Source organism: Myotis nattereri (genome assembly GCF_964212035.1).
Source record: "Myotis nattereri genome assembly, chromosome: 7".
Lineage (NCBI taxonomy): Eukaryota > Metazoa > Chordata > Mammalia > Chiroptera > Vespertilionidae > Myotis > Myotis nattereri.
This window is the reverse complement of record NC_138082.1, coordinates 76988850-78142282: the sequence shown is the minus strand read 5'-3', so window position 1 is coordinate 78142282 and position 1153433 is coordinate 76988850. Positions and strand designations below refer to the sequence as shown.

General features: G+C 44.3%; 6 protein-coding genes, 1 long non-coding RNA gene and 3 pseudogenes across 14 annotated transcripts; 7 read left to right on the top strand and 3 right to left on the bottom strand.

Moving 5' to 3' along the window:
• The first annotated feature begins 199643 nt into the window (after nucleotides 1–199643).
• LOC308522041 (mitochondrial fission regulator 2-like) lies at nucleotides 199644–203517 on the top strand (annotated as a pseudogene). Its single transcript has 2 exons — nucleotides 199644–199706; nucleotides 202679–203517. The product of its transcript is annotated as a mitochondrial fission regulator 2-like (transcript).
• A 2712-nt stretch (nucleotides 203518–206229) lies between these two features.
• Nucleotides 206230–562325, top strand: MGAT5 (alpha-1,6-mannosylglycoprotein 6-beta-N-acetylglucosaminyltransferase; the record flags this gene model as incomplete). The annotated part of the gene is made up of 17 exons (XM_081095204.1): nucleotides 206230–206588; nucleotides 347890–348257; nucleotides 371730–371894; nucleotides 422767–422843; nucleotides 423738–423827; nucleotides 442587–442658; nucleotides 444553–444714; nucleotides 449213–449382; nucleotides 452387–452521; nucleotides 460959–461092; nucleotides 476286–476419; nucleotides 521834–521983; nucleotides 531649–531795; nucleotides 540744–540860; nucleotides 546246–546320; nucleotides 556444–556601; nucleotides 562127–562325. Exons 2-17 carry the CDS (start codon nucleotides 348017–348019, stop codon nucleotides 562323–562325), a joined length of 2226 nt encoding a protein of 741 aa, XP_080951330.1. The 5' UTR covers nucleotides 206230–206588; nucleotides 347890–348016.
• Nucleotides 215324–215760, bottom strand: LOC308522040 (large ribosomal subunit protein uL23-like; annotated as a pseudogene). Its single transcript has one exon. The product of its transcript is annotated as a large ribosomal subunit protein uL23-like (transcript).
• Nucleotides 562326–569054: 6729 nt separating the features above from the next.
• On the bottom strand, nucleotides 569055–796449 carry TMEM163 (transmembrane protein 163). The gene is made up of 8 exons (XM_081095201.1): nucleotides 796176–796449; nucleotides 790502–790621; nucleotides 643366–643409; nucleotides 641822–641913; nucleotides 610845–610941; nucleotides 579218–579329; nucleotides 572774–572915; nucleotides 569055–569826 (listed from the first exon to the last, which is right to left on the bottom strand). Exons 1-8 carry the CDS (start codon nucleotides 796369–796371, stop codon nucleotides 569766–569768), a joined length of 864 nt encoding a protein of 287 aa, XP_080951327.1. The 5' UTR covers nucleotides 796372–796449; the 3' UTR covers nucleotides 569055–569765.
• Nucleotides 796450–819561: 23112 nt separating this feature from the next.
• On the top strand, nucleotides 819562–824187 carry LOC308522461. Its single transcript, XR_013996246.1, has 4 exons — nucleotides 819562–820004; nucleotides 821735–821876; nucleotides 823266–823335; nucleotides 823709–824187. It is a non-coding gene; the product is annotated as an uncharacterized lncRNA (long non-coding RNA).
• A 5460-nt stretch (nucleotides 824188–829647) lies between these two features.
• LOC308522039 (heat shock protein HSP 90-alpha-like) lies at nucleotides 829648–833369 on the top strand (annotated as a pseudogene). The gene is made up of 2 exons: nucleotides 829648–829662; nucleotides 831203–833369. The product of its transcript is annotated as a heat shock protein HSP 90-alpha-like (transcript).
• A 21692-nt stretch (nucleotides 833370–855061) lies between these two features.
• ACMSD (aminocarboxymuconate semialdehyde decarboxylase) lies at nucleotides 855062–902663 on the top strand (the record flags this gene model as incomplete). The annotated part of the gene is made up of 10 exons (XM_081096351.1): nucleotides 855062–855118; nucleotides 861982–862026; nucleotides 866937–867033; nucleotides 871113–871162; nucleotides 872791–873027; nucleotides 877335–877428; nucleotides 880127–880222; nucleotides 881609–881781; nucleotides 898684–898782; nucleotides 901765–902663. 10 exons carry the CDS (start codon nucleotides 855062–855064, stop codon nucleotides 901825–901827), a joined length of 1011 nt encoding a protein of 336 aa, XP_080952477.1. The 3' UTR covers nucleotides 901828–902663.
• A 13477-nt stretch (nucleotides 902664–916140) lies between these two features.
• CCNT2 (cyclin T2) lies at nucleotides 916141–960473 on the top strand. 5 transcript variants are annotated; one of them, XM_081095383.1, is made up of 10 exons: nucleotides 916141–916335; nucleotides 916971–917052; nucleotides 941487–941615; nucleotides 943641–943701; nucleotides 946305–946367; nucleotides 949463–949508; nucleotides 951134–951297; nucleotides 956179–956249; nucleotides 956684–957839; nucleotides 957941–960473. In XM_081095383.1, the coding sequence occupies exons 1-10, from the start codon at nucleotides 916178–916180 to the stop codon at nucleotides 958006–958008; spliced, it is 1998 nt and encodes a 665-aa protein (XP_080951509.1). In that variant the 5' UTR covers nucleotides 916141–916177; the 3' UTR covers nucleotides 958009–960473. The 5 variants fall into 5 exon arrangements, 4 of the variants coding, with proteins under 4 accessions (XP_080951509.1, XP_080951508.1, XP_080951511.1 ...); XR_013996217.1 differs by lacking the exon at nucleotides 957941–960473 and having other exon boundaries at nucleotides 949463–949827; nucleotides 956684–957392; XM_081095382.1 differs by having other exon boundaries at nucleotides 956684–960473.
• A 2744-nt stretch (nucleotides 960474–963217) lies between these two features.
• Nucleotides 963218–1020350, bottom strand: MAP3K19 (mitogen-activated protein kinase kinase kinase 19; the record flags this gene model as incomplete). The annotated part of the gene is made up of 13 exons (XM_081095381.1): nucleotides 963218–966859; nucleotides 967858–968555; nucleotides 969934–970074; nucleotides 972113–974551; nucleotides 976086–976129; nucleotides 981936–982189; nucleotides 983318–983396; nucleotides 989134–989230; nucleotides 997555–997667; nucleotides 999749–999864; nucleotides 1009200–1009354; nucleotides 1012831–1013019; nucleotides 1020177–1020350. The coding sequence occupies 13 exons, from the start codon at nucleotides 1020348–1020350 to the stop codon at nucleotides 966793–966795; spliced, it is 4566 nt and encodes a 1521-aa protein (XP_080951507.1). The 3' UTR covers nucleotides 963218–966792.
• Nucleotides 1020351–1050839: 30489 nt separating this feature from the next.
• Nucleotides 1050840–1145976, top strand: RAB3GAP1 (RAB3 GTPase activating protein catalytic subunit 1). The gene is made up of 25 exons (XM_081095380.1): nucleotides 1050840–1050876; nucleotides 1050977–1051032; nucleotides 1057220–1057295; nucleotides 1067085–1067217; nucleotides 1068294–1068372; nucleotides 1081779–1081898; nucleotides 1083682–1083847; nucleotides 1088951–1089050; nucleotides 1091641–1091722; nucleotides 1097152–1097220; nucleotides 1098312–1098385; nucleotides 1100708–1100800; nucleotides 1101259–1101428; nucleotides 1103270–1103356; nucleotides 1104365–1104537; nucleotides 1106350–1106404; nucleotides 1106649–1107020; nucleotides 1128720–1128857; nucleotides 1132633–1132860; nucleotides 1136316–1136412; nucleotides 1136507–1136610; nucleotides 1136750–1136865; nucleotides 1139750–1139852; nucleotides 1143411–1143431; nucleotides 1144271–1145976. The coding sequence occupies exons 1-25, from the start codon at nucleotides 1050859–1050861 to the stop codon at nucleotides 1144505–1144507; spliced, it is 2967 nt and encodes a 988-aa protein (XP_080951506.1). The 5' UTR covers nucleotides 1050840–1050858; the 3' UTR covers nucleotides 1144508–1145976.
• The last annotated feature ends 7457 nt before the right edge of the window (nucleotides 1145977–1153433 follow it).

Sequence of the window (1153433 nt, the reverse complement as noted above, 5' to 3'; positions counted from 1 at the left end):
TGGCTAGAGGGGGCCTAAAGGCAATAGGTGGCACAGGTTTTGCATGCCCACATGAGATGCTTTCAGCTAGAGAGGGTTAAATGAGGAAATAGCTTGTGCAAGCTAGTTGCCTCTATCTATGAATTGTTTTTCCTTTTGTCTTCATGGCTGGAGCATTTTTGATAACTTCTCTCTGTTGCATGAATCCACATGGTCTTGGAGTTGTTTTCTGAAAATATACAACAGTATTCTCGACCAAAGGTTAATAAAGGAAACTTTACTTGGAGTTCTATTTATTTTTGCTTAAATGAATTTCCTTTGGCTTATTTTGACACCACATAGGTTTTTCATGGGTGTTTTGCTGTTAGCATTACAAATGAAAAATTTTTCTAGATGTAAATTAGTTACAGGATATCTTTCCTTACATGGTATTTTTCCACTATCCTCTCTTTTTTATTTTTTAATATTAGGAGGTTTTTGGAAAATTTATAATGCAGTCTAGATAACTTTAAATTTTAATTTTTTGTATAAAAATGTGACTGCTTTAGGTTTATAGTATGTTAAGCAATTTTTTATGAAATGAAAATTTTGGTTAATATTTCTTGAGCCATTTTTAATTAATCTGAAAACTTGACTACTATTTTACTGTCAAATTTAATATTCTAACAACAATTTTAGTTTACACTGTTAATATTAATGGAAAGGATTATTTTGCATCCTTTGAGAAGTCTGAGCATTCCTGGTGTTAGGCTGGATTTAGATATAGGGAAGCTGCTGTTAGCCAAGTCTCTGTTATCTGGGAGATTTATGGTACTAGCCACTATGAGGCTTCAACCTCAGCATGAACAGAGAGCTTTTGTTGTTTTAAATTATATCTTAAAATTCTACTGCTGTATTTTAAGAAATATTATATAAAATAACTTGTTTTGCCCATTCTTGGAGGCAAAAACTTAAGATATGCATTTATTAATTTTTATTTGATGAAGCTTTCCATGTGATTTCAAGCACATTAAATTGGCTTTATTAAAAAATCCTTTAAGAAGAGAGAATAAACTTTTGAAAACATTTCAGGGCCTATGAAATGTCCCAAAGTCATTCCTTGGTTATAGTACTTTTTATAATTATTAAGAGATATCAATTAAATTAAAACTGACAAGATTTTCTTTTTATACTTTAGGCATTTAGTTACCACAATTATAATTTTTCCTAATTCAATTCAACCAGAACTTTAAACTTTTAGCTGGCAAGTTAAACATTTAGCATTTCTTTAGATTAATAAGAGTAGGTACTTTCTTTCTTGTGTAATCTTAAGTATATTGTATTAGTCTAATTTAGTATTGGAAGGGTTAAAGAGAAGAAAACTGGAGAGAGATAAGTTTGCCTGCTAGCTGCTAGGGTCTTCGCATACCTTAGATAAGCAAAATCAACAAAGAACTCTCTCTCCATGGCAACGCCCTCCCCTTTTTTTTTTCTCTGCTGTAGCTGTGGGGTTAACATTCACAGGAAAGAGTCCAGGGGTCTCTAGCCCTAAGGACTTTTTTGTTCTATTTCTCTGGCTACACAAGGATTGATATATCCCCGTCCATGGATTATCATCCATGTCTCCTACGAAAGGATTACTTGGGGGCTGATGGGCAGTTAAACTTTTTGTTCGCTCTGCAAGGGGAGCGAGGGAGTGACTCCGGCAGAAAGCCTCCTGGTGACATTTCCCTGCTTTCACCTCGCTTGAGGTTTTTTCTGTCTCAGTTTCAGCCTTCCTTGAGCTTTGAGAAAATACTTTTGGCTTGTTGAAAACAGCCCAGGAATCTGCGGGGGCAGGGGGCTCTGGAGGGGAATAGGGAGGTAAAGGGTCTTCTGTTCCCCCATCCGCACCTCTGGTGGCGGAGAGCCAGGGGTTAAATGCTACTAGTATAGCCCAGAGCTTTTGAAGCTCTCTTTCCATTGCCTTTACTCGCCTGCTCTGTAACAGCTCGTGGAGTGCCCGAGCCTGAGGGGCTCGGGCTGAGGGGGGAAGGTTTTCCATTCTTACAGAGGGACACTCACCTGACCCAACCCTTGCTTTCTTTCTTTCTTTCTTGCCGGGATCCCTGTTCGGGCGCCAGAATGAGGCAGGGGTCCCGCGGGGGTGAGGCCGACGGAGTCCTAACGAAGCATGCCCAACTCCGGAGACAGGTTCAAGACACAGTCTGATTTTATTGTTTAAGTGCAGCAACATATATAACTTTCTGGACCAATCAGAAGTTTACACCATCCTTAGGGCAACCAATGGTAGGAAAGATAGGGTACTATGTAGGGGCTCTAGGGGGCTTACTCAGGTGGGCGCTGCCACTTCCCGGTGTGCCAAGGAAGCTTGTATAGGCCGGAGTGTGCTCACGCCATTGCATCTGCCACTGCACTGAGATAAATCTCCTGAGCTCTTCCCACACATATACACATGATCTTTCTGACTGCAGACCCCAAGTTCTTAGCCCTTCAGGGGAGACAGTGAGGTGGTGAAGGATAGAGGTTCATTGGAAGTGAGAATGGGGTATATTGCCCTTATTGGTAAGTATATTAAATGCACTTATCAAATTGTCCAAGATAAAAAATAATAAGAATTTTTAACTGTTGGGGAGTTTGAGGAAATAGTTACTCAAACACCTATTGGAAGAGAGTAAGTTGTTGCACATTTTCTGGAGTGCAATTCAACACAAAAGCCTTAAAATTGTGACGATGCTTTCATTCTGTAATCTCACTCTAGGCATTTTGCCTAAGAATTTAATTGGATAATTATACAGACATATGTGCAAAGCTGTTTATTATAGAAGTTATTACAATAGCAAAAAGTTAGGGAAAGTCAACCAACAATAGGCAGTTAAACAATGTGAGGTATGACAAAAATACTTAGGCATCCATAGAAAGTGCTGCTGTGAGTCAATATTCTGACAAGGAATAACACACATGACTTTGTTCAGGTTGAAATATGCAGGTTACAGACCAAAAATAATTTTTTTCATAAAAAAGTCTGGAAAACAACCCAGCCAAAATTGCTAGTAATTGCTATTTCTAATTAGTGAGATCTTAAGTAATTTTTCCTCTTGATTAACTGTGCTTTTCCCTATAAAATAATAATGGTGCAATAGTCTAAAAAAAACTTTAAAGGGAAGCCCCGCACAACAGCGGAAGTCACTGGCAGGGTCTTGAGGAGTAAGCAGCAAGGCCTTGGGTCCTGAGTGTCACCAGGAAATCCCACGCCTACAGAGCTGCCTGCCACCAAGACTGGTCTTAACTTGGCATTAACGTAGATGAGAAAGTCAGAAAACAGACCAGTCAACACAGTAACCACAATATTCTTGGCATCCAACTATTCATGAAAACAAATGTAGCAGAAGCCATTTGAGAGGGACTTCTCTCCTCCTGCCCTGTAGATTCATTCTAGCACAGTAACTGCCCCTCGGGCAGCATGGCCAGATCAACCTCACTACATGACCTCAAGTTTAAGAACCAACACCACCTGTGGGAGGACCCTGCCTTCACCAGTCAGTCTGCGTTCTTGGGTGACTTCAACACCTGCGAGCATCCAGCAGCCCCAGCCCAGCCGCATGGTTGCCCCATGCTCCTGGCAGAGAGGATGCACTCCTGGGCCGCTGCAGGGTTGGACTCCAAGAATGCCAGGATCCCCAGGGGTGGCAGGGAAAGGTCACTTCACGACCTGCTGGTGGAAATGTGAATGTGACAGGCTCTTCGGAAAGCTGTCTGCAATCATCTACCAAAATGAACTGCATAGGCATCCCCCAGCCCAGCGGTTTCACTCCTGGAACCCACCCACCAGAAGTAAGAGCCCTAGTTCAGGAAATGCATCTCAGAGGCTCAGGTGCAGTGTTTGACATGTACACCAGAGCCTGTTCCTCATTTCCAAATGCCGCTGGTCCTGGAATAGCTAATCAGATAAAAATATCTGATTTTTATCACAAGGTAGGGGTGGGTTCCAAATTGGAATTCAGGAAGGACAGGAAGTGTACCCAGAGGGGACATGAACTGTGGGTTCAAGGAACTGGATCCAATCTCAATCTAGGGGTAGGATGGCTCATGTTTTAAAACGTATCCCAGATTTCAATGGAAAGACACACAGACATTTATTTCCAAATAACTGTCACACAAAAAGATGGTTTTAAAAAAAATAATTTTTGTTGATTTCAGAGAGGAAGGGAGAGGGAGGGAGAGATAGAAACATCATTGATGAGAGAGAATCATTGATTGGCTGCCTCCTGCACACCCCCCACTGGGGAATCAAGCCCGCAGGCAGGGCATGTGCCCCTGAGCAGAATCAAACCTGGACCCTTCAGTCCTCAAGCCAATGCTCTATCCACCAAGCCAAATCAGCTAGAGCAGAAAAGGAGTGTTTATACTCACAGTTCCTAGAGCAGGAGCCACAGCACGCCACACAGTTCCAGGTAGGGGAGCACCGGGGCAGCCAGGAGACACTGGGGGTGAGGAGGAAACGTGGGCACCACCCTCCTCCTGGTTCCCTGGGAAGGAATGGAGGAGCAGCCTGGCGTGGCAGGATCCGGGCATCGAGGCTGCCCCTAGTTGTCCAGCAGCTGGCCCTGCTGTGTTACAGGAGGAGAGAGTGCCCACGGGTGAGAGCCTGGTAGGGGAGGTGGTGGGTATGCGCCCTGGATTGGTTAGTTTGCATCTGAAGGGTCTCTCCTAGGTGGGATCTTCACTGTGCCAACGAATTGGTGACCCTGGGGAGCGGTCTCTCCAGGGTCATCCAGTGCCCAGATGTCAAAACATCAGAATAAAACCACCTGCTTAATTACAGCTGGCGGGGCCCAGCATCCAGTGGCTCTGATTCCCCCATCAGGGTCCAGAGGAGGGCGAGCCCACAGACACAGCAGCAGAAGAGGACATGGCAGGACCCCGTCCTGCAGGCAGACACTGAAGGGGCGGAGACCAGAGCAGTGGCTGGCTGGCTGCTGAGGAATCACAGGGGCACACAGCCTGACTGCAGGGGACTCAGCTTCCGGATTGAGATTCTGACCTAATTTCAAGGCCCACCTGCACGGCAGAGGCCAGCACCACTTCCCCTCAGCATCCTATTTCTCCCTGGTTGTATCCTGCAGATGGGAACTAGAGCCTGCCCAGGAGCTGAGGCCCCGGGAATAGAGGAGCCAGGGCGGGAGAGGGGTGCTCTTTCCTCTCCTTGTGCCAAGACTAAATTCCAAAGATCGGCTGGCCTTGGAGCTCAGGGGTAACGGAGGACACTAAGCATCTGAATGGGCCGCCTGGTGTCTAATGATGAGAAAGGAGCAGTTGTTGCTTCCACCCAAACACCGCCACCTGCGCTCTCCCCACCCAAGCTGGGGCCGTGCCTCTCTGCAGGGCAGCACCACCTCCCTCACTCCATCTCCTTCCTGAACGGTAGAAATGGACATTGCTCTTATTTAAAAGTGAGAGAATCCAGATCCGAGATGATATCCATTGCACTAGTCTGTGAATTTAATAGGGAGGAGTTTGTCTTCACCTCAGACAAAAGCTGGATCCAGCTTCAAAGCACGTGTGGCCCTTGCACAGAGGCAGACATGACTGGCATTTGCGATGGTCAGGGAAAGCACAGGGATGGCCTCCTTAGGCCAGTGATATCCTCTTTAATGGGCACGAAAATCTCTTCACCCTGAGTGCTGTCACCTGCAGGCTGCTGCCTGCATGTCGTCTCCATTTGCCACCCAACGCAGCAACCAAATTGTCTCACTAAGCACAGAGCACCCCTGGGGACAGCCCTGGGCAGTCTGAGGCTGTGCCTGGAGCCCTTGGCCCGAGGAAATCCCATGGCAACCATGGTTTTCCCTGCAAAGGCTGGGTATTCTCAGCTCCAGCTGCTCACCCCACTCTCATGGGAGGAACTGCCACACGCTTCCAGGTCTCTGGCTGCTGAACTAATGTGTCTGTGCTGACACCCACTCCTTCCCTGCCCTTTCCCGCCTCCTCTCCCTCCAGGACACTCTGTGCTCATTACTTGCTCATCAGAAGAGCTATCTTTGTCTGTATGTCACTAATCCACACCTTTTGCTCTAAAATGGCCCAGAGATGTAGCCCCAGACTATTATCTAAGGAAATGTGCTGATACACACCTCCAGCCCTAGTCTCTCCTCAGATTGGATGATGGGACAGAAAACAGTTCCAGGTGATTGATAATAACCTGCCCACCGAGAGGCAGGGCCCAGGTCTCTGGTCCCCCCCATCTTAGATTACTAGCTATCAGAACTAGCTTTCCCTACCCAAGATGCACTTGTGGCCCTTGCACAGAGGCAGATTTGTAATGTGAAATTGAACCTGAAAGGGCTCCTGAAAAAGGGTCTCATGGGCTGCGTTTCTCAGACTCTAAAGAGCACACCAATCCCCTGGGGATCTTGTTAACATACAGACTCTGACCCAGTAGCTCTGGGTTGAGCTTCAAAATAGTGCACATCTAACGAGCTCCCTGGTGGCGTTGCTGCTGCCGGTCCATGGACCACACTTTGGGTAGCAAGGGCACAGGGAACATTGCGCTCTGAGCTTCAGATGCATGTACCCACAGGCTTGCTGTGGCAGACAGCGGGAGCTTAAAGGCACACTGTAGCATGGTCCATTTATCTGTTTCTGAATCAGACGGCTTCAAAGATCTCTAAGTTCTCCACAAGGCTTCAGTTGCTATCATTTTGCTAACATTTATAAATGCATCTATAAAACTCTTGCACCCTGCCAAACGAAAACGGACCCAACAGGGAGAAGTAGAAACACCTGAGGGGTTGGGGAGGGAGACAGCTTTGGGCCACTGGGTAAAGCCCTAGTGACTAAGGCACAGGTGAAAGCACTGATTTGTAATGTGAAATTGAACCTGAAAGGGCTCCCAAAATAAGGACAGGCAGCTGACATCACCGGACAGCTGGACCAAGCCCAGAGCCCGGCGGACAGGGGCCTGCCTCGCGCTGTGTGGGCTGGCTGCTCAGTGTGAGGGCAGGGAGGGCAGATGGGGAGGCGCCTGTACTTTTGCTGGTAGCAGCTTTAGAGGACAAGCCTCAGTGACATTTGACACACAGAAAAGGACTCTTTTGGAGTTGGGTGCTGTTTGTTTTGGTTTCCTTTTTCCTTCAGTTTTGCCTCAAAAAGAGACAAGCACCACTGAGAGGAGATACTTGTTCCCTGTCCTGTGGCTTTAGCAGCCCTGCACTTCCTACTCCTCTGTGTAGACCAAATATTTAGATAATAACATGATGAGATCACTGGGAAGATTTCCCGGGGCCTAGGGAGGGTCCACGTCCTCACAGAATGAAGCTGGTTGTTTTGTTTCTTTCTAAGGACTCCACAGCCAGCCTCACCTTTTCTGAAACCAGCCTCACCTGGTAAGGCTGTCGCCTTGCCAACCCCTCATCATGAGCATCTTTTGTTTTTAGTTACACTTTACATTCAATAACAATCTGCATTCGTTTCAGGAGTACAGCATAGTGGTTACAAAATGATGTACTTTACAGGGTGGTCCCCTGATTATAGCAGGACCCACCTGGCCCTGGCATAGTTATCAGGATACTGTGGACTCTGTTCCCTCTGCCCTCATTTACGTCTCTGTGACCATCCTGTCACCTGGACTCCCAGAGGCTGCGATCTCGGCCACCCCACAGCCGCCCAGAGGGCCCTGGAGCCATGGAGAGTGCTTACATGCCTCTGTGCTGGGTCTGACTGAGATTCTTTCCCTGGAGGGGCACTGGAGCCTTTGCTGGGTCCCTCTCCAGTGAGCTGTCTCTGGAACAGATTTGAAGCTGTCTGCTGCCATCTCCTGGACAAGCGCAAACATGGCCAACAGGGGATTTCCCATGCACTTCCCACTCAAGAGAGAGTATTTCACCAGACCTTTTGAACTCGCCCCACCCCAGGCTGTTCCTACTTGCACTGACGAGGTTCAAGTCTGTTATGAGGTTTGTGTAGTGTGTGGGAAGACACAGGATTGGAAACTAACACAAACTCCCTTCCTGTATGTCCTAGAGCAAGTCACTCACCCGTTAAACCTTAGTCATATAGCCACTACCACACGACTTGGCCTCTCACCCTTCTGCGCTCCTTGATCCCCACCGTATAGGCAGCTGTGAGTCTTCCTAAACCTAGAGCCCCACTCCAAGCGTTACCAGAGTGACTGTATAAGCAAGAGACAGTCTACCAACGCTCAAAGGTATATGGCAGGCCTAGGATAGTAAACATCCCTCTCCCCAGTTTCTCAGCCACCTTTCCATTTAGGGGTGAATAGGTAACAAAACTCGGCCAATGAGAAGCAAGAGGAAGCTACTAGGTGAGGATGCTGGGAAACCTCCGTTTTAGGGGAGCTGACTCAGTGGGCATGTTTTGTTTACTCCTTGCCCATCCAACTTCCTGCCAGAAAGGCAACAGGGATGGCTGGATGATGGCAACCATGTTGTGCCATGAGGCAAGCAGGCACTCAGGTGATGGAGCAGAAAGAGGGAAGCCTGGGCTCTGATGACATTACAGAGCTGCCCTTCTGCTCTGCACTGACTACTGCACATTGTGTGAGAAAAACCCTTCATTGGAATGAGCCACTATCTATTTTATTTTATTTTATTTTATTTTATTTTATTTTATTTTATTTTATTTTATTTTATTTTATTTTATTTATCCCATCACCATTTATCCCCTCTATGCCCTCTTTCACCTCCAACCCCCTGCCTCTGCAATCATCACACTATTGTCCATGCTGAGTATCTGATATTTGTAGATGAATATAAGTCCTAAGTGATTAAGGAAAATTATTACTGAACTAGAGGCCTGGTGTACGAAGTTGTGCATGGGTGGGGTCCCTCAGGGTGGCCTGGTGGATCAGGCAGAAACCAGCAGTACAAAGCCACCTGCCTCTCCTGCCTGCTGCTCCTGCTCATCCTGGCCCTGCTGTACCTGCCGCAGGCTCATGCCCTGTCAGTTCCAATTGAGAAAGGCTCACACCACCACAGCGGTGCTCACCAGCCATGAGCCCTGCGTCTGGCTCCCATCCCAAGGGGGGTAGGGGTGCCGGACCACAATCGCCCCTCTGGGCAGGCAGTGGGATGCCCTATTGGCCTGGGATTTGGTTCCATCCCGCTGACATTCCAGCCAGTTGTCGGGAGCCACCTGGCAGCCACTTTTATATTTTTTCTTTCTTGCTGAGCATCTAGGGAGGGGAAGCAGCTGCAGTGCCCGAGGCCGACTTCCAGGAGGCCAGTGGCACTGTCAGGATCATGCTGGTGGTGCCTGTCTGTCAGTGCCTGGCCCATTCTCCAGAGACTGGACCTACAGGACTACTGAGGGAGTGAGTGGCTGCCACAGGGCTGGCGGGCTGCTGGGATGGGTGGTCAGCTGAGCAGTGCTCCCACTGTGGGAGTGCACTGACCATCAGGAGGCCGGTCCTGCATTGAGCATCTGCCCCCTGGTGGTCAGTGCACACCATAATGACCTGTCGAACGGTCAATGGGTTGTTCGGACATTCAGTCGTTTGGTTGGTCAGTTGGTCACTTAGGCTCTTATTTATATAGATGACCAATTGCCAGGTCAGTCATGGAGGAAGAAATGACTCATTCTCGTTTTCTTAATATGATTGCAGGTGCTCAGTAAGAGTATTTGGCACTAAGTAGGCACTCAGTTTTTGCCCATCAATTCTAAACCCTCACAGAGTTCATGAGTTGTTTGGCTAACACCTAAATTTTATTTCCTTGCAGTTCCCAAGTTTGAATCTTGACAATTGAGATAAAATTTGTAAAAAGCTTAGCACATAGCATTTAATATCATGACTGCTTTCAAACATCTGGAGGTCTAAATCTGCACAGTTATGGGTCATTATATGATGGTCTTAGTAAAGGTGTGCTCCTGAATTCCTAGCTTATTACAGCAACCCTTGAACAACTGGCTGTGAACTGCAAGGTTCCTCTTATATGTGAATTTTTTCTATAAATACGTGAATTGTTTCCAGTCTGTGGTTGGGAATCCATGATGCAGAGTGCCAACTGTATACATTAATCTATGCCATTTTATATAAGGGACTTGAGCATCCTTGGACTTTACTATCCAGATGGGGCCCTGAAATCAAATTTTTGGTGAACCCAAAGTTTTACACGAACTTGCAACTGCATGAGGATCAATGCCCCTATCCTCCATGTTGTTCAAGGGTCTACTATATAAGAGTTATGGGTTTACATGATTATTTAAACTATAATACAATTAATAGACAGACTATAAAATGTTATTCTATCTAATAAAGAGGTAATGTGCAAATTGACCATCACTCTAACACACAAGATGGCCGCCCCCATGTGGACACAAGATGGCTGCCAGGGGAGGGCAGTTGTGGGCAATCAGGCCTGAAAGGGAGGGCAGTTGGGGGCGACCAGGCCTGCAGGGGAGGGCAGTTAGGGGCAATTGGGCCAGCAGAGGAGCAGTTAGGCATCAATCAGGCTGGCAGGGGAGTGATTAGGGGGTGATGAGGCTGGCAGGCAGAAGCATTTAGGGGCAATCAGGGAGGCAGGCGAGTTTGGGAGCCAGCAGTCCTGGATTGTGAGAGGGATCCCAGATTGGAGAGGGTGTAGGCTGGGCTGAGGGACAACACCCCCCCCTCCACGAATTTTGTGCACTGGGCCTCTAGTATAATATAAAATGAATGCTGATAAAATAAAATGAAATTCAGAACGTTATATGTTTATCTAGTAACTTTAAAACCAAATGTGGCAAATGCGGCTGCACAGGAAGAGAATGTTGGCTGTCACGTAGTGACAGGTAATTATGGCTCAGCTTAGATTCTGCCAAAGCATGGCCCCAGCAAGAGTAGAACTGTGACTTACACCGTAACACGGGGTTCTCTTGGCAGTTAAAGGGTTCAGCGGCACATACTTCCCATAAAGGCCAGGTTTATCTACAGTGAAGACAAGGGAAGCTATTAACACCCACCGGGCTTGGCAGAATACAATCTTAAAAATTACCCCTCAAGAGGAAACAAGGAGTGTAGAGTAGGTGTATCCAAGGGAAGCTTCAGAATATTGTAACAGCTGAAGGAAGGTGTTTCTCTCCTAAAGCCAGTCATTACAGACTGGAAGAAGAGACTACTTCAAATGCAGAGAGAGTAATGCAAAACTTCAAGAAACAGGAAAAAATGGCACCACCAAAAAACACAATTTTCTAGTGCTGATCCCAAAGAAATGGAGATCTGTAATTTGCCTGATAAAGAAATCAAAATCATTGTTTGAGGAAAACTAAATGAGCTAAAAAATATAAATACCAATTTGTAGAAAGACAATTTTTTAAACATCAGAAAAACCATACATAAACAAAATGAGAAGTTTAACAAAGATATAGACATCATAAAAATGAGTAGAACAAATTTTAGAGCTGATAAATGCAGTGAATTACATTTTAACATAATAAAATCCACATATGACAAGCCCACAGTTAACATTATACTCAATAGTCAAAAGCTGAAAGCTTTTTTACTAAGATCAGGAGCAAGACAAGGATTACCACTTTCACCACTTTTATTCAACACTGGAGGCCCAGTGCACAAAATTCATGCACAGGGGAGAGGGGGTCCCTCAGCTCAGCCTGCACCCTCTCCAATCTGGGACCCCTCAGAGGATGTCCAACTGCCTCTCACAATCCGGGACCACTGGCTCCTAACCGCTTGCCTGCCTGCCTGATTGCCCCTAACCACCTCTGCCTGCCTGCCTGATTGTCCCTAACTGCTCCCCTGCTGGCCTGATCATCCCTAACTGCCTTTGCCTCGCCCTGGACCTGGGACCTGGACTCCCCTCCCTCTGGCCATCCACAGGCACCCAGGACCCAGGCCAGCTTCGCCCAGGCCAGCTGCAGCTACAGTGGACCATGGGGCGGGCGGCTTGTCCCTCTCCCGGGCTGCAGCCTGGCTGGTCACCATTCCTCTCTCGCAAGTTCATTTGTGCCTGGCTGGTCCCATTCCTCTCTCACAAGCTCATTTGTGCCTGGCTGGTCCCCATTCCTTTCTCCCCAGTGTTAAGTGTCTGAGCCATCAAGGCATGATGACATATGGGTGTGACGACCATTTGCATATTAGCTCTTTATATATAGGATAACATTGGAAGTCCTAGCCAGAGCAGTTAGGCAAGAAAAAGAAATAAAAGGCATCCAAATCAGAAAGGAAGAAGTGAAACAGTCACTATTTGTGGATAATATGATATTATATATAGAAAATCCTAGAATCCACCAAAAAACTATTATCAAAGTTTCAGGATACAAAATCAATATTTAAAAATCAGTTGTCTTTCTATACCCTAACACAGTGGTCGGCAAACTGTGACTCGGCAAACCGCGGCTTGTGAGCCACATGCAGCTTTTTGGCCCCTTGAGTGTGACTCTTCCACAAAATACTGGCTCTTCCACAAAATACTGACTTCTGCACATGGGCTACGAAGTTTAAATTGCACTGTACGTGCATGCCCACACGTGGTATTTTGTGGAAGAGCCACACTCCAGGGGCCAAAGAGCCACATGTGGCTTGTGAGCTGCGGTTTGCTGACCATGGCCCTAACATCACACAATCAGAAAGAGAAATTAAGGTGTGGAGGGAACCCCAATTACAACTGCATCAAAAAGAAAAAAATACCTAGGAACAAATTTAACTGTGGAGGTGAAAGACCTGTACACTGAAAACTATAAGACACTGATGAAAGAAATTTAAGAAGATACAAATAAGTGAAAAGGTATTTCATGCTCATGAATTAAAAGAATTAATATTGTTAAGTATCCATACTACCCAAAGCAATCTACAAATTCAGTACAATCCCTATCAAAATCCCAACAGTACTTTTCATAGAAATAGAACAAATAATTCTAAAATTTGTATGGAACCACAAAAGACCCCAACATCCAAAGCAATCTTGAGAAAAAAGAACAACATTGGAGGCATCACACTACTTGACTTCAAACTATATTATAAAACCATAGTAATCAAAACAGTTCCTCAAAAAACTTAAAAATAGAAGAACCATATGATTCAGCAATTCTACTTCGGTTTATATATTTGAAGGAATTAAAATCACTGTTTCAAAGAGATTTCTACACCCCATATTCACTGCAGCATTATTCACAGTAGCAAAGACATGGAAACAACCTAAGAGTCTGACTATGGGTGAATGGATAAGGAAGCTGTCATGTGGTGTGTGTATACACACACACACACACACACACACACACAACACACATACACACTCACACAATGGAATACTGAACAAGAAGAAAACCTATTTTTGCAACATGTTTGTAGCTTGAGGGCAATATGCTAAGTGCAATAAGTCAGGCAGAGAAAAATTCTGAATGATCTCATTTACGTGGACTCTAAGAAAGCTGAACTCATACAAGTAGAGAGTAGAATGCTGGTTGACAAGGGCTGGAGGCTGGGGGAATGGGCAGATGTTGGTCAAAGGGTACAAATTTTCTGTAGCAGATGAGTAAGTTCTGAGGATCGTGTACAGTATGGTGACTGCAGTTAGCAACACTGTATTATATACATGTATGTTGCTAAGAAAACAAATTTTAAATGTTCTCAGCACAAAGAAAATGTAATTATGTGTGGTGATGGAGGTGTTAACTAACCTTATTGTGGTAATTATTTTGCAATAGAGCAAATCTTCATGTTGTATACCTTTAACTTACAGAATGTTATATGTTAATTATAACTCAATAAAGCTGGGGACGAGCAATACAAAGAAACAAAGATAAAAAGAGATAGTATTTGTTAACCACTCAAAAGAGTTAAGACGTATTAAGTGTTTTTAATAAGTAAAATAAAGGGGCATACGATTCACAGACAAAAATAGATTTGTAACTAGATAATGTGAGCAATGTGCACAGAGCTGTGTTGATATTTGTTCTGGAAGCCTAGAAAGGGAGGAGGCCAGCCCTGGTGGTGAGGCCAGAAACCTTCTCAGAGAAGACAGGGAAGACGGTCATAAAACTGAGTCCACAGCATATGGGGTCCTCCAGGCAGATAGGGCAGACCAGAGGCCCTGCAATGCACAGGCACCCAAGTTGCCCTTCCTGAGCTGTCCATCATCTCCCCTTCCAGATCCTTCCAGGCCACAAGGAAGAGACAACCTCATGGAGAGGACACGCTTAGGAGCTGTGCCCCCAAACCTCACTCCAGATCATCAGGCCGTGGACAGCCAGCCTTTTACCTGCCACCACGCTTCACATGTGAGCAACCTAATAGGGTGGATGTTGGTCAGGACTGTGCTTCCCCGTGGGGGCATTGGACAGCAGTGTTTTCTCTGTCCGAGGGCCTGCAGTGAGGAGAAGAGGAGGAGGCAGCGGTTGGAGCCCTGGAGGAAAGGTGGATCTTGGGGGGTCCCAGCCTTCCTCCTGTCTCTGAGGAGCTCTCTAACCAGAATCCAAGTCCAGCCTGAGAGAAAACTCCAAAATGTGTGGGACAGTGGGGACCAGAAACTTCCCCTCACTTAATCCTCCAGGCTGTGTGACTGTGTGTGCCCTCCTGGCTATGTGTGCCCTCCTGGCTGTGTGACTGCCCTCCTGGCTGTGTGGCTGTGTCCTCCTGGCTGTGTGACTGTGCCCTCTTGGCTGTGTGGCTGTGTCCTCTTGGCTGTGTGGCTGTGTGTGCCCTCCTGGCTGTGTGGTTGTGCCCTCCTGACTGTGTGACTATGTGAAGGGGATTTTCAGGAACAAGCAATGAAAGTAGCAGCTCACTTACAAGATATACTCTGGAGGCCTCACAGGTGAGAGGACTGCAGCCTTCCCCATGGCGGCTGAATCTTCAAACAAGAACTCTTGTGGGCAACCTCTATTCACCCCTACTCCAAGTCTGATTCTCCCACCTACCACCTTTCTTCGCTGTATGCCAAGCACTTCTCCTGTATCCCTATACCAATTAACTGATGTCACACAGAAAATGAGGGGCCAAGGAGGGGTCCGTGACGAAAAAAGGCCTATCATCCTGCCTGGCTTCACCTCTGTAAGTCTAGTTTGCAGAGCTCGGCAGTTGACACCCACGGGAAAGAAGTAATGCCGGGTGAATTGTGGCGTGTTCACGGGAATGCAGGTGATCTGACTACAAGCCGGCACCTGCTGCTGTGCGTCAGGAGCATGTCACCTCGGGCGCTGCAGGTGGTAGGATTCTCACACTCCCACAAGCAGGGGGCTTGTTCATAACCTTGTTCACAGAGTTCCCCAAATATGTGTACAGTGTGGACTCCATCCCTACAGCACTAACATCTCTGTGTGGTCCTGGGATGTCCACATCTGTTGTCGTCTGATGGAGCCGAAGGGGCAAGGAAAAGCAGGCACAGTGCTCCTTCCCCTCTGCCCTGTTCTGGAAGCTGGAGAACAGCCCAAGCACCGTGGGTGCCCATCCTGCCGCGGGAATGCCTCTCATCCGCACGTCTTGCCAACTAGAATTCCGAGTCCTGCGATTCTCAGAGCGTGGTCCCCAGGCCAGCAGCATTAGCATCACCTGCTGGGACGTGACAGAAAACAGGCTCGTGGGCCCCAGCTGAGACCTAGTGAATTAGGAACGCTGAGGACGGGCCCCGGGTGGTTCTAAGATGCCTCTGTTCCTATCACTGCTACTCAACACTGCCCTTGTCCTTTAAAAGCAGCCGTGAGCATTATGTAAGATGAGTAAGTTCGACTGTGTTCTAATGAAACCTTACAAAAATAAGCAGGAGTCCCGCTGTGGTCGCAGAGAGTCCATTTGTCAACGTCTGGGAGCCTTATATGGCGTTTCATCTGTCGTGATTTTTATTTCAGCCGTGTTTCTGACCCTGGCTTCTTTAGAAGTCTTCATTTTTTGTGGGTTTTTAAATAAATTATATTTACCCACAATAAAAAAAAGGGGTAAAGCTATACAGAAAAGTACCACGCATCATCGGATCTTTTCCAAAGGCCTGGGAAGTGTGCAACAGCCCCATTGCACAACGCGGAAACTCCGATACAGACAGGACACGGTCAGCGCCTGACATGCTGTACAGTCAATGTTGTGTCCCTCAAGCACAGCCGATCCCGAGCCCATAATAGGACAGGAGCCGTGTCTGCTGCACAGCAGCGGCCCAGGCCACGGTTACATTCAACCAGCTGCCCATCCAATGGGGCTTCCCCTAGTGCCCATTTTCACTTCCCTGATGTAAATATTTACTCCATGCCCCCTCTCCTATTGGAGACCACAAACAAGAAACAGTAAAAATCAGCAGTAATATATTTTCAAAGTATTTAATATTGGCCCATGTATTTCTCTACACTTGTCAGAAGGGATCCTTCCCAGAATCCTGCTCTGTTTCAGAGCATTTGGTCCTCTTGTCTCACCCCCAGTAAAGTGTGAACACTTTTCTACAGGGTGGGGAGGCTTGGTCTGACTGGGGAGGTATCTAGACCTCATTTTGAAGAGTTTTGGCAATGCGATTCCTCCAAAATGGGGTTGGGGCAGGAAGAGTGAGGCTCCAGGTCAGAAACATAATTATCAAGAAAATAAACTGAGGTATATGTATAGTAACGGTGCAGGAGGAGTGCCAAGAATAAGCTAATGATGAAAAGTGTGAATAGACTCATAGTATTTTCTCTCTGATATTTATATTTAGATGAGCAAGGTTATCTTATGATAACACACTGCTCCCAAACTTCAGTGGCTTAATGTAAGGATTAGGGTACTGCAGGTTCCGCTTTAAGGCAGCTTTCCTCACGCCGTGGCCCAGGGTCCAGGTCGCTTTAATCCTGTGATTCTGCTCCTAAAACAAAGCCTCCTGCCAAACCACAGGAGAGACAGCGAGAGGTGCATGATCTCTCCAGCGTCTCTGAGGGGCAGCATTGCCGCACGCCTGGAGGGGAGGGGAGCTGGGTATGATGCTGAATGTACTGGGACTCAGAGTGTCCACTGCTTTATGGGAGGTAGCCTTCCACAGCACCAGCAGAGGGAGTTAGCTCATCCAAAAGCCTACCACAGTTTACAGGAGTGAGCAAGGAGGGTTTTCATATTGTGGGAATAGAATAAACAATGTTATCCCCAACATCTATTAAACACAGGTCCCTGACTCCCAGCACAGGCCTGCTCAGGCTTTACTGTCATTACCTCCACACTTTGCTGGACTCAGATCTGCTGATGGACACAAACAGAAAGACTGTCTGTGAAGGAGGACAGGCAGGGAATTAACACCTTTAAAAACAAATGCAGAGATGGAAACAAGGACAGCAGAGAAGGGCCTGCTGTGTCTGTCTCCTTCTCTCTCTCCGCTCTCCTTGTCTCTGTCCCTTGGTTCAGGCACACCTACCTCTAGAGTCTCTTGCTTCATCCACTTCCATTTTTCAAGTTGGAAGATGATATTGGATAAAACCTTGAAAGATAAGGGCTCCAAGACTCTTCTCACTATGCTTATCCTCTCTCCACTGGCGCCTCACCTGTCCAGCTCATCGTCCTACCACTAATAAATATGGTTACCTGAGTAACTGTTGTGTGCCACATGCAGGTTTAAGAGCTTTATATTTGTTCACCTAATACCACAACAGCCCTGCGAGGAAAATATCATTGTACCCACTTTGCAGATTAGAAAACTAAGAATGAACTAAGTTGTGTGATTTCTATACAAGGTTGCATAATTAACAAATAGCAAAACTGGAACCTCAATTCAGGTCTGATGACTCCAAAGCCACTCTGTTATCTCTGTTGTCTTCCAAATCACTGCTTTTGTTTTCATTTATCAAACATTCAGAGAGTGCAGATAGCGCATCCTGCACTTTTACAGGGGTCAACAATGCAGAGACATATGCCCGTGAATGCCTCACAGTCTAAATCAATGCCACAAATGTCGTGGCAAAGACGTGCACATGGTGTTTGGGCATCGCTGCCATCTACCTGGAGAGGATGGAGAAGGCTTCAGCAAGGACGGAACATGCACTGACTGAGAAGGCAGGTTTAGTGGCTCTGGGTGGGGTAACGAGGTGCCCTTTTGTGCCAATGAGACAACGGCAGGCCTGTGACGTTGGTGGTTCACAGGTCCCTAGTGGGAGGACATAGATCACAGGTAGTCCTGGCTGCCCATGGCCACCACCACGCCACACAACACCACCCCCCATCCCACTTCTAGCTTCCCTTTGTTTCAGGCAGCAAATCGGGGTGTTGGGACTTTGGTCAAGATGAACTCTTCACACAGGTGCCCAGAATGCAGATGTGGCCAAAGCTGCTGAGAAAGGACTGCCGCAGCCCTGGGCCTGGGCCTTCCAACCTCCCAAGTGAAATTCACCCAAGAGTTTCCCCTCAAGCAGACAGAGGAACAGTGTAGTGCAGTCGCAGGGTACAGTGCCCAGGCCAGCAGCAGCACCTAGAAATATGATAAAAATGCAAATTCTCAGGCTCCATCTCAGACCTGCTGAGTCAGACACTCTGTGTCAGTTTTTAATCTGTGGGGAAATCCCTCTATTCTATTTCTTTCCCCAAAAAATGGTTGAGAACTTGAAGGGCCTATTAGGGTAGGTCATTTAATCCTTGCCTGGGCCTGAACACCCACCTCCCTTCCCTAGGACCAGCCCAGGCCACCTCTCGAGACCACAGAGTCTCAGGGCGTTCAGGGAGGCCATGACATTGTACAGAACAAAAACTTGTTGGATGTATTGACAAATGGAGTAATGGTTTCTTGCTTTTTGAGGGGAGTATGGAAGTAGATGAGTGAACACTGTCTTGACAGGAGAGGGAGACAGAAGGGGTGTCCTGGAGCAGAGACTAGAGGGCCCCTTGTGAACAGTGCCACAGAAGCACAACCATGATCTGGGCATTGTCCTAGGAGCCAAGAGAAGGAGCAAGAGACAGAAAACACAGGAACCCACACCCTCACACGGGAGCAGTTAGACAACAGAGCACTTCAGCTTAGCACAGTGTTTACTGAGCAATCTGCTCTGTGCCAGGCACTGTGAAGCAAAGAGAATACAGAGGAGGGGTGAGCATGTGGGCCCTGCACCAGCGTCTGGGTTTTAATCCGCACCTGGTATGATGCCCAGTCAGTGGTACCTGTATAGTCAGGCCAGCGTTGTGTGTGGGTAGCATCTGTTAGAGTGACCACAGACTTGCCTTTGATTGGCCAGTGCCTGGATCATCCGAAATGCTTTGATTATCACCCATGTTGTCACGTAAGCCTCTCCACACCACCATTTCCCTATCTCTGAAATAGGAACAGTGCCCACCTTATAAGGATCAATGAGTTAACATAAGAACTATGCACAGAATGGTGCCTGGCACATACGTTCTCAATAAATATTGCCTATGATAATTCTTTCCTAAAGCCTGAACAGAGCCTGAGCAAAGGCCAGCATCCCAGAGTTAAGATCTCCAGAGTGGCCTGAGCTGCTGAAAGCAGAAGCTTGCTTCCCATGATGACTTAATTCCAGGGCGAGGCATTCACCCTCAGCTTGGGGCAGTGGGACACAGCTGAGGGAATGGCTATGGGGGTAGGACGACACTATTGTCTGTCTCTGACCCAAACGGAGCCTTTGCATGTGCGCGCATGCGCACACACACACACACAGACTTCTCTCTCCAGAACATGCAGATGTCCTGGCCCATGTGCTGGACAGGCCCCTGGAGCCCACCCAGATGCAGAGAAATATGTAGATCCAATCAAAGCCACTCCAGCCTGTTGGCGATTATTTTAGATACACAGGATAAGCAGACTTGGCCTAAAAGGGAACTGGTAATAAATACTCCCTTTTTGTCTTTCCAGTTCTTCAGAGTCAAATGCTCCAAGTCTCAATGCCTCGTGGGGAATGTCTGAAGGATTTATGAAGTGTTTGTTTATTTATAGGGCAGGTGGCCTTAGCCTCATGCTACACAGCTGGAAACTGAGGACCAGTGAGCGTAGGTGGTCTGTCATGAGGCTCATGAACATTTCTGGTGGGAAAATAGCACAAAATCATCACTCTAGAAGTGTACCACCCTTCCATTCACTGCCCAGGGGGAGCCTCCATCAGCACTCTTCTCCCCCAAACACTCACCCGCCACAGCTTTTCTTGGAAATGCCTCATGTGCACAGACACCCACACACATCGACAACAGTTATTTTTGGCTTCAGGCAAAGAGCAAAGTGGCTCATCTCAGCAAAGATGGCAGACCCCTGGTCATTCAACTCTCACCATCACCCCCTTCAGCATGAACCAGTGAAAGTTGGTTCTATACATGTTCTCATACATTCTGGACACAAAAGAGAGAGTTGGGTGCATATCTTTTGCATCCTACAATAGGCATGTGGCAATGGAGCAGAATTTAAAATAACTACATAGATCTCAGTAGAGAGACAGGATAATATGCAAGTATTAACATGAGAAAAGAAAAACTTGATATGTTTCTTTGCAACTTTTAAAGTAGACCCAGGCAGCAGACCTCACTTGCAACCATGGAGAAAAGGAGCAATACAAAATAGTATATAACATGCCATAGGTGCAAACCTATACATGTATTCCATTTCTTTTGAGACTCCAAACCACCAAAATAAGCTCCATCTCTCTCTCTCTCTCTCTCTCTCTCTCTCTCTCTCTATATATATATATATATATATATATATATATATATATATATATATAGATAGATAGATAGATATAGATGATATATAGATATAGATATAGATATAGATATAGATATAGATAGATAGATAGATAGATAGATAGATAGATAGATAAAAGCCTAAGCATTCGACTGTTTGATCGGTAGCTATGACACACACTGGAAACATGGAACAGACTGATGAATCTCAGAGGGAAAGGGGGAGGGTGACCTGTGGGGATCAGGCTGAAACTGGTTCTCTGACATCCCCCAAGAGGATGCATGCCAGGCCAACGGACCCCACTGGTGCACTAATCCATGCACTGGGCCTCTAGTTCTATATAATAAAAGGGTAATATGCAAATTGACCCTAACAGAAGAACGACTGGGAATCACTGGTCACTATGACACATACTGACCACCAAGGAGCAGACACTCAATGCAGGAGCTTCCCCCTGGTGGTCAGTGCACTCTCACAGGAGGAGCTCTGCTCAGTCACAAGCCAGGCTGATAGCTGCCAGCACAGCAGTGGTGGCAGGAGCCTCTCCCACCTCCTCAGCAGCACTAAGGATGTCCCACTGCAGCTTAGGCCTGCTCCCTGCTGGCATGTGGACATCCCCTGAGGGCTCCTGGGCTGCCAGAGTGATGTCTGACTGCCAGTTTAGGCCCAATCCCCCGGGGAGCAGGCCTAAGCCAGCAGGTGGACATCCCCCAAGGGGTCCCAGACTGCGAGAGGGCACAGGCCAGGCTGAGGGACACCCCCCCCCCCCCGGGTGCACAAATTTTTGTGGACCAGGCCTCTAGTATCTTTAATAAAATTAATACATAATTAAAAGAAACCTTTCTTCCCATCATGAGAAATCATGAAATCAGCTGAAAGACATCAAAATACTTTTATCCTGTAACACTCTTACATATTTAGGCTCAATAGGCACTACCATCATTTTTAGTTAGACAGCAATTTCATGAGAGGTGCCTAATGTGCATACCTTTAAATTGATGCTCATTCACTAGAGGCAAGGAGGGAAGGACCCAACAGTGAGAGGGCACACTCCTCTCCATGAGAGGTCTAATCAGCACCCCAACCACAGCACGTGGCAATGACAGGAGAGCAGGGTGGCCAAGGACCATCAATCCTTCCTGCCACATGTCTAACTCCTTTTTGGTCTTCTGAATCTGCCCAGAACCCAAATCTAACCCTCCATTATTCTTTTCTTCTGTCCTAACCAGTCTCCAGCCTTTCCCCTTTGGTTACCTGAAAGGATCTTGGCCAGATGAATTTTCCTGAACCAGACATGAGCAAACCAGTGGTGACCACCCAGCTTCTCAGCCACAGGGAGCCATCTGCACACTAGTCCTGCTGCCCCTGGGCCACCCCAGTCCTCACACCCTCAGCTTCTCTGCCACTGTGGCCGGACAGCTTTGACATGACCCCGCTGGTGACCATACACCAGCTGAGACTTTTCACCCCTCTCTATCACCTTTTGCAAGTTCTTCAGCTCTAACTCAAATTCTACCACTTCCAGTCGTCCTTGACTTCTCTAAAGAGTTCTCTTGCCCAAGGATTCTCATTAGTTCCTGAATGAGTCTGGAAACCCTGATAACTAGAGTGTTTCCCACTCAGCTGGTTACCACGTGCTTGTCTCAGCTCCCCCTTCTCTCGTCTAGGCCACGAGCCTCCCTTGGGGAGCAGGTGGTGACTGGGCTCCTCCAGAGGAGGGTCTTTCCAGCATTTGGGTGTGGAGGAGGGATGAATGCGCCCATCTGAGGGACACTACCAGATCTACAGCCATGTCCTCCATCCTGTCTTCTACTGGTTATACCGGTGACAACTGCCTTCAACCTGCCTCTCTCCCTTGTCTTGGTTCTCAAATTATTTAGAGCCTGAGTGGGAAAAGGGGTGCTGATCAAGTGTGTGACCATCTAGAAAATTGCCGTGCTTTACTTTCTCTTTAAGAATGGCAGCAGAACTCTTGTGCAAGAGCTGCCTGCCAAGTGTTCCATGACTACCTCCCCAAGGCGAACACCAGCCTCCAAGCTGGCCTCTGTGTGTGTGCTCAGCTTCCAGGCAGGGAGCCCTGCATCGCAGCTAAAACAACCTGTCTTCCCTCAAACACTAATGAGCATGTTTCTTCTCCCCTCTCCTCCTTCCCCCTCTGGGTGCCTTCGGAGACAGGAGCCCAGCCTGTGGTCTCTGGGCAACCCGGCCACCGAGGTTATGGACTCCTGGAAGTCAACTAGGTGGCTTCTCACCCTGAAAATCATTTTTCTGCTGAATTACATCCAATTCCACACCCTGGGTTGAACAGTTGAACAGGTGACAACACAGCCTTGACCATTGTCTTGGTTTTCTGCCTGAATTTTACTCACAGTTAATCTGCTAAAGGCTCAGGAGAGGTTCTGGAGTTATTTCACCTGAAAACAATAGTGCTCTGATTTTCAACTGAGAAAAGATAAAATTCCCAGTCAAACAGCCGCTCCTGCTGAGTCCAGGAAACTAGGCTGGTGGCTGCACTAAATTTCAATTAGCCCCAAGGAAACCTTTTCTTCTTATGTGACAGTAGGAATAATGTTTGTTTCTTTACCTGCTATCAGCCTACTGAGTTCCAAATATTAGCCAGACAGTTTTGTGACATGCTCACCTGTGGGAACCTGTGCCTCAGTGACTCACTCTGTCCATGGGGTCTTTTATCTGAACAATTTCACATCACCTTCCAATCATTCCCTCATTCATTCATTTATTAGGTGCTTATTCATTCAGCATCATACCACTGAGTGGATATTCATTCCCCTACTCTACAATGCCTCCATAGAACTTTCTTTATCTTCTTTAATGCTTGGTTCATAGAACCTCTCCAGCAAAGTCTTCCTTGATTAAATCCTCCCTATTCTGATCAAAGTCTTCTGATCTGACCGATTTCTTCTATGTCCAATCAGTGTCAACTGCTTAGTCTGCTTAGCACTGAATTCCCAGCACTAACCCCTGTGGCTCCCCACACACAAATCTTAAGCTCCGGCCCAGTCCAATAATGTTCAGATGAAGAAGAGGATTGGCAGTGAACCAGAGTCTAAAGGAGGGTCCTTACCATTCCTTTATAATTTATAAAAAGCATATCCAATATTATGCTGTATTTGAAACTATGAATATTTCTACTGATATTTGCAGTACAGGCTGATAAAATACCCCTGATCTGAGCGAATACAAAGAAAATATATTGATTCTCAATGGGACTTGTCCATGAAGTGAGTGCTCAGACCCTGAGCGGAGGGAAGGGAAGGTTTTGCTGTCAGTCTGCCCTGGCTAAATCTCTGCCTCCAGAACAAGACCAAGGTTTCATAAGTCTTTGTCCAAACTCTTCTACATAGGATGCCCTTCCCTCTCTTCTATAAAATCCCACCTGTTCTCAATTCCAAATATTACTGTATACTTTAAGATTTTGTTGGTTCTACCGAACTTAAGTGGCCTTTCTTCTTCTAAACACCCTAGAACAGCGGTCGCCAACCAGTGGTCCGGACCACTGGTGGTCTGTGAGGTCCAAAAGATTGGCGACGGCTGCCCTAGAAGATGCCTCATCTACGACACTAATTGCACTGTGGTAAATATTAACACACTTTTATTCACCCACCCTCCTGGCGGTCAGCTCCCTGAGGATAGGAACCATGCACAACAATTATGTCTTTTACTCCAGAACTCTAAGATGTAACAAAGATCACTTCATTCTTTCTCTCACCCAATTTAAATTGGCACTAAGCCCTACCAGCTGGCTGGAGAAACATTAAATGTCAGCCATTGCTGGGCTCCCTCCTCATAGCTTCCCTCCCACTATCACCATGAGACTATACAATATAGTTTACAAGGCACCAGGTAACATGGCCAGGAATCTCCTCCTTTCAGTTGGGTGATATTAGTTTTGGGGCTGACTGTGCAAGTACACCTGGTCAAGCTGAAGCAGGTGGCTCTACCAACTCATGCCCATCTCCAGAGTCCAATCTAAGCCTGTTCTCAGTGGGGCCTTCCCAGACTTTCCACTGGACACATCTTTATTTCTTTTGAGTTCCATCTCCTTACTCCCATTTGATGTTGACTGCATTCTAGCAGCTGCCCTGGCATCTATTTTGTATCCACTTACCCCCTTCAGTAGCCCCATCCCCAATCTTCAAAGGAAAAAATTATCTTAGTCACATTTGCTTCTCCTTCCAGTAGCTAAAGTAGTGCCTTTGTATTAAATGAAGGTATTTAAGGGATACTTAATAATCTTCTGTCCTTTCCTCTTAATTCCAAGAGACACTTTCTGGGACATAGGACTAATCCTGTAGCGCTCAGCCCAAATATCTCTTCACCAGGGAAGCTATCACCTGTCATCATAGCTATTTGTGTCATCATGTAATCACGTTTGTCTGGACCACTAGACTACAAGCTCCATGAGGGCAAGAGTGGCATCTATTTTTACTCACTCTCTATACTCCCTGCCCTGAGGCCTGGTACCCCGTATCCAGTCAAATAAGAATTGACTTCAGGCCCCAGCTGGTTTGGCTCAATGGATAGAGTGTCAGCCTGAGGACTGAAGGGTCCTGGGTTCGATTTCAGTCCAGAGCACATGCCTGGGTTGCAGGCTCAATCCCCAGCGGTGAGCATGTAGGAGGCAACCAATCAATGATTCTCTCTCATCATTGATGTTTACATCTCTCCCTCTCCCTCTCCCTTCCTCTCTAAAATCAATAAAAATATTTTTTTAAAAGAATTAACTTCAGTAATAAAGACTTCCTCTTCAACCCTCAAGCTATTTATCTTCCAGCTGTGCTTGTGTTGTCTGAAGTGGTAAGATATGTTGAAAGAATAGTTCTCTCCTAAAGTAAAAACAGAAGCACCTCCCCACAGGATCTCCTTTGGGAAGCAGTGAGAATCAAGATCCTTGTCACCTCTCAGCCTCTTTCCACCACCTCTACTTCACTCTCACACCTCTGCTTTTGTTAGGAAAAACCCTTACCCCTTTCAACTTCTTCACAAGAGAGATCCATGCAGACTTGAGCAGAAATTTAAATTCCCTCAAGTATCCAATAAAAGCCCTTTATGGGCCACTCAGGCCATTCCATAAACACTATTTTCTGCCTCTAGTATGTGCAGCAATAGGGATTTTAACAGGCTTGGCTGAAAGTAGCAAAGAATTTAATTAACTAAATTAATTAATGTGCTGGACACCCAAGGGCTACAGTGCTAAGTGAGAATGACATGATGACATTGTAGACTAGCCTAGGGAGGAGACTGGCTCCCACTATTGATGGAAGAGATCATATTTAGCTGTCTAAAGTTTACATTGGCCTAGATCTGTACTTTCCCATGCAAGTAGCTGCTAGCCACCTGTGGCTATTAAATTTAAGGTCAATGAACAATTAAGTTTCTCAGTCTTACTGGTAACATGTCAAATGCTCAGTAGCCACATGTGCCTAGTGACACCACATTGAACAGTGAGTGCTACATCACACTCCTACCAATCCAGCAAGTTCTCTGCAACAACACTGCTCTAGGTGCCCAGAACACACACCACGTTGAAAAATCCTCTCAGTAAGAGACCTGCACTTAAGTGGGGAATGCTTAATAAACATCCACTCTTTTTCACTACATGCCAGATTCTATTGTATCTGCTGTACTCACAGAATATCATTAAATCTGCACAACTTGGGATATATGGGGTATAATATTAACCCCCACACTCATTTGCTAGTACTGCCATTGCAAAATATCACTGACTGGGTGGCCACATTTGACAGAAAATCAAGTGAGACGGATGAATAACTCTCCTTTCCCACTTCCTTTTTGTTTCTCTTTGCCTTTCTATTTGGGCATAAATATCTCAAGTTGACAAATAGTCCTCCCTATTCATAGCTCCAAGCACAGAACCATACCTGCGAGGGCAGCCTCCCTGGCTGAGAATGAGCAGCCATGCCTCTCACTGGGCAGGCTCAGTGCACTGCAGCATGGAGCTCAGACTGAAAGAATTCAGGAATGCCATCATCACCCAGGGGGAGTTTTGTTTTGAAATATGCTAATTACCAAACCAGTATGATGGGCCAGGAGTAAAAAGCAACAATTCTCCTCCAAAAAAAGTAAAAACATTCAGCCTGCTCTCTTTCAATCATACAATGAGAGCATAGGCAATTGGAATTCACAGATAATTCCAAAGATTTTATCTGGCAAGTGACAGCAAGTAAGCTCATCTTCAGCGGCTTCAAGGCCAATTCTAATGTAATAAACAGAGATAGAAGTTGTGTGACTGCAACACACACACACACACACACACACACACACACACACGGAGCTTGACTTCGGAGGAAGAAATGGGAACCAGCCCAGATACCCGTTCAGGCTTGACATGCTCCTGCCCAGCCCTTTCACTGCCTGTTCATAAACTCATTCAGGACCTTTGTGCTTAATGCAATTAATTAAACTGCCATGCAACTCATTTGGCCATTAATGAGGTTTTAAAATAATTAAGAGTGAAGGCAACTCATTTAAGCCTTTCCAGGCTGCTGTAGCAGTTTGTGAATTATATAAGTTCCATGTTAATGTGATTCCTCTGTGACTGCAGATTAGCTGGGGGAATATCCATTCAGTTGGAATAAAAAGACAACAGTAGCTGTGACATCCTTTTGTTTCATATTCCCTGACAGCTTTCCAGGGAACTTAGTGTGAAGGTACAAAAATAGTATGCTATATTTCTATAGCATTTTACAAATAGGATAACATTGTTTATTCCATTTGATCTTCCCACTAATCCTATGAGTTTGGTAAGGCTCTTATTATTCTCTTTGTTTTATGCAAAAAAAACCAAAAACAACAACAATACACTAAAGCTCAAAAAGCTTAAATACCTTAAGGAAGGGAACATAGTCAAATACCCAAGTCTGCTAACTCCCCATCCAGACGCCATAGGGCCCCTCTCTCTAAAGAACTGAGCTTCTCCAAAAAGAGCTCCATTCTCCCGCTTTAACTGTCTGAAATTTCCAATGGGAAAGATTCATTACGTTGGCTTCAAACAAGGATTCCCATGTGAATACAGAGGAGGAGTTTCCCGGACAGATGGAGGAATGGAAATATTTCTGTTGCACTCTCCCTTCACACCGCCATTAAAACTACAAAAAGAAACAAAAGATTCACTTCTGTGGTTTCTTCTAAGCAGATTATAGCTTTAGCTCTGACATTTGGTCTGTGATCTGTTTTGAGTTAATTCTTGTAGATAGTATGAGATAGGGGTCCAAACTCATTCTTTGGCATGGATGTCCAGCTCTCCCAGCATCATTTGCTGAAAAGTTTGTTTTGTTCCTTATTAAATTGTCTTGGCTCCCTTATAAAAATTCAACTGATCATAAATGTAAGGTTTTACTTTTGGATTCCCAATTATATTACTGAACCTAATGTTTACCTTAAGCCAAGACTTCACAGTCTTAATTATTGTTGCTTTGTACCAAGTTTTAAAATTGGGAGATGTGAATCTTCCAACATCTTTCTTCTCTAAATTATTTTGTCTATTCTGAGTCCCCATTCTATATGAATTTTAGGATCATCTTGTCTATTTCTGGAAAAATCAGTTGGAATCTTGATAGGGATTGCACTAACTCTGTAGGTCAGTGTGGGAGTATAGTCATCTTAACAATATGAAGTCTTCAAATCCATGCGCATAAGAAGTCTTTCCATTTACTTAAATTTTCTTTAATTTATTTCAATGAAGTTTTATAGTTTTGGGTATATAATTTTTACATGTTTTCTGTTAAATTTATTTCTCAGTATTTTATTCTTCTTGATGTTATAGAAATGAAATTGTTTTCTTACTTTCATTTTGGGATTGTGCATTGCCATTGAATAGAATTACAATTATTTTTAAATATTGATCACATATACTGCAATCTTGCTGAACTTGTTTATTAGCTCTAATAATGTCTTGGTATGAATTCCTTAAGATTTCTTATATAAAAATCATGTCATCTGCAAAAGAGATTTTTTTTTTATTTTCTCATCTGGATTCCTTGTGTTTCTTTTTCTTGCCTAATGTCTCTGGTTAGAACCTCTAGCATAATGTTGAATAAAAGTGATGAGAGTAGACATCCTTGTCTTGCTCTTTATCTTGGTGGAATTATCTCAGTTTTTAATCATTGAGTATGATATAGGCTGTAGGTTCTTCATAGGTGCTCTCTTCAGATTGAGAAAGTATCCTCTATTCCTAGTTTGTTGAGTGTTTTTAACATAAAGAAGTGTTGAATTTTGTCAAATTCAAATAAATGCATTTTTTGCATCTACGAGATGATCAAATAGTTTTTGTCCTTTATTCTATTAATATTGTATTATATTGATTAACTTTTGTACCTTGCACAAATCTTGCATTCCTGGGAAAAGATCCCACTTGGTCATGGTATATAATATTTTGATATTGCTGGATTGGTTTGCCAGCACTTTATAGAAGGTTTTTTTAGTCTATAGTCATAAGGGATATTAGTCTATAATTTTCTTATGTTGTCTTTGTCTTGTTTTAGGATGAGTTGACAAATAGTCCTCCCTATTCTATTTTTGTAAAGACTTTGTGAACAATTGGCCTCAGTTCTCATTTAAACATCTGGCAGAATTCATCAGTAAAGCTATCTGTCCTGGAGAAGTTTTTAAATATTTTAGAGGAAGGAAGATGAGAGAGAGAGAGAGAGAGAGAGAGAGAGAGAGAGAGAGAGAGAGAGAGAAACATGGATGAGAGAATCATTTATCAGCTGCCACCTGTAGGCCCCCTACTGGTGATCAAGCCTGCAACCCAGACATGTGCCCTGACCAGGAAATGAACTGGTGGCCTTTTGGTGCATGGGACGACATTCAACTAACAGAGCTACACCAGCCAGGGCAGGAATTTTTTATTACTAATTCAATATCATTATTTGTTATATATCGATTCAAATGTTCTATTTCTTCTTGAGTTAGTTTGAGTAATTTCTTCTAGGAATTTGTCCATCTCATCATAATTTTCTAATTCGTTGGCATGTAATTATTCATGGCTTTATAATCTATCTTCGTTTCTGTAAGGTCAGTTGTAAGGTCCCCTCTTTCATTCCTCATTTTATTGAGTTTCCTCTCTTTTATTTTCTTTGTCTAGTTAAAGATTTCTAAATTCTGTTTATCTTCTCAAAGACCACTGGGATAAACAAGATGGAAGATTTACTTACTCACATTGTAATAACTCCCAATGAAGAGAGGTCCTGGCTCGGTTAACGCAGCAGCTGCAATGTAACAGAGGATCCAGGTCACTTTCTTGTGTCTGCTATGTAATTCTCATGTTGGCTTGGCTCTTGCCTGCCTCTCTGCATGGCTGCCACATCTGTAGGTATTCATGCAGATGTCATCGTGTCCAATAGAAGAAGATGAAAAGAGCAAAACAAAACATTTTTAAAGACTCTCCTGCAAACCCTCCCTCACAGTCCATTGCCAGAAACGGAGTCCCATGCCCTCTCTTTATCCAGTCTCTAGCAAGGTGACTGGAACTCTTGTGATGGGCATAACTACAGCTGATCTTTGGACAACATGGGCTTGAACTGTGCAGGTCTACTTATAGGCAGATATTTATCAACTGACTTGCACAGTTCAATTGACTGGCAGAGTTCAAATCTGCATGCGTGTTTTTCAAGGGCCAACTATGTTTTCCATCCGGTTGAGAATCCATGGATGTAGAAGGCCATCTCAATCCTGCATTGTAAGCGGACACACAGGAAAGGGTGAGACCCACACAAAATTATAACAAGAAACAAGGGACTCCGCAGATACTGCCTGGAGTCGAAACAGGTATTTAAACAAATGTTCTGATTCTAATTCCTGAAAATTTTTTATAATTTAGTTTATGAACTTCAGGGTTTTTTTAAATAAAGAAACAGATATATTTTATGCTAGAAGAAACATCAAGTAAAAGTTCAGCAATTATTTGATAATCCTTTTCTTTATTCTTATCAATAAATAACTTTTTATTTGAGTAATATACATAGTATAATTCAAGTTTCTATAATAATAAAACCAACTTATTAAGTGGTAGCTATTTTAACTAAAATACAAATATCCTAAAGAGCAGTCATATTACAATGTAAACTGTCTATAGTTATTAATGTGATTATCAGCCATCGATACCTTTGTCAAAATTAGCCCATATTAGTTTATCTATCAGACTGAAAGGAGAGCTGAGCACAGTTTGGGAAGAAAGAAGAGTTCAGAAAGTTGATAGAACTGAAAGGATGTGTGGGTACGGGGGAGACGTGGGGGACTCTGTCATACAGCAAGGCGACCCTCTGAGCCATGGGCGAGGGACATGTGAGGCCTGGACAAGTGAGCTTTCTGTATCTCTCCCTACTAAATGCACAGAACATCTCCTGCAAAACACTTAAGGTCTGAGCCAGTGTCTATTTAATATTGATGATATGGCCTTGGGCCAGAAGTTGGTGATACACAGATAAATAGGACTCGATTCCTGCCCTCAAGCACTCACAGTCTAAGGGGAAAGATGAACTCACAAAACATAATTTCAAGTGCAGCAATGAAGGTGCAATGGCATGAGCTACGGCAATTGCCTGAGTGATTAATTCATTTTGGAAAGGCAGAGACAACTCTATAGAGAAAAAATAAAAACCAACGGATGTATTTGAGTTCACTGAGTAAACAGCAGAAGAAAAAACTTTTTCTGAAATTGAGAACAGAGGTTTGAAGCAGCATGGGCTGCTCGGAGAACCACGAGACAGCAGATACTGATGCAGTGTGGCAGCAGCAGGAAATTAAGCCAGAGGGGAGACAGGCACTGAGCCACAGTGTCTTCCTTGCCTTACATGGGAGATTGAAGCTCATCCTGTGGATCATGGGAGACATGAAAGTTTTTAATTACAGAAATATCCCCGTTTGCAGTTTTTACAAAGAGATCTTGGTGGTTCCATGGAAAACATATTGGGGCCGTCAAGATGGCAGGTGAAAGACCCGTTAGGAGGCTGATGCAGGTAACAGATGTTGAATCCTGACCCAGAGAAGAGACAGTAAGAAGAGTCAGAAGAAAACAGCCACGGACTGTTGGAGGGTTAAGGAAGAGGAAGCAGTAGAACATGGCATGCAGGTCTAGCATGAGAAACAGGCCAGGTGCTTGCAGAAAGTAAGTTCAGTTCAAGGCACCTTGAACTTGAGGTGTCAGTGGGACAACCCAGTGATGATGTACGTTTGGCAGCTGGACATGGGTCTCACTCAGAAACATGGATTTCGGAGGACTGAGGTGGCATCTCCTGAAGCTATAGGGGAGAGAAGAGAAGTGAAGGGAAAATAGAGGGGCTTCCACAATTCAGGAACGAGTGGGTCAGACCCCAAAGGAGACCGAGCAGGGACAATCAGAAAAGCAGGAAGCACAAAAGAAAATTCAGAGCATCCAAATAAAAAAAATTAGAAGCGAATATTGATTTCTGTAAAAACTAAATTAAAGAAGAGGACTAAGAAGAAAGTGAGGAAGAAGGAAGTAGAGAGAGGAGAGGGAGGAGAAACAGGAGAAGGAGGAAGAGGAAGAGGAGGAAAAGAAAACACTTTGATGTATCAGTGGCCGATAATGACCTCCAAGTTTCCCAGAACTGCTGCTGGGTCCCCTGTCTTTGTTCTGGGGAAGCACAGGCGGGCGAGGTCAGCTGAGGTCCCTGCATCCAGGGTCCTGGAGGAGGGAGCAGCAGAAGCTTATGCTACTTCTCGTGGCCCCGCCCACCTGGCTAGAACAGGGGAGCTTTCTTGGTCAGTTTTGTGGAAAAAGTGCAATTTCAAGTAGAAGTTTCCGGCAAGTAAATATTAGGGACTTTTCCACCTACTAATGTTTCTGACTCAGGAACAGTCCTTTTCCTATCTGACTTCCCGAGAGGGAAAACCTGAGACCTCCTAGGGCAGTGATGGCAACCTATGACACGTGTGTCAGAGGTGACACACGAACTCATTTTTTTGGTTGATTTTTCTTTGTTAAATGGCATTTCAATATATAAAATAAATATCAAAAATATAAGTCTTTGTTTTACTATGGTTTCAAATATCAAAAAATTTCTATATGTGACACAGCACCAGAGTTAAGTTAGGGTTTTTCAAAATGCTGACACCCCAAGCTCAAAGGGTTCGCCATCGCTGTCCTAGAGGCAGCCTGAAGAGGAGCCCCGGTAGTTTCATTCTCTTTGATGTCACTCAGCCTGGGCCTTGAGCTGAAGATGGAAGATCCCTGCAGCCCAGCCTCTGGCGCTGCTCCCTCTGAGGTGGGACAAGTGTTTAGAGAGACACACACACCTCCTATAAACACAATGAGGATACCGGCATCAGTTCCTTGGGGAACAGGAAAACCTGTACCTGGAGCCAGCTCCATGCCAGGTGCCGGTGAGAGCTGCAGCTTGTGAACTATTTGGGGAGCCCCTGAGGACAAGGGTTCATGTCCACGGAAGAAGCACAGCTGTGCATCCTCCCTGAGATCGCGTCACTCTTAGTAAGTGGCCGAGACAGGGTTCGCTACTGTCTGCATGATCCAAACTCCAGGACTTAAATTTTTATTTTAATGGCGCCTTATTCTTTATATCACAATATGCAGATGAGCTTTAGAGAAGAAAAACATGTGTGCTTGGAATGTGGTACACAAACTGAGATTTTGTAGCTCAGATCATATTTCAAGTATCTTAAATTTCATGGCAAATCCTTTTTAGTACATCAAAGAGCCCTTTCCTGGAGCAAAGAGCCTTCCGCTAATGTATCTCCAGTTTCGTGTGCATCGAGTTTCCTTGTGGTGGAGCTCACTTCCTCCACTCAAGAAATCATACATGAGAAAACAAACAATAAAATAAAGAAACGTACACCCCGAAAGGCACCAAATCCCAAGTCGTGCTTTGTTTTCAGTGAGAACGAAGAGGCAGAGCAGGGAGCCCATGGCAGCCCTGGAGGGGACCCCAGTGCTCCCCTCTGGTACCTTCTCCTGACTGAGAAGTGGCGGGACCCAGGCCTCCTGAGCCCACTGTCGGGTGGTGCAGACTTTTCTTCCTACAACTTCCAGGGTAGGCGTGCAGAGCCTGGTCATCACAGACCTGTCCCTCCTGGTCCCGTGAGTCTCTCAGACAGAGAGAGGCTCAGGGGAAACTCCAGCTCCTCTGGGTATGCTTCACTTCTGAAGTCCGTAAGCAGGTGTCTCCTTCTCTTACCCGCAACACTGTCCAGGAATTGAGTAGGTGGATTCGAGGGCAATAGACAGCTGTTTCCATGCCTTCCCTCTTTCTGCATTTGTCCTGAATTTACGTAGTGTGTGTAAATCTCTGTACCTGAGTAGGCTGAGCCCGGGGTTACCTGGACAGAGATGCTGTCCTCTTACTTGGACCTAAATTTGACAGCAGGCTCATCTTTGTGCTGGTCATGTGTGTCATCTGCCAGAGGTGCCAGGGCTTCCCCTGGACACAGGTGTGATTGCACCTCCCCTGCCCCTGTAGAGGTAGACATGGCCATGGCTCGATTTGATCAATGAAATGTGAGCAGGAGGGATGTGAGTCATTTCTAGTGGAAGCCTTAGCAACCAGTGGGAGGGTGAAAGCAAGAGTTGGCATGACCTTCTTCTCAGCCTAGGTCCCTAAGAAATGGTATTGAACAGAGCCAACTGCCAAACCCCAGTGGACCCAAAGCAAAAAAAATCCCAGGATATCATGGGAATCCTTAAGAAAACTCCTCCTGGAAGATGAGTTGGTGAGGGAACACTGCCCAGAGGAGGCTGTGCTCTCCTGGGCAGAAATGGAGGATGAGGCTTGTGGTTGGAGTGGGGAAGGAGGCAGGGCAGGTAGAGGAAGCAAAAGGCCCAGGGGAGCAACAGCCAGAGAGTGAGACAGGAAGCAAGGAGGGAGGAGGCACGGAGGGAGGAAGGGAAGGGAAAGGAAGGGAGTAGGCAGGGGTGGGCAAACTTTTTGACTCGAGGGCCACAATGGGTTCTTAAACTGGACCGGAGGGCCGGAACAAAAGCATGGATGGAGTGTTTGTGTGAACTAATATAAATTCAAAGTAAACATCATTACATAAAAGGGTACGGTCTTTTTTTTCAATAGTTTTATTCATTTCAAACGGGCCGTAGTTTGCCCACGGCTGGACTAGAGTCATAGTCCATCGTCAAAGGCCTAAGAACTCCTTTCTTGGTAAACTTTGGAGAAAGAGGCGGGGAAAGGATAGTAAGGAGAATAAGAAAAACGGAAAAGGGGATTTAAGAAAAAGAGGACTAGAAAAGAACAAGAAGCTCAGAAAATTCAGACTAGAGGCAAAAATAAGAAACAGGATGCAGTGGGTAGAATAAGATGCCAAGCCCTTATCCCTGGAACTCGTAAATAGGGCCTTATTTGGAAAAAGGCTTCAGAGATGCTTGGCGTAAGGACGTGAGATGAGGAGACTGTCCATCACAAGTGTCCTTATAAAAAGACAAGAAGAAACCCTCAATGAGAAGAAAGCCATGGGACCACGGAGGCAGAAGTTAGAATAACGTGCCCCAAGCCAAGGAGCACTGGCTGCCCCCAGAAGCTGGAAGAGACGAGGCACGGTTCTCCCCTGGAGACTCTGGAAGGACACGGCCTGCAAATCCATGATTTCAGACTCCCGGCAACAGAACTGCGAGAACACGCTTCTGTCCTAAGCCCCCCAGGCTCCTTGTCGCAGCAGCCACCGGAAGCTAATGCAGAAGGTGGCAAAGATGATGCCCCACTTCCCATACACAAGCTCCTGCCTTAATCTCCAGCCTCCTGTGTAGCCAACCAAGTGCTTCTTGCACTTTCCTGCCTCAGTATTTGCTCACAACAGTCACTCATTTCCTTTTCTTCCATGTTCAGGCCTCATTTCAGGGCTCTCTCTCCCTTTCCCCTCCCCCTCCACCCCAGCCTCTGTGCCAGAGGGAGCTACCATGCCATTGGCTTTGTGTCTCCACTCAGATGGATTCTAAGCTCTTAAGAGGCAAAGAACCTACAACCATCCCCAAGTATTTTGTTCAGTTCCAGACTCAACATCCAGATTTGAACCCATAAATGGCTAATTGATATTCTAATTGACTTATCATTTGGACTTGGTTAGTTTTACTATAACAACCACTTATGAAGTTCCAGGCACTAAGAATAATAGTAAGAATGGCCATTTTAACTAATGAGCTGTTATCATGTGCCAGCTCCTGGAATACACACTAGAAATAGGTTGTTTTATTTCATTCTCACCACCATATTATTATCTCCTTTTCATAGATGAGTAATCCAGGCCAAGAGGGGTTAAGTAATTTGCTCAGTGTCACCCAGCTTGCAAGCCTTTAGAGCCAGAGTTCAAATTCAAGTCTGACGGGTTCGCAAAACTATGCTCTAAGTACAGTATTATGAAGAAGAAGAAAAAAAGAAAAACACAATCCTATTATTCTACATGGCCATGTCCTGTCTTAAAGTGCCTCTGTTTCTCAAACATCAGGGTGTTCCTTAAACAATGAGAGCCCAGGTTTACCAGCAAGACATCTGTGTCTCAATTCCAGGACCTGAAATCAACCTATTTGGCCACTAGGTGGCATCAAAAAGGTGTGTCTGAGACTAAAAGCCAGCTAGCCAGGGCAGTTTTCAGTTTGGAGGTGTTGTTACGGGTGAGCTGGGCAAACAGGGAGGCAAAGCCACCCAAAAGAAAGTAGGCCAAGGGTCAAAGAAACGAATTGGAAAACACATTCCCTCAGGTATGGAATGCTGATAGGAAGAGATAGCAGCAAATCCACACGCTTGTATTTCAGTGAAAAATCAATCCTGAGACAACCAGACTATTTAAATACATCTGTTTACCACAAAAAAATACATGTTTTTACAACACACACAAAAAACCCTTGGGTGCTCCAAGAAAAGAAAAATCACAGGCACAATCACCAACAGCAAGGATGTCTAAACACCTCAACAGGTCCTTGTTGAAATGGCAGCTCTTGAATGATTCAACTGCCTCTTACCCAAATAGTAACAGCCATAAATATGCTGTAATTAACATCACACACAACGCAAAGCAAACTTTGAAAAGATTCCATTTAGCGTCTCAAAGGAGTCATAGATATTCTTCCCCGTGAATGAAGACATTGTCAAATTGTTTATCTAGGGCCAGCTGAGCAGCCTCTGAGTTGTAAAATACCTAGAGATTGCTCTGTGTTCCCTGGAGGAAGGGTGGCTTCTTGGGCAGAGCCACATCCCTCACCAGAAGTCTTGGTGACAGTGTAAGTGCCCGTCCTGCACCCCTGCGACTCTGGATGTGGTCCACAGACCACCGCCTATCTGTGAGCTGTTTGCTGCCAGCCCACCAGGAGATAAGTACAGAAAGTGAGCATGAGCATGAGCATTAGAAATTTGTAGAGCAATTTGACCTTCCAGGACATCTGAGGCAGTGGTCAGTTCCACACAGCTGGGCCAATAGGGATGTTGCAAGCTTGACTGTTTGTGGCAAGAGATGTGAATGGTCCTGCATAGTAAACCCACTTACGGATCTGAAACAGTGGACATGACCTGGCCCCGCACCACAGGGAGTTTGAGAACCATGCTCCCGAGGCAGAGTTCTCCAACCGGGTCACCCAGGGCCCCAACCTTGAGAGGCAGGGAGCCTGGGGACTGGAGGTCTGGGCTCTGGAGTCAGGGAGAAGGAGACCCAGGGTCCTCGCTTATCAGCCATGTGCCACTGATCACCTTACCTTTTGTGTTGTTAGTTTCCTTAGTTCTGAAATGGGGCCAATAATATATACTTTACAGAGTATTTCTGAGAATGATATAAAACAAGACACATGAGGTGAGACTGTGAACAGTCAGATGGTTTTCAAACCTCTTTCGCAATCTCAGACTCTCCTCTCTTCCCCTCCCCTCTTTCCTCCTTCTCTTCTCCTCCTCCCTCCCCTCTCCACTGAGGAACATTATCTGCAAACATTACTCTAGGAAGGGAAGTGAGGGAACATTACTAGCCCACAAGGTGCAGAAGGTACAAGGTACAGAAAAGATTAAGAGCTGTGTTCCTTACCATCTGATGGGCCTCATCAGGAATCCACCCTCCAGGGACTTAGGGGTAGGCCCCCATGAGGCATGTGCACCCCGGAGCTCTGTGGCAGCTCTTCCAATCTGGCTATTTTGATAGGTGCTAGAGGGCTTATAAATTAGCATCAGGGATATTAGAAGCAATTTTTCATTGGTGAAGTAAGTGGTGTTCAATAACTGCAGAAAGGATATAAATATTGCACAAGCATGCCTGCCTTGCATGAACAAGAATTCAAGAATTTAGTGAGCCCAGCTGCCTAAACCCCCCTGAACGTCTGCAAGGCCCAAGACTCCTGTTTGTGTTCAGATACTCAGAGGGGTTTCCAGGAGTCCAGTTAAGCTACTTTGCCTCTCTCGTCTACAATAGTATCTCATCTATCACTAGTTGAAGCTTAGTGCAAGGTAATGTGGAAATGCCTGGGAAACTGCTGCCTGGGCTTCCACAGCCTGCAGAACTCGTGCACGACTGCTTGTGTGCTTGCTTGCTTCTCGGTATTTGTCCTTGCGACAGAATTCCTCCGCGACCTGCCTGCTTCCATGTAGCATACTACCTGGCAGCAAGGTGGTGGGAAGGAGACTCAGGAAAGAAATGGAGACCACCCCAATGAGAACACACAGAAGCTACTTACTCAGAAGAGTTTGCTCTTCAAGGGAATCAACCACCAGCACCGTGCTAGGCAGAGTCCACAGGCAGGCAGAGGAGTGGGAAGGCTGAGTAGTGGGGAAAAGGGAAGGCTTCAGATGGGCCCCGGTTTCAGTTATCAGCACAAGGAAACTGTAGGTGGGCTGACGAAGCTGGGAATCTTCCGTGATTAGTTTGAGGATCATATTGGACTTTATTTGGTTGGTCCAGAGTTAGTGCAAAAGCGGGGTAGGGGTGGGGTTGAGGGAGTTGGCAGTCATCGACCAAGTCCTGAGCATTCTGGACTGTTGTGCAGAGGTCGTGGGCCACGTGGCTTGACTTTGTGTGTTGTAGAGTCTGTCCGTCAGGGCCTGTAGAGCTCAGCTACCTCTGCACTAAGATGTTAGGGGTGTCTGCCAAACACAACCTCACAACTGGGAAAAGCCCGATTGGTGCAGGTTTGTTCGCCCAGGCAGGCATGCACTGGGTATCTCCAGCCCTGGAAAGGTCTTGGATACCTTGTGGGGGGATGTTGAGCCAATTCCTCATAAGTTTGCCTAAAGAGCTGTGCAAACACATCTTATTCCCCTGAGGGGACGGGTGGTTACTGACACCCCACCCATAGCTGGAGCTTTGGACACAGTGCCTGACTCACAGTGAGTGCTCAGGAAACAGGTTCTGCTTAAGAGGCCGCATTTGCCAAGGAGGTAGGATCTAGGCCAGGAGCAACCTTGCTCTCCAGGGAATATAGTGGGGCCTTGACTTACGAGCTAATTCGTTAAGGAGCTCGTTAACTCAAATTACTCTATCCACTCAATGCAAAAAATCCGCTGAGAGACAGCTGGTATCTCAAAAAACTCGTTAGTTGGGACACTGGTAAGTCAAGGCCCCACTGTACTTGACGATGACTGCAAATGTTTCTGATCGCCACGCCACGAGTGAGGATGCAGCATGTACATAGTCAGGAGGAAGTGGCAGAATCAGGGCCCGCTGGGCTCCGGGTGCACCGCTCTCTTCATCCCGCTGCTGTGCTGCCACCAGAACACTCCTGTGTGTTCACGTAGCTTGGACCCTTTCTGCCACTTTCTCGTGACTGCGGAAACGTGGATTGACTTCTCTAACCGTGGATACCTCAGAAGATTCATTGGATTCATTGTGAATGGACCAAGGCCAATGTTGTCTCACACATTTCCTAGGTTCCAATGAGGAAAGTCAGGTGAACTAAGAAAGCTGAGGTGAGGAGGGTTGGCCTGCTCTTAGCTAGCTGCCAGGTTAAAAAAGAAGGAAATGTCAACATTCTGTCACAAACACAGATATTTATTAGCAAGCAAATCTGGAAGTGTTCATAGTGCCTGTCTGCAGGAACACACTGTTCCAGTTCTCAGTCCTTTAACACTCCAACCTCCGGTTGACCTGAAGGCAAATACATGGTGACAGCTGGGGCCAGATCCAGCTCAAGCAGGCAGGCACCAGACTCTTGTTCATGACTGGACACCAGGCAAAATCAGGGATTTAGTCGTCCTGAGTTATTTCGAAGGATTCCGGTCTCTCTGCATCTTTACACCCAACTCATACAAAGGCAGAGAGCATTTCTAAAATACTTTGATATGTTTTTTATTAATATTTTTTAGAGAGAGAGAGCAAGTGAGAGGGAGAGAGAGAAACATTGATGAGAGGTAACCATCGATCGGCTGCCTCCTGCACGTCCCCTACTGGGGATCAAGCCTGCCACCTGGGCATGTGCCCTGGCCCATGTGGCTCAGTTGGTTGAGCCTTGTCTCATGCACCTGAGTGATTGTTTAACCAGTAAATAAATAATACTTCTGAAACTCCCACTAACTCATGTATTTTATCCAGCCCCAATACTTTGAAGATCTTTATTTCCCCATTGAAACCCATTTCTAACAGTTACCATGCTCCTTAGAAAGCCACCAATTTAGCCAATAAAAAAACATTTCTGACATTCTCTAAGCCAGTGGTTCTCAAACTTCCTAATGCCACGACCCTTTAATACAGTTCCTCATGTTGTGGTGACCCCCAATTTCATTGTTCCAAATTGAACATAATTAAAGCATAGTGATTAATCACAAAAACAATATGTAATTATATATGTGTTTTCCGGTAGTCTTAGGCGACCCCTGTCTAAGGGTCGTTCGACCCCCAAAGGGGTCGCAACCCACAGGTTGAGAACTGCTGCTAAGCTAATGAGCAAAGCATCTGATCTGGATGGAGATGCATATAGCACAGTGGTTCTCAACCTTGGCTGCACATTAGAATCTCCTGGGAATCTTATTAAAATCCTGATTTCTGGGCCCCATCCTCCGGAAATTCTGTTTCTTTGTTTCTAATGTTGTGGCCCCACCCCATAACAAAGAAACAGAATTTCCGGAGGATGAGGCCCAGAAATCAGGATTTTAAAAAGATTCCCAGGTGATTCTAATATGCAGCCAAGGTTGAGAACCACTGATATAGCAGAAGCCCGTGTTAGAGCTCTGGGGCGGCTTCCTGATTAGGGTGCTAGGTGGCCAGTCCTGTGTGCTCAGCCCGCATTAGCATGCCAGCTGCACCTGAGTGACTGCTTAATCTCGAGCGTGAGCTCGTGTGCGCGCACGCGCGCGCACACACACACGCACACAGGAATGCATTCTCAGGTTCAAAGGTCTAAAGTAAATGACAGACAACATGAGAGAGCTCAGAGAGCTCGCATGTACAAAGCACTTAGCACTCTTCCTGGAATATTATAAATAGGCAATACATGTTAGCTAATCATTTTTAAAAGCCTCCTCCAGGGCCTTGAAGAAAGGGAGGCATGTTAATATGTAAGGGTAGCACAGGAAAGGGAGGCTATGGCATTTGTTGAGTAACCACTGGGTGTCAGGCACTTCCTGAGCTTTGTGGCATTTAACTGGCACAACCACCTGGGCAGGTGGCTTGATTATCACTGATCCCCATATAAGGAAGCGGAGCTCACAGGCCCCAGGCTGGCCCAAGGCCACACAGCTGGTAGGACTTAGGGCCAAGACCAAAGCTCTCGTGGATGGGAGAGCCTGATCCAGCCCTGGCTTCTCCCAGGCTTGTCCTGTGCATTCCCCGGCCCTGCCCCCCACCAATGACAGAGAGATAGTCAGGCTCAGGAGGTCAGAAGATAAAGCCGAAGGAGTAGGAGGCAGGTGGGGCTTAACTTCCATCTCTTCAGAGAGAACTGCCCAGGACACCATATCAAATATTGCTCCCTCTACTGTCAACCGTAGGCATTTTCCCTTAAATCCTCCTCCTTTATCTTTGTCTTAGAATTTGTCACTCTCTAAATCAGTAGTCCTCAACCTTGGCTGCACATTAGAATCACCTGGGAATCTTTAAAATCCTGATTTCTGGGCCCCATCCTCCGGAAATTCTGTTTCTTTGTTATGGGGTGGGGCCACAACATTAGTAACAAAGAAACAGAATTTCTGGAGGATGGGGCCCAGAAATGGGATTTTAAAGATTCCCAGGTGATTCTAATGTGCAGCCAAGGTTGAGAACCACTGCTCTAAATCATCTTATTTGTCCATATGTTCACTAGTCCATTGTCCAAGTCTTCACTGTCATGGGAATTCCCTGAGGGCAGGAGCCTTCTTTTCACATGAGCACAGTCCCTGAAATGCATATATTACATGCCCATAAATAGCCACAGAATGAATGAATTTACTTGTCCCTCTCTTGTTGCCTCTCAGTCTACTTCCTCTCTCAGTTCTCCCTTTTGTCTCCTTTGGTCTATTTATTTCCACTCTTCCTCCAGCCCCACCTCTCCCAGAGGTTCTCAACCTTCTGGCCCTTTAAATACAGTTCCTCATGTTGTGAGCCAACCATAAAATTATTTTCGTTGCTACTTCATAACTGTAATGTTGTTACTGTTATGAACCGTAATGTAAATATCTGATATGCAGGATGGTCTTAGGCGACCCCTGTGAAAGGGTCGTTCGACCACCAAAGGGGTCGCGGCCCACAGGTTGAGAACCGCTGCTCTAGGCCCCTGCCTTGGTCTGTCACAGTTTCCCCTAGATGGCGCTGGAGAAGAAGGGTTAGCCTTTCCATTCCTTTTGGAGGGTTTTGGGCTGAAATAATCCAGCCTCAGTGGGAATCATTAAAGCCAATCAACCTTCCTCTTACCTGATGCTGCTAAATATGTAGCTCTCATGCATTGTTATGTTTTCCAATTAAAGTTTACAGTCAATATTATGTTGCATTACTTCAGGGGTAAGCTCTGATGCATTATTATGCCCACATTTTCTCTTTCTCATCAAAGATAGTCTGCTGGCCACTCACTCCACTCAGGAAGGAGTGAATGGGGGAAGGGGAGAAAATGCCACCTTATCTGACAGGCATTGGTGCTGACATGTGGGAGCCCAAGTGAGAAAACCTCCAAGGGATGAAAAGAAGAGAAAAATAAGATCGCCTCAGACAGGCAAGCAGGTAAGCAACTAACCTTGAACTAGGACTGCAAGGCTTGCTGGGGCAAACCGCAGGTGGGGCGCTACCATATCTCAGGAAGAGCTCTCTCTCTCTTGACATGGGACAACCTGGAATTAGAGTAAATGTTTATTTAGCCTCAATACTTGCCAAACACTTTGCGGAGAGATTTCCTTGCATTATCTCCTGTAATCCTCCCAACGGCCCTTTCCTTTGCTACCATTGGTCTTATCAAAAGTAGATTATAGAGACCCGTGGGAACTGGAACCATGTCTTTTGTTTCTCATAATTCTTGAGCTTCATATTTTGTCCACGAATCACAGTACAGAACTAAGTACTGGGAGAAACAACCGACACTGATTCCTGCCTCTAGGCAGGGCTTTCCCCTCCTGGAAATTCTCCTCCCTTAGCTTCTAACCTACAATAGCTACTACATCACGTGTTCCTTGCCCTGAATCTCAGATTCTTCGGTTCCCTCTGTGAGGAGTGCCTCTTTCATCTTTCTGTGACAGACACCACTTACTTTAAAGCAATATTGCTTAGTGGCTGGGCAAAAGGACTTTCAAAAATAAGAAACTCACATCTGAATTCAGGTGCTGCCACAAAATAGCCACTTGGCACTGGGCAAGTTAATGTTTTGTGTCTGTTTCTCTTTAGTGACACAGGTCTAAGAATAGCTATCTTAGAATCATTGTAAGAGTTATTGTAAAGAGGTGAAGCGTAATTAAAGACAAAGTACAGAACCTGGGAGGGTAAGTCAGGCTACAGAGACTCTTTGGGGAAGAAGATAGTAATTGCTGACCAGGTGAGCACTGGTAGGGTTTTTGGGGGGGTTTTTTTGTTGTTGTTGCAAGCAAAAGAAATTGCATTTGGCTAGCTTATGAAAAGGAAAGGAAAGGAAAGGAAAGGAAAGGAAAGGAAAGGAAAGGAAAGGAAAGGAAAGGAAAGGAAAGGAAAGAAGGAAAGGAAAGGAAAGGAAAGGAAAGGAAAGGAAAGGAAAGGAAAGGAAAGGAAAGGAAAGGAAAGGAAAGGAAAGGGAAGGAAAGGAAAGAAGGAAAGGAAAGGAAAGGAAAGGAAAGGAAAGGAAAGGAAAGGAAAGGAAAGGAAAGGAAAGGAACTTATGAAGATACTGGGGTGCTAAGCTGGTAAAAGAGTAATCAAAACACTCGGCCTGGGGAAGGATGGGCCTGTAGGCATCTCAACTGTTGAAATTCATTTAAGAGCCTTATTCTGGGTGTTGCACTAGGATATTTAGCTCCAATGCTTTCCATCTGATCCAAGTCTCATTTCACTTAAAATTCAAGTTCCAGGATAGGAAATGTGGGTCATATCTTCTCTTTGGGGAGGAAGTGGGGAAGCACAGTGATTGATAGCCACCAAGAGCCTATAGAATGGGACAGAGGTGAAATCTGAATTAGTTTCTATTGCTGCTGTAACACATTGATACATACTCTTAGTGGCTCAGTATAACACCTCTTTATTGTTTTACAGTTCTGGAGGTCAGAGGTCCCAAATCCATCTCAGTGGTTAAAATCAAGGCGTCAGCAGAGCTGGGTCCCTGCCCTCTGTGGTGACAGTCTTACACAAGGTAATCAGAGACACTGTCCCATCACCTTTGCCATATAAAGCAACCTAATGAGTGGAGTGATGTCCCATCATAGATCCAGGTCTCAGGGGAAAAGATTAAGTGTTTTAATCTAGACCACAGCTGAATTCCAAAGATGCCAGAAATTAAATGCAGGCTGAATTAATCACTTAATCAGCCAGGCAGGCCATGTTGACTTGCTTTGCAGATTTAAGGGGCTTAGACGATGCATCTGGATCCCATTTCTAATGCTTGCTGCATTTAGAAATTCTTCTTATCTTAGGATTACTAGCAAATTTACAGAATCTTTTTGCTAAAAAATACCACAAAGGAGTGGGCATATGTGGAGTTGCTGGGAAGGAAACAAGTCATAATATCGTCTAGATAGGACAGTAGTAGAATTCCCCAATCAGCCAGTTGCCCTGGCTTATTTGTTTGTTTTTAATCTTCCACTGCAGTATAGATCTGCAGGACAGCGTGAAATGTGAAAAAGGAAAGAAGGGAGGTTGGAGGGAAGAATCCTAAAGCAAGCACAACATGGAAAGGGATCAGGTAGAAAGCAGTGTATGAAGTTCCAGCTGGCTAGCACTGATGGATCACAGCTCCATTTGCGGCTAGAGTTGTGGAGGGGTGTGTGTGTGTGTGTGTGTGTGTGTGTGTGTGTGTGTGTGTTGGGGGGTGGGCAGGGTGCATATTCCCCAGAGGTTTATTTTCTCATCAGTTTTAGGGTTGGGCAACCTAGAGTTAACCAAGCCTGAACATGTAGATAATTCAACATTTTTTCTTATTTGTAAATTTTGACTCAAGTAATACATGTACACATTTTTTTTAAAAAGATCAGGTTTTGCAGAGGAATTTGGAATGAAAGGCAGCATCTCTGGCCTAGGCTTCCCCTCCTCTGTTTGCAGTTGTTTGGGTAGTTTCTGCCCTCCTTACACACAGTGTGCTTATGTCACTATTGCTTTGTGTCCTAATTTGAGAGATCTCTTGACAGCAGTGGATGAAGACTCAGCTCACCTATACAATCAGACCAAACCCTTACTTCCATTAAGTTTTACCACTGTTCCTACTTCCTCTACTGACTATTTTTTTTATCACTTTCAGTGACATTCCATGCCTTTACTTCTTGCTCCATGCCTGTAAACAACAGCACCTCTTGACTTTCTCCCTTGCATTGAAAGGATTGAACAGAAATGTTGGCTGGTGAAAATAGTTACACAGGATGGTAATAGATGGGCCACAAAAAAGGTGTTTCCTGTGTAAATAAGTTGAAGAAATCCTGGGTAACTAAGTAGAACCATTTTCTCCAGAATGGGTCATCTCAGAAGATTTGATGTGCAAACGTGTGCTGTGCTGCTTCAAAAGGGCATGCAGCGTGTCACATTTCAAACACATTTGATCATCGTGATTTTTCCTAGTTTCCACAAGGATTGTTCCTAGTTTCTCAGGATGCTAAGAAACTAGGAAAAATCCTGGGCAAGTAGAATGGGGAAACCGAGACAGAGAGCTGAACAAACTGGCCGGCAATTTACAGCCAGATTCAGCAGGCCACCTCCCTACAGATAAACATCCAGGCCTCAGTTGTATTTCAGCTCCAGGCCCAGAGAGCAGCAAAACCAGGTGGGTGACGCCAGGACCCGCTGCAATGACTAAGGACCCCCTACGCTGACACTGACCAATCAGTAGAGACCACAACCCTAAAGGGTGCACCTGGGAAATTGATGAATATTCTGCTGAAACCCTCCCCTGAGGCCTCCCTAAGATTCCCACCTGTAAGAGAGAGATAAAGCCCTCACGACAAAGGACCCAGCAAGCTCTCCCTCCTAGGAGCACATCTGAGCCATTCCCTTCTCCCTATTCTTCCCCCACAGGCTTACATCTCCTAAACTCTAAGGGTCCACACAAGACCTGCAACCAGGGGAGCAATGGGCAGTGGCAGCTCATCCCAGGCTAACCCCTGAACCTGTCTCCAAGGCCTCTTTTTCTCTAAGCCCCCAGAGAGCCAAAGCAGCCCCCAGCTGCAATAAACGTACCCTCACCATCATCTGCTCTCCTGTTGTGAAATCTTTCCTGCATGAAGTCAAGAAGCCATACACTGCAGGCTGGCCCAAGGCTGACCCACTCGGGACCAGGTCCCCCTTCCTGTAACAATAGCAACCCCCCCCCCCCCTACACACACACAGGACATCTACTAATTTGTTAGGGAAATGCTTGTAAAAAGGCAGAAGAGGTAATCTCCTGTTCGATGTGGAAGAAGGAGCACCAAAGTCTCCTTTTAGCAAAATAGCACTGATGAGCCCGCACACTTGCTGCACTCAGTGCCGGCACAGAGCACCCCATGAGCTCGGTGACAATAGTATCTCCCTTTTAGCAACATCATCCCATCTCCCCCCTGGACTGCCACCCTGCCGGAAGTGAGAGCAGTGCAAAAGGACTTTTCAAAGAGCTTGGGCATTTGAACTCGATTCAGACCTTTCTTCAATCATTATGCTCTCTTACCTCTGCAGAGGAGTTTACAATACACCAACAGCATTTATCTTCATTATCTTGTTTGAGTCTCACCCAACCCTGACAGATATATATAAGTTGAGTGTGCTGGTCAACTTACCATAGCTAATTGAGGACTAAAATAATCAGGAGTTTGCCTTATTACTGGCTATATCTAAGTGACCAGGGTTTCCAGATTTAGCAAATAAAAGCATGGGACTCCCAGTGACATTAGAATCTTATGTAAAGAATGGCAAATTCTTATAGTATAAGTATATCCCAAGCAATACTTGAGACAAACTTATACTAAAACATTATTCATTGTTTATCTGTAATTTTTATCTGCATATTATCTAGCAATCTTGCAAGTGAAAACAGAACTTGTAATGCAGGATTAAGTGAGAGAAGAGGGGGGGGGGGGCTGGGGGACCAGGCATTGTGAGAGTGCACACTGTCTCTGAGCTTCCCGACTGGTGTGTGCAGTGGTTTAAGGTGGACTACAAGATACTGATTTCTCAGCCCTCTGCACAGCAAGCTGGGGATGGCAGGAAGACAAGGTCAGGCATAGCAGTCTCTTCCAGCACTCCTGGAATGGTGGCTCGGGGGAGTCGTGGCTTTCTCAGGTGGCATCCAGAATGGTTCCATCTGGACCTCCCCATTGATAGCCAGCTATAAAGCACTCAGCTTCCTGCCATGAACAAGGAACCCATGGTCCCACTAGAGTTCATGCTCCAAATGGCCACATAGCAGGGCTCACAGCTCAGGTGTGATTTGTTGAGGTGATATTGGTTATAGGCCCCTGGCAGGAACAGCCCCAGGCATTGTAGCCCCAACTCTCTATTTCACATATAGCAGATAGGCCTTGCTTTCTGGCTGATGGGCTCTTACTACCAGCCCAGCTAGCGTTCCATTACTGCTTTGCCATGCATGTTCTGTAAATTGGAGCTCCACTGTTATTTTCAAATGCTTGCCATGCAAAAGAGAGCTTGCATTTGAACTCTGCATTGTTACAAAATAAAATTTAACATACCATCTATCTCTATATATAAAAAGCTAATATCAAAGTGTCCCCTCGGGAGTTTGACCAGGAGACCAGGCGTTCGACCACTCACTACGATGTGTGCTGATGTGTGGGGGATGGCGTGGAGTGAAGGAAGGCCCCGGCCAGCAGCCGGCAGCCTGGGAAGGAAGAGTCCGGCTGGCAGCCAGAAGTAAGGCCCCAGCCAGCAGCCAAAAGGCCCTGATTGGCCCTGATTGCTGGCCAGGCCTACAGACCCTACCCATGCATGAATTTTGTTCACTGGGCCTCTAGTTTGTCAATAAAAGAAAAGGAAGCCTATTAAAGTCTTTAAATAAACTTTAATTCTTGCAAATGTTAAATGGTAATTAAAAAAAAAAAAAGGTTTAAAATGTTTATCACCTCTGCATGAAACTCCGTTTTCAATGGTGATGATGAGAACCTGAACAGAGCACATTAAAAAGTCAATTAGGATTTACTTATAACCATTTCAACATAAAACATGTAAAAAAAGCTGTGCTGACTTCCACTCTACCTGGGACAAAGTCCCTAGGGAACCTTTGCGCCCACCTTAACAACAAGAACAAGCCAGATAATCTACAAAGTCATAATTTTTAAAGCCTGTAGGAGCATTCAGGTTATAAAGAAACCTAATAAACCAAAGTCCAAAAAGTGTCAATGACCTGTTAGGAGAGCCACTTTCACCCTCAGCAGCACAATGAATGGAAGAGGAAACTGATTAAAATAAACAGCTGAAGCTTTGGTGCAATTTCAAGGGATTTAGAATCCTGAGGAGTTCAGATACAAGTGCAATCTGCACCTGCCCACTGGCTTCCTGGGCCTTCACTGAGCGCTCACAGGTCAGCCTGGGGGCAGGGTAAAGAAGCTGAAGGCCAAGGCACAGAAGTCTGACCAGGAGGACTGAGGGGATTCCCTTGCACTCAGTTCTGAGTACTGATTATGAGGCAGTAAATGACTACCCCTGAGGCAGGAAAACATATTTTTCCCAAGACACAGGTGGGCAGAGCCTGTTGGAGTCTTAAGAATAACTGAGAAATATTCCACAGACACTATGGGCCTTACCTTACTAGGTTAGGTCTTTCTCTGACTGGGGAAAGGGTTGGAGAGCTAAGGAAGACACGCCACCTCAGACAGTTCCTGGGCCCACTGAATTCCACAGGCAGAGCTGGGATGCTGAGAGAAACCCTCAGGGCGGGCTCTGAGTACAGGCAGGGGCCATGGCCATTTGGGAGAGAGCAGGAGAGTGGAGGCAAGCACGAGACAAAGGCAAACAGGGCCTGCTGAAGTGGAGGGTGGGACAACAGAACTGATAAAATGCCCTCTGGTGCTTACATCTCAAGTACTGCTAAAGAGAAGCTTCTGATTCCTCCATCCAATAATGTGAAGCCCACAATGAACTGAGGCTAACTAAAGGAACAGACCTCCTCGATATAGGTCAGCTACGGACTAGAGCATATCAAACCTTCCCATTAACGGCCTGCCAGACAAAAGTGGTCTACCCTTTCCTAGGTATGATTATTAATTTCTTCAGACCCTACTATCCTGTATAATAAAAAGCTAATATGCAAATTGTCCCCTCAACTGGAAGTTCGATCAGGAGTTTGACCAGGGGGCGGAGCCAGCTGGCCAACCACCCACTGCCACTCCCCCCGGCCAGCCCCTGCCCCTGATCACCCCTCCCAACCCCTATGGGGATGGGCTGGTTGGACCCCACCAATGCATGAATTCATGCACTGGACCTCTAGTTTATTGATAATTCATGATGCCTGAATTCAATCAAAATCAGATTATAGAATGCATGAAAAAATTGACTCCTTTGTTAAGAGAAAACAGTAAATAGAATCAGACCTATTATATAGAATTGTTGAAATGATCCCTACTATATAAGGAATTTCTACTATAAGAAATACTAAAATAAATTGTTTAGGCCAAAATGGCACAATACCAGATAGATACCTAGTTCTTCAGAAAAGAATGAAGGACATCAGAAAGAGAAAACATGTCAGTAAATATAAAGAACATTACACTCACACACATACACATTCCTGAGCACGCACACATGAACAGCGCATACAGACATATACATTTTCTTTTCTTTTTTTTAAATTAAATCTTTATTGTTCAGATTATTACATTTGTTCCTCTTTTTTCCCCCCATAACTCCCCTCCTCCCAGTTCCCACCCCACTCTCCGCCCTCACTCCCCACCCCCTGTCCTCATCCATAGGTGCACGATTTTTGTCCAGTCTCTTCCCGCATCTCCCACACCCCTTTCCCCCCCCAAGAATAGTCAGTCCATTCCCTTTCTATGTCCCTGATTCTATTATGATCACCAGATTACTTATTCACTTGATTCTTAGATTCACTTGTTGATAGATGCATATTTGTTGTTCATAATTTGTATCTTTACCTTTTTCTTCTTCTTCCTCTTCTTAAAGGATACCTTTCAGCATTTCATATAATACTGGTTTGGTGGTGATGAACTCCTTTAGCTTTTCCTTATCTGTGAAGCTCTTTATCTGACCTTCAATTCTGAATGATAGCTTTGCTGGATAAAGTAGTCTTGGTTGTAGGTTCTTGGTATTCATCACTTTGAATATTTCTTGCCACTCCCTCCTGGCCTGCAAAGTTTCTGTTGAGAAATCAGCTGACAGTCGTATGGGTATTCCCTTGTAGGTAACTGGGTTTCTTTCTCTTGCTGCTTTTAGGATTCTCTCTTTGTCTTTTGCTCTTGGCATTTTAATTATAATGTGTCTTGGTGTGATCCTCTTTGGATTCCTTTTGTTTGGGGTTCTCTGCGCTTCCTGGACTTGTAAGTCTATTTCTTTCACCAGGTGGGGGAAGTTTTCTGGCATTATTTCTTCAAATAGGTTTTTAATATCTTGCTCTCTCTAATCTTCTGGCACTCCTATAATTCTGATGTTGGTACGTTTGAAGCTGTCCCAGAGGCTCCTTACACTATCTTCGTATTTTCGGATTCTTTTTTCATTTTGCTTTTCCAGTTGGGTGTTTTTTGCTTCTTCACGTTTCGAATCTTTGACTGGATTCTTGTGCTCCTCTGGTCTGCTGTTGGGTGTCTGTATAATATTCTTTATTTCAGTCAGTGTATGCTTAATTTCTAGTTGGTTCTTTATCACAACATCAAGGGTCTCATTAGATTTCTTGAGGATCTCACTACATTTATCAGCGGTCTCACCAGACTTTTCGAGGGCCTTACTAAGTTTATCGGCAGCTTCTAGACAGTTCTTGAGAGACCTTAAAAGTGTGGTTTTGAGCTCTATATCTTCCATTTCTGACATTTGCGTCCTGTTTCTTCGTCTCCGCATTTTTGTATCTTTTCTTGGTGCACCCCCTAGTGGTCTTTGTGCGCAGTCTTGTTGTAGTTAAGCCTTGATTGTTGGCAATACCAGGGGTGATTTGACCTCCAGGCTAACTGGCTATGAGAGTCAGCTGTGTCTGCAGTGGGAGAGCTTCTGTCTACATATACATTTTAATGAAAACACAAGTCCCAGGCTGGAAGAAAATATTGATAAAATAAATATTTTATTGATATTTTAAAAACAATTGACCTTTTAAACTAAAAATAATAATAATGCAATATTTAGAAGTAAAATATATGACAAGAGCACAAAGGGTGAGAAAGTAATAATTAAAATATATTATTTTAAGAGTCTTACATTGTAATAGAATATCTTTTTATTATAGACTAGAAGCCCGTTGCAGGAGGATTCCTGCAAGAATAGGGCTTCCTCAGGCTGACCACGTCTCCAAGCCCTACTGCCCAGGGCTGCACACAGGGGTCCCGGCTGGGCACAGGGCTTAGGCGGCACATGAGGGCCCAGATGGCGGCTCACACTGGCCCACTCTGCCTGCAGTATGCAAATTAGCCGCCATCTTTGTTGTTGGCAGTTAATTTGTATATCACCCTGATTAGCCAATGGGAGGCATAGCAAAGGTACGGTCAATTACCATGTTTGTCTATTATTAGATAGAATGTCACAACTTAGAGATGCATATTAAAATCTCTAGGTCAAGAACTAAAAAATAATGTAAAGAGACACTACTAAAGATTATAATTAACACAAAAAATAAAAATAAATACCTAAAAATACTTAATTCACACACAAAAAAAGAGGCATAAAAGGAAAAACAGAAAACCAAAGGGCAGATGGAACAATATAAATCAAATATCACTACAGTAGATGAAAAGCCACATATATCAATGATTGCATATGAACAGAAGAGACAAAGATTGCCAGACTGACCAAAACAAGATCAAAGTATATGTTGTTAAAAAGGAACACACTTTAACACAAAGACAGAAAAGTTGAAAATAAAAGAATGAAAAATGGAAAAAGATATAACGTACAAATTCTAATAATTAAAAACCTATCGTTACTAAATTTATAACAAAGGACTTGAGCACTGCCAATGCAGAGAGACATTTCATAATGATAAAAGTGTAATCAAGGAAATATAACAATTTTAAATGTGACAGAAAAGCATAGATAGATCCACAATTGTTTTTGAATTTAACACCCATTTCTCAGCAGTTGATAGGGCAAGTAGATTAAAAAACCAGCAAAGACTCAGAAGATACAGCCTAACTTAACTGACAGTTATAGAACACTATACCCAGCAACAGAAAAGGATTGTGTACTCTTCTCAAGTAATCATGAAAAATTCATCAACAGAGACTATTTTCTGTGCCATAAAACACGTCTAAATAAATTTCAAAAGTCAAAATCATGCAGAGTATATTCTCTGGTTACAATTGTTTTATTTTATTTTTCCAGGTTCCTTTTATTTTTAAAAAAATATTTTATTTTATTGAATTAGAGAGAGAGGGGAAGGAAGAAGGTTAGAGAGATAGAACATAAATGATGAGAGAGAATCATTGATCAGCTGCCTCCAGCACACCCCTACTGGGGATCAAGCCCGCAACCCAGGCATGTGACTTGACCAGGAACCAAACAGGTGACCTCCTGGTTCATGGGTTGATGCTCAACCTCTGAGCCACACCAGCCTGGCATAGTTACAATAGTTATAAATTAGAAATCAATAACAAAATATTCCAATAGAATTTTCTGCAATGATGAAATGTTCTGTATCTGTACTGCCCAATGACAGTCATTATCCAAGTGTAAGTATTGAGCACTTGAACTTATGGCTAAAGTGACTTAACAGATGAATATTTATTTTAATTAATTTAAATTTAAATGTCAGCCTCTACTGTATTGGGTACTACAAATCTAGAAAATCTTCAAATATACATCACACACAAAATTATTTCAGGTGGGTCATCCAAACTGAAAAGCTGAAACTATAAAGCTTCTAGGATAAAGCATAAGAGAATATTTTCATGGCGTTGGTATGAGTAAAAGCTTCATAAAAAGAATAGAGAAAGCAGTAACCATAAAATATTGATAAATTGGACTTCATTAAAATGAAAAATATCTGCATGCAAAAAAATACCATTAAGAAAATGAAAATATAAGTCCCATACTGGGAGAAAACATTTGTAAAATAAAATCTGGCAAAGGAGTTGTATCCAGAATATATGAAGAACTCTTACAACTCAAAATAAAAAGACAAATGACCCAAATAAAAACTGGGTGAAGGCTTGAACAAACACTTCACAAACAAGGTTTATAAATGCCCAGTAAGCACAAGAAAAAAAGTGTTCAACATTAATATGTATCAAGGAAATGCAAATTTAAACAGCAAGTAGGTATCCACTACAAACCAGCCAGAGTCAGAGGGGAGGGGTTTGCAGGGCTGGGTGAAAAGGGGGAAGGGATTAAGTAAAAACAAAAAATTCATAGACACAGACAATAATACGGTGATTACCATAGGAAAAGGGGATTGTGGGGTAGAATAGGGTGAAGAAGGATGAATGGTGATGGACTGAGATTTGAATTGTGGTGGTGAATATATGATGTATTATACAATTGTACATCTAAAACCTATATAATTTTATTAACCAATGTCCCCCCAATAAATTCAATAAAAAGGGAAAAATTAACACCAGTAAACATTGGCATTGATGTATAAGCAACAGGAAGTTTCCTACATTGGTAGTAGGGGTGTAAAATGGTACAATTAGTTGAGAAAACTGGGAGACTTGTAAAATGCTAAACACACATCTACATATCACCCAGCCAGTTCACTCTAGGTATTGATCCCTGGAGAATGGAAACGTGTGCCTGCAAAAAGCCTTGTGTAAGGATCTTCATAGCTTTATTCATAGTAGCCCCAATCTGGAAACAACCCAGCTATCCATCAGCAGGGACTGGACAAGCAAGCTGTGGTATGTTCATGCAATGGCTATCACTCAGCAATTAAACGTAACAAACTATTGAGGTATACAACAAGCTGAATGAACCTAAAAAACGTTACATTTAATAAAAGGAGCCAGACACAAAAACAGCATATACTGTATTATTCCATTTATACGAGTGTCTAAAATGGGCAAAACTTTCTATAGAAATACATAGCAGATGAAGTGGCTGTTGTGGTGTCCAGGCATTGACTGAGGGCAGGCACAAAGGAACTTTGCAGGGTGATAAACATGTTCTATGTTTTGATGGTGAGGCAGGGCAATAGGTTCATGTGTCAGAAATGATCAAAAGAGTACACTTACAATCTGTGTGTTTTGCTGGATGCAAATTAACCCTCCATAAACATCTCCAATAAATAATCAAGCTATGTTCAGAAAAGCAGGCTTATGTTTCTCATTTAAAAATTAAAATGCTTCAACATTTATAGCTTCTATGATATATGCATTTTCTGTTTCTTGCAATATTTTATAGATACGAATTTTTTCACCAAGCCTTATCTAAATGCTCCAAAATAACCTGCTGTTTGTTTCAGTGTACCATGCCGCTGTTCCCCTTGTCCACGTGTGCCACGTATGAAGTGCTGGGAAGTGCTGCTTTGCCTGGAATTGAGGCAGGGAGTGGGCTGGGGAGAGAGGCATGTTTGGGAAGCAGGATGCACAGAAATGTGGCCAGCTGTCTATGTCACAGGGTTGCTGTGGGGATGAAAATGAAACAGAGTCTGTGAAAGTCAAATATTTATTGTTCCTGTTCTTGGAACAATAAATATTATTTCTTCTCGCCTCTTGGGCCCTATCATTTTGGGGAGGCGTGGATCTTGTCTCTCTATATGAAGACCCACAGGTGACACTGGGAAAATGCTTTTTTCCATGCCTCTATTTTCTACAAAGAAGGTTGGAATAGTCAAAGGATCCAGTTTAGGCTGCTCTTCAGCAATGAGCTCATTTATAAGAAAGAATATTCTGAGTGTTCGTAGGTATGGCTTTAAAGTCTATGCAGATAAGGAATTCAGAATTCATTAATTGATCTTTGCATGATCTTGTGAGTGTGAAAAGGACAGTGTTTGTAGAAAACTAAATATTTTTTCATAATTAAGATGAGAGTAGAGGGCTTTTCAGAAATAGAAAAAAGACTTTTTTTCTGGCCACCACCACCTGGCCAAGCAGGCACCAGCTTCAGAAAACCATGTGTTTGTCTGCCTGCCCAGGAGCGTGAGGAGGCGATTGGCCACTTGGGCACAAGCGTAGCAGTGCCTATCCACCCTGGTGTGACTCAAGCAGCACAAAAGGCACACTTGAAAGAAAATATCACACTTCACAGTCTGCTGCAAAACCCATGGAACGCCCACCACTGTATCCCCACTCGAAGGCCTTCTGGAACCATCTCTATTTTAACTAGATTAAGTCATTTTTCTTCGCAAAGTCTAATGTCTCAGCCAGCTCAGGATTTGGTCAACCTGGTTACCATGACTCCCAAGGAAGGCAAGAGACCAACAGATTTTGCTTTTTTACTTTGAGGTTGACATTTCAGCTATCTATCCATGGTCCCAGGCAAAGCTCACATCTTTCCCAACGGTAGCTTTCCTTTGCCCAATAGTGGTTTTACAAAATGGAAAAACGGGGATTTGGAAGCAATTTCCACATAGAACATTGTTGTTGACATTAAGACTACTTATCTATACTTCCCCAACATGTTGATATTTATCTGCAGTTATTCAAGACTTAGTTACAGAAGTGTCCAGGACACACTTGACGTTGGAGTGACCATTTATCGAGTGCCAGGAACTGCATTTACATACATTTCTCTAATGATTACATGTAATGTAGATATCACTTCCCCATCTTACCAATAATGAAACCAAGACTCAGAGAGGTTAAATAATAACGAAAACAACAATAAAGGAAGCATTAACATTCTATAAGCGCCTTACAAATACTGTGCAGAGTACTGTGTATATACTTATAAGCAGCATCCTTCTCATTTCCTCCTCTCAACAACCCAATTAGGTAGATATTATTAATATCCCTATTTCATGGATGGGAAAGAGAGGTTAGAGAGCATAAGTAACTTGCCCAAAATCACATTATTGGTGATTGGCAAAGCTCAGACTCAAACACAGGTCAGCTTGACACCAAAGCCCACACTCAACTACTCCATTTAAAAAGGCTGCCTTCTCTAAAGTTTGGATTCCAGCCCAAATCTGTCTAACTTCCAAAACAGACACCCTTTCTACTGCCATACGTCATAACTAGAAATACTAGTCACAGGGAATCACTCACACAGATGGTTTGAACCACTCAACTAATCCCGATCTGGCCCGTCCTAGCTGTACAACACCCTTTGGTGTTGGGAGCACAGACTTAGAATTTACGGACTCATGCCTACACTACCTCTAATTAGCTGAGTGACCTTGTAGGTGTTACTTAATGCCCCTGTGCTTCCATTCTTCATTCCTAAACTGGGAAAATAATCGTATACCCCTTGGAAGATTGTTGTAGGAATTAGATGAGAAAATGTTGGGGAAATCTTGGTATTTGGTAAATGATTATAACCAATAGCTATTATTGTAAAACATTGCTCTACATACCCAATAGAGACAAGATATAACAAAAGTCACATTTAGGAGCAAAATATTACTTGTGTTTTCCAGCATAACTTTGTCATTGCCTTGCCAGACGACCTTGGGTACATTACCTAAGGCCTCTAGATCTTGGTGCATTCATGGACAAGGTGAACAGAGGGCGAGGTGACTTTTAAGTTACCTTCCAACACTAACCTTTGATAATTCTATGAATGTCTGTGAATTGCTTTAGACTTTATAAAATACTATAAATGTACTGTATTATTATCACCATGATCACCTTCTTTATCATGGAGTTGGGAAAGAGAAGGTTGGAACTGATGCCTATTGCCAAGCACTGACTATGTCTGTATATGTATTATTTGATTTCTTCCTCACATTCCTCCTAAGGGACTTGCATTTTAAAACAAATATTACTGAGGAATCCAAACTTTAGAGAGAGTAAGTGACTCACCAAAGTTTGGACAGTTAGACAAGAAGAGGTAGTTTTCAAATTCACATCTGTTGTTTAAAACCCATATTAGCTTTGGAAGTGGCCTCTGAAGATGAACCCTTCTCACCAGGGACGTTGGGAGACAGGGGAAGTATATGTCTGTGACCCAAACAGGTACCTCACCTTGGATAGTGTTTGCCAGAGTCTGCATTTTTCCATGTAACTCAGTCATGGGGACCAAGGGAACCACTGGGGAAAGGAAAAGATATTAGAACTACAGGGCACCTCCACCTACTTCTGGGTAACCCAAATGCAGACCCCCAAGCTCTAGCAAGCAGGAGCACCCACACAAAAATAAGAGTAAACATATTTTTGGAAATAATTTTCTATTCCCCCCCCTCCCCAAAATGGATAGTGCCACTTAAGAAAAATATTTTAGAATTTAATTTACAATTTATACTGTTTCAATTTTGAATTTTATATGGGAGATACCATAATTTTTAAATATATAATTTAAAGAACATATGGAGGTTAACTTATATAAACTTTTTAAAAATAGATTTTTTTTTAAATCAGTTTCGGGCCCACAGCAAAACTGAGTGGAAGGTACAGAGAGTTCCCATGTGCCCTTTGGCCCCGACACATGCACAGACTTGCCATTATCAGCATTTGCTACAATAGCTTAACCTACACTAACACATCCTTATCAACCAAAGTCTATAGTTTACATTAGGGTTCACACTGGTGTTGTACATTCTATGGGTTTAAACAAATGTAGAATAGCATGTATTCATCATTATAGTATCACACAGAATAATTTCACTTCCCTAAAAATCCTCCAAGATCTGTCTATTCATCCCTCCCTCCACCCCTCCAACCTCTGGCAACCACTGATATTTTTGCTGTCTCCATCGTTTTTCTTTTCCAGAGTGTCATATAATGGTGTGGTAGGAAGTCAGATAGGCATGAGCAGAGCAGGGCAATAGGCCAGGATGGAATGCCAGCAGGGCCAAAAGGCCTGCATACCTAGCGACAGATGCCTATCAACAGGCAGAACTGGGAGAGCAAGCACTGGAAATAAGTACTGTTAGTGAGGACCTCACTCCTGAGGCACCTGTTCCTCCCCTGGATCATTCCTGGTCATACGAGTCAGACCCCCCTTGAGCTTTCCTCCCCTGGCATGTAGATAGTCATAGGGCAGATGACCCCACACACACCTTAGAGAAGAACAAGGGGGCTGGAGACATCCCATCTGACTTCCATTCATGGACAGGAGACGACAGGAAAGGCCCCAATAGGTCAGCTCCAAGAAGAAAACAAACAGTTACTCCCCCCCCCCCCCGAGGTTGAAAGGAGCCCCAGCCCACACCCCAGAGAGCTGCCCCTTGAAACTTTCTTTTGAGTGTAGCTTTGCTTTCTCTTGCAGGTTTGAGTCTTGGCTCTGAATTCTCTCTTAGCCAGAACTCAAGTTCTGAGGTTCACTTCGCCATTTATAGTATGTAGCCTTTAAAATCGGTTTCCCTTACTTAGTAATATACATTTAAGGCTCCACTATATCTTCTTGGGGTTTGATTGCTCACTTCTTTTTAGCACTGAATAGTATTCTATTATCTGGAATACATTCCAGACAATACATTCACCTACTAAAGAACATCTAGGTTCCTTTCAAGTTTTAAATTGTGAATAGTTGCTATTAACATCTGTGTGCAGGTTTTGGCATGAACACAAGTTTTCAGCTCCTTTGGGTAAACACCAAGGGGCATGATTGCTGGATCCCATGGTAACAGTATGCTAAATTTTGTAAGAAACTGCCAAACTGTCTTTCAAGGTGGCTATACCATTTGTGTATTCCCACCAGTAATAAACGAGAGTTCCTGTTGCTCCACATCCTCATCAACATTCGGTGTGTCAGTGTTCTGGATTTCCACTATTCTAATAGGCGTGGAGTGGTATCATGTTGTTGTTCTAATTGGCATTTTCCTAATGACATGTGATGTGGGGCATCTTTTCATGTGCTTATTTGCCATCTGTATATCTTCTGTGGTGAAGTGACCATTTGGGTCTTTTACTCACATTTTAATTGAATTGCTCTTTTCTTATGGTTGGTTTTGGAGATGACTTTGCATATTTTGTATAAAGTCCTTTATCAAATGTGGTTTTAGCAAATATTTTCTCCTCTCTGGTGGCTTATCTTCTCATTCTCTGACACTATAAACATTTCAATTCTTAAAACCTTTTAAGAATTGGCTTAACATCCCAGGCTTAACATCATCATCAACCTGTCTTAGGCTAGGAAACTGCAGGGATTACATTGTTAACACTAATGCCTCTAGCCCCAAATACAAAAAGTGTTAGCAAACAAACAAATAAACAAAAACACCTGAGCTATAGATCCTATGCCAATATCTACCAAGAGGTAACAATCTACACAGATGACCACAGTCACCTTATCGCAAATGTCTTAGGAAAGAGCCCTGGCAACACTGCATGAGCAGCTGCTGTCTCACAAAGTGCAGAATGCTGCTATAGAATTCCAGTACATTATATCGGGGCTTCATCTGAGCCCTAGCTCTGACAGGGCTATTCCTAGAATTACAGGTTAGGAGACCCTGAAGATCAAGTCTGCTTGGGAAATAAGTCTTCATTATTCTGTTATTCTGACATTTATAGGTGACCATGTGTTTATGGCACAAATGAGTTATAAGGCATATAAATTTCTCAAGCTATTTATAATTTTATAGGCACTATATGACACGTCTGTAAATACGAATAGCCTTTCAGGTGAGAGAGGCAATAAATCTTAAGAAACACTGTCATTTATTGTATCCATAAAATCTTAGATTAGAGAGAGAACTTAAAGTTCATCTCATATAATCTTTTTCTCAATATAAGATTCAGAAAAGTACAAATAGTTCCAAATTAACTGGCTTCATGATCATGGGTAAGTTAGTTATTTGGTATCATTAGGACTTCCCCTTTTATTATATTAGTTTCAGGTTTACAACCGAATGATTAGACATTCATATAACTTATGAAGTGATCACTCTGATCTGACAGCGTACATAAATAATTATTACAATATTATTGACTATATTCCCTATGTTGTACTCCACATAACTATTCTGTAATTATCAATTTATACTTTTTTAAAATATATTTTTATTGATTTCAGAGAGGAAGAGAAAGAGAGAGAGAAACATCAATGATGAGAGAGAATCATTGATCAGCTGCTTCCTGCACGCCCCCTACTGGGGATCAAGCTCTCAACCTGGGCCAGTCCACAGGCCAATGCTCTGTCCACTGAGCCAAACCAGCTAGGGCTCAATTTGTACTTCTTAATCCTTTTAATTTTTTCATCCATCCTCCAATTCAGCCTCGCATCTGGTGACTGGCAAATGTTCTCAGTATCTCTGAATCTGTTTCTGTTCTGCTTGTTCGTTTATTTTGTTTTTTAGATTCCACATATAAGTGAAATCATCTGTCATTTGTCTTCCTCTATCTGATTTATTTCACTCAGCACAATATCTTCTACGTGCATCCATGTTGTTGCAGATGGCAAGATTTCATTCTCTTTTATGGCTGAGTCGTATTCCATTGTACATATGCACTAGTTCTTCTTTATTCATTCACCTATTGATGGGCACTCGGGTTGCTTTGGTGCAATCTGAAGCTGTCTACCAGGTGTACTAGCTCAGTGGCCTCCCAGGAGGAGCAGGCCAAGATAAGCTGCCACCTGTGCCCTGCCCACAGCTACAGGGCATGAGCTACAAAGGGACCTGCTGATGGCTCCTACTTGTGCTGGGCTGAGAGGTGCCTGTGAGACGCCAAGCTGCAAAGCAAGGCTGACTGCCACTAGTGCTGGGCCTGGGGCCACTTAACAAGAGACACCCTGAGTACAGATGCTGTTTGTTTGGTGTTGTGGGGCTTTGAAAGGTTTTAGAAAAGTTGGCAGCATGAGCCGAGACAGGTCATTTATATGGAAAAGCCACTGGATAGGACTTGGGTGGACCAGCAAGTTGGGTGGGGAAAGATTTCAGGAAATCACCAGGGCTGGTGAACAGTGTTAGCCAAGTTGATGGCGACTCTGATATGGTGCCTGTTTTATCGGCTTTATGGCTGTGAGGGCCGGGGGAGCATCAAAGGAACGATGGTCTCTGCCAACACTTCTGTCTGGGAGAAAGCTGCCTCTCCAGACCTCACTCTGAAACCAGACAATTCAGTTCCTCCCTTTATGTCCCTGGTGCCTTTCCAAGCAGCTGCCCCGTGCTGGAACTCAGAGGAAGTGGTGCCAGTAAGTCCCTGTTCTTAAAAGGAACACCTGGGGCTCCACCAGCCCGCCGTCTCACTTGGCACAATCCCCGCTGACTTTCACAGCCAGAAGTTATGAAGACTTCTCATCTTGGAACCCTGGGCCTAGCGTGAGTGGAGGGATGAGGGGAGAGGAAGGGGGCAGGGAGCAAGGGTCAGGGGGGAAGGGGCTAGTGTGGGTTTGGGATGCCTCGCTCTCAGGGGAGACCTTCACAGCCAAGATATCCCTCTCAATTCATAACCACCACACATGGGTGTTGGATGAGCCCTTTCCATGTCTCCCTCTGCCCGTCCTGCCAGTCTGCATGTGGCTTTTCCTTTATACCCTTAGTTGTAGGACTTCTTGTTCAACTAGATTCCAGGTTGTTCTAAATGACAGTTGTTCTGTAGTTTAGTTGTAATTTTGATGTGGTTCTGGGAGGATTTGAGGGCCACATTTACCTTGCTGGCATCTTGACCAGAGCCAAGACAATATCTTAAAATGCTCTTGACCTCAGTAGTTTCTGCATAAAGCCATACTACATGGTCACTTCATTTACTGCAGCCAGTTGTAAAGCAGCCACCTGAATTTCAACTGTGAAATCTTTCAGTACACAAAATACAATATATTTTACAAAAAATTATATTTCTATTTTGACCCATAGGAAGAAAAGTTGATTATTTTCATTATTACCAGTCTGTAGCGAGTTGCAAGCAGACTTAATGTAATGCTGTCACTAAGGCATAATTAAAGGATTTTTCCTTTAGCTGATGTTATAAATATTAGCATTTGTTCTAAGTGTTAATTTTGAACGGAAATTTTACATATTGTAATAACATTTCCCTTTGGTATAGATATGAATGAATAATTTAACTTAATTTCATTTTTTTAAAATATATTTTATTGACTTTTTACAGAGAGGAAGGGAGAAGGATAGAGAGTTAGAAACATCAATGAGAAAGAAACATCGATCAGCTGCCTCCTGCACACCCCCTACCAAGGTACATGCCCTTGACCGGAATCGAACCCGGGACCCTTCAGTCCACAGGCTGACGCTCTATCCACTGAGCCAAACCGGTTAGGGCTTAATTTCATTTTTATTTCAAATCCTTTTTACATACTTTCATTACATAACAGTTTTATCCGAATGAGAGCTAGTCCCTCTGTCTCTGTATCCCTCATAAGCACGTGTTCATTGTTAAGCCAACTCACACCTGGTGCTGAGTATTTGAAGAGAATCTCCAGCATCGGGCATTATCTGCCAGTCTCTCTAATCTGGGTTAGCTGTGATCTTTGTACATTTATGCTTAGTCTTTTCACTGACACTTTATAAAGACAAAGAACGAGATACATTAGAAAAAGAGAATGGATAAAAGTAAAGCAACAATGATATGATATAGCAGAATTTTTTTAGTACCTGGTAAAAAATAAATGCAAACTTTTAGGAAGTATTTTAAAGTTCAAAAATGTATGTTAGAAATTAGTGTGATTACTAAGGCTTTCTTATTTTATAAAATGTGTGGTTAGTGGGGCTAGTTATCAAATTTGGGTGATCTTCCAAAAGAAATGATCCATTCAGTCTGATGTCAAACAGACCCTTATCTGGTGGATTTTGGAATCTGTATGGAGCAGAGAATAACAGGACAGATTTGGGGATGAAGACTAACAGTAAAATAGAAAGTGTACCTGCTTGTCTTACCCACCTATGAAAGATAAAGTAGTTGAGCTTCAGAGCTAAGGAACATCGAAATAACACAAGTCAGCTCTCCTGCTATGTAACAAATGAAGGACACTGTGTCCTGATAACACTTCTATAGGAAGCTTATTGGGCAACTATTGCTGAATTAATCACATAGAAATGAAAATGCTATAGCTTGCACTTATTTGAAAATCTGATAGGTTCACCATTTGCTGTATAATTGACTCAAAATTAGAACTATTTATTAATTTGAAATATGCCATGAAATGGTAAAATTACAAAAACTTATGACAAAAATTAATACTAACTATAGTGTAATTCTATAGATTATCTTTTGCATTTCAAAATCAACAAAATATTGTCCATATGCACAATATTGGGTAAATGTTTAAATGGATATAAAATACCTATTCTGTATGATTGTTATGAAGATTTAATCTGAGTAAGTTTATATAAAGCATATGTCAAGCATAGCATTTCACACATAGAAAGCCTTCAATAAATTATAGCTATTAGTTGCTACCTATTTGTCAAATTACCAAATAAGTGAATATCCAAGTTCTGATCTAACTTTCCCATTGCTGGAGGCCTTGATTCTTCATGAGGTTATCTATTCCATTGTTGGATCACTCTAACACTTACAAAGGCAATTTTATATTGAGTTGAAATCTTTATTCCAACTTTCGATTATTGGTTTTGGTTTTGTTCATAGCAGCGACATAGAACATCTACTCTGTCTTCCACTTGCCAACCATTTAAACATCTCTCCACAGCTAAAGCCTCCTCCTCTACGGTCATCTTAGAAAGCTGAATCTGGAATTGACCATAACAGTCCACACTAGTATAGCCAAAGAAGAACTTAGATTAGGGGCTAGCAAGAGAGTTCGTATTTTATGATTACCTCACCCTTATTCTAGACATTATAGTTGGAGCTTAAGTTTGTGTATTATTACTTAGGACATTTTGTGTTTGCAAATGACAGAAACTTAACTAGCTTGAGTTAAAAGGGAATTCATGAAGCTCTAGTAGGTTATTAGAATAAAATGAGCCACAGGAATACCTGACAAAGGACGTGGTGAGGACGTGGCTGCCTACAATGCCAAAGCTTTCCAACTTAGAACCCAGGGTTCCCAAGAGAGATTGGCATATGATTCTCTACCTTTAAAATAATCAAATTTTTAAATTAATAGTAACTCATTAATTATTAAATCAGAACTTTAAAAATTTCTAACTTTAAATCCTCAGAGATGGATTCTCATTCTTATGTCAAATGTCCACTCCTGGTCCCTATGTTTGTGACCCAAGGACCAAGTCATGTTGTGAGTTAAGTGCTGATCTTGCAACCTCTCGGGTCAGGTGAAGAGAAAATTTTAGGAAATATGTGCTGGATAGATAGGCCAGAAAGGGGTCACTAGAAAAAAAAATTGTTTTAGTTTTCATTTTTTTGACCAGCAGTTAGTTAAAGCTCTTAGACCACTTACATTTAAATTACAGTGTAGTCTCACGTATCCCACTCTCTAGTGGCGATATTGGCTTCCTGAACCTATGACATGATTTACTTACTGAATTTCAGCACAATTTTGAAGCCTCTTGAAATTTGGTATCATAACTTCTCGTCCAACTTATATTACCAATGTGTTCCAATCGTCTGTCTGAAATCCGGCTTCAACACTTTCATGGGTATATAATAAAGTGGACAGTCACAGACAGAACCTGTTGCAGGCCATTAAAAACTTCTTTAGGGGTTGACACGGATCCATTAATCAATATTTTTCTGGTACAATCATTCAACCAACCGTGATGGCTCAGAAATGAGTCTTTCCAGAAGCACATGGACCTAAACATGAGAGATGCTGTGGTTAGAAGATTTATCATCTCATCCCATGGGAGGAACGACTTGAGGACCAGCACTCCTGTAACACCAAGAAAGAACTTCTTAAACAGTGACCTGAAAAGCCAATTGTCCCCCTCCAATAAGAGATGCTGCCTGAAATACCCTCAATAAATCACTTCTCTCGTGAAAAAAGAGCTCAAAAATAAGTTTTCAAGAAACGCCAGCCCTGAAAGGAAGGGCAAAGGCTGTAAAGCCCAGAAGGAAGGAGGTGGGGCAGGTACCTCAGTATCCTGTCCGATGCTGGCCCCGGTCAGATACTGACCTACGCTGTCACCCCTGCTGCTCTGAGATACAATCAGCACTCAACAGCAGTCATGCTTGGGAAGCTCTGATTTACCTGAGTATGTTCTCGACAGACTTGGATGATAGCATCTTATTTTCTAGGTACCTCAGTTTTTAACTAGAGTGTCACATTGTGTTATCAGTGGAGTGAATGAACTATCCACAATCCATAAACGGTTGCCTTCAACTCAATGTTGATGCTAAACAATTCATTCATTTGTCATTATATTTATTTAATGGGTATCAATCAAGCATTTAAAATGTGTCCAGCTCTGGGAATACCGTGGTTCAAAAAACACAGTCCCTGACTTCATGGAACTTAAAAACCCTCTCATGCACCATACAAGTCTGCTCACTGACTGCAGAAACTCCCAACACTTTCCTGACCCAGCCCCTGACCCAGAATTCACCTCACTCCGTGGTCTCCTGCTTAAATCCATCTCAAAGGCACCTCCTCCTCCACTCAGGCTCCCAAATCAACCGCGCAGTGATCTTTCTGCTGTCTCAGTTCTTGTACCTGCTCCTGGGCGGCTCCATTTGCTGGAAAGAAATGAACTTTACAATGGGAAAGATCCATTTTTAGATCCTGCCTCAGTGACTTACTACTTTTTGTAATTGTAGATTATTTAATATTTTTGAGCCACATCTGTAAAGTGAGGAAAATGCCAACTTCATAGAGAAGTTGTGAGGAATAATTTATTCCAGAGGACCTTTTATTTATTTACCCAAGCACCCAGTTCTCTAACTGTGGTGTAGAGAAAGAGAATAAGACTTAGAGCTGGACCGTGAGTGGCTCTACACTTCCTGGCTGTGTTCCCTTGGAAATATCAGCCAGTTTCCTGAGAGGCAAAATAGCAAGATCATTCTTACTTCGAAGGTTGTTATGAAAAGAAATCAAGTGACTGTATAGAGAAGTCCTTTATAAGCTAGAAAGCACAGCTCCCATGGCAGACTCTGTCTTGGTGACTACTATGTAGGTTTCCTAACTGTAGCTAGATTGTGAACCCAATTTGATCAGTAAACCTATGTCCTATTTCTCTCCTGCACCTCTGCTTTTCCTACAGCGCACAGGGGCAGTCAGCAGTCCTGACTGTCTCTCACTCGCGCGCGCTCGCACACACACACACACAACTGTCCATAGTCTGTTTTAGAAACTTTTTAAATAAAATATAATATACATGCAAAAAGTGTACAAATCTAAATATAGTGTGAATTTTTATAAAGTTTACTAGTGGCCCAGTGCATGAAATTCATGCACATTAAAAGGGAATTAATTAGAAGAAATATTTTAATATTGCTATTTGCCCTTTCTCTATAATAGAAGTGTCAGAGATGAAAGAAACTTAGTGAAATGTATATGAAAATCTCCTTCCTGTCAGAGTCTGGGGTGCACCGCGGATCCCAGAGTCAAATCCCCACCCACCTGCATGCTCCTTGAAATCACATGAGACCCAGCCCCAGCAAGCCCAACCCCCATCAAGACCTGCAGGGCAGGGGGCACAGCCTCAGAGCCCTCGTCATGCCCTGCCAAATGGGGGGGGGCGCAGTCTCAGGTCCCCTGGCCCTGGCATGAGCGCGCAAGGGCACAAGGCATGACAACCATTTGCATATTAGCTCTTTATTATATAGGACTAGGGGCCTGGTGCACAAAGATTCGTGCACAGGGGTGGGGGGCACCCCTCAGCCCGACCTGCACCCTCTCCAATCTGGGAACCCTCAGGGGAGCCCTCTCCAATACAGATAGACAGGGGAGTTTCTATCTGTCTTTGCAATCATATGAGCAAATTGTCTGAGACCCCCAACCCAGTTTGATTTGTTGCTCACAGAATAATAGAGGCATTTTTTTTCTTTGCTTCATTGGTGGAGACTTTCTGGAAGTTTTAGGATATCGTCCCTTTAATTTTTCCTAGACACTCTGATTTTACTTATGACTCTCTCCTTTGCTGTCCCTCCATCCCCCACTGCAACAGTAACTTGCTCCAGGCTCACTTCGCTCTAGTGTCTAGGAGATCCGTCTGCCACCAGAACTATGATTCCCTGCATTCCTGGTGTTCTCCATGCTCTGGGCTTCCGCTTCCGGTCCTGGGGCTGCCATCAGAACTACTATTCCCAGAATTCCTGGTGCTCCCCGCACTGGGAGTGACCAAGGGAACCAGGGCCCCCCAAGCCTCCAGCTCTCCTGCTCTGCTCTCCACCCGGCAACCAAGGGAGCCACGTCCCCCCAAGCTGCCAGCTCTCCTAGTGCCTGTGTATGCAAATTAACCCACCATCTTTGTCAGATAATTTGCATATTCACTCCTGATTGGCTGGTGAGCATAGTGAAGGGATGGTCAATTTACATGCTTCTCTTTTATTATGTAGGATAAACAGCCACCCAGCTCAAAAGCCTAGATCTCAATACCCCACCCACCCAAAGCTAACTACCATTCTGATTTCCACAACCAAATATTTTGTTTTGCTTTTTTTCTGTGCTTAATGTAAATGGAATCAGACAATATGAACTCCCATGTGAGGTCAGGCTTATTTCACTAAACATTAAGTGTGGAAATTTACTCTTTGATACATGTAGCAGTGGGTCATTATTTTCATTGTTTTGTAGTATTTATTGTATGAATATACCAAATATTACTTATCCATTGTACTGTTGATGAACATATATTGTTCTGTTTTGGAGCTATTTCAAATTGTACAGTGAATGTTCTTGTACATGTATGGGTACACTATGTATTCCTATTGTCTGAATACCTAAAAATTACTGTCTCATAGGATATGCATATTATGTTCAGCATTAGTAGAGACCACCAAACATTTTTTCAGAGTAGATGTACTGATTTCATTCAATATGTCAGCAATGAGTGAGGGTTCAGTTGCTCAAACACTGGTCAAGATTTAATATCATCTGCCTTAGTTTGGTTATTCTAGTGAATATGTGGTGGTATCTCATTGTGATTTTAATTTGTTTTCCCTGATAATTGAAGATGCTATGCATATCTTCCTGTTTAATGGCCATTTGGATAAATTCTGATGAAATGGCTATTTAAAAGTTATTTGTCTGTATTCATATTCGGTTGACTGTTTCTTAATAATTTATAATTCTTTATGAAATATGGGTATGTCTTTTTATTTGTATTACCAATATATCCAATATTGTGTGGCTTGTGTTTTCATTCCCTTGATGGTGTCTTTTGATGATAGGAACTTCCAATTTTAATGTAGTCAAAGCTAACATTTTATGATCAGTACATTTTGCATGCTATTTGAGAAAAGTTTGTCTACCTGAGGTAATAAACATATCCTCTGATATTTTTTTTTTCTAAAAGATTTTTGCCCTAGCCCCATGGTCAGCAAACTGCAGCTCACGAGCCACATGTGGCTCTTTGGCCCCTTGAGTGTGGCTCTTCCACAAAATACCATGTGCGGGCGTGCATACAGTGCTACTGAAACTTCGTGGCCCATGTGCAGAAGTTGGTTTTCGGCCTGGGCGAGTCTATTTTGAAGAAGTACTGTTGATATTTGGCTCTGTTGACTAATGAGTTTGCCAACCACTGCCCTAGCCAGTTTGGCTTAGTGGATAGAATGTCGGCCTGCAGACTAAAGGGTTCCGAGTTCCATTCCAGTCAAAGACACATGCCCGTGTTGTGGGGTCAATCCCCAGTCGGGGGCGTGCAGGAAGCAGCCAATCAATGATTCTCTCTCATCATTGATGTTTCTACCTCTCTCTCCCTCTCCTTCCTCCCTGAAATCAATAAAAATATATTTTAAAAATTAAAATATAAATTTTTTTCCTTTGCATTTATAAATATATAATCCGCCTGCAACTGATTTTTTGTAAGGTGGGGATAAAGATTATTTTTCCCATTTGAATATCCAAATAACCCAGCCCAGCCCCATTTATTAAAGAGAGCATTATACACTATACAACAGGATCTCCTTTGTCAAACACCAGGTAATTATGCAGATGTGAGGCTCGCTCCATTGGTTCTTATGAACAGGCAAACTTCATTCTGTTGTTTTGTTGTTTTTTTTTAAATTACAGTTTACATTCAATATTATTTTGTATTAGTTTTAGGTGTACTACAGCTGTCATCATTTTAATAGCTTTATAATTGTCTTGACATCTGATAATAAGTCTCCAGCTTCTCTCTTTCTATTAATGATCTCCTTGACTATTTTTGACCTCATATTCTTATATGAATTTTAGAATCAGTTGGTCAATTTCTACATAAAATCTGCTGAGATCATAGTTAGGACTTTTAGTCTAAAGATTAATTTGGGGAGAATTTACATCCTAACAGTTTTAATTCTTCCAACCCATGAAAATGGGAGTGGGGGAAGAGCTATTTAAGTTTTTAATATTTCTCTTGGTAAAGTTTTATAATTTTCAGTACAGAGCTCTTACTCATATATCACTAAATAAATTCTAAATTTTAAGGGTTTATGGTAATATAAATTATATTTTTCCTTTATTTGTAATTTTTTAATTGCTGATACATAAAAATAAATTGATTTCATGTTTTGACCTTGGATCTAACACCTGGGTAACTCACTTGTTAGTTCTGGTCATTTGTCTCTAAACTTTTTTAAAAGATTTTTCTAAGTACACATTCATGTTTCCTGTGAGTAATGACAGTTTTGTTTTTTCTAAAACTATGACTTTCCTTTCTGGTTATTTTCTAACTAGAGGCCCTCTCATAATCTGGGACCCCTTGAGGGATGTCTGACTGCCGGTTTCGGCCCGATCCCCACAGGCCAGGCTGAGAGACCCCACCAGTGCATGAATCCATGCACTGGGCCTCTAGTATGCATATAAGATCTTTGGTTAATCTCTTACCACCCTCTCCCCTCCCTCCTTCCCTCTGAGATTCATCAGTCTGTTCCATGTTTCCATGCCTGTGCATTGAGCATCTGCCCCCTGGTGGTCAGTGTATTTCAGAGCTACCGGTTGAATGGCTGAATGGTCAGATGGTCACGTAGGCTTTTGTATATATAGATTGAATTGATTAAGATTTCTATTTTTATTTAGTAGAAATAGTAGTAACAGATATCCATATCATGCTACTAATCTCAGGAAGATAGTTTTAAATAATTCACCATTGCATTGTCTTCTCTTCAATGTTGCTAAGAGTTTTTAGCATACATCAATACTGTCTTTTACCGAAAGTTATTTCTGTAATTATTGTAAGATAATCATTTTTTTCTTTTTTTATTGCTTAAAATATTACAAAGAGTAGTACATTTGTCTCCTCCCCCTCCCTTGACCTCCCCCCAGCCTCCCCTACCCCCCAGTGTCTTGTGTCCATTGGTTATGCTTATATGCCTGTATACAAGTCCTTTGGATAATCATTTTTTTTATCTCCACTTTTCTGTGAATGTAGTGAATGACATTGATTATTTAATGGTAAATATTAATTGTATTCCTGGAGTAAACTTTATTTGATTAGATGCATTTCTATTTTATGTACCACTTAATTATATTGCTAATATATTATTTAGAATTTTCACATTATTTAGAAAGACTGTGAAAAGTACCTTCTCTTTTTCTATTTTCTGGAAGAGTGTATATGAAATTGGAGTTATTACTTCCTTTAATGTTTTCTAAGATTCACCAAAGAAGCCATTTTGGCCAGGAATTCTATACATCATGGAAACATTAAAAACAAAACATTTCATTTCTTTAGTAGGTATATGGCATCCTGCTTATTCTCTCTTACTGTGTCAGTTTTGGTCTCACTTTTTCCCATCAGTCTTGCCAGCATTTTATCAAAATGATTCATCTTTTTTGAGAAGCAAACTTTTGATTTTATTTTCTTTATTGCATTTTATTTTGTATGTATTTTATTTTTATGTTTATAAATATAATTTTAATGTGATTTTATTTTGTTATTTCCTTTTTTCTTTGGATTACTTTGTTGTGTGCAGTATTTTGTTTCAGTTTGTTTTAAGATGGAACCTTGAATCATCAATATATAGCATTCTATTTCCTAATATGTACAAGTAAGAATGGAAGTGAATTCTCTCAGGTTTTGTAAATCTAAAGATATGTTTATCTCATCTTTTATATTTGAAGAATGCTTTTCATTAGAATTATATAATAATTATATAATTATATAATTCTAGGAAGTTACTTTTTTGAAAACCATTTAGCTATGTATATATGACATATCTTCAATATCATCTATTCCAAATATTTTTGAATTTCCATTGTGCTTCCTTGCTTCCTTTTTTGATTCGTGAGTTGTTTAGAATTTTATGTCTAAATTTTATAGTAATTGGTGCTTTTCTATTTAGCTTTTGTTATGGGTTTTAAGAGTAATTCAACTCTACTCACAGAGCATATTTTGAATAATTTTAATCTTTTAAAATATACTGGAAGCCCAGTGCATGAAATTCATGCATGGCGGGGGGCGGGGGGGGGGGGGGAGGCCTCAGCCTGACCTGCACCCTCTACAATCTGGGAGCCCTCAGGGGTTCCCTCTCCAATCTGGGAGACCTGACAGCTTAGGCCCACTCCCCATGATTCTCTGCTCTCTGCAGGGCCTGGCCACTCCACATCCATGGCCCAGAGGCTCTCTGCGGCCCAGAGGCCCTCAGCAGCTGCTCCCCCCCCCCCCCCACCCCGCCAGGACTGGGCGACTCCAGCAGGGCTGAAGGGACTGGGTGCCACCATCTTGCGGCTATGGGCACTGCAATTTTTGTAATGGAGTGATGGTTAATTTGCATATTATCTTTTTATTAGATAGAATTGCACATTTTTTATGACAGCATATGGAAAATCTAGTACACGTTCCATGTGCATTTGAAAACCACTGTGTGTTCATTCTGCCATTGTTGGATGCAGTGATCTATATTAAATACTTAGGAAAGCTCGGTTTTTTGCTATGGCAAGTCATGATACAATAGACATCTTACTGCATATGGAACTTTTTGTTCATATTGAATTATTTCCTTGGAGTAAATTCTCAAGAGTGCCATTACTGGGTCAAAGGGTTAAGGATATCTATATGGCTCTTTCTTCTTACATGATATTGCTTTCTAAAAGCATTGTATCTAATTATAGTGTCATTTATGATGCATGAAATTACCAAATTCCCCACAGTGTTGGGTGTTGTAATTGTTTTGTTAATAAAGTGAAGACTAAATTGTAACTCAAAGTTGACAATAATTTTCATGTCTGGTAACTAGACAAGATGAATGCTTTTCTAAGTGTTCATTTACTATTTCAATTTCCTCTTGTAGAAATTTCTAGTCACCTGTTTTATAATCTACTGGGATCTTGATACATTTAGAATAAATTTGAATGAGTAATTTTATAATATTGGCAGTTCGCCCTTGACTTACATATTTGGTGCAAATGTTTTCCCAATCTATTATCTCTATAATTTTAGCTTTACTGTTTTTTTTCATTCTACTATCATGATTGATTTGTGTAGATTTGAATCTACTTCTTTGTTTGTGACTAGTCCTTTCACTTCAAAACTAGGACAATATTTTGTTCTTTTCCAATTCCATTTTTTCTTTTCTTTTTTTTCCCCTCCTAATGTTTTTATTCATGTATGGTACTGAACAGCACTGTCCAATAGGAATTTAATGGTAGGTACATATGTGATTTATAATTTTCTATTAGCCACATTCAGAAAGTAAAAATAAATAAGTGTAATTAATTTTAACCATACATTTTATTTAACCTAGTACCCAAAATATGGGCAATTTTGCTGGGCATGGTGCCAATGTACAGGAAGTTCAGTCACCACTGCTGAGTTACACAATAATATATTCAATATGCCATTCAGTATTCAATCACATGGCTCAAATTTAAATCACTATGGTACAATAGCTGTGAGTGGTTGCATGAAGTACAAATTTCGCTGCTAGAGTTTCAGTCCACAAATGACACAAAAACAAATGAGGCGCAGCAGCACCAGTGACCAGACAGATCATTTCTTTCAAAGTCTGTTGGAGACTGGTCACTGCACCTGTTACTCAGTTCATACAGGGACAGCACAGTGTGCAGTTGTGTTGCCTGCTTGTCTCTCAGTGGTAAACCCATGTGACATTTTACAAAAATGGATAATCGGAAGAGGGAACTCGCCGACAAAGGTGAGAGAGCAGCAAAGAAACAAAGATGATATTGTTGGCAGTGAAATTTGGTGGATGAGAAGAAAGATGACTGGGAAGTTGGCACTTCCACTGTCCTGGAGACCAGATGTGCAGCCAGAGGACCTTGGTAAAGGCAAAGGTGACATAAATGAGGAACGAGTTGTGACAAAAAGGATGCAGATGTCGCAGAGGAAGTGACACCAGCTAATGTTTGGTGACTTTGGGAGAGCCAGGGATCACATGCTGGGAGCTGACCTCAGACAGGAGGCTGACAGTTCACCTAGGCTTGGGAAACATGCTCCCTCCATATATAAGTTACACAAGAAACTGGCAAGAACTGGCCAAATCACTCTCGATCAGTTTATTGCAATGAGAAAAACTCTTCAATTCTCAGTTTTTCTAATATTATCACTGTGTGCCAAATAAATTAATTTTACTACTTTTTTCATTTCTTCATACATCTGCATCTGACAGTGAGAATTTTAATATTTTGACAAAAAAATCTAAAGGTCACATAACAGTCATCATTTCCCCTACTGATTCTTATTAAAATCATTTCTATGGTGTTAGGTTGCAAAGTCACTGTCGTGGTTCCGCACCACCATGCAAAGCAAGGATTGCCTATGATAGTATTTCAACATATCGTCAACATAAAGTTTTGAGATGTACCACTTTTTTCATGTTAAGTCTTTATAATACCATGTGCAAAAAAGTATATAAATAAATAAAATAAAATAAAATACCATGTGCATTTAACATGTACAGAACCACTTGCTTCAGACAAGATACATTTCAAGGATACAGTAGCCACACCGGGTAGTGGCTGCAGTATTGACAGCACAAGTCCATAGCCTCCTTTCTTTTTAAGCCAGAGTTGCAAGGAGTTGGTGGGAATACAAGTAACTGAGTAGAAACATACTGTCCAACAAATCACAGTTTAATGTGGAGAAGATGCAGGGAGACACGTTCTGCCTCAGTGGTAATGAAGGTACTGACATGACTTCAGCTCCCTCTGGAATGCAGGCTGAGAAAACCAGCCTGGAATAGTTCTCATCACCTCGTTGGAGTCAGCCTCAATGGAGCAATGAGGGAAACGAAGAAAGAAAAAAGAAGAAATAGTCTTCCAGGGAAAATACTGGCTCCTTCGTCCCCATGGGAGCTGAAGCAGCCTGGCTAAGCATAGCAGTGGGGTGATTTAGAAGAGCTTTTGGGTTAACACATTTTCTCTGAAATTTCACACAGAGTCTGGGGGCCTCTGAAGAGTGAGTAATCTACATGGAGTTTTGGAAATACTTTTGCAAGCTTGTGGAGTCAGCAGACTATTTGTTTGATTTCCTCCTCAGTCTCACTTTCTGGCAAGTCCCAGCAGCCTAATAGGAATGGTAACGGCACCTGTGTGGCTGTTGGTCTGCGGGCCAACATTTCCTCCTAATATTCCCCAAATGGTTACACTGCCTGCTGTCCTACAATCTCTATATTTTTCTCGGGTGAACAAGGTTATTACACCTATTCCCTTTCTAATCCCTGCTCCACCTGATAATTGGCCCACAAATACTTGTACACCATTCACATCTGAAGTTAGATGCCATATGGGTGTGCGTGTGTGTATGTGTGTGTGTGTATGCACTTGCACTGCCATGCTTCCTAACAAATTCCTCATTCATTAGAAAAGAATATAGTAAAGTGGTTAAAAATATAATCTTTGAAGGCAAACAAATCTGAATTCAAGTTTCAATGTGATCACTTACTAGCTATATACTCTTGAACATGTTACTTAATTTTATGTGCCTCAGTTTCCTCATCTATACCAAAATGGCAATACTACCAACTTCATAGAGTTGAGATTATGCATGTAGAGTGTTTAGTCAATGTATGTCACATTGTAAATGACACAATAATGGCCATACTTCATTACTGGTGTTATTATCTTCATCTATTATTGTTCCTGTTAGAACTTTTGCTTGAAAAGAGTAAAGCAAACCAAAAACACATAACAGAAGAAAAAGAATCCAGTTTCAAAACTGGCATTAAATAGTCAAGATTTCCTTGGGCAAAGGGTATCGTGGCAAAAGACCATATATCCCCTGACAGTCTGCAAGACTTCTCAAAGACCCTCTTCACCAGTGTATATTCCAGGAGTCACCTTCAGGACAAACCTCTCTGCTTCTCCTCAGAGCTGCAGCTATGCCTGCGCCTTCTCCACTTTCCCTACTTTCTTCTCTCCCACTCCTGTGTCCCATCTCATTTTATTTTCATTTCACTTTCTCTTTGGCTCACTGACACCTTCATATGGTACAAAATTTTAAAGACACAAAAAGATAACTGTAATATCTTTCTCTTACTATCCAGATTCTAGAAGCAACCACCAACACCAGGGATGTTCTAGGCATAGACAGCAAACATGTGTGCGCATGCACTTGCACGTGCGCACACACACACACTCACACACACACACAACACACACACTTTCTGTTTTAAGCCAATGCACTTTGCTTCTTCATTTCATAAAACTTGGAGATTGTACTGTACATGGACCTAAAATTTGCTTCATTTTCTCTAACAGCTGCATCACTTTCCATTGGATACATCATCCATAATCTATTTATCTAATCTCCTGTAGAGATTTACTAGTATATTGTTTGAATATTTTATTATAAATAATGCTGCAATAAGTATGTACATATATAATCTTTTATATCTGTTAAGATAAACGCCTAGAAATTTCATTATTGGATCAAGGGTAGGTGCATTTAAAATTTTTGTATATGTGGCCAATTATTCTTCATGTAGGCATTGCTAATTTATATTCCCACTAATAATGGAAAGGAGTGTCAGTTTTCCCACACATTCAGCCCACATAGGTTATTTTAAATTGTATGACTTTTTCTTAGCTACATAATAATCTCAGCTTATTCAATACTCCATCTCTAGCCATATGTCCTCATGAAAAAATGTTTTGTCTCTTCTACTTTCTCCCCGGGGAATCTTTGCAACCCACCTGTGGCATCCAGGCTGACTACTATTCAGAGCCCCAGAGCTGCAAGCTTCTCTCTCTCTGTGCTTATGAGGGTCTCCTCCACAATGCACCAGGGCCTGCATTGTCTGGGTTAGACTGCAAAGGGTGGAGAACCTCTAATTGACCTGGGAGCAAGTGGCTTGGGTCAAGGCGGGACTCTCATCCCCACCCAGAGTCTGAAGCACCTGCCAACGGAGATAGTCAATGTCCTTCCCCAAGTCTATTTTCCTGATGAGTTAGCCAGATGTCACTGACTAAGTCAGAGCATGTTTATCCATGGGAATACCAAACCCCTGAAATATAAATGACCCACTGCATGTATCAACACGAATAGATCTATTAGAGATATATGCCAGGCATAAAAGCAAGTCACAGAAAATACATGCAGCATAATACCGTGTCTATTTAGTACCAAGTGATGTAGTATTGGTTAATACACACATGCATGGTAAAACTATTCACCTTGTAAGACAATGATAAATACAAAATTCCAAATCATGGCCTCTTGGTGCTAAGGGAGGAGGCAGAGCAATCTGGTCAGGGAGGGGCACACAGGAGCTTCCACGCCCTGTGCGATGTTCTGTTGCTTATGCTGCGTGGTGGGTTCCTGGGTGTTTATATTATTCCTCTCCTTAGTAAATTCTACACGACTCATCTTCTTTTGTTTAAGTAACTATCCCATCACAATTTTAACGGGAAGCTACAGAAGTATGAACTAGAAAGATGGTCATGATAAATAAGATGGTCACATTCAGTAAGGAAAACAGGTGACAAAACAGTGCGTACATTATGATCCTTCCTTAATCAGAACACATACACACATACACACAATACTAAAATTCTAGATAGACATTGATCAAAATGATAATAATGGGTGTCTGGGTTGTGAGATTACAATCTTTTAAACTTTTCTTTTCTGATATATGTTTCACTTTTTGAACAATAGACTTTTTTTCTTTTGTAATAATATATTTTGAAATATTTATAATTTAATAGAATGTACTAAGTGCCCCTACCAAGTAGTTAATAGTAGCCAGCACTACTGAGCTACTCTAGGCCAGGTTCTGTGTCAAGGGCGCTACCAGCATCTTCTTATTCGATCCTCATGGAAAGCCTGTGTAATTGGCAGTATTATCTCCATTCCACAGAGGAGAAACCAGAAGGCCTGAAAGGTTAAGTAACTCACTCATAGTCACATGGATAGTCAGTGGCAGAGCTAGAACTCAACTCAGCTATCTTCCAGTCAAGCACATGCCCCTAGCCAAGCTGTCCAGCTACACTCACTGGCCTAGGGAAGCCCAAAGGAGCTGTACAGTGTAAGCTAATGTTAGGGACCTGGGATTTCGCCTTGCTTATCAAGCTAATAAGCTAGCCTGTTGAATTTTCATGGATGTTGGCAGAAGACACAGATTCTTGGGTTAAAGACAAAGGTCTTTCTTTAGTAGTTGCAGACAGTAAACCATGAGAATTCCGTTGGTTTGTGTCTGTTCCTCATGTTCCCCAAGTCCCAGTGGGCAGCACAGGTGGGCCTAGATCAGCGGTTCTAGACCTGTGGGTCATGACCCCTTTGGGGATCGAATGACCTTTTCACAGGGGTCGCCTAAGACCATCGGAAAACACATATATAATTACATATTGTTTTTGTGATTAATCACTATGCTTTAATTATGTTCAATTTGTAACAATGAAAATACATCCTGCATATCAGATACTTACATTACGATTCATAACAGTAGCAAAATTACAGTTATGAAGTAGCAATGAAAATAATGTTATAGTTGGGGGTCACCACAACATGAGGAACTGTATTAAAGGGTCACGGCATTAGGAAGGTTGAGAACCACTGGCCTAGATGAATGTCTGCACACACAGTGGGTGGTGCAAGAAAGGAACTGAAATTGGGTGACTCACTACCTTTACAGCAAGCAGAAGCCAGCCTGCTCTTTGTCTGTGAGGAAGGTTAACCTCATCCCTCAATATGCTCAGTGCAAACACCGTTCTGAGAAATGTCTCAAGCAGAGATCAGTCAGGGCCTTGAATTCTTGACACATCCAACAAGAATGTGCATGGCACATGAAAGATCGCTCCCCAACATATAGTCAAGATTCTTCACGCTGCAAGTTACAGAGACCCAGCTTAAACTTATTTAAACAAACCAAAACAAGGGAGGGTGAAGAAAAATGTATCGGCTCACAAAACGCTCTCTCTTTCTCTCTCCCTATCCCCATTTCCTCTATGTTGTCTCCACCCACTGACGAGCACTCACCTGTGATCCTAAGAGGGCTGGCTACCTGCAGCACCAACCCCCAAACAGGGCAGCCTTTTTACAACCGTCCTAACAGAAGTCCTGAAATCAAATCTCAGTGGCTATGTTTGGCCTAGATTGGGTCTTATGTCCATCCTAAACCAATCACTGGCACCAGGTGATACAGTGCTCTGATTGTCCATATCTGGGTCTCATGCCCCCTGCCCGAGTCAGGGGTGAGATCAGTCTCACCCCAATCATGTGGACCAAGAATTGGATTTTCCCGCTCAAAAACCAGAGTGTCCTTAGCAGAAGACAATGGAGTGAATACTCAGCAGCCAAAATATACATTGTGCCCAGGACCGGATGATCTCTCCAACATCACATACAGCAAGCAGTAAGCTAGCTGGGCTGATGAGATGGAATGTAAGGTATTCAGGATGATCGAATAGTTCCACAGATCTCAGTGGTACTTCTGCAGAAATGGAGCCCCACTGCTGGGTCTCCCTGTGGCTCCTGACATCTGAGGCAGTAGCAGCTGTAGCAGCTGGACTGCACCGAATGCAGTGCACACGGGGACTTGCCAATACAGAAAGGGGGAGAAAAGAAAAAGAATGAGGAAACCATTCTAAGATAATCGGTTTGTAATTGATTTCACGGCCCTCCTCCAGGCTGAAGCATCTTTTCTTCTGAGCTCTCCTGAAGTTAAGAACCAGGAATAATGTTCCAATATGACGCTACCCAAGGGAAAAATCAATCTGCAGGGAAATTACCTAAGCTCCCAGGTTGCTTTTGTTAGAACACAATATGTTGCATGAGAAGGGAAAATACTTTTACAGTGGCTTAGGGATTCCTAGCTAAAGGTAGCAGAATATAAAAGATAGCCTCACTCCCAACATTTGGGCTGAGTCAAAGCTTTCCGGGAGAAGTGACAGTTGTCCCATTTCTCCTTCATAACCATTTCTGCCACCATCATCACCTCTTTTCACTTTCAATAAAATTGTTGCAACTGTAATAATGGCAGATGAGAGTCACTGACTCAGAGCTCCCCACCTCACAGAAGGAATGAGATCACTCACAGGCACAACCCCTCCCAACAAAGATGTCATCAATAAAGGTCTATCCAGTAGAGGCTGGGCAGAGCATGTATGAGTATGTGAAACACAAGTGAGTACAGAGGGAGTACCCCCAAATAGTTGTTGATTTGAGCTAAATTCAATAACAGAATAGCCCTGTGCTTACATATCTGCCATGTGATGCTATTTCTCTAATTTTTGCCAACGCACTAAGTGAAAATGCAAATATTGTCATTTCAAGAAAATGAACTTTTGTAACCAAAGAGAATGCTGGCTGGAGGAAACCCATCACAGTCCTCAAAAGCCATTATTGCCTATTCAACATTCGCTCTCCCTTTTTCCCATCTCACCACCTGAAACCTAATCACAGCATCCATGCCTCTATTCCCAGACCACCAACCTTTATGATCATGGATGCCCTTTCCAAGCTGCAAGCTTCTTTGGAAAGTGGCCCTTTCCAAAGAAATGGTCATCCTAGGGCTCGGGAGGGCATATCCTACTTATCTAATGCTGTGTAACTAATAAGCCCCTAACTTAGCAGTTTAAAATAGAATTATCTCAAAATTTCTGAGGTTCAGGAATCTAGGTAGATTAGCTGGGTGTCTCTGAGGACCCCTCCTAAAGATACAAACAAGATGTCAACCAGGGCTCAGTCATCTAAAAGTCCAAGAGTGGGAGAAGCCAAGCTCCCCTCGACAGCTGTTGGCAGGACATAGGTGCTCACTGGCTGTTGGCCAAAGATATCAGTTCCTTTTTACATGGACCTGTTCATGGAGCAACTTACCACATGGCAGCTGACTTCCCTGAGAACGAGACAGAGGCAAGATGAAGTCACAATCTTATTGTAACCTAATGTTGGAAATGGCATTCCATCACTTTTGCCACACTCCATATGCTAAAGTGAGTCACGGGGTCTAGCTCATACCCTAAGGGAGAAGGTCCTCAAGGTGATGAGTACCAGGAGGTGGGGCCTTCTTAAAGGCTTTCTACCACCAACCACATCTTAGTCCATGAGCATTCCTCACACCTAAAAGAAAGCCAGGCAAATGGTAGGTTCAGTAATACTTGTGGCACCATAATTAATCCAGACCCAAGGACTCACACCAAGTAGGGAAGGATATATACAAGGAATAAATGAACAGTGGTGTGGTGGCTATGAATTTTGTTCCACCAATTCAAGCATAACAGAATTGTGAGTGCCTCTGAGGGAAAATGCCCAAGGTCAACAGAGAAGAGGTTTTCCTCCTACTTTCCTACCCCCAAACCAGAAAATGGTCTGAGGGTTGGGTTCCAAGGGAAGAGGAGAGAGTTGGAGAGGTGACAATGAGCAGAAAAGTCAACAGGTTTGAGAGGGCTGTTCTGCACCCAGCTTCAAAGGCAGGGTCTGGGAGCCCATGGGCTGCGGAGAACTTGGAGCAAGCATGTCAAACTCAAAGGCTAACACAGGCCAAATAAATGAGACATGGGGTCTGGCGGGCTGCAAGTCTGACATGCTTGACTTAGAGTAGCTGAAGAGCACCGTGGTTCTGCAACTCTCCTCCCCAGCCTTAGCTTTGGGAGGCTGCAAGAGCCTAGGTGGGTTATGTCTGAGCAGGATACCTCACAAGATGGGCCACAGAGAGCCTGGCTGAAAATCTTGTGTTCCATTCTGGCTCAGAAACTTTACAATGTGTCATAATTAAACAGAAAAGTGCATCCCCCAAAGGGCCACATGAACAGGAATCTCAGGAAGTAGGCAGATGACTGAGGAGCAGATGGGGTGAGATCCATTTCATCCAACACCTGTGACTCAAAGACCAGGAGATTCCCTCCTCTCTCCCCTGACCCCCATGGCCTTGGCACTAAGTAATCTCTCCTGAATTGAAAAACTACCCCGGACAAAGGGAAGGTAGATTCCCATGGTCTGAGATTACAATTTTGCCATCATGGCAGAATGAGGGCTCAAATAAAAATTGAGTTACAGAAAATATTATAATTATTAAAAGTGTCCTTGAGTGAGGATTTAAAAAATATATGGCAAAAATGATCTTTCCAAGTAAAGGAGAATAAAAAGCTGAACAATTCTCTGGAATATGTAAGCAATCAATGTACTTTATTCTTTTCGTCGATGAATCTTTTTGACTGAAAAAAATAACAATTTTTCATTTCTTTCCTTTGTTCCAAATGTACTGAAAGGTGGTCATAGCAAGAAAGTTTAGAATGTTCTCATGAGATTTCTGTTTGCTTGTTTTCTATTTTTATAAAGACTGATAATTGGAGGTGTCAAAGAAAAGATGTAGGTATTTTTTGTGGCTGATTTGTTCATGTGAGCAATTAGCTCAATTGTTAGAACACACTGGGAGCAAGTACTCCAAAGCCAGGTGAGACATTGAGCATGACCAGCTGAGACAGCAGGGGCAGCAGCTCAGTGTGGGACTTCCTTCCCCCACAGGAAAATCAACTCCTTGAAAGCACTGGGTCTACTGTGGGCTAATGGCATTGTTATTTAGTCTCAGTTGCCACTCATGGCAAAGTTTCCTCCTGTGGCTGAGGCATTCTGCATAGAAAGATGGATCTGCTGTATAAGAGGGACTTTTAGGCTAATCAGAGGTTCTCAAGGTGGCAGCCAACAACGCTTTTTTGCAACGGGCACAACAGCCCTATAAATACACCATTCGTTGACTAGGGACAGAGTATTTAACATTTCTTCACATTATGCTTTATGGTATCTCAAGTCTATAGAGATGTGGTTATGAATTGATAAAATAAAAATGTATGTAAAAGCATTTTTGAATTCATAATGGTTTTTGTCCTTTTGTAATTAGGCAATAAAGGGTTACTATTAATAGAAAAACACAATTTTTATCTTTTGAGGAATCAACAATGTTTTTCATTACAAAGGTATCTTGATCCTCAAAACTGATGTGAGTAACCAGATGACCCATGCTCACAACATTTGGAGGCAAAGGATTGAAACTGATCCTGGAATACTCCTCAAGCTGATCTATAGATTAATGCAATCCCTATAAAAATCCCAGCTGGTCTTTTACACAGAAAGTAGAAGGCTGTCCTAAAATTCATATGGAAATGCAAGGAATCCAAAATAGCCAACACAATCTTGAAAAGGAAGGACAAAGTTAGAGGACTCACACTTCTTAAGTACAAAATCTACTACAAAACTTCAGTAAACAAGTACTGGCATAAGGATAGGCATATAATAGATCAATGGAATAGAACTGAGAATCAAGAAATAAACCCTCATATTTACAGTTGATTGATTTTCAGCAAGTTATAAAGACAAGTCATTGGGGGAAAAGTCTTTTCAACAAATGGTATCATAAGTAAAAGAATGAAGTTGAACCCAACCAACACTATATACAAAAATAAACTCAAAATGGGGAACCACCTGAAACCTAGCTGAATGAAAATCCTACAACTAAGGATATAAAGAAACCACATCAAGACAGATAGGAGCAGGTGGAGATGCTGAACAAGCTTGCCCCACATCCAAGTGTGGCAGATAAAAAATCAGGAGGGATATTTTGACTGCAGGAGGTCCCCCTCTGAGGAGTGAGTGCTCCCAGACCCACAACAGGCCTTTCAGCCTAGGGTTTCAGTGCCAGGAAGAGAAGTCCCCACAACTTCTGGCTGTGAAAACCAGTAGGGATTATATACCTGAATCTAATATAATATTGTATGTCAACTGTAACTGAAAAATAAAAAATTATTTAAAAAATAAACTCAAAATGGATAATATATCTAAATGTAAAAGTTAAAACTATAACACTCTTGAAAAAAATGTGGGAGTAAGTCTTTGTGACATTGGACTAGGCAATAATTTCTTAGATATGGCACCAAAAGCACAGGTGAAAAAATAAAATATAGATAAATAGAATATCATCAAAATTAAAAACTTTTACTTTCAAGTATAATATCAAGAAAATGAAAAGACAACCCACAGAATGGGAGAATATTTTTGTAAATCATATCTGTATATATAAAAAGCCAGTGACCAGAACACTGTAACGACTGGAATGATTGGTCACTATGATGCCAACGGTGGCCAGCAAACCGGCCTGATTGTGGGTGGGACCGGCAGTCAACCTCCTGCAGCCCCTCCATCTGCCCTGCCCCACCCAAGATCGGCACCCCCATCCTGGTTAGGGGCAGGGCCAGCTGGCCAACTGCTTGTGGCCCCCACTCCCTGGCCGGCCCCACTCCTGATTGGGCCCTGATTGGGGCTGGGCTTGCCAGACCCCATCCATGCATGAATTCGTGCACTGGGCCTCTAGTATCTGATAAGGGACTAGAATCCAGGATATATAAATAACTCACAATTTAACAATAACTCAATAAAAATGGGTAAAGTATTTGATAAACATTTTTCCAAAGAAAGTGTACAAATTGCCAATAAGCACATGAAAGACAGTCATCGGGTACATGAAAATCAAAGACAGTCATCAGGTACATGAAAATCAAAATGATGAGGTACCACTTCACACCCACTCAGATGGCCAGACAATAACAAGAATACAAAGAAACTGAAATCTTCATACATTGCAGCTGGAATAGTAAAACAGTTGCTTTGTGAAATATCTGTCAGTTCCTCAGAGCGTTAAACTTATAGTTATGTTTTAACATTATATAGATGTTAAACGTATAGTTACTGTATGACCCAGCAATTCCACACCTAAGTATATATATCCAAGACGATTGAAAACTTATGTCCACACAGAACTATACACAATGTTCATAGCAGCATTACCCATAATAGCCCAAATGTGAAAAAAAAAAAAAGTTCATCAACTGATGAATAAACAAAAACGTGGTATATTCACACAATGAAAACATTATTTGGCAATAAAAGGAAATGAAGTACTGATACATGCTACAACATGGATAAACTTAGTGAAAGAAGCCAGTGTAAAGGCTACATATTGCATTATTCTATTTATAGGAAACTAGGGGCCCGGTGCACGAAATTCGTGCACTGGGTGTGTGTGTGGGGGGGGGGAGTGTCCCTCAGCCCAGCCTGCCCCCTCTCACATACTGGGAGCCCTCAGGCGTTGACCCCCATCACCCTCCAATCACAGGATCGGCCCCTTGCCCAGGCCTGATGCCTCTGGCCTAGGCGTCCGGCCCGGGCAGCGGGGACCTGCAGTAGCAGCGGGGGTGGGGTGGGGGGCAGGGGCTGTGCTTTATTTATCTCTATGTCTCCTGAAGGCCTGGCTAGTAGTGGGGTACTCAATATATACTTACTCAAACAGAAATGCTTTTGTACCATCTTCTTTTCATGGACAGAGGAAATTGCTTCCATTTCCCATCCCTCTTGGTCTCTGGTAACATCAGGGATATAGTGACCGGTTGGTCATGGGATGTCGTCCTACAACCAGCAGACAGTTGGGCCTGAGATTGCAAAGAAAGGGGTGGAAATAGGATAAGAGTAAGTGCCAACTAAGTGATGAAGATTAAAACATGGAACCCATTGAACACTTGAGTTGCCTCACCTGAACATTCCTGGAACAGCAGCGTGGCTCAGAGGAAAGAGTTCTGGCTTAGGTGTCCCAAGAACTACCTCCCTAGAATTGCAACCTTTGTGCAGACCCACACATCTCTACCACATCTATCACACCACCTGGAAATAAGTCTGTGGTTTTTTTCTGAGAAAGGACCTCTGCCTACTGTTCTAAACCTAGTTAAGGCTCTGCTACAGTCTTTACCTAGGAAGCCCAATTGCAATATTTATCTAACTTCTCCAAGGAGGAAGTTCTCCAAGATGCATTACAGCACTTGCCATCCTGACTTAATGGGGCTGCTTCAGATTGTGTGTGTCCCAAAACAATTTGCTCCAGCACAGGCTAAGAAGAGGGATGGAGCAATGAGACTGTGTACCAATAACAGCATGAGAAAAAACAGGCACATTTTCTCTTGCTGGGTTTTCCCAGTAATGAATGGTGGGATACTCCATGGATCACTTCTGCTCACAGGTCTCAGCTCTCTCCAAATAACACAGCCTTGCGGTAAGGACACAGCAGCACGAGCAGTAAGGATGAGCTGTGAGCTATCTCTCAGTGGGGGGCACAGATATAAACCAGCCCCACCCTCTGGCCTATATAGAGCTGAGTGACCGCAGTAACAGTGGTTTGTTATAGATACAGTCAAAGATGAAGACAATTACGGATAAATTACTAATTTCTGTAGCACCATCTTACAGTTGTTTGATACCCAAGTTGAGAATGTGTTGGGGAAACATTTGGGAATGCATTAAGAAGTCTTCTATGTAGCAGAACATGTCAGATACAAAAGGTGTTATAAGCTATGCCCCTATTTTGAAACAAGGTTAATTTACATGTTTCTTACATGTAGAAAAATATATAATACTTGAAAGATTCAGTTATTCAACATATGAGTATGTGTCTCTTATTGTTTCAGGTACCCAAGTGAGTTGGTCTGTTAGGCATTGAACTAAAGGGACAAGAGCAATATCCCAGTATTCTCCTCAAAGCATCTTGGGAGCAAGGATAAATGGGTATTGCCCCCTTGGGTCACAAGCTAAAAATTGGAACCAAAAGATCTGTCGTAGTTCAGGATGAGCACACATAACCCATAATAATTCTACATGGCTGTAATAATCTAAAATTGCCAGCCTAACTCCTTGCTACATCCCCTCGGCAGGCATTTCAGAAATTAGTACTAAGCGGATCAGGTAGGGAGAAGGTATGGACACAAAGATAGAGTCTCCCATTGAAGATGTGAAGTAGTTTGCAAGCATTTTTACTTACAGAATTTCCATCTATATTAATAAAGGGTAATATGCTAATTAGATCTGTTCGACTGGACATCTTCCAGTCTTCTGGTCCTCCTTCTGGACAAAGCCATGGTGGTGGGGGCCGAGGCAGAGGCAGCTAGGGGCAATCAGGCCAGCAGGGGAGGGCAGTTAGGGGCGATCAGGCAGGCAGGCAGGCAGGTGAGCAGTTAGGAGCCAGCAGTCCCGAATTGTGAAAGGGATGTCCGACTGCTGGTTGTCGGACATCCCCTGAGGGGTCCCGGATTGAAGAGAGTGCAGGCCAGGCTGAGGGACCCCTCCTCCCCACCCGTGCATGAATTTCTTATACTGGGCCTCTAGTCTTGTAATGAAAACCCATGCCATTATCTGAATTTTACCTCCATAAATTAAAAACAAAACATAAGCCTGTGTCATTAAGATATTTGCCAATGTAACTAAACTTACTGAGAAGCAAAAATAGCAAGTTAGGTTATTAGATCACATAACAAGAAGGCAAGAAGTAAGGAGGGGACAAGACATATAGCATTAGAATTCAACCGATGTCACTGCAACTGTCTTCTTTACCTTCACTCTCTAAAGACCGTTTTCTCTAATGGCAGGAACCATGGTCAGCAGCAGCCCTGGAATCTCCAGTGGGTATGAATCTCAACAACTGAATTAAAATTCTTTAACTTTCTCCCAGAGCAGATGATTTTATGTCAAAGATACTTAGCAATAAACAGAGAAGAAACACACAGGGGTATAGCTTCTCTTAAAGCATTTATTTTTGCTTTTCTTCCCACTCTGTTTTGATCCATAGAAGAACTGGAAACTAAAAGCGAGAAGATGGAGACGGAGCAGGTCAGGCCCATGGAAACCCCGGTCCTGGGAGAGCCCACAGTGCTCTTCACAGTGTGTCGTGGTGGGGTCAAAGCCCATGAAGCTGCCATGCCTAGGTTGGCTTCAGAAGGACTTTTATATAGTTGGCTGGGTCTATAAATCCAAAAGCCTTACTTTTGGAATCAGATGAGTTTTCGAACTTTTGCAATTTTATAAGCATAATACAAAGTGTATACTGTGGACTCTGTATCACCCCCTGTAGGGTGTGAAGCTGCACCCCATAATCAAACCCATTAACAGTTTTATGGTAAAATACATGAATATTCACAATTTTAGGATTAAGGAAGTTTAATGTAAAGCCTTTGGGTTTTCAGTTTGGGGATTTCAGAATAAAGGATAATGGACTGTGGATCTATAGCAGGGATGTGTACAGTGATCACTAAAACCTGGATTATTGATTCCCAGTATTAGAGACCATCTCTGATGGGACCAAGGTCTGCGTTTGGTTGAGCTTGTGTCATATGCCCACTGCTATGTCCCATGCCTACCCAGCCATGCCTCCACCATCAGGAATACCACAAAGCACCCCTTCTCCGATATTTCCTGCTCACTGCTACCATCTGCCTAAGAATCTACTTTCAAGAAGAAGGCTACTACACTTACAATGGGTTGTTCACCTCCCAGTAGGAGACCCTCAGTGCCACTCCCATCTGGCCCGACATTCCTCTTTCCCTAGGCCACCACAAGATGTCCCCAATCCCAGGTCTTTCTTCTCCACCTGCCTCTCACCCCCATAAAACTTAAATCCCCTAATCAAACCCATATTGCTTTGAACTCTCCCACTGTGCCCTCTGCAACTCATGAACCATCAGCAGCAGTATCCGCTCTGTCCTCAATAGCTGAACGTCTTCATCTCCTAGCTCTGCTGAAGCCAGGCTCTTCCCTGAGTCACTTTCCCCACCCTCATGGCCCACTCAAGCCCATTTATCTCACACCACTGGACTGTGAGTGGGGAAGGGGTCTTCCTTCCTCTTCAGGGCCACATTTAGACCTTCATTCCTCCCCTATAAACACACACACATGCACACACACATGCACACACACATGCACACACACAGGTTCTTTTTACACATGCACCATAGAGTACAATCTGTTGTTCCTCCTTATTGAAGCTGTTTAAAGGTTTTGGGTCCCTCCTTCTCGTTTCCTACTCTCTCCCTCTAACCCTACTTGTACAACACTTGATGGTCTCAGTATCCACATAGATGATACCTCCAGGACCTTTACCTCTCAGGCTCCCGATCTTCTCCTCTCCCCTTGTTTTAACCACCCACCTCTGCTCGCGCTCACCTTACTCTTTGTCATTATCATTTACCACACACACCCATAATCCGTGTTTTGAATATCCCATTCTCCAAACGCAGGCTTTTCTCTCTGGAGCTTGCTCCCTTATACCCCAATACCACTGATTCTTAGACCACATGGGTTCTTTAACCCTGCCATCATTTCATGGTCCACTTGTCACCACACACCCTCACCAGATTCCATGTTTCATTATTATAATCATTCCTTCACAGATATAATAAGTTCTTTGCTCCTCTCTTCCTCTGTCATACTATACTGGAGGAAAACCCAGTGCTGATTAAAGGCAACTTTCTTCCTGCTCATTCCCACACCGGGGAGAGTGGTCAGAGGAAAAGCACACAACTAGATGACTTATCTTAGTTTAGTCACTTCAATGAGCCCAGTGCTGTTTGTCACTCCTACCACATTCCCCTAGCCAACTCACTCCCCCACTCAGAGATGAGTAATTCACACCTTCCTCTTTCTCCTCCAGTTGCCCACCCCCTCCCCATTCCTACTGTCAGCTGACACCTTGCCTTTTATTTCACTGAGAAACCTGAAATAATCAAAAGAGAACTTTCATATGGCCCATGTGCTTTTCTCACTTCCTCATGCTCAGACTCATTTTTCCTTCACTTTAGGTGGCCTTTCATTCCCGCTTCTCTCTGGGCCTTGAGTGCAGACCCCCCCTTCTGCAGGCCACCCTCCCCATTTCACATGTTCACTGCCCTGAGTTCCACACAGTCACCCAGAATGGCCACCTCAGCCCCAAGACCACCTGGCTTGTTTCTCAGAGTTTCAGCTCCGAATTCCCAGCCTGAAAAACCCATCTGGCCCAGCTTGGGTTGAATGTTCACCTCCAGTCCTGTGAGCTGTGGCCATGGGAGAGGCGCTGCATTGCTCATGAGAGAGACTCATAACGGGACCGTGTTCTGACAAGGGGGAGATAGGGCAGCAGAAAATATAGGGCAGCAAACAGCCCAAGCCAAACAAACAAAACAGAAAACCCCTCCAAAGCCTGTCTTCCACTGAAATTAAAAAACAAACAAAAACCATATGATTGGAGCATTTAAACATTCAGAGAACAAAGTTATCCAGAAACTACTGAGAAAAAGGACGATGTCATTATAAGGGAAACCCGAGGAAAGCACCGCTCCAATGGGACGTGTGTTTCGCTCTGCACCCTGCAGACTGTTAGTGTCCAGAGCCCAGGACCAGCCCTGCTGATCTCTATGACCCCATATGCAACATGGAATCTTTACGACCCGTATGTACCTGGAATTCGATATGTGCTGGATCGAATAGAATCCCCTAGAACAGTGGTTCTCAACCTGTGGGTTGCGACCCCTTTGGCGGTCGAACGACCCTTTCACAGGGGTCGCCTAAGAAGACCATCCTGCATATCAGATATTTACATTACGATTCAGAACAGTAGCAACATTACAGTTATGAAGTAGCAACGAAATAATGTTATGGTTGAGTCACAACATGAGGAACTGTATTTAAAGGGCCAGAAGGTTGAGAACCACTGCCCTAGAAGATAGTGGGGGAGAAAATGACAGCGTGATGGGCACTGCGACTCTCCTCATGTACGGACAGGCAGAATTCAGCTTCCCTGGAGAGTCCGTTTTCTCTAGCGCTGAATACCATAAGTGATTATGAAGAGGAATCTTTATTTGGGTGACATGTGGTCCCATAGCAGACAATGGCCTCATCGAAGGCTTCCCAAAGATTCAGAAATGCCTTCAACTGACTGTTTCTTACTCTATCCCTCTCTAAGCCACGGGCATAGCACTACATCGTGACTCCTGGGTGCATTTCCATACAGAGATGAGCTCCTCTGCAGAGTGAGGTGCTTTCTGGCCAAACATAGAAGCAGAGCTGAGAAACCTGGGGATGTGGCTCTCAGCCATGGCTGGAGAGCTGGGCAACACGCATTTTGAAATCACCTGGGAGAATTTTTCAAAATATAAACCCATCTCCACCATGATGCTAATACTACCTGGGTCCCTGAGAGTGGGGGTTGGGATAAGTCAGAAAGAATACTGGAATGTATATTTTGAAAAACATAGCTCCCTTTCCTTCCTCTCCCCCTCACTCTTTTAAATACCAGTGACCTGGAGGATGCATTTTGTATTTGATGTCCTTCTCAAATAGCAGTAGACATGCTATGTATGCCTGTATGTATGCACTTATATGCCATCTCATTCCAGAAGGGATGGCATGTGCCTTACAAAGATACATTAAACACCAAAAAAGGAGCATAAAAAATAGAAACAAAATGCCAAAGAGAAAAAAGAGTTGGAAATGTAAATGCAAGTAGCCCTCAGTGCACTTTTGCAAAGTTCAGCTGCTCCAGAAGAGGCTGAGCTCTCGGAGAGGAGATGTGAGGAGGGAACGTGAGCTGGGAGTCAGGGCGCACGGGAGCTTCAGGCACTGGACCATCTGTGACCAAGCTGGAGCCTCCAACTCCCAAGTTCCCACAAAATGGAAGCAATCCCACCTGGGGAGGAGGAAGCAAGGGTCCCACTTTATAACACTGGGGGTGTTTCAGGGTCCGCATGACAAAGGTTGGGCAGGAGAGCACTTGGAATTTTAAGAAATCAGCAGGCAAGGTGGAGGATTGTTATTAGGTCTTATTATTGCCTCTCTTACCCAGAGAGATGCCCGAGGTTGAGGCACCTGTAATTTAGCCTTTTATACTCAGATTCCACCTTGACCAGTGGCTGAATTACAGATGAGATGTCTAGGTCTCCTGACCCTGATTCTCTTTGATTAACTCTGTCTCCCTACACATACACTGCATTTATTCTTGAAACATGCCCAGGCATTTATATAAGATTCCACTGAAAACATTAACATGCATGTGAATGGGAGGGGCACACTTAGGTGAAGGAGGACAGAAGATCAATTAATTACACCCCTGAATAATAATAATGACAGCTAATATTATTGAGGACTTCTTAAAAATATTTTTTTAATTGATTTCAGAGAGGAAGGGAGAGGGAGAGAGAGATAGAAACTTCAATGATGAGAGAGAATCATTGATCAGCTGCCTCCTGCACACCCCCTACTAGGGATCAAGTCCGCAACCCAGGCACGTGCCCTGGACTGGAATCAAGCCTGGGACTCTTCAGTCCACAGGCTGACGTTCTATCCAGTGCCTTTATATGGGTGACATTTGGTGGCAAATGTCATCAAATGATAATGACAAATACTGTCATTATCCATGACAGAAAGGCTGGATGTTTTAAATGCATCATCTCATTTAAGCATTTCAATGACCACCATACTAGTACTCCTATTATCATTCTCTCTTTATAAATAAAGAAATGGAGACTCAGAGAGATTAAATGTCTCACTCAGGACGGTTCAACTCTTAAGTTGCTGAAACAGGATTCAAATCCAGCACTCAGGCTGGTCAATTAGACCACAAAGGAAAAGTAGGAGCTGATGTGCAATCTATAGTTCATGGAACCCTGGCTGAAAAAAACTGGCCTTGAGCTATTCTGTGAAGCTCAGTGGATTTAGCTTTTTTGAGCCAGTGAAAGAGCAGACATCCTTGAATAAATGTTTCTCCAATTCCCCTTCCAAATACTGAGTCCTCAGACATGCAAAGAAAATGTCCGTAATACTTTAGAGCCATATGCTTTGTCTTGACCAGTGGTGGAGGGTCGGGAGGGGAGGAAAAGGCAAATAAGATGGCATGCTTAAGATCAGGAGTCATACCATCCACCAGAACTTTAGGATAGCTTTTCTTTAACCCACACCACCTTTTGATGACAAAGTTCATCATCACCCTAAGAATTATTGCTGTGTTTCCTTTGACATATCCCTCCCAGCCAAAAAGATTTTAGTCAGTTTTACTTTTTCTAGATAAAATGACCAAAAAATATTTAAAATTTATTTTCCAAATATAAATGTTGTTACAATTGAAATATGAATTTCAAACCACCCATTCAAGCCCTCTGAGAGACTCCATCTTGTTACCTACCGCCTTTGAAGAACCCGGGGGGAGACCTCACTGCTGGAACTTTTGTCTGAACATGTTTTCTCTGAAATACTTCCCGGAGTTCAAGAACCTCTGAAGCATGAAAAAGACTGCAGTGTGGAGGAGTCAGAAAATCCCTTGTTTCTTCCCCATCCCTGCCTCAAAGATCCTCACGTGCCTGACTGATATAGTAAAATAACCTGATCGGACGGGCCTGATGCATTGTTCCTGCTAATGCAAAAATTGTATTTCCAGACATTCCTCCAGTGTGTTTTTAACTACGTGATGCACAAGATTATAACGTATGTTCCATGTCCTTACATAGGGATTTATCTAACATTTGGGCCCCACACTTTGACAAATAGCTAATCTTGGAGGCTTCCAAGGCAGGTGTGTGACACGTGTGTGCAAACATACCCTGAATTCAGACCACTGAGGACTTTCAGCCAAGGTCTGGCATTCATAATTAAACTGGGCAGAATGGTGTTTCTCTCAAAGCTGTCAACTTTTGAGCAAGTCTTTGAAATGGGTTGAATTTTATAAGGTAACGATGTAAATGATTCATTTGACTTTTTAAAATGACATACTTACCAGTTGATTTCTCATGCTGTAAGTTGGATGATACTGTGATTCTAATAAGATTCACTGTTGACATAGTACAAGTTATATAGTTTAAACTACAAGTTCCTTGCAGATTTAATTAGTCAATTCCTAAGTAGCTAAAGCTTTTCTCTAAATGTACAGTTGGATCAAGCAAGAACTCTCTCTTGGATTAACCTTGCAGCCCTTAGGCCAGAGCAGCTCCTGCAGAGTAACTTTTAAGAAATGCCTTTTCTTGTCCAGCTGGTGGTTCAGTTCTCAGTTGTTTGGAGCACTGTCCTGTACACCAAAAAGGCTTCAGATTTGATTCCTAGCTGGGGCGCGTACAGGAGACAACTGATCAATATATTGATGTTTCTCTTCACACAACAATGGTTCTCTCTCTTTCTCTCTCTCACCCTCTCTTTCTCAAATCAATAAAAAAAATTCTTGGGTGAGGATTACAAAAAAAGCCTTTTCCTAATGATGGAGAAAAAGCTACCTAAGGATGGGTACAGACTTTGGAGCCTGGAGATTTGCTTTTGTTTTACATAACATTTTATTTTGAAGGAGTTTAAGACAAAGCAAGTGGGGAAACCCGTTCAGATGGTTCCTGTGGACCCTTCCCCCAGCTTCCCCCACTGATAAACCACGTTCACTGAGGAGACCTGTGCTCAATAGCAAATACTCACTGAGCTCGCCCACAATGTGCCAGAAACTGTTTTTAAAGTATTAACTCCTGCCGAAACCGGCTTGGCTCAGTGGATAGAGCGTCGGCCTGCGAAATGAAGGGTCCCGGGTTCGATTCCGGTCAGGGGCATGTACCTGGGTTGCGGGCACATCCCCAGTGGGAGATGTGCAGGAGGCAGCTGATTGATGTTTCCCTCTCATCGATGTTTCTGACTCTCTATCTCTCTCCCTTCCTCTCTGTAAAAAATCAATAAAATATATTTTAAAAAAATAAAAAAATAAAGTATTAACTCCTGAAATCCTCATGTCAAACCTTCGGGATAGGCATAGCAGCCCCAATTTTACAGTCGAAGAAGCAAAGTTGACCGCTGAGGCACAAAGATTCAACAGATGATCCTTAGCCAGGATTCAAACTCCAACCGTCTGATTCTAGAACACATGCTTTGAAGCACTCCACTAGCCTGGATTTTTTCTGAGTGACCTTATCCAAGTTACTTGTACTACTTCCTGTTGATAGAAAATCAGTCATTTTGAAGATTTTTTAAAATTAGGCGAGATAGTGCCCTGTACAGGGTCCAGCACGGGGTGGACTGCAGTTCCCTTCCCCCACACCTACGCCCCATGTCCATTCAATGCCGACTGAAGTCTGGTCTTCCAAGCACTAGAAAACACATGATAAAAATCAACAGAAAGTCTGTGAATGGTGCAAACCACTCACTGGTCAAGCAGCATTTGCACGGAGGTTTGCACAAAATAAACCAGTCATGGCCATATTTAACATTCCAGGGACAGCCTGCTGGGTCTCTCTGTGATTGCAGAGCCTTCAGATACCTTCTTAAGGAACAGCATATGGGCATGAAAGGTATATCTTGCTGATTATACAAAATTCGGGGTAAGTAGGAAAAAAATAAACTGCAAACAAAAAAAGAACCTCTTGCCCCGGGCGATGTGGCTCAGTTGGTTGAGCATCATCCAGTGCACCAGGAGATTGCCAGTTTGATTCCCAGTCAGGGCACCTGCCCAAATTGTGGGCTCAATCCCCAGTGTGTGTGTGGGGGGGGGGGAGGTGCTGGAGGCAGCCTATGGATGTTCCTCTCTCCTCTCACTTCCTCTCTCTCTCTCTCTAAAATCAATAAAAACATTTTTTAAAGCAAAGAAACTCTCGAATTATTCAAGCAAAAAAATGATAATGGGATTTTCACTTACGGTTAGGTCTAAGGAGAATAGGTACCAACTATTTATTATATAGCAACTATGTGCCAAGATCTTTACAGCCTCTAATCCCCACAACTTCCATGAAGCAGTAGCCCATTTATTTTTTGTTTTGTTTTTTTATCCTCAACTGAGGATATGTTTATTGATTTCAGAGAGAGAGAGAGACAGACAGAGAAAGAGAGAGAGAGAGAGACATTGATTTGTTGCCTCCCATATTTGTCCCAACTAGGGATTGAACCGCAGCCTAGGTATGTGCCCTGACTGGGAATTGAACCCCTAGCCTTTTGGTGTCTGGGATGACATTCCAACCAACTGAGCCATCTGGCCAGGGTGAAGCAGTGGCTCATTTAAAGAGATAGAAACTGGAGATTGAGCTACTATTCCTACCAAAAGGAAGAGACAGGTGACAATAGCATCCTTTCCCAATTCTGTTCCCTACTCACTTCAATACTAAAAACCAAGAATAAGCTGACAATGCAAAGATGAGCTAATTAAGGGGAAAGTTAACTGCCTTACTAGTTAATAGGCGTGCCTTACCAATCTCTTGGGGACCTTATAGAATGTATGCCATGATATAAATGGTGACCAATACAGAAATTAAATCTTGTTGATTCTATATCCTAGCTTCCTCCTCCGCTCCCTTTTAGTTCAGGGTGGTGAAGGGGGAGATAAATAAAAACTTCAGCCAGGAAAAATTGATTGATAAGGGCTTTATGATGATTAATTTTATGTGTCAATTTAACTTGGCCATGAGGTTCCCAGATATTTGCTCAAACATTATTCTGGGAGTTTCTGTGAGAATGTTTTTGGATGGGATTAACATTTAAGTCAGTAGATTAAGTGAAGCAGATTGCCTTTCACAATGTGAGTTGGTCACCTCTAATCATTTGAAAGCCTGAATACAATTTTTTTTTAAAAGCTGGCCTTTCCCCAAGTCTTAGAGAATTCTACTGACTAAGGCCTTTGAACCAGGACAGTGACTTTTTCCTGCCTTTGGACTTGAAATGAACATCAGCTCTTCCTGGGTATCAAGCTTGCCCACCTTCAGATTAGAACAAAAGCATCAGCTCTCCTGGTCAGAATGAGCTTGCTGACTCATTCTGTAGATTCTGAGACTCGCTAGCCTCAATTGTGTGAACCAATTCCTATAATCTCTCTCTCTCTCACACACACACACTCTCTCCTCTCTCTCTCTCTCTCTCTCTCTCTCTCTCTCTCTCTCTCTCTCCCTCTCTCTCTCGTCTTTCTGACTAATACAGGCTCACTGAGGAGAATATACATTTTGATGATTTAGCTCAAGGAGATGGAATAGCTCTAACATTTTTCTTAGATGCTGACTGGTTGCCTAAATGAAGCATGTATACAAAGGTGTTCAACAGTAAATGAAGATGAATTGCCTTAACTTCCTTGATGTACTATATATATAAAAAAAGATATTCAAAGGAAACTGGAATGCTAGAATGGATTGGTCGCATAGGCCTGGTAATCCTTCTGGAAGGGTCCAGAGGACACACCCTTCACTAAGACTGTGATAAATTCATGAGGGGGCCTCCTCCCACAGCATCCTTGAAGAGTTTTATAAATGATATAATGGTGACCAATAAGCCTTCACTGTTCTACTTGGTTGCTCTTCTCTGTTGGTCAGATATTACAACTTAAACTGTCATCACATTGTGATTTCTGAATACAATGGGGATGATGGGTTCTGGTGCTGCAGGGGTCATATGACAGGAGAGCCAACAGTTATCAAAAACAGTCTGACCACAGAGATCTTTGGCATTAGCTAGTTGGTCATGCTGTCCCCAAGACCAAGATATGTAGGCAGTATATTACAGTCTTATTTTATCCGAATAAGCAGAAAAGCTCTAAGTCAGGTCAACAGAATTTGGTTTAAGTAACCAAACTAGAAAATCCCTGCCTCTCAGTTAATTCCCAGACTTGAGCCAGGTCACCAACCCAGAGCCAGTGGGTCTTTAAGGAAGAATATTGCTACACTGTAAAAAAATTATACTGTTTATCTTCGTCCCTGCTTCTCCAAAAGGGCATGTGACAATTTACCATGGTGACTGTGCATTGGGGAAGAAGAAACAATGAGACTCTTTGGGGATTATGGGACACTGAGTCTGAATTGGCACTCATTCCTAAAAACCTAAATTGTCACTGTGGTCCACCAGTCAGAGTAGGAGAATATGAAGATCAAATGATGGAGTTCAGTTCCCTCCCAGAAGGGCTCTGTGGACCCCGAGACCAGCCTGTGGTCCTTTCCCCAGTTCTGGAGTGGCATCCTTGGAATAGACATACTCAGCAGGATCCCTAATCTGCAGAGTGAGGGCTGTTATAGTAGGAAAGGCCAAGGGAAGCCACTAATACTCTCTATCCCTAGGATACCAGTAAACCACAGGCCATACCACATTTCTGGAGAGAATGCAGAGATTAGTGTCACTATCAAGGACTTGAAAGATTCGGGGATGGTGATTACTACCCCATCCCCCATTCAACTAGCCGATAACAGTTTGCCTGTATAGAAAACAGAGGGAGCTTTGATCATCTTAATCAGGTGGTGACCTGAGAGTTGCAGCTGCTCTTCCAAATGTGATTTTGTTATTAGAGCAAATCAACACATCCCCTGACACCTGGTATGCAGGTATTGGTCTGTCAAATGCCCTTTTTCACTATACCTATTAAGAAGGCCATCAGAAGTGGCTTTCTTTCAGCTTGCAAGGCCAACAATATGCCTTCACTGCTCTACTTCAGGGCTATAGAAACTCTCCAGTTCTATGCGTGATCTAGTTTATAGGAACATGACCACCTTTCCATCCCATAGGATACTGTGCTCATCCATTGCATTTATGATATTATGCTAATTAGACTTGGTGTTCAACTACTTTAGGCACCTTGAGCTAATGTTTGTGTAAGGTAAAGAGAAATAAATCCCACAAAAACTTTAATGAATTTTTTTTTTGTCTGAGGTATGTTGAGATTACTCTTCCAACATGAAGGACAAGATGCTACATCTGGCCCATCTTACATGCTGCGTCTCTGGATGTTTTTAGAGGCAACATATACTCATTTACCAAGTGAATAAAAAGACTGCCAGTTTTGAGTGGGTCCCAGAATGAAAGAAGGCTATAGGCTTCCTTGTGAGCCTCTTTGCGACTTGGACCATGTAACCCCCACATCTAATTATGTTTGAAGTGTCAGTGGCTCGCAGGAATGATGCATGGAAACTTCGGTAATGGTTCACAGATGGTTCTTCATCTGAAAGCAGGTGGCTGCGGCGCTACATCCCCATACCAGGATGGGCCAGAAGGACAGTGACAAATGAAAATATTTGGAGCAAGGCATCCATTCATTTTGCCTGGAAGTAGAGATGGCAAGAAGTATGGCTCTACACTGCTTTATGGGCTGTAGCTAATGTTTGGGCTGGATGGTCAGGGACTTAGAAAGAACAAGACTGGAAAATTAATGATAAGGGGGGTGGGGAAGGGTATATGAAGAGGCCTTTCCAAATAAGAATGGGTTGTGAAGATATCAGTGCTTTGTGCATCAATGCTCACGAAAGGGCGAATTCATTTGAGGAGAAATTTAATAATCAAGTGAGTAGGATGACCCATTCTGTGGATAGCAGCTGGCCTCTTTCCCCAGCCACTCTTGTCACTGGCTAATGCATTCATGAACATCATGGTCCTGTGCTCAGGACCATGAACTTCTCTTCACCAGGGCTGATGTGGTTGCAGCTACTGCTGAGTCCTCAGTCTGCCAACAACAAAGGCCAACACTGAGCCACTGATATGGCACCGTTTCCCAGGAGGGTGGTGTGGCAGGTCAATTACCTTGGACGGTTTCCATTTGGGAAGGGAAAGTATTTTGTTTTTAGCCACTTACTTGATATGGATTTGCCTTCCCTGCCTACATTATTCTATCAAAACTACCATCTATTGGCTTACAGAATGCCTTATCCACCTTCATGGTGTTCCAAACAGCCTCACTTCCAACCAATAAACTAACTTCTTAGAAAATGAAGTGCAGAAATGGAACCATGTTCATCGAATTCATGGCATTCACTGGTACTATGAGGTCCCCCAACATCCTGAAGCAGCCAGTTTGGCAGGCTGATGGAATGGCCTTTTGAAGACTCGGTTATAGCACTAGGTGCGTGGCAAAATATTGAAGGGTGGGGCAATCTCCTCCTGGATACAGTGTATGCTCTAAATCAGCATACGGTGCTATTTCTCCCATAGCCGGGATTCACAGGTTTGCGAATCAAGGCTTGGAAATGGGCGTGGAACCACTCACTATGATCCCTCGCAATCCACTAGTAAAATTTTGCTTTCTGTCCCCTCAACTTTAGATTCCACTGGGCCAGAGGTCTTAGTGGCAAAGGAGAAATGCTTTCCCTAGCAGCATAGCAATGATTCCATTAAACAGGAGATTGACACTGCCATCTGACCATTTGGGATCCTTGTGCCAGTCAGTCAACAGCCAGAAAGGGATAAGTGATCCTGCCTATCAAGGGGGCATTGAGTTGCTACTATACAAGAAGGGTAAGAAGCAGCATGAATGGATGTGGAAGATTTCCACGCTCTGAGATTAAATTTAACGACCCAATTCAGGCAGGATTGCTAATGGCCCAGGCCAGTGGTCGGCAAACTGTGGCTCGCGAGCCACATGCGGCTCTTTGGCCCCTTGAGTGTGGCTCTTCCACAAAATACCACGTGCGGGCGCGCACATACAGTGCGATTGAAACTTCATGGCCCATGCGCAGAAGTCGGTATTTTGTGGAAGAGCCACACTCAAGGGGCCAAAGAGCCACATGTGGCTCGCGAGCAGCAGTTTGCCGACCTCTGGCCCAGACCCTTCAGCAATAAAGGTTTGGGTAACTCACTAGGCAAGGAACCATGACAAGCTGAGGTGCTTATTGAAGGCAAAGAGAATACAAAATGGGTGGTGAAGAAAGTAGTTATAAATACCAGCTACAACTCTGTAATCAGTTGCATAGAGGACTATAGTAGTTGTAAATATTTATTTTGATATGAGTGTTCATATGCATATTACTGAATATTTTTCTTTCTCTCTCTCTGCCCCTTATTATCCTACTTTAGATATTTTAATAGATATTCCCTTTGTATTTCAGTATTTAAGGTAGAGGATAAAAGGCAGTACAAATCTCCCAGGGTAAGAAAGAACATTAGACAAAGACCAAAAAAAAAAATTTATATCCTCTTTCAGAAAAAGGGTTAGAGTGTTTCACTGCATGTTGTACTATGTTAGGTAGGAACATGACTGTGTTACTGTCTTTATTTGGAGATTAAGTGTGGTTTAAGCAATGTGTATGAGTGGCAAATGCTCAGAGAGAGGACAATGGTGACCTTGTGATGGATCGGATTCATTAGGCTGGACTATGCTTGCTTACATTCCCTTTCCTGTGTGCGTCTAATTAGAGTGGGCCACATGAGATATTCTTATGGGAGTTTTTTGGGGTCAAGGGGTATGGAAGAAAAGCAGCAGATGCTTTGTAGCTCACACATGTTCTCACTTATCTGCTGGCTCATCTCATTGGTGTGAGGGAGTGGCCATGCCTGCAACAGCTCTACCTGCCCCTAAATCAGTGGTTCTCAACCTTGGCTGCACATTAGAATCACCTGGGAATCTTTTTAAAATCCTGATTTCTGGGCACCACTGCCCTAAATCCTTCTTCAACCAATGCAACGCCTAGGCCAGGTGTTTGTTTTACTCCTTGATGAAAAGCTTCAGCTTCTGCAGGATGTTTACACCACCAAGGCCAGAGGCAATGAGAGCTGACATGAGCTTCAATTCATCCTCATGGTTCCCACTGTGTTGTGGATTCCAGCTTGTCCTTGCTCTCTTCTAGTCTACAGTCACATAAATCCATATCTAGTGTTACAGGTATTTGACCTTACCAATGAATAGTGGGTACCGTCTCTCTATATAAATATGTAACATGATATAATATAATGTAATATAATATAATGTAATATAATAAGTGTAATATTATTAACCAAATATATAATTTGTTGCAAAGATTTGACCTTGATCAAGATATGCTTGAGGAAATGAGAAATGGCTGCTGAGACCCATGAACTGTGTCCCAGTCCCAGGCCTGGAATAATTCCACATAAACTGTGCTCTTCAAGGACCTTATCCCTGTGCATCTTGAAAGGACGTGATTTCCTGCTCATTGCTAGTGAACTTTGAACCTCAGCCAACCTTTCACCAAGAAACACGTATTCCTATCGTGTGAAATCGAATGTATTCCTGCTCTCTTCCCAAAAAATGTCCGCGAGCTCCCATCCTAAAGCCTTCAGCCCAGCCATCCATTGTCTGTAGATCCCTTGCCAAACAATAGCAGTTGGCCTGACCTTTCCAGGATGACCGATAACATTGTCCTCCACCTTTAATCTCCCTGATAACCTCAGATATCTCCTTCCCAGAGACTTCTGTTCTAGTATAGCTCAGGATCAGAGATGAAAATGGAAGACGTCCACTTCAGGGGTGAAAGGAGGAAGCAGGGCCAGTCCCCCTCACCCCCTCTCCGTGGGTGTTCACAGACATGAGTGAGAGGAAGCCCCTCTCATCTGGGACAATTCTGTTCCTCTGACTGCCTCAAAACTTCTCCCACATCTGGAAAAATGCCACCCTGGGTCATGACCTGGGGTACCTGGGTCTCAGTGATCCACACACCACGCTGTAGACTTACTAAACCCCAAAGGGACTTGAGAAACTGGTGGAAGTGAGGGGTGAAGTCAGGAGTCAAGGTGAGACTGGAGTCAAGAGCCCTGTTTGGAGGCTGAATCCTTGTTACTGACTTGCTTAACAAACAAGAGCCATTAGAAGTGACCTTTTTTACTATTGACAAAGAAGTATATATTCAGGTGTTCATCTCAGCATTCTTGAAAATACTAAAAATGTCAAACAGTATAATCAAGCATGTCTAACTCAAAGGCTAACACGAGCCAAATAAACAAGGTTTAAGTTTATGTGGGCTGCAAAAAAACAAAAGCTTCAATTTTCATAGAAACATAGGTTTATTTCAATAGAGACATGCTGAATACAAAGGTCTGAAACAAATGAGTAATGTTAACATAAAATAATAGAACATTTTAATAAAAATTAATATTTTTCCTTGAACATCAACTTATCAGAAACTGAATAACTGCACAAATTAAAAAGCATAACGCAAATAAACCTATTTTTCTTGTTCTCCGAAAAGTGAAATATTTCCTGTTGCGCACACCAAATAGGTCAGTCCAAGACTAATGGCGTGGCTGCTAACATATTCGCTGCTAGTATTAGTGGAGAGAAACGGTTTGCTTATGCATAAGGTGCTTAAGGGAAATGAATGCAACATGATTATAATAATCAGTCATTAGCAAACATTGTAGTTTGTTATTAATAACTAGAGGCCCGATGCATGAAATTCATGCAAGAGTAGGCCTTCCTTCCCCCATCTCCTGGCACCTGCTTCCTTCTGGCACCCGGGATCCAGGCTTCCCTCGAAGCCTGGGCTTCGTTGGGAAGATCATCCAGTCTAATTAGCATATTACACTTTTATTATTATAGATTATATATAACAGGATATTGTAAAAATTAAGTTACAAAATTTTTATTAAAACATTTCTTACATACCGTTATATTGGCTGGGCTGTTTATTTGTTGTGGTCCACATGCGGGCCAGCGGGATGCAAATTTGACATTGCTTGGTCTAACTGTTCAATAATATTGAGTAGGTATGAAAAATCATGTTTTCACTATGCTTAGTAAAGAAGTGACCACAAAATGCTAAATCTTTTTTATCATTTTTTATTTTTAATTACAGTTGACATACATTATTATATTAGTTTCAGGTGTACACCCCAATGATTAGACATTACATAACTTAATAAGTGATGATCCCTATAAATCTTATACCCATCTGACCTCATACATAGTTATTAGACTATTATTGACTGTATTCCCTATACTGTACTTAACATGACATCTCCATGACTATTCTGTAACACGACAACCAAATTATGCTTTTTAATCCCTTCACCTTTTTCATTCATGCCTCTAATACATGTCTATGATTGTGTTTCTGTTCTGCTTGTGAGTTCATTTTGTTTTTTAGATTTATTTATTGACAGGTATGTATGTATTTCCATTTTATTGTTCATATTTTTTATCTTCCTATTTATTCTTAAAGAAGATCCTTTAACTTTTCATTTAATACTGGTTTGGTGGTGATGAACTCCTTTAGCTTTTTTTTTTTTTTTTTTTTTTTGTCTGAGAAGTTTTTTATCTGTCCTTCAATTCTAAATGATAGCTTTGGTGGGTGGAGTAATTTTGGTTATAGGTCCTTGCTTTTCATCACTTTGAATATTTCTTGCCAATCTCTTCCAGACGGCAAAGTTTCTGTTGAGCAATAAGCTGACAGTCTTATGGGAGTTCCCTTGTAGGTAACTAACTGTCTGCTTTTTCGGTCTGCTTTTGAGATTCTCTCTTTGCCTTTAACCTTTTGCATTTTAATTATGATGTGCCTAGATGTGGGCCTCTTTGGGTTCGACTTGTTTGGGACTCTGTGCTTCCTGAACTTGTATATCTATTTCCTTCACCAAGTTGGGGAAGTTTTCTGTTATTATTTTTTCAAGTATGTGTTCAATTTCTTGCTCTCTATCTTCTCTAACCAGCACCCCCATGATGCAAATGTTGATATGTGTGTATTGTCCCAAAGCCTCCTTACACTATCCTCATTTTTTAAAATTCTTTCTTCTTTTTGCTATTCTGATTGGATGTTTATTGCCTCCTTATATTCTGAATTGCTGATTTGATTCTCAGCTTCATCTACTCTAAAGTTGATTCCCTATTATATTCTTCATTTCAGTTCATGTATTTTTCATTTCTGACTGGATCTTTTGTATGCTATTGAGGTTCTCACTAAGTTCATTGAACATCCTTATAACCAGTGTTTTGAACTCGGTATCTAGTAGATTGCTTGTCTTCATTTTGTTTAGTTCTTTTTATCGAGTTTTGTTCTGTTCTTTCAATTAGAATATGTTTCTTTGTCTCCTCATTTTGGCACTCCCCTGTGTTTGTTTCTGTGTATTAGGTAGAGCTGCCACATCTCCCAGGCTTGGTAGAGTGGTCTAATGTAGTAGGTGTCCTATAGGGTCTAATGGTACAGCCTTCCATATCACCCAAGCTTGGTATTCAAGATGTGTGCCCCATGTGGTCTGTACACCCTCCTCTTGTAGTTGAGCCTCGATTGCTATTGGCATATCAATGGGAGGGATTGACCCAGGCCAATCAGCTACAAGGAGTGGCTATGACCACTGATAACTGACCTGTGACCACTGTGGAGGATGAGTTATGCAGGGGCCCACTCCGCAGAGAAGGAATTACTTCAGTGAGCTCCAGTACTCACTGAGTCCACCCCTTCAGTGTGTCACTTGTGCAGGTGGTTGGGTGGTGGTGCTTTGATGTGGTCTGAATCTGTTCACTGGGTGCGCTGGCTCTGGGAACTCCTGGGAGATGCAGGCAGGTTATCTGCCACCTGTGGTCTGCTTGGGGCCACCCAGCATGAGCTACAAAATGATATGCAGATGATTGCTACTTGCACTGGGCTTGGAGGTTCTCAGGTGAGGCCAAGCTATGAACCAAGGCCAGCTGCTGCTAATGCCAGAGCTGAGGACAGATGCTGCTTGTTTGAGAGAATTTAGGAAGATCTGAAACATGAGCCAAAACAGGCCATTTGTATAGAAAAAATTCCAAATCTTTTTTAAGAGCAAGTGGCAGAATGATATAAGCCCTTTTGTTTATTTTCTTAAACTTTAAATTGCTGACTATGCCCAGAAAAAAAAAAGTGTCAAGCTGTTAGCAATGATTTATTCTTGGGAGTGGATTTGGAGAGGAGAAAAATTCTCTTCCCTACTATATATAATTCTGAATCCTTAGTTTTACTTATAATAGTATCTTTGTAATTTAAAAAATAAAGATTAAAAAATATGTTTTTGAAGACTGATAACTGGCAGAAAAGCATTTATAATTTGAGGTTAATTTTTACAAATAGGATACAGAATATATAAAGGTTTCAACTCCATAAAGTTTCATGCAAAAAGAGAGAGAGAGAGAGAGAGAGAGAGAGAGAGAGAGAGAGACAAAGACTCTGAAAGGAAAAAAATAATTCAACATGCAAATGCAGGTAATTTCTGAATACTAAGATTATAGGTAACATCGATCAGCTGCCTCCTGCACACCTCCTACTGGGGATGTGCCCAAAACCAAGATACATGTCCTTGACTGGAATCAGACCTGGGACCTTTCAGTCCATAGGTTGATGCTTTATCCACTGAGCCAAACCGGTTAGGGCACTTTTTGTATTCTTGAAGCTTCTAACGTGTGAATTAATTTTTTAATCAGAAAAAATAGACATTATTCTTTTCTTATAGTCAGCCTCTCTGTTAATATCCTGTGAGTTGTGTAGGACTCACATTTCCTTATTCTTTTCCTCAAATCAAAATTCTTTGGGGAGAATTTTTCTCATGGGTGCTGTGGTAGCTGTGTTCCTGTGGAGAAACTTACAATAATCCTGCCCATGAAATAGCTATGTAGGCCACCTGGGCACTTGGCGGTCACACAACAACTCTGTTGTCATCAGCAGCCTGTCTCCACCTTATTGATTAACTGGTTATTAATTAACCTTCCTCCTAGGCAGACATTTTTGCACCCAGTTCTCTAGTTCATATCTGCTGTCAAGCACCATTCCCTTCATTTCACCTACAATAAGAATTGAATGGAGAGGATTTAACTTCCTGCCAAAGAGACCAATTCAAAAGCAGGGCCAACACCAGACACCTAATTCAATTATTCTTACATTTATTTAAGCTCCTGATGTGTACCAGTCATTGTTGACACTAAAGATATAGAAACCACACTGGCATAACCCTTGCCCTTTGGGTGCTAATAATAGACTGGTTGGAGAAGGGGATGGGGCCAGGGAAGAGAAGAGCAAAAAGCAGGTTTAAAACAAATGGGACTCACCAGTAGTGATGCTAATGAGCAAAGGAAAACCGTGGCCATCGCCATAGAGAGAGGAAGAAGGTGCAGGATAGCAGCAGTGGAGGAGGGCAAAGCCTAAGCTTGTGAATTTCCCAAGAGCAGTGGTTTGGTCCCCAGAACAGCAGCACCAGCGCCTCCTGGGTCTTATGAGACATTCACATTCTTGGGCCCCACTCCAGACTTCCCAAGAATCAGAGACTCTGGAGGCGAAGCCCAGCCATCTGCATTTTAGTCTATCCTCCCCTTTTCACTCCCTTCAGCCCACCCCCCACCTCTACCACCTGGGATTCTGACAGCCCCTGAAGCTTGAGGACCCATGATATAACGTTCAGTGATTGGCAGATTCTAAACAACTCGGAAAGGCAAACACAGCAGAAAACCTGGCATGGATGAATCACCTGTGCCTCCTGAAAAAAACAGAAAAGGTGCCCCTGGACAGATGCCCAAGATAAGCTAACAAAAAGCCCTGTTGCTGCGGCAAATTGAAATCTGGGCGTATTTATGATATGCTAGCTCAACAGTAAGTTAAATGCCTATTTGAACAATTCAGAAATGACACTCTTGCCATTGCCTATTTCAACCATTCCCAGGAGTGCTGAGCGAGAGGAAATCACCCAGCAACAGCCGAATTCCATGAATCAAGAGAATCATGTACATTTGAACCTGCACAGGTGGTAGGGTGTGATAAGTGCTTTATTAGAAATTTGAACACAATGCAACAGAGAGCACTGGAAGTAATCACTGCTGCCTGTAGGTAGTTAAAAGAAGGCTTTACTGAACAGACATGTAATGTGGAGCTCAAATGGCTAGAATTTGACGAGGTAGAGAAAAGAGCAGGAACAATAGTTGGGGTGGGGGGCGGTCACAAAGGCCTCCTGGAGTCAGAGAAGGATGGGAAGGTGGGTTACAAAGAGGCTCAGTGCCAGGCTGAGGAAGATAAACATTTTCTGTAGAAAGTGAGGACCATTGGAAGGTTGCAGAGTAATGGTGTGATGAACTAGACACGTAGAAAGACCATTCAGTATGAGCAGAGAGAATGGATTGGAGTGAGGCCAGTCAATTGAGATTATGGGTGATTTGTGTTTGTATGTTTTCTACTCTGAATGTATTTCGCTCACCACTTGCACTGGAATTAAGGCGTGTGGACCCGAAGAGCAGGTGCACCTCAGCACATGGGCAGCTGGAGACGAGACTGAGGAGGCGAGAGAGCAGGGAGCAGGGCCACAGGCAGAAGCATCAGCCCCAGAATGAGGAGAGGCCTCTGACTTCTGAGGTCAGAAAGAAGCGGCTGCAAATGCATAAGATGCAAAAGGTTTTAAGTGGAATCAAGTTGAGATCCTGTGTACAGAGGCCTCTACATTGCACTAATGAAGACAGCACATTGTTGCCTGAGAATGCGGATGGGGCCTTGTGGGAGCTTGAGGAGCAAAGGATGGAATAAATGACAGCCCATGCCCTAGAGGTCGTGTTATGTGCCAGGCACTGTCCTAAGTGTTTCATTTGATTCTCGCAACAATACTATTAATATCAGACACTATTAATATCACAACATTTCACAGAAGAGAAAATTAAAGCATAACAAGGCTACAGTCCCACAGGTGGTAAGTGGTGAAGCTAGAATTTGAACCCAGGCAGTCACCAAGCAATGCCAGGATTTAGAGAAGGAATACCTTAGGTATGATTCAAAGAGCAAGAAGTAGTATGGAGAGCTCAGCTGAGTTAAAAACCATGTAATCGTCAGGAGTCGGTCTGAAGGCCCGCGCTTGCTCACTTCTACAGAGAGAACCGTAGGACTATACTATGTTCTCTGGACTCTGGAGGAGAGACGTCAGGGCCACCCTTAAAATGTTGCCATGAGTTGCACTCACAGAAGGTGCTGTGAGCTCCCACATCACGTGAGAAAGCCTCGGTTGGAGCGGTTGGAGCGTTCCGTGGAGAACACCAACTGGGACAAGCAGCCGCCTGCTGGGCCAGAGCCATCCTGTCCCAGAAACCCCGGGAACTACAGCGGGAAGAGGGCTGCTTTCCAGCGCCGTCTTTGCCTCATCCACTGTGGAACTGGAAGTTCTTCAAGTATTTGGGGAACAGCAGCTGCCAACTAAGCTGAATCAAAGGATCTAAAAATAGCTAAAGAAAACACAAAGAATGTGAAAATCAGGTTATTTGGGAAGCCAAACCAAACTTAGAAAGACTACAAGATGGGTGGGGAGCAAGAAAACAGAACCACAGCCTCAAACCCCCCACCCCCGGGAACTAATTACATCCCTGATGGTTGTCCCTTTGCTGCATAGGGCTCCTAGGGCTCGCTCTCTCTGCTGCTCCTTCTGGTGAAAAATGCTCTCAGGCCACCTTCACTGAACATCAAAGCCTTCTGATCAGATCAGTAAACTGCCTTGTCTGGTACTGTACTCACATCAAACAGAATCCCAGGGCAGCAAAAGGGGCCCACGCTATTCCCTGTCGTCAGTGGGGGGGGCCTGCCTTATGTGCACCGGGAATAACTTGCAAAACCTTAAGTGTCGGCAAAAAATACTCAGCCCCCGGGTCCTTACATGTGAGATTTTGAGGTGCCCAGAGGAGATCCAGCATAGATTTGGGTAGTGAGAATGACTGTCACACCAGAAAACCCTCCTAACAGTAACTTCACTCATAAGGGCATATTACACACACACACACACACACACACACACACACACACACACACTAAGTGTAACAAGACAATTGGAACAGTCCCAGAGTCAGTGCAGCAGTTCCATATTGTCAGTGCAATTGGGGGCCATCCTCATGCACACCTACCACGCAAGTTATAGAAAGAGACTCCCCGCTCTGCTCAGGTTGATGCCTTCTTGTCCTGCCCTTCCAAAGTGATGGGTATGTGTTCCCAGCTAGGCCCTATATTAGTCTCTCCTGCCTTTTCTGTCTTCTGGAGGCCACCAGATTCCTTGGCTCATGGTCCCTTTGTCCATCTGCAAAGCACATCACCACCACATCTGCTTTCATCCTCACATCTCCTGCCCTCTTCCCAGACCCTCTTGCCTACCTCTTTCTAAGGACCCTTGTGGAGCCACTGAGCCCACCTGGACCATCCAGGTCACTCTCTCTATGTCAAGATCCTTAACCTAATCACACCCACAAAGTGCCTTTTGCCATGTAAGGAAACACATGAACAGGGTCCAAGGGCTAGGACGTGAACATCTTCAGGGACCATCACTCAGCCTAGCATAGGGCCTCAGAGACGTGTCTCTGGCTGTGTCCTCCACTCACTCTAAGGGAACAAGCCACTCTTCCTAAACATTTATGTCTGGTAATTCTGGAAATTTCCACATGTGTTCCTCAGACAGCCCTTTTGGGTACCCCATGGCATGACCCTTTATTTTAGTTCACTATGGTAATGCTTCTTGATAGTGTGTGTTAGAGGCTTTCCAGAAAAACAGAACAAAACAAATAGGATATATATATATATATATATATATATATATATATATATATATATATTATAAAAATGGTTCACACAATTATGGAGGCTAACAAGTCAAAGATCTGCAGAGCCCATGTCACAGTTTGAGCCCAAAGGTCAGAATCTGCTGTAGAACCAGGAAGAGCCGATGCCCCAGATCAAAGGGCTGCAGGAAGCATAATCCTCTCTTACTAGAGGGGAGTGAGCCTTTTTGTTCCTTTCAGACCTTCAACACCTTGGAAAAGGCCTACCCATGTCAGGGAGGGCAATGGGCTTCACTCAGTCTGCCCATTTACATCTCATCCAAACACCTTCAGACACTTAGAATGTCTAACCAGACATCTGGGCATCCACGGCTGGGGTAAGTTGGCAGCAGTGGCAGCGCACTGCTCATGCCCAGCTGATCCCTGCTGGGAGAGTGTCACCAAGCACCGACCAAGTCACCCTTGCCCTCTACAGTCTGCACCGTGGGTGCCCAGAGGCCACTAGTACCTTCGCCCATCACTGCAGAGTCAGCACCCCCACCTGGATCCAGCAGGGGAGATGCAGGGCCACCTGAGGGCTCCTCGAAGGAGGCAGGAATGAAACATGTTCCATTTGCACCACACCCTTGATTGCAGCTGCCTCCTCCTGCAGAGGCATGCAACACGCCCGCCTTGCCTGCAGCCCTCCCTGCACTGCGAGACAACCTTATGCACTTTAACTTTCCGTTCCTTCCCTTGAGCTCTTTTCCTGCAAAATCCTTCATGTTTTCATGTAAGTAGACCCCCCACGTAGATCTCTGATGCCTCCTCCCTCCAGTCAGCTCTCCACAGGATCAGGCAAGCCCAACTCTAAGATACATGATTCAAAATGTAAACCCAGGCTGAGAAACCTGCTGAAGATGGCCCAGTCTTCAAGAAGAAAGGGATGTCAGCAGTGTCCTGAGTACCCGGGAGCAGAGAAGAAGTGGGAAGTTTAGGGGTAGTGGGATATGGGGGTGAGGGATTAAGTTATGCCAATTAGGCCCAGCCCTGTCTGTTGGCTGCATGGTTTTCCTGAGAGCAATGAGGTTTACCCACTGTCACCTGCAGACCTGTCACTGGGCAGCCTTTCTGATCCTGAACTCCCCTTGACACATGAAGATGCTCTAGCCAGAGTCCTCTCCCTTCCCCCTCAGCCTGCACTGTCAATCAGCCCCACTGATCTGGGCAGACCCGCATTTCCAAGGCTGCTGGAAAAAGCATTCATATTTCATGAAAACCTAATCTGGCTGAGTGTGTGGAGGTTGGGAGAAAGGCCCTGGTGCTGTGCTGGAAACAGAGCTCGGAGGCCCCAGGAGGGAGGCTGACTTCGTAGGTGGGGCCTGCAGAGTCAGGGGCTGCAGAGCCACCGACAGGCTTCAGGTTGGGTTTAGGGAGCACAGGATGCTTAGGGGGTCTCGTCAGAAACCTGTCAGCCAGGTCAGGGAAGGGACTGACTTTCAGCTCAACTCCAAAGGCACCAAAGGTTGGCCATCGGTACCCTTGCCTCACAGCAACCCAGGGGAGCAGCTAAGAACACAGGTTTGCAATCCAATAGTCCTGGGTTTCAGTTCATGCTCAGCCCTTCTTTGGATAAAAACTTTATCTCTTTACTTTACTTTATCTCTCAGCGTTAAGGATGCTTTGTCTCATATGAAATTGAACAACAGCATCATTAAGAGCTCCACAGTTTCATTAGGGATCCAGATTGGTCCGCTATTCTGTCTCCCTAGTGCGTGGCTTCCATTCTCAACATCACCTAATGGTCTGAGATGCTCATGGAGCTTCCAAATTGCAGGCTGCACGGAGGGGAAAAGTTAAAATGGGGCGGGGGGGGAAGGTCTCTTCCTCTCCTCTGGGTAGTCAGGTCCTTTTAGCAGCTGCCCTGCCCACACAACATACACTTATGCTTCCCTTTCAAGGAAGAGAGCTTGGTCTCAAAACCAAGCTACAAAATGTAAGGGCACCTGAGAAATATTACTTCTGTGCTTTTATTAAACGAGGTTCACTGCTCATCACCCCAAATAAAATTGGGCTCCTGTCACTAAGGAGGAAGGAGAATTGAATGCGGGGGAGGCAACAAGCACTTGCCACCAAGCCTCCTCTAGGTTCCTTTCTACTTAGTTCTGTTGCCAGCATCCTGCTCACTGTCTCCTCTCAGTAAAGACCACAGTCGGGCACCAAGAGAGCAGGACCGAGGAGAGGGCGCAACATCTAAGGAGGCCCTGACTCTCAGACTCATGCAAGTGCGGATGCTGCCCCTGCATGAACCTTGGAAGGGGAGCCTCCTTAACTTTGCATCCTAAGCATCTTGCTGGCCTCGTCCTAGTCCAGCTCTGCCTCCTGTTGCCAGGTGGAAAGGCCCGCCCCTTTGTCCCCTCACCACATTGTGCAGGGTAATTTCCTTTCATTATTTGTTGTTTTCCAAGTGGGCAAAACTTCTATGTGAGCCTCAGCATTTAGGTCAGGTTAGGGTTCTTGAAGACCTCAGACCCCTTCAGACCCTCAAACACACAGATCACCCACAACCAGTACCCATGCCCCCAGAGAGCAGGCAAACGTGTCTGGGCGGGGAGGGTGCGCGACACTTTACCAGGAAGGGCAAGCCTGCCTTCCCCACAACACCGCTTCTCATTGCTCTGAATTTCACCACTGCTGCAGCCGGCCTGGCACCTCCCACCCCCACCTCGGCTCTGACTGCTTCCAGGAACACACCAACCGCACCACGCTAACGCTAGCCTCTCGCAGACCAGCTGGCCTGAAACAATGTGGATACGTCGTGGGCGCCATACACAATAGGTTAATTTCCAGTCCAATTATAATAATGGCAATAATTGGCCACACTCAGGGAGCTGGCAATTTCCACTATTTTTAACCTGCATCACTCAGGCTCCTGGCTATGTGCACAGCTGGTTCCAAGAGAGCTGAGTTTTCTCCAGCTGGGAGCCTGGTGCACCGGAGTCTCCGCCCGCCCCTCTCTCTCAGGTGGTGTTCCTACAGGGGGGCATCACCTGCAAGTCCAGGCTCAGGGGACTGTCACCCTGCTTCTTCCCTCTTGCCCTTCCTTCCCAGCTGGCTCTCCAAACCAGCAGAAATCCGATTTATCCTGTTACCACCGGTGGATACCCCGTGGGTCTTGAACTCAGAGCCCCACTCAGGGCCCCTTTCCTCACCCCGCCATCCCCAAAGAACTTGAGTATTCCTAGTTTTATTTTGACAATGCACTTTCTGAACCCTAATGTGGGCCTCCTGGCTCTGGGTGTTCCTCTGACATCACCATGGGCCTGACCTCCTGCCTCACAACATCTGCCAAGAGAGAGGAGGTGTTGGCAGGACACTGGGGGGACCACCCATACTGGGAAGCAGGAGGGAGGGGAGAGGGCATAGGAAATACTCCACAGCTTTCATCTTTTGCCCCATGGGTAGAAGGAAGTTTGGAGTACTCCTTGCAAACATCCTGGAAGGATTCTAGGGCAGGCAAAACCCTCGGGGGAGGATGGCCCCTGCTTTGCGCTTTCTGTGGTGCTTGTGTCTCTCTTATCTCCTTCCATCAGTGAACCCCTTAAAGGCAGCCATTGTGCATTTTTCTTTGGTCACTCAGCACAACTCTGACTGTGTCAATGCCCAGTGTTTGTTAAACAAATAGCACTGGGCACGTCTATGGCCTGGGTATGTTCAGACCTCACCAACCGGGCATTCAAATAAAGTCATATTATATCAGCCATATATTGTATATGTCATTTCAAAAGGTGCCTATGGGCGATCTTCCTCTGTGTGCTCCTCACTGACCTGTTACAAATGGCTAAGTGAGAGGACAGAGCCAGCAGCAGAGTGAGGAGAGGACGGCACTCAACTCGGATACAAAATGTCAGGAGCCACAGGAAATTCAGGAATGGGATGGACAACATTGTCATGCGCTTGTGTTCGTTTCCCAGGGCTGCCGTCCTAAGCACCACAAACTGGGTACCACAGACACCAGACAGTACCAGCTGCTAGAAGTCAGCAACCGAGGGGGTCCGCAAGGCCATGCCCCTCCCTGGCTCCAGGGACGAACCGCCTTTGCCTGGCCCAGCTCCAGGGGATGCGGCACAGCCCATCCGCGGAGTCTGGCTCCACACAGGTGGCTCCCTTTGTGTCTCTGTGCTCACAGGCCTTCTTCTCAGGACACCAGTCACTGGACTCAGAGTCCCCCCTAAACCAGTCTGACCTTATCTTAACCAGTCACAGCTGCAAAGACTCCAGTTCCAAATAAGGTCACATCCTGAGGCTCTGAATTGGAGGGGGACACCATTCAATCAATGCACAGTATTTCTTACGAGTAAAATCAAAATGAATGCAAAAAAATCATGAAGAATAAAATTTTTAAATTCTAAGTAAAGGGAGAATCCGTGCCTGCACTAGCTGCCGCTCCTCCTCCCCCTCCCCCTCCCCTGCCCTGCCCTGGGGAGATGACCTCTGAGCAAAGCCCCCAGAACAGTGTCAGGGCGCTGGGAAGACACTGACCCTTGGCCTGTGCATGTTGTCTCATGCAGAGACAAGAATTGCTTCCTGGGACGTGACTCCCAGGCGCTGCTGAAACACTTATTTTCCCTCTTGCATAGCTGTGTGTGCGGACGTGACTCCATTCCTAAAGAAAGAGGCATGAGGGAGAGGCCGTGCCCTGTGGCTGAGCTCTCCTTATGGCGGTGAGCGTCTGAGGGAGGAAGAGCACTGCAGACAAGAACCTTCCCCAAGGCTCCAGCCCCGCCAGGCATGGGGGGGAGGAGGAGAGAGGGCCGCACCTAAGTTTGCATGCAGCCCTTCCCATCATTCCGGCAGCTCGCGCCATATACTCCGAAAGGTTTCCAGAATTTCCAGAGGAGCCTCCCCACCCCTTCACAGAAAAGCGCAGCCTCTGCTTGTCTGCCGGTTACCTAGCAAGGGAACAAGAAACAGCCCAGCCAAGGCCGCATGATTCAAAAAGTAGGTCATCAATGCCCGTGAATCAAATTACTGGGGCTAAGGGACACCTATCGAGCAGGTTCTACGGGCCTATTTGTCTTTCCTTTCTGGAATCACAAAGACGAAAGCACTGAAATCTGCAAGTTTCTCTCACTCCGAAAAAACAAACGGCAGAGAAGTCAGTATTGTTAATATCTACAGGGTTTTTTTAGTATATACAAAATCCTATGCAGTTTCCATGTGTCATCTCCATGAAATCAAACTGATGAGGTTGATACCGAATCATCCTTGCTTTTGAACTGAGGACAGTCTCAGAGACATGGCTGACTTACCCACTGTTACCCAGAGGGAGTGTGGTGCCAGGATTTGAACCCAGGACATGGGATCCCTCCAAACACTGGGATGCTCTGTCTGGCTCACAGATTACATGCCAAGTATCAATTCTGATCAATTCATGACCCTCTGACAATTGGTTTTCCAGGGAGCTCAAAGACTGAAAACAAAATTGCACCATATCACAAGCCTTTGAAACAGGTGTGCCATTGCCCAAGCAATTCCACTTCCAGGAATTTGTACAAAGGGCACAATCAATTATATGCCCCAAACTGTATCTCTAAGGCTGCTTATAGCAGTGTTAGGAATGATGGGGGGTGGGGTGGGGGGGGGGGAGAATAGAGGATGGATAATAAATTATGATACACTAAGGTTAGAGTATCCCATGCTTCCCAACCCTGTAGTTACCTGCTATTTAATACTCAAATAAAATAGCTGGACTTCCCATGCTTTTATGCCTCAGGGATTCCTGAATGTTCCCAACAGTTCACGGGAGTAGCCATAGAGGCTGGGTGTAGCTGCAATGGCTGGTTGTAGCCATTGGCTCTTGGTTCGTGTTGCAGTTGACTCCTAACATCCTTTGGCCATATTGTTACCCTTTCTCCACTTTTCTGCATGAAACAATCCCCTTCCTTCATTTCTCAAGGCATCGCTTGGGCATATAACTGTGTACAATAGTCTTTACTGAAAAGATCATAAAGTGAACACATGACAGAAAATTACACCTCAGTCTCAAAGTCAGACATCTTTATATGTAAATCCATCATTTGTGATTCAATGCAAGGAGCTCCTTGCTGAGCAATTCACCTCTTTGTCCCGGCCCACCTGCTCCTCTAGCGGCCTCTCTTACTTTACCCACTTCCTTGTCCTTTCCTGGGTCCCAGACTTGCAACTCCCAAAGGAAACCAGCAATCTGCAGCCATCTGAACAGCTCAAGAAGACGGCTTGTTCTCTGCCGTTTATCTCCTTCATGTCTCAAACGTGGCTCCAATGAAGTCATTAGTTATTGCCTTTGCATCAGCAAAAGGCCCATCTAAGTGTTCTTTTATCCCAATGGGGAAAAAGAAAACAATTTTTCCCTTGAATGAATCTTGCCACCATCCCCTAAAGAAACCCAGACAAACTGCCAATAGCTTTTAAAATAGCCATTTATTTTTCTTCTCACCACACATTTAATTGAATTCCTCAGGGCCATTAAAAGTCATGTTGTAGAAAAGTATTTAATGACATGCAAACAGTGTTTCTGGCATATGGATAAATGACCAAAAAAAAGACCCATCAAAAAGTACGTGCAATAGAAACCAAATTATATGAAAGTTGTGTGTATATTTGATTATGAAAAGAGGGTAGGATTTGGAAACATAATTATTGTGTTTTTCTATTTTGCCTTCCTACATCCATCTGCCTCGGGGTGATGCATTATTAGAGATGCCAAGAGAAGGAATTACTGTTTAGCTTTTGCCATTTTAAATAGAATTTTACACCTGAGATGGGCTGGAAAGCTGGGAACTGGTAAAAGAGGGCCATTCAACATAGCGGCTTTGCATAAAAGACTGGAAGGAAGAGAAATGGAGACAGAATAAGGGAGATAGTCAGAGAGAAAAAGCTATTTCCTGTGAGCTCAAGTGACCAAGGGCAAATAGGACCTCACTCTAGTCTCCTCTTGGCACTCAGGGCAGAGACCATTGTGCCAGGCCAATTCATGGGACATGACTGATAAGGCAGAGAGAGTGAGCATACCCCTAGGCAATGGACTCCAAGTGAAGACAGGGACCAGTGAAAGCATGCGTGGACCAACCCAGTCAAGGGTATATAGAAGATGTGGCAGAAACTCAGGGACCTACAGGGGCCATGGAAAGATCTAGATAACAGAAGAAGGCCCCTGGGCCCTTAATAAGCTGAGAACGCATGGGACGCATGTCAGCGTCACAGATGTCAGGGGTAAATGCCAGCAGAATGTCCAAAGATGAGACCAGGCCAGGTATGTCTCAGCACATGGGGGCATCCGCACAGCCTGGCATCCCTCTGGCCATGGAGACATGGAAGCTAGAGCTCTGTGTTGCCCAGTGGCATTTGGAGAGGAGTTGAGTGAGGCCGGCAGGGAAAGACTCTGAAAGACTGAGCAGCTGTCTCAAGAAGACGAAGTTAAACCTATAAAGTACTGACTTAGACTAAGGTTAACCTCCAGTGAGCTGGCCTGAGAATCTAACAATCCCATGTAGCAGGTGAGCCAGGGTTCAGAATGGACAGTGGACCATGGAGTCAGATCAGTTACAGAGGAGTTCTCAGACTAATGTACATTAGGTTCACCTAGAGGACTGGTTAAATCACCCTCAGGGTTACTGATTTCCAGCAGGTCTAAGGTGGGACCTGAGAATTTGCATTGCTAAAAAGTTCTCAAATGTTGCATAAGCGCCTGGTCCAGAGATGACACCTTGAGAACTAGTCCTCTAGAGAGTTAAGGAATTCCATTGTCTTGACACAGCTAAATGAAGTGATGTGGAGGCTTCTCCATCCATCTGCCTATCCATTCATCCATCATTGCTCTATATGTTCATCTACCTACCTACAACCTTTCCATCTATCTAACTACCAACCTTCCTATCTACCTACCTAGCAACCTTTCTATCTCTCTATCATCTACCTACCTACCTACCTTCCTACCTACCTTTGTATTTATTTATCTATCTATGACTAAAAATGTATATACCAAATGGCAGCTGTGTTATTAACTAGGTTATAAGAATATGCGTGATTTGTATTTTTTACTTTGTGCATTCTGAACTTTCTAATTACCTAAAATGAGCATGTATTACTTTTGAAATCTGAAAAAAAAAAATTGAAATGTTATTCAAGAGACTTGCTGGTTGGGATTTGCCTAACACAGTGATGGCGAACCTATGACACGCGTGTCAGAGGTGACACGTGAACTCATTTTTTTTGTTGATTTTTCTTTGTTAAATGGCATTTAAATATATAAAATAAATATCAAAAATATAAGTCTTTGCTTTACTATGGTTGCAAAGATCAAAAAATTTCTATATGTGACACGGCACCAGAGTTAAGTTAGGGTTTTTCAAAATGCTGACACGCCGAGCTCAAAAGGTTCGCCATCACTGGTCTAACACAACCCAAAAAAATCCAGACCAAAGGGTCAGGCTCTTGCACTTCCTCTGGGCCTGGCTTGCCCTTTCCTTCCCTGAACCTCGTGCTGCAGATACTTTACAGCAAAAGGTGGACTAATCCTAAAAAACTTGTGAAGATCTGCATTGCCACTGACTCAGCCTCTATGTCAACTGGGGATCATTGTTTACTTTCCAACCAGGAAAGCTACAATACAGTATGACACCTAGGTTGACCTCAGGTCACTAGGAGATGGCGGAAGTCTAAGGGACTGGGATAGGTGACAGATCAGTTTTACTGGTAGTTTTAGTACCGAAAGTTACAGGACACAGGACCCGGCCTGAAAGAAACGGTGGGCAGCTGTTCACATCCATAGGGCAGATAGAGAGCTAAGGCCGACTTGGGAGCTAAGAAATAGTAAGACTAAGAAGTTCCTGGCTCCAGCCTGGTAAGAGGGCTGCCCGGGATGCACTGCCATTCCCAGCTGGACCCAAGCTGCCTCAGGACCGCTAACAGCCTGGGGGCTGGCTAGGGGGCCTGCTGCAGAGGCCAAATGGCCAACAAGGTGGAAACAGTACATTTCACACACGATTAAGTTTTAAAAGCAGTTAAACTGCTTGTGGAAAAGTGTGCTTTGAATGTCTGGGTACATCTTATTTTCCATAGGCAAAATCGCCTGGACAGGAGATGATGCTGGAGGCTCAAATCTGGCCGTGAAGAAAACCGCAGAATGCACTGTGCTTCTTTTTTAAAGAAATCTCAAGTCTCACAGAGACCCAGCTGGCCTCCTGCAAGCACCAGTGCCCCCACCCTATTTCTTATCTATTGCTTTGTTTCTAGAAATGGCTCAAATATCGATTTCTTAAACTCTGCTTCAGGGGTGACCCAGGTTTAGGAGCTGAGCGGGCTGACAGTTCTGAGCAAAACAAAAGGATCCATTTATTTGAGGAATTAGAATCCATCTTCTTTGATTGTAACAGTCTGTTGATATTATTCCTTTCCCAGCTCAGGGAACATTAATAAGCAGTTGGGTGGACTCATTCTATAGGATTTCACCACAGGCTTCACAATCCATAACATGTGTACACAAGGTGACACATACATTGTACACGGGGCACAGATGGCCATCTAACTGCACAACATTTGTCCATTCCCTTGTTATTCTCAATACTTGGCTGTGAGTTCCTTGAGGGCAGAAATCCTGTCTGCATCCTCACTGTAACCGGGAATGCCTAGCACTGTGTCTGATGCATAACAGGTTCACTAAAGTTTGTTGAATTAATGAATGAATAATACAATAAATACATAATAATTGTAATGACTCCCATAGAGAGATCATTAGCTATGTATCCGAAAGTATGTTAAACAACTCACATTTTATAGTTGCATTTAACCGTAAAACTGATCATTTTACAGTTAAGAAATGAGAGGAGGGAAAGAGAATAAATAGGGAAAGAAAAAGAAAAGCGGGTAGGAGAATGAAGAGAGGGATGGGGAAGGCAGCTGAGGGGAGAGTGGATGGAAGAAGAGGGGAAAGTGAGGGCAAAGTAGAATTGAGAAGGGAAGAATGAGATGAGGAGGGGAGTGGTGAGAAGAGGTAAACTGGGGAAAAGGAGAGAGAGAGAGAGGGAGGGAGGGAGGGAGGGAGGGAGGGAGGGAGGGAGGGAGGGGTTTAGAGAGACCAGCTGGCACCTGCAAGTAGCTTTGCCCAATGGGAAGTCCTGTCCAGGGGAAGTTACTGGCAGAATTTCAGTTGGGTCTGCAGAGTGGGGATCTAGAGGGATGGATCAGAGAAGCCTGGCACAGTGCCAAGACAATGGTCAGCACCAAGAATATGACAAGGGCATTTGTCCATTCCCTTGTTATTCTCACTACTCAGCTGTGAGCTCCCTGAGGAGACTCTACCCGCAGGCCAGGTTTGAAAACCAAGAAGGCAGGCTTGGTGAACGTCTGTCAGCAGGTAGTGAAGCTGGAGATGCTGGATTAGAAACCAGAGACTGGACTCTAATCCAAGGTAACAGACAGAGATAGGCCTAGAGCACACTCAGGAATCCAGTTACAGAGCAGAAGCACGGAGGAGACCAGGCAAGATACCTCTGGTCAGACTGAGGAATGACATGTGATTATTATAACAAAGTGTTTGTCTATTTGTCTGTTTTTAAATTAAGGACTTAGTTGTTTGGCAAAAACATGTGATCATTATAAACTAAAATTAAGCAATGCAAAATAGAACAAAGGTCAAAGAATAGAACTCATTAATCTATATTACCTAGGAATAAACTTTGTTATAATTAGATTTTACTTCAGATAGCCCTCTAAGCACATATACACAGAGAAACATAGTTAAAGAGGTGGATGGGCATAGAGACAGATACTTGAACATACATTAGGTATTTTTAAAGTATTGAAGTTTGTTTTACTTAAATTGGCAGCCCAAATTTATACTTCCTCATGACTTGAAAAACATTAAACCAAAAATATAATTTTTAATTATCCTTGACAGTAATAGTGCCTTAAGGCACAAAGCAGAAGCAAATGTATCTTCATCCCAGGAGAATTTCTATGGATCAAGTTCCAAGAAAAATGAGAAGCCTAGAATTTAATGGAAGAAAAACAACAGCAACAACAACAACCACAAGAAAACAAGGTGCCCATTTTGAGAATAAGCCAAAGCAAGAGAAGGCTGAAACAACAAGAAATAGTTCAGATATTAGAATTACTGGACATAATTTAAAAGTATGTTCAACATGCTGAAAGAAATAGAAGGGACACTTGAAAATGAACAAGGAACTATAAATAGAAAGTGTGCCCAAACAGATTTCAAGAAGAATCAAACAAAACTCCTAGGGGAAAATTTTTAATAATTGAAATGAAAACTTCAATGACTGGCTACCAAGCAGATTAGTCACAGCTAAAGAGAGCCATAGTGAACTGGAAGTGAAAACTGAAAGGATTAGCCATAAGTACAAAAATATGGAAAATTACCACACTCTCAAAAAAAGTTAAAAAGCATGAAGGATGGTGTAGGAAGGTACAACATATGTATATGTAGTTAGAATTCCAGGAAGAGAAAGGAGAATGAGGCAGAAGCATCTTTGAAGAAATAAGAGCTAAAAATTTTTAACAGTGATAAATTATTCTTATCCACAGATTTAAAAAGAAGAATGAGGATATTTAAAAATACAACCTTGCGGGCACATCCCCAGTGGGGGATTGCAGGAGGCGGCTGATCGATGTTTCTCTCTCATCGATGTTTCTGACTCTCTATCTCTCTCCCTTCTTCTCTGTAAAAAATCAATAAAATATATAAAAAAAAAATTAAAAAAAAATACAACCTGAGATACACCATAGTCAAACTGGAAAATACCCCTAAATCAAAAGCAGATCATAAAAGTAGCCAGAAAGAAAAAACAAATTAATTTCAAAGGAGACTCTTTAAAGTACAAGTCTCTTCTCAACATAAACCAGTATATACTGGAATGATGTCTTCAATAATAGAAATTAGAACTTATATGGCATCTATAATGTATCTAGAAATGTTCTAAGTGCTTGCATCAATCTACTCAACCTTCAAAATCACAATAAGGCAGATATGACTATTATCCTTATTTTACATACAAGGAGCTTCAAGAGAAAACTTAAATAATTTCCCCACATTCACACAGTGTGAATTTAAATCAAATTAGCCTTGTTCAGAGACTATGCTCTTGACCACTACATTTAATAATTTTCTGTGCTGAGAGAAATAACCATTAGCCTGAATTTTTTACATGTGAAAGTATCTGTACTAATAATAGAGGAATATGCAAATTGTCTGGGACACCGTCACAGTAACAGTAATAACCAAACAGCAGGCTGCGTGGAGGGACAAGGCTATCAGAGGGGTTAGTGAGGAACAACCAAACTACTGAACAGCAGGCTGCGTGGGGTGACCAGGCTGGCAGGGGAGGCTGTTGGGGGTGACCAGGCCGGCAGGGGTGGGCAGTTGTGGGCAACCAGGCCGGTGGCGGGGGGAGGGGGGTGCATTTAGGGGCAATCAGACAGGCAGAGGCAGTTAGGGGCAATCAGGTCAGCAAGGGAGAGCAGTTAGGTGTGAGATCCAGCCTGCAGGGGAGGGCAGTTAGTGGCGATCAGGCAGGCAGAGGCAGTTAGTGTCGATTGGGCAGGCAGGCAGAGGGGTTAGGGGCGATCCGTCTGGCAGGCAGATGAGCTGTTAGGCACCAGGAATTCCAGATTGGAGAGGGTGCAGGCTGGGCTGATGGAACCTTCCCCCCCTCCCCCCACCCCCCTGCACGAATTTTGTGCACTGGGCCCCTAGGTCTTTCTATAATGAGGCCACAGGTAGTTTTATCTTCTGGTAATGGCAAACTACATAATTCAATTAAAGCTTTGGATCTGTAATGAAAAACCTTCCCACAAGGAAAACTCCAGGCCCAGATGGCCTCCCTAACAAATTCTATCAAATATTTAATACAAAAAATAAAACAAATCTTACACAAACTCCACCAAAGTTAACAAGGAACCATCCCAAATTCATCTTTTAATTTTTTTATTGTTGACATTGTTATAGATGAAACTCTACCAAAGTAAATAAGGAAACATCCAAATTTATTTTTTGAGGCAAATATCATCCTGACACCCAAACCTGGCAAGAGCATGACAAAAAAAGGAAAATTATAAGTCAAACTCACACTTGAACATAGATATAAAAATTTTAACCAAAATATTAGCCAACCAAATCCAGGGCAATTTGGAACAATCTGTTCAATGAAAAATGCATTTATCCTGCGACCTGGCAATCACAATTCTGAGAATTTGTTCTACACATTTAACTGCTCTGATATAAAATGACATTGTTCACTACAACATAGAGTATTCATTGCATCATTGTTTGTATTAGGAAAGGATTGGAGACAACCCAACTTTCCAACAATAAAAGCCTCAGTAAATAAATTATTGTACATCCATACAGTGGAATATTGTGTAGCTATATAAAAATGAATAATGAAAATCTCTATGAACTGATATAAAAGATTTCTAAGAAACATTGTTAAATTAAAAAATCAAAGTAAAGTACAGAAACAGTGTTTACAGTATGCTGGCTGCTGTATAAGAATGCAAAAAAATCGAAAAATTCTATTCATAGCTCTTTTTATAAATACTGAGAAACATCAGAAATTACAAAATTCTTCTGTGTGGGGAAGCATGTGAAGAGGTGGGTTATCATCACATATAGAAGAAAATTTTTTTTATTGAACTTCCCTTTTATATTGTGTTTTAATTTTTTGAACCATGGAACTTTTGTATATTCTAAAAGCTAAATAAATTAATATCAGACAATAATAATGTCTTATAGGGAGAAAGCAAGACAAGATTAGAATGAAAATATACTTTTAAAAACAACATATGAGGGAAGATAGGCAGTATCTGAAGTGTTGAGCAAATATATTGGTTAACTTTAAAGTGTAATCAGTTAAGCATTAATGATACAACTTCTAGGCTAATTACTAAAAAAAAGTAGAAATAATAGTGTATAAGTTTTGAATCCACAGAAGATAAATTGGAATAAGAAATTCAGTCTCTTCAGCAGAGCTGCCTCAAACAGATTGTCAAACTGCAGCGGGAAGGCCTGGGAGGGTTGGGGGACAGGAGGTAGGGGGGTAAGAGATCAACCAAAGGACTTGTATGCATGCATATAAGCATAACCAATGGACATAAGACACTGGGGGATAGGGGAGGCTAGGGGACTGTCTAGGGCGGGGGGGAAAAAATGGACACATATGTAATACCCTTTGTATTACTTTAAGCAATAAAAAATCAATAAATTAATTAAAAAAAAGAAATTCAGTCTCTTCAAAAGAAGAGAAAACCCACAATAGAAAAGGCACAACAAAGAGAACACATACCACAATAAATAAATCTAAATACACAAGCAATAACTATATATATATATATATATATATATATATATATATATATAGTGATTGCTTATTAATACATTGTGTTCTTGCATGTATTGTCCCAGTAATGCCCCCCACAGAAGTCTCAATTAATCTCTTGGTTGACTGGATATTATCCCAAAATAGTTGGTTTATTTGGTCCCAGTGTGGCTCATATATACATATTCCCTGATCCTTTCATGTTTGATAATTGCTGATAGGTATTTTTTAAATTTTATTTTTCAATTACAATTTACATTCAATATAGCTTTGTGTTAGTTTCAGGTGTACAGAATTGTGTTTAGACAACCATATACTTTACAAAGTGTTCCTCCTGAATATTCAAGCACCTACCTGGTACTGTGCACAGTTATTACAATGTTACCGTCTACATTCCCTCTGCTGTACTTTACATCTCCGGGGCTATTCTGCGACTACCAATTTGTAGTCCTTAATCCCTTCACCTTTTTTACCCTGCCCCTCAAACCATCCTCCCCTTTGGCAACCATCAGTCAGTCTGTTCTCTGTATCTATAAGGCTGTTTCTATTTTGTTTGTTTATTTATTTTGCTCTTTAGCTTCCACATATAAGTGAGATCAAATGCTATTTGTCTTTCTCTGTCTGACTTTACTTAGCATAATACCCTCTAGGTCCCTCATGCTGTTGCAAATTGTAAGGTTTCTATTACAGTTGTTAAAAGTATCTCTAGTTTTTCCTGGATTTCAATGATCCTATTTCTAGCCAAGATTATTCCATTCCTTCCTGTTTCTAATTTTCTCTGGTATCATTGATTTATTCTTCATTTTCATTCCTTAGCTTTGCAAACTCCATCTCCATCGCATTCAGATGTTTTATCATCTAATTTCTGAGCTCTTCAAAAATTTGAATTCAAATTCTTGTTAGATTATTGTATAGAATGAAATATTTGGACAGAATTTTCTTTTTTGTTGGGTTATTTCCCCCCCAGAATGGATTATTCAGCTGCCAACTACATTCTATGTTCATTGAACTGGCTTTTATTTTTCTGTTCTTACTATTATTTTTGGTTGCTATAGTACATTGACCTAAGCCCCACACAGTTTCTTTTGATCTTGCTTATGCTTAACAGGATAGCTCTGTCCTCTGATGGAAGGTGTATGAATTCTCATGGACTCCCTTCCCACCTGAAATCTGTTTCCCATTGCTCCAAACTTCAACAGAAGAGTTGAGCATGAAATTTGACCCACTTGGAGCCAGAGGAAAAGATCAGCTTGGGCTGTGTGCAATCTTGGTTGGAAAAGCTGGCCTGACCTCTTTCATTTGAGATTCAGGTAAGGGTCCTATAAATAAGGTTCATTCCACTTAATAAAGTGGGTAATATTAGTCCTGCACTTCAGCTTAGAATTATACTCTGAATTCAATGTGATTCCCTGAAGACTATATGTCATACGAGACTATCAGTTCTGGTTGTTTGCTTCTTGTTTTCATCCATCTCTTCCCAGTAGCTGTTTTACTTGGCCAGATAGAAAAGATCCTGAGATTTTGTTCAACTCTTACTGTGTGTTTTGTTGTGTTGTTGTTGTTGTTTTTACCAGTTAGAGGACGTTTGCAAAATTTCTCAGGACTTTGCTGACTAACCTTCTTTCTTAATACCATACTTCTAGGAATTGGGAACGCTGTGATGGGGTTGCATTTTAATTTGGTTGCTGTTGGATTTTGTTTTATTTTGTTTTGCTGCTTTCATTTTTTTAGATATGGAGGGAAATAAACTTTGTGCTCCAACTTCATCCCACTGCATTAATCTGGAAACTAGATGAATACATACTGACATGGAGAGATAAATTGTTGAATAAAAAGCAGGTTGTAAAACAGTATTTACAATTGTTTCAGTGTCATTAAAATACGAATTTTATCAATTTGTGTGTGTATATAGCTATATCAATGACTATACAGACATATATATATATACATAGATACAGATAGATAGATAATAGATAGATAGATAGATAGATAGATAGATAGATAGATAGATATAGATACAGCTATAACCACAATATATAAATGTATTATATACATTTTGTATAAAAATATGTTAAGGGTATGGACCAAAAAGTTATTACTGGTATTCTCTAAATGAATAGTTTTAAGTTTCTTCATTGTAACTGTCTATATTTCATAAAGTTCTATAATACATATGTGGATTGCTTTTTTTAAAAAGCATGCTACTATTTCTTTTTTGTTTGTTTGTTTTATTCATAGCCTGACTTTTCCAAAATGAATCTGACATGGTTTTCAGCAGAAAAAATATACAATGAGGTTAATGAAATAGAAAATCAAGACCCAGGAGAAACAAAGAGAGCAAATAAAGAAAGGGGAGAGAAGCAAAGGGGCGTCAAGGATGACCTGATTCTGTCATGAAATAAGTTCCCGCCATGTGCAGCCTGGAGGGTGCCTGGGTGCTGTCAGGAGAGTCAGTGGGATCCAGTTAAGAAAATGGGAGTCATTCCAGGGAGTGAAACAGACTGGACCTACGCTTGCCCTTGAGTTGAGAGGTGATTTTCCCACACATCCCAGCAGGAAGTAAAATGTGCAGCCATTCATAAATAAAGCCTGCACCTAAGGCCAGCCCAGCCAGCACCATTAAGAGACATGTGTGAATACAAGGTGATTTAAACAAATTGGCATTTGGAACATACAATGAGATATTAAGATTGAAAGCTAACATGAGAACAATTCAGAAATTGGTCAATCACTTTGTAATGTCTAAGGTAGATTATTACCTGGGCATGTGGGTTGGGTGGGCAACCCAGCTGCCCTTCCCACCTGCACACATCTCCAGACTGTTGTTTGATGCTGCCTCATTTTTCTTAAACATGGAAGAGTCCATTTTATCACTACCACCCACCCAGCCCCAATCCTAACGCCTCCACATTGTCGACAAAATAAAACCTGTATTATTTTATTAACCAATACCACTTCAATAAATTTAATTTAAAAATAAATAAATGTACCACTTCCATACTGTAATATTCATTAAGCTCTCAACAATGTCACACCCCAATCCACCTAAACTATTTCCAACACAAATTAGCAAAGACTTACTCAACCTAGTAGATGGGGTATATCCCTAAAATCTGACTGCCTAACAGGAGAGATGATATATAAACAAGTACCAATAATCAAATGTAATGATGGAATAATGTATTCCCTTCTGTAGGGTGAAGGGGCTGTTATAAACGCCTAAGATGGCTAGGTGTCATCCCAGTTGAGTTTTGGAGTAGAAGGGGAATTTTTGCCAGTGGTACAGCTAAGGAAGGGAATTCTAGGTAGAGTGAGAAAAGACTACAAATGTATGAATACACTTTTTTTTTTTTAAGGAAACAGAGCAATCCAGAGATGCTGAAAAATAACCAGGCTATTTCACTGCAAAACTCCAGTGACATTGCATTTCCCCGGATGCCATTTATGTAAAACTAACATGTGAATGGTGTTCTGTGAAGCTGTACTACATCGATGGCCTTCAAACCTCTAAGTGGGAGTGCTGCACATGCGACTAGAAAGAAAGGTTCAGGTTAGGTTCGGAGGGATTCTGAATTATAAATAAGTTCTACTTTGTTCTGTGGAAATCAGAGCTATCAGGAGTTTGTAAGTCTTGGAGTGACTCAATCATGTTTGATTATTCAAAAAAAAATTTATTTTACAAGAACTATCTTAAGTAGTTAGGAAAATAGTGGTTAGAGGGAGAGGAAGAGAGAGAGAGAGAGAGAGAGAGAGAGAGAGAGAGAGAGAGAGAGAGAGAGAGACTAGAGTCAGTTAGGAGGCAATTATAGTGACTTTGAACCAGTGATTACTATGGCCTTGAGTAGAGAAGTGGCAGGGGAGTTAAGGGAATAGGATATTTGAGAATTTTAGAGATAAACTCCAATGAAATTGGTAACCCATTGATGTGGTGGTGAGAGAGAAGGAGGGGTCACCAAGTCCGGGTGACTGTGTGAGTGGGAATATTCTCCAAGACAAGAACTTCCAGGTAGGAGCTGTTTTATGGAGAAAGATGTTGAGTGCCAGATAAGATGTACATTTAAGAGGTTTAGGATTACCAGAATATAATTCCTAGATATCAAAGTCTAGAGGTAAAAGTCTGGGATTCATTAGCAAAGCTCTGGTTCAAAATAAAAAATTGAGAATTATCAATATGTTGATAGTAGTTGAAAGTTAAGGAACTAGATTTCTACATTTAGTTTTGGGTTCTGATGTAGACAATTGCAATGAATCATCACACTCACTGTAACAACTAGAAAAAAGTGGATAAGGTTTAGAAATGTATATTTTCTTTTGTTTGTTTGTTTTTGAGCTTACAAATATGTTTTTATTTTACAAATAGAGTCATATTCTGATGAAAAATCCAAGAGGCATTTTTCCAAGATACAAACAAAAGGAAGTAAAGAGACAAAATGCAGGAAGACCACCAGGAGGCTTAGAGATAACTTACAATTTCTTCTTAAAGCCTATTAAAAAATGTTGGGCAATGTACATGTACATACATACAAACATGCTAGAGTAATGTAAGTAGTAAAATTCAAACAATATAAAAAAGTACATTGTTAAATAACATCAGAGAGTGGTGAGAGCAGAGTCTAGAGGAACCAAGTGCCAGCAGAGGACAGGCCTCCAAGATGAGAAGGGGCCAGGGACTGCTCTCCTCCCTGCAGGTGTCTGCTGAGTCCTGACACAGGTCAGTTCGTGGAGAATCCAGCCCATTGTAGGCAGAGGGACTTTACGCTGATAAGGAGAGAACAGTGGAGCTTAGAGCGACCTTGTGGCTGGCAAGCAAGATTGGAATCTGTAAGAGATTCAGATGAACTCTTTGTCCACCAATTACCCCCTTCAGCATTTGCTGAGTGAGTAGGGAAGCTGGAGCTGGGCGGGAGACCAGAGATGGCCACCGGCGTGCAGTGCTTGGAATCCAGAGTCTGCTAGAGGCAAGAGCGTGCATATACCAGGCAGCACCTTGACCCTGTTTCTCAATGTATGCAAAAATTAATTTGAGATGGATGTATCAAATGTTAAACCTGAAATTATAGAACAACATAAACTGATGAACAAAAATAGAACCAGAGACATAGAAGCCTCAAACAGACTGTCCAACCTATGAGGGAAGGCGAGGAGAGGGGGAGGAGGGTGGCAAGAGGGTAAGAAATCAACCAAAGGACTTATATGCATGCATATGAGCATAACCAATGGACACAGACACTGGGGGGTGGGGGGTGAGGATATGTGCTGGGGGGTGGAAGTGGCCAGGAAGAAGTCAATGGGGGGAAAAGGAGACTCATGTAGTACTTTAAACAATAAAGAATTTAAATCTTAAAAACCTGAAATTATATTTTTAGTTGATAAACTGGACTTACTCAAAATGAAAAACTTTTGCTCGTGTCAAGACATCAATAATGATGTGGGAAGCAATAGAATATTGGGCACCAGATAACTGTAAGAAATATTAATCATGTTCCATTTAAACAAGACACATTCTGACCTGGCTGGCAATTGCACCCACTACCTGGGACCTCACCTGGAAATGCAGGGAGCTGCCTATTATCATGGAAAGATTAACAACCTTGTCACAGAAACCAGAGCAGACTTTTGTGGATGAGCTGCTGCTCTCCCATACTGCCAGCAGTATTGGAATAAATGCTCATAATGATTCAACCCTGTCTCTGCTTAATTGGTTCAAGTAGTGACAGGCAGCATGGGCCCATTGATTATCGGGTTACAATAAGAGAGTTAAAATGCAAGCCACAGTCTGGGAGAAAATATTCACTGACATAGCTTGTATCCAGAATATATAAATAACTCCTGGAAATCACTAAAATTTAAAAAGCCAAACTAGCTAATGAAAAAAAAATAAGCAAAAAGCTTAAGAAGTGTTTTCACAAATGAAAGTATCCAAATGACCAAAAGGCATTACAATGATTAGTCATCAGGGAAATGCAAATGAAAACTAGAACGAGATTCTACTATACAACCACCAGAATGAGCTAAAATGAAAGACTGGCAACTGCAAGCATTGGGGAGAATGTGGAGCAATTGGAATTTTCATAAATAGCTGGTATAAATTAAAAATGGTAGAACCATTTCAGAAAACTATTTAGCACTTTCCAAAGAATGTAAGCATGAGCTTTCTCTATAGCCTAGCAATTCTACTCCAGGTTACTAACCCAAGAAAAACTATATACCCACCAGAGGTTTGTAAAAGGTTCTTCTTAACCATTTTCTTCCTAAGAGCCCAAAACTGAAAGCATTCCCCATCAACAGGAAAATGGACTAACAAATGGCAGTTAATCCATTGCAATAGCAAACAACAATGAAAAAAAAGAGTGAACTACTACTACACACAACATGAAAGAATCTCAAAAAATATGTTAAATGGAGGTAAGACATAAAGAGTTCCAACAGCATGACTCCATTTATATGCAATCCAAGAGCATGAAAAACGGGAGACAGAAGAAAGAACAATTGTTTCCTAGGGGTGGGGGTGGGGGTGGGGGTGGGGGTGGGCATTGACTGGGAAGAGGCACAAGGTAATTTATTAAGTGGATGCAAGTGTTCTCCATGTTTACCATGTTGGTTATATGGGTATATGAATACACACAAAAAGCCATAAAGCTATACACTTAATGATTCCTGCTTTTTTTTTTTTTTTTTTTTTGCATGTAGATTATACCTCTAGCTATAATACTCTATAAGACCATAAGCAGTATCTGGCAGAGAATGCATAACCACAATCTACTCACAAGGAAACAGCAAATAAACAAAAATGAGGAACTTTCTATCTTTTAAAAGCAAATGTTAATGCATAAAACACAAAATAGAAGTCTGTGAAAATGTTCCAGGTTAAAGAAAGCTCTGGAGACATGACAGTGAAACACAATTAGCTGACCCTGGATTGACTCCTGTACTGGAAGGGAAGAGCTCTATGAAGGACTCTACTGGGACAACTGACCAAACTAAACTGTAGCCAGCAGGCTAGACAAGTGTCGTATCAGCATAAGCTTCTGGCTGTGATAACTATACTGTGGTGATGTAAGAAAATATCTCAATACTTAGAGAATTTAAAGCAAGCATGTCAAACTCGCAGCCCGCATGCCTTGTTTATTTGGCCTATGTTAGCCTTTGAGTTTGACATGCTTGATTTAAAGGTAAAAAGCCATGATATATATAATTTACTTTTAAAAGAGTGAGAGCAAATGATAAAACAAATGGGATATGAAGAATCTATGTGGTTTTCTTTTCATGACACTGTTTTAATTTTTCAAATATTTGTAAATTTGAAATTAGTTTCAAATAAAGTTTTTAAAACTAAAAACATTTTTTAAAATGCCCACAATGAGAAAATAGCAGATTATTGAATACTATATGCTAGATGATCATCCCAAATTGTTAACAACAATTATTTGGGGGGAGGGGGGTTGTGATTATGTGGAGATAGGAAATAAACATTAACTTTTTCTGTATTATTTGAAAATTTCATACTGTCATTATTATCAGGGGAAAGGTTATTTTAATTTTTAAAAGTACAAAATGACCATTGAAATGTGATTTGACTCATTTTTTTTTTTTTTTTTGGTAGCTCAGGCTTAGAGCAAAAGCCCAAAGTTAGAACACCTAAATCCTATTCATCCTTTAAGACTCAGCTCAAATTTCACCTCCCCTGGAAAGTCTTCAGTTTTAGAAAGGATTAGTTGCAAGTGACACAAACCCAACTCTCACTAATAAATACCAGTGGTGAATATGTCGGCTGCTGAAATACAAGGAAGGCTTGAACAAACAATACAAGAAAAGGGAGAAATTATAGCTGGGCTACAGGTACAACTGGAAACATGGAATGAAAGACCGCCAGACTCTCCATCTCCTGAATCTCTCTTCATTTAGACTCCATTGTCTCCCACTACAGCTGGTTTTCACCACATGGCAGAAATATTCTGCCTCCAGTTCCTTGGAACTTTCCTCTTAAAATCTGTGCTCTTAGGAAACACACACACACAACAAAAACACAGCAACAACAACAAAAAAAAAAACACAGGAGCTCTCCATTCTAGTTTGAAATATTCCAGAGAAGGAAGCAAATTGGCCAAGCTTGAACAGACTCCTCCTTACACCAATCAACTACGACCAGGGTTATGACAAAGAGCTGAAATCATATTTGCATGTGGAAACTCCATCAGGAAGAAGGGCATGTTGTACTCTTAGTTGCTAGCTCTTGTATCATCTTTTATTAGTGTTATGGCTATTTATGTGCTTGCAATAACTCATCAGTGGACTGTAAGTTCCTCAGGGAAAAAGAACCACAGGGAAATTTCTCCATAGACATTCTATAACTTGATGGCACTTAAAGCATCGAAATAACTTATGCTCTCTCTCTCTCTCTCTCTCTCTCTCTCTCTCTCTTTCTCTCTCTCTCTCTCTCTCTCTCTCTCTCTCTCTCTCTCTCTATATATATATATATATATATATATATATATATATATATATACATAATAGATGGGTGGACTGACAGATAGGTGAATGAACAGACTGATATGTAGGTTTTCCTCTAGTAAAGATAAATTTGTCCTTGGGGGAGTGCAAGGTATTTTCCATATACTAGATGAAGTATAAACTCCATGAGGAAAGAGATGTTATCCACTATTTTCACTGAAACTTGAACCATACCTGGCACATAATAGACACTCAAAATAAATATTTTTAAAGCATCGAAATAACTTATGATATATATATATATTAGATGGATGGATGGATGGACTGACAGATAGGTGAATGAACAGACTGATATGTAGGTTTTCCTCTAGTAAAGATAAATTTGTCCTTGGGGGAGTGCAAGGTATGCTTTCTGAGCCTGGATTGGTGGAGCTGACTGGCAATCAGGCAAGCACAGTCATTAAGACTTGGGATGATCACGCTCTGGTGTTGACCTCATTACCTGTACATCACTGCTATGGTGGGTGAGCTGAGGCTAAATGGGTCTTCTAAATCTTTCTCTCTCTGAAAGTTGAAAAAGATATCTGAAAGCCCAGCTTAGAAGCACTGATGTACATATGAATTCAATTAGCAAATGCTTGGATACCTACTGTGGACAGACACTATTCAAAGTCTGGGGGCTTAATGGAGAACAACACAGAATGCCATAGTGCTGTCAAAGAAAGTACGAATTGCTTCTGAGGTACATAACAGCCTTAGGGCCAGGAAGGCTCCCTGGAGGAATTGATATTTTAAGGTCAGACTTGAAGGAATTAGTAGAAGTTAACTAAGAACCTGGAGAGAGGGGAAATGTTCTAGATACAGAGTATAAAAGCCCACAGCTTGGAACTTAAGAGGAACTGAAAAATAATCAAGCATATGGGTCAAGTCTTACCTATAAGGATGATCATTATAATATTATTTGGGGGAATGAAAAATAAAATCAACTCAAATGTCCAACAAAAGGGGAATGATTAAATAGTCTATGCTAAACTCTCTATATATTATAAAGTTAGATACATGTCAATATACATTTGTCTAAATACATAGAAAGTACAACACTAGAGTCGATCCTAATGTAAACTATGGACTTTGAGGGAGGCTGTGCATATGTGGGGGGAGGGGTGTATGGTATATCTCTGTATATTCCCCTCAATTTTGCTGTGAACCTAAAATTGCTCTTAAAAATGTCTGAAATAAATTACCTATGCTATCCATGCAATAGAATCCAACAAACCATAAAAATCACTACAGATGACATTGCTCAAGATTTATTATTTAAGTTTTTTAAAAAGACAAAGGTATACTATCAATATGATCCAAATTGTGCTCTATGTGTATCTTATTGTATATATTCATTTCAAGTCCACATTCCACCTGTAGCCATAACTGGGTAGTGAAATAGAGGTGATAATTATCTACTTTGTGCTTTTCACTATTTTTCAAAAACTTTTCCTAAATGAAGGTGCACTCGTTTTGTTGTGGAAATTTTTTAAGGAAGAATCAGGCTTGCTTTCATAGTCCTTCTTGTATCGGTGAGACTGACCAGGGCCCAGCTAGCAGCTCCACCCAGCAGGCCCAGGATGTGCTGCTCCGGGAACCCAGCTCCCTTGGGTCCATCCGATGCCACATTCCACAGGAGGCCCCATGTCCCAGCTCCCTGGGGTTGTGATCTTCCTGCCCCAGCCTCTTGTGTGAGGTCTTTTTCTCCCTCAAGAGGGTTTGTTTTACCGTCATTCCACAAGTACTGCTGCTCTGAAAGTGACCTCACTGTCCATTAAGGAGCTTTATTAAGTGCCCCGACTGCACAAGGACACAGCGGGTGGAACCAAGCTGCTCTTATTGAGCAGTGTGGGAACATGTGCTCCCCTGTGACCACAGCACCGGGAATGACGTGCTAGACTCTCTGTTTGCTGAGGGATACGGGGCTGCTGCTTTTCCGCCACCTCCCCACTCACATAGAAGTGGCCCCATCACCCCATATGCTGGGCTCCTTCCAAAGTGGGAGGATTCCAGAGTGGAACAGGGAGGAAGGGGGCGGGGCTGCATGTGAGTGCATGCACATCTCAGGCTCAAGCACTTGATCTCAGCTTTGGCCCCAGTTTGGAATCACTTGGAGAGGTTTCAAAAATACTGATACCTAAGGCACTACAGGTCCTCATTTAATCTGTTTGAGGTGTGACCTGGGCATGGGGGTCTGGTGCTCTTTTTTGCATCCTCTCGTCTAAAACTTCATTCCTGAGCTGCATTTTCACCCTCTAGCTGTTACCTAAGTGAGGACCCCTTCCCACACCACCAGCCAACTGGCCAATTCTAAAATCCCATTTCCTGGAGGAAACTCCAGTTCTGCTACTAAGGCTGTGCAGTTTCAAAGCATTTCTTGGCCCCTGTGAGCCTCATTTCTTCACTCCATGGACCTGGCTTTCAGTTCTTGCAGCATTTGGTAGAACCAGCCTTATGGGCCATGACATGCCAACAGCAGCCAGACTGCAACCCCCTGCTCAGAGGGCTGAGTGTTGGCTCCTTCAAGCTTCCAGTGTTAATAATTACAACTCCTTTCCTTTGTTCTCCCAGTTCTTGAGGTAGAAGCCACTTCCTAGAATTGCTGCTTCTTGACACCTTGATGCTGAGCAGACAGAGGTCGGCACATTTTGGGGGCAAAAGGCCCATGGTAATTATTTTAGGCTTTGCGTGGTATTATGATCTCTGTTAAGACTATGTAACTGTCATTATAGAACAAAGCAGACATAAACAAAATGTCAATAATTGAGCATGACTGTGCTCCAATAAAACTTTATTCACAAAAACAGGCAGCAAGCCAGATTTGTTTCACAGGTCATGGTTTTCGACCCAAGCTAACAACTTTATACCTAGTTAATTATTTCTGTTAACTTGTCTCTGTTCAAATAATTGTGGTCATTACTGTCTTTGGACTCAGCCTGATACAACTTCTATGATTTTTTTAAATATATTTTTGTTGATTTCAGAGAGGAAAGGAGAGGGATAGAGAGAGAAAAACATCAATGATGAGAGAGAATCATTGACTGGCTGCCTCCTGCATGCCCCCCACTGGGAGGGATCAAACCCGCAACCCTGGCATGTGCCCTTGGCCGGAATCGAACCGGGGACCCTTCAGTCTGTAGACTGATGCTCTATCCACTGAGCCAAACCAGCTAGGGCACTTCTATGATATTTTTATTAGGTGAGTTAAATAATTTAAAGTATTCTCTTCAAGACTACTGTGTTGTTTGAACATTTTATAGGCATATTCTTTTTTGGAAAAATTTGAACTAAGAATTAGTTCTTTAATAAGCACTTAGTACTGCCTTTCCTGGGCTTTAGCAGAAAAGGGAGATTATATATATGTTAAATATTTCATTTCATTTAAATTTTCCCTCTGAGAATGGAATCATTGCATTCTTCTCAGAGATATCACTGTGATTTCATGTTGAACTTTTGCTGTGATTCTGGCAAATTTATTTTTTAAATGTATATATGAGGCCTGGTGCACGAATTTGTGCACCAGTGGGGTCCCTCGGCCTGGCCTGCAGGATCAGGCTGAAACTGACACTCTGACATTCCCTGAGGGGTCCTGGATTGCAAGAGGTCACAGGTCATGCCGAGGACCCCACTGGTGTACGATCAGGGCCAGGGAAGGATGTGGGAGGTTGGCCAGCCGGGGATGGACTGCGGGAGGGCTCCAGGGCATGGCCAGCCTGTCTCAGTCCCAATCAGCCAGACTCCAACAGCAAGCTAACCTACCATTTGGAGCATCTGCCCCCTGGTGGTCAATGCACATCATAGTGACTGGTTGACCGGTTGACTGTCTGCTCCCTGGTGGTCAGTGCACGTCATAGCAAGCGGCCTAGTGTCCTTACCATATCATTAGCATATACACTTTGATTGGTTGAATGGATGACCGGATGACCAGACACTTAGCATATTAGGCTTTAATTATATAGGATGAAGAAGCAAAAGACTAATAGCTGCACTGCTCACCCCAGGGTGATTGTGAAAAAACAAATTAGATAATGGATGGAAAAAATGCTTTGAGAAGTTCAAAGTGCTGTGAAAGGCTCTTCATGAAACTTAGGGAAATATTTAATCTACTCACTTCCTGGTTTTTAAGTGCATTTCTCTTATAAGAGAATATTCATTATGTGTTCTGGCTAGTCACCTGCACTGTGTGTGCAAAATGGCAGGCAGAGGCCATGTCCCCACCCGCAACAGGGCAGAGCCAAGGGTCCCTGAGTTGGCTGGGGACCCAGCCCCCATCCTGCTTGTCCACTCACACAGAAATGTGGCATTCCAAGGCAACCTTTACCAGATATCTGGGGTAGGAGATGTACATAACACCCTAGAGCAGAGTTCTTCATCTAGGGTCTATGAACTTGATTAGACAAAAGTACTAGTTAAGCATTTCCATTATGAATATAGTCAACTGTGTTAGCAGTACATGTGACCTTCTCACTAACAAAAATCACAGGCATTTTCATATCATGGTATAGTTGTTGTATCTGAAAATATATCTTCCATGCTCACCACTACTTCAAAATTGATGGCGGTTATTAGATCTTTTTATGTAAAGTATTAATAACAACGAACATATTTTACTATAGCTCAAACCTGTTTTTTATATTTTGTTAATTATATTTCAATATAATTGGCTTCCTTTATAAATGTATATACTGTATTTCTTGTATTTAAACAGACCCTTAGGATTCACTAGACTGCCAAGGGTTAGATGGCACATAGACAGTTAATAACTCTTTCCCTAAGATAATAAATATATTCTCCCGAGATGTTTTGTCCTATTTTTGTTTCTTAGTTTATATCATAATTCTCACTGCTTCTTCTCTCATCATTCACAGATTCTTATACACACCCCAATTTCAAATTCTTCACCCCACTCGACTACACAGAGCCATTCATCTCAGCAACCTTGTCAGGATGCTCATAATAATGAGGGTTTCTCCACTACAAAGCTCATCTTCCTTTGAAGGCAGTTTACAGGTTGTTTTCTCCCCTTGAAGAAGACCTTGGAGGTTTGGCCACTACATCATAGCCTTATTAAACTGCTCTGCTTCAGAGTAATTTTGATGAATTATTGTAGAAAATAAAACCTCAGACCCCAGGCTTTGAGGAAAACATTATTTACCAAAATCCTCATAGAGGAAGAAGTGAGGCAAACACACACAACACAAAGTTTCTAGGACACTCGGCCCAGTTCCTTGATTGACCTTTCTAGGTGTACAATTCAAATCTACAAAGGAAACAGGGAATTCTTTTAAGTACATCAATTAAATTAAGAAACAAGATCATAGCAAAATATCCCAACATGGGAAATTCTCTTAAAATAGAACAGTTCTCTTAAAATAGAGCCTGAGCCCTGTAAGTGTGATTCAGTGGTTGAGCGTTGACCTATGAACCAGAAGGTCATGGTTCGATTCCCCGTCATGGCACATGCCAGGGTTGAGGGCTCTCTCTCTCTCTCTCTCTCTCTCTCCCCCCCTCTCATTTCCTCTCTGAAATAAAATATGTATATTTTTAGGGAGTGGGAGAAATGGGTGAAGGATCAAAAGGTTAAATAAATACATATTTATTTATTTATTTATTTATTTATTTAAATAGAGCCTGGGTTAGCAGTTTCTAAAATGCCATCATTGTTAGTGGGAATGTAAATTGGTGCAGCCACTATGGAAAACAGTATGAAGGCTCCTCAAGAGATTATAGAGCTATGAAGTATCATATGATCCAGCAATTGCACTTCTAGGCATTTACCTGAAAGAAATGAAAACACTAACCTGAAAAGTTATATGCACCCCTATGTTCATTGCAGCATTATTTACAATAGATGTGCTATGAAAGCAACCTACGTGTCCATCAATGGAGGAATGGATAACAAAAATATGAGAGATATATAAATATCATGTTTATATACACACAATGGAATATTATTTAGCCATAAAAAGAAAAAATCTTCGCATTTGCATTAACGTGGATGGACCTTGAGGGCATTATGCTAAGTAAAATAAGACAGAGAAAGACAAATATCATATGAGCTCACTTCTATGTGGAATCTAAACAAAACTGAGCTCATAAATACAGAGAATATAGACTGGTGTTTTCCAGAGGCAGGTGGTGGGGAGTGGGAGAAATGTGTGATAGATCAAAAGGTAAAAACTTTCAGTTATGAAACAAATGTCATGGGGATGAATGTACAGCGTGGTGACTATATTGATAATACTGTCTTGCATATTTGAAAATTACTAATAGAGTAGCTCTTAAAAGTTCTCATCACAAGAAAACATTTTGTTACTGTTATGACAAATGCCAACTAGACTTATCATGGTTATCATTCTGCTATATATGCAAATATTAAGTCATTATATAGTACACCTTAAACTAACATAATGGTATTTGTCAATTATATCTCAATTTTTAAAAAAAGAATATTAGAAAACACAATAGGTTGAACCAGATAAAATACATTGTGTAATAAACAAATACTAGAAAAATGTGATAGATATTACACTCAAAATTTTACTCAGAAAAACAAATATTTTTTTACTCAGAACAAGAGAAAGAAGAAAATATAAGCAAAGCCTGGTTGCTTAACAGAAAATGTGTAAAACTTATAGAGGAAAGCTTAGAAACATTCCTGAAGGGAACAACAGCAAAATACTGAAAACAAGCAGAGTCCAGCATTAAGAGATCAATTGAGGAGGCAACACAACCGAGTACTCAACAGCTAAAAGGAAACGAAAAAAGAATGCAGAGGCTCCGTGTACAACAAAGAAAGACCTACTAGTACATAGGAAGTGGAGAAAGCAAAGTGCCTAACAGTGTCTTTACTATGCTATTTTAAAAAAAATATATTTTATTGATTTTTTACAGAGAGGAATGGAGAGGGACATAGAGTTAGAAACATCAATGAGAGAGAAACATCGATCAGCTGCCTCCTGCACACTCCCCACTGGGTATGTGCCCGCAACCAAGGTACATGCCCTTGACTGGAATCGAACCTGGGACCCTTCAGTCCGCAGGCCGAAGCTCTATCCACTGAGCCAAATCGGTCAGGGCAACTATGCTATTTTTTATATGAGAAAAAGCAGGGAAATAAGAATAAAATATTAATACTTGCTTTTGAAAAAAAAATACTAGGATGATAAACAGGAAATTAATATAAATGGTTTCCTATGGGGAATAGGATGAATGGAGTGAGTGGAAAAAAGAGTAAGTAAATGTTTTAGTGCATACCTTTTGGATTGTTGTTATTTTATTGAGCCATGAAACTGTATTACCTATTTAAATAAAATAATATTTATCCAAAATGTTCAAGTGAAAGCATTTCTCTAAATGAATATATTTTTTAGATTCTAGTAAAGGTTTTACCAGCACCAATTCACAAAAGATGCTTTTTTTTACAATTGTAACTAGCATAATACAGTTATAATACATTTCAATTGAAATCCCATAATCCATTACATTTGCATAATGCAATTGCTCTTTTCTCTATGAAGAAAAACAACAAATCACATTCTTAATATTAAAGCAAAATGTTAAAATTTCCATTTTCATTATATAAATGTTTTTCAACCGCCTTTGGAAGTTTAAAGGGATAGTATACAAAGGCATCTTTATTTGAAAAATACATTTTAGAAAAATAAGATCCACAAAAGACTTTTAAAACCAAAACAATCCCTACATATATGCTCTTTGTAGAACCAGGACTTTTTATTCCTTGGCTTTAGTTTATTTATTATTAGATCAAAAGTTTTTGAGTTTAAAATATAGTAAAAAATAGAATTCTTGTTTTTAATTCATAATTTTTTAGTATACAAATAAATACACACGTTTTTCCTATAAAAGTACACAGAACTTAACAAAATGTTCAAGAAGAAGTTCTTTTATCTTTATCAATGGAAGCTTCACATTTTCAATCGAACATTTTATAATTGTTTGCTTGGAGTGTTCTAAATTGTCAGTCATTCTTGACAGCGCAATCACAAAACATCACTTTTATTCAGTACTCAGTAATATCGGTGTTGATTTTGCGGAATGCCTGTGTCCTTGGGGAATTTTCTCTGATGCAATATGTCCCATTTGTAGAAAGTCATAGGAGACTGTGAGGCTGCGCTGCTGCCCTGACCTAACGGTTGACTATGTGTCACTCTTGTGAAGCTTGTGGGACCTGTTTGTGACCACACTGAGCAGTATGGTCCCTCTCATCTGGTATTGTTCCAACTCTACTTTTCTTTGGGGCCTCACACAACGCACGGAATTGTACCAAAATGAAATATTTATAGTCAGACCATGAAAAGAAGACTCCCCATCATCAAAGAGGCCATACACACAAGCCCCGCACTGACTCATTTTCCCAGGGCAGCTGCTGGGTTAAGAAACCGGTTACTACACCTCTTGCTGGGGTGCTGGGAATGGAGGATGCAGGTGAGTAAGAGAGCAGGGACACTGAGAGCTGCACATGGCAAGCGGGCAGAAGGAACGGTCCTGCTAGGACACACAGCCAACTGCAGTGGTGAGCGAAGTAAAAATGGTTAATATGCTGTGGGAATGCGGAAACAGCACTTTCTGCTCAATGTCTCAAGTCCTGAGGTCGTAAACCCACATCTCCAACGAGTTCTTTGCTACTTCCCTGCAGGCTTCACACAATCTTCTACCCTTTCCTTCTCGAGTGGGGGGTCAGCAAATGCTTTGTGTAAAGAACCACACAGTAGCCATAGCCGGCTTGGCTCAGTGGATAGGGCGTCAGCCTACAACTGAAGGGTCCCAAGTTTGATTCCGGCCAAGGGCACATGCCTGGGTTGCGGGCTTGATCCCCAGTAGGGGGCGTGCAAGAGGCAGCCGATCAATTATTCTCTCTCATTGATGTTTCTATCTCTCTCTCCTTCTCCCTTCCTCTCTGAAATCAATAAAGAAATATATTTAAAAAAAAAAAAAAAAAGAACCACACAGTAAACACTTAAGGCTTGATGGGTCATGCTGTGGCTGTTGCACCTTCTCAACGCTGCCACAGAGCACACAAGAACAATGGCCTCAGCTGTATTCCAGTGACACTTTATGGACAGTGAAATGTGGACTGCCTATAATTTTCGCATTTAATGAAATGGTTTTTTTCTTTCAACCATTTAAAAATGTAAACCTAATCCTTAGCTTGCAGGCCATACAAAAACCGGTGGCAGACCAGATGTGGCCTGTGGGCCATGGTTTTCCAGCTGCAGTTCTAGGTGTTAGAGGAAAACAGCTGGAATGTGAGTTAGAACCACCCTGCACTGCCTCCTCACAGTTTCACATGGGCTGGGCTCTGGCTGTAGAATGACATGTTCATTATTATGACTGGGAAGGCCTCGGGCCAGTTAAGGTCTCCATTGAAATGTCTCCTTAATTCTTGCTTAACGTATAATTTTTGTTCTCTATCCTGTCAAAGCTTTTCAAGCTTACGGGCTCTATGGTTAGAATTTAATGTTTAGGGCTTTACATAAAAATTGGAAAACTTATCCCATAAAATTGGAAATTTAATCTGACTCTATGTTGAGGAATGTATTTTTGGAGCAATATTTTGGCAAAGTAATAATGCCTGCTTTCCTCTGGGGCAACAGTTCTCAATGTAGTCACCGGATGTAGTCACAGCATCAGCATCCCCTGGGAACTTGTTAAAATGCAGATTCTTAGGCCCCGCTACAGATCTACTGAGTAAGAAACTGAAGGTTTGGCCCAGAATCTTCATTATAACAAGTCCTCAGGTGGTCCTCTTGCGTACTAAAGTTTGGAAATCACTCTTGTAGGGAAAATCATGGATCCTCCCAAAAGTAAGTGTGTTATAACCAGGACTTGGGGTTTCCACTTGATAGGAAAAGGCTGACACATTTAATTTGCTAGTTGGTGAAAGGCATCCAATTCCTGTTAAGTCCTGGCTGGGTCTTGGACTAGCTTCCGGGCACTGCAAGCAGAGGGCACATGCAATGACAAGCTGTGGTGCTGGGTGAACCAGGCACACAGGGCAGTTCCGATCTGTTCTGTTGCCTCTAGTTTCCCAGGTGTCCCCTCCAGCTGATATATGAACTGAAAGGAGGGATTAGAGTTCTGGGATGACTGTATGAAAGTCAACAGTTTGTAAACAGGATAAAGGAGGCAAAATGCTATTTTCCTGATGGCCTTTTTCTAATCGACGGCCTCGTTCTTTAGGTCATATAGTTGTTTTATGGCTGGCAGGTGGCAAGAGGAAATAAATGGTCCTTGAGAGAAGCAGCCTTAGTGGCTGCAATAGCACAAGCAATTCCCTGACAAACCCTATCTATGCAACTGATGAGGGCTATTGTTCATGGAAGCAAGACAAGAAGTATTGGGATCGGGAATACACTGGAGAGGAAAATAATGTGTTGGCCAGGTAAAACAGCAGAGACCTGGGATCTTGGAGAGCATGGCATTAGAATAGCAACTATGGGATAAACAGGGCTGACAAATGCATTAAGGCGGCATAAATGCTCAATGAAGCATTATGCCTATCTGCCTTAGAGTTAAATTCCCTGGCATCTTCACTAGGTGTCTAGAGGTATGTGGACTTTGGGTGAGACCTAAGACACCTGTTTAAAGAAGTTATTCATGAAGAGCTCTAAATCTCTTTTGCTTATTTTGAACACAGGTGTTAGGGCATCAAAGTGGCCACACAGGCAACTTAACTTTGGTTTTAGCAGCAGGTGGCTTAAGCTGATTCCCCACCTCATTTAGGGTAGCTGCCCACAGACAGGTTGGACTCCTGCAAGGGTCAAATCCACACTGGACAGTGCTTGTAGCTTAGCCATTGTTACTTTTTCACTCACGTTTGTCCAGATACAAAGACTGGCTCCATATATGTATACCATGTCCTACAGTACATCGCTATATTTAATTTACAAAGTCAATCTCAGTTCAATACACATACAGGCCAAGGAGGAAGGAAAGTATGTTCCTTTATGAAGGATTCAGGGAGTCACTTAGTAAGATGATGGCTAATAATTGCTTTCCTCCAGTTCATATAGCAACAATCATCCAACCAGATAGTGGACAGAATAAATGACAACACTGACTAAATAGCTGAGGGGATGTAGGATTGGTAGGTGAAAGGGGGAAAGTGTGTCTAGGAGTGGCTGAGGCAGGTTGGCAGGACATCCTAAGTCCTGGTTAAATATTGGGGCAACCTGTGAAAGTTTGAAAGGTTTCCTGGGATGTTGGCTTTTCCAATATCCTGGGTTTTAAAACAGTAGCATTTATTGGATGACGTTTAGGGAAGAGTTATCTTTAAGATGTGAGGTTATGAGCCATTGCTCTTGTGGACTTTCTCCCTTTCTTTGGGTAGTAGAGTTAGGTGGTGTGGGTTCTTGGAAGAAAATGAGGGTGACCAAACTAGTTTGCTAGGTCTGTCTCTCTTTTACCACTGAGAGTCCTGTGTCCTGGGAAACCCTCAGGGGGAGGCTAGAAGTCCCACTTTTCAATCTTGTATCAAAAGATTAAAAGTATAAAATCTATATGACAACCCCCAAAACAGGAGCTAAAAGTAACAGTTCTTACTGTCAAATGGATATGGTATAGCTTATCCGTCTTCCACAGTCATTGTCACTCTTTTGTTCCCCAGGTTGGAGGTGTGGGGAGGAGACAGGGACTTTCCTTAAGTGATTATGAAGAGTCTTGAGGACATTTGTCTGATCTGTTTGCACTCCACTGACTTTTGGATAATTACCTTTAATATAAAACTAATGGGTATATTTTCCTTATGTCATGCATTAATTCTTTTCTATTTGAAGCCAGCCTATCACAACTGAACACTTACCAGCTATGTTCAGGGTCTTCCCCAGGGCACCTGCCACATAGCCATCTGCAGCCAGAATGGTTATTGACAGACAGAACGGTTATTGTTGGCATTCTGTGCCTCAGAGGGTGCAAGAGGACAATGCCTCCATTCAGCCCATCTCTGCATTGCTGCAGTGCCCCATGTCCGGTCATTCCATGGACCCAGTCCATGTCCACTTCATGTGTGTACATGGGGCTATCTGCTGTTGATTCCAACCACCTCCCAAACCAGGAAGGGCATTCTTCTGATGGGCATTGACATGTCCTAGTTTAACGCCTCTCAGATTTCCCTAGGGTCATAGCCCATATGGGCACACCTATAATAGGCCAGGTTTCCATAGCCCTCCAGCTTGAGCATGTTTCCAGGCGACTGGCTACTCCCCAGGAGTCAGTAAAAACCCAAATGTAGGGGCTTTTACCACTGCTCAATTCTTCCATCACAACTAGGAAAACAGCATGCAGTTCAGCACTCTGAGCTAATTTATTCTTACCCTCCTTAATCAGAGTCATACCATCCATTGGTCTTAATGCAACTTTCCCACGGGGTACTGTCCATTCATCTTGGAACTGCCAGCCATAAACCAAGCAGTTTTTTGTTGTTCAGTCAAGAGCCATTCACAGGTGGCAATCGGTTCTGGCAGCTCTTTGGGTGGCTCCAAACTCAGTCCTGGGGGAAACAGGAGGCCTGCCAGTGGACACAGTGGGTGTCTCCTTGCATTCACCTGACAGCGTGCTCCTGTATAAACCATCTCCATTTTAATATGGAACTCTTTCAGTAGAGTGTTTCTCCAACATCACCCAGGACATTATGAGTACCTCAGATTCCATATAATTTAATGTCCTTCAGTCACTGAAGCAGTCTTAATTAATGCTCAATAGCAGGCTAGTAATTGTTTCTCAAATGGTGTGTACCGGGTGGCAGCATGTGGGGATGTTCTGGTCCAAAATCCCAATGGTCGCTGCTGGGAGGTGCTCATGGGCTTTTGCCATAAACTCGAGTCTGCATGGGTTCTGGCGGCAGACCCTTCCAAATTCATATCTGAGTGGGGGTTGTAAGGGCCCAAAGGTGAGTGAGCAGCCTTTTTGTAATCTAGACATGGCCTGCTTTATAGTGTTCCTTTGTGTAGTATTATAGTATTCTCTATATGAAATATGCAGTCTCCAAAATCCAAATAAATCAACCAAACACAGGGCTTCTAGTTTGGTCCTAGGGATGGGTAGTGACAGCAGTTTCTTTTTAGCCTTTGGAATATCCTGGGTAACTGCTGCCCAGGTTATTCCTCAGAATTTTACTGTTTGGGCAGGCCTTTGAATATTTGCTGGGTTGTTGTTGTCTTTTTTTTAAATTTTTTTATTGATTTCAGAGAGGAAGGGAGAGGGAGAGAGAGATAGAAACATCAACGATGAGAGAGAATCATTGATCAGCTGCCTTCTGCAGGCCCCAACTGGGGATCAAGCCCACAACCCAGGCATGTACCCTTGACCGGAATCGAACCTGGGACCTTTCAGTCCACAGACCGACATTCTATCCATTGAGCCAAACCAGCTAGGGTCATTTGCTGGGTTTTTAACCAACCCAGTTGGTCACGTTCATCACCATTGCATTGAAATCAGTCTTTGGTTTCTGATATTATCATAACATCATCAATATAGTGCACATCAAGTCCACATCCCTTTTGACCAAATTTTGACAACAAGCCAGTGAGTGCAGAGAACCCCGTGGCAGCACAGTAAAGTAAATAGGGGTCCTCTCCACATGACGGCAGACTGCAGTTAGCTCTTTTTCCAGATCAAAATAGAGAAGGAGCCTTTGCAAGGTCAGTGGTTGAGCAGCAGCCTCCTTCAGCCTGCTGCACTGTCTGTATGGTTGAGACCATGTCTAGAACTGCTGAGGCGATGGGTGGTACAGCTTTATTAAAACTCAATCGCCTACGGTTAGTCTCCGTGAATCATCCATCTTTCTTACAGGCCACACTAGGCTATTGTTCAGCGAATTTGTTGGTTCCAGCACTCCAGCTTCTAGTATGTCATTAATTAAACTAGTTATCTCTTTTCATCCACCAGGTAATTCTGCTTTAAGTTCACCAACTGTGTGGGTTTGGGCAGTCGAACTGGTTCCCACTTATGATCTCCAATTAAAACTGATTTGCCCTAACCGGTTTGGCTCAGAGCATCGGCCTGTGGACTCAAGGATACCAGGTTCGATTCCAGTCAAGGGCATGTACCTTGGTTGCGGGCACATCCCCAGTGGAGAGTGTGCAGGAGGCAGCTGATCGATGTTTCTCTCTCATTGATGTTTCTAACTCTCTATCCCTCTCCCTTCCTCTCTGTAAAAAAATCAATAAAATATATTTAATAAAAAAAAAAACCTGACCTGAGGGTGGACTTACCTGCCTCCTGTATTATAAGATTAGGTAGGAGAAGCTTCCCAATTAAACAAAATCTAAGTAAAGGGATGCCACCACCTCACAAATTCTATTAAAAAACAAACAAACAATTTTTTTTAAAACTTTCACCTTAATCCCATCAACTGTTGCATTTCCATTTTCTCCCGTTTAACCTTGGCCCCGTTAAGACTTGACCAATAGGTTTTTCAATCAAATGCAATGGGATTCTATATCAAGGATTCCCAGGAAAGTTTCTTCTCCTCCCCTTGGCCATGTTAATCACATGTGTGTATGGCCTTGGGTTCCACACTTGGGGTGCTGCCTAAAGACCCTGGACTCTAGGACAATCTTTACTTTGATTAACCTGCCTAGCCATCACCCCAGGGGATTTCTGGTCAGAGTCTGATCATAATCTTTGTCTTCCAGCTTTTTAAATTCCTTCAAACTGAGGTAAACAGAGTAGACTAGTTTGGAGCCCTTTAACGTTGGAGGACAACCAGAGGTTCCATTGACCCACCCAATCTCTGGTAGTGTTGTATCAACACCTTTGTTTCAACTCCATCAACGTCTGCTTTATTCATCCCAATCTTCAGTAACTATCTGAAGACTTCCACTCTGCTGAGTGCAATCCCTTGACTCTCCCTATGTCTCTCCTCATTTTCTAATTACTTTAATAGTCTTGGTATCACTAAGACCCATATGGGGAAGCTGAGAGCAAATCTGATAAGGCTTATCAAACTACTGTTCAAGTCAATAGCAATAAAGTTACACAAGGTGTCCCTGCAACAGGGGCCCCCTTAGTCACAGCATTTACCATGACCTGGGTAAAGGGCATAGGCAGTGGGTGAATATCCATCCCAGTCATCATAAAGCCAGTCTCATTGGCCTACTTACAAAGCATATCAACTGCTTCATCAGGCGTGTTCCACTTGGCATTCACTGGGGGACAGTTCCCCTTCTCAGGGTAAACAAACAACACAGTGGCTTATCTCCAGTCCAACAGGCTGACTGTTCCCTCGGGAGTAACCTTCTGTGTGCCTGGATCACATGCAACCATCTGTGATTGTTCAGTAGTGACCTGTGGGTCCTGCACCAACCCAAATGTGCTCTTCATTCTGCAGCATTCAAAACCAAAGACACAGCTCTCAAATGGTTACCCTCACCATCCATTTTAATAAAGATTCTTCGGCCCTGACTGGTTTGGCTAAGTGGATAGAGCGTCAGCCTGCAGACTGAAGAGTCCCGGGTTCAATTCCAGTCAAGGGCATGTACCTTGGTTCTGGGCACATCCCCAGTAGGGGGTGTGCAGGAGGCAGCTGATCGATGTTTCTCTCTCATCGATGTTTCTAACTCTCTATCCCTCTCCCTTCCTCTCTGTAAAAAATCAATAAAATATATTTTTTTTGAAAAAGATTCTTCAGGAAGCTGGTGATACTGATCCACATAATGAGCCAGTTCCTTCATACTGTATCCCCTGATTTCAGTTGTTTCTTGATTTTGCCCTCCCCCTACATTAAATACCTTCTTGGTGACCAAAGGTATTACCGGTACTTTCTGTTGCTTTGAGGCTAATGTTGCTTTAGGAAGCTCAGATCAACCCAAATCTAAGTGTGGTTCAGCATCAAAGCCCAACCCAGCACTTTACTTTCATTTTAGCTGTTACAGATAAGTAAACAGAATCATATATTTTAGCATGCTTCTTATTTTTCATTTCTTTACATAGCCCTTGAGCCAAATTCTTGAAAGCTGGGTCTACTACCACTTGTAAGTTCTGTTGGTAAGTTTTACCTGTAGTAACTAATTACAGCACAGCTGCAGTTTCATACTGTGGGTGACTAGGTGGCCACCAGGGTTTAAAGGCTCCTTCACCTCCACCTGAGATAGGGGATGTGGCCAAACAGCTGCAATCAATAAAAGCTAGAGGAACTGTTTAGAAGAAAAAAAATCACCAACCCCCCCCCCCCTCCCCCAACCCCTCGGATTTATGGCTTTAAAAGTGGCAGAGCCCTCTCTGGTTTGGCTCAGTGGATGGAGTGTCGGCCTGTGGATCGAAGGGTCCCAGGTTCGATTCTGGTCGGGGACACATGCCTGGGTTTCGGGCCCAGTCCAACGTGCAGAAGGTGGCCGATCAATGATTGCCTCTGTCCTTGATGTTTCTGTATCTCCCTCTCTGAAATCAATAAAAATATTTTTTTTAAAAAAGTAGCAGAAACCAGCTGAATCCAACATGGCAACTAAATACACCTAACAGTAAGGCTCATTGTAATGCATCAGCATGCTAAACAAAACACCCTGCACCACCAACTGGAAATGGAAAGCCTAGATAAGGACACAAAATGGCAAGCAGAGCTTCTCTAGGAAGTCTCCACCCCTTTCCTGGGAAGATCCTGATTATTTCTTCCTCTCACTGAATACCATACGTCCTGATAAAATGAACCTCAACAATGGAAGCAAATTTTGCTACAGGGTAGGAGGATGCTCTGTCTGTGGAGTAGCCCATTCTCTGTCTCACTGCTTCACTAAGAAACTCACACTTTAAACTCTATGCTGGCTCGTTTTTGAATTCTTTCCTGTGTGAAACCAAGAACCTACAGTGGGTCATGGACCTTTGGGTTCCCAGACCCCCTTGGTGTGCCTTTATCCTTTCTCTTAAAAAACCACACGTTTCTGTGAGCCAGGGCTTTCAAGCAAATCCCACTTCACTGACACCCACTGAATTGATGTTCTGAGACCCAAATCCCAGTGGGAATCTTCCCACACCAACAAACTATTCTGGAACACCAGCAGGGCATCCAAGAATTCAACTCACTTTTGATACTAGTGACCCAGAGATAGCATCAGATTCCAGGGGAAACTACCACTAACCCTCCAATCTCCACCCTACCTTACTCCACCCTACACACACACACACACACACAAACACACACTTTAGATGGTAACTGCAAGCGCAGATTTTCATCTGTGCTTCTAAGCAACTGGCTATAAATTAGAGGTTCCCACAACCCCCTCCTTGGGTTCTATTAATTAGCTAGAGTGGCTCACAGAACTGAGAGAAACATATTACTTATTGTAAAAGAATAACTCATGAATAGTCAGGTGGAAGAGATGTGTAGGGCAAGGTATGGGGAAAGGGTACAGAGCTTCCAGGCACACTATTGTGCATCTCCACACATTCTCCAACCTGGAAGCTCACCAAACCTCATCCTCTTGGGTTTCTATAGAGGCTTTATTCCATAGTCATGAATGACTAAGCCATTGATCATTGGCAATTGATTTAACCTCTGTCCCCCCTTTCTTCCCCACCCCACTCCCACCTGGGGGAAGGGACTAAAAGTTCCAACCCTCTAATCAAGTGATTGGTTCTTCTGACAACCAGCACCCACCCTTGGGTAGGACCCCAAAGTCACCTCATTAGCATAACAAAAGGCACCTTTACCATTCTCAAATTCTCAACACTTAGGAAATTCCAAGGGTTTGGAGAGCAATGAGCCAGGAACTTTGAATGAATGAATGAATGAATGAATACACTTATGTGGCTGTCCATTATTAAAATATCTTATAGAAAAGATATTAAGGGTAGAAACATGTGACACCAAGAATAGAAAGATAATGGCAGCCTCAGTCTATGGTCTGAAATTGAAACTGACAAGGTCTTCCAAACTGAAACTTTCTGAGACAGCTCACACAGCTGTGTTGATCCCAGACAGCAAAGGGAACTCATGAGCAAGAACTCTGAGTGAGACGTGGAGGCCTTGCTGCCTGCCCTGGGCCCTCCTGGTGCCATCCTCTTCAGTGGCCTCCAGGCCCACGAGGCAACAGAGCCTACCAACTACATGCCAAATTGATAAGGAAAACACCAGTGCCTCAAATGTTTGAGTAAACTCTGTAATTTAGTAAAATTAGCAAGCAGGACAAAAGAGGAGGAAGCACACATTTCCCAAAAACAAGTGCTTCAATTTCCCCTTCTTATTAATATCTATTGACAAAACCTATAGAAAATGTTATGAGTTTATTTCAGCTAAATTTTTCAGAACATGACCAGAAGCAAGAACTCAATGGTCTGAGGAAATGCTCCGGAGAATGACAGTTTTGTCGTTCCTTTTGTGTTTCGAATCAAAGGAGAAAATGTAAGGAAGGTCCATGAAACCCACTGATGACAGATAAAGAAGGTAGGAGAAAGCAAAGCAGGGAAATCTTTAGGATTGTATGAGAAGCAAAAAGTAGAAACACACACTTGTTTTACATGGGTGGGTACAGAATAATTAATAATTGACATTTACAACACCTAGCAATGGTCTGCCGGGAACAAGATAGTAACGAGGTGTTCTGTGGTCTTGTGCTCTGCTGCCTGTGCTTGTGCCTTTGAGGGTCTAGAAGAGAAACTACCCTGACATTTCAAAGGTATGTTATCCTAGATGCATAAGAACAGCGGATAGGGCTCACTTAAGGGGAAGGCTAACCTTTGCTAAGGAAGCTGTAGGCCTGGGACATGACTACCTGGTGTGACCTGCCCAATTAGGAAGTTATGATCAGACCAACCTGTGTGGTTACTTACAATCACTGAGCTTGTCAGCCCTGCCATGTGTCCTCCCCCGAGCTTGTCCGTTTTATTTCATAGCCCCCTTTTCCTATAAAAGGCCAGATAGTAAATGTTAGGCTTTCCAGCTGGCAGCTTCCACCCCAACTACTTATCTCTGCTGCTGTAGTGAGAGAGGAGCCATGGAACGAGGGGGCTGTGTTCCAACAAGACTATTTTTGGATACTAAAATTTGAATTTCGTATAATTTTTTTCATGTCAGAAAATACTGTTCTTCTTTTGATTTTTTTTCTACTATTAAAACATGTCAAAGTCATTGTCATTGGACGTACACTTTTAAATGGTTAATGGTTCATTTTATGTTATGTGAATTTCAACTCAATGAAAACAATCTTGTTAAGCCAATGGGCTTGTGTGCTATACAAAACCAAGCCAGGCCAGATCTGGCCCACAGGCTGGTGCTTGTCAACCCCTCCCTTAAAGATACAAGCATTATCATAAATACACTTATGTGGATGACCATTATTAAAATAAAATGTATTATTTTATTGAGGATCCTCTAAACCAGCTATGTGAAATAACATTTCTTTAGAGATGAAGAAACCCAGGTACACATACATTCATTAATCTTCCCAAGATTAGCTGCAACAGCCATGACAACAGCAGGATTTGAATCCTAGGTCTTTCTAGGTACTTTTCCGATAGTAAAATCATAAAAGCTAACATAGGCTGAGCATTCAACATGTGCCAGATGCTGTGCTAAGACTGCTGGACCAGTGCTTCTCAATCAGAGGCCCTTCAGCCCCCACCAGACACTTGGCAATGTCTTGGAGACACTGTGGGCCAGGAATGCAAACATGAATGAATGAATAAGTGAGTGAATAAATGAATGTACGAACACATCCAGCAAGGTAGAGGGCAGCCCCCCATGGAATTACCCAGGCTAAAATGTCAGCTGTACCGAGGATAGAAACCCAATTCTAGTTGGGTCATCTCATTTGATATTCATGATTAAGAGGTAAGCATCACCATTATTTCCCATTAACAGACAGGGGAAACCAACACTTGAAGTTGAATAACATACCCAATGTCACCAGAAAACTGGATTCAAACCCAGCTCAGGGCCTGCTCAGTGGTAGATACTCAGTAAATGAATGAATGAATGAATAAGTGAGTGAATAAATGAATGTACGAACACATACGCAGGTGATGCCAGAACTTCTGCCTTTATTATCACTGGAACTTTTCAGTTCTCTCTCTCTCTCTCTCTCTCTCTAGATATATATATGTCCATACATATCATATGTATACATACATACTAGTATAGAGATCAAATATACAGCTATAATATATATGTGTATATATATACATGTGTATATATATATATATCGAGAGAGAGAGAGAGAGAGAGAGAGAGAGAGAGAGAGAGATCAAACTTCACATAATATTGGAGAGAACTGTTTTTAAATGTTATTGCAGACATTTCTGCTCCTTATCATTGAGCTGAATAATTAAACTCAAACATTTATTTAGTGCTTTCTAACTCACAGAGGGCTTTCTGAAGTGTCTCCACAGGAGCTCTGTAGCAGGCACTCTACTATCACCATCCACCTTGCCCCCACTTGGGGCTCTGAGAGGGAAGGTGACTTGCTAAAGGTCACAGGGCCAGGAAGTGGGGGGATAGGAGCTGGCTCACAGGCCTTCCGAGTTATTCTCCCTCTTCCCATTCAGCCTGCTGCTGCCTCCCATTAGTGAGCCTCCCCTGAGGGTCCAGGGTCCTCTTCTGCCTGGGGCTACTGGTCATTCACTGTATGCAGAATCCAGTGTGGTCCCCGCTCGCCTCCAGGTACTGAAGGAGCCCAAAACCAATCCTTGGGAGGAAGTGACATTTTGGGTGTGTTAAAGGAGAAGTACTTTCTGGTAGAGAAAGCAAAGGAGGAGGGTTCAGGCAAAGAGACCAGCATATAGAGAGGAACAGAGACTTGGAAAAGTGTGAGCATTTAGGAAACTTCTCAAGATCCATTCTATTGGAGGACATCCAGGTGGGACACAAGTAGGAGTGATGGGGAAGGAGACTGAGCAGGGAGGGCCAGGTTGGATACAGGCTTGAGAAGCTAAGGAATCCCTGCTCTAAAGTAGTCCCTATGTATTTTCAGTTAATTTTCCCCTATTTGGATAATATTAAGTATTCAGCTGCAAGAAAGGGGGATCTTTCAACAGGCTAAAAGAAACCCACACCTTGACAATTCACTCCGCTATCTGATCTAAGTACTAAATTAATTTCTACATTAACGCATTAAGTAGAGATAAGACACAGAAACACGAATTATAAAAGACACGTTGGGCTCTTATTAAATTTCCAAAGAATACAGTGCGTGCGTTAGTCTGAAGCCCAGAAACCTAATGCCAGAGAGATTTGCAGGGAGCAGCTGAACAGAGATGGATTACCCAGAGAAATAGATTTGGCTCCGGAGCTGATGTTTTCTTTTCCACTGTGAATGGAACAAGATAAGACACATTTCTTACAAACTGGAACCATTTCTGGCTCGCTTTCCCCCTGGTTCCCAGCTCCCACCCCAAGTATTGCCAGGTACAGAAGGTGGCTCTCAGCACAAACCTTGTGGGCCTCTCAGATGGACTGAGCAATGCTAGCAGATGAATTGTGCAAATCCAGGAGAAAATGCCAGTCCCCAACGCTCCCAGGCTCGGCTCCACGCTCTGTCAGTCCAGCCTTGGATGATGAATTTCCCATGTGGAAGGCACCCAGGCACCATCGCCACCGGGCCTAATCCTAATGCATTTTTAACCTTCCCCCTTTTAGCCAGCCGCCAAGGAGAAAAGATCTACTTGAAAAAAATTCCCTGGGCAGGCTCACAGAAAGCCAGAAGGATATGCGCCAGTTCTTTGAAAGGCTCCAGGACTGGGAGCAGAGTTGTTAGAAGTACCCACGTGATTCAGGCCCCCTTGGCTGTGGCTGATGCCAGCTGTGGCACCCTCGGGACAACATGTGGACTTCCTGGTCCTCTCTATGCTTCTGGAGAGCCCAAGGCACATAGCACATAAGCTGTTCTGTTTTGGAAAGAACAAAAGCAAGACAAGGATTTGGTCTGCTATGACCTTGCTGTGTGACCTTGAGCACGTCATTAAACCCTTCATTTTCCTCCCAGGTTCAATGAAGAGGCTGAGCTGCCTGATCTCTAATGTCCCTGTGAATGGTAATATCCTATTATTCCTAGCACTAGAGGCCCGGTGCACAAAAATTTGTGCACTCGGAGGGGTCCTTCAGCCCAGCCTGTGCCCTCTCGCAGTCTGGGACCCCTTAGGGGATGACCACCTGCTGGCTTAGGCCTGCTCCCTGGGGGATCAGGCCTGAGCTGGCAGTCAGACATCCCTCTGGCAGCCCGGGAGCCCTGGGGGATGTCCACTTGCCAGCAGGGAGCAAGCCTAAGCTGCAGTCGGACATCCTTAGCACTGCTGAGGAGGCAGGAGAGGCTCCCGCCACCACCTCTGTGCTGGCAGCAGTCAGCCTGGCTTGTGGCTGAGCAGAGCTCCCCCTGTGGGAGTGCACTGACCACCAGGGGGTAGCTCCTGCACTAAGTGTCTGCTCCCTGGTGGTCAGTGTGTGTCATAGTGACCAGTCATTTCCAGTCATTCTGCTGTTAGGGTCAGTTTGCATATTACCCTTTTATTACCCTTTTATATAGGATTCTGTTAATTAACAGAACCTTATGCTTTCAAATTATGGTGGACATGGATGAGCCTCTCAGATGACTCTTCAGTGAAGACTCAGCTGTTGGGAGTGTCAGTAGGAAGAACTGCCTCAGGCTGCAGGAAGCTGCCTTGACAGAGTCCCAGCCAATCCTGGGGCAGCGTGCACTAGTAGATGTGAGTAAAAGGCCTGGCTCTCTCACCCTTGCTGACACTAGGCCCAAGGACGTTCTAGCTCCAGAGCTGTTCATGTGGTTGGTCAAGGCTTTCATTGGACCTCAGTTTCTCTCTCTGCCCAATTGTACTTTCCTTCCAAGATATTGTTCCCAGAGCTCTTCCTTAGCAAGCAGCCTGCATGCTAACCCCCTTCTCAGAGTCAGCTCCCTAGGGACCCCACCAGCTATGCCCATTTCCATAGACTCATACGAGTCAAACCTCTGACTACACCCCTATCCACCACTCCTCGCTCATTTTTCTTTATTCTTCTTAAAAAATATTTTTTTGGTTTTAGAGAAGAAGGGAGAGGGAGAGATAGAAACATCAATGATGAGAGAGAATCATTGATCAGCTGCTTCCTGCATGCCCGAACACTCAGGACCAGCCCGAAAGCCAGCCATATGCCCTGACTGGGATTGAACTGTGACTTCCTGGTTAATAGGTTGATGCTCAACCACTGAGCCACAATGGCTGGGACTCCCTCATTTTTCAAATGAGAAAATAAAGGCTTAGGGAAAGACTTACCAAGCTCACTCTGTCGGCAGAACTAGGGCTAAACCTTTAGTTTCCCAACCTCGGCCACATCCTCTTTCCACCACACCTCAGTGCCTTCCCTAACTTTTCTCATTTTCCCTGCCTGGAGGAGAGACATACAGGCAGAGAGATAAATTGATTCATCCATCCATCTCCACTGCGAGGGAGAATAATAAGCAAATGCATGAATTCATGAGTTATTCACTGCCTCCACCTTCAATAAATAAACCATGGGTTTTCGTTCGGGGAGTTTTTAACCTCCTTGTGAAGCCGGATCACACAAAAAACTCTGGATTAGGAACCAGAAAATGAGTTTTAGTCTAAGCTCCTTAGTTTTGCATTTCAAATATGCTGCCTTTGATATTAGGCCCTTTCAGATTCCAAGACTGATCACTGATGTGGAGGTGGAGGGTTAAGGGGTGGGGAGGAGGTTTAGCTTGTGAAATTATGGCCAGTGATGAGGGTTACATAAAGTATCATTATGGGGGTGGGGGGTGGGAGGAGGCTGCTGTGAAGAGTACACCGAAACTTTCTGTATTATTTTTGCAATTTCTTGTAGTTAAAATTATTTTAAAAGAAAAAGTTTAAAAATACTAATAACCAGAAGATGGTTTCATTTATTATAACAGGAACAGATGGCTTGAGGTGGGTGGAGGGGAAGGAATGGCAGGCTACAGAACATGCTAGAATACTGAAGAGAAGACTAGTGTATTCTAGATGCCACTCAGGGAGGTGGAGGCTGAAGTAGACTGCTGCACCAGGCGTGTATTTTTAAAGCATGTCCTTCATGACTGAAACGCCCAGGCTCTGGCAATCTCTAAGCCAAAGCCTTGAAGAGCACCCACTCCCCTGTTCGGGCTACACCTCCCCAGTGAGGCTCACCTGTCTCCAAATCTCTCATCTCTGGTCTGACCCCCTCCCTCACTTTACAGATGAAGAAGTGGAGGCCCTGAGAGGTAAACAGCTTGTGCAGGTCGCCCAAAGAGGGGCTGGTTTAATATCATGAAAGCAGACAATTTCAAGAGATAAACAGACACCTGGCCCGTGGTCTGTAGAGAGTCCTGTCCTGTTGCAGGAGCCCAGAGTCAGGGAGCAGAAGCCGCATGCAGGCAGGACCCCTGCCCCATGGAACGATGCCTGCAAACTCCCACCAGGAGCCCAGACAAGCACTGGTGCCAGGCAGCTGTCGGGTGGTCTCCTGGGAGAGGATGCTGACAGGAGGAGCTGTCCACAAACCTCTCAACAATTGAGCATTTTCAATTTTGAAACTAAAACTGCATCCCAGGGCACCGCCAGCTATAAATGAAATGTCACTGAGAGAAAAGAGCCGTTCAACTGGATGGAGCCGCGGCCTCCTATCACAGCGGCCTGCGGTGAAAGGCTCACTTCTCCATGTTCTAATTTTCTTCCAAGAAAAGTGAAGGTTTTTGGAGTTACAAGATGCAAATACTAATGCTGTTGATTTGAAATGTATGTTTTAGTGGTGTTCAATGTCCAGAAAAATCACGATGACCTCTAGCTCATGTCTCCAAGTCCAAAGTCACAAGGAGGACTTCTGAGGTTTTATTCGCTCATATTTTGAAGGCATATAGATTTTTATCTACTTTTTTGATGTTGTTAATCCTCACCAAGGCTATTTCTTTTCCGTGGATTTTAAGAGAGGGAGAGAGAGAGAGCTGGGGAGAGAGAGAGGGAGATGGAACAGTTACCTCCTGCATGTACACAGACCGGGGTGGCCAGGGCATATTTGTAATTACTCTTTATTGAAGTGCACAATCAAATATATGAAACTAATTAATTTTATATATTATATACCTAGTAACCACCACTCTGACCAAGACAGAGAACATTTTAAGTGCCCCAGAAGATTTCTAGAGCGCACAAATATTTAAACAGCACTTAAATATTATTCAGATTGAGGGCTCCACTTCCCCTGCCTGGTGGCCAGCTGCTCCCAGGCCTGGGAGAGACGCTGAGATAGCTAAGAGAGATGGGAGGGAAGATTTACCCTAAAGGCAGCCGTGAGACATCCAGGCACACTATTCCAGAGCCTTCCACCAACTGCCTTCTCAAAGCAGGCCCATGCCCTTGAAAACATTTTCTTGGCAAAGCAAAGAAGCTTTAAGGCAAGGGAAAGGGAATGAGAGCTGGATGAGATACCAATGAACGGGAGGTTTAAGGAAAACCCAGACTTGGGGAATGGAGAAAGGCAACAATGGAATCTGAGAGGTGTGACTTGTAAATTATGGTTTTCAATAAAGAATAATAATGCATAGCCCAGCCAGTGTTGCTCAGTGGTTGAATATTGACCTATGAACCAGAAGGTCAAGGTTCAATTCCCAGTCAGGGCACATGCCCAGGTTGTGGGTTTGATCCCCATGGAGGGCTTTCAGGAGGCAGCCAACCAATCAATAATTCTTTCTCACCATTGATGTTTCTATCTCTCTCCCTCTCCCTTCCTCCCTGAAATGGATAAAAAATATTTTAAAAAGAATAATAATACTTATAACATTGTTTAATAGCACTGAGTGGTAAACCATTGGTCTTAGGCTAAAAAATAGATGCTCCTGGTACTTTTAAATGGATGATGTTTGCAGAGAGCTGCCAAGTATCAGCTTTCATCCCGTTTTCCCAATGGGACATTCCTTCTACTCTAAAATCAGGATTTCATAATACAGGAACAGGCTGGCAACCCGGGATTTCAGATTTGACTTCACCAACCTTCTTCATTCCAGACACATTTAAAAACCCTTCCTACGTAAGTCTTTTGCCCAGGTTTCCTCTCTGAGGGGCATGACTGCCTTCTCTTCAAATTAGAAACTGTATCTTCTAAGATTCAATTTCAAGTTTGGGTTTTCCTTAAACCTCCCGTTCATTGGTATCTCATCCAGCTCTCATTCCCTTTCCCTTGCCTTAAAGCTTCTTTGCTTTGCCAAGAAAATGTTTTCAAGGGCATGGGCCTGCTTTGAGAAGGCAGTTGGTGGAAGGCTCTGGAATAGTGTGCCTGGATGTCTCACGGCTGCCTTTAGGGTAAATCTTCCCTCCCATCTCTCTTAGCTATCTCAGCGTCTCTCCCAGGCCTGGGAGCAGCTGGCCACCAGGCAGGGGAAGTGGAGCCCTCAATCTGAATAATATTTAAGTGCTGTTTAAATATTTGTGCGCTCTAGAAATCTTCTGGGGCACTTAAAATGTTCTCTGTCTTGGTCAGAGTGGTGGTTACTAGGTATATAATATATAAAATTAATTAGTTTCATATATTTGATTGTGCACTTCAATAAAGAGTAATTACAAATATGCCCTGGCCACCCCGGTCTGTGTACATGCAGGAGGTAACTGTTCCATCTCCCTCTCTCTCTCCCCAGCTCTCTCTCTCTCCCTCTCTTAAAATCCACGGAAAAGAAATAGCCTTGGTGAGGATTAACAACATCAAAAAAGTAGATAAAAATCTATATGCCTTCAAAATATGAGCGAATAAAACCTCAGAAGTCCTCCTTGTGACTTTGGACTTGGAGACATGAGCTAGAGGTCATCGTGATTTTTCTGGACATTGAACACCACTAAAACATACATTTCAAATCAACAGCATTAGTATTTGCATCTTGTAACTCCAAAAACCTTCACTTTTCTTGGAAGAAAATTAGAACATGGAGAAGTGAGCCTTTCACCGCAGGCCGCTGTGATAGGAGGCCGCGGCTCCATCCAGTTGAACGGCTCTTTTCTCTCAGTGACATTTCATTTATAGCTGGCGGTGCCCTGGGATGCAGTTTTAGTTTCAAAATTGAAAATGCTCAATTGTTGAGAGGTTTGTGGACAGCTCCTCCTGTCAGCATCCTCTCCCAGGAGACCACCCGACAGCTGCCTGGCACCAGTGCTTGTCTGGGCTCCTGGTGGGAGTTTGCAGGCATCGTTCCATGGGGCAGGGGTCCTGCCTGCATGCGGCTTCTGCTCCCTGACTCTGGGCTCCTGCAACAGGACAGGACTCTCTACAGACCACGGGCCAGGTGTCTGTTTATCTCTTGAAATTGTCTGCTTTCATGATATTAAACCAGCCCCTCTTTGGGCGACCTGCACAAGCTGTTTACCTCTCATGGCCTCCACTTCTTCATCTGTAAAGTGAGGGAGGGGGTCAGACCAGAGATGAGAGATTTGGAGACAGGTGAGCCTCACTGGGGAGGTGTAGCCCGAACAGGGGAGTGGGCCTGTGCATCCCAGAAGCCCAGCCTCTGTTCCGTCCCAGTCTCGTCCAGGGCCTGCTCAGCTGATAAACTGAACAGAGCAATGTTGAGGACAATCTAATCTAATAATAGACAAACATGGTAATTGACTGTACGTTTGCTACGCTTCCCATTGGCTAATCAGTGCGATATGCAAATTAACCGCCAACAAAGATGGCGGCTAATTTGCATATGTAGGCTCCAAGCGATGAAGCGAAGCCCCATGGTCCCAGGCAGGAGCAGCGAGCAAAGGCCGGTGTGGCGAGCGAAGCCGTGCTGGCCCCGCCCCCAGGGCCCAAGCAGCTAGAAAAGAGCTAAGCACTAAGCCCACCGTGCCGGCTCCGCCTCCAGGGCCCGAGCACTGAGCAAAGAGCGAAGCCCGCCAAGACAGCCCCTCCTGGCGAAGAGTGAAGGCCTAGGTTCCAGGCGCCGGAGGATAACTGGTGCCAGCAGCCAGGGGAAGGGGCCCCCAAGGGGCCCCAGACTGCAAGAGGGCACAGTCCGGGCTGAGGGACCCACCCGAGCGCACACATTTTTGTGCACCAGGCCTCTAGTTTTAAATAAGACACTTGAGACTGTGGCCTGGATCGAGGCCTTTAGAATCAGATGGGGTTAGGGCCCCATGTACTGACCTCTAGCCAATGGAGGAGAACGATAATGAATAGAAGGCATCATTTCTCAGAGGGTCCCACTCGACCTTTGTAAGCTATGAGCCTGTGCAGCTCTCCTTGCCCTCTAGCATCAGTGGGAATTTCAAGACAAGACCAAATCCTTGTGAACTCAGAACTCTCTATTTCTTTCCCTACAGTTGGGGTTTGATTCATCTGCGTTCATCCAAGTTGGCAAACAGTGTGTAAGAACCCAAAAAGCCAGGTGAGTTCAAACTGAAGTCCAGCCCCTGCTGTGGAACTGGTGGGCTCTGGTGATGCTTGGAATATCTAGCTACAGTGAGCTGGTATGTAGAGAGGAATCTGGTTTTTTGCTTCAGGAAGGAGGATTGTTTCGTGAGCAGATGTCTGGGGAGAGAAATCCCACCTCAGTCTGAAGGTTTACTTTTTTTCTCCACCTTTTATAATCCCCTCCTTACAGTGTTTTCTGATTATAATATGTAAATATCACAAATTCTTTGTAAATACAGTGGAACCTCGTTCCTCGAACTTAATTCATTCCAGAAGGCTGTTCGAAAACCAAATTGTTTTTTCCCATTAGAAATAATATAAATTGAATTAATCTGTTCCAGACCCCCAGATGTTCCCTGTTTTAACTTTTCCTATATACAGTGCATGTCTATTGTACTGTTTAATCAATAAATAAACACTTTAAAAACAAAAAGGACATGAAATGTAAATAAATATCTAACAAAAAGGAAAGGAAATGTACAGTAAAAAAATGAAAATTTAACAATACTTATAATTATTCACAGCACAATATCCTGAGATTTTAACAGTGTTGAATTGACTCATATTTGCGCATTCTCTCTTTTGTCACCTGAGAGATGTGTGACTGACTAATCATACAGATGTCAGCATGGAAGGCCAAGTGGGATCCAGCAGGCATTCCACACAGGGGCCAGAAATGCTAAGTGAGACTAAGTGGTGGAACTGAGGGGAGAGGCTGTCAGGTTACACTCAAATGAAGCTTGTAGCTGCAGCAAAGTTTGGCAAAGAGAGTGGACTGCAGCACAGGCAACAAAAGAAAAACAAACAATGCAGAGTACATCAAAATTTAAAACTTTCATGCATCAAAAGACACAATCAGCAGACTGAAATGGGAGAAAATATTTACAAACCATATATCTGATAAGGGGTTAATACCCAGAATGTATATAGAACTGCAACCCAACAACAAAGAAACAAACAACTGGATGTAATAATGGACAAAGGACTAGAATAGACATTTCCCAAGAAGATACACAAATAGCCAATAAGCCCATGAAAAGATGCTCAACATCAGGAATTATTATGGAAATGCAAATCAAACTCACAATTAGATACCATCTCAAACCCATTACAATGGCTACAGTAAAAAAAAAAAAAAAAAGAAAGAAAGAAAAGAAAACAACTCCAGAAAATCACATGTGTTGGCAAGGTTGTGGAGAAATGGAAACACGTGTGCAGTGTGAATGGGAACATAAAATAGTGTGGTCCCTGTGGAGAACAGGTTCCTGGAAAAATTAAAAAGAGAATTACCATGTGACACCAGGTCTGTGTTATTGAAAGCAGGGTCTCAAAGAGTATTTGTACACCATGTTCACAGCAGCATTGTTCTCTATCGCAAAAAGGTGGTAGCAGCCCCAGTGTTCATCAGTGGATGAGCAGAGACAAAATACGGTATACACACACTGTGGAATAGTATTCACCTTTAAACTGAAACACATTCTGTCACATGCTACCCTATGGATGAGATGTTATACTAAGTGAAATAGCCAGTCACAAAGGCCAAATACTGTACAATTCTATTTCTGTGATGGACCTAGAGTAGTCAAATTTATAGACAGACAGTGAAATGGTGGTTGCCAGGCACTGGGGGCCGAGGGATGTGGAGTGATTGTTGACAGGTATGGAGTTTCAGTTGTGAAGATGAAAAGCGTTCTAGAGATGAATGGTGTTGATGGTTTCACAGAAGATGCATATATTAATGCCACTAACTGTACTCACAAATGGGTAGGATGTTAAATTTTATGTTACCTATATTTAACCACAATTTAAAATGTTTAAATAACTTTTTAAAGATGGACTGAAAAGGTGTGAGGTGGGCCACAGTGGAGTCTGATATCTTTATAATAAGTAACTTAAGTATGTCCTGCCATTTGATGTCTTAACACTGACAGAATCCTGTAAAGACCATATTACACAAGCCCTTTATAGGTACACATATGCCAACACCTACAGGAGCTTATATTGTTGTGCAAAAGTAGAGTCAAATTTCATATACCTTTCTACCTCTTTTATTTGCAGCCCAAATTCCTCCAAACTATCTGCAACAGTCCTAATTCATTCTTTCCAGTATCATTTCACAGTATGGCTACATCGCAATTTTTCAGCCAATTTCTTCTTTTGATGGGAAGTCCATTTATTTCCAGTTGCCCAATACTGACACACATCGGAAACACACATTCTTATGCATAATTTTGATGGCCTTGTGTTGAGCTCTTGTGGAGAAGGGGATTCAGCTGAAAATCCCAGGACTTTGTGAGACTAGATACAGGCAGTGAGGCCTCAGGGCTTTGATGATATGAAGCTGGAGTCACCATAGACCACCCTGCAGCCTTGTCACCGAAGACACAGCAGCCCCCGAGTCCAAGGAATGCTGTGCCAAGCAGAACAGGTTCTCATAGAGAGCTCATTCACACCAGCATGGAGGCAGGGAGGGCATGAGCCGACAGGTTCCTGAGGTGCACCCGGAGCTCCCAGAAATCTCTGGGGGAGACTGTGCCCCAGCTTTGAGTTTCCACAGTCGCCCCATGATCCTTTGTACCATCAGGTGATTGCAGCTTGGGGTCATCTAATTGGACAGGGAAGGCTCCCACATTCTTTTTCAAGGTAACCATAGTGCACATTTTTGCTCTGAAAAATTCAAGGGATTTTGGACTCTTGAAATCAACACAGGGTATCTGCATTTTGTGGAGAAAGCTAGAGAATTGCTTAAGCAGCTTTATTTTTCTTCAACAGTGTGAGCAAAATAAATCTGGAAGGAGAGGGCGCAGGGGATATAAATGGCAAGTGTCAGAATGATAAAAGATTCCAGAGAGCGTGTGGTATGAAGAGAGAGAAATGTGGAGACGTTCTCCATCTTCCCTCCCTCTCACTGACTCTTCACTCTCCGCTTTATTGCCATCCATTAAAATTAAATTCTCCATGAGGGACTTCCAATGGAGGAGCTGTGTCCAGGTGACCCTGACCAGGGACCCAGTCCAAGCACATTGACCGCTTGGACTTACTCTTAAGCTCACAATATACTGAAGTAGCCAGTAGAAGAATGGTTAAGTGCTCGCTCTGGGAACCCTCTCTGGTTCCTGCTAAGTCATTTATATAAAAATTTCCATGGGATGGCGTGCCATTTCCACCTACTGCTACTCTTCTTATGCATTCAGACATAACCACAACATTTTAGATATCTTTAAAACTCAGAGGATGGAGAAAAAGACAAGGCAGAGCAAGAGAGAGAAAAAGAATTAATTTCTGAAAGGCCACAGATTTCCAGACCCACCTTCTGCTCTGCTATCTTTGTGGCCTCCTCCTTCAGCGTGAAGCTTGCCCGGGATCCCCTGGGCCTGTGATATGTACAGGACAAAGGTCAGTCTCTCCTGCCAGGGTTGCAGGCCCAGCCCCACACTCACCCTCCAATTTTTGTTTATATTTTATTGATTTTTTACAGAGAGGAAGGGAGAGGGATAGAGAGTGAGAAACATCGATAAGAGAAAAGCATAGATCAGCTGCCTCCTGCACACCCGCTACTGGGGATGTGCCCACAACCAAGGTACATGCCCTTGACTGGAATCGAACCTGAGACCCTTCAGTCCGCAGGCCAACACTCTATCCACTGAGCCAAACCAGTTAGGGCTCACCCTCCAATTTGATTTCCTGCCAATCCCACCCCCAAATACAAACTCGCCTTGGCCACTCCCCAAGCCTCCTCTCCCTACTTCCCACCATGAGCATTTCCTGTGTCTGGGTGGCCCACTTGCTGCTCCCCTTGTGATGTCTTCTCTGTGCCAATCAAGTCTCCCCTTTTAGGATCCAACTCGAGTCCCACCTCCTCCAAAAATGCTTCCAAGAATATAAGCTCCCGCTGGAGAGAAACTTTTTTGTGGATGTTATTCAATCACATATCCCCATGTATCTGACGTAGAAGCTGCTAAATAAATATTTGCTAAATGAGTGAAAAGCTAAGTCTATCTTACCACCTGCCAAGTGTGAGGACATCTGTCACTCATACTCCCTGCACCTACATCCTTTTTTGAACATCACGTATTGTAGACAGAAGGATTGTGGAGGGCAAGGCTCTCATCCAACTCACCTTTCCTGAGAGCATACACGTCGTTCAGTTACGCTGTTGGCCGTGTACTGTACTTGTAAGTTATGCAGCATCAACATTGTAATAAATATATGTCAATTTTCATCTTCTACTGCCCTTGGGGCAGGGTTAGTTAGTTTGAAATCTCTAATCAAGCATCCACGCACCATAAGCCTTCAATCACCGTTACATTCCATCAACACCGGAGGGTTTCCCAAGAGCTTAGGGGATGAAAAAGTGTTTTCATCACTGAAATGTAGCGTGTTCAGCTGTGCATTGCCTGCAGATGTTGTTCAGGCACTGCCAGTGTCGGAACGGAGCACCAGCATCTCTCTTGGAGGTACAGCAGCTTCCTACTCTGTTCCCTGAAGCCCCGCTCATGTGCAGTTTTCAAGGAGACTGCCCGCTCCACCCAGTGTTCACGCCTAATGGCATTTCTCAAGCAGGCAGCTGGCTGTGGTCCCCTCACTCTCCCAAACCTCAGTGGGGCTCTGCGCAGCGCACAGCAGTGAGGAGTTTCAGGGCCACTGTGGACCCATCCCCACTCACCTCCCCAGCCTCATCTTCAGCATCCACCCCACCACACGCATGTGCACAAAGCCGTTTCATCCCACACACTTAGCACACACTGTCGGTGAACCAAGTTTGGGGACCCAGACAAATGCCATTTCCCATTTTACCTGCTGACTATGAAATGGTGATTCATGAAGGACCCTCTGCAAGGCACTTACTTCATCCACGAAGCAGAAGTAATTCTCTCACTGCTAGTTCCTCCCTGCAGTGAACCCATTGAGGATTCTATCATTTTTATTGCTTAGAGTCGGAATATAAGGTGACTAGAAGAAGAGAACCACTAAGTCAAGGGAAATGGCTAAGGACTAGCTCTGTGTAGCTTTGCTTCGGTGGACATCCTTTTCAGTCATGGGACACAGACTGAAATGCCTGTCAGGAGACAAGCTCCCAAGCGATGTTGTTTGAAGTCAAAATCCAACTTCAGCACACAATTCCTGTGAGACCTTGAGCAAGTGGTTTAATCATTTGGTGCCTCAATTCTGAATCCGTTGAGTGACAGCAATAACAGCATTTACTTCTCTGGATTTTTGTGATAATGAAATATATTCATACCTGTAGCCCTGGCTTGTGTGACTCAGTGGATAGAGCTTCGGCCTGCGCACAGAAAGGGTCTCAGGTTTGATTCCTGGCCAAGGGCACATACCGAGGTTGCAGGTTTTTTTCTCTGGCCCTAGTCGGAGCATGTGCGGGAGGCAAACAATCAACGTGTCTCTCTCACATCAATGTTTCTCTCTCTCTGTCTCTCTCCCTCCCTCCCTTCCACCCTCTCTAAAAAATCTATGTAAAAAATATCCTCGGATGAGGATTAACAAAAAAAATTGATATCTATAAAGTTCTCAGCATAATGCCTGGCACAGAGTGAGGACTCAATAAAGCATTGATTATTACAGTCACCCAATTCATAAACCAAATATCACGATACTGTCACCTTGCTGGCACTCCTGTTGCAGAGAGAGTTGGAGTGTGGTAATGAGGAGGAAACTGGTCTTGCAAGGTGTGTCAGGCCATAAAAACTGTGAACAATGCACTGCCCTTGGGGAAGGGAGGAAGGGCGTTATCGCTGGCCCCAGGAGAGATCATCAGATATGGCCTGGGGGCCCCCTACACCTGGGGGATTTCCTGTAAGCCCACGAAAGGGGGCAGAACCATATCTGCAAGACAAAGACCCCAGAAGGTTATAAAAAGTGAAGCCCTCTGCGTGTTACCTCACTCTGATTTGGAAATTATTCCGGAGTCCACTAGTGTTAATATACTGGGTCCCTCCCTTTCCCCAGGAAGCATGCTTGGTATTTCTTGGTCTTCTGCAACAGTTGAAGAGCTCTGTCTGAGAGACCCAGCTTCCAGTCTCAGCTCTGCCACTTACTGACAGCGTGACATTTGCTAAGCCTCTTCCTAACTCTGCTACTTGATTTTCTCAATGAGAGAAAATTCCATTCACACTTTAGCAGTGGGACCCTCTTTCTAATGATACCTTTTATGAAACTGCCAACATAGCAGACAGGTAACTGTGATGCTACTTCTCCCTGACTATCCCTGCCCAAGTCCTCCAAGTTACCCTGGGCCACCCAAATGCTCACGGGATCATAGGACCTCTGTGAGTCTTTAATTTATGAATGACTTTCCCTTTCAAAATAGAATTCAAAAGTTCTGGCCACATAGTAAATCTGCAATAAGTACTATTATTATTGTAGTTGGTGGTGGTGATGATGAGAGCACTGGTGGGTTTGACGCCCTGTGGAGGCCCTGACCAGGGTATGCCGGAGGTAAAGGCCCACTCACCATAGGCATGCATAAAGGCAATGACACAGCAGTATTACTGTGTTAAAGGCCCACTTCCCATATGCATGCGTGAGGGCAATGACTCAGCAGTAGCACTATAGGTACTGTGCAGGCCCACCCTTATATAACCTCCTTATGTTAATATAGCACAGATGTCACTAATTGGCATGAGGCTTCTTTTGTTTGAGTGGGTATATAAAGTGCCACCGACCAGCAGGTGTTGGCTGCTTTGTTTGCAATAAAGCATGACCCACCTACCTATGACCACTCTTGTCCTTTTCCAATTTCCGGTATGCTCAAGTCCCTGGCAACCAATGGGTCCGGGCTGCCTGTCACTACTTGAGCCAATTCAGCAGAGACAGGGTTGAATCATATATACACGTTTATTCCAATACTGCCGGCAGTATGGGAGAGCAGCAGCTCATCCACAAAAGTCTTACCTGCAGCCCCCCATAAGTCAGCTGCTTATATAGGGTAGGACACAGATTACATGAGGAAGCAGGGATTACAGAAATCCCTTAGGTCATCATGGTATTTGCCATTAGTAGGGAGAGCTCTCTGGAGAGAAGGATAAATCTGTGGGTCCTATTTCCATCCCTGCACACTTGGAGTTTCTCCCTTCACTTCCAACCTATAGGACTGGATAAGGGTTTATTAAGAAGCCGGCGGGGTTTCCTTACAGATGCTCCCCTTCACCAGATGTCACCCTCTGTGCTCCCCACAAGGGCTGTGTACTCTCCACCTGTGTCTATATCTGTCTGTGCCCTTTCTGCCATTGTCCTTCAAAAAACTGGTTCAAGCAGAAGCAGGAAAGTCAAGGGCATCGGCAGGCTGACCCCACAGAGGAAAGGCAGGTTAGGCTCCCTCTGAAGGTCACTTGTAGGACATTGCTAAATTCATATTTTCATACTGCCTGAATTCAGATGTTGAAACTCCTGCCCTATCCCCAACGCCCCCCCTTCGCCTGCTGCAATGTGACTGCATTTGGAAATAGGGCCTTTAGGGGCTAATTAATGTTAGATTAGGTCATAAGGGTGGAGCTCTGATCTAATAGGATTAGTGCCCTTAGAAGAAAAGACACCAAAAAGCTTGCTGTCTTGCTCCCTCCACATCCATTTGGAGGAAAGGCCATCTGAGCACACAGCAAGAAAGCCACAGTCGAAACCAAAGCCTGCTGGTATCTTGATCTTGGACTTTCCAGCCTCCACAGCTGTGAGACGATAAATGTTAAGTCTCACAGGTCCTGGTGTTTTGTTATGGCAGCCTCGGCAAAGACAGAGATGTTTGTGTGGTTTAAGGGGATGTCTCATGTGAGGCTTTGGGCTGCTACGTTGGCTGAGGAACTATATTGGGGCATTTTATTATCCCCTAGACAGAGACTTTATGCTGGCAATCAGAACCAACTCCATTCCACTCTTTATAACTCTCTGGAAGCATTCGAATGTTCTCTGGCAATGCATTTGTCCCTTTGCAATATGGCGAATGGAGCTTTGAAAGGCTCTGAGAGACCAGGCTTTTGAAAACCTGGCTTAGTGTATAAATGCCTCTCAGGGAGGTTTGCACTTTGCCCCTGCTAACTAACTCAGGCAGCCCAGGCTCCACGCTGCTGGGCTCAGAGCCCGAGGGTGGTGGCAGAAACACAGCTCCCTGTTCAACACAAACCGCATTTTAAATGATAGCAATGCACACACATACATAATCTGGTTATAATAGTAATACATGCTTATTTAGAAAAATTGAAAATTTATTTAGGCATATAGAAGAAATGTTAAATTACCCGTAATTCTACCACCTACATGCATTTCCTTCCAGTCTTGTGTGTGTGTGTGTGTGTGTGTGTGTGTGTGTGTGATTTTTTAACAGAATTGAGATCATACCATATATAGTTATATATTCTCCTTCATCATCTAATGTTATGTGTCATGGATGTTTCATCAAATCATAAAGTTTTCTCCAAAACAGAAAATATTATTTTAGTGACCTTTGTAATGTAATTTTTACCAAAAATATTTATTACTATCAAAAGACGAAGGGGTGAAAGGAAAGATGATTGCAGCTTCATTGTCTCGTGTTCGGCGCCCCTCTTGGTGGTGATTGCCCAATAATCAGGTGGGCTCCCAAGAGAAACTAGAATCTCTTCCCTAAGAACCTGAGAACAGAAGTCCCATCCAGCTGCAGCGGCTTCCCCAGCGCCTGAAGGAGCAGGTCGGGCAATGTTAACATCAGGCAGCCAGTTTGGGGTCACACTTAGTCACTTCAGTGTCCACTCTCTTCCTCACCCTGGGGGACAAGCTCAGACAGAGCCTCAGAAGCAGACAGATGCTGGGCTCTTTCCTGCCAGCGGTGCCTCACGTCCTAGAGCAGTGGTTCTCAACCTTGGCTGCCCATTAGAATCACCTGGGAATCTTTTTAAAATCCTGATTTCTGTGCCTCATCCGCCGGAAATTCTGTTTCTTTGTTATGGGGTGGGGCCACAACATTAGTAACAAAGAAACAGAATTTCCGGAGGATGAGGCCCAGAAATCAGGATTTTAAAAAGTTTCCCAGGTGATTCTAATGTGCAGCCAAGGTTGAGAACCACTGTCCTAGAGTGTTGGATCCAAGTCTTCCCATCTCCGGGTTAGGAGACTAAGGCTTAGACAGCCGAGGGTGAGAGAGCGGTGAGAGGCAGTGCTGGGAACTGGGCCTGGTCCTGTGCTGGCTCTTCCTCTCCGCCCATTCTGGCTGGTATAACAGTGGTTCTCAACCTTCAGAGAGTGGTGAGAGCAGTCTAGAACAGTGGTTCTCAACCTTCCTGATGCCGCAACCCTTCAATACAGTTCCTCATGTTGTGGTGACCTTCAATTTCATTGTTACAAATTGAACATAATTAAAGCATAGTGATTAATCACAAAAACAATATGTAATTATATATGTGTGTTTCCAATGGTCTTAGGCGACCCCTGTGAAAGGGTCGTTCGACCCCCAAAGAGGTCTCAACCCCCAGGTTGAGAACCGCTGTGCTATAACAAATGCCATAGGGTGAGAGCCTTATAAACAACAGGCATTGACTTCTCCCAGTTCTGGAGGCTGGAAGTCCAAGCCCCAGGCACCAGCAGATGCGACGTCTGGGAGGGCCTGCTTCCTTGCTCACGGACACTGTGGTCTCGCTGTGTCCTCACCTGCAAGGGCCCAGCCAGCAGCTGGGAGCCTTTCACAAGGTCACTAATCCCATTCAGGAGGGCTCTGCATGTTTGAAACTTTATATTTGCTGTCATATTTTGGGACACTTCAGCAATTTTCTTTCATTCAACATTTAAAAAAATCTACTCATGTCTTAACATCTGTAGTAGTCTATAATATTTAATAATAATTCCTAACACATTTAATAATAATAATTCCTAACACATTTAACTATTCTCAGGTTTCTGGACATTTGGGACATGTTCACCTTGACAGTGGCCCTGTAATGAATGTTCTTGCACAGGACTAATCCTTCCAGGGCTTTGCTCACTAAGTTAAATGGCCGATAACAGCAGCTACTCCCATATACCTGTAGAGTCTAGTTACATTCTAGTTACTTTTGTTGAGGGCAGCAGGAAAGGCACCAGGAGTTAGTCCTGACCAGGTTCAGCAACCGTGGTACTTGAGTTCTGGCTAGGAAAGAATTCAGAGCCAAGACTCAAACTATAAGAGAACATTTAGAAAATCATCAAGGTAAAAGAAGTAATTTCTAGAAGAACTGGGCTTAGGAGGCAAGTTCTTGGAGCTTAGAAGTGAGGAAGATAAAGGTATGATATGCCTGGGAGGAGAGGCTTGGGTGTGCGCCCAGGAGGGAGAGCACACCTCTTCCTAAGGGTTTCAAGGGTGAAGATTTTAGGGGAGATAACGAGGGAAAGGTCTCAATAGAATACTCAGCAGCCTTCTAGGTGTGTCCGTTCAGGGGAGGGTGGACGGGAGGCGCAGAGGGCTCCACTGATGCATTGGTCAGGGCCAGGGCAGGGGATCATTATTTAATGCAGCTGGACCTGAGGTCAGCCTTGGAGTTGCTTGTCTGGTTTTGTTGCTTTCCTGGGCCTGGAGCTGAAATACAACTGAGGCCTAGATATTATCTGTAGGGAGGAAAGGTCACCCTGGGGATGGGGTCCCATCCTACATTGTCCTTTGTTAGGCTCCTGGGGCTTTCCACCCTGGTGAGTTTCTGTTCCTGGCCCATCCTCCATGCTCTGCTCATGTCTGTCTGCCTTCCACACTTCTGTTGTAACTACACGGGTATCGTGCCATCCTGGGGAGGGTAGAAAGGAAAGAGAGCAAGGGTTGGAGCCAGAACAACTTGGCAGGTGGAAATACCTGTAAGAAAACCTTGATAAAGTGGAACAGGGAAAAGAAACTGCAGAGAAACCTGCCCCCAATGCCACCCTATGACCAGTTCCCAGGCTCGCCCGGAGGAGCGCTCAGGCCTCCAGGTCAGTGTTCAGGTCTTTACTGATTGAAAAGGGGTTGAGTCTCTTTCTTTGTCTTTCCCTTTTTTTATCATTAAATTTAAAGTGTCATGAATGTTCAAGTTCTTCTAAAATATTTGACTAATTGCCTAGATCTGGAATATTTTCTTTGCTGCCTTGGCCTCTGAATGTTTTTTGTTATGTTTTTTGAACATGGCTATATTTTAAGAGAATGCTCTAGAAGACTTCAAGCACCAATGTCAACTAATATTTATTTATTTGAAGTCCTAGCCTCTCTTTCTAGTTTTTTTGTCTGTTTGTTAATCCTCACTGGAGGACATGCTTAGAGAGAGGAAGAGAAGCATCGATGTGAGAGAGAAACATCCATCAGTTGCTTTCTGTACGTGCCCCATGTTTCTGTATGTGTTCCAACCAGGAATCGAACCAGCAACCCTTCTGTGCACAGGATGACTCTCAACCTATTGAGCCATTCTGGCTGGGTCTCTCTTTCTGTTTTTAAGGCACTCAGAAAAAGTTAAACATTTATCCTCCCAATTTGGTCTGCTTTCGCAAGTGCTAAGATTTTTGGTCTGAGCTTTGAGATTTTAATGAATTGGAATTCATTTTTAAAACTGCGGTCTTGACCCAACTACAAAGGCTGTTGTTTATGCAATGGCCTTTACCAACATGAGAATCAAGCTTATTCTTTAACTACACTCTGCAGAAAATTAAATTATCTAAATCTCAGTGAAACAATGTTTGTCTTTGGCTCATCTTAACTAAAAGAGTGAAGGATTTAGACACAAAGAAAAGAGATTGTTGAAATCTGGGCTGCTTTCCTCCCTAGGACGTGTTTGCTCCAAAGTAGGTCAGACTGTGCTGCTATAAATCTTAACAATTCTCTTTAATTCTTACATTGGCTGTACTTGGGGACTTGGAGGAAGGGAACTCATTCAATTAATAAAAAGAAAAATTGCAGTAGAAAGAGAAAGACTCTGAAGTGCTGAAGATCCCCATCTCTACCCTTGGTGAGTTCATCAACATGAAATGATTGTCAAAAAATTACTGGTGGTGAGGCAATTATTATACAATGGATGCTTCAGTAGCGACTGTGTGTGACCACAAGCATTCAGTCTCTCTCCTGGTGTCTGAGGAGGCTGACACAGCTCCAGCGAGAGGCCAAGACTGAGCTCCAGGAAGGGGAACTGAAATAAATCTCACCACTCCCAGCTCACCATGCCCGCCCTGCAAGACCAGAGAAGGGCTTTCACACAGAGGAGTCAGCAGACACTTGCTAGAAGGGGTAGAATTCAGTGGAGGGATGGGTGAGTGGTGGGAAGATACTGAAAGCTTTCATAATCTCTGTATGCATATATTTTCCTGAATGTAAAGCCTTTCTTTTCTTTGGCCTCTTAACTTATACTGCTACCTTAACATGGAGTGGTACAGTTATCCCCAAGAGCAACCTGGCCAGGAAATAAATAGTCCAATTTTGCCACGTAATCAAAATGTTGCTAGTTAACTTGTTTTTAACGATGCCTTTGTGACTTCAAAAACTATTAAAATACTTTTCTCACAGGCCAGCAAAATCTGCAGGGTTTTAAGGGATTTTAAAACAACTTCTAGCTTATTCTTTTCCCACATCTGCGTCTACAAGAAATTATTCTAGAAAAAATGACTCTTCATTAAGCTATCCTAGCAAAAAAAATTTTCCAGTGTTCTCCAATTAAGCAGTCTAGGGCAACACAGCCATCATCAACAAAGTCTTTCTCTTCTCTATCTAAAAAATAGAGGCCCTGTTTTAGTCTTCACTGGGAGGGGATAATGTTCTTACATTATTACATTTTATGTCTCTGAAGTTAATTTTTAACTGTATTCATCAGCTATTGCCAAAAATATGCTGCCTAAAAATACCAGTCGCAAACAACTCCAAAACTCAGGGGTATAAAAGTATTTATTTCCTGCTCAGGCATTTTCGGATTGTTAGAGATTTGACTAATCTAGGTTGACCTCACCTAGATTGACATCAAGCCCTGGGTAGGGACTAGGGCTACTCCATCTGACTCTCCTCCTTGGATCAGCAGTTTCCTGCACATGGAATTCCCATGGGAAAATTCAGCAGAAAGAACAAGCCCAACCCCACTGATGAGGTTGCACACTTTCCATCCACTAACATTCCTTTGGCCGAAGCTAATCACAGGGCCAAACCCAACATCAGTGGAGCCAAAAAGGACACTCCACCTCATATGGTAGGAACTGCAAACTCACATGACAAAGGGTGTGGATTGGAGGACAAGTGGGAAAAACATGGCCTATCACCCTAAACTTTTCTACTTTAAGCTATATCGGTAGCCATAACCAATTTTATTTTTTTTTTTTTTTTTTAACAGGTAGTCAACATTTGTTCATTTATTCTCTTTTTTTTTTTTTTTTCCTTTTTTTTTTTTATTATTAGTTAAGGAATTACAAATGTGTCCTCATCCCCCCCTTTAACCCCCAACCTCCCCCCCACACACAAACTCGTGCTCCCATCCCCCCGTTGTCCATGTCCATTGGTTTGGCTTATATACATGTATACAAGTCCTTCTGTTGATCTCTTCCCCTTACCCCCACCCTCCCCTACTTTCCTTCTAGGGATTGATAGCCTGATCGCTGTTTCTCAGTCTTTGGGTCTGTCCTTCTTCATCAATCTATGTTGTTCTCTATAATCCACAAATGAGTGAGATCATGTGGTATTTATCTTTCTCTGACTGGCTTATTTCACTTAGCATAATGCTCTCCAGTTCCATCCATGCTGTTGCAAAAGGCAAGAGTTCCTTTTTTTTTACCGCAGCATAGTATTCCATTGTGTATATGTACCACAGTTTTCTAATCCACTCATCTGCTGATGGGCACTTAGGCTGTTTCCAAATCTTAGCTATGGTGAATTGTGCTGCTATGAACATAGGGGTGCATATATCCTTTCTAATTGGCGTTTCTGGTTTCTTGGGATATATTCCTAGTAGTGGGATCACTGGGTCAAATGGGAGTTCCATTTTTAGTCTTCTGAGGTAGCTCCATACTGTTCTCCACAGTGGCTGCACCAGTCTGCATTCCCACCAGCAGTGCAGAAGGGTTCCTTTTTCTCCACATCCTCTCCAACACTTGTTGTTTGTTGATTTGTTGATGATAGCCATTCTGACAGGTGTGAGATGATAACGCATTGTCGTTTTGATTTGCATCTCTCGTATAATTAGTGACTTTGAGCAGGTTTTCATATGTCTTTCTGCCTTCTGTATGTCCTCTTTCGAAAAGTGTCTATCTAGGTCCGTTGCCCATTTTTTTATTGGATTAACCATAACCAATTTTAAAAGCCACCCAGAGAATCTGATAAACCTTCTGGGTTTGAATGTTGGCTTTTCCACTGACTGGCTGGGTAAACTTAAGGAGAGTATTCAACTGCTCCAGACCCAGTTCCTGAATCTGTAAACTGTAAGCTTTCATGGCATCTTCCTTTCAGCTCATTCCAGGCATCCTGCTTGGCCTTGCCCTTGAGGTCCAACATCTCAGTTTGTCTGAATTTATGTCACCCACAGTCACTTGTCTGTAGCATCTGTAAATGAACAGCATCTCATTATCCACTCCCTTGGTCTCCAGGTGCCTAACATCCTCAGCAGCTTTGTCAGACTCAGCCTGAGACATGCTGGTGGGGTTGCAAGGGTCCAGGAGCCCGTGGAGTCAGTGAGGGGCAGGAAGCAGGATAAAGTTTAGCATCATGCGATGCCCATAGTAAAATGTGCTCAATAAATAGTAGCTGTTCACATTCGGTCATTCATTCAGTAGGTGTTTATTGAGGATTTACTACACAGGCCATGGTGATACAAAGATAAATGGCACAGTCCCTGGATAAGATGAGTATTAACTATGCTTGAAACAAGTAATAGCCACTAAAGGTGTATGGGAAGGGACACCTCACCCAGCCTGAGCATCAAGAAAAGCCTTATGGTAAAGATGATACATAAACAGAGTCTTAGAACATAAATGGGGATTTGCCAGATAGGTGAGGAAGTAAGTACAGGGAAGGGGGGCATTCCAGACAGAGGAATAGCCTGAAAGAATCTGAAGTGCCCTAGCCGGCTTGGCTCAGTGGATAGAGCATCAGCCTGCGGACTGAAGGGTCCCAGATTCGATTCCGGCCAAGGGCACATGCTTGGGTTGTGGGCTTGATCCCCAGTAGAGGGTGTACAGGAGGCAGCCGATCAATGATTCTTTCTCATCATTGATATTTCTATCTCTCTCTCCCTCTCCCTTCCTCTCTGAAATCAATAAAGAAATATATTTAAAAAATAATAATAAAAAAATAAAAAATAAAAAAAGAATCTGAAGTGCTCAGAGGACTGTTAGTGGATATGCAGGGAAGAGGGAGGAAAACTGGAGAAGTGTGGTTGGGACAGGGGACAAGTGCGGTTGCCATAAGTTTGCCTAACTGAGAAGTTAGATTATATCCCAATGTCCTTTAGCCATCCAGTAGTGCATGTTCAGATTGACAGCCTTCATTTAATGATACCTTTTCAAATTTGCATTAATGCCACGTGGTCTCATCTAAACTCCTGTGACTTGGTACAGAGAGAGGTCTGGAATTAGCTGGGAGAGATCTTCAGTCACAGTTGCTGGCAGGGAGAGAGGACCTTGGCTGCACCTTCGGCCCCATGCCATGCAACAAAGGTTTCTCAGGATGCCCTTCCCTGCCCAGAGCTTTACTTGGCACTTGAGACACCAAGTTGGGTTGGAGTGAGAAGTGTGAACAGACAGGAGCTCTGCTTCTAGAGGTTCCAGACCTCGAGTGGCTGTGAATGTCACATGTGCCTGTTCCCTCATCCCCCAGCCTGTTCCATCTGAGGCCACACCCATTAGGGGTCATGCTTCCTGGATCTGTAAGCAGAGATCGCCTCCACTGAGCGAATGGGCAAGAAGTGCTTTCTGGTTTCCTCAGATGCCTGTCCTCTCCTCGCTGCTCACTGTTTTCCTGGGGAAAGAAGATGGAATCAGCTGGGGAGGGTTGAGAAATAAAGGAAGCTGGGATTCATTTTATACTGCCTTTCCTTTGGGGAAGAGAAAATAAGCAACTTATGAAGCCCAATTCTGTACTTCATGAGCATTAAAGATAGGGATTTTTAAAAGCTGATTCTAGGCATGAATTAGTAATGAGTTTCTGCTGAATTTTTAAAAGCTGTACTTGTCACACCATTCAGTGGTCATTGCGCCTTTCTGATGAATCCAAAGGTTTAGTTTTGTAATGTGTTAGAGATTCAGAGTTCCAGGAGCTATTTTGTATTGTGTGCTGGTGAATCCCTCAGGCCTATACAAGCTCTGGGAACCCCTCATGCTGCAGCATCGTCCCCCCGGACACAACCTCTCCACCTCCTCCCAACCTTCAAGCCAAAGCCCACTCTGCTTCTGCCACCTGGGATCATGCAGTTCTTTCTTCCCAGGACTGACTGCAACCCTTGATGCCTGGGCCACTCAGCAAATGCTCCTGTTATCCCCTCTGAGGACTATTGGGCACCAGTTTATTTCTTCTCTCCCAAGCCATTGGGAGCCAAAGTTTCAGAGATGCCTTGTCAGACATCTCTGCTGCCCCAGACCAGGGCCAGGGGGTGGGATTCACCCTCTTGTGTGGATAATGATGGAGTTGACCCCTCCAGGAAGGCTTTGGAGGGGGGCTCTGTCTTGATCCTGGTCAAGCAGGATCTGATTTTCAAATTCTATTCATTTCCTGTTGCCACTAGAACAACTTACCACAAAATTGGTGGTTGAAAACAACCCAAGTGGATTATTTTACAGTTCTAGGGAGATGGCTTAAGTCTGTGGTCATCAAACTGTGGCTCGCGAGCCACATGCGGCTCTTTGGCCCCTTGAGTGTGTCTCTTCCACAAAATACCGACTTCTGCGCATGGGCCATGAAGCTTCGATCACACTGTACATGGGCGCCCGCACGTGGTATTTTGTGGAAGAGCCACACTCAAGGGGCCAAAGAGCTGCATGTGGCTCACGAGCCACAGTTTGCCGACCACTGGTTAAATGGATCTCACTTGGCTAATGGCAAGATGTCAGCAGGGCTGCATTCTTTGCTGGAGACTCGAGGGGAGAATCCTTCTCCTTGCCTTTTCCAGCTCCTAGAGGCTGCCTGCAGTCCTTGGCTGGTGGCCCCTTCCTCCGTCTTTAAAGCTAGGGGTGGCTGGTTGAGTCTTTTCACTCTGCATCAACCTGACCCTGTTCTGCCTTCCGCTTCCATATTTAAGAACCCTGTGGTTTCACTGGGCTGCCTGGATAACCCAGGACTATATCGCCTTTTCTTCATATTAACTGATTCCCAACCTTCATTCCATCTGCTCCCCTAATTCCTCCTTGCCAGGTAACATGCCATAGTCACAGGTTCCTGGGACTAGAATAGGGATATGTTTGAGGGACCATGATTCTTCGAACCACACCAATCAACATGAAGATGTGCAAGATAAACGTTCCCAAGCTTGTTCAGTGGGACACACACAGCCGGAGGCTGCCACTGGGTAGAATGCATCCAAGTAGAAAGGGCAGAGGAAAGAGCAAAAAGCAGCATTTCACGTCCTCCACGCAACTTCTTTTATCTTCTGTGTTTGAAGTTGCCAAAGAGTGGGGGCCTTTCCCTTTGTTTATGGCTCTTGCTCTGACACGCTAATGACAGAGAACTTCCCTGGCCTTGAAAGAGTGGGGAGGACAGATGAGAGGGAAGATAAGCCTGCCTTTCTTCCAGCTGTCACCGCCTGTCAGAGCTGTCATTTAACCTTAGTCTTCAGAGGTTTGCCTCCTGTATTCTAGGACAACAAGGCCATCTACTTCCCTGTCTGTAATTACTTGCGCACTTGCGCTTCTGCTGCCATTGCACTGTTATTATGTTTGGATTTTTAAAGGATGAGGTGTGCCTTCGTGTTTGAATCAGGACTTTCTCAGACAATGGCACATGTTTTCCATTTGATTTTTACTCCCCCTGCCCTACCAGTGCCTGAGGGAGGGCACTGCATTCGTGGCCACTGAAGTGGATATGGGGTTGACTGGTTAAGGAATCTCTGGGAATGTGTGGAGCCCTTGAGTGGCCGTGAGGCCGCTAACATGCACTTACCTCCTGGGAAGAAGGAGTTGCAGTAAATGGGGCATCAATTCTCAAAGTCTTGCACAAGCCACTTGGCTCTATAATCCAGGACAAGGTGGGAAGTCTGGTCTTCTTGCTAGTCTTCTAGAGCAGGAGAGAGACTAGAAGAGGGAAAGGGAATCTTAGTTGGGTGTTGGTAATCCTCACCATGCTGTCCTCAAAGAGAAAAATGCTGGTGGTGGGAGCCAAGCAGAGGAATGGGAGCATTCTAACCTTAGGGGCAGGCCCAAGGAACGCACTGTGGACACCACAGATGTGCACTTGGTCAGAGTTGAAGGGAGAGTAAAGAGGTGAAAAAAAGCAGCAACTCCTTTTACCAACTTTGTCTGATATCACATGCTCTTGGTAAGATTTTTTGCATCATAGTACTAACAACTAGCATATTGACAAATCACCTGGTGGAAAAAATGTTGAAAGAGCTTTTCTTTCAATTAATTGACTCATGATGATTATTCAAAGTTTATATTAGGGTTCACTCTCAGTATTGTACACTCTATGCATCTTGATGAATGTATAATAGCATTTATCCATTTTTATAGTCTCATACAGAGTAGTTTCAAGGCCCTAAAGATCCTCTGGGATCCCCCTACTTATCACTCCCTTCCTACTGACCCCCTGGCAACCACTGATCTTTTCACTGCCTCCACAATTTTGCCTTTTCCACAATGTATGATCCCCAAGTCATACAGCATGTGACCTTTCACAATGGCTTCTTTCACCTTGTAATATGCATTTAATTTTCCTCCATGTCTTCTCAATAGCTCTTTTGTTTCTACTGCTGAATAATATTCCATCGTCTTGATGGACCACAGTTTCTTTACCAATTCACCTACTGAAGGACACCTTGGTTGCTTCTAAGTTCTGGCAATTGTGAATAAAGCTGCAGTAAACATTCATGTGCCTTGTTCCGCTTATTTGAATAAATACCAAGGAGCATCATTGCTGGATTGAATGGTCCCCCGCCCTTTTTACCCAAACAGTAGCATTCCATATACAACGTTCTGCATCTTGCTTTTTTCATTTGTATTTTGGAGATCACCCCATGTCAGTTCCAATGAATTCTAATGGCAGTTTTAAAAAATGCCAGGAGAGGATCATGCATCTAAAGCCTTCTTATGAGACCTCATTATGGAAGATGAAAATTCCTGTTGAAGAAAAAAAAACAAAACATGGTGTAAGTAGATCCTCAGCCTTCCACAGTTGAGGGGTTACTTTCTGGAGGCAGGGACACCATTCTGGGCACACAGGGTGTCACAGGATTTGGTAGAAAGAACGCAGGATCTGGAGTCGGAAGCTGGTTCAGACCCTGGTTCCCTCTCTCTGTAGGCTGCTGCCTTAGACACGTCATCCATGGCTCAGGACCCTCAGTGTCCTCATCCATAAAATAAAGCCAAGAGAAGTGGCTCTCTCACAGGTTTGGGGGATAAAGTGAAATAACACGTGAGAGGGGCTTTGGGAGCTCAGTGCTGGTGGCTCGGTGTGCTCTCAGCAGCATTGCCAGGTGCCCTCTGCGCACCGCCCGGAGCTCCAGGAACTGGGACACTGGGCGGAGGAAGACAGACTCCCTCACACCCTGGACCTTACGTCCCCATGGTCTGTGGAGAATGAGCACAAAGGTTTGTGCTGCAGCGCTGCAATGGAAGTAAAACATGGCGACAGGATAGTGGGTGGCTGGCTGGGTGCCTAAGTGACACGGAGGTCAGAAAAGTGGCCTGCTAAGGGCTCCCCACAGCTGGACCCCACATGTGAGGAAGGAAGGGGGTTGAAGCTGTGTGCAATTTTTCCATGCCCACCGAGTGCCAGGGAACGCTGGCCAGAGACAGGTTGTGTTCTCTTTTTTCAAACCGAAGGCCCCCTCCTTGGTGCGCTCTCTGCCATGAGCATGTCTGCACTGATGGCGCCGAGCAAGGCCGAGGCTGTGGCGCCTGTAACACTGCTCTCATCATGCGCAGATCTGGAGCCGGAGGCCACGGGGATGGCCTGGCCAGCCGTGAGCTCTCCCTCTGCGTCGCCTCTGCAGCTGGCCAAGCTGCTTGCTTGTTTGTTTGTGCGGGTCAAAGATTTTTTTCTGCTAACACTGCAAAGCATTTGAGTATATGTGTGTTTGTGAGATGGTGTGCATTTAAAACGGGAAAAAAAACAAAACTTTTATATAATGTATAGATGTATGGAGTAGTATTTCTAAGCTCTGACTGTACTTCTAAGTGCAGTGAGAGCAAAACGGTTTCTCAGATTCACCCTCCATTCAAACACAAGACTGGGTCAGCCCTGGGAGAGGCAAGCGAGGGCCTGTTGTGTCCTAAGCCACAGAGCTACTTCAAAGGCAAATCCCCTGGGTCCTATCCCAAGATGCCCCAGAAGTCACTAAGAGGGGCTCCCAGCCTAAATCTAAGTTATTTCCAGGCAACCTTGTGAATAATAGCAATAATTAGCATCCTCTATTGAAGACATACCATACACAAAGTACCTAGGCTAAGTACAGTCCATATATCTCTTATTCTTACAGCAAACTGCAAGGTGGGTGCTTCTGGGGTGGGTCCAGGGACTGCTCGGCAGGGAGAAATCAAAGGAGGATCTGCACCATTCTCTGAGGAAGGCCTCCTTTAAATAAACCATGTGACTTGACTAAAGACACCAGTTAGTCTGTGGCAGAGCGGGACCAGCACAGGTGTGCCTCATCCTGGGCTCAGCAGAGCTCCCCAGCAGCACTCCCTCCAGGCCATTTCCCCGACAAGGCATCAGACTCCTCTGATTGCCGGGCTGCTGCTCAGGGACCCACTGCAGACCCCCGGCAGGCGCAGGTTCCTGAGCAGTGTCTGCGTCCGGCTGCTGATGGAGTAGGTTCTGAGTAGCTCTGCTGCTGCTTTACGAGGGAGGCCTGGCGTTATCTCCATGACCATCACATTTGGATTCCTGCCTCTGTCCTCACTCCACTGACCAGCCTCGGCAACATGGACATCCAGGATAGAAGATGTCTTCCTCACTAACCACCTATCAGAACTTACCTGCCCCGAAAAAAGGTTAGTGGTTGCCCAGGGCTGGGCCAGTGAGAGGAATGGGAGTGACCACTATGGGTACAAGTATTTTTTTGAGGCGATGAACATGTTCTGAAGTTAGAGAGTGGTGATGGCTGCAACAAAAACTGCTGAATTGTACACTTCATGTTAGTGAGTTGTATGATATGTCAAATATACCGCAATAACACTATTAAGAAGAAAAATTCTTATCTGTCTCATTCACCATCTCTTTATGGCTAATTGGGTGATTATCTGTGCGGAGTTTTAGCTATGTCTACAAGTAATTGATACCCTTTCATTCAAGAGATGGAGCGTAATCACCCTCCCCTTGAGTAGGGGCTGGACTTAGTGACTTAGGGAATGGAACCTGCCAGAGTAAGCAAGTGTAACTTCGGAGACTAGATCATAAAAGTCAGCTGCCCTTGGAGGAAGCCAGCAGCCTTGTTGTGAGGATACGCGGGCAGCCCATGGAGGGGCCCAGGTATAAGGAGTGGGGGCCTCCTGCCAGAGCAGGTGAGTGAGCCCTCTTGGAAGCATTCAAGCTTTCAGATGATTGCAGCCCAGCCAACGCCTTAACCACATTCTCATGAGAGACCCTGAGTTAGAACCCCAGGCAAGCTGCTCCCCAACTCTTGACCACAGAAACTGTAAAGGAATACATTTGACTGTCTTAAGTCACTAAGTATTGAGATAATCTGTTATACCAGAAGAGATAACATAAGATACAGTAGAAAACACTAGATAATTCGCTAGATTATATTGGTTAAAATGAGCCAGTCTGAGCTAAAAATGTGGACAAACTCTGGTGGGTTAATGATTCATCCTTCCAAAATAACACCTTTCTTATTTAACAGAGGAACCCTGGAGACGCAGTGCCCCAATTCAAAAGCACGGTGACAGTGGCGAGCATTCCAGTCTAGGTGGCAGGCCCGTAGGGAGGTTATTTTTGGTCCAGGGCTGGGGAGTTTATGTGACTTTCTAACCGTGCCATGCAGCCAGCTGCTTTCCTCCTGGGGGGTCCCTGCCCCTTCCGCAGGCAGCCCAGAGACAGTTCCCATCAGAGGCAACGTGGGCAGGGCTCAATACCACCACTGCCCGAGTGACAGGAGGGCTCCTCTCTCCCCGGGGCTCCCTCCCTCCCCACACACACACCTTTCTTTCACGGCATCAGCTCCCTTTAGGATACCTCCCTTGAATAAAGGTCAGTCATTGTCTCCTTTATCTCCTTCACCCCAGGCAAGTCATGGCTTTGCTGCCTGCTGGCTTTTTCTCTCTTTTTTTCCATTTCTTCTTTCTCCTTTGACATTTATCGCTGCTACAGTCCTTTGGAAATCCTGAAATTCCACTGACAGTTTACCCAAAGCTGGGGATTGGAGGGTAAGAAGCCTAGAGTCCAGAGCAATTATTTCAGAATGTTTTTATGCTTCACACACACACACACACACACACACACACACACACACACACACAGCACATCACCACCAACACAGCCAACAGCTGGTGTAATGGCTCACCGGGGTCCGCCTCACCGCGATAGGCCTGCACGGAGGATGGCCGATTTGACTCTCCATCCTGCCTCCTCCCAGCCAGGCTGAGGATTATCACCAGGTAACAAAACCCAAAACCATTCGGAAAGGATTAATATTAATCTCTCAAGCACACACAGTCTCCTTTGCTTCACCTTCCAGTGTTTCGTTCTCCATCTGTTTTGCATATGTTCAAGAATTTTCCCTCTTTCATGTAGACTAGAGTGTAGACTGGATTAACACCTCAGTTACTAACTCCAAGTTTTGAGTTTTGTGGTTTCATTGCTGTGCCTGGTTTTGAAACCACCCTATTGGGTTCTGGGATCCTCAGAGCACCATAGGGAACTCTCATGGGAACCGGGATATTTTGTGGTTTTTTTGAGGGAAATGCAGCAATAGGTGACATTGAGGGATGCTAGCTCGAGAGAGTTCACAGTTCAGCAGTAGGGCCAACTATATTCTTTTTGTTGTCGTTGCTAATCCTCACCTGAGGATATTTTTCCATTGATTTTTAGAGAGAGTGGAAGGGGGGGGGGGAGAGAGAGAGAGAGAGAGAGAGAGAGAGAGAGAGAGAGAGATGGATTTGTTGCCTGCCTTCCTCACACACCCTGACTGGGGCCTTGGATCAAACCTGCAGCCCAGGTATGTGCCTTTGACCAGGAATCAAACCTGCAACCCTTTGGTGCATGGGCTGACGCTCTAACCGCTGAGCAACTATATTCATTTTATTATAAAATTGTGTCTTTGCAAAGGTGGGTGTTTGGTGGTCATGATGATAAAAAAAAATATTCAGTGTACAGCAGAAAATGCAATGGCAGTGCCCAATATGAGTCCAAGGTTAGAGATATGTGCAGTATACATATATCCTATTCATAAACTGTGACCTTTTAATAATGAAATGATAATGGCTTTTCTTTCAATTTATGTGTATGTTTTCAAATGTCAGTAATTATTAAGACATAAATACCTATTAAGCTGTTTGGATACAACTACTTAATATAGAGAGCTATTGGGTATTTCTTCTGGCCTCAGGTCACCATGAAAAAATAACTGACATGCTCAGAGAACAGCTGAGAAAACGAGAAAGCTTGGAATCTCTGTGTGGCCTGTGGTGACCTCACCCCACCTCATCCACCTCTAACATTCCCCTGTGCCTTCATCCTAGGCCTTTTCATAGTGCCCTGGGCACTGCTCCCCAAACTTGCCATGCTTCTGGCTTCTAGGACCTCACACATGCTCTTCTCTGTAGGAAATGGCCCTTTCATCTCTTCTCTTTGAATGTGCCCTCAGATCACCTGTATTGCCATTATAACAGCACCCATCACATCGTATTGCATTTACTTGCTTGTACATTTGTTCCCCACTAGACAGTGAGCTTCTTGAGAGCAAGATCAAATCTTGCTCACCTTGGTATACCCAGCATTGGGTGATTGAAAGAAAAGGGTTAAGTACGTTCCTAGAGGCTTTGTTAAGAATTCTGCTGGGTAGACGCTGCCTTTTACCCTCTCCTCCACTGACAGTCATATTATCCCTAACCTCAGCTGCATCCTCTGTCCTGCAAGAACGAAGCCCAACCACGGGCCAACTAGCCCTTCTTCCCTGGAGAAATGTTCCTGTGATAGAAGGTTATTGATGGACTGGGACGTGGAGATTTTGCTTGCCATACTCTGGTCTCCCTTTAGGAAGTGTGTGTGCTGGGGCTGCCCTAAGGATGCAGTTCTAGAGTGGAGTACCAGGCCAGACACATCTGCTTGCAAGCAACACAGAGTCCTGCTTCCTAAAGGAAGGGTTTTTTCACTTGGTTTGGTTTGGTTTCTTGTTTGGAATCATAGCCTTATGCTTGTTCATATCTTAGGCCAGTGATGGTGAACCTATGACACGCGTGTCACCTCTGAACTCATTTTTTTGGTTGATTTTTCTTTGTTAAATGGCATTTAAATATATAAAATAAATATCAAAAATATCAAAAATATAAGTGTTTTACTATGGTTGCAAATATCAAAACATTTCCATATGTGACACGGCACCAGAGTTAAGTTAGGGATTTTCAAAATGCTGAAACGCTGAGCTCAAAAGGTTCGCCATCACTGTCCTAGGCCGAGAACTGCAGCAGCTCCAGGATCCGGGGTAACTGGGCTTCCCAGTCAGGAGCTCAGGCCTTGATCTGAATCCAAAGCAACAGCAGTGATGAACCTCACCCAGGATGACAAGGTTTCTTCCTCACCACTCCAAGCTCCTCTCTTCTGTGCTCACATTACCAACTAACCACCTTTCTGGGTTTTTTTTGCGGCAATTTAACGTCCAAAGGGAGGGAATCTGATTGGTCCAGCTGACAAGAGAAGTCTGTTTGAACAGAGATTTGCAGAACCTATAGCCTGGCTGTGCTTGGGTCAAATGTCTACCTCTTGTTCAGTCTGCTGAGGTAGAAGAGGCTCAGCAGCACCAGCATGATGATTCAACTGGGAGGAAGTGGATTCAATGGAATGGGAGCTGTGAGTAGAGCAAATGCCTGAGAATTTGCTTCGTGGTCCATGTGGTCTTACCAGTTGGGTAACACTCACTAGCAGTTTTCTCCACAACATTGCTTGTTTTCTTTCAGGATTCCTATTCTGAAATTGTCAGTTATGGTTTGTGCTCTGATAATGCTCAGACATCAAGCCATGGAGCCATTGGCATCAAGCACATCATTTAACATTTAACATACTAACAAGGGACATTCTGTTTCCTTGTGCAAAGTCTCTTCTCTCCTGGGTGCTCAGTTGTATTACCTGTGAAGGTGAGAATAAACATGCCTTTCCTACCCAAAGGGAGGGCAGAGTCCAGTTCACTAAGGTACTCTCTCACACCAAGAATAAAGGGTTCTACAGTGATCTATGAACTTAGAGTCTCCAGGCCACTGAAGCGGCATCTATGTGCAGGATAAATGGATTAACGAGGTGGAAAAAGAACTTCTTAATTTGAACTATGAAACTCATTAAATAAATAAACCCTTTTAATTGGTATGTCGAAATAATTGAGGACTCTGTTCTTTCTCTTTGGCCTAAATCGGTAGGTATTTTGCATGGGTGTAGGCCAAGCCTGAATCTTCAATGAGGCCCTCCTGGGATTCAGGCACATCCCCAAGGCTGACTTCAAACCTGAATACTGAACTTTTCCCTACCTCTCCCATGAGATTGTGGTCTAAACCACACCTGGTCTCTGCCACTTCATTCTTTGATGTTTTAGATTGTTTACTCACAAATTTCACTTTCTTCTGAACTTCTGTCTCCTACACCTTCAACTTCTTTCCTTTGCAGCTCTTAAGCCCTATCCCAAATAGTTCTTTGGCCTAAACAAGCTTAAGCTTTGTCCAAAACCTAAATCACCTTCCTTTGTCCCTGCGTAACCCTCTAGTTCTCTTTCCATCCCTTATACCCAAGCTACAGGAAAGAATGGTCTGCATTCAGAGTCTCCATTTACCTAACATCCCATATGCTACCTATGACAGGATGGCTTCTGCTCTCAACGCACCCCTGACCTCGCTACAACCAGGGTTACAAGGAATCTCCTGACCTCCATCTAGAATACACCCTCTTGAGGTCTGACGTGCCTGACCCTGTCCATAGCCACTGACCTCAACCTCATCTTCCTCCCTCCTCTCTGGTATCAGTGGTTCTCAAACCTACAGGGAAGGGCTTATTTGAAGATTATTGGGCTCCACTTCAGAGTTTTTGACTCAGTACATCTGGGTTGGGGCTCTAGAACATGCTTTTTGAACAATTTTTATGCCAAAGTTGCTGGTCTTTGGGCCACACATGGAAAAACATTACTAGGGATGATTTCACTTCCCCCAGCCTCACCTGCATTGGAACATTTGGCAGTGTCTTGAAACATTTTTGTTGTTACCATTTGGGAGGTGGGGAGTTGTGTTCCTGAAACCCAGTGGGTAAAGAACTGGGACCATACTGAGTATCCTAAAATGTATGGGACAGCCACACCTCACCCCCCAAAAAGAATCATCTGGCCAAAAATATCAGTGGTGCCAGGCAACCCTTGGGAAGTCCTGCTCTGCCAACTCTCTCTGTCTAGCTGGCCTCTAGTCACTGTCTCTCTATCTGGTCGCTCCCAGCAGCCCTATGGTTTCACCTCCTACATATGTCTTAGCTGCCTTTACCTCTTTCTTTCCACTGTCCCTCCTTATTTCAGACTTCATCACCTCCTACGTGAATTGCTTACTGCAGTGGCTTCTTAAGCAGACTTTTTGATAACATGGTCATCCCTCCCAAATCGACTTGACTCCAGGAGCATAAGGCTGCCCCAGTTAAAGTCATCAGTGCTTCCCCTCCCCACACAGTGCCTCTGTGAGAAGACCTCAGACCCCTGTAACACAAGAGGCCTCCTAGGACTGCCTGCTGCCAATCTCACCAGTCGCATCTGCCCTACTGCTTCCTCCCTGCACCACAGGCTTCTGCCCTGCAAAGCTAAATACAATCGCCCAAAGGGGCCACCAGCTGTCTCATCTCCAGGCACATACTCTGTTTCCTCTATCTACAAGTCACTTTCTCTATCTCTGCTTGGCTAATTCTTTTCCAACCTTTAAGACTCAGCCACCTCCTCCAAAGAGCCTTCTCTGACCCTCTTCACCTGCTGAGTTAGGTGTTATACCTGTACCCATCTATTCTAATATTTATCCCACAAAAGGAGCAGAATAGCATAGGACTAAACACGATGACTCTGAGCTGAAAGTCCAGGATTTGAATCCCAGTTCTGATGTTTCCTAGCTGTGACTTTGAATAATCTATTTGACTATCTTTGTCCCAGTTTCCTTATCTGTAAAAAGGGGCTAATACGGTAGCTACCTCATTAGGTTGTTGAGGAACAGATGAGTTACTGTACACGTAAAGCACTCAGAACAGGGCTTAGCAACTAGTGAAATATTGCATAGTGCTGGCCATTGTTATTGGTGTCCACTTGTCTATTTACCGCACTGGCCTGTAAACTTGGTGAGGACAGCACTATGTGTTTGGTTTGAGGCTTTGTACCTCAGGCAAGGATAATGGTGTCTGTTATTCTTCTCTGTCACTTCATAATGTAAAGCTATACTGAAATAATGAATTTATGGAAAGTATAGAGTCATCGTCTATATATATGTAAACATTTAAGTGACTGAATGACCAAATGACCAAACGACAAAATGATCAACCGACCGGTCACTGTGATGCACACTGACACCAGGGAGCAGACGCTCAATGCAGGAGCTGCCACCTGATGGTCAGTGCACTCCCACAGCAGGAGCACCACTCAGCTGACTGACAGGTGCCAGATGCTGGGCTCATGGATGGTGAGTGCAGCTGCAGCAGCACAAGCCTCTCCTGCCTCCACAGCAGCGCTACCAAGAGGCGGCAGCAGGCGCAGCGGGGCTGGGATGAGGGGAAGTGGGCTCCTCCCTGGTCACCTGCTGCTTCCTGCACTACTACATCCCTCAGGGGATGTCCAACATCCCCCAAGAGGTCCCGGATTGCAAGAGGACACAGGCCAGGCTGAGGGACCCCACTGGTGCATGAATCTATGCACAGGGCCTCTAGTCAAATATAAAATATTTATTTTCTAACTCACTTTTGTTGTTGTTGTTGTTTTCAATGAGCCTGAAACAAGGGGAATTAGTCTGACCTATAATTATTTGCATACTGCTCTTCAGAGAAGAATTGGAGATAATGTTTAGAGAGAAATAAATTTGCTGGGGCTGTGAGGAGCTAGAAAGCTAAAGGGAAATCATCTTACAGAGTCATGCTGGTTAATAATCAGTGTTTTCCAAGGAGTGTTCCGAATAATAATTGTTCCAGGAGGCAATGGTTTGGGGGCATCGGGGAGAGGAGTGAGACTATAGTCAAATACATTTGGAAAATACTGGATTAAGCACATCTAGACAAGTTTCTTTGTGGTCCGACTTTTCAGTCTTTAATAAGCTAATGACCACCATGAATCTCTAAGAGGGGATCTCAGATGCATCTAGGGGACAGAATTTCCCAAAGTTATTTGACTTTAGAACCCTTTTCCATTGAGTGTCTTGGAAAACAACGATTTCATGATCCACACGTTAGAAACACAGCGTGGGAAACACTGGTGCGGTCCATCTTTTTTATTTGCAGACATTGAAGGTAAGGTACAGAGAAATTAAATAACTTGCCCAAAATCACTCAGTAAATTGAAAGTTAGCAGTATTTCAAAGAACAGGGAAAATTGAATGAATAAAGCACTAGATTGGAATCCTAAACCAATTTTGTCCCTGCTCTCTGACCTTGAGCAAGTTGAATCACAACTCTGAGTTTAGCTTTTTCATCTGTAAAATAAGAGACTGGAGGATATAACTGCTAAAGTCCCTTCTTACTCAAAGATTCTAATGTTCCATGGTGGGGAAGGAAGCATTACCCCAAGAATTACTCTCTTTTTCTCTATAAAAGAGATCTTGTTGACAAAGGCCTGCCATTCCTGGCAGAATTATCCGTTTAATACTAACTGGGTTTTTTTTGTTTGTTTTTGTTTTTTCCCTAAGTAAATAGAGAAACCACAGAGGAAAGAACAGTGCAGAGAGAAAGGATCCAGAAATAGCTTTTTCCAAGCCGGAGTCAAGCAGGAGCCTCAACCTGGCTGGAGATGTCCACTTTGCTTTTGGGAGATGCCAAAGTTGTCTCCTGAATCAAAGAGGATTTTAAGAGGATCACAAAAATTATTTAATGTCCTCTGAGCTGCTCTCTGGCCCGGGCCCCGGAAACATTGTTATTGTAACTGAGAAGTCGGGGCATTTGGCAGTCTTATGTTCTTGTTTGGCCTGGTACATCTCTTTATTTATTAAAGCCTCTAGGCTCTCAGGCCATGGTTCAGTGTATTAATTTATGTTTGTCTCCCTAGATAAAAGACGAATTTGAATACCTCCAGCTTCAGTATAACTCAGTTTGCCACCGAGATATTAACTCTGAAGATTTTTCTTTCCTCTTCTTTCTTATTAAGTCTGTAAAAGGTATTTAGGGCTCATGATAGGCAGAATGTCAAAGTCCCACACCTTCCCTTTCAAATGCCACTCCCTTCACTATGAAGAATAGGATTCTCAGTTGTTGTTTTTTTGTGTGTGTGATTTTTAAATCCTTATCCAAGGACATGATTTTTTATTGATTTTTAAAGACAAGAAAAGAGAAAGAGAGAGAAAAACATCAATGTCAGAGAGAAACATCGATCAGCTACTTCTGACATGCACCCTGCTCAAGATCAGACCCACAACCTAGATATGTGCCCTGACCAGGAACTGAACCGGCAACCCTTCAGTGACAGGACATCGCTCCAACCGAGCCATACCAGCCAGGGCTGACTCTCAGTTTAATTCAGCCAGTTGTAAGTTAATTCAACAAACCAAATATTATTTGCATTCTAATTAAATGCAAGCCACTTGCTAGTGTGAATTAAATAAGACCCAGTTTCTGACTTCAAGAAGACAGGAATACACCGGGGAGACAGACATGGACACAAACCTCTGCAGAGGAGTGTGGCAGGTGCAGAGCTAGGGGTAAGTACCTAGAAGGATGTGGAGGAGGGAGTGGCATCCCTGCCTGAGAGGCACAGGGTGAGGGGAAATTTCTGGAGAAGGGTGCTTGACTTGAGTCCTGAAAGATGGACACGAGTTTGCCAAATGTAGATAAGTGTGTGTCCTAGCCTGGGTTGAGGCATGATGAAGTAAAATAACATTCCTTGCTTAGGGAACCTCAAATAATTTCAGTTGGCTTAAACATGGGATGAGTGAGAAGAGGTGTGGACGTGAGAAAGGGCTTAGGTCATGGTGAGGTCTGATGTGCCTGACCCTGTCCATAGCCGCAAATTATTTAAAAATAATTTGCAAAACACCAGGAACTCTATAAGCCAGGTATAAAGACAAATTTTCCAAGAGGATTTTGCAATAATTGGCTCTATAAAGTCAATCTTTGTTTCTTAAAAATGTTTGGTCATATCTGATTTAATGAGCATCATTCTCAAATATGACAGTCCAGGTAAAACCATGGTTGTATAACTAATATTTGCAATTATGTCCTGCTAATAAGAAAGACTGATCATATTTTAACCTTTTCATATCCTCATATTGCCAATAAAAGAGAATACTTAATAATTCTTGAATTCTAGAGTGGAGAAAAAAATAAAATGTGTCATTTATGCTTGTAAAAGCAAAATTTATTAAATTGTTATGAGTTTAGAAAGCTTAAACAAAAGACACGTTAAAGGTTTCCTTATGTCCAGAAAATACCAACAATATTCTTAACACAATCATTCTTTTTTTAAAATTTAAATTCTTTATTATTTAAAGTATTACATATGCTTCCCCCGCCCCCCCATTGACCTCTCCCCGGCCACTCCCACCCCCCCACCCCCAGCCAGCACATGCCCTCACCCCCTATACTGCCTGTGTCCATTGGTTATGCTTATATACATGCATACTAGTCCTTTGATTGATCTCTTACCCCCCACTCCAAACCTCCGTTGCCTTCTCTCTGAGATTTCGCGGTCTGTTCAATGCTTCTATGTCTCTGGAACACACAATCATTCTTTATCATCCAGTCCTTGTAATTAATTCCTGTTCTGCTCCATCTTGGATCAACAATCTCTTGAACTTATCTGTTGTTGTTGTTGTTTTTAATATATTTTTATCAATTTCAGAGAGGAAGGGAGAGAGAGAGAAACATCAATGATGAGAGAGAATCATTGATTAGCTATCTCCTACATGCCCCACACTGGGGATCAAACCATGACCTCTTGGTTCATAGGTCAACACTCAACCACTGAGCCACTGCAGCAGGGCCTGTCTGTTGTTTACTATTGTCTTGGAGATCCTGACTCAGTCCACTTGGCTCTAAGTTGTTGAAGTGAGGCCTTCAGAAGCCTGTGCCCAAAAGTACCTACAAAGTCCCTTTCCATGGGGCCCTGAGACAGTCCTTCATTGAAGAATGAACAGGCAAGACTTCTCAGAGAAGCATCAGAGTAAAATAAAACTTACCTGGAGATGACAAAAGACTCAACATGGTTGTGGTTATTTTTTTACTACTGACCATTCTCAAATGTGAAAGATCTGATGAAAGTTTATTACAAGAATAATGCATCTGACAGCAAATTTGGATGTTTCTTTGGTGTGTAAAACAAAATAAAGACAATCCAGAGCAAGTTTTATAGTATCTATAAACATAATGACTAATCCTATTTTTCAAGAAGAGTGGATAGTGCATCTAATTTTTAAAAATAGATGAATATAATCTTTACAGAGAAAAATCTTCAGGTATAAAGCATATAATAATCCTGAAACATAATATACCATTAACATTAAGTACATAGAATGAACCAAGGGTATCTTGAGAACATTGAGTCAAGAGATTCAGAGTGTCTGGAGTAGGTTCTAAACTCCTGAATATTAATAAAACTCCAGAGCTAAGGCAGGTGAATCCTCACTTGAAAATCACTGGCCTGGATGCTACATTCACATTAAAGAAGTAAAGTGTGATCAAGTTAACATTTAAAAAATGAGTGAAATTATGACTGATAGCACTATACTGTTGTTATCTGATATCAGACAAAGCAGCACCAGGAGCCTGATAAGTGAAAATACGTCATGGACAGTGAGGGCACTGACAGTTCTCTAGGAACTTCCCATATAGCACATCATTTCGAAATACTTACATTAGTAGCATTTTCCCCATACAGATTTAACCTGAGGAAGTAAGCATTTTTCTGATTTGACAATTTTTTTCATGCAACTCATCAACAGTAACATATCAAGCCCTAATTATTTCTAGCACTTCTCTTTTTACAAGGTGAAAGAATAAATCGTTTGTAATTTTCTGGGGACCCTCTGGGAAATTTAAAAGATATTATTTAGAGTTCAATTTAGAATGACAAAATATGGAAAGTTGTCAGGAGGTCTGAAGATAGGATCATGAGTTACAGAGAATAGTACTTGGTGATCAATTTAATTAAAGTGACAATAACATTTTAAAAATAAATATAGACGGTAGCATGATGGTAAAGAACCTTTTTTAATTTCAAAGCGAAAAGACTTTGTTCTCTTAAATAATCAAGGTCATGCCAAAGTCAACATAAAACAGGGCATGATTCTTATAATACACAGAAACTTTGTTTCTGGGCAGATTGCACACAAGGTAAGAGTCACCTCTATAACCTCTTATCCAGAGCAGACCCATAACCTCAGAATTTTTGTCATTTTAATTGAGAGAAAGCCGAATTCCAGTTTTGCATCAGTTAAGTACAACAATTGACACCCTTTGGTGTTTTGAAATTTTATGAAGATATCATAAACCTTAGCCAGCTTCGACTATGGCAAGTAAAATTCCCTTTCTGCAAACTTTCTACAACTTTTTATACCTTTGTATTCATTTTTTTCATAAACTCTATTTTAGGACAAAACCACTCTTTTTTTAAAACAAAAACAAAAACACATTCTCCTTAGTATAATTTCTCAAAGTGGCAAAAAATGAACAAAGTTATTCAGACACAAAGATGTAATCAAACAGGAACTTTGGAAATATTCTGTTTAGGTAAGTGCTTATGTATCTCTAAACCAATGAGCATAGAACTCTTTTAAGAGATTTTGCCATCTATTTTGATAATACCATCTACATATAGGAATATATTTTTAACTAACAGACAAATAAACATGCAGATATAGGTAGAGAGCTTATAGCTTCAATTTTGAAATTGCGACCATGGGTCAAGGATAAACCCAGAAATATCAAACTCACTGGTTCACATCAAAGAGCTGTTCTCTTCTCATTGTACACTAACTCTTAATTGATTGGAGCTCAAAATAGACAAATTGACAAACAAACAGGAAAGAGTAACAAGCCAAATTATTGACCATCTCTTGCCCAGCAGAGACAACGCTTTATGAACCACACATCCATTTACAGAGATCACTAATGGCCAGACCAAAAGCTCACCCTAGAATCCAAGCAAGTACTCAAAATCATTTTCTTACCGTACTACTAATGGAAAAGAGTCTGGAACATAGGACAAGTCAGACTCACTTTTGGGTCCCCAGGTCGCCAGTCAAGAAGGGAACACGGAAGTCTAAGTACTGGCTAAATGGGTGGAGTAAATGATGACCAGAAGCAGAGGCCCAAAGCCAACCAAGTGATGACACCAAACTGTCAAAGACAAATGTGCTGGACCGTTAAGGAGATGAGTTTATTTGCACAATTGCAGTAAGGAGAACATCCATTAATGAGGAATCACAAGGAAAAGGAAGGTTATCTAGGGTTTCATAGAGTCACATGACAGAATAAGTCGTATGGGGAGGGGACGGTTCTTTGCCTTTAGCTGTTTTCTGGAACACAAAAGGGTGGGGATTTCACAAAATTAAAGAGTAGAAGAATTTCAGAAAACAGAAAGATAAGAGGACCAGGGAAAAGTGAGGCTGGAGAGGTGGCCAAGGGCAGGTGTGGAGGGCCCTTGAGGCTTCTCTCACAGTTAGTACACAGTCTAGAGGGATGAGTGAAGGGTTTGGAATCAGGGGTGTGATGCCACCTTGCTAAGAGCCTGATCCTTGTGGTCAAACTCTCTGGCTTTGGATCCAGATGTTGCCACCCGCTGGTTCTATGGTTTTGCACTTCAGTTGTAAAATGATGTGAAGAGCATCTGTTTTGGGATTTTGTAATATAATACCAGTACTCGGATTTATTTCTGGCATGTAGAATTAGCTATCATGACTACCAGGACCTCAATCATTGCTACTTTTTGATGTTCTTTTGGGCTAAGTGTTACTCTCTGAGAACACTGACAAGAAGACCTCCAATATTCCCCTGTAGGAGTGGCTCAGGGGCCCCAGTCTGGCTGGATGTTGTGAGATGGGTAAGGTCTTGACTTAATATAACTATGCAACTGCATAGCTATATAGGCAAGAGTGACGAAAGTCAATTGATCAAATTAAATAATGGATTTTTGAAGGTTGGGATGGAGTAAAGTCTGGCCAGTGCCGCCCTTATTGTGTGGGGTGGGCAAGAAATAAGCCTGGCTAAGGGCTATTGCAAGGGCTGGCACTGTATAGCTCCAGGAAGCTTCTTTTTACATTAGTATCTTCCCAGTGGCCCTGCAGTGAACGCAGGGGACGAAGGTCAAATGAGCAGGCAGAGGACTGAGGGCCTAAATACTGTATGCCTGAGGCTTGGAGTGCACAGAAAGTCACAAAGCAAAAGCAAAGCTTTGAGTGTGTTTGTCAAAGTGTGTCATCAAAATATGGGAAATTCAAAGAAGAGCAACAACTCCGCTTCCTCATAAGAACAGACACACAAAAGTAGATTTTAAGATTCTTTTTTTGTTTGTGTTTAAATAGTTCAACATATTTTAAAAGCAAACTTACAGGAACAGCACAGAAGACAGGCAGCATTGAACACTTGAACTTGCAGCCCAGGGTGGTGTGGTAGCTCAGCTGGTTGGGCATCATCCTGTGCTCTCAAAGGTTGCTGGTTCAATTCCCAGTCAGGGCACATGCCCGGGTTGCCCATGGTCGAGCCAAATGCTGGCATTGTCTAGAAAAATTTAGCAGGTTTATTTACATTGTTATACAGTTGAACTGCTGAAAGTTGCTCAGTGAAACATTTTGACTTACACGAATGCTTTACGTCCCCGCATTTATATTTAAAAATTCACACACAAATGAAAATGGAAAACCTGCCTATACCTGATTTCTGTCCCCTATTTCCCACTTGCAATCACATACTTAGGTACCTTTGACCCCGTGGAATAAAAGTATCTGATGTTCAGAACTACCTATAACAGGAAGAAGAGAATGTTTTTTAAAGAATGTTTCCCATCACAGTGGATTCCTAGGCACATGCTCCATCTCGCGGCATACTGGCTGGATGTCTGTGGCATAGTCCTTACACGTTTGGCTTGGGCAGCACACAGGTTGGTCTTCAAAAAGGTCAACCAGACAGGCCTCACTTGCCCCTGTAGAGTCCAAATAGCTGCACTCTGGGGGGCAGATCTGTTTTAAGTCCTGAGCCATTTCTCACACCAGATGCTGGAAGGGAAGTTTGCTAAAGTACCATGGTACCATGCCTGTAACGATGTGTTTTCTTTCCTCCTCCAGTAGAGGGCACACTTTTACCAAAGAGGGCAGTGGTAATCAGTTGCTTTCTTGGTGCTTTACCACTGGTAGATTTGGGGGCAGTCTACTTTATATGAGCCATGGTATAGGGACTTCGTTACTTAACCCCCTTCTCCTTGGGCTGGAGTTCGGCGAGCTAGAGGCAGCACTGGGGTTAGAGGGTGATGGTAGCGGCCAATTTTAAGATTCTCATTTGACAGAGATTGTTCCAAAACTTTCATTAGCAATGCCAACTTGATTTGCTTCTAATTATAAACCCAGGTGAGCTGGTGAATTATTATAGAGCACAAGGTCTCTCAAATTACTGTTCAAGCGCCTGCTGGCTCCAGACAAGGGCCACCAGCATGCTCAAAGCCCATTCTGCCCCCCACCCCACTCAAGAATGGGACTCCTGGGGCCTAGGACACATCTGAGAGAAAGGAGGCAGGGACCACCATCTCCTGAAGTCATACCAGCAAAATACCCATTCTTTTCATAATTGTCATGGATGCAATTCATAGACTGAAACGTTAGGATGAAATGTCACCCACAACTCACCCCTCAGCTCCTGCCGCTGAAGAGAGGACAAAGGAAAACACAGAGCCCCGAACAATTATGGCAGAAACATCCATATGAAATTGCCTCTTTCCAGGTTCATTTGGGTAGTGTCACAGTTTGCTTTGCAGCAGGGTCGAGCCTTGCTTCCAGGGGCAGAAATGTTTTGCACAAATGGATTGTTCGTCCTGCAGGCAGTTGAAGTTCACTCCATCACTGTGAGAGCCATGGCTTTCAGAGTTTTTGACCGTGACCCAGGGTAAGAAATGCACTTTATATTATGACCCAGTGCACACATCTATAACGGGAGCAAGGTTTCTGCCGCGTAAACACTCCCAGCATGGCTCATTACCAGCTATCAGCCTGGTGCCCCTGAACCTCTGAATATGGACTTGAGAAGAGGCGCACACAATTGGCTGTCAGCACACAGCTGTCACACACACACAACAGCAACAACAACGACAGCAATTATTCAGACTGCTGAGCTGGGAAACCCTCTCTAATCTGTAAATTTGTAAAAGACCACCACCCAACATCAGTCAATGTGCAATGCCTGAAGGTGTTCTTTACAGAATGCCCAGGTCTTCCGCGGGCCTCTCTCAGTAGACACGCCCTTTTATAATTTAGTTTTCTGTGGGGGATTTTCCAGGACAGGTGGGCCCTCTACCTTGTCAACACCTTCTCTGGTTTTACTCTAATCCCTCTTTGCTTCAGCCCAGATGATATTTTTCTTGGAAGCAATTTTTACAAAGCACAGGAAAAGAAAGAAAGAAAGAAAGAAAGAAAGAAAGAAAGAAAGAAAGAAAGAAAGAAAGAAAGAAAGAAAGAAAGAAAGATTAAGTTTGCTACCTATAGAGTGAAGGGTGTATGTGTGTTAAAATTTACATGACTCTAGATATCCAAAACAAGTGGAATGGACAATGGTAGTTTTCCCGTAGGCCTTAAGTTATTGTGCAATGGAAGAACTGACTTGCTGAATAAGAAACCACCCTACAAGTCAGTGGCATTCAACAATGAGCATTTATTTATGACCTCTGAGCGTAAGCCCATTAGATTCTGCTCTTGCTTAACTGGGCTTAATTTGCTGTTTGTGGAGCTGCTGGAGGCTGCACTCTGAACTGGGTGTGGGTGGGGCAGCTTTCTCCACACAGCCCTGGCCATCTCCTGGGCCATGGGCCAGCAAGATAGGAGCGCTCCTTCTCCTGCCAATGGCAATAGTTCACAACCCAGGAGGAAGTCTGATGTGGGCTGGATGTGAAACTTCAGGGCCAGAGGCAGACAGTGGTAAACTGAATGAGGATCCTCCCAAATATTGCCCATCTAATCCCTGGAACCTGTGAATGTCACCTAATATGCAGAAGGGCCTTTGCACCTATGGTTGTTAATGTTTCTTAGATGGGCGGTTACCCTGGATTGTCTAGGTGGGCCTAAATATAATCGCAAGGATCCTTATAAGACAGAGGAAAGAAGGTCAGAGCAGGAGAAGATGATGTGACAGAAGCAAAGGCTGGAGTGATGAGACAGGCAAGGGGTGCGCAGCCTCCACAAGCCGGAAGAGGCCAGGAACAGATTCTCCCCAGGCCCTCCCAAAGGACCAGCTCTGCTGATACCTTGATTTTAGCCCCTTAAGATTCCCTTTGGACTGCTGACCTCTGGAGCTGTAAGATAATAAGTTCGCAGTTATTTGTTCCAGCAGCAATTGGAGACTAATGTCAGGCTAGTAATACAATCTTATGTGGGAAGAAAGATAGCTTCCATTTTTTTTTTATTTTGCTTATAATGTCGCTTAAGAATTGTAATTGTTTTTAAAAGTATGTTTGTTATTTTTTAGGTATGTCCTGAGTGAACATTTGGCGTTCTCAAATGTGATTTGACCCCATATTGTGACCAACTTGTCTTTCAAAAGAAGGTGTCTTTGCTTTAAAGATGAAAAGTCAGTGAGTGATATGTTCTGAAATACCAAAATGTTCTTATAAGCAACTTCTAACAGTTTTAAAAATTATACATGATGGAGCAACCATTTTTACTGGAGGAGAGTTGGGGGTCTCCATAGTTACATGTGCCCCTCCTCCCTCCTCAGTTTTGCTGGTGAGAAGCCAGGAAGTCTTCATTATAAACATAGAAAAGATGGGGACAGAGAAGGAGGAAAGAAAGGGAGCTGGAGATCTCGGAGCAAGACGCTCTGGAGCAGCAGTGTGGTGTGATCAGGTAGGTAGAGGGAGAAAGGGGAGTTTTTTTTATATATATTGCTGTAAATTGTACAAATGTATTTGGATCCTCTTTAAAGTTTTTAAGAACTGCAGAGTAAGGATATAACCGACTTGGGGATTTCTTCTGGTTGTTGGAAGATACACAGCACATATCTAGGATGTTATTTGAATCCTTCCTCAAGGGTTACTTTATCATTTAGGAATGCTTTAGTCTGCAGGTGTTAGAATAGTGGACCAATAATACCTTAACAAGGAGGGATTTGTCTTCCTCATATAACAAGGAGCCTGGAGGTACATAGTGTGGGAATAGTTCCTCAGGGATCCAGGTTCTTTTCATCTCGTACTGAATCCGAGTGGCTCTTAAGCTTAGGCTTATGTCTTCTTGAATGATGGCTGCTGCTGTTCCAGGCATCATGACCCCATTCAAAGTCAGGAAGGACGGGGTGGCCAAGGTGAGGACCTATCTTCGCCCACCTTTCTATTAAAAGGGAACAAGTGATCTTTCCCAGAATCCCTCAGCAGACTCTCCCTTAGATGTCATTGACCAAGACTAGGTTATATGTCCCATCTACTTGTAGAGTTGAGGTGGAAAAAGCAAGAAACTGGCTTCCCATACTCTGTAGTCGAATGTAGACAGAGAATGAGACAGGGAATGGCTTTGAATGGCCATCCAACGGTGTCTGCTGTAAATACCCAGTCTCTTTTGTATTCAAGGGCTCCAGGCTGGTGCGCAGCAGCTTCTGGAACTCAGCAAGGGCCACAACTCTTTGTCCCGAGGTCAACTCTCCAGAGAAAAGCCAAACTGCCAGCATTCCTCTCACAGTGGACTTCTTAGTGCTGAGGCAAATACGCATCTCCTGGGCCGCCTTGCAGAATTTGCTGTAGGAATGGATAAGTAGTCACACTGGATAAGTCTATTGGATCATTTTCCTAAGTTCTTGGATTCCTTCCTCTCAGAAAAGGTATTTCTGTCATCTTCCCTTATAAGAACTTCATTACAGGCTTTCAAGGCCAACTCTAGATCCAGGCTATCTGATTTGAATCTCAACTTTACCACTTACAAGCTGCATGTGGGAAGTTGTTGAACGAAGTTCCTCAGCTTCCTCTTTTATAAGTAAGGTGATAATACGTACCTCAAAGCATATTCTTAGGATTAAATACCTTATACTATAAAAGCATGGTAAACAGTGCTTGGCACCTAGGAAGGGCTCTGTTGGTGCCAACTAGCATTGTTATTTACGTACACTGGCCCCCGTGAGTCTAGGTTACAATAGCCAACTGAGCAGTGGTGCTCCCATTGGGCAAATGAGCCTGGCATTTTGGTAACTGCCTCCATACCAATAGAGTCAGCCTGATCGAAAGCATGTTTTTCCTTCTCTGGTCTAGAATTCTCAGAATCCCTCACCACATGTATTCCCCAGATTTTTGCTTTTATAAATGAGCAGAAACTCACAATTCCTGTGATGGGTAAGTCTCCTTCAGGGTTTGTCTTTTCAACTGGTCTCCTGAGGTGTGTTAGGAACCTCGTCACTGCCTTCCTTTGGCAGGGAGGCCAACGCCGGGCTCCAGGGGTGTGGAGTACATTAAGTCAGCTGATTGCTCATCTCTCCATTCAAGTCCTCAGGGTCCTATTCTGGTCTAGTCAGTGCCTTCGGTTTCAAATAAGAGAATGTTTAAGCTGTGAATTTAAGTGACTTTGTAATTCAGCAACCCACAAGGTCAAACTTCATTTTTAGTTTTTACCTATTTTAGTCCCCAGCTGCTAGGGGAAACAAATGTGTTGTCATTGTTGTTGTTTGTCTGTTTTAGAACTCATAGAAAATCCCTGCAATGCACGTGCTTTGAGCTGAGGACTTGGGAATTTGAGCTAAGATATAAGGAGTTAGAGCTCATTATTCTCTTTTTTTAAGCTGTCCAATTCCATAAAACAAAACAGTCTCACTCCTATAGTCCTCAGCTGCTACTTGGTCTCTCCAAAGCTTAATTTCAACGGTTACTTCATTTTAGGTGATAATTTAATGTTTTGCTACTGTATGCCACTGGCTGCCTGCACCAAAACTCTTTAAACCAGTTGGATTTTCAATCAGACTAGATAACCCATCCCTGATTTCTTCTGTTTCCCTGCGGGCCTGTGCCTCTCGATTCTAATGTATCCAACAGGCAACTGAACTACAAGCAACAAAAACTTACTCTGACTGATTTGAGGAGAAAAGGCAAGGTGGAGTCAGGCTCAGAGGCACATGCATTTGGAAACAACTTCTAAAATCATGTCATAGCACTGGGAACGTGAAGACACGCTGCCCCTGCCACCATAAAGTAGACACCTCAGCTTACATTATCAACACCATGCATCAGTCCCTGGGTACCACACTAGCAACGCTGCCCTAAAAACTCCATCACCCACCTGCACCATCAGAGGCTTTACCTTCCATCAGGATTACATAGTAAATAATTCCCAAGCCAGAAGAGACTTCCGGTCCTGGGCAGGAAAAATACAATTCACTTGTTTATTTCACAGAAACCTGCTCTAAGACAGAATCCCCTGGGGCCCAGCTTTATTAGGTTTACACACACAATTGTTATTTTGTGGCTTGCTTATAATTATCCTACAATTTGAATAGGTCCAAAAATGTGGTTTGTGTATAGTACGTTAAGTATCCTCCTCAGTTCCTAGTGTACTCCTTCGGCGTGGTTTCTGTCCTGATGTTCATCTCTTCCTGGTCTCCGTGGTGGGAAGCATAGGAGAGTGGGAAGATTTTAGGCTCTGGAGTCAGGAAATCTTTGGAGTCAATCCTGACTCTGGCCCTAAATAACGGTGCTTATCAGCGGACATATTGCCCAGCTTTTAAAAGTCTTGGTTTATTATTTAAAAATGGGTATAGTAAAATCTGCTCCATGAGTTGTTATGAGAAGAATATAATTCACATGGAACTTAGTAAGAGATGCTGAGAAACAGTGGACTTGATTACTATAAATTAAAATCTTAACTCTGGAGCAGAGGTTGGGTGGGACACGCTAGGACGCAGTGGCACCTCTGCTGGAGTTATCCAGGCTGAGCCTTGGGGTGTCTTTATAGCCTGTGGCCTGCAAGCCCAGGTGCGCAGGTATCCTTTAAAGCAGTGGTTCTCAACCTTCCTAATACCGCGACCCTTTAACATACAGTTCCTCATGTTGTGGTGACCCCCAATTTCATTGTTACAAATTGAACATAATTAAAGCATAGTGACTAATCACAAAAACAATATGTAATTATATATGTGTTTTTCCGATGGTCTTAGGCGACCCCTGCGAAAGGGTCGTTCGACCCCCAAAGGGGTCGCGACACACAGGTTGAGAACTGCTGCTTTGAAGCCTTGTCCCAGGCCTGATGTTGAGTTGATCCTGCCCTTGAACTCTGTAGACTAAGGTGACTATGGATTTGTAGTTTCCTCTTTTGTGTGTGGCAAATGATGAAGCCAGCGATCTCAGATTTTGAAATGGTTTTGAAAAAAATGAGGAAGATGAGAAAAGTGAATTTTTCCATCCATTGCAATTAGTTTGGGATCCACTGTCACTTGCTCTCTGAAGCATAACTCACCAGTGAAAAATGCTCAGCCTGTAAATGAAGCTGCAATTTAAAAAAATAGCTGCCCTTGAAGATGAGTGAACTTTTCTAGGCTCTCATGCTGTTGCAATTGTGGAAATGCAGGAACTGAAAAACAGTACAAATTCAGCTCCTTTGGAATGACGGGCCTGGTGGTTTGGGACAGAGCCATCATCAGGGACTGCTCAACTGAGTGTCAAGCCAGATCCATTTTCAAATTCAGCACTTCCCTCTCCTTCCCCTGTGCCCCCTCAGTTTTTTCCTCTGCAGCCTCCATGCTCTCCTCTTGAAAAGCCAGGATTTAGTAATATTTGTGACTCAGATAATTCAGCAACCGAAATGAAAAAAGATCACCAGGTGCTAGTACGACCAATTATAAGTCATCATTCAAAAAATCATAAAAACAAAGATGTTCCAAACATATTGGATATTTTAAAGGCTATGAATGAGATTAAACTTCAAATTATTGAATGGTCAGCTGGAGCAGACCCATTCACAAGAGGAAAAGGCATAGTTCACATTGAGATACAATGTCTGTAATATCCCAGGCACTTCAACAGGAATTTGCATTCCAAGAAGACAGTTCCTTTGAGAAAGAAAATAGGTCTTGGGAGTCTTCTCCATTTTCTGGTCCAGACACTTCAAGATTTGGACATCACATTTCACAGTCAGAAGAATAGGGAACTAAAAGAAGACTGACAAACACAAGAGGTGTTGTGCCCAAGGTGTGAACAATGCAAGCGGTACTTACACTTACAGAAATATGCTGCGTGACTTCCACTACATGTTAATCTTCTGTTAATGAAATTGAATGAAGTCCGTACACCAGGATGTATTAGTGCAGAGGTCTAAAAGGCTTGACTCTTAAGAATACTTGTCTCTGGTTTTGGAAGATCCACTAATTAACTGGTTACTGATGATAATTATGTATATTGATTTTTTTTTCATGTATGGTAATGTTACTGAAAGCTGAATAAACACATGGAATGATTTTCCTAAGAGTGAAATAGTAAATGACTTAATGTTTCTCATAAGAAAACAGTAGTATCTTACTGTAAGGTAACAGGAACCATTTTAATGGATTAAGAAATTAAGTAAGCTAAGTCTGTATTGTATCAATCAGCAAATGATAGTGTGTTTGAGTTTCTTTAAAAACAAGTTAATAAAGGAGTTATGATGTCCTAGTTTAAGGGCCTTTGAATCTTTTTAAATTTGGTAGTGATCTGGTTAACTGGCCTCCAGGACCTCTGAGATTTTCAAGGAATATATTTTTTCATTAAGATAGCCAAAGTTTGAATCACGTAGGTTCATCCTCCTAAAAATTCTTCCTGGAAGTGGTAAAGAATTATTCTTAGAAACTGATTTGATAAATGCTAGTATTTAAAGAATCTTCTTCATAAGTTTTGCCTGTGCTTGCTATATAAATATCTATGCCTGATTTTATTACTTTTGTTCCTTATTACATTTTTACTGTTCCTTCATAAATAGAATGTAAAATAAATCTGCCTTGTAACTTGAAAACAAATAAAATCTTGATTCTGTAAGAAAAACAATTGAGATAGTATTAATTTTCCTCAAAGACATTGCAAGTATATTACTTATACAAATAAATGGTATATATAATACAAACATATTTTTATTATATGAAATATGTAAAATGTATGTACATATGAATATCATATTTTTACACTTTCTCTAAATACACATACATATTCATAAAAGTCCTGAAATAATAATCATCTGTAATGTCTTCTATAGCAGTGGGTCTGCAAAGTATAAATGATTGACATCTTTCAGAAATCTGTAGGCAACCAGGTGGTACAAGTATTAACCATCCGTGGGACTTGGCTTCAAAGCAAATCAATTAGGATCAGAATCTGTACCTTCCTTATCCAAAGCACAGAAAGTCCTGACCACCAGATGTCACCATTCTTCTATTTCCCTCCCAATGCCAGAAGCCTTAGAGACAGTATTTTCTTCCAAGGGACCGAGGGAAATACGTGCCTCCCAATATTCCGGGATTTCACCAAAAGGTCTTCTTAAGAGGAATCCTTCTGCCCATGCAGATTTCCTGTGGTTCTTGGGCATCACCTGGACAGTTTCTGGCAGCTGAGGATCCAAGTGGCTGATAATTTGAGGCCCATTTGATCAGAAAATGTTAAAGCCATTTCCTCCAGTTTGAAGTTACGGGTAGACTGACTTACTGTGCCTGGAGCTAGCTCAACAGAAGAGAGGCCACAGGGTGTTTCCTACTAAGATCCTGGAGTCAGGAGACTTCCCTAATTAGCTAGGTGGCTTGAGAGCTCACTTACAAAATGAGGGAGTTGGACTAAGTCATTTCTAGGGTCCCAAAATTCCATGATTCTTTGTTTTTAAATCCTCTGCTGGGGCGTGGGGAGGGTGCGAGGGAGGTCAGCAGGGTCGGGTGACCTAAGTTCAAGAAAGATGACCCCAGGGAGGACAGTGACATGGGGATGGAAAAATCCTGCAGGGAACGAAAGGGAAAGTTGCACATAAACTCTCATACAGTAACCTGACATAGTGACTGGAACATGGCCTGCAACTTGCTGGGGTTAGAAACCTTGTCATGTTCACCCCTAAGTTACCCGCCAGGCCACTCTCCTTGTATTCTAATACCCTTAACAATGATCTATAACCCTTAGTGATGTAAATGTACACATTCTCTCTCCTGGGCTTGGCTGGATGTAATGTCATGTCAATGTTCTTTGTGGTGCTTTCAGGACATGGGGTGTGTTTTATTTATTTTTTGAATTTACTACACTACAACGTTTACCTAGCTTATCTACAGTATTCATAAAATATAGGGGTGGGAGGGGGGAAGAGAAAGAGAAATGGAATTCATTTATTGAGCATCTACTATGTGCTAGGTGTTGCTAAGTACTTTACATTTATTTTATTTCTTCTTCAAAATAACCTCATGAAAAAAAAAAAAACCCTACGAAGATAAATTCATATGGTTAAGTGCTTGCCCAAGGTCACCAAAACCAAGTGTCAGAAACTCAGGCTGCTTCATTCTGCCAGGGTGGAAAGGCTCAGGGCATGTCTGAGATGACTGAGCTCACAGTCTCCCCTCACAGGGCTTCACTGCTTAGAGGCCTGGACTGCACCACTCTGGGGGGTGCAGTGCCTATTAGCATTTGCACACTGCCCGTAACCTTGCTAGAATATTATTTATGGCCAGGATCATACTGTCTCTCCCATTTCTCCCTCCCTCCGGGCTGCGGAATAGTAAGGTTGGTAGAAGTCCCCTCCGACAGGGTTGGTAGTTTGTAGACGGCCCCTGAGAGGCTAGGGCGTTTCGAATTGGCTGAGCGCTCCGCCGGGGAGGGCGGGAGTTTGCCGAGCGTCCCTGGCCGGGATCCCTGCCTTCCAGAGCCGGGAGCCCAGAAGCGGGGAGAAGTTGGAGAGGTCGGGAAAGGGAGGGTCGGGAGAAATTGCGGACCGACCTCAGCCCTGGTCGGCCGAGCTCCGGAGGAGTGTCTGCCGCGTCCGGGCCGAGTGTGGCCGCGCCGCGCGCAGCCCCGCCAGGGCTGGGAGTTTGCAGACCATCCCTGCCGCCACCAGCTCGGCGGCGGCCCTGCGGCTCCGGAGGCGGCCGCGGTGGCCCCAGGCGCGAGCCAGCCCTGGTAGCCGCACCGCGGACTCCGGGCGCCGCAACTCCGTGCCCCCCGCCTAGGGCCCCGCGGGGACGGCGAGTGGTGGGTGCTTCCGGCTGCTGCCCGACAAGGAGGTGAGAACCACTGGGTCGGGGCGATCGCGTGGAAACTCGCCATCCCCGCGGGAAGATGCACGCAGAGCGGAGCGCGGAGGGCACGGGGAGCTGGGCGCGGGCGGGGAGAGCCGTGCCGAGGGTGGCGCAGCCCGGGGCTTTGCGCGCCGCCCCGCTGCCGCCTGCGTGGGTGCCGGGGCCACGGCCGCTCTGCGGGACCGGGAGCGAAGCCGGGGACGCGCCTCGAGGCGCCCACCTGTCCGTGGCAACCCGTTTCCAGGGGAGGCTGCAGGCCCCCGGGACCCGTGGGGAAGCGGCTTGTGGGCTTTTCAAGGGACTGCCCAGAGGAGGCTTCGGTTGTGCGGGCCGGAGGCGAGCTGCTGGGGCTGGCAGATGGGCGTCGGACCGCAGAGGAGCTTTGGTGGGGTCATGCTGGGGGTGTGGGCCGGGCTGGGGTCCCCGGGTCCTGGGCGCTCCGGGCGGGCTCACCCACGGGCCAGCGAGGGGGAAGAAGGGAGGCTGGCCCCGGGACCCAGGGGAAGCGGGATGCGGCGGGGGGCGCTCTGGGCCGGGTGCGCAGGGTCCAATGGTGCCCCCAGCCGTGGGGGACGGCCGGCGGCCCGCGTTCCCGCCCGCGCTCAGGGCCAGCCTGCCTGGCCGGAGAGGCGAGGGGCAGCGCGGAGTCCACACCCGCGCACACACTCCCGAGAGCATGCTCAGTGCGGGCCTGGGAACTTCCTGCCGAGTCTCCAGCGGCCCTGGCCCCCTCCCCGCCCGCAGCTCGCAAAGTTGGAGGCGGTGGGTGCTGGAGTCGGGGGCGCGGCCCCCGCCTGTCGCCCTCTGGCGTCCCGGTTCCGGGCATCGCCTTTGCCCGGCCCGCGGCGCTTCTCTCTTCCGCCGCCCCCGCGGCTGGGAACCGAGGCGCGGATGTCATCCCCGCTCCCCGAGGCCAGGTCGCAGGCCGGGTGGCCAGAGGCCTGGTGGCGCGGCCGCCTGCCAGGTGGACCCGCTCGCGGTGCGCTCTCCACGCGCACGGACCGGTGCAGTGAGCAGGGTGGGTGGAAGGGGGTGTGTGAGCGCGGGGCCCTTGGCGCACTACTCGCTGTCACGTCACACACAAAGCCTTGGTTTCATAGCTGCCGCGCTGTAGAGGGAAGAGGTGCCTTTCGCATTGTCCAGCCGCTTTTGGAGAGCCACCAGGGTGCGAGGTGCCTGGGGGATGCAGGAACAAGGCGTCGCATATGGTTTGCAGAGATGCCAGAGGCCAAGTCTAGGGCTCGGTACTCCTGGCACTTACTGCGAGCCCTGGTCCTGGGCAGACGCCGGTGTCTGCACAGGGCTCTGGTAGACCAGTTAGGACGCTTAGGAAGCTGTGGAGTTGGGGAGGAAAAAGCTGAGGTTTGGGTGGGATGGCAACACTGCACTTGGAAACACTTGAAGCCAAATGTTAGAGGCAGGAAATCATTCTAAAGTGGCAAGAGGGAAGCTGGCGTCCTACATTTTTTGGCTGCTAGGATGAGAGCAAAGATCCCCTGTCTAGAGCAAAGATCCCCTGTCTAGAGGTCTTTGAACTTTTCTCTAGTTACCAAGTTGAAGTCCATGTAGTCCCCCTGAAGCATAGAGGCCTGAGAAATGAGCTGATGCAGGACAGGGGAGAGGGTGACCTTTGCCCCTCTGAGTGACTGGCCAAAGAGGAAAAGGAAGCTGCTTTGCTCCTTTGTTCCAGCCTGCCTTCCCGGATCTAGGCGACCTGCGACTGGAGTCATTAGGAGAAAGGAGTCCACCGTCCGGGGTTGGGGCTTTACCAGGTGGCGCTGGCTGGTTTTAAGGCAGGCTGCAATGGCAGCGGGGCTGAGGGGCTCGCCCAGATTTGCCAATGGCATCTGCGTTTCAGCCAGTGCTGCATAGCAGCTCATGGCAGTGCGCATTTCAAGTGCCGTGTGTGTGGAAGTGTGAATACGGTACTCATGTACACATAGGCACACATCCATATAGCTTTTCATAAAGAAGCATGGGCCTGTGCGTGCACATATGCAGTTGTTCTTTGGTAGCATCTGGGAGCTGGAAGGGACCTCAGGAGACCGTAGGAATTCAAATTTTCTCCTTTCCCATTCAGTTTTCTCCGTTTAAAAATAACCAACCAGACTTCTCTGCCCAGCTGGCTTCCCAAAGCATTTGATGCCAGAGTCCGCCTGTGGTCCCAGCCCAGGGGGAGGCCTTTGGCTTCTCCCCTGAGAAGGGGCTCCTCAGGATCTGATCTGGATGCACGCTGACAGTTGACATGACTTTTCCTACTGCTCCACATGGCTTGGCATTTAAGTCATGGCAGAGTCACGCTCAGACTGATTTTAGCAGGGGACAGGCAGCGATGTCAAGAAAATTGCAAAGAGCAGTCCTCGGTAAGACTTGGGTTGGAAAGTCCGTGTCCGTTCGTACTCTGTGGTCATCCCTGCAGGGAGCTGCCCTGCTCCTTCCCAAGAGCAGAGGGGACTCATTTTTACCCCCTTCTCCTCTGTGTCTTGTCCTTCTGGCTCTAGGAAGGGGGAGGGGGAGTGGTTGGGGATGGTATTCTGTGTTGGTGTGATTATAGTAGGTCTCAGGAAAGCATGTGCTAGCAGGAGTGTTGTCTCTGGGGGGTTGTCATGGTGGATGCCAAAGTTTGGGGAAGGATCCTGGTGTCAGGCGAACAATTAACGGATAGTCTTGACTGGAGGAAGGTGTATGTGATCCAGAATTCAGGTACTTAAAAAAGAGAGATCATTTTCCAGTTGGGGGAGAGTGCCATGTGGGTGACGGTTGAGCGGTTTGGGTCAGAAATGAATTTGGTACTTGTCAGTGCAAGTTTTACTAGGTTGCCTTTAAAGTTCAGACTTGCTTTGAAGTATAAAGTCCCTCTTTAACAGTCAGAATACGAGTAAAGATCTCCCCATCTTCTTAGAGTTCCTAACCTAAGCCTTGTCCCCATGCTCTCCTGCAGCCTGCGTCAACATCAGAAATCCAGGCACAGATGTGGTGACCTCTGTGCCAGCTGCAGGTGTCCTCACTGAGTGTGTATTGGGCAGCCACCGTGCTGGCGCTGGGTATAAAGATGTCCTTTTTCAAAATTACCTCCTCACTTTTAATTTACCTGACCTCCTCTTCAGTGTGTTAACGCAAACTAATAGCTCTTGGAAAGCCGCCAAGGTGGGTCCCCGGAGCCTCGGTACTGTAACCGTGTTTTCAGCTGGAAGAGTTGGGACTTGAGCTGTGTTTGCCCACTTGTGCAGTTTTATTTATTTACTTGTTTTGTTTTCATTGCCACAATTAAGTGTATCCTTCCCCGACTTCCTCACACTTGGAAGGCTGTATGTGTGCAGGAGAGGGGTTGCTGTTTCTTTAGAATCCTCCAGCTCGCTTGCATGAACACATAACCCTCTGGGAAGAAAACAGGCCTTTCTGCTGGGCCTTCCGGCCTCAAAAGTCAGGAGGGGCAAGGAGGATAAACTCGGTGGCTGGATTTGGTGGGAGCAGTTCTCCCTGTAAACTGGCAGCCCCGTTGCCATATCTGCGTGTGTGCTTCAGGACCTTGACCCCAGCTGGGGCGGGTACCTAGGTTTTTTCCCATCCTGTTGCCCATGAACTCAGCAGTGGCGTTATCCCAGTACCTAGTTACTTGTCACAGTGAAGTACTGGTGTTTGCAACTGAGTTACTTACAAAAACGTCAAGGTTATCCCTAGAATAATAACAGCCTCACTTATTTGCATCCCTGTGAGGTTTTTGTGGCTGGCCCTTGAGGGAATGTGTGCCGCCCACCCACTTCTGTCTGAGCGCCTCTTCTTAGTGTTGTAGTTCTGAGCACAGGTGGCTCGTAAGCGCTGTCATGCTGGTCAGATGCTTTTTATAAGCATCCTACACAGCGCAGTCTTCCACGCTAACAGTTTGGATCTTTCATGGCTCAGTCTCCCCTTGGGAGTGTGTTGTGTTGGTGATCAGTGTAGAGATTATGTGTCTTGGAGAAATTTTAAGAACAGGTGGGCAAGAAATAGATGATGATGAAAAAATATATCTTCTATATGTGACATGATTGCAAATGCTTCTTTTGTATTTCATTTACTCCTCACTGCAACTCTGAGGTAGATGCTGATGTCATTTCCAGTTTATACTTAGAGAGATTGAGACATTAGGAGTTTATGAAGCCTGGTCAGGATCACACACAGCTCACAGGTGGCAGGGAGAGGATTCGAGCCCCGCTGGTGTAGGGTCAGGGCCCATGATAGCTGGACTGTGCATAGTTGTTAAAGCTAGGAACCTCGCCCTGCACTAGCCAGCGCCCTTTTCCAGTTAAAGCCACGAGAAGCCTTAGACAGGCAGGGGCTGGAAGGGACTTGAGGAATATCCCTCCGGGTCCTTGCTCTTTGTAGCCGAGCTCATGGAGGTGCAGGGAGGTAGAAGGACTTGCTCCCTGTCTCACCAGCAGGAAGCAGTGGGAGTGCTGCGCCTCAATTCTGACCCTTGGTCCCACGGGAACAAGCGATAGCAGCTGGTAACAGCTATGTGCCTGCTTTGTTTGTAGAGTTGAGCCAGGGAGAGAATGTGATGGCCTTTGGCATCTGTCCCTCCCACTCCTAGAACCCTTGGAATCTGGTGGGGAGAGAGGGGTGTGTCCAAGTTCCCTCACTATCCCCAGATGGAAGAGTCTTTTGTGCCTTTGAGTGAGGTGTTCCCTTTTTTATGCCATCTTATAAGTTTGACATCTTAAGAATGAGCCCTGGCTGGGTAGCTCAGTTGGTTACAGCATCATCCTGATACACCAAGGTTGCAGGTTCAATCTCCGGTCAGGACACATACAAGAAGCAACAGATACATGCATAAATAAGTGGAACAATAAATCAATGTTTCTCTTTCTCTTTCTCAAAAAAATCAATAAACAAAAAGACTGTAGTCTGGGATGGACTTTACGTTTCACTCTGAAATTCTTATTTTCTCTCACTCTGTCTCTCTCAGTCTTAGGGCCCGTAGTCCCTCTCAGCATTGATTTTCACTCTTTAGGAGCATGGGTTGGGCAAGACGTGCTCTTTCTTAACCGTTCCAAAAGAGGGCTGGTGAGGACATTCCCGCAGTGTATGTGGAATCCTGGAAAGATTGCTGAGGCTCTGTAAAATGTCTCTCTGACCACCGGCATCTTCTTGCTTCGTGGAATTTTCCTGTTAGGCATATGGCACGCACTGTTTCCTTCCACTTTATTCCTTTCCTGTGACCAGATTGCGTCAGGCCCATCAGTGCTCACCTGTCCCTGATTCGAAAGTTTCTGGTTAAGAGCCCTTAGCTGCTCAAGGAGGTTAAGCTCTAAGGCCTGTTCACACCCACACAGAAGAGTCAGTTGTTATGAAACAGTATGCAAATGAAGAACACTCATTCAACTAAGACTTTCATTGTAAGACTTCTCCTGGTTTTAATTGGAAAAAGGCACTGGCTAGTACAGGGTGAGGTTCCTAGCGTTAACAACTACGGATAGTCCAGCTAACATGGGCCCTGAACCTACACCAGCGGGGCTCGAACCCTCTCTCTGCCACTTGTGAGCTGGGTGTGACCAGGTTTCATGACCACTTTGGGCATCAGTTCTGATGTTGTCAAGTACAGGGATTGAATCAGAGCTCTCCCAAGTTCTGTTCAGTCCCCCTGCTGTATCCCCCTGTCTATACAAGCGGCAGAAGAAGGATTGAATACAGAAATAAAGTTCCCTCATGCAAAAAAGAAAAACTGTTCAGGAAGAACTCAAGTTGTTTTTGCTTTTGCTGGCAGACTAGTAGATAGTTCAAATGCTCACCTAAGAAGAACTAGCCCTCTATTACCACTACCTCTGGGATGTTTATTTTGAATGCCGAGAAATAGAAAGCCTGGCTCCTTACTTCTCAGCTCAGAGCTGTCCCCCCCAGTGAAGCTATTTTTTTTCCCTTGGGAAACTGAGATTCAAAGAGCAGAAGATGACCAGGCCACGGAGTGCTGTGGTTCCATGGCACAGTGCCTGGGGAAAGTAGCTAAGGATTTACACTGCCATAGGCCGCGCCGATTCTGTTTACATACCTGCATCGCTGCTTCGCTATGAAACTACTTTGAAAGAACAGGGAGTTTGATATCAATCTCCTTGCAGCTGCGTGTTTTTTTTTTTAACCATCTGTTATTTTCAGTGCCAACTTTTTATTTACTAGTGTTCATGCTAATGAGTTTTCTAAATGACCAATTCTTTCTCTTTTATAGCTTGTTTAGAAAAGCAGTCTCTTTGCCTCACGCGAAGTCTGAGCTCTCTGCTTTCTTGATATTTCAGTGTGGTGGATATCCCTCACCCTCTCTCCTGTGATTTTTCAGAGCCACCAGGGCTGGAGGCAGCACCGTGGGGATTTGGAGAGGAAGGGGCACTTTCCTCTCCCGCCTCCTCAATAATCATGCTCATCCTAGGAGGCATCCCCAGTCTTCTGCGAGACCTTCGCCAACACAGCTTCAAGGCCCTCTGCCCATGGGAATGGCTTTCCCTCTTTTACAAAGTTCTCCGCTCCAGTGACTAAGGATGGTGCATTTCCCCCTCCTCCCTTCATGTGATTTCTAACGCCTGTGCTTGCTAGATTTAAAGGTGACACTGTTCTGTGGACAGCCCTTCACTCTACATTATTCAGTATGCACACATGCAGTTCTCTTGGGTAAATGTTATCAACTTTCGTCTATAGGTTCACCATTCCTTTTTTGCTATCCTGATGTCCAGGGAGCTCCAGAGAGAGAAAGTCTTTGCTCAGGTCGCTTAAAAAAACACATCTGGCCCCAAGGGCTTCTCAGAAAGGAGTGGAGAGCCTTAGTAGGCATGACTGGAAGCTCCACTGCCTTATGTGGGGCCTGACATGGTGTCACAGGATCAGCTGGGCAGCGAGGCACTTACTGAAGGTAAACTTCCTCTGGCTGGTGAGGCCTCTGCAGTGGGCTGGCTGGCTGCATGTCGGTCAGTTCAGCGCTCTGTGGTTCCGGTTTCTCTTCTGTCAAATGAGGCATCTCAGCTTCTCCCCATCTGTGGGGTCCCACCAGGGTGTCTTGGCTGAGCTCAGCACACTCGTCTGCTCTAGTTTCTCTTATCTGTCCTTCAGAGTATTCTTAGGTGTGTTCCCATTCTTGTGGGCCTGTTGGGTTGTGTCTATTTTCAGAGTTCTGTTTTTTTAAATCCGTGGATTTTTGATAGGCATTGTCTTTTCTCCCTCTCCTTGAGCATAATCCATGGGCTCCTGAAGCCCAACCATTGGGACTTTGTGTGTGAGTGCGTCTGTGTTTGTGCGTGTGTCCATTTTCACAGAGCGTTAGTGCTGTTACCTTACTGTGGTGTTACCTGCAAAGAAGTGGCCGTGAGCGGAGTTGCAGCTGAAGGTCGGGAGTAGTCATAGCTGAATGAATTCTAGGGAGTTTCTGTGGAAGGATTTTGTTCATATGGCTTTCCCCTCATACATGCTTGGAGAGTGTATGGATAATGATTGTATTGTACTTTCCTATAGACTGCAATAAAGGTTTCCCATGAAAATGAGTTGCTTATCCTATCATGATGCCTTTACTAGTAGTCTGACTGCCACCATATCCAGAATCAGATACAGCTCCCATTTTTCTTGCCATGCCTGACACGTGTTTCCAAGTTCCAGACTCCCCCGCGCCCCCCCCCCCGCCCCCATCTAGTGGCTTCAAGAGAGACTTTTCTATTTCCTCATTTAGTATAAAGACTACAAAATTACGTAGCTCTTCTGTTATTGCTGTAACAAATAACCACAGACTTCGTGGCTTAAAGCAACATGAATTTATTGTTCTATAATTTGGTAGGTCGGAGGTCCAACATGGATCTCACTGACTAAGATCATGGTATCCATTCCTTTTGAGACTCCAGGGGAGAATGCATGTCCTGCCCTTTCCGGCTGATATTCATAGGCTCCTGCCCCTCCTCCAGCGCCCAAACCAGCAGCGTTGAGCTGGGTCCTTGTCCCTCTGCCATCAGGTTGGCGCTCTGACCACAGCTGGAAAAGGTTCTCTGTCCTCCTCCCCCCTTTCTTCTGTTACCATTTATTATTAAAAATTAAACAATGAGCCCGAACCTCAGTTTGGTTCAGTGGATAGAGCGTCGGCCTGCGGACTGAAGGGTCCCTGGTTCAATTCAGGTCAAGGGCATGTACCTTGGTTGCAGGCACATCCCCAGTGGGGGGTGTGCAGGAGGCAGCTGATCGATGTTTCTCTCTCATCGATGTTTCTGACTCTCTATCCCTCTCCCTTCCTCTCTGTAAAAAATCAATAAAATATATTTAAAAAAAATTAAACAATGATAATTACAATAAATGCAGAGTTTGCAAAAGTCCTATATTTGTTCATAGGATTTATACATACAGGCATTATAGCACATTCACCTGGAAGACTAAAATTAGATATAAGAATATGAATTGATGTCTGGATGTATATGAAAAGTGTATAAATGTAGGTGTAAGTTTCCATAAATATAAGAAACATTAAAATCTAAAAAGGTTCCCTGATTTTAAGACTCTTGTGATTAGATTGGACTCCCACAGACAATCCAGGATAATCTCATCTTGAGGTCTTTAACTTAATCGCGTCTGTCCTGTAAGCTGACATCTCCACAGGTCCCGGGGCTTAGGAACTGAACATCTTGGGGTTCACTTATCTGTCTATGACAGTCCTCAAGACTTTTATTTTTTTTTTTCTCAGTGTAAAATTTTTTATTTGGAATTAAGCAGCTGGACTCAGGTTAGATGATCCCAATTTTGTTGGCAACGTCCAAAGCATCATAGTCAGGAGCCCGTCGAACATATGCCTTCTTCTCGCCATCAGGCCTGACCAGGGTGTTGACCTTGGGCACATCAGTGTCATAGAGCTTCTTCACAGCCTCTTTGACCTGGTGCTTGTTGGCCTTGACATGAACACCTGTGTTGTCTTCTGACTTCTTCATGGCTGACTCGGTCGTCAGGGGGAATTTGATGATGGCATAGCGGGCAAGCTTGTGTCTCCGGGGTGCGCTCTGCCGGGGCTATGTAGGCTGCCCTGGCAGCCCTAGTGTCTTTGGCCGTCGGAAGGTGGGTGACACGTGGATCTTCTTTTTTTGTGGCTGTGGACGCCTTTCAGCACTGCTCTCTCTGCCTTTAAAGCTTTTGCTTTGGCTTCGGCTTTGGGAGGGGCAGGTGTCATCGTCATAAAAAGGTCCTCAAGACTTTTTGTAAAGAAATGGTTTTCTACTTTTGTTTAAAGGAACTGCTCCTTCCCATTGAAGAACTTTACTGTCACAGGAAATGTGCCTATTTCCTTGTTCATATTTTTGAATTCAGTTGTCCCTTAGTGTCTGCTGGGGATTGGTTCCAGGATCCCCCTCAGATACTAAAATTCTTTGGAGCTCACATCCCTTATATAAAATGGGGAATATTTGCATATAACCTATATTTGCATGTGGGCTACAGCTGGGTGTGCCTACACCTCACTTCATTTGCATGGATTCAGTAGTGCTAGGCATGTGGCAAGTTTACAGATGTTTTCTTTTTGAACTTTCGGGATTAAAAAAAAATTTTTCTGTCTGCAGTTGGTAGAATCCATAGATTTTAAATCAGTGGCTATGGAGGGCTGACTGCATGTTCAAACAAATCATTTGTAAAACACAGTATCTAAGGTTCGAGTTCAGCTGTGGCTAGACCAAGCTACGCATGTGTATGTGTTCCAGTTGAGAAAATTGTCAGCAGTCCTGCGATTGCAGTGAGGAAACTGAGGTGCAAAGGAAACTTGCACAGGGTCTTGTAGCCAGAAGTAGTGGAGTCAGGGTTTAAATGTGGATCTCATTGATTCAAAGCCTGGTTCTTTTCACTCTGCCTTCCTGCCTCAGAAGTGATAATGGCAAAACAAAATGAGAAATGGTAATGGGAAAACTTAAACTAATGTAAAATCTCTCTGCTTCTGCCAAGGGGATGGCAAACGAAACATTGCCTGTGGAGAATGATTGCATTAATGGCCCTGATGAATGGCCTCCCTGGGTCCACACTCTTTACCTTGTAACTGTGTAGTCCCCTCCGCTCCTCTCCCGAGACACTGGGATTGGCCACGTGGCCCGCTTTGGCCAGTGGGACATTAACAGATGCCCAGTAAACAGTTCAGAAGAGTGTAGGTGTTTCTAATAGTCTCTTATACAGCTGGGTGAGCCCTCTGAGATCCCTGCCGTGAGAACAGGCCCAGACTGGCCTCATGGGGAGATCTGAGAAACACTTGGGGATGAGCCAGGTTGCCTCAGCCGAGGCCAGACTTCCAATGAATTGTCGGCTGCTCCAAGTCTCCTGAACTTGTCTTGCCCAGGCCAGTGAAGCCAGATCAGCAGAACCACTCAGCTGACCTGTAGAGTTATGGCAGTAATCAGTGATTGTTGTTTAAAGCCACTGAGTGCTGGGGAAGTTTGTTATACAGCAGTTGCTAACTGATACACAGCTCTTGTCAGATATTTCAATAGCATAAGAAATATTGTAGTGTCCCTTTGAAGATCATTTTGGACTACTTGTAACTAAATATTCTTATTAAATATGTAATTTAAAAAATATTCTCTTAAGATTATACTGTAGGCTCAAGAGCGTGCCCAATATATCTAACCCCCCTTTTTTTCTTAGCATGAAAAACCTTTAAATTCTTTCCAGTTTCAGTCCAAGGCAGACTTGTTTTCCCTTCTCAAACTGTTAGAAATAAGGCAAGCCCCCAAATTGAGGGGTCCTGGTAGAACACAGAGCATACTCGGGAGCCAGGCAGCAAGGCATAAGGGTATGGGCACACTGAGCAGGCGGTGCGCTTGGCTTTTTAATCCTGACACGCGTGACCTGTCCCTTACTCTTGATTGGAGCTTAGGCTCACAGTCTTTCTCGATTGGCTGATTTAAAGGAAGGGGTTGACCTTTGCCGTTTCAAGACTGCCGCTCCCAGGGAGCTGCAAGTCATGTGGCCCCAAATGGTGGCTGCCTAAACTGTTCTTTGACAGAAAAGATGACTTGTTTATTCTCACAAAACTATTTATTATTTCTAATGTAGTGACTTTTGACCCCCAACCTGCAGTAGGACATTGACTCAGAACTCCCATACATACATGTATATAACAGCAAGAAAAGTTCATGAAACAGTTCCTACCCTTATATCTCTGATGTTTTCTCTTCGGTTTCCTTTATGTCAGAAATGCTGGTCAGGAGTCGCCACTGTGGCCTGTTACCCGTTTTGTAAATGAGGTTTTGCCAGAACACAGACACTTGTTCCCCTTGGTGCAGGCAGAGCTAAGCAGCCCTGGCAGCTTATGGCCCACAGAGCCCGATGCTCATCTCGGGCTCGGAGAGCACCTCTGACCCTCGAGCTTAACTGGGCCATGACCCTGTGCATGGCGACCCTCTGCTTAGAAGACTGTTAATTCTCTTGATGTTCCTGTGGAAATTGCGTAAATCTGGCAGCTGTGAAACTAACCCACTCCCTGTGTCATCCTCAAACTTTCTTTTCTATTTACTTCGACCCAACAGTGAAGTGTTTGCTATTAACATTGTACCTGATGGCTTACATAGGAAACTGTTCAAGCCATTCTAAAATGTCCCATTCTAAGTAGTGTTACCTCCCCCTCCCCCATTTTTCTAATTTAATTGAGCTCTCTTGTGGAAACCAGCTGGAATTAACAGGGACACACATTCTATTCAAGTGCTAATTATTTATTCATTAGGTTCCAGCCCTGCCTTTTTTTGTGACCTAATGGGAGTCCATTGCTGGAAGAGGGAGGGAGGGTGTTCCTGGCTGCTTTTAGAGCACCTTCTGGCAACTGGTCCTTACTGTCACATTTCTGAATCCCGGTGGTATTCTTTCTGAGTATAAGGTTTAGAGACATGGACTTTTAGGGTTGGAAAGATGGGGGAAATTTTCTTTTTTCCCCATCCAGGCCTAATTGGGCCCTTCGAGGCCAAATTTCTCTAGTACCTTAAATTCCCAGACCTGTCAGGAAAGGACAGCAATATTATTTATGTGTTGTGTCTAATGAGATTGGTGAAAAGAGCCGAGGCGGCAAAGGCTTCAGGATGATCTGGAAATATCTTTCTAGAATCTGAAATGCCAGGTGAGGAATGGTCACTGGCCCGTTTATTTATTGGCAGCGAGAACGGAATGAAAATACATGGGCCTCAGGAACAGCAGGAGGAGCTTAGGTGCAGTCTGATTAAGGGAGGCTCCTTGACATCCAAACAGGTTCTCCTGGGCCTTTCCTGGGCCCACTGCCCGCCTAGGTTGGGTGGGTGGCCCTCCCTGCAGGTGGGCTGGCCCCTGTAATTAATAAGGCCCCCCCCAACCCCCCCCCCCCCCCCCCGGGCGCTGGCAGAGAAACCTGCCAGAGCTTGCTTCACACAAAAGTGGAGAATTCACATTCGGGCTCTGGGAGAGGAGCCAGGAGCTGCCTGCAGCCTGCAGGCTGGCCTGGAGTCTCTGGGAACCCCAGGAACCCCCTTGGCTTCCTCTCCACCTCCCTCTCTCTGGCTGCTTTATTCTCCCTGCCTCCTCCTGCTTTTCTTGTCCCAAGGGCTGGACTCCTGGAAGGTCCCTTGTTCCTGGGGAAGCCACCAGGAGCTCTGGTCTTGCTCTTGTAACGCCACTTGCATTTCCTGGGGAGTGTCTCCTCAGTGGCTCAGCTGGATAACACCCAGAGCGGGCAGAATGTGGGAGCTGCACCATGAATTTGGCTGGTTCTGGGAGTCTTAGGGGAGCATTTTAGAAATTTGTGAAGCCATTTGGTTGGCAGTGTTTGAGCGGCACTACTCGCATCTATTGGGTGGAGACCAGGGATGCTAACCATCTGTGATGGCTACAGCGGTCTTATACCCCGGAGTGTTCCACTGTTGCAGGAGGAATTAAAGGGCCAGATTTCCCAGACACAAGTGGGAGTGAGGTCCCTAGAGTACCACTGAAACAAGCGTTCTCCGAAGCCCCGTGGGAGGATGGGGTGTGGGAGAAAGCTTTATTTGGGTGAGGTTACATTTCTTGGGTTGCAATGGCCCATTCCCCCAAGCCAGCTCCGAAAGGGGCAGCTGCGAGTTCAGCAGAGCCAGAAGCAGGGCCAGTGTCCAGAGCTTCCGTTCCATGTTGCAGCCGGGTGTGGTTCAGCATCCAAGCTAATTACAGTCCATTAGTCTATTGTGTGGAGTCCAACATGGCCGTGTGCCACTTGGGCGCAGGGAGGCACATCCCTGCCACAGGAGAGCAGGCACCCAGCATGCCAGGGGGAGAAGGCGAGAGGGAACTTGCTTTAATTGAAAGTTTAAATACTCAGGTTCCCGCACTTGCAGTGACCACGCCTATTCAGGCCACTTGATTCGCTTCCAGGTGTGACTGATGGGCAGCTAGGTAGGCACCTTCCCAGGTCCCTCAGAACTTACTGGGCACGTGTCAGGCTGCCTTGTCCAGTCCCTTTCCCCATCTATCAGCGGGAAACACACTTGGAAAGTGTTAAATGCAACTTTTGGCAAAGCGGCATAAATGGCATGCCTGTATCTAGTCTTCTCTTTCCTCCTTTCCTGTTAAATAATGATCAGGTTAGTACAAGGACATTACCACTGTGAGATAGATGGTCATGGATGAAAAGCAAAACCAGTTTACTACCTGCACCTGCAGACCTCACTCACCATTAACAAAGACCACCGGTGCCATCACCACCTCACCTGTGTCAGTCCACACTTACACGATTTTACATTTCAAGTACAAGCACCTAAGTGACCCCATCAGACCTTCTACATTAGTCTTGCCCAACGAATTGCAACTTGAAATGTGTGTTAGGTTTGTTATAAATTATTTTCCTTTTATTCTCATGTATGTTACTCTTAGGGCAACAAATTTATATGTTTGAAAGTGCGGTTAGGAAGTTTTTCTAAGAGTTTGATTTCCGATAGTAAAAGAGCGCTAGAAGTTTGCCATGAGCCTGGGGCTTTGTCCTGATACGGTTTAAAACACAGAGCTCAGGCGAAGTGACTTGGAAGTTCCCCTTGGCTCGATGATTCAGCCGATTTAAACACTCAACACTAACAATTTAAAAAATAAAAAAACTGTGGCTCATGCATGTGTGCAACTGACAGAAAGCAGAACAGAGGTGTTGGCCCCATACTGCAGACCTTCTCCCCTCCCAGCCTGGGCTGTGGCTCCTGCTGGGCCAGGGTCCTGGGTGTAGGGCTCTTCATCATTTGGAAGAATCGTAGGAGTAGGGGAGAAAACCAGATTATCACATGTGTTTCATAGGCACCACTTCGTAGGTTTTCAAGAGGATCTGTAGGCTTATATGGGAAAACATTACACCTTGATTTTCACTCACCTCTAACAAAAATCGAGCAATTCCTTAACTTTTGAATGTTGACCACACATCACAGTAATGTTAGTGTTGTCTGTGACTCTGTCACCAATAGGAATTTGACATTTTATGTCACATCATAGGTGGCTAACAGATACCTTGAAATATTATGACTTTGAAATTATGGTAGTTATTATACCTATTACTAGATAGTGTTATTTAATGCATTGACAAGTAAGCATATGTGTTACTATATCACAATTAAAAAATATTTTGATCACCACATCTATATATATAAAAGCCAAGCGACCGAATAGCAGAACAACCAGAATGACCAGAACAACCGGTGGCTCTGACGCACACTGTGGTGGCCAACTGGCCCGATAGGGGGCAGGGCTGGCCATCCAACCGCCTGCGGTCCCTCCCCCCTGCCTGCCCTGCCTCGATTGGTCCTCCCACCCGATTACTGAAGTGTGACCTTCAGTGATCCTAAGTAAGTAAACACTCTCCAGCCTTCATAGACCAGGAACCTGAATTACAAGTGATCAGGAGGAAAACTGCTCACGGTCTGGACCATCAGTCAGGTGTCCAGGAGGGGTGCCCAGCACAACCACCATCTTCCTGCGTTCTCTCTCCATTGCTTACTACCAAAGAGGGCAGCACATCACACTATGGCTTCTCTTTAGAGAGTTTGTCAGCAGGGAACTAAAACGAATTACCTATCTAGGGAGAGGCTTAGAAATGGAAGCTGTAAGTGTCCCTGACACTAAAGTGCCTTTGAAGCTTTAACTCATCCAAAAGCCAGCAGCAAATGTGTATACACTCTGCAAAGAGCTTTGACACTAATAACTCCCCCGGCCAGCCCCGCCCCTGATTGCCCCCCCCACCCCAATTTGGTGTGGGTGGCCGGACCCCACCTGTGCACAAATTTGTGCACTGGGCCTCTAGTTTAAATATAATTGACTTCTTCTGTATTCCTATGTATTTCATTTTATAAATTAAAAATCCTGAGAGGGGCCTGGCCAGTGTGCTCAGTGGTTGGGCATCAACCTATGAATCAGAAGGTCACAGTTTGATTCCTGGTCAGGGCACATGCCCAGGTTGCAGGCTTGATCTTCAGGGAGGGGCATGCAGGAGGCAGCCAATTGATGTTTCTCTCTCTCTCTCTCTCCCTCTACTTTCCTCTCTCTCTAAAATCAATAAAAGCATATTTTTAAAAAGTCCCGAGAATGGTCCATAGGTCTCACCAGTCTGCCGAGGGGTCTGTGACTCAACAGTCCTAGAGCAGGATTTCGGAGGGCTCTGGTCTGGACAGTATGCCCTCCACCGCTGCCCTATCACTTCTGTTTATTGGGGGCTGACTTCCATCTGACTTGGCCTTTCCCCAATACTTCCGGATAATAGTGGAGGGGGTATGAGCTTATCTCCAATTGTTTTATTTCCTTCTTGGACCTGGTATAAGCATTGAGCTTGATTAATCCTTGGTTCATTCTCTTACGCACGAGGAGCTAACCTCAGAACATTCCTCCTGGAAGGCTGTGTTGATCAGCACAAGGTACATGATGTGTTTAAAGCAGCCGTGGGCAAACTACAGCCCGCGGGCCGGATCGTTCGAAATGAATAAAACTAAAAAAAAAAAAGACCGTACCCTTTTATGTAATGATGTTTACTTTGAATTGATATTAGTTCACACAAACACTCCATCCATGCTTTTGTTCCAGCCCTCAGGTCCAGTTTAAGAACCCATTGTGGCCCTCGAGTCAAAAAGTTTGCCCACCCCTGGTTTAAAGCCAAAACGTACTGATTATCCGAATCCTAGACAGAAGTGTGATTTCTGGTTCAGTTTTTCAAGCGGAGAAAAACCACAGACATTCTTTAGGAAAATGAACAATATACAGACCAACTTCTCTTTTCCTCTTCTATGTTTCCGAGTTACACAATCACAAGAACTCTGGGAAGTACCGCATTGCCCAAGAAATACGTTGCACACAGCTGCTGGGGTGTTTTCCGTGTTACCATGGGTGTGAGGTAGAGGTAGACAGCTCCGTAGGTATGTATTTCATCCTGGTGGTGACCTTGCCCAGTGAGTCCCGCTGGAGGGTGCTGCGCTGTATCTGCAGTCGGGTTTCTGGGATCAGCATTAGCCTTTTTTCTCTGTCTAGAAACTTCTGTTGATGGGAAGTGAGTTTGCCACAGAACAGCCCCCTCTGCACTGCTCCTTGCTGTCCTCCCGGCGCGGAGTCATGGCTGGGCGGCCATGTGTATCGCCTTCCTCTCTCAGCGGCTAAGTCTATATTTAGAGCATGGACGTGCTGACCATTTCCTTCCCGCTTCTTTAGCAGTTGAGCATGGAGAGGGATCTTCATGCATTCAACCCCTATTAAATTATAATAGGAACAATATATATTTTTTTTCATTCTTTGTTTCAAAAGATGTACTCAAGATTGGAATGGAACAGTTTGAAATTTTTAACCTCCATTTTTCTATGGGCTTATCGATTGTCTTTCTTAACGAGTCAAAGCCATTCTCTTAAAGTTGCAGGAGCAGCCCCATTATATTGTTACTGCTCATGTCAGACTAAAGGGAACATACATGTGTTTAGCAAGCTTATCGATGAAGGACAGCGTCTCTCTTTTTCTGTTGCTTCCTGAGCTGCTGATTGCTTTACATACAGTTTCATGTGCAAGACTGTAGGTACTATTGGGCCTAATTTTTTAAAAAATATATATTTTTATTGATTTCAGAGTGGGATGGGGAGAGAGAAACATCAGTGATGAGAGAGTATCACTGATTGGCTGTCTCCTGCAGCCCCCTTCTGGGGATGGGAGCCCACAGCCTGGGCATGTGCCCGAACCCGGAATGGAACCATGACCTCCTGGTTCATAGGCCGATGCTCAACCACTGAGCTATGCTTTGTGGTCAGGCTTTTTGGCCTAATTTTTTAAGTGAGATACCTCAGTCCTTTTATGGAGAAACTGTCCTATCATGAGATTGGTAAGGGCAATTTTTTTTTGGTTTGGGAAAGTAAGAAATTTACAAATTCATTGGCTGAGGGGTGATTATTTCACTCAGTTTGAAGGCCCTCTCACCACTCCCCCTATTCTGAGCCACAGTCCCTTGATCTACTTTTCATGGAGGTTTGTTTGGTGTGAATTTTAATCTTAATCCTACCTTTGTGGAGAGAGTATAGGTGCTTACATATCCCTGCACAGAATTAACTGTGCAGCTGCTGGACACAGTAGATCCCATTACAATTGTATAGACCATCTCACAGTGAAAGTGGATACTGGTCCTGTCTTCAAACTGACAGTCAGCGGTGAGGGCCTCACATGCAGAGGAACGCTTTTCCCGCAAATGGATCTCTGGAGCACAAAGCTCAGTTCCGGGGAGGACTGGGCACTCCGGGGAGCCATGCCTTGAGTGCACTGGTTCCATGCTAATGACGGCGCTGTCAATTAGGTTTTCATTGAACAAATATGAAACTGAGTTATGGAAAAGTGTCTTGTCTGCAGTGACTCATGTAATTTTAAGGTGACCACAAAATTTATCATACAAACCTCAACACTTTTGAGAGTGAAAGGGGGTAGTAATGATTATGCTGGGAGAACAAGCATAAATGGGGATATATGGGCCCTTGCCAGGTAGGTCAGTTGGTTAGAGCATCAACCTGATACACCAAGGTTGTGTGTTCAATCCCGGGTCAGGGCACATTCAAGAAACAACCAATGAATGCATAAGTAAGTGGAACAACAAATCAGTACTTCTCTCTCTCTCTCTCTCTCTCTCTCGCTCTCGCTCTCGCTCTCCCTCCCTCCCTCCCTCCCTTCCTCTATTTCTAAAAATCAATCAATAATTTTTTTTTTTACATGGGGCTATATAGCCCCTGTACTGATAAGGCGCAGATTGGGGGCTTCACTCAGGTCTCTGATTCCGAAGCCTGCCTGTTTTCCATGAGATGCACTAGATCGGGCTGCCTCATCGCAGATAAATTGGGAAGACAGATATTAAATATTGAATAATCTTCTGAAGATGAGTTCTGCACTAGGTATAGAGACAAAGAGAAATTCCTCTCAGGCTAAAGAAAAGTTGCCTTTGGCAAGAGAAACTTCTATAAGAAAGATCTTTCATATAAAATATGGAAGGGTTTGTTTTTGTTTTTTTTTTGGTGGTGGTGGTGGTGGGGGAGGGGGGAAGTAGATGTTTTTTCTTGTCCTAAAAAACAGTTTCCATTTTTCTTTAAAAGAATGAGTTTGCATTTACAAGGTGAGACTCATAAAGTCTCATATCCAGGGAGGCCAAACATGTTCACAGCCCGTGGCTGTTACGATGTAAAGTGGTAAAATGAATTCTTCAGTAGCAAAGGGTGTAGGTTAACTCATGGCGCCTGTTCTGAGCACTCTGCCCATGGCCATGACTGTCCTACCAAGGCTGACTGTGTGGGGTAATCCCTGCTGTGAGCGGTTAAAGTGAGGGCCCTGGAACATGTCGCATTCCCGTCATGGACAGTCTGGCTTGTGATCAGCCTCTGAGCTTCTGTGAGCCTCAGACACACACCTGAGCACACACGCAGCAGAGGTGCAGGCAGACGATAGGTGAAGCCCAGCCACGGACAGTAATGGACATCACACGGCATCCATGCCGGGGTCCACCTGTTCACTGCGGCATGTTCTCTTGCTGCCTTTGAGGCCAGTTAAGGTGCGAAAGCAAAGGTTTCCTAACAGTGTTTTCTGTAAATACCACGCCTCTAAAATCATCCTGCTGGGTTGCCGGTCATCATCAAGTCAGTGGTGACAAAGAATGACATGCTGTACCGTTCATTCAGTGGCCACTGTTCGTTCAATGGCCAGGGTTGGAAACCTGCAGCAAGCAGGCGACGGTGGGAGTTATGTGTTTCTTGGAAATTTGGGATTTGGCTTTTTATTGTGAGCTGTTACTTGGCCTTCCAAGTTCTCTGGGACTCTGCCTTCTGCACCCTGGAGCACCCAAAAGACCGAATCCCAGAGCAGGCCAATGAAACTTTCTGGGAGATGAGGAGCTTCCCCCACCAGGGGGCCCAGCAGGGCCCGGAGAGGGACGCCCTGTAATTTGTTTGAACTGCGCCCTGAAGAAGACAACACATTCTTGTTGCCTTTTTGAAGGATGAGATTTTCGTAGGAAATAAGAGAACCATAGGCCGTGAGATAGAGAAAAAACAACCACAAAACAATAACAAAGCAGGGTTGGAGGAGAGGCATGAGGAAAGGCAAGGGCCTGAGCGAGGTGGCTGGCTGTCAAGCAGCAGCGTTTTTGCTGTGGAGAATGAGGGACCGTGGAAGACGCAGAGGAGCGGTGCTGCCTTGGGTAACAAGCGCCTTCTTGGAATAGGGCAGGACACAGCTGGGAAGTCAGGAGATCTCGGAGCTGACGCATGCCCTGCCATGAACTGCTTTGTGAGCCTCCATGTTCTGCAGAAGTGGGCGAGTTGGTCAGATGGCGTCTAACATGACATGCAGCTCTAAAAGGCTTAGATGCTGAGCCTCTAATCCAGGGGTCCTCAAACTATGGCCTGCGGGCCACATGCAAATACAAATATTGTATTTGTTCCCATTTTGTTTTTTTACTTCAAAATAAGATACGTGCAGTGTGCATAGGAATTTGTTCATAGTTTTTTTTTAAACTATAGTCCGGCCCTCCAACGGTCTGAGGGACAGTGAACTGGCCCCCTGTTTAAAAAGTTTGAGGACCCCTGCGTCTAATCCTTTGTAGAGCTCATCCCTGTGGCCCCCAAAACATTTGCTGAGTACTTACATGCCAGGGTAGGGGCACAAATGTGACCCGACCCCCTAGGGTACGGCCCTGTTGTAAATGTTCCCATTGTTGTCTGCATTGGAGGGGGTTGTGTGATTCCATTGATAGGAAATTCCCAGAATAGGTAAATCCAGAGGCATAAAGCAGGTCAGTGGTTGTCAGGGGCTGGGGAAGGAGGGTGGGTGGGAAGGTTCTGCTTTTTTTTGGCAGGGAGGGGGCGGTGGTAAGAATGTTTTGGAACTCTACAGAGGTAATGGTTGCACAATATTGTGAATGTACTAAATGCCACTTTATAGTACACTTTTAAAGGTTAATTTAGTGTAATGTAAATTTTACCTCAATTAAAAACATTGGAAGGGGGAGAAGTGGGCAGGAAGTGACGTGGGTCACATCCGATGACCAGGACTTTCTGCTTATTCTTTATTTCCTTTATTTTCATCATCTCCCAACACCTGACTGTTTTACTAGAATGTACGCACTGTGAGATTCAGTTCTGTCTGCCGGCATGACACCTGGCACATAGTGGGTGCTCAGTACATGTTGGAACGAATGGAAGAATGGTTGAGTGGATATATGAGGTAGACGGCCAGGCAGGCTCCTGGAAATAGAGGGGGAAGGGTGCGGATTTGGAATCATTGCCTGAGGAGAAAGGGAAATGGAGCTGATTGAGAAGAATACTAGTAAGCCTGAGTTCCTGATGTTGAAAGACCTTCAGTGATGTCACCTGGCAGCAATGTTCACGCGGTCACTGTGTTCCCAGGTCCTGCTGAGCTGCCTGAGTGCAGAGGAGAAGGTAGACTGAGGCTAAGTTTGTTGTGAAAGTTGGGGGTTTTGCTGGGTGATCATGATGAAAACAGGAATTAGGGGGAAAGAGGGCATTGATAATTATTGATTTGGGGAAGTAAAGGAATCTGGGAGGCATAGGCTGTGGACCCCAAGAAAATGGATAGAAAGGATGATAGGATTCTTAGGGATGAACAGGCCATCAGTGCTGGGTATGGAGACCCGGACCGCTGATCTGGAGAAGATGTCAGGGATGTGGCTCAGGTGAAGGTGAGGTCATTGGGCTCCAAGTGGTCACTGGGATGCAAGCCCAGATCAGTATGGGAAGAAAATATGAAAACATTGACTTATGTTTATTTTATTTCCCATGAAAATTAAGGACTTAGGTTTTAGTAACATTTACATGTTTATAATTTTAAAATAAGTTGACATATGTTAAAGGTGCACACTCACTAATGAGATGTGTGACCACAGCAGTTTGTGAAGGCGCCTGGTCTGGGAGACTGGACCGGTCCTTGAGGACGTCTTGGAGAGTGATGTCACCTGGGAGAGCAGGTCACATGGCTTTCTGAAACAGAAGCCCTGTGTCTCCTAGGTCTCGGTCACTATCTCTTGGTTGACCAGCTAAGAGTACCTTCCAGAAGGGGCTTAAGTCTGGCTCATTGTACTCTGAAGATCACCTGTAGACAGCCATCACAAACTGCCTGCTGAATATTCCTTGTAGGACTAGAATACTCACCAGTGTCAATATTTTTTAGAATCTATCCCCACACCCACACCATTCCTGTTTTTCTGTTGTTGTTTGCTTTTAAAATTGGTCCTTTATTTTTCTTTTGACTTCCTGGGTCTTCATTGATGTCCTCCCTCTCCACCTTCCCTCCCCTTGCCTCCAAGAGATTATCTAATGGGGCAATCACATGAAAATTGTTACCTCGGAAAGGTTATTTTATTTATTTATTTAGGAACTTGGGATACCATTTTCCTGAACCTTTAAATTGGAGCTAAAAGTAGCTCACCAGATCTGAGGCCTGAGAGGCAGCAGAAAGCCTGGTCCTTAGCCAAGACCACCTGGCTTTCAGTTCTGACTCTGTTGCCATCTGTGTGCTTCTGGACAAGTTGCTTAACTCTCTGACACTGGTTTCATTTTAAAATTGGGGAGGTGAGTCCTGGCCAGTGTGGCTCAGTCGGTTGGGTGTTACCCTGTGCACTGAGAGTTTGCTTGTTTGATTCCTGGTAGGGGGCGTGCAAGACAGCAGCTGAGGGATGCCTGGATTTTGCATTGATATTTCTCTCTCTCTTTCTCAAATGAAATTTAAAGTCTTTAATAAAATAAATAAAATAAAATTGGGAGGTGATTGATAAGATGATGGGGAAAATTGAAGGAGTTAATGATGCATGTGAAAGTCCCTTAAATTTGCTAGGACTCAATAAATGATTTCTTTCTCCTTCTTGACACACGCCCCCATCTTCACCTCCTAGCCCCAATTTCCTCTTACATTTACCTCTTGTACATTTCTACCTGGTGAAGAGACAGATGAGAACAAAGGGTGAATTGCTGAGACTTCCTGTTGGGCTGGTTTAAAGATGTCCATAATGTTGGTTAGCCTGCTTTTTTGCTCTTTTCCTAGTGAGGTCTCTTTTGTGGGTTCCTTTCCCAAGCTTTCTCTCTGTTTTAAGAAGAGTTGGGGCATTCTAAGTGTTGTTATAGTGTTTGGTTCACGTTGAAACAACTCCTTCACTCTGAGCCTCCCCACCCCATTAAATGCCTTCATGAAGAAATGACTTCTTAGGGATCAGAAAACAAAATAATGCCACCCCCTGCCTCCTACGCCATTTCAGATACTAAGTAAAGGAAATGCGTTCTGAGAACATTTTGAATCAGAGTGTTTGAATAGGGTCATTTCAAAAGCCCTTTTGTGATTAGGAATGGGAACCTTCGCATTTGAAGGTGATGATGATGTTAGGGCTCCTCCCCAACCTGATTTCGACTTCACATAGTCCAGGTTCCCCGGATTGCTGGACGCCTGTCTCCACAGTGGGGGTTTCTCTCCTCTTGGGACTGGCCACTGCTTCTTCCCAGCCATATGCCCGCAGGCTGGGCTGACCCTGCCTTTCTCTGGCATTCCATGAATGGGGAAGAGTGGATAAAGTTTAAAAAGTCATTCTGGGATCTTTAGAAAAGTGTGGCTATGAATAAAAACAGGCCTTTGAGTTAGTTAGCTCTGTTGCTAGGATAAGTGGGTGTGGTCCTTCCCCACCCCAGGAGAAAATGTTATTGTTTAAAAATAACTACAGACATGCCACAGATATATTTCAGGTTAGGTGTCAGGCCACAGTAATAGAGTGAGTACAGGCACACCGCACAGATATTGTGGGTTTGGTTTCAGACACTGTAATAAAGCAAGTATCGTAGTAAAGGGAGTCCTACTCTTGTTGTTGGGAGAGCGGGTCTTTAGCTTGTATAAAAAGGAAGATCTGTGGCGCGCAATAAAGCGAGGAGCAATAAAATGAGGTATGTCGCTCCCCCCGCCCCCCCCTCCCCCCCCGTGATTCTACAATATCAAACTCTGTTTTGAAGTTCCGAGTCATTTTATTTTTGCATTAGTAAGCTGGGATGCTAGTACAGCATGGATATGAGCATTAGAATTAGTCCAGGAAAAGAGCCTAGCACTGTACCTGAAGTATAATAGCTACTCAGTACATAGTAAACACTATTTTAAATTCAGGTTCTATGCAGGCAGCGTAGCACTGTATGAAAAGGAACCTATTGATTAAGCAGTTAGAAAGTTTCCAAAATCCTCCTTTTAAATCCCGAGATATTGGCACTGATGTGATAGATGTCTTGAGGCAGATAAAACAGCTGAGTCTTTTTAGTGGAAGGAACAGGGATCTTTTCACACAAAGTGGCACTTGAAAAATATTGCTGTAATTAAGATATACAGTGTAGTTAGTTTTCAGGAAATGCAAATGTTTCATGTCTTGAAGGAGCCTTACAGAGTTACTTTACAAAAACAAACAAGAACCAGCCTCTACTGGAAATTAGCATGCGATAGGTTGCCATCCTTTTCCTTCCCTCTGCTGGAGGTCTTTTACCTGGTGGTGGGCAGACCAAGTCCTGGAACTTGGCCCTGACACACCCTCTCCTCCTCCCTCTACACCTGGGAATCTGTCAGGCTGAATGGGAAAAAAATTCTGTCTTTTATGTCCAATGAATTCTAACTGGAATTTGGCATTTTCTTTAGTTATGAATGTAGGTAACAAAGCACATTAATGCTAGAAGTATCTTGACTTTGTCACCAATAAGTCCATATCACATTAAAGTTTCCACAGATGTTTTCAAATATTATTTACATTCATTATGACTTCAGGACGATGGTATTTAACAGAACTACTTTTAGATCTTGTCACTTGGTGTATTAATAAAGAAGCAGTTACATTACCATACTACAATAACAATATTGTGATAGCTACGGCTAAGTATAATTTGTTTGCTTTAAAATGATTTGTTTTACTTTGCACATTTGAAAACAGTATTTGGAGGAGGCGTCTAGGGGCTTCACCTGGTTGCCAGTGGGGTCTTTGGCATACAAAGAGTTAAAACCTTTCACCCTTTTTAGATTTTATCCTAATGGACTAGGACTCACCCAGTGGCTCTCACCTCTGGCTGCCTACTAGAATCACCTGGGGAAGTATAAAGACTCCCACTGCCCGGGTGATACCCCAGACCATGTAAAGCCAAATTTCTAGGGGTGGGACCTGGGTGATTCCAGGTGAGTCCATTATGCAGCTGAGGTTGAGAACCATTGGTCTATATGTTTAGAAAAACCAGCCTACTTCTCTCTTCCCCTCCTTCCTGATTTCTTAAGTAAGAAATTAAGTTTCATGCTCATGGTAGAAAATTCTGTTCAGAAGGGCACAGACCTCTCACCGCTCTAAAGATAAGTATTCGATGGTACGTACCATTGCATAATATAGTGATAAACAGTCATTGTAGACACACATATCCACACATATATCCACAGTGGGATTCTACTGTATGCTTTATACCATACAGACATACTATATATGTTCTTTCAATTGTATCACAGAGAACTTTCTTAACCAATTTATGAACTAGGTTGGTCCTTGCGATCAAAATTCTCTTTCTTTGGTGTTTTTGATTTGCTTAAAACTAGAGAGCCTGGTCTCCCTAGGCCCAGTTCAGAAATGATTTGGAGACCATGAGTCCTTATTTCCCTCCTTTACGAACTAGTACAGTGGAGAGGAAAGAATAGCATTGGGAGCAGTCCCATCTGGAGTGTGGGGCTCAGGCAAGTTGCTTACCCATGTAAACTTCTTTGAATCTTTGTGCCTATTTGTCAGATGGAGACAGAATGCTTCCTCACAGGGCTGTTGTGAAATGTGTGCAGGTCGGTGACAGGTAGCTATCATTGTCCTTCTTTCGGGTTGTATTCCCCCCAAAGGAGCTTGGAATGTTGCTTGGGCCCTGAGTTTTGTTTGTTTTTTTGTTTGTTTTTCCCTATTTCGTATGCAGGTAGCCAAAAGCACAGAATAAGTTTTTAACAACCTGACTGTGCACTTACTATGGACAGAGTCTAGACCCCATGCCTCAGGATTGCTATCTTTTGGCGGGATTAGGAGTTGGATTCAAGGCCTCACCGTTGATGCATCAGCCTTATTAGTTCGCTCAGCCTAGTACTTATAACAAACTCTTAGAAATGCTCCCATGTGCTTATTAACTCACATCTTTGCATTTCATCTTACTTGCAAAAGCCATTATGTTCAGAGTGAGAGCCAGTGTGAGAGCGCCTGGCAGGAAACAGAATTCACCCTAGATGGTTGGGATGAAGACTAATGGAAGGAACAGTTATAGAGGTGCTGGCCAGGCACCAAGGGGCTCCCAGGGACTAACAACAATGGGAAATCAGTGCATCCTTAGGGTTGAGGGGCAAAGGGAGGAAGTAGAGTTACCGGAGCCCAATGAGATCTAGAACTGGAAAGGGGCTGTCCAGCAGGAACTATAGTCAAGAAGAATGGTGCCCAAAGACATGGCATCCAAGGAGAGAGGGAGCTGGTGAGAAATACCCTGACCTTCCTCCTTTCTCCTGTCCCCTACTGGGCCTCTTGGCTGAACCAATGGGAATCTAGAAGGCAGTGGAGCCCAGGCAGTGGAGCCCAGGTGAGTGGTCCACAGGTGTCAGCTGGTCAGGGCACAGAATAGGACTGTGCATCGTGGGGGTGGGGCAGACAATGGCCAGGCAACCCCAGCAGAGAGGCTGTTGGATGTCAGAATTGTGTGAAGGGCTGGCAAGTGCTGAGCACAGTAATCATGGTTTCCTTCCCTCACCTCCTAGGGCTTGAATCGCAGCTTATTTACCGCTGTTTCAAAGAAGCAATAGTGAGGCCACTGAGGCAGAGAGAGAAGTAGAAAGAGCTTCATCTACTATAATACAAACCCTGAATCACGTTCCGCCATGGTTTTCTGAGCCCTGGCCCTCTCCGTGTCTGTGCAGAGCAGCTCTCTGTAAAATGTCCTCTAGTTTGTGGCTGCCACTGGGCGCCAGTACACCGAAGACATGGAGATCCAGTTCAGGAGGCATTAATTTGGAAGCTCCCCTCCTTTCTCCTGCCACCTGGGCCTGGAGGTTGCCAGTAGTCACCTCTGGCAGCTGGGAGACCACACGTGCTGGAGTCGCTCACAAGCTTCTCTACATCGGCCTTGGCCTCTCAGGCTGCTTCCTTAATCTGAGACTTTCAGTATATTTAAAAAGTAAGAAGATGTATGCAGTATTAGGTTTAGAAACACCGTAGGTAATTATAAATGATTACATGTGAGAACTGAACGTTTTTGAGCACAAAGAAACATAGAGCACTCATGCTTTTCAGAAGGTAATTACAGGAGGTACGAAAGTGTGGAGACAATACACAGTATAGGTGGTGTGGTCTGGCACTGGCACGTCAGTTCAAAGCTATATGACGCTGTCTCCTGTTTCGACCCCATTGTTGTATCTCTGAGGCTCTGTGACTTCATGGGGAGAAAGTATCAGAAGTCCGGACCTGAGGGCTCTTGCCAAATGTACACCCAACTCCTCCATGTTCTGTAGACTTGGATTCTCGGCGCCTCTGTGCTTTTTCAGACCCAGCTTTGGAAAGATTCAAGGTTGGAGTATGTCTTCATTTTGCACAGGTGTTAGACTGATCGGGCGAGTGAATAAGTCTTGCTGGAGCATCTTGTGAGCAGAGTGGGTCCAGCTCACCACCGTGGTGACAGCTTTTCTGTCTGTCTCCAGATGTTGACATTTTAGACCAGCGGTTTTCACCCAGTGTGCCGCAAGCATTTTTAAAACATGCCATGCACTGACCTCTTTTCCCTTAGATTGTCAAATAAAAAACTGACAGTAGCCAACAATAGCCGTCCGGTGAGAAAGAATCAAAATTATACCTATTTTTTGTCAGGTTGGCAAAAAATACATTTTTTGGTGTGCTGCAGAATTTTAGGAATTAGTCTGTGTGTGCCATGAGATGAAAAAGGTTGCAAATTGCTGTGTTAGATCACTGCAAGTTCATAGACTTCGGGGAAGAAGTAAATGTAAAATCAGCATCTTTGTTTTGTTTTTTTTAAATAATGAACTGTCTGTTGAGAGATTTGGGAGCCAGAGACTTGGCTGCTGAACATGGTGAAATACGTTTTATCTCCACGTTACATGCAGATCTGATTGAGACTATCTTAGCTGCACTAAAAGAGTATGATTTTTTATGTGGCTTCAGGTGTGTATCAGCTGTGCATTAGTAAAACAGGACAGTGGCTTGTTTTTGTTTGTTTTTTTGGCTTTTAAAGTAACATTTTTTAAAAGTTGACATGCATATATAGGAAATTGAAAAACACAAGTAAAGAACAAAGCCATCCATAATCACAAGCAGTTTACAGTCTGACATGTCCTTCTAAGTCCTGTGTGTCTACACAACTAAGCTTCCATTTTTATGTAATTAAGATGGTACAGTTATGTATCATGCTTATCTCACACATCATGAAGATCTACCATTTCAAAGTCCCAAAGCTATGAATATTTTGATAACCAAGAATACCCTACACCAACTCAATCTGGAAGAAAGTGTAATCCTGCCTTACTTAGTAACAAAAATTTCATAAAGGGCAAAAATAGCAACAGACCTCTAGATAAAACATATTCACAAAGTCACAATGAAAACATTGCGTTCCCTTAATGTTCCATTAAAAATGAGACCCAAAGCAAGCGTACACAAAGTATGATGCTTCTAAAATATTAGCAAGGAGGCAAGTTTTGACTGCAGTACTTCACAACATATAGCACAGCCTAAAGAGATGCACGCACATCAGTGGTTATCACCACAATGGGAATAGGAACACATCCACACACACCCCTCGCATGAACAAGTCCCGATGTCCATTTATGAGATGGTTCAAGAACTCTATGTCCAAGATGCCTCTTTTCTAACAATTATAACAAAAAGATATTTAAAAATTGGTTAATTCACTAGTTCTACTTTTTATCAGACATTGTCACTTGAGGATATCTAAAAAGCTGCAATGTTGCAAAATAAAGAAAGAACCATGTCCACAATAAACACAGGAACTTTACAAAAATTCATATAGACCTATAATTATAACCTAAAACTTTCTTCTAGGTTGGAGATACTAGCAAAGAACCCTTCCCTTCACCCTTCCTCTTCTCCCTCCTCCACCACTTCAGTGACTAAATACAGGACCTCCTGGCTCCAAGGGGTGGATTAACAAAGACACTCCCAGAACACAGTCCTTCCTAAAAAGGAGCAAGAGGGCTTTTGTAAAGGGATTATTTTACTACCTCTACTTTTAATATACTTCAGGCATTAAGACTTGTTTATCCTTGCATACACAGCAATATTAATTAATATGCACATATGTAACAACTAGAAGCCCAGTGCACGAAATTCATTCAAGAGTAGGCCTTCTTTCCCCGGCTGCTGGCACCAGCTTCCCGCTGGCACCTGGGACCAGGCTTCTCCAGCCGCCAGCAGGCACGCGGGACTGGGGCTTCCCTCGAAGCCCTGGCTTCGTCCGGAAGGATGTCCGATCTAATTAGTATATTATGCTTTTATTATTATAGATGGTTAGGTAATTTTAAAGACTCATGGGACAGAACCCTTTTTCTGTACTTCCTTCCCTTGTGAACAGTCAGCATACTCTCCAAGACATCAAATTTAACAACTCCATTCCTCAAATACCACCATTCCTATGAATTATCACAAAAAAATGCTTAAAGGGAGTCACTTTAACTCTTTAAATATGTTGTCCACTTTCAAACATCTAGAAAGACTAGCCATCTCAAATAAGGATTTAAGTTTGATTAAACTGCATACAGAGGCTATAATCTGAGAGTGTCTTCTGAATAGGAAGGAACTTTCTGGCCTAGAACCCTTCCCTTCTCATCTCTACCAACAGAGTGGACAGTACAGTAAGCATTTGTAATGCTTAGAGGGGATTTTAACAATTTCACTTCTCATGTTTTCAGAACAGCCCTTCTTAGGAATTTAACACAAATGTACAGGTAAATAAAAAAATGTATTTGTTTACTACTTCTGTCATTCACTGGCAACCTCTGTAACATCTAGAAAGACTAGACGTTGTAAATTAAAACAGTTTTTGCTTCACATACAGTATATACACAGCTAAGTAAAGCACAAGGCACACACAGGCAGCCGGGAAGATGGTTATTCCTGTCTAGCTATAAACATAGTGGTATAAAGCCTTTTGCACTTTCTTCTTCCTCTCTGAACCAGTACAAATATAATAAAGTGTACTGCTCAGAGAGGTGGTTTGACCATCCCATTTCCAAAACATAGTATTTGAAATATGTTTTAACAAAATGATATCTACAAACGTGTTATTTTACTCCCTCTACTTTTAACATACTTTGTGCACTTCTAAACATCTAGAAAGACTAGCTGTTTCAAATAAGGACGTAAGTTTGTCTACTATATACACAGTAGTGTTGAATACACTACACACATGTAACAGTGGTTATGTCTGAAAGTGTCTTCCATATAGGAACAGTCTATTCTGGAACCCTTCATTTCTCCCAATTCCTCCTGCCACCATCAACTTATATGACATTTCATATAAGAACTTACTTGCCCACTATGTGCACAGCACTGTTAAAATTGCACATACTAACAATGGTTATATTCTAAGGTATCTTCTAAATACAACCATGTTGGCCTGAATCATTCCCTTTCACTCCCTTCTCTTCACCACCAATCCAGTGGACAAGTACAGCTATGTGTAATATTTAGAGGTGGTTGAACAAATTCATATCCAAGTCATTTACACAACACAAGCTTTCCTATGAATTTCAACACAAAGTGTATAAAACATGATAATTTTGCTAACTACTTTGTCATAGGCTGGCAACCTCTTTAACATCTAAGGACTAGATATTGCAATTTTAGGACTTATTTGTCCATTATATACACAGCAAAACAAAATGCACATGACATATAAAAATGGTTTTATCTGAAAATGTCCAAATATGCATACACTAACATATTACCTTTTGCAATTCTTTCCCTCCTACCTCCTCCAACCTACTGAACAAATATAGAGTATGGTATATTACTCACAGAGGTGGTTTAACAATTCCATTCCCACAAGATAGTATTTCCTATGAGTTTAAATCTTACTAATAAAAGCCTAGGTTATCCTCATGCCGTCACACTGTGATGCTCTCATGCCTTCACAAGATGGCTGTGCGCACAGCGGAGGCGGGGTTCCTGCGGCCCTGTGTGCATGCCGCAGGGGCGGGGCCCCAGTGGCTGCTCCTACCTCTTTGAGGCAATCCATTAAGGAACCCCTGATGGGTGGGCGGGGCCTACCTCTTTAGGGCCATCGATCACAGGGCTCCCGCACTGTGAGAGGGCACAGGCCAGGCTTGGGGACATCCGCCAAGTGCACGAATTTCGTGCACCGGGCCTCTAGTAAAAATATATTTACAAAAGAGATATTTTGCTACCTCTACATTTAACATATGTTGAGCACTTCTAAACATCTAGATGGACTAGATGTTTCAAATAAAGGACTTAATTTGTCCACTGTATACACAGCAGCTTTGAATAAACTGCACAAATTTAACAGTTATAATCTGAAAGTGTCTTCAAAATATGAACATTTTATTTTAGCCTAAGGCCATCCTTCCCGTCTTCCCCTCCTCCACCAACCATGTAGGCTATAACGCTCACATATTCAGAAGACAATCTTTCCTAGAAATTTTAGCACAAATGTACAAAACGCATTAGTTTACTAACTCTATTTTTGTCATACACTGGCAACCTCTTTAACATCTCGAAAGGCTAGATGATGTAAATTAGGACTCATTTGTCCAGTATATATACACTGTGACACAGCTAAGTAAAACAAAATGATGAACATAAGGGACAATGGGTAATCAGCCTCATTTTGAAACACACTGGCATCCAGCTCTTTGCCCTTCCTTCTCCCTCGAACCAGTGCACAAATGTGTACTGTCAAAGAGGTGGTTTGGCCATTCCCAAAATAACACTATTTGATCTGAATTTTAACAAGATATTGACTGAAATGTCTTTTTTTTTTTTTTTTTTTTTTTTACTACCTCTACTTTTATCAGGCACTTCAGAACATAGAGAAAGATATTTTAAAAAAAGTACTTGGCATTTTAAACTACTGTACAATATGAGGAATAAAATGCACACATAAAACAATGGTTATCCTATGAAAATGTCTTCTAACTATGACAGCCTGGCATCGAACCTTCTCCCCCTCAAGGTCTTCTCCACGACCTCTAACCCCCGGGGCAAACGTCACGGTGTGCTGCTGCTCCTAGAGGTAATCTGACAATCCCATCTCAAAGTCATTTCCAGAAGACATTTCTTTTGATTTTTTACAATGGGCGTTTGCAAGACGTGTGGTTTTCTAACCCTGCTGTGTCACACGTAGGCCACCTGCTACCAGAAGGCCTGGATGCAGCGAAGTTCCTCGGGAGGTCAGGGGGCGTGGAGAGCAGCTTTCTCGTAATGTATACACAGCGGCCTCTAAAGGGCCAGTAAATCTTCGCACAGGGTGGTGGGCCCTTCCTACTGGCCAGATGCGGCAGGTGCTTTTGCTATTTTTCTTCCGAAACCAAGGTTTACGGTAGAAGGAAGACCACCGCCGAGGGCTCGCTCAGGCCTTTGTCCGTAGTGGTCAGAACAGGTGAGGTCTCCTCCATCCCGAGGGAGGAGTCACCCAGGCGCCCATCCCCGCGGCTCCAGGCCCTGTCGGTGGGAGCTGTGTCCACTGTGTCCACGCAGACCCAGACCCGCCTCTGGGCCCCGAGGCCCTCATGGCCGCTCTGCTAGTCCCGGCGGCCCCATCTTCTCCCCCGCCTCGCCCTTTGCTCAGGGCAGTTGGGCTTCGAGGGCTGGTCTCGGGTGGGGAGAGAGGTTCCCTGCTACTTGGGAGCCTGGGCCTGGCCCGTGGGCACCCGCAGGGAGGGCTCTGGGTCTGCAGGAGGAGCCCGCTGCCCGCCCGCGCCCCCAGTTCACCCGGAGGGGAGGGGCGGGGCGGGCGGGGGAGAAGGCCGCTCCGCTTCTCAGGGTGCTCTCCCGGAGCTCCGCAGTGGCCCGTGGATTCCGGTCGCTGGGGAGCGAAGGAGCTTGCTGAAAAGGCAGATCGCGGGCTCCCCTGTTCCAGACCTTGGAGACCCCGTTTTTAGCCGACACCGCAGTTGGTTTCAGAAACCGTTGGAAACGCTGCAATACCTGGGATGTTGACCGCTTCAGCCAGGGGTGCGGCTGTGTGAGGCCCGTGGAAGCCTCTGGCCTGGCCCTGCCAAGGCACCAGGGGTGAGTGAATGAACCGTTTGACCAAATACAGCAGGCTAGTGTTTAAGGTGATAATTTTGTCTGGCCTTCGAATCATGTTATAAATAGTAAAATGGCCCTTGGCAGAGAAACGGTTCCCACCCCTAAGCTTTTTAAGGTGTTGACTTTGGTCTCTCTTTTTTAAAAAAATCAGAATTGTATAATTCCTCCGGACCTTCTTCTTCTAGACTGATCTTTTGTGTTTTGTGTTGACTTCGGTCTTCAGGCAGCCTGTCATTGGTAGGACAGATGCTGGAGAAATAATTTCCCCGGAGAGGAAGCCCGCTGGTCACATGGTAGAAGATGCTGTCTCGTTTTAAAACAAAGAAATAAAACCCTCCATCAGACTCAGGGGTCTCCCTGCAGAGGTTGGAAAAGTCACCCAGTGGTGTGTGTGTTTCAAGCCGGTGGTGTTATTAACCCTGTTACAAATGATAATGCCTTCCGTTTACAGGCTCCCTGTCTGGGAGGAGTTTTATATAGGGTGTCCCAAAATTCACGCAAGAAGTAATTTGGTAGAAAACACAGGTTTATAATTAAAAATTGTAAATTTTTTATTGATTCATAAAGTATAGTATAGGGTTATATATGGAATAGCACATCGGGTAAATGGCCTCCACGGCTTTGCTGGCACATACACAAAGCCGTGGTCTTCCTTGGTCTTCATTGTCCCTGCTCCTGGGCCATAATTGATACTTGGTAATGCTTATCAAATTTAAGGGATTGAAATCAAAGGGCAACAGATATTAGAATCTGATTCAATAAACCAAGTAAGATTAGGCTTTTATTTTTTTTGTTGTTGTTGTTGTTAATGCTCACGCAAAATTCAAATCTTGCGTGCATTTTGGGACACTCTATATATCCCCTGCTAGACCCTGCTGGGTGATTAATTCACTCAGTGGGCATCTTGCAGGCCCTGGAGGACTGTGCTTGTGCCTGGCTACTGCAATTCTCGGGGAGCTCCCTGTGAGGCGCAGTAGCTGTGCTCTGGCTCCTTGGAAAGGTGGAGTTGCTCGGGGCCTAATCCTACTGGTTGAGGCCCAGAGAGGTGGACTTCTCCTTACAGTCCTATCTCTTTATCTTTCCTATCTTATTAGAAGCTTCTGGCAACTTTGAGGGAGGCAAGGGTAGGGCTGTAGCTTTTACTTTTTAAGGTTCATTATCCTCTAAGGAGGCAAAAATACAAGACAGGAGGTAGTTAATAATTTCATACTTTGGCAAGTAAGAGAAAGACAGGTTTTCACTCAGCAGGTTTTAAAGTTTCAATTTAGAATCCAGACACCGTGTGGCTAATTAAGGCAGTGAGTGTCAGGAAGGAGAATATGGGCTAATGACTGGTGGGGGACGGACAGTCACTCAAGAGAGAGTTTCAGGGGGCAGGTCACATGCTTCTGTAGCCTCTTAAGGCAAAGTCATTCACACCTCAGACCTATATGGCCTTTCATGACTGTCCTAAGTGTGGCTGTGGCTGATTTACATAAGGAACTGGTGCTTTCACTGCCTGCCCCTCCTCCCCCCATCCTCTCCTTTAGAGGCCGCTGGACTCCACACCAGGCCTGTCGTGCTGTGTCCAGACCTGCAGGATGGGGCAGCAGCAAGGTTCCTGTGGGGAGTGGAAGCCTGGCTGGCGGTGCTCTGACACCTGTCAGGGGAGACAGAGAGCCCAGCAGCTCCCCTGGCTGGTTGGGCTGTCCCACTGCCAACAGAGATCTGTCCCCAGCTTTGATGCTCAGGCTGCAGGATGTTTGGGCGAAGCCTCCATTCTCTCCCCCCACCCCCACCATTTTAATTTAAAGTAACACTGACCACACCCTCAGACTCAAAGTCTAACCCAAGGAAGTGGCTGAGCATCAGGCTTCTCCAATACCTACACCATATTTTACCAAGTCATAGGCGGACTTTTCGGGAAAAGTCTGCCACCCCAATGAACGTGCTGCCATTCTCCCCCTAATGAAGGGGAAGCAGTCAAGGTCCCTGAAGGAGAGACTCTGCTTATTCAGGTGTGAGCTGGAAGCCTCTGTGCCTCTCCCTCTGCATCTGGCAGGGTTTCTGAGAGCGCTGAGGCTTCATGGCCATTTGTGGCCCTTCCTGCTGCCTAATGACGTCTGTTCTAAACAGGGAAGCGGACTTGTCGCTCAGAATGTAGTTGCAGAATAGCAGGCTCTGACTGAAGAGGCGAGTGCCGGCATTTCTGTCACCACGAGAGCCCATGTTTGGGTTAGTCCCCCAGGGCAGGAGGCCCTCTGTTCAGGCCTCACTCTGATGCTCTGATGGGAGAGGCAGGAGTGGGTTAGGACGCACCACTTGGTCAGGAGTCTTAGAGCTTGTTGGGCTGCCCCTGGGAGAGTAGTTTCTTTTTTTTTCCCTGGGTGGGGTGGGGGGGTGGGGTGGGTGGAGTGCTTTCTCTGCTATCTGGACAGTTCTCTCGCTTGGACACCTCTGCTGCCACCACCCTGGCCCGGCCCTGCTACTGTTGTCTGCCTGGAGGAGGCACTGGCTCTGCATCCATTCCCCTCTCCCTGTACAGGGCATCCACAGCGAGCTTTGGAAAATGCAAGCCAGGCCATGGACTACTGCCATTGGTCTACGACTTCTGTTCTCTCCTGCGAGAGGCATTGTCACCATGGTTGAGAGCAGGGTTTGGAAGTTGGTCGGGCTGGTTCATTCCTTTATTATCTGGGTGACTTGGACAACTTAAGTTCAGCCCTCATCTTGTAAAATGGAGATGATGAAGATAATAGAACCTACTTACAGTAAGGACTACTTGTTACTGCGTGGAGCACTTAAGTAAATGTTAGTCATTATGTTTATTGTCAGTGCTCTGCCTAAAATTCAGGGCCATCTTTGTTAGCTTAGATTCCAACAGGTTCATCACCACGCCTGTGCGGGGTAGCATGATCCAAGGCTGGGCAATTTCTTCTCCAGAATTGTCTCCCACTTCTGCCTCCTTGTCTGTTTTTCACCCACACTGGCTTTGTTCAGCATCTCCAAAGCACCAAGCTCTCTTCTGCTCCAGGGCCTTTGTACAAGCTTTCCCTCCACTGAGAATGAGTCTGTCCTTCCCTCTGCCTGGCCAACTCCTGCTTCTCCTTCTCATCTCTGCCTAACTGTCCTGTCCTCAGGAGCCCTCCCGGGACCCTGCGGTGAAAGGCAGAGCCCTGGTGTGCCCCCCCCCCCCATTCTTTTCTTTCACAGTGTTTGCCACAGTTTGTCATTTATACTTTATTTGTTGGTTTTCTGGGTTGGTATTTTCAAGTGCTCCTGTGCTTTAAGCTCCACGGAGCCAAGGATGGGTGTGGAGCATGTGGCACAGGCCTGGCCTCAGCTGGCCTGCACCTTCCCTAACTATGTGGTAAATGAACGTGCCGCCCCCACCAGGCTCACAAGCAGCTTCCCTAGGCCCACAGTCGATTTATGACACAGTGTTTATTTGCAGACGAGACCTTTCGGGACACATGTCCAGAGCACAGGTCAGCATGGAGGGGGAAATGCATAGCTGAGTGGTTCCTCAAACTGTAGCATGCATCAGAAACCCCGAGAAGGTTTGTTAAAACTCAGATTCCTGGACCCACCCCCAGAGTTCCTGGCTCTGTAGGCCTGGGATGGGGCCCAAGGATTTGCATCTCTAAGTTCCCAGGTGAAGCTGATGCTGGTTTGGGGGCCATACTGGGAGAACCACTGATAGCGATGCAGGTATTCCTTGTTTTGTTGCTCTTTGCTTTATTACATTTCACACATGTTGTGGTTTTTACAAATGGAAGGCAAGACCTCCACCAACATAAAGGTTACGACTCGCTTTATTGCGGTGTTCTGGAACTGAACTCACTCCGAGGTGTGCCTGTACACAGATAATAAAACAGGTACTGTACCAGTGCCCAGAGGCCTGCTGTGCCATGGATGCCCAAGGGAATAAAGGCTGGGAGAGAGGCGAGCCAGGTGGCTGGTTCTGGGCCATCAGGTGAGCTTGTCTACTTCCTGTCCCATTTGCCATGTGTAGCTGTATGTGAAGTGGGTGTGGACCTCACGGTGGGAACCGCTCTTCTCCCCACTGTTGTTGTTCAGGTGGTAAAATCTAGGGGTGGAAAGGATTGAGATGCAGGATACCTGAGGAGCAGACTGTTTTATAGCAGCTTAGTTTAATCATGTTGTAAAAGCCGCAGCACACGGATCCCAGAGGTTTAATTGACGTTAGGTTGAGGATCAGTATTGATGGCGACTCCTTCTGCGGCAGATTGCTCTAGAAATGCTCCTCGAGAAGGACTCTCGAGTTTCTCCTTGCTCGCTGAGAGTCACGAGAAAGCTCTCCGTTGTACTAGTGGGCCCACAACAAGTTAGGTGACTTCCAGAGGCAGGATCCCTCCTTTCCCATCACAGCTCCCACAATATTCTCATGCGTTTCAGGAGCTTTTCATGAACCTGAGTGGCCCCTACCCTTCTGTGTCAGGGAGGGGAGATGATGTCGCCAGCGAGGCCTTGGGAGTCCGATGCCTCCAGGTTTGACCTGCTCCTGGTGGCGTGCCTTCAGGTAACTAGCTTCTTGAGGGGTTTCCGACCTGTAAGGTGAGGGTGGTGATATCTAGGGAAGCCTACAGTGTGGGAGTCAAGCAGAGGAAACTAGTTGCAAAGCCTCGCCAGTCTTCACTGTCGTGACCACGAGTAGGTGCTTGCGTGTTACTAAGTCCCACATCCTCCTCCATTGCACAGTGACTCTGCACTCTCTCTGTAAGTTTTCAGTCAATATGAAGTTATTCCAAACTGAAAATAATATTTTAAAAGTTTGTGAAGTATTTATAGCAGGATGCTTGAGGTTGCATGAGTAAGCCCCCCGTAAATGGTGGCCATTACCATTGCTAATACTATCAGTACAGTTACTACTGTTCTTGGAGAGGCATTCTAGCAGATGTGTGTGTCTAACTGACCACTCTACACATTGTACATTAGTGTCCTATTGCTGCTGTAACAAAATGCTATAAACTTGGTGCTTTAATGTAAGCTTGTTATCTTACAGTTCTGGAGGTCAGAAGGCCAATGTAGTCAGTCACTGGGCTAAAGTCAAAGTGTTATCAGGACTGCTTTCTTTCTGGAGGCTCTGGAAGACTCTCTTCCCTTGCCGTTTCCAGCCTCTAAAGCTGGCCATGTATGTGTTCGTTGGCCCCTGGTCCCCCTTCATCTTCAAAGCAAATGACCAAATCTCTCTGACTTCTCCATGACGTGTTTGCTTTTGTGTGATGCTCCTGCCTCTCTCTCTAAGGACCCTTATGATTATACTAGAGGCCCGGTCCATGAATTCGTGCACGAATGGGGTACTGAGGGGGCGGGGCGGGGGGCAGGATGCGATCAGCCCTCCGGACGGGCAGTGGAACACTCTTGCCAGCCCAGGATCTAGATCCATCCCACTGACATTTGCGCTGGTTGTCGGGAGCTGGCAGCTGCTTTTATATTGTTTCTTCCTTGGGGAGCATCTAGGGAGGGGAAGTGGCTGCAGTGCCAGAGACTGACTTCCAGGAGGCTGGTGACACTGTCAGGATTGTGCTGGCAGCACTGGTCCATTGGTGCCTAGCTCGTTCTTCGGAGATTGGACCTGCAGGACTACTGAGGTAGTGAGTGGCTGTGCCAGGCTGGTGGGCCACAGGGACCCATCAGTCAGCTGAGCGGTGCTCCTGCTGTGAGAGCACACTGCCCACCAGGGGGCAGCTCCTGCATTGAGCGTCTGCCCCCTGGTGGTCAGTGTGTGTCATAGCAACCGATTATTTAGGTCCTTTGGTAGTTTGGTCGCTTAGGCTTTTATATGTATAGCTTGGACCCCTAATCCACGATCATCTCTCCATCTCAAGATCCTTAACATAATCACATCAGCAAAGTCCCTTTTGCCATGTAAGGTAACACAGATTCTGGGAGTTGCGACAAGGACATATTTGGGTGAGGGGGTTGTTCTGCCCACCACAAGTGGTAAGCTGTCTTCCTTCTCCTTTTGTCATCTGCCCTCTATAGCCCCTCAGTGGATGGGAACAATTGTTTTATTTCCTTGAGTGGAGCTTCGTTCTCCAGCTCTTTTCCCCATTGTGGACGCCGAGGGTGCAGACTGTCACTTGGTGTCTAGTAGGCGTGTGTGATGTACCACTAACTGGGCACCATGTTACCGAGTGTCCATTTGCAATGGACTCTCATTCTTCAGCTGTGAGCCTGGTACTTTGGGGCACAAAAATGGTGACACCTGCTATCTCTTAGTTAACAAATGGTGCCAGCAGACTCACTATTGAGTGTGAAGGCTGGTTGTACCTGTCCCCTAATGAACACAGATTGTGGAGCGTGAATGGTCCTGGATATCATACTCCCTTAGTTCTTTGTCCAAGACCTTATATCTACCTCTTCTCTTGCTCTTTCCTTACCATCTCTGTCTAAATCTGGATTGTTTAGCATGGTATCCACTAGCCACATGTGGCTGTGAACAATTTAAAATTGAGATATTCTGTAAATGTAAAATACACACTGAAATTTGGAGACTTAGTGTGAAGAAAAGAATAAAAGATTTCATGACTTTGAATGCCGATTGCAGATTAATATTTTGGATATATTGAGTTAAACAAGCTACATTATTAAAATTAATTTCACTTGTTTCTTTTTACCTTTTTAATGTGACTTCTAGAACATTTTAATTATTTATGTGGCTTGCATTGTTTTTCCTTTTGAAGAGTGCTGGTCAAAGTTCTACTCATATTCTGTGTGTGAGAGAGAAAGAGAGAGGAGAGAGGATATGTATGTATGTGAAAGGTCCCATTATTCCTGTCACAGTGTCATGTAAAAGGATCCCCAGGGCTTCTCTCTTTCTTTACCTCCCCCCATTCTGTGTGTCTGTCTTTTCTATTTTGTTCCCTTTCTCTCTCTCCCTCCCTCCCTCCCTCTTCCCCTCCCCCCTCCCTCCCTCATTTTTTGTTCACTTGCAAAGAACCCACTAAATGAATCTCTGGAGGTGGAATGGTAAATCATTTGAAGTATGACAAGGTTGCTCAGGAAAAAAAGGTGGCTGGGGCTTGGTACTGGCCCACAGAGTTTGGAAGTTAACCAGACTTCCAGCTCCTCTCCTTACTGTTTATGCCCTAGAACCGTGGTCGGCAAACTGCGGCTCTCGAGCCACATGTGGCTGTTTGGCCCCTTGAGTGTGGCTCTTCCTAAGCCTCAGGAGTACCCTAATTAAGTTAATAACAATGTACCTACTTATATAGTTTAAGTTTAAAAAATTTGGCTCTCAAAAGAAATTTCAATCGTTGTACTGTTGATATTTGGCTCTGTTGACTAATGAGTTTGCCGACCACTGCCCTAGAAGATTTTGGGGTTTTGGTTGTTTATTTGTTTGCATTTCTTGATGGTGGTGGCGTAGCTTTTCAAAAGCTCCTAGGGTGGATTCTGACATCCCTCTCCCTCTCCCAAGTCTTCCTTGAGAATTGCTGCTCTGAGTGTGGCTCATTTGGCTGGGCATCATCCCAGGCACCATCCCGTGCACTGAAAGGTTGCTGGTTGATTCCTGGTCAGGGCACATGCCGGGTTGCTGGCTTGATCCCCTGTAGGGAGTGGCTCATTTGACTGGGCGTCATTCCATGCACCATTCTGTGCACTGAAAGGTTGCTGGTTGATTCCTGGTCAGGGCACATGCCTGGGTTGCTGGCTTGATCCCCTGTAGGGAGTGTGATCCCCAGTAGGAGGCAGTTGATTGATGTTTCGCTTTCACAATTGGTATTTCTCATACTTTTTATCTCCCTTCCTCTCTCTCTTAAAAAAAAATCAAGAATTATTTTTAAAAAAATTACTGCTCTGGGGAAAGATGGGCAGGGGATAGTGGTTCCTAAATGGCATCAGAGAAAGTGCAGATTCGCGCTGTGCTGCTGGGTTTGGCCAGGAATGAGGATGGGTTACACCGAGCAGATCAAACACATTGGCCTGCCGAGTGCAGCCTGACCTGTGTGGGAAGTTTCAGTTTCCATTTCTGCACCTTGGAGGGATGCTGATGAGGGTGGGCACAGCTGTCGGTGTAGGTGGGAGGGCATGGCTGCTGGTCCTCCCTGCCCTCCCCAGCACCCAGCAGCTGAGGATGATTTGTTGGGTCTAAGAGGTCATTCTCTCCTCCAGTATTCTAGTGAAAGGACAGGTGGTCCACGTTGGCTGAAAGGAGCACGGCCAGTACAAAGGTTACAGGTGAGGCTAGAGACTGTCGGGGTTCACAGCCTGGCTTTGCCACCTGTCAGCTCTGTGACTTGATGCGTGTTCGTTCCTTTAATTCTGCATCTCCATTCCTTCATCCGTTCCTTTTCAGCTCCAAAAAAGGATTGCTGTAACAGGTATGGTATTGGAGCCTAGGGCTTGTCAGTGAGCATCAGGGCTGCCAGCTGGGGCTCTGGTCTGATCAGGAGTGTGATCTGAAACTGCTGGTGAACTGCGAGCTCTCGTCAGCCAGGAGCGTGCTGTGGACTTCAGAGTTTTAGCAGGAGCACCTTGGAGCGGAGGCCGGGGCGACCAAGAAGGTGTAGCCGGAGGTGGCGGTGTGAGGAGTGAGGAAGCTTGGATGCAGAGAGCTGCCTGGAGTATTGGGGATGGTCAGTGAGTTTGCAGCTCTTTCAAGCAATTTATGCTCCTGTGAAGTACAACTCACTCCCCCTGGATTCAGATGGGCCTTCACTGGCCTGCATCAGGAAGAGCGACTGTCCTCCATCAGCTGGCTGAGCAGGACTAGGTCAGAGCTTGCGTGCCTGGGACTGCTGCGCCCTGCCTTGGGCTTTGGGTCTACCTGGCAGAGTGGAAGGAAGTGCGGTCATTTTTCAGCCCTGTGGAGTAAGATCTTCTCCAGGGAGACACATGTTTCTGGTGGGAACCTGGTTACGTGGTATCTCATATAACTGAGGCTGGCTTCCTGCCCATCCTCTCCCCTCCAGCAGCTGAGGGAGCTGAGCCAAGGATTTGCCCCTCGGGCCTCCTGGGCCCCTGGTCCGGAGCTCAGAGGAGGCAGATGCCAGGAACCACAGGGCCTGGGAAGGGGAGAGTGCAGGCCAGGCCTCTCACCTGGGGACTTCTCCCCTTGCTCTGACTTCCCCTCTGAGTTTTCAAAAACTTGTAAATTGATCTGAAAGAGTAGAGTTTATTTTTCTCCCCAGTAAGGGTGTGGCCCTGGTGGGGGTCTGCATGTCCTAGGGTTTTATCCACTTGTTTGAATATTTGCTTCAAATCTGGTCTTTTCCCTCAGTATTTGGGCCTTTTTTTTTTTTTTTTTTTTTTAAGGATGGTTTCAACCTTAGACTTGTTTAAAAAAGGTAATCACCAGTACCAGTGTATTTTTCTTTCAGGAATGGCCTCCCTGGAGTTATGTGGAAGTGTGAATAGATAGGAATATTTGGAGACTGGCAAAGCGATGAAAATGAGGATGTACACACGGTCTCCTCGCAGCTTTCTGTGTACTCCCCTTGCACTGGCTGTGCTTTGGGAGGCCTCGCTGAAGCCTCTGGGAGGTGGTGGGCCTGCTCTGTGGACTAAAGACAGACCGGAGGGAGATGATGGACGGGAGTGAGGAGGACACAGGTGTCATTTCCTTTCTTTCCACTTGTGTTTTGACTGAATTACAGTCATATTTAGTAAACGCCACTAACCGAGTTGCTAACTGTGTACTGGGAACTTTAGGTATAGTCCTTCATTTAATTCTTAGACTTCCTTAGACTAACCCTTTGAGGTTGACTATTATCCCGTTTTACAGATAAAAATACTGAAGCCGAGTGGTTGAGGAATTTCCCCAAGGTCCCACAGCTAGGATCTGAACAGTTGGGATTTGAACACAGGTCGGTGTAATTCCCATAACCGTGTTCTTTCCATTATGCTCCATGTGCCCTTAAGGAGACTTACTGATAATAATGGTAAAAGGGGCAGAGGTAACATTTGAATGCCCACTGTGTGCCAGGCACTGTGCCGAGTGCTTTCTGATTATCTCTTATGTGCAGAGAACCTGGGCAGCAGTGGCACTGTTATGACCCTGGTTTCACAAAAGATGAAGCGGAGGCTTAGAGGTCACCGGCCTCGCCTGACCAATGATCGGTGGAGCTGGAAGTCCCTGGCAGCCTGAGTCCAGAGCCTGGGCGCCCTGCCTCAGCATAGCGCCTCCGTGGGCTCACGGAGTGCGAGCAGCTAACAGGACTTTGAAGGGGTCTTATAGTCTGGGAATCCACTGTTGGAATAATGAATTTGCAAGCGTGGATAGAAACTATTTTCAGTGGGATATCAAGTACTTGCGAGTGTTGATTTTGTGTAAGACTCTGTGTCTAAAATGCTGTTTAGAGATACCAAGGAGTGTAAGATGTGCTCTGCTCTTGAGGAGTTGACAGTCAGGTTATGGGCGTCACCACGCAGGAGACAGCGGTCACGTCAGTCCTGGGAAAGTTTCCAGAGTAGATGTTGTTTGTTGGGGAAGGTACGTTGCATGTGCACACACACCTCGGAAATACTGTGGGCATAGTTCCAGACCACCGTAGTACAGTGAGTATCACAGTAAAGTGAGTCGTAAACTTTTTGCTGGTGGAGAGTCTTGCCTTCAAGTCTTTTATTTTTAAATAAAATAGTGAGTTTATTTATTTTACAATGTTTATTTTTACTGTTGACTGTATTAATGCAATACCTGTAAAGCAAAACAAGGAGGTATGCCTGCATTAGGCGCAGGTACAATCTGAAGACACAGGAGAAGACGTAGACTAGTTGGGTTGCTATTGCTATTGCTTGAGCAAAGCAGTCCTTCCTAATTCTGGAGGGCTGCACAGGCCAGGGTTTGATCTTAGAGGTGGTTCCTAAGCCACCTTTTTGAAGCAGAAAGGCCTGGCCTGGGGGGTTCATATGGTAGGTGATGAGGAGTGGGTTGGGAAGGAGGGGGGGGTGAGGCTGGGGGAAGGTCCCCAGGTTACAAAGCTGTTATGAGCTATTGGTCAGGAAGTGGTTAATGCTGGAACTCTCATTACGGTTGGTTAGTAATTCAGTTGGTCCTTAAGCCAAGGTGAGTAATGCTGGGAAGAGGCAGGCTTTTACTGATGTGACTGAGGTGGGAGCTCAGAGACGGCAGCGAGGACCAAACGGATCAGATGGCGTTCATAGGCTCTAAGGAGGAACAAGTTAGTTTCTCATCACCTCACCCCCACAAGGATGAATTGATTGGCATATTTATTAGAAAACTCTCCACCTTGATTTCTTGTCCTAGCTTTACAAAATTCCTGCTTGTTGCTTTATCATTGTGGTCTGAGAGGCCTACGTCTGAGCCGTATACCAGTTTGAGTCGGGAACCATCAAGGCTAAAATTGCCTAAAGCTGTGGTCGGCAAACTGCAGCTTTCGAGCCACATGCGGCTCTTTGGCCCCTTGAGTGTGGCTCTTCCACAAAATACCGACTTCTGTGCATGGGCCACGAAGTTTCAATCGCACTGTACGTGTGCGCCCGCATGTGGTATTTTGTGGAAGATCCACACTCAAGGGGCCAAAGAGCCGCACGTGGCTCGCGAGCTGCAGTTTGCCGACCACTGGCCCGGCAGTGAAAGTGGCCTTCAGACTTCAGTCGACACTTAATAGACCAGGGTGGGCAGCATGAGGGCTGGCTTGTCTTGGGCACAGAGTTCAATCCCTGGTGCACAAGCAGCAGAGAGGGAGGAAGGGGAAAGCCATGGAGAGCTGAGGGGAGAAGCAGTGCAGGTGCAGGGCACTTGCAGGTTGTAACAGTTGAATATCATATCAGTGACCCTGCCTGTTCATCATGGCCCCACCTGGGGCTGTTCTGATCCGGTAGTAACCACCTGTTGGGGTAGGATCTTCTCCCAAAGAGGAGCTTCACTCCGCTTCTCACGTTTTTAATTCCTGGAAATCTTTTAAGTAACTCCTTCCAGGTCAGGTGTCAGCGAGGGGACCAAGCAGACGGAGGTTCTCTTTTCTAACCTGTTGTCAGACTGTCATTGTCACCAAGAACTTATCTCATTGTTGTCAATCCAACTTTCAGTGAAGCAGTTAAGTGGAACTGATTGGTAGGAAATAAATTATTTGAAAGGTGGTTTCTTTGCATTAACTTCTTTAATAATTAGAAATAAGAGACCAACTTTGGGGATTTTGTCTTTCCAAGGAGCTATAGCAAAGATTAATTCCTCACTCTGAGAGAGCTTTGGTGAGGTCCTGTGTGGGTGGCTGTGCATGTGGGGTAGCTCCTGGTGATTCCTGACCTACAGTTGCAGAGGGTGGTTACTCCTGAATGGAAGGTCTTAGGATGATTTTTTCCTATTGCCCCTCATTTCCAGTGCTTTCTGTTCTATGCTGTTGGTCTGCTCGCTTTGTTTCTAAGTTTACCAAGTGACTTAACGTTTCAAGGAATGTTACTCCTTAGAACAGTGGTTCTCAACCTGTGGATCGCGGCCCCTTTGGCGGTCAAACGACCCTTTCACAAGGGTTGCCTAAGACCATCCTGCATATCAGATATTTACATTACGATTCATAACAGTAGCAACATTACAGTTATGAAGTAGCAAAGAAAATAATTTTATAGTTGGGTCACAACATGAGGAACTGTATTTAAAGGGCCAGAAGGTTGAGAACCACTGCCTTAGAAGGTGGTATGTGAAGACACACAGGTATGGCCCCAGTTAACCTGATGAAGCCTTTAATTAGCTCCGAGGTAGGAAGCTTTGTCCTGCACAGCTGTTGGTGGGTATTAGGTGGAAAGATGCTGTCTTGAGGTAGCTGGACACCAGTGCTGTCCAGTAGAACTTCCTGCCACGACGAGATAGCCTCTATTCGCTGCACTGTCTGCCCAACAGGAGAGCCCTAGCCACGTGTAGCTACTGAGCACTTGAAATGTGGCTAGTGTGTCTGAGAACTGAATTTATTTTATTTTAATTAATTTAAATTAAATAACCGCATGTAGGAGGGGCTATCATTGGAGAGCACTGCCCTAGACAATGGCCAGAGATGACCGAGGCTGTACTTAGGAGGTGGGTATCAGTCTTAGTTGTCCTAAGACTGTGAAGGGAGATTTAAGGCACAGGGTACTCTAGTGAACAGGAGAAAATCCAATAGCATAGAATTGTGACATTGTATAAAAATGTTGGCATTCAGAAAAGACTTGGGTCAGTTGGAGCTGGATTAGCGGGGGAGTTTCTTAGAGGAAAACATCATGCCCGAGCGTTCAGCTCTTCTGGAATAATGTCCAGGCAGCCGAAATGGTCCATTTAATCAGGCTCTTAGGGAGGCAGTGTGGCCTGGGAGCCCTGCGGATCTGGGTGAAGATGCAAGGTGTTTAGCTTTCTGAATCTCAGTTTCTCTATCTGCAAAATGTGTATAATAACTCTACCTCAAGGATAAGTTAGATAACTTATGCAGAACTCTTAGTGTCCTGGCACATAGCAGTTTCTCAATTAATGGAGGCATTATCAGGATAGGATTAGCATATGCACACGAAGGTTTCTGACTGTTCATACTCATTTTCTTATACCCTCTGACCTCTTTCTTCACACATCTAGAGCTAGAAGTCCTGCGATTGTTGCAGAGAGAGTCAAGAGAAGACAAGGGTGTGAAGAGACTAAGGAAAACACAGATACCCTTGGAAAATTGAGAATTGTAGTGGAAAATAAATTAACTCCCAGTTAATTTAGGGGCGGTAGTTTATCTGTGCATATTGCAGCCTCCAGAATTCTAGCTTTCATTCTCCTTCTGTCCCAGAAGAGTCTGAACTGGAATTTACAGCTTAAACACTGTCTGGGTTTCAGGGCATTTATTTGCATGGCAACTTGGACACCTCCTAGAGATGATTCTATTATTATTTCCTTATCTGGGCTCTTTTTACTTGAACACTTGAGGTTGATTTAGTATCTTACAAGAATTGAACATTGTATTCCAGACATCATTAATATCGCCTTTCTCACCCAGCGTAAGTATGAAATTAATCAAAAAGCAAAGGGAAATTAATAATATTTGGTATTCACAGTTCATCAGGAGACTTCACAGCAGGTATGAAATTAACTCCTCTGAATTAATACATACTTCAATTAATGGTATAGAAACGGTTATTTATCATTTAGGAAATGCACCTTAACGCTTCCTGCTTTGATAATTAGTTGGATGATGGGTGGTGTCTCATGATAAACCATTGAGTATTGGGAGGTCACATTAGGATGCGTAGTAAACATTAAATCAGTTTTCCCATATTTCACTGAGATAAATGAGCCAAATGGTTAATGCATACTTGTTTCCTGTCTGTTGAAAAAGGTTTGCCCAAACACTTACAGTGTTGATCTCTGTTTACAATAAACTGAGTTTGATCCCGGGTTCCGTGTTTCCTTGTTATGACATGTGATATGACCACTTTCAAAGGATAGTGAACAAATTATGGGAAAGAATGGAGCATTATAATTACAGTCATAATTATAATTATTATTGTTTGCTGAGGTTGATAAAGGACAAACTTTTGTTACTGGATCATTCCTGTAATTACATCAGAAATAACAGGCAGCAGTCACCTTCCATCAGGGGCAGGAGAGAAGGAGCTTATTCTTTAAGTGATCACATAAGGCGCTAAATGAATCACCCTCAGCCTCATCATGAGGATTTAAAAATAGAAAGGAACAGTTGACATCATCCTATAGCAGGTTTTTAAGGAACAAAAAAGTGCCAGGTAATATTTTAAGGAAAAGAGCTGTCTTATGCCCAGCCCACATGTTAGTAGCCTATTGGCAGTGGTTTTTACATTTGAGCGCACCTCCTAGAGTCCCAGTGATGGCGAACCTATGACATGCGTGTCAGAGGTGACATGCGAACTCATTTCTTTGACTGATTTTTCTTTGTTAAATGGCATTTAAATATATAAAATAAATATAAAAATATAAGTCTTTGTTTTACTATGGTTGCAAATATCAAAAAATTTTTATATGTGACACGGCACCAGAGTTAAGTTAGGGTTTTTCAAAATGCTGACACGCCGAGCTCAAAAGGTTCACCATCACTGTCCTAGACTCCTAGAGGGCATGTTCAGGTTGCAACTGACTCAGAGTTCCTGATTCAATAGGTGTGTGTGGGGTCTAAGATTCTGTATCACAGATTCCCAGGTGATGTTCATGTTGCTGGTCGAGGGACTACATGACGGGAACCTTTAGGCTAAGGGACAGACCAAGTGTAACTTGGGGATGGTTCCAGAAACAGAATTTTAGGACCAATTCCCTAGTGCAGTGGTTCTCAACCTTCTGGCCCTTTAAATATAGTTCCTCATGTTGTGACCCAACCATAAAATTATTTTCGTTGCTACTTCATAACTGTAATGTTGCTACTGTTATGAATCATAATGTAAATATCTGACATGCAGGATGGTCTTAGGCAACCCCTGTGAAAGGGTCGTTTGACCGCCAAAGGTGTCGCGACCCACAGGTTGAGAACTGCTGCCCTAGTGCCTGTTAGAATAATTTTGATGTAAATACCAAATGCTGTTTGGGATGGTGTGCAAGTTTTGTAGCAGGGATTTTCTCTTTGTGACATTGTGAGTGAACATTAAAAGCAGCTGCAGACCTGGTGTCCCACACTCTTGGCCTTCGGCCATCTTGGTAGAATCTTGGGTAAACTTTGTTGGCTACAAGTGTTATCTCTATAATCCAAGCTCTTGAGGAATTTGAAAGTCACAGGTTTGAATACTTTTTTTCTCATTTGTGAATCAAACACACTTTACCTGAGGACCATCATTTTAGCTAAGGGTACACACTAAATCGTTGTCATTGTCACACCCGCCTGACAAAACTGCTGTCGGCAAAATGAAAGCATAGCACATTGGACACCCACAGAGGCTGTGGTGCCAGGCTGCTGACTGGTTCTGGAACTGCTCTTTTATTATCCTGTTAATTAATTATCCTTGTATAGCAATAGCAACCCAAATAACAATTGTTAATGTTTGTGGAGGGCTCCCTGCCCCTCTGATGTGGCGGCTGTACTCTTTGGTTCTGTTGTGTTTGTTCATAAATCCGCCATCATTTCTGGCTGAGGTACTGTGATTACCTCTGATTCAGACAAAAAAAGACAAAGGCTTGGAACTTCACTTTGTTGCCCTCGTGGCTGGTGAGGGTGGACCCCTGTGTTTGAGTCCAGGCATTGTGAGTGATATGGGACAGATTTGGATTGGGTGATATATTTTGAGAAGCTCTCAGTGGAGTCAGGATGACAGGCCTCACTGAGATGAAAATATGCTAGAAAGTTCAAAGTGTGATAAAACCAAACATACTTAAGGTTAAGATTGTGTGTAAGTTGTGATGTGAAGGGTCATTCTAGAATTTCACTGCTTGGTAAATGAGGCTGCTCTGCCCAACATCAGATGCAAATGGAATGAAGCCAGTTGTAATGATGGGGTCTTTTCCTGTGTGAGCATCTGATGTTCCATAAGGAAGATTGAATGACTTAAAGCTTATAAACATGGCCATTTTTAGTGTATACCACTGGATGATCTTATCATTAGAAATCTTTTCTCTAGACATATTTTAGGTAGAACCATAGACTCCCTTCAACTACTTTCTCACGTGAATAAAAATGGGACAGCTTTCATGTTCTCAATGAGCTACCTTTGCTCATTAGGCGGTGGAAAAGAAGGAGCGAGGGAAAGCCTGCTTTGAGTCATGTCCATGGTTGTCTTTGCATCAAGATTCTGAGATCCTCTATTTGGAGCGACATTGTCCATAAGGAAAAAGAGGATGAAAGCTTGAGTTTAAATGAAGAGGGATCAACCCAACAGATTTCAGTGCTGAAGGGTATGAGGGATGGGGAGGTGTAGAATTGGCTGCCATTGTGTCTTCAGATCCAGAGGAGACACTGCAGGGTGGTCCTTGAACATGTTTGCTTTTTCATCATCCACTTAGAAGTGCTTTGAAGAGGGATAGGGATAGAGGCAAGAAACAGAATGCAGACTTTTTAATAGAGCACCACCCTAGAGTATAGCGCTGATCATTAGGGTATTTTATGGGCTATTTGTAATATCTTTTATCCAGAATATAAAATGAAAGAGGCAAATGTTGATTAAGAATGGGATTCCAATTTTTTTCTAGCTCCTCTTTCACTGTTTGTCCCCTGTGATTGCTGCCTATTCTTTTTTCTAGTTTGAATTGCATTCCCCTGATCTCTATTTGCAAATGCTTTCACAGTTTTGCTATAATTAAGAAAGGGAAGAAAATCAAAACATAAGCCCAAGAAGAGGTTGAGGGAGTGTGTCAATCCCCAAGCAAGGTACTTTTGGGTGAAATCTTGATGAAAGTGGCAGAGTGATGCTGTTTTGAAAATTAGGAAGGAGAAAGGACTTCCTTCAACATTTCCTTTACAGACACAGCTAGAAATGCCTATAAATTTCCATTAATGTTATACCCTTGGCTCCACAGGAAATTATATTTAAGATTAGTTGGACATTAAAGCTTTGCTGAGGATAGAAGTGAATGGCCTTTTGGTTTCTTGGTGACCATGAATTTTGCTAATATATACAGCCAAGAGTAATACAGTAGTTTTCGTATGACTCTGGGAGTAGCTTGTCTGATTCTTAAGGTAAAATCAAGATTGACTTCTTAATTAGTGTGTTATTAAAGAAAAACAAATCCAAATCTGAAAGCATTGGGGAGGTAAAGGGTAATGAATTTTCTTTTTTGGCACATCATGAACATTTTTTTTTAAAAATATATTTTATTGATTTTTCACAGAGCGGAAGGGAGAGAGATAGAGAGAGTTAGAAACATCAATGAGAGAGAAACATCGATCAGCTGCCTCTTGCACATCCTGTGCCCGCAACCCAGGTACATGCCCTTGACCGGAATCGAACCCGGGACCTCTCAGTCCGCAGGCTGACGCTCTATCCACTGAGCCAAACCGGTTTCGGCTTGAACATTTTTTTTTAAATTTTTACATTGTTTCTCCTGGTATGATTCATGTCACTCACTGCCCTTGCACTTGAACCCAGTACTCATTAGGAAAATTACCATGTAAAGTACCAAGTGAGATGTTTATGAAAACATACAGAAAGGAGTAAAAGCACTGAAAGTAAATTGATATTACTTAGGTCTGAGGCACGTGGCTATTCATTTTATTAGCCCTATCATGTCACATGAATGAGGTGGGTTTTTTTTTTGTTTGTTTTTAAAATATTTTTTATTGATTAAGTTATTACATATGTGTCCTTATCCCCACATTACCTCCCATCTCCCCCCCCCCCCATGCCCTCACCCCCCTGTTGTCTGTTTCCTTTGGTTAGGCCTATATGCTTGCATATATAAGTCCTTTGGTCGATCTCTCCCCCTTACCCCCACCCTCCCCTACCTTCCCTCTGAGGTTTGACAGTCTGATTGATGCTTCTCTGTCTCTGGATCTGTTTTTGTTCACCAGTTTATGTTGTTCATTATATTTCACAAATGAGTGCGATCATATGATATTTATCTTTCTCTGACTGGCTTATTTCACTTAGCACAATGCTCTCCAGTTCCATCCAAGCTGTTGCAGATGGTAAGAACTTCTTTTTTACTGCAGCGTAGTATTCCACAGTATTCCATACTGTGTAGATGTACCGTATTTTTTAATCCACTCATCTATTGATGGGCACTTAGGCTGTTTCAAAAACTTAGCTATGGTGAATTGTGCTGCTATGAACATAGGGGTGCATATATCCTTTCTAATTGGTGTTTCTAGTTTCTTGGGATATATTCCTAGAAGTGGGATCACTGGGTCAAATGGGAGTTCCAATTTTAGTTTTTTGAGGAAACTCCATACTGTTCTCCACAGTGGCTGCACCAGTCTGCATTCCCACCAGCAGTGCAAGAGGGTTCCTTTTTCTCCATATCCTCTCCAGCACTTGTCGTTTGTTGATTTGTTGATGATAGCCATTCTGACAGGTGTGAGATATTACTGCATTGTTGTTTTGATTTGCAGCTCTCGGATGATTAGTGACTTTGAACATATTTTCATATGTCTTTTGGCCTTTCTTCTGTCTTCTTTCGAAAAGTATCTATTTAGGACCATTGCCCATTTTTTTCATTGGGTTGTTTATCTTCCTTTTGTTAAGTTGTATGAGTTTCCTGTAAATGTTGGAGATTAAACCCTTATCGGTGATAATATTTGCAAATATGTCCTCCCATGCAGTGGGCTTTCTTGTTTTGTTGATGGTTTTCTTTGCTGTGGAATGAGGTGTTTTTGATATTGACTAAGGTGCTTAGGATTGTTTCTCCCAAATGCATACAGTATTATTTTGAATTAGTTTCAGTTGTACAGTATAGTGGTTAGCCAGTCATATACTTTATAAAGTGTTCTTCTCTGACATTTCCAGTACCCAATGGGCACCATACATAGTTCTCACAATATTACTGACTATATTTCTATGCTTTACGTTACATCCATGTGACTAGTCTGTAACTACCAACCTGCACTTCTCAATCCCTTCACCTTTTTCACTCAGTCCCCTAACCCCCACCGTTCTGACAACCATCAGTCTGTTCTCTGTGTCTATGAGTCTGTTTCTGTTTTCTCAAAATATATCTTGATGATTGGACTTATTGGAGTTAACAGCTTTTTCTGTATCATGATAATATATTTTCAAAAATCAGTCCTAACCTCAAAGCTATCTCAAATAAAAGCTGCTAAAAAAAGGCAGCCACAAGGTCACTGGCACTGCCTCAATTCCTTCCAGCCTTCCATCCCTCTTTAGTAAGCATTTAGTGAGGCCAGACTCTTTTTGTGGAGATGGCGAGTTTGGGATGACTGAGGGTTGAGCTTGCTCTCCCAAATTGCCCAGTTTACCACCCTCTGGTATTGCTCAGAGATTGGCACAGACAAAAATGTTAATGCTGTGAAGGGTAGTTATATGCTACAGACCATATAAAGAGAGAATTGGCTTGACTGGATTAAAAATAACAAAACTTGTTCAGACATTTTTTCCAGCAGAAAATGGTACATGTTCTTATATGAGGTTCGTAAGTAGAAGGTAGACCAGTTGGTTAGTCTTAGAAGACCTGTGGGCAGTCAACTTGCAGGTGGGTCTATGTAGTTTGGTTTTTATTTTTTTCCTCTCTCCTTGCCTCCCTCCCAGTTGAGCTCTTTCAGTTTTAGAATTCTCTGCTGATAGATTTCACAAGTAGCAGAAACACACTGCATGTATCTGTTAAAGGACATGTCGTTCCCCCCACCCCCCTTTTATTCTTTAAGAAAGGTGTTTTATAGAGGGAAGTATTACCTGGATAGAAGCACATAGTGGATATATTTGTAGAATGGCTTTTCATTGCTTTTTTGGGTTTTATTCAAGGTGAAGTGGCTGTAAATAATCTGTTATATTTGAATGAACAGGTGTGTAATTCAGTGGGCTTTATCTCATGGCAAACTCCTTTGTTTTTTTGTAATAGAGCTGTTTGTTGCTAAAATTGTGTGTATACATATGGTATACTTGGGACTGTGTGTATATTGATGTAGTTGAGTCTGGAAAGCTTTCAGATTGGTAAAAGCTTTGGTTAATGCCTCCTGAGACTTAGAACAAAGAGCAGTTCTGTGCAGAGGCCCTGTCTGTGCCTTACTCCTACTGATCTAATAATGGATGGATTTGGATCCTAGCAAGTGAGATAATACAATTTATTAGATAAATGCCTCTAGAGTTGAAGTGATAAGCCTCTCACCTAGATATTTTTAGGTATCCTTTTTTTTGGGGAGACTATCTTAAAAAGCACTTGGGTTCCAAAATGGAAGGAGCAAAGTTCATAGAAGCTCTTTGTCAACCCGTCTGTTTTCAGTGAATCAAGGTCTTAAAGGGGAGAAACTTCAAAATGTCTTTGTCCTTGTGATTTCAGGAGTGATCACTGTTCTAAGTGGACATTGGTGGGGACCCATTAGGCCATGTAAGTACTGTAGTAAGCAGATATTTACCTGGCGAAGCACAGATCCAGGATATTTGACCTGGGGAGGGAGAGGACCAAGTAGTTGAGTGAGATGGTAGCAACTGGAACCATCAAAATACAGATCCTGTAGGCTACCAGAGCAGCCCAATCCTGAGGGGATATCGCTGGCTATCTGGTTAAAGCCTAGTGGACTTGATCGGTGGGATAATTAGGCAAGACTATTTCATCTGTCTAGAATTAGTAAAGTGATGGGAGCAGTAGGCCATTTATTACTTTATTTAATCATTTAGTCACTCTTGCATGGAAGGGCTGCCCCTTTTAGAGCAGCCCAACCAAGACCTGACATGGAGGATCATGATGTGAACAGAAGAAACAGCAGTGAACTGGAGTGTGACTCAACAAGATTGCACACTTTCCGAGCTGTGTCTACATCAAGAAACCATTGCTCAAAGACTAACTTTTCTTAAAGTCCCCAATTACAAGCATATTTTGTGGAGGAAGCTGTTTGCTAAATACGTCCTTGTTTACCGACTGAATTCAGTAGAGCTTGAAACCACTGTTCGGGCTACCCTTGAGAGTTATCTTGGTAAATCAGGCATTCAGCTTGGGAGCAGAATATTTGGATTTCACAGGTTGATAGGATTTGGGTGTCAAGGTTATGGGGCCAACAGAATGAAACATTAAACATTACTAATTCGTTTCTTATGTATGTGGGTTTTCGAACAAACTTTGTCTCGAACAACATCACAGAATTAAAAACTCACAAGCAGACGAATGTCTGATGTGAATAAAGGCCTTAATGTTAGGAAAATCCTGTGACTACGTGAGTTTTATCAGAGACTTCTCTCTAGCTGTCACCTTTAGAGTTTGTCCTGCTGGGAGAAACCAGAGAAACAGGAAGTGTCTTCTTCAGAACCTCAAAGGGATTTCAAATCTCTAAAGACATGGGGATTTTGTCTGAGATGCAACAAGCAACACCCTCCCCCCGCTGCTTCCCCACATCATACACCACGCACATCACTTAATGGAAATGGGGCTTCATTTCAGAGACTGGTCAGCCAAACAATCTGTCTTCACTGTTCTCAGATTAGTTTAGTGGTGGCAGATAGGGGTGTTTGCTCACTACTCTCCAAGATTGTCAGGCAAGGCAGCTGGAGGTCCTGGGCTGGCATCCTGGAGCTCGGAGCTGGGTCTCAGATCCCTGATACCTAGTTGCTGTGGCTTATGCTAGGGGAGGGATGAGCATCTTCTTGCCTTTTCTGTGCTGTGGTGGTGTTTTGGTTGTTTGTTTCTTATGGCAGTGTCTGCACCTCCCACCTGTGCCACTCTGCACTGTGTGTGGTTGACAGCCTTCACGGAGCAGGCAGACGTGTTGGTATCATGTGGCGCTCCAGGGCTCTGTCTCTCCACCACCAAAGCTGTTGTCCCCCCCCTCCCCGTACACCATACCTAGCTGCCTTGGAGAGGCCTCTTGGCTCGTGTAGGAATAACTACTGAAAGAGCAGCTGCCTGTCTGCCTCCCAGACTGATCGAATTGGGTTGTTGTCAACCTGCTGTTGGAAGAGTTCCCAACGCAGCAGACTTGGCTGTCATTGACATTTATAACTTGAAAGCCATATCACAGATGACTTGGCGTTTCTCTAATCCCTTAAATAGCCTTCAGAATATAAAGCACATGGCCTCTGTACACGCTGGTGACTCCTAGGAGATTGGAAATAGCTGGGCCTTCCAGAAGGAAGAGAAGCAGCTCTCTGTTCTCCCGTGTTGCATATCCCCTCTCCTGATACAGGCAGGATGAAGTTGTCCTGGCTGTGTGCTCAGGTGTGGATGGAACCATATGAGTCCATTTAGATCGGGAAGCCTATTGGCTTCTCAAAACAACTGACTCTTTGATTACTGTAGAGCCTTTGGGGAGAGAGGATATTATTGGGAAGCTGATGTCAGAAACTGTTTCTCAAATGGGTTGGTAGATCCTGTACCTGGTCTTTTATGCCTTAATTTCTGAAAGAACCAGTTTCTAAGCTTCACTTCTTGACACGTGACAGGAAGAGAAAGATGCAGTGTTCATGGTAAAAATAAAATTAAAACCAAAGCCACCCAAATAAATGATGTGAACATACGCTGCCAAAGGAAGTGGAGGAAGGGAAGAATGAAATTGAAATACATTTTACTTGCCCTAGGTGGTTTGGCTCAGTGGATAGAGCATTGGCCTGTGGACTGAAGGGTCCTAGGTTCGATTCTGATCAAGGGCACATGCCCGGGTTGTGGGCTCCATCCCCAGTTGGGGGCATACAGGAGGCAGCTGGTCAATGATTCTCTCTCATCATTGATGTTTCTATCTCTCCCTCTCCCTTCCTCTCTGAAGTCAATAAAGATATATTTTAAAAGAAAAAATACATTTTACTTGCTGAGGTTCTATCTGGACTGTAAATTTCCTGAGGGCTAGCACTGGCCTATTGCTCTTCCTACCACCAGTGGCCAGCACAGAACCTGGTACGCAGCATTATGATGAGCTAAACAAATGAATATAAAGAAAAAAAAGGTGTAGGTAGAAAAAGTTTGTTTCATTTTACAGTCCTATGTCACTTAACACAGGGATACATTCTGAGAAATGCATTGTTAGGCGATTTTATTGTTGTTATGTGCGAACATCACAGAGTGTATTATACACACCTGGGTGGACTGGCCTACGTGGTATAGCCTGTTGCTTCTAGGCTACAAGCTGGTACTGCACGTTACGTCAAGAGACTAAATTGAGCACAAGGGAAAATGATGCAGCCGAGAGATGTGATAAACATGGCATACTGTTCGCATAACGTGGCATGCTCTTGTATAAGTAGAAAGAGTCCACTCTAATAACAACACAAAGTACAGTAAATACATAAACTGGTCCTTTATCCTCATTGAGTGCCATGTGCTGTACATAGTTGTGCACTGTACTTTATGCACTGGCAGTGCAGCAGGTGTGTTAACATTGGCTTCGCCACAAACATGAGAGCAGAATACATTGCACTTTGATGTTTGACTGCTATGACGTCGCCAGGTAATAGGAAATTTCAGCTCTGTTATAATCTTACTAGAGGCCCAGTGCACAAAATTCATGCACTCAGGGTGGGTGTCCCTCAGCCCGGCCTACGCCGTCTCACAGTCAGGAGCCCTCGGGGGATGTCCGACTGCCAGCTTAGGGGGAGTGGGCCTAAGCCATCAGTCGGACATCCTTAGTGTTGCTGCAGAGGCGGCCACTGCTGCTGTGCTCATCAGCCGTGAGCCCAGCTCAGGGCTTCTGGCTTAGCAGCGCTCCCTTTGTGGGAGTGCACTGACCACCATGGGGCAGCTCCTGTGTTTAGCGTCTGCCCCCTCATGGTCAGTGCGCATCATAGTGGCCAGTCATTCTGCCGTTCAGTCTATTTGCATATTAGCCTTTTCTTATATAGGATGGGACCACTCTAGATGCACTCTGCTATTGCCTGAAATGCTGTTATGTGGTGTGTGACTGTGTTTGCCCTGGTAGGGCTGACATTGAAATCATTAATCAACAAACTCCGATTATGGGATTTAAAGTTAATGACGCTTCCCTGTTGGCATAAAGATGAATAATTTTAGAAGAGGCCTAACAGACGGGGGACTTGGACAGCAGGCCTTAGGGTGATTAAAATGAGACACCACTGCTGAGCTGGCTTCTCTCTGCGGCTCCAGGACCGTGGTCATGTTTGGCAGTGTGAGTGTCTGGCCTCATCTGTGAGCTGTGCCGGCAGGAGGGGACAGGAGCAGGCTCCAGAGCCAGCTTGATGGAGGCCATTGGCTTCGGGAGATGATCAGCTGAGGAATGCCTGTCACCGTCCTGGCCCTTTGCTGTGATGTATGTTGGTACTTCATCTAAGTCCTCTTCCTCAGAGTCCAAGCAGTGCCTTGGAGTCCATAAGACTGCACTCTGGTAGCCACTGCCCATATTCATAGAGGAGTATGGGGTAACCCCACTTTCCCTGGCCAAGGGAAGGGTGAAAGGTGGGGCCGCAGGGCAGAGGTCAGGGCTCTGGACACCCACTTGTCCCAAGCCAGACGAGGAGCGCAGAGCAGCTGTCTTCACAGGCATGCCCAGTGTGGACTCGATCTAACCAGAATTCCCATTCTGTGGCGGGAGGTTTCAAAACAGCATCTTGCATCTGTTGTCTGGCTTTACTTGAACACCGTATTTAAACATTTTACATATTTCAAGTATCCAGATAGGTGATACCCAGACGAACGTGGAACTTGCTAGAACACTCACGCATGTCCTTCCCCCTGGATTCACTGCCTTTCTGATCTCACCAGCGACACATGTCTTATTGATTATGAAAGATGTTGATGTGGGCTTCTGATAAAGTCACGGTCCATTCATCCCTGGAAATTCTACAAAATGAGGTCTGCGGGAACCCAGACCTACAGCAGCCCCAGCACACCCACGCTGAGGAGGTTGGTGCTGCCTGGTCTGCCCCAGTTTCCTTTGCTTATTCTGTTACCTTTGCTTATTCTGTTACGCTCGTTGCCGCCTGTTTTTCTCCTCTTCACTTTCAAGGAGGTGTGTTTCAGCCTTTTCTCTGCCTGGGTCAGGACACCCTTGTGATGGGCAGTTTATCAGTCCGGCTCTGCATCCCGTTCCCTTCCCGTATACTCCAGCATACTGATGCCACACACCGGCGACTCGCTTTCTAAAGAACCTCTCCTTTCTCCGAGGCCAGTGTGGGATTTCTCCCCGTATGTCCTCTCCCCGGAGGAGGGGGGCAGGGGCATTTCACTTTGCTTTCCAGGTTGACAATGATGGATGGACAGCTTCTGTCGGGCAGGCCGAGGCTCTCCCTAAGGTGAATTAACGGAGGTAAGGCCATGGACGGGTTTCTAGTCAGTTCTTTCACTATGGCCATGTTCTGGGACCAGAGCCCATGTTATTTTAGCCCTGTTGATGGATGGCTGAAGCATCACTTAATTCTTTGTTTTGGTCTGAACCTCAAGATGGCTTATAAGAACCAGTGTCCGCAGCTCACCATCCAGGGAACCTGCAGGAACCAGTGCCCCCAGCTCACCATCCAGGGAACCTACAAGAACCAGTGCCCCCAGCTCACCTCACAGGGGCCTGCAGAGAGTTTTATCACCACCCATTTAATGAGAGATGCCACCTTGAAAGGAAGGTAGAGTGAGTTGCTGAGCCTGAAGGAGGGAGGAGAGCTAGGTGAGGGTGAGGGTGAGGGTGAGGGTGAGGCAGGAAAGATGGGGTAAGGGGGTACAGTAGTCTTGGGAATTTGGCAGAAGAGTTTGGGTACTTGGGGTGCCTGGAGAAAGAGAACAGTTGTTAAAAATTATAAGCCCTCATGGTCTGGTACAATAAAAAGCAGTTACTAGAAAAGTGAAATAAAAGAATAAGACAGTTCAAAATAACAAGCCCTTAATTTTATTAGTAGATTCAAAAACATAAAATTACCCTATCAACTTGTTATAAAATATTCCAGAATACTTATCCTCTATTTTGGTACTCGTCTCTTCACAGTCCAGGAATGCCTCGTGGACTGGCCCTACGCTGCAGCGTCCCTGCCCCCCTTGAAAAGCACTGGCCTGGAGGTGTCATCTCAGCTTCGTGTCTGCCCTGGCTGCTGGGAGGCCCACCTGGCCTTTCTGAACCTGGGTGGTTATACTACAAAGTGCTGGCTGGTCAGCACTGAACTGCTCTCTCTGACAAGAAATGGGGGACCAGGAACAACAGGGGTTCGTTCCTGAGCCCCTGACCCAGCGGGTCTCCTAGAGAGATCCTTCTGGAAGGAGCATCCTCGGGTTATTTTATATACCCCATGGCCACTTCGATCAGATGTCTGACCAGCTCATTGGAAAGGTGTATGTCCTACATTACTGACCTATCATAAACGGACCTGTGTGTGTGTGTGTGTGTGTGTGTGTGTGTGTAGTTATTTTTCTTGTCCATAGTTTTGGGCTGCTGCTGCTGCTGGTGGGGGGAGTGGCCCCTTTTAAGAAATCAAGACTAAATAGGCCCTGATTTTGAACATGGGCCCTCCAGGACCACCCTGCAGTAATGCCCATCCCAGTCCGTCGGAAGTGGGGAATGGGTGGAGGAGCCAGCGTGGAAAGACTTTGGCAGGGCCACTAGTAGTGTCACTTTCCATTCATATTCTATCGCCTAGACCTCAGTCTGTGGGTGTCGGGGAGAGAATGGGGTTCAGTGAGCAGTGAGCATTCCCCACAGCCCCCCTTCTCCTGCTTCTCTGACCCACTTATCAGAATCGTGTTCACTGTTGGATTCTTTTATCCAAGTGAACTTGTTTATTCCTCTTCTCTGCCTGCCCTGATTGCAGTCTGGCAATCCATTTTTATGCACTAGGCTGAGAAACAATGGAAACACAAGACAAGAGCATGGAAGTTGCCTCAGAATTAATGGGTAATGGTGACGCGGGCTGCTGTCAGCAGCCAGGAGTGGCCAGTGCTGACGATGAGAGTGAATTGGATATGTGCCATAGGCTGCATTTGGATTGTTGTGTTTTTTTTTGGTTTGTTTTTTAATCATGGTATTTATGAGTTGAGAGTAATGCTTAGTCCTCAAAAATTACACTTAAGCGGAGGGAACCGTGGTTCAGGGGCAGCCAGTAGCCCATATTGAAAGGTGGCAGAGGTAATGTAACTTGGCAAAAAGCTGAAGTAGCTCTAATATCTTTATAAGTATACTTTTCTTTTTCCTGCAGCAGTGAGTTAAAAAAAGGCAAACACACCTTCACTGGCTCTCAATTCAGAGAAGCCAGAGACTCAGAAAATGACAGGTGAGATTTGTGGGGTCGTGTGTGTGTGTGTGTGTGTGTGTGTGTGTGTGTGTCTGTTTTGGGGGTGGGTTCTTGGCAAAATTGCAGGTGTGGCACCCTTCTGGAGCTAGTGTTTTAGTAGGATGTGAGTCAGAAGAACTGGAGTAGGCATTTTGGACAGAGAACCTATTACTAAAAATTACGTAGGGTACTTAGGTCATAGAAGAGGCGAGACACCCAAAAGTATGTGGTGACCCAGATATTTGCAGCCACAGGAAGATGTCCCACCCCTAGCGCTGCAGGAGGATGGGAGTTAGGGGTATCATCAGAAATGGGAAGGGCTGTCCCCTGGAAAGAGCTGCATCCATGGAGGAGATGGCCCTGGGCTGACGGAAGGAGGGGAGAGACCCTGGCTGCTCCGTGTGCCTGCCCTCCCAGCTTCTGCTGGTGCCTCCCACAGCCACCTCTATGGAAACCAGTTGGCAAGGGTGTTTGGCAAATGTCCTTTCCTTTGATATCTTAACAGAAAGGACAAGGTGTGCAGAGAATGGACTTGAGAGCAAAAAGGTAGATAGATGACTGGCACGGGGAGTGTGACCTTTTGGTGAGAGATTGCTTTAGGAAGAAATTCTGAGTTTTTACTTTCTTCCAAGTCATATTCATGTGTCTGTCATTCTCTGTCTCCTTTGCTCTTTTTTCCTTAAATTTGTTACGCTTTTTACATCATGTGCTTTTTTCTTTAATTGACGCACAGTATTTGACTCTCCAGCAATAACTAATATTTGCAGAGAGTTCACACGATGCTAGGAAGCAGTGCTTTCTCTGTGCAGGCACAACTTGCATTAGTGCCCCTTGCTGTAGTGCACCTCATTTCAGTGCACCTCACTGTAGTGGCCCTCACTGTAGTGCACCTCGCTGTAGTGCACCTCGCTGTAGTGCACCTCACTGTAGTGCCCCTCACTGTAGTGCACCTCGCTGTAGTGCACCTCGCTGTAGTGCACCTCGCTGTAGTGCACCTCACTGTAGTGCTCCTCACTGTAGTGCACCTCACTGTAGTGCACCTCGCTGTAGTGCGCCTCGCTGTAGTGCGCCTCGCTGTAGTGCGCCTCGCTGTAGTGCGCCTCACTGTAGTGCGCCTCACTGTAGTGCGCCTCACTGTAGTGCGCCTCACTGTAGTGCGCCTCACTGTAGTGCACCTCACTGTAGTGCACCTCACTGTAGTGCTCCTCACTGTAGTGCACCTCACTGTAGTGCACCTCGCTGTAGTGCACCTCGCTCGCTGTAGTGCACCTCACTGTAGTGCACCTCACTGTAGTGCGCCTCACTGTAGTGCACCTCACTGTAGTGCACCTTGTTTCTGTGCACCTCACTGTAGTGCACCTCGCTGTAGTGCACCTCACTGTAGTGCACCTCGCTGTAGTGCACCTTGTTTCTGCGTGCCTCACTGTAATGCACTTCGCTGTAGTGCTCTTCACAGATACTGTTTTCATCAATATCAAAGCAAGAGCCTCCACCAGCAAAAAGATTGCAACTCACTGAAGGTTCAGAGGATAGTTAGCATGCTTTTGGCGATAAAGTATTTTTAAATTAAGTTATGTACATTGTTTTCTAGGCATAATGCTATTGCACACATTAATAGAATACAGTATAATGTAAACATAACTGTTATATGCCCTGGGAAACCAGGAAGTTCCTGTGATGCACTTTGTTTTGATTCTTGCTCTATCGTGGTGTCCTGAAAGAATCTGCAATGCCTTAAATCATTACAGCTACTCAGTGAGACAGGTATAGTCAGTTCTCATTATTTGTGGACTCTGTTTGCAAATTTGTGTTCTTGTTATAATTTATTTGTAATGCTAAAATCAGTAATCACTGCCATTTTGTGACTATTCACCAAGTAGAGGAGAATCTGAGTCCCCAGCTGAGGTAGAACAAGGCTATGCTGTGCCTTCTTGTTTCAGGTCTCATACTGTAAATAGGTGTCCTCTTTGTGATCTAATTAGTGCCAATTTTGAGGCATTTTTGATTTTTTAAAAATGTTTAAAATGCCCCCAAGCGTAGTGCTGTCTAGTGTTCCCGAGTTCAAGAAGGCTGAGATGTGCCTTAGTGTAAAATACAGGTTAGATAACTTCTTCAGGCATGAGTTAAGTTTTGTGCCTGTGAGTTCAATGTTAATGAAGCAGCAATATATATTAAATAAGGTGTTGCCCTGGCTGGTGTGGCTCAGTTGGTTGGGTGTTCTCCCCTGTACCCAGAGGCCGTGGTTCAGTTCACTGTCAGGGCACATACCTTGGTTGCACTTGTAGGCTCGATACCTGGTAGGGGTTGTGCAGGAGGATATTTCTCATATTGATGTTTCTCGCTCTCCCTCTCCCTTTCTCTCTCTCTAAAATAAATAAAAATATATTAAGTAAGGTGTTAGTATAGAAACATACTAGTAAACTGTGCTTTTATAGGTATATTGATCAGTTGACGACAATTTTGAGACCAGAGCCTCGCAGGAACCTAACCCTATATTTCTCTGGTTCAGTATTCACTAATTTAGTGTTGGTGGTGACTTTATGGACTATAACTACTATGAATAAAAACATTGATGCACTACTGTTATTCTGGTTTATAGAGACTGAGGCATGTGGAGTTAAAGTTGCCGACATCACCAGTGTGATCAGACCTGGGCAGTGTAGCTCCCTTTGCTCTTCACTTTATACTCTCCTGCCTTTCATATCTGTTTCATACTCTGTTACACCTTCTGAATCTGCTGCTGATGCTGCTGGAACCAACCTGAGGGCTATTTTCAATGATAAAACGCCTGATGGTAAAGCCAACAATCTCTCTGGTTGAGAATTGGGACATGCATAAACCTGCAAGAAGGATAACAATATTTGACGTTTGTATAGAAATTTCTGTGTTTTGAGTGAGTTCTCACAACAGCAGCATTGACCTGCATTTCATGAATAAAAACTGGCATCTTGGGAGGTTGGGATTGGTCAGGGTCCCAGGATGAGAAAGTGGTAGAACAGAGACTCTAGTCAGGTTTCCTGGCTTTGAATTTTTGGCTCTCCCCTAGGTGGGGCTGGAGAGAATGTGTGCCCTGCTGCTGCTGCTTCCGGTCTGCCTTGACCTGGAGGCACCACAGAGACTGAGAATTGTGTGAAGAATAAGTGATTCTAAGAAAGGGACCAGAAAAATATTTTTTAAATAGACCATTCATTTTCATGTTCATAGAAAATCTTTCATGGGCTTGAATGACGTTTTAGGAAAGATGTTCATTTTTGTTCCCCTGTTCATCAGGGAAATATTTGAAAGTAAATAAGAAAAGAAAGGAAAAATAACTTGAGACTGCTGGCACTTTGTTGTCGGTATACTTTCTAACAAATGTTCCTGCCCTCGCTTTAGTTTACTTTTGTATTAAAATTTGTGTGTTTGGATAGGAAATAGATGTACATGTTAAGAATTACAAAGACATTATAAAGAACAATGACATCTTCGCCAGGCAATCACTACACCTGATTTCTTGTGTACAGCAGGTCGTTGAAAATTCTGGAATAACACCCTCTCCTTCAATGTTGTTTTGTTACAACATTGATGAGATGCTGTAAGAAGCCTAACTCTCATTTTTATCAATTAGCCTGTGCTAAAATTGTTATTTTTTTAAGAATGTATTTTTATTGATTTTAGAGAGGTAGAAAGGGAGGAGGAGAGAGAGAATCAATGAGAGAGAAACATTGATTGGCTATCTCCTTCTGGGGATAGATCCCTCAACAGGGGCATATGCCCTTGACCAGAAATTGAACCTGTGACCTCTTGTATGGGACGATGCTCAACCAACTGAGCCACACTGGGAGAACTAAAATTGGTTTTGTTATATGTCATTTTCCTTAGATTCACAATGTTAAGTGAGGACTTAACAGTCCTCTTCCAAAGGCGTTCTAACCTCTACCCCTGTGATTTGCAACTGCTGTTGACTTTGCCTCCCAGGGCCATTTGTCACCTCTAGGGCGGAGGGTCAGGCAGAGCAGGTAGTGGGTAGAGCCCAGGAATGCTGCTAAACACCCTACAATGCACAATACAACCCACAACAAGGATTATTCGGCCCAAATAGGCAGCAGTGCTGAGGTTGAAAAGCCTGCTTTCCCCTCAGTAAGGGCTGTCTTAATGTATGAAACAACAGCTTTGTCTGAACTTTGACATTGATTTTGTGTCTTTGGAAGGTGTTTCTTCTCCTGGTTCCTTTGCTTCTGGTTGGGCTGTAGTTGCTCCATGGGTGGCGAGGGGAACGCCCTCTCCGGGTACCAATACTAGGTGGTACATGTCTATAGAGACTAAAAACAATAAACCGACTTCAGCAGGTGTGTTTCTATAGAGACTAAAAACAATTAACTGACTTCTGCAGGTCAGCTTCTGTGTTATCACACTATGTGGGCAATTCTAAACAAAGCCAGTTGTAAAATATTTCCTGGAAAAGCTCTCTTGTTTGTCTTAAGTTCTAAATAGCTGCTAGTAATGATTTTATTTAAATATAGGTAACTATATATACACATTTAGGTTAGCACACTGTTTAAACTAGCCCTTTAATAACCATTGTATTCTGCATGGAAATTAATTTTGAGAACTCCCTGTCGTACAGTTGGCCCTGGCATATGTGTACTGAGCTGTACACATCTTACGTTCCTAACAGTTCAGAATTGGAGCTTGCGTAGGCACAGTTCATGCCTCTAACCCTTGGTACATGGTACAAGGAATATAGTACAACATATTCCTGTGTTTAAATAGAGCCTTTCAATAAACAGCGATAGTGCAGTTTAAGGCGAAGAAATAGAACTTGGAGTCTCTTAAATTCTGTTATGCTGTGTGACCAGTTGGAGTTTTTAAGTGATTAAAATTTTTAAAAATGCAGGATTGGAACTTTTATGTGTAATGTTGTTTGATAAGTTCATATTTTGTTCATAGAAGAAGTAATTTATTGAATTTTAGAAGTAACTTTAAATTTGACATTCTTTTTAAATGGCTGCTTTAAAACTGAAGAATGATTCAAGAATAATGATAGATTATTGCGTGATTGTGGCTGGAAATAGTTTTGTCCTATGGGGGAAGGAATGTAAAATAGTGATCTTCCCTGGGTGTCTGCCATGCTAGGTATGTCACTGTTAGGACACTTGAAATCTTTTAAGAAAAATGGATGGAAGAGAAGGAAAACGGGCCTAGTAAAAGCAATTCGTTATTTTAGTTGATGTGATATCTGTCCCAGGTGAAACCTGGGCTCTTTCAAATGCTACATAGGATTGAAGTTCTGACCTATTAATGTCTTGGTCAGAGTAGCCAAGTTTTGCCCTTCACCCTAAAACATTTTTGTTGAGTTATATATAAAGAACAGTGTCTGCATTGTTAGAATATAGCATGGTGAATTGTCACAGGCAAACACACCTGTGCAGATGTACCTGGATCAAGGAGCTGAACTGCGCAGTCCCCAGAAGCTCCTCTGAAGATCCCCATTCACCCCGCTCCCAACAACCACTGACCTGACCTCCAGCAGCACAGGTCAGTTTTGCCTGGTTTTGGCTGTTACATAAATGGAATTAATTATACAGCACATGAAGAGAAGACTAATTTCTAACCCATCTCTGGGCTTTGATTCTGACTGGAGATATATGAAATATTCCAAACTGTGGCAGTTAAATCTCTTGAGATTGTAGGGGTAGACAAACAAAAACTCCCGGTCTATTTCATGTGCAGCTGTGCTAATGGAAGCGCCTAGGCCTTCAAGTAGTAACATTTTAAATGTGTGCTTCTGAAATGAAGACCACACCAACCTAATTAGGACATTACTTGTTGGGCTTTAGAATTTTATTTGGAAGGCAGATAATTGTACAGAAATTAAATTGGAGTTTGTGTATGTATTGAAGCACTCAAGTTCATTTGCAGCTAGAGTAGCTTATAGGCTCAAAGTGTGGTCAATGAGCTGAATACACCATATAGGAGCTTATAATTGGATTTGGGTTGGAAGCCATCATGATGCAGTGCACTCTTATTGCATCGCGCATTATAGTCAGAATACCATTTTCTGAGTAGTCAGAGTGTCGTGTCTATAAGGACGGAACGGATGGGAGGTTTCCTAGTTGAAGTTTGGGCCACGGGGATCTGAAATTGCCCTTCACAATATGGGGGAAATTCAGTACTCAGTTCGAAGACCTTTGGGAATGTTGAACTATTAAATCACTGTAAAACCATTACTTAGAAAAAATAGCCTTCTCTGCAGCCATCATCTGTGGCGAGAATATGTGCTCTCACTCCTTCCTGCATCTGTCCTAGGCTGGCTCACTCATGGGGAGCTGCAGCCAGGGTAGAAGGTTGGTGTGGCTCCTATGAGGTGTTATGTGCCAGCAGGACACCTGGGAAGTGAAAAGCATTTGCCACTCAACTTCTGTGGTTTCCCTCAGAGATGAAAGGGAGAGTTCTAGCAGAATTGTAAATCAGGGATGTTGTCTCTGGGAAGCTGGTCTTTGCTCATTTAATATTTTTGTTGTGGAAAGCATTCTCTTCTTTTTTCCACCTTAGTGGTTCCTAGCTATCTTCTCAAATAAGGAAGCATCATATATGCTTTATTCTTTGAAACTTATTTGTGTCCAGTTGCTAAATCTGCCTTTTTCATGTTTGTTTGTTTTGGCATTTTCAAACCTTGTGCAGGAGAGGAGCCATTTAGGAAATTATATCTGGGATGGGAAGTGGACCATGTCACTCCTGGGTTTCAGGCTCTTGAGAGTCACTGTTCAGCTACAGGGGAGCCCTAAGTCCTGCTGTAGCATTAAAGAGCCCTGGTCACCTTGTCTTGCCATCCAAGACTCCCCTTGGCACCTCCTGCCTCCCTGTATGTTCCAGGCGAGCAGGGTACTGTGCCCTTGAGTGGGACTGTTCGCTGGTGCTTCTGCTCTGTGCACAGGCTCCTTCCCTGCTGGGGAGCCGCCCTCCACCATCCTCCACCATCCTCTCCTTATCCTTATGACTCCTCCCACGGTTTTCTTCCTGATTCTCCCGGGTAGGATGAGAGCGTTTTTTCTGTGTTCCTGTGATACCTGTGTCTGTCATGTACTCTTGCATTTGCCCACTGGTATGTGCCCAGCATCCAGAGTAGTGCTCAACAAATACCTATGGAAACTGTGGGTGGATTTCATTTTTATATTATACTAGAGGCCCGGTGCACAAAAATTTGTGCACTGGGGTGGGAGGGGGGGTCCCTCAGCCTGGCCTGTGCCCTCTCGCAGTCTGGGACGCCTCGGGAGATAATGCCCTGCTGGCTTAGGCCTGCTTCTGGGTGGCAGAGGGCAGGCCCAATCCCTAGGTGCAGCCCCTGGTCTGGCTCAGAGCAGGGCCAATTGGGGAGTTGGGGCGCCACTCCCTGTCATGCTCAGAGCAGGGCGGATCAGGAGGTTGCGATGCCACCCTCAGTCATGCTCAGGGTAGGGCCAATTGGGGGGTTGGGGCACTGCCCCCTGTCACACTCAAGGCAGGGTCGATGGGGAGGTTGCGGCGCCACCCCCTGTCATGCACAGAGCAGGGCTGATCAGGGGGGTTGGGGCTCCGTACCCTGTCATGCACAGAGCAGGGCCCATCAGGGGGGTTGGGGCTCCGTACCCTGTCACGCACAGAGCAGGGCCTATCAAGGGGTTGAGGAGCTCCCCCCTGTCACTCACAGAGTAGGGCTGATAGGGGAGTTGGGGCACCGCCCCCTGTCACACTCAAGGCAGGGTCGATGGGGAGGTTGCGGTGCTACCCCCTGTCACGCACAGAGCAGGGCCAATCAGGAGGTTGGGAGCTCCCCCCTGTCATGCACAGAGCAGGGCCGATCAGGGGGTTGAGGAGCTCCCCCCATCACTCACAGAGTAGGGCCGATAGGGAACTTGGGGTACCACCCCCTGTCACACTCAGGGCAGGGCGGATCAAGGGGTTGGGGCGCCGCCCTCTATCACCCACAGAGCAGGGCTGATCAGGGGGTTGGAGTGCCGCCACTGTCACACTCAGGGCAGGGCCGATGTGGAGGTTATGGCTCTACCCCATCACACACAGAGCAGGGTCCGTCGGGGATGGGGGGAGGGTTGGGGCGCCACCCTCTATCACCCACAGAGCAGGGCCGATCAGGTGGTTGGGGCGCTGCCACTCTCACACTCAGGGCAGGGCAGGGCCGATGGGGAGGTTATGGCTCTACCCGGTCACACACAGAGCAGGGCCCGTTGGGGGGGGGGGCGTGGGGGTTGGGACACCACACCCTGTCACACACAGAGCCGCAGGGCGATCAGGGAGTCGGGGAGCTCCCCCCTATCAGGCACAGAGCAGGGCTGATTAGGGGGTTGGGGCGCCTTCCCCTGTCACGAACAGAGCAGGGCGGATAGGGAGGTTGTGACCCCACACCCTGTCACACACAGAGCTGCAGGGCGATCAGGGGGTTTGGGCGCTGCCCCCTGTCATGCTGATCCCGGTGCCGGGAGGCCTCTCATCTCTGCTGATCCCAGTGCTGGGAGGTCTCGCGGCTCTGCTGATCCCGGTGCTGGGAGGCATATTACCCTTTTACTATATAGGCTAGAGGCCTGGTGCATGGGTGGGGCTGGCTGGTTTGCCCTGAAGGGTTTCCTGGATCAGGGTGGGGGTTCCCACTGGGGTGCCTGGCCAGCCTGGGTGAGGGGATGATGGCTGTTTGCAGCTGGTCACACACCCTTCAGGGTGGGGGTCCCCAGTGGGGTGCCTGGCCAGTCTGGGTGAGGGCCTGAGGGCTGTTTTCAGGCTGGTGGGTGACTGAAGCTTCCAACTGCTCCTTTTTTTCTTTTTTTTCTTTTTTTTTTTATTCTGGGCCAGCTTTAGCTCTGAGGCTCCAGCTCTTAGGCCTCTGCTCCTGAAAGCAGGTATCTGGTTTGTTTCGGTTCTATAATCGAAACTCTGTATCAACTCCAGCTCTAAGATCCTAGGCTCGCTGAAAGCAGGTTTCTGGGGTTTTGTTTAGCTTCTATATTTGTTACTATGTTTCTTAAACTGCAGGCTCAGAGGTAGGCAAGGCAGGCGGGGAACGTTGGAGTCCTCCGTCACTGAAGCAAGCAAGCCTCATGTTAGTTTCAAGCTGCCTGGCTGCCAGCTGCCATCTTGGCTGGCAGTTAATTTGCATATCTCGCTGATTAGCCAATGGGAAGGGTAGCGGTTGTACGCCAATTACCATGTTTCTCTTTTATTAGATAGGATAGGATTCTAATCAATGGATGGTCTGTCTCCTGACTACAGTTTGAGGGCAGGGATCATGCCCAGTCATCATCACATGCTTAGTGCCTGACAAAGGTTCCCAGAACCATTTGAATGGAAGGCCGGCAAGGCTGGCCTGTAGGGCTAGCATTTTAGCAGCAAGGAGAGTTTTCCTTGCACTGCAATCATTTGTATTAAGTCTTGCATGTACAGGCAGAACCTCATTCTGTGGCTTTGTGACAGGTGCAAGGGAATCCCAGAATGCTGTGGGGCAAGAATCATGCCCTGTTACTCCCCCATCGCCACCCCCTTGTTTTTTAAATAGAAATGCCTCTTGTTTGGGCAAGTGTTGGTGAAAGCACTCATCTCTCAGAGAAAATGCCTGTCAGTGATGTTGATTGCCCTGTTGATTGCTGATGCAGGAAGACATCAGTTTAAAAAAGTGGGTTCTGTAAAGGCAACATTAATTATCATCCTTTAAGGGAAATAACTGTCATTTTCACATGATTACTGTACAGCCCAGTACAGGCTGTGTGTATTGTATGTCTTACTTCATTTCTGCAGTGATTTTGGTATGAGTGCTGGCTGGATTTAGGTACACAGCTCCTAGGACCAGATCATAAGCGGCATTTTTTTCAGTTCCCAGAAAAAGAAATTAGATGATGGTATAGAGATTTATAAAATTTGAGTCTTTCTTTCCTTAACCTGCTTAGATCATTGGCAATTGCTTATTTGCCAGTGAGTGCCCAGCGGGTGGTGAGATGAATAACAAAGGAAAAGCCACCTTTGGTAGGAGAGCAGAGAGATGTGAATTTTCAATATTTTCTACATTTTCTGTGGTGCTGAGGGTTCTGCCTAAAGCACATGCCCTGTCCTTGCAGTTGGATCATTCCTGGGCCAGAAGAAGGGGTTCCACGTTGCACAATGCCCTGATGTCTGGGGAGTCCAGGATGTTAGGAACTCCGTTGCCCTCACAAGCTTGAGGACCCCTGGATTACAAACAGAGGAACTTTGTCTGAGGCCTGTGGCTCACAGGGCATGGCTCCTTGCTCCTAACCTGAGGGAAAGAAAATGAGAGAGAAGGCTGGTCTCAAAATACATTCTTTCCCCCTACTCCTCTCTAAATGCGAGCACTGAGCAGGTAGCAGGGCTGGTACAGGTACTGCCACCTCTGGAATGCGTTGGCCTTCTGCGAGTGGTTGTTCCTCTGCATGGAACACTGGCCCGGGAACCAGGGAGAGTCACTCAGTCTTAGGGCAGAAAGGTGACAGTGAATCGGGGCAGCCATAGGACAGTGATGCCCATCACGAAGGTCTCACTGCCTAGGGAACGCTTTTCTGTCTCGAGCCAGCTCCTCTCTGCTGTGGTGTGACAATGCCACCTCAGAAGGACATTCACTTTCCCAGGCCTGTGGTTACTGGGTTCTTTGGTCACCATGAGCCTGCCCTCAGGGCCACCACCCTTCCCCAGAGAAAAGGAGAAAAGTTGGCTGTGACCACTGTGAGCATTGAAGTGCCATGCTGGGCACGGGCCAGGCTTTCCTCGCCCTCTGTCCTCATCAGTGATGAGACCCCCTGCTTCCTTTCAGACCTGAATCCCACTAAGGGGGCTGCTGACCTTTCAGTTCCTGATTCTTCACCCTAGAGCAGTGGTCGGCAAACCGTGGCTCGCGAGCCACATGTGGCTCTTTGGCCCTTTGAGTGTGGCTCTTCCACAAAATACCATGTGCAGGCACACACGTACAGTGCGATTGAAACTTCGTGGCCCACGCGCAGAAGTTGGTTTTCGGCCTGGGCGAGTCTATTTTGAAGAAGTGGTGTTAGAAGAAGTGGGGGTACGTTTGCTGAGGTCGTCCCCTCAGATTGAAAACGTTGTTAGCAAAGGCCAGCTTAGGAGTACCTAATTAAGTTAATAACAATGTACCTACCTATATAGTTTAAGTTTAAAAAATTTGGCTCTCAAAAGAAATGTCAATCATTGTACTGTTGATATTTGGCTCTGTTGACTAATGAGTTTGCCAACCACTGCCCTAGAGCATGGGGACTGATGACATATCCTCCTGGTGGGCCGAAGGACGGCCAGTCTTGTCTGTCTTCCCCGCAGGAAGCGCCCAGGTTCTGCCTGTTGGGGTCATTGTGTTCCCAGGGAGCAGCTCAGTGAGCAGCCGACTGGGTCTTTGCAAGAAAGGGGGGCACTTGGAAATTCTCTCTCCCCATTTACTAGTGGAAAGAATTAAACTGGCAACTGTACGTACTTCACAATTTGGGTAAATTTACGAACCAAGAAGCGCTTGGGACTTTTTTGTGTAAATGTTGGATTGTCAGGTGATTTGGTAGGGAGTCTTGTCATCTTAGGATCAGAAGGATCAGTATCACAGGGTTAGTGGGAGCATTGGCTCCGTGGGATGGGAGATGTGGCCTTCTGAGCTTGCAAACAGCAGGAACTGGACCGAGAGTGGGTTGCCCCTGGACAGGTGCTGTGGGAGCTGGGATGCACAGGATCGTGGATTGGGAGTTTGATGACATCATCAAAGCCATTCCTTCACTTCACATGTAGCTGTTGAGTCCCTGTTCTGTGTCCAGGACCATCCTCTGTAAAGACAGAGGAAGTGGGGAAATAGGTAAACCGTATGTCAGGTGGAGATGAGGCTGAAAAAGAGTCAAGTAGGGCATGAAACAGCATGCTGGGTCCTGTGTTCGATGTTGTGGCCAGGACACTGCTCTTTGTGGAGACCTGAATGAGGGCATAGTCAGGGCAGTTTCCAGGGTGAAAAGAGTTCTAAGAGGAGGAAACAGCACATACAGTTGACTGCGGCAGGAACATTCGTGACCTTGCGTGAGAGCCGTGTGGGTAGTGTGAAGGACAAGGACCTGAGTTAGGAGGGCGAGTTGCTGGAACTCCTGGTGCTGGGCAGGTGGCAGGGTTTGGGTTTTACTCTGATTGTGATGGATGTGTGTGGAGTTTTAAAGAAGGGCAGGTGGAGGGGGCCCTGATCAGATTTATATTTTATAAAGATTTATATTTTATTTAGCTGCTGTGGAGAACTGGCTGTAAGAGGCAAGGGTAGAAGCTTAGATATCTAGTAGAACGTCGGGTAGGAATGCCTGTTTTCCTGTGTAAGGCGATGGTGGTGTAGGCTCAGGTGAGGGGAGGGAGAAGGTGAAGAGGGCTGGCTACCTCATTTCCCAGCAATCAGCCCCTCTGTCTTGTCTCCTGCTACCTCTCCTATGGGTGATTTCACTCCTACCGCACACTCGTCTTGTACTTCCCCTAGATCTACACTCACTTTATTTCTTTAAACATCACTTATTTCCTGAAATAATACACATGTGTTGTAAACATACACATTTGCTTGCCACTTCTTTGACTTTCTCTCCTGTTGGCATACGAGTGCCACAATGGCAGGCAGACTCTCATTTACTGCTGAGTCCCAAGTGCCTATAGCAAGCATGTCAAATCTGTCAAATCAAAGGCTAACACAGGCCAAATAAACAAGGTTTAAGTTTATGTGGGCCACAAAAAAACAAAAGCTTCAATTTTCATAGAAACGTAGGTTTATTTCAATAGAGACACGTTGAATACAAAGGGCTGAAATAAATGAGTCATTGTTAACAAAATAATAGAACATTTTCATAAAAATATTTTTTCTTGAACATTAACTTACCAGACACCGAATAACTGCACAAATTAATAAGTGTAATGCAAATCAGCCTATTTTTCTTGTTTTCCAAAAGTGAAGTATTTCCTGTTGCGCACTCAAACAAGTCAGTCCAAGACTAATGACATGGCAACTGGTTGCTAAAATATTCACTGCTAGTATTAGTGGAGAGAAATGGTGCACCTGTGGGTAAGGTGCGTAAGGGAAATGAATGCAACACGATTATAGTAGTCAGTCATTAGCGAACATTGTAGTTTGTTATTAATAATTATGTATAACAGGATATTGTAAATTAAGTTACGAATTTTTATTAAAATGTTTCTTACATACCATTATATAGGCTGGGTTGCAAAAATATTCGTTGTGGGTTGCATGCAGGCCACGAGTTTGACATGCTTGGCCTAGAAGCTCAAAATATTTATGAAGAGCGCGTGAAACGGAAGGACAACCAGCTGATGCCCTGATTACATCATTTCTATTTGAAAAATTGCCACAACTGCCTGAGGTTTAAATGCAGTGCTACACTCTGAAAACATCACACTGTAATGCCAATTTCATAAAAGTGAAGAAGTTTTTAACACGTTAGAGTTTAAATAATATGAGGAGGATATTTGTGTCAGTCATGGAGAGGTTTTGCTTGTGGTGAAGGAGATGATAAGGAAAAGGAACAATTTTGAATCTATTGATTTGTTGCAGTGAAAGTCGTCACTTTCATTTACATCTAGTGCCATCCTACTGTTAATTTGTGTTTTTGTTGGAAAAAACTTTCAGGGACGTAGTTAATCTCCCCAGTACTATCTGTGTTCTCAAAGTTAGTTTTCCCAAGTTACAAAGTTGTGGGCTGCTATCATCATCGGAAAGCTCGTTCCCCAAGGAAATGAGCATGTGACCACTCCAAGAGTGGAGAGTGAGAGCAAGTGGGGATGGAGAAGAGCAGTGACCGGGGTCCCTCGGAGGTGTGGGCAGCCAGCAGTCACCACTTTTCCTCTAGCTTCATGCCTAAGAGAGCCTCTGCTATGTGGCCTTGGACAAATTCCTTACCCTCACTGTGCCTCGGTGCTCTCATGTATAAAATGGGGATAATAACAGTATCTACCCATAAGTTGCTTTAAGGATTAAGTGAGTTAATACATTTAGAAGGTCTTAGAACAATGTCTGGGATAGCAATTACTCAAAACATTTCCGCTGTTATTATTGAACTAGAGGCCCGGTGCACAAAAATTTGTGCACTCGGGGGGGGGGGGGAGGGGTCTTTCAGCCCGCCCTGTGCCCTCTCGCAGTCTGGGACCCCTCGGGAGATAATGACCTGCTGGCTTAGGCCTGCTCCCGGATGGCAGAGGGCAGGCCCATTCCCTAGGTGCAATGCCTGGTCGGGCTCAGAGCAGGGCTGATTGGGGAGTTGGGGCGCTGCCCCCTGTCATGCACAGAGCAGGGTGGATCAGGAGGTTGCGATGCCACCCTCAGTCACACCCAGGGTAGGGCCGATTGGGGGGTTGGGGCACCGCCCCCTGTCACACTCAAGGCAGGGTCGATGGGGAGGTTGCGGCGCCACCCCCTGTCACGCACAGAGCAGGGCCAATCGGGGTTGGGACGCTGCCCCCTGTCACGCACAGAGCAGGGCCGATCAGGGGGTTGAGGAGCTCCCCCCTGTCACTCACAAAGTAGGGCTGATAGGGGAGTTGGGGCACCGCCTATTGTCACACACAGAGCAGGGCGGATCAGGGGGTTGGGGCGCCACATCCTGTCACACTCAGGGCAGGGCCAATGGGGAGGTTATGGCTCTACCCCGTCACACACAGAGCATGGCCTGTGGGAGGCGGTTGGGGCACCACACTCTATCACCCACAGAGCAGGGCCGATCAGGGGGTTGGGGCGCCGCCACTGTCACACTCAGGGCAGGGCCGATGGGGAGGTTATGGCTCTACCCCGTCACAGAGCAGGGCCCGTGGGGTGGGGGGGTTTGGGCGCCGCACCCTGTCATACACAGAGCCTCAGGGAAATCAGGGGGTTGGGGTGCTCCCCCCTATCAGGCACAGAGCAGGGCTGATCAGGGTGTTGGGGTGCCTTCCCCTGTCACGAACAGAGCAGGGCGGATAGGGAGGTTGTGACCCCACACCCTGTCACACACAGAGCTGCAGGGCGATCAGGGGGTTTGGGCGCTGCCCCCGTCACGCTGATCCCGGTGCCGGGAGGCCTCGTGGCTCCGCTGATCCCGGTGCTGGGAGGCATATTACCTTTTTACTATATAGGATAGAGGCCTGGTGCACGGGTGGGGGCCGGCTGGTTTGCCCTGAAGGGTGTCCTGGATCAGGGTGGGGGTCCCGCTTGGGTGCCTGGCCAGCCTGGATGAGGGGATGATGGCTGTTTGCAGCTGGTCACACACCCTTCAGGGTGGGGGTCCCCAGTGGGGTGCCTGGCCAGTCTGGGTGAGGGGCTGAGGGCTGTTTTCAGGCTGACTGAAGCTTCCAACTGCTCCTTTTTTTCTTTTCTTTTTATTCTGGGCCAGCTTTAGCTCTGAGGCTTGGCTCCAGCTCTTAGGACTCAGCTGCTGAAAGCAGGTATCTGGTTTGTTTGGGTTCTATAATCGAAACACTGTTTCAACTCCAGCTCTGAGATCCTGGCTGGCTGAAAACAGGTTTCTGGGGTTTTGTTTAGCTTCTATATTTGTAACAATGTTTCAAACTGCAAGCTCAGAGTCCGGCAGCAGCAGGCGGGGAATGTTACTGAGGCAAGCAAGCCTCATGTTCGCTTCAAGCTGCCTGGCTCCCGGCCGCCATCTTGGCTGGCAGTTAATTTGCATATCGCCCCGATTAGCCAATGGGAAGGGTAGCGGAGGTACGGCTAATTACCATGTTTCTCTTTTATTAGATAGGATGGGGAAAATTTTGTAGTCATTAGCAGTTGGTGTAAATTTAGGCAGATAAAAGTTACGTTATTTGGACCTGGGTATTGAGCCAGTGGGTATTGAGTCAATTTGAAATGTATGTGTGGGGGTGTATTCTGACACCAGGTGGTGTACTGCAATCTGATTCTAATGCTTACCACCTGGAGTTGTGTGGAACCCGTAAGTTAAAGGGTGCAGTCCTCAACAAGACTGCAAGTGGGGTTCTCAGGCCTCTGTCACTTCTGACTGACAGACTACAAATCCAGGGGTTCCCATGACTGTCTCAGGTCCGATAACTCACTAAAATGACTCACAGGACTCAGAAAAGTGCTACACTTATGGTTACAGTTTTATTTTAAAGAATATAAATCAGAACCATTTAAATGAAGAGACACTGAGGGTGAAGTCTGAGAAGGCTCTCAGTGCTGGGCTTCCACGCCCTCTCCCTGTGGGATTTAGGGTGTGTCACCTTCCTAAGACATTGTATTCACCAATTACGAAGCTCCATTAAGCTCATTGTCCAGAGTTTTCACTGGGTTTTTATTACGTGGGTGTGATTGATTGAGTCATTGGCCATGTGGTTGAACTCAATTTCCAGCCCTCTCCTCTCTCCAAGACTGGGCTAGCTCCAAGCCTCAACCCTCTGATCAATGTTTGGTCTTTCTGGTGATCAGCCCCCAATCTGAGTCTTCTTATCTCTTAGCATAAACTCAGGTGTCACTCAGGGGCTCATGAATAACAATGGCATTTCTTTTACATGGAAATTTCCAGGGTTTTAGTCTCCCTTTTAGGAACTAAGGACAAGCACCAGTCAAAATTTTTTGTCATACAATATTCCAGACAGCAAGGTACAAGATGGTGGCCTGGGAGGCAGCCCAGCTCTTGTCTTGGTGTCCTCGCTCTCGTCTAGTGTCAGGTCGGAGTTACAATGAGGCAGTAACATGTAATTAGTCTTGATAGCTCCGGCTTCTCTTTCTTTAGAACAGCTTTATATAGTCTCCTAGTGATTAAGCTGTCTTTTGGGATTTTATAGTGACCTTTTATTAAATAAGTCACAAAGTCAGCATTTTTAAATTTGAGTCTTTCAAAAATATGTCTTTTAATTCGTCCTGTGATGCTGTGTGAATGCAGTGAATTACCGACTGGTCATACCTGTCTTTCTGGCTCCCAGAGGTATCCTTCACAAGTGCATCCCAGCTGTGGGTGGACATGGGGCGCTGGCTTGTGGATGGGCAGTCAGTCTTTTTGCATCCTGTGTTCTTGACCACTGAATGCTTGTGGTCTGGTGATCTGCAGGCTTGTGGTAAGACTTTTCCTGTGGCTGTCTTTGCTGTTCTCAGTGGTCATTAGTGAATGCCCACTGGATTTCACCATTTGTTCTTTGATTTCTGCAGTAGTGTGGTCTTTATAGTCTATCTCTTTGATTCTCTGTATCCCAGGCTCCTCACTAATGTGAACATGACAGTATAAGTTGGTCCTTGCAATTAAAGATTGAGTATTTCCAGAGGCTTTTTCATCTTTTCTTAAGCATTTGTATCCTGCCCCCCAACCTCTGTTCCATAGCATTAACCAGAAGGGCTTATCTGATTAGGGCTTAAGTGGCTGAAGCACATTAACTAGATACAAAGCTCAAAATTGGCCCTTTGCTTCCAAATCACTCTTTTCCTTGTAAAATAGATATAACATAAAATTTATCATTTTTAACCATTTTAAGTGTACAGTTCAGTGGCATTAAGTATATTCACATTGCTGTGCCGCCATCACCACTGTCCAGCTCCAGAACCTGTTCATTTTCCCACCCGGCCCCTTTGAACAACGGCTCCCATTCACCTCAGCCCCTGGCAACCACCACTTTTCCTTGCTTCTTCCGGTACCACACATACATAAAGTCGTACAATATTTGTCCTTTTGTCTCTGGCATAATATCTTCGAGGTACCTCCATGTTGTAGCATGTGACAGAATTCTCTTTCTTTTGAAGGCTGAGTAATATTCCATTGTATGTGAACACCACATATTGTTTGTCTATTTATCCATTGATGGACATTTGGGTTGCTTTCACCTTTGGTTATTATCCTATATAATAAAAGCCTAATATGCAAATTGTCCCTTTGACCGGGAGTTCGATCACTTGCTATGACATGCGCTGACCACCAGGGGGCAGCGTGGAACATGGTAGGTGTTGGCAATGCAGCCCTGGCAGCGGGCGGCAATGGAGGTACTGCCCATCCTGATGGGTCTTGATGAGAGCCGGACAGTGGCAGGATGGTAGAGCAGGTGAGTGGACAGTGCCAGGCCAAGGTGGTTGTGAGTGGGGCCTGATCGCCCCAAGACGGCGACCAGCTGAGGGAGCCAGGCGAGGGCCCAATTGCTCCGCCGATCGTCCTGCAGATGGCGAGGGAGCTGGGTAGGGGCTTGATGACTCAGGCGGAGGGGCGCAGCCTAGGGGCCCAGGTGCTTCCCAGGGTCCAGTGGTCAGCTGGGATCTGCCCTTCCATGCCAGACGCACACACTTCGATCACCAGCCAGGCCTAGGGACTGCACCCATGCACGAATTTTGTGCACCAGGCCACTAGTTGCAAATAATGCTTCTGTGAACTTGGTGTGCAGTTACATTTCAGTGTTACTTTCAGTTCTTTGGGGTACCTACCCAGAAGTGGAATTGCTGGATCCCAAATCCTTTTTTACACCAGAAAACAAATATGCCCTTTTATGTGATCAGCGTGACCAGGCAAATAGTTACATGCCAAAGTAATAAACCCAGGTCACTTTTTGATGAGTGTGCCAATGGGAAGTTAGTCTACTTTCCGATTTGGTGTGCTAGTACAGAGTGTGTTTTCATCACTGATGGGACTACCCCACAAATGGTGATGCTGAACATGTGAATAAAGGTGGGTGTGATTGATAGCCTATAGTCCCCAGATGTTAATCTTCTTCCTTCCTCTCATTCTTCCAGGTAGTTCCCATGTGGTTGCATCATCTAGGGGTTAAAAGCCTAGACTCTGAAACCAGATTACCTGGGTTCACACTCCAGCTCCTCCAGTGACCAGGTGGACAGATTACCTCACCTTCCTTTGCCTTATCATCCCCATCATACAATGGGGTTATCAATACAGCACTGCTTCAGATTTGTGAATCACTTATAACAGTGCCTAGCGTATAGTAAATGCCTGCTAAATGTTGTGGTTGTGATTTCTATTAGCAGTAGCCATTTGCACCTATCTGATTGGCAAATAATTTTTTAAAGGGACAATAATATGTAGATAATAGAAACTTCGGTGAGAGCGTAGGGTATATGGGCATTCATCCCTTGCTGGTGGGGAGTACAAATTGGTATACGCTTTCTGAAAGAAAATGTGGGATTATTATGTCAAAAGCCTAAAAATCCTCTTATGTGATCTGGTACTTCCTTCATTCTAAGGAAATATCTGAAATTGCAAAGGTAGGAGTGAAAGACAGTTTATTGTTATGTTGTTTTTTAATGTAGAAAAATTGAGAGAAAAGTATACATGCCTAATACTATGGGATTATGTAAGTAAGATATGATATGTATGGGCAATGGAGTACTGTTTAACTTTTACATTGTGATAAAAATATTCTCATGGAAAAGTGCTTAAAATGTGTTAAGATATGAAAACAGGCATAAGAAAGCAATATAATATTTTATATATATATATATATACACACACACACATATATATATGTATGTGTATATATATATATATATATATATATATATATATACATACACACACATACATATACACACTGAGTTGCCAGATTATTATGACCGCCCCATCAGTACTTCATTGGGCCACCTTTTGCCTTCAATACTGTGGCCATTCTTCTTGGCATTGACTCCACGAGATGTTGAAAGGTGATGCGAGGAATCTAACACCATGCCTGATGAATAGCACTGTCCAGTTCTGTGAGATTTGATGGTTGTGGAACTAGCTGCCTGATGGCTTTTTTAACTTCGTCCCACAAATGCTCAATTGGATTGAGATCTGGTGATTGTGGAGGCCACCTAAGCAAGGCAAAGTCTCCCTCATGTTCTTGAAACCACTCCTGCACAATGCGCCGTGGTATGGCGCATTGTCTTGTTGGAAGAAGCCATCTCCACTGGGATACGCCATCAACATGATAGGATGTACCTGATCAGCAACGATACTTAGGTATGTTGTGCTATTCAGACGTTTATAATGGTCTGGCCCTCTAGTAACTTCAGTGCGAAATTATAGCTAATTTGCCTACAAACGTCAAGTGGTCATAATAATCTGGCCACTCAGTGTATATATACTATACATGTTTTATATGTGTGTGTGTGTGTGTGTGTGTATATCTTCAAAATCATCTTACCAGTAAATATGTACAGATGGTGGAATGATAAATGATTTTTTAAAATTCTTTGTGGTTTTCTGGTTATTTGGCCCTGAGTAAATTTTGGCATCCAGCAAATACTATGTTTCTATTAGAGAAAAAGGCAGTAACTTCACTTGGAAAAAGAAGATTCTGGTTGGTTATGTGAAATTTTAAGAATGAAGGCCACAGAGGAAGAATCCTGCGCAGTGGGTTCCCGGGACCCACTGATCCGCTGACCTTGTGCCCAGGCTGTGGTGCACTGGAGTCCTCTGCCCAGCCAGACTCCAGGGCCTGAACTTGAATGTGAGCCCTGCCCTCCATTCCCCAAGTCAGTTGGCATCAGTGGATGCAGGGCAGTCTCCGCTCCCTTACATCAGAGTGTAGTGGTTTCTTAAAGATTTTCTAGCTGAGACATTGGGAGGGTTTACTGGGGTTCCTGAAAATTGGAAGGGCATTGTTTAATGGAGTGTGATGAAAGCTGACTTCAGCTGGATCCCATTTTTGAGTGTTGTTAAGTCTCCCTGGCATGCCTCATGCAGACATTTATGTCCTTGTAGTTTTGTGCATAAAATGTGAAATGGGTAAAAATAAACTTGCTTGCTGTTCAGAATTGATCCTAAGCAATACATCTTCCACTGGACGTGGGTGCCAGATGGCCTCACACCTCCTACTGGGTTAATGAATAGGCATTGGCTGCAAACCTTGAGTTGCTCTTGAATCCTTCAGTTCACCTCAAACATGAAACTCTGCCAGTGGCAATTTGCATTTGTTCCTTTTTTCTCCCCCCCGCCCCCCACCTTTGGATTTTAGGAAGGAGAAAGAGGTGACACTGTCTTTTCCAATGGGTTGGATTAGTTTTATTGCTAGTGTTGTTTAGCTATGTCTCTCTAAGTAAACATATATTGTGCCAACTTCTGGGCAAAGTAAATTTCATCTCAGAGCTGTCTCTAATGGTAGCTTTAAAATAAAGTTCTACTTCTGCCTGAGGTGGAGCAGGATGTATGCAGGTATTCGTGTGAATGAGGCCAGAAAAAATGGGGCTCGTGACTGAAATACCAATTCTGACATGATGTCCCCTGGATTCTGGGCCGCTCGTTATTGCTACAACCTTGAGCAGCAACAAGCAGGCAGATAGTAGAATATTAATGCCATCTGCTCAGCAGTCGCTCAAATCTTGAAGGTAAGATGTCTGGGTGCTGTGCCGTAATAATAAATATTTGAATCAATTTAATCAATTCATTTCACAGGTTGTGTTGGTCCTGCCATCATAAATTCTTACTCTTTCCCTGGAGATGCAGATCCCCTTGGGCTACATATGGGGAATATGTTGTGCTGTAATTATTTAAGCGGGTTCTGATATACTGCCTCCTTTCAGGCCTTTGTAGAGATAGGAGCGTTCCCTAATCTGCCCTCACTTTGTGTTCTGGTTAAGACCTTGGTGGACTGTGTTCTGTGAGCATTGATGCCTCTCCTTGATACTGGTATTGTGGTTCAGATGGTCCCTGCTACCATAAGAACCTCACCTCAGGAAGCCAATAAAGAGTTGAAGTTGGGAGCTGTTTTACCAAAATCCAGGAGTCTTTTCTCCATGACCTGAAAGGTTGCTCAGGCCCTTAAGGTCCAGCAGTATTTTATTAGTGGCTGTGAAGGTCACATATCTATTTTATATTCATTGTTTCTGATCTCAACTGTCCCCAGAGCACAGTGGCATTGGTGTTACACATAATGGAGGTTGTCAACCTCTAGGACTGAACACCCTTTGGGGTGTTCCTGTCAACAATTGGGATTCCTTCAGATCCCCAAACCAATGTGGTTCCATTTCCCACCCACCCAAAAGGGCGATGTGAATTTGAATGAGCAGGTACTATACTAGAATTGAGTCCTTTTTAATTTCAATAAATATAACACCCTCGGCCGAAACCAGTTTGGCTCAGTGGCTAGAGCGTCAGCCTGCGGACTGAGAGGTCCCAGGTTCGATTCCGGTCAAGGGCATGTACCTGGGTTGCGGGCACATCCCCGATGGGGGATGTGCAGGAGGCAGCTGATCGATGTTTCTCTCTCATCGATGTTTCTAACTCTCTCTATCTCTCTCCCTTCCTCTCTGTGAAAAATCAATAAAATATATTTAAAAAAAAAAATAACACCCTCGATGGTTTTAAACTTGACTTAGAAAAGATTTTTAAGTATGAATTTCCTGTTTTGGAGAAAGATTTCTCTTTTTAGAGGTTCTAAAATAGTATTTTTATTGTAGTCTGGGCATTGTGTGTAACATTTCTTACTTTATTATCCACTTAATGTTAGATTATAATTTTCTAGAAGTTATCCTAGAAATTAGAGGGAAGAAAGATCCAAACATTTTAATCATGGAGTTGGAAATGTCCCATAATACCCTGTTCTTATCTCCAGTATAGGTTGTAGCACATTGTTTTATAATTAAGTAGAGGCCTCGATGCACGAAATTCGTGAACTGGTTGGGGGAGGGTCTCTCAGCCCAGCCTGTGCCCTCTCGAAGTCTGGGACCCCTCACTCCTTACCGCCTGCCTGCAGCGGAGTCAGGAGAGGCTCCCGCCACCACTGCTGCACTCACCAGCTATGAGCCCGGCTTCTGGCTGAGCTGCACTCCCCCTGTGGGAGCGCACTGACCACCAGGGGGCAGCTCCTGCATTGACTGTCTGCCCCTGGTGGTCAGTGTGAATCATAGCAACCAATCCTTCCACTGTTCAGTTGATTTGCTTATTAGGGTTTTATTATTTAGTACTAGAGACCTGGTGCACAAAAATTTGTGCACTCGGGGGGGAGAGGGGGTCCCTCAGCCAGGCCTGTGCCCTCTCACAGTCTGGGACCCCTCAGGGGATGACCACCTGCTGGCTTAGGCCTGGCAGCCCTCAGGGGATGTCCTCTTGCCAGCGGGGAGCAGGCCTAAACTGCAGTTGGACATCCTTAGCACTGCTAAGGAGGCAGGAGAGGCTCCCACCACCACCGCTGTACTGGCAGCCATCAGCCTGGCTTGTGGCTGAGCAGAGCTCCTCCCATGTGAGAGCGCCCTGACCACCAGAGGGCAGCTCCTGCATTGAGCGTCTGCCCCCTGGTGGTCAGTATGTGTCATAGTGACCAGTCATTCCTAGTCCTTCTGCTGTTAGGGTCAGTTTGCATATTACCCTTTTACTACATAGGATATAGGCCTGGTGCATGGGTGGGGCCTGGTTTTCCCTGAAGGGTGTCCTGGATCAGGGTGGGGGTCCCGCTTGGGTGCCTGGCCAGCCTGGATGAGGGGATGATGGCTGTTTGCAGCTGGTCACACCCCCTTCAGGGTGGGGTTCCCCAGTGGGGTGCCTGGCCAGTCTGGGTGAGGGGCTGAGGGCCGTTTTCAGGCTGGTGGGCAACTGAAGTTCCCAACCTCTCCTTTTTTCCTTTTTTTTTTTTTTATTCTGGGATTTATTTACCTTCTGTAGCTGTCACTGGAACTGAGAGCTGGCTTTAGCTCTGAGACCTCAGCTGCTGAAAGCAGGTATCTGGGTTTGTTTGGCTTCTATAATTGAAACACTGTTGCAGCTCCGGCTGGCTGAAAGCAGGTTTCTGGGTTTGTTTAGCTTCTATAATTGCAACATTGTTTCTTAGAGTGCAGCTCAGAGCTGGGCGGCGGCAGGCGGGGAACCTTGGCTTCCTCCATCACTGGAGCAAGCAAGCCTCCTGTTCACTTCAACTGCCTGGCTGCCGGCCGCCATCTTGGTTGGCAGTTAATTTGCATATCGCCCTGATTAGCCAATGGGAAGTGTGTCGGAGGTACAGTTAATTACCATGTTTGCCTATTATTAGATAGGATTTCTGTAGTCTCTGTTCCCGTCACTCACAATGAGCTCCTTGTGGAATGGGTTTCCTTTAGCCTCATTCATTTTTTAATTCCTTGTGCCTGCTGCCTTAAGTGAATCCCATTGAAAAGTTTGTCTAGAGCCCTTTAATGTCTATAATCTTTGTTGTATTTGAGAACTGGGGTGTCAGGGTTGGTGGGGAGAGAACTGGGCTGATGGATCTCCGTCCCAGGCTGTTTTTATTTGTATAGCTGGTGTTACGGAGCAGCCTTTATTCTCTATTCCCAGCTGGCAAGGACCCTGGGTTAGTTCTTGGAGGACTGGGGAGTCTAGGCTTTGCTGTACCTGTCACTGACTTGAGCTTCTCCAGCAAGTCAGTCACTATATCTGGGCATCCAGAATAAATGCTCTTGAAGGCCCCTCGACTTTTAAAATGCTGTGATTTTAAGAATAAGAATGGCTTGCTTGATTTTGGTAGAATTCCAGGGTAAAGAGTTACAGTGATTCTCGTGGAATTAAAAATAACTTTTTCTTAGTTTATCATTCAAGGCAGCTCCCCTTAGGCTCCTGTTTAGTACTCTGGACATGGTCTCCTTTGATAGTCGAATTTTCTCATTGCTCTACATTGTTCTTTAACTTTTTGTTAGACATTTGTTCAGTCCCTGTGCCAAGCTCTATGCAATTAGCAGAAGTGGAAATTTTCTCTGAGCACAGACTTTGTCTAGATTGGCTTTATGCATGGGAATTATGACCCATGACCTAGCTTTGGTAGTTGAAAGATGTTTTCCCTTATCTCTGTAAAGAGAAGATTTTAGGCTGTTGCTTCTGGTGTGTAGGTAGCATGAGGTATGTGTGTATAATTTTATTTTCGTCTTTAGCTATTGAGGTTAAAAACATCTGCATGGTATCTAAGGGACCTTCTTAAAACATTGTTTAATGTATATGTGCTTTCTTTTTGATTCAATGTAGGATATGTTTTCAAAGCAAAAGGATCATTTCGAAAACATGACAGCTCAGATTTCATAGTGCCCTAGTTAATCGATTTTCTATTGGGTGCAAAATTGTTTTTCTATTAAATGCAACTCCTAATAAATGGTGGTTGATGCTTGTAAGCATCAAATTTCTTTAGCTCCTTTAAAAAGGGGTGTCTCCTATCTTAACAGACTAAGTAAGGCAAAATAGTTTAAGGAGAATATTTGTGTTTATTGGATTTACAAGGAGATTACCTTAAGTCATGGACTATGCCTTTGAACTTTAAACCATTTACTCACAAGATAGCACAGTTAATTCAATGATTTCATTCATTAGCTCACCACAGGTCTGCTGCTTTTTTGCTGTGCCAGATCCTGAGATGCATGCAGTGGAGGGCAGTAGGGGTGAGGGGTCAGGATGGGAAGAAGAACAAGCAGTTCTTGCCAACAAGAACCGAGCAGACTCGAGGGTAGCAGGCATATATATCCCAGTATACTTCAAACTATTTTTAAAAAGTCCTCCAAACCCTTGGGAGTTGGAGCATTTTGACATTTGAACTTGGCTATGATGAGGAATTTTTCAGGTCAGGCAGAGGGAAAAGTAATAGCATTGGGGAAGTAATGCTAGACTTGCTCCAGAAGTGTGACTAATTTCCATGGTGATTATTGGTAGAAAATTCCCTTCAAAAGGTAGATTGGGACATTGATGGCTGAAAGAGGAAAGCCTGTGTTTTCAGGTGGTCTAGCTCCTAAAACCTGAGGCTTGGGATTAAAGGGAGGTCGTTGTGCCTCCTGACACAACTCATTGACCTTTGGCGTTGAAGATGATGGTGTCTACCGTATTGTTGGGCAGAGGAGAAAAAGGGAAGTACGAAGGGATAGCTTTCTGATTAATAGTTCTTACCTTATTCCATGTAGGAAAGAAATTCCTGGTATTAGGCTGCGTATGCAGCTGCTCTAACAGAAACCCAAAACAATAGTGAGTTAAAGGAGACACGGTTATTTTCTGTTATGTTAAAATCTGCTAGAATGGCACTTTGTTCACTCTGCCTTCTGCAGTGTTGGTCTCTGCTGTATGGCCCAGGATAAAGGAGGGAGAGGATGGGAGGCAGGCATGGGAGATGATGACCGGAAGCTGGGCATGGGCAGGGTTTGATGCATTGCCCCGGGCTGCAGGGGATGCTGGTGTTGGGCTCCCCTTCTGATTGTGGGAGAAGGGGAAGGGCTTGGGGAGCACTAGCCTGACACAGCCTCATCTGGACCTTGTCATCCATAGCTGAAGCCTTGGTAACTGGAAATGAAAGGTTCTTCAAACCCTGACCAGCCAAGAAGGGTGGCCACAGCCCACTCTCTCCAAGTTCTTTTCGCTGAAGAATAAAACATGTTATTATCTCTGTCTGCCTCTCCAGGTTCTCTGAGCCTGTCAGCCACTTCAGGCTCCCTCCTGGAGCCTCCCCAGCGTGGTCAGTACAGATGCACTGCTGGGCACACACGCTTCTTGCTCTCGTGTCCGCCCAGCTCTAGGCATTTCTCACATTCTGACCTGGCAGTCTTAGTCCTGCCAGGCAAGTGGCAGGAGTGCCCAGAGTTGTGCTGGAGCCTAGCGGGTGTGAGGTTTGGAATCTTGGGCCATCTGGGCTCCCTCCAGGGAGGTGAGTTAATAAGACCTCTGGGGCATTTCAGTACAAAGAAGCTTGTGCACCTGCTGTTCTGTTGGTGTGGGTGAGCATAGTCCACCTGCCTTTGCTGTGCTGCTTGTAGCAGCTGCTCCCAAACCTGCCTCTTGATCCATATCACCTGGAGGAGGGCTAGGTGAGATGTGTGTGTTCCTGCAGGCAGACCAGCAAAGCCGATTCTCAGGGGGGTGCCCAGGAATGGGAGTTTGTGGAACACCTCCTCCACGTGGGCTTGATAGGGGGCCAGGTTTGGGAACCGCCACGTTGTAACCATTCTCTTACTAAAAACTCACTCTGGGTGACTGTACCACATTTCCTTCCATTGAGGGATTTATGTTACAGCTTTGCTTGTGAATGCTAGGCGCTGGGCTGTTTCTGCCACTCAGTATGTATGAAAGAGACAAAAGTTTATTTTCAGATGAATGGTATTTGCACGAAGCTCCCCAACTCCCTTAAAATGTATCCTCGTGGCATATTAAGTTGTCTTAAAACATTTTGGTTAACAGAAGGTAAAAATTAGCGCGCCAGAAAATCTTGTGTGTGTGTGTCGTTTCAGAGAAATTAAATTCTTTCATATCTTCCAAAATTGGTGATAGATTTTCAAGTAAACATTAAACTCCATCCTGGAGTCTTTATGCTGAGCCAGTGCTTCTCAGGGAAATCTTTTGCACATAATTTGATTACATTCTAAGACAGTGGTTCTCAACCTTCTGGCCCTTTAAATACAGTTCCTCATGTTGTGACCCAACCATAAAATTATTTTCGTTGCTACTTCATAACTGTAATGTTGCTACTGTTATGAATCGTAATGTAAATATCTGATATGCAGGATGGTCTTAGGCGACCCCTGTGAAAGGGTCCTTCGACCGCCAAAGGGGTTGCGACCCACAGGTTGAAAACCGCTGTTCTAAGAGGACTGAGTTCCGGTTCCTGATTGCATGCCCTGCCCCCATCCTTCTGCTCCTGGAGGAGGGCAGGGTGCTTTCCGATAGGACGCAGGGCTCTTGGATCCCATGATACACAATCCTGCAGAAAGGGGCTGGAACTTGGAGGAAGTCAGGGCAAAGTGGGAAAAGCTGTGGGACCAGCTGTTGACTGAAAGCCACTTCTTCCTTCGTGCCACCTATGGCCTGTCAGGCTAGGGCTGGCTGCTGGCTGCAGCTGTATTTTGTTTGCTTGCTCTGTTTTATTTTCCTAAAAACAGTAGCCTGTACTTCGTTCTTCCATTCACAGTGTGGGATGGAGCATTAAATTTCAGTTTGGAAAAACATAATGCATTTTTACCCTGTTCTGCATGCTGTTCCAACAACTCTTTGTTGTCATTGTTCTGTAATTTTCCCCACCTTGTTGATCTCTCAAATATTCCTTCCATGGTTTTGTCCTGTAGTCACCGGGGATTTTTTTTTCTCAGGGCTGACCTGGAATCCTTTTCTTTTTCTTCTCTTCCCTTATTATTTGGACCTTCAACTTTGGGGAAGATGCCCAGAAATCCTTTGCTTGGGAAATGCCTCTGCATAGGGCTTGTCTCCATTGTACTCATCAGTACTGCTGGTGTTTGAGGGAAGAGTATCGCTTGGGTCCTGACTGGGTGCTCTATGCGGAGGTGGAGCAGCTGGCAGGATTGACCAGGTCCTTGCCCGCAAGGAGCTTGAGTCTTCAGTGGTCTGGCAGAAATAACACTGCATGCACAGCTAGACTCTTGCAGCCATTGACGGAAGTATGTTTCCAGAACACCTAAGGACTTGTTTGCCTTCTGTCTCTTCTTTGAAATGAAGGTCATCTTCTTTGAACTGAAGAATCGATTACGTAGCCCTTTGCAGATAGCAATGTCTTCTGTTTGGATGACGAGAACTATTTTAGCTGACTCTCCCATTCCCCAGTCAAGGTTGAGAAGTCCTAACTGTGAGGAATTCTTCCAGAAATAAGTAGATGGCTGACCTTGGTCAGGACACTGCTGACAGTCGTGCTTGAAGGGTTTCAGCAGATTTTCTGTCCAGGGAACATGGCCTTCAACCCAAATGCTTCAGACCGGGCTGTGTGGCGGTCCCGGGCATTGCTCTCTGGAAATATCCCTGGTCCCTGCAGTGATGCTGGCCTTGCGGGGACACAGGTCTTCATGGACCATGGCGGTCATTGCCAGTTGGTGGTGCTGCTGGTCACTTTTTCCTCTTTTCTCTGTTTAGCTACTCTTTGTCCTTCACCCCCTAAATGTAATCAGGTATTCCCAAGTTGGTATAGGTCAAGTGCCTCTGTGTCACCTCTTAGCCGTTAGCTTTTCTCCACTTCTTCACTCATTCAAGGACCATCCGAGCATGTGCCATGTACTAGGTGCTGTTTTCATCTCCAAGGATGCAGTGGTGAGCAGAACAGGTGCATCCTCTGCTCTCATGGGGCTTATGCTGTCTCTATATATAAAAGCCTAGGCAACCGGTCGACCCTTTGACTGCTTGTCTGGTTGACTGGTAGCAACTGGTCAACTGGTAGCTATGATGCACACTGACCACCAGGGGGCAGACACTCAATGCAGGAGCTGCCCCCTGGTGGTCAGTGCGCTCCCACAGCGGGAGTGCTGCTCAGCTGAACAAAGGGCTCCAGACACTGGGCTCATGGCTGGTGAGTGCCGCTGTGGCGGCGTGAGCCTCTCCCCTGGACACTCCCCCTGCGTGTCCCTCCCCATCCGGACTGGGACCGGGACCTGGACTGGCATCTGGACTGACAGGGCATGAGCCCACAGCTGCTTCTCGGTCATGGGTTTGCTGGTATCACCCTAAGATGGGCACGGAGACCGCAGTGGAGTGGCAGCCAGCCTACCAAGCAGTGGCGGAGGCAGGTGCAGTGGGGCTGGGATGAGTGGGTGGGCCGCCTGCCACTGTGAGCACTACTATATCCCTTGGGGGGATGTAGGATTGCCAGTTTCGGCCGATCCCTGCAGGACAGGCCGAGGGACCCTACTGGTGTTTGAATCTGTGCACCAGGCCTCTAGTGGTAAATAAATGAATATGATAATTTCAGATAGTTACGTGTCTACGAAGGAAAGGGAAAGTTAAAGGGGAGCATGTGTTTCCTAAAATAATTGGGACAAACTGAATCAGCCAAGGATGAATTTCCCAGGCAGGGGAGCGAGAACACACAAAGATTCTCAAAGACCTTGTGCCACAGGTGAGGGTGAGACTGGCATCTTTGTGGGTGGGGAAGTGTGGGATGCAGTGAGGCTGGTGAGGTAGCAGAAGGCCAGATCATGATAGTCTGCATGTAACCAGAGTAAGGCGTTTCGAGTTTCCCTTTATTGTAATGGGAAGTCATTGGCATAAAGAGGACAGCCCCAGAAAGGCTGTGTCAGTGGCCTCAATGTGGAAATTCTGGGTTACCTACTCGAATGTGGACACTAGAGATCCAAGGGCCAGGTTATAAATTACATTTCTTTCCTAGAAATGACCCGCCGTGCCGCCCTCCCAGCCTTAATGGATTCATCCCCCACAGTCTAGGTCCCGATCTGCGGCAACAGAAGCTGTGGTCTGTGGTGGTCTTACCCTGGGAGGTGTTGTGGAAGGAAAGTTTCGGCCCCTCTGCCTTCCTGTCCGTCTTGTCCTGTGTTGCCATGAACCAATGCCCCTTCTTGACTCTTGCTAGTGAGGTGAGGGAAAGGGAAATCGAAGGAAGGATGCCTAGAGTGAGTCATTGTTGCCCTCTTTCCGTGCCGCGGCTCTCTTTCTGTCCCTCCCTGTCCCTGCCCCTTTACCTTTAAGGGCTGTGCCTCGAGTTTTCTATCTCCTTTACTGTCCCTGTCTGTAAGTTATTCCCAGGGCTCGTAGACTTAAAGGCCATAGGTTGTGCAGCATAATAAAATGCACACCCATGGTCTTGGAACTACGATGGTGCCTGGACTTCCTATAAGCTACTTTGGATTTCAAGCACAAATGAAAAAAAGTGAATTTACACTTCAGGTTTTAGGAGCTTCTCTGTTGTGTTTATTTGTTCAACCGCCTTCATGATAGACCTGCTCACTCCTGGTGCCTTTTTTTGAAGGGGCGACATCTCGGCCCGTCATGGCCTGTTTCATGTGGTTGAGGCAGGTGGGCCTGTGGGCCAGTAGGTGCAGCAGCATGTTAGGTAATCATGTAAAGGGAAGTCCAGGGGCCAGTGGAGCGCAAAAGAAGCGATGTCTTCTCTCTGAGCTGGTGGAGTGGGAGTGGGATATGTCGTCCTCTCTATGCTTTGGCCATAAGAAGAAGATTATTTTTCTCTGGCTCCTCTATTTGAAAAGCCTCCTCCATTTCATATTCTCTTATATTAGGGAACCAGAAAATATGAGAAAAGATGGGATGATGGGGAGGGAGGGGGAAGAGTAGACAGTCGCATGCCACTTGAGGCCTCGGGAGGCCCCTGGGGGAAGAAGTCACCATCTTCTGCCTTGGCTCTGGACCTGGGACAACTCCGTCAGGGTGAAATAGTCCTTATGATTTGACTTTGGATCTTTTTTTCCTTCCACCTTCAGGGTGACCTGTGCTTGTCATACCCCCCATGGGGGGTGTTGTTGTGAGTGAAGTAACAGCTGCACATGCTAATGAGAAAACGGAATGGTTTTCTGAGATGGCCTCGGTGGCTGCCAGGCGTTAGCGGCTTTATCTGCCTGACACACGGCTCAGGAGGCCATGCTCCCCATACCAAGTGCCTGCTTCGTCTTTCTTCATTAATATGAGAACAGTGATTGTCTGTCCTTCCAGGGCAGCTAATTACCACTCAAGCTTAAAGTGCTCCATGCACGCCCTAACCGGTTTGGCTCAGTGGATGGAGCATCGGCCTGCGGACTGAAGGGTCCCAGGTTCGGTTCCGGTCAAGGACATGTACCTTGGTTGCAGGCACATCCCCAGTGGGAAGTGTGCAGGAGGCAGCTGTTCGATGTTCCTCTCATCAATGTTTCAAACTTTCTATCCCTCTCCCTTTCCCTTCCTCTCTATAAAAATAAATAAATAAATAAATAAATAAATAAATAAATAAATAAAGTGCTCCATGCTCATATAGCTGCCTAGGTTTGCTGTGGTTGCTAAGTTAATTATTTGCCTTCTATGATTATTAATACAATAATTGATTGGTCCTAATGAATACATGCAACTGGTTTCATAACATTCTCCTCCCCCGCCCCCCTCTTCCTCCTCCTCCTCCTCTTCTTCCTCCTCTTCCCCTCCTTCCTCCTCCTCCTCCTCCTCTTCCTCCTCCTTAAGTACCTTTGAAACTAACCTGAGCTTGGACTTGCTAGTAACTCCCCTCTATGTTCCTTTTCTCTGCCACCCCCTGCTTCCTGCCCCAGTAACCACTAGCCAGCCTTTTAGGTTTATGGTTCTCTTGTTCTGCCTCTGCCTTATAGCTGGCCCAGGACTCAGCACCCACCTGGATGTGCCTCTGGTTGCCAGCCTCTAGAGCCCAGCTCACTTTTATTTCCCCTTCTTCTGTTTTGTATGTGGGTGAGTGGATAGGTGGGAAACCATGGGGTGTTAGGGACTTCCCAATACTTGTAAGATTAGCAAAATTTCAGAGTTTTTCTTACTAGGGATCTTTTGTACTCAAATTTAATCCTGTAAGGCCCACTGCCTTCTTTTATAGCAATCCTATATAATAAAGAGGTAATATGCAAATTGACTGCCATGCCCTTGCACACGATGGCCGCCAATGGCCACCCCCATGTCATCACAAGATGGCCACCACAAGATGCAGGGGAGGGCAGTTGGGGGTGAACAGGCCTGCAGGGAAGGTCACTTGGGGGCAATCGGGCCCACAGGGGAGCAGTTAGGCATCAATCAGGCCAGCAGGGGAGTGTTTAGGGGGTGATCAGGCTGGCAGGCAGGCAGGCAGGCAGGTTGGGAGCCAGCAATCCCAGATTGTGAGAGGGATGTCCGACTTCTGGTTTATGATAAACTGGCACCTCTAGTTATTTTATAATGTTCTCTGCATCCTGAATGCAAGTTGTAGATAACATAACTGCCAGCATATACAGTTTCAAAAACCAGAACAAAAATAATTCAGTTTCCTAATTAATGTAAAGAGAAATGAAAAGAATGCATGATCAGACAGATATTTCAATGCTTGCTTGGGCCCTGCCGTACTGAGAGGACAAAATGAAGTAGTCACCTAGATCCCTGTGTCTGTTGGTAAAATGACCTACACATGCCACAACTCTAAACACAAAGTTGATTGGTGACTCATCATCCAGAAGTGACTTTGTCATCAGTGATACAGTTTTAAAAAAAAATAATTCCTTGGGGTAAAAGTTCAGAACAAAACAAAGTATTTTCTTGGCTTGTTGTATATGATAGGTACATTCTGGGAAGATTCATAATATTTTAAAACTATTTGAAAAGCAGTTTGCCCTCTCCTGTGGTCCTGACTAGTGGGTCCTAATCACATTGCAGGTAAGACTCCCTGGGTGTGCTTAGAAGGCAGATTCTGGCCTCCAACACTGCGGCTAGGAGGCATTCCTGGGTTCTGGAATTTGTATTAAATATATATATATATATATATATATATATATATATATATATATATATATATATACACACACATACTAGAGACCTGGAGCACGGATTTGTGCACCAGTGGGTTCCCTCAGCCTGGCCTGCAGAATCGGGCTGAAACCAGCTCTCCGACATCCCCCGAGGGGTCCCGGATTGAGAGAGGGTGCAGGCCAGGCCGAGGGACCCCACCGATGCACGATCAGGGCCCAGGAGGGATGCGGGAGGTTGGCCAGCCAGAGAGGGACTGTGGGAGGGCTCCAGGGCATGTCTGGCCATCTCACTCAGTCCTGATTGGCTGGACTCCAGCAGAAAGCTAACCTACCAGTCAGAGCATCTGACCCTGATGGTCAATGCACGTCATAGCAAGCGGTTGAGTGACCTTAGCATATCATTAGCATATTACGCTTTGATTGGTTGAACGGCTGACTGGATGAACAGACGCAGCATATTAGGCTTTTATTATATAGGATTTTTACTGATTTCAGAGAGGTTGAGAGATGGGGAGAAAGATAGAAATCATTGATCAGCTGCCTCCTGCATGCCCCACACTGGGGATCGAGCCTGCAACCCAACTGTGGCATGTGACTGGGAAGCAAACGGTATCAATTATCTCCTGGTTCATAGGTTAACCATTGAGTCACACTGGCTGGGCTGGAATTTGCATTTTTAATGAGCATTCCAGGTCCTTTCAATGCAGTTAGTGGGTCCAGAGGCCACCATTGAGATACGCTACTTGAAACTCAGTCTTTATTCACTTTGAGCGCTCTCCATCTCTCCATGGGGTGTTCTGGAAATAGGGAGCACCCAGAGCCTCTTAAGTTAACATTTGCTCAGAACAGTTGGTCTAACAAGTGAGCTAAGGATCATGCTCGGGAGCAGTGATCAGATTTTGGGTCTTCTTAGAGACACTTCTGGCTTCATGATTCTAGCATTTTAAAAACATGCGTTTCCAAAAATGTCCAGTGCTGGAGGCATTCCAAAACTCTAGAGACACCAGGGTGTCATGAGGGGTGAACTCATGAGAGGCTGGTGGTGCTCTGGAGAAGGGCAGGGGCTGACCTGGACTCTATTTGTCTGCTCTTCGCTGCTTGTGTCCATGGGCCCCAGGCACTTGGGGTTAGTAGACCACTTCCTCTATAGAAAATAATGAAAATTATATTTTCTGACTGCGTCTGGGGTGGGTCATATTCCTTTTTTCCTTCTGATTTTAAAAGAATGAAAGCATTTTCATGGCCCCTAAAGGGTTCCTGGGCCCTCGGCTCTCCCTCTGTGTGCCATGCTTCATGGATCAGTCGGCCTGCACCTTTCTGAGCATAACATTATTTTTCACCTGAATAGGTTGTGGGCACTAGTTCTAGTATGAGTAACGCCCTCTAGCACATTCACCACCTGGCACACAATGGGCTGTATGCGGGCCAAGAGGAAGCATTCTGTCTAAGAGCCAGCCCTGGTACAGGCAGTTAAAGGATCAACATGTCCTGTCACCACTTAATTTCTCGTAATCAATCATGTAATCATGTTGTTGACATGAGATTCTCTTCCCTCCTAAGCTCCATTTTCATTCATGCCAGCACTCATTTCACGTGTCCTTGAGATTTCCTCCATCTGTTGTGCTTGACATCCTCCCACCCTTTGAGAGGGTCTTGGGTCAGTACTCATCTTTTAAAGGGGAATGAGTGGAGATGCACTTGGTCTTCCTGTTGTTGGAAGGATTTCTTCATCTCCACACTAGAAAGCCTAATTTCTGCCTGAGTGCCCTTGTTTTTACTGTGCTGTCTTCTTTCCAGGCCAATGAGACACTTAAAAGAAAATGTGGTCATTAGCAAGTGGTGTGATGCCCCGGGGTTAAGCCAGAGCCTTGGGCAGCCCGAGCTCTGTGAAGGAGCAGAAGCGGTACAGATGGAGATTAGGGAGCCAGCTGGTTGGTAGAGAATGGTGGGGCAGAGGGCTTGAGCGCGAAGCATAGGACCCCCAGAATGGAGATCTTGATGTCTTTTCTTTTTGTCATTGAGAATACCCAGGCTGTAGAAAGGTTTTATAAGAGCTTATTTGAGCCAAAATTTTGAGGATGTGCTTGGAAGCAAAATCTCAGTGGATTGAGAAAATGCTCCAGAGAATGGCAGTTTTGCAGCTTATTTTACGCGTTACAATCAGATGTAAGGAGGCTTGTACGAAATCCATTGGTGGTAGATAAAGGAGGAGGGATAAAGCAAAGCTGGGACAGCTCTAGGATTGGATAAAAAGCAAAATGGAGAAACACATACTTATTTTACGTTGGTGGGTGTTGGATAGTACACAGTGATAGTATGTGGGCAACAAGATAATAATGAGGGGTTCTTTGGCCCTAGTGTCCAGGTGCTATCCCAGATGGTTGGAAATAGGATTCCAGGAACTCCTCTATAAGGTCCACTCAGATGGCTGGAAGGCCGTGCAGGAGGCAGCCCAGTCTCTGGCTTTTCCCTGAACTGTAGTGGACAGTATGCCTGAGAGGCCTCTTCCACCCGTGGTGGTAGACGCTCGTTATGAATTTGAGGCCAGTTAACCACAAGGGGCTCCTAACACTGGGTATGTTCCTTCTCAGGTTCACACTAATAAGAAAGAGAAAGGATGAAAGTTTGAGGGGCAAGTGGCAGTTAAGTAGCTCATGGTCAAGTATGGAGTTTGTGGAGGCCCCTGGGAGAGACATCTGATTTTGCTTTAAAAAGGCAACCAGCTGCCCTGTGGAGGGTGAAGGCTGGCTGAAGGTGAAGGTGAGCAGGAGCTGGGAACTGATTGGCAGCATCTGAGGGGACATTGGAATGGGACAGAGAGGGGATGCTGACATATAATCATATTTGGGGTAGATATTGGAGGCAGAGCTTATAGGCTTATTGATGGTTTAAATATGAAAGATGGGAGGGCATGAAGAGAATGTGCACGTGAGGGCTGGGGGTTTTGTGTGAGCCCTGGCTGGGTGGCAGTGCTGGTCACCGAGCCCATGCATGCTCTGCTTTGGCTGCTAATTTGGGGACACTTCCTAAACATCCCAGTGGGTGACTGAGTCAGCACTGTGGTATTTGCTCAGGTGAGGGTTCAAGGCTGGATGTACGATTTTGAGATCATGGGCCAGGGTGCACTCACTAAGAAAGAGAATACAGAGAGAACAGGGCCAAGGGCAGAGTCTAGGGGTGTCCCAACCTGGGGAGTCCAGTAGAGCAGTGTCCTGAAGGCAGGCCAGTGAAAAGGAGCAGTTCTATAAATAGAAATCCCTCCAGACAGGACAGAAAACCAGCTTCATGGCCTCCCTGAGAAAGAACCAGTGACTAGAGCTGCTTAAAAGTGTGCTGTTTTGCCCGGCTGGCATGGCTCAGTGGTTGAGCATCGACCTATGACCCAGGAGGTCACGGTTTGATTCCCAGTCAGGGCACATGCCTGGGTTGCGGGCTCGATCCCCCAGTGTGTGGCATGCAGGAGGCAGCCAACCAATAATTCTTTCTCATCATTGAGGTTTCTATCTCTCCTCCCTTCCTCTCTGAAATCAATAAAAATATTAAAAAATAAATAAAAGTGTGATGTTCTGCCCCTTGAATTCTAGGAAGGCTGTTCCTATTTGAGCAATAAGGCCCTTTAGAATATTACATTGTCTTATGTTTGCGTTAGGGATTACTGGCTTTGTGAGCAAAGCCCTTTGACATTTGTGGATGGAGTGTACTCATTATTAAGTGGAATTGTCTGAAATGAATGTCAGTTCTTTCTCCCCCCTAAGTTTTGCATCACGAATGGCCATAAAGTTTATTTTAGAAGCTTGTGATAGGTGAGAGGAAAGAGAGAAGGGTTATTTCTGAAACTTCTACTGGCCACTTACTGCTGAATCTTGGCATCTTTCACATCTCCTGGGGGAAGAGAGGTATCATTTTTAGATACAGAGGATCCTGTGGGTGTTGATGTGAATAGACAGGATGGGCCAGCTCCTCCCTCTGACCCAGGCTTTCTGATCTGCAGCACACATTGGGAGATCGGGGCTGTATTAGTTTCCTATTGGCGGTGTAACAAATTACTGTAATGGTGTCTTAAAACAAGACAGATTTATCATCTCCAGTTCTGGAGGTCAGAGCCTGAAGGGAGTCTATAATAGGCTGAATAATGCCCTTCTAAACCCTGTAACTATGACCTCACATGGCAATATTTGGCAGCTGTGAGTAAATGAAGCATTTTGAGGTGGGAGACTATCCTGGGTTATCAAGATGGACCCTAAAGGCCATCACAAGTGTCCTTATAACAGGGAGGCCGTGGACGACGACATAGAGACAGAGAGGAGCAGACAGTGTGACCACCAAGGCTGAGATGGGCGTGATGGAGCCACCAGCCAAGCAGGGGTTGCAGCCACCAGAAGCTGGAAGAGCCAGGAAGGGATGGTCCCCTAGGTCCGCTAGTGGCAGCACAGCCCTGAGGAACGATAGAACTGTGAAAGAGTAAATTTCTGTTGTTTTCACCCACTGAGTTTGTGGTCATTTGTCACAGCAGCAAGGAGGAGCTAAGACAGATGATCCCTGGGCTCTGTTTTCTATTTGTTTTTTCCCCCTGGATGTTCTAAGGGAGAAGGTCAGTTTGCCTCTTCCAGCTTCTAGGAGCTACCGCATTCCTTACTTCATGCCCCTTTTACCTTCAAAGCCAGTCTTTCTTGACACTTTTTTAGACATTGATTCTTGGGCCTCCATCGTACACATGTAAGGACCCTTGTAATTGCATTGGACCCATCTGGATAATCTGGTGGAATCTAATCGTGAAATCATCTGATTAGTCACTTAATTCCATGGGCAACTTTAATTCCCTTTTGCTATGTAAGACAACATATCACAGGTTCTGGGGAGTTGGACCAGGGACATTTTTGGAGGTCTACCACAGGGGGTAGTTTTTAAAGAATAGTGTATAAGGTGAAGAAATAGGTCTTGCTGGGAAGCTGAACTTGCCATGGCTACCCTCTTCCCACAACATGAGCCAGCACTTTCCTGTTTCAGCCTCCAGGGCAAGCTCTTTTTTGCAGGGCACACAGCAAACCCTGTGATGACACTAACGGGTTAAAAAAAGACAGTTGCTTACCAGGGATACTGAGCATTTGCATCTGCTGGCCCAGGTGCGATTTTAAGAGCCTAGCGGTGAATCGTGACCTTGGAAAGCCCTGCCTTCTTGGGAATCTTGTGCACAGTTGTCATTGAGATTGGCACTGGCTGCATGACATATATTGTCTGTACTCTATCATCTGCTGTCTTCTGCCTACTCCCAAGAACACCTCAGGCGGGCCGTGCCTGCAGGCTTAGAAAATGACTTTCCACAGATTGTGGGAGGGGTTCGGGGGGAGTGTCAAGGAGAGGGATTTGCTTTTGCTCTGTTGCCTTACTGGTTTGTGTGTCAAAACTTAATAAAGGCTCACTAGTCTCAGCTGCACAGTGGCCACACCTTATCTGAAGGTGGAAAGACCTTGTATTCTATTTCCAAAAGATCACATTTGCCACACCGTTCTAACCCTGTCAGCTTTGTGACCTTCATTCCAGGGCGGCCTGCCAGGGGAAGATGGGTGAAGGAAGTCAGCCTTTAGAGCCAGAGCTTTCTGAATTTTGGCTGAACTTTTTCTTTTCTTTAAGTGGACCAGTGTTTTTGAAACTTCAGGCATAGTTTTTACCATATCATGTTACCACCTGTACTAGCTATGAAACATACTTGTCCCCTAATTTATTCTAAGTCAACTCATTTATTTTAATTTGATCTTAAACTACTTAACAACATATTCAGACTTAGGGATTTGGTGTGCTTATGCATGTTAAGATAAACTTAACTGTTAGAATAAAATGAGTGTGTCTGAACATTGTGTCCCACAGTGCCAGCGCACCACACTCAGAAAAAATTATATGAGATCATGCCGACCTCCCCAGAGGCTCTGTGCCAAGGGCGATAGTCTTTGGTGATCAAGTCCTTATCAGCCAGACTTCTGTTAGCTAAGAGGGAATTGGTTAGCTATTTAGGAACATTTCATGTAGAACACCTGTCAACCAGGGAGTGGACATGCCTTTATTCCTAGCAAGCAAAAGGATGTCTTTACTTACACTAGTATTTGCAATATAAATAACATAGGTATGTATATACACCAAAAGCCTTCATCTGTATCCCATCTGTGGATAAAAGCCAACGAAGAATTTACATTACTTTTACATGAAATGTCTAAGGAGACAGAGCCTTCACCAGAGCCACGAAATTCAATATCCAAGGGAAGTACAAATTTAATAAACATAATTCTATCTATTTACCTTTCTTGGCTGGGCTTTTTAAAAAAATTATTTTTATACCATATTATTTGTTTTAAAAAAACCCAGCTTGCTCTCAGGTTCTGGGGAAAATAAAAATAATTAAATAACAAAGAGACTCAATAGGGAAGACCCTCTTGTGTGCAGTGTCAGCTCTTCATCCTGTCCTGAGAGCAGGGTTGGCTGGTCTGGGTGCCACCAGCATGAAGGAGACCCTGTGCAGGGAGAGACCAAGACCTGTCCTGCTCCCCCGGGCTGCCTTTAGTCACTTGTCTTCCTCTTTCTCTCACTTCCTTGTTGGGGTCAGAGGAGTTGTGTATGGGATTGGCTTCTTTTTACACATACAAACAGCTTAAAGTGATTGACTGGAGTCCTGGGCCTCTTCTTGCCCAGCTTTGGTAGAATGTAAAATCAGAGTTCTCTGGAAATTTGGAGCCTCTTCAACCTCCTCAAAAATCAGGGATCTCGCCCTAACCGGTTTGGCTCAGTGGATAGAGCGTCGGCCTGTGGACTGAAGGGTCCCAGGTTCGATCCGGCCAAGGGCATGTACCTGGGTTGTGGGCTTATCCTCAGTGGTAGGTGTGCAGGAGGTAACTGATTGATGTTTCTCATTGATGTTTCTAACTCTCTATCCCTCTCCCTTCCTCTCTGTAAAAAATCAATAAAATATATTTTAAAAAATCAGAGATCTAGTTTTACACGGAAAATTGCGAGAAGACTTGGTCCCGGTTGCTCAAGGGCTGTTCCCCTCTGTTCCACTATCTTCTCCGGAAGTGCTCCTTTTGTTAGTCAGTTGTATCAAGCTTTTGTTTCCCAGGGAGCTGGGAGATGTCAGTGAGACCTTGAGACTTGCAGGCTCTTGAGTGATGGTGGTGAAGGAGCCAGCCCGAACACTGAGCTCCCTGGACGTAGAATGCTGACTTGCTGAAGTTGATGCATGAGCACTGCACAACGTTTGACTCGTCTACTCCTTGACATTGAGATACTGGGTTGCTCTTTGGAAGAGCCCTGTCTGGACAGGTCTTTCAAATATTTGCCTTTTATTTCTAGACTCTGCTGCTGCTGACCTGGGTAAATGTATCACTTTGCATACCCCTTACCTCATTTTCCTAGAGGAAAGAAAGGCAGCCAAGTGACGGGCTGACAGCAAATTGGACTGTTGGGCTGACATTACATGTGAGTCAATAGGTGGCCCAGGTTGGAGGTGCTGTTTTGTCTCATCAGCCAGTGGGCTGGCTTTGGAAATGTTACCCACATCCAGTTAGTGATACTGGGTGTATCTCCTTTTACATCCTGCAGCGAAAGATGAAGAGGTCAAGGTCAGGTGCCCTCTCAGGGCCCAGCTGGGCCTTACACCCAATCCTGGACAACTTCCTTCTATGATTCTGACCCACTTATGAAGGCCAAGAATGGGGGAAGGAATGAGACGGAGGATCTTAGTATCTTCAAGATTAGAGTTGAGGAAGCCTGAGGCAACATTACATCCAGTCTTTTTAGTGAGGTAAGTTAGGCACACGGGTGAAAGAATGTGCCCCAGGCATCCAACAAGCTAGTGCCTAAGAGTAGGCATCATCAAGAACCTATCACTCTTCCAGCCAACCAGCATTTTTATAAGATAGTTACTGAGGCAAGTAGTGACTTAACAAGGAAATCTGTACCCTTGATTTTAACCTTTTAGTTATCTATAATGTACTTATCAAAGTGCGCACACTCACCTGCTCCCCCCTTCTCCTCCCCGCCCTCCTCCACTCCCCCACCGAGAGCAGGCAGAATGCTACCAGCCCTCAGGAGCCCCTCGTGCTCCCTTCTGCTCGCTGCCCATCCCAACCATCACTGGTCCTAACCTGCAACAGCACAGAGCACTTGGCCTGCTTCTGTGTATTCCATGCGCATGAATTTACGCAGTGTGTACTATTTTGTGTTTTGCTTCTTTGGACCAGTATTACGCTTGTGAAATTCATCCGTGTTGTGTGTATAGTTGTAGACCAGCGATTTCAACCTTTTTCGACTCATAAACTACTAAAATTCTGTGGCACATCAAAAATGTATTTTCTGCCCTAACCTGTTTGGCTCAGTGGATAGAGCATCAGCATGCGGACTCAAGGGTCCCAGGTTCGATTCCGGTCAAGGGCATGTACCTTGGTTGCAGGCACATCCCCAATAGGGGGTGTGCAGGAGGCAACTGATCGATGTTTCTCTCTCATCGATGTTTCTAACTCTCTATCCCTCTCCCTTCCTCTCTGTAAAAAAATAAATAAATATATTTATAATATATATATATATATATTTATAATATATATATATATATATTTTTTTTTTTTCTGTTGACCTGACCAAAAAATAGGTATAATTTTGATTCATTCATACCAGATAGCTGTGGTTCTGTTGGCTGTTGTAATTTTTTAAATTTAAACATCTAAGGGAAAAGAGGTCAGTGCCCCTGACTGAATAATCAGGTAGGTATTGCATGTTTTAAGAATTCTTCGGCACACCGGTTGAAAATCACTGCTCTAGACCATTCATTCTCATTGCTGTATAGTATTCCAGTGTGTGAAATGCCACAACCTTTTGATCCATTCTACCATAGATGGATGTTTGGGTTTTTAGTTTCGGGTTATTATGAATAGTGCTTCTGAAAGCATTCTAGTATGTGGCTCTTGGTTAACACGGGTCCACATTACAGTTGTGTCTATTTAGGAGTGGAATTTCTGAGTTATAGTGTCACCAGAAAGGGGACCTGGCCCTGAGTGTGGGTCTGCCTTGGGCCGGCCTGAAGTGTATGGGTTCTTGACTTCATGCGGGAAAGATTTCATAACACAAGTCCACATGATTTTGAGGGTATGTTTATTAAAGCTGGGAACTGTGACACAAGGAAGGGCTTAGGATAGAAGAAGCAACAAGGAGAGCTTAGGCAGGGCTGCTTTGGCTGTTTAGAAATGTTACAGGAAAGCAATGACCTAAAGCAGGGCTGCTCTTAGCTCACTGAAAAGTCAGAGAAAAGGGGCATGGAGAAGGGAAGGACATGGGCGTGCTCCTAGCAGGGAGAGCACATGCCCTGGGATCTGCAAGCTGGGACCTTCGTTTTGAGGATTTTAAGGGTTGGGAGTTTAGTGGAGGTCTTGGGAGGATCTCAATAGAATATTCATCAGTTTTATGCTGATGAGCCAAAATGAGAGTTATTTCCTTAACTTCATAGGTTCTTGGGTGTGGTTAGCAAATGGCACTAATTGGATTTCTGCTGTCTCCCTGAGTAGGATGATTTAAGCTATTTACTCTCTGGTTGGGGAGAAGTGCAAACCATTTACTTTCAAGTGTTCTTGGTTTAGGGAAGATAGGATTTTACTATTTACTAAATGGCTGTAAACTGCTTGGCCTTTAACTGTCTGTCTCAGATTCCCTCTTTAGCTTGTCCTTGCTTACTAGGTTGTCTCAGTAGGGCCTGGGTGTGTTCAGCTTTATGAGATAACTGCCCATTTTCCTGGGTGGTCATACTTTTACCAGCAGTGTATGAGGCCTCCCACCCTCCATCCTCAGTACACCTAGTTTTCCTGTCTTTTTCACTGTGGTGCTTTGGGTGGGTGTGTAATGGTATTATGGTGAAGTTTTAATCTCACCCTGTGTGATTCTGAAGGCCTGGGTTGTGTGTTTTTGCTGTGCTTATCATGGACTTTGCAAGAGTCACTGCTTTTAGACGGTGACCTTAGAAAGGCATTATTCAAGTTTTCAAAGAGGCTGATGCGTTTGAACAGACGCCCTCATAGTTCAGCTGTTCTCCAAGAGAGAAGCGTGTGGAGTTGGTGTCTTACACTAAATAGCATTCTGCTCTCACCATATGTTTGGTTTGTTGCAGGGAGATCAGCAGGAAAAAAAAGGAACAAGGTCCAATAAAGCCCGCTTAATTTGGTCTGGCTGAGTTTATTAGCAGCAAACCTGGACATTTATAGTTCTGTGTGGGGGAGTTGACAGGTGAAAGATGGGTAAGTCAGAAGCTTGTTCACATCGAGGTTCTGTGAGCCAAACTGGATGTTTAAGTTTGAGTAGGATGTCTCCCTTTGGCAGTCCATTATGTCATCAGGATAGAGAGATTGCAAAGAAAAAGGAAGAAGTAGCTCAGAACCACTTTCAAGCCAAAGTTGAAACTGTAGTGTTACTTTTTAGCATGGAGTCCATTCAGGTTTTTCTCTCATTCGAGGCAATTTTATGACCTAAAGAATTTACCCTGAAGATGTGGAAGGAAAATTAAAGCTTGACTAGGAAATGGGGCTGGTGGGCGAAGTGTGCTGGAGAGACCCAGTTCTTATGTAAGTGGACATGATCCATTCCTCAGCTATTTTCCTGAGAGTTCACACCCAGCATAGGAAGGTAATTAATGAAGACAGATTTGATGTTATTATTTATGCTGTTACTTTTGCCATTTCTTGTCTTTTATTTTTCTCTACACCTTAGGTATATAGTTTAATTGCAATCTTTCCACATTAGACATGTCAAAACATTGAGCTGTACACATTAAATATATGCAATTTTAAAAAAATTAAATGTATTCGGGTGATATTGGTTAATAAAATTATATAGGTTTCAAGCACACTTCTATGATACATCTGTATATAGCACCGTGTGCCCACCACCCAAAGCCTCTACACTTTTCTTGCTACCCTTTGCCCAACATGAAGTATAGTGCCTGGCTAGCGGTGCTGGGTAAATATCTTTTGCCAAACAGACAAATCAACTTAAATATTTACTCAATGCCAACTATGTAGTAATGTGAAATTGTAATTAAGAAAAGAGTTGAAGTCTTTTTTAAAAACGTTTTTTTTTTAATTTATTACTTACTCATTTTTACTTAAAAATTTTATTTTAAATTCTTTATTGTTTAAAGTATTGCATATGTTTCCTTTTTTCCCCATTGACCTCTCCCTGGCCGCTCCCACCCCCCAGCACATTTCTGTGCTTCATCTGGTTGAGGGGGTGTGAGGGCCCTGGAGCTGGAGCTGGAGTCCTGTGATCAGATCCCTGTGTTTCAGGTGCGGCCCCAGAATAGATTGGAGCCCTCGTCTGCGCATGGCAGGAGCCTTGCTTGGCATAGGGATGCTTTGCTGGAAAAAGAAGTCTCTAAGGGCTTGGCAAAGGACTGACTTCAGTAGGATGTTGGGATGCTGTTTCCCAGGGCTCAGATGGCTTGTTTTCTCATTAGTTACCCTGTGGATTGTGTAAAGAGGTTGGAGGAGAAAGTCCCCCCAGGTTGGCCACCTTTGTGAAATGGTGGGTGGAAGTTAAACACACATCTGTTTGGGGAAAGGACTATCAGGACTTGATGCTCTTAGTGTTATTACAAATATGACATTATATTGGGCAGGAGGGGATGAGGGTGGCCTGAAGGAGTGTGTGTGTGTGTGTGTGTGTGTGTGTGTGTGTACGTTGTGTGGTGAAGTAAGTATGTTTTTTTGTCACTGAAAGGAAGGAAATAAGTCTTTTTTGAGCACAGACACGTGCCTGGGTCTGTGCTTAGCCTTCAGACTTCCATGTCGTATTGTCTCATTCAGTCTCATTGGATTCTGCATTTTGAATATGTGAAGCCATGGCTTACAGGGATTGATAATTTGCTGGACTAGTTACCTGGGAGATTGTAGGGGAAAGTAGGTGGGCAGCTGAAGACATCAAGGAACACACTGCATTGGCCACCAGGGCAGCAGTTATCCTCGGCAAGGATATTCCTGAAAGTTCTCTGCTGAAGAAATAGTGTTGTGATTAGGGTTTTCCCACAATACCACTGCCACAGACAAGCAAAGCAGGTTTGGTTACTAGGACTTTCTCCTTTTAGAAGCAAGCCTGGGGCTCACCACCTGCTCTGGGCTTCTGACTGTTACAGTAAAAGAATAAGATAGATAAGGCTGGCTCTTATCTAGCTTCTTGCTGAGAAGAGGGCCCTTTAGCTCCACCAGACTGAGTTCCCTAAGGCACAAGCCGTGTCTTTGTATCTTCAGTGCTGAACACAAAACTAGGTTTTTGTTGACTGAAGCAGAAAAACATGAAGCGTCAAAGGGGAAAAATACGAATTAAAACTTTGCAAAGTGCCTTGCCCTTTTCCAGAAGGATTTGACGTCATCACCAGAAATTGCCCTTTAGATTCATTGAGAGCTAGTTCACAAGCAGGTGATGGGCAAAGAGGGTGGAGAAGATAGGCATCAATAAATACCTTCATTACTATTACTATTGGCTACCTTGGGAATATAGTAGGAAGTAGGTTCCTGGCCCTACTCTTACACTTTCTTTCCTCCTCCAGAAGTTTATGAAAAAGCACAGCAGTGGTGTTAGAGATGAGGGTAAATCCACACTAACTGCAAGTAAGTCCCTTGTAAAATTCAAAACTATTCTGTTCAAATCCCTCTTCACAGATCACCATATACCTCCTAGCAGGTGGGCACAGTATGCTGAAGATCTGTGGTTCTCAATATGGTGCAGGTCAAATCCCACAGCCCCTGACTTCCAGGGACTTCACCTCCATAAATTCTTTCACCATCAGCTAATGCCACATGACAAGCTACTTCAGTACTTAGTGGCATGACGCAGCAAGTTTTTATTGGTGTTCATGGCTCTGCAGGTCAGTTGGGTGGTTCTTTGGATCTCAAATGGGTTCACTTATGTGACCTGGGTTTAGTCTGCTGGTCTTAGTGAGCCTTCTCACGTGTTTGGTGTGTTGGCTGGCTGAGCTTGGTCTTAGACGGTGATAGCTGGGCTTCCTTCTGCAGGGTCTGCCCTCATGCAGCAGGCTACTCCAGGTTATTCATGTGGCTCTCAGAGGGTAAGCAGAAGCAGGCAGTGAATGCCTTTTGAGGCCTGGGTTCAGAACTGACATTTTATCAGACAAAGCAAGGTGTGCGACCAAGCTGGATTCAAGGGTAAAGAGAGTGGTTCTTGATGGGAGTTGCTACAGTCTCATTGCAAGGGCTGTGAACACAGGGAGACCATTAATTGGGGCCATTAATGTAGTCAGTGTACCACATCCATTATTTTGCTCAACTGATAATCTTCCTTGTGACCCCTTAAGCCGTCTTTTATCCTCTTGTTCCATTCTTTATTAATTAGAACTTAGGAAAGACTATACTGTTTACCATGCATAGTCTGAGGAAGCCACCGAGATAAGACTTGCCTTGCATAAGTTCATAACCCCAGCGGTGGGGAGATGGACACAAAGGTGGCCAAGAATGAGAGAACTGGAGTAAGGCCAGAGAAGTGTGTGTGCAGAGTGGGCTGTGAACCCAGAGGAAGGAGTGAACCAAGTCTGTGGGTTGGATCGGAACTGAAGGCAGAACTAAGTCACCCAGGATCTGGAGCAGGAAATGGATGAAGAACAGGGAGAGAAGTGTGTACAGAAGGTGAAGTGTGAGGAGCCAAAGGACCAGGTATTTGCTCTGCAATGCTTGGTTAATGCGGGTGGGATGGCAGGTGACAGGGCGGAGAAGCCTGCAGTGCGGGTTCCAGGGCTAAGACTTCGCTAATGGCCAAAGGCAGTTGTGAGCAGATTTTTGTCCTTTCCAGCCCAGGGACTCAAACACTTGAAGGTCAGACAGTGTGATTACTGCACCCAGATGCCTTTTCCTCAGCAAAAGCAGGAAGACAGGGAAGTGTTGTTCTGTGGATTCCAAACTGTGTGTTGAGGTGCCCCGGGGTGCCACAGAAAGTCACGAGGGTGCCATGGGATGTAACATTTTGAAAAAACCCAGCTCAATCTGTCAGACACCACTTACCTACTACTGTTAAGTTGTTGGGACCTAATTATAGTTGACCCTTGAACAACACAGGGCTTAGGAAGGCATCGATCTTCTTACACAGTCAAAAATTTGTATATAACTTTTTACTCCCCCAAAACTTAATTACTAATAGCTGCTATTGACTGGATGTCTTACTGATAACATAAACAGTCAATTAACACATATCTTGCATATTATATATTATATTTTTACAATAAAGTCAGCTAAAGAAAAGAAACCATTATTAAGATCATAAATAAGAGAAAATGCATTTATAACGTTTATTGAAAACATTTTCGTATAAGTGGAACCACACAGTTCAAACCCATGTTGTTCAAAGGTCCATTGTCCTTAGGTAACTGGAGGTTGTGCTAGCTATTTCTTTTGGGCTGCAGGTACCATGAAAAACTACTGAATCACTAACAGTGCAGTAAAGTGAGGAAGTTTGAGTTTGGGAACCTGTGGTCAAGCTGTTGACAGTACTGGCTTTGAATTCTGCCCCTGCCTGTTATTAGAGGCGACTTTGGGCAAGTGAGTTATTGTCTCCGACCTCATCTATAAAGTGGAGGTGTACCTCCCTCCCTAGGGGTACCGAGAGGAATAAGTGAGTTTGTTAAAGGAAAGGGCTTTAAATGAGCCTGGCATGGCGTAAGCACTAATATTGGAAGCTCTTTCTAACCATTGTTAATTTAGCGATGCCACCATCACTGGCTGTTGCTAGGTCAGTTCTCTTTCTGTAATGGCAGCAAAAGCCCAGCGCAGGTACCCCTGTTGGGAAAGTTCAGGAGCCTTTGAGTGGCAAATAGGAAGGACCTCATATTCTGTGTGAAATTGCAGGCAGAAATGGATAACACTGTACATCTTTATGCTTATCCATAAAATTCTGGTTTTCTACCAGCCTCTCATTTCAGAAACACAGCTCTGGTTTCAAAGTGATGTGTTCAGGCTCATTCATTCATATTCTGTCTCTTTCCTGTGTATCATTACTCCCCCCACCCAAGTGAAATAACCTGTCTCTACAACAAATGGCCCAGATAAAAGGAACATAAGTCAGTGTGTTTGCCTTGTCGTTTCTGGCATTAATGGAATGGAATGGAACAGCCCAATAATGTGCGCGCGCGCGCGCGCGCGCGTGTGCGTGTGTGTGTGTGTGTGTGTGTGTGTGTGTGGTTGTGTGTGTGATGCGTGATGCTCTCCTTTAGTCCAGTCTGATTGCTCCCCTTTGTCCAGGGAACTTTTTGTCTCCATCTCCAGAAACATCACTATGCCTGCTTCTTTCTCTTTCTCTGACTTATAACTGGGTTCTGGCTGTGTTCTCATTTCCCATTCTGATCATGTTCTTTTCAGATTCTGCCAAATCTCTCTTGCATTTGTTTTTCACCTCAGCACTCTATTCTGTCAGCAGTTCAGGGAGCCCTTTCCAAGCTAATTTTTCTCCATTTGCTTTTTAATTAGTTTTCCCCTCCTGCTTCTTGCCTCCACCCCTTCGTCCTCCTAACCTTCTGTGGGTACCTTGTACAGGTCCTACGATTTCTTGCGTGCTTTTAAGAGAATATGGGCTGGAGCAACGCCAATCACATTGTTTCCAGGGTTGTGAGTTTGAAATGTTCCAACTTATTCGTTTGTGGTCTTGCTCTATAATGTGAGCTGTGGTAAGTTTCCAGAGGCAGGGACTAAGCATCTTGTATAAAATATTTGTTGGAAATGATTCATTTTTTAATAATAAAGTGCTCTGAGTGTTAACCTGTGTCTTTAAAGTAAATCTTCTAAAAGACAGGGAGCAAGCTTCCTTTCATAGATTCAGACTCAGTCTATGAAAACTCTGAAATGTTAAAGAAACCTTTGATGTCTGTGTTTTGGGGGTAAGAGTGTTCATAGCTGTGATCATATTCCTATAGGAGTGTATGGCCCTGTGTATTAGAACCCCCTGCCTGGCTTATTTAGAAGCCTAAAGAGATTTGAAGTGACAGTGTGTGATCTGGAAGGAGAGGACAGAGACTGAGGAGCACACAGAACCCTGTTTCAAGTGAGGATAGACCCTTACTAGGTACCTGGAGGCACAGAAGGCCAGGTATCCATTACTATGACATCTAAGCAGCGGTGCTAATAACGGAGCCTGAGATTTGTTTTGAGAGTTCTCCCCTGTACTAATTCTTACCTCTTAGAGATCTGATGGAATAAAAGGAAAAGGTGGTTGACAGGAATTCTGGTCTCAAGTACACCACATTAAGTTCTGCCCTCTGGCAGGTTAGCTCAGCGCCTGAGAGCATGCTGTAGGCTGCAGAGGACAAAAGGCATTATGGGTCCCCTCTGGAGCACCTAGATCCTTGCTCCTCAAAGTGGGGTCCCCAAACTGGCAGCATCAGGCACACTTTGGAGCTAGTTAGAGATGCAGACCCTCCAGGCCCACTGACTGAGAAGCCACCACAGAACCAGGCTCCCAGGTGACACTCAGACTGAGGAAATGCTCAAGGAGCCAGTTCTAGGTGCTGCCTGTTTCATGGGCAGCAGCCCAATCTCTCACAGGCGCTGTGTCGTGGGCATGGCTCCAGGGTCTTAGATGAGTTCTGATTGTTTATTATTTTTATGATAAATTCTAACACCAAGTGACTTAGATGTAGGTCTGTATGCCTGTATGTGATTTGGTCTAGTACAGCGGTTCTCAACCTGTGGGTTGCGACCCCTTTGGGGGTCGGACGACCCTTTCACAGGGGTCGCCTAAGACCATCCTGCATATCAGATATTTACATTACAATTCATAACAGTAGCAACATTACAGTTATGAAGTAGCAACGAAAATAATTTTATGGTTGGGTCACAACATGAGGAACTGTATTTAAAGGGCCAGAAGGTTGAGAACCACTGGTCTAATACCTTTCTGTGGGTCTTCACAGGCAGATGTATAGATCAGAAAATAATCCTTGACTGTCTGCTTACGGCCTGGGGATGGCAAGATATTATTGTGCCTACTCTGTGCAATCACCATAGAAAGCATTAGGGTGGGACTCAAACAGTAAGACACTGTTTTTTTTGAGAAGTCTGGTCTGGAGAGATGAACATATAAAAGGGTAATTCATCTCATACCATGTCTTGTGATAGCTTAAGGGACCAGAGGAAAGAGTGGGCAGTCTTTACCCTACTGCTGGGGTATCACTGACTATATATATTGATAGGTGGACAGCCCAATACGATGAAGACAGTTTCAGAGCTTTACCAGGCTTCTGCTGTCCTCGGGGAGAGCCCCAGATTCCTCTTCAGAGTGTGAATGGAGAGCACCTTCCGTGTTTTCAAGTGAGTAGCTTCCACAGTGATCTATTAGTTCCCTGTCTGCTAGTGTGTAGCCAGGAGAGAATGTGTGCTGTGGGGCCGTGTTCTGCTGCTCTGCCCTGTGGCTGAGAACCCCTGCTTCCCTTTAAGTGGAATGACTTCCTACTACGACTTTCTGTTTTTGTGATCTCAGATTGAAGGCAGGTGATGTTTAAAGTTATTTCTTTTCCTTCAGAATTGCCTCACTGAAGCATGGTCTCTGATCCCTGTAGCAGAATTAACCCCATCTGAAGATTTAGAAGGTGGATTTTGGCTCTCTTGATGAAAGAGAGGTTTGCAGAAGAAGGAAGCAATGACCTTGGAATATTTGTACTTTTTAATGGTGTGAAACAGAATCTGTCTGGGAAACCAAAGAATGTTTGCAATTAGCCTGTTGCCTTTTTTAATTTTTTAACTAGAGGCCCGGTGCACGAATTCGTGCACCTTGAAAGGAACTGTGGGCCAAGAGGCTGCGGTAGGCACAGGGGCGGGTCTTGGCCCATCCTCCGCGCCCCCGCCCAGTCCCTCCCACCGTGGCCCCCGGTTCCCTGTCTGCCAGCAGCCCCACTCCCGCCAACACCGCTCCCATGTGCTGACAGCACCGGCCATGCTCGCACCCGCTGATGGCATGGAGTGATTGGGGCCGGTGTCAGCAGTGGGTGTGAGCGGGTGCGAGTGGGCCTGGCGCCGTCAGTGGGTGTGAGCTGCAGCTGCTGCCCCAATTGCCCCTCAGGAGCAGGGGGAGGTGGAGAAGCCCTCAGTGGCCATCAGGGCTGGCAGCCACCGCTTGCATCTGCTGGTGGTGCCAAGCGATTGGAACCAGCACTGGGTGCCGGCAGCAGTGGGTGTGAGTGGCAGCTCTGGCGCTGGCAGTGGGTGCAAGTGGGACCAGCACTGGCAGCAGGTGCAAGCACCGGGCGGGACCACAGCGCACAGGAGCAACGAATTTTCAGTAACCACCAGAGGCTCGATGACAGTGACTAGCACCTCGCCTTGGTCTGGCGCCCCTGCTCACCTGCTCCACCATCCCACTGCGGCCAACACCCACCATGTTTCACACATGCCCCCTGGTGGTCAGTGCACATCATGGTGACCGGTTGTTCCGCCCGTTCGGTCTATTTGCATATTAGCCTTTTATTATATAGGACTAGAAGCTCTTTTTCTATCCTCTGACTTGTGTTTCCACACTCTTTGCTTAAAAGTCAAACTTGGAATTGAATTCTCTACTCACATACTAGCTGGGTAAGTTTTACAAGTGCAGTTAGCTAATTCTCTGAATCTCATGTGTGAAGTGGGGAGAAAATATTTCAGAACGAAATGAGATGTGGTACACAGAGGGTCTAGTAGAGTTCATGCCATCAACTTTTTGATATTGAACACCTGTACCTATCAGGCACAGTTGCTGGGAACTCTGTACTAGGTACATGTTGAAATACGCTATGAATAAAAACATCAGACAAGACCTGTCCTCATTAGAGCATATAGTCCTTTGATATTTGACTGGATTAAAATGCTAGGCAGGTAACCCAGATACATAAAGCAGCCTGCATGGATTCCCTGCAGAATTGGAGAGCCATGCCCGATACTCCATTCCTGCCAAGGTCCCCTCACAGGAAAGGGTGCAATGTTCCCAGATAGTCCCATTTTTTCAGAAGGTACTAGAAACTCAGATTTTTATGTGAAATCTCCCTGTTTTTCAAATGTTGGTAACCAATTCAAAAACAAACAATCTTCCTAGTATGGCTTCAAATAATAATAAGAGTATGTCCTTATCAACAGATCTAATTTGATGTTCTACCCTCTCTGGCCCATTCCTTCACCACAATGCAGGGCCCCGATTAGGCATCTATTTTCTCTCCACCCACAGGACACATCTCTGGGGTCTACATCCCAGGCCTTGCCGACTCTCCTCCTTGAGAAGTGTGGGCCACAACAGTGAGAAACTTGACTGTGGAATGGCCACTTATCTCTGAAATAAAACAGTTTCAAAGGAACATACTGCATTGAGCTCTGGGTTTAGACTTTTTATAGCCCTGGGTTTATACTTTTTATTACCCTGTTTTAATTGCTGCTTCCCCTTGAACCTAAAAATGAAGATCTGAAGTAGTGTGTTTTGGAGCCTAGCTATTCTTGGCAGCGCCTGCATTTATATCCATCCTATACAGGGTTCTGTATTTATGAGCACTCAAGTTCTGAGCTACAAATTTTGACTAAAATAAACAAACAAAAAGTTAATACCTCTCAAAGGCTATTGGTGCCAACCTCTTTGTTAGCATTCTTTTTTTAGCTGACCTCTAACATACCTGCTTACCACTGAATTGCACTGTCTGGTTACTGGGGTGAACTTGGTAGGGAAGGCTTCCTTATGGAGAAAAGGTCCTTGGTTTCCTCTAGCGTTGGTTGCCAACCTTTCAGACCTCACAGACCACCAGTCCTCATCTGCGGACCACCGGTTGGCGACCGCTGCTCCAAAGGTTTCCTTAAACCAGTGGTCGCCAACCTTTCAGACCGGTTGGCAACCTCTGTCCTCTAGGATCTCATTAACTGTCACTTTCTTCAGACTTTCCTGTGGCCTCAGACTGTTGTGGTTCATGATGGGTGGGAGCTGTTATCTTCAGCCACTTCCATGTGCTTTGTAGTGGCAGTGGCTGGTGCTAATGGCTTGTCTTGTCGATGGCTGTGGAACATGACAGGTGGGAATGAACCACGTTTCTTTTAACTAGACTACGGCCAAGGTACACAGCTTTTCACTCACCTGACAGCCATTACAGAAGCAAAACACAGTCTGGTTTAAAGGCTCAAGGCAGGGAAGAATTGATCCAGAAAATACCAGGCTCATGGTAGTGATTTCCAAGTGAGACTATTAGCATAAAATTGGAAGGACATATACAGAAGGAGTAAGCAGAATGACACAGAATTCATGTGGGGTTCATCAGAGCAGTTGTCACAACTGTTGTCACAACATAAGGTTGTTTGTGATGGGAGTGTGTGTGTGTGTGTGTGTGTGTGTGTGTGCATGCATGTTAGGAGGTCAGGGAAAGAACCAGGAGTAAAGTGGAAGGTAAGAAGGGTGTTCCTTTGAAGGGAAAGGTGAGAAATGACAGGAAAGTTGAGGAGAATTTTTCACATTATACTTGTATAAATACCCAGGATCAGCCTCTGGCAAATTACAGAGTAAGAAAAGCCCCAATTAGAATCCTTGTTTTCACTTTTTTTAAAAAAATATAATTTTTTATTTTTCAGTTGCAGTTGATATATAATATTATGTTAGTTTCAGTGTACGATCCAGTGATTAGACATTATATAACTTACTAAGTTATCACCCTGATAAACCTCATATCAATCTGACACCATACATAGTTACTACAATATTATTGATTATATTCCCTATGCTGTACTTAACATACTCGTGACTGTTCTGTAACTACCAATTTGTACTTCTTAACCCCTTCACCTTTTTCACTCAGCCCTCCAACCCCCCTCCCATCTTAAAGAAGACTCTTTAACATTTCTTCTAATAGTGGCTTGGTGCTATGATCTCCTTTAGCTTTTTCTTGTCTGGGAAGCTCTTTATCTGTCCTTTGATTCTAAATGCTAACTTTGCTGGGTAGAGTAACCTTGGTTGTAGGTTCTTTCTTTTTCATCATTTTGAATATTTCTTGCCAATCCCTTCTGGCCTACAAAGTTTCTGTTGAGAGATCAGTTGACAGTTTTATGGGAGCTTTCTTGTAGACAACTAAATGCTTTTCTCTCTCTGATCTTAAGGTTCTCTCTTTGTCCTTAATCTTTGGCATTTTAAGTATGTGTCTTGATATGGGCCTCTTTGGCTTCATCTTTTTGGGAACTCTCTATGCTTCCTGGGTTTGTATGTCTATTTCCTTTACCAGGTTAGGGAAGTTTTTTATCACTATTTTTTCACATAGGTTTTTAATTCCTTGCTCTCTCTTCCTATTGACAATCCCATGATGCAAATGTTGGTACGCTTGACGTTGTCCCAGAGGCTCCTTATACAGTCCTCATTTTTAAATTCTTTTTTCTGTTCTGATTAGGTATTTTCTGCTTCCTTTCTTTGAAATCTCTGATTCAATCCTCTGCTTCATCTACTCCATTGTTGATTCTCATGTAATGTATTCATTTCTGACTGGTTCTTTTTATGTTTCCTTTATCTCTCTGTTGAAGCTCTCACTAAGTTCATCGAGCATCCTTATAACCATTGTTTTGGACTCTGCATGTAGTAGATGCTTATGTCCATTTTCTTTAGTTCTTTCTGTTGAGTTTGTTCTGTACTTTCTTTTAGGACACGTTTCTTTGTCTCCTCATTTTGGCAGCCTTCATGTGTTTGTTTCTATGAACTAGGTAGAGCTGCTACATCTCCCAGGCTTGGTACAGTGGCCTTATATAGTATGTGTCCTGCAGAGTCCAGTGGCACAGCCTCCCCGGTCACCCCAGCTGGGCACTCGAGGTGTGCCTCCTGTGTGGGCTGTGTATATCTTCCTGTTGTAGTTGATCCTTGATTTCTGTTGGTACCTCAATGGGAGGGATTTATCCCCAGGTCAATTGGCTACAAGGACTGACTGTGACCACTGTGGAGGATCAGCTAGGCTACAAGGACTGGCTGTGATCACTGTGGAGGATCACCCAATGGAGCAGGACTTGCGTCAACAGGACTCTGGTGTTGGCTGAGTCTTTCTCTTCAGTGTGTTCCTTGTGGAAGAGGTTGGGTAGTGGTGGTTCAACATGGTCTGAAGCCGTCCACTGGGTGTGCTGGCTTTGGGGCTTTCTAGGAGGTGCAGGCCAAGTTCAGTGGCCACCTATGCCCTTCCCAGGGCCACCCCAGTAAGAGCTGCAAAGTGATCTGCGGATGTCTGCTACTTGTATTGGGCTTGGAGGTGCCTAAGAGAGGCCAAGCTGTGAATCAAGGCTAGCTGCTGGTAGTGCCAGGCCCGGGGCCACTTAGTGAGAGTTACTGAGCATGCTGAGACCAGATGTTGCTCATTTGAGGGATCTTGCAAGTCTGAATCATGAGCCAAGACAGGCCATTTGTATAGAAAAGCCACTGGAAACAGCTTGGGTGGGCCCACATGTTGCGTTGGGCCTTGTTTCAGGGAATCACCAGGGCAGGGCGAACAGTGTGAACAGGGTGATAGAGACTCAGATATGGTGCCTTGCCTGCTGGCTCTGTGTGGGACAAAGAAATGGAACAAGGATCTCTGCTAGCACTTTTGTCTGGCAGATAGCTGCCCCTCCAGCCCTCGCCCTGAAGGCAGACAATTCAACTCCTCCTTGTATGTCCCTGTTGCCTTTCTAAGTGTTGCCCCAGAGCTGGCACTCAGAGCAAGTGAGTTCAAGTAATTCGGTGCATGGGCCCTTTAAGAGGAATGTCTCCAGCAGCCATTCTTCTCAGCCACAATCCCTTTTGGATTTTGCAGCCAGAAGTTACTGGGACTTCTCTTCCTGGCTCTAGGGGCCTGGAGTGGTGCTGGAATCCCTCACTTTTCAGGGGGAACCTATGCAGCCAGGATATCCACTGGATTATTTTCATCCAATGCGGGTGTGTGACCAGCTGGATCCACCTCTTCGCCTCTCCTTCCAGTCTTGGTGTGGCTTCTTCTTTATATCCGTAGTTGTAGAGCTTGTGTCCAGCTAGATTTCCTGTGGTTCTGAATGATGGCTGTCCCGTTGTTTAGTTGTAATTTTTATGTAGTTGTGGGAGGATTCGAGTACCACGTTGACCTACACCTTCATCTTGACCAGAACCCGTTGTTTTCACTTTGGGTAACAGTTGCTTAAAGCCCTCCAGCCAGGGGTACACGGTGTCTTTCCCCAGATGCATATCCGGAACTTCCCAGATGTATCTGGCCATATCACTTGTGCCATTATTCATGTGCGGCCTCTCAATTCCAGTGTGTCCCTTTTGCCTGCTCTGTGAAACTGGATCTGGGCCCCTTTTCATGTGCAATTGGCATAATGTTAACTGTTAGTAGGGAGCTTTAGAGAGATATTGCAGGGGGAAAGGGTTTTACCTCCTGCTTCAGTGCGTTCTCTGGGAGGGCTCTTCCCAGAGCATGTCTTCTCCTGTATCCTGCTCCTGTGGGGTGTGGCAGTCAAGCGCACCCCTTCCCGCAGCTTCCCTGGCACCCTTGGGTGATTCTGTAGTAGAGTGCCTCCTATGAGGTACCTCCCTGTGAATGGCTTTCCCTGACATCCTACTGGACACATTTCCAGCAAATTTGGCCAACTGGCACCATACAGTAGCTTCAGTGCCATCTAGTGAGTTATAGCTGTGCCCCTTCCAAGTCAGTCAGGGTCTCCATCCTGAGGTGGGTACTTCTTCTTGGACTATCTCTTTCTATCCCAGGGGTAGTGGCTCCTCCTTAGAGCTGGTCTTCCTGTGTTTTAGAGTTCCTAATATTACTTCTTCCTAGTTAATCTCTTGTTATGCCAACCCAATGGTTGTAGTTAATAAGTCAGCTTTTTTTTGTGCAAATTACTATGTGATTTTCATTTCCTGATTGACTTTAAAGTATTGTCAAGAAAAATTGTGGAAGACTCTGAAATAGGTAAAAAAAAGATTACTTAGTATGTAGTGCATCCTTCTGGGTTATCTGTGCCTTTCATTTTCCTTGAAACTATGGTTTGGCAAATGATAGAAAAATGACAGTGGTGGAAATGAATCTTGTTCAAAGAAATGCAAATTAATTTTGTCCATTGGCGGCACTATTGATTTCTCTCAAGAAAACAATTTTCTATTACATTTATTTCAGCATTCCTGATTGCCTCCGTGTGTGTATTCTTTTTAATTTGCAATAGCCTTTTGGTTCTCTTTTTAATTAATGAGCTAAATATCTGTTCATTTTAAATTTGTAAGAATCATGGTTTTATCTTTAAACAATTGTAAAGATATGATGCATGAAAGAGCTCATGAGATATGCCCACTTAGATAAAAAATATGACAGAAAATGGTGATAAGGATTGCTAGAAAAGTGATTTAAATGCATTTTAATACTTTATAACTAGACAGAAAAAGAGAAGTAAAATTATTTTATTTATAAAGAACAAATTATTGCATTTATGTTTTGAAAATGAAAGATTCATAACATACCCACAGAATGGGAGAAAATATTTGTAAATCATGTACCGATAAGAGACTTATATTTAGAATATATTAAAACCTCTTATGACTTAGTACTAAAATGATAAATAACCCAGTTTTAAAAAAGACAAAGAACCTGAATAGATAATTTCCTTTAAAGAAACACAGATAGCCAATAAGGACATGAAAAGATTCTCACTGTCATTCCTCATCAGGGAAATGCAAATCAAAACCACAGAGAGATACCACTTTATAGCTACTAGAATGACTATAATAATAAAAAAAAAGACAGTTAATAAATAGTGTAGGTGAAGATGTGGAGAAATTAGAATCTCTGTACACTGCTGGTGGGAATGGAAAACATTTTAACAGTTTTTCGAAATGTTAAACAAAATATCATTGTGACCTAGCAATTCCATGTCTAGGTTTAGACCTAAGAGAAATGAAGACACATCCACACAAAAAGTTAGATGTGAATGTTCATACCTACACTAATAAAAGAGAAACATGCAAATTGGTTTCACTCCGCTACATCCACCAGCCAATCAGAGCGAGTATGCAAATTAACCCAACAAATATGGCGGTTAATTTGCATACACAGGCACAGAGCAAAGACTGAAGACAGCCAAAGCACTGCAGAAGGGAGTGAAGTGGCAGAGAAGGGAGGGAGCCAAGGCAGCGGAGAAGGGAGCGAAGCCCGCCTCCCTTCTCTGTTTCGCTCCAGCCACAGGAATCTTCCTGCAACAGGCCTCTAGTAGCAATTATAATCATAGTAGCCATTAAGTGATGAATAGATAAAATTTGATCTATCTGTACAGTGGACTATTACTCAGCCATAAACAACAGGTTAAAGGATGGATTTATGCTACAACAAGGACTAACGTTGAACGCATTGTGCTAAGTGAAAGAAGCTAGTCACAAAAGACCACATATTACACGATTCTATTTGTAGGGAACATCCAAAGTAGGCACATCTACAGAGACAGAAAGTACATTGGTGATTGTCTAGGGCTAAAGGTGAGGATAGAGGATTAACGAGGTTTCTTTTGGCGATGATGAAAATATTCTAAGATTGATAGTTATGATAGTTGTGCACCTCTGAATATAGTAAAAAACTTTGAATTGTATACTTTAAATGAGCAAGTTATATTGTACCATATGTGAATTATATCTCAATAAATCCATTACCAGAAACCTCATCTAGACAAGTAATCATCAAATACAGCACATTCCTCTGTGGCAGGTGGTAGATGCTGCTTGTGTGTGAATGTGCAGATCCATTGTCCACGTGTTGGAAGATCTTCATAAGCTTTCTTTTTTAATGAGCTCTCATACAGAACTTTTAAATTGGGAATGCCATTTCTTCAAGGGAGATTCCTGCAAAGTGAAATGAACATCCGCATCATTTCTTATGAGTCACCCCCCCCACCCCCCTGCCCCCAGTCCACCATGGGAAGCAATTTGAAGAACTACTTTATCTGAACCTTTATTTCTCCTGTTTTTCTATCACTACTTAAGTGCGTAAGATCTTAATTTATATCTTCCTCTCTCAGGATCTTGTGGTAGTGGTTGCGGAAGGAATCTGTGAATTTGTAAATTAACTAAGTTACAAATAATACAGAGCCAAAATAATATCTGTAGTTATGATTGACAGAAACAGTTCAAAGAAAAACCAATGGGATTGAACAATGGACCCAAAGTTATTATGTAAAATGTATTGGGAATAAGTAGGAAGTCTTGCACATAGGTTCCAAACATCGATTATACCAACCCCAAATGGGGAACCTGGCCTAACAGCAGTTCCAATGGTAAAGTTGTGGTGATTTTAATTGGAGATCCATGAGGAAAAAGGCCAAAGAGCCAAAGATTGCTCTGGCTTCCAGAAAACTCAGTATTGTTCATACCCCAGGTCAACCACTTACTAATTGAATAGCCAGGGCAAGTTACTTACTAGTAAACTCGCTGCGTCTCAGTTTCCTCCTGTGCAAAATGGGGATAAAAGTCTCTACCTTGTAAATTGTGCAGATAAGCCATGTTAATATTTGTGAAGTCTTAAAGCTGCACTTGGCACACAATAGGCACTATATGATAATAATGCAGATGACAGAAAGTAGTTGTAGAAATAGGGAAGCCCGGATTAAGGATAACAACAGTTCCAGTATTTGGCAAGAACCAGATCTTGTTGGGAGCACTGGGATCTGGTTAATAGAATCATCGACTTGAGGGGCCTGCAGGTAGAGGGTGGCTCTGATGGGGGAGGGGCTGGGAGATGTGAATGCAGTTCCAGCTAATAATTATTGAGTATCTTTTGTGAGACAACTTCTGTGTTATTTGTGATGGGGAGAAAATCCTCAAATCACATGTGTGATATGGAATAAACTAGGGCTCATCTGAAGGGAGTTAGTGTAGAGTAGTAGGAAGGGCTCTGCTTTACTGGTTCCTCTCAATGTCAGCTCCTCATCTGTTACGTGGATATTATATTGGCTGTGAGGATTCATTAAGATTTACATAAAACACCTAGCTGGTGCTTAGCTAGCACCCAAGAAATCACACTTACTATATAACATAACAATGTCAGTGTATTAAGACAAATACAAAAATCACTATGGTGCAGACATTTCATAAAAGTCATAAAAGAGATGTAGAGTATCTGGGATTTGGAGAAGGGGGATTTTATGTATTAGCAGTGATGGCGAACCTATGACACGCGTGTCAGAGGTGACACACGAACTCATTTTTTTTTGGTTGATTTTTCTTTGTTAAATGGCATTTAAATATATAAAATAAATATCAAAAATATAAATCTTTGTTTTACTATGGTTGCAAATATCAAAAAATTTCTATATGTGACACGGCACCAGAGTTAAGTTAGGGTTTTTCAAAATGTTAACAGGCTGAGCTCGAAAGGTTCTCCATTACTGTATTAGGGCCTGACAGGGCAATATTTCATTTGAAAATGGCCTTGCAGAAGATGAGGGTCTGGGTGGAGGTTGGAGGTCATGGTGGGGTGGCTAATTTCTTAGAGTTAGTGCTCTGCAGAAGGGGTTCCTTGGGTAAAAAGAAGGGCAGAGGAGGCAAATATTTTTAGGTGCCTTCTACCTTTCATGGTTCTTGGTAGTTTATTCTAGGAATGCTTCTTTGGCTTAAGGGTTTTCTGGAATTCTAATTCTCTACCTCAAAGAAATGCATTTCTCAGTGATACTGGAGACACTGTGGCCATCTACTGAGGAGATGTTTGAACAGAGTCCGCTTCCTATTCCCCAATAACCTGTACTCCTACAAAGTAAGAAAATTGTGAGAACATTTGTCTTAGGATGTTCAATTCTGAAAAATAATTTTAAGTCAGATTTCCTGTGGCATTTAGTTCTTTTTATAAGAATGCTGTAATCCAAGAACCCTGTGGGGGACATCTCAGTTGGGTAGACCTTTCCTAAGTGGCAGTATATTGGGTCACATGACTAGGTGTGTGGCTGATGTGCCAATGATCTCATCCTGGGGGAAAGTTGTCCGTCTTCCACTACTTCACGCCTGGTTCTGACGTGGAAGAGGATATTTCCCCAACAGAGGAGGAAGACTGTTTTGTCAGCAGTTTTTGTCCTGTGTAACCTTTAGGCAGCCTTCTCCATCCTCCCTCATAGACCAGCTCCTGCATTTCCTTGTCTTGGTAAAGGACACAGTGTTTCCTCAGCTTTGGTCATGAGGGACTCCTCTCTGATTCCCTCCAGTTAGTCATTGTTCATTGTCAGCTGATTTTATCTTTTAAATGTTGCTGGCTCAGGTCTCTTCCCACCATGACTGCTTCTACCCTGCTGAGCTCTTGATCTGACTCACTGCTCACCCAGCATTGAGTGAACCTCTTACTGGCCTCCTAGTCCCAGCCAGGTCCTCTTCAAATCCTCTGCAGGGCAGCCAGGATCGAATACCGCAGTCTCTCCTCTCCCAAAGGTCTCCCTGATTTACATTGTTTGGGGTCGTGGTTCTCACTGAACACGGAAGGTTTTCCACAATCTGTGGACCCTTCTCAAAGCATTTATGTTGGTCCCATTCTAGACGAATCAGTAGAATGGACACTGGGGAAGGGGTTTGGGCTTCTGAATCATACAAAACATGCCCAAACAGAAAGATATCCATCTAGTTAGTAATGCTTTAAAAATAGCTTTTTACTTTGAAGTAATTATTTCACAGGATGTTGCAGAAGACAGGCTGAGGACCCAGCTTCTCCAAGTGGGGTCATCTTACACACTCTAGTACAGCGGTTCTCAACCTGTGGGTCGCGACCCCTTTGGGGGTCGAACTACCCTTTCACTGGGGTCGCCTAAGACCATCCTGCATATCAGATATTTACATTATGATTCATAACAGTAGCAAAATTACAGTTATGAAGTAGCAACGAAAATAATTTTATGGTTGGGGGTCACAACATGAGGAACTGTATTTAAAGGGCCAGAAGGTTGAGAATCACTGCTCTAGTACACTATGGAAACCAGGAAATTGACAAGGATACATTACTACATGCTTAAGTAATGCTTTTTAACACCCATTCTCTTGCCAGGTTAGAGTGTAGCATTTCCTGTTACACAGACATTTGGGTTGTTGACTTCATGGGGGCACATTTTAATTTGGGAATGGGATGGGCATTCTTGATTCTGGGAGTGGTGGTGGTTGTATGTGAGGGTGTGTAAGATTTTGATAGCTACCACTTGTTTATTCTTGTAAAGTGGATTGTACCCCAAAGAGCTTGCCAAGAATAGATTTGATCAATGTAATTCTATCTAGTGACCTAAGGCCATAACTTTCTTACATAAAAAGTCGGAACTGCCATAACAGGTTTTATGCTAGAAGAACAGTACAGACATTTATTCTTCTTGAATCTAAGATAGAGTTAATTCAAAATTATGTCAGTGTGAATTGTTTCCCAGGCATGTGTAAGTCTTGCTTTGTTTAGGTCATAAAACATCAGGGCACAGGGCTTGTTCTGTTGTTGCATTTCGGTCATAATTCTAAAATATAGCATCTACTAGGGAATGGCTCCATGCAGTGATCACAAAGTGTAGTTCGGCTTTGAGAGATGGAATATTGTGCTGGCTTATAATGAATTCAGTGGAATGGATTTCAGACTTTAAGGCACTAACCTAGGACATTCTTTTAAGTAGCATCTTTACCAGTCCTGGGACTCGGGCTTCGTGACTGCACTCTGCTTGGCTTCCTCATCAAAACAGATGGACAAGATGGGAAAATGCTTTGCACTTATCAGTTGCAGTGACATTTTGCTGACACGCGCCTGGGTTTCCTGAGTTTCTGACAGATTTGCTTACATTTCTTGATAAAGACACGAAGAGCAGGAAGGAAACCACTCTGCTTTGGAGCAAAGCTGGGGTAGAGAGGGCCTCTTACCTTACATTCACGCAGAAGGGTGAGTTCACTCCACTGACACACAGAGGCCTTAGAGCAGCAGTTCTCAACCTGTGGGTCGCGACCCCTTTGGGGGTCGAACGACCCTTTCACAGGGATCGCCTAAGACCATCGGAAAACACATATATAATTACATATTGTTTTGTGATTAATCACTATGCTTTAATTTGTAACAATGAAATTGGTGGTCACCACAACATGAGGAACTGTATTAAAGGGTTGCGGCATTAGGAAGGTTGAGAACCACTGCCTTAGAGGACTTCACTGTCCTCAAGGGTCAGGCACTGGGCTAGGCGCTTTGTAAAGGTAGAGAGGTTTTACAGATGAGAAACCTGTACCTCCGTTTCTGGAACTTCCCAAAAGGGGGTATAGGGTCTGTTGATGTCAGTGCTGGGATTTGAATCTGGATCTCATTTCCAAGCCTTTCTTCCATGCCAGGCTGCCTCTTCCATCGTGCCTGGCTCTCGGGTTCAGCTCAGACGCTCCTGACTAGTTCCAAAGCTCCTGAGAGGACTGTGAAGGCTGGCTTTTTCACAGCCGAGAAGCTGCCTTCTGAGGTGTATCCCCGAGTGGAGAATCCGCAGCACATGGATGCCTTGTCCCTTGATGATAGGTACTGACCTCGTTAGAGTAGGAAGGAGACTTGTGGCCCCAGGAGAGAAGCAAGCAGCCAGCCGAAAGTTCCTCGCCTGATTCAGTTCCTTGTGTTCCTCATGCTTCGTTAGCAGAGCAGTGAAGTGGTTACTGGGGGCTGAGAAGGCAGGTCAGGTGAGCGGTTGAGACAGAGCAAGGACACCTGCATTTCCCAAGGACAGCACCAGCAGGCATCTATCTTGATCAAGAGGCTGTAAGGACTTTCCCCAGCAAATATTAAGTACTCAATTTGCAGATATACTTGAATCTTTTCTTTCAAGACGTTGGAATTTTAACAGGGAGCAAACTGTGAAGCTAAAATGTGTGTAGTAGGGATCAAGAATTAGCAGATGATGGGGTTCACCTATGAAGGACAGCAGTGTAGCTCTGTCCTTCATCACGGGCAACCACCCATTCTGCTTTGCCTGGGCTGGGAGGGTTTCCCAAGATGGGGTCTTGCAGTGCTAATGCCGGGAGAAGGTTGGCCACCCTGCCTTCAACAGCCTTTGTGGCCCTGGCAGGTCACTCAGACTTCCTGGATGCTGGGGTCTGTCTCTCTCTCTCTCTCTCTGACTTTTAAATTCCCTTCCAGTTTCTTAGCATTGGCAATTAGGTGTGGTTAATTCACAAGTTTTTATTGGATACCACATGGGGTGGATGCTACTGCTCAGACACATTTGGTAACGATGATCAGACATTGGTATCTGATTGAGAACAAAGCAGACTACTGAGGAAGTTAAGAATAGTTGGGCAGACAGGATAAAGCAACAGATAACCTATAATAAAGTGGACTGAGCAGGTGAGCTTTGGCCCACCTAGAATGTGTATTTTTCAATCTAAGTGAGTGTGAATGTTTACAGAAATTTGATCCAAAACTTGGGGTTGCTGGCTTCCCTGAATGTTAGGAAGATGTGGCCACCCCAGGCTGTCTTCCCTCAAACCCTCGGGTGGTGGGGCAGTGAAGTGGCTGCCCTTTCTAGATGGGCTGCGTGGTCCCTGTTCCATCATAGGCCCCGCCCCCTTCCCCTCAGACTTCTTGCACCTTTCATCCTAGGTTCCTTTTGTCATCAGCCTGGGAATGTTGACACTTCAACAGTTCTCAATGCTGACTGCACATGAGAATATTTGAGTGTTTAAATTATTTTGGTTTCTTGGCTCTGCCCAGACCAATTGAATCATAATCTTGGGGAGGGTGTTGGGCTGACATTTGCATCTAAAACTCCCCCCAAGTGATTTTGATGTACAGTGAGGATTGAGAACCAGTGCTTTAGCCTGATCCCGGGTGGGTTTTGATGGAGAGAACCACCGTGGAGCCAAGGAAACAAGGAAACTGTTTACCTGATGCCCCACGGCCCCCTGCCCCCCATGGGGGCAGTCACAGTGTGAGTTAAATGTTAACTGAACTCACTGGGAAGATCAGGGGACTATTAAAAAGCAAATATCTCAATGGCATATTCATGGCACGTTCTGCAAAGGTATTAATAAACTCCCCTCAGGTCCTGCTATACTGCCGTTGGCATTTAAATCATTATAATAATGTCCGTAGTTTTTTGCATGGGGTGATTATAAAAGTATTTTTAATGGGCTTATAAATCTAGTGGTCATGAGAGGCAAGTAACATGAATTTAGTGTATTCAAGTCAAGGGATAAAATGGAGGATCACAGTTTTACATAATGGCTTTCTGCATCTATAATTCTCTCACTGTAAATCAATTTCTATCATCCTTTGCCCACTCCCCCTCTCCCTCCTGCCAGGATCCCATTCTAGGCTATGAGTGTGGTCATCCTGAATTATTAAAATCTCAAGTAGCTGGTTAATAAAAGCCTTCTTCTCATTTGAAACTGAAAATGCAAGGGGCTTAGGCACCACCGATTTCTGCTGCTTCATTTTAAAGGCAGACAACACGAAGGTTTGAGATGGTAAGTGAGTAGCTCAAGGCTTGGCACCTACTCCTGGAAAGCTGTGTCCTGGCTCCCTCCCTCCAGTTTAGAGCTGTAGGGACTGACTGGGTGTGTCTGATGGCTGTGTGCATTGCTTTAAGATTGCAGCCTGCCCTGCCGTTGGTCACTCTAGGAATTTTGTTCTATTCACCTTTTATCCCCCAGTGTCTGGCCTGGGACCTGGCATTAATTGCAGCTCAGACAGTGAGGAATGATGAAGGAAAAATGATGGTTTCAGGCCACAGGGTCTCTATGAAACCTCCTGGGCTTCTTCCCAGCCCCTGGGTCTTTGGGACCGCTGTGATCTACCCCCAGTGGCTCCTGAGTTAGCAGGGTTCTCCACTGCTCTGTGTGAGTGTCGGGGAGGTGGGGTCTGTCTCTAAGGGCAGGGGCATCACTGGAACCTCCGCTGTTTTTCCCATAGCGTGTGGGACCATGGAGAGCACACAGTGAGCCCCTTCCCTGAAGGTGTGTCTGATGGGGCCTCAGCTCTCAGGCCGGCCTCTCACCGACCTTGCACCTCATGTTTGTCCTATGGAAAACACTCTAAAGTGGCATTCTGATGTCCCTTTGATAGACCTGCAAGAGAAAAAATACTAACATGATATCTCCTTCTGAACTGGACATGTGCTAGTAACCTCTAATCTGCTCAAGATAAGCTCCGTAGTTTAAGGTGTGTGTGTTTCACCCTCTTGCTGTGTCCCTGGCTGCTTACCTCTAACAGCACAGTTATTCTGCTCACTGCTTATACTTTACTGGTGCCTCCTCTTGGCTTTGAAATCAAGCCCCCACCTGAGGCTCCACGCTCAGTCCATTCTGGGTTGTACTCTGTGCCGTGGGAGCCAGGACGCTGCCCAGCACGGATGCTGTGCTGGCCACGCTGGGGGAGGATATGAGCAGGTGTGTGCAGGATCACTGGGAAGCTGTTTTCTTCTAAAAACTCCAGATAGAAGCCCAGCCAAGAATGACAAAGGCAGAATTTGGGGAACTGGATGAGGACGGTCTTGCTTAGGGCGGTAGTTTTTGAAAAATTTCCAGGTGGTTATTATATAACTCCGTGGTATCTCATTGGGAAATAACTGGCTTACAGGGTTTCCTTAATGAACACGGAGAAAGCCCAACATTCAGTAGAAAGCAACTCATAGTTATTGAGTGCCTGATTGACTGATGTAATCCTCTTTCTGCTTTTGTTCAAACTTGTTCCATTTATTGTTTCCCTGAGTTTGGAGACCTTCCAGGTGTCAGGCTCCCCAGTAGGAGCTGAGGCCCCTGAGAGCAGTGATTGAGAAGCTAGATGGCCAGAGTCCACCTGTCCTACCACTGGTTGCTGTGGGACCTTAAACAGATTGCTCAGTAGTTTATGCCTCCGTTTCCTCCACTCCAAATGGGCATAGTGATATCACCTACCTCCTAGGCTGAGAGGGTGTGTTGAGGTGACAGCTGTCAGTTCTTACTGCAATGATTACAGGACAGTCCTCCTGCCTTCAGAGGGCAGAGTTGGGTGGTATCCGGGGCCAGAGGCAAAGCACCGTGGTCAGTACATGTGACATTTGTCCCTGTCTGTGCGTTTGATATCTCACCATATAATCCTCCCTCCCTCTGCACACTGCCCCCCATTAGTGCCTCATTTGTCTGTCATTGCCACTTAGGAGCTCAGCTATATGAACTTTTCTAGAAATATCTCAGAAGTCTGTATTGCATCCTGTTGACGAATGATGCCGTGTTAGCATGGGTCGGAACTGTAAAGAGATGCTCTCAGGCACTTCTGAGATACCGGAAGCTGCTTTCCCTTAAGCTGAATGGCTTAAAACAATTGTCCTTTTATGCAGTTATTTGTGTTTGTGCTATCAGTTTTATTAGGGAGCCACCGTACTTCTAAAATTCCTAATTTGTTACTGTTAGAGTAGAAACGAAGATTATCAGGAGAATCCAAATAACATGACTTGTTAATTCAGTGACCTTAGTTTTATGCAGAAGACATAGTAAATAGTCTGAGATTTCTTCGAACTTGGAGGTATTACGCTACCTGATGCCAAACTATACTGCAAGGCTATTGTAATAAAAACAGCATGGTACTAGCATAAAAACAGCCACATAGATCAATGGAATAAAATAGAGAGCCCAGAAATACACTTACGTCTATATATGGTCAGTTAATACATGACAAAGGAGGCAAGACTATACAGTGGGGTAAAGACAGTCTATTCGTTAAATGGTGTTGAGATAATTGAACAGGTACATGCAAAAAGAGAAAAAGAAGAAGAACTAGACCACTATTTTACACTATACACAAGAATAAATTCAAAATTATGAAAGATTTAAATGTAAGACTCGAAACAGTTGAATTCTTAGAAGAAAACATAGGTAACAAAATCTCAGATATTTCTCTTAGCAACAGTTTTTTTTTCTGATCTATCTTCTTGGGCAAGGGAAACAAGAAAAAATAAATGGGACTATGTTAAATTAAAAAGTTTTTGCAGGGCAAAGGAAATCAATAAAATGAAACGACAACCTACTGTATGGAAGAAAAAATTCGCCAAAGATATATTGATAAGGGGTTGCTATCCAAAATTTATAAAGAACTCAGATAACTCAACACCAAAAAGATAATTTATATATATATATATATATATATATATATATATATATATATATATATCAAACCCTAAGGCAGTGGTTCTCAACCTTCTGGCCCTTTAAATACAGTCCCTCATGTTGTGACCCAACCATAAAATTATTTTCGTTGCTACTTCATAACTAATGTTGCTACTGTTATGAATCGTAACGTAAATATCTGATATGCAGGATGGTCTTAGGCGACCCTTGTGAAAAGGGATGAATATTCTTGATGGCTATGGTGAAAGAAAAGCAAGATTTGTCTCTAGGTCCTCTTGGATACATGAAGTCTAATGAGCAAAACCTTTGCCAGGTTTATGGTAAACCCAGCGACATGGTTCACCTAGCCCCTTCCTTCCTTCCTTCCTTCCTTCCTTCCTTCCTTCCTTCCTTCCTTCCTTCCTTCCTCCCTCCCTCCCTCCCTCCCTCCCTTCCTTCCTTCCTTCCTTCCTTCTTCACTGCTTTCTCTTTTAGGTTAAAAATGCATTGCTTTGAAGATTTCTTTTAAGACATGAGGTTCAGGGCCAGGCCAGATCCAGGGATTAGAAATATCTAGTGTGGAGGTTCCCACCTGGCGGTCCCAGTGAGTAAAGCTTGAGGGTGTCCTGAGCTTTTATTATGAATGACAGTAATGTCTGTTTTCCAATTTCTAGTTTTGAGGGTCATTAAATACAATATGCATTGACATAAATGATCTCAATCTCTGATCCCCCTTCAAGGCAGAAGAGCGTGAAAGCCTGCCAGCATCCGTCAACCTTAGATTGTGGTTAGTGACATTCTGAAGAGTGCTCTGCATAGCAGCCCATGAAGATGGCATGTTATAATGAAAATATTTATTTATATCTCTAATGGACTGTTGGTTAAAGACAGGATGCATTAGGAACATCCAGGTCAAAATAGAATTATTGAGCATTATGCTGATAGTTCCGTCATTTTCCAGATTATTTTCCCTCTAGCCATAGTGCATTTATCTGATCAGAATTCTTTTGGCATGTCTTACAGTATTTTTTTTAATTAGTATTTAGAAAGAGAAAATATTATGACTGGTATACTAATGTTTCTCTTTAATCTATTAGGATTAAAGATTCAGACACCTGCAATGTGTTATTTGTGGAGAAAGGCTTTCAAAATCGCTCCCGCAAACCACCTGTTTTTTCCTGAGAGTATTTAGAAACAAAACAGAAAAAATATAAAAATAAACTTATGGGGTTTGGAGATGCCAGTTAATCACCCCCTTCCTGCCTTCTGGCCTCTGCACTAGAGGAAACAGAGGAAGGCAGATGGAGATTGAAGCACATTGGCAGCTTTATTAGAGTAAGACTGAGTGGGAAGATGTGTCTTGGGTGCAAGACTTCCTGACCCGCCCCAGATGGAATCCACACATCTGCCCAGATGGGGGCCAGGCCGTGTGGGTGCCCCCGTAGGGTAGGGAAGCTCTGTCCCCTTAACATGGGGGGGGCAGGAAACCCAGCAGCCCCCCCTCGCCAGCTTAGATGCTGTCACTCTTCGCCCACATGGCCCATGAGCGCTCTGATGCAGGAGCAGGAACAGTCGCTCTGGGGTTTCTTCCTGCGAATGGAGCACACATTCTGCATGAGAGCATGTCCAGGTAATAAGGAAGGAGTCCTCTCTTATAAACCATTGGTTTCTTTTTAAATTCAGATGCAAGAAATCCAAATGTTGGGCAGTGTCTTGTCTAGTTTTGATGCCAGGGCTGGGAATCAGATTACTGTCTGGTTTTGAATATACATTTGGTCTCCACACCAGTTGTATACTATGAAGATGTAATTTTGGAATTGATTTTGTTGACCAATCATCCTTTTCCCCACAGAATTAAATTCTGTATGTCACAGGATAAATGGACAAAAAGTATTTTTTCATTGATCATTTTGAACATTGTCAAAGTGAATGAACTTCATAAACTTTAATATCTTGTTTTAAAAATGAAATATAATTTTACTTTAATCTATCATATATAAACATTAAGAAATCATTTAAAAGTTTCTAATGGGTGTGTGTGTGTGTGTGAGAGAGAGAGAGAGAGAGAGAGAGAGAGAGAGGGAGAGAGAGAGAGAGAGATTGATAAATGAGCTCATTTGTCACAAAAGGTTTGGCCAAAGTCAACCTAGAACAATGGATGGATTTTGGATTTTGTATCCCTTACCTATTCTCCAAATATAGTTTATTGCAGCAAAGCTTTGAAAACTCTCAATGGCCATAAAGTTTTGATGTGCCTGGGAAGATAACAGAATTAGAGGCATGTCCAGAAATTTTATTGGTTGACATCATCTTATACAAAATTAAGACACCTAATGCTGATTGATGCTTACTCAGTTGAAGGCTGTCCCACTTTGAAGTCAACTGGGAAAGTGGTAGTGATTGTTAATTAGGTGATACCACAACTAAGTTCTGTTCTTTAGAGCACTTCAGCAATTATAAAACGACAAAAACTCAGTAAAACCCTGATAACATCTAACTGAGCAGTGTAGAGTGTACGGTGGGCAGCTGCATGGAGTAATTTGCTTAGCAGAGTTAAAAGTTGTGTATCCAAATCGTGTCTTTGATTTTAGCATATAGGATTAAAACCTTTAACCTAGAAAGCACAGCCAGGTTTCTTAGACGCAGTCCTAGTTGACAATGATAAAACCATGCTGTCTGCATGCATAATTCATATCTCAGCTGGATGCATTTTACAGTAATTAGGATTGTCCGTAAGACAACTGGTTCTACTGCCCTGCATCCATCTCATTCAAAAGTGCTACCACAACTAAGTTCTGTGCACATTGCAAAAAGGAGGGAGCTACGCCATATTCTCCATCATCCCCCACTGGAAATTACCATCTGACTTGCCCTTATTCTTACTAACCTGGATAAAAAGATAAAAAGCAGTAGAGTTTTAATGTGCAAACAAATACCTGGGGATCTTGTTATAAACACCAGTTCTGATTCATTCAGTCTGGAGTTGGGTCTGAGATTTGCATTTCTAACAGTCTACCCGGTCATCTCAATGCTATCGGTTCACAGACCAGATTTTGTGTAGCAATGCTAAAGAGGTGCAGGGTGCTAGAAGTGTTGGTAGACATTGAGGCCAAACAGTTGCTCATTTTTGGAGTCAGTACCCAGAAGAGGTTGCTAAAAGCACTTACAAGTCCCGTGTGATCCTCCACAAGTCTTCCTGGGCAGGGTGGTGATCTCACAGGACTTCGAGGTGGATGAGCTCTTCCTGAAAAGCTGCCTCCTTGGGCAGGACCCCTTGGGCACTAGCCTGGGAAGACCAGCTCGCGATTCTCTAAGGAGAACTCCATTGTACCTTTGCCGATGGCTTGTCTTGTAAGCCAGTGGATCTACATTGTGAAGAGCAGAAAGTTTAAGTGAAATATTGGAATTGATCCCATTTTGGGTCCCACTAGATAGGACCTATAGAGTTGGTACAAGGAACATTAGTTCTTGGATGTATTAGTTCTCATCTCTAGCTGTGCATTAAAATCACCTAGGCAGCTTATAAATAAGAATACCCTTGCTTGGGCCACACTTCAAATGAAGGGAATCGGAATCTTCCGGCATGAGACCTGGGCATTTATATTTTTTAAAAAGGAGCCCAGGTGATTCTGAAGTGCATCAGGTGGAAAGGCCCTGGTTTAGGCACTCCTTAACTCAGAGGGCAGAAAACTCTTCTGAGATGCTCCGTGGTCATTTGACTTAATTCAACATTTTTGTAATCCAAGGGCTTGTGACCAGATCCCAGTCAGGCTGACCCAAGATATTTGCAATATTTATGAGAGTTGACCTGGGTTTATAAATTGGTAGGCAAGTGAGTTTATCCACCTGCATTCAATAGTTGAGTCCTTCCCTAAGAAAATTTAGAGCTGGGGCATTACGACCCAGGATCTGCCAAAGCTTGGGGCCTTGAGCTCCATGTGCAATTACTGTCACCGTTTTAGAAGAGATGGAAATTCATTACAAGGTTTAGATGTGATCAGCCTTTGAGTAGTCACTTCAGATTGTGTGTGTATGTACATGCATATGTTCGCCCCTTGTCACATCAGCTAATTAAAAAAAAGATTTGAACCTGGTGGTGTATGAAATCAGGTGCCTGGAGGGCTGTCCCATTTCTGCCAACAGTGCAGCAGGAACCCTCATGGGGGAGGCCAGCACCCAGCCTGTCCCTCTGCAGGTGGAGGAGAGGGGTCCAGGGCTGGGGTGACTGGCTTGTGAGGTCTGGGAGCACTTGTTGAATAATGAGCTTTATCTTGAGGGCATTGCCCCACTTTTAAAGATAATTTTGATAGTTTTTGTGACGGTGGTTTTTTCTATTGCTGGGGTCATTTTGAGCCGGTTATCACGCGTGGGTATTTTCTAGATGAGTTGCCAGAAATCGTCCGAGAAAAAAGTGCATTTTGTACATACCATGAAATTTCTTTGTGGCTTTACTGTCCTTTGGCTCTGAATGAAAGCAAATCTTTTGGGTATTTTCTTCATTCAGCACTGCCGAGCTCCACCTGGCAAATTTACACACTCTGTGAGCTTTCACAGGCTACTCCTTTCTTCCTCCGAGTCATTATCGACCTGTCATGATGCATGTCCATGGTTTCCTGGGCTGGGAGCCAGGTGACAGCCCTTTCCCTGTTCAGACTGCTTGATGTAGCATCATCCAGGTTTGGTCTACCCAAAGCCTTCTCTGTGCCTGTCGATTTTATGGACGAGGATCTTGGTGGAACAAAGCCCCGATGTTCCATACTCATTAGTAAATGGGCACAGCCAGCCTGGGAATGAGCTCCTCAGCTGGTGCCAAGGTAGTGCTGTCACTGAAGGATGTGGGAGAAAGTAAGACTCATCTGTCAGTCATCTTGAGAGCACCAGGAATGGGCCCCTCTCATCTCTCTGTGGCCCCTGGTTATAGCACAGGGCTCAGTGCCCACATGTCTTCAGGCCTTTGGTTGACTCCTGAGTTCTCCTTCGTGCTCTGCAGGCTAGTCCCAAGGGCTGGCCTTCTCTGAACCCCTTCCTGTGGGGTAGGTTCTACCAATTGGTAAAGACAGTGGTTCTCATGCATGGACATTTGGCCATGTCTGGAGACAGTTTTGATTGTCAGGGTTGGGAGTGGAAGGTTCTCATGGCATCTAGTGGCTAGAGGACAGATGCTGCTTACTGTCCCACAGTGCAGAGGCCAGCGCAACTACTAGTAAGAATTATCTGGCTTCAGAGGGCAGTTGTGTCAAGGATTGAGAAACCCTGGGTTAAATGGGTTTATTTCATTTTTTAGGGACCTATGCTTTTTGTTTTTGTTTAGTGTTTTCAGAATTCTTGGAGTTGCTGCGGTTTCATTTTTTGTTGATGGGAAATTCTGTCAACTGTGAAGAATCTGTGGGCTTGGCGAATGAAACTGACAGGGCATGTGAAGCCCGGATCTGATCCAGCAGCACAGCTTCCTTCTCCTTTGTTCCCTCTCCCTTGTCCACCTGCCAGTAATGTGCACGCCCAGGAGGCCAAGTCAGAATGAAAGCACAAAACCTTCCTTTCTGTTTTCCCTCCCCCTTGTGCCCTCTAGTGGAGATGGCCATACATGAAGTTGCCAGAGGTTGGCTGGGAAGGGGCAGAGAGCAGGAAGGAGGGCCTGTTCTGGAAAAGGAGTCATTAGCCCGAATACAGTATTTGAACATTTGTTTTGCTCTTGACACCAGATGTGAAGCCCTGAACCACACGCAGTGGACTTGTACATGTGAGGAAATACCCACTCCAGGGGGCGGGTTCCTTTCCTGCCCACACTAGGAATGCAAGTGTAGCCCAATGAATGAGATCTCTGGGCACAAGCCTGCTGGGGTTTGATCACTTCACATGTAAAAGAGACTGGGCCATTCAAAAACCCATTAAGCCCAGTGGTTAGAGACTCAGCCTGCGCACCAAAGGGTCTTGGTTTCAGTCCCCCATCAAGGGCACCTACCTGGGTTGTAGGTCGATCCTCAGCTCCAGCTGGGGCTCATGGGGGAGGCAACCCATCGATGTGTCTCTCACATCAATGTTTCTCTCTCTCTTTTTCCCCCCTTCCACTCTCTGTAAAAAGCAATGGAAAAAATATCCTTGGGTGAGGATTAAAATAAATAAATATATGTAAATATATTTATATTTATATTTATATTCATATTTATATTTATATTTATACTTATATATATATATAAATGCGGACATTAAAGTCCTCTCAACACAGGCCATTGCTCCTATATAAGACCAGGTCTTCCAGCAGTTTATAGGGCTTATAATAAAACCAGAATAAAAACTGATTTTTTTAAAAAAAAAGCCTTCCTAAGAATACCAAAGGTGTGTTGTTTTAGTGAGTGTCTTTCAGCTAGTGACTCAAAATAAGACTCGTTCTGCAAGTTCTAAAGAGAATAGGCTGCTCTCACCTAGAATATGCTATTCCTGTTTATAGAGAAAAGCTGTAGAGTTTGTCAGAGGACGAAGCATTGACGTGGGGTGGAATAAGCTGTAGAGGTCTCCAGGTCTTGGGTGCAGGGATTCTTTCAGCTTCTTCTTACCTCCCTTTAGTCTTCCTCTGATTATCTTGGGTGACCAAGGATGAAAGGAGCAGCCTCCATGAAGATCTCCCCACTGGTTTCTCCTCCCATTCTCCGTCTTGGACATTTTTGTTCCCTCAATCACTGCCTCTGCTAGAATTTTTTTCTGGAGATTTTCCCTTCTCCTTTTTTTCTTTTAATACCTGTCCTACCACCATAACCACTTTAGTTAAGCCCATCTGTTTAAGGGCACAGTGATTTTTCACTGCTGTGTGGTGAGATCTTAGGGTTGGGGCTTGCAGCGGGTAAGGTGCAGATAGTCCCAGAGAGCCAGGTTCTTTGTGGCTCACACCAGAATGAGGCCTTGGAGGTCATCGCTTATTTGTATGCATCTCATTTCCACCATCGGGTCTTTTCCTCTGGCAAACACTTAAATACATCCACTGTGTGCAAGGTGTGGCCGCTCCTGGCAGTGCCTGTCTTTGGGGTGTTTACAGCCCACACAGAAGAGATTAAGGTAAGAAAGAAGCTCCCCAGAGCAGCCTGCAGTGAGGGCACCAGGAGAACAGGCTCTCCCCTGTCTGGGATGCTCCATGCGGAAGGCGGAGTCCAGCTGTGAGAGGGTGGGGTTCCCACCATAGCAGGATGAGCAGAGCAGACTTGGGATGAGGAGAAGACAGGTGTGAGGTAGTTCGAGTGGTGCGTGGTCAGGACAGAAGAGGTGTGCTAAGGTGGAGCAGTACTGTCCCATGTGAACGTTGGATCAGCAGCGGTGACGGGTCTGCCCTGTGAGGCTGTTGGAAAAGGTCAAATCTGTGTGGTTGGGGTTAGCATTGCTCCTAAAGCAGCGGTCTCAACCTGTGGGTCTTGACCCCTTTGGCGGTCGAACGACCCTTCCACAGGGGTCGCCTAAGACCATCCTGCATATCAGATATTTACATTACGATTCATAACAGTGGCAACATTACAGTTGTGAAGTAGCAACGAAAATAATTTTATGGTTGGGTCACAACATGAGGAACTGTATTTAAAGGGCCAGAAGGTTGAGAACCACTGTGACCTAAAGGAACAGGCATTTCCCACCACATGCATTCCCTGAAGACACAGGTTCTGATATAAAAACTGGGCCTTGGATGGGCACCTGAAGGAACTGCGTCATCAGTCTGGTTTTCACTCCCTTGGAACTGGGCTATTTTGAGGGTGTTCTTAGGTGGTTTGAGAAATTGGCATAAGGCAGGCAGGAGCCGTCTGATGGCGGCCTCTGAGGTTGTTCCAGAGCTTGTAGGAGCAGCTATGTCTGTTGAGCTGGTGGCAAATTCTCTATGTCAGTTCCTTCTGTTGCAAGGCCTGTGGTCTACCCTTAGTAATGGCACAGCCAGGCTGTGGCTATGCTGTGGGGAATGGGGGGTAGGGTCCTTGTTGGGCCCAGGAGGCTTCTCTGCCACCTCCAAGTACAGCTCCTCCTCCACCCCCAACTTCGAGGTGGGCTCTCTCTTTCGCTCTCACTCTCATTCTCGCTCTCACTTTCTCATAACAGCTTTATTGAGATTTGATTCATGTAGAGTTCTCTCACTTAAAGTGTGTAATTCAATGATTTTTAATATATTCACAGAATTATGCATCCATCACCACACATTTCAGACCATTTTCTTTATCCCCAAAATAAACCCCACATGCCTTAACTGTCACCTCCCAGTACCCAACCCCCGAGTTCTAAACTACTGCTATTGTACTTGCTGTCTCTGTGGGTTTGCCTGTTCTTGACATCCTATATAATAAAAGCCTAATATGCAAATCGTTTGACCAGGAGTTCGACCACTGGCTATGATGTGTGCTGACCACCAGGGGGCGGCATGGAACATGGTGGGTGTTGGCAATATGGAGCTGGCAGTGGAGGCGCTGCTGGCCCCTATGGGCCCCAATGAGAGTGAGACCATGGCAGGATGGTAGAGCACGTGAGCAGGTGGTGCCAGGCCAAGGCAGGTGCGAGCAGGGGCCCGATGGCCCCACAGACAGTGACCAGCGGCGGCGGTGGGGGGTAGAGACCCCGCCCAGCTTCTAGGCGCTGAGGGAGCCAGGGGTGGAGGGGGCCTGGCCCCAACCGATTGCCCTGCAGATGATGACCAGTGGCCGGCAGGCCCTGATTGCCTCATCGGGGCTGGGCCCTGGGCTGGGACGGGGAACTGGGGGTGGGTGGTGATGACCAGCCTCCCGTGGCGCCTAGGCGGGGGGCTGCGATCTCTCACCAGCTACCTGGGGGCGGGTTATGGAGGTGCGGTGAGAATGTGGGGTGTCTACCGAGCTTCCTTTCACGCCCTCTGCTACTCTCCCCCGGGACACCAGGGCTCATGCACCGGGGAAGCCCCCACACTCAGCTGCCGGGTACCCATGAGGAGCCCGCCCCACACCCAAGCAGCGTTTTTCGGGTGAGCTGGGCTGGAGCCACTGGGACTGCAGGGGCCGGTCGGGCTCTCTGTGGGTTCACGCAGGAGCCGGTCTGCAAGGCTGGCCAGGAGAGAGCTGGTGCCTGTCCAGCTTCTGCGCAGTGCTGCTGGGCCGCCCAGAAGCCCACGCTGTACCTGGCCGCACTCACCGCATCTCCATGTGGGGACTCGGGCGCCATGACTCAGGGGAATGGGGGCCTGGAGGCCCAGGTGTTGCCCAGGGCCCAGAGGTCAGCTGGGACCTGCCCTTCCACGCCAGATGCTCACACTTTGATCCCCTGCCAGGCCTAGGGACCGCACCTGTGCACAAATTTCATGCACCGGGCCTCTAGTTTCATATAAATGGAGTCAAGCGTGCTCTTTTGTGACTGCCTTTTTTCACTTCCCATAATGTTTTCAGGGATCGTCCGTGTTGTAGCATGGTATCAGTACTTCATTCCTTTTTATTGACAATATTCCATTGTATGACTACCACATTTTGCTTATCCATTTGCCAGTTGATGGACATTTGGGTTTTTCATTTTTTTTTTTAAATCTATTATGAATAGTGCCCCCATGAACGTTAGTGCACAGATTTTACTGTGGACATATGTCTTCATTTTTCATGGGAGAATTCCTAGGAGCAAAGTTGTCTGGGCAACATGGGAACTGTGGGCTTAGCCATTTGAGCAACTGCCAAACTACTTTGCACACCAGCTGTACCCTGTCCATCCCCACCAACATCCTCAACACTTGTTCTTATGTCTTTTTGAATGATAGCCATGATGCTAATGAGTGTGAACTGGCATATCGTTGTGGTTTTGTTTGCATTTCTCTAATGGCTATTGATGTTGAGCAGCTTTACATGTGCCTTTATTTTTTGAATGAAGAGAACTGACACATTTCCTTGCCAAAGATCTTTGACCATGTTTGGGAAGGTGGAGCCAGATGTTGTGCTGAGGAGTCAATGGGGAAAGGAAGTGAACGTTGCTCTTTCAGGAAGCATAGGAATAGAGGAAATGTGTGAGTGTGGCTAGTGGCAGCAACTGATCTGGCAGCTTGACTTGCTGCAAACAGACTCGCTGTAAAATTCTTTCTGGAGGAGAATGGACAAAGTCCTGGCCCTGGGTTGTCATCGCTCCTGTTGGCAACAAGGCTTCAGAGATACACGTCTTGTCCTCTCTGTGCCTGTCAGATCCACTTGGCTAGAGGCTCCAGCTGTTGGAAGGCCCAGAGCAGGCAGATTCTTGGCCCGATAGACCACTTTTTAATCACTGTTGTTCTGTGGCCTCTTGATTAATTGTGGGGTCATTACTGATGATCATTAGGTCTTTCCATGACATCACGACCCTCCAGTGAGGGCTAAGGCCTCCTATTACTATAGATGATAGGGGTGCCTCTCAAATAATAGTTTTGCAAAGTCTTTTAAAAATTCAGTCTTTCAAAAGGAATTGTGTAGATGAATTCTAATTCTCTGTGTGTGCTGACAAAGTTGCAGTTATTTCAAGCTATAGATGCCACTGGAGAAAAGAATATTTCTGGTCTTTCTATAGTCACTTAGAATCTAGGCCTACAATATCCAGAACTGCATTCTAAACTCAGAGATAGGGATTTTCACTTCAAATTTGTATGACTGAGCTGGAATTATTTGACCTGGGCTGGGTTTCTGGACCACCTATTTGCCCCCTGAATGCACCCCTGGGTGATTCCGACTCGCCCCGAGGCCACGGCAGAGAAGTGCCTCCTTCTATCGATGCCTTTGGCCCTTGGCCTTTTCTTTGCTTGCTGCAACTTTGAGCAGTGCCCTCAGGAGATTAATCGAGGAAGCAGAGTGACTTCCTGTCTGAATGGGGACAGGTAATTCCTGTCAGCATCTGGGTTTCTTGGTAGGGCCCCCAGACTGTCTTTCTTGGTAGAGCACCTCCTGCACTCTCTGGGGAAAATCCCTGCAGCCCTGATGTGAAATCCACTCACTGGCCTGGGTTATCACGAAGGAAGTGTGGCCACTTCCAGAGGACCTGGGGCAGCACCCAGTCAGCTGATTGACTTCTAGACATCAGCCCCTCGAAGGCGGGAACCCTGTCCCATTCATTGCTCGGTCCCCAGGGCCGGTGGGTGGCTGGAGTGCTCAGCATCTGCTTGTGGAACTGATGTAGGAAGCAGCCATGGCAGGTGCTGTCCAGCTGGTCTGCACTTAGAGGGGCAAAATCAAGGGCATGGTGCCCAGATGACTCTTCACTTAGTCACCAGCTATTTTCTTGTGCCCCTGAGAAAATATGCAGGGGAGTCCCTTAGAGGGTCCCCTGGGGTCGCACACAGGAACAGCCAAGGCCAGCAGACAGTGTCCTAAACCTGCAGTCCAGGAGGGAGCCCCCTAGGCTGGCACAGTGGGAAAGGTGGTCTGATGCTGGTGGGGCTGCAGGAATGGGGAAGTCTGGATTGTCAGTGTGACCGGGCAAGGCCAGCAGGTGGGGGAGCAGGTCAGTGAAGACAGGAGCCTGCGACCATCTGTAGGGCTGTGGTGATGGCAGACCAGCAGTGCCTAGGGCGCGATGGCATGGAGGAACTGACAGCAATGATCCAGTAGTGCCAGTGGAATTCAGGCCACCTGGTGTTGGCAGTGTGGCGGTGTGGCATGATGAGGGCAGCTCTCTGCCTGCATCAGGGGCTCTTGAATTCGAGCAGCAGCAGAACCACCCTGAGGACTTGTTGAAGCACAGGCTGCTGTCTCCCTCCGCCTGCCCTCAGCGTTGCTGACTCAGCAGGCCTGCAGTGGGCCCGAGATTTGCATTTCTCACTGTTGTTGCTGCATTAGAGACCCCACTTTGAAAACCACTGGCCTAGAATTTTCTGTTAAGTGCCAATAGTAAATGTTTTAGGCCTTTGAGCTACATAGGATTTCTCTCACATCTTCTTAGTCGCTTTTCGCAACCCTTTTAGCATGTATGAGCCATCCTGGGCTGTGGATGAACGGGCTGGGCTGGTGGGAGTCGGGGCACAGGGAGGCAGGGTCTGGTTTACTGCCCCTGCAGCGCCCTGTATTCCTCACTATGTGATAAGCAAAGGAAACTATGCCCTTTAACCTCATTTTGCCAGATATGAATGGAACAGCCACAGGAAAGCAGGCTGTCGCGTGCCCCACGCTTCCTGTGCTGAAGCGTGGGAGTGAAAAGTGCGAGCAGCTTTCACTCACGGTAGCTAGAACGGAAAGACTGCTGGGCATCGCCCCTGGCATAGCCTGTGTGCTGGTGCCTGGGAGAGGCCACCGGGTGGCCCTGAGAGAGAAAGCTCATCTCTGGACGTTGCTAATGAAAGCTGGCCATGCCTAAGTAATGCGGGGGCTCCTCCCCTCCCTGTCCCATTCCCCCTGAGGGGCATCCACTTTCTTGCTCACCTCTCCAGCTGCATGCTCTGATCCTCTCCAGAGCTTAGAACAATGACTTTGTAAGCTCACCTTACATATGCACAAAAGTGCCGGGCGGTGATAGGACTCCACCCTCCACTTGGGTTTCTGCTGACATTCAGTCAAATATCCTTCCATCTCCTCCCCACCTTGCACAACAGACTTCCTGTTTTGAACTTGATCCAGGCTGGAACAGCCCTGCTACACCTGTTAACACACTCAGACGCCCGTTTCCTCCTCTGTATTTGTACAGCTTTTTGTCGCCTTGCCAGATTTCCCCTCTTAGCTTGCAGATCAAGAACCATAAGATACCATACCGAACCGGCAAACTAAGAAAAAGGAAGTTCGCATTTTAGAGCTAATTTGAGTGAAAACAGGGCTCTGGTTTGTTTTACCGTGTTTTGGCATGACGGCTGAGCTAACTTTTCGCCTCCTCCACAGCAGGATGGAAGAGAGGAGAGGAAATCGGCAGACGCAGGAGCCGGAGTGAGACGGCCGAGCCCACCATGAGCCCGGGCCTCCCTTCTGCGCTTTAAGAGCCAGCGGCAGGTGAAGTCGCCAGAGAGCAATGGCTCTCTTCACTCCATGGAAGTTGTCCTCGCAGAAGCTGGGCTTTTTCCTCGTGACTTTTGGTTTTATTTGGGGTATGATGCTCCTGCATTTTACCATCCAGCAGCGGACTCAGCCCGAGAGCAGCTCCATGCTGCGTGAGCAGATCCTGGACCTCAGCAAGAGGTACATCAAGGCGCTGGCGGAGGAAAACAAGAACGTGGTGGACGGGCCGTATGCCGGGGTCATGACCGCTTACGGTAAGCGCTGCGCCTGGGCGGCTTCGTGACCCAGAAGCCCAGTGATTTTGCTTCCAAAGGACCCCAGGGGCTCTCAGACTTGGTCTTGTTGTGGAGTGAGTGTGTTCCTTGCCATTGCCTTAGTGGCAGTGAATTGCTCACAGAGGGACACTTTTAGAAAGTTTAAGCAGTGTCCCTTGGGAATGTCTCAGCTCTGGTACACACTCACACTCAGCCCTGGGAGCAATGGGGTAGGCAGTTCCATTCTCCTGCTTGTGTTTGCAGCCAGCGCCTCCTCCCTCCACACATTTCTGGATTGCATGATCTCATCTGGGAGTATGATCAGGAAATATAGAAAAGTATTCTCATTATCTTTCCCTAAACAAAACTTAATTAGAACTGGTGGATTGAGGTAAGGAGGCTGGGGAGGAGTGGTCCATGGACGCCAAGAAACACAGAGCCCTGTGTGCCTCCCCTTGGCCAGCATGCAAGACATTAGGGCTGCCTGCGGCTAATAGCTTTAACCTTTGGCTTCTTCAGAGATTATTGCTCTTGTTTCTTGCCCTTGTCACTAAGTGCCCAGCTTGAAAAGAAGTCTTTTTGTACTTGTTGCTCTTTTTTGTGGCAGGTACTGTAAATCCTTTTTGAAATGAGGTTGAGTAAAAACAAAAAAAAACACACGTATAGAATTTTACTTATTTTTCTTTGGCCAAAGGTTACACTTAATATAGAAAAAGAAAAAGTTGAAAGCCGAGATCAGCAAAAATATAGTAAGAAAAAAATTAAATCACCTAAATCTATGCTAGGAAATAAGCACAATTAACATTTCAGTGCAGATCTTTCTGATACCTTGTATATGCAAATAAATATATATACACACAGATATATAGAGATGCAAAGTACTTACAAAAGCATGAGTATAAAGCAAAAATTGCAAGTAAAATTTGGATCATTGTGTTCTAGAGAAGCCACTTGCCTTGAGGTGACCCATTGTTCAGTGACAAGTCTAGTCATTGGATGGAGACTTCGGTGGCCTCAGGGTTTGAGACCCTGAGATATAATGTAAATGAGATATGAGATGGGATTGGGTGAGGGGAAAGGTTGGTATTCCATCTTGGGACCCAATCATGTGATTCCTGGAAATGTATAGCAACAGGTGGAAGCTGGGTTCAGACACAGGAAATCATGTTCAGCTTTACATATAGATATGTGTGTGTGTATGTATATATATATATATATATATATATACACACATATATATATATATATATATATGTATATATCCTATCTAATAAAAGAGAAACATGGTAATTAGTAATTAGCGTACGACCGCTACCCTTCCCATTGGCTAATCAGGGCAATATGCAAATTAACTGCCAGCCAAGATGGTGGCCGGCAGCCAGGCAACTTAAAGCGAACATGAGGCTTGCTTGCTTCAGTGACTGAGGACTCCAACGTTCCCCACTTGCCGCTGCCGGCCTCTGAGCTGCAAATCCAAGCAACTATGTTACAAATATAGAAGCTAAACAAAACCCCAGAAACCTGCTTTAGTCCGCCGGGCTTCAGCCAGCAGGATCGCAACATTGTTTCAAATACAGAAGGTAAACAAAGGCCAGAAACCTGCTTTCAGCAGCGGAGGCCTAAGAGCTGGAGCCAAGCCTCAGAGCTAAAGCTGGCCCAGAATAAAAAAAAAAGAAAAAAGGAGCGGTTGGGAGCTTCAGTCACCCGCCAGCCTGAAAACAGCCCTCAGCCCCTCACCCAGACTGGCCAGGCACCCCAGTGGGGACCCCCACCCTGAAGGGTGTGTGACCAGCTGCAAACAGCCATCATCCCCTCACCCAGGCTGGCCAGGCACCCCAGTGGGGACAGCCACCCTGATCCAGGACACCCTTCAGGGCAAACCAGCCGGCACCCACCCGTGCACCAGGCCTCTATCCTATATAGTAAAAGGGTAATATGCCTCCCAGCACCGGGATCAGCGGAGCCGAGAGGCCAACCGGCACCGGGATCAGTGTGACAGGGGGCAGCGCCCAAACCACCTGATCGCCCTGCGGCTCTGTGTGTGACGGGGGCGGGGCCACAACCTCCCTATCAGCCCTGCTCTGCTCATGACAGGGGAAGGTGCCCCAACCCCCTGATCAGCCCTGCTCTGTGCCTGATAGGGGGAGCTCCCCAACCCCCTGATCGCCCTGCGGCTCTGTGTGTGACAGGGTGTGGCGCCCCAACCCCCTAATTGGCCCTGCTCTGTGTGTGATGGGGTAGAGCCATAATAACCTCCCCATCGGCCCTGCCCTGAGTGTGAGAGTGGCGGCACCCCAACCCCCTGATCGGCCCTGTTCTGTGGGTGATAGAGGGCGGTGCCCCAACCCCCACCCCATGGGCCCTGCTCTGTGTGTGATGGGGTAGAGCCATAACCTCCCCATAGGCCCTGCCCTGAGTGTGACAGTGGCGGCGCCCAACCCCCTGATCCGTCCTGCTCTGTGTGTGACAGGGGGCGGTGCCCCAATTCCCCTATTGGCCCTACTCTGTGAGTGACATGGGGGAGCTCCTCAACCACCTGATCGGCCCTGCTCTGTGCGTGACAGGGGGGAGCTCCCCAATCCCCTTATTGGCCCTGCTCTGTGCGTGACAGGGGGTGGCGCCGCAACCTCCCCTCGACCCTGCCTTGAGTGTGACAGGGGGCGGTGCCCCAACCCCCCAATCGGCCCTACCCTGAGCGTGACTGAGGGTGGCATCGCAACCTCCCAATCCGCCCTGCTCTGTGCATGACAAGGAGCGGCGCCCCAACTCCCCAATCGGCCCTGCTCTGAGCCCGCCCGGGGCTGCACCTAAAGATTGGGCCTGCCCTCTGCCACCCGGGAGCAGGCCTAAGCCAGCAGGTCGTTATCTCCCGAGGGGTCCCAGACTGCGAGAGGGCACAGGCCGGGCTGAGGGACCCCCCTCCTCCCCGAGTGCACAAATTTTTGTGCACCGGGCCTCTAGTGTGTGTGTGTGTGTGTGTGTGTGTGTATATATGTATATATATGTGTGTGTGTGTGTGTATGTGTATATATATATATATATATATATATATATATATATATATAATTTCTTTTTGAAAGGATCCAGCAAATTTGGTTAGCTTTTAATATTGCATATGTATTTTTTTGGTAAGGAGAAAATGGTTGCTTTTAACATACAATGTGGAAATTCTTTTTCAGTGCCTACTATTTGATAGCACTGTCTGCTTTAAGATTTGGCAGTGTCTGTAGGCATTGGCTCTTAATATGTCTACATAAAATACCACTTTTTCTGATCTGATGGATTAATAAAAGATTCTATTTTGAAAGTCTATGTTGAAAAACAACTAGGTTGTTTTCAGAGGGCACATTTTTAAATTACTCATTGACTTTGATCTTCTGTGATACACGGTGAGGCAAAGGTAGGTTTACAGTTCTTCATATGGAAAACAATACAATCTATACTAATAACAGAGGGATATGCAAATTGGCTGGGATGCCGTCACAAAGGGCACGGAGAGGAAAGGAGAGCAGATAGGCAGTTAGTGCAATCAGGCCAGGACGGGAGAGCAGATAGGCAGTTAGGGGGATCAGGCTAGGAGGGGAGAGCAGATAGGCAGTTAGGGGGAATCAGGCTGGCAGGGGAGAGCAATTAGGGCCATCAGGCCGGCAGGGGAGCAGTTAGGGGCATCAGGCAGGCAGGCAGGTGAGTGGTTAGGAGCCAGTGGTTCCGGATGATGAGAGGGAATCCTGGATTGGAGAGGGTACGGGCCGGGCTGAGGAACTGAGGAACCCTCTCTCCCGTGCATGAATTTTGTGCACCGGGCCTCTAGTAATCTATAATAATCTATAATAATAAAAGCATAATATGCAAATTGACCGACTCTCTGAACAGAAGAACAACCATCCGGATGACCATGCTGTGACACGCACTGGCGCCAGGCCAGCCAAGGCAGGTGCAGTGTGATTGGTCAGGGGGCTTCACCATCGCCCACCATCGCCCTGCAGAGGGAGGCCCAAGCCAACCAAGCAATCACACCCCACCCAGGTCACCCGCAGAGGGAGGCGATTGGTGCCTGGGGAGGGGGGACAACAGTGCACCAATGGTGAGCAGTGGTAGTGGTGGGGGCAGGGCCAGGGTCAGCTGCCGGCAGCTGGGGGAAGGAAAGCCCTGATAGGCCCTGATCACTGGCCAGGCCTAGGACACTACCCAAGGGGTCCTGGATTATGAGAGGGCACAGGCCAGGCTGAGGGACACCCCACCCATGCACAAATTTCCTGCACCGGGCTTCTAGTTAATAAATAATAATACAAATATAAACTCTAGTTTTCTCATACTCACAACTATAAACCTACTTTGCCCCATCCTATATTTCCTATGTATATTAAGCAAACCACCAGAAGAAATAAATAAAGCAGATTGTCACCATTGGTACTGCCAGTATGTAATCAGTGTATAACAAGTAAAACACATGCTGTTTTCAGGTTTCTGGTTCAGTGTATTTCATGTTGGGAGAAAAGGCGAGTAGTCAGTAGTAATTTCCTCCTTCTGTTTATCTCAGTCTATCAAATGTTTTCCATGGGAAGGAGGAAGCACATAAATGGTAAATATAGACTTTCAGTTTCTCCAGTTTTGACTGTTTTTGGTTCTTGTGTACTGCTAAATATTTCACAAAGTAGGCCTTTGCTATACTCTAACGCAGCGGTTGCCAATTGGTGGCCTGCGGACCCCTGGTGGTCCGTGAGGTCCAAAAGGTTGGCAACCACTGGTCTAAAGGACAGTGATCTGGTCTCAGATTTTCAGCCTCCCAGAGATGTTATGTTTTTGTTTTTGTTTGTTTGTTTTAAAGAAAGTTACCAACCCCCCCGAGTAGTCTGTTAGAATTTCAACCACCTTTTAATCATAGGACTTTGGAGCTCAAAGAAATTTCAGAAATTTTTGTCTTTTTCTTCCCTTTACAGATGACCCTTAGCAAAGTAATTCTTTTTTCTTCCACAAAACCCACGAAGAAACAACCACACAGGTGCCATCAGCAAGTCTTAACTCACACTACTCTTTTCTGTCATCTAATCAGCTTGACATGTCAATCAAAATGGTCTTTGGAGCTGAGTTTCTGGAATTTAATTGGACTGTGCTTGTGTTGCTTGAAGAATTGGGATCATTACATGGTGGGATCCTAAGTCAAGGTTTCTTCCCTCGGCATCAGTGACATTTGGGCTGTATAATTCTTTGTTGTGACGGGCTGTTTGTGCATTATGGGATGTTCAGCAGCATCCCTGGTGTCTCTACCCACTGGACACTAGTAGCACCTCCCCAGCTGTGACAGTAAGAAAAGGTCTCCAGATATTATAGGGGCTCAAAGTCCCCCTACCCACCTTGGAGAACCGCTGCACTTAGGGTGGGAATAGCAAGCACTGTCTGCCAGCATCTTTTCTGGGAGTTCTCGAGTGAATAACTGGTTCTTGTTCTTTAAAACCTGCCAGCCTAGCCTTCTTCCTGGGTTCCAGTTCTGGGCACCCGGAGCTGGATTGAACAAGGTGGTATATTGCACCTCAAGTGCTGGGAAACTGGAGAGCCATCCTGGTGATGGCGCTTCCTCTGCAGTTTGTCAGCACCAGTCATGGTCATGTCAGCGGTTGATTGATGTCACATGTCACATGGAGATGCAGAGACTAGAAGATGGTCCCGTGGTTTAGCTGGTGGAGTGGGGAAGAGGAGGTGTGAGTCATTGGTTTGCAGTCTCTTTTTCTCCCACAAATGCAGTCCAGGCACAGAGCACTGCCTCACTGTCTGCTCTGGAGGAGTGAAGAGCTGATGCCATGGCTGGGATCTGTCTCAGGTTTGAATGAATCCCCTTAATAGAAAAAGAAAAATACCCTTCCTTTTCCTATTCCCACATTGGTATAATCAGAGACTCTTAGTATGCTATAAGGGAGTTTTTACTCTGGGGCAGATGTTTGAAAAACAGTAGTAGCTAATACCAGATTATTATTGATTTATTAGAATCCCTGACTTGAGATCCCAGAGCAGCAGAGTTTGGGTCAAATTCAGACCTCTGCCTGTTGTGCAATTAAGATTTTATAGAAACACAACCTCTCCCATTTGTTTGTAATAACTGTAATAAGTGAGAACCATGATAAAACCAGTTTTTATTTCACAGAGCAGGTAAAACATGCTGACTCCATCCTTCAGTAGTGACCATAGTTCATTCTAAAACACTCATCTGATTTGGTTTGTCCTTGACTAAATAATTCCTCAGGACTCCCATGGTCTAAGGCAGCATTTTCAACCTTTTTCATCTCATGGCACACATAAACTAACTACTAAAATTCTGTGGCACACTAAAAAATATATTTTTGCCCATCTGACAGAAAAAAAAAAAAGGTATAATGTTGATTCATTCATACCGAGTGGTTATTGTGTTGGCTGGTGTCATTTTCTTATTTGACAATCTAAGGGGGAAGAGGTCAGTATCCCAACCAAGTAGTCGGGGACTGCATGTTTTAAGAATTCTTGCGGCACACGGGTTGAGAATCTCTGGTCTAAGGCGTGGGAAGCGTCTTGGAACGCAGCGTGCCCCTTTTTGATGTGCTGTCTGAATCTGCTTTTGAGCTACAGTGTCAGGGCTGAATAGCTGCCACTGAGATGACACAGCCTAACATGTTTCCTGTCTGCTCCTTGGGCAAAAATCTCAGCCCCTGCTCTGGACAGTCCCGGGGTCAGTCTTTCTGCCTACAGGATATTTTTGGTGTCCTCCAGACTCCTCATTTTTGTGATTGAGTTCATTAAGACATCTTCACGAGGCACCAGTGCTGTGCTTTTCGGTCCCCTGGAAGTGCCTCTGAGCAGCACGTCCAGAGCTGAGTGGTTGGGGGGATGGGCTTTGGAGCCAGCCAGTTGGCTTTGCCAAATAGCAGCTGTTGGCTGGGGCCCTGGTGGCAGGAACCACTGTGGAGTGGGATGTGGCTCCCTGTCTGCCAGGTCAGTGTGAGGCCTGAAGGAGGTGCTGTGTGCTTGCTTCCTGTCAAGTTTGGGCCTCAATCCACAGAACTTTCAAATAGCACCTCCCTGTCCCCATCCTTTTTTGGTGATTGGAAAAGAGACTTTCGAACTTTTGGGATTTAGTGATTCAAAAATGGTGACTGGAAGATGTCCCAGCAGCCTGTGGAATAGTGGGAGCATTCATTCTCGGGGTGTGGCTGGCATTTCCGGGGGCGGCTCTGTCACTCCTGAGAGGAGCTGGAGCCAGAGCCCTCTGCAGGCCAGCCTCACAGCGCCTGTCCCCGAGGCCAGCCGGCAGGGCCATGCCTGTCCGTGACTTTGGTGGATCTGCGTCATGAGTGGTGTCACTCACCCTAGTCAATGCCGTTCTTGTTTCTGAGGTGAACTGATCTCTTTCTCCGATGGCCTGACCCACATTCTGATCCCCAGTGGTCACCTCTTATCTAACAGGACAGGACTGGTCCACTTGTGTCTCTCAGTAACCGGAATGGAAACCTGGGGTGATCCATCCACTTATTAACCTTGCTCTTTCTCATCTGTTTGCCTCGCTGTGCTCTGGACTTGTCACCAGCTCAGGCTGAGGTGGATGTGCCTCCCACCCCCAATATCCCATTTTCCTGCTCCCCTTAACCTCCAGGCCTACACACCTGCGCTTCCTGGCCTGCCTGCTCCGCCTTACCTCCTGTTTCCTGTTCCCTGCATTTCTTGGGCCTAGACTGCCCCCTTGATTGGCTCTTATCCATCAGGCCTGGCACTTTGGGGGATGTCCGTGCCATTGGCTGGTACGTGCTAGTGCCCTCAGAGTTTTGTTGCTACAGCTGGAAAGAGCTGGGCAGGTCCCTGTTCTTGTGGAGGCTGCATTCATATTGGAGGCAGAAATAATAAACAAGACCATGTCAGATAATCAGAAATCCCAAGAAGAAAAATGACCCAGGAGATGTGCCTTTTTTTTTTCTTTCTTCTTCTTTTTTTTTTTTTAGTTTAAAGTGAAAAGTGAGTTTATTAGTGGAGCTGTGAGAATGGAGGCTACTCCACAGCAGCCCAGATGTGATTTTGTTTTAAGAGCTACTTTGGATGAGAAGGTCAAAGAAAATCTCTCCCAGGAGGTGACACCAAGGAGCTGCTGGGCAGGATGGGAAGAGGGAGGTTGAGACAGAGCGGCCAGCAGAAGGCAGCGTGTGGGCCTGGTAGAGGCCTGCGTGCGCACTCCAGGCAGAACAGGGGCTGCTGCAGCTGGAGCAAGTGAGCAGGAGCCTGTGGAAGCTGCTGTTGGTGGGGGCAGCAAGCAGGGGGCCACGTGGGCTGTGGATCTCAGTCCGATGGGAAGGGAGGGAGGTGAGGGGTGGGAGTTCTTGTGGCGGAGCTTGGACTTTTTTTCTACTGTTACCGCCAGGGAGGTGCAGGGGTTATAAGGAGGAAGGAAGTTCTGTTTCCTTGAGGTGGCATGAGGAACAGGGTAGGGCTTAGGTTGCAGGTCAGGAGCATGGTGCAATAGCTGCCTCAGGTGGCCTTGGTTGGCCTGGAGGTGCCCATTTTCAAGACATTAGCATCTTATTCAGTTGGTTCTGCTCAAAAGCCAAAGGGAAGCTCCCCCTACCACACCACACCCCTGCCCGGGGAATGTGGGCATGGCTGCCTGAGGTTCCTCCGAAAAGGTAGCCCCTCCCCTGAGGTGAAGACCTAGGCCACCTTGTGAGAGTCAGACCAGCACTTCTACATGCTCCATTCCACATCTACCAGAAAGAAGAAAAACTTCAGTTGCAGTTCATCAGATAGAGAAGCCTCTGCAGGGTTTTCACTGTTTTCCTTTTGCCTCTTCTGCAAGGCTGGTGCAGGGCTGTTTTTGGAGGGCTGGCTCATGTGGAAACAGCATCACCAAGGCAGAGCCTGTGCCCGAGGGCAATGCCGCTCTGGCCTGGAGCTGCAGGAAAACGCCAGCCGCCCTGTGTGTCTGTGCGGGCCGAGGTTGCTCCGTGGTGACATGGCTGGTGCAGTTACAGGAAGGGCTTTGTGCTTTAAGAAGCTTAGAACCCAAAAAAAGAGCCTCTCTGAGGCTTGGGGCTTTTCCAGCAATGCTGCTGTGGTAGAGATCAGTCAGCCCAGCATCCGCCCCTGCAGTCCCCTGAGCAACCCTCCCCCAGCACCCCCTGCCTAGTATCCTCACCCAGCCCAGCATCCCCCCTCAACACCCCCAACCCAGCAACCCCTTGCCCAGCATCCCCAGCCAGCATCTCCGCCCAGCCCAGCATCCCCCCTCAACACCCCCAGCCCAGCAACCCCTTGCCCAGCATCCCCAGCCACATCCTCCCCCCCCCCCCCGCCTCCCTGAGCATCCCTCCCCCAGCACCCCCTGCCTAGTATCCTCACCCACCTAAGCATCTTCGCCCAGCCCAGCATCCCCCCTCAACATCCCCCAGCCTAGCAACCCCCTGTCTAGCATCCCCGCCCTGGGCCAGGATGAGGTCACAGACACACCAGCCAGTCCCAGAGTGGAGGAGGACCTGGGAGTGTCTGACAGGAGTGCAGTCTCCGGGAATGTGGGTCTCTGGGAGGAGCTAGATTAGTGGTTCTCAACCTTCCTAATGCCGCGACCCTTTAATACAGTTCCTCATGTTGTGGTGACCCCCAACCATAAAATTATTTTCGTTGCTACTTCATAATTGTAATTTTGCTACTGTTATGAATTGTAATGTAAATACCTGATATTCAGGATGTATTTAGACGACCCCTGTGAAAGGGTCATTCGACCCCCAAAGGGTTCGTGACCCACAGGTTGAGAACCGCTGCGCTAGAGTCTCTTTGCCACCGAGGCTCCTTCCTCCATGCCACTTCAGGTCACGCCCTGACTTCAGAGGGAACGCGTGTGTGAGGCCCCAAAGCCCGTCTCCTCACTGGCCGGTGGCCCAGCTCCTCCTGCCTTGCTCTGTTTTGGTGGGCTTTTTCCGTCAGGACTGTGCCACCTAACGAGCTGGCCCCCCTTCTCATGTCTGCCTGGGCAGCGCAGCTGTCTTCCAAGCCCGGCTGTGGGCCTGGCTCAGCATTTTCCTGTTCGAGTCTCTGCGCTGCTCCTCCTCCCCCAACAAGCCTCTCTCCAGAAGGCCTGCCCCTGCTCTCCTGTTCTCGCTCAGAAGTGGGGCCCAGTCCAGTGCCATCCCTTCACTGAAGCAGGTCCCCCCTGCTCCATCCTCACTCCTCTCATCACTTAACTACCTAGCATCCCATGTGTTGCATTTTGTCATCTCTCTCCCTCGCTTAGAATGTGAGCCCACAAACACAGGGATTCTGTCTTATGTTGTTCCCCAGAGCTGAGCAAGTGCTTGGTGCACAGTAGGAGCCAGGAGTGAATAGCCTCACCCACCCCCACCCAGGACTCCGTGTACCACACTGTTACAGCTGGGGCTGCTTTGAAAGTCAGAGCAATGTTTTCAGTGAGACAGGAAACGAGAAAAGATTCCCTGTGGATTCCATGCCCGGGAGGCTCCAAGTGGCTATTTTGCAGGATCCTGTCATGGGAACCATTGTTTATGCTGGAAAGCAGTTAGAGAGTGATTATTTATATTTATTTATTTATTTTAAATATTTTATTGATTTTAGAGAGAGGAAGAGGTAGAGAGAGAGAAACATTGATGTGAGAGAGAAACATCGATTGGCTTTCTCCTGTACATGCGCCCCCCCCCCCCATCTCCCTTCCCCCCGACCAGTGATCAAACCAAAACTCCGGTATGTGCCCCAACCAGGAACCAAACCCACCATCCTTCAGTGCACAGTGCACAGGGTGACACTCCAGCCCACTGAACCACACCAGCCAGGCAGCCAGGGCTAGAGAGTGTGTATACGTGGCTCGTGCAAGGACTCCTTACTAGGTGGGTGACCTCGGGCAAGGCGTTGATGTTTTGAGAGCTTGCTTCCTCTTTAGTAAAACAGAGGATATAATACCTACCTCATAGGGTTGCTATAAGGATTGCATGTGACCAAGCTAATTAGAGCGCTTCGATTGGCAGAGAGTGTTTGTTACTGTGAGTTATCGCCAACCCCAGCCTGCACGCACCTGCGTCTGTTACTGGCCACACAGAACTGCCGGGTGACCTGACATTGTTGCTTCACTTGTCCCTGGGCTTCGGGAGCCTCCGTCTGTGGCTGCCCTGAGTCGGTGAGGCCCAGCCAGCCGTGGGAGGAACACTCGGCCCACAGTAAGGCAGGCCTGCCACCCCCTCCGACCCAACAGCAGGCTTACCCACCAGAAACTCCAGCGGCTGTGAGAACTGCTTCTCCGGGTTGAGAACTGCTCCTCTGGCCTCCAGAGAGAGGCTGTTGGGCTCCTCACTGGGCCCCTTTCTAAAGGTGTGTTAGCTCCACAGAGTGACTGGCATTTTAGAAACAGGAGATGTGATGGTTATTGCCTTGTTCAAAAGAGACGGTTTCCTCTGTGGGCCGTGAGATAAGCCGGGTGAGGGGCGTGTGAGGGGGCAGTTTCTGGTGTGGGTGGCGAGCTAGGAGTAGGCTGTGCTAAGGCTGCCCTTTGCTTCCAGGGAAGATGCCCTGGAGTCGGGAGGGGACTTGGGCAGCGGGGGCTTGAGCTCCTAGAGCCCCAGTCCTTTCCTCCTCCGTAGAGGGCTAAAGGGCTGGTCCCCCTCGGCAGCTGGCTAGCTAGGAAAACTGGGAGAACGGCCAAGAACTCCATTCTGGATATTTATAGATTCCATAAAGCACTCGATATCATAAAAAATAAAAAATAAAGTACTCTATACCCCCAAACCCAGAAAAAGAGCATCTATACAATAAAGAGCCAGGGTCGTAACGTCCACAACGACCGAAGGCTTGACCACGCCAGGCTAGGGAGCTGAGGGAGTGGGAACCGGTCCATCAGCGGCAGCGGTGACTTGGCAGCGGCTGAAAGGCTGACCTCTTGGCCCTCCTCCTGGCCCTCAGACGCCAGTCAGTCGGTGGCGGAGGCGGGGCAGAACTGGGAACTGGCTTCCTTAGTAGTTCTCTAGGTTCAATCTCAAGAGGACAGGCCAGGCACCACGGGGCCAGCGCTGCCTGCCTGCTGGAACGTGGCCTCGGGCACTGCGGCTGCTTCCCCTCCCTAGACGCTCCACAAGGTCACTTGAGCCCGCCCTGCTCCAGATGAAGTGTGATCACTGCACACGGAATAAATGTAGTAAAAAAATAAAAACCAATGGCCAAGGGCCCACCTCCATGAGCTCATGGGAGCCTCTGAGCCCTGGGCACCCCGACTATTTTAGGAGCTTCAGGTGAGCGGGGATGCAGAGGGGTCAGGAAACCTCCCTGGAGGTCGGGCGGTAGGTCTGATTGCGAATCCATCTGTCCTGCTGTCTGCCAACAGCCGCCTCAGCGGAGAATGGGAGAACAAAGGGAGGGGGTGGTTCTGCAAACCCCAGAGGGAATCCAGGGTCCCAGGTACTCTGCCCCACCCGCTGACACTGCGGCTATGAGGGCACTGCGGCAGCCAACCAGCCTGATCCGCACTCCCCCTCCCTGCCACTTGCTGGTCGCAGACAAAGGGAGCACCCCTTCTGAGGGGAGAAGCTCACCAGGTATACAGAAGGCGCTCAGCGAGCAGTCCCCACAGGTTGTGTTTGCACCTTCATGCTGTCTCCCCCCGACACCCCGCCGCAATGCCGAAGGAAACCTGATTCAAGAACACCCCCATGCTGACCACCCACACGGAAAGCAGCGTGTGATAAACATCATGTCCCCTAGACGCCTGAATCCACCTCAAAAGGAAGACGCTACAGACCCTGAGCCAGAAGATGGGACTGAGACAGAAGGTCTGGGAAAAGCAGGGCTGCCCCACCTGCTCCCTGTCCCCCTCCCTGTGTGAAGCGCCTGCACCGCCGCCCTTGGACAGAGGCCTGCGAAGGAGTGAAGAACTGTGGCTGTGCTGTGGCTGCGCTCGGCCTCCCGCCCTCGTGGATAAGCAGGAAACATATTTACGTGCCAGAATCTAAAACCCTCTTTATCGGCAATAGCGCAAATAATGCAAGACCCACACGTGTTTCTAAACAGCACTCTGGCTGGCTGCGTGTGAACCCAGATCGAAGGCTTGCTCGCTGCCAAGGAGGCTGCAAAGGCTGCTCTCTCGAACGCACCCAACCTGGAGAGGTTTAAAGGGAAAAGGAGATAAAAATAAAACAACATAGCAGCAAGCTCTGAAGCCACTGCCGCTGCTGTCAAATCCTCCGCACGATGGTGACGTCAGAACCTGTCTCCCCGCGCTTGGGGCTCAGACAGCTGAGCCGCTGACACCTGCCAAGTCGCCTGGCACCGGCCTCATCTACCCACGGCCACTTTCAACCTCCCGCCTGCTCCTGGAGCCGGTGGGCTTGTGGATGGAGGCTTCTGTGTTAAAGCAACCCTGTTGGTGCAGCACAGACACGTGAGCTTTTTAAAAGATGAGAACTCCTAACTGTTTTTAACTGTTCTGAGATCACGCTCCCAGCCTTGGCGACTCTCAAATAGGCCTCAGCGATTCCACTTGCCCGATGCAACGACTGACCCGGGTTTCACAGAGACCGAACCCTAAGCCTGGAGCAGACCAGGAGAAAAAAGCAGGGTCTGATCGCAGACCCCATGGCAGTCAGTGCTGGGTCTGTGTGGCAGAAGTCAGTCCTGCAGTCATTGAACATAGGGTCAATTAATATTAAGTGACATAGGGTCAATTAATATCTCTTTGAGAGGAGTTGAGAATATAAAGTACAGTGTAGGGCAAATACTTATATTATTTCACATAAAACTCTTTTCAATTAAGATATTTTTCTTTATTTAAAATGTATCTTTATTGTTGAAAGTATTACAGATGTCCCTTTGTTTTAGGTTTTTTTGTGTTTTTTTTTTCCCCATTGAGCTCCTCCACCCTGCACCTGCCCCTTCTAGGCCTTCGCCAGACTATTGTCTGTGTCCAAGGGCTAGTCCTACTAATACATAAAAATCTAGAAAGATTTAGAGAAAATAAAATAAAAGATATGCCAGAAGAGCTGAAGTTGCTGCATGAATACTGGATACAGGCTTGAAGCCAAAACACAACTCATGAGATAAAGTTAGTCATTGTAACATAACAAAAGGTTCCTTTCACTAAAGAGATAAGATGCTTCCCAATACTTATACACATAATAGAACAGTGTGGGGGTTCAGAATGAGCCTCACCAAGATGTGTCTCAGTGGTATGCAGCTTTTTGAGCTAAGGGCAATTTTAGCTTCAGGCTCAAGGGAAAATTCTGCCCCTCCCTTTAACTACCTAAAAAAAAAATTGAATTAGAGGACTTGCCCATAATAAGACATTATCCTATATAATAAAAGGCTAATATGCACATCGACTGAACAGCAGAACGACCGGTCGCTGTGACATGCACTGACCACCAGGGGGCAGATACTCGATGCAGGAGCTGTCCCCTGGTGGTCAGTGTGCTCCCACAGGGGGAGCGCCGCTTAGCCAGAAGCCAGGCTAATGGCTGGCTAGTGCAGCAGCGGTGATGAGAGCCTCTCCCCCTCCGTGACAGGGCTAAGGATGTCCGACTGATGGCTTAGGCGCGGAGCAGAGCGGGCCTAAGCCATCAGTCGGACATCCCCTGAGGGCTCCTGGACTGCGAGAAGGTGCAGTCTGGGCTGAGGGATCCCCCCTCCCCATCCAAGTGCACAAATTTCGTTTACCAGGCCTCTAGTAAAAGAATAAAAAAAATACTCCTTACCTCCAAACCCAGATAAATTTTGATTTCCTTCCAGTCCCTTTTTTAAAATGCAGAGATATGCACATATGTGTGCATGTTTTTTAAAAAAATATATTTAAAAAATGTTTAAATTCATGTTTTTTGTATTTCTTCATGCCGTTAGGTATTTTTAATGGCCATACACTTTTCCTTTCTCATCCATCCATTCCATAAATAGGTATTGAGCTTCTGATATTAATAACTAGTAGTGGCCCTAACTGGTTTGGCTCAGGGGATAGAGCGTCGGCCTGCGGACTGAAGGGTCCTGGGTTCAATTCTGGTCAAGGGAATGTACCTTGGTTGCAGGCACATCCCCAGTGGGGAGTGTGCAGGAGGCAGCTGATCAATGTTTCTCTCTCATCGATGTTTCTAACTCTCTATCCCTCTCCATTCCTCTCTGTAAAAAAATCAATAAAATATATTAAAAAATAACAAACAAGCTAGTGATGACAATCAGGTGACAATACAGATTGCTCTCTGCCTTCCTGGAGTTTCCAATCTCGCAATGTATTCCATCATCTGAAGAAAGGGACATCATGTAATTTAATCTTTTGGAAGTTTCCAGCCCTTATCTATAATAAATGACACTGTTCTCTTTTAGAAATAACTCTGCTTTGAATGTCCTTGTACATAATGAATGGAGTGTATTTTGGTCATTACTACAACTGCATTCTCTTTCTCAGGAAAGGTCACTTTAAAACTAATTTAAAAATACATAACTGATGAAACCTGATGTGCCTGGCAGTGGAAGGGAATGAGAGGTTGGGGTTAATTCTTTCATCACTAGCACCTTCCTTTCTCATTAACGCCCTGTGTTTGCTGGGTCCTCTGGAGCCCACAGTGAAGCAGCTCTGTTGTTCACACTGCCTCTCTGGGGCGCCCGGGTTGCAGAGGGATTTTCACTGGGAGCAAGCACTGATGCAAATGATTTTTGGCCATTTAGGCAAGAGTCGTTGCTCATTATGCAGTGGGTTCTGTGCCAGGGAATCATGGCAGCCACACCTGGATTCTCAACCTAGGCTGTGCCAGGACCCTGGACATGTGGGTTCTGCAGATTCTCTCCGAATGCCCTAGGCATGGGGCTTGGCTCCACAGGTGAGCCTGAGGGCCAGCAGGCTGGAGGACCACTGCCTTAGAAACATGCTCCAGGGTGTAGGGTGGGACAGCATGGAGGCCGCAAGCACAGGCTTTCTTGATCATCCCTCAAATATTGATTGACTTAATGATCTTGGAAGTCAGGGCCCACCACCCATTTTCACAGCTTCAGCTAATAGACCTATAAACCTTTTCCATTTGCAAGGCCCCTCTTTCCACTGAGGTCCTGTCTCCTTGGGCTCCGGCTGTGGAGCAGAGTGTAGCTGGCAGTGGTATCCGCTTGGCTGAGCTGCTCAAGGATGTGGCAGCATCTTCCAGCCCTTCTGGCCCCCACCCCCGTCCCGCCCAATGTCTTGGCTTCTTGGAAGGGAAGAAGCCACCAGAGCACCTGTTCTGAGGTAGTGTACATCCCACCCTTTGGAGCAGGATAGAAAACAAAGCTCACTTTACCGAGGGGGGCATTTTCAATGTTTTCAACTACTTTGATCTCATCTTTGTCATGTACAGTAATTTTTAGAAAGACAGTATTTTGTTAGTAATGTTGGGATTAAATTTTTTGCTAAGGCTTTGAAACACAAACAAAATTTTAAAAGCTTGTCAGCAATTGAAAATTGTAATCCTGCTGAAAATTGTAATCCTAAAATGTGTTACTATAACACATTTTACTGTTATAGTAACCATAAAACATGATGATAAATATAAAAAGTACCATACAGGAATTAGGAGGAATATTTTCATTCTCATGTCTTTATTAAACTCTATAGAAATTATTCTTGGGTGTATAGTCTTATTGGATAAGTGGGTTATCATGAAGACTAAAATGCAAACAAAAACTCCTCTGGCATCAGTTTAAAATTGCAATAAAACTCAACAGTTTTTGTAGGTTTAGCTGTAAAATACAAAGGTGAGAAATCATTTCACCACCTAGAAAGGTATAATTTGTGTAGCTTCATTTCTGGGAAAACTGTTGTTTGTTTACTTGTTGGTTCATTCATTCATGCACACACTTACTGAGCACTGTAATGCACCAGGCTGGGTGCCAGTTGGTGAGGATGCAGAGATGGGGTTGGCATTGCTTGGCCCTGGTATATTCTATTGGCAGTGTCTTTTGTCTCACGTTGGACTGCCTTGAAATAGTGACTCGAATAGCTGCTTGAAAGGAAAGTGAAGTTTTTTTCCTTTCATATTGAGAGAGAAAAAAATGCCTACCCAGGTGACATGTCTAGAGTCCAAAGTTCTTGATAGTGTTATATTTCATTTTAAGGCATAAGGTATGGAAAGGCAGATTTTAAATTATGTTTAATGTTGGATTTGCTTAAAAAACAGTGGCATCGGCAATTGTTGAGGGCAGTTGGGATGTGATCTATCGTGGCTGAAGCCCAGAGGTTACTCCCTGGCGAGTGTGTTCTGGAGCAGCAGGTCAGAGATGCTTCCGGCCGACAGGTGCTTTTTAGAGGTGATGTCACATGGTAGTTAGGAGCCTGGACCTGGATCCATGCTGTGGGTATGAGCCTTGGGTCTGCAGTCACCTGGAGCAAATTACTTATCCTCCCCGAGTTGTGGTTTATTCGTATATAAAACGGGAGTGGGAACCACAGTACATTCACCGTACTGTCCGGGCAGGATCAAGAGTTAGCTCCTGAGGGGAGCAGCTGACAGAGGAGCTCGTTACGTGGTGGTGGTGGCAGAGGGGTTCCAGTGGTCAGTAGTATTGGGTTACATTTCTTATCATCACAAATTCCCTCACATATACCATGTCAGAGCCCATGGCTGCCAGGGGAGGTCAATACGAAATAGGTTGCACTTGTTGGTGGACTGACTGTATTTTAAGAATTGAGGAAGAAAATCTTCTTAGTGCTCAAGTGACAACTTCGTATCCTACCTCAGGTGTTCTCCACCGATAACTGTGGGTTAGGGATTCTGTCTGTAGTACTGTTGCCTTTTGACGATATAAAAGGTTACCAGCCCTTGAGTCATAGGCTCCTATAGGAGGAGGGACGGCCTCCCTCCTGGCACTTCCCGTGGTATCTGCAGTGATGTCTCTGGTGCCCACTGAACAGCAATCAGCAGGATGTAGGTTCCGTGGGTGGCTTCTCCCATTTCCATTCACGATCCCATACACCTCTGTCAGACTTCTCTCTTGGTATCTCCACAGAAGGAGGGGCAGTGGTGAAAAAAGGGTGGAGAGGAGTTGCCTAATTCAGTGGTTCTCAAATGAGGGAAATGTTATCTCCCCCCCCCCCCCCAAGGGACTTGGGCAATGTCTGGAGACATTTTTGGTTGTCATAGTGGAGGTATTGTTACCATCATTTAATGACTGCTAGAGCCTAGGGATGCCGCCAAACACCCCACAAATCATAGGATAGCCCCACACAACAAAGAATGATCTGGCCCAAAGTGTCAGTAAAGCTGAAGCTAAGAAACCCTGAGTTACCCCAAACGAACTAGCAGGTAATAGTTAAATGCCATTTTACACAGGGACTCCCTTGCTGGCAGGACAGGTAAAGAGGCTGGAGATGGGGGAGCTTGATGTCTTTTGTCTGAGGAGCGGTCTCTTTGTACCGGGCTCAGCCATCTCTTCGTGGCACAACAGCCCTCATCTATGTGGCTGGTCTCTGGCAGTCCTCAGAACCTTAGAGAATCCGTGCCTGCCTCAGGTCAGCGTAAGAGCAGAGCTGATGGCTGACTGCCACTGGCCGTGCCAGCTCATGACGTGCCTGGGACAGACTGAGTCATGCGGACTGGGACTGCAGCCCCGGAGGAGAGCCATCTGAGACTCTGGATAATGGTAAAACTTCACATCACCCACGGGAAGGTTTCTTCAGGAAGCATATTCCAGAGGAGGGTTTTATTTTTTATTTGCATATTTAGCAGGCACTTATGTAGTGCCTGTTATGTGCCAGGAAGTTTTAAAATAGTTTATAAATGTTGAACTCTTTAGACTTCATAACTACTTTAAGAGGCAGGGTTATTATTATCATTCTGTTACAGGTAAGGAAACAGGAGTGGAGAGCGAGGACTCAAACCTAGGAACTTTGACTCCAAAGTGTGGGCCCTTAACCACACTGCCAGGGGTGGGGAACTTTCTTCCTGCCCAGGGCCATTTGGGTATTTATAACATCATCCGTGGGCCATATACAATTATCAGTTTAAAAATTAGCCTGCTGTATTTGGTCAAAAATTTGCTTAACTCACCTCTAATGCTTGGCATGGCCAGACCAAATGATTTTGTGGGCCTCATACGGTCTGTGGGCCAGACGTTCCCCACCCCTGCCTATGCTAAAGATGAAAGACACTGAATTTCGCACTTGGTTGTTGTTGTTGTTTTCACCTTGGCTCTTGACTCGCAACTGGTCCCATTGAGGCATCGGGGAATTAGGCAGATCTGAGTTATGTCTGTAACCATGAACACATTACTTCATATCTGTGACCCTCAGTTTTCCCATCTGTAAAATGAAGTCATACCTATCGCATGGAGAATATGGATATATCATGGGATTTCATATCCTATCTAATAAAAGAGAAACATGGTAATTGGAGTATGACCGCTACCCTTCCCATTGGCTAATCAGGGCGATATGCAAATTAACTGCCAGCCAAGATGGCGGCTGGCAGCCAGGCAGCTTGAAACAAACATGAGGCTTGCTTGCTTCAGTGACGGAGGACTCCAACGTTCCCCACCTGCCGCTGCTGCCCTCTGAGCCTGCAGTTTAAGAAACATTGTAACAAATATAGAAGCTAAACAAAACCCCAGAAACCTGCTTTCAGCGAGCCCGGGATCTCAGAGCTGGAGTTGATAGAGAGTTTCGATTATAAAACCGAAACAAACCAGATACCTGCTTTCAGGAGCAGAGGCCTAAGAGCTGGAGCCTCGGAGCCTAAAGCTGGCCCAGAATAAAAAAAAAAAAAAAAAAAAGGAGCGGTTGAGAGCTTCCATCACCCGCCAGCCTGAAAACAGCCCACAGCCCCTCACCCAGACTGGCCAGGCACCCCAGTGGGGACCCCCACCCTGAAGGGTGTGTGACCAGCTGCAAACAGCCATCATCCCCTCACCCAGGCTGGCCAGGCATCCCAGTGGGGACCCCCACCCTGATCCAGGACACACTTCAGGGCAAACCAGCCAGCCCCACCCATGCACCAGGCCTCTATCCTATATAGTAAAAGTGTAACATGCCTCCCAGCACCGGGATCAGCGGAGCCGCGAGGCCTCCCAGCACTGGGATCAGCAGAGCTGAGAGGCCTCCCGGCACCGGGATCAGCATGACAGGGGGCAGCGCCCAAACCCCCTGATCGCCCTGCGGCTCTGTGTGTGACAGGGGGTGGGGCCACAACCTCCCTATCGGCCCTGCTCTGTTCGTGATGGGGGAAGGTGCCCCAACCTCCTGATCAGCCCTGCTCTGTGCCTGATAGGGGGGAGCTCCCCAACCCCCTGATGGCCCTGCGGCTCTGTGTGTGACAGGGTGCGGTGCCCCAACACCCTCCTCCCCCCCACGGGCCCTGTTCTGTGTGTGATGGGGTAGAGCCATAACCTCCCCATAGGCCCTGCCCTGAGTGTGACAGTGGCGGCGCCCAACCCCCTGATCCGCCCTGCTCAGTGTGTGACAGGGGGCGGTGCCTCAACTCCCCTATCGCCCCTACTCTGTGAGTGACAGGAGGGAGCTCCTCAACCCCCTGATGGGCCCTGCTCTGTGCGTGACAGGGTACGGAGCCCCAACCCCCCTGATGGGCCCTGCTCTGTGCGTGACAAGGGGTGGCGCTACAACCTTCCTATCGACCCTGCCTTGAGTGTGACAGGGGGCGGTGCCCCAACCCCCCAATCGGCCCTACCCTTAGCATGACTGAGGGTGGCATCGCCACCTCCCGATCCGCCCTCCTCTGTGCATGTCAGGGGGTGGCGCCCCAACTCCCCAATCGGCCCTGCTCTGAGCCCGCCAGGGGCTGCACCTAGGGATTGGGCCTTCCCTCTGCCACCCAGGAGCAGGCCTAAGCCAGCAGGTTGTTATCTCCCGAGGGGTCCCAGACTGCGAGAGGGCACAGGCCGGGCTGAGGAACCCCCGTTTCCCCCCTGAGTGCACAAATTTTTGTGCACCAGGCCTCTAGTATACACACACACACACACACACACACTCACACTCACACTCACACTCACACTCACACTCACACTAGAAGCCCGGTGCACGAAATTCGCGCGTGGGTGGGGGGTCCCCTCAGCCCAGCCTACATCCTCTCCAATCCGGGACCCCTTGGGGATGTCCAACTGCCGGTTTAGGGATCGGGCCTAAACCGGCAGTCGGACATCCCTCTCACAATCCTGGGCTGCTGGCTCCTAAACGCTCACCTGCCTGCCTGCCTGGTTGCCCCTAACTGCCCCCACCCCCCACCCCCTGTTCGCCCCTCACTGTCTCTGTGTGCTGGCCTGATCGCCCCTAACTGCCCCTCCTACTGGCCAGGTCACCTCCAACTGTCCCCTCCCTGCTGGCCTGGTTGCCCCCAACTGCCCCCTTCTTCCAGCCTGGTCACCCCTAACTGCCCGTCCAGCTGGCCTGGTTGCCCTCAACTGCCCCCCCTTGACCACCGTCCTAGTTGCCCCTCATTGCCCCCCCCTGCCAGCCTAATCACCCCCAACTGCCCCCCTTGCCTGCCTGGTCACCCCCAACTGCACCCCCTTGCTGGCCTGGTCGCTCCCAACTACACCCCCTCCCCCATGCCAGCCTGGTCACCCCACACAGCCTGCTTGTTCAGTCATTTGGTCGTCCCTCACTAACCTCCCTGCCGGCCCGGTCGTAGGCAGCCATCTTGTGAGGGTGTGAGGGTTAATTTGCATATTACCTTTTTATTATATAGGATTTATTATATAGGATATATATATATATATATATATATATATATATATATATATATATATATATATATATGGCACATGGTAGGCCTTCAGAAAACGTTAGTTCTCTTCTGCCCTTCTTTGTTATAATCAGATCTTTGGCCCTATTGCTCTAAAGCCATGGACAGCTTATTGCCTTCAGGTAATATACATACTGAAGAGCAAAAATTAAGCCTGGTCAGATATTTGTTAGAATTAATGAACAGACTGCTACGATCTTACCATTGTGAAGAAGTGTGATGTTCAGGTGGGGAGGGTGAGATCGTCCCAAGCACATCAGTCAGACTTACTGAATCAAGATGGGGGCTCTGTTTCTGTTTGTAGTTTTTTGTCAGCTCCAGTGATGTCATATGTGAACCACTGAGCACACAGACTTCCATACTAATTGCATATCTGTGCCTCTGTTTTGATGAGTTTCTCTCCTGGCCTGGCAGAAGGGGGCCACCTGAGTGCTTCTGGGCCAATGCTGGTAGGCTCTACTTGGGGTTGGTGAGTTAACCAGGTGTGTGTTTCTTCCCTGGCCAGATCAGAGCACCTGCTCAGAGTGAGTTTGCTCTGTTCCCAGCATAGAGGCAGGTAGCAGCTTCCCATTTGTCTGCATTCAGGACTTCACCACATCTGCACCCACACTGTTCCTGTTCCACTGGCCCACTCCCAGTTCATAAATGAGTCTGGATTCCGTCCACATGGATGGGCATCCTGTTGTCCTTCTGCCTTTTCCACATGTAAAAGTCAGCATATCTTTCTTTGATTATGAGTTTCCAGAGGAGAAGGGCTAAATTCATCTCTGTGTATGTGGAAAACCTCATATACCAGCTCATCGAATGTTGACGTATGCGAGAATGACATGTCTGGAGGGAAGAGTATCACTCCTACCCACAGTCAGATATGTAAGAAAGGGCGTCAGCACTTGCATGGAAGTGCCATGAGGGAATATCCCTAACATCTAAGGCAGTGCCTGGCACCCAGGAGTTGTGTGATAGGTCTTGAAAGAGTGAATGCCTTTGGTCTTGAAGTATTTTTCTAAATCTGCACGCCTAGAAATCTGGGAACTGTGGCTTTTATTGTTATCATATGTAACCAACCGAAATAGAGACTGCAAAAAACTTGGGACATACTGCAGTATAGGACACTGAAATAATACCAAACTTGATCCAGAAACTACTTCAGGACCTGGCCACCCTTGGGGATTGTCATTCTGTGCTCCGGTGAATCGTGCTATAAGGAGGAGGAATTTCACAGAGTGCTTTGGTAGGATGCTAACAGGAGTTTTCTCCATCAGCCCAGTGGCTAGAAATAATTTATGTCATTTATTGCCCAACTTGGGTCCCAGAACAGACCACGTTGTTTTGTGCTTTCTGGACACTTGAAGATGGCCCTGTCATCTTTAAGATACGGTTTGTTGGGACAGGACTTGGGCAGTATTGACTCTGCTACTTCTTTTCTTTTTCTTTTTTTGTTAATCCTCACTTGAGGATATTTTCCCATTGATTTTTAGAGAGGGAGAGAGACACACACACATACATAGAGATGAGAGAGATACGTCAATTGGTTGCCTTTCTCACGTGCCCTGACCAGGCCCAGGGATCGAGCCTCAACCTAGGTGCATGCCCTTGACCACAATTGAACCCCGGGACCCTTCATTCCAAGGGCCGACACTCTATCCACTGAGCAACACTTACCAGGCCACTTTTCCTTCTTAATGTCAGAGAGAGGAAGAGAGAGCATGTGCATTGAATACCTATTCAGTGACCAAAGAATTTTTAAACTGTGCATTTTATTTTACAGATCTGAAGAAAACTCTCGCCGTGTTGTTGGATAATATTTTGCAGCGCATTGGCAAGTTAGAGTCGAAGGTGGACACCCTTGTCATCAATGGCACAGGAACAAATTCAACCAACTCCACCACAGCTGTTCCCAGCTTGGTAGCACTTGAGAAAATTAATGTGGCAGGTAAGGAGGGCGATTCTATAGCCCGGCGTGGGTCAGATCTTGATTTGAACTGGGAAAAGAATAAAGAAGCACAGTGGTTCTTTTCCATATAAGATAAATCCCATAAACTTGGTATGGCCCCTGTGAAGCTGAGTTTAAATTTATTTTTGAATAACAGATGTTAAAATGCTTTTATAGTCTCATCATGATGTGTGATGTCTGGTGGTTCCTATGATATATTTCACATAATGAGCTCCTAGAATTCACTTTTAATGAGAAGATTCATAGCATGGATAAATGAAATGTAGAGGTTATCTGGGAAGCGTGTGCTAGTTAGAGGGCCTTCCTCCTCCCCATTTTCATCAGACAATTTCAAAAGTCTATTACATATGATAGAGTCCCTCCCCCCTGTTGTTAAAGAAGAACCACCGTTGCAGAAAATACCTCTGTGTGCATATGGAGAAATAAATTCTGGAAATGGATGTAGGAAATAATGGTGCCTACCTGATCTTGGGCTGATTCTGTAGCCACTCATGGATGCCACCATGCGGTTCCCACTGGGGTTCATTGTGTCTGGCCCCTTCTTGAAACTGGAATCTTGCATGAGAGAAGAGAAGTGGGTTAACCACAAAACCCAAATCAAACCCAGCATGTATTGTCCATAGCTCGTGTTGGACCCCTATCGCTGCCCTGGAGTTGGCCTCTGGGGCTCTGTGGTTGAGCCAGGACTTGCTCTTGTTAGAGTGACACCGTCCTTTCCTAGGGACTAGGGATGAAGAAAGGTGCTGAAAGGTTAACATCAAGTGCTTTGAGTGAATGGTATGATTACCCATTCACTACTCCTGATGGGTGGTATCCAAACCCTAGTTAGTGGACAAAATAAGTAGCTGGGCAACTTTTGAAAATCAGTTTAGCATACTCGTTGGCTTGTTTCTCACTTCCCCTTTCTTATAGAAATTCCCAGAATTAATTGGGAGAGATTCCTTTTCTTTCCCACCTCCAGTGTCAAAACATTTAATCGTTTCACATTGTGCAAGCTTATTGTATTACCTGTTTGTTATATTCTTTGCCCTTTCACGGGTTTTAAATTGCAGACTATATTTCTAATAATCCAAAGTATCCAACCAAACAGAGGTATTAAAAATAACTTTTAATTACAACACAGAGGCAGTGTCATCTAGGCCATAAATCCTATCTTCCCTGCAGTTTCCAACAGCTTCTGTAATTAGACAAGGAAACCTCCCACTGTGTTGAGCTGCTTATTAATAAACAGCACCCATGCCTCTCCAGGCTGCACTCCTCCATCCCCTCCCCAGTAGGAAAGGCTATAGGAAAGCTCCCATCTGATTGCTCTACCTTCCCACAGTCCTGGAGCTGGGCAGGGTGGGGCGCGCTGCCACTGACTGCTGCCTCCCACTGCCTCTGTCCTGCAGGAACCCTGTATACATGTCTGCTGTCATTCTCTCCCCTGATCAGGGATCTTACTGCCTCTGGCTGTTTTGTTTGTGAGCCAGGCTCTCGGAGAGACTTCTCCTTCTGGGCCCCAGCCCCAGAGTAGAGAATGGTGGGTAGACCTCCAGCAGTGACATAGGAGGGAGTTGGTGGCTACTTCTTCCCTGCCCTGAGTATTGAGCTAGTTTACTCAGTTATCAGATATCTCTTGAGCATAGTCCCTAAGCCACTGGCTCTGAGGGGGGCTCCTTTAGCAATACCATCAGTCCCCTGTTTTCACTAACATTTAAAGAACCAAAGAGTTTTTTTTCCTTTGGGGAAAATGGGAGACAAGTTATGCCTTCAGTAATTAACCTCATTCTAGCTCCTTTGTACGTGTGTGTGTGTGTGTGTGTGTGTGTGTGTGTGTGAGAGAGAGAGAGAGAGAGAGAGAGGGAGAGAGGAGAGAGAGAGAGAGAGAGAGAGAGAGAGAGAGAGAGAGAGAGAGAGATTTTTACTGGGCAATTAGGAAAATAATACATAGGCATAAAATAACACAAACTGTGGTCACTGTAAATGGGGGTCAGTGTAGAAGGCTTCTCACAGGAAGGTAAGCTTTGCAGGCAGGTAAAACTGAGGTGTTAGGGTCTCATGGAGGAGAAACAGACTAGAAATGGGCTGTGACTCAGAAGAAACTTGGAAGGAAGGAGAGGAAACTAACATGGAGCAACCACCCATTAATACCAGTTATTGTTCCTGACTCTTGGAGCCACAATCTATATAATAAAAGCCTAAGCGACCATTATGGAGAACGACCTGAACGACTGGTTGCTATGATACACACTGACCACCAGGGGCAGACCTCGATGAATGCAGGAGCTGCCCCCTGGTGGTCAGTGCACTCCCACAGGGGGAGCAGCCACTCAGCCTAATGCTGGGCTCACAGTTGGCAAACACAGCAGCGGTGGTGGGAGCCTTTCCCACCTCCGCAGCAGCACCAAGGAGCAGCGAGCCAAGCGGTAAGGAGCGAGCAGGCGGGCAGGAAGGAGCGAGGGATCCCAGATTGTGAGAGGGATGTCCGACTTCCGACTTAGGCCCTATCCCCCTAGTCCAGCAGTCGGATATACCCCAAGGGGTTCTGGACTGCTAGAGGGTGCAGGCTGGGCTGAGGGACCCCCCCCCCACCCGAGTGCATGAATTTCATGCACCAGGCCTCTGCTATTAAGTATAATCTTTTCAGCATCTCTGAGAAGTAAGTAGTTTCACGGGCTTCAGTGAGTTAAATATTTGGGAGAGGGGACCTTTGGTACTGGAATCCTCTGAGCTCAGCATAAGGCCGCCTAGCACCACAGAGAGAAGACAGAGTCTGTGCTGTATCTCTTGCTTCTCTTTGTAAATCATTGCGAATGATGAGTCTGGGGAAGTGTGCTATCTTTTTTGTTGAGGTTCCTGAAGAGCTGACAGTATAGCCTGTTTAACAAGGAAAATTTTTTTTTTTTTGGTCTGGGTGTCTATTCCTTGATTGACCTATGTATTATTTTTAAAAAGAAGAAGCTCGCCCCTCTGCATGTGTGTGTGCATATACATCCCTTTCCTAGGCTTTGCATTGGCCCCAGTGGACATAGATGTGAAGTAAAGATTAAAGGAACTCTTCTTTATTTCCTTCAGAAATAAATATTTTTTTCAAATAATCAGCATTTGTTTATTTGTCATGGCTATAGATTAGGGTGTGAAAAAGAAGAACAAGAACTTAAGTTCGTAGTCCTAGTTCATTATCAATCCCCCATGGCTTGTGTGCCTTCTGTCTGGGCCCCGGTCACACAGGTGGTCCTCATACCCCTCTTGTCATAGCAGGGATAATAGCTCTTGAGCTGTGAGAGTTCATCTTTATAGGGTTCCAGTCCTAGGGTGTGAAGTTATTCGTTCTCCCTTTCTGCATTAAGACATGTGGTAATTGCTCAGAAGCGCTCTCTCTGGTGTGCCTTTACTGCTTACTCCGCTGTCGCGCTGCTCATGATGGTTCTGATTGCTTACTGTTGTGTCTGATTGCTTGCTGATATAGCTTCTGGTTGGCTATAAACTGCCTCTAAATTGGGTACCATAGCAATTGAAGAAAGGCTTTTTACATTTATTTTCTTTGTAGGGGACATTAGTGTGTATGTGCATGTGTCCCCTTTCCTTTTTCTGTTTAGTTGTGTTCCATGTGGCTTTTATCCAAAATGGCTTTTCTTTCCAAATTTATCACTCTTGGGCTATTTTATTATGTGAAAGTGAATCATTCCCTTTAGAGAAATTAGGTTGAAGTGGACTTTATTAAAATCAAGAATCATATTGAACTGCATTTTGAACTCTGTTTATCTTATTGAAGAGGAAGGTGGATCAAAGAAATGAAAAAACAGATTTTTAAAAATCTCCACCCTTCAACTAATCACCATTTCTCCAGGTTTTCTCCGTGAAAGGACTTGCTTGTGCCTTTGTCAAAATTATCTGCTTTCAGAGTAACACCTTGGTTTTCCGGAAAGTCTAATTCTGCTTTTCTCCAGAATGGTGATCTTAGGTTATGAAGTAGAGCGGACAGGATTGGGTCTGAGGTCCTTTGCCACATTCTAACATGGGGGAGGTAAGAAGTACGGATGTGTGATAATGAGATTGCCTGCTAAGGACTGACAGCGCCCATGTTTATCCTTGTTTTACCCATAGTGTCTTGTCCGAAGCTGTCCTATTGAAGGTGTTCAGTAAATCCTGCCCATATGGTTTGGCTTATGCTGTAGGGGGCAAGCATTTGGTTTCACTGCTGCAAGAGGCTTTTTACTTTTATTTTTTTATAGTTTCTCTTCTCCATTTATACTCAAGGGGATTTGCTTGGAAGTGGGACTTGGTATCTCATTTCCCTTTCTCAGACCTCAGCCGACACCACCTAACAGCAGGACTCTGGTTTTGTCCGGCATGACTTAGCTTCCTTCCCAAAGGTGATTCTGCATGGTGGACCTTCAGAGGACTTGATAGTTGCAATCTAGACTGGAATGGTTTGGGGGATGGGCACACATTGCAGAGCTCTGTACTGTGTGGGGCAGGGGGCGGGGAGCATGGGTGTGTGGTGTGTGCATGGGTGCATTTATTTACTCTCAAAACCCAGTTGTCGTCCTTCAACATCAGCTGAATTACAGGCCAGCGTTGAAGGTTCTCTAAAAGGCCAACATAATGCTAGCTCCCCTTTTGTTATGACTGCTTACAAGTGCATGGTCAGTTGAGAAACACAATCACAAAATCGAAGGTGCAGGCACAATTCAGATGGCCATTTTCTGAGACTTAGTCCAAATTGAATGTCTGCATTTCTCAAACATCAGTTGCAACATATAATATATTGTAGTGCTTGAGTTTGAAGTGCAGTGTATTTGAACTTGAATGCTCTTCTCAATAAAAAGAACCATAATTATTATTCTTACCATGTGGAGATTGAAAATGAAAACGTCCCCGCTGCTTTCCAGGGCTTGCATTTGAAAGTACCTCCCTCCCTTTGTGCTGCTAATGGGCCTTGAAATGAAGTTGCACCTGTGTGACTTCCTTGTTTGTGTACCCACATTTCCAGTTGTGTTGAAGTGGCACCTGCAGTGTCCAGCCCCCCTCCCCCACCACCACCACCACCCAGTGGCTCAGCAGGTGGCTTGCCCAGGATCAGGTATTGGCCAGCCAATGGCACCCCAGATGCTGGTGAGAGACAGAAGAGAGGCAAGATTTCAGGGTGCTTTCTTATTGATTGCACCAAGAAACAAATGTCTTCTTCCTATCTACCTGTCACTTTCTGTTTCATTCTTTACAAGGGCAGCAATAAATACCTGGCTACTTGTCAGAAACAATTCTTTTGCTACCTTCACCAAAAAATGTATGTCCTTGTTGGTATGGTTTTCACCTCGGGTGGTCAAGGGCATTTTGGTTTTTATGAAGAAGGAGGAGAAGGGCAGGAGGAGGAAGAAGGGGGATGTGCAGTTCAGGAGAAGTGATGCTGCCCTTTGAGCCCGTGTACTTACTGCACTGAAAGATGACTTTGCCCCTCAGGCAACACTTGGCAATGACTGGAGATATTTTTGGTTGCCACAACTGAGGAGATACTATTGACATCTGGTAAACAGAGGCCAGAGATGCTGCTAAACATCCTACGTGCAGTGCACAGGCCAGCCAGCTCCACAAAGAATTATCTAGCCCCAGCGTCAGTTGTGCTGCAGCTGAGAAACCCTGATCTATAAAGTATTGTTGGAATCTGGGATTACCACTTAAGATCAGTGCAGAAAGAGGCCTGAGACTTTGAGGTTTCCCAATAGGCCTGCTGAGACCTAAGGTCTCCTCCCCTCTTCCTTTGCAAGGCTGTTTGCAAGTCCCCAGCGCCTTCCACTTTTAGCTCTGCAACTGATCTTCCAGACCCCTAAGTGAGAGATTTTATAAACTCCCAGACTATTTTGGGATCCTGACCTTAAGAAACTCTTTTCCTAGACCCAAATTAGTAAATGTTGGCAATCTGTATTTTATGCCTGCTTATATAGAAGGTAATTATTTTTAAGTAAGAGCCACTAATTCAGAATAATGATGGTAAAGTAGTCTGAGAGAGTGGATTTAAATTATACGACGGTTATAGAAGAAATTACATTGTTATTTTAAGCAAATTGTAGAATTATCCAGATATGAGAAAGTAAATTAAGTAAGTTAAGGAAAATAAGGCAGATTCCCAGAGGTCTGTGTGACTGCATGGTTTGCCCTGCGCAGCATATCAGGAGCAGTGCCAAAGGAGGTGAGACTGGAAAGACAGGTTGGGGGTTTGTGAGGAGTTTCATGTGAAACTACTGAGGAGTTTCTATTTTGTTCTATAGGCAGTGACAGCTGATAAGGGTTTAAAGCAGGAACTTAGTTGATAAGATCTGTATTTTCAGAGAAAACTCAATGGCCTTGTGGAAGTGGAATGCCTTTGAGGGGGGTCATGCTGGAAGCCAGATGAGAGAAGGTTTAGTTGGCTCAGGTAGGAGAAAGCCTGAAATTGGATGGGAGGCCAAGGGAAGAGGGGTGGGTTCAGGACCATGTCAGGGTGGAGCTGACATGACGGGGACACTGGTGGACACTGGTAGGCCATGGAAAAAGGCAAGGGAGGAGGTGTCCTAAGGATTCCCAAGGACACTGTTTCAAGGATGACTGTATGGAGGGAACAAGCCAGCAAAGAGGACTGTGTGAAGACAGCAACCATGTGTTAATGTGGATTTAGGGAGTATAAATGCTTTGCTGTAAGCCCTGTGGTTAGGAGTAACAGTTTAAAGGCAAATGGAACCATTGGCTCCCAGTGCTCAGGACATGAGGGTCAAGGAAAGGCTGTATTTGTGTAGCCAGGCTGCCCTAGTTCAAATCTCGGCTCCACCACTTCCTGCCTGTATCACCTTGGGCATGCTTTTGAACCTTTCTAAGGCTATTTCCTCATCTGTAAAATTGGGGAGATAATAATATTTCCCATTTTATGGGGTTGTTTTTTTAAAAAATATTTTATTGATTTTTTACAGAGAAGAAGGGAGAGGGATAGAGAGCCAGAAACATTGATGAGAGAGATCCATCAGCTGCCTCTTGCACGCCCCCTACTGGGGATGTGCCTGCAACCAAGGTACATGCCCTTGACGGGAATCGAACCTGGGACCCTTCAGTCCACAGGCCGCCGCTCTATCCACTGAGCCAAACGGGATCGGCGGGTTGTTGTTATAAGGATTAATGAGACACATGAATAATTGAGAAAGGAGCCTGGGACAGAGTTAGTAGTACATGAGCATTTGTTAATTACAGTTTAAAAGCTACACATTTGAAATACTGGTCTAAAAATAAAAATTGTCTTCTCTAGTTATTACAATATTATCACTAATTATGAAAAAATTAACTAGTATTTGTGCTTCATAAATTAAAAAGTATTTCTATATAATTTTATTTGAGCGCTTTAAACTTGAAGAAATTCCCAAATTGACCCTTTCTGTCAATATTCAGAGACCTTTATCATCAATAGTAAAGGCATAGCAAGGAATCCATGCATTTGTCAGTACTCTTGGTTGCAAGAGGTAAAAAACCTAGCTCATACTGGCTTCAACAGAAAGAGAATTTGGGGCTCATGTCATTGGAAGGCTCAGAAAAGGATTCTGAGTGCAGCACCGCTGCATCCAAACGAGGACACTGTCCTGCCCTCTCTGTGGGCTTCATTGTAGGCCATCTCACGGTGGCGGTGGGAATGGCCCAGGAGGCCATAGGTTTCTGGCAGCGTTCTTGGGGCAGGTTCTGATTGGGTTGGCTGAGGATATATGCCTATCCGTGATCCAGTCACTGTGCCAGTGACCTGAGTATGGTTCATATAGGTTATCCCAGAGCCTAGGAGAGTCCCTAAAGAGATTCCAGGCCGGCAGATGAAATAGTTATGACCATGAGAGACCCTTGTCATGGTTTGGATTTCCAGCATCTCCAGCCTGACTCTACCTTTTCTTTCTTTGAGGGTGCAGAGGGCAGAGCTTCTGGAATGCTAACCTTTCTGTCCCCTTCCCTCCCCTCCTCCCCCCCTCACCCCATTAAATGCTGCTGGGAGCTAGCTGAGCCCACAGCAGGCTGTTTATTTACGCCCTTATACATTTATGTGGTTTTGTGCACAGCCTGGAAAAGCCCTTCCAATTTTATGGCTAATGCTTACCATCCTTGTCAAGACTCATCTGCAGCACCGTTTCCGCTTAAGAAGCCTTCCTGACCCCCCTCCCACCCCAGAGGTTTCTGATGGCCTTGCGTTGTGTTCCCACAACTGCTATGCACATTTTTGGAATTTGCCTGTCTCCATAGCCAAGCTGTAAGCTACACAAAGGCTTGGGTCAGATATGCTACATTTTCCTTTTAAACCCAACACCCAGCTGGGAGCCTGGTAAGCTGGTTCTCAGTACGTGATTGTGGGTGGTGTGCACTGCTCCTTCTGCCCACAGGCCAGGCCAGCCTCTCTCCTGGAACTCTCACCTCCACAGTGAGGGCCACACACACAGCTCTCGATTGGCAGGTCTGCCCGTGGTCTGCTGTGGCTGCTGACTGCTCTATTGTTCACAAAGAGAATGCTTTTGCTTTACCATGCTTTCTAAAAACTGATATTCCACAGTAAGATAATTTCTTCTGCAACTTCTTAGTAGCTAATTATAAAAATGTAAGTAAGATTTTAAAACATTTTAATCAGCTACACTACACCAGAGGTTGCTCTGAATGAATAGTTCTTGCAGAAAAGAGGCCGGGACTCACCATTCTTAGTGCCTTTGGACTAATTTACTGACCCTTCAAGGAGCGCATGCCTTTCTTCATTTCCCTGTGGGGATTGCTCCTCCTCCTCAGTAGTTTGAAGGGAAGCAGCGGAAAGAACGGAGTCCTTTGGGAGCTGGCCGGGGAACTTGGGAAGAATCTGCTGTCATTTATGAAAATGCCTCTACACAGGTTGTTCTGTGGATCGGGAGATAGGGACACACTGAAGTTAGACTTGTTTGTTGTCATCAGAAGGCGACAGATTCCACTTGCTCTAATTTGGCTTAATGAGGCAGCATATACAGTTGTGTTATCAGCTTGCATATGGTATTGATTCAATAGACGCTCCATAGCGACAGTGGAGCATATGTTTCCCACAGACAGCCCTGTCTTTCCGTGTCCTCCTTTACCTGGTTCCATTGACACCTATTTCAATAGGCTCATTCTAGAGCCTGTGAGTTAAAACTTCAGGTCAGCCTAATAATTAAAGCTGCTTGGCTGGGAGCCAGGGAATTGTCTGTCTCTGTGTTGTAGAAACGGCTTTTAGGTGCATGGGCTTTCGAGGGATTTTATTTTAAGCTCCGCTTTTGACTTTGCATAGCCACAGCCTCTAAAATTAGGTGACCTACATGAAAATCAGGTGCTAGTTTTTGTTGTTTTCCCCTTTTCATTATACAGTGGGCCTTGACTTAGGAGTTTAATTCGTTCTGAGACCGAGCTCGTTAAGGAGCTCGTTAACTCAAATTACTCTGTCAACTCAATGCAAAAAATCCGCCAAGAGATAGCTGGTATCTCAAAAAACTAGTTAGTCGGGACACTCGTAAGTCAAGGCCCCACTGTATCTCAGAAAAAGAAGAGATAAAGTGTATGTGGCGAAGGTGGGTTTAAACATGAAGAGAACAGGAATCCCATTGGACATGTGATAGAAAGGGGCCCACCACCCCTCCGTTGGGGCAGCAGCCCTGACCCTCATTGCAGCCTCCTTCCTCTTGGCCGGCGGACCTCAGCAAGTCTCTGTGCGTGATCGCAGCCTCAAGTCCATGGATAACAAGCCGAGGGCCCGATGCGGTGACAGAGCCGGCAGAGGGACTGTGTCCGGGTGGACAGAGGTTATAAACTGCATTTTGATTTGTTTGTCAGAGTTGGCCAGCTACACTATTAGCTGGTTTTAAATCTGCCTTATTGTTTTCTGCTGGTGAGCTTTTCAAGTCAACATATACAGTGGGACTTTTTACGCTGTCTTCCTGGAACTGGGCTCTTGAAACAGTTATAGTGGAAGAGCCACCATAGAATACCCATGGTGGGGCTTATGCTAATGTTTCCCCTGTCAACCAGCAGCCATAGGATTGTGGTTTGTTCAGACACAGACTCTGGATCCTGTCCGCCGGGGTCTAGATCCCAGCTCTGCCACCTCATAGCCATGTGTCCCGAGATAAACCCAGTGTCCTCTTCTACCAATGGGAACAAGCTACCGTGCTGTGGTATTGTTGCGAGGACTATGAGTTAATACGTGGAAACCACTCAAGACCAGGCACAAAACAAGAGCTCAGTATATTTGGGCCCTTGGACATGCACGTCCTGAGGACCCAGCTCTGGGTCTGACCTGTGGGCTCAGCCTGTCACGGATGACCAGTGCTTGATGTGTGTGTATACTACCCAGTCCCAGTGCTATAGAGAAAACTGCCTGAGAAGAGGGGATTTCTGGAAGCCACCTGACACTCACAGGCTGGACCTGGCCTTGGGCATCAGACCATTTTGAGCAGAACTCCTGGTGCCCTGATTTGCCCACTGTTGGTATTTTACTTGCCATCACAGGCCTTGGCTCCATTCTCTGTACAAGGAAGATAGTGATGCCAACAATTTCTTCTTGTGCCAGTGAGGATGCCATGTGATAATGTGATAATGAGTGCCTAGCAGGCCTCTTCTACACACTGACCTATAGATCCTTCCCTCTAGTTAATCCCTTGTTAGAAATATACTAGTAACATGGCAAACACTATAACCAGCACTGTCTGGGGTGTGCCAGGCCTCTGCCAAGCAGTGGAGGTGCAGGCAGGTAAGAAGCTGGGCTCCTGCTGTGAACAGGGCTCACCTTGCAGGGGAGGAGAAGGGAGAGAGTAATGGCAGTGCTCACCACGCCTTCCTGACCACCTAGAGCTCCTTTATCCTTGCCCAAAAGGACCTGTTGTTTTTGCTGACCTTTTGACCTTGGGACTGACCTTTAAACTCTGCAGCCCTCTGGGAATGGGGATAGGAATGACGGATAGGAGTTGGTGAGAAGGAATTTCACTGTCACACAGTGGAAGTGTACGCCTTGTCACAGCCCGCTGCAGCAATCTGGGAACCGTGCCTGACCCCTCACCCTACCTTCTTACTCCTAGTGGGAGGGGAAGTCCTGTGGGTGGAGTGTAGCTCTCAAGGGAAGGCAGTCATTAACCTGTCTAAACTTTATGCTAATAGAACTTTCTCAATAATTGCTTTCATTAAGTATGGTTAATATGAGAAGTTCAAGCTATTGGAAGATTAGCAGAAGAACAAAGTAAATATTGAAGAATTTATTTCAGGGTGCATTGGAGTGGGGCAAAGAGAAGATTAGTAAAAGCTGAATCTGATGGTATCTGACACCTGCAATGCAGTGGAGCACTTGGCTGGAGTTCCAGTGGTTTCAGGGGAGGCGGGTGGGTGTCCTTCGGGGGACCGTGATGAGCTCTGTTCTTTCCTTACAAAGTAACATGCTAACGAGGAGAATCTGCCTTCCCTGTACTAGCAGGAGTGCTCAGAGGATTGAGAAGGTGGCTGCTGGCCTGTGGCTGGGCCATGTTGGAGGACTGTGGCTCCCCGAGGACAGAGGGCCATCAGTGGCAGCTGAGTTGGCCGGAAGAGCCTGTGATGAGTGTGTGTCTGTGGCCTGAGCATGCTAATCTGTCATCCAAGGGTGCCATGGATTAATTCAGCCATGGTTTTCAAGTCTTCAGGCCGTCAGTGACCAAAAGGGGCCATAACGCTGCCTTTGAATTTATGTAGTAGTAGGGTAGAATTTTCAAAAGGAAAGACTTTATAAACCGAACTTTTCTATATTATAGAAAAGATAAAATTTTACTGCTTAGAAATTTAGAAATTACAGCTAAGCAAAAAGATGAAAATACAAAGCAGGTGTTAATTGTCACCCAGAGACTGATTGATTTGATTCACTCCTACCAGATACTGCTTTATGCCAGGCACTTTTTAGGCACTGCAGGTAGAGGGAGGAGCAGAACCAAGTCTCTTCTCTCTAGCAGTGAAGGCCGATAATCAGCAGACACACAGACATATTTGCCCGGTGGTGACAAATGCTGTGGAGGACAGTGAAGCAGCGTGAGGAGAGGCAGGGAAGGGGACAGTATTTCAGGATGGGCCAGCTGTCAGGGAAAACCTCTCTGAAGAAGTGACACGGGAGACCCAAGCGAGTGAACGAGGAGCCCTGAGCCTACCTGGGGCAGGCTCCGTGCAGAGGAGTCATGGCACAGTCTTCCTGGGTATATTCACGTTTTTGTTCCCCTTTGATCTTACTGCAGAGGGTGGCTTATTAAAGTTCCCCAAGAGACCGTTTACTATGGTCTTTACTTCTGCTATACTCATACTGGGTGTTTGAGAGAGCAGCATTAAAACCATAGTCAGCTGTGGATGTGTACAGTAGCCAAGAGTACAGACTCCATGCTCAGGCTGCTGGGTTGGAATCTGAGTTCCACCAGCGGGGTGACTTTGGCCACGTCATTTAGAGAGTTCAGGTCTCAGTCCCCACATCTGTACTATAGAAACTAGCTCACAGGGACATGGGGAGGGTTGTAGGAGACAGTGCATATGAAAGCCTGGACCACAGTAAGTGCTGGGAAATGTTGGTCATTACTGTAATGAGCAAAATGAGGTTTTAGCAGATGGTTTTAAAAGCCTCTGTGCATGATATTGTCCCACAAACCTTTTAACCAAAAACCAACAAGCTTCAAAAATTGTATTAGAGGCACAAACGTGGGAGCAAGTTCAGTTGCCAAAAAATCGACTAAATACAATCAAGGCTTTTACGGAAGGATCACACATTTGGAGTAGAGTTTGGGCATATGGTCATGAAGTGGGTGCAGAGCTAATGGAGATCAACTTCTAGTCTGTATTTGCCCGTCTCTCTTCAGATTTAAAACCATTTCAGAGGAATGTAGATTGTTTTTACAGAAACCATTCTCAGGTTTGGGGATGTTGGTGTGAGGCCTTGAGTTTTCAGAAACCCACAGTGAAACTGTCATAGGTCTTGTGTGGTGTTTGTGAGGTTTGACCTAAATTGGGCTCTGCTTTTAGCTTAATGCTTCCTGAAAGATGGTGGGTGGATAAGGAAACCATCATGGTAGATCTGGGTCCAAGATCCAGATTTTACCACTGTTTCAGCACCCCTTTCAAAAGGGAGAGGCAGGGAGTTGTGAATAATGTTGGTTTCGTTAGTGTTCTATGTACTCGTAAGACATCTGTTTAATAATCTCAAAATAATCATTTTGGCACAAATGAACAGGAAGCTTATTCTTACTTTTCAAAATCTTATCTCCCCTGCCGCATTTAAGCATGAAGGAAACATTTGTCCCTTAATAATAGTGACAAGCTTCCTTATCCTGCAAATCTGCATCAAACTTATACCTTGCCATCCTACAGGTTTTGGTAGTAGAAACAGGAAGCAGGGTTACTGAAAGCACTATTAAAAGTACTTAAAGCTCTGCCAGAAATGGTGATGAGAATAATCACCTAGGTGGGCTTTGTGTGGCTGTAACACCCTGACCATCTAACAGATAACTCTCTGATTCCTTTACTTTCCAGCATGATAGCTCTGTTATTTCACTGCTGCACAGCTCTTATGTCTCTTGAACCTTCATTTGTTATTTGTAAAAAAGAGCTCAAATCCTTTGCAAGTTTGATCAAATTCCCTTTGAAATGGCGCTTTCTGCATAAAGGATGAAGTCATGAAAATCTGACATGGTAATCTAGTCACCACTGTGTAGCTTTGAAGTCAGCGCCTCCTTTCAGCTGTTCTCCAACCCAGCACAGCACGTGTGGCAGGACCTGGAGTCTGAAAGAGTGAGTCACTGAAGGATGAGCACTCAGCTCCTATTGGTGAATATATGGCTAAGCAGATTAGAATTGTGGGATGTTTATAAAATAGAACTAGAAAATAGCCACTATTTTTTTATGGAGTCCTGTGTGTCCAAGGCAGTAATTAATCATTGTAAAGTCCTTTACCAATTCTTTCCTCAGAGTAAACCTGTAAAATAATTATTCCAATTAATAGACAAGGAGTGTCTGGTAGAAAGTACTGTATAATCTGTTCAAGTTGGTGAAAGCCTAGGATTCAGATTTGGCTCAAATCTAAAGGCTGCATTCACAGAAGCTGCCTGCAGCTGCAACAATAGAATTTCATTGAACATCACACCAAAGGGTCGCACATGGGGTGTTTTTAAAGATGAAACTAGTTTAAGACTCAAAAATGGGAAGATAGTCTAAGAGACAGTTTGGTAATTCATATGTGATTGTAAATGTTTCAGGTGCCAAGCATACTGTATTCTGTGAATTTTTTATTTTTTTGGTCTTTTTGCCAATGTGCATTGACTTCCCTTTGATTTTCTTCTTAACTGTTAAATATTTCAAATGAGGTGGTTTTCTCTGGAGAAATACCAAGAATTGTTTTCCAATTTTCTTTTCTTTTTCTGCTTTAAAAGTTAAAAACACTGTAAAATTTCTTAACAATGGGATGCAAATTCATTGTAGGAAATTTGGAAAATGCAGAAAAGAATAAATAAGGAATGAAAAATGACCTGTAATCCTATTATCTAGAATACATGACTGTTAGCATAGGATTATATTTTCTATGCTTGCTGTGCATAGAAATTACAGTTGTCCTCTATATAGTTTTTAAACCCTGAATTGTAAGGGAACATTCTCTCATGTCCTTATTATTGTTCAAAAGCTTTATTTTTAAAATAACTACATGATATTCCTCTTGTTTCATTAACTAGATCCCTATTTTCAATATTTTTCTCTCTTTTTTCTATTATATAGGTCATTGCAGTGAACTTAAATCTTTGCATCTCTGATTATTCTTTTGGGAGAGTTTCTTAGCTATAAAATGACGAGGCCTAAAGTATAAGCATTTCTTAGGTTTTATTTTTTATCAAATTAGGACAGGCTTATTAAAAAATCAGTCCACTTGCCCTAACTGGTTTGGCTCAGTGGATAGAGCATCGGCCTTCGGACTCAAGGGTCCCAGGTTCGATTCCGGTCAAGGGCATGTACCTTGGTTGCGGGCACATCCCCAGTAAGGAGTGTGCAGGAGGCAGCTGATCGATGTTTCTCTCTCATCGATGTTTCTAACTCTCTGTCCCTCTCCCTTCCTCTCTGTAAAAAAATCAATAATATATATATTTTTTAAAATCAGTCCCCTGCCCTGTGCTTCTCTATTTCTCCTTCCCCCTGACTTATGTGCCTCAAATGCAAATATTTTTAACTCTTTTTAGTTGTTTCTTCCAATATATATCTTCATGATTCTCATTAATATTTTATGCTTCTTTTCCTTATTTTGCAATTTTCAGTATTATCTCCTGATTTTCTGTTAGTTTTCTGGCACTCCATACCTCCATTACCAGGAGTCCCTCCCACATACACTTCCTCTCCCAGCCCCTAGAATTCTAACATCCTGATGTTTTTTAAGTTAAATCAGTGGTCAGCGCTTACTCTGTGAAGACACTGCTGAGCCATCTAGTAAGATGGTATGAAACTGCCTTCAGACACATCTTTTTGTTTTGTGTTTTTCTAGGGTGAATTGTTTACTATTTCTATTTGCCTCGCCTTAATTAGTACAATAAATATTTACTGATTACTTGCAGGGTTCTAGGAACACATCAGTGAACAAAACACAAAAATCCTTGCTCTCACTAAAACTGAGCTGTAACCTTTCCATCAGGATCCCTCCTAACATGGCCAGCAGATCAGATGGGATCAGATGGTCTACCTGTACCTTTCCATGGAGCAGCATGCTTCCCAGAGCCTCTGGCTGCAACTGCCCAGGTTGCTCTCTGAGCCTGCTGGTCAGTTTTCCTGAGCGGCCTGTTTCCAGCAACCTGGGAAGAGCCTTCCCTCTCTCCCTGGCTGGGACTGCTATTTCCTGGAGTCACCACCTTCCTTCCTCTGTGTTGGTCCATTACGTCATCCAAGGAGAGCTTATGTTCTATACTTTCCTGAGAGAGAAGGCACCCGGGGAGAAAATTTTTGCAGCTTCTCACCTGTGGGAAAGTATCTTTCTCCTACCTTCACACTTGAAGGATAAATTAGCTGGATGTAAAATTCTAGATTTGACCTTATTGGGTGGTTTTTGTTGGGTGGTTTTCAGTGTTATTTTTGAGGGGGCCAGTGGTATCTCACACCCAGATGCCACCTGTGGACCCTCTGGAAGCCGGTGGGGTTTGTTTTCTGTGTTTTGATATTTCTCATGCCTGGTGCACACCATATTTCATTCTGATTCTGACCCTTCTTTCCAACCCATATGCTACACCTTGACCTAACATCTTTTTGTTCTATACTTGTGTTCACTATAATTCCTTTTTAGGGTTTGCTGAAGGTGGTGGTATACAGGCAGAATTGGCAGGTGTTGATGAGGTTTATTGGGGATATTTATGTCTTGTCTGGGAAGTTTTTCTGAACTTTTTCTTTGAAAGTCCCTCTTCCCCCAGAGCTCTCAACTCTACCCTACTTTTTCTTCTAGAACATTATTTGGGATTTCTACTTAAGTGATTGATTTTCCCTCTTTACACACCTAACTTTTCTTTCCTATTATCTTCCTGTTTGTCTTTGTGTTCTATTTTCTGGAAGATTTCCACCACTTTTTATCTAACTTTTCTACCGAATGAATTAATTCTTCTATTTTAGCCTTCATTTCCAAGACTTCTTGTTCTCTTGAGGTTCCCTTTTTAAACACACACACACACACACACACACACACACACACACACACACACAACATCCTGTTCTTGTTCTGGTTTTATGGGTTAATATATTTCTTTGCTTATCTGGTAGATATATATTAAATTTTTAAGAAATTATTAATCACGTTCTGTTTTCTGCATTGTCTCTATTTCCTGTGAGTTTTGTTCTTTTTCTTTCCCCTTCTGTTTATGAGTTCATTTTGATTTCTTTTATGTTAGAGTGTTTTCTCAAATGTCTTATAACCTTAGGTGTTTAAGGGTAAGCTGTCTGGAACACTGTGGTGGCCATGGGTGGCCGAGCCACCTAACAGGGAACCAGAGTTGACGTTAGAGGACCCTAAGATATCTGTATCGGTCATTTCTTTAACTGGATAGTTTCTTTAGAGATGAACCTTTCAGTGCCCTGCTCAGAGGACCAAAAGTGTCACTGCTCAAATTCTGCTGTAAAACTGGTGATTTGGGACCTTTTACAATTTGGGGTATGCACCTCATTTCCACTTCTCTACCTTCTCCCCTGTTCTAGGAGCTGAACATTTTTGGTTCAGTTTCTCCAGAGAGTAACCCATTGCTGTTTATGTAGTGGTCTCTAGAATAACTATCTAATAGGCATTACGAGTTATATTCTCATGAATAATGTATGAGTTTTCCTATTTTACATTCTGTTTTTCTTTAAAAAATACTTTACCAGTATAATAAATAGAAAATTATACTTTACATGTGTTTCTTTCATTACTAGAGAGATTGGATATTTTCCATGTGTTTCATGGACTTATCCTGTCTAATAAAGAGGGAATATGCTAATTGACTCTCACGCCATTGCAAAGATGGCAGCGCCCACAGCCAACAAGAAGGGAATATGCTAATTGACTGCCTCGCCATCAAAGATGGCGGCGCCCACAGCCAATAAGGAGAGAATGTGCTAATTGAATGCCACGCCCTCAAAGATGGCAGCACCCACAGCCACAAGATGGCGGTGCCCAGTCCCCTCAGCCCCCCAGCCGCCCAGGGCCGTCTGAGGCTCAGGTAACCAGGGCCGGCCGAGGCTTGCGCTGCCAGCAGAGGCAGCAGCCGAGGTGTGATGGGCGTCGCCTTCCCCTGATCGCCGGGTCGCCTCCTGCCCCTGAGGGCTCCTGGACTCTGAGGGGGGCAGGCTGGGCTGACAGACCTCCCTCCAGTGCATGAATATTCATGCACTGGGCCTCTAGTATATTATATGGAATACCGGAGGCCCGGTGCATAACATTCGTGCACTGCGGGAGGATCCCTCAGCCCGGCCTGCACCCTCTCACAGTCCAGGACCCCTTGGGGGATATCCGCCTGCCAGCTTAGGCCTGCACCCCATGGAGGATTATTCACCAACCAGTTTAGTCCTTAGTGCTGCCGCTGAGGTGGGAGAGGTTCCCACCACCATCACTGTGCTCACTAGCTGTGAGCCCGGCTTCTGGCTGAGCAGCACTCCCCCTGTGGGGGCACATTGACCACCAGAGGGCAGCTCCTGCATTGAATGTCTGCCCCCTGGTGGTCAGTGCACGTCATAGCGACCAGTCATTCTGCCATTCGGTCATTTTGCATATTAGCCTTTTGTTATATAGGATCCTGTTTATGTCTTCTTTGTTTTTCTTCTTTTGGTTACTCACTGAAGTTTGACTCCTATTGCTGGTGTTGGGAAATTAAGGCCTTCATTATAATTACTGGTTTTGTGTGATTCTCTGTCCCTGACACAGCACCTGTAGCCTCCTGTGAGCCAGAGGCACCTGGCATGGGTTATCTGGCACATGATATGCATTTCCTATCAGGTGGGCCAACAGCAGTTCAGCTAAACACCTAAGTAGCCATCCAAGACTTTTTTCTGCCTCTTACAAGTTCTGTATATGAATCAGACCAGTGGTCTGCAAATGATGGCCCCTGGGCCAACATCTAGCCCACAGCTGGGGTAAATAGAGCCTTACTGGAGCACAGCCACACTTATTCCTTTCCATATCACCTATGGCTGCTTTCATGTCGCAATGGCAGAGTTGTGTAGTTGTGACAGAGATCACTGAAATCTAGAATATCTATGATCTGGACATTTATAAAAATTTACCATGCCCTGGACTAGGTGTTTGTTGGTTTCTTGATACCATCATGTAATTACTATTTTCAGAGTCTCGTGAAATTTGATGGTTCCTTGTTCTTATGAGTAAAAAGTAATAAGTGTGATTGTCATTCTTTCTGCAAAAACCAATAAATACTAGTAAGATGACAGTGGCAGTGATCTTTCTTCAGATGATGTATGTGACTGTAATGCCTGCATCAGCCTACCCTTCAGTGAATTCCCCCAGATAATTGGTTCCAGGAGTATTGCTTTTGTAGCCACAGTCTGCGCTGAAAGTCACTCCACCTCCCTTTCCATGCCTCCCCTACTTCCTACTCCTGGATGTGCAAAATGGGGTTACCCTGTTCAGGCCTCTCTGTCACTATTTTCCCAGCAGTGCAAAACAAATTTATGTCTAAAAAATAACAACCATTACATGGATGCCAGTGGTCAGCACGTGGAAGCTGAAAGAATGTATGTCTGTTGAAACCACCCATCTTTTGTGGATGTTCTCATATCGTATGTGTGTAGGGCCCTGGTTTTCCTCCTGTTGGCTTCTCCATGTCCACCTTGTGGCTGTCACCTCCATCTCCTTTCAGGATCCACATTGCATATCTCAAGGGCCGAGTACCTGGCGTGGCTGTCCCCCTGCACTCCTTTGCTCGGTGGGGCCACTCCCTTGTGGACCTGCCTCACCCTCTCTGACGTTGGAAGGGGAACCTCTGTCTAGCTCTGTGCTCTCGGAGACCATTCTCTCTTTCTCTGTGTCAGTATCCTGGGATTCTTCCTGAGTCCCTGCCAATAACATGTCCCTTGGTAGTGGCCTGGACACAAAGATGCCAGCTGCTGATTCCTGCCCCCTCCCATGCATTCCCCATGAAACAGGGCATCCGGGCAGTAGCACCCTGTGTTATGTGTATAGAGATGTGACAGTGGGTGCGGTGGAAGACTGTGCAGCAAGGGTTAGCATAGCAGGCCCAAGACTGCTATCTCAGAAAGGCTGCTTGCAAGGTTGCCTCATGGATGGCATCTGGGAACTTGACTATTGGGAGGGTTCTGACCATTCCCTGGTAGGAGTGGCTCACTCTGCCTAAACTGTGCAAATGATACAGTTTATGTTGCACATCTGTGTTCCTTCTGGAATCCTGGAATCTGAGTCCATGGCAGGCAGAGGTACGTATGTAACCAGCCTCCAATATGAACCCTGGACATTGAGTCTCTAAAGAGGTTCCCTGATAGACAGTGTTTCACACATGTTGTCATAAGTCATTGCTGGAGAAATTGAGCGCATCCTGTGTGGCTCCACTGGGAGAGCTAAGTCAGTTAAGTTGAGCTTGACCTAGTCTCCTCTGGACTCTGCCCCTTGAACCTGTCCCTTTGCTCACTTTGCTTTATGTCCCTGTACTATAGTAAATCTTAGCTAGGGGACCTCCTAGTGAATCACCGAACTTGGGACTGGTCTTGGGTGCCCTCCCCGGACACAGGGCTGCTCCTAGGGGTGTCCAAAGCTCTCCAGGCTGTGCAGGGCCAAGCAGATGCTTGCATCTGATAGTTCTCCACACGTGTTCTGTGGTCATCGTCTCTTTCACAAAAGCACCACTTGCAAAGGTGAAGTGATACCGAGGAGAGCCGCTCCCACCAGCATTGTCTCAGCCAGGTGACAGTGGAGTGTGTTCTTAGCTGTTCCCCTTTCTCCATTTCTGGGTGGAGCTCCTTTTTATCTCTCTGATCGTGTTGCCTAGTAAGAGGCCCTCGGCAATCTCTGGAGGCGATATTAAAGCAGGTGACAGAGACCAGTTCCTTACAGTGCAACAAATTGGGGAATGGTGGTTGTCATCCTTTCTTCATTGCGCTCTTCCTGCCTGTGTTCTTCCCACGAGCAAATGAGGCATTTCTTATCTCTGGTCACATCACACAGTCGGCTTGTGCTGATGTTTGGCTAATAAGTTGTTTTGGAAAAGCTCTTGTGATCATCCTGTTGGACATGCGGCCTCTGTGGCTGGGTCTGTGTTAAGGGGGTGGCCCCTGAAAATGGGCACCCGCAGTCTGCTCAGGCATGATTGATCACTGTGACAGAGGAACATGCTGATACTGTGGCTTTTCTCTATGCGGGGTCTCCTGTCAGCAAGGAAAACATGGAAGGACTGAACTGCAAAGCAAAACCAATGTCTTCAACACTTGACAGTGGTGGTAAAAAGGCACAGAGCGGAAGAGATCATGTCCCACAGTGGAGCCAAGTGGGTACATGGAGCCGAAAATTAATTACGTAGCCAGTAAGTGTTCACTGAGCCTCTTCTAGGTGCGGGGGATGTAATGCAAAATGAAATGGACAAGGACCTCACCACAGGGCGCGTAGGTTCTAGTTACGGAGACAGGCAGTAGACAGGTTTCTGATAATAATATCAAGTGGAGATAAGTGCGCTACAAAAACACAAAGCAGGATTAAGAGAACAATATCCAAAGGACTTGTATGCATGCATATAAGCCTAACCAATGGACACAGACACCAGGGGGGGAAGGCATGAGTGGGGGATGGGGGGGCAATGGAGGGATAAGGACACATATGTAATGCCTTAATCAATAAAGAGAGAGAGGGGAAAAAAAGAGAGAACATTACCTGGGATGGGTTGAGGATGCGTTTAGGCTGGCTGGGGAAGGCCTCTGAGGGGTTGCTGTTTGAGTCAGAACTGAAGACAGAAGGTACAGCGGGAGAGAGTCTGGGAAGCAGGACATTTCCTAGCATGTCTGCAGGTCAGAGCGAGGCCAGTTTGGCCGGAGTGTGTTGAACAGGGGTATGAGGGTGAGAACTCTATAGGCCAAGCTAGGGTCGTGTGCTGGGTGCCCTGAGAACATATTCTAGCTAATTGTGATAGCAGCTGCTGTGATTACTTGTTTGGTCAATTTTATTTTTTACTTTTTAAAAATTAAATTTATTGGGGTGATATTGGTTAATGAGATTATGTAGGTTTCAAGTGTAGTTTTCTACAATACATGATCTGTATATTGCATGACCACCACCCTAAGTCAAATCATCTTCTGTCTCCACATATTAGGCCCATGTTACCCTTCACTACCCTCCACCCCCTTCCTCTGGTAACCACCATACTGCTGTCTGTGTCAATGAGTTTCAGTTTTATATCCCACATATGAGTGAAATGATATGGTTCTTAGCTTTTTCTGAATGACTTATTTTGCTTAGCATGATATTCTCAAGATCCATTCATGTTGTCAACAAAGGGCAGTATTTCATCTTTCCTTAGGGCTGAGTAGTATTCCATTGTGTATATGTACCACATCTTCTTTATTCAATCCTGTATGGAAGGATGCTTGGGCTGTTTCCATGTCTTGGCCATGGTGAATAATGTTGCATTGAACTTAAAGGTACATATATCTTTGAGAATAAATATTTTCAAATTTTTCAGGTAGATACTTAGAAGAGGGATTGCTGAGTCATGGGAGGAACCTCCATACTGTTTCCCATAGTGGCCGTACCAGTTACATTGCCTCCAGCAGTGAATGAGGGATCCTTTTTCTCCACAACCTCTCCAGCACTTGTTATTACTTAACTTGTTGATAATAGCCATTCTAACAGGTGTGAGGTGATATCTCATTTCCTTAATAGCTAGTGAAGTTGAGCATCTTCTCATATATCTGTTGGCTACTTGTATATCTTCTTGGGAGAAGTGTTTATTCAAGTCTTCTGCCCAGTTTTTGATTGGATTATTTGTTTGGTGTTGAGTTGCGTGAGTTCTTTATATATTTTGGATATTAATCTCTGCCAGCACTGTTGTTTGCAAATATCTTTTCCCTTTCAGTGCCGATTTTCTCTAAAAGTGTATAAAACTTAGGCCCTGCTTGAGGCTCCGTATTTGGTGATTGCATGAAGCGTGGTGCTGCGTCTCTCCTTTCATCATCAGTTACAGAGTTTGGCCCATTCTGAAAACTCCCATGACTGTTTATCTAGAAGATTGCCATCTCAAGTTGGTTCACCTGGGAGGCTGTGTCAGGTGGAGTGGTTGGCATAGATCAGTGGTCGGCAAACTGCGTGCGGGCGCACACGTACAGTGCGATTGAAACTTCGTGGCCCGTGTGCAGAAGTCGGTATTTTGTGGAAGAGCCACACTCAAGGGGCCAAAGAGCCGCAGTTTGCCGACCACTGGCATAGATGGTCATACCATTTTTTAATTTTGTTTGGAGTTTGATGTGTTTAATTTGTGAAAAGGTTGGGCACACTCAGAATGAAGGAGTAAAATGGAGACGTTCCTTTACCGTGGAAGGTAAACATTGCCTCATGTAGTGAAGTGATTTCAGGTTGGGTCTGTGTCTTCGGAATGGGGTGTGCCTCAGGAAAGATAGAACAGAAAGCAGTAGCAGAATAGCCCTCCTAGTTCTCTTTCGCAGGAGACCTTGAGGAGTGTTCCCTCCAGATTCCCTGCCCTAAGTAGGCCGCCTACTCTTCCCAGTCCATACTCTTCGCAGTCCATACTGTTGCTTCGGGGAACAGGAGGGCTTGCTTTTGTTGCCAGCTCTGCTAATGATTCGTAGTTTTTACGTGGGGATAAAGCCATGTTCTGGTTTTTTATTTTTGAAATGAGAGCATTTGGGTTTTCTCTAAGGTCTTCCAACTCCAAACTTCTATGATTCTAATGGAATTTTTATTTATTCCTTCCCAGCACCTCCACCCCACCCCAGCCAAGTCCGTGGTCCCAGACATCATTGAGTTGCGCCCCCCCCCACCCCCGCCGCCGCCACCCTCCCACACGCACACCCAATTAGGATCTATCTTTCTATTTGTTTTTGCCTTGGGCCACAGCTGGGACTGAATTTCCATTTGAACGTTTCTGTTTCATAGGCAACTTTTATACCCATCAGTTGTGTTGTGTCTCTTCAGGACACATGGGAGGTGTGTGTGGGGGGGGGGGGGCGGGGGGGGCAGCAAGGGGGAAAGGACACATTATATGACTTTCTACTCTGACAGCTCTTTGAAAAGCCACTGCAGTTGAGGCAGATACCAAAGTTGATAAGAACAGGTAGGTACTGGGAAGGTCCTGTTTCAAGGTGGGATCTCCAAATACCTTTTAGATGGAGGAGGTCATGACCCCCACTTATTCATCCCCATATATACACCTGGCTTAGGGCAAACTCATTGCTGTGACTGGCAAAAATAGCGAGCAAGCATGCCTCCAGGGGAGCATGGGTCCTTAATAGACCTTCACACATGAGAGGTACCCTGTTCTCATTTAATTATAATTCATTTTGGAGCCCACTGTGCACCCTGGCCCCTCCTGTATGTTTTTATGACATGCATTTGTAAGTGTACTAGTCATTGAGTGGAAAATATGAAAATTGAAAATGGATGACTGATTCATTAAATTGCAAAGGAATCCATTATCAGTGGTCACTTGGTTCCAAGCATTGGGCTGGCTACTCGTGCTGTGATTTTAGTGTAAGTGTGGTGGGGGGCGGGGGAGGGGGAGTGGGGGTGGGAGGAGAAGAAGATAAGCCTGCAGGTGTCAATATGAGTAGGTGCTTTTCTCCCTTCTTTTTCTTTCCCTTGCTCCATATATCTACCCTTCTCTTCCTCTTTCCTGTCCTCTTTCTATTCCTCCTTCTCTTTAAATTGAAGAAAAGCAAGCTGGAAAGCTGCCTTTTGGGGTAGTGGCCGAGCCCCTGGGAGCTGCAGTTAGCTGACAGGGGCTGTGCAGTGGCTCCCAGGGCTGTGACTGAGGCTTTGCTGGAAGGAGGTGGGACCCGCTTTGGCCTCACTACCTCATGCTTTAAGCACAGCCCCAGACCACCCTGTGGAGGAGAGACACAGTGGGGAGGGGGAAGGGCTCCCCTCCCAGGTGCCTGCCTGCCTGCTCTTTTTCTGTGTTTTCAGTGTCCAAATGGAGGGATGGCAGATCTGCAGAGACTAGTACTCGGGCTGCTTCACACAGCCTTTCCCATTCACTGAAGAGATCCTGTCCTCTTTCCTGGTGGCCTGTGAGTGAGGGGCAAATAGAGGAGAGAGATGAAATTGAGTTCTGCCTTCATTCATGGTGGCTGGTCTACACGGTTTCAGGCACTTCTAAGGGCAGCCGCTATTGTCTGGCTCCATGGACCCTCGAAGTGGTAGGAGATCTCCATGCTGGCAGGAGAGCCACTGCCTTCATTTTAATGTTTTTGTTTTTATTTTCATCTGTTTCCAATTGATAAGATAGGCTCTCACCGTGGGATTTTATTGGGATGCCAGGTGTTGCTTTTTCCCCTCAGAAACCACTAGGATTAAGCACTAGGGTACGATATTCATATTTCCGAGAAAAGCTTAGAAATATATAGTGCAACAAAGGCTTTTTATTCCAGGTACATTCTATTGCAGTCACGTTCTGCGTAAGGGGGTTGTAGTGCTGCATGCTGAGGGTTTTAGAAAAGGTCCAGACATGTAAGTTTGGGTGTCCCATGCATTTATTGACATTTGGGATTTAAAAATGCCAGAAAAGGGCAATTGGAGACTTGGAGTGGCCAGAAAATTCTAGAAGTTATGGTGACGCTACTTATAAGTCTAAGATAGTAGAGCTGGGTTGTGCGAGGTATCTGCTGAGGCTGCTGGGAATTGGCAGGTCAGTGGGCTTTTGTCAGGCAGCATGATCATCTTGGGGTCCTCTTTCAGTAATTCATTCCCAAATATTAGAGTTTTGAAAGAGGATATAATGGGAAATAAATCTTCATGGTGTTGAAAATATTTTTACCCCGATTGACCTCCTCTTTTATTCTCACTCTTTCTTCTCTGTCTTAATTTTAATAGGTAATTTCATTATCACGTAATAAGAATATTTATTCCATTTTGACACGCCATACAGATTCTCTCTAAAGATTGCCAGAGCAACACAACAGCAGTGGCCTGATAGTGGCTTGTCGGTAATGTCACTGGCTTCCAGCAAACAGGAAAGGGTTGTTTGGAGTTTCTCCTGGGCAGCTCTGAAACCTGGCAGTGGTTTCGAGAAGCTTGAGTTACACCACATTGCAGTTTGTATTTCAGTAGCTCTCTTTACTTTATACAACAAGTGCTCCCCTCTCTTCATCTGAGCTCTGCTTCAGGATCTGGAGACAGGTTGGATGGTTTCACAACATTCCTTCCAAATCATAAGAAGTTATGGGCTTCGTATTTGAAGTGGGACCCAAAAATGACTTCAGCTTTATTTGGGAGTTAGAAAGTGAGGTGAAATCATTTAGAAACAAGGAGCGGTTCATCTAGTAATATTTGGCAGCCTTAAGCACACGTTTGTTCTTATTTGAATATTGACTCTGGAAAAAGAAATACCATGATCTTGGCCATTTAGGCAAAGAGGTGGGACGAAGGGAGAAGAGAGTGGGAACAGACTGAATTCTTTAAATTTTGTGCAGCAGGATAGGCAGAACCAACTGTATTTGAGTCATGTTTTCTATAGGGCTATGTTTTAGGGAAATGGGGATGGATACCAGGTACTTAAAAAAGAATATACAACTTAAGTATTCACTATGATCATATATAACTATCTGTACCTGGAAGTCAACGTCAAGAATTTGTGGGCACTAATAAACACCAAATATTACATTACTTGGCTTGGTATTGAGGGAGTTGCTGGCTCATTCTCCATTCCGCCCCTGAATTTCTGAATTTCCTGTTCTTAATATTCTTGGCTTCAAGTTTTTATTGATGGAAGGTTAAATATTTGCCCCCACCCTACCCCCCCCCCCCCCCCGCTTCTAGCATATCACTAGAACTTAAGGTTATTTTCCTTCCTCTTTCTACCACTCTCTTTTTCCCCCCCATTTAATCCCCATGGAATTAAGTTTAATACTTGAAAGAAAAACCACTTTCCTTATTCCTTATAGAGTATATGAGAGACAGTAAAAAAGGGAGAATCATTTTATACAACTGACCTTATTCTGCAGACGTTTTAATCCAACTATGTCATGTAACCTCTCATTCGCCTGTTATTTATTTTACTTTCCTAAAATAAACTTGCTATTTGATTAGGAAAAGAAAACAATTTTTTTTCCAAATGGTAAAAGCTCTAGAATCCAGAAAAGGGAAGATAGATGAAAACTGTGATTTCCCAAACTAGTGATTATGACTAACTTATTTGTAGTATTTTTGTAAACACAGTTTATGTTGGAGGCAGGACTTTCAGTATGGCAGAGCGAGTAGCTTGGCAGATCCTCTACCAAAAAAGGCAATGACAAAACTGGATAAACTTGAGTATAAACATTTCAGGGCTTTGGGAATTAATGAAAGGCATATATCAAGTTGAGAAGTGGTTACTCATGAAAAACTCTGAAACTATTAAAAACAGTGGTATTGATCACTCTTCTGCCTGGAGCCGCTACTATTCTCTACCCCAGCCCTGTCAGTGGAGGACTTCTCACAGGGCAGGGCAAGCTGATAAAGCCAGCAGCTTCCCTTGATAGAGAGCAGCAATTGTTTTGGAGGGGAGCACAGAAAATCCCCATGTCCAGTCAGTAACAGTAGTGATCTTGGCAAATGAATGTGAATACCACTGGCTCATCTAGACTGAAGTTGCCTTCTGTTTTTGGGGCAAGCAATGAAACAAAAGATTAGCCAGATAATAGTATGGAGATCCGGAAAGTGAAAGCCACAAGGAGCTTTGATAAGCTCTCCAGGACTCTGCTTAGGAGATTCTACAGTGTCCACTCATCCTTATCTGACCATGAACCTATATGAGTGCACAAGAAGGTATGGCGGAAAATAAAGGCTAGTTTTAAATACTTCTGAATATTGAATGTTCTACCAACAGATACACAGATCCATTGCTAGAGGGTGGAAAACTTGCTGACTTGAGGTGTTTATACACAACTTGCAACCAATTATTGGCTGATTACTGAGCTGTGAAGACCCAGGAGTGATCCTTAGGACTCTAGGCTTAAAATAATAATAATAATTAAAAAACAAATGCAATAAAAAACAACCATGAGCAGATTCAGCAGCCAAACATTATGGTGATTATGGAGGAAACAGATTCCATGGATTCAGTCTAAGCAATTTACTAAACAAACAAAATAATACCAACAACAACTCTCAGGGGTAAAGTCAGAACCCAGAGCTGCTACAATATATATCTAAAATGCCTAGTTTCAGCAAAAAAATTTCCGAGACATGCAAATAAACAAAATAATCATAATGAGAGGAGAAAAACAGTTAACAAAAACTAACTTTGAGTAGTTTCATATCTTGACCTTAGCAGATAGAACCTTCAAAGCAGTTACTATAAGAACTAATGGACACCATGTTTAAAAATTGATGGAAAGTATGACAACAATGACTCTATAATTACAAAATCACAATAAAGAGGGAAAGTATATAAAATAACCCAGTGGAAATTCTCAAGTTCAAAAGTAAAATAGCTGAAATGAAAAATTCATATAAGAGGCTAATGCAATATTTGAGATGTTGAAAGAAATAATTAGTGGACTTGAAAGTGGATAAATGGAAATTGTCCAAACTGAAGAACAGACTATAAAAGGAAAGATGAGAAACCTGTATGAATTCAAGCATCTATCCTATCTAATAATAGACAAAGATGCAAATTGACCATACTTTTGCCACACCCACCATTGGCTAATCAGAGTGATATGCAAATTAACCGCCAACAAAGATGGCAGCTAATTTGCATATACCAGCTGGGAGCGAAGACTGAAAACACCGTAGAAGGAAGCCAAGCAATGGAGCCGAGGTAGTGGAGACGGGCAGGAGAGAAGTGGCAGAGATGGGCAGGAGAGAAGTGGCAGAGAAGGGTGGGGTAGGAGCGGCAGAGATGGGTGGGGTAGGAGCTGCAAAGAAGGGCGGGGTAGGAACAGCAGAGATGGGAGCGAAGCCCTATTCTTGCAGGAATCTTCCTGCAACGGGCCTCTAGTATATATATAAAAGCCTAAGCAACCATCACAACCGAATGGACGACTGAGCAGGCTGTGTGGGGTGACCAGGTCAGCAGGGGGGGTCAGTGAGGGGTGACCAAACGACCGAGCAGCAGGCTGCTTGGGGCGACAAGGCCCACAGGGGGGTCAGTGAGGGGCGACCAAATGACTGAGCATCAGACTGTGTGGGGCGACCAGGCCAGCAGGGGGGTTAGTGAGGGACGACCAAACAACTGAGCAGCAGGCTGCATGGTGTGGCCAGGCCGGCAGGGGGGTTAGTGAGAGGTGACCAGACGACCGAACAGCAGGCTTTATGAGGTGACCAGGCCCACAGTGGGGTAGTTGGGGGTGACCAGGCCGGCAGGGGGGGCAGTAAGGGGTGACCAGACCAACAGGAGGGCAGTTAGGGGCAACCAGGCCGGCAAGGGGTAGTTGGGGGTGACCAGTCTGGCAGAGGGGGCAGTAAGGGGTGACCAGTCTGACAGGGGGGCAGTTAGGGGTGATCAGGCTGGTGGGGGGGGGGCAGTTGGGGGTGATCAGGCCAGCAGGTGGGGCAGTTAGGGGCAATCAGGCAGGCAGGCAGGTGAGCAGTTAGGAGCCAGTGGTCTGGGATTGTGAGAGGAATGTCCGACTGCCAGTTTAGGCCCAATCCCCTGGGGGATCGGCAGTCGAACATCCGGCAGTGGAACATCGCCCGAGGGGTCCCGGATTTGAGAGGGTGAAGGCTGGGCTGAGGGGACCCCCCCTCCTGTGCACGAATTTCGTGTACCAGGCCTCTAATCATTTATAATAAAAGCCTAATATACAAATTGATCGAACAGCAGAACCACTGGTGGAACAACCAGTTGCTATGCTCACACTGACCACCAGGGGGCAGATGCTCAAAACAGGAGCTTCCCCCAGACCGAAGGCTCCAGGCCAGCCAAGGTGAGTGCCAGTGGGGTCCCCCTCCACCCATCGCCCTGCTGGTCACCCCACAGATCGGCTCTGATCTCTGGCCAGGCCTAGGGACCCTACACTGTGCACAAATTTCATGCACCGGCCTCTAGTACTGATATATGTGTAATAGGAGCTCTAAAAGAATAGAGAAAGGGGCAGAAAAAAAACATTTGAAGTTATAATAGCTGAAAATTTATAAGTAACATTAATCTGATCAAGATGCTCAAATGAACTCCAATTAGTATAAACACAGATTCACATGTAGACACATCATAGTCAAGTTGTTGAAAGACAAAGAGAAAATCTTGAAAGCAACAAGAGAAAAACAACTCATCACTTCAGAAACAATGAAGACTATAAGACAATGTTATACAAAGTGCTAGTTAAAAACAAACTAGCACTTAATTCTTTTTCCAGCAAAACTATTGTTCAGTAGTGAAGGCAAAATGAAGACATTCCCAGTCAAATGAAAAACTCAGAGAATTTTTTGCTAAGCACATCTACTCTATACCATATCTACTCTATATGAAAATTAAAGGATGTCCTTGGGCTAAGAGGAAATGATACTAGGTGGTAACTTGAATTTACACAAAGAAACAAACACCAGAGAAGGTAAATGGGTAAATGTAAAAGGGTGTAACTAGATAGAAATACGTTTTTCTTTGCTTAACTTCTTCAAAATTCTGTAAATATAATATTGTTGGTTTTATAATATATTAATGATTGACAAGTTTAAGAACTTATATTTAAAAAGATGAAAGGTTCCAATAACTAAAGCTTATACACTAAGAAACTAGAAAAAGAAGAGCAGATAAACCCAAAGCAAGCAGAAGTAATGGAAAAAATAAAGATGACAGTGAAAATTGCCCAGCTGGCATGGCTCAGTGGTTGAGCATCAACCTATGAACTAGGAGGTCACGGTTCGATTCTGGGTCAGGGCACAAGGCCAGATTGTGGACTTGATCAATGATTCTTTCTCATCATTGATGTTTCTATCTCTCTGCCTTTCTGAAATCAATAAAAATATTTTCTTAAAAAAGATAAGAGTGAAAATCAATGAAATAGAATTCAAAACAATAGAGAAAATCAATGAAACCAAAAGTTAGTTCTTGAGAGTGATATCAACATCATGGCAGAGTGGGAAGGCTCCATTGTTTCTCTCTTAAATTTACAAAAGTTGGACAACTATGACTCAACAAAGGATCCCCTGCTTAACATACACAGTCTGATAGATCCATGCATTGGGGCATATGAAGGTGTGTGTATTAGAATGAGTAGAGGAGGTGGTGGGAATGAGGGACACGGACAGTGGTGGCTGCAGATTTAGTTTATTGCCCACCATGGCTCTATGGAACATGGAAGCCTGGAAGAAGTTAGGCTACAGCCCTCACACTACAGCCTGGAGCATAAGATGGGCAGAAGCAATTTCTCTCCTAGAATAGGCATCTCTTTGCCCCGCCCCATTGCAGCAGAATGAGGTAGAGGTGTCTGGGAAACTTTAAACAGAACAGAGTCCACAGCCATTACTGGCAGGGGAGCAACGGATCCACAGGATGGCAAACCTGCCTTCTCTCCCCCACGCACCCAGGAAGAGCCAAATTCACTGTGGAAAAGGAGATAGCTCTGGGAATTCTTACAACCAGCCCTCTACCCCCACCACATCCTCCTACCACGGGAGTGGTGCATCATTACCAAGGAGAGCTGGTCACAGAAAGGCCACCTACCAGCAACCTTGCCTTAGTTAGTCAAAGTGATTCAACTCCACAGTAATCCCAGAGGTACAGATAGTGCAGATAAGAGGAAACAAATACTTATGCTATGGTACCATCTACTGGAAAAACAAAAGTACCCTACCTATCAATCTTCTGAATTGTCAGGAGCAAACCAGTATCTACACATGAAAAAAGATCACTATCTCAAATGCCCAGACAGAGAAACAATCCATCAACTACCTAAGACAACTTGGGAGTCCAGAAAGGAAATACAAAGTCTCCAGAAACCAAACTCAAAGCCTTGGAAGAGTATGACTTAAATGACAGAATTCAAGATTGCAGTTATCAAGAAACTCAATTATATACAAGAAAACTCAGCAGGGTGTCTGAGACTGCAGCTCAGTCTGACACAGCTACCCAGGGATAGCATCACATTTCACAGGTTAAGGATTTAGTCCTCTAAAACTGCCCACCCCCCACCACACACACACCTCAGACACCAGTTGCAAGCCCACACAGTTACCTGTGATTCTGGCTACAAATTGGAGGTTCTAACAACCCTTTCTTTGGGTTGATTACTTGTCTAGTATGGCTCACAGAACTCAGGAAATCCTGTTTACTCACTAGATTACTAATTTATTACAAAGCATATTAAAGGTTACAAATCAAGAGCCAGATGAAGAGATGCATAGGGTGAGGTCCCAACAAAGGAGCTCCTGCCCTCCAGGAACTTGGAGCCCAGCAAGGAAGGTGACGCATGGAAGCTTTCTGGTTCCCCAAAGTGGAGGGTCTCTGAAAAAGAGGACCAATGAGCTGTCTCCTGGGTTTTTATGGAAGTTTCATTTCATAGTCATGATTGACCAAGTCACTGGCAGTTGAACTCAAACTTTAACCCCTTCCCTCACCAGAGGTGGGAGTGGGGGGAGCTGGGACTGAAAGTTCCAACCATTTAATCTCATGACTGATTCTCCTGGCAACCAGCCCCTACCCTTGGATGGGGCCAAAAAGCCACCTCATTAACATAACAAAAGAAACCTTTTATCACTCTCAACATTTGGGAAATTCCAATGGTTTTGGGAGCTGTCAGCCAGGAAACATGGATAAAGACCAAATATCTTATAAATCAAAATGTTACATCTATAGTGACTTAAAAGCTTTTGAATGAGCTCAGTAACAAGAATTTGAATTACTAATTAGGATTCTTCCTAAAGAGAAAAGGCTGGGCTCACATGGCTTCATTACTGCATTCTATCCTATATTTAAAGAGGAAATAATACCAATCCTTCACAGACTTTTCATAAAATATTGGAGGAAGGAATACTTCCCAGCCTATTCTGTGAACCCAGTGTTACCTGTACACCAAAGCTAGACAAAGACATCACTGATCAATCAAACTACAGACTATGGGCTTCTATGAACACAGACATAAAAAATTCTAAGACATTTGGAACCTGAATCCATGAACATATGTAAAAAGAATTATATGTCACGAATAATTGAAATTATCCTAGGTATGCAGGGTTGGTTCAACATTTAGAAATTATTAATATAATCCTATATAATACAAGCCTAATATGCTAAGTGTCCAGTCATCCAGTTGGCCGTTTAACCAATCAAAGCGTAATATGCTAATGACCCATATGGCTGCTACTTAATGTGCAAGGAGAACAGGTAAGAGAGAGAGAAAGAAAGGCAGAGAGAGAGAGAGAGAGAGAGAGAGAAAGAAAGAGAGAGAGAGAGGCAGGCATACTCTTTGTTAAGCTGGGATTATATTATCTCAGATTTGGGAAGGACCAAGTGGTGTTTTTTTTTTTTTTTTTCAAACTAACCAATCACTTTACCAATCTTTTGTGGGCGGGGGCTGCATTCCCCCCCTCCCCAAATAACAAAACAAACAAACAAACAAAAAATCCATTTCCTAGATCTTCAGCGTTCTTTCCCCCTTATCGAATTCTATCCTTTCCCAGGCTAGACTGGCAGGTCTCTATGGTTGCCAGCTTGGTTCCTACATGCCTCATATTGGAAGCATCTCACTCTGGGCAATCTTGTCAGTGTCCTATTCAACTCCCCAGTTATTTTTGGCTTTTTAATGTCTGAGTCCCTTTATTTTTCTGCTTTATTAATATCTAACTACATTGCCGAAACCGGTTTGGCTCAGTGGATAGAGCGTCGGCTTGCGGACTGAAAGGTCCCAGGTTCGATTCCGGTCAAGGGCATGTACCTGGGTTGCGGGCACATCCCCCAGTGGGAGATGTGCAGGAGGCAGCTGATCGATGTTCCTCTCTCATCAATGTTTCTAACTCTCTATCTCTCTCCCTTCCTCTCTGTGAAAAATCAATAAAATATATAAAAAAAAAAAAAAAAATCTAACTACACTAACATTACTAGAACAGAAGTAAGAAATTACATACTATTTTAAATAGAGAAAATCATTTGAGAGAATTCAATATTGACTCATGAAAAATGCCTCAACAAATTAGGACAAATCTAGAGGTAAATAAAAGTATGAATGTTTTCCCCTTAAGAAAAAGAAAAAGGCCAATCTTTGTCCATTGTTGCCACTTATATTTAACAGTGTCTATTAACTGTTGAAACTGAGTGATGGGCAGTAGGGATTTGTTATGTCATTCTTCATACCATTGTGTATGTTTCAAATTGTTTCTAATAAAATTTAGAGAGCCCTAGCAAATTTTTCTCAGTTGTTAGAGTGTCAGCCCTCAGACTGAAGGACTGCAGGTTCGATTCTGGTTAAGGGCACATACCATGGTTGCAGGCTTGATCCTGGCCTTTTCAGAGCATGTGTGGAAGGCAACCAGTTGATGTGTCTCTTGAGCATCGATGTTTATCTCACTGTCTCTCTCCCTCCCTTCCATTCTCTCCTAAAAAGATCAATGGAAAAAGTATCCTTGGGTGAGGATTAACAACAACAAATTTTAGAGAAAATAGCATAAGTTATTAACAGAAAAACTACTAACTCTTTAAGTCTTGTTTTGTTTTCTGTTTAGCCTTATTATGTAAGATCATGTTAGCAATTCTCTTAGAGTATGAATGAATATATCTTTATATGTTAATGTTGAATTCTTTGTATAAACAATATAGTTGAGAACCTAGGAGTTAGAATATTATTTCTATTTGTAGAAAGTCATTTTTTTTCAACCCTCAAAGTGATCAGATAATTGAAGGAGCTATTTATAAGGAGAATTGGACTTCATTAAAATAAAATTGTTGCAAATCCTTGTTTATCAAAATTTAATGTCCAGATATAGATCTGAGTTTCTAGGTGTTAGAAGCTATTTTCAATATGACATAAATTCAGGACCACAGATAAGTATGGTTGAGCCCTTGGAGTCTGTTTTGATTAGATGTGATCAGAAGTTTACCAAAGAACTGAGTCTAGGCTGGGAATCAGGAAAGGGGTTGTTTGTGCGGTTGGCAGTAGGTGGTGGGTTGTGGTCCTGTGTGGGGAGGGTTGGTTACGGTAGGGGTGGAGGTGGAGGGATGGTGATAGTGGTGGGGGCTATTGTGTTTGGTGGACGGGAGTCACAGTTTGGAATTGAGGTTGGTTGCATGTAATATGCAAAAGCCAAGATCATTTCAAAGCAAAAAAAAAGCATGAAAATATTTTGACTCTACTTTCCCTTTGAATGAGGAAGGCAAAAGAAGAATAGAAGAAGAGAGTGACATTTAAAAAATAATTCTTCCCCTTTCCTCTGACAGAGAGATGCCCTCATTAGAGAATAATATACTTACCTTGGTCTTTCTAACAGCATTTTTCTACCTTTCCCAGAAACATATGTGGTTGTCATTTGTTTTTCTCCCCTGGGGTTCATATCTGACCTTTCTAAGTTCCAGCACCATTATCACCATCTTTATTTTTATTTTTTTTATTTTGTTTTATTGCTTAAAGTATTACAAAGAGTAGTGCATATTATCACCACCTTTAATTCACAAAATCTGTGTCAATTTCTGGGAGCCTTTGTTTGCTTTTGTTCTGGGGGAATACAAAAGAAGGCTGATCTATGGTCACTGACTTTAGTCTTATTGATTTTGCAATATTTTTTTGTTATGCTCAGGTTTGCTCACACAGACACGCCCCAATTAGTGAACCAAGTGAACACAAGACAGTTGCAGAAGCTCACAGGCAGCCTGAAGGTGCCTATTTGAGCTGAATACTCTTGCAAAGTTTCACAAGTAAGGGAGAGTGTGAGCTGGACCTGAAGGCTGGGTACGACGTTGAAAGCTATTTACATGACCTTCATTAAGTTGATAAGTGAAAAGAAGATTTATATTTAAGGTTTTGGAGCTCTTTGATCTTGTTCTTTTAAAAGGAGTGTGTCTGCATGAGGACCTTCTACATTTCAAGCCTTCCCCACAAGCTCCTGCCTGGTCTTCCCTTTGCCTGGTGCTGAACTTATAGGGAACTCTTACTCCAAGCTCATATCCTGCAGTTTTGTCCTGTCATTATGGAAATCATGAGTCATTACTCTTTGTTCTGCAGTGCTGTGGCAGAGGGTACTATTAGATTAGTTTCTGTGTTCTAGTAAACAGAATGGAAGTAAAGTGAGATTAATTCCTTACAGTGATGGTTGTTCACTGTAACTTGCACAAGAAGCAGCCATTCTCTGACCAAAGCTCTGGTTTATGACTCTGCGTGATGCTGAGAAATGAAATATTTCTAATAGTCCTCCTGTTTCCCTCGCTTAGACCATTTTCTCCTTTCAGTACTGATTTCGTAGCTTAGTATGAGAGGCAGAAAGCCACATCCTACCAGTAGGCTGAGAAGCAGGGTTGCATATTGTTAATTGAAGTTAAGTGATTTCCTTCAAAGCCCACAGACTGGGAGGAGTGGATCGCAGCCTCTCCTGTGTTGAGTGTGTGCAGGTGAATTATGTCCTGGGACTGCCCACTCTTTCTGCCCACGTGCAGTTACATTTTAGAGCGCAGGCTGTCACTTATGCCCCTCTTCAGCTTTCAGCGGAGCACTGTAAAAACACAGTGAATTAATCTACTCCAAATAAAGGATGCCTAGATAGAGTCAGCGACCAAGAAAAACACGTAACCAGCAAATTGTACTTGACTTCGAGATTTGTAATTTCAGGAATAAAGATTAAACATCCATTCTTGCTGTGCTTTTGTAGCCAGTCTAAACTGAGAGAGCCCTTTGCGGGGTCAGCCCACAGTGAAACGTGTGACACTGGAGCCATAGAAGGGACTATTATTAGAGATGCATTAAGATGTCTAGGAGCTTATTGAAGAATATGTATTTCCATCAAGGTGGTTGGAAAAGGAATAATAAATGGAGATTAGCAAGGGAAATAATGTTCCCTCATCTGTATTCCTAAAGCATAGAGAAAGCATTTTTAAAGCAACTTAGCTTAATTTTTATGTAAGAGTGAAATTACATATAATGCAAGGCACAGATTTGAAGTGTAGCGTTTGATGAGTTTTGATAAATGTGTATATCCATAAAAGCCGTACCGCAGGCAAGGTACAGAGCATATCTATCACCCCAGACTGTTCCCTCGTGCCTCCTTACAGAGCCTCCATCCCCCATGGGCAATCATTGTTCTGATTTCTATCACCATAGATTAATTTTGCCTGTTCTTAAGTTTCATAAAAATGAAATCATACAGGATAAACATTTTTGTGTGTCTGGCTTCTTTTTCTCAGCATAACATTTTTGAGCTTCATCCATGGTGTTACACATATCATTTTTGTTTTGTTTTATTTTTTAATCACAGAATAGTATTCTGTTTTATGAAATTAGCATAATAGATTTATTTCTCTTTCTGATAATGGACATATGAGTCATTTCCAGTTTGGGACTGTTATGAATAATGCTGCCAGAAATACATCAGCCAATCATTTCTTCTAAATTATGGACCATGTTGCCATAAATTGTTCATAATCTTCTGTTATTCTTTCAGCATCTATAGGATTTTTAGTGACATCCTATATCAGTTCCTAATATTGCTCATTTATATTTTCTTTTCCTTGATCACTCTTGCTAGGGGGGATTATAATTGTATTCATCTTTTCAAACAACCAATTTTGGCTTTAATTTGTCTCTGTCAGTATTCAGTCAGAGAAGTAGAACCACTAGGAAGGGATTTGTGTGTGTGTTTGCACAATGTGTGTGTGTGTGTTTGCACGTGAGTGCACATGCACACATGCACTTGTGTGTATTAAAGGATTTGTTATAGGGTTTTAACCTTGCACAGTTGTGGGAGCTAGTTTAATCTATACTAATAAAAGGGTAATATGCTAATTAGACCAAGTCAACCGGCTATCTTCCAGATGTCCGACTTCCCTCCGGACGAAGCCATGGTGGTGGGGGCTGAGGCAGTGGCAGTTAGGGATGGTCAGGCCAGCAGGGGAGGGTGGTTGGGAGCGAGATCAGGCCAGCAGGGGAGGGCAGTTGGGAGCAATCAGGGTGGCAGGGGAGGGCAGTTGGGGGCAAGATCAGGCCGGCAGGGGAGGTCACTTGGGGGCGAGATCAGGCTGGCAGGGAAGGTCAGTTAGGGGTGAGATCAGGCTGGCAGAGGAGAGCAGTTGGGGTGAGATCAGGCTGGCAGGGGAGAGCAGTTGGGGTGAGATCAGGCTGGCAGGGGAGAGCAGTTAGGGGCAATCAGGCAGGCAGGCGGAGGCAGCTAGGGGCGATTAAGCAGGCAGGCAGAGGCACTTAGGGGTGATCAGGCAGGCAGGCAGGTGAGCAATTAGGAGCCAGTGGTCCCAGATTGCGAGGGGGATGTCCGACCGCCTGTTTAAACCAGTGATTGGACATTCTCCAAGGGGGTGTCCCCAATTTGAGAGGGTGCAGGCTGGGCTGAGGGACCCCCCCCCCCCCGCACGAATTTCATGCACTGGGCCACTAGTACTTTCTATAAAGCTGTTATTATTGTGTCTGATGCAGCCAAGAAGGGAAAATCACAGTTAAGAGTTATTACTAGAGATAATATTATAAACTCCATGTTTAATTTCATTAAGCCCTCATCCTTTGTACTATTGTTATTAAATATCTTGCATCTACAAATATTTTAAACCTCACTATAACTTACTATGGTTTTTGCATTAGACAGTCAATTGATAAAGAAATTAAAGGAAGGAAAAACAATAGTCTTTTATATTTACCTGTATATTAATATTTCTGATGCTTTTCATTCTTTTCTATAGTTCCAAGTTTTCATCTGATGTCATTTTTCTTTCATTGCAGTGAACTTTCTTTATTTTTTTCTTGCCATGTAAGTCTGATGGTAGCGAATTCTCTCTTCATTCCTTATCTGAAAATGGCTTTTGGGGGCAGAAATTATTTAAGGTACAGAATCTGGTAGAGAATTCTGGGTTGACCACAGTTTTCCTTTAACACTTAAAAGAGACTTTTTGTTTGTTTGTTTGTTTTCTAGCTTTCATCTTTTTCTGATGAGAAATTCGGTGGTACTTCTATTTTTGTACCCTCTTAAGGGATGTATCTGATGTTCCTCTGGCTGCTTTCAACATTAGCTCTTTATCTTTGGCTTTTAGCAGTTAGACTATGATAAATGTAATTGTCTTTGTATTTATCTGGCTTCTGGTTCACTGAGATACCGGATCTGAAGTTAATGATCTTCAAATTTGGAAAGTTTTGGCTATTATTTCAAGTACTTTTCTTCTCCATGTTCTTTTCTTTTTTTTCTTTTTCTTTTTTTTATCTCTGGGGACCACTTCATCTACAGTTCACCTGATGTTGTCCCACAGGTCACTGAGGCTCTGCTCATTTTTCCTCCCCAATATTTATTTTTATTGTCTCTGTTTTGCAGATTCAATAATTTTCATTTTTTCAGGTTCTCTGATTCTTTCTTTTGCCATCTCCAAACTGTTGTCAACTCTATTCTGTGGATTTTTCATTTTAGATGATAAACTTTTAGTTATGGAATTTTTTTTGTTTGGTTAAATTGTCCTTTCCTTTTCTTTAATCATATTTATAATAACTCTTTAAAATATTCATCAATTTCAACATTTACATCATTTTGGGATGTGTTTGTGTTTATTCATTTTCTTGATTTTTTCTGTTTTTCCGCATGTCTAGTAATTCTTTATTTTATATTGGAAATTTTAATACTATATTTGTAGAATGTATGTATTCTGTTATCTTCCTCTGAAGAGTGTTGATTTTTGTTCTAGTAGACAGTTAAATTACTGGCTTAAACACCTTCAACTTACGAAGACGTGATTTTATCGTTTGTTGGATGTGATTGTTTAAGTTTCCACCCTAGTCTTAGGAAATCTTAAGTCCTGGGGACTGATGCAAGGCCTTTCTGGGATTTTAGGGGAAACTTGAAATGTTAACCAAACCCCTTTGACTTGTCAGGATGCAAACTCTAACTCCCCCACCGTGAACAATAGCTGAATCTCTGAACACCTTTAGAGGTTTCCTTGGAGTCTCCCCTAAAAATGCTTAGTTATGGGGTCATTCAAGGATTTTAAGGCAGCTTATATGCAGATTTGGGGGTTTCCCTTCTCTGGCTCCCACTTTCTGGAGCTGTCCTTCTTCCATTTCCAGCCATCCTAATTGCCCAAACTTAATTCTAAGTTTGCAGCATTTTGCTTACCTTCTACTTAAACCTCCCTCCACCCAGAAGCCAGATCCCCCTTAAAGGCCAAGCTATGAAATGAGGATCTTACCCAGTGCCGTTTCCTCTTTCGGGGGGATCATTGTCTTATTGTCAGTATTATCTGTGGGAAGACCATTCCAGTATGAGCTTCTCCGCCATTGCCAGTGTATAATTTCTCAGCTTTGATTGATAAAGATTCCCGTGTTAAATTAATCACATAGGTCTCACACAAGTAGTGCACTTTAGCAGTCTGCCCTGGTCAACAATCTGGGTTATTTCTTACCACAGCTTCGACTTTCTCCTGCCTTTTGGTATGTATACCGGCTCTTCCTTGCTTTTGACACAATAACCATTTCTTGGTTGACAAGGAGAGTGAGTTTTTAGCGACAGTTCTCCCTCTGCCCTGGACCGCGCGGCTGGAGAGGAGTGAGAGGCTGTGTGTTCTGGATGCTAACATGGTGGAACGGTATCTGGTGAAGGCCTTCAGGTAGTAACTCCACCCCCATGGTCAGAGCCCTCAGGGTCTGACTCTAAAACCAAAGCCTGGTCTAGGAACAGGCCCCTTCCATAAACAAATGTCCAGGCGTTTGAAAACTGTTGTGTTTCATACTATCAGGAACTTGCATTCATACATTTGCTAGCCTTTTCTGTTGAGTAGGTGAGTAGCATCCCAGGGTAAACTTATCATTTAGGAATATGCACATTACTCACTCAACCTCACAAGCTGATACCAGGGTCCAAATGTCTTAATACCAGGCATGTTTTCTTTTCACAGGAAGGGCTAGGAGAGATAAAAGGAGTTAAGTTACAAGGCAACCTGGGTTTTGAGAGACATTCCTAGCCAAGGATATACCTAGCAGGCATAGCATGTATGTTTTATGCCAGTGAGCTTGCAGATTTGATGCAACTCTGGGTAAATCAAATGAGACCCAAAAACTACGTAGCTCTCAGCCTTTCTTCAAACGTATGCTTGGTGTACTTGGGCTTGGTGTACTTTTCGGTGTTCTTTATATTCTATGCCACCAGCTTCATTTTTTGTTCTCACTCTACTTCTTTTTCTAGTACCCAAAACGTATTATCAGGGTGTCATCTTAATTATAAATTAACTTACAATTTATTTTTCCATGCTAGAAAAGGGAGGGGGGAGGCTGTAAGCAAGCAAATACAACAAAATGAAAAACACAGTTCATATTAGAGTGAAAACAAACATTTATCTTGATCGCTATTAAGAGAATGATCAGAGCACTTGCTCACTGCCTAGAGGTGTCTGGGTGGCCTGTTAGAATCCCTGTCCTTTACCTGCAGCTGCATAAAGGCTTGTGACAGGTGATTCAAAACAGCATTGTGTGATAACAGCTATTCTTGGCAGTTTGCACAATGAAAATAGCTTGGGGATACAGGCTGCCTTGTACAGTTATTGATTCCATATTTCTTTCTTTTCTTCTTCTGTTTCAAGAAGGGAACACACACACACACACACACACACACACACACACACACACACTCACACACACACACTCACTCTGTATATATTTCTCTAATTTCCTTAACAAGATTCAACCACAGCACAAGCACCTCTGACAGTTTGATAAGAATGGACAGAAATATGTGAGCTGTGCTTAACTCAACTGAGTTTTAGAAGAAAAATTGAACCCCTTGTTGTTTGAGGGGTGAAGAAAGATGTGTGTGCTCCAGGTTCCAGGACTCCTCATTGTTATAGTAAGACAGCTACACAGTGCTTCTGTCCCCTTCCCAGGAACCTGCATGGAAGAGAGGGGAGTTGGGAAAGACTGTGCCCTACCTTGCTTATGGAGAGGAGAACAGGTGTAAAAATTGCCTCAGGCTCCTAACTTGAGAATATGATATAGTTTTGCAGGTATAATCATGAATTTTTAATGTCTGCCACCTACTTCTCAGAATATTTTCTTAAATCTAAATTGACCACCGAGGATACGTCAGAATGTGTCAGTACTGTATATTATTTTTAAAAACATTATATACATCCCTGGTAGGTGTGGCATAGTTGGTTGAATGTCATCCCATGTACCAAGAAGACTTGGGTTCGATTCCCTGTCAGTGCACATGCCCAGGTTGTGGGCTCGATCCCCAGTAGGGGGCATGCAGAAGGCAGCCATTGGATATTTCTCTCTCATCAGTGTTTCTCTCTCTTTCTCTCTCCCTTCCACTCTCTCTAAAGTCAGTAAAAACATATTTTACAAAATATTATGTACAGAAATATATATGTGTATATATATTTTCTGGAAATATGGCAATGGTGAACTTTTTCTCTTGTTGATGTATAAAATTAGCATTCTTCCTGCTTAATGACTGGTATGTCTATTTATCATAACTGGAGACCATATTAGTTTTAGGTGTACATCATAATGATGATGTACATCATGAAATGTTCCCCATGATAAGTCTAGTTACTATCTGTCACCACAAAAGTTAATATAATACTAGAGGCCTGGTGCACAGGGGTGGGGATGGGGGGGAGGGTGTCCCTCAGCCCAGCCTGCACCCTCTTCAGTCTGGGACCCCTTGGGGAATGTCCCACAGGGATCGGGCCTAAACTGGCAGTCGGGCATCCCTCTCACAATCCAGGACTGCTGGCTCCTAATCACTCGCCTGCCTGATTGCCCCTAACCACTTCTGCCTGCCAGCCTGATCGTCCCCAACTGTCTTCCCCTGCTGGCCTGATTGATGCCTACTTGCTCCCCTGCTGACCTGAGTGCCTCCAACTGCCCTCCCTGCCAGTCTGGTTGCCCCTAACTGCCCTCCCCTGCAGTCCTGGTCGCACCTAACTGCCCTCCCCTGCAGTCCTGGTCGCACCTAACTGCCCTCCCCTGCAGTCCTGGTCACCCCTAACTGCCCTCCCCTGCAGTCCTGGTCGCACCTAACTGCCCTCCCCTGCAGTCCTGGTCACCCCTAACTGCCCTCCCCTTCAGGCCTGGTCGCCTCCAGCTGCCCTCCCCTGCTGGCCTGTTCGCCTCCAACTGCCCTCCCCTGCCGGCCTGTTCGCCCCCAATTGCCCTCCTTTTCTGGTCTGATCACCCACAACTGCCCTCCCCTGGCGGCCATCTTGTGATGGCTATCTTGTGGCAGTGTGAGGGTGGCCATCGTGTGGCGATGTCGCACATGATACCACCTAGGCTGTTACTATATAAGATTATTGACTATATTCCCTATGCTCTATATTACATCCCATGACTTATTTATTTTAAAACTAGTAGTTTATACCTCTTAATCCCTTCACCTGTTTTATCTACACACTGTTTGCAGATGCTCATTTAGGTGCAGTATTTGTTGAATGAACCAGTGACAAGGTTTTTTGTGGGGGTTTTTATTTTTTTGGTTATGGCTTTATTGAGATATATAATTTGCATACCATACAATTTATTTATCCAAAGTAGCTTTATGTATATTCAGTAGCTTTATGTATATTCACACAGTTGTGCAACCATTACCACAATCGATTTTAGGACATTTTTATCTCCTCAAAAAGAAGTTCCATACCTATTAACTATCATTACCTTCCTTCCAACCTCCCTTTTCCCTAGTCCTAAACAACCACTAATCTACTTCTGTCTTTATAGATTTGCCTATTCTGGACATTTCATGTAATATGTGGTCTTTTGTTACTGCCTTTTCCACTTAAGTTAATTTCTTAATGGTTCATCCATGTTGTAGCATGAATCAGTACTTCATTCCCTTTTATGGCTGAATAATATTTCATTGTGCGGATAGACCACATTTTGTCTATTTATTCATCAGTGATGAAATTTTGGATTGTTTCCATTGTTCAACTTTTGGCCCTTAGGAATAATGCTACTATGAACTTTTGTGCTGACATAATTTTGCATTTTCTTGAGTGTATACCTAGGATTGGAATTGCTGGTTCAGATAGTAATTGTTTAACTTTTTAGGGAAGTGCTAAACTGTTTTCCAAAATAGCTGCACCATTTTATATTCCTACCAACAGTATTTAAGGGTTCTGATTTCTTCACATCATTGCCAGTGCTTGTTAGTACCTGAATTTTTATCATAACCCTTTCACTAGGTGAAGTTGTATCTCATTATCATCTTGATTTGCGTTTCCCTGATGACTAATGATGGTAAGGTTTTCTTGTGTGTGTTTTTTATGTCTGCAGCAGGTATTTAACCCCACTCATTTTCTACCTGCTACACATGTGTGTGCCTAGTTGTGAGATGACCAACCTTCCTGCTTGAACATTCCTGGAACTCTTACATGCTTTTATTAATAGCAGCGCCTGGGGGTTTATCAGAATGGAGAGGTGTCTGTGTGTATAAAACATTCTATGGACCCTGCCCTTCTACTGAGAATCTTAATCATAGGTCCTCTTTTTAATTCTAGTCTACTGACAAAAGAAAAATCTTACTAATGCTGGCTTATTAATATTAGATTATGTATGCTTTCCTTTGTCATACCCTCTGCAAAAAAAATAAAAATAAGTAAATGACAGAGGGTAAGGAAAGCATAAATAATCTAAGGTTATTTGACTATCACTGTGATTTGAAATTTTATGACATTGATTATCCTAGGCAGTGTGTTTGTGGCAATCCTTACAACTTCATTCTTTTTATACATCAGTTTATTCTTGAAAAGTTGTGCATAATTGTGAAACCACATATACTGACTGTGCCTTTCTTGCTGACTTCCTTTATGGCTGTATTTGTCCGTGGGCAGTACTGCAGCTCCAAGTTTATAACAAGCTCAGAAGCCTTTGGGGGTGCTTGTTTAGTGAGGAGTGAGAATTTGTCATTTCATTCTTCACTGTTGATAAGTCAGACCTCCAGTGCAGTACATGGCGGTGGTGATGGTAGTGATGTGCCTTTTCATACCTAGAAACCGTGTAATGGAAATAATCTTGACTCAGAAGACAGGCCTAGTGTTAACGTGTAGAATGCTTTGTACACGGAAGGCGCTTTAGGAATTTTGCCTGATCAGTGAGTGAGCGAGGCACTTCATGTCTCTAAGCCTTGATTTTATGAATCAGGAAAAATGAATGGTTTACTAATATGGCTTCCAAGTCCCTGGCAGCTCTAAACAATTTTGGTACAACGATTGCATCTCCAGCTTCTTAGGTTAAAACAAAACAAAAACTATGAAATACAAACAACTCTTTCCAAGGTGCTCAGTATGCATCCCTGGGTCTGTGAGTGGGTCTCACCCACTGCCGGACCAAGGTGGCTCCCTAGCTCCATAGGTGGGCCCTGACACTGGGACATGTGTGCTTGACTCAGTTATAGAAATTAAATCATCTTTTTCATAGCGCCAATTTAAAGTGGCCCTAAGTGAGTAGCGGCCAAGCTGAGGATGGCTGGTAAGGTCATTTTTAACTGGAGCTTATATTTCACCAGGGCTGATTTCTGTCCGATTTATTGTGATTAACTCCTGACACCAGGCCAGCTGATGCAGGTGCTAGGGGAGCTCAGGGTCCAGGCCGAGTGCAGAGACTGAGTCAGTTCCCAGCTGGTGTGGGAGCCTGGGACTGGGGTGGGCTCCCGTGGACGCTCCCAGGGGCCATCTGATAACCGGGCCTGCATGTACCTTTCAGGTGTTCCAAGGGAAACGCCACCTGTCCTACACACAAAACAGAATTGCCGGACCCCTTTATCTTCTGAGAGGAAATATGTGGGGTACCTTTGGGTTTAATTGAACCCTCATTCAGAAAGATGGTTATCTTCACTGTTGGCAAAGGAGTTGGGTGAGGAGACTGAACTCAGTCTCCTAAAACTTACTGGAGTAGACAGACGGCCCTGTTTTTTGAGATTTCTGAGATTTTTTAACTACTTCGCTCCCACCACCTCCTTAAAATAGTGGTGATGAGGGAATCAGACACCCTTAACCTATCAGATGCCTATTCAGTTCTAAATGAAAAGTCATTGGTACAATGTTCTACAAGTCTTATAAAGAAGTGCCATTTCATACACTTGTTACCTTTGCTGTAATTAATGTACAGAAAGGTGAGCCTTGGCAAGGGAGGCTGTCTTGGCAGGGTCCACTTTCACGCTGAAATAGCTGTCTTCTGTGTGGGGCTCGCTTACAAGCACTGCTTCCTCTCCCTCTTTGTAGGATAGGGATTGCAGGGGACACCTGACTGCCAGCCACGTTTTGTTGGAGTCTCTTTTTATAAACATACCAGAGGCCCGGTGCACGAAATTTGTGCAATGGGGGGGAGGGGCATCCTCTCAGTCCAGCCTGCACCCTCTCCAATCCAGGACCCCTTTAGGCCTCAGGATTGGGCCTAAACCAGCAGTCGGACATACCACTCACAATCCGGGACCGCTGGCTCCTAATTGCTCACCTGCCTGCCTGCCTGAGCACCCCTACTGGCCCCCCTGCCAGTCTGATCACCCCTAACTACCTCTGCCTGCTGGCCTGGTCACCCCCAACTGCCCCCAACTGCCTATCTGGTGCCCCCAACTGCCTGCCCTTACCAGCCTGGTCGCCCCTAACTGCACCCCTCTGCCAGCCTGGTCACCCCTCACTACCCCCCCTTGCCGGCCTGGTCGCCCCGCACAGCCTGCTGTTCAGTCATTTGGTCATCCCTCACTAACCCCCCTGCCGGCCTGGTCGCCCCGCACAGCCTGCTGTTCAGTCATTTGGTCATCCCTCACTAACCCCCCTGCCGGCCTGGTCGCCCCGCACAGCCTGCTGCTCAGTCGTTTGGTTGTCCCTCACCCCCCTGATGGCCTGATCACCCCACGCAGCCTGCTGCTCAGTCGTCCTGTCATCCCTCATTGCCCCCCCTGCTGGCCTTATCGCCCCGCACAGCCTGCTGTTCAGTCATTTGGTCATCCCTCACTAACCCCCCTGCCGGCCTGGTCGCCCCGCACAGCCTGCTGCTCAGTCGTTTGGTTGTCCCTCACCCCCCTGATGGCCTGGTCGCCCCGCACAGCCTGCTGCTCAGTCGTTTTGTCGTCCCTCATTCCCGCCCCTGCTGGCCTTATCGCCCCACACAGCCTGTTTGGTCGTCCATTCGGTCATCTGTTCAGTTGCAATGGCCCCTGGCTCTTTATATATATAGATGAAGTCCCCAGTGTGCCAGGTGCTGTTTTGGGTACTGGGCCATTGCACTGAGGATGGCTGTCCTGCCATCCCGAATGCCATGCATGGGGAGGGGTCTGCTGACGTGGGCCTCACTCTGTTGTATGTGTTCTCACCTCCAGCACCGTGTGGTGAGCACTTCGTGGGTACAGACCTTGTCTTTCAAGGGTACAGCGCTGACATTTCAGCACATGGCAAGCAGCGGGCTTTGGAGGGATGTTCCCAGTGACTGCAGGCTGAGTTTGAAAGTAAATGCTGATGATTTTAAAGTTTCTCTTTTCCAACTATAAGATAGTTAACTATCTTCTTTTTTCAGGAGGATGTGGTTAGTGTACAGTGTGACAGTGTATATGACAGCACTTCAGAAAGGCAGGTGATTTATTGAGGGAGGTTTTCATAGTTCACCTTCCTTGCTGTTTTTGTTGTTGTTTATTGATTTCAGAGAGGAAGGAGAGGGAGAGAGAGACAGAAGCATCAATGATGATAGAGGATCATTGATTGGCTGCCTCCTGCACACCTCCCACTGGGGATGGAGCCTGCAACCCAAGATGTGCCCTGACCAGGAATCGAACTGTGACCTCCTGGTTCATAGGTTGATGCTCAACTACTGAGCCAGATGGGCCGGGCCACTTCCTTTCCTGTATCACCCTTTCTGTTCTCACTGCCCCTCCGAGACCCCATCACCTCTGCCCTTCCTGCCCTCCTCTGTCCCCACTTTCCTTCCTTCCTCGGAGGCAGAGAAAAGCACAAGAAAACTGTGTGTCTGATTCCATCTCTCTTTGTCTCCGTGGCTTCCTGGTATGTGTTTGCCATGCTGTTGTCTCTCTGTATGTGTCTCAGTGTATGTGCAGACCTTAGGGCTGTTGGAGAGTCTGGCTCCACGCTGGACAGGAGCCCTGCTGTGGATTTGTTGCACACACAACTGCTATGCCTGCTCCTGCCATGCACGTGTCCTTCCAGAAACAGGCATTGTGGGGAACAGGAAATGTGACCTCTTGGATTAAACCCAGGGTTTGTGCCCTCCTACAGTGTGTGGCATTGGTGATAGATTAAACAACAGGATTTTCATATCTAGGTCATCTGTCGTTCAGGTAATGCCTGGTTGGCATCACCGTAGAATCAGTACCCAAGTGAAGTTCTTGGTGCAAGTTGCCATTGTGGATGAGTGAGGGGTGAAACTGAACCCAGACAGTAGTCAGAGCTGAGCCTCATGATTTACCCCCTCCCTGTGCTGCCCCCCGCCCCATGCCCTTTCACTGTTACAGCCAGGGGAGATGTTAGGAGGGCAGCACCAATCCCTGACTGGGCATGTGAAGGAGGGTAGGACTGCTTCTTCCCAGGTGTGTGGAGCAAGGCTTACAGAAGGAAGGCTCTGGCTGGGTGCAGCAGGGTGGAGGGCACACGGCGTGAGAGGAAGGGCATTCCTGGCAGAGGATGCCAACAGGTGTCCTAGAAAAGGCCCTTTCAACAGGACTTAGCAGAAATTAGGCTCCTCATTGTGGAACTCTCGGCAGAGCAGACATGGGGGTCTGTGCCTGCTTTTGTAAGTTCACAGCCAGGCTAGTTCTTTCCCATCATCTGTGGCTGCATTCCTGGTACAAGCCAGAGTGGGTGGCTGTGACAGAGACTGTAGCCTACAGAGCCTCATACACTTACCATCTGGTCCTTCACGGGCAATGTTCGCCTACCCTTGACATAACTCCTGATGAGGAGAGCACACACTGTCGGCAGTTATGCTTTGCTTGCTTACCTTCATGGACCTGTTCGTCCCTTCTACGCCCCGGTAATTTCTCTTCACCCCACACATCACACCTCCAACTCAGCAGCTTCTAGTTTTGTGGTCTTCTGGCTCTGAACATCGGAACTGGGAGAGCATGTAATAAAGGGGGCATTTTACCTAAGTGTCTCCCTAAATGTCCGATTGCTCGCTCCCAGCTGTTCTAGACCGGGCTTCATTCCTTGGGACCTCTGCTGCTGCTTTGCTTCTTAAATGTGTCACAGAAAAATCGAATTAAAGCTAGTGATAGGTGCGGTAGGTATGGAGAAGCATCCTATTCTTTGGTGAGACCAGCTATTCAATAAATGGATTGTGAAGCCAGGGTTCCTTTATGTGTAAGTGAGAGAGAGAGTGCTTCCAGAGTGACTGTGCACTCAAAATACGTTTTCCTGCATGTGGTGAGTGAAAGTTGTGTCCGATTGCATAGCAAATGCCAGCTTCTAAGTGTGGGTTCTGGTCTGTGTACCAGTTGTTAGCAGTGCCGGACTTTTTCAGTGTTAACTTAGTAAATGGGAGCTGGGTGAAGCAGAGTATGGTTATTCCGATTTTATAGACAGTGACTTCGACAAGCTAAGTACCTTCCATATTGACTGTTAAATGGCAGTGCCTCCAATCTATGAAAATATATTGGTGTTATGTTCTAGTTATCCTTCTTAGCAAGTGGAATGCTTATTGAAAACACTGAATCAAGAGCTAAAAAAATGTCTCTGCTTCAGACTCTCAAAAGAACTGGTTTTCAAGGGAGAGATACCACCCAAACCCCCCTTTCCGCCCCAGCAGCCACCAGCGCCACTTGTGTGCCACTGTCGAATGGTACTGTGGCTTGGGATCTAATTTATCATTAGTACTTTGTGTAGATGGAAAACTATCAGCATAAGGAATGGTGACATTTTCCCCGCAGTTCTGGTAAATATAGTAGGCCCAAAAAGAGAAGCGTGTAGGTTTAGGGCTGTCCTGCTAAAGTGGTCATTCCTACACAAAAGTCTGACCCAACCATTCCCTCCTCAAAGCTGTCACACCCTTGGCACAGGGACCAGGGTCCCGATCTTGGTGCTAAGGCCTTCCGATGTGGGCCCTGCCTGCTTGTCCTGTCTGACCTCCCCGCACCTCACACTGTCATTCCAGCAGGGTGGCCCCTGCGTTTGGAACCACCTCGGTGCCTGATCACCATCTCTCCCTTGTCCCTACCCGACTTGCTCCTACTTCATCTTCACACCTCAGCCAAGCTGTGCTGGACCCAGGAAGCCTTCTTTGACCCTTAGAGGGTGGGGTGGGCGTCCTGCCCTTGCCCTACCTGAGCATGGTGTCTGTCATGCCGCTCAGCTGTTTAATTATTCATCTGTTGTTCACCACTAAACGGAAAGCTTCTTAAAGGCATTCTTTTTATTCTTACTCGGTAGTTACAAGGAATAGGAATGCACTTGGGCTAGCTAGTAGAAAGGGAGCTTGTGGTGAGGAGATATTTGAAGCAGTAGGAGATCCTAGAGGCAATTTAAGAACTGGGTCCATAAGAGGCTCTACATCACAGACGTATCTCAGGGCTCTCTGCTCCCCCCACATGGGTTCTGCTCACCTCTCCCCTGCTGGCTGCCTCTGCTTGAGCATGCATTTTCATGAAGCTGCTCGTTACCTCAGTTTGTCTGCATCACCTGGTGGGGCCCATGGCTTTGTTTCCCGCTCCCTATTTCTTTGGTTGCTCAGTTTCCCACTTGCAGATTTCCAAGCAGCCCCTCTGGTTGGTGTAGCTCCGTGGTCGGCAAACTGCGGCTCGCGAGTCACATGCGGCCCTTTGGCCCCTTGAGTGTGGCTCTTCCACAAAATACCACATGCGGGCGCACGTACAGTGCGATTGAAACTTCCTGGCCCATGCGCAGAAGTCGGTATTTTGTGGAACAGCCACACTCAAGGGGCCAAAGAGCCGCATGTGGCTCTCGAGCCGCAGTTTGCCGGCCACTGGTGTAGCTCACCCTTCCAAGCTGGGCCACACACATCATGGGTTTCTGGTCAGCCGTAGGTTGGCCTCCTCAGGTCAGGTCAGACCTGTTGCCAACTGGAGGTTACATGGGTCACAGCATGGATGTTAGGCTTGTTTTTCATAAACTTCATGGTATCCTTTGTCCTTTTTCATCCTTTACAGATATCATTAATGGAGCTCAAGAAAAATGTGTATTGCCTCCTATGGATGGCTACCCCCACTGTGAGGGGAAAATCAAGGTAAGGTCAAGTGATGTGTATGTATTTCCATCATCCTCATTCTGCATGCCCTTCCTTAAAGGGAGAGCAAGCCCTTTAAGGGAGTCATGCAAGGGCTGCTGCAGTCCTGCTTGTTTGTGGCTGTGGCCATGGCAACTCCTCCCTGCTGTGCCAACTCCATGGGAGTAGTCAACAGTGGCTCTAACTGGTCAGACTGAAAGAGCCTGGACCAGCTTGGTCCCCTTCTGTGTCTTTGAAGCAGCCTTTCCTCATGTCCCCAGGTTCCAGCAGGTGATCTCTCTCCCATCCCTGGGGCCCCATTTCTGAGGTCTCCAGGTTGTCATTTAAACGTCATATTTGCATTTGCAATTGAATACCCAGAGACACTTGACCATGATCTTAACATTTTTAAAACCTTATTTATATGGCCTGTCCTTGGGGAGACCCTACTCCCCTGCTCAGTGGTTCCCAGAGAAAAGTTTCGGTTCCGGAGTACAGTTAGGAGGGGGAGACCAAACCCCAGAAATGTTCACATGGTCTCCTTTTGGGACTCCCGCATTCATTCATGTCCTCTTCCCGAAAGAAACTGCTATGCTGGTGACACCAGCTTTCTGCACAGAGGGGATTGGGGTGCAGGGTCCCATTAGGCACCTTCTCTTGATAAAACTCTCCTAGCCATTGCCTCTCCTGGGCTTCGCTGCCTGGCGTGTCCCCGGCCTCTCTCCACTCTAACTAAGCACGTCTGCCAAGGCCCAGCTCAGGTCAGTGCATCTGTGGATCATGCAGGGGCTCAGCGTCTGTCATCCTGACCTCAGCTAAGCGACTGAGCTTAGGCCCTCTCCTCTATCAGCAGGTGGGCGGGTCACCAGGAACAGGCCATTCAGAGGTGTTCTTACCTGGCTCTTGTTGTTTCAGTGGATGAAAGATATGTGGCGCTCGGATCCCTGCTACGCAGACTACGGAGTGGATGGGTCCACCTGCTCCTTTTTTATTTACCTCAGTGAGGTGAGTGGCTTAGGAGGGGTGGATGGATGTGGTTAACAGATTGTGCAGCCACGCCCAGTATTCGAAGAGCTTGAAAACAGCTAATGTTTTTACATGATAGACCTGTGATTTCTTTCTTCATTACTTTCCTCTGCCCCCTAGGACAGTGGTCGGCAAACTCGTTAGTCAACAGAGCCAAATATCAACAGTACAACGATTGAAATTTGAGAGCCAAATTTTTTAAACTTAAACTATATAGGTGTTGGGGTCCAACCCCAGCAGGTCCAGGAGTTCCCCAAAGGTGTGGACGGAGTCGGCGAAGAAGGAATGACACAGAGGCAGTGTTCAGTTGATCAGCATAGGGAGGTTCTCCCTTTATTGTCCTGTTACATCTGTATTTATACCATTTGATTTTAATCCTATCCATTCTATTCCAAAGGTTAGGGCATTTGTTATCTCCATTCCAAGGTTGTTCATAGTTAAAGTGATTAACTACCCACCTGGCACTTAGTTAAGGGGTTTTACTGATTCCCTTCCTTAGTCCTGTTAATCCCTAATTCCAGGGAAAAATCCCCACCTGGGGAAACAACCTTTCCCAGAGAGGTGACCATGGTTAAAACACATATCGCTAAGTAGGGGAGCAAACATATTAAGAACAGTATGCCATATACGCCAGGCCCCTTGAAACATATGCTGTGCAGATGTTTCTTCCCTGCAGCGACTGTGTCAAGCAGCAAGGATGGACTGGCTTCCAGCAAATTCCCTTTTTTATTTTTTAAATGATAGCACGTGTAAATCAGCGGCCACCTCTCGGACTGGGTTGTTTAAGACTCGGAAGACCTGTTTGTGACTTTGCCAACAGGTCAGTCCGAGGCTTAACCCTATATCGGCTCCCCACATATAGGTAGGTACATTGTTATTAACTTAATTAGGGTACTCCTAAGGCTTAGGAAGAGCCACACTCAAGGGGCCAAAGAGCCCCATGTGGCTAGCAAGCCGCAGTTTGCCGACCACGGCCCTAGGAGGATTACTTTTTTTTCTTTGAGGGAAAAGCAGGTTTAGCTAACTAATTTTTTTCCTCATTAAAAGAAATGCAGTAAAATGCATGTAATATCCTAAACCATTAAGTGTACATTGAATACATTCATATTGCCCAGCAGCCATCACCACCATCCGTCTACCTCCAGAACCCTCCATCTTGCAAACATGAAACTGTGCCCATTAAGCAGTAGTTTTCTATTCCTTTCCAGCCCCATCATTTGCTATGGTTTTGACTACTCCAAGTACTCGTATAAGTGAAATTATACACTATTTGTCTTTTGATGATCAGCTTATTTCACTTAGCATAATGTTCTCAGGGTTTTTCTATGTTGTAGCCATGTCAGAATTCCCTTCCTTTTTAAGGCTGACCAATATTTTGTTGTATTATATACCACATATTGCTTATCCACTGATTGGTTGATGGACACTGGGTTGCTTCCACGTTTTAGCTATCGTGAATAATGCTGCTGTGAACATAGGTGTGCACATAACTGTGAGACCCTGCTTTCAGTTCTTCTGAGTATATATCTAGAAGTGGAATGACTGGCTCATAGGGTGAATCTCCTTACTGTTTTTTGAGGAACCTCCAAACTTTTCCGAAGTGGTTGCACCATTTTATATTTTCACCAACAGTGCACGAGATTTCCGGTTTCTTCACATCCTCACCAACACTTGTTATTTTATGAGTTATGGGTGGGGGGTTGTTTATTTTTTATAGTAACCATCCTAATGAGGGTGCGGTGGTATCATTGTGGTTTGGTTTGCATTTCCTTAATAATTAGTGATGCTGAGCATCTTTTCCTGTGCTTGTTGGCAAAATTAGCTATTTACTTACAGAATGAGTTAATTTTCTCCTTCTTATCTGAATTTCATTTTTACTTGTACTGTTCAATTTGAATAGCAGTTTTTTAAAGAGTTGCAGATCATTTTATAGACCACATATTTTAATGATCTTATGTCATCTTTAGGAAAATCAAGTAGCGGAATAGAGTTAAGACTTTATCCCAGGCAAGGTACATGTAAGAACTGAGTAGGAAATTAAAACTCGCTGGCTTCGCCTCCACCTTTATGGAAATGGTGCTGGCTCATTTCAGAGGATGTGCACTTGGCAGGCTCTTGGCTGCCATTTCGTTTTCATTCTCTCCCCCAGTTTTGTATGTAGTTGCCCTTTGACCACTAGTGAATAACTGCTCCCTGGAGCTGCCATACAAGGAGGAGAATGCCTCTATTATGAGGCCAAATGAAATGCTTTCCCATAGTTTTTCTTGTGGGACTCAGGTGCCTCTTTTCTGTGTCATGAAGTGACAGGGACAGCTTTGGGGGATGGGGGCCAAACAATAGGGCTTCAGGGCATATGGCCCTGGCTTCTGTGGGTTTGTCCCTTTCCTACACCTTCACTTCTCTTGCCTCTGTAAGATCCAGGCAGACTTTGTTTTTTGACAGGTTGCCGCATGGCCACCCTACAGGGATCCTGGGGATCCTCAGCTCAAATGACAGTTAAAATACCTTTTGGAAATTAAAAGCACGGGGAATTGGGTGTGTGATGCTCCTCATTAGCGGGCTGCTGGAAAATTGATTCTGTAGCTCTTGTTGGAATGTTTCTAGCTTAGGTGGCCTGAGGCCCATCTTCTACTGAGGAGGAAGGCCAGGGTCCCTGGTGAACTTCCCTCCAGTGAGAAGTCATTAGAAGCGCCTTGCCTGCCCTGAGAAAAAGGTTCCTTGTTCAGTTTAATTTTCCAAAGTTTTCTTCCCCTTCCATTTGATAGAATTTAGCTGGAGTCCAACTGTGCTCCCTGATTGACAAGCTGAGCTAATTTCATGCTTTCTTGAGAGTTTGGAATGCTGGGGTGGGTTGTTGAGGTAAAGGTAGAGGATTTTACATTCCCACTCCAGCCTTTTGCCTTCTCGGATGGTGTGAGAGAATGGCCCAGATGGAAAAGGACTGTGATTATTTGTGACCTTGTTCCCTTCCTTTGAAACGGCCACCCTATTCTCATTCACCTAAAGGGAAGATGTAGCTAAGAGGAGAGAATAGTGAGATTCCAGGGAAGGTAAATTGCGAGGATGTGGAGCAGACAGAGCTGTAGAGAGACCTAATAGATCATATATACTTAATAGTGGAGCCTGGGTGTTTCCTTTCAGAAATGTGAAATGGTTCTATCCCAATCTCTTCTTATGCAGATGATTTAATTTTTCTTTTTGTTCAGTTGAATTCAGTTCAGTGAGCACTTATTGAACAACTATGATATTCATTGATTGTCAACAATTACTGAGAACTCATTTTCTTGGCACATTGTTATGCATTCATAATCTTAAGAGAATAATGGAAGAGGAAGAGTGGGTGCAGGTAATTTAACCAGGAGGGTGGAAATAATTCTTCTGGGAAGACAACTTAGGGGCTTCTTTTTCAGTGTTTTAACCTGAAAATAACTTTGAAACTATTCTTTTAAAACTTTTTCATTTTATCATAGCATCTCAGTAGGTTACCCTATAAGAGTTAAGAGGAGAATTTCACCAATATGGCTACTCCCGTAGGAAGTACTGACTTACAGAGCACCTCATACCTGACTTCAACTTGTGTTTCTGATTCTTTCTCAACTCTATGCTTTTGAAAAAGTTACCCTCTTTGTTTCTTAGCTTCTTCCTTTGTAAAATAATAGTTTTTATTTTGTTTGTTTATTTTGAAAGGATCCTACCTTGAGGATTCCTGAGTGTATATGGGCCTAGCAGATAGATGACAATAAACCTAACTGGTACTATAACCAAACCCAGGTTTGGTTGCCTGTTTCAACAAAAACCAAACTCATGAGACAGGTGCTGGTGAGAAGGAAAGAGGTTTATTCAAGTGCTGGCAACCTGAGAAGATGAGGGACCCTCATCCCCAAACTCATCTTAACATCTCAGTGCAAGCTAGGGTTTTACCAGGTTGGAGAGGGAAAGCAGAACAAAGAAATTAGTGGGAGGGGCTTTGGACATGCAGGATGTATAGACTGTGCAGGACATTTTCCCCTAGGCCTTAATATGGATGTTTATAGTCAGCATTCTTGAGTTGGCCATCTGGGCTTTTTTGGAAATGGAATTCCTGTTCACTGAGTGGTTGGTGTCAACTGGGCCTTGAGGCTAGGCTGCTTCCTAGGTTCAAATAGGAACAGAAAATCCAGAATTGTAAAGTATGCTAAAAATACTTGATTCAAGCTCTAGCTTTGAGAGAAAAATCAGAGTAACAAGCTGGGTTTAACATTTGTTCAGATTAACATAGATAGCTTTATGTAAATATTTTTATAATCTTACTTGATTAGTACATTCTCATTTTAGTTCTATTCTATGGCTTGTCAGACAAATATAAGTAGTATATCGCATTCATTCCCCATCATAATATTTCTATGGTTTTTAATGTTGTTATTTTTTTTAGGACAATTGTGGGGCATCACATGCTTGTGACATTTTATGTGGGACCTTAAGTTCGTTTCTGAATTAGAATCACTTTCTGGTTCTCACTCACCAGGATCTAATTTAATTTTAGATTCCTTGACTTCTGGTAATGTAGAAATTTAGCTGTTCCCACGGGCTTCTTTTTTCTGGATAGGACACTTCTGTTTGATTCAGGTTGTGAGCTGTATGAAGGGAATAGGTATGCACCCCTACCTTTGTTAATATGAAATTATTAGAGATGTTTTCTGAAGCCAATTAATTTCATTCTAGTATTTTTAAAATTCTGGACAACATCTAAGGATTTGTGGTGCTGTTTTTGTCATTTTTTTCCCTCTTGATTTCTTGAAAACTTTCCTTCTTCATTTAACCTGTATCATATGCCAAGTTTCTCTTGTATTTGGAAAAAATGATTAAGAGAGACACCTTCATTTGATGTGTACTTGATCAACAGGTGTACCAGTGACTTTTATTCTTTCCTCAATACTTATTGAAAAGCCAGTTCTTGTTTCCTTCTATGTTTAACTTCAGAACTTTGACAGATAAAAAAGGACATGAAATAAAATGCCTCCTATATAGTCAGTCACCAGTTGAATTGAAGCATTTGGATTCAGACCAGTCTTAGGAGATGACACTGTTCCTTCGTTTGTCTTTCCCTTGGGTGTCTCAGTGTGCCAACTTTCACTGAATTATGGGATTATAAACTACCTTTGCCCTCGCCAATTTGTAGTCTACAAATCATTTCTGGTAAATTCCAGGAAGTAAAGCCATTTCCCCTTACAAAACCCCCACAGATGCTTGCTATGTAATACTTTATTAGGGACTGGATGTGGTAATAAAAGTTTAGTCCTTACCCTTGTTGGGTTGCAGAAGAATAAAACATTATTCAGCCCCACTATACACCAGACACCTCAAATACACAATGTCATTTAAACCTCTCCCCGGTTCTGAGTAATAGAAAGACAGTCGCAGAGGCTCTGGGAGGATATGTTGCCCAGTACTTCTGCACTTTCATTACTGTTGCCCCTTCATGTCAGAGTAAAACTGAACTCAGCTAGGTGACTTGCTGCCATTGGCTTTGCACTCAGTTCTATGCTCAAATGCATCTGTGTTTGAACTATAGCTCTCATTTACCTAGTTCCCATGAATCAGTCTTCATTGCTAATTTTCAAATACTCACAATATTGATACCCTACCCACCATGAAAGAAACGGCACCGATTCTCCTGAGGATAACTCATGAAAACCATGTGCTCAGTCATTCCAGGTGGTGGGAGTGAATGAATTAGGCCACCTTGCATTTCCAGATCATCGGGCAGTTCATTTTCTGTATCTTTTTTTTGTGAACCATGTAACAACTTCCATTATAGAGACAAGGCCCTATAAAGTAATTACTCTGTCATTGTTTCAAGTATATTAACTTAGCCCTACGCCAAGCCTTTTACTGCTTTCAGCTTTTATGAAATTTAGAATGAATGTCTTTCCCCCTGTTGATATTATATTGATAGGTGATTCTGATATATTAGACACACAGATATTTTTTTTTCTATTTATACAATTATTCTAGCAACTAGCAATCATCATACCTTTCCAGACTTCTTAATTTGTTGTGCTGGGTTTTTGGGTTTTTTGGGTGTTTTTTTTAAGCATTTCTGTTGCCATTGCAATTACAGATGCTCTGAAATAATCAAATTGCCCAATGATTGATTGCTGGGTCTTAGGATGTGTACAGGCTGTTGCTTCAAATGCCAATTTGGACTGAATGAGTGAGTATGCATGCATGTGTGTGTGACTCCCTCATAAAGAAACAAAGAAGCAATTTCATGCTTTACTCATCAGTCTATTTCTTCTACGGCATGGACAACAGGCATAAAGGTCTTTGCCTCTTTCTGTTCTCCCTTGGCAATATGTAAAACTAATATTGGCTGAGCATGCTATTAACCTTGAGTTTAAATTCAGCATACTTAATCTCTTGATTAATGCCAAGATTAATGCCCAACAGCAAAGGTTGAAAGCTTAAATGTTTGTGAATGCGAGCATGAAATGAAATCCTAATAACTAGCACAATGATTTGGATTTATGGGCTGTGTTGGCTGCTAAAGATAACTTGGAAATGGTGTTGCACAGACTAATTTGTCAAAGTGAGCAGCAACAAAGAACTGACTATTTAGGTTGCTGGGGAAAACTTGAATGAAAAAACACATACCTGACATTTTGGGACAAGTCAGGAGTACTTGAAAATATCACTAGACTGTTGTCTGAGGACACCAACACACACCTTTTAAATGTTTAGCATTTGCAATAGGAAATTCCCTTTCTGTGAGATAATATTTCTTGACAGTAAAGGAGGGGGTGGGGGGAGATTTATGATCTTTCCCTTTTTTAGTTCATCCTTTATTTGTATCTTTTTCATCTCTGTGTTTTTGTTGTTCTTATTACCTGAATTCTAAGACATCCTTAGAAAAAGGTTTTTTTTGTGTGTTTTTTTTAAATAGCTCTGTGTTTATAGACCAGTAAGCCTAACTGATCTCTCAATTCTCTCCCTGCAACCTTTCTCCTCTCCTAAGTTTATCTTTTTAGTGACACCCCTGATGGTAAGTTTCAGGTACTGCAACATTTGTATTTGCCACTCCTTGCTCTGGCCTCCACCATATAAAAATTAGAAATGACAGGACTTGCCAAAGCCCAAACCATCATCTCTGCTCCTTGGAATACATGTGGCAGAGAGAGGCTTCAGTGCTTTCATCGCCAATTTGCTTTTATTTAACAAACTTTTAAATATTGTCTCTTGTCATTTCTTTTGTATGCCAATAAAATAATTGTAAAATTTTTATGTTTTAAACCTAATATGGTAACTTTAATATGGAAAATTACAAGTAGATATGAAAGAGAAGGGTGTAACGAACCCCCTTGTGCCCATGACTCAGATTCAGTAATTGTTGTTTCATGGCCAATCGCATTTCATTAATAATCTCCACCCTCCATTATGTTGAAGCAAATTCCAAATGTCATCTCATGTGTGAATGTTTCAATAAGTAACTTTAAAATAGACTCTTTTAAAATATATAACTATTCCCATTATGACTGCCAATACCATTTCATATAAAAAAATAACATAATGCCTTAATTTCATAAAATATCAGGTTAGTATTCACATTTTCTAGGCTATCTTGTAAATTAAAGTTTATTTATTTATACTGACTTTCAAGTAAGAACCATATATTACAATAGTTGGTATCTCTAAAGTCTCTCTTTAATTTTAGGTTCCCCTCATCTCTTTACTTCCCTCCTGGTGACTTTTGTTGAAGGAACTTCTTTGTGTGCCTTAGAGAATTTGTTATCATCTGCATTTTATTCCATCCCCATGTTGTTGGATAGCCTGGTTCCCAGCCTTTTGTATTTCCTGTAAATTGATGGTTAGATCTGAGGCTTGATCTGAGTCAGGCTAAATATTTTTTTGTAAGAGTGCTTCACTCCCTGGATGATATTCTGTCAGGAGGCACATTGATGCCTGGTTATCTCTCTTTTTGTGATGTTATCTGTCCTTGATGATCAGTGCCTGGGTTCCTTCTTAATCTTTCAGGAATACCTCTGTGAAGAGAAATTACTCCTCATCCGGTATTTGGTTACTCTGAGGGATAGTTCGTGTAGAAAATCGTTTTTCTATCTCTCTTGTTTTCCTAGCATCTTCACTATGAACTATAATTTGTTCATTCACTTGTACACTTTATCATCATTATGAAGTCATTGATTGAAACATTTGATATGTTCAATATATTTCAGTTATTTTCTTACTGGTTCTCAAATTGCCCCTTCCTTAGCCAGAGGGAGCTGCTTTGTATTGTCTTCTGAGTCCTCTTGCCATGACTCTCGTAGTTTGTAATAGTTTTTTGTTTGTTTGTTTTTTGCTACCTGGTATCATAAGCTTTTCCAGGTTCATCTTACACAATTTATGCCCTAGATCTGGAATCCACCAATTCTCGAAGAACCTCGCTTCCTCTTAGGGCAGTGGTTCTCAACCTTCTGGCCCTTTAAATACAGTTCCTCATGTTGTGACCCAACCATGAAATTATTTTTGTTGCTACTTCATCACTGTAATGTTGCTACTGCTATGAATCGTCATGTAAACATCTGATATGCAGGATGGTCTGAGGCGACCCCTGTGAAAGGGTCGTTCGACCGCCAAAGGGGTCGCGACCCACAGGTTGAGAACCGCTGTCTTAGTGGGAAGCAACACTGAGCCACTGTCTGCGTGCCAAGGGCCTTCAGAGCTCTTGGGTTTTCTGGGTACAGGGGCTGTAACAACCAACAGAAAGGTAAACATTCCTCATTAAGGGTATGTTTTGTAGGAAGAGCCAGACAAATTAAAAAGTAAACTATATATCTTTTATATTCTAGTTAAGTGCCATGGAGAAATATACAGCAGGAGAGGGAGGGAAGAAATGCTCACGCTAGTGATGGTGTCTGTTTTAGATGGAGGGGTCAGGAAATGCTCCACTGAGAAGAGGAGAGGATGTTGTATGAACACCAGGAGGTGAGAGAGGAAGAGGTGCAGATGTCGGCCAGGGTTGTTCATTCAGCAGACAGTGGTAACAGTAAATGCAAAGGTCCTGGGGTGACCATCAATATTCAACATCAAGAACAAGTGCTTGGAAAGTAATCTCCAGAGAGATTTGTCTGTTTGTTCACAGGTATAATGGTGCCTGGCAAATAGGTTTATTGAATGAATGATTCTTTTTAAAACAATTTATAAATAGATGATAGCTTTTTGTTTGCATGATCTGAGTAGTAATATCTCCCAGTTGTCAACTTTCTAATTTTGGAAAAACATATTGTAAAATTTATTACATTAAAATCTACTAAAACATTCATTTTGAGATATTAAGCAGGGGCATTTTGAGCACTTACGAACAATTTTAATATAATGTTCTTTAATATATTTATAAGGGAGTACAAGAGATCACATAAGGCTATTAGAATAGAATGAACCAATTATATTAGGAGGCACAGCTTTCTTGCCCATCTTTTATTCCCATTGTCACTCAGAATTATTTGCCTGGATCTATGATTTAGGCAAAATTGCACATCAACACAAAAGAGGAACTATATCCCTGGTTTCTACAATGTAACTACTTCTATAAATTGGGTGATTTTGGCTGTTGAAGTGTCCTCGGTTTGGACAGGTCCTGGGGGCCCGTTTGCCCCTACGCAGTGCACAGCAGGACGTCTGCCTTGGGGGGGGCGGGGGCGGTACAAGCAGCATTTCTATGCATTGTCTGTGTGGTTGACTCCAGAGGAATTCATTCGCTGCCTCTCCTGTGTAAAGGAAATTGACAGCTCTCCTATAGTGGGTTGGGATGAATTTTTACAACTGACATGCTCTCATTAGAGCCCTGCTGGTGTTATGGCAGGTTGAAAACATACTGCAGCTTCTGTTTACGTCCTGCCCCTTCCCTGACAACCTGAGCAGAACTTGCATGGATCTCTCCAGCCCTTGGTTCTCTTTTGCACATGGTAGGGTCCATACTTTCTGTTCGCATTATTCCTGCCTGCCGTGGTCAGGGCAGCAGGACAGTGTTATAGAAGACAGGTGACCTGATTGCCATCTGATCCACCTCCTGCCTCTGTGGTCCAGAGCGTCCCTTCAGTTTTCCGTTGGTTTCTCCTCACTGAGGTCAAGGTCAGGCCTGCCTTGCCTGCCTCTGTATGGTTGAAAGGTTCTAACAAAGTGATGAAATGGATAGGTGCTACATAAACAGAAAAGGGAATCATCACCATGAGTATCTTTAGTGCTGAAGTCATGTTTTGATTTATTCATTCAGTACTCAGCACATCATGGCTGAGTACCTCCATGCCCCAGCCCTGTTCTCAGGGCTGAGGATGAGCAGTGCACAGGCTGTGGAAAGCTCCTGTCCTCAGGGAGCTTGCATACGGACGGGGCAGCAAACTCTGGTAAATCAGTGCATGAAGTGATTTCCACGGGGCAGTGCACCCTGGAAAAGGAAAGTGCGGATGTAGCATAACCAGGTAGGTAGGTCAGGGAGGGCTTCCTGAGGAAGAGTTGGAGCATAGTGTGGAAATCAAGGAGTGATGCATAGAACTCTCTGGAAGGAATAGAAAATGCAGACGCCTGAGGTATAGGTTACTAGGTGATATAGAGGATACTTCACTTTCAGGTAAACACTGTTTTTTCTAAACAATAAGTGTGTGACATAAACTAAAAAAGACATTGTTTACTTTCACTGGATGTGCTTTTCACACATACATGCCCACCCCAATCTGGCAACCCTTCAAGGGAGAAACATTCTGACGTGCAGGGAGGGTTTGTGTGGAGGGCAGGTTGAGCGAGACAGGCAGTGTGAGGGTGGAGGTCAGATTCCCTAGGATCTCAGTATAAATTTTAGGTGCCAGGAGAACCGCTGAGGGTTTGAGTTAGTGTAGGATGTGATCCAGTTCAGGCTGTAACAGCCACTTGCTGCACAGACAAGCAAGTTTCATAGCAGGGAGCTATATTGCAGCTTACAGCCCTGCCGTGCAGCAGGAGCACAGAAAACCCGCTTTGAAGGACTTTATGTAGAAAGTTTAGGCAGTGACACTCTAATAGTGAAGACTGGACTGTGCTTATGGGATTAGAGGAACCAAATGTCTGATTTCTATGGGTTTTGTGTGGGGATGGAGCGCATGGGCTCTGGGGTGGCAGATGGCTTCCGGCTCAGCCGTGGGTCCTCCGGTGACAGTGGCTTCATTGGGCATAATTAGTGGCCTTTCCTAGAGGATTAATGACAGACCAAATGAAATAATATGTGTACAGTGCTTAGCCTAGTGCTTGAATTCATATAGTGTGTCTTCATTCTTATCTTTGTCTCCCTACTTGGCCCCATACACATCCATTTCTAACAAGCAGTTTGGCCAAAAATATTAATGAGCTTAGTTGTCTGGTGCATAGGACCGGCCTAGGGAGCTGGACCATTTACATGTCTAGTTACCTTGTACCATTTGTGTTGCTTTTTAAACTTTAGAAAGGGAGGTGAGCCAGGGCTGGAGTGGGATAGAGAAGTCTCTCTCTCTTTTTTTTTTTAAGCATACACCTTAATGAGCAACTTCATTTGATATGTTATCAGTGTGTGTATATGCATATCCTATCTAATAAAAGAGAAACATGGTAATTGGCGTACGACCGCTACCCTTCCCATTGGCTAATCAGCGAGATATGCAAATTAACTGCCAGGCAAGATGGCGGCCAGCAGCCAGGCAGCTTGAAACTAACATGAGGCTTGCTTGCTTCAGTGACGGAGGACTCCAGCGTTCCCCCTGCCACTGCAGGCCTCTGACCTGCAAGTCTAAGCAACTATGTTAACAAATATAGAAGCTAAACCAAACCCCAGAAACCGGCTTTAGTCCCGGGCTTCAGCCAGCAGGATCACAACATTGTAAACAAAGGCCAGAAACCTGCTTTCAGCAGCGGAGGCCTAAGAGCTGGAGCCAAGCCTCAAAGCTAAAGCTGGCCCAGAATAAAAAAGAAAAAAGAAAAAAAGGAGCGGTTGGGAGCTTCAGTCACCCCCAGCCTGAAAACAGCCCTCAGCCCCTCACCCAGACTGGCCAGGCACCCCAGGTGGGGACCCCCACCCTGAAGGATGTGTGACCGGCTGCAAACAGCAATCATGCCCTCACCCAGGCTGGCCAGGCACCCCAGTGGGGACCCCCACCCTGATCCAGGACACCCTTCAGGGCAAACCAGCCGGCACCCACCCATGTACCAGGCCTCTACCCTATATAGTAAAAGGGTAATATGCCTCCCAGCACCGGGATCAGTGGAGCCGCGAGGCCTCCCGGCACCGGGATCAGCGTGACAGGGGGCAACGCCCAAACCCACCGATCGCCCTGCGGCTCTGTGTGTGACAGGGTGCAGTGCCCCAACCCCCCCCCCCCACCTCCCAACGGGCCCTGCTCTGTGTGTGATGGGGTAGAGCCATAACCTCCCCATCGGCCCTGCCCTGAGTGTGAGAGTGGCGGTGCCCCAACCCCCTGATTGGCCCTGCTCTGTGGGTGATAGAGGGCGGCGCCCCAACCCCCTGATTGGCCCTGCTCTGTGCGTGACAGGGTACAGAGCCCCAACCCCCCTGATGGGCCCTGCTCTGTGAGTGACAGGGGGCAGTGCCCCAAACCCCTGATTGGCCCTGCTCTGTGCATGACAGGGGGTGGCACCGCAACCTCCCCATCGACCCTGCCTTGAGTGTGACAGGGGACGGTGCCCCAACCCCCCAATCGGCCCTACCCTGAGCGTGACTGAGGGTGGCATCACAAACTCCCGATCGCCCTGCTCTGTGCATGACAGGGGGTGGTGCCCCAACTCCCCAATCAGCCCTGCTCTGAGCCCGACCAGGGGCTGCACCTAGGGATTGGGCCTGTCCTCTGCCACCCGGGAGCGGGCCTAAGCCAGCAGGTCGTTATCTCCCGAGGGGTCCCAGACTGTGAGAGGGCACAGGCCGGGCTGAGGGACCCCCGTCCCCCCCGAGTGCACAAATTTTTGTGCACCGGGCCTCTAATAGATGTATAATAGTTGTATCAGCTTCATAGTCAGATGTACTTTTGATATATAACCAACTGGCATGACAGGATGATGTAAAATTACCTTTTTCAGATCTTGTTGCATATTAGAATTATTAAGAGGACACCTCAGACAATTTCTTCATTTTGTAGATGAGAAGACTTGAAAGCCAGATGGCTGAAGGTTGTATTCTTAATTGTTTGTAAAGTTGGGCATATAATCCATTTGGCTGATTCCATTTTCAGTCCTGTTTCCTACTCTGTTCTTCTTTGCCAAGTGAGGCCTTTAAAGTGGTTCTAACCTGTGCTGGACACCTCAGGGATTGAACAATGGAATGGATGCAAAGTTATTTGTTTACTAGAGGCCCAGTGCATGAAATTCGTGCACTTGGCGGAGGGGAGAGGGGGGGTCCCTCAGCCCAGCCTGTGCCCTCTCGCAGTGTGGGACCCTTCGGGGGATGACCACCTGCTGACTTAGGCCCGCTCCCTGGGGGGATTGGGCCTAAGCTGGCAGTCAGACATCCCTCTGGCAGCCTGGGAGCCCTTGGGGGATGTCCACTTGCCAGCGGGGAGCAGTCCTAAGCTGCAGTCGGACATCCTTAGCGCTGCTGAGGAGGCGGAAGAGGCTCCCACCACCACCTCTGTACTGGCAGCCATCAGCCTGGCTTGTGGCTGAGCAGAGCTCCCCCTGTGGGAGCGCACTGACCACCAGGGGGCAGCTCCTGCATTGAGCATCTGCCCCCTGGTGGTCAGTGTGTGTCATAGTGACTAGTCATTCCCAGTTGTTCTGCTTTTAGGGTCAATTTGCATATTACCCTTTTATTACATAGGAGTGCCTGGCCAGTCTGGGTGAGGGGCTGATAGCTGTTTGCAGGCTGGCCACAGCCCCTTCCAGGTGGGGGGCCCCCTGGGGTGCCTGGCCAGCCTGGGTGAGGGACTGAGGGCCATTTTCAGGCTGGCCACACACCCTTCTGGGTAGGGGGGTCCTGCTGGGGTGCCTGGCCAGTCTGGGTGAGTGGCTGATGGCAGTTTGCAGGCTGGCCAAGGCCCCCAGCGGGACCCTCACCCCATGAGGATGTGTCCAGCCTGGGTGAGTGGCTGATGGCTGTTTGCAGGCTGGCCACAGCTCCTTCAGGGTGGGGGTCCCTGCTGGGGTGCCTGGCCAGCCTGGGTGAGGGGCTGATGGCTGTTTGCAGGCTGGCCACAGCACCTTCAGGATGGGGGTCTCCAATGGGGTGCCTGGCCATCCTGGGTGAGGGGCTGAGGGCCATTTGCAGTCTGGCCAAAGCCCCTTCAGGGTAGGGGGTCCTGCTGGGGTGCCTGGCCATTCTTTGTGAGGGGCTGTTTTCAGGCTGGCTAAGCCCCGAGCGGGGACCCTCATCCCATGAGGGTGTGGCCATCCTGGGTGAGGGGCTGATGGCTGTTTGCAGGCTGGCCACGGCCCCCAGCCACCCAAGCTCCCAGTGGAGGCTGGCTGGAAGCAGGTATCTGGGATTTATTTATCTTCTATAATTGAAACTTTGTTGCCATGAGCGGAGGCCACAGCCTGGTCAGGGCAGGCGGGAAGCTTGGCTTCCTCCATCTCCCGGGCAACCAAGCCTCCTGCTTGCTCCAGCTCTGTGGCTGCTGGCCACCATCTTGGTTGGGTTAATTTGCATATAGTCGCTCTGATTGGCTGGTGGGAGTGGCTTGGGCATAGTGAAGGTACGGTCAATTGGCATCTTTGTCTTGTATTAGTGTAGATAGGATTCCAGAGACCCTGACATACTGTGAACCTCAGTATGATTGGATCCTTATAAAATAGAACTCCTTTAGAAATTATTCTGTTAATAAATCCTTATTGTAAAAATCATAATATGCAGATTAGCCCAAAGAAGGAAATGAAAAGCACCCTTAACATCATCATCCAGAGATAATCTCAGACTTCTTCTCATGCATTTTTCTCATTTAGTTTTGATTGCATTTGACTCTGAAAAATACAGCATGAAACTATGTCACTGATCCATTAAAGCAAAAACACTTAACATTAATCACGAGACAAGTAGCCATAATAGAGCCTGATCATTATTCTTTCAGAAGAATTGAATTTTACTATAAAGAGTTATGCCAGTTACCTAAGTACTTGCATATATGTCAAATCTCCTCAACTTCTTGCTGTCATTTCACTGCATCTTTCCACCTTTAAATTCCAATTTGAGCTGTGTGCAGATCTACCAGCCTTTTTTTCCCTGTAGTGTAATGAATTGTCCATCATACAGACCTTGACCGTGTGACCTACCTGAGCTCTGTTGAGGGATTTCGGTTCACATTGCTGATGATTAAGCTGCAAAACCTTCTCAGATCAAAGAAGTTTAAATCATTGGGAGGAGGGGTGTCAAAATCAAATTGGTTAAATTTTTTACCTCCTCTCTCGAGAAAGCAATTTACGGGGCCCTCTTCCTGTTCTTAAGGTCTAGCCTGGCTGGTCTTTTTCTGTTTCTGCTGCCTCTTCATTTTGTTGCCTGAGGCCAGTGCACTAAAAAGGTCAGTTTCCATGGAAGGAGCTTTGTCTTCAAATCCAAGGTTATTAGAGTGTTGCTCCTCTCAATTGATTCTTGTGTGTGTTGCCAACTCGGATGGTTTTCAAGTCTTGGACTTACTGTGGTGATGTGTGGACTATTTTAAGGATATACAGTCCTGACCCTGGCAGAGGGGGCAAGACTGCCAGGCCCAGGAGTCAGGCAGGGGTGGGATGGCCAGTGGTAGGGTCCAGCACCACAGCCCTGTGTGCCTGCACCGAGGGCAAATACACAATCCTGTCCCCGGGGGGGCACCGGGAGTCACAGTGGGGACAGTGTGGCCAAAGCAGCGGTGGAAGGAGGCAGGCCACAGGCTGACCTAGGACAGTAGTGGGGTTCTGAGACACAGGAGGAGAGGAGAGGATAAGCGTGATTTGAAGTAGAAGAGCGTCCAGATCAGGAAGGCAGTGAGCTCATTCTGGGGTCCAGCTTTCCTGGTAGGACGCTATGCTGGGAGTAACACGTGTGAAAGCTGTCCAGGTACATCAGACAGGAGCCAGGGATTGGGAGGCTGAGTTATTAGCCGTGAGCCAGACATGCCCCGAGTGTTATGAGTGACTCTTATTTAGGAGGGAGTTGCTCATGGGAGGGCTGGTTCACGAGTGGAGTTAATGCCAATGCTGGCTTCCTCCCAGTCCTCGCCATCCTCTGAGGTTTCAGAAATAAATGCCCCCCACCCCCACCCCATGGAGACATTGGTTAATGTTTGATTTAATTATCTTCTCAACCAGTTATCCTATCACTGTGCTAAAACAACCACCTCAAAACTCACCTTCCTCATTCTGGGTCAAGGTGTTCATATCGGGCTTTTCTCCAGGACCATGAACATGTGACAGTGAGATTTCTTGCTAAAAGCTGAAATAGCCTGACTCCGCCTCCCATGCTTCCAGGCTGTCCTTGAAGCGGTTCAGAGCTTTATCCAGTCATTTAGAGCGACAAGAACTGAGATAAATGACCAGCTTCAAAGAGGAATTAGAGCCTCAAGTATTCGGTAGGGAAGTCATATTTTAGAAGATCACCTTGGACTGTATTTTCATCAGAGCAAGTTTTGGAAGCTCCTTCTTAGGGCGGAAGAGTGAGGAGGGAATGTACTTCCCCTTACCCGGTGTCTGATCTCACGAATGTCTCTCCTTGTGGTTGGTATTGTTTATTCACAGTTGTGTTTCATCTTTTTATACCGACGTGTTGCTGTGTACATTAGTCACTCGGGGTGAGGTTGGCTGTGTGCCCTTGCCTGCGCATCCTCGTCCTTCAGTGTGGGGTTGAAGGGTTGCTCTGCAATCCATTCGACACCTTCATGTTATAAACATGCTTTATAGCAATGTTTCTTTGAATCCATTTACAAAAATTTAACTTGAACTAAGTAATCTTGTCTAGCCTAGCAATGCAAGGTCAGAGGTGTGCGCTGCTACCGGACTAACGGGCTTCATCCTCTTGCTCGCTTCTTTGCTGCTGGTTTTACCTCATTTTTCTCATTTGTGGAGCTCCTGATATTGCTGTTCATGGTGATGTCGCTGTAAGGGCTCAGTAATTAGACATGGGCATCCAAAGCAAGTTAGTGTTTTCCTTTTTTATGAGAAAAACCATTTTAGCTTTCCTCCTGGGGAGTCCTTCGGAGCCTCTGGAGTCATTCATAAATGCAGTAAAGTTTAATTTTACTCTGCAAGAAGAAAAAGAGAATATTGCACTTTCCCTATCCAAGGATTCCACCCTCCCCCAAGCTTCGCTGCCTTCTGCTTATCGCTTGCAGATCATTTGCAGGCAGCCGGTTGCCTGCAAACTACCCAGTTATTTTGGTCTTAGTACAGCTGCCTTGCGTTAAGCACAGTTTCTAGGTCAGTGAAACTACTGTTTCCTGGAGAATCACCCACAGCTGGAGGACACCGTCTCGTTTGACGCTGCATTACTGGTGCCAGGAGGCTGTGGCCTCACACTCGCTCCTGCTTTTTCAGTGACCTTCCCAGGACATCCCGCCCTCCTGCTTTCGCTTTGTTTCTGTAGGTCCTCCCGGCCAGAGAAAAAAGTTATTTTCAATGGGCGCTTATTATTTATCTTTAATAATCTCATTATGTATTAGTATATGGGTGATATGCTATCTTAGAATTGTATGGCCAGGCTTGTTGTTGTTGTTGTTGTTGTTGTTAATCCTCATCTTGAGGATATTTTTCCATTGCTTTTTTAGATGGAATGAAAAAGAAGGAGGGATGTGGGGAGGAGAGAGAGAGAGGAGAAAGTCACATCGATTGATTGTCTCCTGTACCCGACAAGGGCCAGGGATGTGCCCTTGACCAGGAATTGAACCTGAGACCCTTCAGTGCTTGGGCAGGTGTGCTAACCATTGAGAAGCTCGCCAGGGCAGTATGGTCAGTTTTGACACAAGGTCAGACATCAATATTACCCAGTGCATTTTTTCTTTTTTCTTTACTAGAAATTGTGAATTCACCCAATATTCTTTGGTAACCTCTGTTGAAGTGATTCCTATAAAACCTGGCGCTCTTCCTTTCTCTTTCTTCCTCCCCGCAACTCTCTGAACTCTTGTGCATTGACAGAACAATCCATCTTCCAGAATGGCTCTCACAGAATCGTTGAGGGTTCTTTTTTCTTTTTCCTTTCATCTCTTTCTCCAATAGTTTTTACCATCTTATTCCTTATGATGGTCCGAAGTGAACAGCCAGAAAATGAGGGAAAGCCACGATCAATTAGCCTTAAACCATCAGCTGCATTCCTAATTCTGAGATAAATGACTGAGTCCTGTGGCTCAAATGTCAAGCGATTTCCCTTCCAGACATGCCGCAGCAGATAACAAACCATTCCTGTCCTTCTGCTAAATTGTCAGAGAGGCACCTCTCATTCTCATTCCCCGGAGGGAATGTTCAAGTCTTTTAACTTTCTGCCGTGAGCCCCGCCTCTCCTGGTGTAGAAATGGGGGATTAAATGATTAAGGAATCAGTCCCTGTAAAGTACTGTGAAGGACAGATGTAACGTGTAATCATATACTCCTTGGGGCCTTTGCTGATTAGGGTTTCGTCTGAGAGGGCACCTGTCTCTGGATTGCTGGCTAAAAGCATGGACTCTGACTAATAATAATAACCTGCTTAAAGACAGTACTCATGGTGTGTCAGGAACTGTGCTCAGTGTGTTTTATATAGATTAATTCATGTCCAGATGAGCCAGCGTCCTTAGTGTCTCTGATTTATATTTTTCAGGTTGAAAATTGGTGTCCTCATTTACCTTGGAGAGCAAAGAATCCCTACGAGGAAGCTGATCATAATTCATTAGTAAGTGGTTTTGGAAACCTTTTACTGGGCTTGCGATTTGTGTCTAATGCCAGTTGATAAATGTGGCGTCTTCTAGAAATTCCAGCTGTGATCTGAAATAGCAATAAACTGAAGAACCTCTACACCAGCAGTTCTCAACCTGTGGGTCGCGACCCCTTTGGGGATCGAACGACCCTTTCACAGGGGTCGCCTAAGACCGTCGGAAAACACATATATAATTACATATTGTTTTTGTGATTAATCAGTATGCTTTAATTATGTTCAATTTGTAACAATGAAATTGGGGGTCACCACAACATGAGGAACTGTATTAAAGGGTCGCAGCATTAGGAAGGTTGAGAACCACTGCTCTACACCCATCAGTCAACTGTTCGCATCTATTTCTTGAGCAATTCTGCTAGGGTTCCTAAGTGACAGGCTAGTGCTGTGAATAACACCTTGTGGAGGCACCCTGTGACATATGAGGGTGATGGTTGTAAAAGTGACCACACTTGTGTAAATGCTAGAACACAGACCCGTGAAATTAATGAGAAAGTTGTGGTCTCAGCCTGCAGCCATGAGATACTGCAGAGATGACACTGGAGCTGAATGGGTCAATGGGAGATAAAAGACATATGTAATACTTTCAATAATAAAGATTTAAAGAAAAAAATAAATAAAAATGAAATGATGAATGAGTTTATACTGGGTCAAGGAGATAAAGGTGTCTAATGTGAAAGGAGAAGGGCATGTATAAGAGTTCAGCATTTTTAGGGAGTAGAACATGCATGGTTCAGTGGAACAAGGCTTGGATATTTGAAGGTGAGATTGGAGAGGTAGCTCAGGGAACTGTGAAAGGTTTTATATGCCACATCACAAGCTTAAGTCTTCAGTGTTCAGATAGGGATCTGCAAGCTTTTTCTGTAAAAGGCCAGATGTTAATCTTCTCATCTTTGTAGGCCCTGAGGTCTCTGTCACAACTACTCAGTTCTGACTTTGTAGCTCAGAGAGCAGCCATAGACAAGATGTCAACGAAAGGGTGTGGCTGCGTTCCAGTAGAAGTTCATGTACAAACCCAGGCAGCGAGGGGGATTTGGCCCAAGGCCCATCGTTTAATCACCGGAATCAGGGGAAATTGTTGAGTCAGGGAGGGCCATGATCCGATAGATGAGTGTTTAAAATGAACTACAGTGACTGCTAAAAGTTGGATTCAGCATGTTTTAGATGTTACATGAAACCAATACTAGTGTTCTTATTTTTTCTGTTATTTTAATCACTGGTTCTATGCAGCTGTGTGACAAATATGTTCTTCCTGGCTTTTACATGACTCTGGCCTGAATTTTAAATTTTATTCAGTTGTGATCGGAAAATGTTCTTCCTGGCTCTTAAATTCTTTAGAAAGTAATGGACTTTTGTTTGTTTGGTCTGGGAAAAAACTGGAAAAGGCACATGTGCTCCCTTCCCTTCTTCACTGTGTGGACAGAGGAGGTCTCTGGCAGCCTTCACAACACCAGGTAGCCTGCTAAAAACTGACTTCCATTTTCCCAGGACCCTGCTGCCTGCAGTAGATTGAAATGGCCAATAAATTCAGGTGCAAAGAATTTCAAGGTACATCAAACATACTCATTATAAAAAAAAAATGCATTTTAACATAGCTCAGGGCTTTGCAGTGACTGTGCTTTCTTTCCCAGTTACCCATTTTTAAAATGATGTCCCTTGTGGCAGCTGAGCAGTCGGAGGCCTTTGCTTTGGTTTGCAGTCCCGGGACCTTAAGGAAAAGCTGCGCTGCCAAGACCCCCTTTGAGCCCTGTATTTAATTGAGTACCTCTTTCAAGTTTTCAGATGTCACCTCATGCAAACCGTTATGTGTTCTGACTTCATTTTCTACTCCTTTCTATTAAATTTCTGTTTCTAGGCGGAAATTCGTACGGATTTTAATATTCTCTACAGCATGATGAAGAAGCATGAAGAGTTCCGGTGGATGAGGCTGCGCATCCGGCGTATGGCTGATGCGTGGATCCAAGCGATCAAGTCCCTAGCAGAAAAGCAGAATCTTGAAAAGAGAAAGAGGAAGAAAGTGAGTTTGTAATTAATTCCATTCATTAGATGCCTGTTTTCTTTTAAAATTTGATTTGCTTGGAACCAAGACTAAGAAATGCCAGGCCTTCCTGCTCTTCCCTCCGGGTGAATCTGCTCAGTCGCTCGTACAACCATTTCTGGGTTTCCCTTTCCCCAGTCACATCGCCCCACTTAGCAGGGACCAGCACACATTTCTTGGGTGAATCCAAGCAGAATATCTGCCTGAAGGACTTTCATTTGAACAATCTGACTGTCTCTCTCAGTGGTGTCAGGAAACTTAACCCTATTTTCTTTACTGAACACAAACAACCTTTTAGAACTTCCTATTACATCATTATGACAATTTCATACTTTTGGAGTTTGTTGGTTCTGGGGTTTGGGCAATGGTGAGTTCCATTGGTATTCTGTTTGGTGCTTCTGCTTACAGGCTTGAAAGAGAGAGAAAATAAATTAAACTTGAGCCACTTTGTCCAAGTTTATGAGGAGATGCTTGGAAAACATCTAGAATACTCCTGAGTGTGGGAAATCCTATACCCTGTTGGAGACTAAGCAGCAGTGGCTTTAAGTGAACTGTTCTGATGATGAAAAACTGAGCAAACTTCTTATATCTAAAAGTAAATTCAAACGAGCTTGGTATTATTCCTAATTTGACTCATTTGATATCCTCGAAAAGAAATACAGATAATGCCTCCAGATCCCAAGTTGCACTTTGATGGGTCAGTTCTGCTTGGGGCCTTGAGTTCATGAGACATGGAGGAGCATGTGGTCAGAGGTCCAGGTGGGCTGTAAAAGGAAGTAAAGTGTAATTTTATTTAATCCTATACAGTAACCTCCAGGATGTATTGTTAGGTGAAGAAATGTTAGGTGGAGAATAGTAAACATTATTTTAAAAGGGAAGAGAGAGTTTATCTATATATGTACATCTATCCTCCATGTGTACATATAGATACATTCATATATACACACATATATAACACTTATGTAATATACATACACACTTCTTGCTCATATTTTTTAAATGGTTAAAATGGTATATTTTATGTTATATGTAATTTACCACAATAAAAAAATAATGTCAAATAAGGGGAGGGAAAGAATAACATAGAGACAACAGGTGTAGAAACCAGACTTCTCTGGATGTATCTCACTTTATAGATTTTATACAGGAATCATCTATACTAACAAAAGAGTAATATGCTAATTAGACTGGGAGACCTTACGGAGACCTTCCAGACATCCTTCCGGACAAAGCCGGGGGCTTGGATGCCTGCAAACTGCCCTCAACTGGCCTTCAGCTCTTCACCCAGACTGGCCACGCCCCCCAGCAGGGATCCCCACCTGATGGGGCATGGCAGGCCTGCAAACCACCCCAGGCCCCTCGCCCAGGCCAGCCCCGCCTCCCAAGGGGACCCCCACCCTGATCCAGGACCCTCTTCAGGGCAGACAAGCTGGCCCCACCCGTGCACCAGGTCTCTATGTATACGAATAAACGGGTAATATACTAATTAGACCAGGAGACCTTCCAGACAAAGCTATGGTGGCGGGGCCAAGGCAGAGGTGGTTAGGGCCATCAGGCTAGGAGGGGAGGGCAGTTGGATGTGATCATGCTGGTGGGAGTGGCAGTTGGGGGTGAGCAGGCTGGCAGAGTAGGCAGTTGGGGGGTGAGCAGGTCAGCAGGGGGGCAGTTGGGGGCTATCAGGCTGGCAGGGGGGCAGTTGGGGCAAGCAGGCGGGCGGGAGGGTCAGTTGGGGGCAAGCAGGCTGGCAGAGGGGCAGTTGGGGGCAAGCAGGCCGGCAGGCAGAGTGGTTAGGGATGATCAAGCAGGCAGGCAGGTGAGCGGTTAGGAGCCAGCGGTCCCAGATTGTGAGAGGGATGTCCGACTGCCGGTTTAGGCCCTATCCCATCCCCCGAGGGGTCCCAGATTGGAGAGGGTGCAGGCCAGACTGAGTGACACATCCCCCCATGCACGAATTTTGTGCACTGGGCCACTAGTCCTATATAATAAAAGCCTAATACGCAAATCGACAGGTTCGCGGGAGCAGGCAGGGACAGCGAGGGGGCGTCACCAGGTGCCAATGGGCAGAGAGAGGGACAGCAATCAGGGGGCAGCGGCAACCAGTGGTGGCAGAGGGGTGATCGGGGGAGGGGCACACGAGGCTGGCTGGTGCCATCCCTCCATCAGCCCACTAGTCGCCTCCTGCAGAGGGAGGCCAGAATGCGACTCGGGTAGCGGGCCTAAGCCATCAGTCAGACATACCCTGAGGGCTCCCAGGCTGCGAGAGGGCGCAGGCTGGGCTGAGGAGACCTCCCCCCCCCCCCACCCCCCGAGTGCATGAATTTTCGTGCACTGGGCCTCTAGTTTTACATAAGTGTAAAAATTTAATTAGCAATAAATAGCAGTACTTGAATGAATATAAAACAAATGAACTCATTGCTTGTCCAGTTTTACTACAAATGTATAGAGATGGACTATTCTTGTTGACTTGAACACGGTAAGTTGAACGCTTCTCATGGGATATCACAAAGGACAAAAAAAATATTGCAAAAATGTCTTTCCACAATTTTTTTAATCATGTAGGAAGTGGTTGTGTTGATATTCTCACTCTGAATCAATTGTGTGTATTGGAATAAGGCAAGTAATTATGTGAGTGTCCTTGAGAAGTGGGGTTTGCAGTGTAGGGGAGAGGAAATAACAGATGTCAGATGGATAATCTTATGTAAAGATACTGTAATCCTGAGTTTGAATTGGAAAAACCAGTATGAACTCATGATTAGTTTTATCCTCAAGAAAAAGTAAATTTTCTAGCTGTGCCCACTGAAAGGCCTACGGGAAGTGACGATTGAGAGTGTGCTTACCGCTGGCCTTTGATCTTTAAATACCATTCCCACTGAATGGTGTCAGAGCTTCTTAGAAAACTGGCTGATTAAGGTCTGCAGCAGGAGTTGCACATGATAAGGTTGAAACACCCTGTCTTATCAGAAAGTAAACTGTCAAAGACCAGGACTGTGTAAAAGAACTTAGAAGCCAACTGAATAGCTTCCTGTTGGCCAAGATGAGACAATGTGATAATCAGTTAGAATAACAACTACAATTATTAAAACACAGCAAATAAACTTATAGCCATACTTTTACAATGATGCGTGCCTCTCTGTGTGTGTGTAAGTCCTCTTTGGTCATTGTTAGAGAACACTAAAGAGCAATTTTTTTAAAACTGCTAAATAAAGGGAAAGACTGAAGTATTTACCAGGAATTTTTTTTTTTTTTTATGTAAGCTGTATTTTAGGGCACCCAAGTAGTTGGTTGATATGAGATAGTTTCTCTTACAGAAGCATTCCCACTAATAAGTGCAGAAGGAATGAGCCAGTATCACCATTCTGCCACCCCTCATGGATGAATGATCATCAGTAGCTGCTAACATCACAAAACAGACGTTCCCACCCCTGAAAGGAAGTAGACGCACCACCTATGAAGTAGTGTTGCTAGAAAAACTAAATATGGATTTAATCCTGTCTGTCGATCTAGTTACTAATTTTCCACGAATACAGTCAGCAAAACCCAGAGTGTGAGAGAGACTACTGGAAATACAATCCAGTCTTTCTGACAAATAAATGACAAGCCCCTCAAACCCCCCTCTTTCCCCAAAGGCTGATGGGGACTACTTCAGGCTAACACGCTAAGCGCACAGTCAGTCACCGGTGACAAACTCTATACTTTCTGTCTGGAAGCCAAAACAGGTTGGGTGCTTAACCTGTTAAAGACGGCTAAGAAATACATGAGGCAATCACCGTTTATTTGACTTCTGACTAGAACAGCTACACTTGAAAACATGAGGGACACTGAGGAGGTCTAAGAACCGACTGGGAACTGGATAACATTAAAGAATTCATAGCTGTCTGGGGTGTTAGTGATGTTACGCTTTTTAAGTGAAGGTTTGGTGTTTTTATAGATGAAAACATTTATAGAGGAAAAAATGAGGTCTGGACTTTGCTTCAAGATAAGCTAGAGGGTTTGGGAGAAAATTAGGCTATACATTAAATAAGGTTTATCATGAGTTAATGATGATTGGAGTTACATGATGAGCACATGGGAATTAACTTTATTGTCAGGGCTGCCTTCATATGTATTTGGCATTTTCCATGTTAAAAGCATAACATATTCTCGCTGTGAGGAAAAGCCCCATACTGTTGAAAGACATCGTATTGTCCTTACCCTCCTTTACTTTTGACTTTTCAAATACATCCTTCTTTTTAAAAGAAGGATTACCGGTCTGTACCTCATTCTCATAGTTGTGCCAAGGATCGTTGTTTCTCTAAAACAACAATGAAAAATCATTTTCCTCCTTTCTTTTTACTTTTTTGAAAAACTGCTTACCCCACGTTGAGATTTCATTGAACATAACATGGTGTTAACATTGGTTGCTCGCTTTTTCGTGTGTTACTGTGGAGTTGTGCTTGGTTTGGTGGAATCAGCGTTTGCCTCTTGTTTGTTTTCCCAGGTCCTGGTCCACCTGGGCCTCCTGACGAAGGAGTCTGGGTTCAAGATTGCGGAGACAGCGTTCAGCGGCGGCCCGCTTGGTGAATTAGTGCAGTGGAGTGATTTAATTACATCGCTGTACTTACTGGGCCATGACATTAGGATTTCAGCTTCGCTGGCTGAGCTCAAGGAGTAAGGAGATTACTTTTCAATTTTAAAGTCAGAATACAAAAAAAGAAATTGTAAACTCTTAAAGCCCTCTATTACTGTGTAATTTCTTGTGGAGGAAAATGAAAGTGATAATTCACTAAGCAGGAGATAAGAAGATTATTTTCAGGAGCTAAATACATACACTGTGAAAGGATAATATGTTTTCATTGTAGCTGCAGGCTCCAGAGGCTTCACAAATGAATGCCGGAAAATTCAAACCCAGGGCTTATTCGTTGCTATTGCAGGTGCTTCCAACATCTGCAGCACAAGACATTATTGGCCTACCTAACTCCCTGTCTCTTGCTGAAATTTATACCATTCCCTGCTCAACATCAAGCTTTCAAAATCTTGAAACAGGGCAGGTTCCTGTTTATAATTTAATTTGGAGAGAATGAGTTTCCTGAAAGCCCTGATCCAATCCTTTTTCAATTAGCCAACGTTCAGCTCTTAGTCTGTTAACTCTACCTGGGTTTTCCAGTTCAGTGAAACTTGCTTGCAGTGCTGGCCCGCTCTTAATCTCCTTTAGACGGACACAGCTGGCGAAGCAGGAACGCTTAGAGCCCCTTCAGTCCTTTCAGATAACTGCCCGCTGAGGTTTTCCCACCCGGCAGCCAAGTCATCATGATGCGATATGTCAAATGTTAGCAGAGGAAACGCGTTGGATGAACATCTATGTTCAGTGAATGTATCTCACCTGGCTCCTACTTTACTGTTTGCTGTTAGGTCCAAGGCCCACACCTGACCAGTGCCAGTGTTGAGATGGAAGCAGTGTCAGTAAGATAATATCATTGTCATTTGTTAAATGACTTCCATTTTCTGAAACTGTGGGTAAGGGCTTCAATTACAATGGTTTCAACAGTTATGACAACCATGATGACTATTAACAGCATCAGGTGCTAAGCATTTTATATGTTTTCATCTTATTTAGTCCTTAGCACAAACCTGGAAGTAGGTGCTATTGCTTTATGCATTTGAAAGGTGAGGACACTGCGATTCCAACTACAGATGGGTTGTTTGGGGTCCCATGGAGAATGTGTGGGAGAGCCAGGACTGGAGCTCTGTGTCTGGCCTCGGAGCCTATGCTTTCTGCGGCTGTACTGCCTTGCAGATAAACCCAAAGTCTTCTGAACCCTTAATCACCTTCTGCCCCTTCCGCACGCTGCCTTCTGGTGCCTCCCTCCTGCTTACGGTAGAGCGCACTGGGCACCAACCTGCGAGGTGGATGCCTTCATGCAGTTAGCACTCGTTCCTCTAGTGCATTCTGTGGACTGGATCTTGGTAAGGGGTCGGCAGAGATGGCCAGCATGTGTTCATGGAGATGCCAGTCATTTGCTAATTATAATTAATGCATTACATAATAATTACACTAATTACAATGTGATTAGTTCTAATTGAGGTGCGGATGCTAGAATGTAAGCACGGGAAGTGAAGAAACTATGAATATTGTTCTTCACTGTTATTTAGCACATAGAAAAGTGCCTACCACATAGTGGGCACTCCTATTTACTGAGCAGATGAGTGAAAGGATGAGGAAGCTGATGAGTAAGTGGGTGGGTGGGTAAACAAATGGAACACTGTTGGAGCCCCAGGGATGGTGCTTTCGAGGGAAGTCAGGGAAGGCATATTGGGGGTCTGTCAGGCAAAGGCCTTGTTTCGTGGTCAAGAGGAACGAAGATCTTTAAGCACTGGTGACAGGGACAGATGTATTTTATTTAAGAAGGTAATTGTGGAAATAACATAGAGCAGTGGTTCCCAAACATTCCTGGACATTGGAACCTCCTGAGGACCTTTTTAGACTCCCAAGGCCCCGAGCATATTTCAGATTAATTAAGTCCCAACCTTTGGGGATAGGATGCAGGCATAAGTGTCTCTTGACGCCTTCAGGTTATTCCAATGTGCAGACAAGTTTGGGAACCACTGAATACAGGTGGATCAGGTGTCAGAAGCAGCAGCTCAGCAGGCCAAGCCTAGTCCTGCCTGCTCTGGGTGAAGTTTCACGGGAGCTACACCTACTGTTTCTGTAGGGTCCGATCGCTTCCGTCCTACAGTGGCAGAGTGGAGTGGTTGCCATGGAGAAAATGTGGCCTTCAAGGATGAAAGTATTTACTAGCTGGCCCTTCACAAAAGAAATACTTGAATTCTTGGGAAGAAATTGTGTTTCAGGCACCGAGCTGGGGAACAGGGTGCTGGAGGCAGTGGCAGTTTGGAGCTAGAGGGCAGAGTCCTGTTTAGGCTTCCGTCCTTGGAAGTAGGATGTCCAGCCATAATTTGGTGAAGGATCTTTGTGGGGTGTAGCAGGGATCAAAGGTTTCAGTGATGACCCATTTCTAAGTGAGAGGTGACAAGCACATTGGCTCGCCAAGTACAAGTGTGGGTTTGTATGGATGGGTGGGTGGGCAAAGGGTAATGCAGAATTGCAAACCGTAGTGCCAGTCTAGTCAGGAGGAACATTTTCACATAAGAGAAAAAATTTGGAAGCAGTACAAGACAGTATAGAAAGACGTTATTCTCAGAAATAGATCAGTAAGCGTTGGAATATTAAGAAACGAACAGTCACTGAGTATGTAGCGTACATTGGGCACTTTCCGTTCAGTACCTCGTTTAACCACAAAAGAACCCTGAGAGGTCCCTGTACAATCTGGTTTCGTGGTGGTTCTGTTTGCTTGTTTGAGAATAAGGAAAGATTCTGAGGTTAAGTAACTGGTCTAAGGTCTCTCAGCTGCTGGATGGGGGAGACACACTCCGACCTGTATCTTCCTGGGCTTCGAAGGTTGTGTCTGTGCACCATTTGCTTTTGCAAGAGTCCAGGTCGGGGCTCTGGATGGGCCCTGGGGGGTGGGCAGAATTCAGATGAGCAGTGGATGGGGATGAGCCATGCCATTCTCCTGGTAAGGATTGTTGGATGTTCATTTGCCTATTAAAGTTAAGTATCATACCTTGAAGTAAATTGTTTTGTTTTTTTTTCTCTCTTCTGCCCTTTCTCTAGAATAATGAAGAAGGTTGTAGGAAACCGATCTGGCTGCCCCACCGTAGGAGACAGAATCGTTGAGCTCATTTATATTGATATTGTGGGACTCGCTCAATTCAAGAAAACTCTCGGACCATCCTGGGTTCATTACCAGTAAGTGCCGCATGCTGTTCTTAGGTTTGCAGAGCTTTTTATTTATTTTTAAACAAGGGTTGAATGGTTGTAAGTAGAAAGAAGCGCATCAAATATCTTTTGAACCGTGTGGAGAATGTTTCCCTTTCCTAATTGAAATTCAGATTCTCCACAGTGACTTCTTACTTTCAAGGGCTATTCATTATTTTCATTGATTTATGTTAAGAATAGAAAACAAGTATCCAACCTCCTTTTTACCATCCCTAATACTTAGCATTCCTCTCTCAGTATGCCCACAACAATCTCATCTGTTTAATCACATAGCAATTTCGATAAAATTAGGACAGAGTCATTACTTGTGTTTCTTAGGTTTGAGATAATGACTCATTCTCTCTGCTTTTCCCCCATCAGTATTCTTGTCATTCTTGGAAGAGAAAGCCTGGGAATACCTGAATGCCAGGGTCTTGCACTTTTTAAGATCTGCCTCGTGCTTGGGATGCCCCACGTGTGTGTGCTGCCCTGTGGCAGTCTTTATCATTTAGTGCAGCAGTTGCCAACCTTCCGGACCTCACGGACCACCAGTGATCCACGGACCACCGGTTGGCGACCGCTGCTCCAAAGGTTTAATTAAACCAGCAGTCGCCAACCTTTCGGACCTCACGGACCACCAGTGGTCCACGGACCACCAGTTGGCGACCGCTGGTTTAGTGGATGAGCTCAGGGTTCCCTGGTGTGGGGCTGGAGCACGAGTTAGTATTTGAAATGCTTTTACATGATACACAGCATAACACTAGATGACATTGAATTAGATAATGAAGTTTATTAATTTTTCAGTTTTCTTTCAATCTCTCTGAAAAAAGGCTTAGTTTGGTGCTACTATTTCTCCAACACTACTTTTTTTTTAAAAAAATATGTTTTTATTGATTGTTAGTGAGGAAGGGAGAGTTGGAGGGAGAAAGAGATAGAAACATCAGTGAGAGAGAAACATCCATTGCCTGCCTCCTGCATGCCCCCTACTGGTTGCATGCCTGCAACCTTGGCATGTGCCCTGACCAGGAATTGAACTGGTGACCTTTTGGTGCATGGTGACTACATTCAACCACTGAGCCACACCGGCAGGGCTCCAACACTACTCTTAACACTTGCATGCATTTTTAACAAAGTGTGAGAACCTGTGCCCTTGCCAGTGTGACTCAGTTGGTTGGAGCATTGTCCTGTACACCGAAAGGTTGCGGGTTCGATTCCCGGTCAGGGCACATCCCCAGGTTGTGTGTTTGATCTCTGGTTGGGGTGCCTGCATGAGGCCACTGATCGATGTTTCTTTCTTGCACCAGTGTTTCTCTCTTTCACTTTGAGTTTAATACTTATTAAAGAACAATAACATGCTTTTTTGTTGTCTTCCATTTATTGCAGTTGATACTGGCTTTTACTTAAGGTCTCTAAAAGTTTCCAATAAATTTTAAAAGGTGAATACATTTAAGTAAGCATTATATCCATTCTCTAATGTCAGTGTTGCGTCAATTTGGGTAAAAATCATGAGGTTAGCACAAACTTTGTGAGTGATAGTAAGTGCTGACTTGTTTAAACCAGCTTCCTAAGAGAGCACTCCGAGAGCCTTTCAGTTAGAACGACTTGGAGCCGCTGCCCCCCCCCCCATGTGTTCCTTTCCTGTTGATACTCGGTAAAGAGATGTTTTCATGTGTCCTTTTAACGTAACCAGTACATCAATCGCTTCTTTAATTCCGGTTAGTTTATAGTTTAATATCATTAGCTTTCATCTCCAAGGTCATGTCAGACTGGAAGTCCTGTAGAATTGAAAGAAATGAAAATTTAAAATACTAAGCTTCTTCTCAGGAACACAGATCGGAAGAAGGCACTGTTGCCGTGGAATTTCCTCGTGGTGGCAGTGATTTTCTCACTGGGCAGAGGCATGCTCATGGCAGAGGAGAGGGACTGGTTGAGAGAGACCCTGTGCTCTCATTGGCTTTGAATGTAGGCTCATAAAATAGCAAAATAAAAATCTGGTTTGGGCCTGGGTCGCTCTCTACCTTTGTATCAGGTTTTTCCTGGTTTGGGGTTTGCGTTTTCTTGAAATCTTCATGAATCCCAGGCCATCACATTTGTTCTCTGTTACATGGAAATAACCATCTCTTTTCTTGGTTAATGAGCCATGTAAGTAAACACACTTTTTTTTTTTCTTTTTAGTTACCACATTAAAAATAAAAGAAAGAAGGCAGTGCTGTTGTGCCCTGGCATTTTGCAAATGACAGGCACCTGATAAATGTGCAACTGGAGTGGGCATCACGGGGATCCCTGGCCTCACATATCCTCACCATTAAGGAGGGCTGTTTGGATGGGAATAATACCATTCTCAGTGGTAGTATTCAGTTCAATTAAAAAGGATGATTCCATTATTAAAAAGGCCACCGCTGATTGGTATTTGGTTCTTGTTGGATGACAGGGCGCATGGCAGGGGGTTTATGGCAGAGGGTAATGTCTGTCCATCCTTTAGTAAATCACATGTTAGTGCTGTTGGCAGGATGTCACTTAGTCACCAGCCCTGCTGTCTGTGGTGTGATGGCGCTCAGGTTTCACCAGAAGGCTGAGCAGGTCCTCTAAAGAGTTTCCCGCCCATTCCTTCCCCTTTTGAAGATCAAACTTGTCAGAGCCATCTGTATTCATCTTGGTCAATGGCAGATGATATGACTTCTATTCAGTGTACAGTTATCTTCTGATTTGTCATTTAGGGGCAAACCCTTGATTTGTATTGATCTTGGGAAATACTGATCTTTGAAAATTCTGTCAAATTTATGTAAGGACCCAGGAAACTCAGTTAAATATTTCCTATATGCAACTCGTACACTGCTGGGTACCGCAAAACTCATGCAAATCAAATCTAAAACCAGAACAGTCTTCCTTCACAGCCCTGAGAACACACCCGACAGCGAGATGCACATAGTCTAATTTATAGCATGTTTTGCATCAAGCTCCACATTAGAAAGTAGGTCCCTGCATGAAGGTTATGAGCATCCATCCCATAATAGCGTGGCTTAGAGCAGAGAGAGTATCCAGGAGCATTTGGCATGGCTGCAGGGAACCCTGCTCGAGGAGGCCAGCTGCTCGGCAGCGAGGCTAATATCTTTTGAAGCCATTAGTCTGTTTCTGGTGCTACATACACACAAAAGGCATTAGAGGAAGGGTGTCAATATTAACTGACACAATTCCAACACAGATGCAGAACGTGATTGACAAGGAAAGCTATAATGTTAGCCTCCTTGGTCACAGACAGAGATCAGTCTCTGGCCTCTGGTTATAAAACAAACCCAGATAAGCTAAAAACAATAGGCATTTCGTAAATCAAAGCTTCAAGTATGAGGATGTAGAATCACAAGTACCCGTGACACAGGATCATCCATCCTATAGCCTTCCATGGGGAAGAAGCCCAGTATCAGAAGCGAACATCTAGGCACTTCTTTTTTTTTTTTTTTTTAATATGGAATGCCTCATGAATTTGCGTGTTGTCCTTGTGCAGGGGCTATGCTAATCTTCTCTGTATTGCTCCAATTTCAGGATATGTGCTGCTGAAGTAAGCACTAGGCACTTTCTGACCTCCAGGCTTCCAGGAATCAGGCGACTGCCAGGCATCTCTACTCATTAGAGTTTATTTTAATTATCCAAATGAAAATAACACCAGTAAAACTCCAAGTTAAAAATAGAATGACAAGCCAGAGCCAGAGAGGAATGTAGACCATTTGAGTCAATTGCAAATAAGCGGAAGCAGCCAAAGCTTCAAGGCAAAGGACCCTTCGGACAGAGTGCCTGTTTGTCCCGGGGTCAGGCACAGAGCACTGTGGTCCCTGCATCCCAGCTCTGTGCCTGGGCAGCCAACCTTCCAGCGCCCGCCCAGTGGTGTGTGTCCCTCCCTCTCTCGCAGCGACCTCCCCAGAGCTGCCACATCATCCCTCTGTCCCAGCACTGCCCTCTTCCTCAGAAGAAAACATACTAGCTCCAATAAGTGCCTTTTGCATCTTTATTTTAAAAGGAAGAGTGTAAGTTAAGACTTGGGAATGTTTTATAAATAAAGAGAGCTGCTCAAAGAGCAGGAAAAACAGGCATGGATCAGTTCCTTGCATCCCTACCTTTTTCCTGGAGTGTGGACATCCATTTCTGTCTGCCTCTTGTCTGCCAGGCTGGTAACACGTTCTTGTGCCTGCTGTGGCAGTGGTCACTGTGATGATGGCCTGTTCCTTGAGTCACACAGGAATCCAGGCAAGGAGGTGCTTTCTGTGGTCAGCTTGTATTTCCCGCCCTCTTCTACCTGCCTTTTCTTTTCCTTCTCTTTTCTTCCTTGTCTAGACTGGTGATGCTGATCTCTGATGAGAACATCATCTCACCAAAATGGCAATTTACTGTTGCTCTTCCTGGAACAACCAATCTGATAGTGGTACTTTTTTTCCTGAATCATACATTGATGTAAAAATGAAAAGTTAGGCTTTGGTTGGGTGGCTGTTTGTTGAAGTGTCACCAAAAGGTCACAGGTTCAATTCCCCGTCAGGGTACATACCTAGGGTGTGGGATGAATCCTTGGTCGGGGCACATACAGGAGGCAACCAATCGATACTTCTCTCACACATGGATGTTTCTCTCTCTCCCTCTCCCTCTCCCTCGCCCTCTTCCTCCCTTCCTCTCTCTAAAATCAATAAACATATCCTCAGGTGAGGATTTTTTTTTTAAAACTTGGAAGAATGAACTTCTTGAAAATGGAAAAGAGAAGAAAGAAACTGAATCAAATACTTAAAAATCATTGCCATCCTCTGATTCTAAAATATGGGCTTTAATCTTTATTTACTTTCACGCTTGTTGGTCCAGTAAGAGCTATTCAGAAGCAGTATCCTATACTAATAAAAGAGAAAAATGGTAATTGGCGTACGAACGATACCTTTTTCATTGGCTAATCAGTGAGATATGCAAATTAACTGCCAACTAAGATTGGCAGTTAACTGCCAAAAAAGATGGCGGCTAATTTGCATATTGCAGGCAGGATGGTACAGCGCCATCAGAGAGCGGGTAGGGGGCGTGAGTGCCAGCGGTTGCCCGGACCCGATCCGGGCCGGCGGGGCGGCTGTGGCATCCGCCCGCACTCACGCTGGCAACCCGCATTTGGAGCGTGAGTGCTGGCGGTCCCCGGGGACCAGATCCCGCTGGCTGACCAGGACACAGGCCGGCGGGGCGGCTGCGGTGTCCACCCCACTCACGCCGCCAACCCGCGAGAGCTGGTTGGGGGCATGAGTGCCAGCGGTTGCCCAGACCCGATCCGGCCAGCAGACCCGGACGCGAGCCGGCGGGGCGGCTGCGGCGTCCGCCCGCACTCACGCTGCCAACCCGCGTTTGGGGCGTGAGTGCTGGTGGTCCCCGGGGACCAGATCCCGCTGGCTGACCAGGACACAGGCCGGCGGGGCGGCTGCGGTGTCCACCCCACTCACGCCGCCAACCCGCGAGAGCTGGTTGGGGGCATGAGTGCCAGCGGTTGCCCAGACCCGATCCGGCCAGCAGACCCGGACGCGAGCCGGCGGGGCGGCTGCGGCGTCCGCCCGCACTCACGCTGCCAACCCGCGTTTGGGGCGTGAGTGCTGGTGGTCCCCGGGGACCAGATCCCGCTGGCTGACCAGGACACAGGCCGGCGGGGCGGCTGCGGTGTCCGCCCTACTCACGCCCCCAACCAGAGCGGGTTGGGGGCGTGAGTGCCAGCGGTTGCCCGGACCCGATCTGGCCGGCAGACCTGGACGCGAGCCGGCGGGGCGCCTGCGGTGTCTGCTCGCACTCACGCCCGGAACCCGATCCAGCTGGCAGACCCGGACGCGGGGCGGCTGCGGTGTCCGCCCCACTCACGCCGCCAACCCGCAAGAGCGGGTTGGGGGCGTGAGTGCCAGCGGTTGCCCGGACCCGATCTGGCCGGCAGACCCAGACGCGAGCCGGCGGGGCGCCTGCGGTGTCTGCTCGCACTCACGCCCGGAACCCGATCCAGCTGGCAGACCCGGACGCGGGGCGGCTGCGGTGTCCGCCCCACTCACGCTGCCAACCCGCAAGAGCGGGTTGGGGGCGCGAGTGCCAGCGGTTGCCCGGACCCGATCTGGCCGGCAGACCTGGACGCGAGCCGGCGGGGCGGCTGCGGTGTCCGCCCCACTCACGCCGCCAACCCTGGGCAAGCGGCTGATCAGGCGATCGGAGGGTGATGGGGGTCTATGCCTCTGGCCAAGGCATCAGGCCTGGGAAAGGGGCAGAGCCAGCAATCAGAGGGGTTTGGGGGTCCCCTGCCCAGGCCTGACGCCTGGGCCAGAGGCATCAGGCCTGGGCTGGGGGCAGAACCAGTGATGGGGGGAAATGAGGGTCCCCTGCCCGGGCCTGACGCCTCTGTCAGAGGCATCAGGCCTGGGCAAGGGGCCGATCCTGCGATTGGAGGGTGAGGGGGTCAACGCCTGAGGGCTCCCAGTATGTGAGAGGGGGCAGGCTGGGCTGAGGGACACTCCCCCCCCCCCCACACACACACACCCAGTGCACGAATTTCGTGCACCGGGCCCCTAGTTGATACATAACAACAGAAAATACTGCTATTTTTATAGGTCATTTATGAGCTAAATTTACATCTATGTTTTAAGAATTAGTAATGAAATAAATGTAACCAAAATCAATACATTCTGTTTCAGTATTGATTCTTTTCTTCTGATTGGTCATTCCATGTGCACCCTAAAGCAGAGGTCAGCAGGCTTTTCTTGTAAGGGGCCAGATAGTAAATATTTTAGGCTTTTCTGGACGGATGGTCTCTATCTCTCCTCACTCCACTATTATTGTGTGAAAGCAGCCACAAATAATGTACAAACAACTGGGTGTAGCTATATTAAAATGAAACTTTATTTTTGAATGCTAAAAATGGAATTTTATAAAATTTTCACATGTCACAAACTATTCTGTTTATTGTTCAACTAAAGATGTAAAGATCATTCATAGCTTGAAGGCTATGCTGAAATAGGCTGTAGATGGGATTCGGCCAGCCCTGTTGGAAGGCTTTGGTGGAACAGCCAAATGAAACATCTTCAGTTTCACTTCAGGCTCTGGGAGGAAGCAGTCGTATTCTCTTACTATCAGACACATGAAAATCACCATTGCCTTTTGAGCAAGATTCTAAGCTTTACCTAAAATCACATACTCTAATTAATTGGTGAAAATGTTGAAAAAGATAAGGCATGCCATGTGTTTTGAGCAGAATAAGACCTCCATCTTCATCTGTTGCAGCTGCTGTAAGATAATAGCACAAGCTGGGGGCTTGTGCACAGCAAGCATTCTTCACTGCTCACATTCGGGAAACTGGGAGCCCAAGACAGGGTGCGAGCATGGCCAAATGAGGGCTGTCTTCCAGGTCTCAGACTTCTTGAATTCTCACAGGATGGAAGGGGCTAGGGAGCAATGCAGAGTTTCCTTTATAAGGCCACTAATCCTATTCACGAGGGCTCTACCCTCATGACCTAACCATCTCCCAACAGCCCCATCTGCTAATACCATCACCTTTGCGGGTTAGGATTTCAACACATAAATTTTGGGGGACACAAAGTATACATAGTGGCCTCTAAAAATGGCAGTTCTTTATTTCTTCAACAAGTGTCCTTAGGCACCACTGGCTGCTCAGCCTGCTGGGACACAGCAGTGAGCATGCACTCTGCAGTTCAGCTTTGGGGAACATTTACTCATCTCTCTCTTTTTTTTTTTATCCTCACCTGAGGAGGATATGTGTATTGATTTGAGAGACAGAGAGAGGAAAAAAAACCAAAACATCAATGTGAGAGAGAAACATGAATCAGTTGCCTCCTGTATGCACCCCGACCAGGGATGGAACCCACACTGTTTTGGTCTATGGGATGATGCTCCCACCAACTGAGCGACCAGCCAGGGTGCGTTGGAGAACTTTATTTCATGGGTGTTTGAGTCATTCTCTGAAGTACATTGTGTCTGCTGTGTGATGGTCCAAGTCACATATGGAGATGCTTGGTTACACGGCTATTCTAAAACCTCTCAATGCCTGTCCAGTGGCATTTCCCGTTTAAAGTATCTACCCTGGCTGATTTGTCTCAGTGGATAGAGCGTCGGCCTGTGGACTGAAGGGTCCCGGGTTTGATTCCGGTCAAGGGCACATACCCAGGTTGTGGGCTCGATCCCCAATGGGGGTATGTAGGAGGCAGCCGATCAATGATTCTCTCTCATCATTGATGTTTTTATCTCTCTCTCTCCCTCTCCCTTCCTCTCTGAAACCAATATATATATATATATATATATATATATATATATTTTTTTTTTTTTTTAAAGTATCTGTCCCTTTCTGGCAGTGCCTGAAAGGAGGGGTTGGAGCTTTTACTTCCGGAACTTTGGGTCAAGGTTGCAGTTTTACCCACAGCGCTTTTTCTTGCAGGTGCATGCTGCGCGTCCTGGACTCTTTCGGCACCGAGCCGGAGTTTAACCATGCCAGCTACGCCCAGTCCAAAGGCCACAAGACCCCCTGGGGAAAGTGGAATCTGAACCCGCAGCAGTTTTACACCATGTTCCGTGAGTATTCCTGTCTCGCACCTGCCTTTTAGAATGCTGCCACAGACAAATGGGGAAAGAGAGTAGATGGCATGTATTTGAGCTTATGATCCCCAGGGCCCTGAGTTGTAGAAATATGTGCCTTGGGAATAATGGAATTTTTTCTTAATTATTATCAAAGGCCAGGTGAGCACTTAGAAGTGTTCTGGAGAAAAATGTTTCCACAGGACGTATCATGAGAAACCATAGGGAAAGGGCTTTGGGTCCACTTTGGGTTGGCAGACACTATACCTGTTCCCTGCCCCACTGGTGCTGTGTAGGGTCCACTTGATTAGAGACAAGGAATGGGGTCTTCTGTGGCCACACATTTTCCAAATAAGCAAACCTTAATTACTTACGCATCAAATTTTGCAAAGAAAACTGTTAGCCTTTTTAAAGTGGAACTGTTATTTTATTTTTGACTGTTGAGTGACAGACAGAGGAAGGGAGAGAGAGAAACATTGGTTGTTGTTATTACTGATGCATTCAGTGGTTGATTCTTGTATGTGCTCCTACCAGGGATCATACTTGAAGCCTTGGTATATTTGGATCACCCTCTAACCAACTAAGCCACCCGGTCAGGACCTAAATGGAACTTTTTAAAACTGTTTCATACTTTACCAACTTCTTAAACACGGACTCAAAAGGAAATCTCACTTCTTTTGTTCACGTGGTGTTATTGTCGCCAAGAGCAGTGGTTATTTTAGGAGAAGATGTACTGGACACACTGAGAGATGATGCACTAACTGGCCCTTGCTGTGGGTCAGGTTTTTCTCCCACTTCCTTACTACTATCAGTTTATCTCATTTCATTTAAAATTAGCAGAATATTGTGAAGCCAGATTTGATAGTGTTCATGCAAAGAGCAGGTTTGTTGTCTGAGTCAGTAGATCCCGGTGATGACATTCAGGTGATGACATTCAGTTCCGTAAACAAAAGGTCACCTGAGTAAGATAGTTCATTTGCACACTCAGAGTGGAGAATTCCCATTTTCCAATACGATCAGAACATTTTAATCCAGAGGTTTCCACCTAGAATGCGTATCTGAGATGTGAATCTGTTGCCCCTGCCCTGCCTCTTCCTGCATGGTTGCCTCACCCCCTCTTCTGCAGCCAGCTGAAGATGACTCTTTTCTCAGGTCATCTAAATGTAGCAGCAGACACATGGGACTAATCCCTGGGTATAAGGTATGAGAAGAGAGAATTGAGAAGAGTTCCTTTTAAAATCAGCTCAGAGAGATCTGTGAGAGCGTGTTCTGTGCATGGTAAACGTGACTGTTCCTGGAGCACAGTTTAGGGGACAAAAAAATATAGGGCTTGTTGGGTGACAGATGGTTGGTCAGCATGGTATAAAGCATGTGTAACTTTGAGGGGCTGGGATGAGGTCATACAAAATAACCTAAGAAGTAACCTGTGTTAATGCCAAATGGAAAAATGTTACCGATGTCTAAAGTGGCCGGAATTGATGTCTTTGCCCTCCACCGGATGGAGTTTTTCTGATCCCAGGGGATGGGAATAAGCTTTTTCAGAAAGTATTATAAAGTTCTCTTTTAGAATGTTGGAATTCAGAGTCCTGAAAAACACATTTTGTTGTACATAAATGGAGGATTTCCACAAGTGTGGGTTGAAATGAAAGAAATTCACTGCTTACAGTGTAACTAGAGATGAAGACAGATTAATTCCTGTTCCCTGGGAAGTATGTGTGTCCTAATTGACTCTCATTCAGCAGGAATCAAGGGGAAAACTGGTACATTAGACAGCCCTTTAAAAAATAAAAAAGAATGTGTATGTCAAAAACAATAACGCCATAAGCCAGCGGTTCTCAACCTGTGGGTCGCGACCCCTTTGGCGGTCGAACGACCTTTTCACAGGAGTCGCCTAAGACCATCCTGCATATCAGATATTTACATTACGATTCACAACAGTAGCAACATTACAGTTATGAAGTAGCAACGAAAATAATTTTATGGTTGGGCCACATCATGAGGAACTGTATTTAAAGGGCCAGAAGGTTGAGAACCACTGCCATAAGCAAATTATTTAGCAGAGGGCTAGTATCCCTAATATATAAAGAACTTCTAAAAATAATGAGTAAAAAAATTCTACAATCCAGTATGAAAATGGGCAAAAGCTATTACCATTTCAGAGGAAAATGAAATGTATTACCTCAAATATATGAAAATATGTTAACTTCACTCACAATAGAGAAATGTGTTTTCAAACCGCACCAAGATACCACGTCCCACATATCAGATTGGCCAACGTTCAAAGGTTTGCTAGCCCAGCCATTCCAGTGGCGAAGCCCAGGGACAGCAGCCTGCTCTCACCCTCATGCTGGGGGGGTAGGTGTCACCACCTCGCAGAACTGCCAGTGCATCTTTCCTTGCACTGAAGAGATCCCATCTAGGAACCTGTTCCAAAGGTAGGTAAGGGAAATAGAAAGAGGCCTGTGCAAAGGCTGTTTATTGGGGCACTATTTGCAGTACAGACTAGAAATAGCCTGAATGCTCCCATAGGGGACTGAGTGAATAACAGGGTCTGTGGACAGAGTCTAGGCTCTATGTATAATAATCTATAATAATAAAAGCATAATATGCTAATTAGACCAGACATCCTTCCGGATGTCCTTCCTTCTGGACAAAGCCGTGGTGGGCAGGGCTGTGGCAGTGGTGGTAGAGGCCCCCAGCCGTGGTGGCAGCAGTGGCAGGCGGGGGCTGCAGCAGAGGTCCTCGCCGCAGCCAAGGCCCTTACACGAATTCCGTGCATCGGGCCTCTAGTTAAGTGATAAAAACCCAAGTGCAGGGCTGTGTGCAGAGCTCTCCCTTGTATATCAGAAGGGTGTGGAGGGAAATGTGTGAGTACAGTAGTGTATATAAATTTGCTTGTATTTTCAAAAGAAATAAAGGAGTAATAAATAAGCTAATACAAATGACTATCACTGGAGGGGGGTGTATAAGGTCAGTGGTGGAAAGTAGATGTCTCTTAATGTACCTTATTTCCACTTTAGAACCATTACTGTTTCTATATAACCTAAAAAGAAAAATCAAAGAGGGAAGTATTCACTAATAACTGAAACAAAACAAACCTAGTGATATATCAGGTGCTGTCAATCTCTCATGCAGAGAAAATACTCATTTCAAGTGACTTCAAAACAGTCTTTGGACTGTACATTTATAGTGGGAAACATTTATATTGTTATTTGAAAATATTCTGGGTATACTGTAGGAGCCAAAATTTTCAGAATATAAGAAAGGGGAAGTATTTAAAGAATTTAAGTAAAGAGTGTATAATATGTAACTTGAATAAGAAATATCAATAGTAGTATGAAATTTTTCTCTTTAAAAAGACCATGTTTCCCAGCTCTGTACTTTGAAAGGATCAAAAGTAAGGATGACTCACTAGCACTCAGACTAGTATTCCCTAAACACTTTCCCACTAAAAGGAACCCCTGCTTAGATACGTAGTTGGTTCCCCGACTAGGGCAGGATAAGTGCAAGAGGGGACATCCTGGGAGCTGAGGCCAACCGGGGGTGGGTCAGAGGACACAGGAGCCGGAGATAGGGTAGTCAGAATATCAAAATGAATAATCACTGCAGTGGATTGAAATCAGACCAATGACAAATGATCCAGGAGTCCATGATACTTCAAATGAGAAAAACCCACAAAATCAATCGGTCACCTTTGCAAGTTGCTAGGATACATCTTCATTACCCTGAACAATACGGGAAAAGAATTCCACTTTGATCCTGATTTTCTAAGACAAATTGTATTTGAAGACAGTCAGATAGTTGATGAGAGAAAGTTGTTAATCATGGAGAAATCACAGCTAATAAATGCAAAAGGACCCAGGAATTAGAAACTCAGCATTGTGTAGCAGCTAATGAGATAATGGAGCGAGGCAAGATCCTCACTGGCTGCTAAATCCATCAAGTAACAATTGGTGGGAAAATTCCCCATGGATGAAGCTATCTTCAATGGAGGAGAGAGGGCAGTGAAGCAGCTTGAGATGTTTTATCATGTTGCAATGTGTTGAAGAATTTGCAGCAGCAAACAGCAAGCCTGCACCCTGCTTCCCAAAACTGCCCTCGGAGAACTTGGGTGCATCTTTGGGAGAGGGGCTCTTCCCTCCCCCATGACAAAGGGGTGGGGTCCAGTCCAGTCCAGCCCTGTCTTTCCCACAAAATCTTTGATTACCTCGCCCTTTGGAGAAAATGTGGCTGTGCTAGTGGTCTGAAGTGCAGCTTTCCTGGTGCTTAGCTTATGGGCTGATAGTAATCATTACATAATTGATGTACAAATATGCTCATGTATTGCCCGTGTGTGCCGGGTCCCTGCCCCTGTTTCCCTCAAGTACCCGCCTCCCCAGGTCCTGGCTGAGCCTCCCAGAGGCCTGCTGGTCTGGAAGGTGCCGCCCAGATTCCTCACCACTCCTGCCTCCTTCAAATCACCCTGAGAGCAGAATTTTTTTAAGGGTCTATTTAAATGTCTTTCTCCATCTTCCAATGAAATTTAAAAAGACACATAACTCTATTACAGAAACAGAGAAAGCCCCTCCCCACCAAAAATGTGTCCCGTATACCAGTGCAAGCATTACCTTTTACGTTGGTTTAACACACACACACACACACACACACACACTAAAATTTTGCGTCTCCTTGTCTTCCACTTATATAATTTTTTAAAACCATCATTTCTAGGTCTGTTTTATAGTTCAAGTCGCTAGCTCCTAATCTGTATTTATTTGGAGATGCTTTTGAGAATTAATTGTTGCTTTTTCTGAGTTTTCCAGGGACTTGTCTTGACCAAACATGTAGGCATCACTTTAGCCGGTGGCCTTTAGTCTGCTGTGTGTGCTGCTTTCTCTTAACTCCCAAAGACAATCTCTTTTATGATTTCTCAGTCCCAAGCAAGATATGTTATACTTCAGAAAGAAAGCAATCTGCCCATGGAGAAGGCATTTGTCTATACAGTTTAGAGGAGAGAAATAAAACCCCACAGTGATGACTTTTAGCTTGAGTTGTCCGCTATTCAGGTAGTTCTAATGATCTACCTGCAGACACCCTCTCTCACAGCCACATCTGGCTTGCGTAAAGCATCATCAGTGGTGAAACAGTCACCTAATGAAGTTATTCCTTCTTCCTCTGGAGACTGGCTGGAAGTAGCAATAGCAGAGATGATTAAACTCCTTATTCCTAGTTTCAGGCAAATTTCATTTCAGGCCTATATTTACATCCTACAGTGGAAAACTTTGAATAATGTTTAGTAGTCTGTCTTCTTAACAGCCTCACTATTCATATCACTATCACAGAACATTTTCTTATTTCTAGTAGTGTCTGCCTCTGTAGGTTTCTGTTTATTTAGTAGACTAATTTTTTGAGTACCTGCAACATTTCAGCTGCCACTCACAATATGAAGACTCTAAAGAATTTGCCTTTTGGGTGCTCGCAATCTGTAGTTACAGTCGAGGCTGGGGACTATTCAGCTTTTTTCGGTTTGTGAGGTAATTTGAAGCAGGAAAGTCAGAGATGTAATGAAGTTGAGTGAAGAGATTGGAGACCTGGGAGGTGTTAATTTAGTCTTTCCACTTCATCTCCAGTCCATCTTTTTTTAACATCCTTCTTTCCCTATCTCCCCAAGGTTGTTCCTTAACAAGGGCTTAAGAAGTGACCAAGCCTAATTCATTTGCTGTTCATTGTGGGAGTGAGTTGAAGACTTGGACTGGAATATTTTGGGGTTGTTGCCTTTACCACTTGTTCAGTGTATGTACTGACCATGCACGGTGTGCTGGGCTATGCGGGATGCTGAGGTGTCTGCTCTCCAGGTTTCTTCCTTATGGGGCAGGAGGCATATGATCAAAATTAAGGCTTTATCATACCTCCACTTTAGACATCACAGCTTTGTTGAATGGGGCAGAGCGGACCTCAACATCGAGGCAAAGCACATCCTGTTTGTTCTGTCACACTTCTGGGAGGGGGAGGGTGTGAAAGTGTTGGTTCGCAGTAAGGATGACCAACTCATCCCAGTTTTCAAGGCGAATGGCTGCATCATGGGAACATCCTCTGTCCCACGCAAACCAGATGGTTGGTCATCCCATTTCATGGTAAGGGAGATGTGTAGGGTAGAGCAGAAGGTTATGCAGAGGAGGAGGGAAGAAATTAAGACAGCTGACAAAAACCCATTCTCTGGGCAAAATTCTTGGAAAGGAAAGCAGTGCAGGGGAGCGAATGCCTCACTCTTGACCTTCATGGTGACTGCAAAATAAAGCCTTCCAGTTCTCCAACTTATGCCCCTTTAGCACTCCCGGTGCTCTCTCACCTTTGAGATTCTAGGTGAAGTGTTGGGAAAGGGTGCATGGCCTTTTTGTTAAAAGGCTGCAGATGAAGAACTAATTGTGCCAGTTCATCAAATTGGGATTAGGATTTGGTGAGAGAGAGGGGCCAAGTCATTCATTACTGGCCACCAGCTTTGTGCCTATACTTGACATACATAATCTCATTTAGTCCCTGTTATTCAAGTTAAGCCCCAGAAGTTTAAAGTAATCTGCCCAGAACTGTAAGTGCAGAGCTGGATTTGAACACAGCACTTCCCAGCCCAGGTCATTCTTCCCCGATGCTCATGGTAGAAAGATTGACATACTTGTCTGGCCTCATCTTCTCTTTGTTCCAGTGAACACACCACGGAGGCTTTAAAGAGGACACCAGGTCCTAGATCCGAACCTCCTTGTCAGGATTCCGGCACCATCCAGCTCCTGCCCACCTCAGGTGTTGTCTTGCCTCCTCTTGGCTCTTAGGTGCCAAGTTCTCTCTGCCAGCCAGACTGTTTGATAGGCTGCTCCCTTGTCTGGAAGCCTCTCTCCTTCACTCCCCTTCGCCTGCTCATCCTTCGGGAGGCACACGTCCCAGGAAAGATTTCCCTCGTAAGCCGGCTGTCCTCTCTGAGGCTCTCATAGCACCTGTGTTCCAGCCCAGGGCCCACTCTGTGAGCCTTTGAGCATGATTCAGTGCCTGAAGTGGAAACCTCATTGGTGATAAATATCTGTTGAATTAATGAGTAAAGAACAATTACACCCAACTACAAAATGAAGTGAATTAAAATTTAAGTCAGATCATGACACCCCTGTGCTCACAGTGCCACGGGATCTGCCATAGGGAAAGACAAGTCGTGCCAGTGGCCTCAAGGCCTGGTGTGGTCTAGCCCACGACCTGCCTGGCCTCATCTCTCACTGTGTGTCGTTTTGCTCACTGCTTTCTAGCCTCCTTGCTGTTTCTTGGATGGCCCGGGCACACTCCTACTCTAGGACCTTTGCATTGATTGTTCTGTCTTCCAGAACATTCTTAGTTGTTCCTTAGACTTCCCTATCTCCTTCTACAGGTCTTTAATTCAAATGACACTTCAGTGAGATTAACTCTGACTCACTCCCCCATTGTAAATGCTTTATTTTCCTCCATAATTATATCACCAGCCAGCATTTATGTCGCGCTTACTTTTGTTTATTATTTTCCCCTATAATCTGAGGCATGTGTTAGTAAGGGTTTTGTCTGTTTTTTTCATTCTAAAATTCCAACATGCTGAAGAATGCCTGGCACATGGCAGGCATTCAGAAAATATTTATTGATTGAATTAAATTAAATTAAATTGAATGCTAAGGCCTATTCTGTTTTTAGTCCATGCAAGAAGATAGGGAAGGGTAAGAAGTGTTGCACAGATTTCATATTCCAGAACCTTCCTGAGGCACCTAGGTTCATGTTGCTCTCTCTGTCTCCCCACAAACTCATGCACGTGGTTAGGTTTAAAGAGTTGTTCAGATCATATTGATTGTCATTGACATTCTAACTCTTAGTTCTCCGAGGACTTGAACTTCCAGCCACGTGTATATGCAGGATCAGATCGAAGTAGTGGCTTGTTGACAAAGAGTTTTATTTATTTTTTGCCTGATAAAGCAAGAGTTTTATTTATTTTTTAAATATAGTTTATTGATTGCAGAGAGGAAGAGGGAGGGAGAGAGAGAGAGAAAGAAACATCAAGGATGAGAGAGAATTATTGATCGACTGTCTCCTGCACGCCCCACATCAGGGATCGAGCCCGCAACCCAGGTTTGTGCCCTGACCAGGAATTGAATCTCCACCTCATGGTTCATAGGTCAGTGCTCAACCACTGAGCCATGCTGGCTGGGCAAAAAGCAAGTGTTTTAGAAACGAGCCTTCCCTTTCACGGCAGGGGCAGATCTGTTAGCTTCAGCTAAGGGTCAGTTGCTTCCATGTACGGTTTTCTTTTTAGGCCGTGACAAGCAAAGGGCTGTTTGTGATTTAAACTGCCCTTTTGGCCTTTAATTTGGGCCGGGAGGGCTCCCACTGCTGTGCAGACCAGTGAATAAGAGGATCAGCTTGCAGTTTCTTCTACAGCCAAAGTCTCTTCACGTGCGATGTTCTCTCAGGAGTCCGTTGCTCATAAATTGTTTTTTGACACTTGAAAATTTTACTCTAGTGTGCTTCTGCCAACGGTTCAGGCACTTGTCTTTTTAACTCAGCTATTTATAATAGTTTCCCCAGCCCATGCCCCAGCCTTCTGTCACTCAAAGAGCCTGGTACCACTACCATTTCAAAAAAGTTAGTTTTGGTAAAATTCAAAGCAAACATCACTCACTGTCTGTATACAGTTTTAAAGACCAGATTACTTCTTGTGTGATGTATCTTTATTTTTCAATAAAGTTTTTTATATCATGCCAGTTTCATTATCATAGAAATTAGAATCAACAATGTGAATATGATGGCAGACAATAGTCTTCCTTTGTTTTAACAACATTTTTCAAATATATGAAAAAGGTGAGAGAAATGTACAGTAGAAACCCACCATCTAGACTCTACAATTAACAGTTTGCTTTATTCTATGACATATCAATCCATGAATATCCATCAGTTCTCTTCATCCATCAGTTCACCTTTATTATGCATAAAAGAACACTTAATCCTTAGATGTTTTAGCATGATACCATTAGCTAGAGTTCAGTATTGATCACCAAACCAATTGTGTTTATTTCTTTTTTTTATCTATAACATTATTTATTACTACCTGTCTCCCCACCTGAATATAAGCTCAATGAAGGGAGCTTCATGTATGCTTGTCAGTTCACTGCTATGTCATCAGCTTCGAAGTTGTTGCCTGGTTCATAGTACGTGCTCAATAAATGTTCTGATGTTAAATGAGTGAAGATATTTAAAAACCTGTGATGTGCCTAGCCTGTGTTGTTCAGTGGTTAAGCATCGACCTATGAACCAGGAGGTCATGGTTCTATTCCAGTCAGGGCACATGCCCAGGTTGCAGGCTCCATCCCCAGTAGGGGGGGAGGGGGCATGGCAGAGGCTGCCAATCAGTGATTCTCTCTCATCATTGATGTTTCTATCTCTCTCTCCCTCTCCCTTCCTCTCTGAAATCAATAAAAATGTATTTAAAAAAAAAACTGTGATGTTAGGATTTTAAAAGTTTATATTACTGATTTGTTTCCCTTCTTCCCAACATCAACTTTTTGTTGATTTATCAGTTCAATAAATATTTATTGATCACGTATACCAGACCTGAGCTAGGTTCTGGGATAGAGTGATGAGCTGTCTTGAAAAACAGGCTTTGGTTTTGGGGCTTTTGTGTAAAGGGCATGATGGTAGAAGTAGTTTAGGCATAGCCACTGCTGCCTTGTAATATAGATCTACCTACAAATCAATCTCATCAGCTAATTAAGCATTCCCCATTGACTTAATCATGCATTCAAAACATATTTGCTGTATTTCTACTGGACTCTGGGAATTCACAGACACTTAAACATGGCTCAGTCCTCACAGAGCCTGCAGTCTGTCAGGGCAGATGGTGGTGTGTGGTGGGGCTCTAACTCTTCATGATCTGAGAGGAAGGGGGAATCCCTCAACTGGAAGGTGATGGGTGCCGGGACTTAAAAGGAGGAGGAAGTGATAGATGTGCCAGACAGATGTCAGCATAAGGTAAGACGGGAAAGCATGGCTTTGGGAACCCCCAGAAGGTCTTGTGGAAGAGCAGTGTTGGTGGAAGGGTGTCCTGCAATGAAGCTGAATGATAGGTGTGCCCCCTGCTTCATCCTGAAGAGGGTGGCGTCTTTCAGCAGGAACCTGCTATCTTCACGTGTTCCTTTCAAAGACCACCTGGTCAGGCACCACAGAGGATGGATTAGAGTGAGGGAGCAGAGGGAAAGGGTCAAGACTGGAGATTCGGAGACTACTTATACATTCACGACAGAGTTTACAGGGGTTCAGTGATCTGTGTGATGTACGTTGTCTATACCAGTGAGCTGAAAGGCATGAATGAAGCTCCCTTCATTGAGCTTATATTCAGGTGGGGAGACATGTAGATCGTCAAGAATTGGAATCATCTTAAACGTCTGTGGTAGGGTGTATGTCATCTAGACTTGATCACAAGGATTTGTTGGCTCTTCCCACTGGGAATTGTCGAAAGTGGCTTTAGACAGCTTAATTTGGGGCTTGGAAGATGTCTTTATTCTCTCCATCTCTTGGCTCCATTTCTCTGGATTGGCATTATTCTCAGGCAGCTGTCCTCACATAGGCACACAGATGGCATCTATAGCTCTTGACTTCCAGCCTGCCATCTCTATGAATGGAGCAGGAGGACAGTGACTGGTCCTAGAGCAACTATGACTGGTGGGACTTGGATCATAAACCCATCTTTCAACTAAGCTCAGGTCAGGTGGAGCCCTCTGGATTATGTGCCCTATTCTCTGAGGCGGGGAGAGTGGGGACAGCCGAGGGGTCAGGATTCTGTCTGAATGAAAAAGATTCGAATGGCCTGGGGGGAAGGCTGGTTAGTTCTACAGAGTAATGCTGGCAGCCCAACATGTGGCATCGTGGCTGATGAGATAAGTCACCCACTGAAGTACTGCTTTAGCAAGCAGCGACGAGCTGTGGTTATTAACCCTGAAAGGCACCTGTGGCACATTGTGTAAGTGAAGAAAGTTCCCAAAAGAGTAGGTATAATAGGATCCAATTTTGATTTGAGGACAAAAAAAGATCCCTTAGTCTAGGGGGAAAAGCCCATTAACAGTGGTTATCTCTAGGTGGTAAGATGATGGATGACATCTTTATTTTCCTTATTATCTTTCTCTGTTCTCTGAAAAAAAGTTTTACACTGAGGGTATATTTCTATTATAATCAAGAAAAAAACACCTTTCTATTTCGGGAAAAAGAAAACGTATCTATTGCAAAAACCTTAGTAAGAATTGATGAGGCCAGAGCTAAGAATGGTGGAGAGAGGAGGGGAGGAGTTGAGAGAGTTCTGAGAAGCTAATCCTCAGGACTTGCTGATTGGCTGAGGGAGGGGCCCAGGCTGACTCTGGGGTCTCTGCTCTTGGTGACCTGGAGGCAGCGGGTTCCAACACTGTGGGGCCAGCTGTAAGCAAAGACCAGCTGACACCTGTTAAAGCGAGTATTTACACTTCTTAGAGATTTGGAGGTCTTGGTGGAAAAACAGACCTTGGAGATTTATGCCACTGAAAGAAAGATCCATTTGACTTAATAAAATTTTTGAATTACGTTTGAAGAAGAGGACATTGTTACTGCATGGTGTACATACAGTGTACACCTCACTTATTCAGTAGTAGTAAGTTCTGTGAGGGCAGAAAATCATCTTTTGGTTGGAATCCATCAATACCTAGCATATAACCTGGTTGTAGAAATAGTGCTTTAAAATGTTTGCCACTGAATGAATTATTGAAGCTAAACTAACAGTTTTTAAGAGAAGTCATCACCATAATTTGCTCAGGAAACTCATCAAACTGGTTTATAATCGTTTGTAAATAGGCATTCCCAAAGTGCTTAAAATAATGCTTTTCTTAATAAAAAAAAAAAAGTCCTAAATTATTTTAAGACCGTTGTTAATGTTTAGCAAGTCCCTCTAATTTATAGGTGTAAAAAACCCAGCGGGGTCCTACCTACAGATGGCATAAATTGCTGAGGAAGCTGATACATCTTTGATATATTTTTCCCTGAGTCTTTCGTGTGTCTTTCCGCCTACCTTTTAATATTATTTTCCTCCATAGCATGTTTACTACTATAATTCACAGAGCCCAGAAAATACATTATTTAGACTACGAGGCTATATATTAGAAGTGCTTTATGGAGCTTGGGCTCTGGAACCAGCTGGTCTGGCTCTGAATCCCACATTGTGGTGTGTAGACATGGGTAGTTTAAGTAATTCTCTCTGTCCTCCCATCTGTACAAACATGTTATCAGGTTTTCATGAACTCAGCACGTAGTCAGAACTCCAATATCAGCCTTCTTTTAAAAACCATTTGTTACCCAGCCAGTGTAGCTCAGTACTTGAATATGGACCCATAACCAAGAGGTCACTGGTTCGATTCCTGGTCAGGGCACATGCCCGGGTTACAGTTTTGATCCCCAGGAGGGGGTGTTCAGGAGGCAGCCAATCAATGATTCTCTCTCGTCATTCATGTTTCTTTCTATATATCCCTTCCCTTTCCTCTTTAAAATTAATAAAAACACATATTTTTAAAAAGCACATTTGTTTATCTCCTGGGACAGAGTGATTTCCTGTGTCCCATTTGTGATGGGATTTCTTTGATTTCCCTTGAAATATCTAAATACCTTCTCTTAGAAACTCGCCCAACACAGCTAAAGTCTGTGTTCCCATCTTAGGGCAGAGCAAAAAGGCAAAGCGCGGATCTCCACAAAAAGGTCATTTCAGGTAGCATCAGCCTGTACTTGGGCTTTTGATTCATCACCATGCAGTACCCAGCTGCCGGCAAGCTCCTTGGAAGTAACCTAGGCCTGCCCTGCTGTTATTTCCAAATCGCCTGTTGGGCGGGTGCAGCCCTGTTGCAGACTCCCAGGGTCCTGTGGCAGGGTCCATGGTGCCTGGGAAGAAACACGGAGGGTCGGACCATTCTCATCACGTGGTGGTGCACTTGCTGGTGGTTGATCCTCAAGTTCACATCTCCAGACAAGAGAAAGGAGGTGAAATAAAGTGTTGGGATGAAAACTTAAAGGAGAAGTAGTCTTTGTAATTCATTCTTTATACAGTGTCAGAGTTGATGTAGCACCAAATTATGGTCACAGTGCAACAAAGGCCTGCCGTCCCTCTCACTGTTCAGACTGTGCCCTAGGGCAGCGGTTGCAGCTGGTGGTCTGCGGACCACTGGTGGTCTCTGAGGTCCAAAAGGTTGGCAACTGCTGCCCTAGAGTGGTCTTTGACACAAAAATATAAAAACGTATGAGTTGTTTTTTTTCTTTTTTGGGTTTGATGATCATTTTATTTTTGACTACACCTGAGTGTATTTTAACATGAAATAAAACCTATTGTTTTCAATGCTAGATTGTTTCATTTTTTTCAGAAAGTGCCCACACAGGGACTAGATCACTGAACTACAGAGACAGATTTCAAAGGATGAAACTTTGGTCACCACATAAATTTCCTGAAGATAAAAATCACAACCTCAAAGGTGTCAAGATCCTATTTCAGATTTTTTACAATTAACCAAAGGGTTACAGAGAAATACTTGAAGCTGCCTTCTGAGTGCAGTGGGCTCGCTTCCTCCCCTGGGTGCCTTCAGTCCCCTCCCCTCCAGCTCCTCAAAAAAGACACCAGCAATGATGGCCTCTTGTTGGCAGTAGAATTTATTCAGTGATTTACTTTCCAGCCAACTGCAGCCAATGCCATGGCCTCTGGGCACTTGTTCAAAAACACAGAAATGAAATAACAGATTGGCAAGACCACCGCAACTCCCCAGTCACAACCCCATTATCTCCTCGTTCTGTCACCCCCATTAGGCAAAAGCCTGGGAGACTGGATGGTGATAACGCAGTACGTGTGCAGCCCCTTCATCCCCACAGTTCAGGCTTCCCGCCAGGGCGCCTTCCTTCATCTTCACTCTGAGTGTTCGAGAGAGGGCCCAAGCTCCCTCCCTCCTTCATCTTCACTCCAGGCTTTGGAGAGAGGGCCCTAAGCCTCAGATCCCCAGGCCTTCCCTGTGCCCACCCTGCCCCCCTCAGGGCTGCCGAGCTGGCTCCCTGCCTGGAAGAGAGCTCCTGAGTCCTGAGAAAACGAGCCAGACAAAGGAACCCACTTCCTCCGTTTGTCGACCGCCCACCAGTGAAAGAGGTCGTGTTGAATATGTGCTGGGTGGATTTTACTGAATGCCGAGGATCGATCCGCTTAAGTTACTTATCGCTGCTCTGTGCAAGTCAGCGTGGGACGGAGCGGTGGCTTCATTCAACAGCCTGGGGCCAATGTTCCTCTGGACAGAATGGATGTCCAGGAGAGGAGGGTCTTTTTATCCAGAGAGAATTGTTTTCTGATTGTTGTCTTCTGGGGAAATTCTTTTAAAATTGTAGGCATAAGAGACAAATGTCTGACAAGGGGTAAGGGCTGCATTTCTCCTTGTCAGGTGTTAAAACTGGTGAAGTTTTAGAGCTCGAATTATGATAGATGCAGAGGAAAACGCCTCTTCTCTTCCGTAGTCTGTCCTTTTGTAGACTAGACACTGTCTTTGGGTGGTTGGCTGTTCAGGGTGGTTCACATCCCTGTAGGCTCCACCTTCTATTCTTTCTTCATTCCGTTCATCAGTTCTTACAGCCCCTTAATGACGCCTTTCACTAGTAATTCTTAGAGGGTTGGGATGATGGTGTTTGGTTTTGTCCCAAACCTCCTCTTAGCCACCTGGACGCTGACCACAGCTGGAGTCTGGATAGGGTGTGTAGGGCTCCCCGAAAGCACCCCCAACCCTACTGAGAACTACTGATTCAGCCCTGTTCCCTACAGAGTTCTGGTTACTAGTGGCAAAGCCCAGAGGAGGGCATTTCTGTCAGGAGTAAAGTAGCCTTGTTCTGAGGAAACAGGAAAGAGGAGAGCACACAGCTGAATGCTTTTTAGACAAGTGCATTTTCCACTAAAAAAAAAAAAAAAGCAGGCTTTGGCTCAGGTTAACCCATCTTGAAGAGAATTCCTCTCGGTGAATGTTCTGCTGGGGATGTGTGGGGGCAGCAGCCCCTCGCCCCTCCCCGGGAAGAAAGAGCCGGGTACGAGGAACACATTCAGTTGTTGCGAGACGGCCTGTGTTAAATTTTAACGGTCGTTGCTCCTTGCTGATTGAATCCTAACCGCCCTGCTCCTTCCTTTCCACATCAGCTCACACCCCAGACAATAGCTTCCTGGGCTTTGTGGTGGAGCAGCACCTGAACTCCAGCGACGTCCACCACATCAACGAGATCAAGAGGCAGAACCAGTCCCTCGTGTACGGCAAAGTGGACAACTTCTGGAAGGTGAGTCAGTCGGTGTCCGCCTCTCTCTCTCACTCCTTGAAAAGACTTGTTGGTTAATTTCACTTCACTTTGATCCAGGGAGTAATCAAGCCCAGTGCCCAGTGCTTCTAATCTGCTTAGAAGTAAACAAGATGTGCAGGGATTTGGTTGCTCTGAGTTTGAGTGTCTGGTAAAGGCTGTCCCAGCTCCTCCACTCCGTCTGCCCAGCACAGCCCTTCACTCCCTGCGTGTTGGAGTGACACATTACAGCCTCTTTCACATCCTGTACTTGCTTCCGAAAGCCAGTTCCCACAGAAGCTGGGTTTCTTTCCGGAGCAAAGCATTGCACAGAGACCTTTGCCAAGTCTTCGCCTCTGCCTTTTGTGAGATGATATGGAAAGACAGACGCTCCCTTTGCCTGGGGAGTGCGGCCTTCGCATCCATTTGGCTGTAGTCAGTACACACATTGGTCAGCTTTCCGTTAACCGGGAAAGGAAAATGCCTTCCAGGACTGACTGCGGGCCGTTTGCTCAGGGAGATCTTGAACAAAACAACATTCTCTTGGCCACAGATTGAACCAGGTTTTCCAAAAGCGCTGGGCTGTTGGGCCCCAGAGGGTGCTTGGTGCTCCTGGATGGTTTCCAGAGCACATCTGGGGAAGGTAAGACAGGAAAGGAACCGAATGCAGTGTGACCTATCGACATGAGGTGCAGATCTTTTCTATGGGCGTTATGCGAATATCATAATTACCTTTGAGGATGTGTTTGTGTAGGAGGGAACAGACTCCCAAGAGTTCAAAACCTGCCTCTTTCTAAACATAAAAAGTAATTGCTTTCTGAATAGTCAGGAACTTTGGCCTCATATTTTCATGTCTTGCTCATTGAGGAAGTTAGAAGTCAGCCCACTGAAGGCAGCACATGTGATGGACAGGGTCTGGACTCCCTGCTGTGGGTTTTCTGGCCCGTGTTCAGAAAAAGTAAAGCACTGTGACCCGCCTTCAGTTCTAAAATGCTAACTGTGCAGAAGAGACGATGAAATCGGCCCTTTTCCATGGAAGCAGATTTAATTCCAGATAGTAACTCTCTTTGCTATAATGGCTAGAATTCTGTCTTCCTGGAGTACTGAGGTTCTCCACTAGGGGCAGTTTCACCCCAAGGGACATGTGGCAGGTCTGACTGTTGGGGCAGGTACTACTGGCATCTAGTGGGCTAAGGCCTGGGATGCTGCTAAACATCTAACAGGCCACAGGACTGCCCACAACAGGGAATATGTGGCACAAAATATCAGTGGTGCTGAGATGCTGAAACGCGGGCTGGTAAATAAGATTTTCTTCCTACGTATGTTATTCCACATTTAATCCTCTCAAGTAAAATAAAATCAGGCTAGACTATAAATGGTTATTGATAGTCTCTCTGCAGGTTATCTGTAGTCTTCCCATGAATTTGTACATCTTTGTATCAAAATTTGCCATGTTAATAGAGCATCACTCAACTGACATTCAGCCCAACTTGTGTTAAAAAGTACATGTTGGGCCCTGCCTGGTGTGCTCAGTGGCTAGAGTTTGTCCCGTATACCTCAGGGTCATGGGTTTGATTCCCAGTCAAGGGCACATACCTGGGTTGCAGGTTCATCCCTGCCCCTGGTTGGGGGGGCATGTGGGAGGCAACCAATCGATGTGTCCCTCTCACATCGATGTTTCTCTCTCCCCTCTGTCTCTCTTCCCCTTCCACTCTCTCGGAAAAAATATCCTCGGGTGAGAATTAACAACAACAAAAACAAGGACACATTGAGTGTTCCCATTTCTCAGCTCGATTTTGAAATGAATGGATTGTGGTACTGGTTTTGGGAGATGTGGGCTCTTAAAAAAGTGCAAGTGGCTTCTCCCCTCTGCACCTGTTCAAAGAAAATAGTTTCCAGGCCTCTGTGGGCTTGGCCTTCACATTGTATCATTTCCATTTTGAAACCAAGTGCAGCTTCCTCCTGGGTGCTTCTGGCAATTTTTTGGATTTTCCTAGAAAACGGAAACAATAAATCAGTTATGCATGCTTTGGGGTCACCTTTTCTTGGATAAATTAAGGATGCCCTTCTCTACCCCAGCCCTTGTTTCCTAGGGCCACCCTGTTTCACACACATGCCCTCAACCAATTACCACCCCTCCTCATCCCTATCACAGCATCCTCTTCCTTTCATGTAATTTTAATCCTTTTGTGATCCCATATTTACCTTTTTCTGTCGGTCTCTGCTTACTTGCTAGACTGTAAGCTCTTTGAGGGAAGAAATCACTGATTTTGCTTTACCCAACATAATAGGTGCTAGTGTCCTTTTGATTTCATTAAACGCGATTTACCTGGCGTTCCTGGGTCATGACTTGGAATGTGTTTTGCCTTGGGCATTGCCCTGTCCTCGCTGGTCCCTGGAACAAGGAAGAGAGGGTTTGAAGGAAAAGGATTGGAGCCATTCCTGTGCAGAGTGGTTCTCAACCTTCCTAATGCCACGACCCTTTAATACAGTTCCTCATGTTGAGGTGACCCCCAACCATAAAATTATTTTCGTTGCTACTTCATAACTGTAATTTTGCTACTGGTATGAATCGTAATGTAAATATCTGATATGCTATATGTGTTTTTCGATGGTTGCGACCCACAGGTTGAGAACCGCTGCTAGAGGTTTTCAGAGCCCGTGGCGACATTAGCAGCGAGAAAACCCTGCGCAGGAGGCAGCCGGGCGCTGGGCCAGCTCTGCTGCCCGCTGCGTGATTTCTGGGCGGGCACCTCTGGGGTCTGTGTCCTCACTTGTATGCATGAACGATTGGTAAAAAGGAATGAATTATTGCACAATAACACAGCAGATCTCAAAATAATTATGCTGAGTGTAAGAGCAGAGCATAAAAAAAGAGTATGATTCTGGGTATGTAAAACTCTAGAAAATTCACACCAATGCAGAATGACAGAAAGCAGGCGGTGGTTGCCTGGGGCGGGTGAGAGCGAGGTGGGTGTGTCCACTGTCTGATTGTGGTGATGGCTTTAGGCATGTCCATGTATGCACACTTACAGAATTGTCAGTTTTAAATATGGGCAGTTTATTATGTGCCAGTTAAACCTCAACAGTGCTGTGAACATACATTAAAGTTGGCAAGACAGGATTTTAGGGGCCAAATTTGGCCTGAGGCCTACATGCTAAAAATGGCTTTCCCATTTTGAAAGTCATAGAAAACAACCACCAGAATCTAAAACAAGAGTGTGTGGCAGACCTCATGTGTTCCCACAAAATCTAAAATATTTGACATCGATCCCTTTACAGAAAGTTTGCTAGCCCCTGCCTGAGATCATTATTTACCCATGTTCCCTGGAGTCCTGGCCAGGGCCCAGCTGCTGTGGGAAGTCAGGGGGGGCCACCCAGTATGGGTCCCACCAGCCACAGTAGCTCTGAGTTATCTCTGGTATAGATTCGGATGTCTAGTCTGAGTTCACTAGAAAAAGAGTTCAAGTGCTTTAAACAACCAAAAGTAAATCTTGAAAGTCTCCAGACTAGGTAACCTCTGAGTATGAAAAAGAATTCCATTCTAAAAACTATGTAATTATCTCACTAATTTGGTCAACTTGGGCTTAGTTTAAATTAATGCAAAATTAAGAAGGGGAGTAGTTTGGAGAAGTGCCATTTTATTTCCTCATAGGAATTAACTGATCTTAGTTTTATATTGTTTTAATAACCCCCCAAACACCTTTGTAATTAAAGAATGTACCGGAATCCTTGAAAAGAACCTAGTTGTCGTGCTTATTCTTTAATCTGCTTGGCCAGACTTTTCTTCCCAGATAATGGAGAGATCAACCAGATAAATTTAAACCCGCCATAAGTGAAGTTGGCATACATTCTGAAAAAATGAAATTGGAGTCCGTTTTGTTGAATTTGCTGGGAAAGCTAATGTGATTACAGCTGATGGCTCTGGTTCCAACCAGAGGAGCATTCAGAAGCTCATCTGATCCCTGTATCTCCCCCAGTTTATTCCCCTTGGAGGAAAAGCCAATCAGAAAAGACCTTGTCGTGCCAACCTGTTTGGCTCAGTGGATAGAGTGTCAGCCCTCGGACTGAAGGGCCCTGAGTTCCATTCCAGTCAAGGGCACATACTTCAGTTGCAGGCTCAATCCCTGGCCCTGGTCGGGGCACGTGTGGGAGGCGACCAATCAATGTGTCTCTCTCACATTGGTGTTTCTCTCTGACTCTCCCTCTCCCTTCCACTCTCTCTAAAACAGCAATGGAAAAGTATCTTTGGGTGAGGATTAACAGAAACTAAAAGAAAGAAAAGACCTTGTCATGATCCTGAGATCATGCTTGCCAGCGGCAGAAGCACATTGCTTTTGCCCGGGGAGGAGTCAGAGGTGCCTGTGGAGAGGTAACCCCTCAGGGCAGCCACACCAGCCCTGGCACCTGTGCATGGCTTTCGTCTGGCTCAGTTCCTGGCACATGCTCAAGGGCAGTCACATGGCAGAGCTTTTCCCCAGATCCAAGGGTAAAATTTTTGGGTGGGGAGACAGAGAAGAGAAACCAAATGCAAAGAGAAACATCAGAAATGAATCATGGGCTTTGAAGATTCCAAGGGCTACAGTCCAGAGGACTTAAGGATTTTCCAAAAATAGTGTTGGTTGCATGCTGACCAGGATCTAACCTTGCGTGGCGGCGGCACAAGTCAGTGTTTGATGAGCAAATATGTACAGGAATGAACAGTGAGCTTAAGAGAACCTTGGGGCAGCCTTTTTTCTGTCTCGTCAGCCTAGTGGACTGTTCACTGTCTCAGCAAGTTTGCTTCAGTCATCTTAAACCGATTGATGTTTGCTTGTCCATAGAAGAAAGAACACGTTCTCCTGTCGTACGGCAGGTCTTTGAATAACGCTGTTGCATTCAACATCCTTTCGCCATGATCTTGATAAAAGAAAAATAATCCTCAGAGCCACTATCTGTGTGGGGTTTGAGTGCTCTCCCATGGGTTCTTCCGTTGCCTCCCACACCCCAAAGATGTGCACTGCATGTCAGGTGAACTGGCGTGTCCATGTCGTCCCACCGGAATGAGTGTGAGAGTGTGAGTGTGTGAGTGCCCTGTGATGGAAGGGTGTCCTGTCGGGGAGCGGGGGAGGTAGGAGAGGGGTTTCCACCTTACGCCTTGAGCTGCCCAGAGAGGCTCTGGCCACCCATGACCCTGAACTGTGGATTAGAAAAGAATGATCTTGTTTTATTTATCCTTCTTAAATGTATGTTTAACTCACATTCATTTCATTCTTTAACTAGAGGCCCAGTGCACGAATTCATGCACGGGTGGGGTCCAGCCGGCCCAGCCCCAATCAGGGCAGGTTGGGGCTAGGCCTGTCAGGAGGAGGAGATGGTGGGAGGTTGGCTGGCTGGCCTGCCCTGATCGGGCGATCAGGGCTGTGCCAGCTGGGCAGAGGAGCTGCTGGTGGGCCCCGCCCCTCATTGGGGTTGGGGGGCCGACTGGGGGCGTGGTCAGTCATGGGGAGGGGCTGTGTGCAGTGTGCTGGCCAGCCCCACCCCCAAATGGGGTGGGGGGTGCTGATAGGGGGCCAGTGGCCTGGGGGTCGGGGCCATGAGTGGTTGGCCGGCTGACCCTGCCCCTGATCGGGGTGGGGGGGCTGATCTGGGGTGGGACCAGGTGGGGGGAGGGGCTGCAGGAGGTTGGCATGCTGGCCCCACCCCCTTTTGAGGAGGTGGGGAAATCAGGGCCAGGACTGGCCAGGGGGAGGGGCTGCGGGCTAATCAGGGTGGTGGGAGCCCATTGGGGGTGGGGCTGGCTGTGGGAAGGGGCTGAAGGCCTATCAGGGTGCTGGGGGCCCATAGGGGGCAGGGTCTGCTGGGGGGAGGGGCTGCAGGAGTTTGGGCGGCCAGCCCACCCCCTATTGGGGTGTGGGGGCGATCAGGGGCGGGGGCAGCTGGGGGCAGGGGCTGTGGGCCTATCCTGGTGGGGCGGAGGGGTTAAGGGGGGCATTTGTCTGGCTGGCCCTGGCCTTGATTGGGGTGGGAGAGCCCAGTAGTGGGCAGTACTTATTAAAGGATACTTTTGAGAACAGTAACTGGAGAGAATGGGAAAAGAGCAGGTTTGGGCAGAGGAATAAGTAAAGCTGCAATGCTGGCCAGGGATCAGCCTCAGCGAACCACAGAGAGAGCTCTTGGGTCAATGGGGACAAAAGGAGACTTATGTACCTTATTGGGCCAGTTTGCTGGCCACAGTGGGCGTCATAGCGACTAGTTGTTATGGCGTTATGGTCGCTGGCTTTTTATATGTACAGATATTAGAAGTGGTTTGAGTATTCATTCAGAAGTTTGGTGATTTTTTGTGACCAGAAATATGCCATAGAAACTTAACTCTTATTTATATAATTAGCCTATGGTAAAGTTGGTTTTGCTATATATTATTTTCCTTAGAGTCCCACTTTCCAAGAACCGATGTGGACATTAAGGGAGGACTTGCTGTGCCTCCGTTTCAGTTGGAAACACTGATCGAGATGGTCTGGTGCAGTTGGCGGAGCTGTGGGTGGGAGACTGTCACCCAGATTCTAATTCCAGCCACACCCTCCCTGGTAGCTTATCTTTGGAATTGATTTGGCCTTGGTCTCGCTTTCCTCATCTGTCAAACAAGGCAGAGGACTGGATGTTCTTTTGTTTCACTCTCCAGGGTTCCGTGATTTTATAATCTAAACGCCTTCTTGGCCTTCTCTGATTCTTTCAAGAGCAAGGGCACAGAGAAGACAGCCTGTAGGACAGCTTTATGGGCCATCGGAAATAGGACAGAGGGATGGTAACCAGACCGGGCCAGGCAGAGTCCATAAAACCAGCTGCTCGAGGAGAGGAGAGGAGAGGGTTGCTGTGGCTTAGCATCCATGTGTGTAAGAGAGATTTAAGGGGTTTGTTCACAGTAAGCTCATGTGAGTCAACAGTTTGGGGAACTGCCAAAAATTGATAATAGACTTTCAGTTGAGGCATAACATGGAGAATGAGGGCTGGTAGTTCCCATCCATCTGAGAGCACCTACCCGGCATGCTCATTTCCTGGTGCTCTGAGCTTATGGGAGCCCTTCCTTTCTCTGCACTGTGGGAGACTGTGGAGTCAGACTGGCCGGGTCCATCCTGGCTCTACCATGACTAGCTGTGTGATTGATCACAGGCAAATACCTTGGGTTCCCTGTGCCTCTGTCCTCTCATCTGTAAAATGGGTGGTAATAAAGAAAACCTACTTTTAAGGTTTTTTTGGAGATCACGTGAGTTAATAAATATAAAGCTATTAGAACATTGCCTGGTATTCGTTGATGGCTATGTTAGTTTGTTGTTATTTACATTATCCAGGCAAATTAGAAGTAGAATGTGGGGTAACTCAGAGCCATGCTTTATGGAGCCTGATTGCAGAAGCTGGCATATCTGGCCAGGGAAGAAAAGCTTTTCTGAGGCTACAGGTGAGTGGATGAGGTTTCCGAAGGGGTGGTAAACAAAAAAGGAATCCGATTTGTCCTGGGTGACCCTCAAAATGACAGAAAATAGGCTGCTAGGGAACTCGTTGAGCTTTCAAGGGATAGCAGGAAACCTAACTCAACCATCCAAAGATCAGGTGAGCCGCCTGGGAAGCCATTAACCTCCCATTGCTGTTGGCTGAAGGGACATTGGCAGGGCTTTGGGAGAGGAGTCGCTGGTGCCAGGGGGACATTGGACTGCCTGAACTGTCCTGGCAGCCCAGAGAGTCTGCACTTGCGGAATGCGATGGAAAGAGCCAGGAGGGAGAGGGGCAGGAGGAACACTCCAAAGGAAAAGCTTATCCATGGGCCGGTGGTAGCAAGCAAACATGTTGACTGTTCTGTCACAGGGCCTGGCCTTATGCCTAAAGCAGCAGATACAGCCTCGGGCCCCACAGACCAAATCTAACTCACAAACATTTTGATGAGGTGGCACAGTATTTGTTAAATTGGAAAATGTGCCGTTTGGGAAGGTTCGTTGGGAAAGCTGGAATTCCTGGCTGCTCTTGATAATGTAGATGGCGTGGCAAAGGGAACTCACATGCCAAAGACTGGCTGTCGGAGCCGCGGCTGCCCCACAGTGGGGTTAGGGTCCCAAAGATGGCAGTCCTTTGGGGGCCTTCTCTAACCCTCTCCAGGACCCATCTGCGCCCCCGCCCCCCGCCCCCCCCCCGGAGGTATCTGAGTTTGCGACCTTGCACTTGGGAGCCCAGGAAAAAGCTGCCATTTTTGTCTAATCTTCTCATGAATTCCATGTTTCATCTGGGCCAAACCATCCTTTGCATGACCTGTTTGGAAACCTGTCAGGTTCTGGGGCATCAGGGTGCTCAGAAAGGAAGACCAAGCCCCCCTTTTCAGCCTGCAGTCCAGCAGGAGCCCCAGCGCTTGCAGCCTGACTGTGAGACTCGGAGTGTTCTCTTTGGTCAGCACCTCTCCCAGGAGCACTTTCCGATGACAGCCCAGCCCTGATTCGGGCTGCCAGGGCTTCTGCCAAGTTTGCTTGTGGTTGGAACTAGGTTTTCTTCTTTGGCTTGGCAGTTAGGGTGGATGGGAAGAATGTGTGGCAGTTGACTGTCTGGGACTGTGGGCCTGTTGGCTTATTGCTGTTGTTTAATGAATAAAGTCTTCAGCCTTCCTCCCACCTGGGAGCAGGACCTCTCCTTACACACACTGTTATGGGTCCGAGCAGGAACCTGGCCCGGCCCTTGGAGCAGCACTAATTTATGGGGTGTTTTGCTGCAATGATTTCCAGCCCATGTTCCAGGGGAAGGCGGGAAAGCTTACGTTGGTTCTTAGAATATAGGTCAGTGGTAAACAAATGTGCCCGATCATAATTCCAACCGGGAGCTTGTTAAACTTGCAGCTGCCAGGGAGCCTCCTCAACCTCATGAAACAGCCTCTCCAGGGAAGGGTCTGGGAGTTGTATGTTAAAAAAATCACAGGCTTCAGGTGATTCTTTTAAGCAGGAAGTTTGGGAAACATTGTACTAGGGAGTCACCAATTTTCCTAGATTAGAAAAACGTTAACCGGCTCCTTTCCACGTGCACCTTTCCAGCCATAGTGCATGGCTTCCGTGTAGCCAGCAACTGCCCATGCAGTCGTAGACATGGATGCCCTTAGCTGTCCCTGTGCCCCAGGCCTTTGCTTCCCAGTGCAACTCACCGGCTCCATGGCCACCCCCCAAGGACCCGCCCTCTTATTTCCATGGAAAATACCAAGTCGCCTATATTAATGCCTGGGAGGGTGCAATCAGCTGATAGAGGTTCCAGTGAAGTCTCTCAGGAATGCTTACCTTTTAATCCAACATTTAAATAAGAATGTGTAGGAATTTGAGAGGTTACAAAGCCCTTCCACCTAGGGAAAAAATTGATCCACCCTAAGGTAGGGATGAGCGGTAGACTTATTTTCATTTTATTTCACTTTATTGGTGTGTTTTGTTTTTTTTCTTTTTTAGAGAGGAAGGGAGAGAGAGGAAAGAGAGAGAAACATTGATGTCAGAGAGAAACATCCATTAGTTGCCTCCTATACGCTCCCTGACCAGGCAACCTTTTAGTGTTCAGCCTATGCTCCAACCAACTGAGCCCACTGCTGGGCTGAGCCATCGCCTTCTTGATGTCATGCAGTCAGCTGGGACGTTGACACTTTAGAGAGGTCACTAATGGTCTCAAGGTTTGACTGATGAGTGGTGGAATTGCAGATCTTTTCGCTGGTGGTTGCAGAGGCCTTGAGGAGCTTGAGGTTGGAGAGTCTCTCCTTTTCCGGGTGCCTCTCAGGAGAACTAGCAGGGGTTGTCTGCTCTGGGTTGTCTACTCCGTAGTGACTGGCAGTCCTCCCAGAGGCATAAACAGCTGAGTGCAAATTACTGCAGCTGCGAGAAGAAAACATGTTAAAGTATTGTGCCTGAAAAGAGATCCCTTGTGCTCTGCTGGGGGTCTCCTCCAAAAGCCAGGGCTGGCCCGGAGAGCCCAAGGCTGAGGCAGCCTGAGAACATCCTGAGGGCGGGGTACTTCCAGAAGGTTCTGAGTCACTGCCTGCCACTCCAATTGCCTGGGATGAGTTCATTTGTGGCTCTTAGTAAACACAGCTGTTGTGGTTGTAATTTGCCTTAAGGCTTTTTACTATTACTCCAACTCTAACAGTTTGGCAATGGAGAGGGGAACAATGGTGTTTGGGGATGGGAAAAGGGAGTCTGGAGCAGAACAGAACGAGGGCTGCCTGTAGACAAAAGCCACTGAGCAAGCCCAGGCATGGGAAAGCCTGTTCTATAGAGAAGGAGGCAGCCGCCCAGGGAGTGAGTGACCTAAGGGTCTGGGGTCCCCAGAGGGTGAACAGCTTGGGGAGGAGCCCAATGAAAGGAGGTATAAAAGCCTGGAAAGACTGTTTCCATCAAGTGAAGAAGAAAACGTTCATTCTTGAAGAGAGGGAGACTTACAGCCCCGAAATTTGTAATGGTCTGAAAGGCATGGCTTTCTGACTGTGACTAGGCACAGATGTATAAGAACAAGTGAGATACTGTATTGATTGACACTCTTCTCCCCAATAGAACATAGTTAAAGCATAGCTTATAGGGAAGCTGTTCTGGATGGAGATTCTAGGCGTAGTTCACGTTGTTCCAAAAGCACACTCACAAGCTGAAGGGGCCTATCAGTCATGCCCGGCAGCGGTGGTGGGGCTGGGAGGGCACCCAGCACTGCTCAGGCTGGGTACTGAGGACTGCAGGGAACCCTGGCACACACCGCCCAGGGCATCTCCGCCCAGCCCAAGCTGTGCAGTCCCAGGAGGCTCAGAGGCCATATTGCCGAGGGTAGAGGAAGGCTTGTTGGGGGAAGGGCCGTTTGGACGTCTCTTTGGTTCAGGATTGCTGATCCCTGAGGCTGTGGCAGCTCCCTGCTGGAAGGAGGTCTGTTCCCCATTAGTGCAGCAGGAGAGATTCAGACCCTAAAAGGGTGACTTTAAATGAGTTCCTCTGGTTCTTACATCAACTCTTATTTAGAAACCCAACAAAGAAAGCCAAATCACGCAGTAGGAGGAAATAGAAGTGGGGCTTTCTGGCTATTTCTTTGAGAGAAAAGCAAAATAGAAGTATTGTTTTACAGTAAAGGTGGAGGAGCAATGCATAAACCTGGGAATAGCCTTCAGATAAGTCAACTGAGCGTGTTGGGAGGGTTGAAGGAATTCTGACCGTTTTCTGGTGCTATCTACACTACCATGGAGAGCAGGTACCTGAGGTGGGAGTGGAGTTGGCGCCAGGTGGCTTCCCATGCCAGCTGGAATCCTTGAGGTGTAATTTTTGGTAGAAACTGAAACGATGGGATTTACCCTGTGGAACCTTCCTCCTCAGTGCAGAGCCATGTCACTGCGACCTTGAACCAGGCCCTGCAAGGGCACAGCTTGCTGATGGAGTTTTATATCAAAGATACAGACTAGGAGTGTATTTTACAATGTAGAGTATTTGTGGGAAGCAGAACCCCTCGTTTTATTATAAGAACAGGTTTTATGATATTGAGAAACACTGATAAACCAATTTAGAAAGTATGTTAAAAATGTTATAATCTGTACTTCTAAAATCGTATTTTAACAACTATATATAAATTCATTCCTAAGTAAAAACCATGTAAGCCGCGTATGCTCATGTGATCTGGCTGTGCAGCCCTAAGTACTGAGTCCATCTGTATTCAGAATACCTCGGGCCACCACCCCCACCCCACCCCCAGCCCCAAGAATGTTGGTCCCAGCCCCAGGGACAGCAGAGCTCCAGGGAGTGCTGGCTCATCCCTGCTTCCTTACTCAGTTGGGATGTTGGCAGCTGGCTTCCCTGTACTTTTCCCTTCCATGATTCTATTTTTGATTAGATTGAGGTCCTTGGGGAGGTGGTGATGATAATGAGTACTAATATTTGATTACTTCCTACGTGCCAGGCCTAGTCCTTAAAACGCTACTGAGTCAATACTGTTAACTCCATTGTCAAGTGATGTGACTGAGGCAAAGGGTAAGATCCCTCAGCTGATGGCTGAGTCAGGACTTGAACTGAAAGCATATACCGTGGAGGGTGGTGGTTGGGGGGCGGGGGGGGACATACACTGTGGCCACTACACTGGACTGCCTCCCCGGGAATGACTCTCTGTGACAGCGCCTTCCTCTGTCTTCTTTCCATCCCCTCGAATCCCAAGAGGCCGGCTCTACCCATGATGTAGGGTTCTGCGTGGAGACGCACAGTCTCCTGTGAAGAACTAGTGAAACTGCATGGGGGAAACTAGACCTTCCTTTCCCCCCTCCCTTCCTTCCCTTTCTGTTTTTCCTTCTTTGTGTCCCTCTCTGCTCTCCTGTTCTCTTCTCTCCCTCTCTTCTCCTTCCTCCTCTCCCCTCCCTTCCCTCTTTCCATTAGAAAAAAAAAAATGAATCTTTGCTACAGTTGGTGTAGAGAATTTTTTCTAAATCAGACAGTGTCTTTTTATATTTATTAAATCAGCGATGGTTTGCGTGGAATGAATGGGCATTTGGACAGTTTTAAGCCAGTGGTCGTGTGAGTAACAACTCAACAGAGAAGCAGAGGTGTAGCTGCTCTCAAGGACAAACCCCCCACCTTTTGCACCAGATAGTCCCTCCTTCTCAGTGACCCCAAAGCACAGCCCAGCACGGTCAGGAGGGGCTTGTGGTTGAGCGTAGGGACCAAAAGAAACTGTCCCTCATCCTCATCCAGGGACAGTGTGCTTGGCTTATCAGTCAGGATGCCCTGTGTCCCGGAGAACAGTGGGATTCGTGCAGTGAGGTGGAAGGGAAAGGATGTGGGCAGCACCTGGATGGTAGAGTACGGCATAGTTGCTATTGTAGACACCAAGTAAAAAGCCTTGTCCCAGGGCCCTGCCTTCCCAGCGGATGTGACTGGTCATTTAGAAGGCTCCCACCATCCAGACTGGTAACATTTTTCACGATTTGGTCCTCCTGGCCCCACCTGTTTCCCCAGTCCTGTTTTCTGGAGCAGAACTGCTAACTTCTCTTTTACAGAGAACTGGCCACTGCTTGTACTGGCCTGGCTACCAGATATGTCCAAGCAGGTACCACGAGGTTAACTCTAACACAGTCCCCAACACAGTTCATGTGGCATCTACGACACCCAGCGCAAACCACGGCCTTCTTCCAGCTCTCCACTCCCACCCCACAAGAAGCCTCCAGACACATGGGCTCCCTGGCCTTGGCCTGAAACTGAGCCAGCATGCCCATACGGTCTCACTGCTGCTCCACTCCAGATGCACCCTTTCCAAAATATTTGTTCTTTGCAGCTGGCACTAGAGCATTGTCAGTGGGCGTGACAGAGGGCATCACAGGGGAAGGACTTCCTGTCCTGCTCTAGTGGCCCGTGTAGCACCAGGTCCTGCAGCTGGAGAAGGAAAGGGGGACCCTGTGGCTGAGGGGGAGCCTGTGACTGAGGCTGGCTTGTGAGCTCAGGGCCTGGTGTCTGGGAAGCAGAACTTGTTATCATCTATCTATAATAATAAAATAATAATAATATGATAATTAGACCGGACAGCCGAACGACCTTTCGGACGTCCTTCTGGATGAAGCTGCTGCGGCGGGGGCCAAGGCAGAGGCAGTTAAAGGCAATCAGGCAGGCAGGCAAGCGGTTAGGAGCTGGCGGTCCTGGATTGCGAGAGGGGTGTCCAACTGCTGGTTTCGGCCCGATCCCACAGCGGTATTGAGTCGAAACCGGCAGTCGGACATCTCCCAAGGGGTCCTGGATTGCGAGAGGGTGCAGGCCAGGCTGAGGGACCCCCGCCCTGCCCCCATGCATGAATTTTGTGCACTGGGCCTCTAGTATCCTCTATAATAAAAGGCTAATATGCAAATCAACTGAACGGCAGAACAACCTGTCACCATGACATGCACTGACCACCAGGGGGCAGATGCTCAGTGCAGGAGCTGTCCCTGGTGGTCAGTGTGCTCCCATAGGGGGAGCGCCACTCAGCCAGAGCCAGGCTCACAGCAGCACTGAGGACCCCTCAAGAGGGCACAGGCCAGCTGAGGGAGCCCTCTTCCTCAGTGCATGAATGTCATGCACCACGCCTCTAGTCCTATCAAATAATAGACAAACATGGTAATTGACCGTACCTTCGCTATGCTTCCCATTGGCTAATCAGCGAGATATGCAAATTAACTGCCAACACAGATGGCGGTTAATTTGCATACATAGGTGCGAAGCAGCGGGAGTGAAGGCTTGAAGGTGACTCCGGCTGGAGCAGTGAAGACTGAAGGTGGCTCTGGCCGGAGCGAAGGCCTGGGTCCCAGGTGCCAGAGGAAAACCAGTGCCAGCAGCCAGGGGAAGGGAAGGCCTATTGCACGAATCTTTTCATGCAACAGGCCTCTAGTGCATATATAAAAGGCTAAGCAACTGTCCGACTGGTAGCTATGATGAGCACTGACTCCCAGGGGCAGATGCTCAGCACAAGCTGCCGAGCTGCGGTGACTTGGCAGTGGCGGTTCTCAGGTGACGCACCCCAGAACCAGAGAGGAGGGAGCCCTGTTCCTCATGGGGCCACATGATTGCACCAGGCCGCAGGACCCCACCTGCCAGAGGGGCCCCACTCACTCCACAGACGCCCTTCGAGCCATGGTGCCGCCCCAGGTGCAGCTGGCTGGGAGGGACTGTGGGAGGTTGACTCCAGGGCATGTCTGGCCCGTCTCGCCCAGTCCCACCCCGCCAGCCACCTTCCAATTAATTTCCTTTCTGTGTGCACGCATCGTGCACTGGGTCGCTAGTATTTCACAACTAGTCTCTGCTCTGTCTCGCTCTTATTTACCTTCACTACAGTCAGATTGAATAGGACACTCTGCCGTAGAGGTGTCTGTGGGGCTCTCAAGGCAGGAACAGCCGTCAGAGCGTGGGCTGTAGAGACAGACCAGGATCCATTTCCAGGGTCTGCCACTTGCTCACTGGGTGCTCTTTTACCTGACACTTAACTGATGTGAGCTTCAGTGTTCCCTACTGCAAAATGGGGAGAGTAACAGTACACACGTCCCAGGGTTATCTGGATTCCCTGAGATAATTATCTCTATATATAAAAGCTTAAGCAACCATTCGACCGCTCGACTGGTAGCTATGATGTGCACTGACCACCAGGGAGCAGATGCTCAGTGCACAGGCATGGAAACATGGAGCAGACTGATGAATTTCAGAAGGAAGGGGGTTAGGGGGAGGGCGGGAAGAGAGTAACCAAAGATCTTATATGCATACTAGAGGCTCTGTGCATGGATTTGTGCACCCATTGGGTCCCTCGGCCTGGCCTGCCGGAATCGGGGCTGAAACCAGCAGTCCTACATCCCCCAAGGGGTTCTGGATTGCGAGAGGGCACAGGCCAGGCCAAGGGACCCCACCGGTGCAAGAATTTGTGCACTGGGCTTCTAGTTATAAATGACAACACTTGGTACAGAGCCTGGCATGTAGGAACCTCTCCGTAAACAGGAGCAGGGTTATGCTGTGGCTGCTGTGAGGCACTCGCTCTCTGGGGTGACCACACTGGATAATTTTGAGTCCTCCCCCCTCCAGGTCCTCACTGTAGCTTGTGTCCACCTGACTGTGAGCCTCCTGCCTCGCTTCCTCCTCACTTCTGGCCTTCCCTCCTCTTCTCCCTTCTGTCCTTTGCTCTGCTTCTCACCCTGCTCTTCTTGGTCCTGTTCTCCTCACACTTCTCTCAATGTCTTCCCCTTGTTTTCAGGCTTTTGCTGTGTTGTGTTAACAATGGTCTGATGATCCAGTTCAGAAACTGCTGGGTTTTTTCCCTGTTTGTTTGTTTTTTGTGTTTTTTTTGCTTAGGGCCTTACAGAAATGCATGCATGTCTTCTGGATACTGTATCTTCTTGTGATGACTGGCTAGTGTTACTCGTCTCCAGGGTCAAGTGTTTCCTTCCAGGTTTGTTTTTTTAGGAATAAAATCAGAAGGAAGCATTGTTTGGCAGCGACCCAAAAGCCAATAAGTCACGACTCCGAACAGGAACAAAAGTCTCAGTGTAAGTGGATTCTTGTCCCTCCGAGGAAACATCTGTAACTTTTGAGGGCTCCCCTTTGCCAGCTGGATATGCAGTTCCCATAATTACATCTCATGCAGAGAAACAGCAGGACACCCAGAGAAAGTGGTGGGTGGACCTGCCTCTGCCAGGGCTGGGACTCTTACCAGCAGGTGCTGCATGTGGCACTAGGGGCTCCCTGAGGGCGGCACCCAGCCAGCCTGGCCACAGGAGGGGCAAGCAATATGTTAGAGAATGAAATGTGTACAGTAGGTGAGGGGGCAGAGGAACATGCTCCTAATTCCGTGCCCTCTAAAAGAACTCCACGTCGTCCAGTGAAAGAGAAAGCGGAGTGCTTGGCAGCTTGGAGATACGTTCCTGGGTGAAGGGATTAGGCCATGGGCTCAGGACTTAGTCTCAACTCCATACTCGCCCTGTGGGCCTGGGCACATGTTAACCACCCTAAACCCAGCTTTCTCTTCTGTAAAAGAAGAGTGACTAACAGTGCTTAGGCCACAGGGTATAGAGATGAGAAAGTGAAGGTCAAAAAGTTCTTACCCCAACTGGCATGGCTCAGTGGTTGGGCATCTACCTATGAACCAGGAGGTCACGGTTCGATTCCCGGTCTGGGCACATGCCCGGGTTGCAGGCTCAATCCCCAGTGTAGGTCATGCAGGAGGCAGCCAATCAATGATTCTCTCTATCGTTGTTTCTATCTCTCTCTCCCTCTCCCTTCCTCTCTTTAAAAAAAAAAAATGCTTAATTCAGAGCCTGGCATATACCGAGTTCTCAGGAAGGGTTAGCTGGCAGGTCCTGTGCTAAGTCCAGCAGGCTGCCATTCAGATATAGACATTTTTAGACTAAGAAAGGGATCGAGGGATCATTTTTGATTTGGGTTCTCGCATTCCTGCCCTTAACTCACCAACTTTTTCAGACTTCATCTGTTAGACAAGGATAATAATATTCACTTTACAGGATTGTGGAGAGGAGTAAACTAGGAATACGCATGCAGTGCAGTTCTGGCACATCGTAGCTGCTCAATAAAATGTAGTTGTTGTTATTATTATTATTATTATTATTATTACTATTATCTTATGTCATCTCTATCAGCTATATGCCATTAAACTGCAGGCGCACCTCACCTCCTGCCTTGCTGGGCTTCAGGTGGTGTGGTTAAGAAAGGGGAGAGCATAGGTTAGAAGCAGACCCTCTCCACCCCCCTTCCACCTAGCACTGTGGCTTTGAACTACCCTGCTGTCTCCTCTGAGCTTCAGTTGCTCGCCCGCTCTGACAGGTGTGCTGAGAGGCCTCAGGAGAGACATGTAGGTGTGCTGTCATGCCGAATGGAAGCCATTGTCTTCATGATTATGTTTCCATTCAGTATTGCTTTCACGGCCATCCATGTGGTTAGATGTTCTCATAGTTAGCTGTTTTGTTTTGCTCCACCCCAGCCAAATGGCTTATATTCAATTTCTAACTTTCCAGTGGGCAAGAACCTTGTTTTATGGATTCAAAAATATGTGTGTACTGTATACCATGCACTGTTCCAAGGCCTGGTACTGCAAGAGTTAAAAGGTTGTAAGCTTGCCTTTATGGAGCTCATATTCTATTCAGGAAAAATAAGGCAATAAGCCACTAAATAAATATATAGTATAGTGATATGTTCTCTGAGCAATAATGAAACAAGGTAAGAACCTGGCTGGTGTGGCTCAATGGTTGAGCATCAGCCCATGAACGAAGAGGTCACTGGTTTGATCCCCAGTCAGGGCACATGCTGGGGTTGCAGGCTTGATACCCAGCAGGGGGAGTGCAGGAGTCAGCCAATTGATGATGTTTCTCTCTCATCCACATTTTTACCTCTCTATTCCTCCCCCTTCCTCTCTCTCTAAAAATCAAGAAAAATATATTTAAAAAATAAAAAATGAAGCAAGGTAAGAAAACTGAAAATGATGAAAGTTGCTTCCCCTTTTTGGGACAGGTGCTTTAAAAAAAAAAAAATACATATATGCCTGTCCCCTCCCCAAATTCCATTTAAGTCCTTAGGGTTTCGTTGTATTTAAGTAAAGGGAAGGCCAAATATTGTGGGCATGCTCAGTAAAGTCTGGGTGATGCAGGGAGGATGCCTGCTTGCCAGTCACACCTGGGAGCAGGTCATTGGCCAGGATGGATGTGTCCACTGCAAGGGCGTGGAATCTGATATACAAGAGGCTCCTGAACAAAGGAGTTCCTCTCTTGCTTTCGTGCTGCTCCCGCCTGGTGTCTGGCTCCTGGAATTGCGGGCTCTCACGCTGTGCACTTGTCCATGTGGACCCCACACACAGTGGGCTGATGGACTGGCACTAGTCTGATGCTGTGCCAGAGTCGGCTCCACCAGGGAACGGAAACTCTGGACACCGGCTTTGTGGTTATCTCTGCTGCATCCTCAACTGAGCTTCTTCCCGGACTGGTTTAAGGGAAGCAGGACTTAACCTGAGGGATGTAATTCCACGCAAATAAAGCTTTCTACCCCATCTCCGCCTCCCGTGGGGGCCTCCGGAAAGTCTTATTCCAGTGGCACCCCAAGAACCCCACTCCCACTAGCAACAGAGAAACTCCACCCACCCGAGCAATTCGATAACACAAATAGAAAAGTCTGTGTCATTTTTCTGTGGAAATGAGACCTGGATTCTTCTTGAATCATGGAAGGTTAAGTTCATGTCCTTGGCCTGATTATGATGACTTGTGGTTCCAGGTACCCACAGATACGCCTGGAAAGAATGGTTGTTTCCTACTTTCTATATAAATGCATTTTCCAGAAACCTGCCGGGCTCCCAAATGCACATCTTAGTCCTTGCTGCTTCAAACCTCGAAGTCAGCTCTTGTCAGCTTGAACTTTGTTCTCGCAGTCATTTCAATTTGCAGTTTTTTAGAAGTTGATTTTTAGCTGCCTGCATTCCCTGGGCCCTGCTTCATTATGAAGGTAGGTCTTTCATGGTAAAAGCACATTAGAAATGTATTTTTTATTGAATTTATTGGGTGACATTGGTTAATAAAAGTATATAGATTTCAGGTGTACAATTCTATAATACATCATCTATATATTGTATTTTGTGTTCACCACCGCAAGTCAAGTCTCCTTCGATTACCATTTATCCCCCCTATAACCTCTTCTAACTTCCCCACCCCCAAAATGCATATTTTCTAATGCAGACCACTATTTGCATATTAAGCCGAGTTATGTGTGTTTTGGGGAATTTAGGAGAGGCTTTATGAGCTGGCCCATCTGTACTGTTAGCCCTTAGTGCTGCTGCTCTTTGGAATCACCTGGCGTGTTGTTAGAAATCCCAGTGCCCAGACCTCCCCCCAGACCAGTGAGATCAGTGCCTCCTCAGCCTGATGACAGCGCCCAGATTGTCACCATGCGCTGCCAGGGTTGGCCACCACTGTTCCTGATGGGAAGGTTGCGGCTCTGATTAGCTTCCTTAAAGGGTGGGTTTCAAAGGCAGTGTGCATGGGATCACCCTGGAACTTGATAAAAGCAGGTACCACATAGCCCCAGAGGTCGGGATGCACTAAGATTTGGATGCACCTGCAGGTCACAGGTGTTCCGATGGTGGAGAACCAAACTTAGATAGAGCCTTCCGACCTCTGTCGCCCCAGGTGACTCTAAGGTAGTCAAGGATTGAGAACCACTGCACTGGAGAGCTGAGAGTGACCGAAAGATCTCCTGACCGACCTCCACTTCTCAGAGGTCGGGTTAACCTACAGCTGCCATTTTCTTTGCCGAGGCCAACAGCCTGCCAAGCGGTGGGGCTGCCAGTCTGCCCCCGTAGTGGCCATGCTCGATGGCACCACAGTGTGAGCTGTGTGCACATCGAGTGTCAGGCGTGTCTGCTACCAAACCTGTTGATGCCACCTACCTGCTTTGTAATTACATCGTTTCATTAACTATTACATAAACTGATTAACTATAAATATCAAAATTAAGAGCAGCCATTTCTGTACAAACTTAGATAATAACTTTGGAAGGATTTGATCAAGGTAAGAACTCTAAAAAAATTGCTATTAAAGTCTATACAGATGGTTGAGCAACAAACAGTAAAATGATGGTGAAATTCACAAAAACACTGAGGCAGCATTTACATTGCTCTGCAGGTATTTTTCACTTTGCACGACACTTTAAAGAAATGTTAGCGATTACCTTACAGTTTAGGCGAGAATTGCTGGTCTGTATTTTTGTCTGCTTTTAAGGATTCTGTTAGGTGATCAACTTCTTCTTCTTCTTGTGTTGAATAAGAATCAGTGAGCAATGATGACTGCTATAGGTGAGAGTATCTGTGATAATCCATTGATATTAATACAGCATCAATTTTCTACTTGTTTATTTAGATTTTATTTAGATAATAGTACATAATTTAGCGAACTTTCTGTTTTTCTTATAAAATGAAGTGCCTCAATTTAAATCACTCACCAAGAGGGAGCGTTAGTCAAGGACCTTGTTACTCACCTAGCTACCGAGCTGTACTTCATGAAGAGATTTGCTTTTGAAAGGGTCTTGCTCCTGCTGGCTGTTCTCCGAATTGCTGCTGTCCACTTTGGCCCGTTGGTATGTAATTGTTACCTGTAATATAGGGATTAATCAAATCCTTAACACGTCTCAAAGCTCTAAGTGAGGGGTCAGCAAACTCCAGCCTACAGGCTCACCACCTGTTATCCTGTGACCCCTGAACTAAGCATGGTTTTTGTGTTTTTAAATGGTGAGGACACATCAAAAGAAGGAAGAATTTGTGACATGTGAAATTACATGAAATTCACATCCAGTGCCTCCTAAAGCTTTATTGGAAGCCCATTTGTTTGCTACTAACACGGCTGCTTTCCCATAATGGCAAGTCCAGTAGCCGGAACCAAGACTTCATGATTCACAAAGCTTAAAATATTTATCTGGCCCTTTAAGAAAAAAAATTGTGGCCGAAACCGGTTTGGCTCAGTGGATAGAGCGTCGGCCTGTGGACTGAAAGGTCCCAGGTTCGATTCCGGTCAAGGGCATGTACCTGGGTTGCGGGCACATCCCCAGTAGGAGATGTGCAGGAGGCGGCTGATCAATGTTTCTCTTCCATCGATGTTTCTAACTCTCTATCTCTCTCCCTTCCTCTCTGTAAAAAATCAATAAAATATATTTAAAAAAAAAAAAAGAAAAGAAAAAAAATTGTGAACCCCTGACCCAGATGTCAGTTCTCCTGAGTTTCCTGCCTTTGTAGCTGTCCCTTTGGCAGCCACTGCTTCTGGCCCCTCTGTCCCTGTGAGCGTGTGTGGCCTGCCTGTACAGTGAGTGTGTCGAATGTAACTGGGTCAGTGTTCCAGGGGTTCTCTCTTCACCTACTTAACCCTGGCCAGTCCTCTGGTGTGTAAGAACCAAGCTCCTAGTTCTTCCAAACCATAAAACATTTGTAAAATCAATTCTCACCTTTTAAAAATGCAGATGGGCCCCAGCTGGTTTGGCTCTGCAGATAGAGCGTTGGCCTGCAGACTGAAGGGTCCCAGGTTCAATTCCGGCCAAGGGCACATGCCTGGGTTGCAGGCTCGATCTGCAGCTGATCAGTGATTCTCTGTCATCATTGATGTTTCAATCTCTCTCTTCCTCTCCCTTCTCTCTGAGATAAAAAATAGATATATATTAAAAAAAAGAAAAATGCAGGTGGTTCATAACTATTTTGTTGTTGTTGTTAATCCTCACCTGAGGATATTTTTTCCATTGCTTTTTCAGAGAGATTGGAAGAGAGAGAGGGAGGGGGAAAGAGAGAAACATCTATGTGAGAGAGACACATCGACTGGTCGCCTCCAGCACATGCCCTGATGGAGGGTGGGGATCAAACCCACAACCCAGGCACATGCCCTTGACCAGGAATCGAACCTAGGACCGTTGGGTCCATGGGCTGACACTCTAACCACAGAACAATACTGGCCAGGGCGGTTCATAACTATTTGATTTTTATAAGTACTCATTTATTTTAAATGCCTCAAATTTATTTAGGTGCCCCCATTACCTTTTTGAAGTTCAATGTACAAGTACTTCCGCTATATCATGGTAACCTATGGTCCTGAGAAATAAACTGCAAAATAAACTACAAAATTGCAGACTAAAAATGGCAGGACTTAGGAGAACAGTAGGATTGGGCCAGACCCCTGCGAATCTGAAAAATTTTGATCCTGTCATAAAAAAAAAATAACTATCTTAATAAAAATGGTAGCAGAGTTTAAAAAGACACATTTAAAGCCTAAAAAGTAAATACTAAAGTAAATTTACAACTTTACCTTTTAAAAAATCAAATTAGCATAATTGGGAGGTGATAGGATTGAGGATGAATTGAGGCTACTTTTGCTTGGAGGACACAGGGTCAGGGATGGAAGCAGATGCAGGAGCCCTTCCCAGGAGCCACGGCCACAGGAGCCGCTAGTGAGCAGCATGATGAGCAGCACGGCCCTCTGTGGCTTATGACACGCAGCTGAGTGTGTTGTATTAAGCTGCTGTTAATGATTCTACAGAATATGAACGTGCTGGGAGAAAATAGCATGTGTGCCAAGGTGCCTTACATGCTCTGTTGACATCAGTCCCTACTTACCCTGCCTGTGTGAGCTTATTGGCGCTGGGGAAGCAGGCATTTTAGCAGACCTGGCTGTACTTCCCCCTAGTCTCTCTCTTTGCTCACCTTTCTCCAATCATGTCAGGCATTACACAGCAGTGTGGGCTGGAGAAGCTGAATCCCAGAAACTGGCCAGAAAAAAAACCAAGCAGATACCAAATAAACTTTAAAGATTTCAGGTCAGCATTTTTGTCAAGAGAGCATGTATATACCGTAATATATTTTAAATTCAAAGAGAATGAAGAATACCAGGTGTACCGGTTAATAATGGCGGATTTTGTAATCAAACAAAACACGATAATTTCAAGAAGGACATCAAAAGTGCTTTATTCAAAGTAATGTCCATTGCTAGATACACGTTTCCCCCATCTTTCAGGTAATTTGTGGATACCATCCAAATAGAACTTTTCTTGTATAGAGGCAAACCATTCAGAGACCCAATTGTCCACTTCTTTGTATGTTTTGAAGTGCTGCTCAAAAAGTGCATGTGCCTAGATCGGAACAATTGATAATCTGAAGGAGCAAGGTCTGGTGAATACAGCAGGTGGGTTAATACTTCCCAGGCACGATCTTTTAACTGGTTTTAAAGTGTGTGATGATGCGTTATCATGAAGCAAAATTACTTTGCCATGTCTGCTGGTCCATTCTGGTCGTTTTACAATCAAAGCGTGGTTCCATTGGTTATTTGTTGTCGGTAGCGATCAGTATTAATGGTTTCACCTCGTGTTAGAAGCTCATAATACACCCCACCTTCCTGATCCCACCAAACGCAGAGCATTGTTTTCTTTCCGAAGTGATTTGGCCTTGCAGTCGATGTTGATGGTTGATCTGGATCAACCCATGATTTTGTGCATTTGGGATTCTCAAAATAAATCCACTTTTCATTGCCAGTCATAATTCGATGCAAAAAAGACTTTTTTTTTGTGCTGTTGAAACAACATTTTACTGATGACTTTTCGGTTTTCCATTTGTCTGTCATTTAGTTGATGTGGCACCCATTTTCCTTCCTTTAAAATCTTTCCCATTGCTTGTAAATGATTGGAAATTGTTTGCGGAGCAATGTTTTAATCTTTCTGCAAGTTGTTTTTGAGTTTGACACGCATCTTCATCCAATAATGCTTGTAATTGTTGGTCTTCAAGCTTTTTCAGTTGACCTGGATATTCTTTGTCTTTCACATCAAAATTATCACTTTTAAAGTGTTCAAACCAGCGTTCACAGTATCTTGAGATGGAACATGTTCACCATAAGCTTCCCAAAGTATAATTTTCAGCAGCACTTTTCTTCAAAATAAAGTAATGAATTAAAACTTCCTGCAAATGCTTTTTTTTTTTGGCATGAAATATGACATTGTTAAGCATAAAAATATCTATGATGTTCACACCTTCAGCAAATTTGACATATGAAGTTTTGAAGCTTGCTGTCAATACAAGAAAATAGTACATCTATCAAATCGCATATATATCAACCTATGTGTAACTCCATCTATTGAAAAAAAAAACCCCTGTATTATTAACCAGTAAGCTTAATGAAAGGGGGACTGGGATGTCATTAATCACTTAATCCTTCTAATGACATTGAAAGCCTGTCACTCCAGCTTCTAGTTTGGGAGGTGCCAAGCTGCTGGGGGAGGGCTGTGTTTCATTACATGTAGGTGCACGTCTCACAAATGGTGGAGAGCAGCGTTATTTCTAATGTCACAGAGTCTGAGGTAGCAAGGGAAGCCAAAGATCAGGTTCCAGACATACACGTCTCATTTTTGTAAAAGACACATTTAATGTTGGGTGTTTATAAATACATTCAACACATGTAGGGCATGACAACATGAAAATGAAAAGTCAGTGACAGTATGACACTGTAGAAAGGTAATAAACCCACTGAAGGAGAAAGAATATCTAGCATTTGCAGGAGGAGGAAGAAATACAGAAAGTTTGACTTTGCTAAATGCCTGTTAAAAGGAAGATAAATCTAGCATTTTTTACTCAGGGCATGGAAAATGAGGTCACATTGGTCCTAATAGAGAAAATAAGGAAGAGCTAAGCAGAAGCTATGCTAAGCAGCACAAAATCTCATGGAAGGTAAGAGGAGGTGTAAATAGCACCTTGTTATCACCAGAATCATCTCACTGTAAGCACTGGGCAAATTTTGGTATGTTGGCAGAAATCCTCAAAAGGGTGTCAGAGCAAAAATTGGATGGAAAATAAAAGAGCTGTGGCTGGACTACAGAAACTCAGGTCAGTGTCAGGTCTGAGCAGCTGCCAGAGGCAAAGTCTGAGGTGTTTGAAGTGATGGGACATGCAGACGAGGGGGATGACGTGAGAGGTGTTAGGAGAAATGCCATTCAGATGAGTGCCTTTATAGATAAAATGCTGGCGTTAAAGTTCCCCAAGTCAGAGTGTTGCAGTGGGTGGGTGTATTAATTCAGAAATTGCACTCAAATGTGAATATTTGATTACACACATACATTCTGAAAAATGAGTTTCTCAATAAGTTAAGAGTTCTCTCTCACTCAAGAAAGGCAGACAATTCACGGCTGCTTATCATCTGGAACCCCGGCTGTTTCTGTCTTTCTACTCAGTTACCTTAGTAATGGTGCCCATCCTCAAAGTCACCTCTTGATCCAGGATGGCTGCTGGAGCTCCTGCCATTAGGCCCTCAATCCATGGAGGATGGAAGAGGAAGAAGGGAAGGATAGAAAGGGTGTGCTCCTCTGCTGAGGCAGCTGTCTTTAAAGGACTCTCTTGTAATTTGTACTCACCTACCGCAGTTACCAAGGAGACTAGGAGGTGTGATCTGGGACTATTTCTGCCCCAAATAAAAGTGAGGTTCTGTTCATAAGCAAGAAGAGGGGGTAGCCACCAGCTATCCCCACCACAGAGGGGATATGTACTAAGATAATCTTTGTATTACATGAAAGGGTAGGGAGGATAGTGTTATATACCCAGGAATAAGCTTGTGTGGGACATCTCAGAATAAGCAAAAATTGGGGTGAAGATAAAAATAAAGAGCAACAAAAAAATGTTATCACTGTAAGAATATGGCAGTTAGATAAATATATACAGGGTGTCACTCCAAAATGTATATACACTTAACAGCTGATAGCTCAATTGATGTTTCTTTCTTTTCTGATTCAACCCATTGGAATGAATAATTATCCAAAGTGTGTATACGTTTCTGGGACACCGTGTGTGTGCGTGTGTGTGTTGTGTGTGTGTGTGTGTGTGTGTTGCATTCTCTTTACGAAGCTGGCACACAAACTAGCTGTCATGGGGCAGTGCTGAAGAGCTGTGTTCCGACTCTGATTCTGCCATGCAGCTCATCAGGTGAGCTTAGGCAAGTTTCTCGATCTCTTGAGCCTCCGTTTGTCCGTCCCTGTGTGAGATGGAAATGGCAGCCCTTCCTCTAAGGCGGTAGTTGAGAATTGACTGGAATGCTGCATAGAGTCATTGTGTCGAGCTGAGAGCTGGGCACACAGGAGCACTGCACCCACTGACGTGGCTGTGCCATCTCTGCTCAACGTTCAGCCGAGAGCAAAGCGCCAGCGAGCTCTGGCCTCATGCCCCCTCGTGCTGGAGGGAGAGGGAGGAGGTCACTCATTCCCGTGGCCCGGGCCGGAGGAACACAGGGTTGTTCGGTGAAGGGGAACAAGAAGGGGCAGGAATATGGGGAGAAAACAGCCCTCTTTAACCACAGAGGGCTGAGTATTCAAACGTGTATCCAAGAGCTCCAAAGCCAGAGGAAAACTATGCCTATGAGTGGAAGACTGAATGGAAATACGCAAGGGAAGATGACTGGTTCGGTGATGGTGGAGTAATCAGGACACTTGGCAGCATTACACTGTGGTCACAGCAATCCTAGTGATGAGGAATTAGGAGACACTTGGAAAAATCAACTTGACTTCATGGGGACCACAGCCTTGGATTTTAGAAGGATGCGCAAAAGTGAAGCAGAGACAAAAATGAGAGCTGTCTAAAGCTCAGACTTGGCACTTCTTCCCCAAAAAGTCAGGACAACAAATGAGTGCTTCTTCCCACTTCTGAGCATTAAAAAGCTTTTCTGAGAATAAACAATAGTGACATTTTTTCCCTTAAATTTTATCATGAAAAATTTCTAATGAAAGAACAGTATAATGAGCCCTCATATACCTACCCATCACCCAGCTTCACCAATTATCAACTCAGGGCCAGTCATGGTTCATCTTATCCAGCCCCCCCCCCCCCAGGTTATTTTAGAGCAAACCCAAGACGTCATATGATTTCACCCCTAAATATTTCAGTGGGTGCTTCTAAAATATAAAAACTCAAAGAATGTAACCACAGTACATTATCATCTAATAATAACTTACTAAATGAATACAGTCATTGTTCAGATTTCTTAGATTATTTCTTTTTTTTCTTCATTTTAATCCATCAGGATGCAAATAAAATCCACACATTGTGATCATGTATGTTCCTTAAGTCTCTCTTAATGGAAGTTTATTTTTGAAGAAAGCCAGTTATAATCCCATAGACTGACTCTGACTAATCACACCCCGTGGTGTGGCTTACCGTCGTTCTCTCCCCGCTCTGTTTCCTGAAATTGGTAGATACAACATTACAGCCTCATCAAACTCACGTTTGGTTTTTTGCAAGGCTACTTCATAGGTGTGGCTGGCTATTAACATCCGGAGGCACAGAAGTGTGGTTATCTCACTTTCCTTGATGTTCTCAGCCCTTAGGAATCATCGCCTCGATCCATGAGTTCGTTAGTGCTTGCAAATGGTGATATTCTAATTAAATGTCTTTATGAAGTCACTTAATTTAAATGTATTTGATGTTTTTCAGTCCATTGCAGTTATTTTCATTGGACTTAAAAATGTAGCCGATTTAAGTTTCAGAAATGCTAGGTTTAGGAGGAACATGTGAAAAGCCATCTAAGGAAAATGGACCTGGATCACATCTGCACTGAGCTACTACCCTCTGCCTCTTCCAGACTTGCTCCTTTTTAAAAGGAAAGCTTTCTCACTTAAAAAAATTTTTTTTCTCAGATAGAGTTAAGCCTCAGCCTCTGCTCTACCTCCATCTGCTTTACCACCTGAGCTGTGAGACCCACCGGCTAGATGGGTTTCCCGGTGATTAGGTTTTTCTTGGAGACCCGGCGGCCCGCAGTCATGCACATATGGTCTCTAACGGCTTGGTGGAGAGCTGAGATAATGGTGTGTGAAGGTGACCTGAATGGATGTGAAGTCAGAACTGATGTGGAATATGGCAAGCCGCTCCTGCAATGCATTTGGAATACTTGTGTTTTTGTCCAAGAGGGCATTTGTCGGGTGACTGACGCTCTTGAAGAGGAGCTATGCCCCAAGCTCAGAAATCCTGTCAAGGACGCAGAAGACCACATGCCTCCTCTTTGGAACCTTTTTAATGAGGAGGCTCATTCTCCCTTTTCTATGCTGCTGGAGTTGACAGGGTACTGTCATTCTCCTACTGCAATGTCTCTTTCCCCAGCCCTTCTAGGACACAGAGGCCAGCAGAGTGTGACGCGCAGACTTCATTTCGCTGTGGAAAGGTGGTTGTCTGCAACTTCTTTATATATATATGTATTTGATTTTTTACAGAGAGGATGGGAGAGGGATAGTTAGAATCATCGATGAGAAAGAAACATCCATCAGCTGCCTCCTGCCCACCCCCTGCTGGGGATGTGCCCACAACCAAGGTACATGCCCTTGACCAGAATCGAACCTGGGACCCTTCAGTCTGCAGGCCAATCCTCTATCCACTGAGCCAGACCGATTAGGGCTGTCTGCAACTTCTTCTGTTCAGGGATGGAATGCCACTTGGTCTTCAGTTTGTGGTTGATCGTTGCAACCATGTTAGTGAAAAAATGTTGAGCTTGCCCTGCCAATCTGTGGATATTAATTTATCGATAAAATGTACAGTAACATCAGAATGTTATGTACACTATGAAAACATTGAAAATGTTTTATAAGCACACATTTCCATTTTTTTCCTTATACCCCAGGGGACCTTTCTGTGTACCCCCTTTGCGGCCCACTTCAATAGTTGCAGTATGTGAGGATCCGGCAAAACCATGGTGCTCTCCAACAAACCAAACACCAGAAACAAAAGATATATTTCAGCTACTTTTCAAAATCAGAAAGTACAGAAAGAAATTATTTTCATTATTTCAACATGTATGTTTCTCTTGCTTTCAGAAATGAGATTTTATTTTGAATTACATGACAGGGCACTGTAACCATCTCAGATACGGGCTTCTTGAGTGGCTTTAATCTGCCTCTTTCCATGAGTATCTCTGCAAGGAGTCCTCTGCCTGCCACTCAGGACAAATTTAAGTCACATGATGTATATTCTCAGTCCCCCTTCAGAAAAAGCTGAGTGAGATCATGGTCACTGATTTTTGCTAATGTAGGCAGAGTTCATAGTTTAAAACATTAAACGATTTGGCCCAGGTCCCCGGTGATGTGGGCCTCTTCCCACCCCTCCACACGGTTTCTTTTCCTGGAGAAAAATCCCTTCTTCAGTATCAGTTACACCAACTCTCATATCTTTGCTGCTCTTTCTCTTTATTTCAGAGCCCAGAGACCTTTCCTCTAGGATACCTGTTTCATTTAGCAGGTGTTTGTTTATGGAGCATCTCTTGATGGCGTGGACTCATGATGGGAATTATATGTGACTAGGTCCTTGCCCCCATACCAAAGCTTGGCATCAAGGAGGGGAAGGACATACAGCACACCTTCAGGCAAGGTTTAGCCCCTAGAGTGCCGGGGAGCATGATTGCGCTCCTCCTGTCTTTCGCCAAAAGTGCCAGGAGCGCTATCAAAGCTTCGAAATGGCGTCCAGTTCTAAGTCTGCTTTTATTAGAGATGATGATATTGCTAAATATGTCAGTGTAGTAAAGGTTTCCTTAAGTGTTTGAATATGTAACTTCATTTACTTGGGATTCATAATTTTTTCCCTAAAAGGCTGTAAAATCAGCAAAAATGCCTTGGCAATGTTAGCATAGTTCCTAGAATATTGGTTGGCACTCAAAGGGTTAAGAAGGTGGAGCCAGTACAGAGGAGGGGATTAGGGTCCATTGGCTGGGGGGGGGGGGAGGGGAGTAAGCTATCAGTGGTCTACCTGAGGAAAGTGAAGAGAAAGGTGCAGAGTGCTTCAGAGGGGCCTGCCTGCGGTGGTACAGGGCAGGCAGCATTCGTTAGCAGGAGAGTCACAAAAATGGAGACCACAGTTAGCTGACGGGGCATGGGATAGAGAAGAAAGGCTTGACTCGTCCAGAGCACAAGAAGTCCCGAGCAGACTCGTAAGTGTGCACAGCTCTCTAGTTAAGTCACTTACCCGCATCCTCTCAGGGGTCTTTTGGGCCTCTCTGGAAGAGGAGGTGGTTATTACCTAAGGGATCCAGATGCAGTGGGTGAACCACTTGCCCAAGGACACACAGCCAGCAAGTGGCAGAGCCCAGCCCAAACCCAAATGACCTGACCCCAGGTCCTTCACCCTTTCCCGGGACCTCCCTGGGGAGGGTATAATGAGCGTTGGTTTGGGGCAGAGCATCAGAACTTGCACAGCGCCCGAGAAATGGGCAGGGTGCTGGAGAGAGGTGTTGATTGAGTGGGAGATAGGAGGATAGCGGTTCTCAACCTGCGGGTTGCGAACAATGGAAATACATCCTGCATATCAGATATTTACATTACGATTCACAGCAGTAGCAAAATTACAGTTAGGAAGTAGCAACGAAAATAATTTTATGGTTGGGTCACAACATGAAAAATTATGTTAAAGGGTCGTGGCATTAGGAAGGTTGAGAACCACTGAAAGTGTGACAGATTATTTTCCAAAATAATGGACACGTGTGCGACCTCAGTTTCACTCTCCCAGTGTATTTTCACGGTTTCCAAACTCCTGCTTCTAAATTAGACACTCTAGCTGCTTCCCCTTTCCAAATATACTCATTTGCAGCATTTCAGATTCAAATGTGTGCTAATTAGGCTGATCACTTTTATTTTGCTATCTTGATGTTTTCAAAAAGTCAGGAACGAAGTGAAGAAATTTCCAGAGGCTTATGATTTATTTCAAGGAGAGGGGAAGGGTATTTTTAGCTTCCGTCCTAAAATCAATCCTTCACTTAAAACCAGCAGTTAGAGTCCTCTGAAGAGAGCTTGCACTGCGGTGCAGGAGTCAGGCTCAGCCTGTGCGCTGTGGCTTCCTCAGACAGCGCAGGGAGATGACGCCTGGAATTTCCAAGGTTGTTCTTAGTTTGATTGGAACAGGGAAGAAAGGAGCCTGAGAGAGAGCCTTACGTTTTGAATGGCCTGGTTTATCACGTTGGGGCCCAGCCTCTCCCACAAAGATGTGTCGATACTTGCTATTCTTAGGGGAGAGATTATGCACATTATGACAAACTGACACATCCGTCATCATGAAGTTGTGGGTATTAATGCATACGGCACTAGGCTGGCTGCCTTGGAGAGGAAGTTTAACAAGTGCAGCCCTTATGCTCTAGGGCTGAAAACTAGAAATGCGAAGCAGCCATGTGGAAGTTGGAGGCAACCAGGGCCAGGCCCTCCCACCCCGACCCCGCCCCGGGGTGGGATCCTCTCGTCACAGGCCCAGTGTTGAGGACAGAGGCCCCTTGGTGAGTGAGGGGTCCACTACGTGAGACACTGCGCCCCAGGTCCGTGGGATACCCTGCTTCTGCCACAACCACATTCCGAGTGGCACCCGGAGGTACAGCGGAGGTACAGGGTGTACATCTGTGTGTCAGACAGTGTGGGAATAGCACCCCTTCCCTTCACTTACAGAGTCCCATTGTTTCTGTGGTCATGCCTGTGATAATAGGACAGGTTTAATAGTCCCTTATTTTACAGGTAAGAACACAGGAGCTTGGGAACTGCCTGAGGTCCCCGCAGTTAGTTTCAGATAAAATAAAAACCCAGATTGCCTCATTCTTCACCCCGAACTGTACATACATGTGGACGGGTCCCCAGAAAAGGCCTTGTGACTTCAGATGGGCATGGGGCTGGCCTGCCCGCGGAAATGCTTTCACAGGCTGAGACCAGCCCTCCCCTCTTTTACTGTGATTGAAGAAGCAGGCTGGTGACAGGTGACCACCTCTGCCGTCCATTCCGGGAGACGGTGTTTGCGCTGAATGCCACCTGCTGGTTGGAGCCACCAAGCACAAGGGCCATCTTTCTGAGGCAGTGCTGTTAACCCTGCACATGCGCTTCCAACATCAAGAGCTCCAGCACAAAGTGACATCTTACTTGGGTTCTGTCATCTTCCTGTGAGGACCCTGCCATCAGGACTTGGGATGCCACCGGGGGCACAGTTGTGGCCTACCTGAATCTCTGTGGCTGCCCTGGTGTCCCCAAAGTGATGCTTTTTATTATTAATTAGGGTTCTAAAGAGAAGAACACCTTCAAATGCTATGGTAGGTTTATTCCATTAATTCTCTGGTAGGAAGTGAGGCACTAAATGAAACTGTTTTCAGTCCCAGACTGCTTGTTGGCGTGTTTCTCCACAGCACAGTTTGACCTGGTCTTGTGTTTTGTATAATTCAGAATCAAAGTAATGGAACCAGTCGCACCTTCTCTCCCCCCACTCCCCTACTTGTACAGGGTTCAGGAAGAAGCACTTGCCTGTTCAGTGCCCTGTTGACTATACTGTGCTGGTGTGGGTTCCTGGAACTCAGGCTTCCCTTCCTATTCCAGCAGGAGGGAGGGGCCAGCAGGGGGAGGGGCCAGCAGGAAGGTTGGGCCCCTGGCCGCCTCTCTGGAATGAAGGGAGCAGACTAGCACCTGCCTGTAAATGTGAGCTTTGGCTCCTGTTCAGTTTTCCCTGCCTGTTTCCCAGCAAAATCGGGCTTTCTCCTTTACCCCACCTCCCAGATTTTCACATAGTCGCATGTCAGATATGCCCTTCAGGGCTGCCAGGTGTGATTTTAGAGACAGGTACTATCTTCCCCTCCCCCCTCCCCCTCGCTGCAAGGTAATTACATGTGGAAGAGTTAGAAGTGGCAGGAAAGCAATTACTTTTCATCCTGGCATGCGGTGATAACTCAGTAGGATGTGCAGTCTGCAGGTCACTTTGTGTCTTCTTGTATATCTTGTTTCATATGAAAGAAACTTCTGGAAATTAGTAAAAAGTCTTCCTCTGTAAGTGATGATAAAGATAAATGGACACTGTTAACATGAATACATGAAGTGCATTGCTCCTGATAAGAGTCAATGGCAGATGTAGAGAAGTTATCAAAATCAGACAATGTGATGTTATTTATTACTGAGAGAGACCAGCATAGATTTTCTTTATAGAAAAATACATTAAAGTCATTAAAAGGTGTTAATCTATTTTTTGTTTTCACACGATAATTTTTTTGTTATTGTCATGATAAATGCAAAGTTCAGAAAACTCTGCATTTCTTTTCTGACCATTATTATTCATTTCATTTTATGGTTATTACTGAAAGTCACCTTTGACCTAAAGGAGGGGGTGTTAACAATCCCATTTGGGGGTCAAATGCTCCAGGTACTCTGCTTTTGGTGGGAGACCGGCCTCAGCTCGCCTCCTTGGGGAACTGAAGGGTGCATAGTTCCAGAGTTGGCCCCATCTGGAGACCAGGGTCTTCTGGTTCTAAACCCTAATAGTCAGTCATTGCCCTCATGGAGGCAGCTCACTGAAGAGGGGGCAGCTTGAAGTTACCAACCAGGGACGGGTGAGCTGGTGGGAAAGGGGCCGGAGTAGTCAGCAGCAGCCTGTGCCTGCTTTCCTTTGTAGACTAATTTGTCTCCCGCTTGGGAAAGCAGAGAGAAAGCTGCATTGAGTCATACATAAAAATCATGGACTTGGGGGCTCAAGGACCTTCAAACCAACAAGCCCCTCATTTTACAGCTGAGGAACCTGACATTGCAAAAGATGAAGTAGGTTGCCCAGCCTTATCTAGGCAGTTCCGAGAGGGCTAAGGCTTGTACCCAAGCCTTCTGCCTCCCAAACGCTTCTCTCTGAATATCCTTGCTCTGCCTCACCTAAGGAAGAAAAAGACTTCTTCAGACAACCTGAGAAATTCACAGGGGAGAGGAGCTTCCTGCATCGTGTCCGCCCAGGAGTTTGCAGGTGACAGCTGCTGCCGGGTGAAGGCCTGGTGTGAGAGGACGAGGAGTTTGCAGGTGACAGCTGCTGCCAGGTGAAGGCCTGGTGTGAGAGGACGAGGAGTTTGCTTGCAGGTGACAGCTGCAGGGTGAAGGCCTGGTGTGAGAGGACGAGGAGTTTGCAGGTGACAGCTGCAGGGTGAAGGCCTGGTGTGAGAGGACAAGGAGTTCGCAGGTGACAGCTGCAGGGTGAAGGCCTTGTACATGAGGTTGCTTTCCATCCCTGAGCTTTTGCAAAGTGAGACAACATTGAAGTGGAAATGTTTACTACCTTCTTTTCTTTGGCTTGGACCACGCTCTCCCCTCCAGCTATCTGCATTTTTGCTGCTCAGAAGCGTGTGCTTGTGCTGCTTGCCTTTCTGTTTCCTGCTGAATGGTAAAAGGAGTGACTTCGAGTCCCCTGGCCATGGTCTTGCCCCCAGTGTGCTCGGTGGAACGGCAAAGGCGGCCCTTCCTCGCCTGTAGAACGAGGCTGTCCTCTCCTGCTCTTAGGAAGCAGTTTCCAAAGGAAAGTCAGGGCGTTTGGTTAGTATCCCACCTGGACTATTAATGTCTTAATAATTTTAATGGACTTGTCTTTAACATAATTACTTTAGCTATGCACATGGATGTGTTTTTCTACACCACAATAAGTAGATTTATAGCTATTAAATTTTAAAAAATTTATCCATGTTCCACCTAAAGTCACCTTGTATATGTAACCATGAAATTGAAAGAGTGAGACTCCATTGAAATCAAGCAAGAAACAACTTTTTCTTCCTTGAACCGTAGTTATTCTTTCCTGCCACTTGATACAAGTTCGGGCAGGTCCTGTAACTCACAAATAATGGAAAACCCTTCTGTGACTTTTTGTTCCAAGAGCAATCCAACTGCAATAGTTAAAGTGTCCACTCCAGTTTCATGGAACTACAATTCTGTTTAATAGTGGAAACAACATAATTTCAAGGTCAGCTCCCCCATCCACTTCTAAGTGCTGCTTGCCTGCAGAGCCTGGAGTGGAGGTGGGCCCCCAGCCTGCAGATCGTCATCTCCCCCTCGCTGATGTCTTCCCATCCCTCAGACCAGCTGTTTATAGTCCTTCCACAGACACAGGGAAAAGGGTGGGCCAGGAGGTGGGAAGGCTCTTGTAGGAACAGAATTGGCATCATCTAGGATTAGTGCTTCCCGGGTGGGTGGCCGACACCGAGCCTGTCCTCTGGCGGGACTGCTATGGGTCTTAGGTCCCCCTCCTCCATGGACCACTCACCTACAGTGGTTTGTTCCCTTATCACAGGCAGTGCCACCTCAGGCAGGCGGCCTGGCTCCCTCTGCAGGCTGGTCTCCTCAGCCACACTCTGGTGGTCCTCCCAGCAGGACCCAGTTGGGCCTTGTGCAGCCCACACCTGCACCAAGGAAACAAGCACCCATTCCTTTGAGGGTCTCTGGGAGCTCTGCCTACTTGGGAACAGGCCCTGCTTCCGGCTCCTTCCACAGGGCATTTTCCCACCCCAGTCTCCAGCCATAGGTATTTCAAGTCTTGAGGCTGGAGCCAATCCGCATGCCCCAGCAATTAGCAGGGAGGCAGGTAAAGCTCCCCAAGTGATCCTGGAGGCCCTTCTTACTGGTTAGGTGGATAAGAGAAGCCAGCCAGCAGCACCCCGAGGATGGCCTTCCTCCTCCCTTCTGGAGGGGTGGGAGGGGCTGGCTGCTCACTTTGGAGGGTACTGGGTACCGCTTGTTTGCTTGCTTCCTCTGGTGCCTCACGTTAATTGGTGGGAGATGCCCATGTTCATGCCCATTCTGACCTCCACCGTATGACCATGATGCTCTGCTCAGGCGGGCCCAGCCTCAGCACTCCCAGTCCTCCCCTGAAGACCCACAGGATGGCCCTGAGGAGTGACCTTTGCCTTTAGATGGCATCTGATTGGCAGGCACTGGCCAAAGCCCATCGGGATATCACCTCCACTTTTTCAGGTATGGATGAGACAGACTCACAGGTCACGTCCATTCAATCCACAATTCACTGACCCCAGGGACGGTATAAAAAAGCAACTTCAGTTTTGCCAAGGCAGCTTGTAGGTTCTCTAACCTTCCATTGTGACACCTTTCTGTTTGTCACTGAATAGTCTGTTTTCTGTGATTACTACCCAGATGGGCCTGGTATCAAAGCCCCTGAAGGGGCTGTTGGCACATTTGGGCTGCAGTGGCCTCTTGTCAGTCCTCAGTCTGTCTGCATTTGCATTGGGGGTGGGCAGGGTGGGGCAGAGAAGCCAGCTTTACAAGTTGAAGACCTGTTCTTCTCAAAGCAGAAAAGAGGTCATGTCAAATGGCATCTTGTCTTCACAGACTGGCTGATGGGTCCCCAGGGTCCTTTCAGAGGCATTCGTTAAATAGCAGAAAGCTCTGCTGCCAAGGCAGAGAAAAGCAGAACCTGGGAGTGCTGGGGAGACGGAGATGCACTCACTCACCAGCCCGTTCACAGGGGAGATCTGGAGGGAGCGTGGGCACTTGTGTAAGTTGGTCGGGGACTCATTTCTAACTTGTCCCATTTTATGGTTTGGGGACAACGTTGCCACCGTATATTTTGAAGGAAGTATATAGGAAAGCATCTTTTACATATATTTTTTCCAATTCTAGCCCAGCATGTATAAAAGGTGTCTAATATAACTAAGAAATTATATTATTCCTGATTTATAAATCCATCAAGTTACAAAATAGTGCTGATTGTCTTTCTGCATTACCCACTTAGTCTCAGAAGTCTCCCAGTTTCCTTCTTTAGGCCAGAGGCCATGATTCTCACCTAACCAGATAATAAAGAATAATAAGCAACATGCTTGTGCATATTATTCCCTTTCACTTACTTCCCATCCATTTTTTGTTCTCCTCAAGCTCAAAGGTGGGTAGGTTCTAGAACCACTCATTCCTACCACACTTACGCAGCCTGTCCACCCACTGCCACAGACGAGTTGTCATTATTAAGTGTGGAGCTCAGTCCAGCAAAAGGAAGCAGATTCCCTTATTTTTATTGCCCGTGGACCCATAGGAGACAAAAAAGTGAGGTTCTCATATTGTTCCCACTGCAGTTATTGAGCCCTGGAGAGAGAAGGGTTTGGGGAGGAGGGGTTAGAAGTGGACAGGTTTCGAGGATGTTAGCTTCTTGGAGTCTTCTAAATCCCTAGGAGCCTCAATGGGACACAACAAAGACCCTCCCCCCCCACACACACACACCTTTACCTTGGGAGGTTGCTTGGAAATAAAAGAGCCAAGGACTGCAAAGACTTGAAATTATTCCATAATGTAAATGGTTCCTGCGTCACTGCTGAAGTTCACAGATTTGCATTTAGAACTGTATTTCTCATCTCGGAATAGAAGACTGTCCCATCCTTTCTCAAGTGTATGCAGCCTCCAGGAGCAGACAGATGAGGATGGTTCCCTTTTTACTCCCTTTTCCCCTCCCCCCTTCCTGAAACCTCTCCACTCCTAAGAGAGAACCTTTGACTTAGTGACGATGTTAAAAGGAAGTTGAATCGACGAATATAATATAATATTATAATATTAATTAGGAGTTTACTTGAGCAAATATCAATTCCGGTCAGTTGGCACCAAACTGGAAATGGTTAGGAACCAGGAACAGACTTATAGAAAAGTGCAGAAGCAAAGAAAGTATTACCAGCATTGAGGTTCTTGGGTTTCCCAAGATAGAAGTCAAGAGGAAACCAGAGAAATATCCAGACAGATTTTATTAAGCTTGTGTTCGAGTACAAGGGAGGCAGCACCGAGGAAAAGAAGGGCTTCTGAACTGGCTCCAGGGCCTACTTTGCTTGGCTGTTTTACAAGCTGGGGACAAAGTGGGCTTGCGTCTAAAGGCAGGCTGTTTTTAAAAGGCGGGCTTGCAGAATTTTCCATTTCAGAGTCAGGTGACTTCCTTATCCAGCTGTGTTGCCTAGTAACTACTACTCACCTCTGTGTGGGCAAGATGGCGGTGTGCTCACTGCCACCAGCTCAGGAGGGTCCGATAGCCATCAAACCTTGATAACTACGTGTGGGGGTTAGTAGTTTTCAACATCTGCAAGGAAGCAGGCAGTTAGCAGGGAGATAAAATCAGCCACCTCAGTGTTTTGAGTAGGGAGTGGAAGGGTGGTGACTTCTTGCAGCCAGCTTATCTGGCTTTCTTTCTGGCCACCTGGTCTTCACTGGTTTCCTGGCCACTTGGAGTTTTTCCATTCCCAGGCCCAGGTCCCGCTGCTGTCTCATAAGGAGATTATTTGACTGACTATAGCTTAAAGACTAGTTGGCTCTTTTGATTTTGTAGCTTGAGGCATGCACACAGCTGCTGGGGGCCAGCCCCAGCGGGTCCAGGGGTTCCCAAAGGTGTGGACGGAGTCGGCGAAGAATGTTTTACACGGAGACAGCGTTCAGAGCTCTCTAGCTTTCCTTAGTCTCCATGGATCTTCCCTGTGCCTGGCTGAGGCCACAGAGAGAGATCCCAAGGCAACCTGAGCCTTTATTTTATAGTGAGAGGTAAACAAGGTAGTGGTTTCCAAAGTTACACTGTTCTTGTGAGTTTCACTTGTTTTTGTTCTTGTGAGTTTCACTTGTTTACACCATGATTATACTTCCGGCACTTCCTCAGCCCATTAGCTTCCCAGATAAGATCTAGGGAGCCTCATAAGGTCAAGCCTAATTATGCTAAGAGGACTGTGCCCTCTAAGCTGGGAATTGTTTGTGACTTTGCCCACAGGTCAGTCTGAGGCTTAACCCTATATCAGCTCCCTACACACAGCAGAGGACATTAGCAGCTAACTTCACCTGGCCAAGCCGGGGAATGCCAACTTATAAAAGAAGGAAGAAAGAAGGGCATACATGGCGGAGACAGTGGCTGGATAGCGCAGGAGAGGTTTGGGAGTGGGGAGTAAGTGGAGGTAGAGGAGAAGAGGGAATAGAGTTGACCCTTGAACAACACAGGTTTGAACTGTGGGTGTCCACTTACACGTGAACTTTATTCAATAGATACCTGTAATTTTTTTTTTAATCCTCACCCAAGGATGTATTTTACTGATTTTAGAAAGAGGAGGAGAAAGAGAGAAAGAGAAACATCAGTGTGTGGAGAAACATCAATCCATTGCTTCCCGTACACACCCCCACGCAGGATCAAGCCCGCAACCTAGGCCTGTGCCCTGACCGGGAATCAAACCGGCAGCCTTTCGGTGCATGGGACAACTCTCCAACCAACTGAGCCACACTAGCCAGGGCACCTGTACTATTTTTGATCCATAGTTGGGAGTCATGGTGCAGAGGGCTGACTGTGCATTGTCCCGCACCCTTTTATAGGGAACTTGCGCAACCTTGGGTTTTGGTGTCTGCGTGGGTCTTGGAACCAGTCCCCCACAGATACCTAGGGGCAGCTAAGCTTCTGGGGAGTCAAAAGTGATATGCAGATTTTTCCTGCGCAGGGGTGGGCCCCCCTAACCTCTGCATTGTTCAGGGGTCACCTGTCGTAGGAAGTAAAGCTGGAGAAGCCTGGGTCATGCAGGATGTGCACAGCTGCGTCCATGGTCTTTCAGTGCCATGAGGAGCCTTTGAAAACTTCCTAGGGGGGACCTGAATCTTCAGTTTGGGGAACTAGTGGCACTGAGGAGGGTGGGGTGAAGGGGTGAGAACCCAGAATCAGTGTCTGAGCCCAGGGCCTTTAGGAAGCAGGCCCCGAGGCAGAGAGTCAAACATGACTAGTGATTAGGGCAGGAGGTGCGAGGCCAGGCAGTAAGGCTGAAGGAAAAGGGAAGGGACCAGGAGAAGTGCAAGATAATGTGGAAGAGCGTGTGACCATGCTGGGCCTGCTCTCAGGAGCCCCACGGACACAGCGTGGGCACTGGGCCCTCTGGACCCCCTGGCAGGTTGCGAGAGGACCCTCCCTTAGCACACCTAGGCTGTAGCAGAGAGAAAAGAGGGCACTCTTATTCCCTGCTCCTTTCTGTTTCTTGCTTCTCATTGGCACTGGTTCACCTCAGAAAGATCTAGAGCCCCTGTACTTCTGGGGGGCTCTTTAGGAATGGGGACCCCATTTCCCCATCCCATGGAGTAGCTTCTTCCCAGCCTGCAATGGAGGGCAGCCCGGCTTGTGTGACACCATGTGAGAAGGAGAACGAAGAGCAGGCAGTCGGGGAATGAGACGGTTCAGACATTGTGCTACCATTCAGACAAGGAGCTCTGCTCAGAGATATGACAGCTGTTCAAGCAGAACAGGCCAGGACAGACGCCCAGAGTGAATGAAGGAGGCTGGTTGTAGAGAAAGATTTACAAGATCTTCACTCACTGGAGTGGACAGGCCAAACCCCGTCTTTCAGATAGTTACTAGTACATCACAGCAGAAGATCGTAAAGAGCTTCCGTGGCTAGGTTGGGGCAAAGCATACTCGATGGCCTTGTGTTTCTTCAAACATGATTCATCCTCATATGTTTGTAAAACCAGGGGTAGCCAGCTTCTGTGTGTGTGGGGGGGGGGGTGGGGGGGGATGTGGAAGCTACTACTTTAAAAATGATTTAAAGTTTACGATGGTCAGAATAAAGGATTAGACTAAAGAATTCGATCACAAGTGTCAGGACTCTCCTGCCAAAATGACAAAATCCAGTTTTACTAGCAGGGGCCTGAGTTGGGTGAGCGGCCTCTGAGGGGAGAGCAGGAGCGCAGCGGGATTGAGGAGTAACTGGAACTGTGGAGCAAGGCCTGCCAGGACGCGAGCTCCCTCACCTTTGGCCTTGTCTGTGTAAGGCAGTGGTTCTCAACCTGCTGGCCCTTTAAATACAGTTCCTCATGTTGTGACCCAACCATAAAATTATTTTCGTTGCTACTTCATAACTGTAATGTTGCTTCTGTTGTGAATCGTAATGTAAATATCTGACATGCAGGATGGTCTTAGGCGACCCCTGTGAAAGGATCGTTCAACAGCCAAAGGGGTCGCGACCCACAGGTTGAGAACCGCTGGTGTAAGGACGTTCGTTTTCTTTGACTGTAGCCTGCCCCAAGCAGCAGGACCCAGCGGGTTCATTCAGCAGCCGGGTTTGGAGCTCACTGCTTTGTCCCTGCGGAAGGATTGCTCTTCCACACCCGTCCAGCTCTTCCTGGAGAGGCTGCCCACCGGCTTAGCACGCACCAGGTGCTCCTCATGGACCAGCCAACTCTGGGCAGGGCTGCAGACTTGGTAGCGTTTTTAAATGACAGGTCACAAGGTGCCATGTGGGGGAGGGGGAATGTGGGTCCAGGATGTGTGTCTGCAGTGGGGAGCAGGGTGGTTGCTGGGGAGAAAACTGCGTAGTATCCACTGCAACCAAAAGCTCAGAATACTGCCATGTGCCAAAAATCATTCCCACACCCCTCACTCCCCAGCAAGAGCGAAGGGCTCCCGGTCCTCCGGTTCTGCCCTTTCCCTTCCCGCTGCTGCAGAATCGCATGCTTGTTGTGTTGGATGGAATCGTTTTTCCAGAAGCTCTCTGTTCAGGCTCTGAAAAATCTCACTACCAGCTCCGCAGACGGCCCTGCCTGCAGCTGTATCCCAGCAGCTGAGATTCCCTGCAAACCCTGCTCTCTTTCCCTCGCAGCTAGGTGGACTCAAATTTTAATCTGTTCGGTCGGTTGTTTTTGATGGGAATTTAAATTGAACCGGAGACTGAGAGCATGATGGGGCTGCTAGCTGCTGAGCTGGGACCTTCTGGAGCCATTTCTCACGGCCCGAGACGGGGGTGGCGTGCTGAGCTGTCATACGCAGCGCCAAGCCCCCGTGTCTCAGCAAATTTGTAGGTAATCTTCCTTGACCTTGGTCTTTTACGTCAGGGCGGGAAGGCTTTCTAGTCTTAGATCAACAGGACACCTCCTTCCATAAGGGAGGGGAGGGGTGTGCTGCCCTCCCCCTGGACCCGCACCTTCCACTTTTGGCCTTCCCATGGGAAGGGCAGGCAGGGCCATCCTTAATAAGAAACCTGAGCACCCATTTCTTAAACACAAAAGATAGCAGTATCCCTTAAAGAGAGACGCGAGGGGACCCTCGAACGTCTCCGTGGCAGGAGCTGAGCCTGCCATGTGGTGGCAAAGGTGCAGGCTTTGACGTGATACATATTACTTTCTGTTCTTGATTGCATATATTTTTTATTGTTCTCTCTTATTGTGAAATGTATTAACTATAGCAAAAATACCCACCACCCAGATTTGCAGATGTTCATATTTTTGTAGTATTTTTCTTTAACAGAGGAGTGTGACGTATTACAAATACCATTAAAGCTCCGTCTACCTCCCCAAACTCTCCCTCCCTCCCTCCTCAGTAATTACTATCCAATGTTGGGATCTGTCATCCCCATGCCTGGTTTTGTAATGCCTATATGTAAAAATATTGTTCGTATACACTACATTGAATAGAATTGCTTGGCATTTAGCCATACAAATACTTTTGCAGTCAGTCCCAATGCTGTTGCTTACTTGTAGGAACCATGGACGAGTTGTGCCACCTTGAGCCCTGAGATGTGTTAAGATGCTGGTTGTATAAATCTTGACACAGTCCAGGTGAGCGAGGATCAAGAACTAAAGAGAAGGAGACAACCTTGACATTATGGCGGCAGCATCAGCAGTGCTTGGTGGCTGATTTGATGTGTGGAATGACAAGTGATGCTCGTGCCGTGCGGGTAGCTGCCTGGGAGAGTAATGTCCGTCTGAGACCGGGAGCGTGGTGGGGCAGTGATGCCGCCCTGGGATAGTGGCTGTGATAGAGTCCCTTTCCCACCTGTGGGGTTGGAAGTGTCTGCAGCTCACTCCGGTTCCGGAGGCAGCTGGGTTTGGGGACCTGAAGTTCAGGCAGCCATTCTGAGCTGGAGGTTCCTTTATAGGTTTCTTTAGCCTCCAGTGAACATGAACATTGCGGGGGGGTGGGGGGGGGGGACGCATGGAGGGGATTGCTCAGTGTGGATGGCTCCCACATCACCTTTACCTGGAATCCATAACATGGTTCACACTTGCCAGTTTCTACAGAACTCTGACAGGTGGCAACAGGAGATCTGGTGGGATCACCCAGTGGCCAATCAATATCAAAGATTAGAGTTATGTTTGAAACATCTTTTACATTCTGATAACCTATGTGACTTCCTTGATCATGAAATTGCATGCCTTAGTGTTAATAAGCTTGTAAACTTTATTAGCTCCTGCATTGCTTCTTGTATTTGCCTGAACTTGTCCCCTTGTTGCACTTCAAGGAGCCCTGGGGTTGCTGGCATACCTGGTGTCCTAGCATTCCCTTCCCTCCCTTCCCAGGTGTGTTTTATTGTTCTCTCTTATCTTAGAATCCTAGTCTTCAGTCTGTCTGCAGCGAGTGTTTCTCGAACCCAGGACAGGAGCTGGGGGAGCACTCATGTGCTCCTTGTCACTCACTGCCGACCTGGTTCAGGGCCTTTGCTTCACCTTCACTAGTTAGCAGGTGGTTTTCATGTGGAAACGTCTCCTTTTGCTTGAAGGAAAGATGCCTTCCCCCCGCCCCTCCCCCTCCCCCGATCCCTCTCAGTAAAATGGCCTGGCAGGCCTCCTTCTGGATGATAGGAATCGACCCAGTAGTGTGAGGTGGGGAGGTTTGGGCAGCTGCTGTCACTGTAAAGGTCCAGAAAGACCTGGGACATTGAGGGCAGGGAGCCACTGTGGATGGGACGGGACCCAGGAGCAGCTCTGCGCCCTGGTTTTCTCTCTCCTGTCTCTACTTTCTTTCCTCTCTCCTCTCTCTCTTCATCGCCCATCTTCCTCCTTTCTGTTTTCCTCTTCCTCTTCTTCCTCCTCCTTCCCCCTCCTCCTCTGCCCAGCCCTCCCCTGCCTCTCTTTATCACTGTTGCTGGGTGATATCTAAGTCTCAGTCACTCTCTTTCTCTCTCTTTCCTCTGTTCTCTCAGCTCTTCCCCCCAAAACTGGCAGCTGGCCTATAACTGAATCTGAACTTAACCTCTGGTCTGTAGTTGCCCCGACTCCAACACTAAATGACCTTCTTGCTCGAAAGCCCAGGGCCATCTGGCGGTAATCTCTCTGTGAACGGGATTCAGCTCCCAAGAGAGGGCCGTTGGCTCAGCTCCTCTTCCTGAGCTGGACACACTGTCCCGGCTGCTGGCCAGCGAGGAATGCCCCCCCCCCCAGGCCAGCTGCAGCCTGGGCCAGTCAGCAGTGGCAGGGGTGAGGGTGGAGATGGAGTCCCTGAGAAGGGGTTTGTGAGGGTACAACTAGCCCAAGAACTGTCAGAGGACCCCTCAAATGAACTTACATTACACCAGAGTGGTGACCCTAAATTTGGCTCAAGCTCTGGATGGGAAGTCACTATTTATAAACTGTTTGCCGTCACTTCTGCACTAATTCAAGGGCATACATCTCTGAAGTAATGGATTTACCATCTCCCGGCCACACCAAACGCACAGGAAATTAAGCTTTCAGCAAAGCGTTCGTTGTGTTCACACGTTAGGGTGCAGAGATGGGCTTGGCTGACTCCGAACAGTCCGCCTGGAGAACATGACCTGTGCTTTTCGGTCATGAAGACTTTAATAGTGATTTGAAACATGTACCCCCAAAGTTGAGAGTCCTTTTTAATAATTGTCACCAGGACAGTGAATGGCAGAGGGCAGACCCTGCACCCCACTCCTGAGGCGCTCCCCATGTCCTTGGAATGAGGACCCAACCTCCGGGGCCGGCAGAGAAGTGTTCGCCCGTCCTCTGCGCTCTGCGTGCTGCGCTCCGATTCCCACACCTATGTTCCCCGCCATCCTAAGTCACAAAACTGGCAATGACTGCATTTTCCTGGAGTGTCTGAGGACAGGCTCAGACACGGAAACCGTGTCCCACTCTCATACAACTGGAAAGCATTACAGAGCCGAATCTTTCAAATTACAAAAAAAAAAAAGAAAAGCAGCCCACAACCCCAGCGTATGCAACTTAGTCCCACAGAAACGTGCGGAGGAGGGAAGTGTGCTTGCTTCTGCTTTGCAGGTGGTTTTGATTCTGACAATGGGCCTCAAAATTCAGTCCAGGAAAGAGGTTTTGTTTTGCTGCTAATAAAAGTAAAACTACTCTCAGATGTTTAGGGCTCATCGGGGTTTACATTTAGTCTGTTTTTCACTTTTGCCTACCTGGATAGTCTTCTCTCTCCAGCTGCCAAGTCAATCACCATGGATTCTGGGAAACTCTCTCCTCATGATGCAAATTAGGTGGGATCCTGTTCCGACAAGATGAGTTAATCATCACTAGAAATATTGGCAGGAGCTGGGGATTGTTTGTGCTCCTCGGGGACAGCTTAGTGTCTCCGGATAAATAAATATTCAAGTCCAACCTTGCCTTCCCCAATCTCCTCGCCATAGGCAGACCAGCCAGAAGCAAAGTGTTGGGTCTCTTGGTAATTTACCAAGCAAGGATGATACCCCCAAACATTTGGCCTTGAGCTAGCATTGGTATTCAATAATAGGTCGCTGTATAATACTTGCTTCTTGCAAAATTGTACAGTTTGTCATATGACCATTTTTACCCTCAAAATCCAGTCAGATTACTTTTGAAAGAAATTTTAGGAGTTGGACTGCAATGTTTCTGCAGCGTTTGTGTTAGGAACTCCCATGCCTGTGGCCCCAGCTTTGAGACAGGTGCTATAAGGATGGAAAGAGATGAGGAACGCCTTTCTCTTGTGTCCCCTCTACAGAATAAGAAGATCTACCTGGACATTATTCACACATACATGGAAGTGCATGCTACCGTTTATGGCTCCAGCACGAAGAATATTCCCAGTTATGTGAAAAACCACGGTATCCTCAGTGGGCGGGACCTGCAGTTTCTTCTCCGAGAAACCAAGGTGAGTTTTTGGTGGTTTGGTAAAAATACATCAGCGATGTTTTCAGGTTTGTTTCTGCTGGCGTTGAAAATGGGATCGGAATCTCTCTCATGCTTTCTTTTCAAAGCTGCAGTAGTTCTTTAGGTTATTTCTGAGCAGTGAAAAGTCAGTGAATTGTGGAAGGAGGTTGCCACAGTGTAAAACTTGCTCACTGAGGACCTGCTCTGGACCAGGTATCCCATGAGGGGCCAGGGTCGGGGGCCAGACTTTCAGATGGGGCAGTGGCTTTCACAACAAGCCTGGCTGCTTCACTGCCCCACCTCCCCATCACCACTGTTCACGGAATTGGTCCCCCAGCCAGCTTTTGCTCTCATGTCCTCACTTGGGCTGCACACTGAAGGAGTTCAGACAAGGGAAATACCCCTTCAGGCTCAAGGAGTGGGGAAGGCGTCCTGAGAGATGTAAGAGATGAGAAATGGAGGGGTGTGGGTGCTCCTGGCCTGGGAACAGACAGCAGTGATAGCCAGGTGCTGGAGTGGACATAACACATTCAGGTGAGAGTGGAATCCAACCCGGCTAGTCTAACTAGTGTTGGGAAGTAGTAGAAGATGAACTCTGATAAGGGGCAAAGGGGCTGGCTGGTTGTCAGGGACAGAGACAGGGTTCAGACCACATGGTGCAGGGAGCCTGGAGCCCTGGAAGGATGATGAATATGTTGTTTTAACAATGTGGGAGGTCTCGCCCAGTGTCTGTAACTCTGCCATGTGGTACCAAATGAAATCAAGGGACTTACGAATAGACCAGAGTTTGGTTAGTGTATTAGGTAAGCTCTCATGTTTATTGTTAAGCTTTTTTGTGTGAATATTACCGATACTGACTGAGCAGTTCTGTGGGCCAGGCACTGTGCAAGGGGTGCAGGGTGAGGGAAACAAGCAGACCCTTGCTCAGTGTTTCCTAAAGGATGAGCAGCTCATTCTCATAGTGAATTTTTTGGCTCTGTCCCTGACGGAATGTATTTTCATCCTCAAGGTAGGGGAGGGAGGCTGAGCGGATGAACCTCTGTGGCCTAATAATAGCTTTTTATACTCACTGTGGGATACTTTGATTTTGGAAAGTATTTTCACATGTGCTGTCCTGTGTAATCCTCACAGCTGCCCCCAGAGGTAGGCAGGGCAGGTACTATTGTTAACTTTATTCTCAACAGGAGGAAGCAGACCAGAGAGCTGGGCTTGCCCACAGTCCCTGAGGTCTCTGGAAGGTGGCTGTAAAGGGTGACTTTTTTATTGTAAATTAAAGCTCCGCTGGCCTTTGACACACCATCCTCAGGAATAAGCACTCCGACATTTAATGGACGCTCTCCAGACAAAGAGCTGCCTGTTTCTGCATATGTAAATGCGTCTGACCATCTCTCCCTCCGAGCCATTGTGCAATGCCGTGCATGACTAAACTAGCTTGATAAGTCATGTATGTCCTTGGCTGAAGGTGTGGTTGTCTTAATGGGGACTTTCTTTCCTTATAAGGTCACCTTAGTCCGAAGCCTGGCAGCCGGGAAGGCACTGTGTCCCCAGCTCGCACTGTGTGCTTCCCATTCACCTTCTGTCCCAGGCGGTGTCTTAGAATCATTAGAATATGTGGGTCCTTTGCTGGCAATGCTGTTTTGCCATTTGCCTCATTTTACTTTTCCCCACGTAGATCGTGGGAAAAGCTCAGGCTCCTTTCAAATGACCTTTGGCAGCACTGGTTTTCAGCAGTGTGGCGTTGCCGTCTCATACACGTCCCTTAGCCCAGCCTCCCTCGTGAATGTCTTACTCTGCCCTGCAAATTTCAAAGGAGCTCTTATTACCTACCCTCCATTTACCTGTTCGGAAATGAGAAACAGGCTGGGGCGGAGGCCCCCTCTATGCAGGGAAGGGAAGGGCTGAGGCCTGGAAGTCCCGGGCCACCAGCGATTGCCTGCCAACAAAGGGTTGCGGCTTCAATGTTGAGTGCGAGGGTGTATATTTATCCTTGAAAAATTGTTTCTTCAGAGGATGTCACTGGTCCCATTTTGTACTGCCTGTTCAGCTATCTAGAACATACTAAAGTATTTCGAGTAGAATTATGGCTAAAACAGTGGGAAAATATGATGGAAATGAGGCAGTGTACTCCCAAGACCCCCCTCCCCAACCCCTTATTCCAGAACACAGCAGCAGGCACTGAAATGAATGAACCTTGAGCTCTGAAATAATGACACTGAAGATCAGTCAGGCTTTGCATATATAACTATCTCTGCCTCGTACTCCTTTCTGTGTGTCTCTGAGCAATTTAAAGGCAATTTATTAAAACCCGCATGGAAGCGAGACTGGAGATGCAGAGGAGCAAATGCATGCGGGATGAGTGGCATTTAGGCTCCTTTGCAGGAGAGAGGAGCGAGCCTGGCGCTCCTCGAGGTTTAGAGACAGACCGAAATGATTGATGCTTAACCAGCTTCTGACTCATTCTTTTTCTTTATGAGCCATCTTCGAATCTGCACCAAGCTCAGGAAACTGTCTGCTCAGCGGAATTTGGTCCTGGCCTGCCATTAGGGCCAGGTGTCATTAGCAGGCGCCAGCTGCAGGGCGCCCGCAAAGACGGGAGGAATTCAGTGGCACCGACATCAGGCTGAGAGAGCTGGGAAGTCCTGGACTTCTAATAGGCATATACATTTGGAGGGAGTCATTGTTTATCAGAGGAGCAGACAAGTCATACATCCTGCGGACTCCAGGAGTGCAGGTTAAGCCAGAAAATCCACACATTTTCACTTTGGTTTAAGTCCCCATCTCTTTTCATGTGATTTCTTCCTTTCCTTCCTAATTTTAACCTCTTCGTGCCCACTCCCCCTGGTCTCCCCATGGAAGCTCCTTGCAGAATAGGTGTTTCTCATCCTACACTGGATGGAGGAGCATTTAGAGGGAGCCAGAACACGTATCTCCCTTTCTTTTCTTTTTTCTTTTTTTAAAATTATATTTTATTTTTATTGACATTATTATAGATGTCTCCCCCCCCCCTTTGCCCACCTCCACCCAAAACTCACCCTTCCCTCCCTCTGACCCTAACCACACGATTGTCTGTGTCTGTGGGTTATGCTTATATGTTCTTTGGCTAATCCCTTCGCCTCCTTTCATTCTATCCACCCCACCTTCTCCCCTCTGACTTCTGTCAGTTTGTTCCATCTGTACGTTCCTCTGTTTTTATTTTGTTTGTCAGTTTATTTTGTTCATTAGATTCCACATGTAAGTGAGATCATATGGTATCTATTATTCTCTGCCTGGCTTATTTCACTTATCATAATATTCTCCATGTCCATCCAAGCTCAAGTACCTCTCTTTCTACAGCAAAAATTTGAGAGCAAATTCTGGCTATGGGAAACCAGGCAGAAGCCGCTGCTACTCATGCTGTTGCTGCACCTCCTCTCCCTCCAAATCTCTGCGCATTCCCCTCTAACCCCGGTGGGTCACAGTTTCTGTGTCCTCACCATGTCATCTGACAGCTTACCTGCAGGGCTCACCTAGAAGCTTGGGCAGGGTTGGAAGATGCTGTCCCTCTCCCATCCCATCCTCCTGTCTGACACTCCCCCTGGCCACCAATCAACCATGGCTCTTTCCTCGAGCTTGGAGTCCTCTGAGCTGGTACCATTGGAACGCATCTTCATATGCCTTTCTCAGAAACCCAGGGCTGAGACTGCCACCGCTGAGGAACCCAACCCCTGTGGCTCATGTGGCAGAGGGCTTTGCTTGTTCTGTTTGCAGGTAGTTCTCATGCCGAGAATAGTGCCTGGCTTGTAGAGGGCCTTCAGATCATTAAGAATGAAGAAGTCAACATGAAATCTGTTTGCCATCTGGGATCTTGTGGTTATGCCCTCTAGGAGTGACTTCTTGCTTTTCTCATGAATCACTCACCTGGGTCTCCAGGATCTCCCCAGCAGGGGCACTTTCCTTCTGATGCCCTGACCTGCCCCTCGTGGCCCTGGGAGAGTGCCCATGAGCTTACTTACTAATGGAGCCGTCCGCCTTCCAGTTCTATTTCAGATGCGGACACACTCGCCCTCAAGCAAGCAGTTTTCATCCTAGTGACCAGCACCTAAGTTATTCTTGTTCCAACTCAATGGAAAAAAGTTGCACACATATATTCCTCTCTCTCTCCCCTCCCACATATGTGCGTAGAATGAAGAGTGTGTAGAGATATGATTCAGTGACCTCTCTGACTTCCAGAACAAAAGCATATCCCCACATCCAAATACACATGAGACATCCAGCATCTCCTCGCAGACACACTTGATTGCTGGAAAAAGCTAACCTGTTGGTATGTATTCCTTTGCTCATTTCTCTGCCAAATGAATACTAAGAACTGGATATGTTCCAGGAATTACTTTAGGCACTTTTGATACAGAGGTGACTAAGGCTGTTTTGCCCACAACAAATATACAGGTGTTGGGGAGGAGACCCACAGGGAACTATAAAAGGTGAAAAAGTACACAGGTAGGAGTAGAAATAATATAAAATAGTGATACCACAATAAGCCTTCCTGTGGCGCTGTGAGCAGGGTCAGCCGGTCAGTTGTGTGAAGTGTTGCCCTGCGACTGGTGAAGCCGACGAAACACGGGGTGAGGCTGCTGTGGAGGACAGAGTCCATCTCAGTCACTTTCCACGCACTTAGCATATTCATTCCATCACGGTGCCCACGACGGCAGGGTTTTACTACAATAACAGCCCTTTTCTCTAACCCTTACCTGTGCTAAGCTGTTCCGGGAGGCATCTCTTTGTCTCAAGAGCCCTGTGATCTGGGTACCACTGGATCCCATCCTCATGTGCTGGCGACACGGCTGTTGGGCGCCTCGCTGTGGGGAGCTGAGGGGTCTGTCTGGTGTGGGATTCGGGTGAGGCGGGCTGGTCAGAGGCTGTTCCTCTGAGGAGTGATACCTGAGCTGCCTTTTGAGGGGAAACCTGTCATGTTGGCAAGGTGGAGATGGTCAGCCTCTCAGTTTTAAATTAATCCAGATAGCCTCTTACCCCATCATCTCTATCTACGATGCAAACCGATTCCATGTGATTCTGTATTGGACCTTCCAGATGCCTGGAGCGCAGGGAGTTTGAGTTCTGATGCTTGTGTTTCGCTTTGTTTCTGAAAGGCCAGTTAGGTAACTCGGCAGACGTTGGGAGTTGACTCAGTAAGCTGGTCTCCAGGAAATAATCTTGGGTTTAGCAGCATCTTTGGGCCCTAAAATACGCTTGTCTTTGTCTCCTGGCCCCTCCAGCTCTTTGCAAGAGAATTTTCCGGTAGTGTCGGTCAGGGGCTTGGAGTAGCCATGAGAGGGTGTAGCCAAACCCATATGGGTGAGAATTTGGCTGCTATTGTCTCTCCTCAGCATTGGGTGCCAAAGGGAAGACACATGGCCAGAGAAGGGACCCCCACAGGCTACTTGAAATTGTCTCGATACCTAGCCATTGTATGAATTCGTTTTAAAGGTATAAAAGGGATACCAAAAATATCTTGATTCCTCATCATTATATGAAGAATACACAAGGCTTAGCGATAGCATGTGACTCATGGGACTGGCCTTTCCATGGAGCAGTCACTGTAAACCATGTCCTCTCTCTTCATATGGATGTCCCTCCCCTTTTTTTAGCCCAGGTGCTTTATAAAACAGTGAAAACTCATTAATACACATGCAGGTGCTGAATATTTTATAAAAGCCCACAACCAAAACTCCTACACACCTTAACTCCAGCTAAGCAGTAAAAGGTCATGGATCTGCCGCTGCATGAAGTTGAACCTGGATTTGAACTTGGACTACTGTTTAGTAAGCACTTACTAAGTGCCAGGCTTTAGAATATATCCTTCCCTTGAAATATCTCATTTAATCCTCACAGAAGCCCCATGAAATATAGTACTATTTTCCCCGCTTAACACATGCAAAGACAGGTTTAGAGAGCTGGTGTTACCTTGACCAACGACCCCTAGCTAGAGAGAATAGATGATAAAAATGGGCCTTTAGAATCCATGGGAAGAGGCATGTAACCATTTCCCACAGTTAAAGAACCTGGGATATGATGGAGTTAAGACGTGAACCCTGGTCTCCCGGGTCCCAGAGCCTGTGCTGCTAACCACCGCGTTGTCCTGATCACTTTGTGCCAGTAATTAATTTAATGGATAAGCTGAGGATCATTCACTGCTCAGACCAACCAATCTGAACCCATTAATTCACCCTGTACACATTCCTCCTGAGCCACCTACCAACTTGCCTAATTAAAACTAATCTGAAAAGTGTATGTTGATTGTATGTTTCTTATTTTGTATTACCTTGGATATTCCTTGTCAAAAGTGACTGGAAGCTGACCAAGCCCATGGGGTCTTTCTGGAAAACGACCGTGGTCCAGGATGGAGGGATTCTTTGTGGAGGACTCCCCTGAGGAGGTGGAAACAGTTCCGTGTCTCCTTTCACACAGAGCGAGCATCTGAGTGGCTTCCCTGAAACTCTGTGGATGCACAGGAGTGCCCTAGTCTTGTGCCATGAATAAGACATATGGCGCATCATCTGTTCCCTCTTGCTTAATATTAGTTGGGAAGTTTAACTTTAGAGCATGTAATCCCTCTGTTTGGAAATGCTCACTGATGGAGCCAGAGTTGCAGCCCTGGAGCTGTTCTGTCATCTGGAATATCCTCGTTAGATTCCGGGCTTCTGTCGGCCAGATGAAGGGCACATAAAATACCCAGTTTCCTCCTGAACCGTGAAGCCTCTGCACTTGAGTGCATTCTTGTAGTGTGTCTCTTGCCCCCGTGCTGAGGAAATCTGAAAGAGGGAAGAATGCCAGGGAAAGAGGGGGTCCAGGTGAAGGTAATTCAGCGTGGTTAGGGTACCAGTGTATGTGTGACAAAGCCATACACCAGCGGTTCTCAACCTGTGGGTCGAGACCCCTTTGGCGGTCAAACAACCCTTTCACAGGGGTCGCCTAAGACCATCCTGCATATCAGATATTTGCATTATGATTCATAACAGTAGCAACATTACAGTTACGAAGTAGCAACAAAAATAATTTTATGGTTGGGTGACAACTTGAGGAACTGTATTTAAAGGGCCAGAAGGTTGGGAACCACTGCCGTACACCCTCAGGAGTTTACCCTCGTGATGATGAACTCCCTGCCCTACCCTGTCGTCATTCAGACCTGAAGTATGCTGTTTGACCTTAATACGTCTGTCACAGGAAATGAGTGCACAGGAAGCAAGGAAAATGTTGCTTATTGACAGAACAAAAACTTGTTTTGCATTTCCAAATAATGCGTTTCCTGCATTTCTAACTAGTGCCATGAGAAAACATGGCCAAGAAACTGTGTGGTATTTGCTTAAGCTTCATCCTAAAATGGTGCGGCTTTGGAGAGTTAGCCCAGAGTGTTTGTTTCGTGTGCACTGTGGTATTCCAGTGCCAGCAGGGCGGAAGGGATGGTGCAAATTGTCATTCACATATAATTAAACCTGGGTCACACTCAAGCCCATTAAGCAAGAGCCTCAAATCCTTTTAATTAATGGGTTCAGATTGGTTGGTCTGAAGGAGCTATTGAATTTTTCCAGGATTTTCTACTTAAATAGACAAGTATTATGCTTCCCACATTTCCTCCTAAGTTGTTTGCAGTTTGGAGTTGATGAAGGTGTCGGCCCTCTGTGGCAGGACTGAGTCTCAGGGTCAGGAAACGCCGAGTTCCAGGGCTCAGAGTAAACCCACCTGCATGGAAACTTCATCTTCCAGCACCTTTCTTCTCCATGGCCTCTGGAGCTCTCTGCCGGGTAGAGGTCGTCTTCCCCCTGGACAACTGGTCCCTCCTCCCCCAAATCAGACGGGGAGGGCAGGCCACAGAAACCAAAGCCTCAAGGATGGTAACCCTGGGTTCGTCATATTTAACGGAGTTGAGGTGTCTTAGCCCTACAGTACAACTTGCCCATTTTCTTCCATTTCTCCTGCTGCTATTAGGCATGCCTCTTTCCGAGGCACATGCTCCGGCCACACCCTATACACAGAAATCCTCTCCGATAAATCTCACTCCCGCTAGTGACAGAATAAGAATAAGATCCAGAAAAGGGGCCTCTAGTGGCATGGAGGTGCACCTGATATCCTGCAGCTCGCAGGCTCCTGCGTCCATGTTCCCTCCCCACCCAGGTCTCCAGTGGTTCTGCCTGAGAGCTATGACCCAGCCAGCAGGGGAGCTCTGCTGGCTTCTCAAAACCTCCTTTCTCTTTAACAACCCCCAGCCCCATGGATGTTTCTGACAGTGTAGCCAGTCCTCTCAAGGTTTGCAGGAAATGAGAGGTTATTCCTCCAAACAGCGAGACGGTTAAGTGTGCACTGTTTGGTGCAAAAGAACATAATAATTATAGGATGGGGATCTTTCCTGAGAAGCGGAGATTTTAGTTTCTAGCCACGGAAAAATCCCTGTGGGGCCGCATGACTCTCCATGTGGGGAGTGTGGGCCATGCTCAGTGCTCCGCCCTGGAGTCGCGTGCCCACCACGTACACCCTGTGGCTCCCAGGGAGCCCGGCAGCCTGAGCTCAGGGCTCTCTAGGCAGAACCGTTCTAAATAACCGTTCAGCTAAAGCACTGCCAGGGAAGGATGGCTGGGAAAGGAGAAGCCAGCCTCCTGCCCTGTCGGCTCTGCAGCATCCCCCCTTCCCTCTCCGTCCTGGCAGCAGAGGTGTCCTCAGTGATGGCAGAAGGAGACGATGCCCTGGGGCCCATTGTCCTTTGTCCCTTGCTGTGCCTCTGGAGACAGTGACTACAGACCTGGCTCCTGATGTGGGCAGGGAGAGCACACAGGTCGCCAGGCCCAGACGTGGACCCGCCGGGCAGTCACTGCTGCTCTGCGGCCCTGGGACATAGCCCATGGCAATGAAGTGCAGGAGGCGTTTCTGTGCGATGTTCCATTTCTGCACCTGGTAGTCAGTGCCCCAGACCTGCAGGTCCCCTTTGTCACCCTGCTCTCAGCTGAGGGTGCTGGGTGGACCCAGAAGGTGTGTTTCTGCTGCCATCTATGGTCTGCTGCGGGGAAGCACGCAGTGTGCTTGCTGGCTATGGAAGCAGCCTTGCCCAGTTCGCAGCTTGGCACCCTCTCCACATGAGAAAATAAAAACCAAGATGTTGGTGTCCCGACGTGAAAACCCCATTATGAAAACCTGTGTTTACTGACTTGCCATCATTTTAAAGCAGCTCCATTTGAACTGTAATCAAACTACCAAGTGACCTTGCTGTCCCCCTGCCCAGCGGCCCTGAAAGGACCCGTTGTTCCTTCAGCTCAGTGAAGAAACCTTCTGTTTAGTCAGCAAGTGTTTTTCCAATCATGCCTCCTGGTGAGTTACAGAACGATGATTGTTGGGTCTTGTTTTTGTTTGTTTGTTTTTATTCTTTTAATGCCTCCTCTTTCCTATCCCCTCTACTGCCTGTCCCAACGCTTCCTTACTTTTTTAGCAAAGGAAAATATGAGGACCCACACAGCTCAGGAGCCCAGAAGGTGCCTGTTACTGCTGTCAGCTGACCTCCCTTCGCCCCGTCTCCCAAGGCCTAGGAGTCTTCCAGGCTTTCTGGGCCTCCCACACAGGACCGGAGCCCAGAATCACCCCGTGGGGCAGGGACGCCAGTTCTGATTGCTGTGTTTACGTGCAGTGTGCTTTTCTGTCTTACAGTTGTTTGTGGGCCTCGGGTTCCCCTATGAGGGCCCAGCTCCCCTGGAGGCCATCGCAAATGGATGTGCTTTTCTGAATCCCAAGTTCAACCCACCCAAAAGCAGCAAAAACACAGACTTTTTCATTGGCAAGCCAACTTTGAGAGAGGTAAGCATCTCTTAAAATCCTTCTACTGTCAATAACGTGATAATAGCTATGTGTTCAGTACTAAGAGCCCATGTAAGCTCACAGCCTTGGATGGTAGGTGCTACCAACTTCATTGAACATAGTTGGGTGGAAGGACGGAGTGAGGGGCTCAGATGAAGCACATGATGGCATCCCATAGCTAGGTGGTGGTACAGCCAGGATTTGAATCCATTTCTGCCCCTCCACAAAGTGGGATTTTTTTCATTCCGCCCCAGCTCTATCTTAATTCAGACATCTCCAGCTGAATGAGCTGAACTCTGATTTTCTGAATGGTTTGTTATGAAATAAGGAAGTCGGCTGGTTAACAGGTATTTTGACAGACCTACTGTCCATGGTGAGCTGTGAGGACTAAAAAGTGGGCTGCAGGTCCTTGAAAAACCATCAACCTTGAGAAACAGGATGCATCTGGGTAACCAAAGTGATGTATCTGGTGTGTTAGCCCACCGTCAGCAGGCGCCACCCTGAGAAGCAGTCCTGCCATTGCCCCAGCTGTTGGAAGAAGCTTTATTCACAGGGGTGGGGAACGACTGATCTGCGGGCCAGACAAGGACTGCAAAATCATTTGGTCTGGCCCTGCCAAGGCATCAGGGGTGAGTTAATTAAATGTTTGACCAAATATAGCAGGCTAATTTTTAAGTCGATAATTTTGTATGGCCTGAGAATGATGTTATAGAAATCCAAATGGCCCTTGGCTGAGAAAAGGTTCCCCACCCTTGCTTTATTGGAAGTACCTTCAGAGATCCTCCTGAAAATCCACAGTGGGTGATGAATCACCATTGGAGGCAGTCAGAGTTTATTTGGGGCAATAAACAGAAGTCTTGTGGAGTATGTGAGTGACTAAGCTGGGTGTTTATGCAACTGGTTCTAAACAGGTGCATGCAAGAAACCATGGGATTGATTTTCTGTTATTCTGATGTAGTTCGTAAGCAGCCATGTGGGCTGCTGGCGAGGAGGAAGCCTGAGTATTGGCATCACTGCTGTGCCCTTGTCCTTTAGGGCCTTCTCCTAGACCTAGGATAACCTGCTGGGCAGCGCTCCCCTGACATAGCAGCATATCACAGCACTGCTAAAGCATTCAGTGTGCAATGCTGCCACTTCTGCTGAACATTTCTGGGTTGATTCTCCCAACCCCCAATACCACTTAAATGCATTTTCCATGGTTATTCTTTACTGATCAGCAATCTTACCAATTCACAGAGTTGATTATTTTGAGAATTCTTTCCTCTGACCCTCGATATCATTGCTGAAATGGCCAAAGGAGATGGAGGAAGAGCAACAAGATCTGTAGATTATCCTCAAAAAGATGAACCTGTGGCCCGGATAACCTGGGGCAAGGCCTCCCTGTGTGTGTGTGTGTGTGTGTGTGTGTGCGCGCGCGCGCGCACGCTTTTTCCTTCTGCTAGTATAATACGTTTGAGTTCTTCGTTCTGGGGAGTGGTTTCTTTTTGGGAGGTCATTCCTCAGCAACACTCACGCACACCTGTGTGCCAGGTGCTGTGGGAACGCACAGTCTTTGGAAAGGGTTGAAAAGATGCTCCCAGCAGTGAGAACATCTGGATTTAGGAGCCTCTGCTTTGGCATGTGACTGACTTCTTTAAACCTTTGGCATTTGGGGTAGAAAACAAGAGCTAAAAAATGATCCCTGTGTTTTAATTTAGATGAAGGAAATCTCAGAAGTTCTATTTCTGCCCAGGTGTATAATTATTTGTAAGTTTTAAAAACATTTTTGTGATAGAATATTCATAATGTAAAACTGACCATTTTAAGATTTTTAAGTGTACAGTTCCCTGGCATTCAGTACATGCACGGTGTTGTCCAACTATCGCCAGTCATTGCTTCCAGAACTTACCGTCCCGAGCAGAACCTCTGTGCCAGTTAAGCAGTAGCTTCCTACTCTCCCCTCTGCACAGCCTCCGGTAAACTCTGTTCCCTCTGCCTCTATAAACTTACATATTCTAGATACCGAATGTGAGTAGAATTGTACAGTATTTGTCCTTTTGTGACTGGTACATGTCACTTAGCATGTTTTCCAGGTTTATTCATGTTGAAGCATGTATCCGAACCACTTTTTTTTTGTTGTTGTTGTTGTTGTTAATCCTCACCCAAGGATATTTTTTCCATTGATTTTTAGAGAGTGGAAAGGAGGGGGAGAGAAACATTGATTGGTTGCCACCTGCACTCGCTCTGATTGGGGCCGGGGTTCAAGCCTACAACCGAGGTACTTGCCCTTGACCAGAATTGAACCCACAGCCTTTCAGTTCATGGGCCAACATTTTGACCACTGAGCCAAACCGGCTAGGATGGAATCATTTCCTTTTAAGACTGAATAATGTTCCATTGTATGGATATACCACACTTTATTTTCCCATTCTTCGGTTTTTTACTTTTTGTTTGTTGTGAACAACACTGCTCTGAATACTGGCATACAAGTATTTGCTGGAGTCCTTGCTTGTACTTCTTTTGGGTGTAGACCTACAAGTGGAATTGTTGGAATTTACTTTTTTCTTATTTTGAAATAATTTTAGTTTTAATGAAAAGTTACAAAAATTGCAGAGTTTGGGTTATATCCTCATTCAGTTTCCTCTAATGGTAACACATTACAAAACCATTGTACAATGATCAAAACTAAGAAATTAACCTTGGGACCATAGTATTATCTAAACCACAAACTTTTATATGGACTTCACCAGATTTTCCAGTAATATCCTTCCTATGTTCCAGGATCCAGTCCAGGACCTCACATTGCATTTTAACTGTCTTTTCTCCTTAGCTCCTCCAATCTGTGACAGTGCTTCAGTCTTTCTTTGCCATCCATGACCTTGTCATTTTGGAGGAGTGCGAGTCAGGTTTTTGTACACTGTCCCTCAATTTGGATTTGGCTGATGTATTCTCATGATTAGTGTGAGGGTTACACATATTTGCAGTAATACCACAGAAGTGATTGTGTCCTTTCCAATGTATCACATAAGGGGTGCATCTTATCCCAAGTGATGTTAACCTTGATCACTTGGTTAAGGGAGTAACTATATAAAGTAGTAGTAACTATAAAGTTGCTGTTTGTCTTTAAATTGGGGAAATACTCTGAAACTGCACAAATATCCTGGTTCTCCTATTTATTTAAATTTATCTAAATTTTTTATGATCCTCACCTGAGGATATGTTTTTTTATTGATTTTAGAGGAAGGAAGGGAGAGAGAGAGAAACATTGATGTGAGAAACATTGAGAGGCTGCTTCCCATATGTACCCTGACCAGGGATTGACCCCAGTATGTACTCTGACCGTGAACCAAACCCCAACCTTTTGGTGTACTGGACGATGCTCCAACCAACTGAGCCACCCAGCCAGGGCTTGCCCATGTATTTTTACCGTGTACCAGTGGGTCTTGCCTGTAGCAACTATTACTGTGGTGCTCTAATGGTGATTTTCTTTTCCCTCATGATGATTTCTTTTTAATGCATCAAAAGCAAGGAAACCCATCTCTTTCCTTGCTGCAGTTTTTATAGACAAGCCTTTGAGAAATGATTCATCTTAGACTGTGTTGACAACTGGCACCTTTTCATTAGTGATAATTCTAAAGATTTTGATGCCACTTTGTTACAAGTGAGTACATTTTCCTGAAAAACAAACAAAAACAAATGTAGGACAATTAAATACAGTCTAACTATTTCCCAGTGAATTATGTAATACTAGAGGCCCAGTGCACAAAATTCATGGGGGGGTGGGTGGTTCCTCAGCCCAGTCTGCACCCTCTTGCAGTCCAGGAGCCCTTGGGGGATGTCCAACTGACGGCTTAGGCCCGCCCCCCCCCCCCCCCCAGACATCCTTAGAGCTGCTGTGGAGGTGGGAGAGGCTCCCGCCACTGCTGCTGTGCTTGCCAGCTGTGAGCCTGGCTTCTGGCTGAGCAGTGCTCCCCCTGTGGGATCGAGCTGAAACTGGCTCTCCAACATCCCCCGAGATGCCCCGGATTTCAAGAGGGCTCAGTCCAGGCCGAGGGACCCCACCGGTGCACGATCGGGGCTGGGGAGAGACACGGGAGGTTGGCTAGCTGGGGAGGGACTGTGGGAGGACTCCAAGGCATGTCCAGCCCATCTTGCTCAGTCCCGATCGATTGGCTGGACCCCAGCAGCAAGCTAACCTACTGGTTGGAGCATCTGCCCCCTGGTGGTCCGTGCATGTCATAGCGAGTGATTGAGCAGCCTTAGCATACTATTAGCATATTATGCTTTGATTGGTTGAATGGCTGACCGGTCGACCAGACACTTAGCATATTAGGCTTTTAATACATAGGATTCCAGAGACCAGATTAGCAGTATGAAGTTATTGAGAAAAGTATGTTCATTATTTTCTATCAGGTGTCACCATTTAGTAATTTGCTTTTTGTTGAGATCATGGAGGGTTTCATTCTTTATTACTTAAAAGGAAACAGGCCTTGGAGCTGCCCCCAGTCATTTAGTTCCTCCTGGCCCTTCAGAGATGAGACTGGCTACAGTGGCTCTGTGGGATCTTTCAGCGGTCGCTTAGCAGGTGACCTCACACCAGTGACTCCATTGGTCCTGGCTCTCAGGTGACCTCACACAGCTGACTCCATTGGTCCTGGCTCTCAGGTGACCTCACACAGGTGACTCCATTGGTCCTGGCTCTCAGGTGACCTCACACAGGTGACTCCATTGGTCCTGGCGCTCAGGTGACCTCACACCAGTGACTCCATTGGTCCTGGCTCTCAGGTGACCTCACACCAGTGACTCCATTGGTCCTGGCTCTCAGGTGACCTCACACCAGTGACTCCATTGGTCCTGGCTCTCAGGTGACCTCACACCAGTGACTCCATTGGTCCTGGCTCTCAGGTGACCTTACACCAGTGACTCCATTGTCCTGGCTCTCAGGTGACCTCACACCAGTGACTCCATTGGTCCTGGCTCTCAGGTGACCTCACACAGGTGACTCCATTGGTCCTGGCTCTCAGGGAGGCCCGGGATGCAGAAGGTCAGTTGGCAGGTGTGCATGGTGCCCTACAGGGTCCATGGTACCAGTCGCTGCATAATCAATGGAAATGTATAAAAATACTAGTATAGTTAAGTCAGTGAAGGCAGGAAGCTGCCTTGGATCTGTGCCAAGGTGGAGGGTATGCTGGGTTAACTGAGGAGGGTGGGGAGGAGCTGTGCTTTAAAGGGGAAGAAGAAGAGTGGGGTTCAAGCCTCAGGGACATGAATGCTAACACGTTGGAAGGAAACCCAAGGCCACTTTACGTTATGCAGAAGGGCAGTTTCCATATTCTGTCCAGCTCCTCCTCTGCTGGAGACTCTCAGCCCAGGGAGCAGACTGGAGCCAGCACTATCACACAGTCTTGAGAGGAGCCAGTGAACTTGACCTCATGGCCTGGCGGGCCACCCCACTCTGTCCCTTTAGCTCACAAAACCACAGAATTTCCCTAAGCAAAGACGCTTTTAATTGGGAAACAGGTATCAATAATTCTACAGATTTCTAAGGAGCAAAAATCCCTAGAAATTACCTCCCCCTCCCCCTTGTAGAAAATTTTTAACCGAAGTGTGTATAATTACATAGCTATCTTTTGTGCCAATGCTAATTTCAAGTTAAGCAACAATTGATTCACATAAATTGCATGTCTCTTCTTTGCCTTCATTCGAAGAAAATGTCTAGATTCTTCTGTTTTTAGAGAACAAGAAAACTGTCTTTATTTTTTGCATTGGACCAATTTTTAAAACCACATGTGCGCTGAGGAGAAAAAGTTCCATAATGCCGGAAATAATGTGGTCGGTTCTCAGTATACTTTAAATGTAGTATAAATTGGATTTTTATCTTTATATTAGGAAACATATTAGTAGATTCTCGATCATTTTTATGACATTTTGTAAACCATTAGAAATTCTCTAGCTTCGGGGGGAGGGGTCTTTATTTTTTGTGGGTTTTTTGGTGTGTGTTTTTTCCCCCATAAAGGGAACTTATGTCCTCCTTGGAAATTTAATAGCCGCTCTGAAGTAATGTCTCACATTTAATAACATTTTCATTACTTTTACAAACTGTACTCCAGTAAATTTACTGATTGATATACAAGGAAGTAACTCAGATCAGACGGTTCTCAATAAATTAACAAGAAGGAACATAACATTCAGAGGGGGAATAATGAATCACAAAATGCCTTACTCCTAAAATTAAGTAACCCTAGATAAACGTAAATGCATAAGGTTATAATGGCTCTGCATTTTGTATTTTCCAAGTACTTAGAACAGCCTTGTAAATAAGCAGGGGCCTGCAAAGGGCAGGGAGAGACTGCTGATGTGAGTGGCTAACTGGTGGCACACGTGGCAGCCTGACCTCACCCTGCTTCCAGTGTAAGGATCAGCTATGTAGCTCGTTCTGGGCCACAAAATGAATATGCTGTGACATTTTGCTCGTTGTCAGAAAAGGTCTAATACAGATAAAAGCTCAGTCAGAAATTTTTTTTTAGGTTGGCAAGTTTTAAGAGAGCGATGGAAAGACTGGTGTTTACGTTGGGTTTTGTTTGGTCTTTTAATATATCATCTTTTAATATCATCACTTTCCTTTCGGTGTAAAGCCAATAAGTTGTTGAAGGGTCTAGATTTGAATTTGCTCAGCCATGTTGTAGCTGCAGTTGTAACCACCTTTAGGCCTCACAATCCTCCTGGATACACGGGAAACCTGAGAACTGATGCATGTCAAGCGATGAGCACGGTGCCTGGCTTCATCCACATGTACTAAACCTACAGTATGTGCTGAGGGAAGCAAATGCTATTTCCGTAGCTCCCAGCCTGTGGCATTCTGTGGGCTCTATTCCTCACCAGGAGTCTGAGCAGAAGAAGAGTGCCGGTGTTGCGGGGAGGAGAACTGAGCAAGCTAGCGAGGGGCGCGACTCCGCAGAGGAGGCGAGTGAAGTCTGGTGTACCTGCACCTCAGGCACCAGGGAGGGCCTGGGGCTGAGACTCTCACTTGGCCACCTGGCTAGTTCACGCACACCATCTGTGTGGTAGGATATAAAGAACGGTGACACAAGCCATGAGAGGCACCGGTTCAATCCCATCCTCTGAGCATATGGGGGTCAGAACCAGAGAGCCAGCGTGGCCTCCACGCAAGGGGCCTTGCCCCCAACAGGCCCAGTGCCTCCTTTTATTACACAATGAATAGAACGTTCACTTTTCTCCTCCTGAAGTGAAATATGTAAATAATATGCCTGCCTGCGTATACAATTTCTAAAAAGGATTCTCTAACTCTAATATAAGAAAGAAATGAAAGCAAAATAATTTACAAGAAGGTAATATGTATCTCAGTGTGCATGTAGTCAAGAAATACTAATGTGTGCCCAAGAACTACACAGAAGACACGTGACATTCACTCCTCTCTCCGGGAATAAGTTTGTATTTAAGAGAAATAAAACATGCAGCCAAATCTCATCAGCTCTTTGCTTATAACTGACGTGAAAGAGGAGCTAAATAAAAAGTTCCTATATATATAGCCACATCCATACACAGTTGACATTAATGGGGTGGCTGCAAATGCAGACTGATTTGGGAATGGCATACTGGAGGTTCAGATCCTCTGAGTGAAGTTGACTTTGTGCTGCCGTTTTTTTCTGAAACAGTACGGCTTATTGGTGGCGTTCCAAATAAAACAGTGTACAAGCATCCCTGATTTACATGGCGGTTGTGTGCCAAGCAAATTCGGTGTATATTACAGCTGTGCCAAAGAGTCAGGGCTGTGAACCCACAGGAGAGCCCACCAGGCAGGTGAGAGCCGTGCAGGGAGTGGACGCTCTGCCCTGCGCACAGCTGTCATGCACATCACCAGGTGCCTGGCATCCTGGTCTCACCCACCCATTACAGATGGCACCCCCAGGCTTCGTGAGAACTGAAAATGCTCCCACAAATGCCAAGAATGCCCCCTTCACACCATAACCTTAAAGGGAAACAAGAATAAAGCTGAAAACTCATTAGAGGGGTGAGTTTAGCTGTCTCGAAGAATGGGCTCTTTAAGATCTGAGAATCACCAGCGTTCATACTGGGTTTCTCTGGACACCCTTTCTTGTCAAAACAAAGCCCTCTTTGGAGCAAACCTTACCTTGCTTTTCTGAGTCCATATTGTCTTCATAAAAATAGAGTCTTCATTGTGCTAATGATTACTCCTGAAACCATCCCAAATCCCCTGATTTTCTGGCAGCATTAGTTCTGTCTGTCACCATCACTCATCTCCTGTGACTTTAAGGCCTTGTTGTAATTTTCCTGTGCTTGTCTGTCTATCCTAACCAGTGTCTTTTAACTCAGACAGGATTGATCTGGCTGATTTCAGGGCTGTGATATGATGGAAGGTAGTAAACCTTCATTATTTCTTGGTGCGATATTGGGGGGTTGAAGTCACTGTGACATCCTCCATGCCTCCTGGTTATGACATGCCAGCTCTTCTTTCCGAGTGGGATTCGAGATGCGGAGCCATTGACGGGTCTGCCTCCCAGACCTCACCGCCTCTGGCAAGGCCATGGCCAACATGCCACCCATCCCAGGGCCTCCAGGAGCCCTTCCAAAGTCCTGGGTCCCATCTCAAAGGGTCCAGGACATCCCTGGACATCTGTCTTTTAAAACATCCCACATGAACCTGTTAGGATGACGCTGACTCAGTTTCCTTATCTGTACCTGTTAATGCCTTGCCTACGCATCCAGATGTTTTGGGTGGGCCCAAGAAATATCCCACTAGCTCAATGGTTTATTGTTACCTACTAATAGTTTACTTAGGAGGTTCTGATGGCCAAGGAAGGGCAGAACAAGTATCTTGTTACTTGTGCAAGTGCAATTTGGCACCATAAAAAGCCTAACACCTCATCTAGCACAGAAGGTTTTTTTTTAAAGTGTGTGAGACTGAGGTTTTGTCTTTTCTTTTTTAGCTGACATCTCAGCATCCATATGCTGAAGTTTTCATCGGCCGGCCCCACGTCTGGACTGTTGACCTTGACAATCAGAAGGAAGTGGAGGACGCAGTGAAAGCAATTCTAAGTCAGAAGGTTGTTTCTTTTATTTCATTCCCCGCCCCCACCCCTCATCCCCCACATTTGTAATGTGAACTGAAAAGTGTGGGAAGTATCACAAGCCCTTTGACCAATGAGAACATTTCCGTGTCAGCTTAACTCTGGAATCAGAAAATAGCCAAGCCGTAGGACGTGGCCTGGGGACCTCATGGGTTTCTGTGAAGTGGAAACAGAGCTGGTGTCCACATGTGTGTGGTTCTACAAACCCTGTGACAGGACTCCTGGATCCCAGACACAGAAATAGGAGCTCGAATTATAGGACTTGCTTAGTGACCTAATTATGTAGCTCTCACAAAGACCCGAAAAGATAGCCTTGCTCTTCTACAAAAACAGTGAGGATAAGGAATATTTAAGGAAATACTGGGACATGTTTTGATATACCATCTATTTATTTGGCTTTTCTACCTAAACATTTTCTAGAATTTCGTATAAGTAACTAACACCTCTGGACTCTCTTGATCAATTCAGCAGACATTTATTAAGTCCCTGCTGCACACTCAGCACCCTCTGAGCCACTCTAGGGGATGCCCACTTCCATGAACATGGTTGAGGCTGGCTGCCTGCCTGTAGGAAGCTTCCACCATGTAGGAAAGGGTTAAGTTACTCTCTCTCCCACCCCCAGGAATGTTGTGGACTCTGTTGGGTGTACCCTTCCCCTGCACTCATCCTTTCAGAGCACTTTTTCCTATTGTAGTTTTTTAAGAGAAGCTATGGGCGTGGCTGAGAAAGACTGTAATCAGACAGCTGGGGTGCAGGTTCCAGCTCTACCACGTACAGCATCACCCCCTCGAGTCTCAGTTTCCTCTCTTTGTTGTAGGCTAATATTATGTACTTTAGAGAACAGTTGTGAAGATTTAGTGAGTATAAAGAGCTTAAGTGCAGAGTCTACCACCTGGTATGCGGTTAGTTAGTATTATTAAGTCAATATTAGTATTACATATATAATAATATAGTCCTTATCTTTGTCATTGATAGTCTGGATTTCCACTAGACTCTAAGAAACATGAAAGCAGTGACTATATCTGTCTCACTTTTATATTCTCAAAACCCAGCACACCTGATGGATGGAGAGAGGGAGGAATAGATGTTTGCAGATTATGTTCAGTGCCCATAACAGCATGCAAACAATTGAGGAGTGCAAGTGGAGAGAGATTTCTGGAAAGTTCAGCACATCAAAAGCCTCAGCAGAAAGGCATGCCCATGGGGATGGAAGGGCTTCCTTCTTTCTTGAGCCTCCCGATAACTTAGTAAATTCACTTCCTGGGACTGCCATACAAAGAACCACAAACTCAGTGGCTTAAACCACAGAAATGGTTTCCTTACGATTTTAGAGGCTAGATGTTGGCATGTCCATGGTCCCTTCAGAGCCCCTAGTAGAGGACCCTTCCTTGTGTCTTCCACCTTCTGGTAGCTCAGGTGTTCCTTGACTTCACTGCTGCACTTGAACCTCTATCTTAGTCATCACATGGCAGTCTGTGTGTGTGTGTGTGTGTCTTCTCTACTTCTTAAAAGGACATCAGTCATACGGATTAAGGCCCATCAAATCCAGGATGACATCATCTTAACTCAATTACATCTACAAATATCCTGTTTACAAAAAAAGATCACATTCACAGGTACTGGGATGTAGGACTTCATCATATATTTTCGGGGACTTCATACAACCCACATACTTAGTTAAGTGCCCATCTCCTTTCAGAGGAGTAATTTAAAAGCTAATATAGAGGCAGAAAATCATGGATCATGGAGTCCTCCTTTTGTCAAACAAAAGTCTAAGGGGAATGAATGTCTGCTACATAAGGTACTAGGTGTGGGCACCGAATTCCATCTGCTCACTCCTACGTGATGCTGGCCCTGTTCACTCCATGAAACTTCAGTGCTCCACATTGTAGAACCCTGATCAGCCTTTTTCATCTTACTCCAACCTATGTAGGCCACTTAATGGAAAACAAGTAAGTATAATAGTAGCTGATACAGAGAGAACCTCTTTTTACACATGTAGAGTCTTTCTGTATACCTTTATGAGCTTCATCCCATTCAATCCTTCTTCATTTGAGAAGATTAAGATTTAAGGAAATTAAGTAATTTACTCAAGATCACACAATTAGTAAGTAGTAAAACCTGGATTGAACCCTAGGTTTTTTAAACTAGTTTGTCAAGATTTAAAACAAAAATCATTTAATGAAGTACAATAAAGGGAAAGATAAGGTAGGAAAGAGAGATGAAGTAAGGAATGAGATTAATACCAAAACTATTATCTTTGAAACCCTTCCACTTGTTAGAAATGGATCAGAAATCTGGTGCCAAGCCTTCTCATCTATAACTACAAGATTTAAAATTACACAACAGCCGAAACCGGTTTAGCTCAGTGGATAGAGCGTTGGCCTGCGGACTGAAAGGTCCCAGGTTCGATTCCGGTCAAGGGCATGTACCTTGGTTGCGGGCACATCCCCAGTGGGGAGTGTGCAGGAGGCAGCTGGTCGATGTTTCTCTCTCATCAATGTTTCTAACTATCTCTCTCCTTTCCTCTCTCTAAAAACTCAATAAAATATATATATAAAAAAAATAAAATAAAATTACACAACAATAAAAAAAAAGCAAGAAAGCATGACCCATCATTAAGAGAGGAAACATGAATAAAATCAGACCTAGAGATAGCCCAGGAGTTGGAATTATCATATAGCCCCTTTAAAATGCTAAGATCAGTACATTAAAAGACTTGGTAAAAAAGGTGGACAGCATAAGTGAAGAGAGGGGGAATTTCAGGAGAGAGCTGGAAACTTTTTAAAAGCCAAATGAGAAAATGCTGGTACTGAAAACACAGGTTCAGAACTCTTTCAGTGGGCTTATCATTGGACAGTACACAGCACAGGAAAATATCATTGAACTTGAAGACTTCTTAATAGAAATTATCCAGGTTGAAACCCAGAGAGAAAATGGAGGAGAAGGAGGGGAGATAATGGGAAGTTCCCAAAGCCGGCAGGAACCATACAGTGTGGCCAGCAGGCACCCTTCCTGTGGCCATATGAGTAACAGCCCTATTTCCACCAAACAGGATGACCAAGACCTTCTCCCGCTTCTCCACGATGGCCCTGCTTGGGTTTGTCCATGACTGGATGTGAAACCAGCATTCCCTTTCATTCCACTCCTCAAAGAGGCCTTGACTTGTGTTCCAAAGGACTGTCGTGCAGAAAACACTCTCTCTCTCCCTCTCTCTCTCTCTCTCTCTCTCTCTCTCTCTCTCTCTCTCTCTCTCTCACACACACACACACACACACACACACATACACACACACACACACACACACACACACACTCCAACCTGCCTAGCAGCTTCTACGTGGGCGGCTTGCTAGTGTTTTTCAGCCCCGAAATCAGGTTTCTGGAGAGCTTCCCATGCAGAAGCCCTGCTCCCGTCCACAGCAGGGTGGCCAGTGCAACTCAGGGTGGCAGAGATGGCTTACAGATACCATTTTTTTTTTGCTTTTCCTTTATAGTAAAATTATTTGGCTATGAATTTTTTAAAACAGTGAATTGGACCACAAAGCAATGAATGAGTCAGCCTCCCTTTGGTTATCTGAGTTTGGTTGCTAGGAGGACACAGGAAGAGCCATTTTTCTGTATTGCATTGAGCCCTTTGAATTAATTAACTTCCATTTACAGAATGTTTCTGGAATCATCCATTGGTTGAGTAAATAAGAAAAGAAAGGTTTACATTTGGTATGAAGGGCTACGTACATCTGGGTTTGAAAGGACACAGCAAGCGCAAAAGCTTGAGATGAGAAGACACAAGGGAAGTCAGTTTTTCAAAGTGTTTTGAACTCTTTGGAAATGCATTATCTTGGCACAGAATGACGTCTGTTCTTGTAGAATAATCATGCCCTGATGTTATAATACTTACGCTGAGCGTCTTTCAGTTCTGTCTGGATGGATGTGGGCAGGGATGGTGAGATACAACTTGTCTTGTGTGACACACCATCTAGTTGTGAGTTTGACGATATGTCATGAAATTAACAATCATGGTTGAAGATTTCAAAAGTAGTGTGTAAATCAGCACACACACAAAAGGAAGAAGATGCCTTGAGACCAACTGCTTGTATGCTCACAGAAGGCTGTCTTCTTGGTCAGTTGTCCCATTTTCAACTGGCCTCAACTCGTAGATGTTTTGTCCAATTCCTCTACCCAGTAGACTCAAGATAGGCAAGTATAGACTTAGACTTAAGAAGGCAATGGTGAAGGTGCCTTCTATTCCATTGTTGACAGTGCTGTGGGGCTCTCTGAAGCTGTCACACACTGAATTGCTGATGGTTTTCTGCCAAGTGGAATTTCCTTTTCGGTTGCTGATCCTAGCTGGCTGCCCCCGAAGCCCAGGCTGCACAATGTTGGCACAGGCACTGTGCAGCAGAGACCAAACTCATTTTGTCCCTTCCCACAGGTGTCACATGATTGATCAGACTGCCTCCCCCACCCCCAAAGCCCCTCTGTGTCTCTGGCTACCCTCACAGCCTGGCTCCTTAGCCTAGAGATCACAAGGCTTTCGTGGAAATCCAGTGAACCTCTTCCCAGCCTTGTCTCCAGACTCCATGATTCTGAGCTCTACCTGCCTGCTGTGTAGATCTACCCATCTTCAGTGTCTAATCTCACATCACTCGCTATGCTGAGGATATCTTCCACACCTTGGCCTGCTGGAATCTTAGCTGACCTTAAAAGCCCAGCCTGAGTATAAGTCGGCTTCGGCCTTCCAGCCTCCCAGGACCCTCTACATGAACTCTTTGTGGCACTATGTACACTCTGGTTTTTCACCACATGTCAGTCTCACCTACAAAAGTAGAACAATGCTTTTGTCACTGTGGTGGGGCCTTAAACCACTGATCGCAGGCCTTTCTCAGAGCAGTGGGCATGCATTCATTCAGCAGATGTTTGAGTGCATGTTGAATCCACACAGGTGCCACACTGCTTGGCACTGAGAGCAGCCATGATGCTGCCCCAGGGGCTTACCTTCTAGAAGGGAATATCCCCACCATTTGCTGAATGCCTACTCAGTGCTGGGCACTGAACTAATGCTTACTCTCCTCTCCCCCTAAATAATCTTCACCACAGCTTCGAAGAGATAGGTTTTTCTCATCACTGTTTCACACATGAAACCCTGAGGCTCAGAGATGTAAGGTAAGTGGCTCAGAGTCCCACAGTTAGTAAGGAGCAGTGAGTGTGTGAACCCAGGACTCTTGACTTCCAAGTTCATAGCCGTAGCCCCTCACAAGGCTGACACAGACATCGGCACTGAGTGTGAGTCCGAGGTGGACTGGGTGTTGCCTGTTCCTGTGTCTCCCTCTTTTGTGATACCATGTTCTGTGTCCACAGATCGAGCCGTACATGCCGTATGAGTTCACGTGTGAGGGGGTGCTGCAGAGAATCAACGCCTTCATTGAGAAGCAGGTGAGGCTCTCCGGAAGTCCCTATGTCTCCGTGTCCTGCTTCCTGTTACCCAGGAGGCCTCTCACGAACGGTTAAGGGTGCACCATGTTTCTGGGGTCCTTTTCCTGATTTGAAAGACTTTAGAGGCTGGATAATGGTTTTTTGGAATTCTGAAGCAGGCCCTGTCATGATCACCCGGGGAGTCAGTCTGTCATTGGGGGAAGAATGTTCTTTATGACAGTGGAGGCCAAATGAGAACTGAGGGAAGAAACTGGATGGTCAAGATGAAAACCTGCTTGACCATCAGACCTGCACCTGCCCACACTCTGAGAGGCGTCACAAAGACCTGGTGGGGAGGGGACATAGAGACAGCTCCCTGGTCTTGCCTGTGGTCATTCCTCACCCTAAGTGAGGTCAGGATGGGAGCCTGTGGTTTCTAAGCATTCCTTGAATAAATGTCCTGTCATTCCAAATACGTTAGGACTTCTCAAACATCAAGATGGTTTTCAAACATGTTTTAAAACAGGACCCCTTTTCAAGTGAAACTTGAAATGAAACCTAAGTTATATAAAGCAGATAAAAGCAGAACTTTATTTGCACACCAGGGGGTGGGGTGGGGGAGGGTTCGTAAGTCCCATGACCCCATCAGAGTGTGGAAGCTGTGGCCCGTGCTCATGGAAGTAAAGGCCAAGCTTGTCACTGCTATCATTTGTAACATTTTAATTCCTTAGGCTTCAAAAGCAACACCGAGCTAGAAATAGACAGACCGAGAGCCCCTGTGGGTAGCGGAGTATGAACTGCTTGACCAGAGTCCAGAAATAGGGGCTCCTCTTCAAGGGCAAAGCAGAGGCCTTGGGGTGATCAAGAAGCCTTTATACAATAGGGGGTGAGGATTGTGCAGCCTCAAATGGAAACGGTACATTGAAAATGTAAGAGGCAAAGATCACGGGCCCAATGTAAGCTTCAGAGGAATGATTTGGGTTGACGGAGTGGTGAGCTGTGGACAGGCCTGTGCTGCTGCCGGACAGGCAGAGCTGGGGGCGGAGGCTGCAGGGCGGCAGTCTGGGCTTCTGATTTTTGGGGGGACCCACGGGATGGTACACTCTGCAGCCAGCCACCTGGGCCCCAATCCCAGCACCACCACTTTCTGGTCCTATGACTCAGGTGTGTTACTCAGCTTCTGCCTTGGTTTCCTCCCCTTTGAAATAAGAATAGTAATAGAATGGCTAGGGCTGATGTGGGCATTAAATGTGAGCTAGTACATGGGAAGTGCTTAGACCAGGGCTGGCACAGTGCTCAATAAATGCAAACTAATATGCTGATTGCTTATACATTATAGCATGTGTAATACTGTATTCTTACATAAGTGTTTTATTATTATAATACGTTACACAGTATTACCCATCAGACTTCACCACGAGACCTAAGCATTTGAATTATTATCCTTCAGTTTTTGTATGACACCTAAATTAAGAATGACAGTATAATCATCCTAACCCTCACAGCCATTTGCCTACAGACTCTCTGCCGTGTATGCCACGGTCACCATCTCATTTAATTCTCACGTAATCCTGGGAGGTGGCAGGAGTAGCCCCATCCTCTGGACACGCACATTCACAGGCTCACAACCCTGGACTCAAGGCGGATGCTGGGCCGGTGGGAGCTCAGGCTGCACCCATGGCATTGCGGGGCCCGGCCACAGCAGGTGGCCCAGAGCTGCGCTGCCCATGTTCTCAACTCAGGGAGCTCGGGTCCTTCCTGACGTGGGGCGGGGCTCTGTGACCTCCCCGGGCAGTGAGTTTTAAGACGGCTCTTACCAACGGCAGGGGAGGCTTCCTGAGGGTCTACCAGGATTCCCGCTCCTGAACCCCACCTCCTCCTCTCCTCTCTCCACTTCCTCTCAGGGAAAAGGGCTACTCACCACCACAAGCGAAAACACTCTTTATCAAGTTTATTCGAAGGCTTTTATTTCTTTCTTTCCTAAGACTCTTGAATCCCAGCTAGTCCTTAAAAGTCCTTATGTGGCCTGTTCTCTGTAAATCTATTCCTCGGCTTCCTTTCGGACACAAAGGCCACACTCCCCAAACCTTGCTGAATGCTGCCTGATGCAGGGGCCATGCGGCTTGCTCACCTCTCAATGCCACGTGCCTGGGCCTCTGCCTGGCACACAGTAGGTGCACTATAACTCCCCATTGAAGGAATGAATGAGTGAGAGGCTGAGTTTGTTTTGTTTTGTTTTTCATGTGTACCAGGAAGCACCTGTGATTGGAAAACAGGTCACTTAGACATGCTGGTGAAACTGCCCTTTCACTCCACCTCCTGGGTGGGACTTCTCTGCAGAGTCTGTGACTCACAGACACCCAGAGTTCTTTCTTGCCTGCTGCTGTTCATTCATCCGCTCTGCAAAGATGTCAGCTGTGTGCTGTGAACCCCCAGCCCTGTGCTGTGGACTCCCGGCCATGTGCTGGGAGTTGGGGAAGAAAAGATGTCCAAGAACTAGCCCCTGTCCTCGGGTAGCTTCAGTTGTCATAGAGAAGCCAGTCAGAGCCACAGGAAACACCTCTGGTGTAGGTTACGCCCTGTGATAGTGATGTGACCAGGATGTTTTGCGGTGCTTGGCTCAGAGATTCTCTCCCAAGGCATTTGCAAAAGATGAGTCCTGGAGGCAGACTGGGGCTATGGGGAGGATGGAGGAAAAAAACGAAGAGAAATGGAGGTGAATTATTGGAAGTTTAGTTGTGGCTGAAGGGAGAGACGGTATGAAGGATGAGGCTGGAGGAGGAGGCAGATCATACAACAACGGTGAGGCTCAGCGGGAGATTTCAGATTTGATCTTGGGACAACAGGAAGTAAAGGCTTTACGGCCAGGTGAGGGCCGTGATGCTGTCAGATGGGGTTTGGGAAAATCACTCTAAGCATCTTCCAGGTGTTTCTTATTAAGCATCTCCCGGTGCGGCACAAAGCAGTAAAGGGGCTGTTCTGAGTTTACCCTGGGCCTCTGAGGGTTTCATTGATTCCGTAAGTTCCCAGCTCCGCGGGGAAGGTGAAGCCAGAGCCCCACTGGCTGGCGGATGGGTCCTCTGCCTGGAAGGACCGCCTCTGGCCCCAGCCGGAGCTTTGGGGTTCCTTGTCTTTGCAGCTAGAGGGCCATATTCAAAGAGCAGTGGGACTCAGAGCGGTGTGTCTGGTTTGAACAAGAAACCTCAAGCTCTGAAGAGGTGGTAGCCCCTCATGCTTCCCCAGGGGCCACAGCTCTAATTAGGCTGATCTCTGCCTGCAAGTCCTCCTGTGATCTGCGGGGAACAAGGAAGCTTTCATCCCAGAGCCCTTTCAAAGTGCCCATCAGATCCCCGACAGCGGGAGCAGAGGGAGCCGATTGGCAGCAATTGCGAGAGCCCGGGCTGCAGCGTGTGGTGGAGCTGCTGGCAGCAGGAACCTGCCTCCACGCCCGCCAAGCCCGCAGGAGCCCCCAACGGAAAGAATCCTGGCTCCGGGGAAACCGCCTGCTTTCCCCTTCAACGTCCTTGCCTCCCCTGCGCTGTACTAAAAATGCCGATTTGGATTGCAAGCTCTTTTAAATCGTCTCTCTAACTGAGGTCCTGTCTCCAGCAGCAGGGGTTGGTGGACAGGCCACAATCCCTGGTGATCTGAGACCAAGAGCACTGTCTTCCCTCGCCTGAGGCTCTCAGTGTGCATTTCCTGGGAGAGACTTAGGTATCTGCCTCGGGCCAGAGAGTTAGCGGGTTCTTGTAAAGGAATGTTCAGATTGGTTTCTGAAAACCATACCTATGCTCTTCGACACTATCTCCTACTTGCGGGATAGACCCTGTAAATATGGAGGGTGATTGTGCTCATGTTATTTTGCAAAGCGCTGTGTAATTCACGTGAAAAGCATTTTGGAGATAGGGAAGAAAAAACGAGTTAACTCCAGGAGCCACTGTGGAATCAGCTTTAGTTCCGGGAAATGGGCTCATTGGAGCCCATCTTGAACCCCTGGGGAGTAAGGGCACAGCTGGTGGTGAATCTGGATAGTGGCGGGAACGTGGAGGTGACAGGCTGCAGGGCAAGAAGAAAAGGAATTGAAAAGCGAAGAGGTTATCACTAGTGTGGGGAATGTTTGCTGTTTGCCCAGCCATTGCTGATCCCAAAGCAGGTAATGATTAAGCAGGGAAGTTTCCTAACCTCACTGCTGTTTCTCTTCGGTGCAGTGGGGGTAATACTCCCTACCCCTTAGGGCTGGTGGAGGAATCAATAGATTAATAAATACATGTTTAGGACTAAGACAGTGCCTGAATAAATCCTCTGAAGGCCTTAGCTACTCACCACTAAAGGAGCCCAGAAACTAACCAAGGTGTGTTTTTCAAACAGCTTCATTGAGGTATAGTTGTCAAACCTTAAAATTCACTCCTGGTAAGGATACAATTCAGTGTTGTTGTTGTCTTTTTTAATAAATTGATAGTTGTGCCATTACCTTGACAGTCTAGTCTGATAGCTTCATCACCCCGAAAAGCTCATTTGGGCCTATTTGCAGTCGGTCCTTGCTCCCTGACCCAAGCCCCAGGAAGTGCTGATCTGTTCTGTCTCTGTAGACGTGCCTTTGCTGGAGACTTCTGGCTTCTTTTCCTCAGCATAATGTTAGGTTCATGCACGTTAGCATGGATCCGTGCCTCATTCCTTCTTCATTGCAGACTAGTATTCCATTGTATGGATGTACCGCAATTTGTTTATTCACCAGTTGGTGGACGTTTGGGCTGTCCCCACCATCTAGCTGCTGTGAACATTCACGTGCATGTGGACGTACATTTTCCTTTCTCCTGGGCCGACTCCTAGCAGTCGAAGGAGATGGAATGTGAGAGGTGTGAATCTGACTCTTTCCAGAGAGAGCGTGTTGGCACTGATATACACGTGTGAAGATCATTCTTGGAGATCAGTCACCACAGCTTAGTCCCCCGCCACCTTCTCTGTTGCCCAGGAGGGGAACACACTCTCCCATCACTGAGAATCAGCCCCAGGGCACCCGTGGACGGACTTCACTCCTTTTGAGGACAGCACAAGCTGAGAATGGTGGGTGCCAACAGGCAACCGAGATATGTTAAATCTGGTCAGTCAGTCAGTATTTATTGAGCACGTCTTCTGTTCCTGGATTTCCAGCTGTGACATAAATAGTAAATGTGTCCCTTACCCTTCAAATAACTGGCCGAACTTGGCCTGAACCCCAATTTCATGACCTAGAACTTGTCCCCACACCCCCCCCCTTTTTTTTTTCACAAATTCCTGATCTTACTCTTAATCCTGCTTCCAGATCTATATCTGAACCTATCTTTTTGGTTCCAGACAATCCGTTTGCACCTGACATGTCATGGATGTAGTAACCCTGTTAAGGGTTTGGTTGGACTGGGTAGCTTGTGGAAAGGATCCCATCCTCTACACCCAAGGGAGGGACTGCCCCTCCACCGAGGGCTTCTCTCTGGGGAGGAGCCCACCCCCTCTTCTCTAGCTCTCTTGGTATTTTTTTGAATAACGTTGTCACCATTGCTGTCACTTAGCCTTTGTTACAAAAGCAGCAGCACCCTTAACTTTTTTGTAATAAGTTGTGTTCATTTGTTCAGAACATTGCTTTTTCTATAAATTTGTGTTAATAAACCCTTCTCATTACAATTACTGCAGGAAATTTCCAGAATAGTCAAGCAAATTTAGGGAAATTTGGTGACTGGTTGAAATAATTGTTCTGTGTTCTGAGTGGGCTCATTAACCAGATTGGAAATTACTATTTATGTTTCATTCTGTGTGTATAAAGCCTCTCTTGGTTACAATATTGTTCTACTTCTGTCGAAGCTCCAAGAGGCCAAACCATTAAATTCAGTTCAACAGCCCTTTAATGAGCACCAGTTATCCGCAAAGCACCCTGTTAGTGATAAGCCACTAACTCCTATTCAGCCTACAAAACCCATCTAAAATCCCCTATTTTCTGGAAGCCTTCTCTGATAGCTACCACCATCACCCTTCCTCTCCCCCCAGAGTTCATTCTTTTTCTCCTCTGAGTGACTGGTGCATTCCTGTTTGGACGTCTGTTTTGTACTGTTCTTTAATTTTGTTCATGTTGGCCTCTCTTACTGTGCACGGAGCCTTTGAGCCAGAGCCTGTGCTTCATTCATGTTCCTATTTCTTGCACCTAGGGAAGATTTGAACAGTCATTTGTAAAGTTTTGAGTGGATGATGAGAAAGCCTTCAAAGCCAGCATGTGAGGCATGAGTGATGGAGGTTTGCCGAACAGAGAAGCCAGTTTGGTCTGAAGCCATGGTCTCCCTGCTGCACAGTCCCATAGCCCCACAGCTGCTTGCCTCTGCCTTTGCTGTGCTCCTGCTCTCTGATCTCAGCACAGCAGATCCTGCCACTCTGCTGTCATGCGGGGGGCGGGGGGTGGGGGGCAGTTGGAGGGAATCTGAAATGGGACCCCTAAGGACTCCACCACCTGTAGGTTCTTGATTTCCCGGGAGAGAATCCAAGAGCCAGTCCGAGTGAGGAGGAAAGCAGGTTTTCTTTAGGTTGAGAGAAAGAGGCCAGAGCAGGGTCCCTGGAGACAGGAGAGGGTGAGCCCAGAGGTGACTGCACCCACTGCTCCCCTGGTTGTGCATCTGGGACGGAAGGCACCTGCTAAAGAAGCGCAAGTGCACATCCCAGTGGCCACGGCGGACTCGAGAGTGGGTTGCTCCGGGGTAGTCAGTGCTTGGGATGTATTTATGTGTCTCCAAGGCTGGGTTGTTTCTGAACTTGGTGCCAGATTCTGCCTCCGCCTCTGGTTGGGGCAGGGGGACCTTGTTCCTACTCAAATATGGTCCTTTCTGAAGTGTCCTGGCCTTTTCATTATAATGAGCTTTGGGGTCGGTCTCTGATCAATTTTTCCTCCATCTTAGATTGACCTGGTTTTCGCCAGTCCTTGCTGTGTTGACTTCTGCGACTGCCCACCCCCGCCACAAACTGTTTCCTTTGATAGTTTACCTGCCTATGATGTGATGTGGGCTCCCACTTCCTCACTCCCCCGTGAGAGTTTTCCCCAGCTTCTTTCTGTCCTGCCCACTCCCCTCCCAGAACTCCACAGTGGCTCCATCTCACTCAGGATGAGACAAAGCTTTACGTGGACCCCAAAGCTCTGTGTGTGCTGATCCCTGGAACCCCCTCCCCCCAGACCCTGTCTCCTACTTCTGACCCCCAACACACACTCTGTTCAACCCTACGGAATTCTCTGCTCCTTTTGGAACCTGCTTGGCACTCCATCATCAGAGCCTCTGGTCTTGATTTCCGTCTGTCCGGAATGTTTTTCACAGATACTTGTGTGGCTCCCTCTTTTACTTCCTCCTGTCTTTTCTTAAATGTCACCTTCTTGGCCCTGGCTGGGTAGCTCAACTGGTTTGAGTGTGGTCCTGATACACCAAGGTTGTAGGTTTGGTCTCCCTTCAGAGCTCATGCAAGAATCAACCAGTGAATGCATCAATATGTGGAACAACAAATCTCTGTCTCTCCCTCTACCTCTCCCTCCCTCCCACTCCTCCTTCCTCTAAATTAATTAATTAATTAATTAAAATGTCACCTTCTCCATAATGCCTTATCTGGACTCTCTCATCCCCCACATCTCCATCCCTTTTCCTCACTTCATTCTTTTGAGAGCACTTATTATCTTTTAACATATTATTTATAATTCATTTCTCTGTTTTTCTGTCTCCCTCATTGACGATAAGCTATATGAAGGTAGGGGTTTGGGTTCCTTTTTAGTTTTCCACTGAGTCACCCCCAAGGGCCTAGGAGAGTGCCTTGCACATAGTGACAGTAGAGCCAACTGCAGATGGTGCTGTTTATCTCAGGTACCTTTCTGAGCACTTTACGCATTGTAATTAATGTAATCCCCTCTACAGCTCTAGAAAATTGGTGTTTTCTTCATTTTACAGCAAAAACTGAGACAAGATTATGTAACTAGCCAAGATCATTCTGCTAGTAAGTGGAGGAGCTAGATTCAAGCCCAGGCAGTTTGAGTTCTGAACCCTTATGCTTTCCTGCTTCCTAGCCAGTATTTTGTTGAATGAATGAGTGAATGAATGAGTGAATGAATGCGTGAGTGAATGAATGAATGAATGAATGAATGCATGAGTGAGTGGACGAGTGCTTATGGAGAAGACACCGGTTGGCATTGCCATGGTAGCCTAGGCTGAGGTTGGTTGACTGAAACAAGACCTCCAGCCTCCCATGAGCACCTGGGGCCTTGATCCAGGGGTGAGAAGAAGCTTGTGAAGGGGTCCTGGGCAAAGGGATGGCTCTTGTGGAGAAATTGTCATACATACTCCAGGCAACTTGACCTCTTACCTCTGGACTGTGGCAGCAAGTAATGGTCGACCTTAGAATATTACCCTTAACATTTCTAGGTGCCTCTTAAAGCCGCCTCACTGTAGCTCACAGGAATTACATAAGGACTGAAGGACAGTGGTATTCTCCATTTTAGATGTGATAGCAGGCAGAGAGCTCAAGGGATGTCAGTGAAGTCCCCCAGCTGGGACTGTAACTGCAGCCCAGATCCCCACACTCCTTCTGCCTTACCTGGTCCCGTGCTTACTGGGAACACCTTCCTCGCTTCAGTTTTAAGGCTTAAGAAGTTTCTGCTGCTATTTTTACTATTGTCTCCCAAAACAGACTTCTGAGAGGATGCCAGGCCAGCCCCAGGGAGCCCTGAGTAAGCATGCCGGGGGCCCGTGCGCATGTGTACTTGCGCTGAGCTCTCCACTGAAGGGGCGTGGAGGCGGTCGGCTGCAGTGGTCTACTGAGAAGTGAGCAGAAGGGACAGAGCCACCCTGCAGCGGAGCTTTGAGGGCACTTGCTTTGTGCAGACTTCATGGTGCCATGTAGCCCCCGCTTCTCAGATGCACAGGCATCCCCTCTACGGGGGACAGGAAGAGGAGTGAGCACTTGTGGCCCACCTGCTGTTTGCCAGCCTTCCGCTCAGCTCCATCGCTAAGTCAGCATCACTTTCCACAGATGAGTGATGGAGCCCAGACCAGACTGGGTAGCGTGCCCAGAGCACCCCAGGGACAGCGTCGGATCCAGCCTCCTAACTTGAAGTGCCTTCCTTGGCCACATCACCTCCTAATCTAACACGGCAGAGTCTTTCTCCTCATTTATTTTACTCCTGGGACTGCTTCCCATACCACAAGAGGCTAAAAATGAATAAGAAGCAAAGTTTCTAACTGCCTGTGGGTGTCATATAAGGAAAGACATTCTGTGGGGGTTTTTTGTTGTTTTTTGTTTTTTTTTTTTTAAGAAAAGCTCTATGCCTGGCCAGCATGGCTCAGTGGTTGAGCATCGACCAGGAGGTCACAGTTTGATTCTCAGTCAGGGCACATGCCCGGGTTGCAGGCTTGATCCCCAGCAGGGGGTGTGCAGCAGGCAGCTGATCCATGATTCTCATCATGGATGTTTCTCTCCCTCTCCCTTCCTTGCTGAAATTAATAAAAACATTAAAAAAAAAGCTCTAAAGCCAGTATTGGAGCCTCCAGCCTTGGAGGACTTGCAGTTCCCCAGCCTAATCCAGGGTTGAGCTGCCCTGAATCCAGAAGGCAGAGAAATTCTCACGGGGCTTCTAGGGATGTAGACGGCTGGTCTGACCCAGGTTTCTCTGGTTGTTTGCCTATCCCGTGCACTCACACAGTAGGCTTTGGTGTACGTTGGATTTAAAATCTACTTATCTTAATACTTAAAGGCTGTCAAAGTTATCAGATGTCTCCTGAAGGTATATAAGCAAAGTAGTTTGCATTAGCCCAGCCCACCCGAGACTTCCCTAGACCTGCTGGTTTCCTCCACTCCCTCTAGATCCCGGAAACGACAGGCCCTGCCCCATTCTGAGCTCCCACACCTGTGCCAGGGTGCCTCCCTGATGGGCTGCAGGTTACCCCACGTCCTCTCACACGTCCTCAGACAGTTTTTCTAGCTGTTGAATCAGGACGGCATTGTAACTGTTTTCAGCCAACAAGCCCTGAGCCCAACCAAGGCTCCCCTTCCCTGTGCCCTGGCAGCAGCTGCCTCCCCTGTGGGCTGCCTGGCAGGCTGGGGATTGCAAGTGGCAGCTCTGATCCCTTGGCTGATGGCTTTGTTGTCATTCCAGGACTTCTGCCACGGGCAGGTGATGTGGCCGCCCCTCAGTGCCCTGCAGGTGAAGCTGGCTGAGCCCGGGCAGTCCTGCAAGCAGGTGTGCCAGGAGAACCAGCTCATCTGTGAGCCATCTTTCTTCCAGCACCTGAACAAGGACAAGGACCTGCTGAAGTGAGTGCTGGGGCGGGGCGGGGCGGGGCGGGGCGGGGCGGCCCAGAGCAGGATGAGGTTCCGTTTCCAGGCTCGTGGGCTGTGGGGAAAGATGTGGGGCGGTGAGCAGGTTGCAGCGCGATCCCCCCAGAGAAAGTTAGCGGCATTTTTATTGTTAGGTGGATGAGGTCACCTGGCATGCTGATATATTTAGAATTCGAATGAGGGCATTTTATTTGCATAAGTAATGTCATGGCTGGGCTTGAAGATTGTGGGAGGTGTTCACTTTGCTACCGTCATACCCCAGAACCATAGGAGTGGAGGTGGGCACAGAACCACGGCAGTCGGAGACATGCAGGTGGCGGGTGAGCTTGTGCCCTAGAGTGAGGAAGGAAGGAGAGACATGGGCAAGGAGCTGGCAAGAACTGCCTACAGCAAAGTCCACGCCACCTTCCCCTCTTGCAGCCCGTCCCTGTTTGCATGTTTGTCCAGCTCCTCTGGTATGAGCAGGCCTGACCCTTCCAGGTCCCTCGGCAGGAGGTGGGTGTGGTGGGCACCGGGAACCTGGGCCAGCCTGCGCCCAGGAGGGGCCGTCTGGATTGCATGAGCTTTTGCCCTCGTGCTTGCATTGTTTTTACTGACGCCCCTCACTTCCCTCTGCGTTGGCATTTTGAGTTTGGCAGTTGCAGTTCCCAAATTTCCATGTGCGGTTTCTTTGACCTCTGACTCAGGGCCCCCTCCGTAGAGCAGTGCTCTGTCCCTGTCTCAAAGGGTGTTTAAGGAACACAATGTCCTCTGGAGAGAGGCGTGCCTGGCCCCGCTCTGGCTTCGTGCCTGTCGGAGAACGAGGTCGGCCCCATGGTCACCCGTGCACAGTTGTCTGAGCCGGCCTGGTCGTTATTCCCAAGTATAAACCCATTTCAGAAGAGCACGTGGCTCTGGCGTCTCAGCCGCAGGGGAGCCCTGCTGAGGAGGGACGTGGGAGACGCCCTCTTCCCGCCGAGACCAGGTTCTGAGGCTGCCCTGGCTCCCCATCAACCTAAAGGCTAGGCAAGCCAGTCAGTGCAGTGCTGCTGTGGTGAAATCTGCTCTGGGATTTATGGAAAGCCTGCAGTGGTCCTAGGAGCTTCCATTTCCACGCACACATCCCGGATTCTGGGGTCCAGCAGGGGCTTCCCCCCGGCTTGTCTTAGGAACAGCTCTGGCAGCAAAGTGGCTTTCTGAGAACCCCCAGTGTCTATGCATCAGAGTCTGGACTTGCTGGGGGCAGACTAGGGACTGTCCACCCAGAATTGTCTCAACGCCCCCAACCTGTCCCCACAAAACAGGGATGCTGCTGCCCGGGTCCCGTGATCGAGGCCCCACATAGCATGCCTTTCCCCCAGGCACAGGCCTAGGTCCAGTGAGGAGACAGGAAGGGGAGCCAATGGACTAGTCTCCTCTGTCTCCTCGATTTTCTCATCTGTAAAATGGGGACATCCTGGGTGATGGTGAGATGATGTGCAGCCAGAGCTCTGGGTGGGGAGAGCAGGCCCCAGGTCACCAGGAGGAGCCAAGAGAGCCAGGCCCCATGCCATGGAGTGCCTAACAACTCCCATTGTAGCCACGTGGGTTTCTTCTTGGGAGCCTGCAGGGAATGCTAACATTGCAATAAAGCTGCCTGCAGTTAATTCTCTGAATGTAAGGGCCCTACTGAATGCGTTGTGCCTGCTTTGTAAATGCTGACCGTGTTGTAAAACCCCAGCTGTCTGCCAGCTGTTAGTGCCTCCTCAGCACGAGGCGCCCCGGCCCACCCATGTCCATGGCCAGTTAGCAGTGAGGGGCTCCGCACGCCAGCACTGCCTTTCCTGCTCCCCCTTGCGGGCCTGGATTGTGACATGAATTGAGCCCTTTGGAGCGTCCCGTGCTGTCACCTTGAGTCGGGAATCGGCAGCTGGTCTTGAGCTCCGGTGCAGGCAGGGCACGGCGTGTGTGCTGCAGGGGCAACGACAGCTCCTGTGCACAGAGCGTGCGCAGTTCTGACCACAGTGGGTGGACACCTGGGACGAACCAAGTCCAGGCCGGGGGGGGGGGGGGGGGCCTGTGGGGAGGGCCTCGCTCCATAAGTAGGAACGTGCGGTCCCATGAGACCTTGTTTGTGATTTGGCTGCCTTTTCAAGTTGTATCTCATAAAATATTATTGAGTTTGGGAGGGTTTTAACTGAGCTCTGGTTCCTGAGAAGAGGGAGTGGCCCTGACTCAGAATGGTCGAGGGGAGCTTGGGGCACGTGGAAGTAGCGGGGGGGGGGGGGGGGGGGGGGGGGGGACTCCAGGACAGGGACGATGGGAGGGCTAGGCCAGCTCCGGCCCCTCACCCTGTGTGTCAGGGGGATGAGCAGCTCTGTCCTCTCAGGAAGTCGGGGGCCCCTGAGGAGGCGGGCCTTTGCCCTCTGATTCTTCCAGAGCCATAAAATGTAAACCGAGGCATTGGGCCTCAGGAGCCCTAACTCTGCCCTGTAAGAGACGCTGGAGAGGCGGCGCCCTGCAGAAGGGAGACTAGACCACACCAGGGTCCCCGCGCAGGTGTGAGGGTGTGAGCAGGAGTGGGTGTGAATGGGTGTGTGTCCGGTGACAGACATCACAGGAATACGGAGGCTGGAACAGTGGCGTGCATGCCCTGCAAAGGAAGGGCCCCCAGTGGAGAGGGGTTTGCGGGCCGTGGAGGCCATCTGGGCTCTGGGTACACTCCAAGGATTAGGAAAGTCACCTCACCTCTCTGGTGAATTCGCTCACCAGTTAAGCAGGAATGATGGCATGGCCTTCCTGTGCGGCCAGGGTTGTGGGGCAGGGCCCTGCCGCTGGAGGAGGGAGCGCTCCCTGGGGCCAGCAGGTGGGTGGCATCCAGAGGTGGCCAGAGCTGTGCCACACCCTGGACCGTGGGAAGGCTGTGGTCTCCGACACCATCCCTGGGCAGGCAGGCTGCTCCCACGACCACCCCGGTGAGATGCGCTCACTCACACCAGGAGGCTGAGCCTGGGGTCTGAGTCCAGGTGACCAGGCAGGAGCTGGAGGGTTCTTTGTGGCCACTGACAGTGACAGCCCCTGCCATGGGGTCTGAGGTGAGTTGCAGACATTTCCATGCTCCTGCTTAGCAGGGTACCAGGCATATGACTCAAGATACAGCAGGTGCTATCATCCTCCTAAACAAAGAGCTGGAGCGTACTGTTTCCCAGGCCGCGTTCCATATGGAAACTTGGGTGCACATGTGAGCTCGGAGACCCCCCGCGGTGGGTTGGCCAGCTGGGATAGCCTGCGTAGGCTTGGAAACCCTGAATCTCTTTTCCTTTAGGAAAGCCATAAAGCCCTACTTCCTGCCTTCGCCTTCCTGCTCCACAACCTTAACCCTCTGCACGCCTCCACCTCCTGGCTGGTGTGCCAAGACCAGAGGTGATGGGGCATTTAGGGAAGTCGCAGAGCCCACTGGTGACTGCAGGGGCGAGATATGAGGGAGCGCTGCCCTCCCCAGCACTGAGCGCCAGGCTGGCAGCCCCAAGAGCCACCAGCATCCCCCAGATGCCCTGGAAATCGCCTGATTGGTGTTGGCAAGGGTGGGGCCAAGGAGGGTGCTAGTTGGCTGGAGGAAGACAGGAGGGGGCTGGAGGAATGGGGCCTGGGGCAGGGGGACCTGGAAGCTTTGCAGGGACAGCAGGAAACCTCGGGGTCCCCAGCTGGACCCTCCCCTGTCCGCAGGACTCGAGACTTCTGTGAATGTCGGAAAACTGAGACAGTTGTCCTGTGTCTGTTCACACTGTGGCAGGGAGGCCGGCAGCCTAGCCCACCCAGTGTCTGCCAGGCAGAGGACCAGGATGGCGATGATGTTTGTGACAGCAGCTCCCACTTCCTGAGACCTCCCCCAGCGCTAGCCATTGCCCAGTGCTCTGGGGTGCTGCTGTCATTCCCGCACCTCCCGTGGTTAAGAATCATCTACCCCAGTTCACAGAGGCTCAGTCATGGCTCCAGGGCACAGGTCTGCCTGGCCGCCTGGACCTTCTTCTCTGAACTGTCCCCACGGGGTAGGCAGGCACCAGGCTGGACACCTGGTGCCCAAGGAGCAGGAGGAGAAGGCACGGCCCCTCTCTGGGACAGAGGCCGGCAGTGTTGGGCCCAGGCAGTGTCCCAGCTGGAGAGTCAGAGTCACTGGGTCTGCAGCCCACAGACAAGCCAGCTGTAGGAGATGGCAGAGGAGCAGGAGCACAGGCTGGGGTCAGGATTTAGACTCCTCCCTGCAGTCCTGAGGCCTAGCACTTACCTGGGGGGAGGGGGGGGGCACTGCTGTTGCCATGGCTGCAGAGGTCCAGTGAGCCACGCCCCAGAGCAGCACCTCCCTCTGATGAGCAGGGCACCAGGGAGATGATTCCTGCTGCAGAGGCCAAGGCCATGCAGCTGGAATCTTTGTGAGCCGTCAATAAAAACATTCAACATAGCTGTAAAAATTGGGGTGTCCAAAAAGGTACACACACTTTGAATAATTATAAAGGTAGTGTTTATTAAAATCATTTCATTTTCAAAAGAGTTATCAGCTCTTAAAATGTACATGCAGTTTTTTGGGACACCCTGTATTTAAATTTTACACGACTTTGCCCCAGCCTTACTCCTTAGAAGTAACCATTGTTACGGTTTTAATGTATAGCCTTCTCGGCTTTTAGACACACACACAGTCTCACATATACACATTACACACACTCACATTCTCTTACACACACACATGCACCACACACGTACCTTATACACACTCATACTCTCACCCACTCGCACATGCACACCACACACACGTTCTCACCCATGCTCTCAGCCACTCACATGCACACACCACACACACTCACAGTTCTTCCACACTTATACTCCCACCCACTACAGGCGCACACACATATACCACACACGTTCTTACACACTCATGCTCTCAACCACTCACATGCACATACACATACATCACACACACACTCACACACGTTCTTACACACCCATACCCTCACCCACTCACATGCGCGCACGCGCACACACACACAGGTGGAGCTGGGTCACGCCGTGCCTCCCGCTCTGCGACCTGCCTCCTGCAGGACAGCTCTGCACCGCCACTTGCATTTGTACCTCATCCTGTTTCGGGGGCTGCCTGGAACTCCCAAAGCACATGCGCCAAGTTGACTTCCCCATTCCCCACGTGGTGTTTGGGTTATTTACTTTCACGCTTACATACAGTCTTCACAAGCAGCCTTGAATGCGTGTCCCCACACACATCCAGGCACACGCCTCTCTCTAGCCCCATGCCTGGAGTGGAGTCTTGCTGGGTCAGAGGGTGGGGACTTGCTGGGTCAGAGGGTGGGGACTTGCTGGGTCAGAGGGTGGGGACTTGCTGGGTCAGAGGGTGGAGACTTGCTGGGTCAGAGGGTACTGGTCGCTGTCTATTTAAAGCAGGAGAAGCAACCATGCTCCCCACTTCAGGAGGTGGGCGGAGGAGCCAGTGACGAGGACAGTCCATGCACCTCCAACCTTGTGCTTTTCCTCTCCAGGTACGAGGTGATCTGCCAAAGCTCAGAGCTGGCCAAGGACATCCTGGTGCCCTCCTTTGACCCCAAGAGCAAGCACTGTGTGTTTCAAGGTGACCTCCTGCTGTTCAGCTGTGCAGGCGCCCACCCCAGGCACCGGAGGATCTGCCCCTGCCGGGACTTCATCAAGGGCCAGGTGGCTCTCTGCAAAGACTGTCTCTAGGGGCCACCAGCTGGCCCTGCACACACTGTGCTGGGAAGACAGCGGCTCCAGCCCTCTCCTGGCAGAGCCAGGGGGGCAGGTGTCATTCAGGGACTCTCGCCAGAGCCTGAACTTTTTGGTGGAAGGTTTCGATGTGGTATCACTCCTGCTGTGGTCAGCGCCTCACAGCGGCATTTTCACCAAAACCAAAGGCGGGCAGGCGTCAGGCCGGGAGCCTGGCTGCTCTTCCCCGCACAACTTTATTTTTTGAGGAGCAACTGCAGGGAGAATCCCTCAGTGCACTTGCTCCAGGGCAGAGCGTGAATCTCAAGATTCATTTAAAACAAAACAAAACCAGGGGGTAACTGAGCTGGTTGGCAAGAACTTTTGGGAACATTCCTAAATCCATTAACTTATTTATTTGGGAGGGGGAGGGTGCCAGGGGAGGGCAGAGAGGAACTGATCACAGGTCTTGTTTTTTTGATTTCCCACTGTTTACCATCACCTTCACTGTAATAGTGTTCTGTCTCCTTCAGGTGGGTGCAGGAGGGAGAGGCGGGGTGCCCTGTGGGGACCTAGCTCCTCAAAGCAGGTGGTGGCAGAAAAGAAGATCTTGTGTGTGTGCTTGGTGGCAGCTACAGAACAGGCACCCCCAGATGTGGGGGGACAACCCAGCCAGGGAACGAAGTACATGATTGGGAAATAGACATCTGGTGGTTGGTGGTAAATCCCGAAAGGCAGGACCGGGACGGAAAGAGCTACTACCCTTGGACTTAGTCATGATGTTTACCCCTTACAAGCGTTGTCTTTGAGCTGGGAGTGGACAAGTGAACTGGCCCCTGTGGCCTGGTGTCACCACTGGAGCTGGGATCCAAACCTTGGGCTTGCATTACATTCCTTTGAATGCCTGGAACCTCCGTAGCCCAGGGAATGGGGCTCTGGGCGAACTTGATGTTGACCGGGGGAGCAGGGGCAGGGCAGTGTGAAAATGAGTCGCTGTCCTGGCCGATCACCTGTGGGGGTGGGGGTGGGGGTGGGGTGGCTCTCAGCCCAGGCACCAGTATTCTGAGGGATGAGCCCGTTGGTAGCTTGGCCTGGTCAGACTCACTGGAACCCCCCCTTCCAGGCCCTGCGCTCTGCTTTGCTGGGTTCCCCGCCCCCACCAGGCAGTTCCAGTGCTTTGGGTGTACGTTTCCTAGGAAGCCCTGGCATCCCCACGGGGTAAGCGTGAGCCCTCTCCTCCCTCTTAGAGTCTCCCTGTTATGAGTAGTTGGAGTCCACCCAGCCTTGGTGGTGGCCCTGGCCTCCCAGCACCCTGCATGTCCTCGGGCAGCCGCCCCACCTCGGCTGGCAAAGAGCTGGCAAGATGAATGGCCGGCGGGCCTTTGAGAAGTGAGACTAAAGGAAGGACTGTTTCAGGGGGACAGAGGAGTGCGGCACCTTTAGGTGTGGGGAGTTAGATTCTGCCTGCTTCTCAGCTCTTCCCTCGGCATAAATAGCACCAAATGCTCAGCTGGCCTTTTTCACTTCGACTCTCAGTGTGTCTGAATCCCAGCTCCAATCCTAGAGAACGGAGGGGGTAGGAGGGCAGCCAGGGCCTCCCCCCCCCCACCCCCTTCAGGTGACCCCTGAACGCATGTGCAAGGGAGAGTGCTGATGGGGAGGCCAGGGCCCAGCAGCAAGGACACAAGAAAGGAAACCTTGTAATAGGATGTGAGTGAGTGTGGGTGTGTGTTCTTTTAAGCTTTGCAAGGGCAGTTACCTGCGCTAGGAGGGGCAACAACTGCCTTCCTTGCTGTTAGGAATTGCTTTTCTCTGTGAAAGATCCTCTTGGCCGCACCCTAAATTGTGGGAATTGGATTGAGCGCCCAGGCCTACAATTCCTGAGCCCGTGCTGCCCTCTCCTGGGCCCTCTGGGCGCTCCCAATGGTGAGGCTGTCAGTGCAGGCATCCGGCCAGCAGGGGGCGCCTGCGGGCCGAGACCTGTTTGCCAAGCTCAGCAACCCATTTTGCGGATAGCTGTTTATTAAACCAGCACAGGGACTCAGAGAGTGTGGAAACTAGGAAGCTACATTCTGTGGAAAGATTCGGTGCCTGCCTTGTGTTCCAGAAGCTTCTAGGAATGAATGCTTGTTGGCTGCCCAAGCTCGGGGACTCCCCACCTTCCCACTCCTGTGTCGGGAGCCTCAGCTCAGGTGCCCAGCAGGGCACCTTCCCCATTAGGTGCCTCAGCTTCTGCCAGCCCAGTGTTGGCCGAGGCGAGGCAGTTCCACGGGGAGAGGGGTCTGCTGCTCCTGGGGCACAGTGACTTACACCCCAGTTGTTGAAGGCTGTATCAATAGAGGCAGTGACGCTGGACAGGTACTGGCCGCCATCCCTCACCCCCCTAACTTGGCCCAAGTCAGGTCAGCAGTGGTCCACACCCAGTAGGGACTTGATTCTTGCCTGCCTTGGGTGGAGGGCACCCAGAGTGTGGGCGATTTTTCCTAATAGAGCCCTAAGCCAACCTGTGGCTGGAGACACTTCCACACGGGGGCCTACGCCCGGACCCGTCTCCCTGGCTATGAGCACACCTTACCTGGCCTGTACGTTTTTGTACATTTCTTCCTAAGTGAAATCTGGCGTTTTCCCCCCACTGTGATCTTAAATTCCTAAAAAAATAAACTTGAGGGGAAACATTTACCTAATTTATTAAAAGAGAGAAAGCCTTCCTTTGACATGTAAAGACTTTCAGGAGTAGAAGCTCCTAAGAGGAAGCACTGCTTTTAATGTCAGTGGACACCTCATTTACTCCGCGTATGTAATTGGACTTGCACTTGAACAAAGGGAGAGGTTTTTTGCGTCTTTGCTTACGCTGGGTTTTTGTCACTGTGTATAGTTTGCCTTTTTGTGTTTGCTGTATGTTTGGGAATGTTGCAAATCTGTTTGATATTTATTGTTTCTCTGAGGTGCCTTTTCACTTTTCTTTGGGGGAGGGGGGGGTTGGAATCTGGTGCAGACTTCTCCAGCTTGGAGATAGGACCTGTCCTTGTGTCACTGTGGATGCTCAGCTGGGCACCGGAAACGCCCTTCCAGTACCCTAGGCCAGCACGTATATGCACATTCACCCCCTGAAGCAGTGAGAACCCCGAGAAGTGCTGGCTCCCTCCAGACGAGCCCACACCGTCCCAGGACACTTGGTCACGTCTGGGCCAGGGACTGCTGCCTGCCCCTAGGCCTGGGCTCCCCGCCACCAGGCATGTGGTGAGGTGTGGCAGGGCAGGTGCCAGCCCTGGCTGAGGGGTTGCACTGCAAAGAAGCAGGGCCCGCTGAGCTCCTGAGTAGCACTGGCCCCCAGACACTTGATCTGCTGGACATCACGAAGGGGGAAGAATATGCACACCCTTTTGTTTCCTTAGTGAGCACGGGGTTTCGTCTGGGAGGAGGGCCCCTGCATCGCCGGTAGCGCACGGGTGAATGTGAAAGGTCGGCTGAAACTGTGCTGTTCACAGGCGGGTGGTGTTTGTGGACCAGACCAAGGCAGGCCACCCACTCTCCATGGTGGCTTACCTGGATTGTGTGTGTCATCAGGGCATGACCACCCCCTCCCCTGCCCCCAAACTCCTTGGTTGTTTAAAAGTCTATTTTGCTAACGACAGGCTCTGTTATACATGTTGCTATCCGAAGCCTGGACTGTTTTATTTATTTAAAAACACTTTAGTTTCCACATTGATTCATTCCTCTTCCACCCATCCCCATGGGCCCACAGGCGCTTCCGTGTGAAGAGCTGAAGGGCACAGTGACTCGGCTTCCTGAGGAAGGAAGATGGGATGTCCTAAAGCGGAGGGCCAGTCCCTCTCATCCCTGTTGGCTTCAACCAGAAGTGGAAAGCCAAGTTTTTATAGCAAACGGCCAAACTAGCTGTAGTCTCAGATGCGGGAGAAAAAATTACGTAGCTCTCTTAGCACTTAGGGGTTTTGTGAGGATTCAGTGTTTAGCAGTGTCTGGCACATAGTAGGCCCTAGTAAGTGTTAAATGTTATTAGCATTTTACAAAATTTGAGAAGTAAAGAGCTGCACTCACCCCTTATCAGTTGGTTCAAAAGTCGTACCTACAGGACTTTTGTGGGATTTATGGGTGAGCGCGTCCAAGTCCTGCGCCCACCCTGTGGCTGGAACGTTGCTGGATCCCTGAATGCACTGACTGACTGACTGGAAAACTTGCCTGGCTTCAGCCCCAGATGAAACGAGGCTGCGGAATTTGCACACGGGAGGTGGCAAGGGTGACCTTTGGCTCCATGCTGGGCCTCACCCCAGTGGTGTCTCCTGGACCGTTCCAGAGTTTTTCCTTGGGGAGCTTTTTGAGCTAGAAATTAAGGTGAATTCTCCCATTGACTTTACCCCTTAAAGTTAACTGTTCCTCTGAAACGCAGAAAGAGAGGCTTTCTGTTTTCAAGGGGAAAGGAGTGACCGATTGACCCTGCTATCCCCTGCCGGCCAGGGCGGCTCCTCCACAGTCCAGTCCACAGGGGCCAGACTCCTGGGCGGGTTCGCTGTCAGGTGTTTGCACTGGCCCCGGGGCCACCGGCTAGCCCGGGGGACCCCAAGACTATACCACCATCCCGGTGGAGCCAGGGGTGGGGCGGGGAGAGTATCTTCAGAACCACTCCCAGAGCTGCTGGTGGTTCACTGATTTTTTTTCCCGTCACCTAAATATCAGTTCACTTTTTTATTGGGGTTCTAGCCTCTTGCTCCCCAATTGGAGCTGCGTCTCCTCGCCTGTCTTGGTCCTCCTCTGGACAGATGCACTGTGGAGTGTGGAGGAGTTTGCTGGAGCCCTGTGTCCGAGTTCCTGTTTTCTCTTCACCTGAATCGGCAGCCCTAGACTTCTGCGGGTGTAAGACTGGGATTCACCTTCTCCCAAGCATCATTCCTCTATCCCTGATTTGTGGAGCCTTGAGATGAACTCCCCCAGTCGCCTGCAGCTGGTGAGGCCTGGCAGAGGGACCACGGCCAGCGAGTGCTCATAGGACGTCAGGTGTGTCTGGGGGCTTGGGGCACGCAGAGAACGTCAGCCAGGCTGGAGGCCTGAATGCCTGGCTGGGACAGCGGCATGGGAACCTGGGTAGTCTGCCGCTTCTGCCCAAGGGGAGACGGAGCAAAGTCGGGAAGCATTTTGCTCACTGTCCTGCCCAGGTGTTAATAGGATAACAGTGGAACAGTTGATGCCAAAGGAGATGGTGATGTCCCTTCTACTGTAGTTGCTGTCACAACTTGATGTCTCTAAGCTAATGACCGTTCACATCTGTGTCTTCAAACAGCGCCTGGTTCACTCTGGGGTTTAGTGCAGGGTTCTGCCAACGAGGTGTCGCGTCCACACGTCCCAACGTACTGTACCTGCATAGAGCACTGCTTTGTTTTCCACGGTTGTAGACAAAACTAGGGAGAACTTTATTTTTCAATAAACTTTTCTTGTGTGACAGGTAGGAGTGATCTTTGGGGGGCTGGGTGGGTGCAGGGTCCCCTGCAGGACGCCAGCTGCACCCCAGCGCTGGCGTCCACTGCCCGCGTCTCACCGTTTGCAGACAGCCCCGGAAGGGCTGAGAGGCCGTGACGGCTAAGGAGTGGAGGACGGTTTCACTGCGGTGTGTTCTTTCCCGCCTCACATCCACCCGTACTCATCTCCGAGCACTGCCTAGACGGGGCCTTTTTTTGAGGTAACTGTACTACATCAGATGCTTGAACGTCATTCAGGATGTGCTAGTGAAATAGTCCTAAAAAGGTGAGGGCCTGTTAGACCTGATGCATTTCCCTCATGAGCACTGGGTTAGGCACCTGCTCTGGAAACAAGATCAAGTGTGTGGGCACACCAGGGGCTGCTGCAGGTGGTGCTGGGGGAAGGCATGGCCCAGCCTCAGCACAGCCTCTCCCGCTCTGCCCAGGGCAGGGACAGCACACAGCTCCTGGATACGGAGTTGCAGGTACGGCATGATTCCTGTACACCAGTCCCAGCAAGGTCCGAGAAGAAGGTGAGCATGCACGTTTGGGGGGGCTACATCCTGCTTCCCTCGGAGCTTCCATGCTGTATTAAATACACAGGAAACCTCAGGAAAGACACCACTGAACCTCCCATCCCCCGACCTGCTTGAGCAGGCGGCCCTTTACCAGGTCCGTGTTCGTGTCCTGCAGAGCCCTCTGCCACGCGCTGTGGAGGAAGCTGGCCGACAGCGCCAGGCTGCACCAAGGTCAGGGGCCCCCAGACCAAACCACCTCCCCTTCATTAGCCTGGAGCAGAGCAGTGGGAGTGGGGCGTGGGAGGGGGAGTTGGGGTCTGGTACAGCCATCCCTCAGTCCCAGGCAAGGTCAGCTCCAAGGCCTGGGGCACCACCACATCAGTGTGTGGCCATTCCTCCCCAGAGTGATGGGTGGCCTCCCCACAGATGCAACCCACAATCCTCAGGGCCTCCACTCACACTCCACCCGGAACAAGCGGCCCTTCCATGTCGTCCTTCAGCCTCACAGCAAGCCTGCCTGTGACAGGGACACTCTCAAAGGTCACCTCCCAGCCACACAAAACAGGGCGCGGTCTCTGTTGGCCGGACAGTCGCCTGGGCAAACAGCAAGTGCTGCAGTACGGATGGGTGTGGGGACCATTCTCCCAGAACTGATACCTAACGTTACCCAAACTGCAGACAGCTCGTCCTGACAGCCGCCTCTCACAGGCCAGAGTACCACAGCCACCTGACACAACACAGATGCCTGCACATGTGGGTAGATTGTGTAATTATTTATTACAAATAAACGGTGGTTTCACATCTGTCAAAAACGGGTCCTGTTTTTACATGTGTGTGCAGGTTCTGATGTACAAGAAAGGGTCATGTGCTTAGTTTGTCCATGCAAAGCTCACACGTACATCACTAAATACTTTAAAAATAGAACGATCTCCTTTTGAACCAATCTGTTTAGATTCAGGATTAGTAAAACAGTATGGAACTAATGAAATACAGGGATAGGAATTAGGAAGTGCGACACTGATGGTTCTGGGCATGTGAAGGGTGAGGGACAGAAGGGTACACATGGTCTTCCCTTCAGTTCTGCCAGAGAGATGAGCTCCGAGGGCCCGAGCTGCTCCATGCCCAGAGGAGGCGGGTGTGGTCAGTGGCTCTGTTTCAGAACTTCCTGCCAAGCAGAGACCTTACCCGACCCACAGGAATCTTTTTACTCCAGAAAACAGAAACAGCCAGTTCCCAATGGGCATGGGAAAACCAGTGTCCCCTCCTGTGCACGGCGTCCTGATGGGGTGACGGGGGAGGTGGGCGAGGGGAGCAGTGCAGACCAACCTGCTGGGCACGCCTGTTCCCGTGAACACAAACTCTCCAAATAAGGAAGTGGATGTTCAGCTAAATACTGGCACCGTCCGCCGTGTGGGACCCTCTCGTCGTCCTGATGTCTTCATGCAGATGCAGACTGGCGCTCGGGCCCTTCACTCAAACATCTCGTAGTGGCGCGTCTGCCTCACCCTGGGCACCATGTCGATGAGGAGTCTGCAGAGGACACACACAGGTCACCCAGCACACTCCCATAGCCTGGGGTTTGAGCGCTTGGTTAAGCAGATGGGAGAGGCAATTAAAAAGAAAACTAACTCACATACCATAAAATTCAGCTTTTGAAAGTATATGACTTGGTGGTGTTTGGTATTTGCTTACATTGTCCAATCATCACCACCACCTAATTCTAGAACATTTTCCTCACCCCAAAAAGAAACCTACCAGCGTTATTCCCTTTTCCCTCCCCAACTACCCTCAACCACTAATAGATTTTCCCTAATTAAGAAAATATTTAATTTATAAAAGTAGACATGTACACTATTATTTTATAATTTACCTGATTGTTTAAAGTGTAAAGTTGAAAGTTTGTTTTGTTTTTTCCTATATTTTGTTTTTAGATTCCAAATATAAGTGAACTCATATGGTATTTGTCTTTGTCTGACTTATCCCACTTAGCATAATGCTCTCTAGGTTCATCCATGTTGTGGCAAACAGCAAGATTTCATTCTTTTTATGGAGAAGTAATATTCCTTTGTATATATGTACCACACCTTCTTTATCCACTCATCTATCCATGGGCACCTAGGTTGCTTCAGTATCTTGGCTACTGTAAATAATGCTGCATATGTCTTTTGTCTTTTCTAATTAATGTTCCCAATTTCTTTGGATGAATACCCAGAAGTGGGATTTATGGGTCACATGGTAGTTCTATTTTTAATTTTTTGAGGAACCTCCATACTATTATCCACAGTAGCTGTACCAATTTATAATCCCACCAACAGTGCACAAGGCTTCTCTTTGTCTTTACATCCTTGCTAACACTTGTTTGATTACTGACGATAGCCATTCTGTCCCTTTAACATCTCTTATAACACTGTTTAGTGGTGATGAACTCCTTTAGCTTTTTCTTGTCTGCTTTGATTATAATGATATAGAGTAACCTTTGTGGTCAGTCCTTGCTTTTCATGACTTTTAATATTTTGTGCCAAGTTTCTGTTGAGAAATCAGCTGACAGTCTTATGGGAGCTCCCTTAAAGGTAATGGAATGATTTTCTCTTGCTGTTTTTAAGATTCTTTCTTTGCCTTTAACCTTAGGCATTTTAATTATGATATGTCTTGGTGAGGGCCTCTTTGGGTTCGTCTTGTTTGGGACTCTCTGTGCTTCCTGGACTTGTCTATTTCCTTTGCCAGATTAGGAAGTTTTCAGTCATTATTTCTTTCAAGTACGTTTTTAATCCCTTGTTCTCCCTCTTCTCCTGCTGGTACCACCGTGATACAAATGTTGTTATTCTTTATATTATCCTTTAAACTATCCTCATTTTAAATATTCTTTCTTATTGCAGTTCCAATCGGGTGTTTCCCATTACCTTGTCTTCCAGATCAATAATTCAGTCCTGTGTTTTAAACTCTGCATCTAGAGTTTCCATTTTGTTTAGTTCTTTTTCTAGAGTTTCCTCCTGTTCTTTTATTTGGGGTGTGTTTCTTTGTCTCCTCATTTTGGTTGCCTGTGTTTGCTTCTATGTGTTAAGTAGATCTGCTATCTCCCGGTCTTGGTAGAATGGCCTTATATAGTGTCTTGTGGGGTCCAGTGGCACAGTCTCCCTGATCACCTGAGCCAGGTGCTACAGGAGTGTCCCTTCTGTGGGTTGTGTATGCCCTCCATGTAGTTGAGCCCTGTTGGCACATCAGGTGGGTGGGACTGACCTTCAGGCTACATGACTAAAGCAGACAAGCTAGTGTGTGGAGGCTAATCACATAGTGGGAGTCTTTTTAGTGGGGCTTTGTTGCCAGCTGCTTCCACCCTGCAGATGAGTCATTTGTGGAGCTAGTTGGTGGTGCCCTGATAGAGTCTAAAGCTGGCCCCAGGTGTGTTGGTTCTGGAGCTTATTAGGAGGGGCTCCAGTGCATGCTTGAGGCCACCTGGTCAGAGCTACAAAGTCTTTGTGGTTTGTTGCCACTTGGGCTGGGCTTGGAGGCACTTGGAAGAGGCTGTGCTGTGAATCAAGGCTGGTTGCCACTAGCTTCAGTCTTGGGACCCTTTGGTGGCACCACAATGTGTGCTGACACAGGCACCACGTGTGCTGGGCTCATGGCCATTTAGTTGAAGTTTGTTCCAAGTCAACACTGGCCAGTTTTGTCAGGCTTGGGGCCCCCTGATGGGAATTACAGTGCAAGTTAAGATATATCCCCTCTTGTGCCAGGCATGCCAAGGCTAGCTGCTGCTTGTTTGGGGTTTGTGGAACTTTGAGGGATTTTAAGTAAGTCCATAGTGTGAGCCACAGCAGGCCACTTGTGTGGAAGATCCATTGGAAGCCCTCGGAAATTCGAGTTGAGTGGGGTGGGGTCTCAGAGAAATACCAGGGTGCGGCAAATGGTGTTAGCCAAGGTGATGGAGAGCTGGGATTTGACACCCAACTGTGACTGATGGCTGAGTGCAGTAGGGCTCAGCAAAGCAATCTTGTCTGCCTGCACTTCCATCCCTGGAGAGAACTGCCCTGACCCCTTTCCCTCCAGCCCTTACCCTGGAGCTAGGCTGTTCAGATTTTCCCTGGATGTCCCTGGCACTTTTCAAGCGGCTGACCTTGCACTAAAGCCCAGAGAAATGAGTCCGTGAGTAAGTCCATGTACAGGCCCCTCAAGATGACCGCTTGAGACTCCAGTAGCCCCATCTCACCCAGGTGCCTACTGGTTTTCACAGCGAGGTCATGAGGAGTCCTCAGCCCAGCGCTGGTGCCCGTTTGTGACTTAAAGCCTATACCTCTTGTCAAAGTCCTTGCCCCACTTCAGTGCCAGCCACAAGACTCTCTGATTCCGATGTGAGCTTTTCCAGTCACCTGACCCCACGTAGGCTCAGGGGGGTCTCAGGTACAAGGTATGACCATCAGGGGTGGAAAACGGAACACTCTTGGATGCCAGGAAAGCAAATTGGAAAACAGGCACTTACTTGACCCCGTAGGCAAATATGATAAGGCCGATGAGCACACCTGTGCTGCCATCCAGGTACCAGACCGCTGAGTTATGCTTGAATACCTCCGCGCTCAGAAGGATAGAGAAGCCCATCACGCCTCCCACAAGGGAGTTAAACCCTGGGAAAGAAGCAGAGCGAGGCTGAGGGTACTGCCAAGCAAACTTCCTTAGCCACCAAGAAACTCCCCAAACACCAGCCAGCTCCACACCCAAGCCGGCGCTGCAGGGAATGTTGCCCAGAAGCACTCTCGCAGGTGACAGCTGCCAGCTGAGACCCCTGGGTGGCCTGTTGAGTCTGTTCAAATGTCACCAGAGACCTTGCTAGACAGAGCCATCACCCCCCACTGTCAGTTTCCATCCCTGCCAGGCACTCATGCCCAGAGCCTGGATGTGGTTACTGTCAGTCTGCCTTCCATACATGAGAATATCCAGACCCCATGAGGTCAGTGCAGTGCCTGGCACACAGGAGACATTCAAGTATTTGGTGACTCAAATCTGTTGAATGTGAATGTCTACTGGGCCCAGTACCCAGTGGGGATCTTTTTTAATTTTTATTGATTAAGGTATTACAAATGTGTCTTTATTCCCCCCCACCCCCTTCCGATGGGGATCTTATCAGTCTGATGGTTATCCTACTTTACTGATGAGTGAACTAAAGTTAAGCAGAGTGAGGTTAAATAAATTGACCGAGGTAATACAGATTGAGAGGAGCAGGGCTAGCCCACGCCCTTTCCTTCCAGAGTCTAAGTCACCTGAGGATTTTCACTCTCTGGGAAGAAAAATGCAAAGTCAATAATTAGGTGCATGGTTGCAGAAACGGCAATCCAAACAGAACTGGAGCTGACAGATGTTGATCATCTCCTTTCACATATATCACACCTCAGTGGGTCCCCACAACTTAGGTATCACACTTCCATGTTACCTGTGAGTTTCAAAGGCCCCATGGGAAGGGAATTGCTTAGAGGGGCTCCTGAGGTCGTACTGTGTTGTGAGCACAGTCTACCTCAGTGTAATGGCCTGGAGGAGCTCTGGGTCCATGCTGCCTGGTGAGCCCCTGGCAGCTGGTCTGTGCAGGCTCAGCAACCTCTCCAACTACAGGCCCTGTCTCATTCCTGGGGCAACTCCACCTGTGTTGCTTTTGCCGACTCAAAATTGTTAACTCAGGTCGCACTCACTGGGGGGTGTACAGCTGGGGGAGAGGCTAAATGAAGAGCAAGGGGAGAGGAAGATGTGGGCGTAGAGAAGCCTTGAGCAAAGCCTGGGTAAGACGCCTTCTCAGGTCCAAGGTGGAGACTTCGACAACGGTAACAAGATGAACGTGGCTGGGCCCTGCAATGACATCTCATTGGCCATTGCAACCCTCTTCTCTTCCCTCAAATCTGTCATCCTCTCACTTCAATGCTCAGCTGGTGACTCGGCCCTGCACTTCTTAGAGCACAAATGTCCGGACAACAATACCTCATCTTCCCAACACCAAGTCACACCCACCAGGACAGCTGCCCCACATCCAGTTACATGCTCACCAAGGGACTTTGTTCTTGAAATTCTTCTCCTTCCTCTGAAACATTCCTACTGGGATAAATCTTAGCTTCCCATCACCCACCTCAAACTCCTCCCTGAGCCCACGCCACCTGCACCACAAGCCCCTTTACAAAACTTGCAGAGTTGTCTGCCCAATGGCACCTCCTATTCTCTCTTCATCCCCTGCCCCTCAGATGCTCTCCTCCCTGACGCCCTCCCTGAGCTCAGTGACAACTGAGCTGCCTTGTGCGTGGTGAACTGGTTGGCCTCATCCTCCGGAACACTTTCCTCCAGCCCCCATGACTCTGCTGGCTTTCCTCTTTCCCCTCCAGCGCTTCCTTCTGAGTCTCCTTCGCCAGGCTCTTCCCGTCTGAGCACCCTGCCACTGCCTGGGGCTCCTCTGCCTACATTTCCCCCGAGGCTGTCACGTCCATGTCTCCCAACTTCTCTCTTTGGCCTGACCCGTCCCCTCAGCTGCAGACTCATATAAGCATTTCAAACTGAACATGTTCAAAGCAAAAACCTCAATTTCCGCTCAAAACACCTCATCTTCCCTGTATATGATGCCATCGTTCACCTAGCTGCCAAGACCAAACATCTAGGAGCCCACCTTTTGACTTCTGTCACTCCCCAAATCTAATCACCCCCCAAATCTAATCCCTCAAGTAATCCTTGCCAACTGTTACCCCTAAACTCATTCTCCATCTCTCTACCTCTCTGCAGCCCCACCGCCCAAACCTTGCCCAAGCCCCCCTCGGCCCTCGCCGGCACCCCTGCCTCCTCACCACCTTCCCTGCTTCCCCTCCTGCCCACATCTCCCTTAACCCACAATCCATTCCCCTCACAGCAGCCAGAGTGACCACAGAAAGTGGACAGCCTCTGGGTGTCCTTTGAATCATCCTGTTCTTTAAAAAATAGAAAAAGTCTCTGTGGCCCATATCTTCTCTCCACAGGCCACCAGAGGCATCAACAGAGCCCGTGCTCTGTCACAGGTGACCTGGGCTGCAGCTGACCTCTGCAGAGGGGAGTGGAGGTTTTGCTTTGGGTTGGCTAGAGAGAAGGGAGGCAAGGAGGAGATGGCCGCTGCCTGGAACCTTCAGCCCCTCTCCATCTATGGGCCATGGGCACAGGTTGGCCTGTGGCGTCCTCGGAGAAGCCCAGTGGAGCTCAGAAAGCAGAAAGAGCGTGAGGTTCCCCCAGACGGCCACTAGATGTCCACTCAGCTCCACCAAGGCACGGCTCTGCCAGCCAAGCACAGCCCAGACCCCTGTTTCTGACACAGGGCCCCACCCCATTCGTGCTCCCACCCCCGGGTGCTGCCCACAGTTCACAGCTGATGGATTCACTGTTCACCTGGCTCACCGCCACCTTCCAGGAGGAGCCCTGCCTCCTCAGCTCTGCTCACCTGGGCTATGACAGTCTGGCTCAGTTCAACCTCACCTCACACAGGGCTGCAGGGCACGCTGGGGTGGGCACAGGGGACTGGGAGGGTCCCGTGTCTGCCTGCAGCAGCCTCAGGAGCTCCAGCTGCAGTCACTCCACACAAGGACCCTGAGCTCGCAGCCCCACCCCCAAACCGCCCACCTTCCCACAGCTGGTCTCTCTCTCTGGGCACTGTCCCCGCCCACCAGGCCCATCGCTTTTCTGCTCCCTCAGTTAGAACCCGGGCTGTTGTCAAGAATAAAGGCTGCTCTCCCTTTAAGAAGCTGAGTAGGGGCTCCACCAGCCCTGTCCATTTGACATGCATTGTCAACACTTCCTCAAACCCCCTACATCCTCAGCCCCCTGCCCTCACTGCTGCCCAAGACCCCAGGCCACCACCCTCAGCTCCCCAGACCTCCCCTGCTTGGCACTCACTGCCCCACTCTGTTCCCCATCTGACAGCCAGAGGACTGTTTAGAAAACAATAAGCATGTTTCCTCATCCGTTTAAATATTGAGCAAAACACACAGGATCCTACACTTGACCTACAGTCCGGCAGGACCTGCCCTTCACCACTGTCCCAGCCCTCACCCTGTGCCCCTCCTCACGCAGCCCCCCAGGTGTCCCAGGCCCCGCTCCCATGCCCTCTGCCTGGGCAGCGTTCTTCCCTGCCTTCCAGTTTAGGGAACAACTTTCACTTAAACATCTACTTTGTAATGACACTCTCTGTTCAAGAATATGATGGAAATACTGCTTATGTCTGAAAATTCTGGTCAGAAGTTATTTCGTTAGAAAAATCATACTTGTCATTGGGGTCTTCTCTGTGCGCCCTATGAAATGTGATGAGTTCAAAGGGGAGTGAAGCCTAAACAGACACTGTCTGGGATTATTGTCACACGTGATGCAGAGCACCCGTCCAAGACGGTCAAGCCCACGGTCATGGGTGGGAGGGTCTGACGTCGGGTCCACCCTCAGGCTCCTGGAGAGCACTTGTGTGTCTGGACAGAGAAGATGCTGAGACCCTGCAAGCCACAGGGGCTTCGTGATCTTAGGGCCCAAGGCGGCTGGGAGAGGAGCTATTTCTTAGTGCTCACCGCTGGCCTGCCCTCCCCATCCCGGCACCCACGTTCCAGGCAAAGACACATGAGAAGGAGGCATACAACACACGCTGGAGAAACCAAGGTGCAGCCAGGCCTCTACTCTAAAGGGCCCGGATGCAGTGTCCCCCGCAGCAACGGGAAGGAACCTTGAAGGTGGCCGGACCCCACACAGAACACCCATTCACAGCACGCAGCCCTGAGCTCTCAGCCCAAGCCCCCTGCGCCGTCAGCCCCGGGGAGAGGAGGACTCCATGGCCAACAGAGGCATGTTCCTGCCCCGATTCTGAAACTCCAGACCACACAATCACAGGGATGAGCACTTCTCCCCCAAGCTGGGCCACCTGGAGGGGAACGAGCACCTTTCCTAGGGCCAGCCGGATGCAAGCTGCCCACAGGCCCGGCTGTGGGGTGGGCGGCAGAGACCTCTGCAGAGGTCTTCTCAGGAGGCTGCACGCTTCTCAGGGACTGCGCCGCAGCTCTGCACACCAGAGGGGCTTGATTTAACTAAGTGCAGCCCCGCTTTGGGGACCAGGCGGGACTCTTCCTAGCAACAGGACAGACCCCGAGAGAGGAAACTCTGGTTCTGCATCAGGAGCAGCTTCCCAGCTAACGTGGCACCAGCACAGCACCAGGCTCAAAAGAACTCTGCAGAGCCCGCCGGTCGGTGCCCCTGAGGTATCAGCTCTAACAGCACAAACCCAGGACCTGCTGCCAGCTGGGCCCTGGCTTCCCTGGGCCTGCCCTTCGGGGGGCACCCTCGGGGCCCATGGGGAGCTCCAGGAGCCGGGCTGGCCGCCTGGCCCACACAGAGGGGCCTGCACGCTGCCTGAGAGCAGAGCAGGGACGCAGAGGCCTCGCTCCCCGGCGCCGGTCATTTCACTATTTTAAACAGCTCTTACTACTGAAAAAGTTTGGGTTTGCTATGGGCATGTGGCCTCCGTAGCACAGGAAGGAAGGTGGCATCTTGCAAGGGCAGATGCAGACAGCAGGCCCTGCTGGTCAAAATGGCAGGGGGGACCCTGCCAGGTCCACCTTCCCTGGTGTGGAGTGTGTCCTGGTCCCCAGGCTGGTGTGAAGGCAGCACAAACCTGTGCTCATCACATGGACAGGACCCACCTCAGGCCCGGGAATGTGCATCTAAGCAACACCATAGGCAATTCTGATGCTGCCAGTGGCTGTGGTCACCTGACTGGCATCCAGGGTCCCCTGGTCTTGCAGTCAGCACATTGGATCATGTAAGCCCCAATTTCCTTGGGTCTGTTCGAAGGAACCACACACACACACACACACACACACACACACACACACACACAGAGATGCTCCCAGGGCAGCTGTCATTGCAAAGCTGGAAATACCACTTTGACTTCCTACCCACCAGCCCTACTGTGCAAAGGCCCACCTCCATACACAGTAGGGCATCAGCACGGGACAAGGAGTCGAAGTCCACACAGTGTCCCAGGCTTTGTCATTTGGGGGAGAAGGGCCCTCTGCACTGCCATTCACCCCCTGCACAGCACCAACAGCCACCCACGCACACCCACCTGCTCTGTATTCCACAGAGGAGAGCATCTCGGAGTTGGGGTAGGTGTGTGTGAGTGGTTCTTTTCTTAAAGAAAGAAATTCAGTGATTTCTTCTCCATTTTGTGCACACACACCAACCTCACAAGCTTTTACCCTTTGACCTCTCACCTCAGGGTACAGAGGCTTCTGTATTCATGACCTTCTGGCAACTACACATGCTCAAGAATGGAGAAAAAGAACATGGCCAGGTGGTTAGTTTGTAAAGTTTCTTGTTTATACACCAGCACTAGTTCACAAACTGAAATGCATTTACCTGGTTTCACACACCCTTCTCTGTCATCCCAAAGGCCATGCAGGAAGTGCCCCCTGGCCCCTAGGGGCACAGGGACCCTCCACCTGGTCTGGGTTCTCAGTGGATCACTTCCCCAGCAAAGCCCTGGTTCCTGCACCTTGAACTCCCAGCTAGGTGAGCGTCTCACGGCTGGAGGGGGAATGAGCATGAGAATCCACAAAGAAAACCTGTCTAGATTGCAGAAGAGACCTTCACGTCTAGTTTGGAGAAATGCACATAAAGCCCGAGACTCTGGGAAGCCCTTTGTGCTTCGTGATAAGACGCTAGGGAGCCCCCATCCACCCTGTTGGGAGGGTCAGGGCGGAGGTGATCCCTGAAGAATTTATTACAGTCCCAGGGCACAGCCATCTGCCCCAATAAGGAGCCCTGAGAATCATTAAACCGCCTGAGGAGATGAGGCTAGTGAGACCTGATTCCCAACTGGTGACCTTTTCTGCAAGACAAGCAACTAAAGGCGACCCGCCCTGCGCGCCGGCCTGGGAGGTCAGCCGCTGGCCCCACTCACCGTCGGTTATGAGCGCTCTGCTGGTCAGCACCTTCCCCAGCATGAACTTCAGCACGGCCAGCGTGCTGCAGAGGATCCCACTCAAAATGGAGACGCTGAACAGGAAGTCATCCTAGAAGAGAAAGGTCCAGATTTCAGCAGTTCACCCGCTAGAGCAAACCATCTGCAAACCACTTGCCTTAGCAGCGGCTCTCAAGCTTCTGGCCCGTTAAACACCGTTCCTCATGTTGTGACCCAACCATAACATTATTTTCGTTGCTACTTCATAACTGTAATGTTGCTACTGATATGAATCGTAATGTAAATATCTGATATGCAGGATGGTCTTAGGCAAACCCTGTGAAAGGGTCGTTCGGCCACCAAAGGGGTCGCGACCCACAGGTTGAGAACCACAGGGATCAGCTTGGTTCCCAGGACAAACAGTCAGTTGTGTGTGCTGCCACCAGGAGGCGGCCACGTTGCTTGTTTTCATACCTTCGTTACCTGTGTCCCTGGGAGCTGGAAAGGTGATTAAAACCAGATGCCCCGGACTTATATTTCCTTAGAACCATCAGGTGCTTCTTTTCCTATAGGAGATTCCCCTTTGCACTATTCTGCCGAAATGAGTGGCAATCATTGATTAGTAACAGAGCTGGTTAGAATATTAAAAACTGCCTTCTGTGTAGAGTTTTTGATAGAGAATTTAAAAAGCAGTGGTTAAGAATTTTGGAGCATGAAAGTACACGAGTGGCCTAAGAACACTTCAGCACAGAACCAATGAAATTAGCCACAGGGCCAAGTATCAGTGCAGCAACTTATAACCATATTCCTCCCTTAAATTCACAGGAGATGATTAGAAGTTCAACTACAGCCTTCAAGGTGTGAAAAAGGGGCATCTAAAAATACAGTCTGCTACTGACGCAATCTTAGCACTTCCTATAAGCTGTTACCTTACCTTCGCAAGCAAACGAGTGAGTCACATGCAAAAGAAAGCACCCCGTCTCATGACCTCAGGCCTGAGGCTCTGGCTTCAGGCTCTGTGCTCCCTCCCAGGAGACACAGCCTCCAGATTCTCCGATATTAAAATGCAACTGCCAGCAGAAATCTAATAGAGCATCACATATATGCAAGGAAATTGGATTTCTTAAGCATTTTATTATTCAAATTCACTAACCTGGTGACAGAAAGTTGGGAAGAGGGATGACAGCCTGCTTCCCTGAGTTCAAAACTGAACAAAGTCATTGGAAAAAAATCACCTCACTGGAAACAGCATATCCGCATGGTGCCAAAGCATCCCCCAATCCTGGTCAATGGTGGTTGGTGGGTTTTTTAAAAATATGTTTTTATTGATGAAGGGGGGGGGGGAGGGAGAGAGAGAAATGAGAGAGAAATATGGATCGGCTGCCTCTTTCACACATCCCGACAGGGGATCAAGCCCAAAACCTGGGTATGTGCCCCAACTGGAAATCAAACCAGCAACCCTTCGGTGCACAGGACAACGTTCAACTAAGTGAGCCACACTGGCCAGGGCAGGGGTGGTTGGCTTTAACATACGTCCACAGTCGTTTGCAACTCCTTCCTCTGGGAGGCACAAGTTAACTTCCCCCTCCCCTGAGTGTGGGCTGGACTCGTGAATGGTATCTAACCAATAGGGCATGGAAAGGGAAAGACAGCAACTTTACAGTGGAGAGCCCAGCAAGTGATCAAAAGTAAAATGACCATTCATAAATTAGGCTGACACCACGTGCCTTCTGATATGATGTGGAGAGAACATCTCTTTGTGTTCTACCTAAAAAGTCCAGAACCTCAGCTTAATTGTGAAAAAACATTAAACAAACCCATGTCCAGGGACAGCCTACAAAATATCTGAGTACAGTACTACTTCTGACGTGTCCAGGACATGAAAGACAGGAAGCACCGAGCAACTGTCACAGATTGGAGGCCAAGGTGACATGAGGACCAAGGCCACCTGGTGTCCTGGGCTGGATCCTGGGAAGGAAAAGCTCATTAAGTGGAAAAGCAGGGGCACCAGACAGTCCGGGGTCTTGTTCACAGTGTGGCAGTCTCCTGGTTGGGTAAAGGTACCCTGGCTGGCTATGTGAGAGGTTAACCCTTAGGGGAGGCTGGATGGAGGGTGTACGGGAACTCTGCAATGTCTAGTAACTTCTATGAATCTAAAATTATTTCAAATTGTAAAGTTTTTTAAATAGTCTCCTTTCTGAAGTTGCGCCTCCTCAAATGATCAGTAAGGACTGTGCTAAGCCTGGCCTCCTGGCTGGTCCCACGTCCCTGCTGTGCACGAGGTGACAGAGCGGGGCCATGCGGGAGGAACCCAAATCAAACTCCCTTTGTGCAGGCACTGAGCAGACTCGGGGAGACCACGGCGCAGCCACAGGAAGCAGTGTGGGCATTGTGAGGGAGTCTCAAATCCACAGGCCCAGGTGGCCATGTGCTTCAGGAAGCGTAAGTTAGGAGACCGAGGCATTCAACTAAGCACTCTGAGGCCCAAATTCGCAGGCTGAGTCCTGACTCTGCTCACCATTCACTCTCAGTTTGCAAAGCCCTCATCCCTCAATGTCCAGAAGTGGGTACAGTCTATGTTCACCCCATCTGGACCCAGGGCACTGGGTTGATCCCCGCCCCGAAGCAGCTCAGAGAGGCCCCGTGGCCCCGGCCGTCCTCTCCTGGGTCTGCTAACGCAGGAAGCTGTGCTGTCTGCGGGGCGGTGACCACAGGCAGTGGTGAGCCAGCGGGCCCCTGTTCAAGTCTACAACCCACCACTCGCTACGGAAACAAACCCAAGCTCTCAAGTCCCAATTCTCTTTCCCGTAAATGGCAGTGTGATACCCACAGCCCTGGCAAGAGCTGATGTGCAACAGGTAGCAACTGTCATCGACGGCCCAACACATGAGCCAGGCACTAACTTCTTCCACCAAACAGCCACTAGGTGCTGACGTCAGCCCCGGACTAAGTAGGTGACATTCCTACAGGAGGAACACAGGGGACTCACGAGGGAGGACAAAGCAGGCCCGGGGAACGTACAGAAAGGGCAGAGGCTGCGGCTGGGACCGGAGTGGCTGATCAAGAAAGAAGGCGTGTAGGACCCATCCTTCCCCAGAAGCTTCATCTTCAAGAAGCTCTCATGGCCCAGGGCTCTGAGGTGGGTTCCTGGAGGAACAGGGGGCGGGTTACTGGCATCACAGAGCAGAAGCACTGGGCGCAGCTAAAGGCACTGGAGCCCGAGCCCCCTGAACATCTGTGTGACTGGGCACACCCTGAGCCTCCCCTCTCCCCTCCACTATCAGATGGAGCAAAGAGCAGACCTCCCACCCCTGGTGGCTGTGCACTGTGTCCCCAGCCATCAGCAGGAACTACGTTTCCCAGAATTCCCATCCTCTGTGGCTCTGAGTCCCACTTGGCCCCAGAGACATTTGTGTGGAAGGCAGAAGTGAAGTGTGGGCCCCTAGTCCCTGGGGGCAGGTGCAGGGCGCCAGGTGCTGCTACAGCCACGCATGTGCTGCTGACCCACTGGCTTGGCTTAGACTCGAGGGAGGGTGGCGGCCAGCCCAGCACGCCCTGCCCCTGCTGGGCCCCTCCAGCGTCTCTGTGGCCTGAGCCACCCATGGCGTCAAAGTGGAGACCATGAGGTCAGATGGGGCTCTAGTCCACCTTCAGGGAACCAGGTTGCCATTGCTCTGCTCCCCTCATTCCCACGTTTCCTTGCTTCCAGGCAGCCCTGCCGCCTTCAGGCCCAGATTCCGGGGCGGCAGCCAGCAGGGGCCCTTCTTCAGCCCCTCAACCCCCGTAAGGTCCCACCCCTGCAGCCACATCCAGTGTGGTTCCCCTGAGAGGTGCCTCTTCTCTGCCTGAAAGCCTGACACACCACTGCATAAGGATGTTGCAAAGTGCTAAGCAGGGCCTAATGCGAAGGAAATGCTGTGTATAAGCCAACATGCGAACCCAGGGGTGCCCCGTCTGTGGATTATTTTTGTTACCCACACTCTGTGCCCAGGGTCACCTTCCCGAAGTCTGAGAGAACAGGCTGTGCCATTTCATGGCCCCACCCAGGCTTGTTGGCTCACTATTGCCGCCCTGATCTGCCTCTGAAACACATGAGCCCGGAGGGACCCCAGAGGACCTGGGCTGGCCCAGAGCTGCCGAAGTCCTCCCTCAGAACCAGCGTTCAAGTCCTCAAGTCCTCTGAGCCCGCCCCACCGGAGCCCACCTGGCTCTCCTCTCTTCACATCGCCACCCATCGACTGTCAGCACGAGCAGAGTGTCACAGAGATGCAGGCATCAGCCTGCTCAAGACAGCTGCCATGGACTGTAGTGTCCCCCAAAATGCCGATGCTGAGGCTCTAGCCCCCCAATGAGATGAAGCCTTTGGGAGGTATCAGGGTTAGATGGAGGCATGAGGGTGAGGCCCGCGTGATGGGATTAGCGGCCTCCTGAGAAGAGGAAGTGACCTCTCTCCCAGCCACTCCCACTCCCATTGAGGAAAGTCCAGGCAAGGCCACAGTGAGAGGTGGCCATCTCACTGAGACGTGAGAAACACATTCCTGTTGTTTAAGCCACCCAGCCTCTGGCATTTGGTGTGGCAGCTCAAGCTGACAAGAGTCCCTGAATATGATAAAGGGGATCCTCTCTGAGAGTCAGGGAACCAGAGCACACGTGGCTAAGGATGAGAAACTGCAACCCGAGGGTGGGGAGCCACCATTGGCCTCTTTTAGGTGTGGCCACACCTGCTTCACTTCCTCTCACAGCCCCGTTAAGCCAGCCTTGGACGGTAGAAACGCAGGTGCCCCGGGTCACTCAGTTGGTGTCAGGCCCTGGATGTGTGCCCAGCTGTAAACCTACCAGGACACCTCATCCGTGGCCTTGTAAACATCTCTCATGACACACGGACTCTGAAAACAGAGAGACAGCCACTGCCTTGTTAGGTTTCCTTTCCACTGTTACCAGCACTGGCCCTGTGATTGCTCAGATTTGAATCTTTACTGAATGGATAGAAGATCAGGGCAAAATGGTGCAAGGAAACGGGCCAGGGACTCCAAAGCTAAGGGTAAATGTGCATTGAAGGTAAATGCTCCGTAGATGGTGTTTATGCCGAGCTTCTCCATGACCTTACGGAAGTGAAGGCCTTTTGTAACCATCTCAAAGCCATCTCGTGATATATTTGAGACGAAAAATGAAACGTATTCAGGAGACAGGTTACATACAATCCAAATAGAAAAATATTATCACCAAGGGTTAATCTCCCTAATTGCTAAAGAGCTCCTAGAAATCTGTAGGAAAAAGACCAAAAAAAAGAGACCAAAAATAGACAATGGGCAAAGGACAATCAGAAAATAAAAATGAGTTTTAAATCTATCAAAGATGTTGAAACTTCTAAATAAAAGAAACAAAGACCAAAACTATACCAAGATGTCATTTTTCACCTACCCAACCACGAGTATTATTAAAAAGGCTTGCTCTTGAGGCCTGAGTGGGTAGCTCAGTTGGTTAGAGCATCATCCCAACATGCCAAGGTTGTGGGTTTGATTCACAGTCAGGGCACATGTAAGAATTAAACAATGAATGCATCAATAAGTGGAATAATAAGTCGCTGTTTCTCTCTCTCTCAAATCAATAAAAAAAAAGAAATAAAAATGCTTAATCTTTTAAAAAAGCCCTGGCTGGTGTGGCTCAGGTGATTGGGTGTCATCCCATGCACAGAAGGTTGCTGGTTCAGTTCCCAGTAGGGGCATGTGCCCAGGTTGTGGGCTCAGTCCCTGGTGGGGAGGTGCACAGGAGGCAGCTGATCGATGTTTCACTCTCACTTGGATGTTTTTCTCTCTATATATCCCACTCACTTCCTCTTTTTCTAAAAATCAATACAAATATTGAAGAAAAGAAACAAAAACCTTTTCTCCTGGAAAGATACTATTAAGAAAATAAAGGGCAACCACAGACTGGGAAAAAACATTTGCAAACACATTTGTTAAAAGTCTTATACCCAGCCCTGGCTGGTTTTGCTCAGTGGATAGAGCATTGGCCTACAGACTGAAGGGTCCCAGGTTCAATTCCAGTCAAGGGCACATGCCAGGGTTTTCAGGCTAGATTCCCAGTAGGGGGCATGCAGGAGGCAGCCAATCAATGATTCTCTGTTTCTATCTCTCTCTCTCCCTCTCCCTTCCTCTTTGAAATCAATAAAAATATACATATTTTTAAAAGTCTTATACCCAGATGATATTAAGAATTTCTGTAACTCAATAAGCAAACAAACAAATGACTCAATTTTTTGTTGTTGTTGTTAGTTTTGTTAATCTTCACCCGAGGATGTTTTTTCCATTGATTTTTTAGAGAAATCAGTGGAAGGAAGAGAGAAAGAGAGAGATAGAAATATCAACATGGATTGGTTGCCTCCCTCATGCATCCTGACAGCACTGGGGATCAAATGTGTGACCCAGGTAGGTGCCCTTAACCAGAATCGAACCTGAGACCCCTCGCTCCACAGGCCGACACTCCAACCACTGAGCCACAAAAGATTTGAACAAATAATTTACCAAAAAAGATACATGGTTAACAAATAAGCACATGAAAAGATAGCCAACATCCTTTGCCATTAGAAAAATGTAAATCAAAACCACCATGAGATACTACTACATACCAATTAGAATCAGTAAAATTAAAAAGAAATAATAGCAATCATAGTGAGGATGTGAGCAACGGGAACTCTCATGTACTGCTGGTAGGAATGTAAAATGGAACAGCCACTTTGTAAAACTGACTGGCCATTCCTTGTCAAGTTAAATATTAACTTACCATAGGACCCAGCTACTCACCTCACTGATATTTACCCAAAATAAAAAAAAAGCCTATGTCCACACAAAAAACCTGCACATCAATGTTCTTAACCGTGGTTTTCATGGTGTCAGAAAACTGGAAACGACCTAATAGTTTATCCATTTACAACTGGTAAATGGATATACGAACTATAGGATATAGCCATACAATGGAATACTACTTGGCAATGAAAAAGAATGAACTACTAATGCATTCAGCAAAACTATGGCTGTACTTCAAGAGCATTATGCTAAGTAAAAGAAAGCATGCACAAGAGACTAAATACGTTATGATTTCATTTATATCAGAGTCCAGAAAAGGAAAACCATGCCGACAGGAAGCAGAGCAGTGGCTGGGAGGGGAGGTAACTGAGGACTGCAGAAGTGCAGGATGAAGCCTTTTGGAGGGACTGAAATAGTCTATATCATCATTGTGGTAGCAGTTCTGTGACTATACACATCTATCAAACCCATCAAATTATATGGGGCATTTTACTGTATGTACATTATTACATCTCAATAAAACTAATTTTTTACCCTCACCCTAAAGACATGTTTTTATTGATCTCAGAAAAAGGGAATGGAGGGAGGGAGTTGTGGGGAGAGAAGGGGAAGGAGTTGAGAAAGAGGCAAGAAGAAGGAGAAAGGGAGGAAAAGAGAGAGAGAGGTAGAGAAGGAGGGAAGGAGAGAGAGAAAGATGAGAGAGAAACATTGATAGGTTGCCTCCTGTATGCACCCTGACTGAGAATCGAACCTGCAACCTTTTGGTGTGTGGGATGATGTGCCAACAGACTGAGTCCCAGTCCCTACCAATGTAGTAGGGACTCAATAAAACTAATTTTTTAAAAGCAATTTATCTCAGGGACTCCATAGATGGCCATTACAGACATTTACACAGTTCAGCTTATGCACATTATAATTCTACATATAATGTCCATTATCATGATACGAGGCAAAGAACAGATGAAAGAGCAATCATTATAAAGATAAAACCGGAGGCTGAGAGTGGTCAGTGGTGGAACTTAGGCACTGCTGGGCTGACTTCAAGTCACATACATTTTCTGCTGATTTATTTCCACTGGGTAAACACTCCTTTTTATAGACTTATCTCAAGTGTTTCCTCCTCTGCTGAGCATTTCCTGACAGCTCACGCCCTAAGACCTGACAGACGCACACCCGCCTCTGCTGGCCGTGTCCTCCCGGGCCCGTGACGCGTCCTTGCACCTGCTTCCTTCCTGCCCGCTCCGGTGGCACAGCAACAGAGACCCTCTCACCCCTCAGTGTCTCCCACGGCAATAGGAATGTCCGTGACAGGCACTGCCACCTGCAGAGGGATGGCAATCGCAACCACCAGACTTTCACAAGCAGCTTTACGGAAGATACAGAAATGTTTGTCCATTCGTCATCTGACCCACAGTGAACGTCAGTGGCCTAAGGTTACAACCAAGAGGAGAGGATGACAGGATGGGTTTCTAATGATCAAACGGGGTGCGGGAATGTTCCTCGGATGGGGAGAAACCCCACCGAGAGGGTGCTCTGGAGCACCAGGTGCCCCTGGCACTTTGGAGGAAGTAGGACATTGGTGAGGGCAAGGCTGCAATTCTGCAAAAGCCAGAGGGTCCCAGGTTGACAGACCTCCCAGCCACAGTCACGCTCCAAGATACCTGACAGAGGTGGGTCTGAGCATCTCCCTTGGATCCCACCGGCCAGGCTGTAGGACGTGAAGGCCTCCCCATGCCCGTCCTCCTGCCCATGGCCCCCAACCCACACTTCAGGACATCTTAGGAGAAGCCACCTCAGCCTGGCCTCACCTTCCAGACCATCCAGTACGTGTCTTTTCTAAGACCTAGTAATGCCTTAATCTGCACTTTCCCAACTTCATTTGTCCCAAAACATGAAAAGCAGCGCCTTAACCCAATGGAACAAGGAATTCCTTACACAGGAATTCCAAGAGCCTGACAGACCCCTGCGCTACAAACAGCTTTCCACCCTAAACTCTTTGCTCTGTGCCAAGGCTAATCCCGCCTTACCAGGAGATCCACACATCCCCACCCTCGCCCAGGCTCGCCGGCACCACCACCAGCCCCACACCTGGCCCGTGACCAGGCAAGGGAGAGCACACCTGTTGTAGAAACATGAGGTGGTCTTAAAAGTACAGCATGTTATAATTGGAGCAATGCTTACAGACGATCTAATCGATGATGCCAGTGGGGAAACTGAGGGAAGGTGGCTCCCCCAGAGGCAGCAGAGCTCAGGGCTCCCAGCCATCACTCGCCTCCACCTTGGCAGCCTGACACTCAACTCCTCTAACTCTCTAGGCTGGAGCGTGGTGAATGCCACACGGCTCATTCTAGGGTCCAAAGGCAATGAGGGGAGAGTTATAAAGCCTAACTGGGGAAGCGTCCGTGAGCTGACAGGTGGTCATTGTCCTCCGGCTCAGGAGACCTCGGCCCACCAGAGCTGGGCCTCGGTCAGCTTTTCTGCAGGAGGAGGCAGCCTACGCTGCCCCCCACAAAGACTGGAGACCTGGCGGACGCGCTGCTATGGCCTGACCTACACCGATAAGTGATGATCTTTGCCAGCTCCTCTCAGCAACCACCCAACTGGACGAAGCTGACCCCCCTGCCTCACCTTTACCATCCCCCCCTTCTCTCCAGCCACTGGGCTTCCCCTGTTCCTCAACGTGATGGGCACACTCCTACTCAGGGCCTCTGCTCATGCTGTCCCCTCCCACCTCCTCACCCCTGTCATATCCCTGCCAAGTTTCACCTCAGTGACGTGGTCCCTGACTGCAATCCTTCCCAATCCCTGATCTTTACTTTTTCTTAAAAGATAGCACTTTTCACATTCAAACACATGTATGGCTCTTTAAATGTAAAATTAATAGCATTGAAAACTCGGTTCCTGATTTGACTGGCCACATTTCAAGTGTTCAATAGCCAGATATCGCTAACAGATGTCTTACTGGGGAGTACAGACTTAGAATATTCCCATCTTCACAGAAAGGCTTATTGGACAGAGCTGAGCTAGAAACAAGTTACTCCCTCTGAACTAGGATAAAGCATTAAGTGGCCAGAAAGTGTTGTAGACAATGCAGGCCAGGAGCAGATGGAGATTATAATCTGACAAATGGTTAAAAAGAAAACAGTAGTTAAACACAGACATGGGACCTGGAATTCAGCAATCACAGGGCTGAATCCATCATGATGGACTAACACTAGCGACCAAAAGGAACCTAGGGATTAGGATGATTTTTTAAAATCATTGCATGCTTTTTAATGGAGGTATAATTAACATACAATAAAATGTACAGGTTTTTTTAGACATTCGATTAGATGAATTCTGTCAATGGTAACACCCATTTAACCACTCCTAAAACAAAAGGGAGAGCATTTCCGTTACCATAGAACAATGGTTCTCCACCTTGTGGCCCTTTAAATACAGTTCCTCATGTTGTGACCCAATCATAAAATTATTTTTGTTGCTACTTCATAACTCTAGTGTTGCTACTGTTATGAATCGTAATGTAAATATCTGATATGCAGGATGGTCTTAGGCGACCCCTGTGAAAGGGTCGTTCGACCGCCAAAGGGGTTGCGACCCACAGGTTGAGAACCGCTGCCATAGAAAGTTCCTTCATGTCCCTTTTCCACCCCCTGCAACCACTTTCTGACTTCAATTAAGGGGATTAATTTAGTCTTTTCTCAAATTTTATGTCAATGGATTCATACAGTTCCAGACAGCTTTGCCTGGTTGTCTTTTATCAACATAACGCTTTTGAGACGCACCTGTGTTGCTGCTGGTCTCAGTAGGGTGCTCTGCACTGTCCTTGAGTCTCAGTGCTCAGTGCCGCAGCCTCTCTGTGAGAGGATTTCTCTAATCAGTGCCTCCTGGACACCAGGCTTTTTTATTTAGGTTCTCAGGGGAGATGCAAAAAACATGAAGGAAGCTGGAGGGGCCTAATCATCTCCCCTCATAGAAGACCATCTGCTATCATGAGAGCTGCACCTTCAGGTCAAAATATCAGGGTGAAATGACCTCAGGCAGAGAAGCTGCTACAACAACCTCTCCCATCAGCATCTACCAGCAGCCTCTAAAACATTCAGTCCAATCACTGATCAAAACCTTGGCTGTCAGGATATCCCAATGCAACTTTCCCACCCTGTCAACTTGCTGGCTAAAACCAAACTCCACCACTCCCCGTGCTATGGACTGCATGCTTGTGGGCCCCCACAATCATATGCTGAAGCTCCAATCCCCAGTGTGATGACATTTAGAAATGGGGATCTTTAGGGGTGATTAAGTCATGATGATGGGGCCCTTATGAATAGGATTAGTGCCCTGACAAGAACAGACACAAGAGAGAGGATCTCTCTGGGCATTGTGAGGTACAGCAAGAAGGTCGTCAACCACAAGCCAGGAAGAGGGCTCTCCCCCGACACCAAACCCACTAGCACCTCGGCCTCAGAATTCTCAGCCTCCAGAACTATGAAAAATAAATGTTTTAATCCTGATCAAGACACAGAGTAGGTAACCACTGTGCTCGCCTCCTCCATGACCACATAAAAATTACAACTGAATTATAGAATAATCAATGTGGAGAACCATCTGAAGACTGGCTGAACAGAAGTCCTATAACTGAGGATATAAAGAAGCCACATGGAGACTGGTTGGAGAGGCAGAAACAAGAAGTGAGCTGACCACACACCCACGTGTTGTGGTTGAGAATCAGGAGGGATATCTCAGCTACAGAGAGAGCCATCCCAGTCCCACACCTGGCTCCCCAGCCCAGAGCACCAGGGCTGGGAAGAGGAACCCCCATAACATCTGGCTGTGAAATCAGCAGGGATTCATCCATCCAGGTGAGACAGAAGGCTGCTGGAAACTCAGGTGTCCTCTTAAAGGGCCCGCACACAGACTCACTTGCTCATAGGCACCCATGCTGGGCTTCAGCAAAGGGCTGGGGGGTGGGGGTGGGGGGTGTGAATACCAGAGACATACAGGGAGAAACTGAATTATGTGGCTTCAGGGCAAGGGCTGGAGGGACAGCCACATTGCCCCATATTGAACCCTCCCCACACACAGTCAATTGGAATCTATATTAACCTGGTGAACATGGGGTGACTACCTGAGACCCAGCCCCTCCCAACTCACACTCCTCCCAGGCTCTTTCAGCAGCAGACAGTTGACCTTAAAAACTCTCCAAGGTCCGCAGGCCCCAAGCTGGCCTCAAGGTGCCTGTACCTTTTGCTGGGTGGCCCAGGCTCAGCACTGGTACCAAATTTTTGAATCTGCCCTAACCCGGTGAGCACTATTCACCCCACCCTGGGGACTCCCTGAGACCCCACTTCACATATTGCCCCTGGGCAGGCGGCAGGTGCAGCAGGCCTCAGGGTGCCCCATGCCTCCTGCCGAGCAGCCCCCAGGCCCAGCACAGGCAGCTACCAGCCACTGATTGCTTTGTAGCTCCTACCAGGCAGCCCCAGGCAGCAGCTGGCCTTGGCCTGCACAGGAACCCTTCCCAAGAGGCCCCCGAACCAACACAATAGGGCACCACCCAATCAGCACACCCGGGGCACACCCCAAAGGGGGTCTCGGCAGGCACCGAACCCTGCTGGGGTGAATCCGATGCTGGGGGGCCAGCCAATCCTCACAGCCAGTCAGTCTGAGGGTCAGCTCCACCCACTGATGTGCCAACAGCAATCAAGGCTCAACTACAACCCACACAAGGGACACCGCTGACACTCTCCACAGGTGACCAGGGAGGCTGTGCCACTGGGCCCCACAGGTCACCTATGACACAGGCCACCCTGCCAAGACCGAAAGATGTAGCAGCTCTACCTCATACAGAAACAAACAAGGAATCAGCCAAAATGAGGAAATAAACATGTCCCAAATGGAAGAACAGGAGAACGCTCTAGAAAAAGAACCCAACAAAATGGAGGCAAACTAATAGATAACAGAGCTCACAACCTTGGTTATAAGGATGCTCAGTGACCTCAGTGGGACACCCGATTATGTTTATGCGTTGTTTCTTATTATATCCTAATGCTGCCATCATACTTACTATGGAGATATACAGACCTGAACAGCTTTTATAACCCACAAAGAGAGAGCAAGGAGAAATAAATAAATGTCTGTTGGCTAAGCCCCCCAATCTATAATATTTTGTCATAGCAGCCAGACAGACTTATACATCCACCATCACTCCTGCCGGTAGATAACTCGTTCGCCAGAAGAGCGGTGGGGGTGCGGGTTAACAGCTGTAAATCAAATTCACCTTCTGAGTGATTCACATCGTCACATAAGCAGAGCAGCCAGCCGCAGTTTCTAACACTGACAGAGCTCTCCACCCTGTCTGCGACACCCCCTCCCATGGTTCCAACAGCCCCCCCATCATACCATAAAGCCCTCCCATTGTCCCATACAGCCCCCATTGTTCCATACAGCTCCCCATCATTCCATATAGCCCCTGTTGCTCCATACAGCCCCCATCATTCCATATAGCCCCCTTGTTCCATACAGCCCCCCATCGTTCCATACAGCCCCCCATCATTCCATACAGCCCCCCATTGTTCCATACAGCTCCCCCCTTGTTCCATACACCCCCCATTGTTCCATACAGCCCCCCTTGTTCCATACAGCCCCCATCATTCCATACAGCCCCCCATTGTTCCATACAGCTCCCCCCTTGTTCCATACAGCCCCCCTTGTTCCATACAGCCCCCATTGTTCCATACAGCTCCCCCATCATTCCATACAGCCCCCATCATTCCATACAGCCCCCCATCATTACATAGAGCCCCCATCATTCCATACAGCTCCCCTTGTTCCAGACAGCCCCCCATCATTCCATACAGCACCTCCATCGTTCCATACAGCCCCCCATCGTTCCATACAGCCCCCATCACTCCATACAGCCCCCATTGTTCCATACAGCCCCCCATTGTTCCATATAGCTCCCCCCTCATTCCATACAGGCCCCCATCGTTCCATACAGCACCCCCATCGTTCCATACAGCCCCCCATTGTTCCATACAGCCCTCCCATTGTTCCATACAGCTCCCCCATCATTCCATACAGCCCCCTATCATTCCATACAGCCCCCATTGTTCCATACAGCCCCCCATTGTTCCATATAGCTCCCCCCTCATTCCATACAGCCCCCCATTGTTCCATATAGCCCCCCATCGTTCCATACAGCACCCCCATCATTCCATACAACCCCCCCATTGTTCCATATAGCCCCCCATCGTTCCATACAGCCCCCCATTGTTCCATATAGCCCTCCCATTGTTCCATACAGCTCCCCCTCGTTCCATACAGCCCCCCATCGTTGCATACAGCCCCACCTCAAAGGCTTTTATTCATGGAGCTGCTCACAGGAACACCTTTCATAGGGATGAATTATTTTTGCACCACTTGTCACGTTCCACTTTATCCGTTATCATAGTGACACCAGGAGATGCAATTCCACGTCACACTGAGCTGTGGTCACCACACCAGACACAGGCCCTGTGTGAAAATCCAACTACCCCAGTCCCTCAAAGACCAACGCGTCCCCTTTCACCAGCTGTGTGACTGTACGTGGGGGGTGGGGACGCGCACTTGCTTACGCCTGCAAAAAAGGCGTCCTAATGAGGACAAATTTCAAACCATCTGACACGGCCCTGCTATAGAATTACCCAGGGAAACGCTGGTGCTGGCTGAATACTCAATGCCTATCGATTTATGGCCCCAGGTGAAATGAAAAGTCACTCTAATCCTCAGATCTTTTTTTCCCCCAGCCCCACGCCCCAGGCAGATGAGAAAAACTGGCAGTTGTCGAGAAAATTACGCCAAGCACAAGCTCTCAATTTCCCCTGGTTATTAAATTATATTGACAAATTGCCATGGATGCACATTAAATGACTTCACAATTTTAAAATTAACATATCAAAGCATTCTGATATGGGGAGGGTCAAGAGCTAAGGGTTTGCAGCTGTGGCATCGGGTCACTGGTGTGGCCTACAGACCGAGGGCCCTGGGCCCCTGGTAATTTCTGGCTGGACTGGCCCACCTGCAAAGGGCGCAGATGCCCAGCTCCATGGATACTGTGAAGCTGAGGTTGGCAGAACCACGGGGTGCCACAGGCAAGGAGAGGGCAGTGTCGGTGGAGGCACTCTGCCTGCCCGGGGAAAGGGAGGGCATGTGACGGGCTTGGCTCCGGCTCTAAGATGCAGCTTCGTTTCTGTTAACCAAGGCATCAGCCGATTGCCCTTTGCTAATGCAGTTCAGGAAAGCAGGGCCCGCTGGGGGACAAGCACTCTGATGCCTGGACACTGCCAGGGATCGGAGCTGAGCCATTGTGGCCGGCCTCGCACACCTTCCTCCCCGGTGGGCATTTACAGGCAGTGACACCTCAGGGTCCCGCAAACCAGGACCAAGCATAGCAAGCCCTCAGTCACACCCTCAGGACAAAAGGCATTGGCCCCAAACAGTTAGCAAAGTAACCTCTAGGATCAGGTCCCACCGCTCGTGGTGTAGAAGGTACTGAAGCTCCCATCTGTCAGGCCTATGATCTACTGCCCTTCACACAGAAAAAATGCAGGACAGTCTCCCTCCATGCTGCCTGATGGTTCTGAATTTCAATTTTGGCGAAATAAAAAGAGCAATTCACAATGCAAGACATTGCTTCCTCTATTAGAAAATGCCTTAAAGATCAGAAGGAATTGCGATGGAAGAGCATGGGGTGAACACACATAGTCAGCCTAGTGAGGCCACTAATGGCAGCACAGGAGTTTTTATAAAGGCACGAACCCACAAGGACAAAGAAAACAGGAGAAGGACAACCGCCCCGGATTTGTGTGAGCTGGAAAAGCAGACAGAGGTGTGGTAGCTCCTTAAAGGGTCAGGGGGCATCCTAGGGCAAAGGGGGGGATGAGAGCAAGATGCCCAAACCCCAAGGGCTCAGGATCCATTCCACTCAGCACCCTGGAACGGGGGGAGGGGGGGGGAGGGGGGGCAGGGGGGCAGAGGTGAGACTAACAGCAGGAGGGTCCACTGACAATGTCCTCAGGAGCCCAGGTCCCTCCTCCACTGGGCGGTGTGATGGCCTATTCCCTGCAGGCAGGGAAGCGCTCACTGCAGAGAGCAAAACACAGGGTCTCCCCAGGCTGAGCTGAAGCAGGGTGACTGCCTGGAAAGGGGGGGTGGGTTAAGGGAGTTTGCCTTCTACCCTCAAAAGTGACTAGCCCAGGGGAACAGAGAACATGATTTAATTGCATAAAGTAAAATGTACAGACGTATAAAGAAAACCAATTATACTTGCATTCATTTAATAAGTCAGATAAACTGCTTTAGTCACAGAAGTGCTTCTAAGTTAATGTATTAAATAACAAAATCCATGGCAGATCTAATAAGTACAGTAGTTTTAAGCTGTGATAAGCACAAAAGATATGTTGAGATATCTGCCAAATCAACCTTAAATAAAAAAAAAAAATACCTGATTTGTATTTTGTTGGTGAAAAAGTCACAGGCACTCTAATATTACAACTGTGACTGATTGCCTAATCTTAGAATGGAAGAAAATGTTAACAGTCAGATTGAGGTGAAACAAAAATAAAGACAATTTCTTTCCAATTAAAGTTTCCCTAAATTCCATGCCTGAACCCAAACACCAACTTAAAAAAGTCCCTGCCCTAGAATTAAGATCACAATTGAAAAGTCTCGCCCACACACAGTCATAAATATATTCTTAAATATACGCAGGCAGCCAATGACCACCAGACTTGAAAGCCATCTAATATGAAAGACAGACCTAAACAGGTAGGAAATGCCACTTGCCAACAATAGTAGGCAGAGAGATGAAAACTTTTAAAAACGATCATTGACATCATTAGAAATAGGAGATGCTATACTGTCATATGAGAAAAGGATGCTATAAAAAGAACGTAGCAAGAAAAATAGTTCTTAGAATTTAAAAACATACTGACAGAAGTTAACAACTTTAAAAGCATCAGAAGATAAGGTTGAGGGAATCTCTCAGATGAACAAAAATTAAAATATAGGCGCTCTGGCCAGTATGACTCAGCTGGTTGGGCATCATTCTGGGCACCGAGGGGTTACTGGTTTGATTCCCAGTCAGGACACATTGGCATGATTTCTTGGTGAGGGACGTGCAGAAAGCAGTCAGTCCGTGTATCATTCTCACATTAATATTTCTCTCTCTCTTTCTCTCGCGCTCTCTCCCTCTTTCTTTCTCTAACAATCAATAAAAAAATCATAAAATTTTAAAAAATTTAAAAAATATCTCTATTTAGTAATTGTTGAAAAATTAAAAACAAAATATAGGAGAAATAAATTAGAAGACTAGTGCAACATTTAATAATATAAAGCCTAAAAATATAATAACAGAAAAAACAATAGCAAAACAAATAATAAAATAACTTAAGAAAATCTTCTAGGATTAAAGGACATGAATACCATTAAAGTTCTCAAAAGCAATATTAGAAATTAGAAGACAGTGAATTAATGCCTTCAAAACTCTGAGAGTAAACTCATTTCCACCCAGGCAAGTTACCAAGTAAAGTCTGAAGATAGAAAAACAACATTTCCAGGCATTCAAAGTCTCAAAATGTTTGTCTTCCCTGTATCTGTTCTGAGGAAGCTACTGGAGGATTGAGTAGCCCAGGAAAGGCACCAACATGGGGTCCAATGAGGTGCAACCTAAGAGAAAGGGAACTGAATCCCCAGGATTACAAGGCCTGGGATCCTAAAATGACAGCTGTACAGCGGACCCGGAGTGTGCACATGTGTGTGTGTGTGTGTGTGTGTGTGTGTGTAATTTATATTATATATTCCTTTATTAGCATGAGAAAATACACAATGTAATGCAAGAAAGGAAAAAATAAAGCAAACAAGACTCCTGGGCTCAGCTATGAATAACATTTACAATCTTAATAATAACAATGTTGAATACTGATCTAATCAAAATAACAATGTAAATGTATTGGGAGGTAATTAGGCAAGGAAATGATTAAAGGGCTAAACAGAATAGGAAGTCAAGACATCATGCCAATAACCGAGAAAGCAAGAAGTAACAACACATGCATGTTACTTAGAGATGGAAGCTGGAAGGAGCTATAAACAGTTGCCCCTGGAGAGGGGGTTATTTTTTTATAATGAGTCTTGCAGAGTAATTGGCTGCTTGAATTATATGCAGGTACAACTTGGGTAAAAACAAACTCAAGGTAAAGAAAATGTTTCAGGGCAGTGATTGCTGAGTGTATTAGTCAGAAAGCGAACCAGCAGGAGAGGAGTGTCAGACATGTAGGCAAGGAACTGGCTATGTGACTGTGGGGCTGGCTCAGCAGTCAGAGACCCAGGGGAGTCAACCAAAAAAATGAGTTCGAGTGTCACCTCTGACACGCGTGTCATAGGTTCGCCATCACTGCCCTAGGAGCACTCACTGGTGGTTCGGTCGCTAAGGGACCTTTCTCACACTTATAAACAACTGGGCTCCATCAGAGGTCCCTACCTGGCCAAGGGTAGGTTAGTCCAGAACCTGAAAGCCACCTCACACCTCGAAGGTACAATGTGGAACATCGCCACGCAGAACACTTCTGTGCAGACTAACTTGGCCAACTTCTTACATACGTGACCATTTTGTCTCTCATAGGAAACAAAACAAAACAGGGAAAAAAAAGAAAGACCAACAGCAAAAAACAAAAAGGAAAAGTAAGCAAACATAAACTCACTTACCCACCCAAAAAACTGCATGTGAACAAAATGAAGGCGCCACTAAAGGTGAGAACTTACTAAACCAGAAAGTAGAGCTCGCTTTGCAGCACATATACTAAAATCGGAAGGATACAGAGGAGATTAGCATGGCCCCGCGCACGGATGACCCGAAAAAACACACCAAAAAAACAGAAAGCAAATCGACAGACTTGATCTGCAAAGTAAAATGCAGGTTTTAAAAAAAGAAATGCAAGAAACTTCCTGCAACCTAGCTTAAGATACACAAAGCAAGGCCACAGATGGGCATGGGCAACACCACAGAGCCCATAGGACAGGTGGATTAGAGATGATAAAAAGTCATGTCAAACTATCAGGAGCAACTTTGTTGCAACAGACTTAAAAGCCCAGATCCGTGTTCGGCAAACCGCGGCTCGCGAGCCACATGCTGCTCTTTGTCCCCTTCAGTGTGGCTCTTCCACAAAATACCACGTGCGGTCACGCACGTACAGTGCAATTGAAACTTCGTGGCCCATGCTCAGAAGTCGGTATTTTGTGGAAAAGCTGGTATTTTGTGGAAGAGCCACACTGAAGGGGCCAAAGAGCCGCATGTGGCTCGCGAGCCGCAGTTTGCCGACCACTGGCCTAGATCAAATAAGCAATTTCCTAGAAAAACAAAGTTTGAAAATTGTTCTAAAAACATAAACTATAACAATATTTAAGGTGGCAGGGGGAAAAACTCAACAATAATACCAACAATAATAGAAGCAACAAACACCTAGTGTAGCACCAAGGGCTGGGCACCTTTTAAATGCTTGTTCCATGCACTGACTGAGCGGACCCTTACAACTCCATGACACAGGCACTAATGTTAACTTTACAGATGAGAAAACTGTAGCCAAAGAAGTGCAGTAACTTGTCCACGTCTCACAGCTGATTTACCCAGGAAGTCTTGGCGGCAGAGTTCACTGGCTCAATTTCGCAGGTAAGTTCTACTAAGACCTAAAGGGGCAAATAATTCCTGCATTATAACCAGAGCACAGAAAGAGAAAAAAGAAAGCTACATCACAGATGAGTCAGATCATGCATATTCCAAATGAGAAAATGGAGACTTTTATGTTATATGCATTTTACCCCAGTCAAGAAATATACGTCTTGCATAAGAAGAAAAAGAGTTCTGGCCAGTGTGGCTCAGCTGCTTGGGCACCATCCCGTGCACCAAAGGGTTACTGACATGATTCCTGGTTGGGGCACGTGCCCAGACTGCGGGGTCAGTCCCTGGTGGGGAGTGAGCGAGAGGCAGCTGGTCGATGTTTTGTTCTCACATCAGTGTTTCTCTGTTTCCCTCTTCTTTCCTCTCTCTCTAAAAAATAAATTTTTAAAACACTTTTTAAAAAAGCCACATAACTCATACAGGGTGGAGCAAAAGTAGGTTTACAGTTATTCATATGAAAAATAATTAAAAAATAATAATATAAGAATAAACTCTCTTTTTTGTACTCACAACTGTAAACCTACTTTTGCCCCACCCTGCATGTGGTACACAAGGACGGGGCTTCAGACCAATGTCACTCACGAGCACAGATGCAAAAACCCTAAATCAGCGGTCACCAACCTTTCGGACCTCATGGGCCAACAGTGGTCTGCAGACCACCGGTTGGCGACCACTGCCCTAAATGAAATTGTAAGTGGAAACATACAATGGATAAAAAAAACAGTACTTTCTGGACAAATAAGGTTTATCCCAAGAATGTAAGGATGCCTCAATATTAGCATACTGACTCAAAACATGAACATCTTAAAGAAAAAGAAACATCTCAGTATAAACAGAAAAAATACTCAAGATTCAACAGCTATTTGTGATTTTTTTAAAAAAAAATTCTAAGTAAAAAAGAAATCAAATAGTCATTTCTTGACTCCAAAATCAGCACCAAACTATTAAATATTGTATTAAAGATCTTGGATAATAAGTAAGACAAGGAAAAAAGAAATATGAGAATTGTAAGAAGAGCCAAACCATCATTATATAATATATCCAACACAATCTGATAACCAAAAATAATTTTAGAAAAATCATTAAGGTTACAGGTTAGCAAAACCAAAAGTATTCAAATACCATTAGATTTTTTATGCAATAAATATTTAGAAAATGAAACAAACATTAACCCTTAAAATAGCAACAAGCTGCACAAACTATAAGGGAATAACCCTAATAAAAACGTGTAAGATCCTTACAAAGAAGATTACAAAATTTCACTACAGGACATAAAAGAAAACATGAATGGAGAGAGATGAAATGGAAGGGAGGATTCAATAGCTAAAAGGAGCCAATTTACTCAAAATTAATACATTTAATGCAACCTCACTCAATACTACAACAGAATGTTTCATTAAATTTGCAAACTAAGCTGGAAATTCATATTGCGTACTACAAATGTAACATTAGTCAAAACCATTTTGAAGATCCCAGAAAGAGGGACCAAGCATTAAGACTTACTGCAATTATAGAAATGTTAAAGTATAACACTGGAAGAGAACCCACAGGCCCACAGCATGGAACATGACTGGCTCAGGTCCAGAGATGGCCACGCACCCATGGGGATTTGGCATCTGATGGAGGTCGTTTTTGACATGGAGTCAGGAAAGTCCTATGTTCATATAAGAAAAATAATCAACAAAACTGGATCCCTACCTCATACCATACACACATAAAAATTCTAGACAAATTAAAGATCCAATTTTAAAGTCTATTTTTATATGTATTTAAAAAATAAGAAGATATTGGCATAGATCTTTATCGCATCCTGAACCCCCAACTTCTCCAATAAAACAAAACCACCACAAACCCATAAAAGAAGGGATTGATAAATTTGGTTACAGAAAAATGAAAGATGGAGGTGGGGGTGAGGGGTGCCTAAAACAAAAAATACGCAATATTAAAAAGAAAAACAAGGCCCTAACCCAGCCGTGGGCAAACTATGGCCCGCGGGCCGGATCTGGTCCGTTTGAAATGAATAAAACTAAAAAAAAAAAAGACCGTACCCTTTTATGTAATGATGTTTACTTTGAATTTATATTAGTTCACACAAACACTCCATCCATGCTTTTGTTCCGGCCCTCCGGTCCAGTTTAAGAACCCATTGTGGCCCTCGAGTCAAAAAGTTTGCCCACCCCTGCCCTAACCGGTTTGGCTCAGTGGATAGAGAGTCGGCCTGTGGACTGAAAGGTCCCAAGTTCGATTCCGGCCAAGGGCATGTACCTTGGTTGCGGGCACATCCCCAGTAGGGGGTGTGCAGTAGGCAGCTGATCAACGTTTCACTCTCATCAATGTTCCTAACTCTCTGTCCCTCTCCCTTCCTCTCTGTGAAAAATCAATAAAATATATTTTTTAAAGAAAAACAAGCTATCAAGAGAAATGATTTGCAACTTGTATACAACAAGACTGGTGCTCAGAATCTATAAATAACTCCTAAAAACCAGTAAGAAGACAACAGAAAAATGGGTGAAGAATGTATAAACAAGCAGTTTGTAAAAAACACACAGACAATAAACATAAAGAAGTATAATCAACTTCACCAATAATCAAGGGGAAAAAAAACTAACAATAAGTATCATTTTTCAGCCAAGAGACTGGAAAACTATAATAAACTAGAGGCTCAGTGCACAGATTCGAGACGGAGGCAGGCCAGGCCAAGGGACCCCACAGGTGCACGATCAGGCCTGGGAAGGGATCAAGGGAGGGCTCCAGGGCATGTCTGGCCCATCTTGCCCAGTTCCAATGGACCAGACCCCAGCAGCAAGCTAACCTACCAGTTGGAGCGTCTGCCCCCTGGTGGTCAGTGCACATCATAGCAACAGGTCAAACAGTCGAACACTCAGCATATTAGGCTTTTATTATACAGGAAAAGATCTGAAGACATCATGAAGCATGGTGACATTCTGAGAACGTAAATTGGCACAGCCACACTAAAGGGCAATTTGGCAGGATCTACTATCCCAAAATTCCTCTCCTACATGTTTACCCAGAGAAACCCCATCTGCACACACTACACATTACCATGATAGTACAACTATGTTCATTCCAACATCTGTAATAATCAACAACTAGAAACTACTCAAATGTCCCACAGGGGAGTGGCTACAATACCTGAATGTATATGATAGGTGTTAACACCATACATATTCTAGATCTTAAAAACATGTTGTGCCCTATCCAATTTGGCTCAGTGGGTAGAGCGTTGACCTACAGACTGAAAGGTCCTGGGTTCGATTCTGGTCAGGGCATATGCCTGGACTGGAGGCTTGATCCTCAGTGGGGGGTATGCAGGAGGCAGTCAATCAATGATTCTCTCTCCTCATTGATGTTTCTATCTCTCTCTCTCTCCCTCTCCCTTTCTCTCTGAAATCAATAAAAACATTTTAAAAAAACATGTTGAGTTAAAAAGTTGTGGTGTGATATGTACAATACCCATTCATGTAAGAACACACATCATTATATTTTTTATGGATACAAATAGGTCTCATACAAAAACCAGGGGTGATGGTCAAGCTGCCTCACCTGGATATCACCTGCTCCATGCATCACTAGCACTGCGCTCAGAACAGAACGCAAGGCTATGACTGCGGGGAGTGCTCTCGGATGGGCCTCTCCCACAGCCTCTCTGCTAGCTTGATTCTCCCACAGGGGTCTGAAAGTGTCCACAGCACAGACTGCTTAAGGTTCCTTGAAAAATAAGCTCCTCTTGGTTTTAGCCCCTTTCTAAGTAGGATTCTGGCCGGCTGCCTGGGATAGCCAAGGGCCTCATGCATACATGAATTGATTCATTCAATATACATTTACCAACATACATGTATTAAGTCCCTACTACATGCCAGGTTCTATTTAGGGCTGGAAGGACAGTGAATCTTAGTCCTTAGAGAGTTTAGTCTATTCAGGGAGACAAGTAGGAAGAAAATGACACTGTATTGTGGTTAGAGCGCGGGGTGTCTCGGGAGCATGGAGGACAGGACGGGCACCTATATCGGGGCTGCGTGATGCCTGGGGAACTCCAGATGGAGTGGTGCGGGGTCAGGTAAAACAGGACCGCAGCAGAACCCGAGGGCAGCACTAACTTTCCCCACGCTGCTCTCACCAGTCTGCGGGTGGCGGGGAGCGTAGAAGACCACCGCCCGCACAGTGGGAGCTTCTACTCAGCGGCTCCTCTGACAGCTGCCTCTCATGCTCCCTCTCGTTGCAACAGCCCCCCCCGCCCCCTCCGCCCAAGCATGAAGAGGAAGGCCCAGGGTCCCTCCCAAAGGGCTGCCTTCGCAGGTGCCGGCAGCCTGGTTTTCAGTTCTGCCTCTTCACTGAGTCCATGCGGCTGGGTGACCAGAGAGCCCACTGTACCAGGATTATTCAAGGACCAAGAATTCTTACCCAGTGCCCCAAAACTACTTCCCCAAAAAGTTCCAAATTTCCCCTAACAATTCAGTAACACGTGTGGCTTTGTCACCAAATACTCATATCCTGACTGTTCCATAGCGACAGCTCGCTGCTGGGGCGGCAGGCGGAGTGTAGGTGAGGCAGAGAGGAGCCGTCACTGGGGGAACAGAATCCCCAAGGCTTCCTGCGGGAAGGGGCTGTGAGCACCATACACACAGGGGCGCCTTAGTCCAAGCCCGGGAAATAAAAGGCATTCAGTGCCATTCCCTTCATGAGCTGAACAATGAACAGAAAAACAGGGAAATGCTATGCGGACTGCATTGTCCATATTGCACTTAGGGAAGTGAGTGAAAAAAGATTTACTTTCAAATGTTCAACACCTTCCAAAGCTAGGACAGTGCTCTTAAAGCCTCAGAGAAAGACAGATACCAAATTAGAAGTGCGGAATTCTCACATTCCAAATGGAAAGACAAGTGCCAAGAGATTAAATACATTTCCCAAGGTCAAGCACAGAAGCATCTGAATAGCAAAGTGCGCAATCTTGCCTTAGCAACACGCATCTTTAATAAACACCGGTGTCCTTAAATACACAGATGCCCCTCGATTAGGCTGGGGATGAAGAGGAGGGGGCCCCTTTCTCTCCCTCCTTCCCTCCCTCCCTCTCCTCCTTTCTCTTCTCCGTTTTTGTTGCCATAACCCAGCAGCCTCCTAAGGGGGTTTTCATAGTATTTGTCATGTGGGAGTCTTCAAGGCCACTGGGAAAATGGATGGGGGGGGGGGGGGTCACTCCCATTCAGTAGTTGGAAAATCCTAGACTTGAAGTTTATTCAGAATCTTCTGTTAGATTGAGAGTCTCGGCCATATTTCCTCAATCAGGAAACTGAACATGTTGTATTAGCTTTTCTTGAAAACTGACTTTCAGGACTCATACTCTGTGGTACTCCAGGAGGCAATCCACAGGAGAGAAGAGCCCTGTCAAAACACCTGGCTCTGTTCATGTATGTGTGTGTGTGTGTGTGTCTATGTGTATGTGTGTGCTTGGGTCTCTGTATGTCTGTGTGTGTCTATATATGTTTCTGTGCGTATGTCTGAGTGTGTGTCTATACGTGTGTGTGTCTATATGTGTCTACATGTGTGTTGGTGTGTATCTATGCATGTGTGTGTCTGTCTGTATGTGTGTGTCTAAGTGTTTGTGTGTGTGTGTCTGTGTGTCTGTGTGTATCTGTCTGTGTGCCTCTGTGTGTCTTTGTATATGTGTGTATGTCTGTGTGTCTGTTTCTGGGGGAAATTGTTCCATTTCTTTATCTGAGGATTTCTTTCCTCTGTGAAATGGCAGCGAGTCGAACACCCTATATGCTTCAGGGAAACTGTGGTCTAACAAGACAAGCCGAAGGGCCTTCTTGAGGTGGAAACACACACAGGGGCCTGAGAGACTGAAGACCACAGCGTGGAGGACGGTGCACAGACACGACACGTCGCCTTCTGAGGAGAGTTGAAGGCTAACACAGCGAGGAGAAGAGAACCAGCCAGCATTTCCTAGGTAACACCTGAACTGGCAAGCAAACCCACTGTGTGCCAGAGACCGAACGGACCGGCAACCACGCATTCAGGTTTAGAACCGTGAACCCTCTGGGAGCCTGAGCCTCGGCGAGCGTACCCTGTGAGTGCTCCTGGCAATGCCTGAGGCCAGCACACTCCAGCACAGCGCCCCTCACTGGGACCTGCGGCCACAGCTGCCATGCTTAGCCTGCTGCTTACCCTTCCCTCTCATCACACGCCTTGTCTTCATATGGCCACCTATTTATGGTGCGACTTTTAGCGGTGCTGTCAACATCCCAGGTACCGGATGTATGGGTTACAGTCAGGAACACAAGGCCTCGCTTCACAGCAACTTGAAATATTTATTTGACACAGATCTGAGCAGGACTCCTCTTGGCCTAGCAACGTGAGGTCATTAGGGGCCAAGCTCAGCCTCTGGATGTACGTGAACTGCATATATTGAAAATGTACAGGTTGATCAATGTTGACATGGTTTATGTCCAAGAAACCATCACCAAAAGCAAGAGAATATTTCCATCACCCCCTAAAGTTTCCTTGTGGCTGTTTAATAAGCACCCCCCTTCCACACACACCCCATCATCCTCAGGCAACCACCACCTGCCTTCTGTTACTATAGATTAGTTTGCAGCTGAAATGTTATATACATTTCACATATACAAGTGAAATGCTATGTACATGTTCCTTTTTGCCTTGCTCCTGGTGCCCGCCTTTATTATTTTGAGGTTATTCCATGTTGTTGTACGGGTTAATGCTGAGTAGTATCCCATTATGTGGATATACCAGAATTTGTGTATCCATCACTTGCTGATATACTTTGGGGTTGTTTTCAGTTTTTTGATGTTAGAAAGAAAAATACAATAACCATTTGTGGAAGAGTCTGTGCAGACATATATTTTAGTTTCTCTTGGGTAAACCCCTGAGGGTGGAATGGCTAGATCATCTGATAAGTGGATGTTTAACTTTTTAATGAACCTCTGAACTCTTCTCCAATGCGGATGAACCGTCTCACTCTCACCATCAGTACATGAGGGCTGCCATGCTCCACACATTTGCTTTTCTTAATTCGGGCACTCCAGTGGGTAGGTAGTGGTAGCTTATAGTTGTTTTAATTTGTAATGCCCAGAGGATGAATAATGTTGAGCATTTTCTCGGGTGCTTACTGGCCATTCATTTATCTCTTGTCTTGTGAACTGTCTGTACTAATCTTTTGCCAAACTTCTTATTAGGTTGTTTGTCTTCTTATTAAGCTGTTATTTCTACACTGTGGATACAAGTCCTTTGTCTGCTCCATGGGTGTTGTCTATGCTGTCCTGTCATTTTCCTAATGGCGTCTGGGAAGAACAAAGCTTTTTCATTTTGATGAAGTTCAATTCTTGATGTTTTGATCTTATGCTTCATACATTTGGTACTGGATTCAACAAACCTTTGCTTAACCCAAGGTTACAAAGGCTTTCTCCTTTCTTTTCTTTTAGAAATTTTAGAGTTTCATATTTTCCATTGAGCTTTATGGCCCATTTTGAATTAATTCGGATATAGGGGTGGATGTCCACCTTGTCCATATGGTTATCCAGGTCCGGCTGCTCCGGCACCATTCCTTGTAGAGATTTCACTCTCCTCCACTGAACTGCCCTGGCACCTTAGTTGAAAACCGGTTGGCCAGATATGTACAGACCTATTTCTGGGCTCTCTCTGCCTTGAACGCTCTCAGCCAATAATAATCAACTTCCCTCAGTGCTCAGCTCTCTTCTGCTTGGAAGCCGGTAGGTCCTTGTCTCAAAGATGAATAAAGAGGTCAGTCTTGCTTAAGTACTAGGATTATTCTGTTTGCAGTAACAAGGGTGGAACACCACTGACAGTCTGACCGGGTTTCCACCTTTCGTTGCACGGTGCTGGGAGAGGCTGGCTGGGGGGATGTGGAGGACCTTGACTGTGTGTGATTGTTTTTTTTGTGTGTGTGTGTGTGTGTGTGTGTGTGTGTGTGTGTTTAAAGTACTTGTCAATGCAGGTCCCAAATTAAACTTAGAGTTATGCTTGAGAGCATGTCATACTGGAAGACGAATCTCTCTGTTGCTGATGGCGCATCCAGGATTTAGAGGTTATTGCTCAAGGAGGAGCTTACAGCATTACCGACTGACTCTGAGCTGAGTACAGTGTCACTGAGGTCATTTCCTGGACTGCTCAGTCCAGTCTAAGCTTCCAAAACTAAAGGCACCAAAAGGTCCACCAACTTCTCTAGTCCAGTGATATCAGCCAACACTTACCCAGTAGTTATGTGTTAATAAGCACGTTACTTACATCTTCTTATTTTGTTTGCTTAACAATCCTACAAAAAAAAGGTACTGTATTTCCATTTTACGGACAAAGAAAGCGAGGCAGAAAAAGGTGGAGCAACCTGCCCAGGTTTCTCCAGTTAGGAAGTCACAGAGTTGAGATGTGTCCCTAACTTTAGCTCCATGTCCTCACCCCTCAGGTGCAATGCTCCAGGTACTGAGGGAACCTCAGAAATGCACCCGCGTGGACCAGGCACTTGCCCCGGAGACCTGGGCTGACACGCTGTGAAACTGCTCGCCAGGCCCCAGAACTGCTTTCCTGCCCACCCACCATTCCCCGCATTTCCTTCTGTTCAATACCTCCTACCTCAAAAGGGGCCCAATCTGAAATGACCTCAGGCCATAAATGGGAGTAATTCTGATCAGAAATTTAGAAATACAAAAAATCAGAATGTTTAGGGCAGCAGCCACTAGAGTTAGCACTGTCATCTTAGGACAATTATTTTATTATATTTTTAATATATTTTTATTGATTTCAGAGAGGAAAGGAGAGGGAGAGGGAAATAGAAACATCAATGATGAGAGAGAATCATTGTTCAGCTGCCTCCTGCACACCCCACTCTGGGGATTGAGCCCGCAACCCGGGCATGTGCCCTGACTGGGAATCGAACCATGCATGACCACCTGGTTCAGAGGTCGACACTCAACCACTGAGCCACACTGGCCCAGCAAATGCCTGGACTGTGGGCTCAATCCCCAGTAGAGGGCGTGCAGGAGGCAGCTGATCAACATTTCTCTCTTATCGATGTTTCTAAGTCTCTCTCCTTCTCCCTTCCTCTTGCTCTAAAATCAATAAAAATACAGTATTTTTTTTTTTTAAAGAAAAGAAAGCAAGTTGCCAGGGGAACAGGCCTAATGTAGGAAAAATGCTGCTTCTGGCAAACCCACAGTAACAACCTGACAGAAATGACATGTAAAGAAAGCAATTCTGTAGGGAAGGGAAGGGAAGGGAAGGGAAAGGAAGGGAAGGGAAGGGAAGGGAAGGGAAGGGAAGGGAAAAGAAGGGAAGGGAAAAGAAGGGAAGGGAAGGGAAGGGAAGGGAAGGGAAAAGAAGGGAAAAGAAGGGAAGGGAAAGGAAGGGCGAAGGGCAAAGCTGTAACTCTGACCTAAAGTCATAATAGGTAGGCGCTAACCACCAGTCTCCCTGGTTTCAACCACCACACCATGAGCAGCCAAAAGCCATGCATTATTGGGCCCATGTGAAATTGTCCACCCACTCCCAGCCAGAACTTCAAGTTTTTAAATCAGTTGCCAATTTATTTCACATTAAACACAAGGTTTCCACTTTCTCTTAAAATCTTGGAAGATTTGACCACCCCAGGTCCACAACCTCACAGGGCACCTCCACTAGAGGGCAGATCCTTAATCCGGGAGCACGCTCTCTAGGTGCCATGGACCTAGGCAATTCTCCAGTTTTTGAGACTGGCTCTGGGGGGCATCTGAGTTTGTGACTCCACTCATTTTGAATGTCGGCAGGGATTGGGGGTTGGGGGTCTGGCTATAGCCTGCTGGCTTCCACAAAATTTCTAGAGCAGACACAGGGAACCCAAAGACCAATACTGAACTATCATCAGCTATAAGCCTGCAGCATTTACCTGGCCTCACGTGCCACTCAGCTGATACGAAGGCCTCCCCTCTGGAGAAGGGAGCTCACACAGCTTGAAGGCGCCTTTGATACATTTCTGTTACTCCAATGGCTTTTAAAAAACAACACAACAGCCCTAGCTGGTTTTGCTCAGTGGCTAGAGCGTTGGCCTGTGGACTGAAGGGTCCTGGGTTCGATTCCGGTCAAAGGCACATGCCCGGATTGCGGACTTGATTCCCAGTAGCGGGCATGCAGGAGGCAACTGCTCAATGATTCTCATCATTGATATTTCTATCTCTCTTTCTCTCTCCCTTCCTCTCTGAAATCAATAAAATATATACTAAAAAAAAACACACCAACTATTAAACAAACCCCTCACTTCAGAGTTGTTAAGGGGCAACAATGAATGGGTGTAATTTTTAAGTCCCACGCTAAGACTGATAACGATGCAGTGGGCTGAGTTCCCCAAGGACAGGTCCAGGCTTGGGCAAAATTGTGGAGTTATTCACCCTCTCTGACCCCCGCCTGGGAATTTAGACCTCAACGTGGAATTCAAGTTGGAGTATTTGCACCATAAGATAGGAGACTGTTCCCAGTTAAAAATGGTTCATCTATCAAGAGGAAAAGCAAGCAGGGCCCTGCAAGGGTTGGTCTGCGAGCACAGCTCTCCATTCCATACCAAGCTGTCCTGCTGGAAACACATGTTTACACCTAAAGAAGTGTGTCAACTAGCCGGGGGCTGGAGCTCCCCACCAATGAGAGTGGAGTCAGATTTCTAGACCCTATAAAATGCAAATATTTTACAGGGTCTATAATGTCTTAATTAATCACACTAATGCTTTCACGTCTACACTTCACATAAGCTTCTGATTCTGACAGAACGGAACACAGGATCGCAAGTCTGTTGGAGGGAAAGGATGAAAAAGTCCAGGATCCTAGGCCACCAGGAAGATCAGGGCAAGACAACAATAGTGAGACGAAGAACACAGACTATTATAAACAGTAATACTTGCTGAGCTAGCTCTGCTAAAAAACACTAAACACATTCCTACCCCGGTACCCATCTTTCCTTCCTGTCACTGAGAAATCAGAGAACAAGTGTTTCTATCTGTGATGATAAATAAGGGTAAGATTCTGATGAGTTTCTAAAGGCATGGCTCTGCCTCAGCGTGGGGGCGGGGCAACCTCACGCAGTTGCTTTAATAGCTCCGTGAAATGCAGTACAATGTTCTGCTTCGCTTTCACCTTCCCCATAAACACATGCACACACACGCACGTGATACATTGCCTCAGAAGGGATTAACATATATTTTTCTAAAAGTAAACTTAAAGGGCTAATAATTTAGGCCTTATATTAGCAGGGTGCATTTAGCTGATCGCAAATCAAATCACCCGAGAGACCTTTCTTTTGCATTTAAATCACTATCTACCTTGTCCAGGGTGAGGCAAAAGTAAGTTTACAGTTGTCAGGACATGAAACACAGAGTGTATTCTTGTGTGATTATTATTTATTAATTATTGGATTATTGTCCATACCAACAAGTGTAAACCTGCTCTTGCCCTACCCTGAATAGGGAACCATGGCAATGGCAGCATCTCCATTTTCTGGTTCATAAATCAGCTGCCTTATATAAATACTGTAAAAGTATTTCTTTTCTTTTGTAAAAATATTTCTTTTCTCAGCATTTATAAGGAGAGGGGGGGAAAAAGAATCAGAGTGCAGGTGACACATCTCACCCCGAGAACAAAGCAGTCAGACACACTTCAGTATGAAATTGTGTCTCCAATTTCTGCATTCCGATGCCAGTTGTGCCAGAAAACCTAAACAGGCTCATGCATCAAGTTGCAAAGGATAAGATAATTCTTATTACAACGGTCGTTAAATGGATGGAGAATAATAGATATCAACAACACAGACTGGCTCACTCTGCTACTAAAGTCAACCCATTTCTCTTTACATAAAAGACATCTCATTTTAAAAATAGTCAGAAATCTAAGGCGAGGGACACAGAACCCAGTACAGGCTCAAATATTTTAAGTCTTTTCATCTTGTCCAGTGCTTCTCTGCCCCAAGTAATTCACATTCTGCAAAGAGCTCTTCAGGACTCCCAACATGTGGTGCATACTCTCTCCACCTGCCCAACTTTCCCAGTAACCCTGTGAAGAGGGGGACACAGGAGGGAGTGTGAAGAAAGAAGAAGGACCTTACCACTTCTGGGAGCAGCTTAATGGAGAGGTCATGGATGGCTTTGATCACTATACATAAGGATGACAGAAGGAATATCACCCCCAGGATGACACAGGCTCTGCAAAGAAACAAAACATTGAGACACATAACTGGGAGGACTCCACCTGCTGATTTACACAATGACAGGGACAATGACACAACCCGAGGCACTGGGACCAGCCGTTATTTGCCATATTCCCACTATAACCACCCACTGTCTCAGAATTGATAGTGAATCATTTCTAAGAAAATGATTCAGAATTTTATCACCAAAATCAACCCCATGGGGAAGAGACTCCGACATCCTACATCATCTCACAGCTTCCCATGAATGCTGGCATGGAAGAATCTCCAAGGCCATGAGATCCAAACCACCCACCCCCCACACCCTCTTGGCAACCCAGTTCATGCCTCCTCCAGCCAGAGGGTGCAGAGTTCATTAGCAAAGAGTGGAGGCCCTAGCATGAGATATCCCAAGCTCTACCATTTAACATTTGCTTGATCTTGATCAAGCTACTTAACTTCTTTAAACCTCTATTTTCTCACCTGCCAAATGGGAATATTTTCTACCTGAAGATGAAATCAGATAACGCACAGAGCATAAAAAAGTAAACCACGAATACTGGATTAAACATAGGAAAACAAAAGCCCACCCTAGATGTCTCTCTCTGGTGATAAGATACCTTTGAATTACAGAGTATTTACGGTGAGATGGAGCAATTCTTGGGGAAGAAATGAGGGGAAATAAGTTAGGATGAGGTCCGCTAAGACACCCAGCACAGGTGAGGAAGTTAGGGATGAGGCCAAGGGTGGGGTGTGGGAGCAGCAGGGAAGTCTATGGGGCTCAGGACCGTGGAGCTGTCTCTGGCTCCCAGACACAACAACTCACAGGAAAAAGAAAGCTAGAATATGGAAGTAAGTATGAGGAAATGATAGTAACAAGGGTCAAAATGCCAAATGAAAATGAAGAGACAGAGGAGAGATAAAAAATTCGAGAATGACCAAGGTTAACTCTAGATCATTCCTGTCCCACCCTGATGCCTCCCATCTGGCAGCCTCCTCAGCCTTCTTCCTTCACCAGTAAATAAAACCACCTCTCATTATCCATCTTGGATTTCCTTCTCTGGACTGAGAAATGGCCCGAAGTTTCCCGCATAACATTGAAGTGGCACCTATTTAGAATTCTAACAAATAGAGTTCTAATAAATATGTCCCCTAAGCCCAGACATCAGAAACAAGCAGGTCAGCACGCTGCTCGGAGTCTACTCGGCAGGCTTCTCATCCACACGCCAGCTGTAGGTTTCATTCTTCCAACAACACAGATAGAAAGAAGGCATCATTGCTGGCCGGGGCGAACCGCAAAAGAGCACCGAGATGTGCAAAAGGTAATGAATGGGCTGAGTGGGGGTCTTGGACAGACTGGCCCTATAAACCAAATGGAGATCCGCCATGGGTGCCATATATCCCCAGAATGAGCGGTGAAAGGGGCCGCAGCCGAGAGGGGAGCAGTACAGGGATGAGGTGTGCCTGCCGGAGACCCTTTAGTGACGAGATACTGGGGCAAGACCAGGGATCCCCAGGGGTTGGTGGATCACTGCCCTCCAGGCACTGGCCCCTGAGTCCCAGCTGTGCCCCTGGGGAAGACGGCTATGGGCCAGCTGTACCCAACACTCAAGGTGACCATTTCTACCTGCAAACAAAGGGGACCCTGAGAGGTCCCATTACAGGAAAGGCGCCTATAGTCAGCATAAGCTTCCAAGGTAAGGTTTGTGATGTGGGATTTTTCACTCCATTCAAAAAACTCCCGAGTGACTAGAAGAGACTTTGATCCACCCTCTCCTCTAAATCCAACCACCAACTCAGTGCTTCTCAACCCTGAGGGCACCCTGCACTCACCAAGGGCTTTTCCTGACAGTTGCCCAGAGACCACACCCGCGCCCACCCCTCCTCTCCCCTCCCCATTCAATTTTATCAGAATCTCGGGGAGGGAGGGGGTGAGATTTGTTTAAAAGCTCCCCAGGCAAGTCCCCTCTGCATCGGAGCCGAGGGTCCCTGCTGGGAGCCAGGTGAGGCCCTGTCCTTAGGGGGCTTCCGGGTGGGTGAAAAAGCCACAACTCTCTGGGCAGAAGGCAGGGAGGGAGCGGCCAGGCCTGCTGGTGAGGAAGGACAGGCCCTAATGGCCCCTGGAGACCTGCAGTGTCTCTGTGTGCGGAGCAGCTTTCTCCCCAGGATGGGGGAGGGCAGCCACCACTGGGGTGCTAGGCCTTCTACAGTCTGTCACAACACCCCTAAGAAGCGTCCATCGCACACCCCTGGGGTGGGGAAGTGGGGGGAGAGGAACAAAGGTCTGAGCTTCCTGCCGACAGGGCGCAGCGATGCCACAGGAATCTGTCCCTCCGGGTCACTCAGGCAGCTCCATAACACGCAAAGCGGCTTGGGATTTTGTTTACATGACTGAAGGAGACAAGTATTAAGAGTACAATGGTCTCCTTATGTAATATCTTGCTTATATATTTTTAATCAAAACTACATTACAAATCCCTTAAGGGCGAGAACCCTGTCTTTAGATCCGTGTCTACAGCAGCGCGTAGCAGTGCCATGTGCATCCATAGAGCTGGGGGAACCGTTCACTGATGAAGTCATCACTAGTGTTTTGTACAGCTCCCCCCACTTACGGCTTACCAACGCTGACGGGGGTGGGGGGGACACTCCTAAGGCAGCCGATAGGCCTCTGGAACAGCCCACATTGTCAAACAACTCTGAAGTGCAATGAATATCAAAAGAAAATGATGATTTGGTTTATTAACGTTGAATTACACAAAACTGCTATTATATTTTCCTCATGAATATACCCATGAATATGCCCAGAAATGTTTTTAAAACCTATTTTCATCTTCTTTTAAATGTGGTGCAAATTCAAAACCCACAGCCACCCTCCCTCCCCACGGCTGGGAGCCGGAGTGCGGGCAGCTCCGCAGCCTGAAGCAGCTATTATTAGCAGAGGGCGTGATGCTATTTTTTGACGTTTTATTAATAATATATTGTGTTTACACAGCAGCTTTCTCCCCAGGCACCCAAGTTCCGCACGGCACTGGTAAATGCTCCTGAGGCCCCTCCCCAGGTGGGGTTTTTGTTTTTCTGCTGTTTCATAGGCTGGGAGGGGGAGGTATGTTTCCACACAAGTAGTCAAGTGGGGGAGTCAAGGACTAGCAAGCTGTCCAAGGTCACCCAAGGAGTATGACGTCCACAGAGGGAGAAGCTGGGTCTCCTGACTCCCTCCCAGTGGCCATGCCCGGTTCACCACTGGCCAATGGGAGGCTCTGGGCATGCACGTCATATCCTCACACCCCCGGCGACCTGGACTGCTCAGTCTCCAGGCTGCAGCAGAGACTTGGGTGAGGAGCAAACACTGCTGCTTCCTGGCTCAGGGGGTTGGGGGTTGGGGGAGCAGCGAGGTGACACTCCATCAGCACACCTGGCCTTCACCTGGAGGAGCCCGTCAGCGGAATGAACGCAGCCTCCTTCTCCCTCCTGACCAAACCCCAGCGGAGGAAAACTGAAGTCAGAACGAGGTAAATAAACTACTGTAATTCAACAGAATCCCCCAGTCAACCCAGACTGAAGCTGAATTTAAATTTCCACAGGACCAATGGCCGCCAAAGTGGAGGCCCCCGGTCAGCCGCATCAGCGTCACCTGGGAACTCATTAGAAGAGCAAATTCTGGAATCTATGCCAACCCCCCGAGTCAGAAACTCCAGCAGTGACCCAGTGACCCGTGTTTTACTGTGTTTTACTAAGCCCTTCGGGTGATCCTGATGGACACTCAAGTCTGAGTCTGGATAGTGTTGCCACTGCCACATTTAATGGCTGAACGACTGGTAAAGTCCACAGAAGTGGTTAAAGCCATTGGCACCTCTGCAAAGACTGTGAATTGCTAATAGTGTGCAGCATTACAAACCTCCGGATAACCCTGCAAGTAAGCATTAATTTTTTGCCTCTGAAATTATAAGGGAAAAATCTACTGACAGATATTCTCTCCAAAATGATGTAAGGTTGAAAGTTTGGGTTTAAAGGCCTGTGGTTCACATCAGTAAAGCCTGACTTATTTCCCAAAGAGAAGCTGCTTCTAATCATCCCCTAAATCACACAAGATCTAAAACACAGTAGCCTGGCAATTAACCAATATATTCTACAGCCTAAAGTGTAAATGTTTTATTTATCGTCTTTCACCCTAGTCTTCAAAGCACTTGTAACCCAGACACTGTCAAGTGTAACATAACGAAAAATAAAAGCCAAATGGTGAGTATACACAGATGCACAATTTCTAATGCTGTTTTATCTCAGTTAGGTCTTGCTTCACTCCATGTACTCTGCCATCCTATCTAATAATAGACAAACATGGTAATTTACCATACCTTCACTATGCCTCCCATTGGCTAATCAGCGCAATATGCAAATTAACCAACAAAGATGGTGGCTAATTTGCATACTGCAGGCAGGGTGGAATAGCGCCATCCCGCCTGCCCTGCTGCCATCCGGGCCTGCTATCTGCAACCCAGGGCGGTGGGCATCCTGTGTGCGACCCGACCCGGGGCAGCCGGGCGGGGCAGCGAAGGCTTGAAGGTGGCTCTGGCTGGAGCGAAGGCCTGGGTCCCGGGTGCCGGAGAAAAACCGGTGCCGGCAGCCAGGGGAAGGAAAAGCCTATTGGACAAATCTTTTCGTGCAACAGGCCTCTAGTCCTATATAATAATCCTATACAATAAAAGGCTAATATGCAAATCAACCAAACTGAGGAACAGCCAGTTGTTATGACATGCACTAACCACCAGGGGGCAGACGCTCAATGCAGGAGCTGCCCCCTGGTGGTCAGTGCGCTCCCAGAGGGGGAGCACTGCTCAACCAGAAGCTGGGCTCACAGCTGGTGAGCACAGCTGCAGTGGTGGGAACCCCTCCCACCGCCACTGCAGCGCTAAGGACCCCTCGGGGGATGTACAACTGTGGGCTTCGGGGAGCGGGCCTAAGCCGGCAGTTGGACATCCCCCAAGGGGTCCTGGACTATGAGAGGGCACAGGCCGGGCTAAGGGACCGCTCCCCCCACCCACCCACCCCCAGTGCACAAATGTCACTCACCAGACCTCTTGTTTTAAATAAAGCAGCAAACACAATTGGTTTGGATGTGGAGTAAAGGGAAGGCGAAAGTGAGCAAAGAATGCTTATGAGCCATTTCTCTTTCTCTACAATGGCCATGCCAAAAAGTTCCCCATCTTTTTCAAGGCTCTCGGCCTTCCTCACTCCATTGCTATCAATATACACCTCCTCTCCTATTGCAGGAATTCCCTCCCCTCACCTTTCCATCCTTATTCATCTTACCTCCTCTCTTGACTTTCCTAGGCTCTAGGCCCCATCTCCCCTCTCCACCCATGTTCCCATCAATACCCTCTATCTCCAACCCCATACACCTGCTGCACTCTGAACAGGCTGTAATGAGAGAGGGTGGCTTGGACCAGGGATGGTCATTTAAGCCAAAGCTCTCTGGGCCACATACTCTCCATGGGGAGATTGTCCATCTCCTCAACATGTAACCACCAAAATCCTCTCCTTACTCAACAAATGGCCCTTTGCTTATATCTGTAATGACACACAAAGTGACTAAACCCACCCAAGTGACATCTCATTTAGATAGGACTTTTTTCCTGCCTTCAACTTGAGGGACAAAAGTCAAAATAGGGGATTTATTAAAGAATTCAATTCTGGAGCAGTACAGTCCCATAGAACTTCTGTGATTATGAAAGTGTTCTATTATACATTGGCCAATATGGTAGCTACTAGCAATGTATGGCTATTGAGCACTTCAAGCATGCCTAGTGCAACTGAAGAAATAAAATGTTAATTGCTTGTAATTAATTACAATTTAGTGACTATCATATCAGACAGTGCCACTTCAAAGGTTGGGCTGAAAGTAGACTTACCAAAGTGTGTGAGGAGGAAGGGAGGGAGGAGAGAGGAAAAGAGAGGAGAGAAGAGAAGAGGGGAGGGAAGGGGAGGAAAGGGGAGGGAAGGGGGAAGAGAAGGGGAGAGAAGCCCTGAAGCTACTCATCACAACCAGGTAAATTAATGAGAGCCAGCAGGGTTTGCTCTAGGAAACCTTGCAGAAGGCATCACGCCTTTGGTACCTTCCATCCATCAATGCATCCTTTCCCTCCCTCCAGTTAACCTCCAACTCCCTAGGTTTACATGCAAGTCTCACTCTTGTTCTCATCTCACGCTAATCAATCCTAGGCATAGCTACTGCTCCACTAGGGTAACTATTTCAGAAAGGGATCTGAACTTCAGTCATTCACATTGCCAACTCCTGAGACTAAGGCAAACAAAATCTACTCCCAGTCTCCCAGAGCACAAGTGTAGTGTGGGAAACCTGAAACTCATTACAGGACAGTCCTTACTTACAATGTGAAATCAATGAACAGGAACAAAATGAAGAAAGGGATCAGGGTGATGAAGACCCACCTAGGACAGGTTGGAAGAAGAGGGGCTCTGCAGTGTGATGCTGAAGCAGGGTCTGGAAGAATGGACAGGAATCATCAAGCAGAGTCGCTAGAAGGCTGTGGAGGGCACCCCAGGCCAAGGAAACGTGTAAAGACACAGCACTGTGGGGCTCGTGTCAGTGGAGGTGCTGTTCGTGGAGTATTTGGTGTGTGAAGTGACCAGCAATGTGAGGGCCTCGCAGAAGTCCCCTCAAGATGGTGGGTGCGACACCCATAATAGGCACAATGGATCTTAGATGGAACATGGACCAGCGTGTTGTACTTAATAGTGATGTATTTTAATGTACATTAGAAAAGATCACCCCATGCCTACAAGGTTTCACAGTGTCGTTTCTGGGATGTAGAAAGATGGCAGGAGACAAACACACAGGGACACCCCATCTCAAGTGTCCCAAACCCTACCCACTTCCAGGATACTCAGCAAGGGTAATGCATGCTGAGACTCATACCCTGAGCTCTACTGTCAGTCAAAAAATACCACTGCCACCTTTCGTGTGGTGGTGCAGGGACTCAGCAGTGGACCGGAAATGGAGCAGCTGCCTGTTCCGTGGAGCTCACAGGAGACACGGACAGCAAGCATGTGAACAAATAATGCCATTATGCACAGAAACATAAAGCAGAATGAAGGAGAATAACGAGAGTGTAATTTTATGTACAGTAATCACACTGCTAATGTGGGGACATTTGTCCAAAGACCTAAGCAATGGGAGGGTGGGCTGAGCGCTACCTGGAGAACAGCACGTGACAAAGGAACAGGATGCCAAGGCTGCCACGCAGGAGGGAACCCCACATAGTCAGTGATCAGGGATGTGGCCAGCGTGGCTGGCACACAGTGGCCATGCAGGGCCTTAAGGTCACACTACATACTTGAGCTTTCATTCTGAACAGGATGGGAAACCATCGAAGGACTGAGCAGAGAAATGAGAGGATCGCTCTGGCTGTTCTGGCAATGGTCCCAGAAAGAAAGGACGCTAGCGTAGGGCAGAAGTGTGGGGGGCAGGGGAGGGGACAGAGGGATGCTTTCTCCATTCCTGTAAGATCCCAGGCAGGTTTGCTTTCACTTACTACTTTCAACCTAGTGAAGTAAGAAGTGGACTAGTGGGTCTTGCAAAGATTTTAGAAAGAGTTTCAGGGTAAACATCTGTTTCTCAGGAGAATAAGAACACTCAGAAATCTTAATTTTAGCAAACTGGTTATTTAAAGTATTTTCAATGCCAGGTCCATTATCTGTGCATCAATTTTGATTTTTTTCTTAAATATCTACTGGATGTATAACTGCTTGTCTATGTGTAGAATATATTCAGGCAGATACCCCAAAAGTGATATCAGCCTCTGCAGAAAACACTTGGGGAACAGAGACTCACTTTTCCCTCCATGCTTTGTTATGCTTTTTGTAGTTTTTAAAACAATGTGCATGTACTACCTGTTAAAGAAACACTACATCAATGTGGACATTGAAGGAGATTTACTGAGGGCCTACCAGATACCAATAAATCTGTTATGTCATAGATGTCTTCTAGATAGGAGTTGTTGAGAATGTGGTTAGAGTCAGGAGTTTAGCTTCAGAGAGAAGTTCAAGTGGGGACATACATTGGGAGTCACTGGCACACAGAGTGTACTTAAAGCCTTGGCAGTGGACAAGGTCATTGTAAGAAATCACAAGTGCCTTCGTAAGGCTGGAGTAAAGGTTCCAGGAAGCTGGGGAGAAAGGTGGGCAAGGGCCAACCCTGAAGCACCCCATGTGCTAAGTTGTAAAACTTTCTTAGGAGAACCATGCAGAGACCCTGACAGCGTTGACAATGGTGCAGTAAGATGACTAGATTTGTATTTCAACAGCTGACTCGGGCAATATCTGTCATGACCATCTGGGCCTGACCTGCAACCTCTCCACCTTTCATTGGTAACTAGAGGCCTGATGCACAAAAGTCATGCAAGAGTAGGCCTTCCTTCCCCTGGCTGCTGGCACTGGCTTCCCTCTGGCACTCGGGACCTGGGCTTTCTGGGCTTCCCTCGCAGCCCCGGCTTCGTCCGGAAGGTCATCGGAAGGACATCTGGTCTAATTAGCATATTATGTTATTATTATAAATGAGCCTCGATTCACCTTTCAGGCCTCACTCTCCTCAAAGAGAGGAAAGGCAGTCACTACACCCTGCCCTGAAACAAGGCACCGACCCACACTTGGGCTGATGGGATATTCCTCCCCGGGACTGTGAATCCAAGATGAGTGATAACAAGGACTGAACCCAGAGAGAGGACTCATCCCACAGCAGGGACAGCTGGCAGGCCAAGCTCACTGGGACCGGGGCAGAGTGGTTGGCCAGTGTCCCTTGGGGTAGCTGAGCTTCCTCCATGGCTGGCTGGCTTCCCCCAGAGCAAGCTTTCCAGGACAGGGTCAAGCTTCAGGCCTTGGGAGCCCCAGTGCCCTTCCAGAGCATTCTGCTGGTTATAAGTGGTTCACAGGACTAAGATGAAAGGAGATGGGAAAAGACGCCACCTCTTGATGGCGAAGTGACAGGGTGAGATTGGAAGAGGGCACACGGGAGGACGGTGTTGCTGTGTCACCTTCAGAAAACTCCACCTGCGACTATGATGCAGAGTCCCAGGGCCACCAGCCACCAATGAGGTCAGCAAGCCCTTTGCGTCTGGAGCCTCTCACACGGGGTCTAAGCAGTCCGTGCACTGGGCCAGGTCCTGTGTGCGAGGACAAGGGATGTCAGAAGAAAACGGGAGGTGAACTCCCAGGGGACCTGTGGTAGATGCACACTGCGCACCACAATTTGATCTCAACCACACAGTCTGATCCTGGCCAGGTACTTCTCAGCACCTTGGTGTAGAGGAGGATGCATTCTGCCCACCATCAGGCGTAGAGGTGTGATGTACTCCTGCACAACAGAATGTGAGAGGAGATGACAGACACCACACACACCTGAGCAGAGCTCTGCCTGGTTGGCTTGGCCTCATCTCAGTCCTACTGCCACAGGAACCAGGATCCTCAGAGAGGAGCTATTCCTTTAGCCCAAGACCTGGAATAAGAACTCATGCAGCACAGAGGCTCTGCCAAACCTCAGCTTAAGAGGAAAACGACTGAGAAATTAATGTTTGTGCTATAAGTCTTAGAGATTTTGGGGATGGTTGTTATAGCAGCAAAGCTGACAGATACAAGGTTCTTAGAAGAGAAATACCTATGGCAGTGGCAGCCAAAGACTGTCTCACAAAAGTAGCACCTAGAACTGGAACGGGGGGCTGCCTGTTTGAGGACCACTGTGGAACACTTGTCTGATGGCAGCATTACTATGGAAAAGAGGAATTGCCCAGTTTTAGTCCATCCAGAAAATCAGGCAATCCCAATGTCAAGGATACGTACAGGAAACCACTCCTGGAATAAACATTCTTATTGAACCAAAAAGATATACAAGAACAGATCCTCCTGTGATCTCTGGAACTCGCACCCGTGTTGGAGGCATCAGGCACCAACCCACTGCCTCCGTGGGAAACGAAAAACCATGCACCTTCAGGACATGCTTGTCGGCATGACTTGCTTAATTGACTCTTTCCTTTCTTCTCATCGCTACAGAAACCCTCCATCATTTCCTTGGTAACCTATCCTCCAGTGTCTCTAACCTGCTTGATTACAGTATTTAAAGTAATTGGCTTAAATTGTTCATTCTCTTTGATCCACTTCTGGGAATCTATCCCCAAAGAAAAAGCTTTTTGCAGAAGAATGTTCATGGCAGTATTAATTATACTTAAAAGTGGGGAAGTTAAATGTGCCACAAAAGGAGTGTTTAAGTAACTGTGATGCATCAATTCAGTAGACTACTGGGTGCCATTTAAAATTGCTTTCATCGATGACATTAAAGTGTCAGAAAGAAAGTATTAAGTGAAGAAGCAGGATATAAAATGGTGTACACAGATTAAAAAGGTGTAAAAACAAATCCAAACCCAGGGAGACATTTTTGGCACGAAATACACAAAACTAACAATGGTGAGAAGATGAACTTCTTTCCTTCTGCTTTTCTGCAAGTTATACTTTTATAACAGAATGAAACTTTCTAAAAATGCCTTCTCCAGCTACATCACTCTTGACATTTCCTTCTATCGTATCCCCGTAAGGTATCAAACATTGGTCTCTGCCAAGTCTCACACTGGAGGGCACAATTAATCAGGTTTTAACTGAGCATCTACTGTGGGTCCCGCCCGGGGAGGGAGCACCGTATGTGGGGTGTGCCCTTTGGTGGGTGCAGCACTGTTGCTAGAGCAGTATGGTCAGCTTCCACCCACACTCAACTGTTCTTGTCTCCTTTTCCAAGACTCAGTTCACTGATAAGTAAAATGGGAAGGATGAAATACTACTTCCCTTTCAAAATCATCATGAACATAAATAAGATGATGGCTAAAATGCTGCAGGTCACTAACGGGATACTGACTATATGTAAAGTTCTAAAGAGAACACCTCTGATTTAATCTTGTTGCATCTTCTTCCATAACTGGAACTTTTGGTAGAGGCCATCCTTTAGTCATGCCCCACCCGAGGCAGAGTCTCAGGGCCAAGTCCCAGGGTGTGGATTCTCTGGGGCAAACACCCCGTGGCCTGTGGGTAAGGGTTTGTGGCTTGCAGACACCTTTCCTGGACTGCTCAGGGACTTCTCATCAGTGCTGCCACCTGGCAAGGTAGGAGGGCTGAGAGATGAGATTCTGGGAAAGGGAGGGAGCTAGGGAAGGCCTCAGAAAAGTCTGTGACCTGCTCAGGGTTATAAAGCCAAGCAGTAGATAAGTTGGAGCTCAAATCCAAATCTGAGCCTTGAACCAGAGACGAGCTAGAAGTTGCTTTATCTGGGTATTGTGTGAATTTTAACACAAAAATTTTGCTGGAGTTGGGGTGGGACCAGGAGTCCTGGATTCTAGATCTATCCTTGTCATTAACTTGGGAAGAATAGGGAACTCGTATGACCTCTCTAGGCCTGTTTCCTCATGCTTAAAATTAGCGAATTTGACTTAATCACCAAGGTCCTGCTATGCTAAAATTCTAGTCTAAAGGTAGCAGTGGGATTTCTGGCTCATTAAACATTTTTATTTCAGATCAACAGGTTGACAGCACAGATTTATTTACATAACCAAAATGTAAGGACTGAAGAGTAGGCATTGTTTACCTACTGCAAGTTAGGAATGATATAGGATTTCTCACTGTGCAATGTACAAATCATGGGCTTCCTTTCATTTACAAAACTGTCAGAGGGCAAGAAAGATTCACCATGTTTTTGGCTGAATTTTATTTATTTCTGTAACTTCTCTGTGACCTACACACACTACTATTTTAAAGAGTGACATTTCCCAGAAGAAGAGATAAAAAACAGAGACAACAGAAAGAGAGTATTTTAAAAGAAAAATGTTATTCATCCACTGAGTTAGGCAACTAGCTTTCTAAACAGAATAATGGCTTTAAATTATTTGCAGAGTATTAATACAGTGTAGCCACATGGTACTATAACTTGGGAAATGCACATTAATGATTAACCCTAAATGCCTTCATCTGCAAGAACTAGTTCCTAAAAATTCTAGAACTTTAAATTACAGTGATAGTTCTTATTAGACTTGCAAAATGCAAAGGATTCCCTGCAAAATACAGATCTGCTTATAAACGGACCTTTGCTGTGTTCCCACAGTCGTCAATCCCACATCATAAGAGAGAAACGCCAGCGCTGGCGCATGGTCACATCCAGCCCATTGTCGGAAGGGAGAAATTAGGAAACGTACATGAAACTTGCTGGAGTCTGAATAGCTACAAGGGCATCTCTGCATCGGCACAGGTGGGACATTTCTTAACCCCTGGGGTCACCTGAACAACTGCAGGGGCAAGGTGTCCCAGATGCCTTTCGAGTCACACCACATGCCCCAGGCTGGCTCTGATCGCCGCTGCTGCCCAGTGGATGGCCCTGTGCTCTCTGATCGAGTCCCAGCTCAGTGCCCAGGGGGTGGGGTGGCGCACGCGCAGAGGCAGGGCAGAATGGAGCCCGACTACAGAAGTGACCACAGTATGTTACCTGTGTGGGCCTTTCCTCCCTCATGTCTAACTCTCCTCTTTCCCTCGCTCCTGCTTCCTGGGATTACTCCTGGATCACTGCCCAGTCCCAGGCAGGGGCGGGGGCCTTCCAGGAGAACCAAAAGGAGGAACAGTCACAGTGTGTTGTCAAAAGAAAGAGAAAACAAGATACTTGGAGATAAACTCAGTCTGACCACAAACATCCACGTGAACAAACCAAATGCAGACCCAGGACAGGAGCTCCCACAGGAGATTAAATCTGTCCAGAGCTCCCAGAATTGGGCCATTCTCTGAGGCTCAAATGTCCAACCAAAAGCAGGCAGGACTGTTGTAGGAGCCTATAATTCCCTATTACCCTTCAGAAACTCACAGGTTTAAAAGCAAGACTATGAATAAACCCCGCCAAATAAATGGGATTAGAGAAACAAAGAAAGAGAGACTTCCCTCCTTCAAATGATTACATATTTGTCTCTGAAACCTGTGGCTTTGCCCTCTGTTGGGGAGCAGCCTTTAAAATCCGGTCCAGTCCATAGAGGAGGCCCAGGAAGTCGGTGCAAAGGCCGTGCCTTCCTCACACAGGCACAGAGCACACAGCTGTATCTCCATCTCCGTGTGGACCTGGAGGCAGCGACAAGCTTGGGGCAGAAAGAGACATGGGCTTCCTGAGGCCAGAGGAGCACAGGACAGTCCTCCCCACGGCTGCACTGTCCCGTGGAGGGAGGACCGGGTGCTCAGTCACTGGAGAAGCTCAATCAGAAGGGGAAAAGGAGAGCAATGAGAACATCCTTTAAATCACGGACATGTCTGCAGGGGGAGAGGCCACGGCGGGGAGGGAGGCAGGTGTGGACAACTATGTACCACATGGCACGCGGGACACGTGTTTACGGGCACAAAGTAGAGGCAAAGACAGTTCACATCACTGATCCATCTCTTGACATACTCACCTGGAAACCACACTTCCATGCCAATATAAAGGTGAGGGGGATGACAGAGGAAGACGACCTTGCTATAATTTATCTAACTGTATGTACTACCGCCTTAGAGAAGCAAGGGGGGGGGGCATTTTAATAAGACAACCTGTCCCCCTGTATTTGATCCATCCACACATCCCCCAAATACAGAATCAAACCAATGACTGATCTGTCTGCTGGTTATTTAAGGATGCAGACTCCTCTAATTAGGAATGATCATACCAGTTTCTGTGAAGTCTAGGATAATGCCCTGATTACTGGCAACCACAGTGAAAGTCTCACTCTTGCTGTGAAGAGAGGTGGTAGGGAGCCGTGCTCAAGGCATGGGCTCCAGCGTACAGCAGTGTGGGACCTTGGACAGCTACCTCACCTCTCTCTGAGGCAGATTCATCTACGTAATGGCACGTCTGCTGTGCGCTAATTCACAAACAGAGCTCATTAGCATGGTAGCTGGCACAAAGCTATTTTTTTTAAAGTCAGCTATTTGGACAATGAATTGACCCCAACACACAAAACTCCTCTCTCTGTCTGGGACCACACTCCCATGGTCCTGTGAGAGAGGGCGTACAACTCACTCATTAAAGGTCCAAAATCCCTCCGCACCTGCAACCTCACCTTCCGGTTACTAACCCTGTGCCCCGTGAGGGCAGAGAGAAAGCTCCTCTGTAGAATGAGCCTGTCATGCAAGTCCACCCAGAGCCCCTGGCAAAGTGACCTCATGGTACACCTCTTGGTCCCCAAACTGGCTGCTCATCAGAACCACCCGTGAGGCTCGAAGAACTCGGAGGATGGGCTGCCCCTTGACGCTTCTGCCCCTACAGTCTGCAGCCACACAGGTAAGCGTACCTGTGAGTTTTGGTTTCTTTTGTTTTCACAAAGCTCTCCAGGTGTCTAAGGAAGCAAGAGGCTTAGGAACTTCTGTTCGAAGGTGCAGATGTGACTCTGCATCAGTAGTTCTTGGTTGGGGTGATTCTTCCCTCTGCTCAGTGGACAAGGGAACATTGGGCAATGTCTGGAGATTGTTTCTATTGTCACAACTTTGGAAAGTGCTGCTGGCATCTAGTGGGTAGAGACCAGGGATGCTGGTAAACATCCTCCAAGGCATGGGACCGTCCCCCACAACAAAGAAAGATCTGGCCCAAAGTGTCAACCACATCAATGCTCCAAGTCACTTCAGCATGTGCCTTCCTCTTGGTGGTGCCCAGAGAATAGGCATCAGGTTCCCGTGTTCATCAACTGGGACAACCCACAGAGCAAGAGGGCCAAGCTGAGTGACACGTGTTGGCCTGATGGACGGGAAACAGCTCTGAAAGAGCAGTGATGGATTCACAGAAAGGCCACCAAAACGCTGCACAAGGGGGAACAGAAACCTCACATGAGAAGAACACACCAACAATCACAACATTGTAGACATATCAGTTGACAGAGCTGCTCCTTTTGACCAGCGAGTAGCAGCTGTGCCTGCTGAACACCCTGCTTTGTCCCACAACCATCCCAGGAGACAGATTTTTCCACTGCCTTGAGCAGTTGAGGAAACCATGGTTCACAGGGTTTAAGAAGTGTGTTCAAACACGGTGCAGTATACAGATCTTGTAACAGAAATCCACACCTGAAACCTATCTATACTAATAAAAGGGTAATATGCTAACTAGGGCGGATGTCTTCCGGACATCCATCTGGACAAAGCCTCAGTGGCTGTGAGGCTCGGGGCTCAGGCAGCCTTGGGCTCAGTCAGCCTTTGCGTCCTGGAGGCTTCGAGGCCCAGAGCTCAGGCCTTGCAGCCGCCGTAGCCAGCAATGGCAGCAGCAGTGGGGTGATGGGGGCGGCACCTTCCCCTGATCAGCCTGGCCGCCTCCCACAGAGGGAGGCCAGCCATCAGTAGGACATCCCCTGAGGGCTCCTGGACTGTGAGAGGGGGCAGGCCAGGCTGAGGGAATCCCCCCAGTGCACGAATTTTCATGCACTGGGCCTCTAGTATGTTCATATTGACCAATATCACCCCAGTGCATTTAATTTTTTAAAAAAGAAGTGTGTTTAAGGCTGCCAAGCTGGGCTATGGACCCAGCCCACTTGTGTCACCAGAAGCCCACGCTTGGGCCACTCACCACCCAGCTTCTCATCTCATGCTGTGTCTCTGTTTCTCCAAAGCATGATCTGGGGCATCTGGTATACCTGACATCCCATAGCCCTACTCGGGTTCTGTGGGAAACATCTAGAGGGAGTGGGCACAGACTCTGGGGCCTGCAGGAGCTCCCCTGGTGATTCAGAGCACCCTGCGGTCTGAGCACCAGACCCCGCACTTCCATGCCCTCTGCTTGTCCAAGCACATTACGGAGGCCAGCGGCCAGGTTTGCTTCCTACAGAGGCCAGAGCTGGGCTACACAAAACCAGACACATTCCCCTGAAGAGAAAACAAACCAGAACAAAATGTCGGCTCATTTGATCAGGGGGATGAAAAGCGCTGGAATTTGCCTGCCTTTACTCAGGGAAGCCAGTTCCTACAGGAGGACATGGATTCACCTGAGCAGGTCAGTCTCACAAATGAGCAGTGTCTAAAGTGGCAGCACGCTAGGGCTTCGTGGCTGCACGGATTGTGTCATTTGGCCCCAAAGTCCCACGACCAGAAATTACGAGGCACATTTGCAAATAATCCACTTGTGCCATGTTGGAGGCCTCATGTCTAACAGAGACTTTACCAGCCGTGGCCTTTATTTCACCAACAACAGAATCAACCTCGTAGGAACAGGCTGCTAGCCACATGGGGCGAATAACTATGGGAACAATGAAGAGGAAACTTGTTTATTATTCCCACCATACTTATTCTACTGGCTTATCTGAGACCTACTACAGTTTGCCCTACTGTTGCAAGTACCCCAGTTTGCTCTAATGTGTCTGCCCAATGACTGTGAATTAAAGTAACCTGCAACTGCTTTTTTAAAACAAAGGGAAAAGAAAGGTTGAATCCCATAGATGTAGGAAAAAAATGCCATGAGCAGCCCTTGCAATGTCCATTCCCTTCCTAATGACCAGGCCGTGGGCTTCCTGACGGATGGAAAGAATGAGAGGGCTCCTGACAGAGCGTATGTGATGAGGCCCTGGGTAATTACAACCAGACATTCACCTGCACCACTAATGCCAGCGGTGGTTCCGCCAAATTAGAGAATCAGCGTCTGTGGATAAAGACTGGCATATGTGTACTCAGTAATTTTATTAACCAATAACATGCTTTGTGTAAGAGACATGCAATTTGCACCCCTCACTAATTTAATAGCCTGTCTGTGGGTGTAGGTGGGGGTTGGAGTGTGTGTGCCATCACTGAACTGCTAGGACATCTCAGAATAAAAACATCACCAGACAGTCAATGGAGAGAATTATTCATGGGCTTGTTAAAAGGTCACATGCCAAAAACTTCATTCAACAAAAAGGAGCTGAGGTGTGTGGCTCAAGAGATGACTGGAAATGTGGACGAGCAACGTCTCACTTAGAAATAGAGCTATCACTGGTGCCTTTCAAAACCCATTACAGAGAAAATTATTAGGGCACTTCTTTGCCTCACCCTAAACCCCCCAACTTCTCAGGCACCTACTGCTTCATCTCCATCCTGCCACCTTCCTCTGCCTTAGGCAAAGGAGCTCATATTTAATTCATCTTGAGATGAATTACTCTAGTCATTTTGTGGCTGCTTCCAGGAGTAGGATCAGTGTGGATAAGTGGTTTTTCTCAGGTTCAAAGGAATAAAGGCTCCATTAATCAGGAAAATGTGAAGAAGGGGGTGGGTCCTTAAGTCCAGTCTCAGTGAGTCATGTGATTCCGGTGGTTTCTGGGATGGGCCCACGAGCCTGTGCTTTAACAAGTCCTCAGGGGACAGGGCTGCAGGCTCGGCAGCACTGCCACCACCTAAGAGCGAGATGGGCACCACTTGCAAACTGCCGCAGAGCCTGCCCCTGGCACCTGGCCAGACCTCATGGGGCAGCTCCCCTAATCACTCCCAGACAGGGGAAGGGGTGTGTGGAGACCCGAAAAACTAAGGGGGATGTGCCTTTAAGGGGAGTGAGGCTAAGATAAGTGGGGTGAGGAGGCAATGGGAAGGAGCACCTGCGGCAGGACAGCTGCAGGCATTTAGACACAACAAACTTCTCCTTTAGGCTGGAGGAAGGGGGCTCTGCAGGGGACACAGAATGAGCTGGAGGACTCAGCCTGATGCCCCAGGCATAGCCGCTTCCGGCTGGCGGGATTTCCAAGTGAGGTTTGCTCAGCCTGCAATAGTCAGAAACACGGTAACTCTCACTCCACACTGGACACTGCCTTTCCCAAAGCCAGCAGGGTGGAAGGAAGGAGGTTTTCCTGCTTAATGAAAGAAAAGGGAGGGGACACTTTGGATGCATTTAGCAGGACAACACAACTTTATAAAACCACCCAAAATCTGTAAATATTTTAAATAAAATAGTTATCCCAGGGAGGAGCTGAATTAAAATCCACTCTGCGACTATACCAGACAGATTGCCTGCCCGAGGGGAGCCTTTATGTCATTAGTAAACTCTCTATGCAGGTTCGCTCCATCCTACATCCGCTAATGACACTTTACACACAGCAGTGAAAACAAGCAATGGAATCAATTCATCAAAAAGCAGATTTAAAAAATCAAGAGTTTTTTAATGATGAAGAAATGCTCATTGTGGGAAGTTAAGTGGGGGAGGAAGTAAGATGTACAACCAAACACACACAGTTTTGTAAAAACCCCGTAAGCCCGTGCATATCCGTAAAGGAAATGGAGAGAACATCAGCCACTTCCTCTGGTGGTGGGATGAGGGGTGATTTTTAATTTTATACTTTGAGATTTTGCAATTATAAAAAGTAAAAAAAAAAAAAATTGGGTTTTTTTGCAATTGATTTTCAAAAATCATAAAGATAAGTTACAATATCCAAGCAGGGCTGTGGCCCGCAGTGAGGGTTACAGGAGACGTGCAGGGGGGAAGGCCTGCCCTGGGAGAGATGGCGCTGGGCTCCAAGGCCACTGCCAGGCTAGTGGCCAGGCCAGGCCTCTCAGGAAAATCACCATCACACAGGTGAGGAACCCGCTTGTCCCCATACGAATCCCAAACCAAAAGGAAGGCTGGCCTCACACGAAAGTAAGGGACATGCAGGGCGCTGGAGGACGGCAGCACCTACCCTCCCCCTTTAAATTCGTTCTGCAAATGCTATTCCTTCAGATGCCCAGGAAACGGACCACCCGTCACCGCGGACGCCTTGCATGTGCTCTACGAGGCCCTTGGGAGAAAAAAAGATGGCCTTCCCAACAGGAATGGGCCCCAGTGAAATTAAAAAAAGAAAATGTCTTTGTTAATAAATCAACCCGAATTGTTTTTATTCTGTAAGAAAATAACCCGTATTACTAGTTTAAGGCCTTTTCTTTAGCTCAATAACATATGCCTTCTTGGGCTCTAAATCTAATAACCTCAGCGCCCCTCTGGAGTTGGGAGGAGAATAAATCAAAGTAACGCTTTCTGGAAAGCAGCTAATGTGCAAATGCGTTTTCTCCCAGTACACACACGCCCTTCCTCTGAAACAGGCCAATCAAGTATCAGACAGTCTAGCGTCCACAGAGAAACTGGGTTACAGACATGCCTCCGTTTCTGCAGCTAGGCCCTGATTCTTTCTGGCCTCCATTCCAGCCACATGGACCAGCTCATATCACAGTCCAGTTTTGATGGAGAGAAGAGAGCGAGGGGGTTTTATGTTTGTTCGGCATTGCCATTTAACATCCCGCTTTGAGAAGGCCACTAAAATACGCACTTTGGCTAATATCCTAAACCTGTCCTCACAGAGTTTCTCCTGCAGGCTTCCACTGCCCGGGGGATGAATGGGCAGAAGGAGGCAGCGGACGGTGCCAACCACAGAGAGGTGGGTGGATGGGCCTCATGCCCAAACAACAGCCAGCCAGCACCTCGCACCATGCTATTCCACCCACTAAGGCCCACACTCCTGGACTGTCCCGGGCACTGGGTATAACACACACGCAGAAAGTCATCTCTTTCTCCCAAGACCATCAGCCCATTTCCTCCCTCAGCTCTTGGGCTTTTAATAGGGTGTGATACTTGCAACTTACAGCTGTGATAATAAGGAAACGTGTATTGGAGCCTGAATGGGTTTGCCACCACTGCCAACTACGGTCTCTGGGAACGCAGAATCGCAGTTAATGACGGAAGGGCAGACCCAGCTTTGTGTAGTCTATTGTCTGTAAGCCTGTCCCCGGCTTTAGTTACTCATGATATTCAGGAAAGCAACCTCATGCCGACCTGCAGCTGTGCCCGCGGTGACGGGCGCCGGGGGAATACTGCCGGCTCGCTGCGCATATCAACTAAGTGAGCTTACCATCCCTGCCTGTGTTCCTCATCCCCCCCTGCCTTTGTGGCCGGCAGCCTTTCCCGTCACAACAGCCACCTCATGAACAACCCAGATGACAGATGAGTGGGGCACAACAGCCCCACCACGCTCGGGGCAGCAGGTCTCAGTGCAGGCACCCTCTGGCCCACAAACCAGCTTCCACCCTCATTCAGACTACAAACGGGGCTAGGATGCACGAATGGTCTTTAAAATCACAGTTCAGTTGTCTCTTTTTAAAGAAAAAAGCACCCAGTATTTCCCGCACAGGCCTGAGGAGCACACAGCGGTCGGTGCACAGAGACGCGTGCACACGCCGTGAATGGCAGCACAGCCTGAAAGAGCAGAGCTGGAACAACACAGGCTTCCTAACAGGGGCTGTGACGTGAATTCTCACAGAGCCAATAACAGGACTCCACGGGGCCCCTGAAGTGAACGGATTAGATACCGATGGGAGATTTAAAGTGACCTTGGTGTTGTGTCAGGAGAACGGAGCAGGATCCAGAACAATATGTACGGGAAGATCCTATTTTCATTGGCACCTAGTCATGTGTGTGCATAAAGCATGTGGGTGTGTATTATGTTTTATTTACACAGAAAATATTCTGGAAGCACATACGCCAGACTATTCAAATGATTATCTTTACGGGAGGGTAGGAAAGGATGACAGCAAGTACGAATGAGAGAACACTTTCACTTTAAAATTTCTATTAATCTAAACGTTATTTGTCCTAAAAATATGCACCACAATTATAATCAATGAGATCAATAAAACAGTTTTCATTTTTAAAGACACATAGGTCCTCATACATTTACAAGAATAGCAAAATTCCCTCATGATGAACCACCTGAGCTCTCCGATGTTAATTATATAATCAGATCACGCCCCCACCCCCCACACACCCCTCTTAATAACTTGCCTACGGCTTCCTACTGCTCTTATAATCAAAATTCCTCCCAAGAGTCCCACAGCCTCTCAGCTTCAGCTCACCCTTTGCCCCTCACTAACTGGGTCCAGCTGTGGGCACCTATTTTTCTGACCTTCAGACACATAAAACTGACATGGGCCTTTGCACCAATCCCTCTGCCCAGGAATGCTTTCACCAGGCTCCTTCCTCCCATCGGAGTACCAGTGCTGGGACCTGGACCCCCAGCTGCGGAGGACCCCTCCTCCCCATCACGCTGCCCTGGCTGCTTTCCTTCACGGCTTTTACTTCTCTCTGCAATTACATTATTGTCAACCTCCCTTCAGATGCACGAGCCTGGAGCCGGCTTCTCCCTTGTTTTCCAGTGCCTGGAAGAGTACCTGACACACAGTGGATGCTCTGTGACTCACTGTTGAGTCAACAAATATCCATCAGATTGTGTTAGAAACTGCATCTCCTGATAGAAGTCTGGTCGGTAAAACTGGACTTTTCCAGAACAAAATTTACCTTCTCACACATGAAACAAAGTGCACACTAAGTTGGCAGAACATGCACCCGACTGGAAACTCACCATCCAGAAATGCGGGTTATAGAGAATTCACAATAAGAAGGAAACTCAGGTTCATGGAAGTCCCTCAATATTTACAGACCCATAAACCTTACTATGCTTGGAAAAGGCAGGGAGGAAGTCTCCCCATGGCCACCTTCCCTGAGCTGTCAACTCCAAGAGCCAAGCGGACCCCGAGGAAGAGCGGATATTTGCCAGGTGGGTCTTCTTGGGAGGGAGCCAGCAGAGGAGCCTGCTCAAAACAGAGGTGACAGGAATATTGAGATATAGGGGCCTAAATATGACATCTTCCAAAGTCCCATCTGTTCTCTCGGGCGGGACTTGTCAACACACCCTTCACACGGCTACTATTTTGGGAGAGTTCTCAATGTCAGACTCCAACATATGGCATCGTGTCCTAGGAGAATTGCACCTTTGATAACCTGTTTTCCCGTGATCTCTGCCTCAGGTTCACCTTGGCAGAGGAGAGAATTTGAACTCTGAATGAAAAGCAGGGAAGGTCAGTGTATGGTTTGTTTAGGGGACTTCCACACCACTGACAACATTGGCACACAGGCTTTCTCACTGAAAACACATGCACAAAACAAGCAAGAGATTTCTTGGCTAAAAATGCCAAGAAGAAATTTTTGGTGGGTGTATGCATATCATTCAACTAAAGCAGTGGTTCTCAACCTTCCTAATGCCGCGACCCTTTCATACAGTTCCTTATGCTGTGGTGACCCCCCAACCATAAAATTATTTTCGTTGCTACTTCATAACTGTAGTTTTGCTACTGTTATGAATCGTAATATAAATATCTGATATGCAGGATGTATTTTCATTGTTACCAATTGAACATAATTAAAGCATAGTGATTAATCACAGAAACAATATGTAATTATATATGTGTTTTCTGATGGTCTTAGGCGACCCCTGTGAAAGGGTCGTTCGACCCCCAAAGGGTCGCGACCCATAGGTTGAGAACCACTGATAAATGATCCCTCTGTAGCAACAAACACATTAGCACAGAGAGTAACACAGTAACTTTGCCTATTCTCACAGTTGCCCTAGGAAAGCTATGGGGCTGGGGCAGGGGTGGGTAACCCTGACATTTAAAGCTTGGAGCAACTTTTGTGCATATATACCGAGTCCTCTCAGAGATTTTCCATTCTAGTGGCTGGTATTTAAGCATTTAAGTTAAAGGGGGAGGGGAAAATAGGAAGCTGCTCCACAATGGGCATGAGTTTTCAGTCATACAAGATGGACAGGCTCGAAAGATCTGCTGTACAACATTGTGCCCACAGAAACAGCCCTGCCGTACACGTAAAAATCTGTTAAGGTGGGTCTCATGTTATATGTTCTTACTACAATACAATAAAAAAAATTTTAAAAAACTGCCCTAGCCCTGACTGGTTTGGCTCAGTGGATAAAGTGTCAGCCTGCGGACTCAAGGGTCCCAGGTTCGATTCCGGTCAAGGGCATGTACCTGGGTTGCGGGCACATGCCCAGTGGGGAGAGTGCAGGAGGCAGCTGATCGATGTTTCTCTCTCATCGATGTTTCTAACTCTCTATCCCTCTCCCTTCCTCTCTGTAAAAATTCAATAAAATATATTTATAAAAAAAAAAAAAAAAAAAAAAACTGCCCTAGCCGGGTGGCTTGGTTAGTTGGAACATCATCCCATATGGGGCAATGGCAAGTTCGATTCCCAGTCAGAGCACAGACCTAGGTTGCAGGTTCAATCCCCAGTAGGGACGTGTATGGGAGGTAACCAATCTCTCTCTCTCTCTCTCTCTCTCTCTCTCTCTCTCTCTCTCTCTCGTCTCACTCAATAAAAAATCTAATTTAAAAATTAAAAAACACAAGAATTTAAATACAATTTAATTGTATTTTGCAGTATGTATCATTTTTACACCTGTAAATATATTATATATTTACTTCTATATATAACTATGAACATATGTATGTATATATTTATATGTAGTATGTACATATATATGTACATATGCATATACACACACACACACTTTTCAACTCTTTAAAACATGTTCTCTTTTAATCCTTTCCTGAATTGCCTCCAAGGCAAGTAAAACAGTAGGTTTAATTTAAACCTCACAGATGAGGAAATGAAAGTGGAGGGTAGTTACATTATGTGTAGCAGAAACAGACCTAAAACACGGTTTTTCTGCCTCTCAGGTTGGAAAAATGCCTGCTTTCTGAGCTACGGGGAAAATGAGAGGAGATCCATTCACCAGGCCCCTCCATCTGGCTGTGAGGCTGACATGGCCTCTGGGGGTTGGCTAAGGGCTGGGGCTGTTCCCAGCTGTTCCCTCCTAAATCCTCCTCACTCTGAGTCCACAGTCACAACTGTCATTGGTTCACATGATTCCCCGGGGCTCTCCCACCTCAGCAGGACTACACGGCACTGCCTGGAAATGAAGGCAACACCAGGCTTTGGGGTCCAGCAGGGCTGGGGGCAAATCACCAGCATAAATCCCAGTTCTACGCCTCTGGACAAGTCTCTCTCCCTCTAAGCCTCCATATCCTCTCCTATAAAACTGGAACAGTGACTCCTGTATATCATAGGACTGTTCTGAAGATTAAATGAGATGAACAGTACCCAGCACGGAGCCCAAAGCATGGTAAGAAATCAGTGATGAGCTGTCTTAAGAGTTACATCAAAACCTATCAGAGACCAGAGCACAAACTCAAAACCCCTTGGCCCCGGGGCCATGGTTCCTGCCGAACTGTGAAATCCACAGCTGTATGTTCAGAACCTACAGGAACTAGACAATATAGAATTTTGAAAAACAAACAAACAAACAAACAAACACAGGAAGCTTCCTCCATCTGCTGATGGCCATAGTATGAACATCACTAGAGGAGCAGCTCATAAAACAGAAAAGGGGTTAGTCAACCAGAGAAACACAAAAAAAGGTGGTTATGAAGGCAAGTAGGATGGGTCCCTTCAAAATGTGCTGCCCCTGGGAGAAGGGATCTCAGCCAGTGCCCTCATCTCAAAGATGGTTCCTTCTAGACCCAAACAGCGTCTGCTGCACAAACTGATCTGTCGGGCTCCCTAGGCCTGGTGTCACGAAATGCATTCACCTAAGCCTGCTGCTCCAAGCCCAGGATTCCTTATGGGTCTGCCCACAGGAGAAAAGGGGGGACACCACATGGCTACCCAGACGAGGTCTTGTGATGGAGACAACACTATGGGTTAGAACAGGGGTCCTCAGACTTTTTAAACAGGGGGCCAGTTCACTGTCCCTCAGACCATTGGAGGGCCGGACTATAGCTTAAAAAAAAAACTATGAACAAATTCCTATGCACACTGCACATATCTTATTTTGAAGTAAACAAACAAAATGGGAACAAATACAATATTTGTATTTGCATGTGGCCCGCAGGCCGTAGTTTGAGGACCCTTGGGTTAGAACTTCAACATATCTTTTTGGGGGACACAATTCACCTCATAACAGGGACGAAGGAAGTCAACACTCCTTCCTCTATTACTTCCTGCCTGTCAGGGTCTTGAAGGTTTCATATGTCCTTTTCACGACAGGGGAGGGCAACTGCCTCTGCCTTCCGGCAAGACTCAACGCAAACTCTCCAAGGACCACGAGCTCCCATCCTGCGGTGGAGGCTCTGCCTCCCACACCGGCTCTCCTCAGTCATCGAGGCCGCTCTGTAGTTATTTATTCTCATTCAGGGGCTGCTCTTGAGCTAAAATACACTCCCGAGCTTTGTCAAGCTGACAGCACTAACAAGTGTGGAGGAAATGCAGTTCTCTTTCCCAGAGCCCCCAATTTAGGGCCACATCCAATATCCCAGGAGAAGAGGGGAGACGTGGTACTATTTTAATATGCTCTTGGTATAACTCATTGCCTTTGCAGTCTCCTTAGTTCAGTACCAAAAGCAAATCCCCAATCCATCATTTCTTCACGGCATCAGTTCCTCTCCTTTGTCCAGTTCTGGAGCTGTTTCCAAACACAGCAGGGTTGTGCTGAAACCAGTGATTAAAGACTATCAAGCCGCCCTGTCGACGGGTCGTTTTCAGGCCAAACATTTGGCTCAGCAAATTGGAAGAGAAAACGGAGCAAATACTGGCCTGGGGGAGAACCAGTGCGCCCGTTTACTTCACGCGAGAAGACGCACAGAGGATCCATGCCTCTCTAAGAATCTCCCCTCCAAAGCTCTCAGCCGTGCTGCTGAGCATCACGCCATGTGGAGGTCCATTAGGAACAAGACCCTCCCAGGCTGTCTTCGCTCAGTGCTGCAGAATCAGAAGCATGCAAAGGTGAGCAGCTGCCCGGCCTCCACCTCTCTGTGTCAGTGAGCGGATGGCCTGCGAGAGAGACAGCTGGGACTGGGGAGCCCGCCTGGGGCCTCCCACCTGTGCTGCAATCATATGTAAAATGTCAGAGGCCCCGATGGGCGTCAATCTGTACCTTCTGTGGCAAGCACCCAGATGGCCCTCCGCAGCTGACGGCAGCAGGAGGCTGTATTTCCTGTGGCCTGACACGGTACCCGGGGCTGAAGATGCCTAAGACCGGTGTGAAATTCCCTGCGTCAGTGAGCCTTGCCAAGTTCCTCCTACACTGATTTCTCTCTCCCACACCCTCCCCCTCCGGTCATGCCTTCTCTCCTTCAATATCTTTCTCACATTTCCAAATTCCCTGGGCTTTGATTTATTAATAACTTTATCTGTTTTTTTAAATAGATTAAAAATGATCAAGGTCTCTGAGAGTCATTGTCCAATATGGTAGCCACCGACCACATGCGATCTTTTTATTTAATTAAAATTAAATAAAGGTTTAAAATCCAGTTCTTTAGACTCTCCAGCCCCATGTCAAGTACTCAGAGGCCACCTGTGGCTAACGATTACCCCAATGGACAGTGCAGAGGACAGACCCATCTCCCCAGAGAGCTCTACTGGTCAGCTCTGGTCTGGAAGCTATAAAGGCAGCGCCTGCCTCTGTTGTCCGTCCCTAGACCTCCTCCCAGAGGCGATCCTGCTGCCAGTCTCCTTTGTGTCCCTACAGAGATGCTTTTCTGTCTACACAAGTGCTGGAAATCTCTTTTACTGAAACAAATAATACCCTAAACACCATTTTGCCCCATGCTTTCCTCACTGAATGAACCTTGGAGATCACAATACTTCATTCTTCTGAGTGCCCTCCAGCAATCCCGTCACCGGGACAACCGCCACCACTCCCGCCTTATAACCATGCTCCCAGCCTGTGTCCCCTGGTGTGGTGCCCAAACACTTTCATGCTCCTCCCAGTCTCCCCACCCTCATACTCTTTTCCGACGCTTCCCGTCTCCCTCCCGGTGAATTCCTAACCAGTTTCTCTGGCTTTCTCCCTCAACACTCCCAGGTACCCGCAGACTAAACCACCCACCCCTCCTCCTGTTGTTGCCCCCACCCCCCGACCCTCTCCTTCATTCACTGAGGATATCAGCACCTGCCTCATGCCCTTTGTCTCCTCCCTAAATTCTGCAAACATCCCCTCAGTCCCACGTGGAGCATCCAGCCAACGCCTGGCCTTACACATGTCCCTGACCCTCTGTCCTCGGCCCACTTCAGCCACGCACTCCCACCCTAAAGCCACGCAAGCAAATGAGCCACCTGGGAAGTCCTGGTTTTCAGCGTCCCCCTCTCAAATCATTCAAGATCAACAAGACTTCTAATCCATGGTGACTATTCACTAACCTTGCGTTGTCCTCCCAGCCCCCGTATTCAGCTTGAATAGTCTGGCACGTTCTTGGATCCCTCCCTTACAAATACACTTGCCTCCCTCTCCCCTCTCTAGTTCACTCACCTGTTGAAAACCCTGACCCTGGGTAAACCTGGTCTGCCCTCTCCACACACATATTCCCCACAAGAAGGTGACCAATCAAATTGGGAGCTTTTTAAAATAAATAACATTGGTAGGATTAAAAAATTGAGTAATTTCTATAGAAAATAGTATGGAGGTACCTCAAAAAATGAAAAGTAGTACCATCATTTGACCCAGCAATCCCACTTCTGGGTCTATATCCGAAAGGATTGAAAGCGGGGTCATGAAGAAATACTGGTACACCCTTGTTCATAGCAATATTATTCACAGTAGCTGAAGTGGAGACAACCCAAATGTCTATCAACAGATGAATGGATAGACAAAAATGTGGTATATACATACATAACTACAGTGGAATATCATATAGCCTTAAAAAGGAATGGAATTCTGACACATGCTACAATGTGGGTGAACCTTGAGGGCATTATGCTAAGTGAACCAGGCCAGTCACTAACAGACAAATACTGCACAATTCCTCTATATGAGGTGCATAGAGTAGTCAAAGCCCTAGGAACAGAGTGGAATGGTGGTTGCCAAGGGATGGGGAAAGGGTAACAGGGAGTTGTGTAATGAGTGCAGGGTTTTAGTTTTACAAGATGGAAAGGTTCTGGAGATCTATTCACAACAGTGTGAATATATTAACACTACTGAACTGTATGTACCCTTTGCTTAAGATGCTAAATTTAACGTCGTGTTTTCCCACAGTAACAGAGTATAAAACGGAACAAAGCTGTTGGGTGGGCTCCACTCAGTGGTGCTGAAGGCACACTCTCTCCTCTGAGCACCGAACACCCCGCCCCACACAGTGTGCAGGTGGCAAGGCTAGGGCGCGGCCTATTCTCCCTGCACTGGCAATGCCAAGACTGATATTCACTCTGAACCTCAGAGTCAATGTAGGAAAAATTAGAAGAATTAACTAAGGACCAGTTGGGTATTTCCCCATTCTCTCAAATATTATTCTCCAGCAAGTAACTGAAATCCAATAGCTTTCCTAGCTCTGCCTCTCATGATTCATTAATGCTCATTTCTATGGAGACATCAGTTTCTCAGCTGGCAGTGATTTCATGAATTTTTAATTTACAAGGAATGAGCCAGAGATTAAAACTTTAAACTAAGCCAACAATAGAGGGTTGTGAGTGTCGTTTCAATCCCTAGATTAAGAATCTCTGAATGAATTCACTGGCATCCTCCCATGAACCACTATCTGGAAATTATCAAGACAACTCCTCTGTGAGTTTTTGCCTTTGGAGTATTAATGCAGGTACACCTATCTGCTTTGGCCTGGCTATGCGGCTCACTGGTTTAACATCGACCTGTGAACTGAGAAGCCAAGACTGGATTCCTGGTCAGGGCACATGCCCGGGTTTGGGCTCAGTCCCCCATGGGAGGCGGGGGGGGGGGGGGGCGGGGGGGTGCAGGAGGCACCCAATCAGTGATTCTCTCTCATCATTGATGTTTCTATCTCTCCCTCTGCCTTCCCCTTTCTGAAATCAATAAAAACATGTTTAAAAAAAATAAAACAATACTTCCTGATGGTTCCTTCCTCTTAAAAAAAATAGTACCAGCTTTGGGATCATTAAAAACAGTGAAGCCAAAGACATTTCTTGTTATCAATCTTAATCTTGGAAGAACTCCAGGCCACCTGGCAAAGAGTCACCAAGATCCCAACACCATAGAAAAGCCACCACAATGTGCAGCTTTATGACTAATAGGTAAGAAACTGATTTTAGCATAAATAAAATCAGATTAAAAATAAGCAAGTTAGATGTGAAATTATATCAAAATATAATCCATATTTTAAAAAATATTAATAAAATGTTGACATTCTTTTTTCTTTCTACATCTTTGGAATGTGGTATATAGTTTATACTTACAACACCCCTCAGTACGAGACACAAATAAGTGCTAGAACGGCCACTAGTGGCTACAGTCTTGGACGGTGCAACCACAGAACAAAGAAATATGTTCTGACAGGACAGGGACTAGCTCTTGCCATCTGGGCATATCTCCAGGCTCTGCACTCTCCAGCTCTCCAGCGTGCTCCCACGGCCTCCCTCAGTGACAGCCAGCAACAGCTGGGAGGACACAGCTGCTCCTCGGGCTAGAGCAGCATTAGTTCAACTGTGGTCATTAAGGTAACAACATTTCAAATTTTACAAAATCAGTTTACTACCATTGTTTCCTTAAATTTTTTCAACCACAGATGGACTCACCTTTTTCAAAATTAACCTTACCCTAAGCAATGTCATGTGATGTCACAAATTTGACCGTTTTTAATTATATTTGTTGAAAAAGCTAAAACACATTAAGCATTTAACACTTAAAAGACGTTCTGTGCTCCACCTAAAGCCAACAATGAACTAAACTAAAATTCATCCTCATTCGCGAATCAGTCATGGTGTCATCTCTCCAAAGCTTTCCGTTTGGCACATGGGATGTGAGATGATTACTTTCAAGTCTGCTGGCACCCACCATTTGGACCCCGACCTTTGCATGTTTGAGTCTGACAGAGCATCCCTACCAAGGGTACCTTTAGGCTAGGGAACTGTCACAAACCACAGCCAGGGGCCCTCATTCCTGTGTACAGTGGGGCCTTGACTTACGAGTTTAATTCGTTTTGAGACCGAGCTCGTTAAGGAGCTTGTTAAGGAGCTCGTTAACTCAAATTACTCTATCAACTCAATGCAAAAAATCGGCCGAGAGACAGCTGGTATCTCAAAAAACTCGTTAGTTAGGACACTCGTAAGTCAAGGCCCCACTGTACTTAGCTGCTCAAAACCTGCCGAGGTGGGGTAAAACCCTTGCCCTAATGACCAGGGGGGCTCAGGCTCAGGGGAGAACCCTTAATAATTAATAATCGTGGCAGCTAAGGTTTACTGAACTACATGCCAAGCACTTTTCCAAAGCGTGTGAGTGTATGTGTGTGCGCATGTGTGCATATGTACGTACATGTGTGTGTTGCATGCGTGTGCATGCATGTGTGTGTGTGTGCCATACTATGATGATTATATCTCACTCATATAGTTGTCACAATAACCCTAATGAAGAAGGTATTGTTTTGCTGCTTTTCTGGACGAGGAAACGAGGCACAGAGGTAGCACGTGGGGGAGCTGAGATTCAAAGCCAAGAAAGCTCACTCTGGAACCCGTGCTGTTGTCGCCCTGAAGATTCCAAATGGGATAAAGAAATGGAAGCTGGGAAAGACACACGTTCTATGGCCACAAACACAAATCCCCCAAAGTCAACACTATCCCCCGCAGGACACGGAGGCTGAGGCAAGCAATATCCTCTGGTAAGACGTTAGGCAGACAAGGAGAATAAGTTATAATGCCCTCAAGACGTCTTCTGGAAATCACCCTGGGGAACTCACTGTACTCAGAAAAGAAGACAAAAGCGTGACAATTCAAGGGAGCAAAGAATCCAATAACACAAGAGAACGCGGATGGAGGGATAGGCAGATTGAGGAATCGATGGATGGATGGATAGGCAGACAAATGAGCACACAAATGTTCGCTCCAAACTCACAAGCAGAGAGTATTAAAAGGGACACCCATCGCGCTGACCACTGCAGAGGGGCCCATCCTATGGCTGACATCACACCAGCCAGCCAAGCTCAAAGCAGATCGGGACCTTATTCTTGTCACCGGGCCAAAGCTGCAGGGTAAGCTGTGCTGCGGCCCGGCCCGGGGGAAGGCGGAGTGCACTTACAGGTACTCCCTGTGGGCAGAGTGCACGGCGGCCGCGTTGCTGTAGCGCCACAGGACGATCGCCGACGACAGGACATCGAGGACGGCATCGAACTAGAAGGAGACATGGATTAGTGCTTGTCCTGAGCTCACAGGCCAGGGCTGAAGACACAAAGCAACGCTCCTGTGACTCAGAACATCTGAGCAAGTGACCTCAGAGCCAACAGGGGGCCCGGGCACCCCACACGCCAGCTCCTCCTCCTCAGATTCCGCACTGCGCCCCGGGCCTGGGAAACACGCGCCATGGCGTGGCGGTCTGCCCCCCGCCTGGCTGCCAGCACTCTGCAGATATGGGGGAGCACACGGGTCTGACCCCTGAAACTGGTTTCCCCACAGCAAGCAAGAGCATCTCGGCATTTCCCTGTGTACCCCAAGTACCACATTCGGGGTGAGGAATCTGTTTCTGGCTTTCAATGGGGTTGTTCTACGTGGGGGCCAGGGGAGGCTGGTCACCCAAGGGCCCTGTGCTGCCTGCAAACACTCTGAAATTGTATATACAATGCAGTGCTTTTGTTTGAATGAATGAGTGAATGTGTGAGGGAGGGGAGAGGGAGGTGAAGGAAGGGGACAGAGCACTGTAAGAACAACAGTGAGCATATGTGTGTGCACGTGTGTGTGTGTGTTGTGTGTTGTGTGTGAGAATGTGTTGTGCGTGTGTGTATGTGTGTTGTGTGTTGTGTGCTGTGTGTGAGAATGTGCTGTGCGTGTGTGTATGTGTGTTGTGTGCTGTGTGTGAGAATGTGTTGTGCGTGTGTGTACGTGTGTTGTGTGTGCATGTATGTGGTGTGCGTGTATTTCTGGACAGACAGTGCACTCCTTCTAAAGATTCTGAAAAGGTCTGCAACCCCCAAAACCTTAAGTTTTCACAACAAAAGGAAGAAGTGGGTTTGTGGGCAGGAACACCTACCCTGCGGCACAGGGAACCCACAGCTGCGCAGGAGGGGTGTTTACAAGCGCTCTCCTGGAGTCACTGTGCCTCAGCACCCCTCTCACCTGGAAAGTTACAAGCACCCGGAGGGGACGTGGGGCAGCTCCACCCAGTGCTCGGCATGCCCAGCCCGTGAAACACCTGAGACCGTTTTCCCTCTGCAGCTCCCATGAGGAAGCAGGCGGGGGTCAGGCTCCCCAGGTCAGGCTCCCCGGGTCCGGCTGCAGGCGGACTGATCCTAGCAGCAGCAGCCCCTGACGCCCACACCTCTGCCTGCACAGCAAAGCCTTCACTCCCACGTGTGCCACTGTCCACCTGACAGCCTTGGGGGGAAAGGGCTAACACCCTAAAACACCCTTGCAACCAGCTGTGGGAAATGCGGTCCCCTCTGTTCTGGAGGATTTTGCAGCTTCACTTCTGCTGAATGCTAATCCGCCTAGAAGAGATCTCCACAGACGGTGTGCTTGTCATGTGAAGCTCTCATCTGCTAACCACCCTCTCCTTGAGAGCCCAGGTGAGACCCGTGGGCTCAGGAAAAACGTGCACAACTTCATAAAAGTACATTTCAGGTTACTTACTGCAAACCCAAAAGCAGAGGCGCTGTACCTCATAACGGAGACAGCTAAAAAGAAAGAAAATATTATTCAGAATATTTCAAGACCTCATGGATATGTTCTCTCATTCATGAGTCTATTAACACATTTGATCTGCCCTTTTAAACATCAATGGAAAAGTTCCAAGAGAATAAAGTTAAAAGTTAACTGGCTGTAAACTCTGAGAACTAAAAAGTGCAAAGAGTGAGAAGAGACTCCAGACTCCGCCTGCAATGGCGTCCCTCCAGTGTGCTCTGAGCGCCGAGGGGCCAGTTTCAGAGTGAAAATGCTTAAGCAGTTGTCAGTCAAATGACCACCGAGACTTGGAGAATTTGGCAACTGGGATAGAGAGCTGGGGACTATATTAAACTTCCAAAGTAAAAGTGCAATCACCCAAACTGTTCCCCTAATAAAGTAACTGGTGGTTTCTCCATGCATGTGCCCTTGCCCATCAGAGTTTAAATCTAGTGTAGACCTCAACAAAACTGCTTGGGAAAACGGTAACAAATGATCTTAAGTGACAGATGTCTACAAATGTAGACGTAACAATTATAATTAAAGCATTTATCCGCATTCAAAAGTCAACCTTTTGGGGGGTAAGTCAATTAGGTAGCACTTTTGCCGAATTCTGTGATCTGTTCTCTGCCCAACCAATGTTCAGCTTTAAAGACTGGTCTCAATTTAACTTAATAAAGGCAGTTCTCAATATTTAACAAGCATAAGTCCACCCTCCAATGAAAATGAAACTCTACCCAGTGGGTCAGCAGAGCTGTGGAGGGGACTGTCCCGGCCCCGGCGTTGTAAGTGCTCACCGGGAGTAAGAGAGGTGTGGGCATAGGAGACAGAGGTCAAGGCTCCTACTCAGCTCACCACGTGTCCCTTCTCGGGACCTGCTGTCTTGTCCACCCATTTGCCAAAAATGAGTTCTAGACAGCCCTGCTCTCCTTCGTACCCCTGCCCCGAGCACAAGGGGTCGTCTGACCCAATGTGAAGCAAGCTTATTTCATTGTCTGTGAGTCAGGAATTGAGATGGAGAGAGTCTAGTTGGTTAAGTGATGCTGCAGGAATTGAAACTTGCGATCACTGGAACTGGGGTTGGCCGTGGTTTGCCATCAGGACTGAGGAGCAGAGGGAGAAGCACGGATACAGTTCCCAAGCCCTTTCTGAGACTTGGCCACCGCCCAGTCCTCGGGCTGTGGAGTGCCACCCATTACATTCCTGACCCTCTGTTTCTGACAGGGGCTGCTCCAGTTGTCCCTGCTGATGCGCGTGCTGGCATAGAGAGAAGGGCAGAGGCAGGTGCGTGCAGTGACCAACAGTAACTCCCACAGGCAACAGAAGGGTGCAGTGCCAGGGGCACCAGACCTTCCCGAAGAGCTCAATCTACAGGCCACGTGGGCATGTGCACAACAGGCAGCAGATCCCTCAGGGGGTCGCCCTGAGCCCCTCGGCAGCAGGAGCTCAGTAACTGTTCATTAAACTGTTAACTGACTCTTATAGAAACAAGTCAAAATGAGTATCTGGTTTTTCCTTTACAACCTGTTTTAGAACATCTAAGGTCTGTGCTTTCTTTTCTCAGTTACTCGTTTATCAGCAGTGGGAACCTTTTGAACATCTAGCATCTTCCACAGATGCTGGACGTACACAATGGATGAGGAAGAGCTGCCCGTGGAGCTCCTGCTCTGACTCCGCCTGTGCTGCTTGCCTGGGCCCCCTCGCCTGGAGGGCACAGCCAGAAGAGCACTCCCTCACCTGCGCTCCAGGCTGTGCACCATCACTCTAAAAGTTGAACTGAGTTATCTGGTGACACCACACATGTCTACAGCAGGCTGGAGACTTCGGAGGTGCACACCCACTCGGTTATACAGAGAAAACAAGGACCCGGGTTTCAGAGACTCTGGACTCCAACAAATGAGCTGGTCATTGAATGGTGGAGTCTCTTTCCCTGACGTAGCCAGAGGCAATGAGCATGTTTTCAACCATGCAGGAAGTATGCTCGAGGGTCATGTCTGTGTGAGAGTTCCGCCTGCCCAATGGAATGCTCACACCACTCTACCCCGTGCACCAAAGCAAATGAGAGCAAGAGGGCTCCAGGTTAACCCCAGTCCCGCAGAGAAAGGAAGGATGATCATGAATCATTTGTTTATAAATTGGCTTCACCAAGTGTCCCGGGTGAGGTGGAAAGGGAGAAAATGGCATGAAGAACCCTGGGTGCACAAGGGCACGCCCATGGCCCTGGCTCAGGCAGCCTCCCTCTGTGAGCACCTCCCCAGTCCCCACAATGAAACAGCAGCCAATGGTCACCACCACAGGACCGAATGGAAGAGGTCGGTGCCTTCTAGGACTTTCTGAAGCGTGGAAAGTCATGGGTTGTTTTCCCCTGGCCTGCAGCTGGACGTGACACATCCCCATTCTGGGGTAAGGATGGACTCAAAAGAAAGGGATGGTTCAGACAGCCCCTCTCCCACAGCAAGAGAGCAAACTGTGAGGTTTGCATCAGGACGCTTCCCACTTCCCTCCCGCTAAGCATGGGTTCCACTTAGAGAACAGCAGGCTCAACCAGGACAGAAGGACACACCAAGGCAGAGATGACCAGGTAGGTGCCCCTGGAGCCCCACAGGTACTTGGCCAAGGGCAGCTGAAAGCCACCATGGCTCCGGGGTCCGACACAAGTCCAGCAGTGCCTGTAGGGCAGGCTGGCATTTAACAGTGGCCAACAGACAATTATGCTGCAAGCTGGCAAGGTCTGCGGAGAGACAGGCAACTGGGCAGCCGTGAGTGGAGCTCTCCTATGAAAACTGCCCCGGGTGGAGGCAGGGGCCAGAGGGCTGAGGATAATGAAGTCGCGGAGGCTGTCAGCACTCAGTGCGGGGCCTGCTTAACAAACACCACAGCTGCTCTGCAATGAGCGCCGACTGTCAGCAGCCTCCGCAGTCACCTGGGCGGTGCTGCTGGCAGAATCCCCTGGGGAAATTTGCAAGAACGTTTCTGCTCCTCACATTTTTTTATTTTCATATCTTTTACTATTATTATTAAATGTATTGGGGCGGCATTGGTCAACATGAACATAAAGGTTTCAGGCGTGGGTTTCTATGTTACAAGATCTGTATATTGCTCCTCACATTTAGAACTTGCCCTCGTTGCTCATAACTTAAACATGCACTTAGGGAGCCGGTGGCCATCACCAGCCTCTGAGGCTTGCGATTACAGGCCTTTGGAGCCTCATTCCCAGGGAGCCCAGGCCGGGTCTCCTGCCGCTTACCACCCAGTGGTGAGAGTAGAGGTTGACTGCCGTCTGTCTGATCAGGCTGATCCTATGTACCCGAAAGTGTGTGCTTAGGATGTGTTTGGGGCCCTCTTGCTTCTGAGCTCTCTCTCTCACTCACTAAGACACAAAGTCCATAAACTGTTCATAAGTAAAATAAAGATCTGTAGCTTGGGACCTGCCCAATGCCTCTTCCCCATTTGGGTCAGAGCACCCTGAGTGTCTGGGAAATAGCACCTCCCCCACCTCAGAGTGTGTGCCTTGGTGAATGACATCATTCTCCACACTCTAGTGCAGTGGTTCTCAACCTTCCTAATGCCGCGACCCTTTCATACAGTTCCTCATGTTGTGGTGACCCCCAACCATAAAATTATTTTCGTTGCTACTTCATAACTGTAATTTTGCTACTGTTATGAATCGTAATGTAAATATCTGATATGCAGGATGTATTTTCACTGTTACAAATTGAACATAATTAAAGCATAGTGATTAATCACAAAAACAATATGTAATTATATATGTGTTTTCCAATGGTCTTAGGCGACCCCTGTGAAAGGGTCGTTCGACCTCCAAAGGGGTCGCGACCCACAGTTTGGAGACCCACAGGTTGAGAACCGCTGCTCGACTGTATCCTTGTCCTATGGCCAAAGTGAGTGATTCAAAGGTGGCACAATTCAACCTGAGCCCATGAGAATCAGTCCTGAGTTTTTGCTGAAAATATTGGGAACGGGTGTCTTTTTAAAGGAAAGTGTAGCTACAGTTGGTAGGATAAAAACAGAGCTTCAGGTAGCAATTTTGCCCTCAATGGGAAGAGGCTGCCTGAGAATAAAGCCAACACAGAGGAAAGCAGATATTAAAGATATGAGACACAAACCAGACCACTGATGGCATAAGCTGAGCCTCCGGAATCAGCCCGACCTGAAGTTCATCCCCTGCATTTTTTCAAATACATCAGCCAATAATTTGTCTTAATTTGCTTAAGCCAGTTTGAGTTGAGTTTGTATCACTTGTAGCCAAATGTCTTAATACAATAAACATTGACACAGTAATCCCATGTCCAAGAATCTCTTTTAATGTCTAAGAAATGGAAAAATTCTTTAAACACAAAAGGTTCATAGTAGGTTTATGTAATTTATAATCACAAAACACAATCTAAATGTCCAGCAGTAGGGTAATGGTTAAAGTATGGCTTGTTTAAAAAACTGTGCACCTGAAACCTGTATAATTTTGTTAATAAGTGTCACCCCAATACATTCAATAAAAAGGAAAAATAGGCTACATGTAGCTATTTTTAAAATGTTTACAAAAAGTAGTGTTCTTTAATGCTTATATTAGCGTATTAGTTAGAATAATGCTATTGATGATAAACGGGTGTTATATTTGGTGCCACCAGTACTGGGAAATGATGGGTCTGGCTAATATAGGTGCGGACTGAATGGAGAGGTCAGGACAGGCTTTACAGAGAAGGTGACATTCAAACGAAGACTTAAAGGAGGTGAGGGAATGAGCCATGCAGTCACTTAGAGGAAGAACCTTCCAATGGGAAGAGTCCATGCAAAGGCCCTGAGGCAAAGTGCCTGGCCTGTTTGAAGCTATTCAGCAAGAGGGAGGAGAGGAAAGTTATCCTATATAATAAAAACCTAGCGACCAAACAGCAGAACGACCAGGACGCTATGACCAGTCGCTATGACACGTACTGATCACCACGGTGAAGACGCTCAACACAAGAGCTGCCCCCTGGTGGTCAGTGCACTCCCACAGTGGGAGCGCCACTCGGCTGACTGGGATGAGCCGCTTTTCCCGCTGCGAACCCCAGGCTGACAGGCAGGAACCTGGGCTGCAATCGTTGCCTCCTGGCCCCAGGCTCCCCCTCCTCCTTGCTCCCTGTCACCTCCTCCAAATGCCTGCAGGCCACACAGCACTGCTGCTGGGCTCCAAGAGCTGACCCCGGAGGCTGGCAGGCAGTTCGGTTGGTGGCTGCTGCGGGACTGAGGCCTACTCTGTTGCCTCTCAGTGCTACTGTCCCTGGGCCTGACCCCAACCAGGTTCCCTGGAGAGGTGAGTGCTCAGCTCCATGGAAGATGCTAGACCAGGGAGCAGCCATTCAGAGGGTGGGTCCACAGCCACTCAGCTGAAGGGGATGAGCAGTGCTCCCACAGCAGGTCAATCCCTGCAGGCCATGCCTCCCACCAGTGCACGAATCCGTGCACAGGGCCTCTAGTATGAGATAAAAGATTTCCTTATAGTTTGAGCAAAAAATTAGGTACAAAAGAGCAAGATACAGTCCTGGCCGGTGTGGCTCAGGTGGTTGAGCGTTGTCCCATGCACCAAAAAAGGTCGCTGGTTCAATTCCCGGTCAGGGCACATGCCCAGGTTGTGGGCTCAATCCCTGGTCAGGGTGCATACAAGAAGTAACTGGTTAATCGATGTTACTCTCTCACATTGATGTTTCTCTTATTCTCCCTTCTTCCTCTCCCTCTCTCTCTAAAATCAATAAAAACATATTAAAAAAAAAAAAAGAGCACCCTAACTGGTTTGGCTCAGTGGATAGAGCGTCGGCCTGCGGACTGAAGGGTGCCAGGTTCGATTCCGGTCAAGGGCATGTACCTTGGTTGTGGGTACATCCCCAGTGGGGGGTGTACAGGAGGCAGCTGATCAATGTTTCTCTCTCATCGATGTTTCTAACTCTCTATCCCTCCCCTTCCTCTCTGTAAACGATCAATAAAATATATTTTTTAAAAAAGAGCAAGAAACAAGATTATATGTGATATAAATAGTTCCACAGTACAACTATGTTTAAAAAAAAAATGTATTGAAAACAACTTGAAAAAAAAATCCCTCAACATATAACAGTGGTTAATCTTTTTTTTAAAAAAAATATGTATTTTATTGATTTTTTTTTACAGAAAGGAAGGGAGAGGGACAGAGAGACAGAAACATCTATGAGAGAGAAACATCAACCAGCTGCCTCCTGCACATCCCCCACTGGGGATGTGCCCGCAACCAAGGTACATGCCCAAGGTACATGCCCTTGACCGGAATCAAGCCTGGGACCCTTCAGTCCGCAGGATGACGCTCTATCCACTGAGCCAAATCGGTTAGGGCAACAGTGGTTAATCTTTGGTGGGTAGAAATATGTGAGTGGATTTCTTTTCTTTCAACCTTTTTATATTTTCCACATTTTCTATAACCATCGTAGATAGCCCTTCAATCAGAAAAATATCCATTTTATTTGGGGGGACATTACTCAACTCATAACAATATAACCAAAGATCTAAAAAAGAATAGCAGAAATCAGGTTTGTGATGCACACCTGGGTCAGTGCACTGTGAGCTCATGAATGCCTCTGTCTAAACTACCTTACATGTCTTTACGACACCCAAGATCTGAAATCCATCTACATGAGTGGGTTGCTAAGTCCCCAAACAGTTCACCAGAGCACGGTGGAGGGTCAGGCAAGCCAGGATGTGGAACACAAGCAAAAATCCACTCCCTGTCTAAGGGACAACCTGCCTCCCAAGATTTTGCTTGTCCTGCACTCTACTTTCATTGATGTGTCAAGCGAGTAATCACGGCTACATTTCCAGAAGCACACATGCAACAGAAGTCTTGAATAAATATTTACACGGGTCTGGCTAAAGACCAGGCCTTCTTTAACTAGGCTGCATTCAGGCCAGAATGCATGTCAGCTGGAAACTCAAATTCAAACAAAAAGACAGCTGGAAAGTGGAGGGACCCAGGCAACCCATTGTTAGGGCAAAGCCAAATGCAAATCACGCAGCTGAATAATCAGCGGGCTGTACAGAGGGTTGTGGAGGTCCAGACAAGTGCCTTGGAAATGCCCAGGGAGGAGAGAGTGCCAGCAAGGCAACTGAGGGTCAATGCCCAGAGCCCCTCAACAAGGAACATTAAACAAAGAGTGCCATTCCCGTTCCAGGCTAGTTTGTCGTAGCAACAATGAGGGCCCAGCTGTCATCCTCTCCCAAGTCAGGCAATAATTATCTTGAGCCTTAGCACTCTTTATCAACACCCCAGGCCCCATAACACCTCCAACTTGCTAAATTATCTGACCAGTGAAGCTCTGCTAATAAATCAATCCCACTTTAATTAGACCACCCCAGTCACACAGAAGCCTGGCAACCACACCCACAGCCATGGCCCTAATCCAACTTGAGAACGCATCTTTCCATCGCCACCTTCATCATCATGCTACTAGCCAGGCAGAAGAGGTGCAGCTAAGAGGGAACAAGTTCATTGATTTATGTCCAAACTCACTTCAGCAGGAAACCTCCAATAGCTTCCTATTGCCCTCCCACTCTAATGGGATTATAACACACTCCAGAAACCTGTGATGGGATGTTGAACTCAGTCATCACTGAAGGAAACGGGGACTAAGCAGTTTGAAAAACAAATCAACAAAACTCCCGGGCTGCAGCACCAAGACTTCACTCTGTAGTTCATCAGCACAAACCAGAATCTGCAAAGATCTGGAAGGTTTTGTTTAACCTACACAGTCTTATTCAAATATCAGGATTGGCTACCAACATTTTAAAATCAGGAGCCCTCACAAATTTAAAAAGGAAAAAAAAGAAAAGAAAAACATACCTAGATTTTTGGCTTCCCAGGAAAAACAGATCTGCCAAGGCGCACTGCACTGGCCCTTTCTCCCTGAGGTTCCAGCGCTGTGTTCAGATGGGGCATGCGATCTTGGGCACCTGCCTGTCCCTCAGCATTAGATCCAGCTGGCCTCTCCCACCTACCTGGCCCCCCTGGGTACCTGCCCCAGTAGGCTGAGTATGAGACTTTAGATGTAGCTCAAGAGCAGCTTAAGGCAGCGGTTCTCAACCTGTGGGTCACGACCCCTTTGGCGGTTGAACGACCCTTTCACAGGGGTCGCCTAAGACCATCCTGCATATCAGATATTTACATTACGATTCATAACAGGAGCAACATTACAGTTATGAAGTAGCAACGAAAATAATTTGATGGTTTGGTTACAACATGAGGAACTGTATTTAAAGGGCCAGAATGTTGAGAACCACTGGCTTAAGGGAAAGCAATTCCCAGCAAATGCCTGGCAAATACTCACTGTGCTGCATGAACAGTGGCCTCCAGTATTTTCTACTATAAGGTCTGGCTCTCAGCAAATTATTGCCTGCCTGCTGTGGCTCAATGGTTGAGCATTGACCTATGAACCAGGAGGTCATGGTTCCATTCAGGGTTAGGGCACATACCTAGGTTGTGGTCTCAATCCCCAGTAGGAGGTGTGCAGGAGGCAGTCAATCAATGATTCTCTCTCATCATTGATGTTTCTATTTCTCTCTCCCTCTCCCTTCCTCTCTGAAATCAATAAAAATATATTTAAAAAAATATATAGTGCCCAAAGCGTAGGCCATTCTTTGAGAGCTCTTTGTCTTCTCTAGAACTCAAGAACCATTCATTGGCTCCAGCAGGCTATGAACTCTGTGAGTTCCACCTAACCTGAACTCTGTGAGTCTGAGTCTACAGGCAGGCACACCCCTGCCAAGACCTCAGGGATGATCACGAGTCTCTCTTTCCTTCACATGACCAGGAGGTAGGTGGTCACATACAAATAGTGGCCACAGTCCCTCCCCCAGAATAATCTGTGCAATCCACAGCAAGCGTGGGCTTGAAGAGGTTGTAAGATATTGCCCTTGAGGGTCTTTGGCGGGGGGGAGGGCGGGGAGTGTCACTTGATAGTGACCTGGGCCATTTTGCAATAAAAGATGCACTTGCATTCAGGTTTGTACCAGGAAGCAACTACCAAAATGTCTTGCCTGGACCCCCATATGTCCTCCTGTCCCCCTACCTGTACCTCTGCCTCAGAATTCTTGACATGCAGCCAAAGCGCTTCTACCTGTTGCACTCGGGGTGAAGGCAAAGTTATTATAATGGATAAGGTGCCAAGCGCTGACCTCCTCCCCTGCCTGCTCACTCCACTCCAGCCCCAGTGGCTCCTCATGGACCTCCCCACAAGCTGCGTGGCCCTGCCAGGCCTGGGTCTAACTCACTCCTCTGCGTGATGCATTCTCACCAAGGATGTGCCTGGCCACTCCCTCATCTCCTTTGGGGCTCTGGTCACAGATCACCTCATAGGCCTGTGCTGTCCACCTTATTTAATATTGCAACCTGTCCCCACTCCAACTCTTAGCTCCTTGCTACTTTGCTCTACCTTTTCTTTATCCAGAGCACATGCCATCTTCTACCACACTATTTGATTCACTTACCTATGACTATTGTGTACCATCTGCTCCCTCTATCTATTAGAATATAAGCTCTATAAGGGCTGGAAGCTTTGCTGAATAAATATTTACTCATTTGAACTGCTTTGTTCCCTGATGGCCCCCAAATGCCTAGATCAGAGCCTGAACACATGAAAGCATTCAGATTGACTGACTGAAATAGTACCTTAGCTCTAACTCGCAGCGAACAGGGAGCTCAGGGAGAAGCAGACAGGACCAAGGTTCATCACCAAGAGGCCCAGCTGTGCTCCGGGCAGCCGTTCCCTGAGCAGATGGAGTGGCGCCGGAGCTCTGTGGGCATAACGACAAAAGCAGCCTCAATAGCCACCATTCTTTTAAGGAGAACTTGGAGCATCTGACTGACAATGACCAAGCACTATGGGAAGAGCAAGAACAGCCCTGAACCCAGAAAGTCATGAGCAGCAGAGAATTGTACACGAGGGGAAAAATCAGAATAAGAACAACTCAAGGAGAGTGTCCACCTGGGACCAGGGCCCTCCCACTGTCCCCACCACATCCCACGATGGCTCTGCTTCATGGAACTCACCGACCCCCATTCCAGAGCAGGAATCCGTGTTACGGAACGTGAGTTGGACAACTGCTACTTGACAAGGAGAGACCCAGTGCAGACAGGTTCTCTGCGGTCACACAAACAGAAGGCAACCGCTCACAGACAAAAAGCCAAGAGCCTAGGTTTGCATGCGGGGGTTTCTTCAAGCGCACAGCACGCTTTCACACTGCTTCTTCTACAGACTGGGACGAGAGAGAAAGAAGAGCTGCTCAAAGCCATGCTTACCCAACTTTTATGAATGTTTATGAACTACCTTCAATGGAGTAAACAATCCACCCTCACTTGGTGCTACATTTATTCCAAAGACCTCACTCGCCAGAACTAATGGTAGGAGAATCGTTCTTGCCCGTCGATCGCATATTCTCCCTTAAGTGTAATTTTATTCCTGCCTGTGCTGTGGTTTCCCACGATGCCAGCACCTCTCTCAAGAAAGTAGTCTATTGCCTGTGGGTGGAGGCCCAGCCAAATTTTCACCCAAGTTAGTGGGACAGACACTCAACCCTTTCCTGCAACCCGCCCTGCCCAGACCAACGGGGGGGGCCTGAGCTTACCAATCATTCTTTCATACAATAAACAAACATTTATGAAGCATCTTCATGGCACACAATGAGCTGGGGATGCAGCAATTACTTGCCTAACGATTTGATGAAATATGCCTCCCAAAGCCCTAACTATCCCTTAATTGCAGAACACTGCTACTTTTGTCTTGTAAATAAAGTGTTCATTGAGTAGAAAACAGAGCCAGTGGAAAAATTTATAAAGCAGGACCTTCACCGTTTGTCTTCTCCAGCCTTCTGTTCTAATTGCTGTTCTGGTTGCTGGGAATTCGAAACCTGAATGCTCATTCCCAGTCCATTATTTCTAACTTGGCTCAGTGTCTCTCCTCTGGTACCCAAAGCCTTCTGCTCCTATTGCCCTCACTTTATCACACAAAGACCCTGTGTCTCCTCCAGGCAGCATATGAAAACTTGAAGTCAGGGGTATATTATATTCAGTTCTCTATCTCCAGGGCCTATGAAAGCTCCAGCACACAGGTGGCACTCACTCAATAAATGCTTGTTGAGCAATACGTACTTCAGGAATCAATAAACCCTAGCAATAATGTCTGGTTCTTATCTACCATTATATAATGATTAATTCATGCAAGAATCAAAAGCTAGTACCATGGGCAACGAGAGCTGGCAACAGCATGGATCATCCATGTCAGTCACTAAGATGGTCCTTTGACCCTGCGGACACCACACCACACATTAGACCTCTTGGGTTTAAAGAGCTGCCAGGAACTTTTTTTGAAAAACAGAACATATTGTGGGGAAGAGGAGTACACTGAATAAGACCTCAAGATTTGGCTTAAAATAGAGGTGCTGAATAAATATTTACTCATTTGAGCTGATCAAAGTCATTAGAAGACCATTAACATTATCACTGAGGGAATAAAAGTTAAATATAGCAGAATAAAGGCCTTTTGCTCCCTCCCCTCTCTACCGCTCTCCTCTATAAAAACCACCAAAGTAAGGAGGAACACAGAAAACCAGAGAAAGAGCAGAATGGTCAAAGAAACTAGGAAAAAGCCAGCTTCAATCTCCAAGTTGTAAAGAATACCTACCACATACATTAAAGTTTACATTACACTAAAGGAAGGTACTGAGAGCTGACAACATTCCCCAATCACATCTTATTCTGAATACGGTGGTACCATCATCAAAAGCCCAAACAATGAGCCCCTATACGCAATACCAAGTTGGGGGATGAGCTGCAGCATCCACTTCCGAGCCATTTCCCCACATTCCACACACCAGGGAGCAAGGGAGGTGAACCCAAAGGAATAGCTGCTGGTGTAAGACAGCCACTGGTATAAGGACCAGGCAGCTGGAAACCCAATGGCATTTCCAGTGAGAGAAACAGAGGCTGCAGTGTTAGACGGGCAGTCTTCTCTGGCTCACAGGTGGGAGACGCTCCCAAGGTGGACTGCCAGGATGGATGTAAAGCCCCGTGAGAAAAGCTGCTCGAACTCAAGCTGCATGCTGCTTCCTCAGGCCCCTGCTCTCCACAAAGCCCCAGTCATGAGAACAGTGAGGTCCTGGCTAACTAACTGGCAGACAGAGCCAGGGAACCAGAAAGAATCAGTAAGTGAATTCAGGATACATTAGGCCACCAGATACTAAGTCAATACACAAATATCAGTTATTTCTATTTTAGCTACAAACAGTAAGAAAACACAGTTTTAAAAAGACACTATTTTCAACAGCATAAAAAATAAAATACTAAGAATAAGAATAAACTAATGAAAAATGTGTAAAATCTCTACCTAGAAAAATAATAAAATACTATTGGGAAACATTAAAGATAATTAAACATATGGAGGGACATACCATGTTAATGAATTAGAAGACTGAATATTGGCAATCAAAATCCAATCAATATTTATCCAGCAAAAATAGTATTTAGAATTGAAGAAAAGATAAGGAGCTTTCCAGACAAGAAAAGCTAAAGGAGTTCATCACCACCAAACCAGTATTATAAGAAACGTTAAAGTTACTTCTTTGAGAAGAAAAAAAAGGATAAAAAACTGAATAATAAACTGGCAATAACATATCTACAAACAATTACTTTAAAAGCAAATGGATTAAATGCTCCAATCAAAAGATACAGGGTGACTGAATAGGTAAGAAAACAAGACTCTTATACATGCTGTCTATGTAGGAGACGCACTTCAGATCAAAAGACACATACAGACTGGAAGTAAAGGGATGAAAAAGGGTATTTAATGAAAATGGAAACAATAACAAAATCTGGGTAGCAATACTTATACCAGACAAACAGACATTAAATCAAAGGCTATAAAGAGAGACAAAGAAGCACCTAGCAACTCCATTTCTGTGTATTTATCCAAAGAAAACCAAAACTCTAAATTGAAAAGACATGTACATCTGATATATGTTCATTGCAGCATTATTTACAATAGTCAAGATAGGAAGCAACCTAAGGGCCCATCAATAGGCAAATGGATAAAGAAGTGCTACGTATATAAATGGAATATGACTCAGCCATAAAAAAGAATGAAATCTTGCCATCTGCCAACATGGATGGGCCTAAAAGGTATTGTGCTGAAATAAGTCAGACAGAGAAAACAAATGCCGGATGATTTCACTTATATGTGGAATCCAAAAAACAAAATAAATGAACAAACAAAACAGAAACAAACTCATAGATACAGAGAACATTTTGATGATTGCCAGATGGGAGAATAGTTGGGGGGATGGGAAGGGATTGAGAAGTACAAATTGGTAGGTACAAAATAGTCACAGGGATGGAAAGTACAGCATAGGGAATATAGTCACAAATATTGTAATAGCTATGTAGGGTGTCAGATGGATTCTAGAGTTATCGAGGGGATCACTTCATAAGTTATATGTGTAATCACGATATTGTACCTTAAAACTAATATAATGTTGTATGTCAGCTATAATTAAAAAATTATTTTTAAAAAATTCAATTTTTTGTGAGAGAATTGATAAGATGATTCTAAAGTTTAAGTGGAAAGTGAAGAGTCAATCCAAGACAAAACTGAACAACAACACACCTGGAAAATAGTCACTCCCAGATATCAATATTTATTTCAAAGCTACAGTAATTAAAACAATAATGTTGGCACAAGGTTAAACAAAAAAAATACCACAGAACAAAAGAAGATCCATGCATATATTGTCACTTGGTTTATAAGAAAGATACTCCTGAAGTACATGTGGGGGTGTGGGGAGGGGAGAAAGATAGTTTTAATAAAAGGTCCTGAGCCATTGACCCTACCTCACACCTTACACAAAAACAATTGTATACATACATGTGCTAAGTACAAGATAACACCGGAGATAACTGAAATATCATGATATCATGTATGAGAATATTTTCTTCATCTTGGTGGAAGGAAAAGATTTCTTAAATAAGACATAAATGCATTCATAAGAAAAGGAAATATTAAACTACATCACAACACCCCATTAAAACAGCAAGCTCTTTTAAACTACATCACACCAAAGGGAGCCTGAACTACATCACTACAATAGTTATAGTCACCAGCAGACTATATCCAGAGTACACAAAGAAGTCTTACAAATCAGTAAGGCAGAGAAAACCAACTCAGCAGGCATATGATCAAGACCTAGCAAGCTCCTCATGAAAGGCGATACACAAATGACCAATACACATATGAAAATATGTTCACAGCTATCAAAATTGGAAATGATACAATGTTCAATAGTAGAATGGATAAATAGGCAGTATAAATAGGCAGCATATTCACCAATGGAACACTATACAACAGTGACAATAAATGAATTATAGCTACTTGCAACTACATGTATGAATCACAACAAATAAATGATAAGAGGAAAGGAAGGGAAACACAAAAGCATTCATTGGACAGATAATCTATTTATGGTTCTGTTTGTATAACATTCAAAAACAGACAAAGCAATATATAGGGTAAAATACAAGTGATGGTTACCCCTGGGGCACGGAGAAGTGACCAGAAGGGGGCAGGAGAAGGCCTTCTTGGGTAAAAAGGTGAGTGAGAGTGAGTGGTGGTTACACAGGTGTGTTCATTTCATGGCAACTCATCAAACAGCAAAATTTTGACCTGTGCACTCTTCTGTATGTCTATTTTACCTTAGTTTTTAAAAAGATTACTTTCAAATCAGTGTTTAAAAAAATCAAAAAGACAAATGAGGAAAGGACAGAAACAAGCAATTTCAGAAAAAAAATCTACAACAGCCAATAAACATAAGACAGCAAAACTGACTAAAAGAAAACATCAGTTCTATTTCACCTATTAGAATGCCAAAAGTAAAAGCTTTTTTAAAATGCTGAGTGTTGGTGAGGGTGTGGGAATATAAATCCTCTCATTCAATGTCAGTGAGGAAATTTCTTTGAAAGGAAACTTCGAAAATGTTTCACAAAATGCAAATTAGACATTCAGTGAACCCAGCAGTTCTACTTTGAGAAATCTATTCTTTCCTTGTACTGGCACAGGTGCAGAAATAATACATACAGGAGTGTTTATTACAGATGTATAACAGCAAATCATTAATCACTTAGGCATCCTTTTATAAGGGAGTGATTTAATAATTTATACTATGAGATATCATTAAGCTCTTGAAAAAGATTTGTAATGCTGCAAAATGCAGTGAGTGGATAGAGCAAGGTAATTCAGAGAGTGATTATTAAAACATATGTGTATGTATACGTAAATAAATGCATGCATGTGCAGATAAAACTTCAGGGAAGTGGGTAATGAGGTTGGAAGGATGCTCCATTTCACTGTGTGTGTCCTTTTGTAAGCTTTGGCTGTCTCACTGTGTGTGTGCCTGCATGTATTTCCAAGGTGGAGACGGAGGTTCATGCCACCACCAAAGCAAGAAGAGCCTAACCACTTTTGATATGGCCCCTGTGAATCAGTTACTATATAACTGCTTGCCATCAGAGACTTAAGCTGGATTTCAACAAAAAGAGCTAATGTAAATGAAGATTTAAGTTGCTGGCAATTTAGACTACCTGGGGTTACTCTCGAGAGGAAAATGAAATAGATCCACTATTTTTCAGTAAAGACAAAAATAACATTAAAATAAAGACTCAGAAATTTCCCAAAATTAAAGTCCCCAAGATAGCACCTTTCTCCATCTGCAGCGAAATGTTTCCTCCTAGTTGGGGATGATGCTAATGGAGAATCAAAAAGAGGAACAAATGCAAAAATTCTCAGTGTTGCTCTTGTCCCGGACATTCCGGGTAGACACAAAGGTCAGAGAACATAGTGGGCAGTGGCTAAAAAAGTCAGGTCTCCTGACTTTTAAAGGTAAAAGTTTTATTATTATCTAGTTTTATTATTTTAAGGTGCAAGAATGCTAATAACCTTAGCATTCTTACCTCTTAAAATAATAAAACTAGATCCTAATAAGGTTTACAATAGAACAAGGTAATTTACTCAACAAATGCGACTCATTTCATTTGAAAGCTTATGTTAACTGACGTGTTTTGGGGTGCCCCACGTCTATTATGTTTCAATAATGTATTGTCAGCCTTCAATAACCTTGAGCATGAGTCGTTATAGCCTATAAAAGGTAGAAACAAGAATAAAGGAAAGAGATCTTAAGTCTGGTTTCTAAGTTAACAAATGCATTAGCTATACACACAACCTGTGAGCATTCTACAGTGAGGAGAATGCAATAGCAAAAAAAACAAACAAACAAACAAAAAAAAACAACAGACCAGCAGATCCAGCATACAATCAACACAACTTCACACGAGAAGCTTGGGGACCAGTCACAAGAACAAATATGCAGGTACAACCCTCCAACGTGAAATTATAGGCATTCCACAATGTACTAAGCCAAGGACCCACCGTGAAGCTGGTTTCCAGATACAAATAGCCTCAACTTAGCCCTGATCGGATTTTATAGATGGAAAGCTGTGCTTGGGGCCATTTTACATTAATTGGAACAATCTCTCAGTGATATTGAGCTATGAATGAAAGACGAATCAGTGTTGATGCCCCAGAACAAAAGAAAAGAAGTCAAGGTTTTTCTTGAACTTATGACAATAATTCTTAACGGATAGGATCCGTTTTATATCCACTCAGTTGATAAATAACTCATAACTGGGTATCAGGACAGTGAATACAGTGAATTAAACATTTCCAACTCTGCCATGGCTGACCTGTCTACCTCAGGTTTTTCAAAATGAATTCCTTACATGCTGTTAAGCCTTCAGGGATCACACAGGGCCTCCCATCGCACTCCGACCTCATTTTAATCAGAGCAACTTCCTTCTCACCTGTACTTGACAGAACAGAATTTGAGTTCTGTCAAAATTTAATGGCAAGGATTAAATTAAAAACATTTGAAAACACATATAAATGAAGACAACCCCATCCACATTCATAAGGAGGAGGCCTTCACACTGTTTACTATCCTTTGTGGATAGGACTAGTATTCTAGTTGCAATACATTTCTGGCCCAGATCAAGCCTCTAATACAATTACTACCCATCAGGAAAATAGGCCATATTCTGTTTTCATACTCGAAGATGGTCCTCAAGACATCCATCAACTACCAACAATCAATAGAATTCACAACACTCAACTTTGTGGATACCCTGGAACCTTTTCCTGGGACCCACATACACACATATACTAGAATGTTGTTTTTACTCATTCTGCTTTCTTCCTTCTTCTGGTAAAAGAATCTTTTATTTTGGGAGGTTCTGTCCCTTCACAGCAGGGGTAGTTGATGCTGAGCTGACCCTGCATTCAGGGACAACTGAAGGCCACCACATACTGGAGAGCTGGCCTGAGAATAAAGTTGACATCGAGAAAGGAGAAGAAAGAAGGGAGGAGACAGGGATGAGGGAGAGAAACAAAATTCTGACCACATCACTCGAGGCCATGGATCCAGCCAATGGCATTTTGTAGCATGTTCTCATTTATTTTGCTTAAATTAACATGAGGGATTTCTATTGCTAGTAAATAAAGCCCTACATTGCTACAACATGTACACATCTTTCTGTCAGAACACTCGATGCCAAGACACAATACTCCCCACTCATGTTGGCGTCACTTCAAAGATAAATTAGGAACCAATTCGTACAAGGACTTCTTCAAACAACAAGATCCTCTAAAATTATAAATAGCCTCAGTCTTAAAAACCCAATTATATCTAATGCAACAACATAGTAAGACACACCAATATGGGAAAAAACACAGCCAGTAGGATAATGACTGAAATGGAATTGCCTAGAATTTACCCCAAGAAGAACATAGCTGCCAAAAAAGGACTCCTCTTGATTAACTGGGCTCAAATTCCTAACCAGAGTCTAGCAGTCATTATTTGCAGAGGTCCCTAAGCAGTCTGCATTTCACGGAAAAGCCACAGCCTGGGCTGCCAAGCCTCCTGAACTGTGCTCCTGCCATCTGAGTAGACTCTTATTAAGAGAGCTCCTAGGACTGAAACTTAATCAACAGAACTGAGACTTTCTCTATTCAATGAGAGCTGTGCAGCTATAGTCTCATTTGCATTTTTACTGACCAATCGGAGTGGCTCCATTCTCACCAATCAGAATAGTGTTATTTGGACCAAACCTTAGGTTTTGAAATCCTCCTTTGCAAAGGAAAGGACCACTCAGGGACCAGGAGTGGGCGCACTTCTCTATATAAGCCAGCTTCATATCAGCTTCAACAGAGCATACTTTCAGTTTCTAACCAAATACTGTACTTCCCCAGCTGGGGCTGGGGCTAAAGGCTGGAGCTATAATTCCAGCCAGAACTGTTACATCTGAGCTGCCTCGCACAATGCAGCTGTTCCAGCAGAGCTGTTTCACAATTGAGCTGTTTTCACTGAATGAAGTCTCCCCCTTACCATATCCCACATTGGGGACTCCTGTTGGTGTTAAATTCATGGGGAGGATCTTTGGTTCACACTAGTAACTGTCTCACTTTGCATTGATGCTTTCTCCCTTGTATTTATTTTCTTACAATCAAAAGCACACATCTAATAGCCAACTAATAGGCTATAGGTTGACCAAAGAACAGGAATATTTCTGCCAGCTCACCCCCACTTGCCTCCACCATGACCTTCTTACAATCAAGCTAAGGTGGGGGAGAGGGGGCGCGTAGAGCCTAAGGTAGTGAAATAATTTTTACTCAGAATAAAACAAACAAACAAAACAAAGAATTCTACTTTACAGGTTTTCAGAGAGTTTTAGAGTTCCTATGTCATGTGTCCTCAAGACCAAACCCAGTTTGGTGATTCACCAGAAGAGCTCCCAGGAGTAGCATATACTAGTAGTTAGTTATATCCCAGGATAAGATTTGTTGCAGCAAAAGGATACAAAGCCAAAAAGGGAAAAGGAGCACGGAGCATAATGCCGAGGAAAGCAGGCACCAGCTTCCAGGAGTCCTAGCAGGGAAGTCAGGAGGGCCATGCTGAATTCCTCCCCAGCAAGTGGTGACCACACACAGAGCGTCTACCGCACTGGAGACTCAGCACCCAGGGGTTTCATCCCCCTTGTTTTCACTTTCTGTGTTCAATTACTTGTAGTCCACCTCGATCTAAAAATACTAAATAGAAAATTCCAGAAATAAACAATTCATAAGTTTTAAATCACATGTCATTTCGAGGGGTATGACGAAATCTCAGGCCATTTCACTCTGTCCTGCCTCAAGAGATCCTGAAAAGTTCAATCTGAGAGTCCTTATGCACAGTTCCAGCAAAGCAGATTTAACAGAGCCTAGATGGTTAATTACTATTCCTGCTGCACATATGTAAATAACAGACCAATTTATTGAAACTAGACTTATTTTGCAAACAATTTACTCTTAATTTGGTTATTTTTTTCCTAAAACTGGGAGTGATTTTATACAGAAAAATTATGTTTCTGTAACACACCTTTGTGGATATTGGGTTCTAGTATGTTATTATGTTTTGAGTTTTGCCCCTATCAGTAAACTGAAATGAATTCTAGTTTCTTGCAATGTCTGGCTATGATTCTCCAATCTAATGTTTCCGATTTTTCTCCCACCCTCCTAACTTGGAATCAGTAAGAACTAAAACTGCCCTATTTCCTGAGTCTTGCAATACTGAAGCTGGACAACTTGATCTAAACTTCAGGGAAATCACCACAGGAGCTCAGGTATGCACAATCTTCACGCCTGCTCTGTGGAAACATCACCAGATATTCAAACTGCGAGCCAGGAAAACCAATCAGACTGTCATGCCTGTTCTCGCTCCATCTGAAGACACTCTAAGCAAGCCATCTAGAAATCTCCCTCGCTTAGACCGTGGGACCATAGCCGGCTTCAATCAATGACCATTGTTTCTATTTTCTTTCCATACAAATGCCTCTTATTAAATATCTGATTGCTTATACCAGAGGCTTAACTTCCGGAGCCCACATTCGATACCCCAGTGTGACCTAACTGACCTGTTCTCAGAACTAAGAGGCTGGTTGGCTCAAGGAGATGCCACAATCTATCAACCCAACTTCCTGAATGTGAAACTTCTCAGAACTTTCGAAGGTGGGACAGAAGGAGTTCAGAACAGGCTTCCCCAGCTTGTGCTACTTTGGCGTGTGGGTTATTTTCAACTGAAGGCAATGGAGACCCTGCAGGGTCAGGAGAAACTTCTGCCCGCCCCCTCGTAAGTGCCTAAAAGAATTTAAATTACTTAGGGTCCTTGCCTATAATAAGAGTTATTGCCAGAGATCATTTTTGACATATGGCATGGCAAACATCTAATTGCTGAATATCTGCTCTTCTTATCATTCTGTGAGTTACCTGCCCCCGCCCCGCAACCTCATTCCTTACTTCAAGATGTCATATATACCTCATTTTACCTTTCTGCCTCTGAACCTCTCGTGTGTGGGGGAAAAGGGGGGGGGGGTTCCATACATATACATGTAATTAAATTTGGTTATTTTCGCTTGTTAATTTGTCTCATATTGATTTAATTATTAGACCAGTCAAGAGAACCTAGAAGGATAGAGGAAAAATTTTCTCTAACACAGGCATCTATTGGGGGGGTCTTGGGACATATCCCCTGTGGATAAAGGGGGGCTACTATACCCTGAGTCTAGCATGTACCGAAATTCCAGCCTCCCAGGAGGCAAGCAGATGTTCAGGATAAGCACTGTTTGCAGGGCAGCTAGGCTCAGTGAGCCAGTCTTAGCATTCAGAGAAAATGCAGTATCAGCGTAGAAGACAGTTTGCTAGCCGGTTCCCGCGTGCAGAGGCACCCCTGCCATGGTAGCCCTTCCTGAACAAGACCAAAGTTCAGTTCTTCACACTAAAGTCAGAACTGAGCCCTGAGACAGGAAGTGGCTTGCCCAAAACCACACAGCAGAGCCAGCTTGACCTAGCACCCAGGCATCCAGATTCACTGAGAGGAAGACAGAGCTGCCCCCACCCTCAGCCTCCAGACACATGGACATGTATCTCCCACAGAAGAGTGCTTCAGAGCGGAGACCACAAATAAGGGAGATTCAAAGACAGGTTTGATTCCCAGTCTCACTGGTGGGATAAATATAATGTTTCATATCCTACCACTATCCCTCCCCTTGGAAGACATCTCTCCAACTCAATTTAATTATATTTGAAAATACCAAGCTCAATTTCACTGTAATTAAAACCATATATTCTCACTTAAAGCTGGAAGAGTCCTTAGAGATGATCGATCTAGTCCAGCATTTTTATTTAACAGAAAAATCACTGGGGTGCAGAGAGGGAAGCAACATCTAAAGGCCGGGGCCAGAATCCTCCTCTCCTGCCCCCAAGTCGCCTGCCTTTCTAGTGCAAATGCTGTCCTACCAGCCCAGGCTCAGAGCTCGGAGACTGTACACTTGTTATATAGGCTCTTAAGTGCCTAATGATCTGACATAAGTCATTCTTCATGACCTGTGCAAGGAAGTTTGTACAGCCCTGCAAAGAGCCAATATTTCTCAAATTAGAAAATGAATAAAAATGATGAATGCACTGGAGGAGATTTCATATGACATTTAGATGCTATTTGTATACATCCCTTTATAAATATTCATTTACTCAGAAGTACAACACAGTGCTGAATCTGCAAGGATTCAATATGCCCCAGACATCCAGGCCCCACAGACAAAGCCGCTGGGTTGACCACCAAGGGGCCTTTCGTGCCCTGCCTAGCTCCTGAGCAAGCTGTGCGTGTGCAGATGAGAGAACCTAATGGGCTTTTTTGCATGGCCAGAGGAAACAGATTTCAGGCTTCCCAGCACGGCATCCCTATTATACCACCCAAAGAGAGCCGCAAAGGCACATGAAGGCAAAAAAACAGTCACTTCTCCCCAGAACAGATGCTCATTGTGTGTATTCCAGCAACTGGAAGAACCCAAATGAGAATCTTTCCATATTCGGTGAAATACATGCCAAATAAAAAACTGATGGCTAGAAGGGGCTCAGTCAACAAAGTGACATTCAAGGCGTATCAGAAACGTGTAAACTTCTCACCGCTGGGGGAGAGGCGAGATGTGAGTAATGCCAAGGATGCTGCTCAACATCCTGCAATGCACAGGACAGCACTGACGACAACATATTATCCAGCTTGAAGTATGCGCAGTGCCGAGACCGGGAAACCCTGATCTAAAGAGCTAAGGGCCAAGTCACAGCTCCTCACAGGATGTAGACAGAGTCTGAGAATTCTGTGCTGTTCTAGAGTTAACAATCATACGAAGATAAATTAAATTCAAACATTAAAATTAAAAACGTTACCAGAGGATTAGCCAGAGGATTCTGGTTGCCAGAAATTTCAGAGTTTTAGTTTCTTTCTCTCACTGTTTAAAGGCTTGTATCCTTTCATTCTGCAAAACCTCCAATGCCTTGTGGCTGGAATTTGGTCATTAGGCTTCGGATGCCAGTTGCAGCTCTGCCTCTGCCATGGAGTCCAGGGAGCTAAGGACCCTCAGGTGAACTTGGAGAGGGACCCCGAGCACAGAGTGCAGAGCTCACCGGGTAGCCATCACCTGTCATGAGGCCTGTGTGCCAGAGCCTCCACTACCGCCTGGCAGTCTGTGTTTTAATTATGTTCCTAAGGTCTGAGAGTGAAATTCTGTAAATCATATGAAACACTGGTAAATCAAGGCAGCAATTAGGAGTGAGAAATAAGACCCGTGTTGCCAGGCTGTAAAGCAGCAGCAGAGCCTGGTCATGTAGGAGGCAGAGACAGAGAGTTTAATAAGCGTAAGATCTACATATTGTGTGTGTATAGGGGGAGGAGGGGGACAGGCATAAAGAGGGTAAGACAGCCAGAGCACAGCCTACACTGAAGATCTAGGAAGGAGTGTTCAAATGGCACTTCTCCAAAATCACTCAGTATCTGTCAAGGCATTGTGGTCTTCTTCACATTTGCACCAAGAAAACACCCACTTGGGTGAAACAATGACCTGGAGCCCAAACAGGAGGGTAAACTCACTAACAGAAGCCGTTGTGCTTGCAGGTTTTCCAGCTGTGAGAGGGGAACAGGCTGCATTTGGGCTCAGCTTGATGCAAAGCCCTGCACAGCTGTGCAGGCTGCCCACCGCCCACAAAGCCCTGCACAGCTGTGCAGGCTGCCCACCGCCCACAAAGCCCTGCACAGCTGTGCAGGCTGCCCACCGCCCGCAAAGCCCTGCACAGCTGTGCAGGCTGCCCACCGCCCGGGGGCTTCCAGTGAGGCTGAAACCCAGGCCAGTGAGCTAGCCAGGCAGAGCACCCGGTGTGGGGCTGCACCCTGAAAAAGGGACTTTGACTAAATGTGCTCTGAGGCGCCGCAGGGGCTAACAGTGATTTAGAAGACCACATGACGGAGGAGGAGGAGGAGGAGGAGGAGGAGGAGGAGGAGGAGGAGGAGGAGGAGGGAGAGGAGGAGGAGGAGGAGGAGGAAGGGGGGGGAAGAGATTTGCCAACAAGGCCAGCCCAGACATGCGGGCCTCTGGGGAGAAGGGCAGGGAGAATGAGGGCAGGGGGACATGTCAGGGTCCTAAGCACGAAGATGGGAAGCCAGATGACAGGGAGAGATGGGGAGAGTCGTGACCTCCTTGGCTCCTGGATTTTCCTTCAGCACAGTTTGAGGGGAGAGTCAGGAGGAAGAAAGTAATCATAAAGATAGCTGAGATAACTACAAAGATGCCTGGCTGTGACTTTTTATCTACAAAATGCATCCTGGTTAAGCAGTCTGGAAACAAATCTATCTAAACCAGGGGTGGGCAACCCCTGGCACGCGTGCCAAACATGGCACGCCAGTAACTTTTGCTGGCACGCAAAACCCTCTCTTATAATCTCCCATTTACAATTTTTTTCTTAATATCGACTTTTTTATTTTTCAGATAAATTCAGTGTAGGTGCATCTTAGATAAATAAATAATTTTACATAACATGTATATATTAAAAAATAAATGTATTTTTCATCATCATATACTGTGTTTTTGTCGCTCAAATGAATTTTATTATTTCTTCAAGGTTCTTCACATATGTACACCTTAAGAGATATCAAGTAGGCCTAACATGCTGATGCCTGCCTTATTTCCACTCCCCACACTTTTCCCGAGGACCTGCCCCACATGCAGAGCTGCAGGCACAGAAGTGAATACACAGTCCCTACCACTCAGCTTTTGATTGGGTGGGGGAGACACACACAGGCGGTGTTCTGAGGATTTTCCAACTCCACACCATCCTGTCCAGCTTGTCTGGGAGAGAACACAGAAGAGCCTACTTCTGTTCTGAGTCAGGCAGGATTTCCACAGGAGAGCGGGAGAGGACACCCTATGTCAAAACAAGACGTGCTTTGGGGGGAGAGGTCTCCAAGCAGTACTGACCCCCAGGAGAGTACCAGGCTTATGGAGCTTGTTCCTAAAGAGGGGAGCCCTGGGATATGGAGGGAGGGTTCTCCGTGGAAAGGAAGATGAGAAAGGATTGTGGGGAATGCCTGTGCTTAAGAGGTGGGCAAGGAGCGAAATAAACCAGTCAGAGAAAGACACATATCACATGGTCTCACTTACATGTGGAATCCAATGAACAAAATAAACTGACGCACAAAATAGGTCCAAGGTATGGACGCCTGGAACAGAATAACAGATCTCAGTGGGGGGTTGGAGTGGGAGGGAACATGGACAAATTAACAAAAGAACACATTTGCATATATGCATAACTCATAGGGAAGGCCTGTGGGGGGCAGGTTGGATGGAAGGGGGCAAAACGGGAGAAAATGAGAGACATCTGTAATACTGTCAACAATAAAATAAGTTTTTTAAAAGCAGTTTAAGCGGTGTCAATTTAAAGTATAAATTTAATAACGTTGAAATGCATGTGTAGAAGTGTATGGATAACAAGCCCCATGAAATGATTTCTACAAGACATCTGAACATGGCTTTCCTAAGTAGGGTTCATTCAGTGAATGGAACTCATACACATTTTGTAGTACATATACTGAAGTGTTTGTCAAAGATCGTAAAAAAAAAAAAATGTGTCTAGCAATAACCTAAAAAAGGTATGTAGTATAATGCTAGTCAGAACTTGAAATAAATATCATTTAAAAAAGAAAAAAAGAGGTGGGCAAATATGGAAGATTAAGTAAAAGAACAAAAACACAAAAAAACAAAAGGGTGGCATATCTACACAATGGAATACTACGCTGCTGTAAAAAAAGAAGGAACTCTTTCCATTCCCAATAGCATGGATGGACCTGGAGAGCATTATGCTAAGCGAAATAAGACAGTCTGAGAAAGATAAATATCACATGATCGCACTCATTTGTGGAATAGAATGAACACCATAAACTGATGAACAAAAATAGATCGAGACAGAGAAGCATGGAACAGATCATCCAACCTCAGAGGGAAGGCGGGGGAGGAGGGGGGAGGCAGGGGTGGGCCTAAGAGATCAACCAAAGGACTAGTATGCATGCATATAAGCATAACCTATGGGCACAGATAGCAGGAGGTTGAGGGCCTGTGCTGGAGGGTGGGAACGGCTGGGTAGAGGTCAATGGGGGGGAAAGGAGACATATGTAATATTATAAACAATAACGAATTTAAATTTTTTTAAAGAAAGGAACCATGGAAGCAGAAAGATGAGGGCTGGAAGTGAGGAAGGCTAGGAAGAAGCTAGGAAGATTCCTTGGCAAGTGGAATGGAGAAACTGAAACAGATAGTTAAACTGGGTGATTTACAACTAGCTAATAAATTGAAAGATCTTATCCTAACCAGGGACACTTGGGAGCAAATGGTTACGTTCCAGACTGTGCTGGGACAGGCCCACCTCTGTCCCTGCCCCTCGTCAGTGACATTCTGGGAAGGTGAAACTGGCCAGAGAATGATCCTGACCACTCTATAAGCTCATTTTGATGAATCAGCATATTAAAGGACACACTGGAAAGCTGATGAATATTCTATTGAGAACCTCTGGAGACCTCCCCTAAAGTGTCCCCTAAAAATGAAGCTATGGTGCATTTATACCATGGAATACTATGCAGCTGTAAAAAGAAAAATCTCTTTCCCTTTGAGATAGCATAGAGGGAGAGTATTCTGCTAAGCAAAATAAGCTAGTATCACATGATCTCACTCATATGTGGACTCTAATGAACAAAATAAACTGATGAACAAGTAGATCCAGAGACATAGAAGCAAGGAACAGACTGGCGAATCTCAAAGGGAAGGTTGGGGTGGATAGGGAGAGATTAACTAAAGAATTTATATGCATATATACATAACCCATGGACACAGACAATAGTGTGGTGAAGGCCAGGGAGGGAGGCATGGGGTGGAGAGGTCAATGGGAGGGAAAAAAGGGAATATTTGTAAAAAAGGGAAAAAAAAAGTCTTCCTTTAAAAAACATATTGTGGGGAGCCGGCACGGCCATAGCATACTCAGCCCCAGGGCACCTTATGTGCCATGCCAGCTCAGCCTGAGTTGGGGGGGTGAAAGGATTGAGAAAAGACAGACAAGAGAATGAAAGCTGGGTCTTGGAGGGACACTGCTCCCTGATGAGGAGACAGTGCCAGCACCCACAAGCCATGTCTTTATTTTATAGCAGATGCCACAAGGCAAAGCAGGGGCGTGATCACGTTGTTTACAGCACCCTCCTGAGCTCCAACCCTATTCAACTACATGCACCCGAACTCTAACACAAGGAACGTGGGGTTATGTGTTTGGACCATAGGTTCAAGCTTAAAACCACAGCCGTTGGCTATAATTGTGCTGGGGGCGGCGGTGGGGGGGGGGGGCCTGCCCTCCAGTTGGGACTTGCACGTGGCAATGAGAGGACCCTGTCCTTTCATTAGTCCGAGGCTTGAACCTGGCCAAAACACCATAACCCCGCCCCACAACATATAAAAGCCCTTAAGACAAAAGACCTGGTGATACGCTCTCCAGAGTATACCCTCACCTCCCTGCTTTTGTCCGCAGGCTGCAGGCTTGTATCTTTGCTTCCTTTCTTCTAAGCTAGAGGTTCCCAGGAGACTTACAACCAGGGGAGCAGTGGGCAGTGGCAGCTGGTCCCAGGCTAACCCCCTGAACCTGTCTCCAAGGGCCCTCCTTTGGCCTCTGTAACTTGTTTCTTGAGGCCACACAGCTCTGCTGGCTCACTTCTTCTGTTCTGTGATTTCTTTTTAAAGGGCCAAGGCAGCCTCACCTCGGTTCAACTCTTCCAAAGGTAACTTGGCCCAGGCTCACTCCTGTTGCTATGATCTTGGCTCTTCTATCTTAAGCCCTTTCCTCGTTTCACTGCCCCCAGCTTTAGTAAACATATCTCAAAATCACCTGGACACCTACTGTAAAATCTTTCCTGCATGAAGTCAAGAACCCAGACATTCCAGACTGTACCAGAGCAGACCTGCCTCTGTCCCGGACCTTCCTGATGACAGGAGATTTAGTTTCTTAGTGACAGAGGGAGGGGTCCTCAGGGGGGCTGGGCCACAACAGTATCCACAGGTGGACAAGACCCTGAGGAAAGGGCACTTGACAGTCAGCTTGGGAGGATGGGGGTGGTGGGGCGCAAAAGAAGAACAGAGGGAATATGAGGATTCTGAAAACTCTTAGAGCTCTTGAGGAGAAAATCAGGAAATATTAGGTAGGAGATTCTATGACCTGCCTGTGAAATTCTACAGAGTGGTTTCAGTCATCAAAGAGGAGGTCACTGTTATATTTCTCACTCAGCCCTAAATTAGAAAACTAAAAATGCCAATAGGGCCTTTTGTAGTCATGTTTTGCAAAAGCTGCATCCGCAGTTAGACAGGCTTGGTCCCAGGTGAGCCTAATTTTAGCTTGCAAAGCGAGCTCTCCTAATATAAAAGGCCACCCATTAAGAGGCAGTAAGAATTTTAACCTGGAACAAATGGCCCAGCAGGACCTCTTACCAACCAGCTGAATGCCTCTCTGAGGCCAAAGTTTTCTTTTTCAGAGAGAAAGGACTCCCACACAAACCAGCAGGAGCCAGCCAGAGAGGCAGAAGATGGCTTAGCCTCTCCATAGCCTCTCCACTTACAAAGCGGAGGTTCAGGGCCAGCAGGGGACACGCCTTTCTCAAAAAACTAATGTGTCGGCAAATATTTCAGGTCCCCAACTGAAAGGGCACACTTTGTACTTGCAAACAGGCGACGTCCATTCTTCTGATGCACACGGTTTCCTGCCTTCCCCTGCTATAAATGCTCAAGGTGGGAGGTAGGAACAACCTTCTAAAATCTCCTAAACTGAAGTATCACTAAACAAAGATACTCCCTGCTCATGCTGCACAGCCAACTCTTTCTAAGTCTCTTAAATACCGTTACCTGTGCCCTGTCCCATCCCGGCCACACTTGTTTGCTTGTCCTGACTTCTCCAGCCTGGATGCTTCCCGGGGGCCACTACTATCTTCTTCCTCTTTGTAAAACCCTCCTCCACCTCACCCCAGCGCCAAAGCGGCTGACACCAAACAGGCACCATGAGATATTCCTGAACTTAATGAAGGTGGCTGCCGTTTTTAAAAGAATTTTAGGTAGACATATGTGTCGTACACACATACACACACACACACACACACACACACACACACACACACGTTGTAAACTCTAAACCAACTCCCATCAGGAGTGAAAATCTGTGTTCTTTCTCTATGGGAGTCACATCATCTCTGCTCTGGAAGGTCCTTTCCTTTCCTCAGGAGTCCCCTCTACCCACCAAGGTCCCAGCAGGGAACAGAAGCCACCTAGACAGGGTGAAACAAGTGAAGAAACGCTACCTTGCAGGGCTATGGGGGCAAAACTGGACGGTGAGTCACAGGAAAGCATAACAGTCAGAAGCCACTCCTTGGGCTGGAGAGACTGCCCAGAGCCAGCAGGGGGGCAGCTGCCCAGGGAGAAGTGACCATCCAGCTGCAATGCCAGAGCCCCAGAGCCCGAACCTGAGAGCAGGGAGGTCTGACTACTCTCCCCAGCCCCCTGCCAACTCCAGCCCTGGCCTGCAGGCTCTGGGCCACACCCACATGCCCTGGGAGGCACCCCGCCCTTCCCCACCTGCCACTGTGACCCTCCCTGCCCACAGGATGCTTCCTTCTATCCTAAATAAGGGGAAATCCTGGCTGAATAACTCTTTTAACCCTCCAATTTTCCTACTCTTGATACTACAGTTATATTAATTTCATAATTTAAACATAACAGGAAAAGAAAGTTTTCCAATGAGATATGCAGCACTCTGGCAGGCTTCCATTAAAAGTCTTAATCACAGGATTTATCTAGAAAAGTCCACACATAGACTCTGCTCACACAGTTCATGTTCTGGATTTGCCCGTTTCAAACTGATTACACTCCCGGAGGGAGGGGCAGAACACTGCACTGGAGCCAGAACGGCAACGGGTGACACTCACGTCTGCCATTTGTATTTCCATCCTGCTACACACGCGAATGGCGAAGCATTTACCATCGTAGTTGGATTTACATGTCTAATGTTGCGTGCAGCCATTTGGAGAAGATTAATTTGATAAGGAATTGCAAAAGTCATCAGACAACAGTTCCCCGTGGTACAGTTAATTGGAAAAAGACTGTACACATCCCAAATAATTCTAGCATGCAGCTGCGATTACCGTCCTCTCGTCTCACCCCAGTGATCTGACACCGCCTAGACGTGACCATGCTGATCATGTAAATCCTCACAGTCTAAGTGGATGTATAAATAACTGGGCCTGTGTGTACACGTGTGCCTGCAGACACACACGCGTGAATACAAAGCTGAGATTTTTCTACAGCTCAGCCAAGTAGAACCGGACCATGTTCTCAGGGAGAGAGGTAGAGAGAGCCTGCTCTCTTCCCCACCCAGCATTTAAGCAGAGACACAATGGCCAGAGGAAAGAGGAGGTTCAATCACTGCTACTGGACAGCGAAAGGAGCAGCACTTGGGAGGAGTCTGAACCTGGCCTGGCATCCCGCCACCTGGGGTGGGAGGGACGGTCTACCCACCACACGCCTCCCCGCTTTTCTGCAGCAGCCCCACTACCTGTGACTCGCTTCCCGTGGCTTCCCGCGCCGCTCAAGTCCAGCCAGGAGGGTGCGATTCTCCTACAGAAGGGCCTCAGGACTCCCCTAAGAGTTTTCACTACCAGGTTTACTGGTCAATTTTCTAGTTTCTCACAACCGATAGAGGTGGGTGTGGAATTATTTTTCAAACTCTATTTTTCTCACATTGCAAAATAAATGAATTTTAAACCATACCACCATAAAAGGACTCTGAAGCTATAATTTGTGGCCATTTTTCAAGATGATTCCTCCATATTTTTAAAGCAAATTTGACATTTTTTTTCCCTGCTAAGTACTTTGGGGGGAGGTGTGTAAAAAAAAGATGGACAACCACGGACTTACAAAGTTCAAGATTCTTTCCAGTTCTGAAAGTTCCCGCTGTCCTCGCCTGAGTCACATCCAACCCTTTCCCCGCTGACTGCCCCTTACAAGGAAGTAATGGGAGGGCAAACGCTCTGGGGCAGTGTAGGCAAGTGGTCGCACAGCACTGAGACAGACACACCTGAATCTGCGCCATCATGACCCTACATCTGCCATAAGGAAGAGACGATTGTTTAAGGTTTCTAACCCTCAGGTTTCTCATCTGAAAAGTGAGATACTATCTTACAAAGCTGTGAAGACGAAAAGGGATATTACGTAAAATATCAGTCACATAGTAAACAACTTACTTCTCACTGCATGAATATTTCTTGCTAATTTCTTCAGCAAGTATTTCTTGCTAAAAAACTAATTCTTGGCCCTTGGTTAATGGTAATGATTTCTTCTCTTACGCATGACATGAAAGATTTCATTTGGTACCAAATTGAGAAATCCAGTCTTTAAAATAAAATGACAGCAAAAAACAAAAAAGTACCTTAGGTATCAAAGATCAATTATTAAGCCAGATACTCAAAAGAAATAACAACCCCCAGCTTCTTCGAAAGCTTTAATAACTGAAGCAGACGGCCAATTACCTGGCGATAGAGGGATTTTCTTAAATTGAGAAGACACGTTTTCATGGTACATTAAATGCTGCTGTCTGGGCCTCAATGACATTTACAGTGAGAGAAAGAGACGTGAAGAGAGTTAGAGTTGAAAATTAATTAGTGCATCTCAACCCCATGAGTCATGGCCATCAGGTTAGGAGACATAACACCATGCACTGGATTTTAATTAGGAGGGTTGTGAAACTGGTTAAGAACCAAAACCCAGTGCCAAGTCCAGCTAAAAGGTTGATGGAACATACTACACAGTGCCATGAAGTTTTCCTTTTGCACAAAAAAGAAAAAGAACAAAATAAAATCCTTCTTCAGGGGCTCACCAGCTTGAATATATATATATATATATATATATATATATATATATATATATATTCATTTATTGTGTAAAGGATGTCAGCCTTTGGGACAACAAGAAGTAAATCTCAAACTGGGCGGATACCCATATATTTCTTGGTGCCCTGGTTCCCTAGCCTGTAAAGTGGAAGTAATCTCTAGCCTATGGAGTTGCTGTGTACTGAGGGATCTGACACCTGTAAAGCATTCGGAGCACACAGCAAACACACATGGGCATATTTCCAATAATTAGCTCTCTCCATCATAACCTTCCAAATTTCTGTATTTGTCATACATGGTGATAAAACTTTTAGAGCACAAATATCTGATAAGAGACTCCCACAGACTGAAGGGAAAATCAGTCAGACCAAGTCCATGGCCATTGAGGTCTCTCACCCAAATCCCCACGCAGAAGGCCCCAGGCCCTGAGAAGAAGGGGGCCACTTGGTCTGCACTCCAGATGGAATTCAAGAGCCAATAAGGAGCTGAAGCCAAGGGAATTCTGGGGAAAGGGCCTCCCTACATCAGTGGGAACTACCTACCTGCAGTCTATGCTCCTAAACCTCTAGCAGGCTTTTATCAGCCCAATGCTCAGACTCTCCGACTCCTCATGTGACTTACCCTCCTCCCCTCCTCCACCCTCGCCACACTGTCCACCCAGCTGTTCTGAGAAGCCTCCCCCCTAACAGGACCACTGCCTTGCTCTTCCCTCTGCATGCAATGCTCTTCCCAGATTATCTGCATGCCGTTCCTCACATCCTCTGCATCTTTGTGACTTTCCCAGCGAGGCTTTTTCTGACCACATTATTTAGCATGTAGCTGCTGTTTCTGTCCTTCTCCATTCCCATTCCAGCTTCATTTTCCTCCACGGTGCTACTCACAATCTAACGTATATTCTATTTCTTTTGAACTTCATAAGGACAGGGATTTCTGTTCACAGCTCTATCCCTAGGGACTAGAACAGCCCCTGGCACACAGTAGGAACTGAATAAATGGCCGACAAAACTGCTGCACAGGAAATGCCTTTCTTGTGAGAAATAAAGGGTAACCCTAGCTGGCTTGGCTCAGTGGATAGAGCGTCGGCCTACGGACCTAAGGGTCCTGAGTTTGATTCCGGTCAAGGGCACAGACCTGGATTGCAGGCTCCTCTCCTGCCCGGGTCCTGGTCAAGGCACGTGCAGGAGGCAACCAATCGATGTGCTTCTCTCACATCAATATTTCTCTGTCTTTCCCTCTCTCTTCCACTCTCCCTAAAAATCAATGAGAAAATATCCTCAAGTGAGGATTAAAAAATAAAGGGTAAATGATAAAGCAAACACATTGCTGAACTCCCCTTGCTTTTCTAGGATGAAATCACAGTTTTGGATGCAGAGCTGAGGAACAATGCAAACCCTTGAGATGAAAAGCAGAAGCACATCATGCTGCCAAGGAAGGGACGGATCGGAGAAGGCCATCTGCCTCAAACAATAACCACAGACCCACTGCCCAGCCAGGTACTCAAAGGAACATTCTCTGAGATTACAGAAGGAACTCCCAGAAAGTGCTCGGTAGGGCTGCCAGGAGGTCTTCACGATCCCTCCACCGCCACCAAGTGAAACTCACAAGTGGAAAACACCTCTCTAGAAACCGAGTTTCAGACAAGACAGAATCCTCTAAGTCCATTTGGAAGACAGCACTGAGAACCATGAACTTATTGATCATTTCATTACAGAAGACCGCTCTAAAATTGCCTGTAGAAAATAGTCCAAAGACACCAGGTGAAGACCCAAGACTCTTGCTAAGGAGAGAAGGACATATAGGTAGTAACCTGTATTGAATTCACACATGAAAGTGTGTTCGAATTAGCTACAACCTGAAAGTATCAGCAATGTTCTGGGGCCATGAGCTTGGCATGCTACGCAGGGAAGTATATTTCCATTTATAGCTAAAGAAGCTGAGTTCCACCAAGAATAACAGAGATGCTAAGCAACAGAGTTCAGGGCCCAGCTCTGGACCTCAACTGCCCACAGTGACCAGCCCACTCTCCCACAGATGCTTCATGCCCAAGACACATCATGGACACTTGATGTTCTTTACCTGGGAACTTAAGAGACAGACCCCAAACTAAATGCTCTGCCTACAGACATTTTCATTCTATTATTACCACATCACACGGAGAGGCATTCTACATTCGGTTTCAATTTCTACGCCCCTAGAAACAGGGGTAGAAAGAGACAGCAACCTCACTCTCTTGATCTAATCAATTTCAAGGTAATGGTTATAAACTGAATAACCCATAAAACCCTCAAAATATCATCTCCACTCCCTAGCTAGGTGGCTTTGGGCAAGTTACTTGATCTCTCTGTTCCTCCATATTCTTTTAGGGCAGCGGTTCTCAACCTGTGGGTCGCGACCCCTTTGGGGGTCAAACAACCCTTTCACAGGGGTCGCCTAAATACATCCTGCATATCAGATATTTACAATTCATAACAGTAGCAAAATTACAGTTATGAAGTAGCAACGAAAATGATTTTATGGTTGTGGTCACAATATGAGGAACTGTATTAAAGGGTCATGGCATTAGGAAGGTTGAGAACCACTGTCTTAGGGGGCTTGAGGTGAGAATCAAATGAGTTAACAAAATAAAGTGCATAGAATGGTGCCCAGCATATTCAATGCTCAATAAATGTTAGTTATTATTATCATTAATATTTCTTACCATCATAATGTAAAAATTGGGATATTTAATTAATAAAAATGTAATGGAAAGAAATAGTTGCTTTTTCATTTAACATAAATAAGCACAAAATCCTATATAATAAGAGGGTAATATGCAAATTGACCTTAACAGTGGAATGACCATGAACAACCGGTCACTGTGATGTGCACTGACCACCAGGGGGAAGGCGCTCAATGCAGGAGCTGCCCCATGGTGGTCAGTGTGCTCCCACAGGGGGAGCTTCACTCAGCCACAAGCCGGGCTGACAGCTGCAAGCGCAGCAGTGGTGGCGGGAGCCTTTCCCACCTCCTCAGCAGCGCTAAGGTAGCGCTAAGGATGTCTGACTGACAGCTTAGGCCTGCTCCCCATGGGTTCCTGGGCTGCCAGAGGGATGTCTGACTGCCGGCTTAGGCCTGATTCCCCGGGGAGCAGGCCTAAGCCGGCAGTCAGACATCCCCTGAGGGGTCCCAGACTGTGAGAGCGTGCAGGCTGGGCTGAGGGACTTCCACATCTCCTCCCCCCAAGTGCACAAATTTTCATGCACCGGGTCTCTAGTTTGGGGATAAAAGCCTTATCATAAATGTTCCTCTCAGGGAGGATTTTTGTGTACAGGCTTTAGACTTTCTGAAGTAAGAGCTTGGTGAAGTCTGCAATGAAGAGCAGACCAGGCTCTAAGGATCTCCAGTGTTCAAAATTGGGTGGTCAATTTTAACAAGCTGTACAGTTGGGTGAAGGCACACAAATGCCACTAAAATCTCTGGATGGTATTTGGTGGAGAAAGGCCAACCTCCTTTTCCCCAGGGTCCCTTGATCTTGGGCCCGGTTTCTGTTAGTTGAGTAGGGCTACCTTGACCAAGTACCATGAAGGCGCTTAAACAATAGAAGTTTATTGTCTCACAGTTCTGGAGGCTGGAAGTTTAAGATTAAGGTGTTAGCAGGGTTTGTTCCTTCTGAGGGCTCTGAGAGGGAACGGGGTTCCATGCTTGTCTCCCAGTTTCTGGTGGCTCACTGGCAATCCTAGTCTTTCTTTAGCTTCACCCCATTTCTCTGCCTTCATCTTCACATAACATTCTGGCTGGGGGAGGAGAGGGAGGTAAGTCCAAATTTTCCCTTACTATAATAAGGACACCTGTCATATTGGATTAGGGAACTACCCTATTCCAGCATGGCCTTATCTTAATTATATCTGCATTATACTACTTCCAAATAAGGTCACATTCAGAGTTACTGGAACTAGGACTTCAATATATAAATTTGGAGGGACATAATTCAACCCACGCCAGCTGCAGACAGCGCAGGCCTGTCCCGCAGGGCCACACTGTGACTGGAGCAGAGGCAGCAGGGGAGCTCCTGAGCCGTCACAAGGTGGCAGTAACTTAAGTCAAGCATCATTTATATTTGCTAATTTAATCCAGCAGAAAAATCTAGAAGGGTCCTTTTCTCCTTTCCACAGCTATAACCAGTAGACAGAATGGCATTTCCTTGCCCGGGAGACTGGGCAAAATGAGAAAATGGATTAACAGGCGTCTAAAATAAGAGTCAATCTTTGATTTAATATATAGCCCCAGAGTCCTAAAAAATTATGGCCTCTAAAGTCAAAAAAAAAAAAAAAAAAAAAAAAAAAAGCCCACACTTAACTCACAGTTCTCGATGCCACACTTTCCACATCCCAGGTGTATCCACCAGCCTTTCTACACATCCAGGTGCATGTATCCACCAGCCTTTCCACACATGCAGGTGTATGTATCCACCAGCCTTTCCACACGCCAAGGTGTATGTATCCACCAGCCTTTCCACACACCCAGGTATATTTATCCACCACCCTTTCCACACGCCCAGGCGTATGTATCTACCAGCCTTTCTACACATCCAGGTGTATGTATCCACCAGCCTTTCCACACGCCCAGGTGTATGTATCCACCAGCCTTTCCACACATCCAGATGTATGTATCCACCAGCCTTTCCACATGCCCAGGTGTATTTATCCACCACCCTTTCCACACGCCCAGGCGTATGTATCTACCAGCCTTTCTACACGCCCAGGTGTTATTTATCCACCAGCCTTTCCACACGCCCAGGTGTTATTTATCCACCAGCCTTTCCACACGCCCAGGTGTTATTTATCCACCAGCCATTCCACACGCCCAGGTGTATTTATCCACGTCAAAGACCAGACAGACACAAGAGAGTCCCGAACACACAGATATATGGCACTGCAAGGGCATCAGGTACCTGTCTCCTCACTTCTAATGCTGAAACACTAGGACGCCAACTAAGAAGGCAGTTCCTTAACCAAAGAGGCCCAAATGCTCCCGCAGGGCTCCTGGCTGATGGAATTCCTTTCCCAGGCAACAAAGACTCTGTTTAGCCGTATGATGCCAAAATCCCGGAACGCTCAGAGACCCTCTCCTGAGCGCTGATGGAGAGGTACTCAAACATGTAACAAGAAGGGATGCTCTTCAAATCCAATTACTGCGGAGTGTTTATATCTAATTTACTAGTAGGAGGAAAGCTGCTCCATAGCGGTCCCTATTGTGTTTCAAGAAAAATAACCCTGTCAGTTACAGCCTCTCTGTAAACCACCACATCTGAAGGGAGGTAAAACGTTCCAGAAGCCCAGAGAGAAACTGAACGTGAGTCCCTTCGATGTCAGATAGATTCATACCCAGCCTGCAATACAGCCAAGTCCACTTGGGGTCCTAGAACTAACACTCCTGATTCAAGAAAATTCATCCTGTGAATATGAAGGCTGTTGTTGTCTTTCCAAAAATCCTACTACATGTAGGGCTCTGAGAAAACCATCAGTCAGGCTACCAGCCTGGGAAGCTGTGAGGTTGTTAATGGAATTTAAAAAAAAAAAAAAACATTCCCTGGCAACTCCAAGAGAAAGAAGTGAGTCAGAGAACCAGAACGCAGGGGATGGAAACACGGGACTCTGCCACGTAGGCGGCTGTCCCCACTGCTAAACTAGCCAAACACAGAGACAATCATCACCTACAGCTCCTAAGTCAGATGAAACCGGAACAGCATCACATCTGAGAGGAAAGACAACCACCCCAGGGCACAGGGGGTGCCACCAGCACATGCCTGCCACCAAGGCAACCACACCCCAGCTCCTCTCCGGAGAGGCTTCCCCTCAAACATTCACTAAATGCCCACTCTGGGCCAAGGACATCTGCTAGAGGGGGTCCTGGAGAACCTACAGCATAAACACCCGGACCCTGGTCCCCAAAACACACCACAGAGTAAGGCAATGCATCACCGTGTAAGGTTTGCCTGTGGTAAGAATACAAAGAGCCGTAGGATTTGTGGATGGATAAAGGCAGAATCAAGAAGGGCTGCAGGGAATAGGAGACATCTGAGATGGTACGGAAGAGTGGCAAGTGGGTTGTGCAAAAACTGGGAGAGGAGGCGGCCATTCCCGGTTGAGGGAAGAGCACCAGTTGGACTGAGGTGTGGGCTCATGAAGGGTCTTAGCGGACTAAGGAGCACAGGCATAAGTTAGTCGGGAATGGGGGCCACTTCATATTAGAGGGGATGTGAGATGTGCGTTAGTAGTTTACTCTGGGCTTTCTCTCTCCTGGGAGCATACCCGTGCCTTTCCCTTCCCCTTCCCTCTCCATGTCCCAGGCAAGTTACCATTGGCTCCAAGCTCCAAGGGCCCTTCCTCTTCCTTTCCCTCTATAACTTGTTTCCTAAGCCCATTTCTTCCAGGAATCATTTCTTCTACCTCGTGATTTACCAATGAATGTTCTTTTATAAAAAAATAAAAGTTTACTCTGCATTCAGCAACCCCTAGGATAGATTGGACAAAACAAAGACAGAAGGCAGAGAGTGTAATTATGAGGCTATTTTAATAGTTCATGCACAAGGTCAAGACATCCAGAAGCAGGGGCCTGGTTGAGCTCTGATGTACAGACAGATACAGAAGGCCTGGCCACTGAACAGGGAACATGGGAAGGTGATCAAAGAAGAGGCCAACACACGAAAAAGGATGACCCACTCAACACTCATTGAGTGCCTGTTGTGTGCAGTGCACTGGTGATGCAAATGTGAATAAGATGCACCCCTACCCTCAAGAAGCCTGAGGGAGATAGAGCACCCATGGCCACACTACTGATGACAACACCTACACGATTTGAGCTTTAAAGATAAATATACTTGCTCTTATTCATCATTCACTTAGATTTGAAATTCCCGTCATCTTTCAGGCTTCCTTCTATTCTCCAGTCCCATGCCTGATCCTTATTTTTTTCTAAAACTTATGGATGAGCTACACCCAGTTCAATCCTATGAAGCTTAAGGTTGAGGTCCCCATTTTCAAACAAGGACCTAGGGAAGCTACAAAAAGGTTAAGCAACTTGCACAAGGTCACAGAATCAGTGGCCAAGCCAGCAAGTCTGTCTCTAACTCTATGTTCTTGTCTGCTGCCCCTCCCTGAAATCTCCCACCCAACTCTCCTCCCACTCCCAGAGGCCACCTCGGTGAGACCACTGCCGCTGGCGTCTGAGCTGCTGTGACTGCTAATCACACACCTCTGGTCAGGTTTCTCCCAGGTCCTGCCCACAGCTCCCAGCCAGGTCTGCCTAAAGCCAGATTGGCAACACACACTCCCAGTTACCAACGTTCACAGCTCCCTCATGTCCACCCAATAAAGCTCGAATTCCACAGCCTGACATTCAAGACTCCCACCGTGGTCAAATGCCACCTCTTACATAAGCTGCGCCCTCCCATTTAGCTTTTAGAGGAACAATAATTTTATGTTTTCCTGCAGCCCTCACAGCCCATAAATGTGCACATATAAGACAGTCATTCAGGCATAGGCATAGGCACAGGCACAGGCACAGGCACAGGCATAGGTAGAGATATCTCCGGAATGAGAGAAAGGCAATGCTATAATAATCTCCTCTTCTCATATTGCTCTACTTGGCTTTCTGCCAAAGCTCAAACTCCAGGAGCTTCTGTCTCACTGGGATACAGGATAGGAAGCTTTTAGGAGGACAGGACAATCAAGGACCGATATGTGGGTTGTGTGGTTCAGCATCAGCTCCTATGAGCTCAGGGAAGGGAGAAACCCATGTGCACAGACAGGACCCACCATAAGAGGTGGATCCCTTGAGCTGGCCTCTACAGGTGGGGGCAGAATTGGCACATATGGAGCAGAGAACAGGCACTTTCAGCTTCGCAGGAAACACACAAATTCCCCTGAAAGTTTCGCTGTGAATCTAAACACATCCACTTAATATTGCATGAGGAACCTCCTCCTGCAGCTCTGAGCCTGACAGCAGTGAGGAAAGCTAGCACAGCAGCACCCACCCCCTGAGACTGACCATTGAAAACCGCAGCCTGAGCAGACAGTTCCTCTCCCTCCGCCATTAGCATCTCCCAGGAACTGAGCAGGCCCGTCACCACCATGCTCTCAAAGGCCACCCCACTCCACCCCCCCACCCCCGGTGCTGTCTGTGGTTGGACTGGGAGGAGATTGTCTAAGAAACACTCTGAGGAAAAGCCCTGTGTGCACAGACTTACTATCGTGGTGAGAACAGAGCCATGCCGTAGGGCGGAGGCAGGGAATGAGGGCGGGTGCAGGTAAGCCAAGTCCCAAACTGACTATTAGCCACTGTTCTTCCACTCCATCAATCACATTCAGGCAGCTCAGGACGTGGGCTACGGCAGGGTTAATAGTTTCCAGTGACTCAAAGCTTGATTCATAAAAAACTGAAGATGACTCTGACTCTGGGATTGTTTTGTTCACGCAGAAATGTAGCCAGGAAGACGCTGGCTGCACGGCAGCGATTAACCCCGATGAAGGCCGCGTGGCCACATGCAGCCTTTCTGGAACACTACTGCCTGGGGAAGCATAGGAACCAACATGTGAGAGAGCAGAAGGGTCGTTTAATGAAGGCTGCAGGTTTTCCAGGTGGAGAGTTTAAAGGCCGTGTGCAACCACTTAATGAAGATGCAGGGAAAATTCCAGTTACAGCTACAGGCTCTGAACAATGGGAGCTGAGATGGCAGGACTTCCCCGCGCCACCTACCAGCAGGAAACGTGTGCCACCTACAGAACGTGTCCCTTCAGAAGCACTTAAAACCTTCATCATTCCAATACGGAAGAGATGAAGGGAGGAAGGGAGGGAGGGAGAGGGAGAGGGGGAGGGGGAGCAGCCTAAAGGTTATCTATTTCATCACCAGGACCTGAACTTAACTGAGTTTCAAATGAGTGGGGTGCATCTCATTTCTGCGAGGTGGTAATTACATTCCATAACTTATTAAATGAGAAATCCCATTTCAAAAAAAAAAGTCATCACCACTAAAAATAAAAGTGGAAGCAAGCTATTTATATGCTGCCTGTCACCATGCCCTCTCACACACACAGCGGGATAAAAACAAAGACATATGTGGCACAAAAAGCTACTCTCCGTTCCCGAGAGCCAGGGTGCGCCAGAACTCTAAATAGGGGAGGCGAACCCACGAGCAGAAATCCTGCTCACTGTATTCATTGATTTAGGCTCATTTCCATCTGCTGGTTTAGATGATCAGCAAGTAAATACGATTCCATCAAGCACACAAATTGCCAAATTCAAAAGAAAGCATGGTGGCCAGTTCTCTGCACCCTGTAGAATAAACTCTAAACTACAACGTGCAGTGTGAACTCAACATGGCCAGTGTCTGTCTGTCTGTCTGTGTCTCTCTTTTTCAGGAGAAGAATGACAAGGAGAAGTAGCAAGTGAATGGGTTTCACTGAACAAAAAATAAGATGGGAACCTATAGCCAGGCATCCTGATGTATGTTCTTAACTACAGCATGTTCAAGTGAGGGATCAGTTACACACAGACTGTAACCTCTTATCCACTTATCCACTTGCTGGGGTAGCAGACCCTGGTCCCTCTGCAGAGCTCCCTGACTGACTGAGATTACACCACTCTCTCTAGGTCTCAGTTCTATTTTACCAGTATTCAGCTAAGAAATGGTGTTGTCTGTTCCAAACCTGCTTACACCAGCTGTATCTGATAGTAAGTACAATTACATAATCCTATATAATAAAACCCTATATGCAAATGGACCAAATGGCAGAACAACTGGTCACTATGATGTGCACTGACCACCAGGGGGCAGATGCTCAATGCAGGAGCTGCCCCCTGGTGGTCAGTGCGCGCCCACAGGGGAAGCACCACTCAGCCAGAAGTTGGGTTCACGGCTGGCAAGTGCAGCAGTGGTGGCGGGAGCCTCTCCCGCATCTGCAGCATTGCTAAGCCAGCAGGCGGACATCCCCCAAGGGGTCCTGGACTGCGAGAGGGCGCAGGCTGGGCTGGGGGACTGCCCCCACCAGTGCATGAATGTCATGCACTGGGCCTCTATACTAAATATTTACAGTAACATTACCAGCTAGCACACGCTATGTACCAGACATTGCTCTAAGGACTTAATTTGTACTCACTGATGTAATTCTCACAGCAATCCTTCGAGGTCTGTGTGATCATCAGGCTTCTTTTGCTAATGAAACAAACTGAGGCCATGGCCCAGCTTTAAGCTAAAGTTGCAGAGCTCAGATAAGAACCTGAACAGTCTGGCTCCACAGCCCGTGCTTCTAACTGCTAGGCTTTCCTGCCTAAATAGTAGATATATTGATATTCATGAGAACAAAAAGCAATAGTAGTTTCTAGGAATTAGATTAAATCCTTTGGGAAGACTCACTGAAGCTCCCGTTGAAAATTAATTGACTTCACACCAGGTGTGGTCAAGATCATTGTGAAAGACTGGGAGCGGGGGAAAAAATCACACACACACAAAAATGTAGGATCCTGGGCTCAGATGAGCAGACAAACATGTATGTGCACGCTCTGCTGTAATCCCAGGCAACTGGAAATCACAGGCAGCACATTCTCGACATGGTTTATAACAAGTTCAATTCAGCATTCCAGGCACTGAATACATCTTCAAAGAAAGAGGCTACATGTTAAAATATGACAATAAAGACATCTACATCCCCAGCTTTACCCTATTGCTTTAAGTAATCAAAACACCTAGTCCTAATCACATCCGGTAAAGAGGCTTCTATTATGTGTGGGGGTGTTGACACACATCCAGAGCTTTTAAGAACCTCAACATAGAAAACAGGGTCTAAACAAGTGTAGTGTTGCTCCCACTGGAAGCCAAGCTCCTTGAGAGCAGGGTTTGCCTGCTTAGCTCATGTCTGTATTCCCTGAGCCTAGAAAAACGCCCCCCACATAAAAGACAATCAGTTGATATCTGTTGGATCAATTGCGTGCGACTACAATACTGGCTAGGTGAAAGGAGGTCTAGACAGCAAAACGGCATCGGGAATTGGAAAGGTTCCTCGCAAGTAATGAAGGGAATGTGGCTTTATCTGACTTGATTGTTCAGTGGTGCAATTCTTCGCTTGTCTCTGATCCAACAGGGTAATGAGTAGACAATGGCATAAGACATGTGTGCAGAGGACTAAAAATGTGGCTAGTGGTCGGAAAGGAAGGGAATACATTAATACCTGAGAACCTTCTTAATACCAAATGTCTCAAGATACATTTTCATTTTAAAAACACAAAGATCTGTAACGCAGTTCTTAGCCCCTTTAAGAGTTTTATGGGCTCACCCACTAGCCCCTGACTCCCTTTAAGACTTTCCTTATTAAAGACAGAATAAATTTTTATCCAGAATGATCAGAGAATAAAATCAACACCTTACAACCTCTCACAGGTGACCTCCCTACAAATGACAGGAGAATGGAGCATCAATAAGCATCTATTGAATAATTAAAATAAGTAAGATATACTTAGAAACTATACTAACCTAAGTTACTACTTTGAAAGGTTCTTCAGGCAGGGAGCATGGCATGTGGCAAGAAGTATCAGCCAGTGGTTTGGATGACCTAAATATGACCTTAATAGCTCATCAGCGTGTGGTTTTCAGTCAAGCACAGCCTATAGGGCCCCAGGTCCCGCATCCATATAAGGGACTAAATTTGCTCTATGAACTTGAAGATCTTAGGACTGAGTCCACTCTATTCTGAGTAGACCAGGCAAGTCCTAATCAGGACTGCACTATGATTTTCAAGGGCCCTAGATGCTTTTGCCCCTTCCTCCAGCAATTACATATTAAATAATTATGTAGCCATTACATGTTAATTACATTATATTTTATTATATTTTGTAACTTTATAGCTGAGTATTCAAATATTATATATTTAAGATATTTCATTTGACCTAGGAGCTCTGTATTTTTCTACTGATTTCAAAAGAAATTAAAACATTTTTATGGGCACAAAACAAAAGTATTATAGGCCACTACAGGCAGTCTCTTTGGGGGAGGGTCTCTATTCCTCTTTAGAAACTGGTCTGTAAGGGTGAATGAAGACCTCCTGACCTCCAAGGGCAAGGACTAATTTAACCTTTATCTTGCTGGACATGCCAATTATTTCATCTTTTCCTACTTGAAACTGTTTCCTTCAGGTTTCTAGAACCCAATTCTTCCCTGGTTTTCTGTTTGTCTCACTGGCTACTGCATTCTTCTTCTGTCTACCCCTGAGATGGATGTTCCACTTCAACTGACACACCTTCTCCCTGGGGAGCCCATTCTCTCTCAAAGCTTTAACTCCCACTTGCACACTTGGGAGTCCTCACCTCTCGATTGAGCTATAAGCCCTCTTGGATTCATCTGTCTTATGGGGTGTGATTATTTTATGTATCAACTTGACCAGATATCTGGCTAACATTATTTCTGGGTGTGTGTGTGAGGATGCTGCTGGATGAGGTTAACATTCGAATCAGTGGGCTGAGTAAAGCAGATGGCCCTCCCCAATGTGGGTGGGCATCACCCAGTCCACTGTGGGCCTGGATAGAGCAGGACAGGGAAAGGGGAATTTGCCTCTCTGCCTGACTGCTGAGCTGGAACACGGGCTTCTCCTGCCCTTGGACTCAGACTTTGCACCACTGACTCGTCTGGTCCCCAGGCCTTCAGACTCAGACTGAGACACAGCATTGGATCTCCTGGGCAGATCATGGGACTCCAGTCTCCTTGATTCATGCTAAATCTCGTGTGTGTGTGTACGCGCACGCACACACTACTGGTTCTGTTTCTCTGCAGAACCTCATGAATTATGAGTAATGTAAACTTAAAGCTGTATTCCAACATAGAATTATCTTGCCTCCATATATGGTCATTTGGACCATAATAACCGTATCCTTCTGGCCACCTGAATTACAAACTCAGAGTCACTCTTGGCTCTTACTTTTCTTTTCCAGTCTCATGTGCCACATGGAGTCGTTTCAACCCTTCTACTAGAAGAGAAGACCCAGAAAATCTCCGTCAAGGGGCCTTGGCAGATTATACCTTTTAATAAAGCCTTTTCCCTTTGGTTACCAGACTCTCCCCTAAGTCGGTTCAAGTTCAACGGCCTGACGTGTTATTTTAAAAGATGATGGAGTTTCATTTATTGCAATAGTCTGGATTTGGCCCCAAAGGCCACATTTGAACTGAAGATCAGGAGATATTTCAGCAAAGTAATTTAAGGTGATCAAGAAATATACCATAAAAATGGGAGATGTTCTAGTAAAAAGGCCCCATAAAAGATGTCTGCTGGCCCCCTATCCAGGGCAAAGTAATGTGACTACTGTAGTACCTTCTGAAAACCACTAGTAGAATCGCTGTCTCTTTCCTGACAAAAGAAAGCCATGTAACACTCCTCAGGATTCTGGGTCACTGGGACCACACATATGCACACATGCATACACACACATACACCCAAGCACACACATACCCATGACGCCAGGACAGGCTGAGTCCTGACTGACAGGGTGATAACTGTAACCCATAACCCTCCCTGGGCTAACTCTCTCCTCTCCCGGGGACAAGCAATGCAGGGGACTTTGCTAGAGCTGGCACTATTGTACTCATACCTGGCAAATCTATGTATGGGCTCAATCCATGAAAAGAAAGAATCTTTTTTTAAAATATATATTTTATTGATTTTTTTTTACAGAGAGGAAGGGAGAGGGATAGAGAATTAGAAAGATCGATGAGAAAGAAACATCGATCAGCTGCCTCCTGCACACTCCCTATTGGGGATGTGCCCACAACCAAGGTACATGCCCTTGACCGGAATCAAACCTGGGACCCTTGGGTCCACAGGCCGACGCTCTATCCACTGAGCCAAACCGGTTAGGGCAAGAAAGAATCTTTGTTTCAACTTTTGCACTAGAAGTTAGTCTGTGGAGAATCAAAACTACTCTTCAACCCCTCTCACAAGTCCCCTCTCGCTCCAAAACCACCTGATGGGTTCAGATTCATTTTCTCTTTCACTGGGACTATTGCAATAGCCTACTAACTTGTTCCAACCTAACCCCTTTTCCTTCCCTCTGCTTCCAGAGTGGCTTCTGATACACACATCTGCCCTAACTCTCCCTGTTTTAAATCTTCCATGAAAAATATCAGTGTGCCCAAGGAGGTACGCTCCAGGATAGTAACCACAGCACCGTTCATACACAGGAAAACTAGGAATGGGGGGGGGGGTGTTCATCCATGGGGAATGGTTAAATAAATTCTGTTACAGTCACATACAGAATATTATACAGCAGGTAAACATAATAGCTAGATTTATGCGACGTAACAAAGAATGATGAGCTAGACAACATTATTCATGAAAAAGCAAGTTCGGATTTTGAAATGTGTCCTTAGCAATTACTGAAAAACGAAACCCTCACAATAACATAAGATGTGTTCTCTACGTACATGCGTGTGTATAAAGGGACATAAAGGGCCTGAAACGTCACCCCCCAAACAGGGAATAGCTGAGGCAGAGGAAAGAGGAATAGGAACAGGAAGGGTGCTCTCAGGGGAATTCACACTATTCACATTCTGCATCTGTTATTTAAACATTAATTAAATTCAAATATTAAATTTAAATAGAAAGATAAAACCTAAAATTTGTTTAAGACCTCCCTGAATCAATAAGAAAAAAAGCGAGCCAATAAGAAAATGTGGGAGAAACCAAGATGGCGGCATAGGTTAACGCCAGAGATTGCTGCCTCGAACAACCACTTCAAAAAACAACTAAAAGACGGAACAGACATCATCCAGAACCACAGGAAGGCTGGCTGAGTGGAAATTCTACAAGTAGGAGGAAAGAGAATATCATACCCAGACTCAGAGGAGGCGCAGTGCTGAAGTGAAATACTTAGGTGCAGAGTGCGCGCAGAGCGGGCTGGTGGCTGAGGGCGCGGTTGTTGTTTTCAATCGGGAGGGAGTTTCAGACTCTGAGCTCCAGATCCGGGCGAGTCTCTAGGGACCCAGACTCAAATGGGAGAAGCGGGACTGTCTGGCTTCGGTCGGAACTCGAAGGCAGCTTTCTCTCTGAGGTTTGCAGGGGTTGCTGGGACTCTGTGAGGCAGAGGCCCTAGGGACGGAACTGAGAGCAGCCATAACTGCTCGCTCCGGCCTGCCCTGTAGATCCCCGGGGACCCGCCCAGCCCAAGCCCTGCGCAGAGCCATTTGCTGGATAGCCTCAGGCAAACGCTAGATTAGCACCGCCCTAGAGATCCAGCACAGAAGCTCTCCCACTGCAGACACAGCGAACTCTCATAGCCAGTTAGCCTGGAGGTCAAATCACCCCCGGTATTGCCGACAACAATCAAGGCTTAACTACAACAAGACTGCGCACAAAGACCACTAGGGGGTGCACCAAGAAAGCATAAAAAATGCAGAGACAAAGAAACAGGACAAAACTGTCAATGGAGGATATTGAGTTCAGAACCACACTTTTAAGGTCTCTTAAGAACTGTCTAGAAGCTGCCGATAAATGTAGTGAGATCCTCAAGAAATCTAATGAGACCCTCGATGTTATGATAAAGAACCAACTAGAAATTAAGCGTACATGGACTGAAATAACGAATACTATACAGACTCCCAACAGCAGACCAGAGGAGCGCAAGAATCAAGGCAACGATTCAAAATGCGAAGAAGCAAAAAACACCCAACCAGAAAAGCAAAATGAAAAAAGAATCCGAAAATACGAAGATAGTGTAAGGAGCCTCTGGGACAGCTTCAAGCGTACCAACATCAGAATTATAGGGGTGCCAGAAGATGAGAGAGAGCAAGATATTGAAAACCTATTTGAAGAAATAATGACAGAAAACTTCCCCCACCTGGTGAAAGAAATAGACTTACAGGTCCAGGAAGCGCAGAGAACCCCAAACAAAAGGAATCCAAAGAGGACCACACCAAGACACGTCATAATTAAAATGCCAAGAGCAAAAGACAAAGAGAGAATCTTAAAAGCAGCAAGAGAAAGAAACTCAGTTACCTACAAGGGAATACCCATACGACTGTCAGCTGATTTCTCAACAGAAACTTTGCAGGCCAGAAGGGAATGGCAAGAAATATTCCAAGGGATGAATACCAAGAACCTACAACCAAGATTACTTTATCCAGCAAAGCTATCATTCAGAACTGAAGGTCAGATAAAGAGCTTCACAGATAAGGAAAAGCTAAAGGAGTTCATCACCACCAAACCAGGATTATATGAAATGCTGAAAGGTATCCTTTAAGAAGAGGAAGAAGAAAAAGGTAAAGATACAAATTATGAACAACAAGCATGCATCTATCAACAAGTGAATCTAAGAATCAAGTGAATAAATAATCTGGTGATCATAATAGAATCAGGGACATAGAAAGGGAATGGACTGACTATTCTTGGGGGGGAAAGGGGTGTGGGAGATGCGGGAAGAGACTGGACAAAAATCGTGCACCTATGGATGAGGACAGTGGGTGGGGAGTGAGGGCAGACGGTGGGGCGGGAACTGGGAGGAGGGGAGTTATGGGGGGGAAAAAGAGGAACAAATGTAATAACCTGACCAATAAAGATTTAATTTAAAAAAGAAAAAGAAAATGTGCTTTTGTAGTCATACTTATGAAGGCTTTCCCTAAGCCAAGGTCACAAAGATTACCTTTTTCTCCTAAGAGTTTTATAGTTCTAACTCTTACATTTAAGTCTATGGTCCATTTTGATGTAATTTTTGCATATAGTATGAGGAAGGGGGTCCAACATCAATCCACCATTTCTTAGGTGGATAACCAGTTATTCCAAAACCATCTTTGTCCATTGAGTTGTCTTGGCACCTTTGCAAAAATCAACTGACTATAAATGTAAGGGTCTATTTCTGGGCTCTCGACTCCAGTCCATTGGCCTGTGTATCTATCCTTATGCCACAGTGGCATAAGGATAGATACACTTGATCACTTTAGTTTTGTAGTAAGTTTTGAAATTGAGGAGCGTTAGTCCACCAACTTTCTTTTCAAGACTGTTTTGTCAATTCTGGGTTCTTTGCATTTCCATATAAAGTGCAGGATAAGCTTGCAAATTTCTGCAAAATAGGAAGCTGGCATTTCAAAAGGAATTTCATTGAATCTATAAATCAATTTGGGAAGTAATGCCATCTTAACAATATTAAGTGTTCTGATCCATGAACATAGGATGGATTTCCACTTATTTGGGTCTTTATTTTCTTTTAACAATAATTTGTAGTTTTAAAATGCATTTTGCACTTCTTTTGTTAAATTTATTCCTAAGAATTTTATTCTCTTTGATGCTATTATAAGTGGAATTGTTTTCTTTAGCTTCACATTCAAACTTTTCATTGCTATTGCACACAAATATAATTTATTTTGTATATTTATCCTGCTTGCATTCTGCAACCCTGCTGAACTCATTTATTAGTTCTAATCACTTTTTAGTGGACTCTTAGTATTTTCTATACCAGTATGTCACCTGCAAATAGCGAGTTTTACTTCTTTTTTTCACATATGAATACATTTTATTTACTCTTCTTGCCTAATTGGCGTGACCAGAACCTCCAACATCAGGTTGAATAGAAATAGTAAGAGTGGATATCCGATCTTAGGGCAAAAGCATGTAGTCTTTCGCCATTACATATGCTATTAGGTAGTTTTTCATAGCCATTCTTTATCAGATTGAGGAAGTTCCCTTCTACTTCCAATGTATTGTGTGTTTTGATCCAGAAAGGACAGTGATGTGAAATGCTTCTTCTGTGTCTATTCAGATGAGTGGGCATTTGTGTCATATATGTTATTGTTTATATTAATTGATTTTCAGATGTTAAACTAAACTTGCATTCCTGGATAAATCCCAGGTTACTGGGTATAATCCATTCCGATATTGATGGATTCAGCTTGCTAGAATATAGTCTACATTTTAACTTCAAAAATAATCTTGCTTCTTCAGAAATGACCTTTGATATCTCTTTCAAAACTGAAAATTGCACTGAAAAATAACAACTGGTCTTTAGCAATTTATAAATGATATTACTTGTGCTAGGTAATTAATTTGTGCAAAACTGCACAGATTTTTAGACCTCACAGTATCCTCAACATTTTAGCCTAAACAGTCTTTAATGATCAACTACAAATTACTAAAATATTAGTAGTATTATATTATTAAAGAGCATTGTTAAGTTGGATTATAATGTGTATTTTCTTCTGTAAATTCTATCACAGCTTACAGTGTAGCAGGCCTGAATATTCAACTATTAATATATGAAGCAAATTAAGCTAGCCTAAGTTTTAATAGTATTTAAGTCTTCCTTATATAACTTCCATCAACAATGTCATATCTTTATAATTTATCACAAAATGTAAGCACAAAAAAGATTTTTGTGTTTATCTAAATAAGAGGCATACTCTGACAGTAGAATAAGCATTATGCAGGGCCCCATCCACCTGAGGCAGTAAACTCATTCTGAGTTCACTGTATTAAATAATTGCAATGTATATAACTAGAAATGCCAGAACCATGTTCATTATAAATCTTGTTTTTCCTCCACTAAATTCTCACATATACTCCACTATGCTGTTTTTAAATGTGCTACATATTCCAGACATTTAAAATCATAGGCATAACTTTAGGCAATGATGGAGGGAAGAGATCAATAAATCTTTTCTCTAAAATACAACTCTATAATGAGATAAGACTGTCAAAAACAATCATTAGAGTCCCTAGATACCAAAGGCATAGAATAAATTGAGATGCATATGTTCACAAAACACTGCTCAACTTTGGGTAAGTACAGTGGAAGTCTGTGACATTCTTGCCTAGAGCTACCACAAGTTCCCAATCCAGCTCAATGAACGAGAGAGTTATACAAGAGCAGAGTTGGCTGTGAGAACAGGTAGCATCACTCAGATGGGGCTGCCTTGATTTGGACCAGAGAATGAAAAACCCACCTCCAGTGGGTAGTGGGAAAAGCCCACCTCTCCTAGCCTGAGGCTGCAGTCCTGGTTGGGATTATGCTGCCCACTGTATGACTAGCCAGAAATTTAACAGAGAGATCCTGGAAATGAGTTAGCCAAGGACTTAATATGCATTCCCCACATCTTTGACTTCTGGGAACTGCCAACACGCACAGTGAAAACCTGAAAGGGCCCAGCAGAGAGGAAATGCTGGGATATACTTAAAAACTGTCTCGGAGGGACTTTCAGAATAGTTTAGCGGGAACCTATGTGAAAAAGGAACAAAAATATTGTCAATAGCCAACTTTTTCAGAACTCTGGAAATGAACCAAAGACTTGTAACAATTACAAGAATATCTATTTATGAAAATGTCGAACCTCAGTAAGCACAGTGAGCTCAAGACATTTTAACTCAACCAACTCCCATCTTCCTCTCTCCAGTTCCACAAGAGCCTTGAAAGCCAGCAGCCTTGAAGCCACCAGAGGGGCAGATGGGTTTGGGGTTCTTTAAAAAGGCCCATCCTCACATGAGACCAAGATGGCGGCATAGGTAAACACCTGAACTTGCTGCTGCGCACAACCACATTAAAAATACAACTAAAAGACAAAACAAATATTATCCAGAACCAAGGGAAGGCTGGCTGAGTGGAAATTCTACAACTAGAAGGAAAGAGAAAAGCACATTGAGTCCAGTAGGAGGTGCAGAGGTGTGGAAGTGTGGAGGTATGGAGGCGCGGGAAAGGGGCTGACAGCTGAGTACACTGTTGTCTTTTTCAACTGGGATGGAGATACAAGCTCCCAACTCCTCTGAACTCCAGCTCCAGGCGAGAATTTGGGGACCCAGACTCATACGGAGAGAAACTGTACTGTCTGGCATCGGGCCGGAGCATGAAGGCAGCTTTCTCCCAGAGGTGCATGCAGCATTCATTGTTCCTACATGGGGCCATGGGACACAGAGACCCAGGGACCTACCCAAGGGGAGGACCATCGGACGATCGTTGCTGTTTGCACTGCCCAGTGATTCACTGAGACCACGCCCAACCCAATTTACAACCCCACCCAAGCTTTGCGCAGAGGCTTTTTCAAACTAATGGCCTGGCCTTTCTCCACCTAAAAACCTGTCAAACTGTAGCTGGGTCTGAGAACCACAGAGCTTCCAAAAGAAGGCCTAAGGCTCGTCAGCAGCCTGCATTACTTCACAGCTGCGCCTCATGTAGGCATCTCCAAACCCCAAACAAAGAGGAGGAATCTGCAGATCTCTCTGTAGCTCCTGCTGGGTGGCCTCAGGCAGTGGCAGATTTTGTACCTCCTTGGAGATCCAAGAGCCAGTCTACCCAGTGGTCAGAGTGAGACCATCCAGATTACAACTCTTCACATCCATGAGAGACACACTCAGGGGGCAGACTCAGTGAGTGCCAAAGCCCCACTGAAGCAAGTCCTGCCCCATAAGGGTGTCTCCAGCACAGAAGTTCTTCCATTGTAGACACAACTGGCCCTCACAGCCAATTGACCTGGAGGTCAGTTCCTCCCAGTGACACCAACTACAATCAAGGCTTAACTACAAGACTGTGCGCACAGCCCACAAAGGGGTGCACCAAGAGTGTCCACCTCAGATAATTAGGGAAGCTGAGCCACTGGAACCTATAGGACACCTAGCACACAAAGCCACTCTATCAACACAGGGAAGCAGCCAAAACATGGAGACAAAGAAACAGGCCACAAATGAAAGAAATGGAGGGAATCAAACTACTTGATATAGAGTTCAAACCACACTTATAAGACTACTCAAGAATCTTCTAGAAACCTCCAAGAAATACAGTGAGACTCTGAAGGATATGAAAAAGGACCAATCAGAAATTAAGCATACACTGACTGAAATAAAGAATAATATACAGAGATCCAACAGCAGACTAGAGGATCCCAAAAATCAAGTCAAAGATTGGAAATACGAAGAAGCAAAAAACACCCAACCGGAAAAGCAAAAGGAAAAAAAGAATATAAAAATATGAAGATAGTTCAAGGAGCCTGTGGGACAACTTCAAGTGTACCAACATCCGAATTACAGGGGTGCCAGAAAAAGAGAGAGAACAAGATATTAAAAACCTATTTGAAGAAATAATGACAGAAAACTTCCCCTACCTGGTGAAAGAAATAGACTTATAAGTCCAGAAAGCACAGAGAACCCCAAACAAAAGGAATCCAAAGAGGACCACACCAAGACACATCATAATTAAAATGCCAAGGTCAAAAGACAAAGAGAGAATATTAAAAGCAGCAAGAGAAAAACAGTTAGTTACCTACAAGGGAGTACCCATATGACTGTCAGCTGATTTCTCAACAGAAACTATGCAGGCCAGAAGGGAGTGGCAAGAAATATTCATAGTGATGAATAGCAAGAACCTATGACCAAGATTACTCTACCCAGCAAAGCTATCATTTAGAATTGAAGGTCAGGTAAAGAGCTTCACAGACAAGAAAAAGCTAAAGGAGTTCATCACCACCAAACCAATATTACATGAAATGCTGAAGGATATTCTTTAAGAAGAGGAGGAAGAAGAAAAAGGTAAAGATAAAAATTATGAACAACAAAGTGACAACAAATACATATCTATCAACAAGTGAATCTAAAAATCAAGTGAATAAAAAATCTGATGAACAGAATAAACTGGTGAATAGAATCGAATCAGGGGCATAGAAAGGAAATGGACTGACAATTCTCGGGGGGAAGGGAATGTGGCGGGGGGGTGCAGGAAGAGAATGGACAAAAATCGTACACCTATGGACGATGACAGTGGTAAGGGCAGGGGGTGAGGTGGGAACCGGGTGGAGGAGAGCTATGGGGGGAAAAAGAGGAACAACTGTAATAATCTGAACAATAAAGATTTAAAGTTAATTAATTAATTAATTTAAAAAAGCCCCATCCCCGAAGTATTGCCACTTTTTGACCACTGTCTTATTGTTGTCATATCCTGGGCACCAAGCATAGTTCTGGGTATGAACTGGGTATCTAATGTATTTCTATATATTATATACTAGCCACGAACAATCTGAAAATGATACTAAGAAAGTAATCCTGCCGAAACCGGTTTGGCTCAGTGGATAGAGCGTCGGCCTGCGGACTGAAGGGTCCCAGGTTCGATTCCGGTCAAGGGCATGTACCTGGGTTGCGGGCATATCCCCAGTGGGAGATGTGCAGGAGGCAGCTGATCGATGTTTCTCTCTCATCAATGTTTCTAACTATCTCTCTCCCTCCCTCTCTGTAAAAAATCAATAAAAATATATATATATATATATAAAAGAAAGTAATCCTATTCACATAAGTTTAAAAATAATAAGATGGAAATAAAAATTAACAAAAGAAGTGCAGAACACTAGAAACTACAAACATTTCTGATCAGCGGGGAAATGCAATTCAAAACCACAATGAGATAACTCACATGAGTTAAAATGGCTGTCACCAGGAAGACAAATAAGTGCTGGTGAGGGTGGGGAGAAGAGGGAACCCTAGCTAGTACACTGTTGGTGGAAATGTAACTTGGTCCAGCCACTTTGTAAAACAGTATGGAGATTCCTGGAAAATTAAAGATAGAACTACCATATGATCCAGCAACCCCACCTCTGTGTATGTATCTAAAGAAATAAAAACGGGATATCAAAAAGATATCTGCACTTCAGTGTTTATTACAGCATTATTCACAACAGACAAGGTCTGGAAACAATCTACAGATTAATAGGTAAACATGTGGTACATATTTACAATAATAAAGGGGGAATATGCTAATTAGACTGAATGTCCTTCTGGGCATCATTCCGGACGCCCTTCCATATGAAGCCGGGGCCTGAGTGAAGCCCAGGTCCTGGGTGCCTGGTGGCGGTGGCCAGAGCAAAGCAGCCCGGGTCCCAGGTGCCAGAGGGAAGCCGGTGCTGGCAGCTGGGGGAAGGAAGGCCTACGCTTGCATGACTTTTCGGGCATCGGGCCTGTAGAATGAATGAATGAATATATATATATATATATATATATATATATATATCAGAATATTATTCAGCCATGACAAGGAAATCCTGCCATTTGCAACAATATGGATGGACCTTATGCTAAATGAGATAAGTCAGACAAAGAAAGACAATATCACTAATATGAGAAATATAAAAAAAGCCGAACTCATAAAAGAGAGAGTAGAATGGTAGTTACCAGAGGCTTGGGAGAAGGGGGACTGAGGAGATGCTTTTAAGGCTACAAACTTGGAACCAGCGGATAAATCAGTCCTGGCGATCTCATGCACTGCATAGGGACTATAGTCAACAAGCCTGTGTTAAAGACTTCAAAGGCGTAAATGATACAGCATCATTGTTCACACCACACAAAAAGAAAAAACCGTGCTGTGATAAAGGTGTTAGCTAATGCTATAATGGTAACCACATTGCAATATACAAATGTATCAAATCAGCATGTTGTACACCTCCAACCTACACAATAGTACATGTCAATCATATTTCAATTTTTTAAAATAAACTACCAGTATCTTCTACAATATAAATGAAACTCAAAAACATTATGCTAGATGAAAGAAGAGAAACACAAAAGACTATATATTGCACGTCCATTTGGATGAGACTTGCAGGAAAGGAAAATCTATAGAAACAGAAAGCAGATCTGTGCTAACAAATGCAAATGGACGTCAGAAAACTATTGGGGGGGTGATGTTTTACAACTAAATCGTGGTTGCATAACTTTATAAATTTTACACCTGTTAAATTTTATGTGTAAATTACACCTCAATAAAAACCATAGCCTGGCCCTGGCTGGTGTGGCTCAGTTGGTTGAGCATCGTCCTGTGCACCAAAAGGTTGCCAGTTTGATTCCTGGTCTGGGTATATGCCCAGGTTGTGGGTTTGGTCCCTAAGTGGCTGCATATGGGAGGCAAGTGATCGACATTTCTCTCTCTCCCTCTCCCTGTCTCTCTCTCTCAAAAAAATAAATTAAAAAAAATATATATATATATATACACATACATACATACACACATACACACACACATTTTTAAAAAGCATCGTAGCCTGCATGGTATAGCAAATATGTTTGCTTTCCATCCCTACATCACCTGTCTCTTCCATAGCAGGGAATCAATGGCTTCTCTTCCTTAGGGGTCAGATGCTAATTGCTGTCAAGAAACATGCCAAGATCTGTTTGCTAAGCGACAGCAAAGGCTATGTCCCTGCGTCACTGACTGAGTGGCACTGAAGCATTCGGCTGCAGAGTGCAAAAGATACTGCGAGCGTGTGGCCTGTTATTCTGTGCTGGACAATGATACCACTTTCTACTTATCCTGCCGACTTAAAAGTGAATTGCCAGCAGAAAGTATTATGAGAAGAAAATTACAAATGCAGCATAAGCAAGTCCATTTAAACGACAGGGTATATTGATTCCTATTATGTTAAATCTAGTCATTTTCCCAAGTCCTCAGAAACAATAGCCACTTGCCGATTGGGGCACTGGTTGCCCTTGGATGACTTTAACACTGGACAAATCTCCTTTTCTCACCACAAGAAGAAACCAGAAAGGAAGAAGAGAGGTGGGATCTGAAACACACCAATGCACAATAAATGTTCTCTGGCCTCTGACCCAAGCACCAACAACCCCCTAAGGCAGTGGTTCTCAACCTTCCTAATGCCGCGACCCTTTAATACAGTTCCTCATGTGGTAAACCCCAACCATAAAATTATTTTAGTTACTACTTCATAACTGCAATTTTGCTACTGTTATGAATTGTCATGTAAATATCTGATATGCTATATGTGTTTTCAGATGGTCGAGACCCACAGGTTGAGAACCACAGCAGGGTTTTCAGCAGACCACACCAACTCGTCCCTCCCATCCTGTTTCCTATCGCTTCTGAAGATTTCTGATGGTGGGGAAAAGAAATAGAAGAAACAATAAAGGGACAGAAACTTCACCTTCTCCTATATACTGGCTTTGTGTTTGACTTTTTCCTACATAACAATGTTCTCCTCAAATTCTGATGACAGCCACTCAACCCAGGAGTATCCTATATAAAAAAAGGGTGATAAGCAAATTGACCCTAATGAAATGACCCAGAATGACTGGTCGCTATGATGTGCACTGACCACCAGGGGCAGACGCTCAATGCAGGAGCCACCCCCTGGTGGTCAGTAAGCTCCCGCAGGGGGAGCTCCGCTCAGCCACAAGCCAGGTTGACGGCTGCAAGTGCAGCAGTGGTTGCGGGAGCCTCTCCCGCCTCCTCAGCAGTGCTAAGGATGTCCAACTGATGGCTTAGGCCCACTCCTTGCCCCCAGGAGTGGGCCTAAGCTGGCAGGTAGACATCCCCTGAGGGCTCCTGGGCTGCCAGAGGGATGTCTGACTGCCAGCTTAGACCTGATTCCCCAGGGAGCGGGCCTAAGCTGGCAGGTGAACATCCCCCGAGAGGTCCCAGACTGCAAGAGGGCACAGGTCAGGCTGAGGGATGCCCCCGAGTGCACAAATTTTCATGCACCCAGCCTCTAGTATGTAAATAAGCATCCAAGGACTAGCTTCAACTAAGAAGTCTATAATGTTAGATGTGGAGAGGACCAGAAAGTTCACAACATCCAAACTCCCCGGTTTTATTAAAAGAGGTATAGATAGGCACATGGGGCCCGTAGAGCTAAAGCAAGTGTTACAACAGGCCCATAGCAAGAATTCTGGACTGAATCTAAATGGAGTGCTCTTTCCATCATTCCATGCCTCACTTTCATAACAAAAAGGAAAAAAATCATCCAACTGAGGGTAATATAACGACTAGCTCTTGCTAGTGCACACACAGAAACATTTCACCTCACAGCTTGAGTGTCTTCCTCAACAGCAAGATATTAATTGGAGGAAGGAAACCACTGACTGAAGAGAGCAGACAACCCCTGGTCTATGTATCATTTCCACGGATGCTCAGAAACGAGAACCCCCAGGCACCACTTTCCACCCCCTGCATAATTTGCTGCCAGCACACAAAGACAGGCATATACACCTGTGTTCTGCTAACACTGAGAGATACTCATTCCTGAAAACTATGAGCAGGTAGTGTGTAGAGTTACATAGGGAAAAACACCAAGTGGACATAGAAGTTTCTCTACTTTCTTTTTTTCTAAACGTACTTATATTTGGAAAAATCATTACACATTCATTGCCAAAAGTAGACTACCCAAGAGTACAGTCAAGGAAAACAGAAATAGCCCCTAACCCCACCACCTAGAATCACTCACCAATTTTTTTTTCTGCCTAGAACTATATTGAGCCATCTCCTAATGGAACTATGCTGCACACACACATAGCTTCCTTCAGTTGGGAAGAGGATGGATTTGTGATCCCAAGTCACGTTTAGGCCTGAGGAGCCAGTCATGGAGCCCTACAGGGAAATGAGCAGCTGGGGATATCGGGAGGTTGGAAGCAGAGATACCTGGAGAGTGATTCTGACTTTTCCTTTCCAGGAGATGTGGCCTTGCTGATGATGCTAAGTTTAGCTCAGACCCTAAGTAGGTACTGAATGGCTAAAATTACTGTCTATTGAAAAACACTATTTTACATGTTATTCTTAAATAGTGATACAAAGGGGACTATGACACAGGCTAAAATTAAGCCTAAGTTTTTCTAATTTAGCAAAGTGATACTTTTGACAGACAGATCTACAGCATGACAGAGCATCTGCTGCAGGGGGAGTGCCTCACCCCACCAATCACCTCACAGTGACAATAGCCTGTCACCCCAACCTATTTACAGTATCTGAGTTTCTTCCTGGGGTATTGGTTTACTATTGTTGTTATAATAAATTACCACAAATTTAGTGGCTTAAAATAAGACAAATTTATTGTTTTCTAGTTCTAGAGGTCCAAAGGCCAGAATCAATCCCACTGAGCAAAAATCAAATCCCTGTTGGCAGGGATGCATTCCATTTGATGACCCCAGAATGTGTTTCCTTGACTTCCCAGCTTCCAAAGGCTGCCTTGGCTCCTGGCCCCACAGCACTCTGACCTCTGCTCCTGTCATTAAGTCACTTTCTCTGACCTTGACTCTCCTCTCTTTTAGAAGAAAGGGAGGTTTGTGATTCCATTAGACCCACCCAGAACATCCAGGATAATCTTCCATCTTAATATCCTTAACTTAATCACATCTAATTCTGCAAAGTACCTTTTATCATGTAAATTAACATATTCACAAGTTCCAGGGGTGAGGGCATGGACATCATGAGGGAACCATTATTCTGCCTACCACATCTAGTAATAAAACATTCTTTGGGAAGATGAATTTTGTTTTGAGAGAGAGACGGAGGAAGGAAGGAAGGAATTGAGAGAGAGAGAGAGAGAGAGAGAGAGAGAGAGAGAGAGAGAGAGAGAAACTGATATGAGAGAATGCGTCAGCTGCCTCCCATTCACACCCCAACTGGGAATCAACCCCACAACCCAGGTATGTGCCCTGACCAGGAATCAAACTCACAACCTTCCAGTGCACAGGACAACACTCCAACCCACCAAGCCAAACCAGCCAGCGCAAGAACATGAATTTCAATGTGTGTTTAGTATTCCATATCTTATAGGTAAATCAAATATCCTTCTATTGTTTCTGTTAGGTTGTTTCTAAATGTTTTGGTGTAATCAATAATGCTGTCATAGACACTTTTAACAGGACTGAATGTTTGTGTTCCCCATTGGGTATATATTGAAATCCTAACTCTCAATGAGACATTAGGAAGAGGGGCCTTTGGGAGGTAATTAGGTCGTGAGGGTGGAGCACCCATGAATGGAATTAGTGCCCTTATAAGAAACACAAGAGCTTGCTCAGTCTCTGTTTTCCACCACATGAAGATACAATGAGAAGTTGGCTGTCTACAACCAGAAAAAGGGTCCTCACCAGAACCCCACGCGGCACCCTGATCTCAAACTTCCAGTCTCCAGAACTATGAGAAATAAATGTATGTTGTAGATAAGCCACCTAGTCAATGTTATTTTGTTACAACAGCCGAAGCTAATTAAGACAGAGACTATGCTGTCTAAATCTTTTAGCATTTATGCAGTTATTTTCAGATCTAAGGATCTGAGCACATGATTAAGGCTCTTGAGACATGCTTGGAAACCACCCTCTGAAAAATGTTTCATTTGCATGCTCTACAGCAGCTATTACAGCCCATTTGACATCACCCTTGCCAACATGGAATTCTATCATTCTATTCAATTGTTACCAATTCAGCCAGAAATGATAGTTTAATGTTTATATATGCATTGTTTTTCTTTCCAGTGACATAAATATGTTATATTTACTACTAACAATATTTCTTTTATTGAAACAGTCTGGTTGTGTCCTTTGCCTGTTTTTCTCATAAAATTGGACATTTCTTCTGACACATTTGAAAATTTATGTCTTTAAGATTGTTCAACTTTTTTATTTCATCTCTTAGAGATGTATTTTACAAATATCTAGTCCTTCACTTTCTTTTTGCATTGTATTTATTTATCTATTGTTTGTTTCTTTATATATTTGTATTGATTTCAGAGATGAAGAGAGAGGGAGAGAGAGATAGAAACATCAATGATGAGAGAGAATCATCCATCAGCTACCTCCTACACATCTCTCTATTGGGAATCGAACTCGCAACCCGGGCAAGTATCCTGACAGGGTATTGAACCATGACATCCTGGTTCATAGGTTGATGCTCAACCACCTAGCCATGCCTGCTGGGCTGCATTGCATTTATTAATGTTTAGGAATAGATAGTTAATTCCTCATAAAAATTAATTTAATTTTCAGGCTTTTCTTTTTATTATATACTAGAGGACCGGTGCACAAAAATTTGTGTACTGGCAGGGGGGTGAATGTCCCTCAGTCTGACCTGTGCCCTCTCATAGTCTGGGACCCCTTGGGAGATAACCACCTGCTGGCTTAGGCCCCTCCCTGGGTAGCAGATGGCAGGCCCGGATCCCGCGCTGGGTCATAAATGGCAGGCCCAGATGGTGGCTGGGCGGGCAGCGGATTGCACTGCCACCCCGCCCCGCCACCCCAGGTCACACGTGGCAGGCCCGGATGGCGGTTGGCGGCGGGGCAGGGTGGCGGATCGCGCTGGGGGTGCACACGGCAGGCCCGATGGCGGCTGGAGGCGGGGCGGGAGGCAGATCATGCTGCCGCCCGCCCCACCGCCCCAGGTCGCACATAGCAGGCCCAAATGGCGGCGGGTTGGGCGGCAGATTGCGCTGTCCTGCCCCACCTACAGTATGCAAATTTAACGGCCATCTTTGTTGGGTTAATTTGCATACTCTTCTGATTGGCTGATGGGCATAGCGAAGGTATGGTCAATTAACATCTTAGTCTTTTATTAGTGTAGATTTTCCTGTATGCTAACTTCCTTTATTTGTTATAAGCCTAAACTGCAATATAATAGAACACTGCACTGCAAGTAGAAAACTCTATATTTGAGTTTTACTTAATACAAAAACATTCTCATACTAAGATCAGATAAAAGCCATAGAAGAACTAGATGACTTATTCTTAATTAAATTATTTAAATAAAGAAGGGATTATCAAACTATATCTTGCTACTTATTTTTTATTACCCATGAGCTGTTTGGGAGAAAAACAGAGGGATATGCTGAAAAGACAGTCTGGCCCACAAAACCTAAAGTACTACCAGGCCCTTTACAGAAAAAGTAACTCATCTGAAATATATTTTAGTGTATATGGCAGGAAATATAAAGCTATTTTTCAAAAAAATTTAACCGTCTCGACACTATTCTTTGTATTTGAAATGCCACTTTGTTCAACTTACAAAAGAAATAGAAATGGCCAGTATACATAAAAATGTACTGTCTCTCTAATTACAATGAATTGCAAATGAAATTAATATGCTGTCACTATCAGATTAGAAAAGATTACAGAGGTATAAAATATATAATATTGGAGAGCATGTGGGGAAATGTCAACATTGATTTTCTTTTCTTTTTTTTTTTAACAATTTTACTGATTTCAGAGAGGAAGGGAGGGGAGGAGAGAAACATCAATGATGAGAGAGAATCACTGATTGGCTGCCTCCTGCACACCCCCCACTGGGGATTAAGCCAGCAACCCAAGCATGTGCCCTGACAGGGAATCAAACCGTGACCTCCTGTTTCATGGGTTGACACTCAACCACTGAGCCACAATAGCCAGGCAACACTTATTTTCTTGGTGGGAGTATAAGAGCAACCTTCTTGGGGATACTATTGTAAAAACTGTCAAAAGTTTAATTCCATAGGCTCTTTCATTCAACAATTTAAATTTTATGAATTTATACTATAAAAACTCTCACTGAATTTCATAAGACAATGTGTATACAGCTAATTCTTGAAGTAATGTTTATGCACAATACTGGTCAAATACTAGAATATTCCTAAATGTCTGTGTGGAATAGGGTTAACTCAGCAGCCCTGGATTGATCAAACCCTGCACACTCCCATGAAAAACTGAGTTCTGAGCCCTTGGAGTATCCTTTCTGATAAGAGTATTTCTGGATGCCTGAGGCCTTGAGCCATGCAGTAGAGGTTTCATCAGACAGTATATGTTACCAATACGACATGTACCACCTGTTTTTGCTCTGAAAGAATGGAGAGTAATTAGTAATTAGCTGAGGCCAGTCACACAGGCATTGATTGCCTACATAATGACTCCCAATGAAACATGGCCACCAGCCCTGACCAGTGTGGCTCAGCTTGTTGGGCATCTTCCCGTGTACCTAAAGGTTGCAGGTTTGATTTCTGGTCATGGCACATGCCCCAGTTGTGGGCTCCATCCCCAGTAGGGTGAGTATAAGAGGCATGTGATCGAAGTTTATCCCTCCCTCTCTCTTCCTCTCTAAAAATAAATAAAAATATATTTTTAAAAATGCATGTCCACCAAAGCTTAGTAAGCTTTCCTGCTTGCCAACACTTCGCATGTGTTGTAACACTTCATTGCTGGGAGAATTAAGCACATTGGCGTTATTCCAATGAAAGGCCATTTGGAAGCTTCCTGGTTTCTTTTGCCTTCACCCCATGAACCCTGTGCCTTTTCTCTTTGCTGATTTTAATTTGAATCCTTTTGCTATAATAAACTACAAATATAATAGATTTTGAGTCTTGTGAATCCTTCTAGCAAACCATAAAGCCTTAGGATGGTCCTGGGGAACCCCCAATACAATATCACTAGGAATTTTGATAAACTGATACGATGAAACAATATAAAGCCATCAAAAGTCATGAAACATATATGTGGATGAATATACACAGTGGATGCCTACAATATGTTAAATCAGTTACTGCAAAACATGATTAGTATGACCTTACGTTTCTAAAAACTAACTTTTATTAAATGTTCATGATGTGTGCCAGGCCTTATCTGTTGTACATGTATCATCTCATTTGATCTTCACAACAACCCTGTAACTACTGATATTATTGTCACTGTAATGATGACAGTGACTGGACCACACAAAGGTTGAGTAAAACATCGAGGTCACACATCCAGGATTTGAAACCAGGCTGTCTTACATCAGAGCCAGCATTCTTACTCTCCCAAAATACGTTCAAATCCATAGGTATATTTGTAATATTCCTCAAAACATGTATATTAATTAAGCCCGTGCCTCTAGTTATTAATGAATTTGTGCACGGGTGGGGTCCCTAGGCCTGGCCAGCGATCAGGGCTGATTGGGGCCATCTTGCCCAGATGGGGGCTGGGCCAATCGGGGCTTGCTGGTCACGGGGGAGGAACAGGGGAACAACCACGGGAGGTTGGCCGGCGGGGGGGAGGGATCATGGGAGGTTGGCCAGCCGGCCTGGGGGATTGCGGGAGTTTGGCTGGCCATGAGAGGTTGGCTGTGGGAGTGCACTGACCACCAGGGGGCAGCTTCTGCGTTGAGTGTCTGCCCCCTGGTGGTCAGTGCACGTCGTAGCAACTGGATGACTGGTCATTCAGTCGTAATGGTAGCTTAGGCTTTTATATATATAGTTTCTTCTTGGGAATGAGATTACAGGAAGAAAAGGTAATGGCTTTTACTTTGAACTTTCATATGTCTTGTGTTTCTGGTGTACAAGCACATATTAATGTTATAACAACTTTTGTAGGTTATCAGATCTGCCATATCATATGCCCAGTTTTCATGGATACAGTTGGGGACTGTTTTTGGTCTTTCTGTTCGGGTCTTCTGTTTTATTTTAATGACTTCAATTTCAAACTTCATTGTAATTCTGGTTATGCCATTCCTTCTTCATCAATCTCTACCCAAATTTTAGGTTATTTTTGCATACTTACTTTTCTAAATAAACTTCAGCATTACTCTATCAAGTTCACCAATTAAATTCCATTAGTATATGAAGTAGAGTTATTTGCATGGGTTTCACAAAGGAGTACAGCCTCATTTATAAAGAGAATACCAACTTAGAATTTATTATTTGAAAAAGGCTGGCTCAAAGTAAATGCAGGCTGTTTGTGAAGAAAGTGTTTGATGGACAAACTAATTGGTGTTGACTGAGCATTCCAGATGGATGTATAAACTAATGACTACAGCTACATCTAAACACCTATGATCTACTTTTCTAATTAGTGGATATGCTGTATTATACATCACTATCAGTGTTCACAGGTCTTTGTCAGTAGCAACTAAATTCATTCATGCAACATATGTACTACATACATACTACAGGACTCTTCAAGGTACCTGACTGACAGTCCCGGGTTAACTTCTGTTGCTTAGTAGCTGTGTGATCTTAGGCAAGTTACCGAACCTCCCTGATTCTCAATTTTCTCACCGATAAAATGAGAGCAATAATTATACACCTTTGGGAATTACTATCAAATGAAACAACACATGACAGTTTCTAGGACACAATAGGTACCCAAGAAATGGAAAGTACTTTCATTTCTAATGTCTGTGCCACACACCAGCTTATTTCAAAGTAGTAGCTCATTTCCTGCCCCCCCCCAACATTTTTAAATTAAAAACCCACTAACTAACACTCCTTTTATTTTGAGCATTTTCAAATCAGTGATGTCTCATGTATGAATTTCCTTTATTAAGTCCCGCATCCCCAATGTAGCAATATGCAGAGGACAAGAGGTGCAGAAAGAGGGAAACGCCTGACACTGGGATGTGAAAGACGGGCAGGAGCACATGTCCTCAATAAGGGCACAGCCAACAAAGCCATCTCTCCACTCGGGCACCTCCACTGTGCTCTTGGAGAGTCAAATGCCAATCCCAAGGGCGAAGGAAGAAAGAGACGCTTCCGAGGGACTGAACAAGGGTCTGACACCCCTCCCCCCTGCCCAGGTTTAGTTAGCTTTCACGCCGTCGCCATGGAAACCCTCTGCCAGAAGACACACCACCTCCAGTCTGTGAGGCAGGCAGCCTGTGCTCCTCAGCCCTGTGAAACACCGAGGATGCCTTTTGAAACCAATTCTTTATATTTTTGTTCTGTATGGAGACATGTGAGGGGAAGAGGAGGATTCTGGCTATTAATCTGTGGCTCAGCAGATTAAATAAAAAACCACCACAAACACACACAGGACTGAGCTGAAAGAGACTATGCTAATGACAGAAGTAAAACATTTTGACAGCCTCACTCAGCTAAGTGTCAAACACTTAAGAAAATTTGGTTTGAAAAAGAAAATCGGCACCCAAGTGTAAATAAGAGCCTACAAGGAATGGATGACAGGCAGCCGGAGCCTCTGCAAGAAGGAAAGGGACCCCAGATGAGAAGAGAAAGCGGGCCCGGGGGGGGGGGGGGGTACCAGACCTTGGATCGGGGGCTAGAGGTGGACAAGGCGGGCCCTGAGGTTCTGACTTTCCCAGGCAGTTGAGAAGCGTCAGTAATGAACACGGCTGGTCAACTTCTTGCTGTGTGGCTTGTACACCCCTGGTACTTGACCAAACAATAAAGAACACAGAGTTTATAAAAGTGAGGGCAGGCCTGGAAGCACACACCTCACAGACAGCACGGAGCACACAGCACTTAAGCCAATGCCTTCAAGGCCACATCCCAGCTTCCACAGAACTGCCCCCTACCCACAAGTAGAAAATTCCAGAAACACAGGTAACCTGGACATCTGGGTCAGCTTTCTCTCACAGACCATCTCACCATGCACTTAACATGGCAGTAGAAAGGGGCTCATGCCTTTCTCTCTAAATTGCAAAGTACCCTGTTCTGCAGCCTCTCTCTCGGCAGCAACATTCAGAGGCCTAGTAGGTAGAGTGATGCCCCAAAGCGGGAAGAGAGCATTTCAGTCCTGGCAGGGAATCAAATCCACCGCTGCTCCTTGACTTACAACGGGGCCATGTCCCAATAAACCTGTGGTAAATTGAAAATATAAGTCAAGAATGTCTTTAATACACCTAACCTACCAAACATCACAGCTTAGCCTCGCCTACCTTAAACGTGCTCAGAACACTCACATTAGCCTGCAGCTGGGCAACATCATCTAACAGCGAACACACTGCAGAGTATCAGTCATTTCCCCTCATGATCATGTGCCTGACGAGCTCCCAGCACCAAAGAGCGTATTGTACAGCCTACTGTGAGCCTGGGGAAAGATCAAAATTCAAAATTTGAAGTACAGTTTCTACTGAATGCTTTTGCACCATCATAAAGTCAAAAAAATTGTAAGTGGAACCATTGTACGTTGGGGGCCGCCTGTACCATGATACTGCACACAGCAAAAGACAGTTTTACCCTCTACCTGGCAACAAAAGGAATCCTAATATAGGACAATCACTTACAATGTAGCCAGGGAAAGGGACACACAGCAGGAAAATATAGGGAAAATGTATCGTTCCTGATCTATTTCTCTTAAGCCAGCAAAGGAAGGAGTTTGCAAGCCCTGCACAGTCCTGTCTGATGATGGGCAAAAGCACCGAATGGCCAGCACTACTGGTGCCACCCCAGGACCGACTCTCCCCCATCCCTTGCCTTGAGATGACCAGTTCTGGTAGGACAGCAATATGCCAGTTAAGGCTGCCTGATTCCCAGCCTCCCTTGCAACTAGAGATGGCCACAGGAACCAGAGCCAGCCAATAAGATGTGAGCCAAGCAAGCTCTGATCTCTCCCCCTCTGCTGGCTGCCAGGCATCCTGGATGTGTCCTGGCAGTGAAACCACTAGCCTAGGAGCCTGACAGTGAAACTCCCACACAGCCAAGGATGGAGAAGCAAAAGCTGGAGGGCCAGGCCCTGACAGGATGGAGACGGCCTTCCTTCGGCACCACATCCTATCTAATAAAAGAGAAACATGGTAATTAGCCATACGTCCGCTGCCCTTCCCATTGGCTAATCAGGGCGATATGCAAATTAACTGCCAGCCAAGATGGCGGCCAGCAGCCAGGCAGCTTAAAGCGAACATGAGGCTTGCTTGCTTGCTTCAGTGACGGAGGACTCCAATGTTCCCCGCCTGCCGCTGCCGGCCTCTGAGCTTGCAGTTTGAAACATTGTTACATATAGAAGCTAAACAAAACCCCAGAAACCTGCTTTCAGCCAGCCAGGATCTCAGAGCTGGAGTTTAAACAGTGTTTCGATTATAGAACCCAAACAAACCAGATACCTGCTTTCAGCAGCCGAGGCCTAAGAGCTGGAGCCAAGCCTCAGAGCTAAAGATGGCCCAGAATAAAAAAAAGAAAAAGAAAAAAAGGAGCGGTTGGGAGCTTCAGTCACCCGCCAGCCTGAAAACAGCCCTTAGCCCCTCACCCAGACTGGCCAGGCACCCCAGTGGGGCCCCCACCCTGAAGGGTGTGTGACCAGCTGCAAACAGCCATCATCCCCTCATCCAGGCTGGCCAGGCACCCCAGCAGGACCCCCACCCTGATCCAGGACACCCTTCAGGGCAAACCAGCCGGCCCCCACCCGTGCACCAGGCCTCTATCCTATATAGTAAAAGGGTAATATGCCTCTCAGCACTGGGATCAGCGGAGCCACAAGGCCTCCCGGCACCAGGATCAGCGTGACAGGGGGCAGTCCCCAAACCCCCTGATCGCCCTGCGGCTCTGTGTGTGAGGCTGCGGTGCCCCAACCCCCTGACCAGCCCTGCTCTGTGTGTGACAGGGTCCGGAGCCCCAACCGCCCCCCCCCCCCATGGGCCCTGCTCTGTGTGTGAAGGGGTAGAGCCATAACCTCCCCATCAGCCCTGCCCTGAGTGTGACAGGGTGTGGTGCCCCAACCCCTTGATCCGCCCTGCTCTGTGTGTGACAGGGGGCGGTGCCCCAACTCCCCTATCGGCCCTACTCTGTGAGTGATGGGGGGAGCTCCCCAACCCCCTGATGGGCCCTGCTCTGTGCGTGACAGGGTACGGAGCCCAAACCCCCCTGATGGGCCCTGCTCTGTGAGTGACAGGGGGCAGCGCCCCAACCCCCTGATTGGCCCTGCTCTGTGTGTGACTGGGGTGGCGCCGCAACCTCCCCATCTACCCTGCCTGGAATGTGACAGGGGGCGGTGCCCCAACCCCCCAATCGGCCCTACCCTGAGCGTGACTGAGGGTGGCATCGCAACCTCCCGATCTTCCCTGCTCTGTGCATGACAGGGGGCGGCGCCACAACTCCCCAATCGGCCCTGCTCTGAGCCTGACCAGGGGCTGCACATAGGGATTGGGCCTGCCCTCTGCCACCCAGGAGCAGGCCTAAGCCAGCAGGTCGTTATCTCCTGAGGGGTCCCAGACTGCGAGAGGGCACAGGCCGGGCTGAGGGACCCCCCATCCCCCCGAGTGCACAAATTTTTGTGCACTGGGCCTCTAGTTAGAATAATAAAGATCCCATTCAGCCAAGTCCTAATCAAGTTTTCTGTCACTTGTGGCTACATGTCACCTACGCTGTAGGATTTCCGTCAGAATCACAGTCTGAGTTCTCTCTCATCATCAGTTAATAGCACTGCATTACAGATCAGTGAAATTGTCAAATCATCTAATCCTATCTAATAAAAGAGTGATATGCAAATTGACCATCACTCCAACACACAAGATGGCTGCCCCCATGTGGACACAAGATGGCCAGCAGGGGAGGGCAGTTGGGAGGGACCAGGTCTGCAGGGGAGGGCAGTTGGGGGCAACCAGGCCTGCAGGGGAGGGAAGTTGGGAGCTATCAGGCCTTCAGGGAGGGCAGTTGGGAGGGACCAGGTCTGCAGGGGAGAGCAGTTGGGAGGGACCAGACCTGCAGGGGAGAGCAGTTGGGGGTGACCAGGCTGGCAGGGGAGGGCAAGTTAGGGGCAATAGGGCTGGCAGGGGAGTGGTTAGGGGGTGATCAGGCTGGCAGGCAGAAGCAGTTAGGGGCAATCAGGCAGGCAGGTGATCATTAGGGAGCCAGCAGTCCTGGATTGTGAGAGGGATGTTCGACTGCCCGTTTAGGGTGGGATCGGGCCTAAACAGGCAGTCGGACATCCCTTGAGGGGTCCCATATTGGAGAGGGTGCAGGCTGGGCTGAGGGACACACACACACACACCCATGCTCGAATTCCATGCACCAGGCCTCTAGTACATTAATAAGTAAATACTTTCACATCTCTAATATACTTCAGTTATTTTATATGTTTGCTAATTACTGCAATTATACCAACTTCACACTAAGTTTTTAGAGCATGGTTTTGAGTCATTCCAAAACTGTGACTCTTCATAAATTAAATTACGCTTCCTCTTCTTACCCCTGGTAGCAATCCAAAGCTCCCTTGTGGAGAGAAAGATGGAGGCAGGAAAGAAGCAAGAGTAAATGGCCTTGTTTTCCCAACTTGCTCCACACACATCCATGGGAAAGGTAGCACCCCCTCCATGCCTGCAACGGGCAGGGGGCACAGACTGGGTCGTTAGCCTCCTAAAGGACCCAGTGTTGTACCTACAGCACCCCACCTTTGTATACTGAACCAGCCTGCTGTCTACACAACACCTTTATATCTTTGGTTGGCTCTGGTGCTTTAACAAGACAGACTCCCCAAACTACATCCGCTGGTCCCAAGGAATGGCAAGCATTCCCCCTTCCCACAGCCCAGGCACCACCATCCAGAGCCTTCAGGGGCTGCCTGACAACACCTGTAAACGTGGTACTTAGGGGGCCAAGACGGAAAGGAAGGTTTCATTTTAAATCCCTGTTATTTAAAACCCACATTCAGCGCGCTTACACGTACGTGGCTTCCATTTCTTTTGAGCATCCACCTTATAATGTCCTTCAAATGGTCTGATAATAAGATAAAAACCTGCAAGCTACTGAACCAGTGTGGTGAAGGCGGATATGATTTTAAGTTGCACACATTTTAAGCATTCATAATAATGTTAATTATTTGCTTAACCGCTAAGGAAATCAAAACAAATTTGCATCTCAGAACGTCTCTTGGAAAAACAACAAGTCTCCTAGTAAATCAAACTATAATTAAAATATCAGGTTTACAATACCTATGGAACTAATTAAAATAAAATCTTGAGCCGTCGTCTGCTTGAGTTTCTCAGCCTCGGCACTGCTGACATTTTGGACCAGGTACTCTGTTGTGGGAGCTGCCCTGTGCAATAAGGGAGCTTAGCAGCTTCCTGGGGGAGTGTGACACCACATGTCTCCAGACATTGCCAATCTTCCCTGGGGTCAACCCACCCCCCGCCCCCGGGTACTGCTGCTACACCTGCAAAGGATCTTTATCCACATCCGCTTTACACATGAGAAAACTGAAGCCCAGAAAGGCCAGGAGCTCAGCACCAAGAACTGAATGAGTGGCCACGACAGGGAGCACGCCATGGCAGCCACTCCTCGGTCCTTTGTGTGATCACACTGAATTGCTATGTGCTGGGACTTTGGCTGAAGACACATTATTTTAACTTAAAATAAATGTTACCACAGGCATGTTTTAAAGAGCTCCACATCATTGACCAGCAGTACATTAGAAACACTAGAATGAGAAGCCTGCCATTCTATGGCCAACCATATGACTTTTCTCTATACTTCCATTAGACTAATTCAACAACTAATTCAGCCCTGTATAGGCACCTGTATCATTCATGAAGCACAGAAGAGTTCCTGCTTGGGCGCAGGGCCCTGCAGTGAACTGGCCGTAAGACAAGGCCATCAGTCACCATGGCACAGGTGAGGCGCCAAGTTCCATAAGAAAGGTCGCCACAGAGTAATGTGGAGGCATGAAGGGGAGAAAATCCACATTAGCTTGGAAATCCAAGAAGCCACAGAGGAACAGGCTTTGCACGATGGGAAAGGGATTCTGGGAAGAAGAAATGGCATGGAGGTGGGAATAAAGGGCTACTGAATGGCCTTCCTGCCTGGAAGTTGGAGAAAATACAATCAGCCAGCAAGAAAAGCTGAAGGTCATACAAAGGCAGGCTCTCTCTGTTTCACTGGACGTTTGTTTTTAACGTGTTAGTCAATGAGGCACCGCTGAGCTTCTAAGCATGCGTGATGTAAGTGATGCAGCACTTCTGGAAATTATATCCCATTACTGAATAAGTAAATTAAAGAAGGCAGGACTGCAATGCCGTCGCTGATGTGTCGAGAAGGCTTCTGTGGTACAGTCCGGCCCAGAGGCTGTCTGTCACTCCCGGAATGGCGCGCTACAAACTGCTGCAGTGGTTCTCAACCTTCCTAATGCCACGACCCTTTAATACAATTCCTCATGTTGTGGTGACCCCCAACCATAAAATTATTTTCGTTGCTACTTCATAACTGTAATTTTGCTACTGTTATGAATTGTCATGTAAATATCTGATATGCAGGATGTATTTTCATTGTTCACGACCCACAGGTCGAGAACCGCTGTGCTAGAGAGAGGCCATTATACCTCTTTCTAGCAGGTATAGTGTGAGTGAAAGGTATTGGGCCAGCTTCCCTGGGGTGGAAGTGGCAGGAATGGGACACCCTGGGGCAGACACGTAGGTTGATGCAGACATGGGTGGATGGCAGGTGAGAAAAAGAGAATAAAGGGAAGCATGATCTTAATGACTGGCAAGAACTGACGCTAGGGGAGAACATGAGTTTGAGATCTGAGAGAAGTCCAATTAGACATTAGAATGACGGCACTGAAGCCTTGGGGAAAGAGCAGGGCCAGGGTTTAGTTCACAGGGAAAAGCAAGTACAGATCTGCAGTCTTCTGCATAAAGCTGGTTCTTCAAACTCTCACCCTAGATCAGATCCCTGCAGAAGAGAGGGGTGAGAGAGGAGTCTTAAAGAGTGCCTGCATTTCCTATTGTCACTTTAGGTCTTGTTGAGCAGTTTTAATAAGTGGCTTTTTGTTTGTTTTTGCCAGAACTTAAATGTGTTACTCTCAAACTTTGGACCAATGGAACATATAAAAAGTCCTAAACAATTTATACTAAAAATTTTTCAAGGTAAAATATTATTACCACATTGAGGGTTTTGTGGTTTTTTTAAAAGAAGAAATCATATTTCATATGTTTTAATGTACTTAACTATGTTTTTTATAGAAGTGGAATAAACAAAATATTGATAAATTCATCTCTAAAAAATACATACATTTAAGATATAAAAGTAGAAGGTAAGATAAGAAAAGGCTGTGAAGGAATTTCTAACTCTAGTGAAAGAAGGAGGAGATCCAAGCATGGGCAGTAGAAGCTCAGAGGCACCTGGAAGGTAAGTACAGGAGGCAGGAACACAGCCTGCGGAGCCTCAGGCTGGATCTGGTCTCCGGGAGGCAGCAGCAGAGCCCAGGAGGTCCGAGGCTGCTTTCCAGAGTCACACAGACTTGGTTCAGTTCCAGGCTTTGGCACTTGTCAGTTATGAGACCTGGGACAGGTTACTAAACTGCCCTGTGCCTCCTTGTCCTCGTTAATATAAGGATGATACCATCCGCACATGTACATTATGGGAGGTCAAGCATGTAATACCCTTCACCTTGCCTGGTCCTTCATCAACAGCAACAGCTGTTCAACATCCCCCACCCCCACCACCACTGACACTGCGAAGGGCTGTGACTCGGTCCTCTGCACCCAGAGCCAGGTGAGGGAAGCACTGTGCACTCCTCCAGCTGGGCGGATTGGCTGCATGGTTGGACATATGACATGAACACGATGGAAGAACCATTCTTAGGGAGTATGGGGAAGGGTGGGAGGAGGGGGAGGGGTGACAATTTAACACAATACAGCAGGGACCTGCAAACGTTTCTAAAAAGTGCTAGATGGCATTTTAGGATGTGAGGGCCACATGGTCTTTGTCACAGCTGCTCAACTCTACTCTTGCCTGTGACAACAGCTTGAGATAATTAGGACATGAATGGGTGTGGCTGTGCCCCAGTAAAGCTTTATTTACTGAAACAGGCAGTGGTTGGCCTGTAGGCCATGGGTGCTGACTCCTGCAATAAAAGGTGGAGTGAGGCAAATGTTCCTAAACCTCTAACTCTAGCTGCTAAGTTTAGAGAAGGTAACGGAGATATGAGAAACATATTGAGAGGAGTAAGACTAAATGTTACGGAATCCCAACCAGCAGAACCTGGAGTATAACAACTGCCTTCAAGTGGTCAATGATTCATTATTCTTTTCTTTTAAAAAAATATTTTTTATTGATTTCAGAGAGGAAGGGAGAGATAGAAACATCAATGATGAGAGAAAATCATTGACCGGCTGCCTCCTGCACAGCCCCTATTGGGGATCAAGCCCGAAAACTGGCCACGTGCCCAGACCAGGGAATGGAACCGTGACCTCCCGGCTCATAGGTCGCCGCTCAGCCACAGAGCCACACTGTCTGGGCAGTGTTTCATTTTTCCTGGAGAAGGGGAGGGAGGAGGACAAAGAGATTGGCTGAAAAACATGGCAAATAAGTTAAAAACAACTAAGTGAAAACATTTATGAGCATTCATCTACATCGCTAATCGAGAGAATTTCTGTCTGATTCCTTGCTAAGCCTTCTGGGCTGATCTGTGGAAATGGAAATACTACGACCTTATTTCCTGGTGACAGGGACTTGTACTCAATGCTCAGTGGATAAGGGGGACTATGGTACTTAGAAACACCACACATTCATCACTACAGAAATCCTGGAAATTCCCACAGCACCGGGGATAAAAGGACGAATGACTCTGTTCTTATCAGTAAGTCATTAAAGTCTTTAGCAGGGGAGATAACATGAGATAAAGACGCAGTAGTCTTAGGTAGAGAGAGAAATGTGGAAGCTCGGGGCTTCAGAGAACAGAGGGTGGTGGCTGCAGCCAGGAGTGAGGAGAGAGAGAAAGATCTCAGCCTGGAAGAGTGGGCAGGGTCTTGAAAAGCAAAGATTAGGAAAGGGTGTTCCAGGTGAAAAGACCTCATGGGCCTCAGCAAACACTCAGGTCAGCAAGCAGAGACTACTAAGGACATCAAGGACATTGGGTTGATATTCAGAGGGGAGAGGGCAGAATGGTTGTGCCAGTTGTTAAAATCCCCCAAACCACCCTAGCTGATTTGGTTCAGTGGATAGAGCATCAGCCTGCAGACCAAAGGATCCCAGGTTTGATTCTGGTCAAAGGCATATCCATCTCACATTCAGTTGCAGGCTCCTCCCGGCAAGAGCCCTGGTCGGTGCTCATGTAAGAGGGAACCAATCAATGTGTTTCTCTCACATTGATATTTCTCTCTGTCTTTCCCTCTCTCCTCCACTCTCTCTAAAAATCAATGGAAAAATATCCTCAGGTAAGGATTAAAAAATATCTCCGAAACCTCAGAGGCTATAATAAGGCTGCTAACTCTCCTGCTTATGCAAGTCTGCTTCCATCCCCCTGGCCACCCGGCCACCCCTGCCCGCTCTCCCAGTGCAACTCCTCACACGCCTGCAATCCAGTAACTGCAGTGAGGGTGGGTGCAGCAGCGGCTTCCAGGCCTTGGTCCAGCACTAAGTCCAGGGTCCATTCTGTTGGGGCTGAGTTTGTACCAAGCCAGACCAAGAGTCACCTTTCTTCACTGGGCTCAGGCCAGCTAACAAGACAGTGCACAGGAAAGGAATAAAAATGAGGCTGGAAACACCCACTGCATCAAATCTAAGGGCACTTTAATAGAAAGCTGGTTCAGAAACCCTGACTTACTTAAGAAGTGCTTGCGAGGTTGTGTTAATTTAATTATAAAGTTTTCTTTAGGAAACATGTGGTACATACACATGGCTAAAAAATAGAGTATACAGCCCTGACCAGCATGGGTCAGTGGTTAGAGTGTTGGCCCATGCACTGAAGGGTCATGAGTTCCATTCCCAGATTGCAGGTTCAATCCCCAGCCCTGGTCAGGGCACATGGGGAAGGTAATAAATGGATGTATTTCTCTCACATCAGTGTTTCTCTTCCTCTCTCCCCCTTTCTCCCTCTCTTCCACTCCCTCTGAAAATCAATGAAAAAATACACTCAAATGAGGATTAACCAAATAAATAAATAAACTGTACAAAAACAGTGTTAAGTAATCTTCCACAAATATTTTATAATTATTCAATCCTATCTATTAAAAGGGTAATATGCAAATTAACCATCACTCTGTCACAAAGATGGCAGTGCCCATAGCCACAAGATGGCAGCACCCAGTCCTCTCAGCCCTGCCAGAGTCCCCCAGTCCCAGGGGGTGTGGAGGGGCGGCCGCTGAGAGCGGGCAGCATGAGCGGCCTGGCGGAATGCTTGCTTTGTTGCCGTGGCGAAGGGTGGCCCACCCTGGCTGTGGAAAGCCTCTGGGCAGGGAGCATGGAGCGGCTGAGGGGCAGGGGAGGAACTCTTGCGTCATCGCCCCAGTGACGAGGTAAGTGTTCCGCGCCTGGCCACAGAGGGCCTCTGGCCAGGCTGGGCATGGAACGCTTGCATTGTCACAGGCCGGGCTGAGGGACCGGGGGCGGTGGGGGAATTTCGGGCACCGGGTCTCTAGTAGTATATATAAATGCATCCTGATTTTTTTAAATCACAACAGAAATACATTAACTATACTACATATACTATTGGCTCCTTTGTCTTTTCTTCAACTTACCAATGTACTTTTGAGTTTGTTCCATTAGTAAATAGATACCTGCCTCATTATTATTAACTAGAGGCCCAGTGCGCACAATCGCGCGGCCCCGCCCAGCCACCCACTGCGCTTGCAGCCAGGCCCGCCTCATCGTGCACACCTGCCCGCCACCCTGCCTGCCCACTGGCTGCCAGCCTTGCTGAGATCAGAGCCTGTGGGCCATGGGAGAGGGTCCGAGAGGTGCTCCATGCAGCTCATGGTGACCGGTTGTTTGGTCGTTTCAGTCATGTCACCTCTTGGCCTTTTATTATTATGATAGCCATAGCACATTCTATTCATTATAGGGCTCCACCTTAATTTATTTAAGCAATGTTCTATTGATAAACACAGAGGTTATTACCCACTTTGGGGTGACAATGTGGTACACACACTGACAGCAAACACTGCTGTGTGTCTGTCTTTGCATATACACGTCTATGTTAACTTGCAAGATGAATCCTAGTAGAAGTGGAAATGCTGAAGCAAAAAGTATGCACCACTGAAGGTTTCTGAGTGAACAGGAGAGGCAAGGAAACAAAGGGGGCCATCCTGGCCGGTGTGGTTCCTGGTTAGAGCGTTGTCCTGTGCACTGAAGGTGGTACCATTTTAATTAACTAGTTATTAATACAGGAAAGGAGCAAAGGGAAGGCCAGACATCATAGACATGTTCCCTCCAAAACACTGGGGGAGGGAACCAACTAAGGAACGGCAGACTCATGCTCAGTGAAGCTAGGATGATATAGCAAAGGCTCTTGCCTGTCAATCACACCTGGGGACAGACAGCCAGAATGGGCGTGGCCACTGCAAGAGTGTGAATATTTGGGAATACATAATCCCCTACACAAAGGAGTTTGCTCTCTTGGGGCACTTGCTGTTCAGGGCACACTCTCTTGGCTCTCTTGTATTCACCCGTGCAGATCCCACATGCAATGGACTGATAGATGCTGAGGGGAACACAAGCTCAACGAGCCTGATGCTGGACTGGACCCAGCTCCAACATGGGAAGGACACTATGAACACTGGCTCTGGTTTTAGCTCTACTGAAGCTGCAGCTACACTTCTATGACTAGACTAAGGGAAATGGGACTTTGGAAACTCAGGGGTGTAACTGCTCAGAAATAGGGCTTTCTACTATACCTCATCCTCTGGTGGGGGCCTCCAGAAATGCTTATTCCAGCGGTATCCCAAGAACCCCATTCCCACGAGCAACCAAGGGAGATGAGGCATGCTCCCCCAGATAACAAAGGGTCCTGGGTTCGACTCTGGTCAGGGCACATACCCAGGTTGCAGGTTCAAACCCCCAGTTGGGGTGTGTGCTTGAGGCAATCGATAGATGTTTCTCTCTCCCTCCCTCCCTCTCACTTCCTCCCTCTTTAGAACTAACAAAAAAACACATTCTCTGGTGAACATTTTTTTAAAAAGAAAACAAAAGAGGAAGATGATTGGAGACATCTGTGAGTCAAGATGGCCAATCTGGACAGAGAGTGTAAAGGATTAAAGGGAGATGGAGAAAGACCACGTGGGAGGCTCTAGCGATGTGCAGGTGAGAGGACCTGACTGAGGGCAAGGAAGGAGGAGAGAAGGCATTTCCAGACCAATGTGGGTGAAGCTGCAGAGGGAAAAATTAGCTGAATTAACAACTGATGATATGCAGATATGAACAAGGGGGAGGGCAGGTAGGACAGTAGGGAAAGGGGGGGGGGGACCAAAGGCTCACATAGCGTTCCCAAGCCTGAAGGACCAGGACAGGTGCCAAACAAAACCTTCAACACGGGGTGCGCTGACTTGAATGGGGGTTCCATGTTGCACGTGGTGATGATGAGATGTTTACAACCAGTTAATTTTATTAACTGTTGCTGGAAATAAGTTCAGGAGAGAAAACAGGGATTCAGGCACCATCTAGGGCGGTGGGTGGTATCAAACAGGGCCACCCAGGGAGAGAAGAGTGCAGAGCACAAGGGCCAGCTCCCTTGAGTCACCAACACGTAGGGAGTCAGGAGGCAATCGAACAGAGGGCAGAGGGGAAAGCACAATGATGTGTCCTGGGAGCCAGGAGAGGGCAAGGTGACGTAGAAAGCAGCCTGGAGGGAGAGTAAGCTCACAGCAAGGAGAAAGGGCATCTGGCAGCCTGGCCCCACAGTCTTCCCACACAACTGGAAAAACACCAAGGACGGGAAGGAAGCAATGTTGGAGCTGCTACAACCAAGCGGGCACTAAACCACGTGGACACAGGGGCCTAACCAATGGACACAGACACCAGGGGGGGGGTGAGGGCATGATTGGGGGGGGGGGCAATGGGGCAATAAGGACACATATGTAATACCTTAATCAAAAAATAAAAATAAAATAAAAACAGTAAAATGGAAGTAGACTTTTCTGAGGACAGGAAGACAGTTCAGAGTTCATAAGTCAAAGAGAAGGCTTCGATGAAAAGAGAAAAGAACTAAAAAAAAAAAAGACACGGGGAGGAGGTAACTGACAGCAAAATCTCAGGACGGGGCCCCAGATGCCTCCTCACCATGACTGGTCAGAGACTCTGATCATCTGAAAACCAGCCCACCGTCACAGTGTTCAGACACTGCAATGGTTTCTTTTATTTGCACTTTCTGGTTCCAACTCCATTTTCCCATTTTCTGTTGGCCCTTTGCTCCCAGGGCAGACGCTGCGAGCTACTAAACCCCCAGTGGTGGTTCTGCAGTAAGAGAAGCTTCTAAGGCTCACAGCAAAATGTCAGCGACACAAGCTGCCGTCTAAATGTGCTGCGCTTGTGTGTGATCTTGTCCGTGGAGGACTCTTTTGTCTAGTTATAGCAAACTGTCTGCTAAATCAGGAGTAAAGATCTAGGAAATGCCGCAGAAACAAGCAGCAGTGCGAAAGATGGCACCCCCTCTTCCCAAGGCTCAGGATATCAGATGCTTTCCAAGCCACTGTTGGAAACCAAATGGAAATTATTTCTTTCTGAATATGTCTCCCAGGAAAGGAAGACGTTAATGTCTCTTTGGCTCATTCCTCTGCTGTCAGGTCGGTAAGATCATTAAATTCAGCAAGTTGCTTCTTTCGAATATTAAATCATCTCCTTACTTCACTCACAAACAGAGTGCTAGCATTTCAATTTTTCCTTAAAAGAACTAGTTTTCCCAGGTTGTCGTTTATCCAAGACTGGTTTTCTTCACTGCTACTTCTACTGACTAGCAAATACAACTCGGTTTTTCAAAGTATCACCTCTGTAACCAGTACTAAAACTCAAGGCAGTAAAATGGGACAAGGAATGCAAAATCAAAAGGTGAAATTATAAACAGTCCCAAAGGTAGAAAAAAGAAGGATATGCCACACCACCTAACAAATGAAGGAAATTAAAGGGGAAGAAAAAAAGAAAGAAAATGGGTAAATTTTAAAACAGAAAAGAAGTATGCTGTTTCTTTTCAGTAAGGCAACATACTGAAAATTCTCACCAACACCCATCAGTGTAGACCAGGGATGGGGAACCTTCCTTCTACAAGGGGCCATCTGGATATTTATCACATCATTCACCAGCCATACAACATTATCAAATTAAAAATCATCAACTCAAACATTTAATTAATTCACCCCTAATGCCTTGGCAGGGCCAGACCAAATTATTTCCAGGCCTTATGTGGCCCTCGAACCAGACGTTCCCCACCCCTGGATTAGAGAGAAGCAAAATGAGGAAACAGATAATACCCTAGAAAAGCCAAGCACAATGGCATTGGCAGGGAAGGGTTCTAACCAGCACTGAAGTATCTTCGGGCCTCAGTGGAGGCCAGGAGAACTGCCAGAGCTGTTATTTGGGCAGGTCCATGTGAAGTGGGGAAATGCTTCAAGTCTGAGTGCACCCCCACCCATGGGGACAGACCCATCCCTAGCTCTGAGCAGGTAAATCCTGGTTTGAGACATTTAACCAAATCTCAGAAGAGAAAGCACAGCTCAGGTCATTCAAAAAAGGCTGCAACGAGGTTCAGCCAAGCTCCATCCCAACATATTTTCACCTAACATGCAGCTTCAGGCCACAGAAAACTTAGATGAATACAATAAACACTGTTTTCAAATTGCAGTTTTTTTGTGTGTGTTTTTTAAAGGCCTCATTTAAGACTGGAAGGGTGTCAGGGAGAAATCAGCTTCACTTTATTAAACCAAAGAATAGTCTAAACAGAATTTTCCATGCTAGGTGAAAACTTAACTAGAGAAACAAAAGGAAATTGTCCCTGAGTGCAAATGCTCACTATTAATCAAAATTGATATAAGGACATTCAAGTAAACAATGGCATAGAACATAAAGTGCAGAAATAGGCCATGCATATACAATCATCTGATTCTCAACAAAGGTGCCAAGGTATTTCAAGGGCAAAAAGAAAATCATCTTAACAAATTTTGCTGGAATACTTAATATTCAACTGAAAGAAAATATGGACTTTAACTGCTACCACACATTATACACAAAAATTAACTTGCAAAGATTTTAGGCATAAACATAAAAGCTACCATAAAACTTCTAGATTGGATGGGGAACATTGGCCCTCAGGTCATATGAGGCCTGTGAAATAATTTGGTCTGGCCCTGCCAAGCCTTTTAGGGGTAAGTTAATTGAATGTTTGACCAAGTATATCAGGCTATTTTTTAAGTTGCTAATTTTGTATGGCTTGCAAATGATGTTATAAATATCCAAATGGCCTTTGGTAGAAAAAAGGTTTCCCATCCTTGTTCTAGATGAATATATGAGAAAATATCTTTACAAACTAAGGGTGGGCAAAGATTTCTTAAATAGAACACAGAAATCAGTATTATTTTAAAAATTGAGAAATTAAACTTAAAAACTTGTGCTTAAAGATATGTTCAAGAAAATAAAAAGGCAAACATCAACCCCGGCCGGGTGGCTCATTTGGTTGGAGTGTCATCCCACGCACCAAAAAAGGCTGCAGTTTGATTCCCAGTCAGAGCGCATACCTAGGCTGTGGGTTTGAACCCTCTTTGGGCATGTATGGGAGGCAACCAATAGATGTCTCTCTCTCTCTTATTTCTTTCCTCTCTCTAAAATCAATAGATATATTCTAGGGTGAGGATTATACAGAAAAGAAAGGCAAGCAGCAGACTGAAGAAGAAAACATGCACAATACATATATCTGACAAAAGAACAACTAATTTACACACACACACATACAGTTGAAAACAATAGTTAAATTGAAATGGACTACTAGAAATGTTCAAATAACTCAAAAAGGGCAGGAAAGAGGACACACAGAAACAAAAAGCAGAGGGAACAAATAAAACAATATACTGCTATGCTTAGAGTAAAGTATATCAATAATTATATTAAATGTTAATGGTCTAAACCAGCGGTTCTCAACCTGTGGGTCGAGACCCCTCTGGCGGTCGAACGACCCTTTCACAGGGGTCGCCTAAGACCATCCTGCATAGCAGATATTTACATTATGATTCATAACAGTAGCAATATTACAGTTACGAAGTAGCAAAGGAAATAATTCTATGGTTGGGGGTCACAACATGAGGAACTGTATTTAAAGGGCCAGAAGGTTGAGAACCACTGGAACACACCAATTAAGAACAGAGATCTTCAGAGTTGAATTTTTAAAATAACCCAATTATGTGTTATCTACAAAAAGCTCACTTCAAATATGATTATACCAATAGGTGGGTTAAACATAAGAGGTCAAAGAGATATATCACATAAACATAAATGAAAGGCAAACTGGAGTAAACACATTAATATTAGACCAGTAGATTTCAGAGCAAAGACAACTACTAAAGATAAAGAGGGACATGTAATGGTGAATGGGGTCAATTCATTAAGAAAATAGAATATCCTAAAAGCACATGCACCTAACAGCAGACATTCAAAACACATGAAAAAAGAACTGGAAGGAAAAATAGATAAATCCACAAGTATAGTTGGAGATTTCAATACCAGTCTCTTAATAATAAATGAAATTAGTAAGAAAATCAGCAAGAAAGTAGAAATGAACACTAGCATCCAACAGGAACTAAATGACATTAATAGAATACTCAAATCCACAACAGTAGAATGAATACATAATTGTTTCAAATGCACACAGAACATTCACCAAAATAGATTATATCATGAATCATAAATAAAATCTTAACAATATAAAATAATTGAAATAACACAAAGTATATCCTCTAACCACTGGGGATTAGATTAAAAATCAATGGAAAAATGACAAGAAAAATCTTTAAACATTTAGATTTAAGCAGTACAATTTTAAGTAATATATGGCTTAAAGAGGATGCCTCAAAAGAAATTATAAAATATTTAACTGGGAAAAAATTTAAATACAGCATATCAAAATGTATGGGATACAAACAAAGCAGTGCTTCAAAGAACATTTAATCACTAAAGTTAAACACACTCTTGCCACATGACCCAGCAATCTTGTCCCTAAGTATTTACCCTTCAGCAAACTACAGTCCTCAGGCAAAATTCAGCCAGGCTCATTTGTTTATATATTATTTTTGGCTGCTTTCTGCTATAACAGAGTCGAGTTGCAACAGACTGTTAGCCTGCAAAGTATGTACTATCTGGTCCTTTACAGGAAAAGTTTGCCAACATCTGCCCTAGAGAAAAGAAAACTTAGGTTAACACAAACCCTGTATCCAATGTCTATAGCAGCTTTATTCATAATCGCATCCAACCCAGTTCGTTCCAGTTCTTTGACAGGTGGGTCATAAGCAAACCGTAGCACATCCCTACTATGGTATACCACTCAACAATGAATAGGAACAAACTATTGACACACACAATAATTTGGATAAAGGCATTAAGCTAAAAGAACCCAGTCTCAAAAGGTTACATATGGTACACTTCTATTGTATGACACCCTCAAAAAGACAAAATAGTGACCAAAAAAAACAGATTGGTGGTTGCCAGGGATTATATGTGGGGGATAAGTACAAAGGAACACTTTGGGGAACTATTTATGAAACTATTCTGTATCCTACTTACAGTGGTGGTTACACATGTGTTAAAAGTACTGTCTACACCAAAAATGAAAGCCAATTTTACTCTGTTGATTTCGAAAGTGCAGTTTTAACAAGATAAGCTTTGCTTCTAATATGACCCCTTTGTTTAAGATATTTATTCACTTCTATTATCTGAAAATTAATATGCATAACAGAGTCTTAATGTGAAAACATATGGTACAGCTTTTGTTGTTGTTGACACTTGTTTTCAGCTTCAACCCTTATCCTGCCTTCAAGTCAATGAAAAGCTTGGGCCAATAGGAATTGAGGAATTAGAACCCACTGTGGTTGGATTCATGATGGAGCCACATAAAAACTATTCCAGGAGGTCCCAGGATGATTCATATGCATACACAATTCATCTCACAACTGATATCCTAGACTCGTAGGGCTGCTGGGGGCAAATCAGCTCAAGTCCTCTCCCAGCTTGGGTCCTTTCTTTCACTTTCTCAGATTGTTCTGTCAACAATGACCAAAAGCACAGTCGTACAAGGTTCCAGCTCCAAAAGGAATAGGAAGAGGCTCGGTGAGTCTGGAAACCAGACCTGACATTAATCAGTTCTGTGTTCTTGACAAGTCATTCAACCTCTCCAGGCCTCAATGTCTCATTCACAAAGAAAGGCCCCCAAATCCTTTACATTCCCTTCCAGCTCAAACTGAGTTCATGTTGCTATCATCCAGAAACCTCTGAACCACATTTATTAAACGTTAAAAAGAGAGCTGATAAAGCAGCATCTGTGCCCAAAAGAAAGTAATAAAAGGAGTATTTGTGGCCTTTTTATGAAGCTTAAACAGGAAAACTTTTCATTTCCCCCACATTCCTCACCTCTCAAAAGGAGAGTCTAAAGGTCTCCGAATGCCCTAGCAACCTCTAAATCACCTAGGAGGATTCTCCTCAACAATTCCTGAGCACTCACGTGCAGTGGGAATTCCATTTTGACCCTCAATCTGTCCACATTGTACAATAGGCAGTCTAGTTCAATGTTAATGTGGTGGTTGTAGATGAGTTCTCTGGCACAAATGATAGAGAAATTTATATTCTCTATACCCCACAGATATCAAGAAAATAGCCAACAGATCAAAAACAGCACCTACCACCAGTTTCGAGTGTTTAGAAAACCTAGCTGATGAGCACAGAAGACATATGTTAAGGATATAAAAAAGAACTGTCCAGCTGGCAACAATAAAAATTATTGTATTTACATTTCTCTTTGAGTTGCATGCTCAAAGATGGGAAATGAAAACACAACCACACAAATTTATAACTAGTCAATCGGTGAAAGCGTTGTTGCTTCCCGTTACAATAGTTCTTTCTGAAACAGGTAGCATGATTCATGGTGCTAAAACCGTGCTTCCTGCCAGCAGTATTACATTGTAATATTTCTTATGTCCTTTTAGCCTTTGCTAATACAGGACATAAATGATTCACTACAACCAGAAGTAAACACCTCCTCAGGGTATTTTACTACAGTTGATGGTTCGTGGCAAAAAAGTTCCATGGTGCTGAAGAATCATTTCAACTGCTAAGAAATCATCGTATACCCATTTATTTGTAGTGGGACAAAATGAAATACACAAAAGAACTAAAGGTCAGAACTCTGGAGACAATTCTCTGACCTATGATTTATCAAAAGAAAACTTTAATGCATTCGAATCTATCCAAGTAAAAAAAAATTGTGCAGCAAAATAATAGGCAAAAAGGTTGAAAAAATATTTACATGAAATATAACCAAGTATGATATCTATAATATAAAAAAATTCTCAAACTCATGAAAATATCAAAGCATAAAGAAATGAATGTGTAAAACATAGACATACAATTCAGAGAAAAGGAAATAAACACTTGAAATGTTCAGTCTCAACTAATAAACAAAAGTTGAGGGACCCTCAAGCTTATTTGGACACAAACACTCACACCCCATCCAGCCTTCTCCTGCCCCAGTGCTCAGGGCCAATACCAGTGACAAAGGCCCTGGCCTTAAATGTTTACAAACAATAGTGCAGTGTCACCCATTAAAGCATCCTCTATAGTAGTGAAACTGTGAAATGTAGAAGCAAAACAATTGGCTCATGTTTAGCTATGTTATTGGAGGAAAGATGTCAATCTTAAATAATAACTGAAACAGAAACATGGATATTTATAATGATTAAAAACTTGTAAGTACCCTGAGCGGTGTGGCTCTGCGGACCATGCCCCGAAAGGTCACAGGTTCGATTCCCACACTGGGTTGCAGGCTTGATCTCAGGTAGGGGTCATGCAAGAGGCAGGCAATTGATGTTTCACTCTCACATCGATGTTTCTCTCTCTCTCTCCCCCCCTTCCTCTCTTTCTCTAAAAATCAATTTAAACATCCATAAAAAGAACTAAACTTACAGGTACACTGAAATTATATTAAAATATTTCTGCATGTCAACCAGTATTGAAATGGGTGAAGGAACATAAAATACTTCTATAGGACGTTATGTAGCCGTGATACAGAATGCAGGTCTGCATGTTCTGGCATGCAAAGATGTCCGTGATATATAATTGAGAGAAAAAAGGAAAGCATAGGGTAATATGCATGGTTTGACCATACTGTTGTGTAAATAAAACTACTCTATGTCATATATGATTTATTATGTATAAAATTTATTATGTGCATAAAATACCTAGAATTATATATTTCAAATCATCAACATTTAAAAAGTAAATGTAGAAACTTATTTTTAATTTTATTCCCTTTTCTATCACATATTTTTAACAAGCTGAATTACTCTTACATTTTAAAAACTTAATTTTATATTCAAATATCACATGAAATAAGAACAAAATTAAAATAATGTTGAAGCAATGAAATTGTAGATTATATGAATCAAGATTCAAAGGCTTATTTCTAAGTAGAAGTTTATTTTAGAAACAAGTAGCTGTAACAGGTAGAAATGGGAATCCAATATTTTACTGTTACTCTTATTCACTGGCAGGTTGGTCACAGCTACCCCCCTGCAGACGCCTGTGGACTTCAGGAGGCGTCTGTGATGTGCGGGTGACAGCCTATGAGGAGGACACAAAGAACCACCCCCACAGGCCAACAGAACCTGCAGAAATAAAGCAGCTAAAAAAAAAAAAATTCAGCAATGCCCATGATTCCAACTTAACACTCTGAGATCACAAAAAAACAGTTTTCAATTCAGGATTCTCTTTGATTTGGAGAGCAAACGCACCGTGCAATGCTTTGTGTAGCTTACTGGTAATTTAAACAATACCTTCTCCCACAAGCACTATGCAGGAAGGTAGTCAATGTATAAAACTAAAATGTATATATGTTGAATGAGTTTTCAGAACAAATATCCTGGCCTTGTGCTGAGTATTAAAACAATTGTCATGCTAGTGGGGGCGGGGCGGGGGGGGGGGGGTGAAATGCATATTTGAAGGCAGGAGATAACATAAAACATCATTTATGTTTTTGTGAAGCTCTGGTTTGCAAAGAAACTCAAAATACTCCCCCAAAGAATGAGGCCAACAGGCTGAGAAGTCTGAGAGTCCAGGAAGACAAATTGAAGTCCCTGAAGTTACCCCCATACGGAGCACAGGCCCTATGATGGATGACTTCCCAGACTAAGGCACAGTGACTGAGGCAGCTCTGGGAGTGCCGCCACCCAACACTCCACAACAGGTAGCGGAGGGAACCCGGCCACTCCTCCCGCAGGAAGCACCATCTCCTGCGGGCATGTTAGCTTACTCACTCCTCAAATAGTGCCAAGTGCCTTCTATTTGCTCTAAGTTTTGAGGGTGACCTAGGGAAAAAGAATGAGTCCCTGCCATTGTTCTCAGGGGGTTTACGTTCAAGCAAAGGAAAACAAGTAGTGAAAAAGTCAACAAAGACAAGAGAAATCCTTCACATTGAAGTTTAAGAAGAAAACCAAACAAGGTGATTTGATCAAGTCCTATGGGGTGGTGATAAGGGGAGACCTCTGCAGAGCGGGTATTTGAGGAACCTGGGTGCCTGGGAGGACCAGGCGGCTATAGTGGGAGGTGAGGGGGTGGGTGGGGGGGAGACGAGGGAGTGAAGAGTTCCTATGAGGTCCGAGGGGGGACAAAGGTCAGGCCACTCAGGACATGGAGGTCATGGTGAAGAGTTTAGCTTTTCGTTTACATACAATGGAGAACCATTGGAAGATTTTAGTAAAGAGTGGAAAGATTTAGTTTGTAACTCAAAAAGATGATCTCGGTATTGGGGTGGGGGGTTTAGCCAGCTGGGAGGGGACAAGATGTAGCAGGACTGTAGGCGGCCATGGGATGGCACAGATGACAGCGGCCTGGAGCGGCAGAGATGGCAAGGAACTGGAGAAACAGGGACACATTGTGGATGACTGCTAAGAGACTGGATGCAGGGATAAGAAAAAAGGGTAAATCAAACTCTCAAAGATCATTTTGAAAGGAATTGTGCCTTTAAACAGAAACCACTACTTTCGTCATCCCCGAATCAGCCGTGCATGCTTTAAGACATCTCTCTCTGTGGTGGTACTGATTTGCCCGACCTTCCAAATGTGTTGACCTGGTAACCCACGGCCAGCGTTTGAAAATCAGTCCATGTCAGAGAGAAGCAAGAGAAACCAGTCTGGCAGACAAATCCAAATCAGACCCTCGATAGCTCCGTGCTTTAAACAGCTGAGCAGGGTGGTCCCATGCACGCCCAGCGGTACTGCTGAAGATCTACAAATCATCGCCCCAGTCACTTCCAAAAAGAGAGAGCAGTTTTCTCCTGATAATTTGGAAATGAGAGGAGACCCTGGGAAAAGTACTTTCACATACAAATGCACCATTTTCACCATGTACTTATTTGCAGGATTTATTTCATTCAGCTGGCGAATGAAATATGCAACCGTATTCATGTTCCCCAACCACGGCTTCAGCACAGCACAGCATCACTCCTTATAGCAGGTCTGGGGGAAGCTCAGGCTAACAGACCCAAAGACAAACTTTATGGCTCCTTACTTTCTCAGGTGGGACACAGCAGCGCTTGTTAAGTTTCAAGAGGCTTATGATGACCTCAGGGAGCCCTTCACAATACAATCCATTCAAATTCTATAGAATAAAGACCAATCCAGTGGTTCTCAACCTGTGGGTCGCAACTCTTTCACAGGGGTCGCCTAAGACCATCGGAAAACACATATATAATTACATACTGTTTTTGTGATTAATCACTATGCTTTAATTATGTTCAATTTGTAACAATGAAATTGGGGGTCACCACAACATGAGGAACTGTATTAAAGTGTCGCGGCATTAGGAAGGTTGAGAACCACTGATTCAGACATTGAGCAAATGTGTACATAGTGTACACTCCTACACATTCTTAAAAAAACAGTTTGCCGATCCAAGATTAGGAGCCAGAAGGCTCTAGCTCTGCATAATTTCTGGAGAATTGTTTGATTTTTAAAAGGTTTTTTAATGGACCCCAGAGTTGGAAATAACATCTTATACAGTATTTCAAGAAAGTATTCATGGACTTATTACTTTTCATTCATTCAATATCCACTCTTAGAACTAGTGTGCAATCATATAGTTTCTCCTTTTTAAAAATGAATGTTTGAACTGGGTAGAATGGGGTCTCTTCCTACATAAAGACATAAGGAAAAGTCAGCAGATGGTAAGATAAAGAAGCTGTGGTGCATTCATGCAATGGGATACTTACTATTCAGCCATGAAAAAGGATGAAGTATTGCCATTTGCAACAACATCAATGGATCTTGAGAGTATCATGCTAAGTGAAATAAGTCAGACAGAAAAAAGGACAGGGCTATATGACTTCACTCATATGTGGGATATAAAACAGAAAGCAACAAACAGAACAAACTTATAGACACAGACAACAGTATGGTGGTTACTAGAGGGGAAGGTAAGGTAAGGGGAGGATGAAGAGGGTAAAGGGAATCAAATATATGATGATGTAAGAAGACTGGACTCTGGGAGATCAGCACACAATAGAGTATACAGATGATATATTATAGAATTGTATACCTGAAACATAATGTTATTAACCAATGTTATCCCAATAAATTTACTTAATTTTTTTAAAAGGACAAAAAGGATATGTGCCGAACTCATAAAAGTGGACATCTTTAAATAGTGGAGGCAAGGTCAGAATGGGAATGTTGATCAAAACCAACTGTAATTTTATCTATAATGTTCTGTTCATAAGATAATTTTTCATAGAATTTTAATTTCTGTATGCACACAGAAAAAAAACAGCTCTTAAAATGTTAATAGTGAGCCATTTTAGAATTTGAAACATGAGTACTTATAATTCTTCCCCTTATATCTGTCTCCTAGGAAAAAAATAAAAGAAGGGAGAAAGGGCATGACTTGTTTTAATCTCTTGGCATCACTAACCTGAAACCCACTGGTACTCCCCGGATGTATCAATCATGAGTTTCAAAAGAGTGAGGGTGAATGAGGAGCTTCCAAACACTTCATAGCACCTTTCATAACACTGTATACCTTATAACCAAATTACAGTTTCCCTGTGCCATGCCTGGCAGACTTGGGGCTGTCTGCCCAGCAAGCTCCCTTTCTCTGGGAACCAGTGTGCACCAAACCTACTGTCGATGTTGCCTTGTGGTGACAACATGGCTCAACTCAGGAGCCATCGCCAGCCAGATTCTCTGGCCTGAAAACCCCAAATTGGGTCTGCAGGGCTGTTCCATCTCTTTATGTGAAGAAGCCTCTCTCGCAGGCAGCCTGGGAGTGAAGGAAATCCAGCTTCAGAGAAAGAAAAATTAAACTGACCCAGAGAGAGGCACAGAGGCGGGAGAGAGTGGCTAGGGAACTCGTGGCTCTCCAGGACTTGGAAGGGTCTCGAGTCCCCTGGCCCTGAGCTCCAGGCCCCCTTCCCGCAGGAATAAGCCTTATGCGTAAGCTATGATTTTGCCTTAAGATAGCTTGGAATGGTTTCTGTTAGTTAAATATTTGTTAGTCCCAATAGTGCAAAGGCTGCTGGGAGGCCCCCAAGGTTCTTGGTCTGGCTAGTGAGGCAAACATGCAGGACAGAATTCAGCAAAGGTCCCAACAGCTCATCCAATTCAATATTCCCCGTTTACTTCTTGCTACTTCCTAAAAATTCAAAGTCAGTAAACCCTTGTGGGAGGCCTGGTGTTGGCTATTTGGACAAGCACTGCATTGGGATCATTCTTCTCTCACACAAGGAGATGGATCTGGAGAGTGACATCTGAGAAGCTATGGTTCAGTTTCCGGAAATGCGCGCCATGGGTCCCTGTCTGCTTGGGTGTCCCTGCTCCAGCCTCAGTTTGAAGTATCATCAGGAGGACTGCACTGATCTTCCCAATGTTGGGCACAGGTGTGGGACGTTCTGCACACATCCCCCCTGCATCGTCCTACATTCTGTTTCCACCCTGCAAAGCAGGAATGGCCTCCCATCCCACAGGTGAGAAGGGGGAGATGCTGAGACATTAGGCTCAGGCTGCTGAGCTAGTAGGAGGCAAAACCAGGACTCTCCACATCTAATTCCTGCCCTTTCCACCACACCTGCTCCTTGCCAAATGCCCCAAAAGCTACCAAGGAAGCCTTTCTGCCTCCACATCCCCTCAAGACCACTGACAGGTGAGTACCCAGCCTGGCCAACCTGCTGACTCTCAGTAACCCTGCAAGCACGGTCCTGTTGAAGGACTCAAACAATGTCATCTCCCCCATTTTCATTCCCCAATTCTCCTCTTCTCCTCCCTGGACCATGGCATTTTCATGGAGACCTCATGCCCACGTCCTCTGTAAATTCCAGGTCTGGATTTCTCAGACCAGCTTTCCTCGTGAGCAGCAGACAGGCTGCCATCAGTGCTAGCGCACATTGGTTCGTGTTACCACATTATATCCTTGTGGAAAAATTAACACAGAGCAACACAAGATGCCCACAGCTTGACTACCCTCTCCCCAGCCCTGACTCAATGGGCAGTTTCCAATTCCAAGCTGAGCTGTGTGAGCTCCATCAAAATCATCTAGAGGGCTTGTTAAAACAGATTCTTGGCCTGCCTTTGAGATTCTGATTCTATAAGTCTGGGGTGGGGGGACTAAGATTTACACTTCTAACAAGTTCCGCGATGTGGTAGGCTGAATAATGTCCCCCTCCCCCCTCCCAAAAAATATATCCAAGTCCTAATCCTAATCCCTGGAGCCTAGTAGCATAAATGTTACCTTATGTGGCAAAAGGAACTTTGCATACAGTTTCAGTCAAGGATCTGGAGATGGGGAAATTATTCTGGATTATCCGGTGGCCATACATTTAACCTCGAGGGTCCTTGTGAGAGGGAAGCAGAGGAAGAGTCAATGGCAGAAGAGGATATGGCAATGGCACAGTGAGGAGCAGAGAATGGAGCAGTGTGCCCACAAGCCAAGGAATTCTGGCAGCCCCCAGAAGCTGCGAGAGGCAAGAACAAATTCTCCACAGGAGCTTCCAGGAGGAACCAACCCTGCTGATACCCTGAGTTTAGCTCCATAATATTCAGCTCAGACTCCTGGCCTCCAGTAATATAAGAGAATGCATTTCTGTTGTTTTAAGCCACTTGCAAACTAATACAGCAAGTGATGCTGATATTGCTGGTTGGAGTCTGCACTTTGAGAACCCTGCACTCCATCGAGTCTGGCCACACCTACTGCCGCTTTGAGGACCAGGGTGTGCAGGAACGGCTCCCTGGAAGAGCTGATGACGATTCTGAGCAGTATACTACAAGGTGAATACACACCATACCCACTCCCTCCCTTCTCTTTAACTCACACGATGGGAAAGAGCACAGCAAAGTGGTTACAGAGCTGAGTTCAAAGCCTGAGTCCCCGGTCACTGGCCCTGTGGCCTGGCCAGTCGCATAACCTCTTTGTGCCCCAGTTTCGGCATCTACAACTCGGAGATACCACCACCGGTCTCAACGCACTATCGAGAGCATTAAATGAAATGATATGTGTAAGTTCTGCCTGAGCCACAGAAAGCACTCACCAAACACTTGCTACTATCATATTTTGGGACTTAAAATTGCATTTACAGTAGCTGAGTGCATATGCTCTACTAACAAGAGCCTCCTTCTTGATGATGTGTGTTGACTGACACAAATGAGTAAATAGCTCCCTCTGGGATCCGATCAGCTCATCCTCACATTTACCAGAAAGAGTAACAGAAAATAGTAAGACGTTTTTTAAAAAAACTGAATCCCTAAACCATCCAAATCCTGCATCACAGGATGCTGCCAGTCTCGCCAGCCTACCTTCTCACGGCTCGCCCTCACCCGGCCATTTACTCTAAACTTAGTAAACTAGAACTTCCTCAAAATCTATCTTGCTTGCGCCTCATGTACGCCTCTTTCTCTGCCTTGAAAGCCCTTCCCTGGTCCCCACCCTCAGCGCAGCCATGTCGGCGGAACTCGTGCAGGGAGGCCTAGGTGCTCCTGCCTGCCTGGGGGTGGGATAAGTCTGGCTCTCCCTGTTCACGAACAGGCGGGAGACACAATGGGGGGTTCAGTATCCAGAGGGGAGACTGTCACTCCACAGCCATGGGGCACCACTTCCTCATTTCATGATCTGGGCAATTCCCAGTTCCTCATCTATGAAAGGCAGATTTTAATAGCATCTGCACACCACATAAGGGTTTGCTGTGGTTTAAATAAGATAACCCACGTGACAAATGATGTCTAGCACAGTGTCTGGTGAAGGTAAACTGCTACCAGGACTTGCATATCTGAGTGTTCCTCTTGGGAAACTGTATTCTTTTCTGCCAAAGCGTCCACTCCTGATACCTCACGGAAGCCCCTCTGTGATGCTGTGCCTTTCAGAGCCAGTGTCTGAGCCATGCCAGACCCATCCATTCGTCTCTCACGATGGCCCTCCTTTATCCCAGCAGGAGTATGGCCGAGTGCCTGAACCTGCTTACTCACCATGGTCACCGTGGCTCAAGGCGTCTAATGAGACCCCAAGTCAAACCCATACCCAAGGAGAGCTCCTTCTGAGCATAACCAAAACCAATGCTGTGGCAGAGGCTGCTGCTTGCCCTCCGACACTGGTGCCCTCCTCCTCCTGGGTGATAGAGCCCAGTCTTCAGCTGGACGCAGGGCATCCAGGAGACAGACTTTATTGCCAGCCTTCCCTGCAGCGGGGACGGCCATGTGGGCAAGTCTGGGCAGTGAGGCCTCAGTGCGACGGCATCTTCCAGGTGTGTTCCCTACAGAGAAAGGGGAAGCTTTCAGCTCCCTCATTTCTCGTTTCCCTTCACAGTGATTGGCATGTGGAACATGGAAACCCCTCCTAACAATGTGGATGAGATCAAAAGTCAAGAGAAAGCAGAACGAAAAGGAAGGAACCAACCCTGGCCAGTGTGCTAAGTGGTTAGAGTATCGGCCCACACATCAAAGGACTGAGAGTTCAATTCCCGGTCAAGGGCATGTACCTGCGTTGCAGGTTTAATTCCTGGCTCCAGTTGGGGCACCTGCAGGAGGCAACCAATCGATGTGTCTCTTTTGTATTGATGTTTTTCTCTCTCTACCCCTCCTCCTTCCCTCCTTTCCACTCTAAAAATCCGTGTAAAAAATATTCTTGGGTGAGAATTAACAAAGCAAAACAACAAAAAAAGGAAGGAACCAGCATGTCTGCTACCATGGAGCTGCAACAGCAGCCAGGACTGACTATGCCCGAGGCTGTATGTTTAAGCCACGACCGTTTAGAGTCTCGTAGAGCAACCAAGCCTATATTTCAGCTCATTCAAACATGCAACAGCTTCTAAATGTATCTGCAGAAGAAAAGTTCAAAATACATTTTAAGCAACGATAACATTCTGTGAAATTTCTCAAAGTGAGTTCTTGAGAAGGAGTTCTTGTTCAGCGAGGATCAGGGTTGTTTGTTTAATGAATCACACAGCGTACAGTCGATCATTACCTCTCCTGAGATGGGAGCAAAGCCCATCCAATGGTCGAATCCACCTGCGGCACCCCCAGGCACCCAGTGACATTGCGAATGTTTTCTTCTAACAAATGCTTTGAACACAGAACAGGATTGATATGGACCATTCCAATGGACAAAGCTCTGGACCAGCTGCTGGGAGATCTGGACCATGGGCCCCGCCTTGCCAAAGGCAGCAAGACCTGCTGGCCTCACTGTCTATATCTGAGACCAAAATTCTACAACCAAAGAAGGAAATGGCCCCAAAGTAGCAACTGGAAAGAGAAACCTGAACCCAAAAGAACAGCCTGTCACACTCATAAGCCACTGCCACACACAACCCTCTCCTAACACAGGCCCAGTTCCCATCTGTGTTCATTACTGGCCACAGCTTCCTCTCACTGAGTAACTGGTTGTGTCAAGGGCTGGGAGAAAAAGAGCTGAATGTGGGGGTGGGGCCCATCTCTTGCTCATTGACATTAACATTCTTCCCAATACTAAGACCCCAAATTCAAGTGCCCTAGGCCCAGTTAGCCAATCCTTGCTTTTTTTTTGTTTTTTTTTGTCTTTTCTATCACTTCTGGTTCCTCTTTCACTAGGTTTAAATACTGATGTTGCAACAAATGGGCCTTCTGTTGCCCTTTCTCCTCTTCATGCCACAATGTGGGCTTACATATGGTAAGTATATTGTTAATTTATTTCAAACATATGACTGATTCCCTAAAATAACCTACAATGAGGGTTATGTGTTTGCACCATTTTCCTTGCTCTGCCTTATACCTGGGAGGCCAAAATCTACCACTTCAGTTACTAAATCACATTTCTTAAAGGAGCTCTCATACCAAGAGCCACACTGGGTCACAGCTTCCAGCATGTGCTACATGAAAGGGGCCACCACCAAGGAGTGAATCAAACAGGACGCCCAGGCGCCCCGACCACTTCCTAACCACAGCAGCATCCTCCCTCACTTCTGAAGAACAAGAGTGGGGAGGAATGAAAAGCCTTTTGATCACCTCAAGGGTACACTGGCACCACTCGCTCCAAAATACCCTCCCCAAAGCCAACATTCATCCTTTTGATTCCTGCTCTGTACCCCTGAGCCACTTCTTTCCCTTGGAAAAGTCCCTCGTACTTTGGCCAATGGCCTACGGAGCCTCTGGAGGTCTGGGTCAATCATCCAGTCACATGGGAAAGAGAAAACAATGGTCAAGAGCCCTCACCGCCTCGTGTCTTTTTCTTTTTGCTTCCACCACTGATCGCCTCCCTAAGGGAGTAAGAAACCAGATTCCTAATAAAGATTCTCGAACACTCTGGTTCCAACCTTATCGGCCTTAACAAGTCAGCTTCCAACGAAATTCCCATCCCAGGGTTGGCAGATTGTACTTTCCAAAGATGGCCGCCTGGATGTCTTTCTGTCCCACATCTGTATCTCATACTGTGACAAGGACCCTCACCACTGAAGGTGCGTCTATGTCCCCGTCCTTTGAACCTGGATGGATCTTTGTAATTTCTTTCGATCAAGAGAATGTGAAAGGGATCAGGCACAACTTCTGAAGCAAGGTCATATGACACAAATCAGCTTCTATATGGTCCCCTCACCGGACACATTTCTTCAGAGCCCGCACCAACAGGGAAGACGTCCGACAATCCTCAAGCCACCGAGCTGGAGATGACGTGGGCAGACTACACAAGGGCGGAGAGCGATGTCCAAGGTGTCCCATCGGTTCCAGCCCTGGCTGTCCAAGGGTTCCCTAGCCAGGCCACAGGTGTGCAAGCAAAGACACCTTTGAGATGATCCAAACCACAGCCATTCTCTGATGTAGCCTCACCAAGGAACCGGGGCCAGAACCACCCAGCTGAGCCATTCCCCCCATCCCTGATGATGATACTGAAGATAATAAAGATGGTTATTTTTAAGCCCCTATGCTTTTATGCAGCCACAGTGACTGGAACACAGGATTCTTAGTAGACACGGCCCTTCTCTCATGAGAGCAATTCACACCTCTGGGGCCGGTTCAGAACATCTTGCCAGTGTTAATTTCACAACTCAACTTCCTAGTAGGATAAAGGGCACTTTTTAAAAATAAGAGTTTAAACTTTTACTTCAAGATGTTGAGAATTTCACAATACCTCTTTTGTTATTGTGTAAAGTATTACAAATAGTACTACATATGTCTCCTTTTTCCCCCATTGACTTCCCCCCGGCCTCCCCTACCCCCCACCCCCAGTGTCTGTTGGTTGTCCTTATATACATACATACCAGTCCTTTGGTTGATCTCTTACTGCCTCCCCCCAAGCCTTGCCTGCCTTCCCGCTGTAGTTTGACAGTCTGTTCAATGCTTCTTAGGTTATGCGAGAGACCTTAAAGTGTCTGAAACTATAGTCAGGCAACCCCCATGGCTAGAAGTGCCCAACCTTCTGTGCTTCCAAGGGAAGAGACAGAGTCGGGGCTGGCACAGCTGGGCAAAATGTGGGCCTCCCCACCCCCACTTGCCTGCTCTTGCCCTTTCACTGCTCTTCCCCACCACAACCACCTCTCGGTGGGAGAGGCCTCTGAAAACCGAGATTCAGGCTGGCTTATAAAGAACAATGAAACAGGACTGGTGGCCAAAAAGTTCACTGAATTGGCTGGTGAGCTGTGAGAACCCAAGGGCTGGGCGGCAGCTGCAAGTGACACAGGAGGGAAGAGAGGCTTGTAACTGAGCAAGAGCTGGGAGAAAGGAGAGGGATGTGTCAAGGGAGCGAGGAGCTTCTATTTCAGAAAACCAAAGGCCTTTTAACTGAGTTCAGCTGAGATCACCTGCTCCCCATTTGTAACTGGAAACCTTCCATAAAGAGCCAATTATTTGACATTAAAGTGCCCGATTTTAAAGGACTTTGAAACTAACACCACATAAGTGCTCCCATAAACAAAACATCCGCCTGTGATGTTCTGCTCATTTCTTTCAGGCGCCGATCCCTACTCCCTAATACAGTGATTCTCAACCTTCTGGCCCTTTAAATATAGTTCCTCATGTTGTGACCCCAACCATAAAATTATTTTCGTTGCTACTTCATAACTGTAATGTTGCTACTGTTATGAATCATAATGTAAATATCTGATATGCAGGATGGTCTTAGGCGACCCCTGTGAAAGGGTCATTCGACTGCCAAAGGGTTGATAATAGATGATGCGCCTGCACTTGAATGAAGGAACTCAGGCCCTGCTCTGTGAAAGGCCTGCCCTCTGCAAGCCACGATGTTTGCAAAGACCACCTTCTGGCAATGATTTCTATCTCCTGTCAAGCCGTGTCTGCAGTCCCAAGAATGGGATTGCATCCCCAGCCCCTCACCAGCAGTTTGCTTGCTCTCAACAGAGGCTAATGGCGAATAATGCAAAGATTGGCCCCAGACCCAGAGTGTCAGGTTCCCAAAGACTGAGTCCTGCCTGTGTTTCAGCACCCTCCTCATTAGCAAAGCCTATTCAGCAGAGCTGAAGACGCTAAGTTGATTCTCAGAGCACAGACACCCACTCTGAGGCCAGCCCAACAGCTTTATCCGTGAGGAGACCCAACTTGCCCGACACCCGGTCCTTGGAAGTCTAGGGTCAATTGCTACTACTCCTTCCCACATTATTATGGATCCAGCCACAGAGGCCCAAGGAGCCACACTCCCTCCTGTGTCCTGCATCTTTGCCCCCAGCCTGGCTATCTGGAACAATGGTCTCTCTGGTTGATTGATTAAAGCTTGGAACTAACTCCCCAGCCCATGGCTGACATGAGACTCCCTGCCCTCATCCTGCAGACCCCAGGATGCCACTGCTCCCTGCTCCTTGCTGACAGTCCCCAACCCCCACTTCCTCCTGGAGCGCTTTCATCCCGCCCCTGCCTATGAAACAGAAATGCTGCTGTGACCTCGCCCATGCAGCCCACCCAACTCCCACCTCCTTGGAGAGACAGCACGGCAGTGAAAGGAGCATAGAAACGGGTTGATGAGCATGAATATGGGCTGAGCCCCACCATTGATGGGCGTCATTCAGGCTTTAAGAGCCACACCAACTGTTTGACTGCTCACTAGCTGTGTGACTTAGGGCAAGTTACTCAACTTCTCTGGACCTTGGCTGCCTCATCTGTACAACGGGATAATTTAAAAAACTATCTTACAGGGCTATTGATGAATTAAGATGAATTAAACTAACAAATGTGAAGTGCTCAGAACCTAACTTGACATGATAAATGCTAAATACATGTTATCTATAAATATTATTTATTATCATTATCCTCATATGTCAGTTACAGTTCATCTGCCAACACCCTTCACAAGATTGCTGTAAGAATAAAATAGGATTTGGTGTGTAAAAGTACCCTGTAAATTATAAAAGTATAAAAAAGTTATTATTCTACTTGTCTCAAACAAAATTCCTAACCTAGATCCTGTTCATTATAAGGGTTTAGCTCTACAGTAGACGAACAGAGTGAACGGTGTCAGGTAGAAAGAAATAAAAATATGGAAATATAGTTTCACGAATATCTATACCTCTGCATTCTAGAAATCTCCATGCCTACATTGTATATTACTGACCTCCATTTGGATGTACCACACACACACACCACACACACAAAACTGAATTTTTCATCTCCTGACCACCCCACAACGATCCCTAAATCTGATCATCATCCTATATTCCTGAAGTCCTCTAATAGGGCCTTCATCCATCCTGAACACTGGTAAATTACCCTCCCCAATCAAAGTCATTCAAGGCCTGTCAGCTCTACCAGCCTCATCGGCTGCAAGCCGGTACTACTGCTCTTGTCACCCCAAACTCATCTTCCCTTGATCCCATTACTGTGGGGGTTGCCTAAGCCAGTGGTCGGCAAACTGCGGCTTGGCAAACCATGGCTCGCGAGCCACATGTGGCTCTTTGGCCCCTTGAGTGTGGCTCTTCCACAAAATACCGACTTCTGCGCATGGGCCATGAAGTTTCAATCTCACTGTACGTGCCCACTGGCATGTGGTATTTTGTGGTATTTTGTGGAAGAGCCACACTCACGGGGCCAAAGAGCCACATGTGGCTCGCTAGCCGCAGTTTGCCGACCATGGGCCTAAGGAAGTCTCTGCCTCCAATTGTGTCCCCAAATCCCATCTGGGGCCAATTTCCCAAGGTGCACATTTAATCATGTCACTTCCCAATTTTAAGTCCTTCAAGGTCTTATCAACCACAGCTGTGGCACTGAACTTTTAGTCACAAACCCCATGGAAAATATGATGAATGTCATGAACCTTCTCCACAGGAAATGCATAATGTCTAAAATTTCACTTGCAAGGTTAGATGCAACAAGGTAGCCCTGATGCCCTTGCACTAACCTAGGACAGGGAGCCCTGCTCCACAAGATGAAGCCCCATTTCACAAGCTCACTCAGCATGTGTTGGTCTGTCTCCAATTACCCTCCACCTTCACTTCTAGCTGCCTCTCCCTTGTACCCATGGCTCGGCCGCTGTGAATGACACAGACCCTCCAACACCCAGCATTCTTTCATGAGTCCCCATCTCCTTTCAAAGTTATAACTCCCTGAAAATAAAAATAAAAATAAAAAAACAACTGTACCATTCATTTTTGTATTCCTTGGGCCCAGTGCTCAGACATGGAATTAGGTTTAACAAAATAAGCAAGCGTACTATAAGCTAGCAGTTTGTCTTTAATTGTGTGGTAGACAGAATAATGTCCCCCAAAGATGTCCATGTCCTAATCTCCAGAATCTATGAGTATCTTAATCTTAATGGCAAAAAGAGATTTTGCCAATGTGATTACATTAAAGGTCATAAGATGGGGCCTGATGTAATCACAAGAGTTCTTTTAAGGGAAACCGGGAGGTAGGAGAGTCAGAGAAAGGGGTAATGGAAGCAGAGGTAGCAGTGATGTTGATGGATGGTGGCCACAAGCCAAGAATGTGGGCAACCCCTAGAAAGAGGAAAAGGCAAGAACCAGATTAACCCCAGAGCCACCAGAAGGCCCTGCCAACAACTTGATTTTAGCCCACCGAGGTCAATTTTGGACTTCTGACCTGCAGAACTGTAAGATGATAACTTTGTGTGGTTTTTAAGCCAGTAAGTTTGTGGTCATTTGTTATAGCAGCAAGAGGACACTAATACAAACTACTATACACAACTTTATTGTATAGTCTCTTTATATAACTGTTTAGAATTTTGAAACTGTGATACCCTAAGTATACACAAATAGGGGGCCGGCTAACTATATTACGGTACAGATACACAATGAGGTACTCCACATCCATTAGGAAGAAAAGGCTGCTATTTCTCTTATGCTACTGTATATGCACACACAAACACCCACTTCTGTCAAGGGTATAAATTCTTATTACTGTAATTGGATGTATACTTTCTGTACCTAAATCACATTATACTCTGCACATACCGCTCTCTACCTGCCTTTTTCACTTAATACATTGTATCACATGTATCTTCCCAGTTAATATAAAAGTACCTCTTCCTCAGACCTGAGGACAGGAGTAAGCATCAACTTTTACTTTCTACATACTAATTGTATTTTATAATATGCATTATCAAAAAGAAATACAGGGGTATTTATTTATTCATTTATTTATTTATTTATTTATTTACTAGAGGCCCGGTGCACAAAAATTTGTGCACTCGGGGGAGAGAGAGGGGTCCCTCAGCCTGGCTTGTGCCCTCTTGCAGTCTGGGACCCCACAGGAGATAACAACCTGCTGGCTTAGGCCTGCTCCCGGGTGGCAGAGGGCAGGCCCAATCCCTAGGTGCAGCCCCTGGTCGGGCTCAGAGCAGGGCTGATTGGGGAGTTGGAGCGCTGCCCCCTGTCATGCACAGAGCAGGGCGGATCGGGAGGATGTGATGCCACCCTCAGTCACGCTCAGGGTAGGGCCGATTGGGGGGCTGGGGCACCACCCCCTGTCACACTCAAGGCAGGGTCGATGGGGAAGTTGCGGCGCCATCCCCTGTCACGCACAGATCAGGGCCAATCAGGGGGTTGGGGCGCTGCCCCCTGTCACTCACAGAGCAGGGACCATCATGGGGGTTGGGGCTCTGTACCCTGTCACACACAGAGCAGGGTCGATCAGGGGGTTGGGGAGCTCCCCCCTGTCACACACAGAGCAGGGCCCATCAGGGGGTTGGGGAGCTCCCCCCTGTCATGCACAGAGTAGGGCCTATCAGGGGGTTGAGGAGCTCCCCCCTGTCACTCACAGAGTAGGGCCGATAGGGGAGTTGGGGCACCGCCCCCTGTCACACACAGAGCAGAGTGAATCAGGGGGTTAGGCGCTGCACCCTGTCACACTCAGGGCAGGGCCGATGGGGAGGTTATGGCTCTACCCCATCACACACAGAGCAGGGCCCATGGGGGTTGGTTGGGGCACCGCCCTCTACCACCCACAGAGCAGGGCCGATCAGGGGGTTGGGGTGCTGCCACTGTCACACACAGAGCAGGGCCTGTGGGCCTGTGGGGCGCGGGGTGGGGGGGTTGGGGCGCCGCACCCTGTCACACACAGAGCCGCAGGGCGATCAGGGGGTTGGGAGCTCCCCCCTATCAGGCACAGAGCAGGGCTGATCAGGGGGTTGGGGCACCTTCCCCTGTCACAGAGCAGGGTAGATAAGGAGGTTGTGGCCCCACCCCCTGTCACACACAGAGCCACAGGGCGATCAGGGGGTTTGGGCGCTGTCCCCTGTCACACTGATCCCGGTGCCAGGAGGCCTCGAGGCTCCGCTGATCCCAGTGCTGGGAGGCATATTACCCTTTTACTATATAGGATAGAGGCCTGGTGCATGGGTGGGAGCTGGCTGGTTTGCCCTGAAGGGTGTCCTGGATCAGGGTGGGGGTCCCCACTGGGGCGCCTGGCGAGTCTGGGTGAGGGGATGATGGCTGTTTTCAGGCTGGCGGGTTACTGAAGCTCCCAATCGCTCCTTTTTTTCTTTTTTTTTTTTATTCTGGGCCAGCTTTAGCTCTGAGGCTTGGCTCCAGCTCTTAGGCCTCCGCTGCTGAAAGCAGGTATCTGGTTTGGGTTCTATAATTGAAACACTGTTTCAACTCCAGCTCTGAGATCCCAGCTGGCTGAAAGCAGGTTTCTGGGGTTTTGTTTAGCTTCTATATTTGTAACAATGTTTCAAACTGCAAGCTCAGAGGCCGGCAGTGGCAGTCGGGAACGTTGCAAGCTTCTGTCACTGAAGCAAGCAAGCCTCATGTTTGCTTCAAGCTGCCTGGCTGCTGGCCGCCATCTTGGCTGGCAGTTAATTTGCATATCGCCCTGATTAGCCAATGGGAAGAGTAGTGGAGGTACAGCTAATTACCATGTTTCTCTTTTATTAGATAGGATTTTTGAGAGAGAGAGAGAAAGAGAGAGGGCAAGGGAGAAAGACAGACATTAATTTGTTGTCCCACCCATCCATTCACCTATTGGTCAATTCCTGTACATGCCCTGACCAGGGATTGAACCCACAATCCTGGTGCATTGGGATGATGCTCCAAGCAACTGAGCCACCTGAGCAGGAATTCCTTCCCACTGGAGGAAAGGCTCATTCTCAGGAAAGTTCCATGTCGTAAATTCATTTGGATCATTTCACACAGTAAAATGTCAGACCGAGTATTAGTAAAATGCAATGTAACACATCATCCGCTACTTTTCTTATTAGTAAGAAATCACACACCAATGAAAGAAATCTGAACCACGTAGGCATGAAGAGAAGTGCATCCGGGTTTAAATTTAGACGCTGGTATCAGCTGAGGTTCTCCCTGGCCCTCTTATTCCACCGTTTCCAGTGTGGCTGCTGTCTAATCGCTGACCTCCCTGAGAGATGTTGACAAACTAACATGTGAACAGCAGTGAGATACACAGCACTGATTTCTCAAGGGACCGACATGCACAGTTCATAATGGGAAGGACATGAATAATTCAGATATCTCCTGTCTGGAAAAAAATAGCTTTTAGATACCTAAGCCTAAATCAGGTTGAATTAATTAAAGAAGATAAATGAGAAGGAGAGCAGATTCCGTTTCTCAGCTTCACGAGTTGCAGTTGGCTGATTTCACGTGGCACTCACAATAGGCAGCCGCCGGGGAGGGGACAGGGCTCATTAACAAATCTGGTCTCTGGTTTGGTCTTTCTCAAAAGCAAAAGGCCATGCAAAAGCAGTCGCTGCTTATGAGCGAGCAGACATGCCACAGTGCACAGCTCCCAGGGAAGAGAAAGCCCTCAGGCTGGCCCCCAAATCCTGCTAATAGGTCAGTCAGGTGCCGCTGACAGAAGGAAAGTGGGTGAGACCCTAGCGGAGTCCCACGTGGCCCTCCTGAACCCCCACCCCGTCAAGACCAGTCTCCCAAACCCCGCTGCTACTTCAATCACCAGGAGGAAAGCGGGCCTTCTGGGATGCAGGGTACAATGGAGTGGGGCCAGGGGCGAGATGCTAAATGTTTAACTGGCCTTCCAGAGGAAAAAGCCCTGACTTGCAGCACTTTCCAATTTCCATGGTGTAAATATGCCCACTATCACCAATTTCAAGCTACCAACTTGATGTCACTAACCGAGGATCATGTATTAACTGAACTACAACCTGTTTACAAAACTCCTGAAATTTTAACAACTGGCTCTCACAAGCCAGCCAATTCCACTGAGTAGCCCTCCATCCTTGCTCAAAAAATAAATAAATAAATAAAAATTAATCTCTCACATCCCAATGCCCAAATCTCCACTTTTCTTATATGTAAAGAACTGGCTCCCTGGCCGGTTGGCTGAGTCGGGTGAGCCTTGTCCCATGCACCAAAAGCTCTCTCCAGTTCCACTCCAGGTCAAGGCACATACCCAGGTTGCGGGTTTGATCCACAGTCAGGGTGCATATGGGAGGCAACTCATTGATGGTTTTTTCCCCTCTCCCTCTCCCTTCCTCTCTCTCTTAAAAAAAAAAAAAAAAGAATTGGGATTTGGGTTTGTTGTTGTTGTTGATCTCCTTAAGGAACATGCCCCCTCAGATGGGTTCTATGTTCACTGCACTATTTAGCACTGCAGTGGACATACATGTATCTTTTTTTTTCTGACAGGTATATCGAGACAATTTACACATCATATAATCTCTGATTAAAAGTGTGCAATTCAGCAGTTGTTAATGTATTCAGAGTTGTACAACCAGTATCACATTGATTGTGGAACATTTTCATCACCCCTAAGGGAAGCTTCTTACCTTTAAGAAGTCACCGCTCCCTTTCCCCCAAGAACCCCAGCCCTAGGCATCCATTAATCTACCTTCTGACTCTATACATTTGCCTATTCTGCATATTTCAGTACATGGAACCATACACTATCACACATATTTTAAAATACAGGCTGAGCAAAAGTGGGTTTACAGTTGTGAGTACACAAAATAGTTTACTATTGTATTATTATTAATTATTAATTGAATTACAACTGTAAATCTACCTTTGCCCTGTGTAAAAAATACTTGAGATGAACAGACTGTAATGATTTAGTGCTGTATGAGGCAGTGCTAAATGAGTGCTGTCCCCTCACCGGCACTGTTATCTTGTAGAAACAACTGATAAAACACCATAAGGGAGGGGCTGCTCCAGGAGGGTCTGCCACATCTGTTTCTGCCAGCAGTTTTTCTTCTATGGTTCTCTGGAGAAGGCGGCATTTTAACCAGATAAAGCCGCCAGGAAGAAGGATGTAAAACACCACAGAAGTCCTCATCCCATTAGTGTAACTGGGATGCTCCAGAAGCAAAGCAGGCCAGCTTCTGGTGCCCACCCGCTGTCTTCCTCTACACACCCGGTGGCTTTGCCGGCGCAGAGGACAGCTCTGAAGATGTCCAGGGCCTCAGGTCAAGTTGGAGGCCCCGCTGGACGGCCACTGGGGCTTTTTTAAAGGCATCTCTCAAGTGTCAGCAGCTGACCCTGCCATGTGCCTCCCTCAGAACAAAACCCCACTCGTAAGAGAAACACTACAGATGAAACACTTACTGCAAAATCTATGCAGGAAAAGGCACAGGGGAAATAAAATAAAACTGCCAGGAGCCTTCTGAAACAAAGAAACCACCAGCTTCCATGTACGGCTTTTATAAGCAGAAAAAAAACTACGCCGGGTGGGTGAGGTAGGGGACACAGTTTCAATCTCTGAAAGTCACCCAAAACCAGCAGAATCCAAAACTGTGCTTATAATAGGAACACACCTCTCTCTATATATAAAACCCTAAGCAACCGAAAGACCCAAAGACCAGTCAACTGGTTGCTATGGCGTGCACTGACCACAAGGGGGCAGAAGCTCAACGCAGGAGTTGCCCGTGGTGGTCAGTGCACTCCCACAGCAGGAGTGCTGCTCGGCTGTCCAACGGGCAGCAGACGCTGGGCTCACGGCTGGTGAGCACAGCTGTGGTGGTGCGAGCCTCTCCTGCCTCTGCAGCAGCTACCAGCAGGTGCAGTGGGGCCAGGATGAGCGGGAGCAGCAGGCAGTGTTGGACTGCTGGTTTCGGCTGATCCCCGCAAGCCACACCAAGGGACCCCACTGGTGCACAAATCTGTGCACAGGGCCTCTAATATGTTTCTTAAAATGGATTAGGAAAGCTGGAGGAATGGACAAAAACATTAAAATGACAGCTGGTATGGCTCAGTGGTTGAGTGTCAACCTACAAACCAGGAGGTCACGGTTCAATTCCCGGTCAGGACACATGCCCAGGTTGTGAACTCGATCCCCAGTGTGGGTCCTGCAGGAGGCAACCGATCAATGATTCTCTCTTATCATTAATTGTTTCTCTCTCTCTCCCTCTCCATTCCTCTCTGAAATCAATAAGAATAAATATATACTTTTAAAAAATGACTGGGATATGGAAGACTGGAAGATTATTTTCTGATTTTTCTCAAAATGACCTGTAATATTATTCTATAATAAATACCTAAGTAATCTTTATCTTTTTAACTAAATACATCCACATGTCACCCACCCATAATGAAATGGGCAGCAGCTCTTCCCACATCCGAGGTACATGGAAATGCACAAATGGGGTCATTCTGTTATTCTCCATGTCCAGCTACCCAGCAAGGAGAGAGCTCTGGCCACAAAAAGCACCTCCACCTTCTAGGAAATCCTCCTGCAGCCAGACGCAGAAAACAGTGACGCCACTGCTGCCTCAACCTGACCCTCTCTGCCAGGGTTTCTTTCTGGTCTCAGGAAAGCAAATTGATCCTCACTAATTGGTTCTGCTGAAACAGTTCCAGAGAGCACATTTCCAGAACTGCACTGGGCCACTTAAAATCCTCTTTAACGCATCAGCCCCTGGTCTACTGGCAAACACCACGGGAGAGAAGCTGCGGAGAGACTCTGAGGCTCCGAGGGTTCACGTCCAAGGGCATGGGTCGGGGGGGAATCTCACTGTTCTAGAGTGTGGGCAGGCAGGCGTCAGTTAGGGCTCAAGGACAAAACAGTAGCAAAAGGTACACCCTGCCTCACTCTCACGCCCACGCACGTCAGCACACAAACTTGGTTTTCTCTCTGGCTGCCTTTTCGCGCTTTATCGGCTGCAAATGGGTCAGGAACAGGTTTCTGCCTTTCTGCAAGTAACGTGCATCGTGGGGAAGATGCATGTTTGCATGCAGGTCCTTCCCGTAGGAGCTCCTATGGGGAAAGGGCAGTGGCATCTCTATCTCACTCAGTGTTGCCTTCATGTCACCCAGCGGGAGAGAGGGTGGAGGGCATTGAGGCTGGAGCAGCAGCTCGGGCACATTCAGACCTTGTTCAAAACCAGCCTCTGCTACCCACAAGCCTTGTCCCCCAAGCAGGTCCTCCCCATCCCAGAACCTGTAAAATGGGGATCACAGCAGGGACACAGGGTGCACGTTCCCAAAGCAATCATGAGCCCTACCATTAGGCAATCCAATGGTAGCTGTTTTGGGTAAGTTATTTTTCCAAGTATAAAGCAGGTGATTAATAAATGTCAGCTGAATAAATTAATCCTTACAACTTATTGGTTTTTAATTGCTTTAAAATGAATTTTTATTGAGCTGCTTTGTTCTACTCTGACTCAAGTAAATGAACCGTATTTTAATGAGGCTACTGTATTTGAGAACAACTGCTACTTCAACTGCTAAAATGTCAGTCTTTCACTGAGTAAAAGTCCTTTCCAAGATCTATCTATGTACAAGAAAAGAATGGGTTTGTACACAGAGCTGACAACATATTTAGTGGCACACAGAGCTCTGGCCCATCAGCCATAAGAGACAGTGTCTGCTCCTAGGCTGGGGTGGCTGTGGGGGTCCACCCCATGCATTAGCTCTTTCAGCTGCTGGATGGTGGGTATTTCCCCATGATTTCGGGGGCAGAAGGGTGGAGGCAGGGGGCTTGGGCCAGTGGCTGATTACTGAGTGGTGTTTTTAACACCAGCAGAACTTCCTGGTATGCACCCACAGGCCACCACCTTTACAGTTAGTGTGACTGTACATACCTGTCTAGCTTCATGTGTTTGTTCTATCAACTTAAAACAAATCCTTTTACTTTGTCCGTGGTTGGCAAACCGCAGCTCGTGAGCCACATGCGGCTCTTTGGCCCCTTGAGTGTGACTCTTCCACAAAATACCACGTGCGGGCACGCACATACAGTGCGATTGAAACTTCGTGACCCATGCGCAGAAGTCGGGTTTTCGGCCTGGGCGAGTCTATTTTGAAGAAGTGGCATTAGAAGAAGTGGGGGGTGTCTGTCGGTCAGGCGACGGGAGACCCAGCGCGGGGGAGGTACATTGTTTTGAGGTACGTTCACTGAGGTCGACCCCTTCCAACTCTCCCATCCACACTCATCTATCTGAAACAAGCATACAAGACGAGTGTGGATGGGAGAGTTGGAAGGGGTCAACCTCAATCAGATTGAGGATGTTTTTAGCAAAGGCCAGTTTAGGAGTACCCTAATTAAGTTCGTAACAATGTGCCTACCTATATAGTTTAAGTTTAAAAAATTTGGCTCTCAAAAGAAATTTCAATCATTGCACTGTTGATATTTGGCTCTGTTGACTAATGAGTTTGCCCACCACTGCTTTAAGTCATTCATCATAACATCAGAAGAGGTCTTCTCCACTTGGGACAAGATTGGCATTTGAAGCAGGTGACAGGTGAGTGCCATCATCCCAGCCCACGTCACTCATTTTCATACTTGCCTGTTCCTGTATTGAATTTAGAAATCAATTTTGCCCAAGGGATAGTGAGAGACAAAGTGCTCTGGGTTGGAAGGTGAAGGGCAGACTGACTCAGGGACTCACCAGGGGCTTTCACGGCCTTTTGTCGGATTCATGCCCCGATATTGGAAAGGACCAATGGCAAAGGTCATCACCCCCCATTCTATAAATGGCCAAAGAGGCTTAGAGGGATCTGGTGTCTCGAACAAGGTCACAGAGTTAGTAGTGGGGCCTGCCTAGAAATAGACACTTCCTAGCTTCCGGACACTGGTCCTTATCACCCCACAACTGCAGGGCACTGCGGAGAGGGGCTCACCCTGGCTTCCCCCTGCCCAGCCACTCCCATCACTCTGCTCTAACCACCTCACTCCCCAACCATCCGTCCTATGCCTGCCAGGATAAAGCTATTGTAAACTGCTCCTTAAACACCAATTCCTACAAGAATGCAAAGGAAACAAGCCAGCCACAAAACGGGCGCAGGAAATAACCTGATTACCTGGCTCTGGGCCTGGTGGCCTGACGGCTTGAAAAGGAGGGGCTGGGGCAAAACCCCGACTGCTTAGAAGTCTCTTAACCACATAAACGGTTGCATAAAAAATAAGTTTCCTACATAACATTTTGAAGCGAAAATGTGAAATGTGACCTTAAAGGAATTTGTAATCCTCTTCTAAATAATTCATTACTGTTTCCTTGTCATGGAATTTTCCTTTTAAATGGGTGTTTATCCTCAAGGGACAGCTAAAAGGATTCAACAAAAAGACTAGTCAAAGAAGGGATTTAACACACAAAGAAGAAACCTATAAACACTAGCATTAAAAGCCACTGGCCAAATTTAGCTAAACGGCGCCTCCCACCAATCTTTCACTTTTTGATCAACTAAGTCACCAGGACATAAGTCTCCCTCAGTGTTGCATTCCGGGTGGCTCGTTATGGACCAGGTTACAGTGCCAGCTTCCCATCAGTCTTCTGACAATTGGAATGACGGGCAGTTACCCATCTGCAGTCATTTCAAGCGTGGGGTCGGCCTCCCAGGTCCTGCTCAGAGGCAGAGAAGGTTTGGGGCAGGTAAGGCTTCTCGTCAGTGTGTGTAGAGCAGTGGTTCCCAACCTGTTCTTGGCCACGCCCCACCTGAGCATCTCTAAATCCCGATGCCCCTCCCCCTCCCCCGTGACATATAATTCTTATTATTCAAAAAGTGAACTATTCACGTGGAGGAAGCTTAAAAGGCCATTAACTTGGTCTAAACAAGTTTCCAAAGAACATGGCATCCCTGAATGAGAAAAATAAAAGAACAAAAGGATTGTTGAAGTACTGAGGAAGAAATCACTAAGAAATTGTTAAAAAAAATAATAAAAATATGAAGTGATATGAAAAAATAGCAAAGTTTCAAAACATATAATAGAGAACTGAAATGCATAAATATGTCACAATATATATTTATATACTGTAGATGAGGCCCCTGGAACCATAAAAAATGAAAAAAAAACTCACTGTTAATAACTCATTCTCGAATTGCCCCCCTTAAAAAATCAAACTGCCCCTCTGTGGGGCGTGTGCCCCACGTTGGGAACCACTGGTGTAGAGGAAGGATAGGCCACCGTCCTGTGCTGGGGGCCTGGATCAAACCCAGCTCCACCACATGTGGGCCAGAGGACCAGGACCCGTGACCAACCTCTCCATGCCTCCGGTTCTTCATGGAGTTGTTATATGACACAAAGACGCAAAGGGCTTAGATACAGCGGTTCGCAACCTGTGGGCCACAACCCCTTTGGCGGTTGAACGACCCTTTCACAGGGGTCGCCTAAGACCATCCTGCATATCAGATATTTACCTTACGATTCATAACAGTAGCAACATTACAGTTATGAAGTAGCAACGAAAATAATTTTATGGTTGGGTCACCACATGAGGAACTGTATTTAAAGGGCCAGAAGGTTGAGCACACTCAAGAAGTGTGCTCACTTGGCACACTCAAGAAGATCACCTGGCACACTCAAGATCAGCTCCATCATTATTACCACAACAACCACTGTGGACTGCCTGGAAAAGGCCTTTAAACAGGGCACATCTGGTAACCTGGGAGGGAAAATCAGCAGCAATGTATGCCTTCACCCAGCTTTATATCTGCCTAGAATTCCTGGGTGGGTCTAGACCAGGGGTGGGCAAACTTTTTGACTCGAGGGCCACAATGGGTTCTTAAACTGGACCGGAGGGCCGGAACAAAAGCATGGATGGAGTGTTTGTGTGAACTAATATAAATTCAAAGTAAACATCATTACATAAAAGGGTACGGTCTTTTTTTCAATAGTTTTATTCATTTCAAACGGGCTGGATCCAGCCCGCGGGCCGTAGTTTGCCCACGGCTGGTCTAGGGTAACTTAACAGCTACCATTACTTCCTAAGTCATCATCTTCTCTCCATCCAACTCATGGACACTCCACTGAAGCCCCTCCTTCCTGTCCAACTGCCCAGCACAGCAGCCACAGAGCTCCCTACTCCACCTTCCCGGGTCAGTGGGCAGTGTCTGATGTGCTCAGGTCATGCCACACTCTCATCTGACCTCCTCTGGTGACCCTGCTCCGTACTAGATAGAGCCTCAGCTCCATGCCAGGCAGGCCGGCCCAACATCCCCTGCCCTCCAACCTCCTCCAGCTTAGCTTCTGGTGGCACCTCCCACACAAAGCCCATCCCTGTGCTCCTGCCAAACTGACCGAACCACATGGAATTCCCCAAAGACATGAGGCTTTTGAGGAACTCTGCCTTCCTGCCCCAGAACACATTCTCCTCCCTCTCCCTCTTCCTTCCCCTCTTTCTCCCTCCCTCTCCCTCTTCCTCTCTCTCTCTTTCTTTCTCTACCGCTCCCTCTCCTTCCCTCTCTCTCCTACCCCAACCCAACCCCCCAGGCCCCCCGCAAACCGGAATAGAAGAGCCCATCTGGAAGTCCTACTATTCGGCTTCAACAACTGGGCACAGGCATCATGCCTACATTAGCAGAGCATCACCCACAGTACACACACTCTGGGTTTACCCGTCACCCCTGCCTGCCTTCCCCGCAGTGACGACCCTGGTGGCCGCCATGCGGAGACCTCAATCCAGGTTTGTGGAATGGACAGATGACCAGTCGCCAATAAGCACCTTTCTTTCTGGGAACAAAAGAGTCTGATGTCCATCTAGCGCCAGTGCAGTCTTCATATTTCCAAAGCACCCTCACAGCAGGCATATTTCCACATATAAAGGGAACTTTTATAAAGTGACGGTGGTTGGGGGAGTGGACACAGATCGCAGATGGTGAAGCACCTTACGTCATCAAATACTCCTTTAAGAGATGTCTGAGCAAACAAGTACACAATCTGCAGGCGATTGCCCCGAGGATGTCCCTTAGCCTGCATCCTTTCTCAGTCAGGACCCTCCGGTGAACCACAGACCACAGGAACCGACCGGGGCGAGTGTTCTCAGCTCCCTCGTTCACGGTGCATGGCTGCTGCTGTTCTACATGCACCACACAGAAATTAATCCATTGCACACAACACTCTATTTAGGGCCTTAGAGCTTAATTCTCTTGCAGAACCCATTTTTACTCACTTTCCTTTATCACTTCTCAAAGCTGAAAGCTCCTCTTCCTGCCTGTGGAGGCCAAGGACATGCTCCAGGCCCTGCTCTGCCCACTTTGGGCGGTCGAAGCCCTGTCTCAGTCAGCTGACCAGTTTGTGCCTCAGCATCGTCCGCAGTAAACGGAGGCAAAGGGTGCCCATCCCTTCATGAGAGGCCTATGGAAAGAAACGAATGAGGGCGTGGGCCCAAGTCCTCAGAGCCACCATCTGTTAGAATGCGAGGAGCCTCGAGAGCTCTTCCCCCTCAGACCTTGCAAAAGAACATGGAAGCCAAGGCTCTGGGACCTGCCTCGCCTTCCCGAGTCCCAAAGCTGGGACCTCAAGTTTCCCGACTCCAGGCCTTCACTCTTTTCACTGCACTCAACTCCTTCATTGAAAACCACACTCGTTGGTTAAGCGATGGACCAGAACAGCTTTTCCGATTCAGTAAACAACAAGGGCTACCACACAGGCTAAACCTCTTGACACCAGAGCCTAAGTGTCTGCTTATTGAAGGCCCTGCTGCTCTCCTGAGTAAGTGCAGCAAGTCCTGCTCATTGCTGGGCATGCTGAGACGCGGCAGGCCTTACTCGGTCCCATGCCCCCAGCCCGGCCCCCGGCCTAACACCAAGTGTTTGGTAGACACGGAGAGGGAGGGGAGATCATTTATCAGATTTTGCTGTGAAAACAATTATGACCAGCGACAGGACAATGAGGGCACGGGAGTGATTGCTTCAGCAAGTCCCTAAATGAGCTGTGTCAGCACCGAGAGCCTCACCACTGGGAAACGCAGGAGAAAACACTTTTGAACGCTATGCCTCAGGTTCCGGTGGTTTCTGAAGGGTTCAGGTTAATCCCATGGTAAATTCAACGCAGTAAAACAGACAACTAATTAGCATTAACTGATGATAATCGTTGCCATTTACTTGTGCTGTAACCACCTAAGCCAGTGGTTCTCAACCTTGGCTGCACATTCAAATCACCTGGGAATCTTTTTAAAATCCTGATTTCTGGGCCTCATCCTCCGGAAATTCTGTTTCTTCGTTATGGGGTGGGGCCACAACATTAGTAACAAAGAAACAGAATTTCCGGAGGATGAGGCCCAGAAATCAGGATGTTAAAAAGATTCCCAGGTGATTCTAATGTGCAGCCAAGGTTGAGAACCACTGAGTCCCAAGCAGTAGTGTGCATTGGCTCCAATACTGGCCACAGCTGGAGGGAAGAACTATAATCTTGCTTTACAAGTCAGGAAAGCAAGGCCTATAGAAAGGTTCAGTAAGTTGTTCACGGTCCCAGAGAGAACAAGCAGCACTTGGTCTTTGCCTTATTATGGACACACACACACACCCCCATTCATTCATTCTCTTAACAAATGTTAAACTGAGCAACTTCTATTGACTAGTAACTGAAAACATTTGTCCATCACAAACCTTGCCACGAAGGGGCTGCCACCCACAAGACAAAAAGAAACGAGTGCCAACTGAAACCATGGGCAGCAGTGCCATAGGAGCCTGAGCGAGGGTGCGTATAGTAATCGACTGGACTATGTGCATGAGCCACAGCTCAATGAGGGCCTGAAGGAGCGGAAGGTTCTCTCAAGGTCAGGGACAATGCAGAGGGAAGCTTTGAGCACGGGGCACCCTTGGGCCCAGCCATCACCTGGACCCCAAGGTACAAAAGGGTGCAAGAGCAAGATAGCGCCCTAAGTCCCCACTGTTCTAGAAACACAGAGCAGAATGAATTCGCTCCCAAGAACAAGGTCCACACAAAACATGGCCTCCAACAATGTCCACTCGCTCCAGCCTAACTCCCAACCCGCAGTCCTCACCTCGGTGGCGTCATACCTAAAGTAAAACAGGAGCCACTTCTCCACCCCTTCCGTGAGGAGCTGAGTTGACAAAGTAATTGGCTGACTGTGTGCCCACTCAGGGGTCAAACGTGATATTCCGTTTATAGATCCCGGCTGAGCTGAGTCTTGAAGCCAGTCATCGCATCATAGAAATGGCTGACCCGCAAATATAACTGTTTCCAAAACTCTCATTTAATTGCCCTAGACTTCCACTAGAGACCCACCACTCGGGGCTCTCTCCCTCTACACAAGTCACCCAAACATCCTGAATAACACGTGAACTTCTCACCCAGGAAGACCTGTGAGTAGGGAGCAATCAACAACCCAATCAGTAACTACAAGTTTTACCGTGAGCAATTTGGGGAAAGCAATTGGGCTCTCTGCTAAAACAACAACTCAGAACGCTAGAAATATCAAATTAAGAAAAAAAATTAGTTATGAGGAATAAAGCATAATTTGGCATCATGTTACACCAATATGACTTATAAAGTAAGGAAAAGCTACTGTAAGGTCCAGCAGGTTAAACTGACCGGGAGCCACCCTCCCACCCCCGACCACAGCCCCCATCCTCCACCCAACTCCATGAATGCTTCATGCAATCACTGCAAAATTACTATAAAAGGAACATGGCAGGGAAATACAATCAAAATAGGGAAAGGGTTCTGTCTACAAATCAATCACATCATCATTAAACCCATTTTCTGAAATGACCACTTATGGATTCTTGAACATGATCATACTCTCCATTACGTATCCAGGGATGGCAAATAGGTTTTACAATCATTTGGACTTTTTCATTAAAAGAAATGGAGAATCCAACCCAAATTGGCTTAAGCAAAAGGAAATGTACTGACTCCTGTCACAAAACTAAAAGGCCTAGAGCAGCGGTTCTCAACCTGTGGGTCGCAACCCCTTTGGGGGTCGAACGACCCTTTCACAGGGGTCGCCTAAGAACATCAGGAAACACATATATAATTACATATTGTTTTTGTGATTAATCACTATGCTTTAATTATGTTCAATTTGTAACAATGAAATTGGGGGTCACCACAACATGAGGAACTGTATTAAAGGGTCACGGCATTAGGAAGGTTGAGAACCACTGGCCTAGAGCAAGAGTAGCTTTGGCTATGGCTGGACCCAAAGACTCCGCCATCCTGTACACCTGTCTGTCCTGAACACAGAAATGGCTGACAGCGGGAACGGCGCATCGCCTGGGTCCTCCTGGCCTTTTCATCAGAAAGGCAAAAACTTCCCTTGAACCCAGCCCAACAGATAAATGGCTGACCCGCTCATGTATCATTCACGTGACGTTTTACACAGCCCCTCAGACTGCAAGAGAAAAGGCACCTAACCCAGCCTGCAAAGCGGACGGGGGAATGGAGAAGAGTTTGTGATGGGGCCTGGGACGCCTGCCACCAGGCACAGCGAAAGCAGCCGTACAGCCCCAAAATCAATCAGCACCTATCGCAGCAGGACCACGGTTGCTCCAAGACAGAAATCTCCAGTAAAAAGGAAGAACTGATAGATCATCTGAAAGCTTATCCATAAGATGGTTTTTGGTTTTTTATCGATTTTAGAGAGGGGGGGAAGGTAGAGAGAGAGGAATATTGATTTGATATTCCACTTATTCACTGTTTGCTTCTTGTATGTGCCCTGACTAGGGATCAAACCCACAACCTTGGCATATCTGGACGATGCTCTAACCCAGGGGTCCTCAAACTACGGCCCGCGGGCCACAAGCAAATACAAATATTGTATTTGTTCCCGTTTTGTTTTTTTACTTCAAAATAAAATATGTGCAGTGTGCATAGGAATTTGTTCATAGTTTTTTTTAATCTATAGTCCGGCCCTCCAACGGTCTGAGGGACAGTGAACTAGCCCCTGTTTAAAAAGTTTGAGGACCCCTGCTCTAACCAATGGACGATGCTCTAACCAACTGCGCTAATGGGCCAGCACTGAGATTTTTTTTTTTTTTTTTTTTTTTTTTACCTATAACAGAGTTGTTAGAAAGTAAGTGAGGGAAAACTTGACCAGACATGAAAAGAAAACTCATTTACTGTAAGTTTTTAAAAGCAATGATTGACTTTAGGAACAACAAAAGTTGTACAGAAAAAGAGATATACTCATAGCATGCTGCCCAGCTCATCACTGTATAATTTTTACAAATATATATATACTAGTTATGCATATACATATAATAATCTAATAAAAATAAAGGACAAATTAATATTCATCAAAATTATAAATATACCTGATATGGATTAAACCAAAAACTATAATACTGGTAAAACTGGGGAGGTAGAAATAAAGTGCAAAGGGTCTGAGATCTTACCTGACTTACAAACTAACAAATTAGCTGCCGGTTTCATGAGTGCTGGCAGAAGACGAGGCTTTTGGGTCAGAGACAAAGGACAATTCATTACTCACAATAGCAGTAGCCAAGGGATCAACCTGGCCCCCACCCCCTCAGCCCCCCGCCCTCACCCCCCTGGCCATGCACAGAATCCAGGTGACACCTACACACATAGTGGGTTGCATTACAGGAGAGGAACCCAAAGAAACTGAATCTTCCATCATGAACAGTAAGAAGGCCTGCTCTTTCCTCTGGAGAAAATGCTATCTCTACCTTCCCAGGCTGGTCACTGTACAAATATTTTCAAAAAGATAATCTGAAGAAAGAGAGTGATACCTCTGCTTGCAAGGCGTGCAGGAATGTGAGAGACCCAGAAAGAATTATCTCCCAACAGGGAAGATATAGAAATGCCCCAAAGTGATGACTTTCAGAAACACAGGGTTTTCAGAAAAGCAAAGAGCCGCTCGGAAATGGCTGCCTCTCATAAGTAGCCATGGGAGACAGAAAGAGGGAAGGGGCCCAAGCAGAGCAGGTGTTTGTTTTTAAATCAGCTTTGGCGCTATCTGACTTACATCAAGAGCCTGTATCATTTTGGTAAATAAAAATAATCTTAAAATATGTAAAAATGTAACAAAACACAGCCAACGTGGATTCATTCTCTGAACTCAATGTCGCCAGTGCCAGGCAGACGCGGCGGGCTGGGATGCAGTGCGAACAGCAGAGGGGGCAAGACTCGTTCTTAGAGGACATTCCGCGGTAAAGGGCGTGATCCAGCTGACAGCACAGTGAAGCTCTCACAAGCGGAGGTCAACTCTTTATAAACCACACAGGCCACGATCAACCATTATGTGCCCTGTGTTATTTCCATCAGAAAGTGCATCACTGGTAAAAAGCAGAACTTCGTTTATCAACCTCATAACGGATTACCAAACCACCTGCAAACTACCATGGGATGACACAATGAAGTATCTAGTCACTTCCCCAACTCCAGCAGCCTCATTCTTGGTTGCCAACACCACCCAACCAATCCTGGTTAACAAGCGGAGAAGGGAACTTGCTGGAAGGAAGCGGGAGTGCGGACAGCTGGAAGCTGGTGGAACCGAGGGCGGCTGGGTGCCGAGGACGCGGCTGAGAGCATGGCCGGGTCACTCTGGTGACAGGGCCCCACGGCCGCTCAGCGCCAAGCTACCCGGCTCCTGGCTGGGATGCCGCTGCCATCTCCAAAGCTGGAGGGACCTCGCAGGGCACTGCTGCCGACCCAAAGCCCCAAGAGGGAACGTCTAATTGGTTTGACTTCGGTATGTGCCTCCCCCTGACGACAAGCATCCTGGGAGAACAAGTTTCTGCCAGCCTCCCAGAACCCGCCCCCTCCACCAAGACAGAAAGAGTGAGTGTCTCCAGACACAGGAAAGGGGTTCAGACACTGGCAGCCGGAAAACAAAACGAGGGCCCACGGAACACACACAGGGAAAGTCAGCAATCCACCAATGACAAGGGAGGAATATGAAAATCTCTAATCCCTATACATTTCCTTCTTATACAATGTGAGATTCTCCCAGTGTTTCTGTATGTGAATATAATAACCCTCAAAATATTCTCAAACAGGTAAGGAGGATTCGGTCCCACATCACTCAGAGGGTGCGGAGGAATGGCTTTCGCTCTCACATCACCCACATCCCTCAGCTACCGCTGTTTCTCCGCCGGAAGCATCATAGGCGCCCCTTTATCTATTTCCAAGGAAACAATGGATGTTGAGCAGAAATGGAAAAACAGACTTCCCTCCATTTTCAGAGTATAAGTCCTACTCAAATATCTCAAAAAACTGGGTAACGGAGTATCTTCCCCCAGGAGAAGCCGTACATGGTCCATCAGGGCAGCTGCTAGGACATGTACCAAGAATGACAAGAGGCTAGTCCAACAGAAGTGTGCTGTGCGTGTAAAACACACCGGCTTCAAAGGTGTAACATGAAAAAGAATGTACATATCTCATTCAAAATTCTTATATATTTTATTGCCAAGTGCAAGTATAATATTTTGTAAGTAAATGAAAATATCACTAAACTTAATTGTACCTGTTGCTTTTTACTTTAATGTAGCTCCTGGAAAATGTGTAATTGCCTATGAGGCTCACCTTTGGGGCTTGAATTTTGAATTCTGGTTTGTTTCCATCGGACAGTGCTGCCCTAGACACCCAGTGTCCTCAGCTCACACCGCCATGGCCAGCACTGTCACACCCCCTCCAGCCTGCGCGCTCCCAGGAGGCAGGCTCCCAGGGGAGCGTGGGGCGCATGTGCTCTCAGGGAGACCTGCTCCAGGGTTGGGAGAAGAGAGACGGGCAACTATTTGCATGCATCTTCCCCTCGTATCTGTAAGTATGTGTTAAATGGGTCAAATGCAGTTAGGAAAACTAATAGCTTGAGCTTTTCTTCTTAACTTTCAACAGCCAAATGTATCATAAAGTTACATGTAGACTTTATTCAAAGGCCCCAGCAAGTATAGACCCCCCTCAAAATGTGGTTTCTCCACAGAACTGCATATATAGCCCAAAGGTTCACCCCACCCATCTGCTTTTACATAAACTGAAGAGCCACTGATTTATCAAACTTTACTAGGTGTACCGGTTAATAGTGGCGGATTTTGTAATCCAAGAAAACACGATAATCTCAAGAGAAACATCAAAAGTGCTTTATTCAAAGTAACGTCCATCGCTAGCTACACATTTCCCCATCTTTCAGGTAATTTGTGGATACCGTCCCAATAGAACTTTTCTTGTTTTGAGGCAAACCATTCAGAGACCCAATTTTCCACTTCTTCGTATGTTTTGAAGTGCTGCTCAGAAAGTGCGTGTGGCATCGATCGGAACAAGTGGTCATCTGAAGGAGCAAGGTCTGGTGAATACAGGGGGAGTGGATTAATACTTCCCAGGCAAGATTTTTTAACGTGTCTTTAGCTGGTTTTGAAGTGTGTGATAGTGCGTCATCATGAAGCAAAATTACTTTGCCGTGTCTTCTGGCCCATTCTGGTCATTTTGAGATCAAAGCATGGTTCAAATTGATAATTTGTTGTCGGTAGCGATCAGTATTAACGGTTTCACCTGGTTTTAGAAGCTCAAAATACACCACACTTCCTGATCCCACCAAATGCAGAGCATCGTCTTCTTTCTGAAGCGATCTGGCCTTGGCCTTGCAGTCGATGTTGATGGTTGACCTGGATCTAACCATGATTTTGTGCATTTGGGATTCTCAAAATAAATCCACTTTTCATTGCCAGTCATAATTCAATGCAAAAAAAGACTTTTTCATGCCACTGAAGCAACATTTTACTGATGACTTTTCGGTTTTCCATTTGTCTTTCGTTCAGTCTATGTGGCGCCCGTTTTCCTTCCTTTAAAATCTTTCCCATTGCTTATAAACGATCGGAAATTGTTTGCTGAGCAATGTTTAATCTTTCTGCAAGTTGTTTTTGAGTTTGACACACATCTTCACCCAAAAATGCTTGTAATTGTTGGTCTTCAAACTTTTTCGGTTGACCTGGACGTTCTTTGTCTTTCACATCGAAATCATCACATTTAAAACATTCAAACCAGTGTTCACAAGTATCTTGAGATGGGGTATGTTCACCATTAGCTTCTCAAAGTATTCAGCAGCACTTTTCTTCAAAATAATGAATTAAAACTTCCTGCAAATGCTCTTTTTGGGGCATGAAATTCGACATTTTTTTAATTGTTTTATTGCTTGAAGTATTACAAAGAGTATTACATATGTCTCCTTTTTTTCCCACCCTTGACAATCCCCTGGCCTCCCCTACCCTCCAGTGTCTTATGTCCATTGGTTATGCTTATGTGCATGCATACAAGTCCTTCGGTTGATCTCTTACCCTCCCTCCTGCCCCCCAACCCTCCCCGGCCTTCCTGCTGTAGTTTGACAATCTGTTCGAGGCAGCTCTGCCTCTGTATCTATTTTTGTTCATAAGTTTATAATGGTCTTTATTATCCATAAATGAGTGAGATCATGTGGTATTTTTCCTTCATTGACTGGCTTATTTCACTTAGCATAATGTTCTCCAGTTCCATCCATGCTGTTGCAAATGGTAAGAATTCCTTCTTTTTTACAGCAGCATAGTATTCCATTATGTAGATGTACCACAGTTTTCTAATCCATTCATCTGCTGATGGGAACTTAAGCTGTTTCCAAATCTTAGCTATTGCAAATTGTGCTGCTATGAACATAGGGGTGCATATATCCTTTCTGATTGGTGCTTCTGGTTTCTTGGGATATATTCCTAGAAGTGGGATCACTGGGTCAAATGGGAGTTTCACTTTTAACTTTTTGAGGAAACTCCATACTGTCTTCCACAGTGGCTGCCCGAGTCTGCATTCCCACCAGCAGTGCACAAGTGTTCCTTTTTCTCCGCATCCTCTCCAGCACTTGTCATTTGTTGATTTGTTGATGATAGCCATTCTGACAGGTGTGAGATGGTACCTCATTGTTGTTTTGATTTGCATCTCTCAGATGATTAGTGACTTTGAGCATGTTTTCATATGTCTCTTGGCTTTCTGAATGTCCTCTTTTGACAGGTGTCTATTTAGGTCCTTTGCCCATTTTTTGATTGGATTGTTTATCTTCCTTTTGTTAAGTTGTATGAGTTCCCTATAAATGTTGGAGATTAAACCCTTATCGGTGATAACATTGGAAACTATGTTCTCCCATGCAGTGGGCTTTCTTGTTGTTTTGTTGATGGTTTCTTTTGCTGTGCAGAAGCTTTTTATTTTGATGTAGTCCTATTTGTTTATTTTCTCTTTAGTTTCCAATGCCCTAGGAGCTGTATCAATGAAGAAATTGCTTCGGCATATGTCTGAGATTTTGTTGCCTTTGGATTCTTCTAGAATTTTTATGGTTTCCTGTCGTACATTTAAGTCCTTTATCCATTTTGAGTTTATTTTTGTGTATGGTGTAAGTTGGTGGTCTAGTTTCATTTTTTTGCATGTATCTGTCCAATTTTCCCAACACCATTTATTGAAGAGACTATCTTGGCTCCATTGTATGTTCTTGCCTCCTTTGTCAAATATTAATTGAGCATATTGGTTCGGGCCGATTTCTGGGCTCTCTATTCTATTCCATTGATCTATATGTCTGTTCTTGAGCCAGTACCAGGCAGTTTTGAGGACAGTGGCTTTGTAATACAGCTTGATGTCTGGTATTGCGATCCCACCTGAAATTCGACATTTTTAAGCATAAAAATATCTATGATGCTAACACCTTCAGCAAATTTGACATGTGAAGTTTTGAAGCTTGCTGTCAATACAACAAAATAGCATACATATCAAATCGCATATATGTCAACACATGTGTAACTCCATCTATTGAAAAATATCTGCATTATTAACGGGTACACCTAGTAGCTACATCAGCAATTAATTTTTAAAAAGTCACTAACCCAGTAAGTTGAAGGATGGATTTAATTCACCCCGGGAAACACTGATAAACTCTTCCGAGCCTTGAGCAAACCATTAGACCCAACCCTCTTCTGGCCTCAGCTCAGCACAATTGAAAACGTGATGGCCTTGGTTCTCTTTACACTGCTATTCTCCAGGCTAACTCACTAGACCTTGTACAATCAAACCTGTGGCTGTTCCCACCAGTGTAAAGACTAATACTGGCAAAACGCAAACACTGATGGCACCCAAATACACTACTAACATAAAGATGGAGCCCTGAATAACGATTCTGAGAGACAGCACACTCATTAACTTATTCAAGAAACCTTGACTTCCTGCTTCAGGCAGGCAGTGTCCCAGGAGCTGGCGACATAAACAGAAGAAAGCAGGTGCTGGCTGATGGGGGCTGCCAACCAAAGGGGAGAGGTTAGGACAGTGGTCCATACAATGGGCAGTCGGGGGCCCAGAGCCAGGGTGAGGCTTTGGGGAGAGCAGGGGAGCAACTCAGATGCTTGGGGAGCTTTAATAACAGGCAGAGCAAAGCCCCTCCTCATCCCCCTGTGCTGGCCTCCTGGGGAGAAGCCCCTGATGGGCTCCTTCATTCCAGGAGTGGAGCAAGGCAGTCCCTGCCTCCCTAGAGGCAGCAACCAATTCACTAAGTCTGCCTAGTGAGGCAACAAGCGTAAAGAAGCCCTTGTGGCTGCATTGAAAGCCCCATTCTCGCAACTGGGTTTATTACAATACAGTTGATTTGCTCTACTTCTCTCTGCCTGCCTCCCAACTGGCTCTGAACTTAAGAAGAAAAAATGGTTGTTATTCACTGGATCTCAAAACTCTAACAAAGCATGCACACACACGTACACACGCGTGCACACTTTTTATGGAACCCTGAGGTGCCCCCAAGTTTCTCCAATAGACAACATTGTGCTGATAGTCCCTCTCCTCCAATGCCCACTCCCAGCTCTTGGCAGCCTGCCTCCAAGCTTCCACTCTGACAATGTTTTCTGTGAGGTTTCTAGTGACCTTCTGTATATCCCATGTTCAATCTCCTCAACCTTGACCTCTGGCAGTACACCTTACTTCCTGAAGGGCTTTATTTGACTTCTGTATCCTTATACAATTCTTATTCCCTGTGGTAGGCTTAAACAGTCCCCTGCCCCCCCAATACCCACATCCTAATTACGACAACCTGTGCATGTTATCTTATATGGGGAAAAAAGGAGGGGAGGGTCTTTGTTGAGGTGATTAAATTAAGAACCTTAGGTCAGGAGATTGTCCTGGATTATCCAGGTGGGCCCTAAGTGTCCTTATAAGAGAGAGGCAGCAGATATTTGACACATACAGAGGAGAAGGTGATAAGAAGACAGAGCAGAGAGAGATTTGAAAATGCTGGCCTTGAAGACTGGAGTGATGTGGCCACACACCAACGAGTGCCAGCAGCCACCAAACACCAGCAGAGGCAAAGAACAGAGTTTCCCTAGTCTCTGAGGGAGCCTGCTGATCATTTATTTTGGTCCAGTGATACTGATTTTGGACTTCTGGCCTCCAGAACCACGAGAGAATAGACTTCTGTTCTTTTAAGCCACCCAGTGTGTGGTAATTTGCCTCAGCAGCCACAGGAAACTAATGCATCCCACTCCAGCTCTCCTGACCTCAGAGTCTTCTGCTAGTTCCTTGTTGTCTACCCACCCCAAAAGAAGACATTCTTCAAATTCTCTCCTCTGCCCTCTGCCCTCTTCCCTCATGTCTTAGTTAGCTCTGGCTGTTATAACAAAATACCACAGACCAAGTGGCTTAAACAGCAAGAGTTTACTTCTCACAGTTCTGGAGACTGAAAGTCTAAGTTCAAGGTGTCCGCACGGCCAGGTTCTGGTGAAGGCCCTGTCACCGAGTTGCAGGCCACCAGCTTGCTGTGTCCTCATATGGCCTTTTCTCAGTGCATGTCAGGGGCAGGGGAGAGAAAGAATAAGAATAGCTCTCTTCCCCTTTTTAAAAAATATATTTTTATTGATTTCAGAGAGGAAGGGAGAGGGATAGAGAGATAGTACATCAATGATGAGAGAAAATCACTGATCAGCTGCCTCCTGCACGCCCCACACTGGGGATTGAGTCCGCAACCCGAGAATGTGCCCTGACCAGGAACAGAACCGTGACCTCTTGGTTCATAGGTTGATGCTCAACCACTGAGCCATGCTGGCTGGGCTCTCTTCCTCTTTTTATAAGGAAACTAATCCCATCCCAAGGGCTCATGACTTCATCTAACCCTAATTACCTCCCACAGGCCCTACCTCCAGATACACAGCATCTGGGTTAGGGTTTCAACATATGACTTTGGGGGGACACAATTCAGTCCATAGCACCTCCTCTGTCATCGTGATCCTAGTCTGTCTTCCGCACCCCACGGCCCTAAAGCATAACACCCCCAAAGTCCATCTCTCTGTCTACACCTACCTCACTCTCCAGGCCCCCATCTCCAACCGGCCAGCTGCTTCCTTCTCCTCGTACTGCCAGAGCCTCTATTCGGCGTCAGCAAACTGAAGCCACCTCCCGTCCCGCTGAGCCTCGCCCTCATCACTGCCACCAGAACCATCTTTCCCCCTCTAATCCCTTATTTCTGTTAGAGATCCTGACACTCTTCCTGTCCTCCAAGCTCTGGAACTCTTTCTCTATCATCCAAGCACCTTGAGCATCAACAGGTACTGGTATGAGCCTGACCTGAAGAGCAAGATAAAAAATAAAATAAATGTCAAAACTGTTTCAAACTCCAGCAATTTTAGGTAACCAAAAAGCTGAACCAGAGCCTATGGCATGATGAAGCTGCTAAACGTGAATTCAAACTTTACATTGCTGTGTATTAATGTGAATTCTGCATCTGTAGCGGTAACTGCTGGTAACCATTCCCTGTAGGTGAAATGACACGCTGTGCCTGTGTACACCACTTTAAAGAGGATCCCTGTAAGTCCAGACAAGGCTGGTCAATACAGTGGGTTCCAAAGACCATCTCGTGCAGGAAACACTGAAGAATGTAAGATGCTTGGTCAATAGAAGAGATGACAAGGTGACAGGATGAGCTCACACTGAACATCCGCCCTGTGGAAAATGGACATTCATCTCATGACTGAGGACATGGGCTCTACACCCAAGGTGCCCGGGATGTGAATATAGTTCTCTCTCTTATTCGCCATGGAACCTCAGGAAAGTTCATGACACCTCGGAGCCTTGAAATCCGTATCTACAAAGTATAATGATGCTGCTAGCTCAGAGCACTGCTGTGACAAATCTAATCGTATATGTAAAGCATTTATGGGCGTGATAAATGTTAGCTAAGAAAATAAAAACTAAGAAGCCGTAGGGTTTTTGAGGAAAAATAGAGGCAAATTTCAGCAAACTGTAAAAAATAAAATTCTAAAATTAGAATTGGCTAACATGAACCGGGTCTCGCTGAGTTACTGGAATTGCGACAGTGGATGTATTCAAACAAAGGCTGGAGGGCTGTTAGAACTGACCCAAAGAGAGTGAAGAATCTCAGCGCTGGCAGTTTCGAGCGGGTGGCACCTGAAGGAAGACCCTTCCTGCTGCCCCGTGGCACTGGCAGCATTGGGGAGCCACAGGACTAGTGTCGCTAGTATGGCGACTTGATGACTTTAAGGCAATGAGATTTACTTACAACCAAAGCTGAGCCTTATTTTACCAGAAACAAATCACATCTGTCCCTGCTTGGAAAAAATAGCCATCTTCTGTCATGTAAAAAGCATTCCCCAAGAATGCTCTCTTTATGGGTCATGTGGAGCCTCACCCCCTGCTGCCAGGAGCCTGGTACATCGATTACTCTGCGACAAATATCTATTCAGTTCCGATTGCATCTCTCTTCTTCTGCACCAAAGAATAACCTAAAATTAGTTCCAAACTCTCACAAATGGCGACACATTACTCTTTTTCCCCCAAAAAAACAGCAAGAAGTTCCATTTTGAAAATGTACTTCATCAAATGAGCAAAGTCTACTTACCACCTAAAAATACTCTAGTTTCTAAATGCAATTAACAGGAATCCCAGAAATCTCCCTGGATAAACAAAGGTATCATAAAATGGTAAGGAATATCAACCCCAAGGTTTTCTGGGAAGATAAAAATGGTAGTGAATAGTTTTTAGGTCTCCCTGAATCCCCCCATAAAAACATCAGAGAAACCAGGGCAGAAAAAAACAAACACTCAAACACTGATAACAAACTAGGTGAAAGGCATCGCCTCAAAACATCAAGTATGAATCTTGGCAGCTTCAAGACCTGCATATGATCAGCAGCGATCAGCCCAAACCAGAGGGAAGAGAAGAGCGCCCAAATTAACAGAGAGTGACTCGGATGGACAGCAGGTCAAGCTGAGAAAGGCGGCCAACGCTGTGAGAGCTGAGCAAGCTCCAGTTGGAAGGCAAGTCCACAAAAGAACAGAAAAGCTGTGTTGAAGCTGTCTGTGGACCCTGAACCCACAAATCAAAGCTCCTTCCCAGGACATAGCTCCACATGGGCACTAGAAGCAGAATCCAAACTGAATAGGCCAGAGACAACCGGGACAAAGGGCATCTCCGTCTTAGTGGAAAAGGGGGAATAGGAGCAAAACCAAAGAATAGGAGGCAAACCCAAAGAAGCAAAGAAGGAGGCCGTGTCATCATAATACGGGAGGGCAAGGGGGGTGGGGGCGGGGGGAGCTCTAGAGCCATCGTGCTCAAAAAGCTCTTCAGTAAGACTCATCTCACCTAAACATGAGTGGCAGAAGAAGACTGCCCTCACATATTATACAGTCAAATTTTAAAAATCAGAAATACGTCTTCTCCACCTGATGAGCACATACCAGAAAAATATGCTCACAAAACTGATGCAAACTCTAACATTCCAAACAACCCAGAAAGAAAAATAGAATTCAGAAAACACTTAAAACCAAAAGAAAATGTTCATTTCAACAATGAAGAGAAAGCGAGAAGAAACACAAGAACAACAACAACAAAAAATACATAGAAAGACGTTTAGACAACTAAAAAAATGAGGAAAATCCTTAAACTCTAGAAGAAATAAAAGATAAAAAGCACTTGAGGAAAATGAACAGGTAAAGGTGACAGGTAAGCAACATCCAACACACATATACCAGAAAGTATAAAACCAAAGAAACTGAACAGAATGCATGCTAAAAACTATACTTCAAGAAAAAATTTCTGAAATAGAAAGATATGAAACTACACCTTGTACCTGGGAAAAGCTGACCTAGAATAACTATTACCAAAACACTTGAACATTAAAGAAATTTAATTATTTCAGCATCCAAGAAGAAAATCAAGTCACTTTAAGGTAAGAAATGCAGACTGTCATCAAATACCAACAGCAATGCTTTATGCCAGTGGTTCTCAACCTTGGCTGCACATTAGAATCACCTGGGAATCTTTTTAAAATCCTGATTTCTGGGCCTCATCCTCCAGAAATTCTGTTTCTTTGTTACTTATGTTGTGCCCTCACCCCATAATAAAGAAACAGAATTTCCAGAGGATGAGGCCCAGAAATCAGGATTTTAAAAAGATTCCCGGGTGATTCTAATATGCAGTCAAGGTTGAGAACCACTGCTTTATGCCATAAGAACTAATCTAGTTAAGATGCTTGGGGGAAATGTAAACTAAGGATATTATATGCAGCCAAAATGATCTTCAGTATAAAGGCCACAGGGTTGGGGGAGGGGGGGAGGGGAGAAAACTTTAGACATATGAGAGCTCAAGAATTTTTTGTTCCCATGAACTCTCCCTGAGGAATTAATGAAGAAAGAGTTAAAATGAAGCATCAATATAAGATTTGGCAGTGAGCATTAAAAATCCATTTATGTGTAGAACTAAGACTAAATGATGGCTATAAGGAAAACAGTAGAGTATGTAATGTCTACAGGACCTGAACAGCGCAGATGCTGTACTATTTTAAGTATGTTTTTCTTTATTTCAGAGAGAGGAAGGGAGGAGAAAGAGCTAGAAATATCAATGATGAGAGAGAATAATCAATCAGCTGCCTCCTGCATGCCCCCTACTGAAATCAAACTGTGACCTCTTGGTTCTTAAGTCAACACTCAACCACTGAGCCACACCAGCCAGGCTGGCTTTTTAATTTTGTTTAATGATTTGAGAGAGAGAGAGGAAGAGAGGAGGAGGGAGGGGGAGAGAGAGAAACATCAATTTGTTGTTCCACTTACTTAAGCATTCATTGGTTGCTTCTTGTGTGTGCCGTGACCAGAGATAGAACCTTCAACCTTGACATAGGGACAACACTCTAACCAACTGAGCTACCCAGCCAGGGCCTACATGTACCTGTGTTTCATAATTTTAAATGTACACTGCTTCCTCCCCCCACCCCCCCATTTAAATCAAAAGAAAAGTGTGCTTGATTTTATTCAGACCTTTATGAAGAATTATAAACCAATTAAAAAAAATAGCTACTCCACTGAAGGCATTCAAAACACAATACAAAACACTTGTATCAATCTCTTATAGCTGTCACATTCATAATTCTACATATGCATATCAATACCTATTTAACCCTTATTTCAAAATCTCATGAAAGGAAAATGTCAATATAGTATGACTTTTCTTACCTCTCTTAGATCCCAACTTATTCATTATATGCAGGTGTAAGCAACTAACTACTTAGTTTTATCTATTAATATCATCACACCAAGCATTTATATATTCAGAAATATACTATTTTCTTCAAAATTATCTTCCTTCTATTTCTCCATTATTTTGCATCTAGAATATGATACTATTTTTGCAAATATTGTGTGTAGATAAAATTTTAAGATAGTAAAATGGGCATGATAAAATATTGATTATAAAAAGGGCACATTAGGTCTCATAAAACTGAAAAGTGCTAAATATAGATCTGCAGTATTAAGACAATGCAGTTCGTTTATCAAATCTATTAATGTACATCTGTCTCCCTCCCAGTTTTTTGCTGTTATAAACAAAAGTGCTATGAATTGTCTATATTATCTCAAACACATAAAAGCTTCATGCTTTATAAATATCTTTTTCCAGAGACTCATCTTTTGTTTTATATGTTTTTATTATGCACAAAGTTTTTAGTCTGCTTTTGTTAAATGTATTAATGTTCATTTTATTTATGTTAAGTTTATTGTTTTTATTGTTATAGTTAAATTTATTGATGTTTGTGCTTTCTATGTCATAAATTAAAAACTCTGTTTATTGCCAGGTCATATACAGGGTGGGATAAAAGTAGGTTTACAGTTGTGAGTACATGAAACAGAGTTTATTCTTATATTATTATTTATTAATTACTGTATTATTTTCCATACAAACAACTGTGAACCTAGTTTTGCCCAACCCTGTAGATAGTCTCATATTTCCATCTAAAAGTTTTAAATTCTTGCTTTTCAGGTTTCGTTTCTTAATTCACTTAATTGATGTGTGTGGTGGGAGGTAGAGATTTATTTTCACGTTTTGCTTGCAGACAGCCACTTTATCCAGTATCACTATTTCCTCCCCGATTGGTGATATTGCCTCTCTCACATATCAATTTTCCATTTAAGTGTGGTGCTATTTCTGAACTCCCTATTCAACTTCCTTGGTCTATTTGTTCCCCAAAATATCACAATTTCAATTGCTCTGGTTTTGACGAGTGCACCCTGTTCTTCAAAAACAATCTTGACCATTCTGAACCCTCTATTCCTCTCTACATAAATTTTAGAGCCTTTCCAACTCTGTCGAAAAGAAAAACAAAAAATAAACTACTGGAATTCTTAGTAAAATTACATGTATTCAGGTTAACTAAGGAGAATTGACACCTTTTTATATTGCCTTCCCAATCATGAACACAGGATTTCTCCCTTTATTCAGATTTTTTTAAAAAAAACTTTTACCATTAAGGAACTGTTCTGATTTATTCCTTTTAGTTTGTTACTATAAGAAATGGTAATTTTTGATGGAATTTTAGGGTTTTCTATGTACAGTATCATGTCATCTGCGAATAATGACAGTTTTACGTCTTCTTTTCCAATTTGGATACCTTTTAGCTCTTCTTGTCTAATTGTTATGGCTAGCACTTCCAGTACTATATCGAACAGGAGTGGTGAAAATGGGCATCCCTGTCTCGTTTCTGTTCTTAGGTGAAATGGTTTTAGTTTTTGCCCATTGAGTATGATGTTGGCTGTAGGTTTGTCACATAAGGCTTTATTATGTTGAGGTATGATTCTTCTATTCCCATTTTGCTGAGGTTTTTTATCAAGAAAGGGTGTTGGATTTTGTCAAATGCTTTTTCTGCATCAATTGATATGACTATGTGATTTTTATCTCTCAACTTGTTTATGTGAAAAATTATTAGATTTAATAAATGAATTCGGCAATGTAGCAGAATACAAAATTAATGCCAAGAAATCTATGGCATTTTTATACATGAATAGTGAACTTACAGAAAGAGATTAAAAAAACAACCCCATTTACCATCGCATCAAAAAAAGTAAAATGCCTAGGAATAAACTTAACCAATGAGGTTAAAGACCTGTACTCAGAAAACTACAGGACACTGAAATAAGAGATAGAAGAAGACATAAACAGATGGGAGAACCTCCCGTGTTCATGGATGGTACAATCAACATCATTAAAATGTCCATACTACCCAAAGCAATCTACAGATTCAATATACTCCCCATTAAAATACCAACGGCATATTTCACAGACCTAGAACAAACTCTCCAAAAATTCATCTGGAATAAAAAAGACCTCGAATAGCTGCAGCAATCCTGAGAAAGAAGAACAAAGTAGGAGGGATCTCAATACCAGATATCAAGCTGTATTTCAAAGCCACTGTTCTCAAAACTGCCTGGTACTGGCACAAGAACAGACATGTAGACCAATGGAATAGAATAGAGAGCCCAGAAATCGGCCAGAACCAATATGCTCAATTAATATTTGACAAAGGAGGCAAGAACATACAGTGGAGTCAATACAGTCTCTTCCATAAATGTTGTTGGGAATATTGGACAGATACATGCAATAAAATGAAACTAGACCACCAACTTACACCATACACAAAAATAAACTCAAAATGGATAAAGGACTTAAATGTAAGACAGGAAACCATAAAAATACTAGAGGAATACACAGGCAACAAAATCTCAGACATATGACGAAGCAATTTCTTCACCGACACAACTCCTAGGGCAATGGAAACTAAAGAGAAAATAAACAAATGGAGCTACATCAAAATAAAAAGCTACTGCACAGCAAAAGAAACCATCAACAAAACAACAAGAAAGGCCAATTCATGGGAGAACATATCTGCCAATATTATCAGTAAGGGTTTAACCTCCAACATTTGCAGGGAACTTATACAACTTAACAAAAGGAAAACAAACAACCCAGTAAAAAAATGGGCAATGGACCTAAATAGATACTTTTTGAAAGAGGACATAAGAAAGGCCAAGAGACATATGAAAACATGCTCAAAGTCACTAATCATCCGAGAGATGCAAATCAAAATGACAATGACATACCATCTCACACCTGTCAGACTGGCTATCATCAACAAATCAACAAGTGACAAGTACTGGAGAGGATGTGGAAAAAAAGGAACACTTGTGCACTGCTGGTGGGAAAGCAGACTGGTGCAGCCACTATGGAAGACAGTATGGAGTTTCCTCAAAAAACTAAAAATGGAACTCCCATTTGACCCTGTGATCCCACTTCTAGGAATATATCCTAATGTTCATAACAGCACAATTTGCAATAGCTAAGATTTGGAAATAGCCTAAGTGCCCATCAGCAGATGCGTGGATTAGAAAACTGTGGTATATCTACACAATGGAATACTATGCTGCTATAAAAAAAAGGAATTCTTACCATTGGCAACAGCATGGATGGAACTAGAGAGCATTATGCTAAGCAAAATAAGCCAGTAAGAAGAAGATAAATATCACATGATCTCACTCATTTGTGGAATATAATGAACAACATAAACTGATGAACAAAAACAGAGACAGAGAAACACCAAACAAACTGTCAAACCTCAGAGGGAAGGCAGGGGAGGGTGGGCGGGGGTGGTAAGAAATCAACCAAAGGATGTTTATGCATGCATATGAGCCTAACCAATGGACATAGACAGTAGGGGGGTGAGGGCATGTGCTGGGAGGTGGGAGTGGCTGGAGAAAGGTCAATTGGGGCAAAGGGAGACATATGGAATACTTTAAACAATAAAGAACTTTTTAAAAAGGAATGGCATTGTTATGAAAATTAAAATGTATACTTCTGTATTGCCTTTGTATAAGAACACAACTGATTTTTTAAAACTTCTACCCATCCAAACAGCAACCTTGCTAAAATTTCTTATTTCTTCTAATAGGGTCTGCAGAATCCCTTGTCATTTCTACATAGAGTAGACTATCCTATCTAGTAAAGAGGGAATATGCTAGTTGACTCTCACACCATCGCAAAGATGGCTGCGCCCACAGCCAATAAGGAGGGAATATGCTAATTGACTGCCCCGCCCTCAAAGATGGTGGCACCTACAGTCAATAAGGAGGGAATATGCTAATTGACTACCATGTCCTCAAAGATGGTGGCACCCACAGCCAATAAGGAGGGAATATGCTAATTGACTGCCCCACCCTCAAAGATGGTGGCACCTACAGCCAATAAGGAGGGAATATGCTAATTGACTGCCATGCCCTCAAAGATGGTGGCACCCAGTCCCCTCATCCCCCCAGCTGCCCAGGGCTTCCCAAGGCTCAGGTAGCCAGGGCCGGCCGAGGCTTGTGCTGCTGGCAGTGGCAGCAGCAGAGGTGTGATGGGGTGTTGCCTGTCGCCCCTGAGGGCTCCCGGACTGTGAGAGGGGGCAGGCTGGGCTGAGGGACCCCTCCAGTGCATGAATTTTCATGCACCAGGCCTCTAGTAATATTTATAAGTAGTGATGGTTACTTTTCCCTCTCTGATCCATATATAGGGTGTCCAAAAAAAAAAATGTATACACACTTTGAATGGTTACAAAATCAGTGTCAGTTAAACCTGAAAAGGAGTGAAAATAAGTGAGTTATCAGCTGTTAAAGTGTGTATACATTTTCTGGGGAAGCCCTATAGTTTTCTTTCTTTTTCTTGTCTTAATGTACTGACAAGGACATCAAGAATACCATTGAGGACAAGTGATAACAGCAGGCATTCTCATCTTCATTTCAGATTAAAAGGGACTATTTCTAATATTTACCACTTATAATTATTGACATTTTAGATACCCTTTGTCAGGTAAGAACAATTCCCTTCTTAGTTTGCTAAAAGTTTTTATCTTGCCTTGAATTTTCTCAAATGCTTTTGTGTATCTATTAAGATGCTATGGTTTTTTCCTTTTAACCTATGAGCATGACGAATTACCTAATAAATATTCTAATTGTACCTTCCTTGCATTCCTAAAATAAACACAACATGGTTATTTACTGTTTTGCTTGTTGCATAAACAGATTCAGTTTTTTAATATCTTAAGATATTTGCATCTATATTCATGAGTGATACTGATCTATAAATTCTTCTCTATTGTCACTGGTATGTGCATCAAAGTAGTACTAGTTGCAAAGAGCAGCTCTCCTTTGTGTGTAGGACACAGAACATATGATTGAGATTATTGAATCCTTGAATATGCACAAAAGCACCTATAAAACCACGCTGGCCGAGATCAGAGTCCTCACGCTCAGCACTATTCTTTGTTACGTGGGACTGTTCTGTGTGCTACAGGATGTGTAGCAGCATCCCTGGCCTCTGCCAAGCAGATGCTAGTAAGCACCCATATCCCTAGTTGTGACAACCAAAAATGTGTCCCAGTGCTGCCAGATGTTCCCAGTAAATAAAAGGGGGGAGGGGCTGCGAATCAAACCTGGGTCAGAACCACTGGCCTAGATTAACATTTTTAAATTTAAATCAGGCACACTGGGTCATTTTTATCCTTAAATTAATCATGGCAGGTTATTATTCTAGGTAGTTATACATTTCAACCTAAGCTTTCATATGTATATACATTAACTGTTAATAATAGTCTTATTTCCTAAAATTTATTACTGATTTTGCCCCCCATTAATTTCTGATTACTTCTAATTCATTCCTTTTCTTTTTTGATCAGTCTTATCAGAGGTAAGCCTATTTGATTAGTCTTAATAGCTTTTAGTTATTGAATTCTACTGTGTCTTTTTCTCTTTCAGGAATTTGTACTTTTAAATGTATTGTTTTCTTTCTTCCACCTATCTTGGGTTTACTATTTTTCTGTTTCTTAGCCTCTTGTTTTAGACAGTTTTGCTCATCAATTTTCAGTTTATCATTTTCTTTTAAGTTCTAAATATGTTTCAATATTTAATATACTAGTAATTGTCCCCCTTGAGATACTGAAATGTATTGTTTCATTTCCAAACATACACTGGGACATGTAAGGGTATTTTAGCTGTATTTTACTTCAAATCATTTTCAAATGCATTGTGAACAGAGAACATTATCTGTAAAGTATAGATTCTTAGTAATTTGATGAGTCTTGCTTCGTGACCACAGAAGTGGTTACCTTTCGTAATTGTTCCATGATGCTAAACCATACTTGTTGGCTGCATGGTTCTATGTTGACCTACTGGGTAGGGTTTTTTAAATTGAAAGTTACAAACAACTAGTGGGGCTTAACATCAATTTGATAGGTTGTGACCAGAACTTTTTAAAATTAAAGGGAATAGAAATTATCCTACTACACATTTTTTTCCTATTTTAAAAACTCTTGACATCATGTTACTCACAATGCACAGAATGATACAATTCAATAGCAGCAGTTTTTAAATTTCTTAGTAGGACAAAAACAATCATGTTGCATCATATAATGAAAAGTGGCTTAGCTATGATGACATGATATATATTAAACATATGTGTGTGTGTGTGTGTGTGTGTGTGTGTGTATATATATATATATATATATATATATATATATATATATATATATATATTTACACACATAAGCTCAGCAATATTAGGCCACATGTTTTATTACAAATAGCAGTCAAACATATTTGCAAAACACTAATTCCATAAGTCAAATCTTCAATGTCTTCACTTTTTCTTTTTTCATTTATCAACTAGTAAAAGAAGCGCATTGAAGTCTACTATTATGATTATGATTTGTCAATTTCTACCTATAATCTCATCAATTTTGGTTGGATGCTTTGGAACTTTGGTTGGTGCATACACATTCACAAATTGTTTTGTCTTCTGGATGAATTGAACATTTTGTTTACATAGTAACCACCCTTTATGCCTAATAATGCTTTTTGTCTCTAATTCTCTTTTCTCTGATTAAGATAGCTACACTAACTTTCTTTTGTTCATATTGCCAGATATTATCTCTTTCTATCCCTATATCTAAGCCATTCTGTAACCTTATGTTTTAAATTGATCTCCTATTAACAGCACACAGCTAGATTTTTAAAATCCACTCTGATTTTTTACCTATTTAATCCATTTATACTTTTTAAGTTACAGACAGTCCCAAACTTAGAACAGTTAGACGCAATGACTTTTTTACTTTATGATGGTTCGAAAGTGATACACATTCAGTGAAAACTGTACTTTGAATTTTTATCTTTTCCTGGGCTAGTGATATGCAGTGTGACTCTTTCATGATGCTGGGCAGTGACAGGTAGTCGCAGCTACCACTCAGCAATGCAATCACAAGGGTAAACAACTGATACTCTACAATACTGCCGGCATTTTTGGATGTTTTGTGTTTTCCCATCCCATCATGCCCACAAAACGCCCATCTGCGTCTCCTGCTTCTAATGAGAAGAAAAAGAAGGCAATTACTTTGAGATGAAACTCAAGATAACTACCAAACTATGGGATAATGTAAGTGTTCTGTGCACATTTAAGGTAGGCTAGGCTAAGCTCTGATGTTCAGTAGGTTAGGTGTATTAAATGCATTTTCCACTTAGGATATTATCAAATTACGATGTGTTTTTTTGTGATGTAACTCCCACTTGTGAGTCAAGAGATATCAGTAGTTGGCTATCATCAACAAATGACAAGTGCTGGAGAGGATGTGGAGAAAAAGGAACACTTGTGCACTGCTGGTGGGAATGCAGACTGGTGCAGCCACTATGGAAGACAGTATGGAGTTTCCTCAAAAAACTGAAAATGGAACTCCCATTTGACCCTGTGATCCCACTTCTAGGAATATATCCCAAGAAACCAGAAACACCAATCAGAAAGGATATATGCACCCCTATGTTCATAGCAGCACAATTCACCACAGCTAAGATCTGGAAACAGCCTAAGTGCCCATCAGTAGATGAATGGATTAGAAAACTGTGGTACATCTACACGATGGAATACTATGCTGCTCTAAAAAGGAAGGAACTCTTACCATTTGCAACGTCATGGATGGAACTGGAGAGCATTATGCTAAGTGAAATAAGCCAGTCAATGAAGGAAAAACATCACATGATCTCACTCATTCATGGATAATAGAGACCATTATAAACTTTTGAACAATAATAGATACAGAGGCAGAGCTGCCTCAAACAGATTGTCAAACTGCAGCGGGAAGGCCGGGGAGGGTTGGGGGGCAGGAGGTAGGGGGGTAAGAGATCAACCAAAGAACTTGTATGCATGCATATAAGCATAACCAATGGACATAAGACACTGGGGGATAGGGGAGGCTAGGGGACTGTCAAGGGCGGGGGGTGGGGGGAGGGGGAAGGACACATATGTAATACCCTTTGTAATACTTTAAGCAATAAAAAAAAAAGAAAGAAATATCAGTAGTAACATGCTTGGATTTTGTTGTAAGTTTTATTTTTCACTTTCTATGCTGTGTGTGTGTGTGTGTGTGTGTGTGTGTGCCATTTTCTTCACTCCTCCTGCTCTCTACTAAATAAGGTAGGTTTCCTAATTCTTTTTTTCCCCTCAATTCTAAAACAGTCCCAGACACCTAAAATCACTGACTCTCCTCCACTTTCTCCCTTCTCTGCTTTTGGAATTCTTATTAACTCCACTGGAGCTTTTCCTATCTTCCATGTGTCTCAGATACACAATATGAAAGAGGAGCAACACTTTGTGTCACATTGTTCTGTTTGATAGTTTCAGAAAAATATGGCAGAATAGTTCCTCATGTTTACTTTTGCTTCCTCTAAAAAAAAATCACTAAACTTAAAATAGAGGGAAGATTTTTTTAAACCCATTAGGAAAAGGAAATGGAAGAGGCAACAAAAACTATTTTTAGAAGCTAGACAACATATGGGCAAGTGGCAATTGATTTAACAGACTCCAGAAAGCAGCCGTGTGAGAGCGAAAAGGCCACCTCTCCTATCAGATGATTAGAGGCTTACTCTCTGGAGGAGGTGCCACATCTCTTGTTTGAGGAGCTCCAGACTCAGCTGAGGCTGGGAAAACCAAACAAAACGGCAAATCAAGGTAAGAGTTTCAAACAGAACGCTGGGATTCCAGTCCTCTCCCCAACTCAGTTCCCAAAGTTCAAGCAGCCACGTGTTCATCCTCCGGGCAGAAGATCAGAAGGTCCTCCCCTGGGCAGCCTGGGCAGCTCAAGAGGAAGGATCTGGAGTATGAAACTGGAATCTACCCAACAAAACGGTCTAACCTAAAGCAAAGGCCACCCACATGCTAAGAGCTCCAGTCAACTTTTTATACCCCCTCTTAATACGAGCGGCCTATCAAAAACCACCACTCACTGGACTCCTCCCTAACATCAACAATGAACCCAAGGCCCACAGAAAAGGGAAAAGCACCGGAAGAAAACAACACAAGAAACAAAAATGATTTTTTAACTGTTGCTAATATTTCCTCAGAAATATAAGAATTTATCATTTCAGGCCTAGCCGGGTGGCTTAGTTGGTTAGAGTATCGTTCCAATACGCCAAGGTTGCAGGTTCAATCCCAGGTCAGGGCACATACAAGAAGCAATCAGTGAATGCATAAACAAGTAAAACAATAAATAGATGTTTTTCTCTCCCTCTTTCCCTCGCTCCCTCTCCCTCTCCCTTACTCTCTATCTGTAAATAAATAAATAAATAAATAAATAAATAAATAAATAAAATTTAAAAAGTGATTGATCTCAGAGAGAGAAAGGGAGGGAAGGAGGGGGGAAGGGAAGGAGAGAAGGGGGAGAGAGAGAGAGAGACATCGATGTGAGAGCAAAACATCAGTTGCCTCCTGCATGCACCCAACTAGAGATCGAACCCACAACTTGGGTGTGTGCCCTGAAGGGAATTGAACCTGCCACCTTCTGTACAGGATGATGCTCCAACCAAACGAGCCACATCAGGGCCAGAGCAAAGAAAAGGTCATTTTAAAGGATCAATAAAACAAGAGTGGGATGATTTTTCAAAGGAACATTCAGACAATTAAAAAGAAATTTGACAATATAAATGAAAAGCTCATCAGAAAGGTAGAAAGATAAGGGACATGGAGATTTAAGTAAATAATGGGTGGCAAAAGTAGGTTTGAACTCAATTACCTTAGGAGGCAGTGAGGCTACCCAAGCAGGTCACTGAAATTCAGGTTTGTTTACTGATTTTCAAAGACTACACGAATGTGTAAATAATGAAGGCTGGCAATTTGAGCACTTAAGAGATTGCACCTAAGTGCCCTGTGCCACTGTGCCATTCTTTTGAGTTAATAAAGCTATTGTAATAATCATAACTGGCATGTCTTTCCACATGAACAACTGTAAACCTACTTTTGCCCACCCCTGTATATATAAAGGAAATTCCCTAGGAAGTAGAGGGGAAAAGAGAAGTATAGAAAGCAGGGACATGCACATATAGATGAAAAAGACCCCATCACAGCAAGTCTCGTACAAAGGATTTGGATTTAGAATAGTTTAGGGCTCTAATAGAACACTAGAAATAAGAATACAATGGAGCAAAACCCTCAAAACTCTTAAGGAACATTATTTCCTACTGAGAATTTTCTATCTCACCATTAATCGTCAAGACTATATTAAAGACATTGCTGGCTGGAAAGCTTCACCTACAATGTGGACTTTCCTAGGGAGCTAGAAAAAGATGTGTGTCCTCTTCCCACCCCACCCCACCCCCAACCACCACCACCCAAAGGCTATAAACCAGAGAAGAGAAAAGCCTGCTATCCAGAAATCCAGAAATCGGGGCCTCAGAGGGAATGAAGGGAATGCCCAGAAAGGTGGGGAGGAGCGATCCCAGGATTGAAGAAAGGGCAGCCAGAACAAATTAAAAGACATCAAGTGGCTCCAAGAGAGATTTCTTCAAGAAGAAGCTAATGGAATTACCATGCATCTGAAATGCAACAGAGAAGTGGAGGTTGAAATAGAAATGCTGAATTTGAGTTTTGTAAGAAACAGAGTCTGAGTAAAGTTAACAGGAAGAAACAAAATGGGTATTAAAACCAGAGTAAATGAAAAATCGTGCAGGGAAGAAGTAATCATTCTTCACCATATGGCTCAACGAGCAAGATTGATATAGTCATGTTAATGCCAAGCATAACTATTAGGCAAGGATGGAAATTCAGAAAGTCAGCATGTATGTGGGACCGGGAGGAGACTCGAAGAGTAAATTATCTCCTTTCATGATGGAAAGTCAAGAAATAATGCCTAAACTTAAAAAATATATACCAATAAATAGCATTAGAAAGTCCGTTGTCTCTACATATACAAGTAAATACAAGGATCAAGTAAAAGAGCTAAAGTTGTTGGGAGAGAGAGAATGGGGCGGTTGTTGTAGTTCTTAACTTTTAAAAAACTGCATCTATATTTAGAGCTCCAAAAAAAATAGCAAAAATATATTTATCTGGTTATTTTACAGTTGCTCTTTTCAGTGTCTTTTCCTTTCATGTGTTTGATTTCTTTCTGATTACTCATATTAAACATACTTATTTTACAGATTTTGTTAGATGATTCTCTTACATGGAATTTGAGTTCTGACTGGATGACTCTCAGCTCTGGTGGGCCCTGTTCTCAGCAGCTCTCATGTTGGATTGTGAGCTCATCTCTGGGGGAGATTCACCCATGGGGCACCTGCTGGGCCACAGCGAGGTTGTGCATGTGTTTCTTTCAGTTGCTCCAGGGGTATTTCCAACCTCAAACCACATGCATGTTAACATCTCAGCTTGAGGATTCCTAGGTCACATGGCTAGTGTAAACTCGTAAACTTCTACATCCTCCGCCTGGACCTGGGCATTCACTCCCCCAGCTGCCAGGAGTGAGGGTGCTGATGGCTCACAGTTCACCCCTCTTCCAGAACTGCTCTCTACCCCAGCCTCCAACTCCTACAGGACAAGCCTCCTAGTCAACAGCACTGAAGTTCAACTATCCCTCTGCCCAGTCCTGCTTCCCTTGCTTCCTTTCATGGATTATTCCCAAGAGTTTCCCCCCAGTAAACTCCTTGCAGTAAATTTCAGAGTCTCGGGGTCTATTTCCAAGGAAATCAACCTATGAAAATTCCAAACACAAATTTATATAGAGTCAGTCTCATGGTTGTGAATTCTAGTGGAAGGCTCCCCTACCCTCACTCCACACAGCTATGCTAAGGCAGACAAGCTTCCCCATCCTCCCCCTGGTCCAGTGGATGGGTTCGTTCTGGTCCACCTACCCATGAAAGGTAAAGTCCTCTAGTGAATTTACCTCATTCTGAGACCTTAGCCTCCTGCACCTGCCTGGCACTGGCCAAGGCCATTGCTATGGGCTGAACTGTGTTCCCTACAAAATGCATATGTTGAAGACCTAACCCCAGTATCTCAGAATGTGACTGCTCGTGGAGATGGAGTTTTTAAAGAGGTAATTTAAAAGAAGTCATATTGGTGGGCCCTAATCCAGTAGGACTAGTGCCCTTATAAGAAGAGATTAGGATACAGACACACAGAAGGAAGACCATGTGAAGACGCGGAGCAGATGGCCATCTACAAGCCAAGGAGAGAGGCCTCAGAATGAAACCAGTCCTGCTGACACCTTGATCTGGACTCCAACCTGGAAATTAACTTCTGTCGTCTAAGCCTCCAGTCTGTGGTGCTTTGTTATGTGCAGCCGGAGCACACTTCTGCAGCCACAGTCCTTCCCTGTGTGGACATCGTAACCCAGGCCCCTCCTACTGACACCTGACACTAGCCGCCAGCCACCGCCACCACCACCACCACCACCACCACCACCACCACCACCACCACCACCACCACCCTACCCCCGTGCTCCCACCCTGGCAGTTCTAGCTTCTGCACTCATCTAATAGCTCTGATTTTCAGCTCATTCTTTGGGGGACAGAGATGACTGAGGCTATTGGTGATGGTGTACTATCCTATCTCTAACCATTCAATGATGTCCTTTCTTATGCACCCCTATGTGTCCAACTCGGGGAAGGGTCCATCAGGTTATCTACCTACCCGCTGCCCTGTCATTTGCTCTGACATCTCTAGAGTTCACCTTCCCGCTAGACCTGAGCTCTCCAAGGGGGCAAATGGATTGTTCTACTTCCTGATGCCCTCTGCGATGCCTGGCACAGCAGCCTGGCCTTTACCAACAGGCACTAGCAATTGGATGAGCAAGTCACAAGCTGGAAGAGAGGACTGGCCCATAGGCAAGGAAGACAATGAAAAGTGAGAAACAGGTTCCTTTAAGGGGGGAAAGGACTCTCCCCCCTCCCTCTGGCTTCATCTGTGACTTTCAAATCTCAGTACCCCTACCTTGCAGCCCTCAGGACAGGGCACCAGAAAATAACCTCCTGGAAGAGAGCAGCTGCGCCAGAAATCCGCCTTCCAGAGGCAGTTCCCACAGGGCCCAGCCATTACAGGCTGGAACACCAGCAGCGCAGAAAACCCCTTCTTGTCCCACTGGCTAACCAATACAATTGGAAAGAAATACAGCAATAAGAGAAGGCCTCAGGAATTTCCCACAGGGCCTTAGCAGACCCCAGGGGCACACGGGGAGGGGCCAGGACCCACCAGGCCTCAGGAGATGAGTCCAGCTGGGGCCCACTGCCCAGCTTGCGTCACCGCTCTGGCTGTGTGACAAGGACACCCCCGTGCTAATGCAGCCTGGCCACACTTTTAATTAAATGCTGTGTGCAGAATGCAGGGGAAGGGAGGCAGACGGGCAGGCAGCTGCAGAGACCCCGCCTCCACTCCCGCTAGAAACAGCAGCGCATTGTAAGCGTGAGACTCAGGAAGATGTGATCTCCTAACACTAGCTCACCCTTGTTTACTGTGCTTTTCCTGGTAACCTCCTATAACTGACTCCCCCATTCCCACATCTTTAGTCTTTAGCTGAAGGTGGTATTAAAAGTGATGGCTTCCAAGTTACTCGGGCTTGCTGTGTCTCTCCTATGTATACAGGAGGTATACATGTTATTAAATATTTATTTGTTTGTTTTTCTCCTGCTAATCTGTCTTATGTTAGTTTGATTATTAGACAAGCCAGAAGAACCTTGAAGGGTAAAGGAAAAATTTTCCTCTGCCACACATTCATTCAAACCTCAAAATGAGCCGGAATGCATTTTCCTAAATCATTCTAACAAAGACATTAATGATATTAAAATTCTGAGTTTTGAAACAGAACTTGTGTTCTCTTTCTAGCTTCATTATTAAAACAGATTTTTAAAAGGTTTGTTCATAACAGAATTGTCATTTTCTGTGCTGCCTACCGATTACAAACAGAAGCAATTTTAAAACCAAAATAGGGATCTCTCTGAAATATTCAATATGTATTACCATCAGCATTTGGACAGGTCCATGCCGCAGTCTTTTCGCAGCAAGGGTTCAGGAATCTGGAGAAGGGACTGACGCATAAATGGATACACTAGACAAGAAATATAAATTGGGAAGGCATGGGGAGCCAGGCGGAGGCCTCACCCTCTAGTGAAGTGGGCTCTCTGAATGGCCGAACCCACGCTTTTTATTCACACGTTTTGCCTTTTAGCAAAGCAAACACACATATCAAAGGTAAAGTTTGGTAAACAGTAAAAGATTATCAGGTTAGGGGAACTGCCTTTGGCTGTTCAGCCAGTAACAGATAATAATATGCAGATTTTCAGCCCTGCTGAATATAGAAACACATCAGCCTTCTGGAACTTCTCACATTTATGATGACCTGCTGGTCTTAGCCTCCAGCAGGTCCAAAATCATGATATTACCAAGTAATATAAAAAATAGTTTACATTCCTTTCAAAGGACATATTCCTTTCAAAATACTTCCAAATCACAAACTTTGATAGTTCACCTAATTTTTCAAACTACACCAGACACATGAATGTCAACATATATAACTGATTTAGCACAGAGAACTCAGTAATACTGACCAAAGGTAGTTTTATCATTAGGTCTTTTAGAAGCTACTAATTTGAAGGAACCAGCATACCTGATTACCTGGAAACTTATACAAAGTGAAGGGAAACAGTCTTTATTTGCAATGTAGACACTATGTTAAAATATGAAATCTTACTCCTCATAAGCTTCAGATACAAGTGAGGCTTTAAGGAGCTGCTTGCAGTGCTATCCTGCCCAAGTCTGCTATGTGATTGATGTCACTGTGAGGTTTTATGGCTGACGTGATTTCACCTCTACCACCTGGCTCACCTGAACAGTGTGAATCAGTCACAAACCCTGCATGTTCTTTTGTGCTTGAATAAATTCTAAATACTCTGAACACGCCCTAGCCGGTTTGGCACAGTAATAAAGTGTTGGCCTGCAGAAAAAAAAAAAATGAAATCTTTCTAGCTGACTGAAAAAATGAGGCATCCCCAAACTCATATACATCCATAACCCTCATTCCCAAACATGCAAGAGACAACAGCATTTCTTCAGAAGATGCTCAGCTACAAATCAGTATCTATGATTGCAGAGAAATGGCCAGTGAGACGATAAAGACAGGAATTCTGACTGATCCCAGCAGTTACAGCTCCAAGACACCACCCCTGGAGAGAGAATGGCCATAAGGATGATCCAGTTGTCTCAGAAATATTTCAATGGTTTATAAAATAAATCAGACCGAGGCCTGGTGTTAAAACCACGGGTACTTATAATTTTGATATGATTTATAGCCTTAGTTTTAAAAATCATTGCTTCCCTCTATACATTTCACAGACCTTAGTCTTTCCCCTTGAAAATCACTAACCCTTGAGACAAAACTGACCAAAGTTAGTTTTATGGTTCCAAGGTCTGAGCCTCTGCCAGCTCCTGAGCCCTAAGATGAAAGGACCCCCTCAGCTACCTCCCCACCAAACCAGACAGAGGGGCACAGAAGCTGATCCCAGAGCTGTCCTCAAGACCTGAAGAAATTGGGTACTACCCTTACCTCACTTTCCACCAATCGGCTCCTAACATGTCCCCTGACCCCCAATCCATGGTGCCCTGTGGTTTTGCCTTACATGGCCTGTTAGTTACCGGCCATTCGGGAGCCAGGTCTTTTAGAGCACAAGCTCACCTAACTCCAGATTACTGTGCTCAACTACTTCAATGCATGCTCCCGATCCTAATAAAGTCCTTCCTCTACTGTAAACTTGCTCAGGCATCATCTTTTGACCAATGCACGCAGGCAAATGGACTCACACACTGGGGTCTGGTAACAGTACCTAAACAAAACTTTCAAGTTTATTCCTGAGAAATTTTTTCTAAATTATTTTCCTTCCACTTACCAAAAAGAAAGGTTTTTAAAATATATCTCAGTTAACTCATTTAACAATCTTGAGTACTGCATGCTTTTCCAGCCCCCAGGGAGATGGTAAACGACGCAGCAGTGGCAAGAAGTCGTGGTGATAAACATGATCTCTTCACCATGATTACCAGTCCTGCCAACACAGGCTCGTATGGGCACACTCTCCAAAGACTTCTGTGCCCTCTCAAACATGGGCATGTCGGGATTCTGTAGCAATTCTCTTTGAAAATATTAACTGAGTCAGCCTGACCATTTCATTTCATCCCATCTCTCCGTCAACCACATCCTCGAAGAATAAGACTGGGGCTCCTTCTGACACTTTTTAAAGAACACACTTGCTATTTCTGAAACATAAAACTTTTGCTTAGATTGTAATTTAAAAATAACTTCAGCCCTAACCGGTTTGGCTCAGTGGATAGAGCATCGGCCTGCGGACTCAAAGGTCCCAGGTTCGATTCTGGTCAAGGGCATGTACCTTGGTTGCGGGCACATCCCCAGTGGGGAGTGTGCAGGAGGCAGCTGATCAATGTTTCTCTCTCCTCAATGTTTCTAACTCTCTATCCCTCTCCCTTCCTCTCTGTAAAAAATCAATAAAATATATTTTTAAAAAATAATAACTTCAAAAGTCAACTTACATTGCTTAATCCCTATTGATTTTCTTTTCATTTGAAACTATGAAAAGGATTGCACAAAAGTGTGTCAACATGTAAAAGAAGCTTTAGGAAGGATTTTAAATATTTGATATTATTCATACATTTAGGAAACTAAAGGATAAAACCAACAACCCTAACAACACAACCAGAGACCACCCTGAGGGTTTTAAATATGAAACACACACAAAATATAGCTACGCCATATAGATGGAGTAAGGGAGCTGCCTTACTCTAAGCTGCCTGGTGAGGCTGCCAAGGTGACCGTGCTTCCAATGTCTGGCCGCCCTTTGCTCTCCTCCTATTATTACTATTAATACCTAACTAATGATGATGATAACAAATGTACGACAGAAAACAACTAAGATCACATTATTTGCCAATGCCAACATTTTAGAGGCAAGAAGTTAGAGTATTTGACTTAAATACGATGGACAAAAAAGGGGCACATACTCAACCTAATAAGCTCAGGAAAGGCCTGCATGCAGGGCTTACAAACTCAGAGACCAAAAGTAACCACACAGGATGGTCTGAACATAAAAATGCCTGAATAAAAGCTAGTCACTGCAATAATAATATCAGAGGCCTGTAGCTTCCTTGACAAAGGTCAGTCTTTACCTTAAGTGAGCCTATTGTCTTTTTTGCATCTAAGATAAGATAACATATCTTTGAAATGTCAGAGTAATCCCTTTTTTCCAGACCCACCAGGGGCACCCACAACACCAGAGCAGAGAGGATAGAACCTCTCATTGTTATCTTGTTGCCCACATACCACCTCTATGTTATGTTAACTACTCTGTACCCACAAATGTGTGTGCCTCTTGGGTTACTCTTTATTCATCTCAGATATTTCCCCACTTTGCATCCCCCCACCTCCCTAATCTACCACCAGTGAATTTCATCTACCTCCCCCCATCACCATTACCTGCCTCCTTTGATTCTAATATTCTATATAATAAAAGCCTAATATGTTAAGTGTCTGGTTGTCCGGTCAGCTGTTCAACCAATCAAAGCGTAATATGCTAATGATATGCTAAGGCCGCTCAACCACTCGCTATGATGTGCACTGACCACCAGGGGGGCAGATGCTCTGGTCCAACTGGTATTTTAGCTTGCTGCTGCAGTCTGGCCAATCAGGACTGAGCAAATCGGGCCAGACATGTTCTGGAGCCTTCCTGCAGTCCCTCCCTGGCTGGCCAACTTCCCACGTCTCTCACCACCCCAATTGTGCACCAGTGGGGTCCCTCGGGGGATGTCAGAGAGATGGTTTTGGCCCCATCACACAGGCCAGGCCGAGGGACCCCACTGGTTCACGAATTTGTGCACCAGGCCTGTAGTGTAAAATAAGCTATAAAACTGCCATTCTTCAAGGCATTTTCTCAATCCCTTAAGATTTTGCTTCCTGGCAATTGTTTTCAGATTGGCTCAAATAACTTTTATAAGACTTTCTTAGGCTGGATGTTCTTGTCAACAATACTTGCTACAACAAAGAGGTAAAATCATTTTAAAAAGAAAAAAATCCTTTTACAAAGCAACATTCTAATTCCATATGTATTATGCAATAGTCTTTTCCTAATTAAAGGAAATGGAACAAAATTTTCAAGATAACCCAACTGACCAGGCATAACATGTGAAACCAAAATTTCCTCACAATTTTTCCCTATTTTGAGATTAAGTACATCAAATGTAGTATTATTCTCCCAAAGGAAGGACTTACTCAATATTTCTTCACATTCAGGTCCCCATTCAAACACCCACACCATAAAATGGTAACAGCTCTATTAGGCACAGGGACACATCTGAATGACTGTTATTCTGTTTGCAAACCACCTCCCTTCATTCCATCCCTCTTTCCTTACATATGTAAATTACGGTGTCTGATGGAGCCTGCCAACAGCCACCACAACCAAATTACCCTCTAGGGACCTCAATCGGGCTTGTTATTCTTGTTTCAGCAGGAAAAAGGGAGGAGAGGAAGAAGCAGCTATTTTCAGGAATTATAATTCCTCTTGATTAGATTTCTGGCTCACAGCTAAATGTTTATACCCTGAAATGCATTACCTGCTGCTTCTAAATGTTTGGCTTTTATTGAGAGCCAAGATATGGCACCTACAATGTTTCTAATAGAAATTGCTTCAAGTAATATATGCCTAGTTTTGCCGGGAGCATTTGGTCAAATTCTAATATGCCCTCTAGGGAGCCAACACCAACTTCCAGCAGCAGGTCTAACGGTGCAAAATAGAATTTTAAACAACACAGAGCCCTATCTTCCAGAGGACACGGTCCTTTTCTCTCCTACTCTGAGGGTTGTCACATGATTCACTTTGTCTACTTATCACTCAGAATATAGATCTTTCTAATAAGGCAATGAACTAATCACAAAATACATTCCCCCCCCCCACCTCCCCCCCGCCCCCCCAGCATTAAAAAAACATGGTTTCTACCAGGGTTGAGCTGAAGCTGAATGTCATAGCTTACGCTTGTGAATCATTGCCCGATCAATAAGAATAAGCAGCACATGCACATTTCCATAGGCTGCAAACGTCAGCTGAGAAGCATGTCAGAGGCTTCCTAACCTGCCAGACAGGACTATCCAGAGGTGGAAAGTGTGCAGTTGTCTTCGTGTTTCTTGACTGTAATCAATGTTTTTGTTTCTGTGGCCACTGAAAGCTTGAAAGAGGACCCTCTTGTTTTTCTTTCATAAAAATATGTGCCCATGATTTTATCCCAAACCTTACACAGGTATAACTAGGGAGAAAGGAGAGGATGTACTGCAATTTGCACTCATCGGATTGCATTAGCTCAAAATAAGAATCTCAAGGATACACACTTGTCACATCAGCCCAAGCTGCAGGCAGCCACCAGGAGAATACTATTTCCCTGTCCGGCTGGCAGCTGGGATCGACTTCTACAAACCTACAACGGAAGAGAGCAAGCCTCCATTTCTTCTTCTTCACCGCGCCTTCCCTCCTCAGAGGAGAGAGGCCATTTTTCTAATTTATAAGCACCCTGACTATCCACTCATCCCCCCCAAAATTTCCTCATCAATAATAGTCAACTGAAAGCAAAAGCACACCCACAGGAGTCAGAGAATGAGACAGGCAGCCCGGGCACATCACTGATGGGCATGGCTCCCGCTACTCACTGAAGGCAGCCACGGCCAGGGCCAACGTCACGACGATGGAGAACCAGGAGACCCACAAGGCCTTCTTCCTGTAGTTCTGGGCTTCGTGAGGTTTCAGCCGGGTGCTGCTTTCTAGCAAGCCTGACAGAAAGAAGGCGAAACGGAAGTTAAGCGTTTCCTTATTAAGAAACCCACAGCCAGAGCTACACTTTCTTGTACACTACCTTGTCTTGGTTGCAAAGAAAACCAAATTCTCAGTCAAGCATTCAACATCAAAGGAGCTATGACACCATCTCTGGCCAGACAGCTGCTCACATAGCTCTCACAGGCAGGGCAGCCTCCTCACCAAGCTCCAAACTGAGGGCCCTGGGGCCACGATGTGGTTCTACAATTAGGAGAGTTTGCCTGGAAGTCGGGCTTTCCGGCACCCCTTGAGAAGACCAGAGGCTCTGGCAATGCCCGGCCTGCGTGGCTGCAGAGTAACAGCAACTGTCTCCTTTACCGGGGCCCTGCAGACCCCACCACGCTCTAACCTGCTGGTGAAGCAGCCATCCCCCAGCCCTTGGGTTAACTAGCTTGGCTCACACAGGTGCTGCTCCCTCTAACAGCTCCCTTTCGGTAGGAAAACAACACCAATAGCCCACATTTAGTGAGCCATTCAGGCTCCTCAGCTGTGGGCATTGATCTGCATTGATCCACCTGCACAGCCCCAACTGGTGAGCTGGGTTTTGCCCAAAGCAGTAAGTCATGGGATACAATGCTCACGTTGCGCCCTCAATGACGATTCACAGGAGGACCATTTCGCTTTAACCGCCACCACCCAGAGCCGCCAGACCGAAATTATATGCCACTTTTCTTCTCTCCTCTTTCTGCTTGATAGTATCTATCCCTTTGTCTCAACCATACGTCGAAAAATTCATAGAATATTAAAGTGCAGTAAATCTGCTATAGCTGGAGGTAGCTTTCCAGATAGGTCGTGTGTAAGAAAGGTTTGCTTTTTGTCTCCTAGGTTATCAACATTGACAGTCCTTGACAACAGAAAGTCGTGGCTCCCACGCGATGCCCAAGCGTCAACTGCCTGGAGTGGGAGACTGAAACACCTTCAGTATGATCCCAATTTACATTTTTTTCTTCTCCTTTGAAAACAGATCATATATGGCACATCTTGGTTACAAAGAAAACCAAATTCTCAGTCAAGCATTCGACAAAAAAGGAGCTTATGGCACCATCTCTGGCTAGACAGCTGCTCACAGGCAGGGCAGCCTTGTCACCAAGCTCCAAAAGATTAAGAAATTGATAGTCAAAGCTTAGGCACTGTTTGTAAACTAGTGTACAGTGTGCGACATGTCACACGTATGCATCCTGTAAAAGGCATCATCTTACTAGACTTAGTGAGTGGGTACCACACTAAGCCACCAGTTGTCAAAAATATAACACAAAAAACTATGTCCTGTTAAAAATTATAGCGAAGACCCTGTTAAAACATCTCAGTTCCATTTACTTCCAAGACTCAAGCACCCTGAATAAGTTCTGAACAAAACAAGAGGAAATATCGAGAGGTTGCTCAGTGAGCCCAGTTTATAGCTCAGAGATTTTGAAATAATTGAAACCTGTGGACTTACATCAGATCAAAAGATAAATAAGATTGCTAAAGGCAGGTTTAAACACAATCTCCATCATCTCACAGTAAGTACCTCCCCAAACCTTCCTTAACAAATGAATGAACTTGGATGGAAAACAGAAAAACCTCTTACGAAATTCTACCCTAGGAACAAGGGATTTCAAAGTAAAATCTCTTTGTCTACTTTTTTCTGTCCCTTTGTCTGCATCCTTTCCAGCTGCCAAAAACACCCTATTCTCATGTTCAAATATAATCACCCTTTGTCCAGTTAAAGCCGCAACCTACAAAGAGCACGCCCCACACACTCCCAATAATTTATTTCCCTTTTCCCAAATGATATAAAAATCTTCCTTTCATCTTGGAAAATTGATTTTCAGAAGGGAAGCTGTAATATTTAAGTAATGACTCAAACAAGCAGTTAATTTGCTGGGTATTTTGACAGCAACCATCTCAAGAGGTTTATCTACTGGGGGTAAAAGCAAGTAGATTTAATGTTCTAAGAGAAACACAATGATCGGCGTTTTCTATCCTGCCACATGGCATTTTTCCTTCCAAAGTCAGCAGTTCCCAACAATATGATTGACCATGTAGACCAATCTACATGCCGCACCCCTCAGGGGGCCAGCACGGCCATGAAGGGGTTTGGGATCACAGCCCACATAGGCTAGAATGCCCTGCTAAGGGGAGGCACATCTTCTTAACAGTAGGACAGTGGTTCTTCCCCTGATCTGATCCTGTGTGTAACTCCCCCATGAGATTTTTTAAATTAAAAAACTGCAGTAAGCCCTAACCGGTTTGGCTCAGTGGATAGAGCGTTGGCCTGCGGACTGAAGGGTCCCAGGTTCAATTCTGGTCAAGGGCATGTACCTTGGTTGCGGGCACATCCCCAAGAGGGGGTGTGCAGGAGGCAGCTGATCGATGTTTCTCTCTCTCATCGATGTTTCTCTCTATCCCTCTCCCTTCCTCTCTGTAAATAATCAATAAAATATATTTTAATAAATAAATAAATAACTGCAGTAAATGCGCTGGGAAGACTGTCCCTGAAGGGAGGAACTTCCCCATTTCTATCCAACCTTGGTTATTTCCTACTAGTTTTCCTCTCTAAAAACATAGCCAATACCAAGAATGGAAAATTTCTACTCCTCAAAGGGACATGGAGCTTAATTACCTACAAAGACCCAACTCATAAATGGCCTGCACACAGGTGCCTCTATTTCTGCTCCCATGTTGGCTGCATGTACACTTGAAAGCCACGGAGGTGTCATGAGAATTTCTGTTTTCAGGAAGCTGTGCCTAGAGGCAGCACAGCCTAGAGAAGCCAAGGCAGGCCTCAGGTAGTTGGCCTCCACATTCAGATTTCTAATCTCACTCCAATTTCACATATTTGCAATCTGGGCCAGGCAACAGTAAGCATAAGGTTGTATTAATGAAGGACTGTATTATTATTTAAGGGGGGGAGGGGAATACAAATGTATGTGGGGAGGTTGAAGCTATCAGAACTTCCATGCTAGTATGAATTCGTTCCAATTGCTTTCTCCTAAAGAGCTGGTCATGCTTGGATTCTCTAAAGGGGAAATTCATTGGCTGGGAAGGTAGTGGGAAATGCTGAGGCAAGGCTGGGCCCTAAGGCTTGGAGCAGAACCATGGGAAAACACTTGTGGAGAGAAGAGTGGATATTAAAAGGGAGAGAGTGAAAACACCTATGACAAATGTGGCCTATAATTTGTGTATTTAGTCCCTAAAGGTCTCAGACCACAGAGCTCTTGCTCCCTGAAGTACAAGACTCAGCCAAATGGCACTGCAGTTAGTGACACTGTGAGCTAGCTAGGTTTCTGGAACCAGCCCACATCACTAGGGGAAAATGCCTCCAAATTCCCAAAACACTCGATTATAAAGCAAGCCTTTGATCTGAGTTAGAAGCAGTCTGCAACAGGGTCCTGATAGCTCAGAAGAAAGCTAGGACAAGAGAGAAAGCCAAACATGGGTACACATCCAGGGTACCCAACCTCACATGCCTTACTTGGGCCTGGAAGCACACAAGCCAGGCATGATGGAGAGATGCACAGCAGGCAATTGCTAAGGCTCCTTTCTCCCTAAATCCTCTCACCATCAGGAAGAAGGCAGCAACAACCATTCCCAAGGGATGCAAAAATCAATATTGGAAAGATGGGGCCCCATAAGAAAAAAATAACACAAACACAAAATATTATAAACCTGCTCAGGTAACCTTCTGCTTTATTTAATAAAGATGACTCATTCGTCCTTAACTCTTTGCTGTCAGGAATAGGTTAAACAAAAGAATGTCACACTATCAGCTTTCAATGCCAGGAAGCACTGGGTCTTTGGGAGACAGGGTTCGTCCTAACAGAGAGGCTGTGTGTGGCATGCACAGCTTTCACAAAGTAACAGTTTATGAACAGTGAATGCTTTCACGCTATAACATAATGAAAAGTGAAATTCAGTAGACCAGTGGAAAATAACCTTAAGAACAAATTCAGATGGGCTTTTTACAGTTGAGCGTGGACTACAAAATGATGCTAAGTATCAACTCACCCTAGCACTTTCTGCCCTCCCATCATTTAATGGGGTGGGGAGAACTAGGCCAGCCAGCTCTTGCAGATGACCTGCAATGCTACAAAAATAAACCCAGCTCAGACTTGTCTTTCTTCACTACCAAATTTGTAAATACTACCAAGTTCGTTGCAGAGGGAACAGTAATCAACACCACTTATAACAAAACTGACAGGTCCTGTTGGGTGCTCGGTGCCTGTGATGTCACCCATCATCAACTCGAAAATAACAGTCAGTCCTGTGAGAATCCCACCAGAAACTGCCACACGGGTGCCGAGCTCTGTGCAACCTGAGCGGCTCCAGTTCTCGCCGCGCTCCAGGCCTGTTCAGCCTGTGCTCAGGGAACTGCTGTTTCCATGTCATTCTATTTCCCCGGCTTATGGTTTAACATTTCTAACAGGGAAGAGATCGTGCATCTGCACACTAAACCGGAATAAAAATGTACAGGAGATACTAAGAATAGGACAGAAACCTGCTAAGATAAAAATATAAAAACCCGCCACAGCCAACAAAAATCAGGCGTCCAAGAAAACGGGTGGAAGTGGCGAGGAGCCCGGCTCCCCGGGAAGGGCCTGGCGGCAGGAATCCCGCTTCGGCCACTGGCGGGTTTTCACAGAACCACTGGATCCATTTGAGCGGGTAGATTTGGACTTGGATTCGGTGACAAGCAGAAAAAATACAGACGTGGCCAAGAACAGAGCTTCGAGCGGAAAGAAACAAGGGAGGGAGAGAAAGAGGAATGGAGGAGAGAGACGCGGGAATGCACCGGGGAGTCTCCCCCGTTTCATGCGGGCAACTCGAAGGGGCTTCGGCTGTCCGTGGGGAGGTGGGGTTTGGCCTCCCGGGAAAGGGGCCTTTGGGAGGTCCGGGGCCAGTGCCTTGGGAGCGAACCTGAAGGAGGTGGGCACGGCGCTCTGGGAACCACCGGGTTTCGGTGCATTCATTCATCCAGGTGAGGCTGGTAGCCCAAACCCAGGTGTCACAGCCTCTGCCCTCACCCCCGGACTCCTCACGGTAAACGGGGTCCCCGGTAAATGAAGGTCGGGGTCTGCCGACTCCCCTTGGCCGGGGAGGGCGGCCCGGCGGCCGCTAAGGGACTCTCCAGGCTCACCCCGCAGAGGGAAGTCATCCCGGAGCCCGCGAAGTCGGAGGGGCTGGGGCGGAGGACGCACCGGGCGCAGGTGCCTCCCAGCGGAGAGGGGGCTGCCGTCCCCAGGGGCGCTCAGCTCCAAAAGCAAAAAACCGCCTCCCGCAAACTTTTCCAGGGGGCGCCGAGGGGCAGGGGCCGCGGCCGGCCGAGAGGAGGGCGCGGGCTCCTGCGGGTTTCCCCTGGAGGCAGCCGGTCCCCGGGTTCCGAGGCGGCACCGCCCGGGGAGGTGGGGCTGCTGTTCTCTGCTCCCCGCTCCTTCGCTGGGAGGTCCCTGCTCGGCGCCCAACCCAACCCGGGAGCGGGGAGCGGGGAGCTGCCGGGGGCAGGGGCCGGGGACCCGGCGGCGCGCTCACCTCGGTCCTCCAGCCCGTCGTTGAACTGGCCGCTCTGGCTGATCCGCAGCTGCTGCCCCTCCTCGGGCTGCGGCGGCTCGCGCGCTGGGGGGCTCAGCGGGCCGGGGGCAGCGGCCAAGGGCGCGTGGCCCCGGGTCCGTGGCGGGGCGACGGGGCCCGGAGGGCTGCGGCGCTCGCTGCCCGCTGCCGTCTCCATGGCGCGGGGCTGCGGATCCCAGCGGCGACGAGGAGAGCGGCGGGGATTCTAGCCAGAAGTGCGGGGCTCGGAGGCTGTGAGCCGGCGGAGGGACGGACGGACGGACAGCGCCGGGAGGGAGGGAGGCGGCGCCGCGAGTGTGGAGGTGCGCCGGCTGCAGGGGCGGGGGTGCCGGGAGCCGCGCGCCCGTGGCCGGGGCCGCGGAGTGGCTGCCGCGCTCCGCCCCCTGGGGCAGGTGCCGCGGCGGGGACCCGCCCCGAGGCCCCCGAGCCGAACCCGCGCGCCGAGACCGTGTGGACGGAAGGATTCGGCGGCCCAGTCGCGCCCGGGAACTACGGGGGCGCACCGGCCGGGCCTAGCGAGGGGTTGACGGGAGCCCTGCTCCGCTCGCGCCGCGTGCCCAGAGGGGAACCCCCGGCCCGGTTTCCCCTGCCGTCCGGGAAGCCCGCGGCCGCGCTCGGGCCGGAGGGCGGGCAGCGCCCTAATTTGGCATCTCTCCCCGCTGGAACCGCACGGGCGCGGGGCGGGGCTGGGTCTCCGCCTGGGCTGCCGTCCTCGCCGCCCATCCCGGGAAAACCAGGTTCACCTGCTCCCGAGCCGTCGGCCGGGCTTCCCTGGAGGCTTTGATTGCCCTCCCAGCCCCTCCTTTCAGCACCAACATAGGGGGCCGAGCAGCCTTGGATCACTCGGCTCTAGGAAATGTTTGGGTCCCCAGGCTCCCCACGGCGACTCTCCTTGGGCCTTTGTCCCAGCCAGCGCCCCCCCCCCCAACCCCCCGCTGGCTGTGTTCCCTCTGAGTCTCGCCGGCCCTTCGGATTCGAAGCCTGTCCCGCGCGGCGGCAGTCCCCTCCACTGACCGCGCGGAGCTCAGACCCGTGCACCCTGCGGCTGGTCCCCGCAGCGAAGGGCAGCCGGGTCCACGCCAGGCCGGGGCCCAGCCCGCTCTCCGTCAGCCCCAGAGGTTCAGAGGCCGACAGGCCGTTTGTCAGATTTATCCTGATTTCAATAGTATCAACATCCAAATTAGATTTCATTTTTAAATAGAAATTTGTTTTAGATTTCGTCTTTAAAATCAATGAGCTATAAAATGCCGATTCCTTATTTAAAACCTGCCTACTTTGGGGGGTAGGCACTCTGTTGTTTTTTTCTTTTGTTTTGTTTTGGTTTTGGTGGGGGTTTTTTTTGTAGAATAAGCTTTCTTTTGCCTGCGATTGAAATCGCAATAGGATTTAAATGCCTTTGTGGTGTCACCGGTGGGAATGTCACTAGAAAAGGGAAGAGGATTTAATTTCATGTGAGATCCCTGGGTAGGAATGAGAAGATTTGAGTTGATGTTGGCCAACTCACTTTACCTATTTGATCACTAATTTCGTGGCTACAAACTGAAAGAGTTGGACTAGGTCATTTCATAGGCCCCTTCTTCTAGGAAAAGAAGGTGGGAGGGAGCAAAGTAAGAAAGAAGGAACATTTTTTTTAATGCTATGATTACTTGGATAAAAAAAAAGAAAAAGAAAAATTCTACCTACCTCCCAATCTTTGTTCTGTCCTTGAAGGTAGACAAACCTTCAGGTGTTTGCAGACACACAAACCACCTCCTTGCTCTCTCCCACACAGACTTCTTCCCTCCAGGTTTCCCCCTGTCCAGGCTCTCAAACATTTGAATCATCTGGGGCAGTGGTTGGCAAAGTCATTAGTCAACAGAGCCAAATATCAACAGTACTTCTTCAAAATACACTTGCCCAGGCCGAAAACCAACTTCTGCGAATGGGCCACGAAGTTTCAATCACACTGTACGTGTGCCCGCACGTGGTATTTTGTGGAAGAGCCACATTCAAGGGGCCAAAAAGCCGCATGTGGCTCATGAGCCACAGTTTGCCGACCACCGATCTGGGGAGTTTAAGAACCAAAATGCCCAGGGCTCTCCCACTGCTGGAGATCCCACAGCGTTGTGATGGAATTGGTCTGACCCGGGACCTGGGCATCAGTATTTTTTAAGCTCACTCCCCTTTCTAAAGTCATCTGGGAAGCCTTTGTTTGTTCGTTTGTTTAAATGCTGGCTCCTGGTTGCTTTGAGATTCTGATTAAGGAGATCTGAAATCTGGATGAAAATCTTCATTTACATCTATCTCTCTGTCACACACACACACACACACACACACACACACCTCAAGGTCTGTCTGTGTTCTCTCAAAGGAGCAAGTATCTTTGTTCTTTCCTCTGGTTCTCAATTAGTTCCCTAGTCCAGAACATCCAGGTGTGAGTGTGCAGATGAACACCAGGATTCTTGTTAAAATGCAGATTCTAACTCAGCAGACCTGGGTTGGAGGTTGAGAGTTCTAGCAAACCTCCGGGCGCTGCTGACACTGTGGTCTGAAGGCCACACTTTTGAGAAGTAAGAATCTAGGAGTTAATTATTATTCCTGGGATAAATATATATTCTCAAGTTCCAGATGCCCTGGTTCAATCCTTGTCTCCTCCAGAAAGATTTCTCTGACTCCAGCTCTCCCTGGCAGCTCCTTTTTGTGAACGGTGAGTGTTTAATTATTCACGGCCTGTTTCACGTGTGAGGCAGTGATTGCGCTGCCTGCCTGATCCCATCTGCACTCACCCACATCTACCTGGACGCCAAGGACACAATGTTCCCCAAACAATCTCTGCTGATTCACCGGCAGAGAGTATTAGCTTACATTCTTGGAGGACATAATGCGTGCCACGCATCTTGCTAAGTGTTTTACCTGCATTGTCTCCCTCACTCAACTATCTTCGTTTTTTACAAAGAGACCACAGCAAGTCTCCTGTTAAGCTCTTCTAGCACCGCAGCCCACACCGGTACTGCCCCCTAGCGGGCATTTTGGAAATTTGCAGTTGCTTTAATTGGTTACCACAATGATAGGAGGAAGGGGCGGGGCACTGGCGTTTAGTTGAGGGTGGACAGGGATACAGGTTCCCCCACGCACAGGAATTCGCAGCACACTGATTGCTTGTGCCCCACATGGCTTTCATACGTCAGACTGGACACTTGGACCATTTAAAATGTGCTTCTAATTACATTAGAACTTTAATTCTGTTTTACATATAAGCACAAAATAGTTTTGCACCACTTAAATGCACGCTGTTGTGGAACAAAAGCAAAAAAAGAGTCCAGAGGCTTTGCTGGAAATGAATGATAAAAATTCACAAGAGTCTCCGGGTTTTCAAACTGGAAACATAGCTGAAGTCTTCTGAAGAAGAAAGGTTAGGGTTCTTATAGTAAAAACTACATTCTTGAGGATAATCTGCCCTGAATTCTTAGCCTTAAGATTGGTTCAGAGAAGTTATCACTGAAATCTAGGCAGTCCAAATGATGGTCTTAGGAGATTGGCACCAGGTGTGTATCTAGGACTGAAAATTTAAAAGTTTAAAGTCCCAGACTAGTTAAAAAAAAAATGGAATCATTTCCTCATGCCTCAACGTACTTAATTTTAGTAATTTAGCATCTTAACTATAGTGACTCCATTTTATTTCTTCACTCTACTCCTTACTTTCTCCTTTTTGACCAGGATTTGTTTCTCAGAAAACATCATAAATCAAACAAAATGTTTTAATGTGCATCGATGCCAAGGTGGCAATGCCTTCTTTGGGTCCATTATGTCCCTCGGAGGGGGGGATATAGGCTAGAGATATGCTTTTCATAAATGAGTGTGTAGTCAGCTCAATATGTGTGCCAATACTGAGGTTAAAGCATTAAGAAGGACCCATAAAGACATTGTTATTACACACTAGTTTCAGAAAGCAGTCTCAGTCTTGAGTATAGGTCAGTTCAGTAAACAGCTGTCTCTTATTTCAGGAGGTGATGCTGCAGATGGCTCCCACAGTTAGGGCTATGGTCTGTGATACAAGCAGTCGGGTGTTTAATAAGAGGCATCTCTATGGAAACAAAAGAAAAACAACGGTTAGCAATTGAAGCACACTTAATCCCAGTCTCTGAGTGCTGAAGGCAGCCAGTAGACTTCTAGGTGTCTGGCTCAAAGCATCTTCAGATGGAGTGAAGGCGGACAGGGACAGTCTGATAGTTCAACTGGTCTGCAGTTTGAATGTCACTGGTGATTTTTCTGCAACCGGCACAAAGATTGTCCATATATGAGCTGTTGTGGCGACTTCTCTGAAGTTGTTATCAGATGTCGCACTGTAGCTTGCATGGCTTTGGGAAAGTGCGGTTTTGATTCTCAATGATTTCAAGTCAAAAGATGGCAGAGAAATTGGAAGCATGCATTTGCAGAATGAGAGCCAGATGCTGGAGGAAACTGGAAGAATTCAGGATCCAATCCAGCTCACAGGTAGGAACAAAACCTCAAAAGACAATGAACAGTACTGGAATCTAATATCCACAAAGGGATATTACTGACACACAATCTTCCTCTAAAATCGCTCTCATTTTTACCAAAGATAGCCAAATTAAGAATACTTTGCTTATAAAACAAGTCTTGTTTCAATAAACTTGGTCTGTTGTTTACATAGGAGCCACAAGAATAGTAATTAACTATATAGCTCTTTTAACTCTGCTTAGCTGTTTTTGTTTTGTTTTGTTTTGTTTTGTTTTTGTTGTTGTCTTTTCATAAAGAATCATGAGGTTGAACTTTAAAAGGTCTCTCAAAACCAGAAAAGCCAAGGCAAGGACTTGCCATCAGACTTTGCCTGTAATATCTATAGATTTGGGTGAGTTCCTCTCTCCTTGAGTCTCCCAAAATATTTCAAGTTCTTACACCTGACTGATAGTGACTCCATTTTTAAAAAAATATATTTTATTGATTTTTTTACAGAGAGGAAGGGAGAGGGATAGAGAGTTAGAAACATTGATGAGAGAGAAACATCGATCAGCTGCCTCCTGCACACCCCCTACTGGGGATGTGCCCACAACCAAGGTACATGCCCTTGACTGGAATCGAACCCGGGACCCTTGAGTCCGCAGGCCGATGCTCTATACACTGAACCAAACCGGTCAGGGCGCCATTTTATCTCTTTACTGGATTTTCTGTAAATGCAACTACAATCCTATGCCTCATAACAATGAAGGACTTCCTATATACCAGTGATCCCATAATATTATAGTGCAGCCGAAAATTTGGTATCACCTAGTGACATCATAGCCATCTTAGCCCTTGTAATGCATCACACAAATATTTGTCATTGTATTACAATTGCCTACAGTATTCAGTGCAGTGACATGCTGTACAGGTTTTTAGCCTAGGAGATGTAGGGGAACAGAATTTGTCACCCCCAAAAATGCTTCTGGGGTGGCTGGGAAGTTCTAGGCCTAGACTTGGGTAGCACTTGCTTTGTAATAACTTATTAAGCCATACATTTGATTTGCATGGTTTTCAGTGTCTGTGTTTTAATTTACAATTCACATATTTACAAAAATTCTATCCAGAATAAACATATCTATTGTGAGGGGTGGGTCTTTCTTGGCTAAAGCATTTGGACTGAACCCACCAGTTTGCCAGGGGAACTGCATCTGCAGGACACTCATCTCACCCGCTGAATGGCAAAGCAGAGGTGCGGAAGAGGGCACTGAGGAGAATAAAGAGCAAAGGCAGCTGAATGAAATAAGGGAATTAAATAAGCTCAAAAACTTTCATTTTCTTCTGCTCATATAAACAAAAGTTTATGGCATCCACTCTCCCCTGATTCTCCTCCTACCCCCTCTGCCCTCCCCAGAACCCCAGGCCCATGAAGCCAACTGCCCCTGGACATCTTCCCCTGAGTAAGCCAGGAAAACTCAATGTGACCAAAAGCAGAACCTCATTATCTTCCCCCAGACAACCTGTGCATCTTCAACCTCCTTTCACTGGCGAATTGCAGCGCGATTCACAGTTATCTTGAGCCTGATCTTAAAATTACCCCCCTTAACTTTACTCCTCCTCAACCTCAAAAGCAGCAGGTGACTAACCTGTGTTGATTCCACCTTTTTAGCACCCCTTATATCACTCCACCTTTTCAACCATGCTCCTATTGTTTAATTGTGGACCCTCTTGCCATCTCTCACCTGTATTATTGCAGTAGTTTCCTGGCCAATATGTCTTCCTCTGGTCCAGCTCTAACCATGGTGCTCTTCTGTCTGCTATTGTTTACAGCAGGAGTGGGCCCTAATCCATCATGACTGGTGTTCTTATGAGAGCAGGAGAGCAGGACACAGACACACAAAGGAAAGACTATTTAAAGATGCAGGGAAAAGGTGACATCTACAAACTAAGGAGAGAAGTCTCAGAAGAAACTAACCCTGCTGAAACCTCGATCCTGGACTTCCAGCCTCCAGAATTGAGAGAATATAAATGCCTTTTGTTTAAGCCACCAAGTCTGTGGTACTTTCTTATGGTAACCCTAGCACACTAATGCAATTCCCAAACCGAAGCTTGCGATGAAGACTCCTGACTGGGACCAATGGAGCCCCTTGACTTTCCAGCCCTGTCTGGGTGACACTTGGGTCCCTTCTCCCCTGTGTCCTCTCGGACTCTGGTGAGAGGTATTTCCTCTTTCCTGTCTCTCTAACCCAGTGGTCTTCCATCTTGACTGCATTTTAGTCAAGCCCTTCTAAGACATTCTGAATTAATTATTCTGGAATGAGGCCTGCACATCAATTATTTTTAATTTGTCCAAGTGAATCTTACATGCAGACAAAGGGAGAACCACCAGTCCAGCCCCTGCCATTTTCCAAAAGTGAGGCTGTCCTCATACTCACCAGCACTTAGCAAGAGCCTCCTCACATCTCAGTCTGCTTCCAACACACAGTCACCAGTTCTAAAACAAGAGTCATGTCCTTCTCCAGCTAAAAATCCATCAATATCTCCTCATTAATTCAGGTTTATGTTACAAGCTCATTAGCCTCACATCCAAAGTCCTCCATGCTCTGGCCTCTGAGGGCCTCTGCACCTTTATCCCATCTCCCCCCTTGGGCCCTAAGCTCCAGCCACGCTCACATCCTGGCCCCCCTGAATCTCCAAGCACTCTCACACCTCTGCTTCACCCTTGCTTTCCCCCTGCCTGGAAAGCCTGGCTAATGCCTTTAGTTCAGTGATGACATGGTCTGGCCAATCTTCTCTGACACTGTCCCCATGCCCAGACTAGCAGGTGAGCTTCCCTCCTTTTCCAGAAGCCAACAGCACATGCCTCTGCCAGAGCACAAATGGCACTGTTTGTAATTATTACATGCCTGTCCCTTTTGCCTGACTGTACCCATCCCCCTTCTCCGCCTTTCTGGGTCCCAACCCAGTGCATATATACACAGGAGGGCATGAATGAATGAATGAATGAGTGAATACCTTGCTCTTTTCCAGTTTTGCGCATCACTCAATGCCTGCTGTCTCATTGCCACCCACAAATGGGCTTGGTCTCTCAGTTCTGACATTCCTCCTTGCTGTTATGTTCAATGCCTACTTAAATCCCAAGTAACTAGTTATACCAGGACTCACGCAGCCCACAACTAGCAGTGAGAATAGCTAATAGAATCAGAGCTACTCTGGGCCAGGCACTTTCCATTCTTTAATATTCACAACAGCAATACAGAGTAATTATTATCATCTCCATTTTGCAGCTGAGGAAACTGAGGTTCAGAGTGAAAGCAACTTTCCCAGGGTCACACAGCTGGGGGTGGCTGAGCCACAACTAGAACCTCAGAATTGGGCTCCACACACTCCAGCCCTTTCTGCCTGGCCAGGTGACAATCCACTGGAAAGAGATGTGGCTGGGTAGGTAGGAAGGAGGAATGGCTGCCAAGATCAAGCTGAAAAAGTAACTCAGTTCCCAGGAATGAGCCCTGGTGTGGAACCCCAATTCTATAGCCATCAGCATGTCTGCCACGGGCCATGGTGCACCCAAGTGACCTGTCCATAGTGCCGCCCTCCATCAATTAGATTTAGAATGTGCAATCCACACAAAAGGGCTTTTGCCTGTTCAGTTCATTGATGTATCCCAAGTGCCTAGAACAGTGTCTGGTGTAAGGAAGATGTTCAATAAATATTTGTTGCTTAAATGAAAGGAGGAGTGAATTAACAACATTCACTGTTAAAAATACTCAATGTCACCCTGACCAGTTTGGCTCAGTGGCTAGAGCGTCAGCCTGCGGACTCAAGGATCCCAGGTTCGATTCCGGTCAAGGGCATGTGCCTTGGTTGTGGTCACATCCCCAGTGGGCGGTGTACAGGAGGCAGCTGATCGGTGTTTCTCTCTCATGGATGTTTCCAACTCTCTATCCCTCTCCCTTCCTCTCGGTAAAAAAATCAATAAAATATATTTTAAGAAAAATACTCAACGTCCTCCTCAGCACTGTGTAGACTTTTAGAACCCAGTTCTCCAATGAACCCACATATAAGGGTTGAAATGTTTGTTCTCTCTTCTCTGTGATATATTCTCTACCTTTTCTCATGTGGATACTAAAAATTACAAATACCCATTGGGCAGAAATGCACATTAAGATCTGGTGAAAAAAAAAGTCCTAATGTTACTTTAACTCCAAAATAGCCATCCTCTTGTGGTGCTACCTCCTGAGACCGAGTGGCTTTGTAGCTGTTTATAAACTTGAAAATTGGTTCTTATTCATCACCAAGAGCTGTTGCTCATCACCTTGACTCTGACTTTCAAGTCCCTTCTGAGTTCGACCTTGAGTTCTCATCTCATGATGTCAACACCATTGAAAGAGGCTCAAATTGTTCCATATACAAACAAAATATGAGCAAGGAAGACCCCTTCTATGACTTTTTAATCTAAACCAGTGGTTCTCAACCTTCCTAATGGTATGACCCTTTAATACAGTTCCTCATGTTGTGGTGACCCCCAACCATAAAATTATTTTCGTTGCTACTTCATAACTGTAATTTTGCTACTGTTATGAATCGTAATGTAAATATCTGATATGCAGGATGTATTTAGGCGGCCCCTATGAAAGAGTCATTTGACCTCCAAAGGGGTCGCGACCCACAGGTTGAGAACCGCTGTTCTAGAGGCTCCAGGGGAGAATCCATTCCTTGCCTCTTCCAGCTTCTCCAAGTTGCTGGCACTCCTTGGCTTCTGGACACATCACTTCAATCTCTGTTTTCATGGTCAGGTCACCTTCTCTTTATGACTCTGATCCTTGTGCCTCCCTCTTAGAAGTACATTTGCTATAACTTTAAGCCCACTGAATACTCCAGGATAGTTTCCCCATCTCAAACCCTTAATTTAATCACATCAGCAAAGTCTCTTTTGCTATATAAGAGTCTTGGAGATTAGGACATGGGCCATTATCCAGGATGTGAGAGGAAGGAGCCAGGCCTACGACTGAGGTCTCTCAGCTGCTCCTGTTTATCTACCTGGTTCTCAGGTGAGGCCTCTCTGTCATTCAAGATTAAGCTCCCACCCCAGGTTCTGTTGAGAAGTTTAATGTGTTCTACAAGCTTGGGCTAACTCCTCTGCCATATCTTGTCAAGGTCACCTCTAACCTACACCATTGAATTCCTAATTTCACTTGCATCTCAAGTACCACAAATGTTCTCTTGGCTCCTTGTCCTTTCCTATTCTGTGCTGATGCAGACATGGGACTCAGTTCCTTTCCTTGAATTGCCTCAAACCATTCAAAGAGGCAATTACTATCATTCATGTGTATGTTCATTCATTTATTCATTCATTTAGAGTTCTCCAAGGGGACTGAGTCCTAGTTGCCCACAGGGGCGACTGACTTGATAAAACACTCCTATCTGTTTTCATCTTTTCTCTGTCTCACTTTCCAACCCCATTGCCTGCATTCTTGAGATTACTTCCCAAATTAATGATTTGTATTCAAATTCTTATCTCAGGATGTGCCCCTGAGGTAACTCAAACCAAGGCAATAGGCAAAAATCAGTCCACTAGAATTAGCAATCTCAGTGAGGACAGAGTGCCAAAAGCACCTGTGATATCATGCACTTAACTTCCAGAAGGACATGAGTCCTTCTGGATGTTAAGGGGATAAGGACCCCATAGCACAGTTAGCCAGGGATATCCTTACATTTAAAAACTGGAGGTTCTGAAAGGATCCCTCCCCTTCCCCCTTCCCCCCGCCCCCCCCACACACACTCCCACCAAGACATCCACTATGCTTTGATCTCTTTTAATGGGGAACATTATTTTCTTGCCCGAATATACATCTAGCTTCCAAATTCTCCTAGAGAAGAGCGGGCACTATCTTGAAATCACATTATGATGCAGTTAACTGCCATCTGACCCTCTCCTGAGAAGAGACTTGAATGCAGAGAGGAGGGTGGGCACCTGAGATACAGGCCCCGTGATGCAGGAGAAGACGAACAGAGAAGGTAATGTGAGCCAGCATGTCCTCACTTCCCCCAGAGCCAGCACTGTGACCGGCTCCCATCAGCACAAACTCTTCCATCAGAATGCCCATCTTCACCCTGAGCAGACTCCTAAATTCCCTGGAGGAGTAAGCATTGCAGGGAAAACCAGAACAGGACGGAGAGGCCGTGAGCACACTGCCTTGATGGTGTTGAGCAAAGGCCAAAGCTATCTCTGGGACCTGACTTGTATCAGCCCTCTTCCCCTACTTCAGCTCCTGCCCGTTCCCTGCTGCCAGGCCCCAATGAGACGGCTCTGCCCGAGGGACTTCTGACTAGAGTAGACCCTCCAGATCCGGCTCCCTTCCAGCTGATCCATATCCTGGTCAGGTATGAGGCCTGGAAATTATCTCCCTGGAAAACCCCCGAGATTGGAATAAAGAGAACAGGAACTGGAGTCAGGGAGCCTGATTCTGGTCCAACCTAATCTCACCTTCTGACGCCTGGGCTACTGCTAGCCCTTGAAGAATATGGCCGTCCCCTGGGATTCTTGGCCCTGGGAGTGACATGGAGCTGTGCTCAGTGTCCATCAGAACCTTTCAGGTGCAACAGACAGGAATCAATAGCCCTGGCTTGTGTACGCGGGAAGGACAGAATCCATCAGGTGTGACAGACCCAGGGCGGTAGCAGTCGTCAATATCATGTTTTCTCTCTCTCCACCTCTGGGTGTTGTTGCTCCTTATTCTCCCTGACCTCGGAAGGGTTGTTTTCCGTGTAGCAGGGAAAGTGGCCATTGACAGTCTGATGAGACTCCTTCCAGCATTTCGGGGGCAGGAGACTGTCTTTCCTCTTGGTTTAAAAAAAAAAAGTCTCAAAACCGGCTTCTGATTGGCCTTGCTTGATCATGTGCTCACTTCTGAATCCATCTCTAAACCAGCAGGGGATGGTGCACTGGTCCAGCCTGGGGCATGTGCCCCCACACTGTGAAGTGGGGGGCGTGGTTTGCAAGGTGTGCTGTTAGTGGAAGGGACAGGAGGAAATAGTGCTGGGCAGCCCACATCCGGCCCCCAGCTCAACTGCATGTATTTGATAGCCTTGGTCCATGATGATGAGACCTAAGTCAGGGAAAGAATGAAGAAAAGAGTGAGGCCAGAAGGAGTAGAGGATGCGAAGGGGAAATCAGGCCTCTTATCCTTGGGAAGCAGTTGTTTCAAAGATAGAAGCCGAGGAAAAACAGCCCTCCATGGGCAGGGAGCCCAGAATCATGTCACACCCGAGGAGCCACGTGGAGTACCTTTAGTGGGGACAGCTCCGCCAGCCTCATGTTCTCCTGCAAAATACAGAAAGTAGTTCTGGAGTCACAGGGCTTGTCCTAGGTACTACAGAAGACCTGAGGTGGGGCTCTTGGTGCAATGCTATCAGGAGAGGATGAAGAAGGGAAGCAGACCAGAACAGTTCAGTGGAACTTGAACCCCAGCCTGGTCCTGAAGGGAGCTCCATGGCACCAATGGTACCACAGAGTTATTTATCCTGAGACAAAGGACTAGCCTTTTACACCCATACTTGTCAGTCATTGCCTGGGGTGGTGGGGGGTGTCACCTCCAGAGGGAAATCAGTCATTTCTAGGCATCATGAGTATTATTATCTTATCCCTGTTGTACGAAAGTAATAGCAAACATCACCAAAAGCATGATTCTCAGCCAGACACAGCACTCAATAAAGTAGGCATGCATAGGCAGCAGGAGTCTAAACAGACCTAGTTTATATCCTGTGCCAGCCCTGCCATAGACTAGGTATGTGATTTGGGGTGGGTAATTTAACCTCATTAAGCCTCAGAGTTCGAATCCATAAAATGGGCCAGTAACCAGAACTGCCTACTGGGGCAGTCATGGGATGACATCAGATTGCCCCTGAGATGTTCTTGTTGCAGCGCTTGGAGCAGAGGAAGCTCTCACGTGATTCGTCCTCACTGTCAGCTCTGTGGCTGGACTGCTAAACTGCCAGCGCTTTAGCTCACAGCCACCTGGGGACCACAAGGACACTGACTGGTTTCACAAAGACAGGAGTAAGGATTTGCATTATGTAAAAGGTGGAGCCAACTGTGTTTAAGGGAGAAATCGATTTTCAAAAAGAGGATGTGAAAGCTCAGCTTGAGCCAAGCACGTTGCTCAGCGAGGCGGTGCAGGGTGCGGGGGCCTCTGCAGCAGATCCCAGGGTCCACCCAGGTCACTGCTCAGAACAAGGGGTCTCACCTGGGCTTTCACACACATCTGTCAGCCTGAGGTCACTACCTCTAATCTGGTAGATCAGCTTTTCCTGCCTGTAACCAAAGAAGATGTATATCCAGGTACAGATTAGCTCAGGCTCTGATGTATGACAAACCTGGGCTGTACCCTGGCTCTAACAGCTGTGTGGCTGCAAACATATTATTTAGTGTCTCTAAGTTTCATTTCCTTCTCAGTTAATAGGAGGAAATAATAATTGCCTTTAGGGTTCATATAGAGAATTAAATTAAATGATATTTAATTTGTAAATACTTAAAGCAGTAGCTGCTCCCAAAAGGCAGCTACTACTGTTATTGATGTTCATTTGTTCAACCAATTGATTGCCTACTATGTGTCAGCACTGTTACTGGTAGTAGGGAGACATTGGCAAGAAAAAAACATGAGGTCCCTGTTCTTAAGGAGCTTATATTCAAACTAGAGGCCTGGTGCATGAAATCATGTGTGGGTACAGTCCCCAGGCCTAGCCTGTGATCAGGGCCATCTTTCCCAGCTGCAGGCAGCCAGCCACACCCCCCACTGCCACCCACCCCAGTTCCGCATTCCCCATCCAGCGATGGGAGCCTGATGGGAGGGTCCGAGAGATCAACACAATTGTGCACCTATGGATGAGGACAGTGGGTGGAGAGTGAGGGCGGAGGGTGGGGCGGGAACTGGGAGGAGGGGAGTTATGGGGGGGAAAAAGAGGAACAAATGTAATAATCTGAACGATAAAGATTTAATTAATTTAAAAAAAAGAGAGAGAGATCAACCGTTCCCACCCGCTCTCCGGCCCCACCCCCACTGCATGTCACCCTCTGTGTGGGGGGTGATTGGCAGGGCGAGGGCCTTGGCCTGGTGCCACCTGCATCTTCTGCCACCCACCCCGGGTCCCGGTTCACCATTGATGATCGGAGCCTGCAGGCCGGAGGGAGGGACCCAGAGGTGGTCAGTGCACCTCATAGTGACTGGTCGAGCAGTCGTTCTGGTCATTCTGCCATTATGGTTGCTGGGCTTTTGTTATATAGGATGAGAAGAGATAGTTAGCAAATAAACAAGAAGAACTGCAGGTGTGGTTAAGTGTCATGCAGGGAATTCAAATAGGCTGGTGTTTTAGAGCCTGAAGAAATAGATCCTTCAGTCTGGCCTTGTCCTTAGAAAGACCTCTCTGAGGAGGTGAGATTCAGCCTGCAATCCAAAAACAAGATGGCCCCAGTGATGAAATGACCTGGGGAAAGCACATTTCAGGCTGAGGGAACAGACAATGAAAATACCCCAAAGTGGGAATGAATTGAGTATGGTGAGAGCAAGCTCAATATGTCTGAGGGACACACAAAAGTGGGAGAAGGTGGTAGACAGGCGAGAGATGAGCCTGGCACAGTAGACAGAGGAGACAGGTAGGGATTTGTAAGTCAGGTGAGATGTTTAGATCTTAAATCTAAATGGCACAGGAAGCAACAGCAGGATTTTAAGCTAAAAAGAGAGAGAATCTGAAATTGGCTTTTCAAAGATCACCTGGATAATTCCATCCAATACTTAAGAGAAAAATTAACACATCCTACATATCTTCTAAAAAACTGACCATGAAGGAACATTCTCCAATTCATTATAGGAGGTTGGTATTATCCTAATAACAAAGGCAGAGAGACATCATAAGAAAAGAAAACTAGCCCTAGCCAGTTTGGTTCAATGGATAGAGTGTCGGCCTGTGGACTGAAGGGTCCCAGGTTCAATTCCAGTCAAGGGCACATGCTGGGGCTGCAGGCTCAATCCGCAGTAGGGGGCATGCAGGAGGCAGCCAATCAATGATTCCCTCTCGTCCTTGATGTTTCTATCTCTCTCTCCCTTCCTATCTGAAATCAATAAAAGTATATTCTTTAAAAAGAAAGAAAAGAAAACTAAAGTCGCATATTCATGTGAACACAGATGCAGAAATCCTTATGCAGTATTGGCAATCTGAACCCAGCAACAGGCCTTTAGTGACTTTTCCTCTGACTCTTCAGCTGCAGCCTCCAGTCCTCCTTCCAACTCCGCCCACAGGCTAATTCCAATATTAAGCCCATTACATCTCCCATACGTATAAAAAAAATGCATTTTACAAAATGCAACACCCATGCCAGCCTGTTTTCTGGGGTTGGGCTCGACAAGTAGATTCTCCCCCAAAACAAGCATAGTCTCGTTAGGAGACCTGAGAAATCTAGCCACTCATTTCTGTACTGGACTCAGAGGGCTAGAGGGGTTGTTATGCGCCCCCTCCCTACTCCTGGCCTAACCATGCACCCCAATAGACTGGTCTACAGATAGATCTGCGGGATGCCAAAGGTTTGGCTACCTTCAAAAGTCTCTCCCATTGACCTCCCCCAGGGTGAGAAATTCCTACCCTTAATCAGTCCTAGGGAATATAGTGGTAGTTCCAAATGGTGGCTTTTACAAAACAAATAGGGATAGCAGATCAGCTTTCTTGCTGTACATGAGACTCTTATATGTTGCTTCCACTTAATGTACTTTTAAAATGTCATTTGTTATAATCTGTTTGTCTTTCTAAATAGTCCATAAGCTCTTTAAGTGTGAGGGGCCTTACTTTTTTTTTTTTTACTTGCTATTGTAGTCTGAGGATCTAACATAGTGCCTGGCCTTTAATAGGTATTTAATAAATATATATGGAAAGAATAAATGGGTTGCAGTACAATGGAGAGGGAAAGGAAGGCAAGGAAGTGGAGACAACTGTAAATAACTCTTTGAAGATTGACTGAGAGGAGAAAGAGAGTAAGTGGTAGTTAAAGAAGGAGATCGTTGTTGTTAATATGGAGACTGGGGTGAAAGACGAGGTAGAGAAGGAGGATTTCTATGGTTGTGCACTGCAGTGGCCCCGGGCAGGTAGCTGGAGCATAGGGTGGCCTTAACTGGGCATTCATCTTTTGATATTGGACAGATGAATATATCAAGGGTAAAGTGGAAAATAGGAAATTAGAGCAGTGTTTGCTCAATGGCCTAATTTTGGGGTCATATACTGGTAGGAGATGAATTGATATGATCTGTGTCATCTAGGAGATGAGAGAGCTGGGGCTGTGTGAAGGGATTAAGAAAAGTGATGAGGGTTTGGAAAGAAAGAAAGAGTTGACTAAAGACAACTAAAAGGATGTAACTAAACTACATGGGAAGTTGTAGGAATGACAGACCTGTTCTGGCACCAACAGGAGCCTCTGGGAAACTTGGGATCATCAAAGAGAAGGAGCAGAGGCTGGTAAATGCATCTTCCACGCACAGCCTCCAATTCCTAAATGGTTACAAACCTCATTTTTAAGAAAGTTGTCTAGACTCAGAAAGCCTTGTCCTATTGGAACAATTGTTTGCAGTGGATCAATTCTCCAGCCAGCAACACAGCAAAGCTCACTTACTGGTATTTTTCAAAGTCCCTGCATTCATGAGCTAATGCTGTATTAGTCCTTAAATGTCACCTCCCACTACTACTAACTATAACTTTTTATGGAAAAATTGTATTCTAAGTTACAGGTCAGTCACCCAGGAACACCTCTCACCACCGCCATGCATCTCTGAGGCTCTCCCCCAGCATCCCTGCCCAAGCCGTGCTGAGAGCCTTGGTCAGCCTTCAGAGCCAGCCCCTTTGGTGGGACAAGGACTCTGTGTGCTCCCAGATCTGTTAGTTGCACTCACCTCACCAGCTACTGCAACCTGCATGCATTGTAAAAGGATTCTGAACCCAGGGCAGTTCTAGGAAAGGGTATGTTCCCTTTGAGGGAGAGGTCTTTTCTATGTTATACACTTTTCCATTGGAGTGTTATGAAAGGGCCTATAGACATTGACCCAGTGGTTCTATTTCTAGCAATTTATCTGGTTGAAATATCTTCACAAAAGCGCAAAGGTAATGCTCAGAGCAGTCCACTGCAGCATTATTTGTAATTAAGAAAAATTCAAAACAATATGAATATTCATCAATGGGGGAGAGGGTAAATTAATTATGGTATCCTTGTCCTCCCATTCAGTGGGCTGCTGTGTGACCTTTGAAAGGATAAGACAGATAAACAGGTATTAACATGTACCTGATTGCTATATCCATGATATATAATTGATGCAAAATGGGCTAGAAATAGTATATGTGATATGAAGTTAGATATGGCTCTATAACAAATACACATGTTAAAATGTATATGTGCATACATGATTACAAATGTTCTTATTAAAAAACACTTTCTAGGATGAACACCTAATTATTAACTGTGGTTGCCTCTAGGGGAAGGATTAGGGGGGGATAAACAGGATTTCATGCTCTACTTCATACATTACAGAATTGTTAGAACTTTTTTACAATAAGCTTGTATTATCTATCCTATCTAATAAAAGAGTAATATGCAAATTAACTGTCACTCTGCAACAAAGATGGCGGCACCCATAGAAGCTGGGCAGGACGTTGGCGGCATCACCCTGGCAATGTGAGCCCGGCAGGCAAGTGAGGCCGCAGGCAGCACCCAGCAGGGCCTGCTGGGCAGTGGTGGTGGTGACCACGAGCAGGAAATCAGGCCCACAGGCAGCATCCACCAGGGCCTGCTGGGTGATTGAGACAGTGACCCGTGGACAGGCAAGTGGGGCCCGCAGGCAGCACCCAGCAGGGCCTGCTGGGCAGTGGCAGTGGTGACCACGAGCAGGCAATCGGGCCCACAGGCAGCATCCAGCAGGGCCTGCTGGGCAGTGGTGGCACGACCTGCAGACAGCACCCAGCAGGGCCTACTGGGCGGTCGCAGCAGAGACCGGGCAGCAGGCAATCAGGGCCACAGGCAGCACCCAGCAGGGCCTGCTGGGCGGTTGAGGTGGCAACCCATGAGCAGGCAAGTGGGGCCTGCAGGCAGCACCCAGCAGGGCCTGCTTGCCCATCCCGGTGGTATGGAGCAGGCAGGCCCCACAGAGAGCAGAGAACCATGGGGAGTGGGTCCAAGCTGTCAGTAGCACATCCCCTGAGGGCTCCCAAATTGGAGAGGGAGTAGGTTGGGCTGAGGGACCTCCCCCCTTCCACTCCCCCCCCCCCATGCACGAATTTCGTGCACTAGGCCTCTAGTCTATATATATAAAAGCCTAAGCAACCATTACGACTAGACAACCAGATGACCAGATGACTGGCTGGTAGCTATGATGCTCACTGACCATCAGGGGGCAGATGCTCAACACAGGAGCTGTCCCCTGGCGGTCAGTGCTCCCACAGCTAACCTCCCACGGTCCCTCCCCCTGGCCAGCCAGCCCCAATCAGCCCCGACTGGCCCCAATCACCAGACAGGCCATACACAAATTTGTGGACCGGGCCTCTAGTTTCTATAATAAAAACACCAGTGTGATCTAATTTTAAAGGATATTAGGCATTGTAAATATGTCAGTGTTCCACAAATTAATCTATAAACAGAATGCTATCCCAATAAAAATGTCAAAGGGGCTTTTTGGGGAATGTAACAAGTTGATTCTAAAGTTCATATGGAAGACATGTGAAAAGATGCTCAACATTATTAATCATCAGAGAATTGCAAATTAAAACCATGAGACATCACCTCACACCTGTCAGAATAGCTACATACATTCAATAAGGGGTTAATATCCAAAATTTAAAAAGTACTCATATAGCTCAACACCCCCCAAAAATGAAACAATCCAAATAATGTTCATCTGGAAAAAATAAACATACTAGTATCACCAGAAATTTTCTGAAAAGGAAAATAAATGAGAGGGAAAATATCCTAGCAGGTATTAAAATGCACTGTCAAAACCACAACAAGTAATGGAATTATGTGGGTAGTGAGCCATGAACAGATAGGCACATCGATTCAATGAAAAAGAAGCCCGAAATAAACACAAATGCTTGTGAAAATTTCTTATTGGATAAAGATGGCACTTTAAACCAGTAGGAACCAACAAATCCTTTAGTAAATGGTATTGGGACAACTGGGTTTCCAGCATGGGAGAAAAAATAACTGAATTGCTCATTTGATCCTTACACTTAATAAATTCCAGGTGTATCTAGGTATTAACAATAAGATAAAAGCTATAAAAGTATTAGACTAAAGTATGAGAGGATATGAGAACATTTTATACTATAGGAATGAAGAATGCATTTCTAAGCAATATGCAAAGCCCAAAAGCCATAAAAGAAGTCACTGATGTATTTGACTTGATGAAACTAAAAATTTTCAGCATGACAACAAATATCATGAGCAAAGTAAAGCAGAAAGACTACTGACTGGAAAAATGCCCGCAAAATAAATGTCGGAAGGCTAACTTCATACATATATATCCTAAATCAATTTTTAAAACAGGTCAATGAACCAATAGAAAAAATCATAAATTTATAGCAAAGCCATGAACAGGAAATTCATTGAAATAGAAATACAAATGGCGCATCTATATATAGAAAACACTAATATGCAAATAGACCAAACAGTGGAACAACCGAACCACTGAAGAACCGGTCACTATGATGTGCGCTGACCACCATGGGGTGTACATGGAACATGGCGGGTGTCGGCCACGGCGGGATGGTGGGGCAGGTGAACGGGGGTGCCAGACCAAGGCAGGGCACCAGTCGCTGTCATCGGGGCAAGCCTCTGGTGGTTACTGAAAATTAGTTGCCCACCCCTGCTGCCAGCGCCCAGCCCCGGCCCTGATCACCCCTCAGGGCTTCTCCACCACCACCCCCCCAACTCCTGAGGGGTGATTGGAGCCAGCAACCGACTCTTGCACCCACTGCTGGCACCAGACCCAATTGCTCCTGGGAGCAGGGCTGCCGGCAGGCAGGGGGCCCTGGGGCCGCAGCAGGAGGGGCCAGGCGGGGCCACAGAGGATGGACTGAGACCCGCCCCTGTGCCCACCACAGCCTCGCTGCCCACAGTTCCTTTCAAGGTGCACGAATTTGTGCACTGGGCCCCTGGTGGCCATATAAAAGATGGTCAACCTCATACGAAACAGGACAGTATCATTTTTCATCTATCACCTTGATAAATTTATTTTAAGTTTAATAATAAAGTCTTAGTAAGGCAGAAGAAGCAGAGACCCTTACACTGTCAGTGAGAGTAGGTACAACCTCTTTGGAAGGGTAATTGGCAATATGAGAGTAAAATGTGTACGTATCCCTTGACCCTGCATTATACTTCTAAGAATTCATCCTCTAGCTGTGCACACATACAAAGATGTGTACCCGAAGTTTGTAACGGCAAAGACTAGCACAACTGACTATCACTACAGAGACAACCGAACAGATGGAACATCTAAGTCAAGGGATGAAGGGTCACGCAGCTGTAGGAAAGTGTGAGGTAATCTTCTGGATGCTGGTATGGAACAATTCATGCTACATTGTTTTAGGGAAAAGGCAGCGAGCAACTTATGGACAAAGGAGGGCACGATACCTGTATTCACAGAATGTCTGGAAACTTGCAGAAGAACCTGGTATGGTGCCTGTGTCTGAACAGGAAAACCAAGGACTCTGAATTTGGTGTAGAAGAGAAACCTATGGTCACTACACACTTTATTCAGTTTATTTGAATTGTTTACCAAGTGCGTGCATTCATTTTTCAGTTAAATGGACAAAATGTACTTTAAGATACAGCATCAACTAAGTCCAGTCCTCCCATTTTATAAATAAGGACGTGAAGGAAGTCCTGCTCATTCGTTTATTCCTCCAGAAGATGTTTTTGAGTGATGCATTAATTGCCCATTGATTTGGGTGGTAAACACAAAATGCAATATACAAATGATATATCTTAGAATTGTACACTTGAAACCTATATAATTGTATTAATCAATGTCAACCAAAGAAATTTAATGATATTTTAAAGATAAATAAATAGTGGCTGTCCCAGTAATCTAGGCATTCGAGTGAGAGCTTGGCTCAGAGGACCAGCGGTGGAGGTGAAGAGGAGAGATTTGATTTCATGAGGTGGCAGGATATGACATGCATGCCGGCCAGATTTACAGACACATTGTTTGTAGGATGTGAGAGAAACTGACAAGTCAAGAATGACTTTGAAATATGGAACTGCCATTATTGGAGAAGGAGGTTTGCAAGAGCAGTGGGTTTGAGAGGGATAGTTAGTTCAGTTGTGATTCTGTTGGACATCCCAGTGGAGCTGCCCAATGGGCAGCTGTAAACCCAAATCTCAAGTTCAGGGAAGAGGACCGATGAGAGAGAAAAACTGGGAGTCAGAGAAGTGGCGTTTAAAAGCACGAGAGCGAACAGTGGATCAAGGCACAGCTTGAGCCCAGCTCTCCCTGCTGCTGTCCTTCCACACTGGAGATTTGAGAGGGAGAACTGACTGCTTCCTTATCCTTTGGTTTGTAAAAGAATTCACTTCTGGTTTTCTTTTTTTTAATAGGAAAGTGTTTCATGTTCAATTTAGAGACTGAAAACCAGATAACAAACACCAAAATTTTAAATAACCGATAATCTCATCAACCATAAATAATCCCTCTAACCATGTGATTTATTTTTAAATTGCCAATTTAAAGCCACACAATGCCTACAAAGTATGTTGCTTTTGCTTTTTTTATTTTATAAAGAAATATGAGAAGGAATATGGGGGGCACTTTGGAAGGCTCACCTGGTGAAGATCCACCCATGAAAATATCATGATGCAGGCTTTCTGCCCTCCGATGCTTCGTTTTGCGTAAGGAGGGTCGGTGCCTCGTCCTGGGCTGTGCAGCTCTCGGCTCTGTCATCTGCTGAGCAGACAAGGAGCCTGGATTTCCGATGTGCACCTCCGGCACCGGGCGTATAAACACACAAGTGGGCACTTCGCTGGTGTCACCGCCTTGTGATACTACGCCTCCCTCCTCCGGCTTCCGCCCTACCCGTCGCTGGATAATGGGAGGCTGTTTCTGGACAGCAGGAAACGTATTTCCTTTACCAAACTGTGAGGTTCGGGAAAGGTTACTCAGCAGCGGTTTCACAGTGGAAAGAGAAATTGTCTCAGACAAAGGGAGAAAGAAAAAAAACCTTGGGAATCCATTTTGTCTTTTGAGCTCCCAGAATATCTCATTCAGAGGGGAACTGTCACCTTTCTATTCCTGGTCTGATAGGAGGCTCAGAACGAATGCCTGCCTGCCTTTTGCCTGAATTTCTTTGAAAATGTGAGGCCCAAAGGGGCTCCCCAGGAAGGCTCTGCTTCACATACTGATTAGCAAAAGGAGCTGAGGGTGCGGGGCAAAATCTGCTGACCGCTCTCCTGCCCCCCATGCCTTCCCCACTCTCCGCCCCATCCTTCCAGCTGCTCCTGTCAGGACAAGGTGAAATTGGGGCCACTGGGCCCCAGAGTCAGCGTTTTCACCCCGATGGAGGCCAGGCATCTTAGCAAAATGACCTCAGCGTCACTCACCCCTGCGAGAGCTCAGCAAGATGCTCTGGTAAAAGAGGCAGCTCACCTGGGCTCAAATCCCACCTTGAGCAAAGCAAGTTGCTTAATCTATCAGACTCCGTTTCCACACTTGCAGAATGGGTATGATAATACCCACCAGTCAGGTCTGGAGGCAATAAAATGTCTGCAACGCCCCGGCTCGTAGTAGGGTCACAGCAAACAACATTGCCCTCCTCTGAGGCCAGCCCTGTCCATGTGGGCTCCCTCTCTCTGTATTCCTTTTGGGGTCCTCAGAAGGTCATCTGGCAACACACTTCTCCTTTCCTATCTTCAGGGGTGCTCCAGGGAAAGAATCCCAGGTCATTCCCTCCACATTTGCAGTTGGTACTGAAATAGCCATGATATTGAGCGCAAAGTCTCAGAGTCACAGTGTAGGACTTAGGGAGGGTTCAAACTAAAAAATGACCTCAACAGCTGCAGCCAGTGGGGAGGGAGGCGTGTGGGGGCCTGGCATAGAAAAGAAGTCCCGGCCTGTGGTATGAGAGGTCTCCTAGGATTAGGACTCCTGCTCTGGCCCAGATCGGGGCTCCAGAGAAAGCACAGGGCCTCAGGAGGAAGGTCGAGCTCTGCTCTTCTGAACGGCTTCATCAGAGCATCTCCCTGGCACCTCACAGAGTCCTCCCCGGAGGAAACGGGAAAGGCTGAGGTAAGCGATCTTACTCTTTTCTACTTAGGCATTGTTAGAAGATACACCAGGAGAGCGGTGGTGAATAAAAATTTCTGATTTAAAGTAAAGAGTCTAGTTTCAAGATAATCTCTACAACCGAGTACTGAATGCCCAGGTGTGACAGGTGGGAGAGAGGCCACTCCTGCGCAGGACCTGCTGTCCTTTGCATGCTCCCCGAAGCCGCCCTGAACTGTATAGGGTCGATCAGTTGGCCTTACATCAAGAGAGCCTGGTCAAGTGCTTCTGCTATTAGTATTTCCATCGATGCCTTGCTAATTAGAATAGCGAATGCCAGATATGGCTCTTCAATAATGAAATTACCCACTTTCTGATTAACATGATTCTAGTTAAAAATGCATTCTCATTTGTAAAAATAGTATGAAAAATGCGTGGGCTGGATAAAATGGAGACATTCCCCACCTTTTATAATTAGGAAATAAGAGTCCTGCACCGAGGAAGGGGTGTTCCCAGGGCCCCACATCCGGCCATTGTTTCAGAGGTTTTCTGGTTGCCAGTGCCAGCCCCACCCCAATCGAAGGCAGCCTCTGGCATGTAGCAGCGACTGCATCAAGCAGACATTTGGTGCGGGAGGACGAGGTGAGAAGCTGAAAGGGCGGGGAGCTGGACTCGCTTCCAGAAGAGGTTTTTCTGGACCCTTTTTCCCCTGTTGCTTGCTGATGTAATAAAGGTCTGCAGGAGTGGCAGAGGTTGGTCTGAGACTTTTTTATTTTTGGATTAAACATTTTTTTAATGAGGCTTCTTTTATTACATCAAGATTGTGGAGTCTACTGAAGTCTCCCCAAACCATCCCTGAGCTTAATTTGCAACAGGGCACATCACAATGGCAATACACAGGAAGGTGCCTTTAAGAAGTTTCCAGCGCATGGATACCAGCGTGGGGGAGTCAGACATGAGCGGCAGATGTGCGGCTGGAAGAGAAAAAACCCGGTGATGCTGCGTGGGGACTATGGACACGTTTCTGAGCACTCTTTAAAGACCTCTAGAAGTAAACAGGAGATACTCGGTAAGAGGCTGGTGAGACCTCACAGCAAAGCTGGCTGAGGCCCAAACACTTTCAGTTTGGGCATCAAAAGCAAATGTAACTTCATTTCCTACCTACATGCCAGAGAAGCCTGAAATGTTAGTTACATCCAAGGAAATTAAGTACAGTTATAGACAATAACTTAAAAATCATTGTAAATATATAATGGTTTCTGTTATAATCTATCCTGGAAAAACAAAACAAAACAGTTGAGACACCAAGAGCGGAAGTCTTGATCCAAGTTATGGCTTCTGTAAGGTGTAATGGGGAAATGGTTCCTTTTCCTCTACCAGACTTGTAAGAAAGTTTCTCGATGACTTCTGCTGATGTTATGCACTGCATTCCTGGAAGGCAGAGGAGCGGAGTGGGATGGTCAACCTTGGTGTGCCATGGGGACCCCTGGAGGGTGGTATCAAATACCAATTACTGAAAAGGTTGGAGGGATTGCGGGGGGCAGGTGTTGGATTCCCATTTCACTTCAAGGGGCCATTATGGTGGGGTGACTGCTCAGGAGCACAGCCACCCCAGGGAAAGAGAAAATTACCTGGGGCTCTAAGCTGGGGACCTCCTGCCACAGGCTAATAGGAGGGCCCTCCTTGCCTGTGTCCTCCGAGGCAAAGTGGGAAGCTGGACAAGTCAATCAGCAAATTGGTACTGAGCCCTTGCGAAGTGCCAAGCACTGTGCCAGGCACTGTGAGCCAGTCAAGCGAGGGGACAAAATCCCAGGCCCTTAGGAGGCAGCATTTGTTGTTCTAGCCAATCTGTTCGTCCAAAAAAAGTAAAATAGCTTCAGGCATGATGCTTGCTCCTCCTGAGCCTTGATGTACCCTAACTGCCCTCTTCCCCCCTTCCTTTCTTTCCTCAGTAATGAAACAAATTTTAGCATCTAATACGTTCCAGACACTTGTATTAGATTCTGAGAATACAGAGATGCAAACACAAGTTATGGCCTTTCAGAGTTCATGATCCCGTGTGTGTGTGTGTGTGTGTGTGTGTGTGTGTGTGTGGTGATAAAGAGATATAAACAGACAATTAAAACAACTTGATAAACAGTAGGATAGCAAAGCCTCAGGTAGCTCAGAAGAGACACATCAAACTCAGAAAGCATGTCGGGGGTATAAGGACAACCTCCCCGGGGTGATGCCACTTGATCTGAGTCTTGAAGGACAAGCCCAGTGGCCAGGGTGAAGGATGAGGATCACAGGCATTCAAGGAGGTGGGCAGCATGTGCAAGGGCTGTTGTGACTGCAGAATGCTGAGAGGGCCTCCAGGGAATTCGGTTTGGCAGCTGGGGCACGGGATGCACTGAGGCAAGGGGAGGTGGAATCACAGGAAACTGTAACTTGAGGCTGAGCCCAGATCACAGGAGAAACTGAACTTAATTCTAAAGGTGATAGAAGGCTAAAGGATTTAAAATAGAGAAGGAACAGAAAATATCTTTGTTAGAGGCGATCAAGGACAGACTGTGGTAGGAAAGACAAAAACAGGGCCATGGCAGTGGTTTCGGGTGTAATTCTTAAAAAAAAAAAAAAAAAAAAGGAGCCCATTCAGGTGTACTTACCATAATATCAGTGTACTCCAATAAGTCATCTATAATTAATATTTTTAAGTTGTGTTCTCATTATTCCCTCGTACTGGTACCTGCATCCAGGAATGCTGTTTATCATCTTAGTAAATCATGTTGCCTTACTCCCCACCTATTCCTTCAACAGCTCCTCAGTGGTTCTTTGCTTCAGAGAGAAGGCGACACCACTGGGATCGAAGACATCATAGCTCAGCTTTAAGTTTCAAATTGATTTGAAGTCCATGGTGAAGATAATAATCTTGAAAGCTGGGTTTTGTTGAGCGACAAAGGTATTTCCTAAATTCTGAAACTTTCCCTTTAAATAAGCAAAGAGAAGGGAAGAACTTGGATAAGAGCAAAACATTTGAAAGGGGAAAGGGAGAGAGGGCTAAAGGTCTGATGCAAATGTCCTGGCTTATCTTGTGGGTGGAAACTTCCAGAAGGGGTGTAAGGAGCCCGCTTTATGTTTTGAGAAACTTGAAGACACTGGGTTCTGTGTCAGAGGAGACTGCTGGGCACTGGCCCTGCATTCGATGCCTGGAGGGAGTGGTGGGGCAGCTTCATTCAAGTGGACCCCAGCCTACATGCCACATCCAGGGCTCCAGGAAGACCCACAAGGACCAGTGGGGGATAAGGAAGTGCTAAGAATACTGGTAGACCAGAAGAAGACTGGGCATCCAAGAGGGAGGCCACAGAGCACAGGATTTGTTTATAAAGGTCTGGCTGGTGTGGCTCAGTGGTTGAGCTTGGCCTAGGAATCAGGAGGTCACGGTTTGATTCCCAGTCAGGACACATGACTGAGTTGTAGGCTTGATACCTAGTATGGGGTGTGCAGGAGGCAGCTTGATCGATGATTCTCTCTCATCATTGATGTTTCCATCTCTCTATCCCTCTCCCTTCCTCTCTGAAATCAATAAAAATATTTTTAAAATATATATAAAGGCTGTAGCAGGGACCCTCAACTTTAGCAGTGACATCCACAATTCCATCCAAGACCCATTTCTCCTCAGCATCATGTATAGAGCTTGCCAGAAACCCTATAGGCTGAGGGCCATCTGACAGAAGCCAGGGGAACCCAAAGGCCCTACATCTGAGCCCAGGTGCCTGAGGGACAGGGAGGGACAGCCCTGAGATAGAATGTGAATTTGAATCCACTATTTACCCACAAATGACAGTTTTAAACTAGAAGAGACTAAGTTAAATTTAATAAACAATTTTAAGTATCTTCCTCAGCATGGGAAAGAAAGGGGATGGTTTCAAGTGGATGGGCTCAGTTTGTGAATATAAGGATATAAGGTTACTTTTGGGGGGGCATCTGAGTTATAGTGGGTAAACTTCTCTCCTGCTTCATCGATGTGTGTGATGCACACACACACAGACACACACATACACGTAGGCTTTTGAAGTCCTTCTCTGACCAAAGTCATCACATCAAAAATTATGCTCTAAAATAGCAGACATCATAAGATCCTTGGAAAGGTTGGCTTTCGAATGAAAAGGCTGAGGACTCACCTTCTAGCACAGGGGAGGCAGCAGAGTGTTACAGTTACGACCATGGAGGCCAACATCGTCTTACACTTTGGTTCCACCACAGACTAGCTGTGCCCTTGGGAAGAAGTCATTTATATATCAGTTTCCCCATCAATAAAATGGGAGTAATAATTGTACCCACTTTGTAGGCTTGTTATGAATACTGAGTTCACATCTGGAAAGTCCTTGGAACAGCTCCTGGCATATAAGTGTTGCCACGTAAGTGTTTAACAATCAAATTTTGGTCTCAAACCACTTATGATGGGAAGGAGGGTCACATGTGATGTGGTGATTTGGAATAAAAACTGTAAACTTTTTGTTCAGACTTCTGAATCTGGACAGGTCCTCCGGCCCTAGAGACCCTTCTCTCCCCCTAAATCTCTGTCTACACAGTGCAGATAAGATTATTTTGTCTATTTCTTACTCTAAAGAACTGTGAAAATTGATGAGTAAGACTGTGAAGTGCTTTGAGTTCCTTGAATGAAAAAATAAATCATAAGTTAAAGGTCATATAATTTTTGAGCACTTTTTCACAATCTTCAACATTCAACTATGTCATCATTATTGTGTTTCTTCTTTGTTTCTTTGCCAGCTGAAAAAGGAGACGGCAATCAACAATGCAATGTTTGATGAAATATTTGACCTTTAAATATCTCATAAAATTTAGAGCTGATTGGCCTACAAATGCTTTTGATATATTTGATGATAGATTTTTTTTAAATATATATTTCATCACAATGGTGGTAAGCATTCAACACATGAGGAAAAATTTCTTGGACCGGAATCCAAAAAATTAATCTGACATCTATCTAAATATAGAGATGGTTTCTTCCTTTTATGTCTCTTTCTCTATTTTTAAAAGCTCACTACTTGTTCATTTGTCTTCCCCAGATGTGATCTGGGAAACTGAAATCTTTTTATAAAGCCTCGCTGGAAGAGCTCACAGATATTCAAAGGTGCTGATAACACCAAAGGTGCAACTTGCGTCAAAATATCACAGAATTCAAAATTTTAAGGATCTGTTGTTGCCACTTCATCTTCCATTATTAAATGCATAGGAATCACAAGGTGTATACCTGTGAGAATTTTGTGAATTAACAAACATCCAAAATGCAGAACTAATGGGGATGACATTTAGGTGTCGAGGCAGGGCTAAATTCAGGTTTTTAAAAGGTGGGTCAGCTGTTCCATGCAGATGTTGTTTTTATCTAGTGCTCAAATCATTTCATCATACAATCATGTTTCTTGAAGAGGCAGCAAACTTGAGGCTTGGGATATTTTCAGAAGAGGTAGTTCCTATGTGCAGATGCACATACGAATTACACGAAGCTGGGTCCACTCCCATGGTCTAAAACAGTGTTTCAAACTGGGTCCTGACCTATTCCTAGGCCCCAAAATCACCTGTGAATCAAAACTGAATTTAATATCTTGAATTGTTACCAAGCCCATAGTCCTGTAAAATATTCTTCAATAGCCATGCTTTTCCACAGCAATATATCTGAGGTATTTCCCAAAGGCTATCCTGAAAATAAATGAACCTATTGTGTGACAGGTCAGAAAAACAAAAACAAAAAAAACCCTGAATTTGAAATAATAGAAGAGAATAAAATACATAACATCATAGTCGTGCATTGTATGTTGAAAGAGGGAGCTTTTTCAATGCGTGTGTGTGTGTGTGTGTGTGTGTGTGTGTTGGATTATGATACAAACTGTATTTTTTAGGGTGAGTCAATAAGATAGATTTGAAGGCTACTAAGCTAGATTACTATATGCAGATTTCCCACCCAATATAAGCTATTAATAAGAGGGAATTAATACAAACCTAATAGAAAATAATTTTCAATAAGTTTCATACACCTTGAAATTATTCACAACCTCTAAACCAGTTATTTCACCTTTGGATGTCTACCTTAAGGAAATAATCCAAAATCTAGACAAAAAAGATTTTTTTACATAAAAATGTTCACTATACTGTTATTCATTTTACTGAAACCCAAAACAGCTTAAATACTTAATAATATGGAAACAGCAACTTAATTTTAGAATATGAAAACTGGTTGAGTATTGTATCATCATTAAAAGCACATTTTCAGAGGATTTATAATGATGTAGGTAATGTTTATGATATAATACTAAATTTAAAAAGATTCCCTATACCCTATAATCGTAAGAGTTTAAAAACTTACTAGAATAAAAGATATTAAAATACTGGTTTTCCGAGTGGCTGAGTTATGGATGATTTTCATTCTCTGCTTCTCTATATTTTTCAGGTTTTCTACTGTGCATGTGTGACATATCTATTGTCTGGGGGAGGAAAGGTGTTTCTTTCAAAAAACAGTTCCCTCTCCCCAGGAGAGTCAGTGTACTTTCCCATCAGTGAGTTAACAATGTCATCATTTGCTTTTTTACAAGGACTCCACCTCGAGTGGCCCTCCCCCCAACCTCACCCCTGTTGGCCCAGAGACAGTAACATTTCCTTCTTTAGATGCATTTTCATGGTGTAAAATGACCTTCGAGATTCTGTGTCGCATTCTTCCTGGATGATTAGCACAAAAGCAGCAGCACCTGGGTCAGGGCTTCTGGTCTCGGGCAGCATGCCCACAGGTACCTTTGCTCTTCTCAAGAGCAGCATCTCAGGTTCCTGTCCCGCTACAACAAATCACCATAGCCTGGTGGCTTAAAGCAACTCAGACTGTTATCTCACAGTCCTGGAGGCCAGGAATCCAAGATGGTTCTCCCTGGGCCAAAAGTCAAAGCCTCACCTGGTCTGAGATCCAGTTGGACATTCTAGAGACTGTTCCCTGGCCTTTTCCAGCTTATCGAAGCTGCTGCATTCACGGCCTCTTTCTCTGTCTTCAGAGCCAGCAGCTTAGCATCTTCAGCCCTCTCTCTGCTTCCATTCTCACATCACCTTCTCTTGTCTGACTCTCCTGCGTCTGTCTTCATAAGGATCCTTGCGACGACAGTGGGCCCACCCAGATGATCCAGGATCCAGGATACCTCAATATCCTTCACACAATGGCATCTGCAAAGTCCCTTTGCCATGTAAGTAACAAGGTCACAGGTTCTGGGGATTAGGACATGGATATCTTTAGGGGGACCATTATTCTACCACCACCAGGTTTGACAGAACAGCCTGAAACGGGGAGTTCATCTCTCTTGCATACTGAGTGGTCTGAAACTGCAGTGCCAGTTAGCCCTCCCAAATGTGTCCAGACCCCTGATTTTCCACTAGGGGGCAACATCCAGTAGTAACGGGGTCTGTAACTCAGTGGTTGGCACTGGCCAAAGGTTCGCCAACAGAAGAGATGGTTCCTACCTTCTACAGCATCACAACATGCAGACAAGGTGCAAACACAGACCTAAGCAGATGCTGGAGGACCAGCGGTTGCTATCACGACTCCTTTCTATGCTAGTCTCCTAGGCGATTGTTATGCAGAAGGCAAATGAGCCAAAGAAGGAACATTATGAGCTCAAAAAATTCAGAGGTTAACAACTATAATGAAAGCCTTTTTAGCTACGCACAAGTTTGCTGTGAAAATTTTTTTGTTAAATCAGAGATTATTCTAACTTGCTTTTTTTTAGAACTTTAAAAATTCCTACAGTAATTCCACATTGAAAAAAATTAGAAAATACAGTTAATTAAAAAGCTATGATAAAAATATTGTTTTTATGTCACATTCAAAGCTGAAACTAAGTGTCAGTTTTATTTTTGGAAACCCTTTTACAGAGTTGTGCATTTAGAACATTAAAATTCACTTAAACAACTAAATTAAACTTCAAAGCAGGAAGAACATTTGGTTATTAGTTTAACGATCCTCACACCTTCTGTTTGGGTTTATTTGCTTAAACTCAATAGAGTGCTATTTTTAAAAGATTAATTTCACTGAATTAATTAATTTGGAGTCACCGTTTTCTCCAGGCCCCTCGGCCCCGCAGCTTTGCTTCTGTAGCCTCCGTGTTTCCCCACCTTCCTTCAGAGCTGATGAAATAAAATGCCAGCATTCACCAGCCAAGGGGCCTTTTCTTGTCATTCCTCACTGAGCAATAAAGTAAAGAAATCTGATTCTTTTCCGTCTGTCTCTTCATTTCCTTTCAGCTTTTTCTTCTCAAGATATTATCCTGCCTGAAATAGTCCAGCTTCCGCCCCATTGGCTAAATTTCTGCCCGTCCCCCCAAAGCTCAGCTTCAGCACTGCCTCTCCCCGCAGCCTTGGGGAGCCACACAGGCCAACACCGGCTCTTCCTGCTCTGAGCTTCTCCAGACTTGCTGAGCTACCCCAAGTCTGACACTTAATCACCAATGTTCTCGCCAAGCATCTTCAGGTAGCCTGGTGTTATTTTCCCCATCTTTTACGGCTCAGGGGGCCTCAGCTCAGAGAGGTTAGGCCACTGTCCCAGAGTCACACAGGACACTCAGGAGCGGTGTGGACCCTCCAGCCAAGTCTCCAGACCCTTCCCCAGGGCCTGCGTCCCCACCCCATGCTGCCTCTTGTGTCATCATATTGCCCAAAGCAGGTCTCTTTGTGTGCGAATGGATTACCCTTTCAAATATGTGTATCTTTCCACCCTAGGCATTATAAACTGCTTGAAGGTGATCATATTGCTTCATGCAAAATACAGCAAACGTATATTGAGCTCCTACTCTTTGCCGGGTACTGTGTCAAGTGATGGAAATGGAAGGGTAAATTAAGACAATCCCTACCTTTAAAGTTCTTAGTCGGGTGCAGACAGAGCAGAGAAGTACACACAATGGCACCGCATGTGAAAAGTGTCCTAATGCAGGACCAGGCAGGGGCGTCAGGCAGCCTGGGGTCAGGAAGGTCTCTCCAAAGGAAAAGTCCTCTATCTGAGACTGAAAGGCAAGGAAAGCAGAGGAAAGGGGATTCGCCATGAGCCAGGTGTCGCTCAGGTGTCACCTCGTTCAATCCTCCCAGCAACCCTAGCAAAGATGTGGGGAGGGCAGAGGATAGCCGATAGTTACGATCCATTTACTGCTTCACCATCCACTATTAACACCCACAAACTCCTATGCAGCACTTCTTACGTGCTGGTGCTATTCCAAATACTTCACTTACGTTACTCATTTAATGGTTGCAACAACCTTTCAGGGTAAGTAATAGGATTGTCCTTATTTTACAAATCAGTAGAGTAGGCACAGAAAGGTTAAGTAACTTTTCCACAGTCACACAGTAACTGGATTTAAACCAGGCAGTCTAGCTCCAGAGTCTGTGCTCATAACCACCACACTATGCCAACTCTACCAGACTATTTTTTCATCCCTTGAATATTTATATTGGCAAAAGTAATGCATATTCTTACTAAAGATGCCAACAGTTAAAAACTGTGCAAAATGTCATTTTTCCATACTTCACCTGATATAATCTCCAGTATTTTGGGTGAATTTTGAAGCTAGATATTATTATACCCATTTTACATGTGGGAAAAGTGCATCTTAGAAATGATAAGTAACTTGCCTGGGGTCACAGAGTTGAAATTCTGGGGTTCAGAACTAAATCTTTCTAGCTCTACGCTCTGTGTGGGAACTGGCAAGCACAGTGGGGAGCGTGGAGTGGAGCCCGAGCTGATGACCCGCATGTGATCCACAGGCACAATCAAGGCGGGCTGCCATGCCACGCTGACAAAACCCGCTCTTCTTGGTGATGCACAAGGAGGAGGGGACGTGATCCTACTGGGCTTTTCATGTTGGTGATGTACAAGGGGGAGGGGACACGATCTTATTGGCCTTTTCATGTTGGTGATGCGCAAGGGGGAGGGGACAGGATCCTACTGGGCTTTTCTTGTTGGTGATGTGCAAGGAGGAGGGGACAGGATCCTACTGGGCTTCTGGGGAGGTCATGAGGATGTGGAGACTGGAATATCAGAAACCAGAATCTGGATCAAGGCAGTGGTAAGAATAGACAGACACTCATGATCTTAGTGGAATGGAGCAGTGGAAATGATGATAGTGAGGGGAGGCTCTCCAGAAGGAAAGCTTGGACAGAGCTCTGTAAGATGAGGAAGGGACACGCATCCCAGTGAGAGGGAACAGCATGCACAAAGCCGTCAGAAGGAAGGGTGCAGGATGCTCGCAGGGAGCTGTTGGTAAGAATGTGAAATAATAGTCTTTTGAAAGGCAATTTGGTAGTTGGTGTAAGAATGTTCAGTGCTGCCGAAACTGGTTTGGCTCAGTGGATAGAGCGTCGGCTTGCGGACTGAAAGGTCCCAGGTTCGATTCCGGTCAAGGGCATGTACCTGGGTTGCGGGCACATCCCCAGTAGGAGATGTGCAGGAGGCAGCTGATCAATGTTTCTCTCTCATCGATGTTTCTAACTATCTCTCTCCCTTCCTCTCTGTAAAAAATCAATAAAATATGTATATATATATAAAAAAAGAATGTTCAATGCTCATATCTTCAACCCAGTAACCCTCTTTCAGGTTTCCATCACAGAGAAACTACCTGCACGTGGGCACAGTAACCCGTTGAAGACAGCAGTGTTAAAACAAAACTCTGGAAACAGCCTAAGTGCCCATGTACGAGGAAATGGTGAAATAAAGAATAGAACATCATCTTACAAAACACCAGACAGTGATTAAAAGGGATGAAGTAGACATAGATAAGTAGCTTGGAAATATCTAGAAGACGTAGTGGTCAAAGAGAAAAAGAAGATTATTGGCAAGTCTGTTCCAAAAGTATCCCAGATTCCATCACCCTCTAGTTTGGCCCCTAGCATTGGCAAACAAGGTTAATCCTTCCTTGGCATGGGGCATGCTGCTTTCAGAAAACTAAAGTGAAGGTTCTTTCTGAGGACACTTCACTGCGCTCATGACTGGTCAGACTGAGGAAATAGTCCATTGAAGTATACGTTAGGGGCACCTGACATTGTATTGATTTTCTGTTAATAAATCTGGATTTCCCTCGAGGCACCAAGGTAAGCTTGATTAACGTTCTCTTTCAAATGATCCCTGAGTGGTAGCTTTCTTGCCTGTAATTCAAAGTCTAATGCAGCTCCTTGTCAAACGGTTGCCAGGAGATAGAAGAGCCACTCCCATCCCCCCTGCCATGGCAACATGCCATTACTTCCTAATCCATCTTCTTTCTGCGGAAGTCTAGATTTCTGAGAGTGGGGTGCAACCCATGATTAGCTAATCTGGCAGAGAGAAAGGAACCTTCTAACCTTCCTCTGCACAGAGACCTCCTTATGTGGTCTATGATCTTGCCCTGTAGCTGCCATCCTTTTTTATTCTCTCAAGGCTTCAGTGAGACACTTCTGGAAGCAGAAATAAACTTTGAACCCTTAAAAGTACAATATCTCAACCGGGCCGGGTGGCTCAATTGGTTGGAACATTGTACTGTACACTAAAAGGTCACAGGTTTGATTTCTGGTCAGAGCACATGCCCGGGTTGTGGGCTCGATTCCCAGTGCGGGGCATGCAGGAGGCAGCCGATCAATGATTCTCTCTCATCATTGATAATTCTATCTCTCTCTCTCCTTCTCCCTTCCTCTCAGAAATCAATAAAATATATTTAAAAAAATAAAAAGAGATATCATCAAAACTATTTCCAGTTTATTAAAAATTCAGATGTCCAGGCTCTGACTCAGAAATTCTGATTCAGTAGTCCTGGAGTGGGATCAGGCATTCCCATTTTTTGAAAACTTCCCAGTAAGTCTGATGTCATGTGAAATGTGATGAATATGTAAGTGTTCTTTTGTGTTCTTTTTTCCTTTTTAACAAAGAAGGAATGCTTGTTGCATACACATCTAGTACGTGTAATCTCGTGTCCACAAATCTAAAGAAAGATAAAATGCCATAAGGAAAGATGAAAAGGAAAGAGCACCTTCCTATGCTCTGACTGCATTTCTAGAGTGACTGATCACAATGGCTTGAGCGTGGTCCCGACACACCAAGGCCATGGGTTCGATCCCCACCAGGGCACATACAAGAATCAACCAATAAATGCATAAATAAGTGTCACAACAAATCAATGTTTCTCTCTCTCCTACCCCATTCCTCTTTCTCTAAAATCAGTTTTTAAAAAGATATGCATCGAGTTGATTCTACATCCTCATGCTGTGTTGCTGCAGAGCCTTTGTGGACCTGTGGAGGAGGAGGAAGTGGAGATGTTTGCCTTCCAGGCAGAATTGCCCAGTTGATGTCACTGATCATCAATACTTTCTACTCAAATAAAGAGATCTTTCTGGGGAGCTTATTTCAAACTCATCAGATGCTCTGGACAAGACCAGTTTGACAGATCTCAGGAAACTAGACTCTGGGAAAGAGCTGCACATTAATCTCATTCCAAACAAGCAAGACGGAACCCTCGCTATTGTGGATACTAGAATTGGAATGACCAAGGCCTACTTGATCAATAACCTGGGCACTAACACTGAGTCCGGGACCAAAGCACTCATGGAAGCTTTGCAGGCTGGTGTAGATATCTCTCTGATTGGCCAGTTTGGTGTCGGGATCTATTCAGCCTATTTGGTTGCTGAGAAAATGACAGTGACCACCAAACACAACAATGATGAACAATATGCCTGGGAGTCATCTGCCGGAGGATCCTTCACAGTTAGGACTGACTTAGGGGAACCCATAGATCATGGAACACAGGTTATTCTGCACCTGAAAAAGGACCAGATGGAATACTTGGAGGAGAGATGGATCAAAAAGATTCTGCAGAAACACTCTCAATTTATTGGCTCTCATTACTCTTTTTGCGGAAAAGGAACATGATAAAGAAGTCAGTGATGATGAGGCTGAAGAAAAGGAAGAGGAAGAGGAAGAGGAAGAGGAAGAGGAAGAAAAAGAAGAAAAGGAGTCCAAAGACAAGCCTGAAATTGAAGATGTTGATGAAGAGGAAGAAGAAAGAAGGATGGTGACAAGAAGAAAAAGAAGATCAAAGAGAAGTACATCGGTCGAGAAGAACTGAACAAAACAAAGCCAATTTGGATGCGAAATCCTGATGACATTACTAATGAAGAATATGGGGAATTCTACAAGAGCCTGACTAATGATTGGGAGGATCACTTGGTAGTGAAGCATTTTTCAGTTGAAGGACAGCTGGAATTCAGAGCCCTTCTTTTTGTCCCAAGATGTGCTCCCTTCGACCTGTTTGAAAACAGAAAGAAAAAGAACAACATTAAGTTGTATGTTTGCAGAGTTTTCATCATGGATAACTGTGAGGAGCTGATCCTTGAATATCTGAATTAGAAGTGTAGTGGACTCTGAGGACCTCCCCCTAAATATTTCCAGGGAGTTGTTGCAACAAAGGAAAATTTTGAAAGTTAACAGAAAGAATTTGGTCAAAAAATGCTTAGAACTCTTCACTGACCTGGCAGAAGATAAGGAGAACTATAAAAAATTTTGTGAGCAGGTCTCTAAAAATATTAAGCTCAGAATTCATGAAGATTCTCAAAATTGGAAGAAGCTCTCAGAGCTGTTAAGATACTACACATCTGCTTCTGGTGGTGACATGGCCTCCCTCAAGGACTACTGCACCAGAATGAAGGAGAACCAGAAGCATATCTACTACATCACAGGTGAGACCAAGGACCAGGTCGCTAACTCGGCCTTCATAGAGTATTTTCTGAAGCACAGCCTAGAAGTGATCTATATGATTGAGCCTATTGATGAGTACTGTGTGCAGCAGCTGAAGGAGTTTAAGGGGAAGACTTTGGTGTTAGTCACCAAGGAGGGCTTGGGACTTCCAGAAGATGAAGAAGAGAAATAGAAACAGGAAGAGAATAAAACCAAATTTGAAAACCTGTGCAAAATCATGAAGGACATCTTAGAGAAAAAAGTAGAAAAGGTGGTCATATCAAACCAATTGGTGACATCCCCATGCTGCATTGTCACAAGCACATATGGCTGGACAGCAAACATGGAGAGAATCATGAAGGCTCAAGCCCTGAGAGACCACACAACAATGGGTTACATGGCAGCAAAGAAACACCTGAGATAAAACCAGACCATTCCATCATCGAGATCTTAAGGCAAAAGGTGGAGGCAGACAAGAATGACAAGTCTGTGAAGGATCTGGTCATCCTGCTCTATGAGACTGCGCTCCTGTCCTCTGGCTTCAGTCTGGAAGATCCCCAGACACACGCTAACAGGATCTACAGGATGATCAAACTTGATCTTGGTATCGATGAAGATGACCCCACTGCTGATGAGAGCAGTGCTGCTGTGACTGAAGAGATGCTGCCCCTGGAAGGAGACGACAACACCTCACGCATGGAGGAAGTAGACTAAGCTCACCTGGAGAACACCTGCACACGTGTTCAATACTTTACCTTCATTCTCTTGGGTAATATGTTTTCAGGGACTTTTTTCTTTATTTTTGTTAACATTTTTAAAATATGTTTGGCATGGCAACTACTTAAAGGGAAGACCGGGTGTATGAGACTGTGATACTTCAGGCACTGAAGACAAGCTCCTTTTTCTTTCCTAGTTCCATGTTGGCCTGTTTTAACAGAATGGGGTTATGTCTGTTGTGAGATACGTGTAGCCTAATGTTTGTTAGCTTTGTGGTCTGAAGTGTTTTCTCTCAAGCAGATTCCCAAGTTGACCAAATCTTTTGTTGCTAAAGTATTCTTAGATGTGTGGTTAAAACAACTTCATTCCCCTAAGATCTACTTTTTAAGACTAACATCCTCTGTAGTTATCAACTGCATGTACAGCCTCTAGAACAGTGATGGTGAACCTTTTGAGCTCGGTGTGTCAGCATTTTGAAAAACCCTAACTTAACTCTGTGCCGTGTCACATATAGAAATTTTTTGATATTTGCAACCATAGTAAAACAAAGACTTATATTTTTTTATATTTATTTTATATATTTAAATGCCATTTAACAAAGAAAAATCAACCAAAAAAAATGAGTTCACGTGTGATCTCTGACACGCATGTCATAGGTTCACCATCACTGCTCTAGAAGTTAGTATGCTAAGCTGACCAACACGATGGTAGTAACTATCCATAGTTACTGGATAGTTACTGGAATTGGGCTCCAAACCCAGGTTTGCAGTCTCCAAAGAAAAGGACTGTTTAGCGTAGCAGAAATATAAGCTACCTAGGCATGTTGTAAAGGCGTTTGAAAGTAACCCAGAGCAAGTTTCATGAATAGAAGTGCAGTGCTCTAGTCATATTCTGCTTTAAAAGGTTATAACAAATACAGACAAATTAAAAAGAAAAAAAGATATGCATTCTTTAGTATGCAGAAGTTCTTTATGCAGACATCCCATTTTAACACATAGAACATTAAAAGAAATTATCAAGCATTAAGATTAATAAAATTAATAATTTCTACTGCTTCATCGAAGATATTCTTAAGCTAAACTGGTATTTTTTGTTTTGTTTTGTTTTTTAAAGATTTTTAATTGATTTTTAGACAGAGAGTAAGGGGGAGAGAGAAACATCGATGTAAGAAACATTGATTGGCTGCCTCCTGGACACCCACTACTGGGGACTGAGCCAGCAGTCCGAGCATGTGCCCTGACCAGGAATTGAACCAGCATCCCTTTGGCGCACTGGACAATGCCCAGCAACTGAGCCACACTGGCCAGGGCACTGGTTGTTGTTTTTTCTTTTTTAACTACAAATGTGTAACAGATTCTGTGCCATTGCCTTGAATCCTGCTAAGGCATCAGAAGTTTTACCCATCATTGCTTTGACACTACCAATGCAAATGTTAGCACAATTAAAAAGGCAAACAATATTTTGAAACAATTATTTAAATAGTTTTGATGTGCACTGCTGTGTGATCTTTCTCCAGTTATTGTTGGCTGCTGGAGGCAAGTAGTTGGATATAACCAAGGCTGAGGTTCTGCCAGTCAGATACAAGAGACAAAGAGGATCAAGGGAGTCAAAGGTGTTTTAAAGGGGAGGTACATAATATGTACTTGGAATCTAAACTGAGAAGAAAGAAAAAAAAGGTGAGAACCAAGAGAGATTGCAATGGATAGTGAGAAAGTGGTTTGGTCAAAGAAAGGATGGTTTGGTCCAAGAAAGGATGGTTTGGTCCAAATGGGATGGTTGCCATTGAGATGTCAGGGGTACTGTAGTTCATTGATGATATCAAACCTCTTTTGACTGTATGACAGATAATAAGAATGACTGATAATAATAGGAACAGTAGCTGGCACTTACTAAGGCACTAAGCTAAGCACATCACCAATGTTATGTCATTTGATCTTTCTGTCAATTCTATGAGAGAAGTACTATCATTTCCATTATCATTTATCCACTGGATTTAAAAAATGGTGGGTTTAGGGAGGTTACATACTTTACTCAAGATCATTTTGTACTGGACTTGGGCTCCAAGCCCAGGTTGCAGTCCCCAGAGCCCATCTATTTCATCACTACACAATAGTTTCCTATTCCCAACAAAGTCAAGGTATTTGGGAGTCAGGCTTGGTCAGCCTTTGTCTTTATAATGAAGGAACGATGTATGAGTGAAGTGATGAGAAGAAAACACCATGGTGAAAACCTAGACAGGTAGGTAAGAGGTGGACACACATGGCATTTTTCCTAGAGGTGCCATCACGTCCAGTTTCTCCTGTAATAGTTTCTTCCATTCAATTCACAGAAACTGAGTCCTTCCCTGCTTGTGTATTCTCAGCTTTATTCTTGTCTGTCCCTTGGTCCATGGACATGTGACTCAGTGACAGGAGCCTGGAAAAGAGGGACAGACTATTTGCATGTTAATTTGAAACTGGAAAAAAAATTTAAGATGGGCAGATGCATTTTCTTCACTTAGAGATACAACATATGTTTTGAATAAGAACAGATCATATTACTGATTCACAAAATATTACAAAATAACAGCTCTAGAGTTCACAGTTATCTTTAACACTAATCTTTGTCTAATGAGACAAGCTTTCCAGATCCCCTTTTTTAATGGAAAAAAAAAAAAGCTTCTTTGCATAATGCTTTACATTTTTTTCAAAGAATCTCACTCATTCTTTCATGCATTAAAACTTAAATGTAAGTATAAGATAGCTATAATAATAAAAGCATAATATGCTAATTAGACCAGTAGGCCAGGGGCTGAGGCAGAAGAGGCAGAGGCAGCAGAGGCCCCCGCTACTGCGGTGGCCAAGCACAGATTTCATGCATTGGGCCTCTAGTATAAAATATAAAACAATTATATAGAAGGTTTACTCTGACCTAATAGATACTAAATTGCTGAACCAAACACAGCACATCTTTTCTTATATTCTAGTGGAGGAGACAGATAAGGAGACAGCTTTTCACAGGTGATTTCTCTATCTTGACTCTCCCGACACGCTGTGCAGTAGGTGGTTGTGTAGGAAGAATAATGACCCCTGAAGAAGTCTACGTCCTAATCCCCAAACCTGTGAATGTTACCTTCCATGGCAAAAGGGACTTCACTGATGTAATTAAGAATATTAGATGAGGAAATCATCCTGGATAATCTGGGTGAACTCAATGTGATCTCAAGTCCATATAAGGGGAGACAAGAGAGTCAGGGGAGAAGATGTGCACTGGAAGCAGAGATTGGAGTGATGCAGGGCACAAGCCAAGGAATGTGGGAACCTCGAGATGCTGGAAGAGGCAAAGGAGCAAATTCTCTCCCATGCCTCCTGAAGGAACGAGACACTGCCAGTGCCTCCATTTTAGCCCACCAAGACCCATCCTGGATGCCTGATGTCCATAGTTACCAGATAATAAATTTTTGCTGTTTAAAGCAACTAAGTTTATGATAAGTATTATAGCAGCAGCCAGAAACTAATATACTAGTAATTGGGCATCATTATTGGTCCTATTTAACTGATACATATGAGTGAAAAATTCATATGACTTAGACATCACATTCTGGAGGGAGTGTAAAATGGTACAACCTCCATGAAGGACACCATGGCATTACCTATCAAAATCACAATGCATTTACTCCACTTACCCCAATCCTACAGATTGACCTACTTGCATGAAATCACACACGTTCAAGTTCATTCACAGCAGCACTGTTCACTGGAGCAAAACATTGGAAACAATCCAATTGTTTATCTCCAGGGGCACAATGAAATAAGCACCATGGTGGAATACTACGCAACTGTGAAAAAGCATGAGGAAACTTTCTACATACTGACATGAAAAGATCTCCAAGATATATTAAGTAAGCAAAAGCACAGTCCACAAGAGTATATATGGCATGCTACCTTTTATGTATGAAAATGGGAAAAGAACATATTTCATATTTGCTTATATTTGAATAAAGAAATACTATGAAAATACACAAAAATATAGAATGAGAAACCTGTTTGGAATGAGGTGAATGGTGAGAGAGGCAGGAGAAAGATTGTTCAATATACATCTCTATATGTCTTATTTTTTTAACAATGTGAATGTGCTACCCTATTTTTCTAATTAATTTTAAAAAGAGTTTAAGTTGTTTACAGGCCTAAGGTAGCACAATTAATGATAACAGTAGCAATAAAAGTGAAAAGAGCAGTAGTGGAGTGGCAGCAGCTACCCCTTATCGAACACATGTTATGTGTCCAGCCCTTCCAGGCCTTTCTTATTAAGCCATTTCAACACCCATGTAAGGTATGGATCCTTATTCTATTTACAGATGGAGAAGCTGGAGCTCAGAGAGGATGAAACTTGCTTGAGGTCACTCAGCTTGTAAGCAGAAAAATTGACCTCCTGGGGCCTAGAAACCATGTTGTCAACATCTAGCATTGGTGCTCTTAACATCACAACACAGTATATCACAAACAAGTTGTTGACAGACAAAAGTGAAAGCCACGCTTGCTAAGTGGAGTATGAAGTTTTGGTTTTTTAGTTTTGTTTCTTTATTTTTATTTTTTTGGCCAGTCTTATCTGTGATGCTTCAGAGAACTTGATTTCAGGACAATCCTTATTTATTTATTTGTTTGTTTGTTTACTATTTAATAGTTTGTTGATTTTTAGAGAGAGAGGGATAGGGAGAGAGGGAAACATTGATGTGAGAGTGCAACATCCATTGGCTGCCCCTTGCACGCCTCCACAAGGGATGGAGCCAGCAACCCAAGGATGTGCCTTTACCGGGAATCGAATAAGCAACCTTTTGGTGCACAGGACAATGCCCAACCAACTGAGCCACACTGGTCAGGGCAATCCATTGTTTTTTTAAAATTTGTAAAATTAGGTAGTCAAAGCGTCTCATCAGTGTTTGCACCATAGAATTAAATTGACAGGTTCTTCCTTTTATTCCAGGCCAAGATCTGGGTCCCAGCCTCTTAAGTTCTCCACCTGCCTGCCAGGCCAGGTCAGGGTCTGGGGCAAGGACATAAAAGAAGGCCTATCTGTTATGTTTATGACTATAAGTTGTAAGCCAAGTTGTCAGATAAAATATATTCTATCTATCTACCTTGACAAATACACCTTCAGAACTATGTGAAAGGCCAAGAAGTTTGAAGTTAAAATTCTCGGACTCATAGAAGTTCTGTCTGTGCCCAAACATGATACTGCAGACAGCTCTGGTCTCTGGCCCACAAACTTTGCCCTTTCTCTCCTCACTTCCAATTCCCTTCCATCCACAATGGACCTCAAACTCCCAACCACATGTCCAAGCTCCTTTACACCCCAAACAGCCACCCTTTGGCCACTCTTTGGGCCTGAGGACATGCATTCCATGGCACATTCTGTCCTTGGGAGGATGAACCAGGACCAGGCTCACACAAACCCTAGAAGCAAGCCCAGGGCCATTGGGAATTCCCGGGCTGTGGTCTAAATGGTGAGAGGGAGGGCTGCATGTAGGCATGGTCCCTTGGTCTTTGGGACTGCTCACCCCAGAGGGAGGCAGCATCAAAGCCTATTAACGCATGGGGCACAGGGAAGGGAGCCTCTTTCTCAAAGTGAAGAGAAACGCTGCCTGCCCCTAGATGTGTTCACAAAAGTGATCCTGGGAGATGGACAAAATTCAGGACTCAGGCCAATCCATCACTTAATGACCAGGAGAAAATAGTAAAGAGAAAGAATCACATGGTTCATGGTAAATTCAAGGAAACAGTGGGTGGGATAAGCAACTGGTATGAAAGTCCATGTCCAAGTGGTTTGAACTCTGTTGACCATGAGGAACCGAATGTTTCTCAGGCACCTAAAGGAATGTGGGCTTGCAGTGAGGCTGCGGTGGGCCAGGTTGTTACACCCAGACCTTCTCCTCTCCCACCACCATTGCGGATCCAGACTGAGCCTGCTGAGGCTGGTCCCCACCCCTGTTTTGCTAAATCAGACCTTTGGGATTTTGTGTTGCACAACTGGAATAAAAGCAAGAGGAGGAGAAACCCTAGAAATCCAAAGGTGGGGGCTAGGGAAGAATTAAGGGCTTTATATTGAAAAAATACTTAAAGAAATTTGAAGATATTTTATTTTGGTCTATGGTCCCCTTCATGGTGTTTGAGAAATACACGTGGGAGACTCAGGTTACTTTGAAATTACATCTAATTGCTGGGATACGCTTTGTTGGTGGTGTCTTGGCAATGTGATGTCCTGGGTGAAGGCTTCCTGAGCTTGTAGGTGTATGTGGAGTAAGGATCTTGGTAATCTCCGAGGGGCATGGCAGCAGCCATATTAACACATCCGTGGTGACCAGGACATAATGCAACACACTTAGACATGGTTCAGAACCAAAAGTAGCTTTGACAATTACCAGCAACCATCATCAGCAACCACCATCAGCATCATGCGATTGTTCATGTACAGCTCTGTCTCTAATTACTCTTGCTTCTGCCAACCAACCAGCCAGGGTTTTCCTCACTCATGACTCCAGTGCTCTCATGCCACCTGCATGCTGTTCCGTTTCTGTGTGTTGTTTTTAGCTTCCGTATCTGTATTGTCATTCGAGCAAATATTTTTTCTCTCCTTCTAAGCAAATGATGAGATTATGTTCCAGGCTCCACCAGAAGTTATGCATGGATGTATGATTTTCTTTAGCCAGAGGAACTGAGTGGAAGTGACACATGCCACTTGCAGGGGGAACTCTAAGAGTCAGGGTGTGCTTCACCCTTCTTTCTGCCGCATCAGAGAGTGGCTGCTGCATCTGCCTCTCAGACTGAGGAAACGGACATTGTGCAGCATGGCGCACAGCCACGTTGGCTGAACAGCTGGCCTGGGCAATAAATAAACCTCTGTTTCCTTCATCCACTGAGAGCTGGAGCTTGTTTGTTACTGCAGCATAAGCTAACCCAGAATCCTCAAAGTGTGGCCCCTGAATCTAAAGCAGCAGCATCGCCTGGAAATATGTTAGAAATGCAAACTCATGGGTTGCAGCCCAGACCTCCTGAACCAGAAACTCTGGGGGGGGGGGGGAGCCCAAAATCCTGTGTTTCAATAATATTTAATTAATGTTCTGAATAATATTTAAGTAATAGTATTGATCATGTTTAATTAATATTCGGCTCACTATGTTTGAGAGCCACTGACCTATTTCAATGGATTCTGCTTCCATTATCAAACATCTGATGCTCTGTACCCAGAAATAAAATGCACCAAGAGACTGTGTCTGGTCTAATTTAATCATCATCACCCTACTGGGCAGAACTCTGTACCACACCACCTCACAGGCCGCGGTCTCCCCCAGATTCATCCCTGGCCCAGAGGCCACGGTTTGGGGGGGGGGGGGGGAGGGCACTGATGCAGAGCATGGCCGCACAGGCCTGCAGAGCCGCCCAGACCGGCCACTCGCATCAGGGTATGGTTCAGAAGGGGCTGTGGATGCAGCAGGCACCATGATTGCTCTCAGTGAGTTATAACAAATATAGAAAAATACATAGAAGGTAGGACAGCAAACTAGAAGACTTTAAAGGAGTTGTGATGGTTCTACCGACCTGTCTGAACAATCATTTCCCATCCTTCTCCCCTCTGTTCTTAGTTTGCCTTCTGCCAACCTGTTTGTAGAGAAGGCCTTTTAAGGTTTAGCCCAGTGTTACGGAAGTTGGGTGTACGTTAAAATCACCGGAGGGCTTTAAAAAATCCAGACCTGTCAATTCTGAATCTGAATGGGGGCAGGGGAAGCTGTCAGATTTAGCAAGGAAAACTGCAGGACTCACAGTTCTCTTTGAATTTCAGAGGAATCATTATTTTTTAAGTATAAGTATGTGCCATGCAATATTTGGGATATATTTATACTAAAATATTATTCATTATTTATGAATTCAAATTTAATTACTAGTAGGCTTCCCTGAACAGGGGCAGGGGCAGGGAGGGTGGCAAGTCAGTACTTTTAAATTTCCCCAAGTGATTACTATTTGGGGTTTAAGATTGAGAACCTCTGGTTTTGCTCAAATCATCTGCAACCCCACAGGATAAGTTATTATTTTCTATCACCTGAGCTCTGAATAAGTCTCGAGTGGAATTCATCCTTTTTTAAACACACTTCAGGTGATGGATTTCACATTCATTCATTTCTGCTCCCCCTCCCACAGCACGGTGAGAATGTGCAGTGATTGACAACCCTCACAGTGCCGTTATGAGTGAATAGCACATAATCCCCATTATGGAAATGCCTACCACCTCATTTCTGAATTAAGTATTAATTATGGCAACAGTGAGTGAAGAGGCTTGCTCAAAAAGGAGAGCTGTTCTCTCAGTCAAGTTAGAGTGGGGAAAAAAGATGAATAAAATTCAAGTGCACTAGCTTGTAGGCTGACACTCATAAATCTAATTTAGAGTGAGCCAATCCTTTTTTCTGAGTTCCAGTAGGCAGAGTTCTTTCTACCAGTGTAGACTCTCATTAAATTACTCTGATCTGGCAAATGCTAATGTCATCAAAGGAAATCTTGGATTGAATCTTAATTCTCGATTCCTGCAATTGATTAAAAAATATGTTTTTACTGGAATAGAATGTGTGTTGCTGTGAAATTATTGTCTCAATCATTGAAGCAAATGGGTAAGCTATACTGTGTCTCTCAGAGTGAGATGAAACATTAGATTAACTTAAACTGCTCAGAGAAGACAAACCACTGTGTTTCATGGTCAAGATCACATTAGTAATGGTGACTTTTGAAAACACTGACAATGTGATACATCACATTTTAAAAAAAAAAAAAAAATTTTAAACCTTTCCAAATATCAGAGTATTACAACTTCATTATAAAATATTTTTTTAAATGCAGAGATAAAAAGTCATTCAGAATCCTACTCTTCTAATAGAAATACAGTGTGCATTTTGGCTGCATTTTCTTCTGGACTAAAAAATTATTTTGCGTGTTTCAGGTGGTTATCCATGAAACATTCTTAAAGTCTGCTCACTGTAGCACCTATGCTGCTCACCTAGCAAGCCACTCAAGTGCAATTTTAAAGCTGTTCCTTTTGTTTAACATCTCTAACCCTGTCTCAGTGGATGATCTAACTTACTACCTCAAAAAAACCATAGATACTAGTAGTTCCTGATGGTTGATTGCCTTTGATTCAACACTCTTGGCCTCATCCTATCCTTTCATCCTTCCCTTCACTCTTAAAATGACAGAGGATCCTCTTCTACAAAACTAACCTTCTACCTTTACTCTGATTCCCGTCACTCCCTGTCCCCTGAGCAACTTCCCACCTGGCCCCTGGTCCCCATTATTCAAAGCCCCTTTCCCCTAGTGAGCTAACTCTCCATCTATACTCTGGTCTCCATGCCTCCTCAGGTGGTTCATATCCATCAATAATATACAGGATGGAATTATCAATCCAAACCTCCCCCCAAAACTCCCTACCCATATAATAACACCTGGGGTTCCTAGTTGAGTTTGCAAAATTTCAGGTGTGTCCTTGTATAAATGTATGGAAAAAAATGTAAATTACTCTACTTTTCTATAATACCTCTCAATTATTAATACAAAATCTTTATGCTTTCAGATGGCAGAAGCTTAATCTCAGTTATTTCAGGATTTCTCTTACCCATCCATTTTCCTTGACATTTTATCTAAACTCTGGTGGGCCTATATGACAATGATATTATGAAAAATAATGAGGAGCCCCTACCACTTATTCTAAGGTTGGCATTGTTCTATATGCCTTCCATGTCTTAACTCATTTGATCCTTACAACAGCCCAAGGTAGATTCTGTTGTTGTCCTATTTTACAAATGAATACATAGAGAATTAAGTAATTTGCTCAAGGTAACAAAGTTTGTAAGTCTATGCTATAGTCCATGCTCTAAATCAGTATCCCAGACCTACCTTCTTCCCCATCACTCTTTTGTAGCCCGAGGCATTAAAAGGTAGAAGTAGTATCTGGATTGGGTCCCTGTCTATATTGGCATATGCAGAAATATCTTCTTTCCATCACCAACACATGCGGATGCCTGCTTCCTCACCCCTCATCCCTCACCCCAAGACTCCTTCGTGACTGGCTTGCTTTCAGCTGCTTCTGTCTTCTTTGGGGATCACTCTGTAGCTCTCTTCCCTTGCTCAGCCTTGAGCACTCTGCCTGCATATATAAAGCTTCCCTGTCCTGATATAACTTTAACACATTTCTTTGCCACCATCTCAGGCACTGCTTGGGAATCAAGGCATAGGTCCCCTCTACTACCAGATCAAGATCTTGAGAGCTACCTGTGGTGTCTTCCTCCGCCTCACCCCCAGGCTTGCCTGTGAATGGCATGCATAGGGATGCCCTCCTCAGGGACCCACAGTATCAACATACACTCCCCCTCCTCCTCTGACTCCCTTCTGCCTGGCCTGGGCGGTCTTTATTTCGTCAGCAGTGGGGAAATTTGGTCTCAGCCCTAAATCCTCCTAGGTCTATGGCTCAAAGTCTTTCCATTAACCACCAAGGCTGAAAGCTTTTAAAACACAAAATCCAAGAGCTGGCTTCTCTTTTTACCCTTGAACACCTAATTTTCCAAATATAAAAAGAGCCACAGGATTCATGGAAATACTGGGAATAGCCCTTGTTGCTGCATGATATTGAATATGGGCTGAAATCGTTCATACAGCCGTTCCACATGAGGCTTGGATGGACATGCTCCTAAAGACATTTTATCCATTTATTCATGTTTATTTACTTATTAATTAGGTCATCAAGTATTCAGGAAGCACTTATAATGCATTGTACTAGTCAAGATTTCCTGAGAAACAGAACCAATAAAATGTGTGTGTGTGTGTGTGTGTGTATCCTATCTAATAATAGACAAACATGGTAATTAACCATACCTCTGACACGCTTCCCATTGGCTAATCAGGGTGATATGCAAATTAACTGCCAACCAAGATGGCGGCTGGCAGCCAGGCAGCTGAAGCGAACAGGAGGCTTGCTTGCTCCAGTGAAGGAGGAAGCCAAGGTTCCCCGCCTGCCGCTGCTGGGCTCTGAGCTTGCATTCTAAGAAACAATGTTGTAATTATAGAAGCTAAACAAACCCCATGCTTTCAGCCAGCAGGCCGAGCTGGAGTTGCAACAGTGTTTCAATTATAGAAGCCAAACAAACCAGATACCTGCTCTCAGCAGCCGAGGTCTCAGAGCTGGAGCCGAGCCTCAGAGCTAAAGCCGGCTCTCAGTTCCAGTGACAGCTTCTCTGGTGCCTGGCCAGCCTGGATGAAGGGATGATGGCTCTCCTTCTCTGGTGCCTGGCCAGCCTGGATGAGGGGATGATGGCTGTTTGTAGCTGGTCACACCCCCTTCAGGGTGGGGGTCCCCACTGGGATGCCTGGCCAGTCAGTCTGGGTGAGGGGCTGAGGGCTGTTTTCAGGCTGGCAGGTGACTGAAGCTATAGATATAGATATAGATATATATAGATATCTTTATCCCAGAATAAAAAAAAAAAAGAAAAAAAGGAGAGGCTGGGAGCTTCAGTCACCGGCCAGCCTGAAAACAGCCCTCAGCCCCTCACCCAGACTGGCCAGGCATCCCAGTGGGGACCCCCCACCCTGAAGGGGGTGTGACCAGCTACAAACAGCCATCATCCCCTCATCCAGGCTGGCCAGGCACCCAAGCGGGACCCCCACCCTGATCCAGGACACCCTTCAGTGCAAACCAGCCGGCCCCCACCAGTGCACCAGGCCTCTATCCTATATAGTAAAAGGGTAATATGCCTCCCAGCACCGGGATCAGCGGAGCAGTGAGGCCTCACTGCCCCTGTGTCAAGCGGAGCCCTGAGGCCTCCTAGCACTGGGATCCGCTGAGCAGCGAGGCCTCACTGCCCCTGTGTCAAGTGGAGCCACGAGGCCTCTCAGCACTGGGATCAGCAGAGCTGCGAGGCCTCCTGGCCCCTGGAGCAGTGTGACAGGGGGCAGCGCCCAAACCCCCTGATCGCCCTGCGGCTCTGTGTGTGACAGGGGGTGGGGCCACAACCTCCCTATCTGCCCTGCTCTTTTCGTGACAGGGGAAGGTGCCCCAATCCCCTGATCGGCCCTGCTCTGTGTGTGACAGGGTGTGGCACCTCAACACCCCCCATGGGCCCTGCTCTGTGTGTGATGGGGTGGAACCACAACCTCCCTATCGGCCCTGCCCTGAGTGTGACAGGGGGGAGTGCCCCAACCCCCTGATTGGCCCTGCTCTGTGGGTGACAGGGGGCGGTGCCCCAACTCCTCTATCAGCCCTACTCTGTGCATGACAGGGGGGAGCTCCCCAACCCCCTGATCGTCCCTGCTCTGTACATGACAAGGGGTGGCACTGCAACCTCCCCATCGACCCTGCCTTGAGTGTGACAGGGGGCGGCACCCCAACCCCCCAATCGGCCCTACCCTGAGTGTGACTGGGGGTGGCATCGCAACCTCCCGATCCGCCCTGCTTGGTGCATGACAAGGGGCGGCGCCCCAGCTCCCCAATCGGCCCTGCTCTGAGCCCGACCAGGAGCTGCGGGGCAGGCACCTAGGGATTGGGCCTGCCCTCTGCCACCCGGGAGTGGGCCTAAGCCAGCAGGTCATTATCTCCCGAGGGGTCCGAGACTGTGAGAGGGCACAAGTGGGGCTGAGGGACACCCCCTCCCCGCCAGTGCACAAATTTTTGTGCACTGGGCCTCATATAGATAGATAGATAGATAGATAGATAGATAGAGATATAGATATATATAGATATATATAGATATATATAGATATGCACATATGTAAAAATCTCTCTCCATATATATGTAATTTTAAGGAATTAGTTCATGTGATTGTGGAAGTGGTCAAGTTCAAAATCTGCAAGGTAGGCCAACAGGTTAGAGGTCCAAGGAAGAGTTGATGCTGCAGTCAAAGTCTGAAGGCTAGTAGAATTCTCCTTTATTCAGGGAGCCAATTATTTTTTTTAATTTTATTTTATTGCTTAAAGTATTACAAATAGTAGTACATATGTCTCCTTTTCTTCCTCATTGACCTTCCCCCGGTCTCCCGTACGCCTCCACCCCCACCCCCTCCCGGCACATGCCCTCAACCCCCCCCCACCCCCCCCCCCCAGTGTCTTGCGTCCATTGGTTATGCTTATATGCATGCATATAAGTCCTTTAGTTGATCTCTTACCTCCCCTCCTCCCATCCTCCCCAGCCTTCCCGCTGTAATTTGACAGTCTGTTCGATGCTTCTCTGCCTCTGTATCTATCTTTTTCTTCATCAGGTTATAATGTTCTTCATTATCCATAAATGAGTGAGATCATGTGGTATTTTCCTTTCACTGACTGGGAGCCAATGATTTTTATATTAAGGCCTCAAACGATTAGAAGAAGCCAGCCCTCCAGCAAGAGCATACAATGGAGTCAAGACAGTCTCTTCAATAAATGGTTCTGGAAAAATTGGACAGATACATGCAAAAAAATGAAACTAGACCACTATACACAAAAATAAACTCAAAATGGATAAAGGTCTTAAATGTAAGACATGAAATCATGAAAATCTTAGAAGACTCCATAGGCAGTGAAATCTCAGCTATCTCTTGTAGCGATATGTTTACCAATACATGTCCTAGGACAATGGAAACTAAGGAGAAAATAAACAAATGGGACTACATTAAAATAAATAGTTTCTGCAAAGAAAAAGAAACCATCAGCAAAATAACAAGAGATCCCACTGCAAGGGAGAACATATTTGCCAATGATACATCCAATAAAGGGCCAATCTCCAAAATTTATAGGAAACTCATACAACTTAATAAAAGGAAGAAAAACAACTCAATTAAAAATTGGGCACAGAACCTATATAGACACTTCTCCAAAGTGGACATACAGAATGCCAAGAGGCATATAAAAGAATGCTCAAAGTCACTAATCGTCTGAGAGATGCAAATCAAAACAATGACATACCATCTCACCCCTATCAGAAAGGCAATCATGAACAAGTCAACAAACGACAAGTGCTGACGAGGATGTGGAGAAAAGAGAACCTTCATGCACTGCTGGTGGGAATGCAGACTGGTGCAGCCTCTATGGAAAACATTATGGAGTTTCCTCAAAAAATTAAAAATGGACCTCACATTTGACCCAGTAATCTCACTTCTAGGAATATAATCTAAGAAATCAGAAACACCATTCAGAAAGAATATATGCACCCCTATGTTCATAGCAGCACAATTCACCATAGCTAAGATTTGGAAACAACCTAAGTGCCCATCAGCAGATGAATGGATTAGAAAACGGTGGTGGGGCCTAGCCGGTTTGGCTCAGTGGATAGAGCATCAGCCTGAGGACTGAAGGGTCCCAGGTTCAATTCCAGTCAATGGCATGTACCTTGGTTGCGGGCACATCCCCAGTGAGGGGTATGCAAAAGGCAGCTGATCGACGTTTCTCTCTCATCGATGTTTCTAACTCTCTATCCCTCTCCCTTCCTCTCTGTAAAAAAAATCAATAAAATATATTTTTTTTAAAACTGTGGTGGGGTTGGGGGATGGGGGAAGATCAACCAAAGAACGTGTATGCATATAAGCATAACCAATTGACACAGACAATGGGGGAAGGGGGGATGAAGGCCTGGGCTGGGGGGCGGGGACAGGCTGGGAGAGGACAACTGGGAGAGAAAAGGGACATATGTAATACTTTCAACAATAAAGATTAAAGAAGAAGAAGAAGTCAGCCTGCCAACATGATGGAGGGTAATCTGCTTTTCTCAAAATCTATTGACTCAAACATTAACACCACCACCACCCCCCCCCACACACACACACACAACACCCTTCATAATAATATTTAGAATAGTGTTTCATCAAATACCAGGATACTGTTGCCCAGCCAAGTTAACACATAAAATTAACCATTATGAGCACCTACCTACCCAGTTGCTTTTCACTGAGGATATAACAGACAAGACAAACACAGTCCCTGGCCCCATGCTAGTTTCTGAAAAAATTAATTGATTCAATAGGTGCCCCATAACTTCAAGCTCAAGTGCAAAAGGCTGAAACCTGCTCCTCTCTAAATAGCAAGCATTGGAAAGGAGGAAGAGAGATAAAGACGTCTTTGGATGCAAAAGCAAGAGGCTGGGGAAAAGTAGCAGAAAGGAACTCTGAACTTGAAATCAGTCACAGCTTTGTCAAGGTCATCCCTACTCACTCATGCCCCCAACTGACTCTTCCAGGAGGGAGTAGTCCCCTTTTACCATTTTGAGGTGGGTATAGTCAGAAGAGGCTGATGTTTAAGCTAAATGCTCAGTAATAGATAGGTGTACACTTGGCAGAAAAAGGTCCTTCCAGGCATTATAGGTCAAAGAATCCATAAAATACAGATAAAAGGGAAATACATTACATGTGGGGAGATACAAAGTATCCCTGGGCTGGGGCACAAGGCTCAGTGGAAAGCACAGAGACAAAAGAGGGGGACAGGTGCAAATGGGGCCTTGTTTCTCATGCATGCTTGGACTTGGCAATGAGAAACCATGAAAAAGGTTAAGCTGGACAGAGATGTGATCATTTTGTAGTTTAGAAAGACTACACTGGCTGAGGGTCCTGGGGATTGGTTACAGTGGGGCAAGACTGGAGTCAGAGACCATTAGTGGGCAGATTAAACAGGCTGAGGAGAGATGATGAAGGCCTAAAAGTGAGACAGGAGAGGAACAAGGTTGAGAGATGCAATGGGATTAGAATAAGAAGACTTGGTGATTTACAGTGTGTGTGTGTGTGTGTGTGTGAGAGAGAGAGAGAGAGAGAGAGAGAGAGAGAGAGAGAGAGAGAGAGAGAGAAGAGAGAGAGAGAGAGAGAAGTTTGACTTGTCATCCACTGGAAGAGGAACAGATATAGGGAAAAGGATTCCATTATTTTGAAATGAGAGCCTCTAGGATTGGTCCTTTCAACCAGTGGAACTTCCCATCTTCAAGGGCATCACACAGGCCTGGTCAAGGAGAAACACAATCATGGTGACCACAGAGGCCATGGCCTGACCCCACCGTCCTGGGTCACATAAAACCAAGCTTCTTACATAATCCAGAAGGAGGGAGCAAGGTCCCTCAAATTGACTAATACCAGACTTCCTGCCAGTCTTTGTATCTGGCAGACAAAGAAATAATTAGATTATGTGTCATGGTACAATTCATAGCTGATAGTTTTATATTATCCAAGTTAATACTTCAATAACTCTATGAGATCAGTTCTATTATTGTCCCTATTTTAGAGAGAGACCATGTAACTTTCCCAAGGCCATCCAGCTAATAAGCTGTAGAGACAGGGTTTAACCCTGGTATCTGAGCTGACTCACAGCCATCAGATCAGGGCCAGGAGGAGGAAGCTACTCAGACTTAATTTAACCCATTTTTTATTCTTATACAATCCAACTACTGAATAAGCTAAGGGTATCTTGCCTTTTTCCACAAAGCAATACTAATATAAGGGGTCAAAAGAGGGGGGAATGGGGGACATCTGTAATACTGTCAACAATAAATATTAAATTAAAAAAGAAATGCCAGCACAAAGCTCATCTGATTTACGATTCATTTTTTAACATGTCTAGATGAGATCTTATACAATTTTCCTTTTCTGTTGTCACTTTTCTTAGTGTTGCAGTGGGAACTGAAAGAATGTTGTTATCTGTTTGTTCGCGAGGACCCTGTAAACTCAGGCCCTTGTAGCCAAAATAGGTTGCCTGTCTTCAGAAGCAACATAAAAGCATTGTGCTCTTCGTCAGCTACAGGCACACCGAACACACCGGACTCACTGGATGTTGTTACAGATGAAAGATTTCCCATCTCCCTTCAGTACTGCTTGGTGAAGGTAGTCTTTCTCCTCCCTCTGGGAGAAAACCTATGCAGCCCCCATGACATTTCTACCCACTTTCATATAATAAAAACTTGTGCCTGACCGGCGTGGCTCAGTGGTTAAGGTCGACCCATGAACCAGGAGGTGATGGTTCGATTCCCTGTCAGGGCACATGTCCCGGTTACAGACTCAATCCCCAGTAGGGGGACGTGCAGGAGACAGCTGATCAATAATTCTCTCACATCACTGAGGTTTCTCTCTCTCTCTCCCTCTCCCTTCCTCTCTGAAATCAATAAAAATATATATTTTTTAAAAATAAATAAATAAAAATCTGTAAGTCCACTTTAAATTGCAAACTGAGTCTCAGTCACAGGAGTACAAATGCCTCGCACAAGGCATTAACAATCTCTTCAACCCTCACTGAAAGGTAAGGCTTCTCTCCCTGGCGGTGGGCACATAAACCGACCTTCTCTCCCACCTGGCATGTCTCCTTCTCCCTGAGCTGGGTCTGCTTCCTGCGTGGGTCCAGGCAGGGAGAGGAAGAACGTTAGGGCAATAGGACAGTGGTCACTTGAATGACCCCATGGTAAAAGGCTTAGAGCTCTGTGGGCAGCTGGAGCTTAAATGATCTCTTTCTCTTTCTCTTTCAGAATGTGTTTGAGGTCCTTGAGGAACTCCCCAGCATTGGGGCCCCCTCTGCAGCTCCTGCAGGTGATTGATTGTTATTTGATTGACCTGCCAGTAATTGGGAGAAATATGTTGAAATATATTTGCAATACACGTGTGCATTATCTATTTTGAGGCAACCCGGTGTGCCACATTTAGAATTAGTGGGGATGTGTACTTGGTTGAGCCGTGTGCTATTCTACAGGGATCCTCTTTCCCTAACAGTGCCTGTGCTTTGCAGTCCCTTTTACTTGGACTCCCCTGACGTACTTACGACAGCCACGCCTGCCACAGCTTTTGAGTAGAATCGGCTTCTTTTCTTTTTCTCTTACCTTTTTACCTTCAAACGTTCTCTGTCCTTATAGTTGAAATATGTTTCTTATAAATAACATATAGCAGGGTTTGTTTTTTTTTATTTTTGATGTTTTGTTTTGTGCTTGCTATTTGCCTACATTTTTATGTTTGGTTTTGTTTTTACTTTACTGCCTTCTTTAAATTGACTTTTTCTCTTATGTCATTTTCCACTTAGCTGCCTTGGAAACTATATACTCCTCGTGTATTCTTTTTTTTAATAATATATTTTTATTGATTTCAGAGAGAGGTAGAAACATCAATGATGAGAGAGAACCATTGATCGGCTGCCTCCTGCACCCCCCCTACTAGGGATGGAGCCCGCAACCCAGGCATGTGCCCTTGACCAGAATCAAACCCAGGACCCTTCAGTCCTCAGAATGACGCTCCATCCACTGAGCCAAGCCAGCTAGGGCTCCCCGTGTATTCTTTTGTAGTTGCTTTGGAAATTTCACCAGGCCCAATTGTGGCAGGCGGACTGATACCCCCACTCAAAGGTGTCCATGTCCTAATCTCCAGAACCTGTGAGAATGCCACCTCACAGGGAAAACGGACTTTGAAATGGGACGATGTTAAGAATCCTGAAACGGAGAATTATCCTGAGTGTGTCTGGGTGGGCCCATTTTCATTACAGAGTCCTTAGGAGAGAGAGAGAGGACGGCTAGACTCCAAGAAGGCGGTAAGATGACAGACGCAGAGAGAAGGTCTGTGGTATGCTGCACTGCTAGCTTTGAAGACAGAGGATGAGATCCTTCAGCTAGAAAAGGCAAAGAAAGAGATGCTTTTCTAGAACCAGTCTCAGGAATGCAGCACGACTGAACCGCCGTAGACTTCTTACTTCCAGAACCATAAGAGAATAAATGTGTGTTGGTTTAAACCCCTAAGTCTGTGGTAGTTTGTGACAGAAACTAATTATTTGGAAACTAATGCAGCTTGTGGTGCCTGAAAGTGGCGTGCTGCTGTACCTGCGAAAGTGGCTTTGGAATTGGGCAGTGGCAGAGATTGGAAGAACTTTGAGGCGCACGGGGGAAAAGGCTAGGTTGCCTTGACCAGACTGTAGGTAGAAATGTGCATGTTGAAGGCGCTGTTGAGGTTGCAGGCTTTACCCCTCGTAGGGAGCGTGCAGGAGGCAGCCCATCGATGATGTTTCTCTCTATATATTCTTCTCTCCCTCTCTCTCTCTTCCTCTCCAAAATCAAGAAAACATGTTTTAAGGTGTTGTTGGTAAGGGCACAGAAGGAAATGAGGAACGTGAAGGAAAGTGGGGGAAAAAGAGATCCTGGTTATGTTGTGGCAGAAATCTTAGCTCAGTGGTCTGTCCTATAGTTGTGTGGGAATCAGAATGTAAAAGTGATGACGTCTGATATTTAGCTGAAGAGATTTCCAAGCTAAATGCTGAAGGTTCATCCTGATTCCTTCTTGCTGCTCACAGTAAAATGCAAGAGGAAAAAGATAGCTCAAACACTGGTAAGAAAAAGAAGAAGTGGACTTGATGATTTAGGAAATTCTTTGCTTAACCAGATTGCAAAAGATGCTAAAATTATGAGATTCACAGTCAGGGGAGCATTCCTTGGAGAGAAGAGCCAAGAGTATGGCTGGACAACCGTTGGCTAGTGCCTTAAATCCTTAAACCAGGCATTATTCTTACCGTTTTAAATATCAATTATTTAGATTTACTTATATGATTACCAGTTTCTTTGCTCCCCGCTCAATCTTACAGTTCAAACCTTGTGTCTGGAGTGATTATCCTCCTTTCTGGCGCACAGGCAGGCCTTGTTTTACTGAGCTTCACTTCACTGTGCTTCGCAGATATTGTGTTTTATACAAATCGAAGGTTAGCACCCTCTTCCAGCAAAAAGATTATGATTCACTGAATACTCAGATGATGTTTAACATCATTATTGTTTTAAGCAATAAAATATTTTTGCTTTTTAAAAAAAATATTTATTGTTGAAAATATTACATATGTCTCACCTCTTCCCTCCCCCCCAATTCACCTCTTCTAGCCAGCCCCCTGCCTCCACCTCAGGCCTTCACCACCCTATTGTCTGTGTCCATGGGTTACGCATATATGCATACAAGTTCTTTGGGTGAACTTTTCCCACCCACCTTCCCTCTGAGATTCGACAGTCTGTTCCATACTTCTAAGTTTCTGGATCTAATTTTGTAGGTACATTTATTTTTGGCATAATGCTATTGCACCCTTAATAGACTACAGTATATTGTAAGAATAACTTTTATATGCACTGGGAAACCAAAAAATTTGTGCGACTCACTTTATTGTGATCATTTGTTGCAGTGATCTGGAACCAAACTCACAATATCTCTGAGGTATGCCTGTATATTATTAGAAATTCCTTAAGTGAGGGGGTGTTGGTAGCAATCTCAGTTTTTATTTGAAAATATCTTTACTTCTCCCTCACTGTTAAAATAAAATTTTACAAGGTATACAATTCCAGGTTAATCTGTGGCATACGGAGAGGGCTCAATTAGAATGATTTCCTCCAGAAAGAATTTGCATTTTCTTTTTCTGAGTTGGGTGGGGAGGGCATAGCTGAGCATGACAATATCTCTTAGGCTTTTGAGTGTATTTTCTAATGTTCTATGGTTCCCATTGTTGCTGTGAGAAGTTGGCTGTCAGTGTCATTACTGAGTTTTGAAGGCATTCTTTTTCTAACAATTTATAAGAGCTAATCTTTATTATTGGTGTTCTGCAGTTTCATTGCAAGGTTTCTAGAAATGGAGTTCTTTTTGTTAATCTTCCTTAATTTAGGTTGAGTCTTGGATCTGTTGGCTCATCTGATCTTAAAAATCTCAACTCTTATCTTTTAGAATACCTCTCTCCTCTCATTTAGTACTTTGATTAGACTCCTTTCAGACTTTCTTATTCTATCCTTTGTACTTTGTGGCACTTTTATATATGGGCATTCTCTTCATCTCACTGTGCAAGTTTGTTAATTCTCTTTTCAACTATGTCTACTCTGTTGTTTAATCCATCCACTGAGTTTTTAATTTTAATTACTATGGTTTCTTTTATGAAAGTTCTATTTTGGTACTGTTGTTTTTCAAATGTGGCCAATCAGTTGATAGTCTCTTGGTTGATTTTTAAACTTTTATTTTAAATATATATATATATATATATATATATATATAATAAATGTATATTCTGTTTAATATCTCCAATATATATGTACTTGGAGGTTTATATCTATTATTATTCTGTGGACACTCACTCATGATGGCTTTTTTCCTCATGTGTGTAGAATTTTTTATTATGAGTCAATATTTTGTTGACCTTAATCTGTGGCATACTGAGGGAATCAGTTGGAATTATTTTCTCCAGAAAGTATTTGCATTTTATTTTTCTGGGTATTGATGGGGAGGGAGTACTTGAGCATTACCAACCTGGTACCTTAACTAAAAATTTCAGTAGGTCTTTGACCAGTACTTCTCAAAGAAATTCCCAACGGAAAGTATTTCTTCTTTTTCTTTTAACCAGGTGCTACTTGATTTTTTACTGTGTATATGTTGATAAAACTGAAATATTTAAAAACAAAGATTAGTCCATTTTGGACCTTCTGTATTCATAGGTTTAGTACAGTCCTTTTTAAAAATAATTTTGTGCTACACAGCCTGGCTACCAAAGAATTATTGACCAAGAGCTAAGTGGACAAACAGAACTTTGAACTTTAATAAGGCAGGTCCAGTGAACCCAGACCTGGCTGAGCGGGCCTGCTGGCCAGGGCCTAAAGATAGCTGTAAAGGGGCAAAGTAAATCAATTAACTCCATGGTGTTCATCTCTTGATATCAAAACTTCTTTCTTTACACGCTTCTCCTCTGATCCTGTGGAGATGAAAATTGACATCCATAATCATATTCTACCAAAAGAATGGCCAGATCTAAAAAAGGTAATGGTGACTAATTTGCTGAATTATTTTTGGAACTTCTCCAGGGTTTCTCAATGCCTCTATTATAAACCTAGCTTTTCTTGGAGGAATTTGATGTTAAGTTTCTCTGCTTTAGGAATGCTTTAAAATTATTTGGTAGCTCTGATTTCTTAGTTTTAAAAAATAACTTTTATATTAATTTTGGAAGAACATTGATCAAAGACATAAGTCTCTCTCAAAATTCCTTTCTCCCCTTAAATGAAGCATTCTTTAAAATTTCTGGACAATTTAAGTCAGGCAGTTTCACTTCCATTTGAATAACATATTCAGCTGCTGGGAAGGGAAGATGCATGCCAACTACAGAACTGAAAGTTACAGTTTCAAGTAAGAGACTATTAAAAAATGGAATGTGACAGGCTTCCGGGATTTCTCCAGCATATCTCCTTTCCAAAATGTTTAAAATAAGGTTTAGAAGCACCAAGAGATAACTTATGGATTTTTTTTATAGTCTATTTTAGGGTGCTGCCTGAAACCTTTCCTTTTTGATGTTCTTTAAGCTGTAAATCCTTGTTATGAACAAGAGAGAAGGAACATCAAAAACCCCAGAGGAAATGACATGAGGCCTTCGCACAATGAGTGTCTCTAAAGACTCTGCTCTGTGCTTCTCCAAAGATGGATATTTCCTCTTGGCATTAAGAACTTTTGAATGAATAACTGTAACTGAATAAAACCAGTAGGAAGGTGGGAGACATGAAAGAAATCTAAAATTGGCTTGAGTTTTGTTCAGGCTAATTATCAGATTTTACCCAATCTTAAGCCTTCTCTAGAACTTTCACACCACTGATAATGTTTCACTTTTTTATCCCAAGTGAGGAAAATGGATTAACCTAACCTCTGATTAAATAGTGGCGCATTGTGCAAGTAGCGGACACAATTTTCTTCTCACCTTTGACTCCTGAAAGAATGTTAGCCTTAAGTGTTTCTTTGTTCATTGGTATTTTAGGTAAGATGGGTGGTAGGCATTGTGGATTGAAAAATACAACTGATGTTGAATCATCTTTGAAAGGCTGTCCCATTACAGCCAATGGTAAAAGCTAACCCCACCAAACTCGCCCCTCCGAAAGGAGTCTGAGTGCCTACCTGGGAACTTGCTGTTCTGAATGCTGTTTTCCTCGCCATATTTTATTAAAGTGTAAACACAACTTCACAATGTTTGTGATGATGACCCAGTGCAGCCTAAAAGGGTTCTTCCTCTGCTAAGGGCAGGGGGGAGGAGCGGGGCGGGGGGGATGGGGGAGGGGGGGGGGACTGCATCCTGTGCCACAACCCGCCTCCCAGGACTTGTCTCCCACCCAGAAGCCTGCCTCTAGTGTGAGCAGAGAACTGGTCACCAAGAGCTGATCACTTCTAAGTGCCACCTAATGCAGGGCCCTAAAGGTATTGTGAAAACTCCTTAGGAAGCTGAGGGATGCAGAGCATGGAGGCTATAGCCATAAATGGGTGCCTGGAGACTCAGCAAACACCTATTCTCCTGGCTCTTTAGTCCACCTCCCCTTCCGATCTTCTAGCTGTTGCCTCCAAGAAGGAGGGGCATTTTGTCCTGATAAACCAGGCTTCCATCTAGCAGTCTCACAAGCTGCAAGCAGATAACAGGTACACATGATGATAATGATAATGATAATGATGATGATGATGATGATGATGATGATGATGATAGTAGTAGTAATAATAATCATAATACTCTTATACTTCCAGGGAGCAATATGTAATTTGATCCACATAAAATTTTGCTAACTGCAAAATTTATAGGATTTATATTATTAACGCTGCTGGATTGATAAAGTCCTGGAGACTCAGAAATGAGCCTAGAATCCCAGAGCTATGTGGGATCATGGCGGCCCCTCCCCACTACCACCACCACACCCAGCTGAGAGAGCTGGCCCAGGAGAACGGCACTGCTGTAAGGGATGTCCCTGCTTCCTTTTGCCGCCCCCACCCCAAGTGCCTCCCTCGACACCAGCCCGCTCCCAAACACACCCCAAACTCACCTAGGGTTCATCATGGGTATTGGAACCTGGCTTCCAACCTGCATGTCAAGCAACCAGATCTATTATATGGTAGAGTTTTGCATTTGAGTGCAGGCAAGCCAGTGACAAAACAATGAGCAGAAAACAGTTCTGTTTTCGAATTGGGAGGAGTGAGATAAATAAAAATACGTGAAATGGTGCTGGGACCCATCTCCCTCTCTCCGCATTTTCAAACTATGTGGTCAGAGTGAGCATTGAAGTGACAGTGGTTAAGAGCAGATCTTTGGTGTTCATATAGTTCAACAGTTCTAGCAGATTTTCCTTTGCCTTCCATTTGTTTCTTAGGGGGCAAAATATTTCAAAGCAGCCATCTCTGATCTTTTCTCACCATTTTTTCAAACTTTCCAATAAAAGAATGAAGAGAATAAACCAGTACTAGTTTTATGTTAGAGAATGAAGCCTGTTTGGAAGAACGAACATCTCTTTTCAAACCTGACCTTTTAAAAAATTAAATATTAATAGACACACCTCAAAAACCTTGCTCTCCTTATGCAACAAAGAAACAGAAAAGCAGAATCAACATGCCGGCTTGATGATTAACTAATTATTACAAAAGACTAGGATTTGAGAAAGCTTTTCATTTTCACTTGCTAATATGTCAGAGTTACAATTAAGATCTGTGAGGCAAAAAGAGAGGAGAATCAGAGGGCACTTGATTAAATTGTTTCTAATGAATCAGTACCCACACTCTCTGTCACAAATAGGAGCATGGTGGCTAAGAAACCACAGTGGAAGTGGTTTCTGGTTATCCACATGAGATTATTCATAAAGACAATGATGAAAATAAGGTTTTGGCTTTTTCCTTCAGCAAGACTCTACTGACCACCAATGATGTGTCCAACAGTAGGGCTTGCAAAGATTCTTCTAATCTTAAATGGAGTCGAAAAATTCTGGCCATTAGTAAAAAACATATATGTACATCTTCTTTCATTAGCAATAACTTAATTACACTTGAGTACCCTAAGATTTTAGGAGACAAAATCCCAGACATAGTTCAACTTCTGAACAACCGCTGTGAAGAAATAGATATTTGGTTTCATCACCCCAGAGGTGCATCATTTACCTTATGAAAGTGTGAGATGCCCAAGACATTAAAAATGTCATTCAGTTCCTCAACCTGATTCATATGTTCCCAATTCAGAAGCACATCTTTTATATAGAGAAATGAATGCCCTTGAATTTTTAAATTTGTTATGTATTTTTCATGCCCATAAATTCCTATGGGACATTGGTCCTTGTCAGCCAAATAGCTTCAGACTGTAAATGCCTTCTGACAAGTGCTTGGACCAAAGTTACCACCAGGTCATCATTTTCCAACCCCAGGCTTGTTTCAACCTAGGATAAGAGCTGGGGGGCTAAATCCCAGACTTGGAGCAGAATTAAGTTGACCCAATATGTTAGGTATTTGCAAGGGACCTAGAAGAAGCACAAAGTATTCATTCACATGTTGTGCTTTGCAAGAAAGGGGAGGGAGGAACACAATAACAAAGGGCTCCTTCCTTCACAGTGCTTCTTCGTGTCTGATCCTAGAGTGTGCCTTATTTTACCACCTAAGGACAGAATAGACTGTCACCACTGTGCCACCCCACTGCCATCACTGCCTGCCACCACTACCATTACCATCACTGGTACCACCACTGCCACCAGACTCATTACCACAACCATCACCACTACCCACTCACAACCTCCACCATTGCCACTACCGCCACTATTATCCCACCAAAACCTCCACCATCACCATCACCACTGTTGTCGCCACCATATCCACCACCGCCATCATCACTGTTAGCACCCAGGAGAGCCCTTCTATAAACCAGGTCTGGTGTCAATAGTTTTCTATGAATTATCTCATTAATCCCCACTAAACCCTATGTCACAGCTGAGGTTATTTGTTAAACTCAATTACACATAAGGAAGCGGTGACTTCGAGATGTTAAGTTACTCCAACAAAGTCAAGTATCTTCTAAGTGGTTTGTTGTGTGTGACAAGAGCCCTCTGTTCTGCCTCCCTCTGCCTCTCTGCCCTTCCGCAGATGGGGTATTTTGTAACCTGCTAATTTATGCATGGGTTAAAGTTCCAAAGGGAATTCAGAAAAAGTAAGAAAGAGAGCTAGGAAGGAATGAAAGACAAAGAGGGAGGGAGGGAAAGAAGAAAAATAAAAACTTTTTTTCTACATTAAAGTAAGATTTCAATGGCAGATTTCCAGTTTGAGAGTTCATTCTGAAGTGTAACTGAAGGAAGCAATATTCCAGCCCCTCCTCCAGCATACTTTATCTCTGCACAGCTTGATCTAGGGGCAGAGAGTGGGGGAGCACAAGGGTATTGAATGCATGAAGGGAGAAGAGTGTGGGGACACAGGCAATAGAGAAACTGGGTACAGGGAGGAGGAACGTGGGCCCCTGGTCCACAATTTCCCTTGCGTGCCCCACCCACTGAGCCAGGTCCTCTGACATCCCTTGGGGAGAAGCAGGTAGATCCAGAGCTAAGTTGATTATTTGTTTTTTGTGGGGTTATTTTTGTTTGTTTGTTTTTTAATCCTCACCTGAAAGTATTTTTCCATTGTTCCATTTTTAAAGAGAAAGAGTTCTTTTTAAGGGAGGGAAGAACAGAGGGAGGATGGGAGGGAGAGAAACAGTGATGTGAGAAAGACACAGCAAATGTTGACCACTGGAAGTTCCTCGATTGGTTGCCTTGAGCATGCACCCCTACCAGGGCCAGGGATTGAACCTGCAAACCAGGTACATGCCCTTGACTGGGAATCGAACCCCTGAGACCCTTCAGTCCCTAGACTGATGCACTAACCACTAAGCAATGCCAGCCAGGGCCAAAATGATTATTTGGAGCTGTAACCCAAGAACAAAACTTAGTCACAGGTAGAATACAGGTGGTATAAAATTGACCCAAATCTTAAGTCTTTTGGAGCCGACCGAAGTCACAGCCGCACCAACACTCCTGTGCTGCAGGCCCAGATTTCCCCTCTCAGTCTGGAGGGGAGAGCAGAGCTAGGACGAGGGATCTGCCAAGCCCTGACTTCCTCAAGACAAACTCGCTATCATGACATAAGAACCGACCACTGTTAGCTGGTCTCCTCCAACCAAAACACATGAGAAGTTGTACTCACCTTCAGCTTCTCATCTACCCATCACTGATGCCTGGAGCTGCTGAGGAGCTCTTCACATCACTGTCTCTGGCCGCCATACCCTCCCCTCTTACATCACAATTTGAGAGCCACTGCTTTGGAGCATGGAAATGTTGACCTCTGGAAGTTCCTCTCCAAACGACCTTTTCAATCTCCATTCGCTGGCACCACCTGACCCAAGTTGTGGGTCAGAACCCTCCTCCAGGCTCCCAGAGAATTTGTGCATCACTCAATCACAGCACATCTCACATGTGATTATGGCTTTTCAAGTACTTGCCCAACCCAGCCCCACCCTCTCAAGACTGTGCTCCACACAGGCTGGAACTGTTCTTCACTTTTATTTTCTCTGCCCTAGTAAGGCCAGTCATGGGTGGGATTCCATGAGGGTTTGTGAAATGAATGAATGAAGAGTGAATGAATGAATGAACAAATGAGATTTAAAAACCTATAGTTACATGAGTCACATAAACCTATGTTCTTAGGCAGAGACTTACAAAATTTTTTAGTCATAACTGTCAAGGAGAAATATATTTCATATTGTGACTCAGCACAAACAACCACATATATAATGGAAACAAGAGTTTCATAAAATGAAAAATTACACATGGGAGGCATTCTGATCAATCTATTCCACTCCAGTCCACTCCACTCCACTCCACTGTCCACTTAACTCCACTCCATTCCATTCCCCTCCACTCCACTCCATTCCACTCAACTCCACTCCATTACACTCAACTCCACTCCACTCCATTCCACTCCACTCCATGCCACTTCATTCCATTCCAGTCCAGTCCAGTCCACTCCACTCCACTCCACTCCACCCCATTCCATTCCATTCCTCTATTATCTTGGCTTGGGTTTTCCAAGAACCAGACCCTGAGATAAAGATTCAAATGCTAGTTTACTTTGGAGGTGACCTTAAAAAACACCAGTAGAATGAGGAAGAGAGACAGGGAAAGCAAGGCATCCAAAGAAAGTGTAGAATGTATACTTCACCCCAGTAAGACCTTTGACCTAGTGTATTCAGTGTATTCATAGAGGAGCATCCTTAGTCATTGAGTGAGGACTGCTGAGGGGAATGGGACACTAGTTTACTAGTACTAGAAGGGCCTGACCAACGTTGGCTTCAGTGGCAAAAGGGCTGGTGTGAACAGAAGTGTTAAGGGGAGGGAATATGGGTGGAACACCAACACCATCTGCTACATACACTGTTTGGTATTTTTAGAACATCTGGGTCACTCACTGTTCACTAAATTGATTTCATGGGTCATAACACAGTTTGAAAAGCAGTGTTCCAATATGGCATTTCCTAAAGAGTGGTTCTTATATGTTGTCCTGGTTGGTGAAATAGTTTAATTGGTACAGAAACAAATATTTTTTAACATAAATCCTCATTTTAAAATTGCAACCTGCATGAGGATAAAAGGTAAAACTAGCACTTTTATGATATAGAATTTTATTCCTGAATAAACGCATTTAAGGAAAGAAAATAAATTGATTTAAATATAAATGTTGAATAAGTGGTGCATGGATATGAGGGGAAGATGGGAAGGTGGTACTTGAAAGGATGGAGCTCAGGATTCTTTGCCTCAGAAATGCCCTTTATTGCAGTCCTGTCTGCTTTGCTCTTCCGTCTAACTGTGCCTCTCCCCCTGCAGAGATTCGGCTATGGAGGCTGGGTGCAGCTCCAACACCACAGCAAGGTGAGTTCCTCCCAAAGTGAGCCCGCCTCAGACCCAGGGACACCCTGAGCCTGAGACCTCCAGGAGCTCTCAACGCTTCTGCCCTCCTGTGGACTTTGCAGTAGGCAAGGGAGCAGCACTGAGGTTTCTCTAAATTATTAGGAAAAATGTGGGTCACTTCAAAGAGCAGCATTCCGGAAGGTAAATTGGAATTTGAAAAGCCATTAAGAAACCTCTCTCTTTTTTTGCCCTCAAACCAATTTTAACATTTATTGCTCTGCCTTAAGGAATAGATGCTGGAGGACATAGATTTGGGCACTAACCTGGCCCCCTCCACAGGTCATTAGAGTAGATGAAGGCCAACCAAATAAATGGAACAGTTAGGTTTGAGCACAAGCTAGAAGTTAAACGTTGGAGACCCGGGAGAAGCCACTGTTTGGTAAGAGGAGAAGGTGCAAGGAGGACTAGGAAGGAGCTCAGAGTCCAGGGTTGCAGAGAGGGCATCCTTGACTTCATTTCCAGAGGCAGCACGTGCCTGCGTGGGGCTGGGAGGGAACATGCCTGAGCGTCCAGCGGGAACACACGCATGCCTAAAGCAGGCCTGGGAGACTCGTGGTCTGGAAAGACGCGGTTACCCTGTGCAGCGGGAACACATGCAGTGCGATAAGGTTGGGCGGCCTGCTTTTCACCAAGTGCTGGAGGACATAGATTTGGGCACTAATCCTGGAGAAGACCTCCTGGAGGAAGTGACGCCCAGCCTGAGGCTTGAAGCAGGAATAAAGGAAACAGATTTCCAGGAAGAGAAGACGGGGAACAAAGGCATGGAAATATTAAACTTTTCTAAACCCACAACGCAAGCACTTGCTATGGCTGGGACCAGCATTTTCTCAAAATGCGATCCCCAGACCAGCAAGAGCTTCACTTGAAAAGATGGAAGAAATTCAAATTTATGGGCCTCAACTCAGACCTACCAAATCAGGAACTCCAAGGAACCGGCCATCAGTCTGTTTTGACAAGCCTCCAAGTGATTCGGACGCTTACTCAAGTTTGAAAACCACTGCCCGTATTCATTCACTCACTGGTTTTATTAACATCACCAGGCTAGGCCTGGGAAATATACTGGTGAACAAGACAGACCTGTTCCCTGCCTTCATGGTGATAAACTTCTGTGGGGAGACAAACCTGATCACTTTGGAGAATGGAATGACAAACAGTGCTGTAATAGGGAGGCTAATTAGGGCTGGCTGCACGGGCAGCTAGTGAAGACTTGGAGGAAAGGAAGGAAAACCTGGAATAGCGTCCCTGGCTCAGGGACCAGCGGTTACAAAGGCTATCGCATGAGGAAGAGCTATGCTCAAGAAACAGAAAGGAGGGCATTGTGGCTGAGATGTGATGAAACGGGGAAGCGGTAGGAAATGAGGCTAGTGAGGTAGGCAGGGGCCAGATCATAGAGGGGCATGTAGCACATGCTAAAGAGTCTGGATTTTATTTTCAACACAGTGCAAAGTCTTTGGAGGGTGTTCATGGCTTAAAAAGACCTTCAGCGGCAGAGAATGGATCGAGTCAAGCACGGGTTTTTGGAGCAAAGTGGTGGGAAGAAGCTGAAGAGGTGGGCAGAAGCCTCATCAGATGGAGCCTTGGAGATTGGGTGTAGGCCTTTGAACTTGATCCTGAAGGCAGTGGGGAACCATTACAGAGTTTTCAACACCAGAATCTGTGGGGCAGCTCACTCTCGCCTTCATCACGGGGCATCCACTAAGTGCTGATGTGGACACTGAGCCGCACTTGTGTGCTGAGCAGTGCCAGTTCCGAGTCTGGGAGCAGTGATCTAAGCTGGCCTCGGGGCCTCGGGTCTCCCCGAGGAGGAAAACAAGCTGAGCAGAGCTGATTACAAGGCTTTGAGGAAGCCCCAAACGCAGGGACAGGCCGCTGTGATTTTTATTTTACTCCATATCCCAGGCTGTGGTCCGTTACCTTGATAATGGATTTGAATGGCCTTCGTTTCATTTTGTTTTCATGTCAAGAGACTGCATAAACTTAACAGCAGATCTTAAAAAAAGCAACAAAAAAACCCCAAACCCAAAAAGGAAAATATTTAAGTCACATCTTGTCCTACATATTTCCTACATATTTCCAGCAAACTTGGATACAATGGTGGTGTAACAGAACAAAACAGTGGCATTCTCCTTCCTTCTCCCTCAAAACAAAACAAAGTAAAACAAAACCAAATCTGTATTTTTTATAATTACAGTGGTCAGGGATTACAGCTGCTGGAAAACAACATGTGAATGTATACAAATATTCAAATTAGACTAACAGCAAGGAGAACATCTAGCTTCTTTTCTCAATGAATTTCAATGCTTTTGGGATGAATGGTGGGGTGTTGTGTGCCATGGTAGAGCCTTGTTCAGAATTGAAAAATTACCACTTGTCTTTTGGTTGAATATTTAGGAAAGTGTAGGTAGCAAGACAGTTTGTATGGCCTCCTCTCAGGAGCTGCACGGGGTGGGGGTAGGACTGAGTCCAGATGGCAAGAACCTGGGAGCATTTCAAAGGATGGACATAGGGCTTCTTTCTAAACCATGGGTCAGCAGCATCTACAGATCCCCACTGAGTGTTTTCCAGGCCCTTGGGGCTACACACACACACACACACACACACACACACACACACACACACCATTTCCATCACACCAAGCATTAAACACACACTATTTTGTGTAATGCCATGTAATTGTGTAATTCCATGTAATTCCGATCATTGGGTTCCTGATTTGAAAATGATTTTCCCCTCACTGGGAAGCCAAGAAGAAATCCGAATGGATAAAGGTATTTATTCAATAGCGATCCTTTCGAGCTCAGTGAACAAAAGAGACAATACATATCAAGGGAGTCAGGGAAAGTGGGAAGCCCAAGGCAAGGGGCGGTTTCCATAAAGATAAAGAATCACAGACCAGTGATCATCGACTCCAGTGTTTGAAAATAAGTGTTGCAACCTAATAGTGAATCATAATAACAAGTCAGAGGATTAGGTAGGACAGCTTTAGAAATAAAAAAGATTACAAAAGAAAACAGCAGGATGCATTGTTCATAGTAAGAGTAAATGCTATTTCATGGAACTTTTGTCCTAGTTTGTATCTGTTTAAATAGATTTATATGGGTCTACTGGGTCACAATAGGAAATATATTTCTGCATGTGAGGTCACAGACAAAATGGATTGAAAGCAATTATTCTAGTCCAATGCTGTCATTTCTGTTTTTATTTTGAAGGTTAACTTTTCATTACATAAAGTATCATTTCAATAAATTCTCCGCCACCAGTACCCCTGTCGACAGACATAGCACATGGCCACTGCCAGAATCATTGGCAGGTTAGTTCACTGTTCTGCCTTTTTGCATCATTGATTGGCCAAGCTCAGGGCAAGGAGGGCAAGCATTTGGGCTTTTGAACTTTATTAGAGGAAGGCTGGGCTCTGCCTCCACCAAGACTCTGATAGGAGATTCCCCAACCCAGAAAAGGTGTTCAGATTCTGGCAGGGGGACTGAAGCAAGGCAACCCTGATGTCAGAGACTGGGTTCTGCTTGGACACAGACACCTACCATGGTTACACAAGTCACTTGCTCACTGACTTCTTCCCCCCAGTCCATGAGAAATGAAAATATGGATCTTAGGGCTTCCTCATGCAAGCCAGATATGAAGGGGCTGCCACACCTGCAGAGGAAAAGTGACTAGCTTTCTCCAAGCAGAAATTGGGGAAGGCTTTGTCCATGGGATAGAAGGATGGAGAAGGAAGCTGTGGCAAGACCTGTGTGCAACTCGCAATCAAAACAAGGGGGAGGCGGGGAGGGCAGTGACTCCATCAAGCAGAGCTCAAGGCCTTTGATCACCACATGCCCACTTGGCGGGGCCCAAGGGCAATGTTGAGCCCTAAGGCACTGCCAGAGGTGGTGTGCCCTCACAGCAGGGACCAGCGGGAGACAGCCTAGTTAGCCACATGTCATTAATAACTAATACTTAGAATAACCAACACTTAACATGTGTCAGATACCCATGTGTTTTATATGGATTCTCCCATTTTATGCTCACAAGATCTCTTTAAGGTATAAGTTATATTATTTTTTAAGGTAAGTCATATTATTGTCCCTATCTTAAAGATGAGCAAATTGAGGCTCAGAGATGTTGTTTAACTTGCTCAAGACCACACAGTAAGTAGTAAAATGGGGACTTGAACCTGAGCAGTCTGATTTCAGGGACCTGGATCAGAACTTTTCCTTTTCTTTAGGGATCACAAACTGGAGGCTGAATTTAGAAGCCACTGCCATGCTTCTGTACAGCCATTTACCATGGCCCCCTGCCCTGAGGAATAAGAGACGGGGTTCACAGGCGGCACGATGCCTGGTGGAGGTCAGCACCTCGGCCCCAAGGTCTCACATGCTGCGAGACCGATTCACTTCATTGCCCACCTCCGCCTGCAGGTGTTGACATCAGTGGGCCCTGCTCTGCCGGACAAATCACTTCTTCTGACTATCCATCTGTGGCTGCTCTATAAAACCAGACGGCTGGTACACAGACTATCTCCGAGGTCCTTTTCAATTCTAAAATGTTGTTTTATCTGGAGTTTTCCAGACACTGAGCCTTCCTCTCGGGGTTTGTAGCCAGTGGTTCAGGGAGAAAAGGTGACCAGCCAGCCTCAGTCATGAAGCCCCAAAAGGCCATGACCATGGCTTTGTTTCTCTCCGTAGCTAACTGCTGATGCCTACGCGCACACTCCTTTAACTCCAGGCCAGTTGAAGGCAGGAGGGTGAAAAGCTGAGCTCTGCTGAATGAACAGATTTCTCCTATTAGGGGAGAACCACGTTCCAAAGCACAGAAGAAAGGATTCCTCTAAGTAAACTTAGGTTAACGTTGCTGTTGTGCCTCTTCTGCCCTAGGGAGAAGCGAAGATGCTGAAAGATGGGAAGGTTTTCAGGGTGATCCAAGAGAACTGCTGGGATCCAGAAGTCCGTATTAGAGAAATGGACCAAACAGGTACTTACGCTGAGAAATGTTACCAGTGATCACATCTGATAAAAAGCCATGTCTCTCCCTGAAGTCTGTTGACCACTTTACAGGATTTATGTGATGGTAACTTCCGATCGCCTTTTCTCCTCAGAGCCAGACTGCTCCAACTTCGCTTGGGGAGGGATGGGCCTTCTACTAGAATTGTTTTAGTGTGGATTAAAAAAATTTTTTTAATTAAGTATACCTGTTTAAAGTAGAATGTTATACCATAAAAAAACATAAATGTGGCATTTTATTATTTTAAAGCTTTTTAAGTTCAAACGTATAGGATGTATTTAGTATTAGAGTCGATTAAAAGAATAAAAATTAGCCCTAGCTGGTTTGGCTCAGTGGATAGAGCGTCGGCCTGCGGACTGAAGGGTCCCAGGTTCGATTCCCGTCAAGGGCATATACCTTGGTTGCGGGCGCATCCCCAGTAGGAGGTGTGCGGGAGGCAGCTGATCGATGTTTCTCTCTCATCGATGTTTCTAACTCTCTATCCCTCTCCCTTCCTCTCTGTAAAAAATCAGTAAAATATATTTTAAAAAAGAATAAATAAAAGAATAAAAATTAGAATTCACATAGTAAGGATGCCAGTTTCCTGCTTAGTCAGATTCAGGATCCAATTTCTTCCCACACTTTGTCTTGGTACAAGTACACAGAAAGTCCCCACTGACACATAAGGGGTGGAAATGAGAGCAGTTAAAAGGCAAGTTAATGGTGTAATCGCAGAATCGTCTATAATGAAGTTAATTCCAAAACTTGAAAGAGGAGAATTGGGACATTCTTGTTTCAAAGCTGAATCACTAACAATTTGAGAGCTGCTTTGCATTCCTTATCTTATATTTATAAAGCGAACAAGTCCCATAATTTAAAAAACCATTTAAAATATGGTATGATGGCCACGCTGTGCTTTCACTTGTTACTGTGCCACCCAAGTACACACGCTCCAGAAGATGGGCCCAGCCTCTGGGCACGCGTGGGCCATGCCAGGGGGAACTGCCCTACAACACTGCCAGGCCTAAGCTTCGACACTGGTGGTCTAGATGTAGACCAGAAAACAAACACTTCATACCCACAAATGAAGGAGCAGCTCAGAACTACCACCTCTTTAATCAAAGATAAATATATAAGAAGTTAAAATATATACACAGAGATGGCAGGAGGCATTTTGCTCCAAAGTCTACACAAAAATGAGTTAACCTGTCAGCCCCAAATGAGGAGGTGGTCTATGGAATGTTAGAATTTGGTCCAGGATACTTTGGGTGAGGAATTGCTTTATAGTTTTTGTAAATAATTAAGGGTATATTTAAATGGCATTCTAAATGAACTTTGCAGAAAGCCTGAAGACCTCTGCAGACCCTTCCACAGAACACAGCGTGTATGTCCTTGGTCTAGAAATATGTGGTGGGAAGGGAGCTAGGGAAAGAGCATGCTTCTCAGATCTACAGCAAAGAGCAAGGCTTTGCTCTAAATGTAACCCTGAGCAAGGATCCTCGCCCCTTCAAGGAGAAAACTAGAGGAAATGAGACTTGGATGACCGGTATTGGCTTAGATAAAGGGTGTCCCCTTTGGGTTTGCTGTGTGTTTCATTCATTGGCTGTCTTTGAGAGCACAGTCATGGCTATTCCTTGCTGAGCATTTACTTTGTGCCAGGCACTTTTCTCAGCACCTAACATGTATCAACTCATTTAATCCCTATAACAACCCTAGGGAGGTATCATTTATTATTATGCCCATTTTACAGATGAAGAAACTAAGAAACAGAGGTTAAACAACTTGCCCACGATCACACAGTTTGTAGGAGTCAGAACCAGGATTTGAACCCGGGCAGTCTGCCCCCAAGGGCTTAACAACTACATTCTACCACCTCTGTAGAGGTAAGAAAATAAATGACAAAGGCCCAACACAGAATATTCCAGCAATCCATGCCATCTTCACAGGGAGGGAAATGTAATTGGCAGCCCCTGGGTCACTTCATCACAAGATCCATCACAAGAAAGGCCAAAATAATAACAGTGAGATGATACACATGTAAGCATTTCCTAATTCCTCAACTAGGTTGGGTTCCTACTGAAGCTGGTTCTGGAACAGACCCAGGAAGGTCAGAATTGGGGAGGGATCCAGGCCTGGTGCCGGCTGGGGTGGAAGCTCAACACCTCTAAGTGGCAGGCATTGTTCTATCTATTGTTACCTAAGGGGCAGGGGCCAGTAAGTTAATGGATTTGCTCAAGATCACATAGCTAGTAACAAGCAGAGCCAAGATTGGGCTTAGGGCTCTTTTCATTCCACCACAAAAGCTTTTCCCAAACCTCCCTCAGGGTAAGGATCACCTGGGGTGCTGGTTAAATTTTTTTTCAGGCCCCATCCACTAAATCAGAATTTCCAAAGGAGGGCCTAGGAATTTGTCTTTAAAATGTTCTGCCCTCACCCCAATTTTAATCAACAAGTGAGCTGTATAGAGGTTGTGCTATGTCATACTGCTAACCCTCTTCTTTAAAAAAATGTAAGTTCTAACTGTATTAGACTTGTTTTCCCCCTTTAGTTCCGAGAGGCCAAAGAATGTGTATCAAAATCAACCAATATACCAATAATACAATAACTATGTCAATGTGAAATATTGTGACAAGTAATGCTCACTGGGATATAGGGAAGGAAAAAGGCTGGACAGGAGCCTAAGCACCACTTTCAAATGTGACCTTAGATCTCACCTATAAAATAGAGGAAATCGAGTAATGTAAGTGAAAGTATTTATGTAAAATGTAAAAAATTTTACAATTGAAAGGTCCTCATCTGTTTGATACTAATCAATGAATGTAAACAATATCTTGTGACAATGATTAACAGTACTCTCTTCCCAAACCTGCAGTCTTTCGTTTATTGGGTATGCTCAGGACCGCTTGGGATGCTGGTGCTATGGCATGGAGAGACAGGCTCAAGTGGTGTTTGTATCCAAGCAGAGGAAGGCACAGAACAAACACAGAAATGACAGACTGTAATAAGTATTAGAAAAGGAAAGGAGTAGAACAGTGGGATAGATCATGGCTGGAGTAGCAAGGAGACCACTCTGAGGAGGTGACATGTGAAATGAGACCTTAGGGTAAAAAAGAGCCCATCTGGTGATGAGCCGAAAGAAAGGCATGCAGGTAGGAGGGAGGCAAAGGACCAGAGGCAGAAGACAGTTCCAACGATCAGGCAGGAAACCAAGGAACATCATGTAGCCCCAGGAGAGGCTGTATGGACCTTGTAGACCATGCTCAGGTCTGGATTTTACCCTCGTAGGATGGAAAGTCCTGGAAGTTTTGAGCAAGGGAATGACTTGATCTAAGTTTTAACACCTCACTCTGATTTCTGAGTGGGGAACAAACCATAGGACAAGAAAGGTGGCAAGGACCGGTGCGGAGGCTTCTGCAGTGGTCCATGTAGGAGGTGCTGATAGGCTGGTTAGTAGTGGCAGGAGATGCCTGGGTGTATGAAAGGAATTGAAGTAGAGCTAACAGGTCTTGCTGGTGGGTCAGATGTGGACATGAGGAAAAGAGAGCCACCCTCCATTTGGCAGCCTCTTTCCTGACACCCGAGCTCCAAGAGCTTGAAGATAGAGATTCCAGGCCTCCTGGATGTTGGATTCTGGAGCCAAATCCCGGGTCCCATTCTGAGCATTGCAGACAGTGGGACTCAGAACCACTTAGCAGCTAATTAAAGAGGGGGAGAAAGTGACTGGGAAAAACACGGTCCATCATGAGCTAAGATAAAAAGCCCTGAAAAAAACTGCTGGGGAAATGTCTTGCTTACATAGACCTTCACAAAAAGGAGGGTAGAGATAACCCTTGACAAAGAGTGTCAATTAGTTCTTAAATGATTTCAATTTTGTCCAGCATTTACCCCTCCTTAGGATGAGGGAGGTCTGGGACAGAAATCCTGAGAGAAAGTGGACAGGGAGGAGCAGCCAGGGAAGGGAGAGCGAGGACGAAGTGGAGTGAAGAATTGCTGGCCTACATGGGCCTAGGAAATACAGGAAAGTCTGGGCTATTCTCATTGGCTTTGCCTTTCTCTGTGTCTGTGTCTAGGAGTGACCGTGCAAGCCCTTTCCACAGTTCCCGTCATGTTTAGCTACTGGGTGAGTATGAAACTTCAAACCATCTTTTCGTTGGGCAAAGGGTTATGTCTGGCAAGTTGGTAGATGACTCACTTAACATTGCCCCAACTCCCCTGTTTCTCCCCTACAGAGATCAGTGGTGTCCCTCAGCTTCTCACATTGCAGTGTGCCCTTCTGGGCCTGTCTTCTTTGTCCTGTCCTTGCTCTAGACCCGTGGTCGGCAAACCACGGCTCGCAAGCCACATGTGGCTCTTTGGCCCCTTGAGTGTGGCTCTTCCACAAAATACCACATGCGGGCGCGCACATACAGTGCGATTGAAGCTTCGTGGCCCATGCACAGAAGTCGGTATTTTCTGGAAGAGCCGGTATTTTGTGGAAGAGCCGCATTCAAGGGGTCAAAGAGCCACACGTGGCTCGCGAGCCATGGTTTGCCGACTGAGCCGCAGTTTGCCGACCACTGCAGACCCACAGGGTCCAGTATAGTCGCCAACAGTTGCACATCACTATGTAACTCACATTGTATTTTCACTGGACGCACACACAGTTCTAGACCCAACCTAAATTTCCATCAGAACTTACCTGTCTGATGACTCATCCCTTCAGTGCCTTACTCAATAGTCAACAAGAGAGTGTATTCTGAGGTGATGATGAGTTTGAGGTGGGAACAATAATAATGGCCTATATGTTGCCTCTCCCAGGGAAATGTACAATTCAAAATGGGATTCCTGGAGTTGGCCGCTTTTCCCCAAGTGATTAAGTGTCAAGTGCTGAAGTTTCAGGCATGATTGCGAGCTTGTGGAAGGACACTTTTGTACACAGCTGGGGGTGCACCGGCGCCTGCTCACACGTGCAAATATTCACTCCTGTTGTGGTTTAAGCAGCAATGACAATACCACCTACTCACACATACTTCCCCACCGGGGCTCATAATTTCAGTGCTAGTGGTTCAGTCTTGATCTGTTTCTGTGATTAGATTCATGATTTAAATAGGTTTAAATTTATGACTTCAATATGTCTACATTTATCAGACTGGGCATCATTCTGACTACACAACTGGGATTTCAGGAGAACACCAAATTCCTGGCAGTGGAGTGAGAGGATGTTGAAAGGAAAGAATGAAGAAGGAAGAGTTAGGGAAACAGAAAGCAAACTTCATCTGCATCAGCATTTTGCTAGGGTAACTGTGAGTGTCACTGCCTATGGAGGACAAGGACGGGGAGAAGCAGGGACAGGAGAGGTGTAGAACATCCTGATGTCACACAACGAGGCATGACAAGGAGAGGCCCTGGTGACGTCAGGCACACCAGGCCCAGCCTCCTGTGTGGGGGTAGAGGAGGTACCTAGATGTGCAGCCTGTGGGCTCCTGTCTGCAGGGGTGGGATGCCAGACCCAGAAACTGTGTCCGTTCCTTCAGATTATAGCCTCACAATTTATAATTAACCAGCAACACTAGCAGTTGGCTTTGCATTTGCAATGCCTGGCTTCTGGGTCTTCTGCAGCAAGTGCCTGTCCCAGCCTGTGCCTCAGCTTTCTGCGGGGAAAGCCAGTGAGAATGACAGGTGATTTCGCCTGGAGAGGTGTTGTTTGGAGTAAAGAGCTAAAGAAGGAGGTTCTGAATGATGTGGTGTTCCCTCATCTTTCTCCACCAGGCCAAACCTCAAGACACGCTAGACCTGTGCCAGTTTTTAAACAACGACTTAGCTGCCACTGTAGCGAGGCACCCCAGGAGGTTTGTGGGCCTGGGGACGTTGCCCATGCAGGCCCCGGAGCTGGCCGTCAAGGAGATGGAGCGCTGTGTGAAGGAACTGGGCTTCCCGGGGATCCAGATCGGCTCCCACGTCAACACATGGGACCTGAATGCGCAGGAACTCTTCCCTGTCTATGCAGTGAGTGTGCAGGGGGACCGGGCACCATGCTGGGCACTGGAGCTGGGCACTGTGCTGGGCGCTGAGGCTGGGCACTGGCTGGGTGCTGGGGCTAGGCACCGTGCTGGGTGCTGGCGGGAAGAAGATAAATGCACCACTTCACTGGGAGGGGGAGAGAGAGATGCCGCTGACATGCTAGGACATAGGAGGAAACGTGGGAAGAGCTCCCACAAAAAGTGGCCATTCCACTAGGAGAGGGGTGAGTGGAAATGCACCCTGAGTTAGCTGAGTGAAATCTCTGTTCTTTCTATCACCCATTCTCTCCTTTTAATCTTTGATTTAGAAGCCAAAATGTTACCCTTACCATAGCCACTGTGCAAAGGACTGTGTTAATGACATACCAAACAATATTTATGTTTGCTTTGGGGGAAAAAAATCATTATTTTTCAAATTATCCTATATAATAAAGGGGTAATATGCAAATTAACCCTCACACCTTCACAAGATGGCTGCCTACAACCAGGCCAGCAGAGGGGTTAGTGAGGGACGACCAAATGACTGAACAAGCAGTCTGCATGGGGCAACCAGGCCGGTGGGGGGGCTATGAGAGGCAACTAGGCTGGCAGGGGGGGACAGTTGGGGGTGACCAGGCCAGCGGGTGGGCAGTAAGAGGCAACCAGGCTGGCGGGGGGGTGCAGTTGGGGGCAACCAGGCCAGCAGGGGGGGGGGCAGTTGGGGGCAATTAGGCTGATGGGGGGGGGCATTGAGAGGCAACTAGGCCAGCAGGGGGCAGTTGGGGGTGACCAGGATGGCAGGGGGGCAGTTAGGGGCAACCTGGCCAGCAGCGGGGGGCAGTTAGGAGTGATCAGGCTCACATGCAGAGGCAGTGAGGGGCGATCAGGCTGGGGGGGGGGGCAGTTAGTTAGGGGCAACCAGGCAGGCAGGCAGGTGAGCGATTAAGAGCCAGTGATCCAGGATTGTGAGAGGGATGTCCGACTGCCTGTGGGATTGTACCTAAACCGGCAGTTGGACATCCCTCAAGGGGTCCCGGATTGGAGAGGGTGCAGGCTGGGCTGAGCCCCACCCCCTGCACAAATTTCATGCACCAGGCCTCTAGTATAACATAATTTTGAAGAAATTGTGGAAATAAAGGAAAGTGTAAAAAGGAAAACATTCCATAGTCCAAAGTAATCCATAATTCCACCACCCAAAGATAAGTAACTACTGCTATAGTCTATTTCATTTGTTTTTTTTACATATATCTATATTCTATTATATGCATGACTTCATATCCTAATTGAGAATTTCCACCCTAAATGAAAAGTCTCTTAATGCATGATTTTTCAATAACTGCATAATATTCCAATATATGCATATGTTTTGATTTATTTAATCATTCCTCAATTAAGATACTTTGTAAGCCATATATTTTGAAAATCTTCCTCTGCCTCCTGTTTCTGCAACTGAACCTGCTTTCCTTACACCAGGATTCAAGATGCATGATTCTATCTATATTCAGCTGCATTTCAGAATGTTTACTTCCCTCCTAGAATTAGGATAGTATTGTTTTCTATTATTTTCATTGTAAATATAAAATCTTTCATAATGAATTAAATAGATATTGGTGAACTTACCAGGCACTATACTCATTGATCATTTATTCTTTTGTTATCTAGTGAGCTCTGACTACATGGGGGAAATTCCCATTTTTGTACCTATGGACCAGTTGGGAGATGCCTGTTAAATTGCCCCCTGGTGACCTGAAGGCTTTAATGTTCCTCTAAATATTGAGCTCCCTGAAGAGTATTGGCTACAGTGGCTGAGCTGACAGTGAATGTTTTCTAGAAACTTTAATGAGCTTTGAAAGAGGATTTATTTATCTATGTATCCAAGTTGTTTCAGCACAGTGTGAGCAAACCTTCAGCTGCAAGTCATTTTATTATTCGTTAGAGGCCCAGTGCATGAGATTTGTGCACTGGGGGGGAAGGGGAGTCCCCTCAGCCTGGCCTGCACCATCTCACAGTCTGGGATCCCTCAGGGGATGTCTGCCTGCCAGCTTAGGCCCAATCCCCCTGGAAATCAGGCCTAAGCTGTCAGTCAGAATCCCTCTCTCAGTCCAGGGCTCTTGCAGTCTGGGACCACTTGCTCCTTACCACCCACCTGCAGTGGAGGCAGGAGAGGCTCCTGCCACCGCCTCTGCACTCTCCAGCCATGAGCCCAGCTTCTGGCTGAGCAGTGCTCCCCCTGTGGGAGCACACTGACCACCACGGGGCAGCTCTTGCGTTGAGTGTCTGCCCCCTAGTGGTCAGTGCACGTCATAGCGACCAGTTGTTCTGCAGTCAGGTCAATTTGCATTTTACACTTTTATTATATAGGATTGGAATTGGGCTCAGAAAGCAGCAGCAGCCTGTTGGGTATAGTATTTCCATTTGTGTACTAGCTTGACCCATCCATCATTCTAAAGAGGCTGTTTGGGGGCTTGCAGTCCCTGGAGGGGTTCAGGAGAGCCCCCTGGCCCAGATGACTTACCATGTCCTGGGGTTGGCAGCACGTTTGTTTGGTTGGCAGGACTTGCCAGTCTCACTACTCTGTAACTTGCGTCGGTAACATGAGCTGAAACAAATAAGAGGGGTGTCCATGAGCCAAGTTGGCTGTGTTATGTCAAGGTCAGCCTGGAGCTCCAGAGTGTCTAACTGTCCACTTTAGTTCCTAGACCTTCCTTCTTAGGGAGTGAACCCAACAATACACTTTAAGCACCGTTTTCAGGCACTAAAATGATTTTGTGATGAGCATGAGGCAGACAGAATACTAGGGGCAGGCTACCTGCCTCTTTCACTTACCAGCCACAAGACCTGAGAAAGTTACTTAGCCTCTGTCTGCCGTAGCTCTATTCTCTGTAAGATGGGAATAACACAGTGCTCATTTTATAAAGAATAAAACTAGTTAATAATTGTAAAATTCTTATGATAGCTTTGGCACATGGTAAGTTCTCCGTTACTGTGAGTTACAATTTTGAGAGTATAAGTGATTTCTGATTGTGTTCTCTACAATACTTCACATACAAAAGGTGACCAAAAATATTTGTTAATTTGAATTGAATAGAAACAAACCATCGTAAGCCATAGAATCAACTTCTGTACTAATGAGGAGTCAAATCCCACTGAGATATCATGGTCATGTGTCTTTGTCAAGCCCAAACTACCCAAGAGGCTGGTATTCTCTTTCCAGCCTGCATGCATTATCAGGTTAATATCAAAAGGTTTCTATCTCTTCTCCCCAGAACCTGTTGAATTAGAAGTCCTTTCTCCAATCTACCCCTTGCCTGCCACATCCAGAGTCCCATGTTGTCCCAGAATTGCTTCTCCATTTTTAAAAAATGTTTCTGTACAGAAGGCCCATTGTATCAAACTAGTGAGTCCACATATTAATATGTAAGGGTAGGATGAGTCACTCTGGCACCCCAATATAGTTGGAAACGTGCTAAGAAAAATATGTTTTGAACCTTGCAAAGCACTAATACTCAATGCCTGCTGAGGGGACTTTTTAAAATGAAACATTTTGCTGAATAAAGGTCATTCCATCCAGATGGTATTTTCATTTCCCAGAACAAGTTTGCTCATGACCTTCCTCACAGCACAGGCCTGATGGAGGCATTGAGATCTCTTCCTTTCTTTAAAGTGATTTCATTCGCACCAGGCTGTTCAGGGACTCTGCTGAGCTCCTGGGCTTTGTGAAAGCCTGCAGACCCCAGAAATTCCCACCCTCTATGAGGCTCTGAGTGACCAGAGGCTTGGGTCAGGCCAGCCTGCCCCAGCCCAGTCCTGAACCCCTGACTCTCCCCCCATCACTTCCTCACTCTCCACATCCTCAGTTTCCAAGTGGAGGAAAGGAGGGAACACTTCAGTCCTGACTCCAAAGATAGAGCATGAGCAGTCCTTCTGAAAGGGTAGACCAAGGAGGAACCAGCGGGGAAATTTCCCCGGCATTTGAGGTACAGGAGCAGTCCTTAAGCATTTTGCTCTCAGCCAAAACATTTGAGTGATGTATGTTTCCTGTGACTTGTGTTGCCAAACAATATATTAATTCATCAACCTCAACGGCAAATCCACACCCTCCCCCCCCCCCCATTAAATCTAAGTGTCCTTTTTATTTTCCAAGCAGGAGCACAGTTTATCAATGACTCTTTTATACAGATCAGGAAACAACTTCAAAAATATTTTGGTTTGTGTATTCAGATCAATATAGACCTAGGGAAAAGCAATTTCCCTAAAATAGTACCCTGTAGCTGCTGGCTCACCCAATAACCCTCTCTCATTCCTTCTCTGAAGGCAGCTGAGAAGCTGAACTGTTCCCTCTTCGTGCACCCCTGGGACATGCAGATGGATGGACGGATGGCCAAATACTGGCTCCCTTGGCTCGTAGGTTTGTGTCAGCTTGGGGGTCTAGAAAAGAGGATCTAATTTTTGTATTTTTCCCCAATTATCTGTGAAACACTATTATGTCAAAGAGAGAAAGTGTAATTTATTAACAGGATTGTGCATTATTGAGCTCTTACTCAGATTATTGCTAAATATATTATCTCATTTAATTTTAATCATATTCACACAAAACCCTATGAGGCTGACATTATAATAACCATTTCATGGATGGAGAAACTGAATCTCAGAGGGGTTAGGAAGCTTGTCCAAGTCACACAGTTAATAAGTGAACATGGAATTTACACAGATCAGTCTGACTCCAAAACCACCTCATGACACAAACTCCCCAAAAGGCTCCAAAGATAAGTAACCTTGCCTGTCTAACCGGTTTTTTAGAAGCCAATAATAGCATCAGCTCTTTCCAAAGAGAACCCTGGAATTAGGAGGGGAAGGTCACCTTACACCACCCATGGATCAGAGGCCCTCAATTATGGGTGACCCAGACTTTCAGTTTCCCTGTTACCTTACCTCTCTTCTGCTCTTTTCCTCCTCAATTCATTCATGGTTTCAGATGAGGGACAGGGATAGGGGAGAGGCCGCCATTTAGCCTGTCCACTCTCTCATTAGCATCCTGACAAGAAAAAGAAACGAAGACAGGTTAGAATCCTGGGGCCACGTGGGGAGAGTGCAGCTCATCTACACACCCAAGGAGTGGTCCCCGCAGAGCAGGGCTGGGTTTGCTTTGGGAGGACATCTCCTCGGCCTCGTTGATACAAATAATAGTGAAGTATCCACCATAAAGCACTAAATGGAGCAGTATATTAAAAGTGAAACTGAATTTCAGTTCCAGCTCGTCTAGATCTCTGTGTAACCCGTGGCAAGTCATTTCACCTCCTGACACTCCAGCTCCTCGTCTGTCAAGTGAGCGAGCTGGCTTGGATTCTCCTGCTCCTCTGATATGTTATGCCCCTGGCATTGCTTTTGGAGACCCGTGTATTCAGTAAGGCAGCTTCCTATCTACTCCCAACCAAATTTGGAGCAGGAATTAGTAGAAAGAGATCACCTAAGAAGCCCCAGTGCTTTCCAGCTTCAAAGAAAATCTCATTCCAATTCACACAGCACTTGGACAAGTCCCACAAGCTTATATACATGGCAACTTCCCACACGAAAAACAGAGGGGAGAACAAAGGGTCACTTCATCATTCATTTATGCAACGCATATGCATTGATCTCCTGCAGCATGCCAGGCCCTATGCTAGGCACCAAGGATACAGGCGGGGACAAAACCTCTGCCTTCCTGGAGTCTAGGTTCTGGTTGGAGGGAAAAGACAATAAACAGGCACACAGATCATACACAAACAAGCTACGAATAATTTCAGAATTCTATTCTGATGCAAAGGTGGTCGTTAGTGATTGGAGGATTCCCAGCAGGGGTGGGCCATACCCCAATTTACACTGCAAATATTCTGCTTTGGCTCCTGTATGGAGACTGGATTGTGGAGTTATGGTCCAAGTGATGAATGGAAAGCAGAATCATAGGACCCAAAGGAAGTGATGCTGTTCATCTCCTGCCTTCACGAAGCTCTGCCCACTTCAGATGGACATTAGTCTATCATGCTTCCAGAATTCCCAAGGGGCCAGGGAGCCAGGGGTGTCTCTGTCCTCAGAGCAATGGGGCAGAATGAGCATCCACTAAAGCCCCATTGGCAGCCAGAGAAGCAGGCTTCCCCGGAAGGTGCCAGGCTCCACTGTGGAGCCTCCAGAGATTCCTTAATCACAGTCTGAAAAGCAGGTATCTGAAAATGAGACCCAGACTGAGTCCAAGGAAGTAAAGACACCAGGCATGAAACAGCCACTTCTAGGAGCTTGAAATAATTCACTTTAATCCAGTTCTTTTCTTTTCTTTTTTATTGGGGGGGGGGGGAATGTGGGGAGAACCACCAATTGTTGTTCCATTTATTTATGCATTCATTGGTTGATGCTTGTATGTGCCCTGACCAGGGATCAAACCCACAACCAAGATGATGCTCTGACCAACTGAGCTACCTGGCCAGGGCTTAATCCAGTTATTTCCAACCTCAGCGCTAAGAAGCAGCAAAAATTTAGGAGGAATAATAATATGAGTCAATATTTATTGAGCACTTAAGTGGCAAGAATTAACATTTATCACCCCCACCTATTTATAGATGAGGAAGTTGATGACAGGGAGGCAATTAATATTCTTGAGCACCTCTAATGTGAAGTTCTGGCCAAGAACCTTCCTGACCTCATCATTTTCAAGGCTCCACAGCTGCCTTGCAAGATGGGCAATACTGTCCCCGTCTCACAGGTGAAGCACAGGCTCAGGGCTTTAAATACCTTGTCAAAGGCTGGAAAGCAAAAATGGGAGGAGTTCCGGCTCAGCCCAGACTCACTGTACTGTCTTGCCCCATTGCATCCAAAACTGAAGCTGAGGGAATCAGGACAAAAAATAGGTCCTCTGGCTCCTTGGCTATTCTAGCCATTAGGTGACTCCACCTGCAAGTGGCAAATAGCAAGCATCAGATGGCTCTGCTCACCAAGGCAATCGCCTGTATATAAGCAAGCCATGCTAGGGCGCAGGGACTGACCATTACAGCAAGCCGCCACTCCCACCGTGAGCATCACTGAACTTCGTGCTAGCGGGGACAAGCCCTGTACCGTGTGACTGTTTCCTCTTCCAGGAATGCCAGCAGAGACCACCACAGCCATTTGCTCCATGATCATGGGTGGAGTGTTCGAGAAGTTTCCTAAACTGAAAGTGTGTTTTGCACATGGAGGTAAGACCCCATCTGTTTTGGTCAGCTCAGCTGCCATAACAAAATACCACCGACTAGGTGGCGTAAGCAACAGAAATTAATGTGTTCACAGTTCTAGAGTTCCAAGACCAAGGTGCTGGCAGGGTTGGTTTCCAGTGAAACCCCTCTTCCTGGACTGTAGAAGGCCACCTTCTCACGTGGCCTTTACTCTGTGCATGCACAGAGAGGGAGGAAGGGAGGGAGGGAAGGAACAGGAGGGAGGGAGGACAAGGAGGGAGGGAGGGACGGAGGGGGGGCGAGGGAGGGAGATCATTCTGCTGTCTCTTCCTCTTCTTATGAGGACACCAGTCCTATCAGATTAGGGTCCTACTTTATTTAGCATGAATTATTTCCTTTAAGGCCCTATCTCCTAACACAGTCACATTGGGGGTTAGGGTTTCAACATATGAATTTTGGAGGGACACAATTCAGTCCCTAACATCCTTCCAGTGACCATTCTAGTCATAAAGTATATGATGGTTCAAGGGACCAAATTCCATTTTTGCAGACAAGTTTAGTTTGATTGGCACAGTTTTTGCTTTATTTTGTTTTGATTTGTTTTGATTTAAATCTCTGTCAGACTACAAGCTGTCCAGTTTGCAATAATCCCTACCATTCACTATTGTTTAAAATAGACCTATTTTATTCATTTACACTTCCTGCTTGGTCTCTGTAAGTAATTGAGTTTGTGACTCTTGGACACACAGACACACACAATCAATCTCCTCGTGCTGCTCTCTAATTTTTTTTTCCTTCTCACCAGCATATAGAGACATCATCCAGGTCAATAAGTACAGAGCTTCCTTCATTTTTTGATCGTTGCAAGCATGGCAATACATTTTTAGATATTATAATTATTATTTAGATATTCCTTAACTGATAAGTTGCCTCAATATTTTGCTCATGTGACCATACCACATTTGAAAACTTTGACCACATATCTTTACACACTTGTCTTCTCTCTTTAGGATAAATTCCTCAACTCTGCATTTCTAGATGAGTTCCTGTTGGCTCTTCTGTGTCATCTCTCAGCATTTGGAACCCAGTAGGTCCTTTGTTAACCAGCTGGGCTATAGTAACTTTTCTTTGCATAAAACATGAGGATTAAAAGGAATCCTTTTCAGCTCTGGCCAGCTGGTTGGAGCGTTGTCCCATACACCAAAAGGTCATGGGTTTGATTCCGAGTCAGGACACATGCCCAAGTTGCAGGTTCAATCCCCATGTGGGAGGGAACCAGTTGATGTTTTGCTCTCACATCTATGTTTCTCTCTCTATCTTTCTTCTCCCTCCCTCCCCCTCTCTCTAAAATCAATAGAAAGGAATCCCTTTCAACTGAAGCAAGCCCTCAGTAATGGGTTTTACTTGCAGGTGGAGCCTTCCCCTTTACAGTAGGAAGAATCTCCCATGGATTCAGTGTGCGCCCAGATCTGTGTGCCCAGGACAATCCAATCAACCCAAGGAAGTACCTTGGTTCCTTTTACACAGACTCCTTGGTTCACGATCCCCTGGCCCTCAAGCTGTTAACAGATGTCGTGGGAAAGGTAAGCTGGGTCTACCATCTGGATGGCTTCTAGAGAGCAGAGTGCAGGATCAGCAACCAATTACTTGGTATCTCTCAAAAAGGGGAGGGGGGCATGCAAGAAAAGGCAACTGAAGAAAAGAACAGGGACAGTGAAATTTTGGATTAGGCTTGTTTGCACAGGGGGTGCTATGCAAATCATCCTTCACCAGAGAGTATGCATCTCCAGGGAACCATTGTATATGCCAGGGAAATCCCAGATAATCCAGATGGCCAGGAATTCCCCAGATCAGCTCCTCTTTTTTAGGGTCATCTCTGGACCCATTCAAAATGACATATTGTGATGTAGTACACAGAAGAGAACCAACAGTTTTGAAGTCCAATTGCCCTGGGTTAAGATCCTGGCTCTGCCTCTCACTGATAGGGTAAATTGTGAGCCTAACTGTCCTCACTCACTCAGTAAAGAAAACTGGAACATTAAAGAGGGGGAAATGGACCACCTGAAATTTCTTCCTGAAACAGCATGGCCTACATTTTGAAAAGGATTCTCTCATTTGGGAAAAGACCAGCACAGTAGTACTTTAAATCTCACAAGAAAAACATCTTTCCTCCCTTATAACCTGCTAGCTGCTCTCTCTGTTGGCAGCATCTCCACCCTTAAGTATTCTCTGAAAATGCTAACTTGGCAAATTATGACAATTTTAGAGCAAAGACCAGTCTGATTAGTGAAAAGTCTGAAATAGTTTTTCAATTCTGCTGTATTACTGACAGATATCTGTGGGAGGTTTCCAGATTTTCCCAAGGAAATCAAATATTTGGGGTTTTCTAAAAGAACCTGGACATACTTAAAGATTTGCAACATGGCTCTTGGCTGTAGAGGAGACGCAAAGGCAAGCATTTAAATCTTGTTTAGCAGAAAAAGAGGCCCCTCTGAAAGGTGCAAGTAGTGTTCTCTCTCCAGCATGGAGACTTCATCCCGCGGTGGGGCTGACTGCCTCTCTGCTGGAGAAACCGCCTAGAACATAAACGTTACACATTCCGGTTTGATAATAAATTATGTGCTGAGATGTGTTTCTGAGCCTTCGAGCTTTTGTGTTGTCCCTGGCAAAATGGATGCTTAGCAGCTGGTTGTGACTGTGAATTATTTTTGGTTTGGACAGAGGGGTTAGGGGCAGGTGTGCACACAGGAAACTGCAAAGAGGAGATGCTGAGACTGTGAGCTCTGGCCTTTGAGCAACGGAGGAGGGGGATTGGGGTATGGGGTGGAATTTGGGAAAGGGTCATTTCTACTTCCTCCCATCAAGCCTAGTACCCCCTGGTTATCTTGGAAATGGCAAAACCAGGGGAAAACACCCCTGGCAAATACAGCACTGACCTTATGAGGGATACCACCCACAGTGAGGCATACTCTCAGCATGAGGGATACTTCAAACAGCATTCAGGGCGATACGTATTGGCCAGGGGTCAGAGCAGAAGTGGAAGAACATGGCAAAAGCCTTTGGATAGACAAGGTAGTGAGCACATGGGAGTCCCTCTTAGGGACCCACAGAAAAACTCAGAGGGCACTTTGCAAAGTTAGAGAGCTTACATTCAAATTGTGAAGATTGGAGCCATTATAATTTGGGCATCCAAAACAAATATGACCTCGTTTTATATGGCCTCACAAGTCTGGTGAACCAGGACACGTAAGCAGTATCTATAGTGATAAAAGGGTAATATGCTAATTAGACCTGATGTCCTTCCGGACATCCTTCTGGACAGCTTTCCGGACGAAGCCGGGGCTGTGAGGGAAGCCCGGTCCCGGGTGCCAGACAGAAGCCGCTGGCAGCCAGGGGAAGGAAGGCCTACTCTTGCATGAATTTCGTGCATTGGGCCTCTAGTATATTAATAATTTGGGATTCTCTTTAAAAGACGAATGCTTCCTCATTCCGGTTATATTCACATGAGCAAATCTCTCAAAAACAATCCCTAAACCAAAATGGCTGAGGAAAGTCCTAGCATAGCGGCTGGGCTAGAAAGCCACTGTCCAGATTAGATTGAGAGGACTAATGCTGTGGAGGGAGGCCTCCAGACCAGGGAAAAGGAACTGATGGGATATTTGATGTGTTTGAGAAGTTGAAGCAATGATTGCCAGGCATGCAACAGATCTGTTGATGCATTAGGGACAAACAAATAGTACGTGCACAGAAAATTAAGCAAATGAAAGAAAAGGAAATAACTCCAAGAAAACAAACATCCATATCACAGCAGATAAGCATTGTACATTGCTTAATCAGCAGTGAACAATACTTACAGTCATAATAGTGTAAGTACTAACTACTGGTTTAAATAAAAATTGTAATTCTATCAGGAAAATGGAGAAAAAAAAGTTGAGTAAGAAAGAAAAGCTCAATGATTATAACGGGAAGTCAGTACTCTCCACAGCGGTTCTCAACCTGTGGGTCGCAACCCCTTTGGGGGTCGAACGACCCTTTCACAGGGGTCGCCTAAGGCCATCGGAAAACACATATATAATTACATATTGTTTTTGTGATTAATCACTATGCTTTAATTATGTTCAATTTGTAACAATGAAAATACATCCTGCATATCAGATATTTACATTACGATTCATCACAGTAGCAAAATTACAGTTATGAAGTAGCAACGAAAATAATTTATGGTTGGGCGTCACCACAACATGAGGAACTGTATTAAAGGGTCGCAGCATTAGGAAGGTTGAGAACCACCGCTCTAGAGCAAGCATGTCAAACTCATGGCCCCTGGGTTGCATGTGGCCCACAATGAATATTTTTGCAGCCCAGCCAATATAACGGTATGTAAGAAAGAAATGTTCTAATAAAAATGTCGTAGCTTAATTTTTACAATATCCTGTTATACATAATTATTAATAACGAACTACAATGTTTGCTAATGACTGATTACTATATTCGTGTTGCATTCATTTCCCTTATGCGCCTTACGTACAGGCGCATCATTTCTCTCCACTAATACTAGCAGTGAATATTTTAGCAGCCGATTGCCACAACATTAGTGTTGGACTGACTTGTTTGATGTGTGCAACAGGAAATATTTCGCTTTCGGAGAACAAAAAAAATAGGTTTATTTGCGTTGCACTTATTAATTTATGCAGTTATTCAGTGTCTGGTAAGTTAATGTTCAAGAAAAAATATTAATTTTTATTAAAATGTTCTATTATTTTATGTTAACGATTACTCACCTATTTCAACCCTTTGTATTCAGCATGTCTCTATCAAAATAAACCTATGTTTCTATGAAAATTGAAGCTTTTGTTTTTTTGCAGCCCACATAAACTTAAACCTTGTTTATTTGGCCCATGCTAGCCTTTGAGTTTGACATGCTTGACTTTACCCCAAACTCTACCAATTTTGTAATTCTCCTCTTGGCACATATAAACACATTGTGTACCATAGTTTATTAATTCTATCTTCTTAAAGAAATACCTTCAGGAGTCTTCTGATTTGCTCTAATCTGGAGTGGGTTGCTGCACAGTTGTCATCTTGAAATCTCCCTTTGCTCACCAGCCACCCTCCCAACACACACACACACACACACACACACACACACACACACACACTGAATTCCATTTCCTGAATTCTATGATTTTCCAATTGCTTGGTGGAGAACATACTCCAACAACTTTCTGAGAAAGGGCATATGAGAGATGAAATTTTTGAAACCCCAGTTCACTATAAATGTCTTTATTCTTCCTTTATAATGAGTTGTTTGGCTAGGTATATAATTCTAGCTTGGAAACTGTTTTCCCTATTAATTTTAAAGACATTTTCTATTGTATTCTGACTTGTACAGTTGCTGTTGAGTAATCTAATGCCATTCTAATCTTTGAATTTTCATATAAAACCTGCTCCTCTCCCTCCTCCCCCCAATCTCAAAGACTAAGATTTTCTTTTTGGCCTGAAGTTTCACAATAATGTTACTTGATGTGTAACATTTTCAGCCATTATTCTAGCTACTTGGTGAGCCCTTATATTCTGTAAATTTTCTTTATTTCTTTCATGACTTCCTTTCCTCTGTTTTCTCTTTCTGGAGTTTCTATTATTCTAAAATGGAATATTTTTTTTTTTTGTCGTCTTGCATCCCCCCCTTCTTTGAGTTTTTGTTTTATGTTCTGGGAGATTTCCTGAACTTTATTGATAAGACCTTATATTTAATTAACTTTGATTGTTTATTTAATTTTCAAAAGCTGTTATTATTGTTCTTGCTCCCTAAACTTCAGTTAACATCTTCTTCATGCTGGGTGGATGCGATATTTTTTCTCATTTCTCTGAATATACTAATAATTTTGGGAAATTTACTTCTCCCTGCAAATCTTCACCCAATAGGTTTTTTTTCCTTTTTTAAAAAGTCTCAGTCTTTCATATTAAATGTCTTCCTGAAATGTCTGTAATCCTTGGCAGTCTGCTTATATTTAAGAGCAGTCACTGGAAAGGTGACCAGAAGTCTCTGCATATGGAGGGGCCTGTCAAGTGTGGCCTTCTTTACAGAGTAACCTGACTTAGCCATGGGCTTTGAAGGATGTGAGCAAATTGAATTCTTGTACATTGCCGGTTGAAATATAAAATGGTGCAGCCACTGTGGAAACCAGTTTGGTGGGTCTACAACAAGTTAACCATAGCCCTAGCTGGTCTGGATCCGTGGATAGAGTGTTGGGTCGGCTTGCGGACTGAAGGGTCCCGGGTTTGATTCTAGTCAAGGGCACTGGACCAGGTTGTGGGCTCAATCCCCAGTGTGGGGTAGGCAGAAGGCAGCCAATCAATGATTCTCTCTCATCATTGATGTTTCTATCTCTCCCTCTCCCTTCCTCTCTGAAATCAATAAAAATATATTTTAAAATAAATAAATATGTTTTTTAAAAAAAGTTAACCATAGAATTAGCATATGTTCCAATAATGCCACTCATAGGTATATACCCCCCAAAATTGAAAACATTCAGACAAATGCTTGTACATAAATGTTTGTAATAGCATTATTTGCAATAGCCAAAAGGTAGAAACAACCTGTGTTCATCAACAAATGAATTAATAGCCAAAATGTGGTATATCCATACAAAGGGATATCATACTCAGCCATAAAAAGAAATGAAACACTGATACAAGCTCCAAGTGAATGGACCTTGAAAATATGCTAAGTGAAAGAAGGCAGACACATCAGTCACAGGTGGTATGAAGCTATCTGCATGAAGTATCCAGTATAGGTGGATCCACAGAGACAGAAAGCAGAATAGTGGTTGCCAGGGGTGGGGGTTAGGGTGGAGGGAGTGGGCAGGGGGAGAGGGAATGGGGAGTGACTGCTTCATGTGCATGACGTCTTCTTTGGGGTTGTGAAATGTTTTAGAACTAGATAGAGGTGATGGTTGCACAACCTGGTCTATGTACTAAATGCCATCAAAGTGTACACTTTAAAAATGGTTAAAAATTTTGCATTTTTAAAATTATAGTTATCTTAGTGTGAACTGATATCTAATTGTAGTTTTGATTGGCATTTCCCTAATGACCAGTGATGTGATATGAATTGCACCTCAATTTTTTTTAAAGTGAAGAGGCCTCGTCCTGACTGGTTTGGCTCAGTGGATAGAGCGTCGGCCTACGGACTGAAGGGTCCCAGGTTTGATTCTGGTCAAGGGCATGTACCTTGGTTGCGGGCACATCCCCAGTAGGAGATGTGCAGGAGGCAGCTGATTGATGTTTCTCTCTCATCGATGTTTCTAACTCTCTATCCCTCTCCCTTCCTCTCTGTAAAAAATCAGTAAAATATATTTTAAAAAAATAAAATAAAATAAAGCGAAGAGGCCTCCCTGCAAGTTAGATGTTCATCTCCTCCAACTAATATATCTATTCATATGTTCTTTTCTTTATTTTTAAAAAGAAACCAGAAATTCTTGTTCTATAAATAGAAAGTGTTTTTATTTCACAGTAAAAGAAATGGTTCACTTTTAGAAGGAGCAATGTTTTTTTAGGCATTTTAGGCCTCAAATTTTTACAAAAGGCTTAAATGTGATCTTATCTTGGGTATTTGATCTGTGGATTCAAAGTTGAACCTAGGGGGATGAGAAGAGATAAACCAAAGAACTTATATACTTACCAGAGGCCTGGTGCATGACATTCGTGCACTCGGGGGGGGGGGGGTGTTCCTCAGCCCAGCCTGCACCCTTTAGCAGTCTGGGAGCCCTCAGGGGATGTCAGTCCGACTGCCAAGGAGGCAGGAGAGGCTCCAGCCACCGCTGCTGCGCTTGCCAGCCATCAGCCCAGCTTCTGGCTGAGCAGCTCTTCCCCTGTGGAAGTGCACTGACCACCGGGGGGCAGCTCCTGCATTGAGCGTCTGCCCCTGGTGGTCAGTGCTCATCATAGCAACCAGTAGTTCCGCCATTCGGTCAATTTGCATATTACCTTTTTATTATATAGGACATGCATAGCCCATGGACACTGGCAATAGGGTTGTGAATACCTGGTGGGGGTGCAGGGGCTGGGTGGAAGGGGGTGCAGGGGGGCAAATGGGAGACATCTGTAATACTATCAACTATAAAAAATAAAAATAAAATATTGAACCTAAGCTGGAAACCAGTCGGACCTGAAGGCCAAAGCTTCTTCACCCCTTTCCCATGCCTTCTTTACTATTCCAGACCACTCTGTACAGCAGCGCTAAAGGTTAGGGTGATCTGGAAGCAATGAGGAGATCTTTCATCACCAAAGAAAGACTTTATGAGGTTTTAGGCAGTGGAGCATATCATATGTGTTTGGAATATTTCCATCTGATTTAAATTTAAATGTATTTTAGTATGTCTGTCTGTAACAACCCCTCCAACCTATATTCTGGTGAAAGGATGTTTTCCTGGGCACTTCTGTCCTCAATAGAGTGGGATCCTTTCTGTATCTAAGCTTCCAGAGACAAGAGTGTAAGTTACTACCTTTTCAAGAAGTTGTGATAAATGAGAAAGTCAAGTCCTGGCTCTACTACTTGTTAGCTGGGAAACCTTCAATAGCAAGTCACTTAGTCTGTTTCCTCAATTGTAAAATAGAGATAATAACCAGGTAGAGTTGATGTGAGGAGCTAAATAATACTATGCCAAAGGACAATACAAGTGTCAGTGATTTATATTACCCAGTGCTTTACAGATAGTTGATGTTAATGTTTGTTTAATTGAGTTGTGTAATGATCTTGTGGATATAAGGCTAATCTTACTTTTCATTGACTGAGTTAAATCTGGCTTTCTCTAGGAAATTATGTCTCAGGGAACAAACTGAATCCTTGGTTCACTAGAATGTTTGTAGTAAGCTATGTTATAACAGAGTTATGTTGTATTTGCTGCAATGCTACTAATAAATATGCTAATGAGAAGATAGTTAATTGTTCCTTTTCCAGAAGACAAATGAATTTTCCTCCACTATTTGAATTTATTTAGTAAGCCACATCATTCAGTGTTCACAGCATTCCCTGAAAATGTGAGAGAGCTAATGCATCCCAGCAGGTGAGCAGTTTATTTCTCTTCCCTGGCAGGAATATTAATCACTAGTATTATCAGCTCAGTAAGTCTTTGGCCTCAAAGGCTATGTGTGCTGCCGGCTTTGGGAAGGGAAATATATGCTAGGCAGTCTTGTTGGTACTGAGAAATCAATCAAGATCATTCCCTGCTTTACTGCCTGATAAAGAAAACCAGTGTCCATCTAGAAGGTATAGTGTCAGGATCCCAGAAGGTATAATGGTACCCAGAATGCCCACCATTAGAAGTATTCCTTTGGAGTTAATAGTTTTCAGAAAGGTCCAACAAAATGTAGATATTGTCAAGTATTCCATTAGCACAGATATCCTTAAAAACTGGTTCATGATCGATCCAAGGGAATAGACTCCTAAATCACAGACAAGACAGAAGAAAACAGCAGCTTTTGGGAGGTCAGGATCAGGTATGTTACTTGGGATTCTGCATGTAATCCACTTAAAACCTAATCAATTTTCAGTTACAAGATAATAAGTAGTAGAAAAAGCAATACAAAAAGTACTTTTAACTCAAGAACTCTTTGTTAAGCATCAATCGAATAGAGACTGATATGTTATGAAGCACGCAACCTTCGTCCTACAGGCATACAACATGTGAGAGATCTCTTCTCCCACCTTTTCCCTGCTACTCTCTTCTCTCTCAGAACAAGAAAACTAATTATCAAGAACTTCACTTTCAGTTCTTTTATGCCTACTTCCCCCTCCTTCATGAAATTACTAACAAATTAAAAAATGGTCAAAAGTTTACCAGGAGCTATCAACAAAAGATGTACAGACAGATACGGGTATGGAAAATTCACACACCAGATTGTTACAAGAGGATAATTAACCTCCTATGGAGAGGAGTCGTGAACAATAGCTGTAAATAATAATTAAATGCTGCCAAATCCTAAGTTTGGTGTTCTGCCATAGGCATCCACAATCTAGTTAGGAAGGGGAGCAGAGACACATCTTAAGCAGGAAGGATAAATTCTTGAGGAGTGGTTTTCATTTCTGCTTTAAAGCCATTTGCTTTCTCCACATTAAAACAGACACACACACACACACACACACACACACACACACACAACCCTTCTTAAAATGTATTTCTGTCCTAGGCCAGTGGTCGGCAAACCCATTAGTCAACAGAGCCAAATATCAACAGTACAACGATTGAAATTTCTTTTGAGAGCCAAATTTTTTAAACTTAAACTATATAGGTAGGTACATTGTTATTAACTTAATTAGGGTACTCCTAAGCTGGCCTTTGCTAAAAACGTCCTCAATCTGATTGAGGTATGTTCGTGGAGGTCGACCCCTTCCAACTCTCCCATCCACACTCGTCTTGTATACTTGTTTCAGATAGACGAGTGTGGATGGGAGAGTTGGAAGGGGTGGACCTCAGCGAACATACCTCAAAACAATGTACTTCCCCTGCGCTGCCTATCCCATGGCCCGCCTGCGCTGCATCTACTGACACCCCCCACTTCTTCTAATGCCACTTCTTTAAAATAGACTCGCCCAGGCCAAAAACTGACTTCGGCACATGGGCCACGAAGTTTCAATCACACAGTACGTGTGGTATTTTGTGGAAGAGCCACACTCAAGGAGCCAAAGAGCCACATGTGGCTCACGAGCCACGGTTTGCCAACCACTGTCCTAGGCCATAATACTGGGAGTGGAAGAATTCTGGACAAGAAAGAAAAATTAATTTCTAGATTTTAATTTCATGCCAATGTATTTGACTAATCTACACTAATAAAAGAGAAACATGGTAATTGGCGTACAACCGCTACCCTTTTCATTGGCTAATCAGCGAGATATGCAAATTAACTGTCAGCCAAGATGGCAGCCGGCAGCCAAGCAGCTTGAAACTAACATGAGGCTTGCTTGCTTCAGTGACGGAGGAAACCAACGTTCCCCGCCTGCGGCTGCAGGCCTCTGAGCCTGCAGTTTAAGAAACTCTGTAACAAATACCACCAGGCTTCAGCCAGCAGATTCGCAACATTGTAAGCAAAGGCCAGAAACCTAAGAGCTGGTGCCAAGCCTCAAAGCTAAAGCTGGCCCAGAATAAAAAAAAAGAAAGAAAAAAAGGAGCTTCAGTCACCCCCAGCCTGAAAACAGCCATCATCCCCTCACCCAGACTGGCCAGGCACCCCAGTGGGGACCCCTACCCTGAAGGGTGTGTGACCAGCTGCAAACAGCCATCATCCCCTCATCCAGGCTGGCCAGGCACCCCAGTAGGGACCCCCACCCTGATCCAGGACACCCTTCAGGGCAAACCAGCCGGCACCCAGCCGTGCACCAGGCCTCTACCCTATATAGTAAAAGGGTAATATGCCTCCCAGCACCGGGATCAGCAGAGCCGCGAGGCCTCCTGGCACCAGGATCAGCGTGACAGGGGGCAGCACCCAAACCCCCTGATCACCCTGTGGCTTTGTGTGTGACAGGGGGCGGGGACACAACCTCCCTATCCACCCTGCTCTGTTCGTGACAGGGGAAGGTGCCCCAACCGCCTGATCAGCCCTGCTCTGTGCTTGATAGGGGAGAGCTCCCCAACCCCCCTCCCCCACGGGCCCTGCTCTGTGTGTGATGGGGTAGAGCCATAACCTCCCCATCGGCCCTGCCCTGAGTGTGAGAGTGGCGATGCCCCAACCCCCTGATAGGCCCTGCTCTGTGGGTGATAGAGGGCAGTGCCCCACCCCCTGATTGGCTCTGCTCTGTGCGTGACAGGGTACAGAGCCCCAACCCCCCTGATGGGCCCTGCTCTGTGAGTGACAGGGGGCAGCGCCCCAACCCCCTGATTGGCCCTGCTCTGTGCGTGACAGGGTACAGAGCCCCAACCCCCCTGATGGGCCCTGCTCTGTGAGTGACAGGGGGCAGCGCCCCAACCCCCTGATTGGCCCTGCTCTGTGCGTGACAGGGTACAGAGCCCCAACCCCCCTGATGGGCCCTGCTCTGTGTGTGACGGGGGCAGCGCCCCAACCCCCTGATTGGCCCTGCTCTGTGCATGACAGGGTACAGAGCCCCAACCCCCCTGATGGGCCCTGCTCTGTGAGTGACAGGGGGCAGTGCCCCAACCCCCTGATGGGCCCTGCTCTGTGTGTGACAGGGGATGGCGCCGCAACCTCCCCATCGACCCTGCCTTGAGTGTGACAGGGGACGGTGTCCCAACCCCCCAATCGGCCCTACCCTGATCATGACTGAGGGTGGCATCACAACCTCCTGATCCACCCTGCTCTGTGCATGACAGGGGGCGGTGCCCCAACCCCCCAATCGGCCCTACCCTGAGCGTGACTGAGGGTGGCATCACAACCTCCCAATCTCCCTGCTCTGTGCATGACAGTGGGCGGCGCCCCAACTCCCCAATCGGTCCTGCTCTGAGCCCGACCAGGGGTTGCACCTAGGGATTGGGCCTGCCCTCTGCCACCCAGGAGCAGGCCTAAGCCAGCAGGTCGTTATCTCCCGAGGGGTCCCAGACTGGACCCCAGAGGGCACAGGCTGGGCTGAAGGACCCCCCCCCCCCCCCCGAGTGCACAAATTTTTGTGCACCGGGCCTCTAGTGTAATATAAGCATGGGACTTTTAAAAATTATGTAGTATTTTGGAACTGTAAACAGCTTTAGCAAAAGGAGTAGCAATATGGACAAATGAAACTCCGGTGAATACCAGCAGACAGTTAAGAACAAGATCAGCTGGTGGCACAGATGTCAGTACACATAACTTTGGGTCTTTGGGACTTCCATCAGCAGGTGCAGTTACTCAGTTTTATACAGTAGTAAATATAGGAATCGAGAAATAGTTAAGTCTATTGCGGCCTTTCTCTAAATTTTATTAGGTACTTTACCATATTATTTCATGTAAATATTTTCATAAAACATAAGGGGAAAATTTTTGTAGAAATCAAAGTGTCACATCCTCACAACAGTTTGAATTTAGAGTTTAAAATACATTTAATATGTAAGGCTTAGTAATAATGAGACTTCCCTCTTTCCTACAAGCAAGTATTCATTCCTTCAATGCACACATTTGGTAAAGCAACTCTCAGATTGATTATAGGCACATGTCACAGTTTTATTTCTAAGTTGTTTCAAAAGAAGAGGCTTTCTGAACAGTACAATTCAAAGATTCTATCTTGGCAGAGACATTTTATAGGGGGGAAACTGGTTCAATCATTCTGTTAGACTGGGGGGAAAAGAGGAAGAGGAGGTGGAGAAGGAAAATTATATCAAGAAGGCTAACTATTTTCCAGGAAGAGCAGCTAGTCACATCGGACAACAAAGTTCTGCTTCAGCTCCGGTTTGGGAGAACTTTCTTTCTCACATATTAGCTGTGCAACTCTAGGCAAGTTAGTTGTCAACTCTTGTTTCTTCATCTGTCAAATAGGAATAATAATAATAAAACCTATCTCATAGGAAGGTTGTGAGGATTAAATGAGTTAATGAATGCAAATGGCTTAGAACAACATCCTGCACATAGTAAGCAATCAATAAATGCTAGATATTGTTGCTATTATTATTATAAGAGAGTAGCTCATAGAAATATAGGAAGTGCTATGAATAAAAGTGTATATAGGGTGCTTCAGGAATAGAGAGCTCACACTTGGCTGAGCTAAGAGATCGTAAGAGCCTGAGTTAAGGGAGAAACTAGGGAAGGGGAGTACAAATGATAGATGCAAGAAGTAATACAGAGGAAAAATCCAAAGCTTAGTGACCCATGACATCCAGACGTATCTATATTTATAGATTTTTGAAAAAAACTCCATATTATTAAGATGTCAGTTCTCTCCAAATTATAGGTTCAACATAATCCAAGCTGAGGCTAAAATTTATAGGCATATGCAAAGAATCAGAGAGGCAAAATAATTTTGAAAAAGAAAAATGAAGTTGGAGAGTTTCAAGAGCTGCTATAAAGCTATGGTGGACAACATAACATGGCATCAGCAAAGGACAGCAAGGAGGTTGATGGAGTAGACTAGAGAGTGCAGAAATAGACTCACCCTTGTCTGGTCAGTTAATTTATGACAAAGTTACAAAAGCATTTAAATAAGGATTGGAAAGCCTTTTCATAAATGGTTCTGGAACAAGTTGATATCCATATGAGGTTAAAAAATGAACCTTGACTCTACTTCACACCACACACAAAACTTAGTTTGAGGTTGTCTTTAATGCATGCGGGTTTGGTTTGCAAGGACCAGTGAATGGTGCCCCAAATTCCTGTTTGTTGGCACACTGTTGAGGCTACTGAGAGCCCACGTTCCTGAGACTTTTCCCTTTCCACAAGAGAATAAAAGAGGTCAGATGATGGCAGCAGTGTTCTTAACAGCCAGGCCTCAGGAATCAGTGACTTTTGAGAACACGGATGTGTATTGCACTGAAGAGGAACGGGCAAGCCTGGTGCCTGCTCAGATCCTCATGTACAGGATGCAATGCTAGAGAACTATGGGGCCTGGGCTTTCCTAACATCATCCACTTCCAAACCAGCTCTGATTGCTCAGCCTGAGCAAGGGAAAGAGCCATGCTTCATCCAGCCACAGGAAGCCCCAAACAGGAGGAGCAAGAGATCAGGTCCTGCAGGGTACATCTCAAAAACAGGATTTACCTATTTAGCTAAGATCTTATCACATGTAATAAAATTAAAAATTATTTAAAATCATCAGTTATGAGAAGACAGGACAAGCTTTAACCAGTTTTCAAAGTAAGAAGTTGATTTAAAACCATTGTAAATTACGTCAAATACACATTTTCTTTTTCTGTAGACTAATAGATTTAATGTTTTCAATTCATTAAAGCTATTCATTTTAATGTACCAAAATAGTTAATTTGAGAAGGACCATACACGTAAACATAAAATCTTACACTATAAAAATCTCAAGAAGAAAATGTAAGAGAATATCTTCTCAACTTGAAATCCAGCAAAAATATTTTGGACAGGACACAGAAATTAATAAACTTTTTTTTTTCAATATATTTTATTGATTTTTTACAGAGAGGAAGGGAGAGAGATAGAGAGTTAGAAACATCGATGAGAGAGAAACATCGATCAGCTGCCTCCTGCACATCTCCTACTGGGGATATGCCCGCAACCCAGGTACATGCCCTTGACCGGAATCGAACCTGGGACCCTTCAGTCTGCAGGCTGACGCTCTAGCCACTGAGCCAAACAGGTTTCAGCAATAAACATTTTTTAAAATGATCAAATTACAATTCAAGTTAAATGCTTCAGGTCATCATAAGAAAAATGAATTAAATGAATAGGTAAGCCACATAATGATATAAAACATATTTTTATGATAAAGGACTTATATCCAAAATAAAGTACTATAACAGACATAAAGATCAACTGATCTAGCCTGGCCGACATGCCTCATCGATTGAGCATCAACCGTGAACCAGGAGGCCACGGTTCAATTTCCTGTCAGGGCACATAACCGGTTGCGGGCTCAATCCCCAGTGTAGGGTGGCCAGGAGGCAGCTGATCAATGATTCTCTCTAATCACTGATGTTTCAATCCCTCTCACCCTCTCCCTTCCTCTCTGAAATCAATATAAATATATATTTTTTAAAAAAAGATCAGTTGATTTTGAACAAAGGTGTCAATGAGGAGAGAATAATCTTTTCAATATAGTATAGTGGGACAACTGGATATCCACATGCAAAAAAAGAAAATAATATTGGAACCCTTCTTTATACCATACACAAAAGTTAACTCAATATTGATCAAAGACCTAAGTGGAAGAACTAAAACTACAAATTCTTAGAAAACATAGTTGTAAATCTTTGTTACCTTGAATTAGGCAATAATTTATTAAATATACACCAAAACCACAAGCAAAGAAAAAAATAGGTAAGTTAGACTTCATCAAAATTCAAATTTTTATGCCTCAAAAAGCACAACTGAGAATGAAAGGGCAACGCACAGAATGAAGAATATATTTGTAAATCATATACCCAATAAGTATATGAGTTTATATTCAAAAAATATAAACTATTACAACTAAATAACATCAACAACAAAACCACAAAGGATCTGAATAGATAGATATTTTTCCAAAGACATATTAATGACCAATGAGCATATGAACAGAAGATGTTCAACTTCACTACTTAGTCATTACAGAAATGCAAATCAAAACTACAATGAGGTATCACTTTACACCCACTGTGGAGGCTATAATTAAATAGATGGACAACAGCAAGTGTTGGTAAGGATTTGGAGAAATTAGAACCCTGATACTTGGCCGGTGGGAATGTAGAACGCTGCTGCCACTGTGTAGAGTAGTTCCTCAAAATATCGAACATGGATTTACCAGGTGACACAGTAATTCCACTGCTAGAGATATACCTAGGAGAAATGAGCATATGTTCACTCAAAAACGTGTACACAAATGTTCAGAGCAGCATTATCATAATAGACAAAAAGTAGATAGAAACAACCCAAAAGTCCATCATCTGATAAGTGGGTCTACAAAATTTGGGATATCTATATGATGGGTGTTATTCAGCCTAAAAAGAACTGATTTGGGCTACATTATGAATGAACCTTGAAATCATTATACTAAATGAAATAAGGCAACATATTACATTTCATGTTTATGAAATTTCCAGAATAGGCAATTCATAGACACAGAGGGCAAATTAGTGTTTTCTTGAGGCTGGGGGAAGGAGGTAATGGGAGTGCCTGCTAATGGGAATGGGGTTAACTTTGGGTTAGTAAAAATGTTCTGGCATCAGGTAGTGGGAATGATTACAAAAATTCATGAATATACTAACGCTTACTGAATTGCACACCTTTAAAAGATGAATTTTATGGTACGTAAATTACATCTTAAAAAAGAAGGAAGATCTCCTGCACCCCAAATTCAATCTTTTTTCCTAGAAGCAACTGTTATTTCTTGGGTAGCATTCCTGAAATAGATTCTAGACATACAAACATGTATTTGTGTATGTATAGGTCCTTGTTAAAAACAGAAATATGAGTATAAAGTAGATACATTGTCCTAGACATCTTTTCTCTCTTTACAATATAACTTCAAGTACATTCCTCTTTACAATATAACTTGACAGTTATTCCATTTCAGCATTTGGTCCTAAATATGCTATAATTTGGTTTGCTAGTATTCTGCTACAAATAATGTTGCAATTAATTTTCTTGTGTACATTTCCATGACATGCATACGAGTGGGATATGTTTCTAGAAGTTAAATTTCTGTATTTTATTTTAATAAACTGTCATTATTGACTTATGTCCTTCTTACTAGAACAGTGATGGCGGACCTATGACACGTGTGTCAGAGGTGTCACACGAACTCATTTTTTTGGTTGATTTTTCTTTGTTAAATGGGATTTAAATATATAAAATAAATACCAAAAATATGTCTTTGTTTTACTATGGTTGCAAATATCAAAAAATTTCATATGTGACACAGCACCAGAGTTAATTTAGGGTTTTTCAAAATGCTGACACGCCGAGCTCAAAAGGTTCGCATTCACTGTACTAGAATGTGGGTTCTCTGAGGACATAGACCATTTCTCTTTCATTGACCAGGGTAATCTAGAATCCAGAACATTGCCTGACATACTAGAGCTTTACATATTTGTAGATAGTCAAGCCTGTGTGCTTTGATGTATAAAATGTCAAATGAAAATTTGAAGTACATCATTCAGGAAACAGACAATGATACAGTTTATAGAGACAGGAATTGTTTGGGGGTTTGTTTGTTTTCTTTCCATCCAATTGATTTTATAGTTTTTCTTTTTCAACTGTAGTATGTTTTCAAAAATTGTGGGATCAATTGCAATGTATCGTTATAAGAAATACAGAATCCTTCATTTCATTGGAAGACATCAACATGTTTTATTAAATAAATGCCTGATTCTTATATTTGAGTATTCTTGCCGTTATTGGAGGAGAAAGGGGGGGGGGGGGCGAGAGGGGAGATGGAAGTTGATTTGCAACTTTAGGAGACCTAATAGTGACACCTGCTGGAGAAAATGTCAGAATAGGTTGAAGGATCTGCTGTTTTTTGTTTTTATAAATATGTTTTATTGGTTTCAAAGAGGAAGGGAGAGGGAGAAAGATACAAACATCAGTGATGAGAGAGAATCACTGATAGGCTGCCTCCTGCACGCCCCCTACTGGGGATCAAGCTGGAAACCCCGGCATGTGCCCTGACTGAAGCAAACTCTGACCTCCTGGTTCACACAACCACTGAAACACACCAGCCAGGCTAGAATAAGTTTTTAATCCTTTGACTTTTTAAAATTTTAGATCAGTTTGTTTCTATTAATCAGGAAGAAATTTGATATTTTACCATAGGAGTGCTTGTAATAATTATATAAATTGTTTACAGGAGATTCTTTGATGTTGATGTTCTAAAAAATTATAAATAAAAACATTTTTTCTTTTTTCAGGATAAAGTCATTTTGGGAACTGATTACCCCTTTCCACTAGGTGAGCTAGAACCTGGAAAATTGATAGAATCCATGGAAGAATTTGATGCAGAAACGAAGGTATATGCCTTTTATTTCATGGACTTCTTCCTGTTTTCCTCCTCTAATTATGTTTGGTTTCAGAGCATTCTGATATGTGATATCAAAGAACAGGGACTTTTTACACTTAATATTCTTACAATTGTTACCAGATCACCAGAAATACTAGTAGATGAATTATTAAAGGACCAAAAAAAGTTTAAAAGCTGCAAGTCAACCTACTACAACTAAATTTATAAAGAAAACTGCAAAGAAGCATATCATGATAATATATTTATGTTTGCACGTTAGAAGAAAAATGTCTAAATTTTTAATTTAATATTTCTCTTACTATCTACCCATCTCAAAAATTGTAATGATTCTAGTAATTTGAATATTGAGACTAAAGTCTTGATTAACAAGGACCCAAGGACAAGAACCCTCAAGTAACTGGGTGTTTTTCTTTCGGCATTTGACTTTAAAGGTGGGTAAATGTGCCATAGTGCTGCCACTGCCTGTTCTAACCCTGAGGCTCCTGAACCAAGAAGAGTTAAAATGAGATGCATTGTCCCTGATTCTCTCTCCCTTGACATCCTTGACATCCCCTCCCTCACGCCCCCCAACAAAACAAGTTCTTCCGGAGGTCTTCACCACCAATCACTACACAGGGTTAGGGATGGCCAAAAATAAAAACATGTGGATATACAGTATGAACTTTTTTAAAAATATATATATTTTATTGATTTTTTACAGAGAGGAAGGGAGAGAGATAGAGAGTTAGAAACATCGATGAGAGAGAAACATCGATCAGCTGCCTCCTGCACATCTCCCACTGGGGATGTGCCCGCAACCCAGGTACATGCCCTTGACCAGAATCGAACCTGGGACCTTTCAGTCCGCAGGCCAACGCTCTATCCACTGAGCCAAACCGGTTTTGGTGTATACAGTATGAACTCTTAACAAATCTCACAAGTCATAGTCATAATCCTTTTGTATAATACTTGGCTTTCTTCTAAACTAGAATCCCTAAGTTCTCTTGGTCTCTAATTCTCTGCTCTAATCGTTAAGGATTTAGTGAAGCACATTAACAAATGCCAAAAAGAATCTACTCTGCTTACTGGTTGCAAGTTATTAACTGGGAAACCTGAGATTCCCTTGGCACTGACTCACCTTAAGGCACTTATAGTCTTTAATTGTTAAATATGTCCTTATTAAAGTAGGAAGACATAATGAGATTTTTTTTTTTTACTTTTTCTTTTTAAAACAGAGGTTGAAAATGAAAAACTATCTATAAAATTAATAAAAATTAAACTGAAACCAGATTACCCCAAGCATCCTGATTAAGAGTTTAATGGAATAATTACTTTGTCTTTTATTATTTAATTTTATGTGCTTATCACTTTCAAGTTTTAAAATATCTTGTATAAAAATTTTATACTGTCACAAATAAAAATGACATTTTGTACAAAGTTAATCATTGCAACATTGCCTGTAATAAAAGACTAACAACAATCTATAGAAGAATAGTTACATAAACAATAATGGAATCTATACAGCCATTAAAAAAAACACTAAAAATCAATTTATAAGATATATTAAATTAAAAAAGCAAGGTGCCAAACAATATATATAGTATATTTCCATTTGTGTATAGTATACTATCCATTTGTGAAAAAGAATCTCTATATACCTAAATATAAGTATTTGCTTATATGTGTATAAAATATCTCTAGAATAACAGGTAAGAAACTAATGGCTGCACAACCTTGTGAACACACTAAAAATCATTAAATTATACACTTTAATGGGTTAATTATATGGCAGATTAACTATGCTTACTAATAAAAGGCTAAGAAGTCATCACACCCTCACATGCGATACCCTCACACCGTCACAAGATGGCTGTGCACACAGCAGAAGCAGGGTTCCCGTGGCCCTGCGCCTTGGAGGCCAGCCACTCAGTGCAACATCTGCCAGGGTTCACACAGCCCCATGCCCACCACGGAGGCGGGACCCCGGCTCCGGCCTACCTCTTTGGGGCAATTCATCAAGGAGCCCCGGATGGGTGGGCGGTGCCTACCTCTTTGGGGTGATGAATTGCAGGGCTCCCACACTGTGAGAGGACACAGGCCAGGCTGGGGACATCCCCCCTGAGTGCACAAATTTCATGCACCGGGCCTCTAGTATCTCCAGAAAGCTGTTGCAAAGTATATAAATAAAAATATATTCCATTACAGAAAAAAAGGATGGCTATCTCTGGGAAGATAGCATCCATTTTATAATTTTGAATTTTGAGCTCCAAAGCTCAAAACTTGATCATGATATCTAGATGTATATATGGTATGGATGTTATACAACTCCATACATGTTTCCTTCCACCCTCAGCTACATGCCTGAACTTTGCAAACTGGACAATTTTTAGTTAGCGTATCAAAGTTACCTTTCAAATTACAGGCGTTCTTTAGTTTATAGAAGTTCATTTAGTTTATAGCTGGGAGAAGGTGAAAAAAATTTGGCAGTCCTTTTCTAATGTGAAATTGATAAACGTACACATTTGTACATTTATTCTAAGACTCTTCATCTATATCACTTTTCTTGCTCTGAAAGAGTTCCCTTTTATTTGGGACCGTGAAAAAGGACAACACGTGCCTGGAAGCTGGGGGTGGCTACATGACTTCCAGCTCTGCTGTTCCACAGTCCTAAACTGAACCTTTTCTCTGTTTTGCCTCCAAATAGTCCTTAAAAACCATTGAGAGTCCTGTTGAAGTTCCCAAAGAGCATTTTCCTAAGAGGGTTCTCTCTCCCCCTTATAATTTCCTCCTTTCCTCCTACAACCAAGTTTCAAACATGGGGCAAGAGGATTTGGGTGAGAGATTCATTGTTTAACCTGCTAATATTTTTCTCTCACGTTGGGGAACTGATTTTTTTAAAACCTGATAAAGACATTCAATAAAGGACTTAAGAACAACCATTAAATAATGCTTTAAAATAAAACCTTTTCTTTTTTACTTTTTTTTTTTTCAGGACAAACTCAAAGCTGGCAATGCCCTAGCATTTTTGGGTCTTGAGAGAAAACAATTTGAATGACTGAATTCACTACAAAGGCAATCTTTCAAGAAGATATTTTATTCTTGTTTTTAAATATGTATCACACGTGCATATTAAAATCCTATTTTGAACTATTTTATCCAGAAATAGAATATCCCTGAGTATCCTAAATTATACATAACAAAAATGACTCACATGTGTTTTTCATTCTGAAAAGCAGTACATTATTTCACATGCAAACCAAAAATGATTTTCCCAGCACTTTAAAAATTAATAGCAGAAATAAAATGCAAAGTGTCATTAATGCTTTATATGGAAAAAGCGAAACTAGATTTACCCTCGAGGACTCAAGTAGGTTCTCCACTTTGAGCAAGTATATGTGCTGAGGGCCCAAATAACCCGTTTTTATTCAATTTAAACACCTTCCATTGGCCCGTAACTGGTCTGGGAATGCTTTAGATGCCACAAACTAAATGCTGTAAATATTTCATAACCTGTAGGAGCTTATAGTTCAAATACGGAGGCAAATCACATGTTCATGAAATAATTACTAAGCAATGCAACATGAGTGTCACAGAAGTTTCAGTAAAATTCATCCGGACTCAAACTTTTGGGGGAATCTTCACCGAAGTTGGAACTTGGAGCAAGTCCAGAAGGATGGAAGAGGCTTATGGAGAGTTGGAGGCGGTAAACACATAGGAAGGAAAAACTGGGAATAGAGGTTTCAGACTAAATGGCAATTTATTCTGGAGAAAAATTCCAGGATATAATTTACTTTTACCAGAAGCTATTTTAAAATACTGAGTAGAGCGTGTAAAGCTAGCCGTGGAGACTGAGAGCAGAGCAACACCAGGGTAGCCTGACTCTACCTGGGCTGCTGAAAATGAACTTGGAGGGGTGATGAACATGTGTTTTGTGTCCCTCTGGCTGAATTCCAAAATCAAATATAATTTTTCAAAATTACCCTCTTGCTTTGACTGATTAATGCTCATATTCCCTCCCATTGGCCCAGAAAAATTGAGTACTGGCATGTAATTTATGCTAATATAATTTTTGCTAAACTACATCTATCCCATTATTTTTACTTTACTTAGTACATTACTCCATCTCTTTGTTGCTCCTCCTATTGCTTTCTACTACTTTACTCACCCACCGCTCTGCTTATTACGCCAATCTGCCTGAAATGGAAAACAAGGTTGAACAAAAGAGCAACATGAAGCATGTTATTTTTCCTTCCCCATTATTTAGGGAAAAGGTCCATCCCTCCTCAAATATTCTATATTTGAGCACTTTTTAACATAATGTTTAATTACTGTTTTATCATGAAAAGTAACCTGATCATTTTAGTAAATATTAATATCATAGGTAGGTTGATAAATCGATAGGTAATGAGGATATTCATATTCACAGAGTGTTTACGTGATGTGCAAGCTGTAGCACTGGGGATATAGAATAAAAGGGATAAAGAATAAAATTTCTTCTCTAATGAAGCCTACAGTCTGGAGGGTAAGAAATATAAGGAGGGAGAGAAGAAGGAGAAAGGAGGAACGGATTGGAGGGGAAAAGGAATGAAGGAAGGAAGTTTTTCTGATAAATATGATGAAGCAGTTAAAATGGGGAAATGTATAACAGGACTATGAGAAGGATGGGGAATAAGACATTCAGTTGTAGGATCAGAGAAAGCCTCTTTAAAGAAAACTTTAAGACTTGAGTGATAGAACAGTAATAGTTAGAAAGCCCTTCTCTACACCCAGATTAAAGAGGAATTTACCCATCTTTCTTCTAGTGCCTGCATAGCTTCATTGTCTTACGGTTAAATCTTTGACAATGTTGGAGTTATCCTTATATATGATGTGGGGAATGCATCTAACTTTATTGCAGCATTATTTGTTATTGTAAAATATTGGAAATTATATATTGTCCAAATGTAGGAGACTAAACAAACTATGTACACACATGTACAGATACCTAGGAGTCAACCTTGATTCTTTCTTTCCTGTCCTCCCTCTTCCTTACATTCAGTCCATCATCAAGTGCTGTTGGTTCTACCTATGACATCTCACAACCTCATTCTATTATTCTTGCCCAAGTCATCGTCATTTCTTGCCTAGTCTCCTTACTATCATTCTTGACCCCTTAAGTAATTCTCTACACAACTGCTAATGTGGGTTTTCCTTTAAAAGAAAAACATAAATCAGACCATATCACAGACTTATTTTAAAAAGTCCAATGGCAAAAAATATAAAATAAAAACTCCAATGGCTTCCTATGAAACTTATAAAAATCTAAACTCTTGATCATGGCCTACTTATCTAGCCAACTTTCCAGCTTCATCTCCTACCTCTTTTCCCCTTGTTCACAAACTCTGCCACAAGCTCTTTCCTGCATAAAATCAATAAGGAAACATCAGCTTTAAACAGCACGTTAGGCCAGAACATTCCATCCAAAAGCAAAAGAATATGCATTCTTTGCAAGTGCGCATGGAACATTCTCCAGGAAAGATCATATGTTAGGCCACAAAACAAGTCTTAATAAATTTAATGAGATTTAAATCAGATCAAGCATCTTTTCCAAACCAAAGAGTATCAAAATAGAAATCAATTACAAGAAGAAAACTGGAAAATTCACAAATATGTGGAGATTAAACAAAGTACGACGGAACAACCAGTAGGTCAAAGAAATAAAAAAATAAAACTCAAAAAATACTTTGAGACATAGGAAAATGGAAATACAACACACTAAAACTTATGGGGTATAGCAAAAGCAGTTCTAAGAGGAAAGTTCTTGGTGATAAGTGCCTGCATTAATAAACAAGAAAAGTCTCAAATAAACAACCCCACTTTACACATCAAGGAATTAGAAAAAGAACAATGAAGGTCAAAGTTAGTAGAAGGAAGGAAATAAAAAAGATCAAAGTAGAAATAAATGAAATAGAAACTAAAAAGACAATAGGAAACAGATGGGGACTAGGCTGATCACTTAGTAAGTTATATAAATGTCTAATCACTATGTTGTACACCTGAAACCAATATAATATTATATGTCAACTATAATTGAAAAATAAAAATTATTTGTAAAAAGACACTAGAAAAGAGCAATGACACTAACTCTGACTTTTCTGTGCACATAATTCAGCCTCTGAGATATACTAGTAGTTAATGGTATTAAACACATCCATGCTTTAGACATATTTACTTGAGGAGCAGGGTAGATTTACTACCATTTACCATGATGAGGAACATGATGGGATAGGCAGGCTTGGGGGGGAAGAGAATCAATAGTTCCACTGTTGGACTTCTTATATTTCAGATGCCTCTTGGACATTTAAGTAGGAATATCCAGTAAGCAGTTGGGTATACTAGTCTGGAGAGTTCAGGAGAGAGGTTGGAAAGAGGTCATCAGTATATATAAGGTATTTAAAGAAATAAGACTGGGTGAAATCTCCTGGAGAAAAAGTAAAGGAGAGAACTAAAAGAACCCACGGCTGATGTCAGATGGCAGAACCAGCACTGGTAGCAGTCAGTGAAATAGGAGGAAAACAAAACAAAACAAAAAAGCAGTATTCTGAAGTCAAGGGAAGACAGCTTTCAAGTCCTCACAGCTTTAGGCATAAAAAAAGAAAAAAATCAAAGCTATAATACTATGGTACCTTAAAGTATCATATGCCCAAATGTAACTTAACTTAAATCTCTTTATCTCAAAAGTTAGTTCCACTTCCTAAATTACCAACTCTGGTTAGTGGCATCACCAGTCACCTAAATCCTCTCCTTCACCCATATCACATCTGTCATAAATCCAATAAATTCTACCACTTTTATATCTTTATTTCTTATCTATCCTTTCTTCTTTATGGCTTCTAAATATATTCCAGTCCTCATCTCTCACCAGGACTATTAAAATAATTTCTTATTTATAACCCTGACTCTGGGCTTAGTCTGGTAAAATCCATCTGCCACACTGTTGCCAGAGGAAAATTTCCAAAGTACATATCTGATCATATTACTCCCTCTCTCAAAATTTCTCATGAACTAAAGTAGTGGTTTCTAGTTTGGGGGATTTCCTTGATCAATACCTCCTCCTTTTAAAAATTGTACTGATATCCTATATACTAAAGAGGTAATATGCAAATTAACCCTCACACCCTCACAAGATGGCTGCCTACGACCAGGCCAGCAGGGGGGTTAAAGAGGGATGACCAAATGACTGAACAAGCAGGATGTGTGGGGCGACCAGGCTGGCGAGGGGGGGGGGGGGGCCATGACAGGCAACCAGGCCAGCAGGGGGGGGAGTTAGGGGTGACCAGACCAGCAGGGGGGGCAGTTAGGAGCGATCAGGCCAGCAGGTAGTTGACAGTTGGGAGCGACCTGGCCGGCAGTGAGGGGCAGTTAGGGGAGACCAGGCTGGCAGGGGGGCAGTTAGGGGCGATCAGGCCGGCACGCAGAGGCAGTGAGGGGCCATAAGGCCAGCCAGGTGGGGGGGGGGGTAGTTAGGGGTGACCAGGCAGGCAGGCAGGCAGGTGAGTGATTAGGAGCCAGCGGTCCAGGATTGTGAGATCGGGCCTAAACCGGTAGTTGGACATCCCCCGAGGGGTTCCAGATTGGAGAGGGCACAGGCTGGGCTGAGGGGACCACGCCCCCCTCCCATGCACAAATTTCATGCACCGGGCCTCTAGTATCTAATAAAGCACACCTCTCATTTTAAATTGTAATTGCTACCTTCACACTAAACTGGGACTTCCTTGAGAGCAGGAACAAGCCTTCATTCAGTCATTCGCATACATTCAACAGTACTTTTTGAGGGCCTGTTATGTACCCAAAACCAAGTTAGGTGCTAAGATAATGTAAGTAAAAATAAACATGGTTCCTGCTCTCATGGTGCTTATAATCTAGTTAGGGAGACACATATCCAGTAAGCAACAAATCAACATAAAATTGCTACCAAGATAAGAGCTATGAAGGAACACAGAGTGTGTAGAGAACTTATAAAAGGGATCTGGCCTAGTCAGAATTGGGGAGAGACTTTTCAGAAGAAGTGTTGCTTAAGATAGAATTAGGAAGAGCAGACAAGAGCTAAAAGAAAGGGAAGAGTGTTGGACAGAGAGAATAGCATAAATGAAACCCTTATGGCAGGAGAGAACATGGCAAGAAATAAGACCATTAAGGCTAGAGATAATAAAGCAAGATGTTCTTAGTATAAAGTGGCAAGATCATGTGGGGTCACAAGTCAATCGAGAAATTTATGCATCAGAAAGCAATGAGGTTTTCAAGGAAGGGACGACATAACTAGAGTTGAATTTTTAAAAGAACCTTCTGGCCCTGAAATAACACTGGATCTTGAAAGTCTCTCAAGGAAAATAACTTTTTCAGCCCTTTCTCTCCTTTGTTATCTAGTGTAAGTACTTCTTCAAAATAAACCCCTGACAAAAAAATCCCAGCACCATCAGATTCCAAAAGACAAGCATGCCTAGCCATCCAAGCATTCCTCCTCCTTTCACACAACCCTTCCCCATCTCTTCAATCTCTCCTAAAAAGGAAACCAACTCTGACTCAACTCAATTTACATTATCCAACCAGAAAACTTGAGCCTATATTCAAAACAATTACTTAAGATTAGATTAATTTAAATAAATACCCATTTTATATTTAACTTAAGGAGACAATTCTGAGGCTTTTTCCTCAGTCAAAATAGAACAAAAGTGGGTTGAAGTTTCCATTTCTGAATATAGAACACTGCTCACAACCTAATAAAAAAATGTAGTTTATTTTTGAAAAGTTAATACATAAAAACACATTAGAAGAGTTCAAGATCAAATTCAAACTGTCTCCTAGAAGGAACCAATTTTCTGTGTGTGTGTCTTACAAAGATAGTCTAGAGCAGCCGTGGGCAAACTAGGGCCCGCGGGCCGGATCCGGCCCATTTGAAATGAATAAAACTATTGAAAAAAAAGACCATACCCTTTTATGTAATGATGTTTACTTTGAATTTATATTAGTTCACACAAACACTCCATCCATGCTTTTGTTCCGGCCCTCCGGTCCAGTTTAAGAACCCATTGTGGCCCTCGAGTCAAAAAGTTTGCCCACCCCTGGTCTAGAGTTATACAAATACTTACATGTACATATTCCTTTGCTCATTTTACCTAAACAGTAACATCTTGCTTTTTCCCCTCCTACTAAATATCTTGGTGCTCATTCCACATAAAAGCTACCTTCATTTTTATTATTTTGTAAGCCTCTTTTATTTATTATTTCTCAATTACAGTGGACATTCAATATTTTTTATATTCATTTCAGATATATAGCATAGTGGTTAAATATTTATATAACTTACAAAGTGATCCCCCTGATAATTCTAGTACCCACCTGGCACCATACATAATCTATGTATATAAAAGCCTCATATGCTAAGTGCCCCTCCGACCGTTCGACCAGTAGCTATGACACACACTGACCACCAGGGGCAGAAGCTCAATGCAGAAGCTGCCCCCTGGTGGTCAGTGCGCTCCCACAACGGGAGCATCGCTCAGCTGACCAACGGGCGCCAGACGCCGGGCTCATGGCTGGCGAGCGCAGCTGTGGCGGCATGAGCCTCTCAGGCAGACACTCCCCCTGTGCGACCCTCTCCAATCTGGACCAGAACTGGGATCAGGACCAGCATCGAGACTGACTGGGCATGAGCCCACGGCTGCTTCTTGGTCATGGGTGTGCCGGTATCACCCTAGGACAGGTGTGTGGAGACCACAGCAGAGTGGCAGGTGTAGCGGGGCTGGGATGAGCGGGAGCCACGTGGTGCACAGTCCAGGCTTGGGCTCCTCCTCGGCTGCCTGCCACTTTGCGCACTACATCCTTTGGGGGATATAGGACTGTCAGTTTCAGTCCAAACCCCACAGGCCAGGCCAAGGGACCCCACCGGTGCATGAATCTCTAGTTATTACACTGAGCCTCTAGTTATTACAATATTATTGACTACTAGAGGCCCAGTGCACAAAATTTGTGCATGGGGGGGGCAGTGTCCCTCAGCCCGGTCTGCACCCTCTCCAATCTTGGACCCCTTGGGGGATGCTCGACTTCCGGTTTAGGCCCGTTCCCTACAGATTCAGGCCTAAACTGGCAGTCGGACATCCCTCTCCCAATCTGGGACTGCTGGCTCCTAACCACTTGCCTGCCTGCCTGATTGCCCCTAACTACTTCTTCCTGCAAGCCTGATCACCCCCTAAGAGCTCCCTGCTGGCCTGATTGACGCCTAACTGCTCCCCTGCTGGCCCTATCTCCCCCAACTGCCCTCCCCTGCCAGCCTAATTGCCCACAACTGCCCTCCCCTGCCAACCATCTTGTGGTGGCCATCTTGTGACAACGTGATGCCCTCGCGCGACACCCACCTAGGCTTTTATTAGTATAGATAGTCCCTATGCCAGTGATGGAGAACCTTTTGAGCTTGGCATGTCAGCATTTTGAAAAACCCTAACTTAACTCTGGTGCCGTGTCACATATAGAAATTTTTTGATATTTGCAACCATAGTACAACAAAGACTTATATTTTTGATATTTATTTTATATATTTAAATGCCATTTAACAAAGAAAAATCAACCAAAAAAATGAGTTCGCGTGTCACCTCTGACACGCATGTCATAGGTTCACCATCACTGCCCTAGGCTGTACTTTACATCCACATGACTATTTTGTAACTACAATCTGTACTTCTTAATCCCGTCTCTTTTTTCCACCCAGCACCTCAACTGACCTCCCATCTGGCAAGCATCAGTTTGTTTTCTGTATCTATGTGTCTGTTTCTGTTTTGTTTGTGTAATGGTCTATTTTAAGTTGATAACTTAAGTTTGGACACATCCTTAAGTTCTACATTTTTACTCCCCCCACCCACCCCTATATTTTATATTTTTGAGGTCACAATTTACATATTTTTATCTTGTGTACCCATTAACAAATTGCTGTAGCTACGTTACTACTTTTGTCTTTTAACCTTCATACTAGTTTTATGAGATTAACCTTTATATTATTAGATTATTCTAATTTATACTACAGTAATTATCTTTGCCTGTGAGATTTATACTTTCATGTTTTGTTACTTATCAGTGCCCTTTCCTCTCAGCTTTAAAAAGTCCCTTTAACAATTCTTGTGATGCCAGTCTAATGGTGAACTTCTCTCTCCCTCTCCTTCACTTCTGAAGGACTTTGCCAGGGAGAGTTTTCTTGGTTTGGAGTCTTTTTCTTTCAGCAAAGAAAATAGCTGAAGAGCATTTCATTGCCTATCCTATCTAATAAAAGAGAAACATGCAAATTGACCATACCCCCGAACGCTTCCCATAGGCTAATCAGCTGGATATGCAAATTAACTGCCAACCAAGATGGCGGCCGGCAGCCAGGCAGCTGAAGCGAACAGGAGGCTTGCTTGCTCCAGTGATGGAGGAAGCCAAGGCTCCCCGCCTGCCGCTGCTGGCCTCTGAGCTGCCCTCTAAGAAACAATGTTGCAATTATAGAAGCTAAACAAACCAAAGAAACCTGCTTTCAGCCAGCCAGGCCTCAGAGCTGGAGCTGAAACAGTGTTTCAATTATAGAAGCCAAACAAAAGCAGATACCTGCTTTCAGCAGCCGAGGTCTCAGAGTTGGAGCCGAGCCTCAGCGCTAAAGCCAGCTCTCAGTTCCAGTGACAGCCATAGAAGGTAAATAAATCCCAGAATAAAAAAAAAAAAAGAAAAAAAGGAGAGGTTGGGAGCTTCAGTCACCCACCAGCCTGAAAACGGCCCTCAGCCCCTACCCCAGACTGGCCAGGCACCCCAGTGGGGATGCCCACCCTGAAGGGGGTGTGACCAGCTGCAAACAGCCATCATCCCCTCATCTAGGCTGGCCAGGCACCCAAGCGGGACCCCCATCCTGAAGGGGGTGTGACCAGCTGCAAACAGCCATCATCGCCTCATCCAGGCTGGCCAGGCACCCAAGCAGGACCCCCACCCTGATCTGGGACACTCTTCAGGGCAAACCAGCCAGCCCCCACCCGTGCACCACACCTCTATCCTATATAGTAAAAAGGTAATATGCAAACTGATCCTAACAGCAGAAAGACTGGGAATGACTGGTCACTATGACACACACTGACCACCAGGGGAAAGACGCTCAATGCGGGAGCTGCCCTCTGGTGGTCAGTGCGCTCTCACATGGGGAGCTCTGATCAGCTACAAGCCAGGCTGATGGCTGCCAGTACAGCGGGGTGGTGGGAGCCTCTCCTGCCTCCTCAGCAGCGCTAAGGATGTCCGACTGCAGTTTAGGCCTTCTCCCTGCTGGCAGGTGAACACCCCCTGAGGGCTGCCGGACTGCCAGAGGGATGTCTGATTGCCATCTTAGGCCCAATCCCCCAGGGAGCAGGCCTAAGCCAGCAAGTCATCACCGCCGAAGGGTCCCAGACTGCGAGAGGGCACAGGCCGGGCTGAGGGACCCTCCCTCCTCACCGAGTGCACAAATTTTTGTGCACCGGGCCTCTAGTCCTATCTAATAAAAGAGAAACATGGTAATTGGCGTATGACCGCTACCCTTCCGATTGGCTAATCAGCGAGATATGCAAATTAACTGCCAGCCAAGATGGCGGCCAGCAGCCAGGCAGCTTGAAACTAACATGAGGCTTACTTGCTTCAGTGAGGGAGGACCCCAACGTTCCCCGCCTGCCGCTGCAGGCCTCTAAACTGCAACTCTTTTTTTTTTTTTTATGTATTTTATTGATTTTTTACAGAGAGGAAGGGAGAGAGATAGAGAGTTAGAAACATCGATGAGAGAGAAATATCGATCAGCTGCCTCCTGCACACCCCCTACTGGGGATGTGCCCACAACCAAGGTATATGCCCTTGACCGGAATCGAACCTGGGACCTTTCAGTCCGCAGGCCGACGCTCTATCCACTGAGCCAAACCGATTTCGGCAAAACTGCAACTCTAAGCAACTATGTAACAAATATAGAAGCTAAACAAAACCCCAGAAACCTGCTTCAGTCCACTGGGCTTCAGCCAGCAGGATCGCAACATTGTAAGCAAAGGCCAGAAACCTACTTTCAGCAGCGGAGGCCTAAGAGCTGGAGTCAAGCCTCAAAGCTAAAGCTGGCCCAGAATAAAAAATTAAAAAAAGAAATAAAGGAGCGGTTGGGAGCTTCAGTCACCCCCAGCCTGAAAACAGCCCTCAGCCCCTCACCCAGACTGGCCAGGCACCCCAGTGGGGACCCCCACCCTGAAGGGTGTGTGACCAGCTGCAAACAGCCATCATCCCCTCACCCAGGCTGGCCAGGAACCCCAGTGGGGACCCCCACCCTGATCCAGGACACCCTTCAGGACAAACCAGCCGGCACCCAGCCGTGCACCAGGCCTCTGCCCTATATAGTAAAAGGGTAATATGCCTCCCAGCACCGGGATCAGCAGAGCCGCGAGGCCTCCTGGCACCAGGATCAGCGTGACAGGGGGCAGCGCCCAAACCCCCTGATCACCCTGTGGCTCTGTGTGTGACAGGGGGCGGGGCCACAACCTCCCTATCCACCCTGCTCTGTTCGTGACAGGGGAAGGTGTCCCAACCCCCTGATCAGCCCTGCTCTGTGCCTGATAGGGGGGAGCTCCCCAACCCCCTGATCGCCCTGCGGCTCTGTGTGTGACAGGGTGCGGCGCCCCAACTCCCCCACCCCCCACGGGTCCTGCTCTGTGTGTGACGGGGTAGAGCCATAACCTCCCCATTGGCCCTGCCCTGAGTGTGACAGTGGCGGCGCCCCAACCCCCTGGTGGGCCCTGCTCTGTGGGTGATAGAGGGCGGCGCCCCAACCCCCTGATGGGCCCTGCTCTGTGCATGACAGAGGGCAGTGCCGCAACCCCGATTGGCCCTGCTCTGTGCGTGACAGGGTACAGAGCCCCAACCCCCCTGATGGGCCCTGCTCTGTGAGCAGGGGGAAGTCCCCCAACCCTCTGATTGGCCCTGCTCTGTGCGTGACAGGGGGTGGCGCCACAATCTCCCCATCGACCCTGCCTTGAGTGTGACAGGGGACGGTGGCTACCCTGAGCGTGCCTGAGGGTGGCATGACAACCTCCGATCGCCCTGCTCTGTGCATGACAGGGTGCGGCACCCCAACTCCCCAATCGGCCCTGCTCTGAGCCCGACCTGGGGCTGCACCTAGGGATTGGGCCTGCCCTCTGCCACCCGGGAGCAGGCCTAAGCCACCAGGTCGTTATCTCCCGAGGGGTCCCAGACTGCGAGAGGGCACAGGCCGGGCTGAGCGACCCCCCTCCCCCCGAGTGCACAAATTTTTGTGCACCGGGCCTCTAGTCTATATAATAAAAGCCTATGCGACCATTACACCAGAACTACCAGAACGACCGGTCGCTATGATGTGTGCTAACCTCCAGGGGGCAGATGCTCAATGCAGGAGCTGCCCCTGGTAGTCAGTGCACTCCTACAGGGGGAGCACTACTCAGCCAGAAGCCAGGCTCACAGCTGGCAAGCAGAGTGGCAGTAGCCCCTCCCGCCTCGGTGGCTGTGCTAAGGAGCAGCGAGCAGGCGGGCAGTAAGGATTGAGGGGTCCCAGACTGCAAGAGGGCGCAGGCCAGGCTGAGGGCAGGCGCAGGCCTGCCCCGAGTGCATGAATTTTGTGCACTGGGCCTATTATGTATCATAATCATCAAATCCTCAAGTCATACTGGTAAACAATCATGTTTCCAGTCTTTTGCAATTATAAACAACTACTGAGAATACCCTTATGATGTGATAGTGAATGTTTTCATATGCTTATTTCCCACCTGTAAAATCTTGTGTCTGCTCACCTCTTTTGAGCATTAAAATGGGTTCTTTTTACTTTCTTATTGTTGAGTTTCATAATTTCTTTGCATATTTTGGATACAAGTGCTTTATCAGATATGTAATTTGCAAAGATTTTCTCCTTGTATTTTCACCTTCTTAATAGTATCTTTCGCAGAGCAGAGGTGTTTAATTTTAATGAAGTCCAACTTAACTTTTTCATGGATAATGCTTTGGTGTTTTATCTAAAAACTCACTGACAAACACAAAGTCACCTAGATTTTCTGTTTTCTTCTGTAAGTTTCATATAGAGTTAATGTTGGGGAAAAGTGTAAAGTCTATGTCTAGATTCTTTTCTTTTTTGCATATGGTCTGGTTGTTCTAGCACCAGTTGAAGACTGTCCTTTCTGCATTGAATTGTCTTTGTCAAAAATCGTTGACTATATTTATGTGGGATCTCTACTTTGGTCCATTGATCCAAGTGTGTTTTCTTTTGCCAATATAAGCTGTCTTTATGACTCTATCTTTGACATTGGGTAGCAGTCCCAACTTTTTCTTTGGTATTATTTTGGCTATTTGGGGTCTTTGTCTTCCCATACAAACTTTAGAATCAAGTTATCTATAAAATAACTTACTAAAAATTTTGATTGGGATTGCATTGACTCTATAGATCAAGTTGGGAAGAATTGATATCTAAACACTGTTTTCTAATCCATGAACTCAGAATAGCCTCCTATTTATATCTTCTTTCATTTCCTTAGAATTCTGCAGTTTTCTACATGTAGATCCTGTACATATTTTAGATTCATACCTAAATATTACTTTTTGTAAACACAGTATTGTTTCAAATTTCAGTTGCACATTGTTGATAATGTGTATTAAGCTTGAATTTTTTCTTAAGCTTATACTTTATAATCTTGCTATAATCACTAGTTCCAGCTTTTTTAACTGAGAATGTCTACATAAACAATTGTCATCTGTGAATAAAGTCAATTTTACGTTTTCCTTCCTGATCTGTTTACCTGTGCCTTCCTTTTTTTCTTACTGTATTATCTAGGACTCCCGATACAATGTGGAAAGGAATAGGGAGAGGAGAAAGCCTCCACTTACCAGGACCGCTTCTATTCTCACCACTAAGGATAACGCCAGCAGCAGGGTTCCTAGAAATGCTCTTCAGCAAGTTGAGGAAGTTCCCTTCTATGGCTTATTTGTTCAGCTTTTCTCATGAATGTGTTGGAGTTGGAACTTTATAAATTCTGCTGGAGGCCAGCGAGGTAGGTAAGAAAGAGTTATTTAGACAGCGATTTAGAACTGCCTACTGCAAACTAATCGATAGCTGGATAGTGTGATGGGGAAAGACAGGGTCTCGATGGAGTCGCTGGCTGAGCATCGGAGCCCCCAAATGATGACCAAAGCCTGGAGCCTGAATCAGGAACTCAGGAATAGTATCAGTTGCCTTTTATTTTTATTTTTTAATTTTTGTTTTTCTTTTTTTGTTTTTGTCTATTTCTCTTTTTTTTTTTTGTTTCAGTTGCCTTTTAGAAGCAGCTCTGCCTGTACTGTGCAGTGTTAACATTTTAAATTTAAAATTTTCATGCACAATATAGGCAGACATGCAATAGGCGTTGGCTCAGAGCCACAGACCTGCCTGCTCACGCCGAGTGGACTCAGCGATGAAGCTGGCAGATCTGAGCAACGCTACTGTATTACCTTCTAGAAACAGCATTTTCACGCAGCCTCTCCCGCACTCTCTGCTTCTCCTGACCTCTCTTAAATCACAGCGGGCTGGAAAAGCACACTCCTGACAGGGACTCGGAACCTAGTCCAGAAAGCCAGCTCCTCTAGTTACAAACTGCATAACGTTCGGCAAGCACTTGGAGAACAAAACGGAACAGCCGACCGCGTACTGGTAGTTGCGGGATTCAAACCAGATAACGTTGGGTAAAAGCACCCGGCGCGACGCACACGTGGAGGGTGTTCCCCTGTGCGCTCTTCCCCGTGCAGGCCCTTCCCAGGACCGCCGGGTGGGCGGACTCGGTCCTGCACACGGTAGTCGGGAGCCTCCGAGTCTACGCGGACCAACGTTAGAGAAAGTGGAGGTTGTGGCGGGTTGCGGCGACAGAGGAAGTTCTCTCCCTTTTAAAGCGCCGCCTCGCTCCCGGCCCACGAACCCGCTCGGGTTTCGGAGCCCACGGCCAGGCACCACAACGGACCCGCCCAGCCGCGCGCCTGCCAGCCTCTCGCCACCCGACCCCAGGGCCACCCCTTCCGTCCCCTCCTCCCGCCCCTTTACCCCACCAACCCCAGACCCGGCATGCACCGCGCCGACCTTTCCCTTCCTCTGACCCCCACCTTCCGGTGTCTCCAAATGACAAGCGGCGCGGAGCATTGTGGGTCCGTACGCCGAGCGCGGCGGGGGCCGAAAAAAGAAAGCAAACTACTAGCGCGAGCCGGCCGGGCGGCCCCTGCGCATGCGCACGGCGGCGGCGCGGAGTGGAAAGAGGCGGCGCGCGGCCTCGGGCGAGCGGAGTGGGGCGGGGCCGCGCGGCCTTGGCGAGGAGTCCGCGAGCCGGGAGGGGAGGGGGGCGGCCGAGGGAGCGGGCGGAGGAGGAAGTGTCATGGCGTCGGGCCGTGGAGCTTCTTCTCGCTGGTTCTTTACTCGGGAACAGCTGGAGAACACGCCGAGCCGCCGCTGCGGAGTGGAGGCGGACATAGAGCTGTCGTACCGCCAGCAGGCGGCTAACCTTATCCAGGAGATGGGACAGCGTCTCAATGTGTATCCTTTCCTGTGCCTGGCCCTCCACTGCTCACGCCCGGTCCCCACTCCTCGCCGGGTCTCCGGGCCTGGTGCCCCGCGAACATGGCGCCGCTCCTCCCGTGCGCCTCGGCCGCGCCCTAAGGGAAGGCCGGCTCGGGCCCGGGCGGCCGTGAGCGGAGGGAGAAGAGAGGAGCCGGGCATGCGGGCCGGGGGCCGCGCGTGGCGGCGGCGGGGTGGGAGTGCCGCCCGGCGAGAGGGGCATCGCAGGGGTTAAGGCCGGAGAGAGGCGGCTGCTCGGGCTCCGGTCCGGGAAGGAAGGGGTTGGGCGGGCGGGCTCGCGATGCCGGAGGGCGAGGCTCGCAGCCTCTCCCCGCGTCCTGTCCTCGCTCCTCCGCGGCGGGGTCGGTCCTCGGGGCGCACCGGGGTCCCTCGGCTCCCGGCGTGGTTTTGTGCGAGCGCGCGCGCGTTTCGACTGTTTGACGTCGAGCTTGGTCGTAGCTGCTGGTGATGAGTCGCTTCTGGGCTCGTCTGTGGATTTTCTTCCTGCTTCTAGTTGGGGTTTGGTGAACGGGAGGGCTTGGAGAAGGACCGCAGACGGGGAATTTCCCATCAGAATTGTTTTCCTCGGACATTTCCTCAATGTTGCGCTTCAGCTCACAGCTTACGATAAACACTGCGATTGTTTATATGCACAGGTTTTATATGTACCATTCTTTCACCAAGTTCAATAAAAATGTAAGTACTGTTTTATTGTCTGTTCTTACTGCAACCAAATTTTAACTAAGCCGATACGCGGGTGGGGTGGGGGGGAGGATAAGGTTATTGACTTTACTTTTGGGTTTAGTGTCCAAAGTGAACAGTAAAGGTAAATAAATCTCCTGGTGAACATTTTGCTTCATTTGTGATGACAAGCCTCCAAGACTGTGTCGGGCTCTACCAGGTCGTTTGAGCTGAAAGATAAAAAGAAACATTTCTTTGATACTCAAAGGATTATTAACTCGGTGTTCATTTAAATTTTATGCCTAAAATTTCAGTAGTCTCAGGTAGCAATGTGCAGTGTAATTTGGGCACGTCTAGTCATTCTGCTGTAGATCATTGTATTTGGACTCATTGTTTCAAATGTTGTGAATAGGACTTCATTGTAACATTAGTTTGAAATGACCTTTTGAAAGAATTAAATGTTTGCAGGAATAGTTCACTTGCTAACACAATAATTCCTGTTTATCACGCGTTAGCATTAGTTGTCTACTTAAATTTTTGGTGATTCAAACGTCCAGTCTTGCTGCAAACATACCATGTCAGGGGTGTGTGTGGGTGTGGGTGTGTGTGTGTAATTTTGGAGTAAAACTTACCCTACAATACTAAGGCACTGATTTTGAACATTACCTGTAAATCTTGGCACATTTAGTAATGGCATTTAGTTGAAATTTTTATTTTTAAGTTTTGAAAGATGTGAATTTGGTGTCTGTTCTTTTCAGAGTAGCATGCATATTGTGTTGCATATGTTTAAAAAAATGCATATTGTTTAGAAATCTTTAACTCTACCTTAATTCTCACTGTATTTTTTGGTCTTTTTTTTTTATCACAGCTATTTTTAGAATGCTATTCTGAAAGGTGTGTATAGAAAAATGGACCATGGAAGACTATATACTATTTGTGGATTGTCATTAGGATCTTTTTGCTAAGAAAAGCCTTTGAAAAGGTCCTTAAAATTTTGTTTTGGATTGGAAAATTGGAAAGAAAAGCTTCCTAATTTAGATTGATTCTTATTTTCCTCTCTCCTGATCCTGTCTGACTTGGCTTATTAGATTGGCATGTAGGTCTGTCTTGCACAGTATGTATCTGTATCCATTTTGGTCTCTTGCATCCTTTGTTTCTTCTACTTTTTCTCTTTTAAATTTGTGTGATTCTTGATCTGTTTCCATTTTCCTAGTATTTCTTGTGCACAGAACTTAGGTCAATGATGGTGTTATGGAAGAGAGAGGAAGCCTTTTTGGTAATAACATTTACATTGAGAGAATTAAGTTTATATTTAAAGTGTCTGCAATGACAGTAGTAAACTAATGAGTACTAATATAAATGTGGCTTTCCTTAAGTAGCCCTGGAAAATGCTTGTAGCAATCACAAGGCAAAATAGTTTGAAAAATCTTTATGTGGCTACAGATGTCCCATTTGCTGAATCAGGCTTACTTTTCTACATCCAGTAAATTATCTCTCCACAAGACTACACTGATCATTTTGAATCCTCCCTCTTTCATAATTTGTCCCTGTAACATGGTTGGTGTGCTTTAAAACAACCATCTTGCTTACAGCTAAAATTCACAGCTTTAACTTGAAGTTGACTGGTGAACTCCAGGTCACTTGCATTCTAACTTTCACTATTTTATTTAAATGCCATTGTTCAATAAGAAAAGTAGAATATTAACTTCTATTACCCTATTTAATGTCTTTATATGTGTATGGAGGTGAACTTTAGCATTTTGCATTGACTTGTAATTAGCAGGATAATTGAAATCTGGTGTTAATTTCTATTTTGAAAAGTAATTTTGCACCGTTCATATGTAATTGTTGTCTTTTTACCTTTACTATTAAATCAAAAGTGGTTTTAATATCTGTGTACGTACACTTACATCAATTGCACAGCCTCACTCTCTTATCTTTTTTCCCCTATTCTTTTAGGGTGAAGGGGGTGGTCTCAAATTGAATGTGAGTCACTTTTAAATTCATAATCCTCCGCATCATTGGGAGAAAAAAATTTTAGGGTTATAATAGAATGGTTTAAGTAGAGTAAACTTAAAAAAAGCATGAGTCCTCACAAAGTAAACTGAACACCAGTCAGTAAATTAAGCCCTAACAGGCTTAAATTTTAAGGTGCTGGAAATAAGCTTATTTGATTTTATAATCAACTACGGGCCCGGTGCACGAAATTCGTGCACTGGGGGTGTGTGTGTGGGGGGGGGGGGTCTCCCTCAGCCCAGCCTGCCCCCTCTCACATACTGGGAGCCCTCAGGCGTTGACCCCCATCACCCTCCGATCGCCTGATCGGCCCCTTGCCCAGGCCCGACGCCTCCGCCAGAGGTGTCAGGCTTGGACAGGGGACCCCCACCTCCCCCTGATCACTGGCTCTGGCCCCCGCCCAGGCCTGAGGCCTCTGGCCCAGGAATCTTGCCTGGGCAGGGGACCCCCATCTCCCTGTGATCGCTTGCTCCACCCCCTGCCCAAGCCTGACGCCTCTGACCCAGGCTTCAGGCCTGGGCAAGGGGACCATCATATCCCCCCAATCCCCGGCTCCGCCCCCCGCCCAGGCCTGATGCCTCAGCCAGAGGAGTTGACCCTCATCACCCTCCAATCACCAATCACCGGATCGGCCCCTTGACCAGGCCTGAGACCTCCTGGGCAGGGGACCCCCAGCTCCCCGCGGTTGCCGGCTCCGCCCCTGCCCAGGCCTAACGCCTCTGGCCTAGGCGTCCAGCCCAGGCAGCGGGGACCCACAGCTGCAGCGGCCCCGCGATCGTGGGCTCCGCTTTAGGCCCAGGCAAGGGACCCCTAGCTCCTGGGACTGCCAGCTTCGACTGTTCCCAGCTCCCATCGCTGGCTCCACCCCTACTTCCTGCTATCACTGGCCAGGGCGGCAAAGGCGCCTGATTCTCCGATCATGGCTGGGGGGGCAGGGCAAAGGTGGCCCCAGGGCCGCCTTTGCCCTGCCCCCCAGCTCTTAGCTCCCCCCTGGGTTTCAGATCACTGTCAGTGGCAGGGGGCTTCTTCCTGCTTTCCCTTTCGCCTCCCTGCATTGTGCCTACATATGCAAATTAGCCGCCATCTTGTTGGCAGTTAACTGCCAATCTTAGTTGGCAGTTAATTTGCATATAGCCCTGATTAGCCAATGAAAACGGTATCGCCGTACGCCAATTACCATTTTTCTCTTTTATTAGTGTAGAATATTATGCATTAATTATATTTTTACTGTTTTGTGGCGTCATTTTCCCACATTGACAAATTTAAAAAGTAAAAATCCTATAAAATTCAAGTGCTGTTGTATTGAAGAATAAAATTAGTTTCAGCATGTTTGTGATCCAGAAACTGATTTATCATTGAATTCTATTGTCATTTTGCCTTGTAGAGTTGGATCACTATCAGCAGTAAATTACTTTTATGTGTAACCTGGGTAGATAAATCTATCCTTTGCTCACTGGACACAGTGAGGTTTATGTAATTGGGGTTAGTAATTAAAGAATGTCTTTGCTGGATCAAGCTCAAGATAAATCTAGTAGAGCATGGAAGCCCTGGGACCAACAGTGCCTTCAAGGTGTATACTATAGCAAGCATCCTCCCCTAGGTCAATCTTAAGAGTAGATGTTGACTTAGCTTCTCTTAGAAACCCTGCTCATTAATTTGGTTAGACAAGTTTATGATGCATTTGTTTCTTACATTCCAAATCTAATGAGTTCTCTTAAGATGAGGTTGTAGTAAAAAGCACACTCTTCTGAGTATTTTTTTGGCCACAGTCTGTTGTCATAGCACTCACCCTCTACTTTCCTTAGTTCCTTTGCCTTTTTTGAGCTGCAACAATCAAAACTGTACATAATATGCCAAATTTAGGTGAACCGTAATTCTCTTTAAGATTCCAAGAGTACATGGTTGGTTAAGGACAGTATTCAAGACTTGTGATTTTAAGGAATGACATAAGAATGAATGCATCATTTATCTCATGTCTGAGTTTGATTTTATACATCTAGGTTTGGTTGGTTGGTCAGCTTCTGCACATAAGCAAATTTGTATTTGCTTGTGCTAAAATTTGATTACCACTTTTTGCTTAGAATATATATAATCTTTCTCAATTGAATTGGCTCTTGACTAGTAGATAGCATTTGAAAATTGGAAGTTCTCTTATCTATCAAGATAAATGCTCACTATCTTTGTTCTTTGATAACATTCTCCCATAATTTTTAATAACAGTCCTTACAGTAGAAATTTATTTATGATTTTTTTAAAGTTAATGTAACCAGTTTATACCATTGCCTTTTGTGAAAGAAAACATTTGGGGGAAATTGTTTAGCTAAAGAGTCTTATTTAAATTTTTATTGTGAAAGCCCTAATTTTTCTCAAAGATAAGAACGTAGATAAATAAAGTTAAATATAAAAACGCCTCCCTAACACACACTCTCTAAAACTAGAAAGTAAGCAATGTAAAGGGCGGGGTTTTTTTGTTTTTTTCTTTCTCTTTAGCTTTGCTTACTGTTGTATTCCCAGTACCTCTCATAGAACAGATATTCAGCAACTATTTGTCAATAGAATAGATCTAATCTTTTTTTCTTAAATCCTCATCCAAGAATATTTTTCCATTGATTTTCTTAGAGAGTGGAACAGAGAGACCGAAGCTCTGTCCCAAACTGGCTAGGGTGAATGGGTCTAATCTTGCCCACAGTGTTATTAACGAATCCTTACACATTTTCCTCTCTATATATATCCTCCCCACAGACACACAATGTTTTCTTTTATTATTGAAAACTAATGTAGGCATGTGGTGAATGAAATCGGTACAAAAAGAGATACTATAAACCTTTCAATCCCAGTGTCTAGGCCCCCTGCCCTTCAGCATTGGCTGTTACAGTATGTGTGTGCCCTTTCAGAAATACATTTTGTTTGTGCAGGCATATATGTGTATTTATTTTTCAGCACAGAAAAAGGTCCCTCCCATGCCCCAGTTCTTAGAACCAGCACACAGCCTCATATAGAATTGGATTCATCCTAGTTGGGGTTAGGTGTGGCTATTTCTGGGGAAGTAATTTTTAAGATGGCACCAGAAGGAGTAGTATAGATTGACCCAGTGGATCTAAACTGGCAGTGGTTTAGCCGACCAAGGGACATTTGACAATGTTTAGAGACGTATTTTTGTTTTCACAATAGGTGAAAGGGGTACTATTGGCAAAAGTTACCTGGTCCAAAATGTCAGTAGTAGTGAGGTTGCAAAAACCCCACATTAACCAGTCCTAAAGAGTTGGGTTGAGTGAAGGAGTCTGAAACTATGTTATTTTCACTAAATTAATTTTGAGTGTTTGGTAATTTCATCTGTTCAGTGAGAAATTGCCTATTCATCTGTAATTCCACAAGGACCTTAAGAACAAAGATCACATTTGTAATTTTTTTTAATTGAGGGTTTTAAGGGAACTTTGATAAAATTTAAAGTTTATATTTAGTTTGTTAATAAATGTTGCCTTTCTGTGAAATACTGTTCTTAGACTCTTGTTTGAGTTTGTTATGAATTTGACAATTACTTACAAAATTTATTTTTTCTAATTTGTCTTCTAATATTGTTCTAATTTTAATTATGTTCTAATTGTGTTAAATCTACCAGCCTTTTGCTTTATTTTATTACCTTTATACTTATCTGGAGATAAGTGTTCCCCATATTTATTTACTGATATGGAAACAGTTCTTGGGTTTTTATTGTGGTTTTTTTTTCCTTCTTAGGTTTATGTTGGAATGTGGTTCCTGCATGTTTGTTTGAAGTTGATATACTCTTTTTTTTTTACATGTGTTTTTATTGATTTTTTGAGGGGGTGGGAGGATGGGAGAGGGAGATAGAAACATTCTGCCTCCTGTACACCTCCTACTGGGGATCAAGCCTGCAACCTGGGCTTGTGCCCTGACCAGGAATTGAACCAGTGACCTCTTGGTTCATGGGTCGAAGCTCAACCAATGTGTCACACAGGCCAAGCAATATACGCTTTCTTAATTCAGATAATCATAAAAGCTAAATACTTTATCGAAACTCACACACCAACAGAGTGACAAAAGCAAAAATCACAGCCAGATCTAGACTCCATAGTTCATGCAGTTACCACTATGTCTCCCTCAAGAATCTATTTCTAGAAAGCTCATCATAGCCCTGAAATTTCTCACTAAAAGTAATATGTATAAAGCTTTTGTGATTTTGCATCAAAATTGTCAAGATGTTCATTAAAAATATGCTTTAGTGGCCTGGCTCGAGTGGCTCACTTGGTTTGTGCATTGTCCTGTGCACTGAAAGGTTGCCAGTTTGATTTCTGGTCAGGGCACATTTGTGAGTTGCAGGTTTGATCCCCGGTTGGGGCACGTATGAAGGGTAGCTGATCGATGCTTCTCTCTCCCCATCTATCTCTCTCTCTCTCTCTCTCTCTCTCTCTCTCTCTCTCTCTCTCTCTCTCTCTTTCTCTCAGTGACCTCTAGTGAGAATTAAAGAATAATAATAACATAAAATAAACTGTGTAATCAGAATATTTGTGGTGGGACTTGGGATTCTTTAACAAACTTCCCAGGTGATACTGATGGCTGCTCAACTTGAAGACCCGTTTAAATTTTGCTTTTTTTCCCCTGTGTGTCTCATAATCCATTGTTAGTGTTCTGGTTTTGTGAAATCTGAGTGGTTGTTTCTATTATAGCTCACTCCCACTCTGCCTTTTAATTTAATAAAAGCAAATTAGTCCAAGAATAATCTTACATTAAAACTAAAGGCCCGGTGCACGGGTTCGTGCATAGGTGGGGCCCCTCAGCCTGGCCTGGGCCCTCTCACAATCTAGGACCCCTTGGGGGATGTTGGACTGCTGGTTTTGGCCCGATCCCTGCCTGCCTACAGAGATTGGGCCAAAACCAGCAGTCCGACTCGCCCCCACCCCCCGCCCGAGGGATATAGCAGTGCTGAAGTGGCAGGCAGCTGGGGAGAAGCCCCAGCTGGGGCTGGGCACAGCTCCACAGCTGCTCATCCCGCCCCGGCTGCGCCTTCCACCATCTGATAGCGCTGCTGCTGCAGCAGCTGGGAGAGGCTTCTGCTGCAGCTGTGCTTGCCAGCCATAAGCCCAGCTTTTGGCTGAGTGGCTCTCCCCCTGTAGGAGCGCACTGACCACCAGGGGGCAGCTCCTGCATTGAGCATCTGCCCCCTGGTGGTCAGTGCGCATCATAGCGACCAGTCGTTCGGTCCTACCGGTTACTGAGGCATATATATATGTATATTTGTACGTATACATTATTATTATATATATATATATAATATGTATTATATATAATATATATATTATATTATACACATAACATATATAATAATATATATTATTCATTACTACAACTGTGAAATACTGTATGCTGTCCAGTAGAACTTTTTACAACAGCGGTTCTCAACCTGTGGGTCGTGACCCTTTTGGGGGTCGAATGACCCTTTCACAGGGTCGCCTAAGACCATCGGAAAACACATATATAATTACATATTGTTTTTGTGATTAATCACTATGCTTTAATTATGTTCAATTTGTAACAATGAAATTGGGGGTCACCACAACATGAGGAACTGTATTAAAGGGTTGCGGCATTAGGAAGGTTGAGAACCACTGCTCTACAGTAATGGAAATACTCCGTATCTTTGCTGTTTAAAACAGTAGATACTAACCAAACACATGTTTCCTTGATTATACGTTTGAGATAATTAGACTAGATGATTTCTAAATTCCATTTTAACATAAATTGAATGGATGAAAATTTAAGAACCACTATGTAACAGGCACTTTATCTCAGCTAAAGTATTCTCCTCCTGAGAAAACAGATGCAGTTGCTGAGTGACTTGTCCAAATCTACTTGTCCATTATGTAGTTGGCATTCGAACTTAGATCTGTTGCCTAATCCCATGCTGTATTTTTCTCACTTTTGTCCTACCCTAATATATGTTTAAGAAATAGGGCACACTAATAATTGATGCCAGTGATTTCTGAGGAGATGAGAAGAGAAGTAAATAATGAAAATACTCTCCGATTTTGATTTGCTTTTACCTCATTGGACAAAATCCAATAAAGTCCTTTTTTTGAATAAGGCCCTTAATTCCTCTTTCAGCCATATTCCCCTCCCCCTCTTTGTTTTTCCCCCCTATGTGGTGCTTTTTCCATTTCATGTGATTATGGTCTATCAGGTTTTATGACTCAGCTGAAATTACAACTCTTTCATAAAGTATTTCCCAGATAACTCCACTCTTTCACTTCTAAATTTTTCTCTCTGGTTTTATCATTTAGGTCTTATTCACATTCCATTGTATTCCATCTGTTTGGTGTCCTTTAGTGCTGAGGGAAAACCATGCATATATGAGGTGAAGTGTTTATGATTATAAAGTACAATAAACATAAAACCACCAGATGTATAGCTTAGTGAATTATAAGACAAATAACCTTTTTATCCCCACTCAAGTCAAGAAACTTTGCTAACTACCCCCAGAAGTGCCTCCATGTGCCCCATTTTGCTATCAAACCCTCCCCTCCACAAAGTACCAGTATTCTTATGTTACAGTAATCACTTTTTCCAGTTCATTTATACTCTATCACCCAACTCTGCATTCCTAAACACGATAGTTTAGGCAAGACTAAGGTTTGATCGGTCTTTTAAGTCTCAATATACAGGTTTCCCCGCTGTCCCTTTATTTCACATAAGTTTTAATCTGTTGAAGGACCTAGGGCAGTGGTCGGCAAACTGCGGCTCTTTGGCCCCTTGAGCATGGCTCTTCCACAAAATACCACATGCGGGCGCGCATGTACAGTGTGATTGAAACTTTGTGGCCCATGCACAGAAGTCAGTACTTTGTGGAAGAGCTACAGTCAACGGGCCAAAGGGCCGCATGTGGCTCGTGAGCCGCAGTTTGCCGACCACTGACCTAGGGCATTAGATCTGAAGAATTTCCAGCTGTCTGGAATTTGTTCATTGTATACTCATGGTGTGGTTTATCATGTTTCTTTGTTCTTGTATTCCCTGCAAATTGCCATTTGGATCCTGAAATTTGATCAGATTCGTATTAGATCCCTTTGGCAAAAGTACAGGTGGTTTTGTGTTCTTTCAGCAGGAGGCACCTAATGTCTGGTTGTCTCTCTTTTTGTGGTGTTAAGCAGCTATTGACATTTGATGCCTACATTCTTTTCATTCGTTTTGATACTCTAATTCTATCTTTCTTCATTAATTAGAATATTTTTATAATGAAATGCTGTGATTCATATTGAAAAGGCAAGATAAATACTTGTTTCTTGCCCTATATTTACTACCTTGTTGAGGTGTAATTCACATACCACACATTTCACCTATTAAAAGTATAAGACTGAATGTTATTTTAGTGTACTCTCGGAGTTGTACATCAGTTTTAGAAATTTTCATTACCCAGCGAAGAAACTCCACACCCCTTGGCCCTCTGTCCCAAGTCCCTCCAACCTATTGTGGACATTTCTTGTAAATGGAATCATACGGTAATGTGATCCTTTGTGACTGGCCTCTTTCACTTAGTGTGCATTTCCAAGGTGTGCCTGTGGTATAGCATGTATCAGTACTTTACTTTTCTTGAACTACCATTATACCACATTTTATATACATTCATCAGTTAATTAACATTTGGGTTGTTTCCACCTTTTGTCTTATTATATTGCTGCTATAAACATTTATGTAAAACTTTCTGTGTGACCATGTCTTGCTTTCTCCTGATTATATACCCAAGAGTAGAATTGCTGGACCGTATGGTAACTCTATACTCCAGTAATCTTGGATAGCTTCCTCATTATCTGCTATTGCAAGGTATTCTAGGCGCATTTGTACATTTTCTGCTCCACAGCTGGAATGGCCATTTCTTTAAAAAACTTGCTTTCTTTTAGTAGCAAGTGGTATTTCAAGATTCCAACTTGGACACTAGGGATCATATTATGTTGGTCTTGTGTCTAGGCATCTTTAATGAAAAGAGAAAATACATAGTACGTTAAATATATATTCACTGTGCACATCAATATATTAAATTTTGTTTACGCATTAACGTGAAATATACATTAACTGAGCTTTTTATATATTTTTATTTTAATATATATTTAAAATACCTCGAATTCATTCTGATTCAAGACAACATTATTTTTTGTTAACCTCTTTTTTATTACCTTTACAAAAGGTGTGACCTTTCTTTCACTCCAAAAATCTTAGTTAAGTATCAGAATAACAGTACTACCACCACCACCATATTTACTGTGAACAATTAAATGTTTTTGCTTTGCTCTTGTTTTTCATCCCTGGTTTTAATTCATATGTCTACATTATCTTAAACAGCCATTACAAAACACTTAATCCTCATTTAATCTTGGTTCTGCACGTAACTCTATATTGTTCATTACCAGTGCTTATGTTGAAGTCTATATTTTCTGATAACCATCCTAATGGCTGTGAAGTGGTATCTCATTGTAGTTTTGATTATCATTTCTCTTACGGCTATTGATGTTAACCATCTTTTAATGTGCTTATTTGGCCACTATGTCTTTTTTTGGGAAAGTGTCTATTCAAGTAGACATTTGTCCATTTTTTAATTGGGTGTTTTTTGTTAAGTTGTAGGAGTTTTTTATATTTCGGATATTAACTCCTCAGGTAAGATATTAAAAGGTTATCTTTAGTCACTTCAGAAGTTGATACACTAATTTCTAATCACTGCAATAGACTATCATTTAAATGTACTTCATTAGGGTTAGTCCTTCTAGGAATAATTAATATACTTGAAGTTTATTCTGTTAAACAAGGAGAAGAATCTATCTGGGAGAGTTTATTGATAACATGAAAAAAGCATGTGATTTTTTTTGATTTTTTTTTTCAAATTGAATCTGAAAAGAATACCTATAAAGTTTTCCAAAAAGCTTTAAGGTTATTCTCAAACATGGTGCTCCATGTGCCTAATTGCAGGGATATTGACTTATGGAGCATATTGACCATATATTACATGAGTCTTTATAAAGTCTCCTTGAAGCAGGTTTTTCTTTTTCAAAAATTAGATAATTGTAAAATATTCAAAGCTTTTCCATATACACATGCACACACATACATACATGTGTCTGTTAGTACTAATAGTTCAAATGCTTCTATGGTGGCATTAGTTCATTTGTCCCAGAATGAAGACAGTGTTTTGAATGTTTGCATTGACCAAGACACATAAAGGTCTCTGTATAAAGACTGACTTTTTGTCATTTATAAATTGTCTTTGAAGGCAGTTAGAACAGGAATTCTGAAGATGTTTTTAGTATATATAATTGGGTAATTTTTTAAGTAAACAAATTCCATCACTATACCTTACTACCCTATAATATTTGGGAGTATTAAACTTAATTTTTTACTATTTTTTTATTAAATCTTTATTGTTCAGATTATTACATTTGTTCCTCTTTTGCCCTCCCCCCCATAACTCCCCTCCTCCCAGTTCCCGCCCCACCCTCTGCCCTCACTCCCCAGCAACTGTCCTCATCCATAGGTGCACGATTTTTGTCCAGTCTCTTCCCACATCTCCCACACCCCATTCCCCCCCAAGAATAGTCAGTCCATTCCCTTTCTATGTCCCTGATTCTATTATAATCACCAGTTCATTCTGTACATCAGATGATTTATTCACTTGATTCTTAGATTCACCTGTTGATAGATGCATGTTTGTTCATAATTTGTATCTTTACCTTTTTCTTCCTCTTCCTCTTCTTAAAGGATACCTTTCAGCATTTCATATAATCCTGGTTTGGTGGTGATGAACTCCTTTAGCTTTTCCTTATCTGTGAAGCTCTTTATCTGACCTTCAATTCTGAATGATAGCTTTGCTGGATAAAGTAATCTTGGTTGTAGGTTCTTGGCATTCATCACTTTGAGTATTTCTTGCCACTCCCTTCTGGCCTGCAAAGTTTCTGTTGAGAAATCAGCTGACAGTCGTATGGGTATTCCCTTGTAGGTAACTGAGTTTCTTTCTCTTGCTGCTTTTAAGATTTTCTCTTTGTCTTTTGCTCTTGGCATTTTAATTATGATGTGTCTTGGTGTGGTCCTCTTTGGATTCCTTTTGTTTGGGGTTCTCTGCGCTTCCTGGACCTGTAAGTCTATTTCTTTCACCAGGTGGGGGAAGTTTTCTGTCATTATTTCTTCAAATAGGTTTTCAATATCTTGCTCTCTCTCATCCTCTGGCACCCCTGTAATTCTGATGTTGGTACGCTTGAAGCTGTCCCAGAGGCTCCTTACACTATCTTCGTATTTTTGGATTCTTTTTTCATTTTGCTTTTCCGGTTGGGTGTTTTTTGCTTCTTTGCATTTCAAATCTTTGACTTGATTCTTGCGCTCCTCTGGTCTGCTGTTGGGAGTCTGTATAATATTCTTTATTTCAGTCAGTGTATGCTTAATTTCTAGTTGGTTCTTTATCACAACATCGAGGGTCTCATTAGATTTCTTGAGGATCTCACTACATTTATCGGCAGTTTCTAGAAAATTATTGAAAGACCTTAAAAGTGCAGTTTTTAGCTCTATATCCTCCATTTCTGTCATGTTTCTTTGTCTCCGCATTTTTTATGCTTTCTTGGTGCACCCCCTTGTGGTCTTTCTGCGCAGTCTTGTTGTAGTTAAGCCTTGATTGGTGTCGGCAATACTGGGGGTGATTTGACCTCCAGGCTAACTGGCTATGAGAGTCAGCTGTGTCTGCAGTGGAAGAACTTCTATGCTGGATCTCTAGGGCGGTGCTAATCTAGCATTTGCCTGAGGCTATCCGGCAAATGCCTCTGTGCAGGGCTTGGGCGGGGCGGGTCCCCGGTGATCTACAGGGCGGGCAGAGCGAGCAGTTATGGCTGCTCTCAGTCCCATCCCCAGGGGCTCTACCTCTCAGAGTCCCAGCAACCGCTGCAAACCTCGGAGAGAAAGCTGCCTTCGAGTTCCGACCGAAGCCAGACAGTCCCTCTTCTCCCGTTTGAGTCTGGGTCCCTAGAGACTCGCTAGGATCTGGAGCTCAGAGTCTGAAACTCCCTCCCGATTGAAAACAACAACCGCGCCCTCAGTCGCCAGCCCACTCCGCATGCACTCCACACCTTAGTATTTCACTTCAGCACTGCGCCTCCTCTGAGTCGGTATGCTATTCTCTTTCCTCCTAGTTGTAGAACTTCCACTCAGCCAGCCTTCCTGTGGTTCTGGATGATGTCCATTCTGTCTTTTAGTTGTATTTTTGAAGTGGTTGTTCGAGGCAGCAAACTCCGGAGTTAACCTATGCCTCCATCTTGGTTTCTCCTAAACTTAATATTTTATACTTAAGTAAGTATGGTTCTAGTTATAAAGCTGACATATTAAGTACCTATGTGATTGCATTTAAGGAAATACATGCCGTGTGAAGCATTTAATACATTTAGATTTGTTTTAATGTAATTTTAATGAATTTTATATTCAGAATGCCAACTATATAGGTTTAAACCTGTGCTGATATATATGTCTATATAAACATTAGCTAGAAGTTAATTTCCTGCTTACTATGTTAATGTGGTTACTTGAGAAATCATAATTACATTACATTTATATTTGACAGTGCTGGTTTGGACTATAAACTCTTAAAAGTAACACCAGGTAACTACTAATGGAAAGTACTGTATAGATGTTTATATCTATCAACAAATAAATTATAGTGGAATTGACTATGGAATTTGTTCTATAAGAAAGTGCACATTCAAACTAATTTTAAATTGAGGACTCATTTAGAAGTTGAGAAAGTAAAAATGATAATTCTTTTCTAGTGAAGAATCTTAAGATCATGAAAACTGACATAGTTCCATGCTTGGGAAAAAATAGCTGAGCCCTGGTGGGATGGCTTAGTTGGTTGAAACATCGTCTTGCACACCAAAAGGTTTAGGGTTTGATCCCCAGTCGTGTTGCAGGCAACCAATCAATGTTTGTTGGTTTCCCTCTTGTGTGTCTGTCTGTCTGTCTCTCTCTCTCTCTCTCTCCCCCTCCCTTCTCCTCTCCCCCTCCCCACTTCCTCTCTCTAAAATCAATAAAAACATATCCTCAGGTGATGGTTTAAAAAACAGCTGAGAGAGCAGGAAAAAGTTCTGAGGACTTGGGAGCAATCTTTAAATGGTGCATTGGCCCTGACCAGTTTGCTCAGGGGATAGAGCGTTGGCCTGTGGACTGAAGGGTCCCAGGTTTGATTCCAGTCAAGGGCATGTACCTTGGATTTGGGCACATCCCCAGTAGGGAGTGTACAGGAGACAGCTGATCGATGTTTCTCTCTCATCGATGTTTCTGACTCTCTATCCCTCTCCCTTCCTCTCTGTAAAAAAATCAATAAAATGGTGCATTGATTCAGAGAGGATTCCAGATTTTTTACACGCTCCCCATATCTTTAGGTAGATCCTGTAGTTTCTATTGCTATAGTTCAGTGATTGTTGTTTTGAATGCCTAATAGGAGTATCTATTTAAATTAATATGGCTCATTTATGTAGACTTGAACATAGTTCAAATTATTTTTGTTAACCAAACAAGAAAATTAATGGTTTTCTGAAATAATTGCATAAGTCAAAGTGAATGAATCATTGTTTAAGAAATGGATATAGCCCAGCTCCTGTGGCTCAATGGTTGAGCATCGACCATGGAACTAAGAAGTCTCTGGTATTCCCAGTCAGGACACATGCCTGGGTTTTAGGCTCAATCTCCAGCAGAGGGTGTGCAGGAGGCATGCATCAATGCATTGATGTTCCTTTCTCTCTTTCTCTCCCTTCCTCTCTAAAATCAATAAAAACATTTTAAAAAGAGAAATGGATCCATACTTTATGAAAATGAAACCTAATTTAAATTAACATGTGCAATAAAGTCATACATGTTTATCAGTATTATGTTGTGATTAGGCTTTTGTTTCCTTGCAATTTGTTGGTTTGTGTACACTAAATATTTAAAAGATATCTATAACATTAGCACCTTTTTAAAAACATCTATTAAGATATAACTCATCCACATAGAATGTATAATGCAGCATTGTACAATCATTATAGTGTTGTTTATATTTTTATCCCTAAAGAGAAACCCTGTATCAGTTAGCAGTTCACAGTTTCTCCCTCTCAACCCTGAGATATACCGTTCTCTATCTCTATAGCTTTGCATATTCTGAACATTGCATATAGCTGGAATTATGCAATATGGTCATAGCATAATGTTTCCAAGATCCATCCATAGGGTAGCATGTATCAGTACTTTATTCCTTTTAACGGCTGAATAACAAACATTCCATACATCATGGGGATATACCTCATTGATGGACATTGGGATTGCTTCTATTTGGGGTCTATTATGAATAATGCTATTGTGAACATTCATGTACAAGTTTTTGTGTAGACACGTTTTCATTTCTCTTGGGTATATACCTGGGATTGAAATTGCTGGGTTGTATGGTAACTCTAGGCCACAGTAATCATGGAGAGTTTTTTTAAAAACATTTAGAAAAACTGCCAAACTGTTTTCCAAAGTAGCCACGCAGTTTTATCTTCCTACAAGCAATGTGTGAGGGTTCCTACTTCTCTACCTCTTTGTCAACACTTAGTATTGTCTTTTTTCTTTTTTAATCAAAGATTTAAAAAGATCTTATTGTGGCCATCCTAGTGAGTATAATGTATTTCATTGTGGTTTTGATTAGTGTTTCCATAATGCCTAATGGTATTGAACATCTTTTTGTGTATCTTCTCTGGAGAAATGTCTGCTTAGATCAGCCGTGGGCAAACTACGGCCCAGGCCCATTTGAAATGAATAAAACTAAAAAAAAAAAAAAAAAGACCGTAACCTTTTATGTAATGATGTTTACTTTGAATTTATATGAGTTCACACAAACACTCCATCCATGCTTTTGTTCCGGCCCTCCGGTCCAGTTTAAGAACCCATTGTGGCCCTCGAGTCAAAAAGTTTGCCCACCCCTGGCTTAGATCCTTTCGCCATTTTTTAATTTGTGTTGTCTTTTTATTAAGTTTTAAGAGTTCTTTATATATCCTGAGTAACAGTCTATTATCAGATACTAGAGGCCCTATGCACAAAATTCGTGCAAGGGGCTCAGCCCCCACCACCGCAGCGGCCACCTCTGCTTCAGCCCCTGCCACCGCGGCTTCATCTGGAAGGTCATCCAGAAGGACTTCTGGTCTAATTAGTATATTACACTTTTATTATAATAGATACAATTTTCACATAACTTCTCCCTGCTATGTACTATCTTTTGCACTTTCTTGATGTTATCATTTGTATCACATGCATTCAGTTTATATTTTTCATCTATCACTTGTGCTTTGCTGTTATACCTAAGAAAGCATTGTCTTATTCCGGGACATGAAGATATATTCCTGTTTTCTTCTAATAAGTTTTATAGTTTTAGCTGACACGTTTAGGTCTTTGATCCATTTTGAGTTAGTTTTTGTTTATGGTGTAAAGAAGGGAACTACCATCTTCACTTTTTTGCATGTGGATGTACAGTAGTCCTATCACCATTTGTTGAAAAGACTATTCTTCCCCCATTGAATTATCTTGATATTCTTGTTGAAAAATCAGTCTACCATAAATATGTTTATTTTGGTCTCTCTATTCTGTTCCATGATCTATATGTCTTTCCTTATGCCAATACCACATAGTTTGTGTGTTGTTTTTTAATTTTTATTTTTCAATTATAGTTGACATTCACTATTATATTAGTTTAGGTATACAATGTAGTGATGAGACATTAACATACACAGTGATCACCCCAATAAGCCTGGTATTCATCTGACACCATACATATATACTAGGTGTACAGTTAATAATTGTGGATTTTGTAATCAAAGAAAACACGATAATTTCAAGAGAAACATCAAAAGTGCTTTATTCAAAGTAATGTCCATTGCTAGCTACACATTTCCCCCATCTTCCAGGTAATTTGTGGATACTGTCCCAATAGAACTTTTCTTATTTTGAGGCAGACCCTTTAGAGACCCAATTTTCCGCTTCTTCCTACGTTTTGAAGTGCTGCTCGGAAAGTGCATGTGCCATTGATCAGAACAAGTGGTCAGATCAGAACAAGTGGAGGAGCAGGTTCTGGTGAATACGGCGGGTGGGTTGATACTTCCCAGACAAGATCTTTTAACGTGTCTTTAAGTGGTTTTGAAGTGTGTGATGCTGTGTCATCATAAAGCAAAATTACTTCGTCATGTCTTCTGGAACAGTCTGGTCATTTTATGATCAAAGTGTGGTTCAATTGATTATTTGTTGTCATTAGCGGTCAGTATTAACGGTTTCACCTGGCTTTAGAAGCTCATAATACACCACACCTTCCTAATCCCACCAAATGCAGAGTATTGCCTTCTTTCTGAAGCAGTTTGGCCTTGCAGTCAATGTTGATGTTTGACCTGGATCAACCCATGATTTTGTGCATTTGGAATTCTCAGAATAAATCCACTTTTCATCGCCAGTCACAATTTGATGCAAAAAAAGACTTTTGTGCTGTTGAAACATTTTACTGATGACTTTTCAGTTTTCCATTTGTCTTTCATTCAGTTGATGTGGCATCCATTTTCCTTCCTTTAAAATCTTTCCCATTGCTGGTAAATGATCGGAAATTGTTTACTGAGCAATGTTTAATCTTTCTGCAAGTTGTTTTTGAGTTTGACACCCATCTTCATCCAATAATGCTTGTAATTATTGGCTTTCAAACTTTTTCAGTTAACCTACGTTCTTTATCTTTCACATTGAAATCATCACTTTTAAAGTGTTTAAAACCAGCATTCACAAGTATCTTGAGATGGAGCATATTCGCCGTAAGCTTCCTGAAGTATACAGTGACTTTTTCTTCAAAATAAAGTAATGAATTAAAACTCCCCCCAGATGCTCTTTTTTTGGCACGAAATTCAACAACCTTCAGCAAATTTGACATATGAAGTTTTGAAGCTTGCTGTCAGTGCATGAATTTCATGCACCAGGCCTCTAGTTATAAATAACGCTATAATGAACATAGGGATCTCTGTCTTTTCAAATTAATGTTTTGGGTTTCTTCAGATAAATACCAGAAGTAGAGCAGTCTCTTATGATTAGCCTTTGTTTTAAAGTGTTTTGTCCGATCTAAATACTGCTACCCAGCTTGTTTTTTCCATTTCTATTTGCATGAATTCTCTTTTCCCATTCTTTACTTTCAGTTTGTGTGGTGTGTGTTTTTGGGGGGAGGCAAGGGGGACAGAAACATCTATAACATCTATGTGAGGGAGAAACATCTAGATATGTGCCCTGACCAGGAACTGAAATGATGTCCTTTCGGTGTGCAGGACGATGCTCCGGCCAGGGTAATCTGTGTGTATCTTTTGATCTGAAGTAGTTTTCTTTTGGGCAGCATATGTAGGGGTCTTGTTTTCTTATTCATTCAGCCAGTGTTTTGAACTGTGCATCCAATAGATTGCTTATCTCCATTTTATTTGGTTCTTTTTCTAGAGTTTTGTCCTGTTCTTTCATTTGGGACATGCTTCTTTGTCCCCTCATTGTGTCTGTCTCCCTGTGTTTGTTTCTCGGTATTAGGTAGGGCCACTACATCTCTCAGTCTTAGTAGAGTGGCCTGATGTAGTAAGTGTCTTGTAGGGCCCAGTCACCTCATCTTCCTGGTCACCAGAGCCAGGTGCTCCAGGAGTGCCCGTTGTATGGGTTGTGTGTAGTTGAGGCTTGATTGCTATTGGCACCTCAGTGGGAGGGATTGACCCTCGAGCTGATTGGTGTGAGGACTGGCTGTCAGTACAGGGAAGGAGCTGTTCTGCAGGGGCTGACCCCACAGAGCAGGATTTGCTACAGTGGGGCTCTGCTGCCTGCTCTTTGGGTGTGTCATTTGTGGAGGTGGTTGAGTGGTGCTCTGGTGCAGTACCACATAGTTTTGATTACTATAATTTTGTAGTAAATTTTGAATTCAGGAAGTATGAGTCCTCCAACTTTGTTATTCTCTTTCAAGATTGTTTTGGCTATCTCCAGAATTTTAGGATCAGCTTGTTAGTTTCTGTAAAACAGAAGCTGGGATTTTGACAGGCATTCTGTGAATCTATAGGTCAATTTGAGGAATATCGCTATCTTCACAATATTAACTCTTCTATAATATTAGTTCTTATTTGTTTAACCATCTGAAGGAAAGTGGACCTTTTTAAATTTTTTTTTATTTTTAGAGAGATAAGGGGAGAGAGAGAAACGTCAATGTGAGAGCAAAACATTAATCGGCTGTCTTCTACATGCCCCTTAGCAGGGATCAAACTGGCAACCTTTCAGTGCACAGGACAATGCCCAACCGAGCCACTCTGGCCAGGGCAAAAGTGGACTTTTTAAGATTAATGTAGAATATTTGAGTACCGATGCAGTGTTAATGTTCTTGTTTCACAGTAAGTACTACATGAGTTTGTGAGATGGTAGCTGAGAATAGAGACTTAACTATGAAATGCTAAGTGTACTTTAAAGTATAAGTTGCTTTTTGTTTATGTGTTGTTTTTCTTTTGTAACAATAAATAAATGTTAAAATGCCAGATAGTATTAGGCACATTTAATATATTTAAATGTAATTATGGAAATCAAGCCTTATTCTCTTGAAGACTGCTTTTCAGCAATAATGAATACTAGTATTTTTTAGTCTTTATTAAGCCAGCTCTCTTTTAAATGTAATTAGATGTCCCAAATAACATCCAGCCTGAAGATTTTTTAAATTCTCAAGCTAAATTATCTTCTGTTGACAGTATTACATTCACACATAATTATATGAGTAGAAAAAAAAATAACTAAAATACCAGGCTGAGTTAATTATGTTTTCTGTAATATTGAAATGTCAGTCTTTTCAGTGTAGCAAAATTAAAGATTTAAACCACTTCTTAATATTGTGCTGGAATTTTGGTTTAATTTGCTTGAGCTTGGTAATCTTTCTTATTAGCAAATGTACATTTTGAACTTTAACATTTTCTTCTTTGGTGGGGGTCTTACCTCCCTTGTTTTTACTTATATCTAAGTTTCTACCTTTCCTTTTTCTATTCTAGGAGTTTCTTTCTATGAGTCTTTGCTAAATTTATACCATTACTACTTGTCCTCACCTATAGCCTTAGGCAAGTGATTTCCAAATTTTAAGCTGTGATACCTAGAACTAGCTAGATATTTATTAATGAAATCCTTTCAAAGCACAGAAATAATTATCCTAGTCTTAGGGGAGGGATAAGTGTTGAGGCAGTTAAAAAGCGGAGGGGCGGGGGGCAGCGAATGGGTTCACTGGCCTGCGCTACAGGGAGATGGAAACATAAGAATAGTTTAGGAGCCTGTTGATGCTAGTACTGTATTATCAAATAGGAAACAGACTTAGAAGTGTTATCTTTGCTTCTTTTAGTGCTCTTTTGGAATTAGGACATTTAAAGTTGAGTAATAACACAGCTGTGGGTGGTTCTTAAATACAAATGTACACACATTGTGTGCATAAAGTTAATTACTAAAACAAAGACCAGATGATTCACTTGAAACTGGCTGATACAGCCATCTTCCGTGACTTAGAAATTGCCCAGGCTTTTTGTTAATTCGAAAACCTTGCCTCCAACTATCAAGGTTGAAGCCAGCAATGGAGAGTGAAGAATGTCAGCAGTGAGGGCATCATCATGAGCAGAAAGGGGAGAGAGCGGCCAGGAATGGGCAGGAGGAGTGAGACCAAGAGGTAGGAATGAAAACATAAAGGAATAGAAAAAGAGAAGGGGGTGAAAACAACGGCAGGGAGAAAGGAAGAAAGGAATGTGGGTATAACCATTCATGTTAAGTATCATAATTCAGTGTTTTAATCTGCTTAGTTCGAAACTAAGAACCTTTAAAGAATTGAGTTTAACTGTGGAAGGAAGAGGTGAGCAAGAAAGAAGAAAATTTTTATAGCATGTTAAATCACATTTAAAATTTAAGCTCAACAGTAGCAATACACAATTGTTTAATTTTTCAACATGTAATAACATTTGAGTCATATTACTGTAGGGCACTATTCTAAGTGCTGTACATATCTTGATCCATTTAATCCTCACCACAAGTTTACAGCAGATACTGTTTCTCCCATTTTACAGATGCAGAAACTGAACCACAAAGAGAATAAGTAATTTGCCTAGGCTAGTCAGATTCTACTGAGGCAGTCTGACTACTGTGCTGCAGCTGGCTTCATCACATCTTCCTCCCCCTCCATGATTTGTATGGTATATTGTTTTGAGAATATAATACCTCCTTGAACTAGTTGTACGTTTGCTAGAGTAACATACTCTGGACTATTTAAAAATAAATTTTTCTTCCCTTTAGTTATAGTAATTGGAGAAAGTTTATCAAACTAGGGACCAGTACACAAGGCGGATAATGCATTGTCCCTGTCCCCAGTGAACTGAATCTCAGTTAGTAATTGGTCACTTGAACCAGCCAAGTATGTACTCCAGTATTGGTGTGAATTCTTTGACTTTGAGCCAAGTTTATGTGTGTTAATGAATGTTTGTCCCCTCAAAAGCCACAGACCAACTAGTACTGCCAATATTTAAAACATTTGACATTTTTATCCTTTTAATAAGCCACGCAACAGAATCAGCTTTCCATATAAGAAGCAGTAGTGCCTAGTTTGATTACCTTTCTTAGTCACCCTTAAAATTAAAGTCTCATTTGGATATTTACAAAGTATTTATCTAAAAAGGTGTTTTGTTTTGTTTTTACAGCCCTGATGGAGTAAAATGTTTGCAGGCTGTAGAGAAGGAAATGTGAATGGAGTTAGTGGATTTCACCAGAAACTTTGGAAGAGTGTTGGGTATTAGTTGCACTGGAGGAGAATGAGAATTGAGCCCTATTTAGAGGGAACAGAAAGACTTCTGTGAGGAGTGTGGGTAAATACACAGGGATCTACCCTGATGATCATTGCTTAGCTCACTGAATACTTAATTTTTAAAATTACTTGTAGAATTTGAGAATCACTCACTAGTACAATACTTTGTTTACATTGAGACTCTTCTAAGGAGACAATGTACCTGTGTGGTCTGAAAGTACCTCTTCATATTGAGGCTTTCAAAAAGTCTGAAGAGGATGGACCTGTGACTAGGAATCCTAAAAGATTTTACCAAGAAAAACTCATTAGAGACATTTAAAATTGCCTTTTAGGCAAGTAAGAGAAATTCTGGATCATCTGGCAGTTGGGAAGGAGTTTAAATATTAAGTTTAGTCTAATTTGACTTTTGCCTTGTTCCTTTATTGCTTCACTCCTTGATAAATAGTTGTAGCATCTGAAAGCTGGCTTAGCCATTCCCCTTTTAGATGTGAATAAGATAATAAATGAGAGGTTATTCGAAACTGAGTGTCTTCATTTTATTGGGTGTTTTCTTGCATTTCTTACCTTGGTATTGATTCTTAGATTTTTACTGTGGCATTTGGAATACTTTGAATTTAATATTAGTGCCTTTATGTTTATATATAGATTATCCACATGTCATTCATTCAAATATATTGAACAGCAGCTGCACAATACTAGATAATGGGAACATGAATGAATAATTCAGTCTCTGTGTTCAAGCTGTTTCTAGACTGGAGGACAGAAAGATTAATAAACCAGAAGTTAGAATACAGTATAAGTACAATGATAGAGGTATGCATAATTTTTCATTGAATAAAGAAGGGTACTTCACTCTGACTCAGAAATTTTACTTTGGAAGGAGATGATCTTTTGAGTTAAGCCTTTAAATAGAAAAGGAGTTAATCAAAATAGGTAACAGTGGTAGGAAATTTTAAATATGGGGAAAAGTACCAGATAGGAATAATTGTCCAATCTCGGTTATCTTTTACTTCTTACATCTCAGAAATACCACCACCTCCATCCCTGCTCCTCCGCCCTGGGTGACTGCTATTTAACTGGCATTTCAAAAATATTAGCTGATTTTGATATTGCTTAATTAAATCTGTTGTAAGAATACATTGCTTTTTTTAGCATTCTCAATTAAAATATATTTTGTTATAATTTTAATTTTAAAAGATGACATTAATTTGAAAGTTCAAGTTAAAATTATTCAGTCCTTTTAAGGTAACATTATTTCTGGTTATTTAAAGCCAAACTTACTTAATTCTAGGTCTGTTTTAAAGATTTATATTTCAGGAAGAGGACTTCTAGTCATTTTTACTCATACATCTGCAATGCATTTGGAATAGAGAAGGTTCCTTTCAGATACAAAATCTGGCAGTTAAATTTCATGTCAGTGAAATAAAGGCTCCACCTTCCCTGTATCAGAAATTTTCTCCTTTTGTTACCTACCCAAATCGCATAGCATTGATTTATGCCCTTCCCTTTTTCCCTCCCTCTTTTGACATTATTTTATAGTGATCGAACCCCAAGATACAGTGAAACTCAGATGTTTATCTCTTGAAAAATAATGTATCTGAATCTTGACATTTAGACATTATCTTTCCATGAGATATTTCCTTTTTCAATTAAATTTATGGGGGTAACATTGTTAATAATTTTATAAACTTCAGGTGTACATATTATAATATAACATCTGTATACTCCATTGTGTGCTCACCACCCAAAGTCTTGTCTCCTTCCATCACCATGAAATATTTCTCGTCTGTAATCTTAGAACGTTATTTGAATTTAAAGTATGCCCATTTTCTGAGTCAGCAGTTATTTGGTTTATTAGTAAGTTCAGGGATAAATTTTGTTCAAAATTAGTGTTCTCTCAGTGTCTTTGTTAGTGCTATGTTCTTATACCTTAATCCAAAGAACATAACTCAGTAATGCTTTAAAAATTGCTAGTTTCTAGATCTTCAATTGGTAATGTTTCTATGCTATTAGTTTGTCTTAACATGTTTATTTCCATGAAACTTTTAATGGTGTAAGTAAAGTACTAGAGATATTAGGTAGCAGTTTCATGTGCAGAATCTTCAGTTTGCCTTATAGATCCTTTTCCTGTCTCTTAAGCAAGATTGTGTAGCTCTTAGCCACACAATGAGTCATTGATTAATTTAAGAAAACCCTTGAAAGTGGTGGCTCTCCTAAAAGAAGGAAAATTTAGGTATACTTTACCCAGTTTTTCGTTATTTTTTAAAGCTATGGCTTCATTCATTGTCTTGAGTGTTTTTCCCTTTACCTTCACAATGTGCATTAATATTATTTAAACTTTCTCTTAGTTTAATAAAGTAGAAGTCTTTTTCCCTTTAATATTCTACTTGCAAAACAAGTAAAACAGATTTTATCAATTAGGGTAACTAGTTCAATTTATTGAATAACTTTATTAAAACTCTTATCAATCTTTTCATAGCCCAACTAGCAATTCATAATTTCAGTGTTGCATTCCTTTCTTGCACACCTCTCCTCTTTAGAAAGTAAGATTTTTTCCAAAATTTGTTTTTAAATCACCAACTTTCTTTCTTTGCTGCAGATAATATCACCTACTGCATTATTTTTGGCTGCAAAAGTGGAAGAACAGGCTCGAAAACTTGAACATGTTATCAAAGTAGCACATGCTTGTCTTCATCCCCTAGAGCCACTGCTGGATACTAAGTGTGATGTATGTAAAAATTGGGGGGGTTTTTTTGTTGTTGTTTTTTGTTTGTTTGGTTTTTTGGTTTTCTTTGTAAATTTGAAACCTTTTCATTATTTAGACATGATAAAAATATATCCTAATTAGTGTTGCCTTCCAAATGCTGCTTATTCCTATTACCACTTAGGAATGTAATGGCAGGAAGCAATCAGGCAGAGACATATTTCATGTATGTTCATGAATTATAATGTCATTCTGAATTATGTAAGGTACTTTTTAAGTATTTCACATTTTGTTGTTTATCCTCACAGCATACTGTGATATGTGTAGAGGGTAAATCATTTCACCTCCATTGTTCGGGTATGTTCAAAATCAGAGATAAATAACTCAAAATTGTCAGTAAATGAAGGAATAGGAAAACCTTTGGATTTACCTCCAGACCAGTAGTTAATCTTTTTTACAGAATTGTTTCTTTATTTAATGCATATATATTACTACTTATCCCTTTGATACATAAAAATACATTTCACCATGCTTTCATGAGCGCCAAGCACTTTTTAAAAATATTTTAATTTTCCTAAAGAGTAATGCTAGTTTCCAAACAACTTGTTCTCATCAGTATTTTAATAGACCTTGTTTGAAAGCACCATTTTAAAATGCTCTGATATCTTATAACAAGAAAGAATTCTGGGCCTTTAAAATCATTTTTCTAGCACTCTTATTATAGGTGAGTTCTTTATCAGGAACTTTTAAGTACTAAGTGACTACCAGATTATATTAATTCAGTTTGATTTGGATCAAGTTTAAGTTCCAATTAACTATATCTGATTTTATTAATCTAGATGTTGTTATCCTAGATGTTGTTAAGGAAGTAGAATATTAATATAGCCATTCAAAAATAGAGAATGTATGATTATTCAAAAATAAGAACTATTTAAAATTAGTAGTGTCTACTAATTTTACAAATTCAGAATTATTTCTTGTGGTTACTTAGGATATTGTTCAAATAACCGAAATGTATGTTTTAAAAATCAGCTCAGTGACCTTTTCAAATGGGACGTAAATAAAATTAAAGGTACTTTCACTCTCTGGGTTTAGTAGTATGTCCTTATATAAATGAATACTTATATATGATACATTGTTTTCTTACTAACAATATTTCTGGTACTTATGTCATGATCTAAAAATGAGATGGCAGAAAATTTTTCATACCCTTTATTTTCAGAGTAATTGCAGTAGAGGAATTTTTTGTTTGTTTATTTTGTTAATCCTCACCCGAGGATATTTTTTTCCATTTATTTTTTTTTTAGAGAGTAGAAAGGAGGTGGGGAGACAGAGCGAAACATTGATGTGAGAGAGACGCATCAATTGGTTGCCTCCCACATGCACCCTGAGGTATGCACCGGAGGTATGTGCCTTTGACCAGAATCAAACCCACAACCCTTCATTCCGGGAGCTAACACTCTAACACTGAGCAAAGCCAGCTGGGGGATGAATAATTTATTGAGGTTGGGTGTATGATATATTATTTTGGTATTTTATATCTAAAATTTTTCCTTTTAATCTAGAGATTATACAGCTTTTTAAAATTTTTATTTTGCCTTTTTTGGAGAGAGAAAGTTAATTCTAAAAGTAACCTGTTACTGTCAAGAAATTATCACATGAAGGTATCCTAGATTAAGTTGATAAGTCTTTCTTTAAGGTGGGTTTGAATTTGGTGTTCTTATGTGGATTGGTGCTTCCTATCTAATATGTCTTGAAGCACTAATAATACCTAGGTAAAGTTTTATATTATAGACTAGCCCTCCTTCCTGTCATATTATCATTATCATTAGGTTTTTTGGGGTTTTGCTTTATTTACAGAAGTAATTCAATTTCGACTTAGCACAGAATATAAGCTTTCTCCATTTCCTTCGATTTCTTTCCTTCATATTTATAAACTACTCTAATTCTGTTGTAATCAATCTATAATTCTCATGAAACTTAACGGTCTCATAGTCTGGTAGTTATGTTTATCTTAAGCATTTTAATACTGCTGTTTTTACCTCGCAGGCTTACCTTCAACAAACTCAAGAACTGGTTTTACTTGAAACCATAATGCTACAAACCCTAGGTATGTACTTACGTCATATATTTTTATGTGTGTTCTTCAATGCAGTACAATAAGTCTTTACTTAATGTCATCAGTTGGTATTTTAACTAAGTGAAACAACATATAATAAAACCAGTTTACTATGGGCTAATTGATACAAACAAGAGTTAAGTTCCTATGGTATAACAAATGATGTTGAGTGAAATGACATTATTCAAGTGCCTGCTATATATATTCTAAATAAAGGAAAAAATGTCTGGAGTGATTTTATCTTTGATGAAAGTTTCATTTTAAAATAAAGTTTAGGGCCAGAATATTATTGCCTGGTTATAAGAAAACCATTTTTAAAAATTTCATTTCATTTCACATAAACAACCTTTGGTGAGATTTTAATGTTTTCAGATAATTGGGATCCTATGTTTCGTTCTGGCTTTGCATTGGAGAATGAAATAATTCCTCTCAAACTGTTGCACATGATTGTAATGTGTACAAATATACATGGCAGTTCTTGTTCTCCTAGAGCAGTCATGGCGAACCTATGACACGCGTGTCAGGTGACACGCAAACTCATTTTTTTGGTTGATTTTTCTTTGTTAAATGGCATTTAAATATATAAAAATAAATGTCAAAAATATATAAGTCTTTGTTTTACTATGGTTGCAAATATCAAAAAATTTCTATATGTGACACGGCACCAGAGTTAAGTTAGGGTTTTTCAAAATGCTGACACGCCGAGCTCAAAAGGTTCGCCATCACTGTCCTAGAGCTTATAGTCAGTGTTTAATGAATGTATATCATTTTTAATGTGACATAATAGTTGAATGTTGAACATTGTTTTCTAAAAGTTATATTGTCTGCAAAGTTAGTGCAACTTAATTGGCCTCTAAAGATCATTTATTCTGATGTTTCACTTTACCATGACGAAATTGGGGCTTAAGACAGTTTTGACTTTTGTAAAGTCATGTATTACTCCTAGAAGAACATTGTCTTTACAGAGAGCTGGGTTTAAATCTGTAGGCCTCTGACTTGGGCAAAATTCCCCTCTTTACCTTTCATCCTCCATTCTATATATGAGGTGGAATGATAATGCCTACCTTAACATTGTGAAGATGATATTTTTTTTAAAATATATTTTATTGATTTTTTACAGAGAGGAAGGGAGAGAGATAGAGAGTTAGAAACATCGATGAGAGAGAAACATCGATCAGCTGCCTCCTGCACATCTCCTACTGGGGATATGCCCGCAACCCAGGTACATGCCCTTGACTGGAATCGAACCTGGGACCTTTCAGTCCGCAGGCCGACGCTCTATCCACTGAGCCAAACTGGTTTCGGCGTGAAGATGATATATTTAAAAATTGCCACATAGTGTCTGTGTCATAATCATTATTTATTATTGTAGTTATTTTTATTTTATTTATTACTCCATTCCCAAATGTTGAATTCAAATGGTAATCACAGCTTCTCATAATAACTGATTATTTTTATTACAAAAGTAGCTTGTTTGAAATATCACTTGTTTAAAGTTTTTATAGTATAAAAAGATACAAAAACAAAAGTGAGAATATTCTCATTCCCTTCAAATTCAGTAATGTAAATGTTATTGTTTTAGTATATAAAGTTAAATAAATATGAAAATTTAAATATAATGAAAGTTGAAAAAAGAACATTGTATTTTAAAATAATTAAAGATATTTTTTTAAAAATCAGTGTGTTTGCATTATGACAGAGTCTTAAGCATGAAGAATGAATAATAGCATTTTTAAGGGAAACATAAGAATGTATAAGATATACCTCTTTGGCTTTCATTAAAGTATGATTTTGCAGGTTTTATTACAGTTTTATTATGGGAATATAAATAGACCATACAGTAACTTTATAAATCCAGATTACCTATTATTAGGATATTATTCACTTATTGCTTCTGAAGGCATTAGATATGTCCTCACCCTACTTAAGGGTTGATTGGGCATTGAAAGCTTTTCAACATTTTATCTTTGGTTTTAGAAACAGTGATTTAATGAATCTTGAGGCCTACAGGTGTACTTAACTTTAACAGTTTTCTTATTAATGAAACATAGTTATAAGCTAACTTGCTGAAACTTTTGATCTAAGGCATACTAAGAAAATAAGAGCACTGTATTATTTAAAAGGTCATTTTTTACACTGTAGCCCAAAGGTTATATTTATGAAAAATTTTTCACATCTGAAAGAGTTGGAATACACTTAAGAACTCCAGTAAATTCAATAAAAGGGGGAAGGGGAAAGAAATATACTACATAGTTGAATTCCCTGCTTAACATGTGAGGCAAACTTATGATTTTAGTTTATTTTTAAAATGAGGATAATCTCAAACTAATTGTAATTCAGATTTTTGAATAAATATTCCTCCCTGATCTACAAATAGCTGATAATAAATTTTCATAATTGGAACATTGTTTTTGAGAAGAAATGATTTCCTATCAGAGGTATTTAGTGATCATGTCAGTGATAGGAAACATTATCTTTGGGTTTTTTTAATAGTGAAAAATATATTACACATTTATGGTTGTGTGGTGAATGGCATTTCTCAGGCAAGTATTGTAGTGGTAAGTGATTGGGGAAAAAAGTGCTTTTCATTTCAGGTTTTGAGATCACCATTGAGCACCCACACACAGATGTGGTGAAATGTACCCAGTTAGTAAGAGGTAAGTGATCTTTGAAACTTTTTAATTAAATACAATATTTATGATTTTTGTTGTCTATAGTTGATTTAAATGCTATTTTGTTCTTACAGCCTTTTCTTGAATTTTAATAAGGAAAATGTCATTTTGAAGCATTACTTTGTAGTGTTATGTATCTTCCTACTCATCTACTTCTTTTTATATACACTTCAGTGAGAGTTTTATTTCACTAAAAATTTGGAGGGCTTTAAATATTCGGGCTCTCTACCTCCCCTTTGGGCTATGCCTGTCCTATATTTCAGTTACTATTTAAGATGAAGGCCATTAACACATGTGTATAGAGAGTAGTATTAATTTTTAATTATGTCAGAAACTTACATTGACTTCTTGAAGAGACTACAGTATAAGAATTTGGAGATCAACCTCAGATTTTTTCTATAAAAAAATTGTGTTTCTTAGATTTGTCATGTTTGCATATGTCTTGCCCATCTTCATTTGAACAGAATTGGTTTAATACATTTTTCACAGCTCTTTAGTATTACTAAAAATGGTTTCCTTTTTGTGTATAATAAGGAAATAATTATATAGCATGATATGTAGTGTGTAATGTGGCTATTACACCTTTTATAAACAGGAATAAGGAAGCTTTTGTACCTTTTGCTTTACTGCTTATAAAGCATGTGAAACACGTTTTTCTGCTCTTGTTAATGAACCTGGTGTATCTGTTATTTGCCTAGAAATAGTTTTTCACGGTTGCATGTTGTTATACTGCTGCTGCTGCTGCTACTGCTTCCCATTAGAAATGTTACTTACTAATAGCAACCCCTTAGAATCTTTAGTGTGCCTTTTCCTATTACTTCCTTTTTGAAAATTAAATTTTGCAGTTTCATTCTTTTACCACCAGACTTCTTTAGGATTATTCTAAACAAAATGGGTAAGACTTTTGAAGGCCTTGTTTTGTTTTTTAGTGTTTACCTAATTATCCTCACATTTTATTCATTCTAAATTGAATTCATTTTTTACCTAGGTAGGATTTTATATGTTATGACTACATTTTTTTTTTTAAACAAAGGCTCTGTTATCTGACACTACAAGAATTGGACCTCTAAAAATGCCATTAGCACATATTATCATTTGTAAACTTGAACATACTTATAGTTCCTATTCTTTGTGATTGAATATATTTTATAGCACATTCTCATCCCCAGTATTACAGTATAGTATAGATTTGTATAGATAACTAGTGTAGATGTTGAATTAAGAAAAAAAATCTGAGTAGTTCTATTTTCCTAGAAACTTGAAAGGGTAAACTGTTTTGTCAGACTAATGGAAAGCCATATAATTTGTTTTAAATTGAGTCTGATGAAGAATGATATTGAAGGAAGGTATTAATATAGATTAAAATAATACTTTAGTAGGAATTGAAACTGGATTTTCAGCTTAGTATTGTGAAGTTTTAGTCAGCTTTTTAAAAATCGTTTTTCGAAGTTTATTACTTTTTTTGTACTTTCTCCGATATCTAAAAAAGCCAAAGACATAAAGAACATTGATTTGCAAAATTGAATAGTAAATTTTAAAACATTTACAAAAACCAAATTTTATATATCATCCAAAGCAAAATATTAAAATATGAATTTTGTTGTTGTTAATGTTTAAAATGTGACTGACTCTTAAATTTTAGTACAGATTTTATATATGTTTAAACTCCTCTTGTCTGACTAACATTTTGAATAACAGGGTTTGTATCTCCATTTAATAAATTTTCTTTCATGTTTGGTCTCTTTTTTTCTTTGTTCTATTACAATTTCAAGCTAACAAAAGATCATTTTCCCTACATTTTTCCTCTCATGCACAGTGAGGTTATTGAATTTAGACATATTCTGAGGTGAAAACTGCTATGGCAATTTAAAATTTCTTATCTACATATTTTGCGTCTTTTGTGAAGGGAGTAAATGGTTTGGCTTCTTTCAAGTCCTTTACCTCTCTCCTTTCCCCACAAGAGAAAATTGGTATTATGCTCCTTTGCTGCAGAATTGGCTAATGTCATTTTACAGGGACTTTCACTTTTCTGATTTATCCTTCCTTTCCCATAAGGAAAGAAAGCAATACTTAAGTCACACTGCCTCCAGGACATCTGATGCCTTGGCACTCTTAGCACAGCTCTGCTAAGCCCAGGTCCCTTTTTAAGATTCACATGGGGCAGCAGGGATTACAGGTGCTGCAGATAAAACCACCAGGGGGCAAGGATTTTGAGGCCTTTTAAAGAGGGGTGAGTTGAAGGGAACTAATCCTAGTTGAAACAGGGGAAAGTTTATGTCAGTTTCGTGAATGTAATTGGGAGAAAAGGGTGAACTATATATAGCAGAGGCATCCCTATTGGGAAGAATAAGAAGCAGAAGGGGAGGGCCAGTTTTCCATTTCAGTGTCTTAATTTCCATTCTTTGAGGGGGTGACAGTGTTGAAGCATCATGATTCCCTCTACAATACTCATATCATAATCTAAAGTTCTATTAATTGGATTCTATAATTTTTTAAAAACAATATAGTGGAGTTTCCTATATTTGTCCTTATAATGTTTTAGGTTGTTTATTCTCTGTTGATGCTTAGTAGCCTGATGAAAAACTGAGCAGTTGTGCTCTCTGACTTTGGAGGGTGGGGGTTTGTTTTCTTTTATTTTGATGGAAGTGCTAAGCCAATTTAAATATGACTGAGGATTAAGTCTGGCAGGCAACTCTTTGTATTTTGTATTAGACTTCAAAATCTTTTCTTCTTCTTCCTCTTCTTTTTTTTTTTAAATCCAGGAGAATGCTTTATTGCAACTTTTAGCTGACTAGATGCTTAACTTAGTAACAAGTTTAGCCCTTGTAACTGGCTAGCTAAAAGCAAATCGGCTTGTTTCTCAGATCTTTGGGGGATAGCAAGAAACATTTGAGTGAATGTTGTTGAAGATTTTCAGTAGTATAGAAAATGATGGCGCTCTTGTGATATTTGTAAGTAGTAAGTAAAATTTACTTTTTGTGTACACATCTTTGAAGTTTTTGTTATGTTGAGAACTTTTTAATGGTAGCATGTTAAAGCTGATAGTATTGTCTTCGTTTTTCTTTTTTTTTTCCTTACAGCAAGCAAGGATTTGGCACAGACATCCTATTTCATGGCTACCAACAGGTTGTTATCCTGACCCTCTTTGTTGCACTGTTGTAGCACACTATAGCTTCCTTTAATGCAGGGCCCCCTCAATGTGTCTCTTACCCTTGTTGCAACAGGAGACTGGACCATCTACTGTGGTGGTACCTTCCTGTCTGCTTTGCGGTGTATTGTACAAGGGACTTTGGGCACAGAGGGGTTAAATGCACAATGTGAAGTGTAGTGGTGCTTTCTGATGACATATTCTCGATTTGTGAGTGCATAAGTCTAAAATTGGTAGCCTGAATAGCAGCTAAAGATTACACAGAGCTAAACTTAACGTAGAAATTCGAGCAACTTGGTAAGTATAAAGCTATTTCTAGTTTATAATTATAGTTAAATGACAATTTTTAAAATTTCACATTGATCCAATCTTAACTTTAATCATTAAAGTTTTTTAATAAGTAAAATTTCTATAGCTTGGTTATATAATACCCATTAGTAGTAAATTAGAAGTAGTCGACTCTTATCAGTGCCTGGATGTGCATAAGTACAACTTTTACTTTTAAAAAACCTTACTTCCTTTTCAGTTTATATAAATAAAAAATGGTGTGAGTTGTGATTGATCAATAAACATTTTCATTAATTCTGAAACTGAAGTGGAAGAATAGTTTTTAAAAGCCTTTAATATATAATATAAAATTCTGTTCTGTATTGATTATATTAATTATTTAAATTTGTTTTTTTAATGGGTTTCTGGGGAGGAGGGGACCAAACCAGCTTTGTGTGGCCCTTAATTTTTTTGTGACACTGTTAAGTTTTATTTAAAATTTTGGATTGGCAAATAATCTATGTATTTCCTCAGATATATGTTGTTGGGCTTTAACCTCTATTCTGAGGAATTCTGAACAAAAGCAAAAAAACCCCAAAAAACAAATTTAAAACTTTGCTTAGAAAAGCCTACTTGTAACATGTTACATGCCCAGCATAGTGGAAGGAGAAAGTGTTTTTGTAGTTCATGGCAACATTGGGCTTTGAAGCTGTTACGCAAAAGGTAAGTTTTCTCTGTGGCTCTATTAAAAAGACAGATTTACATAGATAAGTGTTAAATTCTCTTTAACTTACTTGAGAATTATGTTTAAGCCACATCAAATGGTAGAATCTCTGATTATAATGCATTGTTGAAATGTGTCACTTTTACCAGGAATCCTCAGCTTTTTCATTACTTTTTTACCATGGTATTACAAAAGAAACAAAAATGCCACCAAAAAAAATTTAAAGTGTTGTACTGGTATATAGTGGTTATTGGAAATAGAAGTGTATTAGGTATGTCTTCACCTCCACTTATAAAGAAATAAAAATACTTTGAATTTAGATGTAAAAGCAAAATTCAGAAATATTAATATATTAGTATTAATAAAATATTAATATACTCGGGCTTAAGAGTATGGGGAATGTTCATAATGTATAGGGCTTTTTTAGTGCTGAAATTTTGTAAATATTAGTGTTAGCTTTTCACATAATAAAGTAAGGTTTTGTACTCTAGGCTTACAGAAGAAAACCTTTATAATTCTGTTTCTGTTCTAATCTTACTGGTAAATGTTTTTTCTTTGTTTTACATATTTGAATTTCTATGACTCTTCGTTTTCAAACATGCGCCACAACAGTCTACATCTTACCACCTTCTGTCTTCAGTACAAACCAACAGTGATAGCATGTGTATGCATTCATTTGGCTTGCAAATGGTCCAATTGGGAGATTCCTGTGTCAACTGATGGAAAACATTGGTGGGAATATGTGGATCCTACAGTTACTTTAGAATTATTAGATGGTAAGTAGAGAAAATAATCATTTTTAAATAAAAAATATTTCTTTTTATTATGGAAAAATTCTATCTAATTCTGTATAGGTTTGAAAACCAGTGAATTCCATATATTCATGCCAAACTGAATAGTTACCAATTCTGCCCCATTCAGCTTCCTTCCTCCCCTGCAGTTTTTAATTTTTAATCCTCATCCAAGGACATGCCTTTATTGATTTTAGAGAGAGGGAAAGGGAGAGGGAGAGAGAAATGTCGATTGGTTACCTTTCATATACACTTCCACTGGAGATTGAACCCAAAACCTAGGTATGTGCCCTGACCGAGAATCGAACCAACGATCTTTCGGTGTACAGCACAGTGCTCCAACCAACTGAGCCACAGCGGCCAGGGCTCCCATATAATTATTTTAAATGCTAATCCCAGATATCATTATTTCATGTATTAATATTTTAGTTTGTATTTCAAAAAATAGACTTTAAAAACAACTATAATTCTTTTTTAACAATTTGGTAATAGATTTTAAAGAATAATTACATGATCAAATGAACACAGGATGAAAATAAGGATTCATTAGCCTAAAAAAAATAAAGTGTACATATATTAACCACCACTGAATATCTCAAGCCTTTTGAGGCTTTTTCAAACTCAAAGATTAGTTTTGTTGAGTTTAAAATGTACAGACTCAAAGTCAGGTATTGCAGAAGATGTGAAGCAATGAACTAATGGTATTTTCTGGGTAACAGTTCTTGCTCTGTAGTTCCACTGATGAAATGTGCCATAGTTGTCTTACATCATTAAATGTGAGTTGACAAGGGAAAATTGGGGGTACAAGTTCTCTAAATTGAACCTGGATTTGAGGGTCTCCTGATAAAAAATTTCTCTTGTTAAAACGTAAGAGAAGTTGGCCAGAGGTAGGAGATTCTTGGAGATTAAGACATTTTAGCTATGTATTATAAATTTCAGAAAAGAAATAGATAACATTCTTACTTAATAGATGTGCCTAAACTAGTATGTTGGGTTTTAGCTTATTCTTTTTGTGGGCTTTCCCCAACTTCCTTCACAAAATTCGAAGCTAATGGAAAATAGGATATATGCCTGTTGCAACTGAGGACATCTAGAAACACAAAATGCATTTTATCAATGCCCCAGAGGCCCGGTGCACGAAATTCATGCACCAGGGATGGGGGGTCCCTCAGCCCAGCCTACACCCTCTCCAATCCAGGACCCCTCAGGGGATGACTGACTGCCTCTCACAATTTGGGACCACTGGCTCCTAACCATTCGCCTGCCTGATTGGCCCTATCCCCTCTGCCTACCTGCCTGATCGCCCCTAACCACCTCTGCCTGCCTGATCGTCCCTAACTGCCTCTGCCTCTGCCTCGGCCCCACACCCGGGACCCAGGCTTCCCTCCCTCTGGCCAGCCACAGGCACCCGGGACCTGGGCCAGCTCCGCCCAGGCCATCCACAGTCATGGTGCAGGCAGCTTTTCTCCCTCTCCCAGGCCGCAGGCACCGGCTCCCGGGACCGCGGGGCGGACGGCTTTTCTCCCTTTCCTGGACCGCAACCGCAGGCACCAGCACCCAGAACCGTGGGCAGGTGGCTTCGCCTGGGCCCGGCTTTGTCAGGAAGGACATCTGGATGGTCATCCGGAAGACGTCCAGTCTAATTAGCATATTACCTTTTTATTAGTATAGAGGCCCAGTGCACAAAAATTTGTGCACTCGGGGGGCATCCCTCAGCCCACCCTGCCCCCTCTAACAGTCTGGGAGCCCTCACAGGATGTTCTACTGATGTCCCTGTGGGGAGTGAGCCTAAGCCACAGTCTGGCCTCCCTCTGTGGAAGGCAACTGGCCGATCAGGTATATAGATACTTTCTGAAGGCAGCACAGACTCCTTCCTTATTTCTTTCCTCTGTGGTTGGAGAATAGGGGACTAAAAGGTGGAGACAGAACTGTGTCTGGGCCTGGGGCCCTTGTAGGCAGCAGAAAGGAGAGGCTGGGGAAAGTCTAGACACGGTTTTCTTCAATTGTCCTCCCTTCCTCCGGGCCCCTCACTCTGTTCTTTCCTTGTCGTGGTGGACGCTTGGGCCTCGGACTGACAGGAGCCCAGCGATGGTGGAGTTCAGCCCCCTCACTTCTCAGCTGAACGTACAATCGCCTCACATTCCAAGTGGAGCTGTTTTCAAGTGGCTAAAGTGCTGGCAATTCATGCCTCCCAGCCTTCCCCCTCTCAGGTTTCCTCCTTGGGTCAGTTGCAAACTTCACCAAGACACCGAAGCAACTCTGCCCTGGTAGTTCTGCACCGGCCCCTGCCCGGGCCCGGCAGGGCACTCTTCCTTGAGGTCTCTGGGTCCACAGTCTGAGCTCAGGGAGGTCACCCAGAGCCCATTCCCCCAGACAGGTGGGGCAGGGGGGCTAGCTTGAAGAGCTGGAGGAAGATGGCAGAGTAAGAGTTGGTATGAACCAGCGCCTGCTTAGCCAGACTTCCTAAGCTCCCCACCGGGCTCAGACTGGGCTCCTTCCCAACACCAGGAGGATCCCAGCTGAGGTCCCCTCCCTGCACCCAGCGCTCTCCTCCCTATTCTCCCACTGGGGGAAGGGAACAGCTCACCTGCTCTGGACCCTGCCAGCCTGGCAGGCTGAGGCACAGGCCAGGCAGTGCAGCCTAGGCTGCTGGTGGCTGTGAGCCTTCTCCCCCTCCCTGAAGCGTGGGGCGGGGTTGCAGCAGCTCACAGCTGCCCCTGGGCACCATGCATGGAGACACCGCTCTCCACTGAGCCACCGTCTGCCCAGGACCTGTGGGGGTTGGGGTGGCCTCGGGCTCCTACTGGCACCACTGAAGCCAGACTCAGCTTGGCCAGCCACCCCCACTGCCGGAGGGTGGCGTATGCCCCACGGGCCTCATTGCCCTCATGAATCCCCATGGTCTGTCCATCCCATCCCAGGAAGTGGCCATCCTGATTGCCATGGCTCACTCCCCGGTGCACTTGGGCCTGCCCAGCAAGCATGTAGGCAGGAGCTGGTCCTCGAGGGGAAGGAGGAGGGATGCGGGCCAGGGCAGAAGAGGGAAACTTGGTGGTGTAAACACAGCCTTCCCCCCCCCCCACCCCCCCCACCTCGTGCCTGCCCTTCGCGCTGCATTCCCGAACCCCTGGGTGCCCCTTCCCAGCACTTGCTCTCGGGCCTTGGGTGGGGATGAGGGACCTGGAGCTGCGGCCTGAAGGCAGGCCTCGCTGGCTTGGAATTGCAGTGGTCGATCAGGGAGGGCTGTGGGGTGCCAAATTCCGCCTCTCTCTCTCTCTCTCTCTCTCTCTCTCTCTCTCTCTCTCTCTCTCTCTCTCTCTCTCTCGGGCCCCGTGTCCCCGGCGGGTGGACGGGGCTCAGGACCCGCTCACCATTGTATTGCTGCCCGCTCTGTTGCTGCTGAGGCAGCGGCGGCAGGGGCTGCTGACCTGGCCCAGGCCCCTGGCCAGCCTCCTTCGCCTGGACCCCAAGCAGCAGCGGAGCTTCCAGCAGCCAAAGCAGCAACAGTAGCCAGTGCACCAAGTGCCTGGAGCCAGCTGGGGGGCGGCGACGGCGGTGGCCAGAGTCCCAGCTCCCCTCTGCCATGGCCCCGCCGGGAGCGCCTGGCACAAAGTTCCCAGCTCCCGGCGCTGGTGTCTGGGGACTTCTTAGGTGCCTCCTCCACCACACCGCCCATGCTTCATGAATCGCAAGTTTCCACGGAGGCGGCAGCTGCAGGATGCAGAGCGGGAGACAGGAGCAGGTCGAGTGAGGCTCGGGCTTGACAGAGGGCACCAGCGCAGAGGAGATCTCCCCGGCGGCAGGGGCAGCTGCTGCCCGCTGGGGATATCTCCTCCGTCAAGCCCGAGCCCGAGCCGTGCTCTGCCCGCTCCCCCGTTTCCCGCTCTGCATCCTGCAGCCGCCGCCTCCGCGGAAACTTGTGATTCATGAAGCGCGGACAGCGGGGAGAGCCCAGGTAGCTACAGTGCTCCAGGGTCGCATCCCACTTTCCTGGCCCTGTGCTGCCGGGCGGGGCTCATGCTAAGGTAAGCGATGCCGCCGATCCCCCGCCCGCCCCTGGGTCGCACATGGGAGTGGGCCCCCTGTCTCCGGTGGGCGGGCAAGGGCTCCGGCGAGGCGATCGGCACCGCTTGCCTTCGCTTCAGCCCCCGCCCGCCCCCCAGTCACACACGGGGGCCTGGATGTCGGCTTGCGCTGTCCTACCCTGCCTGCAGTATGCAAATTAACTGCCATCTTTGTTGGCGGTTAACCGCCACCTTAGTTAGCAGTTAATTTGCATATCGCCCTGATTCGCCTATGGGGAGCGTAGCGAAGGTACGGTCAATTACCATGTTTGCCTATTATTAGATTAGATCTTATGGGGGTACATCATGTTGATACCTCTTATTGCTAGTAATGATAGCCATCATCACTTGGTTAAGATGGTATTTACTGTGTTTCTCCATTGTAAAGTTACTGTTTTTCTCTTTGCAATTAATATCTTGAAGAAGATATGTTGGGATTATACAAATATCCTTCTTTTTCCTCAAACTTTTGCCCACTAATTTTAAATCTATTGATGGATCTTGCCTGCAACAAATATTATTATTGTTTTTGCTTAGTGGAGGTTTTTATTTTGGGGGAATATTTTTTTAATGCTACTAAACTTTCCAGAGATTGTGAGCAAGCATATAAAATTTGGGTGTGAGAGTGATTTTCTTTAAAAATACTAGTTCAGAGCTATGTCTACTGTAAATGCTGAAGGTTGAATAAGAGGGTGATATTGAAGTAGATGAACTCTTGAGAACTTTTTTAATATTGCTCACTTGAGAGAAATTTAATTCATAAAGGCACCTGCTAAGTTATAAATTTAAATTTTATTTTTAGAGTTAACACATGAATTTCTACAGATACTGGAGAAAACGCCTAGTAGGTTGAAGAAGATTCGAAACTGGAGGGTAAGAGAATTGGCAGGGTTTAAGAGATTATCAATTTGTCATTTAACAATTACAAAGCTAACCAGTTTGATGTTGGGGGTTAAATATTCTTATTTCCAGTATTCCTGAATAATTATAATGTATCAGAAGCTATATACACATATATTGTATTCAACTACTATGTCCAATGGACTTTGCCGAGTATTTTATAAATTTTTTATAAACCTCACAATGATGGAAATATTCTTCTCATTTTACAAATGGGGAAGTTAAAGCCTAGACAAGTTAAGTTGCTTTCTCAAATGGTGGCTAGGTTGTGTATCGAATTCCAAAATTAGTGCTTTCAACATTTTATAGTCTTGTTTTATGCTTATAAATACAGAATTTTTATAACCAAAGAATTGTGTACTAAATTCCTTTGTTGTCATTGCTTCTTTTGTGTTTTATTTAAATAGGCTGATCAGGCGGCTAAGAAACCAAAAGTAGATAGACAAGTATCGGAAACACCGCTTCTTGGTTCATCTTTGGTCCAAAATTCCATTTTAGTGGATAGTGTTGCTGGTGTGCCTGCAAACCCAAGTTTTCAGAAACCATCTACATCAGCATTCCCTGCACCAGTACCTCTGAATTCAGGAAATATTTCTGTTCAAGACAGCCATACGTCTGATAATTTATCAGTACTAGCAGCAGGAATGCCAGGTACCTCATACAGTTTGTCGTCACACCAAGAATGGCCTCAACATCAAGAATCAGCAAGGACCGAGCAGATATATTCACAGAAACAGGAGACATCTCTGTCTGGTAGCCAGTACAACATCAACTTCCAGCAGGGACCTTCTCTCTCCCTGCATTCAGGATTGCATCACAGACCTGACAAAATTTCTGATCATTCTTCTATTAAGCAAGAATATACTCATAAAGCAGGGAGCAGTAAGCACCATGGACCAATATCTGCTACTCCAGGAGTTATTCCTCAGAAGATGTCTTTAGATAAATACAGAGAAAAACGTAAGCTAGAAACCCTTGATCTGGATGTCAGGGATCATTATATAGCTGCTCAGGCAGAACAGCAACACAAACACGTTCAGTCGCAGGCAACCAGCAGCAGCTCTGTAACTTCTCCCATCAAAATGAAAATTCCCATCACAAATGCAGAAAAACCTGAAAAATATATGGCAGATAAGAAGGAAAAAAGTGGATCGCTGAAATTACGGATCCCATTACCACCCACTGATAAAAGTGCCAGTAAAGAAGAACTGAAAATGAAGATAAAAGTTTCTTCAGAAAGGCACAGCTCTTCTGATGAAGGCAGTGGGAAGAGCAAGCATTCCAGCCCACATATTAGCAGAGACCATAAAGATAAGCACAAGGAACATCCCTCCAACCGCCACCACCCCAGCAGTCACAAGCATTCCCACTCACACAGTGGCAGCAGCAGTGGTGGCAGTAAACACAGTGCTGATGGAATACCACCCACTGTTCTGAGGAGTCCTGTTGGCCTGAGCAGTGATGGCATTTCCTCTAGTTCCAGCTCTTCAAGGAAGAAGCTGCATGTCAATGATGCATCTCACAACCATCACGCCAAAATGAGCAAAAGTTCCAAAAGTTCAGGTAGTTCATCTAGTTCTTCCTCCTCTGTTAAGCAGTATATATCCTCTCACAACTCTGTTTTTAACCATCCCTTACCCCCTCCTCCCCCTGTCACATACCAGGTGGGCTACGGACATCTCAGCACCCTCGTGAAACTGGACAAGAAGCCAGTGGAGACCAACGGTCCTGATGTCCATCACGAGTACAGTACAAACAGCCAGCATATGGACTACAAAGACACATACGACATGCTGGACTCGCTGTTAAGTGCCCAAGGAATGAACATGTAATTGTTTGTTTAGGTCAATTTTTCCTTTCCTTTTTTAATTTAAAGATTGTTAGAATGGAATCCTCCTGATCTAGCAGTGGTAACACCTGCCGTTGCTGCCACTGTTTCAATATTTGTAAGTGCTGCTTTATTCTTCATTCTGAAAAGAAGAGATTATAGTAAACAAGTCTTTATCTCCACATATGATAGTGTTATAAATACTGTAAAAGCATGGAAGGTGCAAAACTCAGTATTTCTACAATTGCAGCTGAGAACATTAGGATGAATGGCTGGCTGCTTCTAGGAATATAAGATGCCTCAAGCATTTGTTATTTATAATTTGAATACTGTAGCTATATTATTTTTGTTGTTGCTTGACTTTTGAATGAGTGTAAATTGTTTTCTTTTGTGTATTTATACTTGTATGTATGATTTGCATGTTTCAATGTTAAAGGGATAAAACAGTATACTGAAAACAGTTTACAGGAAAGTGGAGAAAAATGTACATACATTTTTGTATGTTTAGATATTACCATAAATACTCAGGATTGGAGCTGCTTGTAAGTATAACAATATACAGAATAACTTTATTTTATCTTGTCAGAGTCCATCACTAATCTAAAACAAAGGTGGCACTTTTCATGTTAACCTTAAACTCTAGGCCTTACTGGAAGCCTCTGAAGGGGGACGCTTCAGTACCTGATGGGTATGCAGTGCCACAGATGGTCACTTACACTGTGAGGCACTGACCTGCCTTCAGAGGTTTTGACCAGATTGGCTGCTGAAATAGCCCCTAGTTTTCTAAAGGCTTGAAGAGGAAAAAATTAAGTTTACATACTCTTGATGTGAAGTGCAGTTAAATGTTTGTTGGTTTGTTGCAGTACTATAACACAGAGCTGTTAATAATGGTTATGTAGATTACTGTGATTTGAAAACTAAATTCACAAAAAGTACATAGTGAAAAATTAAGTTTTTTTCCTTAAAGAAAAAACGTCAACACTACATAGTTTAACAGTAAATAGGGATCGCGTTTCCTTCAGCATTCGGAATGACAGTGTATTCTCAAACATACTCCTCCCCTCAAGCTTGTTTGTGTGTGATGCCACATTTCTTTTTCAGGTAAATTCAGTCTTCCTTTAAAAATAAAATTAAAACTATTACTCTCTCAGTTCTTTTATATTCTAACAATAAATAAAAAGATCACTGTGCATTGTATCTGTATTTATAGCTTATCAGGAACCTCTGAGAAAAAAAGGTAGACAGCTAGTGGAGGTTTTACATTTGTTTGCACGTCTCAGTATAGTCCTGTTGAGGTCATATTGGCACAGTCATCTGACTTTGAATAAACAATAGACATTAATTTGTTTAAAATTTGTTTTAAACAGCAGTAATACGGCCCTGGTTTATCAGTGAGTCTTCTATTTATTCTGTGGTAAATCTTTGAGCTGTTGAGTATCTTTGAGATGGGTTGAATTCAGCTTCTGTTGAACTGAAAGCTGTCTTCATTTTTCCTCTATGTATATGATTTATTTTTGTTTTAAAAAGCCACTGATATGTGCACAATTGTAATTTTATTCAAGTATATTGCAGTTGTAAATATGAGAGTTTAATCTTGTGCTCTACTTTTATTTAGCAATTACCTAATTTGCCAATAGCTTTATAATTTTTTAAAAGATAATTGTTTGTTATTTTGTTAATGTTATTTGAATTTAGTATAGTAGGAGCTTCTTTCTAGGGACTTTCCCTAGCTAGCATGTCCTAACATTTGTTTGTCTTGCATAACTTTAGTAATCTTTGTCATTATGTGTAACTTTGTTCTGTATGGCATATTATTGTTATCCACAAACATAATTTTGATGCAGTTATACTTTGACAGTGGTACATAATCCAAGGACTAGTATATAGAATTAAGCTGAGTACAGAATGAGGGAGGGAAGGGTTTTGTTCTTGGTAATTTAGATGTGAAACCTCTAAGGAGCTATCATGTGAAACTACATAGTGTGGTTATGCTACTGTATACTTAGGGATGATAATACCAGGAATTTTAATAAGATTTTGTAAAGAATATCCAGAAAATTAGTGAACATATTTTCAGTATGACATAGAAAACAATGTGAATATTTAAGGTCTGTGACTATACTTAAACTTCACAAAGAATTTGCAGAATTGTTTTGAGATGTGGGAATAAAAGTAATTTTGTTGAATCTTTATTGGTGCTAATGATGGACAGTTAAAAAGTTGGCTAGTGTATATTGTTATGGGTCAGTACTTATTAGTACTTCCAAAATTGAATTTAAAATGCTATGTATTCACTTTTCACTCTGTAAATGTAAATCTTTACAATGACTTTATTTATTAAAGGGCAGCCAGTTGTAATTTTTACAGGATTGTGTGAGCTGTTCAAACTCTTTAACTTCTGAACGGGACATTAGCTTCCAAAACCATGAAGGGGATAAATATGGAAATCCTTTTAAGTTTCAATTCCATTCAGTGAAAATTCACATAATTCATATTACCATGAATTTGCTTTAGCTGTCTCATTAGCCTGGTCCCAGTAGGCTCAACCAAAGAAAAAGACTCTAGAGAATGGACATTATTTCTGAGTCTTCTTGTAAGTAGCCATAAATGAACCAAAATAGTATCACCAAATTTAGGTATGAAATTCCACGTGTGCAAAGTACTGTTAAGGTGAAACATTTTTGATGAGATTTTTAAAACTATTTGAAATATTAAAAAGCATTATCTTTTAACAGCGTATAAAAGAGTGATTCATTTTTTAGTTGTGTCCTCCCCAGGTCATAGGTTGTTACCTTTATGCAGAAGCACACTGCATACAAAGGCTTTACTTCTACCTCTTTCAACCAACTTTCCAACATTGAGCTGTGCCCCCTAATATTTGCCTTAGCTACTTTAAAACACAGTATTTTAGAACCAAAACAAAGGAATATCTTTTCACAGAAATTTTCCTGGAGGCCTACTTTACAAAACTGGCAGTAGTATTTATTGGTAAGACCTTGCAAAAATCCTAGTTATTTTTTCTTGTTTAAATCTGAGGTTCCTTTCTTATTGCAGGTTTTTAAATACTGAAAAGTCATATAAATCATCCCTAATTTTATCTTTGAGTGTACTTATAGATGCAGCTGGCTCTTCCTATGAGCCTGCTATTCATTCTGATTAGAGTTCATTAGAGTCCAAGAAAATTTCTACGGTGATACCTGATTTCATAATTTCATGAGGGGTGTTTACATTACTTTGTACTCTTAGAAATCTTCAAAACTGAAAGGTTTTCTGAAAAAAGGACTAGCCAGAGTAAGGGTCAGGTCCTGGGGCTTACAGTCTAAGCCACCATCCTGGGGTGGGTGAGGCTCTTTCATACAATGAGTTTGGGGAAGAAAAGTGTAAGAGGTTATGAAAGAATTTACATTGGCTCTAGATAAAAGGGGCTGGAAAAGGTGAAACGGGGACCATCCTAGGATAGGCTGTAAAGGAAAGGTATTTGATGCTTTTGTATTGGTTGTGGGCAACAGTTTGGAATATTCATGTGTAAACTGGATGAGACGTCATCTGTTAACTGATTTACTTCCTGTCTCTCCCACCCTCCAGCCTGGTGTAATTTAATTTGGGATAGGACATCAGAATTTTCCTCTTGTCAGTTGGGTACCTTAATTTTGGCCTGTCTATCCCCTTAGAACTAAAGAAATGACTAGTTGAGTTCTATTTTAGATTAACCAATTTAAAGTGGGTTTTTTTTTGTTATTGAATACCTTGCCTTAAAAGCACCTAAAGCACATTTTTGTTATATTTGATCAGTTAAAATGGCTGATTTTTATTCCTATAACCAACCTTAGAAATAAACAGTGAATGACTGTTATGTACTCTTTAAGTACCCTTGGTTGATGAGATATTTTAGGGCTTTGGAAATAAGTAAGGACTTTTTTAACACGGTATATTATCTGTAAAGGAAGGAGGTTGTATTGTCAAGAAATCTCACTCTTCCCAAATTTTATCTAAATAGAAAGTAATTGTTTCCTCACCTAGTACCATGCCTAAATTGTTGGTAATTGTAGGCATCTTGCTGTCTCATGTGCCCATCATATATATAAAAACCTAAGTGACCATTACTACTAGTCGACCGATCGACCGGCCGATGATGCACACTGACCACCAGGGGCAGACGCTCAATGCAGGAGCTGCCCCCGGGGGTCAGTGTGCTCCCACCGCCAACATCCTGCGGCCAGCCAACCTCTTGTGGTCCCTCCCCGCCCCGGACTGGGCTAGACAGCCCTGATCGGCCCCAGTTGCCGGCCAGGCCAAGGGACCCCACCCGTGCACGAATTCTTTTATAATGGGCTGATTTAGACAGGCATTTTTACATGAGAAAAGCAGCACATTCTGTCCCTGGCTGCTCAGGGTGCCAAGTTACCATACAAATGTGTTCATTTGAGAATTTAAAATTCAGCTATGTTAATATCTGAAATTTGATCAGTGTAAGCTGACATGTTGCTTATTTTGTAAAAGAAGTTTGCCTCTGAAACATCTTTACAGCCAGTGGGTCTGGGATGCTCAAAGTGTTTTCAGTCTGGTGCCATGCATTCATTTTTCCATAATGTAGAGTTGCACAGAGCTAGCCTTTGCGCCTCTGGCTCTTTTTGTGGCCCTTTTTGTGGTCTATGTAATTTAACAGTATCTGTTCTGCCTAACGGTTCTTAGGTTAGGCAGAACAAGGTACACAAGGTACATTGAAGGTTGTGTGGCTAGGAACAATTTTTTCTTATAAAGGTGACTTGTTCACTGTGATCCATCAGCCTCAAAAGTAAATTCTGAAGACTAATTTCTCTTCAAAGTTTTTGAGGGAAGCCTCCCTTAAACCTGTTCAGTTGTTGGTTTAATTTGATTTGCCTATTGTTGAGTACGTTATTATTTTCAAGCAATTTGACTAGGTTTGAAAAACTTCACATGTACTCATTTTGTTGTCAATAATGGGGTTTCATTTTCTGAATCCCCCAAGAACTATTGAATGAGATGTTTGCTGATAGAAAATCCAAGACAGGAATATGTGTATACAGCATGAATTCAACTAGTCATTGAATTTCAGCTCAGTATCTATTACAAGGAATTAATAAAATTTGTGTATTCACAAAATAAATCCAAGGCTCTAATATGTCTTGTTAATGTGAATCAGAAATAACTTTCAGTCCCTGGGAAATGTGGGAAATCAGGTCTCCTACTATAACTTATGCTGAGTAATTTCAGATACCATCAAGGAGTATGGTCTCAGGGATCAGGTTGCCCGCATTCCAATCTCGGCTCCACCACTTTCTTCCCTACAACATGCTGGTGAAAGTACCTATCATGGAGTATAAGGTTTAAGGTGTGGGTGATGAGAAGAGCTAAAAAGAACAGATGATATGGAAGAGCATCCTAATAGAGGCATATGTTTTGGGTATTAGGGAGAATGGTGAAGGCCAATCGAGGTGCATAAACTTCAACATGTGCTTAAGCACTGCATGCCTCCCCTTTACAGAACTCGGGTGGTTCACTCTAATTCATACTTTGGGATTTTTTTGTTTAACCTCTTCCGTCACCTCCACAAAAGCCAAAGAGTAAGTAGTTGCAATTATATGGAAGGGGGATTAACCATAAAAATCTAAACTACTTTAATATTGCTGCTCTTCAACCCCCTCCTACACCCTCCCATCTCCACTGATTTCCTGCACCTTCCGCCTGAAAAAAATGGAAGCCTTGCATGGCTTTAATAATAAAGAACTAGGGTAGAAAAGCTACTTCCTCCAAAATGCATTTGAAGCCCAAATTGAAATGTTTTGAAATCACATTAAAAGATTTGCCTTCATCTTGTGTTGATAACACCAATAAGGTGTTATCATTGGCTTATAATAAATTACGTGAGTTTTATTTAGAAATGTTATAAAGTCAGTAATTCCAGTTAACCAGGCTTAGTAATTCCACTTAGTGATTCATCCTACTCCGTTGTTTCTTCCCTCATTGGTCCTCTACTGTTTTCAATACCATTTTTTAAAATTGTGGCGTTTTGTTTTAACTACTATATGGATCGGCCTAGTCTCTCCCTGCAACATCACCTCTCAAAGCAATGGAGGACCTCACTAGTTAGGGTTTTTATCATTTTGCCATGAAACTAAGAGGCTTATTTAAACCTTATAAATGTCTAGACATATGCCTGAACTCAGTTTTTTTAGTGTTTGAAGTCATAACCTGTAGTAGCAACTGCTTTAGGGATGACTTCAGCCGTGGTTTTTCACAAGTTTGGCAGCCATGGCAATAGGATAGTATAATAGAGCTTTTGCTCTGAGTGTTTGCTGTTCCCACCTCAGACTGATGCCATTCACAAAGACTTAACTTTGTTGAGAACCAGTGAAGATGTAGACTACCAACACTGGGTGGTTTCAAGTTCACGTATCAGCTGGAAAGCCTTTTTAAATGCAAGTTTCTACATCGTGTAGCTGCTTTGAATTAACACAAGGGCAGCAAGTATGAGGAATAAAGACAAACCAGTCGGTGATGAAGGCTTATGGCTGCTCATTGAGCTGATTGAGTGGGTTTTTCATCTCAGAACAACTCATTACACTGGAAGTCCCAGGGCTGGTGTAGTGGTCATGCAGGAGAATCGATAGAGCGGTTGAGTGGAATACAGCATGTTCCCAGCCCCATACTCTCGAGATCACTCTTTCCCACTATGGCAACTCCTAATTCAGCCACTGAGAAATGGCCACAAAGGCCATAGAACTGGAACTGCTTTTAGAAGTTTACTTGGGCAGTTATATTTCCTTTGGTTGAGCTTGGGGCCCAGAGCATACAGGAAGATTGACCCCATAATGAAATGCACCTCTGAATGTGAAAATGGGTGTTGTGCTTGGTAAAAATGGAGGTGGTCAGAGGGGAAGGCAATACTGCCAAGTGAAAAGCTTTTCACACCATTAATGTAATCAAAACCACTAACAGGACTGGTGGATTTATCAGCATCCCAGTGAAGTTTTTTTTTTTTTTAAATATATTTTATTGATTTTTCACAGAGAGGAAGGGAGAGAGATAGAGAGTTAAAAACATCGATGAGAGAGAAACATCGATCAGCTGCCTCCTGCACATAAGGTTTAATAGGCTTGAACGTAAATAATTGCTCCAAAATAAGGTAAGACCACTCAGATTTTAAATCATACTAAAGATCCCAACTAAAAATTTTAAATGTAAGCCCTACTTAAACAAAATGATGTTTCATGTTATGTAGATACACAAATACAGGAATAACTCAGATTACAGATTCAGTTCCAAAGCACTGCAATAAAGTGAGTTGCAAACCTTTTGCTGGTGGAGGGTCTTGCCTTCAATTTAAAAAAAAAAAAGAAAAGAAAAAGAAAAAACAAAAAGAAAGAGAAAGAGAAAAAAAACACCAAACACATCTGTGAAATGCAATAGAGCAAATCTCAATAAAATGAGGTATGCTTGTAAGTGAAATAAGAGACAACATATCCCTTAAATTCCTCTCAACTATGAGAAAGAACTGTACAAATTGGAGAGAAAGAAGGAAAGTATACTCACAGAAACCCATGTAAGCATGTTGACCAAAGTAAAACCTGTTTTACCTCAGCTGGACTTTATTTCACATGTATTTCTCAAAACCTGAAGCAGCAGCTTGACTTTAACAGTCTGACAACTGGTGTTAGAATGCACCTCAAGTTTGTAGTTGTGACATGTTGAAATGGTAGCCAGTTTAAAAAAAAAAAAATCCAGCTATAGAAACCTTATCAAATGTGCTTAGTCCACCAACTTAAAACAAGGGCTTGTAATAATTTTGACAACTTGTCCCTGTTCATTTTGGTGAGGTTTATCAGTGTTTGGGATGTGAAGGTGGGGAGTGGCCTAAGTGGGGATGTTCTTGGAGTGAAGTGACCAGGGTGCCCTGAAAGTTATACATGCTGATCCTCTCCCCTTGTCCAGTCTAGCTTTATCCCACTAGTGGGCTAGGTTTAGCTAGTACTACATGTGGCAATGACCTAATTCGCCCTACAAATAAGTGAAGACCTCAAATCATACTATAAGTTATAGGAAAAGCAGTCTGAGGTTTATGAGGCCACTTAGTATAACCCGCTTCTTGTAGTTGGAGACCTCAGAGGAGTTTGGGGCCCTCCGATAGTGAAATACTAAGGCCTTTAGCTCTTCCTGTTAACCTTGACGCTCCCATCACCTGCAAGGTTAAGATTGTAGCCCCAAATAAACACAGCCTAGTGTGTCTCTACTTTTAACCTCTCACCTTCCTCAAGTCTCTTTTGTAAAAATTAAGTATCTACCCACTGAGCAATTAAGTACAATTCTTTGTTTTGTTTTCACAATTTATTTTAAACTAATGACATTAAAGTAGGACAAAAATAAAAAGAAATATTGTATAAGCAATAGAGATTATAGTTACTGGATAGTCAAAACTGTAAACACTGGAATACGTGGGGGGATTTTGTTACTGTTTTAAAAAATTTTCTCATATACATAAGTAATCGTGCCCGAACCTTAGAGAGACTATGTAACAAACTTTTCGGGTAGTGACACTGTAGGATCTAATTAAACTGGGTTAGATTGACCTTCCAGTAGGAAAGCCAAGGTGCTTTAACATCGTCCCCACAGTGAAGCAGTAACCAGCCGGGTCTGTAATGGGACTGGGAAGGAAGCGTTGGTGCGGAGTCAGTAACTTCTCTTCAAGAAGGAGTGCTTCAGCAGCTGAACAGCAGAGGGGCGCTCGTGCTGGTCCCTAGGAGAGGAAAACCACATTAGAAGCAACATCCAAAAATGTGCATGCCAACCAGATCGACTTGACTCAAAATGCCAACTTGAAGAAGAAAGGACCACCTCTGCCAGTCAGACAGATGGGTTGAGCCCAGTCTGCAGTTTTCAGCTGTGTGACCTTAGGCAGGTGGCTCAGACTTTTTCCTCATCAGGAACATGGAAATAACAGTAATGCCTAACTCGTTGGGAGAAATACATAATGTATATACAGCTGCTAAACAATGCCTGGCACATAAGTGTTCAAAAAACAGTAGCTATTATGATTAAAAAGTAAGTCCTATTTTTCACATTGTGGTTTTGTTCAGTTTGTTTAGGGTATAATTTATACACAAGTAAAATTACAATTTTAAAAAAAGCTTAGTGCACTTTTAACCAGCGTTACATTTATCTTTAAAATTTCAAGGCACAGGAATCCAGAACGAAGGCTGTTAAGGAGACATTTAAATATGTGCTGGTGATTAATTGAAATGATCCTATTTGGGACATTCTTGGAAGAGCATACAGTAAAGGGAGACAGTTGCTCAATTAGTACAACTGCTTTTGTTTTTTCCCCTCAAGAAATCAAAAAGCCTTTGCCAATGAACCAATGAATAAATGAACCAGCCAATAGTTATCTGCAATGACCTATTCCAAGGCATTCTTTTGGTTAAACTGGCATCTTTGGATAAGTTTTGGAGCAAATAACCACTAAGAATAGCCCAGGTGGAAATGAAATACTTTGGGAAAAAAAGTGATATAATCATTTAGAAATAAAAACCTCTCCCCTTCTAGGAGGCTCTTCCTCTAATACAATAAGGCACACAGCCATCCAAAATAACTAATGATGATTCCTTTTGATACAAAATTGCTCCTTGATTTCATAATTTGAGTGGAGGTTCGAATGGGCCATATATTGCAGGGGAAATGTGAGCTGCTTGAAATCTCTGGGCATTTATCTTCCTCCTCCTGCCTTCAGTTCCTTACCTGGTTAGGCACACGCGCACAAAGTCCACTGCGTTTTCTGAGAAGTGTTCAGGTAAGGGTGGCATCAGCCCCCTGTGTGCGCCAATGTAGAACATGGCTGCCACCCGGTCCATGGATGCCAGCGGAGGCTTGCCTGTGGCCATCTCAAACACAGTGCAGCCCACACTCCAGATGTCCGACTTCCTCCCATAGCCAGACTCATTGATGACCTCTGGGGCCATCCAGTAGGGAGTCCCATGCATGGACTTAAGCATGTCACTGTGAGTGCCATTTACGCCAGCCCAGGCCAAACGTTTGGCACAGCCAAAGTCGATCAGTTTTATTATTCCAGTAGGCATGAGCATAACATTATTTCCTTTGATATCTCGATGCACCACGCAGTTCTCGTGGAGATAAGCAACACCTTGCAGAATTTGTTCTGTGTATTTACAGAACACCATCTCAGGCAATGGCCCAAAACGGTTGATAATACTAGAGATTGAGCCACCAGGAACAAACTCCATGAAAATGCTCACGGTGTTTTTTTCCAAGCATGTCCCCAAGTAGGCCACAATGTTGACATGTTTCAGCGCTTTGAGCAAATCCACTTCTTCCTGCAGTTTCCGGTATTCTCTTTCAGTAGATAATTTATCAGAGGTATCCAAAGCCACCTGTTTTACAGCTATTAGCTCTCCTTGGCTAGTTAGACCACAATACACCTAGAAGCAAACCAATACCTATGATTAAATATAACCAGTGTTTCAGTGGAGCTAAGATGGGGATGAGCAGCATGGTGAGTGCATATCACAAGTGGCCTGTATTGATTAGATCCTGGCTTCTCCCATCCCCAGCTGTGTAACTTGGGTAAGTTGTTTAACAGTTGTGACTTCAGTTTTTTCCCATCTACAAAGCTGAGGTACATTTCTTACCTAACAGATATCTACAATGACTAACTGAGATGGTGGTTTGGGAAAGTTCCTTGTGTAATAACTAAAATAGGGCTATTTCAGTGCTAAAGTGTGGGGAAGCATGGGACCTGGTTGGAAAGTCTGTAAGGAGCAAACTCTGAAAGGTTGGAACCTCCAGGGTGAGTTGACTGAAGGCAACCGCCCCTGCCTTGACCTTTCCAATCAAGTGTACGTGCAAGCTCCCGGGTGTTTACTGGAATCCTTATGCTTAGTCTTTAGACGTCCTTGCTTAAAGGACACTGCAGATGCATGTGTCTTCTCAAGGATGCTTACCCTACTGATAGTATCTAAAAGTTAATCTTAATTCAGGCTGTTGTTACAATAAAAGCCTAGGGAGACAGGTAAACGGGGCGGTTTGATTTCTCTAGCCAGGCAGTCCCTTAGCCCTCTCTTTCACAGAAACATGTATCAGAGTAATCATTCATCCGTCACTCAGGGTCTGCTGGTCAGCCCCGGCAATAAAGCTCAAAGGAGACAAAGGAAGGCAGGCCCTGAGGAAATTCAGCAGTCACCTCTGCCATGTCTTCCTACCTTTTCACTGATTCCTCAAATGTCTCCAGCTAGAAGCGTAACATGCGTTATCTGGGGGACAGTCTTCTCTTTACCAATCTATGTAAATACTATCAATACTGCTAGGACTTCAAGAGACCTTTTTTCCAATTCACAAAATGTAAGGAACATCTTTTGTTTCTTCCACTCAGCAATGATTCTCCCCACTTCTGGTAACATACTCTGAGCTGCTGAACAAAGAGATTTCTTTCCCACTGGACTTGAACTTAGGAGAAGGAGAGGCTAGAAATGTGATGGCCATTGTACAAGCACAAGGAACCTGAGAATGAGAGCTGGAAGGCGATTAGAGAGGCCAGATCCTGAGGCATTGTTTCACCCCTGAAACACCTGTGCCCGGAGCCAGACCTACTTGAGATCCTTTAGTTACATAAAGCAGTGAACCGCCTTTTCTCTAAGCCAGTTTGTTTGGGTTTCCTGTTACTCCCAACTGAAGTAGTTCTAAATAAAAGAGTATGATGTGGGGTGGGGAGGGGAGGGCTCACTAAGAGTATTAAAGAAGAGGGAGGGGTCAAGGAGGAGTGGGGGTTTGGGGTTTCATCTTGTTCCCCGTTTAACTTACTGTGCCGTAGGCTCCCTTCCCAAGGATCTCACCCTTGGTCCACAGGATGGCTTCTTCATACTTTAAACTATTTTCAGAAAATATCTTCTTTTCATTGAGAAATTTATCCTCATCATATATTCCTAACCCATTACTATGTCTCTGGAAGAATGAGATAAAAAGAAAAGTCACCATTAAACTCTAAGAGGAGAGAAGAGGTGGCTTCCTTCTAACTTAGGATCAGCTAGCTAGGAAAAGGCAAATATGCACCCCTAACTAATCACATAGGATGCCCCTTCTACTTAACCCATGCCAACAGCCTCCGATCAGGTCATACCTGAAGCCTTCCCTTTTTCCACTATGAAACTTTCCCACTCCTCTGCCTACTTTTGACTTGTTGCCAACTGCAAGTGATGGTGGCCGACTCCTTTGCTATAGTGAGCCCTGAAAAAATAGCCTTTGTTCTTCATTTATTTCCACAAACATGCACACTCAAACACACCCATGTTGACATAAGCATATACTTGCATACACATATTTACATTTACACACAAACATACATACAGATGAGATACTCTCTCATGCACACACCCACAACCAAAACAAGCAAATCTAGTCGTCAAGATCAGGTGCCACAGACTGAAGATGCACGGCCCTGACCCTTGGTACTCAAGGGAGAATCTGCAGACAGCTGTATCAACATCACCTGGGTGCTTGTTAGACGGGCAGAATCTCAGGCCCCAGACACACTGCATCAGTGTCTGCATTTTAACATGATCCCCAAGGGATTTGCATTCACAGTAAACTGTGAGAGGCCCTGCCCTGGAAGGGAGGAAACAAGCATCTCTTTGTAGAATTCAGATCATGTTTTCCAGTTGGTTGATCCTGACTACATGCTTTGTTTTGCTCTCTTTACCAGTCCTTAGAAATAAATGATGGTGGTGATGCCGAGGCATGGCGAAGGGCCTTCATGAACAAGACAACCTGCGGGGTCACCTTCCTCCCAAATGAGCGTGCATGCCCCCAAAAGGTCATTCGGGTTCCTCCTTCCCACCCTTTCACATTTCTCTATCCAAATGGAAAGCTAAGGGCTTTGTGAAAAAGAAAAGGTCACAGAAAGTCAGTGTTTTACTCTAGGACTGCCAGATGGGGCTCTGAATGATTATATTTATTAGCTTGTTAGCTTTATTTCCGTTTGAAATGGCAGAGTGGTAGACCCATGTCAGTCACACCAGCACCACATACCCCCATTTCCTACCCCAGCTTGAAGGCCTCTCTGAATCCCGATCTACCTCCCAGCAGACACCAAGGTCACCATGAAGGCAGAGCTGGCCTTTCAGGACAAGGAATCTCTCCACAGTGACTAAGTGATTAAACGTGGGAGGCTGGAATCAGAATGCCTGGCCCCACCACTGACTGACTGGGTAATAAACTTCAGTTTCCTCCTCTGCAACATGGGGACTTGCTAGTACCTTTAGTATTTATCTCATGGAGCTGTTACGAAGCATATAAAGGAGGCAATATGATGCCTTCACTCATACATGGTAAGTTCTCAATAACTAGTTATGGTATAATTATTTACCTAGTATTCTGATCACCTATTTAAACTATTTATTCCTGATCCTGATATAGTGTGAACTAGATGGTGAGCCACTTCAGGGCCCATGTTAATTTCTTTTTTAAAAATGTTTTTTATTAATTTAAAAAATTTATCTTTATTGTTGAAAGTATTACAGATGTCCCTTTTTTTTTCTTCTTCCATTGACCCCTTTTAGCCCACACCTGCTCCCGCCCCAGGCCTTCAGCACATCATATTCATTTCTTTCTGCTCACACACCACTGAGAGCACTGCTTTAGCCATAATTATCTCACTGCTGATATTTGTTGATTAAAAACTTAATCATTGTATAAAAACATTGATCTATTTAAATAAGTAGTTTTGTTATAGTATTAACATACCCCCAAATTTTCCATTGTAGTGTGGGCTATCAGAATTCCAGAAGTAAAGCAGCATAATAAAAACATTGTAGCCCGAGAGTTAGAGGACCTGGATTCCAAACTTGCAACCAACGAGACCTGGACAAAACTATTTAATTGTTTACACTTTCTGATTCCTCGTTTGAAAATAAGGGATTTGAACCAGTTTATCCCTAGGGTCTTTTCCCACCCCAATTAAATCATTGCTTCTAATTATACCAACCTGTATTTTGACATTGGTTGTCTCTCCACCCAACTCTTGCATGGTATTTCCTCTCCTACCAAAGATGAGATTTATGTTTTCAGGATCTGTTTCATTTGCCACTATCTGACAAGCGTTGCTATCTTTCTCATCAAGAGCTAGTAGTTTTTCAGCTAGACAACCTAATAGTTCATCTGTCAATTCTTGGTTCTTTATAGAGTCGAGATTTTCTTGGGAAATTGAATTTGCATCATTTAAAGTTTTTTCAAATGTTTGGTGTGTAATTGACTTATTAGCTAAACTATCACGATCCAAAGAATGTGCCCAATGTTGATATGTTTGAGAAGATGCACTTCCTTGTGTGTCTTGGAAAGAGAGATTCGTAAGTGTTTTAGATGTATCTGTCAAACTGTCAAACTCTACATCATTCGTCAAGATTTGGTTGGCAATTATTTTACCAAGAGATGCTAGATTCTGCTTTTCTTGTGGTACATGTTTGTTGAAACTCTTCTCACTGGGCACTGCCCTGCTGTATTCTGAAAGGAAAAAGGGGGTCTGGTGATGTAGCTCTTCAAGTTCATGCAGATCTCTGAGGCTTGTGGGAAGAATTTGATCATTAGAAATGTCTCCTTCATCGGTGGACTCTTCCATAGAGACTTCTTCAACAATGGACAAACCTGAGACAGGAAGGAATTTGTTCTGTTCAGTGGACTGTTCATGAGTCTGAGTAAAGTTCATGGGCTGAATTTCGTCTTTGGAAGACAGGAAGTCATTTCCCAAAGACTTCATCTGCCACTCTGGTTCTGAAATTCCACCACCATTTTCAGTGTCTTGTAGTCTGCTACCTACAGCCTTGCAACCCTTTTCTTTGGAAATTAAACTTTTGTGCCTGTGTTTAATTCCAAGCAAAGCCTTTGGGGGTTTAACATGTTGTCTTTTCTGAGAAAACCTTGTTCTGCTATTGCTGCTTTTCTCACCGTGTGAAGATCTACATTTACCGTTGATACACCTGCCTGACGGAGCTGAGCATATCTCTCGGTAATATTTGTTTTCATGCTGTTCAGCCTCTCTCATGTGACAATAAACTGGGGTCCCAAACATTTCATAGATTCCAGGTCCATTAGCAGTTGAGTTGATTTCTTTGAACATGTCACTATACTTAAGATCTAGGTAATTTAGTCTCGGCTCTATTGGTTGAACAGGCATAGGAGTTAAAGACTTTTTTATTCCTGGATTTTTACAGATGCAAGGAAATGTTTGCTTTTTAGGTTTCAGAGCCCAGTAAGTTGATTGCTTCTTTTCTATCTGAGGCATTCTCCTTTGAAACTTGGGTGATTGCCGAGGTCTGGGCTCAACAAGCCCCAAAGAAGGGAAAACTTGAGTCTTTATGCTGGTTTTATGCACGGTAGGCTTCATGGGACCATCAATGGAAATCATGACATTCTGAGGTGTCCTGTTACTGGTCTTGGTTTTTGGATCGAACTTATTTCTATGGGTTTTCATCGTGCGCCTGTCATTTTCTTGGTGTGCACGTATGTTGAAGCTGTTGTTATGAAGGGCGCCCTTTCTTTTTTGGAGGATTGGCTTGGCTACAGCTGGTTCCTTGGGAGTCTCATCTCCAGGGAAAGTGATGTGGATAAGTGGCACTATCCCATTCATTTCTGATTTGCTTGCCTCTGCTATTGATATTTTTGTATGTGTCTCCATGTTGTTATGATCTTCCAGCAGCCTTTCAATGGGGCTGTCAGGAATTACATTGTACAAACTTTTAAGAACAGTAAATTCCTCTAAAATATGGTTAGGTTCAATTAGTTCACCTTTATGCACTGAAGCGCTTTTTGAATCGTCTTTATCATTTCTAGTCCCTTTATCCTTGCTTAGAGTTGTTTCTGAATGCTGGGCTTCTTGGGACTTGATTGGCATGGTACATCCAACGTCTGAATTTTGTTCACAGTTTCTGGCTACGGAACCCTCTATCTTCCCCGATGAAAGACATTGAGAGTTCTCTTCTGCTTTTCTCATTTCACTGCCAGGGCAGTCCATATCCACTTCCCTGTCTGCAGGAAAGTTGCCTTCCTTCAAATTCTCAAAGGGTACGGAAGACTGCCTTTTTTCAAAGTGAGAGATTTGAATTTTGTCACATCCTTCTGTTTCCTTCAGTTTCCCATTCTCCTCCATCTTCAGGTATTGTCTGTGATGGTTCGCCTTCCAAAAAGAGCACATGTTTCTGGACCAAATAGAGCTATTGGAGGACCCAAGAGTCTGATCCACAAACGCCGTGAATGAGGCGTCCAGTTGCTTGTTTGTTGGTCTTAACTCATCAGATCGACTAACAGGCTCAAAGAGCTTAGGTTCGAAAGATACAAGATTTTTCTCTCTCTCTTTTTGATACTTGTGATTTGGGGGGATAGTAAGAAGACCAGGTCTCGTGGGCAAGAATGACAATGGTGGCAGAGGGAACTAAAAGGAAAGAGAGAAGCAGCTAATGAGTACAGAAACATATATGCATATCATATTAACTGGTTTAAAGTAATCCTCAGAGATTCTAAGATTCTCTTTAGGGAGGCCTTGTATTTAGGAAGTACAAAGCTATCATTGAGATAATTTTAAAAGCTAAACGCAAAAAAAAAATTAAACATAAGAATTAGCTATTTTCCTCCAAGTTAAAAACAAAGAAACAAACACTAAAAGCTCATTCCAGGGTTGTTGTTTTTAGAACCAAGGTAAAATAATACTTTTAAAAACCAAGATTATCATAAAGATTCATGGTTCTATATTAAAAGAAGGGCCCTATAATGTAAGCATTAAAATATAAGATGAGACATTTTATTTCTCTCCTTCTTTCTCTTTATTTTCCAAAGAATTGATCTTAGTTGTGTTTTTTTTTAATTTCCACTTAGAATAGCTTAAAATTGCTGTTAACACTTACTTTAACAATGAATTACAGACTAACTCAGAATTTGTATCCAGAACACAGCTTCTCATTGTTTTGCTGAACTGTTTTGTTGAGGGTGGCTTTAAATGGGCTCACTATCTACTTGAAAGTTAGCAACCCTAATGGTTTTTAATTCTCCTTTGCCCTACAAGTAGTTTCAAAATAAGCTAGTCTTTGTTATTATCAACCTCTAGAGGTCAGTGTAACCCAATATATACTGTTCAGTGTTCAGGTCATGAAGCTATAAACTCTTAAATTCCGTGCTTCTATTCATTGAGTCCTTCTCTTGAATCTGTATTAATACAGATTTAATACCTAATTGCACCCGAATATTTGTGGGCTGGATCTTGAGTGGCAATTGAGAGCTGTATGTTTCATTGTCATTCTGTTGCCACCTGTGTTTAAGAGGAAAGGAAAAGGAAAGGACCCTGACACCAGACATTTAATTAAGCTTTAGAACCAGGCAAGATGCAGTATAATCCCCTAGTTTTATTGACGATTTTCTACCATCTCTAAAAAAAAAAAGACAGGAAATAAAGACAGATTCTCCCAGTGCTTAAACATCTCCCTAAGAGCAGCCATATTTTTTTGGTCAATAAACCCCTTTTACAACAATGAGCAGTAAGTACCTAGGCATAATACCTAGGCATTTTCTCAACGGCTCCTGGATACAGAAGAGTTAGACAGTTGAGAGCATTGCAAGGATCTTTCCAAATGTTTCTTTGATATATTAGATAACTAGGCAAATCTTTCTGCCACTGGAAATAAGAATGACCTAATTTCTAGATATGTTTTAAGAAGACAAATTTAAATATGTCTAAGAGAGCTCCTCATGTCATTATCTAGAGAACAGGAAACACCCTAGAAAAAGAATATACAAGGCAAGGTATAATTTACCCAGAAATTATTTGCTACTCTATAAACTATATGTGAATTGTCGTTTTTCCAAGAAATAACTGCTGAGAAATTTGGTTTTGAGTTTTTTGATAGAGTTTTTTTCCAACAACAAAAGTTCTTTGGTGTTAATCCTTAAGTCAGTAACACTGAAGCTAATCTTACCTCAATTCTTCGGCTGCTGTAGTTCATATCAGAGGCAGAAAACTCTACAACAAGAACATTTAATAGAAGTTAGATATTCTTAGTAGTAGAGTGAACGCAGTCAGCCTCACACCAGAGTTTGGGTATGGAGTCATCTTGGTGCTGAGGTTTTAAAAAGTCAAAATTGAGAGTTATTCCAGCTGTAATCCATGTGGAAGGGGGTATGGTTTGATTACACAAAACCTTAGGCTACTTCCACTAGAGGGGGTTGTTGTTTTATATATAATATTGTTTCTCATCCATGTATGTTATATGCATGTCTTATATATAACATTTGTATATATGTATGTGGATATATGTTTATATGTACATCCTGGCAGGAAACACGAGATCTCTGGACCAGAGGACAGAGCATTTGTTACTCACAGGGCATCACAGCACCAGTTCCAACAGGGCCACGCACTGAGAGCAGGTGTGTACCTGCACATTGCACCACCGGAATGAGCACAGAAATCGCGACTCAGCATTTATACAGAGTGTTCGGCACTTCGACTCATCTTTCCCTCCCGAGAAATGCAAGCAACTGTCTCCAGGAGAGACGGGGAGTGTAGTCTCTGGGCTTTATTGCCCTAGAAGGTGAGCCAACAGCTCCTGCGGAAACAAGTCTGAATCTCTCCGGAGCAGCACACTCTCTCTAATGGTTAAGACCCGTTTATCATTCAATCATCTTGCAACCTAGTTTCCTAGTGCCTTTTGCTCAGAAAGCCTGGACTGTGCAGAAATGTCAAAACATTCATGTATAATCGTCTCCCAACTGTTGTTTGAACTCCTGCTTGGCACCCATCAGGAGTCCGGAAGGAGAGCTGTGTGGCAGGGGAGACGAGCTGACTAGGTAGCTGAAGCCTAGTTGTTGTCTTCTAAGCTTGGCTCCCCAAACCCCACCCTCCGCCACAGCTTGATGTTGAAGCCGAAAGTGGCAGTGTGTCCAGAGTCACAGCAGCTCACACACCTGAGTGAAGTGGGACAGGTGGGGACAGTGGTAGGCTGACGTCACATGCCCCAGCTAACGGGCCACCCATTGCCAAGTCCTAGTTGGTGCTGTCCATGCCAGATGGGGAATCCATCTCTGCGAGATCTCCATTGTGAAATCTCCCTCGCCTAAGATGAGGATCCCAATTGGAGGGGCACAGGCACTCCCCTCAGCCACAGCTGGCCAAGGCACCTCCCCCAATTCTTAATGCCTAATTCAACAAATATCAAGTGCCTACTGAGTGGCCAACACTGTCCCAGAAGATGGCAGCATAGTTGTGAACAACAAAGACAAATTCCTTGCCCTCATAGAGGTCATATTCTAGAGCAGTGATGGCGAACCTATGACACGCGTGTCAGAGGTGACACGCAAACTCATTTTTTTGGTTGATTTTTCTTTGTTAAATGGCATTTAAATATATAAAATAAATATCAAAAATATAAGTCTTTGTTTTACTATGGTTGCAAATATCAAAAAATTTCTATATGTGACACGGCACCAGAGTTAAGTTAGGGTTTTTCAAAATGCTGACACGCCGAGCTCAGAAGGTTCGCCATCACTGGTCTAGAGGTTGAGATTTTCTACTGAAAAGATTCTACAACTTAATACCAGAAATACAACTGAATGCAATTTATAGTGGGTTCACATGCATGGCTTCCTGAGTTAAGAAACCTTTCAGGCATTATTATAAATATTTGGATGAATAGTGTCCAGTGTTGGTAAGGAATGACATGAGGTAGAAGGGCACTCACTCAGGTGAGATTGCAGACATAAGACCTTTCCGGTAGGTAATTTGAAAATCTTTTGAAATGTATACAGAGTTCCAGCCCTGACTGGTTTGGCTCAGTGGATAGAGCAATGGCCAGCCGACTGAAGGGTCCCGGGTTCAATTCCAGTCAAGGGCATGTACCTTGGTTGTGGGCTTGATCCCCAGTAGGGGGCCTGCGGGAGGCAGCTGATTGATGTTTCTCTCATCAATGTTTCTAACTCTCTACCCCTTTCCCTTCCTCTCTGTAAAAAAAAAAAATCTATAAAAATCTATTTTAAAAAATGTATATAGAATTTCAGTTAAAAGGTTGAACATACAAACTTCTCTCCACACTCCTCACAAACCTCACTAAAATGACAGTAAAGAAATTAATTTTTAAAGGTGGGAATAAGAACAACAAAAACCCTGAGGACAAAGCAGCAGATGAGCAACATCAACAACATTTCGGACCGTGAAGCCCGTATGGGTGAATGATAATCGATGCGTTGCCAGCTTTCTCTGTCCTGCTCACGGCCTGCAGAGGGAAGCCCTGGGAGAGAAATGAGAACAAGGAGCAGGCCCTGAAGACACGGCACCTCCGAAGGTGAGGAGAGCGGAGGCTGAAACAAGGGATTCATGGAAGTCTGCGTCGGAGGAGGTTCCGGACTCCCTGCCCTGCCCACCATCCGGAGCTGCTCGGGCCCTGGCTGGCGGCGGGAGGGTGGCCCTCCGGAGAGCTTGGCACAAAGACGCCAAGGAGCGAGGAGCAGCTGAGAGCAGACATGGGTGCTAGGGGGAGGATGAGAGGATGGGATGACAGCCGCCCGCTGCAGGTGAAGCCGCCTCACAACTCTGGGCAGAAGCCTGGACAATCCCTCTCCAGGGACACTCACCGCGAGGGGCCCGGTGCGCGCCGACCCTGGAGCCCCCGCCCAAGCCGCCCCGCCTGGCAACGGCTCTAACGGGAACGGCTCTAACGTGAAAATACAGAGAATAAAACAGACTGCAAGGCAGTAAAGAGCTCAGAGGATCAGGGGCAATGAAAACTGTCCTTACTGCCCTGTCCTCAGGGAGCTACTGGAAACGTGCCCCCTGAAAGGAGGGAGCAAACCAGGAGGAGGGCGCTGAGTATCCAGGACGCAGGCGTCCACGGCAGCGGGAGGCCAAGGACGGCGGTGAGGGAACCCCAGGCAGAGAGCTGGTCCGTGGGGCCAAAGACCAAGCAACACAGAATGAAAGAGGAGGGCAGAGGGTTCCAGGGCAATGTCTTCAGAAACACTAACCAGCCGATGACCCGCCTTGCAGGTGCCTGAGCGGAGGTGCGTTTCACAGTCCATCAGCCAGCACCGGGAGGGATTAGCACGGGCACACAGAAAGGAAGCGAATACAGAAACGGCGCCTTCAGCAGCACTGTAAGAAAACTCCATGTCTCCGCAGGAGGAAAACGTAATCGCAGAGCACGCATGAGCTCAGCTATAACCAACATTTCCCCAGTCACCACAATGGACACACCCAGTGTTGATTTCTTTTCACTACAAAGGTTGAGAAGATTGGGGCTTGCCCATGTGTGAGGACAGTGATGCGAAAGTGTTAAATTCTCATAGCTACGGTGTCAATGGAACGATCAAGCAAGATCATGATGAACATGTTATCTTGAAGTATGGAAGTACACTCAAGGAGAAATGGTCTTGGAATACTATTGGTGCTTTTTAGTTTTTAATTTGCTCATCTGCCTTTCCTGCATTCTTCTTAATCAACATATATTGATTGCCTAATTTTTAAAATTGCATTTGAAAACTTTTTAAAAAGGCTGGAGGCGAAGGACCGGCCTGGGGAACCGCAGCTGACACCTTCAGATAAGCAGCTTCCACTGAGATGCTGACCCAACCAAGTGTGCCCGTCTGGTGTGTGCGGATACTTCTGTTACACCTTCACGGTTCCCTGTGGTGTGGCCGGGAGACGAGGTGTGTCCATGATGGCCAATTCAGTCTCTCCTTCCACACTCCCGCCAGTCTGTACCTGCACCACCTCACTGCCCCTCCTTTTCCCTAAACCCTCTCCACTACAAGACTAACTATGCCTACCCTTTCCTTTCCTCGTAACTGAAGAGGGACTCGGGTGGAGGGGATGAGCCTGAACACAGACGGAAAGAGGCTTAAGCACATTGGCTTCAGAGACAGGCGGTCCAGGTTGGAGCCCAGCCTCTGTCATTCCCTAGCTGTGTGACCTGGGCCCACTCTCAGGCTTCTGGGGCTCCGTTTCCTCATTTCTAAAACAAGGATGCGATATTACCTACATCCGTGCGTATCTGTGCCTTGCAATAGTTGACACTCAATAAATGGTTATTGTTGTTATTAACTCAATACACATTTTTTAGTAGTTATGCGCCAGGCCTGGTGCCATGTGCTTGAAGGGTGGTGGATTTCAGCTTTGTGATCTGGTGAAGACAGACATATAAACAAATGATGAGAATTGAACGTGACAAGTGTTGTGCAGCTGATTGGACCAGGATCCTACGAGAGCAGAAAGGAATGGTGATGCCTCTAGTCTTCAGGAAGTTCTGGAAGACTTTCCAGAGGAAGTGGTATCTCGGGTGTCACCTGAAGGATGGCATACGTTCCAGCAGGAAAAGAAACAGAATGTGCAAATATTTCCCTATTTGTCCTGGGACTGGAAGGCATTTAGTGCTGCTTATCATGCTGCTGAGGACGAGAGGCAGGATAGGAGGCTGAAGCGAGGCTGCCGAGAGCCGGAATTAACTTTGCTGGTTTTAAGGAAGAAGACTCTGGGTCTACTTTACAGTCCAGACCTGATGAGAACTCCCTTGCGTACAGCCTGTCTGAACACTGCTTCAACATTATGGTAACTGAGATAAGCCAGACACGAAAGGACAAATATTGTATGATTCCACTTACATGAAGTACCTAGCATATTCAAATTCATAGAGACAGAAAGCAGAATGGCTACCAGGGGTTACGGAGCAGGGGAGAGCAGGAGTTATAGAGTTCAATCAATAGAGTGTCAGTTTTGCCAGATGAAAAAATTCTGGGGATGGTTGCACAACAATGTGAATGCACTTAATGCCACTAAACTGTACACTTAAAATAGTTAAAGTAGTAACTTTTAAGTTATATACATTTTACCACAATGAAAAAATTTTAATTGTAATAAAATACTGCTTTAGTTAAAACTCACTTAAGCTCCACCCAGCCCCCTATATCTTATAATTTTATCTCCCCTTTGTTTGGTGCAATGCCTCACAGTTCGAATGCTGTGCCATCTCCTCCATTATAATAAGCCGACAAATGTAGCTTTTTGGATGACATGTTTGTCCCAGGTGGTTGGCCGATTGTCTCAAGACAGTGGAAGGCAAATAGCAAAGACAGCATTGCCCTAGGCCAGTGGTCGGCAAACTCATTAGTCAACAGAGCCAAATATCAACAGTACAACGATTGAAATTTCTTTTGAGAGCCAAATTTTTTAAACTTAAACTATATAGGTAGGTACATTATTATGAACTTAATTAGGGTACTCCTAAGCTGGCCTTTGCTAAAAACGTCCTCAATCTGATTGAGGTACGTTCGCTGAGGTCGACCCCTTCCAACTCTCCCATCCACACTCATCTTGTACGCTTGTTTCATTTCCTTTCGTTCATCCTCTCTATATGTCCAAACCATCTCAACATACCTTTCTCAGTCCTCGACACTACATCTGCTTTCACTCCACAACGTTCCCTAAAATTAACTTAATAAACCTTTCTTAAAGTTTTAAGTCAACTTCGCACTGTACGTGTGCACCCGCACATGGTATTTTGTGGAAGAGCCACACTCAAGGGGCCAAAGAGCCATATGTGGCTCGCGAGCCGCGGTTTGCCGACCACTGCACTAAGGCAATGAGCCTTGAGCTGGAGAGAGTAGGAAACTCAGCTCCTACAGAAAAGCATCCTCAGTGTGGACCCCAAGGTTCCCACAGATAAACATCAAGCAAACATGAGTTCACAGGAAAGATCTTCCAACACTCAGGAAAAAGATAAACAAACATTTGTTAAATGAAGGATAAAGGAATCGCTGTGCATTTATATCTGTGGACTCACCTTCAGATTTTCTCTGCTGGCCTTTCAGAGTCTGAGGCACATCTCTGGCTACAGACTTGGAGATGTGGGGTTCTAAGCAAGGTCTTGGTAACAAGGCCAGGTTCTCATCGCAGAGCTCCTTGGGGCTTTCTTCTGTCTCCAGGAGTAAAGGCTGTGTGGTTGGCATCTTTGTTCTGAAGTCCATCATCTCAATTTCATTTGGAAGAGGAACAGAAGGTGCTTGTGCCCACTCTTGATGCTCTGAGGTTATCTGACTAAAAGGGGGAGGAAATGGCTTGATTCAAAACTCCTCCCCCATGTCTTCCGGATCTCCGGTTCTCAGTCCAGCCTGGCATCACTAGAAACTTTGGAGAACCATTTCCAGATGGTGCTGCTGAGTAGGATGGCTGCGTTCCTGAAAGGACAAGACCTCTCCACCCTTCAACTTGCTCCCCACCCCGCCTGCCCTCTGCACCCACACGAGTTTTCCCAGTCCCTAATTTGAGCAGAGAAATCAGAGTGGCCAAGGGCACCCTTTTACTTCTCCAAAGGCATTAACCAGCCAGTGTTTCTCAATCTGTCTTTGGTGAAGGATCAGTGCTGAAACTTTCCAGCCTATTGTAGGCTGACACTTTTGTAAAATGTAATAAAAGTGAATTTCTACAGCCCTGGCCAGTGTTCTCAGTGGTTAGAGCATTGGCCTGTGCACCAACGGGTCTCAGGTTTGATTCCTGGTCAAGGGCACAGACCTGGGTTGCAGGTTCAAGCCCCACCAACTAATCAATGTGTGTCTCTCACATCAATCTCTCTCTTTTTCTCCCTTCTTTCCTCCCTCCCTTCCACTCTCTCTAAAAATCAATGGAAAAAATATCCTCGGGTGATTATTAACAACAACAAAAAAAGTGAATTACTATAAAAAGAAACGAAAATTTGAAGAAGAAAAAAAGCCCCATTTTTTTTCATTATCAGATCCATGAACATAACATGACTGTGAAATTGTTACACAATTTTTTAAGTGTTTAAAATTTCAAGTTTATACTGACTTCGTCGTGGACTGGTAACAGAAGGACCACAGACCACAGTTCACGCAGCTATGGCGCAGGGTAAGCAAACCATGGCCTCCCGTCTGTTTTCCTAGTTTTATGAGATCACAGCTACATCCGGTTGTTTTCAAATCGGCTATGGCTGCGGTCAAGATACAACTGCAGAGATGAATCATTGCAACAGAAACCGGAGGGCCCACACACATTTCCCTGGGCCCTGCCACAGTGATATTTATTATGATTCCTGCTTTCAGGCGATTATTTTCTTCTTTTTAGTGGACTTCCTAAAAATGTAGGTTGTCATGCAAATATCATTTCATACTTAAATTTCGTCCTAACACTTCAAAGAATATTCCTTACTTGCTTTCTTTTAAATCTTCTTGGCTCATCTCTTGGGCATGATGGACGTCTCTTGGAAAAGTCACAATAATCTCGACACCTATAGAAACATGTGACAATAGTAGAAAGAAGAAGAAAGGAATGAAGTCCAGTGGTAACTGAGAGAAGTATTTTATTTTCGGTTATTTGGCGAATCTGTTTTTAATTATTACAGAATGGAATTAACCAGGAGGTAGCCATCTTTGTATCTTTTCTGTCCAACATATGATAGGTCTTAAATAAATGCTTTCTTAGAGAGCAAAAAATCATATGGCAAAAGTTTCCAGACGTAAAGTAAAGTTGATGGCCAGCAGTGTTGTCCCTAGGATAGGAAAAACAAGGCTACCTTCTGTAAAGCGTAACCAACGACACCTACTTCAGAGGACTGCTGTGAGAATTAAGTGAGATAATTTATATATTACCTCAGGAGCTTGCTCGTATTTGTAAATTTGGTCAGCTCCTGTCTGATTCCATGGAATGATTCAATATAACCCTTAAATTGAAAGTTCCAATTTGTAGAATCCATGCTTGCTTACAACATACCACGTTAAACACACCTAAAACACCATGAGCCACGCCAAAATAGCCTGTACTTTAAGGCTTGTCTGTCCGTTCTTTTTCTATTCAACAAAATTGTACTAAGTGTGTATGCCAAGCCCAAGGCTTTGTGCTAAAGATATAGAAATAAACAAGGTGCAGCTGTGGCCCTCACAGAGCCGATAAATAAGGAAGCAAAGAGTATGGCAAGACAAGCATTGTGATGCGGGAACAGAGGGAGGACGCAGTGCTTGTCCTACCCATGGATCTGTCAGACCATTGATTCAGTCTGCATATGCCCGGAAGAGCCACCGTTTTAATCAGCTCCACTGGTCGATTGCCAGGGAAGAAGTGTGTATTAGCAGGGAAGACAACAGCAGGGCACGAATCTGAGTCTACATCCCTCCTCCACTTCTTTGGTGACCTTGGGAAAGTTACTTAATAGCTATGGTTATCAGCATTATCTCAATTAAGGTGTGTTTTTTTTTAAAAAGAACTTTAAATTTTATTTTAACAGTTTATATTCATTATTATTTTACATTAGTTTCAGGTGTACAGCACAGTAGTTAGACAATCATGTTTTTATTATTTTTAAAGGATTTTGAATATTTTGTCATACATACAAGAACCATCACAACAAAAGCATTTTTATTGTTCAATTTTTGTGCCTGTGTTATTTATGAGACTAGCATTAAAAACCAGTAAACATTTGTAAAAGGAAAAGTTTTGTTTACAATGATAATAGTATTTACTAGCTTTGTTATTCAATATTGTATTACGTAGTACCATGAAAATGTACCTAGCTTTGGTTTTCTTGATGTTTCTCAAATAAGACAACTTGATTGCAAGTTTTCTAATATTATATGATAGCAAAAGACATGTCACTTAAAAATGAAGTTTTTTTTGCAATGGTTGATTTTTAAAAAAACTTTTCAAAGATCCTATCACCACACTCTGGAAGCACAAAATGAGAGGCTTAGAATGACTGTGTAGAGCTGGAAGGAACGTAGAGGTCACCTAATCAGAACCCTTCATTTTAGAAACGGAGCGACTGACACCCATGAGGCTGTGGGACGTGTCCGGGGCCACGCTCGGACCTGAGAGGAAGATGGATGTCTTTCATAACATTCTGTAATCATCCTGGAGGGCAAGCACCGAGCTGGCACATTAGAGACAGAAAAGCATGCAGCAAACATTCCTAATAACTAAATGTCAGTGGGAAGGATGTTCTGCACAAAGCAAGGTGCAGTTCGTGCTTGTATGGAAGTTAGAAGACTGTGCAGTGTAATCACAAGAATGTTCTTAAAAATGACTGTGTCTTTACAATGATTGAGGACTAAGAAAACCAGATGTTTTTAAGCAAATTTAATGTTTTCAAAGTCTGTTAATTGGTTGATTTCTTTTTCGCACCAAAGAACAAAGATACAATAATCAAGTATAAGAAATACTTGCTTTTTTAAAGACACTGTTAAAAGCAATGGGCCCAGCCTTGGCTGGTAGCTCAGTTGGTTAGAGCATCATCCCAATGTGCAAAGGTTTTGGAGCCATACCCAGTGTGGGCACATACAAGAATCAACCAATGAATGCATAAATAAGCGGGACAACTAATCAATGTCTCTCTCTCTCTCTCTCTCTCTCTCTCTCTCTCTCTCTTTCTATAATCAATAATTAAAAATATTTCTCTAATCAATAATTAAAAATCTGGACAATCAAGGAGAGAACCAAGATGGCGGCATAGGTTAACGCCAGAGTTTGCTGCCTTGAACAACTACTTCAAAAGTGAAACTAAAAGACGGAACGGACATCACCCAGAACCACAGGAACACTGGCTGAGTGGAAGTCCTACAACTAGGAGGAAAGAGAAACGCATACGGACACTCAGAGGAGGCGCAGTGTTGAAGTCAAATTCTGAGGTGCGGAGTGCGCGGAGCGGGCTGGCGGCGGAGGGCGCGGTTGGTGTCTTCAATCGGGAGGGAGTCGCAGACTCTGAGCTCCAGATACGGGCGAGTCTTTAGGGACCCAGACTCAAACGGGAGAAGCGGGACTGTCTGGCTTCGGTCAGAGCGAGTGCAGCTTTCTCTCTGAGGTTTGCAGCGGGTGCTGGGACTCAGGGAGGCAGAGCCACTGGGGACAGGACTGAGAGCCGCCATAACTGCTCTCTCTGGCCCACCCTGTTGATCCTGTGCGACCCGCCCCGCCCAAGCCCTAGACAGAGGCATTTGCCGGATTGCCTCAGGCAAAGGCTAGATTAGCACCTCCCTAGAGGACAGAAGTTCTCTCACTGCAGACACAGCTGATTCTCACACCCACTTGGCCTGGAGGTCAAACCCTCCCTGGTATTAGCTACAACAATCAAGGCTTAACTACAAGACTGCGCACAAAGACCACTAGGGGGTGCACCAAGAAAGCATAACAAAATGCGGAGACAAAGAAACAGGACAAAATTGTCAATGGAAGATATAGAGTTCAGAACCACACTTTTAAGGTCTCTCAAGAACTGTTTAGAAGCCGCCGATAAACTTAATGAGATCTACAAGAAAACTAATGAGACCCTCGATGTTATGATGGGGAACCAACTAGAAATTAAGCATACACCGACTGAAATAAAGAATACTATACAGACTCCCAACAGCAGACCAGAGGAGCGCAAGAATCAAGTCAATGATTTGAAATGCGAGGAAGCAAAAAACACCCAACCGGAAAAGCAAAATGAAAAAAGAATCCAAAAATGCGAGGATAGTGTAAGGAGCCTCTGGGACAGCTTCAAGCGTACCAACATCAGAATTATAGGTGTGCCAGAAGATGAGAGAGAGCAAGATATTGAAAACCTATTTGAAGAAATAATGACAGAAAACTTCCCCCACCTGGTGAAAGAAATGGACTTATAGGTCCAAGAAGCGCGGAGAACCCCAAACAAAAGGAATTCAAAGAGGACCACACCAAGACACATCATAATTAAAATGCCAAGAGCAAAAGACAAAGAGAGAATCTTAAAAACAGCAAGAGAAAGAAACTCAGTTACCTACAAGGGAATACCCATACGACTGTCAGCTGATTTCTCAACAGAAACTTTGCAGGCCAGAAGGGAGTGGCAAGAAATATTCAAAGTGATGAATACCAAGAACCTACAACCAAGATTACTTTATCCAGCAAAGCTATCATTCAGAATTGAAGGTCAGATAAAGAGCTTCACAGATAAGGAAAAGCTAAAGGAGTTCATCACCACCAAACCAGGATTATATGAAATGCTGAAAGGCATCCTTTAAGAAGAGGAAGAGGAAGAAAAAGGCAAAGATACAAATTATGAACAACAAATATGCATCTATCAACAAGTGAATCTAAGAATCAAGTGAATAAATAATCTGATGAACAGAATGAACTGGTGATTATAATAGAATCAGGGACATAGAAAGGGAATGGACTGACTATTCTTGGGGGGGAAAGGGGTGTGGGAGATGTGGGAAGAGACTGGACAAAAATCGTGCACCTATGGATGAGGACAGTGGGTGGGGAGTGAGGGTGGAGGGTGGGGCGGGACTGGGAGGAAGGGAGTTATGGGGGAAAAAAAGAGGAACAAATGTAATAATCTGAACAATAAAGATTTAATTAAAAAAAAAAAGAATTGACAAAAAAAATAATTAAAAATCTATAATCAATCTATACTCTGTGGGGGAGCATGGGAGACTTGGTTGGTAAGTTTGTAAGGAGGAAAATTCCAAAAAAAGGGGTGGGCTGAAGGCGGCCCTCCCTGTTTATCGGAATTCTGACTTAGGGGAGTTTGGCTGAAGGCGGCCACTCCTAATTGTTCCTTGACCTGTGCATGTGTGGACCCTCGGGCACTTACCAGACTCTTTGGGAGTCAAAGGCCAACTTCAAGGACTGCTTGGAAGGGGCCAGGATTTGTTTATTTTAATTTGGCCTTTCAGGGTTCATGGTGTGAATCATTTCAAATATTACTAAATTATTCTCCGCCCTCAGCCTGGGGAAAAGAGATTCTGAGTGAGCTCGAGAAGGCTGCCAGCAGAGGACAGCATCACACAGGGGCAGGAGGAGGCTGAGGCCTGGCTAGCGCCGCCTCACCCCGGGGAGGTTGCCAGGGATGAGAGGAAAAAGACAACAGTGGGGCAGCTTCCCTGGAGTGTTAGAAATGGAGGTCAGAAAACTGTGGAGAGAAACGGCAGCCGTTTGAATAAACATTCCATTTAAGAAGTTTATAGGTGGAATGTGATAGACAAATGTGATGCTATGGTGACTAATTTCTGACGCGAAAATTTGCAAATACCTGTGGTCTGTTCAATGCAAGGGTGCTCGTAGATATGACAGGATACGTGAATGGATCATTGTTTTGGAAAATTCCAGACTTACGGCCTCATAGAATAAAAGACTGGGACTTAGAGCTTTAGTGCCTTGTTCAGCCCCCCAACTTCCCCTCAAGGCAGGAGCTCTGGGTCAGCAGCAGATGGACAAATGCTTAGATCTGAAAGGGAACAGATCCCTGTTGCTGATGGAAGATTGTATGAGGAAAGAAATGGGGTGGGGCGGGGGGTGCGGGGGTGCCAGAGGCTAAACCCAACAGCAGTGAGCATATTGATGCAAAAAGAAAACATTGGGAGGCCAATGGACTTCGATATTCAGCAGGGCTGAAAATCAGCGTAATACTGCCCTGCTGTGGGCTCAACGGCTCCAGGCAATTTCCGAACCTGATAATCCTTATACTGTTTACCAAACTTCACCTTTGACCTGCCTGTATGCATTGCTAAAGGGCAAATGTGTATTCAAGTAAATAAAAAGCGGACCAGGCGAGAAGTTGAGAAGTCGGTGTGCCTCTTCAAGAAAGAGGTCTCCACCTGGCTCCCATGCCTTCTAAAGTCGTATTTCTTGTATAACATTTTCATTTGTGCATCAGCCCCTCCTTCAGATCCTGAACCCCGCCGCCAAGGTTGCGGGGGCAGGGGGAGAAGGGGCTGGAGAGATCATATTTTAAAAAAAGGAAAAGGCCAGAGAATGGCTGGCTGAGGTGAGTGGGGTAGAATAAAGAAAAGGGACATGGAGAGTGCAGAGGGATGCTCGTTTTGGCAGAGCAAGCTGACAAGACTCACTAATTCGGATATGGGCAAAGGATAGACTCATGAGTGGTTTTTCATTCCCTCTGTGCTTTTCTGTGTTTCCAAAGTTCTGCACTGAGCACTTCTGAAATTAGGGAGAAAGCTAAATAGTCCATGTTATCGTTGTAAACACTTCAAGGACAGAAGCCAAGATACCTTCTGTCCTGGGTTGCCAATCTCGTCCATCACCACTTGGATCTCCTCCTTCTTTAACCAATATGGAATGACTGCAGCCATCATCTTGGTCAAACTCCTGCAATTTCATAAAATAGGAACTCAGTTATTCAGTGTGCTACTTTTATGGGGGGGTGGGGGGGGGTGGGCAGAGTGAATGTTGACTTTTCTAGGCTAAAGCTTCACACTGCGGATTCCTTTTAAATAAAGTATTTAGGACTAAAATAATGGGAAAGTGTCTGCCCCCAAGAGCACCAAGCTCAGACAGACATGGATATGATTAATTACATAATCAAAAATGACAATCAAAGCCGAAATCGCATAGACACATAGAAATTCAATATTTTATACTTTATCATGTCGGCACCAGGCTTCTAAGCTGCTACAAATTCCATCTGGGTGGGTAACTGGAAAAAATCCTTTGGCCGCAGTCACAGTGAGCAACCCCAAAGGAAATGGTCTTTTCCATCTGCCTCCTTGGGGCATCATTTACAAATGCGGAGGGTGGAAATCCCTGCTCCATATTGAAGCTGCCCGAAGGACCCTAGACTGAAAGGAGGCAGCAAAGCCGATTAAAGTTTCACTCGGTTAGCTTTCTGATCCAATCATGGCACGTCTCCTTTTTACCCTCTAGGAAATAATCACTATGCTGAAAAACATGTTTGAGAACCAACTTGACTTATAAAAAGTTCCCCAAACTCTCTAAAGAAGAAACGCTCTCTTGTTGGAATTCCCCGATATGGGTAGGTTCCCTCATAGAAATACATACTTGCTGGTGATTTTGCCTTTTTTAATGCCTAGAACAGTGACAGATGCAAGTAGTAGTTACAATATCCCATCGCAAGCTGGATACGATCATTAGATCATTAGCTCCCTGGCTTCTCTGACCTGGGTGACCAGCTATGTAAGGAGCCTGTTGGATGAAAAGGCTTTGCCCTGCGTGCAGGTGCCTGTCGGACAGGCAGGCAGAGTATCGCAAAGCTCTGTCATTCATTACTTGCCAACGGAGCCTTTTTATTTTCTCACTTTGTTCATTTAAATTATCATAGAAAATGATAAAAGTAAAACCCTTATTTATTCTGCTACTAACAATATTTTAGGTCTTCAACCATAAGAATTTAGTTGCCATACCTTACTTTTATGCAGCAAGTCATGCTTTTAAAAGTATTTTCTTGGCAGGTGGGAGACCTGGACTGGCTCACCCTGGTCCTAGACTATTGTCAATTTCACTGCTCACCCTTCTCTGCATTTCAAAAATCCTACCACTATCTGGCAAATTTCTTCTTCCTCCCATCCAATTACAAAGGGGGGAGGGAGATCCTCTTTTTAGAATATATGAAAATACACAATAGTCTTTTTTAAAAAGCAGAAGAAAAATCACCTATAATCCTACAAATAAAAAGCAAACGTTATCAACTGTTATTGACATTTTAAAACATTAATTTAATTATATTTCCTTTGTCTTTTTCCTAAGAATTTAAATATATAGTTGCATTCTATAATTTTATATCTTAAGATAAGCATGAATTACACAGCAATTTACTAAGCAAATGTCATTTTAATGGAATTTAAAATTTCTTTCCCTCAAAAAATACCTACCAGGGGGTCATAACAGCCCATGAGTCTTATAACATTAGCGCTATATGCTTATTAGGCAGTTTTCAATTCTTCTTATTACATACAGTGCTGGGAACATCTGCGCAATTAATTCCCTAATTTTGCATTATTTATTTAAAGTAGATTCCTGGATATGGAATTATTGATCCAAAGAGTATGAAAAATTTTAAGATTTTTTTTACACACACAGTTTTAAAAGTAAAGTTTATACTTCACCAGCTATGCATGAGTGTGTTCCATTCCATCTTCTCCCTTATCAGTTACCATCACTTTTCATTTGTAGTGATGCAATATGTAGAATCGATTATCTTAGTATTGTTTGAATTGCATACTTCGATTAGTAGAAAAGTTGGAGATAGTTTCAGATGCTTAGTGACCCCTGAATTGTTTTAGCATAGATAGTCTTTGTTCAGATCCTTAGGCTGTAACATTCTACGAGACCTCCAAATATTTTTCTACCATTTCACATAATTACAATGAGTCAATGAAATTTTTGTGCTAAACTTTGGAAAATAGCAGTCCTCATGTAGAAGTGTTAAAGATACAACTGGTTCTCACGCCAGGTTTCTGTATTGATTAATGGGCTGTGATCAGCCTCAACTGCTCAGTTCATCAGTAGTTGGTCCTTTAGGAAAAGCTGGAAGATGCAGAGTGTGGGAACACCTACTTACGAAATCCTTAACAATGACTAGCATTTACGCATGTAGTGCCAGACACTGTCCTATGCACCTACACATATGAACTAATTTAATCCTCACAACAGCTCTAGAGGCAGGAACTCTTTTCTTCTCTTTAAATGAGACCCAGAGAAGTGAAGTTACTTACCAGGTCACATAGCTAGCCAGTGGTATTGCCAGGAAGCACACCCAAACTCAGAAGTCTGGTTCCAGACCTCTTAACAACTCTGCTTTCTTGCTACCATGAAAAGTTCAAAACAAAGAATCTCAGCAAAAACCAGAAAGAAGATGAAAATAACAATGAGCAAAATTTTTTTTAAAAGGATCCTCAAACCTAATTTGTAATTTTTGCACAGGAAAGAATGAAAAATGTGTTGCCTACAAGTGCCTGACACACACACACAAAATGTCTTTTTAAAATAAACTGAGCAACCATAAGCATCGCAAACAAAAGGATGTAGAGAATGATATTTACTTTGAAGGTTTTCATGGAAGTGAAGACTCCTACAGAAAGAGCTCAGAATTTCTAATTCCTTTCAGAACGCTAACTCTGAAAGACTTTAAGATGCGCTCCGGTGCCACACGGAAGAGAACGGAAATAATGGCACTCGGTTGCGAGGGAAGGAGAGAAAATGTTAGACCAGCACATCCCACACACACATGGATTTCATAAACCATTGACAACAATGCAGGAGATGACGACAGGCTAGAAATAGGACAGCATTCTCATCTACAAACAGCAGAATGCGATACACACAGAAGAGAAAGAGGCATAGAAATCATACATAATTAACTTTGGAAAGAAGATTCTTCTTAGATGAAAAAAGATTGGGAGAGTCTACAAAGAGCCTCTAGGAGTGAACCTGCACGCAAGGCAGCTGCTCCTATTTGTCAACTATAAAAACCTCGGCAGACAGCCAGAAAGAGAAGGGAGCTTTCACTCAAAGAAAAGAAGCGAAGGATGGCCTTCGGTTTTGCAATTGAAACCCTAGGGAAAGCGCTAGGGAAGAAAAGGCAAGTTCAACAGTGAAAGAGTCTGTTTTAAAGAAATGAGTTCAGAGTTACTTTAATCATAATAAGAAAAAATATAGAAGGAAAGTTCAACAAACATTTTAAAGTTGCACACAAGAAAGGGTAATACCATGAAGGGATTTTTTGGCCTTTTCAAAAAGAAAATTGCTTAAATATACCATAAAATATTAAAAGTAGCCCAGCCAGTGTGGCTCAGTGGTTGAGTGTCAACCTAGGAACCAAGAGGTCATGGTTCAATTCCTGGTCAGGGCACATGCCCAGGTTGTGGGCTGTATCCCCAATAGGGGGTGTGCAGGAGGCAGCTAATCAAAGATTCTCTCTCATCATTGATGTTTCTATCTCTCTCTCCCTCTCCTTTCCTCTCTGAAATCAATAAAAATATTTTTTAAAAATTAAAAGTAAACCTGTTTTGTTTATCAATTTCTAATCCATGACACTTTCAAGACTGGTCTCTAGGTATTTTATGGTAGGTCTGATCAAATAATTGAATAGGTGCCCCTCTCCTAGGAACTGACCTTTAGGACTCTTCACAATGGACATTCCACTTGCTTAGACCACATTCCACTTGCTAAGACCATTATCTCTCCCCTCTGGACTTGCCCAGAATCCAGACCTGCACAGAGAATGCTCCACCCAGAAAAAGCCTGCCTCCAGTCCTTAAAACCTCTGACTCCCCACCTTTGGGGGCTGGCGCCATTTTGGGGCTCAGCCCATCTGGGTATCCAGATGACCTAATAAATTCATAATCCCTTACCACCTTGGCCTAGTGTGTTCCTCCTTGGGTGACCCTAACATTTTATTTCTATTACTATGTTATATTAGTAACCAAAACCAATGCAACCTTCAGTTCTGAGACAAAATCCACCACATAGCAGGTTTTCTCAGCCTCAGCGCTATTGACGTTTGTGGCTGGTTAGCTCCTTGCTGTGGGACCTGCCCTGTGCATTGTAGATAGTTAGCTACATCCCTGGTCTCTACCCACTAGATGCCAGCAGTACCTCCACTCCAGTTGTGACATCAAAAATGTCTCCAAACATTGCCCAATGCCCCCCGGGGGACAAATCACTCCCTCTTGAGAACCACTGTACTGAAGGAACTTTAAAAAGAAATACTCTAACCTGTTTAGAAAAGTTATAAATGAACAAAGTTAAAATATTCATGTAGTATTAAAATAAAAGTTCCCATTCTACCTCATCCCATCCCATGTCCCAGAGGAATCCTTATTTAACCATTTCTGTATTTTAATTTTTAATCAGTGCAAACAAATTAATCTCATCCTTTTAATTTTCATCAAGTTTTACATTCTAGTCTAAGAAAACTGTGCTTTTACAAGTCTTTATTATCACCCTACTCCGTGCCTCCAGCCTCCCTGCCCTTCCCACCCCACCTCAGTTAGCAGTCTGTTTGCTAAGTTCCCCATACAAATTCCTGTGCCTTTACTTACATAACATCCCCATACACAACACACGGTATTGTTGTGGGGTTTTCTTTTTGATGCAAATGGTATCACACTCTGCAAATAATTTTAACCAAGGCATGGTAGTATGGATATTCCATAGTGGGTTTTCTTCGTTTATTTTAATTTGTATCAAGCTTGACATGGTTTTTTTTTAAGGTTGACATTATTAAAATGTCAGATAATGGTAAGAGACTTATAACAAAAAGGTCATCAGTTTGCCTACCCACCTTTCCCAGGCTTTTAACCTTTTCTTTTGGTATTTTCTTCCATATTCTAGAAAACATTTATTCTGCTATCTCTTGAGAAAGCAAAATGAGACATTATCTACTGACTTATTGTTATTATAGTTGACAATAAAATATGCATAATAAAATGGAATAAATACATATCTATCAGCAATTACTTTAAATGCAAATGGATTAAATGCTCCAATCAAAAGGCATATGATGGCTAATGAAGTACAAAACAAGACCCTTACATATGCTGTCTATAGAGACTCACTTCAGGTCAAAAGACACACACAGACTGAAAGTCTGTGGGGTGGGAAAAGATACTTTATGAAAAAGAAGTAGCTAGGGTAGCAATACTTACACCAGACAAAATAGACTTTAAAACAAAGGCTATAACAAAGAACCCAGCAATTCCATGTCTGGGTATTTATTCAAAGAAACCCAAAACGCTAAATGAAAAAGACTTATGAATCTCTATGTTTACTGCAGCATTAGTTATAGATATAGAAGCAACCTAAGTGTCAATCAATAGATGAATAGCTAAAGAAGTGATTCACATGAACAATGAAACATGATTCAGCCATAAAAAGAAATGAAATCTTGCCATCTGCAACAACATGGATGGACCTAGAGCAGTGATGGCGAACCTTTTGAGCTCGGCGTGGCAGCATTTTGAAAAACCCTAACTTAACTCTGGTGCCATGTCACATATAGAAATTTTTTGATATTTGCAACCATAGTAAAACAAAGATTTATATTTTTGATATTTATTTTATATATTTAAATGCCATTTAACAAAGAAAAATCAACCAAAACAATGAGTTTGCGTGTCACCTCTGACACGCGTGTCATAGGTTCGCCATCACTGACCTAGAGTGTACTGTGATGAGTAAAATAAGTCAAACCGAGAAAGACAAATGCCATCTGATTTCACTTACATTGGAATCTAAAAAACAAAATAAACAAGCAGACCTGAAACAGAACGTTTTGATGGTTGTGGAGGGTGGGTAAAAAGAGGGGGAGATTAAGATGTATAAATTGCCACTTATAAAAAGTCACAGGGAATAGTCAGTAATATTGTAATAACTGTGTATGGTGTCAGATGGGTGTGAGATGTATCAGGGTTATCACTTCATAAGTTATATGATGTCTAATCACTGGGTTGTACACCTGAAATAAATGCAATATTGTATGTCAACTCTAATTGAAAAATAAAAAAAATTTTTTTTTGAAAGGGTGAAAAAGTGCCCTGGCTGGTGGCTCAGTTGGTTGCAGAATTGGCTCATACACCAAAAGACTGCGAGTTCAATTCCCAGTCAGGCACAGACCAACATTTCAGGTTCCATCCCTGCGCAGGGGTGCAACTGATTGATGTTCCTCTTTCATATCAGTGTTTCTCTCTCTCTCCCTCTTTTCCTTCCTTGCTCTCTAAAAATCAATAAAAAGAGATGCTCAGATGAGGATTTTTAAAAAAAAGGTGGAAAAAGTAAGCCAAGTTTTTCAACTAGCAGAAAAATATTTGTGAATCATATATCCAGAATATATAAAGAATTCTTTAAACCCAAAAATAAGAAAATGAACAATCCAATTAGAAAATGGACAAAAGACTTAGATGATTCAGGCTGATGGCAAAGAAACACATGAAAAAATGTTCAGCATTGGTTATTAGGGAATACAAATTAAAACTACAATGTGACACCACCCACAGTTATCAGATGGTTAAAATAAAAAATACTGACAGTACCAAATGTTGACAAAGTTGTAAAGAAATTGGATCTCTCATTTATTGCTGGTGGGAAGATGAAATAGGAGAGTCACTCTGGAAAATTGTTTGGCTTTTTTTTTTTAAAGTTAAACATACATTACATATGCATGATCTAATAATTGGACTCCTGAGCATGTATCCTAGAGAAATGAAAACATATGTGTGTACAGAAATCTGTACACGAATGTTCATAGTAGCTTTATTTGTAATAGCTCCAAACTGGAAACAACCCAAATGTCTTTCAATGGGCGAATGGCTAAATAAACTGGGGGACATCTGTATCATAGAATATTACTTAGTCATCCAAAGAAACTATTGACACACACAGCTTGGATCTATCCGCATATATTCATTAAGCTGAATAGAAAAATCCAATCTCAAAAGTTTACATATATGATAATTCCATTTACATGACATTTCTGAAATGAAAATAAATTATAGATATGGAGAACAGATCAGTGGTTGCCAGGAGTTACAGAAGAGGTGTGTGTGTGTGTGTGTGTGTGTGTGTGTGTGTGTGTGTGTAAAAAGAGTAGTAGAGGGAATTACTTGAGGTGACAAAACAGTTTTATATTTTGATTGTGATGATTCACGAGATAAAATGTCATAGCACACTGCACACAGACATACACAAACAGAAAAAAAGAGAAAGGCATGCATGCAAAGACTAGTGAAATCCAAGTAAGGTCTGTAGTCTAGTTAATTGCATTGTGTCAGTGTCATTTTCCTAGTTTTGACAATGTACTGAAGTTATAACTATAGTTCTCACTGAGGGGAAGTTGGTGAAGGACACGAAAGACCACTATGTATAAGTTCTTGTGAATCTATAATTATTTCAAAATAAAAGGTTAACATTTTTTTTTTCTGTTTTTCATTTTCTTTGTTGTTTGGGGATAATTTTTGAAAGGAGAAAGGGACTGAAACATGTTTACTCCACCATCTCCAAAACTCATTATTATTTTTAAATAATATAGTCCATACCTCATTAAATTTTAAGAATAAACAATTTTGGTAGACATATTTTTTCTGATCAATAAAATACTGAGTAGTAATATTTTTAACTCTTTGGGCTATATTAATTTTTATAAAAACTCAAAAGGTACAAATAAGGATACTGCGTAAAGTATGTCTCTAATTCTGTCCCCATAGACAACCACTGTTAGTAATTTGTTGTAAATCTTGGGTCCCATTTCACAGTTTCCTATGGATCACAGTGTGTGTTACTTGTACTGTCACTATAGTAATAGGAACTTTTGGTGGAGTCATTCATCACAGGCAACAGGTGACAGCTAGAGACAAGAGGAGGCATTTGACACGATCAGATTCATGATCTCCTTTTCCACATTAACATCCATAAAGACAAGCCACACTTTATTATTTAGTGTGGATGCCACAATATTTTGTGGTATTAGATACACACACATACACACTCAATGACTAGCTAATTACTGCTCTGAGATTAAACTCCAAGAACACTGTCTTATTTATTGTGTTTTAAATTTCTCTATGATTACATTAAAATATAATTGTAGTAATTGTTATAAAATATTCAAGCAACACAAATGAAGCAGTAGATGAAGTATCCATTCTTCATTGGCTGTTTCTTTAGAGAGAGCATCTTACCTCACTGCTGCTGATGCTTTGCAAGAGTATATTTTGGTTTTGGGTAACTGTCATATTGGTTGGAGAAGAGTTTGTATCATGACAAATGTCAAGCAATGATTCAGCATGTTCGTCTGTCAAAAGAAACATAATGTGTTTTGATAAGACTCATCTCAATTTTACAGGAAGATTTAGTTCTTGGTTCTAACATCAGTTCCATTTTGTTAAAGATTTTTCTGAGATAGTGATCTGGGATCCTGATGAAGTTTCAGGGGATAATTTTCACAGGAAGAGATGTGAGGACAACATGAATCCACAGAATAAATGAGGTTTTGTTTGTTGTTGTTTTTTTAAAATTAGATAAAATTGCCAAGTGAAACCACTAACAATGGGCTGGAAATTATATTTGCTTTATAGTTTCCAAAGAGAAAAACATTTAGCTGCTGTGAGCACACATCCTTGTCTAGCACTGAAGCCATGTTAAATTGACAAGATTTGAACACCCATCAGTGAACTCCCCGTTAGCTCCCGAGGGGCACTGTTCTCATATTCATCCTCCTCCTGACAGCCTGCCTTCTCCAAATAAGCATGAGCTCTTGAATGACAACATCTCCCTCTTCCAATGGCTCTTCCATTTATCTTATAACTGAAACAAGATTGAACAAGTGATCTATACTCAGACCCTCTATTTCTTCATCATATTTTCCTTCTTTACTCTTTGCAATCTATCTTCTGCCTCTATCCTGCCATTGAAAGTTTCCACTTCCTACCATATCTGCTTTGTAAGCTCTTTTCTAATTTGATGTTGTTTCCATTTATTCCTCTTGCAACTCTCTCCCAATTCTCCTATGTGCACACCATTCTCTAGCAGTGGGTGCATCTCCTCAGCTCATCCCCACGCAATTTTCTCCCCATCATCAATCGTTCAATGATCTTGTCCACTCTCAGGTCCTTACGATCTCTGTTGTGTAGAGAACTTCAGGACTAATATATCAACCCATGCTTTCCCAGAAGCCCTATCCTACAGAAAATTGCTACTTGAAAGTGCCCAGATTCCATCAGTACAATTTTTTTTAGAACACATTATCTTCAGTATCCTCACAAAGCCAGTGTTCTTCTAGCTTGTTGATTGTATTCCCATCTCCCTACATCCCAGGGCTGAACCTTTGAAATCATGTTTGACTCAACTCTCACTCAACTTTTGTCTTTGTGTCTTCACTATCAACTTTACATCACCAAGTTCTGTGAATTCTTCTTTCACAATAAACACACCACATCCAGCACCTCCCAGACCACTACAACACCTTGCCCAAGGACTGTTTTCCTGGTTCTTTCCACCATATACTTTCTTAATAGAGTTCCCCGCCATGAGTCTCTTTCTTTGAATCCATCCTACACAATAAGAACAGGTTAATTTTCCAAAAACATGGCTTTCATCATTCTCTGGTTCAAAATTCTTTAGGGATTCTATTTTATTGGGAAAAAAAGGGATATCCTTAGCTTTACATTTACTGGGTCCTCAATGGACACACTTTCTTTATGCATCTGACGTTATGTGTTCGTTTTCCCTGACATGAACTTTCAGTCTGGACTCCTGTTTGATCCTGAGATAACCATGCTCCCTTACAGCCTGGTGCCTCTGCTCCACAAAATCAAATCCCATCATTTTTAAAGGACCGGACTGAGCCTCACCTCTTCCATGAGACCCTCTCAGGTATACCCTTGTTTCCTGACCAGACGCATCAAACAAAAAGTCCATTAAACAATAAAGTCAAGCAGGTTACACAAAATCATGTGTCGCTCAGTGGCATTTTTTTCCCCATTATGCCTTTTGCCGTGGCTGTCACCATGTCTTTGCTCAGACTGTCTTTCCCCATCTATATATAACCTTCTCTTTTTTTCTTCCTACCATATTTCATCCAGCATTTAAGAACCACCATAAGTCCCTTCCCCTTCCTGTTCCCAATAAGTTCTTTCTCCTCTGACTTATGTGATATGTCCCTGACCATACTGAGCACTTTCAAAAGTTTGGACCATATCTTAGACATCTTTGCATCCCTCAGAGAACCTAGTCATGGGCTTTTAGTCACTGTTCAATAAATAGTTGTCAGATAGATTTCTTAAAATGGATCCATCAAATACATGTAGAAAAAGAAAGATGTCTAGTAGGGACCTTATATTTGGGGAAATTTGAAAGTGAAATAGGAATATTTACCTGGTTTTGGCATAGAATTCATTAGAATATCCAATAACTGCTGTTTCTTAAAACTCTTTATTTGTGACACATAGTGTATTGCTGATTTTCCACTAAAATCACAGAGCTTAGGATCTCTAGGAGAAATAGAACCAGCATCAAAGGTTATTAGTTAAATCTGTTCAAAAAAGAAAATGAATATGGAAGGAAAAATATTGACATCAAATAAATGAAAGAAATCTTACATAGTTTGGGGATAACAATAATTACTTCAAAATGTATGAGATAGTGACAATTTTTTATAAAACACTAGAGGCCTAGTGCACGAAATTGTGCCCAGGTAGGGTCCCTAGGACTAAACTGTGATCAGGGCCATCTTCCACCCATTCACCAGTCCCAGTTCTGCCCCGCTGCCAACACCCACCCCTGTTCCCTGTTCACCATCTGGAGATCTATCAGAGCCTGTGGGCTGGGGAAGGGACCAAGAGGTCAGCTGTTCCACACCCGCTCGCCAGTCCCTAGTCTTGCCCTGCTGCCACCACCCACCCAGTTCCCCATGGTTCCCTGTTGGCCATTCAGCTATTGGAGCCTGCAGGCTGGGGTGAGGGGCCAAGAGGTGGTCAATGCACCTCATAGTGACTGGTCGAGGTTGTTCTGGTCGTTATGCCGTTATGGTCGCTGGCCTTTTATTATATAGGATTATGATATTTGCAGAAAATTTTTGAACATAAACTTTCATAATTCGTTAGTGATACATAAATTCAGTAAAGATAAAAACATATTGATAAACCATTGTCCTATCATTCCAGATAGTTGACTTGATTCTTTTTCTTTCCAATGTTTTAGCTAACTGGTTACCTTCTTGATATCTTTTTTCTAATGCTAACACCTAATCTTTTTATCATTCAAAATAGTAGAATGACATAATCTCTCTTTAAAATTAAGCTGATATGCTCTTGGTTGAGTGGAATGATCTTGTCATAAAATCTCTCTCTGCATGGTCTTTTCATTTTTCTTTGCTTTGCTCTGCTCTGTGGTTTTTAAGCCCAATTGGCTGATCTTAGGGCTTCTTGCAATAGCACTAATATCCTCTCTACGCTGTACTGAATCCTAACATCAGCTCAGAGAAATCCAGAGGGTAAATGATGAGAACCCTATCAACAGGTCATAGTGAGGGAAACAATGATAAAACTTCATTAGTCATGTTCTGGGACAAGGAGAGAATTGATCATGGTCTCTGGTCCAACACCTTTGAATTTGAATCTATTGCTATGGGACTGGGTAATGTCTTATGATCCACAAAAATATTCTATTATGGCCTTTTCTCCACCAAGGTCATGATTCAAAAGAAATAGCATAAGATCAAGGGTCAGGACACTGTCACTACCTCAATAAACGGCCTTAAGCAAGTCACTTAACTTCTAGGGACCTCAGTTTGCTCATCTGTCTTGATAGTGTTTCTCCTTTGATCTCCTGTATTCTGGACCCACTTCAGGACTATTGAACACCCTCTCTGCGGTGGTATTAGTAACCTCCATTGTTAACAATCTCCTCAGATATTTCTCAACACTAAATTCTGAGGTAGTATCAAACTTCCATCTTCAACCTCTAATACTAATACTTTTAAAATAGCTCACATTCTAAAGTATACTTTTCTTTTTGAAGGCCCTTTTTCCTTTGTTTTTTCCATAACAAAATCTACATGAAAGGAGGAAAAATGGCGGAGGTATAAGCGGACGTGTCCTGTGCCTTGTCCTGGAGCAGATAAGGGTGAGCAGCTGAAACGGGTAACATTCAGCCCGAATAGGTAGAGGATTTTCAGCTGAGAGATTGTCTGCAGCTAGGAAAGACTGAGAACCCCCCAGGGAAAAAAAAGGACGGTTGGAGACTGCGGCTGAAGCCTCTCCTGGTGCGCCAGCTAAGCAGCGGAGACTGCGCCATCTTGGGTGATTGTTGCCGGCATCCAGAGACCAGCTACTAACCTGGAAACAAGGGATCTCAAGCAGCGTGACTGCGTGAACTCAGACGAGCACTGCTTCTTCTCATGGAAAGGTTGGACATCCCCTAAAGGTGCGGTTTGCAGTTCGGGTTGGAGGGAGGACCGAGCTCGCGCGCGCGGGGCGGAATCTGCGCCCCACAGAGTCCGCAGCCGCTGGGACCAGCGTGACCCGCGAGTGGGGAAGGGGCCCCACAGGGCTGCTGGCAGAAGGGAACGCGAAAGATGAGCCCATAGCTGGACTGGATGTAAAGGAGCAGCCTTGGACTTTGCCAATCTGCTGGCTGCTTGGTGCCAGGGGCGAGTGAGCGCGCGGAGACTGCGCGCAGACCTGGAAGGTGGAGGCTTGCGAATTCGCACAACTATCAGGCTCTTGTTACAGTTCCCCTTAGATCCGTGCATTTGATTATTAAACCCAGCGCATGGGATTCCCCAGTTGGGGTCATTCGCAGAGCCTGTAGGGGAAAGTTCTTTTTGGGGAGCCTGGGAAACAGCGGACAGTGGCAAGGAACCAGCTCTGCGTAGTGGTCTTTCCCGAATCAGTTTCAAATACCATAGAGGACAAAACCCTACTGATAGAGAGGACTTAGAGCTTCGGAGGTAAATCCAGACACACTGCCACCCAGAGGCAGAGCCACGAACTGTCTCTTTTGCAATCACAAATAAAGGCAGTCTGGTAAAAAAATACAACCTGCCTTAAATTCAGGTCTGTGGTTTACTGCACGGAGGGACAGTGTATCGCAGGGAAGTTCAACACTCCCCTGAATGCCTGGCAGGACTGAGGCGTGCCAAAAAGAAGAGTGGAAGATCTGAAGCACCTTCACTTCCGAATATTTTTATATATATATATTTTTAATTCTTTTTTCACCATTTCATTAAGAACCTATTTTATTTATTTTTTTTATTTTTTATTTTTTTCATCACCTGATTTTACCTTTTTAATTACTACATTTTTTAACCAGTATTATTGCTATCCTTTTACCATTTTTTCAAAGGTCATTTTATTTTTTATTATTATTTTTTTTTATTTTTCTTTATTTTATTTTGGGATTAGTGTTCTACACTCTATTTTCATCGTTCCTTTAGCATCATTTCTCTCTATCTCACATTTACCCTTAAGCCAAAACTCTCTTCCTCACTTTTCCCCTTTTGTTGTCCTGTTTCTCTTACCCTATTCCTGCTTTGGATTTTACCTATTCCTTCTTTCTACCCACTGTCTAAATTTCACCCTACTTATATATCTAATTTCCAATCCCTCGCTCTCCCCATACAAATAGCCTCTTCCCCACCTCTATTTCATTCTCTTAATTTTTTTTGTTTTTGTTGTTGTTGTTTGTTTTTTTTGGTCTTTTTGTGTTTTTTTTTTTCTCTCCCTTTTCCCAATCTCATTTCGGCACTCCTTTTTGTTTTTTATTTTTCTCTCTAATATTTTTCTCTTTTTTCTTCTTTATCCCCTAATTCTCTTTGCTCGGGGGGGGGGGGGTCACCTTTATTTGGGGTTATTAAGACCGTGAATGCATTTAGTTCGGTGCCTTGTACGTTGTGCCTTGTTGTGTTGTATTTTGTGCCTTTGAATCAGCGCAACAGAGAGAGATCTACATAACCAAACACCTTGAGAAGAGAAATCATGGTGAAACAAAGAACCAACCCAAATATGAAAGAAAAACAGGCATCATCAGAAAAGGAAGTAAACGAAATAGAGGCAATGGAGGCAAGCAACCTGTCAGAGAAAGAATTCAGAGTAATGCTCATAAGGTGGATGAAAAGAATGGAAGACCAATTCAACAATATGTGTAGGAACCAAGAGGAAATGAAGAAGAACCAAGAGGAAATGAAGAGAAACCAAGAAGAAATGAAAAACGACATCACTGCCATAAAGAACTCAATAGAAAGCATCAACAGTAGACTAGAAGAAGCAGAGGACCGTATCAGCGAGCTAGAAGACAAGGTAGAAAAAAATACCCAAACAGAACAGCTTCTAGAAAAAAAAATTAAAAAGCAGGAAGAGAGCCTAAGAGAACTCTGGGACAATGCTAAACGAAACAACATCCGAATAATTGGGGTGCCAGAAGGAGAGGAAACGGAGCAAGGAATAGAAAACCTGTTTGAAAAAATAGTAACAGAAAATTTCCCTGATATAGGGAGGAAAAAACTCACACAAATCCAAGAAGCTCACAGAGTCCCAAACAAAATGAACCCGAAAAGACCGACACCAAGGCACATAATAATTAAATTGGCAAACACCAACGACAAAGCAAGAATCTTAAAAGCAGCCAGAGAGAGACAGAAAGTTACCTACAAAGGATCCCCCATCAGACTAGCGACCGATTTCTCAACAGAAACACATCAGGCAAGAAGGGAATGGAATGAAATATACAAAGTCATGCAAAGGAAGGGTCTGAATCCAAGAATACTATACCCAGCGAGGCTATCAATCAAAATTGAGGGTCAAATCAGGAGCTTCACAGACAAAAATGGTCTACGGGAGTTTATTACAACCAAACCAGCAATGCAAGAAATGCTAAAGGGTCTGCTGTAAATAGAAAAAAACAGGAAACAAAGAAGGAACGCAGCGGTAAAGAACAAAAATGGCGACTAACAAGTTTCTATCAATAATAACTTTAAATGTAAATGGATTAAATTCCCCAGTCAAAAGGCATAGGGTAAATGAGTGGATAAGAAAACATGACCCATATATCTGCTGTCTACAGGAAACCCACCTCAGAAAAAAAGACGCACACAGACTGATGGTGAAGGGATGGAAAAAGGTTTTTCAGGCCAATGGAAGTGAAAAAAAAGCCGGGGTAGCAATACTTATATCTGACAAATTAGATCTCAAAGTGAAGGACATAAAAAGAGATCAAGAAGGCCACTTCATAATACTAAAGGGAGCAGTCCAACAAGAAGAAATAACTCTGGTAAATATATATGCACCCAATATAGGAGCACCCAAATACGTAAGAAATCTTCTGGAGAAGATCAAGGGAGAGATTGACAGCAATACAATCATAGTAGGGGACCTTAACACCCCATTATCGCCACTGGACAAATCCTCTAAACAGAAACTCAGCAAAGAAACATCAATCCTAAATGACTCACTAGATCAGATGGAATTAATTGACATCTTCAGAACATTTCACCCCAAAGCCACAGAATATACATTCTCCTCAGGTGCACATTTGTCATCTTCAAAGACAGACCATATATTGGGTCACAGACAAAGTCTCTTCAAATTCAAGAAAATTGAAATCATATCAAGTATCTTCTCAGACCACAAAGGCATAAAACTGGAAATCAACTACAACAAAAACAATCCAAAAAAATCAAACACATGGAGACTAAATAGCATGCTATTAAACAACGACTGGGTCACCAGTGAGATCAAAGAAGAAATAAAAAACATCATGGCAACGAATGACAATGAAAACACAACAATCCAAAACCTATGGGACACAGCAAAATCAGTCTTGAGAGGGAAGTTCATAGCTCTACAAGCCTACTGCAAGAAACAAGAAACAATGAGAATAAATGACCTAACTCTACAACTCGAAGAATTAGAAAGAGAGCAACAAAAAAAGCCCACTGTAAGCAGAAGGAAGGAAATAACAAAGATCAGAGCGGAGATAAACGACATAGAGACCAAAAAAACAATACAAAAGATCAACAAAACCAAGAGCTGGTTCTTTGAAAGGATAAACAAGATTGATACACCTCTAGCCAGGCTCACCAAGAAACAAAGAGAGAGGACCCAAATAAACAAAATCAGAAATGAAAGAGGAGAAATAACAACAGACCCCATAGAAATACAAAGGATTGTTAGAAAATACTATGAACAACTCTACTCCAACACACTAGACAACCTGGAGGAAATGGACATATTCCTAGATAAATACAACCTTCCAAAACTTAACCAGGAAGAATCTAAAAATCTCAATAGGCCAATAACTATGGAAGAAATCGAAGCAGTAATCAAAAAGCTTCCAGCAAACAAAAGCCCGGGGCCAGATGGCTTCACAGGGGAGTTTTACCAAACATTCAAGGAAGACCTAAAACCTATCCTCCTCAGACTATGTCGAAAGATCCAAGAGGAAGGAACACTTCCCAGCTCATTCTATGAAGCCAACATCACCCTAATCCCAAAACCAGATAAAGACAATACAATGAAAGAGAATTATAGGCCAATATCCCTCATGAACATAGATGCCAAAATCCTCAACAAAATCCTAGCAAATCGGATCCAGCAGTACATCAAAAAGATCATACACCATGACCAAGTAGGATTTATCCCAGGGATGCAAGGATGGTACAATATCCGCAAATCAATAAACGTGATACATCACATAAACAAATTGAGAGAAAAAAACCACATAGTCATATCAATTGATGCGGAAAAAGCATTTGACAAAATCCAACACCCTTTCTTGATAAAAACTCTCAGCAAGATAGGAATTGAGGGCTCATACCTCAACATAATAAAAGCCATATATGACAAACCCACAGCCAACATCATAATCAATGGGCAAAAACTAAAACCATTCCCCCTAAAAACAGGAACAAGACAGGGATGCCCCCTCTCACCACTCCTGTTCAACATAGTACTGGAAGTACTAGCCATTGCGATCAGACACGAAGAAGAAATAAAAGGCATCCAGATTGGAAAAGAAGAAGTAAAACTGTCCTTATTTGCAGATGACATGATACTGTACCTACAGAACCCTAAAGACTCCATCAAAAAACTATTAGACTTAATAAATGAATTCGGCAATGTAGCAGGATACAAAATTAATGCTAAGAAATCCATGGCATTTCTTTACACCAATAGTGAACTTACAGAAAGTGAAACTACAGAAGCAATCCCATTTACCATTGCACCAAAAAAATTAAAATACCTAGGAATAAACTTAACTAAGGAGGTAAAAGACTTATATGCTGAAAACTACAGGACACTGAAAAAAGAGATAGAGGAAGACATAAACAGATGGAAGAATATACCGTGTTCATGGATTGGTAGAATCAACATCATCAAAATGTCCATACTACCCAAAGCAATTTATAGATTCAATGCAATCCCCATTAAATTACCAATGGCATATTTCACAAATCTAGAACAAACGTTCCAAAAATTCATCTGGAATAAAAAAAGACCCCGAATAGCTGCAGCAATCCTGAGAAAACACAAAGTAGGTGGGATCTCAATACCAGATATCAAACTGTATTACAAAGCCACTGTTCTTAAAACAGCTTGGTACTGGCACAAGAACAGACATATAGATCAATGGAATAGAATAGAGACCCCAGAAATTGACCCAATCCACTATGCCCAATTAATATTCGACAAAGGAGGCAAGAGCATACAATGGAGTCAAGACAGTCTTTTCAATAAATGGTGTTGGGAAAATTGGACAGATACATGCAAAAGGATGAAATTAGATCACCAACTCACACCATACACAAAAATAAACTCAAAATGGATAAAAGATTTAAACGTAAGACGGGAAACCATAAAAATACTAGAGGAATCCACAGGCAGCAAAATCGCAAACATATGCCGAAGAAATTTCTTCTCTGATAATGCTCCTAGGGCAATGGAAACTAAAGAGAAAATAAACAAATGGGACTACATCAAAATAAAAAGCTTTTGCACAGCAAAGGAAACCATCAAAAAAACAACAAGAAGACCCACTACATGGGAGAACATATTTACCAATGATACCACCGATAAGGGTTTAATTTCCAACATATACAGGGATCTCATGAAACTTAACAAAAGGAAGATAAACAATCCAATAAAAAAATGGGCAACGGACCTAGATAGACACTTTTCGAAAGAGGACATACAGAAGGCAGAAAGACATATGAAAACCTGCTCAAAGTCACTAATTATACGAGAGATGCAAATCAAAACGACAATGCGTTATCATCTCACACCTGTCAGAATGGCTATCATCAACAAATCAACAAACAACAAGTGTTGGAGAGGATGTGGAGAAAAAGGAACCCTTCTGCACTGCTGGTGGGAATGCAGACTGGTGCAGCCACTGTGGAGAACAGTATGGAGCTACCTCAGAAGACTAAAAATGGAACTCCCATTTGACCCTGTGATCCCACTCCTAGGAATATATCCCAAGAAACCAGAAACGCCAATTAGAAAGGATATATGCACCCCTATGTTCATAGCAGCACAATTCACCATAGCTAAGATTTGGAAACAGCCTAAGTGCCCATCAGCAGATGAGTGGATTAGAAAACTGTGGTACATATACACAATGGAATACTATGCTGCGGTAAAAAAAAAGGAACTCTTGCCTTTTGCAACAGCATGGATGGAACTGGAGAGCATTATGCTAAGTGAAATAAGCCAGTCAGAGAAAGATAAATACCACATGATCTCACTCATTTGTGGATTATAGAGAACAACATAGACTGATGAAAAAGGACAGACCCAAAGACTGAGAAACAGCGATCAGGCTATCAATCCCTAGAAGGAAAGTAGGGGAGGGCGGGGGCAAGGGGAAGAGATCAACAGAAGGACTTGTATACATGTATATAAGCCAAACCAATGGACATGGACAACGGGGGGATGGGAGCACGAGTTTGTGTGTGTGGGGGAGGTTGGGGGTTAAAGGGGCGGGGGATGAGGACACAGTTGTAATTCCTTAACTAATAATAAAAAAAAAAAATCTACATGAAAAAGCTTGGGCCATCTGTTCTTATTTGATGACAAGATGTCTAGGTAACAAACAGCATTAGGAAACCAATTCTAACATGAGAGATTGCTTGTTAACCTCTGACTTTTTTTCTTTGCCCCCTCCTAAAAGAACATGTTGGCATGTAGTAATTTCTAGGTCACTGGAAATCACTACTATAAATTGCTTTAGACAATGGACAATGCTTTCCAAAATAATTAGTAACATCTTGAAGGTAGGGAGCTACATACTACAGAATTATCTGACATTCCCAGTAACTACCAAAAGAGTAAGTATTTTAAACCAGGGTTTAACAAATAGCAAAATATAATACAACCAGCTGTCTAAATTGCATGTTGTTGTGTTTTTCCTTTTCAACTCTGTAATCCCAATTGGTGCCAAAAAACTTTTGTTTTGCTATTTTGGTTAGTTAAATTAATTATTCTAACTAGCTGTGGGTATCAAAAAAAAATGTGTCCTATGCTTTAAAAGCTTTCTTATAAAAGCATCAAATGTATCTCCTCAGGATGTCTTAATGACCTGTTAGTTGGGTATCCTGAAGGTAGACAAAAAAAGAAAAAGAATATTTAATAAACAAAATAAAGGACCAATGTAATAAGAATAATAGATAGCGACATCTAGCATCTGTGCATCACTTTGCAACTATGAAGTCCCTTTTGTGAACACGCATGTGCATTTAGTATACATAATTTAAACATCGAAATGACCCCTGTAAGTAAGAATGGCATATATGCCCTTGCACTGGCGCTGACTGACCACTCATACTCACGCGCGGTGCCTGAGGAGCTCAGCCAGAACCTTCGCGGGTCTGTAGGCTGTTGACATCTCAAGAGTCTCAAACAGGTCCACGTCTCTCACAGCCAGCATCAGAGGGGTCAGGCCATGCTGGTTTGGGAAATTTACGTCCAGGAACTCTTCTGATGCCTTTAAAAGTGTGAAGCTTTATTTACGAATGTTTTTCTGAATGTCTATTTATACTAATCTTTGCATTTTCATTGCTTGGCCAAATTCTTATTTTGACTTCAATCAATACTTTCTTTCTCAATATATGTATTGGGAGGGAGCTGATGAATTGAGAGAACACAGGCCTGAGAGGCAGACAGACCTGGGGGGTGAACTTTAGCTTTTTAAGTTGGCTATTTAGCCTCCCTGATAGGATTATATCAAGGACACTCTGTTAAAAGGTGATTAAATCACCCTGATAAAATCAAGGATGCCACCAGTTACACAATGAATAATTTTCATCTGGGATGTAATTATATCAAAAAAGGTGATATTTATCTAAAATTCAAATTTAACTGAGTGTCCTGTATTTTTATTTGCAAAACCTGGCAACCCTCCTCACTGACCTTCACAGTCCTCAGCTATAACGCAGGAATAACAGGGTTGTTTTGGTGATTGGAGAGCGTCAAACACATGCTCAGTAAATGTTTGTGGAATGATGACTGAGTTACAATAGTAAGCCCACTCATTTAACTGCACTTATATAATCAAACTAGAGGCCCGGTGCACAAAAATTTGTGCACTCGGGGGGGAGGGGGTTCCCTCAGCTCGGCCTGTGCCCTCTTGCAGTCTGGGACCCCTTGGGAGGTAACGACCAGCTGGCTTAGGCCTGCTCCCGGGTGGCAGAGGGCAGGCCCAATCCCCTAGGTGCAGCCCCTGGTCGGACTCAGAGCAGGGCTTATTGGGGAGTTGGGGCACCGCCCCCTGTCATGCACAGAGCAGGGTGGATCAGGAGGTTGCGATGTCACCCTGTCACACTCAGGGTAGGGCCGATTGGGGGGTTGGGGCACCGCCCCCTGTCACACTCAAGGCAGGGTCGATGGGGAGGTTGCGGCACCACCCCCTGTCACGCACAGAGCAGGGCCCATCAGGGGGTTGGGGAGCTCCCCCCTGTCATGCACAGAGCAGGGCCGATCAGGGGGTTGAGGAGCTCCCCCCTGTCACTCACAGAGTAGGGCCGATAGGGGAGTTGGGGCACCGCACCCTGTCACACACAGAGCAGGGCGGATCAGAGGGTTGGGGCGCCATCCTCTATCACCCACAGAGCAGGGCCGATCAGGGGGTTGGGGCACTGCACCCTGTCAAACACAGAGCTGCAAGGCGATCAGGGGGTTGGGGAGCTCCCCCTTATCAGGCACAGAGCAGGGCTGATCAGGAGGTTGGGGTGCCTTCCCCTGTCACAAACAGAGCAGGGTGGATAGGGAGGTTGTGGCCCCACCCCCTGTCACACACAGAGCCGCAGGGCAATCAGGGGGTTTGGGCGCTGCACCCTGTCACGCTGATCCTGGTGCCGGGAGGCCTCGAGGCTCCGCTGATTCCAGTGCTGGGAGGCATATTACCCTTTTACTATATAGGATAGAGGCCTGGTGCACGGGTGGGGCCGGCTGGTTTGCCCTGAAGGGTGTCCTGGATCAGGGTGGGGGTCCCGCTTGGGTGCCTGGCCAGCCTGGATGAGGGGATGATGGCTGTTTGCAGCTGGTCACACACCCTTCAGGGTGTGGGTCCCCACTGGGGTGCCTGGCCAGTCTGGGCGAGGGGCTAAGGGCTGTTTTCAGGCTTGCGGGTGACTGAAGCTCCCAACCACTCCTCTTTTTCTTTTTTCTTTTTCTATTCTGGGCCAGCTTTAGCTCTGAGGCTTGGCTCCAGCTTTTAGGCCTCGGCTGCTGAAAGCAGGTATCTGGTTTGTTTGGGTTCTATAATCGAAACAGTGTTTCAACTCCAGCTCTGAGATCCTGGCTGGCTGAAAGCAGGGTTCTGGGGTTTTGTTTAGCTTCTATATTTGTAACAATGATTCAAACTGCAAGCTCAGAGGCTGGCAGCGGCAGGCGGGGAATGTTGGAGTCCTCCGTCACTAAAGCAAGCAAGCCTCATGTTCGCTTCAAGCTGCCTGGCTGCCGGCCACCATCTTGGGTGGCAGTTAATTTGCATATCGCCCTGATTAGCCAATGGGAAGGGTAGCGGGGGTACGGCTAATTACCATATTTCTCTTTTATTAGATAGGATGGTGGATATATAGAAGTTATTTGTTGTTTTAATGTTTTAAATTAATTAAAATTTTAATTTGGATAACTCAAAACTGAAAAGCTACTGCAAGGCCAAATTATCAAAATTGTTTATTTCATAGACCAAAGTAATTCACTAATTTTCACCTCCAGTTCGCTTTATGCCATATGAATATAGTCAGTGTCTCTACCTCAGTTTCTCTAGGGACAAACTAGAGATAATGATATTACCTCAGAGTGGTGTTCTGGGAATTAATTAGTTAACTCTTTTTTTCGGACTCTGAAAAGAAACTACCTCTTATATCAATGTTTATTATTAGTTAGAACCAACATGAACATTTTGAACCTTACAACAGCACATTAATTTTGTAGTCTTACAACACACTTTAATTCAGCATCTGTGGGTTAGGCTCTGGGTCCAGTTATAGACATTAGTTTCTTAAAACTCGGCTGCCAATCTTTAGGGGTGAAAAATGTGGTCAAGAAAACAGACATTGGATTACAACTATTGGTATGTTGCAAATACCAATAAAATAAAATTTACTGTCTTTCAAAAAAAATTCTAAGCCAGAATTCATGACATATGGCAATTTTAGATGGTCATTTAAAACAACAAAAAATGTAGAGCCCTTTGGATTTTGTTGTCTATTTTCTTGAACTCTAGGTGACTAATATTGTTCACTTTTCCTTTATCTATTTGTGTCTCTACCATGAGGGAATGGAAGAAACTGTTTCCTAGCAGCCATTGATTTTCTTTCAGTGAGAAGGTCATGTGATCTGACAGTATCTCTGAGGGGAAATGCCAAGAGTAAGCAGTGGCCACCAATAATTAGTGTCCTTCGTTATGCATATGGTTTTGAAATTTCATTAGGAAAGAATATCAATGGGTAGAAAATCTAAACAAGATCAACACCCTAAGAAGAAAGCACTTAAAATGCATCCTCTTAACTCCTTTAGTCATAGCTAAGTATTATGCAAAGCATAGTCTCTCTGGTTCCCTTCTCAAGGTAAAGTTAATCATTGCAACTAGTCCAGAGGGATCTAAACAGCAGCTGCACAAATGGCACTGATGTCAAGGGAACGCTTCTGAGCAAGTTGGCAGTGGCTCTCCAGGGGCACCCTGGGAGCGCATCATTTCCCGGGGCGCTGCTGACTTGTAGCTTCCAGCTGCAGGAAGGGAAAAAGGCTGCTGCTTTGTTCTTTTATTATCTTGTCTTTCACCCCAGTGTCCTGTTTGATTCTCTTTCTTTCTCATATCTTCTGCCTGAAATTTCCTGGGACTGCGTTTGAAAAGAAGTTATTTTTCTTTAAAAGGAGTCCTATGTGTTCTGTGCCCTTCTTACCACCCACCAGCCTACATACGCAAAGGTAGACTTTAACATTGATTTGACTGACCAACAGTTGCTGAAGCTGTTCAAGATCACCTTGCCATGAACTTCGTAGAAGTTGCATTTGGGAAGCCTGGATTCCATTGGTGGCCAAGAGCTGTCTTTGGACATCACAATTAGCCACATGGACCGCGGTTCGATTGTCGTAATTGCAAAGGGTGATATCTGCTCCCTTTTCCAGAAGAAACTCAACAACCTGCAATACCACAACATTCTTATTTTGCATTTTTCAGTGCCAATGGTGTTTTCAGGGCTGAGTGGAAAACTTACTTAGATATGGCTTCTATTCATGATATAGGAAAGGAGATTAAAAGGGGCATAAGAATGAAGAATTGATTTGGAAGCTGGTGATTGCTATTTGCCTTTTTAAAAAATCTCCATGTTTGGATGGTTTGAGGATACTATAGTTTTTTCAAACTGGAGGTCTGTAAGTATTTCCTGTTAAATCCACATAACACATTCAAGTCCTATTAGTATCATCTGTAGTTTAGAATATCAAACCCCAAAACTCAGGCTTATAAGTTATTGAATGTTACAAGTATTTCTAGGGAAAGAATGAACTCTGTTTAAAATGATGGAGGCTTAATTTATTCAACAAATATGGTCTGAGTGACTAGTGCGTGTGTCAAGAACTGTTCTTGGTGCTGAGACTGCAACAGTGAACAAGACAGATGACCAGACTTTAAGGCATTTACAATCTAGTGAGGAAAAGAGATGGATAAAAAGGCAATTGCAACACAGTGTGATATATGCAACGATAGAATAAGTACAGAAAGCTGAGGGGGGACCTAGAAGAAACCTAATCAGCTGTCTTAGAGGGGCTGGGAAGACTTTCTGGAGAAAGTGATGTCTCAGTTGAGAATCGTGGAATCAGACTCAGTTAACTAGGCAAAGACTGCTGGGAAAGATTGTTCCAAGCAAAGGATATAGTATGAACAAAGTACTGGGAATGTTATGGACAGAATTGTCTCCTAAAAATCCATATGTTGAAGCCCTAACCTGCAATGTGATTGTATTTGGAGAGAGGGCCTCTAAGAAGTAATTAAAGTTAAAAAGGTTGTAAGAATGGAACCCTGATCTGATAGGATTAGTGTCCTTGTAAGAAGAGACATCATCTCTATCTCTTTGCTTGTCTCTCCCTCTCCCTCTTCCTCTCCCTCTCCCTCTCTCTCCCGATTCCAAGCCAAGAAGAGAGTTCTCATCAGAAATTGAATCAGCCAGAACCTTGATTTGGCTTCCCAGCCTCCAGAACTATGAGGAAATACATTTCTGTTGTTTGAGCCCCCAAGACCATGGTATGTTTGTTATGGGAGCCCAAACTAATACAGTGGACAAGAAGACAAAGAACATTCAAAGCTCTGGAAGGAGGAATGTATGGCTGGAGCTCAGGAAGTGGGAAGCAGGAGTAGGAGATGTGATGAAATCATCAGCAGCTAAATTGAAAGGCCTTACCAACCCCTTTTTGGCAATTAATGTTATAATCTTCAGGGAAATGAGGAGCCAGTAAAAATTTTAAGCAGAGAAATAACATGATCAGATATATATATTTTTCAAAATCACTCTGGCTGCTGAAATGGATTGATGTGGGGAAGAGTGGACGTTGGGAGACCAAAGAGATCATGGAGATATGATGGCAAGGAATAAGAGAAATGGCAGAGGCACTGACCGCCTATGTTTTTAAAGATAGTTGTATGGTGAGCAACATTGGAAAACAGATGTAGTGTCTCCCTCTGGAACACTGGGAAGACTTACTGATTGGCTATTATAAAAGACTCAGGTTTCCTAAGTTCAGGGTTCCTCTCTTATAATCCAATCCACTGTATGTGTAGGTATCACCTCTCTGTGTTGCCCTATGGAAATTGGGGCTCAGGGAACTGAAGCAAATGCCAGCTATTGCTATTATGAATAATAAACTGTGACTTTTCTCTGACCCAGGAGGCTTGTGTCTTCTGCCAGACTCTTAAACTGTGGCAGGCAAAATGATAGCTTGCCTATAAGGAGAAAATCTCAGATGCTTCATAGTTGATAACTTTTGCAAAAGTGAGATGATGAGAGAGAAAAGCATGACAGAGGAAGAATGAGGAAAGTTCATGGAAAATGGTAGCAAATATGTTATCCAATTTGTATGGTAAACTGGACAATAAAGGATCCTCCACTTTATTGACAATTCATGACTGTTTAAGGAACTAAACAGGAAAGTAGTTATAGGCTGTGTATCAGGAAATAAGTTCAAAACAGCTATTTCCAGGTTTTTGATAATTCTTCTGTATCTTCCTCACCAATTTGCCAGTCGGCCTCAGGTTCATGCCATTGTAGCAAATAAAGCCAAGATTTGTTCTGGGTAGACGGAAAATTCAACTCCCTTTCAAACAACAGTTACAGAGATGCATATCTTCACTGAGGATGCAAGTAGGAAAACTCATAATTAAAATGGTAAAAAAAAAGCAAACAAAAAACAACAACCCACAGGCTAACTTGAACTTTGGCTGGTTCACTTTGACTACGGGTGGTGAGATGCATGATGCTTGTTACGGAGGAATGATAATAGCTATCTTGCCGCTTGGCTCTTCCTGCTGACAACCTTAGATCCATTTAATGATGAAAGTAAAGCCTCGGATTTTTTTTTTCAGTGGGTTTAGCTACTTTAAGGGAGCAATGGCTCTCTTGGGGATTTCCCTGAGACAGAAAAATTCCCATGATAAACTATAGCTGAGGCATTAACTAGTGTTCAGGATCTCACTGGCCTAGATTGGGCTACAATACTGATGAAGGTGACTCACTGGAGAAAGACATGAACATCAAGAAATCTAGACAAATTCTTATGATTAGTCCCACTGCCCCAGAACATTCCCCTAGACCTCATGTCAAAATCAGGTGAAATTTTAAGAGATATTATCATGAAAATGAGTCAGCAAATGATTTATATTAATGTAGAATCCATAAATTTTTTTAAAAAAGGTCTGCTGTGAAAGGTAAGCCTGAGTCAACCAAAGGCTTCAAACGCTGAAGCTCCAGGCGGAAAGCACTGGTGCCTTCGCCAATGAGCCCTGGCCTGGAGCGGAAATAGATGGCGCCAGGGATGATTACTTTCCAGCTGACGTAGGGCTTCAGGTGGGCTGAAACCATCAGGAGTTCATTTAGTTGAACAACAAGAAGCCTCCATGTTTCTGGAAACCACAAGTAAATGTACCTTGCCTATTGGCCTGTAACCACTCTTTCTCCACATTCCTAGCCCCTCCACAGCCTCCTGTACTTCAACCTCATCTGCTTTAAGGAAAAAGGGCATTAGAAGTGGGGCCAGGGAACCCTCTCTTCACGGGGACTGAAGATCATGGCCACCCATGGGAGTATGTTGGTGAACTTTGGGGAGGGGAGAGACTCAAACCTTTATGGCTCCCTTGAAGCCACATTGCTTGCTGCCCAGATCCTTGGGGCAAGTGAGTGTATGAATTCCGCTAACGGGGTTTGGGCATGGTTTGCAGTGGGGAAGGAAATCTAACGTGGCTTTGTGGGTGGTGCCCTTTGGTCAATTCAATGTACTATGGCTGCAGCTTCTATAACTGAATCTGTAATAGGAATCAACGTATGTATTATAAGTGTACACCTTCCCAATCCTATTAAGGGTCAGGGAGGATTCTTTTAACCGTGATGAGTTACTATGTAGAGAAGTACGAGTAACTTTGGAACCCCTGACCCTTTTGAGTCTCTCTGTAACTGATAGTTTTGCCAACTGGGGAGCCTTTGGCAAAGGGAGGAAGTTTTCACCCACAGGTGTCCTTGGGGAGCCTCCCTGACATGTCCAAAAGATACATCACTTTTGAAAAGTGGATATCAGCTTGCTAGTGGCTCTTATCAAAACACCCTCGTGAAAGAAAATATCCCGGCTCTCCAAAACTGTAACAAGCACCTTATATTTAACTGACTGCTGGGTCAGCCAGATAGTTCAATTTTAATTGCCAATTACCTTAGTCTCACCAAGAAGTATAATAACAAAAGTGGCCAACAACCTCAGATCTTGCACCTTCCATGTAAAACACTTATCAACACTTCACTCCCATTCCTGTAGCCACCACTCACTCATTCTGTGGGGCAAATGAACGCCACTAGGCTACTGGCACGGACAAACAGTACTGATAATCCTTCCAAATCAAGGACCAGGCTCAATCATTCAGACTGAATTGGGAGTCTTCAGGCTTACCAGCCAGCTGAGAGGCCACATGGAGGCACTATCAACCTGTGCCCCCTGACTAAGGTAGTTCCGACTTGGGGGTGGGCGGGGGGGGGGGGGGAACAATGGTAAACACCACCTCCCCCCAAGGAAAGATACTAATTGTGTGAAAACCTGACATTAACTTGTATTCATCCTGAAAACATGGTGACTTATACTTTAGGGGTGGTCATAAGAGAGCCTCAGATATTTAAGGAAGTACTATCAGTAGATGATGTAGCCTCAGATGACTTCAGAGCTCTCCCCAAAATGAAGCTACTATTGGTTATTTTGGGGAGCTTCCAGAGGGATAGTTGACTTGTCATTTGTGCCCCCGGTGGATAAGTATTCCTAAGATAGAAGTCATACAATTAGACAAAGTAGGACAAAATTTGTCCCTAAATTGAAGTTACCAATAACACTACCTCATCCCTGAAAGACTTTCAGATCAGCAGTCAAGTCACTGGCCAGGGGTTGTTACAGATGGCAGAATAGCCCTAGACTTCCTGCTTGCGGGCCAAGGTGAAGTCATGGCTACTACATGCTACTGTCTCTAGATTGATGCCTTAGACTGAATGGGACAATCAATAGAGAAACTTAAGAAGAAAGCCACCTGGTTTCTATGGCAGATCCTGATGGTTTATGGGATTTGTTCAGCTGGAGGAGTCCAGGACCCTGAATAGCATGGTTGAGGGTAGCCTACAATATGGCCTCATTCTGCTGCTTGGAGTCCTATATAGTAGCTTTACTTAGATGTTGTCTGAGACAAACTGCTGGATTTGGACCCAGCCTCTGTTGGTAAGATTAGTCAGAGTGACCAGCAGAGTGGTGTACTCATGGAAAATTCACCAGAAACCAAGACAATGTAGAAATGGAGGGTAGGTATTTTTAGGAGAGAAGTTTCCCTGGGTCTCTTACATTCCTACAAGTCTAATGAACAGAAGCACTTACTGCCTTTTCCCCAGACTCTTTTCAAGCTTATTTGAGTAGTGTTTGTATAGCCTTAGCTAGAGATAGTATCTCCCTCTGGAGCAAAGAGTAGGTTTGCTGAATGCCCGTTATAAAAGATTTGGCTTCCATAACTTTAGGGTTCCTCTCCTGCAATACAATCCATTGTTTGAGCAGAGGTCACCTGGTCCCCTTCCAGGTCCCCTTCCCATCCTGTGGGAACTGGGGAACTGACATAAAACTGATAATACTCTGGCAAAGGCTATTGTTTCTGACCCTGTGTTGTTTCTTATGCCAAGAATCCAATAAATTGCATCAGGCTAACTTGAAGAGGCCCAAAAGAGGAGTGAAAGTGGTCAGAGAAGGATGTGGGCTCAGTGAAGGTGCTTGTTAATTTACGTGTCATCAGAAGAGAGATATCTCAGTATATTAAATGCTAATGGAAAATAGCATCACTGTTTGCAATAATAGAAATATGGAAACTGCCCACCTGTCCATCAGAGTAAGATAGACAAGTTGTGGCATACATGGAATACTAAATAGCAGTAAAAATGAGAAACCACAGCTACATGTGTTGAAGTGGGTGAATCTCAAAAACATAATAATGAACAGAAGTAAGTTACAGAGACTCACATGCAGTGCAAATTTGTTCTTATAAAGTTCAAAAACAGGAAGAATAAACAATGCATTACTTAGGAATATGAGTAAAAGTAGCAAAACTAAGGAAATGTTTAACCCAAAATTAAAGATAATGATTATGAATTATGGGGGATGCAATTTAGGAGGAGCAGATAGAGGGCTTTTGATGCATGGCTATGTTCTGATTTTTGGCTTGGCTGGTGCGTATATGAACACTAGTCTCATTTTTCTTTAAGTTGTGCACACATGCTTCTTTTTAAAAAGCATATGTAACATTTTAGAATTTGTTTAAAAGGCGTTAATAGAAAAGAATCAAAAGAGGGGAAAAAAGCTAACAATTAGTCAAGAGAGAGGCTAATTGAAGTGGCCAGCAGGGTTAAGGACCACTTGAATTTAGATTCCCAAGAACTTGTAGAGGTACCGACCTGTGCAGCTGAGTGAAATTTGTCTTTTTCACTGTAGTTTTCCCATTCTAAGCCCTTTTCTATTCCCCTTATAGCTCCCTTCTTGCTGACCATCTCCAATTCCAAGTGCTCATATTGTTCTCACTTTCACCAGCATTCTTTTTTTTTTTTAATCCTTATCTGAGGATATGTTTTTATTAATTTTGGGGGAGAGAGAGAGAGAGAGAGAGAGAGAGAGAGAGAGAGAGAGAGAAAGAGAGAGAGAGAGAAAGGAAACATCAATGAGTTGCCTCTCAATCAGGGATCGAATACAAAACCTAGGTATGTGCCCTAGCTGGGACTGAACCCTCAACCTTTTGGTGTATGGGATAACACTTTAAACAACTAAGCCACCCTGCCAGGGCTCACCTGCATTCTTTATTTTTTAATTTAAATTCTTTATTGTTTAAAGTATTACATATGTCTCCTTTTCCCCCCATTGACCTCCCCCCGGCCACCCCCACCCCCCAGCACATACTCTCATCCTCACCTGCATTCTTAAAAAGAATCTTTTAAGTTCCCACATACAATGGTATAAATGATCAATAAGACCCAAATGGATTATTTAATCATTAGTTTATCCATTTAAGAGCACATAGATGTGTGAGACACTCTAGGTGGATATATAACTAGAACAAAGAGGACAATCTTGTGTCCTTGTCCATCTTACTATTATTTATTTACTCCTTTCTCCCTACTTTCAGGATTATATGCATTTGTTAGAATAGGGTACACTTTTCTAGGTCTGATGAAGCTGAGGGTGGGGAGTGGAAAGGAGGAAAAACTCAGGCCCCATTATATGGTCTCACTAGACCATAAGTTTCTCAAAGGTGACATCTGCATTTGATTCAACTTGGTACCCAACATGAAGTCTAGTATTCTGTTGACTGAGTAGGGGAATAAATAAAGATGGTTACTGTCTAGATTATTTAGGTTCTCCCAGTTCTCCTTCCAGTTGCCCCTCACTCTTCCTCCCCCACCCCTCCATCCCCCACCCCCTGCTTTCTGCCTTCAGACATTCTTTCATGGAGTTGGGTGGTAATGCTATTCCCAAACATCTCATCTTGGAATCCTTAGTTAGAAGTGTATCCATGGGCCCCGGACACCACATGTTACCTCTGTTAGATTCTCTTCTGCTGCAGTAATGAGAGGTGTATTCCCAGTCTTTGGATGCTGAAAGTCAAGGTTTCCAAGAATGGAATGGACTTTAGTAATATGGTCACAGATGAGTTCCACATCACCTCTTGAAACTACTTCCAGCAAATCATGAATCAGTTTATTTTTATTCATCTTGCTCATTCCATATAATTGCCTTTAAGAGAAAATAAACAATTTAATTACATGAGACATAAAGCAGTGGGTAACAGTTCTTAAAGACAATTTTTAAAACAGTGAAAACCCCATAATCCCACCAATCTTGGTTCTTTGCACACATACGGGGTGGAGTAAAAGTAGGTTTACAGTTGTGAGTACGTGAAACAGTTTATTCTTGCATTTTTATTTATTAATTATTGTATTATTTTCCACATGAACAACTGTAAACCTACTTTTGCCCCACCATGTATTTTAAATTGGGAACAATAATAATTTTACTATCACTTTTCAAGATCTGCTGTGGTACAGGATAAGAAAGGATGCTCAACATGAGAACGGAAAGAGCACAAGCTGTAGAGCGTGACAGACCCAAACTCAAATCCCTCACCCACAGATTATCAACTGTGTAACCGTGAGCATGTCACTCAGCTTCTCTGAACTTTATTCCCTCAACTTGAAAATGGAAATGATAGCCCCCTTTTCAAATGGTTGGTGAGGATCTGAGATACTATATGCAAAGTATTGGCTTGTTCTATTGGTGAAAGTTCTTATAGGATTTCATTTTCTTTAGCGTTGTTTTTAAAATCCCTATAATTATTTTCTTTTTGAAAGTCCAATCTTCCCAACAGTACTGTAAACTCCTCAATAGCCAGGACATTCTATGCCTTCCGCTGTTGTAACCTCCATAATGCAACTCAGGGTGAGTCATTGATGAGTGTGGTGGAACCACCATTCTAGATTTTTCAGGGATGTCCTAATTTTAAGTATCCCAGCTCAGTATTCCAAATCATTGAAATATTTCTTAAATTGCATTTTTTGAAATCACCAAACCACCTATCCTAGGGAGTCTCTTGCTGTTGGAAAAGCACAAACTCCTTTGTCAGATACTATATTCCAATTCCAGATTCTGGCACCATCGTCACCATGTTATTTCACTGAGTGGGCAATTTATTTGCAGTGAGCTGGCATTTGGTTGAAAGCAGAAAAGCAAAAGGCCCATTTCATAGTACAACTTTGTCGGGGGGCGGGGGAGCTAAAGGAAAAAAAAGAAAAGATCTAGAATTGGTCTTTAATCTTCTAAATACTCAAATGCCTTCAGAATTCATGGTCTAGACTACATGTACTTCACCCCAGAGTTAGTACTATTTGATAAATTCATCCATTCATTTAAGAGGATGCTATTGTCCTTCAGCACCTTTCATAGACCTGTCACATAGAATATAATATAAAATAGTTAAGACAAAATACAAGAAAGAAAGTACATAATTATCAAAGCAAACAATAGATATTGAATCTTATAGATACCAGAGAAATGCGATGGTCACGTGGGCTGGAGCACTTCATGTTAAGAAAGGTATCAATAATATTTGGAGACTCAGAGTGAAGGAGAAAGGGCAGTTTTGACTGGAGGAAGGACATGAACAAAGGCCAATACCCAGGGTCGACGAGGAGAGAGTGGAGTAGGTGGGAATTCACACTTTACTTCTGACTAGGTTGGGAAGGCCAGGGGGAGATCTGAGTATTGCCTTTTAGGAACACTGGTACTTTAGGAAGATTATTATCAGAGAATAGAAAGGTAGAAACAAAAAATTGAAAATAAAACTTAAGAGGGCCTATGACACATTGGCCATAGATAATGAAAGATGGGGCCAAGAGGATGGGGTTGGGCAGCTGTGGGGATGTGATGCAGGAGACAGGCATTTGCTTTTTCGGAATGAGGTCAGCAACAGAGCCAGCATATAAGTAGTGTGTGTGGGTTCTCAGCTTCCTGTAGGAAAGACTTCACAACACGCATCCAGGTGGGTTTGAGAGCATGTTTATTAATGCGGGGGACAGTGAAACAAAGAAGAAATTAGGGTAGAAGAAGCAACGGGAGAGAGCCTGGGAGGGGCTCTGCTTTGGCTCCCTAGAAATGTGATAGGAAATGATTGAGCCCAGATGGGGCTGCTGTGAGCTCACAGGGAAGTGAAGGTCACAGTGACAGAAGTGGGAAGTCAGAGAAAAAAGGGGTCTTGGAGACAGAATCAGGGGGTGAGCCCTGGTTGAGCTGCCACTGTCCATTGCTCCTCTGGTTGTTCCTCCTCTGGTGGATACCTTTAGAGTTTAGGAAGAAATTAAAGTTCATGCCCAGGAAGGGGCATGGGCATGCTCTAGAGCAAGACCTGGCTGATATCCTTTGTTTTGGGGGTTTTATCTCTCTGGAGGTGAGAATTTTAGGGGAGGTTTCAGCAGAATATTCATCAGCTTTCCAGGTGCAATTTTTAATATGCTGATTCATTATTTGGCCTGCTTTATTGTTTTACTTTATCTTGGGTCTGTTTGGCTCTAATGATTTTGTGTGTGATTTTTGTTGTTATGTGTTCCTCAGACTTCATCTGTCCTTGGGTTAGTTGGCACAAACAGCATTATTAGGGTCTCTGTTCTCTATCTCCCTGACCAGCATGATTTAAGCTATGTATTCTCTGGCTAGGGAGTGTCCTTGGTTAGGGGAGATAGGTCTTTCGATTCACCAGGTGGCTGTAAATAGTTCAAATTGTTTGGCCTTGTTTAATTTTCTTGTCTCAGTTTCCCCATTCTCTTGCCCAGGATTTTCCTACCTTCTCACTATCCTGCCTCACCAGTGCCTCATTTTCCTCATCTGTAAAATGCGGATACTAATACTAATGTTCTAATGGTGTTGTTTGGAACTAGACAAAATATGTATAAAGCCTTTAGAATAGTGAATTTACAATAGTAAACATGTAATCAATGTTGGATATTATTGCTGTTATTATTATTATTATAGTACTAGAGGCCCAGTGCATGAAATTCGAGCTCTCGGGGGGAGGGGGTGCCTCAGACTGACCTGAGCCCTCTCACAGTCCCAGAGCCCTTGGGGGATGTCCAACTGATGGCTTAGGCCCGCTCTTGTGGGGAGTGGGCCTAAGCCGTCAGTTGGACATCTTTAGCACTGCCATGGAGGCAGGAGAGGCTCCCGCCACCACCGCTGCACTCACCAGCCATGAGCCTGGCTTCTGACTGAGTGGCACTCCCCCTGTGGGAGCTCACTGACCACCAGGGGGGGCAGCTTTTGTATTGAGCGTCTGCCCCCTGGTGGTCAGTGCACGTTATAGTGACTGGTCGTTCCACTGTTCGGTCAATTTGCATGTTAGCCTTTTATTATATAGAATTGTTATTATTATGTAACATCATTTTGCGCAAAAGTAGTAAAAGACTTGAGGACATGATTCTCTATTTCAATTTGTTCTCTATTAGAAATTCGGGGGGAACGCTAGTACTAGTATTTAGCCTAGGAAACTTAAATCAAAAGGAATAAGCTGTAATGATAAATGTCAATTAGAAAGTGACAAGAATTGCAAGGAAGATTATGGATTGGATTCTAATCACTAAGTGCTCCCAGAAGTTGTCTAATTACAGAAATCACCCGAATGCTTAAGCGGGAAAGGCAGGGGGAGGGATCAGAGATTGGGGTGGAGGGTGGAAGGTGCATCCCGGAGACAATAAAAAGGTCAGTGGTTGCCACGGGTGGGGGAGGGGTGTTGAATAGCTGGAGCACAGAGGACTCCAGGGCAGTGAAACTACTCTGTGTGACACAATAATGGTGGGCACATGTTCTACAATTGTCCAGAACCTTAGAACATGCAACATCAAGAGTGAACCCTAATGTAAATTCTGAACTTTGGATAATAATGACGTGTCAATGTATGTTCATTAATTGTACCAAATGTGCGACTCTGGTGCTGGATGTTGATGGTGGGGAGGCTGTGTTTGGAGGGCACAGGCAATATATGGGAACTTTCTGTGTTTTCCACTCAATTTTGTTGTGTACCTAAAACTGTTCTAAAAAATAAAGTCTACTTTAAAAGTCTATTTGTTTTGTTTTCTTTTTTTTTAATTAAAACAAAAAATGGGGAGAGTCCCTTGATGGGGAATCGAACCAGAGACTCTTCAGTGTGCAGGCTGACACTCTAACTACTCAGCAACACTTGCCAAGTCTGGTTGCTTATTTATTACCTTACCACTGTTCTTAAGCGTTGGCCTATACTCATGTGTACCTCTGGTTGTCTGCTTCTGATGGCTGTATCATGTCCAACACCATTCTATTTTATTATCCCTTCCCTTGGAGATGGGCATCTAAGGGGCCTCCAGCTTCCCACTCCACAAACTACACTGTGATAAATATCCTCGTTCAGGCCTTGTTTCGCATCATGCCAAAGTTTCTCCAAGGTGAATGGGCCGAGTGTATTTAATTTCACCAAATACTGCGGGGCAGGGCGGGGGCGGGGAGGAGGAGGGGGGGCGGGCCGCGCGGGAGGTGGGCGGGGTGTTCTGCAGAATGGCCATGCCTGACTGCTTTCTCTAAGCTCTTGTCAGGGAAGCAGACATTTGGTTGATTGCTGTTCCTTCATCATCATTATCCTAGTCATTAGCATTAAATGCACCGTGCACTTTACCAAAAGCTAAAAAGAGAGATGATACGTTCAAAATCAGTTTTAAACACTAGGAGACATATCTGTCTCCTCAAATTGCTTTGCAACTTGGATTTGTATGCTTATTTTTGAAAATGCAACAGTATTCGCAATATCTTTCTAGGTAAAAGAAACGCTTTCAGAAACAAAGGATAAGTAAAACCTGTTCTTCAATAAAGCTGAAAATCGGATAAACAAATAACAACTGGGCAAGAAACACACATTTGTATTACCAGTTTATTTATAAATTGGAAATAGGACCCCAAAGGTATTTTTTTCCAAGGTTATTACCCCTAGCAATGAAAAGACAATGTATGTTATGAAGTTGTGGCTTAATTATTTTTGAAAAAATTTTTTTACCTCTCAATTGCACTTGACATACAATATTAGTTTCAGGTGTACAACATAGTGATTAGGCATTTATGTAACTTACAAAGTGATCACCCTGATAAGTCTAGTACCCATCTGGCACCATACATAGTTATTACAATATTATTGACCATATTCCCTATGCAGGACTTTATGTGCTTTAATTTTTAATGTAACTTTTAAATTAGAGTACTTTACAAGTAATATCTACCATCTAAATAAAAAATTAAAATCTCAACCAAACCACAACCCAAAAGTTGTTAAATCCAATCACTACAATAGTGGGCAAGGTGGTCATTATTTGGTCATCCATGGCCTCACACACTCAGTAGCGACCGGAAGAAGAGAAGAATGACATACAGCGGTATCCCTGTGTATACTGGTAGTTTGCTCTTTCCATTAACATGGACGGACCCACATGGCTTTTATTAATGAGCTCCATTTCCACTGTGATCTTCTGTCTGTACATTTCCATGTTAAGTTTTTTTCATAAGAAAACTTTTCTCAATTTTCCCCTTTAGGGTTGTTTGGAACAATGATTTTTAAGCAATATTTCATTGCACAGGGATTTCTGGTTTAGCATCTATTGAAGCCCAGTCTCTTTTATGGTTAATCTAATTGTAAAACAACATCTTTTTATTACACTGTATATTTGATTTGGAATCTTAAGAAATTAAGACTGAAAGCAATGGGAATCCTCTTTCATTTTGAGAAAATTGAGCCAAGAACACATATATACAATCCTGAGTGGTTACAAGAAGCTTTATACCATGTAAATTCAACACATATTTTGGTGACTAAAAGAAAAGATCGTGCCTGGGTATAATCCAATGGAAGCAATTTTATATACTTTTCTTGTTCTTATCAGTTTAGCCTATGGTCTAGAGCAGTGGTTCTCAGCCTTGGCTGCCCATTAGAATCACCTGGGAATCTTTTTTTAAAATCCTGATTTCTGGGCCTCATCCTCTGGAAACTCTGTTTGTTACTAATGTTGTGGCCCCACCCCATAACAAAGAAACAGAATTTCCGGAGGATGAGGCCCAGAAATCAGGATTTTAAAGATTCCCAGGTGATTCTAATGTGCAGCCAAGGTTGAGAACCACTGGTCTAGAGGCATTTGTATGAAAGATTTCAAGGAATTGTCTCATTGGAAAAGTTTATTACAACAACTCTTAAGTATACAATTATGAGTTTTCTCTATCCACTTATCTGATATTCCTCCTCTGAGACATCCTTTGAAGAGAAAAAAAAAGTTACAACATATGGTATTATCTAAAACATGATGAAAAATGGAGATTTGGCTTACCTATGGTGTGTTTTGCCGAGGGAGTTGGTACATAGCTGAAGAAACAGAGTCAAACATCAGTCAACATCGTCCTAATTCACCACGGCACTGATTTCTGGGACAGCTGTCAACCACACTTCAACAAGGGATCCTTTTGAAAGCAGCATAGATTTAGATTGTCTTCTTTGCTTATTTCCCGGTGTTGCACAGCTCAAAGCACCTTTACAATATATTTAACGCTGGTTCTGAGTGCACAAATCCTTCAGCTAGCTGCAAAGCAACCGCTTAGTTTACGAGCTGTCACCCAGGTAACCATCCACAGTGCATTTAGCTTGGAGAATTGAAAGCAGGACAATCTCACCCAGGACGGAAAACAAGTATTGCACTCCCCAAAGTTGCTGTTTAAGTGCTTCAAAGAGTTGGATCCCTGTGCACGTCCATGATTGGCACCAAGCCACAGAGATTTTTACCCAGGAAAGCCACTGTCACTGCTGTAACGTGCCAGGGGGGCTCCTTTCCAAATCTGAATCATAAAGCGTGAGAACCCAACAGATGACCCCCGAACTGATTGTATTCTTGGAGTCATGCTCAAGAAAGTACAGTGAGTGGAAATTCTTACATTAGAACATAATTCTTGTCTACTCGTGTTATTTCGAAGTAAAGCTCCTGTCAATGGGCTGCATTTTTTGTGAGTCATAATAGTGATAAACCCAGCTGTACGTGCCTTTAAATTCTGTAAAAACATACTCAGGTGGAAGTATACTCAGGGCATTTTAAACATAAAGCCACCTGGCATTTGTGTGCGGCTAACTTTTTTCCTGCCACTTGCTGGAGGACGCTGGGGGTTCTCCTATAAAGAGACACTTAACATTATAGATACTCAGCTGAATAGAGCGCTATCCTAACAACAGCTAATATTTACTTATTTATTTAATATATTTTTATTGATTTCAGAGAGGAAGGGAGAGAGAGCTAGAAACATCGATGATGAGAGAGAATCATCCACCGGCTGCCTCCCACACATCCCCCACCAGGGATCGAGCCTGCAACCCAGGCACATGCCCTGACCAGGAATCAAACCAGGACCTCCTGGTTCACAGTTCGACACCCAACCACCAAGCCACGCTGGCTGGCGACAGCTATTATTCATTAAATGCTTACAAGGTTAGTCCTTCACATGAATGATGTCATTTAACCCTCAAAACAACTCTATAGAGTAAACACTATAAGCACCGTCATTCCCACGTTACAGATGAGGACACTGAGGCTTAGGCATTTTAAGCTAGTAACTGGTGGAGCTAAGGGATTGAACCTAGTGAGCCTGACCACAATGTTGAACTGTTCGCTGCTTTTACTATGCTAACACACGACGCACACACTTCTCTAGTGAGTGAAGACTTCAGGGTAAAAACCACTCAGAGATTGCTAGGTTTATGTAACTATCTCTTCACCCAATTCAGTGTGAAGCAGTCTGACATTAATCCAACCACTGCCATTCTCTGTTTTACTTCCTGTTCCCTACTTTGTTTCTCCTCCCAGCAGGAATAGGACTCTCTTAACATTTGTGCCAAGAGAAAGCTATACGTACTGTGGTTTCTAATGTTGAGGATCCCTGCAAGGTCACTCCTGGGTTCTGGCTGGTCTGCAATCCATTAATATTTCAGTTGGTTTCCTAAAGGGTAATTCTCCTCTTGTCTCTCATTTTGAGAACTGATCATTCATTCAAATCATGTTTTTTTCAAGAAAACTCTGGTTTTCAGAAACCGTGGTGAGTCGAGCATGCAAAAAAAAAAAAATATATATATATATTAGGTGATAAGGCCACCATGGAGCTGTATAAAAGGCCCCAGGGAAGCATGGAAGAAGAGTGTCTAACTTTCTGGGTTGGGAGGTGGTGTACATTAGTTTTCTAGGGCTCCCATTACAAAATACCACAGACTGAGAGGCTTAAACCACAGATAAGAACTTTATTTTGTCACAGTTCTGAGGCAGGAAGTCCAAGATGAAGTCCACATGTGGTATTTCCTGAGGCCTCTCTCCTGGGCTGGCAGATAGCTGTTTCTCACTGAGCCCTCCCATGGTCTCCTCTCTGTGTATTTGCAGAACCGGTGTCAATCCACATGTCCCAATCTCCTTTCCTAATGAGGATTCCAGTCATATTGGATTAGGGCCACGCTAAAGGCCCCGTTTTAACTTAATCTCCTCTTTAAAGGTGGTACCTCCCAATCAGTCACAGTCTGAGGGACTAGGGATTAGGGCTTCAACATATGAATCTTGGAGGAACACAGTTCAGCCCATAACAGAAGGACATAGGAAGTCTTCAGAAAAGACAATTATCTGAGCTGAAACTTGAAGGACAAACAACAGGTAAACCACAGACAGAAGGACACTGCAGGAAAACTAAACAACAGCATCTCCAGAGAAAAGAGAAAAGCACAAAATATTGAAAACATTCAGGGAGACACACGAGTAAATCTCTATTTTAGAAAGAACCTCCTGACAGCAGGATTGAAAATTAATTGAGATGGATCCAGAGACACAGAAGCATGGAACAGACTGCCGAATCTCAGAAGGAAAGCGGGAGTGGGTGAGTGGAGAGATTAACCAAAGAACTTGTATGCACATATGCATAATCTTGGACACAGACAATAATGTGGTGAAGGCCTGGGGTGGGGGGTGGGTACGGGCTAGAAGGAGTCAATGGGAGAAATAGGGAGACATTTGTAATACTTTCAACAATAAAGATTAAAAAATAAAAGAAAATTAATGGAACCCAGCCAGTGGCTCAGTTGATTGAGCATCGACTCAGACACCAGGAGGTTGCTGGTTTGATTCCCAGTCAGGGCACGTGCCTGAGTTGCAGGCTCAATCTCCTCAATGTTTCTATCTCTCTCTCCCTCTCCCTTCCTCTCTCTAAAATTAATAAAAACATATTTTTTAAAAAAGAAAATTAATTGAAGAAGAGAGAGACAGAAAAGGTAAAAGATTATTATAATGGGTCGGTAAAAAAATAGCAGTGACAACTTAAATCAATGACAGCAAAGACAAATGAAAGGAGTTGTGTCAAGATTTTAGGTTTTTCAGGAACATGGTAGGCCATGCTATTTAGATTAATACTTTTACAGATAACAAATAAAAATGCTGGATAAAATATTTTAGGATTTTCTTAACAGTAAAGAAAAAGTAACAAGATAATAAAAAATTACCAGGCCATACCCTGGCTGGTGTGCTCAGTAGTTAGAGCATTTTCCCGAGCATCTAAGGGATATGGGTTCAATTCCCAGTCAAGGGCACATACCTGGGTTGCAGGTTCAATCCCAGGGCCCTGTTGGGGTCCATGTGGGAGGCAACTGAGACACATTGATGTTTCTCTCTCTCTCTCTCCACTTCCCTCCCTCTCTTCCACTCTCTCTAAAAATCAATAGAAAAAACATCCTTGGTGAGGATTAACAACTACAACAAAATCAATGGTGAAAAAATGTATATCCTTGGATGAGGATTAATAATAATAATAATAATTATTATTATTATTATTATTACCAGGCCCAAGTATAGGTGAAAACAAGAACCCATATTGTCTAAGAATGCCTGCTACCACCACTTGTTTTCAAAATTGTGCTAGAGATTTTTGTAAGTACATTAAGACTAAAGAAAAAGAAAAGAAGCAAAAAATTAAAACAGAAATTCAAAGATTGGTAAGGAAGAAACAAAATTGATATTATTTATGGTTAATACAAATATGTATGTGAAAATGCAAAACAATTATAAGAATTAATAAAATAATTGCATAGAAAATCAAGATAAACAATATTTCTATATGCTGGCCAAGAAAAAGTTAGAAAATAAAATATCTGAGAAGGTACAATTTAAAATTTTATCAACAATATAACATATCTAGGAATAAATTTAATGAAATATGTCCAAGACTTTTATGAAGAAAACTAAAATTTTTATTTACAGGCTTACTAAAGATATGAATAGAAAGATATACCATGTTCATGGATTAGAAGTCTTAATATTGTAAAGATGTAAGTTCTTTTAAAGTGTCACAATCAAAATCATAGTTATTTTGGAGACAATAACAAGTTAACTTTTAAATTTTTATAAAAATTTAAAGGTCCCAAAATAATGAAGATACTCTTAAAAATAAGGTGAGAAGATTTTACTGCCATAGTAGTACCCCTTTGCTCACAAGAGATATATTTCAATACGCCCAAAGGGTGTCTGAAACTGTGGGAGTACTGAACCCTATATATGCTGTTTCTTCTTATACTGTACATACATACTTGTGATAAAATTTATTTATAAATTAGGCACAGTAAGAGATTGATAATACTAATAATATAATTAAAAACTATAAGAATATACTGTAATAGAAGTTATGTTAATGTGGTCTCTCTCTTTTCAGTAATTTTTATATTTTTCAGTTCAAACCTATTCCTGAATCTGTGTAATCATCCCTTACTTACAGTTAATGGTTTGGTGTCACTAGTGTCAGGGGATCCCTTGCTGAAGTCTTTGTAAAGGCTCAGTGCTTCCTGCTGCAACATGTTGCCATCAGTCAGAACACATTTTCTGTTCATATCTTCCACCCATAAGTAAAATGCCTTTTCCATCACAGCTAAGCACTTACCACACACTGTAGTAGTAACTTTTTCAGTTGAGGTATGAAAGCAAAACTAACATGAATTTCTTTTTCCTTCTTCACAATTTCATGGCTAAAAGGTTCATTCTTACCATAGATCTTAGCAACCTCAGCATACAACTTTTCCCCCCATAAGTCAAGAACTTTTATCTTTTTACTTAAAGGAAAGATTTCATGGCTTCTCTTTGACATACGCAAATTGCCAGCATCACTGCTTTTGTGCTGTGGTGACAGTATTAAGTAAAGTAAGGGTTACTTGAACACAAGCTCTGTGATACTGAGACAGTAGATCTGATAACCGAGGGGGTTAGTGACTAATGGGCAAGGAGAGTATATATTTCATGTTACACACAACGGTGTGCATTTTAAAACTTATGAATCAGGAGAACCAAGATGGCGGCACAGGTTAACGCCGGAGTTTGCTGCTTTGAACAACTACTTCAAAAGTGAAACTAAAAGACGGAACGGACATCACCCAAAACCACTGGAACGCTGGCTGAATGGAAGTCCTACAACTAGGAGGAAAGAGAAACGCATACGGACACTCAGAGGAGGCGCAGTGCTGAAGTCAAATTCTGAGGTGCGGAGTGCGCGCGCGGAGGGCGCGGTTGGCGTTTTCAATCGGGAGGGAGTCGCAGACTCTGAGCTCCAGATCCGGGTGAGTCTTTAGGGACCCAGACTCAAACGGGAGAAGCGCGACTGCCTGGTTTCAGTCAGAGCGAGTGCAGCTTTCTCTCCGAGGTTTGCAGCCGTTGCTGGGACTCAGAGAGGCAGAGCCCCTGGGGACAGGACTGAGAGCCACCATAACTGCTCTCTCCGGCCCACCCTGTTGATCCTGTGCGACCCGCCCCGCCCAAGCCCTGCACAGAGGCATTTGCCGGATAGCCTCAGGCAAACGCCAGATTAGCACCTCCCTAGAGGACAGAAGTTCTCTCACTGCTGACACAGCTGATTCTCATAGCCACTTGGCCTGGAGGTCAAACCCTCCCTGGAATTAGCTACACCAATCAAGATTTAACTATAAAACCACGAACAAAGACCACTAGGGGGTGTACCAAGGAAGCATAACTAAATGCGGAGACAAAGAAACAGGACAAAATTGTCAATGGAAGATCTAGAGTTCAGAACCACACTTATAAGGTCTCTCAAGAACTGTTTAGAAGCCGCCGATAAACTTAATGAGATCTACAAGAAAACTAATGAGACCCTCGATGTTATATTGGGGAACCAACTAGAAATTAAGCATACACTGACTGAAATAAAGAATATTATACAGACTCCCGACAGCAGAACAGAGGAGCGCAAGAATCAAGTCAATGATTTGAAATGCGAGGAAGCAAAAAACACCCAAACGGAAAAGCAAAATGAAAAAAGAATCCAAAAATGCGAGGATAGTGTAAGGAGCCTCTGGGACAGCTTCAGGCGTACCAACATCAGAATTATAGGGGTGCCAGAAGATGAGAGAGAGCAAGATATTGAAAACCTATTTGAAGAAATAATGACAGAAAACTTCCCTCACCTGGTGAAAGAAATGGACTTACAGGTCCAAGAAGCGCGGAGAACCCCAAACAAAAGGAATCCAAAGAGGACCACACCAAGACACATCATAATTAAAATGCCAAGAGCAAAAGATAAAGAGAGAATCTTAAAAACAGCAAGAGAAAGAAACTCAGTTACCTACAAGGGAATACCCATACGACTGTCAGCTGATTTCTCAACAGAAACTTTGCAGGCCAGAAGGGAGTGGCAAGAAATATTCAAAGTGATGAATACCAAGAACCTACAACCAAGATTACTTTATCCAGCAAAGCTATCATTCAGAATTGAAGGTCAGATAAAGAGCTTCACAGATAAGGAAAAGCTAAAGGAGTTCATCACCACCAAACCAGGATTATATGAAATGCTGAAAGGTATCCTTTAAGAAGAGGAAGAAGAAGAAAAAGGTAAAGATACAAATTATGAACAACAAATATGCATCTATCAACAAGTGAATCTAAGAATCAAGTGAATAAATAATCTGATGAACAGAATGAACTGGTGATTATAATAGAATCAGGGACATAGAAAGGGAATGGACTGACTATTCTTGGGGGGGAAAGGGGTGTGGGAGATGCGGGAAGAGACTGGACAAAAATCGTGCACCTATGGATGAGGACAGTGGGTGGGGAGTGAGGGCGGAGGGTGGGGCGGGAACTGGGAGGAGGGGAGTTATGGGGGGAAAAAAGAGGAACAAATGTAATAATCTGAACAATAAAGATTTAATTAAAAAAAACAAAAAAAAAACAAAAAAAAACTTATGAATCAATTATTACTGGAATTTTCTATGTAATATCTCTCAAACTGCAGTTAACTATAGTCAGAAACTACGGAAAGTGAAACTACAGATAAGTGGGGACAACCGTATTAGAATGGAACAACAGTGAGAGCCCATAAACACACCCATAAATACATGTACACTGTTTTTGTTGTTGTTGTTTTTAAATTGATTTTTGAGAGAGAGGAAGGAGGAGAGAGAGAAAAACATTGATGTGAAAGAGAAACATTGATCAGTTGCCTTCCCTATATGCCCCAACTGGGGATGGAACCCAAAACCTAGGTGTGTGCCTTGACCAGGAATCAGACCTGCAACTTTTTGGTACCTACGATGACACACCAACCAATTGAGCCACCCGGCCAGGGTGGGACACTTGTTATTTTTTTAAGTTTAAAAATTCCAAATGTTAGTGTTGATAATAAAGATAAATAAATAAAACAGGACAAGCATTGCTAAGAGAGTTATTTAAAATAATAAGGAGGCTATGAAGGAAGTGGGGCCTAGGCAGCCTGTGCACATTTTGTGCCTTAGTTCTCAGAGCTGCTATTAAGCTACTAAACCTGTTGCTAAACTCAGCTAAAGGTCCAGCCATTAACATCCTGTATGGTCACATATGGACTTGACCTCACCCTTGCAGTTTTGCTTCCTCATTTGCAATCCCTGTTAACCTAACCCATAATTCTTCATTTGCATGAAAGAATTGCATTTTGTGGTTTTTGCCTTTGTAAACCCTTTCGTTCTTCTCCCCGGAGTTCAGTTTGGTTTTCTATCTGAACTTGCATCTCTTAGATTGCAATCCTTTTCCTCAAAAAACTTATTTCAAGTATAATTTGATAAACCACTTTGAAGCACTAACATTATCCAGTAATGTTAATAACACTCATATTCCATGACCTAGAAAATCCACTCCTACTATCTTCACAAATATATACCAGGACACAAATATAAGAATACTTACAGCAGCATTATCCACACCCCCCACCCCAACCTGAAAACAATCTAAATGTCCATCAGTAGTTGAATGGATAAATGAATTGTGTTATATTCATGTGATGGAACATCATATAGTAATAAAACAAATGAATTACTACTCTACATAGTAGCATGGAGGACTCTCACAAGCACAATGTTGAATAAAATAAGATACACACAAAAGATATAATATGATTCTGTGTAAGGCAGGCAACACTAAACTATATTCTTTAGGGATGGAATTTTATTACAGGTAAAAAAAACAAACTATGTTATAGTAAAAGTATAAAGTTTAGCAAGAATATCTGCATGAAAGTCAGGGCAGTACTTACCTTGTGCTGAGGAGGAACTATAATTGGTTGGGGGCATATGAATACTGGCAATGCTCTAGTTCTATTTCCCCTGGTTTTTATGTGAATGTTTGATTTATGAAAGAGTAAAACAAAACAAAACCCTTTCATTAATTTTCTTACTATTACAGAAGAGACAAATGAGCTGAGACCGAGCTAAAATCCAAAACATTGACAATCCACATCAGGCCACAAAAACACTTGGAGGAACCTTAAATGCGTAATATTATGATGTGAAATAAGTCAATCTGAAAATATTTCATACTATCATGGAGCACAGTGAAATTTTAGGGCAGTAAAACCAGTTTGTATGCTAGGTACATTTGTCAAAACTCATGACAACACAACACAAAGAGTGGGTCCGGATGTAAATCATGGGCTTTAGTTAATAACATATTAACACTGGTTCACCAGTTGTAATGCATGCCCTGCACCAATACAAGTGTAAGTAACAGGGGGAACTGTGTGTGTGTGTGTGTGTGTGTGTGTGTGTGTGTGTATGTGTGTTGGGTGGGACAGGACAACTGTGGGGACTCTGCATTTTTCAATCAATTTTTCCTTCAACCTAAACCTGCTCAAAAAATAAAGTTTTTAAATTAAAGGACATTAAATGGAAGACATATTTACATAAATAGAAACAGAAAGGATTTGTCACCATCAGACTGGCACTACAAAATGTGCCAAAGGATGTTCTTCAGTGTGAAGCAAAATGATGCCAGAGAGAAAGATGGACATGTAGGAAGGAGTGAAGAGCACCAGAAACAGTAAATATATGAGTAAAGATTTTTTAAAAAATATATTTTATTGATTTTTTACAGGGAGGAAGGGAGAGGGATAGAGAGCCAGAAACATCGATGAGAGAGAAACATCGACCAGCCGCCTTCTGCACAACCCCTACCGGGGATGTGCCTGCAACCAAGGTACATGCCCTTGGCTGGAATCGAACCCGGGACCTGGAATCGAATCTGGGACCCTTCAATCCGCAGGCCAATGCTCTATCCACTGAGCCAAACCAACCAGGGCAAGTAAAGATTTTTTAAAGGGGTTATGTGTCGATTACACCTCAGTAAAATAAATAAAGAAACTGGCAAGGGAAATGACCATGTAAATTGGAAGGCTCTAATATTTAATGAAAAATGATACAGTATATTAACCATAAGTAAACTGTAAAAAGGTAAGGATGAATATTTTCATTTCTGGAGTTACTACTGAAAAACCTCTAATTAGTAAACCTCTAATAATGCAGGTATATAACTAAAAAGCCAAGAGATCATTTTAATTTTTTTATCCAAAAGATAAAGAAGTAAAAAGAAACAAAATAATGGGGCAATACAAGATGGTAGACATATATTCAATCATATAAGTAATTACATTAATTAAAAGGTATATGTTGTTAGAATGGATCTAAAAAGAAGACAGCCCCGGCTGGTTTGGCTCAGTGGATAGAGCGTTGGCCTGCGGATTGAAGGGTCCCAGATTCGATTCCAGTCAAGGGCACATGCCTGGGTTGTGGGCTTGATCCCCAATAGGGTGCATGCAGGAGGCAGCCCATCAATGATTCTCTCTCATCATTGATGTTTCTCTCTCTCTCCTTCTCCCTTTCTCCCTTTCTCTCTGAAATCAATAAAAATATATTTTAAAAAATATTTTTAAAAAGAAGACAAAATATCTACTGTATATAAGAGACATGCTTTAAATTACAAGAATAAACTCAAAATGGATAAAAGACTTAAATGTAAGTCACAAAACTATAAAAATCCAGGAAGAAAATATAGGCAGTAAAATCTCAGACATCTTTTGTGGCAATATTTTTGCCAACAAATCTTCTAGGGCAAAGGAAAGAAAAGAAAAAATAAATAAATGGGACTACATCAAACTAAAAGCTTTTGCACAACAAAATAAACCATCAACAAAATGAAAAGGAAACCCACTGTATAGAACATATTTGCCAATAATACATCCGATAAGGGATTAAAAAGAGCTTATAAAACTCAACAGCAGGAAGACAAACAATCCAATTAAAAAATGGGCAAAGGACTTGAATAGACAGTTCTCCAAAGAGGAAATACAGATGGCCAAGAGACATGAAAAAAGGCTCAACGCCACTAGTCATCAGAGAGATTCAAATTAAAACCACAATGGGATATCACCTGCCACCTGCCAGAATGCCTATCATCAATAAATCAACAAACAACAAGTGATGGTGAGGATGTGGAGAAAAGGGAACCCTTATGCACTATTGGTGAGAATGTAACTGGTACAGCTACTGTAGAAAACAATATGGAGTTTCCTCAAAAAAGTAAAAATGGAACTGCCTTTTGACCCAATGATACCAATTCTGGGATTATATCCTATGAATTCAGAAATGCTCATTTGAAAGAATGTATGTACCCCTGTGTTCATTGCAGCATTATTACAATAGCTGAGATCTGGAAACAGGCCAAGTACCCATTAGTAGAGGAGTGAATAAAAAAGCTGTGGTATATTTACACAACGGAATAAAAAAGGCTTTTGCAATAGCCTGGATGGAACTGGAAATTATGATGCTAAGCGAAATCAGCCAGTCAAAGAAAGGCTAATACCTTATTATAATCTCACTTATATGTGTAATTTAATGAACAAAATAAACTGACAGACAATAGAAAAAGAGGAATGGATACACGGAACAGACTGACACTGTCAGAGAGGAGTGGAGAGGCTGGACTGGATGAAAGAAGGTGAAGGGATGAACCAAAAAGCAAATACCAGGTATACATAGCACATAGACAGACAACAGTGTGGTGACAGCCAGAAGGAAAGGGTGGTGGGTTGAGTGGAGGTGGGCAAAGGTGGAGAAAATTAGGACGGGAAGAGACTTTGCTTGAGGCAACAGTCATTCAATACAGTGAGCAGACGATGTGTTATTAAGTTGTACACTTGACACCTGTATGGTTTTGTAAATTAATGTCACCCCAACAAATTCAATAAATAAATATAAAGACACAGATAGGTTGAAAGTTAACAGATGGCAAAGATATACCGTACAACAATCAATTTTAAAAGGTCAGAGTGACTACATGACTCTCAGATAAAACAGACTTTAAGCCAAAGAGTTTTCCACAGATAAAGATACATGTTTCATAGTGATAAAGGAGTTAATTATCAAAAGTCATAACAATCATAAATTCCAAAGGAGATGCAGTAGGCATAGGGGGGTTTAGGCAGGGAATTTGTACGTCAGGTGGCTTGCTAGGACAGTCAATGACTTTATCCTTAGAATCTGAGTCTGTGTAATACTACAACTGTACACTTGTTTTGGAACATATGGCTGCAAATTAAGCTTAGACCATTTGATTTGCACATCATGGTCTGCTACAATTGATCTGTTTTATGAGTCAGGGAACAGTTTGCTTTGTAAGTGGCTGTGTCGGTTCCAATTCTAAATTGCACAATTTGAGACATATTTTAGATATAGAATAAAGAGAATATGCGGAGAAAATTGGAATTAGAAGGTGAGGGATTGGAAAGGATGAAGGGAGATTTAAATTTGGGACTTCAGCAAATGTAAAAATGAAGGTATCATTTATTGAGATGCAGATAGTAGGAAAGGAACATTTTGGGGCAAAAAAAAAGCAAGAGTTATGTTTTGGACATACATTTGAGATGCTTGTCAGTCTTCTAAAAGGGCAGCTGGATATAAAAGTCTGTACTTCAGGGGTGCTCTTTGGGTGGGAGATAAAAAAATCAAGGGTCATCTATATAGATATGGATGACATTAGGTCACCTTTAAAGGTCAATAGTTTTGGCTCTTTTTTTCTTTTCTGATATAAGGCTATATATTTCCCTCTAGGCTAGGTGCCTCTTTTGCTGTATACCACAAATTTTGATATATTGTGTGTACTTTTTAGTCCTCACCTGAGGACCTGATTAGAGAGAAGAAGGAAGAGAAAGAGAGAGAAACATCGACTGACCACTCTCCACACACGCCCCGACTGGGGATCAATCCTGCAACCCAGGCATGTTCCCTGAACGGGAACAGAACCGACAATCCTTGGCTGCACAGAATGATGCTCCAACCAGCTGAGCCACTCCAGCTGGAGCAATTTTTTTTATTGTAATTTACTTTAAAATATTTTCAAATTTCTCTGATGATTTCTTTTTTGATCTCTGGGTTTCTTGTAAGTGTGTTGTATAAGTTCCAAATATTTGAGGCCATCTATGTAAGGATATAAGGTTAGATTACCCAAAAGTGTACCTGAAGGGAAAAAGGTGGTCCGTCCTGCATTCATTCAACATCATATATCGAAAATCTTTTTTTTGTGCAAAGCATTATTCTAAGCACTGGAAAAAATGTAAGATAAACAAGATAGATAATAACTAAATCAGTGGTTCTCAACCTTCCTAATGCCTCGACCCTTTAATACAGTTCCTCATGTTGTGGTGACCCCCAACCATAAAATTATTTTTGTTGCTACTTCATAACTGTAATTTTGCTACTGTTATGAATCATAATGTAAATATCTGATATGCAGGATGTATTTTAATTGTTACATTGAATATAATTAAAGCATAGTGATTAATCACAAAAACAATATATAATTATATATTCAATATGTATTTTCCAATGGTCTTAGGCGACCCCTGTGAAAGGGTCGTTTGACCCCCAAAGGGGTCGCGACCCACAGGTTGAGAAACACTGAACTAAATAATCAAAATAATATCAAATGGTTATAAAGGCTATGGAGAAAATTAAAGTGATAGAGACTGACAGTTGTGAGTAAGAGGGAACTGGATTAGGTTGTATGCTCTCATGAGATGTTCCTCATAAGTAACATTTGATCCTGTTACTTGAATGAAAAGAAGTAGCCAGTTGGAGGCAGAGCGCTCTGGGCAGTAGGGACAGCTGGTATATATATCTTCAGGTCTATATCAACATAACATGTTCCAGTTACAGAAGAAAGGAGCTTGGGGAAGGCCTTAGAATTAAGGATGGAGACGCATGCAGGGGCCAGATCTTGAAGGTGCTCATAGGCATGGTGAGACGTTAGGTTTTATTCCAAGTGCAATATGAAACCACCAGAGCATTTTACTCAAGGGAGCAGCAGGGTCGATTTTTTTTTTTTTTTAAGGACACATCAATGGTTCTTTAGAGAAAAGACTGTAGGATGCAACAGTGGAAATCAGAGGTGAATGTAAAAGCAATTGGTACTTGGTTTGCCATAAGTACCTATCAATAAGTGAAAGCTTCAAAGGCTAAAACCAATGAGATAAATGGCTGTAAGAATGCTCTTCTTTGAAGGACATTCTTATGAGAACATTTTATGGAAACCAAGGCATAGTGAAATAAAAGGCCTTGAAATAGGACTGCTTGCCTGTGGTTTCTATTATTCGTTTGGCCCAAAGAAACTGATTTGGGGTAGCATTTTTACAGATTATGATTAAAGACGCTCCAGAACCCGAAGTCTAACGTTTCCATCTCCCTCTCACTCTGTTCTTAGTTAAATACGAATTCCAAGACAGTAAGAAAAACTATTTTGTGTACACAAGAAAAACTAAGAAATGAGAAACAACACAGTGATCAAGTCCTCCCTCTGGTGGTCACCACGCTCAAAAGCTTGCCCTTATTCAGCGGCTCCTGAGGGCTTCAGGGCCCAGGCTTCACTGCACTCTCTGGCGGAATATACTCCCCTCATACCCACTCTATTCCCATAACACTTCCATTATGACATTTAACAGCATCAGGCTCATTGTAGAGTTATTTTATCTCTCCTCTAGGTTCCAATTTCTAGAGGACAAGGGATGCATTTTAATTGTCTTTGTTTCCCTGATGCTGTTTATGTATCTTACACACAGAGGGTTCTCAGTGAATGTTTCTGGAACTGAATACATGCCCCGGAAAGCTCAAAGGCAGTGGAGAATTTTACGCAGTGGCATTTTGCTTACTGTAGGAAAAGCTCAGGTTCTCAGTGGAGCTATGTTTTGGTTACACACTGGCTGGGTAGAGAGGAGGAGAAATAATTAAAGAAAACAAGAGTAGCAAATGAGATGCCATAGAGGAGCTTGAAGGAACAACCATTCAAGTTTTAAATCCAACGTTAGCTGTCAGAATGCACTGAGAGTAATTTTGGAATGCTTGGGCAGCTCGAATGTCTTGAGCAGGGCAGGATGAAAGGATTTTAATGCCCTAAACAGAGTTCTTCTGCTGAGGCAGCAGTGGTTGGAGTGGGAGCTGCCTCCGCTGCATGCTAAGCTCAACCTGTTTGTCTTTTGCAGCCCAGTTGTGAGGAAAGGTGGAGGCTTTTCCAGAAAGATCACGAAAGGACCGGTTGCTTTTAAGGAACACAATCTTCCCAGGAACACTTTACTCCCAATCTTTTCCATTTAGAAAGTAATGAAGGGAGAGGGGGATGAAGGAAAGGAAGGAAGATAAATTGGGCATTTTAGTGGACTGAGAGGAGAGACAAAAAAGATCATTGCAGTCCAAGAGGTTTAGTAGCCTAGAGAGAGGCCAGGATTTCTGTGACTGTGAAGGGGGCAGGGGCTACCGGTTTCATTAAATAGGTGGTCTGCAACCCCAAAGAGAATGTGAGCAGGAACATTGCCAGTGCTTTGAATAGAGCCCAAAGTGACAACCCTTCAAGCCTTGGCAAACAAGCATGGCTGACGTCAGCTTCATCTGGAGAGATTTCATAAAAACACAGAATCTTGCAATCTCACAGAAAAACAAGGGAAACATTTGAGAACACTCTGTATAGGAGAGAAATATGAGTGGCCGACAAATACACATAAAATTATCTAACTTCACCAAGGATCAGGGAAATGCAAATTAAATCATTATTTGTTCAGCATACTGGCAAAAATGTAAAAGCTTGATAATATTAAATGTGTGGGGAAATGGCTACCTTTATATAGTACTAGAGGCCCGATGCACAAAATTCATGCAAGAGTAGGCCTTCCTTCCCCCGGCTGCCGGCACCAGCTTCCCTCTGGCACCGGGGACCTGGGCTTCCCTCCCAGCCCGGCTTTGTCCAGAAGGTCCTCTGGAAGGATGTCCAGTCTAATTAGCATATTATTCTTTTATTATTATAGGTTATTATAGATTAGTGGATGTGTAAATAGTCATCCCCTTTGTGAACATTGCAGTCTGGTGCTATTTATTACAGTACATTTTAAAATGCACATACTATTCAACCCAGTATTTCAATTTTCCAGTATTTGCCTTACACAAAAATTCTAGTATAATAAATTTTTACCCTAGTGGTTTTTTTTGAGAAAACTTTTATCACGGAGAATTTCAACATGAGAAGTAAACAGTAATATGTAATGAACCTCTATATACTTATCACCCATCTAAGAAGGTTATTAATAGCTTTAAATAGTAAACTATCTAGATGTCAACCCATAGGAGACAATTAAATAAAAAGTAGTACATCTAGCCCACCAGTGTGGCTCAGTGGTTGAGCATCAACCTATGAACCATGAGGTCAAGGTTCAATTCCTGGTCAAGGCACATGTCTGGGTTGTGGGCTCAATCCCCAGTGTTGGGTGTGCAGGAGGCAGCCGATCAATGATTCTCTCTCATCATTGATGTTTCTATCTATCCCTCTCCCTCTCTGAAATCAATAAAAATATATGAAATTTTAAAAAATGAGTGCAAACAATATATTTTATATATATACATAGTATGTAAAAGCATAGGAAAGGGTCTGAAAGGATTCACACTTAACTAGTATTAGCAATTTTACCTTAGGGGTACGGGAATTGAAAAGACAGTCAAGGAGGCCATTTATTTTATGCATATGATCTGAACCTTTTGTAAGGAGAAGAATTTCTATTACTTATATAGTACTTGAACATTTAAAATATGATCCACGGGTTCTACCTCTGATGATAGTGTTTTAAATATCTCCCTCCAGGCAGTATATTGCTGTACATAAATGAGCAAAAGGAAGAACAGAGATGACTGGAAGATAGAAGATGAACTACAGCAATATAGTAGAAGCAGTTGAGAGAGAAATCTGTCCATCTAGTCTAATTAGAAGTTAGAAGGACATAAACGTTAAAAGAGATCTGAGAAGCAGATCAGCAAGCATTTGAAACTATTATTTATGTAAAAGTAGTTGGTAGGACTTAGAACAGTACAATACAAAATAAGGTCAGGATTAGGTTTAAGATTTTGCATTTATTAATCATCTGTGGCTGAAATAGTTCACTCTCCCCAACAAGGAAAGATTGGCCATTCAATACGAATATGCTTGTGTAAAATATTGTGATCAATTGTACATACACACAAATAGGCTAGAAGAACATGCTTCTTCTGTAAACATGTACACAAATTTGATGACTCTTCAATTAATTCTTTTGTTTCCTAGACTCAGAGCTCGAGAACCATTAAAATACTAAAAATATAGAAACACGTAAACTTGGGCAAACTAAATCAGCCTGCCAGCAAGTATTGTCCTTTCTGAATCTACCAGACAACAAGTTACAACTTAAAAATTGGAACTAGCTGCTCTTGACGTTATTACCTAGAAGGACTTTTCAATTACCTGATACTTGAAACTTCTTGAGGGCAAGCACTTTGTTGTGTTGTTGTTGTTTTTAAAATATATTTTTTATTGATTTCAGAGAGGAAGGAAGAGGGAGAGAGAAAAACATCAATGATGAGAGAAAATCATCAATTGGCTGCCTCCTGCGTGCCCCACACTGCAACCGGGGCGTATGCCCTGACCAGAATCAAACCGTGACCTCCTGGTTATAGGTCTACGCTCAACCACTGAGCCATGCTGGTTGGACTGCACTTTGTTTTTATGTTTTTCTTTCCCAGTTTCTAGAACAGTGCCAGGCATGTAGCAGCTGGTTTTAACAAAAGTTTATTGAATGGAAAAAGTGACTGACTGAATGAAGAGTGTATGAAAGCTACATTACTTCTCTTGAAAATTTCTGGAGATTCCTTTACTCATTGACTACACCTCTTTCTAGTTCAAGAAATAATGGACTGCTTATTTAGAAGATAAGTGTGTGTGTTCAAGTGACCTTTCAGAACACTTGAATACTTTCCGACCACTGATTTCACAAAGAGTTTTGATAAGTTGGATAACCAGGATGCATCCCGTTCTGAACCCCTTTATAGTTCTTTACGTCTCATCTCAGACTGTGAGCACTTTGAGGGCCAAGATGATTCTTTGAATCCCTCCACAGGATTGACCACACCATCATGACAGTAGATACTGAATAGATATTACTGAATGAATGAATAAATGCTGTCTGATCATTTTGACTTAGAGAATTTCTCTCTAAAGAGTTTCTTGACACTTTCAAATTAGCCTTCAGAGAACCAAGATGGCGGCATAGGTTAACGCCGGAGTTTACTGCCTTGAACAACTACTTCAAAAGTGAAACTAAAAGGAACGGACATCACCCAGAACCATAGGAACTGGCTGAGTGGAAGTCCTACAACTAGGAGGAAAGAGAAATGCATACGGACACTCAGAGGAGGCGCAGTGCTGAATTCAAATTCTGAGGTGCGGAGTGTGTGGAGCGGGCTGGCAGCGGAGGGCGCGGTTGGCGTCTTCAATCGGGAGGGAGTCGCAGACTCTGAGCTCCAGATCCGGGCGAGTCTTTAGGGACCCAGACTCAAACGGGAGAAGCGGGACTGTCTGGCTTCGGTTGGAGCGAGAGCAGCTTTCTCTCCGAGGTTTGCAGCGGGTGCTGGGACTCAGAGAGGCAGAGCCCCTGGGGACAGGACTGAGAGCAGCCATAACTACTCTCTCTGGCCCATCCTGTTGATCCTGTGCGACCCGCCCCCCCCCCCGCCCCCCCTTAAGCCCTGCACAGAGGCATTTGCCGGATAGCCTCAGGCAAAGGCTAGATTAGCACCTCCCTAGAGGACAGAAGTTCTCTCACTGCAGACACAGCTGATTCTCACACCCACTTGGCCTGGAGGTCAAACCCTCCCTGGTATTAGCTACAACAATCAAGGTTTAACTATAAGACTGCGCACAAAGACCACTAGGGGGTGCACCAAGGAAGCATAACAAAATGCAAAGACAAAGAAACAGGACAAAATTATCAATGGAAGATATAGAGTTCAGAACCACACTTTTAAGGTCTCTCAAGAACTGTCTAGAAGCCGCCGATAAACTTAATGAGATCTACAAGAAAACTAATGAGACCCTCGATGTTATATTGGGGAACCAACTAGAAATTAAGCATACACGGACTGAAATAACGAATATTATACAGACTCCCGACAGCAGAACAGAGGAGCACAAGAATCAAGTCAATGATTTGAAATGCGAGGAAGCAAAAAACACCCAACCGGAAAAGCAAAATGAAAAAAGAATCCAAAAATGCGAGGATAGTGTAAGGAGCCTCTGGGACAGCTTCAAACGTACCAACATCAGAATTATAGGGGTGCCAGAAGATGAGAGAGAGCAAGATATTGAAAACCTATTTGAAGAAATAATGACAGAAAACTTTCCCCACCTGGTGAAAGAAATGGACTTACAGGTCCAAGAAGCGCGGAGAACCCCAAACAAAAGGAATCCAAAGAGGATCACACCAAGACACATCATAATTAAAATGCCAAGAGCAAAAGATAAAGAGAGAATCTTAAAAACAGCAAGAGAAAGAAACTCAGTTACCTACAAGGGAATACCCATACGACTGTCAGCTGATTTCTCAACAGAAACTTTGCAGGCCAGAAGGGAGTGGCAAGAAATATTCAAAGTGATGAATACCAAGGACCTACAACCAAGATTACTTTATCCAGCAAAGCTATCATTCAGAATTGAAGGTCAGATAAAGAGCTTCACAGATAAGGAAAAGCTAAAGGAGTTCATCACCACCAAACCAGGATTATATGAAATGCTGAAAGGTATCCTTTAAGAATAGGAAGAGGAAGAAAAAGGTAAAGATACAAATTATGAACAGCAAATATGCATCTATCAACAAGTGAATCTAAGAATCAAGTGAATAAATAATCTGATGAAGAGAATGAACTGGTGATTATAATAGAATCAGGGACATAGAAAGGGAATGGACTGACTATTCTTGGGGGGGAAAGGGGTGTGGGAGATGTGGGAAGAGACTGGACAAAAATCGTGCACCTATGGATGAAGACAGTGGGTGGGGAGTGAGGGCGGAGGGTGGGGCGGGAACTGGGAGGAGGGGAGTTATGGGGGGAAAAAAGAGGAACAAATGTAATAATCTGAACAATAAATATTTAATAATAAAAAAAAAGAAACAAAAAAAAAAGAGTTTCTTGTCCCCATAACATGTCTTCCTCTTCCAGCTGTACCTTCTGTTGTAGTTCTCATGGCAGCATCATAGAAAATTCCTGATTCTCCCTGCTCAGAGGCCATCAAGGTTGATGAGGATGGTGTAGTCCCATTGTTGTTGCACTTCTCACAATGTTTACTCTCTCAGGAAAATCTAATTAATCTGTTATGCCCCCACATTCCGCTGAGGACTAAACCAAGGGTGATATTTCCAGGTTTCTAATCTCTTAAATTGCCTATGCCTCAAAGTTCTCCCCATCCTCATTATTGGCGACACCTTGAAGTAACTGAAAATTATGCCGGAGAGAAAACACAGTTGCATGGAAAGGCCCTTGCCTTTGGACGTGTAGCAAAACAGCTCCTGATACGAAGAAACAAAATCTTTTCTGCTTCATGAACCAGTGAAAACCTAATAAAAGTGTGTCTCCCCTGGGTATTTTACATCATTAGCATCCTGGCTTCATGCTTCACTTTAACAAATAACTTATTTTAAAAGTTTCTCCAGGGAGAAGACAAGGAGCCAAAAATATCTTGGAAAAAACTTTACTTAGCAACCTGGTAAGGCTGTTTCATACAGTTTCTAAAATTCATGTAGCCAAGTCTCTGTGATGTTTTAGTTTCTGATTTTGATATGCACTGAAACTTCTTCAAGGCTAATCAAGGAATGCAATGCTTTACATGTGAGTAACATTTTATGGGTTTCGTAGTACATTTATTATAAATACTATGACCATAATCAATCACCTACTATATCTTAGGACAGGGGTGGGCAACCCCTGGCATGCGTGCCAAACATGGCACGCCAGTAACTTTTGCTGGCAGGCAAAACCCTCTCTTATAATCTTCCATTTACAATTTTTTTCTTAATATCGACTTTTTTATTTTTCAGATAAATTCAGTGTAGGTGCATCTTAGATAAATAAATAATTTTACATAACAAGTTATCTTAAAGACCATAGACATGGATTGACGAGAGAGGGGAAGAGCAATTTCTATGCCTCTGCCTTAACTCTCCCTGCCTTCCTAGATCTGACCAGTGTTTTGGTTTCATCCACATATGCTTGGGAATCTTTGTTCTCAGTGATGAATTTTGTTAAGTCTTATAATAGGAGTAGCCTGACGGATGAAAGTAGTAGCTCGTGCATCTCTCTGAAGGTCACGAAATATAAACCTGATGTAAAATCTCTGTCATCGGTGATGCAGCAGCAAAAGTCCCACTGATAATATCAAATGGAGTCATAAAGTTTTCTGTTGGACTATCAGTGTACATGTATACATTAAAAAATAAATGTATTTTTCATCATCGTATACTGTGTTTTTGTCCCTCGAATGAATTTTATTATTTCTTCAAGGTTCTTCACATACGTACACCTTAAGTAGGTGTAACATGTTCTCAAAAAATTAGGGTTGGCACGCAGAAGAATTCTGAGTCAGAGATTTTGCTGGTTTTGGCACGCACTCACAAAAAGGTTGCCCACCCCTGTCCTAGGACATATGCTAACCATTTTACATCTGTACTACATGGAACTTAATCTTTGCTATAATTCTATGAAGAGATATTACAAGCCCCATTTTACTAATGCAGAAACTGAGGTTTTCAGGAATTAAGTAACTTGCTCAAAGTCATACAGTTGGTAAATGGCTAAACTTGGATTTAGCTAACCTTCAAACCTACAGACTTATTTCACTCGGTAAGAATCTTAAAAAGTTAAATGAACCAGGTACTCTTTTCCTTTTATATGTACAAATCTCCTGATGTTTATGCTTGTATCCATCTTTTTCTTTCCTTCTCAAAAAAAGCCAACCTCCTCACATATTCTTTATCCCTCCCACCTTCCTGCTACATGTGCTCTGAGGTCCTGGCACCACCTTGCTGCACAACTCCAGGAAGGCTATTCACAAGGAGATCTCTGTGGCTGGCCCCTCATGAAGTAAGACTTCAGATTGCAAGTCTCGAGTTTGTGACTACCAGCTCTGTGGACTTTCTCCCCTCTCACCTTATCAAGAGCTCCATCTCCCCTTCATCATCGATCTCTCTCTCTTAGATTATTATCATCGGCATACAAGCACACTTACAATTAACCTTTGGAGAACATGGGATTAGGTACTCTCCTTCTCAGTCAGAAATTCAGGATAACTTTTTGAAAATATATATTTTTATTGATTTCAGAGAGGAAAGGAGAGGGAGTAGAAACATCAATGATGAGAGAGAATCATTGATTGGCTGCCTCCTGCACGCCCCCTACTGGGGATCGAGCCCACAACCCAGGCATGTGCCCTTGACCTGAATGGAACCTGGGACCCTTCAGTCCGCAGGCTGACGCTCTATCCACTGATTCAAACCGGCTAGGGGCAGGATAACTTTTGACTCTACAGTTGGCTTTTCATACCCCCAGATTTAACCAACTGTGGATGGAAAACAGTATTTTGGATCCACAGGTGGGAATCTGTGTTTGGGGATACAAAAATACTCTTTTCTTTCTGAGGTGAGCTGAATGCTGTGCAAAATCTTCAGATACAGAGGACTGACTCAGTTGAAAGAAATCTGAGTATAAGTTGTCTTGGGCAATTCAAATCCATGCTGGTCAAGAGTCAACTGTACTATCCTCTGTACTTGCCTTAAAGACAAACAAAAAACCCCAAGAAACAACAACAATCAATCACTCTTGACTCAATATTCCTCTCTTGTTTAATTTTACAGCAGCAGTCAATATTTACCATCTTGAAATGTGCCATCTCTCTTTCCTTATTTTCCTAATTCTCTAGCCACGATTTCCTCTCTCTTTTACTAGACATTTTTTTTCCTATCCATCCCTAAATATGAAATTTCTTCAGGCCTTGATGTGAGGCTTCTTTTTTTCTCTTTCTATATTCTCTTCTTAAATTACCTCATCTATTTTGGTGATTTAAAATACTCACAAATTTATATTTTCACACCAGGTCTTGCCTCTGAGTCCTATTATTATACTCAATTTTCTCCTTGACAGCTCCCTTGGAATGTTTTACAAGCCTGTTAGACTTGCCAACTAAAACACTAGTGTCCTTGTTCCTTCCCATCTTTCTCATCTCAGGACATGGCATTAGCCTCCCACAGTTGCTTAAGCCAGAAACCAGAAAATTATCTTCAATTCCTTCCTTTCTCTTTTCACTGCATTTAATTCATCATCAAGTCCTGCCTATCATATATCCAAAACACATATCAAATAAGTTCACCTAGTCTACTGACCACCCTAGTCAAAGTCTCCAAAGCATCTCTCACTGGATGCTTTCGTGACTAGCTGCTGTTCCTACTTCTTTTGTGCCACCCTCCTATCTATGCATGTAGCATCCAGGCTATTACAAAATGTAAGTTGGATCACATCGCTCTCTTGCTTAAAACATTTTAGGGACTTCCATTGTGCTTCAAGCCTAGCCTGAAAGGCTCTATATGGTCTGGCCCATACCTGCTTCTCCAACTTCACCGCAAACACTGCGTCCAAGGTGTTCGTTGTTCTGTTATGCAGATCAGAGTTGTCTACCGTCCAGTCTCTGGACGTGCAATTTCTTCTGCTTAGAAGCCTTCCCCACCACAACCGGGCTGCCCCCATCTTATCCTTCAGCTCTCCTCCAAAATTCTTCTTGTCAAGGTTACCATTGACCTCCACATTACTAGTAGTGATGCTGATACATATAACACCTCTTCTTCCTGTGCATGCAGCAAATTTCCACTTTCCACATTTCTGCAATCCATCTTCATATCCCCAGAACCTAGCATAGTGATTGGTTTGTACTGTATGTAGCAGGTGTTGACTAAATCCCTGAAAATGAAGGAAGGTGCAAGTTGAGACCTTCTGGGAATGACTGCTGCACACAACCCCCCACAAGTGTGGTGGACAGAAACTAGAAGGGACAGCAAGAGGCAGGGCTGAAGGTTTGGCAGTGGCAATAACTACCTGTTGTCCAAACTCTCCTGACCTTAGTTTTCTTGTATGGCCTAAGATTGAATTTTGTATTGCTGCGACGAATTCCTTAGTTCTCTACCCCCAAATTCCTTCTTGTGGGTTGCAAACTCATTAAATGAGATTTATTTTTTTAAAACTTTTAATTATGAAAAAATTCAGACCTAATGAGAGTATAAACATCTATGTACCCAGCACCGACTTAAGCAATTACATATTCATAGCTAATTTTGTTTTATTCCTAGCCCTACCTACTTCCCCCTCTCGTTATTTTCAAGCAAATTCTGGACCTGGTATCATCGTATCTGTAAATACTTCAGTATGTATGAGATATAATTATTAACCGCTAGACAGAACACCTTCTGTTCCTCACTGGTTTAAAAAGTGAAGTTTTCACTGAACAGCACTTTGCTCTTTCCACAAACCAGATAACTAGCACGATGATTTCTATTTCCTGGCTTAACTAAAATGTGTCAATTCTCTGAGGGGCGTAGGTGGGAAAGAGTGGGTATTAGAGCACCTTTCAGTGCCCTGCAACCAACAAAGGGAGAATGAATGAAAACTCAAAGCGCTTTAGGTTTTTAATACGATCTGATCCTGAGAATCTAGGGCCTTGTCTTGCCTCTTCTGGTCCCTTCCTGAACTCGTTATAGAAAAATTTCAAGTTCAAAGCGATGTTTAATGTATGTATTTCAGCCTGAGAAGACTATTACAAGCAGGACTTACAGGGGGCGGTGCCTCCGGGGACGGGGCTGCATCAAGGCCCCGCCCCGCTGGCTCTAGGCTCCGCCCCCGCGAGCTCCCGGCCTTTCTTTTCCTCCTCCCCTTGCCTTCCCATCCTCTTCCCAGCAGCCCCAGCGCCGGCGCCGGCGGTCCTCAAGATGGCGGCCGACAGCGAGGTGAGGGGGTCGCTCCCTGCCCGTTCCTGCCTGCAAGCGCGCTCCTCTGCCTCAGCGCCTGGACGCTCACTCTCTCTTTTCTTCCCCCCCCTCCCCGCAGCCCGAGTCCGAGGTGTTTGAGCTCACGGACTTCACCACTGCCTCCGAGTGGGAAAGGTGAGTGAGTCGTGTCATTGGTTCGCAACACCTTGGGCCTCGGCTGGCGGTCCCTCCGCCGCCCCCTCAGCCCTGCCCGCACGTGACGTCACTGCTCTGTGAAAAGCGAGACCCCGGGGTCCCCGGTCCCCGCCTCCTCCGTCTCGGGGCAGCCGAACGCCTCTTCCGCGTCTGGCGTCTGACAAGCCGGGGCCCGCCCCCGGCCGCGGAACCCCGAGGCTCGGCTCTCCGACGAAGTTGTGTTTGTCCTCACACCCCTTTCCTCAGACCTTGGTCGTTGCCCGCACGCACGGTTTCCGTGGCTGCCACTTCCGCACTATTTCCGTGTATGTTTAACTCTGGACATAAGCAATACACTTCGCAGCTGCCTTTTCCTTCCGCGTCACGTGAGTGAACCCTCCGGGGAGGAGGCCGCAGGCGCACTGACAGGTGGTGTCCGCCGGCCCGGCCCCTGCACCGTGTCCTTTCCAGTAGCCTTTCCGGGGTCTGCATCTGGCCGTCCGCCGGCCCCGGCCCCTGCCCTCCCACCCCGTCCTTTCCAGTAGACTTTCCGGGGTCTGCATCTGGCCGTCCGCCGGCCCCTGCCCTCCCACCCCGTCCTTTCCAATGGCCTTTCCAGTGTCTGCATCTGGCCGTCTGCCGGCCCCTGCCCTCCCACCCCGTCCTTTCCAATGGCCTTTCCGGGGTCTGCATCTGGCCGTCCGCCGGCCCCTGCACCCCGTCCTTTCCAGTAGCCTTTCCGGGGTCTGCATCTGGCCGTCCGCCGGCCCCTGCCCTCCCACCCCGTCCTTTCCAATGGCCTTTCCAGTGTCTGCATCTGGCCGTCCGCCGGCCCCTGCCCTCCCACCCCGTCCTTTCCAATGGCCTTTCCGGGGTCTGCATCTGGCCGTCCGCCGGCCCCTGCCCTCCCACCCCGTCCTTTCCAATGGCCTTTCCAGTGCCTGCATCCGACCTCGGGACGCGTTGACGCCGTGGGTAGTGTGCCCCGGCCCCCTGTGCCCGCCCAACACTGAACAGCGGAAACTGTTGTGCCACTGAAGTGAGTGGGAAGCCAAGTTTGCGGAGGGTTGCACGCTTAGATGAAGTTTAGTGTTCGGTGCCCCAGAAACCCTTCAGCTTCCCGGGTTTCGAGTGTGAGCGAGCTCGCTGCAGCATTTTGTCGTCTTTCCGGCTGGGAGAGGTCACTTGTGGATGTCATGTCGTTAAAAGGTCTCAGCGGGAATAACAGCCTGACCTGTGGGATCTTCCAACAAAGCGAAGTCAGGGAGACATAACCACGCTGGCAAGGCTGTAGTGAGCAGGTACTGTGTGTCCGGAATTTATGCTAATGGAAGAGAAGAAAAACAGAACCCTAGACCCGTATTTTACCGAACCAACCAGCAAATAGTTACATTGGAAGCCACTGGCACTAACTGTAAACACAGCAGTTTAAGTAAGGATGGTATTATGACGGATCAGCCTTATTGGAGATATTTTGATAGGAAAGAGAGAAAATGAGCCGGGCATGGGAAGTAGGAAGCGTTTGGTTAGACATGAGAAGGCACAGACACCGGTAGAGACGGTGAAAATGAATCTTTGGAACTTGGTGAAGAAATGCTTGACTGGAGTGCAGGTCACCTTAGAACTAAGATTCCTAAAGAAGACAGGACTAGGTATGGACACCCTCCAAAGCTAAGTAGAGACCAGTGACTGGTGTGGCTCAGAATGCTTGTCTCTGATTATGTCTGTCTGAGGTGGACCCCAATACTTGCATTTCTAACAAGTTTCCTCCCAGGGGATGTTGCTGTTGCGGGTGGGTCTGCAGAGCACACTGAGCATGAGCCATTGGAAAACAAGAGTGAGAGACACTTGATTTTATAGTGGCAGAGGTGGTGTGAGAGTTATTTCAGAAGATGAAGTAAAATTAAGGCAGTGACTTACCTTTATCCATAGTTAGGTTGGTGATTTGGAGATTGGAGAGAAAGGATAGAGGAAAGGATTGTAAGGCATTTCAAAAGATTTAGAGAGATCAACCAAAGGACTTGTATACATGTATATAAGCCAAACCAATGGACATGGACAACAGGGGGATGGGAGTATGAGTGTGCGGGGTGGGGGTGGGGGGCAGGTTGGGGGTTAATGGGGGGGATGAGGACACATTTATAATACCTTAACTAATAATAAAAAACAAAAAAAGAAGAAGATTTAGATAGAACTCGAGGAAATTTGAGAGTAGAAAAAAGCAAACTCAACTGCACCTCCTTTCCTGAAAGAATAGAGATAAAGTGGCAGAGCATGAAGAGAGCAGTTTTAGACCCTGTTGAATGTGAAATAACAGTCAGTCCTCGGGTTACGTTGGACTCCACGTACGTCGCTTCGTGGTTACGTTGCCATCTCCCATTAAAAAAAAAAGTTCCGTCATTTCGACATATGTACATGAGCTTTATGTTTTTTTATTATTTATTTACTACAAGTAAAGGGCAGGAATTGTTATTTTTCTTTTAAATTTGTTTTATTGTTTTACTTCATTACTGCTGTGTATGTGCTCCATGTGAGTGACTTAGGTGCTTATGTAGGTGGGTTTCGACTTACAGCGAAAATCGCATTACGTCGCGCCATAGGAACGGATCTCCGATGTAACCCAAGGACCTACTTGTAATAACTTCTTGTCTTGAAGACAGTTAGAAAAATGTAACCTGAACCTTGGAAGATGACAGTTGGGTGTGAATGAGGAAACAGCAGAGTATTGAATGGAAAAGGATCACTTTCCCCCACCTAAATATTTAAAACATCCTGAAATAGAATATTAAAATCCTTTATTTCCTTATCTATATATATAATACCCTAATATGCAAATAGACCAAACAGCAGAACAACCGGTCGCTATGACGTGCGCTGACCACCAGGGGGCGTGTGCGGAACATGGCAGGTGTTGACCTTGGTGGGATGGTGGAGCAGGTGAGTGGGGGTGCCAGACCAAGGCGGGGCGCTTGTCGCTGTCATTGGGGCAAGCCTCTGGTGGTTACTGAAAATTCTTTGCTCCGCGCGCTGTGGTACTGCCCAGCACTTGCGCCTGCTGCCGGTGCTGGAGCCGCTGTTCACACAAGGCGCCAGCCCTCATCTCATGGCGCTGTCAGCAGGTGCAAGTGGTGGCTGCCAGCCCTGATCACCCCTCAGGGCTTCTCCACCTCCCCCTGCTCCTGAGGGGTGATCAGAGCCAGCAGCCACCTCTTGCAACCACTGCCAATGCCAGAGCTGCTGCCAGCACCCACTGCTGGTGCCAGCCCTGAATGCCCCTGAGGGCTTCTCTACCTCCCCCTGCTCCTGAGGGGTGATTGGAGCAGCAGCTGCTGCCACTTGCACCCACTGCTGGCGTCGGCCCCAATGGCTCCGCACCATCAGTGGATATGAGCTGCGGCGGCAGAAAGGGGACTGGGGGCCATGGCGGGAGGGGCCGGGCGGGGGTGTGGAGCTTGGGCTGAGACCTGCCCTGTGCCCTCAGCCTTGTGGCCCACAGTTCCTTTCAAGGTGCACGAATTTGTGCACTGGGCCCCTAGTATGAAAATGATTGTTAATACAGTTATTATAAATACAAAGTAGGAAATTTGGTTATTGACTTTTTATTTGGTTATTGATTTTGGTTATTGACTTCTGTTTCTAGAGTGAAGTAGTGTTTTATGATTCATGGGAAGATGTTAAGACTTTGGAGTCTCTTCAACTTTGAGTATAATGTTTGAATGAAAAATTCTTGTCGGTATGGTATGAGCCATGCAATTTATTGAGAGGACTGACTAGAAACCATACTCTTTTTGTCATTTTTCTGTTGAAGAAATATTTATTGAGTGCCCACGTTTCAGGTACAATTGAGGATTTTAGGTATGTGGTGGTTAATAAGAACAGGTGATTCCTGCTCTTACTGAATGTATAGTTTAGTGCAGCCGTGGGCAAACTACGGCCCGCGGGCCGGATTCGGCCCGTTTGAAATGAATAAAACTAAAAAAAAGAAAGAAAAAAAGACCGTACCCTTTTATGTAATGATGTTTACTTTGAATTTATATTAGTTCACACAAACACTCCATCCATGTTTTTGTTCCGGCCCTCCGGTCCAGTTTAAGAACGCATTGTGGCCCTCGAGTTAAAAAGTTCGCCCACCCCTGGTTTAGTGAAAGAGACAGATATGATTAAAATAATAATAGAAATGAGTCTTAATTACAATTGAAATAAGAGCTCAGAAGGGGAATAAACCTGGTCTTTTAAGAGCATATAGCCATTAGACCTAATATAAAATGAGGAGCCAGAGGAAATGACACTTTAGCTGAGATCTGGAGAGCTTTCAGGGTAAAGGTATTGAATTATTCTAGTCCAGGGGTGGGCAAACTTTTTGACTCGAGGGCCACAATGGGTTCTTAAACTGGACCGGAGGGCCGGAACAAAAGCATGGATGGAGTGTTTGTGTGAACTAATATAAATTCAAAGTAAACATCATTACATAAAAGGGTACGGTCTTTTTTTCTTTTTCTTTTTTAGTTTTATTCATTTCAAACGGGCCGGATCCGGCCCTCGGGCCGTAGTTTGCCCACGGCTGTTCTAGTCAAATACCAATACTTTTAGGATAGTGTCCGATAGTAGAATTAAAAAGAAAAAAAAGGCACCTGTAATCCTACCACCATTAGATAGCGACTATAACTATTTTGAGAAAATTCCTTCTAATCTATGTGTTTTGTAAACTTGTATCAAACCATTTTAATATTTATTTACATGGTTTCCATTAGCATATGAACATTTATTTCCTCAAATGGACTTTAAAACATGATTACATATTATTCCATTGAATGGATATACCATTAATTTACAACTCTGCTGCAGTTGCACATTAAGATAGGTTCCAGTTAACACGCAAATTTTCACTCATATATGGATACCTTTTTATTATTAAATTTTTATTTTTTAAAACATATTAACTAATTTCTGTCACACTCATAATTATTCAAAGCTAATAATTGCCTTTTACTGAATCCCCCTTCCCCAAAGTGAATTAGTATATATTAATGCCTTTAAATTTTTTTCCTTATGGAATTATTTTTATTACTGTTAGCTAGTTTATATTTTTTACGAATTAGACAGAAAAGTACTTTATAAACTGGAAATACCTGAGTCTAAGGAGACTCAATCAAGTATTTAGAAAAGACAATATTTGTGCCCAGTCAGGATTAATGCCTTGAATTTTAAAGAGGAATTAATTGGAAGGTTCAGTTGAATCATAAAAAGTGATTTATCATTACTGTCTTACAACAGAAATGTAAAAGTTACTATGTAAGTCACTGAAGAAAAAACCTGATGCCTTGTATTTTGCTAGAATTAACTCTAATACTCTAGCAATACTATGTAGGCGTTTTAGTAGAGCAATGTTGTTGTTATATTGCATCATACTCATATAAGAAGTCAGCTTCTTAGAGTAATAACAAGTCTTGAGAAAGTGTCTTTTAATATGTATTTAACATTACTGCTGAGATTTGACAGTTTTCATTTGCTAATGTTGAGCATATTGCTGGTCAAATTTGTTCTTTTTTTAAATAGGTCTTTTGATCATTAGATTTAAAGATGTGAATAATTATAAAATCTGTCAGTTTTTATAAGGAATTATAAATTCCTTAAAGTTGATAAATGTACTTGGATTTTCTTGCCAGCTGTTCCTTAAATTTTATTTTATTTTACTGAACAATGTGCCCAAATAATGTTTTCTTTTTGGGGAGGGGAGAAGGAATATCAAAATTCCTAAATCTTTAAAGGAAAAGTTATTAAATTAGTTATTTTGAAAATAGGGAAAATATTTCATAATTATCTTTAATAGTATCATGTTAGTCTGTCAGTTTTTACTTCTGTCTCAAATTTATTTTATATAGACATTTATATAAAATATCCTTAATTTATATTTTTTATTCTTAATTTATATTTTTTATAAAATATAAAAGCAGAATGCCTTTGTTGGATAAGCAGTATACTCAAAATCTAAGAATTCTTAAATAAAGAAAATTATTTTCACTTTTATTCCACATTGATAAATTAGACTAACAATATTAAACTTATGAGAGAGACTTCTCTGATAAAAATGTTAAAATATAAAAAATGCTTTTCTAAGGATTTTATAACAATAGTAAAAAATATGCAGTTACATATATAGAAAGTGGTTTTTTTTGCTCCTTCCTAGGTTTATTTCCAGAGTTGAAGAAATCTTGAATGACTGGAAACTGATTGGAAACTCTCTGGGAAAACCACTTGAAAAGGTCAGATCTATTTGCTGGTGTCTCTAAATGAGTATTTATTTTGAAATTTCTAATCTTTGCTGCATTTGGTACATTTGAATTAAATTTTTTTTGAGTTATGTATAATCTGTAAACATAAAATGGTATCTGGAAGAATTTGGATATGTGGCAAATAATATATCTAAGGCTTTTGTGAACTGTCTTTCAAATAAAATTTTATAATTACAGTCTCATTCTTGGTGAGTGATTTTGTTTCTCCTAATGTTTACTTCTTTCTCTCTCACCTTCTCCCTTAGAATGTTAGAAAATCTTTTTTTTTTTTTAAGTTTTAGTTGGTTAGAGAAACACTGCAGTTACCAACTTCTTGGGTAGAATATTTTGCTTAATTAATGAGGAAAAATTCTTGGTCTTTTTTTTTTTTAAATTAAATCTTTATTGTTCAGATTATTACATTTGTTCCTCTTTTTTCCCCCCATAACTCCCCTCCTCCCAGTTCCCACCCCACCCTCCGCCCTCACTCCCCACCCACTGTCCTCATCCATAGGTGCACGATTTTTGTCCAGTCTCTTCCCGCATCTCCCACACCCCTTTCCCCCGCAAGAATAGTCAGTCCATTCCCTTTCTATGTCCCTGATTCTATTATAATCACCAGTTCATTCTGTTCATCAGATTATTTATTCACTTGATTCTTAGATTCACTTGTTGATAGATGCGTATTTGTTGTTCATAATTTGTATCTTTTTTTTTTTAAATATATTTTTATTGATTTTTTACAGAGAGGAAGGGAGAGAGATAGAGTCAGAAACATCGATGAGAGAGAAACATCGATCAGCCGCCCCCCACACATCCCCCACCGGGGATGTGCCCACAACCCAGGCACATGCCCTTGACCGGAATCAAACCTGGGACCCTTCAGTCCGCAGGCCGACGCTCCATCCACTGAGCCAAACTGGTTTCGGCCATAATTTGTATCTTTACCTTTTTCTTCTTCTTCCTCTTCTTAAAGGATGCCTTTCAGCATTTCATATAATCCTGGTTTGGTGGTGATGAACTCCTTTAGCTTTTCCTTATCTGTGAAGCTCTTTATCTGACCTTCAGTTCTGAATGATAGCTTTGCTGGATAAAGTAATCTTGGTTGTAGGTCCTTGGTATTCATCACTTTGAATATTTCTTGCCACTCCCTTCTGGCCTGCAAAGTTTCTGTTGAGAAATCAGCTGACAGTCGTATGGGTATTCCCTTGTAGGTAACTGAGTTTCTTTCTCTTGCTGCTTTTAAGGTTTTCTCTTTGTCTTTTGCCCTTGGCATTTTAATTATGATGTGTCTTGGTGTGGTCCTCTTTGGATTCCTTTTGTTTGGGGTTCTCTGCGCTTCCTGGACTTGTAAGTCTATTTCTTTCACCAGGTAGGGGAAGTTTTCTGTCATTATTTCTTCAAATAGGTTTTCAGTATCTTGCTCTCTCTCTTCTTCTGGCACCCCTATAATTCGGATGTTGGTATGCTTGAAGTTGTCCCAGAAGCTCCTTACACTATCTTGATATTTTTGGATTCTTTTTTCTTTTTGCTTTTCCGGTTGAGTGTTTTTACTTCTTCGTATTTCAAATCTTTGACTTGATTCTTGGGATCGTCTTGTCTGCTGTTGGATCTCTGTATGTTATTCTTTATTTCAGTCAGTGTATGCTTAATTTCTAGTTGGTCCTTTTTCATATCCTCGAGGGTCTCACTAAATTTATTGGCGGTTTCTAGAAAATTCTTGAAAAACCTTATAACCATGGTTTTGAACTCTATATCCAGTAGTTTGCTTTCCTCCATTTCTGTCATTTGTGATCTGTTTCTTTGTCTCCGCGTTTTTTATGCTTCCCTGTGTTGATAGAGTGGCTTTGTGTGCTAGGTGTCCTATAGGGCCCAGTGGCTCAGCCTCCCCAATTACCTGGGGTGGACACTCTTGGTGCACCCCTTTATGGGCTGTGTGCACAGTCTTGTTGTAGTTAAGCCTTGATTGTTGTAGGTATCACTGGGAGGAATTGACCTCCAGGCCGATTGTCTGTGAGAATCAGCTGTGTCTGCAGTGGGAGAACTTCTGTGCTGAAGACCCCCTTCTGGGGCAAGACTTGCCTCAGTGGGGCTTTGGTGCTCACTGAGTCTGCCCCCTGAGTGTGTCCCTTATGAATCTGAGGAGTTGTAATCTGGATGGTCTCAATCTGACTGCTGGGTACACAGGCTCCTGGATCTCTAAGGAGGTGCTAATTTAGCCTCTGCCTGAGGCGCCCCAGCAGGAGCTACGGAGAGATCTGCAGGTTCCTCTTCCTTGTTTGGGTTTTGGAGGTGCCCAGATGAGGCCCAGCTGTGAAGCAATGCAAGCTGCTGTGGGGCCTTGGGCCTTCTTTTAGATGTTCTTGGTCTTTCTGACCCAGCTGCAGTTGGTTAGGTAATTTTAGATCTCAAAGGGCCAGCCCATTCATATGCAAAAGCCTCTGCTGCAGCCTGGGTGGGGCGGGGTCTCAGGGAATCAGCAGGGCGGAACAAACAGCTATAGCTGATCCTCAGTCCTGCCCTAAGAGGTCCCGGATCTCAGTGTCCTGGTAATCGCTGCAAGCACCTCTGAGAGAAAGCCGCCCTCGAGTTCCGCCTGCTGCCAGACAGTCCAGTTTCTCCCGGTGTGAGTCTGCATCCCCAGAGACTCACCTGGAACTGGAGTCCGGGCTGTCGGGAGCTTGTGCCTCCCTCCTGATTGCAAAAGACACCGGTGTCCTCCGTTGCCAGCCCCTTTCCGCGTGCGCTCGAGCCTCCATACCTCTGTACTTTACTTCCGCACCTCCTCTGAGTCTCAGTGTGCTTTTCTCTTTCCTTCTAGTTGTAGAATTTCCACTCAGCCAGCCTTCCTGTGGTTCTGGATGATGCCTGTTTTGTCTTTTAGTTGTATTTTTGAAGTGGTTGTGCGAGGCAGCAATTTCAGGTGTTTACTTATGCTGCCATCTTGGTTTCTCCTGTCCAGTAATTTCTTAAATTTTATAATTGTATTTTGATTGAAATATAGTGACTAGATTCTGTAGTGGTCCGAGAGTACTTAGATTAAAACTCCATTCTCTTCCTCAGTGGTGACAGCAGCTAAAATGTTATTTTCAATCTACCGCTTTTCATTGTACCCTGGAGTCTCCACTGCATATGTATGGTTTAGCAGATTGCCAAGATTTGAGACAGGGTTTATATGCAAATTTTGAGGCTTAGTTTCTCTTGGCTTTCAGAATTTACACCTTAACTTTAAAACTTCCTTGCCATCTTTGAACTTTGTTTTCTGTTGCCTGAATCCAGGAAAGTCCCATCATTCTGCAGCCCTGAGTTGTGCCCAGATTGGAGTGTCTTATTTAGATCAGCAGTTCTCATGGTGTAGTCTGACCCCTGTTGCTCCCTGAGAGCCTTTTAAGGGTTGATAAGGCCCTGCCTTTTCTAACTAGTGTACTTGAGGCCAATTTTCTTCATGTACCTCAGTCAAAACAATGGATTGCAAAGATTAAATGAAGGTGCAGAAATGGGAATCCAGTTGCCTTTTAAAAACTAATATGGAGATTTACAAAATGTAGAACAATGCCACTCTTCTCAATATTTTGGGGGTTTATTTTGGAAAATAATTGTCAGAACTTCATTTAACATGTAATAAGTTCATTATCATTTTAGATGAGTTAAAAATATGTGATTGTTTTTCCTTTTTAATTTCTAATATGGGGTCCTTGGTAATTTAGGAGTGTAAAGGAGTCCTGAGGCAAAGAAGTTTAAGAACTGCTGTATTAGAAAGGCACTAACAAGCAAATCTCATCAAATATAATCCCTTTTTTCATAGATAAACTCTCCAGTTTCTGCCTCCATTTGGTCACTCTTCAGAGCCTTGAAAAACTGTGTTGTTTTGTCCAGATTTTATAAATTTTATCTGAAGGATAGGTAATGTGACCAAGCTACTTTTACTATATGAGACCCTGAAGTGCTGAAAAATGACTTTGAGAGGAAGAAATGGCAGTTATTGAGCATCAGCTCAGGCACCATACAATATAATTGGGACTGTGTCTGTTAACTTAATCCTTAGACATATTTGATGAAATATAAAATATTATCTCATTTTATGGATGATAATGAGACTTTGGATACTGGTAGTAATTTGCCCAAGGTCATTCTGCCAGTAGTTTGCGTAAGCACAGTTATATCTAGGACATGCTTGCCTTTAAATCCATATTGTTTCTATTTTAATATGCATTTTTTTGGTTTCAGATTTAAGTAAATGTAAAATTATATAGTGGAAATATTAGAATAGATGTCTAAGGCCCATTTTGGAATTTTAATAAAATAGACAAAAGATCCTGGTGGTATGAGTATGATACTGCTTGAAGACAGGAAAATTAAAGAAATGACTGTTTAATTTTTTTTTTTAGCCATTTTATGATTCTATGTAGTCAGCAAAAATTGTAAGTACTTCTTATGAGATGTTAAGTTTACATATGGTATGATCTGATAATAGCCCAGTTAAATCAGTGACTCTTATCTCACTGAAAAATTTATGGACGAAGAATCGTTAACTTTAGAATAATAATAGAAGAATAAAAACTATAAAAGTATTGAAATGAGTTCATATTTTTTACACTCACTCAGTAGATTAGAATGAAATTTACAGTTGACCCTTGAACTTGTGGGTGAGAGGCTTTGATCCCTACCACAGTTGAAAATTTGCATATAACTTTTGACTTGCATAAAACTTCTTTTAGTCTACTGTTGACTGAAACAGTTGATTAACACATATTTTGTATTTGTATTACATGTTGTGTATTTATTATAAGTAAGCTAGAGAAAATAAAATGTTACTAAGAAAATCATAAGGGAGAGAAAATAAATTTTTAGTATTTATTGGGAAAAAATCTGTATATAAGTGGACCAGTGCAGTTCAAATGAATATTATTCAAGAGTCAACTATACTTTAGTGCTTAAAGTCTACATGGCAGACATAAAATAAATTTGAATTATATGTTTTCTCTTGTGTGAAAACTTCCCAAACTAAGTTATAACTAAAGGTCAAACTTGGGACTGATACAAACATTACAAACAATTTATATTCCTTTATTTGTATTCTGTCAGAAAATTTAAGTATTTTATGGATCATTGGAGTAGGAGGGGTGAAGGTTTTTTTAAAGCTAAAGTTTTTGAAAACTAGACAGTTGAGAATCAGTGATGAGAATACAGGGTTTCTGAAATGAAAGCAACATTGAGCTGCCTATGATGTTTTTAGGAATAGGATTATTTAAGATAAAGTTTATAGTCTCCCCCCTTTTTTATTTTTCCTTTAAATAGTAACCATAGTGTCTATAACTTTTCTGGATATTATTCAGAAAGGAAAAAAAATCAGTATGTTATCATAGTTTCTATTCTTTCAAATTGGAAGTTTTCGGAGTTCTTTGTTGTTACTGTGTTAAGTTTTTATTATAATAGGAAATTGCAGGGGACATCCTTAAGAGACAGCATAGCATAGTGATGAGAAGTCATACTGCTTGTTTTGGAATTCTAGTTCTATTACTCCCTTTGTGGCATTGGACTGTCTTCAGTTAATGTTAGCTGCTGCTGTTGTGGCTTCTCTCTCTTAAAACTATTCACCAGAAGCTTAAAAATAGTATTTGCTTCAGGATACTGGGATATAAACAAATATAATTTTTAAAAGCTCAGTAACTCAGCATTACTGCTTACATATTTTCTATTTAGTTTGGGACTATCTGTGTGGGTTGGTATTCCCTGCATCCTAATGATGCTATGCTGCCATGACTATCTACCTCTCCAGTGGAAAGAATAGCTATGGGAGATTAGAGGCTCCATGAGAAATATTCTTTTTTATGGTTATGTTGCATAAGTAAGGATGCTTTTTAAGATTTTTAATTAAAATGTTTTCCAAAAAAAATTGCTGTTTACAAAATAAATGAACAAATTAAATAGAAACAGATTCATAGACACAGAGATCAGACTGATGGTTGCCAGAGGGGAAGGAGTTCAGGGGACTAGGTGAAAAAGATGAAGGGATTAAGAAAAACAAATTGGTAGTTACAAAATAGTCATGAGGATGTAAAGTGCTGCATAGGGAATATAGTCAATAATATTGTAATAACTATGTATGGTGCCAGGTGGGTACTTTAAATATTGGGGGGGACCATATTGTAAAGTATATGATTGCCTAACCACTATTCTATACATTCAAAATGAATACAAAATAATATTGGGTAGAAGAACCAAGATGGCAGCTTAAGAAAGCAACTATACTTGCCTCTTCTCACAACCACATCAAAATTACAACTAAAATACAGAACACCATCATTCAGAACCATCTGAAATCTGGCTGAATGGAAGTCCTACAACTAGAGAAGTAAAGAAGAAAGCACACTGATACTGGTAGGAGGAATGGAGGCGCGGAATGGGCTGGACTGGCACCCATGTGTGCCGCTTTTGGATCGGGAGGGAGATTGTCTCTGCAGAGGCCGCCTGTGAGGAGCAAGGGGTCCCAGCCTCCCAGCCCAGGGTTCCAGAACTGGGAAGAGAAGTTGCCATTAACTACAGACTATAAAAACTAGTGGGGATTAAGGCTGAGTGACAAGGAGGCTGCTAGAGACCCAGCTGTTCCTTTTAAAGGGCTGATGCACCAACTGAACTTTAAAGGTCCCACTTCCTCTGAGCTCCAGTGCCAGGATGAGGCTCTGGGGACCCAGACACATTCCAGGAGGAACTGGATGTCTGGAATCAGGGCAGGAAATCGGGGCAGCTTTCTCCCAGATGGAGGTGCTCACAGGGGTCATTGTTCACGTGCTGGCACCTCCTCTGTGGCAGGACTGACTGGCAGCCATATTTGTTTGCTCTGCCTTGGTGATTCCCTGAGATCCCGCCTCATCCAATTTGCAGCCTCACTCACCCATTTGCAGTGGCTTTTGCATATGAATGGCTGTCCTTGCTGAGGCTTCAAACTTTCCTAAAATCTCTTAACAAGCTGCAGTTGGGTCAGCATGCCCCAAACCTAACAATAAAAGGACCAAGGCCCTGCACTAGCATGAGCCTGCCTTGCTTCATAGCTGGGCCTTGCCTGGGCATCTCCAAGCCCAATTCAAATAACTCCTGCAAGGTGGCCCCATGCAGTGGCTGACTTTGCACCTCCCTGGAGGCCCTAGAGCCAGTGCACCTGATGGACAGCTTCAGACCATAGCAGATTACAACTCTACACATCCATAAGTAACACACTCAAGGGGAAGACTCAGTGAGGACTGAAGCCCCACTGAAGCAAGTCCTGCTCCATAGGGATGTCTCCTGCACAGCATCTCTCCCACTGTAGCTACAGTTGGTGCTCACAGCCAATTGGCCTAGAGGTCAACTCCTCCCAGTGACACCAACAACAATCAAGGGTCAACAGCAAGACTGTGTACACAGTCCACACAGGGACACACCTAAAGTACCCAGCTCAGGTGACTGGGGAGGCTGAGCCACTGGGCCCTACAGGACACCTACTACACAAGGCCACTCTACCAATTCCAGGAGACATAGCAGTTCTATGTAATACACAGAAACAAATACAAGCCAAAATGGGGAGACAAAGAACATATCAGAAATGAAAGAAATGGAAGCAAGCAAACTTTTGGATACGGAGTTCAAAACCATGGTTATAAGGCTACTCAAGGATCTTCTTGAGACTTTCAAGGATCTTAGTGAGAAAGTTAAAAGACATGAAAAAGGACCAGTCAGAAATTAAGCATACACTAACTGAAATAAATAATAATTTACAGGGAATCAACAGTAGAGTAGAGGATTCTGAGAATCAAATCAAGGGTTTGGAATATGAGGAAGCAAAAAAACACCCAGTTAGAAGAGCAAAAAGATAAAAGAATCCAAAAATATGAAGATAGTGTAAGGAGACTCTGGGACAACTTCAAGCATACCAACATTCACATTATGAGAGTGCCAGAAGGAGATGAGAGAGAGCAAGATAGTGAAAACCTATTTGAAGAAATGGCAGAATGCTTCCCCTACCTGGTGTAAGAAACAGACTTACAAGTCCCGAAAGCACAGAGTCCCAAACAAGAGGAATCGGGAGAGGCCCGCAACAAGACACAGCATAATTAAAATGCCAAGGGTTAAAAACAAAGAGAGAATCTTAAAAGCAGCAAGAGAAAAGCAGTTACCTACAAGGGGTTGCCCATATGACTCAGCTGATTTCTCAACAGAAAGTTTGCAGGCCAGAAGGGAGTGGTAAGAAATATTCAAAGTGATGAATATCAAGGGCCTACAACCAAGATTACCCAGCAAAGCTCTCATTTAGAATTGAGGGTCAGATAAAGAGCTTCACAGACAAGAAAAAGCTAAAGTTGTTCATCACCACCAAACCAGTATTACATAAAATGTTGAAGGGTATTCTTGGAGAAGGGGAAGGGAAAGGGATAAAAAATATGAACAATAAAATGGCAACAAATACATATCTATCAACAACTGAATCTAAAAATCAAAATAAACAATCTAATGAACGTAATCAACTGATAAATAAAATAGAATCAGAGGCATGGAAGCATGGAACAGACTGATGAATCTCAGAGGGAAGGGGTTGGGGGCGGGAAGAGATTAACCAAAGATCTTACCAATGGACACAGACAGGGTGGTGAAGATAGGGATGAGGTGGAACCGAGTTGGGATGGGGTGGGAACCAGGTGGAGATGGGCAATGGGAAGGTAAGGGGGACATCTGTAATATTCTCAACAATAAAGATTTTTTTTAAAATAAAACAATTATATTGAATGTAAACTGTAATTGAAAATTTTAAAAAGTAAAGTATAAGAAAAATTCAAATACAAATTGCTATTTAAATGAAAATATTTGAATTCCAAAGCTTAATAAAGAAGCTTGCAAAACCTGTTAAGCTAATTTATTACTGATGTCACATCACTTAAATTGATTTTACAAACTGCTTTTTTATGAAGCAATTTCTACATTCCATAATGCTGTGTGTTGTAGTGATGTTATTTGATTTGAGATTTTATAAAAGTATATTTTATTGCCATGTACTTTATAATTTTTAAAATTTCATCGTTTTTTGTTAAAAGTAACTCAGGGATTCTGCTATTGGTAGAAAGGTGGGGTTTTTCTTGCATGTGAAGAGGCATGGGATTTATTGTATATTTATGATTTTTAATAATTCTTTATTGTTTAAAGTATTACATATAATATTACATATGTCTTCTTTTTCCCCCATTGACCTCTCCCCAGCCACCCCTACCCCCAGCATATACTCTCACTCCCCTAGTGTCTGTGTTATGCTTCTATGCATGCATACAAGACTTTTGGTTGATCTCTTACTACCCACCACCACCCCCGGATATTTATGATCCTATATAATAAAGAGCTAATATGCTAATTAGACCGGATGGTGGAACTACTTTCCAGAACGATGGGGGTGGGGCCATGAGGCAGCTGGGCCCGCTAGGGCCAAGCCCCTTGCATGAATTTCATGCATTGGCCCTCTAGTTTTATATAGAGACTCACCTCACAAAAAGTACTTGAAAATAATTATTTTGTAAGTTCCTTGATAGTTTATATTCTAGGGAATTTTTTAAAAGGAACATTGATAAATCATTTCTAAAATAAGTTCCTCTTTGTTTTATTCACTTACATATTTTTCCTTTTTCTTTAGTGTGTGGAAGATACTGGATGAAACTTAGATTAGTTGGCAGGAAAAGGGAAAAAAATTCCTGTGGTTAATTAACATAATGGTAGCTATTGAATACTTTAATGTTTCCCCCCTCTTATTGTTAAATACAGGGTATATTTACTTCTGGCACATGGGAAGAGAAATCAGATGAAATTTTCTTTGCCGACTTCAAATTCTCAGTTACTCATCATTATCTTGTACAAGAATCTACTGATAAAGAAGGAAAGGATGAAGTTTTAGAAGGTAGGCTTTTTTAAATACGTGTTTTAAACTCTTGACTTGTAGGATTGATTGTCATTTTGAATACGAATTTAGTTCTCTTGATTATGTAGTATCCTTTGGATATGTTTACATATGCAAAGTTGTTTCACCAGTACATTTGAAGTAGAAGTGATCTTTTCAGAGGAAGAATCACAGCATCATTTAAAAATTAATTAAATCAGCAAATATTTATTGAACGCCTGCCATGTGCTAGTTACTCTGCTAAGTCCATTTGAACCCAAACTTAAATTTATGTTTCAGTAGGGGAGATAAGGTTTATAGTTAAATAACAGTAATAGGAGGTAGAAAGTGCCATCCCAAAGCACAGATGAAGTTCTCCTAGAGTTCAGGGGAGAAAAGATTGTTTTTAATTGGGAAAGATCAGAGAAGGTGTTATGGAGAATTAGGCAACTACTACCTGGCCCATGCCAGATATTCAGTAAATGTGCTTATAGTTGTTTATAGGTCAGATCACCACCAATATCTTTGTCCTGAGATATACTAGTATATAACTGTGAGTGAGCAAGACATTAAAAATACATAAATTTTGGAGCTGTCAGTCAAATACCCTTTATTCGTTTAGAAAATAAATATGCAGGATGTGTGTTAAAGTTTTTCTGGTCAGGCCCTAACTGGTTTGGCTCAGTGAACAGAGTGTCGGCCTGCAGACTGAAAGGTCCCAGGCTTGATTCCAATCAAGGGCATGTACCTTGGTTGCGGGCACATCCCCAGTAGGAGGTGTGCTGTAGGCAGCTGATTGATGTTCTCTCTCATTGATATTTCTAACTCTTTATTCCTCTCTCTTCCTTTCTGTAAAAAATCAATAAAATATGTATTTTTTAAAAAAGTTTTTCTGATCAGTTAAGGACATTTTGCTAAGAGAGAGAAAGACATTCCTCTTCCCCCAAATCTAAGTGCTAGCCCTAGGTTTAAATCTTTAAGCAATTGCGAAACTACATGGACTAGCAAGACGTGTTTTATAATGTTTCTTTAATCATATTACAAAATTCTGTCTTAGAATGAACAGTTAACTTTTTCATTATCTAATGTTTTTGTAGATGTTCTTCCACAATCTATGCAAGATTTGCTGTGTATGAATAATGACTTTCCTCCAAGAGCACATTGCCTGGTAAGATGGTAGGTATACATTTTACTCGGATGAACTTTTAGGAAGTTTGTTGGGGAGGCCCCAAGACTGCCCAGGTTCAGTGGTTTGGTAGGAGGACCCTCAGGACTCAGCATATAGCTGCCCTTACTGCTATGACTTATTACAGTGACAGCATGCAAAGCAAAATCAGCAAAAGGAAAAGGTGCTTGAGACGAAGTTTGTAGTCAGAACAAGTGCTTAAGAGTCCTTTCCTAGTGGAGTCACACAGTACATACTTAATTTCCTTAGCACCAAGTTGTGACAACATGAAATGTTGCCTACCAAGGAAGCTTGTTAGAGGCTCTGCTCTCAGGTTTTTAATTGGGGGTGGCACCTTCTGACTGATAAATAACAAAATTTCAGACTCCCATAAGGAAGCAGGTATTCAGTGTAAACTACATTGTTTGTACAAACATATTAGGCACAGTAACTCTTATCAGTTAGAGCAGAAGTGAGAAACCTCCCTAAATCCAAGTTCCCAGGTGCCAGCAAAGGTCGGCCTTGCAAGTAGATTATCCTAAGGATAGCAGTCACTGGCCTGCTGTTAACTCTTTTCTGCACAGTATATATCATATCTAGGGTAGTATCTAACCTAATTCTGATGATTTGTATAGAACACTTAAATATCATAGAAAAGTTAACATATATTGTTGGAAATGGAATTGAAAAAAAAATGTTGATCTCAGTTACATGATAACATCAAAGCTCTAAATTATAAATGTGATACATTAATAAAAAAGGCATATTACATTTAAAAGCGCTTTATCTTTTTTAGTAACTCAAAGTATATCTGAACTTTATTTTGGAGAGAGTGGCATTAAAACACACCATCACCAAAATGGTCCAAGTATGAGCCATAGTCAAGAAAGAAGACCTGATAAAGGGAATTTATATACTGGTTTTAAATTATTCTGTTGGTGTGTGTAATTTTTTTATTAAAGAATTTCTAAGAAAGGGGAAAATGATAACATCTGTATTTGTTTCTTTTTTGTTCATTCCATTGTGATTACTATAGCAAGCAGACTATGTAGCACACTAAAAAAAGTAAGAGTTATTTGCAGGTGCAAATAAACTGGATATTGTTTCATAAATACTGTTATTTTAGTATGATATTTTAAAAACTTTGAACTTAAAACAATTTAAACAACTATAAAAAGAATTTAATAAATTACCCATTTAATTTAATCAGAATCCCCTGATCTTTAAATGGGTAATTTAAATGTGAATATATACATTAACATGGCAAAATATATTGGAAGGCAGCATGATATTATAGAGCAGGGGTGGGGAACCTTCTCTCCGCCAAGGCCATTGGATATTTATAACATCGTTTGCTTAATATAAATTTATGTTGCTGTGACAAAGCACCTAGATTTATTGAATTTCGAGTCCCGCTTGCAGTTGCCTTGGAAGGGCTAGACCAAATGATTTTGTGGGCCTTACACGGCCCTCGGGCCAGACGGTCCCCACCCCTGTTATAGAGCAGGACTTTCATTAGATGTTAACAGAACACCTATTGTTTGGCCAGACACTAATTATACAAACTTGCATTTAATTTCTAGTTTAAGTACTTATTATGTTGGCAATTTTAGGCAAGTTACTTAATTTCTCTATGTTAGTTTCTACGTTGGGAAAGTCAGCATAATAAATAAATGCATCTGAAGGGTGTTTGTGAGGATTTAATAATATAATGGCATATAGTGTGTTTATCAGAATCTCAGTGCCATTATGTAATTTCTGTTAAGCTTTTAAAAAAATGTTTTTATTGGTTTCACAGAGGAAGGGAGAGGGAGAAAGAGATAGAAGCATCAATAATGATAGAGAATCATTGATCAGCTGCCTCCTGCAAGCCCCCTCCTGGGGATGGAGCCTGCAACCCAGGCATGTGCCCTGACCGGAATCAAACTGGGTTTATGTCTAGATTCTCTTGGTTTCTGTAGTTTATAGTAAGTATTTAATTAGCTACTATGCCTCCTCCAACTTTATTCTTCATTTTCAGTGTCGTTTTGGCTCCCTCACTTTTCCATTTACATTTTAGAATTTGTTTGGCTATATGTACAAAAAGTCCTGGTGGAATTTTGATTGGAATTGTTTTAAATTTCTAGATAAGTTTGGGGAGAGTTGAATCATTACTATGCTGAGTCTTCCATTTTATGAACTTGGTTATGGTTGGTCTCTCCAAATTTTTAGATTTTATTTGATTTCTTTCATCAATGTCTTACAGTTTTCAGCATACAGATCCTGGATATGTTTTGTTAGGTTTATACCTAATTATTGCTTTATTCTTTTTAAGGAGCTATTGTAATGCTATTATTTTAAAAATCCATCTAGTTTTTGCTAGTATGTAGAAATGGTACTGATTTTTGTGCATTGACCTTATATCCAATGACATTACTAGATTACTATTCTATGAATATTGTAATGTCTTTAGGGTTTTCCATCTAAACAGTCATGCTGTCTTTGAATAGGATTAGTTTTATTTATTTTTTAATAGTCTATGTCCTTTTTCTTTTTATTAAATCTTTTTTTTTATTAAATCTTTATTGTTCAGATTATTACATTTGTTCCTCTTTTTTCCCCCCATAACTCCCCTCCTCCCAGTTCCCACCCCACCCTCCGCCCTCACTCCCCACCACTGTCTTCATCCATAGGTGCATGATTTTTGTCCAGTCTCTTCCCACATCTCCCACACCCCTTTCCCCCCCAAGAATAGTCACCCATTCCCTTTCTATGTCCCTGATTCTATTATAATCACCAGTTCATTCTCTTCATCAGATTATTTATTCACTTGATTCTTAGATTCACTTGTTGATAGATGCGTATTTGTTGTTCATAATTTGTATCTTTACCTTTTTCTTCCTCTTCCTCTTCTTAAAGGATACCTTTCAGCATTTCATATAATCCTGGTTTGGTGGTGATGAACTCCTTTAGCTTTTCCTTATCTGTGAAGCTCTTTATCTGACCTTCAATTCTGAATGATAGCTTTGCTGGATAAAGTAATCTTGGTTGTAGGTCCTTGGTATTCATCACTTTGAATATTTCTTGCCACTCCCTTCTGGCCTGCAAAGTTTCTGTTGAGAAATCAGCTGACAGTCGTATGGGTGTTCCCTTGTAGGTAACTGAGTTTCTTTCTCTTGCTGCTTTTAAGATTCTCTCTTTGTTTTTTGCTCTTGGCATTTTAATTATGATGTGTCTTGGTGTGGTCCTCTTTGGATTCCTTTTGTTTGGGGTTCTCTGCGCTTCTTGGACCTGTAAGTCTATTTATTTCACCAGGTGGGGAAAGTTTTCTGTCATTATTTCTTCAAATAGGTTTTCAATATCTTGCTCTCTCTCTTCTTCTGGCAGCCCTATAATTCTGATGTCGGTACGCTTGAAGTTGTCCCAGAGGCTCCTTACACTATTTTCATATTTTCGGATTCTTTTTTCATTTTGCTTTTCCGGTTGGGTGTTTTTTGCTTCTTCACATTTCAATTCTTTGACTTGATTCTTGGGCTCCTCTGGTCTGCTGTTGGGAGTCTGTATAATATTCGTTATTTCAATCCGTGTACGCTTAATTTCTAGTTGATTCTTTATCATAACATCGAGGGTCTCATTAGATTTCTTGTAGATCTCAATAACTTTATCGGCGGCTTCTAGACAGTTCTTGAGAGACCTTAAAAGTGTGGTTCTGAACTCAATATCCTCCATTGACAGTTTTTCCTGTTTCTTTGTCTCCGCATTTTTTATGCTTTCTTGGTGCACCCCCTAGTGGTCTTTGTGCGCAGTCTTGTTGTAGTTAAGCCTTGATTGTTGTAGTTAATACTAGGGGGATTTGACCTTCAGGCCAACTGGCTGTGAGAATCAGCTGTGTCTGCAGTGGGAAAACTTCTGTCCTCTTGGGAGTTGCTAATCTAGCCTTTGCCTGAGGCTATCTGGCAAATGGCTCTGTGCAGGGCTTGGGCGGGGCGGGTTGCACCGGATCAACAGGGCGTGTGGAGGGAGCAGTTATGGCTGCTCTCAGTCCTGTCCCCAGAGGCTCTGCCTCTCAGAGTCCCAGCAACCACTGCAAACCTCGGAGAGAAAGCTGCCCTCACGTTCCGACCGATGCTAGCCAGTCCCGCTTCTCCCATTTGAGTCTGGGTCCCTAGAGACTCACCCAGAACTGGAGCTCAGAATCTGAGACTCCCTCCCGATTGAAAACGACAACCGCGCCCTCAGCTACCAGCCCGCTCCGCGCGTACCTCCGCACCTTTGTATTTTCCGCACTGCGCCTCCTCTGAGTCTTGTATGCTGTTCTCTTTCCTTCTAGTTGAAGAATTTCCCCTCAGCCAGTCTTCCTGTGGTTCTGGGCGATGTCCCTTCCATCTTTTAGTTGTATTTTTGAAGTGGTTGTTCGAGGCAGCTAACTCCGTTGTTTACCTATGCCGCCATCTTGGTTTTTCCTCTCTATGTCTTTTTTCCCCCCTTGCTTTTTTAAGCTGGCTAGGACTTTCAATAAAATATTGAATATGAGTGGTGAGGATGGATGTCTTTGCCGTGTTCTGATTTCAAAGGGAAAATTTTGTTTTTTACCATTAAGTACGATGTTAGCTGTAAGCTTTTCATAGAGGTTTTTTTCAAAGATGCTCTTTATCAGGTTGAGAGAATTTCCTTCTATTCCTAATTTGCTGAGAATTCTTATGAATGGATGTTGAATTTTGTCAAATGTTTTTTCTGCTTAAATTGATATGATCATTTGTTCCTTGTTTAGGTTGTTTTTTTATCCTCAGCTGAGGATATGTTTATTGATTTTGGAGGGAGGGAGGGTGAGTGGGGATGGGGGGGGGGGGAGAGAGAGAGAGAGATCAGTTGGTTGCTTCCCATTTGAGCCCTGCTGAGAATCGAACCCGAAACCTTTTGGTGTATGGGACGATGCTCCAACCAACCAAGCCACCTGGCCAGGGCTCTTCTTTAGATTTGTAATATGGTAGCTTTGTATTCCCACTATAAACCCCACCTTTTGTATAATGTGTGTGTGTGTTTATTTTTTGCTGGATTTAATATGCTGTATTTTTATTGAGGACTGCCTGTGTTCACGATGAATATTTGTCTGTGGTTTCCTTATAGTTTGGTTTTGGTATCAGTATTGCTGGCTTTATAATGTGAGTTGGAAAGTATTCTATCTAATTTCTGGAAGCGGGTGTGTCAAATTGACGTTATCTTTAAATGTTTGGTAGAATTTTTCACTGAAACCATTTGTCTTTGGAGTTCTCATTTTATTGAGGTGTTGGTCCCTTCTAGGATCCAGGCTTTAAGAAAACTCTCAGTTCTAGTTCTTTGTCTAATCTACACCCATATCCCTGAGGGACCACTCAAAATGTAACAACCTCTGTACTGATTTGGATTGATGGAAAGTCCTTGCACAGACAATTCTTCAGTAAACTATAAAGCAGAAGGAAGCTGGCATGTTTAGGTTACTTTGTAGAGAGATGAGTAACATCATTGAAAACATACAGTTTACTATTTCCTCCTAAGCACGGGCATAGTTGTGGATGTAATATCCAAGTGATATTATGCTTCTGGAAGCATAGTTTCCAGGCCTCGCCTTACTTATATTTATTATTGGGGTATTCTTGGACATACCATAGTCTGAATACATGCCACAGACCACCTCCCTGGGGTAGTATACTTTATCAGTCTCAGAGTTATATAGTTCACATTATTGCTACTAGGCTAAAATATATGATATTCTCAGACATAAATAGACTTTCCTTCTATCATTCTCAGTCTCTTGAGTCCAGCAATTTTCAACCTTTTTATCTCATTGCACACATAAACTAATTATTAAAACTCCGCAGCACACCAAAACAGAATTTTTGCTAATCTAACAAAAAATAGGTATAATTTTGATTCATTCACACCAGATAGCTATTGTTGTGTTGGCTATTATCATTTTTTATTTTTAATTTGACAATCTGAGGGAAAAGAAGTCAGTGCCCCCAACTAAATAGTTAGGTATTGCATGTTTTAAAAATTCAGTCTGTCAAAGCATCAGTTTTGTAGACACATCTGTGAGTCATACTGATAGGCTTTTAGCATCTAAAAAGCTTGTCATGTAGCATCCAAATCCCCAGTTCCTAGCCCTGAGGACCCATATCCCAAAACCCTGGGTTTTCTCAGAGTCACCTGAGTGCTTGCTTCTGGCTTTCAGTTTCCTCTTTGTGTCTGTCCCCCAGTAATCTCCTCTTTATTCCTTCACTTCTAGCTATGTATTTTTAAAGCATTGTCATATTTAATCAGGCAGTTTGGTGTGTTTCAAGGAGGGGGCCTGTGTCATGTCAGTCTGCCATATTGCTTCCCTTTTTAAAATTTAATCTTTTAAAGATTGGAAGGCCAACAACCAAACTTTTGAGAATTATTTGATAATTAGGCATATTAAAAGCATATGTTTTCTTTTATTAGGCAAACATTATTTTTAGACATTTACTATAAGCCAGATACTGGGATACCACGGATAACATATGATCCCTGTATCAGTGAGCTTTGGAATTATTAGTAAGGGGACAGCAAAGGGAACAAATGGCAACACTGTTCACAGATGCCTTCAGACAGGCAGCTCGGGCTTGATGCAGGCTCACAGGAGGTGCCGCCTTTTCAGACAGATTAAGTCTGGAAAGAGGGTTGAAAATGGCAAAAGATGAGAAGGGATCTGTGTAATTTGGGCCTAATGTGAACAGAGAATCTTAGGAAGATTTCATGATATTTTAATGCTTCTATTTTATATAGAATTTTTATTTTTTTAAAAATATATTTTATTGATTTTTTACAGAGAGGAAGGGAGAGGGATAGAGAGTTAGAAACACTGATGAGAGAGAAGCATCAATCAGCTACCTCCTGCACACCCCCTACTGGGGATGTGCCTACAACCAAGGTAAATGCCCTTGACCGGAATCGAACCTGGGACCCTTTAGTCCCCAGGCCGACGCTCTATCCAGTGAGCCAAACTGGCTAGGGCTATATAGAATTTTTAATTATAATTGTTAAATACTAAAATCTTTGCAATTTAAAAGATTATAAATTACTCAACATGCTTTTTTAGCAACTGAAGAATAAGTATATCAAGAAGTTTTTACCTATAAATATTTCCTTCAAAAAAATTAAACTAAACTTAATACTAAAACAATGATGTTGAAGATTTGAAAACTATTTTGCAAAATATTCATATCATTTATATACAATCAGTATAAGTTGACCCTGTCAGAATGAGAAAATTTATATGTGGTTAACTATATTTTCAGATCAAACTTTAGAAAATAGAATTTGAGCCTAGCTGGTGTTTCTCAGTGTTTGAGTGTTGACGTATGAACCAGGAGGTCACAGTTTGATTCCTGGTCAGGGCACATGCCTGGGTTTCGAGCTTGATCTCTAGTGTGGGACATGCAGGAGTCAGCCAATCAATGATTCTCTCTCATCATTGATGTTTCTATCTCTCTCTCCCTCTCCTTTTCTCTCTGAAATTAATAAAAATATATTGGGGAAAAAACAAAAATAGAAATTTGACATTTGTGTCAAATGTTTAATTTTATTCTAGTTTATTGATCTACATCTAATTTTGATATCTTGTAGTTTCAGCTTCTATATCAAGCACCTGTCAGATTAGCTCCTAAACCTGTTTAACTATTTTAAGGGTATTTTATAAAACTGGTCATTAAAAGGTATGTTGATGTGATTAGTTTTTATGGTTTGGCAAGATAATTGATCTTAATGATGTGATTTGTTGGATGCTTCTGTCTACCTCCTTATATAACGTGTCCTTTAAAAATCTTCTAACAGCTAATTCCTGAAACCATCATTAGGGATTTATTCCCTTAGTTAATTGTTATTACTTATAGCACTGTGAATGACACAAATGTTAGCCATAGCAGACATTTATACCCAAATGTAAATTCATGAGAACTTTACTAAGCAGAGGTTTTAATAAGAAAATAGGATTATGAACCTCTCTACCTCCAAAAAATATCCACATCCTAAAACTTGTGAATATAGGTTACATGGCAAGAAGGAATCAATGGAGCAGATGGAATTAGGGGCTAATCAACAGACCTTAAGATATATCCTGGATTATCTGGGTGGGCCCAGTGTAATAACAAGAGTTCCTTAAAGTGGAAGAACAGGCAGAAGAAAGTCAGTGTCAGAGTGAGGTGATGAGAGAAGAATTGGGCCTGCTGTTCCTGGGTTTGAAGGTGGAAGAGGTCACACGCCAAGGAATGAGGTAGCCTCCAGAAGCCGGGAATGGCAAGGGATGGATTCTCCTTTGCAGCCTCCAAAAGGAACACAGATTTTAGTCTGGTGAGACTCGTGTCAGACTTACAAGCTATAGAACTGTATGATAATAAACTTGGATTGTTTTAACCAACCAAATTTGTGATATTTTGTTATAGCAGCACTATGAAAATAACACACAAAGTGAGAACATAAATGCTGTATGCCTGGGGAGGCTCTACTGAGATGGGAAAAATACACTGAAAGTACAGCTAGGTTTAACTGAGGACACGTTTTTTCTCTATGGTTTTGCCTTTGTCAGACCTTCAGCTTCAGTCACTCTGTGGTCATTATAAGGAAACAGCAGCAGCAATAAAAGGAACAGTCCACAAACAGTCTTATGAACTGTGTTTGTAATTGAATAATTATGTTGGCTTTTTAAAAATTTATTTTTGTGATTTTAATGTATTTTTTGCTAGTCAGAGAGAGAGAGACATATGAAAGGCCTAGAGAGAGAGAGAGAGAGAGAGAGACATATGAAAGGACCTGGTAATTTTGAGATGGAATTTTAAAATAGCGCTAAGGACCTATAAAATGTTCTTTCTTTCTTTCTTTCTTTCTTTCTTTCTTTCTTTCTTTCTTTCTTTCATTCTTTCTTTGTTTCTAATATTTTATTGATTTTTTACAGAGAAGAAGGGAGAGGGATAGAGAGTTAGAAACATCGATGAGAGAGAAACATTAATCAGCTGCCTCCTGCACACCCCCTACTGGGTATGTGCCCGCAACCAAGGTACATGCCCTTGACCAGAATCAGACCTGGGACCCTTGAGTCCGCAGGCCGACACTCTATCCACTGAGCCAAACTGGTCAGGGCTGTTCTTCTTTTTTAAAAAAAAAATATATTTCATTGATTTTTTACAGAGAGGAGGGGAGAGGGATAGCAAGTTAGAAACATTGATGAGAGAGAAACATTGACCAGCTGCCTCCTGCACACCCCCTACTGGGGATGTGCCCGCAACCAAGGTACATGCCCTTGACCAGAATCGAACCTGGGACCCTTCAGTCCTCAGGCTGATGCTCTATCCACCGAGCCAAACCAGTTAGGGCTCTTATTCTTTAAAAAGCTAATGTTCAGAGAACTTCTGATAATGGTGACATGAAGTGTTGGCAGCTACTTTCTTTAAAAAAAACGGATGTATGAAACTGGAAGAAGTTTTATAAATAACTATTTTAGGGCACTGGAAATTGCTTAAAGGCAGAAAACAGATTTAGAAGTTTGTTTTTGCTCTTAAAAAAACTGCTTGAGCTTCTAGTAAGAATAGAGGGGCCTCTGGCCCTTCTACTTGTGGCTGTTCTATTGCTGTCCCTCTTCGCCCAAATCTCTGTTGGTGAGAACTGTAGTTTTCCAGCCTAGACTAGCCATGAAAACCACCAGTTCTTTTGTCAGATAGGAAGACTTGAATCTGGGTAGAGGGCAAAAACCTGTACCTTCGCTAGGCCGAGGTTGCAGACCATAGACAAGTGGTGGATTTGTCAGAGATTTAACAAGGATGTCCTGTATGGGAACCATGGAAGAGCTGGGCTCACACTGTATGCATTCCTGTATGATAGGAAACCACATGTACACAGGAGACACCAGAGCCCAAACTTTAAAGCTAGCTGTGACTTTGAATGAATTATCCATCCCCCACACACAGATCAGTCATCAGAAAATGAAAGCCTTACTGGTTTAGATGTTTTAACACATCTGTGCCCAGATTATTGGCTTATCACTAAAACAAGAGGTAGCCTGGTTAAAAAAACAAGAACAAAATGACTGAATAGAGACATTAATAACTGAATATCTTGGGGAGACAGATTGCATAGTTTAAGCCCAGGCAACTTACTAAATACAAACAAAAAAGAAGCAACCCTCAGAAAAGTTAAATAGGGCCTGGTTTTGCTATAATATATTATCTAAATGTAATTTTCAACCACAGATGACTAGATATGCAGGGTCACACAGGAAAGTGTAGCCCGTATGCAAATGGGGGAAAAAAAGTAGAAATGGACTCTAGTGGACCCAGATGTTAGAATTAGCAATAGTTTCAAAGCAGTTACTATAAATATATTCAAAGAATTAAAGGAACTGTATTCAAAGAATTAAAAAATATACTAACAATGAATCAAATAGGAAATCTCAATATTGGGAACTATAATAAAGAACCAAATGAAAACCCCACATTTGAAAAGTATAACTGAGGCTTGGAGCTAATAATTGCCACATTTTAAAAATTTACTTAGTTTTTCCTTGACTTGCTGGCTAAGTCTCACTCCCTCTCTAAAATGCCACTTAATAAAATTGTCTATACAGTTTTTTAAAGAGTATAACTGAAAAACTCACCAGATAACTTATATTGATCCTTCAAAAATAATAATAGGAAAAGTACATTAGAATTCAGAGAAGACAACATATTTAACAGGGATGATGGGATGGTATTTGAGGCAAATCTTCAAAAAAAGATCCAGCAGGGTTTGGATATTTAGTGATGGCAATATAGTGTGTGTGTGTGTGTGTGTGTGTGTATATATATATATATATATTAAAGGCCTAGTGCATGAAATTCGTGTGTTGGGGGGGGGGGTTCCCCTCAGCACAGCCTGCACCCTCTCACAATCGGGGCCCTTGGGGGATGTCCGACTGCCGGTTTATCAGGCTTAAACCGGCAGTCGGACATCTCTCTCGCAATCCAGGACTGCTGGCTCCTAACTGCTCGCTTGCCTGCCTGCCTGATCACCCCTAACCACTCTGCCTGCCTGCCTGAACGCCCCTAACCACTTTGCCTGCCTGCCTCACTGCCCCTAACAGCCCTCCCCTGCCAGCCTGATCACCCCCTAACTGCTCCCCCTGCTGGCCTGATTGCCCCCTAACTGCTCCCCCCTGCTGACCTGATCACCCCTAACCACCTCTGTCTCGGCCCCTGCCACCGTGGCTTTGTCCGGAAGATGTCTGGAAGATGTCTGGTCTAATTAGCATATTACCCTTTTATTAGCATACACACACACACACACACACACACACACATACTAGAGTTCTGGTGTATGAATTAGTGCATGGGTGGGGTCTGATTAGCTGGGCCATCTGTGGGGAGAGGCCGCAGACGGTTGGCCAGTTGGCCTTGCCCCCCGGTCGAACTCCCGGTCTAGGGGACAATTTGCATATTAACCTTTTATTATATAGGATGTGTGTGTGTGTGTGTGTGTGTGTACACACACACACACATATGTATATATAATAATCTTATTTGAAGATAGGGTTGGTACATGGACAGATAAAGTATTTCTGGAAGAAGAACCAGCAAACTGTTGACAGTGATTTCATTCTAGTCTGGAGGTGGCATAGGGAAATGTTCTCTTGTTTTCTGTCCTTCAAGGACATTAAAAAAAGAAAACTTTTTAAAGACCTTTAGAGCTTAAAATTCATAGCTCTGGGCTCCTTTCAGTACTTGATGCTGCTTCTACATAAATAATTTTGATTTCAGAGGTAGGAGGGTGGAGGTGAGGTAAGAAGACAAAATGAATTTTTGTACTGAATAATAAACAGATTATGGGTTGGCCTTTTTAAGAACATTTTATTTACTGCCGTTTGGAGAATGTCTTGAGGAGAATGTTCATGAAAACTAGAGGCCCAGTGCACGAATTTGTGCACGGGTGGGGTCCCTTGGGATGGCCTGCGGAGATTGGGCCCCAGCTCGCACCCCCAGCCTCGCAGCCCCACCTGGCAACCCGCCTTGGCTTTGCACCGCCCTCTCATCTGCTCTTCAATCCTGCCTACAGGGTGATCGATAGGGGCTGGGCACCCCCCTTCCCCCCCCCACCCCCCGGCTTCCTCAGTGCCTGGGAGCTGGGCAATGGCCCCACCCCCTGCTGCCACCGTTGGTCGCCTTCTGAGGTGCTATTGGCAGGGCAATCACGCCCCCGCTCACACCCGCCCTGACCTGGCGCCGCCCACTCACCTGCTCCACCATCCCGCCATGCTCCTGCTCTCATCGGGGTCCATTGTTCCATGCTGCCTCCTGGTGATGAGCAAACATCATAGCTAGTGGTCGAACAACCGCCCGAGGGGACAATTTGCATATTAGTCTCTTATTATATAGGATAAGCATTCACAACTTTTTGCATATCTAGAGTTAAAATAAATTAGGCAATGAGTAATGTCTTTCATAATCTTTATTTTTAAAAATTATTAAGTATACATTGAGGAGAGCCTAGGACAGGAATTTTCAATAAGCAAGATCACCAACTTGAACTTTCATGTTTGTAAAGTTTGGCTGCAAATTTGTGGTTTTTAAAGGCCTTTGTAAAGACAGATAAATAAATTTTCATTATTATAAAGTACCATAGCAAGAATAAACTATTTTCTGATACATTGTCATCTACCTAATGTGTTATTGGGTAAAAGAATCAAGAATTCCTTTAATTATGATACCTAAGTTAACCATTTTTTTAAAAAAATATATTTTATTGATTTTTTACAGAGAGGAAGGGAGAGAGATAGAGAGTTAGAAACATCGATGAGAGAGAAACATCGATCAGCTGCCTCCTGCACATCTCCCACTGGGGATATGCCCGCAACCCAAGTACATGCCCTTGACCGGAATCGAACCTGGGACCTTTCAGTCCGCAGGCCGACGCTCTATCCACTGAGCCAAACCGGTTTCAGCCCTAAGTTAACCATTTATCTCTTTGAAGTAGCACAAGTGTATCATGGCTGGTAATTATTTTACTGCCACTTAGGAATCTTTCAAACTTTCTCCTTCTATAATAGTGGACTTAATGTTATCAGTTAATCAAAGCAAAATTTCAGTTCTAGCTTTCATGATTCATCTTTAAAATTAAACTTTTAAAGCAAAACTGTTATTTAATGTTCCTTCCCTTGTGATTTCAACACATTGCTTCTAGTTTGTAGTAGTAGAATGATGGAAGTATTTTACTAAATGAGGGAAATTCTGATTGTAGGTTCAGTTGCCATTAAAAAAAAGAAAGAAACACCTGTACTTCAAACCTGTCTTGTTAAATTTTCTTAAGGGATTTATTTTTTAATGTTTTTCAAATAATATTTTTTTGTATTCTGAAGTTTCCCCCTGTTTAATAGCAATGATTCCTTTTTCTTTTCTTTTTTTTTCTTTTTTTTAAGGTATGGACTGCGAGAGTTTGTCGTGCTCGCCCCTGCAGCAAACAACGATGCTGTTCTCAGTGAATCTAAGTGCAATCTTCTTCTGAGTTCTGTGTCTATTGCTTTGGGAAACACTGGCTGGTAGGGGAAATTTTGAAAAATAGGCAATAAGTTAAAAACTATTTTTAATTATATTTTATGAAGGAAAATGGTTACCAAGTGTTAAGTTTTTTTATTATACTTGGAATTACTACTTGTACATTATTATACTTTTGGAATCTACACTAATAAAAGAGAAAAATGGTAATTGGCGTACGGCGATACCGTTTTCATTGGCTAATCAGGGCTATATGCAAATTAACTGCCAACTAAGATTGGCAGTTAACTGCCAACTAAGATTGGCAGTTAACTGCCAACAAGATGGCGGCTAATTTGCATATGTAGGCACAATGCAGAGAGGCGAAAGGGAAAGCAGGAAGAAGCCCCCTGCCACTGACAGTGATCGGAAACCCAGGGGGGAGCTAAGAGCTGGGGGGCAGGGCAAAGGCGGCCCTGGGGCCGCCTTTGCCCTGCCCCCCCAGCCATGATCGGAGAATCAGGCGCCTTTGCCGCCCTGGCCAGTGATAGCAGGAAGTAGGAGTGGAGCCAGCGATGGGAACTGGGCAAGGTCGAAGCTGGCAGTCCCAGGAGCTAGGGGTCCCTTGCCTGGGCCTAAAGCGGAGCCCACGATCGCGGGGCCCCCCGCTGCCACTGCAGGTCCCCGCTGCCTGGGCCGTACGCCTAGGCCAGAGGCGTTAGGCCTGGGCAGGGTCGGAGCCTGCAACCGCGGGGAGCTGGGGGTCCCCTGCCCAGGCCTGACACCTCTGCCGGAGGCCTCAGGCCTGGTCAAGGGGCCGATCCAGTGATTGGTGATCGGAGGGTGATGAGGGTCAACTCCTCTGGCCGAGGCATCAGGCCTGGGTGGGGGGCGGAGCCGGGGATTGGGGGGATATGATGGTCCCCTTGCCCAGGCCTGAAGCCTGGGTCAGAGGCGTCAGGCTTGGGCGGGGGGTGGAGCAAGCGATCAGAGGGAGATGGGGGTCCCCTGCCCAGGCATGATTCCTGGGCCAGAGGCCTCAGGCCTGGGCTGGGGCCAGAGCCAGTGATGTGGGGGGAGATGGGGGTCCCCTGTCCAAGCCTGACACCTCTGGCGGAGGCGTCAGGCCTGGGCAATGGGCCGATCAGGCGATCGGAGGGTGATGGGGGTCAACGCCTGAGGGCTCCCAGTATGTGAGAGGGGGCAGGCTGGGCTGAGGGACACTCCCCCCCCACCACCACCACCACCACCCAGTGCACAAATTTCGTGCACCAGGCCCCTAGTATTGTATATAAGACTAACTCAATAAAACCTTTAGGGAAAGCATTTGTGAAAGGAAACTTACTGAAATACTCAATGAATGTTCGAAATGAAGAGTGGTGTTTTTGTGCTTGGCTTTCAAATTTATTTAAATTTTGTTTATTTAAATTTTGTTACAAAATCTAATTTTAAAACTTGACAGCATTGCCGTGTTCAACCTCAACTGGGAACACGCACATCAAGTGACTCAGAATTTTTAATGCTCTCCACATGTCTGCAAATGACTGTGAAAATGCTGCAAGTATTGATTTTGGGATTACAAATAAATTTTGGCAAGTGGGCTAATTTGCACATAGGAAAATCTGTGAGTAATAAGGATTAACTATATCTTCAAATGATAAAGTAAAAAGCATATCATCATGAATGTTGGTTTAATTTGCATTATTTAGTACCTGTGAACCAAGTTTATGTATCATGACTTTGGAAAGGCTAATATGATATGATCGTTTTTATTGAATAAAATTTTCATTCTACTTTTTAAAAAACTTTCAACCATTTAAAAATTCCTATTTTAATTATGTCCTACAGCCAGGTGCCACTCTTTGCGCAAATTCATCACAAATGGCGAAGAATGTATGTGGGAGAATGTCAGGGTCCTGGTGTCCGAACTGATTTTGAAATGGTTCATCTTCGAAAAGTGCCAAATCAGTACACTCATTTATCGGGTCTGCTGGATATCTTCAAATCAAAGATTGTAAGTTGGCATTGATATTGTGAGTCTTTCTTGGAATCCAGATGAAAGTAGCAACTTGGTAATTTGATTGAGTATATAGGAATATTTCTCTATAATATTGATAATGGGATTACTTAGAAGAAATATGTAATTAACTATATAAATTGTAAATTACTGTCTGTTTTTTTAAAAAAAATTTTTATCTATAGAGAGAAACATTGATATAAGAGCTAAACATCACTCATCTGCCTCCTATAAACCCCCTTCGGGGGATAGAGCCCGAAACCTGGGCATGTGCCCTGACTGAGAATCGAATAGAATATAAGACAGATTTATCTTAAAAATAAAATCAGCCCAGCTGGTGTGGCTAAATGGTTAAGTGTCGACCTATGAACCAGGAGGTCACGATTCAATTCCCAGTTAGTGCACATGCCCAGAATGCAGGCTTGATCTCCAGTAGGGGGGCAGGCAGGAGGCATTCCTGCCAAAAATGTTTAACATAAATCAAAACATAAGGAAATACCTGTGTATTTCCAAAATGAGCCATATTTTGGAAAGAAACTGACCTAGACTCTTCAAAAATGTCACTTTTCATAATAGGCAAAATAAAAATAGGGAGCTGCTTAGTTTAGAGGAGACTAAAGTGACATAATAGCTAAATGGAATACATGATCCTTGATCAAAACAAAATAGCCAGCCCTAGCTGGTTTGCCACAGTGGATAGAGCATCGGCCTGTGGAGTGAAGGGTCCCAGATTGGATTCAGGTCAAGGGCACATGCCCAGGTTGCTGGCTTGATCCCCAGTGGGGGACATGCAGGAAGCAGCCAAGCAGTGATTCTCTCTCATCATTGATGCTTCTATCTCTCCCTCTCCCTTCCTCTCTGAAATCAATAAAAAAAATTTTTAAAAGAAAGAAATGCTGGCATACAGGAAACTACATATTGTATGCTCATGTCTATTAAAAAAATCAAAACACAAAATAGCCATAAGTGACACAATTGGGACAATTTTAATAATGACTATATATTAGAAATTGGCATTAATGTTAAACTTCTTGAGTGATAATCTTACCTAATAATAGGCAAACATGCAAATTGACCATACTTTCACTATGCCTTAAGCCACACCCACCAGCCAATCAGAGCAACTGTATGCAAATTAACCCAACCAAGATAGCGGCTGGCAGCCACGGAGCTGGAGCAAGCAGGAGGCTTGCTCGCTCCAGTGATGGAGGAAGCCAGCCTGCCGCCGGCTCTGAGCTCTACTCAAAAGCAACAAAGTTTCAGTTATAGAAGGTAAATAAACCCCAGATACCTGCTTTTAGCAGGCTGTGGCCACGGAGCTGGAGTGAGCAGGAGGCTTGCTTGCCCCTGCGATGGAAGAAGCCAAGCTTCCCAGCGGCTGCTGCCTCCTCTCAAGGCAACAACGTTTCAATTATAGGAGGTAAATAAACCCCAGATACCTGCTTCCATTCGCCATGGCCATGGAGCTGAAGCGAATAAAAAAAAAAAAAAAAAAAAGGAAAGTCTGGGAGCTTCAGTCGCCAGGGGGCTTGGTCAGTCTGAAAACAGCCCTCAGCCCCTCACCCAGGCTGGCCAGGCACCCCAGCGGGACCCCACCCTGATCCAGGACACCCTTCAGGGCAAACCAGTTGGCCCCCACCCATGCACCACGCCTCTATTCTATATAATAAAAGGGTAATATGCAAATTGACCCTAACAGCAGAACGACTGGGAATGACTGGTCACTATGATACACACTGACCACCAGGGGGCAGACACTCAATGCAGGAGCTGCTCCCTGGTGGTCAGTGCGCTTCCACAGGGGGAGCTCTGCTCAGTCACAAGCCAGGCTGATGGCTGCCAGTACAGTGGTGGTGGTGGAAGCCTCTCGCGCCTCCTCAGCAGCGCTAAGGATGTCCGACTTCAGCTTAGGCCTGCTCCCCACTGGCAAGTGGACATCCCCCAAGGGCTGCCGGACTGCCAGAGGGATGTCTGACTGCCAGCTTGGGCCCAGTCCCCTGGGGAGCGGGCCTAAGCCAGCAGGTGGACATCCTCCGAGGGGTCCCAGACTGCAAGAGGCCATAGGCTGGGCTGAGGGACCCCCCTACCCCCCAAGTTCACAAATTTTTGTGCACCGGCCTCTAGTTGTTTTATGATTTTGTATAGTTTAAGCTACCCAGTATGTAACTCTCCTATACTATCTTTATAAAAATTACTCTTTAACATCTACTTGAAGTGTCCCAGTGCTCTTATTTTTCACTGGCACTTGATTTTATTTTTACATATATTTAATTATTAGAAAAGACTTCCTTTTGGGTGGGAGCAGTTCTGCCCTCTGGTGTCACATAAAATTTAAGTTTAAATCCTCTTCTGCCACAATCCTCTAATTAAATATATATATATTATATATGTATATGTATATGTATATATTATATATATGTGTGTGTGTGTGTATTTATATATATATATATATAAATAATTTTAAATCCTCACCTGAGGATATGTTTTTATTGATTTTGAGAGAGAAAGAGGGAGAGGGAGAGAAAGAAACAGCAGTTATCTCCTACTAGTACAGTGATGGCGAACCTTTTGAGCTTGGCATGTCAGCATTTTGAAAAACCCTAACTTAACTCTGGTGCCGTGTCACATATAGAAATTTTTTGATATTTGCAACCATAGTAAAACAACGACTTATATTTTTGACATTTATTTTATATATTTAAATGCCATTTAACAAAGAAAAATCAACCAAAAAAATGAGTTCGCGTGTCACCTCTGACACGCATGTCATAGGTTCGCCATCACTGTACTAGTATATGCATCCCAACTGGAAATTGAGCCTGCCTATTGGTGTATGGGATGACACTCCATCCAACTGAACCACCAGGCCAGGGCGCCTCTAAATCTTTGAAAACTTACACACACTAGTTTTTTCTTCTTCTGTTTAGACATTCTTCATTTTTCCCCCCAGGTGCTCTTTATATTTCATGGTTTTATATTTGGATTGTTGATTTTGATATTTGTCTCTTTTAGAACTACATTTCATCATGTTTTGGATAAAAATTTTTTGCAGGTGCATTTTAAATATTTAACATTTTAAACTTTCTCTCCCACTTTTTCTAGTGGTTTTGTGGTTGCTCCCTACCTCCAGGATATTTCAGAAACACATTTTAAAATGGTGTTTGGAGCCTCTTATTCTGTGGTGATATTTGGGGTATTAGAGTTTCTGCATTATTTGCTCAGATCATAAGAATGAGTGTTTTCCCCTTACACCATAATTCTTCCTATTCCCATAGCTTCCAACAAGGCCACTGTACCAAGCAGGAGTGCCCTGCCCCAGTGTCTGTCTTAAACAGAGGGTCTTGCAGTGCCCGCCTTCTTCTGCTCGGAACACTTTTGGTCCCATATAGTGCGGTCTGCAATCCTAGCCTGTCAACTCAGCAGGCATATGCCTTGAGCCCCATTTATCATTTTTCCATTCCTTTTTTAGGGCCCACAAAGATATATATGTCATGTTTGACCTTAGCTATTTCTTTTTGGTTTCTCTTTCTGTATTTATCTACATGGCTATCTGACTGGAGCAGAGGTTATGTTACAAAGCAACCTTGTTATAGTTTCTAGACCATTTGTACCTTATTACATGTGAGCTCTCATTTGCTATCTGGACCTGGCTAAAAAGATGATTAGTGACCAGCCAGAATCTTATCTTGCTTGTATAGGATACAGCAGCCCAAAACCAAATTATCTTTTTGGCAACCACCTTATATTGTGACTTTAGATTAAGTTTGTATTCAGTTAAAGCTACTAGTGACATTTATAGATGCTGCTGTTGAGCTAAATGTCTCTTCTTCCTCCTAACCAGCAGTATCTACAACACCTGGAAACTGGTTAGATATGCAGAATACTATTGAATCTACATTTTCACAGGCTCCTGAAGTGATTCCTATGCACTTTTAAGCCCTATTCCACATTTATGTAGGATGAGTAGTATTAAGGGAAGCTGAAGTCACAGGATGTTTGGATGACATTAATTTTTATGATTTTTAATGAAGGTAAAGATAAATCTAAATCTTCTGTTAACTGATTCATTACTGTAAATTAGTTTGCATGAGTGACCATTTCTTTTAGTCTAAAACTTTGGTTCAGTATTCAAGACTGGCTTTAATTTGAGTTTATTTTCATTTAAAGGAAAGAAAAGACATCAATCATCTCCCCAAACCTAGTCTTACACTTGGTAATAGTTTTACCTTATTTAAAAAATGAATTATAGGTTTTTCACATTTAATATGGCTGAAGAGAATAGTAAGAAATTATCTATAGTGGGGCTTTGCCTTGGGTGGGAATGGTTGAGGGGGGGGCATCAAATGGGGAAAAAGGAGACACATGTAAAACTTTAGACCATTTTTTAAAAAAGACATCTATATATATAAAAGCCTAAGTGACTGTTACAATCAAGTGACCAGAATGACCAGTTGACCAATCGCTATGATGTGCACTGACCACCAGGGGGCAGACGCTCAATACAGGAGCTGCCCCTGGTGGTCAGTGCGCTCCCACAGCCAACCTCCCGCGGCCCCTCCCCCTGACTGGCCAAACTCCCGTGGCCCCTTGCCTCCGCCCACTGGCTGGCCAACCTCCCACGGCCCTTCTCCCCGGGCCAGCCAACCTCCCGCAGTCCCTCCCCCTGTCCGGCCAGCCCCCCAATAGGCCTTGACCGCTAGCCAGGCCGAGGGACGCCACCCATGCACGAATTCTTGCACCAGGCCTCTAGTTATAATAATAAAAGCGCAATATGCAAATCAGCTGAACAGCTGACAGCAGAACAACCATCTGGACGACCTTCTGGATAAAGCTGGGGATGTGAGGGCCAAGACAGCTGGGGCTGCGAGGGTGGAGCCCTCTTGCACGAATGTCATGCATTGGGCCTCTAGTACTTGTATAATTGAAATTGTATACGATATTTTGAAAGAGTAATTTGCCTAATAGGATTTAGTATCTTGTTTCCAGGTAGTAATTTAAACAGTTTTATTCTAATATCATTTTGTTCTCTGGCATTGTTTTTTTAAAATACTTTGTGTGTTTTTTAAGCTACACCATTCTGTCTTTGCATTTATTTCCTAGGGATGTCCTTTAACACCATTGCCTGCAGTTAGTATTGCTATTCGATTGACCTATGTACTTCAGGATTGGCAGCAGTATTTTTGGCCTCAGCAACCTCCAGGTGAGATAATTTAAAACTATTTCACTTACTGAATATAAATAGAAAAGAAAATATATTCAGAAGTTAAAATTATTTAAGAGTGTGTTTTAGGTGTTTTAAATTTGAAATATCTGTAGTTCATTCTAAATGCAATATTGCTGTTTTCATTTCCTTCATTTTTTTCTCTTAAATAAAACCTCTTTAGATTGTTCTAGAGACAGTATTACTCTATACTTGACAACTTGTCTTTGAAAGCTAATACTGCTTATAAAGCATCCCCCTGCTGTGGAACATATATGCTATATGCAGCGAATGATTAAAATGTCTGTTTTTAGACTGTTATAATAAGAGAAGCTATCGTAAGCTGAGGATGGACTGCAGAGAACTTTATAGAGTTTAAAGAAGAGTATTAAATAAGGAAAACAGATTAAAAAATGTTTGTATACACATATACTTATGATGGGAAGACCTGTAGAATATTGTATTTTAACTTGTGTTTGATAAAAATGCAATTAAAATCAATTTACTTGCTTAGCCATTGAAATACTGCTTCATTCAACAATCATTAATGATCTATAATAATAAAAGCCTAATATGCTAATTATACCAGACGTCATTCCAGACAAAGCCGGGGCCAGAGCAAAGCCCGGATCCCAGATGCCTGCCAACGGCCGGAGGGAAGCCCAAGTCCCGGGTGCCAGAGGGAAGTCAGTGCCAGCAGCTGGGGGAAGGATGAATTTTGTGCATCGGGCCTCTAGTAGGCTTATAATAGGCAGACTGTGCTAGAGACACAAATATAAATAAGATGTCATATAAGTTCTAGAAAAGCTCAGCCTGAGAGACATAGAGCCTAATTGAGTGAGGTTTTGTTTCCTGGGTGTTTCTCTTACTTAAAAGTATAATTATATTCACGTATATCTAAAAAGAAATTAAATACAAACATAAATTATTATAAGGATTTTACTAGCCTGAAAACATTTTTCAGTCTCCCTCCCTCAAAGAGAAATAAATGAGAATTAAAGAATATTCTTTACTGTTTATTTTTATTCTAAGTAGTTGGTTATTTATAGGATTGAAAATAACAAATTGGTAATCTTGGGATGATATTAAAAGTAATGTAATACATTCTTAGCTTTGGTAATTATATATACTACTACTATCTTTATGTACCATTGAATAATTTGAAACTATAATTAAAAAAGCATAATAATGCTGATTAGACTGGACATCCTTCCGGACAACTTTCCGGACAAAGCCAGGGCTGGGAAGGAAGCCCTGGTCCTGGGTGCCTGCCAGAGGCCTGAGGGCAGCCCGGGTCCGGGTGTCAGAGGGAAGCCGGTGCCAGCAGCCAGGGGAAGGAAGGCCTATTCTTGCACAAATTTCGTGCATTGGGCCTCTAGTAATAAATAATTTACTAGTTATAGTCTAGTAATTTTAATTTACAAAATGTGCTTATTATAAATTTTAAAGCTCTCAAAAATTGGCATCTTGTAATAAAGCTAGTCATTGTGATCTTTATTCACTGAGCCAAACCGGTTCGGCCATTGTGATCTTTATTATTGTAAGAATTCTTTAGTTGGAAAAATGGATTGAATTGACTTGAGAAAATTTGCTGAATCAAGTAAGTGAACCTTATATAATGACTAATTTTAATAATTTAGTCCGGGTATAGTTCGTCAAACATGATATTAGCAAATCTGCGCATGTTCATAACTCAGTAGTAGACTTTAATTTTAGGGATTCCCAGGGTAGTATGAATAATTAAAAAATAACCATCTGTATTATTTCAGATAGAAATAAATCCTTTTGGTGTGTTTTAGAAGTGTTTATTCTTCGAAAGGAATGGAACTTAGGGGAGTGTTTTACCTTCTAAATTCTCTGATCTCTGATAACCATTCTTATTGGAAAGGAATTCTTTGGTGAACTTTAAATATTCCCATGTACTATCAACTGAAATATGATTTTATTAATGATGACTAATTTGTTATTCAGAAACTATTGACAGCAAAACTGATGAATGTAGGGTAGTGCTTAAATTTTTTAATACTTGGATAATCTTTCTTTTAGATGATATTAATCACATTCTTAGGAAATGCAAAATAATGTTCTTTTGAATAACATTTAAGGAATATTTAAGGAGGTTAAAATTGGAATGCATGATTTGAATTAAACACTGGATAAATAGGAATAGGAGTTGTGTCCCTTTACTATAGTTTTCTTGGGGCAGTCTTTAATACCTGGCTGCTTGCTCTCTGACTTGCTGTATGAGCTCTTGAAGTAGGCACTTTTATTTATTTTTTTAAAATATATTTTATTGATTTTTTACAGAGAGGAAGGGAGAGGGATAGAGAGTTAGAAACATCGATGAGAGAGAAACATCGATCAGCTGCCTCCTGCACACCCCCTATTGGGGATGTGCCTGCAACCAAGGTACATGGCCTTGACCAGAATAGAACCTGGGACCCTTCAGTCCGCAGGCTTGCGCTCTATCCACTGAGCCAAACCGGTTAGGCCGAAGTAGGCATTTTTAAGTTTATAATCTTCCAAAGGGCTAACCTAATTCTTCTCTCTATTTTTTGCTCAATAATGGAAAAACGTTTATTTTGTTTAGATATAGATGCCCTTGTAGGAGGGGAAGTTGGAGGTTTGGAGTTTGGCAAGCTACCATTTGGTGCCTGTGAAGATCCTATAAGGTGAGAATTTTAATCTATTTGAATTATGGGACTTCACTTTAAAAATTATATTAATACTGATTTTACTGTGCTTTTTAATGTAGCCTCCTGCAATGAATATAGTACTGGATTCAGACCTATGACTAACAATCTGTTCGTCTTTTTTTTTTCTTTCTGTAACTTAAGAAATAAGAAGCTTTAAAATAATGTATAAAATGTATATAATACCATTTATTGATTTTTCCTATAGAAGTGATTCTTGGTCTACTTTTTGGGAAACATTTGAAATATTGAAAACAGATTGTGAATGTTATATGTAACAAACTGTCATGTATCTTTCACCCAGAATTAACATTTACATTTTTCGTGACTACTTTTTCAAAATGTACAAATTAAGACTTAAGACGTAGGTTACCCACCTGCTTTTCTAAAAGAGCTACTGAACTTTAAGAAAAAGTTGTTTCACAAGAAAATGTGGGGCTTGGAAAGTTTAATCACCAGTAATAAAATATTTGGAAAATATAAACAATGGTGATTTAGAAGCTATCTTATTTGTTAAGTTAAACTATTTGGTTAATGAAAAAATATATACACATGTATATGTACATTCTTAATAATCTTACATAGAGTTGGAAATAATAATACTTTAAAAATTACTCAGGAGAAGAAAAAGTGAGTATCTTTTGTAATTAACATTTTTTTATTACATGAGCTTGGCACAGTGCTAAATGAGGAAAATACAGAAGTAAATAAAAGTATCTGCCCTCTTGGTATTTACAGTCTAGTTGAAGGAAATAGACTTGAAATAATCACCTACATAAACATACAAGTTGAGGGATAATTGAAGGAAGAATACAGGCTGTAATGACAGTAAAATTAGGAGCTAGTTTAGATTGGGGCACCATCAGGAAAGTGTTCTCAAAGGAAGTATATTTAACTTTAGTCTCAGTTAGGGGAGGACTTATACAGGCAAAGAGTTAGAGAACGACCATTCCAGGTGGAAGGAAGAGCCTGTGCAAGGGGTCTTGATGTAGGAAAGAGTTTAGTTTGTCTACTGGAGGAAATGCAAGATGGCCAGCATGGCTAGAATACAGCAAACAAGAGAAATTGTATATGGTGACTTACAGATAGATTTATCACCCTCCAACTGACTCATTCATTTGAATTTTGCTTAATGAAAATTTAGGTGGAAAGAATAAAATTGACCTGGTAGTAGAAATTTGAAATAATTAATTATTAAATATTTCTTTCTAATTTTATATGTGATGAGGAGTCAGTAGAGAAACAAATGATTAAAGAAGAATGCACAAATAAATTGGGGGTAAGGTGATATATATGGAAGACCAGTTAAATCAAATGGTGACTAGAAATGTTGTGGGCACTATGCTTTTAAAAAGGAATCTTTGGCCGTGGAAGAGGAAATGAAGAGGCTTTTTTTAGCGTCTTTTCTTCTTGTCAAAGAAACTGTTCTATAGTTAGAGGGAGAGGAGAGGACATAGTGATAAAAGCTTAGGAACTGAATCTAAGGTTAATACCTAAAATCACTCAGGAGCTTAGAGTTTTAAACTCTAATCATCTTTATTGGAAAGATATTTGGTAACTCAAATGTTTAATTGGAACCATTATAGGATGGGGGTTGGAAAATAGGCTTGAACCAAGGGTGTCTAGTTGCTCAGTTCATAACTGAGTTTACATTGCATTATTGTGGAGAGCTGGCCCTGCTTTCACAGTGAATTCTAAACGGTACTTGTGGATTCCGAGTCTCCGACTGGAGTTGCCAATTAGTCAAGCATCACCAAAGATCAGCGAATTAATGTAATTGGCTCTTTTTGGTTTCTGTAGTCCCCAAACATAAGTGAATTTAGAATCTAGACAGGAAAAAATAAATTCACTAAATTCATAATCCCACCACTCGTAGGAGATCACTAATTACAGCTTGATTTGTGTTCTTCCAGCCACTTTTTCTGTGTGTGAGTTTGGTGTGTATAAATGCATGTGCAACAAGGGTCTGCAAGACCACCCTCAGGTCAGTGATTTGTTAGGAGGACTCATGGAACTCAACAGTTGTGCCTGTGGCTGTGATTTATTATAGCAAAAGAATACTATGAAAAAATCAAAGGAAAAAGGCACATAGGGTGAGATCCAGAGCAAACTAGGCACAAGCTTCCTCTCCCAGTGTAGTCACGCAGGATACACTTAATTCTCCCAGCAATGCATTGTGATGTGTGAAAGGCTATCTACCAGGGAAGCTCATTAGAGGCTCAGTGCTTAGGATTTGTTTGTTGTTCTTTTATCCTGACCCAAGGTTATGGTTGTTGTTTTGTTATGTTTTTATATTTTTTATTGATTTTTGGGGGGGAGCGGAGAGAGAGAGAGGGAGAAAGAGAGAGAGAAGGAGAGAGAGAGAGAGAGAGAGAGAGAGAGAGAGAGAGAGAGAGAAACAGAGAAACATCAGTGTGCAAGGGAGACATCAATCAGTTGCCTTCCATATGTGCCCCAACCAGGAATACTACCTGCAATCTAGGTATGTGCCCTGACCAGGAATCAAAACTGCAGCCTTTTGGTGTATTGGACTATGCTCTGACCAACTGAGCCACCCAGCCAGGGCAATGCTTGGGGTTTTTATCTGGGGCTGGTCATGTAGGCATCCTCTACCTAAAATATATCAAAAAGAAAGTAGGGCCCTAACCGGTTTGGCTCAATGGATAGAGCATCGGCCTGCGGACTGAAGGGTCCCAGGTTCGATTCTGGTCAAGGGCATGTACCTTGGTTGCGGGCACATCACCAGTAGTGGGTATGCAGGAGACAGCTGATGGATGTTTCTCATCGATGTTTCTAACTCTCTATCCCTCTCCCTTCCTCTCTGTAAAAAAATCAATAAAATATATTAAAAAAAAAAAGAAAGAAAGCGGGTATTCAACTTAAATCATATTGTTTGCACAAGTAGTTTAGGCACAGTGAGCCACTTTTATCAGGAAATGGTAGGAACCCTTCTGAAATTCAAGTTCCCAGATATCAAGCCAAGGGCCAGCCTTGCAAGTAGTCCTATTAGGCCTGCTATGTTAACTTATTTTTTGCACAATATATTTATGCTAGAGGCCTGGTGCACAAATTCATGCACCGGTGGAGTCCCTCAGCCTGGCCGACGATTGGGCCTATAGGGGCCATCTTGCCCAGTCCCAATCAGGGCCAGCCGGGGGGGTTGGGGGGGACGACACCGCAGGAGGTTGGCCAGCCATGGGAGGTTGGCTGTGGGAGCACACTGACCACCAGGGGGCAGCTCCTGCATTGAGCGTCTGCCCCCTGATGGTCAGTGTGCATCATAGCTACTGGCTGGTCATCCAGTCATCAGGTCATAATGGTCACTTAGGCATTTATTTATATAGATATTTTATAAATGTTTGTCATCCTCTATATTTTTTGTGGCTTGCTTTTTTTATTTTATAATTTTACATGAACATTTTTTGAAACTTAATATTCATTTATAAGAGATCCCCAAACTATATGACCTGTGGATCAAATCTGGCCAGTTGCCTGCTTTTCTATAGCCAAAGAGCCAAGAATGGTTTTTACATTTTAAAAGGTTTTAAAAGAAAAAACAACCAAAAATATAACATAGACCACGTGGCTCACAACAGCTAAAATATTTACTCTTTGATCCTTTGCAGAAGAACTTTGCCAACCCTCATATATAACTTTTTCCCCCCCAAAAATTGGCATGTAATTCATGTATCATGAAATTCACCACTTAAAAGTGTACAATTCAGTTCTGGCCAGCATGGTTCAGTGGTTAGAGTATTGGCCTGCTTACCAACAGGTCTAGGGTTCGCTTTTGGTCAAGAGCACATACCAAAGTGGCAGGTTTGATCCCCAGCCCTGGTCAGGGAATGTGTGGGAGGCAGCCAATCGATGATGTCATTCTCTCTTCCTCTCACCTTCTCGCTTCCCCTCCTTCTCCCCTCTGTCCTTCCCTCTTCCCTCCCCTCCACTTTCTCTGAAAATCAATGGAAAAAAATGTCTTCAGGTGAGGATTAACAATAAATAAACCAACAAACAAATAAGTACAATTTAGTGGTTTTTAGTATTTACAGAGTTGTACAACCATCATCACTATCTAATCCCAAAAACTTTTATCACCCCAAAAAGAAACACCTTACCTCCTAGCTGCCATCCCTCCTAATCTTCCCAGGCTCTCCAGCTATAGGAAGGTGCTACTCTCTGTTTCTATGAATTTTCCCATTCAGGACATTTTATATAAATTGCAGTATACAATATGTTCTCCTTCATGTCTGGCTTCCTTCACTTAGCATAATGTGTGTGTTTTTTGTTTGTTCATTTTGGTAAGTCTCACCTGAGAATATTTTTTCCATTGATTTTTTTTTTTTTTTTTTTTTTTAGAGAGATAGTGGAAGGTAGTGGGGAGAGAGAGAGTCTGCAACCCATGCACTAACTGGGGTGGGGAACAAACCTGCAACCCAGGAACATGCTTTTGACCGGGAATCTAACCCTCAACCTTTCAGTGTGAGGGCCAACACTCTACCACCGGGGCCAGGGAGCATAATGTTTTTTAGGTTAATCCTATATAATAAAAATGTAATATGCAAATAGACTGAATGGCGGAACAACCAGTGGGCGAAGGGCAGGGCCAGCGAGCAGGCGGCACCAGGCTGGCCAATTTGCATGCCAGCGGACAGAGGGAGGGGATGGTGATGGGGGAGGGCAGTGGCAGTGACCAGTGGCGGCAGAGGGACGATGGGGGAGGGAGCAGGGCCACACCGGCCACTTGGTTGCCTCCCGCAGAGGGAGGCCAGTGGTGGGGTGATGGGGGCAGTGCCGTCCCCTGATGGGCCAGCCTGGTCGCCTCGCGCAGAGGGAGGCCATCTGTAGGACATCCCCTGAGGGCTCCTGGACTGTGAGAGGGCGCAGGCTGGGCTGAGGGACCCCCCCTCAAGTGCACAAATTTTCGTGCACCAGGCCTCTAATCCATATTATAACATGAGTCACTACTTCATTGTTTTTCGTGGCTATATAATATGCCATTGTGTGGATATACCACATTTTATTTACCCATCAGCTGATAGGCATTTGGGTTATTTACACTTTTTGGCTGTTATGTATAGTACGATTTTTTTAATGTCTGCAAAGACATTTACTTCATATGGGTGTGCTACCATTCACTAAACTAGTTGTTTCCATTTTTATTGTGTTATAAATAATACCACTTTTAACATAACTTGTGTGTATATCCCTGGTTATTTACTTAGGATACATTTCTAGAGTTAGAATATATATATATATATATATATATATATATATATACACACACACACACACACACACACACACACATATATATACACACACACACACACATATATATACACACACACACATATATACACACACACATTAAAGCTTTCGGATATATTTTATGTTTTGTTTCTTTTTAGTGAACTCCACTTAGCAACTACATGGCCTCACCTGACTGAAGGTATCATTGTGGATAATGATGTTTATTCGTAAGTATGTTAAGAGTTATGCACTGAGACTCAAACATTTCAGTAAAATAAATTAACTGCCAATGGTTAGCAATTTTCTTTTATATCAGTTTCTGATAAGGTTGATTTTTCTATTTTTTAAATATCACTCTTAAGACTGATTAATACGTATTAAAGATGTGTTTTTAAGCTTCTGACTTTGGGGATATGATTCTTAGTTCAGAGATAATGAACAATCTCAGTCTTACTCGGTTTTAGCAAAGATATATCTAATCAGTTGGGATTTAGTACATAATTCTGTTAAACTTTTCTTAGCTGATTAGAAGCATTTCATGAAGTGATTTGAAAGGATGGTCATCATCAGAAAGTGTGGAAATATTTGATCTTTAAATGTCATAAATAACATCCATATCATATACTCCTTACCAATGGAAATGACTTGAAAATTACAGCAAGCATTATCTATCTAGGAAGAATGTGGAGAAAGAGGAACGCAGTTTTAGTACCCTCTCATTCCTGATGCAGAACAGGAGAAATAAGATACTTTTTCTTTTCATAATTAAAACAAATGTGTTGTATTTGCTGCTGGTGAAAATAACATGAGCTTTCTTAATCAGATAATTAAGATGGGTATAAAGAAAAAAGTAAACACTACCTAGAATCGCATTACTTATAAAACAGCCAGTTAGTATTTGGGGGTGTATCCTTTTTTTAATAATTGAGTTATAATTGACATAACATTGTATTAATTTCAGGTGTGCAACATAATGATTTGCTGTTTGATAATATATATTTTTAAAATGCATACTTAGTTATTTCTCGTTCCTTTTTTATATTTCCTAATGTAATTTCATTAGGTTATTAGTGTGCATTGACCACTTTTTAAAAATTTTTTTGTTATTTCCTTTTGTTCTATTTTTCCAAGCACTTTGGTTTCTTAAGATTTTTTTTTAACTCATCCAAATGGCCTCAGAATAATAGTAAGTTTAAGGGAAGCAAAATGTATAGCTTATCCTTCTGTGTAATGCTTTTATTAGACTGCATTTTGATAAATTCATGAGTATTACAGATGATCATAATTAGGATCTTATGTTTATTGTTTTACATTTTAGTGATTTGGATCCTCTTCAGGCTCCCCATTGGTCTGTTAGAGTTCGAAAAGCTGATAATCCTCAGTGTTTGCTAGGTAAGATGTATTATCTTCCTTTCCTGAAATACCACCAGTCTGCCTGTCTTCCAGATCAGGAACACTGAACTCGTTGTTTATACTTTATCTGTCCAAAAAAATTTTTTTTTTTTTTTTACATTTGTTGAAGTGCTTTGTAGATCTGCTAAATTGTCTCATATACCAAAAGGTACTGGGTTTAATTCCTTGTCAAGGCACATACCCAGATTGCGGGTTCCATCCCTGGTCGGGGCGTGTATGGCGGAGCAGGGGGCAACTTCTCTCTCTCTCTCTCTCTCTCTCTCTCTCTCTCTCTCTCTCTCTCGATCAATTATTAAAAATCTTTGCTAACAGTAGTGAATTCTTCTAGTTACTCTTGAATAGCACTAACAGAGTATTTTAGTTTTAACCAGTCACATCTCAGAATTATGTGATATTTTCTCATGATCTGAGTTTTAGTCTTAAAATGTATTTATGTCACTTCCTGGTTTTCCTCCTGAGGCATAGTCTGCATCTTCCATTCTAGTTATTGGAGCCCTTTTTGCCTTTTGCTATGCCTCCCAACCTGTGGTATATGATGGAAAGACCATTGATTTTTACAATTTTAGCCCCTACCCACCCCCCCAGGTCTTCACACGCTATTGTTCGTGTCCATTGACTATACATATAAGTATATAAGTTCTTTGGTTTATCTCTTCTTGTCCCCCTCTCCACACATCAAGGTATGTCAGTCTGTTCCATGCCTCCATGCTTCTGGTCTTATTTTGTTGGTCAATTCACTCTGTTCATTAGATTCCACAAATAAGTGAGATCATGTGATATTTGTCTTTCTCAGATTGGCTCATTTCACTTAGCATAATATGCTGTCCCAAAGGGTAAGAGATCCCTCTTTTTTATAGCTGCATAGTATTCCATTGTGTAAATGTCCCACAGCTTTTTTTTATCCATTCATCTACTGATGGGCTGTTTCCAAATCTTAGCTATTGTAAATAATGCTGCTATGAACATAGGGGTGCATATATTCTTTCTGATAGGTGTTTCAGGGTTTTTAAGATATATTCCCAGAAGTGGGATCACTAGGTCAAACAGAAGTTCCATTTTTAATTTTTTGAGGAAACTCCATACTCTTTTCCACAGTGGCTGCAAGAGTCTGCATTTCCACCAGCAGTGCACTAGGGTTCCCTTTTCTCCACAACCTCACCAGCACTTGCTTGTTAATTTTTTGATGATAGCTATTCTGACAGGTATGAGGTGACATCTCATTGTGGTTTTAATTTGCATTTCTCTGATGATTAGTGACTTTGAGCATTTTTTCATATGTCTCTTGGCCATTTGTATGCCCTCTTTGGAGAAATGTCTATTCAGGTCTTCTGCCCATTTTTTAATTGGATTGTTCATCTTGCTTTTATTGAGTTATATGAGTTCTTTATATATTTTGGATATTAACCCCTTACCAGATGTATCACTGGCAAATATGTTCTCCCATATAGTAGGTTCCCTTTTCATTTTGAAGTTGGTTTCTTTTGCTGTGCAGAAGCTTTTTATTTTGATAGTCCCATTAGTTTATTTTCTCCTTAGTTTTCTTTTTCCCTAGGAGATGTATTGGCAAAAATTCTGCTATGTGAGATGTCTGAAATTTTACTACCTATGTTTTCTTCTAAGACTTTTATGGTTTCGTGCCTTACATTTAAGTCTCTTTTTTAAATATATTTTTATTGATTTCAGAGAGGAAGGGAGAGAGACAGAAACATCAATGATAGAATCATCGATCCAGCTGCCTCCTGCACGCCCCCCTACTGAGGATCGAGCCGGCAACCCAGGCGCATGTGCTCTTGACTGGAATCGAACCCAGGACCCTTTAGTCTGCAGGCCGACACTCTATCCACTGAGCCAAACCAGCTAGGACTATTTAAGTCTTGTAAATTTTTTAAATTTTTATTTTTTTAATGGATTCCGAATTCCAATAGGGTGGCAGTTAGGGAACAAAGACCACTGTATACATAGGGTAATATTCTTGTTACTAGAACAGCTTAATGAGAATAGATACTCTTTGTCTTATTCAGGCACAGAGCAAGGGCTTAATATTATTAGGTACGGTTTCTTTCCATTTATTCTAGAAGGAATTCTAAGGAAAAAAAATTTACTGTCCTGGGATATGGAGATAAAGGAGGAGCCAGGTTTCCTTTGAAATTGGATTAATTTTTGTCTTGAGTTGTAAATACTGAATGTTTTTTGAAATTTTTTTCCATATCTTAATAGCTTTGTGAAAAGGCATGTACTGTAATTTATAGGACTGATTTCATTGTTAAGTGTCAAAAATTAATAACTTTTTTTTCTCTGTAGGTGATTTTGTCACTGAATTTTTTAAAGTTTGCCGTCGGAAAGAATCAACTGATGAGATTCTTGGACGATCCACATTTGAGGAAGAAGGGAGAGGTAACCTACCTTTTTTTAAGTTATTTTCAAATGTGAGACTCCTTCTCTTAGGCATGTTTCTAGCAACTATTTATCTATTTTCTTACTTGAATTAAGTTGGAAAAGCAAGTGTTGCTGGACTAGATAGCTAACCATTTCTCTCTAGGTTATACTATATACCCTGAGCTTAAAGCACTAAGTGTATTTAATAAGCTCTTTCCACCAAGAATGTAAGCTATTTTGAAAGGCAGGGTTTTAGAGGTTTATTTTTGAAGTCCTCTGTGGAGAAGTAACTTGTGTTACACCTTTGTCAATCATACATGCATATGAAGGTAAACGTGTATTAAAATTTTATAATTCTGAGTCATGTAACACTAGTAAAAGGAGTGACTAAAGTATTTTATACGGTCTTCGGTTTACTCACCACTTTGATCTGCCAAGGTTGGTGATATAATTTGTATTCATTTCTATTCTTCTAGAAATTGCTGATATAACTCACGCTTTGTCAAAGTTGACAGAGCCAGCACCAGTTCCAATTCATAAATTATCAGTTTCAAATATGGTACATACTGCAAAGAAGAAAATAAAAAAACACAGAGGTGTAGAAGAGTCACCACTGAATAATGATGTCCTCAACACTATTCTCTTGGTAAGCACTAATGTCTTTATATGTCTGCATGCATATGCATTTATTCATTATATCTTCAGTCCTTTCTGTGTGGCGGGCACTGGATTGGGAATATGAAATGAGTAAAACAAAGTCCCCACATTCAGAGAGTTTTCACTGGTGTCTGGGAAAAAGGAAAGTAAACAATACTTACAATACGTGTTCCGTTTGAGAGGGGCTGTGAGAGCACAGCAGGGGCGCCTCGTCTCTGGGCAGTGGCAGTCAGGGAAGGCTTCACACAGAGGGACACTTGAACTCCATCTAATTTCTTTCACAGAGAAAGCTTATATTGTAGTGAATAGTAAGAGGGCCTGGGTGTCTCCTAGGTATAGTGTGGTGGAACAGGCCCAGCCTGGGAGCCTGACTTTGTGATTTGAACACCCATTTGACTTCAGTTTCCTCATCTGTAAATGAGGCTGATAAAACCTTGTGAGATTGTTGTGAGTGTTAAAGGACCTTCTGTTACTTTGCCTGGCAGAAAATAGGCCTTTGATCCATATTCTTCACTGTAATTGTAGTTATAATCATACTTCTGGCAATTTGTGCATTAAGACAGTCTTGGGAAAAACTTTCAAGAGTAGTACAATGAAAAGAAGACTGGTCTTCTAAACTTCATGTTAATCTTATCACTGTCATTAATCTGAACAATATTTTTGGCCCGATTTTCAGCTTCTATGTCTCTAAGACATGGGCAATGTTACTTAGCTCACACAGTGATATGAGAATAGGATATTATTGGTAAATGTGCCGAGTTAGTGGGGTTGGCACACAGTAGTTCCTCTATTTCTAAAAATCTGTTGAGTATGTTCTGTAATATGTGGCAAAGTATGCATAGTAAAAGGAATTACAAGTCAACAATACCACAGAGCCCTTGGGAGAAACAGTGATTTAAAAAAAAAAGGGGGGAGGAGGGAGTGCTGAAAGTAAATTTCTGTAGAGAAGTCCCCTTCTTAAGAATGTATCCTGCCGAAACCGGTTTGGCTCAGTGGATAGAGCGTCGGCCTGCGGACTGAAGGGTCCCGGGTTCGATTCCGGTTAAGGGCATTTACCTGGGTTGCGGGCACGTCCCCAGTGGGAGATGTGCAGGAGGCAGCTGATTGATGTTTCTCTCTCATCGATGTTTCTAACTATCTCTCTCCCTTCCTCTCTCTGTAAAAAATCAATAAAATATAAAAAAAAAAAAAGAATGTATCCTTAGAGATGTTACTCCAGTTATATAGCTCAATTATTATATGCACTGAATTTTTCTTTTTTAACCAATCCTACACACAGACACATAAACAAAGACCATGTGGAAAAGATACACTGGTCATTACAGGTTTAGACTGCTTCTTACTTTCTAGGAGAATCTCATAAAATGAAGTTACGTGTCCTAAATATTATACTTTTATTATTTCATATATGAAAACCTGTAGATAATATAACAACTGAGTCTCATGAATATATGGGCATTTAATTTTTTTCTTTTATAGCTTTGTCTTTTTTATAATATTAACACTTTCTTAAAACTTTAATGACCAGATGAACCTGCAATCATAGTGAAGAAATTTTGGTTTTGCATTCAGTTTAGTTTACAGAACCAGGTAGTTACTATTAAGAAAAGCCTCTGATTCCTAAAATTGGCTAGTCACTAAACCTCTGTATCTTCAAAGAAAAATAGAAATAGTTTGAAATAATGAAGAACCAACTGGCCAGTCAATAACAGCATTTTCACTGTTTTAATAGCAAAATCATTAAAAAGTCAACTAGTGCCTATATGAGTAGCAAAAATCAGCAAATTAGGAAATTTGTTTGACATTGTGGTTATTTCCTTTCTCCCTAAGTTCTTATTCCCTGATGCTGCTTCTGAGAAACCATTAGATGGAACTTCTTCAATGGACAACAATCCTTTGTCAGAGAGTGAAGAATATGTAAGTCCAGTGATTAAAATGCATCAAATTTCTAAGGATTTGCTATATTTCTAGATTAGTAGAATAAGGATCTTTTTATTTTAAAAATCACTTTAGGAAAACATAAGGGGCGATCAAGGCCTCCACTCAGAAAATGATCTGCTATAGGACATTGACGTATTTTCAGTAGCAAGAACTTTTCTGGTAACAATGGGAAAAAATAACATAAAATAGTCTGCATGATTGTGTGATTTCCCTCATTTTAGACTTTTTGTAAATAATAAAATTTGTTTTGCAACAGATTTTTTCCTGTATTTCAAACTAGCAAGTGAGTGAAAAACTCATTAATAATGTAAAATATGTAAATTAAGTAAATTTTTTATGTTTTCCTTATCCAGGTCTTTGATAAATTGAGAAATGAGAGTTTAAATGACACTTTTGTTTTTGGTTTTGACAACAAGTGTGTACTATTTTTAAGTAAAGGGTTTTTAAAAGTAACATAAAAATTGGAATACATCTTGAAGATTCCACAGAAGAAATTGAAACTTATAACTTTTATATCACCAAACTAGATCCTCACTTTTTTTTAAATATATTTTATTGATTTTTTTTTTTTTTTTTTTTTTTTTACAGAGAGGAGGGGAGAGGGATAGAGAGTTAGAAACATCAATGAGAGAGAAACATCGATCAGCTGCCTCCTACACACTCCCCACTGGGGACGTGCCCGCAACCAAGGTACATGCCCTTGACCAGAATTGAACCTGGGACCCTTCAGTCCGCAGGCCGATGCTCTATCCACCCAACCAAACCAGCCAGGGCAAGCCTCACTTTTTTGATCCTTGTAGAAATCTTGAAAACATGGAACTGCCTAAGAACAATTTAGGCAATAATGTATTAAACATTGATAAAAACTAGTTTTGCTAGGATATATTAATTTTAGTATTAAAATCTTCACCCACACAGTTTTTGAATATGCATATAAATATGTTGTTAACAAGTTTTGCTTTGTTTCTGTTCTGTTAAATTTAGAATCTCTACAATCAGTTCAAATCTGCACCATCTGACAGTTTAACATACAAATTGGCTTTGTGTCTTTGTATGATCAATTTTTACCACGGAGGATTGAAAGGAGTGGCACACCTCTGGCAGGAATTTGTCCTTGAAATGCGTTTCAGATGGGAAAACGACTTTCTGATTCCAGGGTAATAATTTCAATATCTAGTTGTGTAGACAGGATTTTTTGTTTGTGGGAAGCATTTGACTTTTGAATAAATTCTCATCTAGGAATTCTGCCCTAAGAAAATGGTAAGAAACTTTGGACATGATTTATGTTCAGAGGTGTTGACTGCATTAAATTTATAATAGGGGAGAAAAAGGTTGAAACAGCCTAAGTGCCAAATATAAAATAATGGCCAAATAAATTATATATCTCTACAATGGAAAGTTATAGATCTATTATAAGTTTTTTCCCAAGAATATCTAATAACATTGAAAATGATCCTAATATTTGTAGTAAAGTAGAATATAGTATTGCATATACTGAGCATTTTCAATTATGCTGATGTATATGTAATACTAGAGGCCCGGTGCACGAAATTCTTGCATGGGGGTGGGGGGTATCCCTCAGCCTGGCTTGCACCCTCTCCAATCTGGGACATCCCTCTCACAATCCGGGGACTGCTGGCTCCTAACCGCTCGCCTGCCTGCCAACCTGATTGCTCCTAACCGCTTCTGCCTGCCAGCCTGATTGATTCCTAACTGCTCCCCTGCCAGCCCAATCGCCCCCACTGCCCTCCCCTTCCGACCCGATCACCCCCAACTGCCCTCCCCTGCTGGCCTTGTCACCCCCAACTGCCCTCCCCTGCCAGTCTGGTCGCCCCTAACTGCCCTCCCCTGCAGGCCTGGTCGCCCCCAACTGCCCTCCCTTGCTGGTCTGGTTGCCCCCAACTGCCCTCTCCTGCCAGCCTGATCGCCCAAACTGCCCTCCCCTGCCAGCCTGGTCGCACCCAACTGCCCTCCCCTGCTGGCCTGTTCACCCCCAACTGCCCTCTCCTGCCAGCCTGATCACCCACAACTGCCCTCCCCTGCCGGCCATCTTGTGGCAGCCATTTTGCGGCGGCTATCTTGTGATGACGTCACGTGAGAGTGTGGCATGAGGGCATGATGCCACCTAGGCTTTTATTATATAGGATTGTACAGCAAACTAAATGGAAAGAAATACAGCCAAATGTCAACAGTAGTTTTCCCAGGTGTGAAATCATATTTTTATTTTGTTTTTTCTACATTTGTGCATTTTCTAAATTACATGTAGTAAACGTGTTTTTTATAGTTGGAGGGAAAACATCTCTACCGTTCATAAGTTCAGATATTAAACATTACCTGTGAATTTTTGTGTGTGTATAGTTTATATTGACATTTCACTTAGTCACATAGGAGAGTTTAGTTAGCATAAATGTTGATTATTGCGCATCTACCCTTCCTCAGGGAGGAGACTCATGATATGAGTTATATAAAATGGTGACTAATCCAAAAATGTTTACTCTTGTGTCATTTGCTAGTTTCTGGTTAGCTGATTACTGGGAATTTAGTAGTTTAGAATTAGAGGCACTCCAGGCAAAAGAGAAGTGGAGATTGATGGTTTTTATATTGAGAATTCACTATAGTAATAGAGAACTAAAAAAGATAGTCTAATCTATTTTGTATGGTGTGAAATACTGTATGCCAGCTACTACCTGGGGTGGATTTAGAGACTTTTTATTTTAAGTTTCTATTAGATTGAGTGCTATCACTACTTTACTCTTAAGCTTTGAAATATCTGTTATACTTGCTATTGGTGATTTGTGTACTAGGAGGATAAAATAAATTCTGATCTTTTAATCTTATTTGCCCTGTCTTTGTTTCTAGTTTTATTTTCTTATCAATATGGCTAAAATTTGTGGTAGTATAAAAACTAGGCATATCTGAAGCAATTTTACTAAAACTAATCTTTCTTTTCCCACTGCTTTATTTGATAGATTAGCAAGTGGCCCCCCAGATCTAAGATGCTGTTTATTACATCAGAAACTACAGGTAAAGATTTTTCAGTGACAGTATTTAATGTGATCTTGAGTCAGTTGAAGCTTATTTCTGATGCTAAATTTAAGTATGGATTATAGGCCATTCTTTTTGTGCTGCTGTAGGTTACTTAAAATCACTGTCATTCACAACAAGGTGTAGGGGAAAGGTTGGAGAATGAAAATTAAATATTCAAGCAGTGAATTGATTTTTATTTTACTGTAATGAATTCAAATATATATATTTCTGTTTTCTTAAGATGTTAAATTGTTGTATTGAAAGAAAGAAGGCACGTGATGAGAAGAGAAAGACAAGTATTTCAGATAATGTGACTAATACATATCCAGGGGATGCTGGAAGACCTGGAGACCAGCTGGGGCCAGACAATCTAAAAGATATGGACAAGGAAAAGGGAGAGGTGGGAAAATCTTGGGATTCTTGGAGTGATAGCGAAGAAGAATTTTTTGAATGCCTAAGTGATACTGAAGAATTTAAGGGAAATGGACAAGAGAGTGGCAAAAAAGGAGGACTTAAGGAGATGGCAAATTTAAAGCCAGAAGGACGACTCAATCAGCATGGGAAACTTACACTGCTGCATAATGGAGAGCCTCTCTACATTCCAGTAACCCAGGTAGGGCATGCACTGGCACGTTAAGTTCTAATTTTTTAAAAATATGTTGTTTAGATAACTTCATTCTAGTAGACGATTGCTTTGGATAGGGGCAATTCTTTAAACAGTCTATGTTCAGAGACCCAAGATGTGAAATCTAAATAATAAACTATTGGGGCTTTAGGTCTACCATTTCTCAAATTGAGAAATGTTTTGAAATTTAAGTAGATAGTAGCTCATTATGTAGAAGGTGATATATTATTTCTTAAACTGAGTAGTGAGTACTCAGGTGTTTAAAAAAAAAAATCCAAAAATATGGAGGGGAAAGAAAAGTAGGAATCCTTTAATTTGAGGCCATTTTACACCATTAGTAAGTAGAACAGCAACAACTCAACATCTAAGGAAGAATAATAGTTTTTGTTGGGTGGTGGTGGTTTTAAACTATCTTTTTATTGATTTCTGTTTTAGGGAGAGAGAGAGAAACATTGATGTGAAAGAGCAACATTGATTGATTGCCTCCCACATATACCCCGACCAGGGATCAAATCCTCGCCTGGGTATGTGCCCTGACCAGAATTGAACCAGCGACCTTTTAGTGCAGGGGACAACACTCAACCAACTGAGCCACATTGGCCAGGCTGTTGGGTTATTTTTACATTAGTAATATCTGAATATGTTTTATTGTGGGAAACTCAATTTAGAAAATGTGAAAGCCACCACCCATAATTCAACTCTTATTCCTAGAAGTAACCACTATTACTAGTTTGGGTTATAAATTTCTCCTCTTAGTCTATGCATTGATATACATATGTGTGTGCACATTATACTTAATTTTGTGGATATTTTTGTTTTTAAATGTGTGCATTATTGTATAACTTTTTGTTTAACCTAATATGAAGGCCTTTCTATGTCATTACATGTAGATCTATTTTGTTTCTTTGGTGTGTGTTTTTTTTTTAGTTGCTATATAATATTATATGGCATGGGAGAACCACAGTTTATTTAGCCATTTTTCTCTTAATGCACAATATATGTTATTTGCAAATTTTTGCTATTACAGTGTTACATTATAAATTCTTATAGTTCTTTGTGCTCACATATGATGAGTGTTTCCCTGGGGAAGAAATTGAGAAATTGAATTGCTAGATAAACAGCAATTATATGTTATAAAATTCCTCTTCAAAAAGGCTTCCTCTATTTTACACTCCCATCAATAGTAAATATAGGAGTAAGGGAATATAATTTCCTCTCCAACTTTCCTTTCTCACTTTATTCCACTCATAATTATGTATTGAGTACCTACTGTATGCCAACCACTGTTCTAGACTTTAGGAATTTGGTAGCAAACTAGACAGTAAGGTTCTTGTCCTTGAATTACTTATATTCATATTTTACTTAAATAACTGACACACCCAAAATTTTGCCCATACAATAGGCAAAAGTAGCATCTCAATGTTTTAGATTGTATTTCCCTGGTTTTTGATGAATCTAAGCATCTTTTAATATGTTTATTGGACATCTTTTAATATGTTTACTTGCCTACCATTTTTAAGTTGCTATCTCGTTCTTATTGATTTATGAGTCCTTCATAGTTTAGATATTAATACTGTATGTTTTCTCCTAATCATTTAAAAATGTATATTTATTTACTTATTGAATTATAAACTAATATATAAAGTATATAAATCTCAAGTATACAGCTGGTGAGTTATTTCATATTTAAAAACCCATGTAACTACCACCTAGATCAAAATACAGAAAATTCCCATCATGCTAGAAAAGTGCTGATCAATAAAACTTTCGATGAAGATGAAAGTGTACATTTTCTATCTCTGCTGTCCATAGTAGCCATTGTCCATATATGGCTATTGAGTGCTTGAAATTTGGCTAATGCACATGAGGAACTGAATTTTTTACTTTATTTTATTTAAATTTTTATAGCAAGATGTATTGGATAGCATAGCCCAGTACCCCTCTTCAGGTAACTCTTTCTCTAATTTTTATCAATATAGGTTAGTTTTATTAATTTTTGAACCTCGTAAATAGAATCATACTTTGCTTATATCACTTTTTCATATGTAAATGGAATCATACATTGTGTACTTCTGTGTTGAGCTTTTTTAATTTAACTACCATCTATGAGATTCATCCATGTTGTGGCATGTATTGGTATGCGTATGTGTTTATTACTTTGTAGTATTTTATGAATATGCCATAATTTGCTTATCCATTCACTTATTGATGGAATTAGAGTTATTTACCATTTGAGCTATTATAAATAAACTAGAGGCCCGGTGCATGAATTCATGCATGGGTGGGGTCAGGCCAGCCCACCCTGATTGGGCTGATCTAGAGGGCTGGCCAGGGGGAGGGGCTGCGGACCGTTGGCTGGCCGGCCGGCCCACCCCCTGGTCAAACTCCCAGTCTAATTCCCGGGTCGAGGGGATAATTTGCATATTAGCCTTTTATTATATAGGATGAATATTCTCATATGGTGAACATAGGCATTTACTTTCTTTAGGAGATATTTCTAAGAGTAAAATTGTTTAATTATATGGTAGAAATATGTTTTAGCTTTAGTAGATATTACTAAACAGTCTCCCAAAGTGTTTGAACTAACTTACACTCTCTTCAACAATGTATAATACTTTTAGTTTATTTCACATAATCCCCGACATTTGGTGTGTCAGGGGGCCCCAACACCACTCCCAGGTTGATGATTAGCCGCGACTCCAGGACTTACCATATAGACATGCTCATGGCTATGATTTATTGCAGCAAACGGATATAAAGCAAAATTGCAAAAGGAAATGGCACATGGGACAAAGTTCAGAGGAAATCAAGCACAAGCTTCCAAGAGTCCTCTCTCAGTGTAGTCACACAGGATGCACTTAATTCCTCCAACAGCGAATTGTGACAACATGTAAAACAGTGGTTCCCAAACTTATTTGGCCTACCGCCCCCTTTCCAGAAAAAATATTACTCAGCGCCCCCGTGGAAATTAATTTTTTTTAAATTTTAATAGCAATTAAACAGAAAGATACATGTATTAATGTCTCTACCTTTTTCGTAAAATATAGTAAAGAAAGGTGTAAATTAGAAACATTGAAGTTTGAAATTATGAAACTATTTATTGAACTCAGAATAGAAAGGTAATACAAAAAAAGTTAAAACAAATGCACCTGTGGCCATCACCACCTCCCTGGATCGCTGCAGCGTCCACCAGGGGGCGGTAGCGCCCACTTTGGGAATCACTGATGTAAAATGTTGTCTACCAGGGAAACTTGTTAGAGGCTCTGTGCTCAGGGCTTTTATTAAGGCCTGGCACCCAAGCTCTATGTGTAGGCAATCTCTGCCTAGCACATACCAAAATTCCAGACTCCCAGAAGGAAAGCAGGTATGTAGCATAAACCATATTGTTTGCACAAATACTTTAAGCACAGTGAGCCATTTTAATCAGTTCTGAGTATGGTGGGGACACTACCAAAATCCAGGTTTCCAGATGCCAGCCAGAGGCCAGCTTTGCAAACAGGCTTCCTGAGGATAGCAGTCTAAGGCCTGCAGTGTTAACTCTTCTCTGCACACTGGATAATTTTAGTCATTTAAACGGTTGCCTTTCTGTTGGGTATGTAGTAGTATCTCATGTTTTTACATTTCCCTAATGAATAATGATACTGAATACATTTTCATATATTTATTGCCCGTTTGGGTATCTTCTTGGCGAAGTGCCTATTTAAGGTCTTGCCTTTTTTTTTTAAATCCTCACCTGACGATATGTTTTTATTAATTTTAGAGAGAAAGGAAGGAAGGGAGAGAGAAACATCGATGTGAGAGAGAAACATCTATTGGTTGCCTCCTTTATGCACCCCAACTGGGGATTAGATCCTCCAACCTTTTGGTGTACAGGATGATGCTCTAACCAACTGAGCCACCCGGCCAGAACAGCTTTTGCCAATTTTAAAAAAATTAGTTGCCTTTTTTCTTATTGCTTGGTAGGAATTCTTCGTATATTCTGGATATGAGTCCTTAGTCATATTTATGTATTACAAGTAATTTCTCTTAATCTCTGACTTGGTTATTCACTTTGTAAATGATGCCTTTAGTTAAATGGGTAGTCTTAATTTTAATAAAGTCTGATCTAACAGTATGTTTCTTATGTGGATAGTGCTTTTGTCTCCCACTTAAGAAATCTTTAACTATTTCAATGTCCTGGAGATAATCTTATGTATTTTTCTGGAAGCTTTATTATTTTACCTGTCTTGCTTATATTTGTGATCCACCTCAAACTGACTGGTATAAGGAAAAGGTTAAGATTCTCTTTTTTTTTCTGTTTCTACATTATTATTCAAAAGACCTATCTTTTCCCACAGAGTGGCAGTGATGTCTTTGTTGGAAATCATGTGACTGTATGTGTGTTGGTCTGTTTCTGAATTGATTATTATGTTCCGTTAGTCTCTTTGTCTATCCTTATGCCAATAATGCACTATTTTTTATCACTGTGGCTTTATAATAAGTGTTTCTCTTTTGTAGTATAAATCTTCTTTGTTCTTCAAAATTATCTTAGCTGTCCTTCGCATTTTTTCTATTTCTTTTATTGTTGTTGTTTGTTTTGTAAATTTGAGAATCAGCTTGTCAGTTTCCACATGCAAAATAATCCTGCTGGAATTTTGAATTACATTGCATTGAATTTATAAATCAATTTAGAGAGAACTGAAATCTTAACAATATTGAATTCCATGAACATGAAATGTCTTTCCTTTTCTTTCTTTTTTTATTTATTGTTGACAATATTACAGAAGTCCCCCATATCCCCACCCCTTTGTCCTCCCTAACCTCACTCCACACTATTGTCTGTGTCCATAAACTATGCATATATGTATGTATGTTCTTTGGTTAATCTCTTCCCGTTGCCCCCACCCTTCACCCTTTACCACTCTGTGATCTGTCAGTCTGTTCCATGCTTCCATGCCTCTGGACCTATTTTGTTCACCAGTTTATTTTGTTCATTAAATTCCACATATACATGAGATCATGTGATATTTGCTTGCTCTGCCTGGCTTATTTTGCTTAGCATCATAATCTCCAAGTCCATCCATGCTGTCTCAAAGGGTAAGCGATCCTTCTTTCTTACAGCCGCATCATATTCCATTGAGTAAATTACCACAGCTTTTTTATCCACTCATCTACTGATGGGCACTTGGGCCGTTTCCAGATCTTAGCTATTGTAAATGACACTGCAATGAACATAGGGGTGCATACATTCTTTCTGAATAGTCTTTCAAGTTTCTTATGATATATTCTCAGAGGTGGGATTCCTGGATCAAAAGGCAGTTTCATTTTTAATTTTTTGAGAAAACTCCATACTGTTTTCCATAGTGACTGCACCAGTCTGCATTCCCACCAGTAGTGCACGAGGGTTCATTTTCTCCACATCCTCACCAGCACTTGTTTGTTGACTTATTGATGGTAGCCATTCTGGCAGGTGTGAAGTGATACCTCATTGTAGTTTTAATTTACCTCTCTCTGATGATTAGTGACATTGAACATTTTTCATATTTCTGTTGGCCATCTATCTGTATGTCCTCTTTGGAGAAGTATCAATTCAGTTCTTTTGCCCATTTTTTAATTGGATTGTTCATCTTCCTTTTGTTGAGTTGTATGAGTTCTTTGTATATTTTGGAAATTAATCCCTTATCAGATATATCATTGGTAAATGTGTTCTCCCATATAGTGGGTTCCCTTCTCCTTTTGTTTTTTTTGGGTTTTTTTGTGTGTTTTTTTTTATTGCTTAAAGTATTACAAAGGGTATTACATATGTGTGTGTTTTTTCCCCCCCGCCCTTGACTATCCCCTGGCCTCCCCCACCCCCCAGCGTCCCATGTCCATTGGTTATGCATATATGCATGCATACAAGTCCTTCGGTTGCTCTCTTATACCCCTCCCTCCTGCCCCCCAACTTTCCCCGGCCTTCCCACTGCATTTTGACCATCTGTTCGAGGCAGCTCTGCCTCTGTATCTATTACTGTTCAAAAGTTTATAATGGTCTCTATTATCCATGAATGAGTGAGATCATGTGGTATTTTTCCTTCATTGACTGGCTTATTTCACTTAGCATAATGCTCTCCAGTTCCATCCATGACGTTGCAAATGGTAAGAGTTCCTTCCTTTTTACAGCAGCATAGTATTCCATCGTGTAGATGTACCACAGTTTTCTAATCCATTCATCTACTGATGGGCACTTAGGCTGTTTCCAGATCTTAGCTATGGTGAATTGTGCTGCTATGAACATATGGGTGCATATATCCTTTCTGATTGGTGTTTCTGGTTTCCTGGGATATATTCCTAGAAGTGGGATCACAGGGTCAAATGGGAGTTCCATTTTCAGTTTTTTGAGGAAACTCCATACTGTCTTCTTCCATAATGGCTGCACCAGTCTGCATTCCCACCAGCAGTGCACAAGTGTTCCTTTTTCTCCACATCCTCTCCAGCACTTGTCGTTTGTTGATTTGTTGATGATAGCCAGTCTGACAGGTGTGAGATGGTACCTCATTGTTGTTTTGATTTGCATCTCTCGGATGATTAGTGACTTTGAGCATGTTTTCATATGTCTCTTGGCTTTCTGAATGTCCTCTTTTGAAAGGTGTCTATTTAGGTCCTTTGCCCATTTTTTGATTGGATTGTTTATCTTCCTTTTGTTAAGTTGTATGAGTTCCCTATAAATTTTGGAGATTAGGCCCTTATCAGATATGATATTGGCAAATATGTTTTCCCACACAGTGGGTTTTCTTGTTGTTTTGTTGATGGTTTCTTTTGCTGTGCAGAAGCTTTTTATTTTGAAGTAGTCCCATTTGTTCATTTTTTCTTTAGTTTCAAGTGCCCTAAGAGCTGTATCAGTGAAGAAATTGCTTCGGCATATGTCTGAGGTTTTGTTGCCTTTGGATTCTTCTAGAATTTTTATGGTTTCCTGTCGTACATTTAAGTCCTTTATCCATTTTGAGTTTATTTTTGTGTATGGTGTAAGTCGGTGATCTAGTTTCATTTTCTTGCATATATCTGTCCAATTTTCCCAACACCATTTATTGAAGAGACTATCCTGGCTCCATTGTATGTTCTTGCCTACTTTGTCAAATATTAATTGAGCATATTGGTTTGGGACGATTTCTGGGCTCTCTATTCTATTCCATTGATCTATATGTCTGTTCTTGTGCCAGTACCAGGCAGTTTTGAGAACAGTGGCTTTGTTTTGTTTTGTTTTGTTTTTTTTTGTTTTTATTTATTGCTTAAAGTATTACAAAGGGTATTACATATGTGTCCATTTTATCCCCCCGCCCTAGACAGTCCCCTAGCCTCCCCTATCCCCCAATGTCTTATGTCCACTGGTTATGCTTATATGCATGCATACAAGTCCTTTAGTTGATCTCTTACCCCCCTACCTCCTGTCCCCCAACCCTCCCCGGCCTTCCCGCTGCAGTTTGACAATCTGTTTGAGGCAGCTCTGCCTCTGTATCTATTACTGTTCAAAAGTTTATAATGGTCTCTATTATCCATGAATGAGTGAGATCATGTGGTATTTTTCCTTCATTGACTGGCTTATTTCACTTAGCATAATGCTCTCCAGTTCCATCCATGATGTTGCAAATGGTAAGAGTTCCTTCCTTTTTACAGCAGCATAGTATTCCATCGTGTAGATGTACCACAGTTTTCTAATCCATTCATCTACTGATGGGCACTTAGGCTGTTTCCAGATCTTAGCTATGGTGAATTGTGCTGCTATGAACATATGGGTGCATATATCCTTTCTGATTGGTGTTTCTGGTTTCTTGGGATATATTCCTAGGAGTGGGATCACAGGGTCAAATGGGAGTTCCATTTTCAGTTTTTTAAGGAAACTCCATACTGTCTTCCATAGTGGCTGCACCAGTCTGCATTCCCACCAGCAGTGCACAAGTGTTCCTTTTTCTCCACATCCTCTCCAGCACTTGTCGTTTGTTGATTTGTTGATGATAGCCAGTCTGACAGGTGTGAGATGGTACCTCATTGTTGTTTTGATTTGCATCTCTCGGATGATTAGTGACTTTGAGCATGTTTTCATATGTCTCTTGGCTTTCTGAATGTCCTCTTTTGAAAGGTGTCTATTTAGGTCCTTTGCCCATTTTTTGATTGGATTGTTTATCTTCCTTTTGTTGAGTTGTATGAGTTCCCTATAAATTTTGGAGATTAGGCCCTTATCAGATATGATATTGGCAAATATGTTTTCCCACACAGTGGGTTTTCTTGTTGTTTTGTTGATGGTTTCTTTTGCTGTGCAGAAGCTTTTTATTTTGAAGTAGTCCCATTTGTTCATTTTCTCTTTAGTTTCAAGTGCCCTAGGAGCTATATCAGTGAAGAAATTGCTTCAGCATATGTCTGAGATTTTGCTGCCTTTGGATTCTTCTAGAATTTTTATGGTTTCCTGTCGTATATTTAAGTCCTTTATCCATTTTGAGTTTATTTTTGTGTATGGTGTAAGTTGGTGGTCTAGTTTCATTTTCTTGCATATATCTGTCCAATTTTCCCAACACCATTTATTGAAGAGACTATCCTGGCTCCATTGTATGTTCTTGCCTCCTTTGTCAAATATTAATTGAGCATATTGGTTCAGGCCAATTTCTGGGCTCTCTATTCTATTCCATTGATCTATATGCCTATTCTTGTTCAGTACCAGGCAGTTTTGAGAACAGTGGCTTTGTAATACAGCTTGATATCTGGTATTGAGATCCCACCTACTTTGTTCTTTCTCAGGATTGCTGCAGCTATTCGAGGTCTTTTTTTATTCCAGATGAATTTTTGGAGAGTTCGTTCTAGATCTGTGAAGTATGCCGTTGGTATTTTAATGGGAAGTGCGTTGAATTTATAGATTGCTTTGGGTAGTATGGACATTTTAATGATGTTGATTCTACCAATCCATGAACACGGTATGTTCTTCCATCTGTTTATGTCTTCCTCTATATCTTTTTTCAACGTCCTGTAGTTTTCTGAGTAGAGGTCTTTTACCTCTTTAGTTAAGTTTATTCCTAGGTAGCTTAATTTTTTTGGTGCGATGGTAAACGGGGTTGTTTTTTTAGTTTCTCTTTCTGAAAGTTCACTATTGGTGTATAGAAATGCCTCAGATTTCTTGGGGTTAATTTTGTATCCTGCTACATTGCCAAATTCATGTATTAAGTCTAGTAGCTTTTTGATGGAGTCTCTAGGGTTCTGTATGTATAATATCATGTCGTCTGCAAATAAGGACAGTTTTACTTCCTCTTTTCCAATTTGAATGCCTTTTATTTCTTCTTCTTGCCGAATTGCAATGGCTAACACTTCCAGTACTATGTTGAACAGGAGTGGTGAGAGGGGGCATCCCTGTCTTGTTCCTGTTCTTAGGGGAAACGGTGTTAGTTTTTGTCCATTGAGTATGATGTTGGCTGTGGGCCTGTCATATATGGCTTTTATTATGTTGAGGTATGATCCTTCTACTCCCACCTTGCTGAGAGCTTTTATCAAAAATGGGTGTTGAATTTTGTCAAATGCTTTTTCTGCATCAATTGATATGACCATGTGGTTTTTTTCTTTCAATTTGTTTATGTGATGTATCACGTTTATTGATTTGCGGATATTGTACCATCCTTGCATCCCTGGGATAAATCCTACTTGGTCATGGTGTATGATCTTTCTGATGTACTGCTGGATCCGATTTGCTAAGATTTTGTTGAGGATTTTGGCATCTATGTTCATGAGGGATATTGGCCTGTAATTCTCTTTCATTGTGTTGTCTTTACCTGGTTTTGGTATTAGGGTGATGCTGGCTTCATAGAATGAGCTTGAAAGTGTTCCTTCCTCTTGAATTTTTTGTAGTAGTCTGAGGAGGATAGGTTTTAGTTCTTCCTTGAATGTTTGGTAAAACTGCCCTGTGAAGCCGTCTGGTCCTGGGCTTTTGTTTGCTGGAAGCTTTTTGATGACTGCTTCAATTTCTTCCATAGTTATTGGCCTGTTGAGATATTTAGATTCTTCCTGATTGAGTTTTGGAATGTTGTATTTTTCTAGGAATTTGTCCATTTCCTCCAGGTTGTCTAGTTTGTTGGAGTAGAGCTGTCCGTAGTATTTTTTAACAATCATTTGTATTTCTGTGGGGTCTGTTGTTATTTCGCCTCTATCGTTTCTGATTTTGTTTATTTGGGTCCTCTCTCTTTGCTTCTTGGTGAGTCTGGCTAGAGGTTTGTCAATCTTGTTTATCCTTTCAAAGAACCAGCTCTTGGTTTCATTGATTTTCTGTATTGTTTTTTTGGTCTCTATGTCATTTATTTCTGCTCTAATCTTTATTATCTCCTTCCTTCTGCTCACTCTGGGGTTTTCTTGTTGTTCTCTTTCTAATTCTTTGAGTTGTAGAGTTAGCTGATTTACTACCATTTTTTCTTGTTTTTTGAGATAGGCCTGTAGAGCTATAAACTTCCCTCTCAGGACTGCTTTCATTGTGTCCCATAGGTTTTGGATTGTTGTGTTTTCATTGTCATTAGTTTCCAGGATGTTTTGAATTTCTTCTTTGATTTCATTGGTAACCCAATCAATATTTAATAGCATGCTATTCAGCTTCCAGGTGTTTGAGTATTTTGGGTTGTTTTTATTGTAGTTTATTTCTAATATTATGCCATCGTGGTGTGCGAAGACGCTTTTTATGATTTCAATCTTCTTGAATTTGGGGATACTTTGCTTGTGACCCAATATATGGTCTATTTTTGAATATGTCTTATGAGCATTTGAGTAGAATGTATATTCCCTGGCTTTGGGGTGAAGTGTTCTGAAGATGTCTGTTAAGTCCATCTGATCTAGTGAGTCATTTAGGATTGCTGTTTCTTTGCTGATTGTTTGTCTAGAGGATTTATCCAGTGTTGTCAGTGGTGTATTAAAGTCCCCGACTATGATTGTATTGTTGTCGATCTCTCCTTTGATATCTTCCAGGAGTTTTTTTATGAATTTGGGTGCTCCTGCATTGGGTGCATATATGTTTACCAGAGTTATATCTTCTTGTTGTATTGATCCCTTTAGTATTATGAAGTGGCCTTCCTTATCTCTTGTTATGGCCTTCACTTTGAGGTTTATTTTGTCCGATATAAGTATTGCTACCCCAGCTTTCTTTTCCTTTCCATTTGCCTGAAAGATATTTTTCCATCCTTTCACTTTCAGTCTGTGTGAGTCCCTTCTAATGAGGTGGGTTTCTTGTAGACAGCAGATGTATGGGTCATGTTTTTTTATCCATTCAGCCACTCGATGTCTTTTGTTTGGAGCATTTAGTCCGTTTACGTTTAAAGTTATTATTGAAAGGTACTTGTTTGTAGCCATTTCTGTTTTTGTGTGGCTGTTTTCTTTCTTTGCTTTTTATTTCTTATTTTTATACCAGTCCCTTTAGCATTCCTTGCATTGCTGGCTTGGTGGTGATAAACTCCCTTAGCCTTTTTTTGTCTGTGAAGCTTCTTATTTCCCCTTCAAGTTTGAATGATAGCCTTGCTGGATAGAGTATTCTTGGATTCAGACCTTTGCTTTGCATCACTTTGTAAATTTCCGTCCATTCTTTTCTGGCCTGATGTGTTTCTGTTGAGAAATCATTTGATAATCTAATGGGAGATCCCTTGTATGTAACTTTCCGTCTCTCTCTTGCAGCCTGTAAGATTCTCTCTTTGTCCTGAACATTTGCCATGGTAATTATGATGTGTCTTGGTGTGGGTCTTTTTGGATTCACCTTGCTTGGGACTCTCTGGGCTTGTGTGACTTTTTTCTTCCCCACCTCAGGGAAGTTTTCTGATATTATTTCTTCCAATAGGTTTTCTAATCCTTGTTCCTCTTTCTGTTGTTCTGGCACCCCTATTATTCGTATGTTGTTTCATTTCATGTTGCCCCAAAGCTCTCTTAGACTCTCCTCCTGTCTTTTAATTTTTTTCTCCAATTGAAGTACAGTTTGGGTGTGTTTTGCTTCCTTTTCTTCTAATTCACTAATTCGGTCTTCCGCTTCTCCTGTTCTACTCTTGATACTTTCAATGGTGTTTTTTATTGCAGCTATATCGCTCTTCATTTTTTCTTGGGTCTTACTTAAGTTGTTGATTTTTTCATCTGTTTCATCTTGCGTCTTGCATAAGTTGTCGATTTTTTCCTCCATCCGGTTTATGCACTCTAGGATCCTTATTCTGAATTCTTTTTCTGTCATGTTGCATGCCTCTGTATCACTTAGCTGCTTTTCTGGTGAGTCCTCCTTTTCTTTCCTTTGGGGATTTCTTTGTCTACCCATGTTTGATCTCACTGACATATGTAGATATTGAGTCGTTCAGTGGCTGCTCCCTAGGTGGCAGTGGCTCCTCGGACTGTGGTTGCTCCTTGGGCAGTTGTGGTAGCAGCTGCTCCTCTGTTGGTAGCAGGTCCTCTGATGGGTGCTGTTCACAGCTGTTGTGGCTCTTCTGGCTGGTGGAAGGAGGCTTCACACACACCAGCTGTTCCTCAGACAGAGCGTGTGGTGATCAGGAGGCCGCTGTTGCTAGGATCTGCTTTCTGTGGGGAGAAGCAGGGCTCCTCTGAGATCACGTAGTCGTGCTGCTTGAGAGCCGTTGTTGCCGGGTTAGTAGCTGGTCTCTGGATGCCGGTAACAGCCACTCAAAATGGCACGGTCTCCGCGGCTGAGCCGGCACCCCTTCTCATTTTGTTGAGGTTTCTTTTGCTGTGCATAGCTTTTTAGTTTGATGTAGTCACATTGGTCCGTTTTTCCTTTGTTTCTTTTTCCCGAGGTGATGATTGGTGAAAATACTACTATGTGAGATGCCTGAGATTTTACTCTCTGTGGTTTTCTTTTTTTTTTTTTTTTAGGATATATATGGTTTCCCACCGTATGTTTAAATCTTTTATCATTTTGAGTTTATTATTGTGTATGGTGTAAGTTAGTTGTCCAGTTTCATTTCTTTGCATGTATCTGCCCAATTTTCCTAAAACCAGTATTGAAGAGACGGTCTTTACTCTATTGTATGTTCTTGCCTCCTTTGTCAAATATTAATTGACCATAATGGCATGGGTCGATTGGGGTCTCTTTTCTGTTACATTGGTCTATAGCCTGATCTTGTGCCAGTACCAGGATGTTTTTATTACAATGGCTTAGTAGTAGAGTTTGATATCCAGTATTGGGATACCTCCAACTTTGTCCTTCTTTCTCTAGATTGCTGTGGCTATTTGGGTCTTTTTTGGTTCCATATAAATGTTTGGAATGTTTGTTCTAGATCTGTGAAATATGCTGTTGGTATTTTAATAGGGATTACATTGAATCTTTAGATTGTTTTAAGGAGTATGGACATTTTAATGATGTAAATTCTTCCAATCCATGAACATGGTATATGCTTCCATTTGTTTATATCTTCCTCTATCTCTTTTTTCAATGTCCTGTAGTTTTCTGAGTAAGGGTTTTTTACTTCCTTGGTTAGGTTTATTCCTAGGTATCTTAGTTTGAACTGTGAATTGTTACTGCACTTCTTTCATTTCTGATTTTATTTATTTGGGCTCTCTCTTTGTTTCTTGATGAATCTGGCTAAAGTTTCATCAGTCTTGTTTATTTTGCCCAGCCAGCATGGCTCAGTGATTGAGCTTCGACGTTTGAACCAGGAGGTCACAGTTTGATTCCCAGTCAGGGCACATGCCTGAGTTATTGGGCTGGATCCCCAGTGTGGGGCGTGCAGGAGGCAGCCAATCAATGATTCTTTCTCATCATTGATGTTTCCGTCTCTCTCTCCCTCTCTCTTCCTCTCTGAAATCAATAAAAATATTTTTTTAAGAAAAGAAAAAAAATCTTATTTATCTTTTCAACGAACCAGTTCTTGGTTTCATTGATCTTTGGTACTGTTTTTGTAGTCTCTATGTCATTTATTTCTGCTCTCATCTTTATTATTTCCTTCCTTCTTACTCTGGGCTTGTTCTCACTTTCATTTTCTTTTCTTTTTTTCCTTTTTTCTTTACTTATCAGTGTTTTATAGTTTTCAACATAGAGGTTTTGCATATCTTTCATTAAATATTTTTAAATCTTTGTAATTTCTTAGATGCTATAAATGGTATTCTTAAATTTATTTTTTATAAGTTTTTCCCTGATATGTCGAAAGAACTGGGTTTTTGTGTATTGAACTTGGATCCAGCAATCTTACTATATTCACTTATTACTCTCATAGTTTAATTTATTTGGGTTTATCTGTGAACATAATAATGTTATCTGTTTATACAATTTGAGTTTTGATTTTTGAAACTTTATACTTCTAAATTTTTTTTCTTGCCTTATTGCACTGGCTTAGACCTCTAGTACAGTGTTGAATAGTGGATATCCTTCTCAGAAGAAAAGCATATGATAATTATCGAGGGCATCTGATATAGATATCATTTATCTTAATAAGGAAGTTGTCTTCTGTTTCTAGTTTATGAGAGCTTTATATCATGAATAGGTATTGTATTTTATCAAATGCTTTTCCTGCATATTAAGGTCATCATAAGATAATTGTGAATTTTAAGTGTGATAAATTAATAACAGAGAATCTAGTCCAAAGTAAGCACTCAATTTTTAGCTATTATTCTTCTGAGGACTTTTTGTTATAGAAGATACTAGAGGCCCAGTGCACAAATTCGTGCACAGGTGGGGCTGGCTGGCCGACCCCGATTGGGCTAATTGGGCTGGGCTGGCTGGGGGTAGGGGCTACAGGTGGTTGGCCAGCTGGGGTAAGGAGCTGCTGGCAGTTGGTTGGCCAGCCCCGTCCCGATCAGGGTGGGGGGGCCTCCCAAGGGCAGGACACCGCCCCCTGGTCGAACTCCCGGTCAAGGGGACAATTTGCATATTAGCCTTTTATTATATAGGATAGTGGCTAGTATTGCTTCTCAAGATGCAAGGATTTACTTAAAAGTTTTTGTAACTCGTTTTCATATTCTAAAATGGGTTGATGAATTGTAATAGTCCAGTGGGATGTTGGGATGTTCGGTAATTTTAAACATGAATTATGTTAACTTTATTATCCATGCTTATATTGTTTCTTTGCCAGGTATCTATCATTTAAAAGATTAGTTGATTTTATTTGATAGGCTTTATGCTTTTTTGTTTCTATATCCTTTTAAAAATAAATGATAATTTAGGTGTTTTATTAGTAAATTTTAGTATTAGGGCAGAATATTCAAATAACCAGATGTATGTTTTTCTTCTTTGGTTATGAAGTATGCAGTAGGTATTGTGGTCTTGTGTATAGACTTGGATTTGGGGATCTGGTAGAACTAGATTTACATCCTGGCATCACCACTTATTAACAGTATTGCTACTAGAAGCTATGTTTTCTCTCTGAGCCCCTTTTTCTCTCTTAAAAAAAAAAGTTAATTTTCATTTTCTAGAATTTTATGTAATTTCAATATGCTTTTTTTGGTTTGTTTTTGATGTAATTTTTTAGCATAATTATTTTATGATTCACACATATTGTTTTATGTATCAATAATCATTTATTGTTATTGCTTAGTAATATTCTATTTTATGGATAGGTCATTTATTCTTTTTTCTTATGGATGTTCCAAAAATAAGAAAATTTTGGGGGGTGATGGATATATTCATTATCTTGATTGTTTCATGGTATATTTAGCAAATGCACTCTAAATTATTGTATGCTGAGCCCTAGTCAGTGTGTCTCAGTGATTGATTGGAGTGTGGTACTGTACAGCAAAAGGTCATGGGTTCCCCTTAGCTGGTTTAGTTCATTGGATAGAGCGTCAGCCTGCTGATTGAAAGGTCCCCGGTTTGATTCCCATTCGGGGCACATGCCCAGGTTGCGGGCTCAGTTCCATTAGGGGGTATGCAGGAGGCAGACGATCAGTGATTCTCATCATTGATGTTTCTGTCTCTCTTTCCCTCTCTCTTCCTTTCTGAAATCAATAAAAATATTTTTTAAAAAAAAAAAAAAAAAAAAAGGTCATGGGTTCAATTCCTGGTCAGGGCACATACCTAAGCTTTGAGTTCAATCGTGGTTGGGGTGCATGCAGGAGGCAACTGATGCCTCTCTCTCCCTCTCCTTCGTGTGTGTCTCTCTCTCAAATTAATAAAAACATATCCTCGGGTTAGGATGAAAAATAAGTTAAAAGGTAAATAAATTATTGTATGTTGATTATAGTTCAAAAGAGCTGTTAAAAAAGTTAAATTGTCATCTGATGAATGATTAACAAAAAGAAAAAAGTATTTCTAGCTTGTTCTAATGTATCTCCAGTTTTAATACCTTAACTACTGTTTAGTAAACTAATATTAATACTTTAAAAGCCACTAATGGTTTATATTACTCTGGGTTGTTCCGGATTAAATCACATATCATATTTAAAAGCATTTAGCAGGCCGAAACCAGTTTGGCTCAGTGGATAGAGCATCGGCCTGCGGACTGAAGGGTCCCGGGTTCGATTCCGGTCAAGGGCATGTACCTGGGTTGCGGGCACATCCCCAGTAGGAGATGTGCAGGAGGCAGCTGATCGATGTTTCTCTCTCATCGATGTTTCTAACTCTCTATCTCTCTCCCTTCCTCTCTCTGTAAAAAATCAATAAAATATATTTAAAAAAAAAAAAAAGCATTTAGCAGCCCAGTCGACGTGGCTCAGTAATTGAACATCAACCTATGAATGAACCAGGAGGTCACGGTTCGATTCCCCGTCAGGGCACATGCCTGGATTGCTGGCTCAGTCCCCAATGTGGGTGTGCAGGAGGCAGCTGATCAGTGATTCTCTTTCATCATTGATGTTTCTATTTCTCTCTCCCTCTACCTTCCTCTCTGAAATCAATAAAAATAAATTTTAAAATGAATAAAAGCATTTGGCAGGTAAATGTCCAACAAAGTTAATCTTTTATATTCTTTCTTTTTCCAAGTTTTAATTAACAGTACTCCCTATTTCTAATGATCTAGTTGCAGATTGTCTTGATTTGATTGAGTTAATAAAGAACCCAAGATTGTTGTTCTGGAAACTCAAGTTTTGTTTTTCTTCAAAAGGCTATGCTTCTCTCATTTATTTCAGATGCTTCAGTTTCCACATTTGAATTTATATTCTAAATATGAAATAATTTAGACTTATTTTTCTCTTAACATGTATCCTATGTATTATGAAATTAATTTTTAGATCTTACCTTTAGGAAATCAGGGCAATTTTTTAATCAATTTTACTTTCTTCCTTTAAAGTTAATCTTATTTTCAACCATTATATATGTGATTATATAAAATGCTTGGAATTCAAAATGATCTCAGTTAAAGCCAATATAATTTCAAACTTTAGAAGTTAGCTTAAAATGTACCATTAATCAGTTGCCCACTTCACACACACACACACACACACACACAAACTTTATATAGGACCTTGCTTCATAAGAATTTAAACTCACACCCATAGTCCTTTCATGTAGACTAAGTCAACCTAAAATTTATGTGTAGGAGAAGCTTAAAGATGTTGCCCAATACTCCAGAGCCAGGGCTAGCTAGGACAGATACCTGTGGAAATCTGTTAGAGCAAGAGTACTTAGCTAGTGGATTGGAACAAACTAGTAGTTCTCAAAGTCAGCATCAGACAGGTGTCCTAGATGCCCTGTTGAGTTTGCTACTTGGTAGTTTTGCTACTTGATGATCTTGGGCAAGGCATTTTATCTCTGTACCTCAATTTCATCACTTGTAAAATGCTCTGACCACCTCTCAATGATCCTATGAGATCACGCATATGAGAAAGCTTTGGGCATATTCAGAAGTTGTATATATGAAAATGTATGGTCCTCATGCTACTTGCTGCCTATATTTCTCTTGATCATGTCCTTCACTTATAGTTGGCCTGGAGTTTCCACATTGGAAGGGTAGTCAGTATCCTTTCAACATCTCCTTCCTTCCCACCCATCCTGTGATTTCAGGGCTATAGGACAATGAAAACTAAGCTCCCTTTTATAGAAGGAAGGAAGGCCTCTTCTCTTGAGATTCATATAATTTTTTAATTTGAGGCATTTTGATACCATAGAGAAAGTAGAGTATGAAGCTTTTACCACCCTAAGTATTTTATCTCTAAGTGGTAGCATTTATTAAGCATGTGCCAGGATTTATTCTTCACAGCAGTGCGACATTGAATGCTTGAGTGATTGTCCAAGGTCATAGAGCTGGGATTCATACACAAGTGCAGACTCTTAACCCCACTGTCATATTGCTTTTCCAATTATTACTCAACCTTCAGTATCAATGTGAGACTAAAAGTGATGCATGTTCATTGTAGAGAAAGGAAAACAAAAACTCATAATTTTATAATCCAGAGGTAATCAGTTAAAAGCAGTTCCTTCCCATTTTTCCTAAATCAAACCATTTCCCTCTTACTGTATATCCATAGTCTTTCCACTTTTTACACTTTATAAATAGTGCTGTAGTGATATTACTAGAACTGGAATTACTGGATCAGAGGACATGATCATAAGTGCTTGCCATGTATTGGTTGCCAGATTGTCTGAGAAGCCAACAATAATATATTCTCGTCTGCAGTGTTTGAAAGTTTTAGGTTTGTTTAAAAAATTAGGATGATACCAAAATAAAGGTCATTTTCTTTTGTTTGTTGCTGTGTTTTGAATGCCATAGCTTTACCATGCTTCTGTATTTATGACAGATAGTTGTGAGAATTATTTGTCCTCAAGACAGTGGTTCTCAACTGGGGAGTGATTTTGCCCCCAGGGAAATTTGGCAATGTCTAGAAACATTTTTGTTATTGTCAAGAGGTGGAGTGGTACCACTTGTATCTAGTAGGTCGAGACCAGAGATGCTGCTGAACACCCTGCAATGCATAGGACAGGCCCATGACAGAGAGTTACCCAGCCTAAAACGCCAGTAGTACTAAGACTGAGAAACCCTGGTTTATAGTCAGCTCCTGAAATCTAGAAGAAATCCATTGACAAATACTCTAAACACTTCTACATCTTTCTCTGTTATCTAAGAATAGAAAAGTTCAGCTTTTTTTCTGACTTTAACTGCAAAACAGGAGAGCTTTGTTTGGTTAATCTCTGGATTGTTAAGTTCTTAATATTGTAATAAAATCTAATGAAATCAGTTCTCAAAGAACTTTCCTAAAGCCCTTTGAAAGTTTCACGATGTTTTCTGTCACTCTTTTAATGATTCTACAGTGTACCCTCCTTTAGATTTGCCTTAGCTTTTTTTGAGGCGGGGGGGCTTACCACTAAAATATATAATGTCTCTGATTCCCAAAACAAAAAATCCACAACTTCTTATGGGAATTAGTAATTAGAATATCTTTTGAACCTAAACTCAAAGCAACTCCTACAACATAAAACTTAATTTATTTAGGGGCTTTTAGTTGGGGTTCAATTCATTTGCCTTTAATTTTCATATATATATATCAATTTTCTTCTCTTATTAGTTACAATAAAAACCTTATAGCAACTAGTAATATCCTACATAAAAAATCTCATTGGGATGTTATTTCTTTTTTTTTTTTTTAATTAAATCTTTATTGTTCAGATTATTACATTTGTTCCTCTTTTTTCCCCCATAACTCCCCTCCTCCCAGTTCCCGCCCCACCATCCGCAATCACTCCCCACCCACTGTCCTCATCCATAGGTGCATGATTTTTGTCCAGTCTCTTCCCGCATCTCCCACACCCCTTTCCCCCCCAAGAATAGTCAGTCCATTCCCTTTCTATGTCCCTGATTCTATTATAATCACCAGTTCATTCTGTTCATCGGATTATTTATTCACTTGATTCTTAGATTCACGTGTTGATAGATGCATATTTGTTGTTCATAATTTGTATCTTTACCTTTTTCTTCCTCTTCCTCTTCTTAAAGGATACCTTTCAGCATTTCATATAATCCTGGTTTGGTGGTGATGAACTCCTTTAGCTTTTCCTTATCTGTGAAGCTCTTTATCTGACCTTCAATTCTGAATGATAGCTTTGCTGGATAAAGTAATCTTGGTTGTAGGTTCTTGGCATTCATCACTTTGAATATTTCTTGCCACTCCCTTCTGGCCTGCAAAGTTTCTGTTGAGAAATCAGCTGACAGTCGTATGGGTATTCCCTTGTAGGTAACTGAGTTTCTTTCTCTTGCTGTTTTTAAGATTCTCTCTTTATCTTTTGCTCTTGGCATTTTAATTATGATGTGTCTTGGTGTGGTCCTCTTTGGATTCCTTTTGTTTGGGGTTCTCCGCGCTTCTTGGACCTGTAAGTCCATTTCTTTCACCAGGTGAGGGAAGTTTTCTGTCATTATTTCTTCAAATAGGTTTTCAATATCTTGCTCTCTCTCATCTTCTGGCACCCCTATAATTCTGATGTTGGTACGCCTGAAGCTGTCCCAGAGGCTCCTTACACTATCCTCGCATTTTTGGATTCTTTTTTCATTTTGCTTTTCCGGTTGGGTGTTTTTTGCTTCCTCGCATTTCAAATCATTGACTTGATTCTTGCGCTCCTCTGTTCTGCTGTCGGGAGTCTGTATAATATTCTTTATTTCAGTCAGTGTATGCTTAATTTCTAGTTGGTTCCCCAATATAACATCGAGGGTCTCATTAGTTTTCTTGTAGATCTCATTAAGTTTATCGGCGGCTTCTAAACAGTTCTTGAGAGACCTTAAAAGTGTGGTTCTGAACTCTAGATCTTCCATTGACAATTTTGTCCTGTTTCTTTGTCTCCGCATTTTGTTATGCTTCCTTGGTGCACCCCCTAGTGGTCTTTGTTCGTGGTCTTATAGTTAAATCTTGATTGTTGTAGCTAATTCCAGGGAGGGTTTGACCTCCAGGCCAAGTGGCTATGAGAATCAGCTGTGTCAGCAGTGAGAGAACTTCTGTCCTCTAGGGAGGTGCTAATCTGGCGTTTGCCTGAGGCTATCCGGCAAATGCCTCTGTGCAGGGCTTGGGCGGGGCGGGTCGCACAGGATCAACAGGGTGGGCCGGAGAGAGCAGTTATGGCGGCTCTCAGTCCTGTCCCCAGGGGCTCTGCCTCTCTGAGTCCCAGCACCCGCTGCAAACCTCGGAGAGAAAGCTGCACTCGCTCTGTCCGAAGCCAGGCAGTCCCGCTTCTCCCATTTGAGTCTGGGTCCCTAAAGACTCGCCCGTATCTGGAGCTCAGAGTCTGCGACTCCCTCCCAATTGAAAACGCCAACCGCGCCCTCTGCCGCCAGCCCGCTCCGCGCACTCCGCACCTCAGAATTTGACTTAAGCACTGTGCCTCCTCTGAGTGTCCGTATGCGTTTCTCTTTCCTCCTAGTTGTAGGACTTCCACTCAGCCAGCGTTCCAGTGGTTTTGGGTGATGTCCGTTCCGTCTTTTAGTTTCACTTTTGAAGTAGTTGTTCAAAGCAGCAAACTCCGGCGTTAACCTATGCCGCCATCTTGGTTCTCCTGGGATGTTATTTCTGTATCATTAACAGGTAGAAAAATGTTCAGTGCACCCAAATTTCTCTTTTAGCCATCAGTCCTCACCAAGGGGAACATGATAATCTTATTTGTTGGGGTTGGAGAGACCCTGAAAGTCATATTTATTCTTGTTAATTTGGTACGTTTATATGTAGGTTCCAGAAAACTTGTGAATTTCTCTGAAATTTTTTCCATACATACCTTGGGACTACTAGAGCTGAAATAAGTGTTGTCTTTGTTCTATTTTCGTAGCCCTGCTTTGTCTACACAAAGGCTATTGCTGAGCTTTGTCCTTTTGTGCTTCACAGGAGCCAGCACCTATGACAGAAGACCTGCTAGAGGAGCAGTCGGAGGTTCTGGCTAAATTGGGCACCTCCGCGGAAGGGGCTCACCTCCGGGCACGCATGCAGAGCGCCTGTCTGCTGTCAGATATGGAGTCTTTTAAGGTGGGTCACACTGTCAGGGCTCAGGATTCTATTTTGAGTTATTCTGGGATAAAGCTGTAAAAGTCACTCAATAAAGTGGTATGAAGACCTGAATGTCCTTTTTATTAAAAGCTTTTTATTTCATTAGTAGTTATAACATCCCGCTTCTGTCTCCTAAAGGTTGTATTCAGAGTTGCTTCTTGAGTTTAAAAAAAACAAAGAACAATCTTTGAATAATAGTTGAAAGTTGAGACTTGAGTAATTTTTTATCTGCATTGGGATGTCTTCCTCCTTTGTGTGTGTTCAGCCAATATCATGCAAGGTTTTTAGGAAACCCTTAGGATTTAACATAGGTTCCTTCGTTCAACAGGCCTTTGATATTCTACTTTGTGACTTGCACTGTGATTAGATAAGTAAGAAATACAGTGTTTATTCTCAGTTACAGTCTGTTGAGGTTGTGTAAATAAGTGTGTGATGAGTTCTTTTATGAAGGCAGGTCTAAGAGGGGACTAACTCTACTGAGTGGGTCCGGGCAGGTTTCTCAGATGAGTCCCCATTTAGGATGAGTAGGCATTTGCTCCCTACTCATTATAGGCCTGTATTTAGACCATAGAGAATTCAGAGAATGATGACATTTAGCTTGCTAGCTAAAAAAAACCCAGGATGAAGGAAAGTCTTTATTATTATTATTATTACTTATTTTTAAAAGAAGAGACAAGTATATGTATATATTTTTGAAAACCAAGTAGGTAGCCCATTGGGCCACAGGGCTTCCTTTCTACTGCTGATCCCCAGAGCTGTCTCCCAGGCACAGACTTTCCTCCTTACTCCATTGCACCACGATGGACCCCACATCCCCATTCCACACCCCTCCTCAGTTCTGCTCTGTGCTACAGGCCAGCCTGAGTGTGAGTTTCTCCAACATAAACAGCCATGAAAACACATGCCACTTTCATCTTCCCAGCTAGCAGGTTTGTGACAGTAAAAGGAAGCCTCTTATTCCCTGCTTATTCCCCCCATACTTACTAAAAGAAACAATCTTTAGTAAACCTCAAGAGCTGCATGTTTTCCTTAGAGACAAACGATACATAAAATGTGTGAGTTATTTTGTGCTGTGAAATAAGAAAGAGAGATGTGTTGTTTTAAAACAAACATTTGGCACAATGAATAAATAGAAGTCAGTTGGATCCTGGCCGGTGTGGCTCAGTTGGTTGTAGCGTTGTCCCATAACCCCAAAAGGTTGCAGGTTCAATTCCTGAGAGAGTGAAAAATCATTTGGCTCTCGGGGCATGTGTTAAATCAAAAAAGTAAATAAGAGAATTGGCTTAGGGAGTGTGTGCATCGTAGGCAGTACTAGCCTGCCCAGTGGCTCTTTTGTTGTTGTTGTTTCTTTTAATCCTCACCCGAGTTTATGTCCTTATTGGTTATTTTTAGAGAGAGAGAGAAACATTGATGTGAGACAGAAACATCAATCAATCGCCTCCTGTAAGCACCCCGACCAGGGGTGGAATCTGTAACCTAGGGAATTGAACCTACAACACTTTGGTGTATGGGGCGACACTCAACCACTGAGCCACTCTGGCCTGTTACCTGACCTCTGCCTGCCTTCATATTCATCTGTCCTTGTCCTACCACAGTATCCTTCCAGAGGCAAGTACAGAATGAAATCCAAATTGGAACTGTAAAAGCTTTTCCCCATAGAAACATATCAGCTCCTGATGGTAAGGTTCTATATAATGCCTTCAACACTGCTTCAGCAAAACTAGAGTTCATTAGACTCTTTTGGATTAACCTGGGCACCTACAAACCTCTCATAACATTGTTTTAATCAGAAAATAGACTATTTCAAATAGCCTTTTTTACACATCTGTCCCTACGCAGGAATCAGGTCACATATTTAAGGAAATATGTAGTCACTCTAAAATAGATATGGTTGCCTCTCCCTTTTCGCATAGGGGTGACTTGCTTTAGGGGCCCTTGGGAGCGTCCCCAGAGCTTTGGATGAATGCTGAGAGGGACCTGAGGTACCTACACCTTACAACCCCAGAAGCACAGGGCCTGTTTGTGAGCATGCCCTTGGATGCATACCTAGAACAGCAGAACAAAGACAAGCCAGAGCTGAAGTGCGCCTTGACCTTCTCCTGGTAGCAGTTTGTTTAGCCTGGTATTGGAAGAACAACCAGAGAGAAGAATGTGGTGTAAACTGTCTTTTTTTTTTTTAAACACATTCTGTAGTACAGGAGTTCAATATTATTTTCTTTTTTAAGTTTTCACTCTTCACTCGAGGCCTATTTCTGGGTTCCTAAGATGTTCTCAGTGGGTGTGGTATAGCCTGGTTAATATCCAGATCTTTGTGCATGAATCCTGATTCATGCAGTAATCTTGACCTTTTGCAGTTCACAGCAGTAGTTGTTGCCATGATGCCATAGCCCTTAACAGGGGTGGGGAACGCCCAGTCTGCAGGCCGTATAAGACCTGAGAAATCATTTGGTCTGGCCCTGCCAAGGCATTAAGGGTGAGTTAATTAAATGTTTGACCAAATATAGCAGGCTAATTTTTAAGTTGATAATTTTATGTGGCCCTCAAATGATGTTATAAATATCCAAATGGCCCTTGGCAGAAAAAAGGTTCCCCACCCCTGCCTCAGAAGTTTATGTTGTTGACTGGGTTAAGGACCCTCCTCTGATTCCTTATCCCCTCAGAGGGATTTCCTAAAGTGGTAGGGATGGTTAAGGTGGTAGCCAGTGAGCTCAAGAAGCAAGAATTAACAGTTTTGCTCCTCACATTTAAGACTAGCCATTCTCTTCAAGTCTGTTTGCATTTTGGTCTGAGGTTAATTTTATTCAAAAAGAAAGAAAATGACCTTCCGCTTAGCACTTTGTTGATGTTTACATGACTTACTATTTCAGGCAATTAAATATAGTACTCATACAGGAAGATTATGTTGTGGTAGACAATATAACCAAAAGGTACGTGTTTAATGTGTGTACACGTATCCTTTGAGTATTAGGGGATAATACATATACCTATCCTTAGTACTCTGCTAATATATTACTGTACACTTGCAAAAGAGAAGTCTGTGCCTTACTACTAACACTGGGAAGCCTCTACTTTTATCCCAGCCTTGAATGTGGAATTACTTAAGGGATTTTGAAATACAACCTTGTAAATTCTATAGAATTATCCACTGAGTAAAAATTTAATTAGTTAGATTTGAGAAACCTGAACAATAATAGTTTGAATTTCAATTCCGTACCAGCACAAAAGCAGTTTATGTGAGAGTAATGTTGTACATAAAGCACAAGAATTTGATGGCTGAATAGAACATTTTTGAGGTTAGCTGATATTTACTGCAGTATTGATTTATTGAGGGGGAAAAAAGAGCAGAATTTTCCCATTATTAGGTTGTTATTCTTTCATGTTGTCTATTATTTAATTTACATGACCTGCACTTATTTGATACTTTTCTAAGTTTTGAGTAGTTATGCTATAATTTACAACTATGTAACTTATCTGTTTAAGAGAATTATTTTCACTTTACATAAAATTTTTATTTCCAAATTCATCAAATGGAAGTATTTTCTTTGTCTATAAAATAGAGACAGCAAAAGTAAAATGCTTTTAGTATTTTAACATTTGATCTGTTTTCGAGGTGACACCCAAACTCATGTCACATACTAGATTTTATAAATATTAGGTAGGCTTTTTGTGAGAGAGAAAGTATGATCTTGCAAACAGGTTTATCAGTAACTGTTGACTTATATTTGGTTCTGCTGAATTTTTGGCCTTGATTTAGGCAGCTAATCCAGGTTGTTGTCTAGAAGACTTTGTGAGGTGGTACTCACCCCGGGATTACATTGAAGAGGAAGTGATTGATGAAAAGGGAAACACGGTTCTGAAAGGAGAACTGAGTGCCCGAATGAAGATTCCAAGCAACATGTGGGTGGAAGCCTGGGAAACAGCTAAGCCAGTTCCTGCCAGAAGGCAGAGGAGACTCTTTGATGATACGCGGGAAGCAGAAAAGGTAACTGAGGTTTGGGTATCTAACACTAAAGTGGTAGTTATTGTTCTAGCATTTTAAAAACTCACTATCATAGACATGAGAAGCAAAGCATTGAAATTCAATGAGCCTTTTATGTATCTACTATTTACACTTAAGATTTTGAATTTAGTTGCAGTTAGGCCCAAAAATAAGATATCCATATTTTATGTAGCATGCTTACCATTGGACTGTCTCATCTTACAGCATATATCAAAAACCTTAAAAAATGGTCATGTCCTTTGACCTAGCAATTCTACTACCAAGAAATTTATTCAGGAAATAATGAGAAATATGTAAAGGTCAATGTACAAGAATGATGTTCAGCAAAGTTTTTTAGTGAAAAGTGCATATAACCAAAGTTACCAAAAATAAGCTTGGTTCGATAAATTATGGTATGATCATTTAGTGAACTGCTCTTCAATTACTAAAAAATATTTGGAATTCTAATGAATAGTGGTAGCTGCCTGATATCAAATTGCCCCACATATCCTCCTACCCACCATCCACCGGCCTCCCAAATAATCCCATGCACTTAATAAGTAATAAATAAATCCATGCCTTAAGCATTACTAGGAGACAGAGATTACAGTGACCTTCAAATTAGAACTATAAGTAGAGAAACAAGCCAAATACCAATGGAGTTCCCATTGCTGCAGGAGAGTGTGGACAGGGACTTTTAAGATGAGCTGAGGGATACAGATGGAGCACAGAGTCACCCCAGAAAGAGAGAGCTTAACACTGGGCACCAGGTAGAGCTTGATAGTTCACAGCATGGCTACAGGGAGAGGCTTAAAGTAAGCTGGACGAGAAGTGAACACTCAGAGACACTGTCTTGGGAAACCAGATATATAGAGAAGGGTTGATACCCCTTAGATAAAGAAATGATGGGAAAGAAGGAAATGAGAGGGAAATTAAGGATCATGCAGAAGTGAAAGACAAACAAGGCTTATCAACCGCCTGGCCAGTGTGGCTTGGTAGAGTGTCGATCTGTGAACTAAGAGGTCACGGTTTGATTCCCAGTTAGGGCACTTGCCTGGGTTGCGGGCTCAATGCCCTGTAAGGGGCGTGATTCTCTTTCATCATTGATGTTTCTATCCCTCTCTCCCTCATCCTTCCTCTCCCAAATCAATAAAATAATAAAAGAAAAAAATCATCAATGAAGGAAAAATACCACATGATCTCACTCATTTCTGGATAATAAAGACCATTATAAACTTATGAACAAAAATAGATACAGAGGCAGAGCTGCCTCGAACAGATTGTCAAACTACAGCAGGAAGGCTGGGGAGGGTGGAAGGGCAGGCGGGGGGCGGTAAGAGATCAACCAAAGGACTGTATGCATGCATATAAGCATAACCAATGGACATAAGACACTGGGGGGTAGGGGAGGCCAGGGGATTGTCAAGGGCGGGGGGGAAAAAAGGAGACATATGTAATACTCTTTGTAATACTTTAAGCAATAAAAATAAAAAAAAAATAAAAAAAAAAATAACATCAACCTCCCTCATCCTCTGCTGTCCTTTAAAGAAACTGCAGAAAAGGGGCACTTTCAAATTGTGGTATGACTAGGTATACTAAAGAGCATACCACATCCATACAAAACTATAAAAAACAAAATGCAGGTGGGTCACTTAGCTAATGAAAACATTTACCAGAAAATTGACCATGAAGCAGAAAATTGTTAACAACACACCATACATACTGAATCAGATATCTTTAAACAAGCATAGGGGATATGAAAAATCACTTTTAATCAGAAATACTAAAACCAAGAGCAAAAATGGACCCAAAAACTCTGCAAAGTAGTGAAACCACAGCTGGTTTAACAATATAGAAATAGAAGAAAAAGACACCATATCAAAAATAAAGACTAAATGACAAAGAGCCCAAGAGAGAGTAGATTCATATTGAAATATAATAAAAGGCATCAAGAAAAAGTGGCAAAGGACTAAAGTGGGTTAGAGAGAAAGTAGTAGAAATGGAAAATAGGAAAAGTAGGAATAATACTCATTTTATCAGAGTCCTTGAAGAAAAATCAAAACACTAGCCCTGGTTAGGCGGCTCAGTTGGTTGGAACATCATCCTGCACACCAAAAGGTTGTGGATTTGATTTCTGGTCCAGCACATACCAATCAATGTCTCTACCTCTGCCTCTCCTCTCCCTCCTTCTCTCCCTCCCTCTCCTCCTTTTCTTCTCTCTCCCTCCCTTTCTCTCTCTCTCCTTCTCTCTCTCTCTCTCTCTCTCTCTCTCTCTCTCTCTCTCTCTCTCTCTCTCTCCCCCTCTCCCTCTCCCTTTCCCTCTCCCTCTCCCTCCCTCCCCCTCTCTCCAGAAATAAAAATAAAAACATATCCTCCGGTGAAGATTCAAAATCAAAGCACTAAAACAGAACTAATGTTTAAAACTGCAATCCAAGAAAATTTTAAAAAAGGAAGAAAATGGCATCACTTGTGCTACATAAAAGCCAGTGACATCAAACCTGGTTAATACCTTATCTGTTGCAGTTTTAACCTCTCCCAAAGACATAATCTTAATCAACCAGTATGGAATTCTGGCCAGGCACCAGTGAGGTAATGTCACCCGGGCCCTCTACCCCCATAGAAAGAAGAGTCAATCTGCATGATAAAAATGCTGTATTTTTTAAATCAGAAAAGTAAAACAATTTCCATTTTAGAAAAAGACAATAAAACAACCAACCCAAAAAAATCAATGGAGGGTCACTAGAAATGTTTAGAAATAATAAGTGAGAAAAACAGGTCACAAACAGTATTTTAGACACTTAATATTAGTTCATTTAATGTTATGTGCACTTGATATTTTGAAAAATTCTGGAATGAAAATGTTCCACCATTAAAAATTCTATACCTAGATGGTATGATTTACAGGTAGTTTTTATTAATTTGTATGCATTACATATGGAAGTGGGGATGGGAGATATGAGAATATTAACCCTATTGAAGACAGAAGTATGCAGTTGTCTTCAGTAACATTATTCTTACCTTTGGAAGTAGTAGTTATTTACCTGGAATGTAGGGGTAGATACTAAGAGAAGAGAGCTCTTCTCTACTTTTGTTATAGATGTGAGTTCAGTGGTCCAAAGCAGCCGGTGTGCCACAATAATTTTTAAAGCGTGCAACACCTGACCATTTAGTCAGGGACACTGATCTCTTTTCTCTTAGATTGTCAAATAAAAAATTGGCAGCAGCCAACACAATAGCCGTCTGGTGTGAATGAATCAAAATTATACCTATTTTTTTTTTGTCAGATTGTCAAAAAATATATTTTTGGTGTGCTGCAGAATTCCAGTAATGAGTTTATGTGTGCCGTGAGATGAAAAAAGTTGAAAATCACTGGTCCAGAGGATTTTTTGTTTCGTAAATGGCTGCTTTATTCGTAGGCAGCTGCATTGATCATTTATCTGAGTCTGTGCCTCCTCCAGGTGCTGCACTATCTGGCAATGCAGAAACCTGCAGACCTCGCTCGGCACCTGCTACCTTGTGTAATTCATGCAGCTGTACTCAAGGTAAAGGAAGAAGGTAAATGTCTTACTTGAATAGTAATTAGTTCATTTCTAAAATGAAAGTGTATTTTGTCTAACTTATTTAATGATGATTTTGATCTTTCTAATAGAAAGTCTGGAAAACATTTCTTCCGTTAAGAAGATTATCAAGCAGATAATATCCCATTCCAGCAAAGTCCTGCACTTTCCCAATCCGGAAGACAAGAAACTAGAAGTAAGTTGGGTGACTGTCAGCATCTCGCCAAGTACGCTCTCTTCCCAGTGGGCAGTAATTACTTTCAAGAAACATTTTAAAAGGCTTTGCCTTTCTTTGCTGTTTTCCAATGTTATGACTTTCTCTTTTCTATTGTTAGGAAATCATCCATCAAATTACTAATGTGGAAGCCCTAATTGCTAGAGCCCGCTCACTGAAAGCCAAGTTTGGAACTGAGAAATGTGAACAAGAGGAGGAAAAGGAAGATCTCGAAAGGTAATTGCTATTTGACGCGCTCATTTTTGTCTGCAGTAGGAAAATCCACCACTGCTTTAGAAAATTTTAATGAAATATTGAGATTCTTTGTGATGTTCTCCTATTATTTGCCAGCATTAGCCAGATTCAGAGGAATAATTATCATAGGATTTGACCTCTACCGTATTTCTGAGTACTTTCTAGGTGTTTCCATTGCTCCCACTTGCAGAAGCAAGTCTACCAGGTCTCTCTTCCCAGCAAAGTCCTTGTTTGCTCCCGGAGGCGTGGTGCCTGTACCTGAGGAGAAGCCATTATTGACGCTGTCACTAGCAGTGCCCAGAGCTTTGCTTTCAGCTCTCACTGTTCCTTAACCACAGCCTGAGGGGTTCTGCAACTGTAATTCTGCTCAATATTCATTTAATTTTTTAAAAATACCTGTGAGAGCAAAGGTGCATTTACTGTGCACCTTGCAGATATGTTTGGAGAGTGACCGGTAGCCTCTCCAGGATGAGGCAAATGGCTGGGCCGGTCTTCTTCTCCTGGCAGCATCATTATCAAGGGAGCCTTCAGTGTGAGCCCCTGTCTGTGTGTGCCCATTGAAAGGACATGTTGCTATAATGTGTGATAAAGTGTTTCCAAACTACCTACTTCAGTAGCTTGAATTTGTTATAATGTTAACATCGTCAGTAGCCTTTTCACAAGGAATGGCATTATGGATGCTAGAAAATTAATAGTCTATGACAAGGCTATAGCTTCTAACAAGGTTTTGTTTGAATTTTATATCTTTTGGTGCGTGACATTTTCTCCCAGCTTTCTTTGTTCTTAAAAATGTCTTTTTTTCCTTTTCTGGATCTACTCTGTTCATCAGTTTATTTTGTTAATTAGATTCCACATATGAGTGAGATTATGTGATACTTGTCTTCCTCTGACTGCTTATTTCACTTAGCATAATACTCTCCAGGTCCCTCCGTGCTGTCTTAAAGGGTAAAAGATCCTTTTCTTTTTCTTCTTCTTTTTTTCTTTTTTACTGCTGCATAGTATTCCACGGTGTAAATGTACCACAGTTTTTTTTATCCACTCATCTACTCATGGGCTCTTGTACTGTTTTCAGTCTTAGCTAATGTATAATTGCACTGCTATGAACATGGTGCATGTTTTTTCTGATTGGTGTTTTGGGTCTCTTAGGATATATTCCTAGAAGTGGGATCACTAGGTCAAATGGCAGTTCCATATTTAATTTTTTGAGGAAACTCCATACTGTTTTCCATAATGACTGCACCAGTCTGCAATCCCACCAGCAGTGTAGTAGGATTTCCTTTTCTCCACATCCTCACCAGCTTGTCATTTGGTTTTTTTTGTGTTTTTTTTTTACATGTTCTTTTTTTTTTTTTTTTTTTTTTTTTTAGTTAAGGTATTACAAATGTGTCCACATCCCCCTTGTCATTTGTTAATTTGTTGATAGTAGCCATTCTGACAGATGTGAGGTGATACCTCATTGTTATTTTAATTTGCATCTCTCTGATGATCAGTGAGTTTGAGCATTTTTTCATATGCCTCTTGGCCATCTGTATGTCTACTTTGAAGAGGTGTCTATTTAGGTCCTTTGCCCATTTTTTGATTGGATTGTTTGTCTTCATTTTGTTAAGTCATATGAGTTCCTTATATATTTTGGATATTAACCCTTTGTCAGATGTATCTTTGCCAAATATGTTCTCCGATACAATAGGCTCCCTTTTCGTTTTATTGATGGTTTCTTTTGCTGTGCAGAAGCTTTTTATTAGATGTAGTCTCATTTGTTTATTTCCTCCTTAGTTTCCTTTGCTCAGGAGATATAGCCATAAACATATTACTACGAGAGATGTCTGAGATTTTGCTGCCTAGGATTTCTTCTAGGATTTTTATGTTTTTCTGACTTACATTTAAGTCTTTTATCCATTTTGAGTTTATTCTTGTGTAAGTTGGTGATCTAGTTTCATTTTTTTTGCATGTATCTGTCCAATTTTCCCAACATCATTTATTGGATAGACTGTCCTGACTCCATTGTATGCTCTTGCCTCCTTTGTCAAATAGTAATTTAGCATAATGGAAAATGCCTTCCTTTTAAATGAGAAGAATGAGCTCTAATCAAGTGAGTCGTTTCTAAAATAGCAGTATCAGTCAGTGAGCAGGCAGTGCATGCCTGGTGGTTCTGCCTTCGACTCTCTTAGCTCTACTCTACAGATCTGAGATGGACTTGGCAGTACAGTACAGTATTTCCAGCACAAAATGTCACTGTTTATAGTCATGACACTGCCCAGCAAAACATGCATTTTGTGCATGCATGCACATATGCACTTACACACCTCACAAGAGCAAAAGCAGCCCTGACCGGGTGGCTTGGTTAATTGGAGCATCACCCTGTGCACCAAAAGGTTGTGGTTCGATTACTTGTCAGGGCACATACCTAGGTTGTGGGTTCAGTCCTCTGTTGGGGCATGGACAGGAGGCAACTGCTCCATGTTTCTTTCCCTCTTCCCCTTCCTCTCATTCTCTCAAATCAATTAAAAAACAAACAAACATATCCTTGAGTGAGGATTAAAAATATTAATATTTTTAAAAGAATAAAAACAAACATGAATCTTTGCTTTGTTGTATAAATGAAACTTGGTTTTTGTTATCAACTTTTACTGAATATTTCTTCTAACACTTTGACAGAGATGGGCTTTTCACAAATTTTATGAAAACACTTCAAAGGTAGTAAGAATTGTCATTTGAGTCCATTTTAATTCAAATATCAATGTATCCTGTTATAAAGTTCCACTCCAGCCATGGTAGTTGAGCTTTATCAGTGTGAGGGTTTGCCCACAAAATTAATCTGGAGGATGGATGGGAAGTGAGCAGCTCGCCTTCTATTCTTTCTCCCCAGGTTTGTGAGCTGCCTGTTAGAGCAGCCCGAAGTGCTGGTGGTGGGCGCGGGCAGAGGACACGCCGGCAGAATCATTCACAAGCTGTTCGTGAACGCACAGCGGGTACGTGAGGCTCCTCACTGACATGCCATGGCTTCACCAGCCCCCTGCTCAGTGGGGCGCTGTTTTGATTCAGACACATGGCTGCTTCCACAGCTGCTGGCCCAGTGTGAGCCTGGGTATTGCATTCAGATGTTGCTTTCTTATATGTTTAAGGAAAATGATAACTATATTTTAGGACCTAAATTTCAGAAAGGTCTGAAATCCGTTGTTACAGAATCTGATAGGGACTCAGTGGCCAATGGCCAGTCCTGTGCTGTAGGAAAAAATGTCGCCTACTTTTAAATTAGAACGGGGCTCGATTTTACTGGTCAGACTCCATGTACAGCAAATGGTTTCACAGGTTAACTATGAAGTTAGTAAGTCTAACTGTTTTTATAACGGTGAAGAGATCTAGCTGAAGAGGGTTCCTAGGAAGGAGGCGCAGGGTTTCAGAGTTTGGGGATGGAAACGGGCTTCACAGGAATAAGCCTGATTTGAAACGGCGTCTTTATCATGACTTCTGCTGTGAAAGTACAGGTTTAGAATCAGATCATACCTTCTGACATCCTAAAGCACTGAGATTGCGATTTTCATAGAGATGCTTCTAGTTAGCCTTTGTACTGATGCTCTCTGTACCACTCTGTTCATGGGTAGAGGTGCTGGCATCCCAATGGTGACCTCATGTCCGGGCTCGTTAACCCTAAAGGTTCTGTTAGAATATTACCCAGTGTACTAAGTCCCGGTGCCCTTACCTGACAGTGAGGACACTGGAATGACCCAGATTTGAAGGTGTGATTCTCAGAATCAAATAAGAAAAAGACTTTTAATGGGTTTACACAGGAGTAAAAACTTCATAATCTCCTTTGAGTTTATCTGGAGTATTCTATTTAATATATCAAAATCAGGGCCAAGTATATTGATCTGAATTTTTAGGAAGAATTAAAACCTGAGATTATTTATGAAGGTAGCTCTTTAAATTTAAGAATTTCCAGTTAAAAACTAAGTATTTCAGTTCCTTATAAATGAGAGTTCTAGAAAGCAATAGATAATTATTTGGATTTATTCTGTTTTTGTCTCTGGCATGAAACCAAGAACTGAGTTTGTTTTCACACCCTATGTCTTCTTCACCTGCTTACTCACCAGATGCTCATGAGCTCATTTCTTGTTATCACCAATATGAACTTTCCTCATATTGCAAAAACTCTCGTCAGTTTCTAAAATTTGTGTGTTAAGAGGATTTAAAACCTAAAGTGTTCATATATTTAATGCTGAGAGTGTTACTTGTTTGAATAGTTATGCAAAATTATTCTCCCCAAAATGGAAATAGCCTCCAAACCCCCCACCTCCCAGACTATAAGTAAAGGCTCATTGTAAAAATTTGGGCAACACGGAAAATTCTAAAGGAATCATTAAATCACATTAAAAATTAATCACATTAATCTCACTCCCCACTGATGATCACTGCCAACATTTAACAAGTAGTGTATGCGAATATATGTATATTTTACAAAAATAGGATTATCTATCTATATAAAAGCCTAAATGACCGTTAGGACAGAACAGCTAGTCGGCCAGTCGCTGTGACCTGCACTGACCATGAGGAGGCAGATGCTCAACGCAGAAGCTGCCCCTGGTGGTCAGTGCGCTCCCACAGCCAACCTCCCGTGGCCCCTCCACCCAGCCAGCAAACCTTTCATGGCCCCAGCCAGCCGGCCAACCTCCTGTAGCCCCTCCGGCTGGCCGGTCCCCCCATAGGCCTCGATCGTCAGCCAGGCTGAGGAACTCCACCCAGACATGAATTCGTGCGCCGGGCCTCTAGTCCTATGTAATAAAGGCTAATATGCAAATTTTCCCTTCGACTAGTTGTTCAACCAAGGGGCGGGGCCAGCCAGCCAACCTCCCGCATCCCCTCTTCCCAGCCGACCAGACCCCACCTGTGCACGAATTCATGCACTGGGCCTCTAGTATTATATAATTTATTATTCTTGTTGTCTACACAATATAATTATCTTTTTACATCAATAAATATGAGTGTATCATCTTTTCAGGGCCTCATCATATAGCCAATCTGAAATTGTTCATTCATCCCACATTATGTAATTGTAAAAGATTTCAAACTTCCATACCTTGTGGTGAATGTTTCAGGGAATTGGCAGACTAATCCATAAAACAAGCACTTGGTTGGTACATTTCTAAATTCAGTCCTTAAATGCCTGGCTAATGAAAACCATTCAAGTGTATTCATGTAGCTTTTTTTTCATAACTCACATTGTATATCAGTTTACTAATATAGGCACACAGTAATTTTATATATTCATACATTTTAGCCCTGGCCAGTCTAACCCATCAGTTAGAGTGTTTGCCCAAGGACCAGGGGCTCGTGGATTCGATTCCTGATCAAGGGCATGTACCTGGGTTTCAGGTTCACTCCCTGCCCCTGTCCAGGCAGGTGAGGGAGGCAACCAATCAGTGTGTCTCTCTCTTCCCTCCCCACCCCCCACTTCCACTCTCTCTAAAAATCAATGGAAAAAATATCCATTGGTGAGAATTAACCACAAAAAATCATACATTTTTGTTGTTGTTTTTGTTAATCCTCACCTGAGGATATTTTTCCATTGATTCTTTTTTTTTTTTTTTTTTTTTTTTTTAGGCAAAGTGGAAGAGAGAGGGAAAGACAGAGAGAAACATCAGTGTGAGAGAGGCACTTTGATTGGTTGCCTCCTGCACAAGCCCTGACCAGGGCCTGAGCTGGGGAGGAGCCTGCAACCGAGGTACATGCCCTTGATCGGAATCAAACTCAGGACCCTTTAGTCCACAGGCCAACACTCTATCCACTGAGCCAAACCGGCTAGAGGGAAAAAAAATCATACATTTTAATTAACTTCATGATTATATGTTTCAGTGGTATATACGTAAATGGAATTCAGCAAATAAACCACTGATTTGATTTTGCTTCATTCTTGCTAAATTGAATAACTTTGAGACCTTTTCTTAAATCTATTGGATTATCTATTTTTCAAGACATGAACACTTTTTTTTAGCATCTTAATTTTTTTAGTAAAACTCATAGATTCTTTGCCCGGCCGGTATGGCTCAGTGGTTGAGCATCGACCCATGAACAAAGAGGTCACTGGTTCGATTCCTGTTCAGGGCACAGGTCCAGGTTATGGGCTTATCCTCACCCAGTAGGGGGTGTGCAGGAGGCAGCCGATAAATGATATTTCGCTCATTGATGTTTCCATCTCTCTATCCCTCTCCCTTCCTCTCTCTCTCAAAAAAAAATCAATAAAAACTTATTTTTTAAAAAGTGGTAGATTTTTGTTAAATCATTTTCCCATTAAATGACATTCTGTACGTCACCTGTTGAGCCATCAGATGCATGAGTAGTGGGTATGTCTGCTCAGTTTGATAACTAGGTGTGTTGTATGTTTGTCTTGATAATTCTTTTGATAGAATCATGTTCCTTAATATAGTGCATGCTGTCTGAAATAATCTTGAAATTCCTTGTCTCTTTTTAAAACCATCTTGCTTGTTTTTGTTTCCCTTTCATCACTGTTTCTTTTCTCACCCTTTCTCAAGCTGACTGAATCTTCTGATGAGGTAACAAACAGCCTTGTCCCTCATAGTTTCTTGTTCCTTCCCCTCCCTCTAACTTCGTAAGATCATTAAGACTAACGACCTCTTTAACAGTTTGGATTTGACATACCTTTCTGGCTGATTCTTGTATAACATAGTTTCATATTTCCATTGCCAAAATTTTTTTTTTTTCCAAATCAGGGATATTCTGAAAGAAATACAGTGATCAGAGAAATGAAACAACTATAGTGATCAGAGTTAAATTGAAGACTAATTGAATATGTATTTTATGCAATTTTAATGAGAAAATAGATGCCTTTGATATTGAGAACTTCTCTTTTGTTGCCATTGCTACATTACATAGACCTCACTGCTACCTCACATTAGCTGCCCAGCAAACAATACCACTGTCCCCAGTTTTAATTCGACCAGTGAACCTTAAAGAGAATTGGAACCCAGCATAAAAAACACCTTCCTAGCCTCTGTGAGAACCAACTCCATTACTGGACTGAGGACATCAGACTCTCTTGGGTCTTTGCTAGAAGAAACGCAGAAACAGGCACATTTTCCCTCTTCATCAGGTGTTTGAATATGGCCCCCACTTTTCAAAGCAGATTGCCCGGCAGTCATTATCCCTTCTGTCTCTCTCACCAATTTATTTGTAACCTCTGGCAGCTCATGTAGTGTTTCAAACTTCTTGTATTTTCTGTGTTGTGTTCTTGAGTAGTCATAACATAGTTGACAACATTACTGAATAATGTAGAACATTTTTCTGTATTTATCATGTTTATTCATCTGTCCTTCATAGTGATGTAAGTTTAGCACCGACTTGATCTTGAATTTAGCATTTGATTCTATTCAAGGCTGCAGCCATGGCTCCACCGGAGGAGGAACTGAAGAGAATGGGCTCTGCAGAGGAGAGAAGGCAGAACTCCGTGTCAGACTTCCCACCCCCTGCTGGCCGGGAACTCATTCTGCGCACCACAGTGCCCCGCCCCGCCCCCTACTCCCGAGCTCTGCCTCAGCGCATGTACAGTGTTCTCACCAAGGAAGATTTCCGGCTGGCAGGTGCTTTTTCATCAGACACCTCCTTCTTCTAGTTCTTCCTGGGCCACCCCATTGTGACTTCAGAGGCAGTGCTGACCCCTTCTGTGGGAAGGAGGTTGTGTTGGTCAGAACCTGGGAGGCCTGAAGAGGGCCTGTCCAGTTGAACGATCAAGCGTCGTACTGGCATCTGAAAGACTTTCTGGTGCCAAGCTTGGGCAGGGTAGTAGCTTGTGGGGTCCGAGGTAATGGGCTTGAACTATTGAAAGATTTCTTCCCCAAAGAGATGGCCCTTGGGGTGGGGTTGGGGACCAAAAATGCAGGAGCTCTCTGTACTCACTCTGTTGTGTTCAAGATTGTGTTCATTTATTCTTTCTGTGACTGTCCCTTAGGCTGTTGCCTTGCATTTATAGTCTGTGCAAACACTTCTTATTTTTATTAGTATCAAGTATGCAAAGTAGAGGATCTGTTAACTCAGATTTCTGGGTGTTTTGGAGGTAGAATCTATTCCCAGAATCTGTGTTTTTAATATATTAAATGGCATTCTGTTTATTCAATCACCTGGTCACCATTTTTATTGTACTAATTAACTTTCGATGAGCATTTTGAATATTCTAGGAGAAATCCTAGAGTTTCACATAGATATGTGTTTTTCCATATATGACCTAAATGTATTCCTTCTGATAAAACTATATTAAATGTCACTGCAAATTAGTTTGATACCTACTAGTATCTTGTAAGGCTTCTCTTACTTGTTTTGTTTTGGGTGCCATGTAAAAAGATAGCCTGCAAATTATTGTTCTCTCCTTCCCTTCTTGTTCAGTCTGCATTCCTTTTGTGTGGTTGCTGGTTGGATACCATATTTAATGAAGTATAACAAAAATACAGTCTTGGTACATAGAGATCATCATGCAGTTAGTATAATTTGGTATATGTGCTAATGTAATGAATAGATTATTATTTCAGTGAACTATTTTACTTCTGTATTTTAGTTAAAATGAAAATAATTGATGGGGATATGGCGTAGGACTAGCATAAGGGCAACCACAGAATACTTCTAGTTGTCTGCTGATCAAGATTTATTATGTCTGTGTTGCTATAGGGCCTTTGTTCAATAATCTTAAATCTATTTTTAGGCCTAAAGTTCCCACTTTAATCCAAAGTAAAAAATGCTTATAATGAAGCATAGACCTTGCTGTGAAACTTTAAAGAATTAATAGATCTGTGTAAACCTGTTATATTTTTGTAAAAAAAAAAAAAAAAAAGAGTATGTGTGTACATATTTAAGTGTGTGTGTGTGTGTGTGTGTGTGAGTGTGTGTGTGTGTGAAGGAGGGAGGCCGGTTGATCACCGCCAGCCTCCACAGAGCTCTTCTGTGAGATGCTGGACTGGTTGATGGTGCACCACAGAGGTACAATGAAGACGGAGTCTGTCTGCTTTCCAGTGGGACGTTAATAAGAAAGACACATTTTACCGAGAGAGGTTGGGCTTCAGAATGGCATTGTGAGTCTAATAAAAAGGAAGTGCTGCTTTCTCTGGCTGGTTTTCTCTTTTTTTCTTCCCTCTGGTGTTTCATTGTTATTTTAGTTAATTTTATACTATCTCAGATCTTGCGAACTATTTGCAGCCTGCTGGGTCTTGCAGGAATCTCAAGAATATTCTTTGTATCTTTTTTAAAATGGAACTTACCCCATTTTACTTTTATTATAGTTAAGTGTTTATTTCACAGGTATTTTTAAGAAATAAAAACCAGGTACTATACTAGCCATTGAAAACAGAACAGAAACCAGAACTCCCTCCTCCTTTAAGAGACCTTCGTGTCACTAGGGAAGGCTGATACCATGCTGCCATAAAGTGGAGAGCACAGCCCACCAGCTATGCATGGGAGGTCCAGTATGTACCATATCACTGTACTCATTCACGCGTTGGCATGGAGAGTAATGCAGGCAATAACAGTGATGCAGGTGAGGTATTGTGGGAGAGGTTTCTCACTCACGCTAGGGATTAGGAGAGTCTGTCTAGATCAGGGGTGGGCAAACTTTTTGACTCGAGGGCCACAATGAGTTCTTAAACTGGACTGGAGGGCCGGAACAAAAGCATGGATGGAGTGTTTGTGTGAACTGATATAAATTCAAAGTAAACATCATTCCATAAAAGGGTACAGTCCTTTTTTTCAATAGTTTTATTCATTTCAAACGCGGCCCGCGGGCCGTAGTTTGCCCACGGCTGGTCTAGATTGAGAGCAGAAGGTGAGTAGCGGCTGACAAAGAGGGGGAAAGAACTGCAGTAATTCCCCCATCCTTACGTGTTGGCCCTACTTTATTGGGATTTTGCCACTGCTCCCATCACGTGGAATTCGTTTTTCCATCCCTTCAGTATGGGCTTAGCCCTGTCTTTCTTTCATCAGTGACTGTTAGCAAGCATGACACAGGCCAAGAGTTGAAAGTACTTGCACACTGGGCTGCCTTCTCCTCCTGCAGGAACCTGAGACATGCCAAGGGCCCACTGAAGGAAGCACGTTGGGGAGGTTTGTGATGCAGAAGTTCCTGATGCAGGAGGGGATAGAAAGAGTGTTATAGGTGAGGAAATAGAATGAGCCAAAACGCAGAAGCAAAAGAAACTGTGTCTTGAGAGAAGAGCCAGCATTTCCGCTTGTGCGGAATGCGGCACCCAGTGTGTGAAGAGGCAAGAGATGAAGATGGTACGGCGAACAGGTGAGATCAGGGTGTTGTGTGTGACCCCAGCGAGGAGTTCGGGCCTTATCCTCAGGGCAGGGTGAGTCGCTGAGGAGTTTTAAGCAAGGGTGGGGCGGGTTCAGCCGTGAGCAAACTACGGCCCGCGGGCTGTTTGAAATGAATAAAACTATTGAAAAAAAAGACCGTACCCTTTTATGTAATGATGTTTACTTTGAATTTATTCACACAAACACTCCATCCATTCTTTTGTTCCGGCCCTCTGGTCCAGTTTAAGAACCCATTGTGGCCCTCGAGTCAAAAAGTTTGCCCACCCCTGGGTTAGATGGTAATTTAGCAGGACAAACAGATTGGGGAGTCTGGGAAAGTGTGCATTCCTACTTCTTGCACTAAATTGGATAGCAGCAATTATATGGTCGGTGTTTTTTCCTCTTGTGCTTTGTACTATGCTGCAAAGCCTGACAAATGCACACAGCACCCACGTGACGTCCTCAAGCGGGCCGTCCCACGCCTGTGTGTTCCTATACCACCACGGTAATTCAGATTTCTCTGCAGGTTGGGATTTTGTAAAGTCCAGTAAGCATTTATATTTATTTTCCATTCAGCAAGTGTTTATTGAGTGCCAACTCTGTGCCAGGCACTGTTCTGGGCAACAAGAACTCAGCAGTGAGCAGGATAGATGAAAGACCGTCATGGACATGACAGGAAAGGACACCGGGGGGACGGGGAAGGCCTGAGTGGTGACATTTGAGCAAAGGCCTGCATGGAGTGAAGGGTGCCGCCTCAAGAGTGTCTGGCAGATGATTCTAGACAGCGCAGCATCTAGAGCAGAGGACGAGGTGTTATGGGTTAGCTCAGTGAGATAGACCACCGACTCAGAATTTAAATTTTAAGAGCCTTTATTAAGCTGACCAGCTGACTGCTAGCTGTGTCCTTCCCATAAGAGCCCACAGCTTGCAGTGCAGACCAAGAGTACAGCAAGACCTTTTATCTGCAACACTACAAAGTATTTTTTTTAAAAAAAGAAAAAAACTGCAAAGCGGGTCATTAGCCGTTCCTGGTACTGGCAGGGTAAAAAGTTTACATAACATTTACGAGCAGGGTCACACCTGGCTGGGTTCAATCATAACACATTGCTTTTCTAGCGAGGTAATTAGCAATTTTTCTCTCCCATGGTCCCTGCCCCTCAGCCTACTTAGTAATTCTTTTTTGTCAGGCCCCTGCCCCTAGCACATTCCCTACTGGTCTTATGGCCGAATCAAGTCTTTGATTCAGCGTCCTCCTCTAAGATTCTGGAGTATTGGGTGTGTAGGACCATAAGCTTGACAGCTTGGATTCGGTCTTGGGTAAAATTGAGGAGACACCTGAGCAGGCAGGATCCGAGAATGAGACCTACTGTTAGGAGAAGGAGGGGCCCTGCCACAGCAGATAGGAGGGTCGTGAGCCACGGGGACCAGGAGAACAGATTCTCATACCAGTTCCCCTCTGCCCTGCGGGCCTCTTCTCTGTCCATCAGCCGTTTCCGTAACCGACTTAAACTTTCTCTGATTACCCCGGAGTGGTTAGTGTAGAAGCAGCACGCCTCCCCTAATGCTAGGCACAGTCCCCCTTGTTTCAGGAAAAGTAGGTCGAGTCCCCTCCTGTTCTGTAAGACTACTTCAGCTAAGGACCCTACTGATTCCTCCAACTGTCCTATGGATTTTTTTTTAGGGTACTCAGGTCTTGGTCAATTTGATTACCCAGTTCTTTGTAATTTTGATGTCCTGTCAATAGGGCGGCTGTCCCTACCGCTGTGGATCCTGCAATTCCGAGTCCTACGAGTAGGGGAACCAGATCCGGGTTCTCTTAATCCGCCGGGACTCTATGAGGAGGTGCTCCCTTCCTCCTTCCCCTGAGTAATAATACACTTGCGGCAGGTATGAGTTAGGACACAGAGGCCTGGCTCGGGCCCAGTCTGGAGGTTTAGGGAGAGTATGCAAGAGGTGATTCCGGTGATGCATGCCCACCAGGTACCATTTGGGGCCACCAGGTACCAGGGGGCCCCGGACCCTGGTCTCTCGGGAAGTCAGAGTGCCTGGTTACAATTTTCTGCATAGGGGGAATCAGGGAGGGAGTAGTTGGCAGATGCGACACACAGCCCGGCTTCAGTAATATCTCCTAAAGTTAATCCCCTCCTCCCTTTTTCCCATGCACATAGTCCCGGGGTTTCTGCATCCGCGGACACATTGCGGACGTGGGCCACACTTGCCCAAATGGAGCTGAAGCTCCGATCCCTACGTAATAGGGGGGCTCGGGGTTGAGGCACAACCAGCAGTCCGCAGTAAGGTCGGGCGCACTTTTGTTCAGAAGTTGGAACGAGGCTTCCAGCGGCACGAAAATGTCTGGTCTTAGCAGAGCTCCCCGAGGCGGAGGCCAGGTTTCTGCATCCCTGCGACTTGCCTCAGTCTTTGATGATGGTGGTGGCGTGGCGGGCTCATCACACGTGGGGCCGGGCTTGGTCTCCTGACCTCGGGTCGCTGAGGGGCCAGGGGGCCAATTGGGTTGGGCAGTCGGGGTATTTCCCGTCGCTGGATAGTAAATAGTACCCCAGGGTCTGGTCCAGAGACATATAGCCTCAATTCCCATGTCTTTCCCCCGGTCCAGTCTTTAGCCCAATATGCCACTGGTTTAATGACAATGGGGTTGCAGTTTCCAACAGTACAGTTCCTTTCCGGGGCCCCTGGCCGCACCTGTCGGGTGAATCGGATGTCCCTGTCCGGAAGCTTCGGGGGGCCATTTGGCATAGGTTTCACAGCCCCACTATCCACAATAATAATCCTCCTGGTCTCCACACTTCAGAAAGGGAGTCTGGGGCTGGCGCGGGAAGACATATAGGGGAGTATGCCAAAGTTGCTGCTCAGTCCCTCGGGTCCCGCAGCCATAGGTGGTTGCAGCCCTGTGTGTAGCCATTCCCCGGGAATCCCCAGCTGCGACCCGGCTGGGCCCAAATTCATGAGCCTGGGTCTGTCCTGGGGCAGGTTCCAATCCTCCCTGAAGAGGCTACACAGGTCAAACCGGAGAGTCGGTTCGCCGGTGCCCGTTTCTCGGGCCAGTACTACCCCGTCCGTGGTGCGGATCACCCCCAAGGCATAATGTGGGGCCTGGTGGGAGAGGGGCTTACCGAACCGCCACATGACAGCGAGCAGCAGTAGATAGATCATGAGGCAGGTACTAGTTTCATCTTTAGTGGGTCCTGGGTTAGTTTCACTTTCCACCTCTGGGGGCTGTCACCGCTGTCAGCCGCCTTCACTTGGGTGCGATGAATCCAGTGCCTCTTTCCTGCAACTTTGATGGCGGTTGGAGGGCTCAGCACCACCTGGTAGAGCCCATCCCATCTAGGTTCCAGGCTGCCAGGGTCGTGGCGCTTCACCCAGACGAGATCACCCGGAGAGAAGGCAGGCTGCGTTGGACTGGTTCTTGGTGCGTCCTCCTCCCATACGGCTCTCACCACCCGTCGTGCCGACATGGCGCTGCTCTGCAAAGCCTGTAAGGACTTAAGCAAATTTCAGGTAGACAGCCGGGCAAGATTTTCCTCCCTTAGGCGGGAAGGAGAGGTGGCAGCCTGCCAAACATATGGGATGCACCTAGCTCTGAGGAGGGCAAAAGGAAGGAGACTTACCCAGTTTTCGCCAGTCTCTAATTTTAACTTAGTTAATGTTTTTCTAAGGTCCAATTTATTCTCTCTACCTGTCCAGAACTCTGTAGCCTATAAACACAATGCAATTTCCAAGTAACTCTCAGGGCCTTAACTGTGGATTGTGTAACTTTGGCGGTAAACGCCGGGCCATCGTCGGACCCCATGTACAGTGGTAGGCTAAACCGGGGGACAATTTCAGTGAGGAGTTTCCTAACTACGGCCTGTGCTGTCTCTGTCTTGGTTGGATATGCCTCAGGCCAGTCAGAGAAGGTATCAGTGAAAACCAGCAGGTACTTCTGCCCTCCTTGTCCTCCTGGTATCTCAGTGAAGTCCACTTCCCAGTGTTCTCCAGAGTTCTGACCTCGGAATCGCTGCCCCGGCATGGCCACAACAGGGGGCCCTTGATTTACTCAGGCACATACTTGGCACTTTCTAATCAAGTCTGATAGTTTCGTTCCCCCAAGGTGGGTACTCTGGTGGGTCTGGGAAGCGATGGTTCGCCCCAGGGCTTCTGGCACTATAGGCCTCCCATCTGGCAGAATTAGCCATCCAGCCTCTCCTTCCCGGGCCCTTAGTTTCTCAGCTAGCCTCTGCTCCTCCGGCAGATGAGTAGGCTTCTCTGGGAGCCTTTGTGCTGGCAGGGCTACGAGAACTTCTAGGGGCCCTACTGGTCTTTTAGCCAATTCCTTGGCCTCCTGTACGGCCAGTGTAAGGAGATATATCCTTGCAGTCCCTGGTAGGTCACCAGGGCTTCTTAGATCTCCTCTGGCTCCTCCTCATGTTACTACTGCCGCCCCCGCATACTGCATACTGGGTGATGTCCATGTAGAGGGTTTCATCTGGATTCTGCAGGGGCTGGTCCACAAGGTTCTTGCGGAGGGGAGTGAGGGTAGTCAGTGTCTCCTCGCAGTCATGCAAAGGGGCCTCTGCCTCCACGTCAGGGAGGAGTGTGGCAGGGTTCAAGGCAGCTGTTTTCAGGAAGCTAAAAGGTTCACTCTTTTTCCTTTTTCCCACCAGAGGACCTGAGTGAGTGCTATGAGTTCCACAAGGAAGTCCACCTTGTGGCCCCCCAAACTGTCAGGGTTATCCTGGGTTCTTGGGGGCCAGCTGAGCCCTGACAACCCTAATCCACCTCCTTTACCAAGTGCGAGTCGGTTCCCTCGCACTTTTAGGGCATTTCTGTTTCCAATGTCCTTCCTTTCTGCAAAATGCACATTGATTTTTCCCAAGCCAGGGTTGGACTCCTTTTCTCCCGCGAGGCTTTTCTTGGCCCTTGTTGTTTCTCTGGCCTCTTGGGCCTTTTTTTTGTTTTGTTTTTCGTTTAAGGCCAGGAGGACCTTGGCCATCCGGGTGTTTAAACCTGCCGTCGGGTCCTCCCGATTGTTGAAAACCTTCTGGGCCACCTCAACCAACTCAGAGATTGATTTCTCCTCAAAGCCTTCTAACTTCTGTAATTTTTTAATATCTGGGGTCGACTGGGAAACAAATGTAACATTGACAGCCCTCCGATTTTCCGGGGCATCAGGGTTAGGCCCCTGGACTGTCTCTGTCATTTTAGAGAGGTTTGTGGGTCTCCAAGCAGCAGCTTGGATGGCCCCTAATAGAGTCTGGCGATACCGATCGAGAGCCTCCTTTCCCCTGTCACTATTGGGGTTTCAGTTGGGTTGCCTGGAGGGAAACACAGCCTTTAATCTATCTTTAAATGGTAAGAAGAAATTTACAATGTGTCTATAATTAAATAGGTATAGCTGTTCCCTGTAGTAGGGCTCCCCTTATTTAACTTGTTCTCTCAGAACGGACTAAAGGAGCTTTATTTCCTTATAGGGTCTTACATGTCACAGGACCTCACAGGGTCTGTAATTCCTGTAACAGAGGGCCAGTATTCACTACTTTACTAACCCCCTCTGTTCTAGACAGGCCTTCCCCAGTTTCCTACAGTTGAGGTTTTGTGCCACCCCTGACATGGGCATGGTCACACAGGCCTGTAAGACAGTATACAGGCAGCTTAACCCCTATACAACTGGGCTTGGACCTCTGTCTAGCAAATTGCAGTCTATAAGTTCAATATGCAGCCTCCGGTCCTCCTAACCCAACGAGGTTTCGGCCAGTCTCTGAGTCAGACTCCTCCTCTCTTGGAGAATTTCAAAGTCCTGATGACTCCCAGGTCCAGGGAGAGCGCCCTTTTCTTAACTTCGTTTATTAGGTACAGGGCCCTGCTTTCCTTGTCTTCCCACAAGTCCCCTTTATGGCAGAGCAGCGACCAGGCCTCTTTGAAGGGAGTGCACTGGAAGGGGTATCAGCCCCTCCTCTTCCAGCCGCAACAGGTACTAAACCCTTTCAGTACATTTGCAAGCAGGGAGCTTTTACTAGCTCTATCTGCAGCTTTCATAGATCTCAGGCTTGCTACGCTTTCTGGGGCTGTAGGAAGGCTAGTACTAGTCACTGGCTTCTTTCTGGCTTAACTGCTGTAGCCTGCAAGCCAAAGGCCTAAGTCTTGTATTGCTGGTTGTAAAACATTCATTTTTTACTGGGCAGCAGCAGGGCAGCTCTAATGTCAGGTAAATTTCTGCTGTTCTCTACTTTCTTGCTGCTGCTGCTGCTTTTTTTCAGGGC

Bases quoted from the DNA above. Each gene is read 5' to 3' on its own strand.
- TMEM163 (XM_081095201.1), bottom strand. From the start codon at position 796,371: ATGGAGACGGCAGCGGGCAGCGAGCGCCGCAGCCCTCCGGGCCCCGTC. The intron at 790,622-796,175 runs GTGAGCGCGCCG...TCTTTCTGTCAG, and splicing joins CGACGGGCTGGAGGACCGAG to GCTTGCTAGAAAGCAGCACC. The intron at 610,942-641,821 runs GTAAGTGCACTC...GTTTCTTTGCAG, and splicing joins TCTGCCCACAGGGAGTACCT to AGCCTGTGTCATCCTGGGGG.
- RAB3GAP1 (XM_081095380.1), top strand. The intron at 1,104,538-1,106,349 runs GTAATAATTTCA...TTTATTTGATAG, and splicing joins AACGACTTTCTGATTCCAGG to ATTAGCAAGTGGCCCCCCAG. The intron at 1,107,021-1,128,719 runs GTAGGGCATGCA...TGTGCTTCACAG, and splicing joins TCTACATTCCAGTAACCCAG to GAGCCAGCACCTATGACAGA.
- CCNT2 (XM_081095382.1), top strand. From the start codon at position 916,178: ATGGCGTCGGGCCGTGGAGCTTCTTCTCGCTGGTTCTTTACTCGGGAA. The intron at 917,053-941,486 runs GTAAGTACTGTT...TCTTTGCTGCAG, and splicing joins TCACCAAGTTCAATAAAAAT to ATAATATCACCTACTGCATT. The intron at 956,250-956,683 runs GTAAGAGAATTG...TTATTTAAATAG, and splicing joins AGAAGATTCGAAACTGGAGG to GCTGATCAGGCGGCTAAGAA.